The 1,059,469-nt window shown below is 38.2% G+C and overlaps 4 protein-coding genes, 1 long non-coding RNA gene, 3 other non-coding genes and 1 pseudogene across 23 annotated transcripts; 1 reads left to right on the forward strand and 8 right to left on the reverse strand.

The window, feature by feature from the left end:
• Positions 1-8,909: 8,909 nt before the first annotated feature.
• On the reverse strand, positions 8,910-21,240 carry Hccs (holocytochrome c synthase). 4 transcript variants are annotated; one of them, XM_013357538.4, is made up of 7 exons: positions 21,136-21,240; positions 20,413-20,566; positions 17,806-17,957; positions 14,017-14,165; positions 12,860-12,979; positions 9,730-9,816; positions 8,910-9,182 (listed from the first exon to the last, which is right to left on the reverse strand). In XM_013357538.4, exons 2-7 carry the CDS (start codon positions 20,522-20,524, stop codon positions 8,984-8,986), a joined length of 819 nt encoding a protein of 272 aa, XP_013212992.1. In that variant the 5' UTR covers positions 20,525-20,566; positions 21,136-21,240; the 3' UTR covers positions 8,910-8,983. The 4 variants fall into 4 exon arrangements, with proteins under 4 accessions (XP_013212992.1, XP_013212995.1, XP_013212994.1 ...); XM_013357541.4 differs by having other exon boundaries at positions 21,108-21,217; XM_013357540.4 differs by having other exon boundaries at positions 21,072-21,188.
• A 23,073-nt stretch (positions 21,241-44,313) lies between these two features.
• On the forward strand, positions 44,314-630,991 carry Mid1 (midline 1). Of its 7 annotated transcripts, none has more exons than XM_078035129.1 (10): positions 44,314-44,469; positions 521,470-522,182; positions 562,786-562,881; positions 585,122-585,229; positions 594,687-594,835; positions 601,163-601,290; positions 605,914-606,057; positions 614,903-615,064; positions 620,560-620,767; positions 626,774-630,991. In XM_078035129.1, exons 2-10 carry the CDS (start codon positions 521,523-521,525, stop codon positions 627,120-627,122), a joined length of 2,004 nt encoding a protein of 667 aa, XP_077891255.1. In that variant the 5' UTR covers positions 44,314-44,469; positions 521,470-521,522; the 3' UTR covers positions 627,123-630,991. The 7 variants fall into 7 exon arrangements, with proteins under 7 accessions (XP_077891255.1, XP_040142047.1, XP_040141882.1 ...); XM_040286113.2 differs by lacking the exon at positions 44,314-44,469 and adding an exon at positions 278,557-278,990; XM_040285948.2 differs by lacking the exon at positions 44,314-44,469 and adding an exon at positions 413,249-413,448.
• Positions 316,238-316,310, reverse strand: Trnav-cac (transfer RNA valine (anticodon CAC)). Its single transcript has one exon. It is a non-coding gene; the product is annotated as a tRNA-Val (tRNA).
• Positions 388,353-388,428, reverse strand: Trnav-cac (transfer RNA valine (anticodon CAC)). Its single transcript has one exon. It is a non-coding gene; the product is annotated as a tRNA-Val (tRNA).
• On the reverse strand, positions 418,004-418,071 carry Trnav-cac (transfer RNA valine (anticodon CAC)). The gene has a single exon. It is a non-coding gene; the product is annotated as a tRNA-Val (tRNA).
• LOC120890970 (U6 spliceosomal RNA) lies at positions 463,828-463,926 on the reverse strand (annotated as a pseudogene).
• LOC120889882 (uncharacterized) lies at positions 503,081-820,016 on the reverse strand. 4 transcript variants are annotated; one of them, XR_013431925.1, is made up of 6 exons: positions 819,650-820,016; positions 679,606-679,691; positions 605,984-606,118; positions 602,950-602,994; positions 558,170-558,227; positions 503,081-504,525 (listed from the first exon to the last, which is right to left on the reverse strand). It is a non-coding gene; the product is annotated as an uncharacterized LOC120889882 (long non-coding RNA). The 4 variants fall into 4 exon arrangements; XR_005734103.2 differs by lacking the exon at positions 605,984-606,118 and having other exon boundaries at positions 819,650-820,014; XR_013431924.1 differs by lacking the exons at positions 558,170-558,227; positions 605,984-606,118 and having other exon boundaries at positions 819,650-820,012.
• A 10,608-nt stretch (positions 820,017-830,624) lies between these two features.
• Clcn4 (chloride voltage-gated channel 4) lies at positions 830,625-902,849 on the reverse strand. 3 transcript variants are annotated; one of them, XM_013356956.4, is made up of 13 exons: positions 902,667-902,847; positions 901,234-901,368; positions 875,898-876,053; positions 873,388-873,487; positions 867,100-867,287; positions 863,969-864,091; positions 856,775-856,981; positions 856,579-856,659; positions 854,448-854,993; positions 851,750-851,936; positions 850,443-850,841; positions 842,943-843,159; positions 830,625-834,189 (listed from the first exon to the last, which is right to left on the reverse strand). In XM_013356956.4, exons 3-13 carry the CDS (start codon positions 876,039-876,041, stop codon positions 834,099-834,101), a joined length of 2,283 nt encoding a protein of 760 aa, XP_013212410.1. In that variant the 5' UTR covers positions 876,042-876,053; positions 901,234-901,368; positions 902,667-902,847; the 3' UTR covers positions 830,625-834,098. The 3 variants fall into 3 exon arrangements, with proteins under 3 accessions (XP_013212410.1, XP_040141831.1, XP_077891259.1); XM_040285897.2 differs by lacking the exon at positions 863,969-864,091 and having other exon boundaries at positions 902,667-902,849; XM_078035133.1 differs by lacking the exon at positions 901,234-901,368 and having other exon boundaries at positions 902,667-902,848.
• Positions 902,850-915,549: 12,700 nt separating this feature from the next.
• Wwc3 (WWC family member 3) lies at positions 915,550-1,026,862 on the reverse strand. 2 transcript variants are annotated; one of them, XM_005315957.5, is made up of 23 exons: positions 1,026,164-1,026,859; positions 986,765-986,874; positions 982,269-982,472; positions 971,706-971,782; positions 969,639-969,718; positions 957,875-958,004; positions 955,046-955,195; positions 952,332-952,405; positions 942,410-942,652; positions 938,424-938,513; positions 936,864-937,429; positions 931,779-931,899; positions 930,735-930,809; positions 929,443-929,529; positions 928,315-928,507; positions 927,002-927,169; positions 926,410-926,561; positions 925,038-925,203; positions 922,751-922,915; positions 920,857-920,949; positions 919,399-919,626; positions 918,790-918,917; positions 915,550-918,331 (listed from the first exon to the last, which is right to left on the reverse strand). In XM_005315957.5, the coding sequence occupies exons 1-23, from the start codon at positions 1,026,445-1,026,447 to the stop codon at positions 918,265-918,267; spliced, it is 3,651 nt and encodes a 1,216-aa protein (XP_005316014.2). In that variant the 5' UTR covers positions 1,026,448-1,026,859; the 3' UTR covers positions 915,550-918,264. The 2 variants fall into 2 exon arrangements, with proteins under 2 accessions (XP_005316014.2, XP_077891260.1); XM_078035134.1 differs by lacking the exon at positions 927,002-927,169 and having other exon boundaries at positions 1,026,164-1,026,862.
• Between the last annotated feature and the right edge of the window lie 32,607 nt (positions 1,026,863-1,059,469).

Consider the following 1,059,469-nt stretch of genomic DNA (forward strand, 5'->3'; position numbering starts at 1 on the left):
GGACTTGTGGCTGTGGGTACAGGGCACTTGAATTTGGTACCTCTCAAGTGGGATCATCAAATATAAGATACAGGACACCCAGTTAAATTTGAATGCCAGATAAACAACAGTTCCCATGCAAAATATGGGACATATTTATACTAAAAAATTACTCATTATCTGAAATATTCCATGGGATATGTTTATATTAAAAAGAGATTCTTTATTTACCTAACGTTCAAGTTGAACTGAGTATTGATTTGCTAAATCTGGCAACCCTAATCTCTAGCATTGATATCTCACCTGGTCCCCAATGACGTGCTTGGCATTTTCACTGACTATCCCATGATACCTCAATAGTCTTATAATAGTCATATATATATACATATAGTCTTATAATAGACCAAATGTGTGCCTTCACTAAGACATTGAGCCATGTTCTCACCAGCCACCATTCCTCTCTTTGCCTAGGGTGCTTCTTCCTTTTTCTCATCCAAGCCTCACCTGGGATCCTAGTCATCTTGTCCCTCTGACACATGTCTCCTCTTTTTCCATCCCCATTATCCCCTCCCTCTTGGGTTATTCTAGCAGCCTGGCATTTCTACCCTTCCCACACTCCTCTAAACTATCATTTATAGTTTTGAAATGCATATCTTGTCAGAGGTATTTGTTGATTAAAAATCAGTGGAGGCCCTCCTCCTCCTCTGGTCTACAGGACAACGTCCACATGCTGTGATGAAAACACTCCACACACTGGTCTTATCCACCTTCACCTCTCATCTCTCCCTAATATGGCACTCCTATACTCTGGCCATGGACAGAAACTCCCCATTTCCTTGTACAAGAAACAGTTTTGTATTTCCATTCCAAGGGCCTCAGATGTTCTTCCTGCTTTTCTTATTCAATGCTATATTTCTTGTAGAACTAGCTTGATTCTTCCCTTTCCACAAACACAATGCATTACAGCATATTCTGATCTTTTGGATATGATGTGGCCATGTTAACAAGGATTGCTGTGCATTATCATTGCCACCTTAAGTTTTTTTCTGGAAGTTTTTCTCACTCTATTCCTGAAACTGGGGACTGTGTCCATTATTTAATTAGTACCCTTTGGGCTGGGCAGAGATCTGATACCTACTTGGCATTTAATAAATGTTTGCAGAATATAGGCTTATAAATATGATCAAACAACTTACCATACAGTGGAGGAAAAAGTACAAGACCATCCACCTCCCAGCAAATGCAGAAGTAGCCACATATTTTCTAAATAAAAGGGTTTTGAGTAAAGGAGGTAGTCTGAAGAGGAGAACAGAGATAACTATCAAACAGTCAGTACTTCCTTACAAAAACACATCACCCCAGCTCCATGCTGCATGGAATGGAGAAGGTAGGTGGCTTATGATCTGTTATCATTTCATTCTCAAGGCCAAAACTTTAACAGTAAAAATGGCAACAAACGTATGACTCTGTGCTCCCTGGATAGTGCTTGACAAATACTTAGTGATTTAAAAAAATGAAGTTTCAAGGCATGGGCTTCAGTGTCAGAACAGGACTTGATTCCCGCTCTGCTGCTAGTTACTTTAGCTCCATTTTCTCACCATAGCCAGGACATTTTAATACCAAACTCCCAGGATTGTTCTGAGGATTACATGAGAAAATACCTACAGCAGAGCCAGCCACATAACCAATATTCAACAACCGGCAGGATAATCAGTATCCCACATGAGATCATTTAAGAAACAGAAATTGAAAACCTCTGCCATGAAATGCAGACACTACTAACTAACATTAGGAATGACTTCCGCTCTAGCCTAGTTTTTGCACATTAACCCATTTAACCCCTCATTTTCCAGAGGGCACAGCTTATTCCAGAGACATCAAAGGAGTTGCCCAGGGCCACATAGCTGGAAAGAAGCAGAGCTAGGATTTGGGCACAAGCCATTTGACTGTGCCCCCTGCTGTTTGGATTAGAAGTCAGGGAACAAAGCTCTGTGGTTATTTATGGAAGCCCTTGGCCTGGCTTCTCTCTTAAAGAATTGAGCTCAGCTGGATGGTCCCCAGGAGAGGGCTCCTGCCTCTGGGATGATCTTCAGGAGCCCTGAGTATTTCCCACTGAAGCAAGAACAATGGAAGCTAAAATAAATAAAGGTCCAAAGAGGGTTTGATTTATAAAGATTTTGTTCCATGGGGGAGAATGGGTTGAATTATGATTAAAAATTATATTCCATTTACATATTTATTATTGTCTTGCATAAATTACAATCTAGCATTGCCTTCAGATTTTCTTTTGCTTCCAACAGCTATAACAGCCATGTAATGACTTCATTTGATTAACTGATTGGTTGATCTAATAGTCAATCAATATTTACAGGGGCCTACTACCCACTATGCCCAGTGCTGGAGCCCAAGGCTAGAAAAACAGATATGACCCTCTAGATCTGCCTTTAACTATGTCTCAGCTAAGAAAAAACTGTCACTCTTGGAATCCTACTGTGAGAATGGCAGCAGAGGCTTCCAAGTCCCATGAATCCAGCAAGTGTCCCAGCAACCATTACCTGATAGGAATCCATATATTGTTGAACAAATGAATTAATAGTTGAGACCAATCACCCATCCATCCATCTGTCCTAAGGTGAAAAGTCAGAGAAATACCCACGACAGCACCAAATGCTTCCTGCATTCTGCAAGAAACAACTCTACAGGAGAAAGAGCTTTGGGAAGTGAAGAAAACACGTTAGGGCTGGCTTTCTGGCAAGTGACCTTTGCAGTTGCTTATTTGAATGTTCTGGTAATGCCTTGTTGAAATTTTAAGTTTTTCAACAAGCCCAACCCCCTCTTCCCCATGGCCTTTTTGACTGGACCCTGCAAACAATGCAGCCAGCCCTGGTCACATTCCTTGCTGGATAAGAAGTAAGCAATTTCAGAACAGGAATTCCTTTGTAGTCTAGGCCAGCAACCCAGGGGGCAAGGAGGTGAAAGAGTCATGCCCTGAGGTGGTTTCACAAGCCAGTGGCCAGGTGAGAGTGGGAGAACAATGCCTGACCCCTCCACAGAGCTCCTTCCCATCTGAATATAATTCCAAAATAAAGTAAAAAACACCTTGCTCCATCCCAATCAAGGACAAAGGGTGGACAATGTTTCTGATAAGCAAAACCCACTCCATTCTTCTCCTCCCATACTCCTCTTCTGTGTTTCTGTCTCTGCCATCCAATTTTTATTCACATTTCTTGTTACAATTTCTCCAGTGTTAAATTTAAATGTGTGGCTCCCTGCTCTGATGGTCTGAGAGTTTGTGTCCCCTCAGAATTTATAACCTCAAGGTGATGGTATTTGGAGGTGGGGACTTTGGGGAGGTCATTAGATTAGGATAGAGGAGTAGGGTTAATGTCAGAGACCCCAGAAAGCTCCTTGGCTCCTTCTACCATGTGAGGACATGGGGAGAAGTGCCATCTGAGGCAGAGGGTCCTTGTCACAAAGTCTGCCACACCTTGATCTTATACTTCCAGCCTCCAGAACTATGGGAAATAATTGTCTGTTTAAGGTCCCCAGTTTATGGTGTTTTGTTATATCAGCCTGAACAGATTAAGATACTTGCCTAGTTCCAAGACCAAATGTAATGTTTAAACTGAGCCATAAAACAACAACTTCCCTGCTTCTAAAACTGTGCAAGCTGGTTTCCAGGACCAAAGTTAGGTGCAAACTCTAGGACCTGACCTAAAATGACCTTGAGGGTTTTGAGGAACACACGTTTCTCCTGAGCAGAACTGGAGGCACAAGAAAATGGTAGGGGGATGCTGACCTATATTAGAAAGCAAGGGGTGCTGTCAAAAGTGGCAGGATGATCCACCAGTTCCACCTGAGCTGGTAAAGCAGGTGTAGACTATTCTGTCAGGACCCAGTTCCAGCCAATCAATCTCTTTTCCTTTTACAAGAGTGCTTTCATTCCCTTGCTAAGAACTGATCGAGGAGACAGATTTGAGGGTGCCTCTGGCCTCCTTATCAGTTGGTCTTCAACAAAAACTTTTCTTTTTGCAAATATCTGGTACAACAATTATTGGCCTCTATGTGCATCAGGGTGCAAGCCCTCACTCGGGATCAATTTGGGGAGTGAAACAAATGTCCTCTAGGGGTGAGGGCAAAACTGTTCCTTGATCTACTCAAAGGAGATGGCCAATTCAGCAGTGATGGGGCTCAGACGCCAGAGGATGAGCTGGACCTGGATGAATTTTTTCAAAGCCATTCTGCTAACGTGAGTATGAATTGTGTTCATTTCCCCCCCTCAACACTCTCTGACTAAAAAACTGTTGACGTTCTAACCCCCAATACCTGTGAATGTGACCTTATTTGGAAATAGGGGTTAAGATGAGGGCATTGAAGGGGGACCCTAATCTAACATAACTGGTGTCCTAATAAAAGGGAAAATTGGGGTGCCAGAGACAGACATGCTCACAGGTGAATACCATATGAATACTGGTATTATGTTGCCAAGAGCCAAAGAACTTATTAGAAACTGGGAGAGAGACTTGGAACAGATCCTCCCCAAGAGACTTCAAAAGAATCACAGCCCTGATAACACCTTGATCTTGTACTTTTGGCCTCTAGAACTGTGAGAGAAAAATTTCTGTTGCTTAAGCTACATCTGTAGCACTTGGCTACAGCTGCCCTGGCAAACTAATATGGTGAACAAAGGTCAAGTCTCAGGAAAACCCAGAACACCTGGGCTGATCAGGGAGCAGCCACCAACAAAGTTTTTTTTTTTTTTTTCTCAAGACCACAATTCACATAGAAGCAGCACATAGTACAATAGGGGTTTCCTATGAGCCACTCTGGGGGAGCCATCATTGTCACCCCTTTGTCATTCTGCCCCACTGTTATCACTTACAAGAGTCATGGGAGACAATAAACTTTCCAAAGAAAAGTTGTTATTAAAACAAAACATAGTAAAATGTATGAAGCCTTCAGAACTGAGGGGAGAAAGGAGACTCTAGGGAAGAAATGGGGAATAAGCAAAATTAGAAAAATGGTATTTCTATTGAATATTTGCATTCACATCTCCTGCTTGGAAATTTGACCCAAGGCTATGTGAATAAGTGGTAACTGGAAAGATGGTGGGGGTGGAGTAAAAGCTGAAAGGACTCAGCAGAGGAAAGAGAGGTTCAAATTGTGGTCCCTGGACCAGTAGCAGCAGCATCTCCTGGGAGCTCATTAGGAAGGCAAATTCCCTGCCACCCTGGGCCTATTGGATCAGGAACTCTGGGCTGGGGCCTAGCCATCTGTGTTTTAATAAGCCTTCCATGGCATTCTGATCTACATAGAAGTTTGAGAAGCAGCTTGCTGGGTAAACCAGAAAAGGGAGAGAGACAGCAAGAACCCAAATAATGCTCTAATGCAATCTTTGTCTGAACAATGTCAAACTGTATTTTAAAAAAATCCAGCTGAATCAAAATGACTCTACATTAGATTTTAGCTGAAAGCACATAAACACAGCACATTATTCACTAATCTTTCAACACTGAGCCATTTACTTTTGGGGTGCTGTGTGTCAGTAGTGCCACTTTATTCTTATATGAATCTTATCCATTATGCATTATCTATAATTCCAGTTCCATTTTCTTAAAGGAAATTTAAGAAACCACTGCAAAGGAGAGAAGAGAATTATTATTCTGGATTTGTACAGTATTTTCCCAGCCCTTTCCAGCTTCATGGCAATATTTTTAGTAATTCTCCTTTAAACACTTTCTAACCATTCCCTTACTATTTATAGACTTGGTTTCTACATTCACAGTGCTACATTTTAGATAAGGAAACACAAGAGCTTAAATATACCCTTTATTTTTGTCAAGTGGAACTGTCATAGTAAGTAAACCAAATGTCACTATCTTGTTTATTTTTAAAGATCCCTTTTGGTGGTTTTAAATAACATGAGCTTGCTTACAGCAGGCATTCATACACCTGCTAATACTTAAAACTGACAAAAATTAGGAATAGAGCTTGTTTCTAGCCTCCTAAATAGAATCTTCTCAGAGGAATAGAGGATGCTAGACTGTGGAGTATGTGTCAGTACTGTTTTCTATCCCTGATGCACAATCTCACTTTACTTTTTGTTGGACACATTGTGATGGCCTCATCTCACAACATGCAAGACAACTCTAGTAGAGCTGTTTGATTATTCTCACTTGACAGCAGCAAAAGCTGAGGCCCAGAGACATTAAGATCATACAGCAAGTAAAGGGCAGAGCAAAGACTCCAAACTTTTTTTTTTTTGAGAGAGAGAGAGAGAATTTTTTAATATTTGTTTCAGTTATCAGCAGACACAACATCTTTGTTTGTATGTGGTGCTGAGGATCGAACCTGGGAGCGCACTACCACTTGAGCCACATCCCCAGCCCCCTCCAAACTGTTTTCCACACCCACATTGAGGGGGGGGGACTGGAGATTGAACTCAGGCACTCAACCACTAAGCCACATCCCCAGCCCTATTTTGTATTTTATGTAGAGACAGGGTTTTACTGAGTTGCTTAGCACCTCGCCATTGCTGAAGTTGGCTTTGAACTCTCCATCCTCCTGCCTCAGCTTCCCAAGCTTCTGGGAGGTGTGTGCCACCGTGCCCAGCCAAGACACACATTCTTAATCACCACGCAAGCAGCCTCAAGCCTATGAACAATTCCCATAGTCATTGCAAAGGTGAGACAGGAAATAGATTGTGTTGCTTCCACTAGGGAGCAATAACCATATTGGTGACTCAGTAAGGAATATTAATAGCTATATACTCAAAAATTCTTATGTGAATTTGCCCCCCTCTCATTATTACAATGTGTTCTTTCAACTGGAATTCTACTAATTCCATCATTTCATTTACAGACTGCCCTCCAAAAGACTGATTTCCTGAAAGTAGGGGATGTACCTTCTGTAATATTGTACTCTCAATAAGATGCAAAGTGTGGACATACACATTCATGAATGTTAACGACTGAATTCATAGGATTGGATGTTAAAATGCAATCCTGGTTTGAACTCCCATCTACTAATACTTTCCCTGATGTATAGTAACGTATTCTAATTCTAAATAGTTATTTTTTCATGAGACTTAGTTTAAAACCCCAGAGATGATCCAAAATGAATTTCAAGTTATATGTGAAAACTCCTTTCAGAGCAGATAAGTCCGGTTCCCAGACACAATCAAGTATAATTTAGACACACAGCAGCTCTGAGTACCCAGTAGGCTATAGTCTTTTCTTGAAGTGGTAAAAGGGTATATTAAACTGTTGATCTTGGGTCGGAGTTGTGGCTCAGCAGTAGAGCACTCGCCTAGCACATGTGAGACCCCAGGTTTGATCCTCAGCACCACATTAAAATAAAGGTATTGTGTCCAACTACAACTAAAAAATAAATATTAAAAAAACTGTTGACATTGTCATCAAATTTGCTTGACAGTTTACTTTCAAGATTGTTTCAAAAAAGACTAAAGCCCAGTAACAGGGCTGAAACCTTTTGCATATGGCTTAATTTTCAGTTTCTAGTTATAATGATGTAATGCCTAATCCTATACTCAATCAAGAGCACTCAGGACCAGGAAAAAAGCCAACAATAAGTATTTCCCTCGATAGTTTAAAAAATATGTGATTAACAGATGAGAAAATATCTGACCCAAGTAGGGAGACTATGGCATTACTTTTGTAGAGACTGCATGTCTGAAGAAAAATTAACTATAAGGTTACTCTGAAAGATTTGCAAAACCTGTTACTATCAGCTTTATTTAAAAATGTACAAAATACTCTTGACATGTAGAACTTAAGCTTTTTGGATTTTTGAAACTCCACACAAAACTGACACACCCAAGAAATCCATACCAAATTAATAAATCACAGACTGCTAATTTCATCCACTAATTTAACACTACAGTATTCAGGATAAATTAAAGGATTTAATATTATCAACACTTTAAAAAACAGTCATTTGTAACATGCTGTTATAATTAGAACAATCAGTTTTGGGGTTACTGATACAAGGAATTTCAACACCAAGCTTAAAGCTTCTTTAAAACATAAAAATTGAGACAGTGAATTAATGCAAACATAACTTCATCTGAGAAAAATACTCTTCTTGTGAATGTTAATACTCAGCTAAATATAATCACTGGCACTGTGACTTGAGCCAGACATTTAAATCCGGATTAAGCCAACCAGAAGGAAGGCTTCCAATGGAGGAAGGAATGGGACTCTCAAAGTTAGGATAACTTTAAATTCCAGGGACAATGAAGAGACCTGTTTGGGGAAGCAGAGTTACATATCAGAACAACAGGAAAATATTTTAAAAATTGAAATATATGTTGCAAAGCATATGCATCAGCACCTCGTGGTGAGTTGAAACTTCTTTAACAAGGCCCAGTCGGAAAAATGCATATAAATAAATAAGAATTGAGAGCCAAGACACGCCTTGCCTTAGTCTTGCTGGAGTGCAAGGGTATGGCTTTGCATTTTGTTCAGGGTCTCTACTAAATTGTAGGGACTTCAGAAATAATAGTCTCTTTTTAAAAAGATATTGCTTATTTATAATAAATGATTTTAGTTAAAAGATTTGACCAGGTAAAAGCTCATGAGCAGTACACTGGCTTTCAGGTTTTACCTCTCAAATATTCCTGAGAAAAATGGTAAGAAAAAAGCAGCTTTCCTCACTTTCTAAAAAACTTTTTCAGAGGTTTTTCAGACTTTTCTAGATTAAATACATAGGCAATATTGCAGCTAATGGAGAAACTGAGGGACTGCTTCCCACTTAAACCAAACGGGAAGAAAACTTAGAACTATTTGCTATAAACCGCAAGGCAAAATGCAGCTCAAAACTGAATGAATGGAGCAGGGGCCCTTTGCTTAAGTGGAGGATGAAGTGTATAACCCACTTGAAGTTCCCATTACATCATGAGTGCAGTTCAGTTTGGGGAAAATAGTTTAATGTATCTCTCAGAAAAAAAAATAGTTTATACTTTGCATCACAAACAAAACAGTGGTTATGATGTCCAGCGCCACCAAGCAACTTTCATTCTGTCCCATACTGCTGAAAGCGAATCCAAGGCAGGGCGGACGTCCAAAATGGTGAACTGGTAGTCCTTGTTGACTTCACCACCATCGTAATAATCTATCACATATCTAACTTCTGTGCCACAGCGGTTGATGATCCAATCATGCCTGTCAAAAGGCAGCTCATACCTGGAATGAAAGCATGATAGTGGGTATAAATCACTGGCTGGGCATTTGGTGCTGGTTTAGCGGTGAGAGTGGCTGAGAAGCAGCACTTGCCTGCTCTCAAAAGCAAACACCTGACTGGGAGGGTGAGGCTCAGACACTAAGGGAACATGGCACGAATGACTGATGAGTCCAGGTCACATGACTGCTCATTCTCTTACAAAGGAAAAAGATCCACAGGAAAGAAACCTGGGCCATTTAACTATTTACTAGGAGAGAAGTTAGGAACACTAAGCAGATGTACCCAAAGATTATAGGAGGAGTAAAAGATGGATCCAAGAATACAGAAGAAAAATCAATTGGATCCTTAGATAATTAAATAGTAAGCTAGCCACTACACCTTAACACATCTGCCCATCAAGGAGCAAACCTCAAGGAGAGAAGGAAATCTATAGCTGAATACTGAATGAGTTTTAGAAGATGGCCCTACAGTTCTTAGATTCTTTGGTGCCAAGAAAAAGTTGACCCTGATCTGAGGTATAGAAAATAACATTTTGGCACTGACACTCACCCCATCCAGGAACGAATTCTTGCTCTTGGTGAATATTGTTTTGCTTTCCCTCCAAATCGGATCAAAGATGGACCACAAGGGCACTCCCTGGAAAATGCCAAAAGAGAAAAACCTATTAAAATACTTTCCTTTGACAAGGATATGTTCTAGTTTTTCAATAATATACATATTCCTGTATGCATTTCACATAATATTGCATTGATATAGCAGCATTTAAAGCAATTCAAATAAAATGTCCCTATTTATTGAAAATATTCCTCTTTCCTTCTGGATTGGGTGCCTTTTACTTTCCCCTCCTCCCTCTGGACTGGGGCATTTGTTTGTACTGAGGGGGAATGGGGATAGGAAAGATAATGGAATGAGATGGACATCATTACCCTAGGTACATGTATGAAGATGTGAATGGTGTGACTCTACTTTGTATACAACCAGAGAAATGAAACATTCTGTTCCATTTGTGTACTATTAACTGAAATGCATTCTGCTGTCATGTATAACAAATTGGAAAAAACAAATAAATTAAAAATATATATTTTCCCTGAATACAAAAAAATTAAATAAGAAACCCATAAAATAAATCAATAAGTGAATTTTAGCTAAGAAACAGATGGAAAGGGCATTGTCAAGGCCCTTCCATTTGGGGCAGGGAGTTAGTTAGGCATATCCTTAGAAAAAAAAGTATTAAGTATTGTGTATCTTGCTTCTCTTTTGCATAGGGTAGCTGGGCTTGTTTCAGACAAACATAAGGAAATTCTATATATAGTTGGCTCTCTGTATCCATGGGCTCCACACCTGCAGATTCAACCAAGTGCAGATTAAAAATATTTGAAAAAATAACTGCATCTGTATTGAATGTGTAGACATTTTTCTTATGATGATTCCCTCAGCAATACAGTATAACAACTATTTACATATCATTCACACTGCATTAGCTATTGTAAGTCATCTAGAGATGATTTAAAGAATCCATGTGAGTGTACATAGGTTATATGCAAAAACTACACCATTTTATATAAGAGATTGGAGCATCCAATGGTTTAGGTATCACTGGGGAGTGCTGGAACCAATCCTCTGTGGACTCTGTGGGATAACAGCCATTATGGAGAAAGAAAATGATGAATAAATCCCTAGGAAATAGTAGTAATCGGTGTTGGAACCACTCCTTAAATAAATAACTACACGTAAACTGAGGGGTGACAAGGTTCTAGCTATAGAATCCGCTTACTCTACCCACAAACCCTGGTTGAGGATTCAGCCTTCTGCTGGCACTGGGGTGCAGTAGTACTCACAGACCTGGCCTCATGGAGGGCATGGTCCACCTGTACAATAGATACAGAGCTGCTTCACCAGTGAATCGGGGAAGGCAGTCAAGACATGAGGCCCCCTAACTTGTTAGCTGCTTTCCCTGACGAGACAGGCTTCCATCTTGATGTGTCTCTCTAAGTGCAAAGGAAAAAAGCATTCAAAGCATAAGAAGCCTTATTTGAGGACCATAAGTTACTGAGTTTTCCTTTCAGGACCTACTCCTTAGTTTCTCTGCCTAAGAGGGTCACAAACTTGATCCAGGAAAACTCTCCTGGAGACCTTGACATGGGTTTTTAAAGGCTTACCTAATTTTGCCAAAACTCTCTAAAATAACTGGGGAGGGAGCTGAAGCTGATGAACTAAAATTCCCTCTGCTCTCTTGCCTCGGCCCCATGTAATCGCACTATAAGTAAAGAGCAGGCAGTTTTAATTATAGCACACTTTCAACCAAGGTCACTGCAGACACTTGTGGCTTCCCTCATTAGCAAGCTGGGAGTGTGACTCCTTCAGGCTATGGATTACTGACAGGCAACGTGGTTGCTGCACTGTTTCCCCCTCACATGCACTCATCACAGGCCTTGCGCTTGGCCAGTGACACCCAGGAAGTGTTACTAATGAACTGCAGAGGGAAAATATTAAAAACAAACTTTGGATAGGTAGGAAAGGCAGTGGAATGAGATGGACACCATTACCCTAGGTACATGTATGAAGACATGAATGGTGTGACTCTACTTTGTGCAGAAAAATGAAAAATTCTGTTCCATTTGTGTACTATTAACTGAAATGCATTCTTCTGTCATGTATAACAAATTGGAACAAATAAATAAATTAATTAAAAAATATATTTTCTCTGGATTAAAAAAACCAAACTGAATTAAAAAACCCATAAAATAAATCAATAAGTAAATTTTAGCTAAGAAACAAATTAATGACATTTTATGAGGAATCTGAAATGCAAACCACAGATTATGAAATGATCTGTTTCTTGGGCTGAGGTGGGGCCTAGCATGCAGCGTTGTAACAAACTTTCCAGAAGGTGTTGAGAACTGCTGGTCTCTACAGACACAGGTCCTATCACCAAAGCATATACATTTACCAATCTCCCTGAGAAAAGGGGCCCCATAATAAGACAACTCTTAGAGTTATTCCTAATGGGGATTCAATAGATGGTGCTGAGGGAGCAAAAGCATCTTCTCATCTGGCTTAGGACACAAGAGCATTTTAGTACCTCTCTTCTTATGTGTTCTGCTTTCAATGGATTGTGGAACTCCTCTCACTGAGAGGTGGGGGTCTCTGTTCCCTCCCCTTGAACTTGGGCAGGCTTGTATCACTATGGGACTTTTGAGGCTAGGTCAGAAAAGAAGACACAGCTTTGCTTGGTGCTTTTTGGAACCCTAGCTCCTGGATCCTGGCAACCATGATGTGAGGAAGCCAAAACAGTCTCATTTAGAAGCCATAAGCAGGTTGGTCTGAAAGATGGCCAGCACCACCTGCTGGACAAGTAAATGGTGACACCTTCAGAGGTCTCCAGTCCATGGATCCGCAACCATCCCTGACTTGGGAGTTGAGGCCCCAGACATCAGGGAGTAGAGAGGAGCTATCTTTGTCTTTTCTGCATTCTGGACCCACCAAGTCCACAAGCCTAATAAAATGGTTGCTGTTTTTCACATGAATATGGAGGGGTAATCTGTCCCACAAAATGTCACAGGACAGTTTTATAAGTATTTTATTTAAGTATCAAATTATTTTAATGCTAAAACTGTAGAAGTTGATACAAAATATAAACGACACTGGAAATAATTTTTAAGATCTCAATCATACTTACGCAGCATGAAGAGCTTCCCACTTCAAAATCTCCTTCCAGGCCTGTTCATTGTTCTGATTGTGAATTTTAATGATATTATACATATCTTTCTGACTAATATCCTCATCCTTCCACTTCCACCTATGAAAGCACATTTGGTAAAATGTGACAAACTTTACTGATAATGACAAAAAGTTAATCAAAATATTCATAAAGTGATTTACAAAATTACAAAAAAAAACTAAGAATGCTAATTTTCTATGAATTCAATGAAATCTAAGACTCATTCTAAAGATTTACTTATGATCATGGAATAATGCCATAAATCAAAAGCTACCACACAAACATTAAAATTGAAGATTAATAATGAAGTTACTCTCATTTCACTGAGTTTCAAAAGCCAGACTTATGGAAACATCTATTTTTAAAGATGGTTCTTTTAAAGATGGTTTCTTCAGTTAGTAACATTGATTAATGAAGCTTCAACTTTTTAAAAGTATTCTCTACATTAGCATTTTTTTCCTTTAAAAGAAAAAGGATATTACTGGCTATGATGGTCAATTTTATGTGCGATTTGATGGGGTCATGGAGCCATGTGGCCAAACATTATTCTGAGCATGTCAGTACGGGGTATCTGAATGAGATCAACATTTCAATCAGCAGAATGAGTAAAGGAGACTGTTGTGCTCCACATGGGTGGGCCATATCCAATCAGTTTCAGGCCTAAATGTAAGAAAAGGGCTGATCTTCCCATAAGCAGAAGCTTGAACTGAAACATAGTCTTTTCCTGTTTTCAGACTCACACTAAAATGTCAGCTCTTCCTGGGTTTCAAGCCTTCAGACTCAGACTAGCACTATACCATTGGCTCTATTCGGTAGCTAGTTTGTCGCTGTAGATCTTGGGATTTGTCAGCTTCCATAATCATGTTAGTCAATTCCTGAAAATAAATCTTGCCCTGCTCTCCCAATCCTGTTGATTCTGTTTCTCTGGAGAACCTGACCTCAAAACTGGCCTTGAACTTATATTCTGACAAGTCTAAAAATTCTGTTAATTATAAGCTAATTAAATCATTAAAAACTTGCTGTATTTTTTGAGGTAAAAAAACTAACATTTAATTCTTAGATGAATTGAATGAACAACCTAATTTATATTTTAAACAATATGCTCATTCACTTACCCTTTCCTTAACATTGCATTCCAGAACATCTGCTCGGAAGGATAAACCCACTTTTTCTCTGAATCTGCTCGTGGAATGGATGACTCCTCTCTGACGGTAGACAATGCAAAGGGCTGATCTGGAGCTGGTGTTTGATTAGGTGGTGGCATCTAAATAAAGTAAGTAGATTTGCTTAATAAATGCTAGAAATATGACATAAAGTAGAATATATGAATATAATTAAGTACCTACTGGAAAGCAATGGATCACACACAAAGCACAGATTCCCCACTAACCTACTGACATCAAAACTTCAAGTCTCTTAGACATTTGGATTGTTCTGAAACTTCAAAATACTGAAGCTTATTTCCTCCATGATTAAATTCTCATAAATGGTAAATATATACTGTGGTTAAATTTTGCTCTTTTTCTCTTTTGAACAAATTTAGAAGCGATGTCACCAAGGACACAGAAGTAAAAACTAATATAAACTGCAAGCATTTCTAAAATTCTTATTATAATCTCAGCAGCTCAAGAGGCTGAGCCAGGAGGAAAACAAGTTCAAAGTCAGCATCAGCAACTTAGAGAAGCCTTATCTCAAAAATTAAAAAAAGAAAGGGGCTAGGAATGTGGCTCAGTGTTTAAGTGCCCATAGTTTCAGCCCCTGGTTTACAAAAACAAAAAACTTTGACAGGTTATTAAAAAATGACTATTAACTCTTTTGAACTTTTGAAGAAAATCTCACAGACTATATATATAATGCAACTTTCTTTTTAAACATTCATACATGCACAATTCTACTTATACTTTCAGACTTTGGGCTGAACACAATATAAATGAATATTTGCATTGCAATAATGCCAGACCAAAGGTGTGGCACAATCCCTTCTCCCATTCAGGGGTCAGCAGTCAGTACTATTATGTTAATTAACAGCTAAGGGTCTTGCACCTTCAGCACTGTTGATTTTAGGGGCTGATTTTTGGTTAAGGGGTTCTGTTACACTGAGTACTGTAGGTTATTTAGCACTATCCTCAGCTTCTACCCAGTTGTAACACTCCTGCCCAGTTGTGATGATGAAAACTGTCACCAGACATAAGTCAACTGTCCCCTGGCAAGCACCCCAAGTTGAAAACTGTTTAGAACTTCTTTTTGTATTAGAAGTGTGAAGGATTTTCTCTAACAGATACACATGAATAATTGAATGATATTGGCCAAAGTATATGATTATATTATGTGTATCTATAAATATGTAACAATGAATCCTGCCATTATGTGTAATTAGTAGTGCACCAGTTAAAAAAAATATGGAAAAAAATAAAACTCTCAGCCATAACATGGCCCCTACTTTGAATTACAATAGAAGGAGAGCTTTGTATGGTAAGCTCTGCAACGATTGCCTGTACTGTCACCACTAGTATTTTTAAGGACATAAGTCTGAGGCAGATGGGCTTCAGTTTGGCTTTGCCACTTCTTAGCTGAATGGCATGGGGCAAGCAGCTCACTCTCACTCCCAGTATCTTCAGTTCTAAAACAAGGACAAGAAACACTGACCACATGAGGCTATTATGAGGATAAAAGAAAAAGTGTATGGTACTTTGCTTGAATGCCTCAAAAATGACCACAAGAAAATCTAGCTGTTATTAGTATTCTCGATACATATAATGATCCCTTGGGACAAGAGTATAGATATCTAAGATTCTAAAAGGCTCATGTTCTGAACCACTAGGCTATTAGAGATGATCTGGACCAGTGGTCTACTGGGATACTCTTTGCAATGTCTAGAGATATTTTTGATAGTCACAACTAAGTGGAGAGAGTTCTCCTGGCATCTAGTGGGTAGAAGCCAGGAATAATGCTACACATCCTACAATGCACAGGGTAACTCCCACAGGAAGGAATCATTAAGCCCCAAGTGTCAAGAGTACCAAGGGTAAGAAACCCTTATCTCATCCAACTTCTTCAACACAGCCATTTCCTTATAGTTTGGCAGGGTCCTTACTGAGGTTTGACCACAACCCCTTCCCTGTTCTTGAACCTGAAGTCTAGGATACTAATCCCTCCCAAGTAACCCTGGGCTTTTCTCCAAATGAGTATACTGAGCTGTAATTGCCTCTTTTTCTCATCTGGAATTTACTGTAATGTGAATAAGTTGAGAGCACAAGCTGTGTCCTATGCATCTTTGTAACTAACCTAGGAGAGTCCTCGGCACACTGGAGGAATTCTAAATATCTATTAAATAAATGTTTCCAGCAGATAGGCCACTTACTGCTTCATCTACGAGTCCATTCTGTGTGTAGGTTGGTTCCATTGCTACCAAGTTGCTTTCTACGTGGCCTCTTATAGTAGATGTTATAGTTGACACAACCCATTGATCCTTAGGCACACCACTAAGATTGTCTTCCACATAGGCCTTCAAATAAACTATTTCTGTCAAGAGCCAGATAGCCAATATTTTTGGTTTTGTGTGCCACGTCACACTACTCAACTCTGCTGCTGCTTTCTCTTCTGTGTAAAAGCAGTGACAGACAATACATAAATAAATGAGTATGGCTGTATGCCAACAAACCTTTATTTTCAAAAGCAGGTGGAGGGCCAGATACAGCTCATGGACCACAGTTTCTCAGTTCCTGATGTGGACACTGCTATTGTATCTCTCTTTTTGAGGACTATTTCTAGTTCCTTCAAATATTCCTGGTTCACTAAAATTTCTAAACATTTTTAATTTAGACAGCCATCCTGTGGCTCTCTAAAGTATAAGCCCAAGTTTGTCTGTCTCTCCACTAAAATGTGATTCCAAATGAGACTACAATTCCTTATGTTGTATGGCTATCATAAAACATAAAGAAGCCACAGGTACCTCATCCCTTTTTGAGAAAAAGGAAAAAGAAGGTTTATTGCTTTTCTAGCAAAGGAGAAACACAGGGGACTCCTGTTCCAAAGGCTGTCATTCTGCCCATCATGGGTAACAGGGGGTTTTTAAAAAGGTAATTTAGAGAAAATGAGATTAGGGAGGAGAGATGTATAAGGAGAGTATCAGGGAGGAGAAGGTTAGGGAAAAGAAGATCAGGGAGGAGAAAATCAGGAAGGAGAAAGTTAGGGAAAAGAAGATCAGGGAGAAGAAGGTTGGTAAAAGAAAGAAAACATGTAAGTTTCAGAGTCACAAGGGAAATAGTCAAAGCATCAAGTGAACCCCTGTTACAATTATATAATAGCAGACTATAATAATAATGTAGGTTACATAATAATAACAGAAAATAAAGTCCACGAGGGCAACAACATGGCCTATCTTGTGCACACTGCTCACACCCAGGGCTTAGAACAAAACAGATAATAGAGCTTTAGGGAAATTATGAATATCCTCATCCTCATTTCTCGATGGCATTAAATTTGCTGGCAGTCAGATGACACTACTATCCTAGCAATTAACATGTGGCTGGCTCCTAATAGTGCCTGAAGAAGCACCCCAATCTTGTAAGATGCCTACAAGGTTCTGGTCAACCTAAACACCTTACTACCTCCAGCTATGTTCTTTAAGGAAGTTCTTGCTACCATCTAATAACTCTTTCACATGAGAAAATACTCATTTAGTATGGCTTATTCCTAGTAAAGCTACCCTGGGTCCTTGTCATCACTGGCTCTCTGAAACTATATTTAGTATCCCATTCTAGACTTTTCACTGTAGATGCAAACCAAATTTTAGTTTTCAAATGTCAGAAGAATCTATCCTAGCAGTCTACAGATTGTCTTAGGAGTCTGTAAAAGCATTTCTGCATAAAATATTCCAGGAAGAAGGAAACAGTATATATTACCAGATTTGAAGGATCCAGGTTCTCCTTATTCTTAGCAGCACCGCCTGTAACAGGACACTCCACATACTCATATGCACGATCTTGGTGGGCAGGCACAGAGTATGCTTTGCTCTCACAGGTTGGACCAGAGGGTTCTGCATTCATTGGACAGCCTGAAATAATCAAGTATAAAAACTGTCAACACAGCAAAAGAAAAGCATAACATCTGGGTCTCTCAAGTGGGGCCTTAAGAAGTTGAAGTTCTGACAACCATAGGAAAAAGTGTTTCTTTTGTTTAAAGCTGCCATGAACTAAGCTATCTAATGTTCTAAAATCTGTAGATGAGGAGAAGGTTCTATAAATTTACTGTACTTCTGAAAAAATCCCCATTCTATGATTAAATTATGCTCCCATTAAAAAATAAATGAAAATATCTCAGCAGATGTAATAGTATGTATTGTTCATGCCATAGTGTTTGCAATAGGTTAGAAAGTTCCTGCTTGGAACAGCACCTGGGAGCTGTAAAAGGAACTTAGGTAGGGGCTGGGCCACATTTCACGGAGTCTCCTTAACTTCCAGCCATTAGTTCCAGACAAGCCCAGCCCCAGCCAGGATGCCACTGCAGTCCAATCATCTGTTACTGATGTACTCTCGCAAGTACTGGAGCAGAAGAAAATGAGCAGAGATTTCACAAAGGCTGCTGAAGAAAAATCTCCATGCCACTCTGATTGTATTTTATTTCAAGACTAAAACAAGGCACAGATAACTACTAGGTAGCCAAGGTGCTGTTCCTTGTCAGCAGACAGCAAGAAAAGAGAGACATTAAAGAAAACAACCCACAACCCATCTAGGACCCAGGTGCTTCTTAAGGGGAAGGTGTGAGCCTAATGACTAAGCACTAGGAAGGGCAGACAATGCATCTGGATCCTGATTCAGTCAGGTGTGGGGACTGAGAAGTTGGTCTAAGACTTCACAGCAGGCAGGCTCCTGGAGAACTGCAGCCTGGGACAACAGCTGTTATGTAATAGAATCCTTGACTCAGGCAGCAGCAGGAAGAATGGAATACACTAAATGCTGGTGACACACAGAGAAAAATGAGTTTCCTTTCACTTCCTTCCTTGGGCCTCTCCTCCCAGGCCCTCATTTCCTAATACCCATCAGTTGCCTAATTTAGAGGTGAAAGCAAACTTGTTATATCTTCCCTCTCTACCATTCAAAGCATCAATCCTTTCCAGGGCACTGATTCCCACTCATATTAATTTACATTATATAATTAGAAGCCCTTTTGATCTACAAATACATTCTTTACTATAAATCAGACTGGCTCTAGGATAAATAAGAAATGAAATGAAACCAGAAAGAAGACTCTGATCTCCCTGGGGATGGACACTCAGAGCAGAAGCACAGCTGCTTCATCTGATCTGTCTCAATTCGTGGAAGAAACAATACTACAAGAGCACTGGATCTGTCCTTGTCCAAGGTCACAGAGTTTTCAACAGCTTTGCCACTTATACCCTGTGTGACTTGGAGTGCATTGGTTATTTATTCTGAGCCTTAGTCTCCTTGGCTATAAAACAGAAAACCCATCACACAGGATTATGAATATGAGATACAGGATCTTCATCAGACAAAGGATCTTCACCTCTTATTCACTACTACTCTCAGTGCAGGAAGAAATAAAAAAAAGTGCTTGGCACAGAATGGGCAGTGGCCTGTAAAAATGGGCTGGCTCACCCAGAAAATAAACGACTACCTCTGCAAGAATTAGCATTCAGTAAACATGCCACATTGCCTCTCTCATCATGACTTACTGATTCAAACCAAACTTTAATATGAAAAATTAAAAGCCAACATACACTGACTAAAAGTCAAAGAAATTTTTTTTATTTTCAGCTTTGCCCTGAAAGAATAGACCACAAGTCCATTTGGAGATGGCTTATTTTATAGGATATTGTAGCATATATGGGAGTAAAGTTTATTTACTAAGACAGAGATGGGCTGGGGCTGTAGCTCAGCGGCAGCACACTTGCCTGGCATGTGTAAGGCACTGGGTTGGATTCTCAGCACCACATATAAACAAATAAATAAAATAAAGGTTTATCAACAACTTAAACAAAACAAAACAAAAAAGACAAATAGATGTGGACCAAGGTTTTCCATGCAACCTTTGTATTCTTGATATCTGGGCTGGATGATTGTTTGTTGTGGGGGGCATCCTGTGCATTACAGGATGTTTAACAGTGTTCCTGATCTCCACCCACTCAATGCCAGGAGTACTCTGTACTCTCAGTTGTGATAAAAATGTCTCCCAGCATGGGCAAATGTCTCCTGAGAAGCACTGATGGAAGCACAGGAAAACTCTGGGGAGTCAGGGAATGATTTATGGAGCAATCACTATGCTCTCCTATTAATTAATCATCATGATAACCCTCTGAGATAATATTATAGTCTCATGTTACAGATGATAGACTTAGAGAAGTAACCTATCTATAATCACAAAATTTGTAAGCAGCTCCAGGGTGCCTCACTCCCAGGCCTACAAGCCTCCCTAGCAAACTACACCACCTCTTCCTTTAGTACGTTTTCAGAAATATCTTGTTTTACTTTTCTACACAAAGGGTCAATTACCTTTCATTTTCCCTTCATGCATTGGGCATCCTGAAGGCGGTGATGCTGTCTGATGATCTGAAGCATTTGAGGTCTGAACTGGAACAGCAGGGGTAGAGGCTGACAAACCCATGGTTGGAATCAGTGTTGACTCCAAACAATTTTAAATTTCCAGCTGTCAAAGCAAAGAGACATATCAATGCTGATGCCTAGAATGCAGCTATTCCCTTGTTCCTCTTAATCTAGTCAATGCTTTTTGTCCCATCATGGGAACATACTAGACTTTAACATATTGCCGCCTTTGGGAAACAGTATGAAACCTGCCCTCCGGGGGAACGTTTCTAAGCGAGTGGGGATTAAGCGACTGAGGTGAGGTGGTCTCTGAGAAACCACATCATACACGTGGTGGGCAGGCCAAACCACCTCACAGAGGTGGTGTGCAGCCCGGGGGTCTTCCTGGGGGAGGGGAGGCACATTGAAATCAGAATTGATCCCCAGTCCCCCAGGCCTTAGCGAAGAGCACAGATAAGGAAATTCGAGGAAGGAAGGATGGAAGAAAGGGAAAAAGGGACAGAGGAGTCAGGGGGCTGCCACTCTTCCCGAACCATCCCCACAGTCCCACCTGCTCCAGGGCATGGTCCCCAGGCCCCACCGGCCGTGGCCAGCACGACCTTCCGCACCTGATTTCTCCCCAAGCTGCTGCCCCTGCCTCTAACCTCCAACCCAAACCCAGAGGACCACGACCTGCTACCGTCACCGCCTTCCTCTCACTGGGTCACCGCTGTCGCCGCGGTCACGGCCGGCGCTCTCAGGCGCCGCTCCTTCCTTTTCTGAAGGCGGGACTTCCGGGTGCGCGGGCGTAAATTGCCGGCTAAGAAAGGGCTTCTGTCAATCACAGAGAGGGTCCCGCCTCCTCGGAGCTTTGACCTATAATCGCGAGGCCGTCCCTGCTGGGTGCCTTTTTCAACTTCTCGGAGGTGGCAGGGGCTTTTATCGTCTAGAGGTTCCCTTAGAGAGAATTCGGCTACACGTAATTTGAGCGGCTGAGGGAGTGTTTGGGAGGAGTTTTACATTTTATCCGTTTTCTTTAATCCTGTCAAGTTTTAAAATTTAAAAATCTTAATTGACATATATTTGTACTCGTTTATGGGGTACAGTACTATAGTTCTATACATATAGACAATTTAGAGTGATCCAATCAAATCATAGTAATGTTTCAAGAAGCATCAGTAGGGCCGGTCACAAGGACACATGCCTGTAATCCCGGTGAGTCCAGAAGCTGAGGCATGAGGATCACAAGTTCAAGGCCAGCCTGGGCAATTTGGCCAGATGCTGTCTGAAAATAAAAAACAAAACAGGTCTGGGGGTGTGGCTCGGTGGCAGGGCTCACCTTGGTTCAATCCCCAGTACTGGGAAACAAATACTATCATTTGGTACCCAGAACTGTGGATAATTCTGGAGAGGACAAGTGAACAAGACAGGGTTCTGCCTCTGTGAGGATGCCTTAGGCCTGAGCCTAAGCAACTCCATTTTAAAAACTCCAGTTTGAAACCTGCAGTCTCACCAGGCACACCCACAGAGCTCTCCAGTATGGAGAGTTACTTCCCCTCACCCTGATAAACAGTGAAGCCCCTGGCAGGCTGTCCTCACCTGATAAGAGGGAAAGACAAGAAGATCAAGGTGCAGACCACCAGACCAGATGTTTCTGACCCAGGGTAAATGATGTCACTGAGAAACCCAGTGGTACCTGATAAGGATTGAAAGGGGGATCAAAAGCCCCAAAATTTAGTATAAACAATAGAGCTAATGAACAGGGATTCAGCGGCCAAAACAAGAATGCTGGAGAGCCTGATGAGGATCTGGACTGACATCCTATCACTTGACATTGTTCCTGATCCTCTGTGTGATTCTCACGGCTCTCAAACTCTACTGCCTCATGTGGACCTTGGTGAGAGCTGCAACTTCTCCCTATGACCCTCTTCTCAACCAGTCGTCCCTGCTTTGGTTCCTGACCTGGTCACTGCAGTCTGAGTGAGTATGCATCTGCTGGACATAAAACCTAAGGCTTAAGACTTTTGAACTTAGCCTGCAGAGGGAAAGTCTGTCATTAGCCTGCCATGATTAAGTGTGTTTTGCAGTGCTTAGAATGAATCTAGAATTGTTTGCTGTGAATTAATTAATCTAGAACTGTTTGCTATGAATTGATTATGTCTATTGCAATGCCTAGCATCAAGGATTGTCATTTTCTTGATTAAGAACCTATAGAGTGAAACTGTATTGAGTAATTTGAGTGAATAAAGCATTGAAAGGGGCAGAAGCGCGTGGACATTCTTTATTTCTCCCCTCGACTGCATACGTTACAATTTTGCCCCCTCGCAACAGCCTCCAAAGTCTTCTTAATGGAGTATGTGGATTTGAACAACTCTATTTTAATTTTACTCCAACAGAAATTTAGCATGTTCTTCCATCAGAAATATAGGCAACAAATTCCTGTAGTGGTAGCTATATGTGGATTTAATAGGAGTCACAGGTAAATTATGTCATATGTGATTGTTCTGTCTGAAAATACCATTCATTACTTTAAAATTAAAGTGATTTGATCTTATTAAAGTGTTAATTAGGAAGCATATGTCTTCCTATATCACCAGCAGTGGTTCTGTGAAGTATGTCCAAATCTCCCCACAGGGCCCAGGCTGCTCATCCCCTTGGGTGCTAGGAGTAATGGTGGCTGACAACTCTCAGCTGAATTTTTCTTCAGGAATTGCCCTCTACCGGAAGAAAACTGCCTCACAGCAAAATTACATTCCCTCCTTGAAGATAGGCTGCATCCTATTAGTAGACTCTCTAAGAGAACTTAGCTTCAAGTGGGGCAACACAGAAGGGCTATACCAGTTTCAGAGCTGTTTAGAGGATCAGCTGAGGATTCTATTGCAACTCCATGAGCATTAATCTCCCTGTGCCTATCCCCTCCTCCATCACTCTCTAGCAGCTCTTCATGAGACCACTCCATGCAAATCTTGAAATCTGAGATTGTTTAATGAATTTTATTATTTTGATATGGTAGGATCAACAGTAGATGATTGCCTTTGAAAAGATAGTTTATTATACTCCCAAATCCAAAGACAGGGAGTACATGCCGTGTCACCAGGGGTTGGGGGTATGTGGAAGCACCAGAATTTATCACAAGACCAGGGAGAGGGGGAATCTGTGGGCAAGAGCCTTCTCAGGAGAAAGGAATGGGGGAGACAGTGCAACAAGTTTAGGATTGTCTAATTTGAATAATTTCAGTTGCCCCTGGGGCAGGGCTGTCTCCAGTAGTCTGTTACCTGGCCATGGAGTGATTAGGATAGTTGTATAGTGGCCCAGAGTAGGAAAGCCCAATAAGAGAGTTGGTTCTATGTGTAGACTTAATAGAATGCTCAGAAAGGGGAACTGGTTGCTCTCTAGCCCATGCCTTGAACTTGGATCAAGACAGCATTTAAAATTTGTGAGATTGTGTGTGTGTGTGTGTGTGTGTGTGTGTGTGTGTGAGAGAGAGAGAGAGAGAGAGAGAGAGAGAGAGAGAGAGAGAGAAGATATTAAACCACCCAGGGTCTTTATCACTAAGCTATACCCCCAGCCCTTTTTTTAAAGAAAATTTGAGACAGGTTCTCACTAAATTGTCAAGGCTGGCCTCAAACTTTCCTGTCTCAGCCTCCCTAGTCACTGGGATTACAGGTGTGCACCACCACACCTAGCTTTAAGACACCATTTTTTCACAACTATCACATCAGTATATATTGTATTAATAAGTTCATAGCTATATTTCAATAAAAGTGGATTCATGCTAATTCCTTGCATTTTGCTTTATGCATTTAAAAATACTATTATTAGGAGACACTCATAAAATTCATCAGACTTCAAAATGCTCTATGGCACAAAAGAAGGCAAGAACCCCTGCTAATAGGAGATACAGGTATGCAAAGGAATAACCGTATTTTACATTCTTGATGTGTGTATGTTGGGACTCTTCTGGGCAAAAGGAAGAAGTGACTACTGTGAAGTCATGGACAGGAAGTAGGTATAAAAGGGAAAATTAAGTGCCAGCCATGCTTTGCAGAGGAGTTACTAAGCAGGGTGTTGAATGAGGAGTGGCATGGGGGCAAGAAGACAGTGGTGGCAAATCCTTAATCCACAATTCTGAAGGCAAAGACTTACTGCTCTTTATTCTCCTTTGTCCACCTATATTTCAGACAACATGCTAATATTGATATATAACACAACACACACACACACACACACACCAGTTTAAAATGATTGGTTACAACATCCTTCATTGAAGATGGTTGACAATGGGATTGTAACACTTTTAATCTTATCCCTTGTTCCTCCTGAAATGGGTACACACAGAAACAGGCACATTTTCTTCCTCTCTCCCATATCAATAGTCATATCCAATTGTGGATAATTAGCGACTTGGTGTTTACATTATGATAACCATGAAAATGTTATTCCTGGCTGATCCATATAGTGACTAATAAAGGATTATTTTTCTTGTAAAATTGTTTGCTGTAATTTAGTACTTGCCTTGTTTTTTTTCCCCTTTGTCTAGTTTTTAATGCTACCACTAAAATTCCTTTTGGCATTATAAATCTCCTCTCAATGCATTCAAACATACCAACCACACTATAGGTTTCATTTTTCCCTTGAGACTTTTGTCCTTGATAAACCCTGACTCTTTCCACTTCTAGATTGTTTGCATAGGACTTCTACTAGTCATCATCCTGAGATTCCCTTTGGACATTTTCCTTTCCTGTGTTGGATCTCTGGTTTCTGGATACCATGTGTTCTTCTTTGCATTGTTTTGGGAGCACATTAGTTTTTATGATCTTGAAAATCTAAAATTGTTTGTATTTTACCCCCACATTTGCTTGGTAATTTGAATATGTAATTCTAAGCCTGGAAACTATTTCCTTCAGAATTATAAAGCACCTGTCTCCTTGCCTTCTAGTTTTTATTTAGCTGTTGGGAGGTCACACTCAATATATTAATCATCTTCTGAAAAGATGTATGTTGATACAGGCCTCTTTGTTTCTATTGGTTTGGTACTAGATGAGAACCTTCAATCCAGAAAATTATAGACTTCACATTGGGGATATTTTCTCTTCTCTTTCTTTTCCTTCTCCTCTTGATCCTTCTCTCTTTTCTATAACTTACTCCCTTTTTATTGGTTCTTTAAGAAACTCCTGGCACTCATTATGGTGGATCCCCTAGACTGAAAATCTTCTTGCATTTTCTATGTATCAAATTTTGTTTTGTTTTTAGAAAATTTAAAAAAACCCAACCATTGTATTAGTTAAAAAATTTATGCTATCACATTTTAAATTTCCAAGGTGTGTGCATATATATTGTATGTACAGTAGTCCTCCCTTATCTATCAGGCATATGTTTGAAGACCCATTGGGTGCCTGAAATTATAAATAGTACCAAATCTTATATAAACAATGTTTTTCACTATGTATACATATCTAAGATAAAGTTTAATTTGGAAATTAGGCACAGCAAAGAATTAATGATAATAACTAATAATATAATAGAAAAATTATAGCAATATAGTGTGTAACACAACCTATATAAATGTTCTTTCTCCCTCACCCCCTCTCAAACAAAATATCTTGTTGTACTGTACCCATCCCCTTGTATACAGCAATTCTTCTTGTAATGATGTGCAATGACACAATGCCTACCTAATGAGATGAAGTAAGGTGAATGATGCAGACATTGTAATGTAATACGTTAGGCATTTACGTAATGGTTACTTAAGAACAAGCACTGTGATAGCACAATAGTCCATCTGATAACAAACTGGCTAATGGACTGGTAATGTATATAGCACTGATACACTGGTCAAAGAGATGATTTGCATCCTGGGCTGAAAGGAGCAAGATGAAATGAGATTCATTATGCTACTCAGAATGACAGGCAATTTAAAACTTATAAATTGTTTATTTCTGGAAATTTCCATTTAATATTTTTGGGCCATGGTGACTGAGAGTAACTGAAATGGAAGATAAAGGGAAATTATCATATTGTTCTCCTCATTGCATGTGAATTTCTTTATAATATTGGAATAAAGTGGAAGTCTTAGTTCTTAGTCAATGAGGCATGAGAAATGTGTAGGATAGTTGTGGCATTAACATGTATCATATCTAATCAGTTTTCCATGATACTCTTGGTACCACAACAAATTCTTGTGGTTAAAAGAATGCAAATCATGTCATAGTTCTGCCTGTTTCTCTCCTGTCTAAACAAACACACATGTGTGTACATATCTGCATGAGTGCTTAAGTACATGTATATATGCGAGTATATATTTATGTGACTGTGTTTGCATATGCATGTACACACAGATACAAGCATGTAAGTTTGCCAGTCCTTGGAAATGTAATGTAAACTACTGCTGTCATACCATATTAGAAATTAGAAAAGTCATGACTCCTTTGTAGTCACACATTAAATTGATGTGTCGCTGTAGTAAAATAAGTCAATTTCTCAAACTTCCAGTTCCTCATCTTTATAAGTTTTTCTTTTGTATTTTATGATGTTTACACAATTCCCTTTCTCTTGCTCAATTACCCTTTCTTCCCCACATTTCTCCTGTCTCAGAATTTTCTTTCACAATTCTTCAATTTTCTTCACAATTGTTGATTTTTTTGTTAGATTTCACCATTATCTAAGATTTCCTTGATTTCACACAATTCTCTTTCTTTCTTTAGATTATCTATTCTTTTATGCAAGTCTCTTAATCTCCTGCAACTTTTTGTCTCTCCCACAGCTCTCTGTTTTTGCCCCCAATGCTCCTGTTTTTCTCAAAATTCCTGTCTCTCCCGTAATTCTGTCTCTACACCATTCCCTTTTTTCCCCCACAGTTCTTGTGTCTCTCCCACAGTTATTTCTTTCACACAGTTATTTTTCCAACAATCCTATGCATTTCTTAGAATTCTCTGTGTCCCCAACAATCTTCCAGTTGTCCCACAGTACCTTCTCTATTGCACAATTTTTAGTTCTTTTCTACAATGATGTATGTCCCTCACAATCCCCAAGTTCTCTCTCAATTCTCTATTCTTTCCAAGGATTCTGTCTCTCATTTCTCCTATCTGAACAATTCTCTGTTCATTTCTGTGATTCACCTATTCTCCCTGCAATTTCCTTGTCTTTCATACAAATTTCAATTCTTTCCCATGTTTGTCCAACAATACTCTCTTCCACAATTTCCTCTCTCCCACAGTTCCTTTGATCTCTCACAATTCTCTGTTGACCCCATGATTCCTATCTCTTCCACAATGCTATATTCTTTTCCACAATCCCTGCTCTCCCAGAATTTTTCTCTCTCCCATAATTCTCTGTTATTTCCCACAATTCTGGCCCTCCCAGAATTTCTTGTTTTTCCCATAATTCTCTGTCTCTATCACAAATCTATTTCTCCCATAGTACTTTGGTTTTTGCCACAAGTATCTTCCTCTCCCACAATTCCTGTTTCTCCCATAAATCTTTGACTCTCCCATAATTCTGTTCTGCCCACAATCCTCCTTTTTGTCCCACAATGCTGTATATCTCCCACAATCCCCAGTCTCTAACATGATTCCTTATCTTTCTCACAATACCCTCTTTCTCGCAGCGCTGTTATTTCCCACAATTCTCTGTATCTCCCACAATGCTCTGCTTTCCCCACAATTTTTCATGTTTCTCCTTTGTACCACAATTTCCTTCTTTTCCAAAATTCTCTCAAAATTTTCTGTTCTTTCTCACAATCCCTCTCTCTCCCATAACTCCACTCTCTCCCATAATTTTCTCTCTCCCATAATTCCCCTCCTTTTCCTGTAATTATCTATTTCCAACAATGCACTGCTCTTTCCAATGATTCTTCTGTATCTCCCACAATCCTCTGTTTTTCCCCACAATTCTGTTTCTTTCCATAATTCTCCTGTCTCTCCCACAATGCTGTTTTCCCCAAAATACTCTATGTCTACCTCAGGGTTCTGCTTTTCCCATAATTCTTCTCTGTCCCACAATGCTGTTTGCCCCACAGTGTTCTTTACACCATGAGTCTTATGTACAATTTCCCTATTTCTCACAATTTTCTGTTCTTTCCCACAATATGGCTCTTCTACAAGCCTGTCTCTCCTGTAATTCTTTTTCCCACAACATTGCTCTTTCCAATAATTCTTGTCTTTCACAATGCTCCAACCTTTCCTATAATTCTTTATTCTCTCCTATGGTTTGCTCTCTCCCACAATTCTCTGGTCTTTCCTATCATCCTCCTTTTTGTCTCATAATTCTGTTCTTTCTCACAAAGCCCCCCCCCAATGATGTATTTCCTCACAATCTCATGGTTCTCCAATAATTCCTTGTTCCTGCTGCTATTTTTCTCTCCTACAATGCTCTATGCCTCATGTAATCCCTGTCTCTCACACCTTTCCTTGTCTTTCCTACAATTCTGTTATTTCATGAATCCTGTGTCTTTCATAATGCTTTGTTTTCCCATAATTCTCTGCTCTTTCCCAGGATTTCTCTGCACCTCCTTCAGTAGTCTGGTCTTTCTCATAAGTGCCCCACAATTTTCTATGTCTCCCACAATCCCCCTCTCTCTCACACAATACTCTGTACTTTCCCATGATTCTCCTGTTTTTAGCACAATGTCCCTCTCTAACAATTCTGTTCTTTTTCACAATTGTTTTTGTCTCACAATGTCTTCTCTCTTCCACAATTCTCTGTTTTATCCTATCATTCTCCTGTTTTTAGCATACTTTCTCTCTGTCCCTAAATGCTTTGTCTCCCACAATCCCCTGGTTTTCCCACAGTGATTTGCCTCTCGGGCAGTTCTTTTTCTCTCCCACAATTCTGTGTTCTTTACCACAATTTTCTCTTCTTTTTTTCATATTTCCCTGTCACACCAACATTTTCCCTTCTTATAATTCCATTTCCCATAATTCTCATTTCTCTCAAAATCCTTTGTTCTGTCCCATAGTTCTATACTCTCTCATTCACAATTCTCTATTACAATAGCTCATTCTCTTTCCCAATTCCCCAGTCTCTTTCCTTACTTCCAATTTTCTTTCATGATTGTGTTCTATGAAAATTACTTACTTTTTCATAATTTCCTATATTCCTCAAAATTCTCCCATAATAATGTCTCTTCCCCCATGTTTTCCAGATTTCCCCCACAATTCCTGTTTCTCCCAGAATTCTCTGTCCTTCTTACAGTTCCACATGTTTCTCATAATTCTTAATTTGCTTTCAATGATTCTGTTTTGCCTACAATTAATCTCTCCCCAAATTCCTCAATCTCTCTAACCATTTTCTATTCTCTCTCACAACTCTCAGTTTTCAATCACAATTTCTTAGAACACTTTCATTTTTCCTGGTCCTGAATCTCCAGTTTTCCAAGATCAAGCCTAAACAGGGAGGCTGTGCAGGTAATATTTTTATAGTCTATATCATTTTGCAAAAATTACCACTCAATGAAGCACTCAGTGAAAGAAAAGATAAAAATATGAATCTTGAATAATATCACTCATTCAAGAGTATTTACAGAGCATCTAGAATGTGCCAGGTATTGTAGTTAATTGCTGTAAATACAGAAATGGTGGACAAAGTCCTTGCTGTTATAGGATTTGCATTATTGTAAATGAATAGCTCAACCAACAAACAGTCCAACACAAAAACAGATGAGGGCTGGGGCTGTAGCTCAGTGGCAGAGCACTTGCCTATCATGTGTGATGCACTGGGTTGAATCCTCAGCACCACATAAAAATAAATAAAGGCATGATGTCCATTAACAACTACAAAAAATTAAAAATATTTTAAAAAACAACAGATGAATAATTTCAAATCATGAGAAACATCAAGAAAAAATTAAGTAATTTGACAGAGATTGAGGGGAAGTTCTGCTGCTCAAAGCTTGGTCTCTGAAGAGTAGATTTGTATCTTTTGGGAGCTTGTTAGACATGCAAAACGTCAAGCCCCACCCCAGAATCACTGAGTCAAATTCTCCCTTATTTGTGACTGGATACTCTTTGATATATATTAAGGAGTTTGCTTGGGAACTGTTGGGCCTACAATGGGTCCAATTCAGAAAGTTGAAGTAGTTGTTACAATAAAAGATATCCTCAATCAGTGAATTAATTTATTTTAGAAGTTTATGTTAAGAAGTCACAAACTCTCACAAAAAGCTCAGGACTTCAGGACTCACTGATTATTACTAATATGTACACTCTCAAGTTATTACAGTGGTTGTAAGAATATTAAACTGAATAATAGTATCTGTGCTTCTTTTATTATAGGTCACTCTCAACTTCTGATCTGAACCCTAGTTCCATATCTTCAGGCTTACACAGGGCATCACTCTTTTTAAAAAAATCTCTAAATTATAGCTCCACTTAAAGTCTGGACTCTCCTTGATATCTCTCAAGGGTTCTGAGTGGAAACTGATGGGCCAATAATGGGACCAATTCCATACAATGAAGAATATTGTCTGATAAATGCCAACTGAAAGCTGATCAACCTTTTCCTCTGGGAATCTACTAGGTATGAGGTGTGATAGGAGTCAGGGCTGAGTTTACTTTCATGGCAGTGCTTCTCAACTGGAGTCAATTTTGCTGCCCCATCCAGGATGTATATAGCAATATCTCCAGCTATTTTTGGTAGTTATGCTTGTGATGGGTTGCTACTGGCATCAAATGAGACGAGGTCAAGGATGCTATTAAATATCCTACAACACATAAGAAAGCTCTTGTAATATATGAATATATCACAGTGACTCTCACCATTATATATGTCCACAAGACATTATGTAAAAAAAAATAGCCGAAAGATTCATAGAGCAAAGGGAAGGGAACAGGGGAGAGAGAAAGGGAGGGAAAGGGAAGTTCTGGGGACTAATTTAGAGCAAATTATATTTCATGCTTTTATAATTATGTCAAAAGGAATGAATTAAAAATTCTAAAAGAATAAAAAAAGAATTATCTGGCTCTAGATGTTAATAGTGCCAAAGTGGAGAAACACTATTCTTGGAAAACCAAAGGCCACAGACTTCTTTCCCTTAATACCTAACAGCTGGAGCATGGACTCCTACTCCTCAGCTTAGCCAGTGTATACATTGTGTATAAACTAAGTAATTACTTTGGGGATAATTTATTATTCCTTCTTTCTGCCCCAATTAAAGACAGTAATTGTGAAACTAAAGTGGATGGGGAGACCACTGTTGCACAATATCAAATGTTGTTGTTGTTGTTATTATTATTATTAGGATTATTATAATTAGGTTGGTGATCCATTTGTTGCTTTAGGTGGGCCTTTATGAGTGACTGGATTTAACATGGTGGTCTAAAAGTGACTGGGGTTGCTCACTGGTAATAATGAGTGAGCACTGCTCTACAGAAGATTCCTTATAGAGCCATGGGAATCCCCAATCACCCAGGTGGGAAACAGCAATAGTCTTGCCTAGAGGAGTGGGGATTTGATCTTTCCTTCCCTTTGGAAATAATTAATGGATCTGTTTTTCTAATGTTTTCTGGTGTTAAAGAGAACAGGGTAACCATAGGGTTATGTTAGTGAAATTTCCAGTGGCTATTGGATTTGCTTTTCATTTGAAAAGCATAAACTGCAAGTGAGGACCTTCCAACATGTTATTCTTTTGAAGAGGAGAAACATGGTAGACTATAATTGTCTGAAACTATCACCTTACTGTGTTGAGAGCCACAGCCGAAGGGGCCCCAGCAAACTTTCAGACTGCCAGCTGATGATTGGCTCACAGAGGCCCCAGCAACATCTAGCTGATTGGCTCCTCTGTGGTGATGCTCACTGGGGGACTTCTTTGGCTCCGCCCACACGAACCAGACAATCGGCCTCAAGAGCAGGAGGATTGTGGGAGGTGGTGAGGCTTGTGTTTGTGTGAGAGGCTTGTGGGAAGCTGGTGGTGGCAGTTGGGCTCTGAGGGTTTTTCCTGAGGAGCTGTTTTGTTTGGCCTGTGTGGTTCTAAAAATAAAGTTTGTTTCTTTTGACAAGTGCTCCTGAATTGTGCCCAGCCAGACTGCAGCATTACTGCCTAAAAAGGAAAGATGAACTAAGAAGAATGGAGTAAAAGAAAGGCCTGCTGCCTTCAAGAAGCATGGGACAAGATGGGTTCTGGATTGAATACATTGAAGTTAAGATAACAATGGTTACTTAGGCAGGGAAAACCAAAGAGCAGTTGGGAACACAGAACTGGAACTCAGGGAAGCGCTGGTTGAAGATAAGGAAGTATAAGTCATCATATATGACTGGATGTTAAAAACTACAAGAATGGATGGTGTTATCCCTCAAAGTTTTGAGGTTTTCTTTGCTTTCGTTGCATATTTACCAAAGAACCAATGACTCTAGTTTGGTTCCCCTACTAGGAAGAAAATGTTTGACTAGCCAACATAAATATATTCATTTCTCCTTGGAAGTTTTATTTCTTAGTGTAAGCATTGTGAATTAATAAATTGGAAAGAAGAGAAGTAAAAATGGAAGGAAAATCAAAAAGGCGAGGAGGTCTCAGTGGCTATAGAAGAAAATAAGGAGGGCTGTCTTGCATGGTTTGGAGTCACTCTAAAGTGGGATTGAAGAATTAAAGCCACAAAAGACAAGTTGACAAACCATTCTTTACCACCACCACATGAAATGCGGTTTTCCAAGAAATGTGCTTTGGGGGATATTGAAATTCATATTTTAATTTTTGAATCCTAGTAGGTACAGATGTTTGTGATATTATTCCATTGTGTGGCTTCCGTATGCAATAAAACCCAAAGATATATAGGCTTTAAGTGCACAGTTATTGGTAGGAATATTTAAAACATGCAACGGAGGTTTCTGTACTTCCCTCTCCCCTCCCTGACACAGCAGCAATGGCAATATGAGGCTTTACATTCAAAGTAATACATTTCAAATTATAAAATGTGAAATAGTTAACACAATGCTAAGATATCTTAGTTGCCCTTCTGCTCTGGAGGATCTATGTCAGCTTGCCTACAGTTCCAGTCTATTTACATCTCCCCTCATTTTACTTCAAAAGCACAGGCAGCCATGTTATTAGGAAACATGGTTCATGGGATTATCTGGGGAGGGATCTGTTGTCCCTGGATCTCTGTCTTACCAATGGTGCCAGTCAGGGTTCTTTAAAGAAACAGAAACGTTAGGGTGTATGTGGGTGCACACATGTGCACAACAAGCATGTAAAAGGAATCATAAAGAATTGGCTCACATAATTATAGGAACTGACAAGTCTGAAATCTGTAGGGTGAGTTGGCAGGCAAACATTTCCTGAATTCCGATCATGTGCTGAATATGGTGCCAGGCTCTGAGGCCAAGGGTTGCATGGGGTATGTTTCCTGCTGCCTCACTAATGCTCTAGTTAGCAAGACTTATATACATTCAAATAATTTCATTTATTGTGGTTAGCTTACAAAGTCACTTTGGAATATAAAGAAAATGTACTTAGTGATTGTTTTTAGTCTGAAGGAGATGACTCTGAATTGAGGATTTTTATGTATAATTTTAACCATTATAAGTGGACTACAATTTGGGAGTATTAAATACAGTTACAATATTATGCAGCCATCACCATGAGTTGACTTTTGAAGACTAAGTAGGGTTATTCCTGTGTAGTGAATACTGCTAGATAGTATAGAACAGCCATTCTCTCCCTGACTTATTTATTTAAAAAACTCAAATGATAGCATACTTTATATAGAGTTTTTATTTAGTTTTTTTTTTTCCTAATGTGGTGCTGGGGAATGAAACCAGTGCCTCATACATGGTAGGCAAGTGCTCTGCCACTGAGCCACAACCCCATCCTTATATAGATTTTTAAATTTTATTTTATTTTTTAATTGTAGTTGGACACAATACCTTTATTTAACTTATTTATTTTTATGTGGTGCTGAAGCTCGAACCTAGGGTCTCGCACATGCAAGGCAAGTGCTCTACTGCTGAGCCACAACCCCAGCCCCTATATAGAGTTTTTTTTTTATTGTTGGTCGTTCAAAACATTACATAGTTCTTAATATATCATATTTCACAGTTTGATTCAAGTGGGTTATGAACTCCCAATTTTACCCCATATACAGATTGCTGTATCACATCAGTTACCCTTCCATTGATTTACATATTGCCATTCTAGTGTCTGATGTATTCTGCTGTCTGTCCTATTCTCTACTATCCCCCCTCCCCTCCCCTCCCCTCCCCTCCCCTCCCCTCCCCTTTTCTCTCTCTACCCCCTCTACTGTAAATCATTTCTTCCACTTGTATTATCTTGTCTTACCCCTCCTTTCCTCTTATATGTAATTTTGTATAACCCTGAGATCACCTTCCATTTCCATGCGATTTCCCTTCTCACTCCCTTTCCCTCCCACCTCTCATCCCTGTTTAATGTTAATCTTCTTCTCAAGCTCTTCGTCCCTACCCTGTCCTTGGTTACTCCCTTTATATCAAAGGAGTCATTTGGCATTTGTTTTTTAAAGATTGGCTAGCTTCACTTAGCATAATCTGCTCTAATGCCATCCATTTCCCTCCAAATTTTATGATTTTGTCATTTTTTAATGCAGAGTAATACTCCATTGTGTATAAATGCCACATTTTTTAATCCATTCATCTATTGAAGAGCATCTAGGTTGGTTCCACAATCTTGCTATGGTGAATTGTGCTGCTATGAACATCGATGTAGCAGTGTCCCTGTAGCATGCTCTTATTAGGTCTTTAGGGAATAGACCAAGAAGGGGAATAGCTGGGTCAAATGGTGGATCCATTCCCAGCTTTCCAAGAAATCTCCATACTGCTTTCCAAATTGGCTGCACCAATTTGCAGTCCCACCAACAATGAACAAGTGTACCCTTTTCCCCACATCCTCTCCAGCACTTGTTGTTGTTGGACTTCATGATGGCTGCCAATCTTACTGGAGTGAGATGGTATCTTAGGGTGGTTTTGATTTGCATTTCTCTGACTGCTAGCGATGGTGAGCATTTTTTCATGTACTTATTGATTGATTGTATGTCCTCCTCTGAGAAGTGTCTGTTTAGGTCCTTGGCCCATTTATTGATTGGGTTATTTGTTATCTTATTGTCTAATTTTTTGAGTTCTTTGTATACTCTGGATATTAGGGCTCTATCTGAAGTGTGTGGAGTAAAGATTTGTTCCCAGGATGTAGGCTCCCTGTTTATCTCTCTTATTGTTTCTTTTGCTGAGAAAAAACTTTTTAGTTTGAGTAAGTCTCATTTGTTGATTCTAGTTGTTAACTCCTGAGCTATGGGTGTCCTATTGAGGAATTTGGAGCCCGACCCCACAGTATGTAGATCATAGCCAACTTTTTCTTCTATCAGACACCGTGTCTCTGATTTAATATCAAGCTCCTTGATCCATTTTGAGTTAACTTTTGTGCATGGCGAGAGAAAGGGATTCAGATTCATTTTGATGCAAATGGATTTCCAGTTTTCCCAGCAACATTTGTTGAAGATGCTATCCTTTCTCCATTGCATGCTTTTAGCCCCTTTATCAAATATAAGATAGTTGTAGTTTTGTGGATTGGTTACTGTGTCCTCTATTCTGTACCATTGGTCCACCCGCCTGTTTTGGTACCAGTACCATGCTGTTTTTGTTACTATTGCTCTGTAGTATAGTTTGAAGTCTGGTATCACTATACCGCCTGATTCACACTTCCTGATTAGCATTTTTTTTTGCTATTCTGGGTCTTTTATTATTCCATATGAATTTCATGATTGTTTTATCTATTTCTACAAGAAATGCTGTTGGGATTTTGATTGGCATTGCATTGAACTTATAGAGAACTTTTGGTAATATCGCCATTTTGATGATGTTAGTTCTGCCTATTCATGAACAGGGTATATTTTTCCATCTTCTAAGGTCTTCTTCTATATCTCTCTTTAGGGTTTTGTAGTTTTCATTGTATAAGTCTTTCACCTCTTTTGTTAGGTTGATTCCCAAGTATTTTATTTTTTGGGGGGATATTGTGAATGGAGTAGTTGTCCTCATTTCCGTTTCAGAGGATTTGTCACTGATATACAGGAACGCATTTGATTTATGCGTGTTGATCTTATATCCTGCCACTTTGCTGAATTCATTTATTAGCTCTAATAGTTTCTTTGTAGACCCTTTTGGGTCTGCTAGGTATAGAATCATGTCATTTGCAAATAGTGATAATTTAAGTTCTTCTTTTCCTATTTTTATGCCTTTAATTTCTTTCGTCTGTCTAATTGCTCTGGCCAGTGTTTCGAGGACTATGTTGAACAGAAGTGGTGAGAGAGGGCATCCCTGTCTTGTACCAGATCTTAGAGGGAATGCCTTCAATTTTTCTCCATTCAGAATGATGCTGGCCTGTGGCTTATCATAGATTGCTTTTACAATGTTGAGGTATGATCCTGTTATCCCTAATTTTTCTAGAGTTTTGAACATAAAGGGATGCTGTACTTTGTCAAATGCTTTTTCTGCATCTATCGAGATGATCATATGGTTCTTATTTTTAAGTCTATTGATGTGGTGAATAACATTTATTGATTTCCGTATATTGAACCAGCCTTGCATCCCAGGGATGAATCCTACTTGATCATGGTGTATAATTTTTTTGATATGTTTTTGAATCCAATTCGCCAGAATTTTATTGAGGATTTTTGCGTCTAGGTTCATTAGAGATATTGGTCTGTTGTTTTCTTTCTTTGAAGTGTCTTTGTCTGGTTTAGGCATCAGGGTGATGTTGGCCTCGTAGAATGTATTTGGAAGTTCTCCCTCTTTTTATATTTCCTGAAATAGCTTGAAAAGTATTGGTGTTAGTTCCTCTTTAAAGGTTTTGTAAAACTCTATATAGAGTTTTAATCTTTGCTTTTCTTCACCTAACATATCTTGTGGGTTCTCCATATTAGTGCATACAGTGTTCCTGTGTGTTTTTATTTAATGGATGGATGTAATTCCATTTTAAGAGATTAAGATAATTTTTGTGTCCCCTCACTGGTGAATTGAATTTAAATTGTTTCCAATACTTTTCTATTATAAAAAATACTTCAGTGACTAACATTGGATTTGCATAATTTACATTGTGTAAACATATCTGTATAGTATCTAGAATTGAAATGTCTGGGTCAAGGAGATTGTGTTTGTAACTTTGACATATACTTCCAAATGATCCTTCACAGGTGGTTGTACAAATTAACACTTCCCTCAAGAATGTATGAGAGTACCTATTTCCTTATACTTTCATCAACACAAGAGTATTTATCTTTTTTATTATTGATTTGTAGGTACCATTTACATAATATTTTTTTCACTAAAGTATGAGAAATATTTTCTGAATTTCTTATTTTTATTATGTTTTTGTTTGTTTTAAAATTAATTAATTATTTTTTCAAATTTGTTATACACGAAGCAGAGTTCATTTCTGTTCATAGAACACAAATGGAGCACATTTTTTCATTTCTCTGGTTGTACGCAAAGTAGTCACACCATTTGTGTCTTCATACACACACAATAGATGATTGTTATATATACACAATGGAATATTACTTAGTATTAAAAGAAAATAAAATTATGGCATTTGAAGGTTCTTGGATGGAGTTGGAGAATATCATGTTAAGTGAAGTAAGCCAATCCCCCAAAACCAAAGATCAAATGTTTTCTCTTATAAGTGGATGCTGATCCATAATGGGGGTAGGGGGTAGCATGAGAGGAATGGAGGAACTTTGGATAGGGAAAAGGGGAAGGAGGGGAAGGGAGGGGGTATGGGGGTAGGAAAGATGGTGGAATGAGATGGACATCATTACCTCTAGGTACATGTATTTATTATGGTTTTGATTTGGGTTAATTTACTTTGCAAAATTTTATGCATCTCGATTTTATAACATTTTATTATTTTTCCCAAATTTATTAATGTATGATTGACAAACAAAAGGTGAATGTATTTAAGATGTATATAATGAAGTTTTGATATATACATACATTCTGAAATGATTATCAACATCATTAATTAATATCCATCACTTTATATTGTTACCTTTGTGAGTGATGCTGAGGTTTAAGAGCACTTGAGATCTACTGTCTTAACAAGATTCCAGTATATAATACATTATTATAGTCCCCATGCTGTACATTAGAACTCCAAAGATTATTCATCTTATAGCTAGAAGATTGAGCTCTTTGACCAACATCTCTTTATTTCACTCATTCTTTGATTCAAGGTAATAATTTTTCTATTACTTAAAGGAAAACCTCCTCCTCATATTTCTTATATAAATGAGATCATGTGGCATTTGTCTTTTCATGTGTGGTTTATTTCACTTAGCATAATGTCCTCCTCTTTCATCCATGCTGTCACAAACAGCAGGACTTCCTTTTTCAAAAGACTTAATGGTATTCTGTTGCTACACATACCACATTTCCCTTATCCACTCATCTGTCAGCAAACACTTGGGTCATCTCCATACCTTGGTTATTGTGAATAATGCTGCAATGAACATAAGAATGCAGATTATCTTTGAGATGATGATTTAATCTCTTTGGGAGATTAAATTTCACCTAGTAACAAAATTGGGGGCTCATAAGTGGTAGTTATATTTTTCAATTTTTTGAGAAACTGCCATATGATTTTCCATAATGTTTGTACCAATTCACAAGGGCTTTATTTTCTCCATATTTTCACCAACATTTGTATTCTTTCAATGTTTTGATGATACCTATTCTAACAGGTGTGAAGAGATATCTCATTGTGGTTTTTATTTTGCATCTCCCTGATCATCGGTACTGTTAAGATGGGGGAACTTAGATTTTAAGAGGAGGAATCACTCTGTCTGCATCCCCCCAGTTCCACAAAATGCTGGGAGACCCATCACTTTAAGCCATTAACTTTAATAGATTACATTTGTTTATTTAAGTTACTCACAAAATAAAATTCTGGAAGTATACCTAGGATGTTTGTTAAAGAGGAAAAGTGAGCATTTAATTGGTGGTGTTTATTAGAAAATATTTGGTCCTGGTTTAAAAAAAATCATTCTTCCTACCTCTCCTTTACTTTATCATTTTTTTTGCTTTCCTTTATTTCTCATCCTCACTTTTCTTTTTCTGTTATCCCTCTTTTTTCCATCCTTCTTTCTGTACCTTTCCCTCTTTTTCTTTTTTTGTCCACAAATTATTGAGTATGTACTATGTGAAAACTACTATGTTAGATAAGAAAAAGAAAAGATCTACCTCAGCACTAATATTGAAGGCTCCAGGCAACAGGGATTTAGACTTCTTTTTTTAATTTTTAAATTTTATTTGTTTATTTTTGGTACCAGGGATTGAACTCAGGGGCACTCGACCACTGAGACACATCCCCAACCCTATTTTGTATTTTTATTTAGAGACAGGGTCTCACTGAGTTGCCTAGCACTTCACCATTGCTGAGGCTGGCTTTGAACTCACAGTTCTCTTGTCTCAGTCTCTGGAGCCTCTGGTATTACAGGCATGTGCCACCACACCCAGCTAGAATTCTTGAACACAGAGATTATCTCAAGATTGCTTTCCAAAGCTGGGCATGGTGGTATAGCCTGTAGTCCCAGGTAATCAAGAGGCTGAAGCAGGAGGATCACTTGAGTCAAGGAGTTTGAGACCAATCTGGGCAACACAGAAACCTCATAACAACAACAACAACAACAACAACAAATTTGTTTTCCAAATGATCTCTAGGTCATCTTGATGCCACTAGTGAGAGTTTTCTGGATTTAGGTAGCCATAGAAGAGGAGTGTTCTGGCTGGAAATGAGACAAGATCTGATGAGTAAATGAAACTGAGGGATACATACTTCCAATCAAGATTAAGCTTTGGCAACAATGCTTGGTGTGTAGGAGTTTAGAACTGGTTGGTATTATTGAAAGGACTACAACACCGGCCTTTAATTTAAAAGGGATGTTGGGGTGGAGCGTGGCAGGTGGTGAGCCAAAGGAATTTACTGTAGCCAAGAAATAAGCTTAAGCACTAACTCCATTGTCGGCAAGGAGGCAGAGACATTCCAGTTTTCAGTTGAAGATAGCCTCTTTATTCTGGACATGCTTTCCTAAATTCTACCTCTTCCTTTTCTGGAAAACAAAGCAAAGTTCTTTATTCCAGGTATCAAAAAATAAATGACTGTATTTAACATGAATCTTTGACCTAATTGTGTTATAAAAGCACACTCTAGTTATTTCATTAGTATACATGTTCTCTCCCACAACGTAGTTTGTGCTCTGCATTTTGGGGATCCCACATAGTGCACATTTTGATTCTCAGAAAAGTGGGACAGGCTGAATTCTCATCTCTAATCTATGCAATCTGGATCTCTAGGTCATCTTGGTGCCACTAGTGAGAGTTTTCTGGATTTAGTGATTTAGCACTGGTTATTTTCACCTTTTCTGAGGACGGAATCTTGGAATGGAGACCAGATGGAAAAATCTGAAAAGTTTCTTTTACTTTGAGAACCATGAAAGCAGATACAACAGCTTATCCAGCAGCTATTAACTCCACATTACCAACACACCTCTCCACAAAGACTTCAGAATCTTCAATGTGAGCATTTTTTTAAAAAAAGTAACAACTTTGGAAGGAAAAAGAATCATAAACTAAGTTTTGGGAGTAAGATCTCTTAAAAACAAAAAGAAACTCTAAGAAATCGCCACTGGGGGGCGATAGAAGTTCAGAAACTGCTCTGCTAATCCCTGAGGCCACTGAGCACTTTAGCTGGTTTATTTATCCAAAGATGGAATTTGGACGTGTGAACCACCAAGCTCACGGAAATTCCTGGATGAGGAGCACAGTCCTGGGAAAAGCCTACCAGAGATGGAATTAGCACCTTGGCAGGCCGCCTTTAACACAAAGAGCTTTCCTTTCTTGTGCAGTTTAAGAATTTACTTCAATTCCCTTTAGTCTGCAACAGAGGGAGGCCAAGTTAAACTGCAAAGAAATGAGACAACAAAGAAGGGTGTTTGTTTATCATTACCTGCAAACACATGCAAGCATACAGTTTAAATGGCATTAAGGCATCTCACAGCCACTTGGATCAGAGTTTTGGCTGGTGGGTGGACCTCAGTTAATATGGGGAGAGGAGGGAGGGTATAGAGTTTTTCTTAGGAAATTTGGAGTGATAGTTAATACTTCAAGAGACAGCTAAATAATCAAGTGAGAGGGAGATTAGACAGGTTTAGAAAGGTATCCTATGGGAAATAAAGAAGAAAAATATATCTTTACTGCACGAGTAATTTTGCAACCACTTGATGACATTCTATGGACTTCATTTTTCCTTTGTGATTTCCTTAGAGGTACTTGGAACTGATGTTAGGACTGGAGTCCAGCCCTGGTACCAGACTTGGGTCAGCACACTCTATTAAGAATTATCAGTGTTGTGGTGCAGTCACTAATCTTACTTGGTTTTCTTTTCTCTCCCAAGATTTTCATGAATAAAGTTCCATCAGTGAAAGGATTTGTCCTGCTGCCCCTCCAAGGAGGGCCAAAGGACAGGGAGATGTGGACTTTACGAAGGCAGTCCAGAATTTACTTTTGTACCTAAGAGAGGTCACACATATATCCAAGAACTCATGTTGCATCCCATTCCTCAGAGGATTTCCATTTCTAAAGCTCTCCCATCTGGCATAGGTATAAATTGGGGATTCTAGATTGCAGCATGGATGGAATGCTTGGTATTCTGTGCCTTCTAGAAGTTGCTGACACATGTTTCTGAGGGACACTCACATAACCTAGAAGTGTGATATCCTAAGATATTATGGGTGAGAAGTCCAGATGAGTAAGTTTAAATAGAAAAAAAATGGTTCACATACCTGGGAAGTCCAGAAATAGATAAAATCTCAGGAAGGGCTGGATCCAGGTAATCTGCCTCCATCTTTCAGCCCAGTGCTACACTGTGTGAAGGTCTCTCTCCTAACTTCTTTAGCATTCTGGGGAATGTTTTTCTGACTGAGTCATATTTTTTCCCCTGGATCAATTGCTATGTCTCAAGGGAATTGGGTATTATGGTTTAGATGTGGTATCCTCCAAAAAGGTCATGTGTGAGACAATGCAAGGTTTGGAGAAGAAATGACTGGTTATAGCCTTAACCTAATCAGTGAATTAATCCTTTCTGGGATTAATTGAGTGGTAACTGGAGGCAGGTGGGGTTTGGCTGAAGGAAGTGCTTCATTGTGGGCGTGGCTATGGGGTATATATTCATATCTGGTGAGTGAAGTCTCTCTCTGCTTCCTGATCACCATGATGTGAGCTGCTTCCTTCCACCACCTTCTTGTCATAATGTTCATCCTCACCTCAAGCCTCAAGGAATGGAACTGGCCATCTGTGGACTAAGACCTCTGAAATTGTGAGCCCTCAAATAAACTTTTCCTCCTCTACAATTGTTCTGGTCAGATCTTTTAGTCACAGCAGTAAAATAGCTGACTAAAAAAACAATGGGCCAATATTAGTGACCAGTGTTGTGATTGACAGCCCACATAGGACCACATGAAATGGGAGAGAAGCTGTTCCTCAGAGGAACTGATGCTGGACAGATTAAGCAGTGTGTATCTAGAGGCACATAATTTGTATAGATAGGAAACTCAACAAGTGAAGTAATCATTTAAGTGACCCATTAGCCAATAGTAAGATCAATCCTAATTGCAATTTTGCTTCCTTAGATTCTACCATAGGCATAATGAAAAGGTTCTGAATTCTTGTGTAAATAATTTGAATAATGCCCCTACTAATTCCAAGAGCATCTTAGAACTCTTTTCTACTGACCAATGCCTATAAACAGGAAGCTAAGTTATAATCACATGCCACTTTTATTTCTACAATGGGGAAAGCAGCATGAGTTTAATATTAAATGCTGAAAAGAAAAGGGAACATACTTTCTAATAATGCAAAGGACCAACAAACACATTTGGGACTAAAAGTCTCAAAATTATCACTGGAAAACCCTTAAGGTCTACCTAATTATTTGCAAGGCTCCCTTAATGTGAGCAATCTACTTTCTATGTAAATCCTAGTCATATAAAACACATACCCTGGCATAAAACACAAACTGAAACAAAACAAAATTTCAAGAAATTGAAGGCCTAAAGTAGCTACAGTCACTGATGATAAAGTATGAATGGGAACAGTGGCACATTCTGGCCTGAGTGGCAATAGTCCTTGACCCTCTAGAGTGAGAGAATTGTGGAAAGCCATTGTACAGACCAGAGGGCCTACCTCCTGGCAGCCATATCTACACACATGGATCTAAGGCCTAGGAGAAAAGTCCTCAGCTTTGCCATGAGGGGGCTCAAGAAGGGAATCCTTTTGAGTCATCAAGCTGCTGCTCTGACCTCTCTGCTGCCAGCTGTGTGAATAAGGATGTCACTTTGCCTCACAGAGATTCTACTGCTTCATCATTGAAGTGACAAGAATACTGACTTTATGGTTTGATCTTGTGAATAAAATAGTCATAATTGGTCTAACCAGGAAGTGGCACATTTTTTTCTATGAAGGGCCAGAGTGTAAATCTTCTGGGCTTTGTGGGCCATGGTCTGTGAAAGTTACTCAATTCTGCCATGGTAGCAGGAAAGCAGCCACAGACAATATGCAAATAAGTGGATGTGACTGTGCTCCAATCAAAGTTTATTTACAAAATGAGAGAAATGCTCAAATTTGGCCCAAAGATCAGAGTTTGCTGGTCCCTGATTTAATGGTTAGTTCCTCTCTGTTCATCCAGCCCCTTGACAGAGCACCTTCCTAAAAAGAGCTGAATTACATCCCTCCCCCAATTCATATGTTGAAGGCTTTACCCTTAATGTGACTGTAATTTTGAGATAGGGCCTTTAAGTAGGTAATTAAGGTTAAATGAGGTCATTAAGAGTGAGGCCCTAATCAGATAGAGCTGGTGTCCTTACAAGAGACAGAACATCAGAGCTCATGGCGCACACTCTCTCTCTGCATGCACAAAGAAAAAGTCATGGTCATGGAAGAACACAGTGAACTGAGGAGAGAGGCTTACCAGGAATCAACCCTGCCTACACCTTGATCTTGGACTTCCCAGCCTTCAGAACTGTGAGAAAATGATTTCTGTTTTTTAAACCACCCAGTCTTTTGTTATAGTAGCCTCAGCAGATTAATACAGTTTTCCAGTAACTACCTGTGTAAATACTGTTGCTACTTAATTTCCTTTTCTTTCTTCTGTTTTTTGGTGAGACTTAAATAGGATACATGAGCTGTGATATGATGCAAGGTATTTCTACTTAAGTTATGTCCTACTGGCTGAAATAGCTCAGTTGGGAGAATGTTAGACTGAAGCTGTGTCCTGTATTGTCAAATACAAACTACCACATGACACAATAGATCTGGAGGAAAATGTTGAGGTCTTTTTCCCCCCTTGGGGATGTGACTTGGTCATGGGGTGGTGTTAATGTTTATTTGCTTGTTTGCTGTTATTTCTTGAAAGGGAGGGGAACTGCAGAGTTGCTAGGATGAGAAAACATGAATAAAAAAAGATTCTAGCTCTACTTCCAGCAGAGCATTTTCCCTCCATCTTTGAAAGTCAGTAGTATCACTTGTTCAGCCAATAAATTAAGAAAGTTTCTGTGTGATATCTGGTGCTGTGCCCGGTATGGTAAACACTGAAATGTCAAGGACAGACAAGGCCTCACCTCCAAAGAACTTGTACTCTAGGGCAAGAGGTGGGAAGGTTAGGCTTAGAATAGAAACACTGAATGAAAAATTAATCACAGAATCTGAATAATGCCAGGAAGGAAACCAGCAGTCATGTGAGACAAGTAACAGGTGTGGGCAGTCTTCATGCCTTCCTCTCTTCCCTTTCATCCTCTCCTCTCAACTCTAATCTCCAAGGCTTCTGAGCTCCCAGTTGCTGCTGCAAATGTTGAATCAAAATGATGTTCTTATTCATGTTATCTCTAATGTAGAGCTCGCAATGGTAGGAATGACTACCATAAACTATGTATTTTTAGCTTGGCACAACTCTGCAAGGAATTTGATTTTTGTAAAAATCTTTTGTGGATGGGGATGTGGTTCAGTGATAGAGCATTTGCTTAACATAAAGAGGCCTTGGGTTTAATCCCCAGTGGTGGGGGGAAAAAAAAACCCTCAACTTTTAATTTCAGAATAGTTTTATTAGACTTACAGAACAGTTGCAAATACAGAATTCCCATATACCCCAAACCTATTTTGCCCTATTATTAGCAATTTATATTTAGTATACTACATTTGTCATAAGGAATAACCATTTTGGGGGCTGGGGTTGTGGCTCAGTGGTGTGAGGCACTAGGTTCAATCCTTGGCACCACATAAAAATAAAAAAAAATAATAAAATAAAGGTATTGTGTTCATCTACAGCTAAAATATTTTTTAAAATAACCATTTGTGCTATATTAATATTAACTACCAGCTATGTTGTTTTGGATGGTCTTAGGATCTTGGAACAGAAAAAGATAAAAAACTATCTGGTAGGCCACATTACATTTGATCATTATGTCTCTTTAGGCTCCCCTTGGCTGTGACAGTTTTCTAAGCCTTTCTTTGTTGTGTATGACCTTAGCAGTTTTGAATAATACTGGTCCAGTATGTTGTAGAATTTCCCTCAGCTGGAATTTATTTGGTGCAATGCATTATTTTTCATTCTCATGGCTAATCTTCAGTTTAACCATAAATTATTCATCTTTTACAAATGAAAATACTGAGGCACAGAGAGGTCACAGATTTCCACCAAGGTCACACAGCTAGCAAATAGCCAATTTAAACCATGATTCAAGCTCAAGGTTGGCATGATTTCATACCACACATTTACTTTTCCTCCTTGGCCTCTGGATCTGCTAAATTTATGACAATGAATTGGTTTCTATCATGGCTACTAGGGAAAACTCTTTGTTTTTAAAACTATATTAAAAAACTATCCGACATATTAAACTAGATCAGAATAATGTCCCTAATCAGCTATTTGCTTATCAGATTATTTTCTTTAATTTCAGTGGTTGTCTTTTTTTATTTTTATTTTTTTTGCTGGGGCCTGGGGTGGGGAGGGAAGTTGGTTAATCCAGGAAGAACATCACAAAAAGTATTTGAAGGCCTGTGTTTCAGGGTATGGTTCTCAAACTGTGCTTCAAGTGTCACTTGGACTGCCTCTTAGAAGGACATTTCCCTGGAATAGGGTGACCATCTGTCCCAATTTGCCAGACTTTCTGTGCTTTTTAAAACTGACACTGAGACAATCCAGAGCAAACCAGGATGGTTGATCACCCTATCATAGAGCTTACTGTCACTTGCTAGGGTCCAGCAATCTGCTTTTAAATAAACTATCAAGGAGTTTATTGTAGAACACAGAAGTTTGAGGTCCATTTGATCAGATATGTAAATGAATTGCTGAAAATATTGTTTAGTTGTGGATATTGATTTTCAAGTGGATGGATGTATTTGATTGTGCCTGAAGTTGAGGGAAAATAGTATCAACCAAATTCCAGCCCAGGTAACAGCAGAGGGGATGATGCTTTTACATTGTTTAATTAAGAAAGCTACTATTTCAATTCCACATTTTAGTTACGTAATGATGGGAGCCCCCAAAGGATCTAAAGTCCTCATGAGGCTGTTAATTATCAGTTGGAATTAATAAATCTACACTAACCTAAGATAGCATTATCAACTTTTAGCAGCTCACCAGGGAGATTTTAAAAGTCCTAATGCTCAAGTTCTCTTTCGATCAACTTCTTCAGAATCTCTGGGAAGGGACCCAAGCAGCAGTAACTTTGTACTTTGAAAACCATGGATGAAAAGCAACACTGTCCCATCTATTTAAATGGAGTATGAATTATAATTTTCTAATAGTCATTTGAAAAAGTAAAAAGAGAAGCTCATGAATTTTCAAATTTAACCCAACATACATGACATTTTATCATTTAACCTATAATCATCATACATTATTAGTGACATTTTATGTAAATATTTTTTATGCCAAGTCTTTGAAACCTGGTGTGTACTTTACCCTTACAAGTTAAGTTTTGAAAAGAATTGCATCTGTACTGAACATGTACATTGTTGAATGTATACAACAACATCTCAATTTAAATGCTGTTTTCACCAGAAATACTTGATTTGTGTTTACATTCATGTACCTAAGTTGTTCCAAACACACTTAAAAACATTCCAGTAACTGAGTTATTAGTTCTTAAATTTAAGATTTTAAAATAAAGCCTCTCAGTCTTTCTTTTCTTTCCTTTCTCCTCCCTTCTCCTCCCTTCTCCTTCCTCCCCTCCCTTCTCCTCCCTCCCCTCCCTTCTCCTCCCTCCCTCCCTCCCTTCCTTCCTTTTTTCAGATTGAACCCAGGGGTGCTTAACCAGTGAGCCACATTCCCAGCCCTTTTCATTTATTTTTTTTTAATTTTTTTAAATTTTGAAAAAGGTTCTCACTAAATTGCTTAGGACCTTGCTAAGTTACTGAGGCTGACTTTGGACTTGTGATCCTCTTGCCTCAGCCTCCTGAGTCACTGAGATTACAGGTAGACACCACTACACCCGGCTAGTAACCTTCTTTCAAATGACTGAACAGACACATACAGCTAGTAGCCTTGGTGATGAACAGCACAGATCTAGGGCAGCATTTCTCAAACCATAATTTGGGCATACAAATCACAGGGAAATCTGGCTAAAATCTAAAATCTGGTTCAAGAAGTGTAGGGTGGAGCTTGGGACTGTGCATTTCTAAGAAGGTCTCAGGTGATGCTTCTGATTCAGGTACCACACTTCGAGTGTCAAGAATCAAGAGTAATAAGGACCACCTACACTCTGATTTCTCTACTTGCTCCGTGCTGTTCTCTTAGTTCAAAGACTCAACATGAAAACAATAATCTTTTTCAGTTAGAAAATATGTATGTGTATATATACACACATATGTAGATAATGTACTTGTATAGTCTCTTTCATTTCTGTGGGTTCTGAATCTGTAAATTTGACCAATTGTGGATAAAAAAAATGTTGAAAAAATATAGCATCTGTACTAAACATGTACAGACTTTTTTGTCATTATTCCCTAAACAATGCAGTGCAATATTTACATAGCATTTACATTGCATTAGGTATTATAAGTAATGTAGAGATGATTTAAAATATATGGGAAGATATGCATAGGTTATATGCAAATATGACATCACTTTATATAATGGATTTGAGCATCTGCAGATTTTGACATCCATGGGGTTCTGGAACCAATCTCTCCACGGATACCGACGAACCACTTTGTAAGTGTGTGTGTGTGTGTGTGTGTGTGTGTGTGTGTGTGTGTGTGTAATGTATATATGTCTGAACTTGTCTAGAAGCATAAGTAAGCCTTGCAAATACAAAGAACACTTCAGTGCCACATGTATTATGTCTTCACTTTATTTTAAATTAAACTCACTCTCCTTCAGCTCACTGGGACCAAACAACAGCTGAATGTTTAATCTTGATGTAAGTTCCCATATTCATTTGTTTGCTTTTTAAAATGAGTGCAGTAGGTTCCTGCATTGTGTTTCAATGCTTGAAGGTATTTAAAAAGCATTTGATGGCCCAGCCTGTCTGTGGTTTTGTGTACAGAACAGAATAAATCCCAGTTCCATTTAGTTCTCATGTATGTGGAAATTTTGAGTTCCAGTACTTGTGTTTCTTTCTGTACATGTTTTTTCATTCTTCTTAGAAACCAGTATGGAAAGGAGTTGCTTCTGAAGTGCTGGTTCAACATTTATTCAGTTATCCAATTGATTCAATTCAATTGGTTCCTCTGAGCCCAAGTTGATTTAACTTCTATGCCAGTTTCCATAAAACAAACAAACCCAAAAAAACCTAAGATTGACTGAGTTCTTTTTGAGGATTTATAAACTGACAAAGTTATTTGAGCATAAGCAGCATCTAGAATCATAATGAAATTGGAGAAATTGGTCATGCTTCTCCTTTTATTACTGTTTAGTATCTTTTTAGGGGGCAAATTTTTAGAGAGAAACCACTACTGCTTTCAGTTGTTATTGAAATCACACCATGGAAGATATGAAAGACATGGCTATTACATTTTTTTTTTGGAAAAAATAGAAAATAATCTGTCAAAATTCAAGAAAAGAAAATGAAAGATAGCAGATAGGTATATCAAATAGGATTAAGAGGAAAATATTAATTTTCACTTTAATCTTATTTTTAGAATTATATTATTTATTATTGTAATGTGGGGAAATAATAATACTTATTTTGCGATATGATTACAGATACCAATAATTAGAATACCTAGCATCATCCACGAAGATGGCTACCAATTCAATGGCTGATGCTTTAGGCTAGACACTAAAGAAGTTAAAAGTCTTAAAGGAAATTAAGTTGGAGCTTGGTATTAAATGTGTATTTCCTTTATCTTTTCTTTTGTCTTAACTTCATGGATATTTATAATCGAAGTTTGGAGTATATTATATTTTTTTACTTCTGTGGATCAAGCTGCATTTAATAACAGGTAATAACAATAGTGAACATTTACTGTTTAATACATTCCAGGGTCTTATTAATTACATTATTTTAATTATTTAATTTTCATAAATACCCCATGGAATAAATACTATTGAAGTATAATTTTAAACAGTTAAAAACACAAATATCATACAAAATCAGAATAAACTCATGTCAAACATTTATTCAACTCATTAATGATGGGAAACATTAGAGGTTGAACTAATTCCAGAAGCATTTTGAGAAAAGAAAATTTGAGGGGGGGTACCAAGGGTTGAACCCAGGGTCGCTCGGCCACTGAGCCACATCCCAGCCCTATTTTATATTTTATTTAGAGACAGGGTCTCATTGAGTTGCTTAATGTCTCGCAATGCTGAGGCTAGCTTTGAACTCATGATACTCCTGTTTCAGCTTCCCAAGCCACTGGAATTACAGGCGTGGCCACCTGTTAAGAAAAATATATTTTGGGATAAGATTTTGAGGACACAGTTAAAACTGGTTAATATCGTTCAGAGCAATAAAATTCCAGAATGTGGGATTCTCTCTTCTATTCGATAGAAATCTATGAATTAGATTTGCTCCAAAGTATGTGAATTCTAATCAGACATATCATAGAAGGTCAAACACAGGTACATTCTGTAGATATTTAAATAACTAGATAAACCAACTGGCATCCTGTTTAGACTTTGAAAGATCATTTCATACTCATTTCACCTTTTTCCCAAGTTTGTATAATTTTGTTAACAAAATTACATTTATCTACCTTTTCTTGGTACTGGGGATTGACCCAGGGGTGCTTAACCACTAAACCATATCCCCAGCCTTTTTTATATTTTACATAGAGACAGGGCCTCACTGAGCTGCTTAGGGCCTCAGTAAGCCACTGAGGCTGACTTTAAGAGGTTGACTTGCCTCTTGCCTCAGCCTCTGCTGGGGATTACAGGTGTGCACCACTGTGCCTAGCTTGTCTACCTTTTACCAATGAGAAAACTGAATTTATAAATGTTAAATAACATTGCATGGAAATAACAGGAAGGGACAGAGCAAAATTAGAATCCAGGTCCTTCAGATATTTAGCTTATACCAGTTGAAACCCATCCAGATATGTCCCATAAATTTTTTATGCATATGTGTGGGTGTACTCAAACTTGCTTACAATAAGTAAGATCAGTATTTGTCATTTTTTAATCATTATCTTTGTCATGACAATTTTTTAAATTCATTTATTTATATATGGTGCTGAGGATCAAACCGAGTATCTCACACATGCAAGACAAATGTTCTACCACTGAGCTACAGCCCCAGCCCCTGAGGTTTTTTTTTTAAACTTCATTAAGTGAATATTGTCACATGATAGCATCAGTTACAATTATTTTGTCCTGTCAAGGATTTCGTTTTGTTTTATTTACATTAACAAGCATGCTTATACTAGAGGAATGATGGATTCTTTGCAAGCAAACCAGCTCACAATGAGTGGTGGATAAGAGACTCAGCATGTGGGAAGTCATGCCAAAGATAGACTCAAAGCAGGATATGATCTTGGGCTAAAAAAATGAAGGAAGGAGATTGACTTTGGCATCAGTGACCCAAGGAGGCTTGAGGGAAGAAAGCTGAGAAGCAAAGAACCACAAATATTGGCGTTTCCTTACTTCCCACCTCTTCAGTTTGAAGCTGTTTATACTGAATTCAGTCTGTGTTCAAAATAGGCACCAAAAATCTTGAGGGAGCTAGGATGTCAATTTGGGGATTCTGAATATTGAGCTTTCATAGTAACTTGATTCTTTGATAATTGTCTGAAGTGTTTTGGTCCTTGAAACTAATCTATGATTTATTTGTAGTTGACCTTCTATTTATATGGTATTGTTCATGATCGGCATTGATTTTTGCATAAAGTATTACAGGAAAACCTTACTATTCTGACTAATTAAGGAAAGAACCACCTAACAAAAATTCTAACAGATGGATATTCTAAAATGTGTTTGTTATCTTCTTTTAAAATAACAGGGGATAACAAAGTAGATTTTAAAAATGTTGCAGAGTGAAGAGTCTACAGCCAGAGATTTCATTTATTTATTGTTTGAAACAAAACTAGAACAAAAATGGGGACTTGCACTTCAGACTAATGTGCAGTAACATGGATTGAATTTATGTTCTTACCAGAAATGACCAAAAAAATGCATAAAATATATAAAGCAGTGTTTTTCAAGACACTGATATCAGACAATGAAAGAACAGTCTGAAAAAGCAGCAGATTGTCAGATTGGATATAAATGTAAGGTTCAACTACATCTGTCTATGATTAATTAACTTTAGCTATAAAGATGGATTAGGTTAAAAGTAAATGGATGAAAACAAAAACACTAATCAACGTAAAGCTAGAGTGATTGTATTAATATCAGACAAAGTAGATTTCATAGCAAAGAATATTTCCAGGTAGAAATGAGCTCATTTGTGACAGGAAGACTAGTAAAATGGCCTCCAAGATTGCTTGCCTTGGTGCCTAAATGTGATAGGTAACTATTGGATCCTCAGAGATTTAAAAAAGCAGCTATAGAGGACATGATTTGGGTGAGTATGGACAATGAATATGAACTGTGTATTAAATAATGTTATCTTAAGTAACATTTAAACATTTAACATTTAAATAACATTAAATATTTAAAATAACATTACTTAATGTTATTTTATCAATATTAAATTTCTTTGTGTGATAGTGATGTTGTGGTTAAGTAGGGTAATAGGATAATGTCCTATTTATAAGAGATGCATGCCAAAGTTTTTTGGGAAAGAGGGCTGTGAGGTCAGCCTCAGCTTTCTCTCAAGTAGGACAGAAAGAGGGGGACAGAGAGAGAGCCTACAAAGCAAATGAGGCAAAATATTAGAATATGGTGGGTTTAGGCATATGGGAATTTGTTTTGCTATTCTTGTAAATTTTTCTGAAATTTGAAATGTTGTCAAAATAAAATGTCAAGAGAAAAATGGCATATATCCTTTTTAAAAAATAATTGAAAGTGATGTCTTGAGGGGAAGGAAATAATTTGCTAATCAATTGAAGGGAAGTATTTAAAGCCCTAGTTAACTGCTCAAATATTCAAATAGGATGACAGGCAGCTTGGAGAAGGGTAGAGAAGACTTTTTTTTTTTTTTAAAGGAAGGTAACCATTTGTTTTTAAATGTATTTCCTCCATCTTCACTTTATGGTGGTTCTGTGCCTACACAGAAATGCAGATCAATAACCTCCCCTTGAGTTTGACTCTAGCTCTGAGAATCCTTGCTTATGGATCTTAGTCTTAAAATCTGGCAATCAGTTTTGAAATCTTGGCTGTTTCTCTGGGTGCAGACTTTCAAGCTGACTGATTTTTAATTTTTTTTTACAATATTCTAAAAAAAATGTTTACTAATCAGTTTACTGAGCCCATGCCTAGAGATTCAGATTCAGTGGATCTGAGGTAAGGACCTAGAAATCTGTATTCTTTCCAAAGTTTCCCTAGGAAAGATCATAACTCCCTCCTTTCTACTGAGTTGTAATTTCCCCAGGAAACTCTTAAGGCACTGTATTTTTAATAGGTGTCATTGATGCTTCTTATCATTAATAGAGTTTAGGAAATTGACCTCTAGAAAGTCTTTATGAAAACAAAAATGCTGGTGCTTTACTCTGCCTTTACAAAGATCTTGTTGCCAGGTGTCCCCAGATCTTTATGGCATTGAGGTTAAGAAAAGGGGTGTGTGTGTGTGAGTGTTGTGTGTGTGTGTGTGTGTGTGTGTTCACATATCTTCATGTAGGGCAAGAGGAGGATTTAGAAACTGGTATTCTAATCTGATATTTCACTAGTTGTGTTGGGAGGCTTTTATTGACTAAGATTATCCAAATGATATTAACATTTTGGCTATATTTTCCTTTCCTTAAATAAAGAAAATGTCATTATCCCTTGCTCATTAAAAGTCTATCATTAAGGGAGGAGTTTTTCTCTATTAGCTTCTGCGGAATGGGGGAAGGATTGCACTGAACCATCACACATATCATCCTTTCTGTTGACAACAAGCACACATAGAACTGGCTAACTAGGAGGGGTTTAGACTTTGAAATCCTGAAAGAGACTTTTCCTCCATGCAAAGAAAAATGTGTTCATGCAGAATCTAAATCCATGAACTCTAGTCTGTAATCAACTCTGTTTCCCAGCTTAGATCAAAGAAAGTTAATGCATGCCTTTTGAGTGTAATTTAAATGTAAAATCTATCAGATTTGAGGGAGGGGGAGGGAGGGAGGGTATGATAATGATTAGTTAATAGTTGAAAGCTAGTTAGATTTTATTTCTGTTAAGGGAGCCAGGAACCAGGAACCAGATTTAAAGGTTAAACTGTGGGGGGGGGCCAAGGGCTGGGGATGTGGCTCAAGCGGTAGCACGCTCGCCTGACATGTGTGCGTCCTGGGTTCGATCCTCAGCACTACATACAAATAAAGATGTTGTGTCTGCCAAAAACTAAAAAATAAATATTAAAAATTCTCTCTCTCTCTCTTTCCTCTCTCTCAAAAAAAGTGTGGGGGCCAAGTTGAGAAATACAAAGATAAGAGAACAGTATGGGTGGACTCTCTTTGTCATTACAAAATCTAAGCTGTTTATCTCTCTTAAACCCGAAAGATGCCCAAAAGTGGATAATTCGAGCAAGAGAGTCCTTGGGCTCTTCTGGGGGCCTTTCAGTTAGAGAGACCTCGCCTGGTTTATAGCACAGAAGAGGTGAATTGATGATGACCAGAAGGTAGCAAATCACAGGTAGCAAATCACAGCATAGTATTCAGTACTCCACCTGAGTGCTCTGGGTGTCTGTGATCTTCATGAACAGTAGAAGAAGAAAGTAGTAAATACTAACAGTGGCCATGTCATCTAATGTAGAAATGTGGATTGTAATAGGCATATTTTATTCTCTGTTTGCATATGGATATATCTGCTCATATTAATATTTTCCCTTCCCTTTGCCTGTTATATAATATAAAAGGTAAATAAAAACTACATTTTAATATTTAAATTGTAGTATAGTAAAGAACTATTGACACTGAGCTAGGGGCAAATAAACATCAACCAGCATGGGTAACAAAACAATTTTGTGGCTCCACTTTGGGGAAAAAAACAACTGAGTTTTGGATGCGTGAAAAACAGTATTATACTTTTTATTTGGAAGTTAAAAAGAAGTAAAGGAGTATGTATAGATGTTGTGTTGACAAAGGAGTGAAGTGTGGTAAGTTATCTGTAGTCAAGTAGGCTTTACTCTCATCTCCTTCTAAGATGTATATTGAAGAAGAGAGGTAGGACCTATGTATCTATAATTCCCTTTCCTGTACGATCCTGAGTAATGCAGATTATTTTTTGGGGGGGGAGGATAACTCAATAAATTTTTAATATTTCTATTTAAAAATAGCTGTAAGAAGGTGTATAAAATAGCAGACTATTTTTTTTCAAGTGAAAAATGAGTAGAAGATCTTTTGCTCAGGTGTGGCTACAGCTAGATGTTGGGCTGGAGACTTGTGATGGATTTTCCGGAAGGGCTTGAGAACAGGCTCTTCTTCCAGTACAGATTGAAAGAGTTGGTGACAAGTTTTCAGAGATGCTTGAAGATTAGAGCAGTTTTTTATAGTGCTCTTTTTGATAACCACTCACACTGGTATGCCAGGCTGAGATATTCACTGTTTCCCTGATCATTGTTAATGACTTTCTTGGCCCTATGTCATCTGATATTCCAACATGATGCAAGCCCTAATTCTTATATTAAAATTTTAATCCCTGGAATACTTAGAATGCCCTTTTTACTATGTTGAAACTTATACAGATATTTTTAAAAAAAGAAGTGCACAAAAATATGCATTTAAGGAAAAAAATTTCATACTAGGGATTGAACCCAGGAACACTTAATCACTGAGCCACAACCTCAGCCTGTTTTTTATTTTTTATTTGGAGACAGGATCTCACTAAGATGCTTAGGGCTTCCCAAATTTGCTGATGCTGGCCTCAAACTTGCAATCTCCTACCTCAGCCTCCCAAGCTATAGGAATTACAGGCATGCACTACCATGCCCAACTTATTTAAGGAAAATTCTATTGGAAGACTAATATTATAAGATTCATAGAAGAAGTGGAGGTATTGCTAAGTACATTTAAAAATACAGGGTATTTAAAAACACTGTAATTTTCTATTTGATTTTGAGACCTGCATCTTTTCTTAGACTTTAGTCTCTTATGGAAAGCCATCTATATATTATTCCAAGAGTCAGCAAACTATGACTTATAAGACAAATTCAGTTGCTACCTTCTTTTATAAATAAATTTTTATTATAATAAGCTATACTCATTTGTTTACATATCGTCTATGACTGCTTTCACTACAATGGCAGAGTTGAGTGGTCATGACAGAACTCATGTGGCATGAAAAGTCTAATATATTTGCTATCTGGATCTTTATAGAAAATATTTGCTAACCCCTATATCATAATCCCCCGAAATTGAAGTTTTCTCTGACATCATCAAACTTGGGTCTCTTGCTGGGATTAGATTAAATAAAAGTATTATTTCTTGGCAAATAGATTTAGGATGCCTAAAAGAATCTTTTAGCTGGCTCAAAGCGTCCACCTACCAACACTCCCAACTTGGCACAGCAGATATCATTTTTAGTTAGCTGGATTCCTCCTTAATCATTTGGCTCACTTTTCAGTGTTTTCCTCAGTGCATTGTTTAAGGTAGGATACATTGTTGTCACCTTGCATGGTTCTCAGAGGTCCAATCAACTTGAGAACTTTTTTGAAGAATAATTTTGCTCCCTAACTGAACTTGTGCATGCCATAATTGCAAAGAGGATTGCTCATTTCTGTTGTATCATTTAAATTATAAAACAAAGGTTTGGATGTAAAAGTGGAGTATTTTGCATCTTAAATGTAATGTTTTAGAAGTAATTGAAGGGAAATTAAGTAGTTACTGGAATACAGAGGAGTGGTGATTAAAGTACTTTGGAAGCAAATTCAATTAGTAGATTTAGTTTAATTATTATTTTTTATCAATTACACATGCAAATATTTTCTCTTCCCCTCTCCTCTAAAAGAAAACTCTGTAAAAGTAATTTAGAACACATAACAGCCTCATTTTGACATTCAGAGGGGATTTTTGAACTTTTAGTTATGAAGCTGCTTCTGCTATAATCCAGAGAGCTGGCACATACATAAGAAAGAATCTATTGATTAATGTAGTTCATTCCTATGCACATGTCATTCATTAACTGCAGCTCATATATATTTAATTCATTTTCCAATTTTTGTGTGTATTTATATTCTTTCTTTTTTTCTATCTATCTATCTATCTATCTATCTATCTATCTATCTATCTATCTATCTATCTATCACTATGTGCCAGGCCCTGCACATTCCTGGGCTTGTGAGGATAGGAAGCAAATAATGAGAGAAAGGAATGTTCTAGAAACCCTTCTTTTCAAGAGCTATGAAGAAGCAGCTCAGTTATACAAACTCTGTTTTTGTGTCTCTCAAATGAACAGCTTTAGTGTGACTCAACCAGGTGCCCTTCTCCACATTTACCTTAGACTGGTGTCCTCTTGCTGTATTGCTCTGCTCACAGAGTAACTGCAAAAACACATAGGAGGATAATTTGAAATGAATATTTTTGTGAAGAGTCGACTCTAAAGTTTGTATTGGACCAAAACTAATATGGAGCACTAGGAAGCCACTTGCACTTCTCCTTCCAACTCCACAATCTGATATTTATTCTTCTTGACAGAAAGATAGACTGCCAACTTTGTTTTTAATTATTTGAATAAAATCACATACATCATTCTCCCTTTTCTTGTGCTTTCCTCTGAAATCCCATCTTCTGTGTAACTGATGCTGATGAAATTGCCGGTTTTGGCATTAGTGCTTCTGTCAGCCAAGTGAGATGGACTGAGTTAATATCCACACCCTGAAATGGAGCCAGAAACTTTGGTCCCACTTCTCCCTCTTTTCCCTAGCTCTCAACTTCCCCTCAACTCTTTACCTGCCATCCAGACATACCACACATCTCTGTCGCATCTAACCTGGCACCTGAATAAACATTTTCAAGTATTTTGTAATTCCCTAACTTCTCACACCCCCTTTCTTTTCTTTTTCTTCTACAAAATAGTTGAATCCTCTTTTTTGTATTCTAGTGTAAACATGGAACAAATGTGTAACTCATCATAATGGACATCTGTTACACAAATAGCAGTGAGCCCATATCTCTCAGATTAATCACTGTTTCTATTCATTTGGAATTAGCAACCTGTGACTTCAAGTAACTCCCTGATGAGCTGGAACACACATTCTTTTAACAGATGTATAGAAATAGGAATAAATCTACAATTTGGCAAATGCACCAGATGCAGAACACAGTGCATGCTTATAATAAGAAAATATAATAACTGTCTTGGACTAATACATGGTAACTCTGACTAAGAAGAATTTTTATAGTTGAAACTTCTTGAAAACAGCCTCACCTGCATAAGTGTTTTCTGAACTTTGGCCCTGGGGGCCGTTAGTTTCCTGACAAAGTTTTTTCGTGTTATTTGCTCTCCTTGGAGACTTGAAATTTGGAGGCTGTGAAGCATAACAGAATTATCGTCTGTAGCCACCAGGGTTTTACTGACTACCCTTCCTTGTTGAGGTATGTTTTCAGAAACAACTTGTTGCTGTGTGCTAGAACTGTGTATCCAAGATATCTATCATATACAGACTGTTGAGTAATTGAGGCTGCATAAACTAATGATTTACAGTTGTAACCCATTGTACATGTAGACAGGATATTGTACTGAACCAGAATAAGGAGTTCCCAACATAAAGTATTGGCTAAGTTCATTTATTCTGTGAAATAATGCCCATTTTCACAATTAAGTCATTTGATCATTTGCTAGTCATCTATTAAGTACCTCTGTTCTGATACTGGCACTGTTTTTATTTGGGATAAGAAGGCATGGACATTTTCCAAAAAACTGAGTATTTAATGAAAGAAAGAGATTTATCTACACATGTCCACACATGAAATGGTCAATCTCTCTTCAGTGGGTAAGAAGTATCAAGAAGAAATCCAGAAACAACTTCAGGGAGACAGGGGCACTTTAGTAGAGGTTTGAAAGAGGGCTATTTACTGAGGTCTTGGGGAAAATATTTGAATGTAGGGTGGGAAGATAATGGGAAGGTTACTCTCTCTCTTAGATTCCATCCTGTTTCTGTTCTACTATAAAGTTTATAAGTAGGAAAATTACTTCAGAGGAAAAGGTAACAACTTAGCCCACTTGAAATTATTATAATCTAATGGTGGGAGGAACACTAAAGAGTTCACTTTTGGCTTCCTATAATTGACTATGCTGAGGATAGACAATAAGAAAACTGTATATCAAAACTGGTCAAAAAGTATAATTCCATAACATTCAATCAGATAGGTATAATATACATGTACATGGAATAAAGCTTCAAAAGACAAATGGGACTGTAAGGTGTCTCCATCCCATTCCTTTCCATGAGCCGTCCATTTCCCTCCTCAGAGGAGACTTCTGAAATTATTCTGAGACATATTCTTATCATGCTTAAGCATTTCTGTAACGTAAAATGTTAAAATGGGGCCCTCCCAGGGTGAGTTTTAGTTGAGGAATGAAGATAATGGTCACCATATTCCAAGAGACCAAATGGACAATGATTCTAAGTAGACCGTAGAAAACCTGAATCAAGGACTTATTGATCTGGATGATAAAAGGGTCAAGTGGACAAGGGAAAGAGAGGTTTATGAGGGGGGTTGCCTTTCAGGAATATCCCTGAGAGTCTCTCCATTTCTTATTCCCAGGAGTGATGTCAAGGGGACTCCTACCTCTAACCTCATTCCCAGTGAAGAAGCTATCTACGAAACCTATGCTGAGACATGTAAGGTCTGTCTCTTGCAGCTGGGGATCCCTGAGGACTGGCATCTGAATCATCTAAGGAAACCCAGGTGGCCTATTGAAGAAGGGAGGAGACTTCCCTAAAAAGAAACTACCCTCCCTCTAAAGTTACATGGCTTCTAGGGGCCAGATGTGGAGCTTGTAGTGGGAATATCTGCTTAGGGTTATTTTTTTAAAATATTTTGTTTAGTTGTCGATGAACCTATATTTTATTTATGTGCAGTGCTGAGAATTGAACCCAGGGCTTCACACAAGTTAGGCAAGTGCTCTAACATTTAGCTACAACACCAGCCCTCAGGGTTGTTTTAACAGGGTTCTTATAACTGTGTCACAAACTGATTTCTCCATGAGAAGGAGTTTCCTCTCCACATATCTAATAGGGATGCCCTTGGAGTCAATACCTCAGAGAGGAAGAGCAAGAAAACATATTGGCAATTGGAGAAGTTTTGAGCTTCAGTGAAGGTCAGAATCAACCTTGGGCATGCCCATGATGACCTCTGGTACAAAATGACCCATCATAACGCTTCACTGAGGCAAAACATGCTTCCTTGAAGAGGGGTTCGGGTAATATGTTTCAATGTCCATCACACTAGGCAAGGAACCTAAACATTAGGCACTTGTGTGCATAGCTGGGCACAGATGCTAAGAGGGGCCTGGAAACAGTGATGTCAGATGAAAGGCCATGTGATGTCATGGAAACTGCTGTCTAAGAAACCCAGAAGGCTCTCCCAAGCACAAGGAGTCCTGCTTCAAGAAGGCAGCTATTCCAAAGATTATAAGTCCATCTGACAACAGTGTGAGTTAAATTAAAACTTTTCTAACCACTTATATGAGTCAAGGTATCAGGAGGAAGCTGATGGTACATTCTTGCTGAATAATTTGGAGAGACTTTGATAAAGGATGTAGTTACAAAGGCATGGGGAAACCTTGAGGGAGGGTAGAGTACCTCAGGCTAGGAAGAATGAATACCAATAACATCCCCAACCAGAAGGGTGGAGGGGAGTGGTCAGCCTCCAGAATACAGGATAAGGAAAGCTGAGTCAGAAGAGCCACCTGACCAGGCTGGGACCATCAGGCAAAATGGAGCCCAGAGAAGGTACATGAAGCTTGGGAGCCAGAGCACTTCCTACTTCAAACTCACTCTCCTTACTTCCTCTGATGTTATCTGGAAACTTTGCATTGGAGGGCTGGTTCATGCAGTCCATAAGGTGTCCTAGTAGCAAGAGTACAATGCCTTTCTTCCTCTACTGGTTCCTAGATGGGGTCCAAGGTTGCAGCTACCAGTAGGCAGAATAGATGAAAGAAGGAGACTTTCTTCTCACTGACTCTCCTTCTCAAGCAGAAAACAACTGGACAGTAGCCTGTGTCATCTAGGAAAAGTTCAGAGAATATTTTCAGGTGAGAGCTGAGGCTACTTTGTCTGTCTATACTCTATACCTCCCTGAGGTCACAGTACATCATTAAAACTTCTTAGCTTTCAAGATGAGACACAGGATAAAGTGAAACTCTTGGGTCTAATTGAATCACAGAATGGGTAGGGGGAGGTGGGGTGTAACCTGTCTGGTGGTATTTGCTCTGGAGAGGCAAAGGGTATCACATTTAGGTGCCTCCCCTTACTTCACCCTCTTCCCATATCAAGGCTGATCTTTTCATCCTGGATCACATGCTTGGGACAGCTTTCCTTTCACTGAGCCTTCTGAATCTGGTTGAAAGGAATCTCTGGAATTTTAACCCTGGGCCTTAATTGCAGAAATTAGTCCTAGGATATTTGAGCCTTGCAAGAAAAAGACACCCTACTGTTGAAGTTTCTGTGGTTTATTTTGTTGCTAGAGATGGATGCTTGACTCTCCTTTGAGGATGATTGCATTTTAGTTCTGGGAGGAAAGGAGTGACCACAGTAACCCATTTGGTTATGCCAAAGGGAACTCATAGCTATAAGCCTTCTGCATAATACTTAATCCTTATAGGCCAGAGATATACCCTCCCAGGAGGGGAAACTGAGGCTAGTAATCAATTCTGAACTTTTCTTTCCTTTTTCTAGGTCCTAGGAAAGTTTGTGTATAGTGGAGGCAATGGTGAAAGCCCTCCCAGGAAGAGTAGGATGGAGGGCGTGAGTTCAATCTCTAACATGGTTAGCAATGGGAACTACACTATTTCCTATCCAGATTTAAAATTTCCCCCTCCATTAGAACTCTCTTATTTTAGCCTCACATGGCCTGTAAAGTCTTATTAAACTCTAGTGTCTTGGACTTTGCTGGGCTTTGTGGAACCGAGAAGGGGGCCCTTGGCTCTGTAGGAGGCAAAGCTGTAAGAAGAGTTATTGCAGCCTGCTGGCTAGGTTATGAGGCAGGAAGGCACTGAATTCCAGGGCTAAAAGTAGCCACAAGAGTACCAAGGTGAACTTAAGGAAAACTCAACAAGATTCTTTAGGAATCTCTATAATTGACCACTTCTGTGATACTAAAGGTAAGTGCCACCACAAAGACAAAACATTTGTGACATTCAATATTAGTTGTAAGGAGGGACTTTAGTGGTTTCTCTAATGGATCATCTTACCCAGATGCTGCTATAGTAATAATTTTGTACTGTTGGACAGGGCTACTTACTAGAAATTTATTTTCAATGAAAGCCAAATTTGTGTTTCCATATTGCCTCTTCCCTGCTACCTCTTTCTATTTTCCTCCTGTCTGCATTTATATCTTTAGTTAAACAATGCTTTGGATTGTTTAACTGAATTAAATTTCACAGGATTAAAAAAATCCATGTTATTTAGACTACAGAGTATAGTCACAAAAGAGCGTAGAGTGAACAAAAAAACAGATATGAAGATCAATGGAATAGAGTAGAAGACATGGAGACAAGTCAACATAAATATAGTCATTGTATCCTTGACAAAGGTGCCAAAAGAATAATTTGGAGAAAAGACAGCCCCCTTAACAAATGATGCTGGGAAAAATGGATAGCCATATGTAGAAGAATGAAACTAGACTCCTACCTTTCACACTGTTTATTTTCACAAAAATCAAAGTGAATCAATGTCCCAGGAATTAGACTAGAAACAGTGAAGCTTCTAGAAAAATAACTGTAGGGACAACACTCCAATACATGAATGTGTACACTGATTTCCTTAATAAGACCCCTAAAGCTCAAGAATTAAAACCAAGAATCAATAAATGGAATAACATTAAATTAAAATGCTTCTGCATAGCAAAGGAAACATTTCCAGAGCATGAAGAAAGAGCCTGCAGAAGGGGGAAAATCTTTGACAGCTGCTCTTATGACAGGGAATTTATAACCAGGATATATAAAGAACCCAAAAACATAATACTGGAAAAACTAATAACCCACTCAATAAATGGGCAAAAAAACTAAATGAACACTTCAAAAGAAGAAATAAATGTCCAACAAACATTAAAAAATGTTCAACATCCTTAGCAATCAAGAGATGCAAATCAGAACTACACTGAGATTTCATTTCACTCCAGTCAGAATAGGTATCATCAAGAATACAAATAACAGTAATTGCTGGTGAGGATGTGGGGGAAAAGGTACACTTATAAATTGTTGGTGGGACTGAAAATTAATACAACCACTTTGGAAAGCAGTATGGAGATTCCTCAAAAGATTAGGAATGGAACCACCATATGACCAAGCTATCCCATTCCTTGGTGTTTATCCAAATGATCTTAAATCAACATACTATAACGATACATGCACACCAATGTTTATAGCAGCATGATTCAAATAGCCAAGTTAAGGAATCATCCCAGGTACCTGTCAATAGACAAATGGATAAAAAAATGTGGTATATATACACAAGGCATTCCACTCAGCCACAAAGAATGAAACTATTTCATTTGCTGGTAAATAAATGGAACTGGAGAACATCAAGCTGAGTGAAATAAGCCAGACTCAAAAAGTACTATGCAGAAGTTACAGAGAAAAAAAGGAATAAAAAACGGGGGATCTTATCAAAACAGAAAAGAGAACATTAGAGTGGAAGTAGGGGACCACTGGTGAGGGAGGAGGGGAGTTGAAGGGGAAGAACTGGGAATAAAGTTGACCAAATTATGTAATGTTCATGTATAAATATATCACAAAGAATTCTGATTTTACACATAACAATGTATCAATTAAAAATAAGTAGATAAATAAATAAATAGAAGACCAATAGAGTAGTGGAAGGGGACCCAGGGATAATACCAGGGATTGAAATGGAAAAATTATGTTATATGTATTTATGAATATGTCAGAATGAACCCACTATTATGCACAACCACAATATACTAAAAATTTTCAAAAGCATGGTGAGTGGTAAAAGCATTGATTTAAATCATGAAAACTTGTGTTAATGTTGACTCTGCTTCTTACTTGCTATGTAATGTTGGACAAATTGTTGATCTTTCTTCCTTTCTACAATTATTATTTATAAAACAGGAATATTCAACTGAAGTTATTCTTTTTGATGCCCATGGATTCACCTAATATTAGCCTTTTAAAACAGATTCAAGTGTCCTTTTGAAATGACCCTATTTATCTTTGAAATCTTCCTTAATGTGTGACCCTATATGGTGTCACAGGTTCATATTTTATCTTCCCTGTCACTTCACTAGATCTTGAATTGACCATCCCTTTAGGGAAACCTGAAACCTTGCAGTGGGAGAATAGAACTAGAGTCCAAAATCTAGGGAATTGGTATATATTTGTACTGAAATTTCATTACTCCTAGGCAATTTTAGTTAATAGAGCCAGCAAGTGTTTATTTTTAAAAGCTGATGCAGTTGCATTAACATTCCCTACTCAAATGAACATTTGTTTTTCGCTTTCATTTAATAATTGTCATTTTGATCTCTTAGATGGAAAATCTTTTCATAACATTATTATTATAATTACTTCTTGAATTTATATTAAAAATATTTCAAAATAACAAGGCATGGATTATTACAAAGATTAAGCAATGGTATAAATTCTAGCAAGAACAACAGAACACTAATTGGAAAATACCAAACTCATAGAGTTTTGATGAAGATTAGATGACCTTCTATGTCAATTTCCTGGAATAACATCCAACACAGTAGTACTCAGTGATACTTACTACCAATATGACTTCACTACTGATGTTGAACTTGATCATCTGACTGTATGTTTTTTTTTTTTTTTTTGTCAAAGTTCTCCATTGTAAAGTTACTCTTTCTTGCTCCTTTCCATGCAATATTCTTTGGAAGGAAATTGCTATGCACAGATTCCACTAAAAAAGTAAGGAATTTTTCTCCATCTCCCAAAGAATAGAAGATCTCTAGGAATTATTTGAAACTCTTCTGTATGGAAGATTTGCTACTCTTCTAATTATTTATTCATATCAGCATGAGCTCATGGATATATTTATTTTATACTTTGGGTTATAAACTAAAACTGCTTTGTTGATCAAGTTGTTTTAGCTTAGGCCATGTGGAACTCTTTGAGTTGGCTTCTGTGTCCTTTTGACATAGTCCCATGACTGGGATTTTTAAAAGCACTTCTTGTAGTACTACAAGATGTCCCAGGCTCATTCTGTATACTTTCTGCCTCAGGCCTAGACTCAGCCATTTGTCCAAAGCACTCTGTATCCACTTGTTGGAGAATGATATTAGAAACTAAAATTTGGCCTGTAACTACTAGACCTTCTCAGTTGATAAAGCAAGGAAATATGTTTGTAAATTAAGCCATGCATATGTACATATCTATAAATACTTCTAAATGTAAATATTTATATCTACATAAGCTAAATATAAATATTCACATTTAGAAGTGTTTATATAGAGGGTATTAATTTTTGCAGTATCTAATTTAGAAATGAACATATATTTTTACTTAGTACTTCTAATTTAGAGATTTGATTCTACAGCAATAAAGATGCCAATAGATAAAACATATAGTGATGCAGATTACAGCATTGTATGTTTAAGTGAATTATTAGAAATAGCCAAGATGGGGCTGGGGATGTGGCTCAAGTGGTAGCGCGCTCGCCTGGCATGCGTGCGGCCCGGGTTTGATCCTCAGCACCACATACAAAGAAAGATGTTGTGTCAGCCGAAAACTAAAAAATAAATATTAAAAAAAGAGAAATAGCCAAGATGCCTATAAAATGGGAAATTTTTGAATAAATTACTGTATCTTTATACTATGAAGCATTATGTAATGACTAAAGTAAAATAGTGCTATCATGTACTAATCAGAATACTAATGATTTATCAGGAAATGGTAGAAGCAAATTGTGACTCTTATTTTTAAAAGGTGTTTTTAAAATATAGGTACATGCTGTAATGAATCAAAGAAAGATGTAGAAAAATGTATACCAAACTGTTAACAAACTTGTAGGATTTTGGAGGATTTCAAGTATTTTAAAAGTTATGTACCTTAATAACTTTAATATTATATTTCGTACAATGATATGCATCACCTTATTTTATATTCTTAATATCTATTAAGATATTCTCAATCATGCATGCAAAAATATGGAGGGATAGATTTGGACCTATATAGAAAAAGTGTTTGAATATTATTTCATTTTATTTTGTCTACTGTAAGTTCTATGCATTGTTAAAATTATCTTTTGGGCAGTTGGGGGGGGGCATGTATAATGGAACCACAACAAAATTTCCTTCTTAGAATTGTATAGTCCCAATGGCATTTGAGAACCTTGTTTCAAATATGTGTCAGTGTCTGAAAAAAAAGACACTACCTTTAATTCTGTAATAGTAAATGTTTCAGGCACATAAGAAAATGTCTATTTTTATGATTTTTTTTATATTTTCCTGGTCAATTCAAATAACTATGCCCTTTTCAGATTCTTAAGTTGGCATACAAGTCCTTTTCTCCTAGGTCTGGTCTAAGTATATCTTCACTTTTCACTCCTATGAATCACCAGGAATAGGAGTGAGATGGATAATTCATTATTTATGTGTTGGCAGTGCAGTGTAATCACATTAAGTAGCAGAGTTAAAGTATATTTGCCACTCTGCCCCCCTCTGCCAGACTTCAGTGGGATTTCTGGACAATGATGGCTAGAGGGAGATTATTATTCTCGGGTTGAACTTGACTCCTTTTCCTTCTTGCTTTCTCAGTTTTGTCCTGTGATAAACTATCAAGTCTTGTCAGCAATAAAGAGGAAAGTAGAATAAGGATGATGAGGACAGTGTGTTCAGTTTCTTCTTATATATTCCTCTAAGATCAATATAAGTATTTTATTAAGAAATTAAAATTTGCCTACACCTTGAATTTTAAAAAAATTATTCAATAATGGACGCTATATTCATGAGAAAACTAATAAGCACTTAATTAAGATCTAAAAGAAAAGTTTCCAATAATTTAAATGTAGATAATTGACTAATGTTAATGATTTTGAATTTCTAATATATTTTTAAAACTCTTTTAGCTAATAGTTTAGAGGAAGTCTTTTCTCTGCTATGATTTGATCTATTAATTCTCAGTGGACATTTAGTTGGCAGTTTAACACAGTCCCCCTTTGAATTGTACTGCCACCTTCTTTCACTTATAGATAGCATAGCATAGGGAAAACTGCATGCAGTGAGGACTACTATGGTGTTACTTCTGACTCTGAATCCAGCTAGGGTCCAGTTATTCCACATCTCAGAGGCTTGTTTTCTCATTTCTGAAGTGGAGATGTAAACATTGTCTTGAGGATTAAATTAGCTAACCTATAAAGTAGCTAGAGTGTTTACTAAATGATGGTTATTGATATGTGCATGTAATAATTTTATAGATCTCTGCTTCAAAATAGTGAGCCATTGAACAAATGCAATAAAAAATATGCAGAAGTGAGTAGGAAATTAAGTTCAGGAGCTGTACAAAGGAAATTAAAACCTTTACCTTGATTTAAAATGTATGTTGGATAGAGAATCTCCCTCCCTGTAACACCTTTAATTATTATATCCTAATAGTACAAGGGAAATGTCAGTATTTAAATGAGACCTCAAATGTATCACAGAACAGCTTTATATGATGAATTATTTATAACTGTGGTTCTTTTTTATTAACTAAAACAGAATAGATTTTCCTCCAAAAGTTTCAGAGCAAATATATACTTCTCAATATTAGTCATACTTTCTTCAATCCAATTAAACTACAATTGTTGCCAATTCACAGGAAATTCTGTTTGAAGAAAGCATTTATAATTTTGGGATGTCATTCATTGGAACACCACAAAAGTAGAACACAGATTAGAGAAACACTTTCCAAACCAATGTCTGAGATTTTATTTGGAATTTTCCTCAAAACCCCAATTCTGGAGCTTAACTAGTAATATCAAATGACTTTCCATGTCAATTATTCCTTCTCTCCTCTCCTTATTCCTCCTTTCTGCCAAATAGATTTTCCCCCTAACTATAGAATTATTCATTCAATTTAACCACCACAAATGTGAAACATACTGAAAATCCACATGGTCTCTGACATGGAAACACCAGCTCAGTTTTTTATTGTGTTATAATGAGATATGGACTATACACATTGTATTAGATTCATGTTGCTTTCTTATGGAAAGTCTTAGATACAGCTGGCTCCATGTGTCATTGGTGAATTCCCAAAGATGGAAATATTGCATACTTCAAGAAGTAGTTCCTTGGGTTAATATTTGAAATGCAAACTCCTCCCCGTGGCATCCTACCCTACTATTGGTATGAAACTGCATATTTCTTAATGTGTTGCTTATGAATACAAGGAAGAAAAAGCATCCAGGTAAGCAGTTAGAGGGGGAAAGGACAAAACTAGATGATAAAGAGCAACATAAGTGAATTTTGGAAACTCTATTTTTCAGGAAGATCCCCTGCTTTCTTTTTTCTCCCCTCTTTTCAATTCTCATGGGGCCATTTTAGAGCCAAAAAAATAAAACATGGGGGAAATGATATTTTTTCATTTTTAAGGTTGAAGTATTCCTTTCCTACCTTCTCTTTGCAGGATTCTTTTTCATGTTGAATAAATAATCCATTTTTATTGCATTTAACCTACTTTCCTTTTGAATTTGACCATTGTGAAACATTGATAAAAGCAATCTAACATGATAAGCAGATTTTGCCTATTGCAGTCACTATTGTCTGCCAATTAGGTTTCTTCCCACTACCCCTGCACACAAATCTATTCTCCCTTTCTTGCGTGTCTGAACACTGTTGCATTTCTATGACTTTAATAACCTTTAATAACCCTGTTTAGTAACCTTAGGATTTTCTTTTTGCAATTTTGTTGTCTACCACATATATTTAAGTCTTTCAGGAAATTCTACAATAAATAATACTTTTTAAGCCTACAGCATGTTTCTTCGAAAATGGATTAAGGACTAGGTATGGTGGTGAACACCTGTAATCTCAGTGGCTCAGCCTAGGCAGGAGGATTGCAAGTTCAAAACCAGCCTCAGGAAAAGTGAGGTGCTAAGCAACTTAGTGAGACCCTGTCTCTAAATAAAATAAAAACTAGGGCTGTGGATATGTCTAGTGATAGAGTGCCCCTGAGTTCAATCCTTGGTACAAAAAAAAAAAAAAAAAAGAATTAAGATTTTTGTTTTTGCTTCATTCTAAAGTATATTATAGAGAGATTACAGTTGAATTAGGTAGGTTTACCATATGTTAATTTTTGATAAAAGAGAAACTATTGGATTCAAAATATGATTATTCTCATTAATTTATTAAAGAATAAAATATATATCTAGGTTGCAATTCCTCAATTATTTTAATCTTTCAATATTTATGGTGTCTGTTGCTACATTTGTGTGAAAGAAACAAAGAGGAAACTCAAGAAGGAGTTCTTTTCCTCTTTTCCTTCCTTCTCCTGTCCTTTCTTTTTCACCATTGGATCCTGGTCAATTTCTTTCCTCAAGTGTAGACAAAATAAATATAAGAATTATTAGCTGCATTTATTTAAAAATGGAGGAATTTCTGGCTCTTCCAGAAAGGTATAGTGACTCTCAGAAAGGAGCATCCTCATTCCAGGTCAATATAAATGCTTAAAAAGTGAGACCTGTTTGCCTTAGAATATTGGATAATTTCAGTGTGTGTGTGTGTGTGTGTGTATATATATATATATATATATATATATATATATAATTTTCCTATCAAATCTTTTCTTTTTAATTCTCAATGATCTTTTCATCTTAATTTTTATTGTGCTATAATATTTATATGTGTAACATAAAATGCCATTTTAATCATTTAATGTATAATCAGTGTCATTAATTTCATTGAAAACATTGTGGAACCACACCACCATTTCCAAATATTTTCATAATTCCAAGGAGAAATTCTGTATCTCTTAAGCAATAATTTCCAATTTCCCCCTTCTACCAATTTCTGGTAACTCTGGATCTACTTTGTGTCTTTATGAATTTCCCTATTCTAGATATTTTATCCAAATGAAACCATATTTGTCATTTTTAGTCTGACATTTCACTTAGCATTCTGTTTTTAAGGTCCATCCATGTCATAGCATGTTTTTCTATTTGTTCTTTTTAGTTATATGTGACAGTAGACTGTATTTTGATTTTATACACACACACGCGCACGCGCACACACACACACACACACAGAGACATATACATACATACATGGAGTACCAGTACTTTATGTATGGCATCTTGTTTATTCATTTACCTATTAGTAGACACCTGGTTTATTTACACCTTTTGACTGTTGAGACTAATACTGAAATGGATGTCAAAGTACAAATATCTGTAGAAGTCTCTGCTTTCATTTCTTTGGGAGTATAAATCTAAGAGCAGGATTTCTATAATCTTGATTCCTCTTTCCTTTCCCTGACTTCATCCTTAGCATCAGCAGACAAAGATAACTTGGTCCTCAGCCCTCAAAGTTCTTTAAAGAAGAATAGGATTCTTTCCTGTTGCCCATATTGACCCCTGAAAAGAAATTCTGACTGGCCATGTTCTGATCTCAGACTCTGAATCAATCATTGTACCTAGGGAGATGCTCCTTCATGGTGTTGTAATTAATAACTCCACTATGTGGAAGGATTGTTTTCTATAGGAGAAAGATACAATGTTTCCAGAAATGGACTGCTTTTGGGCAAAGTTGAGACATCCACTGCAGTATCACTCCATATGTACACAGAAAACTCATCATGGTTGTTTATCAGGGATCTTTGGATGAGAGGAATAACTTTTAAAAATGACATAGTTGGAATTTTGACAAGAATGAGGAGAAAACAAGCTGTCAATGCTGCTGATTGGAATAGCAATTGCTATTACCTCTCAGGAGAGCATTTTGATAATACCTAGCATAGCTGAAAATGTGCAGATGTTATGACCCAGCCATTCCATCCTTGATACAGGCCCAGGAAAAACTCTTCCACTAGTGTCTCAGGAAACATGGACAAGACTATTCATTGCAATACTGTTTATAATTCTGAAAAGTGGAAAATACTTGACTGTTTCATCTATTAACTGAAATATAAATTGTAGTGTATTCATAGAATGGAATGTTATGACACCATTAAAAATGGTCTAGACCTATATGTATCAAATAGATATACTCAAGAGTATAACAATAAATGAAAAATTCAAGTTGCAGTATTATAAGTTTTTTCAATAGCATTTATGGAGTTATTAGAAAATATACAACACTGGGAAAGACTGTAGAATGAATTGGATGTAACTTTTGTATGTTCACATATGAATATACCACCTGTGAAACTCCACATCATGTTCAACCACAAGAATGGGATCCTAATTAGAATAAGTTACACTTCATGTATGTATAATATGTCAAAATACACTCTACTGTTATGTATATCTAAAAAGAATGAATAAAAGAAGAAAATAGAACACTGAATTCTGTGTTATTTTGGGATATATGCATATGAAGTAAGAGTATAAATGAAGATACTAGAATGGTACTAAAAAACTAGTAAAAAAAGGCAAATAAGACAGGAAAATCAAAGGGATTTTGATTTTGCTATGTTGCTCTTTTTATTTTAAGATTAGCTAAGTTTAATTGACTGTAAACAGTTGTTAATTTAGACTGGGGGTATATTTTCTTTACTGTTCTATATTTTTTCAAGCTTTTTACAGTAAAAAAATAGCACAAGGTTAAAATTCAAATGAAAATTCATTTTTTTCTTAAAATTTTGGAGTGTGTATGTGGACAAGTAGGTAGAGAGATGAATGGATGGATAGATAGATAACATATTGTGTTTTATTATAACTTGATTTTTTTTCAAGAAATCATAAGAACAATCTTTTGCCAAAATCTCCCTGCTGTGTGATACTACTTTTTATCATTTATGTGTTGGAACATATTTTGTCTTTAATCTTCCCCATGCCAGAGTATTCCCCTAACTAACAAAATGCCCAGTGTGTTTCCCATTAACCTCAAAATTCCTACCAGGGTTCACTCTTGCAATCCTTAAATGCCTTCTATCATTTTAGCAAACAATGAGACTGCTCTCTGAAGGTTAAAAGCTGGCAAAAATAAACTATCTAAATCAGTATTCCTATGAGGAGAAAGTCCTGGGAGGCGAAGATACATTTCAGAAATCCTATTCATACCAAAAGGGAAAAGTCATTAAATAATTGTGCATGAGGCAGCTGGTGACAGCCCTGTCTCTTTTGGTTTTGCAAAAATGATATCAGAAATACTTGCAACATCTTGCTTGATTCTGAAGCGGTTAAAATTTTATAATAGGAACTTTAAAGGCAAGAAAAAGAATCTCAAAGAGCTATGTTTGCTGAGCACTGACATCACTGTGTGGGAATGAATGAGTATTGTCTTACACAATGGAATGCATTCTATCCCTCCTCTGAGAGAGAATTTGGCTTGGTATGCAAATTAAAATATTGTTTTGAAAAATCTGTTGCATCAAATTACAGATTTTTTTTTCTAATCCTGTTCTTTGGTCCATTGTTGGCAAAGCAGTTGACAGCAGGCTCGTCTAGCCAGTTTGTCTGGACCAAGCTCTTATATTTTGTGATAGAGCCCAATCAAGGAGAATTGTCCTTTGGCAAAGAAGCAAAAGAGCCCTAAATTCTCAGGGTCTTTGTGTAAATGGTTTTATCAGGCATAAGAGAAAGGAAGAATGATTTACTTGAAATACTTGTAAACCTTCAAAAACATTTAGAAATTGAATGTTATTTTATTTTTCCTTTACTGGGAAGTTGGCATGTGAGACATTGGGTAGCTGGCTTCCTAGTCTCTGTTCAGGCTTACCTGAAAGGTCTGACCCTATATTAAGTCTTCCAGTCTGAAGTTCTGAAACCTGGAAATTTTATATGTTTCACAGCTCTGCTCTCCAGCATTATTTGGCTCTGGCTGAGCCTAAGTCACTGATGCCATCACTGAAGCTCATGGCTTATGCATTACTCTGGCCAGTAGTCCTGAAAGAGGGATCCTGAACTTCAACATCTGGGAACATGTTAACAATACAGATTCGGCAAGTCCACTCAAAACCTGCTAAGCATGGGATCAGGATCTGTGATTTACCAAGCCCTCCACATTCAAGTTTTGAGAACCACTACCCCAGGTTAATCTGTCTACATGAACACAGGGAAACCCAAATTTGAGCCTATTCACCCTTCCTCTTCCTGTTGTAATAACCACTCCTCAGTGCAATAATTATATAGTTATTGATGAGGGAGGTTGAGGAAGAAAACTGCCATTCATTGAATAGCTACTATAAGCCAAGTGCTTAATATTTGTGATCTTATTTTTCATTCCAAGTAATTATGAGAATAAGTCATTTGACCCAATTGAGAAACTGAATCAATTTTTTTTTCATTGTTGGAGAGAACCCAGGGCCTTGTGCATCCTACGCAAGCATACAACTACTGATCTATATCTCTAACCCCACAAACTGAATCTTTAATTACTTATAGCACATTTAATTGTTTGGCTATTCAATGATGATTTCCTTAAAACATTTTTTTTTTACTATTGTTGTTAACAGAGGAACTTGAATTTACTTCAAGTATCAGATAGTTTTGTTTTCAGGGAAGGAGAACCCAGCTCCTAGATATGAAATATAATTGGGTTTAATTGAAATATGATTCTTCTTCTTTTCCAGTGATTGGTTTGACAATGGCCACATGTCCTTGTTCTGGTCAATTCATTGTAAGGGGAGATTTGTGGAGGCTTTTGGGAAAACTTAAGCTTCTTGATAAAATAGAGACATAAATAAGAAAAAAAAAATCCTCATTACTTCTTACTTTGGACTGCTGTCTTGTGAGGATTTGGTGCTTGGTTGGAATTGTAGCAGCCACCCTGCAACCATGAGAAAAAAGCTATGGAAGAACTGTTGGGACTGTCCTGCATGGTACCTTTCTTCTGATTATCTAGTTGTGTTAATTAATACGCCTTTTTTGTTTACGCCACTTTTGTTAATCATCTTGTTAACTGCGAGTGAAAGTCTTCACTCCAAGAACACAAAAAGTTTACAGGCACCAGAAAAGGGATTAGAATGCAAGTCTAACTAACATCAATCTGGTTGGTGCTCTCTCTCACCTACCTACTTTTCTTCCTGCCTTCACTTCTAACAAGAGTGATTTCATAGTGGTATGTAGAAAATCTTTGTACCATCTTTTAAATTTTTCTGTGAACTTAAGATTGCTATAAAATAGTATTTAAATATTATAGTTACTTCCATTGAGCAAAAAATAGATACATTTTTTCCTACCCTGAGCTTATAGAATTTGAAGTCCTAGGAATGTGACCAAAGTGACAATGTAAAGGTTTTTGAAAAAAGTCTTTTAACTCTAGGATATTCTAGATAAGATTGTGACAAGAAATGCTTCAAGAGTGCTTTTCAAGTTAGATTCCTATAAAAATCCAAATATTACACAAAGCCAAAATTTTCCATGACCCACTCCATTCTACTTTCCTCTCCAGAAGTAGTCACTCATTCTCTTTTAGTAACATCTTCCTATATTATTTTCTATGTATTTATCCATTTATATGCTTAGATAAAATGACTTTTGGAGAAAATAGTTTTATATATTATACTACAGTATTTTAAAACTTCATAATATATCTTGATTTTTTCAAATATTTTGGTTAAGTATACTTTACTCATATGTAGACCAATGTTCTATTGTAGGAAAATTTTATGTAGTCATCTCTTTGGCTAAAGCAATATGTGGCATATAATAGGCACTTAATAAACAACTATTAAATAAATTTGTCTTTGGAGTTACTTAGGATATTTGCAATTTTTCTTGTTTCAAACAATATTCCTCTGTAAATTTTAGAGTTGCTTTGTCAATATATCCAAAATAAATTCTATTATGACCTTGGAATTTTATTGATGAGGAAGCATTTTTATAATATGAACCTTTTCCATGTTTTTTAAAATTTTGCATGTGCATTTCTATAGGTCAGATATTTTGGAGATAAATTTTTGACTCAAATGAGATATATAAATTTTAAAGATTTAATAGTTACTTCTGAAAATATTTTCAATAATCTTTCAATAAATATACTATCAATAGCATATGATGGTGGCAATAGTTGATGGGAGTGGTAATGATTGGAGTACTATTAATGGTGTTGATAGTGATGATGATAATAAGGAAGGTGATGGTGATGATATTATGTTGCAAAATAACTTAGGACTTTTCTGTAATAATTTGTCTATAATTATCCTTAATGTCTTATCACCTTCATGTTTTTTCCCTTCTCATTTTGAGTGTGGTGAGAAATTCTGATTCTTCAGATGAACCATTTTGGGAAAATTTGGGTTGTCTGAAAATATATATTTAATGATTTGCTAACAACATTTTGGGGTAGTGTTATAGTTTGTGTCTGTAATATCTCCCAAAGGCTCATGTGGTGAAGACTTGGTCCTAGCTGGTGGCATTACTTCAAGGTGGTGGAAACTAGGAAGTTGGGCCTAGTTATTAGAGGAAGTAGGTCACTAGAGGAGTACCTTTGAAAGGGATATGGGGACTCCCCTACCGTTTTTCCCCCTCCCCATCCCTCACCCCCTCTCTCTCCCTCCCTCCTCCCTCCCTCCCTCCCTCCCTCCCTCTTTTTCCTTCTCCCTCCCTCCCTCTCTCCCTCCCTCTCCTTCTCCCTCTCCTTCTTCCTCTCTCTCTTCTTTCAGGCTACATAAAATGAACCATTTTACATCACTTCATGATCCCTGCCATGATGCTCTGCCTCCCTATGATTGTCTCAAGTATTTTGTTGCAGTGATGAAAGCTGACTAATACAGGTAGTCTCTACTCAGTGTTTGTATTGCAACATCTAGGAGTGCCTTGAACCACTGTCATAAAATGTTCTGGGATGGAAAAGGGAGACTATGCTATGTTCATATATGAATACATGACCAGTATAACTTCACATCATGTACAACCAGAAGAATGGGAAGTTATACTCCATGTATGTATATGTCAAAATACACTCTACTGACAAGTATAACTAAAAATATCAAAAAATTTAAAAGAAGAAAAGGGAGTTTTCTAAGATGGAAAGAAAGTAGTGAAGATAAGCATAAACATTCAACTATTTATTTTATGTAGCTGACTTCCTGAGTACAAAGTGTCTCAGCTGAGCTTCTTGATGTTCCTGTTGCCTAATAAATTGCTATGTATGGGTGAATTCCTGAACTTTGGTGGGAACACTTAACAGACTCCCTCAATTTACAATTTATTTCTACATTTTCAGAAAGCTATGCAAAAATCTGTAGTGCTAGTATTCATCATACCATGACTGGTCCATCTTGTGAAACTAGTTAAATTATGGGCAATTTGAAGGGTTCTTCTTTTGTTGGTGTGTGTGTGAGTGTGTGTGTTTGTGTGTGTGTGTGTGTGTGTGTGTAATGTATATATGTCTGAATTTGTCTAGAAGCATAAGTATTAACAGTAAACCTGATCAATTGCAATAGCTCTTGTATATCATAACATAAAAAGCATTGCATTTATTTCTTTACATAAAAATTTTTATTCCAAATAATATATTAAATCCTTAGGTAAAATGATTGGGGAGTTTATGAACATTCTGAATTACTTAGATTCAATGATTCAAGTGCATTCTTTTTTAAAAAAAAGATCTAGATATTTTGCATTGAGGTAATATTTTATTATCCTGAATATTTATTTAATTAAGACTTTCAAAATATGTCTCTATGGGATGTCAAGTATTATATGGTCATTATAATCTCACTATTTTTCATAATGCCATTATTACACAAAGGTCACTTTGGAGCAAAATTTGTTCTCCTTGGTGTCTGCCTGAAGAGTAGCATTGTACCCATTAGAACCATTGGGAAGGATGGTCTTTCCCCTACTGGATTATGGAAGCCAATTCTGACCCATTCCTATGAAAGACTTCCTGATCTACATGCATCCTATTGCCCTGGTAGCTCCTGCTAACCTCTATGAACAGAAGGTTCACTGTTCTACTCCCAGATGATTCTGGAAAGGTCAGCTACATATCTTAGAGGAACTGCTGGTTAATGGTAATCCTATGCATTATATGGTGGAAATACATCAGTGGATATGTACGGATTTTTAGTAAATATATGAAAATGAGAATCCTTTCCAGAATACTAATTTTGAATTTTAAAATATATCCTCTGTCCACTGCTGAGACCCCAGCTTGAAATGTTTTGAAACTGAAACAGTCAAAAGTCAAAGCCTGGATCATAAATTCACACATGGAGAGAAACAATTTCTGTCAACAGAAAACAGAGAAAAAATACTCAATCCTTACAACTCATGTGGTTCATGGACCAGCAATGTTGTTGGAAACAGAAACATGGGCTCCACTACAGACCTACTGACTCAGGATCTTTATTTTAGTAAGATTCTTTGATAATTTGTATGAACATTAAAGTGTGAGAAGTGTTATTTTAGGCAGTTTTAAGAATAGAAGATGTACTTTTCTCACTAACTCACCAGTAGTTGGTTTAGAGCATTTTCAAAGGTTCTTACAGGAAAATAATTTACACAGACTTGAACTTAGGATCCGAATCGGAATAGTAAAACCATCAAGAAGTTAATGGTAGAGTCCAAGTAAGCAATACAGTTGATCAGCTTCATGTGATTACAATGAGAATCCCTTGTGCTTTAAGGCTGACCCTAAACAATTATGGCTGACACTGTCATTATAGCAGTGACACATCAGCAGGTTTAGATGAATCATTATAAGATAACATTGGCTAGAGACAAATGAAAGAAGATTTATCTGTGTGGGATTAAGTATTTTTATATCAAGCCCTGTCATGTCTTCACCCAACAAATAAATGCTATGAATAAGAAAAAAATGCCATGATTTTTTTATATTAGCCTTGGGTGGCCTGTAGAACTTGGCTTTTAAATCTTGTATCATGGACTGAATTTGGAATTGACTCATGATAAATATTCTGAATTAATGATATTAAAATTGAGATACAATTCAGCTTCAATAAATCGCACAAATCTTTGTTTTAATTAATTTTTGATCATTGCATGTGTTAACCATCCAAAACAAAAAGATAAGTTCTATCATCCTAGAAAGCTTCTTTGTGCCTCTCTCTGGCCAATACAACCACTGTTTTTATTTACATCACACATTATTTTGCCTATTTTAAAAATTCATGTAAATTGATTTATACATACGTGATCTTATGTTTGGCTTCTTTCACTCAGTATAATGCTTTTGAGAATTGTCCATGTTCTGTTGTGTTTCAGTGATTCATATATTTTAAATTGCTGTCTAGTATTTGATTATACAAACATACAAAGTTTTATCCACTCACATGGTGCTGAGTATGTAGGTAGTCTTCAGCATTTTACTGTTATGAAATAAGCCTGTTTTGGTTATTTGTGACCAAGTCTTTTTGTGAACAATGCATTGCCATTCATCTTGGATAATTACCTAGGAGTGAAATCTCTGGTTCATAGGAAAAGTATATGTTTAACTATGAGAAACTACCTAGCAGTTCTTAAAAGGAGTTGTGCTATTTCACATTGACTGTAAATATATGAGAGTTCTAGTTGCTCTTGATGCCCATCAATATCTGATGTTGTCAACCTTTTTAATTTTGGTTTAATTTGCATTTCCTTGTTAACTAATGAGATAGGGCGTTATTTGATGTAATTACTTATTTGCCTTTCATTTGATCATTTTTATGAAGGGTCTCTTTAAGCAATTCTTGTGTCCATTTTCTTGTATCATTTTTTCTTTTATTGTTAACTTGTAGGAGTGTCACAGGTTGATTTTTCTCAACTTACCTGACCAGCTCCAGGCCTTCAATACCTCATAAACCAAAACGCCTTAGTTCTGCTTTGGGGGATGACTGCCTTGTATTTGGGAAAGGCCCTAATCACCTCAAGGGAAATACTTTTCTGCCCATCACAGCCTTTGGTACAATGCACCATGCAGTTGGTAACAATCCATGGGAATGACTTGATGGGCCACAGCAGACTGAGTCTTTAGCAATCTCATCTGTTGTGCCAGACCACATGTGCCATTAAACTTTCATTAGAAATTTTCCATATTTCTGAGGGGGAGCATGGCAGGAATAGATGAATTCTAGATAGGGAAGGGGGGGAGGTAAAGGAAAGGGGCAGGGTATTAGCAAGGATGGTAGAATGTGATAGACAACATTATCCAAAGTACATGTATGAAGACACAAATTGGGTGTCAAGATACTTTATATACAAATACAGATATGAAAAATTGTGGTATATATGTATAATAAGAATTATAATTCATTAAGCTGTCATTTCTTTAAAATCAATAAAAAAGAAATTTTCCCTTATTCTCTTTCATGATATATTTCTTCTCTACCCATCATTCTGCTCAGAATTAAAACAGGTAAGTTTCTCTTCTCACTTATGTGTGCTCATGGCTTTCTGGAACTTTGTTTAGGTTTCTTTGCCTCCACCACTCTCAGACAGTTTTTATAAAACTTTGGTTTTTGTAGCTTTTCACACTTTTTTGGTGGTTAGAATGAGAATGATGCTCTCATCACTTTCTATACTCTAGCCAGAAGTGAAAGTTTAGTCTATTCTTTCCTGAAATGTGCCAGAATGCTCTCTACTTAAACTTAGAGAGACATTGCTTTAAATATTAACAGGCTGAGAAGTCCACAATAATGCATTGTAGAAACAGTTACCAGAGGAACCAAACTGTATTGCATTTTGTAATGATTTAAAGATTAAAAGAGCAACTAGTAAACTTCAGTAGCTATTTACACTAGCATATTACTAAATATCATTGTGACTCAATTTTTTGTCTAAAATATGAGAATAAAATGTGTTTTTACATCATGGGACTTCTGGATGGTTAAATGAGTTGATATATATGGCATTCATAGCTATAGCTGATGTGTAACAAGGCCATGATAATTGAAAGGTTAACTGTTATTAATAATAATATATTACTGCTATTGACAGTATTTCTACCAGAAAAACTTTCTCTGTTAAAGGTTTACTTCTCAGCTAGTCCCTTTTAGATCTTATCATAAGTTAAATCTTTGTCCAGGTACTGGTGAACTTTAACAGATATAGCCAGTCAATAGTGTAGTCATTTTTTCAGTTGGAGAACTAAAAGGTTAGAAAATTATGAATTAGGTACTAGTACCAGTGATAGTCATTAATACCACTCAGAAATGCCTTTGGTTCTCATGTCCTTTGGGTGGGATTGTACCTTTATTCCCCCTTGACAGGAATCCTGGCTGAATGACTTGCATTGGCCAAAGAAATGTGACAGTCGCTTTTGGGCAAGGCTTTCAGAGCTGATTTGGTGACCAGCAATGTTCTCAGAGGAGAAGCCTCTGGGTAAGGGTGATTTAGAACAATCCACCTGGCCTATGGTGAGCATGAAGAATAAACCAAGGTAAAACCTTTGCTTTAGAGTCTGGACAACTTGGAGAAGAAGACAACTTAGAGTCTTCAATCAACTTGGGTGATTGAAGCATCCCAAACATAAAGGTCTGACTGTTGCTGTGCTCTAATTGAGTGGGGTTGAGCATGGTGGACACACTGGCAAAGCAGAAAAGTCTTGGAGACCAGAGTTTAGATGATGGAGGGGTAGCCCTAGGCATACGCACCTGAGAGTGAGTTCAACCCATATTTAAGTCAGGGTTCCAGATAACCAATCATCTAAATTTCTTCAAAGTGCAAATGTGAGACTAGAAATAGGAGACAGAAAGTGAAGATGAAAGATTTAGAGGTAATCAAAGACAGAGATGGAATGGGAACTGGAAAACAAAGACTAGAAACAAATAAGAGAGTCATACATTATGTTTCACTGTCATCTTGAGAATAGTTGTTGATGTGTGGTGGGCTGCCTGCTGATAGTCACAAGTCAAGTGGATACCAACTTGAGGCAGTTTCTCCTACTATGAACCAGTCTTTACACCAGCAAGATTCCTTAATACCATGAGCTTTAAGGAACAACTACATAGAAATTCACTCTGTTCTGGCAATGTGGGTGCTCATTCTCTTTCTTATGCTGAAGAGCTCCCTACCAGGATTATAGGGAGATTACGCTCTGATTAGCTAGAGATCACACTCACTCTGCCATAGAGTATTACTTCTGAAACATCAAAATACAGATTTTGGCTCCCTTTTATGGTACTTGTCATTTAAATCATACAGAATGTTACAAATACAGCACTATCCATGTATGTTTTTAATTGGGTCAGTGATGTTAATGCAGCAGTAGTGTAAGCAGAGCACTCAAAAAAAAATTCTTCCAGTCCTTTTGGAATTCAGCTCGTGGGCTTAACAGACATGTATTGACATAGCTAACTTGTTCAACATGTCTTTCTGTAAGTTATAAGTGAGGAGAAAGTAAAGTTTTGTATTAAACTAACAGATGAGATTTTTGTATTAGGTTTAATATACTAATATGATACACACTAATTGGATATATATCCCAAAGTGCAGTTACATCATTTAATGCAAAGTTCCTTCCTACTGGGAACTAAAGATTGTTTTACAGAAAATATAAATAATGTAAAGACTTTCTGGGCACCCAGTAATAACTTAAGATGTGAAATAATTTGACTTGAACCATTGGCCAGAGACAATATCTTTTTGTTGAGAATGGATAGTTAGGGATCTATGGAGAATGGATTATCAGGGCTGAGAAATGGACAATTCCTACTATGATTCATCAGGGACTAGGCTTTGTAAAAAGGCTGTTTTTGTTCTTAGCTCTCTCCTTAATAAACTAGAGAGGTATAAAATGGTCATGTAAATCTGTTTCTATTTTTGGCCCTGAGGTTGTCTAATACTATCACTTATTATTTAAAATATCTGATGTTTTTGACAATTGACTTATCATGATAATAATATACATTGGCATTCACTGTCATATCCACCTATATAGAGTAGGTGTTTAATAAATATTTGTCATAAGCGATTGTATAAATACATTCATAAAAAATCCACATTGTCAGAAAGCTGAGAAGAGCTCTTCTGAAAGAAAAAGTGAATCAGATGTGCCAATAGTTAATATATATAATGTATATATATAATATCTATATAAATACATATAAATACTTTATAGGAAATATCTCAAAAGAAATGTTATCAAATAATCTGAGGTGTTTGGGGGCAGATTTGTAGATGACAGGTAGATTCAAAGAGAAAAGCTGCCTTAACATATTTTATTGCCTCTTTGCTGAAGGTATTTACTCAGTATATCAGAAGTAAAACTTTAAAGTCAAATGTCTGGAGGAATTTAAATATATGTGAATGCATATGTATGTTTAAACTGAAAAGGAATGTTGACAAAAATAAATCACTTTTAGGAGCATTCCCAGGACCTGGTCCCTTTTAGGAAAGCTCTCCAGGTCCTTGTGCAAATACATAGCTCTTTAAAGTACTAGTCCACATAATTTATGGGTTTAGGTCTGTATGCTTCTGTTTATTTTTGGTATAAAAATCCTTGCTTATAAAAATGGTGGTTAAGTATGGTGCAACATAACTGTGATCCTTTTTGCCTGACTTAAGAGTTTGTACTTAAGGAACATAAACTAAAGTCAGAGGTAATTGAATTAACATTTTTGAACATGAAGAGGTATGCTTGCTTCACAACTTTAAAACAGAAAGCAACCCCATTAAATTATAGCAGCAATTACACCACTTGCACACATTCTTTAAAAATTTATGAATTGTAAGTCCAAGCTCTAGTTTGAGATTCTCATCTTTCTCTGGAGAATGAACTTAAATAGAAATCTAGAAACCAAATAGCTCAACTCCTCATCCAACTTCACAGAACCATTACAACTTTCCATTCTGAGATATAGGTCCCATTCTTCATGTTTCTTCCCACTTATATCAATTAATCACCAATACCCATGAATACTAATTCTGAAATAGCTCTGAAATCTGTCACACTTTTCCATGCAATTGCCATGGTTCAGAGTGCAACCTTCTCTTAATATTGCCAAACTTCAATACAGTATTTCTCCTGGCCCAGTATTATCTCCACCCAATCTCTTCCACTGCACCAAGCCTTTCTTTTAATGTAATGCAATCTTACCAAGAATACCGAGTCACAGCTTAAACATCATGTCCCAGGTCATTCCTCATTTTGTCTTCTTTACTCTGCAACTATGAAATTCCCTGTAACTCCTCAGTTGTAATAAGTCCAGCATTGTATTATGTCTCCACAGATATTTGTCAGTTTCAGTAGATCATGAGTTCTGTGAAGCTAGTTTTATCCCAGAACCCTTGGAATCTGACTAGAGTGGACTCCCCAATTATAAAGGAATTTCTCATACTCTTTTAATATTAGAGCAATTCTTGAGTTAAGGCATGTACCAACATCCTCCAATGCACCAATATACTATGTTTCTTGTGCTTGAGTCTTTATGGCTTTAAAGGAAAACTCCCTAAGGAGGTGTGTCTCAACAGGCTTTATTTTACTAGTAAGATTTAGGAAAATCTTATAAATTTCTTCTTGAACCAAATGCACCAATTTTAATTCTCTCAACTTTGACTAAAATATTAGTAATGGAATTTTAAAGTCTTTTTAATTTTAGGCATGATTTATGATATATTAATATGATATGCCATATAATGATGGTATAAAATATGTGAATATTTTCACATGTGTGGAATGGGGTTTAGCTTGGGTCCCCTTGATGGTTAACATGTTAGATAACTTTGCATGTATTTTTCTTGGTTCTTTCCTTAACACCTTATTTACAGACTTTTCCTCGTGATTGAAAACTCTAGTTTGGTTTAGGATAGAAGAATGTGATATAGAATGAAAAATCACTTGTGTCTTTCTGTGTGTATTTGTAAGTATGTATGTATGATGATTGATTAATGGCTATTATTAGCAATGAGAAAAATGAAACATATGGGAATTCATGGAGCAGAATTTTATTCACAGATCTATTACAAAGGAAAGGGTCATTGTCAGTTCATTTGAAACCCTGTCTCTATTGTAAATGTTAAAAATGAGTAGTTTTGAATAGTCTTGGTCTTTGTTATCAAAATAGTAGAAATAAATGTAATTTTCCTTGTAGAAGTCAAAACATTCATTTTTATTAGGGCCACTGATAAATTTGGCAGCAAACTTCACATAAGAAATATAAACTTAAGCATTTTTGTATGTTAAAAGAATATAAGTGAAATGGTAAGTTTAGAACTTGCTTCAGAATAATTCTATAGCAGGGATGGGAGGAAAGAGTGGCAGAGATATGAGGGAAGTAATATGGGCCCTGAGTTAATAGATGCTGAGACTGAGTGATGAGTACATGTTGAGTTTTATGTGTTCTCCTGACTTCTGAATACATTTGGAATTTGCCATAATACATTTTTTAACCAAGAAACAAAAGAAAACCTCATATTTAAAAGTAGGAACTAAAGCTGATGAAGTATAAATCTGAGTACCAACCACTGGGTGAGTTTCTTCCAGAATGCTGGGAGAGCCTCTGGGATGTTTTCAAATGTTTGTTTTTGTTAAAATGGCAAAAATGAGATAACTTAACCAAAATTGAGCTATGACTGCTTTCTCTTCCAATTCAAAATCCCCTCTATCACACTTCCCTTCATGGCAGGAGATGTATGAGACACCATGGGCTTTGGGGGAATCTAGTAAAGAGAAAGCTGAGTTCTGGATATAACCACTAACTTTCAGTTTTCAAATCTACAGATTTAAAGTTTCAATCAGGGACATGTACTTTTTAGCAAATTTGTTGGTAGCATATATTTATTTATTTTAGATCCTTCTGAGTATGTTATCACTAGTTGTTCTAGTGTATGAATAATGAATGGTTTCCACCAATATGGCCCACTGCTGAGCCAACTTGTATTGTGATCCAAGGCATAGGACCAGAGATTTCATTGGATATCAGCATGTCCTAATGGCATTTGTCACCCAAGTATGTGAGTAGTAGAGGAAAAACAGGATTTTAAATGTATGGAGCCAGAAGCTCACCTACAGACAATTTTTCCAATCATCTGAAATGTAAAATGGTATGCATTGTATTTTTTTGATACCTATTTAAACTGAAAAACCTCTTTAATCAGAAATACACTCTATAATGAAGAAAATACAATCATAAATGTCATTCTTTTTTCATTTTAGTAGAAATCAAGAGAAGCAGAATTTATCAAAATGTTGTGTTTATGGGACACAAGCATCTACCACAGAAATATAAGTTGAGAATGACATATGCATAGCTGTTTGAATATCAATTCATTGCATCTTAGCCTATCTAATGCATTTTGGTCCTGATGCAGTTTGGAATTTCTAATAAAAAGACACATAAAGTTACCCCTCATGCAGCAAAATGACCTGAAGCATGTGTGAGCATACACACACACATACACACAGTGGATTGAACCAGCCCTAAGTATTGGCAGTGTTCAGACATTAGTAAGTGGTTGAAAATGTTGCAGTCTTGAAAATAGTCTTATGAACTGAAAGATTTTTGGAATCCCCCTTCCAGATCAACTTAAAATATATAATGTGCTCCTTGAGGATAAAGTTTAAAATAAAATAAAATCAGATGCGTTTCTAGGTTTGAAACCAAAGTTTCTTACTACTTCAAATTTGAGCTCTTTGTGAAGATGGTTTCAAAGATAAAAATCTAAGCTTTTTTAAAAAAATAATTTCTCCAGAGAACTGAAGCATAGCCAAATCCCTCAACATAGGAAAAAAAAATAATCACTTAACAGAGAAAAGCAAGTCATCCTATTTCACTTGGTTGTTTTCTCTTCCAAATATGGAAAATAAGCATCTAAAAAACAGGGTAACAGTGAGTTAACATGCAGCATGTTTTGTTTGTCTTGGCATTTAAAATACACAATTCTTAAATTTCCAGTTGTATAATTTCTATATTTATCTAACCAGCCTTATTTTTCACTTTTTAGTGAAAATCTTATTCTACTTTCCTCAAGTTTTCTTTCTCTCTTTCCAGACATTATTCATCATTTTTGCTAAGAGACTGTTTACCCAGAACACATTGGCAGGATATTTTGTTTTTGAAACAAAATTTAAACACATTAACACACAAGCAATGGTGTGTATAATATGTATGGGTGAATACAATTACATGATCCATTTATATCTTCCATAGCTAAATAAGATGCCAGTTGTTTGTTGGTTTGTAAGTAGTTATGCTTTTGATTAAATTATCTCCACTTGCTATGCCTATAATAACATAGAAGTCTTTTAGTTGCCTGGATTCTCTAGAATACTGTATGTGTAGGGCTTCATTGAGTTGGTGTTCATATAGCATTCAGGAAATATCTGACAAATCTAGTTCTTATGGCTGCATTCAAATGTAGCTGGAGTCAATGTATTGAGGTAAACATTATTGTCTGGAGTGACAAGTGACCTAAAAAATCCCTGTGGCATAACCCACACATGGTTAACAAGATGTGGAGGAAGGCTCAACTGCATTCAGCCTTTCAGGGACCCAGGTTCCATTCATGTTACAATTCTGCATTTTGTGAGTTCATAGCATTGTCTCTGCTATGCTATGGCACAATGTTCCTCAAATATTCTTCAGTGGCAACCAGTTTTTAATCTAGCTTGAATCACCATTGAATGGTGAGACTTTACAAAATTATTGGTCATTTAATCTCCAATGTGGATGAAGGCTTTGTGGATACAGGTCATGTTAGAGGTGAGTGGGGAAAAAATCCTAAGAATATGGGTTGCCAATATGGAGTGCTAAAGTGAGACACCTCCAAGCACACACAAAAGGTTGACCAGTTGCTCCTTACCAATGGTCTAAATAGCTGACTACCCAGAAGGGATAGTTTTAAAATCTGCTTAACCATATCCTTTCTTTTCACCACCAGAATGGGTTGTTTTTCTTTTCCTTCCTAGAATGTTAGATTGGGTTCTACATGAAACAAACTCTGATGTGGAGATTTGTATGTGAATAATTTTGAGGGGAGTGAAAGAAGTAGAATTAAACAAAGTAAGGAATTAAAACAATCAGGGGTCAGGAAGCCTTAGCACTGGGGTATTTCTTCAAAGTTATTCTGCTCTGAGGCAAGGTAGTTAGGCCTCTAGTTTCCTTCCATTGGACAGTCATTGGGTGTGAACTGCATTCAGGGAAGAGGATTGATTTGGGGTAATTATGACTTTTAGGCTTCCATCATTGCTTTTGTATAAGCTCTCTGCCTTGTCCATTTTGAGTTGTTGTAATAGAATACCTGAGACTGGATTATTTATAAATGGGAGAAGCTTATTTTGGATTATAGTTCTAGAGGGGGAATGCACAAGAGTATGGCACCAGCATCTTCATGGCTTCTGGTGAGGAACTCATGCTGCATCACAACATGGCAGAGAAGCAAAAGGAGAAGTGGGTACATGCAAAAATACCTTGCTTTATAATGAACTACTGTTGTAACAATGAATTCAGTCCTTTGAGACCTAACCCACTTCCAAGAGACAGGTTTTAATGCCTCTTGAGGGTGCTACCACTGTGACCTATCACTTTCATACCCCTTTCTGCCAGCCTGGAATGGGCTTCTTCCTTTTCCCATATTATGCAAAACACCCCCATCTTTTAAGGTGTATTTCAGTTTTCACTTTTGTGAAACTCTCTGTTTTACCTATATTCTAAGGGAATTTGAATTTACCAGAAATCCTGTATAGTAATTATTGTATCAGTTATACATCTACTGCTAAGTATAGCTTTACATCACTAGTTATCTTTTCCTACATGTATCTTAACCCAAAATGTAAGTTCTTGAGGGCAAAATTTATGTTTTATATTCTGTGAATAATCATCAGTGGATAATGCTAACCTAGTTATTTCATTAGTTTGATACATATTTATCAAGCATCTATTTTGTTCAGTGAACAATATTGGATGCCAGGGAGACTTAATTAAGAATTGTCAAATGTGAGAACATTATCCTTGTGAAAGAGTTGGACAGACATTGAAATTCAATGTGAATGGTTCTAACAGATGTTTAAGGTAATATGGAAGGAACTAAGCTATCTGGTGTCCAGGATTGGGTCAGGAGCCCAGCATGAAGACATGGATCAAAGAAAGTGTCCAAAAGATTCATCATAATTAATATAGGTGCAAAAGAATTTTGAAGTTTCTCATTAGGGTAGACAGTTGTGAGTTAGGGACAGACAAATAGAAACTAGGACTTTCTGGAAGTAAGAACTAACTTATAGAACTATGGGACTAAGCCAGGTCTCTCAATTTGGGCACTATTGAACACATTTTGGAGTTAAAAATTCCTTGTTGTAGGGAATTGTCCCATGCTTATCAGCTTCCTTGGGCTCTGTCTACTCTATGGTCTCCAAGATGTGACAACCAAAAATATATCTAGATAATATGAAATGTTCCCTGGTGGTCCAAATCACTCCCCCTCCCACCCTTGCTGAGAACAACTGGGCTACATGCTTTAGCAATAAGCAACACTGGCCATGGCAGCAGCTTCTCTGTGAACAATGAACATTCCTTTAGGAGTGTGTATAATGCTAGTAGAAGTCCAGATGCCGACATTCTCTCTTGGGTATAATACACTTGTGGTGGGTGTTTTACTATCTATTCTTGATGGTCTGTCTACCTCACAAAATGTCTCTGCAGTTGAGATCTGGTATAGACTTTATTTTCCCCCAAAGTTAATAGCTCAGCTTTTTCAAGTGCTGCTTATAGAGTACATGGTTGTAGAATAAAAAGATCATAGTTAATAATCATTTGTTTATTATTTTTTGGAAACTTTGACCAGCAGGGAAGTACGAGGATTTCTAGAAATCACCAGGGTACAGTGAAAGTTGCCAATAAAAATGTAAAATAATACAGATGTTGTTATGAAGCAGAAACATGTTATGTTTTAAATAAATCAGTATCCTTAACTATTAGCAAGAGAACTTGAGTTTTTACAAAAGAACAATGGTATTATAACTTTATTATCTTTCCTCTACACATCTGGCATTTTGAAAACTTCTTGAATAAAAAAAAAGCCATTAGATTATTTAGGTCACCCATGAGTTCAATAGTAGTTTTGAAAATATATGGAAATGTTCTGCCTCAAATTTCTTCTGTTTTACAGAATCTTCTTAATTATTTGAAAGAATTTATCTGCAAGATATTTCCTGATATATGTAGGCAAAATTCAGAAAGACTACAAACTTCAATTTAGAATCATGCATTAGTTTTCTTATATAACAATAAAATTTGAAAAATAGACTAGTACCAAAAATTAAATATTTTAAATTGCAATTATTTTAATATAATTTTCTGGACTTTTTTTGCTTATATTTTAGTGGTTCTCAAACTTTGCTGTGCATAAAAATCATAGGAAGAAATTGTTTAAAAAAACATGTTCCAGGGCACTACAAAAGAAAAGTACAAGAAACAATATTTTAGCAGATTCTTTGGATGATTCTGATTTGGATGATTTATAAAAAGCACCTGGGGGTTGGGGATGTAGCTCAGTGGTAAAGCACTTGCCTAGTATATGTGAGGCCCTGGGATTCATCTCTAGTATCACAAAAACAAAACATAACAAAACAAAAATATCTGAAAACTTATGTGCCTGCTTGTGTTGACAATACATCATTACTAGGCATTGTGGTTATAGGAGGGAAAAAATTGGATTTTTCCTTATGTTTTTTCTATTTTTTAAAAGGGTCTTGACCTTTGTAAATATTTTTCCACATTAATTAATTTCTATTTAAGGCACCACATCCATTTTAATCTTCAGTGGCTTTTTAGGTGATTTTCCATGGATTGGTAATCATGCAGTGGTATTTTTTTTGCCATGTGTTATCTGGAACATATACACAAACAATCCCCTTCAATATAAGTAGAGAAATTATAGTGTCTCCTGATCTCCCTGTACACTTTGTTTGTGTTTCTCTGGAGACATATTTGCTTTAGGCATGAGGTAGTGCTAATGTGAAATACAGTGTCAGTATGGAAGTATCAGATGAGTGGCACAGATCTGGATGATCTGATAGACAGAATCTGTAGCAATCAGCATGTGTTAAAATGTGAAGGTGAATAAGAAAGAAATGTTCCAGGTAACCCCAAGTTGGGAACCTAGAAGCATATGTGAGAAGAGCCATATTGGGTGAATTTGAGGAGCTAGATTAGGTAATATAAGAAGGACATCATGATGCAAAGTTTTGAGGGCCAGTGGGTCATGTATTTGATGGATATAAGGAATTTAGAAATCTTAACCCTGCTTAATTAGTTGATCAAGCTTTGCAGTACAAAAGTAGGAGCCAAAGGAGTAAAAGAACCAGCTAAAATTAGTAAATATTAAGAAAAGGAGACCCCAAACCAAGCAGTGATGTGTGTCTGCATTTAGAAGCCTGAGGAGGGAAACAAAAGAATAAACCATAAGAAATGGACCAAGAGGAATAAAGAGCACTAGTAAAAACCTGTTTTTGATAGGTGGGTAGAAACAAAGTCTTAATCACCTTTAAAAAACAATTTCAAGAGATGGGGTGCAACTTAGTGGTACAGAGCTTGCCTAGCATGTGTGAGGCCCTGAGTTCAATCCCTAGCACTAAAAAAATAAAAAGAAAAAATTCAAGGGTTGGGAACATTTGAAGCTGGGCTTCATCCCTTGTGAGCCTAGCTTCCAATCTGTTCTTAAGTACAGTTTCTCCTGTAGGGTCTCTACCTGTTGTTTCTTAGGACCTGAACCCTAAGGTTTCCCCCTTTAGTCTCAAAAGTCTTTCAAATGCTCACCTCAGTTCCTTGGTCTCCAAGGCACTTCTTCAGACTCAGCAGATACGCAGGGAGAAATGAGGCCTTACATGCTTCTTCTTCTCTCTGGGCTCTGGCTTCTCTCAGAATTTGGTGATTCTGCTCTGCCCTGGCAGACTCTCCAAAGCCTACAGACAGAATTTTAGTGGTTTTAGCTTTCCTAGTGGTTCTCAGTGGGAAGGCTGATCCAAACTACCAAGTGCCCAATTACTAGAAGACCATGAATAAAACTATACATACTATTAAACTGTTTTATAAAGTGAAAAACAAAACAAAAAAATAACAACCCTGTTTTTGAATACTCCTGGAAGGAAGACATGTCCATCAGAAGAAAACCTGGCTAAACTGAGTAAAGGAAGGACAGAAAAAAAGCTGTTGAGTTTGGTGGCCAGGATTTCACTGGTAACTGTTGACAAAAATCAATTGCTTGAATAGACATAAATGAAGTGAAAAATTATGAGCTTAAGAGAGAATCTAAAACTCAAAAGTCACAGAGAGAAGTTGATTCTTCCAAGTCAACTTCTCACTAGGTTTTTTTTTATCACTCTGTATTTCTGTCTGCAGAATAAGAGTTCTGAGGCCTTCCTTCTGTGACCCCTTCAATATAAGTACTTCAATATTCCTGGTGCACCTCCATGACCCCCATTAGAAACTCTAAGGTTGACTTCTTCAGTGAACTTAATTGGTTCAACTGGCAGTTTGCACTCATGACACCAAATCTTCTCTTACTGAACTCTTTATGGGGTATGTCAGGGAAGGAGAGGTGAGTTGAATTAAACTTTTATAACTCTTTTATTTAATATCCACAGAACAACCACTCTCCCTATGCTTATGTAACTCTATCTCAAATATCAAAACCATCCAATCCAGCTTATCAGATGCCTCAAATACCATAATAAAGCAATATAATACAAAATTTAGACATTCAGAAAAGGTACATGGTAGGGTCGGTGTGTACCTGTTTTATTCTTCTCTAAAAGGTTCAGAGAACATTAAAAAATAAATAAAAACAGTTTAGCTGGGTGTGGTGGTGCATGCCAGTAATCCTCAAAGTTTGGGAGGCTGAGGAAGGAGGATCAAAAGTTCAAAGTCAGCCTCATTAACTTAGCAAGGCCCTAAGCCACTTAGCAAGACCCTAAGCCACTTAGCAAGACCATGTCTCAAAATAAAATATTAAAACGGCCGGGAATGAAGCTCAGTGGTTGAGCACCTCTGGGTTCTCAACCAATAAACAAATAAACAAATACCAATAAACAATATGTCAAGATCATTGTACTGTCATGTGTAACTAATTAAAACAAATAAAAAACCAAAAAACAAATACCAATAAACAAACAACAAACAAATGCAATTTAAAAATTGAAAAAAAAAGTTTATTTTCTTCAGTAACTCTTATTTATTTGTCAGCTTTTCTATTGGGACTTATTTCCAGCATGGTAATAAGGCTATGTTTATCTCTGAAAGCTGAATAACTTAGAAGTTGCCGAGTTGAATTTGTGCCCTGATTTCTCTGATTCCATGTATAATATTTTCCACAATATCATGAAACTTTGACAAATCATCTTTCTCTTCAAATTTTGCTTTGTAAGAACGAATAGTTGCTGGGTGTAGTGGCACATGCCTGTAATCCCAGAGGCTTGGGAAGCTAAGACAAGAGGATCATGAGTTTAAAGCCAGCCTCAGCAAAAGTGAGGTGCTAAGTAATTCAGTGAGACCCTGTATCCAAATAAAAGACAAAATAGGGCTGGGGATGTGGCCCAGTGGTTGATTGGCCCTGAGTTCAATCCCTGCCACCACCACCCCCAACAAAAATAAGAAAAGATTGAATAGTTGGCATCTTTTCTGCTGCCTTCTATCGTATATAAATACAATTCAGCAAGGAAAACATACTATAAAATTGATTATGTATGACCCAAATGTCTAGGAATGAAAAACTTAGCCTTATATCCATTCACACTGCATGAACAGCTAAGAATGAGTTCCAATTTCCTAATGCACCTCTTGATGAGCTGAAAAGGACCATCATGAACTTGTCTTCTGTAACACATCCCTAATGTTTATAAATATTTTATGTAAAGTCAACTCATGGAGTTAAACTTGTAAAGCCAGATTGTGGAACCTGACAGATCCTATCTATTTAAGGCAAAAGTTGAAAATGTCTAATTCAAGCATCATAAATTATTTATTTATATGTAAGTTAAAATTTTTAAAACTTCATTTTTGGCTTGCTCTCATTTTCAGAGAAAGAAAGGGTCATTTTAGATCAGATAAGTTGTAAGTATAGTTTCATACCTATTTATTTATCTCAACTTTTTTTCCAGTTACTGAGGTGTTGAAAATTCCCATAAAGCATGCCTGTGGAGCAATATATCTTATTTCTTGATCTGAGTGCTCTGAGGCATGGGGTAGCATGAAGTTGAGGACATTAAGTATAGGAAAGATGTGGATTTGGTTCAGGACAGTGGTTGTATCTAAAGAAATGAGATCTGGCTACTGAGTCAGTTACAGACACTGAAATAACAGTTTTTGTGGTGGTAGATGGTGAGTCCTTCAGAAAAGGGTGTCAAGCAGTAGTTGTGAGTCTATGGGAAACAACACCCATTACTCGGGGACAAAGTTGTCTGGAGCTGCCAATGTATAGGGTAGTACTAGCCAAGTGTGAATCACAGGAAAGCTCCAGGCAGTTCCAGTGGAGAACTTGAAGCATAAGGACAATTGCCACAGAGGGATTTATAGGAATTTATGACATCCCACAATTGGGTTGCACTGTCTTCTCCAGGTTGTAGCACTTTGTAATCTGTGGTCACTCTGCCTGAGAACCTTGGTAGCACTGAGCCTACAATGATAACTCGGCTATAAATGGCTAAGTTCTAAATAAATGGCTAAAAACTTCTAGGTGATTCCTTTTTGATCCTACAGTTCCATGATCCTAAGTACTTATTTTTATGTGTGTAATTAAGTTTCTTCAAAGTCAGCAGAGCATAGAATCTTGAGTCAGACTTTCTGGGTTCAGCTTTGGGCCCTTGGTCAAGTTACTTGGCTTCTCTGTAGTTCAACTTCCTCTTTTATAGTTTGATATAAAGACACCATTATTTGTTGTGAAGACTAAATCAGTAAGAGTTTACCTAGAGTAAGAGTTTACATAGAATTCTCTGAGCATTAAATTACTAAAACTAAAAATAAAAGTTCATCTAAGTTATTGGGTTCTTTTGTATCAGGCTCACATAAGGGTATTGTGAAAAATGTAGATTCTAGATTATCACCCCAAACTTTTTCAAATACTTAAGAGTAGCCCTAGGAATCTATATTTCTAAAAGCCTCCCAGGAAATTCCATTGATCAGAGTCCAATTTGTCTATTTTTGTGTTTCTCAATATATTTGAGGTCATTAAAAATTATTTTATGATTTACATATTAAGAAAAATCCCTCAATACACTGAACAAAGCTTGCTTACTTAGTTAAAATCTTTGGAACAAGAAAGGACATAAATAAATGAAATATTCTGTAAACCATCTTTTAGGCAAGATTTGTTTCTATTTCTCCATCTTCCAACTCCAGAGGCAAATGCATCACTTATGAATTTTAGAAACTTCTCTCAAGCCACTTTTTGGCATGTCATTTTACTAAAACTAACATGGAATTTGACTTGGATTATCAAGTGTTTGAAATATAATAAAAAGGAAATGTAATTGCTCTATATATCAAAAATCGCTACAAAGATTTCCCAATTCCTAAAGGTAAAGATTGTGGTAGGCAATTACCAACTGTTGATAAGCATGATTTAAAGAACTAAATAAGTGACACAAAATGAAGCAATAGCACTTACACAAAGATTTAGCCTAATGTAGCTTCCAAAACAAATATCAACACATTTTAACAATAACATGATTTGTAATTAGTAAAAACAAAAACAAAAACATGATCTGGTCTTCTACAAATGAATTCAATTCAGGAGTAATGTAAAAATTATTTGCTGTTAGCCAAATTATATTGTTACATTGTGTATTGTGTGCATGTAGGAATGGGTAACAACAAATCCCATCAGTATGTACAACAATAATGCACTAGTAAAAATGTGGGGAAAAGTTAAAGATTATTTATTTGACAAGAAAACAAAATAATTTCGTACTCCTGTCACTATAGTTGTCTATGGGCTGTCCTTTTTTGGCCACAGGAGATATTACTTGCATATATTTAAGTAGATAATGTGCTAGTGAAAATGAATTTATATCAAGCCGTTTTTCTTATTTTGGTGGCAGAGGGTTTTTTTTTGTTTGTTTGTTTTCTGGTTGTCCTTGTTGGTAGTATTTGTTTTCAAGGTGACTGGCTAGAGTTAGGGACCATATCTACGACCTTGAAGCAAAGTAGCAATGGATTCATTAGCACTCCTTTCTCATCCATGAAACCAGATGGCAGGATAGCCTAACTGGGAAATTAGCTATATCTTTTTTTTTTCCTGTGGTTTTTTCATACACACAGAAAAGGAAATACTTGTTTTCCTTCTTTTTCTTTTCAATGTAGGAAAACAGTGTGGTAGATTTTACTTTCTAAAAGTAGCCACACCACTATATCCAGTCCCACAGGTTCCTCCAGAACCACACTATGCTCCCATCAAGAGGAGAAATCTTTCTTTTCCTTCTTTGAGCCTGAGTAGAACTTTGGGACTGGCTCAAAAAATAGAATGTGGCAGAAATAACAACACATGACTGTCAAAGACAGATCCTCTAAGGCAATATGGCTCTACCTAGATAATTCTCTTTGGAACACTCTTTTGAGATCCAGGAGCCATGCTATCAGGAAGCCTCAGTCATGTAAAGAAACCAAGTGTGCTTTGTCAGCTAGTGTCGGCCACCAGCAATGTTAGTTAGGTAACCTACAGATGATTCTGTATTCATTCCTTAGCTTTGAAGCAGCTCCAAATTACATCTCTTAACGTGCAAAATTTTGGTGTGATTTGTTAATAAGGGTGAAATAACTGCAACTCCAGGGCCTCTTGTTCTGGAAGTGTATATAATTTTTATCTTCAAGGACAGATAAAAGGCCCTTTGTTGGGACTAGGGTTGTAGCTAGTGGTAGAGCACTCGCCTAGCACGTGCAAGATGCTGTTGGATTTGATCCTGAGTACCACATAAAAATAAATAAAATGTATTGTGTAAAAAAAAAAGTAAAATAGTACCCAGAAACAAACACACACACACGTACAAAAAAAAAAAAAAAGGCCCTTTCAAAAGCCAGGGAGAACAAGAACAGGGATGAGAACATTCAAAGCAATGAGGGAACAGTTCAGCCCCTGGGAGTAGGATTTCTAAACTGAATGGATAAGGGCTGGAAGTTTTTTGAGAGCAATAGTAATGGTACCCCATTCCCAATTGGGTCTTGAGAAAGGGAGAGCACCTCTGACAGGGTTGACAGTGTTGGCCCTCTGGGCCTGATACTAAGCTCAGTGATCTGAGCTCTGTGTAAGAGCTATCATGAGCTCCTGTGAAGTGTGTGTACGTGTGTGTGTGCGTGTGTGTGTGTGTGTATGCCTGTGTGTAGTAGAAGAATGGCATTGAAAAGCCAGATCCCTTTAGAAGGATCACAAGAGCCAGATCAATGTTGGTATTACCCTTGGAATCCTCTTCACCTCTTGGAACTCTTGTCTTACCCTAGAAAGTAGAAATGAGACTTTGATTTTATTCTGATAAGCTAATATGCACATACTGGAGAATTGTTAGCCATTTGTTTTAATATTATATATCAACTGCTTAATTAACTGATTAGTTCTTTTCTTACTAATTTGATATTATATGTGAAATACTTTTTAATGGTTTTATTTATTTATTTAAGATTGACTTTTTTATTTGTTCTAATTAGTTGTACATGAGAGTAGAATGCATTTTGACACACTGTACACAAATAGAACATAACTTCTCATTCCTCTGCCTGTACATGGTGCTGTGTCACACCAGTAGTATAATCATACATGTATATAGGGTAATAATATGTGTCTCATTCTACCATCCTTCCCATCCTTCCCATCCTTCCCATCCCCACAGCCCCACCTCTCCCCTCACTCCCCTCTGCACAATCCAAAGTTTCTTCATTCTTCCCTACCACCCATCCCACTATGGATCAGCATCTACTCATCAGAGAAAACATTTGGCCTTTGGTTTTTTGGGATTGGCTTATTTCTCTTGGCATGATATTCTCTAGTTCCATCCATTTACCTGAAAATGCCATAATTTCATTCTTCTTTAAGGCTGAGGAATATTCCATTGTATATATGTACCACATTTTCCTTATTCCTTCCTCTCTGGAAGGGTACCTAGGTTGGTTCCATAGTATAGTTTTGTGAATTGAGCTGCTATAAACATTAATGTGACTGCATCACTGTAGTATGCTGATTTTAAGTCTTTTAGGTATAAACTGAGGACCAGAATAACTGGGTCAAATGGTGGTTCCACTCTAAGTTTATTGAGAAATTTCCATACTGCTTCCCATAGTGGTTGCACCAATTTGCATCCGACCAACAATGTGTGAGTGTACCCTTTTCCCTACATCCTTGACAATACTTATTATTGCTTGTATTCTTGTTAATTGCCATTCTGACTGGAGTGAGATGAAATCTTAAGAGTACTTTTGGTTTGCTGGAGATGGTGAACATTTTTTCATGTTTGTTGATTGTATTTCTTCTTCTGTGTCTGTTCAGTTCCCTAGCCCATTTACTGATTGAGTTATTTGGGTTTTTGATAAGTTTTTTGAGTTCTTTTTTAAAATTTTTTAAATATTTATTTTCTAGTTGTAGATGGACACAATGTCTTCAAACTATTTATTTATTTTTATGTAGTGCTGAGGATCGAACCCAGGACCTCGTCTATGCTAGGCAAGTGTTCTACCACTGAGCCACAACTGCAGCCCTTGAGTTCTTTATATAACCTGGAGATTAGTGCTCTGAGGTGAGTGTGGGTAAAGATTTTTTTTCATTCTGTAGGCTCTCTCATCACATTATTGATTGTTTCCTTAACGAGAAGAAGCTTTTTAGTTTAAATCCATCCCACTTTTTGATTCTTGATTTTACTTTTTGTGCTTTAGGAGTCTTGTTAAGAAGTCAGATCCTAAGCCAAAATGATAAAGATTTTGGCCTACTTTTTCTTCTACTAGGTGCAGGGCCTCTGTTCTAGTGTCTAAATCTTTGATCCACTTTGAGTTGATTTTTATGCAGGGTGGGAGATAGAAGTTTAATTTCATTTTGCTACAAATGGATTTCCAGTTTTCCCAGCACCATTTGTTGAATAGGCAATCTTTACTCTGATGTGTGTTTTTGGTGCCTTTGTCAAGTATGAGATAACCATATTTATGTGGGTTTGATTCTGTGTCTTCTGTTTTGTACTATTGGTCTACATGTCTATTTTGATACCAACACTGTGCCATTTTTGTTACTGTTGCTCTGTAGTATAGTTTAAGGTCTGGTATTGAGATGCTTCCTGCTTCACTCTTCTTGCTAAGGATTGTTTTGCTATTATGGGTCTTTTATTTTTCCAAATGAATTTCATGATAGCCTTTTCTGTTTCTATGAAGAATGTCATTGGGATTTTAATAGGAATTTAATTAAATCTGTATAATACTTTTGGTAGTATGGCTATTTTGACCATATTAATTCTGCTTATCCAAGAGCATGGGAGGTCTTTCCTCTAAGGTCTTCTTCAATTTCTTTCTTTAGTGATCTTTAGTTTTCATTGTAGAGGTCTTTCACCTCTTTTGTTGATTCCCAAATATTTTCTTTTTGAGGCTATTGTGAATGGAGTGGTTTTTCTAATTTCTCTTGCAGTAGATTCATTGCTTTTGTATAGAAATGCATTTGATTCATGGGTATTTATTTTATATCCTACTACTTTTCTGAATTCATTTATTTGTTCTAGAAGTTTTTTGGTAAATTTTTTGATCTTCTAAATATAGAATCATTTCATCTGCAAATACTTATAATTTGAGTTCTTCTTTTCCTATTCATTTCCCTACAATTTCTTTCATTTGTCTGCTTGCTTTAGCTAGAGTTTCAAGGACTATGTTGAACAGAAGTGATAAAAGAGGGAATCCCTGTCTTGTTCAAGTTTTTGGAGGGAACGCTTTCAATTTTTCTCCATTTAGAATGGTACTGGCCTTGGGCTTAGCATAGATAGCTTTTACAATTTTGAGGTATGTTCCTATTATCCCTAGTTTTTCTATTGTTTTGAACATGAAAGATGCTGTATTTTGTCAAATGCTTTCCCTGCATCTATTGAGATGATCATATGATTCTTATATTTAAGTCTATTGATGTGATGTATTACATTTATTGATTTCTGTATGTTGAAACAACCTTGCATCCCTAGGATGAACCCTACTCGATTGTGGTGCACTATCTGTTTAATATGTTTTTGTAAGTGACTTGCAAGAATTTTATTGAGAATCTTTGTGTCTATATTCATCAGGGATATTAGTCTGAAATTTTCTTTCCTTGATGAGTCTTCATTTTTGGTATCAAGGTGATACTAGCCTCATAGAATGAGTTTGGAAGAGTTCCCTCCTTTTCTATTTCATGGAATAATTTGAGGAGTATTAGTGTTAATTCTTCTCTGAAGGTCTGGTAGAACTCAGCTGAAAATCCTTCTGGACCTGGGCTTTTCTTGGTTGGTAGGCTTTTGATGTCATCTTCTATTTCATTGCTTGAAATTGGTGTGCTTAAATTGTATATATCCTCCTGATTCAGTTTGGGTAGATCATATGTCTCTAGAAATTTGATGATATCTTGAGATTTTCTATTTTATTTGAGTATAAATTTTTAAAATAGTTTCAATTATCTTATATCAAATACTTTTATGTATCTTTTTATATCAAATACTTTTATTTTCAGTTTCATTAATGTCTCTGTAATCACCAAAATGATTTCATTTTAGTGATTATATATTTAAAATACACTTTAGTATCTTGTAGGGAAAAAGTTCCATTATTATTTTTCTCCAGAAGATTTTTGGCTTTTTCATAAATATTTTCCAGAAGTTTCTTGGCTTTTTCACAAGCAGGCTTTCAAATCATTTGGTGGAGTTTCCAAAAATTTTTCATTTGGTCTATGCTTGGTATTGTCTTGCATATAAATCATTAAAAATGGCAGCTTGAGTACACAAATACTTGGCTCCTCTCCTTCTAAGAATTCCAATAAATGAGTAAAAAGGAACATTTAAATATGTTAATATATAAGGACAAAATATGAGATAGGAGACAACAGTGATAAAATTTTGGACTTTGGTGAAAAGATGGATGGGAGTTGAATGACTTAGCATACATGAGAAAGCTAAATCCTAAGTGGGAATTTGGAAAAGGGGAAAAATAACCTAATGTGCACTGCAGAATCCTCCAAAGGAACAGGAATTCGCAGGTGGAAAAATTAGTTGAAAGTCTGTTTAAGAATTTAGTCCCTCATATCCCAATTCCAAATTTAGGTATCTGAATAAATATCCATCCCTCATTTGGGCAGGAGACTTAAGGTTTATTCTCTAAAGAAGATAAGAGGATGATTTTTCATTAGGGAATATCAAGCTTAGCTTAAACAGAGATACCAAACAGAAGACATGGGAACTAAGATGAACTATATATATAGTACTTGAGCTCTCTAGTCATCTTCCTTCACATTGCTAAAGAATGTTGGCTGCCACAGATGTATGTTCTATACAAGATGTCAAAAGACTGCGAGTCTTTGGCAGAAAAAGAAAATAATTTAAAATGTCAATATAACTGAGAAGAAAATCTTCATAATAACTACTAATATCATCAGAGAAGAAATAAATCTGTGAGGCCAGAGTGGATACTATAAAAACAAACATTCAGAAGACACAAAAATCTTAGAAATTAAAAAAATTATAGTACAAATTGTTAGAATATAGAAATTAAGAGAATATCCCCAAAAGAATGGAAGACAGAAAAGAGAAAGATAAGCTTTTTTAAAAATGAGAGACCCATCTAGAATGTTCCAAAATAATTGAATTTCTATGGATAGAGAATAGAGAAAAGAGAGGGAAGAAAATCATTGATAAAATAATTTAAATTTTTTTGCAGAATTCATAAATAATAGGAAAAACTTGATTAAAAGGAATTACTTAGTGCTCAGAACAATAGATGAAATAGACTGATTCCAAGGCATATTATCAAAAAAATTCAGAAAACTGGAGACAATTCATTCTATAAACTCTTGGGGGGAAAACAGGTTTTATGCAAAGTATCAAGTATTAGATGACATCAGATTTATCAATAGCAGTAGTTGAAGCTATAAGGGAATGTAAAAATAACACTCAAAATTCTGGGGAAAAAAACTTGAACAAATTCTGTATTCAATGTCTAAAAAACCAAAAATTACTTCTCATATAGCCCTTTTCAGGAAGTTGTTTGAGGATGTGCATCTACAACATCCTGGAGTAAACCAAGAAAGGAAAAAAAAAACGTGGAGTCTAGGAAACATGGAATCCTACTTGAGAAAAAGGCTAAGAGAATCCCCATTATGGGGATATTCTTCAGTGGTTTCAGGTTATTAAGTATAGTGATAGGCACAATCCTAAAGTGGCCTCCAATATTTCTGCCCTCTGACATATATGCCTGTGTAATCACCTCCCCAGGTTTGGGCAGGACCTGTGAATACGATGAGATATCACTCCTGTGATTACGTTATATTACGAGATGGTGAGGAGATACTGCAGATGTTATTTAAGTCCCCAATAAGTTGACTTTAAGTTAATCAAAAGGGAGATTATCTTGGTTAGGGTCTGACCTTATCAAGTGAGCCCTAAAAATAAGGTCCTACAGAGGGGCTGGGATTGTGTAGCTCAGTGGCAGTGTACTTGCCTAGCAGACATGAGGCGTTGGACTTGATCCTCAGCACTACATAAAAAATAAATAAATAAAATAAAGATATTATGTCCTTCTACAATTTTTTTTTAAAAAGGCTTACAGGATTATAAGGGAAGAAGTCTGAGAGATATGGAGCATCACAGATTCTGTCCTGTTCACCTTAACAATTCAGACACCCATTTATGTGGTGAAGACTACATGGCAAGGAATGGTGAGTAGTCTATAGAAGCTGAGAACCTGAGTTCCATAATCACAAGGGGTTGAATCTTTGTACCAAGAGCCTCATGAGCTTGGAGGAGGAACCTGAGTCTCAGATAAGAACTCAGCTCTGACTAGCACTTTGATTTCAACCCAATAAGGTACTAGACAGAGAATTCAGCTATGTTTTTCCTGTTAATCAGACTCATGGAAACTGAGGTAATAAATGCTGTTTTAAGCAACTAAGTTTGTGGAAAATAACTAATGCAGATTTAGATGTAACAATTCAGATTAAAGCAGCTCAGAAGATGTTAAAGGGATTTATCTAGAGATATAAAATTGTCCTAATATTTTGAGAGAGAGAATTTAAGGACAACTGATGAATATATTAGCATTACATACACACAAAGCTAAGCAATTAAGCACAAGACCATTGTTAACTTTAAGAAAACAATATGTTTCATGGGATAATAGTCATGGTGTGTAATGCAACAGTTACAAATAAGATTTACAGTGTCATTATAATGTAAAATCAACTGACAGTCTAAGCAAAATTACATGATGAATATAGTGGGAGGAAGAAGATACAAGTGTATATAGGGGCAGATGGAGAGAGGGAAAAATCTTCATCTTCCATGCCCAGAGGGATAGACAATGGTCAGATGGAAAAAAAATCAGAAGCAACAATATTTGTCTATCAAGGTGCTTCTGGAAAGGGAAACATAGGGATGGGTGGCAGGTAGCTTTTATTTCTTGTTAAAACCTTGTCAAAGCACTTGACTTTCAAATATGTGAACGTGCAACTTGGAGAAAAATGAGAACGAATTTAATGTAAAATATTGAAAGTGCAATAGATTAAATTAAAGATACCTAAGATTAGTTCTTGAGATGATATTTTCATTTAATCACATTTTCAAATACCTCCTTATTATTGTCAGTTTATAAATGAACAAGATTATGAAGTGTAAAATTCAATTAGCTTATTCCATGTGTAAACAAATGCCGCAAAATTAAAGAAAAAATTTCCTTTTCACTATCACAAACATTTCTCTTTAAAAAATGGCACAGTGAATCTCATCATCATGTACGTGCGCAAGAAATTAATTTAAAAAATATGAGTAAATGGCAGAAAGAATAATAAAGGAAGGGAACCAAGGATGAGGAGAGGGAGAGGGAAGGAGAGGTAATGGGGGCTGAATTAGAACATGCTTGTATAATTATGGAAAAATGGATTCTACTGACATGTATGACTTAAAAGAATAAAAAAAATTTTAAAAATGACCTTTGGGAAGTAACCTTACCAAATAGTCAAGAGATGTCATTTCTCAATTTTTAGTATATTATAGAATGAGGGGATTATTTGTTTATCCTCTTGTTCCTGAGAGTAATTAAAATATTTGTGGTATATTAACACCCCCAGTGAAAGATTGAACACTACAGTGTTCCTTTTCTTCATTTATTAACTTCTCGTGTGCAATAGCTGGAATCTAGACTCATTTTATCCCTCACACTTTCCATTTTCTAGATGCTGTAATTCAGCTAGAATTATGTGTTATGGTTGTGGAAATATGGAATATTTTGTATTGAATGTTATTCACTAGCAATCTGCCAGATACAGTGTATACCATCAGCCTTTTACCATTATATACACTTATTGTGCAAGTTCCTAAACCTTGTTAAGCAGCTACTTCCATTTCAATAACAGGATAATAATAACATCTCTGACATAAGTTTTTTTGTTTTTGTTTTTGTACCAGGGATTAAACCAGGGGTGCTTTCCCACTGAGCTACATCCCCAGCTGTTCTTAAAATTTAAAAAATTGAGACAGGATCTCACTAAATTGCTTAGGGCCTTACTAAGTTTCTGAGGATGGCCTCAAACTTGCAGTCCTTCTGTCTTAGCCTCCCAAGTTACTGGTATTGCAATTGTGCACCACCGTGCCCAGCTAATATGGGATTTTTGAGTGGCTTACATGAGTTAATAGGCAATGGAAAAAGTACAATGACTGGCACAAAGTGAAGAATCAACAAACACTGTTATTCAGGAAAACAGAATTGTCATTAATAGTAAGCATTTGCATCCATGTTCAATAAATTTAAGGAAAAAAATCTGAACTTTAACCCAACAGGTGTTGTTCAATTCCGCATGGAATTTTCTTACCCAGTCCAAGAGATAAATGGATAATTGATCCATTCCCACCCTCTTCCTGGAACCAAATTAAATTTACAAAGCAAGTAACACTCTTTATTATACACTTGAATCTGTGCAAGTCTGAAGAAATTTTGATGCTAGTAGTAAGCACCTTCATGAAAAATATTTTTCAGGCTTAGAATTTCACAAAAAATTATGTTTAAAATTCCCAAGCTCTTTGGAACAGAGGATAAATAAATTACATTTAAATAGCCACTGATTTCTAACTCTCAGCAGATTTTAAAAAATCATATGACCTTATATAGAAAACTACATAAACACACATGGTTATTACTTAATATATGGAGGGAGAAAGCATATTAAAATTCATTTTTGTGCAAACTTAATTCTTCAATCTTTAAGACTTTGGTCAGGAAAAATGAGGGATAATAACAGTTCCACAGTTAATACTCTCAATCATATTTACCATTTGTTTCTTGCTCAAAAAATCTTTTTAATGCACAAATGCCTGTACTTTTACATTTCTGAAGGATACAGTATTAATATTTCCCTTTAACAGTATGTTCATCATTGCTCAGGAAAAAGTCTCTAAAAACTGTAGAGAATAAAATCCTGTGAAGACATGTCCATCTTGTTTTGATCCATTGCAATCCCATAAAGACACACGAATGAAGAACTTGGGGATATGGACTGCTGAATTGAAGAATTCCCTAGGATGCTTTCTTCCCTTGTATGCGCATGGAAATTAAAAGCAACACTATGTTACTACAATATCTATGTGCAAAGCCCAAACTTCTGAACAATTTTCAGGAAATTCCAAATGTTCTACAGCACAATTACGTGGGTGGTGTGGCTTGAATATAATTTTTCTATTCCTCTTTCCCTTGTTAAATTTATACCTTCAATGCAGTTCTGCTCATGTGATAAAATTGTCTCATAATTTGCCCAGGGTATGTAATGAGGCCAAGTTTTCAGCGCTCCTAAGATCTTTAACTAGGCATTTCCTGACTTTGAATTTCTCACCACTGAAACAATTTTGCATTAATGTGCACCAAACAGAACATATGCTTGAGAGAGGAAGAAGAAAGCAAGGATGAAGATATTTGTAAACACATGGCATCTGCAGAAAACAGTTCAATAAGACCAGGTTTGCAGTTTGAGTAAATACACTTTTTGGGGCAGTTGGCTTATTCTTCTGAGCATGACAAGAAGAAGAGAAAGACAAACATTTATTTTGTATTTTGTGTAAAATCTGTGTTGACCTCCCCTCATTTATCATCCAGCTAGAAGATGGAAACTTGGCCTTTGTTCACTTACAATTCTAATTTTTAAAGAAAATATGCACAGATTTGAGTAACTCCCCTTTCCCCTGAGTGGTCAACATAAAACTTGAAGGTTTTAGAACATGGAAAACAATTTCAACAGGGTAAGGAAATAATTTAGTTTGGTGGTCCAAGTCCTTAAATAATGGGGATCCAGAAGGGGATTTGGAATTAAGAGATCAGGGATTTCCACAATCCACATTAAAATATAATCAGGTCCAACATGGTAAAAGTAAAACTGATATTAATGTAATTAGTTAATATCACAATAGACTTAAGAACCTATATTACTGTACAAGTGTAGGAATCTATGATAGATTTCTGATGGAATGAGCTTCCTCCTAGTTTTTGAGTTCTCCAACCCTTCCTCCTTTTCCCTCCTTTTCCCTCTTCTTCCTCTCTCTCTCATTTTGTCTTTCAGATTTGCCAGTGGGACAAAGTTGGCTGGAGTTGATGGGTTCAACTGCATTAACTTATCACTCTTTTCCTTTTCGTGCCAATTCCTCTTACCTTGGAACCCTAATTCTATAAAGTCACATTATTTTGGTCTTGGTTCCCACTTGTTTCTGTATGGCCATCCAGCCACTGTGTGCACCTTAATGGGGCATCTAACAAAAAGAGGCCATCACCCCTTGATTCACAGATACAATCATTTTCAAAAAATATTTTTTAGTTATAGATGGACACAATATCTTTATTATTTATTTTTATGTGGTGCTGAAGATTGAACCCAGAGCCTCACACTTGTGAAGCAAGTGCTATGCCATCACCAAGCTACAGCCCCAGCCCCCACAGATATGATCATTTAATCAGTTGTTCAACAATTATTTATTGCATATCACATAAGCCTGGTATGTGTTACAGTCCCTGTGAAAGATGACGTTTTTTCCAATTCATACTGACCCTTTCCCTTGTGTGACTCAGGGTCCCTTCCACAGCCTGGCAGAGCTAGCAGATTTCCACTGGCTTTAGTGATCCTGGGTTCCAATTTTGTTTCTCTAGATTAAGGAAACTGTCAGATTTTGTGCTCAACTTCTCAGCTTCCTGGACCCTTTTGGACGTGACAGATGTCTGTAAGAGAGAAAGAGCACCCAAATAACAGGTTATCTCACTGTGATTCTGTCTGTTCTCTGTTCTTTGAACTTAAAATTGCCTACTTCTTGTACTTCCTTCTTAGCAGTTCAATGCCTTAAAGCAGCTGTTTTAAACAACTTGTCTAACTTTTCTCAAGGGAGGGGAGATTCCAAGGATTAAGTCTGCTCTCACCTTTTTTTATAATTCATTTCCACATCCTCTTTTGTGATGTTAGTATGGCAGAATTCATTATGCCATACTCTATACCAGCAAACTCCTGGGTACATGCCTATATTAGAGAGAGTATCCATTTTGAAACAACTTATTTCAGACCTTAAGTCTCCTCTTAAACAGTTGAGGTGTGAACAACACCAATTATACCTAACTCTCATGTTGTATCTAGCACCTAATGTTGATGCATGTAGTAGATATTCAATGAATATTTGTTGGTGGATATAGTTAGTTTTTATATAAATTTCATTTTTCAATTAAAATTCAGTGCTTCAAATGAAAATAATTTAACAACTCCCCCATGACAATAAGAAAAATGAAAAAATGGGAAAAAGTTAAAACCTAATGTGTGTCTTTTAGGATGCATCAGAGACAAAGCTGTCCCCTAGGAGAATACAAATTTTATAAGTCTTAATAAACACACCTGTTTAGCAAAAATAAATAAATAAATAAATAATAAATATCAAGTGTCTTTTTTTTTATTTTGTCAAAGGACAGATGGGAAAAATAGGAAAAGAGAAATGTAACAAGGAAGAAAGGAAGAAAAGAAATCCTAATACACATATTTTGGGAATGGATTTCTAAGATGCTAGCATATTTACATTATCCCATTTCTGCATGTGTTTCTATCCTCAAAGGTGAATCACTTGATACCCAGATATCTGCCTTTGAACAACATATCTGTCCAATGTATGGTCAAATAGGAGTTCAAAAAAAAATCCGGACAATAGTTTTCAGAGGTATACATCTCAATATTTAGGTTTTCTAAGTGGATATTTGATCAATGAATCTTGTGGAAATATTTGATTATATCAAAATAATATGCTTTTGGCACAAGATGGAAATGGGACAGAATTAAACAAATAGCAGTTCTTCCCAATGGAAATTCATTTGTAAGATAAGAAAAATTCCCTTATTTATAATAAATTAATTCCTGGAAATACCACAAATAGAAGGAATTTTTGTGGAATTCTTAAGTAATCAAATAGTATGAAGTTTTTACCACAAACAAAATGTAAACCAGGCCAGATGTAATGTTATTCTTGTTCCAATTCGACTATGAAGTAAGTAGAAACCCATAAATAAGGATAAAATAATGAGGACTTATCTTAATGTAAAAATTTTTAAATCATTTTCAACTTAATTTGTTATAAAATACATAAATGAATGCAGGTATATCACTCCCATTTTTACCTTTTTATTTTTGTCTTTTCCTATATTTCTTTTTTGTAACCTCCCTAATAAAATAGACACATGAACAGTTTTCCTTTGTTGTTTAGCTATGTATTATTCTCAGGCCAGTAACAGTATGTCAAAATAATGTTTCTAAAATCAAATTTTGCAATTAAAAAACAAATCTAAACTAAAACCTGTCACTCAGATAGGATTGATCACACATGGAAGTTGTGGTGTGACAATACATGAAATTGCTCTTAAAATAATTTGGGGAGCAGACTTCACTATCATCTGGTCACTAAGCAAAATTCTACTGCTAAAAAGCAAAGAGAAGGCAACTTATAAGGATTAGGCACCTCAATATGACTATTTCAGATTCTCCTCCAATAAATCTAGAGGTGATATTACCTTATAAGAGTCAAGGAAGCAAGGGCCATGAGAAATGCAATATCTTCTCCAAAGCAAAGAAGTGAAGGGAGAGAACCACAATACATTCTCCAGTTCTTCTGTTCCCAGATTCTCTGCCCTTCTCCCTTGACCACAGTTTTTAGTTTCCAAGCAGGGCTTAGATAAATTGTGGCTCTGACCCCTGAAAAGATGAACCTCTCCATGTAATGTAAAATAAAATAATGCTGAAACCTCAAGCATGTGCAAAAACATCCCACTATATTTACAATTTTCCTATGGTAGCTGCTTTGTTTATGTAATTATCAATAATCAAAATTCTCCAAAGAGACCTCTTCCGTTCTTCACTCCCACTCCCTCTCTCCTTCTTGTTTGGTATCTTCATAAGCACATACCTTGTTTTACATTCGTATAATCTGGTACTAATCAGGATAGGAAAACTTCTTCTCTGCAGAACAGAGTTTCTTAAATAGGGTTTATGGACAACTAAGGGGTCAATATATGGGCTTCTAGATATCTACAAGAGCTCTAAAATAATATGTATATATTATTTGTATATGTAGGCAATTTCCTGGGATGAAGGCTAGAGGTTTTGTTATCTCCAATAGATGAAGGAACAATGCTTCAAACAATTGGTGATACTGAAGATTCCTAAAATCAAACTGAAGAACAAATAAAGAGGACGGTGTTTTTTCAAAAATTTTTTTTCTAAAAGAAATGCTAGAATTTTACTCATTTGCTTCCAAGTTAAGAGAAAGGATCATAAAATTATGTTTAATAACTGTCAAAAATTAAGATAATTTTTACTATCTTATACTTCCATAACTTTTCTTTTGTACCTAACACCGTTCTAAGCATGTTTACATAAGTGGTCATCCCTGGGTTTCCACAGGTGATTGGACTTAGGAGCCCTTGCCAATACCAAAATCCAAAGATGCTTAATACCTTCATATGAAATAATGTGGTATTTGCATATATCCTATATACACTCTCCTGTATATTTTAAATCATATCTATATGCCTTATAATACTTAATAACAACTATTTACATAGCATTTACATTGAATTATGTATTATTTAGGGAATAGTGAAACAGTCTGTACATGTTCATTACAGACATTTGTTTTTTTTTTTTTTGGTGCCAGAGATTGAACTCAGAGGGTTCAAAGACTGATCTACATCCCCAGCCATTTTTAGTTTTTATTTTGAGACAGGGTCTTGCTAAGTGGCTTAGGGCCTCACTAAGTTGCTAAGGCTGGCCTCAAACTTATGATTCTCCTGCCTCAGCCTCCTAAACTGCTGGGATTATAGGCATGTGCACTATTGTAAATACAATTAAAAAAAAAAAACTTCCAGCTAAGGTTGATTGAATATGCACATGCAGAGCCCCAATATATGGAGGATTGCCTTAACTTATTGAATCTTTACAGAAACCCAATGAAGTTAGCAGTATTATCATTTCCAATTATTTAAGGTACAATATGTTTCATAAATAAAATATATCTCAATTCTATATTATTCAAATTAACAATGAAGAAAATCAGATGAGGGTAGGGGAGGGAAAGAGTAAAAGGAAGATAAATAGAGCAAAGAAAGATGCTGATTAAAGGGTAATAAAGAGAAATATAGTACTGAAGTACTGTATGAAAACAGAAGTCACAGCTATGTATCAGCTGGGACAACCATAGCTGTAAAAACACAATTTTGCTATCTATAAAAGCCACAAATATTAACAGGTTGATCATTTTAGGAGAAAAAAAGAATATATAAATGATTAAATTAAATGCATATATAAGCACTGTCAAAATTTATTAGGAGATACATTTGAATTTCAGCCTAATATTTGGAAGAACAAATATTTCTGAAATGTTCACTTTTCTACATTTGATGCAGAAAATCCTTATTCACATACTTTGACAATAGGCTCAGGAAAAAAAGTAGTTTCATTGAATAAACATCTACATTCCACATGATCTTTAGACTTTAATTAATGGTCTCTCATAACTTGCCCTGTACATTGGTGAGATTAAGCCAAGAACTGTACCGAGACCACAGATGAATGCAAGTCCATCCTTCCTTGCTGACCAAGTCTACCATGAAATTAAACCTGGGCTATCGTAATTGGAAAGTGAATTATCTATATGATACTGAAATGCTCTCAGTATGTTTAAAATAGCACTGCATACTACCTGCAACAATAAACATACTATATTAGGAATTTAAACTGTATTCTTTTTTACCCTTTAATGAAAAACTCATAAATATGGTAAATGCCTTTAGCTTGCAGAAGGTCATATTTTTTTTAAAAGTAAAGAAGGTTCATTACTTAAGAAGGAATGGATGTTCTAGGCTCAGTGTCCATGTTTTCATTTTTTAAATTTTTTTCATCTTTTTAAAAAAATGTGGAGAGAAGAGTAAATTTGAATATGGATTTTTTTGTTTTTCATCTTTATTTTTGGGTGTCAGGGTGGACCAGAAATATATCTTTCTCAAACAAGTGTTTTCTAATAAATTTGGGATATACTGTGTAGAGCCTCTGCTGCCTCAACCTCATCCTCTATATACACTGTCTGTAAGGTTTCAGAGCCATTGAATTACACAACTTGGGAGACCAGGGTGGACAGGAGCCACTATTCGGTCTCCATGTGAATTATCCCCCTCCCAGCACTAATGGATTCATGACATCTAATTTCTTCTAAGTGACTTCAACTATGGATGTTAAGTACCTTGAATTGGCTCTGGATGACCATATTTTCTTTCTAAAAGTTAAGCATATATATTTCAAAGTTTGATAGGGGACTTGTTTATTCACTGTACTTTTTATGTTCACTATAAAAATATGTACTCCCTACTTGCCTATTCCTTTTCATTGGACATAGGCTGTTGTCACAATCAGCTCATGAAGCTGTCAGCAGATCCTTGGAGACCACTTTATGATGGCAAAGCAAAGACACAGTAACATCAAGGCAAATCCCATAGTTATTAACAAAACAAACAGAACTCATTTAAAATGGCTTTTATAGTTGAAGCCCCTACACTGAACTCTTCCCCACTACTCTGTTTCCATTTCAAAGTCACATCTTTGTTAATGTCATCATGGAATCCTGAATTCAAATTGCTTGGGTTTTGCTAAGTCTTGGGAAGACTCACACTTGAGTTCCAACTTCCCTTGTGCATATTAGAAAACCACATATTATTTTCAAAGGTTTTTAGTATTGGTTAAACATTTTGTGCATTTTAGTGCTTTATTATTGGACCAGTGTAAAATCTTTCCTTGAATTGGGGATATGGATGAAAAGAAAATTCAGCTAAAGCTATCTTACTAAAATATTTGCAAATAAAGAACATTTGAATTAGAACTTCTTTAATTTTTACTTGTGCTTCTAGAAAAGACATTTTATTAAGTCCTTGCCATATTCCAGACATCAGCTACATGTCAAATAGGAGATAATAAGACAAAGAAAGATCAGGCACACTCAAGAATATCATGAAGTTTTTGAGTGAGAGAAATGCAATTGCATAAATCCAATAAAGTATACTAAGGGCCACAGTAGGAATATGCTCCATAATTGGGAGCCTAATAACAGAGAACAAGTCTTGGAAGGAGAACATGAATTTGGTTATCAAAGAATAAGGATGTAGTGTATGGCCAAAAGATTCTCTAATAGCCTAAACTCTTTAAACAAACACTCCTGTAATAATTGGGAAACTTCTTACCTCCCCACCATTGATGGCAAAAACATTCTTGTTGGCCTCACTTGGGACTGTATGCTTGCCCATGACCTAGAATCCATCAGTTAAGATGTGCCCATAGAGACATTAATACAAAAATGAGCAATGGAGGTAGTAGGTATGTGGGTTTTGTCTTCTGGTAACAGAAGACGAGCTTTGATATGAGCTTAAGAGTAGTAAAAGCTGTGATGTTGGAGTCATATAGAAGAAGATAGAATATTGGGGTATTGCTCCCAGACAAACTAGTTCCTAGCTCTTATGCAGATTTTGTAAATTTTCTCATAGCACTCAATACACTGCACGAGCTACTAATGTTCTATAATGTTCTTTTTGCCAGAACAGATATAGTTGAGACCAGAGCATGTCTGTTAGAAATATGAAGGTATTTATGATCTGGACAAGGCAGAGAGAAGAGAATATACAAAGAAAAGAAGCTGAAGAAGTAGATCATGTTTGCTACATAACATGGATATTTTGAAATGATCATTGAGCAGAGAGCAATATATGTAGATGAGAATGAGACAAAGGGAAATGAAAGGAAGTGAGGGGGATAGGAATAGAAAAGCCAGTGGAATTAATCTGACATAACTTTCCTATGTACATATATGAATATACCACAATGAATCTCTACATCATGTACAACCACAAGACTGGGGTCCTAATTAGAATAGGATTTACTTCATGTTTGTATAATAGTAATAATAATAACATAGTTCATGTTTATATAAAATATGAAAAAATATACTCAACTGTCATGTATAACTAAAAAGAACAAATAATATTTTTTTAAGTCTAAGAGAAATTAATCTTGGGTTTAGGGATAAATAGCATTCAGTTCTAAATAATCTAGACTTTACTCCATGGGCAAGAGTAACCTTTGCAAGGTTTTCATTTGGAAAATTGACAGGTAATTTGATGTCTGCATTTTCAAATGAGAAGCTTGGTGGGAGTGGAAGAGGCATGAGTGAAGAGTTGCTCATCATGGGAAGATGAATTTGGAAATTGACACCATAGTTCTCTTGAGAGATAATAGGCCCTAATGAGATAATCAAAGTGAAGAAAGGGTTTGGGGGGATGGATTTATGAGTCCTTTAATGGGGAGAATCAGTAGGATTTTATGGCATTGAAAATGATGGTGTTGAAGAAGGAAAGTAGAGATAACTCAAGTTTCCTATTTTACATTATATGGTGAGGAAAGTAAAGCACTATTATAGCTTGGCAGTTGACAGGAGAGTGTACAATGAACAAATTAAAGGTTTCTAGGAGAGCCAATGAAATGAAAGATGCCAGAATCCAAATTGGGAAGGAAATTTATTTATTTGTTTATTTGTTTGTTTGTTTGTTTGTTTATAATGTGCCTGTTTTTCACCAGACCACATTACTCTTCTATCCTTAGGTTTTTGCCTTTCTCAAAGCAAGAATTAAGAAAGGAAGTGACAAGATATCTCATAGATGAGAAAACAGAGTTCTAGGGAAGCTAACATGTGTAATGTGTGAAAGAACTAGTAAATGGAGGATTCAGTCAAACCCAATATAGGGATGAAGTTGGAGAGTTTGACAGTCTTCATGCCCCACTCCTTGAATTATCTACCTTCTCAGGTTCCCTGTCCCTTAGATAGTCTGTAGTCTCTGGTCCCTGACACTCCTGTCTCCAAAATGCACTTGGTTTCTCTGGCCCTTGTCCTCACTATGTTCCAGGGAAAAGCTATTGTTGTTCCTGTATCTTAAGTTCTGTTTTGGTCAAAGAGAAACTTTCCTTTCCAAATTTATGTTATAGTAGATGCTCTACTTGATAAATAATAAAAACACTAATTGTAATAGGAACCAATGCTATGTGTGTGTGGTAGTGGGTAGTCAGGGAAGAATAGGGTGATGAAGGAGGAAAACAAGGATGGTAAAATAGGAATGAATACAGGGACAAAAAGAAAAAAGGAAACTTAAAAAAAAGCTTGACACAACAAATATTGGAAGAGGTAATTATGGCTGAAAGGCCATAAGGAGAGTTTAGAAAGTCTTTAAGATTAAAAGGTGGTAATATCCAATTCTGGAAAGGTGAAAAGAACATTGAGCAATGTTAGACAGTGTAAATTAGTATGGCTCTTTAGGCAAGAATCTAGTTTGGCAAGAGCCTTAAAAAATGTTTATACCTTTTGGCTTAATATTATACTTCTGGAAATATATCCTGAAGTTTGAAGAAGGAAACCTTTATATACAGAAATTGCCTGTCACTAATGATTATATAACTAAACGATTGCTGATAAACAATGTAGCTAACAATAGACAAGCTGTTAAATAATTTTAAACATTAAATCCTGTCATTTGATTGACTATTAGGTAAACTTTAAAAATTGTGATTTTAAAGATTATGTAATATATAATGTGCTTATCTTAAATTATAAAAATAAGCTATGATAGCTTATAAGTTCTGTAATTTTACAAATGAAAATATCTATTATAGACAGCATTGAGAAACACAACATTAAAATGAAAGTGACTGAGCACAGAATACAAAAGTGTTTTCAATAAAACACTTTTGAAAAATCAAGTTATTATTTACACACAATAGTAGTCACCCATTTTCAGCATACAATATGATAAACTGTAGTATTTTGTACAATCAGTGACTACCACTACCTATCAAGAAGTCACATATGGCTTTTCCACGTGAATCCCTTCTTCTATTCCCCAGATTCAAACAACTGCTGTTCTTCTTTCTGTACTTAAAGTTATGCCTTTTATAGAATTTTATATAAGTAGAATCATTTAGTATACAAAACTATATTTTTAAGCTTTAATCAGGTTTAAAATGTTTCTTAAATGAGCACATTAAACAATGGTTTGAACCTAAAACATAGATTTCAACTGTTTCTTTTTCCACTAGCAGCCAAACAGAAAAGAAGTAAAGAATTTTGATTACTTAAGAGAGATTGTTAAAGTAGACCTGAGTTATCAGGAAGCTCATAAAATCTCCCTACTTAGAGGCCATAAATAGATGCATATACACCAAGTATTGGTGTAATGCTAACCCTCTTTCAAGGTTGAGATGGAACAGAAGATAACTTTTTAAAGTTTGTTTCCAACCTGATAAGAGGATAATGGGAGGAGAGAAGAAAGATAAGAAAAGTAATTTGTCAGAGAAAGCTAAAGAAGACATACTTTTTCCTTTCTTTGTATTTCAAGTGTATGCTATTATAAATTTAATGTTCTGGAACATTCTGTTTAAAGAATAAAAAGCTCCTATGACTACCCAGCTTTGTTTCTGTTTTTCATTTTTAATTTCTGCACATTAATCATTTATGTTAGGCCATAAGAAAATGATGCTAGGTTAAGTATAATTTTGACCACCATGAACTTAAAGCCATATTTAGTAAAATTATAGCCTGAGTTACTATATGTAGTCATGTGATTATCTGCATGGAGACCTATGCACTTTAGATCACTATAAAGTATAGACCTCAAATTCAATATTGAATGAAAAAAATACTAAACCCACATGTATGTTTTATATATGTATACATCAAGATATATGCAGTTGCAAATGTTAAATGGAAGTTTTTCTTTCATTCTTGTTTTATAGAAAAGTGAAAATTAAAAAGTTTGATTTCCCAAGCTCTCCCTGACATCTTATTTTAAAAATTTTAATTGTGTAAGATATATTTAACAAAATTCACCATTTTAAGTATATAGTTTAGTAGCTTTAAGAATAGTCACATTGGGATTCCACCTCTTGGGTCCACTTCTTCCTCTGGGGAGAAGTCATTTCTATTGTCCTTTAATAAAGCTTCAACTTTCCACCCTAAAAAAATAAATTAATTAAAAAAAGAACAGTCACATTATTGTGCAACTAACATCCTCATACATTTCCAGAAATTTTTATCTTGCAAAACTGAAGCTCTGTGCTTATTAAACATAACTCCCTAATTTCCCTCCCCCAAAGATACTGGCAACCATCATCCTATTTTTTTCTATTATTTTGACTACTATGTAATATGTTATGTGAGTGAAATTACACAGTATTTGACCATTTGTCACTGGTTTATTTTGCTTAGAGTAAAATTTTAAAAATTCATCAGTATTATAGCATGTGTTGGGATGGTCCTTCCTTTTAAATACTGAATTATATTGTACGCATATGCCACAGTTTATCCACTCATCCATCCATAGATACTTGGGTTGCTTTCGTCTTTTGATGATTGTGAATATCTTTTTTAATAAGAGAACATTTTTAAAAGTGTTCCCCTTGGCAATATAGTGAAATTGATCCTATATCTACATAAAGATGCCCTGGGCTGTTTTTCCCATGTATCTTCATACTAGACTGTGTTAGCCAGCTTTCTGTTACTATGACAAAATATCCTAGATAATCAACTTATAAATAAGAGAAGTTTGTTTTGTCTCAGTTTCAGAGGTTTCAGTCCATGGTCAGTTACCTTTTTGCTTTTGGGCTTGTGGTGAGGCAGAACATCATGGCAGGAGCACAGGGTAGAAGAAGCTGCTCATCTCATGGCACTCAGGAAGAAAACAGAGAGGAAAAGGAAGGGCCAGAGTCTCCTTCACAGGCATGTGCCCAATAATCTAACTTCTTTCCATTAGGTCCCCACCTCCTACAGGTTCTACCACTTCTCAATTGCATCATAGGCTGGTTGCCAAACCTTTACCACATGGGCCTCTGGAGGAAACTTATCCAAACCCCTTAGAAGACTCTTGGTAATTCCTTGTCAGCAGTATCCACATCAGTATATTTCATGAGAATATAATTAACTAATTGATGGCATGATACAGTGACATTACAAGATAGAGCAGTCTCCACCCTGATTGAAGGACTCCACTGTATTAGACACTTGACAGGAAACTTTTAATATGGAAACTTCTTAAGTTCTGAGAAATTTATTTTTGTATTTTTTTCTTGCATATTTTTCTCCCTACAGTATTCTCTGTTCTCTTTCTGAAATCTAATATTTTAGACTTTAGGCCTCCCTATTTTATTATTATAGTTTGGATTTTGAATATCCCCCAAAGGCTCATACTTTGAAGGCTTTGTTCCCAATGTAGCATATTCAGAGATAGGCTTTGGGAAGTGATTTTATCATGTGGGCTCTGACCTCATCAATGGATTACTCCACTGAACAATTCATAGCTCAATAGACTATTCGAAGGTGGTGGAAACTGCAAGTCGTAGGATCTAGTTGAAGGGAGTTAGCCCTTGGGGAGCATATCTTGTCCCTAGTCCCCCCTCTTTCTCTTTCATCTGCCATGAGATCAGCAGCTTTCTTCCACCATATCATTTGGCCATGAGTTTCTGTCTCACTACAGACCTGAAAGCAGTGAAGCCAGTGAACCCCTGCAACCATGAGCCAAAATAAATCTTCCCTCTCTAAGCTGATTTTATTTTTCAAAGTGACAAAATGTTGATTAACTCACTTATCTGTTAATGTTTTTATCTTTGTCTCCAATTTTCCTAATTTTTTGTTTTACCTCTTGGCAATATTGTCAACTTCAATTTCTAATCCTTCTACTTCCTTACTTCTATTATAATGATTTTAGTTTCTGCCTGCCTGCCTTCCTTTTTTCCATTAAAACATAATGGTCTGTATTTTCCAAAATGTCTTTTTAAAAAATCTCTTGGATTTTATAGTTATTTGAAGTATTCTTCTCACTGATTTATTTCTATTTACTTGGATTCCTCTTTGGTATCAATCTGTATTTCATGTTAGAGGCTTTCTTGAAGATCTGGGGATCCTTCATTTTCAGCATATAAGGAACTGGTAGCGCTAGAATCTTATATAAGGTTTGGAGGAAGAGGGTATTTGACAGGATTAGGCAAGATTGAACAGACCCCACTCTGATACATGAGAGAATCCATGATCTCTTGGGACTTTCTTTGCCAGTTTATTCTGGTTTGTGTGTCCTTTTACCCTGGTACCTGAGAAGTCCTCTTCTTTCCTTCCTTCCTCCCTTCCTTTTCCCCTTTTTCAAGGTCTGCTATGTACTTAAAATTTTTACTGTGCCCAGAATTTATGTGAATTTAAATCACACTGCCTCAGCACTAATGTAACTGGCAATTTTTACACTTAAATCTTTAGTATTGAACTCATGTATTACCTTGGAAAACATATAATCATGAAAATATAATTTGTGTTTTAGTTGTCAAAGTACTATTTAATGAATTTGTCTTCCTTTTGTTATTAACATGATAGAATATATAATCAATTTAATTTTAAACTAAATATAATAAATTCTCATGTATACCTTATAAATTTGAATATATATTAATTTAATATTTTATATACCAGACTTTCTCACACTTCTTTTAAAAATTTTTTTGAATATTTATTTTTTAGTTGTAGTTGGACACAGTACCTTTATTATATTATTTATTTTTATGTGGTGCTGAGCATTGAACCCAGCCTCGCACATGTTAGGTGAGTGTTCTACCGCTGAGCCACAACCCCAGCCCTCTCACACTTCTTAAATCTTGGCCTCTTTCAAAATTTTATTTTTAGATGACACCTATTTAATCTTCCTAATATAATTTAGAATCACTTTCTAAAAACTCCTAAAATGTTCTGGTAGGGTTTTAATTGGAATTACATTAATCTTATCATTTGGGAAGAATTGATATCTTACTAATTAATCAGTTTTTCCATTTAGGAAAATGGAATGCCTTTTTATATATTCAAATATTATATTTTGTCTCACAATATATTTTAATAATTTTTCTACATTTCCTATTAAGATTAAACCTAAAAATTTCACATATGATAATTATAATATTTGTAACATTATTAGTAGAGCCATATTAAAAAATATTTCATATTGCTATGTTTTTCATCAAGGTACTTTATCATTTTCTGTTATTTGTACCTACACCAGCTGTACCTTTTACAGTTTCTAAATAAAATAGATCACAAAGTATTTTGTCTCTGTAGGATAATAGTTATAGCTATTCTTTTCTTTCATGTCTTTATACATTGGCTATAACTTTTAGGAAAACTTATGAAAACGTGGTGATATTGGTCTCCCTGAATTGCTCTTGATTTATATTAGAGTGCATTTGTGCTCACATACTGTTTCTTTAACAAGACATTATTTATGTTAAGGAAGTAGTCACATATTTCTGGATTCTACGATTTTTAAAAATTAGGAATGAGCACTGAATTTAACAAAATGTTCCTCATCTGTTTGAAATATGAATATTATTTTCCTTTGGCATATTCAAATGTTAAATCAAAATAAAATTCTTGATAAGAAGTATTAGGTAACTGCTATGTTTTCAAAGTGTGTCATTCTTTTAATATGCAACCATTATTTTAACTTGCTTCTATTAAGTTTTGATTTTTGCCTATAAATTTAAGAATTGTGTTAGGCCTTAATCTTTCAGATTTTAATTATCTTTAAGTTTCTATACTTTTTATGTTCTTAAACATTTCTAAATATCAGTATTCCTGTCTCTTGAAAACTTGATAGAATTCATCTGTATAATTCTACGGACATGGTGAACATTTATGGAGATAAATTTTGATTACCATTGAAGTTTTAAAATTATGATTATAACCTGAAGTCTTCTTGTTTCTTCTTAGATCAATGTGATAATTTATACTTTCCTGGAAGTACATATATTTATATTTCAAACTGTGCTCAGCATATAATTATAATAATATTTTAAAAATTATCCCATGACTGTTTTTATATTACCTTTCATTTCCACATATTTGTGATTTTTATCCTTTTTTCCCTAAAAATCGATAAGGATTTTCCCTGCATTATTTTCTTCATTATTCCATTTTTTTAGATATTTGGTGTTATGATTACCACTTTCTTTTATTTTCTAAATCTTTGATTTTGCTTTTTATTTTTATTTCATTTCTTGACTTATTGTGTTGTTCTGTTCTCAACTGAGTTAGCTCATTTATTTCCATTGTCTTCTTTCATTAATATCAGATCTTTAATGCTATAAAGTTACCTTTGAGTATAATTTTCCCCAGCCTGTATATTTTGATATGCTGTAATTACCCTTTTTATTTCATTTTATTTTTTAAAAAGTTATTTTGCATTACAATTCTTAATACACCATTATATCATAATTTATCATATCTCTGATTATATATAAGGTATGTTGACCCCAAATTCACAACTTCATACATGTAATTATCCTTCATGATAGTTTACTTCCATTATAAATTAATGTGAATTTATATTAATGCTTTAAAATTTCTAACTTGATTTTGGCATGTATTTGACCAAAATTTTGCTATGAGATTCTAGTTTGCAGTATTGTAGCCAGTAAGATTTTTACTTTGGGGTAATACAAGAATAGGATTTTGGGAGTGACCAGTTGTAAACATCCCTGAATGTAAGTACACTTTTGTTGTAGAGGGCAAAGTTCTGTATGTAACCATTGAGCAATTTCACCAATTAAATTATTCAAGTTATCTGTATTCATGTTTTGAACCTACTTAATATTTCTATGTTATAAAATATGCTTCTTTTAAACTCTTCTTTTAATTATAGCAACATTTAATTTCATGCATATTTATACTAAGACCTAGGCATGTGCTGTACAATATGATAGGCATTCATCACATGTGACTTTTAAAATTTAAATTAATTATAGTTAAATATCATGAAAAATTCAGTTCATCTGTTACTCTAGTTGTATTTCATATACTCAATAATCCCACATGTCTAGTAGCTACCATAGACAAAGGAACTGTCCATTGTCATAGAAAGTTCTACTGAACATCCCTAATCTAAACATTTATTTTATTGTGGCTCATATCTTTGATTAATGTAATGTTACTATATTTATTATAATCTGCATTACATGCTTTCTGTTTTATTTTAATTGCCTGATGCATATTTGTCCATGCTTTTACTTTTAATACTATTTCATAATTTTATTCTACCTATTGTCTCCTGATAATAATATATGAATATATTCCTTAAATACATTTGAAAGGAGTTTAACAAATATAAGTTTATTTTTGTCCTAATATGCTTGATCATTGACCTCTAATTTATGTTTTTAGAAACAATTTTCCTATTATTCTTATTGGTTTCTATCTCTTGATGCATGCATAGCTTACTGGGTAAGACCTTAAGGTTAGGCATATGCCTACCTGGGCATGGATCCCATTTCAACATTTTAAGAATCAGCAGCTCTTAAATTCTTTATGCCTAAGGGTCCTCATTTATAAAAACTTGAAAAATTGGGGTTAAAATAGTAACTATTACACAGGATTATTGAGAGAACTATATGAATAAATGCTTTGAATGTGCTTTGTACATAGTAGGTTCTCATAAATATTATTAGTTATTTCTTTGGCTATTTTGCCTCTAGAAATACTGGATGTATTTTTATTAGTTACTCTTAAATTATAAAAACACATGATAAACACACACACAAACATATAATTGTCAATTACACAAATTTCATTTAAGATGAAGTCATTAACTTGCTTTTCATCCCCCCATTATGCATTTCATGATTTTTATTGGAATTATCTGAGATTGAAAAGCCATATCACTTAATAAAAATATTTAAACTTATATAACTTTGCTATCAAATGTGATTATTTTTGCATTCTGAAATATAATCATAAGTATTTGACTCACCTTGGATCTAAGCATTTTCAATGTTCACCTCCAGATCTTTGAAGCCTTTCTTAAATTCTTTTTTTCTTTATATACTTACATTTTTAGGCAAATAGTATCACACTGTGTTAATTTTGAGCCTGAATTTATTTCCTTAACAATGTTTGAGAGGCAGGAAAATTCATCCCAAGAGCAAAGAGTTTTTAAAGTTCAGTTGATATGCCAAAAATGTGAAATGTAGATGTCCAATTTCTTCTATTTATTCACAGTGTTTGAACTATATAGTTTTCTATGTTTGGGTGGTGTCAGTTTGGCCATTCCATTATGGGTGTGTCATGCTCTACATGCTTTGCTTGGAAGCTTAAATGCATCTCTTCCCTCTGCTAGATCAAACTATATCATCATATATGATTTCAATTACTGCACATACCTAGACAACTTCTAAGTCTGCATGTCCAATTCTGGACTCTCTCCCCCTTTCTAATACAATAACTCCTGATTTAAATAGGTTATTTCCACAGTTCTATTATTCATAAGATGTACATTCCTTCATCTATAAAAATGAGATTGGATTACATGATCTCAAACATTCTAAGAATAAAAATCTATGATCTATAGCTGCTATTCCTTTATTATTCCATCAGCAGGATTCCTTAAAATTCTTTTCAAATCTTCCCTCTGAATTTATTCTTTTTTTTACTGTTGGTCTGGAGGTTGTCCATTATTTCTTTAACAGATTGAACTACTCTTTAACCAGAATACCAAACTTTTCTAACACACCCTTCATCTCTGATCCTCTCAACCCAATGGTTCTACAATTGGCCTCTCCAATATTCATAGGAAACATAATCACCATCCATGTCCTCAGCGTCTGACTGCTCACCAACTCCCTTCTTTCTTATTTATCCATATATGCACACAGTTCTCCAAGTCACAGAAGCCTCACCTTCAGGTACCTCTCAGAAAGTGAAATGATAAGCACCAGAATCAGTGGGATAAGGGATTGGCTTAAATTTTGGTGTCTATCCCTCCATATCAATTTTCGCTACCAAAAAAAGAAAAAAGATTTTCAGTAGTACCTGATCACCTGTCACTGCTTTGTCTCTTTCTTGGTTGATACTCATTTTATGTGAAGAGATCAAAACATGTACTTCACCTCAGGAGTATCACATCAATAGTTATGGCACATAACCACATTAAGAGAGAATAGCAAGTCTCTCTGGGGCTGAGGAAGTCAACTCAACTGAAGAATGATTACCTTTGGGCCATGAACTCCAGTGATAGTTTCTGATTCCAGTTTACTTGGTTAATCTTAATACCTCTCTCTTGTTCTCCATGTCTTTTTCTCTTCCTTGGATTAATTTTCATCTATATTCAAACTGGGAAAGTTTTAGGTCTGTGTCCTTTAACTACTATTAGTATTACTGCTGTTACCATTATTACTAGATGGTTACTGCTGCCACTGTGACTGTTCTACAGCTACTTCTGCTGCTATAACTACTTAGGACTACTGTTACTGTGATGCTCAATTCTTCAAGAGATACAATTCTTGTAACTCTTACTCTATGGTACATTATTTAGTTGAATGTTTACAATGGCTCTCTTGAGTAATATTAGATATCCCTGTTCTGGTTAAAGAGATGGAAACAGAATCTTTGGGAGGTTGAGTAAATTTCTCAGTGTGACAAGATTGTATGAAGTAGAACTATTTTTTTTTAACCTTGGTCTAGTTGATGTTAGAGCCCACTCTCTTAATAGGGTCTCAAGTCAGAAAATTCTTGCACATACTGATGCCCTTTCCTTCCAAAGTACTAGCGAATGTTGCTAAAAAACTTCAACCCTCTTTCTGCCTAAGTCCAGAGCCATCTCTCAGAATCCTTCTCCAGAAAAGACCTTGGCAGCCAGTGGGGTTTGGGTGGTGTCACTTTGGCCATTCCATTATGGTTGTGTCACACTCTACATGCTTAGCTTGGAAGCTTAAGTGCATCTCTTCCCTCTGCTAGATCAAACTATATCATCAAGTATATGATTAAATTACTGCATGTTCCTAGACAACTTCTAAGTCTGTATGTCTAATTCTGGACTCTCTCCCCCTCTCTAGTATAATAGCTCCTGATTTAAATCCATCATATTTGGGGGAGAGTCCATCAAATTTGACCCTCGACCCAAAGTCTGGTTGTGAGCACTATACTACATAAAATGGTGTCACTCCTCCTCTTCCTATTCCATGGTTCTCTTCTGGTATAAAGATGATAGGAACCTGAGTCCAAAATCCATTCACTGGAGAGAGGCAATGATGTGGAACCCGAGGCAGTGTTTGAGGCTCTGCTACTGTATGTTCTTATTCCCTTTTCTTAATGGCACATATTGATGAACACTCTATATAGCTAAGCATCGTGTATTTGGTTGTAAGGCCAAGAGTGATCCAAGTATTTTGTAGATAGACTGACTCCCTTAAGATTTTCAGAGTTCTGGCAGATCTGTGCTTCCCCACATCATTTATTATGTTACCTCTCCTCATTGGACTCCATTATTATCTGGAGTATAAAATTTACAGTAATTAAAACTTTCTATAACCAGAAAATTCAAATCACAAAATATGCATTTATGAGCATTATCAGGAAGTTCAAGATAATTATAGTTGATGCAATAAGCAAAGTCAAAGTGAAAAATGCATATCCATATGTTTTGTGCCCTTAGATATATGTCCATTTATTCTTGGTGTTGGTAAAAAAAAAAAAAAGTGTCAGTACAAGAAGAGATTTCTTCCTGTTATTATAAAGCATTGCCAAAAAGAAAAGATCAATTATTCTCAAGACACATTTAGTTGAGCCTTACTCCCACATCCTAAATACTTATGTTTATGTGAGTTACACATCTGTATAATGTAGCAATTGTTTCATCTTTCCCAAACTAATAGAGATGCTAGAAACATCTGGTAGTTGATAGTTAATTCTTTTTTTCATTGCACCTTTTCATAGGAAGCAGGGAACGCAATTCAATATATCCCCTGAGAGACTCTTGCATTTATGACAGGTGTGTATTTCTTAGCAAGTCGTTGTTTGACACCGTTGCTTCTCCTAAGTCCAGCTGGAAGTACATTCATCTGGTGCAAAAAAAAAAAGAGAGACAGAGGAGGAAAAGTGAAATTTGAAAGAAAGTTGGATTGTCAGGTGGTTGTTGCATAAAATTTCCAATTCACTCTAGTAATATTTATTCTGCTTATTTTGTGCAATTTCCTGCAACTGCCTTTTACAAGTCTGTCACTATGATGAATTTCTCTGTTTTTAGTTATTTAGCTGCATACTACTAATTTATCTGAGACCTTAAAATGAGGTTTCAATTCAGTGTGGAGCTAGGAATTGAGTTGGCATAGAGCTTGCCCTGTGAGACAGACACCCCCACCCCATCATTTCAACATCTCAGCATCCCAGACCCATCTAAGGCTCACAGAGAGCAGAAGGATAAAAGATGAGTTATTATATCCTGAATTTTCTGACACCTTTGTTATAAAACTCTTTGATCTCGAAAGACTTTTTTTTAGCTCTTTGTGACCTCACTGAGATTATCTCTATCCTCCCCAGCAGTTATGATTAGCTAAGGTTATTTTTACTGAAAACATCCCAGGGCTTGAAGTGGGAGGGTAAGGATGCTGCATTCTTGGTGGAGGGTGCAGAGTTTGGAATTCTTCCCTTGATGTGACATAATGAATTTTAATTGGCCTGCCCTTGGGCCATGGCACAGCAGCCCCAGCTAGCTAAGCCTGAAAGACTGGTGTTACTTAGGGAGAGAGAGATTCAGAACTAGCCCCCAAATATGCCATTAGTAGGCAGAAGGTGAATGTAAGGCTACCTTGATGACCAAAAACATAGCATCTACCCTACTGGATCAACTGCTTCCTTGTTTGAAAACTTGGTTAGCTAAATAACTATAGAATATTTATTCTAAAAGACTCAATACTAATAGTGTTTATGTCACTCTCACTTATCTCAAACTTCTCAGACTCCCTGTCACTTTTGACAATCCAGCTTCTTAGTGGGCTTAAAGTACTCTTTCCTATACTCACACTCACACGCACACACTCACACACAGAACAACAGGAACAAAAAACCACCTCAGTTGTTAGTAAAAATATTTCATTGGTCTCTTTTTAATGTTCATTGTTAAGCAAAATTTAATACTTGACTATTGGCTCAATGATTTCCTCATATGATTTCAATGAGATGGATTTGCAATGTGAACAATTTCTAACTTGTTCTTCAAGATAAAAATAAAAGCACACACAAAGTTATAGAATTAAAATACAGCAGAACCCAAATCTTCACCCACTCCTCTCAAGAGTCTTCCAGTGATAAATTGGTGATTATGTTCCCATTGGACTCATGAAGTCACTGGAGCAATATGAGATTTAATAATTTGACCAAGGTCAATGCTAATGAACAAAGCGGCTGTGCCTCCACATTAAATTACCCAGCTAGTCCTGGTCATATAATTTCACTTAGCACACTAAATTATTTTGATTTCCTCAAAGAATCTATCATAAAGTGGCAGAGCTAATCCAAATAAACAACTGGGCTTACACAGGAGCAGGCCATGGGGGGCAGCCTCCTGAGTACTGATTACCTCAGTGCCCAGGCATCTCCATCCCCTCACAAAGCCTTCTGCTGATTATAAGTGCAGGAAGGCTCTTGTTCTGTTCCTGATTTCCTATTGGCTGACCCACCCTCACTTATCCTTATCCTTACTGCCACTTAGTGACTATAAAGAAATGTGTTTTCATGGGATATCCTCTTGGAAATGGCATTGATAATTGCTGTTTGTGCTGCCTCCAGTCAATCTTCTTTTCTCTGTCTTTCCGGGTGGTCTCCTGATGGTCTCAAGAATGCGGTGAATGTGAGGAATGTGCAAGAGTCTGGGACTCTGATTTCAAGGCAATTTTACCTGAACTCCCTTGCCTTCTTTTGTGACTGCAGTCAAGAGAACTTTAGTAATTAGGTTAATCTTTTTAGGAAAATTTCTTGTTAGGGGTATGTGTCAACACTGGAAAAGCTACTGCAGAAAGGGGGTCTCATTCATCTTGACCACCCTGTCTAAAAAGGTTTTCTTTGTTTTAGAAACCTAGATTTTGGAATGACCCAATAATAAGTGTTATATTTCCTTCCATAGCAGAGAAGAGAGACATTTCTTTTCTCAAGTATAGTCTTCAATTCCTCTTTTCTTTAAGTCCCAAGAGTGGTATTTAATCTTTGAAAACATTATACTTTGCATATGGTAAAGATTGTTAAAATCATTGGGGAAATTTACCAGGAAATTGGCGCATTTTTTCCCTCTTCCTTTTTTTTTCATAGAAGTAACAATAATCCTAACACAGTTTTCTGTGATCTAAGACTCCTGATAAGAAGATCAGCTTTAAGGATTTCAACACTTAAATGAAACATCTTTGCCCATATTTGGCCATATAGTTAGCAGTGAGGCTCCATCTGAAGGAGTCGAACCAGAATCACCTAGAGAGTTCATTAAGATGCAGATTTCTGATTCTTACTCCCAGATTTTCTGATTTAGTATTTCAGGGGTGAGCCACAAAAATTTGCCTATCTATGATACTGATACTGATGCTGCTAGTGGACCACAGTTTTTTGAGAACTCACAGAGCAGGGAACCAAAGGAAGTAGCAAATGTCCCATATCCAGCATCTGAAGCTGGTATTCCTTGTGCTAAGTTAACCACTCATCTATGGACTTGGTAAGTTGAAAGTGTTGGGTGTTGGTCGAGCCTGTGCTACTACAAGGAATTTTCTGAGACTCTCATTATTGACCTATTAGGATGCTTTAAATATGGAACAATATCATATTTGTAAAATATGTCTAGCTTCTTAAGAGATACTCAAGTGCCATTATTTTTGTTACTTTTTATTCCAAATCCTTGCTGTTGTGCTGTGAGAAAATGACTACAAAACCATCTGGAACCAAAAGTCTCGGTTTGATATTGAGTTTTGCACCTTTGCAGAAGAATGTGTTTTTTCCATGTCACATGGCCTAAAAGGTTAGTTAAACCAGGACAAGCCTCGATGTGTCTGAACTGAGCTAATGAGTAGCTGAATAGTTTACCCATAAGTGCAAAGTAATCCTCATGGCCATATGATATAATATGGAAAACAATCAACAGTTTCAAAAACTGACATCACCAGGCCTATTGTTTTCTTTTGACTTAACTGATAGTTCCCACTTGCCTTAAAGGGAAAACTGGACTAATTAGTACAGGAGGGAGAAACTACCTGGCAGAGAGGCACAACACTAATTACATATCAAGCCCAGTCACAATTTTTAGTTAGAGCATGTGGAGATGGGTGAGAAAACAGGGCAGTAAGAAGCCAGTGCTGGGTAAAGATTAGAGATAGACCCTCCAGAGGGACTTTAACGAAAAGTTCCAACAATGCCATGGGTACAGGTGCTTTGTGAAAGAAACAACCAGATTATAACAGACCAACTGTTATACATGAGGTTAATGATCATGTGTATCTCTTCTAAATGATCTCTTGAGCTATCTATCTATCTATCTATCTATCTATCTATCTATCTATCTATCTATCTATCTATATGTACATACACACTACACACACGACTGAGAACTTAGTGATAAACCAGTAGCCTCTGAATACAAAAATGTAAAATTTTTCAGGTGAAATTTTCGGTTATTTTGTGACAGAAAGTGGCACAGAATTATAAGTTGAGAACAATAAGTTTAAAATTACTTATTGATGCAGAAGTGTAATTTATGGTCTCCCAGCTCAGTGTCTCTGCATTGCACAATTCTAGGGGGCTTTGTTGAGTAAAATGGGGGCTTGGAGTACCTTGGAATTATCTAAAGGTATTTTCCATGTTGAGTTAAAGAACTAAAGGACAATTATACAGGTTTTGGACTCTGGATACCTCCTACAGTAAGGCACTTTCTTTCTTTCTTTTTTTTTTTTAAAGAGAGAGTGAGAGGGAGAGAGAGAGAGATTTTTTTTAATATTTATTTTTTAGTATTTGGTGGACACAACATCTTTGTATGTGGTGCTGAGGATCGAACCCTGGCCGCATGCATGCCAGGGGAGTGCACTACCACTTGAGCCACATCCCCAGCCCAAGGCACTTTCTTATTCTGTTCTCTAGGAGGCAGCTAAAAAGGAAAGTCTGGCAAACATTTGACAGGGAATCTAATTATCTTCTTGGCATTTCCCATGTCTGCTTCTTGGCTGCTGGTGCCATCATCCTGACTTCTCTTCTTCCCTGCTGCCACCACCTGCACCAAAATCAGAGAATTTGGAGAATCCCAAGTGATTACAGTCTGGCCTCTAAGTGACCTCATCTCTTTTGAGCTACCCCACCCAAAGGAATTTCACCATTTCTGTTTTTGCCAATTGCCTCAGGCTAGACTGGAGAAACTTAGTGTACTCTGTACCTTACAAAAACAACTCCCTCCCTGTCCCTGCCAATGATAATAAAGATCCATTTAACACATATTGAACACCAGCTTGAATGCCTCAATTCATTTTACCTGTGTGACAACCTTATCATGTAGTTACCCTAACTATACCCATTTTACAGATGAGGGAAGTAGACACCATGAAGTTAACTTCTACAAATTTCCCTGGTAGGAAAAGGAGAGCTAGGATTTGAAACCAGACAATCTAGATTTATAGTCTGTGCTCTTAAACATTGCACATGCTGAGGTTCTTGCTTCCCAGGGAGTGAATTGTTCCTCCTGCAGGAAAATATGCTGCCTCCCTTAAATACTGTCCTATTCCCAATAAGATCCAGGTGGTCTTATCTCTCTACTACCTTCTAATATCTCAGGATCATTCTGGCCTCTGGAGACATGATTGCCAAACACAAAGTCAGGAGTAGAGGAACAGGGCTTAGAGGAAATCCTCTGGTCTTATTTACATTCATGAGAATAACATAACACTTTATCTTGATTTTTTTTTCATTGAAAGAATGATTAAGACATTTCACTAATCAGACAGCTTTCCTCACCTCACCTGCACTCTTAATATCAAGATCTCACACCTTTAAAGTAGAATAGGTGTAATCAATCAGAATTTACTAAGCAGGTAAACTGGAAGGGGGCTTATTTGTAAAATCACTCCATTCCACTTGATTTGCTGAGTGCAAGTAAAATTAATTTTCACAAATTCAAAACATATACATGTTTACAGGAATCGATCTACACCTGTATAACACTATAATTTTAGAAAAATATGTAGAGATAAGAAATCAAGGTTCAAGAATTGACTTTCTGAAGCAGAAGGAAGTGAATTTGGCTAACTTTGACAAACTTAAGTGAAGAGGTCTACTAGATCCAGAAAAATTATTTATGAATGAGAATTACTGGTTTCCATATAAATTTTGAGATCACTTATGTCTTTATCCAAAAAATCTTGAGTTCCTTCTATGTGCTTTGCAGTGAAGACAGAACCCTGAACAAGTGAGAAAGATGTCCCGTCCTACTGGTGTTTAAAGTCTAATGGGAAAAACAAACACTGAAACAAATCATTATGGTATAATATCTTGTGAATTATGATGGTAGGTGGAGCACTGTCCATGGAAATCTTTAGTAGAGGATCTAGCCAAGTTAGAAATGAAAGCCTTCTGGAAGATTTGACATTTATGTCAAGACCTAAAGGATGTGGAGATCAGCCTAGTGTTGAGTGAAGGACACACAGTGCAAGTGGAAGCAATAGCATGTGTGAAAAATCATAGGTGAGAAAGTGTGTAATATATTCAATACCTGAAAAGTCATCTAGAACCAAATTTCATTTTGCTGAATGAGGACATTCAGACCCAGAAAGGTGAAGAAAACTATTCAGTAATGCTGGGTGTAGAACGCAGGTCATCTGATTTCAAGAACTGGCCTCCTGCCATTGCCCACATGGCTGAGTAGACCTTGAGGTAGGACTGCTGCTAGCTCAGTGGCACTTTTGAATGAATCAGAAATATAATCTATTTTTTGGTTGTTGTAAACATTTTGTTTTAAAAAGTCTGCCAGAAAATTATGTCAATAAATACACAGATCTCTGGTATCTGTCATCTTAATGGTGCTCTATTAGATGTACAACATCTGTAATCACATTGGCTACTGAGTATTCAGAAAAATATGAATTTGTGATCTTTTTAGCATCTGTTGGGGAAGAATCTATAACCATCTGACTCCAGTGGCTTTTTAATGGTTTCTAATGAGTTACCCAGAGTAGAACCATTGACCTTGAACTTCTCTCAGATGTTTTTATTCCAACTCCTTATTTATGATCCATTGGCTGCTTTGACCTTCGACATTCCTGTGTATTCCCCCACCCTTCTTGCCTACTGGTTTCTGATTTATTATCTTCTTCATCCAAAATAATTACAATTTTCAAATCATAGAATTAGAAATTTAATTTTTAATTTTGCCTCCTTACTGGGTTTGTCTCCCTCTCCTACTTAGTCTTGTTTTACTTTGTGTTTGTTTGTGGTTGTTCATAATCCTTGAAGCCTTATTTGGGAAGTTTACTGGACTCTCTTCTATGAAGAGCAAGCTGGAGAAAAGAAAATAGAGGCTGAGTATGGGTTAGAATAGGTTTTTTTTTCCAAGTGGGTTACAAAATAGGAAGCACTAGTTTTCAGGATACTCACAGGCATTCATCAAAAAGAGGAACGATTCATTACTCAAATAATATTGAGCAACTCTGGAAATAAAAGTGCAACCATTTTATCTGTAATGCAGAGCCATTTTATCTATAATGCAGAGTCTTCATTATGTTAGTATGCAACTACATGAAGCATTTGTAAGATTTGGTTGACCAAATAATTAATGATGTTCTTGTGCTCCCTGAAATACTCTTGCCTTTGGACTAGGTGCTATAATCAGGCCATAGAGGTCTCTATCAGAATATAATGCTAGTAGTAGAACATTCCTTGATATCCAAGGAGGCATGGCAAATGCAAGGCTCCTTGTGAGTGGGCTGTCATCTCTCTCCTAGGCAGTATTTAGTGGCAAGAGGAGGGAGAGGCCAGGGAAGGCCAAAAGCAAAAGCCCATCCATGGAAAGAAATGAACTCTGATGATTACAGCTTCTCTTGGCTGTTTAGGGCAGAGCTCCCACTTCACTGAAAAATTGGAATGTCCATCTGGAAACAGCAACTGGAAGATCATGGGGGGTGGGGAGGATAGGCATAATGTCTCTAATAGCTGCCCAGAGGCCCTGGTTGAAAATCTTGACTCCAGAGTCAGATTTTTTTTTTTCTATTTCACAGCCAAGTCTGAGGGGCCATTTTGAAATGCGTGTACATATCCTTTTTTCTTCTTCAGACATGGTAGCATAATTATACATCATACTGCACCTTGTTTTTTAAAATGTGTCACTATATATGTGAAATCATTCTATATAGAGTTATTCATTTACACAATAACTACACAGTATTGTATGGATGTACTTTATTAGTCTTGGTGGGTATGTATGTCATTTGCAGTCTTGTTATGTGGAAATGAGAACTAAACAGACATTAGTTCACAAACATGATAGTATTTCTGTAGGATAAATAGGAGTAGAATATCAAATCTGAAAAGAATATACATTTTAATTGTGATATTTCCAAATCGCTCTCCATGAAATTTGAACCGATTTATGCACACACTCCAATAATATATGAGAGCATGTCATTTAGTCAATTTTATTTGAACACACAGTGTTGTTAAAGTGTGAATTTTTAAAAATGGAAGTGTAATCATTTGCTGGAATTGTCATAACAAAATACTACAGACAGAGTAGCTTGAGTTAGAGTGAGCTTGCCTCTTGGAGCCAAAAAATACTACAAAAAAATAGAGTTGAGGATCTGAGTGCTAACTTTCAATACATGTTTATTGAATCAAGTTAAAAATCTAATTTTAAAAATGATTCTTAAACTCTAAAATCTGTTTGCTAAGCACTCATATGTTTTAAATCATTTGGTTTTAAAATCTTGATTTAAGATGAACATTCTATCAACAAAGATATAAAGAATAAGATAAGGAGCTTCAGGTAGTAATCATGAAACATAAGAGTTTTGAAGCAAATGCCCTAGGTCTAATATTTTGCATTCCTCTAAACTATGATGGAGAGACAGGGTCAAATGAGCAAGGGATCTTGGGCCCTTGTTTGTTGCATAGTACACCGCAAGGCCATTGAGGGGCCTCAGATTTATTTTCTCTCACCCAAAGCAGAAAGATTTGGATTTGATATGTTTTCTTAACGGAAGTAGGGAAGTCAGGAAATAGTAATATAAGTATCAAATTTGGATCAAAAAAGAATAGTAATTTCTCACCCCCAGCGTTCAGTGCCATCATGGGGTATGGAAGACCTGACCTATCAAAGGTTCATGAGCTCAGTTTGAAGCTATGCAGTATTTGGATGGCTTCAGAGATTACATAAATGTCCTGAAGTTACTGCTGAAACACAATGTCAGGATTTTTTTGTGACATAGAAGCAGATCTATTAGGCATCTGAGAGAATACTTACTTACTCTTTATAATGTAACCTGGGCCATGCCTGTTTGAAAAGATATCAGATGGCAACCTCCAAAAGTTTTTCTCTGGCTGTCTATCTCCACGGTTCAATTTGCTCATATCCATAGGAGATGCATCCCCTATATTCTCATGATGTTTCTTCCAACTACTGTGGGAGTACATGCCACCTTTCTCTTTCCCTTCTCTGGGTCTCTGTGGGAAGGAACTCTATTACTTCCAGTGGCCTCAAAGGAACTACTTCCATGGATGATGTTACTTCAGGGTGTTGTCACTGCAGTTCAGCCAATGCTCTCTTTTAAGCGTGTGGATAGAGGTCACCATACCACAAACTTGATTACAAGAATGAAGCTGACACCCCTGTCAGCAATGCCTCTGATAATGCAAGTTCCTCCTCCACAATCAAAACTCTGTGGATATTTGTGTTTTCAGTAGCCTATGGAAAATTTGCAGGAATAATTTTGGGTTTCAGTAGATATTGATAAGTGTTTCCTTGCCCAGAGATTTAGGATGAATCAGTAGTGATTCCATAAAGGGACAATTCTAATGATGGGACTTCTGATGTGCTTAGAATGACCCCTATCTTTCAAAGACATGCTTTTCCTGTAACTCTTTGTTCTTTCGGGATAAGTAATTTCCCCCAAGTCTCCTTGACCTCTTATGTGCTTAGATTTTAGGGGAGCTCACTGTACTTTATATATTGGAATCATCAGGTTAAGAGTTACACCTCAAGCCCCTGCCTTAGTATGTGATCACTGATGAATGGGAAATGTCAATTCTCAGAAGGAGGTGAAACAAAAAAAGAAAAGGCAGGAAGGAGGATCAAGGATCTTTGAAAATTTCAGGCTATTGGAAGAAGACAAAGACTATCCATTTCCTTACTCTTCTTCTGTGATGTTCATTCTGGAGGTTACCCAGACAAAGAAAAGGGAAGGGAATTAAGTGCTTTTAGTGGAATATTGCTATTGACTAATCATTAGTGAGAATTATTTCATATTCAGTATCTTCTTTTGCCTTGCAAATTACTGTGGAGCCAATGTTAGGGTCCTGGTCTTGTAGATGTAGGAATTAAATCAAGGAAGGCTCAAGTAATTGCCCAGTCTCATGCAGCTAATCAAAGGTGTTCTCTGCATTCTGACTCTGAAGCCCTTGGTGTTTCAACTACAAATTACTGACATCTCATTCATTTATCACCTTGCATTTGAAGACTTTCTAAAGTCCAGAGATGTTCCATGCCTAACTCTGTCCTGGTCTGTCCTTCTTGGACATATAATCTGGCTACTTCTGTGTCATCAAGCTGACCTTTAATGATTGCATATTTTAGACTAGAGTTTCCCAATCATAGTGCTACTGACAATGGGACTGCGTAATTCCTTGATGTGGTAGCTGTTTGGTGCACTGTACAATATTTAGTAGTATCCCTGGCCTCTATTCATTAAAAGCTAGTAACATCTCCCCCAATTCCTACTGAGTTTAGACAACCCAAAACCAAAGATATCTCCAGACAAGCCCTATTTTATCAGATATTGCCCTGGCTATAAACTACTGTTTGAAGGGTTCCACTCTTAATGCATCTCACCTTAGATGATTCCACTTCTCACTTACCTCAATCATTGCTTCCTTATTACTCATTATAGCCACATTTGCCAAAGTAATAGCTGGTTTGTCTCAAATAAGGATACAGAAATCTCTGTACAGAGTATGCTAGTCTTAGCAGGCAACTTGGGCTCCAGATAGAGCCAGAGTGAAAATGAGAGCCATGAGAGATGATCATAGTTGGTATGAAGTAGGGGAACTTCTGGACTTGAACAGTTGGTACCCCAGTACTGTCCTTCTTGCTTCTTCCTTCTGTAGTGGGAAAGATGGAGGGAGGAGCATCTGAGGCCCTGTTCATATTTTTATTTCAATGATCCCTGGATTTTAACTTTTTGTATAAAGTTACTGTGCCTCCTTAGTTCTGAGTTCTCCCTTGCCTCTTGACTGCTTTCTACCCCTTTTTGGGGAGTTGGGTCATCCAAAGGCAAAATGAAAGACTCATCCAGATGAGTTGAAAATTCTTTGTATTAAAGGAAGCATTACATCCTTTACATTGGTGTTACTCCTCCGAGATGACACCAACTCTCTTAGATCAGCAAATGCCATGGCAGCACTTTCTAACTGATAAGATACATCACAGCACACATGGACACATATGTGTTTAACATAAGCACAGATAACGGTACTTGTGGTCCCACTGGAACAGAATATCTGTGCTCTTCTAATCTATTACCTTATCTAGACACCTGTTAATGTGGGACAGTTTCAAAACTGACTTTCTTTTTGATCACCAAGCTCTGAAGATAATACCCCAGTGTCTGCTTGGCTGTCCGTAAAGAAATTAATGAAGAAAGATATAGTCTTGATGAGTGAACTTGTTGGGGGACAGATGGAAGGACATTTGAGTGCTCATTGGTTGGCCCAAAGAATATGTGTGACCAATGTTTCTAGAGAGGTGGACAATGTGTCAAAGATCAGGCACATAGCAGCTGGTGCCTCTCGCTCTTTCCAAGAGAACTCCTTTTAGTAGTTTGGAATAATGATGATCTCAGACATCATTTGCATAGATATCACTAATAGTTTTGTTGTTGTCATTCTTTTTCCATTTTATTTTTAAACTAAATGTGCAGTTACTTAAATATTCAGGGTCAAAGCATGTATTATGGTCACAGACTCATTGTATACATGATTCATAACTGGTAGGGAGGAATGGACTATGTGCAGATATATAACCATACTACTGATGAATTAAAGTGTCATTTCCTTGTTAGGTTGTATTATAATAAATTGTGATAAATGTTGATGTAATTGGGTTCATTTTAATATGATTTGGTGTTGCTTTTGCATAGATACATTTGATTTATTTATGGAAGTACACCTGATGAAGGATTTTTCAGGAGGTAATGACACTCAAAAAGGTAGGGAGAGCATTTTGTATGTGTGCATTCAGATGTAGATGTGGACGTGATTTTTTTTACCTTTTTATTTTGAAATAATTATAGGTTTGCAGACAGTTGCAAAAATATTACAGAAGGATCCCATGTAGTGTGATATGCCCAGTTTCCTGGTATTTTCCAGTTTACATAAGATGTGACTATAGTATGATATGAAAGTCAGGACATTGACATTGGTACAATGTGTATGTCTAACTTTATTCCATTTTATTACATATGCAAATTTATATAACCACCACCACAATCAAGACACAGAACTCTTCCATTACCACAGGCTTCTTCATGTTACCCCCTTAGAGCCACACTTATTCCTCCATTGTCTATAACCCTTGACAATCACTAACCTATTCTCCCTCTATATTTTTTCTATTTTGATCATTTTATGCCATGGTCTGAATGTGTCCCCCCAAAATATATATGTTGGAATTTCATTGCTAATGTGATAATATTAAGAGGTGGAGCCTGTGGGAGGTGATTAAGCCATAAAGGAGAGCTTTCATGTATGGGATTAGGGTCCTTATACAGGGTTTCAATGGATGGTTTTATGCTCTTCTGCTCTTCCAACATATGAGAACCCTGTATTCATCCCTTTTGCCCTTCCATTACTTCCTCCGGGTGAGGACACAGTGTTCAAGGAACCATTTGGAAACAAAGACCTTACCAGACACCAGAACTGCCAATGACTTGATTTTGGTCTTCTATGCATCCAGAGCTATGAGAAAATGGATTTCTGGTCTTTATGAGTTATCTAGTTTCAGGTGTTTGGTTCTAGCAGCCAAATGGACTAAAAGATTTTATATAAGTAGAATCATATAAGACAAGATAAGCTTTTTCACTCAGATTAATTCTCCAGAGATCCATCTGAATCATTGTATGCATCAAAAGTTTATTCCTTTTTATTGTTGAGAAATATTCTGCGGCATGGTTTAACACATTTTGTCTATGTGTTCATCAGATGGATGGTAAGATTATTTCCACTCTTTTTGACTATTACAAATAAAGATACCATAAACATTAGTGTAGAATTTTCCATATAGACATAATTTTTTATTTCCTTGGAATAGATACCCAGGAGTGTGATTATTGACTCATATGTTAGTGTAGATGTATGTTTTTAATACAAAAATGTGACCACATGAGTTAAATATCTATCCAAAAATCATTTACACTTTGCTTGAAAAGATGAACTTAGCATTAAAATAAGAATGGTTTCATAAAATAAGCATTTGTTTTCTGAATTTATACTATATATCTAATTACTTGTCCTAATCTGTAATTTTATAATGGACTACGACTCCCAGTTAGTTAATTTGGAATGACTACCTTTCTGCAGTAGGAAACTCAATGTACTTATTAGCTTATCATCATTATTTCACTTAAATCAGCCCTTCCTGTGCAACTGATTATTTCAATGCAATGGTTCTGGGGACACTCTAAAGGTAGCCAGTATACATTTTTTTCCCTTTCAAGGGACTCTAGTTTTTCACTTTCTGTCTTAGTGTTTTGACAAATTTGGTTTTAAATCCCTATAAAAACTGTCAGTCCCTCTTATTCAAGAGTCATTGCTACTTCATAATTATTGTGTTATTTTCAAACTTTAAAACTTAATAGAAATAAAACATTGTTGTTTTCCCATACAAACCTAAGAACATCAGCTTTGATGAGGTTCACCAAATGTCAAGAGTCAGCAATGTGAAACAATATCATGGTATTAGATTTAATGAAAATTTCAGGAACTGTTTGTCACACTAGGCTTTTGGGATTCTCATCACACTGCAAGTCCAGTGACTGAAGCATGAAGAAGAAAAATATTGCCAAATGTGTCGCAACCACTGATGTAATTTTCAGTTCACTCCTTTTCAGTGAAATAACATAGAACATATGTGGCTACCTGAAACTTATTTTAGGTCTGAATATATTCAGAACTGGAAGAGAAAATGAAAGGGGAGAGAGAACCTCATAAATTAATTGAGTGGCACTTTAGATGCAGGTATGGCCAGGCTCTTGAAAGCATACATCTCAGCCCTGGAAGTCTGCATTCCAGCTCTCAAATCCTTCCTGGACAGCTTTATTGGCTTTGAGGTTTATGATTTATGACTTGCCATTTATGGAGCCTTTATAAAATTTCAGTGGAGAAGATTCTGACCAATATCATGATTAAAGGACAAGGATTTAAACAAGTTTGCCAAGGTCAAAAAGGAAACTAATTTTGAATTTGGCATGAAGCATCTGGCCCTAAATTCCATATTCTTGTTCATAATGAGCTTGAGTGACCATAAGATCCAGTTTTCTTGGCAATGTGCAGGTTAAATGGTCCCAATATAAACATTAATAGTGTCCCTTTCATTCTGAAAGTCTCCTAATTTCAGGAGAAATTCTGTATTCAACTTACTGTTAGACTATGTTAATATATTTTCCTGATGCATTGATAAAAGGATCATCTATTTTTATTCTGTGTGAAATAAATGGGATAAGATCATTGTGCCCAAAACACTTAAAAACAGCATACTTTAGGGACACAGCCACATCAATGTTTATAGCAGCACAATTCACAATAGCTAAACTGTGGAGCCAACCTAGATGTCCTTCAGTGGATGAATGGATAAAAAAATATGGCATTTATACACAATGGAATTTTACTCAGCAATAAAAGGGAATAAAATCATGGTGTTTGCAGGTAAATGGATAGCGTTGGAAAAGATAATGCTAAGTGAAGTTAGCCAATCCCCAAAAAACAAATGCCAAGTGTTTTCTCTGATATAAGAAGGCTGACTCATAGTGGGGTAGGGAGGGGGAACATGGGAGGAATAAATGAATTCTAGATAGGGCAGAGGGGTGGGAAGGAAAGGGAGAGGACAGGGGATTAGCAAGGAGGGTGGAATGTGATGGACATCATTATCCAAAGTACATGTATGAAGATATGAATTGGTGTCAGTATACTTTATATATAACCAAAGATATAAAAATTGTGCTATATATGTGTAATAAGAATTATCATGCATTCTGTCATTTATTTTTAAAAAATCAATAAAAATTTTGTTTATGCATAGAGATACACCAAAGGAAAAAAAGATCATTGTGTTCTTAAAGTCTTTATATCAATATAAAGAATATGTTTGGGCTACTATAAAGGATATCCAAGCTCATCTCTCAGAAGATAGATCAGTACCTGCAATTTCTGGCCCTTCAAAAGTATTTGTCATGTTCCTAGAAATAATAGCTGTGTTTAAAAATAAGTTACTTGGTACTTGAAACTTTCATTATTACCTTTCTTATTATTAACATTTGTAGCAATTGTTCTGGTTTTCAATTTGAATTCCCCTTTGAATTTTAGTTCTTTACTGGTCTAAAATGCGCTTTAAAATAATTCCTGTTGTTAGTGGGACACAGTGGTGCACACCTGTAATCCCAGCAATTCAGGAGGCTGAGGCAGGAGGATGGAGAGTTCAAAGCAACCTCAGCAAAAGTGAGGCACTAAGCAACTCAGTAAAACCCTGTCTTTAAATAAAATGAAAAATATGACTGGGGAAGTGGCTCAGTGGTTGAGTACCCTGAGTTCAATCCCTGGTACCCCTGGCAAAATAAGAAAGGAAAAGAATTCCTGTTGTCTACTATAGCATCTGAAAAAACTGCTTCTCAATTGTTCTTTAACTTTAAAAAATTCAGTTTGATAATTGATATTTTCTTTTTTTAAAAAAAAATTAGTTGCCAATGAACATTTATTTTATGCATTTATATGCAGTGCTGAGAATTGAACCCAGGGTCTCACACATGCTAGACAAGTGTTCCACCACTGAGCCATATTTCTTTTTTTAAAAATTAGAATTTCACTCTCAGTTTTGCTTTGCTTTTTATTTTGTTTTGTTCTTGGTATTGAGGATTGAACTCAGGGGTACTTTACCACTGAGTTACATCTCCAGCTCTTTTATTTTTTATTTTGAGCCAGAGTCTCACTAAGTAGGTGAGACTGACCTTGAACGTGCAGTCCTCCTTCCTCAGTCTCTTGAATCACTGGGATTATAGGTGTGCACCACTGTGCCCAGCTGACTCTTTGTTATATAGCCAAGGAAAATGACTACATATATTTATATTATGATTTTAATACCATTTTCTTTGTAGTTTTATTCATAGCAGTCCATATATATACACACATATCCATCAGCAGGACTCTGTGGTTTATTTAGATGAAGAAATACCGCATAACACACAAAACTATATGCACAAAGTTTGGAAACATTGAGTAAAAAAGAGGCCCCCAAAGTACATCTTCTGCAATTTAATTTATAGGCTAAAAAGAGATAAAACTCATATTCTTTGTTAGAAATCATGACATTGTTTATTCTGGGAGTGAAGGTATTATTAAGTAGGTTGGGGCAAAGGAAACCTGTAAAGTAATGAGAATGGCTTATATTTTGATCTGGATGGGAGTTCCATAATGTGTATGCATGTACAAATTCATACAACTTTATACTTCAGTTGTAACATTTTATTCTATATAAGATGTATCTCAATCTGTACAGTGCCAGAGAGGAAATTATATAAGAATCATATCTCTTAAACATTAAATTTCTACAGCATGGCTATAACTGACATATTCAGAGCAGTAACACAAGCTATGGATAGAATAAGCTTACAAATCTTTTTGAATAAGAATAACTTATTACTTCCTCCTTCCTTCCCTTCATCACTATCAACATTATTGAGTCCTGACTCTCTCTCACCAAAGTTTGGTTTCTTGCATGAAAATGCTGAGCAAATAAGATAAGGCAGAGACATGGTGATGCCTGAAGGTTTGGTTTTAGATCCTGGGGACCTGAGGTTTGTCCTGTGAGCATCAGAGTAAGAGAGAACTGGGATATTCTTTACTTATTCCTCCCTCCTATCCAAAAAAATTCGAGCTTGGAAGTGCCCTAATTGGTTCTTTCTGAAATTTGCCACAGGATAATATTATAATTACAAACAGGGAGGCTCTGCTTTTTTGGCAATAAAAACATACTTTAAGGCAAAAGTGTGGTAGAAGTGAGGAAAGGTATATGGTTCATTAAAATGACTTACCTTTTTTTTTTAAACCAAAACATTTAAATGGTTTTTGAGCAAAGGAACTTTCATAGTCAAAGGTGCCAGTGAGTTCCTTTTTATCTACCTTTTGATCTCCGCTTTTGCTCCTATTTTGTGTCATGGTTTATGTAGGTGCTGAGGAATTTAGATCAATAGTTCTCAATCTGGGGTGATTTTGCCCCCCAAGAGATATCTGGCAGAGTCTGGGATATTTTTGATTGTTGTGACTCAGGGGTGGGGTGCTACTGAAATCTAGTGGGAAGAAGCCAGGGATGCTGCTAAATACCCTGTAAAGCACAAGTTGACACTCAACATCAAAGAATCATCTTCCCCTAAAAGTCAATAATGTCAAGGTTGAAAAATCTAGGTTTAGACTCATTGCCATGTTTAGAACTAAGAGTGATGCTGGAATGGGTTAGGATCTAGAATCCCATCATGGAACTAGTCTATTAGAGGGTCTTCTCATTTTACAACCCCATTAGATATGAATTGCTATAAAGGACTTGGGTGAACCCAAAACTCACAGCATTTTGCAGTGACTGTGTAGAGTTTTAAGACAAGTAGAACCTGTTCTTAGAATTTTGATTCAAGATATATCAAAGCCAATTGGAATGGGGCTATAGAGCAAGTGAATATTATACAACAGTAAAATACAAAGCAATCAAGGAGAGGGACAATGATACATGAAAATATTATTGGATGAGTCATCAGAAAACCAGGGCTGCCTCCAGTCTTGAATTGCCATGGATCTCTAGTTTTGTGACATTGGATGACTTGGGAATCTTTATTGGTCTAATGTTCTTCATTAATGAAATGGAAAGCCAAAGTTGTCTATTTCAAAATCCATTGTAGTACCAGTATTCAATGATTGGATGAAAACCAACGTATTCTTCACTAAAAAGAATGTATGCCATTAGTTTTGGAAATTTTCAGACAATAAAATGACTAGAAGAATGTAAAAATTGTTATTCAAGTAACTGCTTTAATCTCTTATTGTGCCTGTCACATAGATGGAGTTCCTTTGTGTCTGTAACATCAAGATGTGGCTTTCTAAATTGTCAGTTTAACTGTTTGGTAAAATGTGCTCCAGGTAAAGAAAAATAACCATATAGAGCTGTTTAACATTTGTTCTTAATGTTAACTTTTAAACTCCGCTTAGAAAAATAATTCTGTTCAGAAATTCGATCTGTCTGCCTTCCTTTTGTATTGCTTTTGGCTCTTCCACAACTTCAGAAATGTCAATTTGTTATTCGTGTTGGCCTTCACTAATCCTTCCAAAGAATGTGAAAAGGCCCACAGTCTTTTATATTAGGAAATAACTGACATTAAAACGGATTAAGTCTAAACCCCTTTCTCTTGCTCTATACTGATGTAATGAGTGTTATTGCAGCATTCATGAAGGCAACGGGGTATTTCACATTAAACTATCATTTCTTTGTATGTGCATTCAGTAGGAGCATTGATACAGTTGAGCCTAGTGACTTTTCACAAGTTAAATGCCAAGATCCTGCAGTGTCCTTCTGAAGTGTTGGACAAGGTGGTAGATGGGGAGGGCTTGGAGAGACAAAAATGTGTGTCAAGTCAAAGTCATGAAAGAGGTACATGGGGAGATGAACAGATCCAGGGCTATGAACATGTGTAACCAATGGGGGAGCATGGCAAGTTGCAAGCAACTAGTTCAAGTGTTAATGAACTGGAAGTAGAATTGTTTATCTGAATATCTCCTATTTTATATCTACTTTTATCACCAAGAATTTTCACATGGAAGATGCTGTAGACCTCACATCAGAAGAATGGTATCTTTCTTTATTTTCCAGTAGTTAAAAATAATATACCATTCTCTCCACACCCCTTCAGGTTGTCTTTGGGAATGCAACTCTGACACAGGGCAAAATTAATCAATCTACAGGGGCTGAAATGCACCTTGCCTTGGGCTTCAATTTTAATCCCATGCTGGCATGTTAGAGGCTTTAAGGAAAGCGAATGGATTATGCTATTTGCTAGATATTACTCAGCTGGAGTTTCCAACTCTAAGCTAAGACAATAATAAAATGAAATTTTCTCAAGGTTTGGGGCAAAACCTTTCCCCGTTTAGAGACTAGATAAAGAGACTCCCAACCAACCAGTTGAAATCAATTCTTGTTTCCTGTAGTCATGCTTCCCCAAAGGGAGAAGCTCTTGTTCAGATGATTCATAACTGCTGATCATAGTGACTTTCCAGTTCTCAGATCCATTTCAAAGAGCTGCAGAGTATGGCCTTCAAGGGCTGTGTGGGGCCAAGGGAAAGGGCCTGGGTCCTGTGTGAAGGAATGGCTTTTCAGGCTCAGCATGACAGTTCCCAGTCTACCAGAGAGGAAGCAAGAAGTCAAATAAATTTTTTATGGTTTACTCAAAGAAATAATTGTGATGTCAAATCCATTTTGGTTTTAAATGGGAAAATCAGACTTAACCTGTCTATTCCATTCAGAAAAAGCAGCTGAAAAGTACAAAAAAGCAATCAATTTACCAACTGTTGTTTTGCAGGCTAGATACCAATGCAACAAATACTCTGGCCCTCTTTCTGCATTCCTTTCACCCTGATTAACTAACTATTGAGATTTGACTGGCTTTGGTTTTTGTATATTGCATGAACTGGACTTTACAAGTGGGTATAAGGAGGGAAAAGGTATCTTCTTACTATTACCCTTTTTTTCACAAGACAGGTCATACCTCCCTTTAAATATTGTACATGATAAAGGCCAATTTAAACACTGTTTTTGCTTAAAATTTTAAAGAAATTTAAAATATTAATGAAATTCTAATTATTCAGAGAATTTTAATACAAAGATTTAAACCTCTTTGCTAATCATTTTACTAGCATAAACATATTCCCCATTTTTCCTGTCTTAAACAAAAAGACAAGAAAATAAGCAAAATAAAAACTAATGTCTGTTCCTACTCCTTCAAGCCCCAAAGTCTTCCCTAAAGTTCATCTGTGTACCTAAAGTTTATATGTCATAGATTACTCATGATATGGTAGCATAAAAGAATGGCCTTTCCTTACTGCTCACTCAATGTCCCTGCCCCTCAGCAGTCCACCTTGCTCATCATGTCTTCTTTAGAAATGTCTTCTTTCTTATTTTCTGATACTCCATTATCTTTGTCTTAGTATTTTTCTGATCATTTGGTTTTGCTTTTTCTTTTCGTCCCATTTCTCTCTCCCTGAACCCCCACCAATAGTGTACTAACATAGTTTTCACTACTTCTCCTAAATGGAGAACCCAACATTTTTATTCATTACTGATCCATCTTTCTAGATTCACCTATACCAGAGTTTTTCAACATTAGTATTATTGGTATACAGCAACTGGATAGTTCTCTGTTGTGAGGGCTATCCTGTGCATTGTATGATATTTAGTAGATGCCAATAACACACCCCAGTTGTGGCAGCCCCAAATATCTCTAGACATTAGCAAATGTGCCTTAGGAAAAGAAATGTCTCCCCCAGTTAAGAATGACTTAAATAGATATTGACCAGTAGTGAATAGCAAGAGATATATACAGGTCTTAGAAGAGGAAAAAAAGGTTTTTTGTTTGTTTGTTTGTTTGTTTCATTTTGGTACCAGGGATTGAACCCAGGGCGCTTAACCACTGAACCACATTCCCTGAACTTTTTATGTTTTGAGACAGTGTCTTGCTAAGTGCTTAGGGCCTCAGTAACTTGCTGAGGCTGGTTTTGAACTTGTGATCCTCCTGCCTCAGCTTCCCCAGCTGCTGGGACTACAGGCATATGCCACCATGTCCAGCTAGAGAGTAATGACGTGGAAACAAGTAAATTTTACCCAACAATGATATTAATTGGTTAAATTTTTCTCAACATTAATTAACATCAATTAATTGAACTTTTACAACAAATTAGGGAAGAAATATATTTTTGCCTTTTTTATAGCAAGTAGTCAATTTTAGAAGGTTTTTATTTTCATAAAAAATAGTTAACTATTAAAATATTTTGTTTTAATACAAAGTATTTATTAAGAGACAGATGATAATAAAAAGAAATGATGCCCTTAGAGCCTTCATCTTAAATCTTTATTAAAACATCATTTATTTCACTATTTTTTTTCCATGTAAGAACAATAAACTCCATTAGCAAAGCTCTGGAACGTGCCTAATAGCAAAGGGAAGAATTGTGTGGTGAAAGGTTAGACAAAGTGCAGGGTTAACCTTTAGACATTTCAATTAGACAAGGCAAACATACTCCTTTAAGCCAAGTGTCTGATTTTTAGAGTCTATTGATTTAATTTTTATCAGTTTTTAACTAACTTTGTAAGCATTAAAGAATCCATGTGTACATTCCAGGATTTTAATATGTAAAGAAGGTACTAGATTTAGAAGACAGTAAGCATTGGGAAAACAAGTTAGTCATCCAGCTTTTAGCAGACAGTTTTGCTACCCAGGGGATCTTTGTCAAAAAATGCAATTTTTGCCCTAAAATTATTTAAATGTAGGTGTACAAAACAAAGAAAACTACCATGAACTTTTGATTAGATAGTCATGCCAATGAAACATTAACCTTACTTTCAACTTCCTTAGTATATAGTCTATTTAGATTTCTACTAGTTTTAAATATTTATCTATAATTTAAAAAATAAAAATAATACAGTCATAAATGTATTAGTTTCCTATTGCTTCTGCAATATATGACCATAAGCATAGAACAAAACAACACAAAATTTCACAGTTCTGTAGAAAAGAAGTCTGAGATGGTTTGGCTGGTTTCTCTGCTCATGAGCTCACTAGGCGGAAATCAAGGTGCTGGCCAGCTGGGCTCTCCTTGGGAGGTTCTGGGAAAAATCCACTTCCAAGCTTATTCAGGTCGTTGGCCAATTCAGTTCCTTGTAGCTACAGGCCTGCGTTTCCTGTTTCCTTGCAGAATGTCAGTCAGACCACTCTGTTCCCAGCAGATGTCTGAATTTTTCTCATGCTTTCTCTCCCTCAAGGGTGAGTTGAGTCCCTCTTACCATTGGATTCTCTTCAACTTCCCCTACCTCATTTCTATGGTCTGAATGTATGCTTTCAACATGTTGAACCCACATTCCTGATGTGATGGTATTTGGAGGTGGGGTATCTGAGAAGTGATTAGGTCATGAGAGTGAAGCCCTCATGAATAGTATCAACACCATTATAAAAGAGGCCAGAGCCTCTTACCCCTTCTCCCATGTTAGTACACAGCGAGAAGGTACCATTTATGAATCAGCAAGCAGGTCCTAATCAGACACTGAATCTACCAACACCTTGATCTTGGATTTCACAGCCCTCAGTACTGTTATTATTTATATCCTGCCTGAGTTGATTTGTTACAGAAGCCCAAAAGGACTAAGACATTAAACTTGCATAGTGTAGAACTTCCTCATTCTTTTTTATTCTACAGCTTTGGAGAATTACACTCCACATTATATGGATTTACCACTACTGGTGGACTGTAACATCGTTTCCTATCTTTTGCTAAAACAAATGATGTTGAAAAAAATGTATTATTTCACTTATACTCAGAGGTATATACAAAATGAATTTCCAGGAGTAGAATTTGTATTTTAAATAGATATTACCAAATTTCCTTTTATTGTATTGTATACAAGAAATTTGCTAGAAGAGTATATTGTAGGTATTTTTACCACACACAAACACACACACACACACACACACTATGCGACATCATGAATATGTTAATTTACTTGACTGTAATAATAATTTCATAATGTGTATGTATATCAAAACATTATATTCTATGCCTTAAATATGTAATAGCTTTTTAAAATAAAAGACTGAACCAATTTATCAATGCTGCTCTAAGAGTACATAAATGCTGGTTTTCCATAGCCTCACCAGCAAAGACTACTTTTAAGATTTATAGATTTTTTACAATTAAATAATCAAAAACTGGTATTTTCCTTTTTGTATTCTGTACAAATATGATATTTGAAATTTGTGATCATAAACATTCTTTGCCCATATAGTGCTTTAAAATATTTTTCTTAGAATATTATTCAGCCATAAAAAGGAACAAAGTACTGATACATGCTACAGTGTGTATAAACCTTGAAAATGTTATGCTAAGTGGAAGAAGCCAGGCCCAAAGGAACATGCATTCTATGAAAACATTGATATGAGAGGTACTGAAGAGGTAAACGCATACTGGTAGAAAGTGGACTAGTGGTTGCTTAAGGCTGGATCAAAGTGAGCAAGGAGTGACCGCTAAAGAAGATGGAGTTTATTCTCAGAGGGATGAAAATGTTCTCAAATTAGATAGTAGTGGTAGTTGCACAATATTGTGAGTCTATGAAAACCATTGGATAATACTTTAAAAGAGTGAATTTTATGGTTTAAAATTTATATCGTTATAAAACACTGTGTATCAATGGAGTATTATGCAGCACTAAGAAACGACAAAATCATAGAATTTGCAGGGAAATGGATGGCATTAGAGCAGATTATGCTAAGTGAAGCTAGCCAAGCCCTAAAAAACAAATGTCAAATGTCTTCTTTGATATAAAGAGAGCCACTAAGAATAGAACAGGAAGGAAGAGCATGAGGAAAAGACTAACAGTAAACTAAGACGAATGGGGGGAGAGAAAGGAAGAGAGAAGGGAAAACATATGGAAATGGTAGGAGACCTTCAGTGATACACAAAATAATAAGAGGTTATGAGGGGCAAGGGGGTGGGGGGAAAAAAAGGGGAGAGAATTGAACAACAGCAGAGGAGGTAGAGAGGGATGTTGGGAGGGGAGGGGAGGGGAGGGGGGATAGTAGGGGATAGGAAAGGTAGCAGAATACAACAGTCACTAATATGCCATTATGTAAAAATGTGAGTATGTAACAGAAGTGAGTCTGTATTATGTATTTGGGGAGTTCAAAACCCAATTGAGTCGAATGTATGAAAGATGATATGTCTTGAGCTCTGTAATGTTTTGAACAACCAATAAAAAAAAATAAAAAATAAAAAATAAAAAAAAAATAAAACACTGTGTATAATGCTTGGTGTTTGGGTGACATGAACATACAAATTATTGAAACTGGTTAAACTCAAGATGTCTCTCTTCTGTGAAATGAAGGAGACATTTCCAGCAGGAATGTTGAAAGGATGACAGTTGATGCTGCTTGGGAATCCCCTGTATGTGCTCTGTCTTAAATAGATGGGTTATGCTAGCTTGCTCCCCAAATCCCAGATGGAAGCCCCATAAGGACACTAAATTCAAGCACTTAAAGGGGGAATAAGGAGCACCCAGGAAAAGTGGTAGGAACTTCCTAGTCACCCTTCCCCAATGGGCTCTTTTCTCATGACACGATTCTGTTCTCAGGAAAACCATGCTAGAATAGAATGAATACAACATGTTCATAAAAAGACAAGAGTATTAAACATTCTGCAATATTCATGTGACCAAAATGATGTGTTTTTCTTTTTCTTAAGTTTTCTTTAGCCACATGATCGCTAAGCTCCATAGAAGAGAAACAATTTTAAAGAAACTCTTAGAGACCCAAAATGTAAATTACTTTGAAAGAAACTTAGGTTCAGTTCTTAGTTCTTGACTGATTTTCAGGGATTCTTTCTCAGTGTGGAGGAAAGTGGATAATGTGCATTGCCAAATGATTTTCAAGACATTGATTAACTTAGAAACATTTATTGAACATCTACTTTGAGCAAACTATTCTTTTAGACAATCTTGGGGGGAACATTAGACACTGTCATTGAATATAAAGATAGGTAAACATATTTTTGGAGAGCCCATGACTCATTTAACCTCCTGCAATATCTCAAGAAGATTAGAATTGCCATATTTTATATTCAAGTTTTAGTATTAATAGGATTGAGCTTGTTAAAAATTACATAATGAGTGACAAATTTAAATCCATATTGGCTTGGATCACACATGTACTTTCTTTTCACTACTCCATATTGCTTCTCTTATGTAAAAGTCTTTATAATTTCTTTAAGATATTTTCACAAACTGGGATCTTAAATGTATTCTTGTACTAATATTGAAATGGCTCATAGATTTCACATTTATATAAATTCACAGGTTGAAAATATAAATTTTGAGATTAATTTATTTAATATGACTAAAATATTGATCTGTGTACTTTACATACATATGCAATGAATTTAAGCAAAAAAGTTGTATAAAAATAACTTTTCCATAAGGATTATATATTTCTGCAATGACTTGATTTTTTGCTTATTTGCCTATAATAATGTTAGACATTTAAAAATAACCAATATTTTTCCTCAAAAAACATAAGGAGAAAAAATAAAAAGCAAAAAAGACTAAATGAAGAACACTGTAATTGAGTCGAAGACCTTTAAATTCTTACAGAAGTATGATAACAGTTAATATCAACTGAATGTTACTGTGTACCAACAGTTATTATAGCTTCTATATTATTTGTGTTTACCATATCTAGATGAGGTGAACATAAAGGATGAAGAAATATTAGGTATTATTGACTCACCCAGGTTGTAAGGATTAGGAATAGTGTACATGTTGTTGCCTGGCACATAGTAGACACTCAATAAATGTTTAAAAAATGTGAAATATATGTATATATTAAAACCACTTTTCTCTTTTATGCCTCTTTCTCTTCATCCTGAATGTCTTAGATTGTACTTTCCTACACCTAGGTATGAAGTTAACAATCCCTCCTATGTGCCCCAATGAGAAAAGCTAATAGATGGAATAAGGGCCAGGAAGACACAGAACAGCATGGGATCCAGGATATATGGAGAGGACATACATAGGTCTGAGAAAGAGAAAGAACACTGATTTTGATACAGGCAAGGAGAAAGAGAGGCAGCTAAAGATAATAGAAAATTTGAAAGGCAATAGTTAATCTCAATCTTCTCAGAAAAAGTGGATTCATCCAAGAGTGAAGTGGGCCCAGGTGAATTGGGATCCCAAGCAGGGTAGAAATATTTGTAGGAACTGCTAGTAAGATACCAGTGGGAAATTTTAGGCAAAAGGAAAATTCTAAAATTCAGTGATTCATAAAAGACCCTAATTAATTTTGAGTCTGCCCACTTAGTAACATCATTTAAAACCTTATGAGCAGCAGTGAAAAAATCCATAATTGAGATAGAAGTCAGTCAAAGTCAGTTGGGGATTCTCAAGGCAGGAATCCAGGAAGGTCCCAAATGAGAGGAATTCTAGGGTGGAGATAAGGGAAGAATGGAAATTATTGACCATTGACACTTTCAGAACTAGATCAAGAGACCACTTAACCACAACTACATTGTATTGGTCTCCTATGGTTGCTTAACATATTACCATATACTTGGTGGCCTAAAGTAGCACTAATTTATTATCTTACAGTTCTGGAGATCAGATGCCCAAATGAGTATCATTGGGCCAAAATCAAGATATCAGGAGGGCTTGTTTCTTTGGAAGTTCCAGGGAAGAGTTTTGGTTGCCTTTCTCAGCTTCTAAAAGTGGCTGACATTCATTGGTTTGCAGCTGCATACTTCAGTTTCTGCTTCCATCTTCGTATCACCTGGTCTGAATTTCACCCTCCTGCCTTCCTTTTATAGAGACCCTTATGATCACATTGGGTCCACTTGGATAACCCAGGATTTTCTTCCCATCTCAAAATCCTTAGCTTAATCACATTTGCAAGTCCTTTTTGGGATAGAGGATACCATCATCACAGGTTCCAGAGATTCAGAAGTAGACAGCATTAGGGGTTATTGTTCATCTGACCACAGTGGGTGATCCACTGGAAAAGCAGGAAATGACCTAGGAAGTAGATGTCATGATGAAGAAGGAGATGTAGCATGACTCAGGATTTGAAAGGTCAGTAGGTCATGGCCTATTAAAGAGCTTTCACAGTTTGAGTTCTCAATGAATAGCAAAAGAGAAATATATGACCAGATGGCAAAAGACTTAAAAACTAGAAACATTATTGCATGTCAATGGTGGGACAGGAACCTAGAAACTGAAGAGGAGAGGAGAAAATATTCCATTTCTTTTAGTCATTTCCAACCCTGACTGAAAATCATGGAGATTACAAGAAGAAATCTACCTTTCTTTGGAAAGGGAAGTGGGCCCTGGAGGATAAGCAGCAGATGAGGGCAAGGTTAGGAACAGGGGCTTTAAAGAATATGAAGTTGTAGGGAGATGTAATCAATAGACTGTGGGCTCCAAAATGTTAGGAGTGGAGTTACCTTCTGGGTACCAGGCCTTGGCTAGTTCTGAACTGTGAGAAGAAAATAGTTCTGGATACCAGAAGTGAAGACTTTTGTACTTCTGTCATGAAACAGTTTTACTTGAGATAGTGCCCTTCCTTCCCAGAGGGAGAAGAAGACCAATACATTCTTTTGCCAAATGTTCCATTCACAAAGATATGACTGAGTAAAAACTATGTATGCATAGCCTCTTGGCATGTATGAAGCTTCTTTACAAACTATAACATCTTTGAATCCTCTACTAGTGCAGTAGGCATTTTATACTACTGTTTTATAGATAAGCCCACTGGGCTGAGAGGGATTCCAGGTCACATGGCCAGTAAGTGGCAGAATTGGGGCTGATCCCAAATTTTCTTAATCTAGTTTTTTCTTTCCCCCTGCACCTGAAGAGAGGAGAACCCTTACAAATACTGGTGCAACTGATTGGAATGTGAGAATAATAAGGAGAGTTTATTAAAACTACCAGATAACTCAAAAAGTGGTGACCAAAAGAAAAGGAGAAGGGGTGGTTAAGAGCATTTCTCAAACTTAGAAGTAAATGTGAATACAATACCACAAAACCTTAAAGGAAAGATTTATTCTCTTGTGAATTACCATTGTGTTGACCTGTTGTTCATATTGTAGTGAACCCTTCAAAAGCTGGCTTAGGAATTTTCCATAGAGTATGGATACTGCAATTCTGGCTCTTAAAATGACTGTATCATTTTGGAATTTCAAGTGACAGAAAGGACAAATTCCTAAGGTAAACAGAGCTGAAGTCATCCTTAAAAATTCCTGAATGGGCAAATGTACAGAGTGATTGAGGAGAGGGAGAGGGAGAGGGAGAGAGAGATTGATCCTTATGGGCCCAGAGATCACTATTCTCCAAAGTTAATGTGCCCTGGTTAGGAAGTCTTTGGCCTAATTGAGTCTGTTCTTGGGCCAATTAAATAGAAATTCAGATGAACAAAAGGTAAATAAACATCCCTTCTGAGAGTTTTAACTTAGAGGTGAAAACTGAATATATGCATAATTTATTTTAGCCTGACCTTGAAAGGCTATCAATTAGCTAAAAATCTAAATGTTTAATAATGTTTTTATTCTCAGTTTCTGGTAATAATAGAAGAAAGAAAGGGAGACAAACAAGAGCTAAAAGAAGACAGGATTTTACATGAAAGTAAATGATTTTCCATAATTATTATGAAGAAAATTAAACAATGTCAGAGATTAGGGAAACAAACTTTTTCAGGTGACTTTTTTTGGTCTTTCAACAAAATATTTTACCTCAACTTAATTATTATTCTGATGTTTATATAAAATGCTCCGCAGGAATCTTAGATTTTATTTCTGCCAGTAATTTAATTATATGTCATAAGAGTTCATTTATTTTAGCTCAACTAGTGATGAATACTTTCAGCTTTGGAATAAATCAGAGTTAAAAGATGGTGGGGTTGGAAGGATTACTTGGTAAGAACATTTTTAACTTTTTCCTGTGTCAGACTTAGAAGATGTACCTCCAAAGGAGACCAAATGCAGTAAGCACCTGTAATGGATTTTAGGCATGAAGAAAAATCACTCTGTGTTGCTGGAGGAAATTAGGAACCCAGTGGAAGGGTTGCAAATCATATTAATGTTATAGTTTCATGTTCAGACAGAAATGCTGCTTGACAAGCAACCAGAGATCATTACTAAACACTTTAAAGCTACAATTCTTACTGAATGCATGGATACTCTCTTTAATGGAAAAAAATAATGCATCAATTGCCAAGAGACTGGCTTCCAGAAATTCATTTTCTGATTGCTAAAGGGATGAAATGGCATATATCATGGAAGACAGGTTGCTAGGAGGGAGGGAGGGGTATCATGCTACACATTCCAAAAGGAATATGGAACTATTATATAGGGAATAACTTTTTAGGCTAAGAAATAAGAAAACTACATAAAACATTGTCAGACACTTAAGCCAATCTGCATGATAATGCTGTTCTCCCCCAAAAGCAAAAGGCTTTCCCAGTTCAGTGGTTAAGTGCAATAACAGAAAGGAGGGATGCAAACTACTTGATTCTCCCTTAGGTTTGTGAACACAGAAAGCAACACTGAATATCCTTCAGCCTAGCCTACTCATCTCTTCTGCATTCGTTGCTACTTAGCTGTTGCCATCTTAGCTCAACAGTTGCTTCACTGTGGAGTTTCAAGCTATTGTCTGCTTTGCCCTTTTCTTCACTGATATAACTATAGTTAGACAAGCCCAGGACTTAAAGGCCCCCTTTTCATGCTGTACATGTACGTGTACGTGTGACATTGTATTCAAATCACTTGGATCTCGATTTCTCTTTTGTGAGAAGAGGAAAATTATAACTTGGCAGGGTTGTTGAGAACAGAAAATAAGGTAAAGATACATAAATCATTGTCAAAAGAAGTTAGCTTATTAGATCAATAATATCTGCTGATGTTGATAACATTTCAAATACCACAAGAAAAGAAGCATGATTTCCTCCCACTCTTTCTTATCTTCACTCTCCTTTGCTTCAACATTCATATTGAGAACATTCCTAACACACATATCTGTCCTCTATTTCCAGCACTTCATGAGTCTCTATTTTAGTTGGATTTTGCATCACTGAGACCAAAAGATCAGACAAGAACTATTTTAGAAGAGGAAAAGTTACTTGGGGCTCACAGTTTCAGAGGTCTCAGATGATAGATGGCCAACTCCATTGTTCTGGGTCCAAGGTGAGGAATTTTAACATGGGGAAAGGTCCCAGTGGAAGAAACTGGTAGGGGAAGGAAGCAGAAAGAGGAGGAAGGAAATAGGCTACGGAAAAAATAACCCTTCCAGGACATGCCTCAGTGACCTACTTCCTCCAGAATACACCCCACTTGCCAGCAGTCACCACCAGGGTCAGTCCATTCAAGGTAAGATGGACAGATTAGGTTATAGTTTTCACAATCCAATCCCTTACTCATATACTCATCTCTTCTGCATGAATGTCCCTTCTAGACATTCCTGCACTAATAGGAGCATTTAGGGAACACCTCACATCCAAATCATTACAGTCCTCGTCTTTACCTCCCCTCTGATGCTTATCATTACCATTGTTATCACTCAAAGATGTGCATTCTTTAAAATCTCCACCTCTGAATGATCATTTCCCCTCTTCTACATCTCCCATGTATTATACATATCAACTCTGTTCATTCTCACAATGATGCACAAGGAATTGTTTTTATTTCTATTTTAGGGAGAAGGAAACTGAGGTGCAGAAAGGTGATGTAATTTGTCTAAGATCATACAGTCAGGAAGTAGTGAAGATAAAATTCCTAAATGGGTTAAAAGGTAGTATAAGTTGCCATCTTAGCCACTGCATCATATTTCCTCCCCTGAAGTAAGGTACTCTGGGAGCATATTTTCTATTGTTCAGTGAGAATCACAGGCCTGTAGTTTCCCATCCACCCCAAGTCCAGTTCCGCCCCCCCCCACCCCAATTGTCTCATTGAGTATCTTCATCCAGGCCTCACAATTTCTTCCAAGACTTCCAAGAGCATCAGTACACCTGTGTGGTTGCATCCTATGTTGTTTTTACATCTGGTTTTTCTCTCCTTCCTATCTGTCTTGCCCCTGCCAGTGAGGACTTTGAAATGTGTGTCACTGACCTCCAGATTCTCACAGTTCACAGCTTTTCAAATTGAACAGAACCCCATTCTACCTTTAAAAGAAGTAAGCTCATTCTCCACAATTTTTACACCAATGACTACACTATTTGTCCATTCATCTACTTTAAAACCTTGTCTCTGTCTTTCTGAATTTCACGTGTTTCCAAATTGATAGTGCTATCTCTAATTTTGTCCTCATCCTTGCTCTTGACCTTTCCAAGCTTGCACCTAGTGAATCTATTGTCAGCAGCACACCATTTCCATCTGTCTTGCCCACTTCTCACATATTAGTCTGCTAGAACTCACTGTACTCAGAAATAGCTATTCACAGCTATTCTCCTCTCCTTGGGGAGAAGCAGAATATTGTGCTTAGGGGCCATGGAAGGCATGATGAGACCAAGAATCAGTTCACAGAGGTCTATGCTCTGTGCTGATCCACAGGCCTCATGATTTCAGAAAGAGCACCAGGGTCAGAAATGACTTTCAGTGAACTATAAGGGACAGAAAGAAAAAAACAATTTTCCATACACTTATGGCTTATATAACTGAAAATATAATTTTTCAATATGTACTTTGAATAATAATTTGAAAAATACTATTTAGAATAGATGAGAAATATATGTAGAGTGGGCTCAAAATTATTTTAGTTTATACTATGCACTTGACAACAAGTAAGAAGATATCTAATTCAAAGTGGCATGTATTTTTGCATTGCATATTTAACTAAAAATGTTAGATATAAATCTTTATGGATTAAATGTGGAGCAAATGACTCAGGAGAATTTGGATATATCTATACAACAAATAGGCTTGATTCAAGGAAGTAAATGTGTGAAGTGAACTAGTGAATGGGAAATGGTGAGGTTAAGAAAATGGACTATGCTAACTTCATGACAAAGTAGACTACTCAAATACAGTATTTTTAACATAAAAGAGACAGAAAGTAGATTCAGTGATTAACTTCTCCCTGTCTTTAGGACTCTGTTCAAGAGTTACTCCCCTTAATATAATTTCTTATCTTGCTCACTAATCCCAGGCTGAATTACACAAGTGTTATTCCCCTGGGAGTCTGGCTTTGTAGAACTACATGAATTTCTTTCTGTGACAAGGGATAACAGTAAGTATGTCATCACCATTGATTTTCTTATCTGCTTTATCATCTAGACTTATACTATTGAATATGGTAGCCAGTAGGTACATGTGGATATTTACATTTAAATTCAAAGTTCAAGTGTTCTATAGCATAGTGAGTGACTATAGTTTATGATAAACTATTATATATCATATAAATAACTAGAAGAGAGGAGTTAGAAGACTCAAAACATAAAGTAATTATAGGGATAGGGAAATGTCAATTACCTTGACTTAATCAGTACATGTATATATGTATTGAAATATTGCATTATACTTCACAAATATGTACAATTATAACATGGTAACCAAAAATGTTTTTAAATAATTAAGGAGATGGAAATGTTAACTATTCTGATTTGATCATTATACATTGTACATATTATCAAATTATCATGCTTATACCCATAAATTGATACAATTCAAATAATAGTAAAAATGAATTTAATTTCATTGAAATAAAGATCAGTTAAAAATTTGATCTCTAAATTTCAACAGCCACATCTTTTTTTTCTATTTTGAATTTTTTTTCTTAGTTATACATACCAGTAGAATTGATTTTGATAAAATTATACAAGCCAACAGCCACATCTTATATACACTTTGGACACAGGTGGCTAGTGGGTACTTTATTCTTTGGTACAAATATTGAATATTTTCATCACTGCAAAAAGTTCTGCAAGAGGGCTGCTAAACATGATTCCCCCATAAGAGATTGATTTTGCCCTTTTTATATCTATATTCCCTATATATAACACATAATATGAACTCAATAAACATTTATAGGATGAATGAGTACAGGGAGTTCAAATGCTAAGTGGAAAGATATAATTTATAACCTATATTATTTTGAAGCCATAACTTTAAGTTTCTCTCATTTATTTGGTTGCTCTGGTGAATATTTGATTGTAGTTAGAAATGACAGATTAAGGCCAAAATTATCTAAGTTGTGTATAAGATTGGCTAAAATGTATGCATTTAAGTGGTCTGAACTCCAAGGACATGGCTTTCCCATAAGATTAATGGATATTATCTTTCAGTATTCTGCTATCCAGCTGTGAGAGTTGCTTGTGGAAATTTGTTAATAAAGGACATTTCTTTTCTAAAATCCTTGAAATGTTGAACTATTTGCATTTCTTGTGAAGCATCAGGTTACCAAATGTAGCAGTGCAGCTACTCTATGTGCTTTTGTATTTTGAAATAATAATTTGAAAACAAACTTTAAAACAGATGGGAGAGAAGTACATCCAGGAGGTGACATCAGATAAAAGGCTTCAGTAGCCAGCTTTTGTAATCAAGACATTCTCAATCAAAGGGACTTAAGTAAGAAGGGAGGTATTAGGTCACATAAAGAAACATCTGTAGGTTGGAGCATGCTCAGGATGGTTGATTCTTTGGCATAGTATAATCAACAAGGATCCAGCTTTTCAATACCACTTGCCTAGAGTCATCTTTGCTATTGGTCAGGCAAAGTGATTATTCTAGGCATTGCCTATAGACAAAGTGCTTTCCAAACAAAGAGGAGAGAGATGGTCACTCTATTGTCCACTTAGAAGAAGTAGGAACTTTACCAGAACCCCTTACCTGACTTCCTCTCATCTCCCATTGGCCAGAATAAGATTACATACAAGATTATGAGGTTCAGTTAGAGGTGAAAGGACTAAGATATTAGAGTAGAAATATAAGTAGATTGTTAGTCCACTTGGAATAATTAGAAAAGTCAGTAAAGTCACTAATATCAGTATAAAGCAATTGCATCCTATTAATTAAATCTTTAATTCATGCTTTGACTGACACCATTTCTATAATTCAGTGAAAACTATTGAATTATGAGATTTAAATTCCTATTCAAGCAACCGGGTTTAGGAGAATGTAATGAACAGAGCTATACCCCATTTTTTCTATCTCTGACAGAAAAAAATCTAATCTTCACACTCCCTTCATCTCATCTCAACTTGTGGGATACTGATAGATGATTCAAAATCAAAGCTATTGATACTTAATTCGTAGTGAAGTTGGACAGAAGTGTGGTCATCAGTATCTCTTATGAGACCTTCTTCACATATTGCCTTTATCCTTCTTACCATCCCTTTTTCAATATGTCCCTACTCCTCTTTCTGATTTTATAAGTTATGGTAAAATATGTATCTTTGTCATATATAAATAAAAATAATAATTTAAAAATTTTAATTTAATTTGGAGCAGGGGGGGACCATTGCAGACTAAAGGGCAGAGGACCCTTGACCTTGTGATTGATGAACAATGAAGATTTGGCAAAATATTTAGCATCTCTAGGTCTCTCTTTGAGCAAAAAGGTTTTACTTGATCAGAAGCTGGCAAATCATGACCCTTGGGCCAAATATGGTGGGTTGCCTGCATTTGTAAACAACTTTTTATTGGAACATAGCCATGCCTACTTGCTTACATATTGTCTAAGATAGCTTTGCCAAGCAACAGCATAGTTGAATGGTTTGACAGACACCATATGGCCAGCAAAGTCTAAAATATTTGCAAGAAATGTTTGCAACCCCTGTACTAGATCAGTGATTATCAAATTTGTTGGTACTTCAGAACAATTTTTAAATGTTGATATCTGAGTTACACTCCCAGAAATCTTTATTTAATTTATCTATGGTGGAGCCCAACCATAGCTATATTTTCTAAAAAGTACTTCAGGTAAATCTCATGTACAGCCAGATATTCTCCAAGTATAACATTCTTTGAGTCTGTGAAGATGTAGATGTTCAGAGAAAGTTTTTTCTTTAGCTAGTAACCAAATCAGATTTGATCTCATGTCTGCTTTTCTCCCTTGAGCTCTTTTTCCACCACTTAATAGCCAATTTTGGAACTTCTCTTTGTCTACAAAATTATATAATAAAATTTTTCTTCTCTGTCTCAATGATCAAATTGGTATGGAGTGTCCAAATATATCTTAGAAACTATAAAATGTTAAATAAATGTAAATACTTATATTTTGGGGAACATTTCTGGAATCAGTGGAAAAGACTTTAAAAGACTAGGTATTGAAACTAATTCGTGTCTTCATACCTGTACTTTGGATGATGATGTCTATCATATTCCACCATCCTTATACATGTAATAAGAATTGTAATGCATTCTGCTGTCATTTATTTTTTTTAAAAAATCAATAAAGGTAAAAGAATAGGTATTACCAGTTTTATTCTAGATATAGGTAGAAAAATTTGGAGTAAATATATATATTTTCTGAATTTCATTTTACTTATATCTTCAAATCTTTGCATGGAATAAAGAGTATATACCTTTTCATCTATTGTATGTGCAGTATTCTTCCATCAACACCTTTATGTGTTCTCTGTCTTATCACACCCTGTTATGTATCTTGTGGCCTTTTCAACCATTCTTCAAATGTTGGCTTCCTAGGCCGCCTTTCTGGCTGTGTGCCTTTGAATGCAGGCCAGTGACTATGAGTGCTTTCCAATTGTAAGGGATGGGAGCTGTTTCATCATTTTCTCCTTAATGAAGTGGCTGGATCTGCCTACATTTTTCCAAATGTTATCTCATCAATATCTTCTAGAGAGGGTCATCTTTTCACAGTCATGTTGTGAAACCTGTTGAGCATGAACTAAACTGTGATATGGTCATTGACATTGATGCTATTTAATTTTCTTTTGTTATTTTTCATAATGGTTTCATTTTTTACACATAAATCTGTACTCTGGTGTTCTGGAAATTTTCAACCTCAAAAATTTCTGTTTGTTTTTGCTTTTAACAGCAACTGTCATTTCCTGATACATCCTGTAATTTATGCAGTTGTTAAGGTATGGCCTAAGGGCCAAGTCTGACAGTGACTTTTTTAAAAGATAAGGCTTTATTGAAGCACAGACACATCTATTTGTTTACAACATATTGTGTATTGCTACCTTTGTGCTATGACAGAGTTAAGTAGTTGAGACAGAGACCACATGGCCCATAGAGCCTAAAATATTTACTCTTTAACCTTTATCAAAAGTTCATTAGCTCCTGCATTAAATGAATATGCTGATTCAAACTATATGGATATTAACCAAATAATTCAGTAAGGGAATTAGCTATTTCTGTTTACATTTTTTTCTTTTATTCATTTTATAATAGAATCAATTTATAATATATATAATATAATATATATAATATTTATTGATTGATTTGCTCATTGCCACTATGGGTCATACAACTCTGGGGGAAGGGAAAGGGCAACAAACTATGTATCTCTTCACTGTGGGTTTATTATGTATTAGTGTGATGACACAGAAAAAAAGCAAACAAAGATAGGCACCAGCATCATCTCATGGTAAGGGAGGTGAGGAAAGACCAGTAATGTGATAAAAAGTGATGTGAAGACTGGTTCTGCTGTCATCAAGGTAGCCCTTTTTGAAAGTTGAATAGTTGCATTGGATCTGAATAAATGAGACAGTAAGACATGTGAAAATCAGGAGAAGTGCTTTCCCAACAGAGGGAAAAGCGAGAGCTAATACCTAGAGGAGGAAATGAGTTTGATGTGTTCCAGAAATAGAGAAGTGACCACAGTGTTCAAAGCAGAATGGAAAAAGGAGAAGGTAGGTGGGAGCTGAAGCAGTGGCCAGAGCTTGTAGGGACATGTGGGTCAGGGTACAGGAGTCTAGACTTGATGTTAAATGTGTTGGAAAGTCTCAGGAGGAGGGTGAGAGAACTGCTCTGGTTCGTGTCTGCAAGACATCACTCTTACTCTTGTCAGATGAATGGATTATAGGGAATCAAGAGGTAAGGCAGATGTTGCAGTTATCGGCTATGAACACAATATCGTCTTCAAGTACAGTGGAAATTTGGTAACATTTAATATAGTAGCCTGGACCTCCAATTGGAAAAGGGAAACTAGTTTAACAAATGAATGAAACTACCATACAATCTTCAATTGAGGAGGTTAGCCAAGGAGAAGACACATGTAAGTGATCCATTCTGCTAACAAGATCTCAGTTAGAAGGCACTGGTCCTTTTTCTTTGGCCAAGAGGAAGCTTGGGGTTAAACGTTGTTTAGTTCCATTTAATGTATCAGTGTACATTTGCTATATACTTTATTCCAAATTCTCAATTTCCCATTTTTGTTTTTTTTTTTAATATTTACTTTTTAGTTGTAATTGAACACAATATCTTTTATTTATTTATGTTTATGTAGTGCTAAGGATAGAACCCAGGGCCTCACATATGTGAGGTGAGAGCTCTACTGCTGAGCCACAACCCCAGCACTCAACTTCCTGTTTTTATTTGGAATTTATGATGTACTCATTTGTAAGATGTTTCAAATCCTTATTTGAAAGAACTCCATCATAAAGTAATGACGGAGTTTGTAATTTCCAGAGTCTACTGAAAGTTGTTTTCTTCTTTGTTCCAATATTAATTTATTTGCACAGGTTTTCACTGGCTGTGGAAAGAGGGCCTCATAAGGGTTGGTTATTTAAATGATGAACTGATAATTAGAGTTAGCATCAAGCACTCAAACAATCATTTTGAACTGTTCAAGGATGCCATGGACACTTCTCATCCCCAATGAATCAGTGCACTTTGTAAAATTAACTCACTCTCATATATAAATTAAAATATGAAAAAGAAGTTCTAATTAGTTCATTAGTGGAAAAGAACTCTGACTGTGACAAATTTCTCCAGTAATGTTACTACTCTGAGCTACGTAATTAATTAAGAGAGGAATCCAGTGGGAAGTGGCATGTTTAAACATTGCTTTCTTTCACTGGTTCATGGAATGCTGGGCTCATGTAAGGGATACCTCTTTCTCAATAGAAGGACCATTCTATTTGAAGTGCAGTCAGCTATCAGATGCTAAATGCAAGGCTGAAATGCAGGGTTTCTTCCTGATGGATTTACAGTCTCGGGCTACCCTAGAAAGGTAGCAGAGTAAACAGCACTCTGTAAACTAGAGTCTGCTCTTAGGTTTGCTGGACCAAACACAGCAGCACTATTTGTTGATATATATGACATAACAAAGATAGCAACTGCTTGCACAAGATTGCACTCTGGACACAGAATTTATTTCTTACTCCTCCCTCTTTTTTCAGAGCCTAGAAGAGTACTTGGCACAGTAGCAATGCTGATAGTTTATTTGTTGAATCAGTGAATCAATGAATGATTCTCTAAGGGTGGAATATATGTACCTAGATAACCATGATTTGTGCTAGAATTTGATTAATCTTCTAAGGGAGTTATAAACAACAACCTCCAGGGTAGGATGTAGGAGAGGGAAAAGGCATATGAGCTGAGACTTGGAGATTGGGCAGGGTTTGGCAAGTTGGAGCCCTGGGAAAAGTCATCCTAAGCAGTGAGAAAAACATAGATAAAAACATTGTATATACCCAGCAAATAGTCTACATGGCAAGACCTACAAATAAATCCCAATAATTAGGAAATATCAGAATCTTTTCAAGGTAAAATATTGCTTCTCACATGCCCTTCAAGAAAATTTTTTTTCACAATTAACTAGTTTTACGTAGGAAATTAACTAGTTTTAAGTAGGATGTTTTAATTTTAATCAGTAGATACTTAGGTTACTATTTTAATAGTCAATAACTTTATTAATGGAAATTTATAAATGTATTAATGATAAAGACAAACTATCTTTTCTTGCTTAATAAATTCCCTTTTAGTAGTAATTTAAAATTTACTTTAAAAGATATCTAAGGTCCATTGGGGTGGGTGGGGAAGAGATGGAGAGAAACATAATTTGTTGAAAAATTACTAAGTGTGGGACTCTGAGGTAATTGTTCACTATTCACCGTGGGCTCATTTATGCACCCAGATGTCATAGAATTGTTTCAAGCATTAAATAATATTTTAGAAGACATCTTAGTAATCATAAAGTACCACACAAATACCATAATGGATGGGGTATTTGGAAATATCCCTATCAGTTTGGAGCCTACTGCATAGTCTAAGTGAAAGAAAAAGAAAGCCCAAACTAATGGTAGTAACTTGGAGCTGACCCAGTGGGTATGAATGCCATTTCAAGAACTGTATGAATCTAATTCAATGGCTAATCGAATGCACAAAAGTTTATAGGAGATGGAGGACATGAGAACAGCTTTAGCATTAAACCTATATTAGACAAATGATAGCACATGTACATACATATAAGTACATACACAGATGTGTGCATGTATGAATTTGTGTGCATTTTCTTAAAGTGGTAATGGAAACTAGATTCCAGAGAATGTCCTTCCTCTGGTCACACATCAAGAAAAATCTTTTTGTTTGGTGTTTTTGCCAAAATATTTAGGACAAAGAATGGTTAGACTTGACATCTAGGAATATGGCCATTATCCTTCAAATGACTTTTGGATGGTTACACTAGGTGGAAGCTGTGATTGAAGTTGATTTTCTTAGCAATGACTGTCCTTCAGCTCTGGAACAGGGTAGTAAGGATGCCTTGAAGCCATTTTTACTGTAGTTTGTAAAGGTAAGAGAGTCTATCATCCACCTAATCTAGGCAGCTTTCAGACTGGGGAAAGCAACAGAGCAGATGCTCTCTCTGGTTCCCATACCTATAGATTCCCATGATCATTTGTGAAAATGATAATTGGAATTGCAGAAAGGAAGGCAGAAATATGAGAATTTAGCTGCCTTTCCAGATCTGATGATCACCAATTCATTGATTCACTGTAAACATTGAGCACACAAATGTGCCAGACCCTGTATTAAAGCTCAGAGCAACAACTGAGAACACCCTGGTCCCCACTCTCAGGGTAGTCATCATATAGTGGAAGAAAAAAGGACAAAAGAATTATTATTTGTGATTTATAAAACCTAACAACACAGGTAAAAGTCCCATCTACTTTCTGCATTGCCTGTCATGTAGTCCATCATCCCTGAAATCATTGCTGTCATTCCAAGATGTGTGACAATGTGACTATGTCACAGGGGAGTCCATTATCAGAGCTGAAATTGGCAACCACTTGTGTGGTGGGCCCTGACACGTGCTAATGGCTCCACTTATTTAAAAATAGCTTCCCTGGCAGTCATTTGGGAAGTCTGAATGTCCTATTTGAGACTCATGCACTGGGATATAGAATTAGATCTTGATAAATTTCTTTTAGCTGCCAACGTTATTATTTCTCCAAATGAGTTCTGTGGCATACTCATCCTGTAAGAAACTCAGGAGGAAAATAAGAGTTCCATAACATTAAAAAAGAACTGTACTCTACTGTCCCAACTAATATATTCACAATGAACATTAACATGGAAAGCACGGGGCATAAAATATTTTAAGAACTTTTGACTTCTCATTTTAGCTATGGAAAACTTCTTTGCATGGGACTCTTTATTAACAGCCAGCAAAGCAAACACCTTTGGGTAATGTGGTTCACTAAACTGTGTGGCATCAGCAAAAGTAGAGAGTTGGACCTCAAGGAAATGAAACATAAGAGAAGAGAATTCGGATGGAAAAAGGGGAAAGGAAGATTTGAGGTCTCATATTCTCCCATCAGCCTTCTCCTGCCGTGTTGGCCTTTTCAATTCTGCAAGGTATGGAGCAAAGTCACATTTTCAGCTGCCTTGTCGCTCAAGGAATTTTTAAGAGACAAGGGTGAAGGATTCCAACTGCAAATATATATACACGTGGGTGTAAGAAACATAAACAGAAAAGAGCACTTATGGGTAACAGAAGTGCCAGCTGGGACTTTAGAGCTGGGTGGTTTGTGTTTGCACAGGTTTTTTTTTTTTTTTAAGTTGAGAGTAGTTCTTAGAGTACATAATCCATATGGTGTGTTTAAAATAGACCACATAGTCTGAAAATGGAGCTTCTGAGAAATTCACAGATAAAAATCTCAACTGCTATTTTCATATGTAAGAGCTGGAATCATCTTGTAAAGATAATTCAAGATGAAATATTTCCATTTCCATTTGAATACAGAATTATTTGGTTTTCATTGCAAAAAGCTCTAGCCAGAGTCTCCTAATAAAGTCACATGCCTGACTCCAGGCATTTTTGAAGTGTCTATAACAATACTTTAGTATCTAGCTCACAGGAAAAGATATAGCAAGAAGATAGGCAAAGGAAAAATGAAGATCTGGAATTAAATGTTCTAATAATTAATTCTACTAGGGAACAGGGAGAGGTAACTCATAGAATTATAAGTGTAGAGAGGCTGTTTACCTACTTGATTTTAAGCATAAGTTCCCATTGCTTTCAACTTCATTTTTTGCTTAACAACTTCAATTCACTCCCCAAAGTCAGGTAATGATAAAATATTCCATTAATTAGATTAAACGGATACTAAATAGATTCATGCATAAATAGATTTTATACCTAAAATATAATGTTATAAAAGTTTGTTTTATCTTTTTTGTTGCTGATCCATTTTCCTTACCAACTTTTCATCCTCTTAGGGATCATGGTTGCATTATATTCAAAATATACTTGCAAATAAGGTTATAACAAGGAAATATTCTTTTGGTGCAACATTAAGGTTAAATGTGATTATGTTTCAAAATGTGGAAATGGCACATGTGGTTAACAGCCATTAACCTGTTCATCTCTCATGCTTGATGTAAGAACAAAGCAAAATTCTTAAGGCTCAAAAAATATGGTATACATGAAACTTGTTTCATAATGCAATAATACAAATACAATTTGTGTTAAGTAGCTTGGTGAGTATGTCTGCCTAGATTAATAATGTTGACATATCACTTCTTATAGTTTATTTACTGTTTTGGGGACAAAAATGTTGATACTCTGGGAAGAAAAGAGAATTGTACCAAAAGCAATAAAACTCTTCAAAAAACCATTGTAGCTAAAATCATTACCTGCACAATATTGTATATTAAGTATTTTTCATTGCCTATTATATTTATTAAGTCTACAATATAATTCTTTTCAACTTAGAGAGTACTAGGCTGTTTGCTTATTGGAAGGATTTGCATTTCAGACAAAAGGAAGGAAATAAATAACTTGCTTAGGGACTTATACCAAGTTTATAGACTCACAATAAATTAGCTAACACTTTACACAGCAGTCTTGGAAAGTTTGATTCCAAACAAGTCGAGCAAAGAAAGATTAGTCAGTTGGAAAAATCCCAGAATATTCCAACAGAAGAGCAGAGCTTTTGTCCAGGATTGGCCACTAACCAGTTCTACGGCCTTGGAAGTCTCATGTCCTCTGGGAGGCCCTCTTTCCTCATTTGTAATAAAAAGGGAGTGGTTGCACTGGATATTCTTTAGAGTCCTCAAATATTCACGTTCTGGGAAGCTAATGTTTTAGTTAACCTCTTTTTTTTTCTTTTTTTTTATTGGTTGTTCAAAACATTACAAAGCTCTTGACATATCATCTTTCATACATTTGATTCAAGTGGGTTATGAACTCCCATTTTTACCCCAAATACACGTTGCAGAATCACATCGGTTACACATCCACATTTTTACATAATGCCATATTAGTGACTGTTGTATTCTGCTACCTTTCCTATCCCCTACTATCCCCCCTCCTCTTCCCTCTCATCTTCCCTCTCTACCCCATCTGCTGTTATTCAATTCTCTCCCTTGTTTTTTTTTCCCCTTTCCCCTCACAAACTCTTATATGTAATTTTGTGTAACGTTGAGGGTCTCCTTCCATTTCCATACAGTTTCCCTTCTCTCTCCCTTTCTCTCCCCCCACTCATCTCTGTTTAATGTTAATCTTTTCCTCATGCTCTTCCTCCCTGTTCTGTTCTTAGCTGCTCTCTTTATATCAAAGAAGACATTTGGCATTTGTTTTTTAAGGATTGGCTAGCTTCACTTAGCATAATCTGCTCTAATGCCATCCATTTCCCTGCAAATTCCATGATTTTGTTGTTTTTTAGTGCTGCGTAATACTCCATTGTGTATAAATGCCACATTTTTTTTATCCATTCATCTATTGAAGGGCATCTAGGTTGATTCCAGAGTCTAGCTATTGTGAATTGTGCTGCTATGATCATTGATGTGGCAGTATCCCTATAGTATGCTCTTTTAAGGTCCTCAGGGAATAGACCGAGAAGGGCGATAGCTGGGTCAAATGGTGGTTCCATTCCCAGCTTTCCAAGGAATCTCCAAACTGCTTTCCATATTGGCCGCACCAATTTGCAGTCCCACCAGCAATGTACAAGTGTACCCTTTTCCCCACATCCTCGCCAACACTTATTGTTGTTTGACTTCATAATGGCTGCCAATCTTACTGGAGTGAGATGGTATCTTAGGGTGGTTTTGATTTGCATTTCTCTGACTGCTAGAGATGGTGAGCATTTTTTCATGTATTTGTTGATTGATTGTATGTCCTCCTCTGAGAAGTGTCTGTTCAGGTCCCTGGCCCATTTGTTGATAGGGTTATTTGTTATCTTATTGTTTAATTTTTTGAGTTCTTTGTATATTCTGGATATTAGGGCTCTATCTGAAGTGTGAGGAGTAAAAATTTGTTCCCAGGATGTAGGCTCTCTATTTACCTCTCTTATTGTTTCTCTTGCTGAGAAAAAACTTTTTAGTTTAAGTAAGTCCCATTTGTTTATTCTTGTATTTAACTCTTGGGCTATGGGCGTCCTATTAAGGAATTTGGAGCCTGACCCCACAATATGTAAATCGGAGCCAACTTTTTCTTCTATCAGGCACAGAGTCTCTGATTTGATATCAAGCTCTTTGATCCATTTTGAATTAACTTTTGTGCATGGCGAGAGAAAGGGGTTCAGCTTCATTTTGTTGCATATGGATTTCCAGTTTTCCCAGCACCATTTGTTGAAGATGCTATCCTTTCTCCATTGCATGCTTTTAGCCCCTTTATCAAATATAAGAAAGTTGTAATTTTGTGGATTGGTCTAGGAAGAGCAAAACAACAGCAAATATAGCAGAAGACAAGAAATAATTAAAATCAGAGCAGAAATCAACGAAATTGAAACAAAAAAATTGAAAAAATTGATAAAACTAAAAGTTGGTTCTTTGAAAAAATAAATAAGATCAACAGACCCTTGGCTCTTTTCATTTTTTAAATTAAATTAATTTATTTATTGAGACAGGGTCCTACTAAATTGCTGGGGCTGGCCTCAAATTTATGATCCTCCTGTCTCAGTCTCCCAAGTCCTGGGATTACAATCATGTATCACCACACTCAGCTGCTTCATGCTTTTCTATTCAACTCTAGGGCCTCTGTTTGATGCCAGATCAATGTTTGAGAAAATTAGTTGCTAGTGAGTCTTTCTCAGAGTAGTTCCAGAAATCAGTTTAGTGCTAGGTGGGTAACATTAAAGGTGACATATGTTAATTTATATAATATTTACAGAAATGAGAATGTAAAAGCTGTGTCTTCAATAAAAGGCACCCAACGTCTAAAAATGAAAAGTTTGATTTATAAAATTTAAATTGTTTTAAATTGGACTTATGCCCCATGGTCCCACAGAATGATAAATGTTTGAACATTATTGCAATTTCTCAAACATGACACCCTTGACATTTGGGACAGGTAATTCTTTGTTATGAGGCTGTCCTGTGCTCTGTAGAATGGTTAGCATCATCCCTGGCCTCTACTCAGTAGATGCCAATAGTTCCTCAACTATATTTGACAATCAAAAAAATGTGTACAGATATTGCTAAATATCTCCCAGGAGACAAAAATGCCTCCAGTTGAAAAATCACTGCTTTATGGTGAAATAAGTTAGCAATGATATTACATCATAAATTTTGCTTTCTTGAAAATAATAATGGTATAAAATTATACACTTGACAAGAAAAAATAGCTTGATGCTAATTGAACCCCAATTTTAAGTTTTCAGTGGTGCCATGTCTACCTCTATTTGTGAGTGAGGTTGAATAGAGTTATTTGCTGCCTTTTTAAAATACTTAGGTAGCATGAAACTGTTTCATATATATGGAATAGAAGAAGCTGAACAGGGAAATGGGAAACAATAGCTAGTTAATATATTAGAAAAGATAAAGGTTGACTAATATCAAAACTTCACAAAGAAGAACTTGTTTCTTTCCCTTAGAGTGGACCTAAAGAATTTATTTTTCTTGATTTTTTTCCCATATGAGTTGGAAGCAAGGAAAATAAATTCAGAAAACAATCACATTTGAAAATGTATAAATCAAGGTCATTTCTTTCATATTTCCATTCAGTTGAGAATGCTCTTACCAACTGATAATGGATAGACTTAAAGTTAGCCTGGAAGGGCACAGTGCTTTTGTCTAAGAAGCCTTATATAATCAGATGCAGGTTAACAATGTGTAAAACAAACAAACAAACAAAAAAATCCCCCCAAAAAATGAGTCCCAGAGAATTGATTTGGGGTATGTGTGTGTTATGTTTTCTTTTTGTGTTTTATAACCTGATCTTGGCAGAAGCAAAGAAACCAGTCAGGGACCATTGTGATAACAGAAGAGAGCCACAGTCGTTTTGAACGGGAGGGTTAGAACAGAGGTGATGAGAACAGATGATAGGATTTGCTGAAGGATCAAATGTGAATATGGGACAAGTCAAGAGTGTCTCCAAGTTCTTTGGCTAAAGCATACAGATGGATGGAGTTGTCATTAACTGAAATGTGGAAGACAGGGAGGAGCAAGACTAGCAGCAAATAGCAGAGGGGAGAATATAAAAAAAAATATCACTTTGAAACTGGACCTGGCAGCATGCATGTGGAGCTTAGGTATGTGGGAGTCTGAGATGGGAGGATCACTTGAGCTGGAGTTCAAGACCAGCCTTGACAACATAGCAAGACACTGTTTCAGAAAAAAAAGGCACTGTTTTGGACATGTTGCATTTGACATGCTTATGCAGTTATAAATGAATATAGAGCTTGGAGAAGAGGTCTGAGCTAGAGATAAATAGCATACAGATCTTACATAATATTATGTGACTAGAACAGATCTACTAGAATGATGTGGAAAGGAAATAAGAGAGAAGAGGTGGGAGGACTGAGCCCTAGGCTGCTGATATTAAAAGGTCAGAGACACAATAAATGGCCAAAAGATGTAAATGACCCAAATGTTCAACAATAGATGAAAGAAATTGTAGTCTATCTGTCCAATAGATAATTATTCAGCCATAAAGGAATGAAGTAATGACAGATGCTACAATGAGGGTAAGACCTCAAAATCATATGAAGTGAAAGAAGCTGGGCACAAGAAGTCACACACTGTATGATTCTGTTATATGAAATGTCCAGAATAGTTAAAACCATAGAAACAGAAAGCAGATTAGTGGTAACCAGGGCTAGGTGGAGAGAATAGAGAATGGTGACTTCTCTTTAGGTATGAGGTTTCCTTTCAAAGTGAGAAAAATGTTTTGGAACTACACCTAATTGGTAACTATGCATTATTGTGAATTTATTAAATACTATCTAATTCTTCACTTTAAAATGGTTCATTTTATGTTGTATGAATTTCATCTCAACTTTCTAGTAATACATATATTTATTTGCTCAATTTAGCCATTCCACAATGTATACATTATTTCAAAACATCATATTGTGTATAATACACACAATATTTTTCAATTAAAAGCAACCCCTCAAAAAACATCCAATCTTATTAATAATATTATCTTACCTATAAATGCTTAGGTGTGTATATTTTTCAGGTGAAGACTTTAAAAAATAGACCCCAATGCCATTATTATAATTAAACATTGAACAAAAATTATTTTTTTATGATTGATTAGTGCATTATAGTTTTACATTATAGTTATACAGTCCACAGTACTACTTCTTACCCTTCCCTTCTTTCTCCCCCTATTTCATTCCCTCTACTCTATGGCCTTCCTTCTATTTATTTATAGTTTTTTTTAAACTAATAAAAAAGAAAGGCATTTAGGGAGAGGAGCCTGAGAATCAGCAGCCAGAAGGACAGAAGGAAAAGAGAATGCTATGGTATACTGGCAGCCAAGTTTAGAAAGCATTTCTCAGCGAACAGAAATGAGCTTTGTAAAATGTTGCTAATGAGCCACATGTGATGAGGGCTGGGAATTGACATTGGATTTAGTAACATGGGTGTGATAGTGAACCTTCATTACAACAGTGTGGGTGAATAGTGGCTGGAACAACTTGAAAAGGGGAGGTGCCAGAGATTGGGAGGTGGGAAGCTGGAAACAGGGAGTAATGATGTCACTTTGCAAGGACTCCTGTTGTCAAAGGAAGTAGAGAAATGTGGCAATATCTGGAGAAGGACAGGGTGATGGGAGAAATAGTTGTATGTTTGGAAGGTGATTTTAAAGCTTTGACTTATTCTTCTCCCTACTCCATAATTACTCAAAAGTTGTTGGCAGGGTTTACCATTGGAGAGTGAATACACTTGCAAATCAATCTACAACTCTAGCCTACAATTATCATATAGGGAAGCAACACATTAAATGAATACAATTATACAAGTGTAAGAAGAATGAGTGACATCTGTGTACTTACAAGGTACATAGCACACAGGTGCACACACACTTTATTTATAAGCCCTGAGTAAAATGTGTGGAAACACAGTATTTTAATTGTGCATTGTGATTTTTTTTTTTTTTGGCATAGTACCAGATTCAGACAGGCTTGTTGATATTAGGAAATACTGCTGCCTGCAAATAAAAGCAGACAATAGGTTAATATTTGTGCTGTAGAATGAAGTTGTAGACAGTGTTTTGCTATGATTTTATTGGCCTATTTAAAGACAAATATAGTGATGAGCTAGTAAAGGAAGCCAGCTTGAATTTATGCACAAGCTTACTAGAACAGGGTTCTAAAGTTAGAGTGGAAGACTGGCAATAAAATGAGATTTAGCCTAGAAAAAGAACTAATATTTTTGTGTTGGGGAGGTTTTCATGTAAATGGAGTTTTTTCATAAGATAAAGAAATTAAAGTCACCAAAAATGCATGGGGAAAGAGAAACTGGCCTCAAGGAGTACAGATAATTGTTTTTAAAAATATTTGTTATAAATGAGCAAAAATCAAGAATGTAGTAGCTGGAAGGGGACTGGAATAAGTGTTCTTAAGATAGAAGGATATTTGTAAAGGGGAATTTTTAAAATTTTAGACCATTCTTTTTCCCTCTTATAATTTCTTAAGAATTATTAATAATGGGAGAATATACTAGAAATCAATATCCATCATCTTGGCCTAATAGCATCATATTGGGGAAGCAAACTCCTTCCTTTCTTTTCCCCTTCATATGAAAAGCTAAAAACTTAATATTTGTTTTCCAAAATAATAAGAATGCTGCCTTAAAATCTGCATTTCCCACATTTGTGAGTTTTTCTGTGACAATTCTTCTAGTAAGACTCTTATGCCCATTGCCTGGGACAATAGCTGGGAGAAGGGATAAACAAGATCATGGTGACTGAAGGATTCTCTGGATAACCAGTTAGTTTCCAGGATTTGTATAACAGAGTGCATAGACATGTTATGGATAAGTCTGTAGGCTCAGCATTAAGGACATCTTAAATCCGTTCCCATCTCTCTAAGAGGAAAAACACAAAGAGTGGATGCATGGGGGGGCGACCCGCCAAACATCTGTGTTTAATTTCTCAGCAGCAGTGGCCACCCAGGGGCCAGCAGCTTCTTCCCAGGGAAACTCGATTACACCAGCATGAGGTGCCTTAACTTCCTGGAGGAAAAATTATACCTTTGGTCAAGCAGAAAAATCTGCTTTGGAAAGAGTTTCCTAAAGTGTTGTCCCAGCTTAGGTTCAAGAAGGAGTCTTGAAAAGTTCATTATTTTTTAAGAGGAAAGCTTTCTAAGACCTGTAGTTTCCTCTCTCCTATCACTGTCAAGTTTTGGAGGAAGCAGGGGAGGTGAAGGGTTTCATTTTGGGGCAAGTCAGTCTGTTGGGAGCTAATGAGATCATGTGTTTTGTGCCCAGTCTGCTGAAGTTGTTATCATTTGAAGCCAGAATATATGAATTGGGTCCATTCACAGAACAATTCATAATTATATTTCTTTAGGTCGGTGTGTCTCCTGGTCAGCCAGAGAGCTCATTAAGTCTGGCCTCCAGCTGGTAGTATGCATTGACAACATCCTCAAATATCCCAAGTGAATCCATGATAGGTTTGGATAGAGACCCAAGTGAGATTCACAGTGCCTCAGATGCCATTATATTGCCAGCATACTTGCCTTGCCCTCCAGCTCTGTTTAACTCTTTATATAAATTTACATTCCTTTTACATTGGCATCACCTATTTTTGGACTGCATTCCTTTGTCTTCTTTTTGCAACACCCTATTCCTTACCAATCTTTACCTAATTATGCATTATGAGATTTACATTTGTTAGGTTCAAGGCTGAGCCTAAGTTTTCTTTCCATGATTTTGAGTGAATTTATTTGCTGGAATGTTTCTTGCTCTTAAAACATTCCCTCCTGTCAGACTCTGGAGCAACCAAAAGGCAGAACCCATGTTTTATTATTCTATTTACATATTAACCAAATGATAGACTGCCTATTTCCCTGTCCACACCATTACATTGAGGGTAGAATTCAAGGGCTTTGTCCCTTTTGTCCTCAAGCCTATCATCAGGCCTGGCATATAGCAGCATTTAATGAATATGTGTTGAATAAATGAATGAATGAATGAATGAATGAATGAATGAATGGAATGAACTGCCAATACTTCATGATCTGATGTGTGCTCTTCACCTCAGCTTGGTAGAATTAAACTCTGGAATTTAGCTACCTGAATTTGGATCCCTAGCTTCATCCTTTATGGGAACTCTGCCTTAGTTCCCTCACTTCTAAAATGAGTAAATAGTAATTCCTACCTCCCCAGAGTTGGAAAGATTAATGGGTGTTATTAAGCAGAAAGAACTCAGAATGGCTTGTAGTAAGACTATATAAGGGGCAGCCATTTTTGTGTATCTTCACTCCATATCCCACAATGCTCAAATCTCATTCACTCTTACAACTGATGGTTTAGGGATGCTCTCTTGCTGCCTGGAATGTTGCTGTCCCTCTTCTTTACTTATCATATCCCTAGCCTCCAGTAAAAAGTCTCCATTGGCCTGTGCTACAGGTGTAAATTGTCTCAGTCATGGGCTTAGCACTACATAGTGTACCTCTGTTGGGATGCTTACATTATTTTCTGATTGCCAGTTGTCTGTCTTTCCCACAAAAATGTGAGCTCCTGTAGAGCAGGAACACTCTCTGTCATCTGTATGACCCTACTGATCCCATGGACAAAACTGGACCTCACAAAATGTCAGACATTGAAGAGTTTCTGAACCATGATGGCTTTTCTGAGTAAGGGTGCATCCCTGTGTTTGACTCTGTTTTCGAGGCGTTAAATTGATAAAACACTAAAGCAGCTTTTCTTCAGGAGTAACAAGAAGATTTGAAGAACTGAAAGCTGAAAGATAATATGTGAATTACAAAGATGCAAAAGAATGTGAAAGCTAGCCAGAAACTTATCAAATTCCAAGTGCAGCAAATTAAATAAAACCAGAGGCTACTGAGAGACAGTCTTGAAACTGATACTGTTTGGTTGGTAGGAGGAGATGGCAGTCCAGGCTACACTGTGCTGGTAAACTTTTAGCAAGATTTTCAACCTTCAAAACTCCTTCTAGACTCCTCAGGCAGGTGATATTATCATGTATGATGCATTATTAGAATTCCTATTCTCAGAGCAGAAAAGAAACATGAAGTATGTCTTTAATGGGCACAGAGAAAATATATCTTGTGTTCCAGAGTCAGGTTCCAAATATAAGTTTGAAACTCAGTGCATCTGAAATATACTTATTTTCTTGGTGCCTCTGGCCAAATCTCAAGTTTCTTTTTCATTTTTTTTTTTTTGCCATAATGTTTTGCCTTGGTTTTGGCCATATAGTGTATTGTGCTTGGGGAAATCTTTGTAATAATTCAGATGAAGAAATATTTTCCATTATTGTTGAAGTTGTATATTACTTAATTTTGTATTACTATAGCAAAAAAAATTCCTGAAGCAGGCTAATTTTATAAAAGGAAAGGTTGTTTATTTTGCTCATAGACCTGGACGTTCAAGGGCATAGCACTAAAATCAGGTTGACTCTGGTGAGGACCTCATGGTGGATGGAACAAATCACATCACCAAAAGAAAAAAAACAAACAGAGAAAGATCAGGGATCAAGTTCATACTTTGACACCAACTTTCTCTTGTGAAAACTGACACCAGGAGACCAGTATTCCCTTCTAAAGAAGCACTCTCAAGGGCCTATAGACCTGTCATTACAACCTATCTCTTAAAGGTTCTATTAGCTCCATTAGCCCCACAATGAAGACCAAGCTTGTAACATAGGAACCTCACCTAAATCATATCCAAACCATAGAAAGCTGTTTATTAGAATACAGTTAATATTACAGATTGATTCAGACTAAGGACTCTAGAGTTAGATGCTCTATTTGGATCCCAGCCTCATCTTTTGAGCACCTTAGGCATGATGCTCAAGCTCTCTGACTTTAATGATGGTTTTATCAATAAAATTATGATCATGACTATCACTACTTTAGAGGGTTGTTGATAGGATAATGACAAGGTGATAAGTCAAAAAGGGGGATGAGAATCATGGTTCTGCCTACCTATAATCCCAGCTACTAGGGAGGCTGAGACAGGAGGATCACAGTTTTGAGGTCAGCCTCAGCACCTTACCAAGATGCTGTCTCAAAAAATAAATAAATAAAAGGACTGTGAAAGTAGCTCAGTGGTAAAATTCCCCTAGATTCAACACCCAGTACCAGAAGGAGGAGAAGGAGGAGGAGGAGGAGAAAAGAGAAGAGAAAAAAAAGGGAAGAGGAAGAGACTTACTTCCATGGAAGTACACAAGGCATCAAGAGGCTGGCCTTACCATGCTTCAAAGGCAAATTTAATTCCCTGTCAGGAATTTATTCATCTTTACTCTTAAAATAGAATGTGACCAAGACATGGAAAATGCATGCAGAGACTGGTTTAGCTGATTATTTCTTTTTATCTACAGTAGAGAGGTGGAATTAACCTGAAAGGTCCATAGACATAGAATACACATATACAGAATGAGATGGTTCTAAACCTTGGCTCCCTATGCAATTAACTCAGAATATAAATATTATATTATAAATATTATAAATTTGAATAAAAATCTGTGTTCAAGCCCTACTTTACACCAATTATGTTAGAATATCTTGAAGAGACACACCTGATCTTTGGAATATTTTTAAGTTACCCAGATGTTTAGAATGTTCAACAAAGTATGAAGAGGAGTTTTGATAACTGATGTGCTGAGAAGGAAGCATTGGTTCAAAACTAGGTCTATTGTCAGTTCCTTAGAGAGTTAGAGAGCTCCTCAAAGACATAGAGTTCCTCAAAGAGTTATACATATGACCCAGTAATTCCATTCCTAGGTATATATGCAAGAAAAATGGAATAGATGTTGATACAAAAATTTTTACATAAATGTTCATAGTAGTACTATTCATAAGAGTCAACCTGGTAGAAACAACCCAAATATCCATCTATTGGTGAATATATAAATTAGATGTGGTATACTTATATAATGGAATATTATTCAACTAAAATTAGTAATAAAGTAGTGATGCATGTACACATGGATGAGCTTTGAAAATATTATACCAAGTGAATAATCCAGACTCAAAGACTACATATTGCATGACTCTATTTACATGAAATGTTCAAAATACGCAATTCCTTAGAGATATAAAGTAGATTAGTGGTTGACAGTGGCTGAGGGAAGAGGCAGAAGTGGAGTAACTGCTAATGGGTATGAGGTTTCTTTTTTGAGATGATTTATATGATCTGTAATTAGACAGTAGGTATGGTTGCACAATCTTGAGAATATGCTAAAAACCACTGAACTGTTAAAAAAAAAGGGTGGATTTTATGGTATATAAATTATATATTTTTAAAACTAGGCCTAGTCTTTACTTTATATGAAACATGGCAAGTGATTTATTGAAACTGGTTGAATTCCAATTGTCCCTCTTTTGTGAAATGAAGAAGTTCCCAGCAGGGAAGTTGGAAGGGTAAAAGTTGATGCCGTTTGGGAATTTCTTGCATGCAGTCTGCTCTCAGTACATGAGAGTGTGCCTCCCCTCTTATCTTGCTCCTCAAGTCCCATATTGAGACCCCATGAGGGCACTAAGGGTTTGTTACTTGCAAAGGAATAAGGAGCACCATGGAGAAGAGGTAGAAACTGTCCAGCTACCCTTCCCTAACTGGGCTCTTTATCCATGAGCTTGCTCTGGTCTCAGGAGTATTATGCTGGATGTTATGGAGTGAATATTTGTGCCTCCCCCAAATTTATATGTTGAGTCCTCACCCTCCAACATTATGGTATTGAGTGGGGGCCCTTGGGAGATAATTAGGGTTAGATGAAGTCATGAGGTTTGGGCCCTCATGTGACTAATGCCGTTAAAGAGGAGGCACAAGAAAGTTTGTGCGCTCTCTCTCTCTCTCTCTCTCTCTCTCTCTCTCTCTCTCTCTCTCTCTCTCCTATGTAAAGACACAGTCTGAGGGCGGCCATCAGCAAGATAGGAAGAGAGACCTGACTAGAACTCAACTGACTTCCCATCCTCCAGAACTGTGAGGAAATGTGTCCATTTTTAAACCATCTGGTCTATGCTATTTTGTTATGGCAGCCTGAGTAGACAAAAACTCTAGTGTAGAATTAGGAATAGATATTTTGAGAGATAATATATTTATCAAAGGTCAAGTATTCTAAGAATTCCACAGAAATATCATGGCTAAAGTGATGTACTTTTTCTTTTTCTTTTTATTGTAGTATCTCTTTCCTTTTTAGTCATGTTTTTGCCAAGCCCTGTAAAGGACAAATACTTTAAAACTATGGTGTCTTTTTTTTAAGTATGGAAGATTCACAATTGAAGCCTACACTATTTTCCTTATTATGAGGGAAAAGTTACATTAGGTTCAGAGATCATTGAGATCAAACTTGTGATTAGCTAAAGGGTTTGAACTCTGATTGGATAAAGGAGAAGATACCATGGTCATTTTAGTTATGGTCATTTCTCAATCCTGGAGAATTGTCAAGCTTGATCTCAAATTATTTCCAATCTTCAGGGCTCAGAATAATAATTAAAATTCTTAGAAATTTCCTAGGTTATTCTCAAAACACTTTCACCACTCATCTGTTCTTTATCAATTACTATGATGTTAAAATTACTTAACAAATAAGGAATTTTCAGTTTAGTATTATGTCGCAGGAATTGTGGCCTATAACAAACATTTAAACCCTGGGAAATACTGGTGGATGTTATTGGGTAGTGTCTGAATAATGTCATATTCAGATCTCCTAATAAGATTAACATAGCTACTTACAGATACATATGGAAAATGCCAATCATCAGTCAATATTGTATTGCTATAACAAAATACCTGAGGTTGGAAGTTATTTATAAATAATAGAGGTCTATTTAGTTCACAATTCTAGAAATTCAAGAACATGGCACTGGCATCTGGTTGACCTCTGGTAAGAACCTCATGTTGCATCAACTCATGGTGAAAAAGTAGAAGGGAATAGATCACATGTGCAAGAGAGACCAAGGGAAAATGCTAGGCTTGCTTTTGAATAATGCGCATTCATGTTAACCAAGGTAATACCGGAGAATAAGAAGTCACTCCTTCAAGAAAAGTATTAATCTGTTAAATGTCCCAGTTCTTCCCAACACTTACACTGGGGACCAAGCCTCAACATGAGTTTTGGTGGGAACAAATCATATTCAAATCATAGCACCAATTGAAGTACTTATATTGCTTCAAAAACTTCTTTCTTGGGATATCAGGCATATGATCTGTATAACATATACTAGGTATATAAACTTATTAAGATTCATTTTATTAGTAATGAACACATATGTAACGTAGCAAGGCCGACTGGTTAGCTTGCCACCACTTTTTTGTACTCTTGTCTTAGTTCCAGAAATGCCAACCTTGATCTTTGATTCTGTGATCTGAGTTTCCTGCTCTGATTTTTGACTTTGTTTCAATGGCTTCTATCAAATCACTTATGTCTCTATGTTGATTTCCAGTTTTAATATTTAGAGGGCAATCATAATAGCTTTTCTCATTTCCTGGATGTCTCAACTAATTTTTCCTAGAATTTGGGTTTTAGAAATACATAGAAATTTCCCGAGAAATGTCAGGAGGAAATTCACACAGGAAAACATTATTCATGATAAGACCTGACCTGGCAGTCTATTGACTTCAGTTGGATAAGGCAGGCTGTGAGAAACTGTACTATGGAGGTAAAAATAGCATGTTTGAAGGCTAAGGCTAGCTTTTGGTGGTACAGATCCAACTTTGCATGCTGGAAGAAAGTTCAGCTTGGCAAGTTGTAAAAGCCATGTGCCTGCACCTGTTGGTCCTACTACTACAGGGAGCATGACTAGTAACTGACTGAAGACCCCATCTACTCTAGAATCCATTACTGGGTTTACACCATGCACACACCACCATTGTATGCTCTCTAACAATGGCTAAGTGTGTTCCAGTGAAGGAGATAAAAAATGGTAGAGCTCTAGATATCATTCAGTCTTAGGAATGTATAAGAAAGCCATCAGGACAACTCAGCCAGAGTCACCCACCAAAGGGGTGTTGTCCTGGTGGCTTTCTTATACATTCCTAAGACTGAATGATATCTAGAGCTCTACCATTTTTTATCTCCTTCACTGGAACACAGTATGTATTACAATTGAATGCTCTTCCAGCCTTCTCCATTTTCCATCCTAGTTCTTTTTATACAAGCATGTCCCCTAATGAAATCCTTACACACTTCTTTCTGTCTTGGCATCTGCTTAAAGGATGTGAACTAACACAGAGAGAACTAACCATTGTGACTACAAAAAACAGAGGTTAGGAGATCCAGTGGAACGTATGACAAATGGGAAGAGCATGACAGCAAAAAACACAGAAGTCAGTGGGGACCTTAGCAATCTCAGCAGAAGGCAAGCAGGATATTTCTGGAAGGTCCTTTTCCAAGATAATGGGGTATAGGGGAATCCTCCTTCATTGCTGAAGAGAACCTAGGAGGGATGAAGATAATATAATCCTAATAATGCTGAGCTGATTCTTATTACCAAGATACAGGTTGAGCTCAGGAGATAAGCTAGGAGGCTACAAGGTAAAGTGATCATCCTGGGAACAAATAAATCCAGTTATAATAACCAGGAACAAAATTAGAGCCAAAATAGCAGTTAGGAAGGTATGAAATGATGTTCCAAAAATTGAACCAGAATTCCTAAAATCCTTCCAATGAAGATAAAGGTCGACTCTAAAAACTAGTACAGACTGAAATCTTTTGTTCTGGAGAAGGATCTTTATAGGGGGCATGAAGTCATCTCCATGGGAGAGGAGAAACATAGCTACTTGGGGTGGTGGTGAAGGACAGAGAAGAGTAAATATTCACTTGGTTTGGAGAATGGGGCCACTAAGTGAAGAGAGCTTGATACAATCTCTTTACTGACTATTCCTGGGAGCTGGACTGGCCTGTGAGAGAACTTAGACCTGGGGACCAGAGAGACTCCAGAGGACTAAAAATGCTGAGTGGGTTAAATTGCATTTTACAATTGGAAGTATGTTTGAAAATGATCCAAGTCACAGTCTGGCCTTAACATATTTTGGCTGACTGATATGGGGAAATATTTATAGAACCACTCATTCTTTTCAGAAAATATTCACTGGACAACTGTGTGCAAAGCAAATAGAGAAATATGTTCAATTGTAAAGATATTTATACTTATGTTGTAAGATTCAGTTATTTGCATCTGTAGAGCATATTTGTTTTGTTGAAAGTCTCAAGAAATCATGAAAAATTAAGCATTGAAATAGCCCAGTATAATCCAAGATCATCAGAATCTAAAGTAATGAGACTATGGAATAAATGAGAGACTCATAAATGGGTACATTTATTTTCTTGAATATCTCTATAGGTGAATGTGATCATTAGAGCATATTTCTCCCAATAAATATAGGGTATTGCTGGCATTAAATCTGAATTTGTTCTCCAAAGAAATTTGGAGGCTAATATTTCTCTAACTTATACCCCTGCTGTCATGAATGACCAAATTTTGTGTAGCTATTCTGGAATCAGAATTTGTGAAACATTAAAATAGCCCCAAAGCCAAAAGAATATTGGAAGTAAGATTTTCTCATTTAAATACAAGCTGAAAATGTAAGCCAGATTATGAAAGGTCACTTTGGGAGGTCAACTATCCTCACTATTGCTGATCACATTGTCATTAATAAGAGAAAGGTATGTATGGTGCAATTAAATTCAGGTCAATGAACATTTTTACAATCTCACTTATTCAAGTTAGGCTGAGTAAAATAAACTAAGAATTTCCCCCATCATTTCAAACTTTTCAGTGGAGATATGAAGATATTTTTTGAACTTTCATAAAGCTAGTCCCCCCAAATCAAGGCAAAGTTTAATTTTATGAATGGATTACTGGTGGGCTATCTCTATGGTTTCCTATATATCAGGTAAGAAGCTGAATGCTATTGTCATGTTCTGGATTTCACATAAAGCTGCCCTTGGAACTGTGGATACATGTGGGTTATGGCAACTGCCTACCATATCTCAATGATATTACCAAATGTTATGCCCAAACTCATGGCCTAATGTTGCGTTCTGAAAGGCGAGCCTGATTTACTGCCGTGTCTGAAACTTTTATTGGAACAGGATACTGTGTTTTCTTTCCAATGACTGCACAAAAACTATATGCTCTCTCAGAATTAGCCCAAGACACCTATAAAGCTACTTTCAAGTGTTTATAAGATTGGACTCAAAACATGAGATCATGGGTCTTTTGCTGCAAATATCATTATTTGTTTAAATGTCCTTTTCTGTCGTATTACAATATCAGGAAACTGCTCTTTATGTGTTCACTAACAACACAATTGAAATCAGAAAACCCAGGCTCACAGTCTACCTGGCTGAGATGTCTATATTGATTTGACTTAATTGAAAGGTTGGCAAAAGGGGGGAAATCCCAAGTCCTTATCTCATATTGATATACCCTATGATATGGTTGGATTATTTTCTATCTATATTTATTGGACAACCACCACATACCAAGAGCATAACAGGGCATCAGAAATTAACACATGCTTTCTTTTCAGTGGGCTCCCTCAGTTGAATGGGGAGTGAAGCACTCCAATTTCTTTGGAACAAATCGTAAGTTTAGGAACAAGTGTCACCAACTTGGTACAAAGAAAATGATCTTATATAATGGTCTTGCCTCCCATCTGCTATGTATTGCACCCAAATTTTTCTTTGCTGAGTTAGTTGAAACACAGACTTTTAGTGTGTAATAAAAGCCAGAAATTGCATTTTAGACTGCACATCCAATGAAACTCAATAAAAATTCCTTAGAAAACTTACAAATTGAACATTTGCATGGCCCTTCACAAGGATTAAAGTCTTGGAATCTGGTACAGCAGGAAATTGTTTGTCATTAGAGAAGGCATTCTGTTGGTGGTGAAGGGATATGTTCAAATAAAGGAAATTAGGAAAACCTTAAGTGAGCTGACATTCTTATTCTTTACCTACTTTACCCAATTAAGAAAGAGCAAGCTCCTTTATTGCCAATCTGAAAATAGAGAAGGAAGGAAAGAAGCAAAGAAGGAAGAAAGGAGGAACGAAAGAAAGGGGAGTATAGAGAAGGAAAGAAGTAAGATTTACAATATCTTGGAATAGGTGGATAAAAGAGAAATCCAGGATGAGGATGGATAAGTTAAAATTTTAATATTTAAGTGATTTCTACACAATGATGTTATCAAAATCAACTACAAACAATGTTGATTTCTCTGATTTTGCCCAACCACAGGAGTGGTGTCTATCACACTGGTCCAAGTCAAATAGCTACTTGCCAAGGGGTGAAATTGGAGATATCTATTGCCTGCATGCTCAGAAAGTTACTCACTGGTTCCCACTCTTGGTGTTTTGGCATCTGATAAGTGCATCATCTTGGGACATAATTTTTCCACCTATTGTCAGCTTTATAAATTGCATCTGTGGGAATGTTTTTCTGAATTTCATAGTTATTCTATGTATAAAAATGTGATCTTCCTTTACTGATTGCTAATCCATCTATATTCAATAAAAGCTTGAAAACTATAATATATATCTCATCTGTCCCCCCAAAATTGTATATATTGTCTTGTAATATGGCTTGAGGCTCACTTCAGATCACTTTATGACTTGGTTTTCCTGGTAATTCCATTTAGATCTCATCAACTGAGTTTATTTTCCTACTCAAGGATTTTAAATTGTTCTTTTGTCACGTGAAGATTGAAAAAAATAAATCATAATCAGCCATTTTGACAACAGTTACTAGCCAAGTTTCCAAAGTGGTTTGATTAACAACACATTAATGGGCCAAGTATGGTGGCACATGCCTGTAATCCCAGCAACTCAGGAGGCTGAGGCAGGAGGATCACAAATTCAAGGCCAGTCTCAACAATTGAGCAAGACCCTAAGAAACTTAGCAGACCCTGCCTCAAAATAAAACATAAAAAAGGACTGGGCATGTAGTTCTGTGGTAAAGTGTCCCCTGGGTATAATACCCAGGACCAATTCAAACACACACACACACACACACACATACACACACACACACACAGAGACATGGGGGTTGAGGGGAGGCAGGGAGGCAGGGATGGAGGGATGGAGAGAGAGAGAAATAGAAATGTTTGTTAGAGCTAATTTATAAATCTCCCTATCTTGACCTCCATACCAATATTCATTCACCAATACTTCTCTCTTCAGGTTCCACAGCCAACTTGCAGGCATATGCCTCCATGAAGGAGGTACATGCCTGATGTTAAAAGCTTCTTCCAGAACTAATAAATATGCCTGTTGGGGATGGGGATGGACATCGTATTTTAACAAGGCAATTATGTATACAACAATACTGGAGATGCATGCCTTAATTTATACCTTTCCCAATACATCTATTTTTTTTTAATTTCACATTATAGTTGTATCTGGGTCTTGTAGGCTCTGTCAAGATACTGTAGAGAATGGGGACTATGTTTTGTGAATCTTCACTCTTCAGGTGGTTCCTAGGGCAGTGTTCCCTGAGCAGCGATCCATGTTAACATTTGTCAGGTCAAATTGTGTTGAATGTATTCTTGACAGATGTGTAGATAAACAAACCAGGCCATATTTGCACTGAATTTCATGAGGGATTCAAATATATCAACAAGGCAAAATTTTATCCCTGGCCATCAACCTTTTGATTTTCTATATTTTATGAATTTAAGTTTCCCTGGAAGGATAGAGAAATGAACAAGTTTGATGTTAAAGTTCTAAAGCAGTATTGTCCAACAGAACTTTCTATAATATTGAAAATGTTCAGATCTCCACCATTCAATATGGTAGCCACATGTGGTTATTGAGCAATTGAAATTTGGCTTATGTAATATATGCAGTAAATTTTTAATTTTATGTAATTTGAATTGATTTTAATTTTAATAGCCTTTATGTGGCTAGTAGTTTCCTTATTGGACAAGGTTATTATAGAGAATAATTAGATAGCATTTGGCAACTAAGACAGTGGTTATCATTACTCTTCTCTCTTTCATTCTCCCCTATATAGTGTCTGTGATTTTTTCTTGGTCTGTTATTTATTATTTATTTTTGTTAACCTAAATTGAAAATTTTTCACTTTTTTTCTCCCTTTATTTGGCTCTTCTTGTTTCTTTTTTTTAAAAAAACACGTTTTTTAGTTGTAGATGGACACAATATCTTTGATTGATTGATTGATTGATTTATGTGATGCTGAGGATCGAACTCAGTGCTACATTGAGATACAACCCCAGTCCTTGTCTCTTGTTTTGTGTGTGTGTGTGTATGAGGGGGTTTGTTTGTTTGTTTTGAATGCATTGAAAGACTTATTTTCCTTCTGTCTTGGGTCTTTTTGGTGACCCTCATAGACAAAACAGAGTCTGACTCAAGATACAAGATTTCTCTTCTACCTGAACTTGATAGGACTCAAGAATATGCAACTTCCTTGGGTGAAAGTATCAGCAAATACTCACTGAAGGTTTTGAAGGATTTCTATATGACTCTTCACTGTCTTTGTCCAACCAAAGGCTTTGATCTCAAGTCTCATATGAATAAACCATACATTTTAAGTGTCACTTCCTCTCCCCTTGGCCAAACCTGGGGCTTAACACCTTTGCTAATTCAACTCTCCCACAAAGTAAATTGTCATGCCAAGAAACCAACCCATCTGATTAAAAATCCAGCCATGTAGTGTAAAATGCCAGACTGTTAAAATGCAGAACTAAATGAAGCAAGTAATCCTGTGATTTCCTAGCCAGGCATGCCAGATGCACACACCTGGAGACCGTTTGTAGATGTTGACAGTAGTATGCAGTTGTAATCCTTTCCAGCTGAGTCCTCTTGTAATGGACTGTGTTGGACAGTCTTTAGTTTGGATGGTTAACTTGAATGACATCAAGAAGTAGATCATATGGTTCTCAATTTTCAGGGATGTTTAATAGATACACCATCTCCTCCCAAATATGACTTAAGCACTTTTCAGGGAGGGAGGGACATTTCAAACATTAGAGCAATGCTTCTCAAATTTGATCATGCCCTGAAGGGCTTGTGAAACACAGATGCTAGGCTCTTCCACCAAAGTTTCTGTTTTGGGAAGTAGAGTAGGGTGGGGTGCCATGCCACTAAGTTGCATTTCTAACAAGATCCAAGGTGATGCTGCTGGTTAAGGGATACATGCTATATAGCAGCATAAATCCTAAATTTTCCAGGAGAATTTCAATCTTATAGTTTTGTTCCTTTTTATAAAGTTCATGTTTAAAATCTATAGCTTAATATGTGTACATTTCTCAGATATTTTATGTAAATACACAACAAATCAATTCTTTTGACAGTAAGTTTCCATAGTATGCCAGGCATTATCCTATATTTGGGGGATACATGAGTGAACCAGACAAACTATTTCTTACAGAGTTGTGGTAATGGGTGTTGGCTGATAGTACACTAACAAAATGAACAAGTAAAGATAACAGTAAAAAGAGATACAATGGAAGAAACACAGGGAGTTATGCCAGTACCTAAAAGAGATGTAACATAAATTTGGGTGCTTGTGGACATCTAGTGAATTGCAAGTACTCAGGTGACCAGAAGAAGAGGTGAGAAAGCCAGGTGTGGTTGCACACACCTGTGATCTCAGCAACTTGGGAGGCTAAGGCAGGAGCATCTCAAGTTCAAGGCCAGCCTTAGCAACTTAGCAGTCCTGTTTCAAAAACAAAAGTAAAAACAAGGAGGTTGTGGATATAGCTCTGTGGTAAAGTGTCCCAGGGTTCAATCCCCAGCACAAAATTTAAAAGAGAAGTGGGAGAAGTGGGGGAAGTCTGAGGTTGGAACTACATCCTAGTGGTCTGCAGGAAGGGAAGGAATCTCCCTGGGTTGGAGTCAAGAATTTAAGGAAGAAAGGTCATATGACTAAGAGGGCTAAGAGGACTTAGGACCAAACCTAGACTTACGAACACTGGTTAAAAGTTTGGATTCATTCTTATAACCTCAAGCCAAATTTTTGGTTTGCCATATCCTTTATTGCTTTTTTTTTTTGAAAATGCCTTCAAGGAGGAAAAGAAAATACATATAGGTCAGATAAGGACAACCAATGCTACAATAACAATGCAACTTTATTTTACTATTTACATTTCTGATAGAACTTTATTTGGAAAAATTGAGTGTCCCTACTCTGATGTGAAGTTTTTCTATTTCTTCTTAGGTAATATATAGTTCTTGTGATTACAGACAGTTCCAAAGTCTCAGTTCATATATCAGTGTCTGATCCAATATCTAAATAAAAAATGTGAACCAATTTAAAGGCAATACTTAATCTCTCTCCCAACTTTGAAGCCTCCAATGAAAAAAGGAGGCATGAACTTAAATTTCTCTTCTTCCCCAATCCTCCAGCATGTGGTCCTGATCATTCAATGGTCTGAGCATGAGAGGGAGTGGGAAAGGGAAAGGAGAGGAATGGAATTGGTCCCTTCTGAGCTGGTTTCACTTTCTCCAAGCCTAGAAGATATTTAAAGTGTGTCTTTTATCATGTGAGCCTTTTGGGGTTTTTTGGAGGTTCTCTACTTGAACCACCTGACTCTGATCCCCTTGAGCTAGGCAAATACTTTTCCCTTCTGTTTGGTCACTTGTATAAGCACATTCCACCACCCCCAGGTAGCAGATACTCTTGTTGTCTTTCACTGTGTGTCCATAGCCTATCTGGTCTTCATGCAGCTGAGATGGATAGTTGATGCTTCCTGACAACATGCCATACCTCCATCTCCTTGCTTACATGTTCAGGACTTTCCCCCAAACAGAAGACATTATAGGCCTTGAACAAACATTGCCCTGAAACACGAGGGAATGTTAATGACCCAGGAGTAACACACACACACACACACACACACACACACACACACACACACAGCCAATGAGAGTAAATAGATAAACTCCCATTTAATTTTTATGTAACAAGATTTTTTTGTTGTTGTTTTTCTGGGAATTTGACCCAGAGGTGCTTAACTACTGAGTCACATTTCCCAGCCCTTTTTTATATTTTATTCAGAGACAGGATCTCTCTGAGTTTCTTAAGGCCTTTCTAAATTGCTGAGGCTGGCTTTGAACTTGTGATCCTCTTGCCTTAACCTCCTGAGCTACTGGGATTACAGGTATGCACCACTGTGCTCAGCTTAATATGACAATTCTGAGATCTCTTCTACTAGTTCCCTGAATGGTCCTCATTGAACTTGAGTCCCAGTTGTCCATACTATTTATCAATTGAATAATTCTTTTCTTTCCCTCTCCCTCTCCCTCCCCCCCCTCTCTCTCTCCCCTCCACCCAGAGATTGAACACAGAGGTGCTTAACCACTGAGCCATATCTCTAGCACTTTTTAATTTTTTTATTTATAGACAAGGTCTCCCTAAGTTGTTTATGGCCTCACTAAGTTGCTGAGGGTGGCTTTATACTCATAATCCTCCTGTCTTACCCTCCCAAGGCTCTAGGAATGATTCATTCTTTTGTGGCTTTTTCACACTATTTAGCAACTGAATAATTTACCATTTCCTGTTTTCTTTCCTCTCGTCCTTATCTCAATGTCCTCATTTTCTTTTTCTACTTTTAAGTATCACCTCACAAAACAACTCCATTCAAGGTATTTTCTCAGACTCTGTTCTCAGAAAACCCCAAAGTGAGATGCCCAATCAATCTGTTGTATTTCACTCCTTGTTACTGGAATCTTCCTATCTTATAGGAAGGCCAAGTAGATAGGATCCAAAACTCCATCCCACTTACTATCTCTCCATTGTTGATCATGTTTGGCCAAAGGATCTAATATATCACTTGATCTGCAAAACCATGGAAATGTCGACCATTCCAGTCAGCTAAAACTGCTCAGCTTCCATAACCCTGCCATAGTTTTTTTTTTTTTTAAATCTGGTAATTATTTCTCCACAGTTAAGAACTCATGTTCCATGCATATATTGAACTTAGAGAAACTTGAAACTGGGGGGCAGAGGCACTTGTAACATCTTAAAGTGGATTTGAGAGGTATACAAGAAAGTTAACTTAATTATAATACACATTTGTCTCATATTTACCCAATAATACAGAAAAAACAATTTAACACAAAGTTATGACCTACATATATGGATGATGAGTTGAAGCAAAGGGGGATATAAGAGAACTACATAATTATATACTAAAAGGACTACTAAATAGATGATGTCACCTAAAAATTGCTTCTGAAATTAACTTAATCTGAGCTAATTTCAGGTTTTGTAGCTTGTTATCTTGTGTAAGCTATTTCCCTATATGTTTTCCAAGAGATGATCAAGAAAAGTTGAGATTTTCCATTAAGATGACCTAGGAAGTTCATGCTTTGGTCTATAGATTCTACTACCAACACAGCAATGAGAGACCAAAAAAGATTTTTTTAAAAAAAACAGAACTCATGATGAGAATAAATATATCTGTGATCCAAAAATATCATAAAATGGCAAAAACATTAGGCAGAGGTGAAGACAGTGATCTCTTGAAATGTGGATCTGATAGCAGAGAATTGGGCTTCTGCAATTAAAGAAAGTCTAAGGTACCCTCTGATTCTCTATGTCTTGGGACAAGCTGACTGTTTAAAGCTAGGGCTGAGGTGGAGTCTCCTCTTTCCCCACTAATGAAAACAGGCTGAAAAACCAACTGCCACTTATTGCCTAGACTCAGAGATGTTTGATTCACTAAAAGATTAGTCAAATCACCAAATGGTTTGAGACCCAGGTCTGTGATGATTCTAGCTCGCTTTAAAAGGAAAGCAACATGAAAAACATTTTAAACCTGGTTACAAAGTTTAATTCTAGTGTTCAGAAAAGGAAACAAAATGATTAGAAAAGAGACAGGTATTCTTTGAGAGATGGGGTAAGGGGATGGTGTGGAGGTATGAGCGGGAGAGTGTACACAGTCTCCTCTCAAAATGAGCTTGCAAACCAAAATGCAAAGTGAAGAGGGAAAGAAAGGGAAGTGCTGGGGAGTGTTATTAGTCAAATTCTGTTGTTATGTTGTGTAAAGAAGAATATATAACAACAAATCCCATGGTTATGCATAACTAAAATGCACCAACAAAAATGTGATAAAACAAGTGAAGAAATCTAATTCTAGGAACATAGCCAAAATATGGACAAATATATCATTAAAGTCATTATAACTTAAAATTAATTTATAGAGAAACCTGATAAGCACTTTAAAAATACATAGGCTTAGGGATGGGGTTTTGGCTCAGTGGTAGAGCACTTGCCTAGCACATGTGAGGCACTGGGTTCGATCCTCAGCACCACATAAAAATAAATAAAGGTTAAAAAAAGAGAATGCTTTAAAAAAAAACTCATAGGCTTTGCTTCCAGAAAGTTAGAATAGACATAGTTTTCTCTATTTCTAAAGCTAAGTACCCTTAAAAACACTGAACATTACACATAAAACAAACATCACAAGCCTATGAGCAGTGGGGAAAAGAAGGTAGATCAGCTATAGTTTTCAGGACCAAAGGTTTTCTTTTAGCATCATGCATTTCAGACTAGATACCTGAAAATGCCAATAGGCATGGACAAAAATTCCTGAGAAAAGTGGGTTCTCTCTCAGCAAAGGAATAGGAAAGAGAGAGACTGATAATATAAAGAACTTATAGACACTAATTGCTCCACTCAAGGCAAACACCATACACATACACCCCTGCAGCTGTACCTCCCACCATGTCAGCAAAGGTAGAGTACAGAGCCTGGACTTCCTCCGAGCCAGGGTGTAAGGAGGTGTCCCAAGTTCCCCAATCCCACTTGGGGGGACTGAGCCACTGACTCAGCTGAAGTGGTGTCAGAGAAGTGGAGAGCTGATAATGAAAGAAATAATGTTCTAATTGCTGAAAAATATCTAAGTTGAAAGGAGACATAAGTCCTCAATGTAAAAGAGTAACCCAATTACCCAGTATGATAAATGGAAATAAATCCACACCTAGACACCTGATAGCGAAACTAAAAGAGTATGAAATGAAACATTCAAAGGATCTGAAAAGTTTCCAGAGACAAGAGAGTCTAATTTTGTTGATTAGACTCTAAGCACATTTCTTCATAATTGGAAATAGATGCCAGAAGATAACAACACATTAATGACCTCAAACAGTTGAGGGTAAATGCTAACACAGGATTTTAAATGTGGTTAACTATAATTCTAAAGAAACACAAAGTCAGGTCATTTTCAGTTACACAAAATCAGTACACCTCATAAGATTACAACCATTGTGGGGGTATTAGTAAAATATGTTTATTGATATCCAGACTAAGAAGCATAAAATTTAAAAAGAGGTACTTCAGTAATTGTCAAAGGAAAACAAGGTGATTAAGCTTGAAAATAATGAGGTAGTCAAATTTATTAAGCTTTTATTCTCAATTTTAGTGCCTACAGTAAAACACAAATCTTTTAGAAGAGAAGTTCAAACTTTTTCACATTTTTTAAAAATAAATTTAGTTATATATGACAGTAGAATATATTTTGGCAGGATATCCATACATAAAGTAAAACATTTCTATTTAGGTTCCCACTCTTGTGGTCATACATGATGTGGAGTTACCTGGTCGTACATATGAATACAAGGCTAGGAAAGTTATGTCCAATTAATTCTACTGTCTTTTCTATTCCCATTCCCTCCTTTCTCCTCATTTCCCTTTGTCTAGTCCAATGGATTTCTATTATTCCTCTCCCCAACCTCTCTTGTTTTGGGTTAACATCCACAAATCAGAGAGAACATTCAGCCTTTGGTTTTTTGGAATTGGCTTATTTCACTTGCCATGATATTTCCAGCAAATGCCATAATTTCATTCTTCTTTATGGCTGAGTAATATTCCATTGCATATGTATATATATCACATTTTCTTTATTCATTCATCCATTGAAGGACACCTAGGTTGTTTCCATAGTTTGGCTTTTGGGAGTTAAGTTGCTTTAAACATGGATGTGACTGTGTCACTGTAATATGCTGTTTTAAAGCACAGTCCCTCATTCTAATATTCACATTCTAAATTTAAACTTTAATTTGCTACAAATAAAATATTAGAATGTGTAAATGTTAGAATGAGGGACTGTACTTAAAAGGCTATTCATTATATAATTGATAAGGAGACAAATATTTAATTTATCAATTCTGAAATTGATAGGAATATAAGGTAAATTATACAAATATTAAAGGTTTTGTTATAAAGATAATTAGTTTGACTCAGGAGTTTGGTATATCAAGAGTCACACAAGGATAAATTACAGAAAATATTTGGCAACAAAGATGTGGCATCCATGATTATGGATGATTTTATTGGTAATACTTTTTTTTAAAGAATGCCAATACTTCAGTCATATCTATACTTAATTCCCTACTTTACAACTCTGTGCTTGAAAATCATCAAGGAGAGTTGTCTTTTTGTTGGGTTATTAGCCACAAAGTTTTTATAACTTGTTTTTTTTTTTGTACCAGAGATTGAAATCAGGGGCACTAGACCACTGAGCCACATACTCAGCCCTATTTTGTATTTTATTTAGAGACAGGGTGTCACTGAGTTGCCTAGTGCCTCACTTTTGCTGAGGCTGGCTTTGAACTCGTGATCCTCCTATCTCAGCCTCCCAAGCCACTGGGATTACAGGTGTGCACCACTGTGCCTGGCATAACTTGTCATTTTCATATCCAGATCTGTCTCTTATTAGCCCTTACATGTTAATTTTGCACAGGTTTGATGACTTTACAAAGCTCCTGTTGGAAAGCCAGGCACAGTGGCACACACCTGTAATCTCAGTGGCTCGGGAGGCTGGGGCAGGAAGTTTGTGAGTTCAAAGCCAACCCCAGAAATTTAGCAAGGCCCTAAGCAACTCAGCAAGACCCTGTCTCTAAATAAAATATTAAAAAATGGCTGGGAGGGCTGGGGACATAGCTCAGTTGTCAGAGTACTTGCTTCACATACACAAGGCTCTGGGTTCATTCCCCAGCACCACATACACACACACTCACACACACACACACACACACACACACACACACACACACACATACAAAAAAGCTGGGGATGTGATCAGTGGTTAGGCACCCCCAGGTTCTATCTCTGGTAACAAACAAACAAGTAAATGACTCCTATTGGTGTTAACATAGCCTTAAAAGCAAATATTATTCATCTTAATGTCCCACAGATAGCAGGATGGTTAAGTAAATTGAGGCAATGTCACACAGTGGACTATCCAACCTGATAATTACAAAGAAGAGTTGGCAAACGTGGAATCATATTGATAGGATAATGGGTGAAAGATATTTGGAGCAGAATTCTAAACACATTCTCACCATTGGTATGCAAAATGCAACACACATGCAAAGAGAATAAATCAAGAGCTATTGAAATCGGGCAGTAATTTTATAAAATGTTTTCTCATTTTTTTCAAAATTGTTCATGAATTATACTTTTATAATTAAATTATTTTACTTTTATACACCCAGTACAATTATAGTTTAAAATAACAGTGATCTAAATAAGAGTGGGAAAAGACATCCATGTTCAGAAGCTGAAAAATAGACTTGAGAAAGGAGAATGCACACAACACTGAAAGGTATGTTTGTTCACAATGGCACATTTGAAGGTAAAAAGGGTAAGGGGGTTTAAGCCAAGAAACAAATCAAATACTAATGCCCAAAAGAAAAGCAGCACTTGAGAGCTAAGCACTTCAGATTTTTTTATTAGCTCTTAGCAAATAAAGTAAGATTAAAGGAAAGCATTGGAGACAGCCTAGAGATCTTCACTCTTCACCCTCCTCTTAGTCTTGGCGGTGAGCACAAAAAAAAAAACGAAATAAAGACCATATGTTCTATTATTTTACCTGGCCAACAGGCTGTAGGTTTTTGAAGGGAAAGAAAATAAAGACCACTTTCCAGAACAGTCAGGTGCAGTTTGGGTAGCTGAACTTGGCTTTTGCTAGAAGTGGTCACTTCATGCAACCAAGAGTAGTCACTGTAGAACAGAATCATGCACAGATTAATTCCCATGGAGCTTAAGAATTCGACTCATGACTGTCCACAGCACTGGCTCTGCATTTTTCCCTCTTCAAAGCATGCTATGCATACCTACCCTTTACTTAACAAAACCTCCATTCTGCCTCAAACATTTATTCCATATATGGAGGAGACTAAGGCAGAGCAGCAAGCATGTTTCTTAAATTTTAAATGAAAGGGGAATCAGAACAAGATTTCTAAGTCACATCCATGACTAAGCATAGGATTTAGTAACTTGTTTTTAGAAAGCTCTGATTCCCTTGTTTTTGTTGTTGTTGTTGTTTTAAAAAGTCTAGATAAAATATAAATTTAAAAAAAATGAATACCTGGTCAAGAATGCTGTGCAGGGTCTGTTGATTTTCTTTGCACCAGGCCCTCTCTGCAGCACAATGGTGGAGATGGGCATTACAATACTAGAGGCACTGACAAAGACCATCTGGGAAGGTGCTCTAGGAAGTTTGTCATCTGTCTGTTTCCAGTTCTGGGTTGCTTTCTGAACTTTTCCTCATAAACAGAAATCCAAAGCCACTCAACTTCAATGCATAACCATATCACTTTTATTATTTAACATGGAGTCCACCCAGATCCCAGAAGGAAGCAACACATCAGCAGCACTCAGTTAAAAGTAACTTTTAATATTCTTCCTCTTGATGATATCGAATACAACCTCTTGCTTAAAATTTGTCAAGATGGAGCCAATCAGATGATCTACTGCTCCACCCCCAATCATTGTCCCCCTTTTTAACATACTAGTTTTTCTATAATGTTGTGGAAATAAGGTATAAGGTAAGAGTTTTAGTTTCTGGGAGACCAGAAGTAGAAAAGGTATAAAGTAGTTGTTCCTTCAACATCAATGATACCTAGTCAATTTCTGAGGGGGGTCTCTTGGTTTCCCAAATTCTTGTGGTTAAAAGAACAGAAATCATCACAGCTTTACCTGTTTTCTCTACCTGCATTGTCATTCTCCTGCCCAAAGGTTTGGCTGACTTCCATAGTGTCTGTGAAATTTATTTATTTAACTGCCACTAGCTGGTCTTGAGGCTTTCTCCCTTTATTCTACTCAATACAGACCTCTTGATTGATCATTTCCATTCTACAATGGTATTATTAAGTTTGGGCTAAGAATTACAATTTAAGGATGTGTGTGTGTGTGTGTGTGTGTGTGTTTTGCCTCTGGTTAATTACCAGAGATTTGGGGATAATGTTAGTATGAATTTCTTCTAAAACTACCAATTTTCTTGGTTTCAATATTTTTTTTTAGTTTCAGTGACATGGGATTTCTTTTTTTTTATTTTTTAATTTATTTTTTATTTATATATGACAGCGGAATGTATTACAATTCTTATTATACATATAGAGTACAATTTTTCATATCTCTGGTTGTATACACAGTATATTCACACCAATTCCTGTCTTCATACCTGTACCTGGATAATAATAATCATCACATTTTACTATCATTAATAACTCCATGCCCCCTCCCTTCCCCTCCCACCTCTCTGCCCTATCCAGAGTTTGTCTATTCCTCCCATGCTCCCTCTCCCTATCTCACTATGAATCTGCTTCCTTATATCAAAGAAAACATCCAGCATTTTTTTTTTTTGTGGGGGACGGGGGATTGGCTAACTTCACTTTTATCTTCTCTAACTCCATCCATTTAATTGCAAATGCCATGATTTTATTCTCTTTAATTTCTGAGTAATATTCCATTGTTTATATAAGCCACAGTTTTTTTTATCCATTCATCTATTGAAGGGCAGCTAGGTTGGTTCCGCAGTTTAGCCATTGTGGAACTATGTGCTGCTATAAACATTGATGTGGCTGTGTCCCTGTAGTATGCTGTTTCTAAGTCCTTTGGGTATAGACCCAGGGAAGGGATAGCTGGGTCAAAAGGTGGTTCCATTCTCAATTTTCCAAGAACCCTCCATACTTCTTTCCGTATTGGCTGCACCAATTTGCAGTCCCAACAGCAATGTATGAGTGTGCCCTTTCCCCCACATCCTCACCAATACTTATTATTGTTTGTCTTCGTAATAGCTGCCATTCTGACTGGAGTGAGATGGTATCTTAGAGCAGTTTTGATTTGCATTTCTCTAATTGCTAGTGATGATGAACTCAGTGACATAGAATTTCAATGATCAAGATGACTCCAATCTAGAATGAGATTGATATTTGCCATGAACTGTTCAACTTCCCTCTCTCTTTAGGGGTTCCCTTGGAAACTTGGTAATCATCAAGAAGAGCAGCATAATTACCTTAGATAAATACGTTACAATGAATTTCACCTTTATGTATATGTAGAAAACACCAATCAAAAATAAATAAATAAGTGAGGGACTGGGGCTATGGCTCAGTGATGGAGTGCTTTCCTAGCTTGTGTAAGGCACTGGGTTCAATTCTCAGCACCACATATATATAAAGTAAAGGTATATTGACAACTAAAAAATATTTTTAAAAAATAAGTGAATAAAGACCAGTAGAGAAAGAATAGAAGGAGGAAGTAGGGGAGGAAAAGTGGGGGACCAGGGATTGAAATGGAGCAAATTAAATTCCATGCATTTATGATTTTGCCAAATGAACCCAACTATTATTTTTAGCTATAAAAAATTACTTCTGACGATTCTCATCATATCCAACAGAATTTGAAGCAAAAGTGCCAACCAAACCTGCCTATCAGATTATTTAGCATTTCAAAGGAGGTCTTTACAGAGAAAAGCAGCTAAAACAAACAAAAACCTTCAACACTAGTCTCATAAATTTGTCATTGCTAAATTTTTAAGCTGGGAACCATAGACCCTGTGATCAATGGAAATATTCATCAGAGTCAGCAAGTTTTTCCATGAAATTTTTTAATATATGTGTTTTTATGTCAATGATAATCTAAAAACAATCTAAACATATTCTGGAGCACAAGGATGATAATATAACCAGAAATTTCCTCTTCAATATCCCTGGAACCACATATTTTATACACACATTTTTCCAGATTAGGAGAATATTGTACGTACAGTGCATATCATATAAAACCCACAGTGGAGGCTGGGGAGGCCCATGAAATGTATGATATAAATATTTCTGTAGTAAAGAAGCGGAGCAGCACATTAAAAAGATCATATACTGGGGCTGGAGTTGTGGGTCAGTGGTAGAGCACTTGCCTAGCATATGTGAGGCACTGGGTTTAATCCTCAGCATCACATAAAAATAAATAAAATAAAGGTATTGTGTCTATCCACAACTAACAACAAACTATCTTTAAAACAAATAAAATGTGACTAGGGTTGTGGCTCAGTGGTAGAGTGCATGCTTAAAATGTGCAAGGTCCTGGATTCAATCCCCAGCACACAAATTTAAAAAAAAAAGAAATAAAATAATCCCATTCATAAGACCATCAAATATAATAATATAATCAGAAATAAACTGACCCAAAGTGATGAAAGATATGTACAATGAAAAATATAAAACATTGATGAAAGAAATTGAAAACAAAAAGGAAATGGTATTGTCTGTACATGAATCACAAGACTTAATATTATAAAAATGCCTATACTACCCAAAGTGACCTATAGATTCAATGAAATTCCTGTCAAAATTTCAGTGGCATTTTTCACAAAAATGTAGAAAAAAATCCTAAGATTCCTAGGGAACCACAAAGTTGCAGAATATCCAAAGCAATGTTGAGCAAAGCTGTAGATATTAAATATTATAAAACTCTAGCAATCAAAATAATATGGTACTGGCATAAAAACCTTCACATAGACCACTGAAACAAAGACAAGAGCCCAAAACTAAACCTGTGCACCTATAGTCAACTATGGTCAATTGATATTTGACGAAGGTGCCAAGAGTACACAATGATGAAAGGATAATATTTTCAATAAATGGTATATAGAGATGGGTGCTGTGGTGCACGCCTGTAATCCCAGCAGCTCAGGAGGCTGAGGCAGGAGAATTGTGACTTCAAAGCCAGCCTCAGCAAATTATCGAGGACCTAAGCAATTTAATGACACCTTATCTCTAGATAAATTATAAAAGGTGGCTGGGGATGTGGCTTGGTGGTTAAGCACACCTGGGTTCATTCTCTGGTACCAAAATTAATTAATTAATTAACAGTGGAGAGAAAATTGAATATCCATGGGCAAAGAATGAAATTGGATCCTTTTCTTAATAAAATATAATTAATTCAAATGCCAGACCTGAAATTATAAAACTCCTAGAAAAATGTAGGAGAAAAGCTAATCAACATTTATCTTGGTAATGATTTTCTGGTAACATCAAAAACAAAAATAAGTGGTATTACTTCAAACTAGAAACCTTTTTCACAGTGGAGAAGACAGTCAACAAAATAGAATGGGAAAAATGTTTCAAACTGTGTTTTTGATAAAGAGTAATTATCCAAAATATATGAGGAAAAAACCCAAATGACTTCTGATCCTTTTGATATTTGGAGATATGAATGAATACTCCTACAATTGTTAAATTAATATCATCTTTTAAAATATTCTCTGATGTGTCCTAGCAATAAATTTAATCTCCATAGGCAAGATAATGTTAACAACTAAAAATAGTTTGCGAAAAGATAGAGATAACCAGAGGAAAAGTTTAATGGAGGAATTTGGGTCAGGGATGTAGCTCAGTGGTGGAACACTTGCCTAACATGTGTGAGGCCCTGGGTTCAATCCCAAGTACCACTAAATAAATAAATAAATAAGAAGTGCTAGAAATAAATTGAAGAATTTGTGGCATTTGAATTGTCAAGAGTGTAATGTGAAAATGAAAATGTATTAAAGGTGACCAAATCACTTAACCCTTCAAACATGTTCCTTAAGGGAGAACAGGGAATGTTGAATGAAAGTACTTACTCATTCTGTTTCATAGTAGTTTTGTTTCAGCAGATGAAGAGATACATATTTTTAAAGCACAATATTCATATTCTATCACTTTCTAAAGTGAATTCCTACGGATTACAAAGAGTAGTACTTTCTGATAAGGCTTGTTTATGAAAGGTGGAGAACCCTGAAATGAAGAGCGCCTCCGGAGAAGCTTGAATAAGATCAGAGACATCAATTGTGAAAGGACAATTGTCTTTGACTGTACCAAGGTTCAGAGGTCAGCCGGCTGTTAAACAGAAATCCCTTGGCACTCCCCATGGGGGCATTCCAAGTAATTAGGAACAATGTTCAAAACCACAATATTTTAAAAAAATCAGGAAACAAATCAACTTCTCGGAAAGAGACAAAATTTAAAATGTACAATTTGATTGGGTTATTTCAAACTATGGCTATTTTATGCTCTCCTCTTCATCTTCATTTTTAAATCCTTCCCATTAAAAAAGACTTTTCTTTAGTCCTGTTTGTTCCCCCACAACTTGACATACCACATATCTCTTTATACTCACTATATCCACTTTACCCTTTCTCAACCTCTCCTACACTTGTCTTTAAATAAAATATTTTAAAGTGCTGGGGATTTTTCTCAGCTGTTAAGAGTCCCTGGGTTCCATCCCCAGTATCAAAAACAAACAAACAAACAAACAAACAAACGAAAAGATTTAGGCACAGTCATGACTCAAGAAAGAAAGGGTCATCTACTATGATGGCTGAGACACTTGCTTTATCTGAGACAAGCCTAGCACATCTTCAAGTCCCAGTCATAATGTTAGAATGGATAATAACAACAGTTCTATTTTTCACTAGAACTTTCCTAGAATATAGTTAGACATTTTCCCTAGATGCGTTTTATTTTCTTTTGGCATAATTTATTCAACTTTATACCCCCTTTGCCTCCCCTCCTCCCTTAATTTTGGTTCTTCCCCTTTGCCTCCCCTCCTCCCTTAATTTTGGTTCCCTGCTTCTAACACTACTGTTCTCCCTCCTTTCTTCATGAGATAATCATTTTATTCTCTTTTCTCTCTAGCTTCCATGTATGAGAAAAAAGAATTCAACCCTTGACTTTCTATGCTCTCCAGGTCTATCCATTTACCAGCAAATGCCATAATTTTGTTCTGAGTACAACTCTATTAGGGATATATAACACATTTTTTTAATCCATTTGTCTATTAATGGGCATCTAGATTGGTTCCGAATCTTGACTATTCGGATTCTGCTGATATAAATTTCGATATGCCTGTATTATTATAGTATGCTGATGTTAGATCTTTCAGATAAATACCAGGAAGAGAGGTAATTAGGTAATATGGCAGTTCCATTCCTAATTCTTTTTAGGAATTTCCATACTGCTTTCCAAAGTCGTTGTATTAATGTTAAGTACCACCAATAATATATAAGTATACTTTTTCCCCCCACATCACTGCTAGCAATTTTGTTCTTTGATTTATTGGTTATTATCATTCTGACTGGGGTGAAATGAAATCTCAGTGTACTTTTGATTTGCATCTCCCTGATTGCTAAGGGTGTTGAACATTTTTTCATGTATTAGTTGGCCATTTGCATTGCTGGGAATTTTTTCCTTTGCTTTACAGAAGCTTTTTTAAAAAAAAAATTAATGCTATTCTACTTATAGATTCTTGCTTTAATTTTTGAGCTTTAGGTGTCTTTTTATTAGTTCTTTTTAGTTATACATGACAGTAGAGTCTATTTTGATATACAAACATGAAATATATATTATTCTAATTAGGATCCCAGTCTTGTGAATGTACACGATGGTGAATTTCACTGAGGTGTATACATATATGGATATAGGAAAATTATGTCAGATTCATTCCACTGTCTTTCCGATTTCTATCCCCACTCCCTTCCCTTCACTCCCCTTTGTCTAATCCACTGAACTTCTGTTCTTTACCTCCCCTGCATATCAGAGAAAACACTTGACCTTTGTTTTTTTAGGATTGGATTATTTCACTTACCATGATAGTCTCCAGATTCATACATTTATCAATGAATATCATAAAGGCATACTTCTTTATAGCTGAATAATATTCCATTGTGTGTTTTTGTGTGTATATATACACACATACACACTATTTCTATGTCCATTTATCTGTTGATGGGCATCTAGGTTGGTTCCATAGCTTTGCTATATTGAATTGTGCTGCTATAAACATTGATGTGGCTGTGTCACTATAGTATGGTGATTTTAACTCCTGTTGACACATACTGAGAAGTGGGAAAACTGGATCAAATGGTGATTGTTCCATTCCTAGTTTTTTGTTGTTGTTGTTGTTTGTTTGTTTGTTGGTTGGTACCAGGGCTTGAACACAATGACACTTAACCACTGAGCCATGTACCCGGCCCTTTTTGTATATTTAATTTAGAGATAGGATCTCACTGAGTTGTTTAGACCCTTGCTAAATTGCTGAGGCTGGCTTTGAACTCACAATCCTCCTGCCTCAGCCTCCTAAGCCACTGGGATTACAGACGGGCACCACTGCACCTAGCCCATTCCAAGTTTTTTGAGGAATTTTTATACTCCTTTCCAGAGTGGTTGCAAGGAAGTCAGTGCCTATGCCACTGTGTTGGAGTGTTTCCCTATGATTCTTCCTGGCAGTTTCACTGTTTCTGTTCTAATTCCTATGTCTTTGGTTCACTCTGAGTTGATTTTTTTAGAGTGAAAGATATTTTGTTTCATTCTTTATTTTATAGGTAGCTATTCAGTTTTCCCAGTACCATTTGTTAAACAGACTATCTTTTCTCCAACTTATGCTTTTGCCAGGATTTTCAAGGATTAGTTAACTATATTTAGGTGGTTTTTGTCTCCATGTCTTCTAGTCTATTCCATTGGTCTTTATACCTGTTTTATGTCAATATCATACTCTTCTGTGACTATAACTCTGTAGATAATTTGAGATCAAGTATCATAATGCCTCCAGCCTCACTCATATTGCTCAGGATTTCTTTACCTTTTCTGGGTCTTTTCTTGATCCATGAAATTTTAGGACTGTTTTTTCTAGTTCTGTGAAGAATATCATGTATTTTGATGGGGATTGCATTAACTCTGGAGATTGTGACCATTTTGACAATATTAATCAATGAACAATGGTAGGTTTTTTCATCTTGTAAGGTCTTATTCAATTTCTTTTGTCATCAGTGCTTTATAATTTTCATTGTAGCAGTCTTTCACTTCCTTCATTTTATTTCCACTGTTTTTAGGCTATTGTGAACAGAATAGTTTTCATTGTTTTTCTCAGAAAATTCATTGTTGGAGTATAAGAGAGCTATTAATTTCCATGTGTTAATCTTGTATTCTGGAACTTCACTGAATTTCTTATCAATTCTAGAAGTCTTCTGGAAGAGTTTTTTGGGTCTTCTAGTATAGGACCATGTCATTAAAAAACAATCATAGTTGGCTTTTTCTTTTCCTACTTCCCTCTTTTATTGCCTTCTCCTTATTTCTCTAGCTAAAGTTTCAAGAACTATATTGAATAGGAGGGTTGGGAGTAGACATTCTTGTCTTGTTCCTCACTTTTGAGGAAATACTTTCAATATTTTTCCATTGAGTATGATGTTGACTATGGAATTGTCATATATAACCTTTATAATATTTAGTTATATTCCTTCTTTATCTAGTTTCTTTAGTGTTTTTTAACATGAATAGGTGCTCAATTTTGTTAAAGGCTTTTTCTGCATCTATTGAGATGATCATGTGATTTTTGTCCTTGATTTTATTATGTAATGAATTATTGAATTACATATATTTTCTGAGAAAAACAATGAAAACTATTCTGTTCACAATAGCCTAAAAAACACATACATACACATTACATACATATATGTATATGTATGTGTATACTATATGTATATACACACACATATATATGTATGTGCATACATATACATACTTTTTATCATTTTTTCACCCATTTCTTACTTCCTTAACAAGACTCCTAAAATGCAAGAAACAAAGCCAAGTCAATAAGTGGGATGGCTTCTTCTAAAATGCTTTCTTCTAAAAAGCTTCTGCACAACAAAGGAAAAAATTAAGATAAGAGAGAGCCCACAGAATGGAAGAAGATCTTTACCACCTGCTCCTCATATAGGGCATTAACATCCAGAATATATAAAGAACTCAAAAAAGTTAACACCAAAAAATTCAATAAATGGGCAAAAGAACTAAAGAGACACTTCTCAAAAGAAATATAAATGGCAAATATGTGAAAAATGTTCAACGTCTCTAGTAGTCTGAGAAATGAAAATCAAAAGTACATTGAGATTTCATTTTATACCAGTCATAATGGCAATTATCAAGAATACAAATAATAATAAATGTTGTTGATGGAAAAGTTACACTCATACATTGTTGGTGGAACTGAAAATTAGTACAACTACTCTGAAAAGCAGTATGGAGATTCCTTTTTAAAAAATGAAATGAACTACTATATGATCCAGCTATCCCACTCCTTGGTATATATCCAAAAGGGCTAAAATCAACTTACTATATGCATACAGCCAAATCAAAGTTTATAGCAGCACAATTCACAATAGCCAATCTATAGAACCAGCCCAGATATCCATCAACAGATGAATGTATAAAGGAAATGTGGCATATATACACAACGGAGTTTTACTCAGCCATAAGGAATGAGATTATGACACTTTCTGTTAAATGGATGGAACTTGAGACATCATGCTAAGTGAAATAAGCCAGACCCATAAAGTCAATAGCCAATTGTCAAATGTTTTAACTACTCTGTGGAAACTAGACCATAATAAATGAAAAGACCAGTGGAGGGGTGAATCCCATGAAAATAGAAAAGAGATCAGTTGAATAGAGGAAGGGGATTATGGGGGATAGAGAGGATATAGATATGTATAATATATATAATCAGTAGAGGATGGGGAAATGGGAGAGAAGAGGTGAGAGAGAAAGAGGAAGTACTGGGAACTGAATTGGAGCAAATTATTTTCCATGCTTATATAATTATGTCAAAATTAACCCTAATGGTATGTGTAACTAAAATAAACTAATAAAAATTACATGAAATAGAAGAAAGGTTTTTAAAAAGGGATAGTACTTTCAAGCAAAGAAAGTTACATAAGAAATGCTGACCTCCATATATTCAGTATACTACCACATCACTGACTCATCTCCAGATTTCCTTGTGTCTAATGGAAAAATCACATTTCCAGATCCCTATGTTTCAAACGTTAGAGTCCTTGATTTTAATTCCTCTATGATGATTGGGTTTTTTTTCTTCCTAAAACTTATTTTTTTAATTTATTTGAAATGGCTCTCCCGTTTGTTCCTTTGTTTTTCATTCATGTTGACACTATCAGCTACTGTATTTTATTGATTTCCTAGGAGAAATATGAAATATTTCTGTGGGCCATAGATAACCAAAGGTATAAACCCAATACCTTGAAAAAGCTGAAAAGAATGGGATCACCTTCTAGGAGCACCCATTAAGGCCACACAGGTGTTCTGGTGTAGAGACTTGGGGGCAAATGAGGAGGTCATGAGGCACATCAAGGTATGAGTTCACAGAACAAATCCTAGCTTATACTGACATAGTTTAGGACTCTTGCTAAGGGGATGAAGCTAGACTATGAGTTCCTTAGGCTAATCCATAAACTCTGCAAGGACAATCATTGTGCAAGGATCATACCTAGAAGTCAAATGTGCTATCCATTGTGCTATAGAGCCTCTGTATATATGTGTGTGTGTGTGTGTGTGTGTGTGTGTGTGTGTTTGTGTGTGTTTGTATTGCTTGTGATGGAATCCAGGGCCTCATCTCTTCCATGCCAAATACATGCTCTATCTCTGAGCTACACCCCCAGCCTCAGGATCATACCTAATGCTGCCTCATATCTGGCACCATCCTTTACGCAGTACTTGACTGTGGAGTTATTTAAGGAATAAACCATTTTTATAATAAAATGAATAACTTTTCTGCTATTTATAAAACTGGTTCTTGTCAGTGGGCAACTTTGACCTGTAGGAGACACTTGGCAATATTTGAAAACATTTGTTGCTGACAGGACTTGTTGGGTGGTTTGGGTACTGGCATGTAGGTGTGAGAGGCCAGGATGCTGCTAAACACTCTACAAAGCATAGGACAGCTCACTACAAAAAATAATTTTCGAGCCCCAAATGCTCATAAAGCCAGCATAGTTGAAAAACCCTGGTCATAAAAGATCACTTCACTCTCTTTTTCTCTCTTATCTGGTAGTAAAAAGCACAAATTTATTAGGTAGGAAAAAAGCTATGACTTTGCCAACATGTTTACTCCAAGGAATTTGAAAAGTAACATTATATCTCCCTGACTTTGGCACATGGATCCATTTCACTAATGAAAAACCTGGCACTGTCCTTTTACTTGTGAAGGGTTAAAATGACATTCTAAATCTCAAAAGGAGAACTTGGCAAAAAACAAATGTAATTATGAAAAGACACAATGCCCTGGGAGAAACCTTCCTTGAACATAGATATCTAAGTAGAAACTTGGACTTTCAGGTTCTAATGGTGCCTAATTGAATCCATGAGATGCTGGGTGTGTAAGTGTCTGGAATCCCCTGGTGCTTAAAATGCTGTGTCTTCTAGAGTTACCTGGAAAGTAAAACTACAGCATTGTGTGAAGCTGGTAGAAATGAAGTGGGCTGATTTTGTAAAATTGAAAAATGAGCAAAATATATTAGTGTTTTCTTTTAGCTACCATGAAAGGCAAATATGGGGACTGCTAAATAGCACCACAGTTCAATAAGAGAGATGAATCTTCTCTATAATTAAAACCCCATCAATGCCCTTAGAAAGGGGACATCCTCCATGATGACTCAGTGTTCATAAATATTTTGGCAGTTGATGGAATACATTCCAATATAATGTAATCTCCTTTCAGGACTCCCTTGGGTTTTCCAAGTTTTCTTATGTCAACTTTGCCTCCAGGAATAAAACCAAACAGAACTCTTAGAACTCTTAGCAGGCTCGCCCTAGAAAACCAAAAACAAAGGTTATATAAAGTAGATTGGATTCAAAACCAATACATTTTTAGACACAGATTTAGAAGTGCACCTTTGTTTCTACCACATAAAAGAAAAGCAATCCTTTGTTTAATGGTTAACATTTTGGCAGCCACTACTTTTTAAACTACTTTAGGGCCAAGATGACTATCTGTAGAGGCAAATTACAGATCATTTGGACAGGAGATTATGCCATGTTGACCTGCTCTGAAGTTTGATTTTAAACAGAGATTATATTCTTGTTGTGCAGGCTACATTTGCTTGAGCCTTGTTATCTGTACTCAGTGGTAATAGAGCAAGCAAATACATTTGTGCCAATGTTAAAAAATTGCTCAGGAGCTGGAAAGATCCATGTAATATGGGACTAAGGTTTGAATTGAAGAAAAGTCTTTTTCCAACCAGAAATTTAAACTCAACCATTATTTTTTTAAAAAAAATTAGAACATAAAACATCAAGTTTCTGATCTTCTAATCTAAAAATTAATTTTTTTATTTTTGGATGACCTGACTATGAATTAAACCAACTTTTTCAAAGATGAACAAAACAATTCAAACAATTCATAATTGAGTCACGTCTATTTACTGAGTAAACTGAAAGAGAAAACTGGCATGGCAAAATTCTTTTAGTCAAAATAAAACCAGATTTTCATTTAGTTTTCCCTGCATGCATACACACACATACAAACCTCTTCACAGTGTTTTATCAATTCTACAGTTGCATTGAAGGCCTACTATAAATAATTCTTGCTGAGAATAAAGTGAGGTGAAAAAGCCGGTCTATCTGTCCCATAGCCAAAAAAGAATCCCTTCCTATACACCCACCACTGCATTTGTCTTCTCTTGCTACCCTAGGCAATAGTGTCAAGCTGTGTATTCACTGCTAACAGAATCAACTGGCTTCACTAATAGTAGCAGACATGTTGCAAGTATTTTGATCTGTAGGTTAAATGATATGCCAACTCAATACTCTTAACATCAGCCTTGTAATCCCCAATTGCTATTGTGTAATAAAAAGATAATTTGAAATGGATAAATCATAGCTTTAGTAAAAGCTGAACTAAATTCAAACTATTTCTGAAAATTGAGTGGAATCACAATATTTGAAGAAAGTAAGAACCTTGGATGTTTTAGCTTCCACTTCATGTTTGAGTAAATTAAACTTAAAGCAATTTTTAAAAAGACACTTTTAAGGCAGTTGGAGGGCTGGGGTTATAGCTCAGTTGGTAGAATGCTTGCTTTGCATGCACAAGTCCCTAAGGCAATTGGAAGTATTTGAACATAAATATTATTATTAATTTTGTTTCATATTATTAATTTTTTTTAATTTTTAAAGTCTTTCAAGGGATCCATATTGAAATACTTACTAGTGAAATGAAATGAGATTTGTTTCTAATTTCTTTCTTTTTTTTATTTTCTTTTTTTGCTGGGGATTGAACCCAGGGCCTTGTACATACAAAACAAGTGCTCTACCACTGAGCTACAACTCAGAGCAAGATTTCCTTTGAAGACCTCCAGCAGCAAACAAAAATGGTCATAGTAATTGATAAAACAAGTGGACAAATATTGATAGTTATTGAAATCAGTTGATCAGCTCATACCATGAACATTTTTTTTTTTAGCAAGGGACATAATGACTGATCTTTAGAATAAGTAGGGGATATTAGAATGCTCGTTTATGAATTTCCAATAGGCCATTTGCTCTCTAGCCCATTGATAACTGTCTGACTCTTGCTTTTATTTTTTTCTAAGTCAACTTTATCAACGGAATATGTTCACACACCCAAAAAAAACTTGAACAAAAATGTTCATAGCACCATTATTCAAAATAGTCAGAAGGTGCAAACAATCCAAATGAACATCAACTGAAAATGAATGGGCAAGGGCTGGGGTTGTGGCTCAGTGGTAGAGCACTCACCTAGCATGTTCAAGGCCCTGGGTTAAATCCTCAGCACCATAAATAATGAAATAAAGGTATTGTGTCCATCTACAACTGAAATATATATATATAATATATGTATACACACACACACACGAATGGATGAACAAAATGTAGGTCATCATGGAATATTATTCAGCTAAAAGAGAAATGAACGAATGATTCATGCTACATGGTGGATGAATCTCAAAACATTAAGCTGAGTAAAGGAGTCTATCACAAAAGACCATATATTGTATGATTCCATTTATATGAAATGTCCTAAATAGGAAAATCTACACAATAGAAAATAGAATAGTGATTGCCAGGGCCTGAGGAAAGAAGAGGTTGGTGTCTAACTGCTTACAGGGTACAGAGTTTCTTACTGGAGTAATTCCAGTGTTCTGAAATTAGATGGTGGTGATGTTTGCACAACTCTATTAGTATACTAAAAATCATTGAGTTGTTCAATTTAATAGATGAATTTTATGGTTTGTGAATTTTATCTCAAATAAAAAGATGGAAGCTTCCCCAATTAAAAAAAAAAGAAACACTTTCATTGGATACATATTTCTATAGATTTAGTACCAGTCAGGTTCTTGCCTTCAAAGTGGCTTGTATATATAGTTGATCTTAACATTATGCATTGCTTTTATTCTAAACTTTGGGACTCTCAGTATAATTTGCTCTCACTTGTATGAATTACCTTTAAGAATAGCAGTCATGTCACTTTTATGAAAATATAAATTATTGATTATCTCTCATGAATAGGTTTCATTCAGTGAACTTTGTATCTTGATGCCTACCATGTAGCAAGGATTTTATATGCATTAATGTTTACTGAATAAATTATTCTTTGAGATAAGAGCAAGCTCTGTTCAGTTTAAAGAGATTATCAATCTTTCTTGCCTCCATTACTCAATTCTTCCATTAACAAAATTTTACCTGCATATTGCTCCAGTTTGAACCAAGAAGCCTACATTAGAACTAAAACTTTTAATTTTAGAACTATTTGCTAGTTGCATGCGACTCTCTGTGAATTCCTTCCAGCTAAATATTCCATCACTCTTTTGTTCATTAAAAAGAAATGTATTCCAGCAGCTCAGCTTTGTAAACAACTTTGCAATAAAAAACAAGTGTTCACAGTCAATGAATGAAAACCATTTTAGACAGGAAATGGGCTTCAAGTTCCAAATTCAGTGCCTATGCCCCAACAAGGAACATGATTAGGAAAATATTGGAAAGGGGTTTGGGAAGTCTTTTCTCTAAATAATTAACTGAAGACTTTCTTTTCCTACAAAATTAAAAGGAACAAAAAATTTCAAAACACCTCTTTTTCTGTGGCCAAGGAAGGATTCCTATGTTACGTATTTAGGCAAAAATAAGAAAAACTAATATTCTCCTTTATTTTCTGGGTTAAGAAAAGATTTTGAACCTAGTAGTGTCTACTGAATACTTTTTCAAGGTTCTAATCCCATTTCTTGTGTTCTCCCACTTGATGAACTTGGGCTTTGTAAAATGATAATAATATTGCCTAAGTCATAGTGAATTTTAATTTATAATAAGTAGAGACAACACATTGCATTGGAGCTGATAGATGAAATCAATCAAACTGAAATATTTATTGAGTTTCTAAATTATGTGTAAACAACCATACTTGTGCTGATGAAACCTTGAAGGATGCATACTTAATGTCCCAATGCTTACAGAACTTAGAGTCTAGCGAGGGGACACAGATAACTTCTTTTTTTTTATTATTAGTTGGTCAAAACATTACATAGCTCTTGACATATCATGTTTCATACATTTGATTCAATGGGTTATGAACTCCCATTTTTTCCCTGTATACAGATTGCAGAATCATATCGGTCACACATCCACATTTTTACATACTGCCATACTAGTGACTGTTGTATTCTGCTACCTTTCCTATCCTCTACTAAACCCCCTCCCCTCCCCTCCCCTCCCATCTTCTCTCTCTACCCCATCTACTGTAATTCATTTCTCTCCCTTGTTTTTTCCCCTTTCCCCTCACTTCCTCTTATATGTAATTTTGTATAAGGATGAGGGTCTCCTTCCATTTCCATGCAATTTCCCTTCTCTCTCCTTTTCCCTCCCACCTCTTGTCCCTGTTTAATGGTAATCTTCTTATGCTCTTCCTCCCTGCTCTGTTCTTAGTTGCTCTACTTATATCAAAGAAGACATTTGGCATTTGTTTCTTAGGGATTGGCTAGCTTCACTTAGCATAATCTGTTCTAGTGCCATCCATTTTCCCTGCAAATGCCATGATTTTGTCATTTTTTAGTGCTAAGTAATACTCCATTGTGTATAAATGCCACATTTTTTATCCATTCATCTATTGAAGGGCATCTAGGTTGGTTCCACAGTCTAGCTATTGTGAATTGTGCTGCTATGAACATCAACGTAGCAGTATCCCTATAGTACGCTCTTTTAAGGTCTTTAGGGAATAGTCTGAGAAGGGGAATAGCTGGGTCAAATGGTGGTTCCATTCCCAGCTTTCCAAGGAATCTCCATACTGCTTTCCAAATTGGCCACACCAATTTGCAGTCCCACCAGCAATGTACAAGTGTACCCTTTTCCCCACATCCTCAGCAGCACTTGTTGTTGTTTGACTTCATAATGGCTGCCAATCTTACTGGAGTGAGATGGTATCTTAGGGTGGTTTTGATTTGCATTTCTCTGACTGTTAGAGATGGTGAGCATTTTTTCATGTATTTGTTGATTGTTTGTATGTCCTCCTCTGAGAAGTGTCTGTTCAGGTCCTTGGCCCATTTGTTGATTGGGTATTTGTTTTCTTATTGTTTAATTTTTTGAGTTCTTTGTATACTCTGGATATTAGGGCTCTATCTGAAGTGTGAGGAGTAAAAATTTGTTCCCAGATTGTAGGCTCCCTATTTACCTCTCTTATTGTTTCTGAGGTAATGGAAATAAGAGTTTTGTTCTTCTGGGTCTTCATTTATCTACATGAGTGAGTGCTGTGGGGTTTTACCTGGTCATTTTTAAGGACACATCTAGTCAACAGGAACACTTAAAAAATAAATACTGTCATTGAGGTTTTCTATTTTACTGGAATATAAATTTTCAAAATAGTTTCTAATTGTCTTCTGTATTTAAATAGTGTTTGAAATGATATTTCCTTTTTCATCAAGAATTTTAGTAATTTGGGTTTTTTCTTTCCTTCGTTTCATTAGAGTGGCTAAGGGATGGTCAATTTTATTTATTTTTTTTAAAGAACCAGCTTTTTGTTTTGTCAGAGTTAATAAATGGGATGGATTCAAACTAAAAAACTTCTTCTCAGCAAAAGAAACAATGAATGAAGTGAAGAGAGAGCCTACATTTTGGGAACAAATTTTTGCCACATGCATGTCAGATAGAGTACTGATCTCCGGGATATATAAAGAACTCAAAAAACTTAATACCAAAAAACAAACAGCCCAATCAATAAATGGGCAAAGGAGCTGAACAGACACTTCTCAGAAGAAGATATACATTCAATCAATAAATATATGAAAAAATGTTCAACATCTCTAGTAATCACAGAAATTCAAATCAAAACTACTCTAAGATTTCATCTCATGCCACTCAGAATGGCAGTTATCAAGAATACAAACAACATTAAGTATTGACAAAGATGTGGGGGGAAAGGCACACTCATACATTGCTGTTGAGCCTGCAAATTGGTTCATCCAATCTGAAAAGCAGTATGGAGATTCCTCAGAAAACTTGAAATAGAATCATCATTTGACCCAGCTATCCTACTCCTTGGTCTATACCCAAAGGACCTAAAATGACACACTATAGTAACTCAGCCACATCAATGTTTACAGCAGCTCAATTCACAATAGTAAACTATGGAACCAACCTAGATGCCCTTCTGTATATGAATGGATAAAGAAACTGTGTTATATATACACAATGGAATATTACTCAGCATTAAAAGAGAATAAATAATGGCATTTGCAGGTAAATGGATGGAGCTGGAAAATATCATGCTAAGAGACGTAAACCAATCCCCAAAAATCAAAGGCCAAATGTTTTCTCTGATAAGTGAATGCTGATCCATAATGGGTGGGGGGGGAGCATGAGACAAATGGAAGAACTTTGGGCAAAGGGGCGGGAGGAATGGGAGGGGACATGGGGACAGAAAAGATGGTGGAATGAGATGGACATCATTACCCTAGGTACATATATGACTGCACATATGATGTGATGCTACATCATGTACAACCAGAGAAATGAAAAGTTGTGCTGCAAGTGTGTTCAATGAATCAAAATTCATTTTGCTGTCATATATACCTAATTAGAATAAATAAATTAATAAAAATAAATAAATAAATATTGACATGATTGAACAAACAAAGAATTCTGACTAATAAAACCAGTGTTCTTATTCAGAATAGTCTCTGAATAGTCTATGAGAAAGTTAGAGAGAAATTAGAACAACTCAAAGAGTTTCCATGAACCAAATGTTTCACCAGGTAGGAATTCTCCCCTATGCTGGGAACCAGCACCCACTGAAGTTGTGATACTACAATCCACTTTGTCTTAGACATTTCTTTTGCAACTTTTGGTCATCTTTGTTTCATCAGTCCTGCCTCTCTTATGGAAATATTAGATTGTAACTCAACAAGTTTCATAAATTTAAACAAATGTTCTGAATCCATTGAGAAAGTATGTCAGCATTTTTCAGGCTGCTTCTTTTTTTTGTTTGTTTTTCTTTTATAAAAAGAAATCTGGAAATTCACTTCCTCTCACAGCCAAGAAATTACAGTGGGAAGTTTTGATCTAGATCAAAGTAGTATTGCTGGTCTGACTCCGTTTTTATTAACCCAAACCTTTGAAGCATAAAGCTGACTGTGTTTCTCAAATTCCTTTGTCCCTATTCTCATACATGTGTAGGTATTTAGTTCCCATGTATTTCATGATTTTATGGGAATTTTTTCAATGTATATTATGAATGATTGTATTCAAATCTATAGCCCAGGAAATTGTTGTGGTTATGAAATTCCCTTTAAAATCTTGGAACATTTCAATAATCTGACATTTAATTGAGAATACACCTATTATCTTACTAATCAGAGAATACACTATTCAAATAATTTACTCAGATATTAAGCTGATATTTCAAAATAAATGTTCTTCATGAAGGCTTTTTAACATGTGTAATGAGAAAAGTCCCTGGGTATCTTGAAGTAAGCAAAAAGAAACTGAAATATGGCCATTGCATGTACTGACAACCTTTCCCAGCTCATACCTTACAGATTTATAAAAATATTGCAAGAAAAATATTTTTTGATTCACATTATGGCTTATTTGAGATAACTGAAAGTTTCTGTACCCCAAGACCAAACTGATGGTAAACCCACTTCTTTTCTATTGAAAATTTCAAGTTTTTAAATCAAAACGTCAGAGTGGAGTCCTCAAATTGCTTAGTGGTAAATATTTTCAGTGAAGCCATATCTTACAACCACATCTGCTGAACCATGGGTTTATTGAGCTGTGGTCACTCTCCAAATCTGGCGTGTGTTCTACTTAATTCATGTCCAAAGAAATTCATGAATATAAAAATCAGAATGATTCTACTTTGTTTACTGTGTTTCGGTAAAACTGTTATTTTTGGGGGGCGCGGGGGAGACAAGAGAGAGAGAGAATTTTTTAATATTAATTTTAAGATTTTGGTGGACACAACATCTTTATTTTATTTTTATGTGGTGGTGAGGATGGAACCCAGTGCCCCGCGCATGCCGGGCAAGCGCATTACCGCTTGAGCCACATCCACAGCCCACAACCTTTTTTTTTTTTTAACAAGGTAAAAACAAATGCATTCTGCTGTTATGTATAACCAATTAGAAAAAATAAAAAATGTTAATATAAAAAATTATTAACAAAATTCTTAAATGAAAAGGAACTTTCTTGATATTTCAACTCCAATGATACAAAATATCAGAGTGACACACGAATCCTGTATGTCCTATTCTAATACTCAGTCTAATTAATTTTAAAATGTTAAAACATTTTTGACATTTTACTGAAATTGATTCTTTTACATAAAATCAAATCTGTAAAGTATGGCATGGGTTGAAATCCAGACAACTATGGACATTATGAAAACTGAAAAAATTGAAAGTTATTTTTCTCCTTTTATTTATCTGCTAGTAAATGGTCATGCATTTTGCTTATCTTGCATTTTGTTTGCATCTATATAACTTTCAAAGCTTTTAGAAATGCAAATTATCATAAAATTAAGTTATAAAAGAGCTCTAAAGTATTTTATGCTACTTGAGAATAAATATACAGAAATATCTTCATAAGAATTTTGGTTATAATAAAAGGAATTCAAAGATTCAAGAAAAGCCCAGAGGTTACAAGGGAAATAGAATTGATACCTCACTTCCAAAGAGTTTGTTTAAAGTTTATATACATATATATATATATATATTTCTTTCCTTAACACACACACAGTTTTTTAATCTATATGTTACAATTTTTAACATATATTAACTCTCCTACAGTGAAATTACTTCCCTGATTCATCCTTCTCTGTTTAGCCACCATCTAAAAGCTTATATTTCAAAGGTATAATGTTTAAGGATAACATTAAACAAAACGCCAGACCAGAGATGACTCAAAGGATGGAGAAAATGTTAATCTTTCCTTTACTTCAACTTACTGAAATAATTTAGAATAAGGATTTGGTACAAATTACTCATATCATAAAATTCCAAGTTAAGAGGACATTTAATAATAACAGTGGTTTACATTCAATTTGTGTCAAAACATCTCAAGAATCCCTAACATAAAATACTTCTAAAATCTATCTTCCAAATGAATGTATGATGTATCTAATTGGGTAAGTGTATTATAAACATAATTTGATTAAATTCCAAAGTAAAACTTACCCCTCTATCCAGATAAAAAGCAATAGTTAAAGTAAATCAAAGGTCCCCCATTAGCCAAAATTTCTAAAATCACTGTGCTTTGTTTTAAGTAACTACAGTCATTTTTAGTTTTCTGCCCCTTGGGATGTATTTAAATCAAGACAGGACTTATCAAGAGGTAAGTTGTATAGTGCCTAAATAGTGATCTGGCCCTGAGCACACTATTGACTTTGTTTCCGGTTTTGCAGTATATGGTCCATGGCCCAAATTTGAATACTGCAAGTCAAGTCTTACCATACTTATTCCCTTATGTATTGTCTATGGCCACATTCATGTTACAGGTGCAGAACTGAATTTGTGAACAGAGCCCAAACTATTTATTCTCTAGCACAGAGAACGATTCTGATGATACCAGCTAATCTTTTAAATTTCTGGATCTATCACATTTGCCTAGCTTCCTTGTTGTCAACCAGACTTCTCTGTAGGTAATCTTAATCCCATGAGAGCTTGGTCTATGTTTCTTCTAGAAATTCTGCACTGGCCCTGTCAACTTTTGTTTGTACTCTTTTGGAAGTGACTTCTTTTTGATGAAGCATCCAATGGCCATCTACCTTAGCCTTTTCTATCTCTCTGAGACTCAGAAATTTTTTTCCCTTGTTAAAAGGTCTATATTCTTCAGATCAACACCACCAGGAGTTTAAACTCTAAGACTTGAATTTCCTGGGCATGTTTTTGCTTATCTTAGAATAGAATACCATCAGGGCACAGCAATATAACATTGTATTCTGAAGACCCAAGCAACTACACATGCTGCCTTACTGGTCTACCTCAAATTATGTAGCCTGTTTCTGCCCTTAATGGGAAAGAAGTATCATTTCTTCCTTCCAGAAAAATACTAATGAAAGTAAATAGAAATAATGATAATGGAAATAGAAAGAATTTTTCAACTGAATAGTTCAAAAATAGAATTCAGAAACTACAAAGATAATTTTAACAGGAAAAATTCACCAGTGTTAAAATGTTTGGGAAACACTACAGGGAGAAACAGTATATTGACTTAAGTAGTATTTCTTCCAACATATTTGGTCATTACTAAGGTAAAAATGGTAAGTTGATAGTCTAAAACTTTTCAGACACCAGCTTAGCCAAGAAATCAAAGTTAATATCACCCATAATGGCTATGAACACCATGTACCCCAGATATGATGCACTGAGAAGGATGTATCACTTGTGTAGTAATCTTGCTCCTAATGCATATCCTGCCACCCAATTTAGAGAACATACAAAAAAAAAATCTAAGGCACATTCTACACCAGAAAAAAACTGGTATACTTCCAAAGTGCCAGTGCTGAAAAACAAGGAAAGATAGAGGAACTCAGATCAGAAGAGACTAAGGAAACATGAAAAGTTAATGCAATGTGGAATCTTGAATAGAACAAACAAAAGATATTGATGATAAAATTAGAAATCTCAATAAGTTCTGTACTTCGGTTAATAGTATTATGTTAAAGTGAATTTCTTAGTTTCGAATGGAAAAAAAAACATGGTTACATAAGATGTTAAGGATAGGAGAAGGGCTGGGGATGTGGCTCAAGCAGTAGCGCACTTGCCTGGCATGCGTGCGGCCCGGGTTCGATCCTCAGCACCACATACCAACAAAGATGTTGTGTCCGCCAAAAACTAAAAAAAAATAAATATTAAAATTCTCTCTCTCTCTCTCTCACTCTCTCTCCCCTCTCTCACTCTCTCTTTAAATAAAAAAAAAGTAAAAAGGATAGGAGAAACTAGCTGAAGGCTATAAAGGGAACTCTCTGTACTGTGTTTGAAACTTTTCTATAAGTCTAAAATTATCTCCAAGAACAGGTTATTTATTAAAAAGAAATTGCATCTTGATTCCTGAGAGGTTTCCTGTAGTAGGAATCATGTTAACAAAATTAGCTCCAGAAATGTCTTTTTAATTATTTTTTACTTCCCTGTACTGTTTTTTGCTAATTCTCCAAATAAAAGATGTAGCTACCATACAGCATTAATTCTGTCTGGGGCCATTAATTCTGTGAGAGGGGTAATTCCATGAAAAAGGAGTTGTGTGGACATATGAACTGGGGAGCACATGGCATTTTAAATGTATCCCTTGGAGATCCACAGGACCCAACATATTTGAGGCTCTGATAAGTCCTGTATGTCTGCATTGTTTCATTTAACATTTCTCAAAATATTATAGAATAGGAATATCTCTTTACATCTGGAGAAGTCTGCTCCTTGGAGAAATCTTGAAGAATATTATGCTAAGGTACTGATTTTGTCATGGCTTCCAGGAGAGTAAGTGATGGGATTTAATAATGATGTCAAAGACCAAGAATTAACTCTGTTCTAAGAAGATGCAATTAAATTTAAAAATTAAATTCACTAAAAGATGCCATTGTTCAATAACCAATGGAAATAACCACATAGAAAAAAGAAAATAAAATTTGTACTTTTATTTGTCACCACTTATATTATAGAATTTGGGAAATCAAGTTATGGGGCTCTAATTTCTAAATTAAGCAACAGAAATTTATTAAATACTGCTTCTACTCTTTAGTTGTTAGCTGCTGTTAATACTACAAAGACATATAGGACACAGAGCTTATCACAGATTTGTGATGTTACTAGTGAATATTTGTTGAGTTTGTAATGTGAGTTAGGGTCAAATCTAGTGCTTTACATATATTCTTTCATTTATTCCCTCCAGTAGTTATACAAGCTAAGTGCTGATATTATAGTCATGTTGTCTAAAGTCTGTTTTAGGAACTTTTCCAAGTGACACTGATAGTAGTGAAGCTAGCATCTAAGGCCAGCTTCTACTCCAGAAATTCCAAGCCTGGCCATGGCCATGATAGTACATAGCCACCAAATTTTGTGCATGAGTTATTGCATGAGGAATGCATGAGAAAAAATTATCAGGTTTGAGAGCTCATATAACAATTTCCCATGGGATGGACTCAAATTAAGAAGCTTCTTCTCAGCAAAATAAACAATCTGTGAGGTGAATAAAGAGCCTACATCTTGGGAGCCAATCTATACCCCTCACACATCAGATAGAGCACTAATAACTAGGGTATATAAAGAACTCAAAAAGCTAAAACCAAAAAAACAAGTAACTAAATCAATAAATGGGCCAAGGACCTGAAGAGACACTTCTCAGAAGATGATGTACAATCAATCAACAAATACAAGAAAAACTATTCATCTTAGCAATTAGAGAAATGCAAATTAAAACCGCTCTAAAATTTCATCTCACTCCAGTCAGAATGGCAGCTATTTGAAGACAAACAATAATAAGTGTTGGTGAGGATGTCGGGGGAAAGGTACACTCATAAACTGCTAGTGGGACTGCAAATTGGTGTGGCCAATATGGAAAGCAGCATGGAGATTTATTGAAAATTTGGGAATGGAACCATCATTTGACCCAGCTATCCCTCTCCTCGGTCTATACCCAAAGGACTTAAAAACAGCATACTACAGGGACACAGCCACATCAATGTTTATAGCATCACAATTCACAATAGCTAAACTGTGGAACCAACCTAAATGCCCTTCAATAGATGAATGGATAAAAAAAATGTGGCATATATACACAATGGAATATTACTCAGCAATAAAAGAGAATAAAATCATGGCATTTACAAGTAAATGGATGGAGTTAGAGAAGATAATGCTGAGTGAAGTTAGCCAATCCCAGAAAACCAAATGCCTAATGTTTTCTTTGATATAAGGAGGCTGATTCATAGAGGGATAGGGAGAGGGAGCATAGGAGGAATAGACGAATCTAGATAGGGCAGAGGGGTTGGAGGGGAAGGGAGGGGGCATGGGGTAATTGATGATGATGGAATGTGATGATCATTACTATCCAAAATACATGTATGAAGACATGAATTGGTGTGAATATACTATGTATACAACCAGAAATATTCAAGATTATGCTCTATATATGTAATAAGAATTGTAATGCATTCTGCTGTTATATGTAAATAAAAAATTTACATAAAAAAGTATAGATTAGTATACTTGAAGACATAGCAATAAAAATATCCACAATAAAACACAGTGAAAAAGTAATCCAAAACACAAAAAGTAGCCCAATTAGATGAGGAATAACTTCAAACAAATATAGATAGATAGATAGAGATAGATATATCCCTCAAAGGAGAAGAATAGTTAATAAATAAATATTTCATGTAGCAATAATGTCATAATGATTTTTTATGCTGCTAAGATTATATGATTTAAAACAAAGTATTATAAATAATGAGTTTAGCAAGATTGTTGGATATAAAATCAATATGCAAAACTTATTATATACTAGCAATGAAAAAATCAAAAATTAAGATGAAATCCAATAACATTGTTTTTTAACCTACCATCATTGAGTAATAATTGACAAAACTACATATGTTAAAAATGTAAAAAAATTTATATACATTGTGAAATGATTATCACAATCAAATTAATTAATACATTTCATTACCTCATATAATTGTTTTATTTTTTGTGAGAATGCCTAAGATCTACTCTTAGCAAACCTCAAGTACACAATACAATATTATCAACTATAATCACAATGCTGTACATGAGATTTTTGGTATTTATTCATCTTATCACTGAAAATGCTGACCCTTTATCCAAATTTCCCCATTTGACCCAATACCCAGCACCCAGAAAATCATGATTTTGTTCTCTATGAATTTGGTATTTTTTCTAGATTCCACAGGTAAGTGATGCTGCACTGTATTTTGTCTTTTTGGTCTGGTGTGGGTTGTTTTATTAAGCACAATAGTGCCTTCCAAGTTTATCCATAATGTCATATATAGCAAGATTTCTTTTCATTGAATAATATCCTAGTATGTGAATATATATATATATATATATATATATATATAATGTGTGTGTTTATATATACAATATATGTAAGTATATATGTATACATACACACACACACTTGCATACACACATATACACACACATATATAAAAATTACATTTTCTTAGGTTGTTTATCTTGTTTATTTTGAATATTATTGCAATAAACAAGAAAGTGCAAAAAAACACACAAGTCCCCATTTGCTGTGACTTTTACTATAAAATATCAGCTTTGCTCAACTTAAAATACATGTGGTATATTATTTGTTTTAATCAACATAAACAACACATGCACAACCAATACATATCTATATATGTATCACCTCATATATTTGTTTTTACATTCCTATCTTTTCAAGGAAGCTCTTAATTTCTTGCTTTTGTAAGAACTCTTTGTTTCTTAAAAAAAAGCTTATCTGCATTCATTTTTATGATCCAAATTCAATGGCAGGCCACATGTAAAATTTCAATCTTGTTTGGGCTCTACATATGTACAGATATCATAGTCTGTCATTATTTCCCAGTGACATGGAATTAAAGGCCTTTCCTTGTGTTTATTGGCAACTCTTGGTTCCTTAGTCATACTGAGGTACTATAAGCATGAAGCGACCCTGCTGAGTGACCAGGAGTTCCAGTCTAGCATGCCAGATATTATTTCAAGCAAACCCTACTTGTTCAGATTCTCTTGGTTGGCTTTGGTTTTCTCCTATTCCTTTGGGATTCTATCTTTGGATATTTATTTCTGCTTCTGTTGTTTTAGAATGCAGGCTTCCCTCCTCCATGGTATCCTTTCAAAATATTAAGTCAACCATGAAGATGACAAAATATCCTTCTTGAATTACATTTTTTGTGTCGCTTTAGTCCCGCAGTTTCTCAGTGGGAGCCTAGGGCAAGACTTGCTACTGACTGGGTGCCAAGCTGTCCACCATATCACCTCTGTTAAATGTCCACATGGCAAAAGCTCATATGTCAGTCTGGGAGCATCCTTGGATAAACTCCTTCCCTTCGAAATCCCTTTTAGGATGACTTTCCCATTTCCTGTCCTGCTGATTGCACCCTTGGAGGAGATTTGAAGTCTGTAGTGTCTTTGATGTTTGCTTCTGGCTATGCCAAAGCCTCCCCACGGGACAACAGGCTCTCTCAAGCCTGTGCAAATGTGTTTTTTTTTTTTTTTAAGTCAGAAGCATCTGCCAAGCTGTTGTGTTTCATTGGTCTCTTTTTGATGTCCAGTTAGCATGGTGCCTTGTATGCCTCACCCAGTGCCTAGTATGTAGCAAGTCCTGATTACCATTGCCTTACTATAGAAACTTGCATGGAAAATATTTCAGAAACTCTCCCCCTCCTATCCCAAGTTATTTCTTTCTTCCCATTTCATCTCCTTGCCTTTCTCCCTACCATACAGACATTTGCCAGATGTGAAGAAACCTCAGTAAACTGAAATAAAACAAAACAAAAACAGGATAAGAACATGGTTCCTTTAAATGGCAGACTTTAGAATTGGAACACATTTAAGTGTCACTTCATATGTGCACTGAAAATCTAGACTTCAAGGCACCAAATCTTCTGAGAAGGATTTGGACTTATCCAATAAGCCCTATTAAAATAGATTGTGTTCTTGTTCTTTCTGAGGATTGAAAAGGGTGCTTATGAAGGGGCTAATCCATAAAATGAGGTGTTAACAAATTGGACAATCCCTTTCCCCACCCATTGACACAACATTCACGGTGTCATTTTATTTTATGTTTACTAATTGGTTTCTGAATTGAATTTTTCTTTACCCAAATAGACTAGTGAAGTAAAACACAAGGGATACAATTTTAAAGGATGTAATATCAAATTGGGAGTCTGAATAGGCACTGGTGTCATTCAAAATTTGTATTCATAAACTTAGTTTGTACACTTGTATGACTAGAAGGACACTGGAATTTTCCAATTATTATTTAAGGAAGGATACTGAGACATGGAGAGGTGATGAGAATTGGGTCTAAGGCTATTTATTGGGCCATTTTTCCCTTTGGGGCTGTTTTTAAGCTTTCTCTTTCTTTCTGATTTAGTTGATTGGGAATCTCTCTCTTATTTGATATCTACAGTAAATGACTGGCCAATTGTAGATTATTAAGACAAAGCTAGTATTGGTAGACTCTAACCCTGGGAGTATTTCCCAAGAGACAGGCCAGGCAGTACAGAACCATAAGATTAGTAGCATCATGATTCTTCCTATGCTAATAAATAATGCAGTGAGATGGGGATAAGGAACAGATATATTACTTCTGTTGGCTCTTTATTAACTATGGAATGCAGAGGGATGCAGAGGAAAGATAATCTAGATATATAAGCATGGTGTGTACATGTGATGTCCGAATCTTCCTTTTGCTATGTGAGCTTATCTGCAAAACAGTCACATTTTTAAATATCATAGCTGTTTAAATGTTACACTGAGGCACCAGGCAGGTTGTCCAGATTATTTCTCTTGAAATGCTCCCTCCAAACTTCATTTACTGAAAATAAATTTCAGACGATCCACTTCTGCCTTTTATGGCCCAACCTGTCTGGGTTGAAGATATTTTCGGTCACAATGGAAACTGCCTCATGAATGCGAGAAAAAAAGAGTATGATTAGATATATCCATGCAGCATTTCTGCCACTCTGTGCTTCCTTCCTCCAGGAGAATCATAGCTCATAATATACTGCCACAGTGTTATTCAAAATACAGAGTTTGGGGTCTCTGGCAATCTCCTTTTTTCATGATTGTAGCCAAGTGTATTTTCAGAAGGAAATAAATAAATCAATAAATAAATGTGGATATATACAAATAAATATATAAGCTTACAAAATGTTTCTGCTATAAATTTATGTGTTCATGTATTTATTTAAAAGAGAACTACCTTCCTGCTTGAGTGGAAGAAGGATATGTCTATGATAAAAATCATGGAAAATAAGAATTAAGGAAACCACTGGATCAAATGTCCAATGAACAAAAACTGTTGCACTAACAGTTTTCCAAATTCTTTACAAGTATTTCTGGAAATTTTGTAAGAGTTCTTGCATTGTCTTAGATATACTGGTGTCTTAAAAATAAATATATTATCTTTGTAAATTGCTTATTATTTTAAAAACAGAAACTTTGCATTGTGCACCAGGTAGGCTTTTTTTTTAAAGTCGAATGAAAGATGGCAGAAAACTATGTTTAAATTTATGTTAGGAGTGCTAGGGCTGTGGATCAGTAATAATACACTCACCTGGCATGCGTGAGACACTGGGTTTGATCCTCAGCACTACATAAAAATAATAAAAAATAATAAAGGTATTGTGTCCATCCACAACTAGTATATATGTATGTGGATGTGGATGTATACACACACACACACACACACACACACACACACATATATATATATATATATATATATATAATTTTATGGTATGCATATAACATTTAGAAAATATATGCTTCCTTTTTATGTAATGCCATCACCAATATAAATTATAAAATATTTATTCATGAGAAATACCTCAGAGATTTCTTAGCACTATGTCCCAGTCAGTAAAACCTCTACTAATTTACCATTCTATCTTTTCCCAGAATATAATTATAGTAAGTAGCACAGAAAGGAAAAAAAGAATGAGGCTAACCATAGGGCTATGATTCATTTTACAAATGTACATCCATTCAACCATAGCTGAAATGGATTGCAAAATTTTAAAATCTAGTCTCTCTAAAAAACCAATGGGATTACTCAAAAGATATTCAGAAGACAAATTGAAAGACCAAACAAGCCTGCTTTACAGGTACTTGAGACCATCAGTATTAAATTGCTATCACACCCTGAATGCTTCAGCCTAATTAATATTCAATGTAACTGTAAGGTTCTTGAACACAAATATGCTAAGCATAAATGTTTTCTAACTGGAGATTTTTTTTAGATTAAATTGTATTATATCTTATGATGCAACTGAAGTCTCTCCTAATACCCATTAAGATTTGTTGACGTTTTTGCTGTCTCCCTTCTCCCCAGACTTCCTGTTACTCAGCTGCTGTTCAGGGGTCTGCATAGCTGTCATGCCAGCAGTCTGTGGTTGTTAACACAGGGACTACTTTCCCTTCTGTTAGGGCAGTTTGGCTATGCTACTCAGCTCAGGACACTAATCCAGGAATGTTGCAAGGTAATAACACAAAGGACTAAATCTGAAGACAAATTCTGCTCTTGCATCAAGTTGTCCCTGGTTTTGCTTTATGTGTAAGAAAGGGTTAGACGGTCACAGGTGCTAGAATTTCTGTAGATTGTCAATTTGCAGAACAGCCTGTTTACCTAGGATATGAATTGGATATATTGTGTGCTCAATAGTGAATGGATCTCACATGTGAGTTTTAACAGGCCATAATACATTTGGATGAATTTTCCCAGTTTTCTCTACTGGAAGCCTGACCCCTCTGTCCCACATGAATGTGAAGAATCTCTTAGCTATGGTTTTGAAAGGTGGGGATTATCTGCTATTTGTATAAGTCTGAAACTGACAATAGAAGCAAAAAAAAAAAGAAAAGAAAAAAAAGAAAGAAAGAAAGAGAAACTGGGGTTTGCAGGGAAAGGTTTAGCTCCAAAACCCCTTTGTTATAGACAGGAAGGGACATGTGCTCATTATTTTCTTGTAGCTCAGAAATAGAAGTTCAATTTAAGTTTAAATGTAATTGAATCTAAAAACCCTATGACAACTCCTAACAAGCTAATTGAATTTGCCCAGGTACTTAAATACAGTGCTGGACATTTACCTCATTATTTATATTTTTATTTTCAGGAAGACTTATAACTACTTCACCAGAATACATTTCTCACTCTTTTTATAACTCTATTTTTCACACTCCACAAAAACAGCAACTATGAAAGAGAGATGTGCATTTGAGGAAGGAGGTCACTAATATTTCATGAATATTTAATATGTGCTAGATTAGAGTTTCTTTAAAACATTCTAAACAAAATGTCAACAAGTCGAATCTAACAATATAAAAAAAGGATAATATACATCATGACCATGCAAGGTTAATCCAAGGAATGTAGGTTAGCATGAAATATGAAAACAAATCAACGTAATTCACTATATTAACAAACTAAAAAAGAAAAATCCATATGATTATCTTAACATGCACAGAAAAAGCATTTGTCAGAATCCACCATCCATTCCTGACAAAAACCTCTGAGCTAATAGAAGAAGGGGAATTGCTCAACCTGATAAAGAACATCTCTGCAAAACCCACAACTAACACCATACTTAATGGAGAAAGACTGAAAACTTTCTAAAATCAGAAACAATTTCAGAATGTTCATTTTCACCACCTCTGTTTAACATTGTACTGAAGATTCTAGCCAGAGGAATGTGTTAAGGAGAAGAATTTGAGGCATCCCAATTAAAAAGAAAAAATGTCCATATTCACAGATGACATGATAGTCTATGTAAAAAATCTGATGGAATCTATTAAAAAGCTCCTGATAATAAGTTGAGCAGAATTGCAGGGTACAAGAAGAATATACAAAAAATAATTGTCCTTGAGGAAAAAAATAATTGTACTTTATACTGACAATAGAAGTTCGAACACAAATCATTCACAATAGCATAAAAGTATGAGATGCTTAGGGATAAACTGAACAAAATACTTAAAAGACATGTAAAGCTAAAACTAAAACTTGACTAAGAAGAATGAAATAATTACCTGTGTAAATATAGCTAGATACATCTTTTTTCAAGGGTCAGAAGACTCAATGCTTTTAAGATGTCAGTTTCCCTAAAATTTGTTACCTATACATTCAATGCAATCCTAATAAAAATTCCAGCAGAATTGCTTATTAGGAATTGATGAGTTAATTCTAAAATTCATATGAAAGTGCAAAGAACCTAGTATAACCAAAGAATTTACAAAAAGTAGAACAAAAAAAACGTGGAATAACATTACCAAATATCAATATTTATTATAAAGCTAGTATAATCATTATAGTATTAAATTGATATTAATGTAGATAAATATAGCAATGGAACAATGGCTCATTGCATAGGGGATACCCAAAGGCCAGGTCAGGATGTTCTTGGAGCTACACTACAGGCTAGGCCTCGTCTGCCCCAATCTCCCTTCCTTCTTTCTTTGCTCTCACAGGTGTCAGAACTGCATCAAGAATTAAAGGCTCCTCTTGAACAAATTTGTCCCATTAGAGGAGTCCACATTACACAAGGGTCTGCCTCCAGTCCCCTGCCATATTCATTCATTGACTGGGAGTGGCCCCAAGTCAATCAAGCCTTAGCATAAATGCCATGGAGGCTTTTTAGGTACAAGAGCATGTGGCTTTCTGTGAACTACACTCCTGTTCCTGCCAGCAATTTCTCTTTCCCTCTTCCTCTTGATTTTTGCAGTATACTGGGGATTGAATCCAAGAGCATGCTAACACTGTACTAGACCCTAGCCCTTTGTATTTTTTCTTTTGAGTCAGGGTCTCACTAAGTTTCCAAGGCTTGGCTGAATATGCAATTCTGTCTCAGCCTCCCAGTCACTAAGATTACACATGTGCCCCAATGCACCCAGCTGGTAGCAGGTTCTCTTAAAGGGAGATGAAGTGGCAAAACTCCATGCCCACCAAAGATGATAGGCCCAGTAGGGGAGACTGATCCAAACACTGAACTAATTCATCAGAAGCAAGAACTGATTTCTGAAACAACTAAGAGAAATCCAAGGCCCAAGCACACCCCACACCATTAATCCCTAGATTATCTCTACTGTGACTGGAATGGAGATACAAACCAATTTAATGAGAACCTAAATGGTAAACCTGCCTTGGCTGACATCTGGGTAATCCCCTGATAGTTCTTATAGAATAAAAAGGAGAAAGTTCTCAACTGTGCATGTTGTCTAACAGTACCATCAAACAAAAACTAGATTTTAAAGATCTCAAGTAAAATACTTTCTACAAAATGACTAATTATGAACAAGAGATAAGAATACTGTCTAGTTGTTTTAAGAGTACTTAAGATTTTATCTCTGAGCTTAAATATCTTCTTTCCAGAGGTCTTTGCTTCACACCAGATGCATGTAGATATGGTTCCCAATTCTGGGCATAGCTGGATGTAGGCAACAATAGCATATTCATGTATAGCTTTTTTGAAAGTTGCTGCTGGAATATTAACCACTGATGATATTGTCAATTGTCTTAGAGAATGGAATGCTCATAATGATAGAAGCTACTTTCTGAATTGCTTTCTAAACATTATATTGAAGTTTCACTCATACCATAAATGTCCCTTTTCCCCTCATAGCAAAACACTAAATTAATGTGCACTTTAGACTTGACACTTATGGAGGGTTGGTTTTCTCTGATTGAATTTAATTTATAATATCTTGTGTTTATATCAATATCATGAATACTCTAAAAAAATTGAACTATAAAAAAGGCTAATTTCAATCTTTTAAAACCTTAGGTTTTATTGTAATTTCAGAACTCTTTCCTCCATTTAAACACTAAGAACATTTCCAGAGATGATCTCAGTTCTGGGCACTTGAAGGACAGTCATGTGTTCCAAAATCAAACCCAGATGAGGGCAATTTGTAACACTCATGACAAGTTTTCCTGATGTAGGCTAACCAACTCATTGTGGTTTGCCCAGAACTTTCCCGGGCACTGAAAGTCCCACATCTTGGGAATATCCCCAATCCTAAGCAAATGAGATGGTTGGTCACCTTACTCTGCTCTTATCCTCAAACAAAATGGCTGAGTGACCATTCTTGACTGGAAAATTACATTCCAATTTACTTTCAAAGGTAGGAAAAGCACATAACCCCTTTAGATAGCTTGGATTTCTGTCATGTTATTTCAAATATTTAAGAGTCATATGATATGAGTTATCTGGTGGATTTACCCAGAGTTATTGATTCTATAGCATATATTCTTTAAATTAAATTCTGAACACATAATAAAATGTTGCTTATCTTCTAGAAACAATGAAAAGATAAAAACAATTGTGTTGTCAACACTTCCCATGTATATTTACTATTTGTTCTCTCTTGAAGTTGGTTTTATTCAGCTTCTCATTCCCTGGACCTACTATATGAAAAATGAAATAAATGGTAAGCTCAACTATGAACTCAACTCTTGCTTTAATTTCAGTTGTGTATACCCACATTCACACACACACACACACACACACACACATATAAATAAATATATATCTATATTGTGGCACATCTTGAAAAATCAGTAAATTACAATGAAGGAAAATGCAAAAGTGGTGGTTTATTCCTCTAAGCAAATTCAGTACAACTGAATTACTATTTTGGTTCACAACATGACAAAGCCAATGGGGAATTTCCAGATGCAGAAGAAGTAAGAAAGCCAACTTTATTCAAATGTAAGCCAAAGCAAAATCACAATCTAAAATGGATGGGACTGAGGAAAAGGCTGATTTTATTTGGAAAGTAATATAAAATTCTAATTTTATGTAGGTTAAATAATGAAACTGTCACCCATAGATTGTCATAGAGTGGAAAGAAAAGCACACACTAAGCAGATTATTTATGGTTCTTAAATCTTTGTGTTAATAATAATTTATACTGTTGATAACATTTTTGGACTTTTTTAACAGAAATATTTGATAAAATAAAACAATTTTTTTAGAAGACACCATCAAAAGAGAGACACAATTCAATCTTGGGAGAACAACCTGAATCTAACACATACCTGTATGTGTCCTACAGATAAATTAATAGAGGAGCCACATTACTAGAAAGGATTGGAAATCTGAGTACAATCTTTCCATAAACTAGTTTTTTTTAACTGTACTGGGGATTGAACCCAGGGCCTTGAAGATACTAGGCAAGTGCTCTATCACTGAGCTATATTCCAAGCCCAAAAGTCATTATTTTTCAGCATGTAGGTATAATTTCTCTTAGAAAGATGACTTACATATTTCTTCATAACCTATAGATGAAACCATAGGGGAGCCACATTTGTGCAAAGATCAAAAGTATGCGTTCTGAAAAGGCCAGTCTTATCTACAACTTCAGGTATGGTTTCCCTTAGAAAAATGACCTTAACACTATGCATGCCAATGGACTGTGAAGGTTATAATATGCAGGATTTGACATACTTTTGTACATAGTTGCAAGATCATGGGTTCTAGAGACAGGCAGACCTAGTTTCAAATCCCAGCACAACTTACTAGCTTCGTAAATCTGGGAAAACAAATTTAAATCTCTGGACTGTACTCAACTACTTACAAAATGAGGGTGATAATATCCACCTGGTGGTGTTGTATGGATAATAATTATAGGTAACACTTCTTGGGTGCGTGGTGTGTACCAGAAGAGGCATTGGGCTAAGTGTACTGCATGATCTTGTTCCGTCATCGCAATCATCTGATGAAATAGAGACTCATATTTATTCTATTTTTACAGAGGATGAAATCCTAACTGAGGACAAGCAATTCCCTAAGGTCCTCTAACATAGTATGGAAAAGAAGCTGAGACTTGAATCCAGAACAATCTGGTTGCATGGACTGTCTTCTTAATATACATTTAAAGTAATCAGGATGACATTTTTCAGATAGTTCTAAACACTCTATCACCTTGCTTAGATCTTTCAACTGTGTGTTCCCCAGAGGCTGGTGCTACTTGGGAGGTTATCAAGAATTTATCCCTTCCTGTGTTTCACTCAGTACAATTTATGCCTCATTTCATTTTATTTATTTTTTTAAAGATTAATGTGATTTTTTATAACTTTATTTTATTTACTTATATGTGGTGCTGAGGATCGGACCCAGTGCCTCGCACATTCTAGGTGAGCACTCTATTGCTGAGCTACAGCCTTAGCCCTCTCATTTCATTTTATAAGAACCTACAAATCAAACATAAAATACTTCCCAAGACATTTTGCATTTACATCTGCTACCTAAGCAAGTTCCCTGTTCACAGGAAAGCCACTAGTCTCATGTTTTTCATGCTATTCCACTTATCTACAAAAACATCAGCTTAAACCATTTGCAATATCTAGCCATAGTCTACCATCCCAAGAGAAAACCTTTATTCTTTTGCTCTTTGCCATTTATGACTGTGTTCTTTCACTGCAAAAAAACCAATGTCCCCATAGTAATTTTTAGTAGCTTTTAGAAAACACAAAAAAATTTTTCAACAGATGGGAGAATTTTTTTAAAACATAATTTTATAATTGAAACAGATTTCTAAGACACAGAGTCTAAAAAGGACATAAAGGGAAGCAATTTGTACCCCAATAATAACACAAATAGCATCATCATAAATTATAACAGTGGCAGCTAACTTTGCATGCTCATTATTTGCAGATAATAATGTAATGTCATATATGCATGGTTAATTTTATCCTCAAAGGAGCCCTAGGAAGAATATTCCCCCTATATTAAGTGTAGGCAACAAGGTTAATAGCCTCTAAATCATAGCTCTAGTAATGACCAAAAACAATATTTGAATATAGGATATCTCATTTGAAAGCACATTATATTAAGACTACAAAAAGTCTAATCAGCCAATAAAAACTCTGTCATAAACAAACCTTGAAAGAAAAATTCAAATGAAGTACTAATTTATTAAGATAAAAAGAATTTATACAAATCGATACCCCAAAAAATGTGTACAGGCATATAATTGAAAAGACAATACATAGTTTTTAAGCAAATGAAATTCCACTCAAATGAAATCGTGAGTCATAATTAGGAACTGGAGAACATCGTGCTAAATGAAATACTACAGACTCAGACAGTCAAGGGTCAAAGGTTTTCTCTCATATGCAGAAGTTAGAAAGAAATAAGGAATTTTTTAAAGAGAGGATCTCATGATAACAGAAGGGAAAACAGTATAGTAGAGGAAAGGGGTTGAGAGGGAAGGAGGGATGAAAAAGGGGAGGAACTAAGGAATATAATTGACCAATTGTGCTATGTAAATATATGAATATATTAAAATTAACCCATTTAAATAACAATAATCATGACGATCAATTCACCAATTAAAAAAATAAATTAGTAGAAGGAAGACCAATAGAGGATAGGAAGGGGATAGGGGTAGTGAGGAGGGAAGGGAAAGAGGAAATACTTGGGATTGAAATGAAGTTATGTTATATGTATTTATAAATAAGTCAAAATGAAACCCACAATTGTGAAAAACTGTAATGCACTAATGAAAACATAAATTTTAAAAGAAGAAATGTATATTAAAATTACAAAATACTAAAAATTAAAATCACATAGCACCCTTAAAGAAATAGGCATTCTCTTTCACTAGGCAATCAGCTATTGAATCCTTTTCCTATTGCTTAAATGAATAAAAATTGAGGACTTTTGGTTTAATAGCCTAAAAATAAGACAATACTTGGGACACAATGGTTTAAATAAGTCCCTGTTTACTTTTCTCACATAATTAGAAGCTTTAGAGATAGGTGGCTTCATGTTTGGTGTCTTAGTGTTGTCATTATCTGCTGTGGTTCTCTTGGTCTTTCTCACATGTGGTTCCCTTGGTCTTTCATCAATACTGAGCAAGGAGAGGGAAGAAGCAGTGATAGCACACCTATCCCTTTATTAGGTTAAGTAAAAATTTATCTAGATAGGTCCTGGCAGACTTTAAGTTAAATACTACTGGAGTTTAAATGTCATAGATGCAAGGAAGACTAGAAATATGTTAGCTTAATAGTGGTGATGAGAGAGAAAGGGGGTCAAAACAGCCATTTTTTTAGACAACCAGCACTGTTTGATACACATTTGGAGAGAAATATATTTATGAAAATGCACATCCCAACTGACTATATTGGGCTAGGGATATAGCTCAGTTGGTACAGTGCTTGCCTTGCATGCACAAGGCCCTGGGTTCAATCCCCAGCAACACACACACACGCCAACTGACTATATCAAGTTTGGGGAAAGATTTGGAACAACTGCAATTCTCAGACATAGCTGTGAATATAAAATGGCACAACCACATTGAAAAAATTAAAATGTAGCCCAAAATGATGGTAAATTCCTCAAGTTATAAAAAGGTAATAGAATTCTGGTTATGTGTATTCTCACCAGTTAATGTTCTGTCAAGTGTGTGTGAGGGGGAAAGAGAGAGAGGGATGATAGTTACATATGATTTTCCATAGCTTCATATGTTAGTAAGAGGATCAGAGAAAAAGAAATTAAAAGTATAATTCACTTACCTCCCTTCACTGAATCTCAAGTAAGCATGAGGATGCTGATGAATGTGATATATGTTGTCACAATGGTGTGGTCCTTTTGTGTGAAGGATAAAATCATGAGAAAACATAAGATACTAAAGATAGTGCAGGTTATGCTACATTAACAATCAACCCAAAATTCTGAGTTATATAAAAAATAAAGTTTATTTGTTATCATGTTACATAAATAACAAACATCCAAGAAAGATGGTACTCTATATCTTCCTGCCTTTTGGACTCAAGACTAATCGAAGAACACCACCAATCTTAACATCAGTGGGAAGAGTGCTTCAGGGTCTCACTATGGCAATAAAGTTTCCAAGATGACACTAGTTACTTCTGCCCAAAGTCTGTTGGCCATTATTAGTCACATGTCTCTAACCAACAGCAAGGGGCTGATTAGGTGTATACCTTCCCATAGTTCCAGAGAGGAAGATGTCCAGATATGGGTGAATAAAAGTCTCAACCACCAGAAACAAAAGCAAAGGCAAACAGAAATAATAGGAGAGCTGGGATCCCATGGAATAACAGCCCATGAGATCTTTCTACCTTGAAGTCATCCTCTAGGACCTCCTAAAAATTTGTGCCTTGGGCTAAGATTTTAGCTCAGAGAACAATCCTTACTAATGAACTTTGAATTACTTAGAACATTCATGCTATATCCACAGTTTGACATAGAGCCTTTTCTCATACTGTCAAACTACAAGAAAGAAATGCATTATCCAGGGAAAGAAATATTTGTAAGGGAATGACAGAAAAATCACTTTATAGTCATATATAAAGATTCCAAAAGGAATTTCATCTTTATGTAGAAAAAAAGGAAGTTTAGAAAGGAGGGAGACTAGGGGGAGGGAGGAAGGGAGAAAAAGAGGGGGAAAGGGGTTGAAATCAAATTCCTTGCATGTGTGATTTGATCAAAATGAACCCAAATACTATGTATAATTAATTATAATGCTCTAATAAAAATGGCAGGAAGAAAAGATGCTAGAATCTTTTTTGAATTTACCTTCTGTTATGGTTTGGATGTGAGGTGATCTAAAAAGTTCACATATAAGACAATGCAAGAAGATTCAGAGGAAAAATGATTGGGTTATAGCCTTAACCTAATCAATGAAATGATCCCTGATAGGATTAACTGGTAACAGAAGGCAGGTAGGATGAGGCTGGAGGAAATATTTCATTGGGGGCATAGCTATGGGGTATATATTTTATATCTGGTGAGTGGAGTCTCTCTCTTTCTCTTTGTTTTCTGATCACCATATGAGCTGCTTTCCTCTGCCACATTCTTCTGCCATGATATTCAGCCTTACCTTGAGCCACAAGGAATGGAGTCTGTCTCAAATAAACTTTTCTTCCCCTAAAATTGTTCTTGTTGGATCTTTTTTCAGGTTGTGGGGGGCACCAGGGATTGAACACAGGAGCATTCAACCACTGAGTCAGAGTCTTACTGAGTTGCTTAGTGCTTTACTGTTGCTGAGGCTGGCTTTGAAATCCCGATCCTCCTGCCTCAGCTTCCCAAGCCACTGGGATTACAGGTGTGCACCACCACACTTGGCTCTTGTTGGGTCTTATAGTCATAGCAGTGCAAATTCTGACTAAAATTCTTTCATAAGAATAAAACACCCCTCCAGTCATTTTCAGGTTTAAATTTTCTGTGAACAGATGATGCTGGAGCAAGGTAGATATCCAGGCTTTTCATATGACAGTAATTGTGTAAGGGCATTTGGAATCATGTTTATTATGCAGAGAATGACATCCTGGGAAAAGTGCATGTTTCCTTGGATGTTAAACCCACAAGTATCTACCATTATGTGAGGCCAGCTCTTATTTACACAAAGGATTGCTTTCCAACCTTCTGTCCACTCCATTACATTATTTTATCATGTGGTCATGTGTTTTGGGTTACCCTCATCACAAACTGCAGCTGCATGAAAGAACTATGTACCCAGTCTACTTTAAATGTAATAAAATCTTACACATGAAAAATAAATTAAATCATCCTATGGTGGTACATGTTTATTGTGATGACAAGATGGGGTCAGGGCATTTAGGATTCTGTATTTTTGGCTTGGAACTTAGGCTTTGCAAACCCCCTGGGAAGTTGTCCTTTCCAGGCTAAGTCCGCTAGGACTTCAATATAGAAAGACTGAAGTGATTAAGAGGGTCTCTATGGAGAAGAAAGAAGAGGCCAAAGTGTCATTGAGGCTTCATTTCCATCCTTTCCCTTCCTGCCACTGATCAAACCAGCCCCTCTGAACCAACTGTCTCATCAGATTGGGGCTAGCTTTTCATTGACCCTGAATTGCTTAGAGTTTAAAATATTTTTGTTAAAATAGATTTAGAACTCACAGATTCCCCAAACCTTCAATCCAGAATCTATCTTCAGGTTTATTTAAAATAAGAAAGGAGTAGAAGAGATTTTCCAAAGATCAAATAATCAGGTCCAAATGTACAGTTTTCATGGATTATTCAAGCCACTTTTATAGTTTCGTGTGTCTAGTGTGGACTTTCAAGTAGTATTCAAGAGACTTTGAACCTATCTTCTTTCTTTCTCTCAGCATGGCTAACATGTTTTTCTATGGAAGCCTAGTCCCTCACTCTGCACACACACATACTCTACCACGGCTAATGCACAGAGCAGTGACTTCCTAAGAACACTCCCATGAAGTTAACTATCACTCCAAAAAGATTGGACACCATAATCTGAACATGCACATATGTGTTTATCTACACAATGTGCTTTTATTAATGTCCTTTATGTGGCACTGGTCTTAAAAGCATGGGAAGGTATAGAGATATCAATGAAAAATGGCATAAAATGCACCAGATCTCAGAAAAAGATGACAACTGGTTGAGTCTTTGGTAACCCTATACTGGTCATATTTCTAAAATGGGTTAGTCTACGTTCCAAGAACTGGGTACACATGCCTAACTGATGAGGGCACAAGGGGAGCAGGAAAAAAGAATTAGAGAAAAATCCTTTGATAGTACAGTTACTACTTTGATAAATGAGGGATTTGTGACATGGAAGCCCGGAGGCAACTTCAAACCTTCACTGTCCCCTATCTCCTGTGAATGCATTCTGTTGTACATGTCAAAGTATTCCCAACCTAATCACCCAGAAATCTCTAAAGATTACTGGTTTCTACTTACCACAAGCCACCTATAGTGCTCGAGCATCTGAGAACTTGCTGCCTTTAGTGTCTATAATTAAGGGCAAACAAAATTGCAATTTATTTCAACAATGCCACTTAGAGTAAAATGCACACTTCAAAACACATTTAATTCTTATAATTCTAAATATGCTTATAGTTACATTCTGGATTTTATTGGCTATTGGTTAAAGAAAGTAATAACCTCTTTTATGAAATGCTTTAACTATTGTTAAATTAAGGCCGGCATGCAAGCATCCCAAGGAAATTTGGTTGGTTTCACTTTGGTTCATATGTGTTCATGAATATAGGCACATATACACACACTGACTTATATAAAATTTGTCAGTAACTGGAACCCATATAAACTCATGGAATTCTATTTTCTGTATTTTTGAAAGATACATTTGCAGAGGATCCATGACTGCCGAAGTCTGGCTGGGCACAAATCACGAGCCACTCAAGCAGGAACAAACTTTATTTCTGAACTCCACCAGCACACTCCACACACGCTCCCCAGGAACTCTCCCGAACGTCACCCACGCGGCTCCTCCAGGAACACACCACACATCAACCGGAACTCCCACCACCCGAACTTCACCAACCAATGTGAACTCTTCAGGAATCCCTGCGAGAGCTCAACCGGAACTCAATGGGAACTCAGCGAGAACTCAAAAGTCATCATCTTAATGGCTCACTGGCATCACCTCTCAACCACTACTTCTGGCAAAAATGCCATGCATCATCCTGACTCGGCTATGGCCCTCAACACATGACCATCATGGTATAAGAACCACAAGAATTATAGCACTGCTTCAAGTATGGGCACCGTTTCCCAGCAGCTTCTAGGTGGGATCAGAATGTTCCTTCCAAAGCATTAAGGGATGAGCACTCCCTCTAGATTCTTCCAGATTGTATGCTTCTGACCATGTTAATTATTCTGAAAACAAAAGTTGGCCTTCAAAGTTGAAGAACTAGAAGGAACCAGGAAGGTCATCCTCACCTTCCCCTTACCATTCTCCCCTGAAGCAAGGAAACCTAGGAAGGTCACTGTTAAAGTTTATATCACATTTTCTAGCCTTTGAAAAAGTTTTTTGCTGTTGGTGGTGGTGGTGGTAGTGGTGGTGGTGAGTGTTATAGCTTTGATAGGAGTTGTTCCTCAAGAGCTCCTGTGTGAAGCAATGCAAAAATGTTCAGCAATGAAATCATTCAATTATAAGCCTGTAACCTAATCAGTGGCTTAATCCACTGATAAAGTTTAACTAGACAATAACTATAGGTATGTAGGAGTGGCTGCAGGAGATAGGTCACTGGGAGCATGCCTTTGGAGTTTGTATTTCGTCCCTGGTGAGCAGAATTTTTTCTCATGCCTGAGCAGCTTTCCTTTGCCATAACCCTCCACCATGATGTTCTGCATCACTCAGACCCAGAGCTATGGAGTTGGCCAACCATAGACTGAACCTCTGAAACCATGAGCCAAAATAAACTTTCCCCCCCCCTAAATTCTTCTTATCATGTCTTCTGGTCACAGTGATACAACACTGACTAAAACAGTCACTCTCTGACCTTTTTCCCCAACCAGTTTATCCTGAAGTAGGTCATAAGATTTATCTGAGAAATGCCCTCACTGCACCAGGAGGAAAACAATATTCTTATTTCTGAAAACACAAAGTCACAGAGAAAAATCTTAACACACAGGTCTTGATAAGTTTCCCCAAGATTATTTCCACTAGATCATATCCTTTTGTCCTCCAAACAAATTTATTTATGATTGTCCATTCTTGATCAAGACTAAACTTAAAAATACATAAGTTTAGGGGTGGGGTTGTCGCTTAGTGGTAGAACACTTGCCTAGCACATTTGAGGCACTGGGTTCAATCCTCAGTACCACATAAAAATATTCATAAATAAAATAAAGATATTATGTCCATCTACAACTAAAAAAGATGAATACATAAATTTACCTTTTTCTTCAACTTTCATTTCTAGAGGATCTTATATCATGTAAAACTTATATTAAGCAAATGTCCATGCTTTTCTCTTGTTAATAATCTGTGTTCTGTCATAGAGGCTTCTGCCACAAGCCTAGCAATGGGAAAGAAAAAGAAATAATTTTCTCCACTACATTAGCAAAGTTTACTTTCTTTATTTCCTAAATAAAAAATAAATATGGATAGAAGTTCTGATCTTTCTTCCTCATGCTCCAATAGATTCTCTTGCTTGCCCTCATTGGTCTACATACCCAACTCTGGAGATCAGGAATTTGGTCTCTCAAAGACCTTCAGGATGAACCACTTATAATCAAGTGACAGCTTGAGTTCCCTTCCCAGAGACATCTTCCCTTAGAGTAGCTTTCCTTCTGTCATAGACACAGTCTGGCATATCAGTGGCAAATTAACCTTTACCATTCTCGTGATGTATTTTGTTTATATATTGGCTCACATTTCTATTTGTGTATTATTTCCCTCTCATCCCTCATTAGCATGTAGGCATCACAAAATCAAGTGCTTTATCTCTCCATGTTTCTCCTGTTCCCTGATTTGGTGAACAGTTATCCATTTTTTTCAGTTCTTGGAATTGAACCCAGGCCCTCTACCAATGAGCCACATCCCGAGCTATCAATTTTCTTGTTGATTAATGTAAGTTTGCTTAGCTAGCCATTTACTTCACTGTACTCTATACAGAGTCATTATACTTTTTATACTTTTTGGTGCTAAGAGATACATTTGGTGCTATTATACTTTTTGGTGCTAAGAGATACATTCTAGTCTTCTTCAAGCTTTTCAATTATCTTTTCAGTTGCCGAAATGAATAATCACATAAGAGAGTTGGCTTGTGAAGCTGAAGAAATTTTAGCTTCTACCACAAAAACCAAAAAAATTTTTCTAGTTCCTATCTTGTAGAGAGCCAAACCCAAAGCTACTTAAGTAAAAAATATAGGATCAAAAAATGTACCTCTTCTCTATGAATTTTGAAGATGAAGGGATATAATCTATGGAATTATTTCTTGGAGCTTTCCAAATCCCAAAATAATATCTAAAATCCAGTTATAATTACTGCTACTAAAATTTTTATTTTTTCTAAATCAGGAAATATAAAAATTATATGCGTGAATAGAGGACTATTTTTTGACCACTTTCTCTGCTTCAGTAATTTTACTTATCATTTAATTTTTAAAATTTAAATCCTTGCAAGCGGTTGTGTATGTTTCAATTTCAAGACAACACAATGTGTCTTCAAGGCAACTGAGTATGTTTATGGTTGCTTTTTTCTATGGCCCCAGGAAAAATATGTAAAACACCCATCAAATATTTTTAGTTTTTATTTCCATCATTTTTAAAAATTATTTGTAATAGCAAAGACCAATGAAAAAATATAAATAGCTATTTGGTAAGTGCAATGGTGGGCAGAATAGTGACTCCAAAATTGTCTACATCTTAATCCCAGGAACCCATGAGTATATTACTTTACATGACAAGAGGGAGCTTGCACATGTGATTTAGTAGGGATCTTGAGATGAGATTATCCTGAATTTTCCAAGTGGGCCCAATGTAATCAAAAGAGTTATTATAAGTGTCAATAGACAAGAGAGTCAGAGAAGGAGATATAATGATGGAAATGGTATCAAAGTGATGTAGTGGGAGGAAGACTCAATCAGCATTGCAGGCTTTGAAGATGGAGGAAGGGGCTATGAGATAAGGAATGTAGGCAACCTCTAGAAGCTGGAAGAGGCAAGGAAACTGTTTATCTCCTAGAGTTTCCAGAAAGAACACAGCACTACCAACATCTTGATTTTAGCCCAGTGAGACCCTTCCAGATTTTGTTCTTTCAGATAAATAAAATAATAAATATGCTTCATTTTAAGTCAATAAATTAGTGATAAATTGTTATAGCAGCTGTAGGAAACAAATATAGCTGTCATTTTAGAATGTGTTTTTTTAATCAGTTCTTCTATATAACTTTTAACATTAATCTCATGGCATATTTTAATGACTTTACCAAAGTGGTTTAGTTAGAGTTACTGAAATCTGAGCTTTGATGATTACAGAATCATTTTAAATCATGAAAATTGGATAATAACACCAAGTCCTTGTGGTTGACTCTTTATAAATTGAAGTTCATTTGCAAAAAGATAGCTATTTACCATGGAGCAATAATTACATTATAAAGTATCTGAGGGTTCAGCCCAAGTTTCCTAATTTTGGGGAAAAGAGCAAATAGCACTATGCTCTCTGAAAAGAATATATGCTGAATACATGTTTACATATGAACACAAAGCTCCAGATGTCCAGGAGGTGGTCTTTGGACTTATAGATCTTTCTGGTTTCAGAGTCTTATGATTGGCTATCTGAAACCCATTTCTGAAACTTACAGGTTCACATATCCCATATTGTTTCTCAAATAGAACTAGCAATAATAGCTTGGGGAAAGTACCATCAGCTGAAACTGGAAAGAATTGTGATACTTGAAGAATCTTAGCACTCTAGATGGACTATGATTTTCTATTAATCAGGTCAAGTACTGCTACCCAATTTTAACTACAAAGTATGCTGTAAATAATGGTCCAACAGCAAAATGCTTTAAGAGCAGTTCATATGGAAACCATTGATAATAACATATCCTGGCACATAGCAACTGACATATATATGTATAAAAATAAGAACTGTAAACATTGTAAGCTGTTTTAATAGTGAAGCTGTATTCTTCCTCACCACTGCCTCTCTGATGAAATACACCAAAGAGTCCCCCTCTGCCACCTGAGACCCCTAGAAGAAATCTGAATTGTGCAATAATAACTATGTTCAATCATTGTACCCTTCAGGGTCACAACTGGAAGAAGATGGCACATTCAAATTGCTTTTCTTGGGAAGAGATTATTGAACATTTTATGGATGGTTGGGCAAGGTTGAGGGATAGGAAAGTACCAAGGAATTAGTAAAAATGGGAAACTGCTTATATCACTCCTACGTCTAAAGGAGTAAGGTAAGGGAATATTCTCACTGACATCAGAAAGCTAATGCTGTGGGGATGGAATATCCTGACAAGAGCTGTATCTATAACAGAACGCAGCCACTGGCAGAACTATGGCAGGGAGGACTGGGAAAAGCCATCCATCTAGTCTTTTCTCCACCTACCCATCTATTCTTGACAGGCCCTCCTTTTTAGGAAACCCAGAAAAACTACCTTACCACAGCTGGTAAATAGTCTGGATGACAAATTCTACGGAGGTCTCACTGGAGAGACAACTGGACAAAGAAGAGTGGGAATGGTTGGTACATAAATGCTATCTAGCATGTCTTTCCAATTCAGCAAACATTTTAATGAGCATGCTCTATGTTAGATACTAAGGATGAAAGTGCTGTAGTTTACCTCACAAAACACAGAGATGTCAAAGGAAGATAAACAAGTAATCTGGCAATGACATTATGATACAGCAAGAACAGAGTATTATGGAAACACTTGTAGGAGCAATCCCATAGATGAATCAGAGAAGGCTTCTAGAAGGGTTAAATCTAAGCCAAAACATGAAGTCATTGACTATGGCTAACTGGTATTGAGGACTATTTAAGAGCCTCCATATTGCAATGCATTGAATCTTTGCAAGAACCCTTATTTTCCCTTATTTAGAGATGGGCTATTTAGTATACAGAGGTATAACTTGCCTAAAGTCACACATATTTAATTGGTGAATTCAAGCATCCAAATCCAGAGCTGTCCTCTTAACTACTACCCTAAAGTAAGGAGATTTCAAAGTAGAGGGAACATTCTAAGGCTAAGGCCTTAAGACAGCAGTCTTCAGAAAACTAAAATTTGGTCAGGTTAATATAGAGAAGGGGAAGGATCCTGGTAGAGTGAGGAGAAGTGAGATTAGAGGTTGCAGAAGTTAAAACATATCATTCAAGTCTCCAAATTTTTGGTTTTAACTCAAGAATGATAGAAAGCTTCTAGAACATTTTAACTAGGCAAAACAAGGTCTGAATTTTGATTTTCAACAGATTATTCTAAACATCATAGAGAGAAGGTCTGTAGGTAGGTAAAGATGTGAGAAAAGAAGGGATAAGAGACTGTGGGACATAAATTTTCCATAGGATACAGCAATTCTAATGTTAGAAATGAAATGTATGCCCACTTAAAGACTTACATCTGAATGTTTGTAGCAATATTATTAATAATAGCCCAAAAGTGAGAACAATCCCAATGTTCATCAATGGGTATCTTGATAAATAAAATGTGGTCTATCCATATGATGGAATGTTACTCAGCCATAAATAGATGAAGTACTAATTCATGGTACAATATAGATTAACCTTAATAACATTATGCTAAATTAAAGGTGTCAGTCACAAAAGGCCACATATAATATGATTCTTTTTATATGAAATTCCCCCCCCCCAAAAAAAAGCAAAACTCTAGAGACAGAAAGTAGATTTGTGGTTTTCTGGAGCTGGGGATGGGAATGTAAATTAAGTGTAATAAACATGAGAGGTCATTCTAGTGTAATAGAAATGATAAAAAACTGGGTTAAGGTGATGTTTGTACAACTTGGTGAACTTATTATAAATCCTTAATACATACACATACACAGGTGAAATTTTGTGATACGTAAATCACACCTAAACAACTCTTACCAAAACAAAAAGCTACTGTGGTACTGAAAGAAAGATAGGATGATGGTTTCAACCATGAAGGGGTGTCAGGGATGCTGCAAGAACTGGTTGAAACTGGTAATTCCACTGTGATTGACTGTAATGACTGGGAAATTTTGCACCTTGACCAAAAGGCATGAAGAGAAAGTCCATGGTTCTTTGCCAGTCTGGCATAGGATGCTTACTTTGCTGGAAGGCAGAGATCTCCAGATCTGGAAGGGAAGTTACCCCAGCAGGCACTGACTTTAGATGTAGCAGTAGCTTTCTGTTGATTGTAATGCAGAAAATTCTTGCATACACATTTTCTGGGATCAGAAGAGAATCTTTGAGAATTAGTGTGATATTTTGGATTAAAATCTAAGAAGGCACTAACAGCAAGTGCAGTGTAATTTCTGTCAAATATGACTGTCTTCATATTTGTCAATCAATTTTCCAAAACAAGAATAAGGATATCTGGGTTCTTGAGCTAATATTCCCTTCCACATCAAGTATAGTGACATTTGGTATCCCTTGAGGGATGTTTGGGTTGTGAGGTTCCCCCAGAGGTAGCTCGAGAGCCAAGAAAATGTCAATGATCTTTCTGCTTTCCCCTGGAGCTGCAATAAAATCCAGGCTCTGATTGGTTGTTTGGGCGACACCTAGTCTCGTTTTGATGGAGTTTGGTAAAACAAGTAAGAAGATCCATTTTTCCCAGACCCGTGAAATGCATGTAGTGGTAAGAAAATTGGGTTAGACTGTGTTTCCCCTGCCAGGACATAGAGTTCTCCAAGTAGTTTGATACCCCCTATGGGATGGTTGAACCTTTCAGCATATGGTTAGTTAATCTATCTTCTGCTGGGTTATCAGTAGGTCAGCTGGAAGGTCAGAAGCCACAACAAGAACATGAGAAGTCTGAGTCCTGGAGTTCTGAATTATAAGATGACTTTTAGGAATTTGGGATGGAGTGAGGGACAACTAGGGCAGGGTAAAAAGAGGAACACTCTTAATGTACTGTTTTTTTCCTGCTCTATAACAGGTTTTCTCTGTATTGCATTTTCTAAGAGATCAGAATTACCTGCCTTTCTGATATAAAATTCATACTGTGCATTTACATTTCTGACAGCTGGTAAGCAGATATAGTGGAGTTTTGCCCCACATAAATGCTCTCAGCGCATCACCGATTTCAAGCTGAGACCTGGAACATTTGATTTAAAGAAAGATATTTGTTCTGCATAAAGTATCTTGAGGGAGATTATCTGAAACAGCAATATAAGCTAAGAGTTTTGTGCAGAGAGGGACAAATATATGCTGGCACTCTAGTTTTAGCTGTGAGGCTTAATAATGCAGGCAAGTTGAGGTGGCAAGGAGATTTTGATATTAATTGTTGATCAATATATCTTCTCGGTATTATCATAGGTCATTCCTGGGCCCTTGAGAGTCATCCTTGGAGTACCTGAGAAATTTCCTTACTCAAAGAAGATTTTTTTTTACAGTTCTACCTTGTATTGAAAATAAAATCACATTCTGTTATCCTTTAAGAAAAAAACAAGAGATTACATGTTGAACTTATTAGGGCCTCATTTTCTTTTTTTTCCTTTTAATTCCTTATAAGTCTTCAAAATAATTGTTTGCTTTGACAATAATAAGACATTTTTGAGCTTGAGCACTTGGGAAGCAAGTGAACAAACTGAATTCTGTACTGCCTGATAGAGTACTGAGTAAAATGCAAGCTAAAATTGGATTACTGGCTTGTTAATAAAAGAGAAGAGTTAAGAGGCAGATAGAAGCCAACCCAGATTTCTCATGCTGAGTGTGAAGATCTTGGAGCTTGAAATAACATCTTGGTTCCAAATAAATTTATTAGGGATTTACCAAGAGAAGATAAGCCTAAAATGTTGAGAGGATTTTGTTGACAATAGCATTTGGAAATCTGGACACAGAAACTTGAAGAAGGGAGAACTTTTTGTGTAGAGACATAATTAACTATAGGCATTTCTTTATTTAAACTACGCATACCCATTTAGTACATAATGCCTTTGTATTATAGAATTTCAGATGTGATTTAACTCAGAGAATATTAGAGAAAATAATTTTTTTCTTAAAAATTTAAGGATTTAGCTCCATTTGTTCTTGAGAATAAAAAATATTCTTCAATTTATCCCTGGAATAAAATATTAACCTCTAGCATATTTAATTAACCATTGCTATAATGTAGTAAGGTGGTTTTGGAGGCTTTATTTTCCCTGAGTAAAAATTATAGATTCCTATGTCACTGAAAATAAAACATAAATGTTGCTAAACATCTTATAGCAATAATAATGACACATTAAAACCTCCTCTAAGTGTAGGCAAAAGAGAATTTTAACTTGGAAAATTCTGTTTAGAAAGAAATTACATTTAAACATGAATGCTCATCAGGTTATTTTTAAAAATAGCTGTCAGATGTCAACAAAGTAAAAAGCCTCAAGTTTAATATCTCTTCCCATCTAAGTAATTTTTCAAGTAGCACATTCTTTTTCAAGTAACTCTGTGAGATTACAAAAGAGTTTGATGAGGATTCAACTTTAAACCTTAGCTATTCTGATGGGGGAAAAGTCTTAACCACATGGTCAGAATTTAAACTGATAGAGAAATTGTAAGAGGTCATTGGTTAATCTTAGGATACTCTGTGAAGAAGAGGCCTGGAACCCACTAAGAATCTAAAGGAATATGAACATTCTGATTTCTGTCAAATAAAAGCTGATAGCAGCAACTGAGTCCAACTCAAGAGATTAGAGCTCCCTGTTGATCAGGCTCTGAGCTCTTGGAACATTCTCCTGCATTCTTCTACATTTGTGGTTCTCCAGCAAGGCAACTGAGTCTACCAGGAGCAAATGGCAAATGCAGGGAGACATTTTTAGTTACACAATATGTGGCACATATATTGTTTGATTTATCTTGTTTTACTCAGGAAAATCTCTGGTATATATTTCATAGGTTTAATTGTATTCCACATTTAATAGTGTGCATTCTCATATCATTAATTCATTCATTTGGTCATCCATTTATTCAGCCAAAAAAGTAAACATTAATTGAATGCCAACTAAGCGAATTTTCTGCTGGAGCTCTAAGTATTTTTGCCAATTATGTTATAGCCAATGACATTCCAAAGCGCTCTCTGTGTGAAGACTAAGGTAAAGAGTGTGTGTGTGTGTGTGTGTGTGTGTGTGTGTGTGTGTAGAATCTTTAATATATTCTAGCAAAACAGATTGGAAGAGGATAAGATCAAATTCTATTTTGTTATATGTTTGGATAGTTCAAATATTTTTTTTTAAGTTGATGGGGCTGTGAGGTTGGTCTCTGACCAGCAAAGTTCTCCAACCCAGCCTACCTGCTACACATCACACCTGGAACCCACTGGCCCCATCTTAGACTCCCTCCCTTTAGCTCCCCATGGGGATGGGAGGAGATTCCCACCTTGTAATGACACCAAAAGAATGAGAAGTTATACTCCATTTATATATATGATGTGTTGATATGCATTCTACTGTCATGCATAACTAATTAGAAAAACAAAAAAAAAAGGAATGGTAAGAGATTTCTGGGTTAGATCCAAAATGAGTTAATGTTCAATAAGCCCATAAATATAAACTTTGGGGTTTATTGGAAAGAAATTATTTGTACCTCTAGTGGATAAAATCGCAAGTTATTTGTTATTTTACTAACATCGGGACTTTGAATCAATAGTAAACTGTGAGCTGAACTAAACACAATTCCTTAGATATCCCTGAGTGCCCTTCACTTTCTGTGACACTGAAAGGATGTGCCACACACCCTTTGCCTTATTTCCAAGTTTTGAATAATTTTTTTATTTTTTTATTTTAAGTTGCAAATGGGCCTATTTTATTTATTTATAATTATGTGGTGCTGAGAATCGAACCCAGTGCCTCACACGTGTTAGGTGAGTGCTCTACCATTGAGCCACAACTCCAGCACCTGGATAATTTTTGATAGAGCTGTACTGAGCACTTCAGTGCCTGCATAGGCTGCTTCAGGGCCTGACGGGAGGGTGAGTTGGGGGGAGGTCTTCAGCCAAAGATGATATATATTTTTAAAACCTCTATATCAAAAAACTTAAGAATTGTACTTTATAAAATTATTGTACATGTTAATACATGAATTCCACAGGCTCTGGATTCATTATGTGAGATATCATGTGTTTGTTTTTTAAACAGAAACTTCAAATGAATTATAGAAATAACCTTTAATGTTGTTTTTTAATCCACAGCACACTCCAATTTTACAGTCTCGTGGCTTTTTTTATTTGAATTATGCAAAAAGTATATTTTTCTGACCCTTTGCAAAGCATTACAAACATGTGCTACAATTTTTAGAAACTACTCTGAAAAATGTTAATATCTAAGATTTTAAGCTAGTCAGATTTTAAGCCAGCCAAATGGCTTTTCACCAATGTCACTAATTGTGACCTTTACCAAGTCAGTATCCCCTCTTCAGAGACTCCATTTCCTTATGAACATATGCACACACACATGCACATAAATACATTGTTTAAATTATATTCAGTTATACACATATACATATATATGTGATTTAAATTCTATTAAATATAGGTACACCTATACACATTTATATATATTGTTTAAAGTCCATTATATATATATATATATATATACACACATATATATGTATGTGTATGTATACACACATACACATATATATATATGTGTATATATTTGTGTGTGTGTGTGTATATATATATATATATATATATAGAGAGAGAGAGAGAGAGAGAGAGAGAGAGAGAGATGGTTTAAATACTTTTCAATGTGTATGGCTTAAATTCTATTTTATACACACATATACATGCAGCTGTATACATGGTTTAGATACTATCAATATATACATATATGTTTTAAAACATACACATGTATATATGTTTTAAAATCTATTCCTTATACACACTCAGTTAATAGTATTGCCTTTGGAATTCAATTTGCCTCCTAATCCCAGATCCCCCTTCTTATTAACAGTGTGGCAACATCTGTGAAATTCACTTTTCTTATCAGCATGTGGTAATATAATGCTAATAGGTTACCTAGACATTTAAAATAAAACATGATGTATACGGATCACAGGTACTGACACACGTTAAATGATATTTTTGTCACAGAGTTTATTATCATCACCACCACTCTAAAAGACTCAGTAGGAAGCAGTGCATTTTCCAATAGTTGCTTCCTCCAAGAACTATATTATTGCAAATTGAGAACTTTACTGTTTGATGACATCAAAGTGTTTTTTATTCTTTTTAAAAACATAAGTTTTGGTTTTTAACACAAGACAGGCTGGGTACTTTAATGGCCCAGACTAGTGTTTTGATGTAAAAAATCAAACCTGGGCCCTTAAGTGGAAGGACTCACTGACTCCTTAAGTGGAAGAGTATAGCCAACATATACTTGGACCGATAGGAAGCAGTGCAAAAGCTCTCTGGTCTTGTCAGGTTGCAGAGGAGATGGTAGCAGTGTCATTATTTCAAATCACATTGGTGACAATTTAGCGATTCCAGGTAAAGAGACCCCTTAGAATCAATGTCTGAGTCATAATAGGAGAACCCATGTTATCCTACAGACACACTGAAAAAAGACCTTAAGTTCCATAGATAAAGAATTGATGTGTAGAACAATCCATGTTAATGTATTGTTTGGAAGGGAAGAAAAGAAAGAGAATATGCCCCAACCATCACCCCCATGACTTATTCTATGTCCCTCCACACCCAGCATGTGTGAACATAGAAGAAAACAACACAAATAACATAAGTCAACAGTGAATACACACAGCAATTACTCATTTCTTGCTTACATTTGACTCCAGTGGAATTGGACAGTGACAGTAGAAGAGGAGTCCATGAAGACATGTGAAACCCCAGGCTCCTTCAATCTAGTGGTGGTGCTATAACTAAGGCCTCAGAGGCCTTTGCTGTGTTCTCAACTTCAGGCCAGGAGACGAATGAAGAGAGAATTTCAAGGGCCATGCAGGAGGCCTCGGGAGCCAGGCCACTTTCCACAGACCCATTCTACTCCCTGGCCTCACTTAACTGTAAGGAGCTTGTAAATGTTTAGTTTTGTGCCCAGGAGGGCTTGGCAAGCACATGCCAATATTTCTGCCAGAATAACATTTTAATATCTGAGGAAAATGTGATGAAGCTTGAAATAGGATAGTATTTAAAATCAGCTGTGTAAATTAGGAAATGGATTCTCTTTATATTTTGACAGGGCAAAATTTACACTTTTTGACAAGAAACTAAAAATAATCAAAACTTATGAATTCTATGGAGACCCACTCTTCCCATGTCAGTTTTTCCTCCCTCTTTCCTTCATTCCTCTTTGCCTTGGTTGCTCCTCTGAGATGCTGAGGTCAGCTTGGGGACAGTGAGCAACTGGTGTGGCAGCAGAAAGGGTCCTAGGAGTAATGATAATAGCCATATCAGCTTCCAGACACAGTATTTGAGCTAACCCACAGCAGCTGTTACAGAAAGGATGTGGCTGAGACATCACTAGAGCCAGTTTTGAATTGTTTCACACATACTTCTTGTCAAAAACCCAATTGAATAGTTAATTCCTTCTAATTATTGTTCTCCTAGGTTAGTGTCTCCCAACTTGTTAGATCTAAGAATCATCTTGGATGCCAGATGGGTAGACAGTCTTTAGGATGCCCCTACTAATCACCTCCTCTTTGGTGTTCTCACCATTACATAATCCCCACCTTCAATGTGGGAGGGACCTGTGACTTGCTTCTAACCAATAGAATATTGCAAAGGTGAAAGGATATCACTTCCATGATCACATTACTAAGATTCTAGTCACTATCTTGCTAGCAGACTCTCTCTTACTGGCTTTGATAAGGTAAACTATCATATTGGAGAAGCTCACCTGTTAAAGAACTAAGAACAACCTCCAACCAAATGCCAACAAGGAATCTAGACCCTCAGTCAAATGTCTCTTAAATAACTGAATTCTACCAAGAACCATGAACTTAAAAGCAAATTCTTCCCATGTCAAACCATTGATGAGATTTTAACCCCAGTAGGTTACCTGGCTGCCACATTATGAAACCCTGAAGCAGAAAAATCAGCTTTTTGACCTACAGAGACTGAAATAATAAGTATGTGTATGTTGAGCTGCTAATTTTGTGATAACTTGTATGCAACAATTATAACTGTTCCCAATGCTAATACAGATTCCTGGGTCCTAGTCATAGAATCTGTTTGGCAGAACTGGAGAAGGACTTGAGAATTTGAATTGTTCACTATCATCTCAGATGATTCTGATAAATCTGGCTTCTTATATCCAAAGAGCCTTTCTGGAAGTTACATAACTCAGCCATATTATTTTCACACCAAAGAGAAGTAACCTGACAGTAATATTTAATTATTTTTCTCATAGTCAATTATAAAAATAAATTTTTATTTGTTTTCTATTGCTGCTATAACAAGCACAAATTTAGTGGATTAAAACACATGGATTTATTTTGTAATTCTGGTAATCACAAGGTCTGAAAATGGGTGTCACTAGGCTAAAATAAAGGTTATAGCTGTGCTGGTTTTTTCAGGAGACTCTAAGGTAATCTGTTTCCTTACCACTCCTAGCTTCTAGAAGCTACTACATTCTTTGGCTCATAGTCACTTTTCAAACCATGGTCTTACCCTGACCTCAATACTTCCACTTATCTGACTCTGATCCTCCTGCCTCTTTTATTCCCTTTTAAAGACTCTTGTTATTTCATTGGGCCCACCATGATAATTTAGGCCAATCTTTCCATTTAAAGATCCTTAATTAAGGCTGGGGTATAATGCTTGCCTAGCTTGTTCAAGATCCTGGATTCTATCCCTAGGACCACAAAAATGAGGAAGGAAAAGGGGAAGGGGAAGAAGAAGAGGAAGAGGAGAAGATAGAAGAGGAGAAGCAGAATTTGTCCAGTTTCATTATGTTGTTCCCATGTTGTCCATGTTGTTTTGTTTATGTTACTTATAAATTGATTTTTGAAACAGATTGGAATATATAAATCCCCACATTGAGACTTAACCCTTAAGTCTCCCAATTCCTAGCCTCTTCTAAGGCACCTTCAAATGAAATATTTTCTTATTTGCTACCTGGATTTTCTCTCTTATATCTCACTCTACCTTTACCTCTGTCCTCCCCACACCCATATCTGGCCTCTAAGACATTCACCAATCTACTTGTCAATTTCCCTCAAGGGACTATAGGAGAGAAATTCACCCTTCACCCATTGAATACATTCTGCTAAGACCCTTTATGCTGTGATGGATGAACTAGTTTTTGAACCCTTGGTCAGGCTGCCCATGGAAGAAAGATCCTCTGAACTGATTTCACATATACTGGGCTCATTAAAGTACTCGAACAAATTGCCTTAGAAACTCTCATAATAGCCACACACCTCAGGGAGATGAATAATATTATCCATATGTTACAAGAGGAAATATTGAGTCAAAGAACACAGAGAGAGCTATACATTCTATTTCTTTGAGAAAATTATCTTGGTTTCAGGGTTTTAGATGACTTAGATGGATGAATCCCAATCCTGGGTTTCCATTTCATCAGTAAACCCCAATTATTGTTAGAGGTGCTTTGACAAAATAATTTTGTTAGCCTAATTAAAATATATATTTCAGATACCACATTTTGGAATCATCAGAGGAGCAGAGAATGTAATGCAAACTTAAGAACATGACGATTAAAGTGTCTGACAAAATGTTTTGAAGTTAAACATATATGTGCAGCTTAGCAAGTTTTTATAAAATGAATACCTGTATAACTACTCTCTCCTTATGCCCAAACTCTGTCCATGCCTCAAAAATCAGTTCAAATGTCCTTGTGACATGATCCCCTTATTTGTAATCTTTTTATAAATCTAATTCTAACAGTACCTTAGCTATATTCTTATCTCATGTAACATCTGTGTGTGCTTATATGTGTGTATATGCATATAAGTATGTATATATATATATGCATACACTTATATAGCATATATATTCAAGTAGTATGAGCAGGTATTTAAATGTACCAATGCATCTGTTTGTCTTCTTATCCCTTCAGGTTCAAAGATGTGTAACGGCACATCCTCTTATCTTCCAGAAGACTCAGAATCAGTGCTCAACTATAATTTGAATGTAGTTCATCAGTGAAGAAATGAGTGAATGAATGAGGAAGTGAGCAAACAAAACCATGGAGGTTATTTAAACCAGGGATCAATGGAACAGTTAAGTGTGCCATACTTATAGAATTAGACAAGGGTTAGTATGGTAGGGTCTGTCAGGGCAGCTCTGAACAAATAGTTCTATTATGACTTTAGGCTGATACTGGTCTTTACCATGTTTGACTCCCAAGATTAGGTAGCCTAAGGTTCTTAAAGAATGGTCAGGGTTAAAAAGAAATGCAATATTTTCAAGTGCACCTTGCTCCTATTTAAAGGGAGATAGACTAAGTAATACTCCATTGTGTATATATTCCACATTTTCTTTATTGATTTATCTGTGGAAGGACACATTGATTGGTTCTATAGCTTGGCTATGATGAATTAGGCTGCTATACACATTGATGTGGCTATATCCCTATAGTATGCTGACATTATATCTTTTGTATATATACCGAGGAGTGGGATAGCTAGATCATATGGTAGTTCCATTCCTAGTTTTTTGAGAAATCTTCATACTGCTTTCCAGAGTGGTTGCACTAATTTGCAGTCCCACCAACAATTTATGAAATTATGCTTTGCTGGTAAATGGAAGGAACTGGAGACTATCATGTTAAGTGAAATAAGCCAGACTCAGAAAGCCAAAGGTGGAATATTTTCCCTGATTTGCAGAAGCTAGTCCAAAATAAGGGGGAAGAAGGAAAAAGAGAAAGAAAAAGGGGGGATTCCATCAAAATAGAAGAAAGATCAGTGGACTAGATGAAAGTGACTGAAGGGGAGGGGGAAGGGACAGGATAAGGGAAGAACAGCAGAATGAATCTGACCTAACTTTCCTATGTACATATATGAATATACCACAGTGAATCTCACCATTATCTATATCCCATAAGACACTTAACATTTTTTAAAAACTAAAAGTAAATAGCCAAAAGATCAGTAGAAAAGAGAGAAGGAAAAAGGGAGTAGGAAGAAGGAAGGGAAAGGGAAAATGCTGGGGGCTAAATCAAAGCAAATTATATTCTATGCCTTTATAAGTATGTGAAAATAAATCCTGATGTTAAGTATAATTAAAAATAACCAATAAGAAAAGAGGTGTGGAGACTAAGCATATTAAATATGAAGTATTTTCAAGAATAAATACTAAATAATAATAATGATAATAATAATAATAATAATAATAATAATAAAGAGAGTTAGGGCTGAAGAATTATGTCAAAGGTTAGATACAGCACACATTGCTGCCTACATTTGTATCATGTTTTACTCTTGTCATCAGGCTTTTATGTATATGTTCATGATTCAAGCACAGAGAGAAATACATTTTGCTATTGCATTCAAAGCAGTTGGCCATGGAAGCCAGTCAGACTCCAGGGTAATTAATCAAAAACCTAATAAACATTTACTATAAGGCATTTTTTCTTGTTGAACAAATTTCATCTTCAAAGAAAACATAAGAAGTAAAAATTAACATCATTTCCTTGTTATAGATGATAGAATCATAGAGCCTCAACAACTTTTAATGGCCTGCCCAAGGTCATTTATCTACTTCTGAGTCTAATGTCTATATTCTACTCATTATGCAGTAGTTATGGTACCAAAGGGTCTAATGTATAATGAAAATACAGAACCAGGAATTTTGATTCAAAGAAAGTAACCCAAGTTTTTCTAATTATGGTCTTGTTTAAGACAAAGTTTAGAATAAAATGATACCAGTTGTTTTAGTCAGTTTTTTCATCACTGTGACCAAAAGACCTGACAAGAACAATTTTAGAAGATGAAAAGTTTATTTGGCACTCACAGTTTCAGAGGTTTCAGCCCATAGATTGCTGGCTCCATTCCTTGGGGCTTAAGGTGAAGTAGAACATCATGGCAGAAGGGTTTGGTGGAGGAAAGCAGCTGGGAACATGGCACCAAGAAGGAGGGGGGAGGGAGGGAGGGAGGGGGAGAGAGAGAGAGAAAGAGAGAGAGAGAGAGAGAGAGAGAGAGAGAGAGAGAGAGAGAGAGAGAGAGAGAGAGATTGATTCTCCTCATCATTGACAAAATATATATACCCAAAGGTATGCCCTCATTGACCCACTAATCCCATCAGGGGATTAATGTATTGATTGGGTTAAGGTTTTCATGATCCAATCATTTCTCCTTTAAGACTTCTTGCTTTGTCTCACACATGAGCTTTTGGGGAACACCTCATATCTAAACAATAACATAAGTTATGTATTTGCTGTGACTCAGTGGTAGCACACTGACTTGGCATGTGTGAGGCACTGGATTCAATTATCAGCACTGCATATAAATAAATAAAATAAAGGTCTATCAACATCTAAAAAATATTTTTTAAAATGTGCTATGATAACTTTTTGAGATAGAATTTTACTATGATGCCCAGGCTGGCCTTGAACTCACAATCCTCCTGCCTCAGGCTTCCAAGTAACTGGGATAACAGGCATGCACCACTGCACCTGGATTATGATTTATCTTAAATAATAATGTTTGGATACCTACTGTGTGTAAGACTAGGGGAAACATTTTCCAGACAGTTTTTTTTATTTCATCCCCAAATAATCCTAGAGGTAGGCATGAGTCTGCTGTTTTTATAAATAAAGAAACTAAGATTCAGGGTCATTGAGTGTCTTACTCAAAATCATAAATGAGTGGTAAAGAGAGAATTTAATCACAGGTTGAATGACTCCAGAACCTATAGTTTTACTATTCTACTCAATAACCTTCTCCTGAGAATGTGTGCCTTCATTCAACAAAATGTTGAATTCTTTCCTGGTGCCAGGTACTTTTTCTGGTGCTGAGGATCTAACTACAAATGTGAATCATCTTTTGCATATGTTATTCTTCATCATTTTGGGATTTAGCTATTTTAATAAATTCTATACTTATAGGGAGTTTAAAACTTTATAGTCACATCATTAAGGTGTATGAATATCTTTCTATATTTCATTAAAACTAAATTCAGTTGAATCCCCTGTTTCCACTTAGCATAAGAATCTTTGTTAATTCAATGAGAAAGGCCACTTCTTATTCAAAATGTGGTCCATTTAGAGATTAACCCCAGCTAACCTGAGAATTTCTCTTCTACTAACTACTGCAGTATTCTAGGAAGGGTAATCTGACAATGGGAATGTTGGGCAGGAAGGTTAATTTATTGATGTAATATGGATAGAGGTGAGGTAAGCCATGCCCTTGACTTTTGTCCCTGCTATTTTGTTCGCTATATGGGCTCTACAATTCAGCCTCATCCTTTCATGGCTCACAGCCTAAAAAATCCCCCTTATCTTAGCCTATGGTATGGGACTTCTTGTCTAGAATTACAGCATACACACATTTTAGCAGGATCCCAGCTCTCAAATTCTAGCTACTCCATCCATTCCACTCATGGTGACACAGGAACATCTCCTATTTCCTCCTCATCAAGGAGTAGCCAATAAAAACTTGAGGCCAGCCAGCTAAGACCTTTCCTTTACTTCTGTTTCACTCTTGCTACCATCTAATGGGGCAAGGCACCTCCACAAAGCTACCTCTTCTCTTCCAGATGGGAAATAGAACACAACTCTTTGCTTTGAGAAAACTGAAGCTCTGGCTCTTAATATTTAAAGAAAAGTGTTTTTTTTAATTTAAAAAATCCTAATTCCCTCTCAAAAAATCCTAGTCCTTATATATCAAACAAGCTTTGATTTTCAGATTGTCATGATATACTCTGGATCTACTAACTTGATTCATTAAGACAATTGATTTTCATATTCTAAAAAGTATCTTGGGAAAAGTTTATTGTCACATGGTACATGGAGAAGGGTAATTAGTAGAAGACATTGAGAAAGAAACATGGAGATTCCAAAATATTATCTTGAATTTATTACATATTATTTTAGTTTATTACTATAATATAATATAATATGTTACTATATAATCACAATGAGCTTTCTTACCTTCCCAGTTGATCATATCAAGTTGAAGCCAGGGTGTTTTACTATCAAATCCATTCATTCATTTCTTTCTTTTATGAGTAAATATATAATTATTGGCATAGATATAGATATATAGATATCCCTGATTCTTAACTGGAGGCAATCCTGCCCTTCCTGGAACATTTGGCAGTGTTCAGAGTCATATTTGTATGTCATAACTATATGTGGGAATGCTACCGGCCTCCAGTGGGTAGAGTCTAGGGGTACTGTTCAATGTCCTATAATACACATGACAATCCCCCCCAACACACATGCACAACAAAAAATTATCTAATCTAACATGGCAATAGTGCTGAGGTTGAGAAGCTTTGAGATAGATGACAGATACATAGAAATAAAGCTGGATATATTTCTAAGTGACAGATATGGTGCTAGGCAGAGAAAAACCAGGGCATCTTTCACTGACAGCTTAACTTAATGCAAAAAGTATTTTGTGTCTTTACATTTCAGAATCCCAGCCCTGTTTTCAGCCTATGTGAAAGTCCAATTCTTTATTGGGAAAAAATGAAGCCTGATTTTTCAGAATCCATTGCCCTTCTAACCATCATTTTTTAGGAATAAAACCATCAAAACATGCATTTCGAAGTGAAGTTAATTTTTTGGACAGAATACATAGTTCCTAACGCTGATAACAAATTCAGCAAGCTTAATCAGATTCAGATTTGGTATGCTGTTTCAGTGGAAAAAGAAAACAAATATAAGAGGGCACTTTAGAACTTTGGCTCTTACTAAAGAGTTTATGTAATTTGCCACATTAAAGTTTAAATCCAAGCTTACAAGAACTTCACATTTATTATATAAAACTAATTCAAGAGGAAATATGCATCTCCCTGAGATGTCTTCACAAATCTATCTCCCTACTCTCCCAATTCCAGCACACCAGTCATTACTAAAACCTCAGTTTCCAGACAGAGATCTCTTTTGTGTAATATGGTATGTGAGTTCTCTGATCAATTTCAATAAAAGATTTGGAGAGGACTGGGGGTATAGCTCTGTGGTAGAGTGCTTGTCTTATTTGTTCAAGGACCTGAGTTCAAGTCTCACCGAGAGAGAGAGAGAGAGAGAGAGAGAGAGAGAGAGAGAGAGACAGAGAGACAGAGAGACAGACAGACAGACATTTGGAGACCTGAGTGCATCCATGAAGTATGTTTGGACTGATTTAGGACACCCAGCAATCAAATACCTTTGATTGGTTGTTAATATCTCACACTTAACCTATCAAGTCTACCCTGATTTATGGTTAGTAATGATTCAAGATCCTTTTCTAAAAAACATCACAGTGTGAGTCCATGCTGGTCTACTGAAATGTTTAAAATGTGTGAGTTACAGATTAATTGCGGAGTTAAATGATCAGGGAATCATCTGTGAAATACTGGGACTTTTCTGTTAAGAAGAGACTCCCTAAAGATTTCATATGTTCAACTGTGGAAACTTAAATATTAACCTCACAGAATTTTAAAGTACTTTTTTGCTTCCTATTATATCTATTCTCAGGTAGATGAAAACCTAGATATATTTCTAAATAGATCTTCCCATTAGGATAAAATTAAGGCCAATTCTAAATGTATCCTGCTGGCATTGGAACACTGTAAAGTGTGGGTTTCTCAAAAAAAATATGGCACATGACAACTTTCATTGTCAAAAGATTTTCAATAAGTCTCTCTAAGGCTCCTGAAAAACTTGCTAAACCAAAGCTACCCATTCATTCATGTGCAAAACCTTCAGAATGTCATAGAAATCATACCTAACATTTGAAAATAAACAAAAGTAGGAAACTTTCTGCACTCAAATAGATGTTTCAAGCCTATGTCAAGTTTCTCAGTTCTTGAATCATTTGTTTCTGATTCTGATAGCCCAAGAGAGTAGCAGGGAGTCCCATAACAAGGCCATTGAGCTCAAATACCTGCCTGGAGCCATCAGTCTACTTCTGAATATATCTGTTTCTATTTTTCTATCCTTGCCTTGTTTGTCTCTATCCTTGTTTTCAGTGGATTCTTTCTCCATTTTGTTTTTCTGGCCACAATGTTAAACTAATGTGGTATAGATCTTCACTTACAGTTGGATTATGTCCCAATAAACCCATTGTAAGTCAAATATCATTTAACACACCTACCCTGCCAAACATGATAAGTTAGCAACACAGTCTAGTATCAATTTTTCACACTCCCCACACTACCTCATGATCATGTGGATGTCTGAGAGCTGCAACTATCTGCATTGCTTAGCATTAAGAGAGGATCCTATTGCATACAATGTGTCTGGATAAAGACCCAAATTCAAAATTTGAAGTATAATTTTTACTGAATGCAAACTGCTTTCACTCCATCATGAATTTAAAAAATTATAAGTTGAACCATTGTGCCAGTTATCATCTTCATATTGTTTGGTTGTTGTATTTTTTTACAATAACCTTTTAATTTTTGAATAGTTTTAGATTAATGAAAAAGTAACAAATACAGTACAAAGAAATGCTGGTGTCAACATCTTACATATGCAATATTTGTTAAAATGAAGAAACCAATGTCAGCTCATTACTATAAACTAAACTCTGGACTTTATTTGGATTTCTCCAGTTTTCTCAAAATGTCCTTAGCCTGTTCTAGGATCTCATCCAAGATACCACATTGCATTTAGTCATTGCATCTCCTTGGGCTCCCTGGAGCTATTACGGTTCTTTTCTCTTGTCCTTCCTTTTTAAGAATTTAACAGTTTTGAGCATTGGTCAGGTTTTTCATTGATGTTCTTCTATTTAGGTTTACCTATTGTTTTCACATGATTGGATGAGGTTGTAGGCTTAAAGAAAACTACTGTGAAAGATAATGATCATTCTCATCACATCATAATGGGATATATGCTATGAAAGTCACTAAAAACATTCATGCATTTTAATACCACTACATGTACATTGCTCTTAATTTAAAACTGAGAAATGGAACACCTTATATGTTTCACTAAAGCTTAAATTTTTAAACTCTTTCTACCTTTACTTAGGTTGCTTTATCTAACCTAAAATATGAACATATGTCTGACACATAGAAACTACCCAACATTTTTTTAATAATATCTCTATTTGTCTCCATCTTCACCTATACCATGGATCAGGGTACCTAGGAGGGAAAAAGAAGTAATAAACTGCCTAGATGCTATTTCATGATACAAACACTATTATAAATTTGGGTTATAAAGAGTTCATTAAAAGTGAATTTGGAAAATTCTTAGAAACAAATGAAAATAAAAGATACAATATATCAAAATCTCTGGGATGGTGTGAAAGCAGCACTAATAGGAAAATTTACTGCATTGAATGCTTACATTAAAAAATTGAGATATTCCCAAATAAATAAGCTTATACTCTATCTCAAGGCAATAAAAAAGAAGAAACTAACTCCAAAATCAATAGAAGACAGGAAGTAATAAAGATATGAGTCAAAATTAATGAAATTGAGAAGAAGAAAAACAATACACAGGATCAATACAACAAAGAGTTTGTTCCTCACAAAGTTAATAAGATTGAAAAATTCCTAGTCAAACTAATGAAAAGAAAGAAAGAGAAGTCTAGATCAACAAAATTAGAGATAAAAAGGAGATATCACCACAGACACGTCTGAAATCCTGAGGATAATTAGAAACTATTTTGAAAATGTATACTCTAACACATTGCAAAATCTAAAGACACTGACAAGTTTCTAGCACATGTAACCTGCATAAATTGAACCAGGAAGATACAGAAAACCTAAATAGATCAATATCAAAAAATGAAATTTTAAACAGCAATTAAAAGCCTACCAACAAAGAAAAGCTCAGGATCAGATGGAGCTGAGTTCTGCCAGGCCTGAAAAGAAGAACTAACACTGGTCTTTCTCAAATTATTCCATTAAATAGAAAGGGAATGAACACTTCCAAATATATTCTATGAAGCCAGTATAATCCTGATACCAAAACCAGACAAATACACATCTATGAAAGAAAACTACAAACCATTCTTCATTATGAACATAGATGCAAAAAATCCTTAATAAAACATTAGCAACCCACATTAAAAAACATACAATACATCATGACCAAGTGGTCTTTATCCCAGAGATACAAGTTGGTTCAGTATACACAAATTAATAAATGTAATTCACCACTTAAATAAAATGAAAAACAAGAACCGTATCATCATCTCAGTAGATGCAGAAAAAAAAGCCTTTGATAAATACACAACAACCATTTATGTTAAAAATGCTGGAGAAACTAGGGATAGAACTAACTTTCCTCAACATTATAAAGGCTATATATGACAACTCAAAGCCAACATCATACTGAATAAAGAAAAACTGAAAGTGTTTCCTCTAAAATCAGGAATAAGACAAGGATGTACACTCTCATCACTTCTGTTCAATGTAATTCTCAAGACTCTAGCCAGAGCAATCAGGCAGGAGAAGAAAATGAAAGGATATAAATAGGCAAAGAAAAAGTCCAACTATCACTGCTGATTACATGATCCTATATCTAGAAGACCCCCAAAAATTCCACCAGAAGACTTCTAGAACTGACAAATGAATTTAGAAAAGTAGCAGGATATAAGATCAATACTTGTAAGTCAATATCTTTTCTATATTCCAACAGCAATTAAGCTGAGAAAGAAATCAGGAAACCATCCATTTTACAATATCCTTAAGAAGTAAAATACCTGGGAATTAATCTAACTATGGAGATGAAAGAGCTCTACATTGAAAACCGTAGAATACTGAAGAGAGAAATTTGAGAAAATGGAAAGACCTCCTATGTTCTTGGATAGACAGAATTAATATAGTTAAAACGGCCACACTACCAAACACAATATCCACATTCAATGCAACCCCCATAAAAATACCAGTAATATTCCTCACAGAACTAGAAAAGGCAGTCCTTAGATTAATTTGGAAGAATAGGAGACCCATACAAGCCCAAACAATTATGATAAGAGAAGTGATGCAAAGGGCATCACAATATCCAATCTCAAATTATACTACAAAAATGTTGTAGCAAAACAGCATGATAGTGGTATCAAAATAGACATGAAGACCAATGCAATAGAGTAGGAGACACAGAGATAGACTCATACTTAGAGCCATCTGATACTTGACAAAAGTGCCAAAAATATATGTTGGAAAAAAAGATAACCTTTTTAACAAATAGTGCGAGGCAAACTGGATACACTTATGTAGAAGAATGAAATTGGAACCTTAGGTTCCACCCAGCACAACAGTCAAATCAAAATGGATCAAAGACTTAGGAATTTGATGAGAAACCTTGCAACTGCTAGAAGAAATCATAGGGTCAACACTGCATCATATAGATGCTGGCATCGGCTTCCTCAACAAGGCCCCTAAAGTTCAAGAAATAAAACCAAGAATCAATAAGTGGGATGTCATCAAGTTAAAAAAAAACACTTCTGCACAGCAAAGGAAAAAAGAGAGTGAAGAGAAAGTCTATGGAATGGGAAAAAGATCTTTGCCAGCTATTCCTCTAACAGTGGATTAATGTCCAAAATATATAAAGAACTAAAAAAAAAAAAAAAAAAAAAAAAAAAAAAACCTCAATGCAATAACCCAATCAATAAATGGGAAAAAAATGAAGCAAAAATTTTTCAAAAGAAACACAAATGGCCAACAACTAGGAATGGAATCACCATATAACCTAGCTATTCCACTCCTTGATATTTATTCAAAATAACTAAAATCAGTATACTATAGTAATACAGACATTTCAATATTTATAGTAGCACAATTCACAATAGCCAAATTATGGAATCAATCCAGATGCCCATCAATGGATGAATAGGTCATCCCATTCACAATGGAGTTTTACTCAGTCATAAAGAAGAGCAAAATAATGGCATTCGCCAGTAACTGGATGGAAATGAAGAACATCATGCTAACTGAAATAAGCCAGACTCAGAAAATCAAGGGTTGAATGTTTTCTCTCAGATGTGGAAACTAGAACAAAATAAGGGAAAGAAAGCAATCAGGGAGAGGATCACATATCATAATAAAGATATAGGGAAGATCAGTAGAATAGAAGGAAAATGAGGGAAGAAGGAAGAGAAAAGGGAAGAAATATGGGATGAAGTTAAGAAAATCATGTTGAATTCATATGAATGTACCAAAAGGAATTTCACCTTCATGTATACATAGAAAGCACCAATCAAAAATCAAAAATAAAGAAGTTCAAAGCCAGCCTCAGCAACTTAACAAGACCCTGTCTCAAAATAAATAGGGCAGGAGATGTGGCTCAATGGTTAAGTGCCCCTGGGTTCAATCCCTAGTATCAAAAATAAATAAATAAAAATAGATTAATGGAGTGAAAAGATCAGTAGAGGAGGGAGAAAAGAGGGAGAGGAAGAGAAAAATGTGTGTGGGGGGGAAATTGGGATTGAAATCAAATTCCTTGTATGTATAATTTATCAAAATGAACCCAAATACTATATATAATTATAATTTTCTGATAAAAAGTAAGTATAAATACAGATCTGTCATCTATTTTTCTTAGCTTGCACATTGGCCTTAATTATAGTTTATGTAACAAAATGAAACATAAATGGGTTTTTATCCCCAGCACATTGCTGGAAGCATACAGAATGAATTATGAATTACTAAAGCAGAAGGCTTTTGAATCATGTATGCATAATGTTGTTCAAACTATTTGGGATCCACTGGACTTTCTGAAACAAAAAACAAAACAAACAAACAAAAAACACTTTGGAGAGAGGCATGGTGGCCATGCCTGTAGTCCCACAGACTTGGGAAGCCAAAGAAGGAGAATTGCAAATTCCAGTTTTGCCTCAGTCTCTTAGCAAAACCCTATCTAAAAATAAAAATTAAAAAGGACTGGGGATGTAACTCAGTGGTAGAGTACCCTTGGTTTCAATTCCTGGTGCCACAAAAAAATAATAATAATAAGTTTGAAAAACTCTGATATATGTTCATCTCCCTAAATGACCATTCTAAGTTTTCATTTGGCTTTTAATATACAACTTTGGTGTTTTAAACAGTGCTAACAAATAACTAAGCATCCCGACGTTTTTAAAAACTTGGGAAATGAGGTGTTTTAGGATCATTTTTGGTAAATTGGTCCTTTTCTTAACTCTTTGAGGATGTTTCATCCCACATGATCATGTTCCATCTCATAAAAATAAACTCTCAGGCTGGGGTTGTGGCTCAGCAGTAGAGCACCTAGCATGTGTGAGGCCCTGGTTTCGATCCTCAGCACCACATAAAATAAATAAATAGAATAAAGATATTGTATCCAACTACAACTAAAAAATAAATATTAAAAAAAATTCTCAACAACAACACTTTGAAATACCTTCCTAGCCAAATGGAAAGAGGCAGCCATTTAGGAGATATGGTTTTATTTTATCCATAGCTTGATGAGTTTTTCACCTTACCCAAAACAGTGAATTTTACACTGCTACAGAGGCAATTGAAAGAAGCAAAGTAAAGTGAATGGTTCAAGAATCCAAACTAGTTTTATTTTGTGAAACATGCATTCCCTCAAAGCTGAGTCTAAAAGGCCAAAATAATTGCTGGCCTTTTCTGGTGGCACTGGTGACTTGGGTAATGTCACGTGAGGAAGTCTGCTTCTTTTGTGCCAACACATACCGAAAGCTTATCTGCCACTGTGGGGAGGTGAAGAGAACAAGGCTGACCTGAGGGAGTAAGAGTGTCTCTTATTTCCTATTCTTTTCTACATTGGTTGTTAATTATTTTAAACTGTGCTGGCATTTAACAAGCAATTAAAGGCCAAAAATCCCTTTTTAGGGAATTTGCCTTTTGGGATGGGGAGAAGGTCTGTAATTCTAGTCTTTTGTTTGGAAAGCAAACAGTCTTCACTGAAAAGAAGGTGCGAACTAGCTCTCTCCAAGACTAATGATGAGTCCAAAATTCAGATAATAGGTTCATAAGGTAAATATGAAAAGTTTCTTTACTTTGGTTCTGTTTGGGTTCAAAAAATATTATGAAAACCATGGGCAACAGGAAGAACTTTTTCAGGGAAGCAAATACCTAAAAATCAGTTTAAATAGAATTTTGAAATAAACTCCTCAGGACAACTTGAATCCTATAGCAAAATTGGTGTTTGGGTACTTGGACATGGAATTGCAAAGGAAAGGTTTCTTAAGATAAGCATTTGTGTTTCAAATTTCCCCCACTTGGCTCTTTATGATAACAGCTTTCGTAAATAGCATAGCAGTTGAAACATTTATTATTGGAACAGAAATGCAATTACATGCAGATGTTGTCCTGTGATTCATTGCTTTGTGCTACATACATTTTCAAGCTGGAGGGAGAACAAGCAGGTCATCAAGTAAATGCTGTAGCCTGAGCTCCACTTCTTCTCCTGACTTGCCTTATCTAATCTCTTCTGTGAGTGTTGCCACAATCTAGGCCTCTGTGGCCCTTCCTTGGCAGCATGTTTCATTATGCAATTTCTCCAACTACCATCAAAAATTTCTTTTCATCCAACATAAATGTTCCTTGCTTAATCCAAACCTGGTTCTTTATCCAACATTCCTGATCGAGGCATATAAAATGACCCCACACTTATTTTATTTTTTCAAGTTTGTCATTATTTTGCACTTTGTGTGTGTGTTTTAATTTTTTATTCTAATTTGTTATATATGACAGCAGGATGCATTATAGTTCATATTACACATATACAGCACAATTTTTCATATCTCTGGTTGTGTACAAAGTATATTCACACAATTTATGTCTTCATACATGTACTTAGGATAGTGATGTCCTTCTCATTTTACCCTCTTTTCTACCCCCATGCCCTGTCCCTTCCCCTTCCATCCCCTTGCCCTGTCTAGAGTTCATCTAATCTTCCCATGCTCCCTCTCCCTACCCCACTATGAATAAGCCTCCTTATATCAGGGAAAACATTCAGCATTTGTTTTTTTGGGATTGGCTAACTTAGCATTATATTCTCCAACTCCATCCATTTACCTGTAAACGCCATGATTTTATTCTCTTTTATTACTGAGTAATATTTCATTGTGAATATATACAACATTCTCTTTATCCATTCATCTTCTGAAGGGCATCTAGGTTGATTCTACAGTTTAGCTATTGTGAATTGTGCTGCAATAAACATTGATGTGGCTGTGTCCCTGTAGTATGCTGTTTTTAAGTCCTTTGGGTATACTGAGGAATGGGATAGCTGGGTCAAAAGGTGGTTCCATTCCCAGTTTTCCAAAGAATCTCCACACTTTTTTCCATACTGGCTGCACCATTTTGCAATCCCATCAGCAATGTATGAGTGTGCCTTTTCCTCCACATCCTCGTCAACACTTATTGCTGCCATTCTGACTGGAGTGAGATGAAATCTTACACTAGTTTTGATTTGCATCTCTCTAATTGCTACAGCTATTGAACATTATTTCATATATTTGTTGATTGATTGTATATCACCTTCTGAGAAGTGTATTTTAAGTTCCTTGGCCCATTTATTGATTGGGTTATTTGTTTTATTGGTGTTTAGCTTTTGAATTCTTTATATACCCTAGAGATTAGTGCTCTATCTGATGTGCAAGTGGTAAAAATTTGCTACCAAGCTTAGGCTCTCTATTCACCTTACTCATTGTTTGTTTTGCTGAGAAGAAGCCTTTTAGTTTGAATTCACCCCATTTATTAGTTCTTGATTTTAATTCTTGTGCTATAGAAGTCTTATTAAGGAAGTGTGGGCCTAATCCGCTATGATAAAACTTTTGGCATACTTTTTCTTCTATTAGATGCAGGGTCTCTGATTTAATTCCTAGGTCCTTGATCCACTTTGACTTGAGCTTTGTGCATGGTGAGAGATAGGGCTTTAATTTCATTTTGTGGCATACGGATTTCCAGTTTTCTCAGCACCATTTGTTGAAGAGGCTATCTGTTCTCTAATGTGTGTTTTGGGCGCCTTTGTCTAATATAAGATAACTGTAATTATGTGGGTTAATTTCTGTGTCCTCTATTCTTTACCATTGGTATACCAGTCTATTTTGGTGCCAATACCATGCTGTTTTGTTACTATTGCTCTGTAGTATAGTTTAAGGTCTAGTATAGTGATGCCACCTGCTTCACTCTCCTTGCTAAGGATTGCTTTAGCTATTCTGGATCTCTTATTTTTCCCGATGATTTACATGACTGTTTTTTTCTATTTCTATGAGGGATGTCATTGGGATTTTGATTGGAATTGCATTAAATCTGTAAAGTGCTTTTGGTAGTAGGATCATTTTGACAATATTAATTCTGCCTATCTAAGAACAAGGTAGATCTTTCCATCTTATAAGGTCTTCTTTAATTTATTTCTTTAGCATTCTGTAAATTTCATTGTAGAGTTCTTTTACTTCTTTTGGGATTGATTCCCAAGTATTTTTTGAGGCTATTGTAAATGGAGTATTCTTTCTCTTTTTCCTTTCAGAGGATTTGTCACTGATACACAGAAATGCCTTTGATTTATGGGTGTTGATTTTGAACTTTTCTGAATTCATTTACTATTTTCTAGAAGTCTTATGGTGGAATTTTTTTGGGTCTTCTAGGTATAGAATCATGTCATTATCAAATAGTGCTAATTTGAGTTCTTCTTTTCCTATCTGTATCCCTTTAATTTCTTTCCTCTGTCTAATTGCTCTGGCCAGTGTTTCAAGAACTATGTTAAGTGGAATTGGTGAAAGAGGACATCCCTGTCTTGTTCCAGTTCTTAGAGGGAATGCCTTCAATTTTTCTCCATTTAGAATGATGTTGGCCTGGGGCTTAGCATACATAGCTTTTACAATGTTGATATATGTTCCTGTTATCCCTAGTTTTTCTAGTGTTTGAACATGAAGGGGTGCTGTATTTTTTCTAATGCCTTTTCTGCATCTATTGAGATGATCATATGATTCTTAAAGTCTTGATATGATGAATTACATTTATTGATTTCTATATGTTGAATCAAACTTGCATCCCTGGGATGAACCCAACTTGATCATGGCATACTATCTTTTTGATATGTTTTTGTATTCAATTTGCTAGAATTGTATTGAGAAATTTGCATCTATGTTCATTAGAGATATTGGTCTGAACTTTTCTTTCTTTGATTTGTCATTGCCTGGTTTTGGAATCAGGGTGATATTGGCCTCATAGAATGAGTTTGGAAGTGCTCCCTCTTTTTCTATTTCCTGAAATAAATTGAAGAGTATTGGTATTAGTTCTTCTTTAAAGGTCTTGTGGAACTTGACTGTGTATCTATCCAGTCCTGGGCTTTTCTTGGTTGGTGGGCTTCTGATGGCATCTTCTATTTCATTGCTTGAAATTGATCTATTTTAATTGTGTATATCATCCTGATTCAATTTGGACAAATCATATGACTCTAGAAATTTGTCAATGTCTTTATATTTTCCATTTTATTGGAGTGCAAGTTTTCAAAATAATTTCTAATTATATTCTGCATTTCTGTAGTGTATGTTGTGATATTTACCTTTTCATCACATATTTAGTAATTTGAGTTTTCTCTCTCCTCTTCATTAGCATGGCCAAGGGTTTGTCAATTTTATTTATTTTTTCAAAGAACCAACTTTTTGTTTTGTCAATTTTTAAAATTGTTTCTTTTGTTTCAGTTTCATTGATTTCAGCTCAGATTTTAATTATTTCCTGTCTTCTACTGCTCTTGGTGTTGATTTTTCTACTTTTTCTAGGGTTTTGAGATGTAATGATAGGTCATTTATTTGTTGACTTTTTATTCTTTTGAGGAATGAATTCCATGCAATGAATTTTCCTCTTAGTTCATTAGAACTGCCTTCATAGTGTCCTAGAGATTTTGATATGTTGTATCTATGTTCTAATTCACCTCTAAGAATTTTTAAATCTCTTCTTTGATGTCTTTTGCAACCCATTGTTCATTCAGTAGTATATTATTTAGTCTCCAGATGTTGGAGTACCTTTTATTTTTTATTTTATCACTGATTCCTAATTTCATTCCATTAATATCTAATAGAATTCAGGGTAGTATCTCTACTTTTTTCTATTTGCTAAGAGTTGCTTTGTGGCATAATTTATATGCTCCATTTTAGAGAAGGATCCATGTGCTGCTGAGAAGAAAGTGTATTCGTTCACTGAAGGATGAAGTATTCAATATATGTCAGTTAAGTCTAAGTTATTGATTGTATTATTGATTTCTATAGTTTCTTTGTTCAGCTTTTGTTTGGATGATATATCCAGTGGTGAAAGAGGTGTGTTAAAGTCACCCAGAATTATTATGTTGTGGTCTATTTGTCTTTTGAACTTGAGAAGAATTTGTTTGATGAACATAGCTGCTCCATTGTTCAGGGCATATATATTTATGATTGTTATGTCTTGTTGGTGTATGGTTCCCTTAAGCAGTATGAAATATCCTTCTTTATCCCTTTGATTAACTTTGGCTTGAAGTCTATTTTATTTGGTATGAGGATGGAAACCCCTCTCCAAAGTCCATGTGAGTGGTATTATTTTTCCCAACCTTTCACTTTCAGTCCATGGATGCCTTTTCCTATGAGCTGAGTCTCTTGGAAACAGCATATTGTTGGGTCTTTTTTTTTAAATCCAATCTGCCAGTCTATGTCTGTTGATTGGTGAATTTAGGCCATTAACATTCAGGGTTATTATTGAGACATGATTTGTATTCTCAGCCATTTTTCTTATTTAACTTGACTTGGTTTCTCCTTTGATTAGTTTTTCCTTTAGTGTAATAACTCTCTTTGCTGATTTTCATTATTGTTTTTCAGTTCCTCTTCATGGAATATTTTGCTGAGGATGTTCTGTAGTTCAGGATTTTTCAAGTTGTGAATTCTTTTAACTTTCGTTTATCATGGAAGGTTTTTATTTCATCACCAAATGTAAAGCTTAATTTTGCTGGATATAAGATTCTTGGTTGGTATACGTTATTCCAGTATCTTCTAGTTTTCAGTGTCTGGGTTGAAAAATCTGCACATAATCTAATTGGTTTCCTCTTATATGTTGTTTGATTCCTTTCTCTTGTGGCTTTTAATATTCTCTCCTTATTCTGTATATTAGGCATTTTCATTATAATGTGTCTTGGTGTGGATCTGTGGTGATTTGTACATTTGGCGTCCTGTAAGCCTCTTGAATTTGATTTTCCAATTCATTCTTTATGTTTGGAAATTTTCTGATATTATTTCATTGAATAGATTGCTCATTCCTTTAGTTTGGAACTCTATGTCTTCCTCTATCCCAATAACTCTTAAATGTGGTCTTTTTCTGCTATCCCATATTTCTTGATGGTTTTGCTCATGGTTTCTTACCATTTTCACTGTGTGGTCTACATTGTTTTCAAGATTATATATTTTGTCTTCATTATCTGAGGTCCTGTCTTCCAAACAGTCTAATATGTCGGTAATGCTTTCAATTGGACTTTTAATTTGGTTTAGTGTTTCTTTCATTTCAAGGATTTCTGTTTGTTTGTTTGTTTGTTTTAGAACCTCTATCTCCCTATTGAAGTAATGTTTTGCTTCCTGTATTTGTTTATGTAGCTTCTTGTCAAAATGATCTTTTGCTGCCTGTATTTGCTCTCTTATAGCTTCCTTTAATTCACTGAACATTTTAATTATGTGTATCCTGAACTCCTTCTCCGAAATTCCTTCTGGTGTGCTGGCTATGGATTCTAATAATGTGGTATCTTGATTTGTTTGGAGAACTTTCTTCCCTTGTCTTTTCAAATTGCTTATGTGTCTTCCCTTCTAGCACTAGTGGATCCAAGGTGTTATTGTTTTTACCCTATAGGCTTATAGTGCCCCTGTAGAGTTCCAATACCTCTCCTTTGAGCTCAAGGACAATGTTAACGGATCCCAATATAAACAATATACACCCTAAAAACAAAATGTTTGCTATTAAGACATTTACAGTGGGGTCACAATATACAAAAATGTTGAATTCAATTATTATCTACAATATACTCAGTAGATTTGTAAAAGGGTTTACAGTTTCTGATGGTGGACAAAGAACTAGGGGTAAGAAGTAGGATGATATGCTGAGGAGGTAGGAGATGAGGATATAGAGTTTATATATCTTAGAAAGTGTGAAAGAGAAATCTAAAGAGGAAGATTAGTAGCAAGAGAAAAAGGGGAAGTAATTTTGGGTAGACATGTAAGTGGGAAGACAGCAAAGTACATAAAATAAACATATATATATACATATATATATATATAAAGAAAAATTAAAAATGTTAAAATAGTAGAAAATTTATGGGAAAAAGAATATACAACACAACTTTAATATACTATTCAGACATCCCAGTCCTCAACAAAGTACTTGATTTCACATATGTTGGGGATATTATATGGTATTGATTTAACATTTGAGCAAACATTTTAAATAATTGCCATGTTTTATATGACAGTGGAATGCATTTCAATTTTTATTGCACATATAGAGCACAATTTTTCATATCTCTGGTTGTATAAAAAGTATGTTCACACTAATTCATGTCTTCATATCTGTACTTTGGATAATAATGATCATCATGATCCACCATCATTTCTAACCCTATGCCCCCTCCCTTCCCCTCCAACTCCTCTGCCTCATCTAGAGTTCATTTATTCCTCCCATGCTCCCTGTCCCTATCCCATTATGAATCAGCCTCCTTATATAAAAGAAAATTTTCAGCATTTGGTTATTTGGGATTGGCTAACTTCACTTAGAATTATCTTCTCTAACTCCATCCATGTACCTGCAAATGCTGTGATGTTATTCTCTTTTATTACTGAGTAATAGTCCATTGTGTATATATGTCACATTTGTTTTATCTATTCATCTATTGACGGGCATTTAGGTTGGTTCCACCATTTAGTTATTGTGAATTGTGTAATATTAACATTAATGTGGCTGTGTCCCTGTAGTATGCTGTTTTTAAGTTCTTTAGGTATAGACTGAGAAGAGGGATAGCTGGGCAAAATGGTGGTTCCATTCCCAATTTTCCAAGAAATCTCCAAACTGCTTTCCATATTGGCTGCACCAGTTTGCAGTCCCACCAGCAGTGTATAAGTGTACCTTTTCCCCCACATCTTCACCAACACTTACTGTTGTTTGGCTTAATTGCCATCTTAAAAGATAAGTTTCGATTTCCTGTACTTCCTCTTATCCAAACTCCCCCCACCCTCATTAGTGACCTATCACATGTCACCATAACCCTAAGCCAATCCCAGAAGGACATGACCCCTTTCTTTGCTCTAGAATGTCTCAGGGCACCATCAACCTAAGCCAATCCATGCTATTCCCCACCCGTCTTGCTCTGATGCAAGCACCCCTGAGCCTATACCACAACTACAACTCCAAACCCCTACCCTATAAAAGCTGAACTCCCAAACATCTCAGGGGGTGCCTCTCTCCTATAGAGAGGTGGTCTTTATTTGTCAGCTCAAGCTCTGTGGCATGCATCGTGTGACTGTCAGCTGACTTCAGAACCTGTGTGAAGTTCCTGGGTGCAGGTAGGCTACTACATGTAGGGGATTATCTGTGCTGCTGCAGAGTCCCAAGATGGCGGTGACCTGGGGAGCCCCACGTTGGTAGATGGGGGTCCACATGGGAGTGGTGACCAGAGTTCCTGTGTGTGGGAAGCTGCCGGGTGATTTGCATGGAAGTGGCATCTATGATTTCTGCTTGGTTGGATGGCCAAAAGTTATGCGTGGGTGCTATTGTCTATGGTCCTGCTTGGGTACCTGGTAGTCCTGCATGGCCAAGTAGTTGGGAGACCTACTCTAACACTGAGTCCTGGAGCCCTGGATGGGCATTGTGGCTGTGATTCCTGTGTGGGAGTAGGAATATTGCTTCCAGAGGAGCAGTATTCTCACTACTTGAGTCCCAGGTCACAGAGTGACACAGAGTGCTGCCTCCCTCTGGACTGCCATCTTGGATCCATTATTTTGTACTTTTTTTTCAGGTGGCTTTTGGATTTTTTTTCTTTTAGTTTTGTTTTCCAATGAATGAAATATATTTTTTTATTTTATTTTATTTTATTTATTCTGATTTGTTATACATGATGGCATAATGAAATTCATTTCATATTACACGTATAGAGCACAATTTTTTAAGAAACTGGTTGTATGCAAAGTATTTTCACACCATTCGTGTCTTATACATGCACTTAGGGTAATGACGTCTAACTCATTCCACCTTCATTCCTACGCCCTTGCCCCTTTCTTTCCCTTCTCTCCCCTTTGCCCTATCTAAAATTCCTCTGTTCCTCCCATGCTCCCCCTCCACCAATCACCATTATGTGTCTGCATCCTCATATCAAAGAAAACATTCAACCTTTGGTTTGGGGGGATTGGCTTGCTTCACTTAGCATTATATTCTCCAAGTTCATTCATTTACCTGCATTATATTCTCCAAGTTTATTCATTTAATGCCTTGATTTTATTCTCTTTATTCTCTTTTAATGCTGAGTAATGTTCCATTGTATATAAATACCAAAGTTTCCCTATCCATGCACCTATTGATATGGGGAAAAAGGTACATTCATACATTGCTGGTGGGACTGCAAATTGGTGCAGCCAATCTGGAAAGCAGTATGGAGATTCCTTGGAAAGATGGGAATGGAACCACCATTTGACCCAGCTATCCTACTCCTTGGCTTATACCCAAAGGACTTAAAAACAGCATACTACAGGGACACAGGCATATCGATGAATGAAATATATTAATGTCAGATAGAAATCAGATCTTAGAAGGAAATGAAATGGGCAAGGTGATGAGGAACTGCTGGAGGTAGAAAGGGTAGTGACATCAGTAAACATAGCAGAGTTTTCTATGGCTGTTGTAACAAATTATGACAAACTTAGTGGTTTAAAACAATCCAAATTTATCATCTTGCCATTCTCAAAGTTCCAAATCCCACAAAAGTCTCACAGGACAAAAAATCAAGGTATCAGCTGAGCTGTGTTCCTTCTTCTAGGAGAGAATCTGATTGCTCGTCTTTCCCAACTTCGAGAAATTGCATTTCCTGGCTCATGGTTTCTTCCTCTATCTTCAAACTGGCAATGATTGCTGGAGTTTTCTCATGTCATATCACTCTGACACAGATTCTTTCACCTCTCTTTTCCACATTATAATGAACTTGTGATTACTTTGGTACTGCCCAGATAATCCAGAATATTCTTTTTATCTTAAGGTCATCTGATTAGCAACCTTAATTCCACAGGCAATCTTAATACTGATTACCACATAATATAATCTACTCAACAGAGTCCAGTGATTAGGAGGTAGACGCCTTTGGGAGGTCACTCTTCTGCCTACCATACACCAAGGAGCACATTTCAGGCAGTGGGAAGGTAATTTGCAAAGGTCTCAATTTCTAAACAAGATGAGTATGTTGGAGAAAGAGAAGGAAGGCCAGTGAGACCAGACATAGTGCTGACATTAGTTTGGCGGGAATGGCAGAGCTCAGATTATAGAGACTTTTTGGAATCTATACTGATCCATGGTAAGAAAATTAGATTATGTCTTAATTGTGGGAAGATACCAGTAGAGGTTTTAGACAAGGCAGTGGCATGATCTGATATATATGTTTGCAAGATGACCTTGATAGCTCTATGAAGAATAGCTACAGAGAGGCAAAGGTAAAATTAGACCATTACTGTAGCTTCTCAAAATCTAGCTAAGGGGTTTCCAACCAAGAGTGAACCTACTTCCACAGAAACACCTGGGAATGTCTGAAGACATTTTTATTTGTCATGATTTTGGGTGAGGGTGCTACTGGTAACTAGTGGGTGGATACCAAAGATGTTGCTACATGTCTTACAATGCACAGGATGGCCCCACAACAAAAATGATCCAGTACAATAATGCTGAGGTTGAGAAACTGGGCAGGATATGCTGCTGCCTCAGACTAGAATGAAGGTGTTGAGAAGAAGTGACCAGAATCAAGATTCAGGAAAATATGGACAGTAATCCATGACTAGGCTTCAGCTTTCAGTGCTTTATTTCTGAAAGGACTATGATATTTTCTTTCCTTTTGCTCTCCTCCCCCTCCCCCTCCCCTCCCCCTCCCCCTCCTCCTCCTCTTTCTTCTTCTTTTTTGGTGTGTGTTTGTATGATACGTGAGGATTGAACCCAGGGATGCTCTACCACTGAGCTACATCTCCAGCCTTTTTATATTTTTATTTTGAGACAGGGTCTTGCTAAGATGCCAAGGCTGGCCTCCAAGTAACCATCTTCCTGCCTCAGACTCCTGAGTCACTGGGATTACAGGTATATTCCACCACATCTGGCTAACCCTCACTTTTGTAACAAATATTTTCAACAAATGTGTTCCTTACCTGCACTTTTGTGTCCCAGCCCTTATACAATTGGCCTTCATTGTGCTGTAGGACTGAAAATACAGGGAACCTGGTGACATTGGATAATCAATTTAACTATTCCTTGTCTCTGTGTTCACTGCCATCTAAGGAAGAAAAAAATTACTTCAACTTTAGCTAGTTATAAAGACCTTGGGGGAAAAAAACTTTAAAAGGCTGCATGCATTTATTCTGCTTCTCAAGTTTTTCTTCTCTTGAATTTCATCATCACAATCCTTCTCTTCAAGGTTTTATCATATTTTTCATCATTAATATTCTTTGTGTGTGTGTTTAAATTCTTCAGCTAAAACAGGAATAATGAGACAAAAGTATTCAGAAATGTACAATAGAAAAATATTGCCTACTGGTTTCTTTTTCCAAATGAACAAAAGGTAATTTATAAATAAGCAGATCCTCAATGATATGTATTAAGATAGCAAGTCTATTAAGTGATTGAAATCTAAATCATCACTAATATTCTTGTCCCTGTAAGACAATATAATTAATGAATATTTGACAAATGGAGAAGGTAAGTTATAATTTAGCTTTTATTTCTATGACATTTTCAAGAATTGTATATTCCAATTCTTATGATTTGTTCATAAGGAGGCTGGTGAAGTACCAGTTTGGGTTAATTTAATTTATTTCACCAATTTATTCACTAGCACCAGAGTGGAAAACACAATTAAAGGAATGTGAAGAATGGAGGAATGACCAAAAGCGGGTCCCTTCCTGTCTTCTGGGTACTTACAGTCAATCTGAGTTCCTTACCATTCTGGGAGATATTTTAAAATGTAGAGAGCAGGAATCTGCAAGGTAGAGCCAAGGTCAACTGTCCAGTTTTGTAAAGTTTTATTGAAATACAGCTGTACCTGTTCATTTATGTATTGTCTATGGTTGCTTTAGATCACAGTATCAGAGTTGAGGAGTTGCAACAGAGAGGCCTTTTGTCTGGCAAATTTGAAAGTATTTACTATCTGGCCTTTTCTAGAAAAATTTTGCTGACCTCAGATATAGGGCACATAGTCTTTTGGAAATTTTTGCTTTTGCTTCTGAATGTGCTCTGGTTTCTTATTTCTTAAAATGTGGATCCTCAACGAAGCAGTATTCTCAGAACAGCCTATCTTCCAGTACTTACATGGTTAATACCACATTTTTTAACATATTCCCAAAGCATTTACAAATAAAATCGCTAAGCTGTCAGTATACATTCAATGTATAGGCTAGTGTTAGCTCAATATAGTTGTTTTCCCAACCATGTGTTTTCTAAACCTTTAATCATACCCTCTATCACTAGTGAACATAAGGTCTCTTCATAACATCACTTTCTTCCTAATCTTCAAGTTCATTTTGAATTATAATTCAATCCTCAGAGAGACTAGCTATCCAATTTGGCACCATCTGCAAATTATATCAATTCTTCTTTTATTTTGTCACCAAGCCACTGAAAGAAAATGTCAATTAAGTAGGCATCTTCAATGCCACTTATGGCATAATGATTGGCATTTCAAGTTCAGAAATGACTGACTAGATCTTGTTTCCCTAAGAACAGGGGCTTCATGGTGAATGCAAAGAGTATCAGTGACTCTGGGTGAACCTTGAGGGAAATAGTGACATTTAGAAAGGATGTTCTGGACAGCCAACTTTAGGCTAGACTTTGTAGAACCCAGGTCCCTTTCCACATTATAAATGTCCCAGAATGGTAAGATACTTAAACTGATCACAAGTGATTTTATTTATTCTATACACATAGGTGTTAGTGAATAAATTGGTGAAATAAATAAAAAAAATAAACCAAAATATCATTCTCCTCCAGCCAGATGATCTGCTCTGTCTGTCACATCTGGGTTCGTCATCTATTATGGTTCTCCTCTCTTTCTTTGAACTTAAGCAAGGTCAGACAACTTCCTTTGGTCAAGAAGAGATGAATAGGAATTTAAGTGTTACTTACAGGGTGAAGTTTTGAAAGCCAGTGCATGATTCACCAAGTCCCTGTTTCCTGTCTCAGCAACCATGGAAGTATGTGTTGAAAACAGTGACACATACTTCTACATACCTCCTGAGTGTCTGTGAATAGGTGACCCTTCCCTATTGACCTGTGTAGACATGTAGTCTGAGCCAAAAACACACCTTTATTTTTCCAAGCCACTAAGATTTGGGGTTGCTTGTTACCAGAACATAACCTCACCTATCCTGCCTGATACCGCAATTATAAATTTTTCTAAAAAGTTTTATTAAGCTGGGCGTGGTGGCACATACCTGTAATCACAGGAGCTTGGGAGGCTAAAGCAGGAGGGTTGGGAGTTCAAAGCCATCCTCAGCAAAAGTGAGGCACTAAACAACTCAGTGATACCTGTCTCTAAATAAAATAGGGCTAGGGATATGGCTCAATATAAAAAACAAAAAAGGTTTTATTAAATCTAGAGACCATTCTACCATTCTTATAGTCAGTGTATCTTTTTCTACATATATCTTGCACAGACCATTACCCACAGTACATACCAATTGAATGTTTCTTGCACAAAAGTGAATTAAATAAAGACTGGTCATCTGAAAACTAGCTACAATATTTAAGATATCTTTCTTATGCATTTTCATCACTTAATCTATCTTTCTTTCTTTCTTTCTTTCTTTCTTTCTTTCCTTTTTGGTGCTAGAGATGGAACCCAGCACCTTGCACATGCTAGACAACTGTCTGCCACTGAGCTATACCCCAGTCCCTATCACTTCTTTATGTATAGAATTAATGATAAAAATAGCTCCAGTGACTATGCAGTGTTCTGAGCATTTTTAAGATGCTTTTTTGATTGAATTAACTGATCCTCCTCAACCTTAGATAAAAGGACATTGACGTCATATGACTGATTCATCAAGTTTTACCTTTCCATTTTATTGACTTTACCTAATTCATCCTAGGCCTACCAGGCCTAACCATGATAAGATTAACCTTTGGTTAAGAAAAGTGGCTTGCACTAACTATAGTGAAAACTATACCTTGGACATTATTTGTCTATTAATATTACTATATTGGTGTGGAACTTCAATTAAACATTCTTGTATTGTGGGAGATTTAGAGAAATGATACAGTTTCACATCTAATAATAAAGATATAATCTTTCCTAAAAGATTGTAAATTCCATGAAGTAGGGGACATGCCTAGCTTGTTTATGGCTATCTTCCCAGGACAGAGAAGAATGCTTGGTCCATAAGAAGCATCGATAATGTATGTGGATTGATTGAACTTTCATTATGGATGAAATTATGTGATGTGCATCCATTTTTATTTCCACTTTGGAAATGAGGCTCAGAAATATTAAGTAATTTACCCAAGGTCCTACATCCAAGAGATCAACCAGATTTGAAGCATCTCCTACCTCTGAGATATTTGTACTTTCTTGGATAGCACGGCACACTCAGGATGCAGTACAAGAGAGTGTTCTAGAGTCTGATGGACTGAGGTTTGAATTATATCTCAACTACTCATTAGTTATATATCATTGGGAATTTCTAAAATCTATCCCCTGACATTTTCTTTAAACCACAATGATATTTTCTCCCCTTCAAGTAGGTCCTGTATTTTATTTAGTTTCCCATAAGTGCAATTTTTTAGCACAGTGTAATTACTCAGCTGTAAGTACTCTCTCATTGGGGTCCTCTATGGTTAGATGGAATTCATGCTGCTTTAGTGACCCAGCCTTCCCCAAACCATTTTGTGAGATACCCAAAATGGATTTAGCAGAGGGTTATATTTCCTCTTTAAAATAAGCTACTTTGAGACCAAAATTTCATTTTGACCTTCCAATTCAATAATTATAGCCTACGATATTTTGTGTGTAAAACCTACATGATTGTTTGCTTAGAACTGTAAGAACATATTTGGAGGCCAGCTTAAGGCATTTAAAGGTTTAACCTGCCCTGGAAAAAGATGCATTCTTTGTCTTGCAATAACATGTTAATAAAGTCTAAAGTTCCTGCATAAACAGAACTTGCTTCAGTGGGAAATATGAAGACATAAAGGTGCGGGATCATAAATGAACTATATTAGTGAACATCATTTACCTAGCATGGCACAGTTTTACTTAAGATTAGTGAATACCCAGTAAATAGAAAATCCTAATATTTCTTTCAGTAGGGAAATCAGGATGAGTCTTAACTTGATACAATAGAGATGTATATGCTGTGAACAGAAAAAAATGTGTGCAATATTTGCAAAGTTATATTTTCATAATATTTTATAACCCAAATTCAAATTCAATAAAAATGCACTTCCTATCTCATTTTAAGGTATTTCTGGAGGCATTTAAAGGCAGCCATTTTAGCAGTAAGTTATGACTTTATAAACAGCATTTTAATCAATTTGTATATTGCATTTAAACTCTCTGGACACATGATTATTAAAAATTATATTTGAACATGGAAAACTGCCATTGTAATGTTCTGTCTCTTAAAATTGATTCCATCTTCAGAAATACTATTGGAATTGAATTCTGGAAGATCATGGGATTTTTGATGGGCCACGAACTGATCACAAGTCATTGGACCAATCGCTTTATCTTTGTGAGCCAATTTTATTACTGTGAAAAGGAAGTAATACACACCTCACAGCACTCCTACAGAGATAAGAAGATAAACTGTATGCAAAAGTCTTTGCTTAATGTATAATGCTGTTCAAAGATTAGTTGTCCTTCCTGAAAGTGTGATTTTTGTGCTTTACTATTCTTGGCAGAAACTCTTTAAGATTGGTTTGTGTTGGTGCTGGCTTAGGTGGTGTGTAAACATTCACTCTATCCCCTTTCCTGGGCAGAGACCTAAAACAGCACTGAGCTATTTTTAATAATGTTGTCACTACTCAAGGAGCAGTCAGCAGATGGACAAAATAAGAACAAATGATTTTTTAAAGACAGGTCTTATTTAACAGGCGATCTCCATGTGCAATACAAGGGAAAGTCTCACATCTCTATTTCATATTAAATCTTCAGTAGAATGTATTAGAATTTAAAAGAATTAAAACTTTACTTGGTGGTAGATATATGTGGATGAAAAGAACAAATTATTAGATAATCTATGTAGGTTACCTATTTACATTTAAAATTGTATTTCTAACCTATAGTTAGACCTTTCATCTATAGAGTTCATTTAAGGATGTACTTTCTTATCTTCTTAAATCCAAGAAGTTGTTTTAAAATGTGTATATGTAATTATGCAAATTCACAAATCTTAAAATTTTGAAACTATCAAAGCATGTCAATATGTGGGCTTAGGAGAGTTATTACTTCAATATATGTCATTATCTGCCATTTCAGTTATCAAAAATAAAGAGCAGTCACTGTATTGTAAAAAGAGTAAACATAAAATGACCATACTGCATTATCTGCCAAAGGCCTGCAAAAGTGGAATAACTATTAATTACTATGCTCAAATAAGGCATTTGAGCCCGATTTCATAAAAGTTTGTTTACATTCTCATGTTTTATTTACTTCTTTGAAAATAATCTCCAGACCAGTTACCCTGATATTAAAAACATAAAAGACAAATTATATAATGCCCTATACTTTGGTTTGTCTTCCTACCATGCCTTCAGATAATGTAAGTTTGGTCACAGCCCATGATATAAAATACTAGCTGTTGACTCACAGTTACACTAGAAGGGCCAATTTTGCAGACTGCCAGGATAAAGATGATTTTAATTAAATTGCACAAATCCCTTTGTACTGCAACCAAACCCTATACAGGCAGGCTGACACTGAGCCGTTCTGGCGTGTGTAGAGTTAACCAGGTTACCGGTGTTCCTAGTTAACTTCTTTCACCAGGAATGCAATTCATGTTTACCTATATAAGGAAACCTGTTAGGCTGACCTGAGTTTGGCGGATTTTTGCGCTGACTGAGAGGCATGTAAGCACACACCCTGGAGAGGGGGAGCGATTCCCAGCTGGACAGAGCAAGCTTCCTGAACGCCCCAGCCATTCAGCTGATCCGAGGCAAAGAGCAGAGCCGGCACTTGCCCCAGAGCAGCCTGCTTGGAGGACCTACAGGTTTGCCTCTTCCAGATCACAATTGAGGAACAAAAAAACTTCGTCCTGGGAAAAATGGGGAAGCCGGTGAGTCTTACTGCTCTCTCTCTCTGCTTGCTTCTTCTAAGGGGCACGCCTCACTGCTCTCACCCAGGAAGCAAAGTGAGAGGCGTTGCTCAGCCTCTCACCCCACAGCTCCTTCCTGAACAAATACAATGCTTTGTGGATACTTCCAGCCAACTTTCTCTGTCGGTTTTGCACATCAAAAATCCACCGAGGCAATAAGTTTAGCACCTTAGACATTCCAGAGAGTGTTTTTACAAGGCAAGAGTTTCTATACTGTTGCGATGAACAAACTTTCTCATCTTTGTTGCACTCTAAAACATTGGAAATGAGTTTGGGGGTGCTTTGCGAGGAATGCTGAGTCCCCAAGGAAGTAATAGTAAATTGAAGCGGGGGGTTCTTAAAGCCACAGGGTGTGTGATAGTGTGCAGAAGCTTAATTTGCCACTAAAAAGGCAGTCTGAAGATAACATTTTTCATTCACACAGCAGCAAAATCTTTGCATCCTGTACATGTAATAAAGGACACCTTCTTAGACACTGAGGAAAGAAAGAAGCCGAGCTGCCCTCTTTGTTCTAGACAATGTATAGAAGTTCGCTCTTGCATTTTGACAACTAGCATATGTCTATTTATATATAAGGCGAGAATAATGAATAAGGCTTTATGTCAAGGGCATTGCGGTCAATTGAGTTAAAATTTGGCTATATTCTATATATATACAAAAGTCTCAATCTGAATGTAATTAAACAGAAATGTGAAAGTGTTTAACAGGCTTGTGGCGAAATGTTGGTTACATTTGGGAACAGCCAATTTTAACTGAAAAGAAACAAAATACTATTTCCCTCAAGTGAGGAGGCATAGGTAAAACTTTTGAAAAGTCAGTTTTTCATAATTATCAAAAGTGATTTGTGTCATCATTTTTTGGGGGGGCATGGTGATATTCTGAATTGATTTAGCTGTGATAATTGTATTGAATGATTTGTCTGATCATCTTTTAGAGGAATATTGTCATTTTTCATCATGAACAGAGACTTAATCCAAAAATTTGAGGGAGGAGGATTGTACTACTGACTGCAACAAGTGGCACTAGGACTCCATTTCAGATTTCTGATATTGAAAAAGTAATTCTTAAATTAGCTTAAAGCAATCAATGCAAACAAGAAGATTTGAGAGAATGCCCACTCTTATTAATGGCAAGTCATAGTCATCTTAAACAGCGATTGGCAACTGCCTGTTCATAAGGACAAAAGCTCTGGCAAATTTTGTTTAGGGTCCTTAACTCTAAAAAGCATACCATCCTTAGTAACACAGTTTAAATGAAACTTGCTCGTTTCCAGGAGAGGAGATGTTTTAGTAAATAAAAATTTTAATAGCACAAGTAGCAGAGGGGACAATACAAATTTTTAAACCTTGTTATCTCCTTGCTGCTGCTTAGAAAAACAGGAGTCTTGATATGGTGCTGCTCTCAATGAGAGTGAGTAACCCAGGAGACACAAAACACTATTTTAAAATATACGCTTAATAACAGATGGTTTAATACCAGGTTGTGTCACCCTGCCGATGAGATGGCCCCAAGCCAAATCACCCAGCACGTCTGCCGTTTTTCCTGCAAGTTGATATGTACATAGTTATTATACACTAATTACATTAACAGCCAAGGGAATATATAACCAGAAAGATACGTCTCTTAGGGTGGAGAGGGTGGGAGGAATGCATGGGGGGTTTTGGATCTCATGTTTAGAATTCTCCTTGCCAGTGGCATATGAATTACTGCAGATGACTGGGAGTCTTGACTATAGAATCTACTCATCCCAGGTTCCTTGGTAGCTCATTTGGGAGTAATAATATTGATCATAGTATTTAATACTTTGGCATTAACAGAACTTCAAGAGGATTTATTCTCAAAGACTAACATTATTTTAGTGTCCAAACTATCCTCCAATGAAGGAGAGTTTGGATGCTGAATTGTTGGATTAACTCTTTTCAAGTTACTGGTACTATGTTCTTATATGGAGGATACAACTTTTGGCAACCTCCTTAAGCTTGTGCAATGTTAGTAGATGTTCTGGTTAAAAGGGATTTAAAAATTCTGGGAAAACAACAACAAAAATTGGTCTTCTTGATGCCGTAATATGCTCATAAGTATTATGACTCCTCATGAGAGGCATCATTTGCACCATACAAAGGAGAATTTGCTGCAAAGTTAGTGATAGCTCATTTTTTTTTTTGGCTGATTATCCTGAGAAATGTTCTGTAAGACAAAGCTTCCCAATGGATAGGCCACAGAGCATTGTAGATAATGAGTAGGTTGTAGACATGACCAGTTGTTTACCTCTCTTGGCACCTGGGCTATCAGGCTGTGCCTGGATAGAGGGGATTCCCAGAAGATTATCTCTGGACCACATAGCTGCCTCTGTTTTCCTCACTTTATTTAACAAATTAGATCAATTTCTATCTGTCATATTGTATAAGAGACAGGAAATGGCCTTTGACAATCTAGGTCTAGAATATTGATCGAGCAAGTTAAAATGCCACAACTCTGTTAACTTGAGCTTTGGGGTTCAAGGAAAAGAAAAATATCCTAATTCATATCATCTTTCGTGAGATTATGGGAGTGTTAAGGCCCTCTGTATGTCCTCCAATGTGTCCTCTTTATTCCATGAAGAATTTAAGAAGGTGTTCTGGACTGTGTGTGTGTGTGTGTGTGTGTGTGTGTGTGTGTTTGTGTATGTGTATGTGTGTGTTCTATTCTTAAAGATTTCCTGAAAAGCTAAATGCAGAGTGTTTCTTTGTTAGATTCTTTCTAATGTTTGGTTATTGCTTCTACTTTCCTTTCTCAAATTGCTATTTGTTTGGTTGGGATTCTCCTGCCACCAGTATGGCTTACTCCAAGGACAAGGGACATAAAAGAACCTGGCTTCAAAGGTTATTTATTAAATGCAAATTCTTTTCCTTGGAAACTGTACCAAATTTGTACTAAGCATTCCTATCCCTGATGAACTTTCTCTGGCTTTCTCTGCCTACCATTTGACATCAATTACCTTTCAAAAACATTTTGCGTTATTAATTCCTGTTACATTCATTCTGAAAATATTTATTGAGTGCCTTTTGAAGTCTTATGCTAAGTACTCTGGAATAAAAGTGAGTATATAAGAGACAGATGAACTTAAACAGAGTTTTCATGCACAGATAACACCCCTGCAGAGTAAAATCTCATGACCTGAATGGTATGCAGCATATGAAGTACAATTTGTTGAAAATTTACTGGATCACCCACTTTTTGCTGGTCATCTTTTAAGTCAGAGGTTATCAACTGGTGGGCACTGGTGACCAGGGTAACTGAAACATCAAAAGACTTATGCTTTCATTGATCAGATGATTTCCATGAAACAAGATGCCAAGTAAATGACAAAGAACTTCATGTGCTAATAAAAGAAAGACACTACCTGAATTTCCCTACAAGGCATCTATAGATGACAGAGAGATGATACTACATTAGAATTTGTTAATGTAATCTTCAAGACCACACTTTGAAGCTGGGAGTGTAGCTCAGTGGCAGAGCACTTGCTTAGTATGTGCAAAGTCCTGGGTTATTAGGGATTCCTGGCACACCACATGGAGAAGAGACAAGTCTATAGCACTAGATAACTAGATAAGCTTTTCTACTGATTTATGCCCACTGGAAAGTATTAAGGTATAGGTTCAGTAAAAGTTTTCAAGAGGAAGATAAGAGCAGTTGCCATTACTTCTAAAAGGGTATATGTAAAGCTTAAAGTTGGGGAACAAGAATTAATAACTGGTTTGCACTGGTAGGTTTTGCCAAGTACCTAGGGCACTGGTAAAAATCAATTTAAAATATATTTATACTTGAATGAAGGTTAGCCAGTGAGGTGAGAGGCAAGACTTCTAGTTAAATGTAAAACTATATTTCCATTTTTTAATTAATTATTTGTAATCACATGAGAGAATCTTCTGAGAATGAACCTTTTAAAGATAATAAGTACTTCTTATGTTAAAGCCAAGGGTTCAGTTAATGTTTTTTATTTAAAAAAAAATAAAATGGATTCCAATGTTTTGGGAAATTTAACGTTCTCATATATGCCTGGTACTTAATAGATGCATCTACATTAAGAATTGCTTGAACTGTGTGTGAGTGGGAATACTCACACTCTCTTGTGAGATACTCTTCACTTGTCTAAACTTGAGACAGAAATGAAATTAAGCAGAACCTCCTCAATTTGACAGTTTGAGTTTTAACACGTGACAGAAATGGAATTTTGGAGAGTTTGAGGCAGGAAATGCTGCATTATTTATGGGTACTATTCTGTAACAAAGCCTTGGTTATTTAAACCAAAATTATTTTCCCCCTTGAGTATCTAATTGTGCAGTTATTTATATCTATACTGACACATTCATCATGCATTGCCTTGGGATACAAAACAGTATATAAACTACCAGAGAACAGATAACAACTTTACTCAAACTTATAGCCTTGGCATAAGGTTAGGAAACACACAAAAAAAAAATGATAGTGTTTCCCAAGTTTATTTCAAAGCAGTGGTTGGTTGGGCCAATTCATTTTCAACTTCTCAGGAATTCAAGTTCCTCATCTATCAATGATAACATAAATACTTCATCCAATAGTTATGAATATTAAAAATGTTCATGTCTGTGAACACACCTACAACAATGCTGAGCATCAGAACAATCAATAAATATTGGTTGGATCTGAAATGGTGGAACAGGTGGGGGTGCATTATTATCTTCTAGTAAACAATTCAGGGATTGAAGAAATAGAATCAGACACAATCTCATAGCCCCCTCAATGATTTAAAATTTCTGTTTCAGTGAAGCAGGGTATATCTTCTAATAACTTCTACTGGTCCTCTTTGCTTAATTTTTTTCCTATTTGTCCCTTATAGGTTATTGTGTTTGAGACCCTTATTATAAAGACATCTTCCTTCTGTAGCATTCTGTTATCTCCACATAGGTTTCTCCATTTTAAGGTGTTTTCCCCAAAGTAACATGTTTTATAAACAAAGCAAAATATTATTACTTCATACCTATTAATTTAACACTTGAAATGGACTAGTAAATTTATTGAAAATTCTCTTAATAAGCAGAACAACTCCATGGCTTCAGTTCATGACAATGGTTTTTCAAGGGTCTTGAGGGTAAACCTTTCTAAGGGTATTATGCCCCTAAGGTTACCCTCAAGACCCCTCTCCAGCTCCCCATTCCAGCAGAATCAAATATTTAATTTCATGTGGCTCCCAAGATGTAGAGAAAATATCTGTGGGATGACATACACTGGCAAAAGTTCATTCCCTGCTAAGGCAAGTGAGGACCATATGGTGTTTGTGTGATGAGGAATCTTTATCAAAATGTAGATTGAGTAGTTCTCTATATCTCACTTATTTTCATTGAATCTCAGGTACCATTTATTATAAGATACAACACTAAGAAAGAAAATATTTTGAATTAATCAATAACAATGCTTTCTTGGTGCTTAAATATTTTATACTACCTTTATTGAAAGCACTCTTTTAGGCTTATGTAGGCTGATGACTTAAAATCACATATTCCTTCTGTGCATACATAAAATTTAAAATATAGGGAAGATATACTTCTTAAGAAGTTTCAACTTTTTAACACTGCAAGTCATCATATCTGCACTTTTCTGCATCATGCCATATACTTCGTGCCAAAATTGTTTCATTAAAAAGAGCTTCTCCAGTATCTCTGATTCTCTACCAGGAGGGAACAATTAAGACTCTTCTCCAGATGCTCCTATGAGAGAATGCAGTTATTCATTTGTACCTCCAAAGAATGTCCACCAAACTACTACACTTCTCTGTGAGCTAATTCCTTAATCCTTCTAATACATGTCCACAAATGCATTAAGAACCAGCATGCTTGGTGAGTTCCATATGTCTCCCAGGTGTCTATATTTCTGCGAGTACCACCTGAGCCCCAAGATGCTGACTCCTCTCTCTCTCTCTCTCTCTCTCTCTCTCTCTCTCTCTCTCTCTCTCTCTCTGGGAAAATCCTCCTTCATCCTTCTTTGAGAGACTGCCAGGTGACTTTTCTTCCACTAATGACTAAGGTTAGATTCAAATAATGCCTATAGCTGGGCACAGTGGTGCACACTTGTAATCTCAGCAAATCGGGAGGGAACTGAGGCAGAAGCATTGCAAGTTCAAAGTCCGCCTCAACAATTTGGCAAGGCCCTGACCAACTTAGCAAGACCCTGTCTCAAATAAAAAATAAAAACACGCTGGGGGTGTGGCTCAGTGGTTAAGCACCCCTGGGTTCAATTCTTTGTACCCCCCCCAAAAGGCTATAATTTAACTTAAGTGATAATAATATGAACCGCTGTGATCAACAGTTGTTGTAGACAAGGAATGACAATTATATCATGACTGCAGCCTAGACAGCAATAAATGGAAGACACCTCCCTATACCAGCTAGGTGAAAGTAGGAAAGAATTTCCCCTGAGAACTCATCAAATAGAGTATATCTACCCCATCTCACAGGGATGCCTGAAATCTCAGCATTAGAGAAGGATTTTTTTGTCTTTTAAGGTATACAGAAGGCATTTCTGTCTTACCAGAAATCACATGGCTTTAGGGAGGGCAAGATCTGTAGTTGCCATATTTACTGCTTTGGCATGGACTTCTTCCCTATTAAGACTTAGTAAGAAAGTAAGGTCCTTGTAAGAATGAGACAAGGAATGGGATAGCGTTAGGGTATAGCAATGTAGAGAAGGCAGGAAGAAGAGAAAAATAAGTAGAAGCTCAAAAGTCATTCAAGAATAGTTATCAAATATTGGCTGTACCCAAGACATTTAACACCAGAGCTTAAAATGGAATCCACATTTAAGTACCTAACAGTCTAATATGGGAGAAACCACTGATAAAACATCACACAAAGGGGCATGTGCACCTGAAATAAAACTATAAAGAAGAGCTACATGTTGCCATGAGCATGTAGTAGGGAGATTTTGCTAATCAGCAAAAAAGTCAGAGAAAACTTCCTAAGAAAGAGATGCTTGAACTGGGAACTAGAAGAACAGAATGACTCCATGTTATCAGAGGAATAAGAAATGGCCATACTGTATTAGGGAGTTTTCAATAAGGAAGACATTTGTTGTTCCAAAAGTGCACACTGGCAGCAACCTGGAAAATAGATCAGATCTGAGGGGCATCAGAGTGAATATAGATGGACCCAAAAGGAGATAGGAAAGTGGTCCAGGGAAGATGATATCCACATGCATTAATATCATGGAGGTCAAGGTAAAGAAAAGTGGATGACTTTCAGTTATATTTCAGAGTTGAAGTCAACAGGAGTGAATAGTGGATGGGACATGGAAGATGGCAAGGGGTAAGGAGGTATCAAGGCAAACTCTCAGGAATTTGACATAACAAGAAAGATAGTGCTGTCACTAATGACGTCTAAAACAATGGAATTCCACCTGGTCTGGGGAAGTGAGAAGAATCATTGTGGCCTGATGGAGTGGAAACAGCATGAACTTTGAGGCTGAAATTCATGAGGTGGGTTAAGTCCTAGCTCTTTCACTCACCAGCTGTCTGATGCTAAATTTCTCTGAGCCTCAGCCTCCCATCTTTAAAAATAAATCCATAAATATCCGCCTCAATTGCTGTTGGGACAATCAAAAGAGATGTAACTGACTGCAAATCACTTCCTTACAAGTCCTACACAGGAGTTCCTATTATCACTCCACAAATTCATCAGCAACAGAGCCTGCAGGGAGAATGACTATTTTCAATAACTTCCTGGGGGCTAAGTGGGGGTAGGGCCATGTGTGAGGGTCTTGACAGCCAAGATCTCAACACTCTGTAAGTTTTCCTAAAGTGAAGTTCTCTCCTTTTTGATAGTATACAGGGCAGCTATTAACTTTGGCTGTCTGGTAAATTCCTTCTATTGCATTCCAACCCCTCTCCCCCCTCCCCTCAACCTGGATTAAGGGATCCCATATAGGAGCAAGCTACACTGCTTCTCTCAGCTGAGATCCCTTATCACTTGTAAGAGGACTATAGGATTTAAGAAAGTGTAACCCAAGAGTTTGCACTAACAGATGAGCACACTTGATTAACTTCACACTTTCTGTATTGTTTGGGTGAAGGCTTTACCATTCTGTTTTTCTAGCATCCATTTAGCAAGAGCATTTTATATGACATGTGTAATTTCACTGCCCTTGAGTGACCTCAGTAAATTCCTTTCTGGCTTCTAAATATTCTCTCATTAAAGAGAGTCACTAAGCGGTGAAAGCTGCAGCCATAGGGTTAGGAAAACCTTGGAATGGGCAGGTGAGAGGGGGTTAACCTGTAGAATCCAGGTATTAGCTTCCCTCTCTGCAGGTGTTCTGATATTGTACTTGCAAATCACTATAATATTCTTTCCTGTTGCCTTGTTCCATTTCTTTCCCTTGGGCTGGGGCTGGGGCTCAGTGACAGAGTGCTTGCTCCTCACATGTGAGGCACTGGGTTCGATCCTCAGCACCACATAAAAATAAGTAAACAAAATATTGTGCCCATTCCTTTCCCTTTGCTCTTGGCATACATTATTTAAGTCTCTTTATTTTATAGCTGCATAGTATGACTACAATTTGGGTGTATGTGTGTAAAAATGTTGATGAAAACCACATTTATCTTTCACTGAATTATTAAGGTGGTTATATTTGCCATCAAGCTCTTATTTGGGATCCCCAGCACCACAAAAAGATTTTTTTTTCAAAAAAGAGATCCTATTAGGTTATTTGTTTACTCATAACAAATATTTATTTTGCCATAGAAACACATGCAGGAAAGAGTGGGAGGCTTTCCATTTTGTCATTTCACTTGTGTAATGTTTGGGGAGAAGATTGTGAAGCATTTGTATTAACTTGCAGGTGACTTGGGTCTGGATTGAGATATGCCAGATTTTACTATATAAACCCCAACTTGGATTTGGGTGACTGTGAAAGGTGGAGAAAGAAGTGAACTAGAAGCTGGTATATCTGAAATAGAAGTTTTAGGCATGTTTTTAATAGCTCCCTCTTTCCACCACTTTCCCCTGCCTTCATAGTGTCTGCTCTATGTGGCCTGTTTTGGTGCAAATGCTTTTCAAGATATAATGCCAGTGTAAAAAGTCAATTTTAAATTGAAGGATTGCCATTTTTACTTCATAAAGACCATCTTGGGGGCTGGGGATGTGGCTCAAGCAGTAGCGTGCTCTCCTGGTATGCAAGTGGCCCAGGTTCGATCCTCAGCACCACATACAAACAAAGATGTTGTGTTTGCCAAAAACTAAATAATAAATACTAAAAATTCTCTCTCTCTCTCTCTCTCTCTCTCTCTCTCTCTCTCTCTCTCTCTTAAAAAAAAAGACCATCTTGGTTGTGGCTTTGCTAAGTTCAAAGCAGGAGCATTCCATAGAAACTTCCAATTAGCATGTGCAATAGCAGTTATTCCAAGCCTGGAAGTTTTAAGAATCACAATACAGCAGAAGGAGCCAGAGCTAGAAAGTGTCAAACAGAAAATGAGTTCACTTTGTCCATGAATGGAGTTACCTGCTAATAAATCATTTGCTAATAGTTTGAAGATAATGAAGGAACCTGGCAGAATAATTCCAAGTGAAGGTCACAGCAAAGACAAAACATATCAAACAGTACAATCAATGATAAATGGTGAGAACTTCTGTTTCTAGACCCCAAACCAAGTTCTTACAGAGATAAAGACGTGAGCTTTGCACACCATCAAGCCTTCTGGTCTGTTTACCTTCTCAGAAAGATTGAAACTGGGGAGGAAGAAGGTCTCTGCCAACAGACTTTGGGTCATAAATTAGTTAATAAAATCTGTCCTCTGTTATCTCTGAAATAGCCTATTTTATATATAATTGTCTATCTGATTTATTTGTTTCTCTGCTTAATCCATCCTGTATTTTGGTAGCATAAGTCAATATGTGAGTTTTAAATTTACAAAAGTTTCTTATAAATGACCAAACTTCTTATAGTGTGTGTGTGTGTTATGTGTAATTTATTGCCTTTAGTCAGGAATTTCAAAGCTAACTTTAGGTTTTAGTTTATAACATCAGTGATTCCAATGAAATATGCATATTGTAATATTCCAAAATATGTTTATTTTTATTTATTTTAAAAATTATTTGTATTAGTGTTTCAAAGACCTTTTCAGAACTTGTATATTTCTAGTAGATTATTTCTACATATTGGTGTTGGTCCATTCTGTTCTTGTGTTCTTATTTTATCTACTAGAGTCATTATCAATAATAAAGCAGCACTATATGTATCTTTGTACATATACAATGTGTCCATTTGAAAGTCTCTGTTTTAAGGAGGGTAGCCATTTTTATGGGTTTTTTTCAAAGTCAGATAAAAGATATAAGAAAAGAATATAATATTTTTGACTGGTTAGAATGATTGGGAACATAAATGGAAGACCAAAAATGTTGGGGGTAGGGAAGAATAAAGAAGCAAGAAAAGAACAGAAAAAGACAAGCAGCCAGGAAGAGAGGTCCTAAAACAGCAAAAATCCACTTTCCCCTCTCTAACCAAGTCTGCCTCTCATATAGAAACCAAATCCCAGCTAATAGGTGCAGAATGAAAAGATCAAGAAAAGAAGCCACAAATTGCTAGAAAATACTGGAGACAGAGAAAGAGAGAAAGAAAGAACAAAAGAAAGAATGAGAAAGGTACTTCAGGCAAAATGATTACAAAGTTAATGAAATGAGCAAAAAAGGGGAAATAAAGAAGAAAGTAAGAAATGAAAATGCATCATTTCTTGAAAATGCATCAAGAAATAAGAAATGTTGACAAAAGCAGATACTGTGCTTGAGTTGATGGGTGGCTGAGAAAACACTGCTCTCTGGGTTTCTGGGTGAAGAGAGGAATAGGGAGCACAAAAACAAAGGTGGCCAACTAGAAAGAAACAAGAATAAGGTGAAGGGGCTGTCATTATCCCACATTCAAAAATGGCCAGCTAAGAGATGAGTCCCTAAGAATGGCTTAGCAATAATGTCCTGGTGGGGTTCATTCCAGTGAAGCTGACCACTGGAGATGATAAGGCTTGTCTAATCTTTGTAATTAGTCCTATTCTGCCACATTAGAATGAATGAAATTTGCTTTTTAAATGGTCCTACTTGAAGCAGAGTGTGGTGGCCCATATTAAACCAGGTACTGCTGGTTCAATAAATGACTCCTGGGACTATGGAAAGCATTTGTAGGATTAACTCTTTAGGCCACCAAGTGGCTAGTGGCTTGGGAGGCTGAGGCAAGAAGATCACGAGTTCAAAGCCAGCCTAGCAACTTTCGCGAGGCCCTAAACAACTTAGTAAAACTCCATCTCAAAATTAAAAAATAAAAAGGACTGGGAATATGACTCAGTAGTTAAGCACCCCAGACTCACAGTGTAAAAAATAAATAAATAAGTATGTAGAAATAAACATCTATATTCGAAAAGGATTTTATGGTGGGAATCCAAGGCTTATAAGCTGTGAGGTACTCCAGAGGAGGCTGGGTCCTCCTAAGTTAATGAATGATTATCCTAGGTCAGTGAACAATAGCCTGGTGGCCTAAATAGTTAATCCTACAAATGATTTCCATAGTCCCAGGAGCCATTTATTGAACCAGCAGTACCTGGCTTAATATTTATAAAATGTTTTGAATTTCTGCAAGGGAGAGAGAGGGAAAGGCTGTGGTATGTGAATCCATTTCTGCTGTTAAGCTTTACCAAAGTACCCAGTGCTTGACTTGGTAACTGCCAGGCTTACAGCCTGCACATGAAATTCCACATCTAGTCTCTTGTGAGTTTGGTCTTGCTCATTCATTTTTACTGTGATTTCCCTTGCAGTAACTTATGTTTTGCAATTCAGCAACCCGAGTAATTGTTTTTATGGCAAGTTTGTGTCTTGCAGTCAATCACACGTTTCAAGGCCCATTTCAGAAAACTACTTTGACACAGTGTGTTAACAGCGAATTATTAATTCTTACCTGCAGCAAGGAATGGTCCTCAGAGTGGTCAGGGAAAACTTGCTGGATGTTGACTCACAGTTATACAGCTGTATTTAAAACTCTAGTGGGCAATTGTGAAGATGGCAAACTTTGCTTTGATACAGTGCCATAGCACCTCCATTAGTGGCCTGGTTAAAATGCAAACATCTGCTTGCTTTTATTGCCCATGTGTTACTTAAGATGGTCTGTTTCTTTATGACGTAAATCACCGGAATCTACTGACTATTTTTAAAGACTCTTTTATTGTTTCCCTGAAACAATCACTCTTTACGATTGTTTAATAGATAATTGGCCCTTTAGGTACACAAAAATTATAAAGATCATATTTTCTACTCTCCTGACCTTTTCCAAGGATGACATTTTAACTAAAGTACCCTGCCTGCCTATGGAATTTGTTGTCTTTGGGGGCTGTATGAATCATAGATCCATGTTAGCACATAAGGTCAAAAGAAACTGCATTGCAGACAACTAAATGTGAGATAACCAGCCTGCTATATTTTGCTCACTGACCAGAGTTTTGTGGATTTGCCTAGCTCAGTTTGCCTTGCAAATGTTTGCTGTTTCCTTACCTATATATTTATCTTGCCCTGGTAAGCTGTTGGGCAATTTATTTGCCCTCCAGGCTATGCACATGTCCAGTGCAGATAAGCTTTAGGGCAGCAAGGACCATCACTTTAATGCCAACTGCCAGGCTGTATTCCAGGGACTCTTGATGGGCAATTTTGTCTTATTTTTATGATAAGCAGGGGTTTGAAGCCAATGGGACTGCTCAAGAACCTAAAAGCCATGAAACAAAGGTCCTATCTTTGGGAAAAATGAAAAACACCAATTATGATCCCAGATTTGAGAAAAGATAGGCATAAGTTACAATGAATACTAAAATGACTCTCCTTAGCCCACTGATTAGAAAAACTCAAGGAGACATGGCTATACACACAGGCTTGTGTAACTTGTAGAATGTTACAAAATAACCCATCTGGAAGAGTACTTTCATGTTATTCCATAAAATAGAGCTCTTATTCAGGTTTTAAGATTACATGGAGCCAGGAAGCTTCTAGGCAATTCCCAAGGGAAGAGTATTGGAAAATTGTGAAGATTGTTAGAGATATTGAAATTTGCCAGAAAATTAAGGAAAGGACTAATTGATCAACTCCAAGAGAACAGAAATAACAAATGTAAAAATGTTAGATTGTGATGATTTCTTTCCACCTAACATCCATTGATTTCTTCTGCTCATTCTCTCTCTCTCTCTCTCTCTCTCTCTCTCTCTCTCTCTCTCTCTCTCTCCACCCACCTCAGTTCTGAATATTGAATTTATGAAAATTCAAGGGAGAAAAAGAGCATGTCCCAAACAGAAACAATTGAGGGGTTGGGAAAAGAACATAAGAACCTCCACCATAACGTGACTGAGGAAGGAAAGAATGCAATGGAGAAATCTGAAGTCATTGATTGCAATATATTTAACAATTACAATGTATTACAATCATAATTATATTACAGAAGAATGCCAGTTGTGGTGGTGCATACCTGTAATCCCAACAGCTCCAGAGGCTGAGGCAGGAATTTGTGAATTTGTGAATTCAAAGGCAGCCTCAGCAACTTAGCGAGGCCCTAAGCAACTCAATGAGACCTGGTTTCTAAGTAAAACACAAAAAAGGGCTGGGGATATTGTTCAGTGGTTAAGCACCCCTGGGTTCAATCCCTGTTACAAAAAAAAAAAAAAAAAGAAAAACTAGCAATCTGTATTTAACTAAATAGTTCAATTCAAGTTAATTTTATTTATTTAGTTGAAAAGACTAGATTAGTGTTCTATATGTTGCTAGGGGAAGATATAGCAAAGAAGAGCTCACCTTGTTTTATAATGCTCAGTTTACCACAGTCACTTGCTATTTAATGCCCTGTAAGGTTATATAGAATTGCACAGAAGACGAAATTTTGAGCCACAAGACCTTACTTAGAATCTCTGCCAATTGCTTGCCAGCTGTACTTCCTGTTCTGAACTCTCTGACATTGATTTCTTTTACCACCTGCCTCTCAGGGCCATTTGGCAAGACTGAGGAAGGAGTAGGTGCAAACATTCCTCACAGAGTGAATACTCAGAATATAAGAGCTGATATCATGTCCTCCACGCTGTGAGGGGGTGATGGCCCAGTGTTTGATAAACAGGTGAGGCATGGGACTGTCTCTCTGAAAGACAAATCAAGAAGATACACCACCTTGAGGGGAGAGGGTGACCACCAAGAGGATTTTTAATTTGTTAGCTAAAAGTGCTTTTACTCCAGATCACTCAAAATTGTTTAGACTTCCTTCAGAGGCCTGTGGACTGAGGCAGGAGGTATGATATCTTTGTTAATATAGTTGGTAAAAGGGATTGATAGCATGTAGAAAAGATGATTTCTCAGAGTTGGGGGTGAACATTTATTTTCTATTACACTGTCTACTCAGTTCACAATGGATAGCTTTCTACCTTCAAAGACTCTTGGAACTAGATCTGGCCGAAGCTTTTTATGTGAAATACTGCTTAAATGAATTTGAATTAATGCTACTAAAATATTCAGTGATTTCAGGCAACCATTGTAACATATGTTGGCTCAAAAGTAACTTTTAAGAGTTTTGCCTGGAGACAAATTCTCTGTGAAATGCTTGAATGAATTAAAAACAAAGTTAAATTTTGTTTGGAAGATGATGTTTGCCTAGTCTGGTTTGGTAGTTCCTCTTAGATCAGAAACATATTAGTTATTTTAAAAATATACATGTCCTAAAGACACATTTCAATAGAGCAAAATCCCTTATTAACAACAAAATTCTATTTCTATAAATACACAAAGACAGCAGCAATATACAATGAAAGTGAATAATGTCCATGGCCATTTCTTCTTCCTGTGACTCTTGTGGAATTGTTCTTTTGATGGAAAAGAAAACCAAGGTGAACTCATCCAAAAGTTGTTAATAGCAGTAGCAGGTTTCCAAAGCATTTCATTACTAAAGTCTACTTATAATAAACATCTCTAATTTTACTTTTTCCTAACCTTAGATTTCAAATATAGACAAATTATTTATTGGTTGTCTTACTGAAAGGTAGATTACAAAACCTGTTTCCCTCTGAAATGTTCTATTACAAAGAGCACTGAGGGAAACACTTAGCATTTCCCATTTTTCTGATAAAAACTAAAGAGGACAACTCTTCCTTGCTCCATTATTTTATATTCTTTTTTTTTTCTTGTATTTAATTAATTTTTTTTCTTTTTTTTTTATTGGTTGTTCAAAACATTACATAGTTCTTGATATATCATATTTCACACTTTGATTCAAGTGGGTTTTTTAATGTTTGTGTTAGTGCATTGTAGTTATACATAATAGTAGGGTTCATTTCAACATATTCATAAATGTATATAGCATAATTGGCTCCATTTAAATTCCTAGTATTTCCCCTTTCCCTCTTCTTCTCCTTCTCTCTAGCTCCCTTCCTCTGCTCCATTTGTCTTCCTTCTATCCATTTATTGTTTTTTAATTGGTGCATTACAGATATACATAAAGCATAGCATAATTTGGGCAATTTCATTTGCAATTCCTCCCCTTCCTATCCCTCCTCCCTCCCTCTATCCCCTTCCTCTATTGTACTGTTCTCCCATCTACTTTCATGAGATTCCTTCACATTTTTTTAATTCCTCATTTCTCTCTAGCTTCCACATAGGAGAGAAAATATGGGACCCTTGACTTTCTGGGTCTGGCTTATTTCACTTAGCATGAGGTTCTCCAGTTCCATCCATTTACCAACAAATGACATCATTTCATTCTTTTTTATGGCTGAGCAAAATTCTGTTGTGTGTAAATGCCATATTTTTTTTATCCATCCATTTTTGATGGGCACCTAAGCTGGTTCCATAAGCATTACATTCTTAAGTATGGATATTGTGTTTTTCCTTCTCATATACCTGATTCTTCAAGTGTACTTATTTCTCATAATACTTTCTGTGAAAGTATCAGTTACTCTTTATCATACAGAATAAGTAACAAGTCAGAAAAATATAAAAGTTCACATTAAAGCCCCATGGTATCGCTACCTTATGATATCTCTAATGAGGCTGTGTGGTTTGGTTTCTTAATTAGAAAAATTGCTATAGAAGCTGGAGCCCATGAATTTACCTGATATCTGTTGCTTCCTTTCTCCCTCTTGGTTCTATTAGGGACCCTTTTGAAACAGGATAGCTCTGTCACAGGTGACTTTTTCACCCAAAATCTCCCCAAATGTGCTCTCAGGTTCCATTTTGTAGTCATTTTGTGTGTTCAACAATATTCAAAATGGCACATACTATATTATCTTTCTCACATGTCCATGGAAATACTGTCCATAGTAAAATTATTTAGATTCTCTGCAGTGGTAGGAAAAATATAGATTATTTGGTTATTGTTGTTGTATGGTCAACTATTTTTATGTAGCTAGTGTGTTTAGGGAAGTTTGCTGGCTACTTAGGGATAGTGAGAAACTTTTCAAGAATCCAGTATGAACAAAATTCACATCTTCTCCAACCTTAAAATGCACAGTTTATTGGAGGATGAAGCAACTATAATATAAAATACAATCCATTCCCTTGTTCAACAACCATTTATTAGACACCTATTTATTAGGCTATAGAGACACACATTTCCTGCCCTCAAGGAAATTACAGTTTGATAAAGAATTTTAAATAGGTGCTAAGGAGAAGCACAAACTGAACATTCTCATTAGAAACATAACAAATATTGCATACATGAAGAAAATCACAATCTGTTGAATGTCAGAAATAACAGCTCTGGCTTATGCTTGCTTATATTAATATTGACCTCATAAAGACTGTGTAATTGACAGAAAAGGCTTGAAACAATTTTGTTGGTTGGGCTTTTATTATCATTATTTTGCAAGCTGTGACTTACTTTTCTGTTGTCTACAAAAGAAGTTCTATGTGGTTGAAGGCAGTTCTAAAGCTGGAGTGTGAACTCGAGAATCTCCACATGAGAAAAGAGCAGATTGCTGGGCCTCATAACCTGCTATTCTTTCAACCAGTTCTGGGATGAGGCCTGAAAGTCTACATGTCTAACAAGTCTGCAGGTGATGCGGCTGCTGCTCTGAAGACCCCACTTTGTAGTATGGGCTTAAGATATGGATGCACTGTGGCAATGCTGCCCACATTAGAAGGAGAGAGTAAAAGATGACAGGATTCCTGTAGTTCTGGTAGTGGCTAGCAGAGTTTAAAATCCAATTGCCAAGTCTAAGGTAGAAATGAAACAAATTCTTCTTTAGATCATTCAGGAAACATGTCTAGTGAGGTTTAGATTTTAAGAATTGCAGTTTATCAAAACTAGTTCAACTCTGTTTCTCATCAGTATCTTCCAACTTCTTAACCACACAGCTGCATAACCCCTGGGGGCCTGATGGACAGGGATTATTTGCTGCAGTTGCTGAGCTTCAGTTTTCAGTTCCCATGCACACCCTGGAGAATCAGCAACAATTGTTTGCATGTTCACACTTTGCTGTCCCTGATCACTTGCCTGTGCTATGAGACAAGTTTCAAATTGTGAGTGAAGAAGCCACATAAGGCTCTTTCAACGGAGGCTGTGGCAAGGACAGGCCATTGGACATGAGCTCACAGTGTCCCTAAGAGCCAAGTCAGCCTTGTTCTTTCTCTTGTGATGAGAAACACCATGTCACTGGCTGCTTCAGTCTGTAATTTTATGAGTGCAGCATGTTGGATTGAGAACACTAATGGGAGATACAGAAGAAGTGATTTCTTGTCCTGGCTCAGCCAACACTGACCATTCTGTCTCTGGTGACCAACTCTGCAGGGTCAGTGAAGTTCTTCAGTCTAGAATTTCTGGGTCTATAAAATGAGAATGCAAGATGGCAGGGAATATTCAAAGGACCTTTACTATGTTGTCATTTGTTATGGAGTGTTTTGTAGTAATGTTTAAAAATCATATTTTAAAATATGCACAAAGGGAATTTTTAAACAGTAATGAGTATGTAATTACCACATAGACTAGGAATTGCACTCTTGGCATTTGTCTCAGAGAAATGAAAAACAGGGTCACACAAAAACCTATACATAAACATTCACAGAAGTTTTATTCATGTTAACCTGATCCTGGAACAACCCAAATGTCCTTCAGTAACCAAAGGTCTACCAAACTGATACATCTTTCCCATGGAATACTAAGAAGCAACAAAAAGGAATAAAGTATTTATCCCTGGACAAATCTCCAGGGAATTATTCTGGGTGGAAAAAATCAATGCCAACAAGTTTCATGTGGTGGGGCTGAGGTTGTAGCTCAGTGGTAGAGTGATTGCCTTGCATGGGTGAGGCCCTGGGTCTGATCCTCAGCACCACATAAAAATAAACAAATAAAAATAAAGATATTATGTCCATCCACAACTAAAAAAAAGTTACATGTAGTATGATTCCATTTATATAATGTTCTTTAAATGACAAAATTTTAAAAAGAATGAATGGTCATCAGACTTCAGGGTGGGGAAGGAAGGGAGGTGGGTATAATTATAAAAGGGCAACAGAAGAGATCCTTGCAGTGATAGAACTAAACACACATATGCACATACTCACATACCAGTACAAGTAAAACTAAGGAAATCTGAATAAAATCAGTGGGTTGCATCAATATCAAGATTTTGGTTGTGATACTATATTTTTACCAACTGACATAATTAAGTAGGGGAAACCTGGGAAAAAGCGATAAGGTGTCTTTCTGTATTATGTTACTACTGAATACAAATCTCCAATTATATCAATGAAAATTTTAATTAAAAGAGTTTTTTAAGTAATAAAGAACTTTATTATGAGCCACCTTGATGGTCTAAAGTTGATCTTAATATTTTTCAAACATCAAGTTATATTCAGTGGTATTTGATAATTAAGTTATCAAATGGGTCTTCTCTTCTACTTTTGTGAATTTCCTGAAATTAAACCATTGAACATACAGGAAAAATTAACGTATGCTCCTTGTAGTAGGGATTGGCAAACTATTGCTCCTGGGCTAAATCCAAGTCTCTGACTGCTTCTGTACAGCCCATGAACTAAGAATGGTTCTTATATTTTTTTGATTTTTAGATTTTTCAAAAAAAGTAATATTTTATGACAAGTGAAAACTAGATTACATTCAAACTTCAGTGTCCATAAATAAAATTTACTGGAATACAGCCACACCCATTCATTTATATATTACTATCCCTGGCAGCTTTCATGCTACAAAAGCAGAGTTGAATAGTTGCAACAGAGATTGTCTAGCTCCTGAAGCCTAAAACATTGAAAAAGTTTGCCAACCTCTGCATCTACAGGGCTAATTTCCCAAGATATTTTTAGAGTGAGAGGACCTCTCATTATCACTCAAATTTTCTAAGGTAGCCCTGATGAATGATTATCTTGGCTTCCAGGTAATCCCTGAGAAAAATGAAGAAAATAATGGCTACATTTCTCAGCATAAATTCAATGGAAAATGTCCTAAGTGCCACTGTCTGACTAAATAGCATGTGTCTTGGGTAGTTTTGTTTGTATATTCTGCCTTTCTGGCAGAAGCATCCCACTTTACATACTCAGTTCATGGGTGTCTGTTTAGGGAGGGCACAGGACAGCAAATGTTTTTTGTGGGCCATAAGAAAGAATGAGGTCTCAGAGCAAGTTCAAATCATCACTGGAGCATTTGCTAACCATGTGACCTGAGAAAGTTACCCGTCTTTCTGGACTTTTAGAAAAATCAAGATAAACACACCCAGATGAAGCAATGTTGAAGGTATACACAATGAACCCATGTGTCAAGTGCTTAGTGTGTGTGAGACTTAGCAAATTCTAGTTCCAATTCAGGAGGCCCCTTGTTGCTTTTTTTTTTTTTTTTTTTTTTTTTTTTTTTTTGGTGTCTGGAGCCCTCTGTGCTTCCCATCCCTTGATCTAACGCTGGGATCTAAAAGAGGCATTGAAATCCTTTTATAAACATCTGTCAGCCTCCATTTTTGCCATTTCTTCATAAGTGTCTATGGAGTATCTTTTTTCAAAACTAGACCATCTCCCTGCTGCCCAGACCTCTCTGTCAAGAGAACTGAATGGAGGCTCTGGCACAATGGAATATAAATCAAATCTATTTTTCAATTATAGGATGAAATATGTCTTCAGTGCTGGGGGAAACCTGCAGATTGATGCATTCCCAGTAGGCTCAGCACTGCTCTCCAGGAATAGGCCAATTTAGGCTTTAGAATATTCCTGGCCCTTCAGGTTATAAAGACAACCTGGGCACTGAAATTGCACAATCTGAAAGGAAACACACAAGGAGATGGTCTTGTCAGTCATCGTAGATGAAAGTTCAATTCAAAATGCTCTGTTGGTATAATCATGGCTTGTGTGTGTCTCCTACCAAACTTTTCTCAGGGCAAGTCAAAATGCAAGCCAGGTGAACTGTGTGCTATGCCACATACTCTCATAAAACAATGTAAAATGCAGTCTCGGGCATCTTCCTCAATCTGGGGCAGACAGAGACTGGAATGGCTCACATGCTAATGGAGAAGTGCATCCCTGAATATGACTTTGACCCCTCATAGAGATGCCCAGAGAGATTTAAGAAGCTGATGTTGATCGAATTTCTGATCTGTGAGAATATTGGCATAACTAAAAGAGAGAGATGGGGAGAAAAAAAAGAAGGAAAAAAGTTGACAAATGATTTTTTTCATCAGGTCAAATGAGTATTTTTGGAATTCACCAATCTTTTTGCTTAAAAGCCATATCTTAAATTACTTATTTTCTTTGTTATCCCTCTTTCTTCAGCTATATAAAAATTTGGCAAACAATAAGCAGAATGTAAACACATGTAGGTAATGAACTAATATAGATTTTTTTTCTGTGTGACCACTCAGATTTAGTTATCTAGAAATAAATGAAGTCCATCCCCACCATAGCCTGCTCCTTCCTCTATCATCCCACCAAAACTGCCCCCAAATAATGATGCTGATGATTCCCTCATGGCCAAATCCACTTTGTAAAGTGAATGAATGTGTACCATCTCTTCTACATACAAACTGAAAAGTGTAGCACCCATTAGCCCTTTCTTCACTTCTGCAGACTGAACTGGCCTAGCTCTTAGGAAAGTATCTGATGCATTGAATGTTCTTGACTTCTCATCCTAAGGGTCTTCTGCATACCCACTGGTAGTAGGCAGAATTTCTAGGATGATCTCTAAAGATGTCCCTGTTTCAGAACCTGTGGATGTTATGAGATATTACTCCCATGAATGTTACATTATACAGCAAGTTGACTTTGATATAGAAGAGGTTTTCTGGGTAGGTGTGATTTCATCCCAGGGGCTCTTAGAAGCAGAGAACATTCTCTGGCTGTTACAAAAGGTGAAGTAAGAGAGTTTTGAACCATAAGAAATATTTGATGAACCATTTTTGGCTTTGAAGATACACAAGGATAGAATAGTAGCCTAGAGGAGCTGAGCAACCCTCCACTTACAAAAGCAAGTAAATAGGGACCTCAGTCCTACAAACTCAAAGAGCTAAATTCAGCCAGCAATCTGAGTGGATTGGAAGTGGATTTTTGCACAGAGTTTCTAGATAAGAGCCCAGGCTGACAGATGCTTTAATTTTAGTCTTCTGAGACTCTGGACATAGAACCCAGTTGAGCCTGTCCATCCTTTAAGCCTACATAACTGTGAATTTGTAAAAAATAATAATAATAAATACCATTTTAATTCACCAAATTTGTGTAGTTTGTTATGTGGAACAAGGAAATCAATATGTCATTCGTCACTCTCTCTTCTATAAAGTTCTCGGAACTGATTTTTTTAAACGACTATTTTAATCAAATTGTTTTTATTATTCTGAATAGAAAAACAATTTCCTCACCATTCCCCTTAAATTCCCCCTGTGATTTTTTTGGGGGGAGATACTGGGGATTGAACTCAGGGGAACTGAGCCACATCCCCAGCCCTATTTTGTATTTTATTTAGAGACAAGGTCTCACTGAGTTGCTTAGCACCTCACTTTTGCGGAGTCTGGCTTTGAACTCACAATCCTCCTGCCTCAGCCTCCCAAGCTGCTGGTATTATAGGCATGTGCCACTGCACTTTAATGTGGAGAGTCTGGAAGTCATCACTCCTGCCCCTTCAACAAGAGAAAAAGCAGACCAAACTAAAAAACAATGATTTGTCTTAAATCCTTCTGCGAATTGAAATTACAGGATAAACTCCCACTCCCAAAACTGGACAGTCAGAAAAAGCTAGGAATATAGATCAGTTTTCCTTAATCAGAAGACAATATGCCCAGTAACCAGGAGGAACACTGAACTGGTAACTTCAGTGAATTGTAGGTAGAAGTATGGACTAGCTTGAGAGTAAAAAACTAACATTTTTGTGGGTTGTACCTCTAGGATCCCCATCAAATTCTTAAGATTAAGATCAGAGAAAAACCACCTATTGCTTGACCAGGTCTAAGGGAAAGGGAACCATTTTAAAATAAGCCCAGAGCATTCTCTCTCTCTCTCTCTCTCTCTCTCTCTCTCTCTCTCTCTCTCTCTCTCTCTCTCTCACACACACACACACACACACACAAAAAAAAAAAAAAAAAGTTTTAGCAGCCATGTAGGAGAATGTACCAGAGCCTTATCTGACTTGTGAGAAGGAAAGTTACACATTGCCAGCCTTCTGTAGCCTTCCTGTCTCACCTAAGGGGAAAATAAAAGCTGGGAAGCACTTGTGAAGGTCACAGCCCAGGGGCACAGGAACATTAAGAACAAGATCTAATCACAGGATTACAAAGCACTTCTCCTTCCCCTACACTATATCCCACATCATTAAGGCCCCTGTTTAATGACAGTACAATACATATAAAATAACTGCAATGCTCAATTTATTTTATTTTTTCCAAGCAATTTTTAAAAAGGAGTTTCTAGCTGACCACAGTAGCATACATTTGTAATCCCAGCAACTTGAGAGGCTGAGACAAGAGGATTGCAAGTTCAACACCAGCCTCAGCAACTTAGTGAGACCTTGTCTCAAAATTAAAAAGAAAAAGGGCTGAGAATGTGGCTCACTTAATGTGGTTAAGTCCTAGATTAAATCCCCAGCACTCTGTCCGCCCCCCCCCCAAAAAAAAGGAAGGAGTTTCTAAGGAAACATAAGGACAATAATGGGGGAGGAAATTGAAGCCTCTGACATCTACAGCTTCAGCAAATAGTAAATACATCCTAGCTTCTAGCCAGAAACACCACAAAACCTCACACTAAAAGCCTATCTGCTTCAATTCCTATTATACATCATGTGTAGCTCTTAACAACAACAAAAAAAAATTCAAGGCATTCTAAAAGGCAAGAAAAATCACAATCTGAAGTGATAAGCTAAACAGAACCAGAATCAGATATGATAGAGATTTTGAAATTATCAAACCAGGAATTTTAAAATAACTATGATTCAATAATATACAAAAGCTTCTGATGGAAAAAAAAGTGGACAATGTGCAAGAACATATGAGTAATGTACATGAAGAAATGGAAACTCCAAGAAGGAATCAAAAGGAAATGCTGCAAACCAAAACACTATAACAGAAATGAGGAATGCCTTTGATGATCTCATGAGCAGACTGTTCATGCCCCCCTCACAAAAAGAGCAGTGAGCTGAAAGATATGCTAACAGAAACTTCTCAAACTGAAATATAAAGACAAAATAATGAGAAAAGGAACAGAATATTCAAATACTAAAAGACAATTAGAGGTACCAAAGGTATAACATATCCATAGTGGGAATATCAAAGAAGGAGAGAGAGGGAGACAGGGAGAGAAAAGAAAACGTATTTGAAATAATAATTACTGACAATTTTGAAATCAATGCCAGGAACCAAACCTCAAATCCAGAAAGTTCAGAGAACACCAAGCAAGATAAATGTCAAATGTCTACATCTAGCCATATTGTATTCAAACTACAGAAAACCAATTACAATACAAAAATCTCAATGACAGCTGGGTGCAGTGGTGCACACCTATAATACCAGCTACTAGGGAGGATGGGAGATTGAGACAGGAAAATTGCAAATTCAAGGCCACAGCCTGGGCAATTTAGCAAGACCCTGTCTCAAAATAAAATGGTCTGGAGATGTAGCTCAGTGGTAGATCATACCTGGGTTCATTCTCCAGTATCAAAAAAACAAAGAAAATCTTGAAAATATAGTAACAGATACCTATTTGAATCAAGTATAAAAGAAACATTTTATTTATATCATTTGACTTGTATGTTAACCTCCCTATCAAGGACTTTATAGGAGGCTGGGGATGCCTCTCAGTGGTAGAGTGCTTCCTGGCTTATATAAGGTCCTGGGTTCAATCTCAAGGACTTTATACTTATCCCCATTTGTAGATTATAAAACAAAGTGTCAAGGAAGTTAAGGCCACCCAGTTAGTAAATGAATTGATCAGAATTCAAAGTCAGGGCTTCTTAACCCCAAAGGCTGTTTTAAGTACTAAGAAATAGTGCTGATGGGGTATAACAGTGTAATGAGTAAATGTTGACCAGAACAAATGTTATAAACCTTTGCCTTTTGTTAATAAAGTTTAGATTAGTAATTCCATTAGTATAGAAATAGTCAAACCTACATTATCACTTCTCATGTTTATATGAAGGAACTGATATTGAACATAAAGGTCAATCAATAAAGAAAGAAAATGAAACCAATATGAATAATTTTTCTAACTACAAATGAGCTTTGACTAATTTTTTTTTGGTACTGGGGATTGAACTCAGGAGCAGTTGACCACTGAGCCATATTCCTAGCCTTTTCTTGTATTTTATTTAGAAATGGGGTCTCACTGAGTTGCTTAGCACCTTACCATTGCTAAGGCTGGCTTTGAACCTGCAACCCTCCTGCTTCAACCTCCTGAGCTGGAGCTTTCACTAATTTTTAAAGGCAAGAGAAATAACATAACTTGTACTACCAAATGTAATTGAGCTAGATTTTTTTTATCTGAGTCTTGACTATCCATTTATTTAAAAATAAGAGCAGATGTACCAATAAAAGATAAATAAAAGCACTATAATAAGAGGAAAGTAGCTAACTCTAATAACTGTTCCTGATAATGTAGCTAAGTCAAATGGAGCTTTCCTAGCCAGCCAGGATACCAGAATGATTCCTGAACAAATAATTTAGTTTTCTCCTGTTCTTTTTAAAAATTTTTAAATTTATTTTTATTTTTTTAGTTGTAGATGAATACACAGTATCTTCATTTATTTTTATGTGGTGTGGAAGATTGAACCCCATGCCTCACACATGCGAGACAAATGCTTTACCACTGAGCTACAGCCCCAGCCCAGTTATCTCCTGGTTTTAAACCTCAAATTATGTTGGAATTCTTTCTAGCTCTAGCCTGATTAAATTAAGGGATATCTAAAACTCCTGCCATCAGTATGTACTATTTTTGTTCATTTATATTAAATATATATATACATACACACACACACACACACACACACATATACATATATATATATATATATATATATATATATATATTCACTATTTTTCTGCCTAGTCATTGCATCCTGTCTGTTTTATGCATTTGACACAAAATTTAAGCCAAAATATTAGGCCCAGAGGACAATGTGTACACCTGTGTGGTTGTTTTAGCCTGTTTTCTGAGTATGTTATAGTATAAGAATTGAGGTTTTGTCATTCAAAAACTAGCATCACTCTCTTCCTCTGGTGGCTACATGTGGCAAACTAATTGGCTCTATTTGGCCTTTCTATGAAGCCCTTGTTTTAGGTATCTCTTGCTTCAAAACAATTTATATACTTCCCAGAATTTAGAGACTTAAAATAATTCACATTTATTTTTCTCATAAGTTTTGTGGGTCATAGATCAGGGTACAGCTTTACTGTGCCCTCTGCTCAGGATCTGGCACCAGGCCAGGACCAGCATGTCCACTGAACATGGGATCTCATATGGAGTTTCAACAAGGGAAGAATGTGCTTCTCAGCTCACTCCTACAGTTGTTGGTAGAACTCCACTCAGTTTAGGAGTGAGGGCTCTATTTCCTTGCTGGTTATTGGTGAGAAGCCAATAAGTTCCTTACCATGTGGGCCTCTGCAACATGCTGGCTGGCTTCATTAAAGCCAGCTAGGGAGAGTCTGCTTGCAAGATAGATGTCACAATCTTTTTGAACAAATATGGAAAAGGATTCCCCTCAACATTGTCATATTATGTTAGATAAAAGTGAGTTACTTAAGGGGAGGGAAATACAAGATTGTGAGTACCGGGGAGGCAAGAACCATTCCAGGCCATCTTGGAGGTGACCACTAAAGTACTTATGGTGGTTGAAAGGCAGTGTAATTACATAAATGTTGTATCTGGTTAATCAAAAAGACTTAGAAACCAAAAAGATTTATCTACTCTCTCCTTCCCCTCTCCTCTAACCCCTCCTTAAAAATATAAATGAGAACCTTCATAAGATCAGGGAGGTTAATATTGTCATCACCACACAGCTGGCCAGTGACCACAAAGGCAGCAGTCCTTGTTCTTCATCTTTCTGAGCCAAACTAGAAGTCCAAAGGAAAATAAATGGAATGATAGAAGCAAAGTAGAGTGACAGCTCAAAGTGGTAGATGGCTGTTGAGAAGCTGGGTAGATACTTTAACCAATGATGTTCAAAGAATTCAGTTGAAAATTTTCAGAGAATATAAAACAAAATAGGAGAAGGTAGGAGAGCATTCAGCATACCAGGTAAGGTTGCCTGACCCTTAGGCAATCCATCTGCTTTTGAGAAGTTCACTGTCCAAGGTGACAAGTATCACAGCAAAGATGTGAACCTAGTAGGAAATAGAGCAAAAAGAGAAATCTTGCAGGAACACATTTTTGGATAGGGGAGCTTCAGAGAATAAATGCTCTAGAAGGAGACTATAAAAAACTCTAGGCTGTAGCCACAGAATGTAAGTCCTTATCAGCAAGGCACAACTGCAAATTGCACCCTGCTATGACTGCTGTACTCTAAGCATTGATAACAAAACAGACTCCTGTTTCCAAACAATGGTAACAGAATTTGCAGTTCTCCTACTGTATTGCAAGGCAATATCAAAGGCCAGCCCCCTACCCAGTGCCTGCTCTCTGTTCACTTAAAAGAGCAGGTAGAATAAAGAACACCTGATGTGGAAAGTGTAAAGAAGAAATAGGATTGACTGGACTGGACTGGACTGGGAAGATTTTCAGGAGGAAAAATGCATCAGCATGGAATTTGCATATTTTCTTATCTTATAGAGAAAAATACAGGATTAACCCTTGGTAACAAATACCACTATTGACTCATGATTTCCTCAATACATAAGTGGCCCACATCTGTAATTGCAGCCATTCAGGAGACTGAGGCAGAAGGATCACAAATTTGAGGCCAGCCTCAGAAATTTAGCAAACCCTGTCTCAAAATAAAAACTAAAAATGGTTGGAGGTATAGCTCAGTGGTAGAGCATCCTTGGGTCTAACTCCCCTCCAACCTCCCCCCAACAAAAAAGCATATGTGTGATTTCACATCAGGGCACGGAAAACCCTATTCAACAATTGTTGGATCTAATTTCAGTGGTCATATTCTCCATGTCTTCCCAATAGAAGCCAGCAGTTCTCCATCTTGGAATGATGACTTGCTCTTCCAGGTGGAGTGGGAAAATCACTGGCTATGATATGCTGTGACAAGGCTGGCTTCAAGGCCTGCTTCAGCCCCTTCATGACCTTTGTTACTCTGGCAAACCACTTAATCTCTGGTCAAATGGGAAACATTATACCTCCTCCCTTGTAAGGTGAGGGGAGAACTGAATGAAGTAATGCACACAGTAGCACACACTCATCTGGTGGTATCAGTCAATTGGTTTGTTACATAAAGAGAGCTGATATTGATATGGAGATGATAAATGGGTTGTGAATGGCTCTGAGAGTGGTTAGGCAAGTTGAAAAAGATTTCTTAGCTGGAAAGGCCCAATTTTGGTTTCACTCTAAATAGGATTCCTGTTGCAGCCACACTTCTTAAATAATTCACTTTTGGAGTTATTTTACATCTGAAAATAGAAGACAGAATGTGACGAGTGCCTGGCCTTCCATGACATTCACTCTGTAATAGTTTGGATGGATTATTTTATGTTAGGTTGCCTTAAAATTAGCACCCATGGGCTGGAGATATAGCTCAGTTGGTAGAGTACTTGCCTTGCATGCACAAGGTCCTGGGTTCAATCCCCAGCACCATATAAGCACACACACACACAAAAAAAAATCAGCACCCAAAGTTTTACAAAGACAGTATATTGATAACTGTATTTTCATTAAGGAGAGGGGACAATGACACACTTTAATCAGGTAGTATTCAAATCATTAATTTCCTTGACTTAGTACTATAAGATGCTCATTATTTGTGACTGGTTGCTTTAGAAATTACATGAAGTTTAGTTGGAAGTATTTAGAGACCTTCTCCTAAACTGAATCCATAATGTCAAAATATCCCCCCCCCAGTAACTGTTAAATTAATTTATGGAAGACCTGTAAAAAGGAAGGATGTTTAACTTTCCATAATAAGGATTGGGAAAGCCCCTTCAAGCATTGGAATAGGGGCCCAAAATTTCCACACACCCCACCTTTCGCATTTGTGGTGAACCACACTGTTCTTACAGAATACTAGGTCCACACCTACTATCGTGGATGAGCCACATTCTTTCCAGTCAATCATCCTGAACATAGCTTCTTTTGGTTTGCTTTTTTTTTTTCCTAAGAAGAAAGGCAAGGTATTAAATAGACCACAAGGTGCAGGCTACTAGAAGAGGGTTTAGAGCAAAAACCACAAGTTGGATTAAGATGAACTATGTCAACTATTTTTCTCTCAGGCCCAAACAAAAATGTGAGGCTTGTACAAAGCAAGTCATTTAAAAAAAAAAAACCTAAAAATAATACTAATTGACTTTTCATCTCTCTGTGAACAGCTTTTAAAAGTTATATATATACCAAATGTTCATCTGGTATAAAATCAATAACCATAAAATACCATACAAGAAAATTGTGAAAGTGAACAAAATCACATGACACCGCCACTATGCCATAGAAGTATATTACCCTGGCCAACTTCCTGCACAATGTCAAATGATCTGTGTATGATTGTTGACAGCTTTTAAAATGCACTTTTTCAATGAGAATAAATGATGGCTGAGCAAATAATAAAGTTTATGAAAACCCCAAAGAAAAGCTTTTTCCAAATCCATGTCAGCTTTACAAGAGAAGCCTGATAAAGATTTATGTTAGATTTCTTGCTTATTCTTCCTTCTTGCCTAATGCCTCTTGGTGAACAAACTTACAGCCTCATTCCTCTATGGGAAAAAACTGTGTGTAGAGATTTGGTTGATGGCCTTTACCAAGTAAAGGCAGATAAGAAGTTTTATGGGTAGCGAGATTTAGACTTGGAGGATTTGCTCTTGGATTATAACCAAGACAAGGGAATGAGGCCATTGGAACATTCTTTTGGGTTGTCTTTATAGATTGTTTGCTGATGAATGGCCTTTTCAGGGTTATAAAATCTTGTAAGGCTAAAACCAGGGCAGTTCTGCTCTTTCTGTTGCTATTCTAAATATTTTGTCATTAAGATTAGGTATTTTAGCAAAAAGCAGAAACAAATTACTAGTTTTGTCATTGGTTTCAAACTAAAGCCAACTCTCTTTTGTTTCCTTTTAAAGAACTCTTCATAAAAACATTATGATCTTTAAATGTCTGCTTTGAAATTTAGATTGTTCCATCAATTTCAAATAATGTCCTGTCTCAGAAGCAAGTATTTATGGAGGCTGGTTATTTTTGAGAAATGTAATCTTAGCATGTAATGCTTGATGAAGGCATAAAATTTTGCAATGAATTTCAGGGAATCTTCCTACAAGAGCAATCCTGGCCCTGAGGCATTTCAAGAAGATGATGAGTAATAGCCACAACTCAAACACAGCAACAAATATTAAAGGGCTTTGAGTGTCCTTTTCAGATTGATAAATTAGTAGTGTCCAAGAAATCAAATATGTAAGTGTATGGTTTTTCACCATGGAGTGGTTTTTCCCTCCGTGGGTCATTCAGCAATGTTTGGAGACATTTTGGGTTTTCACAGCTTGGGGGTGGGTAGTACTGTGCTACTGGTATCTAGTGAGTAGAGGCCAGGCATGCTGCTTAATATCCAGCAATGCACAGAACAAGCTCCACAACAAAGACTTAATGTCTGATCCGAAATGTCAATAGTGCTGAGGCTGAGAAATCCTGCTATAGAGTCACAACTGAGTGCATTAAAAGTGCTAATTCTGGAGAGATGGTAAGGGTGGATCCATTTTCATTTGCTCAATATACGTGTAAATTAAGAAAAGATCAAAGGTTTGATATTTTTCACCCTTGAGTCTCTTAATGAAGCAACTGTTATTTCAAAGATCATAAAGGAAAAGAAAAACCCTAGGTAAGTGCTAAATGTATAAGAACGTCATGTCCCTTCTTGTTTCTTGATCAGCTTCCAAAGGAATAGAAAGGAAATCACCCACGAACTGAAATTAACACTTATTTTGTGCTTGGGTTAATTAAACAGAAAAAGAATGGCAGTTACCATTTAGAGAGGGTGGTATCCATGTCTTAATTGCAGATTTACCCAAAATGCATAGCTCTCTGGGCAATGAATTGGTTGCTCCGAGGTGCTAGTGCAAACTGTCATCTCACTCTGATTTATAGGGTGTGTCACCTTCAGTCACTCAGTTCAAGTTCCTTAGCTGTGTGCCTGCTGACTGGTTTCTATGCGACGGTTGATCTTGTATTGGGAGCAGCTGGTTTCTCTTAAATGCCTGTGCCTATGTTTGCTACATTTCTATGACAATGTATTCACACCAATATAATTATGACTGCATTAGCACTTGCCCTGTAAACCACATGATTCAGGGGTTTATGAGTAGGTAATAAAAACTCACCTCAAGCTGAAACTTGTCTCAGACATGGAACTTTGGGGTGGGGGTACTTGTAAATGGTCAGTATTGGTCAGAGCCTTCTGAAGTTTGTGGTCATTAGTCCCATTTATTGGTTACCTCTCTGCAGAGCCATAACCATATGCTGTGGGATTTAGATCTTTAATCATTTAGCAAAACATAGGACTTTTGCCAAGTTTCATTGGCATCCATTAATTCTTTCAACAAATATTTGAGTGCCTAAAATGGGCCAGAAGCAGGTGAACAGCACAGGGTTCATGTTCTCATAGAGTATATATTCCACTAGAAGGAAAGGAGGCAGGAAGGGAGGGGGGAGGGAGAGAAAAGGAAAAGGGGGAGGGATGGAAGAAAGAAGAAAGAAGCAAGGAAGGTAGGAGGAAAGGAGTGAAGGAGCAATAGGAGGAGAGAAGGAGGGCAGTGGGAAGGAAAATATCAGATGGTAAGAGCTTTGCAAAGGATTAAAATAGAGTGAATTGTGGCTACTTTAGAATAGTAGACAAGGACAGTCTCTGTGGGAGGTGACCTGAATGACAAGTCAGCCATAAGAAGGGCATTCCAAGCAGAGGCATCAACTAGGATAAGCCTCGAAGCCTTGATGGGCAGGAAGGCCCGTGGGCTGGTGCAGGAAGGTCAAGGGCAGGATGTGGCACATGTGATGGCCAGCGGAACCAGGGCATCCAACCCCTTCTAAACTTGGATGAGGAGCTTAGCCTTTAAAGCAAGGGAGGGGCCTGTGCTGATTTGAGTTTTTTAAAGATCCTTTTGGCAGTTATGGGCGGAACAGGGAGCAGGGAAACCAGTTGGAAGGACTACTGGTGAAATCCAGATGGCAACATTGTGAACTTGTTTGCAGAGCCTCCAAAGCAACCCCCTTTTGGGGAGCAAAAACAGCTGAGGAATGCTAGGGGAGTGAGTCAGAGGGCTGACACTCTCTTCCATTAGAGGTATCTTCTGCCTCAGATCCATGAAATCTAGAAAGACAAGGAAAGATTATGGCCTTGCTGGGTGCAGTGGCAGATGCCTATAATCCCAGTGACTCAGGAGACTGAGACAGGAGGATCACAAATTCAATCCCAGCCTCAGCAACTTAATAAGCCACTCAGCAACTCAACAAGAACCTGTTTCAAAATATAAATAAATAAAAGGGCTTGGATATAGTTCAGTGGTACAGTGACACTGGGATCAATCTCTGGTACCAAAAAAAAAAAAAAAAGAGTATGATCTTTGCCAATCTGTTTGCTCTTTGTAAAATGGGCTTTATAATCCATAAACAGCAAAACTGCTAAAATGAGCAATGTATGAAAAGCTCCTTGCCTAGGGCTCAGCAATAATCATTTTATGTCTAGACATATCTGATGTTAACTCATATAAACAGATCAAGTGTCTGTGGCCATTTTCCATGGATGTGGAAAGGCAACACATTACCTATAATTACTCTTCAGACAAGATAGAGATCCTTTTGTGTTCAAACTGAGTAATATGGAGCCGTCCCAGTTGCTAAAATATTGGATTGTTTGGTTCTTGTGCTTTTTCGTTTTCACATCTTAGCTACTACTTCTCTGTTGCTTCCCATATTTTAAGATTGTTTATATACATTGCCTCCCAGAAGGATGTTGCCAAAGCATTGTATGAATATGTCCTACTCCCTTTTTTGAGATATAATTCTCATAACATAAAATTCACCTTTTTAACATATGCAAATCAGTAGGTTTTAGTATATTCACAGAGTTATACAACCATCACCACTAATTCAGATTTTAATCACCCTAAAAAGTCATCTTGTGCCCATGAGCAGTCACTCCCTATTTCTTCCCTCTCCACAGCCCCTGGCGACCACTAATCTGCTTCCTGTCTCTATGGATTTGCCTCTTCTGAACATTTCTGCCTGTCTTATTTCAGTATTATGCTAAATAATATTTTCAAGGTCCATCCATGTTAAGTAGCTTCTATTTCTGAACTATATGTTTATTCATATTTTTAAATAGGATTTTTTTGCATAATAGTTATGGCAGATAGGAAATTGTACCAATAAGTTTTGCTTTATCAGTATGGAGCATATGAGTTCTGCTAGTCAGAGTTCATTGACATATTGTTATTACCTTACTATATCTTACAATTAGAATATTCTCCTTTTGGTACCACCATAGTGTTACCATCACTGATCTTATTTTTCTTACTTCTTGTGGAGCTGTCGCCCTGTTCTTAGTTTAATTTTTCTTTTCCTCCTCTATAAGGTGGTACAGGGCTGTCAAATCCTAGAACCTACAGGCCAAATCTGGCTTATCACCTCTTTCTGTAACCAAAGTTTTATTGGAACACATCCATTCATTTACATATTATCTTTGACTGTTTTCACATTACAATAACAATGTTGAGTTGTAACAACTGAGATTTACAAAGACCAAATTATTTACTATCTGCCTCTTTGTGTAACAAAAGTTTGCTGATCTCTGGTCTAATGTCTGACTGAGGACAGGACCTCAGTGGCTATTTGGTTCTAATCAGAGTGATTTGTGACTCATTGAGACTTCTCTGGGCTGGGGCAAAATTCATTGACAAAACCAGAAACATGAAAAAAGTATTTGTGCAAATTGGGCTGGGGCTATAGCTCAGTAGCAGATCACTTGCCTAGCATGTGTGAGGCACTGGGTTTGATCCTCAGCACTACATACAAATAAATAAAATAAAGGCATTCTGTCCATCTACAACTACAAAACAAATTTTTAAAAATGTATTTGTGTAAATCACTTTTTTCCTCTACACAGGAGGGTAAAAAAATATCATTTCAATGAAAAAAGATTTTAGCATATTTCTTAATATTCTAAGGCTGTTGGTGAACATAACTATTACCTTGAGGATTATAAATGTCATGTTGCAACCACACACACTCATGCATGCCACCCGCTTGTGCACACACATGTATAAAACTTGACAGCGGGTAAATTACTTATACCTTCCTAAACTCAGAAATTGCTGAGTTCCCAGGAGCTCTTGCTAGAGGCTTTGCAGATCACCCTACCTGAGCTGCCATTACTATCAGGACCCATATATCTGGAGCTTGTAGTAAAAATGAGACAATTTTCTTGTTATTGACTTTACTTTCCAATGCCAGTTGCACCCTTTTATCTGTGCTGAGCCATTACCCCAAAGCAACATTTTGACTTGCATGTTGCTTCCTTCCTTTCTTCCTTGAATTGAGGATCAACAAAAACTTTATAGTCATATTATCCCTCATGTATTCTGAACAAAATTGAAACATGATCTTTTTTAATTTTCTTACTTCCAGATGCCTCTCTTACAAGCTTCTCCCTTAATGGCAACCTCCTTCTTGACCCCATGGTAATCCTGGCTCATGTTTCTCACATGCCTCCTTCTCTTTACGTTTCTATCTTCCCCAACAGTCATGTACCTTTGACAAAAGAAACTATTTTTTTCTCTTGCCTATATTCTCAATGCTTAATGAAGAGTGTGGTACAAATGAGGTGCTGAACAAGTGTCAGTTGAATCATGCATGCATGCACTTAAAGCTTTAAACATTTTTCTTCACATATGTTATTTTCTCACCCATAAGCTCCTCATAGTAACATTGCTTTTCAATAATGATTTAGTTCATGAAAAATTCAAGGGTCTCTCCTCAAAGATGATATTGCCTGCCTTTTAACCTATCAATTCAACTGCCATTAGCAAAACAACCATGATCCCTATGGAACACACATAATTGTGTCAGTAAGGTGACAGCTATTATATAAAGAATCAAAATGTATCTATGAATGCATATATATGCATTTATAAAATGTGATAAAAAACAGAGGAAAAATGATTGGGTATTGTGCAAAAGTCTATATGAAGGAAAACTGATTTAGATTGAGTGTGAATGTCAGAGCACTGACTTTAAACAAAATTCACTTCAGATGGATCAAATAGAAATTTGTTAATGAAATGGCTACTTCCAGAGGTGGGGATAGAATTAAAGGAACACAAGAAAGATATTGACTTTCTCAAAGACTAGCATCAGCTGGAGGGACAAAGAGGACAGAATGAAACACCAAAACTATATAAGAGCTGGAGTTCTGGTACTGTTGGGAGGAAGTCACACCCAGAATGGTAACCAAGTAGGAAAGGGAATGGAAAACTCATGGATGTTCATCATCTGCAGCTCTCAGACCTCTTCCAGATTCTTCCTAGTGGTCTACCCCAAACTAGAACCAGCCTTCAAAGGTACCAGAGTCATACAGACACATGGGGGAGAGAAAGAAGGAGAGTGGATAAGGAAGTAAAGTAATCGTTGGAGATATAGCTCAGTTGGTACAATGCTTGCCTCATATGGACAAGGTCCGGATTCAATCCCCAGCACCACAAAAAAAAAAAAACAAAAAAAAAAAAAACAGAAGTACAGTAGGGAATGTCTTAATGAGGGTTGAGCAGGAGACAATCTGATCATGGTTGCTAGCAGTCTGGGGAGGGAGAGATGAGATGATGGGGACTCACCTAAGAGTAGGGTGGAAGAATAGGCAATCTTTCTCCTATAATTGGATTCTCCCACTCTGCCTAATTATGTATTATAAACCCACTTCTAGGAAAGTTATATCCTGTCTTTTTTTAAAGGACAACTATTCATCTTGTGAATTTTTTATACCTTCATTTTATTTATTTATTTTTATGTGGTGTTGAGGATCAAATCCAGTGCCTCACTTGTGCTAGGCAAGTGCTCTACTGCTGAGCTACAACTCCAGCCCCTATACCCTGTCTTAATGTCACAAATATAAGATTTGAGTACTGATTCAAGAGTAGATTGCTTAATATTTTAATCTCCTCTGGTTTACCTGGAATACACTTCTTCATTCAAAATCTGGAAATGATGTTATGCCCCATAGCAAAGGATTTCCAACCCTTGACACTATTTGCTTGGTCCTGGTATTTGTTTGCTGTTGGGAACTGTCCTGTGAGTTACAAGAATTTTAGCCACATCTCAGACCTCTACCACTAGATGCCAGCAGCAAGTACCCACCCCTCAAATTGTGACAACCAAAAAAGCTCCATACACAGTATTGTTGAACATTTCCGGGCAGCATGACCATCCCCAACTGAAAACCACTGCAGCTTAGCACATATTTTGTTGTTGCTCTTCTTTTTGTCATAGGGGATTATTATTTCCCCAGGAATTTGGGCCTCCCTAAATGCAGGAATGATGCTTCATTCTCCCTGATCCTATTTACTATACACACAATAAGCAACATATTAAAAGATCAGTATGTATTTGTATAACAACTGATGAACAATGAATGGACCTTAAATATGATAGGACCATGAGGATGGGATTGGGATTCAAGGAAATTTGAGTCCTTCTCTCCTACTGATGCTTCCTCTAATGAAGAAAAATATCATTGGAAAGAATGTGGAGGAAAATTCTTAGAGACCTTGCAGGCTGTAGAAAATATTACTGTCTTGCATAATTCACATAATACCATTAAACTATAAATCCATAAATTGTGTGGATTGGGTGATTTAATTTCTCTAGTCAGTATCAACTAACCAGTTTATCTGATCTGTATGTCCTTGAGTTGAGGAATATGGTGGCTAATACCTGAGCTTTCAAACCACAATTTGTCAAATGCTGGCCCTGCCACTTACACCCTGGGCGATATCAACAAAGTGATTTAATGTGCCTGAATTTCAGTTTCATTGTCTGTAAAATGATTATGGTAATACCTATCTTATCTTTAAATTAACAAATGTGACAATGAATATAAAGTATAATTTCTAAAGTAGTATATAAATATTTATTATCATTAGTGAGAGTTAATCAGAGGTAACTAGGAAAACCTGTTTAATTTTTTAATTATTTTTTCCTTTAAAAACTATTTACCAACTTGATTTTCTGTACATATTTTAGGGGGAAATCCTCTATTAGGAAAAAATTGCCTTTCCTCAAATAGAAAGGTTTTTATTTTCTTAAAACAATTTTCACTTTTAGTTACAAGTTAAACAAGGAAAGTTATTGTTATAAAATATTCAAACTGCCAGGTGCAGTGGTGCACACCTGTAATCTTAGCAGCTCTGAAGCCTGAGGCAGGAGGATCATGAGTTCAAAGCCAGCAACAGCAACAGCGAGGTGCTAAGCAACTCAGAGAGACCCTGTCTCTAAATAAAATGCAAAATAGGGCTATGGATGTGACTCAGTGATCACGTGCTCCTGAGTTGTTTTTTTTTTTTTAATTTTTTTTAGTTGTAGATGGACATATTATCTTTATTTTATTTATTTATTTTTATGTGGTGCTGAGGATCGAACCCAGTGCCTCATGCGTGTGAGGCAAGTGCTCTACCACTGAGCCACAGCCACAGCCCAAGTGCCCCTGAGTTTAATCCCAAGTACTATTAAAAAAATTCAAATTAAAAAAAAATTACATAAAGTAGATTTATGAAGAATATATCCCTCATTACCCCAACTACCCTTGCTCATCACTCAAGGAAAATCAGTTTTAACCAACAGTTTGTTGTTCTTTTTCTATGCTTCAACATATATTTACTTTATTTGTGCATAAGTAGGATGATATATTTTGTACTATGACATTTTTTTCAGTCTTAAATATTTTTTTTGTCATTATGGTCTAACAAATGGTGGATTGTTGAGATAGTGTTTTTTCTTAGACTTACTAGTCTATTCCTTCTCTAAGTGCTCACAATAATCCTGCATCTTTTCCAGCCTTCTCAAACCACATTTAGATGAACATCAAATGTGTCATGTGTAGACTTTTGGAGCTTATATCATATGTTCTTCCACATGGTACAGACAACCTAAACTTTTTGAAAATACAACTCACAAGAGAAATTGGCATTGATGTTAGTTGGTAAGTTCCCACAGTGTAAGGCACACAGAAAGAAAACTGCCAATTATATTTGACATTCAGTTTTTCAAACCTAATATGAATGCTGCCTTTGCCCATTGTTAGAAAGTAACATGCATTTCCCATTCACTTTTGTGTAGAGGCATTGTGAAGTATAAGTTGTTTGGAGTGCTGTATTTGTGAGTCAGTGTGGGTATGTAATCCCTATAAAAGTCTAACATGTCTTCTACATTGATGGCAGAATATACATAATTATTAACCACCTTAAAGTTTGGTTTGGTGTGGTTAATTTCATGTATTTTAATTTTATAGCTATCTAAAAAACAGCATCAAATATAGAACCCTGAAATAAAACAGAATGAATTGCATTTTCTTCTCAACTTTTCTGTAAAAATAAACATCATTTTTCTTATTTGTAGCAAAATATTGATCCATTCAGAAGTCTAAGATCTTTCATGAAATTAATGGAGAAACTGCTTTGATATCGCCAAGAATATGGTTCTGCCAGTGGGAATGCCATTAAAAAAAAAAAAAAGAAAAAAAAGCTACAAGCCTGTTTTTAATCTCACATTTAGTTAAGGAACAATTCTGATGGAGGTAGAGAATTGCCAAAGAAAAATGCTTTCCTGCTGCTAAAGAAATGATGAGGCAAGCACTGGGTTTATTTTTGTAACAATGTATTTTGATCCTGTGACAAATGTTTCACCAGAGCTGTAACATTTTTCCTATTCTAAACTAAATTGTGTATATTAACATTCTGATCTGTCTCAACTTCTAAGAACACTAAGATGTATTGTTGGTATTAAGGACTTTTCTTTCTGGTTTCCTGTAAGTTCCATTCAATTACATGGTTGTTGAGTGTCTTCCATTTGCAAAGTACCAGGTAGGTGCTATCTTGTGATAGAAAGATGATTAAACCAAGAGCTCTTTATCTGGAGGAAGGAGACCCCCACACTAAGTATCTAGGGCACCAAGAAGATAATAAATTCTATTAAAAATTACTAGAAAATGCTAAAAAGGAAAACAAGGAAGAAGTTAAATAAGAAAGATCCTGAAAGTCTTCTTGGAAGAGGTGAAAATAGCAGTTTACATTAAGAGATAGGTAACATTTAATGAAATGCTATGAAAGTACTGCAGTTGGAAACCAAATATTCTTAGGTGAACTAAAAAGCTTGAAATGTAGCACAAACATAACACTGGCAGGGTGTGGTGGCACATGCCTATGATCCTAAAAACTCAAAAGGCTGAGGCAGGAGGATCACAAGTTTGAGGCTAGTTTGGCAACTTAGGGAGAGCCTGTTTAAAAAAAAAAATTAAAGTGGCTGGGGATGTAGCTCAGCAATAGAGTACCTCTGAGTTCAATCCCCAGTACTATTTTAAAAAAACAAACTTTTTTTAAAAAAAACAATGACACTGGGCTGGGGTTGTGGCTCAGTGGTAGAGTGCTCACCTAGCATGCATGAGGCTCTGGGTTCAATCCTCAGCACCACAAAAAAATAAAATGAAGGTATTATGTCCCCCTACAACTAAAAAATATATATTTAAAAAAAAAGATGTGTTAAAAAATGACACTGTGGATGTCTAAGAATATAGTATGGGAGATCAGACATGTATTGTTCAATATGCAGCCACTAGCCAAATGTGCCCATTTAGATTTATATTAAATAAAAAGCTAAAAATATCATTTCCTCAATTACACTGGCCACATTTCAAGTGCTTAATAGCCACTGGGGGTGACAGGGGTGAAATAATGGCCAAAGCATTGTTAATCAGCATATCTCAAACAGCTGAGGATTGAAAAAATATCAACTGCTGGCACCCAACCCCAGAGATTCTGCATCAGTACATTTGAGGTGGGACCTGCAATTTTGTTTATCTAAAGAGCTCCAAGTGATGCTGATGCTGAAAGGCCAGGGACCACACTTTGAGTAGTACTGTAGAACAGTGCTTCATGAAGAATTACTGTTTTAAATTTTCAACCTGTTGCATACCAATACATGTATGTTTCAGCCATAAAAATGAATTATTAGAAAGTAGGTATTAAATTTTTTTTAACAGGTACAAAATCCAAAGCTACATTGGTAGATCCCATAGATATATAATTACATTTCAAAAAATAAAATCAGGGGGAAAAAAGAAAAGAATACCTAGACAGGTTTCTAAATGTTTGTTCTTTTATGTACCCCCATCATTAGCCATACCAAAAGGTTCACAGACCACACTGGTACATGGACCACAGTGTTGTAGTTTGAGTATCAGCTGGGGATCCTACTTTTTATGCTATTTATAGTAGTGATTCCTCAAGGCTTTTGAGCAAGGCAATGATATAATCCAAGTCATAGAAAGAGAAATGTGGTAGCAATGGAAAGAAGTAATGGAAAAAAGGATGCCAGGATGCCACTCAAACTGAGAAGATTAATTCCAAGGCCATGACAAAATCCAGACAGGAGGGGTCAGATGCCAACCACATTGAGGTCATAGAATAAACTGGATTGGGTAGCTAATTGGATGTGGGTGTGAAGATGAGGAGAGATTTAATGATGACATGGAGGTTTCGATCCTGAGCCACTGGCAAGGTGGCAATGAGATTAACAAAATAAGAAACAAAAGAAGCACCTGAATCATTTTCAACTGGGGTGCAGATGCAAACTTTTTTGTGATCCCTGAGATCAGATTTAGGTTTCATTCATCCATGTGATTTTTCTCTTCCACCTTAGTGGACTCTTGTTTCAGAGGTGTACTTTATAAGTCATTGTTACACACATCAGAAAAACATCCTGTTGGGTAATGGACTCCTGTGTAGGTTATTTGCCTGTGAAAGGGACATTCAAAATGGCACAAATAAATGATGTTCTAGTAAACACCAAAGTACTAGAAAAAAGCATTGTATGACTTGTAAATTTAGGAGGAGTCCAGAATTCTTGAAACACCAGAGAGCTTTACGATCTCTCGATGTTTGGAAATTTATCATTTTATTATGTATACAAAATCACATCCCCAAGAACAGTGTATAACCTAATGAAACTTAATGGACTATATTACCAACATCTAAAAGATTATCTTAAATATCCTTCATTTACAGAAGAAGGTCTAGTAATGAAAGTTGTTAAATGGATGCTATTTTGAAAAAAAATGGTGAAATTACCATTGAGTTTGACAAGAGTTGTGTCATATTGGGGAAGTTCAGCAACACCAAATTAACATCATATGCACTAGAAAGTCTCTGGGTAATATACTTGTCACCAGAAGCGATTTGATGCTGTTTCTTCTTTTTCAATATCTATAACCCATCTATAAGATTTAAAGCTACAAACAGTTAGTGTGAGCCTTTCTTCTTTTTGGAGGGTGGAGAGGGCGGTTCTGGAGATTTAACCCAGAAGCACTTTACCACTAAGCAAGCTACATCCCTAGCCCTTTTATATTTTATTTTGAGACAGAGTCTCGCTAAATTATTGGGCCTGGCTTTGAAGTTGCAATCCTCCTGCCTCAGCCTCCCCAGCAGCTGGGATTATAGGTATCTGCCACTGTGCTAAATGAGCCTTCCTTCTTTGAGGTAGCCATTTTGGGAATATTACGTTCAAGGGTATATAGTAGGCATATCGTTTTCCGAAGTATTTGAGGTAAATTCTTATGACACCAACCAGGCTAGGAGGTTTTATTTTCAGATGTAATCTTACTCCATATACTTTTTTAAAAAGTGGAAAATTACAGGCATAGTGGCACATGCCTGTGATCCCAGCAGTTTAGAAGGCTGAGGCAGGAAGATACCAAATTCCAGGCAAGCCTTAGCAATTTTGCAAGACCCTAAGCAACTTAGCAATATCCTGGCTCAAAATAATAAATAAAAAGTGCTGGTGATATAGCTCCAATAAAGCAACCCTGAGTTCAGTCCCCAGTACCAAAAAAAAAAAAAAAGAAATTGAAAATGTATTTTTGGTTGAGTGTCCCTGAGTTAAATCCCCCAGTACCAAAAAGAAAGGAAAAAAGAAAATGTATTGTTTACTTCCTACATCATTGAAAACTTGTATGTTCACAAATTAAAGGATATTTGATATTTTTAAAAATTGCTTTGGTTAACTCAAGAAAATACATGGATTTTTTTCTGATCAACTTAATGGCACTTTAATTCTCAATCCTTTGCTTAAAGTGCAAATACCCAACCTGGTATACAGGAACCCAGAAATCATTGCCACTTCCTTCATTCAGTTTCTTTTTTTAAATCTGATTGTATTCATTGTTTTTCTTCTCCTCCCAAATTCTCTTTAAACATAATCTCCTGGCTGAAATTAATTTTTGACAATCAGTTTAGTTTCATTCCCAAAACACATTAGAAGATTAATCTCTCTATTTAAGACCAAGTGCCTGGATTAAGCTTTTTATTTACTTCTGATGTCCCCTGCAGTTTATACAAATATAATCTCTACTTTCAGTTCTCTGAACCCCTCCCACAAATTGTATAGAAATTAATAAGACAAATTGTGAAAGCCATAGGATTGAGAAAACACCCAATTTCTCAACCTAATGGACACTTGGAAGACAATTGGAAGCCAGGCTTACATTATTTCTTCACACTAAACACATGAAAAACAGCTCTCTCAAAATTGTTACTTTTTAATTTGGGACTTCCAGGAACCCAGTCATTATCTACCATTTCCTCTTTCTCCTCACACGTTCATATCTTTACTTCTCAACATGCTCAGATGACCCTGGCTTCAAAACTAAACAAATAATTACTCAAATACTTCTCCTTCAGTCCATACAGTTTTAGCCCCATTGCTCAAATAACTTTCAAGAGAAGCTTCTAGAAATCATGGGCTGCCATTTTCTCTGCATTTCTATCTCCCATTCATTCTTCCATTTGACATGGCTTCCATACCACAACTTTATTGGAACGACCTTTAACAACATCACCAAAGAACTGCCATGCTGTCAAATCTAATGTCCTCCTGTGTGATGTCTTCCCACTTGACCTTGAAATAGACTTAACTTTACAATTTCCTTTCTAATTTTTTCACCAGGTTTTTATGATATTGCCCTCTCAAAATTTCCCTCCCAACTCTTGGACTGCTCCTTTCATTTATTTTGCACATCTCTTTCCTCTTGTGAAATTCTTTGAAATTGCTATATGTCAAGCTGTAACTAGTTCTTGTTCCTGATGTTAATCTCTTGTATCCCCTTAGCATTTGCTATGACCTACATATACTGAAGATTCCAAATTCAACATGCTTTACCCTAGCATTTGTCTGAATTCCAGGTGGGTGCTCTACAGACATTCAAATTCTGCATATAAAACTTACTTATTTCCCTGTTTATGCTTTGTATTAGTTACCAACTGATGTTCTAATGGATTAAATTTAGTGGCTTGAAGCAAAATGAGAAATTCAGAATAGCTTAACATTACTGCCTTCCTTCTGGAGGCTCCAGGAAAGAATCTGTCTTCTTGCCTTTTTCAACTTCTACTGGTCACCTCTATTCCTTGGCTCACAGTCCTATATTAGTCAGCTTTGAATTACTTCAGTGAAAAACCTGAAACAGTCTGCTTATGAAGAAAAAAAGAGGTTTATTTAGCTCGCAATTTTGGAGTTCAAGGATATGGCACCTGCATTGGTTCAGTTTTGGTGAGAACCTCATAGCAAATAGTGAATGGTGGATGGCAGATAATGGTGGACGGTGGAGCCCAAGTAAAGGCAAGTGGTCACATTCAGATCCAAGAAGCAGAGAGGATGGGAGGGGTGAAGATTTCTCTTTTTGTAACAACCCCAGGGGGTCACACATGAATACCCTCATGCACCCAATGACCTATGGACCCTTGTAGGGACACTCAATTCACATGGAAACCATACTATGCCCTTCTTCCATCTTCAAGGCCAGAAATGAAGTTTCTTCATTTTTCTCTGTGTCTCTCCCCCCCCCCCCTCTCTCTCTCTCTCTTGTCTACATCTGTCTTCATATCTCATTCTTTTCTTCCCCTTAAAATACTTTTGTGATGACTTTAGGTCCTCCTGGCTAATCCAAACTAATTGCTCCATTTCTAGGTCCTTAACATAATTACATGTGCAAAGACCCTTTCACCTCAAGGTAATGTAAGGGAGGGAAAAAAATCCCTTTTTAAATTTCCAGCTGGGGCCCTTTTACAAAAGACAGATTAGCAACAGAAAAACAAAAGAAGTTTGTTAACATGGGAAAAACTCAGGGAAATGAGTCACCCAAAGAGATGGTTTAGAATTGGGGTTTCCGCTAAAATAAGTAGGGTATGAGGAAGACAAGTTATGGGAAGGTGACCAGGAAAAAGTATGGCAAATATGACTAAAGTTTGTTATACAAATTTAAATTGGTGCCTTCTCCATTGATAAATGTGTGTAGGTAGAGGGAGACACCCTTCCAAGTAGATATTTCCCTTATAAAATGTAAATTTACCTTATAAAAGGGGTAATTTATGCTGCTTTCAGAGTTTCTCTATCTGTTCTTTCACAATATAACCATCTCAAAATAATCCTTATGTGAAAGAGGCATATTGGGAGTGGCATATTCTGGTCTCCTGTAATAATATATTCACAATTTCCAGGGATTAGGATGTGAACATATTTGGGGGTCACTATTCAGTCAACTACACCCCCAAACTATTCCTCTCTATACCTCTTATCTCAGTAAATGCTGAGCCATTGCTAATCTACTCACCCAACAAAACTGGAAACTTCCTCTGCTACTCCTGTCATTGTCTCATACTTTACATTGAAAATTGCTCAGATCTCAGAGTTTCTACATTGGCACCTCCTCTCTCCACCTTCTTCATCACAGTTTAGTCCTTCTACTTTTCTACCCTGAACTCATAAAATGCCATCCATATTTGTTCCCCCACCTCCTCTCTTGTTCTTCTATTTAACTAAATCTCAGATTCTGTTTGCAAACTCCACACCTATTTCCCAGTTCCAATTATCATGTATTTCGTGCCTTTGTGACTTTGTTTCTGTGTTCCCTGTGCCTGCAATGGTTTGTTTTCTCCCTTCTCTACCTGATAACCTTTTTTTTCAACAGTTCTGGGGATGGAACCCAGGGCCTTACACATGCTAGATAAGCACTCTACCACTGAGCTGCATCCCCAGCCCTCTTACAGACTTTTCCAAGGGCCATTTGGGTTTTCAGCACTACCACACTCACTCAAATGGTCACTCACAGGGAGTGCTCACACAGCACTGTGTGTTTATAAACACAGTGGCACTTATCATAGTTCTGTGTTTATAGGCTATTGCTCTGCCTAAGTGATAAATTCCTCAAGGGCAAGATAAGGTAACTTTTGGAGTCAGATTCTTCCTCAAGGAAACCTTCTCTTCCTCCCTCCCCACATAGACTTTACAGCTCCTTCCTCAGATCCCATTGTTCTTTCTATGCACAATTCTTTGCCCTAGAAATAATGACACTATGTGACATTTGGCTATTTACATGTGTATTTTTCTCCTGGGAATTTTAGAGAGCAGGAATCATGTACTTTCTTAGTATAGAGGAGCACATTGTATGGCACATAGTAGCAGCATAACATATTTGTTGAGAAAATAATTGGAAATCAGTAAATGAACTGGCATAGCATTTGCCATGTTATCCTGGAAAAGCCTAATTAAGGGTTGGGGCTGTAGCTGAATGGTAGATTGCTGGCCTAGCATGTGTGAGACACTAGGTTCGATCCTCAGCACCACGTAAATATAAACAAAATAAAGGAATAAAAAATACAATAACATTATTTAAAACAAAAACCCTAACTAACTCCATTAACTATTTCTTTGTGTTTTTTTCCCAGACATCACAATAAGCTCAAAGTTGAGTCTATGTCAAGTTGGTTATAACCTAATCCACAAAATAGGATTTTGAACATTTTAGGTATGCAATAATTGTGTGCGGTTGAGTTTGGATGCTCTTTTTCATCATTGTTGCCATAATTATTTCAAATAAAATGGAATAAAAATTCAATTCAGTTGAGAAGCCTGATATTGAATATTCTGGCATCATGAACACTGGACAAGACATAAAACTTCTAGGTTCTTTCTGTATTCTGTAACTAACTTGTTCAAAGTGACTTGGGGTTAATCAATTAACATTTAGAACTTCTATATCTTCATTTTAAAAGTTTCCCCTTGCCTACCTCATAATATTTTGAAGATCAAACAGAGTAGTGAAACAGCATCTTTTTTTGGGGGGGTGGGGGGCACCAGGGATTGAACACAGGGCATTCAACCCCTGAGCCACATCCCCAGCTCTATTTTGTATTTTATTTAGAGACAGAGTCTCACTGAGTTGCTTAGCACCTCACTTTTTTTTTTTTTTTGAGGCTGACTTTGAACTTGCCATCCTCCTACCTCAGCCTCACTAGCTGCTGGGATTATAGTTATGTACCACTGCACCTGGCTGGAATGACATCTTGGAGAAATGCACAAACTGCTATCTGAGTGTGATTTATTGTTATGATTCTGCTTTGAACAAAAAAAATCACTTCATTTGTAGGTTCTTAGAAGTCTTCATGCAGATTCAGAAATAAAACAGGGCAAGCCTTAAGGCCCTTATATAATCTGCAGCTACTTTAGGAGTTTATTTATTCTCTCCTACTGATGCTTCTAATTCATGACTAATTTCCAAGAAAGAACAGGCTTCCTCCCCTATTGCCTGAAAGAAATTGTTTGTTGTTGTTTGTTTTGAAACCTGAAGTTTAAGAGACTTTGATGCTACCAGTGAATAAGTTAGCCAAAGAACTGGGTGCATGACTCACAGCTGTAATCCCACTGACTCAGGAGGTTGAGACAAGAAAATCACAAGTTCAAGAACAGCCTTAGCAACTTAATGAGACCCTGTCTCAAAAAATAAAAAGTACCCAGGGATATAGCTCAATGGTAAAGCACCCTTAGGTTCAATCCTCAGTGCTCCCCCTCCAAAAATATAGCAAATAAACGTCATTCTTCCTGAAGACACCTGATTTTCAATCTTAATATACATGCTGACATTCTTGAGTGCCATTACCCAATGGGGTTATGAAGAACAAAGAATCCATGAGGTTGCCAGTTTTCAGGGTGGCCAAGGTTAACTTGCAGCATCCTATGTGTTAAAATCCCTTGACAGGTGGAAAGAGACTTACAATATCTGTGTGTAATGCAGAGGTCTCATTAATATCTGCAATATACTATGTCATAATGTTTAATGCTATGTTTCTATCATGAGGTTTCTCAATGTGATATCTTTAAGCAAATAATTCACTCATGACAATGAACATTATACTTGACCAATATGTAAAAATGCATCGACAACTCTTATCTCTTTGCCTCCTTTTTCCTCCTCTCTCCAATGCTAGGAAGTAGCTGAAGCTCATCTGGTTTTTGTGGTCTTTGGTGTTCAATGTGGAGAAATGTCTAATGTGACATTCTGCAGCCCAGATTCTCTGGCTTCTCCCTTTCTTTCCAATCTTTCTCTTTCCCCCTCACTCAATTGGCTCTTCTTGTGGCTCAATTAATTGAAGACAATCCCTGCTCATAGGCATCCTCTATAATCCCCATTCTCCATCATTTTTCACTCCCAATTTCTACCTGGTTACCTTAGTAAAATCTCCATTTCTCCTCCTCCTCCTCCTCCTCTTTTTCTTCTTCTTTCTCTTTTCTTCCTCCTCCTCCTCCTTCTTCTCCCTCCTCCCTCCCTCCCTCTCCCTCTCCCCTCCTCCCTCTCTCTTCCCCCTCCTCTATTCCTCTCTTCTCTCCCTCTCTCCCTCTCTCTCTCTTCTCTCTCTCTCTCTCCCATTTTCCTCACCTTTATCCTTTCCCCTTTCCATTTAGATCTCTAGATGTCCAAAAAAATCCATTGACTAAGTGATTTTCTTCTTAATAGAAAACAAAGAATCTCAGAGCTAGAGGAAACAGTAAAGGAGTTATAATTGGGCCATTTTAACAAAGAAAACCTATGCTGTTGAGATTCCAAGTGGACTTAAGCATAATAAAGGGCTAAGGATGCCATCTGTCTATAAAGCTCTTGAAAATGCTGAAAAACTCCCTTCAGAATTTGACAAATGCCTTTTTGACCACTTCCATACTTTCTTCTGATTAAAGCTTCTTTTCCATGGTACTAAAGTTCAAGATAAATCAGAAAACAGTCCTGCTAAATTTTATGTTTCTGTTTTTCACAATTTTTAAAAATTATTTTCTCATGGCACATCTAGAAAGCTAATTTTCTTGTTATTTATAAAGTGGCCCTGAAGAAACTTTTGAAAGAACTACTCTGAAACTCTTGAGCAAGGTTAGCTTAATTAGAATTTACATTTAGGCTTTTAAGATGACTCCTAAGGACTAACACTCATTTAGATGTATAGGCCTATGTGTGTGCATTAACAAACATTTTTGGAGTTCTACATCTTTATTCTTATTTGTATTTCATGCCATGTGTGCTCCCTGCTCCAAATAGCCAACTTAAATATCCACCCTTGGCCGATATAACTAGGCCTAGTTATAACCCATATCAACTCTAAACTCTTCTTTTTAACTTATTTTTGCATCAACTATCAGGAGGTTATGCTTTCACACATTCTATGATGCCAAATGTGGTGTTTTAAATCAGATAAAAGATATCTGAAATAAACCAGGACAGATGTGAAAAGGAAAGGTGAGAAAGGGAATAGTGCTGTAGTGGTGTGGGTATTGGCTTTGGAAAGTTAAGACCCAGGGTGCTGTTTATTAGCATTGTGTCATAGATAGTTTAACTTCCCTGTGCCTCAAGTTACCTTATCTTGAAGAATGGGACAGAAAATAAGTAATTAATCTCTTGTTACATTGAAATGAGATGAGATAGATTAAACTTCTAGCATGGGGCTTGCATAACTCAATGTTAGTTTTCTTCAATGGCATGAATGGTTCATTTTAGACTGAGAAGTTGGAAAAACAGACCCCAAAGATACATGTATGATTATTCTTTGATAGATTTATGCAATCATTCCCTGGGTAATCTACACTATATTATTTTTCATTCACTCCGAGAGCTAAAAGTGATTTTTATTTTTTCTGGTCACTGTTCTAAATGACATTACTTTCCACTGTTTTCAGAATTTCAATATTGCTCCTGTGCCTCAACACTATTGACTTTTGTAAATTTATCTTTTTCTTTTTAATATTTATTTAGTTGTAGATGAACACACAGTATCTTTATTTATTTTTATGTGGTGCTGAGGATTGAACCCAGTGCCTCACACATGCAAGGCAAGCACTTTACCACTGAGCTATGGCCTCAGCCCCTGTAAATTTATCTTTTATCTGTCTTCTTTATTATATTTAGTCTTCTAAAGGTAATTCCTTTGGGTTTTCTAGCTAGAAATTATGGTACTTTTAAAAGCTATTGCTTTTTTGAAATTTTATTCCTTCTAAAAATACTTCTTATTTTATGTACCATATTGTCTATATCCACTCATCCATTGGCACCTAGGTTGATTTCATGTTTTAGCTATTTTGAATAGTGTACAAGTATCTTTTTGTTATATTGATTTCATTTACTTTAGGTAAGTTGACCAGAAGTAGAAGATTAAAAAAAAAGTCAATCTGATTATTGAATAGTGATTACTAGAGGCAGGGACAGAGGACATGGTTAAAGGAAGACTGGATTTGATTATTTCATGTATTGAAATGTCACAATGAACCCCATTAATATGTATGATTAATATATGTTAATCAAACATATTTTAAAAACATAATGTTTAAGATGAGTAATATATATATATATATATATATATATATATATATCTTAGTAATTGATATATATTGATATATCTTAGTAATTGATTCTCAGTAAATACCAAACCATGAAAATTTTTAAAATTACCTCCCCCTGCTACCTTGAATAAAGAAACATCATCCAATCATCCAGGGCTCTGCTATACTGTATGGCTGCTGCTAGCAACATGTGGCTTTTTTAACTTAAGTGAATAAAACTTAAATAAAATTAAAAATTCAGCTCTGCAGTCACACCTGCCACATGTCAAGTGCTCTATTGCCACTCAAGGGTAGTAGTTACCTTATGGGATGGTGCAGACAGAGACCATTTCCCTCATCACAGGAAATTCTACTGAGCAGCCCTTTCCCAGGGCATTGTTCTTAGCTTTCAGTACAAGATGGATCTGTGATGATACATTCAGGGGCAGTATTTCTATCTGTATCTAATTCTTTAAGAAAGTATGCATTCATTTTTATTAAATAGTTCTATTTACTAAGTTTTTATATGATTTTTCTTAGAGAATATAGAATGCTGTATTTGTTAACTTCTATTTTATTGATATTCTATTTCTGAAACAAATCCTCCTGGATTTGAGAATATTGTTATTTCAAAGCATTATTAGATTACACTTATTATTTTATTTGAATGTTTCAGTTTTATGTTCAGAAGTGACTTTGGCCACTAAAACTTTTTATTGTTAAATTTATCAAGTTTTAGAAATGAGGCTATAATTATTTCTCAGTTTTGCTAGCATAAGGAATAGCTACTCTAGAGACTTCAGAAGAATCCATCAGCAAATCAATACTTTCTTGGTATCCTTTAGAATTATAAGTTCAAGATCTTTAAGGTCATTTCAAACTTTCAATTTCTTCTCTTATTCAACAGGTGAAGTTTCCTGTTCATTGTTTGTTTCTTTTTTATTACATTTTTTAATTATGGTGAGTTCTTAGAATGCTGCATATATGTAAAATTGAAATATACCCAAATCTCCAATAAAATATAAATACCTTTAACTTTCACTTATTTTTATCTAAAACTTAAAAGAGTTGCCTAAAACTTAAAAAGAGTTGATTATGATGATAGTGTAACTAAGATATTTGTGAAATTAATGCTAATGAAGATATTCTTTATGTTTTAATTAAATACTTCCAGGAAGATTAATGATTTTATCAGATTGTTTTCATTTCCATTTTTAATTAACTTGGCATGATTTGTTGAATAATTATTTCCCCAAATGTCATTTATAAGTACATTGTTCTTTCATTTCAATAATTCTACTTCAAATAAGTGAAGGCAGGAGAGATGACAATATTAATTTTAAAGGGTTGAATAAGTGGAATCCTGGAAGACATTGGAGTTATTCACTCTGAGGTTAGGACAATTATGATCAGCAAGCGTGCACCAATCCCCCATAAGGGATTTGTGGCATAGCCTACCCTGGGCCAAAATGGAGAAAGGGACTATGATAGAGGTAGAAGCCACATCATTGATTTCACAAGAGGTTTCAATAAAGCAGACCAGAGTTAACTAATGCACAACAACAATACAACATAGTGTATAAAACAAGACAAAATGTAATCAGGAAAAACATCTAGCATTTAAATTCACAAAAGATCTGCATGACAGCAGAATTAGAAGATTTGGATTAATGTCAGTTGTAGTGAAAGAAACTTGGCAGTATCAGTTAACTAAAAACTCTAAGATGAGGCACAGCGTAACTTGGGGACCAAACAATGTACTCTGAGGTCCCATTAATAGAATCATAGCATCTAAAATGGAAAAATCATTAGTGTTGTTATTCTCTGCATTGGTTAGAACTCGATGATTAAGCAAGGAGAGGTAAGACTTAACCAGATTTAAAATACACATGTGCACACATACACACACACATACATACACACAGACATTTATGCACACATGCTTATACACAATGACTCTGTCAATTTACCAACAAATCAATTTCCTGATTCATTAAAAATAGCACTACTGGAATGTTGCAAGGACTGTTTAAATAACTTTAACAAAATTATTCCACCTTAATATCCCTCAACCACTTGTTGTAGTGATTTAACCCAGGGGTGTTTTACCACTGAGCTATACCCTCCGCCCTTTTTGTTATTGTTATTTATTTATTTTTTATTTTGAGACAGTCTTGCTAAGCTGTTGAGGCCTTACTAAGTTGCTAAGTTTGGCCTCAAACTTATTATCCTCCTCTCTCAGCCTCCTGAGTCATTAGAATTATGGTTTATATGTACATTTCCTTTACAATCAATTACTAATAAACACATTAAATACTTTCTGAACTACATATTTCATTACCAATAATCAAAATATCAGAAATAATTGGTTTTCATTTTAAAACAAGTTTTTAAAATGTTTTTAACATACTTTGTTTTCATAGTGTCTTTCAGTATTTTAGGAATTTTTTATCTTTCATGTCCAATTACATATTTATAGTTAATGTATTTCAAAGATTAGCTGCCACTCATTTAAGTCTTCATATGTCCCTCCTGAGCTTCCAAAATCCCTTTGCACTCTTTTATATGATTTTACTGCTCATATCATTTTATTCAATATGTATCTCCTACAATTTTTTTTTCAGTACTGAGGATTGAACTCTGGGGTGCTCAACCACTGAGCCACATCCATGGCCCTTTTTTATATTTTATTTAGAGACAGGATCTTGCTGATTTGCTAAGTGCCTCATTAAATTGCTGAGGATGGCTTTGAACTCTCAATCCTCCTCCTTATCCTCCCAAGGTGCTGGGATTACTGGTGTGTGCCACCGCACCTGGCTCCTATTCTTTTTTTTTTTCCTTCTCTTATTTTTTAAATAAAATATATAGTCAGGCACAGTGATGCACACCTGTAATCCTGGTGACTTGGAGAGCTGAGGCAGGAAGATCACAAGTTCAAGGCCAGCTTAGGCAACTTGATAAGACTGTCTAAAAATTAAAAAAAAAAAAAAAAAGTTAGGGATATAGCTCCCAGGGTTGAACCCCTGGGTTCAAGCCCCAGCATTGCAAATTCAAATCATAAAATGGAATTGTTGGGGCTATTTAAGATTTTTTTTAATTTAAATTTAAATATTCATTTAAATTAAATTTTAATGTTTAATGCTTTCATTCTTTTTTATTATTATTGATGATTGAATCCAGGGGTGCTTTACCACTGACTTGCCTCCCCAGTTTTTTTGTATTGTTTTTTAGTTAAGTCTTGCTAAGATGCTGAAGCTGTCTACAATCTTGCAATCCTCTGCTTTAGCCTCCCAAGTCCCTGGGATTATAGGCATGGAATGTTTTCTTTTAAGTGATTTTTATCTGATCTATTTTTTAATTTAATTTATATTTAACTAAACTTATATTTTAAAGTTTAGTAATTTTGAATTGCTAGGTAAATTAGGAAATGACTCATAAATCTAGGGAAAACCAGAGAAATTATTTAAATTTGGTGAAACAGAGATTGTCATTTAAAATTATTTAGACAATATCATAAATAATTGAAACAATTTCATTAAATATAAAATGCCAGGGGTTTTGGCTTAAAAATAGTTTTCCTTATGGGAAGTTTATGCTTGCTTTTCTTTTGCCAGTCTTCAGCATTTTTAGGATTCTTCTGCTCTCCTTAGTTTACTTAACTTTCAGAAAATATATATTAGTCGCTGAAATCCAACATTCCACTTAAAACCATTACAGTGATTAAACCAACAATAAGTAAATCCAGTAAACTTGGCTTCTTGGAAAATTAGTTTTTGTTCAATTGTCCTGCTTGCCTGAAGCTAGGTAGAGAGCCTAATTTAAGCTCATAAAGTACAAAAAGAATCCTAAAGAAGATAGTTCTGAGCCATTTCCCACAATTTTAAGAATAGATAAAAAGAAATGGTTAATTATGATAAAATGAAAGATTTAGGCTAGCTATGCAGATTAATTTTCTCTCATAATGAACATGAATATCAGGAACATAATTGATGAAAAGGACATTTCTCCTGGGTTTTCAAACTAATTGGCTGCCTACATAAACACTGGCCTTGAAGAGTTTAGTCAAAAAACTCTGATATTTTTCCATATGTGATCTTCCAGTGAATATATAATCTTTTGCATAGTTTCTTAATATGGTAAAATGAGTCTCCTGACGTATGCACTAGACTCACCTTCTACATTACATTTCCTCTCTGAGATTTGCCCAGTTAAGGATCGAAAGCACAAATGATCACAGTCGTCTCCCAGAACAAAGGCACCCTTCTGACAGTGAGGGAGCAAGTGAGTGAATCCATTGTGTGAAGCAGAGACTCAGAAACTAAATTTGGAGAAGGAAAACTAAAAATTGGAAAGAGTGTTTGCATGAATGTGTTCAATCTTCAGACCCTTTCTCATAGCCCAAAACTCACTGCTTTTAGTATGTTTGCTACATTAATTCATTAGCAATGGCAAGTCTGAGAGAAGAGATGAGGGCGGACCCTGGCTGACACGTTGCCATAGTGATGACATTTGAGCTTCTTTGGAGTGGTGAATCTGATTAGGCAGTTCAGCGTTTTCCCTCATTTCACCTCGTTACACAGGAAAAGAAACTCCTAGAAGGACTGTTTCAAGTGTATTTATATTTGATTAAAATATAAATATATTTCATGCCAACTCATCTATGGAAATGACAGGACAGTCAAAAGCTCAGCTATCTCATCTCAGCTAAGTGTTTACACAAGTCAGTTTGCCCTGATGCCAGTGAGTAGAAACCACCAGCACGCTTCATGCTAGAGTGGTCGTAACTCAATTATTTTTGCCTCCTTCTGTCTAGGCCTTATGGAGCTTCAATGCAAGATTCAAAGTCTCCCTACATTTGCCTTGATTTGTTGGCAAGTTTGTATTTAATCTCTTTATTGAAAATAACAGGAGTGGGAAAAGAAAATGAGGGAGTTAAACATAATCTTTGTTTGCTTAGAAATGTATTTGTGGATGGCCAAGCCAAATCCAAAGTAGTTTCATTTCCTGCGTGCTTCTTTGAAAGAAAAGGGAAATGGGAGTGTTTTCTTATAGAAGCAGGCCTTGTCACCTCTGTGTTTCAGAAAGTAGGCAGACAGGGAGTCCTGGGAAAAGAGGGATAACTGAGGGAAGAGCCTGTTTCTCTTCCTAGTCTTACATCAAATGCCTTTGTTTGGTGGCCATGGTTGGATAACATGCATGCGCAAACAACCAGTAGGTGGTGCTATTTGGTTTAGTGCTATGTTGAGAGCCTCCTGGGGTTTTGCTCTTGTTTTCAGCTTACTAACTGATCATAAGCCTAAGTCTAGCTGTTAGAAATTGCCATTGTGGGTCACTTGGATATGTTTTCTAAATAGGCAGAGCAGGAAAGAAAGAAAAATAAAATAATAGACCTCTTTTAACAACTGTATATCATGATATCGTGTACCCCAGGCTTGGTATCCTTTGCAACTTTTTGAAAATTCAAGCAAAAAGTAGATTCCACATCTTCATGTCCCCCTCATAAATGTGTTGTCTCCATACACTTTGTTTCATGGCACCCAGTTGCTCATCTGCTCAAACAGAAAGTGAATTCATTGAGGTTTGTAGTTGTTGCTATATTTAAAAAAATAGCAAATATTGTGGAATGAACCCTAACAAATTAGCAGTGGACACAGAATATATAAATAACCCTGCTGGAAGTGTCCTCTAACATGGATGCTTTGGATAGAGATTTGGTACCACTCCCAGGGAGCAGTCCCAGCCATGACCCACCAGGGGAAAAGTTTCTTCAGGAGCAGAAGGGTGAGGCCACTGATGTCCACAACCATCCTTCCAATAATCTATTTTGTGGTAACAGCTCCTAGGAGAAGGGGCTACAATCAGCAACATTGTTGTATCTGCCCAGATCCACAGAGTCCTTTGTGGTTTCTTGCAGGTAAATGGAGCACATAGGGTTGGCTCCAGAAATCATGTGGCTTCTGAACCAGTGACATAGGATGTATCCTCAACAATCCTACTGCACATTGAAAATGACATTATTTCTTGATTGCTAAAAGATAAAGTTGCATGTTATTGGTGATTTTTGAAATGTCTCAAACAAGCATTTTCTTTTTGCTCATTTTTTTTTCTTTTTGGTATAAAGGGCTGTTTAATTTTCATAAGCTTTAAAATGATATCAATTATTGAAATCATAAAATCAAAATAGTTCTCAAACATTGAAGTTCAACTTATAAGTCTTATTCTTTGCTTAAAATTCTAGTATCTTTTTGTATATAATAACAAATCCTTTCACAGAGGGTTTTGATTAGCATTGAATCAATTTGTGTTAAACAATCTAAACTCAAACAATTGCTCTCATTTATAAACTTAATTAGCTAAAATTCTTTAGACATTTTAATCTATGCTTACAAGAAAACTATATTCAGTTTTCTGTGTAACCATTCAAATATCTATCAAATTGCACAAATACAACTTCAACATGCAATCTTTTTAGAAACTTAAGCAATTTTTATAAATCTAATAAATGTATTCATTTATTCAATAAATGTGTATATTTAATCTCATTACTGTTTAAACTTTAAATATTTTAACTTATTACCATTAAAACTTTCAAATATTTAGACTTTTGCCATTGAAACTTTTAAATATTTTCATATGTAAAATATTTTAAATATCCATGATTATTTAGAGAATTGAAAGGTCACCTGATGTATCCAAAATTATTTACCAAATAGTCAAATCCTATTATACATTTAAACTTAAAACCACAAGTTTAAAATTAATCCCACATTTAAAATTGAAATCAAAAGCTAAGATCCATGGCCCTTGCCTATAATCCCAGTGAGTCAGGAGGCTGAAGCAGGAGGATCGCAAGATCAAGGTAAGCCTAGGCAACTTAGTAAGATCCTGTATCAAAATAAAAAAATAAAAATGGCCAGGGACATAGTGCAGTGGTAGAGTGCTTTGCCTAGCATGTGCTAGACCTGGGTTTGATCCCAAGTACCACACTAAAAAAAATAAAATTGGAATGAAAAATTTAATAAGTTTAATCATTTGGTATTTATCAACTAAATGAATATGCCCATTTTCTAATGTGCCACAATCTCTTAACATCTCTTAAATAATAAAAATGCCTCAATCATATAATCATCATATAATCATGTCTCCATGATTACTAAATGTATTCCTAAATTTAAAACAGAAGAATTAACTCTATAGCTGGGCTCAGTTGTGTGTGTGCCTATAATCCTAGCAATTTGAGAGGCTGAGGCAGGAGAACAGCAAGTTTGAGGCCAGCCTGGGCAATTTAGTGAGAATCTGTCTCAAAAAATAAAAAAGGCTGGGGATATATCTCAGTGGTAAGGCATCCCTGGGTTTAATCCCCAGCATCAAAAAAATTAACTATGAAATTCATTTATTACCTCTATTGAGTTTCTATCACAGGCTAAGGATGTGAACGTGATGGCTTTCAGGTTAGAGGTTTGAATGAAGAGGGATACAGAAGCTGCTATCATCCAGGTTGTATTCCCCAAACCCTGAGGGACATTGTTTTTTTTTTTTTGAGTTACTGTGTCAACACTCAACTCCAAATCCATTTCTTTACCCAATTCTTTAATCTGATTTGTGTTAAAAGAAGTCAATCGTCTTTATACTGCCTTTCTGGAAAAGAAAAAAAAAACTCTAAAGATATTTTATTTTTTCTCATCTTGCTCTAAAGATAAGTCAAGTCATCTCACCCTGTTCTAAGTCTCAAGTCTTCATTTGGTGCTGTTTTTTCACAGAAAGTTCCCACATGGCCACACCAGCTGGAACCTTGGAATGGTTGTTCCTATAGAGAAGCCTGTACTCTGCAGTTCATCGCAGATCCCCAAACCCTGCCCTACCCACACACAATCCAGTCTTGGCACTTGTCATGTGCATCGTGAGATGCAGGACCTAGAGTGGCCTCCTATATAGCCTCTATCTGCTAGATGACAGTAGCACCACTCCTCCCAGCTCTGACAACTAAAAATGTCTCTAGACATTGCCAGATTTCCCCAAAATCACCCTGTCATACACATAACACAAATGTTTTGGGAACCTTAACATGGGATGGTCAACTGTTCATCAAGACAGACAGAGCCATGGGGCCACTTGTAGAATCATTGTGTGCCTCTTTTTCTTATATCCCATCAGTGAGCTCAGGTCTGCTTCCTGCCTGTCTCCCCTTGAATGTTTGGGTGTGTTTGAGTGTATTTGAGGGTATGCCTCTATTAAGGCCTAAAGCAGAATGCTCTGCTTCTAGGAATTGAACATCCATTTGATTTTTGGTCAATTTTTTAAATTTTATTTTTAGTCTTTGTCTTTCAGCACCCATGACATTAGCAGCTTACTTCCTAGATTTAAAAAAAATGTTCTGTGTCAGCTTTTAGCCTTTTATTAACAATTGTTACACACATTCTGCTTTTAAAAACATCCATTTATTTTCATATGGTTTGGGAAAGTGAGCTTTTTAAAACACTGATGTTTCTACACATGCATGTTATCCAAACCAAGAATCCAGTTTCACATGAATTTTCTGACTCTTTCTTTACATTAACAGTGATGAACTGGAATTTTATAAAGCCCACACTGGCAACATTTTTGGATATAATGGTTTGAAACCAAAAATAATCAAAATCTTGGCAGTAAAAGAAGATACAGACTTAAAAACTTGGAGTACAGACCAGCTCAGAGATGAAAGGGAATCCTATAGCTTGATCAGTCACATGCTACATATAAATCATTTCTTCTTGAAGACAGGAGGAACCTGCATCTTGCCTCACAAGAGGAATCTACTGGGAAGTCTAGCTTTATCTCAGAATACTATCCTTTGAAATTAAGAACAGATTAAATTACATAATAAAATCAATGTCACACTGTGAGATTGCTAAAACCCAATGAAATATTTTTAATGATGGGAACCTGGAAAAATTCATCCAGAGCTAGGTCATTGCAGCAGGCTTGATGCTATCATGGAGGTCTTCATGAACCATTCACTAACATCTGCACACCAAACTGAGCTTTCACATGAACACTCCCTTAGCATGTCCAGGCAGCTGGAGTGTGTGTGCCCAGAGAATGTGTATGCCTTTCCTTAACATGTTTCTTATGGGCTGAGTGTATTAGTCAGCCAATAATCACAGGGGTGAACCATAGTGATTACAGAGTTTATGCGAGAACCTGTTAACATGATGAGGGCTAAATAAAAATGGTGTTAGCCAATGCCATCTTAATGAGGTCTCAGAAGTCAAGAGACATTCCACATGAAAGTCCCGGGGGAAAATATATATTTTCATTGATATCCCTATTGATTGCTATTTGGAAAGCAAAAAGTATTGTCTAATATGGTCACAATCAAAATAGAATGGCAAAGCATGCCAATAGGTAGGAAAACTATTATACTGGTGCCATGTGGACCTAATGTTGATGTATGGAGAGATCACAAAATGGATGTGCTAATTTGTGCTAAGAAATTCTGTCCTGCAAATGTTGGGAAACTTTGGCCACGAGGATAGATACAATGAATAAAACCTAAGCCAGGCATGGCAGCACAGGCTTATAATCCCAGCAGCTCTGTAGGCTGTGACAGGAGGATTGTCACTTCAAAGCTAGCCTCAGCAACAGTGGAGGCACTAAGAAACTCAGTGAGAGCCTGTCTCTAAAATACAAAATAGGGTTGGGGAGGATGTGGTTAGTTGTTAAGTGCCACTAAATTCAATCCCAGGTACCAAAAAACAAAACAAAACAAAACAACAACAACAAAAAAAAAAAACCCTAAGATCGTTCTACACATAACATAAAGTACTATAATGTTTCAAAAATAAGCCCAAGCCATATTTACATATAATGTAGATATTTTATTAAATAAACTTTAGTGTGGCTAATATTGTATTAATATAATCATAATTTTTGTCTTAGAGTTTATTGTTTATACCAATTGTCTGCAAACTATACCCACCTATTTTTTGTATACAAAGTGCTATTTGAACACAGCCATGTAAATTTATCTATATGTTGTCTATGGTTGCTTTCATACTACAACAGCAGAGCAGCATAGTTGTGACAGAGACTATAAGACTAGTAAGCAGAAAATACTACTTTCTGACCCTTTTCAGAAAAAGTTTGCCCACTCCTGGCAAAATCATCTGATGACCCTTTCCAAACTAAGATTATTTCTGCAACTATAGTAGAAAGGAAAGCAAACATTTTGTTGTTGTCTTTGTTTTATATACAAAGAGCCCCAGTTTAGAAAACCTCTCACACCCAATACTTATTAGACGGTATTTATGGAAGATAGGGAAGGAGACAGAACATTCACTATTTAAGGAAGACATTTAGTAATTTGCTGCACTTGATTTTCTTTCAAAAGAACTTTGTGTTTGAAAATTCATCCATAGCATGAAACTTGTGTCCAGAGACATATAAATAGCTCAGAGCAACTTACCATTTTTGGTAAATCATCCCTCTTGGGCCCTGGGCAAAAAGAATGGCAGACTTCATAGTTGAATTTTTCAAAAGACTTGAGACAAGGGAGAGAGGAGTTGTGTAAGTGAAACCAGAAGAAAATGAGCAAAAAATTAAAAGAAGTGAAAAAAATACAAATAATGATTCAAGTATAAATAGACTGTCTCTTGCACATCATAATGAATAAAAAGAATATTTATTGTTCTACCACATGCTGGGTAAATTGCATACTTCATCCACTGGTTCCTACTTCAAGTTAAGTATTACGATTCTTGGTTTACATATGCACGAACTGAGACTCTGAAAAATGAAGGAACTTCCCATTCTTGTGAATACAGAACTATTTGACTCTGAATTTTGAGCCAATCCGTTTCTATTAGAACTCTCATAAGATTATATTGAATAATACTAATGTATTGTTATGTCAAATTAAAAACTAAGCTAATCAAATGAACCACTACCAATGAGCGATGTAAACTAAACCTGCATGATACTAATTTAATGAATATCAGTTAGCTAATGCCATGTGACAAACCACCTCCACATAGTGGTTTAGGACAACTATCATTTATTAAGGCTCCCTAGTCTGCCAATCAGATGGGGGTTGGGTAATCTAGGCTTGGTATGGAGCAGGCCATTTCTAAGTGCCTGTTATCCTCCTCTGGGTGCTGGTAGGCAAGTCCTTCTTTTGGGATGCAGCAGGTACCGGGGATTGAACTCAGGAGCACTAGACCACTGAGCCACATCTCCAGCCCTTTTTTGTATTTTATTTAGAGACTGGGTCTCACTGAATTGCTTAGCACCTCACTCACTTTTGCTGAGAATGGCTTTGAACTTGCGATCCTCCTGCCTCAGCTTCCCAAGCAGCTGGGATTACAGGCAGGCGCCATCACGCCAGCCCAAGCAGGTCCCTCTTAAGGGAATGGCAAAGTTAAAAAGAGTAAGGGGAAACACACAAAACCACATGAAGCCTGGGGCCAATCTTTCACTCACAGATTTAATTGAAATGAAAATACCTTATTCTGAATATAGCAAGTTTGGATTATCAGAAAACCAGACCCAGAATTATGGGTATATTTTCCATTTAAGTTACCTAGTAACCGAAGAAGCACCTAATTATTCTTCTGCACCAAGACTTCCTAAGAGCAACATACGAGCTCCATGTGGAAGAGCCTGGAAAAACTCACAAAGAATTCCTTGGACCATGTTTCACCACCTTAGTCCTGTTTTATACTAAATTCTGTCTGACAGTAGCCGCTTGATTAGAGGGCAAGACTTTGTTGGAGCCTAGTTGAATACATCATCATTGATTAAATAAGTAAATAGTTACTATTTAAGGAAAAATAGCATCTTCTTGAACTATACAAAATTCAGTAGTGCATAGGAGTGTGTACGTGTGTGTGTGTGTGTGTGTTTGTGTATGTGTACAAAATGAGGGAACTGAGGCTGAGGCAGAAGGATAGCAAGTTGGAGACCAGCCTGGGCAACTTATTGAGGGCCTGTCTCAAAATAAAAGACAAAAAGGAGTGGGGATGTTACTCTATGGTAGAATGCCCCAGGTTCAATCCTCAGTACTGAAAGGAAAAAAAAAAATGAGGAAACCAAACACAGGATCCACATAATTAGACTCTCGAAACAATTTACTTAAAAGTATTAGTCTACATTTTGGTAAAAGGAATCATTTCCCTGCTGTCTGTTTTTCTGAGTGGGAGATAATGGTTGATCTGAGCTGTGTGATAAGATAATAACTTCCTGCCGTTTTCAGGCGCTTATATAAGCATTAATAGAAAATAAAAGTGATAGCAAAGCTGAGACAATTCGTTTCAAGGCAGGAGGTATTGATTGGTGTAAATATTCTATAGATTCCACTCATGCTAGAAGAGCAAGCAAGGCAATTATGGACTTTTCCCAATGATTAACAGACACTTAGAGCAACGCAAAACGTTTTTATAAGATAGTGCCATTTTCTTTTTATTTTGGTTTTTGACAAGACAAAGACAACTCCATATTAACATTCCCCTTTCCAAATAATACAGCTGCAAAAGCACATATTTATGAGTTGTTTGCAGAGACTGTATAAAGCAGAAATGTAAATTTTTCTTTTCTTTTCTTTTTTCTATTCAAGACATACCCAAGAAAATGAGAAAAGGAAATTCACTTTATATTATAGGAATGAAGAATGTAAGTGATATTACATTCTCCTTGTATTTTTAGTGAGGGGCACTCAAGTAAGAAAACCAGCAGAAAAAGCAAGAAAGAGAAGGTTGAACACAGTATTTGCAGCAACCATTGTGGAAATGGTGCAATCCCAGATTTAGAAAGGGCAGGGGGTACTTTTCTTTTCCTCTGAGAGAGAGCCTTCACCTGCCCTTGACTACCTAGGCCTGGTCACACACTGAGCATTGATCTGTCAGAGGTGTAGTTGGTGGCATGCATTTAACTCTGACATCAATTTGGTTGGAAAAGTGCTTCCCATAATAGACTGAGGATTTTACTGACAAAGACTGTGTGTCCCTCAAAGGAGAAACTTGTAAGGAGCTGGCAGCAGCAACTCCAGAGAGGAGAGAGCATGTTAGGAGGAGGCTGGTACCCCTGGGAGTCAGCCAACAACCCCTACTCAGATTTTTATCTGACTTCTTCTTGCCTAATATAGGAAGTGGCTGAATTCACTTGTTTAGGATAATTTTTAATTCTGTCTTGAAGTTGTGCTTTACAAGCTACACAGACATTTTTTAGGCTGGAAAATTTTAATGCTGAATTATCCCTGAAAAGAAAAGTTTAGAATGGGGACTTGTGTACAGCAAATGGGTGCAAAGATTTGTGGCTGGAACAGGTAGCACAGTGAAGTAAATGACAAAGATGGCTAAAGGGGAAACAGGGGCAGTGGTAGATAAGTGATTGAAGCTCTTCCCCAGACAAGGGAGAGGATACAGGCTGTCCAGGAGGGCAGGGGAAGCATCCTGAGGGTGAAGGTCAATGTGGTATCAATGGAGGGGAGGGTAGAAAAGGAGACAGAAATGTTCTGTCTCACATCACTTCAGAAGCCAGATTTGAGCCAGGCACAGTGGACCCTCACCTGTAATCCCAGCAACTCAGAAGGCTGAGACAGGAGGATTGCAAAAACTTGTGAGGCCCTAAGTAACTTAGCAAGACTATGTCTCAAAAATAAAAAGAGCTGGGGATACAGCTCAGTGATTAAGCATCCCTGGGTTTAATCCCCTGTGCCACCAAAAAAAAAAAAAAACAGAAAAGAAAGAAAGCAGATTTGGTTCATCTATGTGGTCCTGTTTCCAACCCCTTCCCACTGCAGGAGAACGTTCTGAAAGTAATTAGAGTCAGTCACTTGCCCCCAAGCCTAGAGGCACCACATCAAAGCTGAACCTCCACCCTGCATCACCAGCCTTTCCTCCATCTCCTTCCAATATGAAACTATTATGCAAAATGGAACCACAGCACTCACTCAGGAATAAATGTCATTCTATGGGAACATCTTGTCACATATCTCCAAGGAGAAATTACTAGAAGATTGCATGATTTCAGCCATACCTTCATAATTAAAATAATGTATACATATGTTGTTAATGTCCCTTGAAAAAAGGAGTGTTTTCTATCTGGAAGCTCCTGAGAAAGAAATGAGTATTTTACAGGATAAAGACTCAAAATGGGAAAGGTTACCTTATAGGAACATCTGTAATCACTTTCCTGTCAGTGCAAAATTAATTAACTGTGTACAGATTTTAAATAGTTCACTTCATCTGCTTGCTATATAGATATAATTTGTGATTTGCATTCTTTAAATTTTTGCAACTTTTTTTAAAGCTTGAGAACAAGATGTTAAACCTATTTTAATTACGCTTGGAGGAGAATGACATAGTAAAAAGTACTATTCAAAGATTGTTTTCAAGAAAAGATGGAGCCATGTGGAGTCTTGAAAAAACTTTTTATCAATGGCTGACAGATTCAGATGAGGTTGTGGAGAATAAATAAATCAATTTAGCACAAGGCAGCTTTGTACCTTGACTTGGAGATAAACCAGTCTTGATGCAAAATATAAAGTGATTTAAGAGACAAATTGATGTTCATTAATATGGTTTAAAACCCTTAGTAGGATTAACAAATACAATTTTGAGTTGCCTTCATTCTGTATGTAAATTATATTTTTTCTGGTACATTTTAAGTTAGTGAAAATAGAAACTTTCTTTATAAATAACTGCATTGTTTACAATGGCATGCTTGAGCAGAACATTTATTTCCTCGTTTTGATAAAGTTCCATTTTCTACTAAATAGTAAAACCCTAGGATAAGAACATCCAGCTTAATTTAGTAATGCTTTTCTTTAGAAAGTAAGGGTTTGGATGTAAAGGTTTAATAGTTCCACAGTTCTCTTCCAGGGCTGGGTTTGTAGTTCAATGGTAGAGTGCCTGCCTGTCATGTATAAGGTCCAGGATTTAATCTCCAGCACTAAAAATATAAAAATAAAAATAGGGGCTGAGGATATAGCTCAGTTGCTTGCCTTGCATGCACAAGGCCTTGGGTTAAATTCCCAGCACCACAAAAAATAGATAGATAGATAGATAGATAGATAGATAGATAGATAGATAGATAGATAGATCTAAAACTCTTCTAAGGAGATTGTCTCAGAAATACATAATTCTACGCAAAAATGTCTTGTAAAAATTCCCCACACTTCTTGAAACTGCATGTATAAACTTCCACAATTGCAGCAATTATCCATTATAACTTTTATTGCTAAGACAACTTTTTAAAGACATTCAACAATTCTATCTATCATTTTTGTTGTTGTTGTCACTGGGGATTGAACTCAGGATCACTTTACCAATGAGCTACATCCTCAGCCCTTTTTATTTTTATTTTTTATTTTGAGACAGGGTCTTGCTGAGCTGCATAGGGCTGCACTAAATTGCAAAGGCTAGCCTCAAACTTGTGATCCTCCTACCTTAGCCTCCCAAATCTCTGGGATTATAGACGTGTGTCACTGTACCCAGTTTAATCCCAATGACCTTGAATATGAAGGTTTTTCAAAACCTTTGAAATTTTTTTTGGATGAATACTTATCAATATTTTCCTGATGGCAATGTTAGAAGCCTCAAACTTCGCCGTCACTTTCACAGGCAGGTGACAGACTAATCATGCAGTCCAATAAGAGAGCATCCTTTTCAGTACTCTAATCTCAATAAACCTAGATTGTGCATGGGCAGTGAGCAAGACCCAGCACCATTACCTGGACACTTGTCAAAAATGGGAATTCTAGGGCCCCACCCACACTTAACTGAGCAAGGAACTCGGGATAGAATGCCTGAATGACCATAGGCAGCAATAAAAAAAAATATGAGAGAGGGACACAGAGTGCTTCTGGTATTGGTGGCAAAATGATTTCATTTGTGGAACTCTAGGGAAGGAGTAGTTTTTAAACTGCGTGAGAATACCACCAGTTTCTAAGGACAACATAGAGATAGCCTGACAATGCAATTTAGGTCCAGTGTCCTGGCAAACTGCCAGCAGCCTTTACAAGTGAATTCTGCCCCCTCATCATGGTGACCGCATCTGAAAACCCACATCTGCCACCTGAGATTTCAGCCCTCAGCTGGAAGGCTTGACTTCACTTGTGATAAAGGCTTCATTTATGTAAGGCATGTGTTTTCTTCCAGGAGGTGAACACATTGCCACAATGGTACACTGCATTACTTTGCATGTTCTTTCTTTCTCTGTGAGTTTGCATCTCGGTATGTCTCCCCCTTCTGATGTATCCGTAAATGACTGGACGCATAGCCTTGACCCAAGTTTGTGTGTATGACTTCACACGGTAGGAATGTCCATGATCTCAGGCTCCTGTCTGCAAAATGAGGGAGTTGGACCAGAGACTCCCAAAGGCCCTCTCTCTGCCTGGAAACTCTCCGAGTCTGCAGACTCTACATGTTTTTACTTGTCTTCCTTTGTTCACTACATGATTTAGCATATTAATTAGATAAAATCAATCTTATTACTCTGTTTGAAATGTTCTTCTCAGAAATAAAAGCTCCTTTATGAAATTGCTTTAGTTTGTTCCAAACATGCAATGCCTTGATTTTTAATTTCACTACTTGCTTGTATATGATTACATTACACTTATCATCGAATAGGCTGAGAAACTTGTTTGAAAACACCTGCATAAATAAACACCATGGGCTTTCCCCCCCCCCCCCCCCCCGCCTTGTTCCAAAGGAGCTTAATTCATACAGACTATAGAAATCTACTATAGTCAGGCATGGTGGCACAGGCCTGTAATCCCAGCAACTCAGGAGGCAGAGGCAGGAAGATGGCAAGTTCAAAGCCAGCCTCAACAACTTAGTGAGGCTCTAAACAACTTAGACCCTGTCTCAAAATTAAAAAATAAAAAGGACTGGGGATGTGGTTCAGTGGTAAAGTGCCCCTGGGCTCAATCCCTGGTTTAAAAAGAAAGAAAGAAAAGAAATCTACTGTATCATAAATGGCTATTTGCTATGCTCTTAATTGTGCTTCTCTATATGAGACTCTGTGTGTACATGGGTACATATATAAACAAGATTATGTCCTTGATATCTTATTCATTTAATTTCTTAAGATGGTGTCATGTCACCACAATAATTAGTGACAGATTCTCACCATAAAGTAAAATTCATTCATCCCCACACATGTGTAGTTGTTATTTTGAGACAAGGTCTTGCTGAGTTGCTTAGGGCCTCACTAAAGTACTGAGGCTGACCTCAAATTTGTGATCCTCCTGCCTCAGCCTCCCAGATTGTACATCACTACATGTGGCTCTCTTATAAATTTTTAAGCATGTGGATGTACAAGCAGGGAAAGTGTTTGTCAATAGAAAATAAAAACAAGCATGACAACTTTTTACTAGTTGTCTTACTTTAATAATCCTCTTCAATTTCTTTACACCATTGGGCCATTTCTGACATTCTGCAATTTCTGCAATTCTTTCTTAGTTCACTGAGCTGTTCGTGATATGCCTCTGTTTCTCTGAGAACTATAAAGAGATGTGCTCACAACTCACTCCCAGGGGACCACGGGTAAATTGTTGAAATTCTTTCCCGCTGAAGGAGGCTGGCTTGCCCCATATTTATTAGTTCATCTGGAATTCCACAGCTGCCACCTGAACTTTTATGCTGCCAATAAGGACCCTGGCTTAGGGGTTGGTGGGATTCTGTTTTAGCTGTGCTGTCATCTGCCATGAAACAGGGGTAACTCTGTTCTTTCTCTCATGCTCCATGTGAAAGGGGAAGAAAAAAAGACTGTCCCTACCACGTGAAAACATCATTTGACATTTAATTTGTTGTTTTTTAAAATTCATTTTTCCATGCTCATTGCCAGTCTAGTTCCTATCTTCCATCAGCAATTCTAGAACAAAAATATCTATTTAGTAGACAATGAAAGTGTTTCTATATTTTTCATTTTTTTCTGCTTTTCATTACTGTTTCACGGAGGAAAGGAGATTATTGTTTTCTATAATTTTCTCTATCAATCCCTTTTACTATTTCATGACATAATGGGGACATATTTTAATTCATATTACTTTTTACTTATTTTTTCCAAAGAATTTCTGTTTAAATCTTCAATCTACAAACAAATTTTAACCACAGTCCACCTTATAACTTCCTAATAGGATTTACACTGGCATTTTCATGCTTATCCTTTTATGTCAATGTCACTTTAGGATGACCTTCTCAAACTCTTCCTACAAGATCCCTGGCATTGTACTTTGGGTATGAGCAACAGCCTGGTAAAAATCACATATCTTAAAATCAAACTTATAAGACAAGACATTTATAGGATAATGTAAAACCCAACATATTCTATGTTTGATGCCAACTTCTTCAAACTTGGCTACCTGGCAAAACAATAAAAATGAGACAATAAAAATGAGAATTATGTTTGACATATTCTGCAACTGAATAATTATTGCTTTTGAATAATGAAACTTTTCATTTGGAATGATGTGAACTTTCCGAAGGAAATGTTCCCTAGACCCTAGACTGATCATGGAGATTGCAGTGGCAATAGAGAGTGGTCTGTTGTCCCTCAGTTCAGGCTAATCACATCTCCCTCACACAGTATAACTTGCACGGGAAATTAATACACAAGGAAGCAGGAGGGGAGGATTTATTGATCTCAGCCTCTCTATGTTTATGAATTGCTTCTTTGAAAAAATAAAATTCCATTTTAGAGGATCTTAAGAGATACAATTTAAATAGAAAAATTGGCTTCATTTCTTCAACAGTTTATTTGTATTAAGTTTATTTTTACAAGTACTTTTCTGCTAAAACATATCACAAAGTTCATTTTTTAGTGAGAAAAGCTAACATTCAAAACCACAACTCCTGAAGACATTCTGTACATTTTATCTCTGATGGCGGCTCATGTAACAGCAGGCTGGCAGATGACAATGAAATTCTCATGTCTCTTCTTTACCAATAAAACAATTTGGTGCAAATAAAGATCAGAGAACTCAGCAGATAGGAGTGTCTATGGTTCAACAATGGCTCTCCTTAGGAATTCAGCACTCAGGCAGAGATTTCATTTGCCCTTGTAACATAAAAAACAAAAACAAAAACCAACTGCTCTGTTCTTCCACAGTTTTGACAACTTAAATAGCTCTTTCAAACATTCTCCATATACTTATTCACATTAAGCTACAACTACACCATTTGTACAGCTTCTCAGGAGATTTGCAACAGATCTGAAAAGGATTTGAATTTCTTCCTTGGACTTCTGACAATTCCTAGTAAGAATATATTGTCCAGGTTATGTGGTTTAGTAGCCTAAAACTTCAAAGGGCTCTGCTTAGTCAAAATTACTTAAATAGTTTCTTTAACTCTTTTTGTAATTGTGGTTTTTAAGAGGATATTAATAAAAAAAATTTCAACATTCTTTTTAGCATCCAGATTGCCACCTGACAATAGATCTATTCACATTTTCTAAATGTTGATATCTTTGGGGCACAGTATGAAAATATTTTACAACTTTTTTGAATTTTTCCTTAATTTCCAAACTCCAGACAGGGAAAAATGTGTCAGACTTAGTCAATTTTAGAATTTTTTCGAACAGGGCTATCTTCTCCCAACATTGCATTTTTATCCTGTGAGATTTTAAACACCTTTCATTTAAATGTATTTTTTAAGAAGTGTCCTGGATATGTCTAATGAACAGTCCTTGAAAACAGTCACCTTATTTATAAATTCAATTCTCTTTCCATTCATATGAGGAACTTTATCCTTCCTCGGGGCATATATTTAATAACCATTAATGAAATCTGAAATTATATATGAGCACTGAGACCCAAATTTGCTACTCATTTTTTTTCTGTGGAAATTTCATAAGGGTTTTGGCATGGGAACACAGCAGGCATTTAAAGCAGATGGAATAATATGGTTGGCCACAAGGGCTCCAAAGGAATCATAGCAGTTTATAATCAATAATTTGCTTACTAGGGAAGACAATCTTTTCAGCCAAACCAGCACATAGCATACCATTTACCCTCCCAGTTAGTTAGACTGCCAACTCCCGCCACCCTTCTGCAATCCTGTGACTCCTGTGGATTTACTCATGGAAGCTGGAGGCTCAGCACTCATTTGTTTTGTCTTTTAAGATTTCCGTTTTCACTCTCCCCTCCCCACAACATGCCCTATTCCCATTTCCCCTAATGTCTCAGAAGCCACTGGAGCAGACAAGAGTAACAGAGGCTAGATTCAACAGGTACCTGAGATAAGGCCTGTACTAACAGAGGAGGAAGGTACATCCTCTGGTTTTAGGCCAGGGACTATCAAATGGAAGGGAACTTGGAGAAAGAACTAGGAGAAAGGCCTTTGGAAGTCCAAAGGTGTTATAATTAAACATGTTAGAGGGGAATCCTTTGAGAATTTTTTTTAAAAAAAGAAAATGGAGCCAGGCACAATAGTGCATGCCTGTAATCCCAGTGGTTCAGGAGGCTGAGGCAGGAGGATAGGGAGTTCAAAGCCAGCCTCAGCAAAAGTGAAGCCCTAAGAAATTCAGTGAGACTTTGTCTCTAAATAAAATATAAAATAGGGCTGGGGATGTGGCTCAGTAGTCTAGTGCCTCTGAGTTTCATCCCCAGTACCCACACCCTACCAAAAAAAGAGAAAACTGTAGTGGGTTCAAGACTTGGTAGTTTAAAGTTAACAAGAGAGAGGTAGGAAAACCTACCCTTAACCAATGAGCTATACTAAAGAACAATAGCACCACTTGGGTACCAATTTTCCTGCAAGGTCTGGAGAAATCTATATATCCAGGAAGCCAAGAAAGAAGGTGTCATACAATTGGCATTCATGGGCTCTCTCAGAGCTCTGGGTAGAGGGGCTGTTTGGGAGGCAGATTGGCAATGCTATCTACTATATAGACAGCCTTGCCTTTTCTCATTTAATATTCTCAATAGCTCTGTGACATACTTTGTAATTATGCCAGTTTCTAGGTGGCAATCTGAGGCACAAGAATTCTGGGTAACTTGCCCAAGGTCCCACAGCTCAAAAGAAGATAGTAGGACTAAAAGTAGGCAGACTAAGCCAAGAATTCACTCTTGGCTCCTGTGCTAGACCTCTTATGTTGACATCTTTGGAGGAAACAAAAGACTGTTTCCAAACTCTGCTGGTATGAAAAGCAAGGGCCCTTGCAAGAGAAGTGAGCTGGCTTCCTATGATTCCAGGAAAGAATGGATACTATGTGGACAGCTGAGTGTTTCTTCTAAAGCCTTAGGAGGGACTCAGAGAGGAAAAAAGCTGAGGCCTCGAACTTCCTTTTTATTTCACACAATAAAAGCCTCTGTTTTATGTTTTAATAAAATAAAAATCTGAGTAAAACAATGCATAATGCACTGATATCTTATCATTTTCAGATGAAGTCCCAATATTACAATCAAGCAGGACTGTGATAGTAAGGACACAGCCCTATGCCCATCCCACATTCTGAACCACTGGCTTTTCCCTTCGATAAAGGTGTGTTAATGAATACTTTCAAGTAAAGACTCACAGCTCATCAGCTGTCTTAGAAAACTCTAGTAAATACAACCTCAAATAGAGATCTACAGCCTTAAGTCTTCATGGTGAGAAAGTCTGAAGATGGCCATGGATTTGAAAATTTTACTAGGCTACTCCGCAACCAGATTCTGACATTGATGGCCAGAAAGTTATAATGATGGCTTAAAACCAGCAGTAGTTGCTTCTAGGACTCACCTCCTTCTGATTTTTTTATGTATAAAGGTCTTTTCTAATCTTACAAATGTTTGAAAACTTCTGTGATTACTCGGGAGACTGGAGCAGCTGGTTGGGACACAAGATGACCTATTGGGAATCCAGATACCAGTCATTTCCAGAAGGTTCCTGTGTCCCTCATCAGAATGGTAGAATCTGAGTCTCTGGCATGTCACCTGGAAATGTAGTTTTGTGGGCAACAAATCAGAGGCCCATACTGCTTTGGGAATTAATAAGTAGAACATTGCTCCAGAAGAATTCTCAGCAAAACCAGCCTATGTATGTTCAGCCATCTCTTGGGTCTTCTTGGTTTGGCCATCTCTGTTCCCAAATCACCGGTCCCAGATTCAGCAGCCTGAGGCAGGGCTTGAGATTCTGGGTTCTACCATGCTCTCAGGAGATGCTGTCACTCCTTGTCCACAGTCTGCACTTTCAGTAGCAACAACCTAGCCTTCCTCTGGTTCACCCCTTTCTAGTGACAACCTCTCTGATTAGACTCTTTGTGTCTTCCTCTTCCACGTAATGTCTGTAGTTTATCAGTATCCTGGGGACAAAGCTCTTTTAGGTCTTGTTAAACATTGGAGAAGAACCTCCTTGCTGGAAATTTCAGAGAAATTTGGAAGAGAGAATGGGGAAATAGTGGACTATTAACAGGTCTTTCTGATAATGAAGGTTTGCAAAATGTTTCACATTATGTAATGCAACTGTGCAGAAGAATGATCCTAGAACTCTCCAGAATAATCTACTTGGAAGAAATTGGAAAAGAAGAAATTGCAAAGAAGCCATGGAAAAGGGGTCCTTGCAATAGTAGCAGCAAAGACTATCTTATTACATCACCTGGGTGTGCCCCCCCTTCCCCTTATGGTATTAACCTGTCACAGGTTTCCCTGACACAGATTTTAATTAATGAGGTTTTTACTACTACAGGTCAGACCCCTGGCTAGGTTACAACCTACCATTTATTTTACACTGTAGATGAGGCTATTCTTCTTTTGGATGACATTGCATACATGACCACCAACTGGTGTATTGATAACCTTGAAACTGGTTTTACATCTCCCTGAACCCTACTTTGTTTTCCATTCAATCACTTTACTGTAATAATTATAGTTCCCACTAGCTCTCAGGGACAAGTTAATTCATAACAGTAAATTTTTCAGGTGATGACTACCCAACAATAAAGTCAATTCATATGAATTAAGAGAAAAGTTTTTCTTGATGTGAAGTCATCAATAACTTATAAATATACACTTATCCATAGCTCAGACCTTTTTCTGAGTTATTCAGGATAGTATATAAATCTTTAATGCTAGCAGTATCGACTCGCACTATCCGGACTTACTTGTTTCATTTCAGACTCCATAAAGTGCACCTAATAAATCAAAGGTGAGTTTTCACATTTAATTGTTTCCTGTCCCATGGGAGAGTGCCATAAATTGAATCTGGATCTGAGACAGTGAAGCTCTGGCTCTGCCGCTGCTGTTGAATCTATGTCTGAGCATTGTGACAGCCTACTAGATGGGCCTGGGCCAAAGAGCCATAGGGCTGCTCCAAGGGAGGCCCTGTGGACAGCAAACAGGAAAGAGGCCAGCTGGGTGGGAGAAGCTAGAGCCAGTTGTCAATGGAAATATATTAGTCTCAGAGCAGCAAGACTATATAAGCTCCTAATGATTTGAGCCACTAGAATCTCATGAACCATTATCATCTCCAGCTTACTAAATGGATCCCAGAAGCTTAAAAATTGACACACCTAAAAAGAAATCCTCCTCTTTCTCCAGCAAGATCAGGCTTAGTGTTGGCAGCTTGTGGTTTTAAAGGAGCATAGATATTATGTGAGGCAGTTTTAGAAGGTGTGGGCATATCTTAAATGCAGAAACATGTCCTCTCATAAAGTAACTCTCACAAATTTGGGGTTGGAAGGAGGGAATACATAGTGGGTTGATTCCAAATGCACACAGCAGGGAAGTTAATGAGACAGAAAAACTTCATGCAGAAATGAGCCTAAGGCCATGAGAAAAGTTTTAAAAGCATATAACACAAATTATTGTTTATCAGGTAAATCGTGAGTTATGTGTAATAAATTAATAGGCCAAGACAAAGATGTGTTTTCAATCGCAAAAAAGATCTAAAAAAGTTCTAGTGTCTGTCTTAGTCAAACCATTTAGGCTTCTGGAGAAATTACAGCACATGAAGAAATGATCAGAATGGATTACAAAAGTTATCAGCCAGGCTGGGGATATAGCTTATTTGGTAGAGTGCTTGCCTTGCATGCACAAGGCCCTGGGTTCAATCCCCAGAACCACAAAAAAAAAAAAAGTTATCAAGTTATCAGCCATCATTCAATTCTCTTGTTACCCATATTTCTTGGCTAGATGAAGAATATTTATGCATCACTTAAATGAGCGCATGAGGTCGTGACTTTTGAAGAGATAGAATAGATGTTGTCCTTTGAGGTTCACAGTTAACAATGAACTATGAGTTGAGCACTGTTGTGTGTGCCTATAATCCCAGTGAATCAGGAAGTTGAGGCAAGAGGATTACAAGTTCAAGGCCAGCTTCAGCAGTTTAGTGAAACCCTGTGTCAAAATTTTAAAAAAGGGGGGGGGAGGGCTGGGGATATAGCTCAGTGGCAAAGTGCTCCTGAGTTCAATCCTCAGTATTACAAATAATAATCATAATAATAATGGGCTATGAATATTTTTATATCCAGCTGCCACTGTATTAACTCTCAATGTCACGCTACTCCTCAATTCTGTCCTCAACTTTTTTCCTTTCCTTTTCTCCTTTCTTCCTTCTTTCCTTCCTTCCTTCCTTCCTTCCTTCCTTCCTTCCTTCCTTCCTTCCTTCTTTCTTTCTTTCTTTCTTTCTTTCTTTTGTGGCCATATACACAAACTCATGACCTTGTACATGCTAAAGATACTCTCTACCACTGAGCCCTTGCCCTCAATTTTTATAAATTCCTCAGAATGTTCTTTCTTCCTCTAGTTTCACCTCCATTACATCCATCCTTTGTACTGTTCCCAGGGTAGTCCCACTAACTACCAGATTGAGCACCAAGCTCCCAAGCTCCAAAGCCTTCCATGCCTCCCCTACCTCTGCTTATCTGGACATTAGCAGCATTGATAGTGCAACCACATCTTTCTCCCAAGCCCTTTATTCTCTCTTCCATCACCTATTACCCTCTCTATAGCAACTCATGCTATTTTCATTTAGCAAATTACGGTTTGTCTGCAGAGTGATGGAAAAGTTATTATTAATTTTGTAGCTGGTATCAGAATTCTTTTTCTTTCCATTTTATTTTATTTTTTATTGATTTTTTTTTAAAAATGATAGCATAATGCATTATAATTCTTATTACACATATACAGTACAATTTTTCATATCTCTTTTTTATATAAAGTATGCTGACATCAATTCATGTCTTTATACATGTACTTTGGATAATGATGCCCATCACATTCCACCATCCTTGCTAATCCTCTACCCCTCCTCTTTCCCTCCTACCCCTCTTCCCTATCTAGAGTTCATCTATTCCTCCCATGCTTTCCCTCCCTGCCCCACTATGAGTCAGTCTCCTTATATCAGAGAAAACATTTGGCATTTGTTTTGGGGGGATTGGCTAACTTCACTTAGCATTATCTTCTCCAATGCCATCCATTTACCTGCAAATACTATTATTTATTCTCTTGTATTGATGAGTAAAATTCCATTATTTTTTTTAAATTCTTTTTTTTTTAAAGAGAGAGTGAGAGAGGAGAGAGAGAGAGAATTTTTAATATTTATTTTTTAGTTCTCGGCAGACACAACATCTTTGTTGGTATGTGGTGCTGAGGATCGAACCCGGGCCGCACGCATGCCAGGCGAGCGCGCTACCGCTTGAGCCACATCCCCAGCCCATAAATTCCATTATATATGTCACATTTTTTATCCATTCATCCACTGAAGGACACCTAGGTTGGTTCCACAGTTTAGCTGTTGTGAATTGTGCTGCCATAACATTGATGTGGCTGTGTCCCTGTAGTATGCTGTTTTTAAGTCCTTCTGAATTCGTGTTAGAGAAGTATGTTTAATATGCCAGGTGGGATGGATAATGAGATCCACAATGCCTGTTCAAGCAACAAAAAACCAATTACTAAACTACACTGGCCATGAGACAAGCAGAACAATAGGTTCTGTCCCTGGATGGATGGAAGATAGTTGTTCTGCCTCATAGTTATTCTATGAGGCAGAAGATGAAGGAAGATAGTTGTTCTTCCTCATTCTCAGGAAGAAGAATGTGAGTTCTTTAGGAGAACTTTAATAGAAGACAGAAAGCACAGTTAGGAAGGTAGAGAAAGCTGTACAATATGACCAACAAAAACCTTCAGAAAAGACTCCTAAACTTAAGAATGTAAGTTTAGGTGTGTGAAGGATTTTGTTGAGATAGAAACTAAAGGGACAGAATTTTATGTAAAAATCAAAGAGGCAATGTTCAAATGTATAGGATTCAGGAGGCTGAACAACCTTAAAAAATGTTAACCCCTTGGAAATTCCCAGAAATCTTGTCTCTGGCACAAACTCCACAATTGGTAGTGCATGTGACTATGGGGTATCAAGTCAATCATTTAGATATCTTGAGGATGGAAGATGTCTCTCAGTGATTTAGGTGGTTTCAGAAAAAGGTGAAGCTACTACATTAATACCTCCTGTATTTTAGCCACAATCTATGTTGTCTCTTTGGCTCTTCCTAAGCCTGCTCTACACTTTCTCACCACCCTGACTTCTTGAATATAATTCTGCTCAGGAATGCCCACCTCCTCCTCTCTGCCAGGTGAACATCAAAGCCCAGATCAAATCTTCTCTCTTTTGTGTGTCTCTGGCTTCCTCCCAGGTGTAAATCATTACCCTTCTCCTAGGATTTCCCTGCTCTCTTAGTCCTCATCACTGGGTCTGTTTCAGTGTACAGACTATAACCATCACAAGAATAGTGGTCATGCTACATTTCTCTAACCTCAATGTAAACACACACAGAAGGTGCTCAATACATTGATTGATGGGCTAAATCTTGCTTCATCCCTTTTCTTTATGCATGTAAAGATGGCCGTAATCAAAACACCAATTCTTCTCTCCCACTCTAGGAAAATATTAACAATCCTCCCATGAATTATCCAGCTTTCTAGAGTGTATACATGTCAATAGATGAGATCTTCTTATCCCACAAGAGTAAACTCAATTTCCACCCCTTCACAAAGAGATGCTTTGCCTCAAATTTACAAGTGTCAATCCAGACATGGTGGTACATGCCTATGATTCCAGCTACTTGGGAGGCAGAGGCAACAGGATCACAAGTTTGATTCTAGCTGACACAACTTAGTGAGGCCCTGTCTCAAAATAAAAAGGGTTCAGAATGTAGCTCAGCAGTAGAGCACCCCTGGATTCAATTCTCAGTACCCATTAAAAAAGAAAGAAATGACTTACATGCACTAGTACCTAGTCTTTGCCTAGTCTCTGTAATGCTTCTATTCAGCATTTTTCTTTTTATTTTGTTTTTGGTGCTGGGGATCAAACCTAGGGCCTTGTGCATGCAAGGCAAGCACTCTACCAACTGAGCTATATCCTCAGTCCCCAGCATTTTTCTTTTTGCCTGTTCGCATTTAACTTGGTAAAAACTAAGAATTCTTTGCCCCTAAGCATCAGTTCATGGAAAGGCTAAAAAATTTTACACAGTACTGTTACTTGTTTCAGTGAATCGGGTGGTATGATGATGATGATATGTGTATACCAGCAATGCGACTCAACCTCTGATCATCACTCTGTTGTCACATGTCCCCCCTTTCCTCCATTCTGGGTGTGCCATCTTCTGTGGAGCTCAGTTGACAAGTGGGGTGAGAAGCAGTTCTTCTAAGAACCTCTTCACCTAATCCTGAGAGAGGAGGAATGATTATCCTCTACCCAACAATAATGATATAAAAATTTAATTATATCCTCAGGACCAGGCACTGTACTGAAGGCTTTCAGTGAGTTTTCCCATCAACTTCTCATTGAGATCTTTGGAAGATGGAAACCAGGATGGTCCTAGGGAACCTAGGAACTGGAGTCAGATATTTAAATAAACCTGGGAGTTTCTTTATCCCATCTCTGCATGCCTTTACTTATCACTGTCATCATCATCGTCTTTGTAAATGAGCCTTATCCATGTGATGAGAAATGTGGTTATCATCAGCCCTGCCACCTTCATCACTAGATAGAAAGGGCTTCCTGGGCTTCTCTTGATCATAAAAACCCTAGTTTTTTAAATCCCAGTTGCGGGATAATGATCAGCCTGGTCTGAGTCATCGCCCAAACATTGGATCAATTGTTACAGCAGAAGTAGAATAGGGATGGTCAGTGTTACCATTCTCATCTGTAGCATCCTGTAGAACCAGACAGTGGCTAGAGTTTTCTCCAAAATAAAAGGGTGTGGGTAGTATAGGAAGAAAACAGGAAAGTGGTTGGTGCTGGCTTGAAAACAAGCATGCTTGGAGGTAATATTATTCTGCCCCTGTGAAACACAGGGAATACTCCAGGATTTAAGGAGAGCATATAACTTGCCTAAGGTGGAAGGATCAGTACTTGAACCAGGTTGGCCAGACCCCAGACAATGCACTCTGGATTTCTGGGCCATGCTAATCATGCCAGTAGCATAATATGTCTGTTTTAAGACTATTTGGGAGTCAGTTAGCTCAGTTGGCCAGAGCTGAAGTTCCTTTCTCCTTTTGATAGGATTGATTAAGCCAGAAACAGAGGTGGACTCATTGAGTTCTAATAAATGAAATCACAGGACCTGTCTTTCAAAGAAGATCTGTCAGCTACCTGGTGAGCAAGAAGCAGAGTGTAAATCATTCCTAATCCCATTCACCTTCCTTACCAGTAGAAAATAACCCAAAGCATATCTTGCCGGAGGGTGCCTGTAGCCTGGGCTCAGGGTGGGAAGCGCCTCAGGTTTTCATTTCCCTTTTCAGGTCTTCTTACATTTGTCCTAACAAGACTGCCTTCCTTTTCATTTTGCCCACAGTAGTGGCCCCTGCTGGGCCAGGAGGCAGAGTGATCATGGCCCGTGTTATCACAGCTCACACCCCCTCTGGCCATTATTAAGTGGCAGCCTGTGTTCAGATGCATGTTTCTTAGCAACCACCATGCGCCCTGTCCTCTCCTTTCATTTGCGTCTTCCTTCTCCAACCTAGGGGGCAAATTTACAAAGAAATGAACCCCTGCCTTCTCAGATTTCTAAGGCTTGGAAACCAGAAAATTGACAATGATTGCATTTTCAGTCTCTCAAAATGATTACCAATTTCAGGGGACTGGGTGAGGGGAGCAGAATCTTTTTCTTACACGTTCACAATGGCTTTATAAAGCACATGTGATTTAGAGCATGTGTAAAGTCATCTTGGTGGAAATTGACTTAAACTGAGATTCTTCATGAGATCAAAAGTGTCCACTGCATTGGAACTTGCTAAAGTGCTAGACATGCATTTTAGCTTAAACATTTAAAAGTATGAAAACTGCTTTCTTACAATTTTCTATCAGTAACAGCTAGCTAGTCCCCCAGCCTATTCGTTTTCATAGGGTATGCACTCAGTATGGTTCTGTTTGGTAGGAAGTTTCCAGAGACAGATGTTCATTCTGATTCCACGTACATGTGAATAAATAACCCCACACCCTTCACCCTAAACACAGTTGTTAGGAGCCTTGGAACATGGAACAAAGGCTAGGATTCTTTCTCCCACAAAGCTTGTACTCTTGGCTTTAATTTATATTAATCTGGTTTTGCTTGTTTGCTTTTATTTTGCATTGTTAATGTTGCTGTTTCATATTTCTCTTTGGCTTACGTGTTTTTCTCTCATCACCACCACATAGCCGTAATTCAATCTTACTTTGTTTACAGCTATAGCCATTGAGATTGTTCATACCTACACACATTTGGGAAACTGCAAAACAGTTTATCACATGGCGTTCCCAGCATAGATCACACAAACGGTCACCCAGCCCAAGAATCAGCCGCTGTAACGCATCATGTTCCTTCTAAGCCACAGTGGTATTCTTCTGTCTAGACGCAGTCTGTTCTCTAGAACAGATGACTGTAATTGAATATGTCAGCTTGCAGGGAAGACTTGCTCCTAATAAGCTTTTAATTCCAAGTAACAAAATTTAGCAAAATGCAAAGATGGTATATTGTTTAAAGAAAGGCTTTTGGAATGAATGTTTTTGGCTTGGCTCAAATAAACTGTTGTGTGGCCTTTCCCCTGAATGTCATCTGAAAGGACCAGGAAAGTCAAGTCCACCTCATTTGTTTGAATGCCCCCCAAAAGGCTTATCTGCAGACCAAATATTCAAACACAGTCGGTTTTAGTTCACTTGATAGGTTGGAGTTAACGCATTAGTCATGGAGACTGCCAAAATAAACCAATTGTTCCAATGACTAGAGAATTGAAATGCAACAGGGCCACTTATGTTAGGATGGGGACAGATCTCCAGTCTCATAGACCTGAGGTGGGAAAAAAGGTTTAATTTTTTTACTGAGAATAGTTTGTACTTATTTGAAGAAATCAAGAAGTTGGGGACAAAATATTTCACCTATTCATTTATTTATTTATTTTCTTCTATGGTGTTGGGAAATTAGCCCAGGGCTTCATGCATGCTAGGCAAGCACACTACCACTGTATCTTGCCCTTTGGATGCTTAAACCATAAGCAATTTCTGTTCTATGATTAAAAGTGCTTTTGAGGGCCTGGGGTTGTGGCTCAGCAGTAGAGTGCTCACCTAGTTCATGGGAGGCGCTGGATCCAATCCTCAGAACCACATAAAAATAAATAAATAAACAAAATAAAGGTATTGTGTCCATCTACAATTAAAAAAATTTTTTAAAAAAAAATTTTTTTTAATTTTAAAAAAGTGCTTTTGAGGCTGGGCCCAGTGATTCAGCCAGTAATCTCAGTGACTCAGAAGGCTGAAATAGGAGGATCACAAGTTCAAGGTCAGTCTCAGCAATTAAGTGAGGCCCCAAGCAATTTAGCAAAGCCCTCAGTAGTTGTTTTTATTTTATTTTGAAAATAAAATATAAAAAGGGCTGGAGATGTAGCTCAGTGGTTTTTCTAGTACAGGGGTGGTGGAGGGGGGGGTAAAAAGTTTTTATAGAAACACTCCTCCCTCCTTTTTTTGATATTTGAGAAAATAGATTTTGTTTGGTTGTTAGGCTAAGTTCTACCTTCCAAAGTAAGCACATAATACCTCTGGCAGGCTAATGGTGCCAATATATAGAAAAGGGATTTTTAAAATATAATGTGTTTTCATTAAAATTCTTTTGTTGGTCCTTTCCTCCTCAAACTCCCTTTTTATCATCTTGCCTCTTTCTAGCCACAATCTTGAATACCATATAAAGTCATTAGGTTAGCATTTATCTTTGATCACCATAAAAATGCAGTTTTGGAAAGGGAGAGGTAAAACATGGTCATATCAGTTATTATAATTTTAAGTGCTGAAGTTTCAGACCCTCACCTGAGATCAGGAATTAGTTTTAAAAGTACAAGCAATAATGAGGCCACTGAGCCCTATAGAGAGGTGGGCTAAGAGACTGTCTATGGTAGCAACCTAAAGAGAAATGGAGAAAAAGGAAACATGGTGGAAAATGGAGGCCTCAATATTGAATCCTTTTGTTTCCAAGTGTCTCTCATATTTGCTTGTTCCAATTTCTTTTTGTTAGCAAGAGCTTTATAAACCAGGTATGGTGGCTCATGCCTATAATTCTAGCAACTCAGGAGGCTGAGACAGGAAGATCACAAATTTCAGGCCAGTCTCAATAACTTTGTGAGGCTCTAAGGAATTTGGTGAGAAGCTGTCTCAATAGAAAATAAAAAGGGGTGGGGACTTAGCCAGTGGTAAAGAGCACCTGAGTTCTATCCCCAGTACCACAAAAAGAATGGGAGGGGGCACTTTATAAAAATATAACATGTTGGGCTGGGGATATATCTCAGTTGGTAGAGTGTTTGCCTTGCATGCAGAAGGCCCTGGGTTCAATCCCCAGCACAAATAATAATAATAACTTTTTAAAATAAAACGCTGTTTGTATTCACTTAAATATAGCTAGTTTTAGCCACTTATTCCTCCAGAGGTGTCATCAATTGTGCCCTTGAATATTATTTATTCATAAACTAATTTTCCTAGAATGGCATAGCATCTCCATTTGCTAAGTTATCTATCACTCAGTATTATTTTTTTCTTAAATCCTCTTTCTTCACAAGATATGACTTTATGGAACTCATTTTCCAAGTTGCTTTTTTAGTAAATGACATCCCCACCCCCAACATGGAATTAATCTTCTGCTTGGCTTTATTTGATGGTGTTCCCACTTCAAGCTCAGCAAATTATGAACAGTTGTCTCCTTCTCTACTTGAACAGGCTTGGAATGACTGCCTTTCTCCTCTAGATTCTTAATAGGTGCAAAGAGAACACAGACTGTTTTCAAAGACTGGAATCTTTTTTTTAACCTGAGGAGGAAAGAATGTCTTGGAAAAAAAGAAATGAAAAGAAAGCATGTCCTCACTACATTGTTATCACTTACATTAATTCAGGATTCAGCTGAGAGCCCGAGGCTACCGTCTTGATCTGCACTTCCCAGGATCCCTAGTGTGTAGGCTTCTCCTGATCTTAAAACATTTCCAGAACTCCTTGCTCTGACCCTCTCAATGTTGAAATAGCTATTCTTATTTCCAAAATCTATCTTTTCTCACCAAACTAAATAAGTGTTATGAGAGGTTTCATCTTCTAATATCTTATCAGTAAAATCCTGACTTTAATAGTCCAGGGTTATCTTGCAGGCTTTAAAAATTTGGAAGCATTTAAGCAAAACTGATGTTGACAAAGCACAGATCCTCCTTTGCAGGGTCACAATGAAGGTTTTCACTTTTTTGTGTGCATTTCCTGCAAGCAGAGCTTCAACTGTTGCAATACGCTTTGTTCCACATCTCACATTTGATTTCTTATCATTTTGCCTGCTCCTGAAGAATAGTTTGGAAATACTTAGATGGATTTCTCTTGACTAGACTTCAAAATAAATTCATTTTTGGTGAAATTCTTAATCTCTCCTTTTAAAATGCCCAGTTATTTTAGACCAAGCCCATAAAATGAAAGTCCCCAAATAATATCCTAGACTGATAACACAAGTCTGCATTAAAGAAAAGATTACAATCCACACCTTGAGGTAACAATAATGATACTAAAAATAATAAGTGTACATGGGCATTGTCTATGCTGAGATCTATACATACATGAATTATTTAATTCTCACAAAAACACTGAAAAGAAAATAATGTAATTAAACCCATTTTACAGTTTGAAAATCAAGGCTGAGAAAGGAAAAGACTTATCTAATGTCATGTGGCTAGTAAATAATGGAGCAAGGATTTGATTCTATTACACAGTAATTAATGACTATACTGCAATTATTCCCCTTTTCATTATTCTCTGGAACTTGTCTGGGGACAACATAAGTTCATAAAGATCAATTTATTTTGGGATGGGGTTGTGGCTCAGTGGTATAGCACTTTCTTAGCATGTGTGAGGCCCTGGGTTCTATCCTCAGCACCACTAAAACTAAAGACATTGTGTCCATCTACAACTAAAGATATATATATATTTTAAAAATGGGAAAGAAAACATCAACTTAGTTTGTATCAGTCATATGGCATCATGGAAGGCACCCTAGTGGGGTGAGAAAATCAAGGAACCTGAAACTTGGAAACCTTGTATAGTTCCCTGAGTGGGTCTTTACTTTCTGTTTCCCAATCTCTAAAATGGTATCAATGATTCTTGCATTCCTACCTGGTGGCACTGTTGAGAGGATTCCAGGTGAGCTGGTAAGCAACCTTAAGTAAAGCAAGAAGTTCCATGGCAATTAAGAGCAATGCCATTAAGGTAATGGCCCTCCATGTGTTAGATTTTCTCCATATGCCATATTGTAACCCAGTTCTCAAAATAAGAAGAAAAAATATGTGATGACGGTGTAGTTCTAGAATATTATTAATTTATGTGCCAAAATCACCAAAGATTTGTTTTTAACTATTTGAGCATTTATATAAACATTTGCTAGATCAGTACATCTTCTTGGGTTGCAGTTCAAGCTCTCTGACAGGAGGTCAATGCCCACCCATAGGGCGTTGAAAGTATTCAAAACAAATGCAACCCATTCTCTAAGGCCTAGCCTCTGGCTAATTCCTTAATGCTGTGGTTATATGCATAGGAAAAAGAGTCTACATTTGAGTGGTGGAGGAACATACATTGTACTCTAAGTTAAACAATGTCTCCTTCTCTTGGAATTGACTTTCTGTTTCTCCATGGTGTCAGAATGTTCTTTGCTCCAGTTATTCTTTCTAATCATCTTTATTTTATATTTTCATTCTTCCACTGAAACATCTCCATAACTTCATCCTCCTGGTTTAACCTCTACAATCCCCCAAATCCACTGGCATTTCACCAAGGAATGATTGATTCGTTCCAAAGTCCACAGAGCTCTGATATTCTTTGAGAATATTTGATGCAAAACTATAAAATTTTAGCTTAATCATTTTTTCTTTCATTTCCAAGCTTCCTATGCTAACTCCTTCTGAGAGTAGGTGTTCCACGAAATGATGAGGCTCTCTGGTAAGTTTTTATTGAGTTAAAGGCTGTTAAGAATGCACCGGGGCCCATTTTAAAAAATCAATGCCAAAAAATAATCTTCCAGTTAGATGCAATATTAAAGGTCATTTGTTCTCACTTCCCACCTACACTCCTATAGGAAAGCAGTAATATAGCTCCTCCTGAACACTTTTGGAAACAGGATATCCATGCTACCCACACCCAGGAACAGGAAATACCCATTTGTGTGATTCCACCTCCTTAACTGCCTCCCCCGAAATTTTATTTCCATTCTTTGGATCTTCACTGAACACTTTCTTCAAAAATTGACACCCTTGGGCTGGGGCTGTAGCCAGTGGGAAAGTGCTTGCCTCTTATGTGTGAGACACTGGGTTCCATCCTCAGCACCACATAAAAATAAATAAAGATACTGTGTATTCATCTACAACTAAATAAATATTTTTTAAAAAAAAATTGACACCCTTCTCAGCACACATCAGATTCTCTGCTATTGGAAGAAGTGAGTCCTTTTCTTGTCCTCCTAGCAAAATATCTCTTGCATTAAGGAAAATGCTAGAATGAAAAGCAAAATGTACCCAGGCACATAGGATCAGAGCTTAGAAAATTGTTGCATTGGATTGGGGATGTAGCTCAGTGATAGAAGGTCTATCTGGTATGTGTGAGGCCCTGGGTTTGTCCTCAGCACTGCAAAAAGAAAGTAAGAAAGATACAAAGGGAAAAATTTTAGCAGAAAATTGCTATATTGTGAGGCTAAATCCTTGTATTTATCATTAAACAATAAATATAAAAAGGATGGATGAAACAGTTGAACTAGCTAAAATAGTTAAGAAAAATAATGGGGTAGAGGAAGAGACCCAAAACTAGAGTTGTCATATAAAATTCAAGACACCCAGTTTTGACAGATATTTCAGATAAACAACAAATAACTATTTAGTAGCAGTGTGACCCCAAAATTACACCTGTCCCTTTGTCTCCTCTACAGTCTCTGTTGACTTTTCTCCCACTTCCCATTTACATCCTTTTTCAGAGTGTCCTATCTCTCTTCCTCTCTTTGCATGGGATGTACATAACCTGAAAAAATATTTCCTCTACTTTTTAATGGTTTATTTGAAATTCAAATTGAACTGTGTCTCTGAGGGTTGTTTGCTAAACTAGATCATTCTAGCTAAAATGCCCACAGACAGCCTGGAGAAAGACCCAGACACAGGGTCCAGATACCAGGGCCAATGTCATTTGCTTATTGGGTCTTGTACTTCCCAGGCAGGCAGGGCCTCCCTCTGATATCAACTGAGTACTGTGACTGTCAAAACCAGTGTGTGCTGGGTGTGGTGGCACATGCTTATAATCCTAGTGGCTCAGGAGGCTGAGACAGGAAGATCACAGAGTTCAAAGCCAGCCTCAGCAAAAAGTGAAGTACTAAACAACTCAGTGAGACCAGTCTCTATAGAAAATACAAAACAAAAATAGGACTGGGAATGTGGTTCAATGGTTGAGTGCCCCTGGTTACTCAACCCCCCCCCCAAAAAAAAACACCCACCTGTGACCTTATGAGAGGCCCTAAGAGCTGCTCTGGGTGGTTCTGCTTTAGGGTTATGGCTTCTGCTTTCCATCAGAGAACTCCCAGGCTTTACTGTAGTGTTTCCTGTTGTGTTTATGCTCCTTCTTCTGGAAACCTGAGCCCAAATGGGAATAGGAAAAGATAATGCCTCTTGGGGGCTGGGGATATAGCTCAGTTGGTAGAGTGCCTTGCATGCACAAGGCCCTGGATTCAATCCCCAGCACCACCACCAACATTAAAAAAAAAAAAAAAACAATGTCCTTATCTCAAAATCTTTCTTGCTGAAGCAGCCTTCTTGATCCCCTCCCCTCTCATCCTTTGGTCAATCCTGTCCCACCTTTCTGTCCCACCTTTCTCTCCAGCATTCCTCATCTGACTTCCACTTCATCTCCAGTCTTCCATTTCTCCTCCTTCATTTTTCATTTCCTTTTCTCCCTCCTCTCTCTTCTTTCTTGGTCTCTTCACCTACTGCATCCCACATTTATCTTTTCTTCCTCCTTTCCTGTCTCTTGAATTCACATCAGTGTCACACTACAGAATTGGCATTTCTGAGATGATGGCTGGGACATTTGCTCTTTCAGGCTCTGCCATTGACTAAAGTGGAGTGGCATGTTCAGCCTGGGGTTGGCTCAAGTCTATGCACCAAACTGTTTAATTAGGCAGCAAGATCCAGCCATAGGGCAAGAGACTGAAGGACACACACACAAAAGTCTGAGTCTCTGAGCACATCCCTTGTATATCAATAATGTCTTTTGTAGAAAGGGTCCTGGTGTATATGGGTAATGCATTTGTGTGGTTCTGCAAAAAGCAGTTTTGCAAGAATTCTGAGAGAAAAAGTCAGTCAAATCCCTCTTACTCTTGTTGCTGATGTCTGTTCCTAAGCATATTTTTGAAGGGATCAAAGTAAGGTTTTCATTAGCTCTTTCTAACTTCTTTGTTGAAAATGCAGAGCAATATTCTAACACTCTTTGTTTTCCAAATCTGGAAGGGAAATGCAAAAAGCATTTTGAAATAAGAATGTGCATGTGTATTTGTGTGTGGATACAAATATACAATGTAAATATAATAATTCTATAAATTTACTTCCTCAAAAATGTATTTTTGGGGTTGGTGTTGTGGCTCAGTGGGAGAGCACTTGCCTGGCATGTGTGAGGCACTGGATTCAATTCTCAGTACCACATATAATAAATGAATAAAATAAAGGTCCAGCAACATCTAAAAAATTTGTTTTAAATGTATTTTAGGGCTGGGGTTGTGGCTCAGTGATAGAGTGCTTGCCTTATCACATGTGAGGCACTGGGTTCGATCATTAGTAACACATAAAAACATAAATAGATAAAATAAAGTTGTTTTTAAAAATGTATTTTATAATGTAAATTATATCTTAATGTGAATCAACATGGTGCACATATACATACAAATCCCCGAAAGCCTGTAGTTATATACAAATATTTGATTATATAGAGAAAGTTTAGGATATTATCATGAACCATAGCTAGGGATGAAATAAGAAGGAATTTGGGAGTTTCTGATTTTATTAAAGATACTGTGTCACCTCTTGGTTAAAGTTTAAATTAAGTGTAATTGCTTTCATTAAAAATTATATATTAAGCCGGGCATAGTGGAACATGAATGTAATCTCAGTGTCTCCTGAGGCTGAGGCAGGAGAACCACAAGTTCAAAGCCAGCCTTAGCAACAGCAAGGCACTAAGCAACTCAGTAAGACTGTCTCTAAATAAAATATGAAAAGGGCTGGGGATGTGGCTCAGTGGTTAAGCACCCCTGGGTTCAATCCCTGGTATCCCCCCCAAAATGGTATACTAAGTAGCCTTCACAAATAAGTGAAAAAGGATATAACCCACAATTCAAAGAAGCCTTTCCTTAGTATCAAGGAAAGGAAGATAAACTGGCAAAACTAAGAAAACTCAGAATGAAGAAATTTGTCAATTCTTTCATGGATAGTCTAAATCCACATGTCAGTGTGTCCCTTCTGCTGTTCACTGCATATTCCAGAGCTGAGCACAGGTGGTGACCTTGAGAACAACATGTCCCCCCCATCGTCAAACTCTGATACATGTGAGTAGCCATATGTTGATTCTCCTTGAGGAGAAAGAGGAGTCACAGTCTTAAACAAAAAAGAAAAAATAACTTAGGAACATCATTGGCAAAATGGTTTTCTGCTTTTAGCAAAGAGATGCTTTCAAAACAAGCCCTCCCATAAATGCCCTCAAAAACCCCTGGATTTTGAACTCAGTGTGAGAATAGCAATTAAAGGCAGCAATTTTAAATTAAGGCTATCACAACTAATCCTTTCACAAGCAATTTATTTGTTTATTTGTTTATTTATTTATCAGCACTAGGGATTGAACTCAAGGGCTCTCTCCCATGGAGCTACATCCTTAGTCCTTTTTGTCTTTTATTTTGAAACAGGGCCTCATTAAGTTGCTGAGGCTGGCCTCAAGCTTGAGATCCTCCTGCCTTAGTTCCCCAAATCACTGGGATGATGGGTGTGCACCACTGCACCCAGAACAATGGATTTTAATTAATTTGCAACATTTACTCCGTGGTAGAGGTTAGAAAGATATCACAAGTTAACACATCCTGAAGAAGATAGCTCAAAATTTATACATAAACTGGGTGTAATATAATACTAATACTAAGAATACCAAGAATAATTAAAGAGAGAAACTATGTTGTAATTAGAAGCCTTAGTGTGTAGTGTGTGTGTTTCATAAGCCCTATTATGTCCAGTGGACAATGGATGGGGAAGAGATACTAAAGGCAAGTGGCTTTTATTAGAAGTTGATCCCTGAGCTTGCTGTGTTGAATTTCAAATAAGCAGGCAGTGACCAACAAGGCACACAGGACCAAGAGAAAGATGCAGTGGGAGCCACCCCTAAGCTCAAGCACAAAGGGTCTAGAAATAGCCAAAACTTGTTGACTGAAGTAAAACTGACCAAAGATAAACTTCACAAATAAGTGTACAAGTTAATGAGTTTTAATTAATATAGAAGCCCATGTAACCACAGCACTAACCACTAGGGCCTTCCTGTCACCCCAGCAATGCCCTTTCATGCCCCTTCCTTCTCATTTTCACCTCCACACACAGGGAATTCCATCATGCATTTCCATTGAAATTATTTTCTAATTGTTCTTGATTTCTTCTTTTACTCACAGGTTAGTTAGGAGCACATTATTTATTTTTCAAATATTTGCAGCTTTAAAATATACCTACCTTTTTTTCTAGTTGTTTCATGTGTTACTTAAAAGGAAGTAAACAAATCTGCAACCATGTCTTGTCTTTTTCCTTCTTTAGTTCTTTCTTCATTTATTTTGACTTTCTATGAGGTACACACACATTTATCCTTATTTTTATTTTATCTTCCTGATGATTTACTCTTGTCGTTATGAAATGGTATTTGTCCCTGGCAATATTCATTGACTACCTTGCCCAACATTATAGTTCTGCCACTTTTCTTATGCTGAGTATTGGTGCAACATATGTTTTTCTATCTTCTTACATTTAAGCAATTTTCGGCTTTATACTTAAAGTCCATCTCTCATACCCAGCATACAATTAGGTTTTGTTTTGATTTTTATGTATTCTGACACTCTCTGCCTTCCAGTTGGAGCGCTTAGACCATTTATATTTAATGTGCTCGTTGGCATTGTTGGGATTAGGCCTACTACCTTACTATTCGTGTTTTATTTGTGCCCCTGTTTCAGATGCTTTCTTACCCTGTTATTGCATTCTTTGGGGACTATCAAAATAGCTATAAATATATGCAAGTGTTCTTTCTGCCTCAAATATTTTTAGGACTTAAACTTAGTATTTTTTCTGTGCTATTGTCTGTTTGAGACATCATATAAATTAAATTTATGTTAATCTCTTATAGAGAACATAAATTTAAGTATTAAAGAGCAATGATAGTCAGCTGGGCACTATGGCACATGCCTGTAATCTCAGCAGTTTGGGAAGCTAAGGCAGGAGGATCACAAGTGCCAGCCTCAGCAACTTAGTGAGGCCCTAAGCAATTTAGCAAGACCATGTCTCAAAATAAAAATAAAAAGGGCTGCTGGGTGTGGTGGCATATGCCTGTAATCCCAGTGGCTCGGAAGGCTGAGACGGGAGGATTGCCTTTGCAAAAAGCAAGGTGCTAAGCAACTCAGTGAGAGCCCATCTCTAAATAAAATACAAAATAGGGCTGGGGATGTGGTTCAGTGGTCAAGTGTGCCTGAGTTTAATCCCTCCTACCAAAAAAAAAAAAAAAAAAAAGGGGAGGAGGAGAGGGGGGGGAGGGGGATGTGGTTCAGTGGTTAAGTGCCTCTGGGTTCAATCCCCAGTATCAAAAAAAAAGAGCAATAATAGTAATAGAGTAACTGTTACTCTGATTTTAGCCAGACTTACAATTATCTATATTCCAATGAGAAATTTCTCCTCTCAAGTATCTAATCTAAAAGATTAGTTGTTTGTAAATATTTTCACTCTTTGACCTGAGCATCACATTTTGATTATTTTTTTCTTATGAAAGCAAAGTAATAGGTTTCGAGATTAGATCCCAATAGTTACTCCTGTATACTTACATATCCTCATATTCTTCCTAGAACATGTCATTTAAGTCTTAAAAATTAGGTATCCAGATTTATACTCAGCTAGGCGCAGTGGCACACACCTGTAATCACAGCCACTTGGGGGCTGAAACAGAAGGATTGTGAGTTCAAAGCCAGCCTCAGCAACTATGAGGTGCTAAGCAACTCAGTGAGACCCTGTCTCTAAGTGAAATATGAAATATGGCTGGGGATGTGACTCAGTGGTTGAGTACCCCGAGTTCAATCCCTGGTAACTCTCACCCCCCCCCCAAAATTGTATTCAGCTGGGTGTGATGGCACACTCCTGTAATCCCAGTAGCTCAGGAGGCTGAGGCAGAAGGATCCCCAGTTCAAAGCCAGCCTCAATAATTTAGCAATGTCCCTAGAAACTTGGTGAGACCATTTCTCAAAATAAAATATAAGCACAGGTGTGGTGGCAAAGGCCTATAATCCCAGCAACTCAGAAGGTTGAGACAGGAGCATCACAAGTTCAAAGCCAGTCTCAGCAACTTAGTGAGGCCATAAGCAACTCAGTGAGACCTTGTCTCTAAAATAAAATATAAAAAGGTCTGGGGATGTTGAGTCAGTGGTTGAGTGCCTCTGAGTTCAATCCCTGGTACCAAAAAATAATTAAACAAATAAATAGGGCTGGGGATGTGACTCAGTGGTTAAGCTACTTTGGCTTCAATCCCTAGTACCAAAAAAGAAAAAAAGAAATCTTCACATATACAGATACACTCTACTTTATATATATAAATATATGCATACATACACACACACATATGTAATTTTAAATTGATTTTAAAGAGTTCATGTCCAATTTCTACAACACTTAAAGAGTCATATTGTTGGGGCTGGGTCAGTGGTAGAGCTCTTGCCTCATATATGTGAGGCACGGGGTTCGATCCACAGCACCACATAAAAAATAAATAAAGATATTGTGTCCATCTACAACTAAAACTTTAAAAAAAAAAAAGAGTCGCATTTTGAAATTAACAGCCTGGAAAGAACACCTGTGTGACTTAGAAGAGTCTATTATTTTATTGATAATTACAAATACCATTTTATAAACTGGAGTAGGATAGCATCAAGCTGAGACTTGATTTTTTCTAGTTCCATTGATAAAATTCAAATGATAGTTAATTTTCAAGTGAAAATTATTTTCCCCTTTTCCAAAAGTCAGAGTGACATGTATTTAGATAGACAGAATAATTGCTTTGTTTTTAAAAGTTTTTTTTTTTTTAAGTTTACTTTCCCTTTATGCTCCTGACTTAAGAAAGGCTTAGCTCAGGAGCCAAGGGTTCCCAACGCACCTTTGATGCACTGGGGCAGCGTGGTTCTGGAATTTTAATTCAGGCAGCCTCTGCTTAAAGGGACAAAGAGTGAGGAAGGTGATAGCATGCCTCTCCCTTGCTGCTGCTGGAAATGTTACCCTGCCCTTTTGAGTGGTTCTCAGTCTGTCTGCAGGAGCAAGTCTTCATGACACAGGAGAGCAGTCACAAGCGGACAGTGAGTGAACATGGATGACAGAAGTGTCTGTGCCACCCATTCATTAGGGACTCACAAAGGGGCATAGAAATTCTGGGCTTTTGTGAGGATTGAGAGCTCCATATCAAATGTCTGTCGGGTAATTTAATTACATGGGCATGGTAAGAATGACACAGTGGTTACATTAATAAACTGAAGCATTAAAGAATAATAGCCCAGTTATTGCTGAATTATGGGAAACACGCTGCCTATTCATTCCTGGTGATACTAGAAGGGAAAAGGAGGGGGCTTCCCACTTTGTACTCGAAATGCATAAAGAAACAGTCTCTTGCCTCTGCAGACCTGTGGAAAAGCGGGTGCTGTGGAAGGCGCAAAGTCACGCCCAATAGCATAAATCTTGCTTTGTTTAAGATGCTTAAAATATCATAAGCTAAGTCTGTTTTTATGGTGCTAAATAAAATTGACTTGGGCCAGACGTAGTAATGAGCATGTGCTACACAAACATCTCCAAAGAGCCTTTCCAACAGATCTCCGTCCTGATAATTCCCGTTCAGTGTCCTGGGCCTCCTGTTAATAGAATCCATTTTAAATGATCATAGGCTACTAGGTTAGCGGCTTAAAAGAAGCAGCCTATTATTAAATAGAAGCTAAAGTAATTTTTCATTTTCACTCATCCCTTCTGGCAGAGTGGAAGAAAATGCCTCTTTCCCTCCTGCAGGATCAGGGGAAAAAGGAACACATTTGATTTCATATCATTTTTCAAGAAACGCTTATTGAACTGTGCCAACACTGTTCCAAGAACTGTGTTGTGGAAGGAGGGAGGAAGAGATGAATCAGATATGGTCTCTGCTTTCAGATTCCAGAAGAGGGATTCATAGCTTAGCAGCTGGCCACCTTCCCCCATTTAACTCATGATCTCTCTGTAAACTCTCCTAGGCATTGTTTTGTGGCTTGTGTTTCTTTATGGGTTAAAAAACAAGAGGTGGATGATTTTTAAAGACACATCCTACCTCTAAAATTCATTGAGCGTATAACTCTTCAAAATGTATTTCTAAGAAACAATAACATCTATCTCCCTTGCACAGAAACGAGTCACAATGTACAGGGAATGGCCCAAAGACCTATCATTCAATAATACAAATTTTATTCTGTGTTTTGGAGTTTTAGGGAAAATCTTTTGGAATTTAAATTTGAAAAAAAGTCCAATAATTGAATTTGAGAAAGCAGAGTACTGATTTGCTACAACTAAACTAGAGTGGTATGAGTTTACAGGCAAATACAAAGTTGGAGTGTTTCTGGGAGGCCCAAATCACTAGCTGTCCCAGAAGCAACTCCAAAAAAAATTCTTTAAATCAGTGGTTCTCAACATGAGCTTGCAAAAACACCACCTGGAAGGCTAAAAAACAGATTGCTGGGCCCAGGCTCAGAGCTCTGATCCAATAGGACTAGGCTGGAGTCTGAGGGTTTGCATTTCTATCCATTTCCCCTCTGCCCCCTGCTGCTGATGATCCTGGGACCATTGGGGACCTGTAGGTATTAGAAAGACAATACCCTCTGGAGTCTTGAAAGAAATTGCCAAATTCCTCTAATTTAGCAGAGTTAAGACAAATTTTCATTTAGTTTTGCATCTGCATATGGCTCTGATGAGCTAGTCCTTCATCATTCAAAGGGCAGAATTTAAAAATAAGGATGAAATAGAAAAAGCATGGATCTTCATTCTGCCACATAACAGGCATTACATAAACGAAGATCTGATTGCAGACTTGGTTCTTTACTTCAGCTTTTCTGAGCATTCCACTGGGATCCAGAAGTAGCCTTGTAACTTTAGCTAATTGTATTTCTTCCCAGTCTCACTTTATCATGTGCTCCAGGCATAGAAGAGTCCAGACTTTGCCCACTGGTTCCTGTGCAGCCACAAGATTCAGAAAAGGATTAGTCAGCAGCTTCTGGCTCCCTGACCCACACTAACCACAGTTTTGCCACCAAAAAATGTGGGTCAGCAAGTTGCCAGAATGCTGAAGCGTAGTGGTTATGATGACCATAAAGCTCAACTTGGAAACATGTGAGGCCCCCACAGTTCTTCAGATAGGGAATGAGGGCAAAGGTCAGCCCTGCTGTTTTTGGACCTAGTACTGTTATGCCATCTTTTTCTGAAGCCAGCTGCCACTTACACAATTTTATTTTTCTCTCATAAATCCTGCCAGACAGTGGCTTCATTCAACTGGTCTTGGCTATAAGTTTTACTCAGATGTACCTATGATTCTACTCTCCTTTTCTCAGAGAAGCACTGTAAATTTTACATTACACACTGAATACCTAAAATCCCTAATCCTAGATCTTAATGTGAGTCATAAAACCTGTAATATTAAAAATGCCTCCTTCTTCTGTTTTGATTTTGTTGCAAAGTACAAGTAAATAATTTGGTTTAGCCATTGACTTTTTTGCCTTCATATGGAATTCTATGGGGCATGCCAAAACTATCCATTTGTAAAGAATGATGAAGCTTTTTTTCTTTTCTTTTTTGGTGGCACTGCAGATCAAACCCAGGGTCTCACACATGCCACATGCTAGGCAAGTGCTCTGCCACTGAGCTTCAGCCTTAGCCAGGCTTTATTTTGTTTTATTTTACTTGTCCCAGGGATTGAACCCAGGGACACCTAACCACCTAGCCCTAGCCCCAGCCCATTTTCATATTTTACTTTGAGACGAGATCTTGCTAAATTGTGTAGAGCCTCACTAAGTTGCTGAGGTGATCCTCCTGCCAAACAGTTGGAATTAGTTGGGATTACAGGAATGCTCCACCAAGCCCAGCTCCCAACCAGAGTTCTTATTGGATATCCGGAGGGTCTCTATTTGTTAGTGCTAACCTAAGTATCTAGTGAGAAAAATGTCGTAGATAAGACAAGGTTAAAACAAAAATTTCAAAACAAATGATTTTTTATATGACTTGCTTACATAGTTTTATCTATAATCAGAGGCTTAAAAATATATAATGGGTTTTTTAGAAACTTCAATCTTGTTGCATTAAGAACTAAGGAGACAAAGTTTTAGAAAGACAGAATATATTGGGCTGGAGTTGTAGCTCAGTGGTAGAGTGCTTGCCTCAAAAGCATGAGGCACTGGGTTCAATCCTCAGTAACTCATAAAGAAAATAAATAAAAATAAAGATATTGTGTCCATCTACAACTAAATTTTGTTTTTTTAAAAAAAGACTATACCAAGAGTAGCTATGAGACAGTGCAGGGAAAAAAATGTACATTTGAGTCCTCTGCAATAATCATTGATTGTGCTGTTTCTTTTATACAACAAGATCTTTTTCTAAGCATTGTGACCCCAAGGATGGCATGAGATTACGTTCACTAACATACAATTTTTTTTTAATTTACTATTATTTTATGGTAGAATATTTAACATGACAAGTATACCTTAAAAATTTTTTAGCTGGGCATGGTGAAGTATGCCTATAATCCCAGCAACTTGGGAGGTTGAGGCAGGAAGATCCCAAGTTCAAAGTCAGCCTCAGCAACTTAGCTGCCTCAAAAGAAAAAATAAAAAGGGCTGAAGATATGGCTCAGTGGTATAGCACCCCTGGGTTCAATCTCTAGTACTTAAAAAAAAAGAAATTAATTTTTTTATGTATGTGGTGCTGGAGATGGAACCCAGGGCTTTGTGCATGCAAAGCAAGCACTCTACCAATGGAGTTATATCCCCAGCCCTAGAAATTGATTTTTTAAAAAATTGATTACATGCAGTTTTCTCCTTCACAAGAAGAATATATTTATAATTTTTACATCAGATCATGGAGAATACACTATTGTGTTCTCTTTTCTTTCCTCAAAACCAAATTTCTAAAGAGGAATGTTTGCTAGGTAAGCCCTTGTGGAAAAACAGAGGTAATCTTATCCTGTGGATATAAACAACTATAGCATTTGACTGACACCTGATTTTATTCATTGAACTTATTTAGAGCCCTGAAATAGACACAGTTGGATTTCAGATAAGGGTTTGTCACCCTTGGTGTCACAGTGATGTCATCCCTGGAAGGAAAAATATGTGCTTTTTTCTTCTATATTCAGATGATGTGATTGACCCACTTTGCAGGGAAAATGTGCCTGCTGTTCCCTTATGCAGTGCTATTGGTTTTGAGTTCACAGTCACTGTCTAATTACTGTGAGGCTATAACATAATAGAATGACCCCCTTAGAAAATGAATACCCCTCTGTCTTCACACCGCATCTTGGCTGAAGCTTGCAAAGGGGTACACAAATTGAACCCTCTTCTGATTTTGAAAAAGTAGCCCTCTTTCTTTACCATCAAAAGCATTGCAGGAATATAATATACAAATCAATCGTCAAATAATTAAATTATTTTATTTCTGGAGGACTGTTTTTTTATGAGTAAAAGAGCATTAGAGCTGGGCATGGTGGCACACACCTATAATCCCAGTGGCTTGTGAGGCTGAGACAGGAGAATCTCAAATTCAAAGCCAGCCTCAGCAATGGCAAGGCGCTAAGCAACTCAGTGAGACCCTGTCTCTATATAAAATATAAAATAGGGCTGGGGATGTGGCTCAGTGGCCGAGTGCCCCTGTATTCAATCCCTAGTACCAAAAGAAAACAACTCAGTCAGGTCACTGGGTGAATCAAATGACAAAAAAGGAAAACTCACCTATTTGTTTTTCTATTTTCATACAAAACAATAAGTACTAAGGAATATTTTTTTAAATTCCCAGCTCAAGTCACATGCCATTCAGGAAGCTTTTAGGGATGTTCCCAGCACAAAAAGATCTTGCCATTATCTTCTGTATTATAGTGCACCTGAACCTCTTTTAATGAATTATATATTTGGGTGCATGTCTGCATATGTCTTATCTCCCTCCCCCACCCCTGTACTGGGAAAGGAACCCAGGAATGCTCTACCACTGAGCCACATTCCCAGGCCTTTTGTTTTTTGAGACAGGGTCTCCCTACGTTGTTTAAAGTTGTTTAGGGCTTCACTAAATTGCTGAGACTGGCCTCAAGTTGCTATCCTCCTGCCTCAGCCCCCTGAGTACCTGGGATTATAGGCATGTGCCACCTCACCTTGCCCCAACCCTTTTTAAAGTTATTTTTTATTTTGAGACAGGGTCTATTTAAGTTACCCAGGCTGGCTTCTAACTTGTGACCTTCTTACTTCAGCCTCTCAAGTCACTGGGATTACTGCTGTGACTCACTACCACACCTGGTGTCTTAATCTCCTTTCTTAGATAATATGCTCTTCTGGTCATACTATAGACATCACTGTCCTCCCTAGAAAGTCCAGCATCTTAGTACTCAAAAACGACATATTAGCTGAGTGCCTGTAATTCCAGCTGCTTGGGAGGCTGAGGCAGAAGGATCATGAGTTCAAAGCCAGCCTCAGCAAAAGTGAGGCACCAGCAACTCATTGAGACCCTATACAATATAGGGCTGGGGATATGGCTCAGTCGAGTGCCCCTGAATCAATCTCCAGTACCAAAGTACCAAAACAAAACAAACAAATAAAAAAAAAAAAACATACTGGTCTGGGGATATAGCTCAGTTGGTAGAGTGCTTGTCTCACATGCACAAGACCCTGGGTTCAATCCCAAGCACCACAAAACCAAAACAAACAAACAAAACCTGGCATACTAAAGAAGTATATGTAGAACACAGGCCACATCATTTATAGAATTCAATGCAAAATCAAAAGGTAGGGCCCCTTTTAAAAAAATTAATAAGAACTTCAAGATAGTAACAGCAGAACATTAAATCAAGTTCAGGGCCCTTCATGGGGCTCTGTGCGATTTCACAGGTGGCACACCCATAAGTTGACTTAGCATGTGAATAAATGAATAAATGAATCCATGGGGCATTCGCTTAACCAATCAAAGCCATGGCTGTCATGTCTGGTTTGGATTTTAAAATAATAACAAAGGGAGAAGAAAAAAATCATTATAGCCAGGAGCCAACTTTTGTGATTCCTTGAGGCAATTATATTTTCTTCTCTTACTTGTTAATTTTATTTAAATAGGTGTTTCCTTAATATCTTATAGCTTTTTAGTAGAGGTCCAAGCGGGGTGTAATGCATATCTGCAGTCTCCTTTTACTGGCCCTTAGTTATTTATTAGTCATTTTAAGTTATAGGTTATTTAAATATTTCAGTTATGGATCCAGAACTGAGATGAAGAAACTACACTTTTAACAAAATAGCACATTTCTCCTGAGCTTTTAAAATCAATTTTAGCCTTATTTATATTTCTAAGAAGGCTGGGAATATCAATGTGATGTGTATTTTTTGTGACCATCATAAAGGAGTATCACATGGGGGCTCAACTTCGTTGCATCCTTCATTCTTGAGTGAGGTTTGTTTATGCAAGTCTGAGAGGGGAGCCCTGCAAAAGGAAAATGAGAGAGAGAGAGAGAGAGCACATTCTGCCCTGGAAAAATTCAGCCACTGGAAATATGGTCTTGTCCAGATAGTGAGAAAATAATTGTCTCCAGGTTTGATGAAGGGTTTATAGCGCTAACATTTTAGGATGAAATACAGCTGGCTTCATATTCCACTGTCAACTCAAAATCAAGCTAATTTTATGTGGTTTGGGGTTTTGCAATTACGTTTTTTGCAGAGTTCTTGTCAGGACTTTCTGTTCCAGAAACATCCCTGAGTCCCCCCCACCCACCCACCACAACACCTCTAAGTTACTTCAGCCCCCTTTGAAAATTTACTGGATAGCAATACTGATTCTTGCCAGCAGAGGGCACTATTATACTTCCATCTGTTCTGGTCATTCCCATTACTTCAGCAAACCCTTCAAAGAGGTAGTTTAGATCCTCAACCTGGATTCACAATCCCTCTAATAAAAGAAATAATAACAATCAATCTAGCAAGAGAAAGACAGTTGCAGTTCCCAAAGACAGCGGCTTATGCAGTTCTCATGGGAGTTCCTCTGTCAGTGGTTGCTATGAAGGATTCTGTCCGGAAAACCGAATTTTAAGAAGTGATTTGGGCTAGGCTTCTGAATGCCTTGCCTCCCTTTGTTCTCGTCCATTTTCTGGGATAGTTCTCCATTCCATCTCAGAAACTACTCTTCTGCTGAAATATACATAAGCTAGTATAGTAAACTAAATGACAAATTTTCTCTTAAAATCTGATATATTTGTTAACTTGGCAATCAAAATGATATTTCATAGCTGGTTGGGCAAGGGGAGAATAGTCGACAAATTCCTGTTTGTCTTATCTCTCTGGAATGGTCATTTGTGTCCTTGAGGACTATTTAAAGATTTATCTTTTCTAGTTGATTAATAATAAATAAGTAGCCAGCATTGCTAAATATCCTTAGAGGCAATTTTGAGATTCCAAATTCATTAATTTGCTATGTATTTGTAATAGCAACATGCATACCAGTGAGATAAGGCAGTAGGGTGGATCCTCTTATATGGCAAAAGAAAATGTTAGAACTAGGAGATTTAGAGAAATTTATGTCTCCTGTCTCCCAACCTCTAAACAGGCGGCAGCATCTCATGTGACCTTTACGCAGTCATATGCTTGCTTTTAAAATTATGCTCGACATAAGATAACATTGGAAGATTTTTTCTAACCATACATTTATTCAGAAGCATAAGGAGATGGCCACAGAACTAAGTGGGTGGCAGTTTGGAAATATTTCTAACAGATATCCCAGAATAGTAAGCCTGTGCCCTGCAGATGGTAGTATTATTGAGTGCAAAACTATTGATTCAGCTTTAATCATCAGAAAGGTATGTTTTAAGATTTAATTCCCTTTGCCCAAGAAAACAATTCTTAGTTTTTGCTAGTATCATTGGTTAAGGAAGTTTTTGTCCCCACAGTCCTTACATTCTGGTTGTGCTTTGGGTGAGAGGAAATTGGATTCTGTGTTTTGGCCACAGAATAACCACAAAAATTACATGTTGATTGATGAATGTTGTTGAAACATTTGCAAAGAATGCTCTATCTTTAGATCTGATAACCCAGAAACACACACAACTACACTTTATATAAACTTATCTCTGAGCTTAAAGCATACAAACCTTTTACATCTGTTATTACTCAGCTCTGTGGATACGGTATTGAATTAATTGCTCTTTAATTCACACTGGAGAAAGCTGTTCTGAATATAGAGAAAGAGCTATTCACATGCACACATATATATGGAAAATACCTTATTTAACACCCAACTTCATTTTTAAGAAAAGACCAAAATTCTAATGCATGCCAATTAATTTATTTCTTGAAAGATGGCAATATATACAGTACACAAAAGAGAATGTCATCTCTTGATTGGAAAGAATTTATAACAACAAACACTTTTTTGGTATTGTCATATGTTAATGGTAAAATTTTAAAAAAACAAAGCTCAGCATTTTACATGTTGTCCCTAATTGCTTAGGTAGTTATTTTTATTTTTTCCCCTTTCGTCTGATGCTATTGTTCCCTTATGTTAACATTTTGGCAGGCTCCTTGGATGTAAAATATTTTCAAGCCCGACCAGACATTGCTTCATTTTCATTCTCTTTTCATTATGTTTGGCATCTTATATGTGACTTACGTTTATCCATGCTATCATAAGATGAGCTATAGTTAAAATGCAACTCAGCTAATATAATTGAAATGCAAACTCTGTTAGAATGTTCCAGATTCAATTAACAAAAATAGATGTCCCACAAATTTTAAAGAGGCAGTTCTGCTTCTACACAAGATCAGCAACTGTCAAAGGCAAATCTTTAGTACATCTTTAAGATGAAGAACTCTTTTTTTTAAATAATATTTTTTAAGTTTTGATGAACCTTTATTTTATTCATTTATTTATATGTGGTGCTGAAAATCGAACCCAGTGCCTCACACATGCTAGGCAAGCACTCTACCACTGAGCCACAACCCCAGCCCTAAGATGAAGAATTCTTACCAGACTTGGTGGTACATGCCTGTAAACCCAGAGGTTTGGGAGTCTGAGGCAGGAGGATCATAAGTTCAAAGCCAGCCTCATCAACTTAGCAAGGTCTTAAGCAACTCAGCGAGAGCCTAATTCTAAATAAAATGTAGAAAATGGGCTAGGGATGTTGCTCAGTGGTTAAGCATTCCTGGATTCAATCCCCAGTACCAATAAATAAATACATAAATAAATAGAAAAAAAGAGAAGAGGAATTCTTGAATTGAGTGTGGTAATGCAGGATGGTTATCCTAGCTACTCAGGAGGCTGAGTCAGGAGAATCATAAGTTTCAGACCAACCTGGGCAATTTAGCAAGACACTGCCTGAAAATAAAAATGGCTGGGGGTGAAGCTCAGTGTTAGAATGGTTGCCTAGTATGTGTGGCCCTAGGTTCAATTCCCAGCTCTGAAAAAAAAAGAATAATTCTTGATTTTTGGCATAAAGGCACTGTGAGATCTATAGGACTCCAGGTTCAACATCCACATGACTTAGGGCTCCTTTTGGATTTGAGGGTCTTCAATCCATATGCTGTCCCATTAAACCTTAAGCAGGGCTTGGATCCCAGGGAACTATCACAAAAGTAGTCTTTCTTCCCACTCTTCAATTGTATTTTTATTTTCTTTTAAAAATACTCTTTCGAAATGCAGTGGAAAGGCATCTTGCTATAGAGTCTATAAAAGGGAATTCTGCCAGAGCATAAAATTCCAAGTGTTCTAAATACAGCACTGCCCCTGGGAAGAATGGATGATTAAACCAGGGCTGTACTGTAATGGTAACTAGAAAGATGACCTTTTCTTTCCACCGTATTCCCAGTCCCATTGTCATAGGCACACTAAGACTGACTTGCATGATGACATGTTTTCAAAGTTTGAGAATGAGATCAATTCATAAGTGATAGGAATTAGCTTCTGCCTTCTTTATATTAAAAAATATGAACCTGCTGGAGATATTGAATCAAGGGGGGTTCCCCATCTCCCCCTAGCCTGACACTTAATAAATGGCAACATACAGGTTCTGGAGATCTTTGGATGGCTTCATCTAGTGAAGTCTACACAACCAAGAGATCATGGGTAATACTGGAAAGAAGATGCTAAGTAAAAATCCCTAAGCCATATTATATTTTTAACTTTGTGAATGTGTGTGGTGCTGGGGATTGAATCCAGAAGCCCTATACCACTAAGTCAAATCCCCAGCCATTTTTGCCACTTTGCGGGGACAGGACCTTGCTAAATTAGGAGGCTTAAGTTGCAATTCTGAATTACAGGCCTGTGCCACCGGTACTGATTTGTTCTTGAATAATGCAAACTTAGATCTTCCTTAAGAATTCTCCTTATCTGTTCTTCTGGGTCCCCTCTTTATCTCTCCACCACTTTATAAGTTAGAGCAGTGTGTGTGAACTCAGGCATGCTGTCATCATCATCTGATGTTGATCACAGCAAGACCACTCACCTGTTTCCTGATGCCATAGGTATGAGGTCCCAGAAATCCATGTCTAATGAGTACCCAGATGATGATAATAAGAAGATGACTTTGAGAACCACTGAACTACAGTCTCAACATATAGCAGTCTTATGATTTGTTTTGACACTACTGGGTATTGAACCCTGAACCTGAGGCATGCCAAGCAAGAGCTCTACCACCAAGCCACACCCCCAGCCAATCTCATGTACTCCTTGTGAAGGGTTTCAGCTAATGTTTACTTACACATTTTCAGTGGAGATTTCAGATTCCTTATCCACTTACCTAATAATAAGTTTACAAAAGAGAAGAGCCAAATGACTTTTTTTTGAGAACCCACAAATATATCTTATGGTCTGTTGAAGAGAAAAGGAACATGTCTCATAGATCTCTCTCTCTCTCTCTCTCTCTCTCTCTCTCTCTCTGTACTAAGGATTGAACTTAGGGGCACTTAACCACTGAGCCACATCCCCAGCCCCCCCCTTTTTTTAAATTTTGAGACAGGGTTTTATTATGTTGTTTAAGGCCTTACTAAGTTGCTTAGGGCCTCGCTAAGTTGCTGAAGCTGGCTGTGAACTTGTGATCCTCCTGCTTCAGCCTCCTGAGTCACTGAGATTATAGGCATGTGCCACTGTGTCTGGCTCACTGATCCTCTTCATAGTTTCTTTACTCAACTACTATCCTTAAGAATAACACAGCCACATATATGGAAGCCAGACCAAAATAAGGGTAAAAAAGAAAGGGGGGTGGAAATTTCATTAAAACAGAAGAAAGATCAGTGGATCAGAATGGGAATTTAGGGGGAGGGAGAAGAGACTAAGAAAGGGAAAAACAGTAGAATGAATCTGAGCAGAATTCCCTGGGTGCAAATATGAATATGCCACAGTGAATCTCACTTTTATGTATATCCACAATGCACACGTTTTAAAAAAAAAATCTATAAACAAATAGAAGAAAGATCAGTTAAAGAAAGGAACAGAAAGACGGGAGAAGAGAGGAAAAGGGGAATGTTATGGTTTGGATGTGGTATCCCCCAAAAGCTCACTTGTAAGACAATGCAAGAAGGTTCAGAGAAGTGAATGGTTGTGAAAGCCTTAACCTAATCAGTAAATCAGTCACCTGATTGGATTGAGTGGTAACTAAAGGCAGATGGGGTATGGCAGGAGGAGGTGGGGAATTGGGGGCGTGGCTTTCAGATACCTATTTGTATCTGGCAAGTGGAGTCTCTCCCTCTCCCTCTCCCTCTCCCTCTCCCTCTCCCTCTCCCTCTCCCTCTCCCTCTCCCTCTCCCTCTCCCTCTCCCTCTCCCTCTCCCTCTCCCTCTCCCTCTCCCTCTCCCTCTCCCTCTCCCTCTCCCTCTCCCTCTCCCTCTCCCTCTCCCTCTCCCTCTCCCTCTCCCTCTCCCTCTCCCTCTCCCTCTCCCTCTCCCTCTCCCTCTCCCTCTCCCTCTCCCTCTCCCTCTCCCTCTCCCTGCCTTCTGATCATTATGTGAGCTGCTTCCCTCCACCAAACTCTTACATCATGATGTTCTGCCTCACCTTGAGCCCCAAGGAATGGAGTTTGCTGTCTATGGATTGAGACCTTTGAAACCATGAGACCCCATATAAAGTTTTCCTCTAAACTTATTCTGGTCAGATTGTTTTGTTTTTTGGTACCAGGGATTGAATTTAGGTGCACTCGACCACTGAGCCTCATCCCCAGCCCAATTTTCTATTTTATTTAAAGACAGAGTCTCACTGAGTTGCATAGCACCTTGCTTTTTGCTGAGGCTGGCTTTGAACTCATGATCCTCCTGCCTCAGCCTCCTGAGCCACTGGGATTACAGGTGTGCACCACTGCGTCTGGCTGGTCAGATCTTTTAGTCACAGCAGTGAAAGAGCTACTGAAAACAGGGAAGTAAGGGGGACTGAAATGGAGCAAATTATATTCCATGCTCATATAATTATATCAAAATAAACCCCAATATTATGTATAACTATAACGAACTAATAAAAAAAAAAAAAAGAACTCAGCCAACTAGGCAGAAAGGCACGTGCCTATAATCCCAGTGACGTGGGAGGCTGAGGCAGGAGGATCACAGGTTCCAGGCCAGCCTCAGTAACTTAGTGAGGCCCTAAGCAACTTAAAAATTTACTCAAAATTTGTCTCAAAAAATATTTTTAAAAGGACTGGGGATGCAGCTCATTGGTTAAGCATTCCTGGGTTCAATCCCCAACACACACACACACACACACACACACACACACACACACACACACAAATCCTCATGTTATCACACATGATAATGCTCGAAATAATTATTCACACTTTGAATCCAACACACTGGACGTGAAGTACATTGAATCTTGGCATTTTTTTTTTAGTTGTAAATGGACACAATACCTTTATTTATTTTTATATGGTGCTGAGGATTGAATCCAGCGCTTGGCACGTGCTAGGCGAGCATTCTACCACTGAGCAACAGTCCCAGCCCCACTCTTGGCATTATTAACATTTAGGTCTGGCAGTTCTTTAGCAAGGAAAACTGTCCAGTGAATTGTGTGCCAGCATCACTAGCATCTACCTGCTAGATGCCAGTAGTATCCCCCTATACACCCAAGTTGTAATATTCACAAATGTTCCAGACATTGCCAAATATCACCTGCAGGACAAAATCATTCTCTATTGAGAACTAATATACTAAATCACTCACAAGTTCACTAAAATGTAGAAAAGAATTACAAGGTACATTTATATATAAGCACATGCCACCCTAACTTACCCAAGCTTCATGTTTAGCATTCAGCCAGTGCAAATATTCATACCCTGCCTATGCCCTTGGTCCTTGGGCTCATCAATTGGATGATGTTGACATTTGCTTCTTCTTTTTTTGGTACCAGGGATTGAATTCAAGGTCACTTGGCTACTGAGCCACATCCCCAGCTCTATTTTGTAGTTTATTGGAGAAAGGGTCTCACTGAGTTGCTCAGTGCCTCAGTACTGCTGAGTCTAGCTTTGAACTTGTGATCCTCCTATCTCAGCCTCCCAAGCCGCTGGGATGACAGATGTGTACCACCATGCCCAGCATTTGCTTCTTCTGTAAGAGAGGAAATTCATGAAAAGAGAAATAAAACACAGTTCAATTATGGCATAATTTTACCTTGGGCTACCTGAAAGAGGTATGACCAGAATCCCTAAATTCCTAATATACCTATTGTATATGGAGTACATGGAGTAAATATGATTATACATGGAGTCAATGTGATTAATTATCTTTCATGCCAAGTATAACTCAATGTGTTTTATTAACTAATAATTATTAGAGTGGTTTATTTGGCTTTAGTGGTCACTGTACAAGTTCAGATATTACAGGAATTTGAAAACTATTCATTAACTGTTAGAAATTTGTCAGAGTATTCTGTACCTACGATGAACTCTGAAGTTTCTCTCACTAACTGAAAAGGCATGTGGGAGCTACTTACTTAATACAAAAAACTCTCATTGACTATTGCTTCTCCTGTCAAGAAGACCAATGCTTGTCCTGGCTTCTTACAACATCATGAAAATAGCTCATTAATACAATACAGAGTCTTTTTATTTAAAGCACTCTACCACTGAGCTATGTGCATCTCCAGCCAATATGGAATCTTATAAGGGAGGAAGGGTGCTGAAAGTTTCCACTGAATTCTTGTCTCTCCACTGCTTTGGACCAGGGGCTATGTGGGTGGAGGTGGCAACACAGTACCATCATTTGGGAAGAGAGAAGAGGAGGAGCTACCTAATAAATTCAGGGTTCAGCTCCCTCTGTCTTCCACAGTAAGGGTGACATCCACAGAGCAAAATCAAGGAGCATATTCTGAGGCAAGAATTTGTGTTATTTCCAGATGTGAAAAGCATCTGGGAAGGAGATACTGGAAGTTAGCATGTCGGAATTTTCCATGATATTTACATGGATTATGTAAGAGGGCAAAAGAAGAGAACATGTGAAATAATTACTCTCCCATACATGCTGGCTAATGTGATCAGAGATTGTGGTTCCAGTGCCTGAATGTGTCAGGGAAAGGAGGGAGTGAGGGACACAAGGAAGAAGGAAACAAGGAAATTAAGAAATCAATCCTGGGGCTGGGGATGTGGCTCAAGTGGTAGCGTGCTCGCCTGGCATGCATGCAGCCTGGGTTCGATCCTCAGCACCACATACCAACAAAGATGTTGTGTCTGCCGAGAACTAAAAAATAAATATTAAAAATTCTCTCTCTCTCTCTCCCTCATCTCTCATTCTCTCTTAAAAAAAAAAGAAAGAAATCAATCCTTTTCTTTTGCAAAGTAAAGAATGGTTTAAATAGAATAGACTAAAAACTCCCATATGTTTGATGGGATCGCCAACAGATTCAAGGTTTTTTGGTTATTTATTTATTTGTACTGGGGACTGAACCAGGGGTGCTCTACCATTGCTATGTTCCTGGATCTTTTTAAAAATTTCTTTGTTTATTTATTTATTGGTGCTGAGAATTGAACTCAGGGGCAATTAGCCATTGAGCCACATCCCTAGCCCTTTTAATTTTTCTTGTTTGTTTTGAGGCAGAATCTTGCTAAATTGCTTAGGGTCTTGCTAAATTGTTAAGGCTGGCTTTGAACTTGTAATCATCCTGCCTCAGACCCCTGAGTGTGCTCCACCACACTCAGCTAGATATAAGTTTCAAGGAAAATAATTTTACCATCTGCAATAAAATTTATAACCTATAATTAATCCTATTTCTAGGAATTTATCCTAAGGAAATAGTTGGACAACTCTGTTAATAAAAGAGTATTGAAAACCAGGAATACACCTATAATCCCAGTGGTTTGGGAGGCTGAAGCAGGAGGATTGCTAGTTCAAAGCCAGTCTCAGCAATCAGCTAGGTGCTGAGCAATTCAGTGAGACCCATCTCTAAATAAAATACAAAATAGGGCTGGGGATGTGGCTCAGTGGTGCAGTGCCCCTGAGTTCAATCCCCAGTACCCCCAAAATAAATTTTAAAAAAGAAATAAATAAAAGAGTATTGATATTGATAACAGCTATCTATCTACATTAGAGCCAAGAGTATAAATCACCTGAAGAACCAATGAAAATTGGCTAAAATACTGTCTGATACATCTACACTATTAAATATTATGCAGTAGTTAAAAATGATAAAAATGGAAGGTAATAGAGTTGTAGATATAAAGAGAACTACCTCACATAAAATATGTGTGTTATATTTACATGGGGAAAACTCTGTAATTTTACACCAGTGGTTTTTGATGGGTAGGCTATCTCAAAGGTGGTTTTGAGTTATTTCATTGGATTTCCCTGGTTTGTTTAAATAGTTCAATCACAAGCATGAATGATTTTAATTTTTTCATATTTATTTTTAGTTGTAGTTGGATATAATACCTTTATTTAATTTATTTATTTATTTTTATGTGGTTTTGAGGATCAAACCCAGGGCCTGGCACCTACTAGGTGAATGCTCTACCACTGAGCCACAACCCCAGTCCTAATGATTTTAATTTTAAAAGGAGAAAATATATTTAAAAAATAACCCACTGGCTGGGAATGGTGGCACATGCCTGTGATCCTGGCTACCGAGGAGGCTGAGGCAGAAGGATCATAATTTCAATGTCAGCTTCAGCAACTTATCAAGACCTTGTCTCAAAAAGGAAAAAGGACTTAGGATGTGGTTCAGTGGTAGAGTGCCCCGGGTTCAATCCCCAGAACCAATCATCATCATCATCCAATGTGTCCACATCATTACTTAATCTGATCATGAACTGGTTAATATGGTAATAGCCTTTTCTCAATGGTTATTCTAAAGGACACATGCATTTGTTAAGTGTCATTTCATTATACACAGATTTTTCTTGCAAGGATATAATTGTTGCCCAATAACTAAATGTACTTACTAACTACATACATCATGTAACTTGATCACATGATTATGTAATTTATATAGTTTATTAATATAATACAGTATAATCATCACTCTAGAAAGAAGAAAAAGCATTGGCTGCTTCTTATTTTAATGTAACTTCTGGGGAAAATAAAGCCACTGGAGACATAAAATAGGCCATACATTTCTATAAAGAGAAAGACAATGCATCCTTGCATTCTTCCAAACTACAAAGCAGAAAATACTGGCTGCAGTAGCTACCTAAACCCATTACTGGCATAGGGCTTAGGCTGCTTCCTGACCTACCCATCAATGAACCAACCTCAATCTGAATTTCCTGCCTTAGAAATTCTTTCACTGCCAGCAACACATTCCCACACCTGTAATAACAATTGACCACGAATGTTGGACCGCCAGGTAGCTTCTTTCCCCAAGGACTCCAGACACATAATCTTCCCCAATGGTTAGACCCATAAATTCGAGGCAGTATAATTGAGCTGTCTCATTTAGGAGTGAGTAATCCCTTAAAAAGGAAGAAGAAGAATCTGCTGTCTTCCTCTCTCCCCACATCCTACACACACTCCCTCCTCCAGCCTTCTCCAGACTTTCTGACTTTTTCACTTCCTTTCCTGAAGTTTGTCTTCTGAATCAAAATCATCATCACAATTAAAGCTAGGTATACTAAGTTAGAACAAAATAAGAAAGTTTTAACTGGCTCTTATAACCTGTCACAAGAGAATTACAGCTTCCAAAATGTCATGCCATCCAAAAATGTACAGGGTTCAGAAAAAAGGACCCAGTGATAGTTAATAAATAGCATGTGAATTCTGTACTGTATAAGTGAACCCACTTGTATAAATGTGGACTTGAGTTTAAATTTCAGTGGGTGACAACTATGATGGTGGTCAGAATTTGCTAACTGCCTCTGGCTGCCTTCACTCAAATAATTTTCATCTACTTCTAGAAACTTGTCAAGTCACCAAATTTTTTTTTTCTTAGACAAATGAGCCAGAAAGGGCAAAACTCACCTAAACTGCCTGAAGCCTGTGGTTCTGTCTCCCAGATAAAAGCCCTAGAACTCTACAATATCAACCACACAGGTCATTGCACACATGATACTTCTAACTATGGAAAGGGAAAGATACCCATCAGCTAAAGACGCCTTTTTTCTTTAGCAAAAACAGTGACTGATCTGCCTTTTTTTATTATTGCTGTTGTTACAGGTTGATACAATCAATCTCTTAGTTGTTGGATAATGTTCATTTTCATATGAAAACTTCTTGAGCCCTCAAAGAGTGTTGCTGAGAAGGCTGGGGATATATATATATATATATATATATCAGTTGCTAGAGTGCTTGCCTCTCATGCACAAGGTTCAATCCCCAGTACCACACACACACACACACACACACACACACACACACACACACACAGTATTGGTAGTCAGAATGTTGGAGATTTGGAATTACCCGGGAATAATACCCCTTAAATTACCTTCATCCATTAAAGTGTTTCCACATCAGATTTTTTTTTTTTTTTTTTTGGTGGTACTGGGGATTGAACCCAGGGCCTTATGCATGTGAGGCAAGCACTCTACCAACTGAGCTGTATTCCCACCCTCCCCCATCAGATTTATTGTAGGGTATCTCGGGAGAATATGTCTTACTTTATAAAAAGATAATTCCTGGAAAGCCAAATGTTAATATTAAATGTTAAAAACTGGGGCTGGAGAAATAGCTTATTGGTAGAACACCTGCCTAGCATGTATGAGGCACTGAGTTAGATCATTAGCACCGCAGATAAATAAATAAATAAATCGTGTCCATCTACAACTAAAAATTTATTTTAAAATATGTTAAAAGCAGCCATTTTTGCTGATGAAAAAAAAATGTTCAAATTTTGGCAATTCCATACAATTCACCTTAAAGACATGAAAACAATTTTCATAAGCCAAAGTATTTTTCACTGTCTTCGGGGAATATGCACTAAATACATTTTTATATTGAATATTAGGGTAATGAGTAGATTATCTTTGTAAGTTTAGTAATGATCAATGAATGTATCACTCTGGTTCCATGTTCTATTTGATTAAAGTAAGGCTGTTTTAGTGAGTTTTGCATCACTGTGACTAAAAGACTTGACAAGAACAATGTAGAGGAGAAAAGTTTGTTTTTCCTCATGGTTTCAGAGGTCTCAAACCATAGACAGCCAACTCCTATGTGTTGTCTGGGCCCAATGTGAGGCAGAACATCATGGCAGAAAGACATGGTAGAGGAAAGCAGCTTAGGACATGGCATCAAGGGAGTAGAGAGTAAGCTCCACTCACCAGAGACAAAAATATAAACCCCAAAGACACATCCCCAGTGACTTATTTCTTCTGGCCATGTCCTACCTGCCTACAGTTACCACCCAGTTTATTCATATCAGTGGAGTAACCCACTGATTAGGTTAAGGCTCACATAACCCAATCACTTCACCTTTGAACTTTCTTGCATTGTTTCACACATGAGATTTGGGGGAACACCATTAAACTAAACCATAAGAGGGGCATATCCAAGACCTAACAAATGGAGAAAGGAAGAGCCAGTGTTGGTCTGTTCAAAGTGAGACTTGCAGGTTACCAGTTCCAAAGTGGCCTCAGAATTGCTTTGGAAGGCTCAAAATTTGGCAGGGGGTATGGCTCAGTGGTAGAGCAGTTGCCTAGTATATGCAAAGCCCAGGGTTTCATACACCCCCCATTCCTTGACCCCTCAAAAAAAACCTTTATTTGTACTTTTATCTTGTTTTACCCAGGAATTTATTTATTTTTTTATAATAGGAGACAGGATTCTAGTTAAGTGGCATAAGGAGAAACTAACCAATGAGTGGCTTAGCTCTTAGCTTGAAGAGCCTAAACTTCTCTCATTTGCCTTTTTCTTTGTGGCCTGCTCACCATCCTCTGCTCTTAACTTCCATAAAGCTTGAAAGGAATTGATTCATAATCTGAATTATGCAGAATGAATCCTGACTGCTTAAGAGCAAGAGTTATTTTGTTGCCATTCAGTTGATTCTTTTTTTGGGGGGAAGGGGGTGGTACTGGAAATTGAACCCAGGGCACTTTATTGTTTTAATTCTGAGACAGGGTCTTGGTGAGTCACTTAGGACCTTGCTAAATTGCTGAGGCTGGCCTTGAACTTGTGATCCTTCTGCTTCAGCCTCCGGAGTTGCTGGAATTACAGGCATGCACCACCACCTCAAGCTCAGTTAATTCTTTTTTACTTAACTGATTATAAAAAAGCACATGAATTATTTATAAATGTATGAACCAACAGTCCACATTTTACTCCCCCAAAATAAAATCACTTTCATGAAATATACATTTTAAGTAACTAATAAATGTTAAATTGTTGCTATATAATGTCCAGACATTCATTTCTATGATTTGAATAAATACCAGAAAAACAGAACCCAATTTATTCATCCATATCAGGAAAATGACCAGATAATTTCCACTGACCATTTTCCCATTAGCTGATTTATGATTATATCTCTTTATTCAATAGTAAGGTCTTGACGTTGAAAGATTCATTCACATAGCTCTAGCAACACGGCACATTTATTTAAACCGCACTTGACTAGTGGTATATAAATAATCTCCCTCAAACCATATTGATTTCCCAAAGGGAATATTAAATGCTAAATAACTTCACAGATTGGAAGCAGTCCTGTCTCTGCCTTCATTTTGATATAATCAAAAATGATGACATTGTAGTTTGCTTATTTTTTAATAATTCACACATTGAGAGCAAAAGAAAATATTACATGATCGCTGGGGGACATGAACTCTGGACTACAAAGCACATTCTCCTTTTTTTAACAAATGACAATGGATTGGCCATATCATGATGTCTGCCACAGATTAAGAATGTGTCTATTTATAATGGGGCTATAAATTACCATAGTGTATTATTCTCTAGATATCAGATACACACATAACACAAAGTCTTTGGGAAGAATGTTGTTTACATATCCTTCATTAGTCCTCAAAGAATCTTTCTGAAGTGTATCCTGATTTTATAAATCACAAGATGAGACTAAAGCATAGCTCTTAGGCAATGAAAATTATTTTGACCATATTGGCAAAGTATGGCTAGATGTTTACCAAACACTTCTCATTGCCTTCCAGATATGCAGCTGAGCTCCATATTTATTGGTAATCAGGTGACCATGAGTTTTGGGGTTTTTTTAATATTTATTTTTTAGTTTTTTAGGTAGACACGGTATCTTTATTTTATTTTTATGCGGTGCTGAGGATCGAACCCAGTGCCTCATGCAGTGGTAGGTTAGCACTCTACCACTGAGCCACAACCTCAGCCCCGACCATGAGTTTTTAATCAATCAGAATTCTGGTTATGGTCTCTCAAAACTTTATTACAATCCCCACATTCTCTGTTCCATTTTCTGTGGTAAAGGCAATAACTCCCAGTACCGGAAGGACAGCAGAAGAATAAGACTGCTGGATCCTGGCTCCCTGAGTCTCTATGTAGAGAGGAACCTCCCAGAAGACCTGAAAAAACAGGGTCATCCATGTGGAACAGTTGTGTGAGCAAGAAATAAATAAATTTTCATTGTGCGAATTTTGGATTACAACAGTTAACTATTAATACCACCAACAACCTGAAAATATTATGATAAGACTAGGAATGTTGAATTCAGCAACCCTTAACGCAGGCCTCCCCAAATTCAATGCTTTCCTCCCTACCCACTTATAGCACCACACTCAGATCCTTCTCTATCATGAGCCACTATGTCTTCATAATTTTTTTGGGGGGAGGGGGGTACAGGGGATTGAACTCAGGGGCATTTGAGCACTAAGCCACATCCCCAGCCCTGTTTTACACTTTATTTAGAGACAGGGTCTCACTGTTGCTTAGCACCTTGCTTTTGCTGAGGCTGGCTTTTGATCCTCCTGCCTCAGTTTCCTGAGCTATTGAGATCACAGGCTTGCACCAGGGTGCCCAGCTTCATAATTCTTTATTGTTTGAAAACAGTAATTTTTGGTATACCCTATTTCAGATAAATTGACTATCAAATATACATGTATAGAGAAAAATTAATTAATTTCCTTTTCAAAACTAGAAATAGTTGTACCATAAAATCTTGAGAGACATTTTTATGATTGATGTGGTAGTTACAAATCAGACTCTACATTATGACATTTGACTATTATTAATTTTTAAATTATTTTCAGAAAGAAACTGTGTTTCTTAAAAGAGCTCCAGGCTGAGTAGGGATTCACTAATTTTTAGACATGAGACTTAATATTAATTCCTAAGAGCAGAGTTTCTCATTTGGCCATTGACTTCACAGGAGCCATTTGCCAATGTCTGGAAACAGTTATGATGGTCAGAATTTCAGTAGTAGTCAGGGAGTGCTACTGACACCCAGTGAGTAGAAGCCAGAGTTGCTGCTAAATATTGTACAATGCAAAGAACAGCCCCCCACTACAAAAAAAGTGTCCAGACCCAAATGCCAATAGCATTGAATTTGAGCAACCCTGAATTAGGTTGTGAGCTCATGAAGATGAGAGCCACCTGTTTTACTCATCATTGCATTGTCAGCAATTAGTAAAGTGCCTAAAATATAGTCAGTATTTAACAGTGTTTGCTTACCAAACAAATGAACTAAGTCTCTCCTAATTAGCAAATAGGTCAGTGGGGCCATACTTAGGCAATGGGTAACATGAAATTTGGAGTTGGAACCTGAGTTCTGTAGCACAGTAGGCATACATTCTTGAGTAAGTGATTCTGCTTTCCTAGATATTAGTCTCTTCATCTGTAAGTTGGGAATAATAAAAATGCCAACTCAATGGAGCTCTTGTAAAGATTAAATGAGATAAAGCATAGGGGATGCTCAGCATAGTGCCTGAGATGCCTTTAACAATATAACGTTTATTATTACTAAGAGGAAACAATGTTTCCTGGGTTTTGTCATGTGCCAGGCACACAATTAAGGATGCACATAATCTGTTTTTCATTTTATCTTATGTTTAAATTCTTTTTAAATTTACTTTTTTTTTAGTTATACATGACAGTGAAATATATTTTGACATATTTTACATACATGGAGTATAACTTCCTAGTTTTGTGGTTGCACATAATGTGGAGTTTCACTAGTCATATATTCATATATGAACATAGGAAAGTTATGTTTGATTCATTCCACTGTCTTCTTTATTCCCATCCCCCCTATCTTTCCTTCATTCTCCTTTGTCTAATCCAGTGAACTTCTGTTCCCAACCCCACTCCTGCCCTGTTTATTGTGTGTTAGCATCCAGAGAAACCATTTGGTCTTTGTTTGGGGGGGGGAGATTAGTTTATTTCACTTAGCATGATAGTCTCCAACTCCATCCATTTACCTGCAAATGCCATAATTTTATTCTTCTTTATGGCTCAGTAATATTTCATTGTGCATATGAATCACATTTTCTTTATCCATTCATCTGTCAAAAGGCACCTAGGTTGGTTCCATAGATTAGCTATTGTGAACTGAGCTGATATAAACATTGATAGATGCATGATCTTATCTAATCTTTTAAAAAATATGTGTAGTATGAGACTTTTGAAACAAAATAAGGAACTGGGCATTAGTGATGTCAAACAAGGGAGTACAGAACTCAGTGGTACAGTACTTGCCTAGCATATTTGAGTCCCTGGGTTCAATCCTCAATACCAGAAAAAAAATAAAAAGACGTCAAGTAAAAGACGTAAAAAAAAGTAAAAGAAAGAAAGAAAGAAAGAAAGAAAGAAAGAAAGAAAGAAAGAAAGAAAGAAAGAAAGAAAGAAAGAAAGAAAGAAAGAAATATTTTTTTAAAGTGGAAAGGTCATCCCTTTTGGCTTTCCAGAGCTCATTTTATGTAATATTGACAATGTTTATTGAGCAATGTGGCAATATCCCACTTTTCAGATATTTTATTTAGTATATAAAGTACTGTAGCCAACACATTCAGCAGGTTACAGGATCACTGGTCTTATATTGTACTGTTCTTTGAAAATGAAAGTTGCAAGTATTAGACTTACTATAAAGGAAGAATGCCTACATTTGTCTGTTACATTATGGCTTCCCTGTTGAATCTAATGGATATTAAGCTTTTTATCATTATGTACTGTACTCTGATCCTTTTGAGGCAATATCTGACCCAAAGTTCCTACAAGGGTGCTGTAGATTTCTCTACTGCCAGACTACAGGATGCATACTGGGAAATGTTTAGTTTTGTCACCTAGTTACTGTTTTCATAGCCATGTCAATTTTTAAGATACAAAACTATAACCTCAGAGTACTGTAAAGCTTACATGGATTTCATAGTAACAAAGGGATTTAATAAAGGCTTAAATTTCCTATTAAACCTTATCCAACATCCATTTAATGGTTAACAGATAGAGCAAATTGAAGGTAACAATGTTTTGAGAATCAAAACAAAATAAAATCACAAGGAAGGAGGTTAGGAGAGTCTAATCTTTCTCTTTTTCTTCCATTGAGTTTAATATTTCTCAGCTCATCTCTTTTTTCAGTAATATTTGCCAGTATGATGGTATTTGGATTCTGTTGTAACTTTTACTAATACTTCAAATGCTTTACCAGCTTAATGAAGTTTTGTGGATTTAAAAAAGTAAGTCAACAACATTTAGAAGAGTCTAGGGATGTTTAAAGGCCAGAGAGGCAGAGCTACTGGGGACTGGAGGGCTAGGAGGCCATTTTGAATGAGGCCTTTTTGATACTTGCTAAGAATCACCACACAGTAGCAATGCATGGCACCTGGGCTCTCACTGAATTGTGTTTTTCTTTCTTTTTTTGGGGGGGAGGTGTACTGGGGATTAAACTGAGGGACACTCAACCACTGAGCCACATCCCAGCCCTATTTTGCATTTTAATTAGAGACAGGGTCTCACTGAGTTGCTTAGCACCTCACCATTGCTGAGGCTGGCTTTGACCTCATGATCCTCCCGAGCCCCTGGGATTACTGGCGTGTGCCACCATGCCCACAACAACTTTTGTATACATACTATAATAAATATTCTTCTCAGAAAAACAATTTCAACATAGGACTCTTGACTCATTTTCAAGTCAGACAGCTAGGATAAAAACTGAGCTGCCCAAAGAGAGCTGGCAAAATAGTTTACTTGCTGTAATTAAAAAAAAAAAAAAAAGTGGTGGGGATTTCTAAACCACAGTCATCTTCAATGCTAATGTGAACCACCAAATGTTATTTCCAGTGGATTTTTATTTCCCCATTCTTGGCAAGCTGGCACAGCTCTGTGCAGTTGAGAATCAGAAATTTTTCCTTGAGATAGAAATGCTGTTTGTGTGACAATGCAGAGTGGTATAATTATCTTTTGTGTTCACTGCATGCACATGTTCCATGCAGAAACCCAATAATCTTGAATTTGAACACTTAACTTTACACCTTTAATAAAAGAAAATCATAGCAACTATGTACTTCTGGCAGAATATTTCATGTGGTCGATTTTATTTACTTATACAATTGGAAAATGATTTGATTGCAACCATGTTGAAAATGTTTGCCAAGGTTTGAGCTTTCCTTACATTAGATTTTCTTTATGAGAATAGGTAACTTCATTCTGTGGTTTTATTTGGTTCTACTCAATGACACAATCTGGCATAGGACACACACTTGACAGATCTTGATACAGAGAAAAAACAAATTCAAACTTTTAGATTATAGAACCTTGCAAGATGAACTGCTGTAATAAACAATGTCTACTTGGCTACAATATTAAAGTTAGTGCATCACCTTGGTATTGGGCACACAAATAAGTAAGTTGTTGATAACTTCCAGATGTTTAACTTTTTTTTAACTGCTGAGGCATATCATCTACTTTTCCTTTCTTTTTTAACTGTAACAAAATTTAAATTCTGAGCTCCCCAAAGGAAGTTTCCCAAGTGTTTCATCCTTAATTTACCAGTCTTTGAATGGCATCACAGTGTTTTTTTGTTTGTTTGTTTGTTTGTTTGTTTTTGGCAGGGGATTACCCAGTATTGAACTCAGGGACACTCCATCACTGAGCCACATCCCCAACCCTATTTTTTATTTTATGTAGAAACAGGGTCTCACTGAGTTTCTTATTGCCTCCTTTTGCTGAGGCTGGCTTTGAACTCATGATCCTCTTGCTTCAGCCTCCTGAGCTGCTGGGATTACAGGCTTGTGCCACTGCATCCAGCATCACAGTGTGTTTTGAAATATATAACAGGGAGTGTCCAAGGGAGCTGGGAAACTAGGAGAGACCAGCTCCCTATTTTGTACCCCTAAGCATACTAAAGGGGTGTTTGGTAGACTTTGTACACTGCTGTTATATATATGTTAAAATAAGAAGACTTAAAATGCCTATTGAATGGCTTCACCATTTTACAAATCTGCATTGGTCCTACTTACCAGGCTTGAGTTGCAAATGGAAGTAAAAGCCTAAATCTGTTCTAGCTGAGAACTAAGGGCCTAAGGAGGGAATAACACTTCATCACTAATGGGATTCACACTTTGTTAGAAAATAGCCTTGTTGCTCTAACCTTTGCTTTCATCAACAGCCACTGCTTTAGCCTGAATATTTGCTTTTCCTCCTGCCTCTGAGGTTATATTAATTTCTTTTTTTTTTTCCAGCTTGATGGTCTGCCTGTTCTGGATTTTATGTAACAACAACAACAACAAAAAAGTCTTCCACTAATGCATTCTCAATGGTTTGTGTCCAGGCTTACAAGTCACTTTTTAGTTATCACATGAAATGACTTAAAAAAAAAATTATCTTCATAATTTTGAACAAATTTCTTTGTAGATAGCATTCAAAAACATTAAATTTACACATTCATTTTTCTTACTGATGTTACCAAAAATTACCATGGCTCATATAGATTTCACAGAGGAAAGAAAGAAGAAAAAGATTGACTGATTCTCCTGATTCTCCCTTAATTGGTTTTTTTTTTTTTTTTTTTTTTTTTGTGTGTGTGTGTGTGTGTGTGGTGCTGGGGATCAAACCCAGGGCCTTGTACGTGTGAGGCAACTGAGCTATATCTCCAGCCCTCTGCTTTAATTCTGAGGCAAATCCAGTTCTTTCTCTATGATGTCTCAAAGCTACCACCCTCTTTCTTTATCCTTCTATTATGTAAGATTGTGCCTCTTAACCTATCATTTGAAATTGTGCTATCCTAAATATAAAGAACTTTTTGCAAATTTCTTTTTACCCTGTTTCCTATACTTATATATTGTATAGCATATGAGATATAAAATATATTAAATATAAGGAAAATTATAACAGTTTTTTATACATTATAGAATGACTTTACTTTCAATTGCATTGCAGTTAAATTTTATTAAAGTATTAAGAGAGGGGCTGGGGTTGTGGCTCAGTGGTAGAGCACTTGCCTGCAATATGTGAGGCACTGGGTTCAATCTTCAGCACCACATAAAAATAAATAAATAAAAATAAATGTATGTGTTCATTTAAAACTAAAAAAAATTAAAAATAAAGTACTAAGAGAGTACTTATAATCTACCTACAAGTGTCTATGTAAATATTGCATGCTGAGAAAGAATCTAGGCAGTTCTTTAACCTATTCAAAAATTATATTCAGGGGCTGGGATTGTGACTTAGTGGTAGAGCACTCACCTAGCATGGGCAGGACCCGTGTTCTATCCTCAGAACCACATAAAAAATAAAGGCATTGTGTTGTGTCCATCTATACCTAAAAATAAATATTAAAATTATATTAATGATCATTTGGCTATAGTTATAAACTCTGTGATGTCCAGAAATTATTTTGCCTCATGGACACTGAGGGTAGCACCAATAAGAATTACAACATGCCAGCATGGTGGTGCATGCCTGTAATCCCAGCAACTCAGGTAACTGAGGCAGGAGGATCAAAAGTTTGAGGCCAGCCTTAGCAATTTATCAAGGTCCTAAGCAACTTAGCAAGACCCTGTCTCAATGAAAAGGGCTGGGGATGCTCTGTGCTAAGTGCCAAATAAATAAATAAACAAGAATACAACACAATTCTTCTGGAAACTGCTCTGGAAGAAAGAGTAGGCTCTTCTATAAAACCAGGACCTCAAAAAGCAAATGATGTGGCCAATGTGAGCTTCTAAGCAAAAGTTACAAGGGCAAAGCTTCCAGCTGCAGCCTTCCACTGGCAATGGAGCTGCTTCTCAAAAGGACATCTCTTTGAGGTGAATAAAAGGAAGTGTGGCCAAGGAGTTCCTTTTTTAGTGTTGCTTAAACCTGGAGAGGCCAGCTGGTGAGTATTAAAGTATTTGTCAAATTCTACCTCAATGGGAGAGATTACTCCCACTCATTGCAAAGGTACAATACATCCAGTCAATTCAATCTGTTCTCCCTGCACCTTGGAGGCTTCTTCCAGGTGCTGATATTGTGTTGAAGAAGAAAGAAACCTTTTTCCTCTAATTTGTTACCTTCAGCAACTGGGACCTTACAAAATTAACTTGATGAAAAGCTAAAGAAAACGTTTATTTTATACATATGTTGGGAGCCTCACAGAAATGAAGTGAAAACTCCAAAAGGGGTAGACCCAGAGACTCATGTATCATTTTAATAAAAAGGGCAATCAATTTGTGGAGAAATGACAAGACAAAGGGAAATCATTTTGGACTGTTAGGAGCAGCAATAGTGGGAAAGTAAATATATGAGGAAAACTAATGTAAGTCAAAGGTTATTTCAGGAAAGTTTGTTTTGTTTGTTTGTTTTGGTTTTTGGTACTAGAATTGAAGTTAAGGGCCCTTTATTACTGAACTACAGCCCCAGCCCTTTTTATTTATTTCTTAAAATTTGAGGCTGGGTCTCACTAAGTTGCATAGAGCCTTGCAAAATTGCTGAGGCTGGCTTTGAACTTGCGATCCTCCTGTCTCAGTTTACTGAGTTGCTGGGATTACATGTGTACACCCTGCACCAGCTAATTTCAGTAAAGTTTGTGTATGTGGATTTAATTCAGTGCAATCTCCAGTGATAAAAATTATCTCCTTGCCGTGCATGATGGCATTCGCCTATAATCTCAGCGGCTCAGGAGGCTGAGAAGAGGATCCTGAGCCTCCGCAAAAAGTGCTAAGCAACTCAGACCCTGTCTCTAAACAAAACAAAAAATAGGACTGGGGATGGGGCTCAGTGGTTGAGTGCCCCTGAGTCCAAACCCCAGTAACCGCACCCTTCAAAAAAAGTTATCTCCTCTACCTGGTACAGGAGAACTGAAGAGGGACAAATGGTAGAAAGCTTTTTGTTTTCTTTTGTCTTGTTTTGTTTTTGCATGTTGCTATTTCTCAATTTCCTTCAGCTCAAAATAATCCTTCTGAAACCATAGTTTGAGATGAAACTAGATTCTCTGCTTCATCAATTTCTCTGTGGGTTCTTGCCTCACAAATGTGAAGAATAAAATCCAAGGACAATAGTGAAGCCAAGAGTGAACTGAGTAGGATTTATTTATGTGAGAAAAAAAGAGATGGAACTCCCACAAAGCCAGAGGGAAGTTTTGCACCTAAATGGGAGCTTCCATCTCTTCTGGGTTAGGGGCACTGATCAAAATCCATGCTGAACAGGTATTGGGAAAGTATTAAGGCTACTGGTTAAAATCTATGTTAAACAGATATTGAAAAAGTACCAAGAGTATTGGCTAGGTCCATGAACTTCCAATTGGCTGTCTCTTTAAGGTTTTGAGTTTGAACTTTCTGTAATTTCCATTCAGGTGCACCCCCACTTCCATTTTTCCACTGCTCCTGGACAAAGCAGTTGGCTAGAATGTTTGGAATGCTTCTAGGGGTCATTTTCATGGAGTGGTCTTTACATTTGAAAAAAAAAGAAAAAAACCTTAACTAGGGATGCGTTACATTTAAAAGGCCTTAATTCGGACACATTAGCTATACTATCTTATTCATTTATACCAATATAACATATTTTGGGGTGACATTCTGATCCTCTTTGGTGAGGATATGATTGAAAAAGGGAGAAGTGGGCACAATGTGGATGTCAATTTGCTCATTATAAAATTGTGCTCTATTACCTCTCTTAATTGTTTTTGGCACAGCATTCATAATAGTATGCCCATATAAGTCCAGCCTACTTTACTATTAAATGTGTACACTCTGCCCAGATCCATGTGCTTGTTCAGACACAAACAATGCATTTAATTGCCATCTGTTTTTGAAAAAAAATTAAGGCAAATCATTATTGACATTTTATTTAATTCAAGGGTGAACATACGTTGGTGTTATACAGCTACTTCATTTCTGTATTCCTTTTGTATGGTTCAGGGATAGGGGCAGGTAGGTATCACTACATCAGTATGTCGACATGTGAACAGAGCCTTTTCACTAAGTGGTCCCTCCAGACAGCAGCTGAAATCTTCAGTCTGATGGGGTCATGACTCAGTGGAAAATATGCTCTCTCCACCATTGTCCAACTTGCAGGGAAGATATTTGAAATGCACGAATAAGGGTACGCACCAGAACATTGTGGAATAAAAAACAACAGGGAAACCCACATCAATACTTTAAGGTCTATATCTCTATAAATCCTTTTTTTTCAAGGGACTACATCAGTGATTATCAACTGAGTAGGATGTGGTGGCAATTCTACCCCCAGGGAACATTTGGCAAAGTCTGGAGACATTTTTGATCAGCACAAATGGAATTTGGTTAATGCTAGAGGCAGTCAGTGGGTAGAAGCCAGGAATGCTCCCAACCATCCTCTAATGCAAAGGACAGCTCTAAAGAGCTCTCAGCAGCACTGAGATGGAGAAATTCTGCTTTATATGACCATGCACCACAGGCCCTGTGTGTAACCAACACTTGCCTCCTGACTACGGTTCCAACAACAAACCACCACTAGCAAGGCACCAGCAGATATTTAGAAAAATACCACACCAGATATTTAGAAAAAGACCAAACCCTTGAACCAATTCGTAAGTCTTCAGTGTTTGTTTTTCTTTTTCTTTTTTTTAATTGGTTCTTTTTAGTTAGGTGTTTTTAAACAGCCACATTGAATCATGAGCAAAGATATTTCAGCTGTACTTTTTTATTAGTCTCCTTGACAGTGGAATTTTCATGGAAAAAAGAATCATCAGTGATGAGTGGACACAGGCTTTCGTGTATAAATCATCTCCCTCTCTCTATATTTTGAGGGCTAATTGGGAAAGTTTTCATCCTCCTTTCCCCTGCTCCAAGCTTCTTTTGGTTTCGGTCAATATTTCTTTTGGTTTCCTTTGGATTAATTTGAGTTTAGGGAACATCCCCTGAGGTATTAAGAGACCCAGTCCTTTGAATGTTGATCCTTGAATGGATCATTAAAGAACCATTAAGAGCTCACCCAGGTGTCCCTTTGCAGAACAGTCAGCATTTTCACCTATTGAGAGTAGTCCTGTGAATCCTTTGTTTTGACTTTGGGGAGAAAGCAGCATATTTTTGTAACTGAAAAGCAAAACCACCTGGTATTTCCTAGTTCCTGAGTCTCCAATTTCCCAATTGTTTTCCAAATGTGAGGAATGGTGATGGGATACTGGAGGTGTTCCTGCACCCTGTGGAGCAGGAAGGATAGGAAATGCATGAAGAAGTAAAGGTTTCTTACTATAGATGGAAATTGAAATGTGGATAATTTAAGAAACAAAACAAAACCAAAAAAAAAAAAAAGTTGGGCTGGGAGCAGTGGCACACACCTGCAAACTTTGGAGGCAAGTTGGAGATCACAAATTGGAAGTCAGTACCAACAATTTAATCTTATTTTTTTTTCCAACAATTTAGCAAACATCCTGTCTCAAAAAATAAAAAGGCCAGACACAGTGGTGCATGAATCCTAGTGACAACTCAGTGAGACCCTGCCTTTAAATAAAAGAAAATAGGGCTGGGGATGTGGCTCAGTGGTCGAATACGAATACCCCTGAGTTCAATCCCCAGTACCAAAAAAATAAAAAATAAAAAGAGCTGGGGTTGTAGTTCAGTGGTAAAGTGCTTCTGGGTTCAACCCCCAGTACCAAAAAATAAAAAATAAAAAGAGCTGGGGTTGTAGTTCAGTGGTAAAGTGCCTCTAGGTTCAACCCCCAGTACCAAAAATAAAAAATAGTTGGGTTGATTACAGACAAGGGTCAATCTCCTATTTGTTCCAAGCAAGACTATTTATATTCTCACTGTTATTTTTTAATATATTGTTGTTCTCAAGTCCTAGCGGTTTTCCAGACCTCTGTGGGTATAAAGCAATACTATACAGTAGAAATATAATGCAAGCTACATATATAATTAAAAATTTCCAGGTGGCAATATTTAAGAAAAGAAAAAGTAAATCAATGTCACTATAATAATATTTTAAAAATTAACTCAATCTTCCAAAGTTATTATTTCAATAAGTGATCAATATTCTAAAATTTATTCATGAGATATTTTTTATTTATACTGTGTTTTTTGAACTCTGGATAACTTCACATTTACAAAATTTCTCAATTAAGACACTTACATTTCAAATGATTAATAGTGGGGCTGGTGGTTACTCTATTAGCACAATCTAACCTCTTCCTATTTCTTCAATTCCATCTGTTTCTTCACTCTGCCCTCTAAAATTCATAATCACCCCTTGATTAATTTCTTTCAATTCCTTTGCCCCAAGTTTCCCTCTTCTTTCTCTCTGTACAAGTTCTCTTCCTGGAATACTCCCTCTCCATCATCCTCTTTCACTCTATCAGGTTAATTCCCACTATACTCCACAAAAGTTGATTCCTCTGGGGGGAAAAATAGTTAAAGAGGAAAATCTTTTCCACTACCCTCTTATGTTCAGTGACTGAGGGCTGCAAATTTAAACCAAGAAAACAGATTACCAAGAGAAAACAGAGAGAATATTCCCCCCCATGAAAATAATCAAATGGGAAAAAATGAACTATAAAGAAGCAAAATTGATTTGTATATATATTTGGCCGATAAATATAAAAGACTGGTCTAGAGGTAAATACAGTAGACAAAATAGCAAATAAATGATTTATCTATGAACATAATTTTCTGCCCTCTGAAATATCACAAATGTTAACAAAATAAAAAAGTAAGCCTCAAAGAGAGTGAAGATACCTCTCAGAAATGGTTAAAAAAAAGTGAAATTCTGTAATAAAGAGTCTAAGCTAATAAGAAAAATAGCAAAACTCTGGTTACAACTTGAATAGACAATCTAGAGAAAAGGAAATGAAAATGTTTTACAACCACATAAGCTATCAAAATATATAAATTGACAAACACCATATGGTTTGTTCCCTTTCTCCAAATAAAAGAACTTTTTAAAAAAATGTTTAGCATGCATGGTGGCACATGCCTATAATCCCAGAGGCTCAGGAGGCTGAGACAAGAATACCACAAGTTCAAAGCCAACCTTAACAATTTAGCAAGGCCCTAAGCATTAGCAAGACCCTGTATAAATAAATGAATAAATACAAAGGGCTGGGGATGTGGCTCGGTGGTTAATAGCCCCTGGGTTCAATGCCTGATGCCCAAAAATAAAAAGCTGTTTAATGCTAGCATAATTTACTAAGATAATCTCATGTCCTACTGATTGAAATAGAAATTTGGAAAAACCTCCTGTAAAGCTATTTGAATAATTTGGAAAAATGTTTTAACTCAGCATTCCCACTTGGACTCCATCTAAAAGAAATAATCACAAGCGCACATCTAATTTATATGCCAAGATATTTAAAATATTGTGCTAGATAGGATTGCATTTGGCTGCATGTAACAGAAACCCTACCAAGATGGATTAAGCAGATAGGGGGAGAGGTTATTTTTCCCAGGCAACAAGAAACCAGTTGTTTGAGAAAGTCATCCATGTAGCTTTTTGCTCTGCTTTCCTTAGGGTGGGACTTTGTCTCCATGCTCTAAAGTTCCTGGCTGAGAGAAAGGAGAAGTGTGAAAAGCAAATTTTTTCTCCTTGGGAAGCTTTGCATGATTTGTCTATCTATCTATCTATCTATCTATCTATCTATCTATCTATCTATCTATCTATCTATCTATCTATCTATCTATCTATTTATGGTAGCACTGGTGATAGAACCCAGAGCCTTGCACAAGCAAGCACTCTACCACTGGTCCTGAGGCTTTGTCTTTTAATTCAGAAAATGATGATGACTCAGGAATTTCCTCCCTGTGTCTCATTGCCCAACTAGGCTACATGGTTCTTCCTTCATTTGAAGAAGACCAGAGCAGAAAATATTTCAAAGTGGCTGGACATGAAGTGCAAACCTGTAACCAGTGACTAGGGAGGCTGAGTCAAGAGGACCATGATCAGGGTCATCCTTGGTACTTAAGGAGTTCCTGCTCCAAATAAAAATTCAAAATAATTGAGAGTGCAGTTCAGTGGTAAAGCACCCCTGATACCACATCTCTAGTACCACAATATATATGAATGAATGAATGAATGAATGAACAAACAAATGAATGAATGAATAAATGAATAAAGCATTTAGCTGTTGCAGATGAAATGAGGTTCCATTAATCAAAAGTGAGAATGGATCCAAGATGTGTGATTCTAAGAGTTCTTGCAGACACAAGATGCACTGCCCAAATCCCCTGCCAGGGAAGGACTTGCTGTCATGGGGTCTACAGACATCTCCATCCCACAGCCCAGGGGTTATACAACTGTGATATATAACCACTTCAGCCAATGACCCTTTTTTCCCTGAGTTGCCCTCATATTGTTACCGCTGTTGACTGGTGAGGAGTTCTTGCTCCCCGATGTTGAAGAATAACACCAAAGAAGCACGCCGAGGCAAGGCCAGAGTAGAAATTAGAAATTTATTAAAGGACAGAAGAAAAGACTTCTCCCGGAGGAAGAAGGGGACCCAAAAGGTGGAATCCGTGGAAGTGCGGTTGTCTCCTTTTTTTATAGGTTTGGTGATGGAATGTAGGTGGGAAGGGTTGGGACACAGGTGAGCCAAAGAAGTAATCTGGGCATTTCCGAGTCAAGTTTGCTGTTCATTAACATTTCTTTGGGATGGGCTATCTCCAAATCTGTTGGGGGCTGTATCCTGGGCTTCATTAACATTCGGAGAGCTGCTCAGCTTTTCCGGAAATTCATTCTCAGCATGGCCTCCGTTTTAGATTTCACTCGGTATTAGACCCGATTTACCTAACTATACTGACTACCTAACTTTAAATCTGGCTTCAATATGGTACTTGAGAGAAGCAGGAATATAGAAGTTCAACCATTTTCATCCAATATGGAGAAACTCTAATGTACAATACTTGTTCCAGAGTTCCCCTTCAGATTGTCTAAGGATTTGCTGGCTAAATAGAAGTTCAGCTCCTCTCTCTGCTCAATCCTGCTTCTGTCCTTTTTCTTCATGGTTGTGGATCCCTCATAAACATCTTCACCCAAATTTCTTCTCAGCATCTGGTTTCAAGGAGCCCAAACTGCAATAATATAGCATTATTTACAATAGGAAATACACAGAAATAGGAAAAATGATTTAATATATTATGGTAAGAGGAACTACTATGGCCATTGAAATGAAGGTTTGCACAAAGTTTTTTTTTTCAGTACCGAGAATTGAACTCAGGGGCACTTACTCACTCAGCTATATATCCACTCCCCCTTTAAAAAAAATTTTAGTTGTAGATGTACACATATCTTAATTTTTATTTATGTTTTATGTGGTGCTGAGGATAGAACCCAGAGCCTCATGAATGCAAGGTAAGCACTCTACCACTGAGCTACAACCCCAGCTCTGCAGCCCTTTTTATTTTATTTCATTTATTTTGGAACTGGAGACTGAACCCAGGAATGCTTAACCATGGAGCCACATCCCTAGCCATTTTTAATATTTTATTTAGAGACAGGGTCTCTCTGAGTTGCTTAGTGCTTAACTAAGTTGCTGAAGCTAGCCTTAAACTTGTGATCCTCCTGTCTTAATATATATGATTAAATATATATGATTGCTGAGATTAAAGGCATGCACCACCACAACCAACTACATGAAGTTTTAATGATACAAAATATGAATTTAAAGAGACAAGCTAGAAATTGTGGCATAAGTATATAACAGAATATTATTTAGCAATATGTTACAACATGGATAAAGCTCAAAAACAGTTTGCCTTTTGTGGCCTGCCTACCTCAGTCCCCTGAGCCACTGTGATTATGATATGTAATTTTTTCCAATAAAATTGTTAGCAATTCCAAAACAATCACACTTAAAGACTGTATATCAAGATATATACACTTAACATATATACAACCAGTTGAATTTTATCTTTATCTACTTATATATATCTTCCATGTGTATCAAATTGTTTTTTAATAATGGGTGAATTTTTTCTGATAAATTTTTAATATCTACATTTTATTTAATGAGCATTTATTACTTGAAGTAATAAACTTATACACTGAGGGGCAGGGGTTGTGACTTGGTTGTAGGGTGCCCTCCTAGCATGGATGAGGCACTGGGTTCAATCCTCAGCACCACATAAAAATAAATAAATAAAGTCATTGTGTCTATCTATAACTAAAAATAATATTTTAAAAAACCTTGCTGGGCACAGTGGTGCATGGCTGTAATCTCAGCATTTTGGGATGCTGAGACAGGAGAATCATGAGTTCAAAGCAAGCCTCAACAAATGTGAGGTGCTAAGCAACTCACTGAGACCGGGTCTGTAAATGAAATACAAAATAGGGCTGGGGATGTGGTTTAATGGTCCAATACCCCTGGGTTTAATCCCTGGTACCAAAAGAAAAAAAAACTTATAAACTGAAAAAAAATACCTTTCTGGAAAGATGATATGTAGTTCCTCTTTTGCAGAGAATCAAGGCTATAATAAGCACATGTTACATTATACAATAATTGCTTAGAGATTACATTTTCATATGAATAATTGACTGAATTGGGTGAATAAAGTCAGGTGTGTGTGTGTGTGTGTGTGTGTGTGTGTGTGTGTGTGTGTTTCAAGTGAATAGTGAGAGAAATTTCAGATCCCAAGAGGAAGACCAGAGTCCCTGCTCCCAGAAACAAGGGGAGCTATGTTTCCTTGGGTCATAATGATTCTGTCATTATGAGTTGATAGAATCATTTGAAGTGGAACTCTTTTTGTTTCTTGAGAATCAGGGGTGAGTTCATCCATGCATTCTTTCAGAGGAGTGACCTTTCAAGGTTCAAGTAATACTTTAGCATTAAGTATGAGTGATTTCAATCAGGGTCAAAGAACAGAAAGTGATTACAACTGAGTATAACACACCACAGTTAACTAAAATCTGATTACTGCTAAACTGGTTTACAAGTTTAGTTAAAATATATTCTTTCCAGTGTCACACAAAGGATTCTCATCATTTCAAGTTTGTTTAATCAGCTCTCACCAATGCCCCAAACCTGACACTGACTGTGGATTGCTCTCTTGTCACAATGTAATCCTATACTCAACTATGTCCAGGTAGCATTTCTAACATCGTGGTTAAACAGCACTTTCAAAGTGAGCAATTTTTGCTTCCAAAAATAATTTATATTTTAATGTTTTTAAAAATATTAATGTTCAGGGAAAAGGTGCAACATAATATATTACATGAACACCACACTGCTTCTCCCAGTGTCTATAAAATTGTATCCTACAAATTCAGAATTTATAACATGAATTTATTATGATTTTAATCATGCAATTATGACTAATTGGAGAAAATTATATATTTTAATAAGATATCTTGTTTTTATTTTATTTTTTATTTTTTGGTACTAGGGATTGAACTCAGGAGTACTCAACCACTGAGCCACATCCCAGCCCTATTTTGTATTTTATTTAGAGACAAGGTCTTACCGAGTTGCTTAGTGTCTGCCACTGCTGAGGCTAGCTTTGAACTCGTGATCCTCCTGTCTCAACCTCTGGAGCTATTGGTATTACTCGTGTGTGCCACCATGCCCAGCTTAAGATATCTTCTTTTTAAAAAAAAAATGTATTTTATGTGACTAGTGCTTTTTTGTTATTACAAATGGAAAACAAAGTTCTTTTTGTATTGAACCCAGAGTACTTTATCATTGAGCTGCATCCCTGGCTCCGCTTTTAATTTTTATTTTGAGGCAGGATCTCACTAAGTTGCTGAGGCTGGCCTCCAATTTGTGATCCTCCTTCTTTAGCCTCCTGAGTCACTGGGTTTACAGGTATGTACCACCACACCTTACCTGAACAATAAATTCCTCCAACAGGTAGAAGATAGAAAATGAGCTTTGCTAGAGAGCATCCTAATTAGCTTTCAATTATCTAAAAAAAAAAATTAGGTCAACTTTCTGACAATCAACTCAGGTTATTGTCCTCTGAGGTTCATTTTGAAACACCTTTTAATTTTTTATGCATGCTCATTATAAGGATATTATAAACTTGCTGTTTTAGGCTAAATTGTAACCCTATCACAAAATTATTACCAATATTAACTTTTTGGGGTAGCAACTGACAGAATGTTTTCAATATATACACCAATATAAAAGAAAGATTTATTCAACAAATGTTTGTTGAGTGTCTCTTAAGAGCCAGGGTTATTTCTAGAGCATGGCACCATATTTGTTACTCTGCCAACTCAGCATTAGCTCTCATTTGAATATACTTCATGCAAAATTATGACAGATTGTACTTTCTAAATTCACCCTACATGCTGCTTCTTCTCCTTCTTCTTGTGCTGGAGTTGGAACCCAGAACCTTGCTTTTTTATTCTAGTCAAGTGCTCTACCACTGAGCTACATCACCAGCCCCACATTATATGCTTTTGGAACCTTTCTGTGTCCCACAAAGAGGGAGAGTCTATGCCCATTTGGCTTGAACTTGGGTGAAGTTTGATGGCTGCCTCAATCCAGCAGATGTGACACTATATGAATGACACTAAATTCCAAGAGAGAGTAAAAGGTGATATTACTGGAACTAGCCATCTCTCAGGACTCTGGCCATTGGAACACAGCCAGCATGTTGTGAGAAAGCCCAAACCACAAGGAGAGGATGCAGGTAGCTGTTCCAGCTGATAGCCCAGCTGAGGTCTCAGGCATCAGCCAGCATCAACTGTCAGTGCCTGATGAGCAAATTGTCAGATGACTCCAGTATCTAGCCTTCAAGCCACAGTAGCTTATGACAAATACAGAAGAGGCAGCTGTACCCACTGAACCCTTCCAATATCACAGATTTGTGAGCAAAATGCACGTGGATTTTTTAAGTCATTAAGTAGCCAGATGGATTGTTACACAGCAGTGGCAACACTTATTTTAAAAATTAAAGCCAATTTCTTATTTTCAGAGTTTCATATGATTACAAAGTTGCTTTCCAAATGAAAACATCATTTATTCCTATAATAGTATGTGTAAACCTGGCATACTGATGCACACTTGTAATCCCAGAGACTTGGGAGGCTGAGACAGGAGGATAGGAAGCTTGAAGCCAGTCTGGGAACAAAGTGAGATCCTGTCTCAAAATAAAAATAATAAAAAGTTCTGGGAATGCAGATCAGTGGTAGAACACTTCCCTAGTATGTGCAAAGTTCTGGGTTCCTTCCCCAGCACCACAAAAAGGAAAGAAAAAAAGAAGGAAGGAAGGAAGAAAGGGAGGGAGGGAGGAAGAGAGAAAGAAAGAAAAAGAGAAAATTATATCTCAAATGTTTCAAATGCTTTGGTAAAATCAATTGAAACAAATTCAATGACTGAAAAGGAAAGATCACTGAATATAGTAAATCCACTGAGAGTTCTGTCAAAAAGAAGTTCTAAGATAATACTTTTAAATATTTAAATTATGACAAAAGTGATAGAGTAAATATGAATTTTGAAGGTGAGAGCCTTACTGGAGCCTGATTTTGTTTTGGTGGCATACACATTCCAAACAGATCCCAAAAACACTTGGTCAACTAATATACCATTCTTCATAGTACAGTAACCTTTATTGATAAATTTTACCTGTTAAAACTTAAGAGATCTTTAAATCTAAAAATTTCCCTTGAGCTTTCTGAAAACCAAATAATCCCACTGCAGTCAGAAGACGTTGTCCTAAGTAGAGCTTTGCTTCAAAATCACTATTGTTAGATGAACAGATACAATGGCAGCTTGAAGCATGAATTTACTATGTAGCCATTGCCAATATAATTACTACCTAAAAATTGGTACATAGAAAGAAGTTGAAAGGCAATATTTTTGTATCAAGTGCTGCAAATTTTTAAAGCACCATTGCCCTTCTAATATCAATTATACTCACTAATTACATGTGTATATTACCTATCACCTTCCCAGCTAATAATATGAATAATACTAATTGCTGAAGTTTGTATAGTAGTTTAGTATCCCATTGTTTCATTTAATCCCTATAACAAAACAAAGAGGACATCCCTATTTTCATCACTTTATAGATGAAGAAAGCAAGTCCAAGTGAATTAAGTTTTGAGGCCTAGATTGCAAGAACTTGAACCCAAGTACTGTCTTGGGCCCTTTAAAAATGGGAACCTGGGAATTCTATCTGTCCTCTTTGGTTTGCAATTTGCATTATGTTAAACCTCATCGCACAAGCCAGGCATGATGGCTCATGGTGGCTGAGACTGGAGGATCTAGAATTCAAAGCCAGCCTCAGTCAACTCAGTGAGGCCCTGTCTTTAAATAAATACAAAATAGGGCTGGGGGGAGGGCTAGGGTTGTGGCTCAGTGGTAGAGCTCTTGCTTAGCACATGTGAAGCCCTGAGTTCGATTCTCAGCACTACCTAAAAATAAATAAATAAATAAATAAATAAATAAATAAATAAAATTAAATAAAGGTATTGTGTCCAACTACAACTGAAAAATAAATATTTTTTTTAAAAAAAAACAGGGCTGGGGATGTGGATCAGTGATTGAATGCTCTGAGTTCAATCCCTGGTACCCTAAAACAAAACAAAACAACTCATCACACAGAGTAGTGGTCAGCAATTTTCTTTTTCTGTAAAGGGTCAAATGGTAAATAAACATTTTCAGCTTCTGCAACCACTGAACTCCGTTGTAGCACCAAAATTGTCAAGGAAAATATGCAAATAAATGGGTGTGGCTGTGTTCTAAGAAACCTTTATTTACAAACACAGGCAGAGGGCCAGAGATTTCCAATCTCTGACAAAAAAGGATGAGTAAAACGTAGAAGTATGTCCTGTCTGTTTCTGTCCTTTCCACCACATTCACTCCCTCCCCCATAAGAAATTATTGTAGTTGGGTGCTATGGTTGTAATTCCAGAGATTAGGAGGCTGAGGCGGGAGGGTGGCAAATTGGAAGCCAACCTCAGCAATTTAGTGAGACTGTGTCTTCAAATAAAAATAAAAAATGGCCAGGAGGGCTGGGGTTCTAGCTCAGTGGTAGAGCACTTGCCTAGAACATTCGAGGCACTGGGTTCGATCTTCAGCACCACATAAAAATAAATAAATTTTAAAAATGGGAGGCTGGGGATGTGGCTCAAGCCGTAGCGTGCTCACCTGGCATTCTTGCGGCCTAGGTTCAATCCTCAGCACCACATACAAACAAAGATGTTATGTCCGCCGAAAAAACTAAAAAAAATAAATAAATATTAAAATTCTCTCTCTCTCTCTCTCTCAAAAAAAATGAGTTAAAAAGTTAATAAATAAATAAATAAATATAAATAAATGGCCAGGTACATAGCTGAGTGGTAGAGCATCCCTGGGTTCATTCCTCTGTACTGGAAAAATTAAAAAAGAAGAAGAAAAAATAATGTGTTATTAAATGAGCTCCACTCCAATAAATCTGAAAGTCCTTATCCAGACCCTTTAAATATTTTTGCAGTTGTTTACATACAATTTTATTTAAAATCTCTGTAAGTTACATGTCACAGAAAGACATTAGTATCAGTATGCAGGTGTTCAGCAGTGTTACAAAAAAAAATAAATAAAATGATGCAAAGACCAAAATACTTGTTTTGAAGGTTACTATTCTGTGTTCATGATACTTTTAGCATATTGCATTCTGCAATTATGTTTTGCCTGAATTCTCTACCCAGTACACTCACATCTCATCCTACTTCCATTTCCCCAACAAAGTAGAATCTGAAAATTGAAGTCAAGGGGGTGAGGGTATAGCACTGCAGTAGAGTGCTTGCCTAGCATGCACGAGGCCCTGGGTTCCATTTCCAGAACCACAAAAAGAAAAAAAAGTTAAGAAGAACAGATAAGTTATAGCATTTGCTTATACACACCAGACTCATTTTTGCTGTTGAGATGGCTTTGTCACCAAGCAGAGGAAATTTTTTTTTTTTTTTTTTTTTTCAGAGAGAAGAAGCAGGATGGGAGACTGGGGTGGGGGCGCAGCCAGAACTGTGATGTCACAGATTGCTTTGTCTCTTGGGAAACTCATCCATCAAACCATCACCTCTGATTCTATGCAGGGTCACTAGGGAAAGAGGCAGCATGCCCCAGTTGGGCATTCTGAAGTGTTAGTATGTAGGGGAGCTGGTGGTGTGAAGGCGATTCATCTTGTTTCAAAGGCCCAGTGGCGTGCTGCCCAACACAGACACAAGCGCAGCGCGGCTCCTTAGAAATAATGACTCCAAGGCAAACAGCCCTCCTTGCGAAATGCAGAACTGTGCCATCTGCTTGTCTCCTTTGTGATTTATTCGTTTGGGGGTTTTAAATGACGTAATAAAGAGGTAAGTCTTCTTTTTAAAACCTGAAAGAGAAAGGGGGAATTCCAGATTGCTTATAGCATATTGGAAATATCTGTAAGGTACTTGTCTTAAATTAGAAGCGGATTTGAGTTTGTAAGGTGTGAATATGCTGTTGAAATTGGAACTGTGAATCCTGTCCTGGGAAGGTAAGGTAAACTTCATATCCTTTTTAAAAAAGTCATGCCTTACAACTAAGCTAACGTTTACCTTTTTAAAAATTTAATATTTTAAAGACATGATTTTTAAAAATGAATCTTTGTAAAAATAGCAATCCTCGGTATCTTTGACAGTTCAAGTGGAGACACATTTCCATATTAGCTTTTCCACTTTTTCTTGCTGTCTGCAGCTTATTTCCAGTTTGGGGATGAATTTAAAAACAAACAGCTGCTATACATTGTCAAGGGCTCTTAAAAATAAAGTGCTAGGTAAATCTGGGGAGCTTCCAGCTGATTGCGACATAATTTGCTTGAAATCTTTGTGTTCTGGGGCAGGGGTAGTATTAAAGGGTTGTAAAACTCAAATGAAGTTCCAAGCTGAGGGCTCCCCTTTTGGTCCCTGGGAACAAGGGGTCTGGAGGACACAGGAGCAAGCCAATCACACCTGGATGTTGGTCGCGGCCTGCCTATTCCCGCGTTGCGCATTTGTGATGCAGTCGATGAGGAGTCCAGAGGGCTGGGTTCGAGACCTCTCTGAGGATTGGCCTGACAGGAATTAACACAGCAAGCACAGCCCTTGCGCCCTCCCCTCTTCGCTCCCCAGGAGAGGCGCTTCTGCAGAAGTCATTTGGTGTGTGCCGGTTTTCCTGGTGAGAGGATTAAAGAATAGGAGAGTGCTTTGTGAGAAAAATCCTGGGAGAGGTTGCTGGGGAGAAAGCAAACAGAGGCAAGGACGACTTCAGCTTTCCTACTCCCCTCGGTCAAGTGGCTCTGAGAAGCCCAGTTGCCTGGCCTCGAGCAGCCGGGGTTTTCGGTGGGCCGTCGGAGAAACCGGTAAGGCAAAATTTTCTCCTGCTCTGGGATGCTACTGCGATTGCCTTTTGAAGTGCAGGGTCGGAAGCAAGGGAACTTGGTTAGCGATTCTGGGGACATCCTGCATTGTCTCTGCCTGGTGTATGGGAAGGGCGCTGTTTCCTGCACAAAGGGCCTGTAGCCATAGAACAATTTTACTTTCCCCAAACTTGATTAGCATCACTTCTGAGCAGTCGACCAAAACAAAATGCGTGCGCACGCGGAGACGAGGCCCCATATTGGAATGCACTTATCTATAGGATGATCACATTTTCAAGCATTTCTATCTAAATTTGATTAGTTTGGAGGTACAACTGCATAGGGGTGGGAGAATAATCAGGCCTACTTGGAAAATTCCTAATCATTTGTTCCCTGTGAGAATGTATTTTACCATTGCGTGTTTCACCTGTTTTGCAAGTAGATCCTGAGGATCAGGATCACTGCTAACAATCCGAATAATCAAGAGTAAATTTGAGCCATGTGAGAGTAGGCGAGAGTGTTCCCATCAAAATGAGGGGAATGGAATCTGGAGTTAGTCGTGAAGAACTTTACATTCTCCATTTGTTACACACAGAGTGTTCTCACTGGAAAAAAACGGAATTAGGAACTGGCCCCAGAGTCAGAATAGGTACCACAGATGTCCTCCAGCATTTTCAAAGAATCCGTTCGCTCACACAGCCCTATTTAGCAAATGTTGCTTCCTATCCCCTGCTTCCATTCTGTTCCTCTTGGAATTGACTTTGGTATTCATATGAAGATATAAATATACACTATTAATATGAATTCTGGATACTTTTATGTGTATGTACACACATATCCTCTTATTATGTCCTGGGAAACGTGAGCCTGAAGAGTTTAGAGATACATTAACTCAGCTGGAAGCAAACTATCTCTCAAGTAAGCTACACTCATGGAGGCTGTGTTTAGAGTTGGGGATGCGTGGAGAACAGTGGCGGACATGGCTGTTGTTTCTGTGATGGACAAATCCGAAAGCCTCTCTCCTAGTAGCTAAAAACCAAATTCCTGAAAACCCTGCGTGCCCTTCCCCCACCCGCAGGACAGGGTGATAATCTTTGTTGTCCTTATTGCCTGAGATCGTTGTGATGCTGCCTCATTTAGGTGGTTCTCTACCCTTTTTTTCATCATTAAAATAAAAATCAAAAGATTTCTCTGAAAAATTTCAATGGTAGATGTTTCCTTTGGAAACTTCATAGGTACCAAATAATACATTTATTACCATTCCAAAATGAAGTAAAATGATTCAACACGGATTAACCCAGGTTCACAACTTTGACTTCATTTAAAACTAGGTCCGTGGGGTTTTTTTTCTACTTGATTCTGGAGTCTTAAGATGACCTGATTATTATAATATTTGAAAATTGAAAATGTCTGCCACTTAATTAAAAACAATCAGAATTTTTTGAAAATGTATAACTACATACAACTATTTGAATACAATTTTTTTGTATGCATATGGACAAGAATGCCTAAAAAGTATTGTTGTTGTTGTTGTTGTTGTTTTAATGAACTAATTATTTGCCTAAGTAATCTTTTGCCAAAAAATGAAAGTCAATTCCCTTTCAATTTAGGCTTTTGTTCTTTATCTACTGAAAATGCTAATTCAACCAAATGGTATTATCTTTGCCTTTAGAAATTGTTTACACAATGCTGCCAGTTAATTTGGGGGCCCTGAGGGTGATATAGTAGTTAATCAATTTATCTGTGGCCTGCGTGGATGCCTGGGAGGTTTTCAGGTTTTGATCAATGTCATTCACTATTCTCTGCCCCATGTTCATTCCATTTTCAAAGACTTTAGCTTCATAATATTTGAGCCCAAGAGCATGGAGTTTATTAGAATTGATTTTCTTTCCAGGTTGATATTTTAAAATACTTTTGCTGGTCGTTTTTTACAACTGCCTTCTGAGATTTTCATTCATCTGGCATGCATTATTGAGTGCCTGGGTGTCACCAGTATGGCCTACATTTGCTGTGAGAGAGAAGACTTTGCTTTGGTGGGGCTCAGTTGAGAAGTAGCCAAGGCTAGACCAACTTTTGCCATCCCAACAATTGTTTGCCTGTTCACTGTGGCTTAATTGCAAAGGTGCCTTCAATAACTGCCCCCCAAAAAAACAAACAATAAAACAAACCCACTAATTCTTCTGAATTATTGATATATTAAAATATATTACTGGCTACTTAGAACCCAGGAGCTGGGTAATCAATAGTCCTCTCACATTGCACAAGACCCTCTGTGTTTTCTTACTATTGCTGAGTATTTAAATAATTCAGAAGAAAGGTTTCTTCTGAATTAATCTGCTCATTGTACAAGTTGCAAAAGTACAGCTCAAAACCTTTCTGCAAGCTTAATCTTTACAGCTAGCAAATTACTATTCCTTCTCATTTGTTCTTTGATATATTAGTTTTCTTCTGTTGGATGGCTTTTACTAAATGTTTGATATATCACAATTATATATATATATATATATATATATATATATATGTATTATTTATTTATATTTAAAACTGATAATAATGTCAATAAGAAAAGGGAACCCTAAGAGAGAATTGAATGTTTCTTGAATTCCCATGTACCACACTGCCCAGGCTCCTTTACTCATGTTGCCTTATTCTTCTCAACAGTGCTGCGAAAAAGATTATGCCCATTTTAAAGGATGAAGGAACTGAGGTTCTTGAGAATTTAAGAGTGAAATTTGGGTATGGTGGTGCACACCTGTAATTCTGGTGGCTTGGGATGCTGAGGCAGGAGGGTTGTGAGTTCAAAGCCAGCCTCAATTTAGTGAGGCCTAAGCAACTCAGTGAGACCTGTGTTTAAGTAAAATACAAAAAAGGGCTGGGGATGTGGCTCAGTGGTTGAGGGCCCCTGAGTTCAATCCCTGGTACCAAAAAAAAAAAAAAAATTAAAAATAAGTAAATAAATAAGTCATGCTATGTGACTGCTAAGGTAGCAAAAAAATCTGTCTCCTACTCTGCCAAACCACTTTTGAGCCCACTTCTCTATTGTTCCCTTACCATCCGTATCTTCTTCCCAGAGTCCATATCAATTTGATAATTCTTTACAATTTATCTTTTTTTTTTAGAGAGAGGAGAGAGAGAGAGAGAGAGAGAGAGAGAGAGAGAGAGAGAATTTTTAATATTTATTTTTTAGTTCTCGGCGGACACAACATCTTTGTTGGTATGTGGTGCTGAGGATCGAACCCGGGCTGCACGCATGCAAGGCGAGCGCACTACCGCTTGAGCCACATCCCCAGCCCCTACAATTTATCTTTTTTGGTACCAGGGATTGAACCCAGGGGGACACTTAACCACTGAACTACATCCCCACATTCCCAGCCCTTCTTTTATATTTTATTTTAAGATAAGGTCTCACTAAGTTGCTCAGTGCCTCACCAAATTGCTGAGGCTGCCTTTGAACTCCAATCCTTCTGCCTCAGCCTCCAGAGCTGCTGGGATTACTGGCAAATGCCACTGTACCTGGCTGAGTATTTTATCTTGTTCCAAGTACATTGCATTTAATCTTCAAACCAACCCTCTTAGATGGATATCATTATTGTTGTCCTCCCATTTTTCAACTTATTAAAAAAAGAAGAAACTGAGGCAGAGAGAGGATATATGATTAATCCTAGCTGGCACAGTTTGCAAGGGATGAGAAGGAATTAGAAATTAAGTACTTTGACTTCAGGGTCTAGGGCTTTAATTCTTATACTCAACTGCTTTGCTGAACTACCAATTAAATTTTGTGGAGCTTTTGCTTTGAGAGTTATCTGTGCATTACCATGGTGGGTGCACAGGGATAGCAATTACTGTTATCAAGATGAACTGTGAATTTTTCTGAGGCAAATTGTTGTAGACTCCTAGCCATCAGGAGGGTGTGATACATGATAAAATATAACATTTATATTGAGCACTGGACTTGGCCTAGGGGCAAAATTAGAAAAAGAGCTTATTTCCTTGCTCCCTAAGAATTTATGTCCATGTTGAAAAAAATATTGCAATCATAAAAAAATAGATCAAAAACCAAATGGTTCCAGGGCCCCCTGGATAAATCTGAGGTCTTTTTCTGTAAGGGAATGGGAAGAAGCAAAGCCATGAGAAGGTCAAGATGATAGGGTGCAGGGACATTGTCTCCACTCATTGAATGAATGTGCTATGCAATTATGACAATGCTTTAAAATCACAGCAGAGAGAAAACTGAACCCAAGGTCTTTTACTCTGCCATGTGAATATTTAAAGACTGTTGGGCTCAACATACTAGATAGAACCACCTTTAAATGCCCAAGGAATCTTAAAATTGTGTTTTTTTGTTTTTTGTTTTTTGTATCAGGGATTGAACTCAGGGTTCACTCTTCCACTTAGCTACAACCCTTTTTATTTTTCATTTTGAGACAGGGTCTCACTCAGTGGCTGAGGCTGGCCTAGAGTTTGTGATCCTCCTGCCTCAGCTTCTGGAATGGCTAGGATTATAGGCATGTGCCACTGTATTTGGCTGATGTGTGCATTTTTTAAGGTATATATATATATTTTCCCCTGGGGATTGAACCCAGGGCCTTGTGCATGTGAGGCAAGCACTCTACCAACTGAGCTATATCCCCAGCCCCCAGTCCTGATATCTTGACCTGATTGTTCTCCATTATCATTATTATTGATCAATTTGAGTATCACTCGGTGTAGGTGGTCTTTTTAAAAAGAAATAGTCTTTGCTATGTGCAAAATAATACTACTAGTGACTCTGGAAGCTGAGACAGGAGTGTCACAAGTTCAGGGTCAGCCTCAGCAATTTAGCCAGACCCTATCTCAAAACTGACAAAAATTTTTTTTTAAAAAAAGGGCTGGGGATGTAGCTTAGGTGTAAAATGCCTCTGGGTTCAAGCCTCAGTATCAAAGGGAAAAAAAAAAAAAAAGAATCCTTGCCAAGAAAGATGTATTTTTTTTTAAATTTTTTTTTGAGAGAGAATTTTTATTTATTTATTTTTTTAGGTTTTATTTATTTATTTTTTTTCCGGCAGACACAACATCTCTGTTTGTATGTGGTGCTGAGAATCGAACCCCGGCCGCACCCATGCCACAGGCAAGCGCGCTACCGCTTCAGCCACATCCCCAGCCCCAAGAAAGATGTATTAAACATCTTCTTTGAAAAATTATTTATTTATTCTAATTTGTTATACTTGATGGCAGAATGCAATTCATTTCATATTATAGAGCACAATTTTTCAAGTCACTGATTATACGCAAAGTATTTTCACACCATTTGTGTCTTCATATGTGTACTTAGAGTAATGATGTCTAACTTGTTCCACTGTCATTCCTACCCCCTTGCCCTCTCCCTTCCCCTTCTTCCTCTTTGCTCTATCTAAAGTTCCTCCATTCCTCAAATGCTCCCCACCCCTGAACCCCGCACCTTCCCCATTATGAGTCAGCATCCTCATATCAAAGAAAACATTTGGCATTTGTTTTTTGGGGGATTGGCTTGCTTCACTTATCATTATATTCTCCAACTCCATCCATATACCTGCAAATGTATTGATTTTATTCTCCTTTAATGTTGCATAATATTCTATTGTGTATATATACTGCATTTTCTTTATTCATTCATCTACTCAAGGGCATCTAGGTTGGATCCACAATTTAGCTATTGTGAATTGCACTGCCATAAACATTGATAGTTTTTTACTTTCTATTTTTATCTTCATTAACCTATTCTATAAACTTTGTAGGAACTTTAATGTGTAATTTAAAAGATTTCCTTAGGGGTTTTAAAATTGGGCTATAGTAATCATTAAGTTAAAATTAAATATTACTACTCAGAGTATGGATTTTTTCTGTTGTTTGTTTGCTGTTTTACTTTTTCTTTGTTTTATGGCTTGATCATTATGAAGATATAAGACCTTGTCTTTAAAGTTTGCTTTTAATTTATGTAACAAAGATTTAGATTTGTTTAACTTTTTTCAACTGGACATGTATTTAACAATTGCTTGGTGTCTATTATGTGTTGAGCATGCATTTAATACCACTTATTCCTGCAATTCTTGTCAGGAAAGACTCTCTACAGTGGAATCAGGGGTGTCAACAGAAATGGCAAAGCATCATTCAAACTTCCTTAGCCTGTAAGAAATGCCCCATGCCCCTTAACCTACTCAGCTAAAACAGGTGTTCAGAGACACTGCAGAAAGACTCCACGACCTTTCTTTGGAACAGCAAACCAGGAGAGTAAGCACATTTGGGGGACAATCATCTCTGTGTTATTCAAACTAATACTCTATTTATCAAGACAATCTGCAGCTTACTTTAATGATAGGAAAGAGAAATCTAAAATACATTTATTGAAAAGTTTACTCACTGAAACTGTATAATGTGCTTCAAAGCAAGAATTCCCAACAACTTTGATAACCCAATAACTCCCTAATCAATTCCAGAGAGATTTGCTCTGTGATGACATCTGTTCAGATTTAATGCTGTTTACCTATGTGTTGGCAAAACCATTTCTATGAACCTTCGAGATGTCAGGTTAACTTCTCCCAAAACTCATGAGAAGAAAGCGACAGTGCCAGGTGCAATGGCATAAACCTGTAATCCCAGTAATTTGGGAGGCCGAGGCTGAAGGATTGCAAGTTCAAAGCCAGCCTTGGTAACTTAGCAAAACCCTGTCTCAAAATAAAAACTAAAAATGGCTGGGGATGTGGCTCAGTGGTTAAGTGCCCCAGGGTTAAATCTCCAATACCAAAAAAATAAGAGATGAAAGAAAGGGACAGAGTTAGAATTATTTCGGAGTATCTCACCCCAGGTTTGATGCATAGAGTATGTCACAATTAGTTGTTTTTTTTTTTTTTTTTTTTCAGTACTGGGGATAGAACCCAGGACTTTATGTAGACACTTTGCCACTGAGCTATATCTCCATCCCCTCACAACTAGTTTTAAATCAAAGTAATATGTAATTACTGATAGGTGCCTTTGAGCATAGGGTAATAGTATTTAAAATAATGTTTTAATATTTTTATTGGTACATTATTCTGTACATTAAAATAATGTTTTCAATAATAAATTGCCTATAGGGTGGTATCATCATACAAACATAATGGCAGTACTTGAAGGTAAGACTTGAGTACCATATTGAAAGGGAGAAGTTTGTTTGGATTTATTCATAAACTATTAGGGAATCAAACACCACCTAGTATGTCTTAAGACTTTTAAGACTAATTTTAAAAAGGAGAAACCCACAGTTGAAACCTAAATTTATGTCAATATGCCATTAAGATCTGTGAAGACAAACAACATGGGCCCTCAATTAAAAATTAATTCAGTAAGTTTCCAGTACAAAGTTTGGATATCCTTACATCATAGTAGTAGTGTATTAGTCTTCCCTATAGTTCTATACTACAAGAATAAATTAAGAATTTTCTTTTCTTTTCTTTTTTTTTTTTTTTTTTTTTGGTACCAGGGATTGAACCCAAGGGTGCTTAACCACTGAACCTCATTCCCAATCCTTTTTATTTTTTTTTTTATCTTGATACTGGGTCTCACTAGTTCCTTAGGGCCTCCCTAAGTTGCTGAGGCTGGTTTTGCATTTGCCATCCTCCTGCCTCAGCCTCAAGAGTCCCTGGGATTACAAACATGCACTACCACATCGGATCTCTCTGCGTTTTTTGTTTGCTGCACTGAGAATGGAACCCAGGACCTCGCTCATGCTAAGCAAGCACTCTACCACTGAGCTACATCCTCAGCATAATATTATATTTTAATTTCTTTATTTTTTAAAATTTTGGGGGGGTATCAAGGATTGAACTCAGGAACAGGATTGAACTCAACCACTGAGCCATATCCCCACCCCTATTTTGTATTTTATTTAGAGTCAGGATATCACTGAGTTGCTTAGTGCTTCACCATTGCTAAGGCTGGCTTTGAATTCTTGATCCTCCAGCCTCAGCCTCTGGAGCTGCTGGGATTATAGGCATGCGCTACCATGCCCTGTAGGACTGTGTTTTTTTGCTAACTCATATGTAGGTGATTAACAAATTTAATTTCAATATACATGTATAGCTTCATGTTTCAAGTTACAGTAAGCATAAGCTTGCTCACTGAATTTTATTTGATAGTATCTATTCTTGTACCATGTAACAAAAAAAGCAAATATTTTAAAACTTCTTATAAATAAAAGGAAGTCATCCATCTTTGTTAATTACATGAACTTTCTCTTGATTATGATGCACTGTATAGAGCCAAGAAAAGTGGGAAATTGGAACATAATTGGGACATAATAGGCTTTTAAGCCTTATATTTTGGTCTTTAAAAACAACTTTCCTAAATTTAAATAGAAATTACATGCAAATGGACTTGTTTACTAAATGTGGGTGGAAAGGCAGTAAAAATCTCAATATATATTAGAATGACATGAATAATTTATTTTATAATGTAAACCCTAATAAAGATTTAATGCTCACCCATAAGCCTTTAAAATCATGGGGGTAGCAGCAGTATGGCAGACAAATAGAGGCAGCTATTACAACTCTGTCTAAAATTCTATTTCTAACTCTGCCTATGTCACGTTTTGGATAGATGGGTCACAGAATGATGTAATAAATGGTTGCAAAGAAGTTTCTGTCCCAAGATGCCCATTCAGTGCATTCTAGAGCTGGAGCTGCTTTTCTCTACGACCACATGCAATATGCACTCTAGCTTCAGAATTGGATAACCACTTTCAAATTTGTAAGTTTCATGATTTCTATTACAGAATGATTTTAGTGAAGAAAAATTACTTCAGGGGCTTATTTCCTGCAAATATTGTTGGCCTCTTGCTTTTAGTTCCATTTGAATGCCTGCTACGGAGGAGTTGAGTTAAATCCATGGCATCTTGGTTATTCTTCATGGATGAGTTCCAGTTCTTTTGGTGATAGAACTAAAAGCTCACAAGATGCTGTGTATCAGCAATGAAACAATTAGTCTTTGAGAAGCTTTGGGGAAATTACTCAAGCAGTGAATTAATCATTGTGATTCTGGTCCCCCTTCACAAATGCCAGTTCTCCAAAAGGAATCCCCTCCACCCACCCCTGTTCCTGGTGTTCTTATTAAAGGTGTAAAATTTCATAAATCTTTAGTAAAACATTATGAAATCTCTTTTTGTGCAATACAACTGGTATTTTTTCCAGACATGTATTTCCATAATTAAACATCCTAAAATACAAATCCCATTATTATTTGTTATGTCTAGTCAGTAATTAGACCTCAGCTGGTAGGGCAATTTCAGAACAGAGTTTACCAATTTACATACTAATCCAGCAGAGTCTGGTGGGACATGATTAGCATAGATTCAGTCAACATCTTAATTAGCCTTCATCCCAGCATGCACTCTGAGGTGCCTTGCCCCACCCCCACCCATGGGTCTTATTTAGCTGATTTTTGTTGTTGTTGTTCAACAAATTCCCACTCTTTGTAACATATTTTCCAGAGTTCTTTTTCACAGATGAAATGGTTCCATGCCAGGGAAGGCATTTTATGTAAAGCCCTGGAAATGGGAGCGATTTGGCCAAGCAAGTGATGCAAGACCAAGGCACCAGAATGTATTCTTCTAGAATGTTAAACTATGCCCACTGACTTGCCCTTAACTCTAGGATGCAAGGTCTGTAAGCCAACCTAAACGTGAGACTCTTATCTATTTTCTTATAAGTACTTCGAGCTAACTAATTGTGCCACTGGAGCTTCTCTCATCTATTTCCTAAAACCACCAGAAAAGATTATTCCTTATTACTGTCCATGATCAGGAGCTCATTGCATTATTTACCAATAGTCATGGCAGGAAATTCCCCATATCTAATTAAAATTTTCCACATTGCATGTGTAAAACCCTTGCCTTTCTGTCTATCCATAGATGAACAGGTAGCCACCTATGAAAAGCTCTTCATTTAACTATGGACCATAATTACATTATCTCAACTTTCTCCTCTTCAGGTTGAATTTTTCAGCTCCCTGATTCTTTCCTCTGAGGTCCCTTTTCTTCAAATCTTTGATCTTTGTGGTTTTTCTCTGAACTCTTTCCAAGTTCTGCACACCCCTCCTTAATTGTGATGCTCAAAACTAGGCGAAATACCTTTGAAATACTTTGAATGGCAAGATTCCCTAAGGATAAATTTCCAATACTTTAGTATACCTCTATATTTAATTTACTTTTAGAATCAGTGCTTATTATTAGTTAGCTGGTTAGCTTTGCTTATTCTTCTTTTATTTAAAAATTAATTTGATTTTTTTCTATTTGTGTGCTATTTTATAACTCAGAAGGGATTTCTTCTATTTACCTTGTGTGTGTGTGTGTGTATATATATATACAGTTTATCAAGGGCATTTTGAGTTACAATTTCACTTTGAAAAGTTGTAAACTACTCGTATTCTTTGTGAAAGTTTGGCATCTTGCAAACTCAAATAAGGATTTGCAAACTCAATTTGTGCATTTCCAATGAATTGTAATGAATTGTGCAATCCAAGGGGATGAAGACCTCAATGGACTAGAGAATATCTCTCTTTCCAACACCTTTACTCCTTGGGCTCATTTCTTTCTCTTCTTTTCTTTCTTTTTATCGAGGGGTATGGGGTAAGAGAGATCGAACCCAGGGGCGCTTAACCACTGAGCCACATTTCCAGCACTTTCTATTTAAGTTGCTTAGGGCCTTTCTAAGTTGCTGAGTCTGGCTTTGAATTGCAATCCTCCTGTTTCAGCATCCCCCACTGTGCCTGGTTCCATTGGCTCATTCCTCTTTGTTTTTCTGCTCTCTACCACCCTCCCTCACTTTTGACCTTTGTCTTGTGGTAACAAATTCTATTTCACTTTTTCTGTGTGTGTGTGTGTGTGTGTGTGTGTGTGTGTGTTTGTGTGTGTGTGTTTGCTTCCTTTTCCCTCTTCCTCTTTTCCATTTTTACTTAATACCTTCTAGCTATCCTTGCTTGAGATTGTTCCCTAGTCAGAAACTTTGGTTATTGGAGTTAAGAGTGACACAGGGCAAGACAATGGAATAAGAGAAACATCCCAAATGATTTTCCTTCTGGTTTTGTACTAGTTTAGCTAAAATCAGGTCACATGGATTACAAATAATAGCAAGTCGAAAGTACTGATGAATAATGTAAAAATCAGGGGAAAGAATTTAAAACAGAATGTATCCCCACTGCCCAGCAGTAGGGGGCCAGGAAACATATGCATTCCTCTTCTAGCTCACACCTTCCTGACCACACAAAAGAAACTAATCTGATTGTTGCTGAGTTTGTGTGTCAAGAAACCAATCTAAGCCCTGAGTGGTGTTGCATATCCCAGGTACTTAGGAAGGGGAGGCAGAAGGATCACAAGTTCAAGGCCAGCCTCAGTAATTTAGCAAGGCCTCTAGCAATTTAGCAAAAACCTCTCTCAAAACAAAAAAAAAAAAAAAAAAAAAAGAAGGGCTGGGAGGCACCTCAGTTGTAAAGCACTCCTGGGTTCAATCTCCAGTGCCAGAAAAACAAACAACAAAAACAATTGAATTCACCTGCCGATTATTCCTTAATGTGTCAGGTGCCAAACAAGTGTTTATAATTCCATAATGTGTCCCAATTTGCCTTAAAACCCAGGTCTGTATTGATCTGAATTTTAAGAATCCATGATATGATGAAAGATTTATTCATATGACCTTGGGGATTTTTTCTTTTTTCTTTCTTTTTTTTTTTTTTACTTTACAGTACTGGTGATTGAACCCAGGGATGCTCTACCACTGAGTCAGTCACATCCCCAACTTTTTAAATTTTTTATTTTGAGATAGGGTCTCACTAAGTTGCTGAGGTTGGCTTTGAATTTGCAATCCTCCTGCCTCAGCCTCCAAAGCTACTGGGATTATATAGGCATGTGCTACTGTGCCTGGCTTTTTTTCCCCCTTGGTATGTCCAACAGAAATGTGTGTATGTATTTGGTGCAACCTAAAGTTTTAAATATCCTCATCAGTAAGTGGTGTGATTGATAAGCACTCCACTTAGCTGTCTTTGAAAAAGGAAAAGGGGTCATGATACAGAGCTATGTGTGCTTAGAACATCCACAAAATGAATGGAGTTGTTACAGTTTTAAAAAACTAACTCCTGTTACCATTTTATAAACTTTTCCTTCAAGTGTCACTATTGAAGATACCATACATGACAATATAAGCACAGTTGAAACTTTGGAGAATTTGGGTGGGAATTAGTACTTTGAGCAAGGATAGCATCTGGATTTTAAGTGCTATCTTCACTAGTGCAAGACGAGGCAAAGAATGGGCCTCATTGAAATTTAGATGCCCATTTTTCCAAGAATAATGATTTCTGGTAAGCTTGCACAATTATGCTAGGATAAAATTAAATGTATGCTCTGATGGCTTTGAAAATGCAAAGAATTTTTATAGAATTGGCAGTATTATATATATATATATATATATATATCTTACGTATATTTAATGTGCTAATATTGAAGTTGAATTAGGGGATTCTTTATATACCCCCCATATATACATATACAATCACACCCCAATGAAATATGAATGACATTTACATTAGATAGAACTTTGGTCTTTTGATATGTTTTGTATTATGTTCTTTAATCTCTAAACTTCACTCATCATGGGGAGGAATGCAAAACTGTGGTTTTAACTACAGAGAATTTTTAAAAAAAACAAAAAGACAAAGTGAGATCCAATTATACCACCAGACTTATAGGAATTGTAAATACTGTTTTAATAACTTCCTGGAAGAACATCTAAAGAAGTAAAAGTAAATAGATTATAATTCATAATTGTTTATAGAATTCTTTTTTGAATGAATTTAAAATTGGGAGTAAATAGGATTTTTGTTGAAAATTAATTCATTTTCCAAAATTCCTTTGACTCCAGAGGCAAAGACAAGTTGCTTGGAAGAATGTCATATGGTTCTGTAAAAGTAATTCTCTGAGCTCTACTGACACAGCAAATTCCTCTACAAGTAGGAAAAATACATTCTTACAATACATCAAAAATAGATTTTTGTGCTGGGCGCAGTGATACATGCCTATAATCCCAGCTGCTCTGGGGGCTGAGACAGGAGGATCGGGAGTTCAGAGCCAGCCTCAGCAACAACTAGGTGCTAAGCAACTCAGTGAGACCCTGTCTCTAAATAAAATACAAAATAGGGCTGGAGATGTGGCTCAGTGGTTGAGTCCCCCTGAGTTCAATCCCCAGTACTAAAATATATAGATAGATAGATTTTTACAATGACTTTTAAAATTTTTTGAAATAGTTGAAGACACAACTGTTTGCAAAACTGGTGCAGAGTTCCTGGATACCATTCATGCAACTTCACCCAATGATACTGCCATTCTGAACCATAACAGGAAATTGACATTGATAAAAATACTATGAAAATTATAGGGTTTTTGCTGGGTGCAGTGGCATAGGCCTGTAATTCCAGAGGCTCAGGAGGCTGAGATAGGAGGATCGCAGGTTCAAAGCCAGCCTCAGCAACAGTGAGGCGCTAAGCAACTCAGTGAGACCCTGTCTCTAAATAAAATACAAAATAGGGCTGGGGATGTGGCTCAGTGGTCGAGTGCCCCTGAGTTCAGTCCCCAGTACCTACCTGCCACCCACAAAAATAATTATAGATTTTCCTAGTGGTGAAATTTCCTTTAGAAATTGGGCTACAGGGCTGGGATTGTAGCTCAGCCATATAGCACTTGCCTAGCACATGTGAGGTTCGATCTTAAGCACCACATAAAAGTAAATAAATAAAATAAAGGTTCTGTGTCCACTTAAAACTAAAAAATATTTTAAAAAGAAGAAGAAATTGGGCTGCAAATTAACAGCGCATTTCATGTCACAATTCAAAGTGTTTTCATTGGATGGAGTTTTTATTACTAAAGGGTATAATTTGATTCTTCACATAAGCAAATGTTGCCTTAAATGTTTCTTTTAATTATAAGCATTGAAACATAAATAATAGTGTATCTTATGTTTGTATCCAAAAATACTAACAAGCTCCACTTAAAAATATATTACTTTTTTAAAAACTCTGTGTTGCTTTCAAACAACACTTAGATCATTAAATCAGATCCTCATTGTTCCCTTAGAGGTGCCAGGCATTATTAAAATGTATTCTGCATATTTTGTTTCTGTAATTATGTCTAATCAGTGTGAATTGGTGCTGTAGTAAAATACTTAATTAAAAACACATATTTGAGATATAAGTGGGAAACAAAGGAGAAACTCTTACTTTGCTTTTGAGTGACAGACACTGATAAAAAGTTGAAGTATGAGACAAGACCAGCAGACTGAAAAAAAAAAACAGTATTAATAGGTAGAAAATGCAAAACTTCTATAGAAAGATATGGCCTTAAAACAACAACAAAAAAGAGCTTCATCATTGTGTATTCTTTTTCCCCTGCACAATCAATTCTGAATGATGTGGAGATCTCATAAATGTCTCCAAAGGCCAGTTTGCAGCACCCAGGGAGTGAATGTTTCTGAAAAAAAAAAAAAATGCCTTCCCATGCAGCATAAATGGCATGTGTCAAGGGAGAAAGCCCCCAGCATGCTGGGATGGAGCAGGGACTGCCTGGGCTGCTTCCTTTGTGTCCTGATCATTTACATGACTTAAACACAACAATGTGCTCTGTAGTCAATAGCACAAGACGCTTTGCCATAGCAACAGTTGCAGAATGTGGCACAGCCTCAGTGGTGTCCCTGTGACATAGAAAAGTTCCATAAAGAAACACTCCTTATGAATATGCTCAGAGATTTCTTTATCCCACTAGTGCTTGTTTCAGATTCCACTGGGTTGAGGTTTTATTTACGCAGCCCATCTTTCCTCTGCTCCATGAGAAGGAGCTTTGTGCACAAGTTGGGAGAGACACGGCTGAGGGGTCAGAGGGTGGGAATACATACTTGGCTGTGATGGAAGTGGAATTCTTGAGAACATTTTCAGAAAACTATTAACACTGTCCAGGAAATCGTGTAAAACTTAGGAATGTAATATACATCCTGAAGTCATTGCTGGCTTCCTTGAAGGTACATAATAAATGGCCTTTTTAGTGTTTGCGCTTTGTGCTTCTTTATATCACATCTCAACATGTGCCTCACCATAGGCACACTTTAGACAATCAGAAGAAAATGAATTCCACACTCAATGCTGGTGGCCAAGAGACACAGCACATATGTTATCAAACCTGTGATAAAGTGCCAATATTTTCCTCCTTTTTCAAGGTCATTTCCTGGCAAAATAAAATATTTCTGTTAAGGAAGTATACCCCTGCCCCCGCATGCCCTTAAGCAAGAGTACCTTTCTACAAGTGTGAATCTAATGCAGTTGTTCTGGTAAAAATTTCACTGCAGAAGGCATAGCAGAAAAGAAAAACAAAGAATTTCAATGATTACTGATAGCAGTTGAATAGCTGAATTGTATTTTGGTATGAGGCAAAGCAGTTTTATAGCACTTTCTGGTTTGTGTGGATGGTTGTGAAGGAAATTTTTTACCTTGATAAGTTTGTGCTTGGAAAGGTATCCTGTAGGAAGCCCTTTCTGACACGTGATTGGGTGGCCCCCTTTAAGGGCCTGAGCTTTCCCGGCCCTCTCCTGATGAGAGAGCCCATCCGTGTGGGGGTGTGCCTGACCACTGACCCTGGGGGCCCAATCACTGACCCTGACCTTGGAGTGCAGTCCCCCCTCAACCTTCATTGGATGGAATTCTCCCCGGAATCTCTTGTTCCCCAATAAAAGGCTACTCCCTGGCGTGCTCTCTCTCTCTCTCTCTCCTGCTAGCCCTGAGTAATCCTTGCTGCCCTGCTGGGCGGTTAGAGGAGGGAACCAGAGAGGGGAGCCCACTGGGACCTGGCAATAGAAACAAGGTAACTGAGTCTGTGTGTTTTATTTCGATCTCTTCTAACTAACTTTATGCCTAGAACCTCATTAATGAAACCACTGCGCAGGCCGCATGGTGGAGTATCCCTCTATAGCACCAGTGCCATGCTATCCGCTTTCTTCATCTCTTCTCCCTCTGGTTAATTTCTGGGAAGTAGCCATTTCTTAATTCTGGAGCTGCCTATAGTGATAGATGAGGCTCTGAATCTGTGCACCTGACTCCATAGCAATCTATAAATTAGTGATGAGCTGGTAATGAAGAATCCTAAATGTTCCTGCTTCTCAGGGAGCCAAAGACCCCAGGAGTCACCAAGCAATGAAAGATCAAACTGGACTCACCAGAGAAAACGCAATTAATTATTTACACACATCAGCATCTGACACTGGTATAATTTGAATCAGGAGATCCTTTGTTTGCTACATTGCTACATTGATTTTTGCTCTGAAAGACTGTAAATTTGGTCACACTCTGTTCAGAAAGGGAGATGAAATGATAGTGAGTGATAAAAGGTGAACTTTGAGTGTCAAATGTTATGTACATAAAGAAAGTGATATTGGATATTACACTGATATTTTAATAAGTTTCGAAAACACACATTGCGCATGGGTGCAGAGTGGAAGGGAAGGAGGGTAGAGAGGTAATTGTCATTCTTTTATCTCAGTCTGATAAAGGCAAATTAATTTAACCAGACCTGGGGAGAAATCTCAAGGGGAAAGGCTTTTCTAGTAAAACTCCACTGGAAAAATTTCCATTTCACCATCAAGGAGTGGCTTCCAGTCTTGTCTCATGGTTACTCTTCCATCCTATAAAATTATACCCCCCCCTTTTAATACATAATTTCCTGAGAGCAGAAGGGCTGGTGAATTTTATTGCAGAATGTTGAGGCCCTACATCATAGATATTTTAGGCATTAAATTGCATATTGTGACAATCTAGCATATCCTCCTGGGTTAGGATGCTTCTAATATTTAGCCTACTCAAAAGGGGTGCAGATTGGGTTCCTTTTATGACCATGAGGAAGAGAATAAAAATCTTTATTTCTGTATGTTCTATAACTTTCAAAGTATTTTACAGTCAAAGGTCTGTCGTTTGAATGCTGCGGATTTGGTGGGCTGCTGTTCAACAATGGGGAAATTTCATTAAGCTGAGCCAAAGCTAATTTTGAAGCAGTTCTAAGACGTTCCCTATTAAGTAGAGAGGATTTGATTCCCTATCCTTCCTTTCATGCTTGAGGAATCTCAGAACCCTTGACAAAGCAATGGCTGCAGTACTGCCTGCAAGAGATGGAAGCCTTATTCATATGGTTAGCATTGCCTCCCACATGCCAAAATTGTGATTTTTTTTCCTGTAGAAAGTTTATCATTCAGAACTACTAAGAATTTTTCCCACTCTTTGTTACAAGAATAGGTCATAAATTCATATACAGGTCTTTCCCAATCAGTGCAGATGCCTGGGTTGCTCACTGTCCCAAAAGATGGAAATGTGTAAAATTTAATTTGCATGTACAAGTAAAGACTCATAATTTTCTGGGCCACACAGAATCTCTGTACAAGTTTTGGATCTAATCTCTGCTTTTGTACTAATTCCAAAAAGGTCAATGAAGTCTGGAGGCATTTGGCAGTAGAATTCATCTATTTAACTCTGTACTTTAGCCTATAACCAAAAAGTCAGTATTTCATAAATATTTGAATACAGTTTTTGGGACACCCCTGATTTTTTTCAGTACTGTGGATTGGACCCAGGGGTTCTTTGCTACTTAGTTATATCTCTAATCCTTTTATAAATTTTTTAAAACTTATTTTATTTGGGAGGAGGTACTGGGGATTGAACTTGGGGGCACAAGAAGCCCTATGATTCTGGTTAGGACTTCTGTGATGGTAGATGCCCCTCTCCCCACATAGATGTATCTGTTTTATTTGAGTAATAAATGGAAAGTTTGTTCTGTGTTTGGTGTGTATGTAAGAGGAGTCCCAGTCTATTCAGTGCTGCATAACCACCCATCCTAAAATTTAGTGGCTTCAAGCAACAATCTTTAACTCATGATTCTGTTGTTCAACAATTAGTTAGACTCAGCTAAGTGATTCTTCTGCTCATCTCATCTGGGGTCACTTGTGTCTGCATCAGGTGGCAGGCCACCTGGGAGCTTGTTGGCGTAGGAAGCGCCATTCTGAGATGCTTCCACCAGGTGGCTCATCCTACAGTTGACTAGCTTTGACCACTTCATATGTTAACAGAAAGTTTCCCTGCAAGAGAGGGCAAGCCCCCAAATATAAACACTTTTAAAGTCTCTATATATTTGCTAACATCCCATTGGCCAGTAAGAATCATGTGGCCACACCCAGATTCAAGGAGTGGGTACATTTCACTTTTGATGGAATTCATAGACAACTTCTACAATCTACTGTAAAAAGACAGCTGAAGACATAGAGAAGAAGGTACTCGGCATTAATAGAATAGTCTGTCTGCTTCTCTCTTTCTTATCTTCCTCTCTATACCAACTTCAATCTCTTGGGCAGGTTGGGCAAGGGTCACTTTCAACTCTTGGCTTCACATCCTCACTGCGCCATAAGACAAGAGGAAAATACTCTCTACTGTTAGGCCCCATTAAGAAAATCCTTAGAATGAATTTGATTGGCCTGGCTAACATGTTGGAAGATGAAAATAGGAATGTAGCTCAGTGCTAGAGCACCCCCGGTTCAATCTCCAGTACCACGATCACCACCACCACCACCACCATCATTATCATTATCTGTAGAATTTGCCTCAGTTTTAACTTTCAACTTTTCTTTTTCTTTTCCCCAGTGGTAGAGATTGAACTCAGGGGCCCTCTACCACTGAGCTGCATCCCCAGTACTTCTAATTTTTAATTTTGTGACAGGGTCTCTCTTAGTTGCCCAAGCTGACCTTAAACTTGTCCTCTTTTCTCAGCCTCTAGAATAGCTGGGGTAATAGGAGTACACTATTGTTCCATTTATTTCCTTTTTTCTTTTTTTTTTTTTGGTGGTGCTGGGGATTGAACCTATGGCCTTGTGCATACACTCTACCAATGGAGCTATATCCCCAGCCCCATTTATTTTCTTTTTTTTTTGTATTGGAGATTGAACAGTGGGGTGCTTTACCACTGAGCTACATCCCCAGTCCTTTTTTTAAAAAAAAATATTATTTCAGTTCTTGATGGACCTTTATTTTATTCACTTATTTATATGCGGTGCTGAGAATCAAACCCAGTGCCTCACACATGTGAGGCAAGTGCTCTAGCACTGAGCTATAATCCCAGCCCTCCTTTTTAAAAAATTATTTTGAGACAGGGTCTTGCTAAGTTGCTGAGGGTCTTGCTAAATTGCTGAGTCTGGCCTCAATTTCTGATCCTTCTGTTTCAGCCTCCCAAGTTGCTGGGATTATGTGCCACTGTGCCTCATTTTTTAAAAAAATCTGCTCTTGAAATTTTTAACTTCCAGGAGAACTTTCTGATTTTTGGAATGTACCCTTCATCTGCCACCCTTATCCTGTTTTCATGGACTATTTTCTCTTATGTCATACTATGAAAATATTAATAATAGTACTTATAAAGTATTTTAATTAACTCATTATATTTTATTTAATCATACATAATATTTTATTTAGGAAGGAATTCTTTAGTGAAAGTCATAAGTCATTTTCTCCAATATTTTCACCTAATGGTAATAGCTTTGCTATTTATATTTAGATCTTTAATCATTTTCTTTTAGCTACTGTGATATTCATTGATTTTTTTCCATGTTGCATTTTAATATTTTTATTGGTGCATAATAATTATACAGAACAGTGAGTTTTATTGTGGCATATTCATAATGCAAATAACATAATTTGATCAATTTAAATATAGTACCTTCCTTTAACCTCCTCTTCTCCCTCCCCCACCCCCTTCCTCTCTCCTCTTAGTCTCCCTTTTATTTTCCTGAGATCTCTTTTTTCTCTTTAGCTTCCATGTATGAGAGAAAACAGACAACCCTTGACTTTCTGAGTCTTGAATACTTATGAACTGTTTCTCTGCATTCCGTTTCCCCTTATTTTTATTTTTCTAGCTCTTTGGTCTATACCTTTCATGAGTCTTTCTGAAAATGTTCATTTTTATAACCTCAAATTTTGATATGATTTCAATCTTAGAATATTTTCAAGAATAGTACAAATAACCCCATACATCCTTTACCCAGACTTACAAGTTTTTACATATTCCCCCATATATTTTATCATATATGTAAAAAATACAGTGCCTTGCCTGGGGATGTGAATCAGTGGTAGAGAAATTCCCTGACATGTATGAAGCTCGGCTTTGATCTCCCCAGCCCCACAAAAATGAAACAAAACAAACCACAACGACAAAGGAAACACCACTTTTTCTGAACTCTTTGAAAATCAATACACCAGAGTATATTTCCTAAAAAACAAGGACCTTCACTTATACAACTATAGTCCAGTTATCAAGATCAAGAATTTTTATTTTTTCTGGTTTAACCTTCTTTAATTTGGAACATTTCCTGTAATTTTTGCTTTTGTAATGTCAACATTTTGAAGTGTTCAGGTCAGTTGTTTTGTAGAATGAGTCTCAATTGATATGTGGCTGTTTCCTAATGTCAATTTGGGATGGACATTTTGGGCAGGAGGTTTCTGTATGTGCTGTTATGGCCTCTGTCTCTGTGAATCACATCAAAAGATGTCAATTTGTACCAATGTTGGTGATGTTAACTTGAGTTCATGATAAAGTTGTTATCTGTTGGACCTCTCCATTATACCATTTTCTCTCTGAAACTAAATAAACTCTGAGGAAATATTTTGAAAGTGTGTAGGTATCCAAAGAAAATTTTAAATGATTTTGTCAACATCAAGAAATTTAACATTGATAAAATACTATTGCTTAGAGTTCCTTCAAATTTAATTGTCCCAATTATGTTCTTTATAGTTTCTTTTCATTCCAGAAGCCAATTCAGAATCACCCATTGCATTTAGCTAGCTTGTCTTTTTAGTTTCTTTCTTTCTTTCTTTCTTTCTTTCTTTCTTTCTTTCTTTCTTTCTTTCTTTCTTTCTTTCTTTCTTTCTTTCTTTCTTTTTCTTTCTTTCTTTCTTTCTTTCATTTCAAGCAGCTCTTTAGCTTTCTTTGTTTTTGTATCTTGACTTTAAGATTACAGATCAGTATAGGTTTGTCTGTCTCCTCATTATTAAATTCAGGTTAAGCAATTTTGGTAGGAAAACCAGTGAAGTGAAACCCGCTCACATTTATGAACGAGACACTCAAATCTGGTAAGAAATTCCATGAGTTGGAGGCTACACCAGGGGACATGGAGCAGAAATTAGCCCTGTTTGTTGTAGGGCTTTCATATTTCTTTGTTTATTTGGTTTTGTTTGTTTGTGTACTGGGGATTGAACTCAGGGACATTCAACCTCTGAGCCACATCCCCAGCTGTATTTTGTATTTCATTTGGAGACAGGGTCTCACTGAGTTGCTTAGTGCCTCACTTTTACTGAGGCTGGCTTTGAACTCTTGATCCTCCTGCCTTAGCCTCCCAAGCCACTGGGATTAAAGGCATGCACTACCCAACATGCCCATCTTGTTTGTTTGTTTAAGTAGGTGTTTTCTTTCATACTTCTTTGTAGGCATAGCTTTGCCTTTAGCATTTTGAGAGCTAAATGAGAGAAAGTTGCTGAAATCATCTATTTTTGCTATGAACCTAATTCTGCTATTTGCAATTCTACACAGCTGCTCTTGGCTCTGTCTTCTGGCTTTTAGTTCAAAGTTCTTCTATTCTGGTTTCTCCAGGAATTAAAATTTGAAGATTCTGTTGTATTGGAGAGAACCATTTCCTGACTGGACAGGCTTGGGTGTTCAACTCTCAACTGACTTCTTTCAACCTCCTCTCATACTAGCATACCGAAGAGAATGTGCCTCCAATTCCCAAGATTTTAGCTGGCTTCTTAATTCATATAGACCCCAGAAATTTAATTTATTGTGCTAACAGGGTCATCTATTTGCTTTCCAGCTTCCAAAAATTTGTGGGCCCTTTACATTTTGTCACTTTTTATTCCTCCTTGTCATTTTTACTGTAGGATCTGTCCTCTTCATCCCATTCCTGTCATTTTTGGTGGAGGTTTGAGGACAGATGTAAATTGGCTTTCAATCTGCCATATTTTCGTATCTACACCTTTTCATTTATTTTTTAAAGATAATTGGAAGTTTTGACTATGTGCAAGGTTTTGTTATGTCCTTCAGGAGAACTAAAAAGGAGTCAGAGACACATCTGGGCCTTACAAATTGTTTAGCTGAGTAGGACTGAGAAGACATGAATGTAAACATGCAATGCACACTGTCATGTATGTGGCCCTTGGTTTAAGACAGCACAGAGTCAAAATCAATTGAGCATCTACTTATATCAGGCAAACGTGAAAATAAAGGATGAGGTTGGAAAACATTTCAATCTCCTCAGCACTTTTTTCAGTGCTAATGATGAAATTCAGGGCCTTATGTATGCCAACCAAGCACTCCACCATTGAGCTATATCCCTATGCCCTCCCCAACAATTCAGTATAGAAATATCATTGTTTCCATTTTGTGGAGAGGAAAATTCAGACTCAGATTTTTAAACAACATGATCCAAGTCAACTAGAAAAGACACCAAGTTTTTTTTTCTACTACCTTGGTATCACTCAACAAAGGTGTAATATGTGAATTGAGAAGTTATGAGTCATCTTCCTAAGAGGTCTTCTCTGACTTCTCATGTGAGTTACAAATTATACTTTGCCACCAGTTTTCCCAATGTCATTTTCTATTTCCCAAGAGACTTTATCTTCAAGGATATTATATAAGTCTGTTTCTACTCTGTCTTGTCTATTGTCTTTCTCTCCTGCCATGAAAGCACACAAAGTCAGAGATTTCTATTTATTTCCTTCATGTTTCCTGAGTATCTAGAACTGTATCTGGTACATAGCAGGCACTTAAAAATATTTCTAAAATGAATGAATGATTCAGGTTGAGTCTTCTGTTGCACATGCTCCTGTTGTCCCTTCCTGTGCCCCTGCTCCCCAGTGCATTGTGAGTTTTTGAGGCTTTTATGCATTTTCATATCTTTTATGCATTTCATATCATATCTGTGACCTTGACCAGTCACATGTGTAGGAGTTTCATAAATTTCTCTTAAATGAATAACTAGATTACCAGGGAAAGACCAAGTAACTAATGCCACAGTAGGGAAAGTTCTTCTCAGGACAAAAAAATGTGGCTTCTAATTTTAAATTATATTCCCAAGTCAGAAGAAATACATAAATAAATTTATTATATAGAATAAACTAAATTCTTTTTGCTTGCTGCTATATCTTCATCTGTATCTAGATATATCTATATTAATGTCCACATGTTTTTGTCCTAGTTAAATATTCACTTGACCCAGTTGAAATTCCATCTTTGCCAAAGCTCTCTCTACTATGAATAATCATTTTCCTTTTTCACATGTTATGTATTAAATATGCTCTTCATAAATATTTGTTGTTGTTGTTCAAATGAATATGACTGTAGAAATGATGCATAGACTTTCTTTCTTTTCTTTCTTTTTTCTTTTTTATTTTTTGTACTAGGGATTGAATCCTGGGATATTTAACCACTAAACCACGTCTCCAGCCCTTTCTATTTTTTATTTTGAGACAGTTTCACTAAGTTGCTTAGGACCTCACAAAGCTGCTGAATCTGACTTTGAACTTGCAGTCCTCCTGCCTCAGTCTCCCAAATCACTGGAAGGACTGATATGGGCCATCATGCCCAGTTATGCATAAACATTTCTAATCCTTCACTTAGGAGTATAGTTAACTGAAGCTAAAAAAACAATTCTATGAAAATATTGGTAGAACTTTCTTATTTCAGTAGAATGTTTGGCAGAAACAAGTTATACAATATAATCTTTTGGAATTTTTTTTATATTCCTATGAAGCAAAGCCTTAAAAGGAATAAGTTGGAAACATTTTGTTTTCTAAAAGTGCCACTAAATTTTGGCAAAAGACCAAGACTTCACAGTGCTTTTTAAAAATTTCCACCACAAAATAATTAAACTTTGTATTTTTTTTTAATTTGAAGGGATTTTCTGAAAATTTAGTTGACTAATTTGGTGAATAGTTCAGAAGCAAGTGGACTTAAAAATAAAAGAACTGCCTTTTGAATATCTGTAGAGCCATCATGGGAAAGCAAAAGTCAACATACTCCATATGACCCAAAGTTATGCTGGGTCCTATAGGTAGAAAGTACTGGGAAAAAAAAAAACCCTTATATTAATGGAGGGAGAACTTCCCATAACAGACACTGCCAGTACTCTCCAACATCTGTAAGCTCATTTCCCTGCTCAGGACCCTGAAATGATATATATCCCAACCCCATCTTATCTACGTGGGGCCATATGCCTATATCAGGTCAATAATTGTGAGTGAGATTGGTGCATACTACTTCCAAGCCTGACCCCTAGTGCCTCCTGTAAGCTCTTCTAAGTTTTCTCTGCTTGCTGGCCACATGCAAAGGTCCCAGGTAGGACTCTAAGGTCCTAGAAGATGGTAGGTGGAAAAAAGTCTGGGCCTGGGAAAAGAGCTAGCTGAACAGAAACTCTATGTTGGATTGTGACACGATCATTAATAAATACTTTTCATGCCAAGCCATGGAGATTTGGGGGAGTTTTTTGTTATATATCTAGATTGATATAACCTGACTACTACATATTCCTACTTTTAGAGCTATCTAACTGTAGAAATGATTGCAAGGAAGGGATTGATTTCCTGCCCCTGCATGTGTTCAAGAACACCCACTTAGATGTAAAACTCTTTTATTTTTCTTTTTGTTACCAGTTATTGAATTCAAGGGCACTCAACCACTGAGCTACATCCCCAGCCCTATTTTGTATTTTATGTAGAGACAGGGTCTCACTAAGTTACTTAGCACCTCTCTGTTGCTGAGGCTGACTTTGAACTCATGATCCTCCTGCCTCAGCTTCAGAAGGCTCTGGAATTAGAGGCATGTGCCACTGCACCCAGTAAGCTAAAATTTAAAGATTATTTTTTTATGTTAAGTCAATAATAAATATTTCACATTGTATGGTTCATATAAAAATTATGGCAACTAAGTTTTTTTAAAATGCTACAATGACTTTGCACTGTGGCACACACTTGTCATCCCAATAGCTTGGGAGATTGAGATAGGAGAATCACAAGATCGAGGCAAGCCTCAGCATCTTCTCAAGACTGTAGCAACTTAGTGAGATAATTTGCTCAAAACACAAACTAAAAAGGACTGGGGATGTAGCTCGGTTGTAAAGCACCTCTGGATTCAATCCACAGTGTCAATACATAAATAAATAAAAGCTAGCGGTTAATATTAAAATTATATTCATAGTTTTAAAAATTTAGATGAATAGAAATTCTATGCCTATTTACAAAAGGAAGACATTGCTCTAAACATGATATGACTCACAAAATGAAAAAACCCACATTGACATTAGGAGACATACATTTTAACTTGCTCCCTTCTTGTAATGTGATCCAACTAGGAGAGGTGGAGTTCTCCTTCGGCATTTTCCCATAATCCCACATCTTTCTTTTAAGCAGCCATGCAGACAGAATGGAAATGTAAAGACTGTTAAAAGCTGCAGGAGATGTTAGGCCACACTTGAGAAAAGGCAAAACTAAACCAAACCAAATAAACAAACAACAACAAAACACACAGGCACCACAGGATATCATTTTCTTTACAGGCAATTCTCTTTGGTAGATGTTTAGGCATAAATAATATCTACTAACATGCACCTACTTAGACAGTCATACATGTTTCTCAGGGAGTAGATGCTTTTCCTCCCTGGAAAGAATTTTCCCAGGGATTTTGCAGCTTCATTTGAAATTTTAAAGCCATTTCCTCACATTAATTTTACTATGTATTTTGATTTACCTTTCTTAATTATTAATGTAAATTTCCCTTTTACATGAAAAGCAGGATATGTGTATGGAAAAGAAAATAGTTGTCTCTTACTGTTTTAATAAAATGAAACAATGTCCATCTAGTGGCCAATATGAAGACTCGTCATCATATGGCAGCTAGACCTGTAAATTCAAATATTGCTGTAATATGACACTGGAAGAGAAGGCAGAGGGATCACATGGGATTGTAATAAGAACCAGGCCACATGCGGATTTCATCACTTTTTCCCACAACCCAGAACTCAGTCACATGATCACAGCCTAAATACATGGGAAGCTGAGAAGTAATGGTCTTCCTGTGTTCCCAGGAAGAAAAACAAATCATAACAGGATTTAATGGACACATAGCATTGTTGACCACATTAGTCTTCTAATGTATAATAAAATAGCAATTAGTGTAACCTTGCTCTGATGCACTTAAGATTTCAGTGAGGTAGATGTACTGTGGATTCTATTCTGCAAATGAAGAAACAAAAGATGAGCTATAAAAAGGCTTTTCTTTCCTGTATCACTCTTCTTAGTCTCTTATTCTTTTTTTTAAGAGAGAAAGAGAGAGAGAGAGAATTTTTTAATATTTATTTTTTTTAGTTTTTGGTGGACACAACATTTTTATTTTTATGTGGTACTGAGGATCAAACCCAGCGCCCCGCGCATGCCAGGCAAGAGCGTTAGCACTTGAGCCACATCCCCAGCCCTTTAGTCTCTTATTCTGAAAGAAATTTACTTTCACAATATAAAGCTTGTCCTCTGGATGAGTTAGGAAGTGTTTTGTACCAGAATTCCCCTCTTTGGATTGTGTGTATTAGCTGATTTGTTTTTTTATACTGGGGATTAAATTCAAGGACACTCGACCACTGAACTACATCCCCAGCCCTATTTTGTATTTTATGTAGAGACAGGGTCTCACTAAGTTGCTTAGCACCTTGCTTTTGCTGAGGTTGGCTTTGAACTCATGATCCTCCTGCCTCAGCCTCCTGAGCTGCTGTGATTACAGGCATGTGCCAGTGTGCCCAACTTATGTATTTATTTTTATGTGGTGCTGAGGACAGAACCCAGTGCCTCACACATGCTAAGCAAGTGCTCTACCACTGAGCTACAACCCTAGCCCCAACCTTTTAAATTTTGAGACAGGATCTTGCTAAGTTTCTTATGGCCTTGTTCAGGCTGGCAATGAACTTGTGATACTCCTGTCTCAGCTTCTCAAGTTATGGGATTATACCTGGTTTAGCAGGTAAAGATTATGAATGAAGGTCTGTGAGTTCATTCACCATTTTGTCCTGTCTGGTCTCAAAAGGATACTGAAGAAAGGAAGTGTGACACAAGCCTGTAATCCCAGAAACTGGAGAGGCTGAGGCAGGAGGCTTGCCAAGTTTGACGCCAGCCTCAGCAATTTAACAAAACCCTCAGCAATTTGACAAAACCCTGTCTCAAAATAAAATATAAAAAGGGGGATGGGGATATAGTTCAGTTGGTAGAGTGCTTGCCTTGCATGCACAAGACCATGGGTTTGATCCCTAGTAACACACACACACACACACACACACACACACACACACACATATATATATGACTTGGGATGTAGCTCAATGGTATGGCATGCCTGGGTACAATCCCCAGTACCCCAGTACCAAGGAGGAAGGATATTGAGTTTGTAAAAATCTTAGAAATTATTTCATTCAAACCTTTCACTTTACAGATAGATAAACTGAGTCCTACATAGTTTAGCATTTTTCAGATTACACAGCCAGATAAAAGAAGAAATGGAACCCAAACTGATTTCAGTGTTAGACTGTTCAGCATATACATACACATGTCACTGCTTTATACTCATCTATTGACTATAATATGACGATGATAGGTAGTACTTACTTATGCTGATTTTGGTTTCTGAATGGTTTTTACCCCATCAATTGTGAACAAGGGAAAAGAAGATCTTATTGATCTTTGAAATACTGCTGCCAAGCACAATGTCTTACATATAAGAATAGTGTACTTCACAGTATTTAACAGGTGTTCACTCTGTATTTTTTTAGATGTTGATGGATTTTTATTTTATTCATTTATTTTTATGCAATACTGAGAATTGAACCCAGTGCCTCACACATGCTAGGCAAGTGCTCTACCATTGAGCCACAACTCCAGTCCCTGGTCACTGTGTTTGACAATTGGTCACAATCAACTGTCAGAACAGTCCTAGAACTATGAAAAGATACTGAAACAGAGAGGTTTCAAAGATTTACCCAAAGTTACATAATCACTGAGGTATTGTAATGACACTATAAGCTATAAGCATATATGGTGAAATGTACAGACAGAAGAAAATTTCACAGAAACCTTTCTTATCATTGCTATTCATGTATACATACATGAACTTTGTAAAAACTGAACTTCTGGCAGTAGAAGTTTTTCTGCCAGAGGTGAAAGCTTAAATCAACAACAACAAACCCGGAACCAGAATAGTTAAAACCTATGGCTGGAGGTTATTGAGGAATTTTTCATAAAGATGATAGTCACACAGTGATGTGTAGAAGATGAAAGGAAATTAAATTTGACAATTGGGGGAAATGCCTAAAATGAGAAATGAAAAGGGTTGCTGGGTAATTTGTGGCATTTCTGTTCCTCTTTGTTTATACCTATTCTGATACTAGATGATTTTGCCCAGGACCATATGTGAGTGGCAATGATTACATTTTCCATGGTTTCATGCTCAAACAAATGGAATTGTTCTGGGGAGACTTACTACATGCAAGGAACACATGGCATCAGGTGCAACCTTAAGCCTATTACTCACCCTCAAATGGTAACCTATCTACTTTTGGTACTGGGAATAGGATATACCATTTATTCTTTCATCTTCAAATCCTGATGTTATGTTTTCGTGGGTTTTTTTTTTTTAATTTTTAGCACTATTTATTTAGTTTTAGTACTGAGTTTGAACCCAGGGTACTTAACTACTAAGTCACACCCACAGCCCTATTTATTTATTTAATTTTGAAACAGGGTCTCATTAAACTGCTTAGGGCCTCACTAAGTTGTTGAGGCTGTCCTTGAACTTGCAATCCTCCTGCCTCAGATTCCTGAGTCACTGGGATTACAAACCTGTGCCACCATGTCCCCATAGTACTTTTTTAACATCAGTCCTTCTAGGATCTAATTCTTTTTTCTGTTTTTTGGTACCTGGAATTGATCTCAGGGGTACTTGACCACTGAGCTACATCCCCTGCCTATTTTGTATTTTTATTTAAAGACAGGGTCTCAGTTGTTTAGTGCCTCGCCATTGCTGAGCCTAGCTTTGAACTTGTGATTCCACTGTCTCAGCCTTCCAAGCCACTGGGATTACAGGTGTGTGCTATCACACCCAGCTAGGGTCTAATTCTTTATTTAAATTTAGAATTAAATACTCTTTTTTTGTGTTACTAGGAATTGAACACCAGTGGTCATGGTACTCTTATCACTGAGCTACATCCCCAGCCCATTTCATTTCTAAAATTTTGCAACAGTCTCATTAAATTGCTTGAACTTTTGGCCCTCCTGCCTCACCCTACCGAGTTACTGAGATTGCAGGTGCAGTCTACCACACCCCACTACAATACTCTTAGTAGTTTTCCAGTGATGATTTTCACATTTCCCAACCCCTTATATTATTTTGTTGGAGTATATTGGGAATAAAACCAAATCATGATACAAGATGAAAAAAATGATTCCTCTTTCATAGAGTGGTATGCTAAACAAACAAACAAATACAGATATAACAATCTAGATATGTCAGTGTAAAAATACTGGGAAGTAGGAGGCATTGATCTGTTGTCCTGCTCTGCTTCTCTGTCACTTAAATGTAGGTAAAGGGGCTGGGGTTGTGGCTTAGCTGTAGAGAGCTTGTCTAGCATGTGTGAGGCACTGGGTTCAATTCTCAGCATCACATATAAATAAATAAAATAAAGATCCATTGACAACCAAAAAAATATTTTTAAAAAATGTGGGCAGAGATTGAACATCTGTCTTCTACTAAAAGGATTCTTGCTGGGTGTGGTGGCACATGCCTGTAATCCCAGTGACTGAAGCTGAGGCAGGAGGATCATAAGTTTGAGGCTAGCCTTAGCAATTTAGTGAGATCCTGCCACAAAATAAAAAATAAAAAAGGTTGAGGCTCAGGTTAAAGCATCCCTGGGTTGAATCCTTGGTACTAAAAAAAAAAAAAAAAAAAATTTAAGGATTCCTGTTTTAGTCAGCTTTTTTTCCTGCTCTGACTAAAAGATCTGACCAGAACAATTTTAGGGGAGGAAAAGTTTATTTGAGGGCTCACAGTTTCAAAGGTCTTAATCTATAGAAGGCTGGCTACATTCCTTGGGGCTCCAGGTGAGGTAGAACATCATAGCAGAGTGTGTGGCAGAGGGAAGAAGCTTACAACATGGTGATCAGAAAGCAGAGAGATATATTATATAGCCAAAGACATGCCCCAATTCCCACCTCCTCCAGCCACACCCTGCCACTTCAGTTACCACTCAGTTAATCCCTATCAGGGGATGAAATCACTGATTTCATTAAGACTCTTACAACTCAATTATTTCTCCTCTGAATCTTCTTGCATTGTCTCACATATGAATTTTTTTGGGACACCTCACATCCAAACCATAACAATTCCTAATGGACCTACTTCTGGAATTGTTTCAATTGAAGGGTGTGGGTGAGCTGGAAAAACTTGGAAACCCTAAGTTGTGATGCAAGCATTAGATCATTTGTGTATCTTATCCAGTAGTACTAAATCAGGATCATAGTGACAGAAGAACATTGAGTATTAACCTATTATATCCTCCACTTTGGGCATTATTCAAATCATGGAAAAAAAAAGAAAGAAAAAGAAAAAGACAGCCTTCTTTTCTTTAATGAAATTAGAGAGTCCTCTCATATTCTTGTTCTTCAAAATTGACTATAGATTAATAAATTGGGTATATTCTGCTTTCTAAGCCTCCCTGTAAAAGAAAAAAAAAAACATAGGTTAAAGACTCTGAGAACAAACTTGCTATTTATTGAAGAAAAAGATAACTCATTTTCCAGACTTAATTCCCTGCCCAAATAATTGTTAATGTCCCTTGACTTGGTTCTCAAAAGAGGAATGGCACAACTTTTCTCATTCTTGGCAGCACACAAAAAAGTGTTTCTCTGAGTTTTTCTCCTGAACTTCAAAACTATTGTTTTGAGCAGCAATGAAGGTAAAAAAAACTTTGTTCCCCTGAATTTTTCCTTTAACAATCTTAGGAGTGAAAAAAAAAAGAAGAATATTTGTGGGACTTTCTAGTTTAAATTACCTTCTGTTATATTTCCTTTCTGTTTATGTTAGGTTGTCGTGTGATATAGACAAATATATCTGGGACTTTACCAGAACTTTATACCCAATGGCCTCTTGAAGTCAGATAAAAAGCTGGAAGTAATTTTCAGTGCTCCTGGCCACTCATTCTCTTCCCAGCCTGTTCTTATTATAGGGACCACTGGGCAGAATTGAACTGAGCCAACAAGCAATTGTAGAACTATCAAAATTTGTAGCAGAAAGGATGATGATGTCTGATATAGGGTAGGTGATTGTCATAGCCTGTGTCCACTCTAAGCAGATCCTGAAGCAAAATCTCTTTGAAGGAAGTTTGTGTGGGAAATGGTCTTGGGGAGCAAACATGTGGGATGTGGGGTGGTGATACTGAGCCTGACACAACTGGAAAGCCAGGCCAAGGGCATTATCAAGTTGGTTTCTCCCATGGACAACTGAAGTTCATCTCAGGGAGTGTTCTTAAGTGTTCTTAAGAGCTTAGCAAATGTATCTTAGGACTCTTCTGCTCTGAGAAGGAGAGTGCTCCATCAGTCTTGAGTGGCCCCATGAGATTCAGGAAAACTGAAGGATGAGATCCCCGTGTTTCATAGGAAAAGCCTTAGGTAGAAATGGAGAAGTTCTTGGTACAGTCAAAGGCAAGTCACTGTCAGGTTGCACCTGAGGGAAACTGGTTGAAGGCCATGGAGCAAGAGGTGAAGATGTGACAATGAGTCTTTTTTAAAAAAAATATTTATTTATTTATTTTTGGTTGGACACAATATCTTTATTTATTTATTTTTATGTGTTGCTAAGGATCGAACCCAGGGCCTTGCATGTGCTAGGCAAGTGCTCTACCACTGAGCCACAACCCCAGCCCAAACAATGAATCTTTTGACATGGAGCCCAAGAGGTATCTAGTAGGGTACTCAACAAACTGTGAAGTCCAACCATTTACTTTCTTGCTGAAGACTTTGAGACCTGAGAAGTTAACTGGCTTGTCCTGGGACACAGCCTGCTAGTGTCAGAGAGAGTGGAAGAAAGCCTTCATGATTCTCTGTTTACTAGGGTTTCCAGGCACATCACACTGTCTTAGCCCAACATCACTTAGTGTACCCCTATTGTGGTATGAAAGTATGAGAGTAAGGTGCCATGCTGCCGTACCCACAAAGTTTGGGAAGAAGTTCAAAAGAGATGTCTGGCTTCAATAATGGTAATAACAGGAAGCAAATGCAAGATAGAACAGGATCAATAATTAAATGAGCAATGCAGTGAATCTTAGTGGAATTAAGAAGGCAAGAGAGGTGTAAAAGGGAAAAGGGCTTTGGATACCTACTCTTTTTACTTGTGATGTGTGCTTCTTACATTTTCTGAATTTGAAAGGAGTAACGTTTTCATGTCATACTTGGAAATTGTGCTGAGTGACTGTCATCATGGGAACTTTGGACCCTGTTCTGGAGCTAAGAATAGCTGTGAAATACTAATTAGGTTACTTGAGGAGTGCTAAAGAGGAACTGATGAATCCAGAGAATTCCCAGTGGGACCCCATGTCAGATAGGGATCTACTTTAACTAGGGTTCTTGTATTGGCACTGCCATATCCACTATCCCTTAGTTTTTCATGTGGAAAATAACAGCAAACTCTTAAGTTGAAATATTTGGGTATTAGAATTTATTGAACTCTAAGTTTAATTAAGTATTTGAGTATTGGAATAATTGTACAACAATTATTTTGATACTCAATCATGAATAATGAAAAATAAATTCCATGGTTGGAAGCTATATAGAGTTTAGGGTGGGTGTAAGACCCCAGGGAAGGTGAAAATAGGGAGATAGCTGAGAGGAAGGAAAAAGGGAGGTTGTCTTCTGGAATTTCAGCACCACATTTCTAGATTTTTTTTCCTATGAATTAGTTCTTTTTGTTTGCCAGAGTAGGTAATAGGATTCCTTTCTCAGTGTACCTAAAGAGCAACACTTTGAGTTAATGTTGTTAAGGTGCATAATTAAGTGCCCAGGACATGCAACAATTTTGTTTAAATGCTTGCCTGCTGTTATCTTTTTTCTAGAAGTCTTTTTTGTTTTTAAACATCCATCCTTTCCCACTTTCCCTTAGTATAGTCATCCATATTATTCTTTGTACTTTGGATTTTAGAACATTTTGAGATTTGCAGAAAGTTGCAAAATCAGTACTGAGAATTTCACACCCAAGCTCCCTGATGTGAACAGCTTCACTAACTAACCATGATGCATTTGTTCGGACAGAGCCGTCAGTACTTATGGTTGCATTAGTTTTGATTCTTTGTACTTCTAAATAGTTGCTATCTTATTTTTCAGGCATTCATTAGGAGCCCAGATCATTCTAATGGTGATACATCATTGAACTAGGATACTTTATGAATGAGCACTAAGTGATTTCTACATATTCAGCATTATATACACAGAAATTACCATAGGTCTTTGATCAGGTCGATGTGGCCATATCAGAATCCTATCATTTCTAGAAGCCCTGGGGGAATTGCTGGTTTATTACTAAAAATAAATAAAGCTGACAGATATTGAAATCAATTTTAAAATATGTGTTTGAATATTTGCAAATTTACCTTTACTCAGTTTGAAATGTTCAAGTTTTCTTCTTTCTTTCTTTCTTTCTTTCTTTCTTTCTTTCTTTCTTTCTTTCTTTCTTTCTTTCTTTCTTTCTTTTCTTTTTTTTTGTAGTTCTTGGGATTGAATCCAGGGGTGCTCTAGTACTGAGCCACATCCTCAGCCTTATTTATCTATCTGTCTGTCTATCTATCTATCTATCTATCTATCTATCTATCTATCTATCTATCTATCTATTTATTTATTTAATTTTTGGTACCAGGGATTGAACCCAGGAGCACTCACCCACTGAGCCACATCCCCAGCTCTTTTTATTTTGAGACAGAATCTTACTAAGTTGCCCAGGCTGGCCTCAAACTTGAAATTCTCCTGTGTCTGCTTCTCTAGTCACTGTGATTATATGTGTGTGCCACCACATCTGGCTACTGTCAAGTCTTTTCTGAAAACACAGAATGTCTATGTTTGTACAAAACATTCCACCCTGAAGTATAAATGTGATATGCCCAGAAACTTAGAGTGGAAGATGGCAGCCTTCTTTCCAATATGATATTCAACACATGTGAGATTAGAAGAGTCAAAATTTTGAAAAGGGACCCTTGGAAACATCTCAAATGCGATGGCTCAATGAGGAACCTACCAGTTGGAATTTAACAGCCTCTGTCCTAAGCAGATGTTTTCCAGCTGGGAAAGTGATGACCAAAAAAAAAGGCACCCACATGCTTCTAATGGACAAATCTCTGAACAACCTTTTAAGCATTAAAAATATTTAGATCGCTTAAAAACATCCATTACTTTAAAATTAGAATTTCATGTGTTAGTCACCACTGGTCTGTCATTATTTATTTGCAATGCTCGGGAGAGTTGGGGATTATTTTATATTTAGCACTATTTAGCTGAAAAGCAAGTATAAGGAAAACCCAACCCATTGACAGAAAGACCCAGTTTTGCCAGCATCAGATCTACATTCCACCTGTGATTGTCTTTGAGACTGATGAATTCATTTGAGTTCCAAGCAAGTCAAGCCTGGGCTTTGCAGTTGTTTCAATAGCAACTTCCATTTCCACAAGATCTTAAGACCATGGAGAATCAAGATCTAGAGAACACCATTAGGGTGGCCTCTGACTTCTTGAGCTTTTGACATTCAGCCACCAGAGGCTGCTCTGAGACCATTATCCTCTTTTCACTCTGGGCCCAGATTCCACTGGTGAAACCTGTAAGAACTGATTGTACTTCAGTGGCTCACAATTTTCCTTGCTCAATGCAGTTCCCTGGTGGTCTGGTGTTTGGAGTAGATGATTAATTATAGTTAAAGAGCAACTGCTGAAAGCAATAAAAGAACTACAGATTACTGTTTTACCCCCTCTCTATTTTTAAACTCTTAATCTTGTTCAATTTCTTTTAAGTCAAAGAGAATTAGGGTGGAAAGAGGGGGTACTTTCTTACTGGCATTGGATAAATTTTCATCATTTTTTTCCCTCCATGTTGAGGTAGTTTCAAAGAACATTTCTGAATGTTTTTTTTCCCTTAAAAAAACTTTATTCCTCAATATTTACTTCCACATGGTTTCTATTCTTCCACATTTACCAGTATTTTATAGCTGCTTTCATGCTCTTCCCTCTGTTTTATGTTTTGAAATCTTTGTCTTTCTCCTTTAAGTCTTTCTTTATCTAACAAAACAAACCCAAAATTAAACGAAGGAATAAATGTAGTTAAGTAAAAAGGATTAGAAATAATTTTGATGCCTGTAATGTACTTTGTATTTAATCTTGCACAACTAAGCACTAAATTGTTAATTGAAGAATGAAACCAGTTTCTTTATGTGAAATTGCTTTCAGTCTTCTAAAACAAAGGCATGATTTGGTAGACAGCCCATAAAAACAACTGTTTTTATGCTATTATTACATATGCTACCCTAATCACTAAGCTTCCATATTTATGAAAGTAAATTATTACATAAAGAAGTAAGGTTTAGGGACTGGGGCTATAGCTCAGTGGTAGAGCACTTGCCTAGCACTTGTGAGGCACTGAGTTTGATCCTCAGCACCACATAATATTAACAAGTAAAACAAATGTATGCTGTTTATATTCAACTACAAAAAAGAAGTAAGGTTTTAAATTCATGGCAAATAGCAAATTTATAATTCAGCAGTCATCAATGTATAGATGACCTAGGGAATTGCAACACTGAATTAAAGAATTCTTTAATTCTAGACTTCTTTTCTGGGAAAATTCCATATCTAATTGAGAAAGGTATAAGTTAAGTGCATATCTTTGTCTCCTCCCCCCCCCCCACCCAGTACTGGGGATTGAAAACCTTATGCTTGTCGCTCTACCATTGAGCTACAACCCCAGCCCCTTTTTAAATTTTATTTTGAGACAGGGTCTCCCTGTTACCCAGGCTGGCCTCCTGCCTCAGCCTCCCCAAAACTGGGAATACAGGCATGTGACCCCACGCCAGGCAAAAAATTGTCTTCTTAAATATTATTTGTTTTCTATAGATAACAGAAAAATTGGCTGAACTGAAAGAAAAATGAATGCCTACTTTATTACTTTGTATTTATGGTAAAAGAAGAAAACTTAGACTTCTTTTTCCTCTGAAAAGAAATTCTCAAGTTGCCATGAAATGTTCCTCAATGTTTACTTTCATTATATTCATAAAGTGGAACTACAATTAAAAAGCATTTGAGCTCAGCATAGTGGCACATGTCTGTAATCCCAGTGACTCAGGAGGCTGAAGCAGAAGGATCTCCAGTTCAAAGCTAGCCTCATCAATTTAGCAAGGCCCTAAGCAACTTAGTGAGACCCTGGCTCAAAACAAAAAGTTAAAAGGACTGGGGATGTGGTTCAGTGTTTCAGTGCCCCTGGATTAATTCCCAGTACCAAAAGAAAAAAGAGAAAAAAGTATTTGAAATATTTGATAGTTTTTCCCAAATGTATTCATAATAATAAAGATTGTTACTTAATATTTGTGACTAAAACAGGATACTTGCTTATATGCTTGAATTTTCAGGTAGAATGTGGCATGTGTAGTATGTAAATTCGTGCATATTTCACTAAGCACTTTGACAAAAGTGGAATGTCAATAAAAGTGCTGGTTTCTTTCTGTTTGGCAGGTTATGCTTCTCAACTTGCCCCCACTGGGAGAGTACCAAAGCCATTTGCCCATGAGTAATACCTTATTAAACCATCATGATTTAATGTGGCATATTTTTTCTGGATTTGCATGCCTGACAGTAGACTTCCTAAATAATCTCGTTCAAACTGAACCACAAAAGAAAAATAGGCCCACTGAAGCAGCATTAGGTCAGCTTCGTGGGATGCATTAGCGACCTGTCTGAACAAAGACGGGGACTTAGATGCAGAAAATCATAATGTGGCCTTGGGCCCTGGGAGGTGGCTCCATTGCCTTGCAAATGCATTGCATGACTCATTATTAAACACTGGAGAACAGATAAATTCCAGGGAAGTGAAACATCCACCAATTCAACTGCAGTTAGGTGGGTTGTTTGATATTTGTCTTACATGCTTTTCCTTAAGGAACTCCCACACCATTTCCAACTGCTCTTAAACACCATATGTCAGATGCACTGAGCAACTGTATTAAGATAAAATTGTTAGCATTAAAGACAGGCGCTTAAATTAGTATAACCCTCAGGCCAGGTATTCTTCACTAAATTGCACAGACTTTAAACTACCAGCACTCAATTTTTAAAGTTGTACCCATAGCAACCTCTTTGTTAAGGGCATAGTTACCCAAAAGGACACACATATTCTGAGAGAGGAGAGAGAGAGCGAGAGAGAGCGAGAGAGAGAGAGAGAGAGAGAGAGAGAGAGAGCGCGAGAGCGCGAGCGTGCGCGCGCACGAGAGCGAGCCATGTTAGTTAACTGTGGATGATTTTAGTTGGATTTAAATTTAACTAGAGGCATGATTCAGGAGAAGGGGCTTTTAAGTAATTTGTAAAAACTACATGCTTGGGCTGGGGCTGTAGCTTAGTGGCAGAGCACTTGCCTAGCATGCACGAGGCACTGGGTTCAATCCTCAGCACCACATAAAAATTGAAAAACAAATAAAATAAAGGCATTCTGTCCATCTACAACTACAAAAAAACCTTACATGCTTATTTCCAGTAAAATGTGTCTTCATTCCTTCTTTAATACTGATAGGTCCTTAGGAATGGGATTTTTATTAAAGTATGATAGAATAACTTTGTGTTTCAGAAGTTATATCAATAATCCTTTTTCTTCTTATCCATGTCATGCCTACCTACCATTTTCTTAGAGAGGTCCTTCATTTAGTTCACATGACAGGTACTCTGCAGTTTTTGCTGTATATGAATTAACAGTCATTTCACAGTTTTTTTTTTTTTTTTTTTTTTTTTTAGCAAAAATGGCACAGGATTGTGGAGTAGTACACAGTTCTTCTAATGTGAGGTCACCCAGCTTCATTAAACCTGTTTTTCAAGAGATGCTATCTGATAGAGTGGCCTTCTTTTTTTCCCTCCTTTCTCTCTTTTCATTCTTTGAAATACTGGGGATTGAGCTCAGAGGTACTTTACTACTGAATTATATCCTCAGCTCTTTTAAACACTTTTTTTTTTTAAACTTCAAGACAAAGCCTTGCTAAGTTGCTTAGGGCTTTGCTTAAGGTCTCCAACTTGTGAACCTCCTTCCTCAGCCTCCCTGAGTTGGTGGGATTACAGATATCTGCACCATGCCCTGCTAGTGCCTTGCTAATTTCTCATATCTCTGAAATAAGGAGTGTTGGAGAGGAAAATCTTTGCCTCCATCCTCTTTGGTTCAGTACCAGAGACCTATGAAACAAAGTAACAAAAGACAGATTCCTACTGGTAGTGGAAAATGCACATGATTTTTATTAATATTTTTGTGCACAGTAGTTCATGGGAAAGGGGTGAAACTCAAAGTAATGATTAGACTAGGGGCATGGTAGCTTATATAACCTTTTAACAATGGAAAGAGAGTTTTAGGTTGTGGGGCAGTGACTAGGAAAGATATGAGGAAACTAATGGAAGATAAGGACTATTTTGGTAAGGTCTGTTTATGCAAACTCATCTTGGTGAGGACTCCCTGTCTCAGATGATAAGAGTCTTTTCTCTCCCTGGTACATGGGAGCACCTTCCTCAAAGGAAAATGTTATGCATTGCTTTTAGGCAGATAAGGGGAGTGCAGAGAATTCTTTCTATAGCCATTGATTCTCAATTGCCTTTAGCTCAAAATAACCCAAATAGGCATGTTTGGGGTAGCATATTCTTATCCCCTCTAGGATGTAAACATATCATGCTTGGAGCTTATATTAGCCAGTGTCAGGACCAACTTGATGAGCAAGCAACCTGTGCTGCTGTCCAGTCACAATGGGTTTAATGATGGCTGAATGGGCATGGCTACATTATAATAAAACTTTATGGATACTGAAATTTGAATTTATTCACTATTTTGGGGGGGGTACAGAGATTGAATCCATGGGCACCTAACCACTTAGCAACATCCCCAGCCCTTTTTTAACTTTGTATTTTGTGACAGGGTCTCACTAAGTTACTTGAGGCCTCACTAATTTGTTGAAGCTGGACTTGAATTTGCGATTTTCCTGTCTCAGTCTCCTGAGTCACTGGGATTACAGATGTGTACCACCACACCTGGCTATCATTTGCTTTTAACATCTCATGAAATAGAATTATTTTTTTCTGTTTGTGTTACTGGAGATTGAACCAGGGCCTTGCCCATTTGCTAGGCAAACACTGTTACATCTCCAGCCCTTTGTATTTTTATTTTGAAACAGGGTTTCACTAATTTGTTCCAACTAGCCTCGAATTTATGATCCTCTTACCTCAGTCTTCTGAGTTTCTGGGATTATAGGTATGCACCACTACATCTGGGTATGAAATACAATTCTTCTAATTTTCCTTCTAGCCATTTGAAAAGGTTAAACAACATTCTCAGCTGGTGGACTGTACAAAACATTTGGTTGGGAGGTTTGGGCTACAGAGCCAAAGTTTCAGACCCCTGATCTAAAGAAGCATTTCTCAGACCAGCAGCAACCATCCAAACTGGGAACTCCTCAGAAATGCAAACTTCCAGGCTGGGGATGTGGCTCAAGCGGTAGCGCACTCGCCTGGCATGCGTGTGGCCCAGGTTCAATCCTCAGCACCACATACAAACAAAGATGTTGTGTCTGCCAAAAACTAAATAATAAATATTAAAAATTCTCCCTCTCTCTTCTCTCTTCTCTCTCTTCTCTCTCTTCTCTCTTCTCTCTCTCTCTCTCTTAAAAAAAAAAAAAAAAAAAGAAATGCAAACTTCCAGGCCCCAACCCCAGACTTGCTACAGAACTTCTGAGACAGGGTACTGTAACCTGTGTTATAACAAACCCTTTAGGAATCCTGATGTGGACTTCAATTTGAGAACTACCCATCTAAACCTATTGCTATGCATCAGAGATCTCTTATCTCTGAAATAAGGAATGTTGGAGAGGAAAATCTTTGCCTCCATCCTCTTTGGAAAATAACTGGCCCAGATTGACTAAATTGGCAATTATGACTAAATTGGCAACTATGAGGGACTATCTAGGCCTGAGTCACCAGATTTCAGTGATCAGTCAAGGAAACTAATGCTTTCATTGTCCAAATAAGGAAACTGTAGCACTGAGATTTTGAGTGATTTGCTCAAGATACACAAGAAAAAAATTGCTAGGTATAATCTATTTGCTTTGCTTTGCTTTTTAGCTATATGTGGGTTAAATTCATACAATTTGTTATGGATTGTATTTGCCAGCAACTTCAGGGTCAGGTTATCTTTTATTTAGCACTGATTAGCTTAAATACACATCTGGAAACATGCCCTAAATAAAATAAAAACTAGTTTTGGAAACTCATTAGACCAGACAATGCAACCCTAATTAGAAGAAATAAGATGCAGAGGAGCAGGAAAGTCCCATCTGAAAGCACTTTTGGGCCAATGGAGATCTCCAGGATTAGGAGGATGACAAACTGTAAGGTAATGTCAGGAATTGTGGCCTGCCCTGGAGCTACTTACAAGTGTATCCCAACAATTGTTTCCTGTTCCATATCTTGAACACAGGTAAATATGTCAGTTTCTTAAATGTCATTAACGAGTATCTTAAATGTCATTAACTGCAGAAAAACAAACCTAACATTTGCGCGTAATGGATTTTCTGACTTTTAAGTATTCCTGTGCTTCAGGCCTTTTTAAGGGAACTTTCAAATGATGAGTGCTTTGTTTTGATGTTCTCAGCTAAGGCCTTATCTGTGCATTCCAAGGAAGAAAGAATGCAGATTGTTTACCCAAAATAGAGCTGGAGAAAGTAAGGCACAGATGCAAGTTGAGTTATGTGATGATTCCAAGTGGAGCAGTGTGCACACAAAACTGAGTGCTAGAGATTGTTATTGTGACCTGATCATAATATAAGCTATTATTATTATTTTGGTACTGGGGATTAAACTCAGGGGCACTCAGCCACTGAGCCCCATCCCCAGCACTATTTTGTATTTTATTTAGAGACAGGGTCTCACTCAGTTGCTTAACACCTTGCTTTTGCTGAGGCTGGCTTTGAACTCGCGATCCTCCTGCCTCCGCCTCCTGAGCCACTGGAATTACAGGCCACTGTGCCTGACCATAAGCTATAATTATTGGGTGTTTGCTCTGTGCTATGTTCTCATGGTATTATGGGTTAAGAGCATGTTTTCAGGGGCCAATAAACCCAAGCATATAAACCCAGCATCTGTGGCCTCCTAGCTATGTGACTTTGGTAAGTTATTTTACTTCTCTGTGCCTCATTTTTTTCCTCACAGAAAAGGAGGATGGTATTAGTACCTTTTCTAATAGGGAAAAGGGGGAGGAAAGCATGCTCACCACAGTATTTGGCATCCAGTAAGCACTCAAAATGTAAAATGATATTATTTTTAAACAAATCACCCCATTTTATTCTCTCAATAACTTTGAGAAAAATGATGCAAGTGGGTCAAGTTCACACAGATATTAGTGTTAGGGTGGATCTTTGGACTAAGACTGTTTTCCAGGGCTGCCAGCCACAGTTCTATAGTACATTGATTGGGAATGCTGAATCAAATATTTATGGCCAGTGTCTTCCCCCACATATAGTATAAACTTCTGGGCTTGATCCACATATCCCTGGACCTTCTTTTCATTTATCCGTGTATATGTATTTATGGGGTTCTGAGTATTTAACCCACTTATACTCTATCACTGAGCTATACCCTCAGCTCATTTTTCTTTTTTTAAAAAAAATATATATTTCTTTTAGTTGTAGTTGGAGACAATATCTTTATTTTATTTTTATGTGGTGCTGAGGATTGAACCTAGGGCCTTGCACATGCTAGGTGAGTGCTCTACCACTGAGCGACAACCACGGCCCCTATTTTATATATTTTTGAGAAAAGGTCTTGCTGAATTGCCAAGGCTGGCCTCAAATGTGTGATCCTTCTGCCTCAGCCTCCCAAGTCGTTTGGGATTACAAGTATGTACCACCACTCCTGGCCCCTTATTTTTAACTTTGAGATAGGGTCTCACTAAATTGCCTAGGCTGGCCTTGAACTTGCTCAGCCTCCTGAGTCTCTGGGCTTATAGGCATGAGCCACCACTCATAGCTCTATTAAAGAGTTCTAAATGTCTGAGAAATAATATTCAAATGAAGTTTCATTTTATTCTCTTTTGAAGTATTTATTTACAAAAGGAAGGGATTTTATTGCCTATTTTGTAAATAGTTATGGTATTTTTTTTTAAAGAGAGTGAGAGGGTGGAGAGAGAGAGAGAGAGAGAGAGAGAGAGAGAGAGAATTTTTAATATTTATTTTTTAGTTCTCCGCGGACACAACATCTTTGTTGGTATGTGGTGCTGAGGATCGAACCTGGGTCGCGCGCATGCCAGGCGAGTGCGCTACCGCTTGAGCCACATCCCCAGCCCTAGTTATGGTATTTGATATGTTAAGGTGAGGGATTTGAATAACATCATACAATGAACACAATATGCTCTTTGGAGGGGGGGGGGTGTACCTGGGATTGAACTCGGGGACACTCAACCATTGAGCCACATCCCCAGCCGTATTTTGTACTTAGAGACAGGGTATACTAAGTTGCTTAGTGATTCGCTTTTGCTGATAGTGGCTTTGAACTCACTAATCTTCATATCTCAGCCTCCTGAGCCACTGGGATTACAGGTGTGGGCCACTACGCTGGGCAAAATATACTCTTTTTCATTACATTATCTAAGATGTATCAAAAGGCCCTACTAATATTTCTGTTAAACTGTATGGGACCTGGTAATTTTGTTATGGTCACCTTCAGAAATCAAACCATTATCCAGGTGTAGTGGCACATATGTCTGTAATCCCAGTGAGTGAGGCTGAGGCAGGAGGGTCGCAAGTTCAAATCCAGCCTCAGCAGTTTAGCAAGACCCTAGGTAACTTAGAGACCCTGTCTCAAAATAAAAAAAATAAAAAAGGCTAGGGATGTGGCTCAGTGGTTAAGCACCTCTGGGTTCAATCCCCTGTACCAAAAGAAAAGAAATAAACCAATTGGCAGACAGGTAAATGCATCTTCAATTGGGAAAATTAATCTATCCCAATTAAGGGAATTCAAAACCACTGAAAGGTCTAACAAAATTAAAATATGGACACCTACACTAGAGAGATGTGCTATATAATATAGTAAAACCCACCAGGAGGTATTTGGGCTGAACTAAAAAGGAGCTGATAAAAGAAATCCCATATCTACCATGGAGCAGTTCAGTGTCAGGCTCCCTGGAATATGTGGCAGGTGTGTGGTTGAAATATGGGGAATTGGACCAATCTCTGACTTCAGAGGCTGTGTTCTTTCCAGCAGTGGTGTGGCAAACCTGCTGCAGATGCAGTTCCTCTTTGGAATGAGGCATCAAATCCCAGTCTACCCATGACTGGCCACAAACACTCCCTCATCTCCTGAGCCTCATGCTGGGCTGTTGGGATCTTACCACTTAGATACTGATATGGTACTGAAATTTCCAACCACAAGCCACCTCCAATTTTTTTTTTATCACAGTGCAGCTTCAAGATAAGCCAGGAATTTGTTATTTACCTTTTAAAACAAATTGATGTATTTTAATAACTCTTATTTGCTGTAAGTGGTTCTCCAAATTTGGGCTCTGCTCTCCCTACCATTAGTAAGTAAGAAAGAAACATTGTATATGCCTATTAATAAGGTAGCCCTCAGGGAAAATGATGTTGTTATGCAGGGCAGCATGTGGATTTTAGGGAAATTTCTTTAGGACTGTGAATGAGGTTTCCTTTCATTCAGAATTTCCCACTGGCTTTCCCAACATAGTACACTTGTATTTGTGTGATTCATTCCCACAGTTTTGAATGCAGCCTTGAAGCTTTTTACCTTAGTCAGAGGGAATTGGGTCATCAATGGTTTAGCCATGGATTTCACTAGCAACATTATAGGTATCTATACATCTCTATGAATTGATTTTCATCATGTTGAAGGCATCCAGAAGATCTCAAACATAGAGACAAGGACCTCCTCTAAGCAAAGGAATTTGAGGGACCTGAATGCCTTAACTTCACACTAATAAAGATTCAACAGTATACCTTCTTTATGCCAGAATAGTCAATCATTCATTCAATGAGTATTTATTGAGTATCTACAATATGCCAAGGATTGTTCTAGGTTCTGGTGATATAGACTGGCACAAATGGGCTATGCACTGCCATCATGAGCAGAACTTTCAGTGGAGACAAATAAACATGTAATAGGTCTAATGATGCCAGGGGTTATATACGGAGTGCTATTGGGGTTAGCAAATTGATATTTTTTTAATGGAGTGACATTTTAACAGAGATCTCAGGAAGTGAGAAAGCAAGGCTTTCAGCTATGGAAATGGACAGTAACATACTTATTCAGGCACAGGGAAGAGTGATCTCAGAAACTCTGAGTCCAGGACAAAGAGCAACACAAAGAGCCTGTCTTGGTTGGAAGAGACTGAGTAAGGGTGACAGCAATAGGAGCTAAAGTCTTAGGAATGTCTCAGTGTGTGTGTGGGGGGCGGGGAGAGGGCAAATATCTGCATATCCTATAAGTCTAGGGGATATAGTTCAGTGTTAGAGCACCCCTAGGTTAAAAAGAATTGTCCTCTTTAATACATATGGAGAAAGCTAGGGCACTGATAATCAATGTTTTCATTTTTGCCCTTGAAACAATTTGTTATATTTATCTTGCATGGGGGAACACTAAACGAAAGCCTATCTCAATATGTGTGAATTCATAAGTGGTTCCTAGCAGAGGAAAATCTAACCAGTTATAAGGAAATAGTCTTTCCTCGGCTATTAAATGAGATGAAAAACACCCTGATCTGTGTCTAGCAAAGGAAAGAGATGTATAAACCATGATTCATAAGTAGTTTTTATCTTTATCATCATCTTAAATCCAAGTCTAGCTATTATGTGTAAAGTGGAAGAGGGTTTTCACCAATCAGAAATGACATTACCATCCTGGCAATCTTTGTGGGCATTTGAGAAGTGCCAATCTACAAGATAAAACACTGAATTTTTATAAGCAATTCCTGTGCACAGCTTCTTTTGATGAAAATTTCTAATCACCTTTTTATGTCCATGTGATTATAAATGATCCAGCCTGATTTGCTTGTTTCTAACATGCAAAAGTGAGATCTGATTCACAAAAGTTAATTTTTTAATCTCTAAGACTAATTTAAAAGCCAGTTTGGGGCATTAAAATATTAAAAGCTTGAGGGACTAATCCTTTTCACCTTTAAGGAAAGTGAGATAAAAGAATAATAAGAAGCAAAATGGTTATAATATGGAAAACGGTTACCAGCTACTTCTACCCACACTTAAACCTACCAACAACAACAACTACAAAAAAACAGATTTTAAATCAAGAATGATATCATTAAATGAGTAAGAAGAAAAAAGGAGTTTTGATTACGTTAATGAATTATTAAGGCATCTGGGTTGTAGAATCTTCATTCCTAGAGAGTTAAAAGAATGTTCGTCTAAAACAGTTTGGATCAGGGCTAATATATGTATTTCTGGATACACATGGCAAATCAGTCACAAACCTTGAGCAAATTAAAGCTGTGGTGGAGGAAACAGGAAATGCCAATCAGCTCATATGTGCACTACATGGTGACATTACACTTGGGGGTTCAGAATGGGCCATCAGGCATGTAATTTCTCTAAAATTCTACTATGACTCTTTCGTCAACCATAGGTCAAATAATCATAAAACACTGTTAGTTCACAGGAAATGAATTTAAGGATAAAAATTGCTTTAATTGCAAGTGAGTGCCTTTTTATTTTTCACTAAGTTTAATTTTTATCAAAGTAATACATGTTCAAAGTACAAATGTATTAAAGACTCATAATGAAAACCAGCAATCTTTGTTCCATCCCTCTCCGCCCTAGGGGTAATCATTTTCAACTGGTAAATATTTCCTTTGGTATGTACTTCCATATTTCCCATAATATCCTTTTACTGCTCTTTCTTGGCTTATGAATTTTAGACATTATCTTTAACATTCTATATATGATCAAAAGGGAATTATCCTTCCCTATGTTTGATCCCCAGCACCACAAAAAAAAAAAAAGAAACAAGGAAAGATGGAATTTATCCCTTTTCATTTCCACACCACCTTTTCCTAATATAATAGTGTCACAGAATTACTTTACCTAGTTACACAAATATCAAAACACTGGTTCGGGGCTGGGGTTGTAGATTAGCAAGAAAGTACTTGCCTAGCATGGGTGAGGCCCTGGGTTCTATCCTCAGCACCACAAATAAATAAAAGTTAAAAAATGACCATTCTTGTATCAAGATGATGATAGATACATACAAATGTATTGCACCACATTCCAAAAAAAAAAAAAAACTCGTTCTAACAGATTAATGATTAATTTTTCTCACAAAACATGAAGTTCAGGACTCAGGGCTCACATAGAGGCTCCAAAATGTCATTAGGAATCCAGGATGTTTCTAGCTTTTTTGTTATCTAGTCTTTACAATGTGGTTTATCCTCCTTATGGCCCTTAGGCTTTGCAAACATATTCCTCATGGGGAAATCTGGGAAGGGTAAAGAGAAGTATGTGTCCCCTTTAATGATCTTTCCCCAAAGTCCTACATAGGAGCTTCTATTACCGTTTTGAAGTCTATAATAGTTTCACTTAATCACCCATACCTGTAAGGAAAACTAGGAACTATTCTTCATTTGGACACATTTCTTCCCTAAATTAATTGAAGTTCTTTTGTAAAGAAAGAAAGGGAAGATGGATACTGGACTGATGACTAATTGTCTCTGCTACAATTGTCTCTGCTACAATATCTGATCAGAGTTCACTGTCAATTTAAGGAGCATTCTATGACTGTGCTTCTGTTTTCATGCAGTTTTTGTTTTTCCTGGAGTTAATGATAGCCTCACATTTTTCTTATATTTGTGTGTACCTGTTTAATTTAAAACCTCAAATTTAATCTATCAGTGTCATTTTTTTTCCTCTTTAGAGATCTAACCTCCCAGAATCCTTCATGTTCCTGCTACAATTTAAAATTGGGCCTTTCTAAAATGATGCATCTATCATCTTGGACTTTTCTTACCTCTCTCTATATTGGATCCTCTATTTTCCCAGTCTCATTGCCTTATCTTTCCAGGTTTAATTCCCTCATTTTGCTAAAACACATCTTTGAGTGGTTTCCAAAGGAACATATGGGATGCAAAAATTTTCAAACTTTGTGTGAAAATAATTGCATACAATCCTGACATTTGATTGATAGTATGACATAATATAGAATTGTCAATTAGAAATCATTCATCTCAAAATTGTATTGCTCTCGTTGGGTGCAGTGGCACATGCCTGTGATCCTGGCAACTCTGGAAGCTGAGGCAGGAGGATCACGATATCAAAGCCTGCCTCTGCAATGTAGAGAGGCCCTATACAACTTAGTGAGACCCTGTCTCAAAATAAAATATATTTTAAAAAATTGCTGGGGATATAGCTCAGTGGTTAAGAAATTTTATGTCTCTTACCTTCCAGGGATACCATTGAGAAGTATATAATAGATATTTTAGCAAAATTACATCTTTTTATGAAGAAGCCTTCTACTGATAGAGGTTTTAAATTATTATTGTTAGTTGCAACAGTTCAATAAGCATTTATTAACTAATACGTTCTTACTTGTTGCAGGAGAGGTAAATGTTTGGGTTATGTGATTTTTTTTTAACTTGGCTGGGCTATGGTATCCATTTCTTTAATCAAATATTAACTTTGCTATGGAGATGTTTGTAGATGTGATTGACAGCTACAATTAGTTGACTTTAAGAAGATCTTTGATCATGTGGGTGAGCCTCATCCAAGTAGTTGAAGTCCTTCACAACAAAATTGAGTTTCCCCCACAGGAAGAAGTTTTGCCTCAAGACCACAGTGTCAGCTCCTACTGACCTGCTTTATAAATGCCAGAATTGCAAGTCTCTATAGCCATACAAGCCTGAAACAATCTTATATGTGTATTATGCATCCTACTGGCTCTGCATCTCTGGAGAGTCTTGATTGATATAGGCCTCAAGGAGCTCGGCATCTAGGAAGAACAGATAATAAGATTAGTAAAAGATAATTGATTCAAGCCAGGCATTGTGGTGCACCCCCTGTAATCCTTGTGACTTGAGAGACTGAGGCAGGAGGATTTCAAGACCAGTTCAAGACCAGCCTTAGCAACTTATTGAGGCCCTAAGCAATTTGGTGAGACTCAAAATAAAAAATAAAAAAAGGGCTTGGGATGTGGCTCAGTGGCTAAGCATCAGTGGGTTCCCCAGTACCCCTCCCAAAAATTGATTTAATAATTTTCCTCTTTCAAATTCCAATAGAAAATTATGGCAAAAAGTAGATGACTTAGAAATTGTAGAATTACTCTGGGAAGTAGGATACTACTGTGTTTAAATGAAGCAGAAGGGTTCTATTGGGAATGGAGACAAATTTTGAGAGTGAGAGGAGGCTACAAAACCCCTTAGAGCCAGGCACAGCGAAGCCTATAGTCTCAGCTACTTGGGAAGCAGATGCAGGAAGATCAGTTGATCCTAGGAGTTTGAAGCCAGCCTGGGCAACATAGCAAGATCCTGTCTCAAAAAAAAAAAGGGGGGGGGGGACTGGGGGTAAATCTCAATGGTAGACCGCTTGCCTAACATGTATGAGTCGCTGGGTTCTATCCCTAGCACCAACAAAAACAAAATCCCCCAAATCATAACAAAAATGAAAAGAACAAAAAGCCCTTGCTAAATTCATGCATACATCATTTACCAAATTACTAAGAGAAAGAGAATGAAGAATCAGCTGTACTTAATCAACAAAATCTAGAAACTGTCTATACATTTCATCTCCAAATGCATACAATGATTAGTTATAATTGAAACTTAAAATTACATGATTTGTTTTAAGATTTTAATTTTCAAGTGAGGAATTCTCAAGCCTAATTTATTTCTTTTTTTTTTTTTTTTTTTTTTTTTTTTTTTTTTTTTTTTTTTTTTTTTAAAGAGAGAGTGAGAGAGAGGGGGACAGAGAGAGAGAATTTTAACATTTATTTATTCTTAGTTCTTGGCGGACACAACATCTTTGTTGGTATGTGGTGCTGCTGAGGATCGAACCCGGGCCGCACGCATGCTAGGCGAGCGCGCTACCGCTTGAGCCACATCCCCAGCCCCCCTAATTTATTTCAAACCCTGACTGATGACCATCCAGTCAGTTCTGCCCTGCATGAAAGCCTGCCTTTAGGGGGTATTCTCCTAAACTATTTCTCTTGGTGTGTATGTGTTTTATTTCTGTATTCAGATTCCTTCCCTTCTTCCAGAGTTAGTCATCTGAGACATTCATGAAACAAGCAATAGCACTTGCACCAGGCACACTTCCTGATTTCATTCAATCTGCCCAACTGTCCCCAGAGAAATCTGGGGCTTAGAGATGCCAGTTGGTTCACCTGGAGTCCATCTGTCAGTTGTAGCCAAGTCAGCACCACAAAGAGATTCCAAATCCCATTTTCCCTGTCCTTACTGTAATGTGGCACTGCTTCCCTTAACAACAGAAAGAAACTAACTTAATGAGACCTGTCTTTAGTGAGCAGAAACTTAATTCTTTCCTGTGGCTTCCATAAGAATTCTAGATAGGATTTTCCTTCTCTAAGCAGGAACTTATGTTGTTGTCAACTTAAATTATCTTCACTAATCACCTTGAACACAGTGTTTCTCAAATTTTCTTCTGCCCTCATAAGAATAAAACAACTGGATTTCTAGAACTTCTTGGGGAGAATAAAAGCAAAACATTATTTTCATAGATCCCCAAGAATGTATCCTTACACTGGATACATTCTTCTAGGTGACTATGTAGCAAGATCAGCTTGATTTTCATTTATTTTATTTTTCTTCTTGTTGTGCCACAGACTCCAGGGTCATGTACATGCTAAGCAAATGTTCTATTATTGAGACACATTCCCAGCCCTTTTCAATTTTTTTTTTGACAAAGGGTCTTGCTAAATTGCCCAGGCTGGCCTCAAACTTGTGATCCTCCCGCTCCAGCCTCCCAAGTAGCCAGGATTACAGGCATGTGTCACCAGCTTCACAGATTTGTATGCCATCCTTGTGTAGGGGTCATGTTAATCTTCTCTGTGTTGTTCCAGTTTCAATGTGTACTGCAGAAGTAAGGACTCTCTTGAATTTTGATGATGTATCTTGACACACATTAGAATAAACTATATGAAGTTAACAATATTCAACCATTTGCAGGGGTACTGGGGATTGAACTCAGGGGCACTCAACCACTGAGCCACATCCCCAGCCCTATTTTGTATTTTATTTAGAGGCAGGGTCTCACTGAGTTGCGCAGGGCCTCACTTTTGTTGAGGCTGGCTTTAAACTTGTGATCCTTCTGCCTCAGCCTCCTGAGCCACTGGCATTACAGGAGTGCACCACCATGCCCAGCTCAACCATTTTTCACCATTCTGTAGGCTTTGACCTATTAAGTCATTGAAGGAAGTGGCACAGGTATGATTAGTTATCCTTCAAGGGTGTGTATTAATGTTCATCTGTGTCTAAGTAGGGCCTGTCTCTTAATATCCACCCAGAAACTTATGTTCAGTTTGCTGCAGAGGACTGTGTATAACCAAACTCACACAAAACTCTAGAGGATTATCATCTGGGCTGATTTTTAAAGGAAGCACTGTCAAGATTTAGAACATCCTTTTAGCTAACATTTGCAAACTGTTAATCACAGACTTGGGATCAGAACATCCATTTCTTTGGGGGAAACAAGTTTCTTGCTTCACTTTACTGGCTTATACTGTTACCAGTGGATTATGAAATCCTCACTCAATGGGAAACCCCCAAAGGGCTATTCATTTCATTTAACATTTTTAATACCTTTATTTATTTATCTTTATGTGGTGCTAAGGATCAAACCCAGGCCTCACATATGCTAGGTGAGCATTCTATCACCAGCCACAACCCCAGCCCTTCATTTAACATTTTAGAAAGTTATATTTACATGTAAATGCAAAAGAAGACTTCACTTATTTCCACCATTCACTTTTCTTAGAGGTCGTCCAAATCATTTCTGGAGACAGCGTATTATATAACACTTAGTTCAGGCTATTAGACCAAGTATCTTAGACTGAGTAATGTATAAACAATAGAAATTTATTGTTCACAATATTGGAGGCTGGGAAGTCCAAGATCAAGGACTTGCTCTCTGCTCCATAGATGGTGCCTGTTTCTGTATCCTCACAGGGCAGAAAGGGCAAACAGACATCCTCAGGCCTCTTTTATAAGGGCTCTAACTAACCCATTCATGAAGGCAGAGTTATAATGACCTAATCACATTGCAAAGGCCCCCACCTCTTAACATCATCACATTGCAGGCTAGGATTTCAAAATGTGAATTTGGGGTGAGGGGACAAACATTCAGAACCATAGCAGGCACAAATCAGAATGATTCTAATCTGATACACTTAGGTTTGATTCTTGGTGAAACCATTCATGAAGGTAAGATTTGAGTATCTTTACTTTGCCCCAATAATCCTGCCTACCAATGGTGATTCCTACCTTTTGGTATTTGGATGGAAATTAAATGGTGCACATTGTGATGTGCCTGGCACAGTGCTTGGCTCATAATAGCCAAGACACAACCATTAGCATTCCTATCTTAATACATAATGATAAAATAATGGAGGTAAGCATCATCAATAGCTGTACTTCTTACTTGTACTTCTTACTTTTTATCCTCTTTCATTTACCTACCAGAGATTATTGTAGAGATTCCTCCTCAAAGTCCTAGCTCAGTGGCTGAGAAGATGTATAAGTATGCAGATGCAAATGTATGTGTACCTTCATATAAAACCACAAAATACATTGTCTCATGAACATGTCCATGAAGTTGGGGTTCTGTGCTAGAGGAGATCTCTTCCCCACTCCAATCTAGATATAGCTTGAACATAGCAGTGTTAAGGTGGGAGAAGGCATTATGTTTACTGTTGTCAGAAGTTCAGAATAGATCCTAAGTGATGGTAAAAAGGTAACTGTAAGAGTTGTATTTTCTAAAAGATTCCTTTCTCTTCCATAATGTAGTAGTGGCAGAGTTTTGATTGTTCTCTATGTGTAGGGGAAAGCTAGTCACTACATTTTGTTTTTATTCTATAATGTTTATTCATGCAGGTAGGTGAAAATAGCTGAGGTTACAAATATACATATAAGATACCATTCTTTGATTTTAAATTTGTTCTTTTTAGATATACATGACAGTAGAGTGTATTTTGACACATACATACATAGAGTATGACTTATTCTAATTAGGATCCCATTCTTGTGGTTGAATATATTGTGGAATTACACTAGTTGTGTATTCATATATGAACACAGGAAAATTATGTCTGATTTATTCTACTGTCTTTCCTATTTCCATCTCCCCTCTGTTCCCTTCATTCTTTTTATCTAATCCAGTGAACTTCTACCCTCTTCCCCTGCTTATTGTGTGTTAGCATCCTCATATCAGAGAGACCATTTGGACTTTGTTTTTTTGGGACTGGCTTATTTCACTTAGCATGATAGTCTCCAGTTTCATCCATTTACCTACAAATGCCATAATTTTATTCTTCCTTAAGGCTGAGTAATATTCCATTTTCGTTATGCATTCATCTATTGAAGGGCACCTAGGTTGGTGCCATAGCTTAGTTATTATGAATTGAAGTGCTATAAACACTGATGTGCCTTTGTGTATATACTTGCCATTGAGACATTCACACTAAATATAGGAGAGAGACTCAAGAATATATGATTGCATTTCAGTTTGGAAGTGAATCAGCAGAGACAGATCATGGTCTGCTCAGCTGGTGCTTCCCATCTCCTTTCCAACTCCAAGTTCAGCCCTCTCCTCACTGTAGGAAGGAGGGAGTATTTATACCATGGAAACTTATTTATTACTACAAATCTTTTTTTTTTTAAAGAAAGAGTGAGAGAGAGAGAGAGAGAGAGAGAGAGAGAGAGAATTTTTAATATTTATTTTTCAGTTCTTGGCGGACACAACATCTTTGTTGGTATGTGGTGCTGAGGATCGAACCCGGGTCGCACGCATAACAAGCGAGCGCGCTACCACTTGAGCCACATCCCCAGCCTACTACAAATCTTTACTTATTTATTTTGAGAGCTGGTTGTTAAAACATTGCACACCACTGGTGTTGTAGAAGCTGCTTTATGAGCATAGAAGGAAGGGAGACATAACTTTTTCTTGGGGCATCAGGGGAAACCACTAAAGAATATTGACATTTGAGATCATAGGATGATGGGAGAATGGGTCAAAGGAGAGAAAGTGGCAGAAACTTTGAAAGGACACCATCCTTGAGAGAGAAAATCCTAACATATGTGTATATATACCTTTGACGTGATGACAACATACACTTCTGAGAAGCTTCTGTTAAATAAATAGATGTGTGGTGGGTTCTAACTCCAGTGGTAGCAGGCCTGGTAGCTTCCTATGTTCTGGGGCTAGGTTATGCCTAGGGCCAGGATAGGTACAGTCTCTCTTTTAAAAGTGAATCAGAGTCCTTCAGCAGTAGGAATTTGTTTCTCAGGCTCCTCTGCAAACCTACCAATCAGATTCCCTTAGAGAAGGGCCCTAAGGATTTGCATTTTTAACAGACTTCCTAGAAATTTCCTTGCAGTCTCAAGTTCACGAATTAACCTTTCAAAGCATGATTTTGCTACCCAGGGAATATCTGGTAAAGTCGGGAGACATTATCCATCGTTCTGACCATGGAGGTTCTACTGGCACCTAGTGGGCAGAGTTTAGGGATATTGCTAAACATGCCATAGCACATTGAGTGGCTCCACTATAATTACTGATCCTGATGTCAGTAGTGCCAAGGATCACAAGCACTGATCTTGGGCTTAGTGAAGGGCTCTGAAGTAAATACAAGAGGTGGACGAGACTGCTCAGGTGGGGGCGGGGCTGGGATAGGGTTGTGGACAGTAGGCAGATTGTGAACACACAGCAGGATGGCAAATTTTCATAGAATTGGGCCAAGCTCATACACATTGAACCCATGTGGAAGACACTCCTGAAGCCAATGACTCATTATTTACTAAATTGTCTTTTTCTCTAATACCAAAACAATTTAAAGTATTTATTGAATTATCCTCACAAATTTGTGGTCACCACTTTGGGAAAAATATTACTTGATCTATACAAAGTGGTATTTGCTCAACTTGCTCTTTCATGAAATCCAAGAGGTAGATTTTCATTGAAATCATACTAAGGGTTGGAAAGAGGTACTGTTTAAAAGGAGTTAAGAAAGCAAACTTTGGAAATTCCTTTTTAAGTCTGGGTTGACTTAAGTTGGTTCTCCTGCCATCCTGCTGAGATGATATCCCAGTTTGTCTCTGTTAGTAAGCTCAGCAGATGAACCTTGTGTAGGTCAGGGAAACCATAGTGAAAGGTAGATGCACTTATTTTTAATTTTTTTCTTAACAAAAATGTCTGTGTTGCTTTTAGAAACATACAAGTCAGCCAGCCATATTAGAGATGGAATTAAAGTTTCCTTAATATTGTTTAGAAAAGTCAGCATTTATTGTTCTATTGAGATTTTATTTGAAATTATGCCTTGGGTCCTCATTGATAAAGATCCTTGTTCATTTGCTGTATTTCAAAATATTTGTGTGCACAGCCCCATTAAGATTTGTTTTTCAGAGAGTTTCTTCAGTTTCTATGGAAATGAGGTGGGTAGCAGCTCCTTCCTTTGAGAGCTTGTTTCAGTTAAAGTGTTAACATAACAATTTGTTTTCCTCCCCAATGTCTTTGCAGAAGTAGGTATCCCGTGCAAGATACTCTTTTAAAAATACCCTTGGGTACTGAGTGTTGAACTTTCCTGGCTGAAATAATTCTGCACTTTCCAAATGTTTTAATGCTTCTAGGGAGCTCTTAAAAATGCAAGGATTTAAAGCCTGAAGCTAGTTATTCTTTGAGCACACGCAGGACTGTTAGATAATAGAACTCATCCTTTACTTTGGGAGCTCTGGGCACTGTTTCCAGCTGCTTCCAGTCATTTGACTCCTGAAAGCTACCCTAATCCTCGCGGAGGCAGCCTCTCTGGCTCCCAGGACCACCCCCTGTTCCTGATTGGTGAGGCTCCTCCGCGGCCCAAGCTAGCCGCCTACGACGTCCCTGAGAACTGATTTGAAATAAGAGCCAGGCGGTCCTCGCTTCTCTGCGCCCGACTTTTCATAGGCTGGGAAAGAAAAGGTTGAGAAACTTGACATTGTCTTGGGCAGAGTGCGTGTAGCAACAGATCAAAGAAAAAGAGGACGAAAACGTGCTCTTTGCTGCCTGTGGATTTCACCGAGTTGCTTTTGTCTCGCGGGCTTCTGTTGGCTTTAGTGTCTGCACTAAAGGCTTGCGGCGTGCGCTTCCATGCAGCTTGCTCCCTGCCGGATGGGTCATGGAATTCTAAACATGAGGCAGGTAAGGCTGGCGGCTGCGCTGGGCTGGCGCCGGAGAGGGAGGGTGCAGCGCGGGACTCCTGCGACCTGTTACTCCCGAGAGCTTGAGGAGTTAGCAGATGCCTGTCCGAGGAAAGACACGGATGCATTTTCCTTAGGCGACCCAAGAAACAGATTACCTGGGGGCCCCCCCACCACCCGTACCTCCACACTCGTCCCCAATTTTGCCTCTAATGGTGGTTGATGAAGTCAGGCAGTCATTGTAAAGGACTCAAAGCGATTTGTAGAACACGTAAATACATTCCAGTTTACGGCTGCTGAGATGTATTGTGCAGGACGTATCTCAAGCTTTTAGCTTCTTTCCTGTGCTTTGGGTCAGAATACAGACAACTGAATATCCTGAAAAAGAATTACAGGGGGCCGCTTATCTCATTTTAGCTCCCAGTTCTGAGCACTTAGTGTGTTTATGGCTGAGAAGGCGTAACCAATCCGAATGGTACACACAACCCTTCCAGAAAAATGCAGATTTGTTTGCTCTGTTCTAGCAGTTTGGGAACTGTATTGCTTCTGGACGTGAATAGACAGCCTTGGAAGTAATGAGCAGAGAAAGGGCTTGGGGATTACTTAAAGGAGCCTTTGAAAAGAATTCTAAACCAGCAGTTTCTTCAGTAGCTCTGGGGCAAGATGATAAAATTCCTTATCAGCCCAGGCAGAGGTTTATAGCTTTACCGTTTAGAAAGGAAAGGAAAGAGTGGATTAGGAAGCCCAAGAAAAGGGTGTAATTTACAACTCCATCAAAGTTATGGAAGAATCTTATGTCAATATTTAAATGTCAAGATCAATACTCATATAAGGAGAAGACTGGAAAGCCATACCAGTAGGCTGAGAAGGGCAGAGATTATGGAAGAGTAATATTACTTTGGCCAGGGCTAATAAATCTGGGTGGGAAAGTTAGCGTCTGCATTGTCACCAGAAAAGCCCTTCACTTTTTTTTCCCCAAAATGGGGTGGGTACTTGCTACTTTGGTGCCCACTTTGGGGTCGGTCCGGGGAGTGAACCTTCTCCATTGTAACTGGAGCAGAGCGTTTGGAACTTTCCCTTTCTTGCAGCTTGGGGGGGGGTGAAAGAGGACCCTATGGTATGGTCAGGGGTAGAGACCCTCAACCTCTTGTCCCCTTGTTTGCTCTTTGAGCAAGCATGCTTGGCAAGTTTCAGTGAGTGCAGAAAAGCACATGCAATGCCCTGTGCTTTCAATGAATTGCATTTGCCTTGCTAGAGACTGGGCGGAGGCTGGTTTTCTTTAAGTTTAATAAACTCACAATCCAGGCTCGTTCTTTTAATGTCTAGTAATCAGATGGGTTTGGGGGAAAGGAGCGAGAAGGCAAACTGGAAAGGATTAAAGAGGAAAAAGGGGGAAAGCAAAAACATTGTTGACTAAGCTGGAACAAAGAAGTCATTTGATCCTGCGTGGAGCCACCTGTCCTCTCCTCCGTGGTATCTGAGCTCAATTTCCAGAATCCCTGTGCCCACACAATTCCTCTGGTATGATGGCATTCCCTTTGCCTGATGCCCAAGCTTGGGATGGTTTTTCCCATGAATAGCTGTGGCATTTTATATGAGGTTGGAAAACAGCCCAGTATTCAAGTTTTAAGGATACAAGTACATATGTAGTAATTCCTTATTTATTTAATGAATGAACAACTTTTTATCCCACATCTCTATACACCTAATCTTTTTTTGCCCATTAGGTATTGAAAAGAGGATGGGATGGAGGAAGGATCTAGAAGAGAGGGAGAGGATCTTTGTTCATACAAGAAACCCAGGCAGTTAGTTCCAGAAAAAGAATGCAGGGGGAACTGAGATGGTGGCATTATTGCGTGGGCTGATTCCAGCTTGATTCTAGTTTCATGTGGGGAAAACTTGACTGCTACATCCAGGCAGGGTGAATCGCACCCACCAGTCAATTTGTCATCCCAGCCCAGCAACCCCAGCTGGATTTGCAGGGTTAACTTTCAAACCGACCCATGTGTCATCAGCTCAGCAATGAAATTCAATCTTTTTGTTGATGAGTGATCTGTCCCTAGGGCTGCACAAATGCTGAACAGTGGCGTAGCAGCCCAGAAGAGACCCCCTGCCACTGACTAGCCAGAAATCCAAGGTAGCCAGAAATTGCCAAATGAGTTAGAAAGCTGTCTGGCTAGTTATAAGGTTCAAAGGGGTTTGGGATTCTGCCAGGTTGGCAGAAAAGGAACCCTGTAGGATAGAATTCTTTGAGGGTTGGTAAGGCCACACTGAGTTGGGGCAAAAAAAAGTATAAACCTGACTTGCCTAATTTTAAAGCATGTGCCAACCTTTCTCTGCACTCTAATTGTAAATGGGAAATTTTCCTGAACCTTCCTTGAGAAGGAATTTGCTATGTTCCCAGGCAAAAGGAAAGGCATGGCCACCTGTTCTGGAAGCCCGGCCAAAAACAACAGGTTTGCCTATGGCATTCCCACAACTGCAAATATCTTCCCCAAGTAGTGAGCTACCTATTGTCCCTACACAGGGGAGGGACAAATACTTCATTATCAAGCTGGGAGAAAGAATCAGATTTCTCCTGACAAAATTGTCTACCAGAGGGCTGAGGTTGTGGCTCCGTGGTGGCTCAGTTGCCTAGCATGAGACACTGGGTTCAATTCTCAGCACCGCATATAAATAAATAAAGGTCCATTGACAACTAAAATTATTTTTTAAAAAATTGTCTACTAGACATATTTTATGCTTTTAGAACCCTTAAAACTTCAGAGAAAACTCTGAGAGAAGGTGTAGGGTATATTTCTGATCCACTGAAATGAGTCACATAGCTGCTAAATTCTTGCAAGACTAGGATGCTGCTGTTCCAAGGAGGCTGTGACTCCATTTGATTAGCCCCTTTTGCATTCTTTAGATTGGAATTAAAATGCCCAAGGACATCTGGCTTAATAATGAAAGTCTTCGTATTAATCTTTCCTTGGAGGATTAGAAAGCCCTTTACAAACATGATCTATTTATTCTCTGTCACATCCCCAGGAGAAAATGAAGGGCAATTTGATCCTCATTGAACAAATGGTGAGGCAAAGGCACAGAAAGGTTAAGTATAAAGAGACACAGCAAGTGTCTGCGGAAAATATTCACCTACCCAGAAAGATTACCTGTGTAGGTTTGGGATCTGAAAATGCATTCTAGGAACACAAACAGAACCTCTCCTGTAACATCCGTTTTCTTATCATTCTGTAATCAGCATGTAGTGTCCCAAATGTGTTGTGTGGTTTCCTTCATTTGAATGTCAGGCCTTTAAATGTTCAAAAGGCCTTTCTGTTCTCATTTGTCCCAACACTGAGATCAGTCCACTTTTATGACATCTAATAGGAAGATACTCTAACCAGAATTTTAAATATGCATCAGAGAAACATTCCCTTTCAGCAGATGTTTTAAGTTTTTGCACATGGTTTAGAGAGCTCAATGTCTTCAACATATGCTGAAATTTTAATTTCTTCCCTGCTATCTCTCTTTCAGAAAATGTTATCATTGTAGGGCCCACTGTCAGTTTAAAGACAGGCCTTTATTGTTTTTTTTTTTTTTAAATATATATATTTTTCAATTTGGCTTTGCCTTGCCATTTGCTGTGACTTGTGCTTGTAGATTGCTTGGCTATGGACCACATGGGCTACAAGCAAATCCCTTAATTGGTAGTTGTATGTTATCCTCAGACATTCCAGCAAGTTTTAAGGCTAAGTGTGTATGTGGATGTCTCCTGGCTTTGATCCCTTGTGTGGTAAATAGACATCCAAGGTAGCTATGGCAACCTGGGCTGTGCATTGGTGAAAGGGGGGGATTTGGTCACTGGACAAAGAGCAATCTGTTTGATTAGAAAAAGATGGGGCCAAATCAGGATATTTTAAACTCACATGATTTGAGGATTTCAGTTCATCTAAATCGTTTGTATTTTTCTAATAGGCAAAAAGAATTAATGGCTGACCACATCAGAGTATTTTGCAGATGTAATTTAAATTCTTTTTAATCAAGTGGTTGCTACTTTCCAAAAGCAAACTTCTGAAAGGAATGTCCAACATATATCAATGTCATCCATATCCTTATTGTGCTTAGTGTGGATGTTCTTATTTTCAGAACTTGATGGGATGTTAAAAGAAAGCAGATCTGATTGGAGGTATGCATTTCAGTTATTCACCTGCAGGGGTCAGGCTTGACGTTTCCATGATGGAAGACCAGGCAGTGGGCGCCACTGCAGGGAGCCCCAGGCAGAGCCAGAGAGAATTACTCTGCTTATTTGGAACGATTAGTTAGCAATTCTTTAATCTCATGAGCAGAGCTACTATGAAAACGAGTTCATTTAAAAATACAAAAGCACAGTGATTACAAATACACTGTGATTAAAACAAGGGCAATAAAGCAGGTCAAACAGGAATCTAATCTCCATTTACACATAGGGCAGTTTATTGGGAAGATTCTGGCCCATTATCAACCCCTTTTATTTCATACCAAACTCATCTCAAATAATTCTAGAAGATTATTTGCCTGGTTTTATGACCTGGAATGCTCTAGAAGTTTCTTTAAACCGAAAGATGCAATATTAGGGATTCATGTGGATTTACAAAATTTTCTTTTTCCTCCAGAGGAAAACATTCATTGACACAAGGTGAGGATGTTTCTTGTCCTCCAGAAGGCTGTGTCAAGGAGTTCAAAAAATTGAAGCAAACACCCAGAGAAGACTTTCCTTAAAAAAAACAAAACAAAGCAAGCAGAAAACCCTAAAAATCTTATCTGCTTTGTGCTTTAAAAGAAAGGTTCTGAGTAAAAAAAGGCAAGAACAGGGAAGAGGTGTTAATCAGTTATAATTAATATAAGTGGATATCAAAGGTTTCATATTCAGTCAATAGTTTATGGTGAGTATAATATCAAGGCTCTCCTTCATTGCTTGTATCACTCAGCATTCACTGAATACTTACAGAATCGATATTCAGTAAAGCTACATGGTGATTATTATACGCCAGGAGATTTCTGGGCTCCAAACATGATTTCTATATGATCTGTGCCCTCAAAGAATTTTCAATCTTGTGTACAGTTTATTGTACCAATGCGAGTTATGGCATGGGCGAAATGGCTGCTTGTTGATATCTATATTTGTAAGGATAGAGTTCCACTTGATAACTGATGGTATCCAAAGCTTTAATGAACTTAGGGGATTTGACAAATGATTTGATTTGTAATTGTGAAATTTAGTTGATTTTTATCTATGTGTGTCCATTTGTAGAAATTCTTAATTTCCTTGTAAAATAAATTAATCATAATTATCAATGAAGCAATCCCCAATATAGAAATGCCTTATGTTCTATTCTATTACATATGTAAAAATTTATTATTTAGTTTAAAATTAGATTTAAATTAAACATAAATTTAACTGATATATAACACATAAAAATTGTACATGTTAATGTGATGTTTCAATACCTGTATATGTGTAACCAGGCTAAACATGTCTATCTCCTCAAACATTTGTGACTTTTTTTGTGTGTGGTCCTGGGAATCAAATCCAGGGTCTTGAGCATGCGAGGCAAGGGCTCTACCACTGAGCTACATCTTCAGCCTCATTTATCACTTCTCTATAGTGAAAACATTCAAAATCGTCTTTTCTAGCTTTTTGAAGAGATACAGTCCACAGTTTCTATCTATGGTCACCCCACAGGGGAACAGCACACCAGGGCTTCTTACTCCTATCTAATTGCAATTCATTGATCAACTTTTTGGTGTTCTGAGAATTTGTTGTTTGAAACCAGAAAATTTTCCAGTGAGAAATGATGCTATAATGGGAAGGCTGAGGCAGAAGGATCACAAATCACAAGTTCAAGGCCATCCTCAGCAACTCACGAGACCCTGTCTAAATAAATCAATAAATAGGACTGCGGATGTAGCTCAGTGGTAATGTGCCCCTGCATTTAATCCCCAGTACCCCCTCCAAAAAAAAAAAAGCCTTTTGAAAAATAATCAAGTTCCGAGTTTTAGAGACATAGTGACTTTTTTTGTGTGTGTTCTGGTTATTTTTTTTTAATTTTATTTATTCTTTTTATTTGTTTTGTTTTGGTACAGGAGATTGAACTCAGGGGCACTCAGCCACTGAGCCACATCCCCAGCCCTATTTTGTATTTTATTTAGAGACAGGGTCTCACTGAGTTGCTTAGCGCCTCGCCTTTGCTGAGGCTGGCTTTGAACTCGCGATGCTCCTGTCTCAGCCTCCTTAGTGTGTGTCACCATGCCCAGCTATTTGTTCTTTTTAGATATACATGAAAACTTCTGTTTTGTACAGTATGGAAGCACAGAAGGAAAACAAAAGAGTTACTACTATTGGTAACAGGACAGTTTTGGCAATTGAAATAGGTTAAAAAACTGCAAATTTTTCCTTTCTCTCTCCATCCTTCTAATATCTTCTGGTCCCCCCAAGCCCTCTCCCTCAGGCCTGTCCTAATATACAATGAATTCATAATTGCCCATCTTCCCACCCTCCCCTTCCCCACCTGCAAACCATACTCCTATTTCCTGGAGACAAAGTTCTCCAGCATATGTTGAGAGAGAAACCATAAGGAGGAATCAAAGCCATTTTAGCCTTTTAACCCTTAGGATGAATCTTTAATTGGGGAAATTCAAGCAGTGAAGTCTGGAGCTACAAGACATGGTTGCCCTTTTAGGGACAATATTTGGGGGTCAGTTCATACCTTCTTCAGAGAGGACTTGCCAGTGCATCTGCCCGTGGGTCAGACCTCTTTGCTTTTTCCTTCTCAACATCTTGCCAGAACTTCTGGGTTTCCTAGCATCTTTGTGAGTGACAGCCAGGGAACCACAGGGGGCTGAGTGAGAGGGAATTGGTGGCATCTGTGGATTTGGGTTGTTTGCAAGTATACTCTGTATGCTGAGCTCTATCGATTTAGATTAGAATAAATGGCAGAAAATAGCTGTTGCAGCCTCTTATCCACACCAGCAGTTGAGATGTTGTATATATTTCCCCTTAGCCATTTGTTTGCATATCTTGGGATTGAGTTACTGGAAACAGTTGCACCTTAATTACTGGATCCAATCACAGTGCCTAGAATACAATAAGAATTATTAAATGTTTTAGAGACACATGATGGGTAAATTTTAGCAGGAAAGAGAATACTCTCCAAGATCAGATACAATATGAAAAAGGAAGGGCTTTAGAAAAGTTGAGGGGACAGCAAGAACTATTGATATCAGAGAAAAGAGGAATGTGATTTGCTGACCATTGGATTGTGTTCTGCGTGAGGACTCAACCCAGAATAGAGCTTACTACCTGCTTCATGAGGCTGCAGAAATGATTAATAGGAGACTGGCTTTCCAATGACTCCAAGCTTAACAGCCAAGATGAAATGTGCTGCTCGCTCTTATTGAGTGCAGCCTGATATTTTAGGCCTTCGGCCTTTGAGCAGTTGGCTTATTTTGCCAGGTGAGTGGCATGCCTCAGGTCACTCAGCAACCAAGAGATTGTTTCTGGAAGGCCAAAGTCTTCACTCCAGGCAGATGGCAGCCACATTTTCTATAGTGAAATTCAAGACATGTGCTGGATAAAGCATTTTCACTGCTTCTGGGTGTGACAGACTGTCTTAAGAGTTATAGTGAAAATGATGAAATAGAAATTTCAGGGCTCTTCACTGGTTTGGGGAGACAATAGGGCTAATACATTTTCAAAGGGTACATGCACTAGGCTATGTTATATGTCATATGTCAAGTTTTACATTGTTGCTTTGGTTATATGTATTTGGAAGTGGGCTTCCTCAAACCAGGAGGAAGGGTGTTGTTTGTAGACAAATGGAAATTATTGAATGTCCATATGAGTTAGCAATAACCAAATAAATGGCTAGATAAAGCAATGTATAGATGGAAAACACCACCAAATAATAGAAATTTACATATTTATACAGAATTGAGTCTTCTATAGGAAATGCATTAGGAATTCAGGCAAAAATTACTAGTTAAAAGTTTACCATTTGTAGATTGAAATTTAGCACAAGGAACATGTTTCCTCTCAAGAAAGCAAGGTTATAAGTGAGTTTAGATCTAGAACTTAAGACTTAGACTCCTCATCAAATTTCCTTTTTTTTAATCTATATTGCATATGTTCTAGTAAAGTATGATTTGATATTTTCAGGTTACAGGCTGTAATGTAATACGTTAAAAGATTCTAAGACAATTGAATTTCTCTCTCTCTCTCTCTCTCTCTCTCTCTCTCTCTCTCTCTCTCTCTCTCTCTCTCTCTATCTCTCTATCTCTCTAGTACTGGGGCTTGAACTCAGGGATTTATGTATGCTTGGCAAGTCTCTACCACTGAGCTATGCACACAGTTCTTTTTATTTTATTTTGAGACATGATCTCACTAAGTTGCCCAGATTGGCCTTGAGCTTGTGATCTTCCTGCCTCAACCTTCATAGTAGCTGAGATTATAGGTGCACACCACTGTGCCTGGTTTGGGTTGATGGTTTCTCATAAGTGAAGTCAGTAAAGACTGTCTCGCCTTTATCACCTTTAGAAGATACTATCTGAAAAAAAATCCAAGTAGTTAAATAGTCTTATATTTGGGTCTTATGTTACTTTTTGTGTGTATATTCTCTGCCCTGATTTTAGATAAGTATGAAAATGACAAACAGTAAAAACTAGAAGGAATATTTTTATCCAGAAGAAAAATTTAGGATATGAGATAAATCATTTTTCCCAGCACAGTCAGCTGTGCTTTGGGGAAATAATGCAGGAAAGGGAAATCAAACAAATAGAAGGCAGAAAAAAGATGAATTCTTCTGGTCAATATGTAATGGGGGAAAATGGAATACAAAATTTGCTATTTGGTGTATGATTTAGCCAAGATTATTTTTAGTGGTCAGTGCTTAAAATGAATTTCCAAGGAAATTGATGTTTCTGTCCTATGTGGCTCTGAGTGAAAGAAGGAAAAAAATCAGAATAATTAATTGAGAAGGGTATGATTTTCTGAGTAGATGATAGTAGACTATTAACCATGATAGTAGACTATTAATGAATATTTATTGCTAAATGCTTCTTAGTCTGAAGGTGACACTTTCTGAATATTTCTCCCCTTTCTAACATTTCAGCTGTCAGAATTGAATAGTTCACATGTAAACTACATTGTTTTGGTTTAACTAACAAAGAGTGATAAGACATGAATTGTTTGTGACAGCCCCGAACATTGATAACAGAAGACATTAATGCCTGCAGACACAGCCTACATGGTAAAAATCTGGAAGCAAAAATGCTTATTATGTTAGGCCAACGTGCTTTGACCTAGTTTTGCTTTTCTGCTTGGAAATTATGTCAGTATTAGTTACATCATCCCCACGGATGAGCAATTTCACATTCTTGTTTATTTCAGTGTCATATTATTAGTTTTGTGTATCTAGTTCTGACCTTCAAGAAGCCAAACTAATCCTCATTGACTTGCATTTTTCTTTTGAAATAAGACTTCTGCATGATAAAGAGAGAGGATTTTATGTATTAACAAAACAATCTAAGATGTGTCTTCAAAGGCATTAGTTTCTCCTTGATCAGGAGCCACTGCCCTCTTGAAGGCTCCAAGAGGCCATCCAATTTTCTGCTGATCAGAATGAGGCTTCCTTTCTTTGTCTTATGGGTAAGGAATAGATTACTGTGCCTACAACTGCCCTGCCATCTTCGAGTGATGAAAAAAATAAAACAATGAGATCGAGGGGACATTTCTCAGCACAGGACCCTTAAATTTGCCCTTTTGCTTTGTGTTTCTGCTTTGCTTCTTAACATATTTTTCTTATTTAACATTTTTTACCGAATACTTTTCAAAATGAATTGTTTCCTCAGTTGATCTTGAACACATTTTTTCCTGCCATTTAATACTTTATATCACGAGGAGAAAGAACCATTTAATTATTTCATACATTTATGAATCCTAATCTTCAAAGAGTGTGAGTTCTTCTAGTGATCAACTTACACCAAATTTACAAGTCTAATTTGCTACCAAAAGACCTTGAATGTTTTTTGGCGCACATGTTTTGGCATTCCTTATTAACAAATCTAATCAGGCAAAAAGCCCTCAAGAATATGTATTTGTGGTTCTTCTGCAAAAAATCTACCATTTGCTTTTGTTTTCTAATTAAGGCTTTGAAGGTTAAAAATCCCTTTGTTGTTGGCTCTTTTGCAAATCCTCTCTCTGAATACAGAATACATGTGTCCCCTTCAAAACACAACCAGATTCATTGAATTTTAGTCAGGTAAATTGCTGATTGGCTTTGGATCATTTAAAGAAACAGTATGAAAGTAATTGGGATCAGCACAAGTCCTGATTGTGCGATCCCAGGGGACTCCAACATTGCTTGAAGCAGTCAATTCAGAGTATTGTATTCCATGTCTGATCCTTATGCTAATTTGAATACTACATCCTTTAGAAAAACTTCTTTGGAGGATTTCTGGAATCCCTAATTGGTACATAAATATTGTCACTCCTGACCTGCCAGAAGTTGTGAGATATTGTATACTATGTGTCTCCTATGGTGACATCCATTTCTACAGCAGTTTTTCTGCTTGTTGAAGGCAGATGAAAATATATTTTCTTCATCTTACATAAATAGCCACCTTCTGTATATGCTATTTTGCACCCTGATTTTTTCCTATTTTATGAAATAACCTGGAGATCTTTCCTTTTCATAACAGTACACAGAGAGCTTACTCTTTTTTAAATAGCTGCATAAAAATTCTATTGTGACAATGTACATAATTGATTTGATCCTTCCCATACTGTTCACAGGGATGGTGTCCAGTCTTTAGCTATTAAAACAATGTGCATAGAGAAGCTCATATTCATTGCTGTGTTGGGGCAGGTGTATCTGTCTTATATATCCCAGAAGTGGGATGCTGAGCCAAAGGGTGAAAAGGGTTTCCAATTTTGATAGATAGGTGAAATCATCTAATCAGCATGTATGAGAATGCTTCCCTAGAACCTCACCAATGGAGTACAATATGCAGCTTGTACACCTTTACCTCTCAGATACTTGAAGGAAGGTATTCCTGTGTACTTTTTCACTTCTCTTCTGGGGGATGTTGAGCATCTTTGCATGCTGGTAAGGGCCATTTGTGTTTATTGTGCAATGTCCATTGTTTAGGGTCTTTCTTGATAATCATTTCTTAGCCTAATGTTATAATCATTCACCAGAAGTGTGTGTGTTTGACTTTTCATAAGTAAATCTTTTAGTGTTATAGGTTACATGAATGGAAGTTGAGCTAGTTCACAGCCAACATTGATTTGAGAGGTTAGATTTCTACATCTTGCTATTCCATTTTCTCCTTCATTCTCTAGCCATCGAAAGTTAAGGGGTTCAGTTTTGTACAGTACATGTAACTTCCAAAGTGTTGAAAACTTGCTTCTGGGGGTCTAATTCCAATAGGTGCTTATGTTGTTAGTACTCAATTTGTTGAAATTGTGGTCATTTTTCAAGGAAGTGAGAAGTTCCACTTTAATTACCATTCTTCAGAAAATATGGAGTCTTTAAGGCAAAAAGTCTCTACTTTTTAGTTACCATATATCAGGATGCATGATTTATAAGTGATTTTAATATTTCTGCACATTAGGGTCATTCTGTTTCAGCTTTTGTGAGGACTTGAACTTCATGATCAAGGCCAACTAAACAACATTTACATGGCTCTGAGTTTTCAGTGTATATTTATTCTTTTAATAAAGAATCATTTAGTGCTTAAAATATTCACAATTACTTATCATTTTATGGTCATGATCCAACTACTTAATCTGTGATTGTAGTTACCTCCTGTAAAAGCATAGTTCCTATATCATAGGGTTGCCATGAAGATTGAATTAGCATTTGTCTATTTCTTAGTCTAGCTCTTATAAATATTTAAGTATGTGTTAAATAAGTTATAGAGTGGTAGTTGTCAAGAGTTATAAAGTGTGTGAGACTTCATTATACTTCCACACTAACAACTTTTCCTGCCACTGATTCTTGGATGTTGGCAGAGGCATATCTGGGATGGCATATTTTGGTCTCTTACAAGGGGAATGTAGAACAGACTGGATGAAGGCTGTACAGGTAGTGGGTTTGCCTCACAGTTATGAAATCCAGAACTGAGGGAACCTGAATCTTTTATATTAGAAAGTAACCATGCCTGCCCATTGGTCTGGAGGGACACACTGTGTCCTTTTTCCAAGATTGCTCACTATACAAAAATCCTGGAAATGGTAATTTGGAACAAAAGCAGTGAGTGCCTCTGTTCATTCAATAAGCAGGAATGCAAGGGATTCACGGAGGATTTTTTTTTTCAATAGTAGCTGAATGAAGTGTCTTTTTTGACCTTTGATCCTTAAAGCTTGAAAAGTTGCATGCATAGCTGCTTGGGGCAAGAGGGAAGAGTTGTTATCCAGACTCAAGAAAAGGGAAGAGATGAGGCAGCAAGAGCCACCCTCTAGTCCTCTGCCATCCAATAAGAATAGCTGATTTCTGCTCTTCCAAAATCTTGGGCTTCTGGATTAGATTTCATTTGAACAAAGACATCTTTCTTTCTTTTCCCCCTGCAGTTCTGGGTGCTGAACCCAGGGCTTTACCACCCCTCCACCCTTTTTAAGTACTGGGTATTGAATCCAGGAACATTCTACCACTAAGCTACATCCCCAATCCTTTTTTTTTTTTTTTAATCTTTTGATACTGGGAATTGAACCCAATGGCTTTTAACCACAGAGTCACATCACCAGTTTAAAATTTTGAGACAGGGTCTTGTTAAGTTGCTTTGGGCCTCACTAAGTTGCTGATGCTGGCTTTGAACTTGTGATCCTCCTGCCTCAGCCTTCCAAGTTACTGGGATTACAGGCATGTCCTACTACACCTGTTCCTTTTTACTTTTTTATTTGAGACAAGGTCTTGTTAAGTCTCCCAGTCTGGCCTGGAGCTTTCCATGCTCCTGCTTCCCAACTCACTGATTGACATCTTTTCTTGTTAAAAAGGAAGGAAAAAAAAAAAAGAAGATGCTAGATTTAATACAATAATGCTTCATGTTATTGCAATGGTAAAATTACTATTTAACAAGAAAATCGCCCCAGGCAGTAGATTTAGGAGCTTTAGAGTCCACTAAGAATAAAGGGAAATTTTCTTTCACCCTCTGAAGGTTAGCATTTGATTCTGTGAAATAAACTGACCCTAGTCAGGTTAACAGGAGAAACGGTATACAACTTTATGATGTGCACAGGAGCTTCACAAAATATGAGACTTAAAAGGTTGGATAGCTGAAGCTGAAATAAATTTATTTATTTATTTGTTTATTTTGGTACTGGGGATTGAACCCAGGGGTGCTTTACCACTGAGCTATATCCCAAGTACTTTTTTATTCTTTATGTGGAGATAGGATTTTGCTAAGTTGATGAGGTCTCCCAGGTTGCTTGGACGACAGGCATAGAGCACTGTGTTCTGTTTAAATAGTATTTTGAATTACAGAAAGGAATAGGCTCTTGGAGCTTCTGAGGGGAGGTGGAGACAAGCGAGAGAGAGAGAGAGAGAGAGAGAGAGAGAGAGAGAGAGAGAGAGAGAGAGAGAGAGAGAGAGAGAAAGGAAATGCATAGAGAACAAAGGCTGTCTTATTAATTCACATAAAGACTCTCTGGTAACAGTGGAAATTCAGAGAATGCCCCACTCCAACAGACACACACCCTTCAAGAGGGAAAGGGAGTGACACAGGGGGCTGGAGAAGGTCCCAGAGACTTTGGTTCCAATTCTGCTTCTTAAGTTTAAGGTATTCATGCCAGAGTGCCATGATTAGAGTATGCTCTTTGAACCCTGTGAACCCATAATACCCTAATGTGTCACCTCTTAGCTCTTTGGCCTTGAGTTGATTCCTTAAAACTTTCAAGTTTCTGTAATTTCAAAACTGAAACAGCTCACAGGGCTTATGTAGTTGTTAAATGATTACGTATTTTAAAATCACATGGAACACTTAATAGACTTACTGGTTACTTATTAGGCAGTTCAGAAATGTTAAGTTGCCTTCGTGTTTTCTGGAGATGAAAACATGTTTTCTGGAGGGTTCAGAGAATTTAGATTTTTAGATATTTCTATCCTACATATACACCCATACAGAGGCATGTGTGTGTGTGTGTGTGTGCGTGTATGTATGTATATATATATAAGCATGTATACGCAATAGGATAATATTAAATAGTCATAATGATACAAAATCATTTCTTTAGTCATGTGTATGTGTGTGTGCAAATGCATGTGTGCATATATGTATGAAAAATGTAATTTGTTGCTGAAAATATACCCTTATAGGACTAATGTTCCTTATATGCTAAAACACCAAATGTCATTAATGGACGTGGCCACTTAGTCATTAGTTTTCATATTACAATCTAAAAAAGCATTGTTTCTTTTTTTAAAAAAAGAGAGAGAGAATTTTTTTAATATTTATGTTTTAGTTTCCAGTGGACACAACATCTTTATTTTATTTTTATGTGATGCTGAGGATTGAACCCAGTGCCCCACACATGCCAGGCAAGCACGCTATCCCTTGAGCCACATCCCCAGCCCAAGCATTGTTTCTTTATCTACTTTCTTCTTTGCTAAAGTTAAAATTTTTATAATATTACATATCTTATATTTAAAACTATACTCAGAAATGAAATTGCATTTATATGTTTCTATATTTATAATCTTTGAAAAATAATAAGCAAACAGCAATAACTACAGAAGGTAGAAATGGAAAAGAATGCATTTTAGAAGGTATGTTGCCAAGTGTGGCCACTACTAAACACTAAGAATGTAACACTGACCAGTACTACAACTATGAATGAAACCATTCAGATGGTCTTGTTTCCTAGGTCTCTGCTGGTTACAGAAACTGTTTTAAATTTTAAATGTTCTTTTTTTTTTTTTTTTTGGTACCAGGGATTGAACTGAAGGGCCTAGGGTGCTTAACCACTGAGCCACATCTCCAGCTATTTTTAATTTTTATTTTGAGACAGGGTCTCACTAGGTTGCTTACAGCCTCACTAAGTTGCTGAGGCTAGCTTCATGCCTGAAATCCTCCTGCCCTGGCCTTCCAAGCCTCTGGGATTACAGATGGGCACCACCATTCCCAGCTAGTTTTCATTTTTTTTGTTTTGTTTTGTTTTGAAGTAATTAGACATCATTAGGAAGCTTCACAAAAGAAAATGTAGGGGGCAGTCTCTTGCACCCTCTTTGTCTCCCGTTTGTAACCCCCTAGTAACCAGAAATCCATTCTCTACTTGTATAATTTTGGCAGGGAGTGGCTCTGGGGATTGAAGACAGCCTTGTGCCTGCTAAGCACATGCTCTGTCACTGACCTTATACCTGTAGCCCTCTACCTCTATAATTTTATTGCTTCAAGAATATTCTGTAAATGCAATTGACATTTATTTCATTCAGCTCAATTCTCTGAAGGTTCATCGAAGTTGTTGCGTGTATCAGTCATGTTTTCCCCTTTTATTGCTGAATAGAATTTCATGGTATGGATGTACCACAGTTTAACCATTCACCTTGTTGAAGGATATTTGGGTTGCTTCCAGTTTGGAGCTATTACAAATAAAATTGCTATGAGCATTTGTATACAAGAATTTGTGTAACTACAAGTTTCTATTTCTCTGGGATAAATGCCCAGGAGTGTAGTTTTTGGGGCTTGCGGTAAGTGCATATTTGGTTTTGTAAAAAACTGCCAAACTGGATTCCACAGTAGCTGAACCATTTTATAGTTTCACCAGTAATGAATTAGTGATCCAATTTCTCTATATCTTTCCTAGCATTTGGTGGTGTTCCTATTTTTATTTTAGCTATTCTAGTAGTGTATGGTGTTATTGCATTTGTATTGGACATTAAAAGGTAAAGAAGATATTTCATAATGCAATGTAGGTGTGTTCAATAGCTTCCAGGTAAAATTCCCACATCCAAAAGGACTTATCTTGGTAAATGACTGAATTACAAAATACTTGGAATTACTGGGTCTTTGGTTGAACCCTGCCTGGTTGTTATATCAAGAGCAAAAAATGGAACAAAATATCTTTAAAAATTAGATTGGCTATCAATTATACTCAGAAAACCTCAAAAAATTGATACTTGCTCGATGTATGCCAGACCCTCACCCACACGCCTATTCACTTTGGGAAATATTAGGCACATTAAGTACAAATTACCAAGACTGTTGAAATTTTCCTTTCCTTCAGCATATCTCCCTGTCTTTGCAAAATAGATGCATGGATGCACGCAGATATGCATTTGTGGGCTCTTTGGGCTTGAATCTCAAATTTTCTTCAACATCTAGTTTAGATTCTTCCAAGTCAGGGGTACTCAACTTCAAGCACTATTGATGTTTGGGGTTCAACAATTCTTTGTGGGGGCTTTTCTACATTGTAGGGCATTTAGCAGCATCCCTGGTCTCAACTCACTAAATGTCAGTAGTCTTCTCTCCACCAAGGTATTATAACCAAAAATATCCCAAGACATTACCAAATGTCCACTGGAGGCCAAAGTAAACCAAATCACTGTTCTAGGTAGAAGAGAAGGAGATTCAGTTAGTGTAGCTGAAACTTGAGAATCTCCTTGCCACCAAGTTTGGGTGCCTACCTGGCTACTTCTGATAACTGTTAGGCTCTTTAACAATTTTTAAAGATTTTCCTATTATAGCTGCATAGTAGTGGGTAGAAGAGAAAAGATATCAACCCTTGTTTATATTTAATGCCTTAAAATATAGATTGAACACACATAATTAAAAAACAAAACTTCATGCAAGTGTCATTTTATTTTACTTTGTATTGATAGTTTATTGCTTTATATTGGATATGATGATTATTTTTTAAAATATAAGATTTAATAGGCAATGAAATAGAGTATATCTCCAGCTATCCCACTCCTGGGTATTTATCCTAAATAATTTAAATCATCATACTATGGTGATATGTGCATACCTGTGTATGTACCATGTATGTAGGGAACCAGCCTGTGTCCATCAGTGGAAGAATGTAAAAAGAAAATATGATATATATACACAATGAAGTTATATATCACTATAAAGAAAAATGAAATCATGTAATTTGCTGGAAAATAGATGGAAGTTGAACATTTTGTTAAGCAAAATTAGCAAAATAATAACTCAATAACAACTCAAAGATCATATGTTTTATATCATGTAGAAGCTAGAGAAGAAAAAGGAAAAGAAAGTTAGGGAGGTTGGGATGAAAATTGAAAGGAGGATCAGTAGAGTAGAGGATAGAACCAGGGAGAGGGAGGAGGGCAAGGAAAGGGGAAATAATGGGGAACAACATTGGATAAGTTATATTGTTATATTGTGTGTATGTATGGATATGCAAAAAAAAAAGCATACCATTATGTGCACCCATAATACACCAGAAAGAAATGGAAAATACAAAACATAAAATAGGGTATATCTACATATGCATAAAAAATTGGAAAAATTCCTAGATCTTCTTTTGATTTAATATGTTTAAACTTTGAATTCTCTAATAGGTTTTAAAAGAATTGTATGAACCCCCAAAACAGACAAGAGAAACATGATAGTGCTTAAAATTTAAATTATGCTTATGATAATAATAAGTATTATATAAGCCATAGAAAACACTGTATTTTTTTACTTTTAATAAAATAACATGTTTTATATTTAATATATAATTTAAATATATTTTCCTATCTTAGAATTAACATAGGTTGCAAATATTTAGTGTTCAAAATACTGTAAGTAGAGTTTTATTTTGTAACAAAGTACATGATTTACTACTGAGCCATCCCCCCAGACTCTCAGTTGGAATTTTGAATACCACTTTTCTTTTTTATCCTTCCTTCATTTTATGAGTAAAGAATTTAAGTTGTTATGGTGTGTCCAGCTTCAGACAGTAGTTATCACTAATGCACTGGAATGCAGCCCTTCCTGAAAAATATACCACAGAGTTGGAATATGAATTCCCAACGAATGCCAAACCCATCCAGAATGAATCATTCCTTTCTCAGAAAGAGATTTTCAAACTGCATGGAAGTACCACTCTTTCAAAACTCGAGCAACAATGCCACATGGCAAAGCCTCTTAGAAGTGTATGAATTTAATAAGAAAATTACCAAGAAAAAATACACTGAAATACAGACTGACCCTTAGAAATAATAGAATACATTTGTGAATGTGTTAGTTTGATAGCATAACAAATAATACTCAAAAGATATTTTGAAAATGCTTGACTCCATATAAAAAATCCAAAAGTATTTGTAGATTATGTTGATAGAAGGCTTTGAAGGAAGAATCATTATATTCTTAAGAGTCAAGAAAATGATCCTCCTTTATTGGATTGCATAGAGGAATTTTTATTTCTTAAATGAGAATACAAATTACTTGGCACAGACTGAAATCACCATTCTTGGAGGAAGTGATACAGGTTTTCTTCATATAATTTGTATTCCTCCAGACAGTCTCTGAAGTGATAAAATTATAAATTCATTTGTCCTTCTCGTGACTTCATTTAAAGTCGATGTTCTGGTAACAGTGTGCATAGTTCCCTTTCCCACCAAGCCTTTATGTTTCCTACAGAGCAAGGGGTTTATTCATTTTTAGAGTTCTACAGCAGAGGATTGCTGGAATGGCAATAACATACCTCCATTTTCCAATATTGCCTGACAGAGTCTTTCATAGGATTAACCCAATAATGTCACTTTGATCCTCAGCTGTGTTCATCTTTGCCTTCCTTTTTTCTTTTCTTGCATAGGATTGATTCCAGGACCCCTGCAGATACCTAAATTCACAAATGCTCAGGTTCTTTTTATAAAACAATGTAGTGCATTGCATATAAACTATGCATAGTTTCCAGTGTACTATAAAATCATCACTAGATTACTTAAATTCCTAATACAAAGTAAGTAGTTGTTAGAGTATATCATTCAGAAAATTAATCACAAGAAAAAAGTTGTACATCTTTAAAGCAATTTTTGTTCAAATATTTTTCAACCCACTGTTTGTTGATCCAAGGATATAGAACCCATAGATACACAAGGCCAATTGTAATAAGATAATCTTTTAGGGCTACAATATAGTCTCAGAAATTGGGGTTCATTGGCTGAGGTTGTAACAGAACTTAGCATTATCTCCTGAAAAAGCTACAACTAAGGTTGATAGGCAGATTAACAAGTCTAAAATATCAGCTGAGAAAAGATAAAAAAGACTCCAATTTTTTGGCAGTTCTGTTCAACAACTCAGTCTTTAAAACCTGTATAGTGGATGGTCTGAATTTACCTTAATTTACTTATTTGTCAAGTGGGTACATTACTCAATTAATAAGTAGTAAAATTTTAAAATGTTCCATATTGATTATTTGGGGATAAAATGTCATCTCTATGTACTGGAACATCATAATTGACAGAGTAGATATTTTCAAATACTCTTGCCAGTACCAAATCTCATCAGAGTTCTTTAAGTTGTAGCATAGTAAGAGTGTATTCAATATAAGAAAATTTTAATTATCAGCCTTAAAAATGTATATAGCAGAGACTAGCTTAATTTTTTCTAATAACAAAACCTTCTGGATGTTCTCCAAATTGTACACTAGTTTTGAGATTTTAAAAGTTTGAACCAAGGGTAGAAAATGTAATTTCAAGAACTGCAGAGTACTTCTGATTAGTTCTAGCTTAAGACACCGAAGTCCTACTAGATTTTAAATCATTGTGTTCTTTATAATTAATGTCAGAATAGGTTCCTTCTTCCCTATAGTTCATGATTTTCTTGTAAAAATAAAATCTTTGTGTTTTTATATTTAAAGAATAAGTAGCTGTGATTCATATATGTACATATATGTTAATTCCAAAATAATATGTTTGGCTTTGGCCTACATGTCTTTTTTTCTTTTTTAAATATGATATCAAATATCTGGACAGGTTAAAAATCTCCAACACTGGGGGGAGGGAATGGGAAGCTACTGGGGAATGAGACTTAATGAAATTGATCAAATTATGTGATGTGCATATATGAATCTGGCATAATAAATGCCAATATTATGTATAATTACAATGCATCGATAAATAATCTCCAATATTTATCTATATATGCTAACTAAAGCTTTCCTTTTCATTTGCTAAGTTGCTGCATAAATGCTTTAAAATATGTTACTTTTGACATTAAGACATAATTTTTTTCATTTAAAAAGCGCATCGATCTTTGGGGTTGAACCATCATAGCTGCTTTAAACCCAGAATCTCCTCAAACTAGTTCCTTGCTATCACCCTTGACACACACTCTATCTACATCACGGGCAGTTAAAGGTCTTTGGCTTATTGCTTGGAACCTTGTCATGTTTGAATTCCTACCACAGCACCACTAAACCCTTTTTAACAGCCCCCAGGAAGACTAGAAAACAAGGGATTCTCAGGAGATCCATTCCAAAGAAGTGGCAAAGTTTTTTGTTCCATTAAATCTGTATCTGCTTCCCTATTGCTTTTACCCATGTTTGGCACTCCTTACCCAACAAAGAACACATGTGGTTACTGTGGTCTCTGACAACCCTTCAAAGACACAGCTAATGTGGCCTTCTTGGGGCATTTTTCCAGGTTAAATATGTCCAGATGTGTTTGATTTTGACTCTATCCTTCAGGATCAAGCAATGTGAGTAACTACAAGTGTCAAACACTTAAAAGATCTGTCCACAAGGGAGACAGACCCACCTTCACCTGATTGGAGGAATGAAATACCATTCAGTTTCTAATGCCCAGTGACCTCAAAGGCACTATTTTAAACTCTCTGCCTGGATTATAGAGACTTTGCCTAGCTTACTTCTGTAATGGAAATTCTGAGTCTTTGCTTGTGAGCAAGCAATAACATGATGGAAATCATCTAGATACTAAGAAAAAAATGAATGGACAAGGTTTGAATTTTGTTTCTTTTCTTGCCTGGTACTCCATGGATATTGCGATATATTAGTGGCGTGTATTATAGGACTCAGAATTTTAATCAAGGAGTCCCAGAGTGAAAGAAAAAAAAAATATGGACTGATAAGTAAGAAATGAAGAGGAAGAGGAATCAGGAGTGTTACTCAGATATTTGGAAAGTTGAAGGCAACTTGAATTTGGTGCAGTACTGGAGACTGAACCCAGAGGCTCTCTATCACTGAGTTACGCACCCGCCCAGCCCATTTTATTTTTTTTATTTTGAGAAATGGTTGTCAAGTTGCCTAGGCTGACTTCGAACTTATGTTCCTCCTGCCTCAGCCTCCCCTGTTGTTGGAATTACAGGAGTGGTCTACCATGTCTGGCTTATTTTGAACATCTTAAGAAATTATATTATTTCATATACAAGACAAAAACTGGAAAATACACCCAGTGTTTTGGCAGTATAGTAGAATATTTAGGGTTTGACAGATCAAGCCAGTTTGTAATAAAAAGGAAGTTTGTAAAGAGCTTAGATCTGAAATTATGAGGCATATACCCACCTGAGCCATATTGGCATATGTACTGTTGATATTTATTTGGGTAAACAATAGAATGAACATATGGTAGCAGAGTGATTCCTCTAATGGCATGGCCCAGACTCACAGGCATCCCTCTGGACCATAAGGAAAGTTTGTGGGCTTTTTTCAGCATTTAAGAAAACCCAAAGAATATTGTCCAATCAATTACCTTTTCATTGATGGTTTCATCAGTTACTTACTCCTAAACCTGGGGATTTGTGAAGTTAAAAGTTAATTGGTTTTTAAAAAAATTATCCTAAGTGAGAAAAGCCAGTCACAAAGGGCCACATAATATATGATCCATTTATATGAAATGTCCAGAAGAGGCAAATCCATAGAGACAGAAAGATTAGTGGTTGCCGGGGGCTGGGGCGAGAAGAGAATGGGGAGTGACTGCTAATGGGGTGATGAAAATGTTCTGGAATTAGATTGTGGTGATGACTGCAGGACTCTGTGAATAAACTAAAACCACTGGATTGTAGACTTTAAATGGGTGTAATGTATGAATTATATTTCAAGAGGCCAAATTATAACAATTTTTAAGTAAATAATGAAAAATAAGCTAATAGAAACTTTTAAGAAGAGTATTCAGAGTATCATAATGGTACCTTCTGTGGTTTTAAGATTTTTAAGTTAGGGAGCTAGGAATATCTTGAACTTTGTCCATTAAGAAGTTTGCCAAAGTTGTGTATTTTAAGGCCATGGGAATTTTTCATTGCCCCTGGCTTCTGAATTTTAACAACAATTATTCATTAAAAAAATCTATCAACAATGCTTCTTTATACATTATCTGCATTTGATAGACTTCCAGAAAGAGGATCTTTAATTTGACTAATGAGTACATCCATTGTTATTTTAATAACAAGTAATTTACAAAAAGAGAAAAGGTCTTTAAGCAGGCAAATCTCTTAACATTTGAAAGTTAAATTCCCTGATGTTCAGACTCAGAAGGCACAGTCAGTGTGAGATGATTGGCTCAAGACACTGCTGGTAGGATACTGGAAATGCCCCCTGCGTAATAAGCTAGAAAAGCAAAAGGAAGAAAATGTTTTGCCCTTTTATATTATACATGTTGGGTTTATATTTAGATTTTGACACAAGTCTGATGTTGGATTTGGGGAAGCATTTGCTCCACTCCCCCTAACCTCCAAACACCCATCATGGTTCTGCTAGAAGTTTTAAGGTCTGTTAATTTGAAGAATAGTTAAACTTCTAAATATTCACTAGGAGCATAAATAAGATAATTCAGGAGCAAATAGCTTGTTGAGCTCATTGCCATTTTCAGTGTAAATTTCACATTCTGTTTTTGTAAATTTCACTTTTTATTTTTGTTGCTAGGGATTTTTAAACATGTTATTGGTTTATTTTTAGTTATGCATGATGTTAGTATCCATTTTGATATAATTAAACAAGCATGGAGAGCTGGGGTCAGAGTGAATGTTCTAGATGTAGAAAGAAAAGTTTGAAGCAGATAAAACACTTACACCAGATGGATGCATGAATTGGAGGAGATGCTAGGCTTGAGTAAATCAGGTGGTAGAGTGCAGGAAGGTGGAGAGCCTTAGGAAATGAACCACTGAGTAGGAGGTAGTTAAATTTCTCCTAAGGGACAGAGCAGAGGTCAAAAGTTAGGGCATGTCTGGCAGGATTCATTGTAGATTCCCAAAAGGTTAAGGAATCACTCAGAGGCCCAAGATTGAACATTCTTTGAGAGCTGATTGTCACCCATCAGGGTCTCTGACTTGGGAGACAAACATTGTCAGGATGTCACCTATCAGAATGGTTGCAGAGAGGTGAAGACGTATTAGTTTCCATTGCTGCATAACGAATTACCATAAACAGATAGGTTAGAATAACACCCATTTATTAGCTGATGGTTCTGCTGGGTGGCCTGACTTTTTGCTCAGTATCTCACAATGCTGAAACCAAGCTGTCAGCCAAATCAGGCTCTTATCTGGAGGCCCTGGGGAAGAATCTGCTGCCAAGCTCATTCTGGTTGTGGGACTAATTCATTTTCAGGCTATCAGCTGGGGTCCACTCTTTCTTCTTGGGGACCATCTGTATCTTCTTATGTGGCTGCCTCCACCCTGAAAGCATCAACAGCACACTGAGTACTTTGGGCACACTGCATATCTCTAAATTCCTCTTGTATCATCAATCTCAGCTTTGAAAGGCCCAAATAATGAGGCCCATTTGGATTATCTGTCTCCCTTCCTTACATCAACTGTTCCCCATAACACAACACAATAAAGAGAATGATCCCTCATTGTATTTACAAGTTCCAGGAGTCTGGGTGGATATGTTGGGATGCCATTTTAGAAAGTTTGCCTATCACAGAAGGTGATAAAGAGTTTCAGCTCCTACCTTGCTCCTTTGTGAGCAGTGTGACTCATGAGGACTGCAGGTTTGTGGACAACGGGCCCACCCTCTGCTAGGGTTATAAGGTAGAAGAGGAACTGTGCCTTTTCCTTCTTCCTCTGACACTGGCTCATTCCTACGAGGCAATGTGTCCTTTTTGCATTCTCTTCCCTCTTTGACCACCTCCTGGGTATTGGTGCCAAGAAGCATGGAAGGTTTGATTGTTCATCTGGGGCAAATGAAGGCATGCTGGGGGCTCCCACAGCACAAGAGGGCAGCACAGAACAAGAACTGGTAAATGTTGAGATGCAGATTCACTTGGTCTTTACCCTTTCTGAGATGATTTGTTCATTGGTCTTCAAAACAGCCCCTTATGTAACATGTGCCTCCTAACCCAGATCCTAATGAGTTTTTTCCAAATAAGTCTGATGCTCTAGTTTTTTGCAACTTATTTCATTACCAACTTCCCTCCCACAGAGCCTTTTCAAATATCTTTTTACAACTCCACCCCCATGAAATTTTAATACCATAACTCTACTATATTGATTTATGCATATCTGATTTATACATGAAAGAGAAAAATTATTTGCCACTAAGAACTAATTTTCTACCTCTTGGGGATAATATCACCCCCCACTGATAGCATATGTTGTAATAAGGGGAAAGTGTTCTCATTTTAGTATTTATTAAATCTTTGGCTTGTATGGTCTATTTGATTTGGCAAGTAGCTGTAACACTTCAATTGTACTAAAAGGTACTTAAGATTAATCTTGAGAAGTCAGAAGTCTGTGAACATGAAAAATCACCCAATATATTATATTAAAACTAATAGCTGGCAAAATAGAATATAAAAAATAGTCCCATTTTTTTGTGGCTAAGATGTATAGAAAAATAACTAGAGAGATCAATCCATAGAAGGCTGCTTCTTAATGGTTAGGTCCTCTAGGTGATTTGCTTTTGGGACTGTGATAAATGAATATATATTACATTTTGTCAAGAAAAGTACTGTTAAAAACGTTTGCCATTCTCTTTGCCTTCAACATTTAGGATGAATGGGCAATGTAAACTCAATCATTCACTGGGAGCATAGAACTGTTTTACAGGGCCCATTCATGTAAAACTCTGTTAGATCTCTAGAGGGCTTCAAGTCTCAAAGTTTATTGTTGCATTCTTCTTAATTCTGGTTGAATGCATGGACGTTATTTTCTGTAAAGAAACTACTAAAGTGTGTTCCTTCTCCTAAAACAAGGTTTTGGTGTCCCTAAGGCCTCCTTAGTCCTGTTTACTTTGGATATTTCAGGAATTACTGAAAGGTTTAACTGTGGTGAGTCTTTAAGCCCTCTTTTTAAATTCATAAACCATCTCTAATCTTCGAAAAATGTCAGGTTACACTTTGGAGAGTTTTGGGAACTTGACATTGTGTAACCCAGTTGTGGTGGAGACGGCTTCCATTCTGAGCACCTTGTTCCAATTTACATCAGGGGAAATTATATACAGGTCAGGGCTGAGAGCAGGTTATAATTAATGGGGTGGACAAGTGGATTTTTAGTGTTTCATAAAATGAAATGGAAATCACATGTGCTTGGAACTGTTTTGTTTTTTAAATATTTACATTTATTCTAGTAAACATTAATTATAACTGATATATTTCTCCTGTGAACTTACTAACTGCAAGGTCATACGCCATTGTTCACCAAGTGGAAAAGATGAATGATAAACTAGTTATAAAAATAAGAGTACTGGGGGGGTATTGGTGAGTGGATTCATGGAAATAATCCAGTATTAGGTTTTTCTCCTAATTTTCTCTTGTGTTTAAAGAACCCACTTGCCAATATGATCCAGATGTCTGTCCTTCTAAGAGAAATGAGAAGTGGTTAGCATGTGACATTCCTGAATGCCTCTTGGTGCAGAACAATTGACCAATGCTTTTTTATTTTAAAAACATTTTTAGTTGTAGATGGACACAATACCTCTATTTTGTTTATTTAGTTTTATGTAATGCTGGGGATCAAACCCAGGGTCTCACACATGCTAGGCAAGCACTCTACAACTGAGCTACAACCCCAGCTCCTTTGACCAATGCTTAAACTCTTCGTGTTTCTAAATTAAAGTTTAGAAGTTGTTGAAGCATCACCAAAATATGCAGAGTGCAGAGTCCATTTTTTTTTTTTGTACCAGAGATTGAAGTCAGGGGCACTCAACCCCTGAGCCATATCCACAGCCCCATTTTGTATTTTATTTAGAGATAAGGTCTCACTGAGTTGCTTAGCACCTCACTTTGATGAGGCTGGCTTTGAACTTGTGATCCTCCTGCCTCAGCCTCCCAAGTCACTAGGATTAAAGGTATGCACCACCATGCCTGCCAATCCAAATTTTCTTTACATTCATATATCAAAAATTTCCAGGGGCTGGGGTTGTGGCTCAGTGGTAGAGCACTTGGCTAGCACATGCGAGGCACTGGGTTTGAGGCTCAGTACCACATAAAAACAAATAAATAAAGGTACTGTGTCCAACTACTACTAAAAAAAATTAAATTTTAAAAAATTTCAAATGTAACAGCAACATATTTTGTAACTTTTTTTTTTTATCCATACTGGGAATTGAACCCAGGGGTGCTTTACCACTGAGCTCCATCCCCAGAACTTTTTATCTTTTATTTTGAGACAAAGTATTACTTAGTTGTTTAGGGCTATGTTGCTGAGGCTGGCCTCAAACTTGTAATCCTCTGACTCAGCCTCTGAAATCACTAGAATTACAGGTATGTACCACCATGCCCAGCTATTTGTGACTCTTGAGATTGTCAAGAATCATAAAAACTCAGATTCTAAAGGTGGACTCAACATGTGCCAACTGTAGGTGGCCCTGAGCAGTATATTCTGAATCTCAGTTTCCTCAGAATAGGTGGACTGATACTGCTACTGAGGGTTTGGATAGGATTAGAGTTAATTTATATGATGTATATAAAAATTGTAAAGAAATACTGACTATGACTAGTTGAAGGAATGACTCCAAAAAAGGAAATTCAATGGAAGGCTTATCAATCACATATCAATCATTTGGGTATTGGAAATGCATTCTTCATTTTGCCAACATGTCTCCACTCTCCAAATCAATATTATTTCAATGAACTCAATGTTTCTTTATATATACTATCCTTTGTTTTATGGACTGAAGAATTAATATGATATGAGCATCTTACTTTCCTAGGTTTAACAGTTACTTAAGTAGTGGACCATGAGACCTTATTTCTCTTTTTAAGGAAAGTATTTAAATATTTAAAGGAAGGGGAGTTTCCCACTGAGTTAGCAGGTAACAATCTGCAGTTCTCCCTCATGCTGCTTCTGTGATTAAACCAGAAGACTGGCCATTCATTCTAAATGAGCCGAGACTACTTGTCCAGATTCTTGGCCCCAGTGTGCCAAGTGCGTCCAGTTAACCTAGAAATCACTCTTGGTGTCAGATGGTGGAGTCCAGTCACCCTTGATACTTTGGCTCCACTTAGAAGCATTCTAGTTTAGAAAGTCTCTGCAGAACTCTCTAAGGTGTTTTGGTATTAATAGTCCCTGAGGAGTCCTTAGAAGGAAAAAAACATCCAATCTTTGGGTGTATTACCCTTCTTCAGGGCAAGATTTTGGGGAAAGACACTGAGAGAAGACAGAGCAGATAGAAAGAGAAAATGAGCGAAAAGAAAACCCATTGATCTTGGGGCTGGGGATGTGGCTCAAGCGGTAGCGCGCTCGCCTGGCATGCATGCGGCCCGGGTTTGATCCTCAGCGCCACATACCAACAAAGATGTTGTGTCCGCCGAAAACTGAAAAATAAATATTGAAATTCATATTAATATTCTCTCTCTCTTTTTAAAAAAAAGAAAAACCTATTGATCTTGTCTTTGCAATGTTTACACTGACTTATATATTAATTTAAAGTGCATATTCAATACATGTATCCTCCAAAATATGCCACACTTTTATTCCCCAGATATATTAATTGATGAAATTAACACATGGATAGATAGATATGTATGCTTTACTAGAGTCCTAGTTCAGAGTATAACAACTATTCTTCTTTCAAAATAGTTATTCTGCAGAAATACCAACACTACCACTAAATTTGGCATCACTAAGTGCTTGCCCCACATGCACAAGGCCCTTGGTTCAATCCTCAGCACCAAAAAATAAAAATCTCTTGTGGATCTATAAGTTTGGTATAGCTGATGCCTTCAACAGCATTCAGTCTTTTGGGAAATATTTATGAAAACCCTACTGTGTGCCCAGTAGCTAATAGAATTCCTGGTAATAGAACCTCAAAATAAATTTCCTTAGTGCTGCTTTTGGGGATGAGGGCATGATAATGCCTGCCCCTCCACCAAGATGTGCGTATTTATGTGAGTAGGAGATGGAGGGGTGAAGGGGAGAGAGAGGGGGAGAGAACATGAGTCCCCGTGTTATCTTTCCATATATAATACAAACTGCTTGGAATTGTAAAGTTGGAAGTGATCTTATCTGATATTTTCCTAGTGTCCTAACTTGTATTGACAGGAATTTCTTTTACAATCATCTTCACAAAAGGGCAGGAAATCTGATATAAGACTAGAGGTCTCTCTCTCTCTTGGACAATCGATTGGTTCAATATGGTATTGTTATTAGAGAGTTCAAAGTGGCATAAAATAAATTTCTGTGAGAAACTGGAATGGGGAGCCCAAGTGAGGATGGACCTCCTGGTTGTGACTACACTGTGAAAAGAGGACTTCTGGGGCCAATCTTGAGCTGAGTGTTCCATTAATAAACCTAAATAAACTCTAGCATTTTCTCTTTTTAAAAATTTTTTTTTAGTTGTAGATGGACACAATACCTTTATTTTACTTGCTTATTTTTATGTGGTGCCAAGGATTGAACCCAATGCCTTAATAAGTTGAAATTTATGAGAGTGTTATGTGGTCCTTAATTTGTGCTAACAAAATTAATTAGAAGTACTATATTGAACCCTTTTTCATTTTTCACACCTATTAAACACCAGATAAAGAAGGATTTTTTGTTTTACAAATTTTCCTTTAGCATACAAGCAAAAGCCTCACTTTACCCAAAATTTGCCCCCCCAATTCTTTATTAATCAGTGTTGTACATTATGCAAAATACAAGTTAGAAGGTGATTTTGTGAACGAGAGTAAAAATTTATGGCTATGGTTACATTCAAATCAATCTCCTAAATGTCTATTTATAATCAAATTAAAAAAAAGATCTTTGTAATGATGATCTCAAGGAAAAATAAAATTTGGAATCACCTAATAACTTTTAAATTAGATGTAGTGTGTGGTTTATAAGTTTGCAAGTTAAGTGGGTAGATTCAAGCATTTTAGAAAAATTGTATAAGGATTTTTTTAAAGATGTTCTATTTGTGATTCAATTAACCAGAAAATTAAATTAACCAGAACTCTTAAATTTCCAGAAAATTTCAATTAATGGAGGTTTCACTGTACGTTTATTGTCATCTTAGTTTCCACATGGAAATTAATTCCATTTTATGACCTAGTTCTTAGAGGGTTATTAGCATAGTCATCACCTTGAAGGAACAGGGCAGCAATGGCTTTGGTGTGTGTATGTGTGTGTGTGTGTGTGTGTGTGTGTGTGTGTGTGAGAGAGAGAGAGAGAGAGAGAGAGAGAGAGAGAGAGAGAGAGAGAAGGGAGGAGAAAGCAAAGTCTCTCTGACAAACGTGTTCAAAGATACATAAACTGTCCGCTCTCGCTATGATTTGACTTCTGTTGTCCTCTTTCAGTCACTTTTTCCTTTCAAAATTGGCCATTTAGAAGTGAAAAGTATTTTCCTAGAAATTAGCACTGCTTTCTCTGTGGTTTATTAGTAATCAAAAGGAAATGTACCATGGTCCATGGTAAAAATAATCTCATGATAATGTTTTGCTCAAGTTAACCAGAAAGCGAGGTGAAAAAAAAATACTCAAGTAGCAGAGAGACCAGATGGTCTTTTTTTTCTTCTTCACACGGTTAAGCAGGAAACTTTGCCTGATTAAGAAAACACTTGTCTTGATTTTTATTCAGCAGTTTTGAGGGGCTGTTTAATACACACACACACACACACACACACACACACACACACACCCTGTTTTCATTCAGCCAAGTGATGATTTATGCTAGTGTAAGCTAGATTCTGTGGCTGAGAACGTGAAGTCTTAATGATGAAGAAGAAAATGGATTCCCAAGTCTCAGCTTTAAAAGAACTAGGAATTTGCCCACTCCCCTAAAGATCCTCATCATTACCATATCCATCTTATTGTTGTAAGGTCTGGTGTTTTGTTTTGTTTTCTTTTGATAGCCTAGAATGGAAGAAAGGCTGTGTACCACAGTGGCTAACTAGGGTTTTGTGAGATACAGGATAGACCCAGGGGGAGAAAATAGAGGTTTTGGAGTTCAACGCCCCAGGGGGTTAATGTGCATAAAGCGACTGCTCCAAAGGACTTGAGCTTAATCCTCAGAGCTGCCAGTCAGGATCAGGATGAAGAAGCATCCATGCAAAGAATTGCTTCTGGATGCTGATAGGCAGGGGTGGGAAGGGGGATTGGAGCGCCCCTCTTTGGACCAGTGATGTTTTGGTAGTTCCTGTACCAGGGAGGTTAACTGGCAGTAGCTTGCACACAATAAAGCTCCCTTTGGGGGAAGTCACCATCATTCCTGCCATCATCTGGCACCCTTTTCCCAGAACCCCAGGAGTGAGCAATTTCCAAGTTGTATTCTAAGGCAAAAAAAAAAAAAAAGACTAAAGTTGTGAAACTAAGTATTTGCCTGGAGGATTTTGGAATGGAAAGAAGAGATTTAGACAACTGGTAGAACTGTTTGGACGTGTGCCTTGAATCATAGCACCCCTCTTGACTTACATAATGACAAGCAATAGAATCTAAATAACAAGAGATAACTGACAAATCTTTACCATAAAGATGATAAATCAGGCATTAAAATTGTTTTCAAAGTATGATGTTTTTTCATATAATTTTGTGATACTTTTTCACCAGTTAGCATTCATATTTATTATAAAAATAAATATAACTCCACTGTATTACATGTAGCCACCTCACTGTTCTTAAAGCTAGACATTTTTTTGCAAGTGATTTTTTTTTATTTTTTTATTTTTTAAATTTTTATTGTTGGTTGTTCAAAACATTACATAGTTCTTGACGTATCATATTTCACACTTTGATTCAAGTGGGTTATGAACTCCCATTTTTACCCCATATACAGATTGCAGCATCACATCGGTTACACATCCACTGTTTTACATATTGCTATACTAGTGTCTGTTGTATTCTGCTGCCTTTCCTATCCTCTACTATCCCCCCTCCCCTCCCCTCCCATCTTCTCTCTCTACCCCATCTACTGTAATTCATTTCTCCCCCTTGTTTTTCCCCCCTTTCCCCTCACTTCCTCTTGTATGTAATTTTGTATAACCTTCCATTTCCATGCAATTTCCCTTCTCTTTCCTTTTCCCTCCCACCTCTCACCCCTGTTTAATGTTAATCTTCTTCTCATGCTCTTCCTCCCAACTCTGTTCTTAGTTACTCTCCTTATATCAAAGAAAACATTTGGCATTTGTTTTTTAGGGATTGGCTAGCTTCACTTAGCATAATCTGTTCTAATGCCATCCATTTCCCTGCAAATTCTATGATTTTGTCATTTTTTAATGCAGAGTAATACTCCATTGTGTATAACTGCCACATTTTTTTAATCCATTCGTCTATTGAAGGGCATCTAGGTTGGTTCCACAGTCTTGCTATTGTGAATTGTGCTTGCAAGTGAATTTTTAAGCCCTAGACTGCACCTCAAGTACTAAGTTCTTTTAATTTTACCTTTTCTTACGTTTAAAAAGCCAACTTCTTATCTAATTTGATTCAATGAAAAGGATAAATTGTACAGGATGAAATGTACACTTAGAATGCATTTCAATGAAAAGATAAAATGCTTGAAATATTTTTTTTAAATCACAAAAAAAATCACATAAGACACAAAGCAAAACACTCTTAAGCCAAGTCCCCAGGATAGTATTTTTTATATTCTAAAATGATTTCTTATATTCATGTGTTACAAGTTAACATTTATAATCTCTCTTAAAGATATAACAAGGAAATATTTTCCCCTCCCCCTTTTCTTTTCCTTCACCTCTTCCCTCACCCTTAATGCCCTGCTTCTTTTCTACTCTTTTCTTTTCTGTTTTTATGAGATCCTCTTGTTTTTACTCCTTTTTCTCTCCAGCTTCCACATATGAGAGAAAACATTTGACCCTTGGCTTTCCGATTCTGGCTTATTTCACTTAGCATGATGTTCTCCAATTTCATGCATTTACCAGGAAATGACACAATTTCATTCTTCTTTATGGCTTGGTAAAACTCTATTGTATATGTACACCACAATGTCTTTTACCCATTGATCTGAAGGAAACATTCTGATAATACAAGAAAAAAATTCAGAGTTTAGCCTGCCAGAAGAGTATGTTTTAAAATTCATTAAGAGTTTCATAATAGTCTTTAGCAGATTTGTTCTAAGAGATTACAAAATTTTTAATATACTCTTTTTGTAGAAGTATTCAATCTCCAAAGAAGCAACTTTAATCTTGCTTTTTAGGCTGAAACATCTTTAAGTTGGGTCTCAGAAGTAGTTTCAGAAGACTGCTTTTTCATAAACCCCTCAGTATAAAAACCTCATCTGCTTCACTATTTTCCCACAAACCTCATCTACTTCACTGTAGAGGAGCACATACCCTTGACCAGTCTTCCCAACCCTTCCCTTGGCCTCTGCTTAGCTACAATATCACCTGTGTTCTCCCCCAGCAATTGCCTCTGTGGTCATCTTTCTTTTAGCCCATTCTTAAAGAGATGGACTCTAAAAATCATGATTGAACTGCTATGGAAATTTTATCTAACTGGTGAATTCTTTTGAGATACTTTTTGATGTTGTCATTGTCAGCAGAACACCAACTGAAGCTGTCAGGTGACTTGTCCTTCCAGTCTCAACTCATCTTTGGTACTTACACTTATTCATCCACCCCAGTAATATTCCCCTACTTCCTGCCCTTTTCTTTCTGAAATTTCCTCTCCTAGTAAGGCAAAAGCAAGTTAGTAAGAAAAGACAAAATTAATGACTCTACCATTGCCTCAATTCATTTGCCTCCTATCCTTTTCTGTAACCTTAATTGCACATCCATGGTCATTTCAACTTTGGTTTAACATCCTAAGATCAAACATTTAGACATTAAGGTTATTCTGAGTCCCATATGCTGTGGTTTGAATGTATCAAAATTCATGTGTTGGAAACTTAATCCCTAGTGCAGTGGTATTGCCAGGTGGGATCTCTTGGGGGACATGATTGGATTAATGTTGCTATAAAAAGGTTTTGCATAAGTGTGTTTTCCCTCTTCTGTTCTTCTACCATGTAAGGACATAGTGTTGCTCCCTTCCAGAAGACAGCCTTCTGGGCACCATCTTGAAACCAGAGAAATAGGACTTTTACCTGCAGGCACCTTAATTTGGGACTTCCCAGCTTCCGGAACCTAAGAAAGTAATTTCTATTCTTTATACCTTATCCATTCTCAGATTTTCTATTATAGAAGCACAAAATGGACCAAGAAACAATAGTTTCTGCTTTTTGGCCACCAAATCTTCACAGCTCTTCCCTCTCAAATTTCATTGCTGAAATATAAAGAGGTTGCTATTTTTCAAAAATTCATCACATTGCCTTTTCAGATAAGAAATAGTAAAAGTCAGATTTTTAATGCCTGTGAGAAAGAAATCTGTCCTTTAGGATATCTGAAACTAAATGTTTAATAACTTGAGAAATTAAATCATAGCTCTTTGCTCAAATGCTAGAAAATTTTATACTGAAATTAAGAAGTTCTTTGCTTATTTATTGGCAGGAAAAAGCCAAACTGTTAAGAGAACCATGTAAATATGAAGAAAATCTTTGCTAAAATAGACAACACCCAGCCATCTACCTTCTTTCAAGACATCCTTTTTATTTCTTTCATATTACATATGGGTTTTTGAAATTATTATTGTTTTTACACATTTATTTTTTCATCTCTTCATTATAATGGAAACTCTCTAAGAACAAACATTTATTTTCCTATCTACCAGCACATTCTTGGTGCTCAGAGTAGTTCCTGGCACATACCAAGACCTAAAATATAATCTGTAAAATGAGAAATAGTGAAGGAGATGACTTTCTATATTTTACTATAAAAGAAGTAGTTCTAAAATTTTCAGAATGTTAAATTGAAAAAAAGAAAGCTAAATTGATGTACATGCAAGATATTCAATGCCATAAAAGTAATAAAACCAACTTACTCATCCAAATTCTTAAAACTACTTTAGGATCAAAGTAAAGAGCTGAAGATCCAGACCAGACCCAGGTTGATTTGGGCCTATGATGGAAATTGATAGGTCCTCTTATTTATTGGGCAAAGTCTGTGCATGGGACCACCTTGCTCTCTTGCATTTTTTTCTGGAGTTTCTTCTGATGCTAAGGGTGAGAGGGATGAGGAGTTTGGACTTGGTGGTAAGGAACACCTCATCACTTTCTTGCAAGCTCCTTTAACCTCTGGTTTTCCATAACTCATGGGTCATTCAATGCCACGTGAAACTCTGCCTCTACCACAGCTACTAGAAAGCCACCCCACTGGTGACCTGATTTCTAGTTACTACCATTGTTGTAATCCCCAGGAGGAGGCAGAAATTGTGTATATTTCAAAATAATTCTCTGTGGTTCATTCATTCATTTATTCATTCATTCATTTCTTCTTTCATTCCATCCTTTGTCTGTCTCTCTCACTCTCTGCCATATCCCTAGCCCTTTTTTTGTTTTTATTTTAAGACAAAGTCTTGTTAAGTTGTTTAGGGCCTCACTAATTTGCTAAGGCTGGCTTGAACTTGTGATCCTCCTGCCTCAGCCTCCTGAGTTGCTGGGATTACAAGCATGCACCACCATACCCAGCTGGATCTGTCGTTTCTGTACCTCTTGTGAGCTGAGATGCTGACAGCCTTTTTTCTAGACTGTTTTTTAAGGGTGTTTTTATAGCAGACAGGTGAGATATAACGTGTCCTTCCAAGGTTGTGGAGGTTTGCTTAGTCCACAATACAAGATTCAGATTTTCCAAGCTTGGGATTGCTCAACTGTGATGCAATCCCCTGCGACATGCACCTGGGACTCTACATGGTTCTTGGGTGATCAGATGAACCAACGAGATCATGAGTCACATACTACTTGTGCCCTGAGTAAGAACATTCTTTATCTTTGTTAAAGGAGTCTGGTGTCTTCTGCCAACATCCATGTAATTGGTGGATTAACTGGTTAGCTTGCAAATAGAAAAAAAATCTGAAGCTCTTCTCTGTTCTTGATAGCCTTATAAGCTCCATCTATGTCAAGGTTTCTTATTTCCTGCAAAATAAAAAATTGTGGTGACAAATGCATTAGGTACAAGAAGACCTTCTTTGGGGAGCAGAGAAGTAAAGCCTCAATATCATGGTGGGAAGTTGTAGCAGAAATACATGTAGCAGAAATAGAAATAGTAGTAGCTGGAAATAGATAAAACTGCCTATGTGAAGACAATTATTAGACAATTATTAATGTGAAGAATAGAAATGGTATGTACTATTTCTTCATATAAGACACTCCATGAATGTTACTGAGCAAACAAATGAATTGATATCTTTTCTGCTTTCAAAAATCATTTGCAGAGAATTCCAATAAAAATACAGATAATGAATTTATTCAATGAACAGAAAGAGGTGATTCAGGACAAGAGGGGAAGAAGGATGTGAGAATGACAATTTTGTCAGGCACTTTAAAACTTTGCCTCACTTACTCCTCAAAAGACACTTTGAGATCACTCTCATTGTCCACATTTTACAGATAAGGAAACTACGTATAAGATATGAAGAGTATCTGTGAGCAGGAGATATGTAGAGTATCAGGCTCCTATCACCTTTGCAAGGAAATGGCAGAGCCAAGGTTTGAACTCAGGTTTATCTGGATGCAAGGTCTACATTTCTTTATATGACACCTCATTGATGGTGTTGACCCAAAAGTAGACTAAGGACACTTGGGCCCCTGAGTTTAGGGCTTAGCCACATGTTTCTGACACCACACCATGGAAAAGCTAAATGAAATTCATTAGCAGAGAACTTGAAATAGTCCATTAGTCATCTGACAACAGAAAATACAGAATGAGAAAGGGAAAACAGAATAGTAGTTGAATAGTAGTAGAAGAAGAAAAAAGATGGACCTTTTTGATGCAGTACAAGATGCTATTTACTTTTTGGAAATTCCTTTACCTTAGAGCCTTCAATAATAACAAAATAATAAAATAATATGTATTAAGGGTCCACCAAACTATACAAACTCAGATGATGTCTTATTAAATGAATCATGACACTATCAAGTTTCACAGAATTTTCATCTGAAGAAAACTGTAGGACAATGCACTGTGACTTGCAAAACCAGTGTACTTTATTAATGTTAACAACTTAGTTTGTTATGATTTGTTTCCCAACATAATACCAATTGCATAGTTTCCCTGGGGATTTAAAATATTTTTTTGGTACTGGGGATCAAACCCAAGGGTGCTCTACCACTGAGCTCCATCCCCAGCCCTTTTTATTTTTTATTTTGAGAGAGTCTTGCTATATGCTTAGGCTGGCTTTGAACCTGTGATCATCCTGCCTCAGCTTCCTGAGTCTCTGGGATTGTAGTCACATGTGTCACCATGCCCACATCCCTGGGGATTTTTGAAAACTCTATTTAAAGATTGTATTTAAAGTGTAAGTTAGAGTATGTGGTGAATGGAAAGGGTTTTCTTGTTTTACTTTTTGTAGATTCAGTTTCCTTAGGATTGCCTACTGTTAGCTCAGTTATTTATTATAACCAACATTTTATTTTAGATCAGGCAAAATAGAGATACAGAAATTTCAAGAAGTTGATCGAGGGTTGAAAAGGTAGTGATTTAATGTATTTGAAAGCAGTTTTAATTTTGTATTAGTTTCAATTGTGTGCCTTTGTTCGTGTATGTGTGTCTCTCTGTGTGTATGTGAGTGATAATTTTATTGCCCCATGTGAAGATCTGTACTGCGATTTTTGTGCTGCATGGAAAAACTACCCTTCATCCATTAGCATTTAAATGTGGCAAAAGTATTTTTGTGAATTTTCTCCTGAGAAGCCTCTTGCCTTTGTTCTGTACAGATGCTCAGTATGCTTCTTTCATGTGGTGCCTTACAATAACAATTCAGAACAAAAGAATCGCTCCTCTTTTGGTTGCCTTAAAAAAGAAAAAAAAAAAGACTTACATCCCCCGACTGTAGAGCTTCAGTGACCACGGGAAGTGTTTAAAGCATGTTCTCCATAATAGTTAACCAGGAGTTGTGAAGAAAGGTTAGTTTTCTTTATTTTTTAAGATCACGAAGTAGCTTCAGGCTATTGTGAGCATGAGGTTTTTTTTTTCCCGTGTGTGTGTGTGTTTGTGTGTGTGTGTGTGTATAGCTAACTTTGAAGTTGAAAGGGAAAAGTGATTTTCTTTGAGAGAATTTCCCAATCTGCTCCTACAATAGGAATCAGTTGCTCTGTAACATCGTCATTACCCCCAGAGTCACAAGACAGGAGTATGTGTTATTTTATGAATTTTAAGTTTTCCAGTGTTCCGAGAATAATGTCACATTGAACATCATCAGCAACTATTTATGAATGCATTTTGCTTCTGGTGAATAAGTGGGAAGGGAGAGTGTGACCTTCTCTGCCTTCTAGGGGAGTGTTGTGTGAGTGAAGTAGAAAAAAGTTTCCCCAAGTGGTGAGTGTTTTTTTCCAGGGCACAATCTACTTGTTGAAAAATCCCACTGGACCAGTATATCTTTCAAATAATATAGATTTCATGGGCTGGGTCTGTAGCTCAGTGGCAGAGAGCTTGCCTAGTAAGTGTGAGGCACTGGGTTCCATCCTTAGCCCTGCATACAAATAAAATAAAGGCATGCTGTTCATACATAACTACCCAAATTTTTTAATAATATAGATTTCTTATATCATTTTGCTCATTTCTATATAGACTTTTGAAATATGAGTAGGCAATTGATTTTTTAAATAAATACAAATGATCTAATGCTTCTGTTTTCACATAGAGAATGCGATGTTCCTTTAGTACAGGAGGACTGCTCAAACTGAGGGATTTGTGAAGAGTGAATGTTATAAAGTCCCAAGTAATTATGAAAAGGCACTTATATATGTGTGTGTGTATGCATATGAGTGTTTGTCATTCTGTACATGTAAGTATTTATATGTGCCTACGATACCAATTCCATTGTAAACATGTAGGAATTTTTTTGGGGGGGGCACTGGGGATTGAACCCAGGGGTGCTCAGCCATTGGGCCACATCCCCAACCTTTTTTATTTTATTTATTTTGAGATAGGGTCTCTATAGGTTGCTTAGGGCCTGGTTAAGTTGCTGAGGCTGGCTTTGAACTTGCAGTCTTACTGCCTCAGCTTCCTGAGCTGCTGGGATTACAAGTATGCACTTCTGTGCCTATTTAAACATGTAGGATTTTATATAGACTTAGGAAGGATTCTGTGAATGTGTATAAAAAACTATAAGCACTCAGAAAAGGCAGTGTATGTGCTTTTCATCTGTGGGTGGTTTCAAAGGAATTAGCAGCTTCCATTTCTGTGACTACCACACTGTTAGTCTGCTCCCTTGGAGTGCTGAATTAGATTTCTGCCAGGAGACTAAGTGTGACATGTTCTCTCTCTTGTCCTTCTCTCTCTGGTCTGCTATCACTGCCTTCAGAACCAAATTCTTGCATGACAGCCAGTATAGCACAGATCTGGAAAACATCAGTCATTATCAATATAATGTAAAATAAGTCCCATTTGTCTTTAAAATTGGATGCTTTATTTTTAAAAATAAATAATAAAAGAAATGAAATGCCTAACACCTTTTGATGGTTGGAAATTTTGTATCAAAGATGTCAGATTATGTTCTTTAAAAGATTAAAATAATTATTGTTTTACTTTTGAGATATAGTGTTTATTTATTTCTTTTTTTTTTTTTTTAGAGAGAGAATTTTAACATTTATTTATTTTTTCTTAGTTCTCGGCGGACACAATATCTTTGTTGGTATGTGGTGCTGAGGATCGAACCTGGGCCGCACGCACGCTAGGCGAGCGCGCTACCGCTTGAGCCACATCCCCAGCCCTAGTGTTTATTTCTTGATGTTTCAACTTGAGATGCTCTGGCTAACTTTCCATTACAATATGAAAATATGAACATGTTAAGCCAGTCTAGAAATTTTTATAGTGTCTTTCTTTTTTGAAGGTGTGGGGGGAGTGATACTAGGGATCAAACCCAGGCCTGGTGCATGCTAGCTAAGCACTCTACCACTGAGCTACATCCCCATCCTGATACTTTCAATGTTGTTTTAAAGAGGCAGCTTTTATTTTTTTAAAAGTCATGATGAAAAGTACTTTCAAATTCTATTTTATGATATATGTATGTATATATGTATGTCTTTTCCCTAGATAATAAGAACTTAAGGAAGTCATCTATATGTGAAATTGAGTAATCCTTATATTCTTAAAAGTCATGATTTGGAGAGGCATAAGCTGAGAAAATGTATGTCTGCATTTTTATGTCCTGACATGTGAAGCACACTTTGGTTTACCATGAAGTGTTGCAGTGGCACAAAAGTAAGCACTACAATGTGCAAAATGGGCAACACAAGGAAACAGCAGTTCTTGCCTCCTGCTTCCCCTTAATCACGACAGTTCCTTAAACACCTTCGTGGTGCCCAAATGTCTAGAGTATAAATTGAGTTCTGCAGATATTTTTTTACACTTTCCTGATGATTTACTTTAGCTGCAGTTTCTTGTCTTGCATGGTGATAAGCAACATCCTTCAAAGAACTGCAGTGCAGGACAAAAGAAACTACTTCCCTTTCTTTCTTCACATAATCAAATTTTAAGTGATTATTTTTCATTCTCAATATACCCTTCCTTTTTCATTCTGGAGAATAAAATCAAGATTTGGGACTCATTACAGTTTATTTTTTATAGAATTCTTTTTAAAATATTTATTCTTTAGTCATTGATAGATACGATATCTTTATTTTATTTTTATGTGGTGCTAAGGATCAAACCCAGTGCCTCATGCATGCTAGGTATGTGCTCTACTTCTGAGCCACAACCCCAGCCCCCACAGTTTATTTTAAACACATGTACACACACACACACACACACACACACACACACACACTTTTGTTTCTTTGTCTCACTATGTCCTGGCTGGCCCCAAACTCCTAAACTGAAACGATCCTCCTGCCTCAGCCTCCCTAGTGGCTGGGAGTACAGATATATTAGTTGTATATACAGTTGGTTTTCCATATATGTGGGTTCTGCACTTGCAGATTCAACCAAACTTGAATAAAAATATGTGAAAAAAATTTCATCTGTATTTCATGCTTACAGATTTTTTTTCGGTCATTTTTCTCTAAACAATACAGTATGGTAACAACTTATATACATTTATATTGTTTTAGGTATCATAAGTAATTGTGAGATGATTTGAAATATACAAGAGGATGTATGTAGGTTATAGGCAAGTACTGTGCTGTTTTATGTAAGGAACTTGAGCAACCGCAGATTTTGGTATCCTAGGGGAGGGTTCTGGAATTAATCTCAACTGAATACCAGAAGAAGGCTGTATACACAGAGCATGCATATACATGTGATCTGTGTGCATAATATATGTAATATGTTTATAATAAAGTTAAAACTTGTTTGTGTATATACATGTTTCATATGCATATATCTTTTCAATTATTTATCAGGATGATCCATTGCAATTTAACCCTCTGTTTCTGGAAGAAAAGATGATTTTGTTTTATTGTTTCTGTACAGGAGATTGTTCTCCTGGATCTAAGTTGAAAAAACTTCTTTCAGAAGTTATTCTTTAATTCAGAAGGCAAAGGCACAAAATAATGAGTATATTATTTTTAAAACAAACAAAGCAGTATCCAGAGCATAATGTGATAATGTGCTCAGCAGGATGCCAAAAGAGCCCCCAATGCAAGGGCATGCGAGTTTCCCACTTCAGGAGCTGTGCAGGACCGCTCCCGTTGGTTGCATGGAGAGCTGGAATCCAGCCTTCCACTGCAGGACCACGTCCAGTTGGCCGGGCCGCTGCTGATCTCTGTAAGCAGTGAGAGTACAGAACCCAGTGCCAAGTCATCATTATTTTGGACCAAGCAGTGGGTGTTGACCTGACCTGAGCTGCCTTTTTACTTGGTTTCAGTTGAGCATCGAGTGGGCGAGGGGATAGGGCAAGTACGGCGGGGGCCGTGGAAAAGGCAGTCGATTCTTCAACTCGGGCAACCCTGGCGGAGTGGATGAGGTGGAGCTGGCCTTCCTGGAATTGTTGGGCCGATTTTCCTGTTGTGTTTCACTGTCGACGCTCTCACAGACACACAGGACTGTTCCAGCACTGCCTGCCACCCACCATCTGGTCTTGGTGGCCTGTCTGTCATTTCGTGGGTCCCCATCCTCTGCCTACGGCGATGTTTCTTCAAAAAGAACTAGTGTGCAGTCCATTGGTGGGTATTCAAGGGGATCTGTTTGTCAGGTGCTCAAAGAACTATTAAGGACCAGTGTACTAGTTCCTGTTTTTAGCCTGTTTATCAGTCTGTCAAAGGAACGAATGGCACTTCTGAGCCTGTGTGTGTGTGGGGGGGGGTTTCGTCGCTATTCAGACAGAGTGGGATAGGGCAGTGGTTCCTCGAGGAATTGGGATTGCTCTTTTTCATTGCCATTTGTGTCTTTTGCTTGTCTGCTTGTATAAATGAGCCTCCATGAGGAGTATTTAAGCATCCTGTTAAGTAAATTTGGAAGACTAGGTTTCAATTAAAATAACCAGACTGTGTGACCCAGCTCCCATTTCCCCTTGATTTTGATCATTAAAGCCTTCATATCCCCATAGACATCTGCCATGCTTCGAAGTGATTCTTTTTCAGGAATGTTCATTCATTATTAATCAGGTTGCATGGTCAGGCGAGTGTGTGATTATTTTAAAGAATGTCCTAGAGATCCAATTACTAAAAATGAACGTGTTACAGGCAGATGTGGAAGTAGAGAAAAAGATTTGGTTAACAATTTAATTTGATTTGCATGAATTCCACCAGGTGGGTGTTTAGTGAAATTAAAAGTCTTCCTAGTCTCATGTCAGGTATCAGGCAAAATGATTTTAATTTCACCACTCTTTAGAATAAAGAAGAAATGGCAAGTTATTCAAAATATCTATTGTACTAATTAATTGTTTTAAAACTGGAGGCTAGCATCTCAATGCTTATCTGCTTGTCATTTTTTTTCAGTCAGTCTTTGGTCCCCTGTAATTTCGTTGGCAGAAATTCTTAGTTGTCTCTTACCAATTAAACAAATGAATTTGGGTGTGCTGGAAGTCAGAGGTAACCTCTGTGATGTTTCAGAGTAACATTAGTTACCTGTAGAATGTTACTGGATCACCTTTTTTTCACCTGTTCCTACTCAGTGTATTATTTATGTTGTTGCTTTAAGGTCCACTTTGCAATTATACTGCTCTCTGGCATAATTTAGGGTGAAAAACAGCCTGTATTATGGTATCAATTTCCAGTTAAGTTCAATTGAGTTTCCTCCTCTCTTTCCATCACTTCATACGTAGCCCTGTTTTATTGGACCTTTATTGACTCACCTGCTTCTCAAATCAGCCAGGATGCTGATCAGTAAAGTAGCCTTTGGGTAATGTGTTTACTCAGTGGTTTTTGTAACTTGAGGTTAAATTCTAAACTACATGATTGAATATGCAGATGCCAAGCACTTGTATTATGTTATTTTAAATATTCTATCTTGGATATAGTTGTCAGTTTTTATTGATTAAAATAACTTCTGCATTGAGAAATTGTGCTTATATGAGATGAGAGCAAGTTCCTTCCAAGTTCAGTCTCAACCTCACTGACTCAAGTTGGTTTCAAGCCTTGCCCAGTTAGGTGGTCCCTAGTCCTCTGACAGTGTGTATTTCTGCTGATCAAAGACAGAAACATCATTCCACAGTCTTTAAAAAATATTTTACCTGTAGCTATACAGTTAGGATAATCTCATAGCAAAAATCCAAAGACCAATAAGTCAGCTAACTCTGAATTCTTCAGGTAAAGAGGGGACAGAAGATGTGCACAATTATTTGTAATGTTTATTTGCATTATTTTCAATGCTGTTTATTGTTTGCAGAATTTTGGAAAGCTTCCTTTTCTGAAACCATATCTTTTTCACTTGGCATTACTGTAGTGTTGAAGTGTTTTTGTCATTTCACTTACATTTTGGTAAATTTAATAAGCTTAATTTCCATAATTGGAGGATATTTGGAAAAGAATCTGAGGAAGTGCCTTGGGAATCATTGGGGCAGTGGCAGAGAGCAACCTGATATTAACGGTTGATCACAGGCCACCCAGGGTTGGTACCCAAGATTATTCCTTGGTCTAGTGCCACGTTAACTTCCCTGACTGGGAAGGATCTCAGAGCTGTGCTGTAAGGGTAGCATGCTGGCTCTTTTTCATATACTCTAAATTAGAAAACAGTTATGTTTCTTGGACTATGCAGACATGAATGGATGATGTAATGATAATGACATAGCTCTCTGTTCTAATGGGTAACTGATCACACAGAATGTTTGGGGTCTGGAGATTTCTAATTTTTGACCTGGTCCTTTTTATTGGGGGAGGGGTGCTAGGGATTGAACCCTGGGGCACTTGGCCACTGAGCCCCCTCCCCAGCCCTATTTTGTATTTTATTTAGAGACAGGGTCTCATTAAGTTGCTTAGCACCTCTCTTTTGCTGAGGCTGGCTTTGAACTCATGATCCTCGTGTCTCAGTCCCTGAGCTGCTGGGATTACAGGTGTATACCATTGCACCCATCCTTGACCTGGTTCTTGAGCATGTGGGTGAATCTTCCCATACCCTTGGCATCTGAACCTAAAAGCTTCCCCACTGAATTTAGCCATGAATTGAATCTGCACTGCATGATGTATGCACAGAGATTCTAGACATTTCTTCAAGGTACATGCTCTCTTGATTGTGTCATAGTAGATGTCGTGAGAGACTATAAAGAGTAAAGTTGATGGCAAGGGTTGTGACAGTGCAGACTGGGGCTTAATTGTTTTGTCTGCATTGACCTGCCAGGTTAAAGTAGTATTTGTGCCTTTTTACTTCAAAGGAAGGAGCAAAAAAGATGAGTCCAACAGCCATGAACCCCTTTAACTTCCTTGTGTCCTTGGCTTCTAACACTAATCCACAAGTGTGTCCATCCTGAGTTACCCTCCTCTGTTCCCAAGACCAAACCCTGCAGCTGGGAAAGCCCCTATATCCTTCCTCTTGCACCAGGAATTTTCCCTCTTGCTGTTTTCTCCCATATCCTGTACCTTGGGCAAAGTAAACCTTGCTCTTTGGAAAATATTCTCCTCCTGTGATGAGTGCTACTGTTCAGCATAAAGATACCTCAGGATAAAGATACTTGGACCCCTGAGTGAGAAAGGAAGGAGCCATCTGCTCAGGCAACTCTTCAGCCAGATCTCCATCTCTGTTGATTAATTTCCCTTAACCCCACAAGGCATGAACCTTAAGAGGTTTTCCCATGGGATTATCAAGGGCGACTCATTTGACTCAAGCCACACACTCAATGTTTGGCCTAAAATTGAGATAATGGATGTTACCTACATAGGAGATTTATGTTTGTGTGTCTGCTTGTGCCTGAGCACATACATAGTGAGTCTGACTATATAGAAAGAAGGAGATGAAATATATATCTTTAAACCTGGGTCATATTACTGACTGTTCTGGTGAGTACTTGGAAATAATATTTTAAACTAAATATTTTAGTTGTTTTGTGAATAAGACAATTATATTGCTATGTGGTTTTCAGCTTAAAGGGTTACTTTGCAACCTTTAAATGTAAACATTTAAGACACGTCACACTATTTAGAGCTGTCTTTTTAAACAATTCTTCTTTGTTTAATATGAACTTGCCAAGTACAATAGTGGCCAGGACTTGTTGGGCCTCTGGGAGGTTCCGTTTGCATCTTTAAAAATCAGCAGAAATTGAAAAAAAAAAAAAAAAGAACAAACATCAAATAAAAAAATTTCACATAGGAACATCATTTGTTCTAGGAAGAAAAGTAAAGGCAATTGCTGCTAGGGACAGCAAATGGTCCCATTTACTGGGTCTCTGTTTAGGAAGTGAGTGAGAATAGATTTGGAGGTGTGGTTTGAGAGAAACTTGGGCCAGACTTTGAAAAAGGAAATAAGTTGTCAGAACTCAGACGTCGGGCAACAGGGAACTGCTCTGTGTTTTGGACCATTGAGGGAAGTTACAGGAAAAAGCCATGATGCCTGAAGCATGTTCCAAAGATTAAACTGGAGCTACACATTGTGGCCCAGGCCTGTTATCCTCGTGACTCCAGCATCTGAGGCAGGAGGATTGAAAGTTCGAGGCCAGCCTGGAAAACATAGTGAGACCCTGTCTCAAAATAGAGTGAAAAGGGTGGGTATGATGCTCAGTGGCTGCCCCGCCTCCCCCCCCTCCTGCCAACTCCCATGAAGATTAAACTGAGGGAGGAAATATTGGCAATAAGGAACCAAATTAGCAAGTCACACCCCCCACATGATAGCCTAAGAATTCTGCAAAGAGGGTCTGGATCAGTATAGAGGCAGTGGGAACAAAGAGAAGGAAACTGATGCAAAGAACTATGAAGACCTGACATTTCCGAGTCTTGGCCAATGATTTGGATTTTTGGAAGGGAGAGTGTATGAGTTTTCTATTGATGCTATAGCAAGTTACCACACAGTTGAGGGCTTCAAGGAACACAGACCTATTGTCTTCCATTTCTAGAGGTTTGAAGTCTAACACAGATCTGTGGGCTAAACATAAAGGTATCTGCAGGGTTTCATTCCTCCCCGGAGTCATAGGGTAGAATCTATTTTCTTTTTTTAGCTTCTAGAGTTTGTGTGCACTTCTTGGCTTATGGTTCCTTCTTCCATGTGTGAGGCAGCCATGGCTGGAATAGCCTTCTTCACATCACATCACTCTGGCTCTGACTCTTTTGCCTCCCACTTCCACCATATATATATTTTTTGAATGGGAATTGAATCCAGGGGTGCTTTGCTACTGAGCCACATTCCCAGTCATTTTTATTTTTTATTATGGGACAGAGTCTCACTAAGTTGCTTAGGCCGACCTGCAACTTGCAGTACTCTTGCCATAGCCTCCCAAATTTCTGGGTTTGCTTTTATTTAAGGAGCCTTATGATTCCACTGGGTTCAACTGGAGAATCTAGAATACTTGGATCTCAAATTCAGATGCTTAGTTGCCTAATTATATCTGCAATATTAATTTCCCTTTGCACCTGTAGACTAAAATATCAACAGGTTCTGAAGTATAGCTTATGCATATCTTTGGGATCATTATTCTGCCTCCCTCAGAGACACAGGCTCTCTTTGCATTTTTTTGAAGGAAGGATTGACCATTAGAAAACACCTAGGCTTTCAAGTACAGTAGAACGAAGTCAGAAACAGTTAAAGAAAGAAAAACTAGAAAAAGATAATTTCAGTGTTATACAGAATAAGAGAAGGAGAGAAATGGGGAAGGAGAAAGAGTGAAAATATTCACATCATTATTTCCCATCAAAACATACATTTATTACTTTCCCACTTTACTTATTTATTTTTTTGTTACTGAGGAGTTAACCCAGAGACATTTTACCTCTACCTACATTCCCAACCCTTTTTTATTTTGAGACAGGATCTCACTAAGTTGTTTAGGGCCTTGAACCTGTGATCCTCCTATGTCAGCCTCTGGAGTTGCTGGGATTATCAGTGTGCACACTGCACTTTCGTATTTTAAAGAGGTGCTTTCTTGAATCTGTAAGAAAGTATCTTTGAAAAGATGTCCAGCATTTAGTATGGGATGTCCCAGGATGCAGGGCTTCACTGTAACTTGCCATTAAAGAGTGTCCTGCTTAGGCATGCAATCAGAATGAATGCTAGAGGGATTGTAGGGATCATCTGTGGGCCCTCACCCATGGACACTCAGGCACCTAATAAGTACCATGCTGAATGCCCTAGATTTTTCTGGCCACTTGCCTAACTTACCCACTACTGTGCTCTGGTTTAGATCTCCTAGTTGTGGGTGAGCTGTGAATTGTTGCCATTCCCAGTTTGTTTCAAGGGGTTCTCATGATTAACTACATCCTCCTCTGAATGAAGACTGCTCAGCCCATTCACAAAAATGTTGAGCTATAGAATATCCTGACAACAATATGCACGTGTGATTTCCTTCCATTGTAGTGAAGGCTAAAAAGTTTTTCTTTTCTGGCATGGAAATTGAACTCTAAGGGATAAGAGAATATGAAAGAAATATAACATTTTTCACAAAATCTCCATTCACCACCACTGTCTGCTTGGTGAACCTCTGTTCTCTTTTAAAACCTACATCATGTGTTGCCTCCTTCCAGAAGCCTCCCCATGTCCCCTTTTCCTCTAATATAAATTTTTTTTCTAGCTGTCTTTGGTATGCATCTTCTGTTATGTTACACAATAATTTAAAAGAAAATTTTCTCCACCCTAATAAACCATAAGACCACAGAAGCAGGAGCCAAGTGTCACCAGTGCTTGTCTGAGAACAAGCACATAGAAAGACTTAAATATTTTGTGAAAGAATGAATGATATTTTGATTTCTCCAAAGGATATTTATAAGTAAGCTAGAAAACGCTAATTGTTTGGAGGCGGAATTGCATGCATACAAGTAAGACAGATCCATTGAGTAACTTAGTAAAAATGATATCTCTATTATAGCAAAACATGGATAAAGTATAAAATGGGATCCAGTATAGGTGTCAAGTCAAAACCCCTTCCTTTCTGGCAGCATGTAGGTGAAGATTTAGAAAATTGGCTGAAACTCACTTACCACATAGGTATTTTGTTATTACTTAATACAGTTAGCCATTTACAGTGTACACACAGGCCCAAAGCACCAGGCCAAGCACTATGGCAATAAATGAAAAAGATCTCCATCTAAACAGCTGCTATTAAAACATTCTTATGTGACTTGCCCCAAGCACTCGCTCAACTCACATCGTTTCCATTGATGCAAGGTGAAATCTTATTGCAGATTATTTCCTGTTAGTACTGGAAACGTGTTTGTGCTTGTTGAAATCTGGCTCTACTGTCATTGCCATGGTTGCCCACACAGCATTTTGTTCATACCTCTTGAGGGTGATTTTCATTTTATATTCTGGCTTTCTATATGTGTCTCTGTCTTCTAAAATAAGATCTATAGAAAAATTCCATCTCATTACCTGTAAATGCAGTTGTGTGGGAACACAGCCACACTCACACCATTATGTGTTGAATATGATTGCTGTTGCATTACAATTAGTGGAATCAAGGAATTGCAGCAGAGATCCTACAGCCCACAAAGCCAGAAATGTTTACTGTACTGCCCTTTATAGAAAAAGCTTGCTGACATCTGTTCTAATGTATTGAGAGATCCTTAAAGGAAAGAGTTATGTTTCTTTCTTTTTGATTTCAACCCAAACATCAGTAGTACATTTAATGGAATTAATATACTAATGATTTAATGAATGTTTGAGTGCTCATTGGGCTGGACACAGTTCTAGGTGCTGAGGGTACCTCACCCAAAGAGCAAATTTCTGGTCTCATAGAGTCTATGTTCTAATGCTGGTAACAATGGGGAGAGACAGAGCAGTGAACGACATGTAATAGAATGTGTCAGCAATAAATGTCATAGAGAAAAGCAAAATGAGATGGGGGAGAAGGATTGCCCAGTGGGCGGGTAATCATGGTGGTAGTAGAGGAATTAGGTTTATGTGAAAAGACCATGTGGGGGTAAGCAAAAGATGGGGAATGTTTGGCATGTTTGAGGACTCACAAGGAGGCCATGTGCCCACAGCAAAGCAAGCAAGAGGTAGTGTGGGAGAAAATGAGCTCACTGTCTGAATTGGTTTTCTGGGGCTGGTTTTATCCTGGTGAATTTCTCTCTGAGGTGGGAAGCCTCTGGTGAAGGAGAAACAGGATCTGACACGTTTTTAACAAGGTCTGTGGCTTCAGAATGGAGGATAAAGTACAAGGGGGAAGGGTAAGTGTGAGCAGAAGCTAAGTGACAAGTTAGAAAGCTCTTGCCATCTTGGAGATGGCACTGGGTTGGCCCATGATAATGGTGGTGGTGATTACAACTCCAGATTCTGGCTTCTCAAGCCAGCTATTGAATGAGTGCATAAAATGCTGGCATTTCCTTTAGGGTACACACTGCACCTGCTTCTGGAAATTCTTATGGCACCACTCTGGGATGGAATCCTAACATTTGTACTAAAAATACAATTATCATGCTGTATTTGTTTCTGTGCTGGACTTATTTCATTGTTTCACTCAACATAATGTCCTCTAACTCCATCCATGTTGCTGCAGGACAGAAGAGGATGGATATCCAAGGAATTTTTAGGAAGCAGGTTTATTGACTACAGGGTTCAGAGGTAGCTCTCACCTAAGAATTCTTCCTCTGAACAAAGATTTTGGAAAATTTTTTGAACTTTATACCCACTGAGGTTGGGCTTGGAGGTTCACATGATATATGATCTCTGTTCCATCCCCTAGACTACACACAGGTTTCACGAGTTTTTAACCAAGAAAATAGAGATAATATCTTTTTGTACAACAAACTTACAAACTAACTCTGTCACACCTTTTTGTGCAAACCTGGCATTTACAAGAAAGAGAAAACTACCATCCACAATAACCTCTGCAGATATCTTGCTGATCTGACCAGAGGAGAAGCTTAATTATGGCAAAGGTCTTTGGAGTGGGGGTACCCAGTCTACTTCAATAGGATTAATTCTTTTTTCCCCCTTTTTTGTGGCTGAATAATATTCCATCATGTCTATGAGCCACATTTCTTTATCCACTCAGCTTATGGGCACTTATGCTGATTTCATATCTTGGCTATTATGAATAGTGCTGCAATGAACATAGGGGTGCAAATGTTTCCTTGACCTACTGATTTCATTTCCTTTGAATACCTAGTAGTGGGATTGCTGGGTCATATGGTAGGTCTACTTTCAGGTTTTTTTTTTGAAAAATCTTCATACTGCTTTTCCATGTATCAAATGATAATGCTGTATCCATAAATAGGTACAAAAGTATATGTTAATTAAAAATAAAAATTAAATGAAAAAATTAACAGCACAGTTACCATAGCTCTCTAGACATAATCTGATACTCCTCCCCCCTCTGTGGAGATACATCAGTAGGTGTTCTTGTCTTTACCTGAGAACAAAGCAGAGCAAAAGGATACATTTTCCCCTGCAATTTCTATGCTTCTTATAGGAAGGGAGAAGAAATTCGATTTGAAGATAATTCTTTTTCCATGATTAACTAAAATAATATTTAATAGGTAAAAACAAACAACAATGTAAAAAAGAACCTTTCAATTTCCTATGAGCCATCTATAGGAGAGTTGGCTGGGATGAAGTAGAATGATTAAGTTTGTTACAACAGTAGCCTTATGGTTTCTATTCAGGCTGTGGAACGATGATTATGTTTTAATATTTCAAATTGTGGGTACTCCTTTATTCTTTCTTATGTAGTAAATATTAGTAAATGGTTGAATATTTTTTTAAAGCTCCTGGGGTTTTAGGAAACCAGTAGCTTTAATTTTTAACAGGTTTAGGACATACTTTCCACTTTTAATGATCATTTACCATTCAGTTGGTAGCAAGATGAGCATCACATGGCATTTTGGACGGATGATGTTTCAGAGAAGGTCAGGGTATTCTAGAAATTGTGAATTTGGTAAATAAGCAGAGGTGTGAATACAAATGATGGATTGTCAGAATCACTAAACATAGCTTTGGACATGAAGCCTCACCATAAATCTGGTGGGGGGCCCCCTCCCCTTGCAAGTAATTTGAACTTCCCGACCACTGGGTGAGCTGCACTGTTCTCCCACAGCCTGCAGTGGGCTGCATCTAATATGCCCGCCAGTGCTCCGCAGACCTCTGCTAATGGTCTTGAAAGGGAGAAGGTTCAAAGAGGCTTGGTTCCCAGGCCTGCTAATGAGCATGAGGCCTCTTCACCCTAATGAACCAGGGCTTGTGTGGGATTCTTTGCCCTCCCTTTTTGAAGGCAAGGCAGGCGGGAGCTCACAAAAGCAGCAAGGTCTTTATGGCGAGGGGAGTGTGCAGCTGGGCCACCCCAAGGTGGCCTGGAGGGGAGCAACAAAGCTGACGGAGGTCGTGTCCAGGCCAGCACAGTTATGAGTGTGAGGCGGGACCTCCTGCCAGCTTGGCCTGTTGCTGGCAGCAATGACAAGTCCGCAGTGGGAGATTTCAGACCAGGAGGGCTACACAGGTCGCTCAACAGCCCTTGCAAGCCTTCTTAAATTGCTTTTTAAGCTGCATTTGTTATCATTGTTAGAACTTATCAAATGAATATGATAACCACCAAAATCCTTGTTCTAATTAGCTAAATTGTTGTTCTAAATATTAACCATTGGTACCAAAGCTCACTGTAGCGGCCAAAACGTCCTCCAGATATTTTTATCTCTCTCTGCCCACCCACGTCCAACTGCATGATTAAACAATAGAATTATTCAGAAAAGTAACAAACACATGCCAAAAATATTGCCTTTGTCACAATCATCTTTGTGGAAGTCAAAGTTTTTCTCACGAATAGATTAGAAAATGACATCCTGTATTTAAACTAGAATTATTTCTACTGAAATATGTGCATTTGATTTCACCTGTGCTCAATGACTATTTCTGCAGTGACTGCTTCTTTACTATTAGAAAGTCTGGTTTGGTATTGCAGAGTAAAAGTCCTTAAAACACATGTACTGTAATATGTTACTTCATAAATTCAAAGTTATAAATGACTATAGTTTCATAATGAACATTTCTACGTTTTAATTTTCAATCAAGGTTAAAGCCTGGCTGTGACACAATACAATTTTTTTCTGATTAAACACAGGTTATGAAAATTACAAGTTTTAATTACTTGCCAGTTTGGAGTGAGGCCTTTTAAGAACCAAACTGAAAAACAAATTGCCACTTTCAGTTACTGGAAATTTGAGCAAACGTTACAATGTCCCCTTCCCCCCACGTCCCCCCCAATAGAGAGAGAGAAGAGACTTGGAATGTACACACACATTTACCCTTCCATGACCTGTGTTTGGAATTATTCTGAGATGCATTCAAAGCTGACAGCCCCCCATGGCTGACCCCCTCGTGCCTAATCAAATCTTGCGTTCTGTTTCCAGATAGCTGATCAGCTTCCTTGGATTTTGATGACACCAGAGAGCTTTGCCTGAAGATGGAAACACTGGAGTCGGAACTGACCTGCCCTATTTGTCTGGAGCTCTTTGAGGACCCTCTCCTGCTGCCCTGCGCACACAGCCTCTGCTTCAACTGCGCCCACCGCATCTTGGTGTCACACTGTGCCACCAACGAGTCTGTGGAGTCCATCAGCGCCTTCCAGTGCCCCACCTGCCGGCATGTCATCACGCTCAGCCAGCGAGGTCTAGACGGGCTCAAGCGCAACGTCACCCTGCAGAACATCATCGACAGGTTCCAGAAAGCATCAGTGAGCGGGCCCAATTCCCCTAGTGAGACCCGTCGGGAGCGGGCCTTTGATACCAGCACCATGTCTTCTGCTGAGAAAGTCCTCTGCCAGTTCTGTGACCAGGATCCTGCCCAGGATGCGGTGAAGACCTGTGTCACTTGTGAAGTGTCCTACTGTGATGAGTGCCTGAAAGCCACTCACCCGAACAAGAAGCCCTTTACAGGCCATCGTCTGATTGAGCCAATCCCGGACTCGCACATCCGGGGGCTGATGTGCCTGGAGCACGAGGATGAGAAGGTGAATATGTACTGTGTGACCGATGACCAGTTAATCTGTGCCTTGTGTAAACTGGTTGGGCGGCACCGCGATCATCAGGTGGCAGCTTTGAGTGAGCGCTATGACAAATTGAAGGTTAGTCCGATCCGCCTTAAGCCAACCCCTTTCTGCCAGCAAATGTCATGGAAATAAGAAGTGTATTCACTGCTAGCTACATGGCAGGTGAAGGTTTTCTCTTCACCTTTGTTATCTGATTAAGTTTTAGCATGTTTTTGGCAGCCTATAAATGTTACACAATAAGGGTATCTTGTAAAAGTTGACTGCTGCTTGTAATTTTAGCGTTGCCAAGGTGAGGGTGAATTCTAAAAATCTGGATCATTTTCAATCTTTGCAGTTCTTGCTAAGAGAGTGCTGCTTTGAGAGAGAGAGTATGTGAGCACGAATGAGAAAATGAGCGCAAAAAGAATTGGCTGATAGAATATGGCTGTGGGCGTTTGGGGGGCATTTATTTTCCTCACTCATCTGGGAAAACTAATTCACTGTCATTGTACCTATATCTAGTTACTACACAAACAAAAGAATAGAAGAAGGAATGTCTGTAGCAAATGTGGGATTTTAGAGGACACGTGACTTTTCTTCTTGTCTAAATGATATCCAGCTTATTGGTTAACTAGAGCACTCTGACAATCTCAGGTTTCATGAAAGAATTCTTTTCCACGTAGGCGTTTTATTCCGCAAAGTTACAGGCAAGACTGTTTGAACTTAACTTTTAATATGAAATTATTACCCTAATTTCAGCTTGGGGGCTAATAATTAATATGACTATATGTCAAATAAAAAAATCACTCTCTAAATATGGCTAGAAAGCACCAGGGAAGAAATAAAAAGCCGTCTCCAGATGTCTGTTCAACTTTAGGCAACCGTGGGGCTAATTATTGAAAACTCAGCTGAGAGAGTTGGAGGGAGAGACTGTGTTCACCAGCTAATTTTAGATCACAAGACACCAATTAAAAGGAAAGGAAGTATAAATTAAAGCTCTCAGTAAATATATACTGAAGTCCTTCCTCTCAGGAAAAACACATACCAAGTGGTTGAGCAAACAAAATGAATCATGTGATCCAAAGAGTATTATCACTTGGAGAACTTGGTCACCTTTAACAAATGGTTCCTATCACTTCTCCTTTGCGCTAATGGGTGGTTGTGTTTACTTGGGGCACAGTTTGTGATGGTGGAATTAACAGATCACGTCTGGGATTTGACTTGGCTATTTTCTTGACACACTAAGGGAAGATGACAGACTGAAGTGAATCCCTGCTTTTAAATGTCACTTGGGCAACAAAAGCATCACCTGGGCACTGTGCTTAATTTCAAGTGTCCAAAGAGTGACTGGCACAGATCCATCTTTAAACCATGTACAGGAAGTTAAGCAAAAGGGTTAAGGTGACAAAGAAAAGTGGAGAAAGGTACCCATAGTTTTTTAGTGCTTTGCACGGCCGTAGCAGAAAAAAGTACTACCGAAGTCATTAATCGCAAAGGCGACACATGCATGAATTGTGCTTCTAAAGTCAGCTCTTCAAAAATCGATATGACTGCAATTTTTAAAAGCCAAGGTGATCTTTTGTAACCCCCTTCTTTGTTGTTGGGATGGGAGGAGGTTCAGGATCATTGAACAGAGATGTTTGATCTTTGTTTTCCTATAGTAAACATCCCAAACCTTTCCCCTCATGTATATAAAAAAAAAATTATGTTCCTTTGATTGGATTAATGCTATCTTTTAATGATTGTTTGTTAAAACACTATAATCATAATGATGTTCCATATTCAAACAGACTTGATATTTAAATCTGGTAATCAAGTTCTGATCATTACTTGGGTACTGTCACAGCAGTTATTAATTATTTACCTAACATCTTTAAATTTATGAAGAGAGACTGTCATACTCTAGCCTTTTTGTGATGAAAATGAAAATCTTCAATCATTGCTTGCCTAATCAAGCCAGTGGGTTATCGGTCCTTGGTGCTATCACAGGGAGGGCCTGACAATTAACAATGTAGTATATTTTATTTTCTAATTACATAAATATGAGCATATAAACAGCATCCAATGCACCTAAATACATTTATAGCTATTCAACAAAATGTGCTTATGAGAAATTATTTACAGCCATTCAGCAAAATGTGTTTATGAGCATTTCAACAAATAACGTACTAGCATGGCATGTTTGTTCTGAAACATGCCTCTGATGTTATAATAAAAAAAAAAACTAGAAGAATGTAGGACATTTGGTGAAATTTTAGTGATCACAGATGTATGAACATATGTACTTCCTTGTTTTGTTTAAAATCTCAGTACAATATAAATGTTGATTTTTGAAGGAAGTAATAGCATACTGAAAGAACCAAAACCAAGGAAGTGTGTTTTTGTTAATTGTGACTTTGGTTTGAAAGAGAAAATGCACTCTGTACACTTTTTCTGTAGTCCTGGAATCTCATAGAGATTTGTGATGATGTAAAAACATAGATGAAGCACAGAGATATTTGAGAATGCTTTCATTGACAAGATGATAGATTGACTTTAGTTATTTGGATGTAAGGACCCAGGTATCTTTGGCTTGAAAATATAGTTGTCCCTCTATTAAAGTCTACTATACAAAGAGGGGAATCCTGCAATGATTATGAAGAATAATTATTTCCTTCAATAACACTAAACTTTGGGGAACCTTCCTAAGTTATTTCAGATCTTGGTATAAAAGATATGTGTTTATATAAAGAAATGGAATATAGTTTTATATATCACAGTGTTTTCCTAAGCACAAAAGAAAAAGACAACATATTCCAACATGTAGAATTCATGCAAATCAAATCTTCCACATCGTCTGAAATAGTGTCATGTCAGTAGTCTAATGCTTTCAGAAACTGTGTGTTGAGAAGCACTCATGAAATATTGAACTAAATAGAAGATTAAAGTAGTATTTCCTGAACCCTATTTTAAGAAACGCCAAATGCAAAGTCTCTAAATGGAGCATATCAGAATACATAGAATACAGACCTTTTTTTTTCATTATTCAAATTGAATTTTAAGATGCCTCTCAATCCTCCAAATCATGGATTAAAATTTTGATTTGTGAAGTACACAACATATAAGAGAATTTCATATAATGCCTTCCAGAGTTTTCAAGGAATTACAATGAAGTAATAGCTCATTTTCTCTTCCAGCATACTATGTTGGAACTCTTGATTCTTTTCTCTGGTTACACCTATAAAAATATAGCAGTTGAGAACAATTAACCTTTCCTTGCCCTTCACTTTCATCATAGCCCCTTCAAATGAGCTGAATTGAAGTTCTAAACCATGGTCATTTTTTCTAACTCTAAAGGCTGGCTATAGGAGGAAGTTTGTTTAATACAAATTTCAATGGATCATCCTATTGTAATTTTTTTTTAAAAAAATATATATATTTAATATCTTTATTTTGTTGTTTGTTTATTTTTTATGTGGTGCTGAGGATCGAACCCAGTGCCTTGCATATGCTAGGTGAGTGCTCATACGGCTGAGCCACAACCCCAGCCCCTCCTATTGTAATTTTTAAATGATCTGATAAAAATTTTCAGTTATATCTCAGTCTTCCTTTTGTAGCGCTTGTCATCAGGAGGAAGATATGAGATTTCACTCCTATTTTTTAATATATTTATAATTTTTATGATCTATTGATTATAGATTTAAACAATTGATTTTATATGCATATTTTAGCTGTAGTTGGATACAATATTTTATTTAACCCATATTTAGGTGGTGCTGAGGATCGAACCCAGTGCCTTGCACATGCTAGGAAAGCACTCTATTGCTGAGCCACAATCCCAGCCTCATTAAATTGTATTGATTTTTGAAAGTCTTTTCCAATTTGTAACTGTGAAAGTTTTAGTAGCTACTAAGATAGACCTTTTCTTTTTCCTTAAGAGTTTCTATAGCTGGTTACTTCTCTGTGAATAGCTGTAGATATTGTGCAGGTTCTAGTGTAAGGTGTGTGTGTGTGTGTGTGTGTGTGTGTGTGTGTGTATGTAAGAGAGAGGTACAAATATACCTGTAACATACATGTGTATGTATGCATACATTCGTTTGTTTATTTTAATATCAGAATTTTTCTGAATCCAAATTATATGGAAGCAAATTCAAGTGACCATTATTTCTTCTAGGCATATTTCATTCTGCAGGCAAGAGATGATGAAAAACAGAGCAATGTTAGCTATATTCCTATTATCTGAAATATTTCATCTATTTTCTAAATGTTTGGTAGATGGGTAGAAGTTGTTTTTGAACTTGGTGTAGACTTCGAGGAAAGATTTTTTTTTCTTTTTTTCTTTGTATTTCAAAGTTCCAAGGATGAGAAGGGTTATTTTTCTTTTGTTTCTCATTTTTGTTTGTTTGTTTGTTTTTGGTTTGTTTGTTTTGGTGCCTGGGATTGAACCCAGGGGTGCTTAACAACTGAACCACACCCCAGCACTTTTTATTTTTTATTTTGAGACAGGGTCTCACTAAAGTCCTTAGGGCCTGGCTAAATTGCTAGGGCTGACTTTGAACTTGCAGTCCTCCACTGGAATTACAGGCATGTGGTACTGTGCAAGGCAGCATAAGTATTTTTTTTAAATGTATGTTTCTATTTATTGATTTCCAATTTAAATACCTTAAGATTGCTCAAGGCAATTGCATGTGGTCTTACTTATAAATATAGCATCATGTATTAAACACTAGAATGACTATTAATTGTGTCTTCAGGTTTTCCATAGCATAGGCTCATTGTTTTATTCTGCTTAATCAATTAATGACTTAGACAGGTACATTTAAACCTCTTACTAATAATGAAGATTTCTGGAAAGTGAAAATTTCAAGTTCTCATAGTATTTTTCTTAATTTACTTTATGACTTTTGAAGCTATGTCTATAAGAATATGTAAGTTCATATAGTTTTTTGGAAATTATGAAAAATTAAGTTTAAATATGTTTATTAAGTGAAGAGAATATGAACAGAAATGGTCCCTGCCTTTATGGAGCTTATAGTCTAGTAGAAAATTCTAACAGCCAAATATTTTCTCTGTTGGTGGAAGGCAGATTGTTCTCAAAGCAAGGACACTGACCCTAGCATTAGAGATGCTTTTTTTTCCAAGTCTTGTATTTAAAAACACTGTCAAATTTACTAGATGTCTGTAAAATTCCTTTTATTGGACTTTCAGTTTTTACTTCATACCACATATGGCCTCCTTAGTGTAACCTTTATATAGTTTTTCAAAATAGTTCACAATAATTCCAGGTTAGATTTTAACACAAGATGCAGATATACCTAATTTGATGTTTCATCATGTGGTATGTGAGACTCACATTTTCTAAAATGTTTTGGTTTATGGGGTCTCACCACTTCCAACTCATTTCTTTTAAAATGCAATTGTTTGTGATTATTTCAATGGCCACATGTCTTTAGTCTGCAACATGTATTTTTTATACATTCCCATGTGATAAAATGATTTCCAAATATTTGTAAAATGTATTCAACTATTTAATTTTTTTAATTTGGTACAACAAGTATTTATGATGGATCGAGTAAAAAGAAATATCTGCGGGAATATGTTCTTAATGGAAAGCTCAAGGGCACTCCCTGCCCTGCTTCTCACCTCTCTTTTCCATGATGAGTCACCTCTCCCCTCCTTAACTTGTAGAGAGGAATGCATTATTGCCTGACAATTTATTATGATTAGGATCATTTTTTTTTTTTTTTTTTGGTAAGCTCAGGGAGTTCCGGAAAATGCACAGACAAGTACACAAGGAACCTCTTAGTCTTGGTTCTGTGTAACAAATGTATTCTTAGGGCATGTTGCTTAACATTTCTATGCTGCATGTTACTAGTCTATAAAATGGGGAGAATAACATACTGTACTTACTTTCACAGAAACTTGGGAACGCAAAATAAAGTGTTTCATTTAAACCCTTGACATTGTGGCTGACTCAAAGAAAGTCTGCTATACATGGTAGTTCTACTATTAGAAATCAGGAGGTAGAGTGTATATTGGTTGAGTGTGTGGACTTTGGCAATAGATGGGCTGCTAGGTATTTTTTTTAAATCATTGCTTGCATTATTTGTCTAGGGGTCCACATTGTTACTTTAATGTGTTTTGTAGTTTAATTTCTAAAGCACCTGGCCAAAGGCAGAGGCACGACAATAAACACTTGTTGATGGACATGTGCAGTTGATTGGTTTAGATGAGTGGGGATTCGGAGGAGGAAGAGATAACTCTGGGTTTGAGTAGACAATAAACCTTGCTTCAGGGTGGTGGGATTTAAGCTGCTCTGACAGATCAGTGGATTATGCATCAAAGAGGTGTAGTGAGGCCTGCAGAGACCTGTCTACAGCAATAGGGGAGATAGCTTTGGGACTGTAGACAATGCTAAATAGATTGTGGTGTTCTGACTGAGGGACCAAGAGGGGCATTGTTGGAAAATCATCATTTTTTTAAAATATATTTCTTTTAGTTGTCAATGGGACTTTATTTTTATTTATTTATATGTGGTGCTGAGAATTGAACCCAGTGCCTCACACATGATAGGCAAACACTCTACCACTGAGCCACAACCAACCCCAGCCCTGGAAGAATCATCTTAATGGAAATTTTGAAAGTCTTCACATACAGGTTAAGAGTTTGGGGTATTTTTACTTTTGTCTCTAAGGCTATAGTGAAGCGATTTCTTTTTGAGAGAGGGGCTAATGCAATATATATTTTCTCTAAGAAATGTTGAAAGAGGATATCAGAATGATTAGGGTTACTGCATTCACAGAAGAAACAAAGAATCCTTTAGATTTTGTGGTCTTTGCTTTAATTGGCAAAATTCACCATCCTGTCAACAGAAATGCATCAAAGTGTGAGATTCAAAGTCTTGCCCCTGAAGATTAAGAATAAATAGGAGGTGTCAGTGTTGATCAGCTCTTGGATCCAAGCATAAACATGATGCTTCTCTTGTGTTCTTGGCCCAGAAAGACAGTGATAATAGTGTGGGACTTTCTTCTGGCTTTTGATTCATGATAAGGAGAGTACTGTTTAATCCTCCAAGTACCTACTGCAGGTCCCAGTAACATGTAGGAACCAGGAGCAACCTTAGAGCTCAGATTGCTCCACCCAATTCTACAGCTGTGGAAATTGGGGCTGAGAGTGGCAAATCAAGTTGCCTCAAATCACTTTGAAGAGATAGTGATTTTGAATTATAAGCACAGTTCCCTTGCTGCTCAGTTTGTCTTATATCTCATTCAGTACTTTCTACCGTAGCTAACTATGCCAACACAGGCAGCATTACATTTTGAGTGTTTCAGCCTTCTATGTGGCCTTTTTGAGTTTTTCAGAAATAAGTACAGTGGGCTTTTTTTGGGGGGGGGGAGATTTTTAGATTGTAATGATCAAAACCCTTTTAGTCTATGCCATTGACAAATCATAAATTATTCTTAGAAAGACTAGTGAATTTTTTTTTTTCACATTGACTAGGTAAATAATAAAGTGGCTGTGAGTGGCTTGGGAAAGTAAATGACTGAAGTTTTAAATTTTTTCCCCTCTCATTATGTGATATAAGCCTTCTGGAAAAATCTGATACAACTGCATTTACAAAATCCACTTTAAATTTCTTCACATTATGTTTTGCACTCTGGGACTTTAATGCCTTTTTGCATATCCACGAGGCATAGCTTTTTAAGCTAACAGAGGAAAACACATTTTGTGTTTCTCATCAAAAAGAAAAATGCTAGTAAACTGCTGATCATAGTGATGGCACATAGTAAGCATTGGGTGAACACGAAGTAGTATTTTATCTGCACTTTTACAGTTATGATAAAGGCTTCATTGGTGTAATCCAATCGTGGATTTCTTGACAGTATCATAAATTACTCATTGGTTATAGGGTTGATTTGTGTTTCCGGCCGACATGGGATACTTTGAAAAACCCTCAAGGGAATCATATGGTGTTAATATCTGGAAATTGCCTAATTCCAAACTTTGGTTTATTGTTCTTTTTAACAAAACAAAATAGTAAACTGGACTTTTAAGAAGCAGTGAGTGGTGGATGGAAACAAATGCCTTTAAAAACATACACCATTTTGAAGATGATGTGGATGGGCTGGGCTTTCATGGTCCTGCTTTATCGGACTCAATCATCTATAATTCCCTAGGAAAGGGAAGCTGGGATTTAGGTTTATACAATAGCTGTCCCATTTCGACACATCTAGACAGATGAGGAAAATGTAGGTGGCATGACGTTCAGGCAGCTTGGATTGGCCACGAGGGGCTCAGCAGGCCAGCTTTCTTTTTTTTTTTTTGGTAAGATTGCATTTGGTGGGGCAAGGGCTGTGACTCAGAGGTAGAGTGCTCGCCTAGCATAAAAATAAATTAACTAAAGACATTGTGTCCAACTACAGCTAAAAAGAGAGAGAGAGAGAGATTGCACTTGGTGTGCATGTGAAGGAGGTAGCACGCTGGCCCTGGGCTGTGTTCACAGCTGTGTCCCTTAGAATTGGAAGTGGGCAGGGTAGCAGAAGGAAAGTCCTAAAGTAAAGGAACTTGCAGAGGGAGAAGCTTCCAGCTCCTCCTCTGTAGTAGCTAGCCCTGGAGATTTTGTTCTTGGTGATCTCTTTGTGTCAGTTATATACAATGCAAAGAGTAGTGGTGCACAATCTGCTTCTTCCTTATATCTCCTTTGCTTTTTATGGGGGGGGGGTATTAGAAAACTACAGGTTTATATATACATTGTGATAGAATAGGTTTTTATTTTTTCAAAATATTTATTTATTTATTTTTAGTTGTAGTTGGACACAATACCTTTATTTTATTTATTTTTATTTGGTGCTGAGGGCTTCACGCGTGCTAGGCGAGTGCTCTACTGCTGAACCACAACTCCAGCCCCAGGATAGAACAGGTTTTTATTAGTGAAAAGTATGAAACAGCATCATGAAAGCACTTATCCTTTTTTGTGTCTTTATAAATGTTTTTTATATCTGCTTTATCAAAGTCTTTTTTCACAAAAGAAATCTTTTATTCACCCAAGGGATATTTTTATGTAACTACTATGAGATAAGAACTGGGTAAATTTGGGGGATGTAGAAATGAATAGCAAAGTTATTGCTTCATGGTCTAGAGCTAATGACAGATAACATGTAATAAGATCACATAAAAGGGGGCTATGAAAAGAGTACTATGGAGCTCTATCCATGAGATAATTTTTAATGTGAATAATTATCAAAGATTGTTGACTTTGGTGACAATATCTGAAAATTGCCTAATTTGAAAAGCTGAAGCAAAAACACATTTCAGTGAAAAGCAACATTCAGAGAGGACAAACAGTGACATCCACACTGTTCATTCCTCTGCAGTGATGTGAGGGCAAAATATGAGGGCTCTGATCCACACTAAATTCTGGGCCGGATGCTTTCTTATTAAAGGTCTACTGTTCACAGGCTGGACTGTTGGCTCTTCTCACATGCTTTCCTCAGAGGTCCCCATATCCTTCCGGAAAAGGGCTAATAGGTCAGGTAAATATCCAGACTCAGAAGCAGTTAATGTAATTTCCACTCTGAAAGGCCAGGTCTCTAGGAAGAGAGGGATGAGAGGCCAACTCAAGGAAGTGCTATTGTGTTAACCAAGCCAGCTGGTGGACTTGCTTTATCTGAATGGAATTTTTAGGAACTTAAGTGTTAGGATAAATATCCTGAAGTGGTAAGGAGCATTTATTTCCTTCTCCTTTGACCCTGGATAGCACATAGCTGTCCAGAACTCAGTCAATTGCTCTTGGTTGTCCTGGTCAAATTCAAACCTGGGAAGAGTGAAATGGATAAAATTCAGGCTCATGCTGAATATAGCCAGTTGCTTCTGAAAGATCTAGGAGACATGGAGAGGCCGAGTGATCTCCACCCAAGGAGGTGCTAGGCCTGTTCCTGGATTGTGAAATTGAACTGTACAGGGTTCCAGTATTCAAGGGCTTCATCTATTTATTTTAGTGTCAGCTCGTTCAGTGAAGCAGTCGCAACGGTTCTTCTGAAAATTCATCTGTAAACATATGGCAAGGCCATCATGCAGTCTCCATATGTCTAGGACAAAGTTTGTAGGCCAGGACTGGAAGGTGGTAGACGGAGACAGAGTATCTTTCAAGATACTGCTTTCAGTTGTTGTGAGATGTAGTTCAGGATATTTGTTGATTCAACACTGAGAACCTGCTATTACCAAGCATTTATAGTAGAAACTAGCATTCATATTTCTCCAGATTGATAGGTTGCAAAGCACTTTCAAGTAATATTTGATAGTCAGAACAACTATATCTCCTAAAAAAATATGGGAATGATAATACCTGCTTATTAGGGATCCTGGGGGATTAAATGAGATAATACAGGTCCAAGTGTTTAGCCCAGCATCTAGTAGGTAGAAGCACATCAGTGGTACACAGCAGCCATCTTAGTGATACAAAACACAAGGTCATGAGTAATTGAATAGCATAGAGGCTCTAGGGGTATAGCTTAGTGGTAGAGTGCTTGCCTACCATGCATGAGGCCCTGGGTTTAATCCCCAGTATTGCAAAAACAAAAAAACAAACCCCAAGAAACAATGACCCAAACATAGCACATTTAAAAATTAGTGATAAAGAAAGGGAGAGACAAAGTGTTTTTACCTTCACTTTTGACACCTGGGCTCCCTGGACTGAGCACGGAATTTTTCTTTAAAGTGGTGATGTTGATTAAAAAGGATATATTTTCAATATTGATATAAAGAAGTAAAAATACAAGGTTGAAATATGTAAATCCATGTAGAATCATTTTATTTACTTACCATAATGTTGAATTATTTAAATATTCTGCAGCTACTGGGTACCTAAGCATTATGTGAATGAATGAATGAATGAAATCTGATGATCCCTAAATTTTTTTTTAGATAGACAGAGAGAGAGAGAGAGAGAGAGAGAGAGAGAGAGAGAATTTTTTAATATTTATTTTTCAGTTTTCAGTGGACACAACATCTTTATTTTATTTTTATGTGGTGCTGAGGATCAAACCCAGGGCCCCGAGCATGCCAGGCGAGCACGTTACCGCTTGAGCCACATCCCCAGCCCCATGATCCCTAAATTTATTTCATTACATGCAATACGGTCATTTATTTGAACTGGTTATACATAATTTTAGATTCTTGGTCTGTAAGTTTGACATTTCCAATCTTTTAAGAGGCTTAAATGAATTTTGAATAATATTCAGTTTTTTATGCCAAAGCATAGATACAAATAAGAAGGGTCACCATATATATTAGTCAATAATGAAACTTTTTGTCTAGTATTCATTCCTCTTTCTAAGATTGCTAATCAGTCAGAATTGTAGATTGAAATCAGTTTCTTAGACAAGCATATCACAAATATAGCCAGACTTGGTGGCATACCCCTGTAATTCCAGTGACTCAGGAAGTTGAGGAAGAAGGATTCTAAGTTTAAGTTCAGCCTCAGCAATTTAGCATGACCTTGTTTTTTTTTTTTTTTTTTTTTTAAAAAAAGAAGAAGAATATGAAGAAGAAAGAAAGAAAAAGGCAAGAAAAGGCTGGGACATAGCTCAGTGGTAGAGTGCCTCTGGGTTCAATTCAAACAAGCAAACAAAACAAAAACACAAAAACAATCTTAAATTCTCTAAACCTCATTTCTGCATCAGTAAAACAGAGATAATAATTCAGAAATAAACCCTATAATACGTGACCCATGGGAAGCTCTGGGCAAAAGATAGTGGTTTCTTTTCCCATTCTTTTTATTTTTTCAATTTTTTTACCTTAGGGCTCTAACTCCCCCTGCCTTATTGCAAATATTAAGCTTTTTTTCTATAAAGACAAATTATGCTCTTATAAAAAGTCAGACAATACAGTTTATGTAAATAAAAGTGAATTATTTTCCTACTCAGTCCTTCCAGTCCTCCCTCTACCAAATCTTGACTAGTCTTAAAGGACCAACTCAAGACTCATGGTTGACTACTGTAGCTAGCTAGTCACAAAATTCTCTAATCTACATTCTCTATTGTCTTTACTATCCTTTCATAATTACATACATTTGTGCATTATTTTTATAAGCATTGTGTGGGCATATGTCTTTTCTCTCCAAATATTTTTCAATTACCCAAGGCCAGTGAGTATATCTTGCAGTTATTTTGTATCTGATAATTCATTTTTCAACAACTAGAGCATTTAGAAAAGCTGTAGGGTATTTATCGGCAATGAATACTTTTTATATTAATTTATCTAACAAATGATCTCTTTATTGTTTTATTTTTATGTGGTACTGAGGATCGAACCCAGTGCCTCACATGTGCAAGGCAGGCACTCTGCCAACTGAGCTATATCCCAGCCCAGCAATAAATACTTTTTGAAACAAATATAAGAACCTATAATCTGTAATAATTTAACTAAATTATAGTCTATCTATTGTGGAGGTAGAATTTTCCCAAGAGATTAAAAAAAAAAAAAAAGTCAGGCACGGTAACACATGCCTGTAATCCCAGTGGCTCAGGAGACTGAGTTAGAGGATGGCAAATTCAAAGCCAGCCTCAGCAGTTTAGCAAGGTCATAAGCAACTCATTGAGACCCTGTCTGTAAATAAGATACAAAATAGGGCTGGGGATGTGGCTTAGTGGTCAAGTGCCCCGGAATTCAATCCCAGGTACCCTGCCACCACCACCACCAAAAAAGATCATAGTCCTCCAGCCATTCTTTTTAAAAATACCTTTATTTTATTTATTTTTATGTGGTGCTAAGGATCGAATCCAGTGCCTCACACATGCCAGCTCTATCACTGAGCTAAAACCCTCGTCCCCACCAGCCATTCTTTCGAATATCAAATATATAAGCAACCAAATTCCCTCCCAATGATTTCTTTCAAGAAAGTCTTATAAAGAGACTATTTGATTTTTACAACTTTAGATTAGGCAGTAATGATGAAATACTTCTCATTTTTAAGGAGCAGGATAAAATAACACTATATGCATATTTGTAGATATTTTTTGTGTTATGTTTTGTTCCCTGCTGCCTCAGAACAGTTAACTTTCATTGTACCTGTAGCTAGGACAGTGAGAAATCATCAGGACCATTGGGTAATCTTTGCATTATATTGTTGCTTTATTGTCCCAACTTGGAAGGAGAGAGGGCTTCTATTGGAATCTAGAGGGTTGAGGCCAGGGATGCTGTTAAACATCTTAAATGCACAAGACAGCCCCACAACAGAGAACCATCCAGCCCCAAATGGCAGTAGTGGAGACACTGAGGCCCCCTGAGTTGAACCAAAGCATCTTTGCCAACACCACAAGGGAAACGATCAGTTTCACTCTTAGAGGCATTTACTTGTTTGTATGACTTCCAAAACCAAGTGTATCTTGAGATGTCAAGAGCCCAGACTTTGCAGGATCCCCCACCTCCTCTCCACACCCTGCCATCTGCAGCCTGCCATTCAGGCTGGCAGCCTGGAAGCTGCCCCACAGTTCTGAGCACAGCAGGCTCTCCCACCCCATGCCCCCAGCCGTCTCTGTGCAGTCTGGGCCTGCACATGCCATCCTTCAGGCTGTTTCAGCAATCCTTAAACCTCCAAAGGCTTAGGAAATATTCTTTAATCCCTTCCCCAAACATGATTTAGGTGCATTTGATATTATCTGCTATCCCTCAGATTTCCTAGTTCTTGGCGGCTCATTCCCAGGGCTACTTTCCAGGTGTAGTCGTCTGTGTCAGATAGGAGCCTGGGGCTTTCCTCGGAATGGAGAATCAGTGGGGGAATGGGCTGGCAGCTGAGAACATCCACCAAATTGCTTATATTTGATGTATAATAGTTTTAATTGTGATATATTACAAGTGAAATATTTTCATAGATCAAAAGTTAACTCATTAAATCTGTTAGTCTAATTTAAATCTGTCTTCCAAAGAAATCATTTATATCATACTGCATCTTTATCCTTGCAAATCCATAGATTCTAAACTCCTCTAGTCGGAGACTTGGAAGGGTATAAATCAAGCATAAGTCTTTAATGCAAAAGCTAAATTTGTTTAGGCATAATTTCCAAGTGTTTGTTCCTGTTGGCGGATACTACTTACTTCACAAGTAGTTCAATGTCCTGAAAGCACTGAGCTCGAAGGGCCCTGGCAATTGTCTAATCCCTAAATTTCTCAATCTGGCTGCCCACGGATCACCTTGAGCAGGAGCCCAGCCCAACAGAGCATGACCATCTGCCTTGCAGCTTAGGCTTGGGAATTTCTCCCAAAACTTGCCCAAAATAACTCTGATGTGCCAACTTTGTGGAAAAGCTTAAATCTTTTCTAGTCTCTCAATTGCAAAAAGGGAAACTGAGCCCCAGATTAATTCATAAAGGCAGGAGTCCCATAAACATGTCTGTCTAAGGCTAGCTACTAATTCTTTCTGGCTTTGTAGGCCATAAGGTTTCTGTCAGAACTGCTAGTTCCTGCCATAGCTTGAAAGCAGCCATAGACGGCACAAAAACAAATGGCTATGGCTTCGTTCCAGTGACACTTTATTAAAGCAGGTGGCTGGTTGGATTTGATCTATCAGCCACAGTTGCCAACCCCCAGCCCTGGTCTTACCATTGCTAGACCACAGATATGCCACTCATCAACAATTGGTCTTTCTCCCACTTGGTGGCAGTTTCCTGTTGTAGAGAGTATCTATGACATACCCAGTTTCAGCAGAAGTTAAATAAATGCCTGTATGTAAATTTAGGTAATTGCTTAGTGTAGGTACTTAGTCTAGAGCACAGAAATTTCCATTTTCTCTGTATTTTTTTTCATTTTCTCTGCCTTTCCTTTGAATGTATTTACCACATTTTAAATAACAATCACTTTCTCTATGCTAATAAAGGAATAACTTAGACAATAATATTCTTGTCCAAGAGAAGTGTTTAGTTTCAGTCATAAAGTCAGAAAATGAGATGATGTGATCAGATTATCAAAACAAGAAGGGGGAAAAACATTTTGCTGAGGGAAATAGGGACCTGATATTCTTTTCCCTTGGTTTAGAAATCATTTATTGATCTCTTAATTCTTTATTATTGTGCTGATGACCCATGGGGAAATAATTTATTCAGATTTCTTCTCAATAAAGCTGAGAAAATTTAAGTGTTATACCTAATAGCTAGAGATGTTTTGGGAAGAGACCATGGACTAAGGCTGAGGTAGAGGAAATGAACCACCACAGTTGTTTGGAGAGTTATGTGTTTGGCTCTTATCACAGTTTGGGCCCTTTTCACTCTGTAACCTTTCCCCCAGAATACATTCACTATAATAGGTTTCCTGATTAAAAAAGCATTGAGTCAGGTCTTTTCCTTTGGAGATGGGTTTATCTCCGTTCAATAGTTACCTTCATATCGATGCCTTTCAGGAAAGTAATTCTACCTCTTCTATTTTGTGTCTATATAGTCAATAAAAGTGCTTCCTATCTTGAAAAAAAATCGCTGTCATATTTACAAGTTTAAAACAGCATTCATCAATAGTTTCTCTGGTGGCTAAACACTGGAAATGGCAAAACAAAATCAATTTTTTTCCCCAGAAATTGATGTCCCTCACTATCATACCATCATTGAACTGGGTTTATTGAAGGAGGGATACCATAGAGGGCCATCATAGATAATCACATAATTGATTTGGCATCATTGATAATAACAGTGTAGAGAGATGCTCACAGAGAGGGACCTTGTGTTCATGGAAAACACAGCAGGAGTACACTAAAATAATCCAATACTCAATTATTACTATACATAATAATGATTATGAAGTCTGCCCATACAGTTATAATATGCATAATAATAACAGATCATTTTACATGTAAGTCATGCTACTTTCCCTCTTCTTGCCTGGTTTTTATGATATGCATGGTCATCAGCTTACAACTTTTCAAAGGCATTAGAAATTGTGGTTGCAACGAAGTGATTCTCTATGAGGTTTTCTGCAGTAATCCTTCTGGGATTATTAAGTTTACCTTAATCATATTTAGTGGTGATTCACAGTCTCTTCTACCTTAATTTGAGTTTTGGCTCTGCCTCAGCTAAGCTTGACCTCGAGAAGGTTTCTGAACATCTCTAATTCTGAATTCCAAGTTATAAAATGAGTCCAGTGACATCTGCCACTCATGGTTTATATGAGGAATGTATGAGATTGTGCCCATAAAGAATTGAGGAGAATGCCTGGCAATCCAGTGACTTTCAATACAGAATGAGAAATTATTATCTTCAGGGCCATTATTGTTATTCTACCATTGCCATAGTGCACCCTAGACCACAAGTTGTGCCTTTGTCAAGGAAGCATCTAAGGTTAGGATAAATGCAAGAAGGAAGGACACACTGGAATATGACTTTGTGAGGACAGTAGCTCTGCTGCTGCCTTAATCTTAGTCTGGGGGGCGGGCAGTCAGTGCTGTTGAGAGATAAATAACCCTAAGAGATTTTATGAAATAAACTAATCCAAAGGGAGTGTTGTAGAAGATGAGTGATATTTGTTAAAACCAAGAGTTTTTTTCTGGAAAAGCAGTTGAAAAATATCTAGTAAATTTTATCTTTTTAGAAAGTTTCTTTTGACAAGGGGGTATTAATTGACAGCTGTCGAAGGTTGAATTGATCTTTATCCTGGGAAGTTCTGCACTTGAGGTAGTCTTTGTAAAATGGATGAGATCCATAGGAAATGTGGCAAAAAAATAGATTGGGTAGTTTCACAGTATCATTGTGAAAACAACTATAAACAAGATATATAAAAAGATATGAATCTATAGAGTATGGTTTTTAAATGCCCCAGAACTCTTGAAGATTTAAAAACAACTGGAATTTAAGCAACTTTCATGAAACAAAAACAGAACTTCTCCCTTCTGCAATTCTTTATTTTACAATGTCTCAACATTGTTTGTGTTGTTTTTAAAAATATTTTTAGATGTTGATAGATCTTTATTTTATTCATTTATTTATATGTGGTGATGAGAATCGAACTCAGTGCCTCACACATGGTAGGCAAGCACTTTACTGAGCCACAACCTGCTTGTTTTTACTGTTGTTACTCTGAAAATAATCATTGCCCTAAATATCTTTTAAATTTTTTCCAAAATAATAAATTCCATGCAATAAAAGGTAACAATCAGAGTGACTACTATGAACTGACAAAAGTTTCCAAAAAGGAACAAAACATCTACAGCCTTATTTTATTTTATGTTTTTGGCACCAGGGATTGAACTGAGGGGCACTCAACCACCAAACCACCTCCTCAACCCTTTTTTTTTTTTTTTTTTAATTTAGAGACAGGATCTCACTGAGTTGCTTAGCAACTCACTTTGCTAAAGCTGGCTTTGAACTTGCAATCTTCCTGTCTCAGCCTCCTGAGCTGCTGGGATTATAGGCATGCACCACTGAGCATGGCTTTTCTATAGACTTATTATTGGGCATTAATTTAGCACTATTTAGAATGGGTTTATCCTTTCATTTTCTCCTTTTTCTTCTTCTTCCAGAAAGAGTATTCAGGCAAACATCCCATTTTGAAGTGTTTACCAGGAACTGTCCTTTCTTTTTTAATATCGTGAGCTGAATATTGGTGTGACTTTTCATTATATTAGCAGGCAATAGGATCATTAGATGTACTAAAAGAAAATGAGTCTGTATGTGATTACAGAGTTGGCAAAAGATGAATATTAATATTTTATCTTTTTATTGTAATCATGGAAGACAAAAGATGCAGGTTCCCAGCAATACCTTTCTTTTGTCATTAGGATCATGATGAAAGTCTAATCCCTTTGAGTTTGAGAGCCCACATAGGAAGAAAGAAGGATAAGAAGAAAGTAAGGGCAAAGAATGAAAGGGTGAGACTTTCCTTAATGTTCTGTATTTGGAGTTTTACAAAGGCACTTATACCTAGATTCTTCGTTGATGTTGAAATTCTAAAATAAGGTGTAAACATGTAATGTAAAACTAATCTTTGAAAGGAAACAGCCTATATTTTCACAATTAAATTATAGTTTTTTCATTTTTATTTGTGCTTTTTAGATATACATGGCATAGAGTATATTTTGACACTATACATATGTAGAATATAACATATTCTAAATAGGATCCCATTCTTGTGGTTATACATGATTTGGAGTTACACTGGTCATGTATTTATATATGAACATAGGAAAAGTTATGTCTGATTCATTCTACTGTCTTTCCTGTTCCCATCTGCTCTCCCTTCCCTTCATTTCCTTTTGTCTAATCCAATGAACTTCTATTCTTCCTCTGCCACCCCCCCCATTATGTTTTAGTATCCACATATCAGAGAGAACATTCAGCCTTTGGATTGGGGGATTGGCTTATTTCCTTTAGCACGATAGTTTCCAGTTCCATCCATTTACTGGCAAATGTCATTTTTATGGCTGAGTAATATTCCATTGTGTATATTTATACCACATTTTCTTCATCCATTCATCTGTTGAAGGGCACCTAAGTTGGTTGCATAGCTTACCTATTGTGAATTGAGCTGCTGTAAACATTGATGTGGCCACATCACTATACTATCCTGATTTTAAATTCTTTGGATGTATACGGAGGAGTGGTATAACTGGGTCAAATGGTGGTTCCTTTCCAAGTTTTCTGAGAAAGCTCCATACTGCTTTCCAGAGTGGTTACACCAATTTGCAGTCCTACTAGCAATGTATGAGTGTACCTTTCCCCCACATCGTTGCCAACATTTATTGTTACTTGCATTCTCAATAATTGCCATTCTGACTGGAGTGAGATGAAATCTCAACGTAATTTTAATTTGCATTTCTCTAATAGCTAGACATGTTGAACAATTTTTTCATATATTTGTTGACCATTCATATTTCTTCTTCTGTGAAATGCCTGATCTGTTCTGTTGCCCATTTATTGATTAGGTTATTTGGAGATTATTTTCTTTTTGGTGTTTAGTTTTTTGAGTTCTTTATATATCCTGTAGATTAATGCTCTATCTGAGGTGCAAGTGGCCAAGGTTTTCTCCCATTCTATAGACTCTCTCTTCATGTTCTTGATTGTTTCCTTTGCTATGAAGAAACTTTTTAGTTCGATACCATCTCATTTATTGATTCTTGATTTTACTTCTTGTGCTTTAGGAGTCTTCTTACAGAAGTTAGTTTCTAAGCTGACATGATGGAGAGTTGGGCCTACTTTTTCTTCTAGTAGGCACGGGGTCTCTGGTCTAATGCCTAGGTCCTTGATCTGCTTTGAGTTGAGTTTTTGTGCATGGTGAGAGATAGTGGTCAATTTCATTCTGCTACATATGGATTTGCAGGTTGCATTTTTACTGTACACGTCAGCAACATTTTTCACCTGGTCTGAGTTCATTTAGTAACTTTGTGTGGCGGCGGGGGTGCTGGGGATTGAACCAAGGGCATTGCTCTACTAGCTATACCCCCAGCCCTTTTTATTTTATTTTGAGACAGGCTCTTGCTAAATTGCTGAAGCTGATCTCTAACTTGTCATCCTCCTAAATGAGCCTCTCAAGTAGCTGATATTACAGGTGTATACCATTGTTCCTAGCTAGTAGCATTTTCTTATGAGTTCAAATTAAAATCCACCTATAATTGGTGTAGATCTAGGTAAGACCCCATTACAAGAATGTGGTAGAAACCTGTGGTAATTAAGTCCTGGTAGGAAGTTCCAACATGCCCTTATTTCTCAAGAGTTTTTTTTTTTCCACATAGTACATCTAAGTGTTTACCAAGATCTGAAATCCTCTTGATTCTAACTAGTGTCACTTAGATGATGAATCTCACTTATTTACTTTCTCCTTAAGTGTAACCATGGCAATTCCAACTTTCCCTCTGATGCACTGATTGTTACTTTGGCCTCTCCATCTGTCAAACCAGTGCAATACTCATAGCAAGCATTTTCTATGGATGCTACATGGGGCAGCAAACAAATGAGATGAGATGAATTCTTAGAGGAAAATGCCATAAAAAGCAAGGAATCAAACTACTTCACAAGTTGGAAGGAGTATGAGGAAGAGAACAGACTTTGGAATTCTACAGAACTGGCGTGGAGACTGTGCAACCTTGGGAAAGTGAGCCTATTGAGTGCATTTCTTCATTTATAAAAAAGCAGGGTAGTAATACATTCCTCATTGCATGAATAAGAGGACTAGACATAAAATAGGAAAATTAGTTGGCATTTTCATTACTACTAGTAGTACTACTACTAATACTGCTACTAAAATACTAATAGTGTTGTTACTATTATGATTCCTGTTACTTCTACTATTACATGAGGAGGACTAGCAAAAGAGAAATCACCTCTTTGAATCCATTTTTAAAAATTTTTTTGGTATTGGGGAATGAACCTAGGGGTGCTTGACCACTGACTATATCCCCAGACCTTTTAGTTTAAGTTAGGGTCTTCCTAAGCTGTTGAGGCTGCCTTCAAACGTGGTATCCTGCCTTAAGTCCCTGAGATTACAGTCCTGCACCACTATGCTCAGCCATTTTCTCCAATTCTTTTGTTAATATCATACATATTTATAGAGTTCCATGTGATGTTTTGATACATCTATATGTTGTGTAATGCTTAAATCAGGTTAAACATAGCTATCTCCTCAAACATTGATGTTTTTGATGAAAACACTCAATCCTTTCTTCTATATTCAGTACAGTATTCTGTACTTATCCTCCTATGCCAAAACACATCAGAACTGTTAACTCCTATCTAGCTGTAACTTAGTACCCATTGACCAACCTCTCCCCAACTCTTTCCCACTATTCTCCCCAGCCTCTGGGAACTACCGTTCTACACTCAAATTCTATGAGATCAATGTTTTTAGATTCCACATATGAGTGAGATCTCACAATAATTGTCCTTCTGCACCTGTCTTCAACCATCCATGTTGTTGTAAATGATTTAATTTTATTTTTTTTATGGCCGAATAGTTTCCTAATGTATATAAGCACTACATTTTATTTATCCATTCTTTAGTTTATGGACATTCAGGTTCTTTTCACTTCTTGGCTATTGTGAATTGATGACTTCCTTCATTTCCAAAACAATGAGTTATTGCCCCCTTCTAGCCCACCTCACTAGCAGTTATAGAAGAATGCCCAAGAGTTTTGAAATCTGAGAAAACCAAAAGAATCATTATCATTATGAAGAATGATAGGACCATGGAGGATAGGAGAGCCTGAGTTTATTCCCAGTGTTGAATTTGTTTATCCGTGAAAATTGCTTTTCCAAAATTTAATATCGTCATAGATGTTGAGATTTCTCTCATGATCAATATTTGATCTTTCAAAGCTAATAAATACCCAACACACTTCAAAGATTTTGTTATCACTATGATTATGAACGTTCATATACCAGGGATTCTGTCATATATGGAAGAGTTATTTTGTGTTTGGTACATGATAGTTAAGACTTCCATTTAGTAAACTGGTATGTAATTGCATTAGAAAAAAAGTTTTGGTGCTAGAGATCATAACTAGGGCCTTGTGCATGCTAGTAAGCAGGTGCTCTATCACTGATCTATGTCCCCAGTCCAGAAAGTTTTTTTTTAAATTTCAAAATAAAAATAAATTCAAATGCAATTATTGTGGTGTCTTCTGATATGACCTAGTTGCAATATCTCTAAAATGTTTTGAGTTTGGAGTAGAATAGAATGGAATAGTTCACCTAATCCTGCCACCCTAACATTCATATATACTCCAGGGCAATTCAACAAATCTATATTTATCCTACCCTGTGTCCAGGCAGTAAGGCAATAAGATTAGTGCAAAGATTCTTCTGTCATTAAGGAAGTTACTATCAAATAAACCTGGCTACTCTATTTAATTTATGATTTTTTGAAATAGTTTATTTTTTACTATAGAGTAGCAAAGGTTCAATTTCACTCCTTTTACTTTTCCCCTTTTTGTGTAGACACTCTTTCTGATGTTAATTAGCACAGTACTTAGGTCTTAAGTTCCCCACTCCAGCCCTCCTCATGATTCTGGCATTTCTTACAACTGGCAGACATGGGTAAGTAATGAGCTATAACATTTTTTAAAGGTCCCAAGCATTTATTCCAACAGCACAAAGTACCCTATGGAGACATTGTATATACTAGTAGCAATGAGCAAATGTTTCCTTTATTTTTATAATTGTTTTGGAAAACCATATGATTGCCAAAGACAGCATGCACATGGTCAATTTGGATTTATCCCAGCCCTTAAAAAATCTGCAAAACACATTAATAGTTGTAATGTATAGAGTTGAGGGTTGTTTTGTTTTGTTTTGTTTTAACATGCCTTCCAGTTGTACATTGGTAATGTTTAATTTAGGTTAAAATTTCTATGAAGGATGTAATTGATATGTTCCAAGTTTGTTAACCATTTTAAATGGCCATTACTTTTGCCAAATTCCATTCTATGCCATAAAAATGCTGTCCACACTAAGATCCATTAATGGGAATAAAACTCCCCTGATCGATTTTACTCAAGTATGGTAAAATGGCTGCCTATATACAAATAAGCCAGTCTTGGGAAATCCAGTGGAAATATGTAGCCAAGAAGGTCCCACAAGTCTTTCAAGTAAAGTGCTTCTCCCTTGTAACTCTACTCCTCTCCACATTCCTCTAACTTAATTCCACACATGCTCAGAAAATTCACACTTGGGATTTTTGTGTTTTGTGATTTAAACTCATTTTTGTAATTTTCTTTAACATGTCTAGAGTTGCTTAAAATGGTACTAAACTACAATTCCAGATTTTTATGTTTAGAAAATACTAAACTACATGATGTAAAGAATTTAAAACTACTTTAGAGTCCTCATTTTTAAACTGTATTATATTTTAGGAATTGAGGAAAGAAAATTCTTGTTAATGGACAGCTTAAACTTTTTGTTTATCAGTTTTGGTGTATATAATTGGTTATTGAAAAAGATGGTGCACACATAGCCTCTCTCAGAATATGCTGAAGAGTATTTTCTTCAGAAACAAGTTTTTAAATTAGAGATTTCAGAGGTTGAGAAGTTGTGGTCACCAGTTCTGAGTTACATGGGGAGACTAGCACCTGAACTCTGTGTTATCTGTAATCCAAAAACAAACATCTGTTAACTTCATGTGCTAACATGTAATGGTATCTTTCTGGGCAGAGTAGAAATGAGGCCGTTCTCAGCTAAAGTGTAGGAGAGAATTAGGGGTTTTGCAGTGGTAGAGACAGATAGGCCATTTGGTACTTTCCATCGAGGGTCAGAATGCCATCCTATCCTGGAGCAGGCTCCTAAGAGGCTCTTTTCCTGACCTCACATTTTGTGTAGGACTAGAATACTCATTGGAAACTAAAGACCAAGAGTAGCAATATCAGTTTCTCCAGTAATATCTTGGCAATGTAAAATGTGCCTTTCTGTCTGGGACACCTCCAAGCCATGGCACCTATATATCATGGCATAATCCTGTTAGCCTGTGGGTTACCTTTGTGTCCTGAGCACCAAGATGCTATTTTTAATTAAGCCAACATTTTTTTTAAATTTCAAATCTTTTGATTTTTGACCTCTTTAGAAACAATAGCTATAAATTGTTGATTTTTCATTTTCAGGAAACTAGTTAATGGAACTCAGGAGACCATTATAATCAAATTTAATATGAAGATTCAGTTAAATGTGTGGCTCATTTTTTTTTTTTTTTGTTTTCTTGTGGTGTTGGTTGTTTTGAGTTCAAAAGCAGTTGAATTTTAAGAATCTCACTTTAGCCGGATGTGGTAGCACACACCTGTTATTCCAGTGGCTCGCAAGGCTGAGGCAGGAGGATCACAAGTTCAAAGCCAGTCTCAGCAACTTAGGGAGGCACTTAGCAACTCACTAAGACACTTTCTCTAATAAAATATAAAAAAAGGATCAGGGGATGTGGCTTAGTGGTTAAGCACCCCTGGGTTCCATTCTCCGTTTTAAAAAACAAAAAGATCTCCATTTATAGTGGAGGTTTAATTTTTTAATTTATGTAAAACAGAATAGCACTATAAAAATGCGAGAAAAGATTAAAAATCCTCATGCTAACATGATTGAAGCAATATTGGAGGTCATGGGTAGTGTACTTTCTCTGATTATTAACAGGGCTTTGTTACAGGGATATGGTTCATTATTAAATCATCTGTCTGATCTAGAGCCAGTAGCATCATCTAATGATTTTATTCCTGGATATTTTTAATACATAGAATTAGAGGCGCATGGGAAGAGGTTGCTATTATTTTAATTGCATGATTTCCACTTAAATTGCTTGTGTTAAGTCAAATGTTGCATTGGAAGAGAGTGTGTATTTCTTTGTAATGCTTCGCAATCCCTTGTTTCATGATTCAATAAATCATCTTACACCTGTCAGCACATGTAGTCTTAAGATTTATTGCATGGTCCATTGTGTAGTAGATAGTTCCTTGGCCAGAGAGCAATTTCTGAAACTAATTTAATCAGTGTTTTTATAGTAGAGCGACTTGTGGCTTGATGCCTCAAATATGTATCAGTGTCTTTAGAACCATATGATTTAATTCTATCCAATTTCAAAATGGAATTAAGATTTGGCATTATGTGAATATAAGTCAAGAAATCCTTTTTCAAGGAAACCTCTGTTTGCATAGCTAGGCCTAAGGCAAATGTTAACATGTGGCGTCACAGATACATGCGGAGCTACTGTGAGGGAACAAAAAATTTCAAGGTTGATGGAAAAACACTATCGAGTACTCAGAGGGACAATAGATGGGGCACTTATTGGCCAATAAAGAACCCAGTTTCATTGAAGTTCCATGTTCATTTTGCAGTGTAGTGGTAATCATAGCTGGCTGTTACCGAGGAAATTCTCAACATGCTATAGTTTTGAGGACCTTGCATGCCATTTCAGGAATTTGAACTTGATCTTTTAAGAATAAACAAAGATTAGAGTTTTGAGAATAGGAAGCTATAGTAATACAAGCTCACTGGGAAGATTACTTTGGTGGCTCTGTGTGGACCTGATTGGGCAAAAATGAGAGAAATGAAAACTAACATTTCTCGGAAGACAATGGACTGCATGGCAACCTTGTGAAGGAACAAGAAGGATGAAATTTTGCGTCTTTAAAAAGCAACCCAACAAAGCTTTAGAGAGTGATTAGATAGAAGGTGTAGAAGAGAGGTCAAGGTCTAAGGATACGTTAGGTTTTTAATATGGAAAGTTTGGAGAGTATTAATAACCTTTGTAAATCCGTTAGGTGGGAAAACATGTCCAGGGACAGATGATGCATTTAGTTTAAGGACTGGGGATGTAGCTCAGGGGTAGAGTGCTTGCCTAGCATGTGCAAGGTCATGTGTTTGATCTGCAGCACTGGGAGGTGGGGGAAACAGGGCAGCACTAGGGGTAACAGTTGATCTGGAACTATGAACAAGTGACCAAAATATAGGTCAGAGTCAGAATCAGAGATCAAAATGTGACTATTATCAGGACAGAGGAAAGCATGAAGCTGGAAAGAGAATGTGTTGTCTGAGGGGATATGTACATTTGACATATATTTTTAACATAATTTGTGAAAAACTTAAGTCAAAATTGGTGCATAAGTATGCCTTTAATTACAATAAATGTGTTTGATTTGAAAATCTGTTCATTAGCTATACTATAAGTGACACTTTATTCAAATAAGGATTATATTCTAGAGAAAGATAGTGATTTGTTTGTGGAAGACTGAAGTCCTCTATATGATTTACTGTCACCATTATTATCAAGCTGTGTCTTAATAATTAAGCTGTGTCTGTGATGCCACATGTTAACATCTGCCTCCCCAGACAGTCCTTTCACAATTGTGGACCAAGGTCACATACATTTGAAAATCAAATGATAAGAAGTTACACTAAAAATTCTTGAGAGCAAAGTTTAATGTGCTTTCTTTCAGCTTTATATGTTTTGTGTCAAGCCAAATTTTGGAGTGGTGAACCGACTCCAACCAAGTGAGGGGGGCATTATTTTTTCATCATAAACAGATGAGTTTGGGTCCTCTGCTGGCTGGATGCCCTCTCCACCTTTCAACACCACTTAAAAACGTTTTTAAAAAAACAACATTTATAAGTAATTGAGAATACACTGGGGCAACCTCACTGAGACTCGCCCCCCCCACCCCAAACACACACATTCTGAACATCTGAGTTCCATCAGCATTTTTATTAGAAAAAGAAATTCAGGTTTGTCAGTGGTGATAGAGGAAAAACCATGGGTGATCGAGGTACACATCCACTCCTGAACCTTCCACGTTCTAGGGCATTGGCTCCTATCCCCCCATGTTTCTCCCTCTACCTTAGCTAGCTTCCTCTTCCATTATATTTCCTATTTCCCAATGGAGACTGAAGGATCGGGGGACAGGCCTGAGAACAAGGCTTGAAGAGAAAGGCCAAGTAAATAATGGGATCACAGAGTATCCATGAGAAAGGGAAAAGAGCAGCAGAGGGATCACTTACCTGTGTCTTGACCCCCAGCTTCTCCTCTAATTTCCTTTTGTAAAGCTAAGAAAAATTTTAACCTCCTCTCACCCCCCACACGATGATGTCACAACACTGCAGATAAGTGGTTCTCAAACTTTAACCCCAATCAGATCAGGATTCTTGGGAGGGCTTTTTTAAAAATTTTTTAGTTATAGGTGGACACAATATCTTTAATTTTATTTTTATTGGTGCTGAGGATCGAACCTGGTGCCTCACACATGGTGGGCAAGCGCTCTACCTCTGAGCCACAACCCCAGACCCCTTGGGTGGGCTTTTTATAGCACAGATTGCTGGGCCCCACCTACAGAGTCAGAGTCTGTAGGTCTAGGGTGGGGCCCAACAATTTGTATTTCTCACCAGCTCCCTGGGATTGCACCTACTGTCCAAGATACCTTTTAAGAAATCCTGGTCTTTCTCCAAGGCCCTGTGGGAAAGATGAGACTTTGTAATTGTTATAACTGGCAAGTGTCCTCCTTGTTCTCTGAATATTGTTTTCTCTCTACTGGCTTAACAGCAAATGACTTTTTAAATAAGAACATGTATTCTGTGACTTTGACTCATTAACAAAACATTGTGTGTGTAAACTAAAATGTATTCCAAAGAAAGAGAGGTAGTTTGTTTTTGAAATACAATGACCCTTAAATTGTCTTTTGTATTATATACACAAATGAACTTTACTGGGAAAGTGACTTAATAGTTTTTTTTTTTTTTTTTTTTTGGTAAGGTAGTATAAGTTAAATAATTAACTCTCCAGAAAAAAAATTTCATGCAAGTGGCCATAAGTCAAAAAAATACTTTGTTATCCCTTTGGTTTCAATCATTGCAAATATTTTACACTACCAAGTTTCTAGTTTTCAGGGCAGTGTTTCACCTGAGTTGACCTTTGAAAGTATTTGGGTAGGGCCATGAATCTATTCTTTTGTTATCAAATTTAAAAAATTGTTTTTCTCTAAATCTTCAATTTAATGTATACCAATATTGCTGAATTATAACATCTGTAGTATATTCTGTTACACTTATGGTGAAATAATTATTGTTAATGACAACAGACCAAATTATATGATACAAATGGTTTTGCAAAGTATAGAAAGAAATGATCATTCAAGAGTTATTCTTAGGCATTGGAAATACTTGAATGATTCTACAATGCATTCCTCTATGTTTTCAAGTAAAAAAGAGTCCTCTAAAATTTTAATAGCAACAATCTGTATTTCCCTGCTGGACATTTTGGGGGCCAACAGAGGTGAGGCAAAGAACTTCACCCCCGCTGGTGCATAGGCCTATCCACAAGTATGGCTATATGCTGGACAGGTAGTCAGTGACGGGTATGATCCAGTTGCAGTGGTATCAACCTAAAACAGGAGGCTGATGCCTAGAGGTCAGTTCATCCGATGACGGGTAAGAACCATATGTTGAATTGGACAACCTAACAGGCACGGTCCCCTAGCCACATTGCTTGTTGCTTAATTAAACAGAAGGGGGGAGATGCTAAGAGCCATAGCCAAGTAGTATGATGCATGGCATTTTTGGTTGAAAGGTGACGCCAGCAAGCCATTGAGATGATATAAGTATGTTAAGATCTGCCTTCTTATGGATATTAGACCCCTGCTGTCCACCTCGGCCTGCTAAGGGACTCCTGGAGAGTTCTCATTGGTTGGGGAAGTACAGTAGGAGGGAATTCCTGAAGAGGGACTTCCTGTTGGGGTCTGGGGTCCGGGAGAACCCGGTGTGTGTAGGTCAGCAGTCCCGTGTCTCTCCCCCCCCCCCCCTCCCCGAGCGTATGGGGCATTGGTGGCAGTTTCAAAAATAAAGTTTGTTCCTGCTTCAGTGGCTGGTGATTTTGTGCCCAGCCAGACTGCAGCAGAACATTGTTTTAGTAAAGTTTCTGGGATTTCCTATGATAAATTCATACTTATGTATGTCTATATATACTTTTATTTCTGTACTTGTTGTAAATATATAAGCTGCATGACAAACTATTATTTTTAGCCTAAGTAAATTCTAATGCAAAACTCATAAATTGAATGAATCAGTGATCTTTTATTCATTCTACTACAGAACCTGTTTCTCCATTTTGAGCAATGGTTCTCAACCTTGGCTGTACATTACAATCTCTTGAGGAGCTTTTAAAAATCTCACTCTCTTTGGACACTCCACAGACTAGGTTATTCAGATTCTGTATAAGAAAGGGATGTAGACTATGTGCCATATTTTCACAGGTCCTCAGCTTATTGCTATGTACAGGTCAGGGAGGAAACTATGTATCTATTGGTCAGTTGTTATCTTCCTTGCTTCTGTAACTTCCACATTTCTTTAATTCCAACTCAGTGCAAACCATGTTAAATGGACAAAGTCAGCTTCAGTCCTACTAAAGTTTGTGGAAATGGTTGAGTGAAAATAGTGAAGTCTAGGAACAAAGGATGCAATGAATTTTTAAATTTGAGATTTAGACTTTCTAAACCCCAAGCAAGGTCTGTCTATTAATATTTATTTTTTAATTGTAGCTGGACACAATATCTTTATTTTATTTATTTTTTATTTCTATGTGGTGCTGAGGATTGAACCCAGGGCCTAGCAAAGGTCCAGCACTTTACAACTGAGCCACAGCCTTAGCCCAAAGGTCTGTCTTTGAAGGTTATTTAGGGCTAAAAAACAAAGGCATGCTTTCTCTTCTTTGATTCTGCAGGATGTCCCGGATGGGGAGTTCTCTTACATAACATTGATTTTGTAAATTCTTAACAGACCAGACCCACTTTGAATGGAATGGAATTTTAATCTAGTTTTTGAGCCAAAGAGTTTAACTTCCATTGGCTCTAAATACTTTTTTTGCACTAGCCATGTGGGGATAAGAGTATTTGAATATGGACCCGTTGGCGGGGGAATGACACAAATTCATGAACAAAGCTGTCCATGTATTGAATTTTAATAATTATTTTTGTCAACTGGTCCCCCAAAGCTACTTTTCTCCAAGAACTAAAAATTTGGGAAGATAAAAAAAAATGTTGCGGAGCATTTTGGATGAAAGATTTTGACTGTTTTAGCTTGAAATATACTTGGTATATTCAATTCAATAAAGTCCCTGTCGAATGTGAAGTTCTGGCTTAGAGAAAAATTTGTTCTTCCCCAATATCTGCAAAACAAAAAATGTGTGCTCATCTATCCAGGGATAAGCATCCACTGTGAGATTAATTTGCCATTCATGTCTGGTAAAAATGTTTGAAGGTATCAGTTAAAACCCTGTTTAAGTAGAAAGGCCAGACCATGTTCATTAATGAGTATCTGGCAATGTCATCATCTACTTACAATGGAAGAAAGGGGATAAGATCAACATTATTCCAACCCTGAGTGATGGAGGAAGTAAAGCTTGAAGTGACATATATAAACAACATGTATGACATCCATCAATATCAGGGGATTTTATAGACATTAATTATCCTGCATGCTAAGGCCCTCTGAAAGGGGTATTTCATGGTTAAGAAAAAGAAAAAGAGACTGAGGGAAATGGAATTGATAGAGACAGCAATTGATGAGTAATTCCACATTTAATGTGGAATAATTCCACATTTAATGTGCATGTACAACCCAGCACTATATACTTATTCATAGAAAGGAAAGAATGAACTAATCCTGTGTCATGTGTGCTTTACTCATTTTGGACCATGTTCTTGCTGTAGTAACCTTCGTCCCATTTAAGATCTTCATTTTTTACTCTTCTTTTGTCTGAATCTTTTGCTTCTCTGAATAAAAGACACATAAAACAGGAATTTCTTCAGTAATTGCACTTTACCCATGATTTAAAGTGACTTTTGTCTGATAAGAGGTTAAAAATCATTTTGGTGATGAAACAAAAAGAGATGAAAAGATTCTTCTCTTTTAGATGTTAAATACCTGAAGGATTAGAATTTGAGGCATATTCCTAACCTCCTATAGTAGGGATTGAAAATGTAAAGTGAATTGAATTATGTTGACACTTTTAAATGGTTTGGGTAAACAGAGAAAATGTTATGCATTATTAATAAAAGGTACTTGGATTCTTAAGAAAGACAGAAGTTTGTTTTTAAAATATGGAGAACAATTTTCAGTAAATGGGTGGATAGCAAATATTTTGACTTTCTTGATGCAAATATTTCATCAGTATAGCACAAAAGTACCAAAAGACAATGTGTGACAGAAAAGGAGTGACTGTTCATGTGAAACATTATGGATACAGAACTGTATTTATTTTATATTTTTCACATGTCACATTTTTTTTTCATTTGAAAAAACTAGTTAAAGATGTAAGTAAAAATCATTCTTGGGCTGGGATTATGGCTCAGCAGTAGAGCACCTCACCTAGCACATGTGAGGTCCTACTTCCAATCCTCAGCACCACATAAAAATGAATAAATAAAATAAAGGTATTGTGTCCATACAACTAAAAAATAAATATAAAAAAAATCATTCTTAGCTGGCAAGCCATACAAAAACAGGCAATAGATATGATATGGCCTCTGGACTATATATAGTTTGCCAATCTCTGGTTTAAGAGATTAAATATATTGCCAATTTGAAAGCTTTTCACTTAAGCAAAAGTAATATTTTCTTCACCATATTAATTCTTTTTGTTTTTGGTATCAATGATTGAACTTGGGGACACTCAACAACTGAGCCACATCCCCAGCCCTATTTTGTATTTTATTTAGAGAAAGGGTCTCACTGAGTTGCTTAGGGCCTCGCTGTTGCCAAGGCTGGCTTTGAGCTCATGATTCTCCTGCCTCAGCCTCCTGAGCCATATTAATTCTTAACTGATGTTGCCTCTTTTGATATGCCATAGAAGCCCAGAGGATAGTATTGAGAAGAAGACAGAAGTTGAGTAGAGGCTAATGAACAGAGAGAGTGGCAGGAGAGCTGCCAAATTGGACTGCCCATGGCTCTTACACCTATGTTGTGACCTTATAAAATGCTTCTTGTATGTTCCACTAATAAAAAATTATAGTCATATTCTTGGAAACATTTCTCTCAAGGCACAAATTTTGCAACTAGGACCATTATTTTTAAATCAGAAAATTTTGAAGATTCATAGGAGTACAGCTTCATTGGAACTTTGAGAACATTCATTGAGAACTTCATTTAGTTCTCAAAACGGACAAGTGTATTTACTGATTAATCACTTATCACTCTAATAATAAAAGGCAGAAATGGGACTAGGGATGAAGAGTGAACAAAAAAGGTCATTCACATCTCTAATACCTGGAAATAACCAGTCATCATCAACTATGCAACTATATATATTTACCTCCATTAAAATCCAAAACCTCTTCTAGACCATAAACAGTATTTAAAGTTTGTTCTCTGTATATTATTGACTACCAGGTTAGAAAAATAAGCATTGGACCCCTGATGATTGAATTTATAAATATATGAAGCAGATTCTGCAGTGTTAATATAGAAATTTCAAATAAAACCTGACAAGGTAAATATAGTATCACATATCAAAATGACTTAAATTGTAGTCCATGGAACACTAGACTTAAATTTGTATGCAGATTGTGTTTTATTAGGTTTTTGAAGTTCCCAGGGCAGCCTGTCTTGCCAGGGTATTTGGAAATGGTAACTATCATAACCAATGAAAAAGGGCATTAAAAAATTAAAACAACATAAATCACATGTATTTGCGGTCTGCCATGAGTTGAACCTGAAGATAGCCTCAGACTCCGGCAATGTAATTAAAACATCTTAAGAGTTTAGTTACATATAAAGAATTTATGCTTTTATGCAGGTGGCATGTGTTAATACAAGTGTGTTTTCATATTAAGGATTGTGATTAAAGTTCCTTAGAAGAAAATATACTGGTTGTGGCACCCAACGTGTCTATATCCTGATGGTGCTAGAGTGGTGGTGTTGGGTGTCAGAGCTAGGAACACAGTTCCTGAATGTCGTTCTGAATATTATGGAGTGAAACAAGCCAGAACTGTGTTTGCCTTGAAAGGTATCCAGCCCTAATATTATACTTTAAAGACATTCTGAAGTACTGGCTTCGGAATAAGGGCAAACATTCTTTAAGGCCTGGGCAAACCCAAAAGGAATTACTGAAATCTCCTATTTCAGGCATACATTTTAATAGTCGTATTCAGTGTCAAGTCATTAATTCCCAGCAACATGACTCTTAGGTACAGGTCTCAAAAGGCTAAAATTAGGGGCATTTGTCTGCTTACTTTGCTATTTGATTGGGTATCACTGTATATAGAAGTACAAAGATCATCTGTTAAGTTGGATTTACTCTTCTCTGTTTGTGTCCTTATCCATGCCTACAGGCCCATATTGAGATTGATGTAAAATCAGCTATCCTGTCATGGGTTGTTTAATTATGAAGTCAAATAAACCTCACCAAAAAATACAGAATGAAAAAGAGATTGATTAGAGTGCTATGAGAATGCATTGGAAATGCATGCATTAAAAACAAAAATGATAAGTAAAATCAATTATTCCTTTTTGCATAAAGTAGGTAGGGGAGCCTCATTCTTTAAGCAACATGTTTTACAATTTCATCTTTCACAATTTTGTGTTATAACCAGTCTTTTTGTTCATATTAAAAAACTCAAACTGCCCACTTACATTGTTACCTTCAAAGAATCATATGGACACTTCAGTGGTGATGGTGAGAGGGTAGTATTGAATTCCATCAAATAGTAGCACACTTACTAAACCTTATTGTGAGTGTCAGCTTGTTGTTGCTTTAATGAAATACTGGAGACGGCTAACTTTATGAAGAGCAAAAGTTTTAGTTCATAGTCCTGGGGGTGCAAGGGTATGGAGGCTGCATTGGCTTAGTTCTGGTGAGGACCTCATTGCAAATGAAAGATGGCAATGGTAGAGTGCATGTTGGAGGAGGAAGCCAGAACAACTTAAGCTAGGAAGGGTGAGGGGAGGGAGAGTATGCACACTGGTCAAGTCACATTCGGGCTCCTTAGCACATGGTAACTGGAAAGCAAAGAGAGAGAATGGAAGGTGCCCAATATCTCCTTCAAGAGCTAACATATTCCAGTTACCCAAGGACCTCTTACTAGACCCTCCCACTTCTCAACAGTGCCATCCTGGGACCACCCTTTTTTGTGTGTGTGTGGTGCTGGGGATCGAACTCAGGGCCTTGTACATTCAAGGCAAGCACTCTACCAACTGAGCTATATCCCTAGCCCTGGGACCACTCTTTTAATCACAGTGAACACTTGAGGAACATTTGAACCACACCCACACCATAGCACTTACTTTATCAACAATGACTGCTGGCACATCCTTTTACCTCACAGAATGATAGCACTGTCACAAAAATTATCTTGGAAAGGATTAATGAATTAAGGATGGGTGCAACTTTGCTTTTGTGTTAAATAGGATTTGAATAGGTATGTTGGTGATAATGGAAATTGCTAGACTATCTCTATTTATATAAAACTGTGTTTATAAAAATCTGTTCAATGGTATTGCATTTGTCTTCCCCAGATATCTTTTGATATGAATGGAGATACATAAGATTCTTTGAGAATGCTTCTAAACTGCCAAGGCCCTCCCTCTTAGGTTCAGACTCAACTTTACCAATGACAAAAGCTCTAAAGAGTAGTAAGCGTTGTTTTAGCAATCTATAGTAGTTGTTAAATTAACTAACTCATGAGTTGATTTACTTCAATGGATTTCAGAAAGTTTGTTCAATGAGTATGCAATTGTAAGTATGCTAAGTATTCCCACATGAGTATTTAAAGATAGGAAGTAGAAAAGGAATAAAATGATATGGGTATAGCATTATGCTTTCTCTTTGATAGTAGAATTATTTTCTGTTATGCAGATGCATTCCAGGCAGATCAAAGAGCATGTGCCCATGCTCAGGCCTAGGACCAAGCCTGGTTCCACAGACCAGCTGGCTCAGGATGGTAGGAGAGTAGCATGGGAGCAAGACAGAGCATTAAAGGAAAAGGAATTACCCACTGGATTAGGTGATGAGGAGGACTTCACAGATGAGATGATATCATATGGCGATGTTAGTATTCATTGAAATTTAGGACTTTTAAAAATACGTATTCATGGGTCTCAAATAGGAGCCAGCAGTCTCAGTGGAAATTCTGACAGTAATGATAACATCATGAGAATATTGAGCAAATTGGATTTAGTGTCTTGGGGAAATGTAATGGGAGAATATATTCTTGTAGCCATCTGCTATTAAATTGAAAAGCTATTGAAGAAACGTTTATGAAATATTGGGCATACTTTTAGTTTAGTGATTTTGCCAACTTTTTGTCACTGTGACAAAATACCTAAGAAAAATCAACTTTCTTAGAGGCGAAAAGTTTTATTTTGGCTCATGGTTTCAAAGGTTCCGGTCCATTGTCTCTTGGCCCCATTGCTGTGGGCTTGTGGTAAGGGAGAACAGCATGGTGGGAAATGCTTAGTGGAGCAAAGCTCCTCACATCATGGCTGGCAAAATATAGGGGATGTGGACAAAGAAAAGTATTCAAAGGCATGTCTCCAATGACCCACTAACTCAACAAGGCCCCACCTCTTGCAGTTTTCATCACCTCCCAATACCACCACCAGCTGGGGGTCAAGCCTTTAACACATGAGCCTTTGGGGGACTTTCTAGATCTGAACTATAACAGTGATGGTGTGAGTATTCAAATTTAGCTTTTGTCAGTATAACTTTAAAACTTGAAAAACAAGTTTTTTTATTCCATTTAAAAAGCATTGACAGAGCACACCACATACCAGGAACTCTTCTAAGGGCTCACATGGGTTTTCTTCTCTAATCACCTTGGCAGCCCCATGAGGAAACTGAGGCACACACAGGTTAAGAACTTGTTGAGAGTCTTAGAGCTAGTATTGGAACCCAAGCAGACTGGTCACAGACTTTGTGTGCTTAAGCATTATGTTCTTCAGATTAATGTATCTATATGTCATAATGCTGTGTAATTTTCTTGAAATTTTTGTGAATTTGGCAAGCTAAGATTTCCAGACATAAGTAAAATTTCTCTTAGTTTATTGCATAGAAAAATCCTTTCTGAGGCCCATGGAGTGGCATCTAGGTTAGACTCACACAGAAGGTTAGGAACAAAGGTTAGTATTTGACAGGAGTAGGTGTGTACATACCAGTGTCCTGAGAATGTCAGCATTTTGGTTTTTATCTTCTGGCCCAAAGTTGGGCCAACAATAGTCATGGGCCAAATCTTTGCTATCCTTTTTTTTTGTAAATAATGTTTTATTAGAACACAACCCTTCCCACTCATTTACATATTATCTATGGTTTCTTTTATTCTAAAACATCAACAGAATTGAGTCATTGTGGCAGAGAACATATAGCTAGTAAACCCCAAAATATTTTCTATATTACTCTACATAAAAAGCTTGCAGGTTCCAGATCTAGACTCTAATGTTGCATTGTCCAATATGCTGACCATTGACTGTATGTAGTTGCTGAGTGCTTGAAATGTGAGTGGTGTAGATTGAGATGGGTTATACGTGTAACATATCAGACTCCAAGACTTGGTAAAAAGAAAGGAAAAGAATGGAAACATCTCATCAACTTTTGAATATTGATTAAATGTTGAAATGATAATATTAAAATTAGTTTTTTCTTATTTCTACTTTAAAAAATGTGATTATTAGAAAATTTTAAATTTGACTCACATTAGATATCTGTTGACAGTACTGGTGTAAAGTCTGGAATTTGGAGGATACATGGCATCTAGAAAAAGAGAGAGAGGAAATTTGCAAATATCTTTCTGTATCACCAAGATATTTTTTTGGGTGGCAGGTACTGAGGATTAACCCAGGGGTACTTTACCCCTGAGCCACATCCTCAGATCATTTTCTTTTTTATTTGGGACAGATCTTACAAAGTTGCTTGGGGGCTCACTAAGTTGCCCAGGCTGACCTCCAACTTGGCAATCCTCCTGCCTCAGCCTCTCAAGTTGCTGGGACTACAGCCATGTGCCACCACAGCTAGCTACACCAAGAGTTGTTTTCAATGTAACAGTTCCTCATAGGGAGGAATACTTGAAAAGAGCATATTAGGTTGTCTGTGGAAATGGTCTCAAGGGAGTTCTCCTAGAATCCTACTCTGAGAATTTGACTTGGGAGGTGATCCAGAAAGTACCTGGAAGGGGAAGAAACATGGGAGGGAAGGAAGAGGAAAGAGGTTGTGTTAAGGTGGAACCCATGTCCCCTCCCAGTGAGGCCCTGGATGAGATTTTATGGACCAAGTCTCAGAGTGGTTCCACCCAGAAGGTGAGGAAGCTGTGCTGTTCATCCCTCAATTCTAGTAGTTTCTGATGGAGGGCTGCTTTGGGGGCATTGGCCTCCCCCGACCCTCCCCAGTACTGCAGCCTTTCCTGCCTGGGGCCAGATACAGCCCTAGTACAGAAAGGCCCAGGTGCTTATAGAAAACACCATCATCAAGCTTGCAAGTCATGTCTGCCAGAGATAAAGGAGTGGGCCCTTCTGGTGTCTGGTACCCAGATTAGACTGTTTTATCCTCAAATTCATAATTGTAGCAAACACGTATACTTTTCTGGTGTATCTGTTCATTTTCTTGTGATCTTAAAAATAGTATGGATAGGTAGATTGATCATGATCTGCTCAATATGGATGGGAAAACTGAACCCAAGACATGTTCAATCATTTATCCAAGAGAATCCAGCTAGGGTGGTAACTCAAGTCTCTTTGCTTTCATATGTGATCACTCATGCCTCACTTTTTGGGTTTCTATAAAACTTGGCTTGATAAGGAGACAACAGGAAACTCAAGTTTTTGTACAGTGGAAGGTTTTAGACTTCCATAGTGAAGTTGATAGTTATGTCTACCTAGTCCTAAGACTCTTATGCCAAAAAATGTTCTCTCTCTTTGGCATAAAGCACAGTCAAAACCAAAAGGTTATCGAGCCTACTGACCACCACACAGGATGTTAACGAATAGAGTTAACCTCCAAAAATGTTCCAGAGAAGTCCCTGTAGTGGAAGTGGGCACATGGCTGAGTGAAAAGTGGATTTTCTTCCTTTCCCACTACCCACAATCTCTTCAAAGGTGTTGTCAGCGCCTTTGGTACTACTTGGAAACAAGTCTCTCTCTCAGCATAATTTCCCTTTATTATACTTCTAACTGACTCAGTAATTCTTTGCGGACTTCAGTAACACTTGTACTATTTAAATTTGAATAACTCCAAAGGATCTGGATAGGTCAAAGTGTTTAAATCACAGGCTTTAGTCTATGTATTAGTTGATTAAAAACAGACTTTATACATGATGTATACTTAATAAAGGGAGGGGGTGCAAGCAGATGTTTGTAAAATCTTAATGTGTTGGACTGCATTTATTTGGCTCTCTGACTGACTAGCTTTAGAAAAGTCATACCTATGACAATTGAACTGTAAACAGTTAGATGATGTATTTCCCTAGAAATTTCCTGCTATGAAGGGTCAGCCAACAAGAAAAGTAAAAGGATTCCTTAAGATTAACACATAAAAAGAAACTGACTAATATGCCTTATAATAGTCACATCTAAATCAAGGACAGTAAATAATGCAATACCTCAGAATTATTTTCTGGTCTTTGACCATAAAGTGAAGACCAGTTGGAGTTCATTTAATCCAAACAGTAGAAAAACTTAAGGCTTTTGGTGGTGGGGTGGGGGAAGGGTTGTTGTTCAGAGCTTGGAAAGCAAAAATTTTTTTTGATGCAAACATTAAGTTGTACTTAAATTACTCTTTGACTTTCTGGCCTCTCTTTGTATCCCATCCTCTACATGGGGTTTTCTCTTTCAAAATAGTTATATTTGAGATGTTTTTGGTGTTTCCAATGCAAAATTGATGGTGTCTTGTTGGTATTCCAGTCTGGATAAAATAGGCACAAATCTCACCCTGCATTCTGAATGCATGAGAATTATAGGCAAAATATTTTAAAGTGTATTTGGAAGAATTCATAACCAACCTTAAATGTAAGTAGAAAATATCCAGGAACCAGAAATGAAATAAACTGTAGAATGGTGAGGGGGGAACTGAAGTTGGGCTGCTCTCAAGAAGTAGAGATGAGATGGGGCAATGGGGACTTCAGAGAACACATGGGGCAGTGTACTCTGCCTGTGGTAGAAGCCCCATACAACTGGAAGTAAAGACACCCCCCAACACACACCAGGCTCAAAGGACCCCTCACACCTCTGGAATTGAAGCCAGACATGGAATTCTCTCAGAAGGAAATAGAGGCACTGAGCCAAACCAGGATCTGAGCTTCCTTGGCAAACTGGTGTCCTGAGGGGAGCACCCTCTTTGTGGGGGAAAAAAAACCCCTTATGTCCTAACCTCAGAGTGTGCACTTCACTTTACTGGATATCTCAATCCCCAAATCACAGTATGGGGAGGAAAGTTAACATCAGATGAACTGTCAGACAAAACTTACAAGACACAAGATAAAATCAGATCCTTTGGAAACATGAAGCAAACACAGGAAAATGTGCAATTGCCCTTTCTCAAATGAGCTTAAGAATAAGTTATGTTTAGTTTTCTTGAAATTATGAAGAAGGAAATTGCATCTTTGGAAAAGGAGCAGAAAACAGTTCAACAAAGGGAGATGTGATCTAAGAACCTAGTTGAAATGAAAATACAGCCATTGGAATTAAAGAAAAATCCTAGACAATAAAATGTCAGATTAATAAATTTAATTTATTATAACCAGAGATTTCTGCTTTTGACCTTCATTTTAAGCATTAGGTAAAAGTGATTATTTTCTCCAATACACCTTTCTAAGTAAAAAGTTTTGGAAAGTAGGACAAGCTAAAAGTTCCATAAATTCTTCAGCCTGATGCAGAGGTTACCACCTTTATGAAAATCTTAGTTTTCAAACTCTCTGCACTCTTTACAAATCTTGTTTTGGGGGTGTGTGTGCTAGGGATAGAACACAGGTCTTGTGCAAGCACTCCACCACTAAGTACACCCCCAGCATCCAAATCATCTTTCCCAGATGGCATTAAAAATCTGAGATCTAATAGCTTTTCCACAAAATTTCCCTTTGTTGCATATCTCCACTGTATTTGTGGAACTACTTATATGTTAAAGCATATATTTTCACTAATCCTCTGCCTTCTTATACTTCCCTGATCTTCTTAATTTGTGGAACTACTTATATGTTAAAGCATATATTTTCACTAATCCTCTGCCCTCTTATACTTCCCTGATCTTCTTATATGATATTGATCTATTTCCACCTGCTCACTTCCATCTGCATTTAATCTCTGCAAGAAATGACCATTTGGGTCCAACAAAAAGTCTCTACCCATCCTTCCACCCTCAGACAAAAGACTTTGCCCCCCTGGGAAACATTTAGGTAGCCATGGATTCTCTCCCTTCCCTTATTTCCAACATCTCTCTCCCAATTGCACAGCCATCTCCTTGTGAATAGGGAGTAGATGCTTTTATTTTTGCTTCTCCAGTAATTCTCTGAGTCTGACATATATTAGAAGCTTAATAAGTACTTGTTGTGTGAATGGATAAGTAAATGAATGAATGTTATAAAGGAAGAACTCATGGAATGAGAAGGAATTTAAATGAGTCTTACCCAGAACAGAGGGTTATTGTGGTTGAAAATATGATTAAATATTCATTCCAGGGAACTTTTAAAATCTGATGTTCTAAAGGAATAAGGAATAATTCTATAATCTTAAACAGGACAGTGATATAAATAGAGTGTTCAAGGAAATTTTCTTTGGCATTGATAGACAAAGAATAGAAGCATGTACAATAAAATGTAGTATGAGTAAATGTGTGAGACAAGAACATCTTATAAATGCCTGTAAATGGACATATTGTCAGGAACAGCTGATCGAGTTAACTTCCTTTCAAGAGATTTACCTCCGCCTGACCACAAAATGGTAAATCCTAAAAATTCAGAAGTAGGTGATTTGATATGGGAATATGTTCTTTATATTATTGCCATTTCAGATTCAGGTAAAGGGATAAAAATCCAATTATTTTCTTTTCCCTAGTTCACCACCTAGCAGTAACCCATAACTAATGATTTGGTTAAATATCTGAGTTCGTACAAGAAGTAGAAACAAAAAGATGAAGTTTGAGTATTTCTTCAAAGTTGTTTGAAATGCAACTTTTGAAAATGCAGTTTGAATTTATAAATACTTGAAGCTACATCCATTTCACTGGTTTCTGAAAAATGTATCAGTTTTTCTGAGTATGAGTAGTTTTGTATATATTAAAATATGAAAGTATGCAGAATAACATTTTTCCTCTCTTTTTTGAACAGCAAAACTTAGAGAGTAACCTCACCAACCTTATTAAGAGGAACACGGAACTGGAGACCCTTTTGGCTAAACTCATCCAAACCTGTCAACATGTTGAAGTAAGTGTCTATCTCTGTGTGGCATATTCCTTGTGAAAACTTCTAGGTCAGCATTTTTATATCCACATGCTTTCAAATTTCAAACAGTCATCTTTGTTCAAATTAATTTTTCTGAAGAAGCCAAATATATAAGATGGATGGAATTAGAAAGAACTCGAACCTCAGCAAATCTCTTCCCATCCAGGACTGTTTCCCCTCCTTTTATAGATCTCCTTGATCCAGTATTGCATAGCATTCCTAATAGTACAGATTTTAATCACTTCTACAAAGAACAGCCAAAGAAAGCACTCTTTATAAGGTATTCTGTTAGTTTACTAGGGCTCCTGTAACAAATTACCACAAGCTTGGACAGCATAAAACAATAGAAATTTATTCTCTTACAGTTCTGGATGCCAGAAGTCCAAAATTCAAGGCCCTCTTTCTGTCTGAAGTCTGGGGGAGGATCCCTCCTGTCTCTTCCCACCTTTTGGTGGACTTCCTTGGTTTGCAGCTGCAGCATTGAATCTATGCTTTTGTTGTCACATGACATTTTCCCTATATGTCTCTGTTTGTGTCCAAATTTCCTTCTTCCTGTAATGACTCCAGTAATTGAATTCAAGCCCACCTTACTTCATTATGATTTCACTGCAACTTGATTACATCTGCAAAGACCCCCATTTCCCAAAAAGGCCCAATTCATAGGTACCATTGAACATATTTTGGGAGGCACAATTTAGTCAACTACACATATATATTAAATGCATATTTGCAACATGTTTCCATACATCAACCACAATTGTACCAATAACAACCTGCAATGATACTGTACCTCATATGGGAAAAATGGATGCCAGTTGCTTATGGCAATTTTAGAGGCCTTTTCCAACTTCTCTGACCCTGGCTTTCCCACTACCCACACCCCACACACTGAAATGAAACAATTGCTTATTCACCTTGCCTTCAAGCCTTCTGGCTTTTAGCCCAACAGATCCCTCTGCCTGGTAGCCTCACCCTCACCCCATGCCTTGTTGTCTGAATCATTCCTATCTGTCTTCCAAGTTCTGACTTGAGGAATACTTTAATTGTGAATATTTCTATGGTTCTCTGAACCAGACTCATCCCTCCTTTCTCTGAATCTCATAACATTTTATCAATAATCTTGTAGTTTTAATCACCATTTCATGTATTGCTTCCATTTTTCCAATTAGAATATAAGTTATTTGAAAACAGGAAACAAATGCAGTTTATCTTCAAATTCCAGATTCTTGCATAGTAATTTTTATACAGTTAAAGCTCAGGAGCCCATAAATATGTATGATTTCAATGTTTTTTTATGTGTCAGTTAAAATAAATTTTTAAAAAAGCTCAAGGAAAGGGCTGGGATTGTGGCTCAGTGGTAGAGCACTTACCTCGCATATGTGAGGCACTGGGGTCAATACTCAGTACCACATCAAAATAAATAAAGACATTGTGTTCATTTACAACTAAAAATTAAGAAAAAAAGCTCAGGAAATTTGTTTTGTACAAATATGCACAATGACTGCAAATAGCCAATTTGAACACTAATAACACAATTAAAGTACAGTATGGTAGAAGGTGAGCACTGAACTAGTAGATTATTGCATTCTTTAAGATGCATGCTTTTTCACAAACTAGTTTGTCTGAAAATAGATTACAACTTCAAAAGTTAATAATGGGGCAAGTTAAATGATTAGCATTTTTTTTCTTTCCTACTAACACAAAATATGAGTGAGATATTTGCCAGCATTCTAGATTGGATGAATATGGTATGTGGAGGGGGAATTAAAAGAGAGGAACACAGCTTAGCTGAAGGTTTAGTGGGGAGTGAGACTTTAGTAGATTTCACCCAAGCTGTTTTAAGAAATACTTCAGCATTGGGGGTAAGCTTATTTGTACAACACAATGGTGTTTAGCAGTAATACATTCTTCAGCATGGTAAAAATCAGTAAATGCTGCTTTCAGGTACTTTCAGCTTAAAAGCATATCTACTATGCAAACACTGGTGCTTTGAGGGAAGGTTTCAAATACTTAGGTTCATAAAGTTTGTGCTTTTACTTACAAGTGCTCTCATTTGATTGAAAGTTTAAAAGTGGTTACTGAGAAACATGTAACCACTGGAACTGGAACTCCTAATTTGTTATGCTTTTCTGTGATAATATCTAAGGGGTAGGAATTAGATGTGTCCTCCTCCCCTATCTGAGCCATTCAATCTATGCCGATGAGCAGGCTGTGATGGGTGGGGCATGGAAAGATGTATACAATGAAAAGCGAGGAGCAATAAGAGCAAAATGGTGGTGAGAGACGAGATTAGAGCTGGTCAAGTAGCTCAGTGGTTCATGTTATAGAGCCCCTTGACTTAAAGAACTATGTGAGCTTTAAGATAGAGGCGATCTTTTCATCATGTTGGATGAAGTAGGAAGTGTGAAGGCAGCAGCATCAGCGACAGCATGTTGTGCCAGACCTTTCTATTCTTCTGCTTCAATAGGATTTACTTGTGTCAGTAATCTCCCCTGGGAACACATTGAGCCTTATTGATAAAACAACTTTGGAAGTAGTAGTGAACAAGCAAATGTTTTCATTATGGCAGGGTAAAGTAAATATGTAGCACACAAATAAATGAATGAACAAAGTAGAATGATTCATGTGCTATATTTTATTTTTATGATGCAATGTCATTTGATATGTAATAGTAAGAAAGAATAATTTTTCATTGGTTAAAAAATACCTGTGCTTTATGGTAAATCTTATAAATGCTTTATGGATAGGGTGATTATTTCATTCAATTTCTGCTAGCTCCTTCTTAAAGGCATTAGTGTCTGGTTTCTATTTTGGCTGGTAGTGATTTCAGAACAAATGCCTTGTTCCTAATGCAATATTAATATGACTTGAATTTACAAAATGCAATTCATTCTAACATGATGTCAAGTTACATTCTGTCATGTTCAGTAATTTCAGATGAGAGATAAACTCAAGAAATTGACAAGCAGACTATTTTTATTTCAAGATATCAGATATTATTTTAGTTGAGATATAGGCTTTTAAAATGAAGGTATTACTGAGTCAATTGTTGCAGTTTTGCAAATAGACACATATATGTCATTAGAAGTCATTCTAGATAAGGAGTAAAGAATATTTGTAGCTTTCTCTGTTGCTTTGTATAAATCTTTTGGAATGGAAAAAAAAATGTTTGCAGGTGAGTAAATTCGGAATTCAGGACATTTACTCTAGACAAAAGTAAAATTATTTATGAGTAGAAAAATAATGATAGTGGAAGTACCTTGTTTTACATTTATTCCCTATCAGTTCTCATATAATAATTGAATGAATGCATACCAGATTTATTTATCTCATTAATGAAGGAACCAGTATGGTGTTAAAGATGGTTCAAAAGAGGATACCCAGAAACTGATCCATATAAACATGGGGGGTGGGTGGGCAGGGAGCAGTAGGGGAAAAAGAATGCGAGAATGACAGAGTCAAATTAGCCACAACACTGATCAGTGACCCACAGGACAACATGGCAAAAACATTTGGGTAAAGTAAGTTGCATGACACCAATTTTCTCTAAGTTCACATTCACCTTTGTGGAGTCTAAGCCATAATCAATATCAAATACAAAACCCAACTGTGTTCCATTCCAGTTTGGAGAGTCAGGTAACCCTGACTGAGCCTGGCTTCATGGAGTATTACTAGTATGACATTGGAAGGCACACTGTCTTCTCTTTGTCTTATTTCCATGTTTTGATTAATTTTGCTTAAGATGACCTTCTATTGAGGAGACTATTGGTCTTTGGACTCTGCTGTATGTTGCACCATGCTAGTTGCAGAAAACCCTGTTCACAGGGAGCTATCTTCACTAACACAAAAGATTACTTACAATATAATAAAAAGTAAACCTGTAATTGCCATGAGTGAGGTGTGAGTAATATACAATTACTTCCAGCTAGGGGTGGGAGAGGGCACAAGTGATCTTAGCCTTCCTTCAAGGGAAGGCACCATTTGGGTTTACCAAGAGAGAGAGGAACAACACTGCTTGCAGTGTTGGAACAGGAAGCAAAGACTGAATGAATATAGAGCAAATGGTTTTATCTGGAGCAATGGAAAATGTGTAGGAAGGAAGAATAGGTAGGAACCAGTTTTGAAGGGATGGGAGCTGGAATGCCTTTCATAATTGCATTTGAGTTTGAACTTTGCCCTTGAAGGTTCACAAATGTTGAAGGAACACAGACCTCTGTAAGTTTCATACTTACAATTGAAATCCCTAATTCTTTTGAGGAGATAATAATTTCAGTTAGTGTGAAAATAATATGTATGTCTTTGTGCAAGACAATCACCCATGCAAGGGAAAACTTCACAGCACTAGGAAACTCTAAAAAGTTAGTGGAATTTGTTAGGCACCAGCATGCTATTCTTTTAAATCACTGCAGTGGAAAAGAATTTCCTGATTCACATCCGAGGTTCCTAGACTGTGCTTCTTCCTTTTCCTCTTCCTGAAGGTGTCCTTGTATTTGGGTCTGAGCATTTCTCAAGAAAATAATTCCCATGCCAGCTGGAGCCAAAAAAACTCCCAGCACAGGGGCAACTCCTAATTGTTGTAAATTAAATCAATGAATTCCTTCCCATGGACTTAGGGAGGAAATGCCACATCCTTATAAGTCTACCCCTCCTCCTGGGCTTACACCTTTGCTTTTCTTTAAAATGGAAGAGTTTGAAGGCCTTCCCCCTAACCCCCATTGTTTTCATAGCTTGTTTTATAAATGAGGATAAGCAACCAAAATGGCTTTTTGATTGTGTAATTGCCAACTCTTATTCAAACTAGAGAACAGAGGATATGAAGGCCAAGACATTTTGTGACTGAGGAGGCAGAGGCTTTGAAAGAGGAACTTTGGTTTACCCAAGAAATGTTTGTGTAACTTGATGGCTGGGATTCTAAAAACAAATGAGTTTTTAGCTTCTTTGTTTTTTTGTTTTTGTTTTTGTTTTTTTCCTGTAGGAGAGAAATATAGTAGAAAGTTCCCTCAAGTGAGTTTGGAGTTAAGATTATATGGAATGTTAGGACAAGCTATGCGAAACGATCAAAATTTGGATCAGCTGCAGAATTTACCTTTTTAGGTCACATATGGACTATCTCTTCATCATCCCATTCTTCTTTACCATTTTCTTAGAAAAATCAGAAGACTAGTTTATTAGCATCACTAGTGTTCATCAGATTCTCTTGTAGCAAATACAACATCTTGACACACAGTTGATGTACCTTTTGGGAATTATAGGTGACCGTGAGTATAAATCCAGTGAAATAGTGGTAGAGAACTACTGGGAAAGGGTGAATAACTTTCATAGCTGTTTAGGGAAGATAGAGGCCCAGCAGGGTATGTGGTCCTTGCCAAGTCATCCTAGAAGAGCATGCTCTAATTCAGAATCCTGTCAAAATGCTGGCCTTGGCCACTCTGGGTTATCTTTGTTTTTAATCACCCTTTTAAAACTTTCTGTCACTGTTTTCCTAAGTAAAATTTTAAACATTTTTATTTTTTTAATAAGAGGTTTTGCTCTCTTATTGACTTTTTTCTGAGTTTTTCCAGTGCTGCTGGTGTGTGGAGCAACAAACTTCCTTGTGGGTGAATTAAGTGCCTTTTCGTTAGGTTTCTGCTCTATAAATTGAGAGGGTTTGAGGGGTATGGGTTATCTTGGGTGATGTGTAGCTTATAAAAAATTGTTTAAAATATCTTGGTGAAACAGATGAGGGTCTGTGGAAGACTTTCAAAGTCATTGACCAAGATCTGAAAGCATTTATTTGTAAATTCTGAAATAGTGAAAAATGACTGAATTAAAAAGTGAGACAAACTTTTTGATTTTGTTTCAATTGATTTTGTTGTGCAATTTCATATGTCAAAGCATTCTGACTGAATGGAAACCTTAGCAATTGCTTCATTCAGAGAAGCCCAGCATCCAAACTCACATGTGTCTTACAGACATGTGTGATCTTTGATGAAATATATACTGCTAGGGGCCAACTCGAATATCCAAAGTTATAATCCATTGTCAACTGAAGATAAGGATCAGATTCCTACCTCATCTCACTTCCTGGAAGGATGCTTTAAGGGATTATTTAGAGTCAGATTCTGGGTTTTATTAAACCATACTGTACACACCCCATTCAGCTATTGTTCTCTATGTAAATGGTTCTGAAATGATGATGTGATAGGGCAACATTCAGAAACTGGATTAAAGTAACCACCATGGTAAAGTTGATTTCTCAGGTTCAGGTTTTAGGATTCCCATGACAGAGGAGAAAATGAACTGTCAGGCTACATAGAACTTCATCATTTCAGAAGAAAACTAATTTTTGGCTATTGCATGTATATAATGCTTATGTTTCTAGTTTATGCCACCAAGTTTACAAAATTTGACAGCTTATGAAATAAACTTTATTTCTCTTGGTGAATATTAAATTTAATTGTTTATAAAAGTAGTATCTAACAAGTAACCTGAACTTCCCCCACCCCCCTTAGATTCAGCACCATTGCCTTAAAAATAAACGGATGTATAACAGGCATTATAAACTATTATTTTCTTGTTTATATTCATAAAGAATAATGAGAAGATATCAGGAAGCATCTTCCAGTATTTTGGCATAAGGAATTAATCTTATCAATGAAAAAAAATGAGGCTTAATTTTCTGGTATTACTTTCGGAATAATATCCCTCCATTTCAGCTTTGAAACTTCAACATTATCCAAACTTTTCATCATCTGTTAATCTTTCTAGTTTGGGTGGAACAAACTATCATGTTGTATTCAGAATTCTACTAAGTGACTCACATTGGAGTTTGATCACTAGTGTGTGCCTCTGAAGATAATTCCTCAGATATGTTTGAATGTGTAGCACAGATTGCCAAGTTCCACACTCAGATGTGGAGGGATAGGCCTTAATTGAGTGGCCAGTGGCTGAGCAGTAGAAAGGAATAGTGAAAGCATGGCTTTTCTGATGCATCTTAACATACAATACAAGGGTTATGTATCATATCTTCCTCATACTGCTCCACACACAACTTTCTTGTCATGAAATAGTGACATGTGACTGACTAGAGCAGTAGAGATGTTTCTGATATAAAGAATAATAGGAACAATTTTTGCACATGTTAAAAAACTAACCATTATAGTTAGCTCTAACTCAACATGAACATGAGATGATCTTAGCTGGTGGTTCCAGGTGAGAGAAGATGGTTGCAGGTGTGCAGTTGGTTCTCAGGTAGAATGTTGGGTTCCATTGTGGCTCTTTTTCATTTTATTCAGAGACAAGCATGGTATCGCTGAATCAATGGATTGAATATTTGGTTTAGCCTATTTTCAATAAATGAATATAAATTTGTCTTCTTTATGAGAATCAACTCAAAATTATGCCTGGGTATAAAATAAGTATAGATTATGGGAGAAACAGGACACATCTTTTACTTTCTTTCAATTGACTTCTATGTTTAATTGCCAAGTGTTATAGGAAAAACTGAAGAGCTTTGTTCTAATTTTGAAATTCCACAGCAAAATAATTGAGCCATGCATATAAATTTTCCATTAACAAGAGTGTAATTGTAGTACTGGTTATTTTTGTTTGAAACAGAAATATGAAATTTTAAATTCAGCTATTTAAAAGGCCTGGGGCTACCACTGAATGTAAAAGGCTCACAGCGAGGAGCAACACATAAAGGTTTTTACAACCAAGTGAGGTAACTTCTCAGCCTGGGAATTTATGATAGAACTTGTACTATACTTGAAAAACTGTTTTCACTAGATAGAACATCAGGTTCACATATATGAAGTAATGAAAACTATCATCATCGTGATCTAATTCCCTGACTAGGAGATATTGGCATTGGGCTGTAGGATAAGTTTATTCAAGGAAGCCTTGTGTCCATTTTCATCAGAGTGGTGCCTCCTTTATCCTTGCAGGTATCATAAGGAGAAGATTAATGTATAAAGATGTTATAGTCCCACACAAAGTATAGATTGTGGGGTATGGAAAGCAAAAGTGTAGGGCCTATGCAAATGTGCAGTAAAAACAATTATGACCATTTGACAAGCCCTTGCAATCACTTCCTGATTTAATTATCCCAGTAACCTTTTGATGTGAATGGCATTTGAATGACTATAGATGTGGCCTGAAACCAGACATAACAAAAATCAACCAGTGAAGAAATGAGTTGAATCCAACCAGCTAATAAAATATGGTAACTGGATTAGCTACTGAATTTCTACCCAAACCAGGTGATAGAACTGAAAGAAGATAAAGTCCTAGGGGGATTCTTACTGAAATATGTTGAACCCACCATCACACAGGCTTAGTGAGTATACATCTATGGTACTAGTAGAGCAGGGAACCTTCAGGTTGTTCTCAAATCTTTGATTGTTAATCATAGACCTGGTAGGCACAACTTTTTTGAGATGAAAAATATTCTTCTTTTAGTACAATCATATTCATTTATTTTTCCTCCTTCCCAGGAATTTTGAGACTTATATATATAAAGATGAATACCTTAACAATACCACAGAGTCAATATTAGAATTTAGAATCGAACATGTTTATATGTTTATAATTTGTAGCATTGAGAAAAAATGGCATTTTATAGAAATTTGATAGATTTGCTTTTAAGTTCCAAATTTGAAATATATAATTTTTATTAGCCCTAGGATTTTAAGTTGGAAGTCAAAACAATATTGGAGTGTTCAAGAAAACTTGCGTTTCCCTATATGGTTTTTGTAATTGAATAATTTTTTGATTTATAAGAGCTACTTAAGGATTCAGGAAGGATTGACTTGGCTTTAATTTTATCCTGTTAGGCATTTGAAGTGCTCATACTGTAAATTGAACATGGTAAATTTATAAATACAGTTTAAAATGTTACAGGAATTTCATGTTAAAAATCTGAAAAATGATCACTGGGGGTGGGAGGATTTTCTGGCATTATACAAATGTGTTATATCTTGATTGAGCTGTTAGATTAGTTATTCAGATCTATTGTACTGTCCCTTAAGATTGACACATTTTCTTGAATATAAATTTGACCTCATATAATTGAGATGTAATTGATTGTCTGTTCAACTTGAGTTAATCAAACATTGATTTAGGGACCCCCATGAGTGATTGTTTGTTGGTTTTATAAAAATTTATCAGATTTATGAGTACATAAGGAAATTCACAATTTGAATTTAAAAGTCAAGGAAAACTACATAGTGAATGGTTCATGTAGATGTTAATTCTTGGACAAAAATTATCTTGGCCTGTAAGTTCATGTCTATTCCCTCTCTTTGTGGTTCAGACTACTTGAAAAGTGGGACACTCTTCCTAGAATCTCCCAAATGTCACATACAGCACTAGCTATGGGTGAGTGAATGGAATGCTCTCAGACTTCACCTGCTTCTCCCCTCCAGTGCTAGCTGATTCGCATAGATCTTACCCCAAATGGCAGAAAGTACCCTTCTTTTTTAAAAAATAATTTTAAGGTTTTTTTTTTTTTTGTTTTGGATGGACAAAATACCTTTATTTATTTTTTATGTTGTGCTTAGGATTGAACCCAGTGCCTCACATGTGCATAGGCAGGCGTTCTACCACTGTGCCATACCTGCAGCCCCAGAAAGGGCCCTTCTTGAGAAGAATGTACAAGGACAGTGTTTCTGTGATCTCATTTCAGTGGCCACAAATCCCTAGAAACATCAGTACCATAACGGATGAATACAGGGGAGCTCTTGCGCAGCATGGGGGCTCTGCCACTGGACAAAGGCTAATTAGATGGAGTTGGTGAAGGGAAGTAAAAAATGGGAGAATTGTATATGGGGGTATTGCTGAGCCCTGAGGGAGGTCATGGTGGGTCTTCCCCTTATAAATCTGTACGTTTGAATGCTGTAGCACACCCTCTCTGCCTGTTCTGGTTTGTGAAAGAAGATATGAACCAATAGCCACTTTGACCCAAGTTGGGGAACACCGAAGAAAATGTTTGGTGCATGTATAATGTTTTAGTCAACTAGGGTCTAAAGATGACTTATTGGGTCATGTCTTCATATCAGACTCTCTTGATCCCTAAACTCACACATGCACACATGCATACATGCAAAACACATATATACAAAATCTCCAAACCAGAAACCAAAGGACATCTGAAGTCCATAAGGTTTGTTTCACATATTATCACTGGTGATACACACCTGTAATACCAGTTACTTGGGAAGCTGAGGCAGGAGGCCTTGCAAGTTCAAGCTAGTCCAGGCAACTTAGTGAGATCCTGTCTCAAAATAAAAATTAGGGCTGTGGATTAGCTCAGTTGGTAGAGTGCTTGCCTCACATACACAAGGCTCTGAGTTCAATCCTTAGCACCACACACACACAAAAAAAAATTGAAAAGGACTGAAGATATAGTTCAGTGGTACAGCATGCCTGGGTTTGATCCCCAGTACTGCAAAAAAGAAAAAAATATATATATCTCTGGCATCCTCATTCATGGAGAAACTAGAGTGACCTCATTTCCTCTCACTTTCATTCCTTGGTTATTAAGACTTTGGCAAAAAGAAAAAAGAAAAAGAAAGAAAGAAAAGGAGAGAAAGAAAGAAAAAGAAGTAAAACTTGCAGCTTAGAATCCAAGGACTCCATAGCAAGTTTAGTTTTCTGGCAGAATAAAAATAAGCACTGAATTAAGTTACGGTGGTTTATAAGAAGAGGGTGTTGGCTTGTTGGTTTCTGGTGCAAACTGTTCCTTCGTTTAGCCTGTTATCTGAAGCTAATAATGCTACAAGATGACATCCTAAAGGAAGACAGTTTCTGTCCAGTTTTTTCATATGTTTGTTCTTTCATGAGCTAATCTGAATGAAGGAGTGGGCACACAGGTAGACAGTGCCAACAGATGCTCCTGTAAAGAAGTCACATGCAAATGTTAACCTGGGATCAGTGGCTGAAACAAAGGATTGCTTTAATTTTTGTAGAATAAAGTATTTTTTCCTTCTGCTTTTCATGAAATGGCCTTAAAGAATTCCCCTTGTTTGTGGTTTCAAAAAAATTAGAACTATGCCAATGAGGCCCGCCTTTAAGGGTTCTATTAAACATTAAGAAGACTTTGTTCTTGGCAATAAAATTAAAGCAGGCAGTGTTTCCATTACCTGGCAGGATGCCCTCCCCAGCCCCCACCGTGACCCTGGTCCTGACACACTTGATCAGAGTCTTCTGGTTTCCAGGTAGGAAGGTGAGAAGGCAACATCTGTCAGGCTTGTATATAGAAATAGAGTTGACGTTTTAGATAATGGGAGCAGAGGAATGGGGAAAGGAAGGAGGGGAGAGAGGGGAAGAAAGAGAGAGAAGGTGAATTTCTTCAAGCAGTCCTTAACTTAAGCTTTAAAAAAATCAATTTTACTTCAGAGGCCTAAAACTTGGAAACAACTGTTTTAGAAAATCAATAATAATTTCACAATGAGTTGAAATGATGGAAGCAAGGAGTATCTAGATAAGGAAATATATATTTTAGTCTGACTTCTTAAATTTCATATGTTTTCTTTCCCAAGCAACTCTACCAGCCATTGCCCAATTATGGTCTGCTGCAAATAAATACTTGTAGGTAGATTTTGGCCCTGAAGTCAGGAATAACCAAGTGAATAGAGAAAGCACTGTCAGATGCAGGCTGTGTTTAGCCTCACAATCAGTCAGAAGACATTGGAGCTGCAGAAAAAAAATTGGATGACTTTGACACAACCTTCCTCTGACCTCTGTAAGAGTTCATCTTTAAGAAACATCCTTCTTGTAGTTGCCTAATCAAATTAGCCCTCTTTTCTCTATCTGTTAGTGCCATGCCCATGTGGCAGTCACTGGTCTTCTCTCCCTTGGCCTGGGGAATTTTTCCATGCCTCCCAGGACCAGTAAATTACACAGGGGAGTTACTGATCACTCACCACCACAGCCTCCAGCCAGCCTTGATGGGACAAGGTTCAGTAAGTCCCCTACTTCCTCCCAATGGGCTGCAATGTTTTGCACTCTTTCCCAGAGTTGTCCATTGGGATTAATCTCCAGTTGCCCTAAGTGCTCTTGGTAAAGCACACTTTATTAGCTTCATACCTTTCCCTGTCTCACTTCTTCACCTCTTACTGTTTTTTGGCAGCAATCTGTACTTCCATATTTCTCTTATTCCCCTCTTTAGGGGAGAACAGGATAGTGGACAGCTTCTAAAATGAAATGACAGCATGAGTCCCTTTCTTGAGCATGACCATAGCTCCTATGTTCACTTTTTATAAACCCTATTCTCTTTCATTATAAGTGAATCAACATGGATATTAAACATCGGGAAGCAAAGATACTTAATAATCAATCTGGAGCTTCTGTTGGTATGCTAGAGTGACAACCAGAGAAGATGGCTTATAAATATCACTTGTGGACACACCATAAAGGACAAAGCTTAGAATTTTCCACTTATATTTTCATTCTGTCCATCTACAACTAAAATAATTTTTTAAAAAGAGCAGTCTGTGGTATTGGTGCCAAGAATGTAAGGTTGGGGTCAGTTGAGTAGCCCTAGGAAAAACATTGCAGGAGGAATGATATTTGTTATTACCATGGCAGAAGTCAGCAGGATATATTTTCAAGTTTTTTTTTTTTTTTAATGCCAGGATTTAAACTCAGGGGCACTTAACCACTGAGCAACAGCCCTAGCCCTTTTTTTGTATTTTAGTCAGAGACAGGGTCTCACCAAGTTGGTTAGGGCCTCACTAAGTTGCTGAGGCTGGCTTTGAACTGGCTTTGAACGATCTTCCTACCTCACCCTTCCAAGCCACTGGGATTACAGGTGTGTACCACTGCCCCCGGCTCCAAGTTCTAGTTTTATCAGTGGTGTAATCAAGTATATTTCACTCACTGTAAGGAATACCAAAGACCAGGGATCTGGTCTCACTCCCCAGAACTTTGCAGGGGATTAAACTTTAAGTAACTAAAGTCTGAATACAGTTGAACTTTGTATTTTTCCAGTACATCGGTATCCAGGAATCATGGCACAACTAAAAAGAATGTCACAGAATGACAAATGACATGTAAGATTGAAAGTGATTAATGTAAGGTCATGGAATAGAAGTTTCCTTTTCCATTAGAAATAACTTCCGTTTTCTGAAACATATCACCTCTACATTTCCCCTTCACCTAACCAGTGAACATCTTCTGCAAGTTATTTTTTTTACCTTCAAAAAAGGATGATTTTTGTTAGATACATTTGTTGCAAATTGCTTAGTAGAACGTTAACATTTTGTCAAAAACTTTACGAAACAGATTTGATAGGAATAAGTGCCCATGACAGGGCAATAGATATATTTTTCTTCATTCTGTGTGCTCAGCCCAAACGGAAGGGTGTGGAACATTTGTTTTATAAAGTGTGCAATTAATAAAAGAAAGGAAGGGAGGAGATTATTGTTTTTGAATGAATTGTGAGCAACACCTTCCAATCTGCTTCTTCATTTTCAGACTTTGAACAAAGTTACCATTAAACACAAAAAGAAGTCTGGGGCTGGGGCTGTAGCTTAGCGGCAGAGTGCTTGCCTAGCATGAATGAGGCACTGGGTCTGATCCTCACCACCACATAAAAATAAACAAATTTAAAAAAGGCATTCTGTCCATCTACAACTAAAATAATAGAAAAAAAAAAAGAAATATGTGGTATTGGTGCCAAGAATGTAAGGTTGGAGTCAGTTAAGTAGCCCTAGGAAAAACATTGCAGGAGAAGTGATATTTGTTATTACCATGGCAGAAGTCAGCAGGATATTGTGAGGAAAGTAAAAAAACACACTGCAAGCCCATTGTCATTTTCAAATTGAAATCCTATTAGTTCAGTAATTGCAACTATTTGTGCCTTGAAAGAAGACAATAGTTATAGAGTGCCTACATTGTGCCAGATTGTTTACAGACATTTTCATCAAAAGCATGCAAATAAGGAAATATACTCAGAGAAATTCAACACATTTTTCACACCTGCTGCTCTTTGACTCCAAAGTCTGTAATCTGTTCTTTATGCTAGAAGTTGGCAAACTTTGACACTTAAGCCCAAACTGAATTGTCACCTGTTTTTGTAAATAAAGTTTTATTGGAACCAAGTCACACCCATTTAGTTACATATTTGTGCCTGGTTTTGCACTGCAATAAAGTTGGTTAGTTTGTGCAGAGACCATATGGCCTACAAGACTAAAATACTTACTGTCTAGTGCTTTGCAAGAAATATTTCCCAGCTCCTGTTCTATGCCCTGGAAGAATTTCCTCTGTCCTTCTACTCCTCACCCTCTCATTCAGTTGCATCAGGAAGCAGCCTTCATGGAATCCATTTGAAATTTGAAAGTAGCTTCAAAAATTCTAGAGTTGTTCCTCATGTTCTAGATTCCAAATTCATTGATTCTAGGAAAGATATAGTTTTCATTCATGCTAGAAAGTCTTTAGGTAGTCATTGCAGGTTTATTCATTCTAGAACCTGCAGTTTTAACTCTGCATGGACAGTCTAGATCAACAGAGATTGTGAACCATTGTGAGTCAACACAAATATAGTAATCCCTGTGTGCCAGGCATGTTTCACTGGCTTTTGGAATGGCTAGTTCTCTGTTGTGGGGGCTATCCTTCTGCTCTGTAGAATGCTTAGCAGCATCACAGTTGCTCTGTCAGCTAAAAATTGATATTTTCCTTGTTATGTTATAGGGAACTTGTGACATGGATACTTTAAGTAAATGCCCAAGTACATACAATAAATAAGAAAAACCTGGCATTTCAGTCACAGAAAGATGTTCTCAAGTCCCTGAGCTCAGAACAATTGCTTCTTTAGCCTTTACTCCCTCTAAATTATTTTACCTTATTTGAAGATTTTGCTTTCCTGAAAAATTAGACACAACCTCTCAGATGGGTATGTTCTGTAATGATTCACTTGGGAGTAAAACTCCTTTGTGTGAAGTTTCAAAGTTTAAGGCATGAGCAGTGGCTTTTTTTCTAAGCAGTTTTATTGTCTTGTTGCAGTTGTATTTCATTTATGAGAGTTTTATTGCAATGCTTACCACAGCATGTAGCCATTTTTAATGGCATCTCACTAGCTTACCCAACATTCAAGTTTCATACTCTAAGAAATTCAAGAAAAGAGGATTTATCATAACGTTCCTGAGAGCTCTTTTTTAAATCCCATAGCAGATATATAACAAATTTCTATCTGGATAGGTAATCAATATGTAGAATTGATCTCCTCTGGGCCAAATTACTTTCACCATAGTACTCTGTGCTAAAGGCCAGATTACATATAGCTTCTAAGCATGGTATTATTAGTATTATTTCCCACCAAAAGCATTTTATAAAGGGATTCCATGTTTTGTTTTATTTTATTTTTGAAAAGTTGTTCTTGGAGTTTATAAAGCTTTAGTTATAAATATTAAATATTAGGTGTTAGCGATGTAGCTCAGAGGTAAAATGCCTGCCTGCACAAGGCCCTGGGTTTGATCCCCTTCCCTGAAAAAAAAAGTTAAAATATTAAATTAATATACTAAACATTAAGATTTTTTGACCTGTACTCTTGTTTCTTCTCCAATGACAGAGAGTGGGAACTGGGCCATTCTCCTCCCTCCCATCCAGTTGAGCTAGGTCCACAAGAATTGACTTTGGTGTGAGAAAGTTTCAGGGTGAAGATTATATATAAACATATTAGATGAATTACAGTAATACTGTCTGCTCTTACTCAGTTCTCCTTGGCTCAGTTTTATATACAAACTGAAGCATTAGAACCCCTTTCATTGTTCCTTCTGGCAGCTCTGTCTAACTTCTGCCCCAAGGTCTGGAATGTTCATCACAGCTGCCTTTGGTAATAAAACCCACAGCACCCTCAGATCCTCATATTTCTCTTTGCACCTGGTCAGCAGTATGCAGCAGGATGCAGAGCCCACGTGCACACACTTTTTTCTTGTATCCTTGTCTTACTGCCCAAATATCAGCTTATCTAAAGTTCAGTTGTGTTTCAGTTGCTACAGCCCTGGCCAGATTGGAATGAACTCCTTCAGCATTTTTCTTTTTGAGTGAGATAAGATGACTATGCCATGATTAGTGGATATTACCACTAACCCCTTTAAATTTGGATACAGACTCAGAGTTATATATTCTTAATAAGAGAGACAAGTGTTTTTCAATTCAAACAACAATAATAACATTAACATAACATTGTATAAATAAGGTGACCTTTCTGAAGGTCACCTTAATTTAAATCACTGGAATGATACAACTTTTGCTTTTATCCTGAGAACCAGTTCAAGAATGTATTAATAATGGGCCAATGTGGCAGAGGGCTCCTGGAATGCACAGTTCGGGGAGGTGGGGTCACTATTCTTACAGAACTTCAAGTGAATTGTGCAGTAAACACCCCTCTTTCCTCAACACTGGAAGTAAGTTTCCTGTCTCCAACACATTGGGCTTATCTTGTCCTGAGCTCACTTCAGAGTTTCCATCTGTGTACAAACAGGAAATGATCTATCAAGTCAGTGTAGCCTTTTCACAGGAAAATTTAGAGGGTTCCATTCTGAAAGTCTGTAGATGGCTAACTCATTTCAACAAGGCATTGCAAAAGGAGAAAATGAGGATTTTCAAATGCATGTTCAAATTCACCTGTGAGAACTGGCCAAATAGTGCCCCCCCACTAATGTTCCTTTCTGAGAGTTCCATAAAATATTTCTAAAGATTTTAAGCCCACATGTGTCTGAAATCTAATGATATTTATGCTCTGCACTGAACACCTCATTTTGCAGTTGAATGCAAGTCAATGAGCAAATTTTCAGAAATAATACTTAGAAGTCATTTACAGACTGCTGAAGAACATTAGACATGTAGTCCAATTATTAGTGTGTTTTGTAATTAAATCCTTTAATGTTTATATATATTTGACGAGAAAAAAACATTTGTCTTCTTTACCCTACCATTTTCATGAAATCCTGTAATAGTTGTTATATCATAAAACTTAGCAGGGAGACACTTTACCTGACCTTGTTAACAAAGTGCTTTGGAGAAAATAGCTAACCCATTTATGTTATCATTAACTAATCTGGAGAATGATTATGTGTAATTGCATTTCAAAAAAGGAAGGTAAACCATGCATTCAGTAGCAATTTACATGGGACTCTAACTGATTACTGGTGTCTGATATGTGTATTAAAATGCAGCAGAGTTTGATCACTGATAGAAGGATAGAGGAGGGCTAAGCATGAGTGCCTTCTGCACTTGCTTCCTTATTCAACTTTCTAATTTCAATCAGACTGTAAAAGATCAAAAGGTCCTCATTGGAGAAGTGGCAAAATGACCCTAGGAATAGTAGAAAGTGAGTCAGCAACTCCTTACAGGCAAGATTCTTCTACTGTGCTTTTCTTATGCAATTTCCCTGCCTATTCTACCCTCCCTGCTTCCAAAATACTTAGGGCAATGATGACACACCAGAGAGTAACAACCAATGCTTGTTATTTGCAATAGTTACATTCTATAAAGTCACTGTGAGTTCTGAACTATGGAATACTGGACTGAACCATTGCTGCTACGAGAAATTTGCATATATTAGTACATATACATATACAGACTATCACACCAGGATTATAACCTTAAATTCTAAAAGCAACCCATCAGGGTAGATTCCATTTTTTTTTTTTATTTTACAAAACAGCAAACAAGGATCAGAAGTAAGTGACTAGCCTAAGGCCACCCTAGTAGGCCACCCTGCTAACAAGTGCAAGAGTTGGGACTCTAACCCATCAGCTGACTCCTGAGCTAGAGTCTTCCATATTATGTTCATTCTGTGGTTACTTGTGCATGAGACCTGATACATAAGACAAAGCATTGCCCTGTTCAGCCTCAGCTGGGTACAAGTAGGGAAATTCAGTTTTGATACTCTGTGTACATCTGCAAATGGAGGCAAGAGGACCCAAGTATTATTTGGTTGTTACAAATAATTTTTTTAAAAAAAAGTACATAGCCAGAAAAATTATACATACAGAATCTGCAAATAAGGCAGATGGACTGGGTGTGATGGAGGAGGAGGTTAACCTGCTGGACTCTGCCTGGAGTTTTGCAAACACCCTCACCACATCTTATGGTTGGCTCTTTTTCATCCCCCAAGGGTATTAGCAGAGAATTCTCGTCTGACCACTCATAAAAAATAACCCCCTCTCACCCATGCTTGACCACATTACCCTCTAACTTCTTCTCCCCACCTGTAAGTCTGAAATTTTTATTTGTTTACTCATTCAGCGGGTTTTCTACACTTGGGTGTAAACTCTGTGATAATGGAGACATTGTCTTTCTTGTAACCCACTGTATGCAGTTGGAGTGCTGATACACTGTTAAGAATTCTTTAGCTCTTCTTTGAATGAATGAGTGATTGAACAGTTCAGATTGGCTTTTTCAAAGGAATCATTGCAAGTGTGTTTTGTTTTGTTTTGTTTTTGTACCAGGGATTGAACCCAGAGTACTTAACCACTGAGCCACATCCCCAGTATTTTTCATTTTTTTTTTTTTTATCTTAAGACAGGGTGTTGTTGAGTTGCTTAGGGCCTCATTAATTTGCTGAGGCTGACTTTGCACTTGTGCCTCTTCTGCCTCTGTCTCCCAAGTCACTGGTGTTACAGGCGGGTGCCACTGTGCCCAGCTGCAAGCATTTTTAAAAAGTTGTCAGGAATCAAACTGGCACAACATTGGCTATGGCACTTGTGTCCTCAGCAAGTTAGGGCCTATGAAAAGAGGTGGTAGTACTCAATATAGAAAGAATTGAGATTGGGTCAGATTTAACTTTAGAGGAATTAAGTATAGCATGTTGCAAATAGATGATATTAGTCCTAAAGAATAGAAGAAAATGATGGGGGAAAGATGATGCCTTTTAAAAGAAAGAGAGCTGTGACTATAGATGTTGAGCTGTGCACTCTAAGCAAATCGGTGAGGCCAAAAGAATGACCAGACAAAAATGGCCAAGCTTCACTTGAGGGGCTGATGTGAAATTTGTTCAACAGTGTACTTGAGGAAAAAACAAATAGTGAGGAGGTTGTCATAGGAGGAGGACTGAATTTTAAGTTAAATTTTGTCCTGAGAAGTCAAGGGTGCTAAAGGAACAGTGTGCCCTAGTTCCAATGTAATCCAAAGGTGGGATATAGTAATCACCTACCACTGGGCAGCAGTCCTAATTATCTCTATTCCACACTTGCCTTGTACTGAGGGACCTAGGAAGAGACTGATGACACAAATGTGTTAAGTGTAGGTTAAGGAAAGGAATTTTGGCCCCATTCAGAGCACTTCCATCAGCCACAGTGATTTTTTTTTTAAAATCAAGTGATGTGAATCTGAAATAAAAGTTAAAATTATAGCCGGGAGCTGCTAGTTTCCAAACCAAACCTGAGCACCAGAAACACCTGAACATATTGCAAGTAACCTGTAAACCCTACTATATTTGAATTAATGGCTCATATGAGAAATGAAGTCCAATCAAATCATTAACACTTTTTAAAATGACTCATGAAACAACAAATCTGTGGAAAACCTCGTTGTCATGCAATACTTTTAGAAACATAGGATAATATTCCACTTATTTTATTGTACCTTGAGGAACATAAGAATGCTAGAGTTAACAAAAATTTGGAACTTCATCAAAGTAGAAAAAGAGATTCAGCCTTCCTGGTTTCAAGGAAAAGTTCAGCCTATATTCTTTGAATGATCTTGAGAAAATATTTGGCCTAAGATGAATAGATCACGTTCCCAACTTTCTGGGAATTACATTTCGGGGTGATGATGATTGTGGATCAGGTTTCTCAAATGTATTTGGCTTAACACAGTAGATTACAGTTTACTTTTTTGGTAAAGCCAACCTATTCATCCCCAAAAACATCAAATATTCAGAATTTGTACTAAATTGAACCTTGTGTTATAATGGCAACTGAAACTTTTTTTTTTCCTAACCTAAAATAACTCAAATCCCAATGATTTTGAGAGCAAAATGGATACTATTAAGGGGGTAAGGTTGGATCTGACTAAATTAACCTAAAATAATTCTTGCTAAAAGCAGGCCAGGTGATCAGACATCACCTTGGATATGCGGAAGGATTCTGATGAAACCAGCTTAGCAAGTTTCTTGCTAAAAGTTGATTTTACAAGGAAGTTCACAGATGAGCCTAGAACGAGATGCAGGAGCCTGACTAAAATTTGGCCAAGCTAAGAATCTTTGTCAGTGCTACTTTCTAGAAATTTAACTTTCTTCATCATAATGTGCTTTTTTTTCCTTTTAAAACCAGGAATTAAACTCAGGGGTGCTTCACCACTGAGCCACATCACCAGCTCTTTTATTTTTTATTTTGAGGAAGGGTCTCACTAAATTGCTGAGGCTGGCTTTGAATTTGCAATCCTTCTGTCTCAGCCTCCTGAGACTGTGCTAATGTTATCAGTATGATCCCTTCCTTTTCATAGCTCAGCTGTGATCAGCTATTAAATTCAGTATGAGGTCAAAAGGAAAGAAAAGAAATTTACTGAGGGTAACTTTCTAATAAACATTTCAATAGACATCTAAATTTGTGTGCAAAACCTTAAATTGTGCTAGAAATGATGACATAAAAGTAATAAATGGGAATTTATGCCAATACTTCAAGAAAGATAATCACTAGGCTTATCTTTCTTGAAGTATTGGCATAAATTCCATATTTTGCACTTGTCGATCAATGCATTTACATTTTTTTCTTTGTTAATTGAATGAATGTTTAGCAAATACCTATGTGTGCTAATCTGATATAGGACATAATATCATGATTTTCCTGATGATGGTCAGCAGCCATTTACAGGAAATCATGATATCTTAATAAGATATCTTGAGTAATCTTTATATTGTGTCTGATAAGGACCAGGGACAAAGTTCAAGGAAACAGGACATAGTTTCTCTGAGCCATGATCTATAGATTTTTATCCTGAACTCATGACCCTACTTCCAGTGCATCTCATTCATAAAAAAATGAAGATTACAGTAGTAAAAATCTCCAAATCAAATGGCTTCATAAGAGGGCCTTGTCTCTTCTGTGAGATATACTAGAATAATCAGTGCCATTGTCATTCTTTGTAACATTTCAACTTCTCCTGTGGCTGTGCTAAAATAATAAAAGTTGTGCATTCTATCTCTATCTCCCACAGCTGTGATTTCTAGATTTCTGTTGGTGAATAAGCCCTTCAGAATTGTCATGAGGTGGAGGAAATAGCATGTACTGAGTATTTCCCAAGTCAAGTTGCCAAGAATGAGCTAATTGTAACTCTCCCTTGCATATAATGAGTCAAAAATTTCCAGTGCTGGCTATTCTTCGAGGATCCACCTTTTCACAAGAATGGTGCACTTCCGTCGAAGCTTGGCTTTTCAGCCTACCAGGAGTGAAACTTAAAATTATGTCTTGAGATAAATACAATGTCCAACCATCTTTTTGAGTATTTTTTCAATGTTTTATTACTGATTACATATTTTATCCATATTTAATGAAAAATTTTAAGACAAATGTTATGTAAGCTGACTACATTTGCTTTTGGAAAATTTCTCTACAAAATACTGATAGTACTCTGTCTTCCATCAAATAATAAGATTTGTTGAAAATTTACTCATTATGTTTAACAGGACAAGTTTGACACATTTTCCCAAAATATAAAAGCAGGAATTACAAATATATTTCATTTCACATGTCAATTTCCAACTAATAGGTAATAGATATTTACCTTTTATGTTAATAAAGGTTGTGGGGTGGGAATATAGCTCAGTTGGTAGAGTGCTTGCCTCGAATGCCTAAAGCCCTGGGTTCCGTCCCCAGCACCACACACACACACACACACACACACACACACACACACACACACACACACAAAGGTTCTGAGGCTGCATCTGGCCTAGCAGAAAATTTTTTATTCTCATTGGATAATAATGTTTCCCAATGATACAAGATAGGGAGTAGGCAATTAAGTCCTGTATTTTCCATCCTTGCATAATAAGAGTTAACATTTAGGGGCTAGGGTTGTGGCTCAGTGCGAGAGTGCTTGCCTAGTATGTGTGGGGGTACTGGGTTTGATTCTCAGCACCACATATAAATAAATACAAGGTCTACTGACAACTACAAAGTATTTTTAAAAAGTTAACATTTAAAATATACTTTCAAAGATTACTAGAAACAACATGAAAAATATTATCTAAGTAGAAATGAAGGCCAAATTAACTGCTAATTTATTTGTCCTATAGGTCAATGCATCACGTCAGGAAGCCAAATTGACTGAGGAGTGTGATCTTCTCATTGAGATCATTCAGCAAAGACGACAAATTATTGGAACCAAGATCAAAGAAGGGAAGGTATGATTTCTAGGGTATCTTCTCCTGGAGAAGATATACTCCCATATATTTCAGTGGCTTTGAAAATGACAAACACCCTCTTTTTCTACACTTACTATACTTCCTTTTTACGTCTTTATATCAGTCTATTTTGTACTGCTGTAACAAAATACCTGATGTTGGATAATGTATAAAGAAAAGAGTTTTATTTGGCTCATGATTTTGGTCACTAAAAAGACCAAACTGCATGGTATCCACATCTAGGAAGGATCCCCTAATATGTGACATTATTGCGAAGCATAAGGGGAAATAGGCATGTATAAAGTTCATGGCTGGGGGGGAGGATTCCTTCATAACAACTCAGTCGTGTGGTAACTAATCCAGTCCTACAAGACTGAACCTACTCCTTTGAGATGGCCATTAATCTCTTCCAAGTATAGTATTCCCTATGACCCCAAATGCCTCTTAAAGGCCTTACCACCTCTCAAAACCATTACAGTGGTGATCAAGCCTCAATATGAGTTTGAGTGGGGATCAAATTTCATTTAATCCATAGCAGTCTTTAATACTTAGTTCAAAGGTCCTTGTTTGGCAATTGTTCCCCCACCCCTTTTTGTTTGTATTATGGTTTCCTGTGCACTTCTGTAATCAAGGGCTGCACCACTAGCCAACTCCAGGGCTTGGCCATTGTGTGTTCCATAGAGGCAGAGTTTATTTCATATTTATTGAAATATCCTAGCAATCAATATAGCATTAAATAAATTAAAAATGAATCAAACTTTATATATATAGAAATTATGAACTACTTTCCCATGCCCTTGAGGGAATTAAGACAGGTTAAATAAGCTCATAGTGGCAAAATTTTCATTATATCATAGACTCCTTTGTGAGTATATTAGTAGTACTTCTTTTCTAATGTTTGTGTTTTTTAAAATGGTTTTCCAGCAAACTATATTCAAAAAGAAATTTATCATTTTATATTTCACCTTTATAATCACTTATTAAAAATTGATTCAAAAACTGTTAGACTTTAGAATTCTTCACTTTGTTCTATTTTCAGATTAGTAATATTTAATTGAAACACTTATGATCCTTCTCATTTTACCCATTTTCTACTACATTCAAAGGATAATTTTTCTAAATATTTTAAAAATAGAAACATTCATAGTCCAAGAAATTTTTGAGTTTCTATTATTATTTCTCATAGCTGTACTTTAATGAACTATGTATACTTAAAACAAATTAGAAATGCTTAAATAAAACAGTAATCATGCAAGGACTAATGTAGTTACTTTTCTCTGTGTCCTACAAAATTTAACAGGTACCTTCCAATATTGTGCAATGTTTTAGATTACTCTATTGAGATTGAAAAGTATACATGTAAATTATAATGCTAATCAGAAAATTAAAATCAAGTTAATTGATCTTGAAGCTATTATAGTGAATTAACAGATTGACATGACAATATTCCCTGGCCAATAGGACTCACCTGGGCTGGAAGCTACTTTCCTAAACACTCTGGCTGTCCAGTGGATATGAGCACTGAGTGTCCACCTGGAATCCTTAGAGGGTACTTTTTCCTCTCCATCATCATCATGTACCACATGGACACATCTCTTAATTTCTTACACCTTCTAGGTTCTCAGATGCCTGGATGCCTGATGTTCAACCTCAACTAATTATAATAATTAGTATGCATGGAAAAGGGATCAGCTCTCAATACTTATATTAGTTTGTTTTCAATTTTTAATTGTAAATAGGTAAATTGTCACTATATGTATTGTGGAGTACAGGTGATGTTATGACTGATGAGCATAAGGTGGAATAATTAAACCAAGTTAATTAACATATTCATCACCTCATACTGATTTTTCTGTGGTATGAATATTTGAAATTTAATGTTTTAGCAATTTTGAAATGAACACTACGTTATTATTTACTGTTCAAGCTAAGCAATCTCTCTCAAATTAAAAAAACAAAATAAGCTCATTACTCAATGTTGAAGCTTAGAACTCTATTCATATCAGTTTCTAAATTACCATGCTGTTGGCTTAAAACAATTCAGATTTATTATGTTAGTGTTGTAGAATTCAGAAGACCATAGTCAGTCTCACTGGGTTAAACACGATTTTGGCAGCACTGTTTTTTTGGGGGGACTCTGGGGCAGAATCAATTCCTTGCCTTTTCTGAGCTCATTCAGGCCACTCTTATTTTTTGGCTCCACAATTTGTTCTGACCTCTGTTTCCCTCCTCCCTTCTTCATGGACCTGAGCCTCCCTGTTGTTTTTTTATAAAGACCTTGGTGATTACATTGAAATCTCCTACATAATCAAAGACAACCTCCCCATACCCAAATCCCTAATGTAATAACATTTGCAAAGTCTGTTTGGCTGTGTAAAGTAATGTACTCAAAGATTGCAGTGCACATTTTTGAGGATCCTGTATTCGGCCTGCAATGGCATACACAACTTTCCAGTCAGCATGCCTGCCTTGCCCTTGCATAATTTGAACTATGAGAGTTTATCTCATATCTCAGTTTATCTCACAGTAGTGAAGGATGTCCCCATTTTAGCCATGATGGTTCTAGCACTTGCTTTGGTGCACTCTCCCTACCCCAACCCCTTGACATTGGTAGAGAACATAATAAAATAGAAAAGCAAAGCGAGATAGCTGGACTGAAACAAGGTAAGTATCTCCATGGGACAGAAGTGGGATAAAAATAGTGCAAAGCCCTGACTGTGGCTAACACAGGCTAGCATCATTTGGTCTGGAAAAGGCTGAAGCAGGTACAGTTTCAACCCTTATGGCTAAGTCATACTTTTTTAAATAATTTTTTTAGTTGTAGATAGATACAATGCCTTTATTTCATTTATTTATTTTTATGTGGTACTGAGAATCAAACCCAGTGCCTCATAAGTGCCAGATGAGTGTTCTTCCATTGAGCCACAACCCCAACCCCACTAAGTCATTCTTGATGATTTGGGGAAAAGGATCTAGAAGTGCCCCAGATAGGACTGGGACTGAAATCATTGCTTAATACTACTCACTGGCTTTCGAAGGCTTCTCAGATCATTAAAAGGAACTGAAAAAGATTATTGCCAACCTCTGCCTAGTGTCATAGCTTTTAAAAAACTTCAGGTCTGGGACTGTGGGACAAGTCAGTTGCTAGGTTGGGGCCTGTGTCATGCTCTTTCTGATATCTCACAAAGCAGGAACCTCAGAAACAGAGATAAGACTCCTGAATGTCCTGCAGACTGGGAGAGGGCAACTGTGAAATTGTCAAGATAGGGCAGCCTGATCAAGAAGAATGAGAAAGCAAAGAATCATATATGACTTCTCCCATTCAAAACTGAAACCCAATTCCAAAGCAAATACAGTAATCTTATTATCTTATTCCAGAGGAAATTAGTTATGTGGAAGAATACAAAAAATACTTTAAAAGATATAGTTTTAAAATATTTCAAAGGGATAAATGAAGAAATAACTTTTAAAAGGGCAAAGAAAAACTGAAAAAGAAAACAAAAATAAAAGAAGGGAAAAAAGCAAAGAAAAAAGTAAAACCATTAAATTAGAAAAAATAAAATCAAAGCTAGCAAACTAGAAGTTTTGAAAGTAAACATGTTTTGAAAATAAACTTAAATTTAAAAAAAACAGCTCTAAAAGAAATTTGGAAACTGAGTTTTGATATCCACCTGAGGAATCCCATAAATACAGAAGGTACAAATGAGACTGAGTGACATTAAAGCATGGCAGATGCCCATTGATTTTTTTTCCACTCAAAAACTAGGAAAATATATATGTAATATATAAACTTCACATGCCCCCCCCCTTTTTTTGGTGAGAAGTATTGGGAATTGAACCCAGGGGTGCTTCACCACTGGTGAGCTCTATTACCACCTTTTTTGTGTTTTATTTTGAGACAGGTTCTCACTAGGTTGCTGAGGGTCTGAGTTGTTGAAGCTGGCCTTAACCTTAGCAATCCTCCTGTTTCAGCCTCCGAAGTTGCTGGGATTATAAGCATATATCCATGCCCAGCACATGGGACATTGACTTCCTTCCTTCCTTCCTTCCTTCCTTCCTTCCTTCCTTCCTTCCTTCCTTCCTTCCTTCCTTCCTTCCTCCCTCCCTCCCTCCCTCCCTCCCTCCCTCCCTCCCTCCCTTCCTTCCTTCCTTCCTTCTGATGCTCAACCACTGAGCCACATCCCTATCCCTTTTCATTAGTGTTTATTTTGAACAGAGACTCACTAAGTTGCTTAGGGCCTTCTTAAATTTCTGAGGCTAAACTTGAACTTGCAATCCTCCTGCCTCAGTCCCCCAAGTTGCTAGAGTTGTATCTCTTTTTTTCTTTTAACGTCTCATACTTGGTTGGAAGGGAAGCAAATTTTCAGGACTGAACACCATATAACCCCTCCTCTAAGACCACACAGTGAAATGAATTAGATACTGTCAGCAGTGAAAATAATGTTTTTTTTACAATGTTTGGAAACTTTATAATGTACTAATAAATACATTTTCAAAACAACTTTAGAAATGCACCACAATGAGGGCTAGGGATGTGGTTCAGTGGAAGAGTGCTTGCCTGGCATGCATGAGCCCTCAGTTCAACCACAGAAATGTACTGCAATGACAGGCTGTATGTCATAAGCAATAAGCAGCCAAAAGTTATTTGAATGCAAAGTGATTGCCTTCGATTCTTTACAAAAGGCAAAGAAAACATATTAAAAGGAATGAGCTCCCAAATCAAGTTAGAAAAAGCACAACAGAATAAAAATTAAAGAAGCCCCCACCCCAATAAAAACAGGTGTCAGCTAAGTACAACCCATAGTCTAACTCCTAAAAGTGGAGTTTCCTCCATTTTTAAAAGGTTGTTTACAAAGATAAAACCAAAAATGTATATGTGATGGAGATACTATGTGGTCTCCCAAACCTAAAATATTGACATTATTTTAACTATGTTTTAATAGAAACCATGTATATACTCTCAGGTTAAGAAGGACTTCTGAGACCAAACATTAAAACAAGAAATCATAAATCAAAGATTAAAACATTGGAACAATCACCTATCTGTCCAAGGGAAAACTTCATAGCACCAGGAACCTCCAAAAATGTAGTGGAATTTTTTTAGGCACCAGCATACTCTTTCATGGGAATATACTTACTGGAAAATTTTTCAAATTTTCAAATTTGCAATGTCATGTCAGTTATCTCAATAAAGTTGTCTTTATAAGACACAGGTTTTTAATTATGTAGTGAAAGTCTTCAGAAATTAAAGTTAATGAACTACAGTGATATGAATTATCGTTGACAAATCACAAAGTCATAAACAAATCTTATAATGATTTGTATACAATAGGGAGAGTAACATAAGATTTCATAAGCTAACCCCCAAATCCTATATGTGTTTAAGCACAAGTGTCTTGGGTGAGCAGCTGTGAATTCAGGAGCTCTTTTCTCTTGGAAAGATGTGAATGAGGTTAGAAAGGGCCACACAGGGGCATTAGTGCCATTGATGATGTTACCTTCTCTTCAAAAATTTTATGCTGTTATTATGACAATACTGAGATTTGGTAGTACATTTGGGATAGTTCATCATATTACTTTAAATTTTTTCTGTATGTATAAAATTGTACTCTTTTTGAAGTGTCCATTTGCTTGGAGACATTATCTCAGCAGGCAGTATTATGTGGCAGATGTTACTGGAAAGGAGGAGGGCACAGTTTGGCTTTCCCTTGGGTTAATACTTGGATGCATGAGCAAGGATTAGTTGACTCCAAAGCCTGGGATACACAGTGATCTGAGTCCCTGGTCACATTATGTTGCATCACAAGCATGTTTCCAAGAGGAAGGGTGGGAAGGCCAACACCCTGGAAATCTGAGGTGCCAGGGAGAGAGGCCATGTGTAGACCTGGGGCCCTCTGTGGGGTGGGTCCCTGCAGCCCAGGGCAGTCTGGTCACTGAGTCAGGAGCAGGGACAGTGGGGCCCTCTGACAAGCACTTGGAAATGGGCAGGTAAAGGAAGTTGCCAGCAGGTGATGGTGGAGCACAACAGTATATACTGCTGCTTTATGCTCTTGGAAGAGCTCCCTAGCCTGTATGGGGGTGTAGACTGCATAGACTGCAGGCTACACACGAGATTCCCTGAGAAAGATGCTGCTGCTTTTACTCTGCAGTCGAGGGTGAATTTTTTGTCAAGACACAACAAACTCCCAAGGAAGTGAGTTCTTTCAACGTGCAAACACAGGGCCCCTTCTCTGCACTGCCTTTATGTACTCGAATTTAAGAGAATTCACTTGAACTAAATGGTCATATTGTTTATGGCCTTAAAATGGTGCTAAGTCCAGTTCTCATGGTCAATTCAGGTAGTCCTGTTAACTGAGAAGACTTGCTGATTGCATATAGCTATTTGGGGGTGTGTATACTACAAATGTACAAAAGCACATATTAAAATAATTTAAAATGCATTTAAAGCAAATTAAGTCTGCTTTTAAAACAGTATGTAAGGTATAATAAACCAAAAATAGAATGATATCAACAGGCCTATGCCTGGTTACAAGGAGATTCTAATAGAATATTTCCATGATGAGTATAGAGTGAAATTCAAAAGTTACAATGTGGCAATCTCAGTTTTTAAAGACAAAAGGGATAGAGTCAGCTGAAAAATTTCCCCCCTGGCTTTGATACTTGCATAGGTAGACTCTTATGTGTCATGGTCTAACATTTCTTTTAAATTACCAGATTTTATTCATGTTGTCAGATTTCTAAAATATTAAAAGTATTGTATAATGAAAAATTAAGTATTTTGCTCAGTGTTCTATGTTAGAATTTTAAGTGCTATAGCGTGTAGCACAGGGTTTCAGAGTGGGTTTGAGTCAGGGCCATCTGACTAGAATCATTTATGCTAGGAGTTAGTTAACTTTTTCTGTGAAGGGCTAATAAATACTTTTGGTTTTGCCATGTAGTCTCTGTTGCAACAACTTACTTCTGGCAATGTTGTAACATGAAAGCAGCCACAGATGATTCCTACACAAAAGAATGTGACAGTGTGCCAATAAAACTTTATTTATACAGTCTTGATGCTGGATTTGGTCCATACACCATATTTGTGAACACCTAACTTTGAGCAGTGTTTTAATTTCTCATTTTTATAATGTAACCCACATAAGAAATACATATGGTATCACAATCAAGTGAAAAACACACATGACATATGTTTTACAAAATGTAACTTGCCTTTTCTACCAGAAATATGCTCTGCTATTTTCTTCTATTTTATTTTTTAAAGTTAGTTCTGACCATATTATTTATTCATCTCTTGCTTATTAATAAACCTTCACTGTTTGTTAAAATGCAAATTCCTGCTGCTCTGCCAATTACAATTCCTTAACTAAAATATTGGAGGATTTGCCCAAACATCTACAGTTTTTCTTTGGAAAAGATCCCTAACTCATCTTTTGCACAGTGCTTAAGAAGCTCTGATTGTCATATATGAGATGGAATTGTGCACTAATGTATAGCTAAGATTAGCCCCAAATCATTCTTTGTAGAACATTCTGGTATTTTCATAGGAGGCTCTTATTTTTGTTTTGTTTCCATGCATGATTTGGGGCTTTTTCTTTCTCTTCTTCTTTTGTTGTTTTTAATTTCTGGTTATCATAATAGAAGAAGAAAATGATGAAACTGAAAGTGCAGTCATTCACATTTGTAATCTGTGTCATCTTCTCAGACATATCCAAATGATAAATGATTGGCATGAAATCATTCTACAGGAATATTTCAACCTTGTTTTCTTTTGTTAGAATTGTATCAAATATCTTCTATTTTGCCATGTAATTTAAATTATTCTTTATGTTGTGTAATTAAGTATTCCATGCACTTGGTTTATTCTAGGCACTGTAAGTTATGTTTCCTCCTGGAATTTTTCTTGCCTCTGTCAGTTTCTAATAGGTGTGTTCTAGTAACTTGAATTGGAATGGATGCTTTGTTGGGTTTGCCTGTGGATATAAGGATGACAAAAGCTAAATTCTATTTGGTATAAAATAAGTGTCATTTTATTCAACCCAGGTACAGAGATAATGTTCTGGGGACAGTAACAATAATCATAATATTATGTCTTTTACCAGGCTCAAGATCACATAGTATTTGCCCCAAAGTTTTGACATTTCAATCTTTGACTCTTTACTTTCAGGAATTTTTCTCACCCTGATTATCTTGTGCCTGGTGCCTCTCAATTCAGCATGAATTTCCTTTGTTTGCTGTAGTCCGTACTTGGAATTGGATGTTCCTTAGAGGCCTAGAGTTCTGACATCTCTTTCCTTCCTTTTCTTCGATTAGAGTTGTCCAGGGATGATAATGATGACTTGGAGAAAGAAGGAATTTCTTGGAGTTAGCAGGAATTCTGGAGGGAGCCTGAGCCAGCCTTGTCTGCAAGACAGATTAACCGGCCTCCTCCCTACCCTTTCACCCAAGGCTATTTTCCATTCCGGAATTATCATAAAGCCAGCCAAAATCTGTCCCCGGGTGTGTAGATGGGGGCACTAGGCACACGGCAATTCCAATTAGTGGTCTAATTTTAACTTGGCTTCTAGCCAGAGGGCTTCATCTCACAGCACATTTCAAACACCAGAGTGACGGTCAAGTGGGTTACCTTGGACTTATCTTGGCCTGCCTGGGAGGTTATGGTCTATTACATTTGAGAGTCATTTTCAAGCAAGACAGAATCAGGAATTGGAATGGAGGTTGTGAAGCAAATATGCATTTTTATCCCAACTGGGAAATGCTTATCAAAATAGTTCTTAGTTATCAAGTAAGCACAAAGTGCCTGGAAATGACGTTCCCAGCGAGGGGAAATGGCCCAGCTGTGCTTTTTTTGGCGTTCTCTCATCTGCTCAACAGGAAAAATATTAATCAATGGGAAAAATGCTCCCTTTCTGTTAATTTAATACATGAGTTTTAGGTAGAGTGGGAAATAGTAATACCTAATGCATTTATATCACAATTTTATTACATGAATTACAAAGAAGTTTCTAGAAAATGATTTTTGCTAAAGCCTCAAATTTGCACCTATAAAGCTGTTTTGTTTTCTTAATGGAACAGAAGAAAACCTGAAATAAACTTCCAGAGTTCCCTATGTTCTTGGAGTAATTGTGTGGAATAGTGGAGGGAAGAGATCTGATGACCCTTTGTAATTTGACAGTGGGTAACACCTTTTTTTCCCATCAACAGGGAAGCAATTAGCAATTCAGTGTTTCCTCATAAAATGAATTAGCAACACTTCTCCAAGAAGAGAAAGTATATCTCTGACAAGAGTTCCATGACTGGGCTTTACCTGATTTTGATATCTCTATGCTTACTTTTGAACTTTTATAGAAAGATGGCTTACATACTATAGAGCACACACATCACAATGGTCCAGAATGATGCCTTTTCACTGGAGGCGCTTACCATGTAACCATATGTGTCCTTGTCTCTTTTGTTCAAGGTGATGAGGCTTCGCAAACTGGCTCAGCAGATTGCAAACTGCAAACAGTGCATTGAGCGGTCAGCATCCCTCATCTCCCAAGCAGAACACTCTCTGAAGGAGAATGATCATGCCCGCTTCCTACAGACTGCTAAGAATATCACTGAGAGGTAAGTTTAGGGGTCCAGTGTGAGGTTCTTGGGCTGCTGATCCCTGGTATATGGGATGTGATTGGCTGGTCTTGCTCCCTCGGTGCTTTTGTTTTTCAAGGTTGAGGAACAGAGACAATAGAGGTTTTAAGCTCTTTCACTCCAGCCAAAGATGCTTCCCTTTGACACATCAGCCCTTTCAGTATTCAAGGACTTTGAAACAAGAGTCCACTAGTTATAAAGAATAAAATCAACCTCTTTTTTTTGAGAGGGAGCTTTTGATGGCACATGAATAGCATTTCTTGTGAATCTTAGTCCCTATCTCATTGTGCACTTGGTAACAAAGAAACAAAATGAAGGCAGAAGCTTTATAAAAGGGGATCTTATCTTCTATTGCACTCTTCAGCATCTGTCTGAAAGAACATCATACAGGTGTCATTGTGTGAGGCCTGTTTTTACTTGGTTCAGAAGCTTGGCCTCATCTGAAAAGGTCAAGGCTGACTCATATGGAAGAGAGAGGGCCAATCGGTCAACCTCATCCTGTCTTCTTTTAAAACACCTTCTATTTCAGGGGAGGGAACTATAAAGTGCTGTTTACTCAGTGGTCAGCTCAGCTGTGAAACTGGCAAGGATGAGTATTCATTTAGTACACCTAATTGATTGTCATAAAAATTACTCAACTCCATGGATGGCAAGCAAACACCTCTAGTAATTCCATTGGATCCACAGAGTTGATCTAGGCTGGATTGAGTAAAACTAACACCATGTAATGACATTTCTGAGCAATGAAATGGCCTTGACTTTTCATTCATTCTCATTTTCAGAGAGCTTGTTCATGCTGGTGTTTATTCCAAAACAGGGATTGGCAAACTTTTTCTGTAAAGGATCAGAGAATAAGTGTTTTTTGGCTTTGTGGGTTATAAGGTCTAAGTTACAACTAGTAAACCCTGCCAGTATAACTTCACAACAGCAAGAGGTAATATGGAAACAAATGGGCATGGCTGTATGTCAATAAAACAATTTACCAAACAGGTTACAGGTTCTGTTTTGCCAGCCCATGGCTGGTGAGGGGGCATGCTCACCATCTTTTTTTTTTTTTTTTTTTTTTTTTGTGGTGCTGGGAATTGCACCCAGTGCCTTGTGCATGCTAGACAAGCACTGTACCAACTGAGCTATAAACCCAGTCCCATGCTCACCCTCTTATAACTTGAATTTCTTCAAAGGAGAAAGAAAGCTAACATGTATTAAGTGCTTGCATGTGTTGAGCATTGTGCTGATTCTCAAAATATCATCTAGAGGTAAGCATTGACAATTCCATTTTCATTGTTCTTTAAGATCAGTGAACAGTATTTTTGCAACTCTGGTCTACTAGCTTAACTGTGTTATTTCTTATATTTGAGAAGAATTCTTTTTGCAGCTGGTTAGATATGTATCTCTTCTAAAGAACATGGATAACAGCTGGCTATTATCCATTTTCTGTCCTCCCCACTGTGAGAGCCCAGTTTCTTTCCTTCTGACTCCCAGGTTCCAAATGTTTAATTGTTTGCACTGCTGTCATCTGGACCACATCCAATTAATTGCTCATCCTTCTTCCTAAAGTTAAAAACTTTAAACAGCTTTAATATTCCAGTGTACCCGAAACACCTTAACATAGATAGCATTTATACTTAGGTCAAGATTCCCAACTGGGATCCAAAAGACCATTTCTCTACCTGGGACATGTCCAGATAATGTGGCTACTCTGAGCTGCATTCCTCAGCAATCCCTCCAAATTCGACCATGTGAAACATGAATAAATTCTCACCGGCAGTTAGGTGAGAATTGACCCTCAAAGAGTAATGCTAAAAGAAGGCCTGCGTTTGAAGCATAGCATAAGCACATGAATGGGTGCATGAATGCCTTCCATTCTGATGAGACATGTCTGGTCTCATTCAGCTCTGTTGTAAACAAGCCCATCTTATCAGAAATGGCAACATGACTTCAATTTCTTTTTCCACAAAGAGTATGCTTCTCTAGGGTTTGAGTCCACAGTGCCTATAAAAATCTGCTTGAAGCCCTTGTCCCTATTTCTGCAGTCTCCTCTCTTCCCATCTCTCATTTATCAACCTCCTTGGTTCATTTCTGAGCCTTTTTCTTAGAAGCAACTGTGATGTAGTAAAAGGGCACTGGGCTTGGATAAGAAGTGGGGAGTACTGAGTTCAAATCTCCCATTACTGCCCCTATTTAAATGTGGTTCTTTGGAGCTCTTTTGTAGTTAGAAAATGGTTCATATTAGTTATCCCTATTGTGATAACATTGTTGAAATCCCTTCAGAACAGGCCTTAAGCATCATAGACACTACATCAGTGCTAGCTGGATGTATATTTTCATATTTTGATGTCAGCTGAGCCCTCCTGTTATGTCTTTATTCCGATGCTGCTCTCTGTCTAGCTGCCTCTGTTCTTCAGCCGGTGATTAACATACCTCTTTCCAACATGACTTCCTAGTTTTGTCTCCTATTGTGTCTGTCTTGGGTTTTGGCTCCTGTATACTTCCAAATCATCTTCATTCTTCAAGTATGGCATCCAGAAGAAACTTCAAATCCTGCAGGCATTCTTAAAATGAGACTTATATGAGGTTTTTCAACCTCATTACTTCAGTTAAAGTAGATATTCTCCTATAGGCTAAAATTCAGAGAGAGAGAGAGAGAGACACTGACTTAAGCTTTACATTGTAGGAGATGCATATGCTTTGGAATTAACTGTTTGGCACTGTGCTAATTGCTTAGTAATTATGGATAGCAGTGGAACTGCTCATTAACACTTCTGAGTCTAATTTTGCTTATATGTTCCAAGTGGGCAGGAATCCTAGTGAGCTTGTTATGGCTATTATAGCCCCAGCACATTGCAAACTTCCCCATGTGAATGAACAAGTGAATGAAAGAATGATGTGTAAACAGGGCCAGTTGCTGTAAGGATAAAATGAAATAACATGGTAAAAGCATTAGTCCAGTTCCTGTTACAAAGTGAACATGCAATAAATGCTAATTCCCTTCCTCCCACTCCCTAGATGAATGCAAATAGAATGTACAACATACTATAGTATGTTATACATTCATTAATACATATAGATTCATTAATATATATGTCTTTGATGTGATTGTATAGACATCTTTTAACATACTAAATGAGCAAAACTGTTTGGTAAATCCAAGCATAAGAAAGCTGATTTACCATTTATAAAGAATCTAAAATTAAAATCACAAATTATGTGTATCAAAAGGATGGTGAAATGAAAATTCTCTCTGAAAGGAATCCATTTTTCAGAACACTTAAGAGGTTCTCTAGCACAAGGTGATCACTCAGTTCCTCACTGCCACAGGCAGTTCAAAAATTTGTCAGACTTTTCCAGAATATAAAGTTAAGGACACCATTTGTCAACTCTGGAAAGACATTGCTTCGTTTTAAAAATTAGAACGTATCTCATGCATTGGATTTGAAGTATAGTTGCAAGGTGTTGAGAGGTGTTATGACAATAGGAAAGTTACAGGGCCAAATGTGTTTGGGAATTCCTAAACTAACCAAAGTAGAACACATTGTCTTACTGTGAGACCTCACTGGGTTTTACCATGGTGATGTGCATTGTTAGGCAGAAGCCCTGTGAACAGTATAGCTCTAGACACACAGACCTTTTGGAAAACTGGCCCCATGTAGTCACTAATAACTAAGTGCCATGGATTAGGGACATCAAAGCAGGAATAGAAACAGGGAGTAATGTGCAACTCACCTTCTATGCATCATGATGGGACACAAGGTCTTTGCTCCAATATGTTAAGAAGAGTTTAACACACACCCCTACATATGTGTATGTGTGTGTGTGTGCGCGCGCACGCACTAGGAATTTAAGGACTTTAAAGAACTGAGGAAGTGGCACAGCTTGAGTGCCCTTGGTGGATATTGGCAATTTATCTAAAAGGCCAGAAGATGGGTATTAAGGATTTGAGAAATAAAAACATGACCTACAATATTGCATTTGGCAGATTTCCTCTTTGACTGTCATTCCAATTAAAAAATTGAAATTGTTGCCAAAGATAAATATCTTTCCTTCTTCCATCAAGGAAAAAAAATGTAGGTGTTAAAAGCTGCAGTAATCCCCAAAGATTCTTGTTGTCAGTCTTTGCCTCCCAGGCTAGGCACTTTAATTCTTTTGGTTCCCGCCATCAAGATGACAGCTGTTTTAAACATGTCATTTGACAAAAACATGCTTTATTTAATTGTTTGTTGGCCATAGAACCAGGAGAAACTTGGGAACAAAGTCTATTTGGGATGAGCCTGAACAAGTGGCTTCAGCCATTGAGCAAAGAAATCTCAAAGCCAGGTTATCTGTGTTCAGAGCAATCTCGAACCTGTTTTGCACAGACTGCCACATCAAGCAGTAAAGCAGTGCAATCAGAAGTTCAGTGCTTGTTTCCTAATAGCTTAGTGCAGTTTTTCCCAATAGAGTTTATAAAACAGGATAAACTAGAGCTTTTCCCTTGAAATTGTTTTTTTTGGGGGGGGGTACTAATAACAGATCTTTTGACTTTTCTGTATTGATGCAAATGGCTTGGACTTTTCAGTATGTGAGATACTTTAATGGCATTATAAATGATTGTTGACTATTTGTTGAAAGTAGTTTGACTAGCAGCAGCCCCATACACATCAGTCTAAATTAACAGCTGTTGGTGTCAATAATTAGCATAATTCACTTAGGTGCAATATTTAGTCAGCAAAATTATACAGCCCTGCTATTCACTACTTTTTGTAACCCCCATCAGGAGGTAAAGTTAGGTTCTCCACCCTCATTCATATACTTGAAACTTCCCAGTGTTTATTTCTCTTTAGCATTAGTTTATCTATGGATTCTGATAGCATTCCAATTATGACATTACTGATTAACCTCTTCCTTCCCTATTTAACACTGAAAATGTGCCAGAAATGCAACTGTAGAAACTATATTTCCAAGAATATTGAGCATTTCACAAGTGTATTCTTTTTTTATTGAGGTAAAATTCAATTTTACAAATTAACCTTTGTAAAGTATATAATTTAATGATCTGCCTATTCTGGACATTTCATGCATATAGATCATACAGTATGTGATCTTTTGTGTCTAGCTTTTTTAAGCACAGTGTTTTCAAGGTTCATCCATGATGTATATATGTCAGTATTTCATTCCTTTTTAAGACTAAATAGTATTCCTCGAGAGGATACATAACCCTTGGAAGGTAACTGGGTTGAAAAATTTCTAGATTAAATGGAAGAATACAGACTCAAACTTCTCCTGGGTGTCACCAGCTTTGTGGCCTTGTATAAATGAGCATCAATGATATTTATTTGAAAATAAGTAACTATATTAAGAGCTAAATCATTTTAAAGTCATTTCTTTGCACAAAAACTCCCAATGCCCTAATGTTGACAGAATTTAACAAAATGACCAACTCAGAAAAATCACAAGTCCAGCATAGTTTGATCACTCAGAGGTAGTATACTTCAGGCCAAAGTTTTCTTGGTTTTAAGGGAATCCCTTGCATTTTGAACCAGGTAAAATGTTCTGCTCTTAATATCTGAACTTTCCAAATCAATTTCAGGACACATAGGTGACTGATACATAGCAATTCCTTCCTTGCTTTATAGCTCTTACAAGAGAGCTAACAAGAAAGCCTAAGTGAGAAGGAGAAACAGTGCATCCACAGGGGGAATTTGTGAGAAAGCTTATGAATATTTTCCATGGCATCTGCTGGGAATATGGTGCAAAAAAATGAATACAAGGAGAATGAAAACGAGCCAGACGAAAACTTTTTTTAATGTTTATTTTAGAGAGAGGCTAGTAATTGATTAAACTAATCCAATATCTGGAAACATTCTTTTTTAATCTTCACTTTGCCTTTTATGCAGTTTGAAATTTTGGAGACTCCCCTTTGAAGTAGAGCAGGGGCGCGCCTGAAAGGAACAAACAGCTTCCCAGACAGATGTGTGAAGAACTGCCTGAAGCAATGTGCTTCTTGCTCCATTCAATGTGATGGGGCCAGGCTGTTAAATATACAGCAACATGAAATATGAATATTCTTTCACCTCCACAGGGACTTTTTTTTTTCCGATAGTAAAAAGGAAGAGGTGGAAGGCAGTCTGTTGTTTTCCCCAATTCCTTTGCTTTTTTTTAAAGCTTGCATTCAATTTCTTTGTGTTCCTGTGTTGTGCCATCTAGATTCTTCTGAAGGTACTTTCAAAAGAATCGCATTTCTTTTCCTTTTATTTTTTTTAAATGCCTTCACAGTGATGGTGAAAACCATCTTGACATCTCTAAAAAGTTGTTTTGTTTAAATTACAGAGTCTCCATGGCAACTGCATCCTCTCAGGTCCTAATTCCTGAAATCAACCTCAATGACACATTTGACACCTTTGCCTTAGATTTTTCCCGAGAGAAGAAATTGCTGGAATGTCTGGATTACCTTACAGGTATTATCTTTTGTGTTCTGTTTAATATTGTTACTTTCAGTGATACACTTTGCCACAAGATCAGTGATTCCTGAAAACCAGAGTTGTGTGCTTTTGAGGTAGGAATACTGTTTCCAGGAACAATTTCTGTGCACTCTTTTTCATAACCAAAACAACAGAGCCCAAGACTTAGTTGAGGACAGGAGAGAAAAGAGAATCTCGATCATTAAAAGCATACTTACTACTATTTCCCTCTCAATGTGGGGGTGTTAAAATAAATATGTCTAATGACCATCAAAAAGACATAAGTATTACATAAGTTTTATAAGTATATTTCATTTCATCCCCAGCACTGATAAAGAAAAGACCCTCCCCCCCAAAAAGAAGACCAAATTTTATTTTGGCAAATTTACCATGGCAAATTTTTGGTCAAGCTTAGAAAACAACAATAGAATAAGAAAACTAAGGCTTTTCCTATTCTTAGCAGTGCATCTAATCTTTTCTTTGCTGTTGTCCTCTAAAGCAGAAACTAAGTGGTAAAAACAATATGGACTCTTCAGACAACGGTATTTGTGTTAGCCAAAGCCAACAGGGCCTGTGCCTTCAGGAAAGCACAAGGTACACAGTTAAGCCAGATGTGTACTGCACTTAGGACATGTGGCCTTCCAGAAACCACATCCCTAACTGAGCCTGGTGTCAGTTTCTTAACTCCAGTCCTGTGTGTACATGTTTGTGGGAAAGTGGTCTAGAAAGGTAGAGCAAGAGATAGGGGACGTTGTGTAGTGTTTATTTTTATAGTCTGTGGGTAGTAAAGCTAGGAGTTCTATATTCAAGGAGCATTATACCTAGAAAATCAGTTTGTCCTTGTGAAAACTCAACGTGCTGTTTTTAGCTTTTTTCTGCATTTGCAAGGAAGGCAAGTCATCCCACAAGTATCTTCTTATTTTATATAATTCTCTTTCAAACTTACCATTCGTGTGAAGGAAGAAAGAAATCAACTCAAAAAACATTTGCAGTAAGGGACCATACTTGGTTTAAAATATTTATGAATATAGTGCCCTCCATTTTTTAGTTTTAATTCTGTGATTTACTGAAACTAACACGCCCCGCCAATAGAACAATGGTAAAAATGTTCTATATCTGCACTATCCAAAATATTAGACATTAGGCACATGGGACTATTGAAAATTTGAAATGTACCTAGAAAATTATTACTTTTATTAACTTTTTAATTAAATTCAATTAGAATTAAAGCAGCCCCATGTAGCTTGTGGCTACTGAACTGCTTTCATTATGCCATTCTGGTCAAAATACCCCTTTTCTCTTATCATTTAGGAATGAGTCTGGTCTCATGCAACAGAAAACCCAGCTGGCAGTTTCTAAACCCATCAATGAGTGCTTATATGAGAAAAACAGAATAGAGGCATACAGTCCAGGACTAGGAAGTGGCTTGCTGATGACTTCAGACACCAGGCTTTTTCTGGTTTCTGGCTCTGGGGTCTCCATTTTTTTTTTGTTGTTGTTGTTGTTTTGGCCACATGACTATAATGTGACCCCCTCCAATCAATATGTTGAAGTTCTAAGCAAAAAGACAGTATCATTAGGGGAATGATGGACAAAAAGCTCTGCCAGTCAAGTTTGTCTTTGTCAGAAAAACAGAATCTTGCTCAAAAGACTCACCTAGCAAACTATGTCTCCTGGGCCAGATCCATGTTACAAGTTCATCTGCAAAGTCAGAGAAGATTGAAAAGTTAAATATTTGCCTAGGCACATGGGTATGTTGTCCCAGATCAGGGTCCCATTGACAAATGTGTCCTGCTCCTTTCCCAATAATTAATAATATTTCAACACTGTATGTCCATTTTAATTTCTATAGTCAGGCAAAAGTATTGATTAAAGGAGAAACTGAGTGGAATCTTCATTGAATTGTAACATGCACACCATATATCATGCCAATAGCTGTTTATGCCAAACCAAAGGCCATGCTGGGTACCTGGTATTATGCCTTCAGATCTGTCAACCCAAGTACAAATTCAGTCTATTTCTAGACATAACATCAATCCTGGTCATAACATATGATGCTTGGCTGATATTGCCAAGTCCAAATAGTTTATCAGACATTTATAAGCAGGAAGTGAAGTGTTTGTAGAGTATTAGCCTGCCATTTCTTGCATGGTGTTTGTGATGAAGGCAAGAAAATAACAGTTCTGGTACTGATTCTGTGAGTATTGAAATTGGCAGCATGCTGCTGTTCTCATTTACAGTAAATTGGGTATTGACTTTTCAGGACAAACCCATTGGGTTTACAATCAAAACAGGGTTAGCCTGCCTGGCTGTGAAAACAAGATTTTTTTCCCCTATGACATGCCTTTAAGTGGTATGTCAAGTTAATAACCCGTAGAGGTGACATTTCCTTCCTGATTGCGGCTACTGCCATGTGTCTCACAGCTACTTGCCTATTTTGAACTAACATTTTCTTTATATTTAATCACATATTACAATATGGAAAGAACAGAATCTTTCTACAATGGTTGATGGAGAAGTAATTTAACAAACTGTTTAAATTATGAAAGAATATGTATTTCTTCACTGATCCAAGTAGGGGTGATCCCACATGAACAGGACCACACAGATGATAATTTTACGATGCAGCTGGGCCTACAGGGAATGCATCTCATGATTGGTGTGGTTGATTCATGAACATCCAAGTTCCACCCCACGATGCTAAATTTTACATGTGGATACTTCAGGAGACAGGTGTACAAATATATGTGTTAGAAAGAATGTTCTAAGGGTTATGTAGAGCCCTCTTATATTACCACACAACCTAATGCAGTGCCTGACACATTGTAGATGCTCAGCGATGTTTGTGGAATTCAATAGCCACCAGGCAAAGCTAATCTAATTGACTTAATACACCAGCCTTGCTTCTCATGACATTTGTCCTGGATATATTTCAGGTGCAAAGTGAAGACTACTGAAACAAACTTCAAATTTGCCATTTCCATTAATTTTCTCCACTCTTTGGGTTTGTTTAGGACTCATTAATTCTAATCAGAATTTAGAGCAGGAAGAACCCTGCAACAGTGTAAGCAAAGGTTGCTCCTGATCTATGGAATGAGCACATGTTTGTCTATTTGAAGCCAGGTTCTGGTACACAGAAGAGTAGAAATAAGGGCCCTGGACAATTCTCTAAAGCAAAGGCCAGTTAACTTTGGTTGTAATGGGCCAGATGGTGGATGTATTAGGCTTGCAGGCCACATGGTCACAACTACTCAACTTTGCTGTTGTGGGAACGCAGCCACAGCCAATACATGACTGAATAAGCCTGGCTGTGTTCCAATAAAACTTTATTTACAAAAACAGGCAGTGGGCCAAATTTGGCCCACAGCCATAGTTTGCCAACCCCCCTCTCTAAAATATTATGGCCAATTCAAAACACTCATTGCCTAGTCTTTTTCTTACTCACATACTCTTCTCATAAAACCAGTTACTGAAATCAATCTAGTGGAAGTCATTTAAAAATCACAGTTTGGGTAGTATTTAGACTTCTCTCCTCGAGAATGTGTTAAGGAAATAAAGCAGTGGCCTTCACAGTGATAAAGTTAACCAAATGCCAAGGAATCATTTTCCTTATGAAAGAAAATATATATTCTTAGGTACAGTTGATTGTTAATTATGGTCTTCTGCATTTGAAATATCACCTATAAATTGAGAAATGAAAATATATCTGTACCAATATTTTTTTAAAAAAATAACACATAAAGATATCTTATAAAAGAAAATGTACATATAATTATTTTAGTCTGATTTGTTATAGAATAATAAATGGTGGCTCACACCTATAATCCCAGTGGTTCTAGAGGCTGAGGCAGGAGGATCGCAAGTTCAAAGCCAGTCTCAGCAAAAAGCAAGGCACTAGGCAATTCTGTGAGACCCTATCTCTAAATAAAATATAAAATAGGGCTGGGTGTGCGGCTCAGTGATTGAGTGCCCCTGAGCTCAATCCCCAGTACTAAAAGGAAAAAAATCAGCATTTTTCCTGTTGGATGCCTAAATATAAAACTATCTGGCACCATGTAGATGGTGCTTGCCAAAGTTTGGGTCACAGGCCAAATCTAGCCCCTGCCTGTTTTTGTAAATAAAGTTTTATTGTAATCTGGTCATTCCCATTTGTTTACAAATTATTTACAGCTGCTTTATGCCACAAGAGCAGAGTTGAGTAGTTGGAATAGCAACTGTCTGACCCAGAAAGCCTAAAAGATTTAGCATTGGACAATTTACTAAAAAAAATAAATTGCCAGCTGAATCCTTGCCCAACACATACACACAAAATAAAACTACAACTGTTCTACTTTTTAACATGTTTTGCTTCATGTTCAGGTATTGTCTACTTAAATCTCCTAAACATATTTCCATGATAACCTGACATAAATCCATACTGACTGGCTCTTGACACATTAGTTATTAAAAGTAAAAGCAGTAACCAGCCAACCGAATATTTTTTGGATTGAATTTTTCCATGTTAAGTATAGTAATCCTGGTGGGCTTATTTTTTAAAGGTTTGTTTTAAGTCAAGCATCTCCAAAATGGTATCCCAGTGGTGTTTGGTTCTTTACTGATGAGCACTCTTGACCCCCACAGCTCCCAACCCTCCCACAATCAGAGAAGAGCTCTGCACGGCTTCATATGACACAATTACTGTCCACTGGACCTCTGATGATGAATTCAGTGTGGTCTCCTATGAGCTTCAGTACACCATATTCACCGGGCAAGCCAATGTTGTTAGTGAGTATCTCATGGCCTATTTCCTTCTCTATTTTGTGGCTGTCTTCAGATGGTTTGCATTCTGAAATTCAACATCAAAGGAAGACAATGAAGGAAAGAATTCACAATATTTATTGGCTTTTCTTTCCTGACCAAGAACGTGATAGCACTCAATTATACTGCACTAGTAAAAATAGTTGGCCAAATATCGATGAAAATTAATGACCTCCAGCAAACCACATGGATGAATCTTACAAACATATTGGTATAGGAAAGAAGCAGGAAACAAAAGAATATATGCAGTGTGAGTTCATTTTATCAATCATAACTTAAGATCCAAATAAACTGGTTTGCTTAAAGATGCATTCATAGGTGTTAAAACTATACTTAACCAGGATGATAGTTACCTGTTGTATGAGAGGGTGAATGGCATCTCTGGGAATAAGTATATCGTGGTTCATGGGGTTAATGGCAATTTCTGAGTGATAATTTCATGTTTTAGTCATTAAACCATACATTTGGTTTTATGTACTTATTTGGGGTGTTATTTCACAATTTTAAAAAAGAAAGAATTTAATAAAATGAATAGCACTAACTATCTGGTAATTTGGTGCCATCACTTCAAATGTTACTAACCAGCCCCACCTGGGAAGAATTTCTTACCTTACCAGCAACACAAGGAGGCCCCACTCTTGTGGAGGCCTATGTGATATTTAGCATCATGGACAATTTGGAGTTTTCAAATTGCAGTAACCATTCAGATGAAATAGAGGAAACACTCCTATACCCAACAATTATTTATGTCCAATTCAGGAAATGGTAAATGACCAGAAGAAGTGGCTTTTCAGGGGAGCAAGTTTGAAACTTCCGCAGCAATGAAAAATACAACACATCAAAGTAGAATAGAATAGAATAGCAGTCACTTTTTAACAGAGAGATGTTTTGAATAAATCCATATCAACTTAATGTGCTTTTATCATATAAATCTTTTCTCTCTTTACTGTTCTTTGCTAGCACAAGTAGTTCTGAGGCACATGATGCTTAAAATAGAAATTAGGTTTAGAATTAATTAAAGGAGTGATGCAAAAAGATCCCAGCTTGTAAGTGACTCAAATGTAAATGCCCATACCAACCAGTGGCTCCCCCTACATCCCAGAAGCCACTTTTCCCAGTTTCCTTTCCCCTACTCTCTCACCTTCCTCCCCCTAGTTGTTCTGCCTTGGAAACTTTAATTAAAATCTTGTCATTTTCCAAGAATGTGTAAGCTTTGAGTGGAAGGGAGAAAGTCATGAAATGTTATGTGAACAACAGCTTTGGCAAGCTGGAAGTAGGTAAGCAATAGAGAGAAAGAAGTGATATGTGAGACAAGAAAGTCTTGCGGGAAGTTATAGTTAAAAGAATTCTTGGGGGAGTTGGTGACTCCCCAGAAGCTAGCTAAGAGTATGGCAGAGAGCAGAGTCATCAGAAGTGAATCTGGAAAGACATAAAGTTTGGGCACCCTGCTGGGAGACCTTACCTGGTTAAGGCTCACTGGGGATTTTGGTGAGGAAGTGAAAATGAAGAGTGAGAACTAGAGCCAGAACTCAAATCCATATCAGTCTGCTCCAGAAAGCACATGTTATCAGTCATCAGTCACTGAATCCTAACTCACAGGCAAGAGCTCGATTACAGAAGACTATCCAGGCTGCACCATGGTTTTGTTTTCCTCTGTGTGCTTGGGAGTTTTGCAGGGCAGTGGTGTGTTCAGGTGTACAATTAAAAACTGACCCAGGAGCACTGTGCAGAGTGCAGTGGAACAAGGCAGGACTAGAAGTAGAGATAGAAACTAGACATTCATAGTGTTGCACTGAGTCAGAAATAGTACTTCCAGAATTACTTCTTTGACTCTTGCCCATTTCCCTGGAAACATCTTTCTGCCCTCAGATATTTGAAGTGTTTTTTGAGAAAAGTCTGAGAAGCACTACAGTGGCAACAGTTCATTCCTAATCTCCTAATCATTCCTAAATATCATTCCTAATCTCCTGGTATATATATACACTGCTGCAAATCATGAAGAAGTACTAATTCTCTAAATTCCCTTTGTGGATGTGCAGACAATGCACAGTTCTCTGCCTTGGTGCTTTTTTTTAAACTAAATATTATTGTCTGAAAGATCTTTCTATTTTTTCACAAATAAACAATTTCTTCATTAATTTTTGAGGCAGTGTAGTCTCCTATCATAAAGACAGGCTAATTTATCCCATGTTCTATTGATGATTACTTACCCTGTTTCCAATATTTTGACCTTAAAAACATTGCCTCAATGAATATTTGTGAATATTTCTCTTTCACACATGGGGGATTCTATGTTTAGTATAATCTCTTGAGGTGCAATTGCTAGGAAAAATTTATTTGCATTTTAATTTTGGTTGACATTGCCAAATTGCCCTTCAGAGAGGTGACATATGATTTTTAAATGCATTTTCCCTGCTGTATGAGCTTATATTTCCCTGATCTTGGACATATATACCATGAATTTAACAGAAGAAATCTGATTTAAAGCAAGGTAAACATGTAACATCTACATAATTACATAATAAATCTGAGACCTAACTTAACTAATATGGAGACTGTAACACATTAACTGCTATATCATGTGGACGGAAAAACAACAAAAAGAAGGAAGTAGAATTAATATCTTTTTCTTTAAAAGAATTATTTTCCCTATGCTGTGTGGTGAACATTACTAGTGTATTAGGTAAAGTAAACCAGATATCATATCAACATAATGAAGATGAAATTCAAAAGATGGTAGGCGGAGAGTGACTAGTACAACCAGAAAACAAAAACATTTGGAGTCATTTTATACCAAAAAGGTGATTCCTGGCCCCTGTGTGGAACATTATATTTCTCTTAAATCACTTTTGCTTGGTTCAAGAAAAAAAAAACAATATCAGTTTTCTACTGCTGTGAAATAAATTTATCAAAACTTAGCAGCTTAAAACAATACCATTTATTATTTCAGTTTCTGTGGGTCAGGAATCAAGGCACATTTGAGCTGGTTCCTCCTCTTAGGGTTTTGTGGTGTAGAAATCAAAGTTTTGTCTGAATTGCATTGTTGTCTAGCAACTCAACTAAGAATGAATTCCTTTCCTAGGTTCCTTAGATTGTTGGCAAATTTTATTTTCTTATGTATTCATGGCAGCTTGCTTTTTCAAGCCAGAATGGAGAGTCTGTCACATCAAGTCTGTTACTTCTAAACTCACGTTTAAAGGGCTCACCTGATGGTCAGACCCACCCAAAATAACCTGCTCAAAGTCAACTGATTAGGGGCCTTAATTGTATCTACAAACTCCCTTCACCTTTGCTATGTAATGTAATATAATTGCAGGAGTAATAAAGGTGACAGACCATTGCACTTGGCCATATTCTATAGTTTTGAAGTGGATCATGGATCCTGTCATGAATATTAGGGAGTGGGGATCCTGTGGGCTACTTGATGGCATATAAAACATTGTATGGTTTTGTCTCTCCCCATATTTCTTGAATCAGATTATCATGGGAATTTCATAAGTAGATAGTCTTGGCTTGACCTGAGGGGACTTTTATCACTTGGTTCTTACTGAGTCGAATATCATAGTAAATGCTTGTTGCTCATGTGTCTTGAGGGACTATTGATCATGGCTGCTTTGCATGGCAGTCTAATAACTGGGACAATTCACCTGCTGCTTTCTGTCTCATCCTCCCGCTATCCAGCTCCATCTATTCTCTTAGGGATTGTAGACGTAAAGGTATGAGGGCAGGCCCAATTGCACACATGCATTTCAAGCCTCCAAAGCAAGTTCCCTGGTTCCACCCCAGGTGAGAATGAGAGGGCTTGTAAAGGTACATGATAAAAGTGTGAATACAGTGAGGGGGAAGGAATTGAGTTGAGAAGGCAATTCACTTTAGAACCTTAACTCAATGCCAGTGCTGCATTGCATCATTCAAGTGAAAGATATGTATTGTTCGAAACAAGGTTTCTTGGTTGGCTGAACTATGACTGACTTGACTTAGCGTTATTGGTGTGGAAAATAATACCAACCCATGATGCAGAAATGGAATAGATGACTCAAAAAGGCCATGCCTAACAAAATTCAACAAGAGCAAAACTACTCACCATGATGAACTCACAACTTTATGGTGGGTGATTCCAGAGGAGGTATTTTGTTCCTGGAAATGAGTCACCACCAGAAAATGAATGCAAATGGCTGCATGAAGACTATGGACCTGCCTTGTTGAATGCACAGTTACCAAAAAGACCCTTTTTCTAGAGATAACTAAAAAACGTAAAGCTGCTGCTGCTGATAAAACTGGGACACTCTCATAGGATTGTTCATACTTTATTTTAGCCAAGATAGTGAAGTCTTGATGTCTACAGGATAAATTTGCAACAATGAGAGAATAAATTCAGATAAAATCTGAGATGCAAACATTTTTAAATTTGTTTTCTTCTTAAATATCGTATGCATTTGTAGTGACCAAGGGAAACCTACATTCAATACCTGACTTTACACCTCCCTAGCTCTGTAATCTTTGGCAGATTAATGCCCTACAAATCTGTTTCCTCATCTGTAAGAGGATAATGCTTTAACTTCACCTAGTTGAGATAATAAACAGTAAAGGCCTTAGCCCTGTGTTTGCCACAGTGGTAACACATCTGTATTCAAAGTTAGTATTCCTAGAAAAATAGAAACTGCACTCACCTACCATTGCCTGATATTTTATGTCATAAAATATCAAGGCTGATATTTTATGTCATATGATAAATGTCAATTGTGTAATTTGCCAGGATAATCTCCATGTGAAAGGCCTTTCTTGAATGTACCATAGTATCATTGGAGAAGTGTTGTTTGCAGATACTGTATTGAATGACAAGATCTAACAGTAAAACTCTACTGAAAATGGAAAGATATGTTCAAAACTTGGCTGTGGCTCCTCATGCCACTAGGAAGTCTTTTATTATTACTAGGTCATGGTTCCTTCACTAGGCATGAGTTATAGTTAATCGCCTTCAATGGCTTTAGTGAAGAAGAATTAGATAATGTTAATGAAGCTTGTTTAATCATAGGCTCACTAATGAAATGTACAATCCAATTGCAACATTAATGATGTTAATTTTTTATTTTATTTTTATTGGTAGTTATGGCTTATTAAGATGTTGATGAATTGCTTATTAATATGTAGATGGGTATTTAATTTTATAATGCTTTCCAAAGCTACACTTAATATATTTTAAAAAGCCACATTTCTTTAAGCCATCATGGCATAGTAGTCATTTATTTTAAGTCATTTTGAAAACATTCATGAAAGTTATTAAACACATACTATTTTTACAAGAAAGAAGGAAAAGGTTATTCATTTATGTCCAATCTGTTACAAGAGACACAGGATGTTAGCCTCTCCAAAAGGTGTCCATATTGCATGATGTTTTATACATAATATTTTGTGGGAAGATGGCAGTTGTCTTACAAAGGCCCTGAAGTCCCAAATGTAATTAAGATCTTAGAATGAGACCCATTATGTAGGGAACTGCTTCTGATCCATTGTGAATGAAAAAAAAGTACAAAATTGAAAAACTCAATTAGACTTCATTATGGACTAATTATCTTCCAAGTTCCATTGTTGTTTTAGTACTTTAAGCTGAATTAGGTGAGCATTGGAACACCCTCAAAGATGATAGAAAATGAGTTTGGAACAAAGTGAAGTTTTAGGCAGGATGATTGGGTGGGTGTTTCATAAAAAGATGAATAATACCTGGTCACCAGTCCTGACACAGTGGGATGTCAAGGCAGAGATGTCTCACTTAAACACACTCAGCATCCAGCGCCATATGCAAGAAGTTAGATGGTACTGGCCTAAAACCAACACTAGCAATGCAATAATAGCACATGTTAAGTTACCCACTTACCTCCATCCCCCAAGAGAAAATTGTCAATAATGTTTTCTTGGCATTTTTAATCAACTGCTCAATTATGTCCTGGTAATAATAATATAAAGGTAAGATGAAACAGTAATAATTGTTAGTATTTATGAAAGTAGATTGCTTCAGTGTAAGGCTAGCCAATAAAATTTTAGTACTCAATAAACATTTTGTTCTTTTAATATTCAAGGAAAAATTAGTGGCCTCTTCAAAATAATCAGGATAGTCAGAGTCCCTTTTTTGTTTGGAAAAGTTTTCTGAAACATTAAATCTTCATTAAGATTTTGGACTGTAAGCCAAGTTACAGTTTGCAACCATTTTAAACATCTGCTTTATGATGTTGCTGAAAGCATTCCCCACCACATTAAACCCAGCCTTTGGGTTGTACAGTGATTTAAAGTTTATTGAAACATTTTTACATTTGCTTTCTTTGACCACAATGGTCACTGTATTGTAACATACGCAATTAAACAGGAATAGTGTAAAACCAGTGACACTGATAGGATTCTCATTTGAATCTACTGAATGCTGTTATTGTTTTTATTCAAGCCTGACTGCTGTTGACAAAGATCTGGGAATTTAACTGGATTATCCTAGGCAATAGAAAGGCTAATTTTTGTTTTATTACTATCATATTAATATTATTAAATATTAAAGTGAGTTATAGGCCTGTTGGGGCTCAAACCTCAAAATGACCCTTCTTTGGTTAGGTTAAAATCTAATATTTCACTGTGGTACTATACAGAAGTAGAATTTATTGCAGACAAGTTCAAAGAAAAGGGAAAGTGAGAAAGACCCAAAAGGGATGTATCATAGGGAGATTCCTATGTTACTGTATTATTTTCTTTTTAGGGGAGGGTCTTAGATAAATGGGACTTCATAGGAGAATGCAGGGCTGAGTTTGGGAAAACTGGAAAAAAGTGGGTGGTACCTGTGGTTGAACTACTAAATCTCCAAACACACACACAACACACACATATACTCACATACTCTCACACATTCAACAAGCATAAAGGAAATCTGGAAGTCCTCTGGTGAAAATGTTCACAGGTGGAAATAAAAAAGAGGTGACAGAAAATTCACAAAGCCAAGGATATATGTGTGTGTGTATAAAATATATCATATATCATATATATGATATATATAATATGTGATATATATGTTATATATGTTCTGTCCACGTATATCCATATGGAGATATATTTTTACAAATACTCCCTAGAGTATACCTGAAAATACTTTGCACTCAAGATACAAATCATATGAAGTCAGTTTTCACAACTGACAAAATACAAATAAAAAGTTCTCATCTGTGAGAATACCAGAAATCATTTTAGCTCAAAAGTTTGAGAAAGCATTTAGTACAATTCAAAGACAGCCTTCAGGGAGTCTGTGCCTATCTTGCTATGCAAATATTTGTAGTTCAGTATATGTATGCATTTGTGAATCTCTTTTTTTTCAGAAAGGTTTTATTAGATTCTCAGAGGTAAAACAAAACAGCAACAACAACCAAAAAAAAGATTAAGGGGAAGCTTCTTGAGAGCCTGGTAAGGTATAAGTTGCCTCAAGATCAAAGAAACTAATCTTTTGACTTGCAAATCAGCGAAAAGGGAAGGATAGGGGAGGTGAGTTTGGAGACCTCAGGAAGTAAAGAGGTCCAGCCCTCTCCTAGGAACTGGTGGTGGAAATTCAACAGAAAGGAAACTTCATGACAGCCCAGTCACCAGGGGGCTGGGAAAGGTCCTTTTGTAGTGGAGATTGATGGGTGAAGAGAGGAGAGTTGGGCCTGATACCAAAAAGATGTTTTCAGCATCAGCCAGCTGCAAAACAAAATCAGCTTCCTTTTTCCTACATGTTCTTCCAAGTGTCATAAATCCTTGGCCTGCTCCTCAGTCCACATCCTGCAGAATATAGCCAGAAGAGCAGTCTTCTCCATTCTGGAACCAGCCATCTCAAGGATGCAGCTGGTGAAAAATCCCTGTGGATGCTTTCCCAAGATCTTCACTGGGGCCTGAGCTCCCTATAGGTGCAGCTGCTCCAGGGTTTTTTCATAATATGATTCCTGAGTTCACATTAATACAGCATCACAAACTACCCTTAGCTCTCCCATTGGAGATTGGTAGGGGGTTGACTGATCTCTCCTGGGCTTGCTTCTACATTGGCCTGGTGGTAAGGGTGTTCCTGTGCTTCATCAGTTGGGATGAGCACACTATACCAAAACTGTTGTCCCCATAGCAATGGCAGGGGTGCATCGGGTCAACAGAAACCCTCAAGGCCTTGCAGTGTCTCCTCTTTCAATTGGTACATTGTCAGTTTTGGCTTCACCCTATTAGGCAAAGCAAGTTACATGACTTGGGGCATATGTCAAAGGAAAGAACTATTCCCCACCTCTCTAGATGGAGCAGCTACAAAGACATGAAGGGATAGATACAGCAGGGTGAAGAACTGGAGGCAAAAATGCAATCCACAACATTTGTATTAGTGAAGTATGTTTCTCCATGACTCAGGTCTCCTCATGAGCTGTGTGTCTCAGAATTGATGAGATTTAGAATTTGACAACCAGCATGTTATTGGGGATGAGGGTGGAGTGGGAGGAATAAATGTTTGCTTTCACTTCATTCCCACAGCACCTAAAATCACACCATGAACATGTTTAGTGCTTAAGATTCCAAATAGAATAACCTTTGCTGCTCCAATTCACAAAGACCAGAATTTGCAATACAGCAATTCTAAGTGGTCCATCCAGAGCACACAATAGGAATATGTAATACAGATTGCACCCCTATCATAGATAGGACACAGAGCACTCATTTATTGGGTGTCCCTTAGAGAAAGTGACTAAGCCCTTTACTTGCCAATTCTTTCAGATATCCTAAAACTATGCAAACATGGCCCATGCTTGCACCTATCTGTTTGACTTTACAGGTCTGTGTAATTCGGCTGATAGCTGGATGATTGTGCCCAACATCAAGCAGAATCACTACACGGTGCATGGTCTTCAAAGTGGCACCAAGTACATCTTCATGGTCAAGGCCATCAACCAGGCAGGCAGCCGCAGCAGCGAGCCTGGGAAGTTGAAGACAAACAGTAAGTGCTGTGAATTTAGCAGAGTTGTCATCTTGCATTTGCTTACCTTTCAGCTGACTCTGTCTCTCACTGTCCATCCTCCCCACCTCTCCTCTTTCTTTCTCCCTCCCTCCCCCGCCCCCTTTCTTGGACATCAGTGGCACCTCAGAAAAGCAAATACCGAACCAGTGTGGAGTAGTGGGTTCCAAAAATGACTCAAGGCCTTCAAAGCTATGAGGCTGTTAATCTCTCAGCACTTCAGTCTTCTCTTTTTTTCATATTTAAGGAAATCATTCTGAAGGAGTTCTTATGAGAAATAGAATATATAGAGTAGGGGACATAGAGTAGGAGCTCTGTAAATGGTGGACAGTTTTCTATATCAGGAAAGCAAATTAAGCTGGGTGTGGTAGTGCATACGTGTAATCTGAGCTACTTGGAAGGCCAAGGCAGGAGGATCATAAGTTCAAAGCCAGCTGGGGCTATGTAACAAGACCCTGCCTGTCTTGAAATAAAAATAAAATAAAGAAAGGGCTAGGGATATAGCTCAGTAGTAGAGAGTAGTAGCGCTCCCCTGGGTTTAATTCCCATTACAGAGGTAGCAGGTGTGGAGAGGGAGAGAGAGAGGAAGGAAAGGATGGAGAAAAGAAAAAAGCAAATTCTCTGTTTTATTTAAGATGTCTGTCTAGGTATGTTGTTCTCAATCAGGGGCGATTCTGCCCTTTCAATTCCTATCCTGTCCAGGGGATGTTTTTGGTTGTCACAACTGGGGAGTGCACTACTGTCATCTAGCAGGTAGAGGCTGGGGATGATAGGAACTATCCCATAATACACAGGACAGCCCCCAGTGCAAAGAATTATCTGGTCTATACTTTTGTCTCATGGTACTGTCATCTCTCTGTCTCTGCCTACATGTGTTTTGTTTTATCCTCTCTTTCTTTTACATCTTTTTGATCTAGAAATGCAATGCAATGCAACACAGTACTTCTGTGCATAAGACCTCCCCAGAGAAAGCAAATCAGGGTGTATCTACATGACACTATATTGTGCTGTTGCCAGCCAGTCTACAGGAACAATTAATTGCTTTCAAGAGGATCCCTCATTTAACCATATCTTTGATTTCTCAGTGCATTGTAGAACATGTTTTGGTCCTTAGAAGAACATCAAAGGATGGAACAAGAGCATTAGATTAAAATTTCACATAAAATCTGCACACACTGCAGAGGTCTATACACCCTTCCACCTGCTTCACCTAACGGTAAAATCTTACCTAACCTCAATACCTTTGACATGACCAAGAAATTGATATTGGTGTTTTACCATTACCTAAACTGTAGATTCTATTCAGATTTCACCATTGGTGTAACTGAATTGCTGTCCCAGCATCCAATCTAGAATCTCAGTTGCATTTAGTGTTTCTTCACTTTTAAGATGGGAATATATTAGTTTCATTTATAAGCTGTCACGAAGACAAACTCATAAATAATTCTCATAAGAAAACATAACATGATGGCATGTTTTTTATGGCCACATGACACACAGAACAATACTTTGTGTACACTTGGATGGATAGTTTTGATTTGCATTTGAATATGTATTTAATCTTTCAAAAGTATGTTTGAATACATAGTGTATTTGAGATACTGTGTAAGATCCTGAGAATAGTATGAATCTTCAACTCCTTAAGATGTGTTCTCTCAAGGATTCACAGCATATGGGGGGAATGAAGCAAATAAATGCTTAGTTACCTTTCAGTTCATGAAGAAGTAACCATGTATATGCTGAATTTATAGGGGTGAGGGGCACCCCTGCATAGCCTTGAGGGCTTTTTCAGGTGGGGGAAGATGTATGCGAAGGAGGAAGTATTCCACACAGAGGGAATTGCTAATGCAAAAGCCCAAAGACAAGGAGATTATGTCGTGGAACAGAAAATAGATCAGTGTGGTGAAAGTGTGGCATAGGTCGGGAGGATGGACAAGCCAGGATCCTGGAGACAAGAACCAAATTGTGAAACCCTCAATGGCCATTGGAGAGCAATGGTTGGTGGGGGGCAGGTTGAAGAGTTTAAATCAGAGAAACAGGATGAACATTTCCATAAAACAAAGTTTTCTTGCACAGTGATATAAGATCTTGATGATGGTGAATAGATTTCAAGGAAGGGAGACTGACAGCTGAGCAAAGAATATTGTAAGAGTTGTGTAAGTTGTGTAAGTTGGTGGCAAGAATTGGGTCATGCCCTATACAAACATCCTAATGAATTAAATTCTTTAGTGAAGTAACCGGTAACTTCCTCCTTTACTTATTGTCCTTATTGAAGTAAAAGTCTGGCATTTGTGAAGAGTGAGTGGTAGGTAATTGGGAAAACTTCTTAGCTACAGGTAGCATTTGCTCTTTGAGAATGCAGGGGCTGGGCCTCACTGATGCTGGCTGGGTCATGCCCTGCGTGTGAGTAGCCAAGAGTATGAGCAGAGACAGACAAGATATTTCTGGATGTTTTTTAATATTACAGGCCCAATCTTTCTGATGGCAATAACATTCTGATATTCCTCAAGGGCAGGAGGTCAAGTAGCTAGTTCTTTGCCTTTTTAAATGATGAGCACCATGATGGAGTTTCTTCCTGCTCTGCCAATTAGCTTCTAATCAGTTTTATTTACTTTTATCTTTCAGCTTTAAAAACTATCTTTTTACTTTTTCTTGTCTTAGTCCATAGTTTAATCCCTAAAAATTGATGGCATGAGCATCCCTTAGGACATTTTTTTTAAACAAGACAAGCCAAAATTTAAACTACATGTGTAACTACATGTAGGTCCTTACAACCTGTGAGGTACTACTTACTTTGCACTTGGGGGTCTTCTTATCTCCCCCCTTTAAGTCTTTTGGGTTTGCTTTTTTTATGGAAGAAATCTAAAACAAGAATCAGCAAACCACAGCTGAAGAGCCAAATGTGGCTCCCTGTTTTTATACAGAAAGTTTTATTGCCATGAGGCCATGCCCATCCACTTATCTGTTGTCTACAGCTACTTCCTCACTACAATGCTGAAGCTAAATAGTTACCAAAGAAATCACATGGCCTATACAGTGAAAATATTTACTATCTGGCCCATTGTAGAAAACGTCTGCTGGGTGCTGATGTTATGCTTGTATCCAAGTAGCCATTGGTAATCCTTTGCCTTACCTCCATATGACAAAATGCATACTGCCCATGCTTACTGGATCAATTTCTCAGCCAGCTTCATGTGATGCCCTAGTCAAAATTTTTTTTAAATATCTTTTTAAAGATTCATTGACACAGTTTCTTTGTCTATTTTTCTGTGGTGCTGAGGATTGAACCCAGTGCCTCACATGTGCAAGACAAGCACTCTGCTATTAAGCCACAACCCCAACCCACTCCAGTCAGATTTACCAAACTTTTTCTTGCAATCGTCAGGGAGTTGCATGTTGGGCAGAAAGGCCACCCAACTGCAGTAGTGGCTGTGGAGTTTTGATACTGTGGTATCTGCATCAGGTTGTAACTAATTTCCTGCCTTTAAATGCCTTGTACCCTATGTGGTGTTGAATGACAGGCAATAATACAAACCAATATTGAATTGTCAGAGAAAAAACAGCTATGACAAAATGTCCCAAGTATCACTCTGCCAAGATTTTTTAATAGTTAAATCTTAAAAATACAAATATGAATAATGAAGTAGAAAGGGTCCTATTTATTATATATGTGAATAAGCTCAGGAATAGAAAACTTTAGTGTTACTATGATATTTTTTCCCTGATTTTGTGACCCAAAATTTTTTTAAAAATAAGAAGTAGTGTTTATTGATGTATGCCACTGTTATTTTTGTAGTTGCATATGTGCAAAAATATTGACTTAGTCTTTTTTTGTATTTTATTTTTTTGTATTTTTTTATTAGTTGCTCAAGACAATACAATGATCTTACATATCATACATTTGATTCAAATGGGATATGAATTCTCATTTTTCCACATGTACAGATTGCAGGATCACATTGGTTATACAGCCACATGAAAATTTTACAATTTTATACTTATTCTAAACTCCTAAGAGTAGTTTTAAAACTTTTATTAGAGATTTGTGGTTATACATAGCAATTGGGTTCATCCCAACAAACTCATACATGCATGAAACTATATTGATTCATGCTTCCTGACTTTTACCTCCCTCTTTCCCTCCAGTCCTCCCTCCTCTCTCCCTACTAGACTCTTCTACTAGGCTTCCTTTCGCTCTTCTATTAATTTGTATTCGATTGGTTCTTTATGTAATCTTATCCTTCCCTCTCTCTTTCATTTGTTTTGCTCTAGCTTCCACATATGAGAGAAAACATTCGACCTTTGAGTTTCTGAGTTGGGTTAATTTCATGGTTTTTAATTTTTAGCAGTCTCAGAATAATGTAAGCCTTTAGAATATTCTACATGTTAAGATGTGACATCTTGATTTGTTTGGTTTCTGAAGTTTATTGAGCACAAATATGTTTTAGGCCCAATTGAATATGGTACTTATTGAAAATAAAAAGTCTCCATTTTCTCTTTCTTTTGAGGACACTACACAGCAAGTATGTACCTGTGCTGCTTGTATTCAACAGGAATCCTTGAAGATAGTCCATACCATGATCCTTGCCTATACTGTTGTTGTACAGTTAGTTTAGTACCACAGGATCCCATCCAGAAGCTAGAAGCTCATGGACTAGAAGCTCTTGAAGGGAGGGCCTTTATACAGGGTTGCTGCTCCCTAATTATATTTTGAATGTCATGAACACTGTAAGCAAATGTCTTTGAAAGTTATTTATTTATTTTTATTTTATTTTTAAATTTGTTTTAATTAGTTATACATGACAATAGAATGCATTTTGACATATCATGCATGAATGGAGTATAACTTCTCATTCTTCTGGTTGTATATGATGTAGAATTACACAGGTCATATAATCATATATGCACATACGGTAATAATGTCCAATTCATTCTACTATCATTCCTACCTCCACACCCTCCCCTCTTCATTCCCCTCTGTCTAATTCAAAGTATCTCTATGCCCCCCACCTTATTGTGAATTAGCATCCACATATCAGATAAAGCATTTAGCTTTTGGTTCTTTGGGATTGGCTTATTTCTCTTAACATGATATTCTCCATCCATTTACTGGCAAATGCCATAATTTCATTTTTCTTTAAGGCTAAGTAATATTCCTAAATTCATAAGCTATTATGAATTGAGCTGTTATAAACATTAATGTGGCTGTGTCACTGTAGTATACTGATTTTAAGTCCTTTGGGTTTAAACCTAGGAGTGAGATAGCTGGGTCAAATGGTGGTTCCATTTCAAGTTAAAAGTTATTTATAATGCTTAAATTACTTTAAAAATGTAAGATATAGCTTTTTCACAGAAGGCATTATTCAGAGAGGGATGACAGTTTTATAAATCTGATTATGAAAATGTCATTGGTCATGTTCAAATGAACAGTGTTTTTTCATTTCCTTTTTTTGTTTGTTTTTTTAACTTGTTTCTAGGCCAACCTTTTAAACTGGATCCCAAATCTGCTCATCGAAAACTAAAGGTGTCACATGATAACTTGACAGTAGAACGTGATGAGTCATCATCCAAAAAGAGTCATACGCCTGAACGCTTCACCAGCCAAGGGAGCTATGGAGTGGCTGGAAATGTGTTCATTGATAGTGGCCGGCATTACTGGGAAGTAGTCATAAGTGGAAGCACATGGTAGGCAACTTTTATCTATATTCTTCCTGTTATTAAAAAGCAGATCTCATTCTGTTCTTTTTTTCTTTTTGAAAGAGAGAGAATTTTTTAATATTCATTTTTTAGTTTTCAGTGGACACAACATCTTTTATTTTTATGTGGTGCTGAGGATCAAACCCAACCCCCGCGCATGCCAGGCGAGCACACTACCGCTTGAGCCACATCTCCATCCCTCATTCTGTTCTTTGTTAGAGCATCAATTTGTTAAGCATCCATCCTGATCAGTTAGCTATTGCTATAATAATGCTACGTAACAAATACCCCAAAGTTTAGTGGCTTCAAACAACAACCATTTATTATTGCTAACTAACACCCCCATGTAGGGTTTGGCAGATCAGAGCTAATCTCAATCAGGCTTTGCTTGAAGCTGTAAGTTGGTACTAGGCTGGTTCTGTGTCTCTTCAGCCTCCTTGGATGTGTTGGCCACCCACATAATGTTCTTCTCAAGGAATCCAAGAAGGCAAGCACATTTCAAGCCTCTGCTTTTATAATTTCTACTAAATTCCTATTGGCCAAATTAATATAGCCAATCCCAAAGCCCACAGAGGCATGAGGAGGGAGTGAATATTTGCCAAGCAATCATCTAACCCACTCCTCAGCCAATAAGGAAAAAAAAACTTGTTATTAGTCTGTGTGTGTGTGTGTGTGTGTGTGTGTGTGTGTGCGCGCGTGTGTGTTTAAGTTATGGCAGGAATTAAAGGCAAGATCATTGAGTTCTGGTTCCTGCAAGAGCTCTGGTATCTAAATACTGTTCTTTGATGCCTTAAAATGCAGGTTGGCAAACTACAGCCCCTGGGCCAAATATGGCCCAAAGCCTGTTTTTTTTTAAATGTAGTTGTAGATGGACAGCATGCCTTTATTTTATTTATTTTTATGTGATGCTAAGGATTGAACCCAATGCCTCACACATGCTAGGCAAGGACTATGCCACTGAGCTATAGCCCCAGCTCCAAAGCCTGTTTTTATAAATTTTAAAAAAATACATTATGGGGGCACAGTTAAACCCATTTATTTACATGTTGTTTGTGGCTATTTTGGGGCCACAGTGGCAGAGTCGAATAGTTAAGACAATGATGTGGTTCACAAAACCAAAAATATTTTCTGGCCTTTTAGAGAAAAAAAATCAGCCATTCCTACTTAAAAACATTATTCTTCATTACTTTAACAAAACTAATTTTTGTTACCTTGTATGTTTTGTGATTCAAGATTAGAAAATTAGTGCAAATAGTAAAGGGCAGAATAGGTGGAGGTGAAGCACTGATTATAGGCTTTTGTGAATAATTTCAAGAGGTCTGTTTCATCCAGCCCAGTGACCTTAGCCTGCTGGGTTCCCTAAAACTAAGTGCCAAAGTCAGGGAGAAGTCTACATTAGAATTAGCTAAGACTGCAAAGTTGGCCTTCCCTATGCCATAGCCACAAACTCCACCCCTTACGTTGGCCATCTGTCTCATAAATGCTGACTTACTATTGATCAAAAAGGGACCTATTTTGCTTTAACTTAACAAGCCCTCATATGGTGCAACTATGTGCCAGGCAAGGCACTGATCTAAGCATTTTACTCATTTTTTCATCCTAACTGCCCTACAAAAGTAGGTATTGATACTATCCCATTTTCACAGATGAAGTGACTGAGGCACAGGCCCAAGGTCATGAAACTCACAAGAGATGGCAGAGACAAAAATCCGCAATCAGGGGTCAAACTCTCAGCCAGAACTCCACAAATGTCATCTGTAAAAGACCCAGACACTCAATATTTCTGGTTTTATGGGCCAATTTTTGTTCCAAGTCAACTCCTTAGCTCTGCTGTTGTGGTGGGAAAGCAGCCACAGACAGTACATACATGAATGGGCATGACTGTGTGCCAATAAAATTTCATTTATAAAAATCGGCAGAGGACCAGAGTTGATTCCTGCCTTATAATTTGCTGATCTGTGCTCTTAACCACTGTGCTATGCTGCTATTTACAGCATATTTGTGAAATGGATTAATTACTCTTTTTTTGGGGCGGGGGATACCAGGAATTGAACCCAAGGGCACTTAACCACTGAGCCACATCCCTGGCCCCTTTTTGTATTTTATTAGAGACAGGGTCTTGCTGAGTTGCTTAGGGCCTCACTAAGTTTCTGAGGCTGGCTTTGAACTCATGATCCTTCTGCCTTCACCCTCTTGAGCCACTGGGATTACAGGCATGCATCACCATGCCCCATAGGGCTTAATTACTCTTAAAGCTTAGAGTAGTATATACTTACTGATAGCTTCATCTGTGCTTTAAAAATAAAACCAATGTTGAAAACTGTATAACCTGAAGATGGTGAGTATTATAACAGTGTTTCTTTTGGTGTAGGCATTGATAGAACACTTCTCATTTTAAAAAGACCTTTCAATTCAAATCTATGAAAATAAGGCAATATGTGTCTTTCCTAGTGTGGGCAAAAATCAGCTTGGGCATCCCATTTCTCCCAATAGTGGTACCATTACTGGATGAGTGAGTAGATTTCATTTATTTTAATCCTCATGATTCTTTTTGCCTAGAACATTTTCTTTTCTCAGCATCCTGTCTGAAAGTGGAGGGCAAATTCTACACCATACTAGGCTCTGGGCTAGATTGGCATTTGCAATTTTTAGCTGCATTGGAGAAAAACAAAAGCACAGAGGAAAATACCATGAATGTACTTGCAAAAAGGCAATCATTTCTAGTTAATTAATGTGCTATATTAATCTGGGATGGAATTCAATGTCTAAATGATTGTAACCCCATTAATAATTATTTATTATAAATGATAGCTGATCACTATGATCTCATTGCCATTGATGAATAATGCTGGAAATTCCACCAGACCACTTTAGTTCCATAAACACAGATCAACATTACCTTTAAAACATCCTACAGATATCAAAACTGACTCTTGAGGGGGAAAGAAATTCTACAGTTAATTGCTGCACTTTGGATCTTTACAAACCTGTTTGTGTCAATTTCAGAGAAATCCTCATGTCAAGAATAGTTTCATATTTCCTGGGAGGAATTAGCAAGGAAGGGGTTCCTCTACTACTAAATGCCTGTGACACCTTGACTTACAACAGCTAATGACACATATATTTTCTCATGAAATATAGTCCTGACTTTAAATTAACGTGTATGTTATGATCTGTGCAATGGGGCATGTTAACATTGCTCTGAGAAACATAATTTTTATATATTTTTAATTCTCCATGTCTCACTGCACAACTTAATGGAACATTACATTGTGCTTGCCCCTTTCAAGCTCAATGGAATTATGTACATAGTTTTACAGATTAATGATAATATAATGGTATTTTCCTTTGCCTAATGGACTATGCACTTGGTTATTTTCTTATTCTCTAATGCTGTTAATGTGCACTGGGTGTTTTATGAAATGGTGTTAACTAAACCTATAATAATGAGTTCATGCCACAATTACTAGACCAGAAGTCAAAAGGGCAGCAGAAGATTTCTGGAGTTTGCTCCTAATTTTAACCTTCTCTATATTTCCTATTTGCTGAATAAAGCCATCCCTGATGTAGCTACACAGAATTCAGTTAAGGTTCAAATGGGAAATAAACATAAAAATTCTTTAATAAAAAATTAATATGGTATGTAGCAACAAGAAGGAAACAACACAAATGTGGTTATTTTGTGATGCAAATGTAGTTCCCACATTATCTGAAAACTGGAAATAGCGGCTGCCAGGGCATACAGAAGATCACTGGGAGAGATATTTTAAATTGCAAAATGAAAACCATTTCAAAGTATATGAGTTAAGACTTGGCAGATTAACAGAAGTCAATCAAGGTGCTCCATGAAGGAAGGGAGTCAAAAGTTATGGGACTATAGCTCCCTGGGAGTACAAATCAGCTGGTCTGCTGCTTTATGCATGGAGTCACCATGACTGGCTGCCCACTACTGAAGCAGGTGTTGCCAGGTGCTCAGCTGAAGCTTCCACAAGCCTCATATCTACTGTCTACCATCAGAACAGAGTTCCCCTCCTCTTACAGTTTCTGCATCTTGTGCAAGGGCATTGCAATAGCAGAACCTCACCTGCAGATTCTGGGAAATGCAACCAAGAATTCCCTCTGTGAGTAGAAGAGGATCAACATGAGGGAAGAGAGGATGCGGGGTTGACATCACAGATGGGATGGCACATTGATTTAATGGATGATGCCATGTTTTATTAAGTTTCATTTGAACTCCCTACTCTTAAAGTGACTGTATTTTAACTCAACATGTAATTTTTAAAAGAATGTCATTTTAACAAAGACCAATGAATTTTTCCCCTCTTCACTGGGTAAGGTACCATATGTCAATATCCAATTACACTGGCTTCTGCTATAACATATTAAAAGTTGAACTATGAGTCATTCACTCTTTATTAAGAGTGATGTGCTTTGCTTATCTTAATAACTGTGAAATGCTTTGAATATTACAGGGCATGTCTCAGAGAGGTTAAAGGAGATTAAGAAGCTTAGAACATTGTAGAAAAAATTCTTAACATTTTTAGTTTTGAACAGTGAGAGCATTTAGGATAACTGGATATCTCTCCACTCAAAGATATTTTTAAGATTTAAAAATATTAGGAAATATAATCAGGAGAGCTCTTGGCAGTGATGACTTGTACAATTTCTGGTGAGGAACGGCATTATAAAGTGTCATAAGTTTGTGGCCTTTTGAGTCATCCTAGGTTCAAATTCTGATTCCAGTACTTACTGTTAATGTGTCATCAGACATTATAATGAAGTAATAGTTACTAAATATTACATGTCAGGCCTTGGGCCCAGGATTTAAAATGCATTTTTTTTCTCTTTTACCTCTTAAAATAAGCTTGGGAGATGGAGACTATTATTGTCCCAGTGTTATAGATGAGAAACTGAGACTGAATGATGACAAGGGATTTATCCTCATAAATGGAAATCATTCTCATCACTTGCCTTTGGCAAAGTGCATTCAAAGTCATGGAAAACTACAATTGAAAAATTTAAAGAAGATCAAAAGGACAAGTCTGGGTTACACTGTCCAATATCATAGCCATAAACCACATGTGGCTATTTAAATAATTATCTTAATTAAAATTAAATAAGATGCTCCTCCACTTATGATGGGGATACGTCCTGATAACCCCATAGTAAATGGAAAAATATCATAAGTGAAAAATGGATTTACTACACATAATCTACTAACCATCATAGATTAGCCTAGCCTATTTTAAATGTTCTCTGAACACTTAAATTAGCCTACAGTTGGGCAAATTGATCTAACATGAAGCCCACTGTATAATTAACTGTGCAATTTATTGAATGTATTTCATGGAAGAGTACAGGAACAGTTGCTTCCCCTTGTGCTCATGTGACTGCCTGGGAACTGTGGCTCACTGCCCCTGCCTGGCTTTGCAAGAGAAGATCATACTTCATTTGACTAGCCCAGGAAGACATCCAAAAGTTCCTAGTGAATACATATCACTTTCACAGCATTGTAAAGTTGAAAAATCTTTAAATTGGACCATCAAGAACCATCTATAAATTTATAGTTGAGTTTCTCAGTTTGACTAGCCAGTTGAGTGCCTGAATAGCCCATGTGGCTCCTGGCCACTGTACTAAATGGAACAGAACATTTCAATCATTGCAGAAAGTTCTATCTGTTGGTACTGGCAATTCATGAGAGAAAGTAAAACAACAAAGTATGTAGTGAAGATTCTTTTGCAGTGTTTGAACTAAAAACAAGACTGTGGACAAATACAATGGCCCCTTTCTGCCTACAGTATGTTTAGGAGGGAAGAAGATGAGGAAAACAGGTGTTGGGGTTCTTAGCTAATCTTTCACTCAAAGAGAATGCACAGAGACAACGATGATCACATTTTCATAACCCCATGAAAAAAAAAATTGACCATAGAACAGGTTAAGTACACACACGCAATGTCATTCACTGTTTTTATTGTTGCTATTTTGTCTCTGCAGGTATGCCATTGGCCTTGCTTACAAATCAGCCCCAAAGCATGAATGGATTGGGAAGAACTCTGCTTCCTGGGCCCTTTGCCGCTGTAACAATAACTGGGTGGTGAGACACAACAGCAAGGAGATCCCCATCGAGCCAGCCCCCCACCTGCGACGCGTTGGCATCCTGCTAGACTATGATAATGGCTCCGTCGCTTTTTATGATGCTTTGAACTCCATCCACCTCTACACCTTCGATGTGGCATTTGCACAGCCTGTGTGCCCCACCTTCACCTTGTGGAACAAGTGTTTGACGATTATAACTGGTCTTCCTATCCCAGACCATTTGGACTGTACAGAGCAGCTGCCGTGAGCATCTGACCACATGAAGCTGCTTTCCAGGAGAAACAAAGTTTGAGGCTATTATTCACTATTTAGGGGATTAAGAAAGCACAGGTTTCAAGAGTGTGATTAAATCTCCCCCAAACTATCCATAAATCAGCTAAAATAGGGTTCAAATGGGAGATTTCTTTTTCTTTTACTGTGTTTGTATTAAGTACAGGCTTTAATAATTTTTTTGTATTTAGAGGAAAATCTATAGATTATTTATAAAAGAAACATAATCGGGATTACAACTGTTAGGAATGACTTGGTTTTGCACATTGAGAGGCCCATAAGTTTGCCAGCTCTTTACAACTTTTATTTCATCACTGTCTATGGGCTTGCAAAAAAAAAAAAAAAAGAAAGAAAAAGAAAAGAAAACAAAAAAAACCTTTTGTAGATTTGTATGTTTATTCACTTTCTCACATAATATTTCATACTGAGCCCATGGTAGGTCCTGTCACTTTGACAGTGCATTACAGAATATGCAGCTATTTTAAATACAAATAATTTTTAACCTAGTAGGGAAACAAACAGGCTTTCTTACTATGGTGTAATTTGAAGTATTTTAACTGTGATGTCAAAAACTTGTGGATCAACTAGAATAGAGTAAGAAGGAGAATGGATAAAATTGACTTTGAATTGAACTTTGAACCTCAGACTTAGCCATGGCTCAATCTTTACTCTCTGGTGGTCGATGGGATAACTTTGGGAAGAAAGGTTCTGAAACCTTTGGCCATACATAACCCTACTTCTCACAGGGCTAAGGATTCTGGGCTAATATTATGAATGAGATTGCAATTGAAAATAGTCACTTTGAATCCTACAGATTATTCAGAAATTTAGGCTGATTTGTGTTTTCTCAGAAGTAGGATTCTGTTTGATGATATAATACTATTTTAACCTTTTAATAGTTTTTTTAGGCGTATGAAATTTCTTCACTACATTTAATAGTTGTCCTATTTCCCCTTTCCCCAATTGATTTTTTTTCCCTTTTCTCTGGGGCTGAGGAAATAAATAAACACAATCTGTCACGAATGGCAGCACACTTTGAATTGATTTTGTTCTCTAGGACATCAGCACATGGCCCTGATCACAACTACCATGTCCAAAAATAAGTCACTGAAAAATACTTAATATTTATGAGTTAGTAATAGCAAGGAACATTGCATAAAACACTATTCACTAGAATATATGTCTCAAGTTATTATAAGCAAACATTTATTAAACACATCTTGAAAGATGTAGAAGTCCCTCCATATTCTAGTATAGTAACATAGAATTGTAAAACAAAAAGAAAGAAACTCACTATTTGCATGCAAGAACCTGCAAATAGAACCTACTAATCAACTGTCAGATGGGGTTCTTTGCATGCTGTTCTGACACATTGTAATGGTCCCTGAATTAAGGCTTTCTGGAGCAGTCTTTGGACTGGAAGTTTGCTATTGGTTCTACCTTGATGAAGGGCATGACTTCTAGAAAGATTTGTGATGGCTAAAATATTTATCTGGGCTACTGAGTCAGCCAATAAATAAACAGACTGGTAGATTTAGGCATAATTTTTAGTAATTTTGCTTTTAACCAAATCAATCGTTTCCCTGAAGTCAATAGACCCATTGTTTTAGCACCACATGGCCAAGGCTTATGTGATTGCCAAACTGGACTTTGAGGGAGACCAAGCCAGCTTCCTGTGTCCTTTTGTCTCTTCCCTGGCAGATGCTGTCCTTTTTCTTATTGGATAAATTCTATATATTTACTACATTATTTATACCCAGATGAATATTTTGATAGCTATGTAAGACAATTACACATCTAAGAAATAGACACCTCAATGAAAAAAAAAACGAATCATTTTTTGGCAACTAAATGTTTTTTCTTTTGTTTAACAATGTAAAACAATGTGTATTTGCCTTCCCTGAATAAATAGAAAGGGTTCTCTCAGTAATTTTTACATACATTTTGGGTTACTGGATAATGGATATTTTAATGCACTTTGTACACTTACAGGTTCTGAATATAAGGGTCTAAAACTCAGTTTCTGAGTTTTTAAAACCATGGTCTCCAGGTACCAATAAATGCTACAGTTTGCCTTATGATGTTAACAGAAAGCATTTACTGGAAGGACACTATTTCCATGAATATAATGTTTTTCAATATAAAGATGTTACTACTCAAGTTTTCACTGCAAGCTGTTTAGGGTATGTTTGGGCTATTTTTATAAGGATAAGAGATTATGTTATAATTTTGTTGTGAAAGTCTCACTTTTGGCTAACTTAAAACCATTGTGGATGTAGCAGCTACTATTTCCAGGTTGTCACATTTACAGGAAAATATGTATATGGTGAAAGGCCACCGTGTTTAATTACTGTAATGGTGTAGAAAAAATTTCCATGTGGATTTTTTTGAAAGTCTAAAAAAATATATGCTGTAAACATTTGCTGCAGTATAATAATGCATTCTCTTCAAATGGATTGGGGTCACAATATTTTATTTTACTTTTTTGAGGTTTTCACTTCACCGGAAGCATTTCAATATAGGAGCAAAAGAGATGGCAGTGCCAATTAAATGAATACAACAAAATTGACATGGCACCAACCAAAGTTACAAGGGCTGGCATCATGGTTGTATGATAGCTCAGTATCCCAGAACCCTGGGCTCAGAGAGGCCCTAAGCTTGGTTCAGTGCTCTTCTGTCACTGTCATGAAATTCTTAATAATTTTTGAACAAAGGGCCTGCATTTTCACTTTGCACCGGGTCCTGCAAATTATGTAGTCAGTCCTGATAGCAGAACTCAGAAACATGGTACCTCTCTTCCTAGTGGATAGAAAGAAGTCTGGATCCAAAGTGGAAAATTGCTGGCTATATCATTCAAGTAGGAATCTAAATGGTGAATTAAGATGAGGGTGGACTTAGGCAAAGATTTTCTTTCCAGCTTTAAAGAAAGTGACTTCAAAAACTGACTGCAAATATGGATGATGGTTTCTGCTGGACAAGAGGAGATAGCCTGAATCAACAGGCTTTTAATTATGGTACTGCTATATTGACCTTTAACTTCTGAGGAACTGAACTAGTGCCCTCTAGTCAACGTGGAATTCCATCCCAGCTCCAGGCACATTTGCAACTGCCTGCAGAGACACATGCCTATGTGCTCACAGACATGTATGTTTGGTGTTGGGAAGTTGACATCTGGTCTGCCTTCATGAAATACCAAAAAGCACACAAAGACAATGACGACGACGGCAAGAGGAAGTTTTTGAAAATAGTGCTCCTCATTCTGCGCTCTATTTTACCCCCCAGGAGACATTTGGCAATGTCTGGAGTCAATTTTGCTTGTCACAACTTGGGGGACACAGTGCTACCAGCATCTAATGGGTAGAGGTCAGGGATGGCATTGAACATCCTGCAGCTCCACCACCACAAAGAGGTATCTGGCCCAAAATATCACTTGTTTCCAAGTTCAGACGTTCTTGGTTGTTGGCCTTTTTAAAATGCAAAACTCTAATGCATAAATACATTTTAATATTTCTATTATTGATTCAGTGCCTGATATACCAAAAAAAGTGGACGTCGTCAATTCAAAGGTTCTCTGCAGTGACTCCTTCAGAAATGTTTACGAACTACTTAACAAAATCCGAAATCTGTAAAATAATCCAAGCCTGTGTAAATGGGGATCACTGAAAAGTATCATGATTTGGAGGAGCTTAGTTTGGGAATGAAAAATTGTTTTTCTTTACTCCACCTTGCACTGGACAAAGTCACTCCTTGGTACTTGAATCACGCTGCCACGCCCTTAGTCCAGACTATTCTCTTGATTGCTGTTGCTTCCTGGTTCAAAATAAAATCAATTTTGTGGCACCGAAACAGATGTCTGCCTGTCTCTGTTGCCTTTTTGCCATTTTTTGTGTTCACATTTACAATTTTCACAAACTTCTGATTTCCCTTACAATTTTGTGAGGGTTCATTTTCTTTAATATCTGAAACTGTCTCATATCTGCCCTCAGCCCCTTTTGAGTCAAAAAGACACTTTTTAAAAAAAGACTAAAAATACCCCATGGGCAATTTTAAAACAATAAAAGATAAGTGATTAAGGGATAGAAAAGGATAGAAACCTAGTGCAAAGATTGCTTGAAGTTTAGTCTCAGAGGTGGGGTAGAGAAGGGCAAAGTAATGACCATCAGCAGAGGAGTGGTGGTCTTTACAAGTATAGTCTAGAACAGTTCCAGTAGATGGTCCATAAATAAATACATGCCCACTCCCATCCCAGGATATTGGACCTGACTCTGGCATCTTGGAGTTGCAAGCCCTTTTTACCTAGGTCTACGCTGTCCACTGGGCCCCAGCATTAACACCACTGTGAGCTGCTTCAAAAGGCCCACTCTACCTCACCCCAGGTCTGCTGGTCAGAACGTCTGGAGGTGTGACAATATGAGTTCTAACCTGCACTGCAGGAGATTCTAATACCAGCAAAAGTTTGCTGGGCATAGCTCTGGAGAGATTTTTTTCAGTCTCACAGCCCATATAAAAGAAGCACTTGCAACCTGAAATGGATATTCAAGGCAAAATATGCTTTAAAGGCAGCATGATGTAATGCAATGATTCTTCACTTGACTTTGCATTAAAATCCTTTTTACACATGCTGATTCCTGAATTCCATCCTGAAAGATCAGGGATGAGAAGGTCAGGAATGTGACCCAGCAATCTAGAACTTTCTAAAGTACAGCCAGGATTGGCAACCAGTGCTATAGCTGGCCACTTGAAGGGTCAGATAGTGAATACACATGATCTCTACAGCAACTATTTATGTCGGTTGCCACAGAAGGAAAGGAATCACTGAGAATATGTAAATAAATGGGCGTGGTTGCATTCCAATAAAACTTTATTTACAAGAACAGGCATTGGACTTGACTTGCCTGTGAGCTCTAGTTTGCTAACCTCTGCTATAGTGGATGCTGGGCTGACAACCCAAAGCCCTCAGGCATTCTCTACTCCCTTGCTCACCCAGGACTCAGCCTTGTTCCTTCACGCCTCAGTGAACTCTGAAAGTCCTTTCCAACATTGAATTACATCAATTCTGTGAAATCACATAACTTAGGGAGAATTAGTTATGGAGTGCTTAAGACAGGGCCTCTCAATGGGTATTAGAAGATATATTCATTCAACAGTCCAGAGTAGGGTGTGCCAGGGTTCTAGTGATTAGCTTTACCTCCTTCATAATTTCAACTCAATCAGCCCTTCTCACAAGTGACAGGTGTGTAAAATATATTCCCTTTGATAAGAGTTTTGAAGTACATTTAATTTGAACTTTTGAAGCTGAACAGACACTACTATAATTAATCACCTTTCAAAGTTAACTTGAAGGGCATGTCATACACTCCACAGGGTAGCTCACATTCCATCTATTTTTTAAAATATACTAGTAAAATATGTTTAAAAAAGATAGTTGCTTGTAATTATAATAAGAGCACATGGAACTTGCAAAATCCCTTTTCCCTTGAGTATCATTCTCCCTATAAGGTGAACATTTAAGAGCACAAAATAAAAACGGGGCTGAGATTTTACAGAGAAAACTTTCTTGTAGTTGTCCTATCTTAGCATGGGCAATTTATGGAAAGGCATTCAGGTCTCTCTTTGGATCTTTTTCAGCCATGTCCTCCTGAGAGAATTATTAAAGCATGATTAAATAGGAAGCCTAGCAATTAACGAGCAAATATGTCAGGGCCGAAAACCAATTACCAATTAAGAAGCGGCACAGAAAAATGATTTAATGAACATTGGTTCTTTTGCACAGTCTATTTATTCTCAAAGCTCAATTTTTATTATGGTCATTAAAAGCTATTCAATTTAACTAAAGCATTTCAAATAATAATGCTGATTTTCCCCTTCACTAATCATATTCTCCCTTCAACAACTGTCCTCCCTCACCTCTTCTTCTCTGTCAAGTTTCTCAAGGGGCTGTTCACACCTGCTGCTTCTGATTCCTCACCTATCATTGTACCTCTCCATATCCCATTGGAAGTTCAGTGTTTTTGTTCCACCAAACAGTGCTTGCTGACATAAAAAATTGGTGTCCTTGTCAATAAAACCAGAATATTCTCAGATGTTCACTTGGCTTCGTCTTGACATACAGCAGTTTTTTTATAGACCACCTAGTTCTTTTTTAATACCTCCCTAGGCAATGCCATCCACATCATCACTTCATTCACTAGTCTGTGCAGAAGGCTCCCAAATTCAAATCTCTAGCTTCAATTTCTACACTGAGTTCTGTCCTTGACCTATTTTTGGTGATAATTTTTAAATGCCTAAAAAGTTCAGTATGTCCAGAATTGCACTCATGATCTCTCTCCCAAACCACCTCCTAGCCAACATGTTGCATGAACCCAAAGCTACAGATTCATGTTTGATATCCCTTTCACTCATGTCTAATCCATCACCAAGTCCTGTTGACTTTATCTCTTAAATGTTTTACTGATCTACTTCTTTTTGCCTCTGCATACAACCTCAAGTCTGAGCTTTCATGTCTCTAACCTCTATCACTGAAATAACCTCTGACTAGTCTACCTGTAATCTATAATCACATTTTCTCCTTCATTTGATCCCCCAGAACAGCCAAAGTCATCTCTAAATCGAATCATGTCACACACGTCTACATACCCACCACTGTCATCCTCATTCCCAAATTTCTTACATTAACTAGAAAAACCTCATAGTTTCTCTGAAAAATTTCTGCAGTGCACTCCCGATGGATTTGTGCCTACAAATCTTAATATCATCTTGGACCATTCTCTCCTTATTCCCTGCACTCTGGCCAAACTGGCTGTTGTAACCATGCTCTGATCTGCCACGGACCTCTTCTTGGGCCACTTTTCCCTCATCTTCATAACTAATATTTCACATTGCTTCTCTTTTTTTTTATTGGTTGTTCACAACATTACAAAGCTCTTGATATATCATATTTCATACATTAGATTCAAGTGGGTTATGAACTCACAATTTTTACCCCAAATGCAGATTGCAGAATCACGTCTGTTACACATCGACAAATTTACATAATGCCCTATTAGTAACTGTTGTATTCTGCTACCTTTCCTATCCTCTACTATCCCCCCTCCCCTCCCCTCCCATCTTCTCTCTCTACCCCATCTACTGTAATTCATTTCTCTCCTTGTTTATTTTCCCATTCCCCTCACAACCTCTTACATGTAATTTTGTATAACAATGAGGGTCTCCCTCCATTTCCATGCAATTTCCCCTTTCTCTCCCTTTCCCTCCCATCTCATGTCTCTGTTTAATGTTAATCTTTTCTTCCTGCTCTTCCTCCCTGCTCTGTTCTTAGTTGCTCTCATTATATCAAAGAAGACATTTGGTATTTGTTTTTAAGGGATTGGCTAGCTTCACTAAGCATAATCTGCTCTACTGCCATCCATTTCCCTGCAAATTCCATGATTTTGTCATTTTTTAGTGCTGCATAATACTCCATGGTGTATAAATGCCACATTTTTTTTTCCATTCATCTATTGAAGGGCATCTGGGTTGGTTCCACAGTCTAGCTATTGTGAATTGTGCTGCTATGAATATCGATGTGGCAGTATCCCTGTAGTACACCCTTTTAAGGTCTTCAGGGAATAGTCCGAGAAGGGCAATAGCTGGGTCAAATGGTGGTTTCATTCCCAGCTTTCCCAGGAATCTCCAAACTGCTTTCCAAATTGGCCGCACCAATTTGCAGTCCCACCAGCAATGTACAAGAGTACCCTTTTCTCCACATCCTTGCCAGCACTTGTTGTTGTTTGACTTCATAGTGGCTGCCAATCTTACTGGAGTGAGATGGTATCTTGTGAATGGAGTGTTTTTTCTCATTTCCGTTTCAGAAGTTTTGTCGCTGATATACAGAAATGCCTTTGATTTATGCGTGTTGATTTTATATCCTGCCACTTTGCCGAATTCATTTATTAGTTCTAGTAGTTTTTTTGTAGACTCTTTTGGGTCTTCTAGGTATAGAATCATGTCATCTGCAAATAGTGATAATTTAAGTTCTTCTTTTCCTATTTTTATGCCTTTAATTTCTTTCATCTGTCTAATTGCTCTGGCCAGTGCTTCGAGAACTATGTTGAACAGAAGTGGTAAGAGAGGGCATTCCTGTCTTGTTCCAGATTTTAGAGGGAATGCCTTCAATTTTTCTCCATTCAGAATGATGCAAGCCTGAGACTTAGCATAGATAGCTTTTATAATGTCGAGGTAAGTTCCTGTTATCCCTAGTTTTTCTAATGTTTTGAACATAAAGCGATGCTGTACTTTGTCAAATGCTTTTTCTGCATGTATTGAGATGATCATATGGTTCTTATCTTTGAGTCTATTGATGTGATGAATAACATTTATTGATTTCCGTATATTGAACCATCCTTGCATCCCAGGGATGAATCCCACTTGATCATGGTGCACAATTTTTTTGATGTGCCTTTGTATCCGATTCGCCAGAATTTTATTGAGGATTTTTGCATCTAGGTTCATCAGAGATATTGGTCTGTAGTTTTCTTTCTTTGAGGTGTCTTTGTCTGGTTTTGGAATCAGGGTGATGTTGGCCTCATAGAATGAATTTGGAAGAGCTCCCTCTTTTTTTCTATTTCCTGAAATAACTTGAAAAGTATTGGTATTAATTCTTTTTTAAAGGTTTTGTAAAACTCTGCTGTATACCCATCCGGTCCTGGGCTTTTCTTGTTTGGTAGTCTTTTGATTGCTTCTTCTATTTCATCCATTGATATTGGTCTGTTCACATTGTATGTATACTCCTGACTCAGTCTGGGCAAATCATATGACTTAGGAAATTTATCTATGTCTTCACTATCTTCTATTTTATTGGAATATAGATTTTCAAAATAATTTCTAATTGTCTTCTGTATTTCTGTAGCATCTGTTGTGATATTGTCTTTTTCATCCCGTATGTTAGTAATTTGAGTTCTCTTTCTTCTTCTCTTCGTTAGCATGGCTAAGGGTCTGTCAATCTTATTTATTTTTTCAAAGAACCAACTTTTGGTTTTGTTAATTTTTTCAATAGTTTCTTTTGTTTCAATTTCGTTGATTTCCACTCTGATTTTAATTATTTCTTGCCTTCTGCTACATTTGCTGTTGTTTTGCTCTTCCTTTTCTAGGGCTTTGAGATGAAGTGTGAGCTCATTTATTTGTTGGTTTTTCCTTTTTTTTTTTTAAAGAGAGAGTGAGAGAGGGAGAGAGAGAGAGAGAGAGAGAGAGAGAGAGAGAGAGAGAGAGAGAGAGAGAGAATTTTTAATATTTATTTATTTTTTTAGTTCTTGACAGACACAACATCTTTGCTGGTATGTGGTGCTGAGGATTGAACCTGGGCCGCACGCTTGCCAGCCAAGCGCTCTAACTGCTTGAGCCACATCCCCAGCCCCGGTTTTTCCTTTTTTTGAGGAATGACCTCCAGGCGATGAATTTCCCTCTTAAAACTGCTTTCATTGTGTCCCATAGATTCCAATATGTTGTGTCTGTATTTTCATTTATCTCTAAGAATTTTTTGATTTCCTCCTTTATGTCTTCTGTAACCCATTGATCATTCAGTAACATATTGTTCATTTTCCATGTGATGTAGGATTTTTCCTTTCTTCTTTTATCATTCATTTCCAGTTTCATTCCATTATGATCAGATAAAATGCATGGTATTATCTCCACCCCTTTATATTTACTGAGGGTTGCCCTATGGCATAATATATGGTCTATTTTTTTTTAAAGAGAGAGTGAGAGAGGAGAGAGAGAGAGAGAGAGAATTTTTAATATTTTTTAGTTCTCGGCGGACACAACATCTTTGTTGGTATGTGGTGCTGAGGATCGAACCCGGGCCGCACGCATGCCAGGCGAGCGCGCTACCGCTTGAGCAACATCCCCAGCCCATATGGTCTATTTTTGAGAAGGATCCATGTGCTATTGAGAAAAAAGTATATCCACTTGATGATGGTTGATATATTCTATATATGTCAGTTAAGTCTAGGTTATTGTGTGAGATTGATTTCTATAGTTTCTTTATTCAACTTTTGTTTGGAGGATCTGTCCAATGGTGAGAGAGGTGCATTGAAGTCACCCATAATTATTGTGTTGTGGTCTATTTGATTCTTGAACTTGAGGAGAATTTGTTTTATGAACGTCGCAGCACCATTATTTGGTGCATAAATATTAATAATTGTTATGTCTTGTTGGTGAATGGTTCCTTTTAACAGTATATAATGTCCTTCCTTATCCCTTTTGATTAACTTAGTCTTGATGTCGATTTTATTCGATATGAGGATGGCCACCCCTGCTTGCTTACGAGGACCGTGCGTGTGGTATATTTTTTCCCAACCTTTCACCTTGAGCCTGTGTATGTCTTTTCCAATCAGATGTGTCTCCTGGAGGCAGCATATTGTTGGATTTGTTTTTTTAATCCATGTTACCAGCCTATATCACTTTATTGGAGAGTTTAAGCCATTAAAGTTTAGAGTTACTATTGATATATGGTTTGTACTTCCTGCCATGTTTGATTATTTATCTTTTTTTTTCTAATTTAGTTTGTTTCTCCATGATTAGCTCCCCCCCCCATCCTCTGTCTTTACCGAGGCACTTCCCACTGATGGTTTTGGTTATTGTTTTTCATTTCTTCCTTGTGTAGTGTTTTGTTCAAGATGCTTTGCAATGTTGGTTTTCTGGCTGCAAATTCTTTTAGCTTTTGTTTATCATGAAAGATTTTTATTTCATTGTCATACCTGAAGCTTAATTTTGCTGGATACAGAATTCTTGGTTGGCATCCATTGTCTTTCAGTGTTTGAAATACGTTGTTCCAGGATCTTCTTGCTTTCAGCGTCTATGATGAAAAATCCATTGTTGACCTTATTGGTTTACCCCTGAATGTAATCTGCCTCCTTTCTCTTATAGCTTTTAATATTTTCTCTTTGTTTTGTATATTGGATATCTTCATAACAATGTGTCTTGGCGTTGGTCTACTGTGATTTTGTGTGCTCGGTGTCCTGTATGCATCTACAATTTGTATATTTGTTTCCTTTTTTATTTCTGGAAAGTTTTCTGTAATTATTTCATTCAGCAGGTTCCTCATTCCCTTGGTTTGAGTCTCTGTGCCTTCCTCTATCCCGATGACTCTTAAATTTGTTTTTTTTTATGTTATCCCATATCTCTTGGATGTTTTTCTCGTGATTTTTAACCAGCCTTTCTGAGTTGGCTAGACTCTTTTCAAGATGAAATATTTTGTCTTCATTATCTGACGTTCTGGCTTCTACTTGCTCCACTCTGTTAGTGATACTCTCATTTGAGTTTTTAATTTGGTTTATAGTTTCTTTCATTTCTAGAATTATTGTTTGATTTTTTAATAATCTCTATCTCCTGATAAAGATGCTTAACTTCTTTTATCTGTTTATGTAATTCATTTTCAATGTATTCTTTCACTGTTTAAATGTGCTGTCTCGTATCCTCTTTAAGGTTCCATTCCATCTGTCTAAGGTATTCCTTGAGTTCCTTATATGACCATTTTTCTGATGGCTCTAGGTCCTCCTGAATATTTAGGCTGTCCTGCATTGTTTGTACTCCTTTTCTTCCTTGCTTTTTCATGCTGCTCATGTTACTTCTTGTTCTGTTTGACTGCTGAGTTACTGTTTACTCCTATAAATTTATTTGATGCTTGGGAGAAAAGGTATTAGAAGGGAAGGGAAGAAGTCACTAAAGAGAATGAGAATAAGCAGATAGAATTCAAGGAAGGGGGGATAAGAGAATTCAAAAGAAATGAAAAGACAAATAATAATAAAACAATGAAAATTAAAATTAAAAAAATAATAAAAAAATAAAAAAATTTTTAAAAATTTTAAAAGTTAAAAAAAAGTTTACAAAACAACAACAAAAAAATGAAAATGAAAAAAAAACCAAATTAAAAAAAATTAATAAATGCAGTCTTAGAGTTTGATTAACTTCTCTTCCAGTAGGTGGAGCTGTGCCCACTGGGCCAAGCTTCTCCTCTCAATAGCCGGGAACCAATCACTGTGCAGCAGCTCTTCCTCCCAGACTGGGCGGGTCTCCAATGCTGGGTGCCTAGGGCCTTCTCTTGTGTCTAGACACTTCCCTTTTTTTCCTCAAGCCAGGCCCCGCTCACTGGTGATGCTCACCACAATACTGGCTACACGCCAGGTCTGCTGCTCCTGGGAGCTCTGTTTTCATGAACACCTGGGCACACTCTCCCTGTTTGCCATTCCTTGGACCCTAACTTTGTAGAGCTTGGGGCTGAGAATCCCCAGCGAATTTGCTTGCCCTCTGGTAGCCACGCCCCTGGTAGCTGGTGCAAGGGACTCAGTTGTCAGCACTGTTGGAGGCGGTAGCCGGGAGTTCCGTGCCTCAAGTCCCTCGAAACTCCTGATTCCCTCGGTCTGGCTATCGTGCTCACAGGAGAGCTGGGACGGGGGAGGGGCCCTTAAGGTTTCCCCGCTGTGTGGAGAGGGAAGACTAGGGGATTACACACCTGTTGCCGCTGGTTTCAATGAATTTATCTCCTCTGCCGCATTTTGGTGACATCAGTTCTGTGTCATGGTGGTATCCCATGCAAATGGTGACAGTTCGTTCCCTTTGCCAGGTGACCAATGCAACGGGTGGGTCCTGACTGTCTCTCCCAAGCCCCATTTCAATCCTGTGGCCACTGCCTATGAAGGCTGGGTTGGCATTTACTTCCGTAGGATCAGAAGGGCCGACTAGTTGTTTAGGCGGGATCGTTAGTGCTGAGTCATAGCGGTTTGGCTGCGAGAAACAGGCAAATGAGAGCTTGAATGCAGCCAATCCCAGCTCCGTGTGTGTTCTGAGAGGCCCGGACTGTTCGCCCCAGATCCACGTCAGCTCTGCATTGCCTAGTGATCCTGAGCAAACAGCATTTAGACAGTTTATGACTCCCTATGCCTGCACAGCTGAAGAGGTCAGAGACTTGATCTCTCCGCGCCCGCCGCCATGTTGGATCTCCTTCACATTGCTTCTCAACATTAGCTCCTGGAGAATCTTTCCCTGACCTCTCTGTATGAGCCAAATTCCCCTCATTCATAAAGAAACTGGTGCCTTCCTTTATAATGTTTGTAACAGTTGCAATTTAACATTTGTTTGTGTAATGTTTGTTAACCATTTCTGATCATGTGCCCGCATGAAAACTGTAATATCCCTGAAGTCTTAGACCAGGACTGGCATAGACCAATGTTTGCCATATATTAGGTACGCAATAAATATTTAGAGCAGAATTTCCATTTCTTGTGAATATATTTTACATTTAACTTTCTGTTAAATTCACAGCATCCACCATGCTTTTTAAAAATACTTGTATTCTTTAAAAAAGTGCTTCATACTGGCAGCAAGCACATATACTTCAAAATAAAAATAGTATCAAAATAAAATCTAGAACATCTACCTTCTGGCTGTTTAATCCTCTCTTATCTTCAGGTCACCAGGCAAAATCAAAACCCTGAATTTGGGCAAGCAAACATGCCCATCAATCTTATAATGTCCTGCTTGGCTACTGCCCCTGAATGCTAAGACTAGAGTTGCACTTACATAATTCCTATTTGCTGGATCACCTCATCCCACACTCTAAAACATCCCATGTGAAAATAAAGTGTCCTTTAGGGTATCACTAACTCCATCTTGAAGCAGGTACTCTTTGACCTTGATGCCCCCCCAAGTAGCTTCACTCAGTTCCCCAGATACACAGACTCCTTGTCCTATGCTGCAGCATCAGAATCCAACCTCCTTCAGTTTTCAGTAGCTGTATTCTCTGGCCTTGAACCCTTTTAATTTGATCTCTAGTATAAACTTTGGATTTCCCAGGTGGCAGCAGCTGTCTGCTTTGAATTCCATCCAATGCCTATGTTGCTTGTTTGCTCAACATCTCAGGTCACCAACTCAGTGCTCTGCCCTACTTCTTATTTTTTTAATTTTTATTTATTTATTTATTTGATACCAGGGATTGAGCTTAGGGGCCACTGAGCCACATCCCCAGCCCTATGCTGTATTTTATTTAGAGACATGGTCTCACTGAGTTGCTTAGTGCCTCTCCATTGCTAATGCTGGCTTTGAACTTGTGATCCTACTGTCTCAGCCTCCCTAGCTGCTGGCATTACAGGCATGTGCCACTTCAGCCAGCTTCTGCCCTACTTCTTTACATTAGCTGATTTCTTTCTTTTCTTTATCACTTCAAAGCCTGTTCTCATGTTCCCAGATCTGTTTTCTTTCAATCCCTTTAAATTAATTGGTCCATACCCACATTTCCCAAAGACACAGTGACTCAAGGACAACTCCACGCTTACCTGTCCTGGTAACTATGTTCAGTCTACAAGAACCTCACTTGAAATAATGAAGACATAGTAAGTGAAAAGTAACAGGGTAACCAAAGATATAGTACACAGACACTGATAGAAACAAAGCAGAATTATTCTATTAAGAGAAGACAAAGTCAACTTCTATACAAGAACATTTCCAGAAATAAAAAGGGACATCACATAATAAAGGGTTCAATTGGCCAGAAAACCTATCAACCATAGAGTGTTCCAACAGTATGAAACCTATCGACATTTTTACTTTCTTTAAAAAGAAAAGGAAAAATACAAATATATAAATAGATTATTTAAGCCAGGCATGGTGGTGCACACATGTAATCCCAGCCACTTGGGAGGCTGAGACAGGAGGATCAAAACTTCAAGATAGCCTCAACAATTTTCCAAGGCCTTAAGCAACTTAGCTTAAGTTTAACCCTGTCTCAAAATAAAAAGGGCTAGGAATGGGGCTCAATAGTAGAGTAGCCCTGGGTTCAATCCCCTGTACCAAAAAAAAAAAAAATACCCAGATTCTTTAAAAGAAATCTAATACATTTCAGTAGGCACTCATAATAAATTTTCAGTTAAATAGGAATAGAAGAAAACTATTTTTGTCTGTAAACCTACAACAAGCATGATGTGTTTTTATTTTATTTTATTTTATTTTATTTTTTGATACTGAAAATTGAACTCAGGGGCACTCAACCACTGAGCTACATCCTGAGCCCTATTTTGTATTTTATTTAGAGACAGGGTCTCACTGAGTTGCTTAGGGCCTCATTGTTGCTGAGGCTGGCTTTGAATTCTTAATCCTCCTGTTTCAGCCTCCCCAGCTGCTGGGATTACAGGTGTGCACCACTGTGCCTGACCAAGCATGATTTTAAGTGAAGCAATTCCAAAGTAGTCCTTTCAAAATCAGGGCCAGACAAGGGATACTCAGTTCTACCACCACATGGCATTTGTGGTTACTAGGTTAATAGGTTATTGTCAATGGGATGAGAGGAATAAAAACGAAATGATGAAAAACAAGGCTCAAAATTATCTTTATGGGCAGGAATAACTAGATAAAATTATTTTTCAAGTTCATGTAGAAAATTAAATTTCTAAAAAGTCAATAATTAATAATAAAAAGAGGAAGGAGGGACCCTTGAACCCAGGGCTACTCTACTACTGAGCCCCATCCCCAGCCCTTTTTATTTTTTATTTTGAGACAGGGTCTAGCTAAGTTGCTTAAGGAGGAAGGAGGGGATAGGGAGGGAGGGAGGGAAGGAAAGAGAGAGATCGAGAGAGAGAAAGAAGAAGAAGAACTTGCCGTATGATATATTAAAATGTACTGAAAATACTCTGTAATGAAAATATTAGGGTAGTCATACAAAATAGTCAAGTAGATCAGTCAAATCATTTTAAAATGTAAAAGAAATTTTAGCAGAAAATGTGTATAAATAGAGGTAGGGGAGAGTTTCCTAAGCAAGAAAAATCATAGATGTTTGACTACAAAAGTCAATACATATTTGAAAAAGTTCAACCTCTCTGTCAAGTTTTTACAGAAGTTCAAAATGAAACAGCAAACCAATGCATTTTGCCTTCCAACTGATTAACTGAAATAGAACAGAACAATAATATACGATGTTTATCAAGATTCTGTCACTCTTAGCACTTTGCCAGGATATTCTGAATTGATGCAATCTTTTGGGGGAAGTAATTTGGAATGATAAATTCACGAAATGCATGACATTCTTGCTCCTCAGGACTATATTCTATAAAACATAAATTGGACAACTTTCTATAAAGGGCAAAATAGTAATTATTTTAGGCACTGGGGGCCACATATGGTCTCTGTAATATATAATTCCTTTTTTTTTTAAAGAACCATAAAAAAAACCTTTCTTAGCTCTCAGACTACAAAATCAGGCAACTGTGCAGATTTGGTCCAGGGACCATAGTATCCCAATGCCTGCTAAAAATTAAAGTACCACTTCTTAAGGATTTATGCAAAAAGCTGTAAATCACAGTGGCAAAAAACCTGGGGACAAACTGAATATAAATTGACTGAGAAAAGGTTGAGTACATTGTCACTTATCCATACCACAAAATATTTATACAGCTATTAAAAAGTCATAAAAATGAGCTACAAGCATTATCAGTGATGTGATGCCATGAATGAAAATGCAAACAATAATGACAAAGTATCCTCTAGATGGTGTTGCAGACAGCCCTTCTTGTACACGAGAATCATCTGGAATGCTATAGTGGACAGAACCTAGGATGGTCCCATGATGCCCATCTGCTGATATTAACAACTTGTTTAATCCCCTCCCCTTGATCATGAGCAAGACCTGTGTGTTGCTTGAAACCAATATAATATGGCAATGATAATGGGATTTCATTCTTAGAATTATGCTATATTTAAATAAAGCTTCATCTCGCTGGTATATTCTATAGAGAGTCTCATTGCTGACTTTAAAGCAAGTGGCTATGTTTTTAAAATTATTATTATTAATTGAAATATAATAATTGCACATACATATAAGGTACAATGTGACACATTAATACATTTGTTACATGTGTACAATGCAGAGGTTGATTTCTATAAAAATGTTCTTGCTCAAAATAAAGTTAGATTCTTTCCAGCTCTCTGTTACACCTAGGCTGTAACTGACTGAAACAGAGAGCACACCTAACTCAGCATCTTGGTATTATGAGAGTCATGTGGTAGCAAACTCTGGGTGGCCTCTGGAACCTGAAGGCAGCCTCTAGCCGACAGCCAGAAAGAAACTGGCATTTCTACAGCCACATGAAAATGAAATTTGCCAACTTGGAAGCAGACCTCCTCCAGTCAAGCCCAAGATGAGAATGTAGTCCAGCTGAAAAACTGAGGTAAGCTTTGTAAGACCTTGAGCAGAAAATCAACTAAACCACATCTGAATTCCTGAAACACAGAAGCTGTAAGAAAAAATGTGTGAAACTGTGAGTAAAACTGCACTATTAGAACAAATGGGCTTAACAGAACTTTATAGAACAGTCCACCCAATAGCTGCATAGCTCACACTTTTCTTATCAACACATGGAGCATTCTCCAGGATAGACCATAAACCTTAACAAATTTTAAAAATTCAAAATCATGTATCTTATCTGACTCTAGTGGAATAAATCTAGGAATAAAAAGAGGAACTTTAGATATTGTACAAATATGTAAAAATTAAACAACATTCTACTGAATGGCCAATGAGTCAATGAAGAAATCAAAAGAGAAATTTAAAAATTTCTTGAAATAAATGAAAATGAAAACACAATGTACCAAAACGTACGGAGTACAGCAAAAGCAGTACTAAGAGGGAAGTTCAGAGAAACAAGTACCTATATTTTTAAAAAGGTATCAATAAACAAGAATGCAACATAAGGAATTAAGAAAGAAAAAAAGCAAGCCAAATATAAATTAGTGGAAAAGAAATAACAAATATCAAAGCATAAATAAATGAAATAGAGACTAAAAAATAAGAAAGATCAATGAAAAGACTTTTTTGAGAAGATAAAAATAATTAGCAAACTTTTAGCTAGAATATCCAAGAAAAAAAGAAGACCAAAATAAATAAAATAGGAAAGGACACTACAACTGATACCACAGAAAGAATAAGATTCATTGAAAACTACTATGAACAATTATGAGCCTACAAATTGGAAAACCTAGGAGAAATGGGTAAATTCTCAATACATGCAACCTACAAAAATTGAACCACGAGAACATAGAAAACCTGAACACACTAATAACAAGCAATGAAACTGAGTCAGTAATAAAGTCCCTGAACAAAGTAAAGCCTGGGATTGGATGGTTTTGCTGCTGAGTTTTATCAAAACTTTAAAGAAAAACTAACATCAATTATTCTCAAACTATTCCAATTGGAAAGGGAGGGAACACTTCTAATTTTATTTTATAAGTCTAGTATTACTCTGATACTCAAACTATACAAGAACACAGCAGCAATTAGGAAAAAAAGAGAAAGAAAGCTACAGAAAAATATCCCTGGTGAATATAGGTGTGAAAATTCTCAACAAAACACTATCAAATCAAATCCAACAACACTTCAAAAAACTTATAGATCATGATCAAATGAAATTTATCCCAGGAATGAAAGGATGCCTCAACATATGCAAATCAATAAACATAATGCATCACATCAATAGCATCAAGGATAAAAATCATATGATCATCTTAATAGATGCTGAAAAGGTATTCAATAAAATTTGATATCCCTTTATGATAAAACTCTAAAAATAGGTATGTAAGGAATGTGCCTCAATGCAACAAAGGCTAGATATGATATACTCATAGCCAACATCATACTGAATGGGGGAAAGTTGAACCTTTCTTTAAAGATCAGGGACAAGACCAGGATGCTGTCAGGCATGGTGGTGCACACCTGTAATCCCAGCTACACAGAAGGTCAAGGCAGGAGGATCTCAAGTTCAAGGCCAGCTTCAGCAATTTAACAAGATCCTGTCTCAAAATTTAAATTAAACAGAAAGATAAGGATGACCACTTTTTTAATAGTTTGACTAATTTTTATTATATTTCATCTTTAAACACTTAAAAATTATTGTTTTCATTAGTTCATCTCAATTATACAGAATGAGGGTTTTCATTGTGACATATTCCCACATATATAGAAATACAACTTGATCAATTTTGCCCCCATCCTTCCCTCCTTCCTCCCCATTACCCCCTTCCTCTATACTATAGTCACCTTTCTACTTTTATGATATGTCTTTTTCCCCTTTGTCTTCCACATATGAGGGAAAACATAACAATATGTTTCTTGAGTCTCATTTATCTTGCTCAAAATTATGTCTCCAGTTCCATCCATTTTCCTCCAAATGATATATTTCATTCTTCTTTATGGCTGAGTAAAACACAATTATGTATATATACCACATTTTCTTTATTTATTCATCTGTTGACAAGCACCTGGGCTGGTTCCATAGCCTGGGTATTATGAATTGTGCTGCTATAAACATGGATATGCATATATTGCCAGAAGGAAGCCTACTTTCATCACTCTTATTCAATATAGTATTGAAACATTTAGCCAGAGTAATAAAGGGAGAGAAAGAAATAAAGGACATCCAAATAGGAAAGGAGGAATTCAAATTATTCCTATTTGAAGATGACATGATTTTATTCATGGGAAAAATGCCATTGAAAAACTCTTAGGACTGATCAACAAATTAAATAAAGTGGGCAGATACAAAATCAACATACCAAATTAGTAGCTTTTTTATCTACCAACAACAAAATTGCTAAGAAAGAAATCAAGAAAGTCATCACATTTTAACATTTACAGATGTGTGAATAAATGGGCAAGAAAATGTGGTATGCATACACAATGAAATATTATTCAGCCATTAAAAAATTCTGTCATTTGCAGCAACATGGATAAAACTGAATGACATTATGTTAAGTGAAATAAGTCAGACATACAAAGATAAACACTACGTTTTCTCACTCATATGTGGAAGCTAAAAAGTTGTGGAAGTAGAGAACAAAATAATAGTTACCAGAGCCTGGGCGGGAGGATGGAGAGAGGATGGTTAATGATTCAAGGGTGCACTTGGATAAGAAGAAAAATTCCTAGTATTCTCTAGCATAGCAGAACTACTATGGGTCGCCACAACTCACTTAATATTTCAAAATTGCTAGTAGGATTTTCCATGTTCCCAACAGAAAGAAATGAGAAACATCTGAGGTGACAGATATGCTGATTGCCCTGATCTGATCATCACACATAATATACATGTTTTGAAATGTCACCATGCACTCCATAAATATATACATTACTATGTGTCAATTAAAAATATTTTTAGTCTTCTTGTGATTCTTTCACCTGGAGTGGTAGAATAAACTTTGATGAGCAATTTTTAAAATGTAAAAAGTAAATATATTTAAATAAGACAATGGTTCTGCATACAGGAATTTTCAATTGATTGCTTTTCAACCTAAATCATATTTGGTTTTACCTACTTTGTGTTTCCATTTTTTCACCCCCAAAAGAATTTGAGTAACAGAGAAGACAGGGACAGGTGAGAAAAAATAGTCCTGAGTTGGAAAATTGGAGCAGGCCTATTCAGATGGAGCTAGCTGCATAGCTTTCAGTGGTCCGACTGTTTCTTGGAGCCTGTAGTCAGCACCCAATAAATAAGTGAATGTAGATGATGACAGAGATGAATACCCTAAGTTTCAGTCTCCATGTCAGGCTTTGGATGAGTCCATCTTCGGGAGGCCAGGTTGAGAAGCAGCAAGAGACTCAGACAAGAACAAACGTGCAGCTGTCAACTTGGAACGATGAGCCCAATCAAAGCTTCTGACCCTGGGCCCCTAGGGAATTGGTGCAGGCATAGAAAGGAAGGGGGTGGCTAAATCCCAGCATCTGTTATCGGTTGCCTCTTGCTCCCTTTCTGCATTCCAGACCCAGCACTCAGGATGTCCTGAAATGGAGAAGGTGGCTGTTAGGGTCATGTTTGAAACCTTCAAATGACTGACTGGGAGCAGAAGTGCCAGGGCGTGACCCTTTAACCCCAGAGTTCACAGGGCCAACGGCCTGCAGAGGCTGAAGCCTTGATCCCATCGGGAAGGCGCTCCTCATTAAGCAATGCCGCCAGATTCAGGGTCCAAAACATACAGTTGCCTGCTCCCTCCTGGGCTTCATTTCTAGGCCCTGATATACATGTATTTAAAAAAAATTTAAGCCAATCAATCTTGTCTTGATGGACTTGTTTGAGCAAGGCTAACATTTGCTGATAGAGGGATGGGGATAAAATTATGCTGGCACGTAGCATCATAGGAGATGTCCCAGGAATAGAGGACAGCCCAGAGAGAAAGGCCACAGGGCTCCTGTTCCCTGCTGAATAGCCTCCAAGCAACACTGTGAGTGGACTTTGTCTTAACCGACTTCAGAGAGCTACCGGCTAGGCTGACTTTCAAAGGCAGCCCATTCTTCCTGAGGGTTTTGCCCTTAAAACCAGGAAACCCTCAGGGACAGCTCTGACTAGAGGAAAATCAACACAGCTCATGACAGCTTCCAAGACACAAATGTGGCCAATTTTCCTTAATGCTGTCGGACACAGCCGTCATAAACATCTCCAAAGTGGAAGGGCCAGGCTTGGTGTTGCAGAAAAATTCCACTAGAGAGATTGAAATCATGACACCTTTACAGCTCTGGGAGGAAATGAGATGACTGAGTGTTAAAATGCCCTGGTGAATTGGGGGAAAACGAGGAAGTTGTTCATTCTTGCTAATTACAGTCTGGGTGTCAAGTTTTCATTTTCAATTTAGGCAGGATATTACAGACTTTGTTTGCGTATGTGTTTTGGGTCTAATGAAATTGCCAAGTACAATCTTCTACCTTCATGGACCCACAGGACAGGAAAGTCAGTATCTGTTGAGCACATTTTATATAAATACTTTTCCTTCCTCACCTCACTGGTTGTGGGGACAAAGCCTTCTGACACCCCTTTTCCTCGTTGTTCAGTCTTTTCTTCAGCTGTTTTTTTTTTTTTTTTTTTCTCTAGAGCAGGATTTCTCCATCTCAGAAGACATTTGGGGCTGGGTGTTTCTTTGTGGTGGGTCCTGTTTGGGGGCATTGCAGGATGTTTAGCAGTGTCTCTGGACTCCACCCATTTGATGCCAGTAAGGTAGGGAGGGATGTGGGGAGAGTAAACACCTCCAACTTCTCCCTGGATGTGGAGGCTGCCAATGAGCTAATGCTCAAGAGAGCTATTTCTCACATATGTGCAATTTAGATGGAGGGATCTTTTGCTAGTAATATTTTTAAAATCATTATGAATGTAAAAAGAGAGATTGAGGTTTCCATGTGTATTTTTAAAAATACTTAAAAGGAGACTACCTAAGCTCTCAAAATATTTTTGTATTGCAAAAATGGATTATTTCTAGACATTCTTGCAGCACAGGAAATACTGGTGTGTTCACCTTTTATATTAGATCTAGAGATGAGGTACTTCTGGTCACAGCCACCTCTGCTGCACTATTTCTGTGCTGTTAAAGGCAACACTATTAATAGTGTTTAAGACAATTACCATTGTTAAGAGCAGCATTGTTATTGCTATGAAGCTCCACTTCCCATGGATAACTTGAGAGAATAATTGTTTTTGTTAATCTTGGAGACATATCCTTCCTAGAATACTGGTGGGACATTGGGGGGGGGTATTTTTTGGTATTTTTAAAAACAATATAGTAGCCCAAAAATGCAGCTCTCTTCTCTTCTCTCTCTCCTTCTTTCCATCTTTCCTTCTTTTCTTTCTCTCTTCTTTCTTTTTTCTTTCTCTTTTACACAGTTCAGAAGAATCTGTAAATTGTTGCCTTTATGTGAGAAACTTTCCCCCACTAGAACCTAAACTCCCTAAGGGTAGGAATTTATGCATCATTGTCAACTTTTAATATCTTGGAGGCCTAACATAGTCCCTACTTTGTTGTATGTCTTTAGTGAATGATAACTGAAAAAGAAAGTAGGGAAGGGAGGAAAAGAGGGAAGGTGGGAGGAAAAGAAACAAAGATAGGAGGGAGAGAGGGAAGAAGATAGGAAGAAAGGGGACAGAAGGAGAGGAGGGAGGGAGGGTGGACATCAATGTTACATTTGCATTTTGCACTATTCAGATTTGTTCCAAATTCTAAAACATTTACTCAATTGAAAGTTAGCCGAAACTGCTCTCATTTGTTGCCATATAAATATTAGTAGCTTTATCACTAGAAGCTCTTCTGACATCCAGCATTTCACGCAGAACAAAAAGAATCAATGTGCTGGTTCAGGTGATCCAAAAGGCACACCTGAATGAAAACTGACATCAAGAAAAAATTATCAACAAGAAGAACTCAAAAGATGCTTAGATTTTCAAGTTATACACATTTCTATTAACTTTAAATATTAGAAAAGGGAACAAAGATTTCTACTTTGGACCCATTAAAGATAAACAGAATTAGAATCACAAAAATAGGTTTAAAAGTACTTCAATCCACAATTTTGAACAAAGTCAAACATTTTTTTTCCAACAGGTTTTTGAAGACAATTGTCTACTTCTTGTAACATCATTTTCGTATCTCATGAATTTTTCAGCTCTTAAGTTTAGTCCATTTTCTCTAGCAATATATATTTATTGAAGAAAATTCTGAAAAATATCAAAGAGCTTATTGGAAAAAAACACAGCAAAATAAATGCCAATGGCATTCCAGGAATCATTTAATAAATGAAATTTTTCATTTTCATAAAACCTCATTTCTGCTACTTATTACTATATGAATCATGCTGCCTTTACATCCTAATTCAGGACCTAATTCTTTATTTGCCATTAATGAGAAGTGCTATATAGTTTTGAAGTGTGTTTAAAAGTCTTATTTTAGGACCTGAGCCAAAAAGCAAGGCTCTCCAACTCATTAACCTGCTCCATAAACTTTAAACCACTGTTTCCTACGGGAGAAAAACATACCTGGGAATAGAGTTACTATTTTAATTCTTTCCTTCTAACTATTTCAAGACTGGTTTATCCCCATTTCATCTGAATGAAAATTACTTGAGAATATTTCCTCTCTTGTGCAATAAGGGACTTAGCAATCTAATTCTGGTTAAGAAATCCGATTGCTTCTATCGGTCAGAGAACCAGAAGCTAAAGAAAAATCAAGAAGCAAACAAAATCCGCTATAATAGCTAGGGAACCCCATCGAGGTGCTGCTGATAAGAAGGACCAACAGCTTGAACTTGCTGACCCTATTAATATGAGCAGAGTTTCCTCAGCCTCCGCTACAAGGAGGAGAGGAACCATGGTCCTGGGTAGTGTTCATCCAAAACCACCACCCAGTCATTTCCTTTCTCACAAGGAAAGGGAATTGTTGGGTTTGCTTTGTATGAATTTTATTTGTTTTCCACCTCAGGATTAAGTTCTTTGGCTGGGAATTGGGGAATTCTGCTTTGACAGGCCTCAGCCTGAAAGCCATCACTTCTCCCACTTCTGTATGCGGGAGCTGGCATCAGGGCCACTCAGGAGGTAACATTCCCAGCTTCCAGAGGATTCATGGTCAGGGCTTCCTACTCTGCTCATGGACCAGGAGGGGCTGCTTTCCTAGCCTGGGGCTGGGTCCATGCCCACAATTTAATGACAGGCTGGAGCCAAGTGCCTGTGCTGAGTGGGCAAGCTGTGTGGTTGCTTGGGGCTTTTCAGTCATCAAAAGCCTTGGCAGGCAGTGTTCCCAAGCTGTGTTCCTCCTTGGCCTTGAAATTCTAAGCTAAATTATCTGCACATTGTTATCAGTGGTCAGAATATTCTGCCAGCACATTAGAACACTCCAGTGTGGTCTGCTCTTGTGCAAAATCAATAGAAGACCTGGCCTCCATTTCGAGACCTTATGCCCCCAGAGCCTGGCAAGCATATGTAGATATGAATGTCGACAATCAATCATTGACAAACATCTGAAATGTAGGAAAACCTTGTTAGTTCACTATTGCTAATCCCAGATAGCATGTAATACAAAGCAACTGCTGCTCCTGTCCTCCATAGTTCTTTAATGAAAATATTAAAAATGTAAATTGGCAGATGGGATGTTTATTTTTGCAGATCCCTGGCATTTTGAATTTTTAGGACATTGCTCTAATTTTATTTTCTTCATTAATTAACACATATTATTTTCCTATATTCACCAATCAAGTTCTCCATAAGAAGTTTTGTCATTGGAGATATAATTGCAATCATGTTCTGATAAGAAACCTGCCTCATTGTATCTAAATAAATTGTTACTATCAATTAGAATGCTAAATGTGGGTTAGTAACTCCATGTTTAAAAGGAATTTTTGTCTTATCAAAAATGATAAACTGGAGCCAGGTACTGTGGTACATGCCTGTAATCCCTGCAGCTTGGAAAGCTGAGGCAGGATGACTATAAGTTAAAGGCCAGCCTCAGCAGCAGTAAGGCACTAAGCAACTCAGTGAGACCCTGTCTCTAAATAAAATACAAAATAAGGCTGGGGATGTGGCTCAGTGCCCCTGAGTTCAATCCCTGGTACCCCCCCCCCCAAAAAAAAAGATAAACTGGGTGTGGTGGCACTCACCTGTAATCCTAGAAACTCAGGAGCCAGAGGCAGGATGACTATTAGTTCAAGGCCAGCCTCAGCAATTTAGTGACACTTTGAGCAACTTAGTGAGATTCTGTCTCAAAATAAAAAAATAAAAAAGGACTGGGTATATAATTCAGTGGTATCTGCCCCCAGATTCAATCCTCCATACTTAAAAGAAAAAATGTTAAATGTTTATTTCAGACAGTTTTGAATATACAGAATAGCACAAAGGAAAGCAAAATAAATGCCCAAGAACACACATGCAGAGAAAACACTTCATTTATTTACTGTGAGGCTATGAAGATGTCTATCTATACAGAGATGAGAGAGGAGAAAGAGAGACAGAGAAAGAGTGTGTGAGAGAGGGAGAGTCCTACTTAATCTGCTCTTTTTACTTATTTTTTAAAACTTGATACCTCTTTTGTAGTAATATGGATCTACAGTAGAGAATTCAGTCACTATGGCTAACATCATAATGAACTCTGTTTTTCATGAAGCAGAATTCATGATAAATTAGATGTAGCTCACATTCCAATTCCTGAAGTAAAGAGAAGCTCATTCCAAGAAGGTTTCACCTAGGAAGTGAAAATACAGGCCAAGCCCCAAGGACAATTTGACATACTCAAATGTTGCACTGAGCAGATTGAGTCAAACTAGTGGTTCTCTACTTGGGGTGATTTTGTTCTCTAAGGGACATTTGCAAGGTCTGAAGACAATTTTGGTTGTCATAACTAGTACAAAGATGGTGCTGCTGGCATCTAGTGGGTAGAGGCCAGGGGCACACTAAATATCCTACAATGCATAGGACAGCTCCACACAAAGAATGGTCTGAACCCAAATGTCAATAATGCTGAAGGTGAGGAGCATTGAGTTATACTGATTGCATTGTATTCCCTGAGAATCATAAGAGGTTACATGAATGCAAAGAAAATAGAAGACTGGAAGCTACCTGCCCTTCGCATGACTTGGTGGGTGGATGAAAATTCTGGCAAGGAAGCATAATGTTTCAAAGCACTGGTGTGAAGACAAAATGAGTGCAAAATAGTTTAGCAGCTGGCACATTATGAGTAAACTAATAAATGGATCACTGTTATCATTATTACCTAAATCCAGTAACTTTTGACACTTGATTTCCAAACTGTGATACATAGCTGAGATTTCCTCTAGCCATGAATAAGTCAATAAACGGCTCCTGGAGAAAATGGAATCATTTCTTTAGAGTCCATTTGAGTTCTAAACAAGAGCAATGCATCATGTGGATGAAGTCTTTTTTTGGTTACCAGCATTCAGTAATCACAGTATAATCAAATAGTCTAAGAAATACTTCAAGTTACAGGTTGTTTTCCGGATGCTAAGCACCTTCTAATGACAAATGCTAAATGAATTTGTGGTAAATGTTGTAACGCTATTCTATTGAACAGTTTTCCAGCCAAGTAAATCTTTGCCTTCAGGATTCTAGACAGCTATCATCTGGCCGTCCTTCCCAGCATTAACTAATCACCGGTGAAAAATACAAATGTCATTCACAAATCATATCAAAGACGGGAACAGCTGGAATCAAATTCAAGAGACTGCATCATTTTATCATCTTGACATTAATCATTCTGCATGGATACCACAGGCAATCTGGAGCACAGAATAATTTATGTTGTAATATAAATGTTAACCATTTAGGGCTGGGAGATTCTTTTTCTACTGTCTTTTCTCCAACCCAGAACACCCCTAGAGACTCAAGTCCGAGTATTACATGAAAATGTTTTATGAAACATTATTTATAAAGTGGCCATAAAACCTGGAAAAACATGTCCAATGTATACAAGACTGAGCTATCTGACAATCTAGGTTAGGGGTGAGCAAACCATGGACCACAGACCAAATCTAGCCAATTGCCTCTATTTCTATGGCCTGTGAGCTCAGAATGGTTCTGTAGTTTAAAATGGCTGGAAAAAATCAAAATAATAATATTTGTGATATGTGAAAGTTATATAAAATTCAGTTTCCAAGAACACTTTATTCTTGGAAATAAATTTATAGTAAAATGTGTGACTGTCCACCAAAACTTCTTAGGCTCCCTCCTTGGTATGGAGTTGTCACTAAGAAATGGCCACTCAGCCAAAAGACTACATTTTCCAGGCTCTCTTGCAGTGAGATATGGTCAGGCGATTAGATACAGTCAATGGAATGTGATCAGAAGAGACATACTTCACATAAAGGTCTGGCCTGTAGATCTTCTACATGGGTTATCATGTTCTCTTTCCCTTCCTGATGGCTGTAATAAAGATGAGCCACTCTCTCCATCCTAGAACAATGTTTTATTTTTATGATGACAGAGTTTATATCACCCTGGACCCCTGAATGATTGTATGAGGGAGGGAAAGATATCCTTCCAACCTTTGAACTTGCCCGGTACTATTTCATGATCAAGAAACAAACTTCTATTGTATTATATTCAATATACATTTTGTTGCCTTTTGTTTCAGCAATAAATCCACCCAAAGCAATACAAACCTGAACCTCCAGAGGAGATAACATATTCTAGGATGATCTAGTGAGCCACACTGATGTGGATTGAGTATTTGTGTCCCTGCTAACTTATATGTTGAAAATGTAATCTCCAATATGATGCTACTTGGATATGGAGCGTTTGGAAGGTGATTATGTAATGAAGGTAGAGCCCTCACAGCAGGGCTCTACCTTCATTACATAATCACACAGTTAGTTCTCTTATAAAAGAATGGGATTACACAAGGGCATGAATATCAGGAGAAGAAAAAAAAAGAGACAGGAAAGAGGTCACTTCCTCTCTTTTTCTGTTCTCTACCACATGAGGACACAGCAAGAAGACAACCATCTGTGAACCAGAAATAGAGCCCTCACCAGAACCTGAAAATGCTGGCAGGATTTCCCAGACTCCAACACTGTAAGAAATAAATTTCTGTTTTTAAGCCATCCAGTCTATGGTATTCTGTTATAGCAGTCCAAACTGACTGAGACACACATAAACATTTACCAGCCCTTTCCTATCTGGCTAGCAAGTTAAAGTTGGAATCTCTTGTAACTTAGTTATGAAAGTGACTTCCTATAACCTTTGTCATAATGTTGGTTAGAAGCACTTCACTAGGGTAGTCCACACTAAAGAGGATGAGATTATACAAAGGCATGAATATCAGGAAGCAAGGATCATTGGGAGCCATATTAGAGACAGCCTGCCAAACTTAGTAAGATCAAGTAGTTGCAATAATGCAGTAGAAATTCCTCTCTGCCCCTTTGTGATAAGTACTTGGATTTGCATAGAGGAATCAGCAAAGCGTTACCTCAAACAAGTCATAGGTACTATAAAGAACAGTATCCAAGGGAAAGAATTGGACTGCCGCACTGCACATTTTTTAATTCAGATGAACAATATCTTCCTCAATTGCAGCTTTGAGGTTCAATGTGATCATTTCAATTCTTCTCTGTTCTTTCCCCCAAACTGCCTCATAAAACAAGCACTGTATTAAGGGTCCAATCAGAACCAAGCCACTGCTAAAATATGTCACCATCTTGAGATATATCAGTCTGTGTATTTTTCATACTCAAATGATCTAACAATTTAAAATAAGTTAGTAAAAGAATGATTATACCTTGAGAATCTTCAACTAGGGACCAAAGAGAGGAGAGGAGATCCAAAGCATTTGATACTGTTACATTGCCCATGACTCCAACAATAATTGATCTCTTTGGTTAAAAAAAAATAAAATAGTTTATGGTGTTAAAAAATGCTTAACTGGTATAGAATAGAGGACACAGAGACTAATCCACAAAGTTACAACTATCTTATATTTGATAAAGGGGCTAAAAGCATGCAATGGAGGAAGGATAGCATCTTCAACAAATGGTGTTGGGAAAACTGGAAATCCATATGCAACAAAATGAAACTGAATCCCTTCCTCTCGCCATGCACAAAAGTTAACTCTAAATGGATCAAGGAGCTTGATATCAAATCAGAGACTCTGCGTCTGATAGAAGAAAAAGTTGGCTCCGATCTACATATTGTGGGGTCGGGCTCCAAATTCCTTAATAGGACACCCATAGCACAAGAGTTAATAACAAGAATTAACAAATGGGACTTACTTAAACTAAAAAGTTTTTTCTCAGCAAGAGAAACAATAAGAGAGGTAAATAGGGAGCCTACATCCTGGGAACAAATTTTTACTCCTCACACTTCAGATAGAGCCCTAATATCCAGAGTATACAAAGAACTCAAAAAATTAGACAATAAGATAACAAATAACCCAATCAACAAATGGGCCAAGGACCTGAACAGACATTTCTCAGAGGAGGATATACAATCAATCAACAAGTACATGAAAAAATGCTCACCATCTCTAGCAGTCAGAGAAATGCAAATCAAAACCACCCTAAGATACCATCTCACTCCAGTAAGATTGGCAGCCACTATGAAGTCAAACAACAACAAGAGCTGGCGAGGATGTGGAGAAAAGGGTATTCTTGTACATTGCTGGTGGGACTGCAAATGGGTGCAGCCAATTTGGAAAGCAGTTTGGAGATTCCTGGGAAAGCTGGGAATGGAACCACCATTTGACCCTGCTATTGCCCTTCTCAGACTATTCCCTGAAGACCTTAAAAGAGCATGCTACAGGGATGCTGCCATATCGATGTTCACAGCAGCACAATTCACAATAGCTAGACTGTGGAACCAACCCAGATGCCCTTCAATAGATGAATGGATAAAAAAAATGTGGCATCTATACACAATGGAGTACTATGCGGCAATAAAAAATGACAAAATCATAGAATTTGCAGGGAAATGGAGGGCACTAGAGCAGATTATGCTTAGTGAAGCTAGTCAATCCCTAAAAAACAAATACCAAATGTCTTCTTTGATATAATGAGAGCAACTATGAACAGAGCAGGGAGGAAGAGCAGGAAGAAAAGATTAACATTAAACAGAGACATGAGATGGGAGGGAAAGGGAGAGAAAAGGGAAATTGCATGGAAATTAAGGGAGACCCTCATTGCTATACAAAATTTCATATAAGAGGTTGTGAGGGGAATGGGAAAATAAACAAGGAGAGTAATGAATTACAGTAGATGGGGTAGAGAGAGAAGATGGGAGGGGAGGGGAGGGGGGATAGTAGGGGATAGGAAAGGTAGCAGAATACAACAGTTACTAATAGGGCATTATGTAAAATTGTGGATGTGTAACCGACGTGATTCTGCAATCTGCATTTGGGGTAAAATTGGGAGTTCATAACCCACTTCAATCTAATGTATGAAATATGATATGTCAAGAGCTTTGTAATGTTGTGAACAACCAATAAAAAAAATTAAAAAGAAAAAAATGCTTAACTAAGCTAAACCATGATTGGGAGATGAAATGAAGTGAGCTCTCTAAATTATTTAGAGATGCCCAGAATCCATTTTGTAACATCAATATTTATGAGGAAGAACTGAAGTGAATGTGAACATGAGCCAAAAACAGTGAGGTGCTACTAGTTTTCAAATGTTTTCCCATGAAAGCTGGTAAGGAAACCTGATCCATGAAACAGATAAAACCAGAGCCAATTTGATTTCAACATTGGTGGATGCACAGAATTCCATTAGCCACGTATGGGCACTAATTCTGTGGAGTGGATTTAGAAACCTCTGGGCTATCAAACTGGAAGGTCCTTCTGAATTTATCTTTGTGTGCCTTTTATCTCAAGGTAAAGTTGTTCTGCCTATTCACCCTGGAGAGTCTGGCAGGCCAGTGTTTGCTAAGCCAATATTTGCCAGAAGTTTCATTTGTAGAAAGGTATCTTGGAAGAAGATTGGCATTTTTGGACCTAAGAGTTGGTTTCCATCTGATATTCAATAAATGATAGGATCAGGGATCCCCTATTTCTTAATCACTAAGTGGGTTAAGCTGGGAGAAGGGTGAGGTATAGAAACAAAATATTTTTAGGGGAGATCCTGGAAGACACCATTCAAAATCTCTCCTGACTCTGTCTTGGAGGCACGTGTCTCCATTGTCTTAAGAGAAGCATATTTTGGAAACTAAAAGAGTAAATTAAAAACTTTAAGAAACTGTAGGAAGCTACTCTATTTACAATGGTGTGTCAGAGTGGCCTCCACCAATTCATAGTGGTCCTTCTCTTTCAACTCACTGTTATTTTCAAAATACATGCATTCTGAAATTTCTGAAGACTGCGTATAATCATTGTATTTCATTTCTTTGCCCTACAAATAAACCATTTGGACAACAAATCTATAGAATCTTATAATATTTTTACTCATAACATCTTTACTTATAGCATTTTCTTTGTATTAATCATGATGACTGTGTTTCTTGATAATGTCTAATTAAGCATTATTAAATACAAGTAAGTTCCCAAAGAAAAGAACTTTCCTAGCTGAGTTTAACTGAAACATTTGTCTGCTACTTTTTTCAGTTAATGATATTGACATTTTACTATATTAGTTCATTAGAGCATGAAACTTCCTGTCTTGTTTTTGAAAAGCTATTTTAGTACTTCATATAGAAGTAACTCTATACCACAGGGACACAGTGAATGCAATGAAACGATCAACCACTCAGTGGGAAAGAAACCATTGCAAGCGCCTAATCATTATTTTAAGTGGAGCACATTTTAGACCTCTCACCTCATACAGGCAGTCCATACCTTTTACTGCAATCTCTCTAAACAAAAGTGTGGTGAAAGCAGATTTTTTTCCATGTTTCAATTTATTTGAAAAAGTTTACTCTCCTTCTTCATAGGTCTGGGAGGCACATGTGTTAATTTTTCTAAAAGAATGTCTACTTAATACATAACTATGGCACATTTTTTTTACTGAAGATAGGATCACTACTATATTTCCTGTCCCACATGCTCTTCTTAAATATATCTTAGCCTTTTCTCTTGTCAAAGATGGGAGCCCATTTTCCTTTATCTTGAACCTTGCTGGGCTTGTGACTGCAATGATTTCCAAGCCTGTTATTTTGGGGATGATCATTCTTGAAACCCAGACACCATGCTGTAAGGAAGCCCAAGCAGCCACAGAGAGAGGCTACATGTATTATTCTGTTCCCAGCCAAATGTGTGAGTTAAGTGGGTCTCCAGATGATTCCAGCCCCAGCTGTTGAGTCATCGCAGCTTTTGAATCTTTTAGACTTTGCAGAACAGAGACAATTCATCCTTCTGTGCTCTCCAAATCCTTGGCCCACTGAGCTGTGACCATAATAAAATGGTGGTTTTTCAGCATTAAGTTTGGGTTAGTATGTTAGATAAAACAAAAAGAGGAACATTGACTTTCATTGGGTTGTCAGTTCAGTAACACAATTGTGTGGTGCTTTCAGTATTCCAGTATCTATTGAGCACCCATGATGTCTTAGCCACCGTATAAGAACTATATAGGAAAATATAGGAGGTGGCCTCTGCATTCCAGGAATTTACAGTTTAGTCAAGAGAGACTGCTTGTAAACCAGTAAGATCAAGATTGGGTTTTAAGAAACATGATGAATTTTCAGAGCCTATCCAGAGCACAGCCCTTTCTCTTTCTTGTCCCCAGATCTACCATAAATGACAAGAGGCCTCACGCACATGAGAGTGGATACTCCAGCTCATGCATCCAGCTGCCATGTGAATGCTCTACAAATAGCCACTTCCTTAGGCAACTCTTAGGCCTGGGAGTGCACCCAGCAGCACTGTTCACCCTACCCTTAGATAGATGAGGGCCACTTGGAAGAATCCATATGGACTCAGAAGCAGACATAAGACACCTGGGCAGGGAATTCCTAGGTCTCAGGTACCAGAGGCATGATCTTGAAATGGGTTTCACATCCACTTAGCCCAACAGAATCCTGAGCATGGGGAGAAGTATGAACAAAGGAGGACTCTGGGAGCATAAGACTCAGAATAAGGACTGACCCCTGGGACTAGGGGAGATCCACAGGGGGCAGAAGTCACATTCTTAGCCACTTAGAGAGAGCATCATGGACTAGATGACACTGCCTCTGAAAAGATGTGCTGTCTGGAAGTGGGATTATTGGTATTCATGCAGATTTTGGTATTGGTATTATTCAGGATAACTGGTAGACAAACAGGTGATGAACCAAATATCTTCCTTTTACATTAGTTTTGGTACAATGCAGAAAACACAACTGCAAAAACAAATCATCATCACGAGGGGCCTGACTGCAATTGTGAACCTGAAGTGTTCTCTGAGTTTCTTCTATCCTCAGCATATGCAACTTGTGAAGGACAACTAACCACTTTGAGTTTGGAAGAAGAGCTTATGAACCTTGTACTAGATGTGCAAATCTATAAGCAGACCTAAGTACTTTAGAGGAAGGTATCATACAAAAGTAATGAACAAACACCAGTTGCTCATTGCTCAAAAGGAAATTAGCACCATCAAATCAAATCACAGCTTAGACATTATTAATGTCCTTTCAAGTTAAGAAGCAGTGTCCACACTCTGTCAAAGGTCAGCAAATGCTTTCTGTTAAAGCTCAAATAGAAATATTTTTAGCTTTGCTGGCCATTAGGTCTCGGTCACAACTACTCAATACTACAATTGTAGTGCAAAATTAGCCATGGACAATATGTAAATAAACAGGTGTGGTAGGGTTCCAATAAAACTATTTACAAATATAAGCAGAGGGCCAGATTTTCCTAAGGGCTATAGTTTACCAACTTCTGCTCTATGTGGAATAGATTAGACAAAAGAGAATGAAGGGAAGGGAGAGAGAATAGGAATAGAAAAGACAGCAGAATAAAATGACATAATTTTCCTATGTACATATATGAATACACCACAGTGAATCCCCACATCATGTACAATAATAAGACTGGGATCCTAATTAGAATAAGATATACTCCTTGTTTGTATAAATATTTCAAAATATACTCAACTATCATGTATAACTAAAAAGAACAAATAAAAATTTTAAAACTGAAATAATATCTGGGATTATTTATTTCTAATCAGGGTGAAAATTTTCAGTCATTAGATTAAAAATAAAACTAAGCAGTATAATCTTGGCTAGGACATACATAATGTGCTACAAATAATCAACAATATTAATGAACACATTTGCCTTCTGTTTTCACCTGAAACAAAACATCTATCATCATTAGTTATAGCATATTATGATTCTGTTCTTCTGGAGTTAATCATAAAGTAAAAAAATATAAAAGAGCAACAAAAAAGGGAAACATATTTCTAAAAATAAAAGATTATTTCTGAGATTACTTTTCTTCAGGATGTGTTTTTTTTTCATAAATATTTTTCTATCTACATAGTAAGAACTTGAGACTATGAGCATTATATATATATATTTCATTATATATAATTATATATAATATATATGTATATATCATATATGTATATTTGTATATGTATGTATGTATATATATGAATGATGTAATTTCTGGTCATTGAACCCTGGGTCTAGCACATGCTAGACAAATGCTATACCCCTGAGTAACATCCTCAGCCCAAGCATCATTGCTTTAGTCAGCTTTTTTGCTGCTATGACTAAAAAATCTAACCAGAACAACTGTAAAGGAAGAAAGGTTTATTTAGGGACTCATGGTTTCAGAGATCTTAGTCCACAGAAGGCCAGCTCCATTACTCAGGCTTGAGGTGAGGCAGAAATCATGGCCAAAGAGTGTAGCAGAAGGAAGCAGCTCATATGGTAATCAGAAAGCAGAAAGACTCTACTCTCCAGATACAAAATATATACCCCATAGCCACACCCCCAATGAACCACTTCCTCCAGCCACACTGCACCTGCCTCCAGTTACCACTCATTTAATCCCATCAGTGATTAATTCACTGATTAGGATAAGGCTATAAGACAAACAGTTCTCCTCCAAACCTTCTTGCATTGTCTCACATGTGATTTTTGGGGCACACCTCACATCCAAACTGTAACAATCATGCATTTTTTTTAAAAATTAAAAACATTTATGTGGAAGTCACAAACCTCAAAAAGGTCACAATCCACAGGTGAAATAAAATAAGAATAAAAACCATGATATAAGACAGAGCAAGACAAGCAATCATAGAACTACATCTTCTCGTGATGGGATGAGCCCTTAAAATCCACCTGATCCACCCCAGTTCTTGTGCTTGGATTGCTTTATTACATCCCTGAAAGGGGGAGCTCTTGATTCATTGCAGACACACTAACTTCCAGGGACCCTGCTTATTCAGGGAAATGCAGTTCTTGGCAGGGAAATAATGTTGCAAGAGAAGAGGGGCTCGGGACAGCTGTGACAAAGGAGTTACATTGTGTTCATGACCAAACCCTGGTATGCAGGCTGTGGGTGAAGGAAAGCAAAACAAGTTCCAGATTCCACCACAGTCTCAGTTCTGCTCAGGGCTGGTCCAAAAACTTTCAGGAAAGAACAAGGCTAGGCAAGTAAGGCAAGGTTGGCAACAGGTGACAGTGATTTGTTGTTCTTGCTACTTTTGGGCTACTAAATTTAGTTGATTCTTAAGACCCCTTGTGTGGTCATTGAATCCACCTTGAAGGATTAGCAGTTTTTGCCCAAGGAAGATTTCTATTTAGTGTGGCTCTTAAAATCTTTAAAATGGGGAAAAATCCTGAGCTTAACTTAATCTATGAAAAGACAAGACAAGGAAGCAATTGTATTTCAAACCACTTAAGGTTTAAAATTTACTCTGTCAATAGCACATTCTACCCTCTCAATTCTCATTTTAATAGTGCTATTTTAATTTTTTTTAGTTGTATTTGGACACAATACCTTTAATTTATTTATTTTTATGTGGTGCTGAGGATCGAACCCAGCACCTCGCACATGATAGGTGAGCACTCTACTGTTGAGCCACAATCCCAGCCCCAATAGTGCTATTTTTGACTATGTGATTTTGAGCTACTTTTTGGGTGGGGGACCAGGGGTGAAACCCCAGGATCACTTAACCACTGAGTTCCTTTTTTATGTTTTATTTTTGAGACTGAGTCTCAGTAAGTTCTTAGGGCCTTGCTAAATTGTGGAGGTTGGCCTCAAACTTGCAATTATCTTGCCTCAGCCTCCTAAATCACTGGGATTACAGGTGTGCACCACCACATTAGGCTTGAGCTAGTTATTTAATTTCTCTATGCTTTAATCTCCTCATCTTAAAAAACTGGGGGGGGGAAGCAATTTTTACTCACCTCATAGGGTTTCTGGAAGGATTAATTAGATCATGCCTATAATATGTTATTGTGAGCAGTTATTATTTTTATTACCCACACTTCAGTTACCCCTCTCCAGTGTATCTACCCCAAATTTACATGGTACACTGTATTAGCAATTTATGGCTTACGTGACAAACTACCACAAACTTAGCAACATAACCAACATATATTTTGCACAGTTTCTTTGAGTTAAGAATTTGAACATGGCATAGCTGTATTCCCTACTGCATGGTCTGTCATAGGTCTGCAATCAAGTAACCAGCCAAGACTGGGATCTCATCTGAAATTTTGATGGGTCTGCTTCCAAGTTCACCTAGGTGGCTATTGCCAAGATTCAGTTCCCTGAGGGTGTTTGGACTGAAGTTCTCCATTCCTCAATGACTATTGGCTGTAGGCCATGCTAAATTCTTAGACTTATGGGTCCCTTCAACATGGCAGCTTGTTTCATCCAAGTGTGCCAGCCAGGAAGGGAATAGTGAGAGTCTGCCAGCAATAAGTCATCTTATGTAACCCAATTTTGGAAATGATATCCCATCACCTTTACCGTATTCTGTTGGTTAGAAGTAAGTCATTAGATCCAACCTGCACTCACAGGGAGGGGATTACTCAAAGGCATAAATACCAGGAAACATGGATCATTGGGGGCCATCTTAGAAATTGCTCACTACAATGACCATGCCTCCTTTATTCTTGGCCCATAAGCTTTGTGTAAGTTTCACTTCCCTGATTCAGAAGTGAGGCATGTGATTAGGCTCCAGCCAATCAGAATACCACCTTCCCTAAGCTTTGTGATTGGTGATTAGTTCTAGGATATGCATGTCATCCATTCAGCATCAATAAGATTTTGAAAAGGCACCTCTTTTCTTTCCCCTGGACTTGAACCTAAGAGGATGCAAAGTCTAGACCAACTGCCACCATATTGTTATCACATGAAGTTTGAGATGGAACCAACACAAAGTAGGTTGAGCCAAGAGATAGCAGGTGAGAAAAAGGAAGGGCCAAATGATGGCCAGAGAGCTAAATAATACAATATGGTTGGAAACATTCATTTCATGTTGATGAGGCCAAAGGATTTATCTACAATTGTGCACCTTTCCATCCTCTGCCCTTTTTAAAAGCTGAACTAAACACAAAGGCCCTTTAATTTTCATGAAGAAAAGCACAAAATCCCATGCTTAACAAATAAAAAAGTAGTGCATATTACTTGGCCAAAGTAGACACAGCCTAAAATACTTGAATTTCTAAAAATAAAGTTACATACAATCCTCTGAGGTGTTTGCTGGTTGATATTTAGAACTGAGGATTTAAACATAATCAGCATCCATGAAATGCAATCTCTTCCCCTTTTTTCTTAGTGCTTTTTTTGACAAAAAGTGTTTCATAGACTGAACTCTCTAATGAGAGAATATTTATATGACATACCAAAGCAGATGTGAGTCTCGTTTTATGAAATTCAAACCCAGATGGTCTTTTCTTTCCATTGTCTTATGTAATTTATATGAAAGCAGAACATGAAAAAATTCAAATGTAATTTCTTTTCCACCATTTATGCTTAATGGCCCTGTAATCACTTTCATGGCCTCAGTTTCTCTGCTGAGTCTCCAGAGGGTCTATGGATTAGTTAATGTCACAGAGGTGCTTTACAGCAATTGGAAATGCCCAGAAAGAGTGGAAATGTCTGTTATCATGAAACATGCATTTCCAATTTAGGGTACTCTACCATGTGTCCTCTGTAGAGTCCAAAATGCTCTTCTAATTTGAATCAGCCCAGAGGGTATAAACTAAAAGAAAGACTCATAGATGGAAAAATAAAATAAAATAAAAAGACTGACCCCAAACTCAACTTCTCTAAATGAGTTTTCTTGGGGAACATTCTATTTTGTTTGGACATCTATGGGGAAATGGAAAAGAGGATTGAGGGATGAAAGAGAAGAGAATACAAAAGGGCTCTGAGAGGTGTCTAGGAATTTCTTTTTGCTTTAGGATTGCTGGAATATGACAGAGAGAAGGTTTAATTTTTCCACTTGGCTTAGTGACAGTTTCTACCACCTTCCCAGACATTACCTTGACAACCAGTTCATGCTACATTCTTAAGAATTCGTTAGTAGGCTTAGAACAGAATAATAACACCCATTTAGTTATCCTCTATTTAAAATTGTATTTGTAAATGTTGGCTTCAAACACTCCAAAGGGCATTTGGAGCTCCATGGATTGCATTAAATCTTTCTACATAATGTAGTATATTTCCCAGCACCTCATAAATTGCATAGTATTCATATATTCAAGTAGAAAGATACCTGGGATTCCCTTTGAAATTAAAAATGATTTTCTACTCATTTCTCCTTGAATTCAATTCCCCACATTCCCAAAATGGCTACGTGATGAAATGAGCAAGGGAGAGCTGAACGTGGAAGTGATTTCCTCCACCAGTGACCAGATATCTAGAGAACTTGAAGGATAAGAAAGTCAATCATCTGGAGTCATAATGACCAGAGGTGGGTGCAAATAGGGAGGTCTTGCAAGCCAAAAAAAAAAAAAAATTGCATCAGGGCTCTGGAAACCTCGGGTCTGGAAATTTCCAAAAGTCAAGTTGAATTGACATTTGGATGTGTTCCTGAGCACAGAATTCTCAGCGTATTTAACTCAAGGCACTTAGTGCTTTGTATTTTCCTCTTTGTGCTTCTCAAACTAAATGCAAAAAAAAAAAAATGCTTTTCCACATTCATAGGCAGCAGCCAAGAGGCAACAAGAGAGTTAAAAAAATTTACACACCATTAAACTTCAAGTCCCTCATAGCACTGTGAGCTTTTATGACAGATGCTGAAAATATGTGCAGCCCGAATAGTGCTGGAGGATTGGGTCAAGTCCTCGATCATTTCACTCTTTTTTTGAGTTTATTTTTTCAGGAGACGGACCTTAAAATGTCTTGTATTTCCCGTTCGCCAAGTCTGTCCTTCCGACAGCACCTTCGTTCCCCTGACAGCATCCTGTCAGCAAATATAAGTCAATAGAAGCCATTTCTTCCCAGCAGGTCCTGTGACTCCATCTATATCTAAGCACCATCAAGGCTGTGTTCACTTTTCTCAGCTTAGAGTCATTCCCATTAGACTTGACTGAACATGGAATCCCAAGGAAAATTTATGTGGACAAGGATTAATCTCTGCTATCAAAATTTGTTGCATATACTCAGTGTGCAATTGCTTTCCCTGTGGGTTCACAGAGGAATAGGCCTAGGTCTCTGGGGAACCATGAAAGGAAATGAAAATCACACCATGAATCAGCAGTCACTGGGTGAACTTTTGTGCTTTGTAAACTTTGGGGAATTAGAAGCACAATCTTCGTGCCCTTGATGAGCTGTCCATTCAGTAGTTTAGAAGTTCCTGCCCAATCAGGATTTAGCTCTATGCAACCAATATTTCACTTTTTATATGTAGTTAGCTGCCACTGCATGCTGCAGTTTCCAAGTGCATGTCCTGAAGTTGCCCCAGTGACCACTATGTCCACCAGATGACCATGAGAGGGAATCTTCCCTCTTCTCCCAATTGAAGAAGCAGCAAGGGCATTTGGCGGTCGGATGATTTATATCTCATAGGCAGCTTCACATATTTTTAGAGTTATATCAGTGACTAAAACCACACAGTAAATACCTCCAGATTCAGAGTACTCTTAATTTAAAAAAAAAAAAACACAAACCTTCAAATCTAAGAAATGTTTTCATGATTTCCATAAGACACAATTGATTTTAATAACTAAATTACCCCCAAAGAGAGTCCTAATGAGTACCACAGATCCCCCTAAATAGAAAGAATATCATTCTGCATTTTAAGAGCTTGTGAACATAGAGGTATATTATTTAATCATTTTTCATGTTAATCATTTTCCTCCTACGTTTCAGCAGTCTTCCATTTCCATAGCAAATGCATTTTGGTAGTGAAACCATATTTTCTCTGTTAAGAAATTTTGCTTTAAACAAAGCCTCACCCATAAAAGAAAAGATAAGCATCTAATTGGAGAACCTTGGGAGTTTCAAGTTAAAATTTTGATGGTGCAGCTTACTGCCTGCTTTGGCTGAGAATGTCTGGATGTCTGCACACAAGAGCAGACTCTTCTCTGCTTGTCGTGTTTTTAACTTTAATCTCTGCTATAAAAAAAAATTGTATTGTTGGCCCTTGAAAAGCTTCTATTGTCAAAAGGGAATATAATAACCTCTCCTGCTTATTGGCCAGGTGTCCCGCTGTAACAACCCATGGTGATGGAGTGGCTCGTCATCTCTGCAGCTATGCCTTGGTGATATCGCTGGGTTGCAGTCAAGACGCTAATGACCCTGGGTTAGAGCATGGCTGGGCCAAACACACCATCTCACACAATGAAGCTGGGCTAGTGGGTAACTGCTGGGAAACTTGGGAAATACAATAAGCTTGATCTCTCATGTGGGAAAATCCATGGTGTTTAATAGCTTCATAAAGTGGCATGCTTTTGTCTCTGTATATAAAGTCCCCAGTAAATTCTTACATTACCGCCATTATAAAATGCAGCAACGGAAACGTTGAGCTGTGCTATTTGATCCCTGGTGGCAAAGGTTAGGAAGAACCAAAATTCATAATGACTTCCAAGAAAATACTATTAGAGTGTAATTTAAGAAGGCTTTGCGGCCATAATTTTCAGTGTGATGCAGAACGTGCTTTCGTGACATCCACACCCCCATCAAAATGGTAATGTTTCACAAGGAAAATTGACAAGAATAAAAAAGATGAAAGGTCAGTAGGGAAATGAAGAGTATAATCATTTGCGCCAATTGGCTCCGCTGCACGATTTCAAGAAAGGAGACCACATGTTGTTAGATATGATTCTCTGATAATGCAGAAGATTTCATTCTCCACTCTGAAAGGATACTGCTTTCTTTGTAACTGTAATTTCCATGTGTACCTTGAAGCCTGTGATTTGAGGCTGATACCAGCATTTCCATTTCATCATCATGGCTATTGCTCACATACGGTTGGTACTTATCTTGATTTGGATCTCTGCTAGTGACTTATATGAAAGTTATAATCAGGATTTTCCCCAGGTACAGTCCCCAACCCATGGGCATGTATTATTTCACTGGATGGTGGTGATAATCAGTGAGGAATTCAGCACAAAGTCTCATAAGGATGCTGTTATGATAAAACTAATAGGGAAATTCTCTGATATCCACTAATTGGGGCAGTGGGGTGTTATGGTTATCTAACTACCCAGCTTAAGATAGGATTAGCCTAAGTAGATTCATTTTCTGCTATATAAAATAGTACATAGTTAATATTGAATAAAAATATGCAATAGATTTCATAAGTTTAAAAAACACATTATATTTGAGAGGCTAGAACAGAGGTTGACCAACTTCATCTATAAAGAACCAGATAGTCCTTTGTGGGCCATACAATTTCTATCTCAATTATTCAACTCAGCCACTATAGCCCAAAAGCTGCTGCAGATAAAACATAATCAAATGGTATGGCTATATATCAAGAATTTTTTTTAAAATAAATAGGTCACATGATAAATCAGCCTGAGTTGTCTATGGTTTACCAACTCCTGGTTTAAAACAGCCCTGTCTGTGACAAATATGATGTGAGACACATAGTTAAAACTAAATTTCCTAGTGGCCAATTAAAAAAAAAACATTAAAAAGAAACAGATAAAATTCATTTCAATAATGTTTTATTTAATCCAATTTATCAAAAATATTACCAATTGAATACATAAGCAATACAGAAATTATTAATCTCTTTATACCATGTCTTTGGAATCTGGTGTGTAGTTTTTTTGTTGTTGGTTTTTGTTTGTTGGTTTTTTTTTTTTTTTTTTGGTACTAGAGGATTGAATCCAGGGTCTTTGCATGTGAGGCAAACACCATACCACTGAGCTACATCCTCAGCCCCTCTCCCGCCCCAGTATATATTATACAATTACAGCACAACTTAGTGGTGATTAATCACATTTGAAGGGCTCAACAATGGTCACAAGGCTAATGCCTACTGTTTTGCACTGTGCAGATTTAGATGCTTTGCCACAGTCGTAAATGGTTCCCTAAAATTAAGACTTTGTCTTCCACTTTGCTGATTGATGAAGTTAGAATTACTGGTGTGAGGTGCTGAGTGGACTCCTTCTCCAAAACTGAAAATTAGGACTCATTTTAAGGAAAATCATGAGGTAGTTACCAACTTGGCAGCTACCTACTCCCCTGGGGAACATGCCAAGAAGGGCCCTGTCAGTAGAATGAGCATCCCAACTCTTATTCCAGAAGATGCCAAAGAGGCCTTTATGGTAGATATTGGAGGCTGAAGTCAAAAAGTGCTTACAGAAATGTTTGATATTTATGTGAAAAAATGGAACTAGACCCATACCTTTCACCTGTTACAAAAATCAAACTGAATTAAAGACAGAAATGATTAAAGACCTGAAATGATGACACTACAATAGGAATACATAGGAGAAATGCTTTGGGACATTGGAACAGGCAATGGATAACACCCTGAAAGCATAAGAAACAAAAGCAAAAATAGACAAATGAGATTACATGAAACAAAAAAAGTTTCTGCACAATGAAGCAAACAATCATCAAAGTGAAGATACAACCTATCGATTGGGAGAAAGTATTTGCCAACTATACTTCTGATAAGGGATTAATATTCAGAATATACAAGGATATCCAAAAACTCAATAGCAAAAACAAATAGCTTTATTAAAAATTGGCAATAGACCTAAACAGACATTTCTCAAAAGAAGACACAAATGCAGCTAACAGGTACATGAAAAAATGTTCAACATCACTAATGATCAAGGAAATGTAAATCAAAACTACAATGAGATACCACTTCACCCCAGTAAGAATGGCTGGGATCAAAAAAAAAAAAAACAAAAAAAACTAAAGGTAACAGGCACTCAATAGGTATAGGAAATTGGAGGCCTGCAATAATTATAAAGGCCTGAGAAATCTAAACCATTATAAAGAAAATTTTCTATATAAATGAAAGTTAGGGCATTAAAGATGAAATGATTTGAGATTGCATTACAGTTTAAGAAAGGAGAAAAGCAGCCACTGATAACTTTGGAGCTGGTGGGCACCCACAGCTGAGTCTGGGTGTTTTCCTGTTGAACAAGAGCAATTTCACCAAGCATCAACTTTAAAGGCCACTCTGTGGCTGTGATGGAATAAGACAAAACCCAGACTCCTCCATACAGACAAAACACACTGTCCAAGTCACGAAATACAAAATATCCCCTCTCCTGGTTAATATAAGTGACAACTGCTCCTTTCAGCTTCAGCCTTGTTCTCATCTTTCCTCCTAGGTAAGATTTCCTGAGATACCAGATCACAGAATTGCTCCTGCTCCTTGAGATCATTTGATTTAGAATAAGTCCCACTCCTTTACACCTTCCCCAAAGACACTTATGTAACTTCAGATATTATCATAAGTATGTCAGACACCCCTAAGACCACTCCCAAATTTGGTGATTTACTAGAAAAGTTCATAAGACTCAGCATATAGTGATTGTCACAGTAAAAAGATACATCAAAACCAGCAAAGGTAAAAGGTATGTGGGCAAAGTTCAGAAAAAAACAGGCCTAAGCTTCCAGAGTCTTCTCCCAGTGGAGTTACACAGACTATGCTTAATTTCTCCAGCACTGAGTTATGATAACAGTGTGCAATATTGTCATCAGGCATGCTCCTTAGAGATGTAGCACCCAATGTTTTACTGGGGGCCAGTCATATAGCCAGCTTCTGCCTAGCAACAGGCCAAATTTCAGACTCTTAGAAGGAAAGCAGGTGCTCCACATAAACCACATTATTTGCACAGTTTAAGCACAAGGAGCTATTCTTATCAGTTAAGGAATGGTGGGACTATTCCCAGAATGCAAGTTCTCTGATAGAGGCCAAGGGCTAACCTTGTAGCAGGCTTTTGAAAGGATAGCGGTCTCCAACTTGCTATAGTAGCTCTTTTCTATACAGGAAATCTTTTCTAGCACCCTCATCCTGAGACACTCCACGACTCCACAAAGTGTGTATTCCTTGCTGCAAGGACTAAGAAATCCAACTTCTTCAGCAAAAGTAGGTTCTTAAGGGTCTTTGGCTAGAGGGCATTTGCCCTGTCCAGAGTCAGTAGGCAGGGAGCTCTACCAGGAAAATCCAGACATCATCTCGATCTGTCCTTTAGTACCCTTAGAAGCCCCTTCAGGAGCTGGACAATAAATCTGACCAGTCAGCAAGACCACAGACGGCAGGCAGTACAATGTCAAGAAGTAAAGCAAGATGAGGCCACCCTGTGGCTGTGAATATGTATCACAAGCTCTCACACAATGTATACATTCACCAAGAACCTACTGTGGATAGGATACTGCCCAATCTGGGGTGAGGTAGGGGTGAAGGTCTTAGGTTTTTTTCCCCTGCAGTGAGGGAAATAAGGTATTGGTTTTATAATCAGATAAATAATAATGGATTTAAATAGTCATGATATACTAGATTCACATGGCAATGACTAAAAAATCTAGTTGAGTAAGGGAGCTTGGGAAGCTAGGTAACTGAGTTGTGTGATGACCTTGACCCTCACGGCTACTTCCTGAGGTAGTCATTCTTTCTGGATAACTGGGTGTCCAGAAGGAGAATTCACTTACCCCAGGCCACACAGTGGGTGGGAGAGCTGGAATTTGATCCTGGAGTCATTTGACTAAAATTCCCATGCTTTGGGAATTTTCATCAGTCCTTAAGTTATGTGGCTCCTGCCATGCCACATCAGAGAGGAAATGAGTGATGAGAGTCAGGGAATAAAGGGAGAAAACACCAGATATTTGAGGAGGAATGTCCCAGGCAAGGTGCTTGGTTTCAAACCACTGAAACACAGCACTGGGGGAACTTAAAGAGAAGTGGAATTTATTTGGAATTTGCAAATGTAGCTGATAGACTCTGTGGGAAAGTTATAGAAATAGGCCTAGGGGTGGTAGGCAGCAAGGGGGTGCTGGGTCACTGAGAGCAAAGCCTGGTATTTCCACCCCATTTATCTGATTTTCTTTAACCCTCTTCATAAGCACAGAGCAGAGCTCTGAGGGCTCTGAGGGCCATGGAGCAATGGAGCGCAGCCACTGCCCTCAAGGGCATTGCAAACTAACAAGGGAGCAGTAATCCTGTAAGAACAATAATAAAAGCAGTAGTCATGTAACTGTGCTCATAAAATGCTAATGGAAGTAACAAGAAAGGAGCAATTAGTCCCACAAGAGGGCCACAGGAGAGCTTTATGGAAGTGTCCATATTGCCTGAGAAATGTTCTATTTCCTCACCTTTTTGTGTTTCAATTCCCAAACCAGATTGGAAGTTACTCAAGCATTGGGAGTGCAATTTCTAATCACTTCACAGAAACAAACCCTTAGTGTGGTATGGAAATGTGTGTTGGTGTCCAGGGCAGACATCTTTAGTTTGATGATAGCCTGCCGGGATTCCCTAAGCAAGGGTGTCTCAATCTTCTATCCAATGGAGTTATGGAAGTCAACTATATTTGACACAACATATAAAGTTTATTCTTCATTGCTAGCTTAGGCACATTATGGAAAGAATAAAAGATTCCTGCCTTTGCTTACTGACATTTCATTCATTTTACTTAATGCAGTACCCATATTAGTAAAATACAAGCCTTTATTTGAGTGAATTATTTTCATTGATGATAGTAGTGTCCTTCAGAAGTTTAACTGAATTTGGTGGAATTATTTGAACTATGTCAAGAAAACTAGGGGCTTTGGAGTATAGTCTGTAAGATGATTTAGTTAATCCATTTAATTATTTAAATCATCATGTTTCTGTTTTAAAATTCTTTCACTTTTAATTGTATGAAAAGTTCCCCTTGAAACTCAGATTCTTAATGCTATTTCATAAAGTATTATTTTAACTTTTTGCAACAGTTGGTGAGAAGTGCTATTCACAATAGAGAACACTTGTCCTTCCCAAGTAGGAGTGAGGTTAGAATCCCTTGGGGAGCTTTTCTTACATATGTCCAGAGGAAATTCTGATTCCTCTATTTTCAGTGAAGACCCTTGCCAGAGATCCTTGTTGATTTAATGGGCAGGGGAGTGTTGACATCTTCCAAAGAAAAATAGGAATCTCTGATTTAGAGAAAGAGGTTAACTTGCAACTCGGATCAAGTTTTTTAGTTCGTATACCTTGTTGGCATGCCTGCCCCAAGCTCCAAGTCTTGATCTTGGAATCAGGGGGTCAGGTGATAAGAACATCATTTCACCCCAGTAGTACTGATGACATGAAAGCAAAATTCTTACCATTTTAATAGTCAATCTCCATATATCCATCCCCCTCCATTCTTGAAAAATCATCCTATTTCTGCCACCATAAATAAAATCCCAGCTTATATAAATTTTTTGAATTAGAGTTGAAGGAAACCCTAGCCTATCAGCTGCTCATTTATAAGCCATCTCTGTGGATTTGCCAGTCTTCCCTATTTTTTATTTTTAATGGTTTTCCCTTCAGAGATTTACATTTCGTAATCTTGTCCAGAATGCCAGATGAATACCTTCCTGTCCTGAAGCCTTTTGCCTCAATTGTAACAGCTGATTCCAACAGTTGACTCTTTTTTTTTTTAATCATTGCTTCTTTTTAGTTATACATGATGAAACTGCCCATCTGTGAGGCTTTAAACTAGTGGTAAATGATAATGTAAAATAAACTATTTCCTACTGTTTCAAATGCTCTAAAATTCTAAATACTCTCAAATTATCAAATGGATCCCATTAATATGATATCAGTGTTAGATCCTAATGTTTTCTGTTTTTTCAACAGACTATATATTTTTTTTCCTTTTCTAAAAATTATTTGTTTTAATTAGTTACACATGACAGTACAATGATCTTGTCATATCACACAATTGAAACAAATGGGGTATAATTACTCCTTTTTCTGAGTGTACAGGTTGCTGAATCACATTGGTTGTACAGTCACGTATATACATACAGCAATAGTAGTGTCTATTTTATTGTGCTGTCCTTCCGGCTATATTTTTTAGACCAGTATTAGGTTCACAGCAAGTTGAGTAGAAGGCACAGAGATTTTCAAAGTACCTGCTGCCCCCATTCATGCATAGCCTGCCTCATCAATATCTCCATCACAGTGGTACATATTTGATCAATATACATTGACACATCACTATCACCCAGTCTACTATGTACATTATGACTCAGGCTTTGGACAAATGTGCCTAAGGACATATATCCACCATTATAGTATCCAATGGTTGTCAGTGGATTTTTTTATTTTTTCTATCCTCCTTTTATGTGATTACTGAGTATGATTATCTGAGCTAATCCATTTGTCTCCCTCGGTCTTGCTCTAGCTTTTCCTGGCAACATTTGTTTTGTTTAGTTACCTATATCTAGCCTTTTCTACCGGAGATGGGGAGAAAGATACAAATGATACTTTATAAATAAGGGACTTGCTTATTAAAACTGTAGAATAACCTTTTAAATCAGTACCCTGTGTGCAATAAAATACAATGAAGCATTTTGTATCTCTTGTTATCCTTAGTTTGTATTACGACTTCCTTTTGCACACTTTATATTAATTGTTCTTCTTTATAGTATTCATCATGGACTCATAGCCTTCCACAGACTTAAATTCCTAGTAAAAACAAATGTTTCAAACCCATCTGTTTTTTTTCTCCAGCAAGATATAAAATCAGATAGAAAAATTCTCTTTTAATAAACAATAGAATTGGAAAAACCACATCTGGGTTTGGGGTTCATATTAAAGAGTTCTATATGTGTATAAGCAGTTGGCTTCCAGATCACCTTAGTGATGGAGCTGGAAAGATTCTTTGTTTAAGGATATAACTTCATATGGTTATTTCCACTTTAATGCTAAAACTAATAAATTCCTTTTCTAAATTTGTTTGCATCTAAATTTTTAATGTTTATTTGATATACAGCATAACAACTTAAACTTCTAACTCCTTTCTCAGACTGTAATCATATCACTTCTCTCTAGAATTCTCCACATGTCTATTTGTCTACCATTTCATAATCATTCTTTTGATCTGTGTCTATTGAGAATTATAATGTCTGTTTCACTGGGTTGTTTGATGGACTCAATGAGATCATGTAAATTTCATTTTTTGTAAATTACATTTTTTTTTATCTAGCATACTCATGCATAAAACTAGCCACATGGCTTTCAAAAGTGTAAAAATAGGAAGACATATTCTGGTTGTAGTGGAATATTTTTAGATCTACTAATAGCCAGTCCTATATGTAATCATGTATCTCATTATTCATATGTATATATTAGGCCATAAATACATACTGAGAAATGAAACTTGGATTGTTGAAATATACTCAGTAGCACATTAAAAAAAAAAAAAAAACAAGTAACAAGTTCTGTGTTCTTAGGCCAGGTGGACAAAAGTTATTTTCAGTCTTAACCATCTGTGATTTTAAGGTTGCAGATTTGCATCTGTTTCAAGAGAAAAATATTTCATAGTTGAAAAGTATATTTTAAGAAAGTGACCACAAGGGAAATGAGGAGAATAGATAAAACTCTAGAAAATCTCCAGGTGCTTCTTATAAAGATTGGAGAAGCCTTATCTAGATGTACAGATAACAATGAGATAACCTATCAAAACTTTGTTTAGCCTGAATTTTACTTGAAAATTTTTTTAACTCTATGCTTTAAAAAGATGCACAATAAATGTAATATACCACATTAAAATAGTGAAGGAAAAAAACTACATCCTTATCTCATTGATGCAGCAGTTGACAAATTGACACACACTTTTATGATAAAACTGTTTAACAAACCAGGAATAGAAAGAAAGTACAACATAATTAAGGTCATATACGAAAATCCAACAACTAATAACATACTTAATGGCAAGAGACTGAAAACTTTTCCTCTAAGATCAGAAACAAGCATGCCAAATTTTGCTACTTCTATTTAACATAGTACCAGAAGTCCTAATCACAGGAATTAGGCAAGAAAAAGAAATAGAAAGCATTCAAATTGGAAAAGAGGTAAACTTATCTCTGTTCAGATTATATGATCTCTTATGCAGGAAACCCTAGAGATTACAAGTGTGCATGTCACACACACACACACACACACACACACACACACACACACACACACATATATATATATATATAAATAACAGACTTATTAAAAAAAAAGCTCAGCAAAGTTGTTCAGTAATCTACACACAAAACAGTTGGGTTTCTAGGTACTGACAATTAACAATATGAAAAGGAAATTTAAAAGACTTTTATTTCCAAAAGCATCAAAAATACTTAAGAGTAAACTTAATCAAGGAGGTGAAAGACTCATACACTAAAAACTATAATACATTGCTGGAAGTAATCAAGGAGTTCACAAATACATGGAAAGACACCTATGTTCAAGGATTGGAAGACTTAGTATTGTTAAGATGTCTGTACTACCTAAAGTGATTTACATATTCAATGCTAACAATATTGAAATCCCAATAATGCTTTCTGTAGAAATAGAAAAATTTCTCCTAAAATCAATATGGAATCTCATGGGATACTGAATAGTCAAAATAGTCAAAAGAACAAAGTTAAAAGTCTTATGCTTCCAGTTTTCAAAACTTATTGCAAAATATCAATAATTAAAATAGTGTGGAACTGGCATAAGTCAGATATGTAGCTCAATCAAACAGAACAGAATAAAGATCCCAGATATAAACCTTCATATATATGGTCAAATGATATCCAGCAAAGGTGCCAAGACCATTCATGTGTTTTTTTCTACACATAGTGTTTGGAAAATTACATATCTATATGCAAAAGAATTAGGTTGGCTCCTCGTACAATATACAAAAATTAAATCAGAATGGATTAAAGAACTCTAAACACTAGTTAAAACTATAAAATTCCTAGAAGAAAATAGTGGGAAATCTCCAGTACATTAAATTTGACAATGATTTCTTGGATATGACACTAAAAGCACAGACAACAACAACAACAAAATTAGACTACATAAAATTTTTAATTTTTAGCACATCAAAGAGCAACTATAACAAAGTAAAAAAGCAACCCATAGAATGGGAGAAAATGTTTGCAAACCACATATCAGATAAAGGTTAATATTGAGAATAAATAAAGAATACCTACATCTCAACAATTAACATCAAACAACCCAATTTAAAGAAGCAATAAATATCAAATAGATATTCCTCCAAAAAAGATATGCAAATGACCAATAAATACATGAAAAGACATTCAACATAATTCAGGAAATGCAAATCAAAACCAAAATAAGATAATGTCTCATACCCTTTAGGTTGTAAGGCTATCATCTTAAAAAGAAGAAATTTTTTAAAACACAGAAAATAAGTGTTGGCAAGAATGTGGAGAAGTTAGAACTCTGTTGGTTGTTGGTGAGAATGTAAAATTGCACAACTGCCAAGGAAAGCAGTACAGCACTTCCTTAAAAAACCAAAACCAGAATTGCTATATGTTCCAGCAAGTCTGCTTCTGGGTATGTACTCAAAAGAATTGAAATCATGGACTTGAACAAATATTTGTACACTTCATGTTCATAGTAGTATTATTCACAATAGCTAAAAGATAGGAGCAATATACTTATCCATTGATGAATGAATGCATAAACAATATGTGGGATTGTGTGCAGAAATCCAAACAATTTGAAAAGGCCAAATTAATTCTGGATAAATTTGGAGAACTATTTGATCAGGACTTCTTAAGCTGGGGTTTAGGAAAGACTTAAGATCCCTGCAATTCGATGCACATTTAAACGTACAGATATAATTTTTTCCCCTAGAGTGCATGGTTTAATTCAGTTTCTCAAAGGATCAAGACATTGTATTGTTTGGTGATGCTTGAAAGCATTGTGACATTTTGCTTTGACTAACATGTAATAACTAAGCTGACAACAGAACTGAGAAATCAGGTGAGAAAGAAAAGATGAAAGCAGACCCAAGGTAAGACAAACTAACATGGAATCCCTTGGGTCCCTTACTGATGTTTAGTCCTATTCTCAAAGTTCTGCTGCTTTTGGAAATGCAAACACATACCCTGCCTTCATACTAAGCCCATGTGTATGTGATTATCATACATTCACTGGGAAAAGATCCCCATTGTTTTGGTTTTTATTTCATTTTTCCTGATTATAATTAGTTTGGGCTTATTATTTAGGGATTATAAAATGGATTTTTCACATTGCTGCTATATAAAAAGGAAGCACCCAACTCTTAATCATGTAGATATATTGATAATAGTTTGGAGGTCTTTGGTAATGGTTTTCAAATTGTCTTTGGATAAGACTATAACAAGGTGTTTTAGGGGGCTGGGATTGTGGCTCGGTGGTAGAGCACTCATCTAGCACATGTGAGGCCGATTTTGATCCTCAGCACCACATAAAAATAAATAAATAAAATAAAGGTGTTTTAGGAATTCACAAGAAGGAAAGAAGAGGCCAATCTGGGTCTCTCCAGATTCCAAATCACACTCAAACGAAGTTTTGCCTAACTTGTCTTACACACACACACACACACACACACACACACACACACACACACACACACACTTTCCTCTAAAACATGAAAACTTCTGAATTCTATAAACTCCTCTAACCATCAGATTTGTATTAGTCAGTAGATACCAGATTATGGTGTAGTAACGAGCAGCTTCCCCCAAGTCTTAGCTCTTCAACCCAAATGGAATTTACATGTCCAAAAAAGTTTTCAAGGGTCTCTTTTCATTGTAGTCACTCAAGAAATCAGGCTGATGGAAAATCCATTTGGACAGAACAGGTAAGCATAAATGCTAAATTATATACTCACATTTTAAAGTTTCTCCACACATCATTTTTAATAGATGCAAGTCATCTGTCCACATCTACCATCAGTCAGGAGTGAAATCCCATGGCCTGACAGGAAAGAAATGAGAATAGAATATTCATGATGACTTTAATAACCATTCTAATATTTATTTAAGCTATAATCACAGAGAAATGTTCCATAAAAACATTAATAGGAGGATACTTAAGGTCCTATTTGGTATTATCTAGTCTCAAAACATGAGGAAAGTCTATAGAGGAAGTTTCCTACAAAATAGTGTTTTGATTCTCTTTCTTTGAAGAAGAGAGGTTAAGTTAAATTAATATTTAGTATTCAGGCAATGAGTATATTCCACATCAGTGATAGCTTTGCACTAGTCGGTATAACCTAGTCAGAAGTCTACTCTGTATTGGTCAATTTGTTTCCTTGAGTTAGATAAAGCAGCTGAGCCACAATAGACTCATCCTTTTACCTGGTATTCCTCTGGATGGCTTGGGGGGGGGGGGGAAGTAAGCCAAGGAAAGGACAAAATCTGGAGCTAAGGGAGGGAGGGGCCAGGAAGAAGCATCTACTCCAGTAATAGACAGGAGTTGGGGGCGGGGTGTGAAAAGCAGCAAAAGTCTGAAGCCATAGCCTCTGGAACTAATGTGTTACACCCATCATGTTCATGTTTCCCTGAGATCAATTCTCTGTTTTTCTCATACAGGAAAAATTTTGACAGATCCTTAGTCCAGTCATGGAATATGAGAGGGGATTAGTACCTCACTATGGTAAACCAGATTCCGAAGAACAGAGAAACTCATCCACTAAGAATCTTATCATGGAGCTAAAGTGGGAGCCAAGTAATAGCTCCCACCTTTTTTTTAGTGCTTTGTGTGTGGACAACATAATTTGCTAGGAGTATGGCATGTTGGGTGGTCTTGGGAGTACTTAAAGAGGTTAACAACCATTCAGTGGGCTCTAGCACTTAAACATGGTAGATGGAATACACGTAGTAGCCACTGCTCCTTCCAACAGTCCTTAGCTGTGGCTCCCTGTCCCCTTCCCCACTAAAATATTATATTGTAGACTGCATTTCTACAACTTGATTGACTCAGCTTCTCATAAAGACAGTTCATTAGAATACACATGTGTCGTCTACTTCTTCCTGAAATCCTTTCCTTCACTCTTTTGACTGTAAAGACATTTGCAAAACAAAAGGCAGAAACTCAGGACAACAAAGAAAAGGAGAGGAGATAACAGGAACAGAATTTCTGCAGCTGGTGAGCAGATGGATATGCTAATTGATTTAGCAGGCCCAAGAAAGTAGGAACCTAAATCAGCAATGGAAAAAGCTAAGGAAAACCCGGTATTATGAGACCCCCAAAGGCTCAGGAATTGATTGGTCCAGGTACTGCAGCAAAAAGTGCAAATGTGGAGCTAATGATAGAAGGGTTAGTGGAATGTTTATTTAAGAAATAGTTAAAACCCCAGATCCTCTGAGCACTCAGGATCTAATGTTCACTAAGCCCAGAACAAAAAACGGATATTTATTCTTCAGAAAGGGAAAGAGAACCTCAAGTCTGGTAGATTTAGAGCAGCATTTCTCAACCCAGGGTGATTTTTCCCTTACAAGGGACATTTAACAATGTCTGGAGACATTTTTGGTTGTCCCAGTCAGACGAATAGATGTTACTGGCACCTGGTGAATAAGAGACCAAGGATGCTAAGCTTCCTACAATGCACAGCAGAGCCACCCAAAATGAAGAATCATTCTGCCCAAAATGTGTTTAGTGCCAAGGCTGTGAATCTCCAGGTTACAGCAAGGATTTCATGTTAAAAAGAATGGAATTAATAACTTTCTCTCTTTTAGATGCTGAGATGCCAACACTGTAACTTTGGCCACCTTCTCACACTCACAATGCTGGGACCTCAGCTTGCTCATGACAAATAGGAGTACAGGGGTCCTCTCAGAAAATCTTACTAGCATAGAGAAAAATATCTAAAGAGACTGACATCATAAGTTTCCCAATAAAACAAGTATTATCTCTCTAGAAGGAAGCCCACAGAAAACTCTACCATGTGCTTAGAGCTTCCTATCAGTCTGTCCTTAACAAGCAGTTAAGGATATCCAAACATTGGAGGGAAGAGGCATGCAATGTAAAGGACAGCATTAAAAAAACAGTTTTGGGGAAAAGGAGGTTATGTAAGGAAAAGAAAAGTTCAAAGATGTTAATATCCTTGGAGAAATAACAGATGCTATTGTGTGGATGAAACAGGACAGATGCTACGAAAAGGAACACTTGGCAAATAAAATAACAGTGATTAGAAATTAAAAATAAAATAGCAGATATGAAAGACTGGACATGTTGGAAGGAAACATGAGACAAATCTGCCATGAAATAAATGTAAAAGAGAAAGTCAAGGAAAATGGAGGAAACATTAAAAGGGTGGTCCCAAACATAAAATTCAAAATATAGAAATGGCAAAGCAGAGACAATTGAAAATGGGCAGTTAGAAATTATTGGGTAAATAATCCAAGAAAATTCTCTAGAAATTAGAAATGTGATTTTCCAATTTGAAAGGCTTCCCCACAATATATCAGGTACAAAGGGAACAATATTTGAGAGAACAGAAGCATACCATGATATCTCATCATGAAATGTGAGACCAGTAAGCACCAAAAGATGGGCAAAGTATTCAGCTGGAGGAGAAAGAGTGATTTCACTCAAAGGATCAGAAACCAGAATGATATTGAATTTACCAATAGCAACACTCAAAATAAAAGAAAGTAAAACAATGTCTTCTAATTTCTGAAGGAAATGACATACAGCATGGAATTCCATAGAATGATAAAGCTATCAATAATGGGCAAAGACAGCTTCTGCCAGGCAGTGTCTTGAAATACCTGCATTCCATGCATGGTTTCTCAGGAATCCCCAAGGGATGCACTTCACCTAACAGGGTGTAAAAAAGAAGGAGAACACAGAGGAAACAGGAGAGCCAAGGCAAGGGGTGGAGGGAATCCCAAGGTATTCAGAAAGGGAGACATGAGGAAGTACCAACTCTGGATAGATTTCTCCAAAGGATGAAGCAGATAGAATTCCTGATGTGTTTGAATATAACACAAAGAAAGATATGCAACAAGGGTAGTATTTGAGAACATATCATATGTATGTGAAAAGAACTAAGCTAACCAGAAAAAAAAATGACCATTTCTATCTCCAGAGAGAACAAACAGCTAAGCCAGCATTGCCATCTCTGTATCATGCAAAGTTAGAATCACGATCTGACCACAGTTCCAGAATGAGGCCATTCCAGGATGGAGGATAGGGCATGTATGTATGAATCGGGGGACAGTGAGGCAGTGACATGAAGAGAGCTGTTATTATCAGTCTCTGAAGTGGAAAGCTAATGGATAATGCACAAAGTGGAAAATTAAGAAATAGTGGTATAAGTATGCTACCTAGAGGCATGAAGGTGACTTTCAAAAGAGTTGAGGGAGTAGAAAATAAAAGCTGGGGAGAGATGAGAGGAGAGTTCTGCTTTTCAACCAAACCTGTGGAAATATGTAACTTTTTAAAATTACACAAAACTGGTGGAAAAATAATAGATACCTTCCAAAAGAAAGGTAGTTGAGTGTGTATTTTGTATCAGACCCTAAGTTATTTGGGGAACCAAATAATTAATAATATATAGTTCTTAAGCTTAAGAAATGCACATCCCAAAGGAGGTAAGATGCAAATAAACAGCCACAGTGTGAAGAATCAAAAAAAAAAAAAATGGAGTAACTACTTCCTCTTCCCTCACTGGGGTAGTAAGGGTAGGGCTAGCCTAACAGCTGCATTGGAAAAGGCATATTTTAGCAGGAAGGATGAGTTATAGTTTCTCGAGTTGGGACAAAGATCAAGTGAAGGGTATGTAGATTGGGGAGGGCTACACAGGCTGAAGAGCACTCAAATTCGGTCATGAGATGGATGTCCTTTCCCTTCAACATTACCAACATTCACCATCTCAAGTTTATGACTAACATGGACTGTCACCCAGAATTATTCAGTAAGGTGATTTAAACTGAATTTATGGGCTTAGGACTGAGTTGGTGGTTCTTAAACTGGCCATCAGGAAACCAAGAAATAAATAGCTGGGGGTATAACTCAGTGGTCAAGCACATGCTTAGCATGCGCAAGGCCCTGGGTTCAATCCACAGCACTAAAAAAAGAAGAGGAGGAGGAGGATAAGGGGAAGAGGAAGAAGAAGAGGAAGAGGAAAAAAGAAGAAAGAGGAGGAGGAGAAAGAGGAGAAGAAGGAAGAGAACAAGAGAAAAATAAATGAAAAAAAGAAATAAATGCTGGAAGAGAAATCAACAAATTTCTAAGTCTCAACCTTGACCTCTGCAGATCCAAGATAAAGGTGGGTCATGCTCTTGCCTGATTTATTTTGATACATAGAAGATTCCAATTCTAAGGCCCTGCTCATCCCAGAATCAACACAAATACATTTACCTAACCTACATAGAGACATTTCTTCATGAAGTGGTTTTTGGATTTTTTTGGTAGTTTTTCCTGAAATCACATGTTTCCCTGAAAATCAAATTCAGTTGATTTTTTTTCTTTTCACGTGACATAGGTTACACATTCCAAGTAGGAGAACTTGCCAAAATTTGCTCTCTTTTTCTAGGTTGATCCTAAAGTTACAGATAATGGAAAATGGAAGATAACAAAAGCTAAAAACAGAGAAAGAGTCTTCCTTTCTATATTTTGTCAAAATAAGTATGTGTTTTACTTTGTATTCTAAAAGTAGCATAAACATTGGAATGAATCTCCAATACTACAGAAGAGCATGAATTAGGTAGAAATAGAGAAGTGCCAATAAACCACCTCAGAGACCAACAACAACAGGAAACATGATATATGGTTTCAGATACTTCTATGAGCATGTGAGTATATTTTAAAAACAAACCTGAAAGAATGTAATGTATTCTGTTCAGATACCTGTTTGTTTTTGGTTTTTCCAGAGCAAACATTTTTCTCCATCAATTCAATCCTGAGTTTTTGACACAGAAAATATGTAAAATATACATGAAAAAATAAAATATGTATTTTCTTAAGTGATAAAAATTTTTAAATTTTCTCCTTATTTATCTGATCATTGTAGCATTATGCTACATATTATGCTCCATAATATGTGGAAGGATGGTGTAATGGCAGTTCCTCAGTGGAAATAAAATAACTTTAACTTTACCTCTGGCTTAAACAGTTGGAAGGTTTGGATTAAAAGAAATTGTTTGTTAAATAAGTTTTGGGAGGGGAACAGTCCAATCTTGAAGACAAGGGTTTAGGTCTTTCATTTTCCCTGTTCTACTGACTCTGTGCCAGTCACTTAATTTGACTGCTCTCATGTGTATAAAGGGACAGGAATTAACCCACTTTGAATAGCTGTTGTATGGGAATTTCCCTGTCTACAACTCTGGCCTGGGCCTGAAGCTGAAGACAATAGTTGATGCTGGACTCTTCATGAGATTTGTTAAGTGATTGAGACTGACCCTATGGCCCCGTGCATTGCTTACCACCTGACTATACATGGAAGGAGTTTGGAAGAAAAATAGTATCATTTCCTTATGAAACCCTATGTCATTCAGTTCAGTGCTCCTCAAACAAGGTTCTTGCTAAAATACAGATTCAGATTGAGGAAGTCTGGGACTAGGATTCTGTCTTTCTATGAAGTTCCCAGGAGATGCTTATACAAGTGGTTCATGGAGTACATATTGAATAGCAAGAATATAGATCAAAGGTCAGCAAATAGTCTATTTCTATGAGTAAAGTGGTTTTTTTTTTACAAATAAATTTTTATTGGAACACAGACTTATTTGTTCTTGAATGTTTTATTGATGGCTGCTTTCATGCTACAGCATGAAATTGAGTGGTCATGGCAGAGACTGTATAACCTGCAAAGCTGAAAATATTTATAATCAGTTCCTTTACAGTAAAAGTTCACCAATTCTTGGATTAGACCACTAAGTTACTCACTAATATGATCATACAAATCTGTTGAACATCTGATGTGGTGATGGTGTGAAAGTGTTTTGAAATCCCACGAAAAAATCTTACACTTATTTCATGGTAAGGTTCTGCAATCCCAAATATTGTGTTTGTAAAAGGATTTGACAAAAGGAAAAGAAATAACTCAGAGGACTTAGAAAAAAGATGGTTAAATATGGAACCAATCATTGACTAGAAGAGTCCCCTTAGCACCATTAGAGATTAAGAAGAGAATGATGATAATGATGATTGACATAGATAAATCATGTATTTCTTCTTCAGTAATCACAAATGTCTTGGTGATCCAACCAAAACTGCTGACCCAATCAAGATGGTGGTCCAACCAAGATTATGGACCTGCCTATCTTCTCTTATTAGTACCTTCTCTCCCCAATTTCCACTCAAGACAGTCATTTTGGAAACTAAAGCTTCTTTACTGTTGAGGGGAGATTTGGATGAGTCTAACTTTCTCCACTGGGCTCATGCCTCAGCAGTCATAAGCTCCCACACCCAAGATGGTCATGTTCCCTCCCTCCCTCCCTCTCATACTGGGGGTTAATCCCAGGGGAATGGAACTTTACCACTTAGCCACATCTCCAGTTATTTTTATTTTTTATTTTAAGACGTAGTCTCACTAAGTCTGTGAGAGTCTTGCAAAACTGCTGAGGTTGGCCTCAGCCTTGACCTCCTGAGTAACTTTGATTATAGCTGTGCACCACCTTGGCCTCTTGAGTAACATTGATTACAGCTGTGCACCACCATACCTGGTTGTTTTACTTCTTAACTCCAGGATGAAATTCTTTCTCAAAACACCAGAAACCTAAATTGGAGGTTTCCCAGGAGTTTGTCCATACAATTTCTCTGTCTTAAAATCTTCCTTTCACAACCCAAAGGCCCAGGGAGAGCCCCTGAGAACTCCTGTCTTTTCCTCTGTGGTCATTTGTTTGTTCCAAAGGACCTTTAAATTTCACACATCCTTAACATTTCCACCTGCACCAAACAGCTGCTTCTCTGGCCTACTCCTGATTTAAATCACAATTCTTTTAGTTGTTGTTCTGGGGATTGAACTGGGCACTTAGCCACTGAATCATATTCCCAGCCTTTTCTGTTTTTAAATATTGAGAAAGGGTCTTGCTAAGTTGCTAAGGCTGACCATGAACTTGTGATCCTCTTGCCTCAGCCTCCTAAATTGCTGGGAGTATAGGCACGAGCCACCACATCCAGCTTAAGCCACCATTGTTTCAACATGTATTTATGGAGCACCTACTGCATGCTGGGCACTGTCCCAGGTGCTGGAATTTCTGCTATGAACAGCCCAAAGCACTTGAATCTGCCTTCAGTGATCTTCCAGTGTCTGGGTCAGTTTAGTAGTCTCAGGGGATAATTTCGATTACAAAGATCTTCATCATAAAATATTTAATTAGAAATGATTTTATTTAGTTCAGCTGCACACAAGCTAATCTGGAGTTCCTCTAAATTGACACGTGATTTTGGGCAAGAGGTACTTTTTAGAAGTTTACAAAAGAATATGCCAAAGTTGGAATGAAATACAATGCTAACAAAGCTGACTTAAGCAATGAATCAAGAGATAGGAGATGAGAATACAAATATAAATATGAAAGCCCAGTATGGTGGCACACACCTCTAATTCCAGGTACTTGGGAGGCTAAGGCAGGAGGATTGCAAGTTCGAGGTTGATCTGGGCAACTTAGTGAGACTCTGTCTCAAAATAAAAAATAAAAAGAGCTGGGAATATAGCTTAGTGGCAGAACATCCCTGGATTCTATAACCAGTACTTGGGGGAATATATATATGAAAATCCAAATATTTGTCAACATTTGCTTCAAAATGTAAGTTCTCCCAAAGTAGAAAGGAAGGGATCCTTCCCAGTGACATATCATAAGTGGTCTCTGCAGTTGATACCCTCTCATTACTATATCCAACAGACATAACCTTCCCAGCCACTGGAATATTCTCCAGTCTTTTTATAGGGTGAATTTTCAAAGACCTATAGAGGGTGTCAACCACAAGCTCCACTGGTTTTAAAGGCTTGAGTTTCATCAGAACTAGGTGGGTATGATTTCAATTGACATTTTTTAAATGACACTCTGATGTACATATACCTGAATATGGTATATGGACCATATGGTATACACCAAATATGTGATATATGGATCATATGGTATGATGCACAGATTCATTCCACAGATAAGAAGGAAGTCCTTTCTAGTCTCTGAACCTTCTGGTTCAATAAGTGATAGGCTGGAAAGGTATCTATATCTTTAGGACATCATCATGTCCCTCATTGTGTCCCTGCTGAAACCCAGAGGGACTCTAGATCAACCTGTTGTTGACAGTATTATCATGCATACCTTCTGGCCATTCTCTTTTCTGCATTCATGTTTTCAGATGCTCTGCTCCCCCTGTACTATACTTTTTATTGTCTGGGGGTGCTACAAATGTGCTTGTAATCCTGTTTTATAGTAGTTGGAAATAAGAGACAGAGCTCCAGTGACTTGCCCTAAGTCAGACATCAAAGTAGATACTCAATTAGAATGCAGGTCTCCAGGGTGTTTTCTTAAACTCTTCCCTTTATTAAATGTTACACATAATAAATTTCCAAGGCAGCACCATTCCTGGAATGCACAGTATACATTACCCAGCACCCAGTGGAGCTAACTTTGCCACAGACACCTTAGGAATCGTTTCTGTATTTGCTTTTCCATTGGTTGGTTTTTAAAAGAAACATTAATCTTTTCCCTCACATAAGACAGAGCACTTCACTTCCCAGAAACAGTCTCTGAGTGTGCCTGCTCCATTTCCATGCTCTGCCTCTTAGAGATGATTCTTTCCCACAGGGTCTGTCAACCACTGCAAACAGCAGAATAAATTGTCCAAATATCAAAACTACCTATCTATCTAAGTAAGTAAACAATTTATTTTCTCCTCATGGCCCTTAAATTTTTCTAGGCCAGTTTTGTCAATAATAAAAACAAATGAACTTTATTTAGTTTTTTTGACAAGTAATGTTAGCCACTTGGCATGAATTTGCACCTCACAACCACTACTCATAGAGACTATTATTGACATCATACACACTTTACACACAGGAAGCTGAGGTATTTTAGAGGGCAAGTAATTTCCCAAGGTGATGGTTCTTGGATATGAATCCATGGAGTCAAACACAGGTAGCCTGGCAGTGAAGTTGTGACACTTAGCCACCTCTGTACCATCTTTCTCTGGCTAACATCAAATCCGTGTATTGAAGATATTTCAGGGACTGCTCCAATTGTCTACTGCTGCACAGCAAACCACCCTATCATTTAGTGGCTTTAAAAACATGCATTATCATCTGTCATTTGGTGGATGGACTAGGCTCAGCTAATGGGTCTTGCTCAGAGTCTCAGGTAGTTGTTGTCAGGTAGCATTTGGGGCTAGAGTCAGCCAAAGCCTTTGCACTCTTTTATATGGTTCCTGGGATGGCTGGGATTGTTGGAGTTGTTTAGGTAACTCTCTCCAGGCAGCTTCTCCATGAGGTTAGCTTGAGCTGCTTTACAGCATGGTGGCATTCTGTCCCCAGAGCAAGTGTTCTAAGACAACCTGGCAAGACTTTTTTTTTCCTTTTTTGTACCAGGGATTGAACCTATGGGCGCTTAACCACTGTCACATCCCCAGTCCTTTTTAGTTTTTATTTAGAGACAGAGTCTCCCTAAGTTGCTTAGGGCCTCAATAAGTTGCACACCCTGTCTTTGAACTTGTGGTCCTCCTGCCTCTGCCTTTCAAGTCATTGGGATTAGAGGCATAGCTACTGTGTCCAGCCTGGCAAGGCTTCTTATAGCCTTGAAAATTCCCAAATAGCAAAAAAAAAAAAATCCCAAATGGCAATTACATCATATTTATTAGTAATGTTCTTTTTTGACTATCATTTTCTTCTATTTGGAAAAAAATAGTTTCTCAATAACTTGGATTTTTTTTCTTTTTTATTAGAAAAATAGAATACAACTCTGAAAAGAGAGATTGATAAAGTTTGTAAATATAGTAGTACAGGAAAAACCAGATTTTTTTTCTTGCTCTATACTCTCATACAGTCACTCAACACTTCTGATACCAGATGTGTGGGTGTATTTTTGTTCTCCCACACATTCAGCAGAATCTGAGAGAATGTCTCTTTGCATGTGAACATTTCAAACAACAATGGAAATAAAAGAGGTTTTTGATTTCCTCAGCTTTACCCAAAAAGGTAGATAAAAGATTTTTAGCCACAGGTCAAGTCTTTTGGTGACAATTGGAATATCATACCTATTTTTCCTACTCCAGTCACTTTGTGGCACTGGAGAAGTTTCAGACCTTTATCTGCCTCTACCTTTGTATTTCCTTTGTTTCATAAAATTGATGTTCTATAAAGAAATCCAAAAGGTAAGTCTGAGAATAAAGATGCTTTTAAACCAAGATCTTGGCTCTATAAAAACACCTGTGCCCACAGAATACAGGCATTAAGTCATCACTGTGCCATGGATCACTGTGTTGGCAGAACTCTTTTGTCCCTAAGAGACAATGGAAGAAAGTGAATTCCTCTGGTCTGAAACAAGCATCTACTGACTAAAGTGCATCTGTATGATAAAATATCCTTTTATGAGACAAACTTTCAAAGACGTGAAGTTGATGGAAAGAAGGATTTTGTATATATTTACTTGTTTTAATGATATTTCAAAAGTTGTTGATTTACATGAGAAATAAGACTTGGCACGACAATAAAAATTACAAATGTCAATGGATGCGTTAGCTGTGCCTACCTTCTTCCAGTTGCTTGGGATTAAGTCATTAGCGATTTGATTATTTTACCAAGAGTGCAAGCACGAACATTCTCCTTCTGATTTGCTGTCTTAATGTTGACTAAACAAGAGTGGCAGTGTCTTATACCAAAATCAAGCTCTCCTAGCTCACTGGAAGAGTGGAAGCTATTAAAAAGTTGAAATGTAAGACCTGATTTTGTTGGACTAAATTGAAGCACTGTGCTGAACTTAATTGTTGAAACAGCTGCCATTCACAAGCCAATTCTGACTCATGTCAGTTTTCCCAAAGCCCCTATCATCTTCTTTCTCATCTTATCTGGGATTGATTTATTCTTAAGAAATCATTTTTTTAGTAAGTGTCAAACATTCCAACCTGACCGTCTAAATCTGTGTTTAAATGATAGGAGCATAGCAATGTGCTTAAAAATAGACACATCACTAGAGTCAGTGGCCTTAAGTCTTAGCCTTAGAATTGAGTCCTTTCACAATATGCCCATTATTTACCTCTGGATTTCACTGAACTGTTCTCTTGTCTAGACCATCTGTCACAGTTTACCCTGTCTAACTACTGTAGCACAGTTCTTTTTGCCCTTTTCACATGTAACTTTCTCAACTAAAATATCTTTCTCCTTTTATTACTTATTGCTTATGCACATGCATTCTGCCATGTGGCTGGTATCACATCAATTACTCTTCATTTGTAAGGACACTACTATCTTATTATAGGGTTCACACATGTCTTTATAATTTACCTTCTCCACTTGTGTTGTTTTTCTTCTTTTAAATACTTAAAAGCTCCATGAGGATGGAGACAAAAGGACAAAGTCTTTAATTCAGTTTAGCAAACATTTATTGAATGCAATGATCTATTTATGTCACTCCTTTGAGAGAAAAACATTGCAGATTCCTCCAAATTCATTTTGTACTTCTTACAAATAATCCCTTTCAAGTATTGAGTTTTCTTTGAGGCATTTTTTTTATTGCTCAAGAATTTTTTTGCTGAAAAATTTTTACTTGTCCCAGATTTCTTTTTCCCATATATTTTCTTCAATATTTATGTCCCCTATATCCTTGTGTCTATATTTTTGAAAATTATATAATCCAATTAGTAAATCAAATCAGATGTTGAATGTCTACGGGAAGTTTACTATATAAAAAATTACCTGAAGAATTCAATCATTCTTTATTTGTATCTGTTGTAAAAAATATCTTCTAAGAAAAAGTTAGATGAAAATAGTAAGATGTTTACATTCGGTTTCTTTCTTTCTTTCTTTCTTCTTCTTCTTCTCCTTCTCCTCCTCCTCCCCCTGCCCCTCCCCCCCTTCCTCCTTCTTTTTCTTTACCAGGGATTGAACCCAGGGGTGCTTAATGATGGAGCCACATCCTAAGCCCTTTTATTTATTTGAAAATAATTTTTAGTTGTCGATGGACCTTTTTATGTGGTGCTGAAAATTGAACCCAGTGCCTCACACATGCTAGGCAAGCACTCTTCCACTGAACTACAACCCCAGCCCCTTTTTATTTTTTATTTTGAGACAGGGTTTCACTAAGTTGCTCAGGGCTTTGCTAAGTTGCTGAGGCTAACTTTAAACTTCTGATCCTACTGTCTTAGTTTCCTGAGCCACTGGGATTAGAGGCATATGACTCCATGTTCAGCTACATTCAGTTTCAATTCATCTCATTTCCTTAATTTAGGACTTTTTTTGTTCTAATTGGTTATACATGACAGTAGAATGCATTCTGACACATCATATATAAATGGAGTATAACTTCTCATTCTTCTAGTTGTACATGTTGTAGGATCACATCAGTTATGTAGTCATATATGCACATAGGGCATTAATATCTGATTCATTCTACTATCCTTCCTACCCCATACCCCCTCCCCTCTCTTCACTCCACTCTGCCTAATCCAAAGTACTTCTATTCTTCCCTATCCCCCCATTGTGAATTAGCAACTGCATATCAGAGAAAACATTTGGCCTTTGGTTTTGGGGATTGGCTTAGAACGAGTTTTATGTCTATTCCTCAACCACTCCTAACCCATACCCATTTTGGGTGGGCAGGAAAATTTAAAATATAAAAAATTACTCAGAGCTGTTTTCTAGAGGCCTATAAGAAAATCATTTGCAGCCCCTTTAGGAAGGAGGGGTTGGGAAATCCAAGGTAGGGAAGAGAAAAGTGAGAAGGAGCCACTATGGAAAGAAGGAGCTCAGATACTCACATATGATGCTTCCCTGAATGTAGACCAAATAGAGCTGCCAGATTTAGCTAAGAAACAATGAAAAAGCAGCAAAATTGTACGATAATAAAAACCAGGATATACAGGTAAATGTCAAATAACAAATAACTTCCTAGCATAAGTATGTCTCAAGTATAGCCTGGTAACATAACGAGTATCTTATAATTGCATGAGACATACACTAAAACTCATTTAACTGAAACTCTAATACAACTCAGAGTCTATATTTTATCTGGTAACCCTAACTAAAAAGCCACTCATTTAAAAAGTGAAGAAATGTTTTTGCTACCTTCTGAGTCTATCTAGAAGTGCATATTCATAGGCCTATTTTCTTAGATGCTGGGAGCTTGGATAGAGGGTTAGGTCATACATTGTCATATCCTTTGCTCCTAGGCTAAAATCTGTATTAAATAAAGAATTTGAAAGCACCATAGAAAATGATTATTTCTCTCAAAGGGAACAGTTTTGTTGGTAACACTGCCTAGAAGACAGTTCTTTACAATGCAAAGGATGAATCTCCAATGGAAGTATGAGGAGCTCTGACCCCCATCCAGGCTGAAGGGACTGGGATAGGCAGAGGGGATGGGGTGACCTATAAAGCCCAGTGAAAGGAAGTGATCATTCTTGGAAAATGCTTGGAAAAGGATAGGTCATTAAAAGGGCATACCTTAATGGTAGATTTTCTCAACCCAGCATTATTGTCATTTTGGACCGGAAAATTCTTCATTGTGGAAGATGTTCCCACTATAGGACATGGAGCAGCATCTCTGGCCTCTACACACTAGTTGCAAATAGTACCCCTTCTCCCCAGTTATGACAACCAAAAATATCTCCAGAAATAGCCCACTGTCCCCTAGTGGGCAACATTGCTCTGGGTTAAGAATCCTTATCCTACAGAGAGAGAAGCCAAGGAATTTTGGAGCAAGAGTGGGAAAATACACCTGAGAAAACCAATGAGGCAAGTATGAATCTTCAGCAAACGGAGCAAAGCTTCATAAACTTAGTAAGATTCCACCATTGGAGTATGTGCTCAGGAAGTTTGTCCTGGAAGTCAGGGACCTGATCTGTCATTTTCAGTCCTTTTTTTCCCCTACGACCTAGAATAGTGTGTGGCTAAAGATGACAGATGTTCCTGTTGAATGGATGATTATGAAGGAACAGTCATTATATTGTATAAACTTGCCTTTCCTTATGCTCCCTCTGAAGTGAGTGATGGCAAATCATTCCTTATATAATAAACAGAGAAGATTATGATGTTGAGGGACACATGGCTGACTCCTCACACACACCTTCAACTATCACGCAACCCACTCCATCCCTAAGGGCTACATTGCCTGAACTTCTCCTATGTATGATATATTCTTTTCAAGGCAGGGGCATCTTTCTGCTCTGTGCTAGGTATTGAAGTAGGCATTAGAATACAAAGTTACTGTCTTCAAGAAAGAAGAACAACTCAAAGGATTGGATAAATTGTATACCTTTATATAAACCAAAGTGTTCTAGAAGTCCATAGGAAGGAAGTATCTACAGGGGAGATGATGATTAAGTTGAATCTTGTAGGCCAGGAAGAGATGACTATGATAATCAGCACAGACAAGCTGATGTAACAAAGAGTCCCCAAATCTTAGTGGCTTAATAGATGTTTTTGTGTTGACCCAGAGTGGAATGCAGATGTCTCCACCACGAGGCTTTATTTCAACACAGTTCTTTCTATTTTGTGGTTCTATCAACCTCTACAGCCTCAGAATCCTCAAGAACCTTGAGCCATGCTACTCAGTCCTCTCAAACTGGGCCAGTACACAAAGAGAGTGTGAAGGTGGATGATTCTTCCAGATTTTTAAGAGGATATGCCTGCAAGGAGTGAACAGCACCATGGCTCTAAACCCATCATGCAGACATCAACAAGTCCATGCCCCACTCCATGCCAGGGTCTTCTGATAGTTCAGGAAGAAATGACAATAGTTTAATGGACCTTGCTCTCATGCTTCCATGAACAGCAGAAATGGAAGAGTAAGTCAGACAGAGGAAGTAAGTAATAAGTCCCAATAAAATGTAAATTCAGGAAAATCAGGAGGGAAGTTAAAAGTTAGAGACAAAGCTGGAGAAGTAGAGGGCTCTGATGGAAAGTGGAGAGTCATCAGCTGTCCTACAGCATCAGGAGGGAAAGTGACTCTTAAAAATAAAGAGAGGGGGAGAAGTGTGTAATGACCAGAGAGATGGATAATACAATATTTTCCAGAAAGAGAAATAGAGGTTTTCTCACCACAACTTCCTTCTAGAACTCAGCATGTACTTAAGAAATTTTCTTTGAACATAGCACTGATTTTTGTGACTCTAAGGCTTCTTTATATTTCTGACTTTCTCCTTTCTGCAAGTTATAACAACAAGAAGCTTTGAAAGTGGCTTATAAAATATACAGGAATGTGGTCCTTCTGGAAAAGCCACAGGGAAGGGACTGAGTATGCCTCGTATTTATGTAAATTTTAACCACATAATGGGCAACTCAAGAAATAATGATGTGACTGCTGGGACAAATCCCTTGAACTGCAAAAGCTTTTGATTCACAAGGAGCAGTGGTGATTATTGCCCCTTGCAGCCTCGCTCCTCTGTCAACTGTGTAGGTTCTGCATTTGGATCAGTTTTGTTGGAAAATGAAAATATAAAACTCTAAATATTAATGGGCTCAGTGATGTTTCTAAGAAATATGCAATTAAACAATCAACATATAGTATGAAGAATTGTTAGTCACGCTGAGTTCTGAAAGTGCCAACATTGTAAGAATATGTTATTGAAACATGAAAGAAGTAGACCTTTGAGATGCCAGATTTACATGTTTTCTTTTGCTATTATGCCCTTTTCGTGACATCAAAGAGTTGAAGAAATGTATATGAAAATATATAATTCTCCTCTTTGCTGGATAGAAAATGAAAATTGAAAGAATTTGCAAGACAATAAAATGAATGCTTTAATATGCTATTCAAGGCTGGGAGGAAATAAGCAGAGTGCTCCATTACTTCCCTCCTTTTATTTTCCTATCATTTTCTTCCTCTCTCTCATATGAGTATTAATTTATATTATTTATTCTTCTGTGTATATGCTTCTGTGTATAAAGTGGGTTTGCATCTGCTCTAATTATGCTCCTAGATTTCAATATTTAAATAATGTCCCTTTGTTTTTACCATACTGTCCAGAACTAAAAATTTATTTGCATCATTATAATGTACTCCTCAATTTTATTACCATCTTCAATTCTTTGCAAATGGCTTGAAGATCTTTTCCTACCATAATTTCCATTTAAAATTTAAATTCTCATGAGAATCACATGCATATTCCAAAACACCCCTAATTCATAATTTTATATTCCCACAAAGGAGGCCCATGTAGTATTTTAAGAGCAGAGCAGAGATTTGTAGCTACAAGTATCCTCAGGAGCCCTGGGCTCCTGGTCTGGGTTTGTACCTATGCCCCCATCAGCTCGATTGCTACAACTGAGAGTAACTGGAAATTGCAAGCAGGAAACAGTCTTGGGTGTATCACCCTAGCCGTTAGTCAATCTCACTTGATTCTAAAATAGCAGTGTTTATTTCTGCAAATTAATATGATCTAAGAGGAAAAACCTTAAAATAAAAAAAAATCCTAATGTATTTTTAACGGTGCATTTATTACCACTGTACTGATTTCATTACAAATATTTAAAAATTCATTAAAATGTAGAAGACTTTTGTCAGATTAGTTAGCTCCCAGAACAAAACTTAGTATTTTATAGTGGGTGGAAATTAACAGCTCGATCCCACACCAGGAACCATGTCACTTCCTCTTGGTGATTCCTCTTAAACATCATAACTAGTCAAAATAGATTTACACTTGAGAAGGTCACACAGATTCTCCTGCGAAACATTCTCCTGCTCAACTATGTTTTGTTGCCTGACTTTAGGGAGAGCTGTACATTACACAGCACATTTTGACCTCCTTTTCACGATCTGAGAACTGAAAGGCATGAACAGCAAAGGGAGATGTCTTTTTTAGTCATTTGAAGCAGGGACAGTTGAATTTGGTTTCGTTTAGAGTTAATTGCACATTTTGAGTGATTCGGTTTTGGCAAAATCCAAAGCATATTTTGCAAATCGCTTTTCCCATTAAATGCTAAAACCCTTTATTTTTAAAAGGAAATGTAATCCATATGTTTGGAATTTGTTTACACTAAAATTATAAAAAAAATATATTTTATTCATATCCCAGAAGCTTTCTGCACAATTTTTCTAAACCTCTTTCAAAAATGAAGACGTTATATATTGCCAAAAACTAATAAGAGCAAATCCATAAATGTTAGAAATATTGATTTCATGATTCCTTATGATCTAACCTTAGGGAAACATCTCTTTTGATTTTCAATCAATCCTTGTAGAGAAAATGACACCTTTTCTTTGGAAAAACCTGTACCAAACAGACCTTTTAGGGGACCAAATTCTTGCCGTGCAGAAAAGTTTTATTTTGCCTACACTTATAAAGCTGCTTATCCAGATTCAATTTTGGAAATGATTTAATTCAGTAAACAAACAAACAAAGCAGTGGAAAATTTATGGAATACTTGCTTATTAAGAACTATATCCAAATTGTCAAGTTGTACTCTCAGATTCATTGAACATGAGGAAATCTCACACACTCAAAAATCTCTACCTTGAAAATAAGGAAGTCCAAGAGGAGCTAAGATACCCCAGATATTCCTTCATAATGAGGATAAATATGAATATGCATTTATCTTTGACTACTATCACGAAATTGTCATTTTCTTAGAGTAGGGACTGGCCAACTTTTTTTTGAGAAAGACTAGATAGTAACTATTTTAGGCTTTGTAAGTCATGTGGTTTCTATCACAGCTACTCAGTTCTGCCACTATAGTACAGGAATGGATATAGAAGACAATATATGTATGAAATGAGTGTGGTTGTGTACTAATAAAACTTTATTAATTTTATGAAAACAGATGATAGGGAAGATCAGTCCCATGAGCCTTGGCTTAAAGCTACTTAGCAGAATATGCAATTCTATCTGATATATACCTGAGGTCACATTTTAAAACATTGGCTTTACATGCTGAAAGATAAAAATTAACTTTTCAAAGTTTGTCTCTTTCTGCCTTCCCTGTTTTGAGACTCCAATTAAATATATATTAAACTTTAATACTATCTTCTGTATCTTTTCTTAATTTTTAAGGTGGAAGCTTTCATTTTGAGTGGGGAGGAATTCTTATAGTTCTCTCTCTCTCTCTCTCTCTCTCTCTCTCTCTCTCTCTCTCTCTCTCTCTCTCTTTTATTTCCTAATATCAACATTGGAAAATGTCAGGTCTGAATTTGAATTAACTCTAATGTTTGTTTGAATAGTTTTTGACACTGACTTGATGAGGTTTGGAAGCTAATAAATGAAAGATGTCTCAGTGCAGAAATGAGACTGTGATTCCTCAGTGCTATTGCAGCATTCCTCTTATAGCTGAAGTGAACCAAGCTCATGTTCCTTCCTCCAGAAGGCAAATGAGAACAACTCAAGAGCCTCATTTGCAGGCAAGCAGCAGGCAGGCCCTGGGGCAGGTGCACTCATGTTGGGGAACTTGAGGGCCTTATTGCTGATTATATCTTTCAATACTCAGATAGTCTATATTACTTCAATTTATTACATTTCATTGATGCACACTGAGTCAAATGGTGATCTATTTTGGCTTTAGCAGTCTATAAGTTTATCCTTTCTCTTCACCTCTGAATAAATCCAGCTCTAAAGTATTTGAAATTTGGAGAGCACATGGAGATAAGACCTTGATGTAAACCAGACCTCTGAAAAATGGGATTGTGGCACCTATAAAATATCTCCATGTGCTTTTGTGAGCAATGGATGAATAAGGTAGATCCAGAACCAAAGAGGAAAAAATGGAGACTCCTGAAGACAGTACCACTGACAGAGTGCCTTGAGTTGCATATCCTCTTTGGGGATTTTTAGAAATTCCTAGGGGATATGAAGGCAGAGAGAAGTTGAGGCTTTCATCTTCCAAAGTTGGTGGCAACTGAGCCAAGAATCTGGGTAGCATTGCTTGGAATTTCTTCAGAATTGTGGAAGGGTAGAAATGGGATAATGACTGCCTACCACTAGCTATACTTTTCTACACTGAGCCATTCTCTGGCCTGCATAGACCATCTGGGTTCTATTTCCTTTGAAGAAAGGATCACCTAGCTAAGAGAGTGGGCAATGTCCTCCACCAGCCCTGTGGGTCTCTGACCTTTTCACCATGAGCCAGGTGAGTGACTGAGGAACAAATCAACAAGCATTTTGCATTGAAGTAAGCTAATGTCCTTAGAGCCTAAGAAGAGATGGCTAGAGATTCCAGAAAGACACTAGTGATACTTCTACAGGGCTTTTAAGGTAAAACAATTTCTACTCAGCTTCCTAGGTTATCCTAGTGAAGAGTAATGTGACTACCATGGGAACATTGAGGGTCCAGTTAGGTGCGACTCTCAAAATCCCAACCTAGTCCCTGACTTAGACACTAGAAAGAGGATTAAAAGTTGGGAAATAGTGGAGAGGTGCAACAAGGACAATCATAACTGGGGACACTCACCCTAAAGGAGAGTGAAAATTTCAAAATTATCTGACATATACTCCTCTCCCCTTTTGTTTCTTTGGATTATTCTTGCAATGTTTAATTTGCTCCCCAAAGTATCCTGCATCCTGTTATATTTAAGTTTCTATTGACTTTCTGTGCACAAAATGACCTTTTTTAAATATCTGAGTTACAACTTTTAGAATGTATATATTCTTGTAGTTGGTACTTAGAAAACACATGGATCTAAATTTTATTCTCCAAGACAAGTTGTAGGATAGTAAGAATCTTCTAGGGGGCCTATTGTTTTTAATAAGGAGGAGGTGCTACATGTAACTCATTTCCAAGGGCCCAAAGAAGGCAGGTCCTCAATAACTGTTGAGAATGAAATTATCATTTGCAGGTTTACTCCTCCAGTCTTTACAGATGCAGCCCCTCAACTTATGACAAGATGAGGGTTTCTACAGTGATGCAGTTGGGGAGGGATACGAAAACAGATTATGTAGTCAATAGAGATGAACTTTTATCATGCTAGTCATCATTTACTAATTGCTCTGTCTCTTCTCAGGACATTTCCACTCATGATAATCAGCCTTATAACAAAAAATAAACCTAAAATGAATTGAATGTGGCCTCACTCTTCTCTCTGCCTATTAATACGTAGGAGTAAATTGTAATATGTTGATATGGAGAAGAGACACCAACAACTATGGTGGTTAGTATGGATACACAGTACAGGCAAAGCTGATTTTGCTACATTGTATCCTTTTCCTGAGTATATAAGAAGACTACATTTCCCAGTTTTCTTTGCAATTAAATGGGACCATATGAGTGAGTTTAGGCAGTATCATATGGTAGCAAGTTATTTTCTTCATAGACCTTGAAAATATCTCACAAACCCTTTGGTCTTCTCTTCCTTGCTAGGAATATAAAAATTCTTAGACGCTATATCTACCAGTCCCTCTTTGTTACATAACAAACCACCCCAAAACTTAGTGGCTCATAAGAAACACAAGTATTCTACTGGCTCATGATTCTATAGTTCATCAATTTGAGAAGGGCTCAGCAAGGTAGTTCTTTTGTAGACCATGTTTGGGATTGAACATCTGGCAATACTCAGCTGGGATTGACTGAAAGGTAGTCTGATTAAGAGGACAACAGCTGGGTAGTTCCTCTTGGCTCCAGGTGATCTTATCCTCCAGTAGGTTAACCAGGGCTTCTTCATATGTTAGAGACTAGAAAACATTGGAAAGGGAGGGAGTTTATAAGGAGACATAATTCACTGAGTAGTCATTAGTGCAACAATCTAAGACTGAGGCTATGTTCCTGATAAAAAAGCAACAAGATGGAACTAGTTCAGATCCCTGAGTCATTATTTGTCAGTGTCCTGATCTTTATTGACGATGATGTAAGAAATAAGATGTTATCAAATCACAAATATTTCAAGGTTTATTTGTTAACATAGTATAGCCTATAGTATTATCCTAACTAACATAGGGAGAATGACTCTTCTCTCAAGTTTGGAAAATATGTCTACTATTACTACATGAAGAATAAAATCTTAATATACAACCATAAATTACTTTCCTGGGATCTTTAGTTTATAATAATTACATTAGTATAGAGTTTTAACATTGATATCATTTTTTCACATATTAATGCATTTAATTTAGATACCAGAAAAAAAGAAATAGATGAGAAAAAGGCTAAGTGTTAAATGATACATGAGGACCACAAAGGTAGAATTGGCAGAGCTGATACTGAAGTCTGGATCTCCTACCCTTTATATCAGCAGATTCCCTAACCTCACATTGAAAAATCTTTGGTAATTCACTGTGCTTGTTGTAGGCCAGACTTTAACAGATCAACAGAGATTGATAACATACTATGAATTAGAATTCCTTGGAGAAGAAACAAAATCTTAGTCAGGGTTCCTTTGTGACAAAGAAAAAATAGGAAGTCTGTTTTGTGATAGCAGAGACCCTAAGAGACTTGGAGTGTACTGAGTTATTTTGTCTGCCCTTAAGGCTGGCAGATTGGAAACCTAAAGGCTGGCTGGGGTGAAGATGCTGAGTTTCATCAAAGAGAGGTGCCAAGTCACACTAGCTAGGGCAGGTCATCAGACATGAAGAGCCTTTGGAGAGAAAGGAGGCTTCTACAAAACCAGTCACAATGCACAGTGAAAGATACTTTAAGATAAGGAAACTTCTCCCCAACTGAAGGAGCCAGGACCAGGCTAGTACTCAAAAGAGTATGTACAGCTGTAGAGATAAAATGAGGGGGACCAGCTAGAATTTCACCATGTGGCTATGATATCAACTCACAGAGAAGACTTGGAAACAGGTTCTTGGCAGAGTTGGAAAGTCTATCAACTATCAAAGCAGGGTCTGAATGGCGTAGTTCAGAGGTCAACAAATTATGGAGCATGGGCCAAATCTAGCAGCTGCCTTGTTTGGTTTTGTTTTAAAGTTTTTTTTTTTGTAACTATGATAAAATTCACATAATATAAAATGAACTATTTTAAAGTGAACAATTCAATGGCATTTAATACTTTTGCAGTGTTGTGCAGTCACTATCTGTATCTAGCTCCAAAACATTTTAATTACTCCAAAATAAAACCAATACCCATTAAACTGTTACTCTTCATTCCCTACCCCTCAGTCCTTAGCAACCACCGATCTGCTTTATGACTCTATGGATTTACTTATCCTGGACATTTTATATAAATGTATCCATACAATATGTGACATTTTATGTCTGACTTCTTTAACTAAGTTTAGTCATTTTGAGGTTTATTCACAGTGGAGCATGGATCAGTACCTCATTCCTTTTTATGGCTGAATAATATTCCATTGTATGACCAGACCACATTTTGTTATTCATTCATGCATTAATGGAAATTTAAGTTTTTTTCACTTTTAGCTATTATTAATAGTGCTACTGTGAATATTTCTTCACAGGGATTTTGTTGAATACCTGTTTTCAGTTTTTTTCAGTGTATAATTGGGAATGGAATAGCTGCCTATTTTTAAAAAATCAATTTTATTGAAATACAGCTATGCCCATTGTTTACATATTGTCTGTGGCTTTTTTGTGTGTGCTACATAGCAGAGTTGAGTAGTTTTAACAGTGACTATATAACCACATAGACAAAAATATTTTCTATTGGGCTCTTCATATTAAAAGGTTGCTGACCACTGGGATAGGAGAAACCACACCTCCATCTTTCAGAACTTGCTCTAATGCATACCCGAAGTTACATTCTTCTGGTCCTTGAAATGGTAAAAAGGAATAGGAATTTTCCTTTGATCTGTGATGGCCAGGATTTGGTGTGGCAAGTTTTGAATTAGAATAAGATATATGCATTGGTGACCATTCCTCTCATTCTCTCTGCCCTCTCCTTTTCCTCCCCTCTTTCTTTTCTTCTCTTTGAAACATTTCAATATTCTTTCAGTAAACAAAGGGAGAAGAACAGACAGGTAAGGGAATCAGTGCTCTATTCATTGCCAAGTGCAGAGGTACCAGAAAGATCCACTTTGCTTGGAAGTCAGGAAAAAGCTTGCAGAGCTGAAGTCCATGGCTGATGTCCTATCCTGTGTGACTAACATACACCCTTGAATGTTCAAGTAAATCACCTGAGACCTGCTTAAAAAGTAGATTCTGTCAGTAGGTCCAGAGTGGAGCTTGAGACATTCCAGCCAGTTTTCAAAAGAAGCCAATACTGCTAGAGCAAATCATAGTTTGAATAGTAAGGTGAGCACAGGCTCCCAAATAAAGCTGCTCTTTGAAATCCCCTTGGGAAATTGTTGAAAAAATATCCTGTTGCACGCATCCACCACCAGAGATTCTGACAGACTTTGTCTGGGGTGCAGCCTGGCATCCAGATGTTCAAAGTTTCCTGGGCAGTTCTAAAATGCTTCAAGGTTTGAGAGGCCATGTTCTAGAGTTTAGGAGGTGAGAGTTAGAGTTGGATCAACAATGACTATTTTCAAAAGAGGTTATTGGCAAATACAAATAGGCTAATATTAATTCAAAACTCAAATTGGCTATTGACCTATCAAATGATTTCAATAACATGTTCTACATTATATAACTAATTTGGGCTATCAGGGGAATCCATGTAAAAGAGAGTTGGAACATTTTACAAATAAGTGATCTGATTTCATTTTCCTGGGAATTGTGCCTGGCCAAGCTGTGACCAGCTTCCGGCCCCCCATTGTATCAATAAATACATCAGCATCAGGCCACTGGGACCTCATCTACATTGAGAGCAGAATGTGCAAGATGATCCAACAGTTAATGTTTTACACTTGTCTCTTCCCATTTCCAAATTACATGCTTATTGTATTCAGGCAAATCAACATGAGGCCAAGTCTGCAGATGTTTGAAAACTTCCAGATGATTCCTTAAGTTGTTCATTTTTCATCTTAATGTGAAGATGCCTATGTTCATGATCTTTACTGTATACTTTAAAAGTGTTTCAATAAAACCAAGTGTTCTGATCTTAGTTTCCATGTCTTCAGATTAGGATAAAAGACATACAAATATTAACAAGACTAAAATGCTAGTCTATGTACCACTACTCCCCATCTGGCCACTTAGTACCTGAATTTATGTGGGCTACCCCTCTGGACTATTGCCTTCAGGCCTTGTACTTCATCTTTCAAAGGTCAAATTCATTTTTATAAAATTCTCCTCTCCTACCACCTGACCACCCTATCACTAATACTACTTGTATTCTCTTTGCTCAGACTGCTTTCTCTAGGTAATTGGTCTAGCTCCCAGTTTATATCACATCAAAAATGGCTACATCTGAAGAGCTCATTCATTTCTATCTGTATAGCATGAACTTTGAAAATGGTTAATCCAATTAGTATTCAGTAGTGTATAGCAGAGTTTCTCAAAATGGGTCCTTGGGCCAGCAGCACCCAGCAGCACTGAGAAGCTTGTGATGTATGAAAAATCTTAGATTCCAACACAGACCAATTGACTCTGACTGGAGTCAATTGGAGTGCGGGGGGCAGGAATCTGCATTTCACAAACCCCTCTAGTGACTTTGATGAGAGCACAATGCTGAGAATTGCTGGAGAAGATTAACTGTAGTTGTTTGGAAACTTTTGTGAGCCTGCAATCACCAGGTGTATTACATTAGCTATGAAATATGTTATCACCAGTCTCAGGGGCATGAAACAACTATCAGTACTTTCTCACTCTTGGCTTGCTCGCTGCTTCTGCAGTGTGACTGGGGAGCTCTGCTTCAGATGGCAGGTTGAGTCCAAGGGTGCTCCATACATTTTATTCTGGGACTCGGGCTGGAGAAGTGGCAGCTACTTGGGCTTATAATTCTCATTGCTAAAATCAGAAACTCCCAGAGGGCTGACCTTCTTAAGGCTTAGCCTCAGAACCCAAACTGGTCACATGGCCAAGCCCAATGAAGTAGAGAAATATAATACCAAAGAGGTGATAGGATCCAGGTGGAGAGAAGGGGAGAGAATATTTGCTCAACAAAAATCCTATATACCCCATTGGGATAATGAGTAAATGCATCCAGCACAGACATGCTAGCTAGTAAATGCACTTCAATTCTATTAGGCCAATACTAGTAATCAAATGAGAAACTACAGGTATTTCAAAAGAGCACCAGTCAGCCTATGAATGACTTTTGTCATTCTTTTCATATTCATGTGATAAGCCCTACAAAAAGAATTTCCGTCCACACTTCCTTTCTGGTTCTACTTCTAAAGAACACATGCAGTATGAATGTTTAAAAAAAAATCAAAGGAAATACCTGCTGCTATACTTTTTCCCATGGTTATTTCCACTTTGAAAAGCTGACCAAATATTTTTCTCTTCTAATGTGTTAAAAAGAAAAAAACTCTCTTAAATTCCCATCAATGATTTTCTAACCACATTGAACTGAAAAAAAAGAAAAAGAAAAATATCTTCCCTGAAGTTACAGTGAAGTGTGCCACTACTAAAAGAATCAATCATGTATCTTCTATGGAATCATTATAGGACTAAGGACAATACCATCAAACTCTAGGACATTAAGAAAGCAACTTAAAATTCCCTGATGGTGGGAGTAAAGAGAGCTTTCATTGGCCTAGCTTCTTCTTAGCTCTGTAACTGAAACATGGTGCCAAACATGGTGTTTGTTGACCTGAAAACACATGGATTCTGCTCAAGATGTCAGGTAACTGGCAAATTCCAAGGTCAGTGTCCTTATGAAAGGGGATCAAAAGGAAACCCATTCCATAAAGATCATTGTCTACCCATGTGTCAGATGCTCAAAAGTAAATAAGCTGCCATTTAATGAACATAGAAGAACAAAGGTGAAGCACCCGCCAGAAGAAGGTCATATAGTTTTACAGCCCCTGTTTCATGGATTAGAGGTGGGTGAAGAAATTCTAACAGGGTGAAAGAGTCTAACACCTGCAGAGGGAACCACCTTCACAAGTTGCATGCATAACCCTGACTTATTTGGAGAAGAGCTGTGAACAGAACAGGAAAAAGAAATCAAAACAAAAAATTCAGCTCTGTAAAGAGTATAGTGGGCCTTTTGGGAAAATCCATGGTCTTGGGTTCTAGACTTTGTTCTCTTCTAATGCTGCTAGACACTGGGTAATTTGCGTAAATGCTCTCAGCCTCAGTTTCCTCATCTATAGAGTAAGGTTAATATACCTGCCCCCAATACTTCTAAAGGTGGTTCCAAAGCTCTGTTGGATGTGTATGTGAAATGACTCACTGATATGCAGAATATTCTTATTGAGAATAATATTGAAACTGGGGAAAAATTAGGAGAGAGACAGTATGGTCTTTGTAAACAGCACCTCTGGGATTGTACACAGCACAATCTCTACCGCTGTATGCTAGGCTGCCTTACTTTCCATGCACTGCCTATGGTAGCATCTAAAAGCCACATTGATGAACCGATTTTCAAAAGTGCTACAAAAATGTGAAGAGTCACCACCATACTCTCTGAGTTCTTGACTGAAGTTAGTAGAAAAAATATTGTGTCACTTTCTTTTAAAAACTTTCTTTTCTTTTAAAAACTCAGACAATAATAGAATGATTCTTCTAATCTCAGAGGTAGTGAAAATAGTGGAGTTGACATTTTTCTTATGATTTTGAAGCTTTCCCCTGTCTTTAAAGATGTTGTCGTCAATCAGTGTTTCTTTGAGAGGTAGCACAAGAACACTTTCTTTCCTATAGTCCCTCCTGTTTGCCTCCAACATCACCTCTCAGTGAGAAAAGTACAAGGAAGCCATTTCCAGAAGGATTGCTGTCGCTCAGCTCATTACACACTTGCTGTGAGCCAGACACTTAAAGGTGAATGAGGCACCACCCCAAGGGGAAGTAAAATGAAGCAGGAGCACTCAAACAGAAACAGCAATGCAGTGTCCCAACTTTTGCCGCCATTTCTCTCTGTTGGTGATAGACATGCAATGAGTCACATCCTGGAGTTATTCTCTCCCTTTTTGTGAGTGGAAGCCTTGATTTGCTTCAGATAGAACACAGCAAACATGCCAGGATATCAATCTTGCGATTATATTATGAAAAACTCCATCTTAACCAATTGGACAGAGACACTTGAAGAAGCAAACTCAGAGGCACTAAGGGAAAGAGCTGCTTGGCAGGGAACTATCAGTTGCCTCTGAAACCTTAGGGCACGCTCCAGTCAACAGCCAGGCAGATTCTAGAAACCTCATCCTACAATCAAAAGGGAATTGGCTAAGGGAGCTTAGAATCAGAATCTTTTCCAGCCAAGCTTCTCTTGAGAATGCCTCAACCCGGCTGATGCCTTGATGGTGTGGCTTCCCGAGACCCTGAGCAGAGAGGAGTCAGCTCAGCTATGCCCAGATCCCTGACCTAAAGAAACTGTGAGATAATCAATCTGTGTTGTTTTAAGCTACCAAATTTGTGGTGAACTATTATGCAGCAGCAGGAAAACCAATACCCACTATTGAAATCTCTTAGGATAACTATAAACATCAGCTTCACTCTTGAATACATTAGCATATAGGGTATGTACTATTCAGAGAGAAGCCCTCTGTGGGTTTTTGACATTGAGTAGAGAAAGAAACTAGATTTTTCCACTTCACAGCTCCTGTGATATAAATAACATTCACATAGCTCCAGAGGTCTCCTTGGCAGAGTAGGAAATACCTCAGGGGTGTCCCCAGCACTGGCAGCCTGTGGTCAGAGGCCCACCCTTTCTCTGATTCACATGAATCCACACAGACTCCTGCCTGGTTATCCAGCTCAGTTAATTACTGTATAAAAGTTCCCCTCAAGCACACCTCTCAACTCTCACGGCACTCAAAGAGTTTATAGTCTGAAAATGTCTTTTTCCCACATAGTAGAATAACTACAGGAATGAATTCTGAAGAATGATAACCTTGAGCATTTTGTGGCATTTGAGTTATTCTACAGATTCTAGTGTCCTTGGTTTGAAAATAATAGCCTACAGAAAATGGAAATGTTGCATGAACTTTCAAACATTGTTTCCTTTAGAACAAATTTCACATAAACACACAAAGAATTACCTTAGCTTTCATGGGGAAGTTTTGTCTCATTTCTAAATATAAATTGTATTTTTATATGATGGGCAGCACCTTCCATTTCATGAACTTGCATTTCATGGTCTTGCTTAAAAATTCTAAAACAGTAGTAAAATTACTTTGACTTACATTGAAAACTGATTTAATTTTAGGGGGAGAGTACTGGGGACTGAGCTCAGGGGCACTCAACCACAGAACCACATCCCAATCCTATTTTGTATTTTATTTAGAGACAGGGTCTCACTGAGTTGCTTAGCATCTTGCTTGTGCTCGGGCTGGCTTTGAACTTGCGATCCTCCTACCTCAGCCTCCAGAGCCACTGGGATTACAGGCATGTGCCACCAGGCTCAGACTGATTTAATTTTTAAATACCCTAAAATACCCTGTTGTTTTGGTGCTCTGCTGTCATATAATCACAGACTCCTTAAATAATTGGCCACTGAGTATTATCAAATTATAGGGAAGTCTATGAAATGTTAATGTTAGGCCTAATTCAAAATAATTTATTCTGTTCTACGTGTTACCCTTAAATGAGGTATGTGACTGTGGAAGGTATTTTCAACTCTGAAATTCATCAAGCCTATAAATGTTTCTAACATCCTCCCTGTACTGAGTCCCATGGAAAATGGTCCACAAATGTTTAGGTGTTTTTCTCTCCAGGCTCTTAGAGGATAAACTTAAATGATCATAATTTGTTCAACTAAATGTTACATTTTGGGGTAATATTTAACTCTTCTCAGAGATTATTCATATACAAAGAGAAATATACAAACTAGTGATACTAATCCATATTATAGAGCAGATTATGCTTAGTGAAGCTAGCCAATCCCTAAAAAACAAATGCCAAATGTCTTCTTTGATATAATGAGAGCAACTATGAACAGAGGAGGGAGGAAGAACAGGAAGAAAAGATTAACATTAAACAGAGACATGAGATGGGAGGGAAAGGGAGAGAAAAGGGAAATTGCATGGAAATGAAGGGAGACCCTCATTGCTATACAAAATTACATATAAGAGGTTGTGAGGGGAATGGGAAAATAAACAAGGAGAGAAATGAATTACAGTAGATGGGGTAGAGAGAGAAGATGGGAGGGGAGGGGAGGGGGGATAGTAGGGGGTAGGAAAGGTAGCAGAATACAACAGTTACTAATAGGGCATTATGTAAAATTGTGGATGTGTAACCGACGTGATTCTGCAATCTGCATTTGGGGTAAAATTGGGAGTTCATAACCCACTTCAAACTAATGTATGAAATATGATATGGCAAGAGCTTTGTAATGTTGTGAACAACCAATAAAAAAAATTTTTAAAAAGAAAACAGAGTTTTTTGATTCTAGCATTGGTGTTAGCACCACCTATGGCATAGATACCTCCTTTTTTGTGGTGCTAGGGATTAATTCCAGGGCTTTGGGAATGTGAGGCAAGTACTCAACCAACTGAGCTATATCCCCAGCCAAGAAACCTCCTTTAATACCATCTACAACAGCTACATCATAGCCAATGAAGCACAGTATTATGGCCTTGCTACTGAAAGTACAGTCCACAGACCAGCAGCATGAACATCACTGGGAGTTGTTAGAAATGTACAATCTGAAGCTCCACCCAAGACCTGCTGAATCAGAATCTGCACTTGAGCAGAAGCCTTTTTTATGCACAACACCAGAGAATCTCAAATCTATGCCAGGTGAGTTGGACATCTAGCTTTTGTGGCTAAGGGACTCCTCTTTTTCTCAGTCTGTGTAAACAAGATCTCAAAATGCTGGGATTATGTTTGTTAATGATAAACTATATTCTCTGGTGACTTCTCACATTCCAATTATGATCTTCACACATCATCCAAGGATATTGGTGCTAATGAGCCAGAATGAGTTCTACACAGAGCCAAGGCTGCAGGCAGCAAGATCAGGAGCAAAGAATAAAAAAAGTTGTTTCAGTTCAAATCCAAATGTCCTCTAATTGTGAGAAGATACTCTCCAGGCACTGATAGTATGTGAGATTTCAAGGTCCTCCATTTATAATTCAGGTGTAATGGAAATGGGGAGCAATGCCATGATTATTAGGGGGTTTAGATGAAGGATAGATAAGAACTTTCAACTATTTTGGCACCTTTGTAAATTGAAAATTATTCCAAAATAAAAAATTGTTTAAAAAACACAAAAATGGCTTTAAATTTTGGAAAATAAAAAAAAAACTTTTCAAATATTATTTAAAGAGCTAAATATATAAAAATGGAAAAAAGTGAGTAATGGAAATATATACACCTTTATGTATTTGTGACATTTTTCACCCTGTCATCACAGCAGACACCTATTTGTTGAGCAAACTCAATGGGGCACAAGTGTCAAAAAGCCAAAGGAGAAAAAAAAAGAACAAGGAAGAATGAGGAATCATAATTATAGGTACAGAAATTTGATAAATATATGTTATGAATATGAAATTAAGACAGACTCTCCCTTAGGCAGTTTGACTCACCTCTTCTTCCAAATAGGTACAGAGAAAATGTTTTTATATGAATAGGTACTGAAAAGAATGTATACTTAACAGGAGCTATATCCATCATCCTATATATATGAAATACTCAAATTTTATTTTATTGGTCAGGATTCTGACTGGCAAACAATGGAATTCATTCTTTGGTGAGTTTAAGCAGGAAAGGGATTTATTGAAAGATAGTCAGTAGCTCCACAATCTTTGGGAGTGCTGGAGAAACAAATCCAAGGCATTGCTTCCAGGAAAAATGTCAAAACTCATGCTGCAAATTAGCCTGATTTGGGGGGGAGATGCCACTACTGCCACTACCAAGCCCTGGTGCCAAGACCTCAGATGGATTGCAAATGATAGAGCTTCTAGCCCCTGGCTCTTCTGCATCAGTACTCAAAATTGCAGCCATTGCTCCATCCCTGAAAGGCAGCCAGCTGGACTGTTGCCCTACCAGCAAGATGAACGCTCACTGTTTCCATCCTACCTCATCTCTGAATGGAGGTCCTGAGTGTCTTTTATTCTAAATGACAGAATCTTGATAGCCCCCAAAGAGCTGTGAATTTGAATTCTGATTCCCAAAGTAAGGGGCAAAGTTTAGAGCAACCAACTCATCTCAGTTGGTCTAGGACCTTCCTCGTCTTAGCAGTTAAAGTCCCACATCCCAGGAATCTCAAGTCCAAGGCAAACAACTTACAATTGGTCATACACTTCTGTGGACACATAACCTATGGATTTTTTCCAAGGATATAAAAGCTCTTAAAAAGACAATGGGTAGGGACTGGAGCTGTGACTCAGTGGTAGAGCACTTGCCTAGCATGTGTGACACACTGGGTTCGATCCCTGGCATCACAATCAAATAAAACAAATAAAATAAAGGTATTGTGTCCATCTACAACTAAAAACAATATTTTGAAAAAAGACAATGGGTAGTTAAAACTGTAATGCACATCCCCTATGGTAACCAATACATATTAACAAAATATATAAATTTGAGGCAATTACACCTTTAGCCAAATTGATCACTTGGCCAATTGACTCATTATTACTGATGAATTGGCCAATCAATCTCTCTTTGTACTTCCCTTATCCTTCCTCAACTCACCTATCACAGTTCCTTTTCTTTTGTGCAGAACTATTTGTATAAAGGGCCAATAATTTTCCTGGTTACTTTGCATTTCTTTTGTAGGATATATTTTTACCTGATAATTACTAAATTGGATTTAAAGTGGCCTTTACATTTGAAACATCACCACCCTCCTTCTACTCCTACTCCCAGACCACAAACACCCTGGGCTGGTTTTCAGCTTATCAGCATTATCTTTCACTTTGTTATTTTATTTATTTCCTTCCATCCCTTCCCATGTAAAGTAGGTACAAAAAGGGTCTCTCCAACAATCATTCCATTTGCCTTTCAGGATGGCTTTATGTAACAAAAGCCTGGAAAGATGAAAATTTTCAAATTCTTTGCAGCTTGGGTTTTGCATGGGACCTAATATCCTGCCAACAGATCAATTGGCCCAGGATCTGAAAGGTAGCAAAAAGTAACATGATTTGGTTGATATGTTCAGGAAACTAGAATTGTACAATAGAACCACTTGAAGGTTTTTTTGTTTTTGTTTTTGTTTTTGTTTTTGGCAACTTCTAAGAAGGTTGCTCCATTTGCTGCATAGCAACATGGGCATTGAGGAACAAGTTATGAGAAGAGTTTCTGCCAGGAAATTATTGGATCCTTGGTCCCTGTCACCATATATTAAACCTGATTATGTAGATAAAGCCTCCCTAGTCTTCTAGATTCAGCAAACTACCCAGTCCATGGGCTGTTTTCTGTTGCTAAGAGCACAAGATCACAGACTCAGTAAGTTTTAATATAAAGTACATTTTGGTTTAGGATTCTGGAAGTCAAAGGATGAGAGTCACATTTGGTGGTAGCTTCTTGCTGGCAGAATCCTGAGAAGGTACAGGGCATCACAAGGTGGAGACAGGAGTGCATATGTATGTATATGTCTCTTCTGGTCTCTTTTTCTCCCTTATAAAGCCACCAAAATCAAACTGGGGTTGGGGGGTTCCTATCCTAATGACATTATCAAATCACCTTCCAATGGCCCCACCTTTAAACACTATAGTCTGATTAAGTTTCTACCCTCTTAACAATTCACAATGGGATTGCATTTCAACATGACACCTTGGGGGACACGCTCAAGCCATGTACAAACCATAGCACTTGTTGTGTTGGAGCTTATGGAAGCCAATGATGTACATCACTTTCCAATTCCTCTTCAGGAAGTTAATATTAATAGCTTGAAAGCTGCCAAAGAGAAAGTATCTGCACCATGGAAATTGGGAAATGCTACAAATCAGGATTTATTTATTTTTTTATTCTAAATTTTTGAACTTTATTTGATTTCTTTACTTTTTGTGTGGTGCTGAGGATCGAACCCAGTGCCTCATACATGCTAGGCAAGCACTCTATCCCTGAGCCACAACCCCAGCCCAGGATTTATTTTTTAAGAGCTGATTGTTAAACATTTCCAAGATCCAGCCCCTCTTCTCTCTATGCATCATGCTGACCACTGTTGCCCTGTTTGTTCTGCTCTAGCCACACTGCCTCCTTTTTTCATGAACACACCAGAGATGCAAGGGCTCCAGACCTATGCACTAGCTGTTCCCTTTGCCTAGAATTCTCTTTCCAAATATCCACATCTGCTCCTTCATTCCTTCAGGAATTTTTTTTTTTAAAAGCGTCTTCACAAATGAAGACACCTCTGGCCACTTTTCCCAAAATTGCAATCTGCTTCTTCCTACTCCTACTAAATTATCTTGGCTTCACTTTTCTCCTAGCTCCTATTACCATCTAGCATACTATATATTTATGCATCATTCCTCTTGTTTATTGCCTCTTTCCCACCTAAAATGTGAAGTCCTCAGGAGCAGTATTTTTTTTTCTGTTTTGTTCACTGCCCCACCCCTGTATTCATAATACTACAGACACATAATAAATGCACAATAAATCTTTGTTGGATGAAAGCCTAAAGATGTCAGATTGCTCTGGATTAAGCCAAAAATATAAAATTTCAATAAAAATGCCAATATTCTTGTATAGGAGTTATACTAAGTATTAAAGCCAATAGTCTTAATAAAAGAGCTAAGGTTGATATAGAAAGCTAAAAAAGAAAAAAATAGAAAGTTTCTTAAAAATAATAAAGACTAACCCTAAGATATATTAAAACACATTATAAAACCTCAACACTTTAAATAGGGTAGAGCATGGAAATATAAAAATATAAAATGATCAGTGAGTCAGAATTAAAAATCCAGACCCAGATACATGTAAAAATTTCAGTATCTGATACAGTTGGCATCTCAAATTAATGAAAAACAAAGAGATAGATTAGTCAATCAATTGGACAAGGTATAACAGGTTAAAAATCAAAGAAAAGGGAGATGGGGTTGTCACTCAGTGGTAGAGTGCTCACCTAGCATGTGTGAGGCACTGGGGTTGATCCTCAGCACCACATAAAAATAAATAAATAAAATAAAGGTGTGCATACATGGAGTATAACTTAAAAAATCAAAAAAAGAGAAAAGTACAAAAATTTTCATAATTAATCCATCATATGAGGATAAATGCTATATAAAAATTAAATATATATACTTTTATGTTTACATCATATATATTTAAAAACATAAAAAGTAGTACAAGAAACAACACAGTAATTTTTGAGGTCTTAGAATGTCAAAGACTTTTCAAAGTATGAAATAAAACTTAAAATATTTTGCTAAGGGTATATAAATTCAGAATTTGTTTGATATTTTTTAAATGTCATTCTCCCTCCTACTGGCTTAGAAGTTAAAGTCTTTAAAATTTACCATGAATATTCAACAAAGTGTAAATTTAATCCATATGTTAACTCTTTTTCTAAAAAAAATTCAAAGGCCTAGAATGCTTTAATTACTCCTTCTCTCCTGACACAGTACTTTTCTGGAGTATTTGAGATATATTATTAATTATTAAATATAAAGTTTGTATTTCTGTGTGCTTTTATACATTTACATATGATCATCATTTATTCTTACATCTCAAACATTTCTTCTGAATTTATTTTCCTTTATCTTAAAATAAATCTTTTTAAAGTTTCCATCATTCACCATTGTTCCAGAAGTATAGTCTTGCTGAGAACACAATCCTAGTTTGAGTCCTGTTTTCTGACAACATTTAAAAGATCTTATTACTTTAAGGATGATAACATTTTTTTAATGGCTATAGTTTTATAGCTATGTATCTAGGGTGTGGATTTTTATTTAATTTACTATTCTTAACATACACTGTATGTGAGGTATGTGGTGTGTGTGTGTGTGTGTGTGTGTGTGTGAGAGAGAGTTCATAATTCACATAAGTTCATGTTAGTCTTAGCCATTATCTCTTAAAGTATTTTCTCTCCTTCATTCTCTTTGTTCTTTCCTTATGGAACTTCCATTAGATGTAAATTAAGCTTTATCTCCCATGTCTCTTTCTTCTCTTTTATATTTTGCAGCTTTTTTGTCACTCATTGTGTCATTCTGGGTAATTTCTTCAAATATTTATTTAATTTTACTAATTCTTTGCCCATCCCTAATTTGCTGTTTAAAATATCTATAGTTTAATCATCTTTATCATAAAATACAACACACACAGAAAAAATTATATAAAATATATTAACAATTTAAGTAATCATAAATCAAATATTTTTGTAACCCCCACCTAAGTCAACAATTAAAACAAGTACTGGGGCTGGGATTGTGGCTCAGCAGTAGAACACTTGCCTAGCACGTGCAAGGCCCTGGGTTCGATCCTCAGCACCACATAAAAATAAATAAACAAAACAAAGGTATTGTGTCCAGCTACAACTAAGAAGTAAATATTTAGAAAATAAAAGACAAGTACTGTGGAAATCTCCACATATTACTATTAAATTACCTTCCTTCTACTTTTCCACTACAGGAACCACTTCCCTGACATATCCTGCAAAATCTTCCTTGCTTTTCTATATAGTTTTATTATCTATGTATACATAGAGAAAGAGTTTTAATTTCAATTATTTTTTTAATGGTTCAGTTTGGTTCTTTAAAAAATATGCTCGAAGATAGTAGAATGAAACATACATTATTACTGTATGTATACATGTGACTGTATGACCAATATGATTCTGCAACATGTACACTCAGAAAAATGAGAAATTATATCCCATCTATGTATGATATATCAAAGTATATAAATGTGTTCTATTGTCATGTATAACTAATTAAAACAAATAAAGTTTAAAAAATCTGCTTGGATGTTTCTTATTATTTTCTGATAATAGGAGATTATTGTTATTATATCTTTAAGCATTTAAAGATAGTCACTGCTAATCCTAATATCTTAAATTCTGAGAGTCAACGTATTTCTTAGTTACTCTTTTGATGACATACCCATATTGGTTGTTTCCTCATGCATCTAGTAAGTTTTTAATGATGACCATATATTATTGTTGTTTCCTCTAACAAAGATTTAGGTTAACTTTTGATGGACTCTGGGAGTGACTAATCTGGAATTACTTTAATTTATCCACATTCAGGACTAGTATAAATTTGAACATGATAATCTAAGTGATAGCAGGTCTGTGACTGCAGATTGACAAGAGAGACACACCATTATAGTCATCATTATAATTATCTTAATTGTCATTGATATTGTTTTTTACCCAGAATCCCTTTTCAGGGCCCTGGACTAATACAAGAGTTTCAAGGCCAGCATCTTCATTTTCCAGAAGCCCAAGGTTTTCTAGCCTTTTCTGACAAAATGATGACATTCATGCCTTAGACAACTCAAAAACTTGCTTTCTTTCTGCCCATTGCCTTGGTCTGATTTCTTTTGTTGTTCTGTTACTAATAATATGCTATTTCAAATTTATAATTTTCCTTTCCTTTATTAGCGACTCAGCACTGCATTAAAAAGTATGTCATAATTTATTCAGAATACAGAATGTGTTATACCAGCAGGACTTTTTAGAGCTTCTAGTTCCCTAGAAAAGCAGACTTCCCTTGTCAGAAATTACTTACAGCAAATTAAAAGGCAATAAGAGAAATGCGAATTAAATGCACTTTGAGATTCCATTTCTCATGTATTTATTCAGCAAATAAAAAATAAGTTTGAGGGCTGGGGTTGTGGCTTAGTGGTAGAGCACTTGCCTAGCATGTGTGAGTCACAGGGTTCGATTCTTAGAACCACATAAAAATAAATAAATATTGGCCCATTGACAACTAAAACTATATTTAAAAAAATAAGTTTGATAATGAATTGCTAACAAAAGTTTAAAGAAATAAGTAGAGCCATACAGTTCTTGGGGAAGTACCACGTTTATGGAGCACAATCTAGCCATTTTTGCCATAATTATAAATACATATACCTTTTTAAAAAAATTATTTTTTAGTGGTAGTTGGACACAATATCTTTATTTATTTATTTATTTATTTTTGTGGTGCTGAGGATCAAACCCAGGGCCTCACACGTGTAGGCAAGCGCTCTACCGCTGAGCCACAAGCCCATCCCAATACATATACCTTTTGGCCCAGAAATGCTACTTTTGTGATTTTTTTCTACAAACACTAGTACATATGAAGATTATTCATCATAGCATTATTTGTAGTAGCCAAATTTTTGAAATAACTTATATGCCTACTTAAAGAGAACTATTTAAATAACTTACAGTATGTCCATACAGTAAAATATTATGCATTTTTACAAATGAGAAAGTTTTAATATAGTAGAATGATGCAATACCCAAGACATATATTCAATGAAAAACATAAGGTATAGAACTGTGTGCATATTATTCTCTGATTTTTAAAAAAAATATATATTCACATATTTGTGTATATAGCCCTACCATATTTTTGGAATGGTACATAAGACATCTGTGATAGTTGGCTTCCACCAAGTTGGGGAACATGGATGCCTGGAGAAGGAAGGTGAGAGGGAGACTTATCATTGCAAACTCTTTTGTACTTTTTGAATTGTATACCATGCGACTATATCATCTATTTTTAAGAGGGTTTGTTAGCTTGTGGTTGGCCTTCTACAGGAAGTGTTGAAGTGGGTGTGCCAAAGACAAATTTGGCTTTCTTCTTGGTTTTGCCTAAGGCTGTTCTCACTACAAGCAGAGAGGGAGTGTGGAGAAATCTGGAAGCCAGGTTGTCCAAAACAGACTGGGTAAGCTAGTGCTGATTTATTGGCCATGTGATCTGCCTCCTGATTTCATCAGGTAACTAATAATGAATCTACCAGCTCTTTGTTTTATTGCTTTTCACTCAGAAATTTGGAATGTCACAGATGATTGTGTTTTGACAGGAATTCAGTGTACACTAAACATACAAAATTCAAGAATCAAAGTCTTAAAGAGCAGCAATTCTCTCTTTTTCTTGCCTGGGCCCTGTGTTTTTTTTTGGGGGGGGGGAGGGGGGAAGTCACTTACTCTTGTTTATTGAAGCCACCAACCATCTAGCTGTAGTTTAGTTATTGTCTTTTTTAAATTTGCATTTCTCTTTTTTCTTTCTTTTTTAAATTTGTTTTAATTAGTTACATATGACAGTACAATGATCTTGACATCATACATTTGAATCAGATGGGGTATAATTTCTCATGTTTCTGAGTGTACAGGTTGCAGAATCACATTGGTTGGGCCCTGTGTTTTATGTTTGGTGCTACTGATTGACAGCTTTGACTAGAAACACTACCAGGTAATAGTGTCAGACATCTCACAGAATGAACTCCATTTCCCAAAAATCTGAAAGGGGGAAGGAAACAGATTTTAAGTGGATACCATCATACAGCATGTACAACATCAGAATTTAAAATTAAAACTAGAAAGTTCAAAATTGAAACTATAAAATTCAAACTGAAATTCCATTGCCGAAAAACAAATTCTACCATTTGGTTACATAATTTTGTTTCCAAAAATTGGCAAAATTATAAGTGCTACAAAAAGCTTAATCTTCTTTGTGGTTTCACTTTTTTTCTGTTTTAGTATAAAATGTTTCAGACATATAGAAAAGTATGGAGTGTATTTTAAAGAACATCCATGCAACCACGGAAAAACAATCTCAAACTTTTGCCATATTTGCTCCAGATAATTGATCTCAAAAAATAATTTTGGATGCAGTTCAAGGACCCTGTGTCCCTCTTCCCTCATCCCATCTGTTTCCCACCCTCCTGAGAGGTAAACTGCCTTTCAGAATTTGGCATTTATCGTTCCCATGCATGCCTTATGCTTTTACAACATGTGTAGGCATTCATAAACAGTATATAATACTATTTTGCATGTTTTAAACATTATATACATGATATTCTGGATCCATCATTCAACACCTTCATTCTTACATTCAACTTTTTCTATTAAAGGGCATATGTTTTTTTTTCTATTTTTCTCCATTACCAAAAATGTGGCAATAAAAAATTGGTACTTGTCTCTGAACACACATGTGAGATGCTTTCCTCTAATTAGGAGAGAATTGATAGGTCATAGGATATGCCTCTCCTCAATGTTTCTAGAAAACAAACTACTCTCAAATGTGTTCCTACCACTTTACCTTCCCTTAAATAGAAAAATTTTAGGTACACTTTCTAGCTTCAAAGAACATCAGAAGAAAATTTATTTTGGATCTAAATACTAATTTGGTAAATGAATCCATAGCAGAAGCTGGGAGCACCCACCCATAGCCCCTCAGCTTTCCCACTTCAGTGCATTTCAGCCAACCAGCCAGCTCCCAACTGCCAGCACTTGCATTGGTTTTTGCCTGGTTGCCAGAAATGGTATTGCTTTCCCGGCAGCAGTAGCAATCGGGTCCATTCCTTGGGAACAACCTTCAACCAAGGATGGATGGGAATTGGCATATCAACACCTCAGCTTCCCCATTCTTCAGATAGGGTAACTCTGAGGTATCTGTTTTATCCAGATTTTCAGAGTTCCCAGTACAATTAAACCACAGTGTGCCACAATGATAATTTACTTGGTATCAAACACTGTATTCAGCAATTCTCTGTCTTCCCTTCTCTGTCTTGATTCCTCTCTCCCTAGTCAGTGTCCTGGGGCCTCCTCAAACCCTTGTCACAGGGTTTATTTCCAGAGGAACCCAACTGGACTCTCCCTGGATCTCGCATATATGTATTCAATGCTGATAACAGTCATAGGAATGGGGGAAATTGTCACCAGTTGTAAAGTTGATCCATAACCACATCAAAAAAAAGAAGTATATTATTCACAGGATACAATACATTCTTTTCTGTTTTGTTCTTGGTAAAGATAAGGACTGAAATCTCATAAATAAAGTGTTAATGTTTGCTAGACCAGGAGGCTTTCCCTTGAAAGCTATACTTTTAGTTTCTGAAAATCTTCAAGTATAATAGGTTAGTGACTTGCATATAAAAATCACCTTATTTGGCTGAGTTCGAAAAAAAATGGATTTTTAAAGCTTAAGTTTTTTCACAGCTGTTTGTAACTTTTTCCTTTTTATTGTTCTAATTTATTATTTTCTAAAATATCACAAATAACAACAGCTCCACGTGTACACATTAGGCAACAGTTTTATAATGCCTTCAAAGACTCCACCTTGACCTTTGTTTCATGGAATCTCAAAACTGGTGATTTTTGAAGTGTATGTTTTCCACAAATTTGTAATAAAAGAACATTTGTTATAATGGGCCCCAAGGAGATGAAGTTTAGAGGTTTTTTTAAGCTACAAATTTAGTCAATGTCATATTAGTTGGTAGAAGGCCAAGGATATGTTTTGCCAGCCTGGGTAGATTGACAGGACCCAAGCAGGAAACCACTCTATACTGAGGAGCAGACAAGCAAAGCACTTTTCATATAGCACGGAAATAGCTTGGGGCAGTGGGATGGATCGCATGTTTCACTGCAGGGCTGGATTAACTGACTTGTGAAGGCCTGTCTTCAAATTCAAGGGCTTGTTGTCATGGTTAATATCCCTTCACTGCCTTTATTAAGACACATGCTGTGCCATATTCATTGGGTTTAGAAAGTTCATATTTAAAAGCTCACTTTGTAAGATAGAACGTGAGTTCAGTATTGTATACCTAGCTCTGGAGGCCAGTTCAGGAGTCCCAACTTTGTCCCATTGAGTGCATGTGGGATAGGAAAATTGCCTAATTTCTCTCAGTTCAGCACCCACCTCTGTAAAATAGAGAGACTGGTAGTGGTCATGCCATTGAGTTGTTGGGACAATAAATGATGTTCTCAAAGAATTTTGTACCTTACCCCATGGCCTAATCTGTTCTTCTAATGTGTATGTTTCACAATCAAAAGCAAAGAAGCCACATTGAGTTTTGAATATTTTTTCTGACTACCTAAGAAACTCATCTTAATTTTTAAAAATTGCAGAATATCCAAGACTGCAAAACATAAAATGAAACATCCTCCTACCACCTGGAAGGGAAGCTCCATAATGGCTCATTTGTGTGTATGTTATGACCTCTGATTTTTACACAAAAAGTAGAATTCTTTGAGTCTACTATTTTGTAAGCTGCATCTTCACAAAATGTATTATGAAAATTGCCCCACATCATTAAATGGTCTTTGAAAATCTATCTGCCTGTTTTTATGACCTGGCATTTCCTCTAATGAAGGTCCAGAATTTATTTATCCAACATAGCCTATTTCCTAGGCAATTGGGTCAGCTTTTCCAAAATTTCAATGTGCTAATGACATTCCTTGATGACATACCTTCGTGTACACACATCCTTATTTCTTTATTCTGATTTCTTAGACAAGCAATTATTGGTTCAAATTATGAGAATGCTTTTAAAGCTTCTGATAGTTATGCCAAATTGTTCTCCTTAAAGGCTGTTCCAGTTTATATGCTGATTCATAGTGTGAAGGCCTGTTTGAATACACAAAATATTTTATCACATCACAAGAGTTATAGCAGATGCTATGAGAAAAGCAAAGCCTCCAGGCCTGTTCACACACACACACCAGCCTTATTTTAAGTTTGGTTTACATTTGCACTTCAACACAATTAGAAATGCCAGTGTGTTTAGTTCTCTGGAGGCCAATGGAGAAAGGAGAATGCTAAGTCTCTGAATACCAAGCTTGTCCCTGCATACATTGTTTACAATCTGTGAATACAGCTAGATTCTGGAGGGCAAGGACTGCTTAGATTTATCTTTTTATCTTCAGTACCTGACTCCCACCTAGTGTGTTTTATGGTCTGATTTCACTAGAGGAATACTATTTCTAATTATACAGCTCCTGAGTCTGGTATGAGATGTGATTTAGGGTGCTGAATTAGTTCCTGATAGGGTGTTAGTGGACAATAATGGACTTTCCTTTAACAATCAATAGACACCTATCATGTGCCAAAGAACTCTGGTAGGCATAAGGTTGCAATGTTCAGAGACTACCATTAAGAAGGAAACTTTTAAATTGTTTTAAAATGAGGTTCTTCCAATATTTAACTCCAAGAGTATCATAGCAAATGAAGAAATACTAATAGCAAAAAAGTTAAAAAATGAAAATCCCAAAAGCTAAGTGCTGTTGAAGGTGTTGGCGTATTGATCTGCTGCCTGGGCTCATAGCATTCACAACTGTGTGCTTCCAAAGGCCTGCAGAGAGCCAGCACCCCCACCCTGTCCCTGCCAGGCACCTCCCACTCTCCCGTGCCTTCTTTCAGAAACTCCTGAAAGAAATGCTTTCTCAGGCTAAAAAAGCCACATTGGCTTCAGCTGTAGCAGTGCCAATAGCATGCCTGCAGTTGCCCAGACAGGCAGCAGAAGCCCTTCAATGTCCTCCCAGATGATAAATGCCTCTCTGGCTGCTGGCTCTCCCTCCTGCCTGCTTCACTGTCTCCACCTCACCTCCCTGCCCAGTGTCTCCCTGCTGCTTACTTGCCTTCAGGGACTCATCTCAGAGTCCTGGGACAATCAGATACTTCTGTCCTCTGCACAGGGCCATTAAGAACATCTCTGTTTCTTTATGTCCACCCAACTTCCCACCCTCTTGCCCTTTCATTCCACCAATCTTTCATGTTCTTTCTGCTTGCCTATGTGGGCCCACGTTTTTTTCCCCTTAACTCATAAAAGTCTAGGCAGAAACATCTAGAATGCAGCTTTGACTCCCTATGTTGCAGGAAGACTTTAAAGACAGGTTACAATTGTTGCATATGGAAATCTTATAGAGGATTCAAAAGTGAAAATATCACAGATATGTTTTTCTACATAATGCCTTTATTTTTCAGCTGTGCTGTATTTGACTCAATTTTTTTTTATTGATTTTGAAGGCAAATTTGACTGTGGCCATTTTCAGTTCCAGAAAAGTTGAAAATTATGAGCCCAATGCCATTGACACTGTTCTCTCTCTATCCATCATCCTATGCATGTGTGTGCATGCGAGCATGCACACTCACACACACACACACACACAGCTCCTTGGAGCAACTGACTGCTTTAAAATCCATAAAAGAAGGGGCAGTACAAGGTTCATAATTTAATGATTATTTTATCCTCTATAAATTAGAAAATATTCTCTACTCTGCTCTTTTTCTGTGCCTCTCTCTTCTTGCTAGCTTGTATACTCCTATTTCCTGTCAAAGAAATTGACAAAAGGAAAGAGTTAATTTATTCACATTGGCAACATTGGGAAAATAAAATAACTGCTTATATATTTTGCTAGTCTACCAGCACAGAAATCATATGGTTTATGCCAAGGTTTATCAACCTGGCAATATTGACATTTTGAGCTAGACATTTCATTGTTGTGGGTAGTTGTCTGTACATCATAAGATGTGTAGCAGCATCTTTGGCTTCTGCCTTAAACACCTCCCACATAGTTGTGACAATGAAAATATGTCTTCAGACTCCAAATATCCCCTAGGGAACAAAATCATTCCAAATTGGAAACTACTGGCCTGTACTACATAAAACATCAATGTTCCCAAGCAGACATAATCTTAGATAAATTCACATTTTGTTTACTCTCCATAAGCTATCTAAGTACCAATTGTCTTGACTACAAAAATCAATAGGCTCTATCAGTCCAAGATATCTATTTATGGTATCTCATAAGGATGTTTATAATAACCTCAATAACTTGGGTCTTTGAGATCTAAGTAATCATTTGAGAATGATTTACTTCACCAATAAATAGGGTGACAGAACAAATTAGAAACAGTACACAGTAGTAGACCATACCTCCCCATCTGAGTCTTTGAACCCATGACACCTATATAATCCCAGAGAAATAAAGAAAGGTTGATCAATGAATTGGGCCAGTATGGGTTACCTGCATTGGCTATAGTTGTCAGGATGTTGGCACCAGAAAAAAAATCCTTCAGGAGAATCAGATAAATGCTGAAGCATGGGATTACTTAAGTTTCCCATTTAAAAACAGGGGCAATATGGCAGATATGGAGACAGAGGTGAGAACGTCACTGCTGTAGTACAGATAAGGGACAATGGTACCCTGGGCTAGAGCTTTCTCAGTATATGGCATTTCCTAAAGGGATTAGCTAAAGAATCAGAACCCACATGTGAGCATAAGCTCTAGAATTATTAGCTCTACAGTCATCTGGAGTAAAACATTTAATCTCTGTGAGTGTCATTTTGGGGTTCTGTCAGAATAAGGGACCAGAGTCAGTATTATCTAAGTTCCTTTCCAATCCTCCTCTCTACCATCCCCTATTTTCCCCCAATAAAAGCTGCAGATCCAACAATAGGCTGGTGCAGGTGATATGAGTGCTCCTCACACCTATTGTCTTATAGCAGAAGAAGAAAACTGACGATGAGCTAACCTCAGTGTACACTGGCCAAGTCACTCCAGGTATATGCAGTCAGTAGGGGAACACCAATGGAGTGCCTTCCTTCCTGATTTGGACCCACAAGCATGAGTCCAATGTTTTTGAGGCTGATGAAATAGTGAAAGAAGGTTCTGATTCTAGTTACTAAGTCCAGAGTAGATGTGGCAAACATGCTTCAGGACATGTTGATAGCTCATTTATCCCAGAACTTAATGAACATCTTCAAAGAGAAGTTGTCTAAAAATGAAGCCAATACTATAGGCCACTGTCTCTTCTTGGGAGAGTCCCTAGAATCACTAAGTAGCTCCTTTAAACCAGAACTCAATAAACTATCTTCAAAGAGGAGTTGGCTAGCAAGAGAGAATGGATAACCATCTATTCTTGGGAGACCCTTCTGGAATTGCTGGGCAGCTGTTGAGTCTCAACTGCAAAGCAAACCAAGAACATGGGATTCAGATGGATGGTACAAAGCACTTGCAAGTTTACACAAATTATGTATGCAATGGATTAATCTTCAATGCTATATAAGACCATGATTTTGGGTTTATTTTTATTGATCACCTACTGAATACAAAGGTACATGGTAGGTCTGTGTTAGGTATAGAACTGAAAAATAGATCAAAATCCATGTAGTTTATGTGCAAAGAGCTAATGTGTATGACTTCAGACTTCTTGTGGTAGCATGTGACAGAATAAAAGCACCTCAAGATTGGCTTACACAATGAAGGAGATTTAACAATATATGTTTCTGTCAATTCTAGAGGTAGTATAAGTTCCAGTGTGGCTCAATAATCACTTTTGACTTTATTCTAAGGCTTATATCCAGCATGATGAGAAAATGACTCTAGAATTTCAGGTTTCATAAATAAATCCTGAGGGGGGGGGGGAGAGAGAGGAGAGAGAGGAGAGAGACATAGAGACAGAGACAGAAACATAGTCTGAATCCCTGGATTACCAGAAAAAGTCCTGAGCTTCATTTTGATAGTACAACTCCTGAATCAATCTCTATGGTTATATACTGCCATAATCTGATTGGCTTAGGCATGTGTTACCTACAGCAATCACTAAAGCCATGGGTTTGGGATTGGTATATGCCAGTCAGAGCCTCACACTGAAGCTTGGGTGGAGTCAATACTGCCAACTGAATAACTCCTATAGGACAGAGAAGGATGGAAGAGATGTTGCAAAGTCTACCATGATACCTAGTGTACAACACAATATTCATATAAACACATATCTAATATACAACACAAAAGAGAAAACTGTCATAAGAGACATCACAACAAAGTATTATAGGTATTTATGGCTGAACCACAAAGTACCTTTCTAACTTGAATCCAGTTTTTTTTCCATTGCACTAGTGTGGTTCACGTGGTTATGTACCTGCAGTGAGAATTCCAATGGGATTAATTTGTGTATAATTTACTCACAACACCCAAAGCTCTGATGTCTCTAAACCTATAAGCAAATACAGATGCTTTACTTCACCCACACAGATGATACAAGTACCACTCTAATGTTAGCACTAATCCCAGATAAATAATCTTATAGAAGGGAAGGCCACTGGCCACTCACTCAGATAGAACCTAGATGGATTCAAATTTTCTTTTGCTTCAGTGCTGATCTCATCCATTACCCATGGATTTTTCATACTTTATAATCAGAAAAGGTTCTTTAAGTAAATCACAATGTTCCATTAAGCAAACATCAATGACAAGATTGTTTTATACTTATAAATTAAGATTGTCTCACCAGAAAAGGATATTTGAAATGTTAAAAAAACTGCTAAATCCCCCAATTCACCTCTATTATATATAACTATATAAGAATAAAACATGCACCAGTCTGATATTTTTGTGACAAATGTAAAAACTGATAATAATCACTGTAATGACCTGACATAAACTTTTCTCTTACAAGGTAGTGTTCCTCAACCTTGCCTACTAATCAAACTTGCTAGAGAAATTTTAAACATATAGTGCCTCAGGTTTCATTCCAAGATTTTCACTTAGAAAGTCAATCAAGGCATTCATATCCCTTAAATAATCCTGCAGGAGATGATATTATTATTCATATAGATTCACTATAGCTCATTGGGAAGAATCACACTCTTTAGACCCACCATTAAGTTGTATCATGACTGACCCTGCAAATGAAATTGCCAGACTCTCACCTTGGTGCCCACATTGACAACTAGCAATGTTTCAGCTGGAGTCTATTTGGTCACTTTGGTGTCACAGTGAACACAAGATGGAAAAGCATCACAGGTGACTACAGTAAATGCATTTTGTGAGTCAGAACTATGTTTGCTGTAGTAAACCAAGAGACTTAGGGACCATTTGTTACTGCAGCATAACAAATCCTGTTTAGACTTAGTCCCAGAAGTAATTCTGATACACAATCATGATTGAGAACCATGGATGTAAAGCACTCAAAAACATATCTACACACTTGTATGGGTTGCATTTATAAGACAAAATATGTGGATCCTGAGGTGGCAACCTTTTTCCAGGCTTAGAGATTCCTGGGTGACATGAAGTTCTAATGAATAAACTTTCTATGGAAAATTCTACACATCACTGATAAAAGCTTACCTCTCCCCCACCAAAAAAAAAGTCTATGAAACACAGTGGCTTTCACTGAGGCTTTGTTCAGTTCTCTTTGAATATGAATTAATTCCTCATGGTATTATAAAGAACTTAAAAATGAATGGAACCAATTATTCCTTGTATTTTCTCCATTACACCCCTGCAGAAAGGAGACTTTCCTTAACTCTAAATTTCCCTAGAAGAAGGAGATAAGAGAATTTTGCCACATTTTGACTAATATGTTGGTTGTAAAGCCAGACTGAAGGTTATAATAAAAGATAATCTCTTTCAGTTATTTAATAATCATTTATTTAATAAACTGTTTCATTAAAGTCATTGAAGAACTAAATTGCCCCTGGTGAAATCAAGAATAGATTTGTATCTCTTTAACAGAACAAAAGCACTTTACCTTTACAATAGTTCTGGACAGAGACGAAAATGCTGATGAAAAAATAATCAGCATTCTTGGAAACCTATTAACAGAGACCCTCTATGGTGATATCCCTCAGTCATAGCATAATGACCCATGCAGTAGTAGCAGCCAGAGGAAGAAACAGGCTGCCAGCATAAACACAACCAGGGGCAACATGAAACACACTACTGCACCCATTTCCTTCCTCATGCTCCCTCCCATCAGTAATCCTATTTCTTTTCTTTTTTTTTCTTGTGAGAGCTCTCTAGACATACTCAGAACTACAACCAAAAATTTTGCAGTCAATGGTCACAGACACCTATGAAATTGTCCTACTTCTTAATACCTAAGTAGAAGGGCAGGCTGGGGTGCAGAGAGGTAGGAAGCCGGCAGTGAGGCCCAAGGGATGGTTAATTCTAGGCTGCTGAGAAAGGTCCTGTCTCAGTCCATTTTCTGTTGCTATAACAGAATGCCTCAGACTGGGTACTTTATAAAGAAAAGATGATTCGCAATTCTGAGGCTAAAAAGCCGAACATTGGGTGGCTACATTTGGTTGGTTTCCAGTAAAGGTCTCATGAAAGAATGCAGAAGAAGGCACATGTGGAAGACAGGTAGGAACAAAGGGAGCCAGACTCTAAAAAACAACCCACTCTGTGGTAACTAATTTATTCCTGTGAGAACTGAGCCAGTAATGTGATAAATATAACAATGCTTCATAAAGACCACAGTTTCCAACATCCTACATTGGCAACAAACTTCAAAATGAGTTTTTGGTGGGGACAAACCATGTTCAAATCATAGTGGTCACCAATCAAATACTTGATTCTAGTGAATCCTACAAAAGGCTCCAAATGAATAACCCTAATTGGGCTGAAGTTTTCATGTAAATAATGCAGTGGAGGATTTCTATTGTAAACCAAATAACTTTCTAAGTTTTCTGACATTACACTCCCATTAAGTGTATAGATTTAAAACCCTAAAAGATGGATCCAGCTGTACCTATTCTTGGAATACAGACTGAGGAATGGCCATTTTAAAGCTCAGTAAACATAAAATTACCCGTGTCCATTTATCTCGTGAATTCTAGAGACTTCTTGTGCAATGCAGTCCAGACTATATTTCATGTCAACCTATGGCACCAAATTCCTGAATCTCATTCTGTAAACTGAAAAAATACATATGATTTCTTTATGCAGTTTGTGTACTACTCAGACCGAATACTCTTATTTGTTCCAATTTCAGCAATTCTCAGCCTTTCCCTCACCCTAATCTGGGTTGGATGAATCAACTCTGACATGCTTGAGATAGAATCAAACATAAATTGGCTTCCTGGGCCTCTTGTTTGTGCTTCACTTAACACAATAAAAGCTATTCCACCTTTTCAAAGGTCAGAGATTTCCTGACTGCTTAAACAGAGAGAAGATCATCATAAATTCATTATTTGGAGATTTATTGGTTAATGCATGTTTCTAGGTTAATTTCAGAACAATTTAAATAAAAGTTACTCATAGAAAATTCAAAAGAAAGGGTTAAAATGGCTAGAAAATACAAAACCATTTTCATTCACTTCTGCAGGTTTTATTTGTAAAATAGTATTTGAGGCTATGCCTCTTTGCTGTTATCTCTCAGATTAAAATCTAGTAGTTTTAAATTAAGCATTGTGTTTTTATTCTTAGGATTACTTCCAGTGACTTTGTGAACTGGTTGAATTTAAATATTTATGGCAAAGGAAGGGGGAGGTCTCAATTTTTTTTCCCTGGAGCAGAGAGAATCTTACTGATGCTTCTGGATATTTCTTCTTTCCCTGGGCATGTTGAAAGTGTAAAGAAAGGGGAATAGAGGTGTCTTTGTCCGTTTCAAGAAATTACTATTAAATGAAATTTAAACCAATCTAAAAATGCAGATTAGCAGCATCAGTATGTCTTTACCCTTCTTGGACTTAAATTACATGATAATTAGGTCAATTTTGTCAGAGCTCTGGAGCCTTTCCTGTCATTTAATAATAAATAGGTCTATTTCTACCCACAAACTACATTTGTTTATAAATATACATAAAAATTTGTATTATCAAACACTTCACTAGACAAAAAGGACTCAAAAGAGAGGAAATACATGTCATAAATATTGGAATTTTTAAAGGTGAAACAAATGTGAGCTATGAATTTCCAGCTCTGGGGCAGTAACGTGAGAGATGGGTGTCTGAGTGATTTTCCTGCCACTATGCGAAGCACTGTTTTGCGTCACTGCAACCCAGCACCGGGGTAGTGAGCAGACTCTTAATGGAGGTGTTGTGTTTCCATAAAGAAAGTTAATCATAATAGACATTGTATGCTAAACACATCATCCTTCAAGCTCTCCTCTCAGACAAAATACATCAATTAAAATAATGTAACAAAACTCGGAGGAAAAATAGGAAAGAGAAAATTGCTTGTGGTACTTCAAAGGTAACACATGTACCCGGCATTCCCTGGAGGATTTCCTGTATGGTAAGTGCAACGTGAGTGAACATGCTTTCCAGCTGTTGAGCCCAAATGCAGAGACCAATTAAGAGGCTCAGGTTCTAGCTCTTCAAATAAAACACCAGGTGTTTACCTCAAAGATTACCTGAAAGAGACAAGTACAATTGGATGCCCAGGAATGAGATTGAAGGAGCTTGAACATAAAGTAAAGTGCATCCATCCAGAATCAACTTGAGACCACAGCACAGGGAAATGAAAGTTTATCTGAGTGTCCAGCCTCAATTCTCCAGTGCCGGCTCACCCCCTATAATGCGAGCTCTGATCCATGCCAATGGGAACACACACCACCCTGGACCTCCAAAACCAACTTGTTTCAAATTCACCAATGCATACTTTAGAAAAAAAGAAACTCTAGTCGTATTTGATGGTGATGAAATTTTCTTGCATGGAAAAGACTTTTCTCAGTATGCTATTAATTTAAAGCACACCTGGCCAAGCCATTTATAAAGGTATATCCTCCAAGAAAGAAGAAAGGGGACTCAATTTTCTTGAACTTTAAGAAAATGGTTTTTATTTTCTTACAAACTTGGAAGTGCAAGTTGTTGAATATATTGCTCTGACTTCTCCGAGTGAATATGAAAGAATGTGCTAAAAAAAGATACCAATGCTGGGACTCATTAAAGTTCTAAGGATGACAAGGGTTTGGAAATGAGAACTGCAAAAACTGTGAATTTCTGTATACTGGCTATGAATACTGACTGTAGTAATTTCACCAAGTGATGAAAGACTATGGATAAATACCAAAATAGCAAAGGAGAGACCTGGGCATTTTGTTTTATGAGTAGGATAGTTACTTTAGGGTTGGGATCACTAACAAGTCAGACTGATAGGTGGTGTGAAAATGAATCCTTCTGACTCTCACAAGGGTATTCATTGGCTGAGTCACTGTGAATCTGGTGACTGCATTATAGACATCCTCATTAGAGGCTACTCATCCATTCCAAATGAAAAAAAAATGGTGGTTCTTTGAATAATGAAAGTGGTCAGATGATTATTCAGATAATTTGAGCTTCAACTAGGGATGCCAGCAGAATTTCCATGAGAACTAGAATAGTCCTTAAGATCCAATTCTCTGCCTCAATGAAGTAAATATCTAAGAGTTTTCAATATCTTCCTTTCTTCCTTTTGTCTTTTTTTCCTCCTTCGTGTTTCATTAAGGTTTATTTTCTGAACTTCATGCTATGATTTTGTCAGGTTCCTTATATTTGGCAATTTTGGCCACTCAAGCCTGATTTTTAAGACCATTCTAATGATATGTAACAGATACTGCTTGGGCTTCTATGCACTAGGCCCTGCCTTCTAACTTCTTATAGTCCCAAAGGATATTTATATTTCTGGACTCCTCTAAGAGATGATAAAACACTCTAGGGCAGGATCTTTGAGCCCACAATTCTGGGTGTGATGCCTGCTTTACATCACAACCTCAATACATTTTTTCCCATAAATTTTCAAGCAAATATTTTCAGACTTTTAGCAGGAATATATAAATGATGCATCAATATATAATTCGTTGTCAAGTGAAACACTTGAGAAACTGATCTTTTCACATTTTAGTTTCTCTTAGTCAAAAATTCTAAAACATTTTGTAAACATCATTTATACAAAGATAGAGATTCTCTATTTTTCAGTAAAAGGAACCAAAGTGACATTAGCTGTTTGCAATCCTCAGAACCAAATCTGAAAAGTGAAAAATTCAGCAAACCCCATATCTGAGATGGAGGCAGAGGATGCCCTTGCTGGAAATGATTTGAAAAGTATGTAAATGAAGTTCCCTGACCAACCACTTTTTCCACAGGTGTCTACTGAAGATATGCAAAAAGAAGCAGCACAACCTGGGAAACAGGGGAGAGGAAACCCAGACCTGTGCCCCAAGGGGAGCTGGGTGCTTAGAGTACCTGAGCATGGTGATGCCTGAGCCAGATGGCCCTCAAAGGCAAACATGGGAGCTGGGGATATAGTTCAGTTGGTAGAGTGCTTGCCTCGCATGCACAAGGCCCTGGGTTCAATCCTCAGCACCATTAAAAAAAAAGGCAAACATGGCCCTCTTAATATTGCCTGTTTGCCTTTTGCCTAGTGATATTATTGGGAGGATTACACAGGGCTCCAAAATCATTTTGCCTCTTTCATGCATCATTTTCTTTTGTAGTCAATCTGAAATCTAGGTAGGCATTTAAAAAATACTAGAAGTAAGAGTAAACTTTAATGAATCTACACTACACTACCATTTCCTAATGCTTCTATAAAAACCATCACTAGGGCTGGGGCTGTAGCTCAGTGGTAGAACTCCTGCCTCACATATGTGAGGCACTGAGTTCAATTCTCAATACCACGTAAAAATAAATAAATATATTGTGTCCATTTACAACTGAAAAAAAAATTAAAAACCATCACTAAGAGGCTGGGGTTGTGGCTCAGTGGTGGAGTGCTCGGCCTTGTATGTGCGGGACCCTGGGTTCAATCCTCAGCACCACATAAAAACGAATAAGTGAAATAAAGGTATTGTGTCCAACTACAACTAAAAAATAAATATTAAAAAAATCACTATATGGATGCTTATGGAAGGGTCATTGGTTTGGGCTAAAACATTTGTATTACATAGGTGGTTAACTGATGGTGACTTCCTCCTTACCACCCCAACTTCATCCAATAGGTAAAGCTTCATTTTATTTTAGTTTATTGAATCTATTTCTGTGATATTTGCATTCTATGGGCCTAGATGTAAACAACTTTTTCAGAAACACAATCAAAGAAGGAAGGTGGGGGAGGGGGAAGAAAGGAAGAGACAGACTAAGGCAGGGAGAGAAGAGAGAAAAGGGGATAGAAATAAAAATTTCACCCACATTTATTCACAGAAAGCGCTGTTATTGGAAGTGGAAATTATTGGGGAAAATACATTTAAGAAATTGTTGTGATTTATGAAAACTTAGTTTTGAAACTTATTTAAGACACATCTCTACTGTCAAAATAAGATACTATAAAATTTGGAAGATCACAATGCACATAAAAATTCACATTCTACTCTACTTAGTCAAATAAAGGCATGAATATCAACTTTTTCTTTGTGGAGTGGTCAATCTTTTATGGCCAATGACTGTAAAATATCTCCAAGTTTCAACCTCTCCTTTTTCTATTTGTAGGGGTGATGTATATGATGGTAAGAGGGAGGAGTGAAAATCCTAATACTTAAATTCATTGTATTCCAGGTTTTGAAATATAAAGGCAGTCAATTTTCTTCCTTCAAGGTCTCCATCGTTCACAATTTCTTTTTTAAATTATTTTTTAATTTATATATAACAGTAGAATTCATTATAATTCTTATTACACATATAGAGCACAATTTTTCATATCTCTGATTATATACAAAGTATATTCACACCAATTTATGTCTTCATACATGTACTTTGGATAATAATGTCAATCACATTCCACCATCATTTCTAACTCCATACCCTCTCCCTTCCCCTCCCACCCCTCTGCCTTATCTAGAGTTCATCCATTCCTCCTATGCTCCCCCTCCCCAACCTAGTATGAATCAGCCTCCTTATATCAGAGAAAACATTCTGCTTTTGTTTTTTGGGATTGGCTAGCTTCACTTAGCATTATCTTCTCTAATTCCATCCATTTACCTGAAAATGCCATGATTTTATTCTTTTATTGCTGAGTAATATTCCATTGTGTATACATGCCACATTTTTAATCCATTCATCTATCATCATTCACAATTTCTGAAGACAGGCAGTGAACTGTCTTTGCCTTCAGTAACCAATGGAGATTGCATGGGGTGGAGCCTTGTCACCTTTTGCTACAGATACTTGTGCTCACCAACAAATATCTAAGGCATCTAGCTATGTAACATTGTTGAATAGACGATTATGATTAAACTTGCACTTGATAGGGTTCCTTTTTATTTTTGAAAGAAGCATGGGCATTGGATGAGACACACAAGGTATATCTCCAAGAAGTTTCCACCCCAGTAGTGAAATGAGAAACCTTCCTAATCACTTGCAGGGTCATGAAAAAAAAAATGATTCTAGGTCTAGCCAGGTTTGCAGTCTAAAGCAGTGATTCTCAACCAGGGGCGATTCTGACTCCATGGGACATTTGCCCATGTCTGGAAATATTTTTGGTTGTCACAACTAGAAAGAGGTTATTACAGGCATCTAGTGGGTGGAGGCCAGTGATGCTGTTCAATGTCCTATGATGCATAGGACAGCTTCCATCACAGAGAATGATGCAGCCTCAATATCAATAGTGTAAGGTAGAGCTACCTATTATCGACCTTAATTCTAAAGAAAAAGTTAGCACTCATACATGGGGGGATTTAAGTACAATTTTAGAGAGATGCATGAAGTTGGCCAATTACTGTTTAGGCAGATATTGATCAGGGTTTGAGAGAAAACAGACTGATTGAAATGCTGGAATTTAAAGAGACATTAATCAGGGAAAACTACTCACACTGCTTATAGCCCTGTAATTTCTATATCATGTTGTGTGTACACCAGTTCCCAAGTCCTTTTACTCACAAGTATGCCTACATATCTCATCACAAAACTGCCCTGCATCTGCTAGAGCCTGAGTGACCTGTAGAAAGAGGGTTCACCAACAACTGACCTGATGAGGACAGAAATAGAATAAGTCCTCTGGGCTATGGCTCACACTGTCTCCAGAGTTTCTCTCCATGGGGCTTAGCTTGATACCACACCAGTGAGGAACCCCACCATCCTAGGCTCATGTCTGCATGGCCCTGTAAGTCTTTCCTCAAAATTACTTTCACATGAATCCTCAGATTCCACTTCTGGGAACCTAATCCAAGATGAGAATGTACTGGGTCTAGAGAAACCTCAGGACAGCGTGGTGTCCCCCACCTCCCACCCTGGCCCACCATCCCAGCAGAGATTCTGGGAAAGAACTGATGAAGCACTCGATGGACTCCAGAGAGGGCCTCTGGCTACAGGGAAGCAAATCAGCACAAAGCAAGGACAGTTGAGATGCAGGGAGGTACTGAATTCTTTGGCAGTCATCTGGGGACTACATTCTGAAGGCCTAAGGGATCATCAGCCCCAAGTGGAGGGGACTACTGAACATGGGCTCAGCCACAGCCACAGTGTGATGGGGGTGGGGGAGAAGCCAGCCCCAGGGGAGCACAACTGAACTGGGGAAAGAATTTGGCTCATCTGAGTGCTTCTGGACAGAAACCCAGGCTCTTGTCTATCCATGCTCCAGCATCCAGAACCAGGCCAAGGTATGGTAAATGCCCAGCATATATATACTGCATGAATTAATTATTTAAATAATTAATTATCAGAGTATACCCTGATAGTAGCTGGTGTGGAAGCCATTTGTTAGGGCAGCTCCTCCTGATGCATACTTCCTGGTGTTCATTCTCTTGCATGATCTCTTTTTGTTGAATGTGAGTGGGGCTAATGACTTGCCTATAATTAAGATTCAATGTGGCAAAAGTGGCAGGAGGTCACATTATGTGTACATGATTTTGTAATTGGAGCACCCATTTTATTGGAGTCTCCCTCTGTCTTCTTGCTGGCTTTAAGAAGTGTTGAAGCTCAGAAAATGATATCCCAGAATATGGCACTGGTATGCTAATTATTTTAAATTGAAGGTCCTTGAAGAGCAGCAGATACTAGAAGAGGCTTTACTCTGATATTCCCTTATCTGCTTTAAGACCAGACCCACCAAAGAGAAGACAATTGCCTGCCATGCCCCCTGACCCTGAAATTTCATTATCCATTGAAGGGAAAAAAGACTGAGAAATATATTCACACCTTTTGGACTTTGTCACAAGATATTCTCTATCTCTTATGTTCATTCCAGTTCCAAAGGGAGTAATTTACAAGCTAATTTCTGTCTCTCAGGTCTTTTCATCTCCCTTAAAATCATTTACTCCTACACATCCCACTTTCCCTCTCCCCTGTGATGCTGTTATTTAAGTTTCAACCATCTGGCCCTCTTTTGAGTTTCATTCATGTTTTGTATGACACCCATGCTTATGTATATTAATAAATTTTGTTATGGCTTTTCCCCCATTAATCTACCTATTGTCAGTTTATTTCAGCAAACTCAATTCAAACCTTCAGAGGGAAAGTTTTGATCTTTCCTACAGGAGCAAGCTGCCATGTTGTAAGCTGCCTGTGGAGAGAACCACTTGGCCAGGTGGCCAGCTGCCAGGAAGGAACTGGAGCCCTCCATCTGACGACCTGTCAGGAAACCAACGCTGCCAAAAACCTGAGCAATCTGAGAAGAGGATCATGTGTCTCAGATGAGGTGACCTCCCTGCCAATACCTTGATTGTACCCTTGCAGAGAACACAGTCAAGCTGTGCCATGGGACATAAATGTGCTCTGTTTTAGGCTCTTATGTTTGTAGTAATACTATTACACAGACATAGAGAAGCAATACAATTGGGCAATGATGAATTTCAGCTGTGCCTGCTAAACATGAGCCATAAACACCCATGAGGTGGTTTTGCTGTCCCATGCCCAGGACAAAGTACATGCTAAGTCTTGTCTTTCTCTGAGAAGCTTGGAAAAGATGTGGCTTATTCACCCAACATTTTCTTTGTACACTGCTAGTCTTTAAAGAAACTCAAATGAGGAATTAAATCTCCCTTTATTTCTTCCATCTCCATCACCATTTCTATCTTTGAGACTCAATGATCCCCACCAAAATGTACCCAAACTTTTTTGAGTCATTTCATGCATATTGGGCTAATAACACAATTTATGGACAATACGCTTTATAGATACGATTTTACAGTTTCAAATGGACCCTAAAATGCAAGGGACATGGGAGGAAAAAATACCCTAGCAGATGAAACTTCAATATCTGTTATACTCAAAGAGTATTAGTGCTGGAAAGGACCACAGAGATTAAGGGTCTAAAACTCTCATCTCACAAAATAGGAAACTGGACTAAGAGAGAGAGGGAAAAAGTTTCAGGATAACACAGGGTGTCTAATGGGGCTACAGAATTCTCACCAGTCTTTCATTCCATACATCTTTGACCTTCAAATTTGGGGTAAAGACCTCTTTAATCTCTACAATTCTGTGACCCAAGAATTTTCCCACACATTGTGGCTATTTTTGAAAGGAATCTTTCCCTCTGTTTTTAATCTTTTCCGTATTTAGATTTTCAAAACTCTGCTGAAATCTGAGAGAAGAATTATATAAAATGAAGGCCACAGCTGCTGCCTTTTTCAGAAGAATTGACTCAGGTAAGAATGCCATTTTTAAACATGTTTAATGTGGCAGATGTTTAAAATGGGACTAACACTCAGCAAGGTCCACCTTTTGTTGGGCTGGTTTGAGCTCCACCTTTAGACTCACAGCATGTCATTCTTCTGTGCCCCAAACTAGTATTGGGCAGATTTTACCCCCAAGAAAACTTGGGTTCTCTGAGATAGGAAGCTTTTCAGATTTCTATAATGAGGTCATTACACAATTTTAAGACTTGAATAGCTTCTCTGCCTCCTGGTTGGCTGCTTATAAACACAAAGGGTTGGCAGAATTTAGGTGAATTGCTCACATTTGGGGTCTTTATGTATAATTTTTAGACATATGAAAGAAAAAATAAGGTGCAAAACCCCTTTCATAAAAGACCCCATCTGCTGCATGAAAAATATTGTTATCATGTGTGAAAATTCAACTACATGGTTAAAGGGAAAGTCAGAGCATAATTCAAAAGTAAAAAAGATCACATGTTTTCCTAAATTTCATCCCTCATTCTGTCTCCTCCAGTTCATTCTAGTATAAGATAACACACAGCAGACCATCATCTCTCTGCAACTGTGGCACCAAGCATAGCATTTGCTTTTAATTAGGGAAACTTGATTTTCATTCATTTAAAGCCCAGGGTAACAGTGGACTTATGTGGAAGTTTAGAATGACCTAGAGATATCCTCATACCACCCCCTAGAGAATCTGATTGGCCTGTGCTTTGGATTTACAGTGAATTGCTTTCATCTGCTGGGAGTCCTCTGGCTGATGCTCACTCATGCTGCCAGATAGCTTTGGGAGGGCGCTGAAGTCGGCTAACAGAGTGCAGAGCTGTGACATCTTGGAGGCCTCTGCCCACTTGATGTTTCCAGTGCTAAAATGCCTCTGTCTCACTGCTGGATTTATTCTTTTCACCCTCCCTCAGTGAAGCAATGACACATGGCCAGAAGGATTTGAATTGACAAACATCAACTTATACAACTCAAAGTTAATAGTTTTGTCATAGTTCACAAAAACATGGTCTGCATTTAGGGTGATCCTTGAAATACAATGAATTGTGAAGAGCTGTTTTCTATCTCGATAAAATGCTAAGAGTCTAAAGAAATATTCTGGGCATGTTTTCTCTAAGGAAAAAGAAAAAGTGTTGTTAAATGATAGCACCATTTATTCAATTGCTCAAAACAGAAGGTTCATCGGTAGCCTTCCATGTCTAATGAGTGCAAAGTTCTATTGATTAATCTTTTTTGTATGTTTATTAATTATTAAATAGACACAAAAGAATATTTATGCTATATATGTTTAAATCATTATAAAATATATTCTTCTATTTGCATCCTGACTGAAAGAAACTTTAAGACTATGACCATTATTTTGTGTCTTACCTGCACTATACCTCAAACCCACTACCTCCCCCATAGTTTCTTGATCTCAGCACTACCAATATTTGGAGCCAGTTATTTTTTTGCTATGGGATCTGTCCTGCGCATTGTAGAATGCTCATCAGTATCTATGGCCATTGCCCACTAGATGTCAATAGCATCTCTCCAGATATGAAAACCCAAAATGTCTCCAGATGTTACCTAATGTCCACAGGGACCAAAATCATCACTGGTAAGAACCACTACTCTAGAGGTAAATCTTATTCTAGATTTTGTATTTATCATGTCTTGCTTGTACTTTTTAATGATCTATATCTGAATAAATATTGTTTAGTTTTTCATTTTTTGAAAATTTGTATAAACTTAATTCATTTCAGAAAAATGTACATACAACTCACAACTGACCTCCCATCCTTTCAATATCATACTGGAATATTATGCATGAGGCTGACCCATGAAGTAGAATATAATTTAATTTGACTCAATATGTACTATTTTTTATTGATTTTGTTTTTTAAATACATGACAGTGGAATACATTACAATTCATATTACACATATATAGCACAATTTTTCCTACGTTTGTTTGTATATAAAGTATGTTCATACCAATTCATGTCTTCATACATGTACTTCAGATAATGATGTCCATCACATTCCACCATCATTGCTAACCCCTGCCCCCTCCCTTCCCCTCCCACCCCTCTGCCCTATCTAGAGTTCATCTATTCCTCTCATGCTCCCCCTCCCTACCCCATTATGGGTCAGTCACCTTATATCAGAGAAAACATTTGGCATCTGTTTTTTGAGGATTGGCTAACTTCACTTTAGCGTGCAGTACTTATACAACAATATGTACTATTGACCAAAGCCTGACCAATTCTGGAAAGTTAAATGATAACTTGTATATTTTGTTCAGCAAAAATGAAAATTACTTCTGCTGGGTAGAGAGATAACTCCAAAGTTTATAGTCTTATTACCCTATGGGACATAATCAGTTTTGTCTCTAACTTTGCAAATGCATTCCAGCATTCTCCTCCTGTCTAAGTACATGAATCTCTCCTCCTCAATTGCTCTGAAGCAGTTTTACCATCCTGCTGGTATTCTCTTTTGTCAACTGAATAATCTTTTATACATAGTCCTTCTATACAGATGCTCCTGGATTTACAATAGGGCCATGTTCTCCCAAAACCCATTATAAGCTGAAAATATCAGAAGTCATAAATGCATTAAAAATACACCTAATCTAAATTACACCGTGTCTTAGCAAAACAAGATACTGAGAGTTTATGTTGTTTCTCCTTCTGATTGAGTGGCTGAGTGGGAGCTGAGGACCACAGCCACTGCCTAGTCTCACCTGACAGCATTGGACTGCATATCACTATCCCAGGAAAAAAGCAAAATCCAAAATTTGAAGTATGGTTTATACTGAATGGATATTGCTTTAGCACCACTGCAAAGCTGAAAAATCATATGTAGAAATATCATAAGTCTGGGACCGTCTATATTTGTATGAGAGTCATATATGAAATTTTTTTGAAAATTAAGCACAATCACGCTACATGTATGATGCCACAACTTATTTTTGATAATACTCTGTTCCTAAAACTCATCTATATTGTTGAGTTAGTTAGTTTATTAATTTTTACTAGAGTATTGTCTCCAATTGTATAAATATATTACAACTTTTTCTTTGCAATATTGATGGATGTTTTGATTATAAACAGTTTTCTAGCTGCTACAAATATCCTGCCTTTAAATTAATATACATATTTCTTAGTACAGATATTCAAGAATCTCTGAAGTGTTTATACCTAGGGATGGAATTCCTGAATCAAACAGCATGTGAATCTTTAAGTTTTTTAGATAAAGCAAACTTATTTTCACAAGAGAATAATCAAATTTACAGTCTCATCAACAGGGCAAAATGTAAGTATTTCTCTACTTCTTTGCTAATCACATTTTAATTTTTGAAAATCTTTTAGATTTATTAGATTAATTTGTACTTACTGATTACAATAAGGCCCGGGTATATTTTCATGGGTTGGTTTGTTTTTCTATGAAGTTATTCATAAATCTTTTTTTAAAATTTCCATTGGATTATTTACCTTTTTCTTATTCATTTATGCATGATATTTATATATACCAGATAGTAGTACTTCCACAATCACTTGAGTTGTAAATAAATATCTTTTCACAGCTTTTAAATTTTATTTCACACTCTGTGTTAGTCAGCTTTTCATTGCTGTGATAAAAGTACCTGATAAGAACAACTTAGAGGAAGAAAAGGTTTATTTGGGCTCATGGTTTCAGAGATCTCAGTCCATGGTCAGCCAATTCCATTTCCATTGTTCTGGGCCCTAGGCAAGGCAGAACATTGTGATGGAAGGGCATGGTGGAGGAAAACTGCTCAGCTCATGAGAGCCAGGAGGGACGGGGGGGGGGAAGGAGGGGGAGAGAGAGAGAGAGAGAGAGAGAGAGAGAGAGAGAGAGAGAGAGAAAGAGAGAGAGAGAGATAAAGAGAGAGAGAGGCCAGGGGAACAAGGTATATTCCAAGGATATGTCCCCAGAGACATACATACTTCCTCCAGCCATGCCTCACCTGCCTACAGTTGCCATCCAGTACAGTAATTGTTTCAAATTATTAATCCAGCAAATAGATCAATCCACTGATTAGGTTTCAGGTCTCATAATCTAGCCATTTCACCTCCTGCATTAATATAAGAGTTTGGGGGGGGCACTGCAATATGCAAGCCATAACATGATCTATATGGCAACTTTTGCACCTTGCATGTTAAAGCTATCTTAACATTTCACATGCATTCCTATATAGTCTGACAATCTCTGCTTTTAATTGTAATATTCACACAAATTTGCTTAAATTATAAATATGGTTGTGTTTAAATTTACCAAATATCTATTTATTTTCTATTTTCTTCATCTGTTGTTTCTTTAGTCTTATTTTCCTGCTTTACTTTATCTCCACAGTTTCCTAGTCATACTCTTATTGTTTTAGTGACTACTCTAGGGTTTGAAAGATGAAACTTTAACTTATCATAGTCCACTTTAAAACAATATCATCCCATTTCAAAGTGTACCAAAATTCAAATGGGAAACTTCCAAATCCCCACCCGTCCTTGTGCTGCTGACACCACCAAATGTTTTACTTCTACCTATGTGATACTCTCGCAAAACAGGGCATTATTTTTTGCTTTAAGCAGTCAATTATCTATTAAAAATATTTTTTTAAAGATGAGAAAAGGTTATCTTCTATTGGCTCAAATGTTTACCACATCTGTGCTATTCATTCTTTTGTGTAGATCCCAAATTTCCATCTGGTATCACCTTTCTCTGCTGAAGAATATTCTCTACATTTCTGGTAGAGCAGCCCTGTTAGCAACAAACTCTCAGATTTTGTTTGGAAAGGTCATTATTTCACTTTTGTATTTGAAGTATATTTCTACTAAATGTAGAATTCTAGAATACTAAATATTAGATATTCTACTGCAGTCAGACACTGTATAATGACATTTTGGGTAATGAGGGACCACACATACAATAATGATTCCATAAGATTATAATGGAGCTGAAAATTTCATGTCACCTAGTGACTTTGTAGCCTCTATAATACCATGGGGTATCACCTCACTCATGTGCTTGTGGTGATGCTGGTATAAACAAATGTACTACATTACTAGTCAGATAAAAGTATAGCATATGCCATTATATATAGTACATAATGCTTAATAATGATAATAAATGACTATATTGCTGGTTTATATATTTCTTTACTATAGTTCTTACCATTTTTGAGAGTGTGCTCCTTATTTACTTATTTATTTTTTTAGTACCAGAGATTGAACTCAGGGGCACTCACCCATTGAGCCTCATCCCCAGCCTTATTTTGTATTTTATTTAGAGACAGGGTCTCACTGAGTTTCTTAGCACCTCACTTTTGCTGAGTCTGGCTTTGAACTTGCAGTCCTCCTATCTCAGCTTCCCAAGCCACTGGGATTACAGGCATGTGCCACCACGCTGTGTTTGTGCTCCTTCTTATAAAAATAGCTTAATATTAAGCAGCAGCCTGACAGATCTCATGCTTAGTGCACATCTTTATTACATAAGTTTTTCTTCTGCTTGATTTAATCTCCTGTTGTTTTGTTCATTGTGGCCTTGTGAACAATAGGCTTCTCTTTTTTCTATCCATTTAACATAATCTATCTTTTTTTCTTTCCTTCTAATCTAATCTATCTATGTATCTATCCCATAGAGTCTACTTGCATATTTGGCTACATACCATCTAGGTTTGTGTTAGTATAATCTATAATGTTTACACAATGATGAAATTGCCCAACAAAGCATTTCTGTATTTTTTATTGTTATATGACATAACTGTATATAGAATTGCAATTTTTCTTTCAGTCCTATAAAATGTACCTTTTCATCTGGCTTGCATTGTGTCTGTTGGAGAAGTCAGCAGTTATTCTTATCATGTTTCCAATATATAGCATATCTTTTTACTCTGACTACTTTTTATAATTTTTCTGTATTACTTTTTAAAAAGAAATTGATTATAATATGCCTTAGTGTGGGTTTCTTTATGATTATTCTGCTTGGATTTTTTTAGGTTCTTTGAATTTATAGTTTTCATTAAATTTAGAAACTTATATATTATTTCCTCTAATATTTTTTCTGCTTCTCCCTCCTTCTGGGACTTCAATTGTCCATATGCTAGACTGTTTAATATTGTCCCATGGGTCACTAAGGTTGTCTTTTCTTTTTTCAGGCCTTTTTATCCCATTCATGTTTTAGTTTGTATTGTTCCATTGCTATGTCTTCATGTTTTCTAATCTTTTCATCTGCAGTGTCGAATTTGTTAAGCATTTCAAGTGAAGTTTAGAAATTGTGGTTTTCATCAATGGAAACTTCTTAGTTTTATATCATCCCTTTCTCTCCTCATTATGAACTTGCTAGCCATATTTAAAGTAACTATACTTTTAAGTCCTTGCTCCCTGTTTATTACAGAATCTTTATCATTTTGGGGTCTGTTTCTATGGATTGAGTTCCTGCAATTTTTTATTGGAGGCTGAGCACTGCAAATTTTACATTTTTCCATGGCTTTTTTTGTCTTCTTTAAAATAATGTTGAGTCTTGATTTAATAAGCAGTTACTTAAGAATCAATGCTTTTGTGGGTTGTTTTTAAATTTTGTTATGGTAGGTTAAGAATAGCCTTTTACCTAGGGCTAGTTTTTATCTACTACTAAGAAGGGACCCCTCTGGGGTCTTTATGGAATGTTCAAGCATTTAGTGAGGTCTCTCCATTCTGTTTGATCAGCCTTATGTGAACTCTGAGAATTGTTCAGCTTACTGCTCTCCAGTAGTTGTTCTTTGTTCAGTCTTGTGGGATCTCATCCTATGTGTATAGAGTTTAATATTTAGCCAAAGCCTTAAAGAGTCTATGAAGATTTCTGGAGTTCTTTCACTGCATAGTTTTCTCTTCTCCATTACTTCATTCTGCAAATTTCAGTAACCTAGACTCCCTGAACTCTGATCTCTATCTCTTCAATTTACAGAAACTATCACTTTCTACTTGAGTTCCCCCATACCATGTGGCATTCCAGAAAGTGCCTCCAGGTAGAAAGCAGGACAATTATAGAATTCACCTTGTCCACTTCTGTTCTTTCCAGTGGTTACTACTTTATACCTATTGTACAGTGGATAAAACTACTGTTCTTACATATTTTAATCCAATTTTCCAGTTTTTTTAAGGTGATAGGGCAAGTCAATACCAGTTGTGCTGTCATAGCTTAAACTGAAACTCTATGGTGTCTTTTGATACATTAAAGTTCTTAATTTAAATAAAGCCATGTTTATTAATTTTTCTTGATAATTTGAACTTTATATGTCTTATTTAATAAATCTTTCTTCTAGGACTTTCACAATGAAAACTGTAGAATACTGAAGAGAGAAATTAAAGAAAACAAGATTCAAGAAGGCAAGCTGGAAGGAGGTTGCATTCGGTGTCACCCTGTGATCTGGGATTCAAGTAGTGAGAAAACTGTTTCTCTGGGAATTATTAGAGGACCATGACAGCTGCTCCCATGCAGGAATCACGGCTGCCATGCCCACACAGGTCTCCAGGCCTCAGCATCAACACAGGATGCCTGGCCACTCGCCCATGCAGGACCTCTGGGTATCTGAGAAGGACCATCAGCATCTGCACCCTCACAGGACTCCTGGCTGCCCACTTGTGTAGGAATCCCGGCTGCTACTCCCACATAGGACACCCAGCCACTGCACATGCACAGAACCTCTAGTGGCCACTCCCATGTGGAATCCCTTCTACCAACATGGGGCTCCCCTGGTTGCCTCCATCTTGGAACACTGCAACCACTTCCAGAGTTTCGTACATGCAGTAGCCTGCACCCAGGAACACTGCACAGGGTCTGTAGACAGCTGCCAGTCATAATACCGCATGCCAGAGAGCTGCATCTCTGAACATGCAGCCCAACATCACCACCTGCCCCCCCCAACCTGACACTTAGTCGCTGAAAGCAGCCACCTCCATCTTGGGACACCTTTGTCTCCATCTTTAGTTGGGGACTGGCAAGTGCTATACCCCACTTCCAGGAGCTCCACCCCCAAGACCAACCCTCCCACCCTGGTAACCTTTACTATCCTGAGGGTAGAGATACCAGCAAACAACAGACAACCCCACCTATTGGATGAAAAGGGAAGCTGGAAAGATACTGATCTCCAACCAAAACATTCGTTGTATCTTCCTTTCAGATTTTCCCCCCTTTTCTCCCTCTCTCTTCTCCTGCCCTCAGATCCTCAACATTTGTGAAACCAAGTACTTTTCATGAATTAGGTTACTGAGGACTGGGATGTCTGAATAGTATATTACAGTTTGTTGTATATTCTTTTATCTCATATTTTTACATTTTTAATTTTTCTTAATTTTTATGTTTATCTGTTTTCTGTAATCTCTCTATTGTCTACCCACTTACTTATATCCCCAAAATCCCATTCTCTCTCTTCTCCTGCTTACTAATTAACTTCTTTAGATTCTTATTTCACACTTTCCTTTTTTTCCTTTTTTTAAATTAATTAATTAATTTTTTACCATACGATTTATTTTTATTTTTTTAGTCATACATGACAGCAGAATGAATTTTGACATATAATATATACATGGAATGTACATACATCAATCATATTGTCTATTCTATTCTGCTGCCCTTCCCATCCTCCCTACTCCTCCCCTCCTCTCCCATCCTTTCTCTCAATCCAATGTGACACACTTTTTTTTTCTTTTTCTCATCACAACATCATATATGTATTCTGTATAACAATGAGGCTCTCCTTCCATCTTCCATGCAACTCCCCTTTTCCCTCTTTTTCCCACCCACCTCTCTTCCCTATTTAGTGGTAGTCTTCTTCTCATGCTCTTCCTCCCTATCCCATTTTGAGTCACCCCCTTATATCAGAGAAGACATTCGGCATTTGTTTTTTAAGGATTGGCTAACTTCACTTAGCATAATCTGCTCTAATGTCATCCATTTGCCTGTAAATGCCATGATCTTGTTATTTTTTAGTGCTGAGTAATATTCCGTTGTGTATAAATGCCACATTTTTTAATCCATTCATCTATTGAAGGGCATCTAGGTTGGTTCCACAGTCTAGCTATTTTGAATTGTGCTGCTATAAACATTGATGTGGCTGTGTCCCTGTAGTATGCTCTTTTTAGGTCTTTTGGGTATAGTCCAAGAAGGGGAATAGCTGGTTCAAATGGTGGTTCCATTCCCAGCTTTCCAAGGAATCTCCATACTGCTTTCCAAATTGGCTGCATCAATTTGCAGTCCCACCAGCAATGTATGAGTGTACCTTTTTCCCCACATCCTCACCAGCACTTATTGTTGTTTGACTTCATAATGGCTGCCATTCTTATTGGAGTGAGATGGTATCTTAGAGTAGTTTTAATTTGCATTTCTCTGATTGCTAGAGATGGTGAGCATTTTTTCATGTATTTGTTGATTGATTGTATATCCTCTTCTGAGAATTTTTGTTCAAGTCTTTGGCCCATTTGTTGATTGGGTTATTTGCTTTTTTTATTGTTTAACTTTTTGAGTTCTTGGTATACTTTAGAGATTAGAGCTCTATCTGATGTTTGAGGGATAAAAATTTGTTCCCAGGATGTAGGCTCCCTATTTACCTCACATATTATTTCTCTTGCTGAGAAAAAAACTTTTTAATTTGAATTTGTCCCATTTGTTGATTCTTGGTTTTAACTCTTGTGCTATAGGTGTCTTTTTTTTCCTATATATGAAGCTTTTATTTTACATCAACCCAAGACACCACACACACATAAAAACTTGGTTTTAGATATGTTGTTGAGTTTTGTTAAAAATAACCCAAACCTCATATGAAGACATGAATTGGTTTCCACATACTTTATATACAACCAGAGATATGAAAAATTGTGCTGTTTACATGTAGTAACAATTATAATGCATTCTGCTATCATTTTTTAAAATCAATATAAAAAATAACCCAAACCTCAAGAAATATGAGGTGTAGGTTAATTATGACAATGGTTTTTCAAACATATAAACTGGCATTGTTCCTTCAAAAATAGTTTCTTTTTTTTATTGTTGGTCATTCAAAACATTACACAGTTCTTAATACATCATATTTCACAGTTTGATTCAAGCGGGTGCTATAGGTGTCTTATTAAGAAATTTGGGGCCTGCCCCCAAGTGATGAAGATTAGGGCCAACTTTATCTTCTATTAGATGCAGAGTCTCTGGTCTGATTCCTAGCTCCTTGATCCATTTTGAGTTGACTTTTGTGCATGGTGAGAGAAAGGGATTCAATTTCATTTTGTTGCATATGGATTTACAGTTCTCCCAGCACCATTTGTTGAAGATGCTATCCTTTCTCCATTGCATGGTTTTAGCACCTTTGTCTAATATAAGGTAGTTGTAATTTTATGGATTTGTCTCTGTGTCCTCTATTTTGTACCATTGGTCTACCAGCCTGTTTTGATGCCAGTACCATGCTGTTTTTGTTACTATTGCTCTATAGTATAGTTCAAAATCTAGAATTGCGATACCACCAATTTCACTCTTCCTGCTTAGAATTACTTTAGCTATTCTGGGTCTCTTGTTTTTCCAGATGAATTTCATGATTGCTTTTTCTATTTCTGTAAGGAATGTCATTGGGATTTTGATGGGAATTGTATTGAATCTGTAAAGTGCTTTTGGTTATTTCACACTTTCTAACATCTAATAACTCTATATCCTCACCTCCTACCCCCTCGACATATCATTCTACACCTCACCCCCAGTTCTTTGTTCACCATCAGAAACTGCAGGCCCTTTTTCAAACCTGCTGTTTATATTGTATATAACAATTGAACTCTCCATTTCTATATATTGTGACAAAACATAAATGTCTTAATCACAGCTATGTGGTTATGGCTGTATATTGTTTGCATTGGGATCTGTTAATATTGTTCTCCTCCTTAAAGGAGAGCTATTGGAACCCTGCAGGGACGCTATAAGCCTATAGGGTAAAAACTGTAATGCTTCAGATCCACAGTGCTAGAAGGGAAGACACATGAACAAAATGAAAAAACAAATGAAGAAAGTGCCCCAAACAAACCAAGATACCACATTATAAGAATTCAAGTCCAGCACAACAGAAGAAATGACAAAAAGGAATTCAGGAGGTACATAATTAAAATGCTCTGTGAATTAAAGGAAGATATAAGAGAGCAAATTCAGGCAGCAAAAGATCATTTTGATATAAAGAGCTACATAAGCAAATATAGGAAACAAAAGATTACTCTAATAAGGAGATAGAGGTTTTCAAAAAAAACCCAGAAATCCTTGAAATGAAAGAAACAATAAACCAAATTCAAAACTCAATAGAAAGCACCACCAACAGATTAGGTCACTTGGAAGACAGGACCTCAGACAATGAAGACAAAATATATAGTCTTGAAAAGAATGTTGACCACACACTGAAGATGGTAAGAAACCATGAGCAGAACATTCAAGAATTATGGGATAATATAAAAAGACCAAATTTAAGAATTATTGGGATAGAGGAAGACATAGAGCTCCAAACCAAAGGAATGAACAATCTAGTCAATGAAATAATATCAGAAAATTTTCCAAACATGAAGAATGAATTGGAAAATCAAATAAACAGGCTTACAGGATGCCAAAAGTACAAAATCACAACAGATCCACACCAAGGCACATTATAATTAAAACGCCTAGCATACAGAATAAGGAGAGAATTTAAAAGACATGAGAGAAAGGAATCAGAGATATATAGAGAGAAACCAATTAGAGTATTTGGAGACTTTTCAACCCAGACCCTGAAAACTAGAAGATCCTGGAACAACATATACTAAGCTCTGAAAGAAAATGGATGCCAACTAAGGATCTTATATCCAGAAAAATTAAGCTTTAGATTTGATGATGAAATACAAACATTCCATGATAAACAAAAGTTAAAAAAAATTACAACTCAAAAGCCTGCACTATAGAACATCCTCAGCAAAATATTCCATGAGGAGGAAATGAAAAACAACAAAGAGATGTATTACACTAAAGGAAAACCAATCAAAGGAGAAACTAAGTCAAGTTAAATACCAAAAAATAAACAAAAATGACCAGGAATACAAATCATGTCTCAATAATAACCCTGAATGTTAATGGCTTAAACTCACCAATAAAAAGACATAGACTGGCAGAATGGATTTTTTAAAAGACCCAACAATATGCTGTTTCAAGAGACTCATCTCATAGGAAAAGACATCCAAAGACTAAAAGTGAAAGATTGGGAAAAAACATACCACTCACATGGACTGCAGAAACAAGCAGGGGTTTCCATCCTCATAGCAAATAAAGTATATTTCAAGCCAAAGTTAACCAAAAGGGATAAAGAGTACATTTCATACTGATTAAGGGAACCATACATCAACAAGTTATAACAATTATACATATATGTGCCCCAAACAATGGAACATCTACGTTCATCAAACAAACTCTTCTCAAGTTCAAGAGTCAAATAGACCACAACACAATAATTCTGGGTGACTTTAACACACCTCTTTTACCACTGGATAAATCTTCCAAACAAAATCTAAACAAAGAAACTATAAAACTCAATAATATAATCAGTAACTTAGACTTAACAGGCATATAGATAATATTTCATCCATCAAGGAGGGAATTCACTTTCTTCTCAGCAGCACATGGATCATTCTCTAAAATAGATCATATATTATGCCACAAAGCAACTCTTAGCAAAAACAAAAATGTAGAGATACTACCCTGTATTCTATCAGATCATAATGGAATGAAATTAGAAATCAATGGTAAAATAAAAAATAGAAGCTACTCTAACACCTGGAGACTAAGTAATATGCTACTGAATGAACAATGGGTTGCAAAAGACATCAAAGGGGAGATTAAAAAATTCTTAGATGTAAATGAGAGCACTGATACAACATAACATATCAAAAAATATCGGACACTATGAAGGTAGTATAAAAAGAAAAGTTCATTGCATGGAGTTCATTCCTTAAAAGAAGAAAAAGTCAACAAATAAATGACCAATCATTACATCTCAAAGCCCTAGAAAAAGAAGAACAAATCAACACCAAGAGCAGTAGAAGACAGAAAATAATTAAAATAAAAGATTAAATCAATGAAATTGAAACACAACAAATGATTGAAAAAAATTAACAAAACAAAAAGTTGATTCTTTGAAAAAAATAAATAAAATTGATAAACCCTTAGCCATGCTAACATGGAGCAGGAGAGAAAACTCAAATTACTAACATCCATGATGAAAAAGGAAATAGCATGATGGACATTACAGAAATACAGAAGATAATTAGAAATTATTTTGAAAACTTGTACTCCACTAAAATAGAAAATATTGATGACATCAAAAAAGTTCTAGAGTCATATGATTTGCCCAAATTGAATCAGGATGTTATAAACAAGTTGAACAGACCAATTTCAAGCAATGAAATAGAAGATGCCATCAGAAGTCTACCAACCAAGAAAGGCTCAGGCACCAGATAGATACACAGCTGAGTTCTATGAGACCTTCAAAGAAGAACTAATACCAATACTCCTCAAATTATTTCAGGGAATAGAAAAAGAGGGAGCACTTCCAAACTCGTTCTATGTGGCCAATATCATCCTGATTCTAAAACCAGAAAAAGACACATCAAAGAAAGAAAACTTCTGACCAATATCTCTAATGAATATAGATGAAAAATTCTCAATAAAATTCTGGCAAATCAAATACAAAAACATATCAAAAAGATAGTGTACCATGATCAAGTGGGGTTCATCCCAGGGATGCAAGGTTAGTTCAACATATGGAATCAATAAATATAATTCATCACATCAGTAGACTTAAAGATAAGAATCATATGATCATCTCAATAGATGCAGAAAAGCATTCGACAAAATACAGCACCCCTTCATGTTCAAAACACCAGAAAAACTAGGGTAACAGGAACATATCTCAACATTATAAAAGCTATCTGTGCCAAGCCAGAGGCCAACATCATTTTAAATGGAGAAAAATTGAAAGCATTCCCTCTAAATACAGGAACAAGACAGGGGTACCTTCTTTCACCACTTCTATTGAGCATAGTTCTTGAAACACTAGCCAGAACAACTAGGCAAAAGAAAGAAATTAAAGGGATATGGATAGGAAAAGAAAAACTCAAATTATCACTATTTGATGATGACATGATTCTATACCTAGAGGATCCAAAAAATTCCACCAGAAAACTTCTAGAACAAATAAATAAATTCAGCAATGTAGCAGGATATAAAATCAACACCCATAAATCAAAAGCATTTCTGTATATCAGTGACAAAACCTCTGAAAGAGAAACTAGAAAACTACCCATTTATAATAGTCTCAAAAAAATAAAAACTTGATAATCAATCTAACAAAAAAGGTGAATGACCTCTACAAGGAAAACTACAATACATTAAAGAAAAAAAATTAGAGAAGACCTAGAAGATAGAAAGATCTCCTTTGTTCTTAGATAGGCAGAATTAATATCGTCAAAATAACCATACTACCAAAAGCACTATACAGATTTAATACAATTCCAATAAACATCCAAATGACATTCTTCATAGAAATATAAAAAGCAGTCATGAAATTCATCTGGAAAAATATGATACCCAGAATAGCCAAAGCAATTCTTAGCAAGAAGAGTGAAGCAGGTGGCATCACTATACCATACCTTAAACTATAATACAGAGCATTAGTAACAAAAATGGCATGGTGTTGACACCAAAATAGACTTGTAGACCAATGGTACAGAATAGAGGACACAGAGACAAACCCACATAAATATATTTATCTCGTACTAGACAAAGGTGCCAAAAACACATATTGGAGAAAAGACAGCCTCTTCAACAAATGGTGCTGAGAAAACTGGAAATCCATATTAGCAAAATGAAATTAAACCTCTATCTCTCACCATACACAAAACCCATCTCAAAGTGGACTAAGGACATAGGAATTAGACCAGAGACCCTACACCCAATAGAAGAAAAAGTAGGCCCAAATCTTCATCATGTTAGATTAAACCCCAAATTCCTTAACAAGACTCCTATAGCATAAGAAATAAAATCAAGAATCAATAAATGGGATGGATTCAAACTAAAAAGCTTCTTCTCAGCAAAGAAATAATCAGTGAGGTGAATAGAGAGCCTACAGAATGGGAGAAAAATTTTACCACACACACATCAGAGCACTAATCTCTAGGATATATAAAGAACTCAAAAAATCTTAATGCAAAAAAAAATAACCCAATCAATAAATGGGCCAAAGAACTGAACAGACATTTCTTAGAAGATAATACACAGTCAACAAATATATGAAAAAATTTTCAACATCTCTAGTAATTGGAGAAATGCAAATCAAAACTACTCTAAGATTTCATCTCACTCTTGTCAGAATGGCAGCTATTAAGAATACAAACAGTAAGTTTTGGCAAGGATGTGAGGAAAAGGCACACTCATACATTGCTAGTGGGACAGCAAATTGGTGCAGTCAATATGGAAAGTAGTATGGAGATTCCTTGGAAAACTGAGAATGGAACCACCATTTGACCCAGCTATGCCACTCCTCGGTTTATCCCCAAAGGACTTAAAATCAGCATACTATAGTGACACAGCCACATTAATGTTTATAGCAGCACAATTTACAATAACTAAACTGTGTAATCAACCCAGATGCCCTTCAGTAGATGAATGGATAAAGAAAATTATATACACAATATAATAGTACTCAGCATTAAAAGAGAATAAATGGATAGAGTTGGAGAATATTATGCTAAATGAAATAAGCCAATCCAAAAAACCCAAATGCCAAATGTTTTCTCTGATATGAGGATGCTGATCCATAATGGGAATGGGGGTAGGGAGCATGGGAAGAATAGAGGAACTCTAGATAGGGCAAAGGGGTATGAGGGGAAGAGAGTTGGCATGGGGGTAGGAAAGATGGTGGAATGAGATGGACATCATTACCCTAAGTATATGTATAAAGACACAAATGGTGTGATTCTACTTTGTGTACAACCAGAGACATGAAAAATTGTGGTCCATATGTGTAATATGAATTGAAATGCATTCTACTGTCATGTATAACAAATTAGAATAAAGAAATAATTTTTAAAAAAGAAATTTAAGAAAACCTCAGAAGATGGAAAGACCTCCCATGTTCTTGGAGAGGAAGAATTAATGTCAATAGGCCATACTACCAAAAGCATTATACAGATTCAATACAATCCCCATCAAAATATCAATGGCATTCTTAACAGAACTATAAAAAGCAGTTCTAAAACTCATTGGGAAAGACAAGAGACCCAGAATAGTCAAAGTAATCCTGAGCAAAAAGAGTGATGCTGGACCTCAGAGTATTCTACAGAGCTATAGTAACAAAAAAGAGCAATGGTATTGGTACCAAAACAGACATGAAAACCAATGGAATAGAATACAGAGACAAATCTATGAAGATATAGTTATCTGATACTTGACATAAGGTGCCAAAACATACATTGGAGAAAAGCTAGCCTTTTTTTAACAAATGGTGCTGGTAAAACTGGATATCCACATGTAGAAGTATAAAATTTAATCCCTCTTCCTTACCCTGCACAGAAGCCAACTCAAAGTGGACCAAAGACCTAGGAATTAGACCATAAACTCTTCAACTGCTAGGAGAATATGTAGGCCTAACACTCCAATATGTTGGCATAGGAACAGACTTTCAAAAGAGGACTCCTAAAATGCAAGAAGTAAAACTAAGAATCAATAAGTGATATGGCATCAAATTAAAAAGCTTCTTGGGGGGCTGGGGTTGTGGCTCAACAGTAGAGTGCTCACCTAGCACATGCGAGGTACTGGGTTGGATCCTCAGCACCTCATAAAAATAAATAAATAAAAATAAAGCATTGTGTCTGACTACAACTAAAAAAAATATTTTTAAAAAGGCTTCTGCACAACAAAGAATACAATTAAGAGCATGAAAAGAGAGCCTACAGAATGGGAGAACTTTGTCACCTGCTCCTCAGATAAGGCATTAAAATCTAGAATATATAAAGAACTCAAAAAATTAATAATTGGGCAAAAGAACTAAGCAGACACTTCTCAAAAGAAGAAATACAAATGGCCTACAAATATATTAAAAGATGTTCAACATTTCTAGCAATTAGGGAAATGCAAATCAAAACTACATTGAGATTTTTATCTCACTCCAGTCAGAATGGCAATTATCAAGAATACAAATAATAGTAAGTGTTCATGAGCATGCAGGGAAAAAAGTACACTCCTCATATATTGTTGGTGAGACATCAAATTAATGAAACCACTGGAAAGCAGTATAGAGATTCCTCAAAAAATTAGGAATGTAACCACAATATGACCCAGCTATCCCACTCCTTGGTACATATCCAAAATTTCTAAAATCCGCATACTGTAGAGATGTAGTCACAACAATATTTATAACAGAACAATTAACAATAGCCAAACTATGGATCCAACCTAGATGCCCTTCAACAAATAATGAGTAAAGAAAATGTAGACATACAAATTGGAGTATTACTCAGTCATAAAGAAGAGAGGGATTGGAGGAGAAGAGAAGGGACATGGGGTAATTAATGATGGTGGAATGTGATGACCATTACTATCCAAGGTACATGTATGAAGACACGAATTGGTGTGAACCAACCAGAGATATGAAAAATTGTGTTCTATTTATGTAATAAGAATTGTAATGCATTCTTCTGTCATATATAAATTAAAACTTTACATAAAAATTAAAAAAGAAGAATGAAATTATGGCATTTAGTGGTAAATGGATGAAACTAGATGGAGACTACAATGCTAAGTGAAATAAGCCAGACCCAAAAAGTCAAAGATCACATGTTTTCTCTAATATGCAGAAACTAGTTCACAATAAGTGGGGGAGATGGGAGATTCCATCAAAATAGAAGAAAGAGCAGTGGAGTACATGAAGGAGGTTGACAGGGACAGAGGAGGACAATAGGGAATAACATTGAAATGAATTTGATTTAACTTTCCTATGTACATATATGGGTATAACACAGTAAATCTCACCACCATGTATATCCATAAGGCACTAAATTTTAAAGAAGAAATCCTTCTCCTATATTACATTCTAAAAGATTTATCATTTTGATCTGTAATCCATTTCAAGCAACTTGTATGCACTTTTTTCATATGGATAACAAATTGTCATCAAATCATTTATTGAAAAGTTTTTCTTTTCCCTATTGGTTTGCCAATATCACTTCTTCAATAAATCAGATTTCCATACGTGTAGCTCTGTTTCTGGGACTTTTCTCATGTTAAATTGGTCAACTTCTTTGTCCCTAAGCCATATTTTACAGTCTTACTTATTAGAGCTTTATAATACTCTACAATTCTATAAAGGCAAGTTTTCCCATCTGCTGAGGGCCATTGCCAAGTAGGAATGACGTATCGAAATTTCCTTGCCAGCGTACCCCATGTTAAATGGACTTGCCTTGGAATTTCGCTGTTGACATTGCATGTAAGGTGACCTTGCTCAAGGACCAGGGCGGATCCGGGTTTAGAGCTGATCAGGTTTGAGGAAGTATCCTGCTCCTTGTGTTTAAGGTGTTCCCGGTTTAAGACAATATGGGTTTTAGGGAAGTTGGAGGTTGAAGATTATTGCTGCTGGGAATAGGGTGTTCCTGCTGCTTGTTCCTGTTGAGTTCCCGTGAGATTCAAATGGGATTTGGAAAAAAGCCTCGTGGAGTAGGTGAATGGGGCGGGCAGATTTTGGATTTCCCCTGAACGTGTGTGGAGGCCAGTGTGAGTTCGGGAATAAAGAATTGCCGTTTGAATCTACAAGCTGTGAGTGCCTCGTGTTCTTGTGCCCAGCCAAGACTGTGGCACCCATCTTGTTCTTCTTCAAACAACAGTATCTGGGCTATTCTCGGTCACTTTCACTTATATATAACTTTTAAAATCAGTTGGGCAAGTTCCAGACCATATCCATTTGAGCTTTTTATTGGGAGTGTATAGAATCTATTGATCAACTGGTAGATAGCTGATATCTTTATAATATTGAGCCTTTTGGTAGTTTAAAATATGCCCAAAACCTCTTTGGCATTTCCTTCAAATGATGGATTGATTCTTCTCCCTATGAGTATGGGCTTGACATAATGACTTGTTTCTAACAAATTGAAAAAAGTAAAAGTAACATTGTATGACTTTAGAGACCCTTTCTTTTGGTCATTCACCCCTGGGGAAAGTCAACTGTCATGATTACCATATGGAAAGAACTATGAGGGAAGAACTGATGCCTGCAGCCAGAAGCCAGCCATGAAGTAAATCCTCTTGTAAGTAGCCCTGTAAGTGAGCTTGGAAATCCATCCTCTAGCCCCAGTGAAGTTTTTCTCATGACACCTTCTCCTGACATCTTGATTGCAACTTTGCAGAAAAACCTTGACCTGAAGCACACAGCTAAGCCTCCCCTGAATACCGGACCTACAGAAACTATGAGAAAAGTGTTGTTTGAAGTACTAAGTTTGGGATAATTTGTTATGCAGCAAGAGAAAGTTAATAGAAGCATTCATATCTATGAATATTGTGTAACTCTCCACTTTATTAATCTTAATTAATGACATTTAATTAAGCTTTGTAGTTATTTCCATAAAGCTCTGTGAAAATAACTCCTAAATACTTTAAACTTACTATGCTATTGTACTACTTTCTTTTATCTTCAGCTGGTTACTGGTAAAAAAAAAAAGGAACACAGTTACTTTCATGTGCTTGTTTTGTATTCAGTGATTGCAAAAAAAATTATCTACATATGATCTGGAGTTTTCTACATAGATAGTCATTATCTATGAATAATAACAGTTTGTTTTTTTCTCTTTCCAATTCCTATAATAACTTTTCAGGCTAGTATTCAATATAATTATGAATAAAATTACTGACAGTAAGAAATTCTTACAAATGATTTTTAAAGAATACATTTAATATGTCACCATTAAGTGTGAAATTTGTTATAATTTCTTTTTCAAAATTCTTTATAGAACATTTTGTGCCCAACATAAAATTCACCTTTTTAATCATCAAAAATCATTATGGGAGTTTTTTTTATTCTTTGTTTACCAAGGATTAAGCATGAATAAATGCTGGTTTTTATTAAATGTCTTTATTGCATCTATTGATAGAATTGCATGGTATTTCTCCTTCATCCTCTTGATTAATGACATTAATTGATTTTTCCAATTAAAAACTCTTACATTCTTAAACTAGACATTATTTCTGTACCAATCATATCTCAACTTTGGAAACAGAAATGAGGGTTTGAGATTTATCTCCCCCCAAAAGTGGTTACCTATCCAATAAATAATTATAACATTTAGTAACCAGATTAACATCAGAAGTTGGAATTTTATATGTATTCATAATACAGCTGCATTTAATATTGATTGTCTGAGCAACTTTAAATGGAAATTTTCTCCACTATTTGACATTTTAGAAAAGGCAATTTTATGGAGACAGCAAAAAGACTAGTCGTTATCAAGGACCAGGATGTGGGAGGATGACTAGGTGGAGTATAGAAGATTTTTAAGACAATGAAACTACTCTGTGTGATAGATACTGTCATGGTGGATATACATCATTATACATTTACCCAAAACCATAGAGTATACAACATCAACATGAATCCTAATGTGAAAGCTACAGACTTTGGTGATAATGATGTTTCAGTAGGTTCCATCGCAATAAAAGTCCCCCTCTGGTAGATGATATTGATAATGGGGGAGGCTGTGGGTGTGAGGGGAAGTGAGTAGATGCTAAATCTCTGCACTTTTCACTCAAACTTCCATTATGAACCTAAAACTATTCTATAAAAGGAACTAAGTCTATGTGAAAAAAAGGAAAACGATATTTTGTTTTTGTTTCATGTTGGAACTGCACATTGGAGTGATTGATGGGCCCTGGGTTTGTCCCTAGATTTGACACATATTATAACATGCTTAAAACGTGATTTTACCCTTTTTAATTTTTGTAAAGAATGGATGTGGGTAGAGGGGAAGGGGAGAGAGAAAGAGAGATGTAAACCATTTTGAATAATACATTTCCATGATTTAAAGCTTTAACACTACATCACTATTGGGAAATATTAATGTTTGCAAGTCTGCTATGGTTGAGAATGTTCTGATTTTTATTGCTTTGTTTTTCAAGAAATGAGAAAAAATGTAAATAGCAACCCATTCAATGACATGATTTAAGATTATCAGATTTTATGATACCATGTACTTGAAATTATATTTTAAGATTAAAATTATAATGTAAGTCTATCTGATATATTTCTTTGGCACTCATTTTTTCTCTATCCTGCTTTTAGTAAAAGTGAAATATTGAAACCCACCATTGATAAGATTCTGTTAGTTCATTTATTGAGCATGTAATATATGCAAGGCCATGCACTAAATGCTGTGTTCAGCCCTTCTAGAATGAACTAAAAGACTTCCTCAGAGGCTTAACAAGCTGTATACTTCCATCTAAACTGTGTTTCACTTGCAGTTCCAAATTGAACAAACTCTCTGGCAATGGTAATAACAATGCTAGAGTGTGCTTTTGTATAGTAATTACTTATAAAAGGAAGTGTATTGCCTTCTTATAAGGTAAATAATATAAATCTGCAGTTTTCTTCCTCTACAAGAAAAAAAATAAGAAACAAGTATTTTTAAAGCTACATTGGTTTAAAAAAATCAATGCTATCTCTAGAAATTCTGATAGATTAAAAGTAAATAATTTTATTCTGGTTTAAAGCTGGAAAATTATTTTGGTATTCAGTTGTGAAACTTGTTGTGCCTTTAGGATTTAAGGGGTTTGACAATGCTTTTTATCTCCTCTCCAGATGAGTCTAAACTTTTTTGGTTTAAAGAAAATCTTCACAAAACAGAAACCTTGCTTATCCACTTTGAAAGTTAGTAAAAATGCTTTCATAAAATGTCTGTGTAATGTCTCCCTATGCTGTGCAAATGGCTACACTTTGGTCTGCTTCCATGTCAATGCAATCAAGCAGTAAAATCCTAGTGGCATCATAGAGCTTTCCAGGGAGAGATTTATGTCTTGGTTCATCAAGGCTGCCCTTCATGTTAAGGTATACATTTCATTCTATTCAAAGGAAAGATGGAGTCTAAGTATGAGAAATTTAAGATTGCTTCATTTTTTTCTAGTACACTTGTTTTAGTTTGAAGAAACTAAACAGTAAACAATGTAAGATGGTTATAATTATAAATTTTCACCACAGTTTTTAAAAAAGAAAAAAATTTAAAGAATTCCTTTTCAAAGAATATTTAGAGATGTGGAGGAATGAATGTACAATTTGAAGACAGTCTAAGTTTCATTAAAACACATTGGCCCTCAGTGCCTTACCTGTATATTAGGTATAATAAAAGCTTTTTTTTGAGAGTCAGGGTTAAATAAAATAGCTTGTGTAAAGTCATCTAGCACAGTGTTTGTCTTTCAATAGATGTTTCTAAAATCTTTTGCCCAATTGCTCTGGCTAGAGTTTCAAGAATGATGCTGAATAGAAGTGGTGAAAAAGGACATCCTTGTCTTGTTCCAGTTTTTAGCAGAAATGCTTTCAATTTTTCTCCATTTAGAATGATACTGGCCTTGGGTTTAACATATATAGCTTTTACAATTTTGAGGTGTGTTCCTACTATCCTTTGTTTTTCTAGTGTTTTGAACATGAGGGTGTACTATATTTTGTCAAATGCTTTTTCTGCATCTATTGAGATGATCATATGATGATCATATGATTCTTGTTTTTAAGTCTATTTTTAAGTCTATTTACATTTATTGACTTCCATATGTTGAACCAACCCTGCATCCCTAGGATGAATCCCACTTGATCATGGTGCACTATCTTTTTAATATGTTTTTATTTGTGATTTGCCAGAATTTATTGGGAATTTTTGCATCTATGTTCGTCATGTTCATCAGGATATTGGTCTGAAGTTTTCTTTCCTTGATGTGTCTTTGTCCAGTTTTGGTATCAAGGTGATATTAGCCTCATAGAATGAGTTTGAAAGGTTGACTTCTTTTCTATTTCATGGAATACTTTGAGGAGTATTAGTGTTAATTCTTCTTTGAAAGTCTTGTAGAACTCGGCTGAGAATCCATCTGGTCCTGGGCTTTTCTTGGTTGGTAGGCTTTTGATGGTGTTTTCTATTTCATTACTTGAAATTGATCTGTTTAAATCATATATGACCTCCTCATTCAGTTTAGGTAGGTCATATGTCTCTAGGAATTTGTCAATGTCTTAGATATTTTCTATTTTATTAGGGTATAAAATTTCAAAATAGTTTCTAATTATCTTCTGTATTTAAGACATGTCTATTTTCATATTTACTTCTTCATCTTGTATTTTAGTAATTTGAGTTTTCTCTCTTTTTTTCTTTGTTAGCATGGACAGGGATTTATCTATTTTATTTTATTTTTCAAAGAACCAAGAGAAATTAGAAAAACTACTCCATTAACAATAGCCTCAAAAAAAAAAACCTTGGATTCAATCTAACAAAAGAAAGACCTCTACCATGAAATCTACAGAACACTAAAGAAAGAAATTGAATAAAACCTCAGAAGATGGAAAGATCTCCCAAGCTCCCATATAGGCAATTAATATTGTCAAAATGGCCATACTACCAAAAGCATTATACAGATTTAATGCAATTCCTATTAAAATTCCAATGACATTCTTCATAGAAATAAAAAAAGCAATCATGAAATTTATTTGGAAAAATAAGTGATACAGAACAGCTAAAGCCATCCTTAGCAAGAAAAGTGAAGCAGGAGGCATCACAATACCAGACCTTAAACTGTACTACAGAGCTATAGTAACAAAATGGCACCAAAATAGGCTTGTAGACAAATGGTACAGAATAGAGGACACAGAGCCAAGCCCACATAAATAAAGTTATCTCATACTAGACAAGGGTGCCAAAAATATTCACTGGAGAAAAGATAGTCTATTCAACAAATGATGCTGGCGAAATTGGAAATCCATATGTAGCAAAATCAAATTAAACCTCTATCTCTCACTCTGCACAAAAATCAACTCAAAGTGGATCAAAGACTTAGGCACTAGATCAGAGACTCTATGCCGATCAGAAGAAAAAATAGGCCCAAATCTTTACCACATCAGCCTAGGATCTGACTTCCTTAACAAGACTCCTAAAGCACAAGAAGTAAAATCAAGAATCAATAAATGGGATGGATTCAAATTAAAAGGCTTCTTCTCAGCAAAGGAAACAATAACGTGAGGAGAAAGCCTATATATTAGGAGAAAGTCTTTACTACATGTACCTCCAATAAAGCATTAATCTCTAGGACATATAAAGAACTCAAAAAACACCAAAAAACAAATCACCCAATCAATAAATGGGCTAAGGAACTGAACAGACATTTCATAGAAGAAATACAATTAATCATCAAATACATGAAAAAGTATTCAACATCTCTAGCAATTAGAGAAATGCAAATAAAAACTACTCCCAAAAACTACTCTAAGACTCATCTCCCTTCTGTCAGAATGGCTATCATCAAGAATACTGCAAATTGGTGCAACCACTATGGAGATCAGTATGAAGATGCCTCAGAAAACTGGGAATGGAACCACCATTTTACCCAGCTATCCCACTCCTTGGTTTATAAACAAAAGACTTAAAATCAGCATACTATAGTGATGCAGCCACATCAATGTTTACAGCAGCTCATTTAACAATAGCTATACTATGGAACCAACTTAGGTGTCACTCAATAGATGAATGGATAAATAAAATGTATATATACTCAATGGACTATTACTCAGCTTTAAAGAAGAGTAAAATTATGGCATTTGCCAGTAAATGGTTGGAGTTAGAGAATATCATGCTAAGTGAAATAAGCCAATCCCACAAAACCAAAGGCTGAATGTTTTCTCTAATATGCGGATGCTAATTCACAATAAGGCGGGGGGCACTAGGGAAGAATAGTGTTACCTTAGATTAGGTAGATGGAAGTGATGGGAGGGGAGGGGAGGGGATGTGGGGATAGGAAAGATATTAGAATGAAACAGACATTATTACTGTATGTATGTATATATGTGTGTGTGTGTGTGTGTGAGAGAGAGAGAGAGAGAGAGAGAGACTACATGACCAATATGATTCTGCAACATGTATACTCAGAAAAATGAGAAATTATATCCCATCTATGTATATCAAAGTGCATAAATACATTCTAATGTCATATACAACTAATTAAAACAAATAAAAAAATTTAAAAAAATAAAATGTTAATCTTTCAAAAGAACAAAATATTCATAAGTACCAACGTTAGTTCCATTGCCATTGGGACGAAAGCCTGAGAAAAATCTGGACATTCTTGGACTTTATCTGTAATACCATTTTACCCAACTAACCCATGTCTGGTTTCCTAAAAATGATAAAACCTTGCATTTATTAGGACTTTTTCCATGCAAGTGAGAGAAACCCAGCAGCATTTAGGTTAAATCAAAAGGAGATAATTGACTCACATAACTATAAAGTCCATGGATGCATCTGACTTCAGGCAGACCTTCAAATGTAGTCTCTCCGAATTCTGAGAAGTTAGCCCCTGTTAATTAAAAAAATATTTTTCCCAATGTTTGTGAAAAAGGTACAGAAGAGCTTGTTGCAGTGGCACAGGCCTGTAATCCCAGCAGCTCAGGAGGCTGATGCAGGAGTATCACATGTTCAAAGCCAGCCTCAGCAAAACCAAAGCACTAAAACTCAGTGAGAACCTGTCCCTGAATAAAATACAAAATAGGGCTGGGGATGTGGCTCAGTGGTTGAGTGCCCCTAAGTTCAACCCCCAGTACCTCTCCCTCCAAAAAAAAAGATAAGGAAGATTTCATTCAAGATTAGTGCAATAGGAGTAGACTTTATTGTGATAAGAAAGAGAGTTTGGACTCAATTCTGAATATAACAGGGACAAGTGGAGATTTACAGTCATAGAGAAGTATGAAGGGGTCAGTGATTATAAAGCTAATCAAAAGAGATATCAAAGCTAGGGGATTTCTTACTAAATCAACCTAACAGAATTCTTGCTAAAGTCAGGTCAAGAATTTAAATATCAATGATTTGGGTTGAGAAATATGATCCAATATCAAGAGTGATTGATATCAAGGGTAGAGGATTATTGCTAAACTGACTTAGCAATATTAATGCTAAGACAGAGCTATGCAGGTGCACCAGGAAAGGATGGTCACAAAAGATCAAGGTCAAGTATTAGTTAAGAAGAGGGCTCAGAGGAGCCTAATTGAAGTCTGATTAAAGAGAGTCTTTGTGACTCCTCATTTGCCAGCCAAAATTTACATTCCCTTTTTCTGGCAATCTCCAGAGCAAACACTGATCATTTATGAAACTTCTAGTTGAAAATGACTCTGACTGGCCTAGAGTGGTCCCATTGCTCATCTTCAAATCAATTACCACATCTAGTATAATGTACCATGATTGGTCCAGCTTAATGTATGTTCCCTCCTCTTTGAGTCACAAAGGGCTCCATCAGGACCATGTAAAAGAGAGAAGATTCATAAAAGAACCATAAAAAAAGATAGACAAATATACCAGACACTCTAATTCTGTGGCTGTTGCTGTCCATTACATTTACAGTACACATTTTCTAAAAGACTTTAAATTCACAATAACAAATGTGAATAATGATGATAGAAAATTATTTTAGATGAGGGTCACACATCAAGAACACTTCATATATTATACTTTGTTTTGTATTTATTTTATTTATCTCCCAGAATTCCCCAATAAAATCCCAACTGCTCTATTTATTCCCCAGGAAACTCTTCAGTCTGCATGAGACAGACCATTCACAGTGCCCAACTTCAATCATGAAAGCCCTGCCATCTTTCAAGACCTCATTAAATACTACCCCCACCATGCGATCCCTCAAGAAAGCATACCTTCCTTATACAATCTATATAGAACCAAACTTCAGAATTTTGTGTAATTGATAAGGTATAGGTCTTATACATCCTTATTACTCACAAACTCACAACACTGTATGGTTTGGATCATTAATGTCCCCCAAAGGCCATGTGTTGAAGGTTTGTGTCACCAGCCTGTGGCACTATTGAAAGGGCGTAGAAACCTTTAGGAGATGGAGCCATGTGGAAGTTAGGTCACTGGTGGTATATCATTGAAAGGGACATTCGAACACAGATGCTTCCCCTCTCTCTTTGCTTCCTGGTCACCATAAGGTGACCATCTTTCCTCTCTGCCATGATGTTTTGCTTCACCATAGGCCCAAAGCCACAGTGCTAAGACACCAAGGGCTGAAAACTCTGCAACCAAGAACCAAAATAAATATTTCCTCCTTTTAAGTTGTTTACCTCAGGTATTTTGCCACAGTGACAGAAGACTGACTAGCATGACCCCCTTAGATGGGGAGTCCTTTGGGAACTACATCTCCTGTAACATGACATATACCTTATACAGCTTCAAAATAGTTCCACAATTAACGTTGTAGTTCAAATAAAATTTGTTTTGTGAACTAATCTATTGATTTTCATTTTTAGGAATACACTCTGAATATATAAAACTTTAGCTCTTTTCTTTTTATGAAGTTTTACTTTAAACTGAATAGTTGTTTATTTAGGGTTTTGTCTATATGGCTATATTGAAGAGGATGGACTGAGGAGGATCTCTTAGCTACTAGATTGCTGGTCAAGAAATTAGGAAAACATGGCAATACCTCTGTTTTCTAGACTGCATATTCCATGACTTTCAGCTGGAGAACTAAGAACCAAATGTCATTACAACAGATATAGTAAGTAATAAAAAATATCTGGAATATTCATATATATATATATATATCTTATATATATATCTTATATATATATATATATATCTTAAATTGCAAAATATGTTTATATACCTTACATTTTAACATGTTGCCCTTAAGCAAAGACTGCATATGGTAGGCTAAATAAAGACTCCCAATGATGTTCACATTCTAATTCCCAAAACTTATCTTACATAGTAAAAGAGACTTGCAAAAGTGATTAAAATAGGGATCTGGAGATGGGGAGATTATCCTGGATTATTAAAGTGAGTGCAATATAATGGCAAGGTTCCAAAATAGGGAAGGGGCTACCCTGCTGACTTTCAAGATGAAAGAAGGGGCCAAGAGTCAAGTAACATGAGCAGCCTCTAGAAGCTGGAAAAGGCAAAGAAATAAATTGTCCTCTAGGACTTCCAGAAGATGCAGCTTTGTGGACCTACTTTAGGCCTTTGGCCTCCAGAACTGAAAGATCATAAATTCTTGCTAAGTTTGTGATAGTTTGTTTCAGCTTCAGTAGAAAACTTATACACTGCAGAAATCTGATGTGACTCAGTTTCTTTTAGTGAAAGCCCTAGAAACATAAATTGCCATGTTTCGTGCTTCTACTTTTAGATAAGGATGGGAAGTTTTTACCCATCTGTACCTTGACAGCATGAAAACTGTGATAATATATTGGGGAACTGCCTGGCAAACACCAACATAGCATTATCCTGTCATAACATATGCAAATAAAAGCATCTTGAAACAAGGATTCCATGTAATCACAACCTGGAGTTTTAGATGTCTATCATTATTTGCAAAGTCTCATTTGCTTTTCAGATGAACTATTTAACAGAGATGATTTCCTTACAACTTTAAAGAAAGATAATTGGGGTCACCAATTACTTACTGTTCCTGGCCTCCAAGGCAATGTGAAAATGCAAAACAAACAAATACCAAAAAATGTAGCACTTTCTTCCCAATTTGTTGTGGTTTAGATAAGTGTCTCCTGAAGGCCCACATGTTAAAGGGTTGGTCCCCAGTTGGGCCCCCACCCATAATGCATTTAGGAGGTCATGGAAACTTTAAGAGGCAAGGCTTATTGGGTGGTCTTCCAGTCATTGGGAGTATACCCTTGAAGGTGATATTAGAACTCCACCCCATTCCTCTTCCTCTCTATTGATTCCTGGCCATGAGGTAAGTGGGCCTCCTCTACCCCATGTTCCTGCCATGATGAACTGTGCCACCACAGGCCCAAAGTAGCAAGGCCAGTAGGTCACTAACTGACTAAAATCTCTGGGACTGTGAGCCAAAATAAAGTTTTCCTCTTTATAAGTTCATCATCTCAGATATTTGTTATAGGAATGGACAGCTGACAACACACTGTGGTAGTAGTAATTTTTTTTAACATCATCTTTTAAAAGCCATAATTGCCCCATAACTCTCCATCCTTCATAGTGTGTTTCTCTGCTTTGGTTATTTTTTATGAACGTCTACCTACTTTACTCCACCCTAGCAGTGATCTCTTACTCTCCCATTTTCTCTTCAGATCAGGTATTGTTTGACAAAAGATTAATCTGGAAGTTTAGGAGTGAAGAAATCCTTCCTGATGCTATAAAAAAAACTTTGATTTCTTAGAGGTAAATGTGATCCTAAAAGTAAATTCCCTGGGCTTTGGCTGTAGGATTTTATGAAAATTTTCTGGCACAAAAATGAACTTATGGATTCCAGGCTGCCTATGGGATCTTTGATCTAGGACTGTTCCAGAAAGTGCATTCTCTATGCATTATGTATTTCTAATTTGCTGTCTCCTGGTCCATTTCCTCAAATCCTCAATCAATGCAAACTTTCTCTGGCCCTGTCAATTGACTCTAATAGTTTCTTCCCTTCCTCATTTTTTCCCTGTCATCCCCCTCTTGTTTTCTTTTTCTTTTTCTCTTTCTTTATCCATCTTTTTCTCCATCTTTCTTTCCCTCTTAGCTTTTTAAATTTTTTGTGTTTAATTTTTAATTTAAATCAACACATAACAATTGACATATTTATGGGTACACTATGATATTTCAACATATGTGTATAATGTGTAATGATGAGATTTAGATAATTAGCTTGTCCATCACTTCAAACATTTAGCATTTCTTTGGGTTGGAAACACTGGAAACCCTCTTTATTCGTTATTTGAAAGCTTAAGATAATACTTCACCACAGGGGCTGGGATTGTAGCTCAGTAGTAGAGCACTTGTCTCGCATGTGTGAGGCACTAGGTTTCATCCTCGGCACCATATAAAAATAAATAAAAAATGAAGGTATTGTGTCCATCTACAACTAAAAATATAGAAAAAACAAATCACCTAATTAGAATAAATAAATAAATTTTTAAAATAAAATATAAAAAATAAATAAAACAAATCAAATTTAAAATAAATAAAATAAAATAGCAGTTGGGGGAAATAGATTTTTTAAGAACACATAGTTGATCAGGAGTGCTGGTAGCTTTGCAGAGGCTCCTGGAGGATGTTTGACAGACTTTATTCAGAATTATCTAGTACCATGTTAATGTGATGCTGGGTCAGGGAGGCAGGAAGATGGTGATTCTGATGGATTTATGCTTCCATTAACTTCATTAATTAGACTTCAGGTAAGGAAATCCCCATGTGCACAAGAGAAAATAAATTATTAAATAAGGTGGCATCAAATGGCTAGAATGGATCTTTTGTAATCTTATGTTTATAAGGTCATATTCTACAAGTCTAAAAGAAAATCAGAGATTGCATCCCAGGAGGCATGAGAATGGAGTAGTTATTGACTTGGATGCTGCCTTGGAGACTGGGTTGAATTCCTCTTTTGACGCTGATAAGACTTGTGACTCTGAACAAGTTAATTCAACTCTCTGAGCCTTAGTGTCCTTAATCTAAAAAGAAAAATCTGAATACTAATTGTTTGCCTCCTAATGTTCTTAGAATTAAAGGAGAAAGTACATGGAAAATAACAGTGTTTTCTCTTTAAACCCAATATGGTTAGCTACTACTAGTTTACCATTGTGTAAGGTAAAAGTAAACTGAACTGTTTTAACTTCTTCATACCTATAACTATCTAATTTAACATCTATAGAGACTCAATTCAGTACAGATTAAGTCAGAAATCAAAGCATCTGAGATCTTATTCTGCTTGATCTGGCAAAATGCAAAATATTTTCTAGATCACAGAACAGACAGTTTATTACTCAAAGCAAAAAGAGCCAGAGGAATCTTAGCACCAATTCCCCAAGTCCTAATCCCCACAGGATAATGGAATGAAAGCAAGACATTACTTCCACATGCAGTAGGGTTGCAGTGTCTAAGAAGAACCCCCAAATTAGTAGACCTGACACTTATATAGCCTTCTAGCACATTGCCCATCCTCCCTCCAAAAACAGACAGAGATTACTCATGAAGCAAATCTCACCTACCAGGGGTTGGGGAAGGCTTCTAACTTTACTATCCTGAATATAAGCAAATAGCTAAGAGGAGATCCATTTCTACATCTCTCTAACTTTGAAGAGACACTCTAGCTTCTAAGGCCTTTGCTCATAAAACCCAGACCATGCCAAATATGGAAACAGTCACTGAGAATTGTCTCCCAACTGGTATCATCCATGTTATATGGGTACAGTGTTAGCTATCCACCCTGGTATCAGACATAGAAGATGTCAAGACCAGGTCATTACTACAACTCTGCTTCTTTAATTTGTTGCCACAAACAACAAATAGCTAATCTTAAAGTGCTTCATTCAACTGAACCATTTGAATGTGGTAGGGAAAGTGAAGTAGGCTACAAATTAATGCAGTCAGCTGAGGGAAATCTTTCCTGCAACATTTCCCTATCTTTTGGACTTATTATTTCCTTCTCCAACACTAAAGTTAACCTTAGGTCCCATTTTACAAGGCATTGTTAAATAATACTAAAAATAAATTTACTTTATGAATTAATGCAAATTTCTCAAAAATTTATACCTCCATAAAACACTATTAATAAATAAGATAGTTCAAATTTGCAAATCCTAATAGAAGCATTCAGGCAAGTAGATATTTTGGCAGAAGGATATCTCTTACACAACATATATCTCCAATTAAGAGTTTCAATGGGCATTATTCTAGTTAATCCATTAGAAAACCTAGGGCAGAGGCACTTCAGAGGAGGAAATAGAGTTCAAGGTTACATGTGGATTAGAGGGTAAGTAAAGGTAAGCTGCAACATGGACTCCTGGTTCTCAAATTTTAAGGATGCTAGACCTTCAGCAATTCCTACACAGCTAAGAGCAGTGAATTTCAACTAGAGTCTAATTTGCAGGAGGACAGCTCATTAGCAGGGTCATCATGTCAGATCCACCTAGATGAGAGATCAAACCACATCTCTTTTTGGAGATTTTCACCTTGAGTGAAACCTACAGTGATGTTGGGATTCTTGTTAGAGAATGGGATGTTAGTCTGGGGGATGTTCAGAGAAAATAGAGATGTTATTGTAAAATTAATATGGAATTTTAACACATTCTTTTGTAGAACAAACTCAGTGAGTTATATAATATGCACACAAATGCTCATATTAATGTCTTTGTATAAATATCTTTTTTGTTTCCTTTCATTTAATCAGGTATATAAGAGTTTCACTTTTGTATTTTTTACAATGGTGCCTAAAGGTTACATTCTAGAATGTATAAGTCTGACTTCTACAGAGCAGGACTTAAATTCTAATAGTAATGAGAAATAACTAATCAGGGAGAACCCTTTGGAAAAGATCACTCAAGGAGAAAATTGTTCTTGACAGTGTTAAGAGCATGACTCCACTCTACCAAGGTCATCATAAAACACAGGAGGAAAATCAGCATCAGCATCAGGTAACATTCTTCAGATGCCATCATCTTCCATGAGTACAACAGTCTGTTCCTCACCAACTGTTTCATTTGAATTAACTGTGAAAGAGAGAAGAATGGTATCCATTCTTGCTGCTCTGCAATTTCCCAGAAGTCAGAACTTATAATGCAAAATATTTGAATTTTGTATATTGCTTAAGTAGGAACATTAAACAATAAACCTAGGATTTATTGCCCTCCTGCCTAATTTTCAATATAGGCAGTTGTCCTTTGCACAGTAGTTGGGTACTACAAAAATGATTTGCAAGCTGAAACTGGACAAAGTAACAATAATAGTCAATGGGGAAAGTAATAATTGTGCTGCAAATTATAGAATTTGTGTCAAAATATTAAAATTATTTTAACTGTCAATCATAAGCATTTAGAGAAATTAAAACAGTAAAGCTAATATTTATGTAGTATACTGTAATTTAAAACTTTAGAAATCTTGATCAAAGTGTTTTGTTTGTAAAACACCATCATGTAATTTTCAATATGAAGTATGTTGCCATGGAAATTTGGCATACTCTTCTAAATGTGGATCAGCTTCCGGCATATTTTCCCTTGGTACCTTCAACATCATGACCTATCTCCATGAATTCCTTTAGTGTGAAGTGTTGTTGTAAGCATCACTTCCTCTGAGATATCTTCATCTTTCTCCTACCAGACACATTTTTTCTCATTTATGTGGAAAAGTTCCCCTTCTCTGGGTTCCTCTGACTATACATCTAGAATCTCTCAACTGGTAGCAGCATTGATATTCCCACAGTCCACTATTTCTACTATAATCCCATTTGTGTTTGATTCTAATTTCACTTCCAATGTTATCATTTTTCATTTTGTGAAAGTTCTCAATATCAAGACAGAGTCACATGTCAAATCCAAACAAAGAGTTAAGAGGCTAAGAAGGGGGGTTCTCATGCACATATGTCTATAATAAGAACAATTACAAAGACTCTCCAAAGAATTTTTGTGCATACATGCCCATAAAGAGAACTTTTATCAAGAACATTCAAACTGCAGCTTGCTATATAAGTCACAAGGATAGCTAGCCAGATGTGTAAAAACACTTACCTAATATAGTCTCCACTATAAGTTGATGTCAACTCCTATGATAGGCCCCTGTATGGTTTGGATAAGGTTTTAGTGTGTCTCTCAAAGGTATACATGTTGGATATTTGATCCCCAGTGTGGCAATGTTGAGAGGCAGTCTGGAATCTTCATCAAAAAGTAAGGCCCATTGGAAAGTGTTTAGGTCATTAGGGTGCTGTGTTTGGAAGGGCCTAATTAACATATCTCTTATAGGAGTCTGGTTAGTTCCCATGAGAAGGTTGTTATAAAAACAGCAAGTCTGGCCCATCCTTGCTCTCTGACTTCCTGTCTATGTGATTTCTCACTCTCACAGGTGATGCCAGTATGGTGCTACTTGCTATGATGTGACACAGTCAAGGGGTTCCTTGCAAGAGCTGGTGCCATGTTGTTTGGACTATCAGTTTGCAAAACTGTGAGATCAATAAACCTCCTTCCCTTGCATATTACCTAGTCTTGGGTATTTTGTCATAACAATAGAAAACTGCCCAATACAGTCCCTGTAACCAATGTTATCTTTGTCTCAAAACAACTTACATGTACTCCTCATTTATCCTTTAAAACCCTTGCCTCTTTTCACTTCCCTGAAAAGGTACATTGTTGCAATGACATATAAATTCTGCATTGTAAAGCTTTTCTGTTCCCAATTAAACTCATTTTTTAGAGGACCTCTCTCTGTATTATTTAGGTTGATGCAACTTTTTCCCCTTTTAAAGATTTGATTTTATTACTTATGTTTTAGTAATTCCCTTTTTCAGTTACCAATTTTTTATAATACACTATTGGTTTCTCAGTGGGAGACAAGGAGGCAACACAACCACTTGCTTTCTTTTCTGTTCATGAACTGACTAACAGATGTAAAGTGGCCAGTCATCAATAGATTTTGGAAGACATGATGGCCAATCAGTCTAATGCCCAACTCACCAAATGACTGATTTGTTTACACTCAATTAACTGAAAAGCTCAATTTCCAAACTGATTAATTTGCCAAATGACCAACTGATTGAATCTGACAAAATTATTCATGGGTCCAAACCTTTCTATAAGAAATAATCTTCCTAATAGAATAGAGGAGAGGGACCAGGGGAGGGAGGAAGGGAGGAAAAGGGGAAGTACTGGAGAACAATATTGCCAAATTATACTGTTATTCTGTGTGCTTTTACAAATATATAGCAAAAAAATCCCACCATTATGCATAACTTTAATTTACCAATAAAAAATGTGGAAGAAAGAAGAAATAGTCATCCTGAATATATTCAATGATTCTTAGAATCATATTCTTCTTAACTATAGTAAGTAAAAATATTGACTTGATTAAGCATTTACTCATGTTCTCTCATACAGAAACTGCTTGGAAAACTATTATGTGGTATACTCTGTCTATATTGTGTCCACAGAGCTCAAGGATAGTCTTTGTATTACAGAAGCATGTTCTACCTATGGAATTCACTGCAGAGCTGGATCAGCATAAGCACAACCATTTTTTGTCAGGAAAGTGAACATCAGAAAGCCACTTCTGATATGTTGGCTCCAAGAGTTGCTCCATACATAATAAGTCTTTACCAAAAACAAATCAAAGCAAAACAAAAAGAACATCCTGTGCCCTGCTGCCAACCTTCACACTGGGATATTTGCAATGCAGAAACAAACACTAACATGTCCACTCTGACTTTGCCATGTCAATACCACTTCACTCTGGCCTTCTAGATTTCTCATGAATGCATCTAATTAGTGCATCCCAAGATACACCTAGATCCTAGGCATAAAAGGGATTATAAATTGTAATTCTTAGCAGTTCAATGTAGAAAGAGGATGAGGTGGCTAGTACAGGCTGAACTAACCATCCACACTGAACTAATCCTGTGTCATCACAATGCCATATCCTTTATATTGAACATGGTGTTGACGTGTCTGATTTCTCTGTGCAGGTGATGGTAAAGATTGTCCCCAATTCACCTACACTCTCTCCCTTGGCCTTACCATTAGTTAAAGATACATCACTGACATTGGAAGTCTGATATTTGGAAAAGAAGATGTAGAGTAGGGCAGAGCAATCTGGCTGATGTGGCCCCTAAACCTCCAATCTGACTGTTATCAGCACATTGTCCCAATGAGCCAGACTTCCAAATTAGACAGCCAAAGTTATACAGATATTTTTCCAGTTAGCCTCAACCCCCTGCCATCACATATGTTCATTCCAACAAAATCCTCAGAGAGACCTTCAAAAAATGACATATGAGGGAAAGGGTAATTGTGGCAGAGATAGAGGAGCCAATTTCCACTGAGACTCTGAACAGATGCCCAGGAGTCACAAACACATAAATATTTCCAACAAAGGGAACTAAAAGTAATTCAAGATGAATTTGTTCAATGCAGGAGAGGGTGATTAAAAGCAGTATTTCTTAGCAGATTATTCAGGACCTCATAGGGAAAGTAAAAAGTGGTCCTTGGATTTGCACCACACATGGCAAGAATGAGGCACAGGGAGAGGACCTAGGCTACTTGACACTAGAACAATATCTCCTGCTACAACTGCCAGAACTAGTCCAGCCCAGGCCTATCCCCTTGAGACAAAAAGACTAACCAGACCTTCTAGTTTTGAAATGGATGATAGAATATAGCACCAAAACTTCCCGCTTATTTGGCCCATCCTATGAGCTTTTTAAATGTAGCTAGTTTTGAGGTATGAAATTTTGTGTTGTACATCATGTTTATATCGATATTATACTTTGAATTTTCACTCCCTTTGGAACAAATAAAGCCTTTTTAATGTACTTTACCAGGGATATATTTCTTTAAAATTTTTATTATAAAGGCCAAATTAAATGTCCCTAATAATCTTATTTCTAGCACTTTCATAAAATTTAAAAGAAGGCAAAATGTGACAGTGAAAAGCTACTCTCTAACATAATGATTAACAAGTGAACCTTCTTGCCTACCACCTTTTTTGCAGACATTGAGCTATGTTTTGCATAAATTAACTCATTTAATATTCACCTCCACACTATAAAGAAGCTCTAATCTACTACAACCCCCCATTTTAGTGTTATGAAAGACAAGAGATGAACAATTAATGTAACACTGCCAAGACCAGGAAGACAGGGATGCTGGAACCAGAAAAGTGCCCTAAGATTCTGATCTCTAAACTTCATCACTATCCTTTATTCCATTCCTCAGTGTGTTTTCAACAAACACCTATGAAATACTTTCTCAGGTGAGACCCTATGCTGGATGCTGAAGGGCAAAGAGAAGACCCAGACACTAGTTTTATAATATATGGCCTCCATTTGGGGGATTGTGGCCTATGAATATGCCATCTGGTCCCAGGTCCCCACTCTTGACTACAATGTATCCTGCCAATAAAGATAATTTGCTTGTTTTCTTTTCTTTGGTTATTTCAAAGCTATGCTTTTCCATAGCAATAAATAATATTTTCAGTTTACTTCTGAAACTTGTTAGTTTTTCTTCCCCTGCTGAGAAATGGTTTCCCAAGAAGATTCCAAGTGTTTCAAAGGCATAATTTATACACAGAGCTTAAGAGTCCACATCAGCTGGTGGTTCATGATTCCTCTTGCTTTGCTTTGCTTTTCAAACAATGGAAGGGGGCCAAGTCAGCATTTCAAAATAACTGAAGCCCAAGAAAATGGGAATCAATTCAAATTAACACAAATATTTACTAGAGTGATTTTAAAATCTCACTAATGTAGAAATACCTAAGGAAGAAGAATGAGTTATGATGACAGTATATTGATCAATAGTGTTTGGTTGCATGTGGCAAAAATCAAATGAATTGGTTTAGGAAGAAGGGGTATTTGCAGGGTTTTTCATAGAAAGTGTGTGGGAACAAAAACAAAAAAAGGAGGCATAAAAAAGGTTTGTGTGTGTTTGTGTATCTATATATAAATTTAAATTTAGTCATATATAATCTTAAAGATCCTCAATTTAAATATTACCATTCAAGAAAACTCAGAATCCAACTGTCTTTCAGTACTAACTAAAAACTTAAGTTGCCTATGGGGGCACCAATATTTATGAATGAAACTCAGCAAGACATTTATTAAGGTGCAAAGTCAAACATGTATGTGGGAAATACCGTGAAACCAAGGAACAAGAAGGTTCATTCAACTCAGGGCCAAGAAGGACTGGAAATGTAATTTTGTGTTGCTCTAACTTTTGCTAGAAAAGGTAATAGACAGAATATAATTAGATCCCAAGTACATGGTACATATTAGCTGTGTTGGAAACTATGGGGTCTTGAGTTTTGTTTTAATGATGTGCCATTAAATTCCCATTAGAAATGCCCTCTAACCTCTATCATCCTTCTGGGGGGGGGTAATCCAGGAGAAAAGCTCCTTAATCCTTCACAATTATTATAAAGATCTCAGCCATTCAGTCTTTGGACTGGGATTTGGGGTTGGGTCCTACTCAGAGTTAAAATATTTGCAACTCTCCTTCAGAAGGGTAGTATGCATCAAATTTGCACCCAAACAATAGTTCCTAGAAATCACTCCTTAAAACTGTCTTGGAAGTCGCTAAAATTTCTTTTTTTAAATTAACCAATCATAATATGTAATTGTTCCTAGACTTAAATACTTTCTTTCTTCATGTGTTTTAGTCTAGACCTTTTCCATTTTCTCAGAACCATAATAGGATAAGAATTGTAAGATTCCACTTATAACACAGTATCATTTATTATATTCAGTTCTTAGTTATTTTGAGTATTTTCTGCCTACCAAGCTCTCGTTCTGCAAGTTTGGTAGAGATGTCCTTTTTGGGGGGTGGTGATACTGGGGATTGTACTCAGGGCCTTGTGCATGCAAGGCACAAGCACTCTTCCAAATAAGCTATATCCCCAGCCCTAGATGTCCTTTTAATATCACCATAAAGCACTAGAAAAAAAAAACACTTTAGATTGGTATGTTTCAGAATCTTTGCTTAGATAACTGATTCTCAAATTTAAGTATCCATCAGAAACATTTGGAAGTCTTGTTAACTCACAGATTCCTAGGCTTCACCCCTAGAGTTTCTGAATCAGAAGATTTAGTATGGACCTCAGAATTTGTATTTCCAACAAGTTCCCAGGTGATACACATGCTCCAGTCCAGAGCTATGCATTTGAAAACCATTTACCTTAGATCTCCTCTAAAGTGCTTGTTGAAACGTGAAGGGCTTAAAGGTGACTAGCTGTGCCATCAGCAATAACAATTATGTCATAGCACTTTCTGCTAAACTTATTTTCAATTGGTCAGATGAATTCATCATCCATGAAATCCATAAAAATTTATGGCTAGTCACATCAACTATATATCTCTTGAATGAATATTCAAGAAAATTTTCACTACTCTTTAATTAGTGCAAAAATCCTACATTCACATTTCATGCAAATATAATTATATTTTTGAGAAAGAAACTATAACATTCTTATGTAATTTGTGTTTTAAAATGATACAAGGTAGCAACAATGGTAATAAACAGCATCAAATTGACACACTTCCTTTCCAAACTGGTGTTTCTGAATTTAATTTTTTAACAGCTTTAGGATTGGCAGCATAATTTAAAAATTACCTTTAATTGTGGTAAAATACAGATAGCCTAGAATTTACCATCTTAAAATATACAATTTGGTGGCAGTAGGTACAGTCACATTGTTGTGCAACCATTATCATCTATTTCTAAAACCAATTTCATCTTGTAAAATTGGAACTCTGTCCCCATTAAACAATAAGTCTCCATTCTCTCCTGCCCTGGTGCCAGGAATCTACCATCCTACTTTCTGTCTCCATAAATTTGTTAAAATTTCTTTTTTTAAAAAAATATTTATTTTTTAGTTATAGGTAGACACAATGTCTTTATCTTACTTTATGTGGTGCTGAGGATTGAACCCAGTGCCTCATACATGCCAGGTGAGCACTCTATCTCCGAGCCACAACCCAGCCCCAATTTTGCTGAAATTTCATGGAGTGCCTAAGTGGATAAATGCAAAACCAACTGAAATTTTAAACTAGCAAAAAGAAATACCTATAAACCACTTGCAGGAGAATAAATGGATGAATAGAGGATTTGTCTAAGGCTGATGGAAATTTCCTACTAAGTGATATTGTTGCTAAGTAATCTACCCTAACATCCTCTTCCTTTCTATCCCTCTTCTCACTTGGCACATCTCATTTCTCCCCAGGTGGTAAGTGGTCTTTGTATCATTCTTCTCCTTAAACTTAAGACCTCTAATGATCCGGAAGAGAAGCAGAATACCAAAAGACTATGAAGTCCATCATTTTTTCCCCTTTCTTCTTTCTTTTCTCTTCATCTTTGAAATGCTGACATTACTGAAGAGTCTGAGCATAATCATGTCATCAGCATCAGGTACAGGAAAAAAAAAATCTGCAACAGGCCCAAGCTGGCAGATAACATAGGCCAGGTTTTGAGGTCGCAGCTCAGGAGTGAGCCAGCATTCCTCTGGATGCCTGGATGCAGAGTTCAAAGGAAATGTCTAGCACATTCTAACTTTAGTAAATCCCCAGGCCAAAGGTAAAGTTTTCAGTAAATTAATAATCCCTGAGTGACATCCGATGAGTTCTTTCAAAGACATTTTCCTTCACCCTGCCCTGACCCCTGACCTATAGTTCATTCCTTGCAAAATGAATGGGGCCCATCGTAGTCACTTTTCCATTAAGACTTGGCCTGTCTAAGCAGAAACCTTGAGCACACCAAATAATCAATTTGAACTTAGGCTTTTCTGCAAAAGTGGAAGGTTTTGATGCATTTAATTTTTATCTTATTGATTTTAGTAAAGTCTGCCTTATAAAAAAATTGAAAAATGAATGTTCCAATGAAAGCTAAATACTGTTTAATAAACACAATGTATGTATGTCCAAATAAGAAGCTCCCAAATATACATTTATATCCTGTATTTTCCTTTCCCTAAACATGTAGTTGATTAATATTATCTGTATTGATGATGGTAAGTCAAACATGAAACATATTGGTAACTATAAATGCAAACTTGGAAGTTTAGTCCTGGGGTAAAGTTATATGTCACATTGTAACAAAAGAGGAAATACTAAGCTGGCATTCTGGGGAATAACAGACATTTACTGAGTTCCTAATATGCACTGGGAATGCTGCTAGATCTGGTGGTTGACCTCATTTACTATGATTGCAACAGCCATTATCTCCCAATTTTAGGATAAATAACTTTCTCAAGGTCACATAATCAATAAATGACCAAATCAGGATTCAAGTCATGTTCTTTTTGTTCATTTGTTCATTTAAAATTAGTTAGTAGGCAACTTCAAAGGGCCAAGTGCATTACTCTTCATGGAAGTCCTGATATGTGTAAAACACTCCTTTATATAAATTATCAGAGGTCCTCATATCGATCTGGATTCTCAGGTGATATTACTACCTTTGTATCAACAATAGAAACTAAAAAGAATGAATGACTTGTCCAAAGTCACATGAATAGTAAGGAAAGAAGCAGTCTTTAATCTAGCTCTGTTTGGTTCGAAAGCAGCTTTCAATTATTGTATTTTAATTAACCTCTCTGTTATGGACTGAATGTTTGTGGCTCCTAAAATTATTATGTTGAAACATTGTACCCTGATGTGTTATAAGGATGTAGGGTCTTTGGAAGGTAATTGAGATTAAATGAAATGATGAGGGTGAAGGCCTTGTGAATATGATTAATATCTTTTTGAGTCAGGAGAGATCTTGCTTTCACCCTCTGTTCTTCACCATGTGAGGATGCATCTAGAAGAAGTCCTTCTGCAAAACAGGAAGTAAGGGCTGGGGATGTGGCTCAAGCGGTAGCACGCTCGCCTGGCATGCGTGTGGCCGGGGTCGGATCCTCAGCACCACATACAAACAAAGAAGTTGTGTCCGCCGAGAACTAAAAAAAATAAATATTAAAAAATTCTCTCTCTCTCTCTTCCTCTCTCTCTCCTCTCTCACTCTCTCTTAAAAAAAAAAAACCAGGAAGTAAGCCCTCACTACATGTGGGATCTGTGAACATCTTGATCTTGGATTTCCTGTATAGGGTCTTGATTTAATATCTGAGCAGCCATCTTAAGTGTTAACTGCCATCTTATGAGATAAGTTTCGCTTTCCTGTACTTCCTCTTACCCAAATTCCTCCAACCCCCATTAGTGACCTACCCCATGGTACCATAACCCTAAACTAATCTCAGAAGGACAGGACCCTTGATTCTGGAAAGCCCCATGGTGCCATCAACCTAAGCCAATCCCATGCTATTCCCCACCCACCTAGCTCTGAAGCAAGCACCCTCAAGCATATCCCATAGCGTCACAACTACAACTCCAAACCCCTATGCCATAAAAGCTGAACACATGAATATCTTGGGTGCCTCTCTCCATTCTATAGAGGGATGGCCTTTATTTGTCAGCTTTGACAAATAAACTTTTGTGTGGATCTCTGCCTGGTCTCCATCATTTCTTGCTTGCTCATCTCTCGCTTTCTCACTTTCCCTTCATCCTGGACCCCAGAATTGTGAGGAAAAAAAAAATATCTGTTAACCACTCAGTCTATGCTGCTCTGTATTAGCAGCCCAAACTGACTAAGACATTCTTGGAGTTTCAGTTTCTTTGCCTATATAATATGGTCCATAGCAGCTCTACTCACAAATAGCCAAAAGGTGGAAATAACTTCAATGTCAATCAAGTGATTAATACATAAACAAAATGTGTTTTATCCACATAATGGAATATTATTCAGTCATTAAAAAGAAATAAAAAACCAATACATGCTACAATACACATGAACCTTGAAAACAGTATGCTATATGGAAGAAGTCAGACATAAAAGACCAAAAATTTATATTTCCATTATAGAAATGCCTAGAATCAGAGATAGAAAGTAGAGTGTTGGCTGCCAGAGGCTATGGGTCGGGGACAAGGGGAAATGACTGTAACAGGAGTTCTTTTAGAGATGATGAAAATATTTTGGAATTTGGTAGTGATGATGTTTGGATAATCTTGTGAATATATTTTAAAATATTGAATTATATACTTTATTTGTTTATTTTTTAGTACCAGGGATTGAACACAGGGCACTTAACCACTGAGTCATATCCCCAACCCTTTTCTTAAATTTTTTTTTACTTTGAGACCGGGTCTCACTAAGTTTCTGAGGCTGACTTTGACCTTATGATCCTCCTGTCTCAGCCTCCCAAGCACCTGAAATTACAGGCATATGCCACTGCACCCAGCTTGAATTGTACACTTTAAATGGTGGATTTTTTAAAAAAATATTTTTAGTTGTAGATGGACACAATACTTTTATTTATTTATTTTTATGTGGTGCTGAGGATCAAACCCAGTGCCTCATGTGTGAGGCAAGCATTCCACCACTGAGTCACAATCCCAGCCCTTAAATGGTAGATTTTATAGAACATGAATTATATTTCAAAAATAACAAAACAAATGAGTAGCTAATATAATTACCTAGCATTTTTGTGAAGATTAAATGAAGCAATTCCAAGAAAGTGCTTGCTATAGTTTAGCACCATATCAAAGCCTATGCCAAATGTTAGCTTAGAAATGGCATAGACTAGGTGGTATGAGTGGCTATAACCTTACAGTGGATAGAGCACTTCACACACACACACTCACACACACATTGCTCCTTGCTCACCTATCTGTCCATGAGACCTAGAGGTACACACCCTCTCAGGCCCATCCTGTACCATTTGTCACTCTCCCCATTGCCTCCTGACCCACCAACACTCCTTTCACCTCTCTCGCTTCCCCTATCTTCCCCTGGTGAGAGCAAAGCAGGACAGTCTCCGTATGCTCTTTGTTCAGGGATGTGTTTCCCTCCTTGCAACTTAAAATAGCACTGCCAACTGGACATAAGAACTCACAGCCTGGAGGAAAGGTACATGTGAGAAATGCCAGGACATAACAAGTGACTAAAGATGAGGAGAAAGAAAAGCACTCCTCTCTCAGAGAAAATGTGAAAATCAATGTAAGTGCAAGCTATATTTGAAAAATTACAAAGAAACCAAATAAGGCTAGCACAGGAGATCCCCATGGAGGGAAGAAATGAAGGACAAGCATGAGTAAGATGGTGATGGGTCTCCTAGGCCCTGCAATGAGGTTCAGACTTCATCCTGAATATCACAGCACTCTCAGGAAGGACTTGATTGAAGGAACACAAACACTAGAATTTTGTTTTAGAAAAAAATATTCTTACAGCATGGCACAAGTAATAAGTTCATCAAGAAAGAAAGTAATTCAAGAGTGGGGTAGGCAGGGGAAGAGGGTGGGCAATGCTGAGTCCAGTTTGGGCCATTTTAAGTTGATATGCCTATGAGACTGAAGAAGGAGCTTTCCAAGGGGGCTGGATGACTAACTTTGGAGCATTAGAGGGAGCACCATCAGGTGCTAGAGGAAGCATGACTACAGTTGAGATCTTCAAGGGAGAGGGACCAGGGGGTACACAAAATGGGCTGAAGAGAATTCCAGCAATTGTTAGCATTTGAAGATGAAGAGAGTACAGCAGGTGCTTGGCACAGAGCACCTGTTAACAGCCACTGTTATTAGAATCTGGTGTTCAAAGCCCAGCTCCTCCACTTCCCATCTGTACTTTTTTTTGTTGTTTTTTGGTAAAGGTATGAGCAATCTTCTCACATCTGTATTTTACCCCTATAGTACTGAGAACATTGCAAGCATCAAGCTGGGCAGGTGGGTGTAGACCTGCAAATAACTTGATTGCCATGCAGGCAGTCTAGTTCGCCAAAATGTTCATAGAGTTTGCTTATTTTGATTTCAGTTTGAAAATTTAGCTATTTTTACACTGTTGCAAGAAACTAACACAAGTAGCACATATTGTGGAGTTTGCATACCCAGATACATATCATTGTGATTGTCCTACCTCAATTCTAAGGACAAAATGAAGCTGAAAGCAGGACATAAGCAACTTGTATAAGGACCCTTCAATAGTGTTGAGGAAATGAATCACCTCCCTCCTTACTTTTAAGTTTAAGCTGCCCTTTTTTTTATTGATCTAATGATTCTCTAACATCCTAAACAATAAGGAAGCAAGAGTTGAAAACTGTCCATAATTTGGACTGTCTTTCTAAGCAATTATTTGACTTTTCTGAAACGTGTATATTTCAAAAGAAAAACTAGTTTAAAATATTGCTTGTCGGGCTGGGGATGTGGCTCAAGTGGTAGTGTGCTCGCCTGGCATGCGTGCGGCCCGGGTTCGATCCTCAGCACCACATACAAACAAAGATGTTGTGTCCGCCGAAAACTAAAAAAATATTAAAAAAATTCTCTCTCTCTCTCTCTCTTTAAAAAAAATTTAAAAAAATATTGCTTGTCTCAACATATTCAAATTGAGCTGTGGTAAAGGAATACATTAAATCTGTTTTTAAAAGATATGCCCATTAAAGACACATTCAGACGTGATTGAGCACTTAAATTCTTTATGGTAAATGTGAGCCTTGCTTAAATACCTCTGCTTATCACCTCTGATGGCCTGTCAGGTTCATCAGAACCAAATATAGCCCTAGATTCTGTCTTCCTTTCTGCCTGAGAATCTTGAACTGGGAAACATGCAGCCATCTGGTTCCCCTTTGGAATTACTGTGTATTATAATATACAATCACATGTGATAAAAGAAAACGTAGGAAACATATGGTGCAAGGGGCCAAGAGTATTTGAATGATTGCACCAAGAGTCACTTTTAGTTCATTTTCTACGTGGACTGAATAAAAAAATTCTGCAAAGTCATTTGCAACAGTATATTTGTTTGCCCTGTGTGATTGCATTCATAAGCCATGCTTTTGATGTTAAATCAGAAAGTGACAGTAAAGCAGACTGACCATAAATCAACAGGTTACAACTGGGTCTCTCTGGCATTCTTCTCTACTCAGAATGTCACGCCAACCAGCACGTATTGAGGCAATGCCATAAATTGGGTTATCTGGGGAAGGGGAGAAGTGAGCAAGAAGAAAAAGAATGGGAAAAAAGAACAGAGCAAGCTCAAAGAAGCTTTAAATTCCTGATAAGGATCAAGACGCCTCAGTTCATGTGATTTACTATACCCACAGTTTCGTCTATCCTTGTAGACAACTTGGCTCCAGGTTTTTCAGGATATATGTTTTTAGCTCAGTGGCATGCAGTAACAGCATGGTAGGACTGATCTGCCTTGATTGCTCAAGAAAATAATGTATTTTCCCCAATAAAATGTTTTATTTGTTTTCCAAAGCAGAATCATCATGTGTTCTCTCAACCCAATACTCCTGCACTAGCTAATTTTTTATTTAACAATTACTTATATGTTGCTTACTACACATCAGGCATTGTTCCAGGGTCTTGTAAATATATCAATCCTAATACTATATACCATTTAATACTCAAAACAGCCATACAATATGGCCATAATTACTATCCTCATTCACAGATGAGAAAGCCGATTACAGAAGTAACTTTCCCAAGAGCATAAAACCAGGCAGTGGCAGATCTGGGATTCAAATTCATTTCTTGAATCATTTTGCGGGAATGAAAGAAAAGAGATTCACTAGGCTATCTCAGGTAAAACAGAGGATCTCTTCATGTACATGGGCTGACTGGAACTAGTCCTGGATCTTAAAAGCCTCTGGTCAGCACCAGGAATGAGAATCTTCTCTCCCTTCTCAGCCACATCACAGTGTGTGCTCCCAGAATCTCCCTTTGCCTGACCTGAGCCTCCAGATTATTTGTTGCTTTTCATGGCTTCTAATCTTCATCACAAATCCTGTCCCATAGAGCTTTGTTCTATAGTTCTGGAGTGTGTGCACGCTCTCTCCTTTTAAATTCAAATTCTCCAGAAAATGGCTGGTGTCTCTGACTCATCAGGCTACACTGTAGTCCCCCGGGTAGACCATCCCCTTTCCTTGGTCAAACCCATCCTTATGACTTGACCAATTTTATGAATGTGCCAACTAGTCTTCGGAGAGGGCTCCAAATAGTTCTTCCAACCCCATATGTGCATGCCAAATCCCAGCAAGAGATGAATCTTTCTCCTCCCCTCGAATCTGGGCTGGACTTGTAATTTGCTTTGACCAATATATATGATAAAAAAGACACTTTCTGTGACTTCAAGCTTGGTAGTGACAGCTTCTGTTTTCCTTCCTCCTATAGAAACCAGTCACCATGTTAGAAGCCTGACTACCCCAATTGGAAGTACCCCAAGCCTTGACACCATGTTTCAAGGAAGACCATACATAGAAACAGATCAAAAGTGTATGTGTAAGTGTGTGAAAGAGAATTGAGTCAAGGGAGAGAGGTCCCTAGTGAAAGAGCATGGAGGCCCCAGACACATAAGACATTGAGCTTAGTAGAGTGATCACTCTTGGAGGCAGAAGAATGAGCTAGAGTCCAAGGAGAATGACTTGGATTTCTCAATAAAAAAGGAAAGATTCACAACTCTAATGATTAATCTTATTAAGATACATGATTATTTAAATTATTTGAGAGTTAAAACACAACTAGAGTTAAAACACATCTAGATTAATTACATACATGAAATTCCTCCCAATATAATTATAAGATTTCAAAGTCAGTTCCATGTACAATCCTTGAAAGCAGAAGAGTCAGAGTGTAATCAAGAAGAGAATCTCTTGTGGGATCTTGGGCTTGTTGTCAGAGAATGTAGAAATAAGGGCCAGCTACTCTCACACAAAGCAAGTGAGTTGGCTACTGGATGGCAAGAGCTCTTACCATTCAAGGATGCATTGTATACACCTTTTCAGCCCTGTCTGACCTTGGAACCTCCATGGTGACCAGCTCCTAAGCATGGTATCTCACCTCAGCCCCACACTGGGTCTCTCCATTTGGTTTGCTTAGGGTTTGCTTAGGTTTAGAGCCCAGAGATCACTAAATCCACCTGTGTAGGCACCACCTAGAAGAACAAGGAGTCAATGTGTTTGAAACAACATTCAACTAAGGACAGATGGGAGTTGGTAGATAAATGCCTCCACCTCCCAAGTTTCTGAGTGGCAATTATGAGGTACATTCTACACAGTTCCCTAGGAGTCCCTGGGGGGGGGATGGCAGCTGAGTTGCCCACAACTGTCACCCACCCATTAGTGCACTTTTAGGTTTTGCACTCTCACTTCCTCCCTCTTCCTACTGACTTCCTCACTCCTGCTTCCCACAGTCACCTCTCAAAAAAAAAAAAAAAAACCCTGCACCTAAGTCCTTCTCAATCTACTCTCTGAGACTAAGAACAAAAAAGAGCTGGAAACTGAGGGTAAGAAAAGATGAGTGACTGAAGGAAGATCATGCCCCTTGAGGAAAAGTGAGAGGTAACTGGAACTAGAAGGATCTCTACAAAGACAAATTCCAGATTGCCCCATGGGTGAACTTGCCTAAAGATGACCCAGCCCCTTACATAATAAAGAAATGAGCAAAACTTAGTGGGAATTGGAGCATTTCAGTTAGGACACTCTTTTAAATAAAGGATATAAAAGTAATAACTAAATAGACTCTACTGTCATGTATAACTAAAATGAACAAAAAAGTAATAACTATCAATACACACCATCTGGATGGATCTCAAGAGTATGATGAGTGAAAATAACAATCTCAAAGGGTTACAACTGTATGATTCTGTTTCTATCACTATCTTAAAGAGACAAAATTATAGTGAGGGAAAACAGATTATTAGTTGTTAGAGGACTAGGGGAAGGGTGGAACTATCAAGGGGTAGGTAACCTGAGGGAATTTTTTGATGATGGAATAAATCTGGAGTTTGATTTTGATAGTCATTTAAATCTATACATATGATGAAATTTCCTAACACTATACACACATGGACTGGGGATGTAGCTCAGTGGTATGTCTAGCACGTGTGAGGCCCTGGGGTTTGATCCCCAGAATTACAAAAACAATACACACATACACAAGAATACATTAAAAATATTGGGCTGGGGATGTGGCTCAAGCAGAAGCACGCTCGCCTGGCATGCACAGGGCGCTGGGTTCGATCCTCAGCACCACATAAAAATAAAATAAAGATGTTGTGTCCACCGAAAACTAAAAAATAAATATTAAAAAATTCTCTCTCTCTCTCTCTCTCTCTCTCTCTCTCTCTCTCTCTCTCTCTCTCTCAAAAAAAAATATTGTTAGTGCTGTAGCAGAGTCAATTGTCTGGTCTTGAAAATGTACTTATCTGCACAGAAGACATTACCATTGGGGAAAACTGAAGGTACACAAAAACTCTATGCACTATTTTCCAACTTCTTATAAGTTTTGACCTATTTCAAAATTTGAAAACTTAGAAAATTGAAGTGTATTTTAAAATGGCAAATGTCAAAAAAGAGAGTAAAGAGAAGAGGCGAGGAGGAAGGATTCAGTCAGCTTTTTCCCTTTCTTCTCCCTCACATGGCTACTTTGGCCACAGTACGGCTTCCAAGGATGAATTAATGGGATAACCCAGGTCAAGGACCTTCCTCCAGAATGGTCAGACTAAATAATATTAGTTATTATTAGTTATGATTGTGATCATTATTGAGAAATACATGCAAATTGTTACCCAAGCCATCTATCAGTCACCAGGCTGAGAATTTAGCGAAAGTATTTTTTTCTACTGCTTAAGATATGGGGATTGACGAATTGTCTGAGCATTTTCTTTATCCTAATTCTCTTTGGCCCCAACTGTTGAAGAGAATTCCAAGTTGGCTAAACATGATTCCAAACAATGGAGGAATTGCTATCAGTGGCCAGGAAAACTAGTCTTTGATCCATAGTATCATCCAGTGAACTTCATGCAACAATGGCATTGAACCTGATCCTCTTGAAAAGGATATCTGCCTGCCATATGCATGGCTTCTGAACAGAAGATTCTGAGTCTGAAATATAGGTACACACATGTGTGCCTGAGAGTGCCAGGGCATAAGCAATATTTGACAAGAAGCCATATAATGGGGCAGATAGTTGAGGCCAGGTGGTAAGGAAAAGGCTAGTAGGCACATGATGAGAGAATCAGTCACTGAGAGCAGATGTTAGAAACCAAAAGTAGGTTAATGGAAAGAAGGCAGAATTGGCAGAGAACCTGCCGAGTTTAAATCTTTTTACACAACCAATTAAGCAAATCATCAGTAGGAAATGTTTAATAATACTTTATTATTCTAATGTGTTAAATGTTCCAGAAGCCTTAAACACTAAAGTTGTCTAATTTTAAATTTAAAATTCTTAAGGGTATACATTCTGTGGCCCCTCTTCTGGGCCATTTCTCTTTCAATAGATTATGAGCTGACAGTTCACCACAAGTTATAAGAATGGGGCAGACAGAGAAGCCACAACAAACACATGAGCAAAGTGTTGGCATCTTGTTTTCTCCATGCTTCAAAATGGAAACCATTCAACCCATTCAACCAATTGACAATAGCACCATTAGTGATTCATCATAAACCCAGACAGTCTGGAAAGACAGAAAATGAAAGTCATGACTAATATCTAGTCACTTAAAATGAATGAATGAATATATTAAGATTTAGAATAAGCTGAGCATTGTGGAACATTCCTGTAATCCCAGCTACTCAGAAAGCTGAGGCAGGAAGATCACAAAAAAATATTTACAACAGTGCTCCCCCCACTCAGATTGCACTCTGCACTTACCCCAGTACTCTAATCTCTCTTAGCTCACTATTACTAAGGAAGAGTCAAGAAAAGAAGTGGTAGGCTTGAGGTGACAAAATCTGCTTTGCTCATCCAGAAATCAGAGATTGAGATAAAATGATTGTGAAGGTGCAAAAGCCAGAGATTTGTAAAAAGACAGGTCTGAAGGTGATTTCATTTCCAGAGTTATGGCTGTAGGAGAGCCAAGAACACTGTTACAAGTAAAGCCAAGACAGGACCTACCCACCTTCTGACATATAGCAGGTATGGTGACTAAGTTTGTGGTACACAGACCCACCAGAAGGAAACATGTCCACAAAGAAAAAGACCAGTGGTGTTATCTATGATGGATATAGATCCCAGGAGCTAGAGTAGAGAGTGGTAATGATATAAAAGGTACTGTAAAATGCAGTATTGAGTTGTCCAGAAAAACCCAATACAAGTAAAATAGTACAAAACAATCTTTTGTTCTCCTTCATTTATTCAACATCTTTAGGTACAATGGGATATCAGATATCACATGAACAGTGTATTTGGAGAATCCCTGAGCTCACCATTTTCTGAAGGTGAAAATTACAAACATTCATGGCTGTAGCCCAGGATGGGGGGGTATCATAGTAGTGACATCCTTGAGGTATTGTGTAGACCATAACAGCAAGCTACTTAAACTAGCCTGGAGTAACCAAGGAAGGCTTCCAGGAGGAGGTGATTCTTGAGCTGAGACTTCAAGGTACCTACCCCCATTAAGTGATCTCACACACTCCTGGGGTGTCAGTCACACCATTCTCTAAAATTGTGGTTTATATGTAGATCTTTCTCCTGAGGGCTTGACTCTCGATTCTAGAATCCTTTCTCCTGGACCTCTTTACTCACAGGACTCTCAATCTTTGCATGTTCATAACTAAACCCCTCACCTTCTCCAAACCTGCTCTTCCTCTTGTCTCTTTTGCCAAAGCTATAAACTTGGAAGTGAATATTGACTTTTTCTTGCCCAATTGGTCACTAAGATCTCTGGTTCTGTGTGCTAAATATCTCCCAAATATGTGGTCTCCTCTCCAACTCTGCTGTCACTTCAAACTCTCCTTATGCTTTCTTTTAAAAAAATATTTATTTTTTAGTTGGATACAATATCATCTTTATTTTATTTATTTTTATGTGGTGCTGAGGATTGAACTCAGGCCTTGCACATGCTAGGCGAGCACTCTACCACTGAGCCACAACCCCAGCCCATCCTTATGCTTTTTTTTTTTTTTACTAACTGAATATTCTCCCTAATATCTTCTGCTTATGACTGCACACTAATAAAAAGATCCCATAGCAACATCAAAGTGACCCTTCTAAATACAAATTTAGTGATATAATCACACTTTAAAATTCTTTCCCAGTGTGTGACATCACTCATTATGTCACCTGCCTTGTACCTGAAGGCAGTGAGTACGTGGCCCTTTTGCTCATACTTTTTGAAGATTGGTGAGCCGAGACTGAGTTAAGAAAAGGGTGGGAAAAATGTAGTTTAAAAGAGCTGGGGAAAGATTCTGGAGAATTCTTTAGTAAATAACAGAGAGATATGATATTATGGTGTAAAACAAACTATTGATGATGAAAATTGGCTCCAGAGACTGCAGTGAGCCCCTTGAAGTCTCCCAGATCTACAAAACAACATCAAAGCTACTTGAGGTAGTCTCACTAGGAGGCCCTCATATCCTGCTTTGCCCACTGCAGCCCCTTTGAGCATAATTATTAATAGTACTTCTGTCAATTTCTTAAATACTAGTTATATAACAAATTATATGGTTAACCTCTGCTATGGTTTGTATCTACTTTGTGCATGTCTTCCAGTGGTTCCTATGCTGGCAGCATGGTCCCCACTGTGAACATGTTGTGAGATGGTGGAAAACTTTAAAAGATGGTGCCCAGTGGGAGGTATTAGGTCACTGTTGACATTGCCCTTTGAAGGGCAATGCAGTTCAATGCAGTTCTTGTGGGAATCCTGGTTACTTCTCATGAGACTGGATTTGAATAAAAAGAGCAGGTTTGGTCACTCCCACTCTGTGTCTTCCTGTCTTGTCAAATGATCGCTCCCTCTCACTTAACCTCCCACCATGATACCATCTGCCACGTTATGACACAGCTAAGGGGACCCCACCAGAACTAAGAAGATGTTGTGCCAGGCCCTTGAATCTCCCGAACTGTGAGCTAAATAAACCTTTTTATTCACAAATTATCCAGCTCATATATTTTCTTACAGCAAGAAAAATTGGACTAATTTATCCTCTTTTAAAAAATATTTTTTAGTTGTAGATGGACACGATATCTTTATTTATTTATTTTTATGTGGTGCTGAGGATCGAACCCAGGGCCTCACACATGTGAGGCAGGCGCTCTACCACTGAGCTACAGCCCAGCCTAACACGCCCTCTTTATAAGACCTTTCATGTCCATTGCTAACCTACATTTTCTAGTTCCAAATTTCTGCTCCTTCTTCTCCATCTTGCATACCTCATGGTTGTCCTAATATTTATTGATCAGATGATATATGCCAGATATTTTGCTACATTTTTATATCAGTTAGTACATGTGAACATTTATAATCTTATGTAGATATAATTAGTTTATTAATCTTCAACAAATTATTTTTTGAATGTCCTTTCTGTCTGGCACTGGAGTGTCAGCAAAGTTTGACTAATTAGCTGTCTTTGAGAACTTGTAGATTCACTTTTAAAGAATTCAAGTGTGAGATGTGTGTGGAACATTTAGATAAAATATCCAGCACTCCAGAAATAATCCAAAGATTGAAAAGCCACTCCCACAGAGGAATTATCACAGGTACAGGAGAATCGGGGGAAATGAAAAGGAGGTATTTTTAAAAAAGTGATGATGGTTGACATTGTGGAACACTGTGGAAATCTGAGTAAACATCCTAGATTTGAGTGACAAGGAAGTTGCCAAGGATTTTGCTCAGGGAACATTCAATAAGAGGATCAACTGGCAGAGTGGCTGGTGAGGAAGGAAAAGCTGACAAATATCAACGTTTTCAGGATTTTAGACGTTAAAGGAAGGAAGAAGACAGAAAAGTAAATCAGGGACCCTGCAACTGGTAGGTAGATGGAGCTACGTTTAAACACAGTAGAGATAAGAAAACAACTAAAGGGTGGAACAAGGAGAAATACTGTGGTATTTTTCCCATCCTCTGGTGTCCAGTCTGGCCTCCCATGGTTTGAAACTAATGGAAGCCAGTAGGAAAAGAAACCTGGGAAATGTAAACTATAGAAGTCAGGTTAGAACAAGGAAAATCAGGAAAGTATTCCAAGATTCAGTAAGAAGGCTTCTCGCTCCTTGAGACTGAAGGATCAAAGTGAGGAGGTGGTATTGCCAGGGCCCAGAAGCTGTGGCAGCCAGGTGGGAGCCTGGAAGATGAGGTCCAGGAAGAAGAGAGGTGCTGTCTGCTAGGAGATAGAACTCAGGAGGAGATGGAGCCATATGCAAGTTTTTGGAAGACAGTTTGTTGGAATTAGGGTAATTCATGGCTTTCTATTTGCCAAATTCACATGAAAAGAACATTATGGAGAGAATTGTGGCCAGTGTTTTATCTCAGAAATAACTAGTGCCTTTTTTTTCATGATTTCTCTAGTCCCTGAGAAACTATGAGGGCTCAGCTGGCCTGTTAATCTACAGGACATTTTTATGACAATTAAAATATCACTCTAAGGAGGGTCTTTTGTTCCACTGTCAGGTTTTATTAGGCTAATATAAGCTAATAAAACAGAATAAAATTATACAGCTCATATTATATTTAAAACATAGATTTGTAACACTTAATGCTATACCCAGAAAATATACTGGACTTTGATGTCAACCAAACAAAATTAATCACACAGATCCTTAATATCTGATTATAATTTTTCCCTAAGTGTAAGTTTCTTTGTTTGAACCACATAACAAGATTCATCTCCACAACATGATGAGAATTTTAACAGCAACTAAAATTCATTTTATATTCTTTTGTCAGACACTTGCAATGGTTGAATATAAATAAATCTAACTCCTTTCAAAAAAAAAGTATATGTCTTTTGTGGGAAAGAGGCAGCATCTCTCTCATTGGGCTTAGAACTATGGAATTATACAAATGTGGAGTCCAACCATTATTCTAACGCTTGTAACTATTTGACCTTGGGCAAGTTGCCTGAGCTGTTAAAGCTTCAGTTTCCTCATTTGCTAAAACCAAATAAATAAGTAAATAAATATTAAGGATTAATCTAAGTATTTAGCTCAGGGGTGGACCCATAATAAGTATTTAAGAATTTCTAGCTACTTATCTCTGGAAACACTAATTATTCCCTAAAATCTGCTGCCCTCTTGATCCAATTTAATTGTCAATCAATTATATTTAGCAAAAGCTATTTGGCTTACTCTGAGAAGTTCACACATCCTTGTATGGTCTAATATGTGTTAAATCTAGCTTCACTATAGAACACTTCCCCGACCTGGGGAACTTTAAAAATATAATTTCAGGCCAAAACACAGTCCGAGTTGTAATGTTCAAGGACAGAGCCCTAGAATATACATTTAAAAAATATTATTGGTGCTTAGGCCATATTTGTACATGCATATGACATAATTTAATCAATCTCAAGCTCAGTGCTATGTTGCATACCTATATTTCCAGCGACTAAGGGGGCTGAGGCAAGAGGATCTCAAGTGTGAGTCCAGCCTCAGCAACTTAGCAAGGCCCTAAGCAACTTGGCAAGACCCTATCTCAAAATAAAAATAAAATAAAATAAAATAAAAAGTGTGGGGATGTGGCTTAGTGGTTAAACATCTCTGGGGTTAAATCCCCTACCAAACAAACAAACAAACAAAACTCTCCAGGTAATAACCAATGCTGCAAAGGACACTTCAGTTGTATGCCACAGATCCACTGCACTAGAGACCCAGCTGATAAATTAAGGTCATTCCTGTTTGATTCATTTGAATTAGATTCTGAGCTGACTTCAGAATCTCAGAGGCCTGGGTTGAATCCTTTAGATTTTGACATGGTGCCTTCTCAGGGTGAACCACACCAGACAATGGCATGAAAAGTAGCACCCTGAGCTGAGGTTGTGGCTCAGTGGGAGGGCACTTGCCTAGCAAGTGTGAGGCACAGGGTTCGATCCTCAACACCACATAAAAATAAATAAACTGAAGGTATTGTGTCCATCTACAACTAAAAATATTTAAAAAAAAGAAGTTGCACCCCACATAGTCGAGGGAATGCACCAGGTTGTCACATGCACACCCTCTGCAGAGACACAGCAACTTTGCTGAGGATCGGGATCCAGCAACAGTGCAGTAGCACAACAGTCCTGGCTGCCTCCCTCAGCCCTGCAGTGCCCCCTGCCCATTGTGTGTCCATGTGGTTTCCTCCCTTTTAGAATCTACATTTTTAGCAAGCCTCCCCCATGAGCATCTCTTAACTACGTGACCCATGATCATATACAGAGCTTGCCTAGTTGTCACACATGTAGTAAGATTTATAATCAATGTCATGAATAATTCTCACTGATAATCCAAAAAGTTCTTCTCACACTTCTATATTATGTCTAAATTTCACCTTTTTAGAAGACTACTCCCCCAGCAAAAAAAAAAAAAAAACTCACAAGAAGTATACCCTACCAAATGCCACTGTAATGAACTGCATTCAATTTTGTAATCCTCAAGTTAATGTCACGTTTTCCTGCCGTTAGTATTTAAAGATAAAAGAGGGCCTTTAAAGTCAATAAAACTAGAAGAAAAAAATCAAACAGCAGAGCTTCCTCAGATGTCATTGCCATTGAGGATGTTGGCCACTGACATGACAGGGTTTGGGGGTCCTGTTCACCCTCATTATTTCTCTTCAATACCAACCTCTTTCTAGCCATTCTGTCAGAATAAATGCTTTCCCTGGGTGGCAATTTTTCAAGCAACGTGAGTTTTCATTTTGCTTTCCATAAAGTTGCATTGTACCAAGCAGACAGACCGGCAATAGAAATTGTATTCCAAAGACAGATCAGACAGGGTACATCACTAAAAGCCTGTGCCCACAGTCACAGCAGATGACAAACAACCATCTGTGTGGGACCAGTTGCAGCTCACAAACACAAGGACTATACTTGCTAGAAAGGACCTGGCAGTGCTAGTACCTCGTCTTGCCAGGGCATCTTGATATTCCAAGGGGGTCAGATATAATGAAAAAACAAAGCCACAGCCCTCCTTTCACTTTGTTGCTCTCTCATAGAGTCATTTTACCTCTTTGTCTCCCCAATGTTTAAGGATCCTCTTGATTAGAGTTTGCCTAAGGCAAACAATAACAGCACCACCATTCAGTAAGAATTCTCCATTTTGCCTGTATTACCTTTAGGTTATAATATCTATAACCTAAAATAATATTATTATCCCTTTTAGCCAGCCAGGAAAGTGAAGTTAATAAAGGTCCAAGGGCAAAGAGCTATGGGTGGAAAAGCCAATACTCTCCCAGGATGTAGAACAGAGACCACCTTCTTCCACTCAGCCATGTTACAAATGGGTAAAGTAGCCGACGTTGATTTTGGACACCTTTCCACTGCCCAGCTTCAAGATTTCATCATTCTAAAGTTTCTGCAAAAAAATAAATAAATAAAATATTTGCACTGATTTGGGGAGAGGGGATTCTTAGAGACCGAAGACTTTTAAGGGACCCCACCAAATGTTTATGAAAAGGAGGAAGCGGGGAAAAGGAGGACAGGCATGGGGGGATAAAAAAAGAAGAAGAAGAAAATAGGGAAAGAAGAAAAAGAGGAGGAGAAAAAGGGAGGAAATGGGGGGGGAGAAGAGAAGAGAAAAAGAAAGAGGAAGAATGGAAGAGAGAGAAGAAAGAGGAAGAAATGTGTTGCCAGGCACCACAGTGCACACCTGTAATCTCAGTGACTCCAGTGGCTGAGCCACAGGATCACAAGTTCAAGGCCAGGCTGGGCAACTTATGGAGACCCTATCTCAAAATATAAAATAAAAAATGGAGCTGGGGTTGTAGCTCAGTGGTAGAGTGCTTGCCTGGCGTATGAGAGGCACTGGGTTCCATCCTCAGCACCACATAAAATAAATAAAATAAAGGTATTGTGTCCATCTACAACTAAAAAAAAATGTTTTAAATAAATAAATAATTTAAAAGGCTGGGGATGTAGCTCAGTGGTAGAGCACCCCCAGGTTCAATCCATACTACTGAAAAAGAACAAAATAGAAACGTGTTACTGCTGGTAACAGACAAGCAGAGATAAGCCCAGGCAGTGCAGTCACCCAGTATCCATCAGAGTGCTCCTGGCTTTAAGTGACCATTTTCAGCTAGAAGAAATTTGATCTCACTCCTTGAGCCAAGGTCAGGTTTATGCAGCTGCCCCTCTACTTCAAATGGTGTTACATCCCAATAAACCCATGGTAAATTAAAAAATATCATTAAGTCAAAAATGCATTGAATAGTCCTATCCTACCAAACATCCCATCTTAGCAACACTCTACACTGTAGAGTATGGGTTGGCCTCCTCTTGATCACATGGCTGACTGAGAGCTGTGGTTTGCTACCACTTTGCCACTTCCTAGCATCACCAGAGAGGAAAAATGTGTGATCAGCATATCAGTAGCCCAGGGAAAATATCCAAATTTAGAATTAGAACTACAATTTCTAATGAATATATACCACTTTTATACCATCATAAAGTTGAAAAATCATAAATCAAACCATCCTAGATCAGGGAGGAACAGTTTATATAGGTACAGATAAATATATATCTTGAATATGTATAGTGTGGCACCTTTAGCAAATACATAATTTATGCTCATTTTGCTAATAAGGAATTAATATAATTTATTAGCACAATCATTTTCTCTTTTCAGGTTGGTAAATCTTGATAATTTTGTATAAATATGTTAAGGCTTTCTTTTCACTGATGGCTAACACAGTTGACTCCTTCGGACCTGAGAAAAGCATGTGGTATGGGATGTTCTCTGGACTGTGAGGAAGACAATTTGATTCTGGTTCCAAATCAGCCACAAACCTTTAACAAATCACCCATTCTCCCTGGGCCTCCACTGTTGCTCTGAAAATTGGGTTAGGAGATCCTTACTACTTAAAGTGTAGTCTGTGAACCAGCAGCACCTGGAAGCTTGCTAGAAATGCAAAATCAAAGGCCCCATCTGACCTGTTTTAAACAAGACCTCCAGGCAAAATCGGTGAGGCCCTGAGATAGATGGCTCCTGTGAATACAAGGGTACTTCATCTGGGACTCCTCACACAGCCTGGTTCTTATTCCTTACACAGTGTTTCTCTACACTGGCTGAACATTAGAATCATCTGAAGAGCTTTAAAAATTCCAATGCCCAAAGTAAATTAGAATCTCTAGCAGTTCAGGCTGAGCAAGAGCACTGTTTAAATCTCCCCAGGGGATTCCAATATGAAGCCCTGGTTAAGAACCCTAACCTAAATATTCCTCCTTCTCTTAGATGTAGCTCATTCTCTCTTGTATTTTCTACTGTACCCTGTATGCTGTTTCCAGTCCTCAAGAGTAACAGCAGAACTTGACATCTCCTGTTCTGACAATTCCCTTAGGCACAACTGGCTACAGGGAGATTTAAAAAGGCCGTCCTAGGGGTTGCACATTCACTTCCATCTGAGAGTTTGGTTTAAGAGAAGCCCCACAAATATTTGTCACAAAAGCAGTAAGAATAAAACTACTGGGGCTGGGGTTGTGGCTCAGTGGTAGAACACTTGCCTCACACACGTGAAGCACTGGTTTGATCCTCAGCACCATATAAAAATAAATAAATAAAATAAAGATATTGTGTCCATCTACAACTAAAAATATATTTAAAAAAAAAGAATGAGGAGCTGGGGTTATGGCTCAGTGGTAGAGCACTTGTCCCCTCACATGAGAGGCACTGAGTTTGATCCTCAGCACCACATAAAAATAAAGTAAATATAAAAAAATGAAACTACCATCAATGCCAATTTATTAAGCACATCTAGGCTCTGAACATGATAGAACACAAAGAAATCAAATAATCCAGCATCCTTGCTTATTGCTATGCATGCATTCCCTTTCTTAAGCAGCCAGAAGAGAACAAAACGGGAGAAGTCCAAAGCAGATCAAAATGGAGGACATTCTCACAGCTACTCTGGTGATCATTGTTGGGAGTAGTTTTGATAGTTGCATTATACTATGCTTCTTTCATATTCCTGAGGTCCTGAATTAATGAACTCCATGATGGATTGTTATTTGCATACCACTTTGTGGTAAGCATAGTAATGACCTCCAAAGATATCCATGGCTAATCCCTGGAACCTGTAAAGATACTACATTAGATGATGTGATGATTAATTTTAGATAATATGATGATCATTTTGACTGGGTTAAGGGATGCCCAGATAGTTGGTGAAATATAATTTCCAGGTGTGTCCATGAGAGTGTTTCCAGGAAGGGCATTTTAATCAGTAGACTGAGTAAAGTAGTTCTGACCCCACAAACGTGGGTTGGCATCATTCAATTTAGGGCCAAGATAGGGGAAAAAAAAGGTGGAGGAAGGATCACTTCTCTCAAACTCTTATTGAACTGGGATGTCCATCTTTTTCCCTTGGCCTTCATAGTTTCTGGTTCTCAGGCTTTTTAGGACTCAGGCTTGAATGGTACCACCTGCTTTTCTGGTTCTTACCCTTGCAGATTGCATATTGTGGGACTTCTCAGCCTCCATAATTTTGTGAGCCAGTTTCCACTTTACCTCTTTATCTATCTATCTATCTATCTATCTATCTATCTATCTATCTATCTATATTTGATTAGTTCTCTCTCTGGAGAACCCTAATATGGATGACAGTACAGATTTTGCAAGTGTGACTTATTTAAGGACCTTGAAATGGAGGTGATCCTTAATTATCTAGGTAATCTCAATCTAAACCCAAGGGTCCTTATAACAGGAGAGCACTGCCACATCAATGTTCATAGCAGCACAATTCACAATAGCTAGACTGTGGAACCAACCCAGATGCCCTTCAATAGATGAATGGATAAAAAAAAATGTGGCATCTATACACAATGGAGTACTATGCAGCAATAAAAAATGACAAAATCATAGAATTTGCAGGGAAATGGATGGCACTAGAGCAGATTATGCTTAGTGAAGCTAGTCAATCCCTAAAAAACAAATACCAAATGTCTTCTTTGATATAATGAGAGCAACTATGAACAGAGCAGGGAGGAAGAGCAGGAAGAAAAGACTAACATTAAACAGAGACATGAGATGGGAGGGAAAGGGAGAGAAAAGAAAAATTGCATGGAAATGAAGGGAGACCCTCATTGCTATACTAAATTACATATAAGAGGTTGTGAGGGGAATGGGAAAATAAACAAGGAGAGAAATGAATTACAGTAGATGGGGTAGAGAGAGAAGATGGGAGGGGGGGATAGTAGGGGATGAGAAAGGTAGCAGGATACTACAATTACTAATTGGGCATTATGTAAAATTGTGGATGTGTAACCGACGTGATTCTGCAATCTGCATTTGGGGTAAAATTGGGAGTTCATAACCCACTTCAATCTAATGTATGAAATATGATATGTCAAGAGCTTTGTAATGTTGTGAACAACCAATAAAAAAATAAAATTTAAAAAAAACCAGGAGAGCAGATAACACACCAGGAATTGATCTTCATTCCTTCTTGAAAATCCAAGTAGTAATCTAGTGTCATTTCCTTTCAGTCTAATGAATTCCTGTGGCACAAATCTGAAGTTCATAAGTAATGACTGATAGTTGGGAAATGTATAATTTGTCAAGTATTCTAAATTAAAAAATAGTGCTATGCAGAGGCAGGACCCTTGAATTACCACTGCAAAGTTCTAGACAAGTAAACTTTCTAGTTTAGGTGACTACAGACTAGTGCAATTCTACAAACCAGAATTATAGAATTATGAGCTCTTCAAGAACTCTGAGCCAGTCCTTTTGCTTTACAGAGGAAAAAGTGGGGGCCAGATTGTTTTATGTGACTTGTCCAAGGTCACAAAGAAAACAATTACTAGAGGAATGATTAGAACTCAGGTCTCCTGCCAGTTTGCCCCTGTGTATCATTTCTCTCAATTCTGTCTTTAAGACTTCTGTCCAGCTCTCTAGACAGATTTTCCAGGCATATATTTGTCTAAGAGACAAAGCTAGCACACCAACACCCACACCAGGTTAGTAGTGGGATTCCAGACTGGAGATGAGACCTGGGGCCTGTATGTCCAGTCTCTGTATAGTGCTATAACATACAGGAAACAGGAGGTAGGAAGAAATGCAGGTGATACATAGGCTGAAAAAATTCATTAATGTTGAAACAGTGATCCTGAAAGAATGAGCTTATAGATTACACAAACACAGAAAAAGTAATTTGTAACAGATATTAGCTAAGAATCTATGTACATAGATTTCTTTTTGTCAAGGTGCATTTTATGTTGTCATATTTGCCTGATGATTCATTATTATGGCAAATATAGGCAAAAAAATTAAAAAAGAAATTGGTTCACATGACAGATTTTCATGAACTATAAGGCCAAAGTAAACTCCTTGCATGAGAGATCAGGAGGTTCAGCATCATTAAATATTTTCATCTCTCAGGCTATGACCCCAAACAAATTGTGACCTGGAACATGGTCCACATCCTGCACAGAGAATGGAGAAAACAAAAGACCTTTCCAATTGTGATAGACTGTGGCCAGACCAGCTTTTGGAGAGTCAGGCTGCAATGACCTTTTCTATTTTGAGAAGTTCAGACAGTCTGTACCAGTCCGGCAGCTTATCATGTACAAATTGTGCTGGAAAGAGGCTTTCTAAGTTCGTTTTTCCCCTGAAGAAGACATCAGCCTTCACAGCAGTTGGTTTAAGGTATTACTATTTCTTCCATTTCAGAGGCAACATCAGAATGAGCAGAATACATTCATTAGACATGATCAAAGACCAGCAGGTGCCAACACATCTAATTTGGCAGCTGTGTGTACCAGGAACTGGAAGGTGCTATTCCCATCAGTAAAATAATGGGTCATTAGTCCCTGACAAGTGAAAACCTATCACTTGGAATATATGAATTGATAATTCTATTTATCACAAGGATATGATGACTCATTATTTTCCCACACAGAAAGAAAGCAGGTTTTTCCTTTCTTGTGGTTTCCATTGAACATGTTTTTGATTGCCAGGTCAGTTAAAGAGAGTCTGGTTCTCTTTTTATCATCTACAGGTGTGTCTCACTTTATGCAATAGGAAGAGTCTAGACAAATTGTGAGTGAAATCAATTTCCGGGTGTGGAGGCATATCTAAAATATGCAATGAGAATGAACAATTTGAATGAACAATAAAGGTCATGGCCAATGATCCTCTATTTTATTGCTAAGTCCTTGTTCTTTTTCACACTGGTCACAATAACATTTCAGAATAGCTTCCATTTCTTGCAGGCTGCCTAAATCTTTTATAAGGTAGGTGAATTGAAAAATTGAATATGTACATTCAGGAGTTTTTTTTTATCTTACTGAGAAATAAAGACTTTTAGCAAAAGTTTATGACTAGTCAACCAATTTTTTAATTGTGCCAGCTTTTAAATATTATCTTCTATAGTAAATGCTTTGTTATCTGGGCAAGTAAAAGGATGAAATATTGGTAAAGAGTTCCAGTTAAATGTGCATTAAAATTCTGTTTGTGTACACAAAGAACTAGGACTATCTCCAGAGTGCTCAGGGGACTGGGGCAAGTCACATGGGATAACTGAGTCCTCCATCATTGAAATATATTTCCTCAGGCAAAATTGGGTTAAAATGAACTTCAAAGCCCTCTCAGATCTAGAGAAACCAGAGCTTAAATGTCAGAATCAGAGAAGGTAAAATTGTGATTAAAATACAATAAGTCACCATGAGATGGGGAAAGTCACAAAGGGCAGAATTCAATGATTTGTTTGCAAAGGATTATTGTGTCTCTACTAACACCCAGTGCTATGCCAGAGGATGGGGATTCAATATTTGAAAAAGTCACTGCAGTATATTTTGAGAAACTCACAAAATGGCAATGGAAATGTATGTGAAAACTGCATATAACGTGAACGGGTTTCTACTTAACTGCTAGAAAGCCCAAGGGTCATGCAGGCCTTCACAGGGGTGATGACAGCTGACATGGCCTGTACAGTTTTCTGAGGCAGAATAAAAAAGTCATTACACATGTAAGTAAAGGAATTATGAGACTAAATTCTAGAAAAGCTCCCCAGATTGGTGGTGAGGGACACTATGGAATTTTCAAAAGGAAAATAATGCAGATCAGCTCTGAGGTTCTTTATTACACCTTGCTCTTTGGCATTAATATAATTATTTAAAATGATGAAAAATTGAATAGTAAGGACTAGTAAAATGAAAAGCAGTGCTTTACCCCAGTTGCCACCCACCCCCTTCCCTGCCTCTGTCTCACAGGCAATCTCTTGTTTTCAGTTCCTCTGGCATTTCTCACTAGACCTCTACATAATAACTCATAGAAAAATGTCAGAAAGGCTGGGCATGGTGCCACATGTCTGTAATCCCAGCTACTCAAAAGCCTGAGGCAGAAGGATGGCAAGTTTGAGGCCAGCCTGGGAAGCTTAGCAAGATCCTGTCTCAAAATAAAAAATAAAAAGAGCTGGGAGTGTAGCTCAGTGGTAGAGGGCCCTGAGTTTAATACCCAGTAAAACACACACACACACACACACACACACACACACACACACACACACACACACACACACAGAGTTAGAAAGGAGACGTTCTGATTGGGAATTCTAACCTCCAGGGCTAGTTAGGCTGGAGGTTGGAAGACTAGAATCTTCTGTTGCCTAGTCAACTTGATGTGTTGCATTTTGACCCGACTCTGAAAGATGAATGCTTTGTTCAGATACACACTCCTCCACTTGCAGAACCCTATCTTTGATGCCACTTGTGATGACCCATGTGCGACCAACCACTGGATAAGCTGTAGATCCTTTGAGTGGCAGGCTTACTTTCTTTAGAGGATTTTCACTGTTGTGCCCAGATAGAAGTACTACCCAGGCTACTGCTCCAAGTGGAGATGAAATAGTGCAGCTTCAGTTTCTTCTCACTCCAATTGGAACCTCACTTCCTGCTGTGTTCCCTCTTCCCACCTCCTGCCCACTTGAGCCAAAAAGTCACTTCAGGTTTATGAGACAATTTGGCTACCTTCTCCACTGGTACTCTGCCCAGAGAGTCTGGGGTGTGGCACCTCTCTTCTCTTTCATTTGTCAATCAGTTTTGCAGGTTCTGCTTTACATCTCCCAGATATTTGGTGAAATAGTTTATTCTCTGAAGAGCCCTCCCATCCCAGTCAGTCCTTCTCTGTTCATCCCTTTTGGCTGAGATGAGTGGGTGGCTGTATTCACTTTCAATTGCTGTTATAACAAAGAGCCACAAATTTACTAGTTTGCAACAATACCCATTTATTAGCTTACAGTTCTATAGGTCAGGAGCTTAGGCAGTATGTGGCTCAATAGATCCTCTACCTAGAGTCTCACAAGACAAAAGTCAAGGTTTAATTTTTTTCTGCAGGCTCTGAGGATGAATCCACTTCCAAGCTCCTTCAGGTTGTTGGCCAAATTCAGTTCTTCAGGTTTCCTTGCTGGCTGTTGGCTTAGAATTCAGCCTTAATTTCAAGAGGCTGCCCACATGCCCCCTCATTCTTTCCCTGTGGCCTCTTTCAGCCACGCTGACTTGAGTCCTCAAAATACTTGGAATTTCTTCATCCTATGCTTTTGCTATATCTCTCTGCCTCCACTGCCCTAAGGAAGTTTTCTGTTCTTAAGAGGTCATGTGATTAGATTGGGACCAGCTGGACCATCCAGACTACTCTTCCTAATTTAAGGTCTGTAACCTTAAGTACATCTACAAGGTCCTTTTTGTCATGTAATATACTCACAGGTTTCAGGCATTAGGGCATAGATATTGGTAGTAGGTGGTTCTACTTACCACAGTGGGCAGGAACCCTGTAGCTCAGACCACAGTCTTCAGTTCTGACATTCTGGAAGGATTTTAGGACTACTATAGCTTCCCTGTAGTATAGCCTAGAGAAATTGGGGCAAGTATTGGGGTGTTCGATTAGGAGATGACTTGAAAAAGATCATCAAATAGTGGTGACGTTCATCAGGAACAGGGGAAACTAGAAAAAGAGGACAGACTTGAGAGGCATTTCAAGAATAGATCAGACACTTTTGACAAAATAGAATATGAAGTTCTAAGAAAGAATTAAAGAGTCTAGGATGATTCCAAGGAAGCAAGTTTGGTTAGTAGGTGGATAATGTTGGCACAAAGTGAGATGGAAGGTTGCATCCCTCCAGTCTTCCTTTAATATCATTATCTATTTTTAACTTAAAATCCATCCCCAGTTATTTGTCCATTCTGCCACAATCCTAGTTCATGTTATTGTTATCCTTTGTCATGATTTCCATCATGAGAGTCCTCACATAATTCAGTTTCTTTGAAATCTTTTCATTTCTAAAATATCAGACAACCTGGTATTTCTTGCAGGTCTATGAAGCCTCCTAAATATTGTCCATGAAATGGCTAAAACAAAGCAACCTGTCACCTACCTTTTGAGAAAGGATTTCAGAATATATCATGGTGCCCACATTTATACCCCATACTTAAATCCATTTTAAGCTCTGAATTTATCCAACTATTTGCAATGAAAGGAATTTAGCATACATAACCCATGTTTACTCCATATTAAATACCAATGACAGCAAAGGAGCCAGCAGACAAGGCTAATAGAGCTCTGAGACTAAGACAATAAATCATATTTTCTGATATACCCAGTATACTGAATGAACCACTCTTAGTGTGGCCCTAGCTTTACCCATTTCTACTGATGAACCTGCAGATCACAGAGTCCAGTATGGCCTAAAAGCAAACCTCCCATCACTCATCTAATTCAAAAATGCCCACTGTCTCCAAGCATGCACCTGACTCAGACTAGGAAGCTAATAGGAAGGGTTGGAGCATGGGCTTCTTTGATTTTTCTGCACTTTTCCCTTCCATTCCTAGTCCCTTACTTATGCTGCCTCTGGTTACTCCAGGATGAATAAGAGTAAAGGAGTAAAGTTAGGGGAGAAAGGTCTTACCTGCTTGTGTACTTAGAATCTGCTGGTACAGCAGAGGTATACCAACCAACTCTTTCTCTCACAGAATGCTTTGCTGTGTCTTTCAGTGACCCATGCTGCTATGACAAAATACCAGAGTCTGAGTCATTTACAAACAAAAGAAAATTATTTCTCATTGTTATAGATCAACGTGTTGGCAGATTGGTGTCTGGTGATAGCCCAGTTTCTGCTTTTAAGATGCCACCTTGAATGCTGCTTCCTACAGAGGGTAGGAACACTGTGTCCTCATGTGGCAGAAAAGATGGCAGGAACAGATCAGCCTTCACATACTGTTTTATAACCCTCTTAAAGGGCCCACCTCTTAATGCTATCATATTGCCGATTAGGTTTCAATATATGAATTTTAGGGAACACATTCAGACTATAGCACCCACTCTCCTTTAGGAACTTTCCACTTTTCCCTCCCCTGCTGCAGATATGCAGTTTGCAGAGGCCATCTTTTACTTCTGGCAATCACCCCTCCCAGGCTTCTTCTATCTGGAACCTCTCTCCTAGACAGGGAGTCTTCTTGAGAAAGATCCCTTCCTGAGTCGACCCACTGAAAATCAGCCCCTTCACTGAACTGAATGTTCAACTTTCAAGTAATTCCTGTCAGCACTCTCATGCGCTTGCTCGCTCTCTCCCTCTCTCTCTCTCTCTCTCTCTCCCTCTCCCTCTCTCTCTCTCTCTCTTCCCTGCCCTTCCAGAAATTGCCAGTGCCCAGACTTTAAACACATCCAGGTACGCATCAGATAGTAATCTGTGTACCTTCTGAACTCTGGGGTCCTTTGCCCAGATTTTCCATAAACTTTCTCTCCAAGCTCTCTTCTGTTCTTATTGCTAAAACTGGATGATGTATTTCTACCTCTCAACAAGCATCCAGAGGGAAGTATGGAGCAGAGGTAAGCTCCACCCACCACACAGCTTCTTCAGTTCCTTCAGTCAGCCCTCAGCCTCCCTCACATCTTTCAGATGAGTGCCAAGCTAAAGATCTTGGAAAAACACAATTACTTTGCTATTCTTTGGATATCGAGTGTCCCCCAAAGAACCACATATTAAAGGCTTGGTCCCCAGGGTGGGGCTAGTGGGAAATGGTGGGACCATTAGGAGGTAAGGCTTAGTGGAGGTTTTTAGGTCATTAGAAGTGTGCCCTTGAAGGGGGGATCATGAAACACTGGTCTCGTTCTCATCCTCTTTTGCTTCTAGACATGAGGTGAGCAGATTGGGCTACAACACACTCCCTGCCATGGCCATCCAGCATGTCAACCAGAGAACCAAAACAATGGCTACACCTTATTTTGGACTGGAACTTCCAAAACTGTGAGCCAAAATAAACCTTTTCTCTTTATAAGTTAACTACCTCAGTTATTTTGTTATATTGCCAGAAAGCTAACACATTTTTATCCTACAGACATGAAGTATTCTCTCTGGATGTAGGAATTGCCACATTTTCTCGGTGTTGAAGCATCAGCTGAAACAAAAAACAAGAAACATCTTATTTAATGTCATGTTGCACTAAATTAAGGACTGAAGCAGGCTGTCAGCATTTGTCTGAGCATATTAGCGAAATCGAACAACCTTAACAATATAGTGATAAAGATTTCATGCTTCAAGAAAACTTTGGTCAACTGAGAAAGTGAAAAATAAGATTCTAAATTTAATAGACTAGGTCTTCAAACAAGAAAAAATTCATGTCCAAGTACAAATCTGAAAGGGTCAAAACAGTTTGGGGCTCAATCAGAAGAACAGTATAGTGATGCTACCATGAACTCCCATATGAAAACCATTTGTCACACTCTGGTAGTATTACATATTAGTTAATATTCCCAATGGCATGCACAAAACCAGGAAAATATCAAGTGCTACGCAAATAGCTCCAGAAATGGATGGATGGATAGATGAATGGACAAATGGAAGGTAAGCCTAAGTTCAACACCCTGGATCACTTAGTGAATCAAATTATAAGTTTTTCATAGCTCCTTAAAAAGTAGTAACTAGAAGTTATAATATAAACCTACAGTATATTCTTTGGAGTTTGTGATAAATATTTATTCAACTCAGTATTAAAATAGATGCAGTTCTCTTTCTATAATATGATTCAACTCTTCTCAGCTAATCCTTTCATATTCTTTACAAAAATTAATTTTTGTAAAGTTTTGCTTAAGATTATTTACTGTTGTTTTAAATCATGAAGGTAGACACATGGTTTTCAAAGAGGTGAAATAATCCCTCTGGCTATGTTATAAATTGAAATATGAAATGAATGATCTCTACCTGGCTATTGAAATAAAAATAGCTACAACCAGAGTACAGATGAAACAGGTAACAAACACCCTTGCATATTTTGTTTCCATCAGGTTTATTTCTGTCCAGACATCCACCTTTCCTAGTGCAGGACCATCTCTATTTATACCTCATGATCAACATACTGTCTATAGTGAGTGCTAATTCATTTCTCAAGGAAAGAACTCTTTCTAAGAATAATACAGAGAGTGTTTCAAATGCAATTTGATTGATCTTTATCCTCAAATAGTGGTTTCTAACCTAAAGATAAAGATTTCTTCCTTTTTCTATTGAGTGACAACTAAATTCTCCTTTGCAACATTTGGTGATATATCTATTGATCTACTGAACCATTAAGAGGCACAGAAACTTTCATTTAGCCATCTTTGAACTTTAGGTGAGATAATGGAATAAAACACGGGCTCCTCCTCATAGCTTACTCATTCCCTCAAAGTGTAACAGGGATTCACTTGATGCTTTGACTATATCCCTTTTGGCTTTGAAACTTACATGTTTTTTTTTCTTTTTTCCAACCTTCTTCTCCCTAACCTTCTCCCTGATCTTCTTTTCCCTAACCTTCTCCTCCCTGATCTTCTTTCCCCCCATCTCTCCTCCTTAATCTCATTTTCTGTGAATCACCTCTTTAAAAAACCCCTGTTCCTTCCAATGGGCAGAATCACAGCCTTTGGGACAGGAGTCCCCTATATTTCTCCTTTGCTAGCAAAGCAATAAACTGTCTTTTTCCTTTTTCTCAAAATTGTATTCTCATTATTGGATTGGCATTGGGTCAAGGACCAAGCTTTCAGCAACAAAAGGGTGATATCCCCACCCCCTACCATGCTTAGGATTAATTCAATCAATAAATCTTTAAAGCCTGCTACCTTATTGAAGTACTCTTATATGCCCAGGAAATGCATGATTGCTCCTCTAAAAAAGCTCATGACCTAAAATAAAGAACAGAGAAGTAAGTGAATACTTACTTTCATTCAAAAAAATTAGTTAGACAAATATTTATCAAGGCCCAAGTGTGAATATGACAAAGTGGCCACAGTATGCCCCTGAGAATAATGGCTTTTCTCAGACCTCTTTGAAAGCCATGTGTCTACCTTCATGATTTAAAACAACAATAAACAATCTTAAGCAAAACTTTACAATTCTTTTCCTTAACCAGTCAGAACTTCACACCTAGAATCCCTCTGGTTTCAGTTACCTATTGCTATGTAACAAACTACTCCAAAACTTAATGACTTAAATAAAAAAATTTTTTTTTCATGATTCTGTGAGTTGATTCAGCTTGATGATTCTTCCGACCCATTTTGCATTTACTGAAGTCACCTTCCTAGCTGTAGTCAGCTAGCATCTGGGCTGGATAAGAAGGTTCAAGAAGGCTTTACTCACATCTGGTGCCTCATTGCTTCTTCACATGGTCTCTGCATATGGTTCTTGGGCTTTAGAATGTCATATTCTCTGCCATCTATTAGTCAAAGCAAGTCACAAGCCCAATCCAAACATCAGGGAAGAAAAACTAGACTTTATCCTTTGATGAGTGGAACAACATGGAACATAGGAATTGATGGTGATCATCTTTGAAGGCTATCAACCTCACTTCCTAATGTGAAATAAATTCCCCTCTCTGCCTAAGGTTGTCAAATTACACCACTAATAATTTCAAAACTCTGTGATATATTACATGACAGAGGTAAAAGTTTGTTACCATGTTTTCAGAAAGGAGGAAATCATCAATATTACTTTTGGAAGGATATAACTGGCAATATTTCACAAAGGTATTAATCCTTCATGATAACCCTCAAACCCTTGTGCTTTAACACCTAAGGAACTGCTTCATACAGTGCACATTTCCTAAATAATAAACTATGATTGACTAAGAAGTCTGTATTAGTTAGGGCAGGTTAACTAATGCAGCAAACGACTCCCAAATCTTAGTGGTCTCACACACTAAAGGTTTACTTCTCATACATATTACAGTTCAATGCAGCCCATCAGGTAGGCTCTGCTCTACACAGTCATTCAAGGATACAGGCCCCTACCATCTATGTGGCCTACTCCACTAGATGCTCTACATTAGGTCATACATTAGGATGTTTTAGTCAGCTTTTTCTCTACTATGACTAAAAGACCCGACCAGAACAACTGTAGAGGATGAAAAGTTGAACAAATTTCTGATTTTTCCCGTGATAATATTTTTATTTTTATTTTCAAAATATATTTCCTTTCCCACGGAATGATTTTTGTGTGTATACACAATCTGCTTGTTACAAAATCAAGTCTAGGCCAGGACCTAAAGAATGAATGCCAGAAGATGAAGGACAAGAATACAGAAAACTTTTGCAAACGCACAATTTTCCATAGATCTCTCCATTTCCACCCCACTGAAGATATTCCTCAACATTACATTCAGGATAGCTCTGACCCATCTTGTAATAATAGTTCTGAAGAGAGATTGTTCCTCAGTTCTACACTGACAAATTACATAACTTCTGAAATCCTGGGTAGTTTGGAAGAGGATGTTATTTGAGCAGAAAACTTAAGTCCTAGAAGAGGCTAACCAGAATATTTCTCCACTATTCTGATATTTCACATATATGAGTCTGGAATCTCCATATCTATAATATATTTGTGATTAGTTCATAGAGAAAACACTGTATTTTACAAGGACATGGAAATAAGAATACTGAGTATAGCATTAGCTATGCTGCAGTAACAAAAATCTCTTACTTCTCTTACTTCTTACTTATATGAAGTTCAAAGCAAGTTGGCCAGAGTTCATCTCCAACTGGTGACTCAGGAATCCAAGTTTCTTCTATCTGTTGATGCTGGCATCTTAATAGATTAATTATCAGGTTATCATGGTTGGCAAGGAGAAGAATGGAAGAGGCACACCAGTTCTTGACTTCTATGCCCCATAAGTAATACATTTCCACACATAATTCATTCACTAGAAGTGGTCAGATGGCCTACAATTAACTGCAAAGGAAATTGGGAAATATAGGGGATCATAGAGTAAGTTTAATGAATATGAACAATCTTTGCCTTATAAGCAAAATAAGATTATTCACAAAAGCTAAATAAGTAACATTTCATATATCATGGATGAAATTAAGAAGTCAGAAGGATGTGCATGTAAGTGCATGTAAGTGGGTAATGAAAGAGTTTGAGATATATCCAAAACTATGAACACAGCGCTGCTCTGGAAAAATCATTGGCCGACCTAGAGATTAACAGGCATGGAGGCTAGCAGTGCATCCATCTTTCTTTCTCCTGGGAAAGAAGACATTCTTTTGTTTTGTTTTATTTCTTTGTTTGTTTTGGTATTGGAGATTGAACTCAGGAGCACTTAACTACCTAGCCACACACCAGCCCATTTTTGTATTTTATTTAGAAACAGGGTCCCACTGAGTTGCTTAGTGCCTCACTAAATTGCTGCAGCTGGCTTTGAGCTCACAATCCACCTGCCTCAGCCTCCTGAGCCACTGGGATTATAGGTATGTGCTACTGTGCCTAGCTCAAGAAAGGATTCTTAAACTGATACTTCTATCACTGTTGCAAGGTGTTACAAGACTCTGATTTTAACCAAAGTATAATTTATACATGCTGCAAAAAAGAAGAGAACTGGAAATAAAAGTGTAAAATGACTGAGATAAACCTTTTTTTTTATTTACAAAATTATGACTTGCTATCTTAATGATGTTATTAGAGAAAAGGGGGAGGAAGCCTGCCCTTTTGCAATTCCAATGAGAAAACTAATATCATTAGCTGATATCACCAATTCACATTATTTTTGCCTCAGGTGAAACAAAAGTGACTAGGTCATAATGGTCAAGCTTGAATGTGGGCATGCCTCCATTTGTCCAGCCCTCCATAATAAATGGGCACTCCCAGCTTCAACATTTGAAAAGTAGGGGGAAATATCACCAATAGAGGATTTTTTAAAAACCCACAGTGGTTAATATGTGATTATTATTTGATACCATTATGAAGATAATAAAAGAAACTAGAAAAACAATTTTGGGGTATGCCTGTCTCTTGATATTCTGAAATGTCCATCCCAAAACTTTCAAAAGTCAATGAAATAATTAGGAAGAGGAAGTCATCCCTGATCTTTGCAAGACCCAGAATTACACCAGTATTGTCTCAGAGAGGCAGGTCTAGAAAGTGATTGTAAATTGGGGCTGCAGTTATAGCTTGGTGGCAGAGTGCTTGCCTAGCACGTGTGAGGCACTGGGTTCAATTCTTAGCACCACATAAAAAAATTAACAGATACAATATAGGCATACTATCCATCTACAACTACACAAACAAATAATTTTTTTAAAAAGCAAGTGATTGCAAATTATCCCATTTTGTTACATTCTTCCCCATAACAGGCTTTTTGATGATGATCTACCTATACACTGAAAATGCATATAACAGAAGCAAAATACGTTGATGATTATCTAGGAGAGAGGCAGGCGCTGAATCTGATAAATACAAGTACTGTACTCTTATTCCTTCAAACTGTGTGATTTATCAGAATAATCCTGACCAGGGTGTAGACTCATCCACCAGTCTCAATTCTAATTTTCTGCTATCCATCCAAGTCTTCTCATTTCTACGCAACCTACCCAATGTCTGGAGATCAGAACAGAAAGTTTTAGGGTGGCTGACACAATACTATAGCCCTGCACAAAGTTAGTGCTTGTATTTGTATTCTGGGTTATTCCTCAATCTTTTAGGTGTTTGACTAGTTTGAGTCAGTTTCTAAGAACTCCACATGAGAACCAAAAATCCAGGAAATGATCTTTTTATAAAACTGGCTGTCTGTTCTAGTAAACTCCAAACCTGGCAACAGCACTGCAGTGCCTACACTATTATCCTACTATGTCATGTCAGTTCTTGCAGCTCTCTAACTGCACCAGGAAATATTTCTGCCCTGGATGTCCCCACACTCCCTCACAGGCATGTGGAAATTATTTCTATTTCTAAAGAAAAAAAATGGCCCTTCTTTAGAAAAAATGTAACATAATGGAATAGTTTGCTCTCACTTTCTAGACCTAACTGTCTAAGATGATGCCCATGTAATTTTGGATCCTTACAAGATCAGTACAGTTATTTTACTAGCTAAAGTCACACATCTTTCTTGAAGTTTGTGATTTAACAGGATGGATATAAAAAGAGCTCAATTCTTGAAATGACAAGGTAGCAATTGTATTACCTTGTGCTTGCTAAATTTAACCAGCTACAAACATGATTGAAATAGTGTTATCTTGAATTTGCCCCTTAGTGACACAGAAAAAGCTTTATGACACTGCTAGTAATGAGTGATGCACACTGGGTTTCCAGGATGAAGACACCACAGAAAACTATTATTATTGGTATTCATATCAAATCCAAGATTAGAAGGTCAGATTGATGAACTATAACTTCTGTGTTGCTCCCCTGCTTGTAGGGCACAATGAGAATGCATTTAGATTCCTCTACACTCCGAAGAATAAGGATTTTGTTCATTTTTGTTTGCCTGCCAGTGAAAATAATAGCAATTTCAGCTCTGTTTCATCATACCACATGACTTGGAATTTATGCCTTTTACTTGGCTGGCTTACGATGGCCATTTATAGACCCATAATTTTATGTGCCACCTTCTCATAAAATTCACTCCCAATTTGTAAACCTAAGGCCAATGATGCACAAACCAGGTGTTTGGAGACACATTAGACAAAGTAGTCTCAGAAAAATGAGAACACACAAGTCTAGGTTAATAACATGGTTCCTTGCATTTCCTTGGTCCCTGGATTTCCAATTTAGGAAGGCCAACCCATGCACAAAGAACCCTGGCATGCCACTTGGAAAAAGGCAACTGGCGTGGGAGCTCATCTCTGGAATTCATGTAGTTCTACAAGAGGATCTACATAGAGTCAAAGCCACCATGAGGACAGGCAGGCCTGACTGCAGCTGTGCTTTTCTCTAAAGCATAGTTAGTATTTTCTCCTTCCTCCTCCCTTCCTTCATCTTTTAAGTCCTCTGAGAACATCAGCTACTTGTTTATTTTCCTGTGTGTCAACTGGATTCAATAGGAAGCAGGCATTAAGATAGGTTATGAATGCAACAGGCTGATTGGAGAATAACACCTGAGAAAGAAAAGGGAGGAAGCAGGATTTGGCATGGGAAGCTTCCAGACTGTAACACTGATCTGGTCATTTTTCCATCAACCCATGTTCTGGAAGTGCCAGAACAAAGATTTCCCTTAGAGAAGTCTTATTTGGGGCACAAATAACCAGGGCCTTTTTAGCATTGCCTCATTTGGTCCTTGGCCAGGAATTGCCCTGAGGAGATTATGACTCTGGCTCTAAAGCTGAGGCAATTTATTGGCATCAAGTTTTCTCTTTAATCTTGAAGGTGGACCCAAGCAATACTCCATGCACCACAACCAGACACCTTCCATTGGGAAATAGCCCATCCCCAACTCCAAGTGATCCAAGCAGAACAGACTAAAAGCCTTTTGCTTTCCTAGACTCCCCCCTACAGTGTTGTGTACATGCTCCAAGTAGAATCAGAATCTGTTTTGAACATTACACATGGGCTGACCAGGTCTGTCTCTTTCTCTGCAATGATGAACTCTAAGTACCACATAAGTTTGGAGCTTCTTGGGGATGTCTTATCACCACATGGATAACACTGTCTGAGAGTCAGGCAGAGGCAAGCAGAGTCCGAGATGGAGCAAGAGCCAGGGAGATGAGATATGTTGATGGTGGATAAAAAAGCTTTATGGTCTACTTCAAATCCTCTTGGCCTCTTCCCTTAGTCCACCCACTGCTGCTGAGATCACTTCCATGCTGGCTTTGATGGGCCTTCTGCAGGTGCAACCTGACAGTTTTCTCCACCTTAGACTTCTCTGAGACTGCAATGAATTCACTTTCTACCCTAAGGCTACCCTCTTGTGAGACACCTGTGGAACTTGTTCAGCATTCAAATGTGCAACCTGTAAATGTGGGGGGCATCAACACACACGAGGCCACATTTGATAAGTGGGGCACAGTACTGATAATTAAATGCTTCCCCCTTATGTCTCCTAGAAGATCCATCCTGAAATGTATTCTACAAGGCTCCCCTGAATAGACCATAGCATTAAGCTCTGGTTTCTCACAGTGTCAGCTAACTCATTTGCATCTTTCTCAGCTTTCCTGCATCCCCTTTCAATGCTGCTCCCCAATAAACTACCTACACACAAGCTGTTACTTCGGTCTCCTTTATGAAGGAACTCGGTCTTTAACAGATGGCACCATTGGAATACCTGGATCGTACTACTCCTGAAACAACTTCCTAGTTCCTTGAGCCAGTTAAAGTATAAAATCTCTCTTTTTCTTTTTTTAAAAATTGTGTGTACGTGTTTAAGCTAGTTTGAGTTGGATCTTTGTAATTTGCAACCAAAAAATAACTTACCAACACACCCCATTTTCCTCTTTGATCACCATCACCACCATCATCACAGACACCACTATGTCTATCTCTCACCATCTCTTTGTCCTCCCAGTCAGCTCCAGTAAGATGAAGTGTCCTCACTGACTCCTCCCCATCCACGTCCTCCCACATATATGGGGATGCCAATCTTTGGAAAATGCCAAATCTCCTAAGAGATACCAAATCTCTAAATCTATTGGTGTCTTTGAATGAAAAGGGTGTCTCTTGTAGACAGCACATTGAGTCTGAAGTGCCTCTGGGGGCCTTCAGCTGCATGCAAACTAGAAGTTACTGGAGCCAGTCTGATTCTGGAGATAGACCCAAGTCAGGGATTGGAGAGAGATGCTTAACACCAAGAGCCTGGATTAGGTCACTGAAAGAGCTTATATAGATGAGCCTGCCATAACTAGGACTCTGTGGGCGTGATATTTAAGGCTACAAGGAGGATATTGATTATTCTTACTCTTCCCAAAGTTATAGACATGTTGCAAAGGCTAGAAGAAACCTCAATAGAGAAATAGCAGGTGCCGCAGAAGTGAAGAAGGATCCAGAAGGCAGACAGACCCTCTCCGAGTGCCCTCCTCCTCACACACAGACTCCATCTGTGAGGGCATTGGCAAGGATTTGACTCTGGGGGTACAAGTGAGCCATTATAGCATCTTTGCCATGTCTCTGAATATCAAGCTCTCCTCCAAGATATTTTCCTTGTCAGTGCCAATCAGATCCCTAAACCTGATTATATACTGAAGCAGAAACACAGTTTGGGAAGTCCAAAACCAATTTCTGCCCTCTTTCCTAAACTTCTGCTTCTGGTGATTGTTGATCTCTTCCATGGCAGAGTGGCAGGCCAGAATTTTAGTGAGTCCTGAATTTGTGCATAATTATTGGTGGTATAAAGGTCCCCAGGCTTTTTGATCAAAAAGAAGGAGTTCAAGAGATGACATTCCACAAGCCTGATCTAATCTACTTAGAGACGACTGGGAAGTTCATATCCAAAAGAGGATGAGGTCAGAGAAATAAAATGGGAAGTGGCATCTCATTTTTTAGAACACATTTTGATGATGTTTCTAAGCAAGGGAAGAATACTTTCTGGCAGACAGCAGTCGCTACTGTGATAGCAGACAATTTTCTGGGGTTTGACTATGAAGGCATTTTGTCTTACCCAGTGCATCCACATTGCAAATGCCAGATGGTTGGCTCATGCGGCATGCAGTTCATGACATTTAAAACTTTGGGTGTTGGAGTGTGCTGCTCTTTTATTCTTTCCAAACACACTGCTTCTAATATTTGTCTTTGAGGATTATATAGTAAAAGACAAGATAAATGCATTGGTCATCATTCCCAAAACATTAGTTTGCCAGAACTAAACTATATATCACAAGAATAAATAAGATCTGATCTCCAGTGCCTGAATTTTTGCAGGATTATGTACTCCAATAAGATGATTGGGGGTTTACAAGGAAAGAAGCTAAACTTCAAAACTCAAAAGGCAAAAACATCTCTTTCAGCATCCTTATCCCATGTACCTTTTGGCCTGTCTATTAATTTGCAAAGGGAAATTGCAGTGCCCATTTTTCTAAACCTTGACATATTATCTATAAAAACCCAGGGACTGGCTTAACAAAAGGGAATCAGATGGTTCTCACTGCTTTTGACATTATGCTTTCACAAATGAAACATTCAGTTTGTGAATCCAAAAAGGACTAATTGAGTATTTGTCATATGGTCAAGCCAGGGTCTGGCAATCTGGCCTGTGGGCCAAATCCAGCCCACAGCCTGTGTCTGTGTAGCTGGAAGACATTTCAGGAACAGACTGGCACTGTGAGCTGGGATACCAGCCAGGGCACCATCCTCCACTCCTATTTCTGCCTCTGCTTCCAGAACCTGCCTCCCAGGTCAGTAGCTACTACTTCGGAGCTATTCTGGCCAACATCTACACATTGAGGCCTCTGCTGTTAACAACTGCTAAGCATAGAGCAGTCTAGGAGCCTTCTGGCCAGCTACAAAGTCAATTGGCCCAGCTCTCCAGGAGTACAGAAGGGTATACCAGGACCTGGGTGTCAAAAGGTAAAGAGAAAACTGATCAAGGTAGCAAGCCTCCCCCAATCCCACTCACCACCTGCCTCCCTGTCACCCTTAGAGCCAGGCTCCAACATTAGGGTCAGCCACTCTTCCTCCTGAGAAAGTCTGCAACAAATGGTAACTGGGCACAAAGTCCACCACCCAGGACCAGCCACCCTGGCAGGGTGTGGCAGGATTTGTCTCCCTTATTATATCAGTACCTACATGATATTCTCAGTTTTGCCTCTTGATCTACAAAGTCTATAATGTTTATTATCTAGCTCTGTATAGAAAACTTTGGGACACCCTGGTATAAATTCCCACTTTCTCCAAATAGACTAATCATTAAGGTACACAAGGGGGATACAGAAGGCAGAAATCTTGAGAATCTATATTAGGAAACCAGAGATTCTTAAGTTGCATTGAAGAGAGAGATGCAAATTATAGATTTATATACCTGAATCCACACATTTCTGAAAGTTGCATTAATCTTTTACCCTTTGTGCTATCTGCTTGCTAGGCTTAGTTATATGGGGTATTTGAATGCCACCTACTGGGCACAAATGGCCTCCACATATTGGAAATGATGGTTCACACTGCAGAACATGGAGGTGCCACTTGGCAACTGGCTGCATAGCCTACACTGGGTGGCACTGTGTGTCATGGCTGGTTGAAGGGCTAGATTCTTGGGGAGAGGTGTTCTCTGCTTCAGTAAAATTTTTCATTCAGGGCAGAGCAGTGTTTCTCAATCTCTTTGTTTTAAAGCTGTCCCGGGCATTGTGGAGTGTTTCTCAGCATCCCTGGCCTCTATCCATGTAGCAAGTTAAGTAGCATCTCCCTCAAAGATATGCCCAAGTCCTAACCTGCAGCATCTGTGAATGTGACCTTATTTGGAAATAGCATTTGTCTTTGCAGATGTAATCAAATTAAGGATCTCAGAATGAGCTCACCCTAGTTCAGGGCAGGCCTTAAATCCAATAACAGGTGTCCTTATAAGAGAAAGGAAAGGGAGATTTGAGATGAAAGAGAGAGAAGAATGCCATATAAAGTCTGAGGCAGAGACTGGAGTGATGTAGGCACAAGCCATGAAATACCAACCATAGCAGCAGCCACCAGAATCTAGGAGAGAACAATGGAAAGGACTCTCCCTTGGAGAGCCTCTAGAGGGATCAACCCTGCTGGCACCTCCATTTCAGAGTTCTGACCTCAAGAACTGTGAGAGGATAAATTTCTGTTCATTTAGGCCACCAAGTTTGTGGCATTTTGATGTATACACCAATGTCAGGAAACTAATACAACACTCTAGATACCAGTAGCATCCTCCCCCAGGTTGTGATAAACAAAAATGTCTACAGATATTGCTAAATGTCCCATGAGGAGAAAAATCACCCCTCACCAAGAAGCCCTGTGTTGGCATTTTGGCCTCTAATATAAAAGGAAGGAACGCTCAAGTATTTGAAGGCTAGCTAGCCATCAGACCAACTGAACAGCAGGGTAGTGCCATCCACAGGCAAAGCAGATGGGAAATACAACTGAACTACAGGAGCTGAAATGCAGAAAAAAATAGTAACTGACTTTTTTATTAATTAGGCCTTTTCTCTGAGACACCAATGGACATAAACAAGAACCCTTTTTAATCCATTTTGATCACTAAACATTAATAGAATCCTAATCTTCACTTCTTTGCATGGTGGAGGTAAAGTTCAGTATCCTGAAATAGAAAGGAGCATAGGACCACCACACACAGAGTCCTTCTTATGCATCACAAGCATGTGTCCAGGAGAAAAATGCAATAGTTAATAAAGGAGTCATTTTGGCTTCCTGACTCTTGGCCTTTTTTACTCCCAGTTAAAGCAAGATGCTAACTTCAGCTCTAATTCTGGGGGAAAATAACTTTAGTCATTTCCAAAAAGAGTGTAATAATACCATTGTTGATTAGAAGTGTGGGTTTGAGCTGCTTGGCTTCTGGGTAGAATTCTGCCATGCCTGAGCCATGGGAGTATCTACAAGCCACAAAACCTCTCCAAGCCTCATGTCCTCATCTGTAAAATGTGGGGAGCCATAGTGCACGCGGCTCAGAGTGAGTATTCAAAAGTGCAATGAAAATAAAAAGTGTTCAACCTAGAGTTTGGCATACTGAAGTGTTCAGGAAACATTCGCTTTTATTATCCAGAATGAAGCACATTCATGAATTAGCCAAGTGATTTGGCAAGCACAAAAGTTATTGGTGCTTTAAAGGCACTCCCCAAGAAACAGAGGAGTAAAACCATAGGACTTCAAGTGCCCTAGAACACAGCATGTTCAGGAGAAGTTTTAATTATCTGGATGAAGGATTATACACACACACACACACACACACACACACACACACACACACACACAAAATGTGCAGGTAATCAAAGGCAGCAGTTAATCTAGAATAACTGAACCATAATCTGCAGGTGCCATCAACAACCAATTTCCTGGGGCAATAACCCACCATGTAGCCTACCTATCTATGTGTGAGGCGAGGGCTTATGCCCTGAGAAGCCTCCAGCCAATAATGAAAGTGGACTTCAGATAGTAGCCTTGATTTGGAACCCTGATTTGGTTTCAGCTAATCCACAAAGTTGATTCCTGAAATCAACTGAAAAAGGAGAGTCAAACATTACAATTATGCTGGATCTCCAAAAAGCAATTTGAAAATAGATAACTTTTAAAACTTAAACATGTATTAGTTTCACATTGCTGTCACAACAAATTACCACAAACTTGGTGGCTTAAAACAACATAAATTTACTCTTTTACATTTGTAGGGGGAAGAAGTCTGAATGGACCTTACAGACTGATATAAAGGCATTGGTACAGCTGCATTCTTTCTGTGGGATTTAGGGGATAATCTGTTCTTTGCCTTTTCCAACTTTTAGAAGTTGCCCCCATTTTCTCTCATGGCTCTGCATTACTTAGATCTGCTTCTGTGGTTATATCCCCTTCTCTGACTCTGACCCTTCTACTTTCCTCTTATGAGAACTCTTATGATCATATTGGGCCCACCTGAATAATCCAGGAAAATCTTTAATCATATCTACAAAGTCCCTTTAGCCATGTAGGACAACATATTCACTAGGGCCAGTTTTTGTGTCTACCATAGTGCAGAAATTCTAATAAAACATATATTTAACCCAAGATGATCATAATCATGTTGTACTATGACAGAAGGATCCTCATTTAAGTTTTGACATTGTGATTTAAATTTTTCTTCTACAAGAATGTACCAAAGGGAATTAGGTGCATACAGAAGTCTGGATGATATGTGATTGGAGTCACAGTCAAGGCCTGCTAAGAAAATACATGGAAGTCCAGAATAAAGGAGTTAAATCACTTCTGATAAACCAAGGAAGACTTGGCAGAGTAAGGAGATTTTTAGGGTTAGGTTGTGAAAGAACAGAGAGAGTCTGGTTGTCTGAAGAGGTTATAGGAGTCTTAGGCATATGGCACTACACTGACCGATGACTGAAAGATGTCCCTTATCCCATTTTGGAGTCTGAAATGCATGTTCTAAATTGCCTGACAATTCCTCCAGCTGCCCACAGCTGGATAATATCTCTTTCATTGATTGCCTCCCCTTCCCTGCTCCCCTTCTTTCCTATTCCCTCAGGCCATTTCCTGGCATCACATTCCAGATAAATAATTTGCATTTGGCTCTTCAACTCAAGGTCTGCTATCTGGAGAGCCCAGCTGGCTTGGGCCTCTATATAGGAGCATGAAGACACCTTACCAGCACTTGTCATTATGGAGTGCTTGCAGATAGAAACCAGTGACAACCAATCAAGGTAGGGAAGGTAAAGGAGGTTGAAGACCTGAAATTTCTAAAGAGAATCAAGACATAAAAATATATCCCTAGCCCAAGATATTCTTATTTTAGAAGGGCAAAGACTAGACTGTTCTTCCCCCTTCTCCACATTTCATTTAATCCTAACTATTAGCTTTTATCCTTTTATGTTTCCTCTCATAATTTATTTAAGTTTAATCCTGATTCATAGACACAAACACTATTTGGGTCACACAAATATAAAATGTGCTAGGTTGTCAAGCTTTGGAACAATGAAAAAAGGAAAATGATCTATTCCCTGTATGTAGTATGCTGATAAATGTTCCAGTGAGGAAAAGGGGGTCTGGTTTGTAGTATCTGGCAATATCTGTGGTGTAACCATTCCCATCATGGCTGCCTTTAAACAAGAAATACGACATTGAATGGCTCATGAAACTACTGCAAATTTTTAGCTCTTATGAGCTGGTAAAAGCTGACTTCTTCATAAAATTGCAGCCTTATACAAATTTATAATGGTAATAACTGTTAGTCTGATTAGACTATTTGCTTTATCAAACCGATCCCAAAATGGAAAATGACTCATTACCACAGAGTTTTATTTCTTACTCACATGATAGTACTGGGCAGGTAAACAAACCACTAGCATGTCCTCCTCCACAGTCCTTCAGAGGCTCAGGCTGACAGCAGAGCTGCCATCTCCAACACAGGGTTTCCATGGTCACCCTGGGCCATCTTCATTCTAATCCAGCAGAGAGAAAGAAAGTGGAAGATCACACGTGGGGTTTATGAACCTCCTCTCTACTCAAATTCTATTGGCTGAACTAGTACATGACCACACTTACTGCAAGGGAAGTTGGGAAATGTAGTCTAGCTCTGAGCCTAGAAGAGAGGGAGAACATGGATTTGGTGAGCATCAGCTTTCCCTGCCACAATCATATTTGTGAGCATTTATGCTATGTATGTCAGTTCATGCTCAACAAGTATGTATGCATAGATGAATTAACAAATTTTATAAATGAGAAAACTAAATTTTAGGTCAAGTAATTTGCTGAAGATTACACAGGTAGGAAGCAGCAGAGCTTAGACTCAAAATCACGTCCATTCTATGCCAAAGGCAAAGCTCTTCAACAGGTAAGTTTCACCTGGCTTTGCCTACATAAAGATGATTGTCAGAATAATATGAACCTGGCTGTTTCTTAAAAGCAAGAGATATGGCTGGGGTTGTGACTTAGTGGTAGAGCACTTGCCTAGCATATCCCAGCTAAAGTAATTCTGCTTTGGCAACACATGGTCCCCAATCTGGCTTTTTCAGACCGTTAGTTCCAAGTGGGTGAAGCTGAGTTTTAGAAAATAAAAATCTGTCAACCCTGATTGTGAAAATTGATGGATATTAGTGACTAGAGAATGATTTAACTTGTAGTTGCTTCCCTCCAAAACACAAAAGACTCAAGGTAGCTGCGAACAAACCAAAGTGAAATGGCATTTTTTATCTCAAGCACAGGAGAGGTGATGGGATCGAACCAGGAAGTTGGAATGAAGGAGAAAAGAAGGAGAAATAAGACATCTTGACCTTTTGGCCCAGGACAACTAAAGGGAACATAAATGAAATGTTTGCACTATCTTAGTCCTTTGGGGCCTTAATTATGGATTCTTCTGGGTCCAAGATGAGGCTGCCATGAACTTTCATGGCCATCGCAGGGTACAAGAGCTGATTTCCACTCAGTAGCTGCAAAGCGGGGTCTAAGTGGTTTGTTAATGACATGAAATATTCAAAAGTACATAATATTCTTCCTTTTGAGGGGGACGTACCAGGGATTGAACTCAGGGGCACTCCACCACTGAGCCACATTCCTAGCCCTATTTTGTATTTTATTAGAGACAGGGTCTCACTGAGTTGCTCAGCGCCTCGCTAAATTGCTGAGGCTGGCTTTGAACTCGCGATCCTCCTGCCTCCACCTCCCAAACTGCTGGGATTACAGGTGTGAGCCACTGAGCCCAGCCATATTCTTCCTTTTTATAAAACACAAATTAGTATTTTTATTCCTCCAATATCATTCTCTAACATTTTGCTTTAGACTCCTTGAATCCTAAAGTAAGGAGGTATCGATGTAGAAAAATTCCACCTCCATCCTCTTAGGGTTCTGGCTGTGCCTGAGAATTAAATTTACATAAGATATATTCAGAGGAGAAAAGCATACAAATTTATCTAATACAAGTTTTATGAGACACGTGAGCCCTCATAAAGAATGAAGAACCCTCATAAAGAAAAGCAGTTAAGAGTCAATCTCTTATATACTGAATTGGACAAAGAATAGTGATTTGTGAAAAGCAACTAAATTATGTAGGGAGGCTTGAAAGATTAGAGTTACTATAACAAGGTCTGCACAGTGCTCTCTCAGTTTCAAGTTCACATCATTGATGATAATAAGGTTATTGCATTTCATATAAGAAGGACATTTTCACATGGGAATTTTACCTCCTGCTTTTTAAAAAAATTTCTCTTAGTTGAGGAGGGACAAAATACCTTTTATTCATTCATTCATTCATTCATTCATTCATTCATTTATTTATTTATTTATTTCTATGTGGTACTGAGAATTGAACCTAGTGCCTCACATGTGCCAGGCAAGTGCTCTACCACTAAGCCACAACCCCAGCCCTACCTCCTTCTTTTAAGAAACAGAATGAAGATCAAACTGATCTTTCTGCACCCCTGGACTTGCTGGGATTGGGGGCATTTTCTTTGTTTGTGTGTTTATGTATGTGGTTGGGGGACTGGGGATAGATCCCAGGGTCTTGCACATTTCTAGGGCAAGTGCTCTAACACTGAGCCACATCCCCAGGCTGCACCTGATGTTTCCTAAGTGACTTTAATTCAAAATAGCCAGTATTCCAGAGCAGTATATTTTGAGGTGGGCTTAAGTCTTTCAATCGCATTGCAAATATTATCCTTGGATTTTCCTATGAACCTGAAGTCTTCCTTTCGAAGTGTGTGCACTGAATTGCAGCCATCTTCACTGTGGTAGCTGAAAATAATTTTTAAAAAACTTCTCTAAAATTATGATGCTCTATCTACAGCTACATTTTTATTCCCTTTCAGACCTTATTATTAGATGCACCTTTTGGATCTTTTTCTACTAAAGCAACAGAATCAGTTAAAGTTCTTATATTTGAAAGAGAGAATCTATTAACCAAATCCAGAAATACTGAAATTTAATCTCATTTCTATTCTCTGTCAACATTGAACACCAAAAGAACTTTCCAGCCAGTGAGGCATTTCTGTCCTTTGATGTGACATGTTCAGTGAAGTCACTGGCGTGGATTTCCTGAGCAGTTAGTCTCTGCGGCATTTAGAGCCTGCCACACTTCTTTGCAGGTTCAGTTTGATCAAAGATATGCCAGGGCACGGATGGTCTTCAGACTCCACTTTCATATTCACTTTGTGGAAGTTCAAGGTCTCTAAACTAAGCAGCCCCTCTCAGGCCATGCAGCAGCAAGCCGATTGCCATTTTCTTTTGACACCTAGTGTTTTATGTGACATTTTACACAATGGCAGATGGGCTTTTGGGGGGGAAATACTCTACATCTCCAGAAAACTCTGCCAGGATGACTTTCCTAATTTACTCTAAAAGGTCACTGCTAAAGAGTAGGCTTTCAGCATTTATCTATTCTTCAAAATATGCATTGATTGTCCTCAATATTCAAGAAACTAGAACTTACACTAAAGAAAGATCATGGAGACATAGTTCCCTGACTTTGAGAAATTTGTGGATTTGACCAAGAAAGCTAACCCCAGTTTTTCACCCACAAAATTCCCACATTAGGAATCAATATTCTATATTAACTCCATGCTAAATAAAGAAAATAGAGACACAAGTTACCCCATCTGCTTCCAGAGACTGTGCTTTGGAAGTTAAAATTAAACTACTATTTAAAGCAGGGCCTGCTCTTGTTAACTCTTGGAGTCCAAATTGAATGTCAAAATGCCAACTTGAAACCGTCATGAGCTCACATAGTCCCACCCATTCTAGAAACAGGATGTGCTTTGCAGTTACAGTCTATAGGTCCAGTAATTATATATTTAAAAAAACACCCAAATCAGATGATGTGATCTCACCTAACATGAGCCTTTCAGCAGAGCCTGGAACAGTTGTTTATACTTTCCCATATCAGCCTGTGGGTGTCCTCCTCTCTGTTTTTCTTCTCCCATTGGCAGCTGGCGCTGTGAACGTTTGCTTGAAACAAACATTTTTTCCTGGGCATACATGCCTGTCCCCTATCTCTGGGAAACTGTTGGGCAGCCTTGAATTACATATGTCTTACTGCGGTTTTCAGACTAGGAATGGTGGTACTTTGCGGGGGGGGGGGGTGGCTCCAAGAGGAACTGAGGATAAGGCTGCATTCTTTCACCCCATGCCACACCGAGGTATCCCTTCCCCTTGATGAGTCTTGACTGAGGATGCCTGTCTGGGTTCCTTCTCAGGGACAATTTGGAGCTCACATTACAATATGACTTCTGGGGCCTTTGAAGTCCCAGCTGCAGGGGCAAAAGAACTGTGGTGATTAGGGGGCCAGCCCTCTCCTGGAAGGGGATGGCTACACAGTTGAATACAAAATGCAATTAAAAAGGAGCACCTGGGATCAAATCAAAGCGAAGAATGTGACTTTGGCTCTAAGCAGAAGGGGGCTCATTTAACCACACAAGAATGTTCATCTCTACAAAGTGCTTGATTCAGAAAAAAAAAAAAACCCAAAAAACTTTTAAAAGCAAAAAATGAAATAGCCAAACAAACAAACAACATCAACAACAAACCCCTCTGACTTGCCAGCACAGTGAAGGGATGCACAAATTTCCGCTAACAACTTCAGGGCTGCCCATGGGCAAATTAAGTTTGCAGATGCTCATATTGGGATGCTGGTGAGGTCCATTTTCTTCTGTGGAGCCCTGGCTTCTTCATACTTCCCCAGACGCCTGTGGACTCTTCCTTTTCCCATTACTTCTCACACTCATTCTGCCCCTCCACACCTAGTACTAATTTCCCAGAGGCAGGGTCTTTTCCAGGTGTGTGTGTGCAAGTGTGCACAGCATGTGTGTGTGTGTGTGTGTGTGTGTGTGTGTGTGCATGTGTGCTGGTTTTAGCACCTTATTGCCATGAAAACCCATCTATCCTCTATCCCACTTCCATAGGCCTGTGGGTCTCAAGCTGTAGCTGCCTCAGAATCAGATGGAGGGCTTGTTAAAACACAGGTGGATAGGCCCAGCCCCTGCACTTGCTGACTCACTGGGTCCAGGGTAGGGCAGAGAATTTGTATTTCTAATCAATTTCCCAGTGATCCTGATGTTGCTAGTCCAAGGACCATGCTTTGAGAACCACAAGGTTAGAACAACAAGTTGGACTGAGAGAATGTTAGAGCTCACGTGGGTTGTCATGTGGAAGGAAAATGTTCCTGAATTTGCAAGTCACCAAGAGCCTTGAGTTTCCTCCAAGCAGACTACCTCCTAGCTATATCAACCTGGGCAACTCCAAGGAGCCCAGAGGTTCTCAATGTTGAGCCCACATCAGAATCACACATCTACCTTTTATAAAGTTAACAGCAGACCCCACCTAAGATTTACTTAATCAAAATCTCAGGGTATGGCTCCAGGACATGAATATTTTGTGAAATCTCCATAGGTAAATGATTTGCCTGTGCTTTAATCTTTCTGGGCCTCAGTATCACCTTCTGAATAATGGGCATAATCAATTTTCTTCACAGGACTATTGAGATTAATAAACAGAAGCAAATGCTAAAATTTTGTATGACACGAAGTTACTCAAATGGCCCATTTTCCCTCACAGAAAACATTTAAATTTAGCAGAGGCCACTAATACCTCTCTTAATATCTAAGTCAAGACTGATATTTCTTGCATACTTAGAGGATGAAAAGGCATTTTAACAAATCCATCTTTTAAAATACATACATGTCTCTCCTTGCTTTTGTTTTAAAAGCATTTATTCATATTTTCCACTGGGTAAGAAAGTTAAATTACTCTTGGTAGCTATCCAATGGTCTGGTGACCCTAATTTACTCTAAGTCAGGGGCCAGCAAACTTTTTCCTTACAGGACCTGATGGTAAATATTTTAGGTTTTGCAGGCCAGATGTTTGTTGCAATTACTTACGTGTGCCATTTTAGTGCAAAAGCAGTCATAGACAAAAACAAATAGCCCTAGACATACATAAACAGTTGGGTGTGGCTGTTTTCCAAAAAGCTTCACCTACAATAACAAGTGGTAAACTGAATTCAGACATGTGCTATAGTTTGCTTACCTCTAAGCTTCCAATAAAGACAAAATTTTTCAAAGTTGACTCAAGGAAGCAGCTGTTCTTTTGTTTGGGTTTTTTTTTTTTTTTGGTTTGGTTTGGTTTGGGATTTGGGATTTAACTTAGGACTGCTTTACCACTGAGTTACATCCCCAGCCCTTTTTATTGCTCATTTTGAGACAGGGTCTTGCTAAGTTGCTGAGGCTGGCCTTGAATTTGCAAACCTCCTGTCTCAGCCTCCCAAGTCTGGGATTAAAGGCATGCACCACTGTGCCTGGCTATCAGCTGGTGTTCTTTCTAATGACAAGAGTGATTTCTCTCCCTGCTTACATGTATGGGGGGAGTGGGGTAACTGAAGAGGGAAGACGGGGTGATTACCCAGACCTGAGAAAATGAAGTTAATTGTATCAAAATTCTTAATTGGCATGAGACTTAGACCCAGAGAAATTCTTCTTGGGTTCACCATTGGATTCTCAAAAAGAAGCAAAAGAACCTGCTTTTCTTAGAGTACTGCTCTCTGCTTAAAAGCTGAGGGGACGCTTTCCTCCACAGCCACGCAGATGCACCAAGACAGGCAGGTGGTTCTCAGTATTTGCTTGACAATAGGGATTTTCAGCTAGTTTTACAAAAAAAAAAAAAAAACCCTACCAAACAGCAAAAAGAGAGGTCCCTTTCCCCACACTTTGTAAACCACAATGTTCCTTCTGTGCAATTAGAACAAGGAAAGGGGAATTTGTAATCACTCCACCTGAACACTTGGTGATGTCTGGAGACATTTTTGAGTTGTCACAACTCGGGGAACAGCTACTGGCATCTACTGGATAGAGGCCAGGAAAATTGCTCAATGTCCTACAGTTCATACAATCGCCACCATGAAGACTCACCTGACCCCTTATGTCGCTGGTGCTAAGGTTGAGAATCTCCAAGAGAGGCAGTTGTGGCAGGGAAAGTTTGGGAGCTGAGACATGAGATGTCAAGATCTTCTGCCAAGTTTCTCTCCACCTTGTTTCTTAGGACAAGCTCCTTGACCTGATGACTACAGCCATCATTCCCTCTTCCTTTGGAAGTGAGAGAACCTTGGAGAACATTGTATCTTAGAGCTGGGCATGAACTTAGAGGGTGATCTCATTCGGACCCCTGTCACTTAATGCAGCTCTTCTCAGACTTCACTCAGCACACAAATCACCTGTGGTGGTTAAGATGTAAATTCAGCCCCTACAGATCTGGGTGGGGCTGGGGTTCTGCATTTCAGATTGGTGCATCCTCTGCAGTACTGCAGCTCAGGGTGGGCTCTAGTCACTTTCTGGTGATGGAGTGTAAGGAAAGGTCCTACATCCCTGCCCTACAGATGACAGGTTGCAGTTCACTAAAGTAAATTAACTTCTCCAAGGGCATTCAGCTGGAAACTGAAAAAGAGACTGCCTGGACTCTCACACACCTGTCACCAATTAGTGAACCACACAACCCATTAGTCCTCTGGCACCTGAAAGCATCCAGCACAAACAGTAGTATCCTGCAGGAGCCACGAGCAGTGGAGCATCTCCAATGCATGCAGCTCTGCCCTTTCCCCCAGCTCTCTAATACCCAGTGAGACTCCTGCCCCAGGCAGTAACTTGGGCTTGGCAACTCCCTGGACAAAGTTCCTTGTTCATCATATAAACCACCCAGCAGCCATTCCTGGAAATGTCTTTTGGGGAACAGGCTGAAGTTTGAGAAATGGCAGAAAAGGAAACCTGTTCATCAAAAGGGAGCTAGCTCCAATTTCCGCTTCAGTTTGTATTGGCTGGAAACAGGTGGAAACCCTGAGAGTGTGAGTGTGTGAAATGAACATGGAGCTTGGTAGAAGGAAGGAATATTCTACAGCAAGCATCCTCTGGACCCAACCTGTCAGGCAGCCTGTGGGCCGAGAATTTATGGATGTGTTTTCAATTTCTCTGACAGAATCTGTTTGGATTGAGGATGGCTGTTTAATCTTTGAAATATGTGTTCCATAACAAACGTTGGAATCACATATAAATTGCTCCCTTCGTTCTGTGAGCCAAACCCTGACTAAAGGGGTTTGGAAATCCCCACAAGGTGCTCTTTGCTTATTGCTCATTCGGAAAGAAAAAACCATTTCTTTAATGAAATGCGATGTTGAAGAACTGCCAAAAATAGATGCTCCCTATCTGCTTTCACATATGGTAGCTTCTTTCTAGCCAATTAACTACCAATGAACTGAGGAAGAGCTGTAATCACAGCACACCAGGCGCCTTGCACATCCCGCACACACAGCCCCGGGCAGAGATGGAAGTTCCTGGTCCTGCATCAACCCATGAAAGCCCAGGAAGCCCACACATGCCCCAGACTTATTTGCAAGGCCATTCTGGTTAGCTTTAGCTAAGCCCCCAAGAATTAAGACTGATGGGTTGTCACTTTGGGGACAAATCCTATTTGATCATCATCCCCCTTTGGGATATAGCTATATCATGTTAAAGGGAAATACACAACCCCCACAAAAGGCTGTTTTTCCATGAGCTTTACTAACAGACTCATTTCCACATGAACACCATGCTGGAGAGATTTTGTTGCTGTTATTTGTCTGAAAGTGTAGTGGGTGAGTATTGGGTTTTACGCTGTCTAAAAACAAGCAAGTTATACACATTCTTGTGTTTCATGAACTCTTGCTCCAAATTTTAAATTAATCAATGACTAGTGCAGTGTTCATACTTGTTTATTCTTTTCTTCTCTCCAAGACAATATGAAGCTACAGAAAAAATGGAATTTTCCTCCAAATTGTTCCCATAACTTCCCATTAATTTGGAGTTGGCAAATTTTTTTCACAACCCTTGAGATCTGAGGGGTGTGTGTGTGTGTGTGTGTGTGTGTGTGTGTGTGTGTGTGTGTGTATGTGTGTGTTTTATTCATTTTTTTTGTTTGTGTTTTGGAAAAATGACTGCAGGAGTTAAGAGAGGCATTAGCAAACCCAATCTGTTTATTTTGGGGCTCTTATAATTAAACTAAATTTTTATATGTCCTTTAACAACACAAACTTAATTTCTAATTAAAGGTAATGAGAGGGCTTCATAGTGGGAGAAAATGATAATAGCTACCATTTGCATGGTCATATTCCATGCCAAGTACTTTACAGTGATTATCTAGTTTAATTCTTACAGCCATGCTGGGGTCAAGAGCAGTAGCCCACTCCACAGAAATGGGGAATCCCAGGCTCAGAGAGGTTCAATGCCTTGACAATGTCAAACAATCAAAACTCAACAGAGCTGTAACTCAAATGCAACATTGTTGTCATCTAAGGTTGGTGAGATTCCCTGAAAACTCAATATTGAAATTCCATTCGAATGTTGGTTTTGTTTGCTGTTAGGATATCATTAGACCTAAGAAGTTTCTAGGCATGGCTTTTAATGCAATCGATATGTCAATGGTTTGGTTTCTCCTTCCAACACTATTGATCCCCCTGAACTCTGGGGACAGATGTCTGTTGGATATCCCTCATGCAGCATGTCCAAGATGGAGCTCCTTACTTCACCTAGCCCATCTCAGTAAATGTCAATTTGGCTGTACCACTTTACCTCCAATCCACCAGCAAATCTGTTGGTTCTTCCTTAGAAATATGTGCAGAATTCAAGAACTTCTCTGGAGCAATCTCCCTATTGCTCATCTTCTGCAACAGCCTCCTTACCAGACTTCTGGCTTCCAGACTTACTGTCCAACTGCCAGAAAGGCTTGTGAGTCCATATCTTCATGTGGCTCTTCAAGATCCTAAGGTATCTGCTTGTGTCTACCCTCCTCCCAAAGGAAAACAAAACCAAATTAAAATCCACCCATTCCCTTCCAGAGCCCCCCACATATCTTGTAGCCATTCATCCCTAGTAGGGCCCAGAAGGATAGGCCCATTTGCATCTCAGTTTATTCACAAGTGCTGTCCCTTCTGCTGAGGCTATCCTTCACCCAGCTGTCCCCACAGCTTGTTCCCTCTATTATCACAGGAGACTTCTGTAACTGCAAGGCAAAGTCAAGGGTATGTAGTCTTCCTTTTTTCTTTCTTTTTTTTTTTCTTTTTCTAATCTTCCTTAAAGTTTTCTAAATAAAAAACTGGTGGGGAAGGACATAATTCAAATCCTTGTAATCCTCAAGGTAATCAATAAAAAAAGTTCTGTTTCAAGGGTGAAAGAATGAATGAATGTTAGACTCAGTTGTACTCCCCAGCCTCCAACAAAGAGAAGACACAAAGATGATCTAAGGACAGTGGTCCTATTCCACCCTTAGAAATTTAAAGCCCACAGTCTGAGTTATTTTGTTGTTGTTGTTTTGAGACTAGGTTTTACAAAATTGCCCAGGCTGGCCTTGAACTTATAATATTCTTGCTTCCACCTCCCAAACAGTTGGGATTACAGGCACCCGTCTCTGTGCCTGGAGCCAGTTTGAATTTTTACTTGCTCTTTGCCCATGCAGCCAAGAGCAAGGGATTGTAAAGCCAACCAAATTGATGTCACAATCTGTTGACAATCTTAAGGATGTGTCTTTAACTCTGCTGGACGCTTGGTCAGCAGGACCTGGTTTCAAGAGGATCCATTGGGCAGAAACATGCTATGAAATCAGTATTTCTTCATTTACAACATTTTTTGAGGACTCTGTGCTTGTTTTATTTTTTAAAAATAGAGTTCAAACATTTAATTTGTAATAAGGTGCCAACATTTATGCAGAGTGGTACAATAAAAAAGAGCCAACATGTTGCCATGTGGTTGTTCCGACACCAAATGTGAATATATCTCATAAAAGTCACACATAGGCTCATTCCCAGAACACCTAAGGACGGCAAATAAATAGTTATTTCTGCACCAGTGAAAATGGGATCTGGTTAATGTTTCCTAGGTCAGATATACAGGCTCCCTCTTTGTGCAAATCATTTCAAAGGTTAAAAGCCCAGTTTGATAATACACTGCCCACACAAAATTAAAATGAAAGCATAATATTACAGTTACATGGAAATTCAATAGTTCTCTTCCTTGAGTTTCTCGTCTTTTCCAGCCCAGCACCTGATGATGAATTCCAAGCAGAATTTGCACATGTTAATAATTTAAAGTAATCAGTTCTCACCTAAGTAAAACAAACTGGCCTAAAATTTTTGGTGTCTGTGACTTATTAGGGCTCAAAATGTATATTTACAAGTCTTCTTTTTTACAAGGCCTTTAGGAATTACTGAATAGAGAACCTTGAGACTGCATGTCTATGTAACAGCAAGCACTTAATATTGGATGCTTTACTTCTAGCACATTTACCTTTTCCTAAAAGCCACAGGAACATCAGCATTCCCAAGAGATGCACTGAAAAACACTTCGAAAAAAATTCACATATCATTTTCGGGATTCCCTTTATTTTGGTGTCCTACAACCCATTCCCTTAGTAATCAGAAGGGAGAGCAAGAAGTAGGTGATATGTCTCATTAGAGAACTCCTTTTCTAACATGTGTTTATGATTTTTACAATAAAAACTGATCCAGAAAGTTCGGCAAATGCCCAAAGCCTTTGGTTTTGGAAAAGAAAAAAAATATACTATTCTAAAAGATGTACATTTCAACTTCATGTCTCAGTTCTCTACATCAGATAACTAGAGAAAGTAGATTGAAGTTCTGCATTGGGATACCGTGAATACCCTCAGAGTCCATAGCTGGGTACTTTTCTAAGAAAAAGTGACAAAGAGCAGGGCAGTATGGTCCCCACAGAGCTTGTGTGAAACCTTGGCCAGTGGGCAAATGGACCACATGGCTGAGGTGGGCTCCCTGGGAGAAAGGTCATTTGCTGTTATCAACCCCACTACACTTCCCACCCTTGATCTTAACCTGCCTGTCTGACCCTGACTTTCTGTTGAGGAGTCTGAACCCCACAACAGATTGGAGGGTCAACTTGTAAAGGAAAAGAAGCCTTGGTTATTTCAGTCAATAACTCTTCCAATAGTTTCCATGGGTCACCAACATCTCTGTGCTAAGCACCAGGAGAAGGAAACAACTCTCAAGTTTCCTCTTGATAACCTTGGCCCAATCTAAACCATGCCCTCAATCCCTCCACAGCCTCAGCTGGGTTGGAAGGCAATTCTGTGGTCTCACTGACCTTTGGCTCTCTTTCCACTGATTCATGTTCTTTTTGAAGCTACCTGTTTCAGCTACAAGGGCCTTCTGGATTATATAGGGCTGGGCTGTGACTAATCCTCTTTCCTATTACAGGTTGTCTCTGAGTGATACCACAAGAGAATAAAAGGGGACTACATGAAGCAATCTTTAAGAATTCAGGATTTGAAGTCCAGGAGAAGCCAGCTTCACTTGCAAATGTTCCATGGAAATCCCAGTAACCAAGATTAAGATCTGTTCTTAATATTTACATGCTGTGGATGAGACAATGCATTTCATTCTAAGACCACAGTCTAAATTCTCTGCTATTAACTGGATATTTCCACACTGAAGTGGCTATTAGACGTTATTTTAGAGAGGGGGCATTAATTGCAGAAACAAATTTTCCATAGTTGTCAGCATGATGTGACTTGAAAATTTTAATCCACAGAAGATGTATTTTCTTATAACAATAAAACGTTTCATAGAAACCCACTTGTAGCTAGGTTTTTATCCAAAATAAAAATTCTTACTGGGGCTAAGAAATGATGGATTCTGATTAGGAATTCTAGGTCAAATCTAAGAAAAGGAGTAGGAAGCAAGAAGGTTCGAAGAATGTTTGCAAGAGTTTGTCAAGAATGAGAGAGTAAAAAAGACATTGAAGGGCAATGATAGGGATATGAGGAAACTGTGGCAGAGACAATCCCCTTCCAAAACCTAATCCCCCTTCCTCATTAAAAGACTCTAGGGTTGGGAATGTGGCTCAGGTAGAGCACTTGCTTAGCATGCATGAGGCCCTGGGTTCCACCCCTCACACAGCAAAAAAATAAAATAAAATAAAATAAACAACAAAAGAGAGAGACTCTAAATTTCATTCACAGAGTAATGTGCCTAGCTAAAATTTTCCTTCCCAGACTCTCATGCACTAGGGGGAGCCAAGTTACAGAAAGCTTTGCTTTCTGGATGTAGACATTGCACCTTGTTACTTGCCTCTTCTTCCCTCTTCCCACTTAGAAAACAGACATAATACCTGGTGGTTCAGCAACCATCTTGCAACTATGAGGCAATAAACCAAAGGAGAGAGGATAAGGTAGTGGAAACTACCAACGGAGTTTGATCCTTGGTGAAATGATGCAAACAATCCTGGGGTGTGTATCTCCCAGGTTTCTTATTCAGTCCTTCACTGTTATTTGCAGTCAAGATCACACATACTTCATACATCAAGATCCAATGACATGAGATTGAAAAGGATGAGAAAGATTCAGTGAAAAGGGAAGAACAAAGGTAAAAGTAAGGGGACAAGTGGGATAAATTTTACACAGATCATACAGTGGGGACCTAAAACATAGCTTAATTCATTCTCACAGAAAAGACAGACATCCTGGCTAAAAGAATAAATATGTCATTAAATTCTAATACAAAGATGCCCAATGTTTAAATTGGCTATATAAAATTTAACTCTCTCCTTCTGTGCTATGATTGCTAGTATGAAAGTGCATGCTTAGACATTAAAACTGGACACTTTGCATCCCACAGAGAAGAGAATGGAACAGATTTAGAGTCAATTTAGTAGTTCTCTTGCAATCCATTTGGTAGAGTTCCCACTGAGAACTCGTGTGCTTCACCCTCTTCACAGCTATATCCAAAAAGACCTGAGAGGAAAAATAAGTAGTAATACTCAGTAGCCCATTTTGACTCTTGCATATGCTAGTTGGGAATTAAAACACACTTATCACAAGCTGGGAGCATACAGGCCATGACACATGGAAAGTGCTAGACTGATCAATATTTAAGAAAGCACAGGCAACAGCAATAAATAAATGAAGCAAATGCAATGGGGATGCAAATCAACAATCAAGTGTGTGTTCCCTCAAAATAAGGATGTGTCCGCTTGCACAAGGGGAAACTAAACAGAGCACTACATGCTCCCACAGTTCATCATTCAGACCCAAAGTGCCAGTATTGTGGAGAGAAATGGTTTCTTCACACTCATTGTGGCTCCCCTGATGTTGGTTCAGAAACTGATAAATAAGCAAAATAACAGGCTGAGAAGAGGAGCAAGAAACCAGTCATGAGGAGACCCCACTGGAGCACACTTGCAGCTTTCACTGTTCAACCTTCATTTCTTTTTCTCCTCCAATGAAGTAAGTGCAAATGTCTTTAGTATGATTTTAGTAACATAGCAGCAAATTATCAGGAATCATAATAAATAAGAATGTTGACATGCCAATACCCCTTTGTCTTTTGGACTCAAAGCTTCACATGTGTTCTGAAGTTACAAACATCAGCCTTGAGCAGTGGGGTCAGAGCTTCTCCATTTGGCATTTGTGTTCCGTCTCCTCATATGAAGCACGTGGTTCTTATGCTACCCACTTGCCCCCACAGCAGTTAACACACCCATGGAGAAACACAGCTCAAAACTCATAAGGGGCTCAAAGCTATAAAATGTCTATTCATTGATGGTTTTGCTTTTTTTGTTTTGTTTTGTTGTTTTTTAAAAAAAGTTTCATCCTTCTTCCCCTCCTTTCAAGCAAAGCTTTTGCTTCTGCTAGCCCTAGTGCAAGATCTTTCATTGGGGATAGTAACATATCATTTGTTTATTTCTTTTAAAATGATATTATCAGTGTGTTCTCAAAATTGTTCTCTTGTTGCTAATTAAACATGATAGATTCAGGGTCCTGGTTTGCCATCTGGGCCATGTGTCTCAGAACATCCTTTTTTGTGATGATGCCAAGAAGTCTCCTGGAATGGAAAGAAAATTAAAAAAAGAGGTCAGCATTACAATATGGACTCATCCCTGTCCCTAATCCCCAGTGCCATTTTTACTGAGGGACAGGGATAGGTAAAGTTTACCAGCCTACCAGCCTCCCTTGTGGTTGGGTAGGGCCAATGGAGTGAGCTCTGTCTGATCCATGGTCCATGGGTGAAGGTGACAGATGCCACTCCCAGGTCTCCTACACATTTCTCCTCATTCCTTCTCATCTGGTAGTCAGAGGCAAAGGAGCCAGTGAAAAGACTCTGGAAAACAGAGGTCTGACTTAAGAGCCACCAGATTCAAAGACCTGGGGCCATGAGTGACTATGTGGTTGAGCCTACACCTGCAAATTGCTTACCATATTGCAGTGCATAATCACTGCCATCACATTAACACATATTCACGAGTATTCTGGGCATCCTAATATTGCACCAAAGGAAGTTTAGTAATAAATGATTTTTAAGTAATACTGGCACAGTTTTTTCTTAAAGGTCACCCCTGACTTTTTTTGCAAAATATGTTTGCATAAAATCTACAATGATTATGCACTGAAATATGGTAAGATGTGACTTGTGAGAAAAATAACCTTTACTGCATTACACCACTGAGATTGCAAGCTTGTTTGTTATTACAATAAAACTACAATGACTAATACTCTCTCTTAAATTTCAATAATATAATCAATTTTAAAAGTGCTCATGAAAGCCATTGTTGAAAGCTGACCACACCATAGAAATTCCAAGTGTAAAACATTTTAACTAAAAGAAATGTTAGGAATGAGATAAATATATTATATTATATTATATATATATATTATATTTTTAATTTTTCTTTTACTAGAAGGGTAAAGAATAACATTCATCTCTGACTCTGTATGGAAATTGCCTCCCCTTCCAAATTCCATTGCTTTCAACTGATCAAAAGAATGGCACTTACCAGGATCCCTTGACTAGGGTCACCTCAACTGTACATCACACAATCCCGGGGAGCACTCTCACACACACCACAATGTAAACAGTACTCCCTATATCAGGCAGTGCCCATTTGTATGACCATTCACAACAACCTTTGTTTTGTTATTTTATTAAAAATTTAAAGGACAACCTGAAGGAATAAATTATGCACCATGGATACAGTAAAAGGTTTATCAGAAGAGAATGTGCACAACTTCTTTGGAGAAAAATTTCCATTGCCAAATAAGTTTGCAAATTACTGCTCACTGTGTCTCTATCACACATATACACCCCAAAGGGATAGAATAATGAGGAAGAAAGCCATGGCAGTCTCACCTTGGAATACTGTATAGCTATTAAAATGACAGGTTTCTATTCTATGTCTTTGTAAAATGATGACGTATCAAAAGAGAATCAGAAAACACAAGTATAATCTAACACAATTTCTTTAATTAAGGTCCAGTTAGCCAGAGTCACCTTTCACTTATAGAAAGTGCTATGAAGAAGAGATAAAATGATTCAAAGGGGTGTTCAAATCAGTTACACCTGGAGAGAAACAGGCTAGAATTTGGACTTGTTTGACCACATTGAACCTTAAACAATCTTGAAAATGGGATTTATTTCTTGGATGAGTTTTTCCATCTGTCACATTAGGGAAGACAAGAAACACTGGCCCTTCCCCATTCATCCCACAGGAACATCTTTAGGACAGAGGAAATAGCAAGAGGGGTCTTTAAAAGCATGCTAAACACCATGGGTCACCTAAAACAAGTGGAGGGGTGGTGAAGGTGGATAGAGCCAGGAATTGTAGATTTTCACTCAAGCTCTTTAGAGCTTCTTGACTTTATGGTCATAATGCATTATTTTAAATACATCTCTAAAATGTATCATAATGCAGTAAAATTGAAGATGTCCCATAAAACAAGATGCTGTTCCACCAAATCTGCCAAACTGCATTTCTGTGTTGGTCAGCCTGGGCTGCTGTAACAAAATATCACAGATGAGATGGCTTAAACAAAAGAATTTATTTTTTCAAAGTGTCAGATCAAGGTGCCATCAGGGCCGGTTTCTCTCTCTCTTTGGCTTAGATATGAACATAGTCATCTTCTGTGTCTTCACATGGCCTCTTTGTGCACGTAGACTCCTTGTGTCTCTTCCTCTCCTTACAAGGACACCAGTCCTACTGGATTAGGGTCCTGCCCCAATGGCTTCATTTAACTTTAATTACCTCCTTAAAGAACTTGTGTCCCAATACAATCATGCTGGGGCTTACAGCTTCGACATAGGAATTTAGAAGTGGGGGACACAATTCAGCCCATAACAGCTGTTCAGCTGCCTCTGCATTCAGCTGCCACAGCATCTTTGGAATATTTCTCTTTCTAGACCATGAGAAATTCTAAACCATGTAAGATGCATAAAGCTGATTTAAATAGACCTAGTTTTTCCCCCCAAATGTTGGTATAATCCTGAATAAGATGACCCCAAAAGAAATGAACATTATCATTCTCTGTAGTGAGATGCTGGGTTCTTCCAGGAAAACCCATCTGAGGGTATCAGGACCCAATAAGGGATCTGGTCTTCATGCACTGGAATAATGCTGGATCCAGCTGGTGGTTCTAAAACCCCCCTTTTTCCATCCTGATTTGTCTTAGTTACTTAGGGGTCAACTGCCATAATAAGGGCCCACTGCATTCATTCAACGAGAGCTAAACATTTTCTCAAGGGCACTATTATCCAATACTTTGTCAATTCACCTGGCTTCTATGGAAGCTTTAGTGAGCCTCTATCTCATCAGAGCTTCCCTTTTGCCTTGGCAGCCACATATGGCTGCTGAGAAGAGTTGCCCAGGCCTCCAGGCCCAAGTCATGGCAAAGGCTTGGAGGTCCAGGTAAATAAAGGAGGTTTATTCTTGGGGACAGATACATTCTGTTCTTGTTCTCATGAAAATAATTAATTTTAATGGAGCAGTGATGGCAAGGAAAGGTGACTCTAATACTGGGAAGGGGCCTTATTTAAAGACAAATGAGAGTCCCTAGTAAGGACTCCTATGTGACAGTAGCCAAATGAGTCCTAATCTGGTTCTATAGGATGCTCTCCAATAGTTCAGGATTCTGCATCTTCACAGATGATGCTGGGTATCTTCAAATTGCCCCCAGTCTACTTCCCCTCTGCTGTTGTATAGAGAACATTGATGTCCTCTGGGTTCTGGTTTGACTGGCAGGGTCCTCCACCAAAGGTCCTTGGTAGATCCCCAGATAGGACTGGCTCTGTACCCAATTTCCTTTGATCTTAAGTGTTTTACTTCTTAGGGTCTCATATTCTCATTCAAAAAGTAAAGAGAACCTAAATGTCCATCTCCTAATGAATTGATAAACATCCATACGTTGGAGTACTATTTAACCATAAAAAGTATTGACACATGCTACAACTTGGGTGAACCTTGAAAAAGCTATGCTAAATAAAAGGATCAATCACAAAAGGTGACATATCATGTAATGCCACATATATAATGAGTATCCAGAATAGACAAATCCATGGAGGCAGAAAGTAGATTAGTGGTTGGCAGTGGCTCGGGGAAGGGTGGAATAGGAAGTAACTGCTAATGAGAAAAGAGTTTAGGGAGTGATGAAAATGTTCTGGATTTACAACAAAGCAATTGTTAACACAACTTTGAGAATGTATCAAAAACCCTTGAATTATATACTCTAAGATGGCAAATTATATAGTATATGAATTATATCTCTGAAGGAAGGAAGGAAAGAAGGAAGGAAGGAAACAAAGTTAAACATAGACTTACCACATGACTGCAATTCCTCTGAGAAAAATGAAAATATATGTTCACACAAAAACTTGCACACAAGTCTTATTCATAACAGTATTATTTATAACAGCCAAGAAGTAGAAATAATCCAAATGTCTATCAATAGAATGAATAAACAAAATGTGGTCTATCCATACAACAAATGATATTCAGCCATAATCAGAATGAAGGACTGTTACAGGCTTCAACATGGATGAACAGTGAAAATACTCTGCTGAGTAAAAGAGGCCAGCCACAAGACCACATAGGATATGACAGCATTTACACACAAGATCCAATAGGGAACAATCCACAGAAACAGAGAGTAGGTTAGTTGTTGCCTAGGGCTGGGGTACAGGAGGTGACAGCTAAGGGGTATAGAGTTTCTTTATAGTGTAATAGAAATAGTCTAAAGTTGATGGTAGTAATTCATTTTCTACTAAAACTACTGACTTAAACATTTTACATAGGTGAATTGTATGGTATGTGAATTATCTCAATATGCTGTAAAATAAATAAATCGGTATAAATAAAGGCAGGACCGCAGGGGCTATACAATGACCCTTCAGATGCGCATGATGACAGAAACACAGGGAAGGTCAAAGAATTCACTGACCTCTTGCAGAATGCATAAAAATGAAGGGCAAGAGAACAGTAAATGGAAGTGTAAAAATGCGAGCATTCACATTCACAAGGGTTGGGATTTTGATAGTTCTTTCAAAATTTAAAAAAAAAGTGACAGTTATAAGGCCAGCAGCTTATACTTATAATATGCTGCTAAGCAAGATGTGATCAGGAGTGAAATCACAGCAGATACAAACAGATCAGCTCACACACAGAGCATTCACAGGGGTTGTTAGGCAGTGGGAGGGGGCTCTGCAGTGATGGACTAATGGACAGACCCTCAATTTAAACCACTCATTCAGCTTCTGCCATCTATTTTCTACTGGAAAGCCTGCTTTAGGACACTCTCCTCAGGAACACCTGCTTTGGGTAGCATCAATTACATTGAATTGTGTCCATGTTCCTTAGCAGATAACAGGCTCCTTGACTTCTTTTAAAAACACTTTCTGATCCTCCCCAGCCCTCAGCCAAAATAGATGCTCAGTAAAATGTTGATTACACCAATGTCTCTTCAAAAAAAATATGACTACTAGTGTCATATTTGCAAAGATAAGAACTCTACTAAAAATACAACATGCTTCCACACATCCCCCTCCCGTATCTATAAAGCCTGGGTTTCATTTCCTTGTCTTTATTCTGGAGACAGTATCAAAAGATGAGGTATAGCCAGATGCTGTGGAAGAGGCCTGTTCTCCTGGCTACTCAGGAGGCTGAAGTAGGAGAATTGCTTGAGTCCAGAAGTTCAGGCCCAACCAGGTAACACAGAGACTTCACATCAAAAACCAAAAACCAAGCATTTACAATTCCAAAAAACCTTTTCACTTCCTCTGTCTGAAAGTTATGTTAGGTAAAATAACATTGTGAAACTATTAATTCAGGTGCTGACTTGGGTGTGGGCATAAACTGTGCCAGGGGCCTACAAGAGTAATTATTACAATAGAAGAAAGCTAAACATCAACCCAAAAAGAGGCAACATCAAATCCTGTAGACTTCATTAGTGGCTTGAAATGTTCTCTTTGATTTAAATCAAGGGATTGAACTTTCAGCCCCTTTGGGTGGCAGATCAAGTGAATTCAGTGAATCATAAAAATGGCTAGATAATGACCAAGAACATAATTCAGATTTGAGCAGCTAGGCTCTTCTGAGAAATCTAACCTAACCAGACCCAATGTACCACCTAGTAGGGTTTGGGGGAAATCTGCCACCATCTCCTCTAGTTGCTTTTCCTTTCTAGAACCTTCACAGGGCAAATCTTACCAAAATTTGCTCTTGGTCACTGGAGGCTTCCTAGACTCTTGCATTTTGGGGACAAAACTCCTCTAGATTCTGGTCTGGTTTCTTGGTTACTTTAGGCCCCAGGCCCTGAGAAATCCTGAAGATGATCCAGATCAAGGAATAGGCTCAGGCTCCCAGCCATCTTGAGCAGGGAAGGCACATGGTGAGGGAACGCATCAAAAACGCGAGCTGGCTTGAGATGGGCCCACTCTGGCTGAAAGCCCGAGGAGATGAAGATGAAAGGCCCCGCAAACAAGGATCCCTTGCCAGCACTAACGTAGCAGCATCTGTGTTTGTTTAAAATATGTAGAGCCAGAGAGAATGATTTTGCTTTCTCACAGAACATTCGGAGCCAACTTCGGCACCCAGATCTTCTCAGGAAAGCCTCATGGGGCTCTGTGAGGTGAGAGTGGGTGTTAAGGCAGAATTTCCTGCCCACACTGGAAATTCCAATGAAAACTGACATTGGATTATTATTTTAAAGGAAAGAAGAAACTGCTATACACTTGAGATGGCAAGGGTGATCACAGTGGTATTTATGCCAAGAGCTGGAAATCTAAATGCAGAAATCAACTTCAGCAGTTCCCCAAACTGGGGTCCTTAGACCAGCAGCCTTATCTGAGAGTTTGTTAGAAATGCACATTCTCAGGTCTTACCTGAGACCTAAGGGATCAGCAGCTCTGCAGTGGACCCCAGCAAACTGGGTTTAACCTGCAGGTTTAATCTGCCAGGCCATTCTTAGGCAGGCTCAACTTTGAGAAATTACAAAGCTCCTTTAACATTCTCTGGAAGAAATTACCTCTAGCTTCAAATACAAGGACCAATTTGTTTGTTCCCTATTAATTGCACCTCCCATGTACAAGATGCCCTTCTGGCTGCAGTTAGAGCTAAGGACATACTTCCTGCCAGCTAGGAGTTCTCTGGGTGATTGTGCACATTTCATCTCTTGTAGAGCCTATATCCCTGTTACTAACACAGCAGGCAAAAAGCTGAATGGATACGATTGCTTATTTGCTTAGCCATAACATCCAGTCCAGGATCAGGATCACTCAACCACAATATCAAGTGAACTTTTGGCCCACATTGTGTTGTTGTTGTTGATGATGATGATGATGATGATGATGATGATGATGATGGCTGCCTTGGCATTCCAGATGTTTAGCAGCATCCTTGTCCCTTACCCACCAGATGACAATAGCACCTCTCCCTCTAGTTGTGATATCTGACATTGCCCCTAGTCATTGTCCCACATCTCTAGGGGACAAAACCACCTCTGTTGAGAACTACTAAGTTAAACTAGAATGTACTGCCTTCAGAAATGTAAACTACTTTAGATAGTTAAGCCTCTTGGTTCTATAAAGGCCTAAACCATCATCACCAAAACCCATTCCCTCATTGCCAACACCCAGCTTAGAAGGAATGAAATAGACTGATAACTTAGGTTCCAGGACATGCAGACCAAGCCAGTCTCTTTCTCTACCCAAGCTTCTGAAACTGTGGAACTTGGGGTACATGTTGAGACAAAAGAATGGCCCTTGGAGAACTGTACCTCCAGCACTGTTATAGCGCTTTGACCTTTTTTATTGATACTTTACTGGTTTGTAATAATACAAAACAAAAGTAATTGCATGGCTGGGTACAATGGTGCACACCTATAATCTTTGTAACTTGGGAGGCTGAGGCAAGAGAATCTCAAGTTCAAGGCCAGCTTAGGCAACTTAGTGAGACCCTGCCTCAAAATAAAAAGAGCTGGGGATGTAGTTTTGTGGTAAAGCACCCCTGGATTCAATCCCCAGTAGCACATGCACATGCACGTGCGCATACACACACACACACACACGCACACACACACACACACACACACACACACACACTATAGAGCATGATAGCAGAAACAATGCCAAGAGGCTATCTAATATCTCATTCTCCAATACCATTTGTTTGGCAAAGATGAAATTGTTTCACACTGGGAATGACCTGAGTACAACATGGATTTTGCATTTGCTCGTGTGTGATTTCATCCATGAGAAACCAGGAGAGCACAGACAGCTGCACCCAGCTGAACCCAGCAGCATTGGAGGACACAAAGTGCACATATGCACACCCCTTGAACACACTGTTTCAGTTCACGTGGATGTGAGAAGCCATCCATCTAGCTGTGATAACTGTCCCTATTCCAAATCACAAGATGTAGTCCTTCAGATGTCTGTTCCACAGTCAAGTTCAGGTCTTTTTCAAGGTTAAGTGACATATTGTCATATTCAAATATTTCCTAACCATTTAACATGTGCAAAATATTGTAAAACTACCATTTTTATTGTGTTCTTATCTCAGTTTTTTGGGGGGGTTTGTTTTGTTTTTGGTACCAGGGATTGAACCCATGGGCACTTAACCACGGAGTTACATCCCCAGCCCTTTTATATATTTTTTTCCTTTTTTGTATTTTATTAGAGACAGAGTCTTGCTGAGTTGCTTAGGGCCTCACTAAGTTACCAAGGCTGGGTTTGAACTCAGGATCCTCCTGACTCAGCCTCCTGAGTCACTGAGATTACAGGCATGTGCCACCATGCCTAGCTCATTTTAAAAATATATATATATCACTAATGAAATTTTTGAATATCATGTATCTAATTCCATTTTTCATTTTCCCCATAAGTCCTATGGTTTTCACTGCTGTATTTTGGATAGCTCTGTGGTTTTGAGGAACATATGTTACATTACAGCAGAACTAGTTGTACCTTCTTCCATAACCCAAATGTCATATGGCAATAGAAAAGCAACACTAAGTCCTTCTCCTCTGGCTCCTCCCCTTTTGACTCAACCTTCAGGCTGGGCCCAGAGAGTAGTCTAACATTGAAGTTTCCTCTACCTTTCTAGGCTGCACTGGCCACCTTGCTCTAAGTTCCAAAGCTCCCTCTACATTTACTTCTCCATACATTCATCACAGCTTATTGGCATCTCCTGTCAAGGACAGGTCTGTCCCAGTGGATGGTTGAGTTCCTTAAAGGTAGAGACCAGGTCTTAGTCATCTTTTTCTCCCAAGTCTGGCCACAGTACATGTTCTGTTTATACTGGTCCACCTACTCACCCACTCCGAGTCACCAGGCACTGCCGGAGCCCCAGTTTCCGGAAAATGTCCACCACTGTCTCCATGGGTGTATGATCTGTAACCGTGAAAGGGCTGAGGTTCAGGATGCGACGCAGCTTCAGGGGGTGTGGGCTGTTGGCTGGCAGCTCAGGGGGCTCCTCCGTGAAGTACATGATGGAATTGCTCACGATGCCCTCCTGCCTCTGCCTGGCATTCTCTAGAATGGGGTAAGTAGGAACGATAAGCCACATGTAAATTCTTCTCTTAACTACCCTCCTACCATCCCCCACACAGCATCCCAGAATCCCACAGAAAAGGGGTTCAAGGGCAAATGACACATTTTTAATGAGGGGATTCAGCCAAACATCTGTGAAATTGGCATTTCTCTAAGCTAATGCTGTGTGAGGCCCCCCTGCTGTGACCAGACCATTCATTGTCGATGCCTTACAAGATGGGCCTGACCAACATGGTTCCTTTGGGGATATTCACTGCTTTCTCCTGCACTCCAGAGCACCCCAAACAGCCCAGAACCCTTCATTCTTGCTTTCCAAACACTCCTTCACCTCATCATGGACTAAAGTTTGTCATGACAAGAAACCACATTTAGCTGCCCAGTGACCTTAAAACACCGTTTTTTACAAACTAACTTACAACTGGCCTAAATGGCATTATGAATCCTAAGAGGAACAAGAACCAATAAGACCAGCCCAGGCTCACAGCCCAGAAATGCAGCTCAATCCCAAATATGACCCTTGGGACCAAAGAAACAACCCCAGAAAAGCTGCATCCCCCCCACTCCTTGGGTCTCCTCTCTTAAAAATGGGCCATTTTGTAGATTTCTCAAAGAAAGATAGTAAAACTGTTATGGTAGCAATTAGTCTATTTCTGTCTGTAGGCAAAGCCATGTGAAGCTGAAGAAAAGTAGGGTAACAGGAACTCATTAGAAATACAGCTTAATGCAGTGCTAGAAACCCAGGCTATTTTAAGTCACACATGAAACAAATCCATCGGTCTCAAGATATTTCTCCAAGGCGATTTTCCTTCTGTTGGAATTTTAATCTTTCTTTTGGTTCGTGGGAAAAGGTTAGGAAAAATGTACAGCAGGGCCTGCTTTAAAATGAATCCTGGTTTCTATAATACATTTCTTGCCTTGTCAAAGACTACTATTCACCTATATTGTTCTTTCAAAAATAAAATTCGAACTACCTCCTCTAAGGCCATTTAGTGCAATAGAGCACTCTAATGGAAAGCTGGCAGCATTTGGGGTCAGGCTGAGTCTGAAAAAGGGTCTCTGTTGAAAAGAGGAATAGAGAGCCTGCTGGGCAAATGCCTGCACATTATATGGGTCAGGTTAAATCTAGTTACATCAAGTGGGATATGATTCAACCACAAATACCAGACGACACTGACGCACATGTTTTCAAATGCAGATCCTGCCTGACACACTCTGCATGCTCTCCTAAATCAAGAGGGTTCTATCCTCCACACCAGGGCAGGGAGGCAACAGCCAACACATATTTATATGCTTCTTTCCATAGACCAGTTGATTCTCTTAAAGTTCCACATAACAGGATTTCTATCTATTTCAATGATCAGACTGAACAAAAGGATTGAATCAAGCCACAAACCCCAATCAAGAACTGATCACATGGATTTGCTCAACCCCTTATAAAACCAAATACAACTTAGCAAGACATATATCCAGTTGCTAAAATAGACAACACAGTTATATTTCTTCTGAATCTATGGATTGGGCCAGAAACCCTGATTCTAGCAGCCACTCCACTCAGTGAACTCTTACACACCAGTGAACTCCCACTGCCTGAACAATGCCTAGCACATGGGAGACATAAACAAATATTTGTCACATGCATGCATGCATGAATGAGTCAGTCTCCTAAATATCAGTGTATCTGGTTCTTATATCATGGAGAACAGAGCCTATTTTATGGAACATTCATTAGAAAAGAAAGCCCATGAGCTATTTACTACCAAGCAAAGATCACAGGCATCAGCTAGGGTCAGAGTTGGAGATCTAAGCTGGCTACTTTAAGTGACAACTGCTACTCTTTGCAGAAGGGCTTTGCTAGGTTTCTTTGGAACTGTATTATAAAGACTTATATTAAGGCTTCAAATGTTGGAGGTGGAGGTGCTACATACAAAATAAAAGCTGATGAATGGAAGAAAAACCAGCAAGAAAGCTCTATGCAACTCTCTATTGGAGTCAACTCCTAATTTGCACCAGAAATATTCATCAGTCACCAAACACTTACAAAAGCCATGAATGCTCAATATATATCTCCTACATGAAAAAATAAACCAACTCCTCACCCAGAGGATAAGCCAGTGCCATGAGAAAACAGACTCACAGACCCCAGAAATTTTGGGGAGCCCAAGTTGGGAAAGAATTTTTAAAAATATAACACAAAATACACATTTTTAAAAGACCTGAAAGACAAGGAAGAATGTACTGAATATGAACCATGGCCTCTAGAGAGGTGAGAATGTTGGAGCCAATTAGGGTTTGAATCTAGAATGTCCCCCAAAAGGCCCAGGGACTTAAAAACTTCATGCCCATAGGTGAGACTTTTATGAAATGATTAGAACATGAGGGCTCCAAATTTATTGGTGGATTAATCCATTTGATGAATTAATAATTCAGAAATGATTGAGAGGTGGGGCCTAGTTGGAGGAAGTTGGTTACTGGAGGCATGCCCTTGGGACTATATCTTGTCCCTGGCCCTTGCCCACCCCTACTCCTTCCTGGTTGCCATGAGCTGAAAGCTTTCTTCCACCATGATATTCTGTCTCACTTCAAGTCCAAAGAAATGGCTAACGGACCATAGACTGAAACTTCTGAAACCATGAACCACAATAAACCTTTTCTCCCCTAATGTTTATGTCAGGTATTGTCACAGTAACAAAAACTAACATAGTATCTTTTAAAAATGTTTCTAATAGTCTATGAGTGTGTATTACTTTTACATTAAAAATGTAATACATTATTTTAAAATATTTTAAAGTTCAAGTAGATCAATTATTTTTTAAATGATTTTAGTTGAAAGGCTTATAATATATTGTGCTAGAACTAGCCTCAGTGGCCACATTTCCCGAAAAATGATATACATTTAATGAGCTCCCACTAAGGTTATTCAACTTCCCATTCCATTTTCTAGTAGCAGTAACACCAGAGGCAAAGAAAGTAGTTGTAGGTCAAGAAATTTTTGAAAATTGGAAACAATCTTCACACATACTGGAAGTTATTAAGTGGCTTTAGAGCAATGGTTCTCAACTGGGAGCAACTCTACCCCTACCCTCAAGGGACTTTTGAAAATATCTGGAGACATTTTTGGTTGTCACAGTTGGGAAACTACTGGTATCTAATGGGTTGAGATCAGGATGCTGCTCAACATCCTATAATAAACAGGACAGTCCCCACCATAGAGAAAGATCCAGCTCGAAATGTCAGTAGTGTTAAGGCTGAGGACCTCTAGAGTACATATGTTTTTAGGGAGGAAATGCTCTATCATTCCATTCATTAAAAATGCTTCCATAAGGAGCAAATTTTTACCACATTCACATCAGATAGAGCACTAATCTCTAGTATATATAAAGAATCAAAAATCTTAACACCAAAAAAACAAATAACCCAATTAATAAATGGGCCAAGGAACTGAACAGACACTTCTCAGAAGATGGCATACTATTAATCAACAAATATATAAAAAAATGTTCAACACCTCTAGCAATTAGAAAAATGGGAATCAAAACCACTCTAAGATTTCATCTCACCCCAGTCAGAATGGCAGCTATTAAGAATACAAACAACAATAAGTGTTGGTGAGAATGTGGGGAAAAAAGCACACTCACACATTGCTGGTGGGACAGCAAATTGGGGTAGCCAAAAAGGAAAGCAGTATGGAGATTCCTTGGAAAACTTGGAATGAAACCACCATTTAACCCAGCTATCCCACTCCTTGGTTTATACCCAAAGGACTTAAAAACAACATACTGCAGGGACACAGCCACATCAATGTTTATAGCAGCATAATTCCCAATAGCTAAATTGTGGAACCAACCTAGATGCCCTTCAGTAGATGAGTGGATAAAGAAAATGCAGTATATATACACAATAGAATATTACTCAGCATTAAAAGAGAATAAAATCATGGCATTTGCAGGTAGATGGAGTTGGAGAATATAATGCTAAGTGAAGTAAGCCAATCCCAAAAAATCAAATGCTGAATGTCTTCTCTGATATAAGGATGCTGATTCATAGTGGGGATTAGGAGGCAGCATGGGAGGAATAGATGAACTTTAGATAGGGAAAAGGGGAGGGAGGGGAAGGGAGGGGGCCTGGGGGTAGGAATGATGGTGGAATAATACAGACATCATTACCCTAAGTACATACATTAAAACACAAATGGTGTGACTCTACTTTATGTACAACCAGAGACTTGAAAATTGTGCTCTATTTGTGTAGTATGAATTAAACTGCATTCTTCTGTCATGTATAACAAATTAGAATAAATAAAATAAAATAAATGCTTCCATAAGACAGATGCAATTAATGAGAAAGGCTACAATAGAAAGCTGGAAGCAACCACTATGCTGGTTAGTACAAAGATGATATAAAAAATATAAAGGCTACAGAGAAGAAAAAGTAGAATATTTGACAAGTTATTATCTACTAAGGCATGAAAAAGTCCCTCTGCATTATATTTTAACATCCTCTGCAGAGAGTAGTTGACACCACTTTTCTCTATGACCCATTAGAATAATTAACAGCCCTCCCAGGCAAAAACCTCTTTAACCCTAAATAGCTCATCAGACAGATCTGACACTTATCTTCTGGTTCAGTCCTGGATGGAGATCCCTTTCTGCAAGTAAGCATCTTCCATATGCTAGAGAATCATTATTAAGTCATCCACCAGACGAAAAAATTGAGAGGTCCCTCAACTCTTCCCCATAACTCCAGCTTTCCATCCCTTTAATCATCATTGTGGCTTCCCATTGAGGCCTCTCTGAACCCTTACTGGCTTAATTGCAAAATTCAAGACAGAAAGAGCCTCATATCTGCAAAGAGTAAGGTAAGGTAAAGGCCCATTTACCAGGAATTTGAACAAGGGTCACCTACAGTCCTGCCTGTTAGTAATTTGTGATGCCAAAGACAGCCACCTTGCCCAGGTGATGCTAACTATCACTCACTAACAAAGACAATGGCTGCACCTTGGCATTCCACAGATGGACTAAAAACTGGCAAAAGATTTTCACCTCCACATGAGCAACTGCTACAACTTAAAATATGACAAGTTAGTAAAATCCTTATTTTCCTCATTTAGCATTCTTTCCTTATCATAATTATCTTGGATCTATCCTGCCATAATCTTTGCCCCCAATTCCCCTAAAAAGAAATTGACATGGAATAGTTTTTAACTGAGTGCTAATGTCATATTTCTATATTCATAAAAGAGTACATAATTCCTCAAAATATAGGTCTCATGAATTTCTCCATGAAAATACAGTGACTCTTCTATTTCCACAGATCAGGAAAACAGCTTCTCTGATTCCTCAGAGCAAAACACCCCTCATCTTTCCACAAACCGTGTAAATAACAGCTTCTACACTATTATGGGACTGATTGAAAGCATAGAGGTATTATTTACACCGCATGGTGCCTCTTCAGACATTCCAAACATAGCTTGTGAGAGAGTGCTCGCTTGCAAAGCTTCAATTTCTTCTCTAACTGGTTGATGCCAATTACTGCTTCCCACTTGATTACAGTAATGGATTTCAGCAAAATTAGTAAGCTGTCTCTTAGCAGGTGTGCCTGGGGCTACACAATAGGTAATGGATTCTGTGACATTTATTGCTTTAGTTTCTAAATTTCAACCTTTGCTTAAAAGATTTTAGGGACTGAATAAATTTTTAAAGGCTGCTGATTACATTATTTTAAAACAAACCCAGCCCTACTTAAACAACTTTAAAAAATTCACTATTTGTAAGGCAATATTTACCCCTAAAGGCACTACCTGTTCTGTGACAGGACCTATAATAAAGAGAAGCATCACTGAGCATTCGAGCACAAACTTGCTATGGTGTCTAAAATGTAAAATCAATCTTTGGTTTGGGGGAGCTAAACATGCTTGAGCGGCACACTAAAATTAGAGGGTATAGCTTATCTAAACTAATTTTTATAAAGCCTTTGAGGAAGATACTTTAAAGCTATTTAACATAGGGAAGAGGTTTTAGAAATTGAAGGGAAGTGCCTTAGAAACAGGAACAAAGGGCGGGTTGAGGGGAAGCAATTGTCTGGTGAAGATGTGTTCTCAGTGGGGCAATTGGGGAAAGAAAGTCCCATTGATGTACTATAAGGAACACTCTGGAAGGTGTAAGGGAGAGTAACATGAGCCATGCCATGGGCCCCAGTCTATCATGGGATATAGGGAAGCTGTGCAGATCATGGAGCAAGGATGCTGAGTGTGAGGGCATGGTGCTCACCTTAAGCAGGAGACAGGAGACGCACTACGCTGATCCCTCCCCCTGCTGCATCTTGAGGTTGGCAGGACTCCACCCCTCCAAGGCTCACTACCCCTACTTGCCTTGGGCTCCCTACAATTCTCTCCCAAGTCTCTGGCCTTCAGTTCCCTCTGTCTTTGGAATCCTCCCACCTTCTCTACTGCAGCTATCCTTAGGCTACTTGAGGCCCACAGATTGGTTCTCTGAGGTGCCTGTCTTTGGACACTCCACCTGGCCATGAATCATCCCTTTCTCTCCTACCCCAGTTCCACAGCCTACCTGTTAGGGCAGCTAATATCAGTTCAAACATGAGGAGAAAATGATTACACAGAATTGATTTCTAATGATATTACTAGTTAAACCACATGGACTTCTAACTGGTGGAGTGGGACATATGTTATACACTGTAGCAAAGACTTGAGCAGGGGCCAGCCAGGTATCAGAGGCAGAGTACTCTGCACCTAAGTCAGCTGGGTAGCCTGCCTGAAAGCCCATCTTTGAGATCAGCTTGGCCTGGGCAACTCCAGGATCTCACATTATCACTTCCTGCTCAACTTTATCTAATAACTTCTTTAAAATGCAGTGGCAAATAGCTTGCCTCCTAGTAGTAATGGGGCTCTGATGGCTGCCTGCAATGAATCATCCCTTTCTCTCCTACCCCAGTTCCACAGCCTACCTGTTAGCCTGCACACATGGAAGTCAATTTCCAACCAAGTATGTCTATTCAGGGTGTGGGCTTAAACCTTTGCTCCTCACAGTGTGACTTGGGGAGCTCTGGAGGAATGCAGAGTCTCAGGCCCCACCCAGGCCTGCTCAATCAGAATCTGCATTTTAACCAGATCCCAGGTGACAGATCTGCACTGAAGCTTCACAGCCCCTGGCTTAAAGAACACTCACTCAAACTCCTTTAATACTTCTAGGGGTACACACGCTGCCATCCAATCATCTCAGTAAAAAGTGATCTTCCCTCTCCTTACTCACTTATGGCCAGGATCAGCTCCCTCCTCTGGGCGAACCCAATGAGACGCTCAGAGTCTCTGGAGACCACCACTGGGAAGCCATTGTAGTCTGTCTCCTTAATCAGAGTCTCCACATCCTCCACGGTCATGCTGTCCTGGGTGAGCACCGACAGTGGTGGCTCTCCCCGCCGGGGCCGCATCACGTCAGTGGCCAGGGTGCGGTGGGTGAACTCATCCTTCACGTCAAGAAATGGGTACCCATTCAGGTGGATGTGGGCCTCATAGATGCCTTCTTTCCCAAAGGCATCAGCCACCCACTTGCTGGTCACAGCTGCTGCCATCAAGGGCACGATGTACTCCAGACCACCAGTTAATTCAAACATGATGACCACCAGTGACACTGTCATCCTGGTAACTCCACCTGCAATGGAAGAGGAGAGGAGTGCAATTCTTGGGCTCAATCCAAAGCCCTTATTAGGGCACAATTTGTGAAAACTGACAGGCTCACAACCCCCAAATGCAGCTCAATCCAAGTCTCCAAGTTTTCCTTAAGAGAAATAAGACTCCAGTTCTCCTCATATTTATTCTAATTTGGCCTGGCATCAGGGAACTGGAAGTAACCTGACTAGGGGCACATACTTGGTTTTTTGGTGAGTGGATCCTACATGGGCTATACAGGCTTCCAATTGAGCAAGCACCCATAATCTGGAAAACTGTAGAAATTCTTAGGGTTATCAAACTAGGGACAGACCCAACTTTGTATCCCTTGGTATTTAAAGAGACAATCCAAACCAACAACTAATCCAATAAACTTAAACCAGTGTTTTTTGACTTCAATACTAAGGACATTCCTTGTTATTAGGATTGTCCCATGCACTAAAGCAAGTTTAGCAGTATCTTTGGCCTTTATTCACTATATTTGAGTGGCACCCCCATTTGTGATAACCAAAAATGTCTCTAGGCATTGCCAGGTGTCCCAAGACATCAGAATTACTGGCTGAGAATCGTTGATCTAGCTAGTACAGCTTTAAAAGAATTGAAGCTCCATCAGCCTGGACCTCTGAATGACTGGGTAGATAAGACTCTTATGAACACACATACATGTATATATAATATATTTGTTATCTATATGTGTGTGTGTGTGTATAAATGCTGTGAGCAAGATACATAACACTAAATGTTAAGCCACTGAGATGTAGCTTACTTGTTACTGCAGCATAACCTAGCCTATCCTGAGTAATCCCAATGACCAAGTCCCTGTCTTCCTTCATGCTCGTCCTCTAAGTCAGAGCAGCATGCCACTCCCTCCCTCCCTACTTGTAGACATACCTAGGCAGGCAGCAGCTCCCACCATTGCATAAAGTCCTGGAGTGACACAGTCTGCCCCAGGTCTGCACCAGTTCCTGAAGATTATCCAATCATGGTGATGGTAGGCCAGCTGCTCCACACCAATTCCCACCATCCTGCCTGCCATGGCTCCCACAGCCATGCTCGGGATAAAGAGGCCTGAGGGGATCTGGAGGGAGCACACAGAGAAAAGCAGACTAAGGAAAGGAGGCCGAGTTCCTGCCTCCTAACCCCCAGGAAATGAAATCCCCCTTCAACAAGCACTCTTTTGGCTTTAGCCTTCAAAGGAGGTGCAACTCTTCAAAACAAGTCAGCTGGGAAGAGGTGGGACAAGCAATTTGACCTGCTTAGTAAGTGAGTCTACTGCAACTTGGAGAGAATGCAATCTGACACTTTCATTTCCTCTCCTTCAAAAGCTGGCCAGTTTGCCTGCTGTGGATTAAAGAATGATAAGCCTCACTGCAAATAACATTCAAAGTGAGCATCTGTCACCTGAGACTCTCACCACTTTCTTGCTCCTCTTGCTGTGTCATTCAGATTGGCTTTGAAAATTAAATGTCAAGTCACAGCATGAAAATGGAATAGAAGGGTCTGCAATTGCTTCCAGGTAAAATAGAGAAGCTGAATGCATCGTTGCAGCTGCCTGGGTCTTCCAAAAGGCTTTTCAAGGGCTCACTGCCCTCTTTAAAGGATGATTGCTGGACACTCGTCAGAGACAGATGAGGGAAAGTACCCTTTTCCTAATGAAGTACATTTTCCAAGAGGCATTCTGATATTTTTCCAGCCAGGGTAGAGGCAGCAAAGAAACAGACTATGTAACCAAAATGATGTTGGTAGCAGAATGCTACCTACTTAGTTGAATGAAAATACATGTTGGTTTACCTAGTGACCATACACGTGCTACAGAACATGCCTGACTCCCCACATTCTTGGGGATCCCAGACAACTGCTGATCCTGGGCACATTTCTGCCTGCCCCAGGTGATCATCAATCTGAGGATGGAAGTACGTCTTCAACCTCAGAAGTTCAGTTTGGGTCCTCGTGTGCAATTATTGGAATTTGAAACATTCCTTAGGAAATTGTTCTTTCTGAACTTCCTCTTATTCCACAGTAATTTAATCCCCTGACACTTCAAAGTAAACTTCTCTCAGCAAGCACCAATGATGCTACTAGCATCTTCCTCAGACATGAAAATAAATCCTATTGCTAGGAGCTGATGGATTAGAACCAGTCAGTTGTTTAATGATGTCCATCCTTGTTCTTAAGGCACAAATTCTGGTTTGTGTTTGTTTACTATATACTCAAGTTCACCAGTTTTTAGATTTTTTGAAGAGAAAATTCACAGAAATATCACATAAAAAGCAAGAGTAATAGAACATAACAAGGGGCTTTGGAGGGTGAGTAATGCTCTGTTTCTGGTCCTGGGTGCTGTTTATACAGCATGTGTGCTTTGTGAAAATTCATCAAGCTGTGCACATCTCTGTATGAATGATATATTATAATATTTTTTAAAAATAAGCAATAATAGGACTATTCATAATAGCCAAAAGGTGGAAACAACACAAATGTCCATCAAAGGATGAGAGGATAAACAAAATGTGGAATATCCATAGAATGGAATAGTATTCAGCCACAAAAAAGGAATGAAGCACTGACACCTACTACATCACAGAGAAACCTTGAAAACACCATGCTCAGTGAAAGAGGCCAGATACAAATGGCTACACATTCCATTTATATGAAAAGTCTAAAATAGGTAAATCCATTGAGACAAAAACCAAATGAGCAGCTTCCAGGAGCCAATGACTTGTATACTTTAAAATGATCCGTTTTTATATTGTATGAACTTGTCCTCCATTTTCCCAAAATTTAAAAGGCAAAAATAACTCAAATGCCAGAGTCCATGAAAGAAAGCTCTTTAGGAAGAATTTTCAAAATATATCTGAACGGATTTAGCAGAGTGTTTTAAAAAGAATGAAAGCTGCTCTGTCCTCTGATTCTAGGAACAATAATAACAGCTCACAGGAACACTTTCCATGAAGAGAGGACATATACAAGGAGCTCCTGCTAGCCCCAGCCCCACCCAGGCCAGGGACACGCTTACTCTATGTTCTCATCCTGTGGTCCTGGTATATAGGGTGCTCATCACACCATCTCCAAACACTGGGTTTGCATGTGTCTCTCTTAGAGTGGTATGTTCTTTAAGGGCAGCATTCTGTATCAGGCTCTGTGTTCCTGGGACTTAGCACAGTACTCAGGATACAGCTGAAGCTCAAGGCATGTTTGCTGATCCCTTCAAGCCAAACCTGGGCTTCTTCCACTCCCTGCTCTCACCCAGCTGACAGATAAACTTCTGCTTACCCCTGGTCTGTGAAGGTGATGAGGCGAATTTGATGCCTAGTTCTGTCTCCCATAAACTGTGGGTCTGACAAAGCCATCTATGGCCTCTGGGCCTTAGCTACCCTTGATTATAAAACGAGATTAAAATTTCAACTCCACAGGGTTGTCAATTATTAAGAGAATTGTTTCCTGTTGATTAAAAGAATGTCAACCACATGAGAACATACAAGAAAGTTCAGTTTCCCTCCTTCTCAGATCACAATTTTATTTTGGAGAAGAGGGTGCTTTCCCCAGAAAGACACAGAACCTCCCCTCCCCATTGACTCTCCCCTTCACTTACCTTCATGCCAAAGGTAAATATTGTAATGACGATTTTGAAGATCAGTGCCAGGGCCAGCTGCCACATGGCTGTGTAAACCCCAACCCCAGCTGGCCGGTCTGGAATGTCATCCACAGGCCGAGTCATGTTGGGGTCATTGATGTAGTCGCAGAGCTGGGAGGACTCAAGGGCCCCACAGTCATTGAACAGCTCAGAAATTAGCTCACTGGTGCTCTGGCGCGTGTAGGGGTTGGGGTAGGCAATGATGGCAGTGATAGCTGTCACCACGATGACCTCCAGTACCGGGTACTTCCCCAGCCTGGTGGTCTTGCGCCTCCTGCACCAGGCAATGTTGCAGCGGGTGAAGAGGGTTCCCCACAAGCCCCCAAAGACCCCAAGCAGGATGAAGGGAAACAGTTCAGCCATGTACCAAGGTGTGTGGTATTCCACGTAAAAGAGAACAAGGCGGCTATTTCCAAAGGGGTTGATGGATCGCAGTGTGAAGGCTGCCACCAAGGCTGCAAAAAATGACCTCCACAGGGTCTTCAAAGGAAAATAGTAACTGACCTGGGACAAACAAGAAGAAAATTGGAGACTGGCCAGAGAAAAAGCAGCTCAGATCCCTTCCCCTTGTGTCAGTATCTACCTGCTGGCACTTAGCAGGAAAAATACAATCTAAGACAAAGGGTAAGTGGCACATACTTCATCAGTCTAGGTTTAACTGTGACCAAAATGCACCAATAAAGATATTTAGGGAATCTATGTAGAAAAGTGGCATAGATACTATATTGATTAGATACTAATCAATATAGGTTTGAGTTAATATTTTTCTTTCTTTTTTCTTTTGTCGGGGTATTGGACATTGAACCCAGCGGTGCTCTACCACTAAGCTACATCCCCAGTCTTTTAAAATTTTGAGACAAGGTCTCACTAGTTGCCAAGGCTGACCTCAAACTTGCAATCCTCCTGCTTCAGCCTCCTGAATTGCTGGAATTACAAGCATGCAGCACTATGCCTGGTTTGAGCTATGTTTTAAGAGAAGTAAAGAGCTAGGGGTGTAGCTCAGTGGTTGAGGGAACACTCAGCATGCTCGACACCCACCCAGGGTTATATCCCCATCACTGAGAGAGACAGAGACAAAAATATTTACTCATAATATTGCCAATAGTGTTCACAGCACATAGGTCCTCCAAAATGTAAATAAAACTCTGGATTTGATTCTATAGACAACAGAAAGATGAAGGATTGGAAAATTCTGGCCAGCAATATATATATATGGCACACGAATTGTGAATGGTTTTTACCTTTTTAATAGTCAGAAAAGAAAAAAAGCAACTTATGACATGAAATATCTATTCAAAAGAAGAACAGTTTTTGTGCCATTTGAGAATTATATGAAATTCAAATTTTGGTGTCCAAAGGAAAGCTTTCAGGGCACATAGCCATGCCCACTCATGGAGGCACTGTCTGGCTGCTTTCCTGCTACAACAGCAGAGTTGACTGGCTGCAGCAGAAATTGTGTGGCCAACATAGCCTAAAATAGTTATTGTTTAGCCCTTTTCAAAAAACATTTGCCAATCATATGATTGATCCACTCAGGTTTCAAAAACAAAATAGAACCCAATTTGGTTATGAGAGAGAAGATACTATAAATCTCCCTCAAAATTAATTGGCAATATTTTTTATTGGAGCTTTATGGTTATACATAGTAGTTGGGTTCATTATGACAAACTCATACATGCATGAAAATCAATTTCAGTTCATGATCCTTCCCTTTTCCCTCCCAATCTCCCTCCCCTCTCCCTTCTCCTTCCTTTACTCTACTAGCCTTCTTTTCACTCAGCTATTAATTTGAATTTGATTGGTTGTTATGTATTCTTATCCTTCCCTCCCCCTTTCCTTTATTTTACTCTCGCTTCTGCATGTGAAAAAAAAAACATTCAAACTTTAAAGAGTTTATATCATTCTTTAAAAAATACTTGAAAACATATCTAATGGTGGAAATTGTGGCTCCTCAGTTAACTGAAGGAACCTTATTCAGTACTTCTGTGAGTCTAATCTCCCAAGAGTAGATGAAGGCTTTCTGCTCTGCCAACCACCCACATATGCCTTGCCACTCAAAACCACAAATGCCCTCACTGCCCCTTCTCACCTCCTCTAGACTGAACAGCACACCTCCGATGGGAGCACCAAAGGCCACAGACACTCCAGCAGCAGCAGCAGCTGAAAGCACCTGCAAAGCAAATCATTATAAGTATGCTTTGTGCAGGTGAGCCAAAGGCAGGGGTCAGGGAATCCAGGGCCCTGAGAAGAATCCTTCCCCACAGATGGAAGCTGAGCTGGCTCACCTCACGCCTTTTGCCCTCATTTTTGCTGTACTTGGAGAACAGGCTGCTGAAGAAGTTGCCACAGCAACAAGCCACATGTACCAGTGGCCCTTCCTTCCCAAGGCTCAGTCCAGATGATACAACCAGCACCAGGGTGACTGTCTTGATTAACAGAGTCCATTTCCCCAAGTAGCCCCTGATGATAAAGCCACTCAAAATGGTCTTTATCTGAAACAGAGGACAGAGAGCAAGGGGGATTGAAAAGCTTCCAGCCATAGGTAGAAAAAGAGCTGTAATGCATCCAAGCTAGATTCACTAAAGCACATGAAGAGAAGCTATCTTAGTTTTTGATGTGTCTTCAATTTGATATTATATTAACAAAAGTTTGAATAATGGTAGTCCCCCCACTTACCCACAGGGATATATTCCAAGACCCCCAGTGCATGTCTGAAACCTCAGATAGTAGCAAGTCCTATATATACTATGTTTTTCTCTATGCATACATACTTATGATAAAGTTTAATTTATAAATTAGGCACATAAGAATTTAACAATAACTAATAATAAAATAGAACAATTATATCAATTAGAACGCATTTTCTGTTCATGTCTCCCACCCAAAAATGTAATGGCTTTTCTATTTTAACTAAGCATTCATCTACAACTTATGACCATAACTTTTGCAGTTCTAGGAGCAAGAGCAAAATCAGCATGAAATGTTTTTTTCCTCTTCATAATTTCATGGGCAGAAGATTCATTCTTATCATTGAGTTTAACAACCTCAGCATACAATACTTTTTCTTTCCATAAGTCAAGAACATTCACCTTTTCACTTAAAGGAATAACTTTACAACTTCTCTTTGGAATATGCAAATTGTCAGCATCACTACTCTTATTCTTTGGGGGCCATTATTAAATAAAATGAGAGTTACTTGAACAGAAGCACTGCAATCAATCTGATAACCAAGATAGCTATTGACTAATGCGAGGGTAGTGTACTCAGCATAGATAGACTGGATGATTTATGCTCCAGACAGAATGGAGAGGAGGATAGGAGTTTTAATAATACTATCCAGGACAGTGTACAATCTGCTCTCCAAATTTTTCCCTTCCATCAAATCCTACCCTCTTGTATTGGAAAAGATTGAATACAGGGAAACATCCTGCTCCATTTTCAGACTTGCTCCACTTTGCCAAATAATGACTTTCTTCCTATAGGCACATGTGAGACTGTGTAATACATTTAGAATTCAACTGGATACTAATCTTGGTGATTAACTTTGTATACTGAAGTCCACTTCCCTAAATGATATTTTTTAATTGCTTTTATTTTTTTAAATACATGACAGTGGAATGCATCCCAATTCTTATTACACATATAGAACACAATTTTTCCTATCTCTGATTATATACAAAGTATATTCACACCAATTTATGTCTTCATACATGTACTTTGGATAATGATGTCCATCACATTCCATCATCATTGCTAACTCCCTGCCCCCTCCCTTCCCCTCCCACCTCTCTGCCCTATCTAGAGTTCATCTATTCCTCCCATGCTCCCTCTCCCTACCCCACTATGAGTCAGTCACCTTATATCAGAGAAAACATTTGCCACTAAATGGTATTCTTTTGCATAGATAGAAGCATCACTGATAGCAAAATAACTTCTACCTCCAACCTCCCTCATACTTGGCTAAAATGGAGTGAGTGTTCACTGCTAAGGTAGCAATTTGCAAACCTCTAATCATAGATTAATTAGATAAGAATTCAGTGAAATTGCTGGTCAATTTTGTTTTCCCATTGTGTAATACATGATGGTACAATGTTATCTCTTATCAGTGTCATTTACATAACTTCAAAATGCCTCCCTCTGAGCAGTGCTCTGCCATCTAAGCAATTCCTCAAATAGCTATGAAAATCCTTCTCAACCTTGATGCTCATCAGAATTACCCAGCAAGTTAGGAAATATTGAGAATTGGCTCTCACTGCAGAGATCTGCTATAGTTGATCTGGGGTACATCCAAGTATAGGAATTTTTATAGACTCCCCAGGTGATTCTAAAGTGCTTCATTCCTGAAAAGAGTAATACAGCTATTCCTAATTTCTTGACATTTCAGGGACAGCCCTGAAACACTCTATTTTTTCACTAGCTTTTTCTACTGAACATCAGATCAACTTTGGTGATTTTGGAAAGGTTATTGAATGACTCCTCTAATTTTAAAGGTCTGCGGACAGGACCATTTTCACCTCAGGAATTATTGATAGAGATATGTTTCTTAATTCAAGGAGAGCAAGGAGTGAGGGGAAGGGAAAGGAGAGAGCACACACTTGCACACACGCACCCACTTGTGCATTCCCAAAAACTCTGAGAGCTCCTTCCTCTAGAACTTACATGAGATCTCTGAGCCATAATCAGAGAGTATTTTTTGAACTAGCCTTGAACTAATAGCAGACCAACTAGCAGTGGTTAAACTAGTATTTAACTAGTGGTAGTTGAACTGATTGAGCTTGTGCTCTGGGGAATCTGAGATCGCTTTATTTAAGCGATGTTTTATTATGCCTGCCACAATCCTGCCCTTTTGTGTTGCCTCAAATAAAATTATCTGTAATTTTTTGTCAGTTAGTTAATGTGGATTTGGACCCCAGGGTACAGTTTAAAAGCGTAATACCATTTAGAAAATTACAAGCATCGAAATTACCTGAGCCTTTGCCAGCCATGACATGTGGCGAATTGAACAGTGTATTAGGTATTTTATAATTCTCTAAAATGATTTTATAAAATTGTCATGATCAAATTAGGAACTAAAGAAGGCAAATTCATTCCCAGTAGATGCCAAAATCCAATCACTTGCTTTAATTTGAATTCATAGAGACTGAAGCAAGCAGGGCTTTAATGCAGTGGATTTGTGACTGGGTGATGTTACCCTTAAAACCAGAACCCTTTCTGATTGATCAATATTTGCACAAGTGTTCATGTTTTGTAAGGAACAGAAACATCAACTTAGAATAATTTCTGAGAGGGAGGATGAGCACTTTTAGAAACGTACCTTGAGTTGGGGCAAAGCTCAGTGCTAGAGCACTGCAGCCTTATGGGAGGGATTTCTAGCTTTGTAATGATAACAGTGAAAACTTTGCTACTGATGAGTCATAACCATACTTAATTACAAAACTTCCATTGGTTCCTGATACTTGAAAAGATTGAGGTTAAAAACTTTTATAAATAGAAAAATGAATCTATTACACACTTACCTATGCTTAAAAGAATGTTGATAAAAGAAGCACCCACAAACCCACTACCAAGTAGAAGAGATAAAAGAGTGAATTCCCTGTTTGCCTCCCAAATGGAACCTTCCTCCTTCCCCTCACCTTTTCTCTGCCTTTCTTTTCTCTTTTTGAGAGCAAAGTAACAGAGTAACAGGATTTATTAGAGTAATAGAAAGAAAGCAGAGCTACCAAAGAGGGAGGGGTCCCAAAAAAGGGATGCCCTCTCTTCCTTTCTTGACCACATTAGCACATATGTTGTTTCAATTTGACTGTTTGTGGACTTTATATGACTACAATCATATTTTACATACTCTTCTGAAAATTACTCTCTTCACATGACCTCATATTTTTGTCAATGTTTCCTGTACTTTTGTCACATAAGAAACTTAAATGCTCAACTCAGTATTTGACTCCTTTTGAGTTCGGCTATCTCCGATAATGATGCCCACTTTAGAGAAGAAAAAGTCACAGAACCCTCAAAGACAGAGCTCACGTTTGAGCTTTCTCTCTCCATGAGATCACCAGCTGAGCCACACATCTCTGATCCTTAGAGGGGGAGGAGCCTTCCCATGGTGTCTTATGTTGATGCTTTAGATTTTCCAATTCCCCACTGACCATCTCCTTATTTTGGAAAGGCCTGAGTCAAAACACTGACTGGTGGGCAGTGGGTTCATAAAATGGGATGCCAATGATGATCTGTCCTTTTTATTGTCCAGGGTGCCTTAGGCTTTGGGCACCACATAAAATACAGTCACTTTTATATAACACCTGATTTAAAAATGCAAATTGGTCCCAATGCTATTCATATATTAGAGAGAAACTTGAGCATAAAGTTTGTGCCTGTTAATACACAATTTCCTCTAGAAAAAAAATATGAGATGAATGCAGAAAACTGCACCCAGGTGAACAGAGCCATGTAGAAAAACACACATTGCACATATTTCACACATGTACCAGTCCATGTGCTAGCCATGACTGTCTATACCTGACATCACAACTTCCCCTCTGATTTCAGATCACCCTCAGTTATGGTTTGGATCTGGAATGTCCCCCAAAGGCTAACTGTTCTAAGTTTGGTCCCCAATTTAGCAATGTTCAGAGGCAGTGGTCTTTGGGAAGTGATTGGATCATAAGGCTTCTAACCTTATCAATGGATTAATCCATTAGCAGATTGATAGCTGAATGGTAGGTGGTGGAAACTGTAGGAGGTGGGACCTACTTGGAGGTGGAAACTGTAGGAGGTGGGACCTACTTGGAGGGAATGGATCCATGAAAGCAAACCCTTGAGGACTATATCTTGTCCCCAGCTTCTTTCTTTCTCTTTGATTCCCAGCTGCCATGAGCTGAGCAGCTTCTCTGCCATGCCCTTCTGCCATAATGCACTGTCTCACCACAGGCCCAAAGGAACAGAGTCAGCTTACCACGCACTGAAACTTCTGAAACTATGAACCAAAATAAATATTTACTCCTTTAAGTTGTTTTCCTCAAGTCACAGTGATGAAAAGCTGACTAACATACCCTCCTTCTACCCCTTCATGGGAACTCATATGCTGCATCCCTTCTGATACTCACTTCCATAAACACACACCAAGTTTTTTCCAAGAGTGAAACACAATCGATCAACAAATATATGAAACAATATTCAACATCTCTAGCAATTAGAGAAATGCAAATCAAAACTACTCTAAGATTTCATCTTACTCCAGTCAGAATGGCAATCAAGAATACAAACAACAATAGTGTTGGCAAGGATGTGGGGAAAAGGTACTCTCATACATTGCTGGTGGGACTGCAAATTGGTACATCCACTATGGAAAGCAGTATGGAGATTCCTCAGAAAACTTGAAATGGAACCACCATTTGTCCCAGCTATTCCACTCCTTTGTCTGTATCCAAAGGACTTAAAATCAGCATTCTACAGTGACGCAGCCACATCAATGTTTATAGCAGCTCAATTCACAATAGCTAAGCTATGGAACCAAACTAGGTACTCTTCAACAGATGAATGGATAAGGAAAACATGGCATATATACACAATGGAATATTACTCAGCTTTAAAGAAGAATGAAATTATGGCATTTGCAGGTAAATGGATGGAGCTGGTGCTAAGCAAAATAAGCCAATCTGAAAAAAACAAAAGCCGAATGTTTTCTCTGATAAGTGGATGCTGATTCATAATGCAGCTGGTAGGGAAGAATGGAGAACTTTGGATTGGGTAGAGGGGAGTGAGGGGAGAGGAGGGAGGGTGGGGGTAGGAAAGATGGTGGAATGAGACCGACATTATTATCCTATGTACATGTATGATTGCATGACCAGTGTGACTCTGCATCATGTACAGCCAATGGAAGAAGTTATGCTCCATTTGTGTACAATGTGTCAAAATGCATTCTGCTGTCATGTATAACTAATTACAACAAATAAAAAAATAAGTGACATATGTATTGTAGAATTTACATACTTTTTAGCCATTTGACATGTGTACCACTGCATTACTACTATTTTTATTTGGGTCCTAATTTTTAAATCTGTGTCACTGGGGAAGTTTTTTTTAATGCTGTTATTTTAATAATGTCCTTCATGATACAAATTTGTTAAATTCTTTTTCCTAATTGCTACGCATTGCTCTGTGAGCTTTACACACATTATCTCATTTAAAACTCAAAATGGACCCAAAAAGTAGAGTGGAAAAGTCTAATGGTTGTCTTCCACTGGGGAAGTTTTTGAGTGTTGTGCCCTTCTAGCCCATTTTCCCCATAAACCCATGGTTTCTACTGTGCCATTCTGCACAGCAGTAATTTTTCAGAGTACATATGTCTCATTATAGCAGAATTGGCTGCACTGAGGAAACAGGATGGTAATACAGCTTGTTTTTTTTGGTTCCTGGAGCAATATGTTAAAATAAGCCATCAAAATTCAGTGTGGCATATTGACTGTTTCTTCTCTTTTCTGAAATAAGACCATGTTGAATTTTTCCTGTGACCATCTTTTAATCACTCCATCTCTTTCTGTAAACTAGCTGGATAATAGTCAGTTTGGGAAGGCACCCAGAAGGGTGTAGATCCATTGTCACGACTAGCCCATAACTCCATCTCTAAACTCACTATCTCCACTGCCTGTGGGCATTGCTGAAGTGCCAAGCCAAAGGAGAACTGAATTGCATTGATTAAATGAAAATATAAGAACTTCAAACATTATTTCTGGCTAAAATTTTCATTGTCTGGGCTTTTTTTGGGAATCAGCTCAGTTATCATTATTCTGCCCAGTCAATCCTCCTAGCTTTCAAGTTCAGTCTCAGGTATTCTCGTTGATGGATGAGGTGACTTCCCTCCTACCCTGGTCACATAAAAGCGCTGAAAACTATTTACAAGAACTCTAAGTTCACAGGGCTACATTCCTAATGCATGCACTAAAAGAAGAATTAATTTTTTCAAGATTGCTATTACCTTGTCACCAGAAGAGCAAAATGTGGAAAAGGAGTTTGATGTTCAGTAAATGTTCTCAGCAATGATCCTCCAGTATTGTCTGTTTTCACATTACATCATAAATGCACTTATGAGTTATTACAGTGCCACATTTATGTAGATGGTTAATGAACTCTGATCTCACATGCTACAAAAGTTCAGTCTGCTTTATAAAGATAGGCATTTAATCATCTAAGACACAACAGAGCAAAAATCCTGAAGATAGAGTATTAATCCTGAAGTCAAATTTCTGAGTTCAACTCACAACTTACCAGCTTAGTGACCTTGGGCATGTTACTTAACCTGTCTAGCCTTTAGTTTCATTGACTGTTAAATGAAGACTGATAGTACTTACCTCACAGGCTTATTGTGAGGAATAAATGTGTTGACAGATGCTAGATACTTGAAACTGTGCTTGGCACTACAGTGCTACACAATTATTTGCTACTCTTATTATTAGTACAAAAGAAATTCAACCACAACTCACCTCTGGTATACCAGAACCACAGGCATATGGCGCAAACACACGCACCAGAGAGACTGCCAAAAATGCAAACAGCAATGCCCACAGGATGTACATTAAGTAGTTCAAAATGTAAGCGCTGGCACCCTAAACAACAGACACAAAACAAGAAAGAAAACATGAGCCACAGCAGACCTGAGCAACTACTCAACCCCACACCCTCCATCTTGAGATGGGACTGAACTGGTTTGCCCTGTCCCACATAAACAAAGGGGCCAGTGTTGGATTTGTCATTTTTTGCTATTGCTACAGTCACTATACACAAACAGCACCCAGTGTTCCTCCAGGAGTTGTTTACACCTACCTTCCACTGGGTGAAATCTTTGCAGTAATGGAAACCATGAATGCTGCTGAGTTGTAATTGCCACTTGCACTAGAGTTAATAAAAGGTGTGACACAGAAAACTCTGCCTCCAAGACTTGGGAAGATTTGTTTTGTCTTGTCTGTGGTGGGTTGGCCTCTCCTAGCTTTCATTACAGCCACACCCATACCGCAGCAAGACACTGTATTGCCAATGAGTAAGCTTCAGAACTAGTGTTTTGGAAGACAGCTCGTCTAAGTATGGTTCATGGACCAGCAGCATCAGCATCACCTGGGAGCTGATTAGAGCGGCCCCACCCCAGAGCTGCTGAATCAGACACTATGGGCTGGAACTCAGCTCTGTGTGGTTTAACAAGTTCTCTGGGCGATTCTCATGCACACGAACATTTGAGAGGCACAATTTGAGTGGAAATGCTTGATCATCTCCTTCAGAATAATTCACTGAGCCATTTACTCCAAATTATCTGATGTGTGGAGAATGGTTTCTGAACACAGTCTGGGGTCTTTGGGTCAAGGACTTGATCTGCTGAGTGGAGACTTCATTTCTTTAGACCTCAGCTTCTATTACCATCTGGATTACTCAAGTGAGGGGGAAAAGAAAGAGAGATCACCTACAAGTTTGGCCATGGCCATAGCCACATGTGTGCCTGTTAAAAGCAACAACATGTTCCTGGAAGCTGCACTGCAAGCTCATATATTCACACCCTATGTGGTGAGCAATCAGACTGAGGAATACCTTTCACCCACTTAAATATGGACTTTTTGGAGAAACTAAAAATAACTTCTCACTCTTGCAAACAGTAATTCTTTGAATCAAAGTATAAATCTGAAAATCAGTTGAAAAGATCGACAGCCATATTTCCCCTCAAATGTATATTGTGACTATGAGAGAAGAAATAAAATATGGAAGCCAGCCAATCCTGCCTGCCCACTACCACCAAACCAGGTAGAGAATTTCTTTTTGGAACTAATGGAGAGCATTGAGAATGTGTGAGATTTCAAGATCCCTGTCTACTTATGAGATGTGAAAGAATAAATTTTCAATTCCTCTGAGACAAAGGTTTAGCAAAATGGCAAAGTGCATTCCAAATGTCTTCAGCTGTGGTAAGTGAGTCAGACAAGAACAAAAAAGTGGGGAAGGAAGGAGATGTATGAATACAATACATATATCTTCCAAGCATAGTTCTACCTTGAAGAGTCCTCCCAATACCACTAACGTGAAGCTTGGCCACCAAGTGTCGTCACCTGGCTTTCTGATTCATCAATGACCTCTATTCATTGTGGTAACCACTGAATTTAGTAAGAAGTTAACCCTTTCCAGAGCTAAGATTTTTATGAAGATCTGAGGCCATAATTGCCAAGAAGATAAGCACTGGATCTGTGCATCACCACAACATTCTCTATGCCTAGACATTTTCTTCATAGAAGGTCCAGAAACATCCTCTGTAATGCAGTCATAAAATGCAATGGGGGATGATAACTGAAATGACAATGAGATACTACTTCCCACTCACTAGGCTAGGAATAATAAAAAAATGTATTAGCAAGTGTTGGCAAGAAGGTAGACAAACTGGAACCCTCATATACTGCTGGTGGGAATGTAAAATGATGCAGCCACTTTGGAAAACATTCTGGAAGTTCCGCAAAAGATTCAACATAGAGTTCCCATCTGACCCAGAAGTTCCACTCATACCCAAGAGAAATAAAATGTATGTCCATGCAAAAATTTGCATACAGATGTTCATAACAGCATCATTCAGAGTAGCCAAGGGGAAGCAACTCATGTTCATCAACTGATGAATTGATAAATAAAAAGTAGTCTATCCATAAAATGAAATATTGTCCAGTCATGAAAAGGAAGTACTAGTTCATGCTACAACATGAAGGAGCCTGGAGAACATTATTCTCAAGGGACACAAAGGGCACATTATACGTAATTCCACTTATGTGAAATGTATAGAAGAGGCAAATCTATAGACAGCTAGTAGATTAGTGGTTGCCTCAGACTGGCAGGTTGGGGGAACATGGGAGTGACTACTCATGGGTACAGGGTTTTGAGGGAAGAGGTAATGAAAATGTTCTAAAATTTGATTATGGTGATAGTTACACAATTATGTGAATATACTAAAGGCCATTGGATTGTACATTTTAAATGGAAGAACCATATGAACTGTAAAATATCTCATTAAAGCTGTTATTTTTTTAAAATGTAACATCTTTTCTCCTCTATTAGAAGGCATAAAAATCAGCACTAGTTCTTTAGCATGATCAAAAACCACCCTTGGTAAGAAAAAGGCAGACAAAAGGCTTTTACATACATAAATAGATACACACACACACACACACACACACACACACACACACACCATGTACATAAAACAGTAGAGAAGTATTTTCTTCCAAGTGAAGTTTCAGAAGTAGCATTAGAGCTAGAAGAAAACAAGTCATCCTAGAATTACACCAGGGACATCTTAAAACTGAAAGCAAGCAAGCACAGTGGCTGTGCCTATAACCCCAGAAACTTGGAAAGATGAGACAGGAGGATAGCAAATTCAAGGCCAGCCTGGGAAGCTTTGCAAGAAACTACCCCAAAATAAAATTAAAAGGGCTGGGGTGTAGCTCAATGGGAGAATGCTTGCTTAGCATGCACTGGGCCCTGGGTCCCATTCCCAGCACTGTGGAAAAAAATAAGGAAAAAGAAGGTAGAAAGCATGCGCATTCACGTATCACAGACTGGTGGGGATTCCCAGCCAGGCCCCTGCACAGACACCCACCTCTGACTGATTCACCAACAACTCTGACCACTTCTGCCACAGGGGGCACTTGTCCCTGTCCTCAAAAGTAGTTTCATTGGATGTCCAGCAGCACTGCTCATGGCTGTACCAGAAGGCAGACAGGCAGACTCCTTCCTTCAGGTCCGTCATCCAGTCGACTGCAAGATCGATGACCCCAGCCAAAGTGCCTAGAAGAAGCAGCACAGCCATTTAAAGGAGTTGCTCCACAGGGCAAGGAGACCATGCAACAGGCACCAACCAAGAACATGGCAGCCACAAAGGCCCAGGCACCAGAGAGAACATGAGCATATTGTAGGGCCGCCACTGGCATTGACATAGGAAATCTCTTTCGTTAATCAGCAAGTCACCTGAACACCTGTGGTGTGGGCAAGGCAGTTCCCCCACTCAATGGGAGATACAGAGGACTTACTGGCTTACACCAGGTAGGTTACACTCTTATCTCACATTACCAGGGTCAAGGGGCTTTGGGGATTCATCCCTTTCCAAATTTTCAAATAGGGAATATTCTCCATAAAAGATAAAACCCTTTTGGTGGCTGCTGGGGCAGGACCTTGCAATCACACACAGTAACAATTTCTCACAGAAGCATGCTAATTCAGACAAACTGGAGGCACAGCAACAATACCAGCCTCACACCCTAAAATGAGTAAGTCTTTTCCACCAAATACAAACTGCACTCAAGAAAACCATATTTATTAGAAGTTTCTGGACTTTTAAAATTATGGATAAGGGATTGTGGGTCTATATAAGTCAAAACTTATTTTAAAGGCTGTTGAAAGTGGGATAAAATAGAATGTGCAGTTGAGTGGCCCACAAAAGGCTGCCTCGGGTCTCTTTCCAGAATCACCCATTCTAGTCTATTATAAAAGCAGTGCATGTTTTCAGGCTTCTTAATACTTCAAACTTTTACTAGATCCTTATTACAGAATTGGTTCCACATCACTGCCAAAGGCATCCACACCAGCAGTCCCCTCCTCCAACACTGGAAGCTGCCTGACTCAGTTCTAGGACCCTTCCCTTCTTAGGCCCTGGATCTCCTTCGTCCTCACTTCTTAACACCTCCCCTTTCCCCTGCATTTCACCCCTCCCTTTCTGATGGCTCCTTCTCATCAACATTTAAGCTATAAGAAACAAAGCAAGCCCTTCCTGGTCCCACTTTCCCATCCAGCCATCATCCTATCTTGTTCCTTCTTTTATCAGTCTCATTTCCCCTCAGCCTAATTCATTCCCTCCGTCTACCAGGAGAATCCTATGCAGCTAATGGCAAAGGCCTGTGCTCGTCTTTATCTTCTAGAAAAGAATCTACAAACTGCAACCCCCATAGGCTGGATCTGGCCCACTGACTGTTTTTGCAAATAAAATTTTATTGCAACACAGCCATACCATACAATTACGTACTGACTGTGGCTGCTTTCAGGCTACAGTGGCAGAATTGAATTGCTGAGGCAGGAACTGTATGGCCCACAAAGCTGAAAATATTTACTCACTGGCCTTTTAAAGAAAAAGTATGCTAAACCCAGGTTCAGACCTCTCAGCATCATTTGACATGCTAACACCCCATTCTTCTAGAAATGCCTCTTTCCTTGGCTCCCACAATATTGAACTCTCCTGGTTTCCTCCTAGTTATCTGTTTTTCTCTACCTCCCCTGATCTTTCCTACTCCTCTAAGCAACTTCTAAAAGGTTCATTTCCTCAAAACTTGACTCTAAACATTTCTCTTTTTATACTGAGCTCTCAACCTTGGCAACCTTATTCACATCCTTCCATTTGCTACTGAGCTACAATAACGACACAACCCAGCTGCCAGTCTCCAATGCACACAGCAGACATCACCAATCAATTGTGACACACTCCACTGGATTCACCTTCACAACCCTTTTGACATGCCCATGGCAGACACCACTAATTAATCATGACCCACTCTATGGACTCATCCTCACAGACCTTTTTAATAGAGCCTCAGGAATCAAAACCAATGAATAGGAATCATCAAAGGACAAGAATATAATTGCCTTTTGGGTCTATTGGCTATCTCTGCTCCAACTCACTGCTTCTAATGCTGAAATCAAGGAACTTTTCCCCAGCCTCAGCTTTGTTCCCAGCTGGGAGGAGATCCCTCCACCCAGGGACTTGTGCCAACTAGAAACCTAAATAAACATCCTCTTTCCAGGCAATCATCACATCCTCACAATTCCTCCCCTGAAATCTCTCTTAAATTGTTCCGTTTCCCTCCTTCTCCACCACTTCTGCAGCCATTCAGACCAACATTCTGGAATCATTTCTGGCTGGGTTGTACAAGGGTTTGCTCTCTGGTCTCCCTACTCCATCCTTGCTCCCCTCCAATAGGTTCCCCACACTGTGGTCAGACAGGCTTTCAAAAACTCCAATCTAATCCATGCCACCACACTTCCCACATAGAGTAAACCCTGCCATAGTTTCCCATCATTCTTGGGAGAACACCTAAATCCTCAACAGATCTCAGAACCTGTCAGCGGGCCACTCATCTCTCCAGCTTCATCTTTTTCTAGCACTAACCCCCTATGACCTGCCCACTTAATGTTCCTGAACCATGCCAGGCTGTCCTCTCTGCACCACCTCAGCAAGCACTGCAATCCCCCTGACCAAGCAATCTCCTACTTATTTTCCAGATGCCAGAATTTATATCACTTCCTCACAGAACTCTTGCCTGATTTCCTAAGTCTGGGTTAGGTATACTTCCCAAGTACTGCTGTGGCAGTCTATCCTTCTCCCATCACCATATTTCTCACATCCTGATATCATGATTAGCTAGGTGTGTGTGTGTATGTGTGTGCGCGCGCGCACATGTGTTTGTACTTCCACTAGTTTATAAGTGGTGGAGGAAAAGGTTTCGCTGTATAGTTTTTGTGTCACAGGGTAAGTCAGGTCAGTCATCCAGACCCTCTATCTACTTCAAGTGGGCACAGACCCTATCTGCCCTATACATGGTTATATGTGTCAGGTGCACAGTTGGAGCTATATATTCATGCTAAATGAATGAGTGTGGTGTGTAAATGAAAGGAAAACATTTTTTAAAATCCTCAGATCCATTCATTCACTTAAAAGAGTGTTTATTGATCATCTGCTTACTATGTGCCAGTCACTAGCCCATGCATTGTGGATATAGCAGCAAACAAAACAGAGCCAAGTCCCTGTCTTCGTGGAATTGCACCTTGTAGAGGGAAAAAGACACTAGGCAAAACACGTACATCAGGGGCTCCATTAGAGGACAATAAATGCACCTGGTGTGAGTGGCTCCCAGCAATTTGGGAGGCTGAGGCAAAAGGATCCTAAGTTCAAGGCCAGCCTGAGCAATTTAGCAAGATCCTGCCTTAAAATGAAAAATAAAAAGTGTAGAGATGTAACTCAGTGGTAGAGCACTGGCCTAGCATGTGTAAGGCCCTGGATTCAGTCTCAAGTATGAGATGGGGGAAAAGTGATAAGTACTAGAGAGAAAATATAACACCCTAAAATGGTGTAGCCACCTCAGGAAACAATAAGGCTATTGCACATAATATTAAACACAGAGTTACCATTTGACTAAGCAATTCCATTCCTAGGGATATGCTCAAGAGAAACGAAAACATTTATCTACACAAAGAATTGGTATAAAAATATTCATATCAATGTTCAAAATAGCCAGAAAGCAGAAATAATGCAATTATTCATCAGTGGATGAAAGGTAAACAAAATGTGGTCTATCCATACAATGGAAAAAATATTTGGAGATAAAAAGGAATGAAGTACTGATACATGTTATGACATGGATTAACCTTTAAAGATTATGCTGTGTGAAAGAAGTTAATCACAAAAGACCACATTATGTGATTCCATTTATATGAAATTTTCAGAATAGGCAAATATATAGAGACAGAAAGAAGATTAGAGGTGACCCAGGGATGAGAGGGGAGGCTGGCACTTGATAGTTAAAGGGTCTTTTAGGGGCAATAAAATCATTTTAAAATTGCTCATAGTGGTGGTTACACAACTCTGTGAATACACTAAAACCAAAATTCTACACGTAAATGGGTTAACTGTATGGTATGTGAATTGTATTTCAATAGAGTAGTTACATACATACATATAGCTAGTAAGGGGGATAGGATAGGTTCAGAGAGGGAAGGATGTGATTTTTAAAGAGATCAGAAAAAGTTTCAAATGGAAAATATTTGAACAAAGGTGTAAAGAAGGTGAGGGAAGGGTACTTCAGAGATGCAGAGTCAAAATTCAATGATCAGCCCAAATTGCATCACTTTTCATTCATTTATAATCACATTATCCCACACCCAATCTTTCTTGCCAGTCCTGGTTCTGACTGTGTTCTGGTCGATCCTTAGCTTTGTTGCATGATACAACAGCGACACCCAGTGGTGTCTTCTGACAAATGCTCTGCAGAGGAGATACAGCTGCACTTCCCCATCATGGGAGTCCAAATAAAATGGTCAGGGTGCCTGTGAGGGGAGGACTGGCCAGGCACTGCGATGCCTGAGTCCTCTCCACCAATAGAACAGTAGGGAAAAGGCACAGCTCACTTTATTTCCCCTCGATGTGCATCCAAATCAAAAGAACATTTAAGCCACCTTTGTTCTCCATGTCCTCCCATTCCAGCCCTCCTATATTCATCTGCTGGTTTGCTCATGGGATCTGCTTCCTCTGTGGCTCTCATCCCTGGCTTCACATCAGAATCATGGAAGAAAAAGGATGGAGTCTGTACTTAATGCCAGGAAGACCTCTCTGGAGAGGCTGTTTAATTGAAGCCCAGGCAGCAGTATATATCTTTTAAATTCCCCAGATGATTCCTCCTAAAAGAACTGATGGAAATTAGATCACAAGTGAAGCCAGCTGGTCAAAATCAGATACATTAAAGATATCCCAATGGGGTCCCTAGATTAGTCAATAAATCTAAGCTGTGCCATTTACTTCGGCAAGATGCCAGAATATCGATACTGAGTCCTTCATTTCCCCTATTAATTTCTCCTTCCTAGGAGCCAAGAGTAATGATACACTGCAAGGTTTTATGAATTTCTTCTACATAAAGGCATCAAAATTCACAACAAACTCCCACTCTGCCCACTTTCAAAGGTCTTTATAGAAGCAGTCAGGTAAAATTGGTAGCAGAACACTATGTCCCCAAGACCAATTCCCTTTCTTGGTGGCTGTAATCATCATACACTGGAAAACACCACCCGGGGGAAGAAGGATGGAACTGAAGAGATGGATAGACAGCCACTGTAACTAGTAGGAAAGCAAGCTTCCCTCCCTACCTCAGACATTTCTTCTAGGCTCTTTGTGGAACATGGAGGCAGCCCAAGCAGACAGACCTCTTGCCTAGCAACCATGCCCTGCCTACAATTACCTTTGGCATAAATGAAAGATTCCCCAGCAATCAAAATCCTCTGTAATCACAAAATTATATCTGTGCCCTGTTAGTGTTCTTTCTTAGAGAACTTACTATATTCTGCCTGTATTATAGTCAATTTTAAAATCTTAATTATTAGGTTGCTATATGTAGAGGATTTTTATTAAGGGGCTTTCTATATGTTGGGCTCATTTTAAAAAAATTCTTAGACATTAACCTTCACAGCCTCTTAAAGGAAAATAAGTTTCAGGCAACAATTTCCATGGAGAGCTGGTACATTTGGTTTGAAAAGGACATGTTTTCCCTCCAAATAGTCATCCATTTACTTTGAAACATCTACTGCTCACAAACATGGCACTGGGATTACAAAAATGAAGGACGCACTATCTCTGAGAGTCAGAACAATGTAGGGGATGGAGGTACACTGCCTGGGCCCACCTCAGATATTGTGGGTATCTAGCATTATTTTGAATGCAGTAGGACATTTACAGTTCATTTCAGGGTTTACCAGTAGTAGTAAAAGCCAGTCTCCTATGGTATTTGGTGACTAGAGATAAAAATATTTCCATATTTTGCTGCTTCTACATAACCAAGTATAACAGATGTGAACTATATACTTTCAGCAAACTATAGTGTGGTAATCACCCACTGCTCTGTGTGAGAAGGGCTAAAATCACAGCTCTCCAGAAGCTATGTCTTGGGTTTGATGATAGATTTTAAGCTAAATATATGGTCATGTACTTAGCTCTTAGATATGTCAAGTAATAAATCCCTTGTGTTGGGGGTAAAAGAGAAACACTCCATACTCCAAATATCTTCCCAAAGAGTTGATGTTTAGAGTTTCAGCATCTCCAGCTTTCCCTGGGAGTCCTGCATACCCTTCCACGTACCTGCCAACAGACCAATGAGCAGCATCACCACCCATCCTGACCATGCATCCAGCAAACTCTTGATGAACTCCCATATGGACTCCTTGCTTTTGCTCGTTATCTAGAAACAAAGCAGACACAGCAGTTGATTGGAACACATTTTCTAATTCATGCTTCTTCCCTAAAATGGTTTCCTTGGGAAACAGTGATTGAGAAAATGAATGTAATTAAGCAACTAAATTCCCAGTTACATTATTCTTTCAGTAATGTACCACAGTGATCGAATGAGTTTTCTAATTCACAAAGCTATAAAGATGCCATAATAATCTCCAAAGAATTGGAAGACCAAAAAATTCACTTAATTAAAAAACATACTAAATATTATTTGCTCTTTGATTATTTAAAATCCATTCTGAAGGGAGACATTGATTCAGAGTCACCAGTTTGAATATGAGTTACTACTCTAACTTATGTTTTAAGGTCTGTTCATTAAAAAGTCTATTAAATAGGCTTCATTTCGTACTTTTGTTTTCAAGGTTAAATTTTAATGGCTAGAACTTTGAATCAGGTAGTGTTGATCACAGTCGCCACAGCAGATAGATACATCTCTGCATATGGTAAGAACACCCCCTTTCCTCCTGTATTAAGAGAATCCTATATTCCTCTGAGATCATCATCCTCCTCACAAACCTTCAGATCAGTGGTCAGCAAACATTTTCTATAAAGGGTCAGAGAGTAAATATTTTGGTCTCTACAGGTCAAATGGTATCTGTTGTATCTACCCAATTTTGCCACCATAGCACAAAAGTGGCCACAGATAATATATAAATGAGTTCCAATAAAACTTTATTTATAAAACAAGGCACCAGCTGGCTTTGGCATGAGAGCCATAGTTTAATAACTCTTGCTCTAGGGTGAAGGCTGCCCCATTGCCATGTTTTTCCATGTTGGAACATAGAGGCTGCATCATTTTTGTGCCTAAACAAGATCATGTTACATATTCCCTACATATCTCTCTTTCTCCTCTGAGCACTCGCCACATCATTTGTTCCTTATCCCCCTCTAAAGCTGCTCTCCCTGAGGTCACTGATGGCTCCTATGTTGCTCGTACACACCTAATTTACATCTCTGAGTAGGGGACCTTGTGAGCAGCCTCTTCCTCTTACTTGGGACCACTCTTGGCTGGTTCCCCTCCTTTTCTTCTACCCACTTCTTCTAAGCATCTGTCTCTGGTTCCCCACCTACCATCCCCACATCTACTATATCTTGACATTCCCAGGGTCCCAACTGCCTCTTTACTCTGTATGTACCTTGGCTACCATGACCATTTCTAAAGCTTCAGCATCCACTTACATGCCAAGGGCCTTCATTTTCTTTCCACAGCCCTTGAACTGTAGAATTCTATTTCCTGACCCCCGACCCACCTGCAGGCCAGCCAGGCAGCTCAGACTCAAAGCATAAAAAGCAGAACTCCGGCCTCCCTCTGCTATTCACCCTCCCCTTCCCTTCTTCTCTTCATCAAAGACACCACTGCACCTGTCTGGCCACAGCCAGGTGTTCATTGATGCCACTCTGCTCCTGACCCCAATACCTCCTGTAAAGTCTGTCCATGTCTCCTCAGAATGTCTCTTGCCCATGATCTCCTTTCCTCCATTAGCACTCCACTGCTTTGAGTTAGAAGTCCTTCTTTCTCCTAAGCTAACTTCAGAGTGTCCTGCTTCTCTTATTGTAATGCATCTTTATTGTATTCTGTGGTCATCGACAAAAAATACAAACCCCTCTCCATGGCCCACTTGGTCATTCCCAACATGGCCCCATTGCCCACATTTCCAGACTCATCCCTAGTCCTCCCCTTCCATAAATCCTTCACCAGACCCTAGCATTTTCCTCAGTTGCCCAAATGGGCCATGTTGTTTCATGCCTTGGCAACTTATTTTTTAAAAAGTTCACTAGTGATGTTTAGAATCCTCTCTCCTCTCTCTAACTAGCAAACTCTTAGCCATCCTTCAGGATCCAACCAATATGCCACCCTCTCTGAAAAACCCTTCCCTAACCATCCCTCCTAAATGATCCCTTGGATACATAAATGAATTGTGGTCCATTCCAATATATACAGATAGCCAACTGGATGCCAGGCACCATGATAATGTGTTTTCACACACACACACACAATTTCATTTAATCTTTAGGTATAATTACCTCCATTCTCATGAATAAGAAAATTGGGCCAAGGAATGGCACCCCCAAAGTTACCCAGCCTAGAGGTGGCAAGGGAAGGATGTGTCCAAAATTTATGTGGTTCCAGAGTCCCCTCCTTGCTTCCACACCACATTCCCTCAGTCTGACATAGCCTCCCACCCAAAGCACCTGCTATTATAATTCCCTTTTTAAATCTCTGACTTTCCCATTAGCTTTTTTCTTCTTTCAAACCTAACCTGCGACCTAAGCCCCAGTTCTATAACTTGCATATGAAACATGGCACAGTCATTGCAGAGATCCCCTTTGGCATGGCCCTTACAAATGCCACCTACCTTTCTGTGTCTGTCAGTGTCCCGTGACTTCTCCCTCAGCCAGTCAATGGTATGGAAGTCCTCATAAGTCCCCACATCAGGGAATGGCTCGTCAAGGAAATCCATCAGGTTTCCAGAGCCACTCATCGCTCCTGCATGGACCATGCTAAGTTACACCTATGAGAGAAAACTGGCCATTAAAAACATAAGCAGGACTTCTACTTGGTCACTGCAGAAGAAGAATCATGGGCTCTGTTTTCTCATATAAGAAAATATTATTTCAGGATAGGCATTGCTGCTGTCATGGAATATGAACACAGCTGATTCTCATTTTTCATCACAGTTAAGTTCTATAGTCACCTCAAAGCCTGAATTAAGAGATACTGAATCACTGCTCCTAGGAGAATTCTGGGAGAGGTTCCTGAGAGTCTCTTCTTGCCTGAGCCTCACTTCCTACACATCTCTTCCCTCTCTGAGCACTCTCCATATCATTCCTCATCATCCCCCAAAGCTGCCTTCCCTGGATCAACACATAACCTTGTTTTACGTGGGTTTCTGTTTAATATGTATTGTTGATTAACATTGAACTCACAACCAATAGCACTATCACTCATGCCTGAAAAAGTTTCTCTAATGTATATTTTCTACACAAGACACATCAGAATCTTCTCACAATTAGAAATGCTAGATGGCACTCCAGTAATGTACTTCAGGGCCATTTTAAACATCAAAATTACCAAAAAAAAAAAAGCAGAGAAATGTGGAAAATGTGGTAATAAACAGAACACTAAAAGTATGAGGGTGGAATCAGAAAGGCAAAGGGTCATCTTCTCTGACCTCAACTGATAGCATGTGCTTTTGGCAACTCAAGCCTTTTGCCACTCTGCATATGCCTGTCTATGAATGACCTTTAAAGCAATGCAAGTATTGACTTTGGGTTGCTATATTTTGGATCTTAAATGTCCTCTAAAAGCTTATATGTTGTAGGTTTGGTCCCCAAGGTGGTGCTTTTGGGTCCTGGTAGAATCCTTAAAAGGTGAGGCCTTGGGGCTGGGGTTGTGGCTGAGTGGTAAAGCATTTGCCTAGCATGTGTGAGGCCCTGGGTTCGAGTCTCAGCACCACATATAAATAAAATAAAGGTCCATTTACAACTAAAATAAATATATATTTTTAAAAGGGGGGCTGGGGATATAGGTCACTCACATGCAAAAGGCCCTGGGTTCAATCCCCAGCACCATAAAATAAAAAGAGGTGGGGCCTCATGGGAGATCCTTAGGACACTGGGGGTATGGCTCCTTTCTCCAACCCCCTTGTCCTGGCCATGAAGTGAGCAAGAAGTGAGTGGCTTTGTTCCACCACACAATCCCTCCATGATGTGCTGCCTCACCACAGGCCCAAAGCAAGGGGACCAATTGATTATGGACTAGAACTCCAGAACTGTAAACCAAAATAAATCTTTTCTACTTTAAAGTGGATTATCTCAAGTGTTTTGTTATAGTGACAGAAAACTGACTAACACAGGGGCTACAAACAAATTTTAGCAAATTGGCAAAGTTGCAAATAAGGAGTCTGCAATTGAGGATCGACTACACATATTTATAGAAAAATCTCAAGTGAAGCAAAAGGAAGGTCACAAAAGGTGAGGGATAAAAAGGCCCAAAATTGTAACCAAACAGATAACTGGTTTCCCTGAGAGATAAAGGAGGCCTCTGAGGTAGTAGTCCATGTAGTTTCATCATTAACATTCCAAATGTACAGTAACAGCAGAGTGAAAATACTGATGAGAATTTAATTCATTGGTAGGAGCCAAAGCAATCTGCAAATAGCAGCAACCCTCTGCACTAGGGGAGCCAATATAGAGATGGATAAGAAAGGCAGGAGAACCTGCCAGGAGCCATGCAGAGCTGTGGGCACACTGTCATGGGCAAGGAGTTCCAGTGCAGATGCTCGTTTTAAATTTTTCTTAAGATACAGTTAAAAAGGCTCCTGCTGCTAGGACAGAAGGAAAGTTGAAGTCCCCTTCCTTTTCTAAGATAACAATTCCATTCCCACATTTGGGCTCCTATGGTCCAGAAAACAATCAGGAATGAACCAACACATCTTCCCTGTTCCACTGCCATCAGAGCCTGCTTTACAGATCACATAGGAGCTCATCTAAGATATAGAAAATGCTTTGCAGCAGGACTGATGATCACCCCAGTTAGCAGAAGAAATAATACACTGTTACAGACACAAGAGCTTGGAATATGCACTAAATAAAAAATGACTTTGGCATAGAGTATGGAAATTTGAATTGTAAGACGAGGACCACAAAAGTGCTGGAATGGCTGGTTAAAAACTTGAAGGTGGTCATAAAAATAGTTGACTGCACACTTCTCCCATTGCTTTATGTATTTATGTATCTGGAGGACTCAACCACCACCTGATAAAACTGCATTTTAATCAAATTGAAAAGTCACTATGGGCAAAGTAGGGTAATCAACTTACAAGCAATGAAGTGGCCACAGTGATTGATTTATTGACCATATGTGCAACTCAGCTACTTTAAAACTCTCAAAGTTTGAGGTCTGAGCTGTGTCAAGTTGAAACTACACCCATTGATGAGGGCCCAGGGAAGAATCATATTGCATAAGTCAGTAGCAACCAATAACATAACCAATAAGATAAGGGAAGAAATAAAATTAGAAAGCAGAGATTTCATTCTGATTTCTACAGAAACAAGATGGTCATAATCTCCTATTATATGTGGTAAAGAAAATTTCTAATGGGAAAAATAAGATGATGGACAGAGCCCTGGTCAGAAAAGCTCAGAGCATAGAAAAGAATTGCAGAGACTTGAACCTTCTGTTAAAAGGGAGTTGATACTACCTGAAACTAAACCAAATCTCCAGACAAGCAACAACTCCAGACAATAATGCTTGAAATGGAAAGTCATTCTGGAGAACAAATACATCCTTAAACTTTGATGGAGCATGTCATGGGCATGATAATAGGCACAAAATTGGTAGAGGAAAATAAACATGATCTAATCTGCAGAGTCTCTATGCTTCAGGAGGAGGAGCAAAGGAGGTAAGGAGGAGCTAGGGGCATCATAACAACCGATAAGAGAGAATTTTCTTGGGCTCCAAGGAAGAGGAAAAGGAAGACAAGTCAAGTTATCTGTGGCAATGCAGACCAACTCCAGGGGAGAAGGGTCACAATAGCAACAAATGACAAAGCCACCAGCAGAGAAGGATTGAACAGAATTTGCCCTAATCCATGCTAGTGTTATCCTGCCTGACAAGATAACATCTCTCCTACATAGTTATTTACCTACAAAGGGACTTTGGGAGGCCTGCAAGACACCTAGTCTTTTATTTCATCCCTCAAAGCAAGAAAGTATCAGCCAGTTTGGTCTCAACATGAAGACCTCAAGATGCCAGATCAAAGTCTTCAACAGCAAGTGATAACAACAGAATCTGGCCAGTAAAATTCACTCCACCAAGGCCCAACAAAAAGAAGCATGTGTTAACTGTGATAGCATCTATAATATATTTATGACTTTGATGTTGAAAGCAACTCTGAATGTATTGGCTCAACCTCAGAACAGGGATCTGTATCATTTCAGGGAAACCTGGACTTTGTATAGTTGACTGTTGGTAATAATGTAATGGGTTCTAGAAGATGAAAAAAAGCAGGAAATCACCCAGATCAAGATCAAGCAGGACAGATTCTAAGTAAAATCAAGGCTTGACTAAATATAGAACCCACTACCTCAGGCTACTCATAGTTCTCAGCATGTCTCACTAAATATCCGGCAGAAACCCATTCCTTTGAATGTGCTGTTCTCTCCACTTTGAACAGTTTTTCTCTCCTTTGTCTGGAAAGCTCCCATTCACCCTCCAGAACTCTGTTCTGTTCATCCCCATCTATGCAACTAGCATTAATTTTCCCAGAAATTGTTGAAGGAACGTTCCTTGGCCTCCTCAAAGAGTCTTTCACAGAAGTCCCAATTACATCATGGCAACAAATACCTTCCCACTCCAGGGAGACCCTCTGTAGTCATCAACAACTGCATACCTGCTGCATCTCCATTGCCAGGCCCAGCACAGAGTTCATGTTCAATAACATATCTTGAGTTCATTTAAATGTGTGTGTATTTCTGAATCACTGGGGTGACAGAGGCAAGGCCCCATTACAGAAGTTTTGTAGATTCCATTTATGCACTCACCAAAAATGCCTAAGATCTAATTTCATCACAAATAGGATAAAAGACTCAGGAAAGAGAGAAAAGAAACACATGTGAGAAGAGGCAGGTGTCCATCGGTGGATGAATGGGTAAAGAAAATGTGTTATATATACATAATGGAGTTCACTTAGCCATAAAGAATGAAATTATGTCATTTACAGGTAAACAGATAGAACTCAAAAGTATTATGTTAAGTGAAATAAGCCAAACTCAGAAAGTCAAGAGTAATGTGTTTTCTTTCATGTGTGGAAGATAAGGAAAAGAAAGGTAGTGGTGAGGATCTCAGGAAAATTGAAGGAAGCCCAATAGAGTAGAGGAAAGGGACCAGTGGCGAGGGAGGAGAAGAGGGAAAGGGGAAATACTAGGGAATGATACTGATCAAATTATATTGTTATATCATGTGCATATATGAATGTGTAGCAACAATTCCCATTATTATATATAATTATATTGCACTAATAAAAATATGAAAAAAGACCAGGGTTAGAACCTTGACCTGCTGCTACTATGTAAAGAGCAGGACACAGGGAGGAAGGTGCACCCTGCATGGCAGCCTAGGAGTCTGCTGGGCAGGTTTTTTTCTCTCAGCCTGAATCAGCAGGACTAAGAGCAATCTCTCTGTCCTTTTTCCCTTTCACTATCACTGTGCCTCTCACTGCTGTATATAACCATAAAAGTTAAAAAAAAAAGCCCTATCAATAATCTATTGCAGATCCCCCAACCCAACAACTTAGAAATAGTCATCTCTTTAAATTGCCTTGGTTCAACTGGGGTCTGCTAGATGGTTATCACCTGGGGTCTCTCTTAAGGCTGTGGCCAGACAGGGTTGGAGTCATCTGAAGACCTGTTTACTCACACCTCTGTGTCTGGTCTGTAAGATTCAACAGTTGGGGATTAGAGCAACTGGGGCTTCCTGGGCATCTCTCTCTCCATGTGGGACCTCCATGTGTCCACCTCAGCATGGTGGTACTAGATGGCATGGCTTCTCACTTGCAGGCTCTGGTCTCCAAAGTAATTGTGTCCAGACATAGATGAGGCAGAAGCTGTATGGTACCACCTGGCCTAGCCACAGAAGTCAGGCAATTGCCCTTCTTCCACATGCCATCCATTGAGGCAATTACAAAAGCCCACCCAGGTCCAAGTAGAGAGAAAATAAACACTACCTCTGGGTGGGGAAATGGAAAGGCTCTGGAGGAGCAGCCAGGAACCAGACATTCTGTTGTGGCTATTTTTTGAAAAATTAAACTGACCACCCAACTTATAAAAACTCTTCACAAATACAGAAAAGTATCCAGAAGAAAACAATGATTATTTGTCAACATACCCTAGAGAGTGAATCACTATAACATATTACTATATTTTTCATAGATGCATTTTAAAATAAATGGGCAGTGTGATATAGCTATTTCTTTATTGTTGTGCTTTTTCCCTCTATATTTTGAGCATTTTTCATGAGAGGTAGCACTGCATAGAAGCTAGAAACAGACTCTGACATAGCACTTCCTAGCTCCAACTTTCATCTGTGCCACTACCTAGCTATATGATTTGGGGCAAGTTGCTGAACATTACCATGCTTCAGCCTCCCCATCTATGAAAAGGGGATAGTAGCAGCACCTGCCTTAGGTGTTGTTACAAAGCTGAATGAGCTGAAATTTGTAAAGCACATTGTACCCAGTGTAGTTAATGCTCTGTTTAAGTGTTCACCTAAAATCAAAGGTGTTTCATGAAAACACACTTTCCTTATGCCCTGCATATTGCCTCATTTCCAAAGCTTATCTAATCACTCCTCTGGAGTCTGCAGCTGACAAGGGGCACCTGATGAACTCCAATTCTTCTACAGGCAGTTAAGGTAATCACCAAAGCCATTAAATCATGACTCTATGCCTAATACTTTAAAAATCTTTTTCCTAAAACTTTACCAAGTATTTTCATTTATTAGAGGCCATTTCCTTTCAAATCTAATATAACTCTATTCAAAGTGGCAAGATCTCTTAAGGAGGGATTTACACAAATCCCTAGTCTGACTGTGTGACCTCCGATGACCCTCCCTGGTCCTCAGCACATCTCCTCTCTCAACTCAGAGCCCTGGAGTGGGCTGTTTCTCAGGTGCTCCCCACCTCCTCCCTAACACAGGAAACAGAGATTAAAAGTTAATACCTGCTCCTTTTACCAGCTCTGGGACAATCAAACCTGTTTTTCTTTCATCAAAACTATTTGTCTCTGCCACAGATAATGTTTAGGCCTGTGGAACTTTCCAGAAATCTCAGAGTCATCTCATTACCAGCCATTTTTATCAGTCATTACAAAACAGAAAATCCTAAGATTGAACTCTTCAGTGTCTGTGAAATTAAAACTCTGAGATAATCTGGATGATCATCTCATATCCTCAAAATCAAACAAGAACCAAAAAGTGTAACCCAAAAGAGAGTGACAAATATACATTTAAAAAAACACCTAGAGGTAGGCAGTGGAGTCTTGTGGTAACCTGCAACAGTCCTTGCTGGACAATGGGAACACACAACAGTAGCTGCTGCAAAGATTCTCCCCTCTCTCCCCTCAGATCAAAGGAAAACAGAGATCAGGGAAATGGGAGTGGAGTTGGATGTAATCACAGGAGATGTCTGGGAAGTGAGTTATCTACAATCTTCCAGTTTGTCCTGCTTTTTTCTGAGATAGTAAACAAAAGTAGCTAACATGCTCATTTTCGCTGAATCCTAGAAACACTGCTGGGTGCTACTCCAGTGGTCTGGATCCAGGGGATGGTCTGTATTACCTGGTTGAAAATCCAGGTCTTTCTTCAAGTTATCTGCACTTAAAGTAGCAGCAGAAACATAAACAAGATGGCTGTGGCCTCAGGATCTTTTCCTTCTGACTTGTATAGATGCACAGGGTAGGTACAGCCACAATCTATTTTAAGCATTCTTTTAGATATATTTCATATACTATAACATTCACTTTTAATGTTTATGATTCAGTGAGGTTTTGGGGGTATAATTATAAACTTGTACAACATCACCACTATCCAATTCCAGAATGTTCTTATCTCCCTAAAAGTAACCCCATACCACACTTCCTTCTCCAATCAATCACCAGACAACCACTGATCTATTTTCTCTCTATGTATTTGCCTATTCTGGACATTTCCCATAAATAGAATCATGCAATATGTGGCCTTTTGTGCCTGGCTTCCTTCACTTAACATTTTCAAGATTCACGCATACTGTAGTCTATATTAGTACTTCATTCCTTTTTATCGTAAAATACTATTCCATTGTGTAACTATATCACATTTGTTTATCCATTCATCAGTTGCTAGCTATTTGGGTTACTTCTACTTTAAAGCTGATATGAATAATGCTATTATGAACATTCTTTGCGTGGACATGTTTTCATTTTTTTGGGCCTACACTTAGGAGTGAAACTTCTGGGTCCACAGTAAACTGGTGTTTAACCAGTGGAGGAACTGTCAGATGGAAATCACTTCTGTTTTCTGATTTGTTTGTTTTGTGCTCGTGGTTAAGCCCAGGGCCTATGCACACAAAGCACATGCTCTACCACTGAACTAACTATACACAGTCCTGGAAATCACTTTTTTAGTAACCTTTTCATTGAAGTAAATATCTATCCATAAAAATACAAAAATTATAAGTATACCTCTCCACAAATTTTCACAAAGGAAACTTACCCAATTAACCAGTGCCACAGTCTGGCTGGGCACAAAATAACTGAGCCACCACACAGCCTTGTAGGTTCAAAACAGGAATGCGTTTATTCTCTGCACTCCCCCAAATGCCACTCGAACGTGGCCTTCTCCCCGGACACACCACACACCAACCAGAAATCCCTCCTCTGGAAATCCCTCCTCCTCCGGCACTTCCCCAACCAATGCGAACTCCCCAGGAATCCGGGAGAACTCCAAAGTAGCAGGCCAAGGCGGACAGCAGGGGTCTAATATACAATTGAAAACACAGCTTAACATAACCATCATCATCTCAATGGCTTGCTGGCGTCACCTCTCAACCACTTGTTCTGGCAAAAATGCCATGCATCATCCCTACTCGGCTATGGCCCTCAACAAACCAGCACTGAGCCAAGGAAGAAAACATGACCCCAGAAGCCTTCTCATGGCCCTCCAATTCCTGTCCCACTGTTAATGGTAAACACTATTCTGACTCTCATATCATACATTCCTCTTGCTTGTTTTGGAACTTCATATAAATGAAATCTTTTGTTTCCAGCTTCTTGTGTTCTACATTATGTGGTAAGATCTACCCATGCTATTGAGTGTAATTACTATTTGTTCATTCTCTTTGCCTTATAGTGGGCTGGCCAAGGGCCAGGTAGGAAATATTTGAAGCTTTGTAAGCCATTTAGTCTTTTTTGGGTCTACTGAACTCCGAGTTGTCATTAAAAAGCAGCCAGAGACAGTATACAGATTAACAACTGAAGCTATATTTCAGTAAAACTATTTATGGCCATTAAAATTCAAATCTTATATAATCTCCACATGTCACAACATATTATTCTTTTTCAGTTTCTTTTTCAACATATAAAAATGCAAAAACCATTCTTAGCTCATGAGCTGTACAAAAGTAGGTGGTGACCTGGATTGGGCTATTCTATGTTATTTGACTATGGTAATAAACCTCAATGTACTACTCCATTCTGTGGTTGATAGATATTTGGGTAGTTTTCCATTTGGAGACATTACACAGCATTCTGCCAACATATTTTACACCCACTCATAACATATTGTGACCTTCTACCTGCCCCCCTTCTCTCTCTGCCCAGCAGTGGCCACATGCCATAGGAACCTGACAATTTTTATGCCAGCATTCCTCTCCCAAATCAGGCCATGTCATATTATTTGCTGATTTAACTAACCCCCAGAAGACTTGGACAAATTTAATAGAAAGTTACAATTCAGATTCAAAGATGAAAAAGTCTCAATCTGCAAGGAAAGCTGGCCATCAGCAGAGTCCTCTACCAGAGTGAACCTGGGAGAAACTGCCACTAAAATCTCGTCTGAGTCTCCTGAGCCTTTCTGGCCACCTTTCTCCTTCCTGTCCTCTCAAAAAGGCTGAACTGATAGTCAGGGGTTAGTAAATGTTTCCCATAAGGGGCCAGATGGTAAATATTTTTGGATCTGTGGGTCCTATGGTCTCTGTTGCAATTTCTGCACTCTGCCATTATAGTACAAAGCAGCCACCATCAATATGTAAATGCAAGGGTGTGGCTATGTGTTAATACAACATTATTTACAAAAACAATTAAGGGACTGGATTCTGTGTGCAGACTGAGTTGTTGGCTCCTTGTTTATACCACAGCTACCTGCCAGGCTCCTGTTGGAGGAACCTGAGCTATCAGTACACTTACAACTCTTACCTACCAATAGGACCCAGAAAATCATCCTGATCCACTGGGACAAGTTAAAAGATAAAGAGCTATAGTCATTCCTCATAGAATTATTTAAGGGAAGGATGGCATCCCCGAAATGCAACTACTGGACATCATTAGCAACATTTCAACCTTGAAGTTTTGGAAAAATAAAAGGCAATTCCTAATACATACACACACACACACACACACATATATGCTGAGGTTTCTGAGATCCTACAATCAGAAAGATTTCTCCAACTAATCAGCGATCCAAATGCTTCCAGATTCCAGGTGCCTTAGCTCCTTAATTAAAAAATAATCACACCATGGCTCTAACAAAGTATTCAAGATCACTGCAACTAGAGCTTGCCTGTAGTGTTGATGAACGCCATGAACAGAACACTAAGAATTTTAGAACCACTAGTCTCAGGAGAGGACCTGAGAATATCAAGCTCAGAGGCAGGGATTGGTCCTATGGCATCTAAAAATAAACATCCCAAAAGTTTCATTTCTTACAGATTTTCCAGAAGCTCCAATAACTCTTCACAAGCAGTCTTCCAAAGTTCCTTTTCTTGCAACCTACGTGGACCACACAAGGTGCTGAGCTGAGGACTGATGTCTGCTGGCTGGCGGCTCCTGTAAAGGCCACGAGGCTGGGTGCCCCTGGGCTCAGAGGCAATATCATAGTAGCATATATGGCCACCAGAGGGAGCTCCACTAGAGTCCACAGGTCAGCAACAACCTACAGGAGGACGGCTTCCATCTTTCTGCATCTAGGCTCCAACATTTAGCTCCTCCTCCCTACCCTGCCCTCTCATCTGTGCTCCTCCCCTAGGCTTGCCCACAGCCCTTACCTCAGGTTGCCACATAGCACAAGGCTCCAGTTCACCCCAAGAAATGATCACCAGAATAATTCCCTCTCCAACCTGTGGCAGTTTCTCTGACACCTTCAGTGGTTTCTCTTCTAGCCTGCTCTGATTTATGTATACATCAACAAAGATACCTGCAACTGACAACTTTTAAACAGAATACTGAGCAACAGAATCCAAACACATTAAAATACACACTATGTAACGTTCAAAAACAGTCAGAAGTAAACTATGCTTCTCGGGAATGCATAATTAGTGGTAAATCTACAAAGCAAATCAGAGATACAAGCATAGTAGAAGTCAGGAGAGTGGTTTGAGGGAGGAAGGGGGAGTGATGGATAGGGACAGAAGATGCCAACAATGTAAACATTTGGTCCTGACCTGGGTGGTAGGGTGGTGACACAGTTGTTTATTTTACAATTATTTAAGATATTCAGCAACATATATGGAAGATATATCTAAAATAAACACCCCAAAGTGGCTGAAAGTAGGCCACGGGGGTGTGGGGGGAGTTCAGAGAACCTAAGCTCCACAGTCAAACGTGGGTGCGTTATGTGCCCCCACTGAGCTGCCAACAGCCAGACAAGCTGGTCCCCAGCTCCTCATTTTCCACTCAGTTCTCTGAAACAGGGAGTAAACCAGAGCTTGCACAGAATGAGGATACTTTGGCCTACCTTTATTCAGACCATTAGTCTCTGTGCATACAACATGCCATGCTTAAGCCCTACAGTCCAGAACGAATTAATCACTGTCTTCAAATTATATAACAGAGCTGTGTTCTCTTAATCTGCTTGTGTGGATGGAGGCAAAAAAAATTTGCCACAATGTTTGAGGATGTAACAAAACACTTCTTTATCTGCCTATTTGTGCTGCTCAAAATTGAAACATTAAAAGTGGAAGTTTTAAAATAAAACAAAAGAGCTCTACTTCCTGGCTGTCATGAACTGAGCAGCTTTCCTCTGCCATGATGTTCTGCCTTACCTGGGACCAGAGCTATGGAGTCAGCTGACCATGGACTAAACCTTTGAAACCAAATAGCCAACTAAAGAATGATCCAAGGAAGACTGGGGCTATTGCTCAGTGACAGAGTGCTTGCCTAGCATGTGTGAGGCACTGGGTTCCATCCTTAGCACCACATAAAAATAAATGAATAAATAAAATAAATGAAAAATGAATACATAACAATAAAATAATTATTTAAAAAAAGAATGGTCAAAGGTTATTGCTTAGAAAAACAGAATAAAAGAGAAAATAGGACACAGGTACACAAAAAGGGAATACAATGTGAAGACATGAGAAGAAGACATTGACCTACATGCAAATAACAGAGGCCTCAGGAAAAAACAACTCTGCCAACTCCTTGATCTCAGACTCCCAGGCTCCAGAATTGTGAGAAAATGAATTTCTGTTGTTTAAGGCACCTAGTATATGGGCTTTTATTATGGAAGACAGAGAAAACTCCATATTATCTCCATACAATCTCCATATTATTTGTATTTTCTTTTTTCCTCCTAAATTTTAAGTAAATGAATAAACGTGTGTTTTATCTAAAATAAAAAAATAAATAAAAACAAATGATCACACACATTCTTATACACACATGTACTTACACACACTCTGACATACACAAACACACACACACATACACACACACACACACTTTCCCTTTCTTGCTAATAGGCAGACAACAGGAGGAGGTATATACCTGTGACTCTTTCTACAACTCCTGGCTCAGCAATATCCTATAGCAGGAAGTCCTGCCACATCCTAAGGATGTTAGGTAGGAAGCCTTGACCTTGATAACTTCACCCACAGTTGTAACACTGCCACATGACCATATGCATACAAACCACTCTGTATACATGGCTTTGTTGTCCTCACCCAATTTCTAGAGTGACTACTGCATCTAATGTTGCTGGTGCACCACTCAGATCAGTCCAAAACTTCTGGTAAATTCCAGCTGGTTTCCAATGGTATCCTGTGCCTGACAGCATTGTTTGAGACCTGCAGAAAGTAACTTTATTCACATAACATGTCTGAAATGCATTATTGGAAGCAGAATTGATGTCAAAATATCTCCACTCTCCTGCCTCCTGAATTGGGTCATTTCCAGGCCTGTGTTTTGTACCTCTGCAGAAAAGACAATGTAGCAGGCCTGAGGCTGCTCTCCTTAAGAGGTCTGCTTGCCCTTGGCTGGCATCTGGGAACTTGGGTTTGGGAAGGGTTCTTGCCATTCTCAGAACCAATAAGAATGATTCACTGTGCCTAAACTGTCCAAATATGAATTATGCTGAGTGCCTGCTTGCCTTCTAAGAGCCTGGAATTTTGATACATTTTAGGCAGAGTGTGCCTAGGTAACCAGCTACCAATAAAATCCCTAGATACTGAGTCTCTAACTAGCTTTCCTGGTGGACAACATTTTGCAAGGGTTGTCAACTCACAGATATAATGAAGCAAGCCCTGCATACCTCCAACTGGATTCTCAGAAGCACATGCCTGGTTTCCCCTAGATTTGCCTTGTGCAACTTTTCCCTTTGCTGATTTGGCTCTGTATCCTTTCACTGTAATAAATCATAGCCATGAGTATGACATGCTGAGTTCTTGGGCCAGAGGTGATCTTGAGGGTCTTGAAATAGCAAGCATCATTTCCTAGAGTTTCCTAAATGCTGAGTTAAGCTCTGGTCATAGTTGCAGGAACAGCATTGATAGGTGATGGCTGCTTTCCCTTCCTGGTCTCATTTCCCTGCTCTGCCCCTAGGAGTCCCTGCACCTCCCCCAAACAGTCCTTGCACTAGAAACTTGGCCTCAAGTTCCACTTGGGAGACCACACAAACAGGCAGCATCACATAGTACCATACATTTCTTCAGTTAGTTATACCTTGACCTTTGTAAAACTCATGTGAGTGGGTTTTTTGTTTGGGTTTTTTTTTATCTCATAGAAATGGGCAAATCTTCATAACTAAGAGCCAGACAAAGAGTTTTAACAAATGACACCAAAAGGACAAACCCTAAAAGAAGAAGAATGGTTATGCAGTATTAATGGACAAAGCAAAACTTTTCCTCCAGGTAAGAATTCAGAGAATCTCCCTGATACACTTTATTGATAGGAATGGATGATCAGTCCCCCAAGAAAAAGAGCCAAGCTGTGCCAAGGCCTCTGCATCTAAAGGACAATCTAAGTACCAAAATGGCCTGTCACAAGCCCCCCAGCAGAACACTGGTGGCAGATCACTGCCCAGGTCAGTGGTTTTAAAACCTGAGCCTGTGTCAGCACTACCAGGAGGATGGGGCAGCTCCAGGCCCCGCCCCACCACATGTCAAGCTCCTGGCTTCAGCAGTGCTGTGCAGGGCCTCAGATTCTGCATTTTAGCTCCCAGAGAAGCTGATGTTGCTGTTCCGGGGCCCACATACAAACTGGTAGTCTAGTATAATCTTTTATTCCCTCCTTACCTCTGGTTCTACTTCATGCCCTGTATCCTGTCCGTTGTGTTTAATGACAAATATTTTTCATATTGATGTAATTCATAAACTGCATTTTGTTGGAATAATAATTTTCAAACTTGCTTGCTCCTCTGTTTGGCTATGAGCTCCTTGAGAGCTGAGGCCTGTTTTACTCAACTCTATTTACTATCCAGACCTTTAAAGAAGCATTTGCTGAACCCTGCTATGGAGTAATAATATTTACTAAACCCAAAAAGTTTAGCCAGCCACATGTACTATCCTATTCTACAAAGAGTATAATTAATACTATATCAACCTATAGATATGCAACTCTATCAAGTAGTCAATCAGATGCTTTAGACATCTCTGCATGGGTATACTCAAGAATGGATATAAGAACAATGTTTTATCTGTGCACATAGAGAGGGCAAAATGACTGTGGAAACTCAACTGGGGTCAGGAGACGCACCATCGTGAGTTTTATAATCTGAGCAAGGCATGTGTGAAGGGCAGAACTTGCTCTCCCCTACTGGTTCTGTTTCATTTGCTTTTTGAATTTATCTTGAGTTTTCTCTTATTATATTTCACCCATGAAAAAAAGAAGTTGAGCTGACAAATACAAACATCCTGCCAAGTGCAGCAACCAAGCATCCTGACTGATATCCCACCGCAGGCATTTGACACAAAGTTGCTGGGGCCAAGGGAATGGACTCTGAACCAGGAATAGAGGCTATAAGCGCCATAACCTGCCAATTTCTCAAGCAGTCCTCAAGACAAACCCCTCTTTGTTGTTCTCATGCAAGTGGAGGGAGGGGATCAAGAGGGAAGTTGGTTTTTAATTCCTTTCAAGGGGCCAGGGGTGTAACTAGGTGGTAGAATGTGGCTTAGCATGCAAAGGCCCTGGGTTCCATCCCCACCCGCCTCAAAATCCCTTTAAACTCTCTCAAGAAGTCTCTCTGAAATAAATTTTGATAAGCTAATCAGAAGACTCACTATAGAAAATGCTGTTCTACAGAAGAATTTGAACTACTAGACTATAATCCCACAGATACAAGAAGCTCTGTTGGGTCTGGAGCTGTAGCTCAGTGGGGGAGCACTTGCCTAGCATATGTGAGGCACTGGGTTGGAACCTCAGCACCACATAAAAACAAATAAATAAAATAAAGGTATCATGTCTATCTACAGCTAAACAATGAAATTAAATTAAAAAAATAAAAAGACACTCTTTGAGCTTCAAGCCCACATGCGTGGGCATGCTCCACACATACATGCACACACCCACCCACACCCAGGCATATTGTAATCAAATTGTTAAAGCTAGTGAAAAAGAGGGTCTCTTAAAGCAGTGAGAGAAAACAAAACACATCATTTGCAGAGAAAACTATAGACTATATATACATAACTACAAAGAAGGATGAAACCCAGTCTGCACAGGTCAGTCCTAAGCTATTGCATGAGGAGGGGACTACACAAGGCCATGAGGCAGGAGGTGAGGCCATCAGCGACTATCTAGGAGGCCAGCAACCACACCAGCAGAAGCCTGACACCACTTTTCTGCCTTGCCTGAAACCCCAGGAATGACAAATTAATTTGAGATCATGGAGTCTCACTTTTAAAAATGCAGATACCTTTAGGATGGTGAGGAGGTTTATTGGCCCCTTCGGGCCAACCCTCCAAACACCAGGCTGGGTTCCCCAGATATAAGATTATGAGGCATTGACAATGACAGGAGCCCCATGGTGGCCACCTGGCAAGGGGCCAAGGGCCACAGGACCAAAGACAGTTTCAATAGAGAGGAAGGCTGGGAGCAAACAAATATCCAGAAATGCATGGGAGAATTAAAGTTGGCCTGTTTCATAATTTTGCCTGTAGCCACAAAGTGGAAAGATAGTCACTTCCTTTTTCCTCTTTCTCCTTCCTCCCTGGCCCATCTCCCTGTCCCCCTCCAGCACTCTCTGTGCCCCTTCTACTATAGTCTTCCTCATATGAACTGGGTGAGCTGTTGTGGGCCATGGCAGGCTTCCCATGGCCCAGGCTCACACAGCTATTTGTCCCATTTTGAAACCCAGTCTGCTTGTTGGAAAGGAGATGAGGCCAACCTCATGTGGCCTCGGGTGACACAATCAACTCAGTGTTCTCACACCCTCACTCCACAGAGGATGGGGGCATGAGGTCTCTGTATTTCCAGTGCCAAGAGCCAACAATGTAGAACTTCCCCAGACACCCCTTCCAATAACAACATCGACAGCAGGATGCCAGGTGCTGTTCTAAGCACTTCACATGGATTAAGTCAGTAGGGCTCCTTACACCCTGTGAATCAAATATTGTCACCCTCAGGCCCATGTTAGAAATAAGCAAACTAAGGCAGAAGAGAGGGTAAGTGTCACAGATGGTGAGTGGGGAGCTGGATCAAGCCCAGGCCCCAAGGGCCTTCTTCTACAAGGACCTAAGAGACCTCAGACTTTTAGACTTGGAAGCCACCTGCTTCCACTGAGAAGGCATTGGAGGGCCACATCTCTCCTATACTGTGTAAAAGAGCTTATGCAAGACATCTTGGTTACCTTCTAATCCCCAAGTGAGCAAAGGTTCACACATCCACAAACAACACTGCTGTATTCATTTTCTAGGGCAGCCACAACAAAGTACCACATATTGGTACCTCAGATGACAGAAACTATTGTCTCACAATTCTGGAGGCTGGAAGTAAATGCTGGGGGTCTCAGTAGGATCATTTGGATCATTTCTTTCTGAGGGTTCTAAGGGGAAGAATCTGTTCTAAGCCTCTCTCCTTGGCTTACCAATGGCATCTTCTCTTTGTGTCCTTGCATAGTCATCCCTCTGTGTGTGTGTCTGTGCCCTAATTTCCTCTTCTTGTAAGGACATCTGTCATAGTAGATTAGAGGTCCACCCTATTTCAACTTGGTTACTTCTGTAAATACCCTGTCTCCAAGTCAGGTCACTTTCTAAAATACTGAGGGTTAGGACTTCAGCATATTAATTTGGAGGGGGGCATAATTTGACCCATAACGGCTTCCAATGATACTGCTGGAGGGAAATATCACCCATGTTCCTCCTCTCCTGGGACCTCCTCAGACTGTTGACCATTTTCTGACAAGTTTTCCTCCACTACAATCTATTTGCTGCTTACCTGTATGCACCTCCTCAGAGATTTTAAAAAGTGTAAGTAGACACTCACGGCTGGCAAGTTTGTAAAGGTTACACCAGGAAGCATTAAACACAGTTGTGATGTGTCCTTCCTGTCCTCAGGCTAGCCACAGAGAAAAGAACAAGGCCATTGGAGCCAAGATAGAGGCTGAAATTTCAGTTATTTCACAGGTTTGAGGAGAAAGGGTCACTGTTGAGAGGCATAACTGAGCTAAGAAGAAAAATAATTCATTGTGGTTTGACCTCCTCTATCCTGACCACAAAGCCTCAGTCCAACCAGCGCCTCCAAGGGTGACACTGGAGGAAGAAAACAAGTTTCACATTTAGCCAAAGCAACCAGAAAGGAAGCTAGGAACTGAGAAGCACACAAACATGGTCAGGCCACAGAGCCCTGTGAAACTGCTGGGCAGGCACAAGTACAGGCAGCATCGACCACCAAGAGATGAGTCAACGTGTCCCCGTGGCCAGGTGAGAAGCAGGCCCCAAGGAATGGGCATAACAGGCCTCACTGTACTGACCTTGCATCAGCCAATCCCCAAGTGCAACCCCAGGCATACAAACTGCCGTTGAGGGTTCAGATGTGGACACTGTCCTCAGGCAGAGGCACCCCAGGCAACTTTCTGCTCACCACCCTGGCTCTCACTGCTGGATTGTGCCTGGCATGGGTCAAAGGGCCTGACCTGAGCCCTCCAGGACTCCCCTTTTCTGTAACTTCAGGAGGACTTAAAGTTACCTCCACTAGGGAAGGTTCTGCTCTCAAAATTACATTCAATTCAGCCAACAACAGGTCACCCTATTCTCAAGAACTGCCTCCTTGGCCTCCTACTCTTCCCACTGAATAGCACAACCTATGAAACAGAGATTTCCTCTTTCATGAACTCCAGTGACAGTTCCTCAAGGTCATGAGCCTTGTCCATTTTCTTCTACAGGTACCCCCACCTCCTAGACTTATCACTGTCTCCAGTGGGGAACAATTTTGCCTGCCAGAGGACACCTGGCAATGACTGGAATTTTTGGTTGTCACAACTGTAGGACTGTTGTTATGTGCATAGAACTCAGGGATACTGATAAATACCCTACAGTGCACAGGATAGCCCCCACTACAAAGAATCATCCAGCCCCAAATGTCCATAGATCAAGCTTGAGAAACACTGACCTGGACACACAGCAAGGATCCAAGGAATATTTGCTGAATTAAAAAGTAATTAAGGTAGTGAATGAGCAAATGATTGGATGAATATTGAGGCTCATGACCTATGGAAATCCTTTAGCAGTTCTCATGATATGGATGGTCTTTTCTCAGAACACTAATATATCACTTATTTTTTCATTCAATAAATAGAGCACCTGCTATGTGCTACATACTGTGCTTATAGAACTAAATAAGATAAACATGGCTTCTGTCCTCACAGAGTGTAGAGTAGAAAAAAAGATCATTCTGTAAGGACATGAGATACCATGGTTATTCCACAGCTCTGTCAGATCAGTCATGTGACCTTGGGCCAGTCACTTGATTTCTCTGGATATCTATTCCTCATAGTAAAATATAAGGGTTGCTTTGATTTTAAAGCTCACTTCCAACAACTGAATTCTATTCATTTAATTAATCTTAGTGAATCTCTTCCTCTTGAGAGTGTTTACATTCATATAATACCATTACTATTGATTACAAAAGAATGCCTTAATCCACATGTCTATCAATCAAGAACTGGTTGAATAAATTACTGTACTGTCCCACAGTAGAACACACTGTGGGCATGCTGACACAAAACGGTCTCCAAAAAATAGTAGTAAATAGGGAGCCTACATCATGGGAACAAATTTTTACTCCTCACACTTCAGATAGAGCCCTAATATCCAGAGTATACAAAGAACTCAAAAAATTAGACAATAAGATAACAAATAACCCAATCAACAAAGGGGCCAAGGACCTGAACAGACACTTCTCAGAGGAGGACATACAATCAATCAGCAAGTACATGAAAAAATGCTCACCATCTCTAGCAGTCAGAGAAATGCAAATCAAAACCACACAAGATACCATCTCACTCCAGTAAGATTGGCAGCCACTATGAAGTCAAACAACAAAAGTGCTGGCGAGGATGTGGAGAAAAGGGTACAGTTGTACATTGCTGGTGGGACTGCAAATTGGTGCGGCCAATTTGGATAGTAGTATGGAGATTCCTGGGAAAGCTGGGAATGGAACCACCATTTGACCTAGCTATTGCCCTTCTCAGACTATTCCCTGAAGACCTTAAAAGAGCATACTACAGGGATACTGCCACATCTATGTTCATAGCAGCACAACTCACAATAGCTAGACTGTGGAACCAACCCAGATGCCCTTCAATAGATGAATGGATTAAAAAAATGTGGCATTTATACACCATGGAGTATTACGCAGCACTAAAAAATGACAAAATCATGGAATTTGCAGGGAAATGGATGGCACTAGAGCAGATTATGCTTAGTGAAGTAGCCAATCCCTGAAAAACAAATACCAAATGTCTTCTTTGATCTAATGAGAGCAACTATAAACAGAGCAGGGAGAAAGAACAGGAAGAAAAGATTAACATTAAACAGAGACATGAGATGGGAGGGAAAGGGAGAGAAAAGGGAAATTGCATGGAAATGAAGGGAGACCCTCATTGTTATACAAAATTACATATAAGAGGTTGTGAGGGGAATGGGAAAATAAACAAGGAGAGAAATGAATTACAGTAGATGGGGTAGAGAGAGAAGATGTGAGGGAAGGGGAGGGGGGATAGTAGGGGATAGGAAAGGTAGCAGAATACAACAGTTACTAATAGGGCATGATATAAAATTGTGGATGTGTAACCGATGTGATTCTGCAATCTGCATTTGGGGTAAAAATTAGGAGTTCATAACCCACTTCAATCTAATGTATGAAATATGATATGTCAAGAGCTTTGTAATGTTGTGAACAACCAATAAAAAAACAGTAGTAAGAGAAGCATGATGTATCAAATGCTCCCATTTTATCTCTAAAAGCACTATTTACAATAAAATTAGTGAATTACTACTACACAAAACAACATGGATAAATCTCAAAATCATGTTGAATGAAAGAAGCCAGATATGAAAGTACATGTTGTATGATTCCATCTATGTGAAGGTAAAGAATAGACAAAATCTATGCTGACAGAAATCAGAATGATGACTGCCACTTGCCAGATGGTTTGACTACAGTGGGATAGGGTAGGATCCTCTGGGGTACCAGTAATATTCTGTCTTGATTTGTCATAATCAAGTCGAGAATCACAAGTTGGGACCAGTCTCAGCAACTCAGCAACATCCCATCTCAAAATAAAAATTAAAAGGGCTGGGGATGTAGCTCAGTGGTACAGTGGACCTGGGTTTAACACCTAGTACCAAAAAAGAAAATGAAAAAAAAAATTCAGGTGTGGAATGACTAAACTTGTTTTAGGATTTTAAGTCCTTATAACTGCCTAGCTTTCCTTATTGTTTTATATAAAATATGGATAAATAGTTTTATCACGGGCATATAAAAGCTTTAACTACATTTTATACCAAACCAACAGAAGAATGAATACAATTTTTTCCCAATTAATGCTGAATTTTACTTAGGGAAGGTGTTTTGATCACTTCTCCCATTGAGCATTTGTAAAATATTTTATTAGTATAATTTCTTATTCTCTTAGATTATATGTGTATGGACACCCACCCATGTGTGTATGTGTGGTTTGGGTACAATTTTTTTGTAGATCTTATACATGCTTCTTGCAATGGCACATGCCTATAATGCCAGCAACTTGGGAGGCTGAGACAAGAGGATCACAAGTTCAAGAGCAGCATCAGCAAATTAGCAAGGCACTAAGTAACTTAGCGAGACCCTGTCTCAAAATAAAAACTAAAAAGGGCTGGGGATGTGGCTCAGTGGTAAAGTACCCCTGGGTTCAATCCCTAGTACCCCAACTCCCTTAAAAAATTTATACATGCTTTTTTTAGGAGCTAAAAAAAAAGGACAAAAAAAGGTCAACTTGAAAATGTCAGACCAGGAAAAAGACTACTCCTTATATAACTTTATTCCTGTGTTCACTGCAAGCTTATTGTGTGTCTACAGCACTGTGTCTACAGCAGTGCTTGTGTTCTGAATTCTGTGTGGGTAAAGCCTCTAAGTCAAGGCTTGCCCCTATTGCCTCTGATGGGTTGGCTAAGCAATTGAAGAATTAGAGATTTAAAATCCTTTTTTTTTAAAAAAAGTAAATTACTGATCTAGAGCAGTGGATCTAAAAGTATGGTCTAGGGACTCCTTGGGGTTGCCAAGATACCTCACAGGGTCCATGATGTCAAAATATTATTATAATAATCTTTGTCTTCTTTCAAGCCCATTCTTTCATGAGTGCATAGTGGAACTTTCCAGAGGCTACATGATATGTGCTATTGCAGCAGTCTAAATGTAAAAGCACGACGTGTGAGAGTAATTCACTTGTCTTCAGCCATATATTATAAAGATTCTCAAAAAATGTAAGAAAAAAAGGCAATTATTGCTATCATGATATTTCATCTCAATTTCAACACACATTTTCAAAAAATAAGACTCTTTTCCACAAACACATGTATTAGCTATTGCTGTGTAATGAATTACCTCAAAACCTAGCAGCAGGAAGTAAAGAGGCTTATCTCACTGTTTCTGTGTCAAGAATCCAGGAGAGGCTAGCAGCCATCTCAAGGCTCAGCAGAGGCTGAGGGATCTGCTGCCAAGGACACTTATGCCACTGACAGGTCTTGGTTTGGGGATGGGTGTGGGAACTGTTGGACAGAAGACCTTGGGTTCCCACATGATAGAGCTGCTCATAACATGGCAGCTCCTTCCTTTGGTCCAATAGAGAAAAACATACCTAAGGTGGAAGCCATAGATTCTTTATACCCTAATCTCATAAGTGCCATCCCTTCACGCCAGCTATATCATATTCATGTGACTTGTGTGCCAGGTGCAGCCCAAACTCAAAGGGAGAGAATTATGCAAAGTTGTGGCTGCCAGGGGCAGAGGTCACAGGTTCATCTCAGAAGCTGCCTACCACACCACAAATCACCACACCTAATAAAATCAACACTAGTTTCCTAGTATCATCTAAGAGCCAGTCACATAAAACAGTTCCCATGTGTTCCCCCAAATGCCTCTTACATATATTTGTTCAGGCCAGGTTCCAATCAAGAGCTACAAGTTATATTTGACTATTCAGTCTCTGAAGTGTCATCTGATAAAGAATATCCCTCCTCCTTGTTCTAATTTTCTTTCATGATACTGACTTGTTGAAGAGACAAGGCCAGATGGCACTGAGAGAGAGAGAGTGCCAAGCCATTCTGAGGGCCACAAGAGTTTGGAAGGGCTGCTTTGGATATAGGAGAAGCAGCCTGAATGCTAAGGGCAGAAGCCTGGGAAGAAAATGGCCTATAAAGTGAACAGGACCCAGCTGCTATATTGCCCGAGCCTAAGGTGCAGCAGCCTTTTCTCACTAAAGGCCAACATTCTCGCAGGAGGGCTTTTCTAATCCTCACAGGAGACTATTTTTATGGGGGAAGGAAGGAAGAGCCAGACAGTGAGTGACCTTGCAGCAAGGAGATGCAGGGGAGAGGCACACTGTGGTCCCAGGCCTGGGGGATAAGGAAATATCCCCTCGCGCTATAGTAAACACATTCCACACCTTGCAACACTTCTGTCTTCACTGCTACTTGTCTCCAGGGAGTTTCCCAACTTGCAGATCCTCTTACCACCTTCCAGTCTTCCCCAAATGCCAAGGAATCAGGATCACCAAGAACAGTGGTCCTATTTTATAGATTTGGCAACTGCTCTGAGAGATTAAATAATACAGACACAGATATCCTCATAAGTGGCCAAGCACACCTTTAGACACAGGCCCTGGACTAAAGCCTAAAGCATGTGACCATCACCACACTGAGGAACTCTCCAGGTTGCTGGTTCTGTGGGCAGTTTGTGTTTGCCTCTTCCTATCTCTATGGACATCACTACCATCCTGTCCTCACCACATCTGACACCAGCACAATATGTCATCTCTTCTCATTTCATCCTCAGGACACTTCTGAGTGCAGACTGTTATTGCCAATCTTGCAGACGAAGATGTGGTCTCTCAGGGGCTGGGTCTACCCCAGGTTGAGATTTAACCTGCATGGGGATGCATGCAGGGTCACAGTTTCAGCACACCTTGTCTAGAGTTTTTTTTTTCCCCACCAACACTCTCCTTTTCTAATAGGCTGGACCTCCAATTACAAATGGCATACCAATAGCCTCCTCCTCCTCTTTTGACTGTTTCTGGAAACCCTCAGTACAAAAACACCTTCACTTCACACTGCATTTTCAATGTTTAATATTATGAAAGGGAATCAGATTTTTGACAGAGGATTCCACATTGAACAAATCATAGAAAAATAAATTCTGATTTATTGTAGCCAAAAGAACATTTAAAGATTACCTAGAGACTGGTGGTGTGGTTCAGTGGTAAAACACTTGCCTAGCACATGCAAGGCCCTAAGTTCACTCTGCAGCATCACAAAATAAACAAAAAAAATCATCTAAATCAGAGCTTCTCAACCTGGGGGCAATGGAGTCCTCAGGTGGCATGTAGCAATGTTTGGTGACATTTTGGGTTGTCACAACTGACAGGAGGGAATTGACACTGGCAATATAGTGGGTGGGGGACACAGATGCTGCTTAACATCCTACAATTCACAGGAAAGTCCTCATGACAGAGTTATCAGCCCCAGCCCCAAATGCCAACTGTTCTAAGGTTGAGAAAACCTAATCCCGATTCCTTTGTTACTCTCAAGATGAGAAAACAGGCATGAACACACCAGGTGACTTGTTCAAGGTTACATAGTCAAAAAGACAGAAGTGGAGTCCAGATCTCTATTAAATCTACTTGCATCACCTGCTTTGTTCTGCTGGGGAGAAGCCATGGTGGGGACCTGAGGAAAGTTCATTGTTTTTTATTCTTCTTTTTCCTTTTAATTATGCTGTGGATTAAATCCAGGGTTTTGTACAGGCTACACACATGCTCCACCACTGAGCTACACCCTCCACTGACCTTTATTCTTATAGCCAACTGAACCAAAGAAAAAAAAAACTGCAATAAACAAATTACTGAATTACTGCAGTAACACCAACTCTAAAAGAACTCAAACTCTAAAAGAAATGCCTTCTTCAATTATCAATGAAAATATCACTGTTTTAGCAGTACCCCAAGTTGCCTATGGGGCAAATTATTCATGGTGTGAGTTCCAACACCATTTACTGATGCCTCAGCTTCCAGAGGGGTCTGGTTGTCAGGAAATAATGGCACATTCTCCTCCTAAGGGAGCCCACGCATGTCCTGGAGAAATGAATGTAAACAGGGTAGGGAAAAGTCCATTAAAATCCCCCCACAACGCTCATGCTGGAACTGAAGTCACCTGACCCACTCCATTTGTTGCTGAGTCATCAGGTCCCTGCCTTCAGCAAGCTGATTATTCAGCAAGGGGATTAAAAAGAACGCTGGAAATTCTTAGGGTTTGGTGTCATCTCCACCCTCACCCTCTGCTAAAGACCACTTTGTTCTTAGAGATGTAGCCATCTCTTACAGGCACTGGCAAGCTACCTTTGGAAACTGCGTTTTATTTTATTCTATTTTATTGGATCTTATTATTTTTAAATCTACTGAAAACACTGGAAGAAAAAACACATTTAAATACTGGAACATTGCAAAATGCAAAACAATTTAGATAGCACATTTGGCCCTTAAATTGTTAACCAAGAAGCTGCCATTTCCCAGCAAGCTTTTGTTTTAAAAGACATGAGTCTAATTACTGAGAACATCCCCCTTTAAAGAGAATTAATAAATGTGTTATTATTTAAGCACAATGACAGTGAAAAAATAGTTGATGGTTATCTTTTAAAAGCCCATCTCTTCCTTAGAATGCATATATTGTGGTCATTCCAGATTTTTCCCCTCCTGAACATGAGGTCCTGTCTTTCTGTCTGGCCCCTACCCTTTTTTCTCAGTGTGGGCACGCCAAGACTCAAAGTCACGCGTGGACTTGCACCAGGCCACTCCCTGCCTGATGCATGCAGCAGCAGCTTGTAGCTGTGGGCAGCAGGCGCCACAGCGGGCAGAGGCCCCACGTTCTGTTTCTGGGGACGCTGCCAGGCTTTAGGCCAACCCGCTGGGGCTGCGCCTGCAGAGTCCGCACCACCGGGAGCCCCGGGGAGCGCGTCCGGGCGCCGAGCGCCCCTTACCTGCAGTGCCGCATCGCGCAGCGCGGCCGCCCACCTGGACAGCATCCTAGAGCATCCTTTCTTCAGCGCGACGGCTGTGAGCGCCGTGACGTCACCGGGAGGCGGGCTCCACGCTGCCACGTGACGCCTTAGAAGCTAGGAGGGGAGATCCGAGGAGGGAAAGACCTTGAACGCCTGGGGAAAGCAAGGAGCCTCGCTCTGACCACCCTCAGGGCATTCTGCTTTAAGTGTGCTGCTTCCCTAACCTTTAACGAGGAATTATGGAAAACAAACCACACAGAAGGAGTCACCCAAATTATCACAGGCTCCAAACCTGTAAAAGGATTTCAAAATAACTAGCAATAGGAGATTATAGTGAAAGGAGACACAATTTAGTGTTTCATTTTAAAAACCGGCATTTATCAAATGCATTAGGGAGATATTTTGTGCAAATCAAAATGATGCATAAGATATAATATGCATGAACATACTTTATGTAGAGGTTCAATAATTCAAATCATATATCAAGTATTACATCAAACACTATCAAAGCATTTCCTTAAGGAATATTATACTAAATGCAATGATGAATGATGCTTTAATTACTCTCAATAGCTGCATTCCAATATTAATTTGTATTTGCAAAGGGAAAATAGTGACACCACATATTAATACTATTTACTAAAATAATTGATTATTTAAAATAAAGCAATATTGCATGAGCAGAATTATATCTGTTTATTTCCTTAAATCTTCTGGTAAGGCATTTAATTTCTCAGGTATGAAAAATTTAATTCACAGTAGTGGATTATTTCACATTTTCTAATTTTTATCACATTCTGAAGTGATTCATTTTACAATTCCAAAAAAATATGTACAATGTCAACATTTCCCATTCATAACTGAAACAGCCTTGCCTAGGAAGCTTTAAAAGATTCCAACTGTGATCATTTCATAAAGTTGAAATAGCATATTTCAGACTTAAGTAGTACACCATCTTTTCTTTCTCCAAACCACATAAACATTTTTGAAATGTAAAAGGACAAAAGCAGAAATTGTCATTTATATTCCAGTTTCATGTAAATTAATTTGCTTTCGCTTGAGTTTAAATCATAATTTTAACATTCCCTTCTCCCACACCCCTGAGAGAAATGTGAAATAAATTGTTTTACAAGCAGGCTAGAGTTAAAGAGTTAAGTTAACTTGCTATTTATTCCAGCAGCTTTCGTGTCCTTCTATATTTAACCTCGGCCCCTTTCCCACTATTCGCTCCAGATTAACCAACTTTCTTTTCGGACGTTCAATCTTTAATTTGGGAATAAATACAGCCCTTGCTTCTCACAGCGATCTATATTATTTTCAAGACTAGATTTTTTTTTTAATCGACAAAGTGGCAGTGTGGCTTTCTCAGTCACTCCTCTCGTGTTTGTTTTTCTGAGTAACGAACAACTTACCTTTCGCTGTCAGATCCCTGAGATAGAAAGCTAAAATGCTACCCCGATCCGTCGCTCCTTTGGGTAGACGGTCTGATGCCAGCGGAAACTGACAAGTTCATTTTCCTGCCAGAGGCAAATGTCGCTTTCAGCCTCAGGCGCCCAGAGGGCCCGGGAGGCAGGCTGGGAGCGTCACGTGCTCTACGCAACCACAGAGCCCAGCCCAGCCCAGCCGGCCTTGGTCACCTCTTGACTCCGCAGCTCCCTAATGCCAGTGTCATTCGCCCCCACCCTTGCTGCATTTGTATCCAAAGAGAATTTAGTCTTCCCATACAGGACGCGCCCCCGCCCCACGCCAGAGGCTGGGCTGCGTGAACTCGGACACCAATTCCCTGAATCCCTCGGGCGTGGGGATATACAATATGCCCCCCTGAGGCCAGAAGAGGACCTCGAAACTGCATTTACAGCCTTGCTTTGTGTTCCACTTGGCTGAAATGACTAAATACAGGCACCTTCCTCATCCAGGGCGTTGGGGGTTTTGTTTTTGCTTTCCCCAAGAGGTTTGTTTCACCTTCTCTTTTTCCAGGTGATTGCTCAACTATTTAAAAAAAAAGTCACAACAAATAGTTTAGAAAAAGCCTAAACTAGGCCATGCAATTTTGAACAGAATGAAATAACTCTTCTAAAATCCCACCCTTGTCTATCAAATTGGCAAAGTTTAATACAACAAATAGGAACAAAAACAAACCTAACACCACCCTTGAAGAGGTAAATTGAACCATCTTTCTGGTAGGCCAGTTTAATAATTCCTTCCAAAAGCCTGCAAGTATGAATAATTTGACCAATTATTCTGGGTCCCAGACAGTTTTTGACATCATTTGTTCCAGCAATTTATGGCCAAGAATTTGCCTTGTTTGAAAGCAGAGAAGAGACAGGTGGGAAAGAATCAACTAGGGAAAGTTTGCTGCAATTATTTATGATCTCAAAGCACTGGAAGCAAGTTAAATCTTCAAAAACAGAAGATATGTTAAATTCTAAGATTAGAACAGTGTTTGTTTCTTTATCTTGTTTTACCTTTGCAGTGCTAGGGATGGAACCCCGGGCCTTATGCAGCAAAGCATACACTCTACTGAGCCACATACCAAGCCCCTAGAACAGCATTTCTTAATGAGGAGTGATGTTGCTCCCTTTCCTCCAGGGACATTTTCAGCTGCTACCCTCAGGAACTGCTGGAGGGGGGCACAGTGCCTGGCTACTGGCATCCAGTGAGTGGAGACCAGGGACATTCTTAAACATGCTACTAAACATGCCCAGAACTGACTGCCCCATGATGGTGAATGATCCAGCCCACACTATCAATAGGGCTGAGGCTGAGAAGGCCTGGTTTAAAATTGGTTATGAAGTATAATTTGATGCCCCAAATATTTCATTTCCCAGCCATTTTAAACGATTCCCCATTGTATAATATGCTGGAAGCTCTGCTTCATCATAAATCCTTTTAACGTAGTTTTATTGGCACTTGAGAAGGATAATTACCTGTCTGTACATACACTAGCTCTGGGCCTCAGAGGCAGGTGGGAAACTTTCCTAGGTTTGTAATTCACCACATATGTTTAAAACAGACATTTTTCAACACCCCCCCCCGTATTCATACAGCAAATGTATAGTGTACAAAGCATATTCATCTTCAGGATTATTTGATTATCTCAAGATTATGTTAACAGCAATACTGCAGGGTTGATGCTCTGTCCCCATTTTGCGGACAGGCTCAGAAACAGCCCTGACATCAGCCTCCTGCTCCCTGGCAGGAGCATGTTGTGGTTAAACTGAGTCCTACACTGGGTGCCTGGGTTTTTCCCTTGGGGGAAAAAGGTTCATCACCGACTTTCACCATTTTATACCCCAATCACTTGCTCATATCAATCCTCAAGCTGTTGAAGGGAGCTGAATTTACCGGGTTTTTTGAAAGTCCAGCATTTAGCACTGCCTTGGGGACCCAATGTTTGTTACACCAGAAATTAAATTGTCCCAAAATGTTCTCAGCCAAATATTAGCACCTTTAATGATGTACCACCTTGACTTGTGACATGACTGTTATAGAATATTACTGTGTGCTATTTTGCCAGGCTTCTGTAAAACTTCATTTTTCTTTCTGCAAAATAGGGGAGAAGAGGAAGAATAATCATATTCACCATTTGGGGGCATCATGAGGCTTAAGTAAACTATCTGGAAAGAGCAAGCTGTGCCTTGTTGGAACTTAAGATACAAGGAAAATTGTGTACCTCTATATACATTTATTGAAATAATCTCCCATACCTTGAACCAAGTGGAAAAAGTTAATAGACTATAAAATCAAAACACACAAACTATATATAAAGCTCCATGTTGCCCAATTTATTTGCATGCCATCGTTAACTCATGTAAACCCACACTTAAGGGACATGTGGGCCCTATAAGCCCAGGCTGGTTGGGAATGACTGTTATGTTTGTACAACAATGCATGGTTCTCAAACAACAACCTGTCTTTATTTTTAAATTTGATATTTTGTGCTTCATGAAATTTTGTATCAATTTTGGATTTAAAAATAGTATGTTATCTTGATTACTGATGTTTTTTAGGTGCCCTCTTAAATTTTGCACCCAAGACAAGTGCCTATCTTAACTCTTTCAAATTTCAACTCTGGGCATCTGGTAAATTATTCTATAGGGAGCTGGGGATATAGCTCAGTCAGTAGAATGCTTGCCTCACACACACAAGGTCCTGTGTTCAATCCCCAGCATCACAAAAAAAATTATTATATAAATGGTGAGTCTATAAATCTTAGAGGTAAAGATCACTATTTCATCTGTCTTTGTGTCCTGAGCTTTTTACACCTGAATACATTGTCCCAAAGAAATGAATGAATGAATGAATGAATGAATGAATGAATGAATGAATGAATTCCACATCTAGCTTGGTACTGTGCATATGGCCAACATCATAAAAGATTTGCCTGGGCTGGGGATGTGGCTCAAGCGGTAGCGCGCTCGCCTGGCATGCGTGCGGCCCGGGTTCGATCCTCAGCACCACATACCAACAAAGATGTTGTGTCCGCCGAAAACTAAAAAATAAATATTAAAATTCTCTCTCTCTCTGTCTCTCTCACTCTCTCTTTAAAAAAAAAAAAAGATTTGCCTGCAGGGAGGTGGGTGTGGGGGGGAAGCACTGGGCTCGTTGATAAGTGGTGGAGCGTTTGCCTGTCACATGTAAGGGCACTGGATTCGATCCTCAGCACCAGAGAGAGAGAGAGAGAGAGAGAGAGAGAGAGAGAGAGAAAGAAAGAAAGAAAAAGGTATTGTGTCCATCTACAACTTAAAAAAGAATTTTAAGATGTGGGGAAGAAGTAAATGACATGGAATACAAAAATATGCAATCTAGCCTTTCCCAGGCATTCCAAGCTGCATTTATAGATCACAACAGACATCAGAAAGCTGCAAAACTCATACTATACTACACTGACATCTGTCTAAAGGGATAGCCTTGATTGATGTGACAAACAAAACTTTTAAAATCCCTCTGTAGTTTGCAGTGGAGTTGTTGTCAAGGACATTGCCCATCTAGGAAGACTGAGAAAAGATCCTGTGTAGCTCTCAGGGCTGAGGGAAATCTTGCTTCCCCCAAGAAATAATTCAATTTTTCCTCTCTGATAAGAAACCTGTGCCTCACAGCATCTCCTTTCTTTCTTAGGGTGCCAGAAACTCAGATTGTACTAGGGCAACTCAGTAGGACTGCCTTTTCAAATTGTCATGTGCACAGTGGTGTGCAGGTCAATGTCAAGCAACCCAGTTATCCAAGGGGAGAGCAGACAGAGCCTTGATTTATAACATTTGCTGTGTTCCCATGGTATAAATTCTCCCACCATAGCTGGCTTCACGACACTGAATGGAGAGTTGGAAAGTGAGGCATGATGATATTCATTATATAGCCTCCTCACTGTACATGGGCCATAGATGTAATTTGTTTTGTTGCACCTAGATAAGGAACTGCTTTTGTCATTCTTGGCCTGGCCTTCAAAAAAAGTTGTTAATTTGTGCCAAGGCTTTGGTTTGGAAATATGATTTTTCTCAAATTACACTCTCCTAATAGGATAGCCACCAGCTACAGTTGCTACTTATGTTGAAATTTATTTAAAGTTCAAATTCAGTTCCTCGGTCATGCTAGTCACCTGTCAAGTGTTAAGAGCCACATGTGGCTAGTGCTTATAATATTTTGGTGCAAATAGAGAATAATTCCATCATCCCAGATAATTCTATTAGACAGTGCTGCAAAATCATCTCTGTTAAACTAATTCCATTGCAGTAAAACAATTTGTGTTTATTACCCTTGGGATTCTGCCTATAATTGCAGGGTAGAAAAAGCAGTGTAGCCAGAGTGGCTATTGGTGGGAATGATGAAATAGCATGGATTCCACAAGACTGTGTGCCTCCAGCCAAAGGTCTCAGGCAAGATGCTTCTAAATGCCACAAAATGGGCAGCCTCTGCCTTTGGACTTCTTCAGGAGCCTACAAATCCTGTCTTAAGAGGGAAAGGGACTATCTGGTCATTTGTTCCAAAGCAAAAATTGAGATGCATGCAAGAGAGCATACATACTAGAATACAAACACAAATACTTCAGAGGTGGATATTTCTGAGGTAGGTTGGACAGTGAACTCCAAAGATTTTCACCCCTCTTCACAATACCTGTGAATATGTTGCTTTTTATGACAAAAAGACAACTGTGATTAAATTAGAAATCCTGAGATGATGAGGTTGCCCTGGATTATCCAAGTGGGTTCACTATCATCAGAGGGGTCTTTATAAGAAGGAAGCAGGAGGGTCAGTTCGAGAAGGAAGTGTGACAATGTGAAAAGTGATCAGAGAGATGGAATTGAAAATGATCCATTGCTGGCCTTGAAGATGGAGGATGGGGTCATAAATGTACAAACATAAGCAGCCTCTAGACACTAGAAGGGCAAGCGAATAGATCTCCTTGACAGCCTGCAGAAGACCCCCGTGGATGTTCACCCAGTATGACACATTTTAAACTTCTGACCTCTAGAAACAAATATAAAAGGATAACTATATGTATTTTAAGCCATTAAGTTTGTTGTCATTTGTCACAACAGTGTTAAAACAAAGCCCTTGAGACCAGGGGATCTCTGAAATAAAAGGGTTTATCAAGATTATAGAGGAGAGCCAGAAAGAATGAACCAGATCTTGGGACAAATTCCCACAACTGCTAGCATCAGGGCCAAGCAAAAGTTGGAAAATATCCCCCAGATCAGATTTAAGAGTATTTTTATATAATAACAATATTAATAAATGTAAATTGCTAAACTAAACCATCTGCTAAAAGACTATCTAACAAAGCACAATATAATATTAATCTGTTGGAGAAACAGGTGTAACTAAAACAAAAATACCAAATATACATGACTTACAAAGATTCACAAGGAAAAAAAATTAAATCAAAAGCAGCTATTATCACACTCTTGATATCTGGGATGGGATTGAGACCAAAAAGCATGGAGAGGGATGAAGAGGGATGCTTCACAGTGCTCTAGGCTAAAATGTGTAACAAATACTTAAGATTCATTAATGCTTTTGCATCTAATTACACAGCAACAGCTTTCAAAAGCAGGAGCTACTAGAGATATGAGGAAAAATAGAAACACTAACACACATCAGTCGATGCACCCAGGATGGCTCAAGTAGACAAGACCTAAAGCAGATGTAGAACACCCAGTCAACATGACCACTAATCAGCAAAGTAGACCTTGGAGATGTACAGTTAGGTATGCAGGGAGGGCTGAAATTCATGTGTGCTCTGCTCCCCAAATTCATGTCCACTCAAAACCTCAAAATATGACCTTATTTGGAAATAACATCTTTGCAAATATAATTATCTTCAAGATGAAACTTTGGGTGGGCTGTAAATCCAATGATTGGTATCTATTTATAAGAGAACAGAGAGGAAGATTTGGAGAGAGAGAGAGAGAGAGAGAGAGAGAGACAGACAGACAGACAGACAGACAGACAGACATGGGAAGAAGTCACATGATCACAGAAGCAAAGATGGGAGTGATGTGGCCATAGGCCAAGGAATTTCTGGAGCCATTGGGAGCTGCAAGAGGCATGAGGGATCCTACCCTAGAGCCATTTGGGGGGAAATGGCTATGCCTACACCTTTATTTCAGACTTCAGGCCTCCATAACTGTGAGAGAATACATTCCTGTTGTTTTAAAGTCACCAATATTGTGATAATTTTCAATGGCAGGCCTGGAAAATAATCCTTTATGTATATATGTACAGATCTATGTATCAATCAATCAATCTCTGAGCCCTAATTATACAGAATGCACTTTCTTGTCACAGAAAATAGACACAAAATCTGACTATATCATAGGCCACAAAGAAAAATTCAGTAGATTCCAAAGAATAAAAATAATGAATAGGATTGTCTGTCTAGATGGCAGTAACTAGACATTAACAAAAATTTGTATGGATCTTTACATCTGGAAAAACGTCTTAAAGACATGGCAATAAACATCTCTTGGCTTGAAGGAGTAGTCTGAAATTAAATAGAATTTCTTAGGAATAATGATAATGAAAACTCAACATATCAGTTGACAAGAGAAAAATTTACCACACTAAATTGGTTTTGTGATGTAAATTTTCCTTTTTGTGGTAATGGGGATTGAACTCAAGGCTTCATATATGGTAGGCAAGTACTCTAAAACTCAGCTTCAACCCTAGTACTAATGATATAAATTTTAAAGTAAAAAATAAACATATTCAACTCAAACAACTACAAAAAGGCAACTATATAAGACACAAGAAAACAAAGAAGGATTAACAAAAATAAAAGCAGTATTTTGTGAGTCATAAAAAGAAAAACTATAGGAAAAAAACCAAAAGCTGGTTCTCTTTGAAAAACAGGAAGAAAAGGGTTTTTTTTAATTCAATAACTAACCTAATCAAGTAAAAACAAGAAGAAAATACAATACAGAAAGTGGAAAATAAGAAGAGGAAAAGCAGCAGCAAGAGGAAGAAAATTATAAAAAAGGCTGGGTGCAATGACACATGCCTGTAACTCCAGCAGCTTAGGAGGCTGAGGCAAGAGGATTACAAATTAAAGGCCAGCCTCAGTAACTCATCAAGATCCTGTCTCAAAGTAAATAATTAAAGGAATGGGGATGTAACTCAGTGATAGTGTGCCCCAATTTCAATACCCAGCACAAAAATAAACAAAATTAAATTTTAAAAAAATATTGCTCTCTACAGCTCTTTACAGATAAATTGGAAAACCATAGGTAAAATAACTTCTTTAATTTACTAAAGAATTTACAATGTATCAAAATTGACCTTGAGACAAGTTTTAAAAAACAATGTCCACAAAAGAAATAGAAAAAGTGATTTAAAGAGCACCCCTGAAAACATTAAAATAATAAGCACAGAGCAGGCCCAGATGGCTTCTTAGTAGAATTCTCTCAAAGTTACCCACTGAGTCCAGAGAAAAAAAATAAAAAACTTTCACATTGTTTTATGGAGTATGAAATTGATTCTCGACCTGGCAAAGATTTCACTAAAAATTTATTATAGTATATCAATGCAGAAATCATAAACACTAGCAAACCAACTACAAATCAATCATATGTTCCTCTCAGTAGATATAGAAGACAATTTTGAAAGTCAGTAACATTCATGTTAAAAACACTCAAGAAAATACAAATTGATAAATGTTTCCTTTATAAGTGTGTGTGTGTGTGTGTGTGTGTGTGTGTGTGTGTGTGTGTGCATGATTCACTCCCTAAAGTCAATAAGGTTTGTGCCCTCCAAAAGTTATATTGGAATTTGTTACTGTGGCAGTGTTGGGAGGTAGGCTTTAGAAAGTAATTAGATTGTAAAGAGGGATTAGTGCACCTCTAAAGGGACAAGTCAGGGCAAGCTATTATAAAGTGAGGTTGTCCCTCATTTTTCTCTTCTGCACCCCTCTGCTTGTTCAATTTTCTGCCATGTTGTAGCACAGCACAAGGCCTTCACCAGAAGTCAAGCAGATGCTGTCACCATGTTCTTGGACTTTCTGGCCTCCAAGACCATGAGCTAAATAAATCTCTATTCTTTATAAATTACCAAGTGACAGGTATTTTCTTATAGCAACAGAAAACAGACTGAGACAGCTTTCTCACTGAAGTCTGGAAAAAAAAGAAAAATAGCCTTTTGTGTATGTGTGTGTATATATATATATATATATATATATATATATATATATATATATATATATATATATATATATATCTTTGTAAAAATACAGAAAACAAAATAGGGAAGAACCTATCAAGAAATATCTGAAATGTGTATGAGTAAAACTGGAAAGCATTCTTGAAAGACACAAAAGTAGTCTTAAACAAATGGAAATACACAAGACATTCTTGGATAAGAGAATTCAACATCATGAAGGTGTCAATCCTCCCAAATTTTTAAGTTTAATGCAATTCCAGTAAAGACTTCTTTATTTTTTCCCTGGAGCTAGACAAGTTGATTATAAAATTCATTTGGAAGAACAAATGAACAAGAATAGCCAGGACAGCACTGAAAAAGAAGAAAGGAAGAAAGGCTAGTGCTGACAGATGCTGAAAGCTACCTACAAGCCTTTGTAATGAAAGCAGACTCTCTCATATGAACATAGATTCAGACTGTTCTGTTTTCTCACTTCTGCAAGGCAAGAACTCACAAATGTGACATTCTATTAGTAAGGCTGCAGGGACACTATCTTATACGTTACTGGTGAGAACACAAGTGGCACACCCGGTAGAAGGGAGAGGCAGTCAGACCTAGCAAAATTCTATATGCATTTACCCTTTGGTCCAGAGATCCCAAGTCTAGTGATCTACTCCACAGAAATAAAGGCAAAAACGTGAAAAGATGTCTGTAGAAGATGAACACATTATTTTTTAATAGCATAAACTAGAGCCAATCAGAAGATGGCTGAATAAACTGTCATACAGCCACTAATGCAGTGTGCAAGGGCAAAAGGAAATGAAGAATACCTACATATACCACTTTGGAGGATGTGGGAATAGGAGAAATGTATTCTGCATGTACAATGGATGTGAATTTGGGTGCAGGGACAAGGCAGTTCTTAATGGGTTGAGTGGTGGCCCTTTTAGTAACCCAAAAGATATGACAACCTGAAATTTGGGGTGTGACCTTATTTGAAAAGTATTTGCAGCGGTACTTAAATTAAAATCTCAAGATGAGCTTATCCTGGATTAACCAGGTGGGAGCTAAATCCAAAGACAGGTCTTATAAGAGAGAGGAGAAGATGGAGAGGAACACAGAAGAGTGGGTGATACAAAGATGGGGGCAGATATTAGAGGGAAATTATTATAGTAGCCAATACAGATTCTGGTGGCCTTTAGAATGGATGCAAATATATATATATATATATATATATATATATATATATACACACACACACACACATACATATACATATATATCCATATGCATATATATACATATATATGTATATATGCATATATATATATCATATAGTGTATATTTGTGATACAAGTTAGACAAGTACTCTGACCCTGTACTGCACCACACCTGGCCCTCCAAGATATATTTTTAAATGAAAAAGCAGGTGGAAAAAAGTGTGTTTATTGTGCTATCATTTATCCAAGAAAGGAGAAAAACACAAATACATATGTGTATATGGACACTCACATGTATATATGTGTACATATCTGCATACATGCACATATGTACGTATATTTGTATATATGCACATATATGCTTATATGTCTGTTTATATTAAATAACAATGCCCAGGGGCTGAGATTGTGGCTCAGAGGGAGAGCATTTGCCTCGAATTCGTGAGACACTGGGTTCAATCCTCAGCACCACATAAAAAATAAAGATATTGTGTCTACCTATAATTAAAAAAATAAACATTAAAAAAAACAATGCCTGGGAAAACAATATTTCTTAAATGGTTTACTGTCAAGATGAGTTAAAGAACAAGGTAGAATGGCAAGAATAAATACTAGACTCATTTGAATATACCTTCTTTTGTATATTTATCCTTGGAACCATGTCAATATTTTATATAGTTATAAAATAAAATTTAAAAGACCAAACCATAAAAATCCCCAAAAGGCCAAACAGGAAATATTCCAAGTTGCTTTATATCATATTATTTTTTTATACTGGGGATTGAACACAGTATTCTACCACTGAGCTATACACCTAGTCCCTATCACAGTAATTTGGCTATATATTCCTTAAGTACTAAAAGAGTTGCAAGAAAAATTTCAGTTTCCAGTAATTCTATTATTGTTGGCACTATTGGTAATGTTATTCTGAAACTGTTGTATATGTATGTGATATGGGAGAAAGCAAATGGGTTTTGCTGTGATTTTCTATTTCTACCATCCTTTTTTTATCCTTATAAAATATTGTATATCCATTAAAAATGGCCACTCCAGCAGTAACAAGGACATGTAGCAACAAGAAACTGAGTCACCCTGAGAAAATGACCAGTTCCAGGTCACAAACTTCTGGTCATACAGGATGATAAGGAATCCATCTCAGGTCCTTGGGGGTCATAACAAAAGGACTCAGGAATCAACAAGAAGAGATTCTACCAGCCAAACACAGGAGAATTTGATCACCAATATGGACAACCACAGTGAATTAAAATACCACAAACATGTTTAAATCAACATGCTAATAATGATACCAAAAAAAAATCTCAAAACTAAAAGCAAATTGGCCACCACTATGCATTGGTAGCAAACAAAATCATTATTTTTGAAAACTGGTATGAATTGAGAATTTATCTTGTGGGGGCTGGGGTTGTGGCTCAGTGGTAGAGCACCCACCTAGCATGTGTGAGGCACTGGGTTCGATCCTCATCACCACATAAAAATAAAGAAATAAAATAAAGGTATTGTGTCCAACTACAAATATATATATATATATATATATATATATATATATATATATATATACACATACATACACACACATACATACACACATACATAAAAAATAATTTATCTTGCTTTCCCAAAATAGTACCACAGGGTAACTAAATAGATGAGTAGGTTTCTTTTTGTTAAGGTTTTCAACTAATAAGTAGGAAAAATGATAGGATTAGAATATCACCATTTTACAATCCTTAAGGAACCAAGGGGTTTAGGTACTACCAATAGTTGTTAACATTACAAAGAGACTACAGGACAGATGAGAATGAAGAAGTCTTGCCACCTATCCCTCCCCAAAAAGGAAGAAAAATAAACTGCAATGTGATCAAACTTTTAGATCCAACTACCAATTTGTAAGTAATGAAATTCTGAGGAACATGTCCAACTATACTACAGGAATATCATCAATAAGTCCAGAAAGTGGGACATATGACTTATGTTTAACAAAATATGTGTATGTTTAATCCTGTACACTGAGAAACAGACCTATTAAGCCACCACTTTGCAACTACCAGGATTGCTATAATCAAAGTGACACAACAAGTGTTGGCCAGCATGTGAAGAAACCAGAACCCAGTACACTACTAATGGGAATGTAAACTGGGGCCGTGACTTTAGGAAACAGTCTGGCAGTTCCTCAAAAGTTTAAACATGAAGTTACCATATGACCATATGACCCAGCAATTCCACTCATAGGTATAGACCTAAGAGAAATGAAAACATAAGTTTGAACATGAAAGATCACACAAAAGTTTGAACATGAAAGATCATAGCAGCATTATTTATGTTGGTCAAAGAGTGGGATCAACCTAAAGTGTCCATCAACTGACGAATGGATGAATAAAATATGACCTATCCCTATAATGGGGGATTACTCAGCCATAAAAAAAATGATATACATGCTACAGTGTGGATGGACCTCTAAAGCATTATGTTGAGTGAAAGAAGTATGACACAAATGGCTATATATTGTATGATTCCCTCAGTATGAAATGCCCTGCATAGGCAAATCTGGAGAGAAGACAAGTAGACTGGTGGTTGGGCTAGCAGAGGAATGGGGAGTGACAGCTAATAGTTATGAATGTTCATATTTTGAGAAGACAAAAATGTTCCAAAATTAATTGTGGTGATATTTGCACAATTCTCAATATATTAAAGATTGAACTACATGCTTTAAGTGGGTAAGTTGTATGGTACATGAATTAGATCTCAAGAAAGCTATGACAAAAATAAAAACCCAAAGCAGACAAAAAAAATCCCAATAAGTAGATTATACTTGGATTCTGTTCAAAGAATGAAAAAAATGATACAAGACAAATGGGAAAGTGAACCTTGGATATTTAATAACATTAAGGAACTAGTAAATTTTAAGACATAAGGGTGTTGTACATGTTTTATCTCTATTGGCAATATATACTCAAATATTTATCGATGAAATGATGAGGTGTATGGAATTTGCTTCAAGTCACAAGAAGAAGTAGTGACTGGAAGTGTAAAAAAAATGATTGACTATGATTGACCTGTGCTGAAGCAGGTGGGGGCTGCATGTACATTCATTTTACTATTCTGATTTTATAACTCTATTTTCATATTTTAAAATGTGCATGTTTTGTTCTTATTTTTATGGCAGTGGGATGAAACTCTCAGGTCCTCATGTATGCTAAGCATGCACTCTTTATTAAGCTTCATTCACAGCTCCTGTTTTTTTTATATATTTTTCAAAGCCAGGCATGATGACACATGCCTATAAACCAGCCACTCAGGAGGCTGAGACAGGAGGATCACAAGTTTGAGACCAGCCTCAACAACTTGGTGAGGCTCTAAGCAGCATAGTGGGACCCTGTCTCAAAAAAAAAAGTTTCCATAATTAAAAAAACACACACATTTCCACTTTGTTCTTAAGGCAGGTTAGTTTAATTTTATAGAAGAAATACTTTCAAACAATACAAATGACACAATCAGAGAGAATAGTAACAAAAAACAAAGAGATGAATACTGATTATAATTTATTCCCACAACAGAAGGTTACTTATTTTAGCAATTATCAATCAACCAAAGCCTGACAATGCAGTGATTAGATATTGAAAAACCAAATTCCCTTTTACACACAGTGCTATTTCTACAAACCCTAATGGCAGAATCCTAATCATTTCTGGACCAGAACTGCTCATAAAACAGCAGAGTTTTCCTTCTCAGGAGGCCCTATATATGCACCAATTTACACAGCAGATGAAAATAACCCTAAGCTGACAGCACTTCACATGTCTGACTTGCCACATTGTCTGGGCCTGGCAGTTGTAACTAGCTGGAAGGTAGCAAGCCACATCATGACTGAGAAACAAAGGGTGTTCCTTGTCCTCCTGACTGCTTGGACCGGTCTCCCACACAACTGTTCATCTCACCTTCATTTGTCTCAATTTTCTTTCCTTGCTACAGTTCCTGCCAGATGCAAAAGCAGACACAACAGACAGAAAGGCAGGGAGAGGTGAAACAGAAGGGCGTCAGACACAAGTACTCCTTGGACTGACACCAAAGCTGAGGCTGCATTTGTTTCTTGTGGGCAAATTCTTTTAAAAAAAAAATAAAACCTTGAGGGCAGATGGGAAGCACTCACATGGAAATCTTTATCAACTGGAGAGTGACATTTAGTTGAAAACATTTGTCTGGGGGCTTTTTGTATTGGCCCTGCTGGGTTTTCTCCACACTGGTACTATTACTTAATAGGGGGTTGGCAAAAAAATTGTCTCAACCTATTGATCAGCTTGGAGAGAGCTTCCTGGGGCAGTTACTCAAAAGTGGCATGTAATCCCTGTGTTCAGGGCACCGTCCCCACATGGAGGGTGCCATGCATGTAAGACATGAGCAATCTGCCCTGTGCAGACCCCAGTACCCAGAAGCAGATAGCACCTGGTTGGAGTTTAAAGTTTCAGCAGCATGAGGGCACAGAAAGAGGGCCTGCCCAGCAACGCTGTCTGCCAAATGGCAGTTTTCATAAGGATCAAGGCTTGCAGTCTCTACCTCTGTTGTGGGTTCGTACAAAAAGGAATTGGCAAAAAAAAAAAAAAAAAAAAAAAAAAAAAGCAAAAGCAAGACTAGAAGCAGGAATACATAGCAAGAGATGACAACAGTGAATAGCATAAAGTTTTCAGTTTTACCACCACTGACAAACTCCATTGTCTGTGATTGGTCACGTGTCAATGAAATGCTTTTACAAAATTCATTTTTAATAAATGTAAAGGGAAGTGCGTTATATAAGGGGGTAGGTTATAGATTGATAAGAAGAGAAACCTGATTACAAGGGATATTTTCAAGGGAGGGGAAGAAAAATCTAGGAAAAGAAATTCTGCTTTCTTTGACATTTCCTGTGACCGAACTTGTATACTTATCTGAGGCCTCAGGAAGGAGAGTACATTTCACATATGATAAACATGTGCTAGGCAAACTACTTATATCTTTCAGCATTTAAAAGACTAATGGTATATTTTATTACATTAATTTTATTTTTCCTCATGAGCTAGTTGTAAGATCTCATGGGGAATATTGGGTAGACTCCAATATGGGGGCATTCTGATTTAACTCAAATACTCTCCTGTAAATGACTCATTGGGTAATTCTAGTTACTCACATGTCCTTCTCTCCACAAAGAAGCACTTTCTAGGTTATTCCTATGCCATAACTGCTGCATCCACCTCAGCTTCACTGAAAACACACATTCTGAGGTAACTTTTACCTTCCTTCACAAAACAGCAGCAGGGCAGGAGCCACCCCACCCTCCTGCTTTAGAATCACATGAAGGGTGGGAAAGGCAGGGCTATACATGGTCTGACAAATGCAGGCAGTGTGGACGGCCACTATGGACAGGCAGGCTGAAACCTGGGATGCCGGAGGCTCTGTCACCGGCTTCAGACTTGTGGTAAGCACAGAAAGATGCATTAGACAACAACACAGCAATGAGAAGCGATCAGTGCACAGCACACAACGGACACTGAGCCCTGCGACGCATACATGGCTTGTGAATTACGACTGAACCACTGCAGTTGATATTTTAACATAACACAAAGAGAGTGAAAGTGTACAATATACATGGTAAATGCACCTATCAGAAACTGATACAAGTGACAGATTTAGCACATAGTGTTTGCGTTTCGGGTGTCAGAAACAAAACCGGCCCCAAGTTCCATTCTACTGTATGACAAATACTGAAGAACAAAATTTCAGTCTTAAAATACATCTTAAAGTCAGTATTTTCCTTCAAGGAAAAAAGTACTATAAATAAATTACAATACAGTGAATTTGCCTGAACTCACTTCGTTTCTGTCTTCCAGCCTTTAAGTCAAATAAAACAGTGTAAAAACTGTACACTCTTAACATGATAGTTGATCTTTTATAAAATAACCTGTCTTCAGAGATGTCAATTTCACAACAAGGAAAAACCAAGCCCTGTTGCCGTCACTATTATAAAATATATATGTATAGATATATGTTTTTTTACAAAATGTGTATATTAATAGCTTTGCACAAATATTTTAAAGACAAATTTAGCTAATCTAAGAACTTCATGAAAATAAAACAGGCAGATAAATACTTCTGTGCACAATGCACTACATCAAACGTCGTCGGCTGGGAGAGGAGGTATGTTAATCCTTGGTCTTGTAAAAAATGCTATCTTCTCCCTGAGATCAGAAAGAATTACAGGTTAGAAGCTGTTCTGCAGACACTAAAAGGTGACTGAATTTGAATCCCCAGCAACAACGCTATTTGTATACAGTCTCTAAATTCTAATAAGTTACGAAGACCCATGAGATCAGGGGTTTACCTCCAGTGCCTAACAGTGCCTAGTATAGAGTAGGTATAAGAATATTTGTTTTATTAATAAATAAATGAATGAGTCAATGAGTCTAAATCAGAATTGAAGGAAGCAAGAAACATTTCAAGCTAGTTTATGCTGGGGATATAAATATCAAGGATATAAAAAATTAATACTAGGACTAGCTATTAGAGATGGGAATGCTGCTTTTAGTGTATTTCTGTTTTTTTTTTCAATACTTACTTTGTTTTTCATAATAACAAAGGTTTAATAGTAAAAAGAAAGTGTCAAGCATGGTTAGACACAGTGTTGTTTCTCCCATACCTGAAGGTCTGCACTTGGATGGGCTCTTTGTGGTTTTGCCCGCGCAACTGATAGATCTCTTTGGAGGCCTTCTTTAGCATCTTCTCAGCTGCTTGTTCTTGATGATAGTCAAGTTTGGTCTGTCGTGTCTGAAACAGAAATATTTCATGAGCAAGATGTTTTTATTGCCATTTTTAAGGAAGAATGAGTGAGTTCACACTCAGACCTGGAGCACAGAGGAACCAACCCCAGTCATGAAGATCCAGAGTCAAGAAAGGTCCACCTCCTCCACGTCCCTCAGGGAAATTTTTCACAGGCATCACTAGGGGTAGCTGGAGTCAGACCTGGGAGACCGGGGATGCAGAACATTCCTCCCATAAGTTGGGGAGTATCTCTGGGCTTTCCTTCCAGCTCCCACAGTCTCCAGAAGTATGCTGGTACCATGATAAATGCTACTCTCCGGACCCACAGAAGTAGAGAACTGGTCCCATAAATAAGTTCCTAGATCATTACAATTACTTCATTATCCAGATGCTTACTTCTGAACCCAAGTACAGTTGTTTCAAAGGGCTGTGACTGTGGGCAGGTAGTAAGCAGGGAGCCTGCCAAGGCAGGCCAACAACCTCTCACCTGCCTCTCTGCTTCCTTCAGCAGGCTGCGGAACCGCTCATCTCGGAGCACCCAGTGCGGGAGGTCGGTCTGGCCTCGGAGCTGGGCATCTTCCAACCTCTGCCTCAGCTCCCGGAGAGCACAGATCTCCTCATTCAGCTGCCTCTGCCGTGTTCTAGATGCCTGGAGATCCAGCTCCAGGTCCAGGGAGGTGCGGGCCATGAGCTCAGCCAGGGAAGACCTACAGGACTGCAGGAGACCATAGCTATGATTGTGCACACCAGCCCAGCCAGTCCACATGTTTGCCCTTCTGGAAGGTTCCTCCACAATTAATAGGAAACAGGTACAGCACAGGTATCTCTCTAAGTGCAGCCCAAATTTTAAAAACACAGACTTGGGCCAGGCATGGTGGTGCATGCCTGTAATCCTAGAAGCTCAGGAGGCTGAGGTAGGAGGATTGCAGGTTCAAAGCCAGTTTCAGTAACTTAGTGAAGTTGTTAGCTGTGTCTCAGAAAAATAAAAAATAAAAAGGGCTGAGGATGTGGCTCAGTGATTAAACACCCTTGGGTTCAATGCCTGGCAACAAAAATAAAACAAAAACAGAGACTTGGGGGCAAGATTGTCTCTAGTACAATAATAAGCTTAGTAATAGAAAACTGTTTTCTTGAATGATGACCTATGTATTTGCAAAAGTATGGAGCAACAGACACTCATATATGGGGCTGGCAGGATCAAAAATGAGCACAGTTTCCATAAGTCATTTGATATACATTTTCTTTGGTTCTGAGATATCATTTTTGCCATGCATCTAAAAGGTACAACTGCCAACATGGATAAGGGATCCAACTGATGTTTATGATGGGGGGAGAAAACCTAAATATACAATGGCAGGAAATGATTAAATAAATTAAGGTCAACATAAAATGTAGCCATTGAAAAAATGAAAACATATATTGACATGGAAAAAGCCTTAGGACCATGGTATAAGAGAAAAAAGAACACATTACAAACCACATCAGTGCTTTACATTTAAAAAACTTCATACACTCCCATGCCCATGTGTATGTGTGGACACACTTGTGGGCATGTGTGTGTACACACATGCCAGCTGTCAAAAACTTTCCTCCCCATACAAGCCTCAAGTAAGCAAATATGCTATGTTCAACAAACTCCTAAGAGAAAAAAGACTTGTTCATGAAGTTGAGGGCAGTAATTCCAACCCAAGCGGAAACAGACCTGGGATGGCAGTACTGATTTATTATTAATTCACTACATCTAAGAATATAAAGATCACAAATTATACAAAATAGTGTCTTAAGAAATACTGGTAACATTATGACATTATATATGTTTTTCAAAGATTTTTTTGTCAAGAAAATAACACAGTCTTAAATATTACCTAAAATATTACCTTTTGAATGCTATAAAAATAACTCCCAGGGCAAGTACAGATGCCATTTTAGTTTACACAACACACACCTGTTTATAGCGAAGGGTTCGTCTTTCCAAAGTATTTCGCACAAAGGGGGACTTCCTGGGCAGTGTTGAACTGTCACTGTCGCTACGATAAAGCTGTATCAAAAAAAATGATGTTCAGGAACTTTATCAGAAATTTACTATTCATTCTGTGTGTATTCTGAATGGTACTATTTCATTTCTCTTTAGAGGCACATAAATACACTTTGGACTTCTGGTGTTCTTATCAGTCTTTGGATTTCAGTTAAAACAAAACCTACAGAAAAGTTTCAAGGGAAAATGAAAGACAAAACCAAAGCAGACAAAGCCACCACCCTGGTCCCATTTTAGGTCTATCAACTGAACCATGTGGAGTTTCCACACTGATTGAGTCAATAACATTTTTTTCCCTATTGATTCCAACTACAACTTGATATTAGGAATGAAGCTCACAAAAGCCAGCATTGTCCTGAGCACCTTTTACTGTTTATCAATCATCTTCATTTGCTGCATTTCTGGTTTGGGCAGAGAAAGTTGGGAGAATGGCTGTTGAAACAAGAGACTCATTGCTGCAGTGGAACAAGCCAACACCACCAACTCCTGCTCTGCCAGTCAAGGGAAAAGTCTGGTTTTAAAGAGGAAAAATAAAGGATGCCTTCTTCTATGGGACACACCATGACACTGTGGATTTCATGTGGTGTCAGGGTCTTACCACAGAAACAACGTGTGTCTGAGTGAAAGCCCAAGTCTTTGCCTTCACAGCTTATTTTCTATGCCAGTTAACCTGAAATACTCAGGAAATGCAGTAGCACATCAGTGAACCTGCCCCACCAAGATACCAACACACATAAAAATGAGGCCTCTGACAACATCGCCAGTAAATGCCAGCTTTTGTGTAGAATGTAGAGCACTGTACAAGGACTGCCAGTCTTCTTCCAGATGAACAAAACTTTGCTGCATTATTACCCTATCCTCCTCAAGAAGCAGCCCTGAGTCTACCCCTAGGTCATTCAGCAAGAGTCCAAAATAAGGTAGAGACATGAGAACAGTCTTCAATCAAGTGCAGCCAACTATATGAGTAAGCATCATGACCATTTATCTATAAAAGAACAAAACCCCAAATAACCTCTTTTTCTGTCCAGGTCTGTGCTATCATTGTCACATCATCACTGCCTACAAACCTCCATCTCACTGTCCTGTCTTCAATGGCCACCCAGGATTGGGTCTCCTCTCCACTCACCTGAGAGTTCAAAGTCCTATGCACCCATTATAGCCATCTAGGAGTTTCCAAAAGTTCTGATGCCAAGCCTCACCTATAACCAATGACAAATCTCTGGGGGTGAGACCTGGACATCAGTATGTGATGAAGCCTTCCAATGTGATTTGATTGCAAGGTGCAGCCAAGGTTGAGAACCACTGAGGATCCCCATTTTCCCTCATGGGATATGAATTTACATATAGTTGAGTCAGAACCCACTGCCTTAGCATCCAGGCTCTTCCAGGTTATCACTACCCAGTGGTACAGCTACACTTCAGGACTTGTAACCATGCAGAGGGACCTGGTCTTCCAGATCACAACTAAAGACAGTTCCTGTTTTTACTTGCTATTCCTTAAACTAATGTAGAAATGATTCACATCACCTCCTGACCACTTGTTGGCATAAGTATAACATTAAAAAACCAGGGGAAAATGTATCCCAATCCTGAAAGGATCCAGAATTAGACAGGCACCAGGCAAGAGTGGGGAGGCAACAGCAGAACTCGGATTTCATCTGTCAACACGTAGGTTATTCATTGATTCACTGGTAGAATTTGGGAAGATACATAGCTCTTTTGGCATAAATAGTAAAAATGAAAACATGACAAAGAGAAAAAATAAGGGAATATCCAAAGAGGTGACAAAGGAATTATGACTCACCCTGCAAACATACTGGCTTCGTGCTCCAGGTGAAAAGGTCTGAGAACGTACAATCGTGCTACTACGAACAAAAGGTGTCCCACGGGTGCGGCGGCTGGGCCGCTCCTTCAGGATGCTCACTGCTTCTTCTGGGAAGAGATCTTCTGTGTTGGTTTCCTTGTCAACCTGGGCAGCAGTTGATTTATTACTATGACTTCTTCCATAACACAAGCAAGAAACAGTGCAAACAACCATCTCTCTAACCTCATCCTCAAATATAACTAGCATTTCATACCTCATGTGTCCAAAGTGAATAGCTGGGATTCTCTACACACTAGGGGGAGCCTTTTACAAGGATCTCTACTTTCTATTTGTTCATGGAAAAGACATCTTAGTGTCATCCTGGGCCCTGTTCTCTTTCATATATCCCATGAGTGGTCCAAGAGAAAATCCTCTTGATTTTGTGTCCAAGATAAGTAGATTTTGACCACTTGTCACTAACCTTTCATCAGATTCACCATCTAGTACCCAGATTCTATCCACATAAGGGAATATTATTCAGCCATAAAAGGAACAAAGTTCTGACATACAATATAATACAGATCAATTGCAAAAACATTATGTTGAGGGCTGGGGATGTGGCTCAAGCGGTAGTGCGCCGCTCGCCTGGCATGCGTGTGGCCTGGGTTTGATCCTTAGCACCACATACAAACAAAGATGTTGTGTCCGCCAACAACTAAAAAATAAATATTAAAAAATTCTCTCTCTCTCTTTTAAAAAAAACATTATGTTGAGCAAAAGAAGCTAGACACAAAAGTCATGTATTATACTATTCCATTTATATGAATATGCCGAATGGACAAACCCACAGAGCTAGAAAGCAGATTGGAGTGGTTCCCTGGGGCCAGAGATTCTGCTTTCAATTCTTTTGGATAAATACCCAGAAATGAGATTGTTGGACCACACAGTAGTCCTATTTTTAACATTTTGAGAAACTGTCATGCTGTTTTACACAGCAGTCACACTATTTTGTGATTCTGACCTTTCTCAAATGTAAGTGCAAATTTGCATTTTTAAATGTAAAGTTTTCCTAAAATTACAAATGTTTCCAGAAATATAAACCCCTCTTCCCTACCATCTGATTCTTTAGTGGACATTTTGATTACCTAACATAGAACACAATTGTATTTCACAGATTTGTCCTTTCAACTGTCTGATTCCCTGTTAATGGTGGCCATTTCTTATTTATTCCCCCCTTTCCTTATTGTATCTATGATGCCTAGAAACTACATATGCCAACACAGAAAGGGAGAATGGAAATGTGGGGATGGACTAACAGTTGGGGAATCTAGGTGATGGGTATATGGATATCTATTGCATTAATCCAGCAAACTTTGAGTAGATTTGAAGATTTTTGAAAATAAAATTTGGGGAAGGGGAAAACACCAAACTAGCCTCCCACAGCCACTCACCCTGATTTAGACTACTGCTTTTCAAGGTTGTAAAAAGTAGAACAACAGAATTACTGGCAGCCTAGTCTAAAATTACTCCAAACCTGCTGTACAGGCTGCAGCTTGGGCAGCTGCCCAAGGGGTAAATTTTACCTTGTGTTTCAGGACAAGGGCAGGGGCCATAGTGATAAATGGTTTTTGTGTGTGTGTACTGAACAGTCTGGGTAATAAAATTTCAACAGGGCACTGATACAATGTCAACCAAACATAGTTGACCAGATGGGGTAAAAGGATGCTTTGCTGTTCTTCATGTTTCAAAGAGTAAGTAGCAAGAGGCGCTCAAACCCTTTGAGGCCCAGGAAACTGCTTGACACATTTGTCCCTGAAGACAGGAATGGATCACCACAAAATAGCACACAAAGGAGTAAAAACCTACATTTTTAGTTGTCGCTATCCTTTCCTTGAAATATAAAATTGACAAATATTTCTGAAGTACCTGCTTCACCACATTAAGCCCTTTACAAATCTTAGACCAGATGATTTTTTTCTTCAGCTCTCAGGAAAACACAGTATTAGCTTAGCTATGACCCCCAAACTCAACAGCACTGTGCATTGTATACCATGGCTTTCCCACATTCCATGATGTCCATGTGGCTGGTGCTTGTTGGTAATCATGTCCTTCCACACCTGCATGTGCCCATCATCTCTGGTTTCCTTTAGTGCCTCTCCTCTGCCCATCCCCTCACACTTCCCTTGATAGATTTAGGGGTACATAGCCTCTCTTTCTGGACAGCACCTGATATTATACATTAAAATATCAAGGGGCTCTGTAAAGTCCCTTGACATTTTCTACTTACCTTAAGAGGTGGGGGCTGAAGCTTCTCAGAGCTGTAAGGATCTTCCTGGCCAGTAAATGTGTGTCCATGGATGGAGTTGACACTGACACAACAGGGATCTGGGTATGGGGGGCTGGTCTGGGTACAGTTGCTACAGCCACTGTCAACCGAGTCAGCTTGCCAACTCCTAAAGGTAGACAAAAATCCCACAAATATTCATCAGAAGGGATTGCTTTCATTGCTGCTTTTGGAGCACAGTAGTAGAGAAACCCAATGAAACCCATTTCTATTCACTGACTGAAAACAGTTGCTATCCTCATATAATAAAGAGGCATTTCTGCTTTCTAGGGAAGAAAACACTTCAAAGCTTTTGAACAGCATGGGTCTTTCTTATCAACCACTGCAGCCACTGGGAATGCCAGAAACCCCTACCCCAGAGCCCCTCCTGTCTTTCTGACCATCCCTGAACATAATATACTCCCCCTCTGCTATGCACTATCCTTCCAAAAATAAATTCCTCTTGAACTAAATTTAGGGAAGCCATGGGAAAAACAGGGAACCTTTGGAAAGATGAAAAATGGCATGGAAAAATTGCCTCCAGAGAGGGTCAAGCGAACCACTTCACTAGAGGTGCTTGCTCATAGGAATTATTTGTCCATTACATGCAGGCCTTTACAAAGTCAAGGACATCACTAATGTTCTGCCTTTAGTAACATGTAAAGGGACACTGTAAAATTCCATTTATGGAAAATGTCTAGAACAGGCAAGTGCATAGAGGTGGAGAGTAAATTTGTGCTTGTCTGGAGTTAGAGGAGAGAAAGAAGGGGTGGGGCTTTTTTGGCAAGATGAAAATGCCCTACAGCGGACTATGGTAATAGTGGCACACTGTTACTATACTGAAAACCACTGAATTTTACACTTTAAATGGGTGAATTGTGTGGCAAATAGATTAGATCCCAATGAGGAGGTTGAAAAGCAAAAACAGCAACAAAGGGACTTTAAAGGAATCTTGTTGTATTCAGACCTGGTGGAGGGGAGTCCACAATCCCACCTTTCAAGTGACATTCCAAAGGGGAAGGGGAAGGCTTAAATCCTGCACAGAGAATTGGGACAGAGAGCTCAGGGAACTGGCCTTCTTCAGATCAGTATCAAACGTCTCATCAGATTCCCAGCTCCTGAGCAACAGAACAAGAGAATCACCCAGCAGAAATGAGAAAAGCATCTTGCACTCCAAGACAGCTCCAACCAAGAGAGCCACAGCTGAACACCCCCCATTGGTTTTGTCCTAAGAAAATATGCCTCATCTTCCTGAAGATGTGTAAAGCACTCTCATCCCCTGGCTGGGGTGGAGTCTGGAGGACTGCACGAACGCCCTTAGGAGCTAGGCACTTGCCTCTCAGATATGGCCTCCGCCTGCTCTTCCTTCCTCTCCATCTCCAGGATCTCCTCCTCAGTGTACTCCAGCTTCACCCGTTCCTCGGCCAGCTCTCTCTCCACGGCTTGCAGCTGCGCTGTGGTTCGAGCCAGCAACACCGTCACTGCATCCTGTAGGAGAAAAAGACATTTCTGAGAACAAGCCTAGTCACAAACTTACAGCAGCAAAGCAGACAGTGGGCACCATGGTTCACCATAAGCAATCCAATCACCCTTGGATTGTGGGCCTTGATGGCTCTGCAATGGGAGAACCCACCACTGTTCACAGCAAGATACTCATTGGCCTTTTCAAACAGTCAGATTTAAAGATAACCAATAAACCTCTGGTGATCATAAACACATTAGCATTAAAAAAGCATGACTGTGAAAAGGCTATAGATATGGATATATTTCATTTTTATACCTTCCTCTGAAATGCTACTTCATTGTCCCCACATTCTGACTTTAAATCCACATAGAACCTTCTTAGAAATGATTTCCCCAAGCAAAGACAGTCTCAAAGTCATAAAAGCAGCCATGAAAGGTCAGCTCCTTAAACCAGGGCCACATACCGTCTTTCCCAAGCTGGCATGCCCAGGGTCCCGTGAGACACTCTCCCCAGCACGCCCATTCTCCCTCCACCTCGGTGGCTCTGAGCTGGCGAAGACCTGCACAGGGTACCAGCGCAGCTGCATGTCGCCTGAACTGTCACATTCAGCTAAATTAATCTGAGCAATGCCCTGCATAGGTGTTAAAAAGAAAAGCCAGAACAAGAACTGAATAATTTTACCTTAGCAACTAAAGTCCTTTAAAATATCAAGTTCACCCTTTAATCATAAGATAAAATATTTCTTTTTAGTAGAAGCATGACAGTACAATGAAAGTGGTCCCAGAGGATCCTAACAAGTGTGATTCCCCTGTTTGCATATTCAGCACAATCAGAAAGTGCTAGAACAGTGGCAAAGTAGCAATATGGAGGGTTGGGCCAGACCCAGAGCTTGGCTACTTGATGGACCACTGATACCCTCAGAATTTTTGAAATAAGAAAGGCCTGTTAAACTCTACACTCCCTAATTCTACCACTCAGGACACAGGAGCCAGGGGAAAGATTTCAACACTGGAAATAACCCATCCTGGCTTCCAAGTCCTGGCCTGGACACTGCACGGCTAGCTTCTCAGGATTATTTGTTGCCTCTCTTGAGGTCTAGTCCTAGGGCTGTCAGATAAAATACAGGGAATTCAGGCATATTTGAATTTCAAGTAAGCTGTATATTTTTTTACTACAAGAAAGTATCAAATATTGCATGAGTATATACTTACACTAATAATATATACTTATTATTAATTACTAATATACTAATAATATATACTTATACTAAAATATACTAAATGCATCCATAATTTATTTGAAATTCAAATTTAACAGATCATCCTATATTTTATTTGTCATATCAGTCAACCCTACTTTGTTTCTTAACTGACAATGGGGATAATATGGAAGCCATTGCATGGGGGTTTTCCACATTGAGATAATACATTTAAAGTAAAAATCACTTGTCAAGATCATTGGTTAGCTCATCCCTTTCTGTACTCTCAGCTACAAAAACTGCTTGACATTAGGATCATTTCTAAGGTACCCACAGAAGTGGGAAGGGAAAGAGAATGGAAGAGAAGAAAGGAGGGAGAGAAGAAAGGGAGAAGAGGGGGGAAGGAAGGCAACAGAAATGAACAAAAGAAAAGAGAGAAAGGCAGAAAGACAAAAACTAAGAAAAAAGAATTTTAAAAGAAAAAAAATGGAAGGAAGGAAAGAAGACTTAAACACAAATGAGGGAGAATAGGGAGGGAAGGATGGAGCAGTGAGCCAGCACGAGCCACGGCACCATACCAGCAATTCTTCCTGCAGCTGTGGATTCACTGAACACACATATAATTGAAGTGACTTCAACGTCAACATGCTGGAATGCACAGGGATTCTGAACACTTCATTAAACACCAGCGGGGCTTGGAATTCCAGAGCCTTCGAGCAGTAAGTGTTGGGGGTGCCAGAGTCGAGCGGGGGCAAGTAGACGCGGACGTGGCTGGAAGCAGACAGGAGGAAAGCATTGGCAGGCAGTGCTTATTGACGTGATGCAAGTGTGTACCCTCATGAGTGGCCCTCTTTTGGTACCCATGGGGAAACTTCAGAGTCCTTTGGAAAAAGTTCCTTTGTAAACTAAGAGTAAGCCCAAAGAACTGGATGTGCCCCAGGAGATCACTTGCCAAAGGAAAACTTTGAGGTCAGTCCTAAATACCCCAGGTCTTCCATAGTACTGATGGTCATCGTGTTTTGGCAAGAACTCCTTGGCTGTCTCCTCACAGCACTGACTGTCAACTTGTCAGCCTATAACACGTGGGGTCACTGACATTTTCCCTGCCCTTTCCATTCCCAGCCTAGAACTTGGCACATGGGGGATTCTCAAACATTTATCACCACTGCAACATATATCATTAGGGTAAGCTGAATCACAGGTGGAGCCTCAGCCACTTACACCAGGGTGCTTCCAAGGAATTTAGAAGACTAGTTACATAGAAGACTCAAGGAAGGGGGGTTCCAAGCTTGGTCTTGAATGGCAAGTGACCACTCCATTGAGTACCTGCCTAGGGCCATGGAGTGCAGAGAGGTAGAAATTCCACTATCAAGGCCAAGGTTACTAGGTGTCTCCCAAGTGGTCCCTTTTCCTGTTCTCAGCCAAGGTCTCTCTAATCCTAGTCAGAGGCCTCTTAACACATATGATGGTACTTCCTTGGTGTCAACACTGCACATAACTTCATCTGCCTCAAATAACTAACTAGGCTCCTTTTAAAATGTATAGTTCTTTATAGTTCAGATAGATATTTCCTACTGATTTACTGTAAATTCCTTCCCCAGACTGCCAAGTAGACCAGGTTGGTACACCACGTTGTATGGAGGAGGGCCCCTGAGAGGCCATCACTAGCTGTACATGGCCCCTAAATCTCCAAGCTGGGAGCTTACATTTTACAGTCTTCCTTCATTACCAGCCCAGCAAAGTTCCTCAGCTGGAGCACGTGCACAAGAAGACATTCGCTGGCACTGTCATGCCTAGAAAACAAAGCCAGAGTTTGTGGACCACAAATTCCCCACAGCGGAAAAGTCCCTCTGACTGGACTGCAGCACTGGCCATCAACTGAAGGGGATTTTTGCCCCACCTTATCCCCAGGGGATATCTGCAATGTTTGGAGACATTTTTTATTGTCACAACTGGAGAGAAAGTGAGTATCATGGCATCCAGTGGATGGAGGCCAGGCATACTACTGAACACCCTACAGGGCACAAGATAACTCCCCAGAGTAAAGAATGATCTGCTTCCAAATGTCAACAGTGTCAACTCCAAGAAACCTGGACAAAATAACAAGAGCAAGCAAAAGAAAACACCAGGGATCTGAACTTCTTGTCCTGCTAGTGTGAACAGTACAGTTACTGCCTCAATTGAAACTGTAATTGGAAACTAAAAAGTATTGTGTTGCAAACCACCTGGTGACTTTTCTGGGAAGTCATTATCTGTATCTGCACCACAGTTAACATATTCAACTCCTGGCAGTAATGTGCAAAAATATCCCCAAGAGGCGGACTTAACCAGGGGCTTTCAGTACCCCATTATGGTTCCCACACCCCTTAGCTCCATGAGGTGACAGTCCTTAGCTGTGAATATCTGTGCTGAAAGACAGCAATGGCACCCCTTTTTCTCTGTTGCTTTGTTATGGTTTGGATGTGAGGTGTCCCCCAAAAGCTCACGTGTGAGACAATGCAAGAAGATTCAGAGGAGAAACGATAGGGTTGTGAGAGTCTTAACTCAATCAGTGAATTAATCCCCTGATAGAAATTAACTGTGGTAACTGAAGTGGTAGGGTGTGGAGGAAGGAGGTGGGAAGTGGGGTGTAGCTTTGGGTACACATTTGTATCTGGCCAGTGGAGTCTCTCTGCTTCCTGATGATGTAAGCTGCTTTCCTCTGCCACACACTCCTGCCATGATGTTCAGTCTTGAGGAATGGAGCCAACCTTCTAGGACTAAGACCTCTGAAACTGCAAGTCCTGAAATAAACTTTTTTTCCTCTGTAATTGTGCTGGTCAGGTCCTTTAGTCACAGCAGCGAAAAAACTGACTAAAAACACATTCCTTCCTGCCACCTCACCTAAGACTGGCTGAAGTAGGACTGTGTGTATCAAGGATTGGGAAGCAGCACCATGGTGGGCCCCAATCTACAAGGCATTTTTAAGAGTAACAGGGAAGGCAGCTTCTGTACTCACAGAAATCCCACGTGGATCTGGGGGTCGTCATTACCACATGTGTCTCCAAAAGCAGTCTCTTCAGCATCTTCATTCCTGAACACAAGGGGAAATTCGCCCAGCTTTATTACAAAGGGAACTGATCACTACAGGTTGTATAGAAACTCTCTCATGCTGAGGGTGCCTCTTACTGAGAAGTGCTTTATCAAATTGTGACATAAATAAAGAGGCTCATTAAGCGTATGAAAGGGCATGGATCCTGAGGATCCATGGGGTCTCTCATGGGTACCTGCCTACCAACTGCTGTTACTTATTTATGTTGTATTTGTTTTGGAAAATAACTTTGCATACCTTTCAAAACTCCATATAATATTCAAGGCAGCACTCAAAAATATAAAAGTTTGAAATAACTGAAATGTCTTATACTTGAAATTTATGAATATACAAAGAAAACATAACATCAAAAATAGTCAATCAAAATAAATCACATTAGGGGCTGGGGTTGTGGCTCAGCAGTAGAGCACTCGCCTAGCACATGTGAGGTGCTGGGTTCAATCCTCAGCACCACATAAAAATAAATAAATAAAATAAAGATACTGTGTCCAACTATAACTAAAAATATTTTTTTTAAATAAATAAATCACATTAGTCTAAAAAGTCATTTTTTTTTATTGCAAGGGGATTCTTATAGCTAAGGAAATAAGAAAGAAGGAAATTCACTTCTAGGGAATATTCTTTCCAGAAAAACAGGTCTCTCTTATGTGTGTATTGATTCTCCTTTTTCAGCTCTATTGGGTTTAAACCTTAAGTTCACTGGGACCAGGGAGAAAGAAGTCATCCTAGAACACCAGAATGAGAGCCAACCTCCAAATGCCACAGAAGCCAGAGGAGTTATTTTTGCAGGTTTCTAAGGCCCAACCTCCTGAAGTTGAAAAAAGTTAGAAAAATATTCAACTTCTACATAACAGTTTCAATATATGACAGCTTCAGTATGCATCCTTTTCATGTGTAACAGTAACTATGGTAAGTCAGTTTAGGAAAAAGGAAATAAGATAAGCTCCTAACCTTTTGGTTAGAGGTTCAAATACCCCGCTATCACTGGCTAGTGAGTAATCCGACAGGCATGCGGAGACACGGCGCGCTCTCCTCTCCAATCTCTTGGCACTGTCTTCCCTCAGAGTCACTGCTGCAAACAAGAGACACACCTGGGTCAGGAGATGACATCAAAGGAGGCCAGGGCCTCTGTAGAGAATTGCTAAGTTACTAAGTGTTCCTGAGACACACCATAATATGCACATGCATAGAAATACACTACACACAATTGTTTGTAAGACTGAAAAACTAAAGAATCAGAATTCTGGCTACTTCTTTGAAAGTTTTTAAATTGTCTACAAAGATACTTGGATTCATAAATCTCTTTTCACCCCTTAATGAACACAGAGAACTTAAGATGATGTGGGGAAGACCCTTCAATCTGCATGTTTAGACCTCAGAACCAAAAGAAAAGAACAGCACTGTGCTCTCCAAGGGTGGCATTTCTCATTTTCTCATTCCTTCTTCATGCTGTTTGGCATTTTATATAACAAATACACACACACACACACACACACACACACACACGAAACTACTTTTACAACTGGACACAATGTTAACTATCCAAACAAACCTTAACAAAATTTAGTGACCTTCAAACCTTCAAGAGGACACAGTAGAACCCAGACCAATCCTTTAAAAGCACCTCCTCAAAAACCTGTAGCCTGCCGGGAGTATGCTGAGGCTCATGCCCATCCAACTCTGTAACTATAGTACCCTCCTCAGTTGCCCTGGAGCCAGACAGGCTTCCAGAATTTCTTTCCTGGGTTAAAACACTACCATTCCCTGGCAGTTTCTTTTTGTGTTTCATATTTATTTCAATCAAGAGCTAAATATAATCATTGAGATTTTTCTTCCTAACATTTCATTAACTGTTTCTACCCCTTCCCTCACAGAAATAAGCTCCTTTAAACAAAATCTATAGAATATGCATGTAATTTTTCCATGTTAATATGATTATGTGCCCAGGAGTCTTTTTTTTTTTTAATTTTCAGCGGACATAACATCTGTATTTGTATGTGGTGCTGAGGATCGAACCCAGGCCGCATGCATGTCAGGCAAGCGCCCTACCGCTTGAGCCACATCTTCAGCCCCTCCAGGAGTCTTAATGTTGTATAGAGGGACACACTTGGTTAGAATATAGAATAAAATATGAAGCTACAGCATCATAAAGTTCCTTGTTAATAAAGCAGGTCGCTCTTTTCTCTATATACTTTTCTTTTTCTCTCTAAGCTCTACAAATGAAAAATCTTGACATCTGTGCATTTGTAAATTGAGGGAAATAGTGAGTCCAAAGATGACCATCTCTCTTTCAACCAAATTATTATTCACATCAATTAAATACAAACACATTAAACATTGCACAAAACAAACATATAAGGCTATCGCCTTTGTTCTCTTGCTGTTAACTGGACACAAAAGTTAGCCTTCCAAAGATCTGCAATGCCACACAGTGGAGTGGGGTTTAGTTATTTGCTCCTGCCTCAGTCAGCCAGGAACAAAAGCTGGCTCCATTCTGGAGTGGCCAGAGGTACAGACTTTCAAATTGTATGCCAGGATTCTCAAGTCCAGCTCTTTTCTTCATCTCTACCATGAGAAAGGACCACAACCCCCAGTCCTGAACTGCAAAAGGAACCTTCCAATGCATTGTATCAATCTCTAATAAGTGAAACTGATCATTATTTGCATTCCCAGCCCTGACACTGTGAATAATTCCTAGATGTAGCTTTAAATCCCTTTAAGAAAATAGCCCCAGTATGGGCGGGGGTTGTGGCTCAGTGGTAGAGCACTTGTCTAGCATGTGTGAGGCACTGGGTTCAATTCTCAGCACCTCATATAAATAAATTCTATTGACAACTAAAAAAATAATAATAAAAGAAAATAGCCCCAGCAATAATCCTATGCACTTCCAGTTAACCCTAATCTATGAGTGCAACCCTGACCATAATTCTGTCTTATCATTATGGCAGGAGTACAGGAAAAGAGAAGGGCCATTAAGGAACTAATTCTCATAGAGCTCAGGCTAAGTCAATGAATTCACACAGCAACTACAAGCAAGAGTTGCCCTGGATGAGAAAAAGCACAGAAACACTCTATCCTTCACATCCAAGACTTGCACTCTTGGGCTTCAGGGCAATGAGGTTGACCATGGGGAACAATGCCAGTGAAGTAAAGAAAAGTCTTTTACACATTCATTTAAAATGTCTCTGTCCTTTTCATCATTAAAGATGGTTAGTCAGACAGACAGACAAACACTAAGACCCAAGGAAATGAACGCTGCTTGATAAAAAGGAAGGAAATACATTGTGGGCAAAGCTGCCAGCTGACATATTGAAATAATGAATGCTGTTATATTCTGGAGAAAATACACATGTGGAATATACAGTGAAAGCTTTAAAAAAGTTCTTACATGACTTTAGTAGCCATCATGGAAATTAATATTAAAATAATGACAATTGATAAACTACATCCCAGTCATCCTAAACACGGATTCACTGCACAAAGATGTGCCCACATCCTGAGCAACAAAGGGGAACGAGGAGAATCCAATATCACTTACAGTGAATGTTTCTGTGGAGCCGCATGAGAAAAGAGATAAAAGAGCACAAAGTGAAAAAAGGCATAATTTAAGTCAATAATTCTAAACAGAGTATGAATATAATAAAAACATCAATAAATAGATTAGCAAAGTCAATATTTTATGCCTTTTTATTAGCAAATACTAATAGGTGGATGAAATAGGGAAGTATTTCAAAATCATGACACATTTGGCTTTCAAAATCCAGGGAAGACAGGACTGTAGGAAAAAATGTAAAAAATGTTCAAGATTACAGTCTATTGCCCCACTCCTCTGTCTTGCCTTCTGTTCTCTGACTGATTTAAAACACAACAAGAAATCATTGTCTGTATGGATTTGGGCAATTTTGATTTTTATCTTACTAAAAATTTTATCTTACTGAAACCTTTCTTGGGGCCAAAGAGACTCCACTATTTCCATCAAGACTAAAAGGGTGGAGAGAATTGCATGACTGTTGGAATTGATAAACAAGGGAATGGGGAGAATCTGATAAAACACCAAGCTCCATAATTATGAAACTATGACAACCATGTGCTCAGGAGTTCCAAAAGCATCAAGGGAGGCAAGGAAGCCCCCTGGGTACATACCTGAAACTAATTACCCAACCTAGACATCTAGGAGCATGCAGCAGTACCCATTAACTAACTCAGTCAATTATTTCAGTTTTCTAAGGACACGTCAACTGACAGTGTTATGCACAAATCCATCACCAGGTGGCAGTATATAAATGTAGAAAAGCAAACACTTCCCAGTCTAAAATGACACCATTACAAAGTATGCCACAGAGTGGGAAGGAAAGCAAAGAAACTAGGATAAGAAATTAAGTCTGCTCCCCCTTCCCCCTGCCGCCTCTCCCCCCACCCACATCCTATCTTTTCCATGGCCCAAAGGGGCCCTTAGATCTTGTGTGGATTTTCTGTATAAACAGACTAACAGTCTTGAATCTCAAACTTTAAAGAGAAATTGGTAGGACTGTAAAGAAGAACAAAGGGGATGAAGGTTACTTGTATATGTGAATTACAAAAACAATATATGTGGGGATTTTTAAAAGTGTGTATTCAAACATAGAGGGGAAGACACCAAAATAACTGAAATGCCAAAAAAGTCATGGAGCAGCTTGAATTCTGGTTAAATATATAAATGTCAGCAGGCTACTATTTTATAGCTAGATCTAAAGATCAATCAACCTTTCCATCTATCAATCTCATAAGTAACAGAATGGTAGCAAATGGAAGAGAGCATAAAGATCACCTCCTTCAAGGGCAAGGAAGGTGAGACAGACAGCTCATGGTCACACAGCTAGCAGTCAACAGGGCAAGGAACAAAATGAACAGAATCCTGGTCTCCAGTTTGCAAGTCTGAAGCTGTTTCCACTATACCTCATGAATTTTGTATTCTAGTTTTATTTCTCCCCCTTGTTGCATAAACACTCAATAGTACATTTCTAGGGTTTCTCATCCTCTGCATTACTGACATTTTGAGCTGGATCATTCTTTGTGCGGGCAGCACTGTGTACAGTAAGATTTTTACCTTGACACATGTGCTGCAGCATCCCAGCCTCTACCCACTAGATGGCAGTAGGATCCTTCACCTCAGTTGTGAAAAGGAAGAAATTACTCCCACTGGGACATTACCAAATGTACCCCGGCATTGGGGGGGGGGGCACAAATACCCCTGGTTGAGACCCACTATGTTATACAAATTGTCTAGTGTTTGCCTAAGTGGTATGTCTAAAACATTTCTGCTGTGTAAGTGAAAGTTAATTAAATGGGCTGAACTTCAGGAATGGGAGACCTTATTCTTAATCCTGCTTAAAACCTAAGGAAATTAAAGATGCTGGGGCTTGGCTTTAAAAAGCACATGGGATCAATATTGTCCTCAATAGCACCCTGGCACCAAAGAGGAATCAAACTAACACAACTGGGCAGATGAAGCTTTACCTAGCTAGATCACCAGAAAATAGAATCGGTAGAAAAAAATGAATGCTTACTAGCATGTCTTTGAAATTATGCAATTATTTTCATTTCCACAATTGAAAGAATTTCATCCTTGAATACTATGAGAACTAGGATAAAGAGATGAAGTCAAAGTGACAAAGGAAGTAGGCTTCCCACTAGACTACAAGACACTAGTTCACACACTGGTTGAGGTGGGCTCACACACCGTATGCTCTACCTTGGCACGTGTGCTGCAGAACTCATTGAGGTCTTGGTACCTCTCTATTCACTTCCAAATGTGTGAGACTGTGTGGTTCTGACCCTTATTTTCAACAATTAAATATATTCTTAAAACAAGCCAAATACCTGGCAAAGACTACTTTGTCAATGTTAATTATCTTTCCCTACAGCAGGTCTGTACCCTTCTAACCCTATCAATGTTTGTAAACTTATAGCTCACCAGGGACTTAAAAGCCACCAGTCACTGCAATATCATCCCTGAGTTTCTAATTTTGCTTCCTCAGGAGAAGCATCACCACTTACTTGTATTGGTGGGAGCCCCAGCCAGTTGGGGTCCACGCTCACGAGGTCCTTCCCCATCCCCAGAGAATCCGTGTGGTTGAAGTAATGCAGTGCCTTGCAAATCTTCATCCCCCAAAGCAGAGGTCTGTGCTCGCAGTCTGTCTAGGGCACCCAGGCCTGGCACTTCAAAACCATCCGCTAACTGCGCCAGAGGAGAGTCCCGCGAGGCCGGGAGAAAAGGTGTGTCCAGGGGCGAGCTAGGGGGCGACAGAGAGGACAGGGAAGAGCGGGAGGACAGTGATGCCAGCGACTGGGGCGTGTCCAGGGACCGCCTCTGCTTGTGGAAGCCCGGGTGGCCTGGAGGGTCTGAGAAGGGGACATCACGTCCCAGGGAGTCAAAAGGAATCAGATCGAAGCGTAGAAGCTGGCCGCACTCAGCATCGGCCTTCTCGTACTGAGGGAGGCCGTAGATGTCGGTGAAGCTGACTGAGCTCAGCGAACCGCGGCTGGAGGCCAGTGATCCCCGGCTGGAGGCCAGGGACCCGCGGCTGCTCCCAGAGGACACTGTCAGGGTGCTGGCAGACAGGCTGAAAGGAGAGAGAAACTATCTTAGAGACGCACATAGCTGTTCCCACTGCCAAGCAGCACAACTAGGCTGCTGCACCTGGGAACAGCGAATCCCAGCCTACCCCTAACCCCTGGGAGTATTTGAGCAGACTTTCATTTGATACCTCCTTTGTTCTTTTGAATGACACTAGAGGGCAGTGAGCAACAACAAAGACTCGTGCCTGAATTGGAGTCCTTGCCCACAGTCACTAGCTGGCTGCACGCTAAGTTACTGAACCTCTTTGAGCCTCCCACTTGCTGGCTGGGGTTGAGGCAGTCACAGGTCCTATCTCATGACACTGTTAGAAGGAATAACTAAGAAAGTAATTCAAATAAAGTTCTTAACATTATGCCTCACAATACAGTATGTGCTTGAAAAGGTGGTTATTTTGAGCATCCAAATATTTAAATATGAATATTTAAAATATTCATATCCATCAGGTGCAGCAGGGCATGCCTGTAATCTCAGCAACTCCAGAGGGTGAGGCAAGAAGATCGCAATTTTGAAGCCAGCCTGAGAACATAGCAAGGCCCTAAGCAACCTATCAATACCCTGTCTCAAAATAAAAAGGGCTGGGGATGTAGCTTAGTGGTAAAGTGCCTCTGGGTTCAATTCCTAGTACCAAAAAAAAAAAAAAAAATTATATCGTCTTTTAAAACTCCCAAAATAAAAATGTCTATGTGCATATATGAATACTTCTAAAGCTGTTATATTACAAAAGACTTCAATAAACTTGACATCAGACTTGTTATTTATTATGAAACCAAATTTTTACTCATTTTCCTCGAGTCATATGTTAGCAGATTATCTTAAAAATATAACATATCTATCTACATCTCTATTCTCTTTTACACCACTTGAGGTTCCAAGCTTCAGTAGGAGAAAAATACAAGCTAATGGGAATTAATAAAGTTCATGTACATGTCACTGTAACACGATAATTAAGTATAGTTTTCTCTTCTAAAGGAACCTACCTTTTTAACTGGGACTGGAGATAAGATGTTAAGCGTGTAGCTTCTTCCAGCTGCATAAGTAGACAATTTCTTTTTTCTTGAAGTAGAATCCTGCAGGTAAGAAAATAGTCTATTGGAGGATTTGAAAAATAGGAAGTATATTTTTATAACAAGAAATTCAACTATAAAATTCCCCATGTGAGTTACATTGGAATGACTATCAGTTCTAAAAGCATCTAGGTCTTAAATGCCAAGACAATAAAATCTGTTTGGGGTTTGTTGGAAAAATACATCCCTGACACTCTGAGCAGTGCCTGGTACATTGCAGACACTTGATCTGTATGTGGACAGGGCAGCAGATGAACAGGAAAATGAGTGGGAGCATAGATGGGTAGATAGATGGGTAAGTAGATGAGTGGGTGGGTAGATAGGTGGATAGGCAGGTCAGAGCATGGATGGTCATATGAAGAGTGGATGGGGTAAGTGGATGGATAGGAGGATGGGTGGGTAGAAGAACAGACAGAAGGGAGACTAGAGTAGAACTGGCCCAAAGGCAGATCATGTGTTAATCTACTAGAATTCCTTAGAACAAATTCAATTTCCTCATTCTAGGCCCCCTTTTAGGCAAAAACAATGTCAAGCTCCATTGACTGACACGGGCTACAACATTTCCTACTCAATCAAATACCTTAATAACTAGAGCCACTATAAAACCAATTTTAAAGCTGAATAGCATAAATTCAAGCCAATGGTTTTAAAGTGTGGTCCACAGATCCCAGGGTATCCCCAAGAATCCATCAGGGATTCTAAGAGTTCCCCTCTTTCCTAACTATATATCCATGTGCAGTCAGATCTTCATATGCTCACCACAAGTGATATATGATAACAGATCACATGCCTGAGCAGCTGCCTTCTGGAAAGCCAGATGCTAAAGACATTTACAGAAATATAGAATAAATATAATACTTCTCACTCTGTTTCGAAAAATTCTCAAAATGCTATTTATGCATAAAAATTGTTGTTATATTTAAAATTTTCACAATTCTAATTTCTAAAGCAGTAAATATCGACTGATTTAGAATAATTCTTTTAACAAAAGTTCATTGGGATCCTTAGTAATTTTAACAGTAGAAGGAGGTCCTGGAACCCAAAAGTTTGAAAACAGCTATAATAAACTCTTCCAGTTGTAATGTTTAAAAAAGAATTTTGCTTGTCTAAAATTTTTAATTTTTAAGAAGGACATTTCAATTTATTACTTTTACAAACAAAAATAACTTTTAAAAAGTAATGCTGACATTCTATTGGGTATATTTTTCATGTTATGCCAAAAGAGATATATGAGCACATAAGAAAGCACAATGTTCTTGAGCACTTATAATAATGCTGGTCATATCAAGAGAAGCAAGGCCAAGTACAGAAAGAATATATTATATGTCATATTATATGTTGTATCTCAATGACTGCTCACTTGATCCTACTCCCATTTTACAGATGAGGAAACTGATACTCAAGGAGTGAAAGTAATTTGCCTGTGCTATGCAAGTTCAAGGTTTGGTCAAGTCAGCTTGAACCTAAGTCAAGGCACTTTACTGAGACTCTGCACTGCCCCTACTTCCTATCATTCAATTCTGTTGTTATGTATGGCAAGAAAGAGAGAATTCCTTTACTCATAAAAGATTTTCCATATTTAATGTTACACTTAAATTCCTACCTAAGGCTTAGCAAAGGAAATAACTTCAAAAAAATCATCTTTAATTTCTTTTTTCAGAAGATATAGAGAGTGAAGAGTCAAAAAGGGGAAGTTTAAATTATGCCCCTCACTGGGCTTTCAAGCTATAACTTGGAACTCTCTATACTGATGACACTGTAGCTGAGACAAGGCAAAGGCCAGGCCCCAGTGATACAGCTACCACAACTCAGCCTTAAAACACAAACCTTGGTTCCTTGTGCCCAGATCCATACTGGGTCTCCTTCTACTGCCCCTCAGTCTGTGCTAGAGGAAGTCTCCCAGCATGGGTCCCACACTTCCAGTCTTCAAGCACAGCTCAATAAAAGAAGGCAACACTGAGAAATGTGTCTGTATCCACTCGGCACAAAATATCAAAGAGCAGCAGCAGCTCTCTTGGGGCATTGACCTCATCTTACAATGCAGTGGATAGAATAGACAAAGCACATGGGAGGAAAGAGCTCAGCACATGTGTACGTTCCTCTTTAGCCAAGGTCATGCCCTTAGGTCAATTCAGTTCCAGTTGAGGGTTCTGAGTCCCAGAACTTAACACCCAGCCTGGTCCCACAAGAAACTGCCATCTGGGTGAAAGCTGGTCCAGTTTGGGTGTTGCAGCCCTTGAGGCATCAGGGTAACACTGACTCTAGGGAATTCCAGGTATTTGTACTCTGGGACCACAGCACTCACACATGCTGAATTTCCACAGTCAAGGGTGCATGGGTGGGCTTCCTGGGAATCAGGAAGCATTGTGGGACCAAATCTACCATCCTTAGTCAAGAATGAACAAGAACGCCAGGCTCTTCTATCCAGAACACACACAGGAGAATACCAAGGGTAAAATGGAAGACAGTGTTTAACTAAAAATGTGCAGAAACACAGCAGCACAGAAGAAAACTTCAGTTGCCTTGCTCCTTTTAAGATTCAGAGCCAACTCAGTTTGAGTGGGATGATATAGGGTGCCATCATCTCAGGCAGATCAAAATTCTCTCTGCCTGTTACCAGGAGTTGAACTTCCCAAACACCATTCCTTCTTTTCAATGCTGCCATGGGTCCTGAATACCATAATGCACACTCATGTATCCAAAAGATTAATAATGAGAATCAAGCATAAAGATTGCCCAACACATACAAAGAACAGTCATAAGATGTGATAAAATATTAGTTGTGGGTGCATCTGAACAGATCAAATAATTTAAGTGACTTAAACTCTAGGTAGAGAATGCTCATAGCAATACAGAAAAAGGTCATGTTAATACACTGAGTTTTAGGGAGTTAGTATATTAACAATTGGGGGATGGGCTTTCCAAAACTCAGCAGATAGCCACAGATAAACTGCGGACAGCTGTTAAATGTGGAAAGCAGACCAAGCCTTCAACACAATCTGTGATTGCAGGCAGCAAATGGAAACCAGAAGACATGGCATATGATGAAAGGCCAAACAACTTGGCACTGAAGAATACAAAAGACTCTGGCTTCATGTGTCCTATGCTTGAAAGAGTCTCAAGATCAACCTAGGAAAGGTATGGTTAGAAATGGACCCATGATAGGCTGTTGACTTCCTACTAAAAAAGAAAGAGCAGGTTGCCTTGGCCAGAAATCAAAGTCAGAGATAAAAGCAGTAGGTAGACTTCCACAGTGCTATAGGGGCCAGTTCTCTGGAGCAAGAGAGCCATCTTATTCCAAAGCTATACCACCATCTGTCTCCCCATCTTCCTGCTGGTGCCCCAAGCCAGCACAGGGTACTGTCCCACAAATACAGGTGAAAGCACGGCGAACCTACTCCAGGAAGGGGTCCATGTAGGTGCTGCATCCATTATCTCCCATTTCTAAAGGGCTCAGGGAGCCTTGGGAAGAGCTGCTACCTCTCATGACATGGAAAGCACATGGTCCCATCTCCCCTTGACTTATCAAGGAAATGCCTCAGTAGCTGCTCTCAGTATAGGTTGAGCATCCCTAATCTGAAAATCCAAAATTCTCCAAACTCCCAAACTCTTTTCAAATACTTGATGCTCAAATAGTTTCAGATTTTGAAGCACTTCAGATTTTAGACTTTCAAATGAGGGATAGTCAACCAGTACAGTCTATGCAAATATTCCAAAATCTGAGAAACTTCAAAATGGGAAACATTTTTGTGCTCAAGCATTTTGGATAAGGGATACTCAGCCTGTACTAATCAAGAACATGCTGAAGCCATATATATGTTATCTAATTAAGATTTTCCAGTTGGTTCTTCACTGGAATCTGGTCCCACCTGCCCCTGAACTTCTGGAGACCAGCCCACCTTTCTGTTGCTCCTTGTGCAGATGTGGCCCGCGCACGCTGGATCTCTTCTTCCAAGCGTCTCTTCTCCTCCTCCAGCCTGGCCACATCTTCAGCCGACCTCCGCTGCTGAATGATGAGCTGCAGCTCTTGAAGCAGGGCCTCCTTCTCTTTGATGAGCTGCAGCCGGTCCCTGTCGGCCTCAGCCATGCCTGGCCATGACTCATTAGCAAGCTGGGCCAGCTGCTGCTGAATGTTTGCGACCCTGAGAGAGGGGGGCCCAGGAAGATGTCAATGAACTTTAAAAAATCACCTTTATACATTCTCTGCACTATCACTGATTCTATAAACTCACTTTGCTAAATAAATAGTAAAGTAATGCCACCAACCTTAAACTTAAGAGTGTCTGGGAATGATGGGTCATAAAAATAATGCAAAAGTCCTTTGTATAATCTACCCTGTCCAAGATTCATACTTGCTTCAAACAGTTGACAAAAAGTCCACCAGTCTTCATCATGACCACACTAGTTTTTTCCCCAGATTCCTGGTTCCTGCAAGATGATGTCCCAGAGTCGAGGAAAGCTGCTCACTTCTCCCCACCCCACTATCATCAGTAGCTGAACACTAGGCTGGATACTGAGAGAAGCTTCTGGCTTTCTTTCTCATTGGCCATGCTTAAGCACTAATATCCATTGGGGGTCAAAAAACAAAACAAACAAAATATAAGAGAGAACTGCCAAAACCCATGCCCACACATGCTGGTTGTATGTGCTACTTCCTGCACCTGAGACCTCAACCAGATGTGAACACACAACACCCTGCTGAGAGAAGCTCAAGCATTAAACAGTGGGCAAGCATGCCAGCAAATATATGAGAGAATGAGAGGCATCCCCATGAATGTAGAAGTTGGCATGTGATCATCTGGCTAGATGCAAACCAGTCAATCTCACCAAAGGTGTCAGTTTGACAATCCTTAGGGTATAAAAACAGAGAATCTTGTCACTTTCCATGCCCTTGAATCTTCAGTGCTTGCCTGGCAAATAGATTGCATCATATTTTGTGTCCTGCAGTGGTGTCTAATGCTGATTAAGTGAAACAGACATAGCTCATATTTTTAAATCACCCTTTAAAATAGTAGTATGTTTTAAGCCCCTCAAGTAAGGCTGCCTGTTTCCAGGCAGAAACTAGTTATGCCAGACCCAACCTGAACCCAATGATTTGGAGGATCAAGTTTGGTACACATGCCTAAAAACATGCAAAGACTTCTTTAAGACGAGAGAGTACTATGAAAACAATTAAGTGGCAGGTACATATATCTCTGAGGCAGCAATTCTCAAAGTGGGGTCCCAGGACCAGCAGCTTCAGAATTTCCTGGGAACTGGTTACCAATGCAAATCTCAGAACCCAGCCCCACATGCGGAATCTGACACTTTGGGAATGGATCCTGCCAATCTGGGGTCTGTCAAGCCCTCCAGGTGTTTTTGATGCTTGCTCAAGGTGGACACCCACTGCTCCAAGACAAAGCTGCCTCCTCTGCAGCCCTGTCTGGGGGTTGCTAACTGGCCTGTTTTAAGCATTTGCATTAGGCACTGATGGGATCATCCTCACTAAACTTGGAATGGCAGACATGGGGCAAGAGCATTGTCAAGACTACTTACCTCCTGTGCCCAGGTAGCACAGCACTAACCAAATCTGGCATCCTACCTGTTGGGCCCAGCCCTCAGAGTCCTTCTCAACACCACATTCCACACAGATACAACCAATTGACTGAAGTTGGCCCATACACTAAAACTCATTGTCAAGTACTATGCCAGGTCAGGCTTTGCATGATCTAGACATGAGCATAAGGACCCATCTGCCTGGCTGGAGGATCATACATGATGCTCTTTCTCCAGGTACCAAATCAATCCAAACATGGAAAGGAAAGGGTATACAGGTTAGGGCTTAAATGCATACATCTAACTCAAGCCCATTTCTCCAAGAAGGTAAAGAAACTAGTTGAGTGTCAGTAGCTTCCTTAGACAATTTTTCTAACTTAAAACTAATTTCCTGAAAAATGTGTTGAAAAATGATAACAAATCATGTCACTGAAAAAAAAATGATGACAGAGGCAGCCCAACAGGGTTAAAAATAAAACTGGGCTTAAGCATCCACCTATGTCTAATTAGAGTAATTAAAATTTATGACAGTCATATAACTGAAGCCCAAGGAATATACACTCCAATCAGACTCATATGAGACACACCAAATGAAATTTCTGGAACATTCTACTGTAGACAATCAAAAATAAATATAACTGATTTGGAGAACAATGAGAAAATCTACTGTGTCCTCATAGTTTTTTTCATTTCAATTTATCTGATCCATAGGAAAGCCTATTTGAGCCTAGCTAAAGCTTGTCAGATCTAATTATCATACATATAATATAAACAGACATTTTCAAAACACTCCTTTTGACTTTTATGAGGTGTTTTGTTGTAGGGGTTTTTTTTCTATTTTTTTTTTCAGTATTGGGGATGGAACCCAGGGCCTCATGCATGCTAGGCAAGCAAGTGTTCTATCACTGAGCTGAACCCCCAGTTCAAGTTTCCTGAGGTTTGTAAGGAGCTCAAGATGCCATTTGAGTCTACCAGCTCTCGGTTAGCTGCTATCTAAAAGAATTTAAGTTGCTGAGGGTGGCAGAAGATTCAGTCTCAGATAATCATAACCTTTCCAGGAAAATCTCAAGTTATCTGAAAAAAATGAGGAGGAAAATGAACTATAGGAGGGAGGAGAAGCAAAGGGCAACTTTCAAGAGGCTTGTCTACTGTGGGCATAAAGAAATAGTACAGCAGCCAAACTGTAACTTTCCACAGCTTGCAGGAAATATATGCAAAGACATATGGGGAGGGACGACCTCTTCAGCAGAAACAAAATCCGGATGAGGCCGATTTCTTGCAATCCATCTGGAAAAGTTATTTGGGCTATGCTGAACATAGGCAAACATTTCTTTGCTTGAGAACTGTGCTTTTAAAATAAAATTTCACAACAATGCAAATTGTTACGTTTATTTTTGAGCTATGAATCTAGAAGAATATTGGCATATATTGAAAACTACAATTTCCTTCCTTATATCCAAACTCTGGGTGTAGACATTTGGGGTCCACTTCACCCAGGTCAAGAGAGGCACATCTGTCTTTCTGTTCTGAAAGTCAAAAGCACTAGAATGATTTCTTCAACAACTGATCACTCACATATTCTCCATAGGGGAAGACAAAATGGCTGTGCCTTTAAAACAGTGTGCCTTGTCTACCATGCTGCTGGCCTGGAATAGAGCCAGTCATCCACAGGGAGTATCTTTAGCATGTTAGGTTTACTTGAAGAAACAGACTTCCTGCCTAAGACTAAACACAGATGTATTGAGGTTCGATGCACCTTCTCTTTATCCATGCCAAACAGCTGAGCAACTGGTTGGAACCCTATTCCTGTGAGGGCCATCATTCCTATTCTGGGTATTAAAGGAAAAGCAATTTCCAGAAAGGCTTTTCTTTGAAATATCATTTTAGTGAAATTAAATACATGGAAGAAAAGCAAGGTCATCATTAAGGTTTGCAGAAAAAAAAACTTTTCCAAGTTCATTTTTAAAGAGAACTGAGAGCCACTTAAAATTGGCAAGGATTTTTTTCTTTTTTTTCCCTACAAGTCAACTACCTGTTTTATTGATTCTCATTTTTTATGTGTAATACGTTTTATGGCCCACATATAATCTGTCACAAATGCCTTTAAAAGCTTTAAAATATATGTCCCCATGCCCTGATAGTGAAGAAATAAAAGTAAAATCTTCAATTAAGCAATCAGATTTCATATTTATTATGTGTTTTCCAATTTCTATTCCATAAACAGTTCTAAATATAAATAATTTTCCCCTTACACCTTGCCTGTTACAAACCTAGAACATTAAACCATGAATAGAAACCTGCGTTTATGCTGCAGAAATGACTCAGACCTTCACAATTCACATGAAAATCTTAAAAGGATCTGCATTTTTCTAGGAAAAATACACTTAATATTTTTTTAAAAAATTATTTTTTAGTTGTAGTTGAACACAATAACTTTTTAAAAAAATTTATTTTTATGTGGTGCTGAAGATTGAACACAGGGTCTCTCACGTGCTAGGTGAGTGCTCGACTGCTGAGCCACATAACCCCAGCCCCACACTTAACATTTTTTAAAAATATTTTTATTAATTGTTGATGGACCTTTATTTTTTAATTTATATGCAGTGCTGAGAATTGAACTCAGTGCCTCACACATGCCAGGCAAGTGCTTTACCACTGAGCCACAATTTCAGCCCCCACTTCTAATATTAAGAAGTTTTGAGGCATATCAAGAGTAATCAACCTCCAATTATGTGAATACCTAAAACCTGCAGTCTACTGTATAATTTCTCATCTTTCTAAAATCCTGCTGCTTTCTGGAATAGCAAACAGAACTCCAGGCAACCCACAATTCCATTTGATAGTGATGAGTTATGATGGATCCTAATCCCACATTCCATGACATGGTGTCAACTTAGAGCATCATGCCTTCAGATTTAATTGTAACTACATATTCAATACTTCTTACATTTTTCTCTTAGCTTTCTTTTTGTAAATATCTAAATGAAAGCAAAGGTTAAAGAAAACCTCAGCTGAGATCTAAGTTAGATGTAAGATGGAATCACTTCAGTTGACTGAACGAAGCATTGATAAATCAGTGTCCATTCCACTTTTTTTGTTTTGTTTTTGGTACGAGGAATTAAACCACTTAACCACTAATCCACATCTCCAGCCCTTGTTATATTTTATTTAGAAAAAGGGTCTCCCTAAGTTGCTTAGGGCCTCTCTAAGTTACTGAGGCTGCATTTGAACTCAAAATCCTCCTGTCTCAGCCTCTCAAGCTGCTGGGATTACAGACATGTGCCACGGTGCCTGGCTTCCACTTAATTCTATGTGGAAAATTCAACAATTCTGCATCTAGAACATATGGTGCAAGAATGTTCTACCAATACACCAAGTAATCCAGCCCTGTCCTCACCTTCCCTGCTCTAACAGCTTCTCCCCTTGGAAAGCAAGATCTTCTGAAAGCAACATTCTAAAATTAAATATATATATAAATATATATTTAATATAAAATTAAATATATATATAATTAAATATATATATATATATATATATATATATATCAGAAAGCCTTCAGGTTTCTTTATCTTGACCCAAATGGGAAAGATAGACTGCAGTGGCAAAGATGCTTTTCTTCATTCCTCAAAGCTGTACCTCATTCCCCCAAACCCAGATACAAAGTTACTTGCAAAATAAAAGTAAAATCCAAGTGATGGATCAAATTTAACTGGAATCATAATACCACTGATTCCTGACAAACATGTACAGCAGAACTGATCCTGGCAACAAAAATTAATACACAGAGAAACTGGTTGGACCAAATGTATTGTTCCTATCTGAACTTAGTGTTTCTATGGAAACAGCTAGAGTTTGTGCACAGTTCTAGAACAAGTACTCTTAATTTAAAAATAAGAAGTCACCTATGTCATCAGGACTGCTTCAAGAAGACATAGTCTTCCAACTTCACTTTTAAAAATTCTAAAAATTTTCAACCAGTAATGTGAAAATATTCCTAGCATAATATCTGACTTGAGTATCCAAAGAGATGTTCATGAAGAGATGGAAGAAACAGTTCTTTTGGTACATTTTACATGATCCAGAGTTGAAAACACAAAATTTGGTCACCATGACAGTAGTAGTTAAGGAATTCTCTAGAAATCATACTATCACTTAGAATTATAAATTCCACTTCCACAAACTTCCTTTAAATCCGAATGCATTGTTCAGTACTCTGCATTTTGACGATTTTGTACTTCTTAAAAACAATCTCAAATCTAGATATCCAAGGAAAGACTTCTCCAGGTCATAAAGGCATAAACATCTCCACTTTTTAGAACTGGCAAAGCACAGGTGGTTCTTCAGAGAAAGGTGTAATGATTAATTGTATGTGTCAGCTTGACTGGGCTAGAAGATGCCCAGATATCTGGCAAAATAGTTTTTATGGGTGTGTCTATAGGGATGTTTCTGGAAAAGATTAGCATTTGAGTCAGTACACTGAGTAAAGAAGACACACTCTTACCAATGTGGGTGGGCATTATCCAATTCACTGAGAGCCCAGATAAAATAAGAATCAGAGAGAAAACAGGCAAACTTGCTTTCTCTTCTTGAGTTGGGGCATCCACTTTCTCCTGCCTTCAGACATTGGAGCTCTTGGTTCATGGGCCTTTGGACTCTAAGATTTATGCTAAAACTACCCCAACATCATCACTACCAAGCACTGGTTCTCAGCCTTCAGATATGAACTGAATTATGCCACTAGCTTTTCTGGTTCTCTGCTTTGCAAAGTCTACTTTGCAGACTTCTCAGCCTCCTTAATCACATAAGTCAATTCCTATAAATCAATCTCCTTGCCCCATTTGGTTTTATTTCTCTGGATAATCAGTAGGGGGCTAAGATTTGCAGGACTGAATAATTTCAGAAATGAAAGCTTGGAGACTGATGGCCAAGGGTGAGGTGACATAAGGAATACAACCAAACACTGAATTGTGGCACCAAAATAATGGAAGTCCACTTGAGCAAGATAAAAGGGCCCATAATGCTCAGTAACCTCAGGGTAAATAATGAGGGAAGAACATATTTTTCATTGCTAACACAGACACTAAAATCAATACATTAATTTTCATGTATTGGTGGGTGAACAGGTGAACATGTGCTTTCCTGTATATGGACACCTCTTCTCCAGTAAAGCTCATGGGGATATCAGGGATGTGTTGCAGTCTGATCAAGGGCACTGTGTGAAAAGCCCATAGACAAGACTTCAAAGCCATCAGGCTTTGACTCATAAATAAATAAATAAATAAATACTCAGAGTAGTTGTAGTAAAATCAATGATCTAGGGCAAGGTGAGACCTGATGACCTTAACTGTCCCTAACTTTCAACTTGTCTACTGGGGAGGAAATAGGGAAGAGCTGCTTGACAATGTTACAAGGAATAGGGAGTTCAGAGCCTTGCTAGTACCACTGGGGATCACATGATCCATAGAAGAGTAGTGTATAATTCAGGCACACAGCGGTTACCAGTCAAGCCTTAACTACAAGAATTAATTTGCAATGACTGGAGGCAGACTATGATGTCTCCAAGGGAACTAGAAAGGGAAGCAGAACCTGGAGGGGCTGGAACCAATGAATTGTAATCAACTGGCTAAGGCAAATTCTACTGACAAGAACACTTTGAGTATAGTTCTAAGCTGCTTGAAGCCCACTGAAGCTACCAACTCATTGTCAACCATCAAAATCTCCCATCTAAATGATCTTCATCCATAATGCTGGCCCCTGGAAACTCTTCAGAAGTTTCTATCTTTCTCTTCCTTTAAATCCAGCAGAGAGCACCATCTTTGTGACATCTCCCACAGGCTGGGAAAATTTAAGAAAGGAGGTGGGAGGGGCTAACTTAGGACTGCCATTTTTTTTTTTTATGAAAACCTGCCATTGCTCTCCTTCTCCCCTTGACTCTGTAGATCAGGATGCCTTGGGATGGCAGAGGTCTGCTGGCCAACTGATTTGACTTCTCCACTGCTCTCTTCCTGAAATCCTTTGCTAGGTGCTCCTCCTTTGCTCTTGGACCCTTGGAGGTAAGTGTTTTCCAAGGTTTACTTCCTACACTTTTCCCCTCTTGTCTCCAGCCATCCTCTCTTAGATTCTTGATTTTATCCCTCTAGCCAATGTCATCCTCATCAGGTCTTTTATTGAACTTTCTCACTTTCTGACATGATGAGCCAGATAAGTCCTTGCTGTTGTACCTAGTCTGTGCATTGAGGGATATTGAGCAGCATCTCTGGGCTCTGAAGACCTGAGGCCAGTAGTATCTGCCCTAGAGATGTGACAACTAAACATGGCTCCAGATATTGCCAGAAATCTCCTGAGAGCTAAAGAGTCTAAGTCTACTCCTTATGTTGAAGACCAGTGTACTAGTGAGAAAAGGATAGTTAGCAACTGGGCAAGCCAACCCAGGACAAGTTTAAACCACATCTCTGATTTTTAAATATTCTAATGTAGGCCATAAAAAGAATTTCTCAAAACCCCTACTGGGTTACTAAGGTTAAAACACTGGAGCTAGGACCCTCACTTGTAACTGCAATGCACTTCCTAACAAGGTTCTAGCAATCTTTAAATAATATTTTTGTATTATTTGTATTAAAGTAATGATGAAGTGCAGTAACTTCCCAAATACATTTTTCACCAAATGTATTGTGACATTTAAAAGGTTACTTACAATATCTTGACACCAGTTCTAGAAAACAAAGAAATCACTTGCTATATTTGGTAAATGTCACGGCAACACACATAACAATTTGCTTCTAAGTGTAGCAATGATCTAGTTTCTGTATTTAATACAGCACAGCAAATTCCAGCACCCACATTTTGCAATTCCATTTAGAAATAGGAGGGAGGAGATGAGGAATAGTCAGAAAAGACAATCATCCCTCATAAGCACCCACAAACAACAGAAAAGGAACACATGAGGGATGAAGCATGTAACCATGAAGGTAACCAGTATTGGTAAATGAACTTGGTGGTACTCTATGAGGACATTTAAAGCCCATCACAAATACTCCCTAAAAAGCCAGGAAGAATTGGGTGGAACATCTCCTAGAAAGCAGAAGGGCCATGGTAATTGCAGGCTCTGTGGCATGGAGTCAGATGGTTTACTTTTACAGACGGTTTACTATTTTTGCATTTTATAAAAGCCAACAAAGTAGATTTATGGACTTCCATGAACTGTACAGTATACTGAGCAGGCCCAACTTTTTAGCTTCCAGAAGGACTCATTCACCCCACCTGGCATTCTGCTCCTCTCCTGACCATGATAAGATATATCATTTATGACTAAGAAATCTTTTAAAAATATATCCTTCACTGAAGCACATATTTTTAAATAATTTGGCTTTAAGACTCTTTCCAGAAGGCACAACAGAGAGAAAGTCTCTTAAAGAAGACATAAAAGCTAAGGCAGAATCAGAACCTTGAAAATGGGGATGCTGAACACCTGAGGAGAAACATGCCATGCTAAAAATACTGCATCAAAAATTTTGCATTGAGGTGAAGAGTTTGAATTTGCCCTTGCAGATTTGCCCACGTCCTATGGTATATACTGGGAGGGAGAGAGGTGAGGAAAGAGAAACCCAATGCATAGACCTGCCTGGATGAATCTCAATTTCCAGAAGGCAGATGAGTTACAATGCAGGTCAACATAAATGTCACTTCTCTCCAAATAAAATGAGAGCAAGTAGGCACTGCTATCATCTGCTGACCCAGTGCTTACTCAAACATCTTTTAAACTTGAATATGTGGCTTTTTTCATCAGTCTATGGCATCAGAAGGGACCTGTATGAAACAGAGAATGGTTTTGCTTACGCTGGTTTGAGGAACTGATGCTGTCTGTGGGAGGGACAGAGGGAAAGGAGTTCTTAACTACCTGGTATAGTACTTAGACCCATGCCCTCGAAAGTCATATGTATCCAGAGAACATTAAAACTCAATTCTCAGAAGGAGGCTACCATTTTAAGAATCCTAATCGCAATTCAATTGTATTCTACACTCCTGAACCACCACATCTGGATATGAAAAACAAGAAAACTGGAAGGTCTCTATTCTTATTGAATCACATCTTTATAACTGTTTGTAATACTGAGAATTTCACATTTTAAGTGCACTTGAAAGTTTGCCATGTGTATTAAGAAGCTACATTAACAACAAAGATTCTTTATTTTTGTGTTCCATCAGATAAAATGTGGAACTGTGTTAAGCCTTTTTCTGTGGGAAATAAGTGAACAGAAGACAAGATTGAAAAAATGTGCTTCTTACCTCTTTCGGGCTTCCTCATATTGCCAATTAAGTCTGACTCGGTCTACAAGTCTTGTTTTGTCATCAAAGACAAACTTTCCGGAACACAAGAGGAAAAGAAAAACAAAAAGAGAAACACATAATAAAAACATATTTTCAAACCAGAAAATTCACTTAAAATTTCAGCAACAATGAAAAATATTTTTTTAATTTGTCTTTCAATTCCAGTTTTTCAAAGGCATAGAATGAAACACTTCAAATAATATTCTGCTGCCACCTCTGGCTGGTGAGGTTTAAGATTCAGGCTGAGGAGACTTTTGTTTTCTCAAAACTTGTATTTTGATGTTTTGTTTATTTTTTTAAAAACAGGGTAAGTATATATCCATATATTGTATAATTCTAAAAAAACAACAAATTGACTTTTAAAAAAATAGGAAACTATTTAGCATAAGGTGATAAAAAGGCAAAAAAAATCCCACTTTGTGAATTACACTGTCTAGTTCCTCAATAAATGCACAATACATTCAGCCCTCCATATCTATGAGTTCTACATCCATAGATTCAACCGTCAAGGATTGAAAATATAGTTAGGCCCATTATGGTCACATCTATACTGAACATGGATGGACTTTTTTTCTGTCATTGTTCCCTAAACAATAAGTATAACAATTATTTGCATAGCATTTACATTGCATTGGGTATAATAAAATCACCTAGAGATCATTTGAAGTATATGAGAGGAAGTGTATAGATTATATACTACTAGTAGGCCATTATATACAATGGATTTAAGCATTCTCAGATTTTGGTATCTAAGGGGGTCCTGGAACCAATCTCTGGTGGATACAGAGGGACAACTATAATGATATTCTACTACAAAGTTCCAAGATCTGAAGATGGACTAGCTGTCTTAGGTAGGGACTAGAGAATGCCTTTCAAGGTCACAAGTTATGAAAAAGAACCAAAGGTAAAAGGAAAGAAAGCAAGGTCTCAAAAAGCCAGGTATTAGGATGTAACTTTAGAGTTACAATTTAAATACCCAAAGTATGATCAGTAGTTGTGCCTTAATATTTTCATATCAATTATACTTGAAAGTAACAAAATCCTATATAAAAATACTAACAAAAACTAGTTAAACCAAGACAACAGCTGTGAAGCTCCCAACCCAGGGCCAGCCCCAGTAAACTGCAGGAGCTCATAAACTTGACAATTTACAGCTAAAGTAGTGGAACCAGGCACTACTCCCCACCTGATCTGTTTAGAATGGCTTGATGGAATCATTAGAGAAGCTTGGACCTTAGTTGTTCCTCACACACTAGTTTAGAGCTCTACACTCTAAATCTAACCTTATGACAAGCAGCGAGAAATCATTCCCGGAATTCAATGAGTCTTGCACTTGCTTCCTTCCTTTACTCCTAAATCTTGAGACAAAAATGCCAAACATTTTTGATTCAGACCCTTCTCTGTGTGTTACAGATGGTGAGCATGTTTTCTAAACCAAAGAAGATGCCTGGTTCAAAATGTCCAAGTATGCCTTTGACAATAATGAGAGTAAAATTGAATATAGGACATTTCCAGAACATCCAGGAGAGAAAAAGTCCTAATGTACATTATACTCACCTTAAAAAGGCACTATTTGCCAAATTTTCAAAATATTAGCTAATTACTTAAAACCCAAAGTTTCCCCATCAATTGGTGTTCTCCTTTTTTGCTTTACTTTTATTTAATTTGGAGGCACTGTATATTCTATTCTATTTTAATAAGCCCTAATAAAAATATGACCCGCTTTCCATGTGGTAATAAATCAATTTTAAACTTCACTCAATCCAATTTAAAATAATATGTTTTGGAATATTCACTCCTCAGCTTCAAATGATGATTCTCCCAACTTTGTTTTTGTGACTAACTTAATACTTTACTAATTATCAAAGGGAACTTGATGAAATTCTTCCAAGTCTCAAATAAATTTTCTTTTAATTTGATTTCCTGACATTCTTTTAGAAGAATAAGAAATGACAACAAAGTCTAACCAAAGGTGGCACAACCACAAAGCCTTTGGAAATTGCTGGTCTAAACTAAAGATCAGCAAACTTATGGCCCTTTGGCCAAATCCAGCAGACTGCCTCCTTTTGTAAATAAAGCTTTACTGACTCACGGTGAAGCTCATTATCTCACATATCATCTAGGGATGCTTTTTCACTAATGACAGAGCTGAGTGATCATGTCAGAGACTGCTGGACCTGCAAAGCCTAAAATATTTACTATCTGTTCCTTTATACACACACATATCAAGATAACATTTAAACTCAATTCTCACAAGGAGTCTGACATTTGTATTTTTGTTTTCTTTTGTTTTTGTGATACTGGTGATTGAATCCAGGAATACTCTACCACTGAGATACATCACCAGCTTTTTATTTTAAAAAATTATTTTGAGACATGATCTCAATAAATTGCTGAGACTGGTCTCTAACTTGAGATTCTCCTGCCTCTGCCTCCCAAATTCCTGGGATTACAGACATGTGCCACTGCACCCATCTGGAGTCTACTACTTTAAGAATCTTAATCACAAGGCAACAAGCAATTTAATTGCTTCCTACATCACTAGACAATTGCAGCTGGATGTGAGAAGCACTATTTTTTTCTTCAAACCTAATGGCACAAAATCTAAAATATTTCTGAAATGAAAATGGAAAATTAAGCCAAATGACTAAGGACAACACAAGCAAGCATACCTCTCCCATGGTATCAGTCTGAGAGCCAGCATCACAGAACTGTTGAGGGACGCCAGAATCACCAAGTGCGCCTGCACTGTGAGAAAAATCTTGGATAGAGTCGGTAATAGAGCAGCTATTCTTAAAGCTATCAGTAAGTTTGGCCAGGCTCTGGAAGAGATCAAGACAAGATCTTTGAGTAGAGACAATGATGATTCCCTTTCTTGTAGGAGGAGTTCTTTCATTTTTGTTCAAGTTCTGCAGCCTTATGACTGGAGAGTTATCCCACCCTATTCTTCATTCTCATTAGAGTTAAAATAAACGTTCCTCACTGAATCCACCTTTAAAAAAATTCTGAATTTTTAAATTCAGATAGTGATTGAGTCCTCCTGGAGGCACATGCATATAGAAAAAAGCTATGGTACTAGTTTTACTGTTTGTTAAGCCTGTACGTTTTCTAAAGAAAAAAAAAAAGAAACAAGCATTCCCATCCAAAATGTTCAGGCCACCTTGAGACTTTCATAGATTAACCACAGAAGATAACAACAGCTCCCAGACAATGCTTATGTATTTTTACAACATGATTTTTCAGTCATAATTCTACATGGTCAAAAGTAATCTCATATGGATATTAGGTTGCCAAAAATTAGAACAAGTATTTATTCTGGCACATGGACCTCCTTTGTGTGGAAGTTTAAGAGAAATCTGATGTGTTAGCATTTCTTTTAGACTTTTGGACCTATTCACCTTCAGCAACACTGCAGACCCCAGAACCAGAATGCAAAAGTGCACTGAAACTCACACAACTGGCTCAAAAGAAAAAAAAGACAAAGGCTTTTGGGAAAGAGTCAGTCACATTGATTGAGTTCATATAAGAAAGACAAAACAACCAACTTGGTTTTGATGAAAGAAGATTTTGCCCAGGCCTCTCTGGAGCTTCTCAGAGTTGGAGAGGCTATGAAGACCTCAAAGAAGAAACTAAGGCCTAAAGTTTCTTCCAGAAATTGTGTATCCTGCCTGAAGAAGGCAGCCATGGTGGGGAACCCAAGTGAAGCAACTGGGTGGCTTTTCCCAATACTGTGCACTTGTGGCTTCAAAGAGGTCAGGGTGGGTAGCCTGCTTGACCTCAAAGGGTAAATCCTCTGTGTTTCTGCTATGAAATATCACCTGGTTAACCCTTGGATGTTGGTTAGTATGATACAGTTAGTGGACATAGGGTATGCACAGAGACTTTAGTAAATTGAAGCTGTCTTCAGTGCTACCAGTATGCCAAAAAAAAAAAAAATCTAACAATGAATGGACTATTTATCTATCATAGCCTGGAGAGGTCATCTGGGTCCCATTTCTAGAAATTCTGGAAGTCTGGGACAGGGCTTGGTAAACTGCATTTTAATGAACACATGGGAATTCTCCAAGAGACACTCAGGGCCTTGAAGTGACTTGTGGAACACTTAGGAAGCACTGCCAAGTAAGGAAGCTATTATGCATCTGTCTCATTTTTGTCTATAAGTCTGAACAGTACCTTATATGCCCCTTGAGTCTTACATACTACATAATCTAGGCAAATGCCTACCAGGCATTATGTACTCCTTTAGGTGTTGAGTGAAAAATAAAGGCTGTAACCCAAAGCATTGAATGCATTCCAGCATCAAGCAAGACAAGCATATGTCCATTTGCAAAAGCTCAACTTTTTAGAAAACTAATGGAAACTATTGGAGTTCAAGGGGAAAAAATATAAATCAAATAAAACCACAATGATACCAGTTATAGAAATCAAATTTATCCACATGGTAAAATACTATGTAAATCAGATATTTTTAAAATATTTTTTAGTTGTAGACAGGTACAATACCTTTATTTTACTTATTTGTTTGTTGTTGTTTTTTTTTTTTAATATCGTGCTGAAGATTGAACCCAGTGCCTCACACATGCAAAGTAAATGCTCTACCAACTGAGTTATAACCCCAGCCCCTTTGTAAACCATCTTGAATGAAGAAGCTGGTTGGGAACAGATAAGGGAAAAAGTGCAGAATGTTATCATCACATAAGGAAGCTATAGCAGAACAGTATAATAGTCCCAGCATTGTGTGAGGACCTTTGAACAAGTATTCACATTTTTTTGCATCCGCATGAACACAGGAAGGTTATGGAAGAAGAGAATAAAAGTTGTTATGGGAGGTGAGAAGTTGGGGCAATAGCAAGACCTCTTATCACTGATCTTTTGAATTATTTTCATTATTAACAGCATGAATTTATCACCCATTGTTGTGGATTGAATGGTGTTTCCCCAAAAGATGTTCACCCCTGGAACTGGTGAAAGTGACCTTATTTGGAAACAGAGTCTTTAGAGATGTAATCTAGTTGAGGTCATACTGGATGGGTGGTCCCTAGCCCAATGACTAGTGTCCTGAAAGGAAGAGGAAATTTGAACACGGAGACACAGGAAGGAGGCTATATAACAATGGAAGCACAGACTGGAGTGATGTATCTACAAGCCAAGGAAGGCCAAGAACACCTGGGGCCTCAAAAGCTAAGAAGAGGCAAGGAAGGACCCCACCCAAATCTTCAGAGGGAGCACAGCCTAACTGACACCTTGATTTTGACTTCTGGCCTCCACAACTAGAAAAGCAAATTTCTACTGCTCTAAACCACAAAGTTTGTACTTTGTTACAACAGCCCCAGGAAATTAATATACTTATTTAAATACAGTGTGTATGTGTGCCTAAAATATGTATATATAATATTATATGTGAACTATATATGCAATAAATATATAATATGTAATAAATAACATACATGTAGGCAGGCAGGAGAGTAGGTGGGCTCTGTAGGGGGTGGCCCAGGCCTTACCTGCATCAGGTCTCGCCGTTCCTTCTCACCCGTACAAATGGCTTTCTTGATGGTGCGCAGCTCACTCATTATAGCCTGTGCCTCATCTAGTTTGTAGTTCGTGTGAGCACTTGACATCTTCCGATCAATCCTGGTTAAAATAAAAATTAGAGCCATACCACATGAGATCATGACATTCCTTTTAAACAATAAAAACCCAAAAGTTTCATAGAAAGGTAGCAAATAGTTAAAAGTGATGTTCTGGCACAGAAAAGTAAATATTTCATGAAACCTTCCTTCCCATGGTAAATACAAAGACCTGAGACTTGACTGTGGATGTTTGCCTTCACTCTAGGAGCAGCCTTTCCAAGTGAGGGTGCCCATGTCCTCTACTAAGGAGCTGGCACTGAGATCACTAGCTTGAATAATATAAGAAGCTGTACACTCCCCTCTCAGGGAGGAGGACCAAGCCTTCTTTGTTTATTCTCAGCATCATCCAGGTTAGTGGTAAAAATATTTATTATAAAAACCTATGAATGAGATCTGTGTGCAGGGAGAATATATGGGCAGAGCAATAAGTAGTGAGCTTTTCAATAACGGTGCCTTGTGCAAAAGTTGTAAACTTTTATGTCTCCTCTCTTTTATTTTACTCTAGTTCTCATTTATTACTCTCTCTCTCTCCCCCAGACACCTCAATTACTTCCTTCAATCCAAACATCCATCCACCCAAAACTCCTTTTTTTTTCATTCTTCCCTTCTTCCCTCCCTCCTTTCTTCCTTCCATACTTCTAGCTAACCCCTACATATACCAGACCTTGCTCTGGGTGGTGGAAGCAGAACAAAAAAACAGAACAAGACTTGGCTCTGCCTTCAAAGAGCAGGCAGCCTCAGGAACTTGTCCTTTGTCACGTCTCCCATACCTAAGTCTTAAGCCTTAAAAGCCCTCAGGGATAAGGAACTTGGGAAACTGGCTCCAAAATGGAATGAATTCCTTCCCTGGAAAGAAACGAGGTTGCTTTTCAGGTTCTAGGCCCACCATTACACAGATTCAGGTTCTAAAATTTTTCCCACATGTTATCCTGAAAATCTAGATCATTAACTGACTGCCAAAATTGCCTTGTTTTCCACTCACACAAACCTTTTCTCCCATGAGTAAGTAGAGTCCACATTATCCCAATGATAATAATAATCATGGAAGACATTACATGCTAGGCCTCCTGCCAAGTGAGCCCTTACATTGCATTTTCTCCTTAAAACTCACATCCATCCCATGGGAGACATATTTTCAGTAACCCCACTTGTGATCCAAGGAAACATATTGAAAGAGGTGACTTGTCCAGGGTCCTATAGCTAGTGAGTGGCAGGGCTGGAATGCATGCCAGAGGTTTGAGTGAATGAAAGACAAAGCAAAAATTATTTATTTACATATTTTTATAAGAAGGCACATTTATTTTTAACTATGGAATTCCATGCTGAAAGTTAAAATAAGTGAGAATGATCTAAAGCTTGGGCTGTGATCATGGATTTTCTCTTTGCTCTCTGCTCTCAATAAGTCCCTATTCCAGTTCCTTCACAATAGTTCATTCAAATTATTGAAGTGATTAGTTTTAACTTCACACCTTGAGAGTCTTCATGAGATTTAGTGATAAAATATAAAAAGTTCCCAGCATAGTATCAGCTAGCCATTTTGTGATCTCTAAAATGTGGGAGTCAGTAGCAAAAATGGCAGCAGTAGGTATATAAGCCCCTTGTACATTTTTAAAACTCTTTTGTTTGTCTCTTAAAACCAGCCCCACTTCCACCAAAATGGCTGGCTTTCTCACTCACAGCCAGTACCTTACCCAGCCCTATAAATCAAGTGTGACTTTCACTAAAGGCCTATCTTATACTTTCTTACCTGTCAAAACTTCACAACAAAAATCAATGTCATTCATTGAAATTTTGCCCAGGGTGAACTCTCTGGTTAAATGGTATGATGGAAAGAGAATGGAATAAGAAGCATGGGAACAGCGTGGGGACTCACCAGAATGAATATAGACTCCTAGGTCCCTGCTATAAATGAACATTTACAGGCAGAACTGAAAATTTGTTAATCCAATGGCCAGCTCCCAGAACCATGACATTGGAGGAAACTCCTCTTATAATACTTATTATTTACTGACACACATTATATAAGAGTTATCATTAAATTGAACTCTACAGTTTTCTGCACTTATAAACATTGACTTGTCAGTAGAAGTAATTATATGATAGAGATCCATTTCCAATATAAAATCACTCAAAAGCAACAGCAAAAAACAGAGATGAAATTATTTGGTTCCATGTCTCGTTCAGGAACTCAGGCTGGGGGGTGAGGTCCCTTGTACAAAGTCAGTTCATCTTGGGCTGGGGATATAACTCAGTGGCAGAAAGCATGTTTGAGGCCCTAGGTTCAATCTCCAGCACTTAAAAAAAGTGTCTTTTGAGAGCTATTCATCTTATAGGAATTGCAGAAACACCAAGACACATGATATAGGAATACATAAAACTGGGGGAAAGCCCATATGTGTTTCCATTGTAGATGCTCTAGGAAGAAACCAAGAGTCTTTAATGCAAAGCAGAAATAAAAGGCCATACATCTTAAAGCAGTAACTCTGCCAAAGAGGTCACCAATCTATTTTTGCAGAGAAAATCTAGGCTTATTTACATAACAATATCTTGTATTCATCTTCTAATAAAAGGTTTTTGATACATTTTTAATGTCATAAACCATAACCTCCCTTCCAGACAAAAACCTGAAGCCAGAAAAGTCAGATTGCTCTTTAACAATTGATGACTGGAGCTTCTGTTCACTGAATGAAGAATACAGCAAGTCATCACCAGCTGACACTGACCACCAAGTAGAGAAGTGAAACTACTGCACCAAATGCAATTATTTTCAGGTGCCTAGAAATGGATGCTTATCAAATACCATTGGCGAGGCTGCAATTTGAGAGAGACTAACCACTTCTGTTCCTGTTTTATACTTGACTGTTGTGGATGCCGTGTGGATTTTAGCAGCCATAACACCTAAGTAGGGCCATCAGTAAACCTAGGAATCAAGCCAGTAGCCTCTTGAGGCATCGGGTTCTAGGATGGGGATAGCTGTCACATCAAGGAAAACAGGCCCCAATTCTACAAGAGAGAGGACTAGCAGCACCTGTAATTCAGGCCAGTGGTGGACACTGCAGAGTGCTTTAGAAAACAAAAACATGACTTAGAGGCCCAGGGGCCTAGGCTCTGTTCTTAGCTCAACCCAAGTGGCTATGAGACCTTGGAGAAGAATGAGGATTTGACCAGGGCAACTCTTCTGACCTTGTTCCCAAGGCACCCTAAAGTGGCAAGGCCCTGTAGCAAAGCAGAGAGCCCAGGCTGGGCTAGAGACCCACATCCCAGCTTCTACTGAAGCTCTATCAAAGATATTCTAGTTCCCTACAAGGTGCTGTGTGCAGGGAAGGTAGGGGAATGGTTCCATTTTTAAAAGTGAAAATGAGTAGTTAACATGATCTCAAAGCTAGGAATCTCTGAAATACTATTACTTATAAATAAATATTATTATATAAAGCATTACTAAATTAAAATATATTATTTGATAATATTATTTAAGAATAGTTCACTATATAAACCACCTGTTTGGTGGAAGGGTCTAGCTGCATGCTTTCTACTTATCACCTCATTTAGCCCCCTAACTGCCCTATGAGTTAAGCATAATCTTGGATTTTTTAATGAAGAAATTGAGGATCAGAGCAATTAACTAAGGGGCCCAGATAACAAGTTAGTATCTGGCAGACTGGGGATTCAAACCTACGTGCCCTGGCTCTGAGGCCCACACAGGATCACAGGGTGCAGTGATGCAGAGTGTAACATCCATCACCCGTCTCAGAGTGGCCAACTTGGGTTCAGGTGCTTCTTTATAAGGGCAAGTTATATATCACAAAACTCAAAAAGCTTCCATTTTTCAACTTTGATCAATTATTATCCAACAAAAACATTAAAGGGCAGGAATCCTCTCTTTTCACTTCTGCAAAATTCACTTAATTCAGAGTCCCCTCTCTCTTTAAAAATTCCACATAAAATTCTGTTCAAATCTAGTTGATGTACTCAATGATTTGGTATTTTCCAAAATATCAATGTCTTCCATTTCATGAAAAAGTCATATCTGTGATTGTCAAAATAAATACTGTCTGAGGCTAGGGTTGTAGCTCAGTGGTAGAGCACTTGCCTAGCATGTGTGAGGCACTGGGTTTGATCCTCAGCACCACATAAAAATAAATAAAGGTATTGTGTCCAACTATAACTAAAAATATAAATATAACCCTGCTTTATTCTTCTTTGGTTTTTGTTTTTGTTTTTTGCAGTACTGTGGATTGAGTCCAGGGCTTCACAAATGCTAAGCAAGTGCTCTATCACAGAGGTATATTCCCAGCCCTCTTTATTTTATTCTGATATAATATCATGCCAAGATGCACAGACTGACCTCAAATTTGTGATCCTCCTGCCTCAGCCTCCCAAGTCACTTGTATTACAGCTATGTACCACTACACCTACTTTAGTCTGTGTTTAATTTTAATTAAGAATGCAAGTCAGTATTTATACTGCACACTGCAGATAAAATTATAGAAATATTATAACTACTCAGGAAAAACAAAAGGAATCATTAACAAGAACTTAAGTTATAATGCAGTTTGAAAAAAATTGAGTACAGACTCATAGTCTTTACTTTTCCACCCTCTACATTTTGTTATGTAGCTGCAGGGAGGTTAAGTGTTAAATGACTAGCTCAAGGTCCAGAGCCTGTAAGAGATACAGCGAGGTTCTAAGTCATGGTCCCTCATGCCAGCACTCACCCTTTTCATCACCCAGACAGTAATACACTCAAAGTCAAGGCCTTCACATGTTCACTGTGTCATACATGAAGGTAACACATACAGCTAGTCAAATGTCATCCCAAAGTAAACTGGAGCTCTTTATGGTTTGCTTGTGAAAAGGAAGATGGGAGAGGAAAGGAAAAAAAGACAGATAAAGCTTCAGATGCAGAACTTGGTACAGTCAAAAATGTGTTTGAGATGTTTACAATCAACCTCAACCTTCTAATCACCCTACAGTTTCCATGTTTGTTATTCAATTGAAGATGTCAAGAGAATTGTATGAATAAAAACAAGAGCAAAACCAAACAATTTCTTAATCCCACATTTTGGAGAAAAAGCCGCCAGGCTTCTAAAGATATTCCACATTAATACCACAGATTACAACCTAAAAGAATGGAAAGTTTTGTTACAACTTTTACCTTTTACATCAGCAGCTCTGGCAAGGGCCTCAAGTGAACCTCAGAAAGCTTCCGGCAGTTTTCTATCAACAGCAGGTCCTGTGTGGAACACCGGACTGTCCCACAGCTAGGAACAATGCTCTTTTTGTTTCCATCCCCATTTCTGTATGTTTTCTTGTTATCTGAGTACTGCCAGGGTTTTCACATGGGCTGTACTTTATGTGCTATGTGAGTGGGATATTGTTAATGTAAGCCTGTTGTAACTAAACAATCCCATTCTCTTCCGAAACTACTAAATCCTTCAGACAGAAAAAAACTAACATCTAGTAATGCCTCATTGTGGTATATAATACTCAGAAGTATGTAATTATTCTTATCCAAGGAGAAAAATGGGTATAACTTCATTCATTCCACCCTATCAGGGAAGCTCCTCGGGTAATCAGAAGGCTTGAAGCTAAGAAGCTTACCTAGTAGCTAAGAATATACCTCATGGACATTGGTCATCAGAATACTTTGTAACACATACTTACTATGATTTGAATAGCAGTAATAAGTAATAGGACTTCTTAAAAACAGGGCCAAAACACAGTATAACACAAATTTTAGACAAGAAGGAAATGCTGGGGGCAGTTAATAAGGTGACCAGCCAATTTATATAGATCCCTGAGATCCTCACAGTAGGCAAAACTTTTGGCTAAGGATAGATCTGCCCTTGCTCAGAAGACTACAGCATCCAAGAATGAAGTGAACTATGTGACAGTTACCAGTGGCAAGAGCAGTGACATCAGCCCCTCTTCAGAGCACCTGGGCTACTGTCCATTTGTTCCACTGAGCCCTTCCCTGTGCCAGGAACTGTCTGTGTCCTCAGGATGGGGCAGAAAACAAGGCAAAATCCTTGTTCTCATGCAATGTCATTCTAGTCAAGGAGATGAGCATTAAAATACATAACAAAATAAATAAATCCAGGGTTTTAAACAAAATGCAGTCAAGTTTGGGATAGTGTGTAAAGGAGAGAATACCTTTTCAGATTGGATAGTTAAGCACAGATCTTGGCAAGATGTCACTGACTGGAAGATCACAAAAGGTAGAGATGAGTTTGGGGAAAAGAGCGTTGCAGGCACATGACTACAGGTACCCATACTAAGAGCAAGAGGTGCCTGGAAAACTGGACAGCTGGCAGGGTAACCAGGGTGGGTGGCATAAATGAGTGAGGATGAAACTAGCAGGAAATGACCTTGGGTCAGGAACCAACTCTTAGGGTCTGGTTGTTTTCTAGGAGAGAGAGAAAGCCACAGGAGGGTCACAGCAGGAGAGACATGTAAAAAATTCCTGTGGTTTCCAGTGAGAATGGTGAGTCATAATAGCATCTCAGCTCAAAGCGGTCACAGTGGAAGTTGTGAGAAGGATTGGGTGCCAGATATGGAAATATCACAACATGAACAACAGAGGTGGTAATAAGGTGGTCAGGGCAATATTCTGGCCATTGCACCAGTGCTCAGGGACATTATATGTCATGGCAGAAAAAAAGCTTTGATGGCATATAAGTTTGGTAACTCAGGATGAAGCCATGTTAAATGAACTTCCCGGATCAAGACAACTCAGAATCTAACTCAAGGTGCATCCTAGATCTCCAGTAGGGAAACACAAAGAGCAATCTCCTCACAACTATTGACATGCTCAGCCTATTCTTATGGATTACTCATGTGGGAAACATTGCCTACATCTTAGTTCTGCCTCATTCCATTTGCCTCTGGACACTAGTGGTAAGTTATATTAAGGTGATTTTTCAAAAAGCTTCAGAAAATAAGGGAAACAGAGTCTAGAACATCTTTTGCTGGAAGTGCTCAATATTTCTGCAAACCTTCATTATCTATTATAAATGATGCTCCTATTTTTGAAGATTTTCACAGAGTACCTCAAGAGAAATGCAAATTAACACTACACTGAGATACTTTCATCATTGAGGCTGGAAAAAATGCAGAAACTTGTTGATACATTCTATTGGCAAAGCCATGGAAAACAGGGACTTTACCCTGAAAGATACACATGTACAATATCAGGTGAAGAACTAGATAGCAATTACTATAAATGGATGCAGCAGACCAAGAAAGCTGTGATAATCTTCACAGCAGAAAAAAAGATAACCAGAGAGTATGTGCCCCCTGATGGAAGTACCACCACCTATAGAACATTGTTATGGACATTAAGAAAGAGAGAGATAAGAGGAAGAAAGAAAGGAAGTCAACCCTGAATCAGAAGCTGACCCTCAAATTATACCCATATACATAAATCACAGGGAACAGAGGAATGTGTTCAACAATGCTCCAGGAATTCAAGCTGCAAAATCCAAATCAGGGAAGTTCTACAGGACAAGCAAATTACTTTCATCAACAAATAAGTTCTCAGGCAAACAAAATGGAGGAGGCAAGATAGAAAGACAATGTGTGGGCCTCAGATGAATCTGAACCCAAACAGTAGAGAAATAGGACAGTGTGGCTAGAGAAGGGATGCCTAACAAGTGGAGTATGAGTATTAGAGTTATGTTTTTAAAAGGAGTCCACAGATTTAGGAGAGGTAAATATCATCTAAATGTGATTCTGGAGTTTTCTTCAATAAGGGACCAAGAATTTAGGGGATGGGGCAGGATTACAAAATGAGCCAAGATTGGGATTAAATTTACAGGAGGGTTTCATTATACTATTTTCTCTCTTTTGTTTATCTTTGACATTTTCCATCATTGAAATATTTAAAAAATAAATAATACATACACACATATATATATTCTATCATTAATCCAGAGAATATATCCATGGCCAGCTCCCTGCTACACATACTAACAACATATACAGATATTTTTTAAAATACAAAAGGTTCTTTTTTCCTCACTTGGACTCAAGCATAATGATGGATTTCCTTGCTAGCCAGGAAATTCACCAAGATAAACAAGTTAAATTTAAAATGTTATAAGCAGCCAGACTCCTGGTGAGGTGCTCTGGAAAAGAATACACTGGTGATTCTGGGAAGCAAGAATAGCAGAAAGTTTTCTGGAGGAAAATCTAGGGCCACTGCCTTAAATTGATGTTGGTAATAAAATCAGAGAAGCTCTACATTTATGTACTATTTGTACTTGTATTCAGGATTTCACAGTTGAGGTGTGGTAACCATATCTTCAATGCTTAAAAAGAGTTTTCAAAATTTCTCAATGAATAACATAAATTGAATGATTGAACCCAAAAAGAAATGCCAAATCTTCAATATCAAAAAAACAATGAGACTGTTTTCATCTCAAAGCCTATAGAACTCATAGAAAGGCTACCAGATTATTTTTCACTTACAAAGAGTTTTAAGAGTGATATAAATGTCCGTGTGTTCTCTTCTTCCTGAGAGGTTGTGTCACAGAATCAAGTAAATATGCAGTGACAATGCATCTTCAAATGAGCAGAGGCAACATGCCTATTAAGCAAGGCCTTGCTCTGCAGCTCCTCTGGAGAAAGCTGCCTGGCCTATTGGCAGAACACATGGCAGGGGGTGGGCCCCTCAGGACCAAGGCCAGGTCCAGAGCCTTTACTGCCACTCCTCAGCCTCCCCAGGGGAGGGCGAGTATTCCCTTGAGCTCTGGCAGGCACGAGCAACCTCCCCTTGGCAAAGGGCAAGTTTATAATTGCTGTTCCCAAATGTGGGATCTTGCTAATGAAAGCAGAAAGAAAATACAAACTTTGCTCTTCTCTCTTCCAGGAGCACAACTCATACTCCATGTTAGCTGTGGGGATCAAGTTAAATCTCTCTGTGCCCACTCCTGCTCCCCTACCCCATACATCTGGAGAAAAGGAGGTTGCCTTTTCCTATCCTTGATGACTACAAGAGGTGGATTTACTTTCCAGCGAGGGGAACTGCCTTTCTCTTGGCACATTTCATTTTCTCAAGTATTCAGTTTTAAACTGACATTGTCAGATAGCCTTTGACTTCAATAAGGAAATGGAGCTGTCCAGAGTGATGGAGTCTAGGCAAAGGAGCAGGCACTGAGCCCAGGTGATCCCATACAGAAATCACAGCCAGCATGGAAAAGCACAAAGCTTGGATCTCCCATGAGCCTCATGGGTACTGTGTAGCCTCAGACTGTGCCTGAACCCCAGTCACCTTCCTCAGAGCTTCTGCAAGTGAGAATGAAAATGACAACCTCCAGCACACACAATGACTAGTGTTAAAATGACATATTATCTATAAACATTGTAGGGTAATGAGAGAAACCTACTGTGGGGCCCAATGAAAGTAGGAAATCACCTTCCAATTCAATTAGACAGTTTGGGCAACTTGATGACCTATCAGATCAAATTACTTGCTTGCACTTATTCTTTATCAATCTCTTTAGCAGAAGTGACACAGGATGACACAGATACCACACACAGAAAAGCATCCTAGGAGGTGCTGGAGTTTCTGGAGCCTGACTGGACTGTCAGGGGTAAAAATCACAATACTGGAAAAAGAAAATCACAGTAAAATCACAGTACTGGAAAAGAAGCTTCATTTGCTTAAAACTGAACTTTTTGGGGGGGTGGGGAGTGGGGGTTGTACTACTAACTAGGGATAATTAAAAGAACCTCAAATAGTAGATCTAAAACACAGGAAAGAGCATGCAAACACAAGTGTAACAGCACATCAGAGTAACAACAGAGAAAGCAAAAAGTGGACAATGACTTTAAAAGAATTCAGATCACTCATGTTAATAGGCTTATTAAAACCCACCTGCAGGGGGCATGGCAGTGTTTCTGAACAAACCATCATCTTTTAACAGCCCCGAGGGACAGGGACAAGAAAGTCGAGCCCCTCTATGCAACTCCCCTTTCTTTGTATCTCCCCAGGTGCCTAGATGGCCTTAATGAAAAAACAGACACAAATGAATCCTGAACCAACCCAATCCTGACTAATTAAGGAGGTCAATCTTGACATAATGTTAAACAACAGGGTTTGCTATATCCAGTCTTCTCCTTTGAATAAGGTAGAGATAATTACATGTCATTCACATTCATTTATTACCTCCCTATAAAGACAGATACTGCAGTCATATTTGGTACACTGTTATTGAGCCTGTCTCCACAATGCAAATCATGGCACATTGTTTGTCCTCATCACTATAGTAGCCATGTGGGTTCCTGCCTTTGATGAAGCTGACTAGGTACAAGACCCTGGCACCACCCTCTGAACAATTTAGCACAGTGATCACTATTATGTATTCTGTGTTTATGATCCCCCACACTAGATTCTTATTTTGAAGCCCTACCCCCAATATGAAAGTATTTGAAGTGGGGCCAGTGGAAGGTAATTAGGCTTAGATGAGGTAATGAGGGTAGGATCCCAATGATGGCATTAGTGTCCTTTCAGAAAAAGGAAGAGAGATCCAGAGCTTTTTCTCTGAGCCATGTGAAGACACTGCAAAAAAAAGTGACCACATGAAAGTCAGCAATGAGGCCTGTACTAGGAATGAAGTCTTGGACTTTCAGTCTCCAGAACTGTGAAAAAATATCCATTGTTCAAGCCATGCAGTCAATAGTATTTTAATATAGCAACCTAAGTGGACTAAGATAATCACCATTTACAAATAAGAAAAGTAGGCTCAGAAAGTGTGAAGCACATGTCCAATTTTAGCCAGTGAAGCCAGGCTCTGAGTCAAGAGAGCACTCTTAGTCAACAAGCCAATAATACTCTCTTAACAAAATAAATCCTTTCAGACCATCATAATAGCCATTTGTAAAACAACGATGTTTGTTCATTAAATTTGCTGATTTAATATAACTCACTGATGGTAAGAAATTCACCTTGAAACTCTTGGTAGGGATAAAGTTAAAATTGTAAAGATGTGAACAGGAAGACTTGTAGACTGTCTGAGGGCTAGTTCTGAGATAAGGGGCACTTAGGAATATCTGCAGCCCTTTTCAATTGTCATAATGAGGGGTTGGGTGCTACTGGCAGCTATCAGGTAAAAGCCAGGGATGCTGTTCAACATCCTACAGTAACAGAATGATATTCACAAAGTGTGTTATCTGGTCCAAAATGTCACACTAGTGTCATGGTGCAAAAAAATGTGCACTAACCACATGTGACTACTGAGCACTTCAGACATGGCTACTGAGAATGAGAAACTAAATTCTAAATTTTTTACTTTAATTAATTTAAATTTTAGAATAAAAATTTTAAAAGAATAAAATTTTAAAAACCCAAATTCAAATTCAAATGGTCATGTGTGCCTTGGAAAGGAGATCTATGAACATACAAATAATACATACAAATAAAGGTCTTCTTTTCTCAGTGTTTCCATTTAAAAGATTAAAGAATCTTTAAGAGACAGAGAGACTCTGATGTATAAGATTGGGAAAGAACAAGCATAAATAAAGGCATAAAAGCAAAGGTCATGAAACTTTGGGTACATGTGTCCAGGAGCCAAATTAGTCAAGACAACAGGAAATCACAGGCAAATGCTCTCATCTACACATGCAGGCAACTCACTCTTGCAGGGTCTCCACGCCCTTTTCTTTGTACTGTAGTTCTTGCTTCATCTGGGTCAGCTCTCGTTTTAATCTGGAAAGCTAAAGACAAATTCCATTTTCAAAAACAAGCTGTGAAAAATGGTTTCTATAGTTGTTATTTGCACTGTCATTTAAGTTTCTAATTTGCTTGCAATTTCAACGATCATCTATTCCCTCCATGAACTTCCATTTGCACACAGATAAAATCACCACCACTCTGGAAGAACTGCCTTGCTTAGACACCAAAATCCCCAGTTGCTGACAGTTCCCTACCCACGTGGGAAACCTGTATAACTATTTTCTTTTTTGAGGTAACAATTTCTATGTTACAATTAGCAAACTTGTAATACTTCATTATCCTTCCTTCTACTTACTAGACCTAGGAAACTTTTGTTTCTAAAAGGTGGGTCTCTACTACCTGAAACTCAACTGCCTGCTAGGCTTTTCTAAACAGATTCTGGACTGGCTCTAGGACTACATAAATCCCAGGAGTTAGACTGGAATTGTGTACTTTCACAAAGCTCTCAGGTATTTTTCTTAGCTATGCTAAAATTTGTGATCCACTACCTAAAAGATATACCCTGGTTCAGAGAATGACAGACCAGGAGAAGGAGAGGCCTCAATGTGTCCCCTGTGCTTTTTCACACATGCAACAAAAGTGACCCCTTCAGCCAGGCATGGTGGCACATGCCTGTAATCTCAGCAACTCAGGAGGTTGAGGCAGGAGGATCACGAGTTCAAGCCAGTCTCAGCAGGTTAGCGAGGCACTTAGCAACTCAATGAGACCCTGACTGTAAATAAAATATTAAAAAGGGCTGGGGATGTGGCTCAGTGGTTCAACACCCCTGGGTGCTAAATCCCTGTTACAAAAAAAAAAAAAAAGTCATCCTTCCTAGACAGCCAAGACAAAGGTCTGATGGGATAAAATGAGGTGACACTTGAAGCATCCAGGCATCACCAGGGAAGGAGCATCTGAACCCTTCTGGTCAAACACTGTGGCAAAATCCATCCCTCTAGGACTAGTCACCCAGTGGAGAACAATAGTTGCTGAGGCTGCTAAGGGTCAAAGTTGGCACCCCTGTAGTCAAGAGCAGTAGCCTTATGAGACTGGGCCCTGATGTCACCATGTCTTCCCCAAAGCTGGTGAGTCCAGCCCCATGAAATACACAGGGATACAGGCTATCCTCTGTCAAGTGAGCTAAGGCTTCAAAATGAAACATTTTTCCTGTTATTGGAAAAAGTAAAAAGTAAAACAAACAAAAAAAAATAATAAACCAAGAAATTAAAAATCTTACTAAAACATGTTAGATACACTGATAACCACAAAATGAACCATGATTAATAATTTTACATAAAAAAGCATATAGTGGAACAAGTCTCATCAACAGATGAATGAATAAAGAAAATGTGGTATATGTACACAATGGAGCTCTACTCAGAATAAGAATGAAAATGGATAGAACTGGAGAACATCATGCTAAGTGAAATAAGACAAGACCAAAAAGAAAGGAAGGAAGGAAGGAAGGAAGGAAGGAAGGAAGGAAGGAAGGAAGGAAGGAAGGAAGGAAGGAAGGAAGGAAGGAAGGAGACAGACCCAGAAAGTCAAAGTGGAAGCTGGAGATTAAAAAGGAATAAAATCAAGAGGATCTCACAGAAATAGAAGGGAGAAAAGTAGAGAAGCAGCAGGGGATAAAAGATGAGAGAGGATAGGAGGTGAAGGGGAAGAAGTGGGGAATATAGTTGACCAAATTATGCTATGTGCATGCATGAATATATCACAATAAATTCCAATTTTATATATAATAATGCACCAATTAAATAAATAAAAGGAAGACCAATACAGTAGATGAAGGGGGTGAATGGAGGGAGGATGGAAGGGAAGGGGATAATACTAGGGATTAAAATGGAGAAAACTATGTTATATACATTTATGAATATGTCAAAATAAACCTCACTATTAGGTACAACTGCAATAAACCAAAATTTTAAAAAAGAGAAGAAGAATGTGTATGGTGAATCTAGTTGTAAAAATACTAGTTTTACTCACCCTATCCCGACGACTTGCTATTTCAGCTTTAATTTGGTGTGGGTCATACTTTGTATTTGTTGAATATCCTGAGAAGGCTAAATAGAAGAAAAATATTTTATTTTACAATAGATCCTTAAAATAAATAAATTCACACAAGAAACTTCTGATTTACCATATTAAATAATTAATTCTAAATATCTGATTTAAGTGGGCACTGTTTCCTAAAGAATTAATATTGCACAACCTCAAATCCTGAGGTTTGATTTTTTTTCATCAAGATTTTCTTCATGATCCCATATAGGAAAATATATGGCTGCAGGAAAATCAAACCCTATTTATTTCTACTACAAATCTACTAGGGTTAAAAAACATACGTACACAAGGGGAAACAAGAGGTGATTATGGCATGGAAAGCTGTCCTATGTGCAGGTATAAGCAGTATGAACCCATTGTTTCTGTCTTTTCCAATATACATATATGGAAGTCACTGAAGGATAGAAGCAAAAGGTTAACTGTGATTATTTTCTGTGGTTGCATTTTGATTTTGTATTCATTTTCTTCACCTCCAGATGAATAATTTTTGACACATTAAGAATTTATAAAATAAAAAAGGCAGATTTGTACTATGCCACTACTAGAACTACACTAGTCTGGCAAAGCTGAGGAAAGTTGCACCCCCAAGTTTTTTGTTCCCAGAAACTGAAATGAGGTACTCATGGTTTTATTCTAGTTGCTTGTCATTGATGGATATTTAGCTTAAATATATCACATCACTCAATGCTTTCTTAAACAGTGCAGTGCACATGATTTAAATGCTTTTTACAGACACAGTGTCATTAGTATGAATAGCCAATACTCAGGGTGAATAAGCTCCACAGAGCTGTTTACAGGCTATGTGCTCTCTGCCAATTTCTGTCGGCACAGAGAACTGCACTTCTTTTCTAGTACTCCAGTGGCCAGAGCAGCCAGTAGCTGTTTCTCATTTTTACCACTCCTTCCATCTCTCTGCATAGCTTTTTCTTGATGTTTCTGGCTCCTTTCTTTTGGTGTCTGAAACTACAGGCTTTTGTATTATGGCAATTCGACTTTTATTCTCTTCCTCAGCTCATCTGTCTTCATCTTCGAGTCATTCCACACTAGTATTATCAGCCTCCTGGTTACTGTCCTTAATATCACCTGCTCAAAAAATCCATCAGCAGGGCCATAACCCCTTCTTTTACTTTTTTGGTTTGAGTACCAAAGGTTGACTGTCACACAGTTAACTTAGGTGCCTAGAACTATAACTTAGTTCAAAATCCTTTCCTTAATGACAAGAATTAATAAATGGATGGCTTCAAATTAAAAAGCTCTGCACAGCAAAGAAAACAATTAGTAATGTGAAGAGAACCTACAAAATGGGACAAAAGCTTTGCTAGCTACTCTTCCAACAGAGGATTAATATCTAGACTATATAAAGAACTCTAAAAATATAACACCAAAAAGTCAAATAACTCAACTAATGCATGGGAAAATTAATTAAACAGACAATTCTCAAAATAAAAAAATACAAATGACCAAAAAATATATGAAAAATATTCAACACTGTTAGCAATTGGGAAATGCATATCAAAACTACACTAAAATTTCATCTCACACCAATAAGAATAGCAGTCATCAAGAATACAAATACCAATAAACACTGGAGAGAATGTGGGGGAAAAAAGGAATGCTTTTACATTGTTGGTGGGATTGTAAATTAGTAAAATCACTACAGAAATCAGTATGGAGGTTCCTAAAAGACTAGGCATGGAACTGTCATATGACCCAGCTATACCACTCCATAGTATTAGCCTAAAGAATTAAAGTCATCATACTACAGTGATACAAGCATACCCGTGTTTACAACAGCACAACTCACAATAGTCAAACTATGTAATCAGCCTAGGTTCCATCAGAGAATGAATGGATAAAGAAAATGTGGCATATATATACACAATGGAGTTTTATTCAGCCCTAAAGAAAAATGAAATTAGGTCATTTGTAGGAAAATGAATGGAACTTGAGACCACTATGTTAAGTGAAACAAGCCAAACTCAGAAGATCAGGGTTGTATATCTTCTCTCATATGTGGAAACTAGAAAAGAAAAGGGAAAGGAAAGGTGGAATGGTGGGGAATCTCATGAAAATCAAAGGGAGATCAGTAGAGGAAAGGGACTAGAAGGTAGGGAAGGAGAGGGGGAGTGCTGGGGAATGATATTGGTCAATTTATATTGTCATAGTGTGTACATGTATGAATATGTAACAACAAATTCCATGATTATGAACAACTATAACATACCAACAAAGAATTTGGCAAGAGAAAAAAATCCTTTTCTGGCTTTATATTGGAAAGGATAGCTCAAAACCATAGCTTACTCAAACCAGTAGCTTACACAGCAAGATTATTTAAAACTTCAATTAGAACAACATCCAAAGTTAATTTGAGCAGTTCAGATCTCCCATTTTAAAAATGGTTCTATGGAAAATCTTCTATTCAAGCCCCATTTAGTCAGAACTTCAATCTGGATCTACTGGAAATAAATATCTGGAGGAGCTAAATGTTTGCCAGATTTATCTCAAATGTTCTTATACTTAAAATTGTGATCTCTCAAGGACACAAAATAAAATATTTTTAAAACAAATTTCATGGGCTGGGGATGTAATTCAGTGGTACAGCACTTGCCTAGCATGTGTGAAGCCCTGGCTTCAAACCCCAGCACTGAAAAAAAATTGTTAGATGAAAACGGCTATTTCCAAATCCTATGACTTAAATATTGCCCGACTTATGGGTTTCATTTAAGATCAGTAATGAAAGCAATAACTCAAACAATGTGCCCTCAAGAGACAAAAAATTGTTTATAGAAAACCTCCCCAGTAAAGTCCTGGGACTTAAATCTCCCAGACCTGAGCTTAAAGGCCCTCTACCCTGGAGGGAAGCAATATACAAATGAGGCTACAGATGGCTGCCTCCTCCTTTACACGTGTGTACAACTGGTCAACTTAATAGGAAGACAATGCCAATGGTTATCGCCTGGGATTTATCACATTAAGAGTAGAAAGTAACCCCACCACGGGATTTCAGCAAAGTTAACTTCAATGTTTAACATCAGTAACAATGACTGGAAATCATTACCACCAAACTTCTTCTGCCTGCAATTTCATAGGGAAATACATAAAGGAGCATGTGGTTAGTACTGTTGGACATAAATGCAGCAGCCTTCCCCCCATTTCTTCTTCCTAATTAATAAAACTCCAATGTTGACAAGTAGCTATCTCTCCTCTAGGAGACTTGGTGCATACACAGTCCTAGACATCAAATTTGATAAACCAAGAACACATGGAGCCATCAGATACAACAATGGAAAAACTCCACCCAGCCCCCAAAGGACTATTATGTGATAATGAATTTCCATGTTGTCCAGGCCCAGGAAAGTTAGTTTTCCATTACTTACAGCTAAAATCATCCCAAATGACAGACTTTACTTATACCATTCATATAACTTTACCTATGGTCTCTACAATTATGAAATCCCAGGTCTGAAACAAGGGAATAAGGCAACTCAAGTACCTAAAACCATGAATAACTTTTATCTCCAAATACTAAGAATAGTTGTGAACACTGGCATAACTTTGAATAGTATATTTCAATTTATAAATAAAAGCCTCAGTTTCTTAGATCCTCCCATAAGTCTAACAGAACCATTTTTAGAGTTTTAGGATTCCAGACCCCCTTTTTAACAGCATGCGCTCTACAACATTTATAAAAAGTTCTTCCTCTGGTAAACATGTCTCTAATCTCAAGGTTTATGATAAAGACCAGACTGCCACCTTGGAACTTTCTTTTCTCTAGAGAGTTGAATATGCAGAGCTATTAAATAGCTTAAGGAGTCGGCTCCGGCATAAAATATTGCTTCAGATGATATAATAATAAGGTTATAGTTTAGCTGGAGCACAGCAATTTAAATTATCATACCTTGCTATTTTAGAGGCCCTTTCACATTTATTTCACCTATTTTCAAAAATCTTCATGAAAGGAAGATGATGATTATGCTTCCCCATTTTGTAGATTAAAAGACTGAATTTGTAATGACTTGATCTATACTATGCCATCATTCATAAAAGAATTTGTGTCTAGAACTCCTGGGGGATTATCTCTCAGTAAACATATGTACTCTACTACTGCCTCCAAGATTGAGGCTTGCAGACTAATATGTGGGGAAAATGCTGCATGATCCATTTTTCTCCTGCCTGCTCCAACATGCTCATGTGAAGGAAAACAAAAGTCTGAACAGATTGACTGTAGCCTTTATCCTAACTCAGACAGCAGATGAGAAATCCTTTAGCTAGGAGCAAGGGAAGATAGTTTTTGTGGGATGGGCTTGGAGCCTCGGAAAGAATGTTGGCAGGACTGATGGCTGATAAGGTCAAGCCTCACCACCACCTGACCCAAGAATCCAGGGTGAGTCAGCACCTTCTCACTGGAGATAAGGCTGACTCTTTCCCAGGCACCTAAAGATACTTTCAGTGTATTGCTCCTGGCAGTCAGGATAACAAAGTCGCATTCCTGCTGCTAGAAGGGACATACACAGTCAATCTAAACCAGTAGATCTTGACTCAGGAACCACCTGGGGAGCTTTAAAGAAACACGCAAAATATTGCCTCCCCCATCAAAGGCCAATTAAATAAATCTAGGGACAGCATAGGGCCCAGGTCTAGTAGTTTTTAAAAGCCCTCCAGGAAATTTGAACTTGCAGCCAAGGTTGAGAACCACAGGTTCTGCAAAGGGACAGAGAATCAGTACATTTTGCTGTGGGCCATATAGTCTGTGTTAAATATTCAATTCTGCTTTTTTCGCTGCCATAGACAACAAGTGAGTGAATAGGCATGGCTGTGTTCCAAGAAGACGTTATTTGCAACACCTCCATTGGACAGGATTCAGCCAGCAGAACTAACATAGTCTGCAAACCTGTAGCTCAGATTATAATTCTACTCGTGCAAGAATTTTTTCCAGGGCTGGGGATACAGCACAGTTGGTAGAGTGCTTGCCTCACATGCACAAGGCCCTGGATTCAATCCCCAGCACCACAAAAAAATATATAAATAAGAATTTCTTCCAGAAGATCCTAAAAATCATCACATCATTTATCTGAATGCCAGATAAATGGCATATCTGGGTAGATGCCAGAGGTTTCTCAAGAATGAAGGAGTAACACTAGAAAAGGCTTCTGAGATAATGAATGCATTCTTCATTTAGAAAGAAGGCAGAGAGGTGAACATGTTGCAAAGAAAAATGGAGAAGAGAAATCTACAAAATAAAGCTGTAGAAAAATTATCAGGTGTGCCACTGAGAGAATGAGTCCATTGTGAACCAGTCTCATCCCAGTATTCTACAAAGCAGAAAATAGGACTGAGCACCAGGCAGTGAGCTCAGAGGCCCATAGAAATAGAGTTGGGATCTTGGTTCCTGGAGATTGTGCTCCAACTAATCCAGCAAAGCATCTGAATTTGTTTTGGTCAGGAGCAAAAAAGGTCAAGGCTTGGATATTCTTAGATACCAGATGGCTCAACATTGACACAAAATCTTTCCTCTCCAATGAATGGAGTTTTTTCTGGTGATTTCAATAGCTCAGGAGAAAATCTTTGAAGGGTATAAGTGAGATGCACTTCCTCTCCTCCACTCCTCCCCACACCCTTCTGCTCCAACATTAAAAATGGCTGTTTATCATTATTGCCTTATTCTCCCCTGTAATCAGCCATTAGGAATAAAGTGTGTTCCTAGCATTTAGTATATACCAACAGTGGGTACTTAATAAATACCTGTCAAAAAGTGAAGAAAAAGCTGAGTGATCCTACATGGGCCATGAGAAAGTCAAGAAGTAGAAAGTGCTCTGCTTTCCTCTTGCCCCTTTATTGTTGTATAATTGCCATACAACCTGTCCATTTATAACCAGCCTTTATTTTCAGATAACTTGAAAGAGAAGTTAAGCATTCTAAAAACGCAATCAGCTCTTTTGAGCTGCCTTATTTGTCTGGGAAATAGTACAGAGAACCGACAGCCATGAAAAAAACAGATCTGGGTTCAAATTCAAGTTCTATCATTTACTGGGTATATAACCTTGAAGAAGTAATTTAGTCAATTGATTCAGTTTCCCAAGATGATAGCAGAGGCTACAATGTGGAAAACATAACAAAGCATATGAAACACTACCTTATTGAATATTGTTTTCTTCTACTTCAAGTTATTATCAATGAAGAAGTAACAAAGTAAATCCAGGTGATATATAGTTCCCAGTACCAGAGCAAGGAGTCACCTCCCTGCTTCAGGTGATCAACTGGCAGTGAAAGAGATGGAGAGGCTGTAAGATCCAAGTAGCCAACTGGAGCCAGATGTGCTGTGGTACAGCCACAGCAGCTACCAATGTGGGCCCATTACCTCTGACATGGCTGTGCAAGCCATCTGTTAAATCAGCAATTCAAACCAACAGGATCACTGTACTGAACTTTATCCTGTGGCCAGAAAGAATTCATTTGAGTCATGACTATCAGGGTTTTCCTCATTGTAATCAGTTGTTCAGGTTAAACAACAGACTAAAAGAGCCTAGTAGGAGCCCTAGGGACAGAGCAATTTGATAAACCACTTGGATTAACTCCTAGATTCCATTCATAGTTGACTTTTTCCCTGGTGAGCTAAGAGGCCCCAGGAAGCTCCACTGGCATCTCTAGCCCTTTCATGAAAACAGACAGGCCTAATTCTGGCCTCCAAGGCAACCTATTCACATGGAGAAGGGACTCTGTCTACACCAAGACTTCACAGGTCAGCCAATGGAAACTGATGGGTATATTCAATTCTCAACACTGCAGAACTATCAGTTTCCTCTACTGAAGAAGCAGACGCCACTTCAAAGACAGTGTCTTGAGAAAGATAGCGTCTTGAGTATTTTTACTGAGCATTAATAAAATTCTGTGGGGTACAGGAAGGAATGCAATTAAGTATAATTTCTTATTTGCCCAAACATCAAGAGCATAAAAAGGTGATGGAAATACAAAAACCAATCTTGCTGAATATCCCAGATCCATAGGACTCTAAGTACTGAATAACCTTACTCCACAGGCTCAACACTGCATTGAATTTCCCCATCTCCACCTTCAGAGTGGCTGCTCTAAGGTTCCCCTATATCTACCTCTTCAAAGGTGTACAGTCCAGAGTGCCCATACTCCTTGAAGCTGAAATTCTGGCTGCACTGATTGTAGCTAGTACATAACTCACACCACCTTCTCTTAACTCAATTCTTCTTTTTAATCATGAGAAAGAAACTTCCTACCAAGTTTTTCTGATATGTACTTCTTCTGTTCCACTTTCTGAAAGATTGACTTGAGGGCCTCTTTGGGGACCTAACCAAACCCAAAACATAACAGATAAAGTGCCTAAGGGATATGGGAAAAAAACACACTATTAGGTTGAATCATAAGAAATAGCCAATATTCAATTTATTTAGCAAAAAAAAATGGCAATTTTGTTTGGTTTAACCTTGCTTCTGCCAAGTAGCTTTCTGAAAGCTGTATGAACTACATGATCTCAGAACCAGTTATAAGTCAATGTTTCAGCTAGGTGTGATGTTGAGGCATCAAGTCCAAGGGCATCTGTTCTTGAGATCACCAAGAGATACCACATGGTGGGCCATAAAAGTCATCTCAATAGATTTCAAAAGATTGAAATTTTAGCTTGGTTAGTCTCTGACCACAATGGAATTAGATTAGAAATCAATAACAACATGTTATCTTTTAAAATTCCCAACAACTTACTTTTTAAAATATACATATACATATATATTTTTAGTTGTGGATGAACTTTTATTTTTATGTATTTATTTTTTAAACCCAGTGCCTCATACATACGAGGCAGGTGCTCTAACACTGAACCACAACTCCAGCCCCCAACAACTTACTTTTAAAGAACCCATGGGTCAAAATCTAAATCACATAGAAATGAAAACATATTTTGAAAGGAATAAAAATTTTAAAATATAGTAACATATGGGATGAATTAAAGAGAGCTTCAAGAATTTGCACCTTTAAAGGCTACGTGAAAGACTAAGGTCTAAATTCAGTGATCTAAGTTTCCACTTTAGGAAGCCAAAAAGGGAAGAACAAATTAAAGATAAACTAAGTAGAAAGAAGGAAATAAAAAATAATAAAAATCAATAGAAAAAAGACAAGAGGCCGAGGGGGAAAGAAAAACAAAAGCCAGTTCATTGTAAAGATAAATAAAATTGACAAAAGTTTAGTTACACTTATAATAAAGGAAAAGAAGACAGACATTATTAATATAAGGCATGAAAGAGGATTCACACCTTGTATCCTACAGAGAGTCAAAGGATAACAAAGGGGAGACTACAAACAATACAGACTTGACAGCTCACATCATAGTTTGACAAACTCCCTATGGGCCAAATCTGGCTTATTACCTGTATTTATACTTTAATTGGAACACAGCCAGACACATTCATTTACATGTTGTCTCTGAGTGCTTTTGCCCAATAACAAAAGTATTGAGTAGTGGAGACTAAGATCCAGTAGCCCACAAAGCATAAAATAGTCACTACTGACTCTTCATAGAAAAGTTTGCTGAGTTTAAGATTAGATAAAAAGAACAAAACCTTTGGAACATACAAATACCAAAACTGATTCAAGAGGAAAAAATTTTTAAAAAACAACCCTATATCTATCAAAGGTATTGGACTCTATAGTTAAAAACATTACCACAAAAAACTCCAAGCCTTTGTGGCTTTTCTGATACATTCTATCAAACAGTTGAGAAAGCATTAATATTAATCCCATAAAAATTCTTACAGTAAATTGAAGAGAAAACTTCTCAATTTATTCTATGAAGCTAGCATTACCCCAATATGATAATCAGAGAAAGGCATTACATGAAAACTATGGAGAGAAGAAACCAGTCCATAAAATTCTGCACTGAGCTGATCTATCACCTTTTCATGGAAAGTTTAAAAAAAAAACTTGCATGTACTGGGGTCCTAATTAGAATGAGATATATTATAAAAAATGCTTGTGTAACTATATAAAAATGGATTCTATTGTCCTATATAACTAAAAAGAATCAGTAAAAAACTTTCATGAACCAATATCTGAAGACCAGGAGATAAGGTGACTTTGAAGCAACACATCATTATACCTGAGTTGCCTCCATTCCCTCAAGGCACATGGTAAGAAAGACATCTTACATTCCTATTACAGAGGCAAAACCTTGCCACTGTCCACAGTTTCTATGCTTCTTTCACCTTTGACAGTAGTGCAATAAAAAGAGCACAAGACATGTGGCCCCTTGGCGTTTATTCCATTCTGACTTGCAACAGAGAATAAAGCTATGATCACATCTTTTATGTTCAAAGCTTGGTCACCAGAGCCAAACACCTGATAACATGACAACAACATCACACATAGATACTCCTGTGTGTCACTAGACTTAGGTTTTGATTAAATAAAACTTAGTGGTACTAACTTCATATATTCTCTCCAAGCTTAAAGGCCCCCAAGACATGGTAGCCATGCATGCCTGCAGTGGACTATTGAGTGTGACAATTCTGTTGGGAAGGGATTAGCTTGAGCAGTTACCATCAGTTAAAAAAAAAAAAAAAAAAAAAAGGATTTGGTTTCTGAGACCAGACCTGGTTCCTTCCATTCTGAGCACCCACTAAGCACTAAGGAATGGGAGCTCATCTCTGGTAGCCTCTGAAACTAAGGAAGCATTCCTCTGAAGAACAGTAGGGTCCAGCTGGGGATATAGCTCAGTTGGTAGAGTGCTTGCCTTTTGTACACAAGGCCCTGGGTTCAATCCCCAGCACCACCAAAAAAGGGGGAAAAAAGCATGAACAGTAGATACAGCCATTTACTTTGGGGTCAGATTTCTCTGATTCTTTGGGTTAGACTGGGTTCCTTCTCCTTCAGTGTACTGCCCAATAAAGACTAAAGCCCAGGAAAGGCCTCCACAGACAGACAGGAGCTGAGCATGCCTGCAGACTGCCAAATCTTCCAACCCAGGAATAAGGGAATCATTCCCCAAGAGGTCACTCCAGAAAAGCAATATTAAGTTGCAATATTTGAACCAATATCTGAAGACCAGGAGAAATATGACTTGGAAGCAACATATCATTATACCCGAGTTTCCTCCATTCCCTCAAGGCACATAGTAAGACAGCTATTAAGTGCACTGGTCTCTGAGTGAAGTGTCTTCAAAACTGACAATCATGAGACAGGAGGTTGTCTCATAGCATGACCTGAAATTTTGTTAGCTCATTTATTTTTCACTTTTCCCACCTGAATGTAGCTTCATGAGGAGAGGGACCTTTCCTTTCTTAATCACCACCATATTTTAACATCTGAGCACAAAGTGAGTATTTGATAAATATCCATTAGCTAATAGTATGAGATTGTAGCCTTTACAAAGCCATCTTGCCCGAGTAAAGTTGGTTGTTTGCAGATAACTTAGCAGGGAGATGGCTTTTAAAGTCACATGCATTCAGTGAAGGGAACAAGTTAACTCACAGCTAGCATACGAGCGGCTGTCATCCTCACACAGTTTGTGCAGCTGCTGGTATTCCTCCTGGGCCAGCTCGAACCGCTGTTGCTTGATCTGGTATATTTCTTTCTTGGCATTGAGAGCCTCCTGGGCTACAATTAAATACTCCTTCAACATCCGTTCCTGCTCTCGCCTCCACTGTTCTCTTGGATCCTCAATCTGGGTAAGCTCTAAAAGGAAGATGATAAGGAAATGAGTGTCTTGAGGGTAACATCTGTAGGTTGACCAACAGTCACACATTATGCTACTAGTCAATATGAAAATTAACTAATTATCAGGATGAACATTGTGAAAGGTTTCACATCATGAAACTTTCTGAAGTTTGGAAAACTTTCTACTTATATTTCCAAAGTTCAGACAAAAAGAAAACTCTACAGATATGAAATAGTTCAGTGGAGGAGGAAAGACAAGACGATCCTTTCATCAATAAAGACCATACTTTAAATAAGTGCCCAAGGAGATGCACCCAAATGAGTTCAAAACTGTTAATGGATATTTGTATAATGGATAATTACAATGTTTTTCTCACTGACTTCTTCACCATGAGATGTGAAAAAGTCAATGAGAAAAACAGTCTTCACATGGGATGTGTAAAAATACTACTGTCCCCTGCTTGACTTGCTACTCTTTTCCTTTTCTCATTCCCCTCCCACGCACAATTCCCCACATTTCCCACTCTGCAGGCTCTTGAAAGGGCCCACATCTACCTCTGGCTCCAACTCCTATCTTGAGCTCCAATTTTTTTATTCCCAGCTGCCTCCTAAATGCATCTCCTTCTTGTCAGACCCATAGTAATTCTGAGCCAGTCATCTGAAGCACAACTTGTTCTCACACACTGCCCTTTCACTACCAGAAGCAAAACCAAACTAAACAACTCATACCATGCACTGCTTCCCTCTTTTGATGAGCAGTATCTAGATCTATCTACTTAGCCAACCTGGGAATCCAAGCTGAGTATCATCCTCAAAGAACTTGTGCTCTTCTCCCCCCACCCCGCAGAATACTCTAAGGGTTATCAAGAAGTGGTGATTCCTACTGCTGAATACAATAATGACTGACTATATGCCCTTTTCTCTGTCTCCCCTTACTTCAATCAGGGCCTCACAATCTTCCCCCATAGTCACTCAGCTTCTTGTCTCACGCCAACAAAGCCCATCCTCAGTGCACTTACCCACATTACCTTCCTAACTGCTGCAACCCTCTTTCATATGTATCTCTTCTAAAGCACAAAATCCAGTATCCACAGCATGAGTCCCAAAACTCGTTTTCTAGCTTCATCTCTATTTTGTGTCCTTCTCCTCACAAACAACCTCTGTACAGACAACTTTTCCAAAAATCACCAGATGTGCCTGACTAGCTCATTGGTGCCTGTGTTTACGCTGCTTCTGTCCTCTCTGCTCACCAGGGCAGCCTACCACCTTCCAACACTCATTGCAAAGGCCTTCTTTTTGAAGCCTTCTCTGGCTCTCCTGGTCTGTGTCTCTCCTCTGCACAATTGACAATGCCATTCTAACCACCTGTACCAGTTGGCACATACTTATTTCTATATTTTCTGCTTCACAGGCAAATTATGAATCCTGGACAGCAAAAGTTCTGCCTTAGGCTTTATATCCCCAGAATCTTCTCTCAATTTAGAGAGTGGAAAGATATTAGGTCATAAAAAGGAATGAAGTACTGACATGTGCTACAAAATAGAGAAATCTTGAAAGCATCATGCTAAGTGAGAGAAGCCAGACACAAAAAGCCATACAGATGATTCCATAGATATGAAATGTCTAGAATGTACAAATTCACAAGGACAGAAAGCAGAAACAGCTAGCAGAGACTAGGGGAGAGAGCAATACTGAATGACTGATTAATGAGGATAGCTTTCCCGTTAGGCTAAGGAAAGTGTTTTGGAACTAGCAGAGATGACAGTTGCATAATATTATGAATGCACTAAATGTTATTGAACTGTTTGCTTTAAAATGTTCATTTTGTGATCTGTGAATTTCACCTCAAAGTGGTTAGTAAGGTAAATTTTATGCTATTCTTGTTTTGCCATCCACACAAGTGTGCTTGCTAAATGTTCCAAAGCACGTTCTCTTGAAAACATTATCCCCATCCACCTTCCTGCCTATACCCCTAATCAGCACTTTACGCTGCCACCCCAGGCTCTTAGAAAGCCTCTCTAGGCCTTGAAAGCTTATATGGGTAAAGATAAAACAAAGCGAAAAAACAAAAAAACAAAAATCAGAGTCTGGCTTTAGCCCCAGAGTTGAGATTCAATGGGACTGGGGTGGGGCAGAATCAGTACTTTCATAATTGCCCGGATGTTCCTGATGTTTATTCAGCTGCATGACACCCTGAAGCCAGCCAATGGCATTGTTCACAGTGTTCCAGTGCCCTAGAGGGTCTCAGGAATCTTGAGGGTATCAACCCATAGCCTCTCTGGTCCCTCACCCCATCTGCATAGTTCAAATGTTAATATTTGATTCCTTAGATCTTTGCTTTAAAGAGTTTTAAACCTGTGTCATCAAGAGTTGGGTTTCTTGAAGGTCTCAGATGAAGGAGGTGATGTGACCCCAGAGTTGCTTTCATGCTCACTCACTACCCCCCACATGCTAGGTCATCCTTTATGTTCCTGGTGGCTGGAAGAAAGTCCTTGGTGGCTATTTTCTTTTAGGGTTCATGGCCACTTTTATAGTGTCAATCTTTGAGGGTGAGGAATGGGTCTTACTTTCTTAGGTGCCCAGGGCCTAAAGAGAGTGGGCAGTTCAAAGGTGTTCTATAAACGCTTGCTGTGATTCAGTGAGTGAGCGGGCAAGGAATGTCATGGTAAATAAGGGGCACTGGTGGATAAGTGCTGAGTTTACAAGAAAGACAGGCCAGAACAGGTCCTAGGCCACAAGAGCAGCAGGTAGACTTTCTGGAAATGTTGTATAAGGCAAATGTCTATACCATTTGGTGAGCATCTATACTTACTTAGGCCCAGGAAGGAGAAAGCCTGGTGGTACAGCCATACTGCCCAGTCCTATAGCATAGTAGTTTCACAGAATGAGAGGGTTTTGGCTGTTAGGAACTGCCTCTTACTCTATCAGCTGAGAGGGCCACCCAAGATAGCCATATTCACCCAAACACACAGCCATGAGGTGGCAAGCCAATTGAGTGCCACTGGAAGAACAGTCTTCAGCTGGGGCCTCTCAACTTCTCTTCTTTCAGGTACCTTACTCTATCCAGTGGGTGGCAGATCCACCTAGAAACTCTCCTGCCACTTGGATACCTGCATGGGAGGCCAGTGGGGCCAGGACAATATTTATTTTCTGTTTCCAATCATCACTGGCCAGTTTTTGAAAAATGGCTACAATTGTACAAAGCTTAGTGCCAGGAATTGGAAAGCCCACTGCCTGACAATGTCATTCAATATCTGAGACAAGAAGGCTCACAACCTTGAAACATCATGGGCAATTCAAAACTCAGGAATCAACCCCAAAGAAACCAGCCCAGGTTAATCATACTAAGGGAACATGAGGTACCACAGGACTGGAGAGGGAAAGAATATCAAAATCCATCATGCATCTTCAGACCCACACTTAATAAACTGAAAGAAAAAGCAAGGCAAGGGAAAGCCATGCTTCATGTCCCCTTCATGTCCCCAGTAGTAATATGACAATGATAGAAACACTGAAGGGAGCTAGAATGAAAATGGGAGTGAGAAATGGAACCCTAGTTGGGATCAGTTCCAGAAAGGCTAATGAAGAAGCAGAAAGCCAAGAGTGAGGGTGGAGAATGGATGTAGAATGACATGGAGCCTCTGTATCAAGGTTTCCCTTCTTTGACACTATTCCCTGTTGGGAGACCATCCTGTGTACTGTAGGATGTTTAGCAGCACTCCTGGTCTCCACCCACTAAATGCCAGCAGCACCTCTGTTAGGCACAACTATTGTGAATGCCTCTAGGTACTGCCAAATGTCCCCAGGGGACAAAGATCACCCCAGGCTGAGAACCACTGCTCCAAATAGTTCTACAAAAGACACTGGCAAGATCAAAGACCTGTCACCTTTACACCATTTTCTCCTTTCACACATGAAGATCAAAAGGTTTGGTATGTTAAAGCAACCACTTGGGCACCTGCTGTTCCAGGAACTTGTTAAATTCTACTTTGCAATAAGCCTTTCCATTATGAGAGGTATTTCTGATTCCAGATTGCCTGGGAAATTTATTACTTATACTAAATATTAAAACCCTGCATTAAACTTATTATATTCAGTCCTCAGCAAGACATAAGTAACACATAGCTAACTGCTTCATGCACTGAGCACTCAGTTAATGAAAACTTCACATTATATTTATAAAATCCATCCCACATTGCATCAGATGGTAACAATTGTTTTGCTTTACAAAACAACATTGTAGCATTTTTTGAGATTCAACCTGAACAATCATTTACATGTAATGATGGCAAGTGTGGCACTCTACTTACTATTTATGTGGTCCATATAATAAATTCCAATTTGTTTATCATATACAGTTTCCCATCCTAAAGGAAGTTCGTCCCCAACACAATCGGCAAAGGTCAATGGCTTTGTTATCCTGCAAAATAAAATTATGAAAACAAATTTGAAAGTCAAGTTAGTTTTGTATAGCTCTGTTGATTCTAGAATTAGTTTTAGAACAAAATTATACATTATCTTATCTAATTGGCTGCTTTTGCCACAACTATTTGGTTGGAAAATAAATTCACCAGCTTTGCGTAAATAACAATGTTAGTAACACTTATAATTAAAAGCATTACTATCTCAAAGTGCACTTTAAATACCAGCAAAAACAGATATTGACAGTTACCAACAAAACAGGTAAAACAAGCATCTTCTTCCACACAGTCTATTAATGAGGCCATAACAATGGAATGTGACTCTTCCAGAATTGGAGAGCACCCATGCTCTGCTCTCACTCGGTGAGAAATGCTCTCTCTTACAACTTTCAGTTTCCATCCAGCACACATGAACACCAACTTAAACCTATGCACAATGCACTTGAAGCATTTTCACTACCCATGGTCATAAGTTAATGAACCAACATCAACCATCAAGCAAACACAGAAAGTCAAGCAAGGTAACAGTACAATGAGATGCCTTCTGAGCACTTCCTACACTATAAGAATCAGAAATTTCAAAGGATCATTTTTCATTTTTCTAGAGAAAAAACAGCAAAAGCACATTGTCTACAAACTTCTCTTCTTGAGGGAAATCTGATTAAGGAAACCTGGGCTTGACAAGAGAGAAAGTAAATTGTTTTTCATGGATTTCTTTGGGCAGAGCTTCCCCCTCCCCCACTGCCTTGATCATGTTGATTGACAAGATGGTTTTAGGGCAGCAGCTGTTGTATAAAACGGGACACACCTATAATTGTCTGAGCCTGGGCAGCTATCTCTTTGGTTGTCTCTATAAATGCACACTGACTGGTATGCATGGGAATCCGATAACCTAAATTTCACAAGCTCAACCCTCCCACTTCTTCTGTTCAAGTCCCTGGCCCCGGGAAAGTGAGACATCACACCCACAGCCAGGCCTCACAAACTGAATTTTGAATATATGATTTTCCCAAACTGGTTGGACCACAAGGCTATTTCTCCCAGTAGCACTGAGAAATTGATAAATATTATCAGAACAACTCTGATTTTGATCTTCATTTAATCTTAGTTTTAAATATATGATTTTAAGAAGTTAACATCAATATAAAAACAGAAGTATCCAGAAGGGAAAATTGACTATACACATCCTCCCATATATGATACACTAAAAAAAACACATCACAAGATAAACTACTGCATACTCTGTCTTATCCCTTGACACTGACATCTGTAGCAGGATTCCCTTACCGATTGGGATGGTGAGATGGTGATGTGGTTCCAAGCCAAGCAAGTAGCAGCAGAGTGTTGTACATGAATAAAGTCCTAAATTGGACCAAATCACAGCAAAAATAATCCTACCTTAACTCAAATTGAGTCCTGAGCATATCACTGCCATTCCAGCATAATAATATTCAAGAATAGGCTTAGAAGCTGGGCATGGTCGCACACGCCTTGTAATCCCAGCAGCTCAGGAAGCTGAGGAGGGAGGATCATGAGTTCAAAAGCCAGTCACAGCAATAATTAGGCACTAAGCAACTCAGTGAGACCCTATCTCTAAATAAAATACAAAATAATGCTGGGGATGCAGCTTAGTGGCCAAGTGCCCCTAAATTCAATCCTCAGTACAAAAAAACAAAAAAGCCTAGAGAAAAATGACCAAAAGCAAGCATATACTAAGCATATTTATATACAATGTCATTTAATCAACAAATATAAGTGGGAACCCCATCCTTATGGCACTTCTGAGCCTAATTCATTTACTTTACAATTCAAGTGATACTTCTGCCATTTTGGTGAATTTCATATTGGCTTTATGTAGAAGCCCTAGCCACCATCTTTACCACAACCCATGAGACCCCAAGTGAGAACTATCCACACAAACCCTTCCAAATCCCACACCACAGAAATCATGTGAGACAATACAACCAAAAATTTCAGGTGACTTATCATGCAGCAATAGAGAACTAGTGCCTAAGCCCCTCACAGTCCATCAGACATGGAAAAGACATCAATGGTGAGGATGCAGGCTGTCATCTAGCAGCAGGCATTGAAATGCACAGAGCACATTTAGTCCTATTCAAGAATATTAAAATAAATCTACACCACTCTTCTGACTTATCTACCAGAATGTCACATTCTCAAGATGTCCAGATAGTTGTGGCTTCATTGAAGATAAACAAATCCTGGTACAATTTTCAATAACAGCATCAAAAATGCTTTGATTTGTAAATGTTATGTATGACTATATAAACAGATCCCACCATTATGAACAATTATAACACACCAATAAAAGCATATGGAAAAATGTTTAGATTTACTTCCCAAAATGTTTATGAGACAGGGACTTTGTGGTTTTCTCTTGCACAACATATACTATCATGAATATTCTAAACTATATTAATATAAAAATGATGTTTTTCTCTCAAGAAAGGTGTCAGTGGGTAACATTACATCAGCAATGAGTAAACCTCCTCTGATAAGTTATTCAGTTTCAGAATCTATCGATCACATCTCTACAATGAGGAGAGTTGAATATTAGAAGGGCACTGTCTGGGGTTTGGAACACTGGCGTTATTTTGGTGTTAGCTTTTCAGCAAGGGGTGTTTCTGGCTATTGTTGGTTAAAAAGCATGGTCTTGCATTGTCAGCGTAAGGCTAGGAACCACCTACAAGAGATATCAGGCTTGGCTGGGGGATAACCAGTGCTCCGAGCAAGGCAGAAAGCTTCATCCTAGAAAATTTCAAGATCCTTTTTCTTGCCAATTATCATCCATTCACTTTAATGGAGAGACTAATGCCCAAAGACTCTTCCTCAAGCCAAGCTGCTCTGTGCAAAGGTGCATAGCATTCAGTCTGCCAAGTTCCCTGGGCTGGTACTAAAGTCTTCCCCAAGCCCATACAAAGTTTCTAGCTCATTCTACTTTTTCTCCCTATCACTCCCTCCACTCCATATACCCACACAATCTGTAGATAGGTCTGTTCATCTGCCCCCCCAAAACATAACATTCATTCTAGTCTGAGCATTTTGTCCTCAGCCTTTCCTGGGCCTGTGGATAGGCTTCCAATACCCCTGTCATTCCCAATTCCCATTTGCCCTGCAAAGTCCAGCTCAATCCTCTACAAATTATCAATAAGGTTTTGTCTGACTCCCAAACTCCTACTGTCTCCACTGTGTGGGAGCCACTTCTGTTTTCATGTTACTGTGCCCATCAGGCACAAAACACCACTCCTAATCATGTTTATTAAATTTGTGCACACCCTCCACTTAAATGAATGTTAGCTGTTTAGCCTCCTCACTCAACCAGAACCCAGCAGTGATCTCACAAGGGAAGGAGGCTTTTGAAACAAACAGCCTAAAGCACATTTGCTTTACTCCTTGTTGAGAAGCCACAGCCACAGTGGCCCTAAATACACACATGCCTCCAATTTCAGACAATTTACCCTTTTGTTTGAACTACACTGACCCCCTAAATTGACCCTCAATGCCAGATTCATGCTTCTAGGCATTTCCCAATGGACCCAATATCCAGACCTTTGTTTGGAAAAAAAAAAGTTTGGCGAGCTCAGGCATCTTTAGACCTGTTCAGCACCATGTGGGCACTTCTGACAATTTTATTGCATGGTTTTCAAACTGTCATTTCATAGAAACAGAACTTTCTCAGGGCAGAGACAGCATGGACCACAAGGAGAGGAACTACAAAAATTTATAACAGCTTGGGTTACATATGGTTTAATGCATTTTGTTTGTATTATTTTATCAAAATGAATGGAAAATGATACTGCTAACATTAGCAGAGAGGTTTATGAACTTTATGCAATTAAGAAAAAAAGTGGAAGTTGCTTGGTATGTGAAAAGGCTAAAACCTTAGATAACATCCAGACTAAGCTGAATCCAAAAATAAAGAAATAAAAGTTTAATGGAACTTAACAAAAAGTTAGAAACATGTCAAAGACAAAACTGGAGATATTTTAAATCTTTCTCAGCTCTCCAACTTCCCCCAGTGCAAGTATAAGTCTTTCAGCTTTCCCATATTAGTTACATAGTATATAGAAGCAGGGGAATGGTAATGTTGTAACTTATTTCTCTTACAATAAAGCAAAAGAGAAAAATTAGAAGCAGAAAGAGACACATTATTACAAGCAGTCACACAGAGAAAACAGTGGCATATTAATATGTGAAAAGAGACAGGAAACCCACAAACAATAAAACAGGGGAACTCAAACTACCAAAGGCCATTTAGTAAAAGATGGGGGAAAAAAAACAACCCAGACACCTCAGCCTCTCCCAGACCCTCCTCTATTACAGCACCACCCAATAATTCATACTCACAAAGACCACCATGAATTTATTTATGCCTACTTTTTTCACACTGGTAAAACTGGTATTTATTTATTTGTTAGTATTTCAAATTCAACCAATCCAAAATTTGATTTCATAGTTTCTGCTTAAGATTAATTCTTGATACTTTACAAACAGGATCAAACTTATATCTTTAGTCTGATCTCCTATCCTTCTCCCCATATATTCTTAATTTTAATGCCCAAAGCTGTGTTTGCATTAACCAAAGCTGTGCGACTTCTAATTCTGCAATTAAATTGTCACTAGGGAAAACATCTTTTATTTTTATAAATGTAATTGATTTTTTATTATTATTTGCATTTGCCAGTTCAAATGCTAAGCACATTTAAAAATCAAGGAAAAACTAAAAAGAAAAAGCACTTTGCTCTATGCTGTTTCTCTGCTCCATTTCATCCAACTGTGATGGGATTTCCCACATTGATACTTCCTCCTCCCCTTTGCATAGAGGTAAAATCATGTGAGTTCTATGCTTTCCATCACTCCCATTCACCTCCCCCAGATTAGGCCTATCAGTATCTAAGCCTCACTTTTTAAAAACAGGGATAAGTGGATTTGCAGGGGGTGGGGGCTGTCAGGGATTCCCAAAGTAGAACATTCTGGAATAGATTAAATGATGTGGGCTGCCTCTCATTTCTGATCTCTGATTTCTGAAAGGGAACAAAAAGATTAGGCAAGATAATTTAAGCAAATAAATGAGCAAAATCAACTTGTCTTCTTAAAAAAGCATGGTTTAGGCTTTTAACTTGGAAGACACTTTTTTTCTTTTCAAAATAATTTAAAAACTTCCTTGTTAAGTACACAGTGAAGTATTGCTGGTGCCCAGGCAGGGCCACAGATGGGTAAAGGATATGAACTAGGAGACAGGTGCCTGAGGAAGGGAGGAGGAAGGCATTCAGGCTTAAAGCCTTCACAATGGTATTTCTCCCAGGTCTGTCTTCACTCACAGGAATGCTACCCCAGGTTCTTGAGTTCTTATCTCCCCAAAAATTTGATGCTAGACTCTTTCTGACAACTCTATCCCACAATCATCATGCACAGACTTGGGGTGGGGGTTGAATTACATGAAGTTTTGGAAATGCACATAAAAAGGAAAGAATGTCCTTCAACCTACCACCAAAATGCAACCATTACTCCTAATTTGGTATGTTTTTTTCCTCCTTTATCAAATGCATTCTTTGTGGGTTTTTTTACATAGTTGTAATCATATAGTAAATGTGATTTTCTATTCTACCTTCTTCCACTTAATTCTGGAACATGCTTACTTATTAATTCTTACCTTAAGTCTCTCTAAAATTACTGGAGCCAGCCAGCCTAAACTACAGCAAAGAATTCTGTCTCCTTTGTCATAATTTATTTATGAATATCACCTGGAATGGGTGAACAGCTCAAGCTCCTCAAGTTCCTCAAAAACAATTACTCCCTCTACACTTCCTTTGACCTGGTCCAGTATAACATGAAATAGGTGTTCAATAGTGTTTGCTAAATAAATAAATTACATTCGTACAAATCATTCATTCACTCCAGGGGTTAATGTAATTTACCTAAGCACTCTCTTACTATTGACATCTACATTATTTCCACATTTTCATAAGTATAAATATCCATGACAGTCATTAATTTTAGAAAACAATTCAGTAATTTCTTAAACAGTTAAATATAGTTATTACCATTTGACCCAGCAATGATCTCCTAGATGTGTACACAAGAGAAATGAAAACATCTGTCCACGCAACAACTTGTACACAAATGTTCATAGCAGCACTATTCACAATAGTCAAAAAATAGAAACATCAATCACCAACTAATGAATAGATAAATAAAACATGGTGTATCCATACAATGGAATATTATTTGGCCATAAGAAAGACAAAAGTACTGACACATAATTCAATGAGGATGAATCTTGAAGTCATTATGGTGGGGGTGGTGCTGGGAGTAGAGAGGGATAACATGAGAGAAGCCAGACACAGAAGGCTATATGTTACATGGTTCCATCAAAAGGCAAAATCCAGAATAGGCAAATCCACAGGGACAGAAAATAGATCAGAGGTTGCCAGGGGTTGGGGAAAGGGGGAATGGGGAGTGACTGCTAATAGGTACAGGGTTTTCTTTTGGGAATAGCATATTTGTGTTCTGTAATTACATAGTGGAGATGGTCACAAAACTTTGTAGATATACTAAAAACCAATAAATTGTACACTGTTGAATATTATTGTCTATGAAAGATAATGAAAGAAACATTTGTCTTCATAAAACTCATAAGCTCTATTGACAATCATTTTTAAAGATTTCCAGAACTAATTCCAAGGTCAAAAGACAAGAAGGGTTGTCAGTTACCCCCAAAGTGGAGTTGAGAAGTTCTTTTCAAAAGATGCTGCATTTGTCTGCCAATGCTTTAAACAGTGGTGAATGTACCACAAAACCTGCCACATTAGTCCTGAAAAGCCATTCAGAATGATCATTTAGGGGCTGGGATTGTGGCTCAGAGGAAAAGTGCTCACCAAGCATGCGTGGGGCACTGGGTTTGATCCTCAGCATCACATAAAAACTAAATAAAGGTATTGTGTCCACTTACACTAAAGAATAAATGTTTTTTAAAAAATATCAGAATGATATTGCAAAAGTATGTTTACCTCAGATACTTATTTAGAATATGCTTAAAAACTGAAGTGGCACTTGTCATCAAGTCCCAATTCTAGAATTTAGGGTGAAGAATCATCATGCCCCCCAGAACTTGGTCTAGACATTGCAACTGAAATTCAATGTATTAATGTAACATGAGGGTTCCAATTAGAGATAGAGCCTTAGAACTGACCATTCCCAAATAATATTTGTGATTTCTATGTGAAAATACTGAGTCTTCTTGAGAATTTTTAAAAAGTATAATTGTCAGTCTTTTCACTGTCTCCAACACAAAATTATCCCAGTTCATGGATAAATTCCCAGACTAATCTGAAGAGCAAATGGCTCATCAACCTTACATTAAGGAAAAGGATATTTAGAAGTAAACCCTAAGACAAATGACCACAAAGGATTGGATGCGGGTAAACCCCTTTGCTCAAGTAGCATAAAAGTGCATCTGCAGGAGACCTCCAGTCTCCAAGTCTTCAGTCTGCAAAATGAAAGGCACATCTCCAGATTTATCTCTCTGCTTCAGCAATGACAAAACATAGCACTATTCTTTTGCCTTCAACTAGGTACAACTGAGATTTTTCTAAATAACCATGTCCCTCCCACAAACAACTACTCACAGGGGTGCACATGTCTCCCTGAATCTCCCCTGCAAAGACACAGTTGACATGTTCCACAGGGCACAGCATTTCACCATGGAGAAACAGGCTAGTCAGTCTAAGGACATTCATAGTCAACCTGCCTGAGTTTGAAGGTCAGTATTATCAATATCATTTAGGATACAAAACCCAAAAAGAAGTGTGCCAAATGCATCTTTTAATAGCAAATAAAATGTTGCTGCTCTATCAATTGAGCCAACATTTAAAGGCTGCCTCCTAATTCAGCATTTATTATTCAAATTAATAGAGCAGCATCAGTTCTATAAGCCTCTTGAGCCCACAGAAAGGTCAAATACTTCCCAGCCTCCCTTGCAGCCAGGTAGGTCCATGTGGCTGCACTCTAGCCAATGGAATGTAAGCTTAAATAATGTGGACCCCTTCCAGACTTGTTCCATAAGCTCCTGGCAGAATTTCCATGCCTTCTCTCTTCCCTTGCCTGTTGGCCAAAAGCAGAGGATTCAAAAGAGGGTAGCAAAGCTCCAAAGATGGATGAGCTACATTATGGAAGTAATCTGGGTCCCTGAATGATTATGCATATCAGGGGGTCTTAGAAGCCCCTCCATCCTCCATAATGATCTGACATGGGCAAGTAACTTCTAATCTGCCAAGCAGCTGAAACTGTGGAGTTGTTTGCTAAAGCAGTTAGCTGGCTGACACACTTAGAGATCTGGACAAAGAAGGGAAGTAATCAGAATCTATGAAAAATCTGAATATTTAATCTCATTTAATGATGTAAATGTCTTTAGTGATTTAGAAAAAAACTGTTATCCAAGTATAGACATTTTTTGGTAGAGGATTAGGTGGTTTGTCCGTTCCCCCACTCCATAGTCTTAAATTCTATTATGGATAGTTCTTCTTACTTGCTAGTATTACTTTGACATGGCCATCTCCCCAATTAGTCTGTGAGTTCCTTGAAAGAAAGGCAATTGTTTCTCTAATTAACCCTTCAAAGCCAGACCCCCCAGAAATACAGTTCTTCATTAAAGTGTTTGATATATTAATCCAGCCAAATTCAGAAGTTGATACCATGCAAAAACTAGAATAGAGCCAATTAACAGTTGAGAAAAAATTGAAAAGGGAGAAAATGAAGAAAGAAAAGGGTATTTTGAATTTGAGCTCTCAAGACCTAGATGATAAGAAAAGCAGGATTGGAAGGCCAGGGTACTATGGGGTTAGTCCTCATTTGGATATCTCCTTTTTAAAACTGATCTGTCCTTAGAAAGAAGAAAGGTAATTTATCAGAACTGACTGAAATATTGTTGAAGACCTCCATCTTTTTGTTCTAATTCTCTAATGATCAAGCCAGCCTCTGATGTGTTATATGGTTTCCTGAATATAGGCCTGTCCACCAGAAAGAGTGTCCAGAGGAGACAAAGAGGCATAATGTTCTATCCTCCAGCAAAGAAAAAACTCTCCCAAGGCAGACCAATAGAGGAGGAATTTAGAAGACCAGCAATCTTCCCAGGCTCTGCTCCCCGAGTCATCTGATCCAACCGGTTCTCAAACATGTTCAGGCACTGATGCAATGGAAGTCAGCACACCTGGGAAATGTCACCAACTAGTGACTGAATAAATGTAAGGTCTCTCATAATATAGTTTATTGAATCACTGGCATAGATGGCAATAACTTTCTAAAATTTCCAGGGAGAAAAACTTAAAACTGGGGCAACTATACTTTAAGCACTTGCTAATTAGGATGAGCCTGGGCAAATGACTCAGTCTCATTGCACCTCAGTTTTTTCGTTATTACTATGGGGGTGGTGAGGCAGAAAGGCAGAGACATAGTAGTTCCTGGAACTACTACATACTCCATGGATGTCTATTTTCCTTCCATGTTATATTTTTCCTCTACAAACGAGGAGAATATGATTATTATTCTGAATTACAAGCATAATACCATATAAGCAGAACATAGTTTAAAAGTAAGCCAACCTCAGGCCAAGACGCCAGCCTGCCATGCAAAGGAAACCACACCCAGAGGGGTACCAAATCAATCACAACCATTCATCTGGATGCACCACCCAACAGGGCTGAAAACAGAATTTTCCCAGCAAGCCTATCAAGTGGACTCTCTGAGATGACAACAAAAACACTGTTCAACTTTACATATAAGCAATTCTAGCAATACAAATTAAGGTAAAATAAAGATAAAATTAACCCAAGTTGGTAAACTGAATTCCCTAAGTCAGTCCTGCTCAATAGAAACACAATGAGAATCATCACATATCTAATTAAAAAATGCTTATATCTATACTTAAAAGAGTAAAAAGAAACAGGCAAAGCTAATTTCAAAAATTTATTATCACAACATATTACAAATACTATCACTGAAAAGTGTAGTAATTATAAAAAATTTAACTGGAAGGTTCTACATTCTATTTTTGTACCAAAGTCTTTGAAATCTAGTTTGTATTTCACAGGTTGTGTCCTTCTAATTTCAGGCTCCCCAAGATTTAAGAGCTCAGTGGCTATGGCTACTATTTTGGAGACCTCTGTTTTAGTGTCTCATCTAAATTCTACAATCATTTGATGCTATGACTCTTCACAATGAAATCCACCCAGCTGAGACCATTTAAGAAATATCTGACTAGAGAAGCTGACTTCTACAAGCCCCTGATGGCATTTTAAAAGAAACAGATTTCTGAGACCACAAAATCTCACTCAGGAACTCTTGGCTTCCCTCTGGCTCCTTCTTGTCCATCTTCTTACCCAGCAACCCATGGTAACCATTATCCCCAAAGTTGGGTTGTTTCATTCTCTTTGCCATGCTTCCCTCCTACCCGCTTCCTGTCACATTCTAATGCTTCTTCCAAGGTATGGTTCATATTCCTCTTGTCCATAGAAGAAGGAAGCAAATTGCCCTTTCTTTGGTCAGCCTCAGCACTTGATCTCTTCTGCAACATTTTATTAAAACTGAAAGCATAATGTGGTTATCTGCTTATATCCTCTAGTATTGGTGCCTTCAGGGCAAGATTGGCTCCTCCAACTCTGACCCAACTCCCATGGAGCTCCTGGGTATGCCCTGAAGGTGCTCCATTGCAGACACAGGATGAGTCAGACTTTACTTGACCAATGCTGAGTAGAGTTGGCCACTCAAATGTATGTTTTCTATGGCAGCTCTAGAGTTGTTTTTAGATGATCCTGGTCCTAAAAGAATACACTTATAAGCAGCCGTGCAGATCTGAGGCTAGAGAGACTAGACCCAAGGGAGAATGGGCTGTAGCATGACAGAAACGTGGCTTCCTCTTAAGAGACTGGGCACAACAGGTGCTCAGGATCTGTTTACCAGCACCATCGGAAATACAGACTTGTCACGTTAGGAATGGCATCCTGGATGCACAGAGCTAAGGGAGGGGAGCCAGCACAGGCTGGAAGGTCCTCACAAGGATGTCCCCAAATCAGCTCTGAGCCTTCATTGTGCAGCTACCTCACAAGCCCCACACACCCATCTCATGCATCTGCAGAGAAGTCTTTAGTACTTTCTAGAGACCCCATTTGAATCCTCCTCCCTGAGCTCCACTGTAGTTCATTCATCAGGGAGGGTATAGAAATGATGACACCCAGAAGAGTCTGACTTCTGAAACATGACTTTTCCTCAGAGGAACCAGGAAAGCAGGTCAGCAGTCACAGGGCTGGAGCAAAGGATGGTGGGAAGCAATGGGAATTTTCTAAAACATAATTATGGTTTAGAAATGATGGTCATGTAGCTATATAAATTGACTAAAACTCATCAAACTATATACAAAATGAGTGAATTTTATGATATGTAAATTACACCTTACTAAAGTTGTTTTTAGAATATACATACACACTGAGATTCCTATTGAGTATTTCATTTGCAGTGGGAAGAACAATTTCAGGATTCTAACTCCTATGAAACACTTGGGAAAAGAAAAAGTTCAGAAAACATGGATGCTATTGCTAGCTTCACTGTCATCTTACTCACTTTAAACTGTTAGATTCATCTGGCAATTTTGGCCCATAAATTCTAAGTCATGGCTGATGAACATCCCAGAATGACTTTCAAATATCAGAACATGTGTTGAAACATTCTCCAAACCACTGATTTCTGATCCTCTGTATTCATTCAACACATTACTCTGTAACAGGGTTTTCACACTGTAGTCACAAACCATTAGTGAGCAATGAAATTGAGTATGTAGGTCCCCAGCAATGTTTATTTCTAAAAGAAAATATTAGAGCACCTGACACTTCTTAAGGGTAACATAATACATACTGTCATGAACTTATGTTTTGGTTGTGCATATTATATAAAATAATCTTCTTACTTTTGGTAACAGCAGCATTTGGAAAGGCAATACTCCAGAATATATCTATACAGATGTCCTTTGGTATTCATAGGGGATTGGTTCCAGGACCTCTATGGATACCAAAATCCATGGATGCTCAAGTCCTTTATACAAAATGGTCTAGCATAACCTATACACATCCTCCTGTATATTTTAAGTCATCTCTAAGTTACTTATAATACCAATTACAGAGTAAATGCTATGTAGATAGCTGTTATACTGTATTGTTTAGTGAATAAAGACATGGAAAAAAAACTTTGTATATGTTTAGTCTACATGCAATTTTTTTCAAATACTTTTGTTCTGAGGGTTGATTGACTCCACAGATGCAGAAACCACAGATACAGAAGGCTGACTGTACAGAGATACATCTAGTCATGTAAGCACTGAAGCACAATGTACAGACACACACTGCCAGTATTGAAATTACAACTAAAACTGTGCAACCATACTTGCCAATCCTGCAGCAAAGCCTAAAACTGTGTGCAGCCAAATAGGAAAAATTTAATCATCACGACAATTAAGAAGTGGATTTAAGCTCAGTGGTAGAGTGCTTGCCTAGCATACATAAGGCCCTGAGTTCCATCCCCAATTTACCTAGGAGAAAATTGAGTTCAGGGACACACACCTAAATGTTGAGAAGGGGACACAGGTAAGAGCAGTCAAGGACTCATAAGCCTGCATGTGGAACCAGCCACCTCCCTCCACATCCACATAGAGCATAGTGAAGGGATTTCAAGAAAAATTAAAGGACTCTAAGAGCTCTATAATAAGCATAATATGCACTACAATCTGTTCTTAAATAATTATTTTTTTACTTTATCCTCTTGACAAATTTTTAATGATGATTTCTCTGGTGAGAACATAGTTAGGGAAGTTACTGGCCAACTTTTTTTTAAATTGCCAAATGCTGGGGGCGGGGCGGGGGGGGTCCCTAACATAGTTCTTCCAAAATAAAGCATCATAATATTTTGGTACTTAATTTACTACTGAATATAAGAGACAGGAAGAGAGATTTAAAAATTAAAAGGGGAGGTTTTAAGGAAGGATTTTGGGGAAAAAAGAAACAAATAGTAACAATCGACGGAAGAAGTAAATTCAACTGTAATGGGAGAGGAAAACCACACCAGCCAAGGAGAGGGAAGAGGCTGAACAATAGCATTCTTCAGAAATGGCATCACAAGGAAGGCAAAGCAGGATGGTTTTGGGCCATCCCCAGACAACCAGCAGTGGTAATGCTACAGTCATTTGGGCTCTGTAATCTCAATGTAAACTTTCCAAATATTGCCAAGATTAAATTCTCCCCTTTGTATTGAAGCCCAGTGATAAATTCTTGCACCAGATTTCTAAGAAGGAATAAGAGCAAAAATATTTTATCAACAGACTTTTTTTTTTTTGCATTAATTACCACCATCTCCCCCGCAAAGCAACTTTTTTAACAGTCACCTAACCCATTTTCTTTTGGGTCATGAGAATTCCATTATTTATAGTCATATATTTGCATACATCATGAACTAAATCCATGAATAAAAGCACAGAAGGGGAAATGCTAACAATCTATGACATATTAACTGCATGCCAGGAAAGTATGCAGAGAATACTAAGCTCTCAGGGACAGCAGTTCTTTTTAGATCTTGCTTCTCCTTGGGAATCTGAGACAAGTCATCAGTCTCTTTGCCAGAAAAATGTGCCTACACATACACTCAAAATGCAGCTAGTCTGGGAACTCCAATTTCAGGAATCCTGTTCCCAAAGCTCACTGCCCAGGGGCAGAGCCATCCTAGTAAACAAGCACTGCTGGATGTGGAAGGGCTGGTTTTAACAGAGGCACTAAGGCTGCCTCTAACCTGCCTGGGAGTGCAGGGTGTGGGGGAGGACACTTGAGTTCTGATGAGCCAGTCCTACCTGGACTGGGGACCCACCCCAGCCCCATTCAGGTGAGATGAGGGCTAGCGTGGGGAAAGGAAGCCTCCTGAAGAAAGTGTGGGATGTCCTAAAGAACATAAGCTGGGTTCTGCAGGTGGCATGAAACCACCGAGGAATATGAAGCAGGGTGTGTCATCAGCAGATCTGCTTTGCAAAGGAGCCCTTGGGCTGCAGAGAAAGTAGACAGCAGAGACAGACAGGAAGTGTGGACAGGAGGGAGCCTGCTGGTGGAGCAGGACAAGAACCATGATGCCTGAACTAGTGTTGGGCTATGAATAGCCATGGCAGAGGCTGGAGTTATTGACTGTGTTGTGAAGCCCTTTACCAGAACCCTGACCAAGAGTGGGGTGAACATTATCATTTCAGCTGTATACCATGGAAAGAGTAACAGGAACACTGGTGCTTACTTTGTAATCATTCCTATGATCCTGATGGCTTTTGTTCTAAGGAATACCAGAAAGACATAGAGTGTAAGCATGTTCAGTATCTGCACTCATGCAAGTCTGCCAAAGTAGGAACTTGTGGTCTGTGTAAAGATTTCTCCAATGACAATCTCTAAGAAGGTAGGAACTGGTCACTATTGTCTTTTTAATAGATGTGCAAACAAATGAATTGGAGAAACAGTCCAGGTTTTCCTGGGCTGGACTTGGGAAAGTCTTTAAAAGAGAAAGTCACTCCCCAAAACAATTGGCACTCATGCAGGGACCATCATTTTGCCTAACATCAAGTCACAAGAATAAAAAAAGAATCCTCAGAGCAGGACCATGTTCAACAACACTTGACTCAAGACAGCTGCAGGCCAGACCAATTGACAGCCCCAAGAGGTGGATCAATAATAAGCTCCAAATTCTCCTTTAGAAGTGAAAAGAAGCTAAAGTCTCCCACCTGAAGGAGCATAGTAAATACTCCTTATCATAAAAACTACTTCAAACTCTACCTTCTGTGGAACCAATCCAGTACACATCATCATATGCCCCTACCACTCTGGCAGAAGTTTCTGGACCCTAAGGCATCTAGAAACCCATTAGCATCCACAATGAACCTCTCAAGTACCAGCAATATAATGCATGTGCAGACCAATGGAACCTGGCCAAAATACATCCAGACAAGTATACCCACCCAAGGCTGACTGTGCTCGCAGGCTGGAGTTAGTTCCTTTGCAGGGAACATACTCTGAACCCTCTGCAAAGAGAGTTCAGCATTGCCATCAAAGGGAACTGTCAGGTAAGTCAGAACTGCTCAGGTACAAAACTGCCTGGCCACCCATGTAGCTAAAACAATGCTTATCAGGACTCCACAGTGAGATCCTTTGCTGATATAAACCTTGTGTGCCCAAGATCTGCTTCATGATAGAAGAGGGGACATGACAGAATGGAGGAGCTATCTTGAGATCCAGAGGTAAGACCAAAGGTCCATGCCTGCCTGCCTTTCAAACATGGCCCAGTAATCCAATCACAGAGGATACGGGTCTTTTGTCTTTGTCTACTCCAAAGCACCAGTCCAGTGCTCAGAAGTCATAAATGACCTATCTCTAAATATCTTCTCTTTCTAGGAATCTATAGCCCCCTTCCCCTGGAGAGGCTTGCCTCACCACAAGCTCAAACAATCCTGATCCCAAGGTTCTGCTTTGATCTGAATCTTCATTGATTGGTAAGTGTCTTCAGATGCCCCACTAGACTCTGCACACCTCAAAATCAAGGTTCAAGAGGTTTTATCCCCCAGGACTTAGCATGGACCCTGGGGTTCTCTATGTAGAGATGGATGAAGGAATGGAGGTATGGAAAAGCAGATGGATAGGAGGCAGGAATGCATGTATAGATGGATTAAAGGGCGAACAAAGGGACAGATAAAGGGATATGAAAAATGAAGACACTTGTTCCAAAGAGATTATCAAGGGCGTGGCTGGACAATCATTCCATAGAGAGGTTACCTATGATGTTAATCAGCCATCTCAGCAGCAACCAGAAACAGAGGCAGAACTGGCCAGTAGAGAAACTGCCAATTTGAACTATAGGGTACACAGAAATCAGGATGAAATGAAAGAAAGCTGTCTGATTTCTCAGATTCTGTAAGATTCTACCATAGAGATATTCAGATATGAACATGGACTATTAAAGAAAATCAAAGAATCACCCTGAAGACAATTCAGAGATCAGCAAGGCTGCCACTGCCACTGCAGGCCCAGGAATTAGACTGTCTCCTCCTGTTTCAAAGGGCAGGGAATTTGCAGAGCCATGAGTGTGATGTTGCCATCCAGTGGGTCTAGAAAGTGGGGTATCAACCCAAAGATTATTCCCATGCCTTAAGACTGCATGGAATTTGCCTTGCTAGGTTTTGTACTTGTTTTTTACCCATAATACACTTCCTTTTCTACTTCTCCCTTTTGGAATGGGACTATCTATGACATTCCTAACCTGTCATTGTACTTTGGAAGCATAAAACTTATTTGGTTGTAGATTCACGGTTAGAAAGGAATTTTGCCTCAGGATGAATCATAACTCAAGTCTCAGCCATATCTGATTTTGATGATATTTAGAAGAGACTTTGGACCTTTATAGAGTTGGTGGCTAGAATTAGTTAAGACTTTGGGGGTTGTTGAGATGGAGTGAACATATTTTGTACGTGAGAAGGACATGAGTTTTGAGGAGCCAGGAATAGAATGCTGTGGACTGAATTGAGTTCCACTAAAAATTCATGTTGAAGCCCTAACAGACAATATTGAAAATACCTATATTGAAAATAGGGCCTATGAAGAGGTGATAAAAGTTAAAACAAAATTATAAGGTGGGGGCATTAATCTTAAAAGGCTGATATCCTTATTCAAAAAAAAATGAAGAGAAATCAGAGATTGCTTTCTCCTCTTTGTGAAGACAGAGAGAAGGTGGCCATCCACAACCCAGAAGACAATCTGCCAGCATTTGATCTGGAATTTTTGGCCTCTGGCATTATGAGAAAATAAAAGTCTGTTGTTGAAGCCCCCCACACAGTGGCACTCTGTTACAGCAGCTCAAGGATACACAGACAACATTGCTTTAAAAGGGAGTCAAGGGAAGTGGGAAGACCCTGAGCCCTCGGAGAAAGAAGAGTAGATGAAATGGAGGTAGACAGAAACAGTGAGCAACAGATCACTGAAATATTGGCTCTGAGCAGCACATATTCTAAGATAAAAATAAAAAAACTTTTTTAAAGGGATTTTCAGTTTCATTGTAATTTCTTTTTCCTATTTTTTATTGGTTCTTCTTAGTTATACATTACAATAGATCCATTTTGATAAGATGATACCAGCAAGGAATATATCTTATTCTAATTAGGACCCCATTCTTGTGGGTGGGCATGATGATGGGATTCACTTAGGTATTTTCATATGTGTACATAGGAAAATTATGTTAGGTTTATTCTACTGTCTTTCCTATTCCTATCCCCTTCTTTCCTTTTGTTCCCCTTTGTCTAATCTACTGAATGTCTCTTCTTCTCCCCATCTTTATTTTGGTTTATCTTCTACATATCAGTGAAAACACTCAACCTTTGTGTTTTGGGGCTATACTAGCTATACTAGCATAGTATTCTCAACCAAGGGCCATTGTGCCTCCCACTGGACATTTGACAATGTATAGAGACATTTTTGGTTATTATAACAGGAAATGGTAAGTGCTCCTGACATCTAGTGGGTGGAAGTCAGGGAGGTTGCTAAACATCCTCCAATGTAGGAGGTCCCTACCACAGAGAATCTTCTAGCCCCAAAAGTCTATATAGCACTACCTATGAAAATATCTAAAATATGTAGAGAGCATAATGTACAAAGAGGTGCATCAAAATTCTATTTACAAGAGCAAGAAAAAGGAAACAAACCAAATGACTTAAAATAAGAATGTGATCCACAAATTATTGCATGCCAATAATCATTCATTAGTTATTCATTGAACACAGGCTCTACGTAAGGCTCAGATTGGATGCTGTGGGTGGAGCAAAAAGCAAAATATAACCCCTGTTATTATGATGCTTACTTGGGTAATTATTAAAGTATCTTTAATAACATGGGAATATTTTAGTTAAATGGTCAAGGAGAAAGTGTGACTAGAAAATTACTTAATATATGATCACCTTTTGATTCCCTGTTTAAAAAAGAAAAAGATTTGAGAAGACACCCAAATATCACTGTAATTACTATTAGTGGAGTAGATGGGAAATTAAAGGAGACATTTTTTTAAAGAACTTAACCAGAATCCATCATAGCCCCCTTTTCCCATGATCCCTGAGGGCAAGTGGAGCCACCACTGAATTCTCTCTGTTCTGCTTCTCTCTGCCAAGGAAGTGGGCAAGTCAAGTGGTGAGAACTGTAACAACATGACTCTAAAGCCACCCAGGCCACCTGCTCCTGCAGATGTTCTCTCTGTCTTGGTGTATTGGCCCTGGGGATGCTCTTCTAAGGCCTCAAAGTGTTTCCAGCCCTTCAATTTAGGAGATTTCATTTCAAAATCTGGAATTTCTGGGGCTGGAGTAGTGGCTCAGTGGTAGACTGTTTGCCTGCCATGGGTCATGGGTGAGGTCCTGGGCTCAATCCTCAGCTCGATACATAGATAGATAGATAGATAGATAGATAGATAGATAGATAGATAGATAGATAGAAAGAAAGAAGACTCATTGACAATTATACACACACACACACACACACACACACACACACACACACACACACACATATATATATATAAAACCTGGAATTTCTCTCTTGAAAATGAGAAGAGCTAGTGCACAGAGATTTCAGTTCCCAAAGACAAAAATTGGCTAAAGCTGACTAGGACTGTCCTTTTAAAAGGGTCAGTTGGGCATAGTGGCACACACCTGTAATCCCACAAACTCAGGGAGGTTGAGGCAGGAGGATCACAAATTCAAGGCCAGCCTCAGCAACTGAGTGAAGCCTTAAGCAACTTAATGAGAATATGTCTCAAAATAAAAAGTAAAAGGAGCTAGGGGATATGGCTTAGTGGTTAAGTGACCCTGGGTTAAATCCTTAGTACCAAAAAAAGCAAAAAAGAAAAAAAGAGGGGAAAAAAAAGGGTCAGCTGACTAGCTCAACACAGTCCCCACCAATACCTGTTATCTCTGTCATCTGGCCATCTGGTTGTAGGCCCAGCCCTCATGGGCATTTTAGTCTGTAATGACCACACCAAGGTGAGGCACAGAGGTGAGAAAATTCTTCCTGAGGAATGGCTCAGCAGACAGAGAACTCCTGTCAGGCAAGGCATGCATGAAGCATGATATAAATGATGCTCACAAGCCTCAGGCATGTAATCTTGGCTAAGGATGAGAGAACTGGAGGACCCCACCCTAGGAAAAGCTCTATGAAAACTGCAAAGTGCTATTCATTTGTTTAAATATTCACAGCAGGAAAGCTATTTGAGATGCTTAGTGCCAGAAGTTAACCTCAAGGAATTCAGCTCTACCAGGGAACAAACAATAACAAATCGCTACTACTTGACAGATTCACCCAATGGGAGGGGCACAAACAGGGCTATGGAAACTGAGAGGAGGAAGCTATTCAACATAAATATAAATCATTTTATGATCTGCAGAACATTAAACCCTTATCCCCACCCTCACCCCCCATCTCTACTCCAAAGAAATAATGCAATGGCATTTACAACTATTCCACCTTTCTTTCTCCTTTACAAACTCTAACACATCTAATTTCTAAAGTCAAGGCTTACCTATCCAAGCTTCAGAAAGAGTTTGAAATCATTAACGAATATTCATTACTGTGAGCAAGTTGCACCCTGGCCAGGGACATTTGGATTCACTCAGGAATTCAGGCTTAATTTGCCTGTGATGAAGTATAGGCAGTAGTTTTTATTAAATACTCTTCAGATAATTCAGAATTGAACTTCAGATTGAGAACCATTTGTATAAGTGATGTTCAAAGGTAGATATTCATCTGTCTCCTCAATGTTTAGTGTCTAAATGGAGAGGGAAGTTTCTTGATGAGCAGAGTAAGAACTATGATATTGTGGTATACAAAGAAATACAAATTTGGTCTCTGTCCCCAGATACTGACACAGAACTCCTAATTCCTCAAAATTTCCTAGGTGATAGGAGCATCTTTTGTTCTAATAAGGGACTCATGGTGGGCTCCTAGATGAGGGCTGGTCACCAGAAAGACCAAACCATGATTAGAAAATTGAAGTGAAAAGAAGTGCAGGGGCTTTTGTCCTCAAGGAGTTGGGGTGGATGCATTTGCCAACCTACAAGCTGTCTGAACCCCATACTTTTGGGATTTTTATGGTAGCTTCATCACATAAGTGGGGGAAGGGTAGTTGAGGTGGTGGACCAGAGAATAGGTAGCAAGCAAAAAGGACCACTCCCATCACCCATGGACCCAGGAGCCAAATGGGAGCCACCAGTGTGACTAGGGATGCTAAAAGAAAGCAGAAGTTAGAGTAATCGATGGGGTTTTCTCTTAAGAGATTCTTATGACACAGAAAACCCTAGGAACCCATCCCTACCCACCCTTATGCCAGTTTCCTATTGGATAAGAATGACTGTCATTAGAAAACTCCACCAACAGCTCTGGAATGTTCTCACCTTCTCAGTTTTGAGCCAAGCCCTCAGCCACCCTTTGGAATTACAGGTATGCCAGGTGGGGGCAAATGAGGACAATTATATTATTCTTCACAGTAGAAATCCTCAGTATTCCATGTTAACATGATTACAGTGGCATTTCAAGCAAGCACCAATAGTGCTTTCTCAATTGAAGCAACCCCCTGCAAAATAATAATAATAATAATAATAATTATAATTATATAGCTTGAGCTCTCACACATGAATACTGAGGTGCCCTTTAGGTGAACCAAGTGTCACATCCTGAAAGGCCTGACAACATGGCAAAAATGGTGGGAGAGCTGGGCCATCCAGTAACATGGGAACAATCACACCAAAGAGTGGCCACACATTTAACAAATGATCTGTACAGAATATTCTGGGGAAGAGGAAACAAGGAGCTAATACTGACTTTCTGTGGAAGCACTAGATTCTCTGTTTTGATGACATATATTCATTCAGTTAGATAATCAGTCACTTTATGTAAAAAACTGCTTTTTCATATGTTTTTATGTTTGTTCCTTTGGGAGAGATGTATCAGAATCACCTGAGTGGTTTGAGGGTAAGGGGTTTGGGGTTTTTCTTATTTTTTAAGAATTTCCAAATTGCTTTAGAAACCTTCCCAAGTGTTTTTCAGGAAGCCCTAAAGAATGAATGAATCAGTTGCCCAGATCAATAATTCTTAAGCCTGCTAGCTAATGGAATCCAGCAGGAATATCTTTCAAAAAAGACACCAGTTAAGAATTATGTATCTGATAAATGTCTAGTATCTAGAATATGTAAAGAAAGTTTAAAACTAAACATCAAAAGGCAACCCAGTTGAAAAATGTGCAAAGCAATTTTTTCATAGAAGACATACAAATGGCCAACAAGCACATGAATGGACACTCAACATCATTGGTCATTAGGGAAATGCAAATCAAAACCACTATGAGATATCACTAGGTTGGCTATTTTTTTAAAGCAGGAAAGCAAAAAAATACAGTATAACAAGAGTTGGCAAGGATGTAGAAAAACTGGGACTCTTCTAAATTGCTGATGGGAATGTAAAATGGTGTAGCTGCTCTGGAAACAGTTTGAAGGCTCCTCTAAAAGTTAAACAGAATTACCATATGAACCAGCAATTCTTAGAAATAGAGACAAAAATACTTATACATGAATTTTCATATTAACACTACTCAAAATAGCCAAAAAAGTGGAAACATCAATGGATAAAGGGATGAACAAAATATAATCTACCTATACAAAGAATAGTACTCAACCACAAAAAGGACAGAGTATTGACATGCTAAAACATGGTTGAATCTTGAAAACAGTATCCTAAATAAAAGAATACAGACACAGAAGACACTGTTCTATGATTCTATTCATGAGAGATGCCCAGAATAGGCAATTTCACAGAGACACAAAGGACATTGGTGTATATATACATTTTCTTTATTCATTCATCTATTGAAGGGCACCTAGATTGGTTCTATAGCTTGTATGTTGTGAATTGTGCTGCTAAAAATATTGGTGTGATTACATCTCTATAGTATGCTGATTTTAGATCTTTTGCATATATTCTAAGGAGTGGAACAACTTGGTCATATGCTAGTTCCATTTCTAATTTTCTGGGAAATCTCCATACTGCTTTCCAGAGTGGTTGCACTAATTTTCAGTCTCACCAACAATATATAAGTGTACCTTTTCCTCCACACCCTCGTCAACACCTATTATTTAATAATAATTATTATTAATTATAATTCATTATTGCTATTCTGACTGGAGTGAGGTGAAATATCAATGTAGTTTTGATTTTCATTTATCTAATTGCTAGAGATATTGAACACTTTTTCATATATTTTTGGCCATTTGCATTTCTTCTGTTTGGTTCTTTTGCTCCTTTATTAATTGGGTTGTTTTTCAACATGGGAAAAATGGCTATCAGGGGCTTCCTGGGCCCTGATGATCAGAATCTTCTGGGACTGAGCAATGAGAGAGAGTGTATGTATGTGTATAAGTACGAATATATAGCTCCTCAAGTTAAATTTACTTTCAGCTAGGGTTAAATAGCACCAGGCTAGCGTGCTAGAGATATATAGAGATACAGATATAGATATATCCTCCAATTAACATAAAAGTGGAGCACTTCTGTGGCTAAGACCACAGCATTCTATCTGATGTTATACTCTTATGGGTAAAGAGTATCGTATTACTGCTCCTTCCTTCTCCCTGAAAAAAATATGCATTTTTAAATGATATAAATATAGGACTGGGGTTGTGGCTCAGTGGTAGAGCACTTGCCTAGGATCAAAGGATCAAACCCAGTGCCTCACACTTGTTTGATCCTTGGCACCACATGAAAATGAATAGATAAAATGAAGGTATTATGTCCATCTATAACTAAAAATATGTTTTAAACAATATAAGTAGAAATGTAGCATTCAGAAGACACAGGTAATGGTAAAATCACAGCTATGAGGCACTCAAGAGCAACACAATAAGAACATTGAGTGCATTCAAAATCATGCCCCCAGAATAATGGAAAAACCTAAAGACAGTTCAGTCTTCATAAATGAATGTTTCAAATGAACTGGAGTGCTGTTGTCAAGTATCAGTGGACCGCTGTATGCTTATTGTAGCAACAAATAGGGCAAATATTAATGAATTCAGGAGAACCAACAAGTACTAAATGAGTAGGTAAAACTTCAGTGGCAGCCATAGCTAGCTCAACAGAACAAAGAATGATCTAACTCAGAGCTGGCTTACCAGTGGTTAGAGATGTCTCTCAGCAGGAAGAATCCAGCCATATGATTTCTGGTGAGCCAATGCTTTAAGTTTATGATTTTGAGGAGCAAGGTCCACCCCAAAATAGGTTTCAACCTACGATGTTCTAACTCTGTTCACTGTGGGTGGTTATTACAGGTATTTCAGATATCAGGTATTAACAATATTGATTGAAATGGTGAGACTGCTTTATTAAACAATTCTATCAGAGTGGAGGTAGTTATTTTGAGGAATCACTTTACATAATATTCCATAATATTCGTCTGTCCCTTCATTAACAAACTATGATGTAATTGAAATATTTCTGTAGGACTTTCTTTCTCTTGTTTCTAAAGAGTTCGTCCTCTGGTATTAGCTTTCCAGTAAGTATAAGACCTAACTGTTAAAAGAATCATGACCTAAGGGTCACAATTCTGTTTCACCTTTACTTTTGCAGTAAGTCATGTGAGAAAAAAAGAGCTTATGAACATCAGTTTCTTCAAAACCCATTAATTAATAGGAAACTATAACTTTAGTGTAGGGCTGCCTCTTTTTAACTAGGGATTGAATCCAGAGATGTTCAATTACTTAGCCACATCCCCAGCCCTTTTTATTTTTTATTTTGAGACAGAGTCTCATTAAATTGTTTAGGGCCTTGCTATGCTGCTGAGGCTTGCTTTGAACTTGTAATCCTCCTGCCTCAGCCTCCCAAGTTGCTGAGAATACTGGTGTATCATTGTGCCTGGCTGCCTTTCTGGTGAAGAAAAAACATTTCTTATACTTTCCAGCTTTGCAAACATTGTTGGCCAACCATTTCACAAAACCAACTCCAGTAACTCAGATGCTCGAGGTACCATTATGTCATTGGTTTGCTTCATGGAAAATTTCCTAATTTTCATTTATTTTAGAAGTTTGGAATATGCCAAATTCCTCTCCCAATGGGGGAGAGGTAAAGCAATTCAACACCAGTAAGACATAAAAAAAATTACAGAAAAGAAAAGAAAAACACCAGGGTGTGCTTCCCCCACCCCCCATGATATAATTGGTGAAGATCTCACCATTGAACTGAAAAACTAAGAAATCCAAGTCATCTGTGAGCCACCCATGGGCTTGGAGAGGGTTCTTCCACAAACTAATCTCACAGGTCATGAAGGTGGAAGGAACAGTTTAGCTCTTGTTCCCCGCCACCTGGTTGGGATTAAACCACGTGGTTTTAGAACTCCAAAAATGAGACAAAAGTAGCATTTGTCCCTGAAGTAAAATACTAAGGTGTTATTTTCACTGGTGCAGAAAAGGGATGATATATATATACTCCATCCAATGAAAGAATGGCTAATGATCATTCCTAAATAGATTGAAAGTGATATTTTCTCTATTTTACATAATAAGAGGAAATTAGCCCATTTGAAAGAAATTCAGACTTTGGATTCCATCAAATATTTACTGAGGTGGCACTAGCTTGAGAGCCGAGACACTGACAATGACTCAGGAAAAATCAGACACAGGTTTATGTAAAACTTCACAGCCATCGGTATGCTCAAAGAGCTGGGTGACAAATGGCATAACAAAAAGAATTCTACTAATAATTTTAGAAGCATAATAAATACATGTGTTCATATTTAAATATTGGAAGTAAGAAGTATGTCTAAATCTCCAAGGTAAAGCTGAGCACTGGGAAATTTTAAAACCAGAAGTTTTGGAGCTGGGCATGGTGGCACATGCCTGTAATCCCAAATATTCAGGAGGCTGACGCAGGAAAATTGAGAGTTTGAGGCCAGCGTGGGAAATTTAGAGGAACCCTGTCTGTCTCAAAGAAAAAGAAAATAAAAAAACTCATCTATCAGGAGCTGGGGGTGTAACTCACTGGTAATGCACTTGCCTAGCATAAGCAGGGGCTTAGGTTCCAGAACCAAAAAAAAGATTGTTGGCTGCTGGTTCTGGCCACTGCAGTGGCACTTAAAATGCAAAAGTTACTCTGTCCTTCTCTTGCAACTGCATGTGAATCCAAGAAGCTATTCTTGGTAATCCTTGACATTTTTGTCAATATGCCATGTACTTGGTGACATTTTGGAGGTTTATGATATGGACTGGGAAGGAGGAAAAGATTCGTTTATGGTGTCTGGCTTTTAATACTAAGATTGATAAGATAGCAATCTTGAGTTAACCTGGATCAGGTCCATCTCAGAATAATTTATCTGGAATGCCTTTTGAATCAGTATATCCATAGCAAATAAAACAGCACTGGAGTGATTCTGAAGAAAACTTTTAAGTGTTTTCCTGTGGCATGGGGGGATGTGACAAGCTCTGTAGAGTGGGCCACTGTGAACTTGAGCCTCCCTATCATTTTAGATTCTAAACCACTCCAGCTATTAGAAAGCAACCCATCATCACTTTTAAAAATAATTTTAAAATATCAGTTTCTAAACACTATTACTTATACCATATGGACATTCTGAAAGCATACATAAATCTACTCTGAAGACTCCATCTCTAAGAACATGGCCTCATTGCTAAAACAAGAACATAATGCATGTATTGCACTGCATTTCCTATTCTATGGAATTCCTTACAGCCCCATCAGCAAAGTTGAGAAACAGTTCAGGAAAAAAAAAAAAAAAAACAGCTCCTCTATGCTGATCTAAGCATTACAGCCTTGATATCCACTTTGGCAGAGCCCTTTATTTCCCAAGCTAGCAGGAATTCTGAAGAGACCCTCAAGAATTCTTAGGTCAATCATACAGGTGACAAAAACATGGGATCATAGCCTTAAGAAGTCATGTCTAGGTCTACAATTATCCTTGCTGCTTCATCATTGGCCTAAGCCATCACTGATTGGCCATGCTGGCAGCCACCTTCTCCTAACCAATCTCCTTGCTTATCTTCTACCCTCCTAATTCCCTACAGCAGTCAGAGGGATTCAATATAAAGTCTTCCCAATAGAATGGCTCCCCATCTTGCACAGAATCACAGAGTCTGCATGGGCCCTTCAAGAGCCACCTCAACCCACTCACTCTCCTACTGGCCTCATCACTCTCAACTCTGCTTCTGTGGTTTTCTGCCTGAAAACATTTGTCTCCAGATACCTCAGATTCCCTCCTCACCCTCCTTCAGGCATCACCTCAAAATATTCCTCAATAGCCAGCTTTTCCCTGTTTCCCAAATGGCCACCTGTACCCCACCATACTCTCTGTCAACCTCACTAGCCAGAGTTTTTTTGCCCTAAAGGTACTGACATATTCATTATTGCTATTTTCTACCACTACACTACCCCACTTGAACAAGGACTCTCCAGGAATAGCTCAGTGTTGGACCCTGGAGCAGGTTCTTCATCTCAGAACTATAGTCATTCTTTGTCATGAGAGGCCATCCTGTGCATGGTGGCCCCACCATAGGATGCTTAGCAGCATTCTTGGCTTCTAAACCACTAATGCCCTTAGCACACACTCTTCCCACCCATCACTAAGTTATGACAGCCAAAAATGTCTCCAGACATTGCCAAATGTCTTTAGGGGGCTAAATTATCCCTGGCTAAGGACCACCACTGTTTTAGTGGAATTTGTGAACCTCAGAGTATGTAGATCTTTTACAGCTTCAGGCACATGCTGCTAAGAAAATACCTAAGCTAATGTTGAAATTAACTCTTTACTGTTAATTTCTTCCACTGCCTCTCTCTAACCTACTTCATCTACTTTCCCATCCCCCACCATAGGCCTATGAGCCTCATGAAAGCAAGAACTTCCTAGGCTGCCCCAACCTCTTTCACTCTGTACTCTGTGGGTTTCCTTCTAAAACCCACAGGGCACAGATACTTGGGCAAACATCATTTCATTCCAAAAGTAAGTTCACCTGTACATTTGTACATCTGAAAGTTGTTGACACAAACAATAAAAAACTGCCTCATACTTATTGTATGAGAGGGCCAAGAAGATGTAACTGACGATTCTGACTTTCAATCAACTCCTATTCTTACTATCTGTTCAGTAGTAAGTGACTACTAGTTATAGAAATATTCATATGATAAGAACTTTTTTACAGTCTCTAATATCACTAAGTACTACATCCAAGTTCCAGAACACAATGACATTCACACCCTATAAATCAATAATTTTGTACATATTCAGGATATTTTCAGATTTGTAACCAAGCTAATAAAACAATAATGAAAGTTTATGATACAAAAGTTTTGTTTTATTAACATGGTAAACAAACAAGCATGACATCGACCATGGATTAGCAGACTGCCTTCAGAACAAATCCAGCCTGCCTCCAGTCTTTGTAAATAAAGTTTTATTGCAACACAGCTAGCTCATTCATTTATGTTATTATCTATGCCTGCTTCTGCTCTACAACACAGAGGTGAGTAGTTTCCACAGAGCTTCTGTGGTCTGTAAATAAAAGATATTTACCCTCTGGACCTCCACAGAGTCTGATGGCTCTGCTTCAATCTGTTATCTCTACTTAGTAACATTTAATTTCCATCAACTTTACTTACCCAGCCACAAAATCAAGAGAATGCAAAGAATAGTCACAAGCAGGGAAGAACAATAGTTATCATGAACTCTGAGCACTTGTCTTTACACTGGCAAGCCTCCAGTGCCACCCAACTCCAAGGAAAATAAGGAAACAATTCAGAAGCCCAAGTGATATAATGGAGAAAGGAAATTTTGACAGGCTGAAGAGCAAAGACACTGGAGAAGAACAAGATTGAATGACTATGGAATACGAGCATAAAACCAATTAAACTGTTTTTTAACATGTGAGGTATCCCCCAAAAGCTCACATGTGAGAGCAATAAGGTTTGGAGGAGAAATGTTTGGGTTATGGCCTTAACCTAATCAGTGAATCAATCTCTGATGGGATTAACTGAGCGGGGGACTGGAGGCCAGTGGGGTGTGGCTGGAGGAAGTGGTTCACCGGGGCATGGCTATGGGGTATATATTTTGTATCTGGAGAGTGCAGTGTCTGTCTGTCTCTGTCTGTCTGTCTGTCTGTCTCTCTCTGTCTGTCTGTCTGTCTCTCTCTCTCTGTCTCTCTCTCTCTCTCTGTCTCTCTCTCTCTCTCTCTCTCTCTCTCTCTCTCTCTCTGCTTCCTGATCACGATGTGAGCTGCTTCCCTCTACCACACTCTTCCATCATGATGTTCTGCCTCACCTTGAGCCCAGAGGAATGGAGTCCGCCTTCTATGGACGAAGACCTCTGAAACTGTGAGCCCTTAAATAAACTTTTCCTTCTCTACATTTTTTTTGGTTGGATATTTTAGTCATAGCAGCAAAATAGGTGACTAAAACAAACTGTAAGTGCCTATTCTGTACTAGACATTGATGAAGTGCTTTGCCCTATTTACTGAATCCTCAAAACTGGCAAATACTCAGTTCCCATTTTATGGAAAAGGAAACTGAGGTTCAGAGAGCCCAGATAACGTGCCTTGGGACACATGACAAATGGAAAATGGAAAAAACAAGAGTCATAATCAATTCTGTTCATGTCTAAAATCATGGATACCCACACCTAGGCAGTCCATGCAGTTAGTGGTACATTCCAGGACATGTCAACCTTGATATTCACCTGTATGAATCCTAACCATCAAAAAAACATTACAAAAAGTATATAATACAATATTAAAGATATTCTTCCAAAAATTTATGAAAGAAAGAATGTTGATACTTAAAGACCCAAGGCCTTTATCCACAAAATTCACTTTACCCCAAATGCTGCCAGGTAATCAGATACCACTTCAACTTTACTAAAACAAACAGAAGTATTGGTGAGTCACCCTATAAGAGAAATTGCTCTGAATGAAAAAGTTGCCTTGGTAAAAAACCAACTTATATTTTTAACCTAGTAATGATTACCAGGTTGTTACATGGTATTGTTCTCCCCTTACAGTTGGCAAAACTCCTAGGAAATGTTAACATGTGGCTTCTTGGCAGGTTTCCCTGACAATTGGATGGACATTTTGAGAAGCTTAAAACCTTTTGCATGGTTAGAGACTGCCAAGTCTAATCTACATAGTCTGGTCTCTCCACCTACAAAGTCAAGGTAACCACTTGAATTTAAAAGTCAGTTCCCTTTAAAAAAATGTTTATAAACAACTTTATTAAGGTATAGTCTGCATACAGTAAGTCTCTCCCATTTCACATGTACAATTCAATGATTTTTTTAGTAAGCTTACTGAAGTTGCAATATATAGGACATTTCCATCACCCCAAGAAAGCCCTCAGGCCCACTTGAAGTCACCACCCCCTCTTATTCCCAGTCCCAGGCATCACAAATCCACTTTCCATGTCCATGGATTTGTTTTTTCTGGACACTTTGTAGAAATCAGATCATAAAATACAACAAAAATGTTGTCTTTACATCTGCTCTTTTCACTTAGCATCATGTTTTGAGGGAACTGTATCTAGTGTCTGTACACCACAATTTAAAGGTGAGTTATTTGAGAGGCCAGGAAGAGCTGGGGAAAGCATGGAAGCTTCTCGGTGAATCACTGTGGGATGAATCTTCTTGATAAACCTGGGCAAGTGATGGTAAATATGGGAGGATGAATTCATTCCACAATATTTACAGAGTGAGCACTATAGCTGGGCTTGCAGAGATTGGTAATTCTCCCAACATCATATGCAAACTCCTGTACCTGGCCCCTTTTTCCAAACACATAATCCTTACATCATATTTCACAAGTTCCATGATTCCAAAATTCTTCAGAATCCCTGCACTCTGTCATGAGGCCTTGAAGCAAAGTTGTCAATAGTATAAAAGATCACCCACAAAAATATTGGGTTTAAGCCAGGCACAGTGGTACATACCTGTAACCTCAGTTTACTCAGGAGACTGAGGCAGAAGGATCACAAGTTCAAGGCCAGCCCAGAAAACTTAGTGAGACCTTGTCTCAAAATACATATTTAAAAAGTCTGGGGATGTAATTCTGTGGTAGAGCACTTACATATTATTTATGAGGCCCTGGTTTCAATTCTCAGTACTGCAAAATAGATAGATAATAGATATTTTCATAAGGTTGAACCATACAAATAACAATTTAGTTCTAAAAGCAACTGGCTCAGGAAAAAAACACATTAGTGAAAAACTAGTGAAATCCAAACATCTAGAGTTTGGTTAATAATAACATATCAAGATTAGCTTCCTGGTTTTGACAAATATTCTATGATGACTTGAAATGTTCACAATGGGAAAACTGCCCAATCTTTATAACTTTTCAGTAATTTTAAGAGTAGAGGATCTCACCCCATGGAGGATATTGGGCAGCATTTATTTAATATCATATTTTGTTATTACATTTTAGGGTGGGTTTTATTAGCATCTAGTAGGTTGAAGCCAAGAATGATGCTGAATATCCTACAATGCATGTGACAGTCCTTACCACAACAAAGAATGATCCAGCCCTAAATATCTACAGTGCTTGAAATTTTACTAAGTCAATCATATAGTATTTATGCCTGCAATTGACTGAGGCAGGAGCACAGAACCTAGACCTGTCCAATGAACTGTGAAGGGAGGTGTGAGATAGATAGGGCTGGAGAAAAGGTCTTTGTCCCCATAGACCTATATGGAAGGAATTCCTGCTAATTGAGTCCTATTCTCCGTGTAAACCTGGAGCTGGGCAACCATATTGTTACCACAGAACCAGGAAGGAGCTGGCTGAGAAGCCAAGAGTGGTGGAGTGGAAAGACCAAGTCCTTGATAAGGTAGATGAATGGATAAAATAAGCATTTGGAGAGGTCTGCCCTTAGCACCTTTTCTTATGTGAAAAATATAACAATACCTCCTTATCCTTTAAAGCCAGATGGACTGAAGTTTCTGCTTTTGCCACCAGCAAAAAGTACTCTCACTTATGTGTTTTCTACCCCTTGTGGCCCTGCAGTTTTTATCATTGGCATTGGCATTCTTATTGGGAGTGTAGGCTGCCACTGAGCAGATGTACTAAAACTTATTGAATATTCCACTAGTTTGACCATTTAGAGTGCCATGTGAGGGCTGGGGATGTGGCTCAAGCGGTAGCGTGCTCGCCTGGCATGTGTGCGGCCCGGGTTCGATCCTCAGCACCACATATAAAGATGTTGTGTCCACCGAGAACTAAAATAAATAAATAAATTCTCTCTCTCTCTCTCTCTCCCCCTCTCCTCTCTCTTTAAAAAAAAAAAAAAGATATGCTGGATGGGGTATTGGGCAAAGAATAAAAACATTAAAAAATAGAGTGCCATGTGATATTTATGATTAAGTGCTATAATTATAATGCAGCTTAAGTGCAACTATTTTCTCTGTAGTTTTAATGTTTGCACAGCCAGTTTCCATCCTCATTCATTATCAACATCAACATTCCTCCTGCCTCCTTTCTACTCTTTCCTGAGCCCTTTCCTCTTTAAAGAAAGAAGAAGATGACTTTCTGGATGGAAATCCCATAGCTCCAGAAAGCAGCCTTTCAAGATGTGTTTGCTCTGCGTTTCTACATATTCTGAGCAAAGGCAGAAGCAATATTCTCATTCCTTCCATGGAAGGAACACCCAAATGGCTTGGGCATCTTGAGCAGTTGATATCATGTGTAGGTGCATATGCACACACATATACCTATATATTCAAAAGGTCAGGTTAGCTCCCTGGGTTGCTGCAATAAAGTGTGAACAGATTCATTTTCTTCTGTTTCACTGCATACATACACACACACACACACACACACACACACACACACACACACTTGACAGACTATAAATACCTCTTGATTGACAGAATTCAGCAATATACATACTAATATACATTCCCAAAGTTTAATATGCTGATTTATTTTTTCATATAAACACATTTAATGTCTTTTTCATGGAAACACAGAAATCAGGCCTCTGTGGTTTTACCCATTATTACATAGTATCTCAGGAACTGTCAATCTGCTTGAAACAAATTCAGCTGCCAAAAATGAAACATTGTAACCAGGGAATACTTCCCCTTTAGAAGGCATTTGACAATCTGAGGGGGGATAGTAGGGGATAGGAAAGGTAGCAGAATACAACAGTCACTAATATGCCATTATGTAAAAATGTGAGTATGTAACAGAAGTGAGTCTGTATTATGTATTTGGGGAGTTCAAAACCCAATTGAGTCGAATGTATGAAAGATGATATGTCTTGAGCTCTGTAATGTTTTGAACAATCAATAAAAAAAAAAAGAAAAAAAAAGAAGGCATTTGACAATCTGGAGGGTTGTTTTTTTTTTAATTTTTGTTTTGTTGTTTGTAAGGGGGATTGAACCCAGGGGCACTTTACTTACCACTGAGATACATCTCTAGTCCTTTTTATTTTCTTATTTTGAGACAGGATGTTGTTAAGTTGTTTAGGGCCTTGCTAAGTTGCTGAGACTGGCCTCAAACTTGTGATGCTCCTGCTTCAACCTCCCAAGTCACAGGGATTACAGGCCTGTGCTACCACACCCAACTGGAGATATTTTTGATTGTCAAAATTGTAAAGTCTGGAAGGTTTGCTACTGGCATCTACATCTAGTGAGTAGAGGCCATAGATGCTGCCAAACATCCTATGCTACACAGGACAGCCCACACAACAAAGAATTATACTGTCTCAAATATCAAGAGTACTAAAGTTAAGAAATCTTGGTCCAAAGTAACTTTCATGGTTTGGATAACTTTTAGGACATTACCTATCATCCAGTAACTTGAGGGATGAGTGTTTCTCTTAGTCTCCAAGTTATTGAGGACATAAAATAATAACAAAAAATGAAAGCTTCCAAGTATGGCTAAAAAGAAGGCTGTCAGGTTGGCCCAGTGTGCCTCAGTTCCTCCTAAGGTGGTAGCAAGATTCTTAACATCCCTCCTGATTTCACTGGAGTTAGTTCAAGTACTACCTAAATCCTCTGCACTTCCCTGTCTTTTCTAGCCCTAGCTCCTGATCCCTCTGGTTCATTCCCATTACTATCTGAGAAAACCTTCAATTGTCTCCAACCTACCTCTATTCTTTGAAATCCAGCCGACCCACCATGCCATACTTAACTAGTTCATCAGATATGACTTGGTGCATTATAATTGATGTGAGTCCACAACATGAAACTCCATACTAGAAACAAGGACCTACTAAGGAGACTGTGAGGAACCAGGAGGAGAAATGGCTTTAAAATACTTAGCACAGTACTTTCATAGGCATGTGATAAATGTCAGCTCTTGAGGCTATTATCAAAGACACTAAGCTGACCAGATGCTTCCATTCTTTCTAGGAAGGATGCTGTGAAAAACTGCCACAAACCAAGGGGTTTCAAACAACACAAATTTATTATATTACAGTTCTGGATATCAGAAGTCCAATATCAGTTTCACTTGGCTAAAGTCAAAGTATCAGCAGGGCTACCTCGCATCTGCAGACTAAAGGGGAGAATTAATTCATTTGCCTTTTCCAGCGTTTAGAGGATGCCTGCATTCCTTGACTCATGACCATATGACTCCAACCTCTGCTTCTATTGTCACCTCTCAATCTCTGACTCTGACCCTCACCCTCCTTCTTCCCTCCACCAAGACCCCCTATGATGATATCGGCACTGAACCTGCACATAAAATTCAGATTATCTCCATAACTCAGTATCCTTAACTTAATCACATTTGCAAAGGCTATTTTGCCAAGGAAGGTAATTTATTAACAGGTTTTGGAGATTAAGACATTGACATCTTTAAGAAGTCATCATACCACAGGGGGGATTAAATATCAAACAGCAAAAAACACACGATAAAAATAACCAGTGTGTCTAGCACGATGCAAGGGGTACACAGTTACCTAATTAGGGGAGGGTAAAGTACATATTGACTCCAGGGCTCAACTCTGGAGGCATACAGATGTTGCCCCTCATTAGCATGGGAATGAGATCACAAAGTTAAGTTTCATCATGTATCCACCTATACCTCACATAGCCATTATGGGCTTTTGATGAAAACATCCATGCAAATGCCTAAAGTGTTTAGCACACAATTAGCACTCAACATGTATCCACCATATTCAGAAAGCCAGAGGCTGGGGTGTAGCTCAATGGTAGAGCACTTTTCTAGCATGCACACAGCCCTGGGTTCAATCCCCAGAAACACAATAGATAAACAAATAAATAAATAAGATGCACAGAGCCAAGGGATCCCAGCAGAGAAAAAAACATGGGTGGGGACCACTCACTACTAAAGTCCCAGCCCTGGAAGAAGGCCCAAGACCAAGAGGCTATGCAACAAACCATTATTGAATGAATGAACAAGCAAATGATCAGAGGTAGTATGCTTGAAAATGGGTGGGGATTGGGTAGTTGGGTAGTATAATAGAAGGAGCACTGGATGGGGGTCAGAAGACCCCCAGCTCAAATCCTTGCCCTTCTAACTTCAATTGGAACACAACACTTGGCTATGCTCTCAAGTGCAAAAAGAAGAGCTTGAACAAAATGTTCCTAGCTTTTCCGGCCCCAAAGCTGTGGGAGTCTAAACTATGCATGGTCTGGCTAGAGTCTTCTGTCCCTCACATGAAAACTTGGTCAGTTTTCACATGAAAATTCAGGGAATCAACTCAATTATTCTGAACACACCCAGCACTGCCTCAACTCCAGCATTTTTTCTTATTTTCCCCTTATCTTGCCTGGCACTATAGAGGGACAAGAAGCCCTCACCCCAGGAGACCAATGGACAGGAATAAATGCCACCCAAGCTCAAGTGAGCTCTCCCTCCTTTTCTGGGAAGAGATTACCAAGTGAGGAATTTAATTAATCTTGGGATGCCCTGTGATCATTAGTCTCTTCATTTTTATGTCTATCTACCAACCAACTTCATCTCCACAACATCCCAGAACAAAGGAAGACTCTCCATAAATATTCATTCACTTTATTAAATTTAAATGGGGTAACTGAGCTCAGTAGAATTTAATTTTACTTTTATTCCATCAGATTAATTTTATTAACTTTATTGGAAAGGCAGCCAACACTATCAAAAGAACCTGGGCTAAAAGTCTAAAAGGCCACCTCAGACTTACCAGGTGACCTTGAACACGGCATTTGACACATGGGCTCCTGAAGTAGAACCTACCATAAAAAGTGATAAGACAACATTTTAATTTCCCAAATCAGAATCAAAGCAAAGAGAAGGAAACTAAGAGATTTTCAAACATCCGGGGGTTATATTTAGAAATTAATGACTTTTCCAGTTACTTGTCTTGGTGGTGGGTGGGGGGGGAATGATATTAGACCAAAAAGTGGTGGTTGACAATCTAAAAGGAAAAAAGAGAAGATTCTTCCAGGGTTGATCCCTGCTGGCCTTAAAAGCCAGACATTCACTCAAGCAAACACTATGATGAAAAAATGGAGAAATTATTAGTTGTTTATTAGAAAGCTCAACCTGGACAATATGTAGAATCCAGAAATAGACTCTATAGGGGTAAATATAGACAAGTTCCTATTAATTCATTCTAAATAAAGATTTCAAGAACTAACAATGTTATCTGTCTCTGTTATATGGGGCTCCAGCCTGGCGAATTCTGGAGCCTTGTACTGTTTTTCTCCTTAGAACAAAAGACTGAAGATGAATACTCTCGTACCTTAGGCATATAATAAATTTTGTGTTCTTTTTCCTGTTTTTTTTAAAGCAAAAGCCAGTTCAGAGGACTTTTAATATATCACAAAATGCTTCCATGAGATACAGACCAAAACCTGTGCAATGAACAAATGGTTCCCCCAAAAACCTCATGCCATGATATAATCTTGGTCTTCCACCACATCTTAATTATTTACACTCTGCTTTGATCTCAAATGTGACTTCTCCTTCCATTCTTAAGATGCCCAGAGCTGGCATTTCCAGTAGTGTACAACTCCAGCTGAGCTACAGGAAGCAAAACATGCAGTCTCAATAACTCAGGTCGTTCTACAGAATAATATCAAAAGAAACCTGCAGGAAGCATATATATACACACAACTATTAAAGGGACTAAATTTTTACAAAGGTACAAAACTTTTCTTCCCATATTTTCTGCCAGATGGTAAATACCTTTTAATAAGGTGATCATTGTACTGAGTTAACATATGCCAAATATGTGTGTGTCACTAATGTAAACCACCTAAGACTTATGCAAAGAAAATGCCAGCCATAGAAATAGTGAATTAACTTTGTAACAAAAATTTTGGAGACAATTCGCAGTAAACTCACTATAAAAATTATATTCATAATATTGGTCTATAAAATAATAAATTTAAACCTAAGATTAATAATAAAATAAAAAATCTGTTTACAAAATACTGAGACTTTGATACACTTGTAGTCACATTTGAAAAGATGTTTCCTTAGGCTTGCATTCTCTTTGTTGTAATTTAAAAAAATAGAGCTATGATAATTCACCAATATTCCAAGGTGGCAACATCAAATGTTGTTAAACAGAACACTGAATGAAATTACTATAATACTCTAGAAGGAATTGCATTTACATCTCTTGGCCCTTAGTTTTGCTAACAGCAGCATATTTCATGCTATTATAGGTTTTACGAAATTATATATGAAATAAATGTTTAAAATCAACAATTTTTACCTAACTTACTGCATTCATTTATTTCTCCATAATTTCATTTTCTTTAGAAACATTTTATTTATTTGTCGCTCTCCTTTCAACTTTCCATTTGGAAACTGGTAAAAGTTCTCATTTCTTGAACACCATTTTCCAGGCATGTGAAGCAAACACAACACAAAAAGGGTTTTAACTGTCAGATGCACATGGAGAAAACATTGCATTCTGACATACAGTCCCATCCATATAATAAAAGTTAATTACAACTTTAAAGGATTACCAGTCACCTATAAAAATCGACAACGTTGTGTTTTGAAAGAGGAAGAAGAATGACTATTACACCCTTCAGCACACTCTACGGAGATGTTTGTGGCTTGCTGAACATTCCATACATATTTCGGGCAAGGTATTATGGGAGCTGAAGTTCAAGCTGTCCCGGCTGAATTTTCACTCACTATAAAAACAATGTCTCATAAAAGTATACGTATGTTTTTACTTTACCAAAAAAAGTAGAATATCCACTTTAGTTCACTCAATCAACACTTAGCATTAGAAACAGGACTTTTAAAGAACCTACAAAATAAGTGATGTCTGAAAAGGGTAAAAAAATATTATTCAGTAACAGACAGACTTCCGAAAAAAGGAACATAGGAGATGTGTATGAAATATATAGAAACAAAGATCCTACAAGCTGGTCTGCATACCTATGTTACAGGTTACACCACTGAAACAAAAATTCTTACATTTATCTTTCATCATGAGTCCCAATTCCAGTACAACCACAACTGTTTTATATTACCCTCATAAAATGAGCCTTAGCCTTTTCTAAGCAAAACACTATTTTTAACTGGTTCATTTTCCAGTTGTTTGGGCTTTTAACAGACATAAGTACAAAAGGGCACCACATTCCAAGCAGTTCTACCAATTCCTGAACCATCTAAGGTTTGATCAAACAGATGTGGTTCTAACATTTGGTTAAAATTATAATATGATGTCACCTGATTTTCAAAATAATCAAGCATCCTTTTAACCCATAAAATTGTGCCAGGATTTATGTTAAGTTTCTGAGTCTAGAAGTCTGCAATGTTCAGAGAGAATATTGGGGAACCTCCATCCTTTTGTTTTGTTTTGTTGTTCTCCATCTGAACCCAGAGAAATCTTCAAACAAGTCAGCAGCTTCCCTCCTTACAAGTTTATTTTCAAACGCCAGTGCCATGCAGGCTGCCTTTCCTGTGTAGGTGGGAGGAAGCAGGCACAATGTCACCACACTGGGCCTTTTCAGTCTTGAAATCACTAGGAAGCCTGCAGTATTTCCTTTTTGGCACTCACGCCAGGGTGGAGAGAAGTTGCTCTAGAGAGGACAAGATATCAGATAACCAGTGGAAACACTTGGTTTCAACCACAAAAAATACATCTCTCCAAAAGCAGATGAACCATTGGAATCAAACAAAAGTCAAGGAAAATCTTCATTACATGAAATTAATTAAATAAAATCTGGTAGTGCTTTTAGAAGAATCTGTTTTTACTTGATCAGATTTATTTACATGAATAATAAAACAATTTTGTGCCCTATGCATATCTTGCACAAAAAGGAAACTTAAACTCATGTTTTTCACTTATTCCAAAAGCATATGGGACTAATCATATTCCATTCGGGCTGCAGTACACAAGGCTATTTCAAACAGAAGTTAACTCACTTGATTTTTAAGGCGCTAGAGAAACCAATAGTTAGGGAACAATTTCTCCCAACTCCAAAAGGGTTGGGAATCCCTGAAGTGCCCGTCTGGCATCAGGCTTTGGATGGAAACCAGGCTGAGCCGGCCAGGCAAGGAACCCACACCCCGAAGCTGGGGCGCACGTTTGTGATACAAGGTGACAGCTCTTTTTGCCTGAGCCCGTGCGATGGGCCGAAGAGGCCCGGGAAAGGGATGGGCGAGGCTACCACAGAAAAAGGAAAAGAGGGCCATCCGTCAGCCCCGGGAGAGGAAATTCCAGGGGCCCAACTCCCAGGCCCCGGACAGCGGGTGACGTGAGGGAACCGAATCAGTGTCCGCTCCGAGACACGGGGCCGGCCGGGAGGAGACCGGGACTCTGCGCTCCAGAGACTCAAGGCCCTGAGAGCGGACACCTACATCCTCGTCCAGAGCCCTGGGATAGGGGTACTGGGGAGATGGATATTCGCCCCAACCTGGGACGTACAAACTTCGCCCAAACCCAAAGGCCTCCTGGAGTATTCGGTCTTCTCCCTGGGCCTAAGGGATTGTAATGCCGTGATCATAGCTGGACCGCAGGGCTCCGGTCCATTATCAGCCCTGAGAGTGAAGACACCCAGATCATAGCACCCATGCTGGCCTTGTAGCCACGGGACAGGGGTACTCTGCTCTTTGCTCCTGCCAGTGGGCTCTTGGTGGCCTTGCACTGAGCTAGGCATGTTGCCAGTGCATCCCCCCGGCAGCACCGGCCAGTGCCCCCCCACGCTAAGGTCCCGCGGCCCCCTTACCGGTCGCGAGGGTCGATCCACGACGTCTGGCGCGTGTTGTGGTCGATGTAGAAGACACGACCGTCGTAATCGCGAGCCTCCTCCCAGCCGGCGGGCAGTGGCAGCTCGGCGCTCTCTCGGGCACGCGTCGGCTGTGGCGCGGCGGGCACCGCAGGTGCGGGGACTGCGGCCGGGGGTGCTGACGGCGGCGGCTCACGCTGGGACTGCGTGGACGCCGGCGGCTCCCGCGGGGCCTCCCGCGACTGTCCTCGCCGTCGCCGCCGGCCGCCACTTAGCCACGGCATGACGGCCCTGGCCCCGCCGCCGCCCGGCCGCCCCGCGCGTGCCGCTTCCTCCGCCAGCACTACTGCCCCGCGCCCGGGTCGCGGGGGCGGCCGCGGGGAGCCGCCCGCCGCACCCGGCGCATCCTCCGCCGGGCGCCCGCGCACCGGCGCCCAACCAGCCTCGTGCGCCGCTGCCTGCGCCGCCCGCTCCGCCCCGGTTGCCCGGGTCGCTGCCTCGCGCGAAGTCACAGTCCCAGAGCTGGAGCTGCAGCCACCGCTGTCGGCGGCCCCTCTGCTCCTGCGGCCCGTCCGGCCATCTTCGTTCCTCGGTGCAGCCGGTCAGAGGGGCGGGGCGCCACAGGCTCCTCCCCCTTCTCAGATGCTCCTCCCCTGCTCCCTGCCCCTCCTTCAATCTCTCGAAGGCTCCTCCTCTGGCCTCTGCCTTGAGCTTTCCCCTTACGTTCCTTCTCCCTCAGCGGCTCCGGCTCGCTCGCAGCTCCTCCTCCAGTCTCCCTCAGGGACTCCTCCTCAGTTCTCAGCTACTAGCCCCACCCCCACCCCACCCCCTCCGGCTGCCCCTCCTCTGCCTTAGTTCTCCCGCTTGGCGCGCTCCTCCCACTTCGCTCCCACTGCACCACCTCCTCCAGCCCTGAGAAACCGCACGGGGCCAGGATGGGCGCCGCCACGTCAATCCGCCCCCGGGGCCACCGCGGAGAGAAAGGAGGGCCAGGAGCACGACGCTCCACCCGAGCTGCAGGCGCTGCCAGCTTGTGGCTGACTCCTAGGGCCCCAACAGTTCTCCAGAGAAAAAGCAGGGCACCTCATTTCCCCAGTTCCTAGGCCTTGGACATCTGGGGTCCTCCCCTCTATGCGCACCTTAGGGGTTAGGGGTTACCCAAAATACCCAAGCTGGTCCCGTAAAAATGGGTGAAGACGCTAAGGAGAGGCAGAAGGAACTAGGGAGCTGGAGGAGGAACCCGCAGTGGTACTCTTGGGTGAGGTAGGGAGGACACAACTGGGAGCCTGCAGCCGAGCAGGTGGCCAGTTCGCAGCCCTCCCAGAAGAACACCAGAGGGTTTGCCCAGGGTCTCCACTCTAGACAGAGACCTCATAACCCTTTCTGAGCTCTTAATCCAGTTTGCGGGATCTGATAGTTTGAGCAGAGATCTAAGTAGGCCACTGCTGGGGGGGGAAGCTGGGTCAATTCCTAATGAACCCTAGATGGTAACTTCTGTTCACCTCACATCTCATAGTGGAGAAAAGAAGGCCCAGAGTTGGAGCTGTGTGTCTTGCTCCCAACTCCCCAACTACTTAGTGTTCCACAGCCAGAGCAGGCCATAAGATAGTATGCCAGGAAATGCAGGAAAGTATTAGGGAGGTTTTTATCACTTTATCGATACAAAAATATCTAGTAAAAAGTCTAACAGTGATCCAAATTCAGATATGCAGGGAAAGAGACTGGGAAAATTCCCCCCGAAAACTCACAGTCTCTTGTATTCCTTGGGTGAGATTTTCAAAAGATTACTTACCTTCCTTTTTATTTTTTGTAAAATAGTACTAATTTATAAAAGGAAGAGTTCTTTCTAAAAAGGAGAATGTGAAGATACAGGAATGTCTCTAAGGAAGGTCTTTCTTCCCTCCTCCCACCTCCACAACACAGAAACTTCCTTGCTCCCCAAGTATCTATGTACTCCAACCCAAATGTTCTATGGTAGAAATTCCAACACTTGGGTCCTTTTAGTGAAACATGAACAATTTTTAGGTGTCCAAGGGAAAGGGGAGAAGGCTTACAAAAGCAAATGCAGTTGGCCCTTCCTACTCAGGAGTTCTGAGTTCCAGGTTTGATCAACCAAGGACAGAAGACGTCATGTTGTTGCTGGTGTGTACTATGTAGTTAGGCCTATGATGGTTGTATCTGCACTGAACATGTACAGGTTTTTTCCATGCGATGATTCACTAAACAATACAGTATAACAACTATTTACATAGCATTTACATCATAATAAGTATTACAAGTAACAGAGATGACTTCAAGTATATGGAAGGATTGTGTAGATTATAGGCAAATACTAAATCATTTTATATAAGGGATTTGAGCATCCAAGGATTTTGGTATGGTGAGAACTGGTATCAATCCCTATCAGACACTGAAAGACAACTGTACTTTATGATATGCCAGGTAATTCCCCAAATTCTGAGCGTCCCTGTTCTGACATTTTTCCTTCTGATTGGTATGATTCATCACCAATGGGGCTGCTACTGTCTTCTTTTCCCCTCCCTTTCTGCCCACTCTGCAATCATGTTACCACCAAAAATGGCCATTTTGTAGCTGAATTTCCACCCTTCTGGGCACATGGTCATTCAGAATCTCACAAATCCAGATACAAATCTTATCACGCAAAACTGATGTGAGTGGGGCTGGAGCATACTAGAGTGAAAGAAACCTCTACAGAAAGAGGTAGAAAGAAAAGGAGAACAGATACTCCACACACTGGATACACAGAAGACAAGGCAAGAAGAAAACAACACTAGATAAAGTGTAAGGGGTGGGAGGAGTTGCACCAATCAGGAGCTCAAGGAGGCCAATGCTGACTGGCCTTCACTGGGGTGAGGAACCTTCTCTACCAGTTTTGACTAGCTGAAAAGACAGGCTGTGGGCCTACCATGCATGGACATTGTGCTGGGGGTTGGGATGCTGCACAGAACAGCATAGAGTCTGTGCTAAACAAAGAAATGGACTATTATAATGGTGGCTTGTCTGCAAATGAAGCCAGGGTGCCAGCCTCAAGTTCAGGACTCAGGAGGCTTTGTGAGACTGAAGGAAGGGTAGCCTGGATGGGGAAACTGAGGTCTTAAGATTCCTAAGTTCTGAGCTCCGTGGTGCTGTCATCAAATCCTTATTGATTTGTGTAACAGATGCTGTAGCGCCTGTCACAGGTGGCCTTGGCTGACTTTTCTCCAGAGATTAATGAAGAAAACCCTCCATTGACAAGAGATGTCAGAGAGCTTACACCCACCTTCCCCCCAGGGGCTGACTGTGCAGCATAACAGCCAGACCATCTTGCCTTGGTGTAACAAACTCTAGTGCCTTTCATACCCAAAGCTCCTCAGGTAGTTGGGCTGAAGCTAGACTCCTCCAAAACTATAGTTTTACCAACTCCTCCCTTGCCCTATTCTGCCCCTCATACATGTGGAAACATGCTCCCAGTCACTTACATTAGAACCTCATCTCAGCCACTTCTAGGGAGCCTAACCTAAGATAGACAAGAGCATGCACAGAGGAGACTAAGCACTTAGTAAACATGAACTGAATTCATCATCATAGCATTTATAGGTATTCTTCATTTGATCTTCCCATTAATAGATAAGAAAGAAATGTGACAAGGCATGCCAATGATGACATTGGAGACCCTCCCTGAAAAAGCTTAATCTTCAAGCTCCCATCACCACCTCTGGACCACTCTGCCTGAGATAAGTGAGGTTCTTGCCTTTGTCTTCCTAAAAGAAACTGAATCAGAGAGGAAGAAGGCAGAATTTGTGGTGACCAAGACCTTTATTACCCCCACTAGTCCCTATGGATTTGTAATGTTTGTGCAAGTTATCTGACAATTGTCCTTAAAAACCTATGAATAGAGTTGAGAAAGAAAAGAAGTCAGTAGAGGGATGAAGAAACTCTCAACTTCCAGTTTTGCCATAAATTGGGAAGTCACATGCGTGCGCGTGCATTAACTGTTAGGGAGAATAAGGCTTGTCTTTCTTACAGTCAAGTGGGGCTTTCCATGTTGGACTAAAAACCACATGCACACACACAACACTGCAGGGTAAAGGAGTCTTTAGTCTTAACTGAGTGCACAATTGTGCATTCTTTCTTTCCTCCACAGTAATACCAACAGTCATGCCAACAATAAACGTCTGAGCACTGTAGTGACTGATCCTCCCACCAAGATTTCAGAGGGAAAACAGCTCAGGAAAAATCCACTTAGGTTCTGGGGAAAGGACATGCAAATACTTTTGTTCTCCTCCACCCAGACCCTCTGGAAAATCCCCTTTCTGAAGCTGTTAAAATATACTGATACAGAACTTGCAGAATTCTGTCTTTAAAATGATTGTTCAGAGTAAATCAAACAAGCAAGGACAGAGATTAAAGCTTTTTACTGTTAAATTCTGCCTTCTCTCTACACCCTTCTCCCCAAAGGATAACCTTTTTTAATCAAACGTAAGGTACAAAATTGGATCTATACATTTGCAATACTTGAGAATCTAGAGAAAAGGGAAATCCATGACAGCTGCAATCATCAAGTGCTAGAGTGAGAAAAATAAATACAGTATCGCTAGAGAAGTCTTACCTACCTTGTATAAACAATATAGTGTTCTAGGAAGTAACACATTGAGTAATTCTACACATTGTGCTAGCGAAAACAAATGGGCTAGATTTGGTCTGAAGAAGAAATGGTTCTTTGTTTGGCATTCTTTAAATGCTAGAATAGTTACTCAATTATAGGTGCTTCTCATATATTTAAATAATGCAAATCCTCAGGACTTGGGGGAGATTAGAAGATGTTATTCTTGTTCATTCCTGTTTTGCTGGTTTTGGGGCTGAGAAGGAAGAGGAAAATGCAAAGATCCCTAAGGAGTCCTCTCCCTGAGCTCAGGAATTTGAATGGGGTTGAGGTGGGCTTATTCCTTGATGTTTATTTCATGACTTTATTTAAAGACATAAACTTTAGATACTTATTTGACTTGCAATCAAAATAGTCATTGTTTGGATGTTTTGTGTGGACCAGAAACCTGGGAGTACGGTTCTCAAGTGGGACTTCCTTGATTTGTGTAGATGTGTACCTGGGTTAGTAAACCTGAGATTTTTAACACACACACACACACACACACACACAGAGAGAGAGAGAGAGAGAGAGAGAGAGAGAGAGAGAGAGATATCAGTTTCTCCCCCCAATTTACGAAAACTCAGCATCACCGGCTTCCTTCCTCTCCTCCCAATGCTACAGTTTTTACTTCTTTTCCTTTTCATCCCATGGGTTCTGCTCAACACAATGCTAGTGGGCCAATTTAAAATTTATTCCAGGCAAACCATAATTTTAGGAAGATGCAGCTGCCATGAGCCAGATGCTTCCTCCTAGCTGGACTCTCTCCTGTTTAGGATTATGACTCTGGTCCCCTGTGTATTTGGAAAAACAGATTCTTAAAACTGCAGACCTCTGCTTGAGCCAAGCACAGCAGCTCAGAAGTCTCGGGCTTGCAGAAACAAGAAGGAGGATTTATCCCACACAGTAATGAGTAATCTTTTTTTCATTTGGTGACACTAGGGTTACAAATTAGTCTTTTTGTAGCATGAATGGAACAGTTCATTAACACAAATAACCTCATTGGATCCTGAAACAACAGCTCCAAGATGGTCATGGCCGGTATGTATCGATGACACTCAACGGGGGACAGGGAGCAATGGACATTTGGCAATGTCTGAAGACATTTATACTTGCCACAACCAGGTCAGGGGTGCTATTGGCATCTAATGGGTAGAGGCCTGGAATACTGCTACACATCCTACAGTACCCACAGCAACAGCCACAACAGAGAACTATCCAGTACAGATGTCACAAGTGCTGAGGTAGAAAAACTTAATATATGTGTAATTTTTAATAACAATTATACTACAATATTGATTCAAAGAGCCATCTGGGCAATATTTTCTTCACTTAACTCCATAATTAACAAGGGTTTATTTATCACTTAAGAGGGGCTGAGCCCATCAGTCAGTGAGCAAAATGTAATCACAGGTTACTTCCACCCTTGTCCTGTATGATGAGTTCACTTAAGAGCCTGGATCTGGGCTAGGGCTCTAGCTCAGTGGTGGAGTGCTTGCCTAGCATGCATGGGGCACTGGGTTTGATCCTCAGCACCATATGAAAATAAACAGATAAAATAAAGGCATTCTGTTCATCTACAACTATAAAAAAGATTTAAAAAAAAAAAAAGAGCCTGGATCTGTTTGTGAGTCAGCTTTAGGCTATGTTGCTGTGAAATTCAGTCAGTCTTCCAAGGCAAGGAAGTAGAAATGGACAAAAAGCTACCTGTAGGCCAAGCATACTATAAATAAAATTTGATTTTTGCCTTTTTTCTATGCATTTCCTCCTGCCGGGTGCCCCTATCCAGGACTGGCTATGTAATTTGTGGTCTACGTTTTGTAATACAAAATGAAAATACATTTAACCCCTGTCCAAAAAACTGGAAGAATTTCAAGATGGTCACAGAACATCAAAATAAGCATAGGCCCTTCAGAACACAGGTTTCTGGTCAACTACACAGACAGGAACCCATGAAGTTAGGCCTTTAAGATTTGATCATATGGTCCTTTGAAAAATCTTAAGGGATAAAAATTTTCAGTGAGAGCTAAGGAGATCATTTGGGGGGAAATTAGACCTGTTCCTACAAATGGAGCTATTTGTTGCCCAAGTCTTCCCTGCCAACCCAGTTACCTCTCCGAGGTCAACATGACCCTGGTGGCAGGAAGAATTTCTACCAACCTGACTCTCTGGATTTGGGGATTGAATTGTGCTGACCCCTCAAAAAAACGTGCTGAGGTCCTAACTCCTGGCTCATGTGGGTGTGACTTTATTTGAAAAGAAGGTCTTTGAAGATATAATCAGTTAAGATGAGGTCACACTAGAGTGGGGTAGGCACTTACCCTAATATGACTGGTATCTTTATAGGAAAAGGAGAAGAGACAGACACCCAGGGAGAAGGCCATGTGACAACGGAAGCAGAGATTGAAGTGATGTAGCCCAAGAGAAGGAGGGTCAATGATTGGTAGTGACTGACAGAAGTTTAAAAAAAGGCATGGAACAGATTCTCTACTAGAGCCCTCAGAGTGTACATGGCTCTATTAAAACCTTGATTTCAGACTTCTAGCCTCCACAGTTGTAAGAGAATAAATCTGTTGTTTGAAGCTGCCCAGCACCTGGAAACTTGCCCACATCCTTCTGCTACTGCTTTAGTGCAGATTGGAGTCTGTACAACTCTGTCCCAATCAGCACCAGGAAATTCCAGGAAACAGAAGCCCACTATAACCACACATAGAAATCTTGTCAAACCCAGAAACCCCAGGTATGGCACACTTGACCCAATGGATGCACATATGCCATAAACTGTAACAGCCATATCTGGTGGAGACCAAAAGCAAATCAGAAATGACCCATCTGCCACATACCGCTCAAATTTAGATTTACCCTAGACCCCTGGCTATCCAACCTGTAGGTAAGGAAAGCACCTATATGGAAGCATTCCAGATAATCCTGAAGGAGTGATAGAATTAGAATGAAGGATTATAACTTCCAAGAATTGACTAGATCCCAACTTTGAGCATCAATGGCTGCTAACATCACACACACAAAAACACATGAGAGGGAAGGAAGGAGGGAGGGAGGAAGGGAGGGGGAGGAGGGGAAGAGAGAGAAAAGCTAGCCCTGATCTGTTTCCATGGAAGAACACATCACATATGACACAGTCTTGCCAAAAATTCAAACCTGAATGGGATCAAAGCCTGTGGATCTGATTGCCAGCTTCCAGAAAATAGGGTATGTGTGATAGATAAGTTTCAATAGACCATGCAATAAGACATGTAAAAATTGCCTTGGTGTTTATAAGACATTAAGCATAAAACATCACATACCTTTATCTGTCTGACTTCCGTTAAACCTTAAGATCAAAATGACCCACAAGCCAAATCTTGCATGCTGCCAACTTTTGCAAATAAAGCTTTACTGGAACACAGACATGCCCACTCATTTATATATTATCTATGGCTGCTTTCAGGCTACAATTACAGAGGTAAAGCAACAGAGACACCAGGAAGCCTAAAATATTTACTATCTGACCTTTGTTTTTCTATCTAGCACTTTGTAGAAAAACATTTGCTGACTCTTGGGCTAGATAGCAACTTGAAAACCACTTTCTCAGAGATACTTCTCCTCAACAGGTATTATGGACTAAATGTATGTGTTCCCACCAAATTCATGTGCTGAGGCTGGAAATGTGGCTCAGTGATAGAGCACTTGCCTGGCACACATGGTGCCCTGGATACAATTCCCAGCATGGCAAAAAAAAAATCATATGTTGAAATCCAAACCCCCAATGTGATGTTACTAGGAGGTGAGGCCTTTGGGAGTAATCAGGTCTTAGAGGTACAGCCCTCATGAATCGTATAAGTGACCTAATAAAGGGCCAGAAAACTAGTTTGCTCTCCTTCCATCGTGTGAGAATACAAGCAAAAGAAGTCAGCAATTTGCCATCTGAGAGGGAGCCCTCCCCAGAATTCAACAATGCATGTACCCTGATCTCAGACTTCCAGCCTCCAAAACTGTGAGAAATAAATGTATACAGTTTAAACTGCCCAATCTGTGGTATTTTATTATAGCAGCTCAGATGGACTAAGACACCAGAATTTATCTATTACTACCACAATTTCCCTTAATAGCCCCTATCAAATTTGTAGTCATATTTATTTGTTGATATCTACCTTCCCAACTAAACTAAAGCAGTAATTTTTGTCTCACAGGGACATTTGTTGACATCTGCAAACATTTTTTTATTGTAAAGACTAGGGAAGAAGAGAGGTAAAACTGCTGAAATTTCAATGGGTAGAGACCACTGACTGGAGGCTGTTAACCTTCATACTAAGCCCTGGATAACAGACTTATCCAGCCCCAAATGTCAACAGTAGGGAGGTTGAGAAACCTTGGGCAAGAAGCAACAGAAGTCAAAGAGCAGGTTTTATTCTCCACAGTATATCTGCAAAGAACAAGTAATCAAGATATTTGTTAAATAAATAAAGTATAATCTTGTTAATCATTTACATCACATCTTGTCAAAATAACCTCAAAATTGTCACCACAGCTCAGACAAACCCATATAAGGTATCCAAAATTGACAATTATTTGGATATATTTTTAAATGTTCCTGCTGAGGTCATGAAAAAAAGACACTAGACATGATGTGCCTCTTGGGAAGAAAGCAAACACCACCATCTATGAGGCAATCCTGCCCCCAAACCCAAATCTGATCAAAGCTTCTAGAAAGATTCCATGGATTCCAAAGGTCTTTATTAGCAGATAGAAAGGATACTTATCTATCTTAGGATTCTTTTAAGTGCAAAGGTCTTTACAGCTAGAGGGAAAAATACATATCCTAACAACCAAAAACATGCAAAATCCAATCAAGTTATCAATTCTGTGGGCCCTACAGAAGTCCACATGTGCATTGGAGAATCAATAATGTCTATAACTTAAAACTAAAGGTCAGGGTTTTGAGTCCACCTTTAATAAATTATGGTACCATGGACATAGCAATCATTAATAGGGTTCAAGTATCCCACTAGGGGCACTGACAAGAATCTAGTCAGGGCCAGGCCCAAATCTTGGTGTGTACACAGATCATTTGAAGTAGGGGTGAATATTTCAGCTCCAGGAAGATTTAGGAAAGGTACAAAGGTACCCTTTAAGAGAAAAACAACTATAGGATTTATACTTGGAATGCAGAAGGAATCTGTGTATTCAATTGTCCCTTGACATCCACAGGAGATTAGTTCCAGAACTCCCAAGGATACCAAAGTCCAAGTATGCTCAAGACTCTTACCTAAAATGGTTAGTATTTGCATATAACCTACACAAGCCTCTAGATGACTTATAATACCTAATACAATGTAAGTACTACACAAGAGATTGCTATACTATATTCTTTAGGGAATGATAAGGGGAAGTCTGTTAATATTCAGTGGAGATGCAATTTTTTTAAAAAACTTGCAGTTAGTTGAATATATGCAGATACAGAGTGCCAACTTTATCTGATATATGAAGCATTTATAAAGTTTAAAGGAATTTCTGAACTTTGGAAACCATAATAAAACATATCACTGAGTAATCTAAACTTGTGATTTTAGTTGAAAACAAAATTTTTATATAGTACTTGAGTATTTTAAGAGAGACTTCACTATGTAAATTTGATTCATTAGATTGCAAAAAAGTTATTTATATACTTGGGAATGTATTTGTTAAATGAGACAATTGAAGTGATTTAAAAGGGAATTGAATGCAGTCTACTAAAAGTTTTAAATGTGCTTTAAAATGCATGAAAATTTCTTGATTAACTTAATTAAGAAAAAAGGATTAAGTGTTTTCCAAAGGTCCCTTAAAAGTGGTTTATATTTGGGCTTTGGCTATGGCTCAGTAGTAGAGCACTTGCCTTTCACAAGTGAGACGCTGAGTTCGATCTGCAGCACCACATAAAAAGAAAGAAAGAAAGAAAGATATTGTGTCCATCTACAGCTAAAAAAAATTTAAGTGATTTATATTTGCTAAACTTAAAATGAATTTAAAAAGAAAAACATTAGAAAGAAAAGTAGAATGAATTGGACATAACCTTCCTATGTGCATATATGAATACATGACCAATGTAACTCCAGGTCATACACATCACATGAATAAGATCCTAATTCCAATAAGTTATACTCCATATATGTATAATATGTCAAAATAACTCTGTCATATATATCTAAAAAGAACAAAGAAAAAAAGAAATCACAAAAAGGAAAAAGATTAATAAAAATAAAGTTTTTAGGCTAAACTAAAGGGGAAATTAGATATTTGAAACCCTAAGTAAATTGACTATCAAATTTTTAAAACTGAGTTTTTTTGTACACAAAGATGGAGGGCTATAATCAATGTTTTTGAAGAACTGTACAATGTCCAAATTAATGGGCTTACATAAAAAATTGCAGATCTTTGCAATCCTATGTCAAAAATGATTAAATACCAATGTTGTTTACCATATAAATTCCACACAAACTTAAAATTCTTAGAAATCTTGCTCATCTGTCCAGAGCTTGCTTCAAGCTAATCAGATCTGATATAATGCAGGTTACATTCTTTCTAAGGTGCTTGTGTTTCTGTTTTTGCACAATCTCATTCTAATTTTCTGCCCTTGTCACATTGTTTCCCATTTTATAAATTCGCCTGCATGTATGTGTGTGTGGCTGTCAACTGAATAAATTACTTCATCACTAACCAACTGATTTATGTTCCTTGTAAAGGACCCCTTTAGCTCTGTGTCAATTTAGCAAGTGTTGATGGAAGGTCCAAATAGCCCTTTGTGTGGCTAGTATGTGCTTTGGAAGTTAGTGAGCTCTAAATGAATGAATCCCATTGTGGTCCGAGTGTGCCCAACAATAGTGTGAGACACCCATCCTCTGTAGTCCACAAAGCAGCACCATCAGCATCTGCATCAGAAACAGGGAGTCTCAGGCCAAACCCCAGCCCTACAGAATCAGAATCTATTTTTTTAGCAAAATCTCAGGTGATTCCTATGCACATTAAAATTTAAGAAGCATTAAACTCAACTAAAGTTCAGGTAAAAATAATTGCTATCACACTGATGTTATATATATTCAACAGAATATAAAGCAGCATTTATTTGAAATGAAAAAGTGACAATTTCTCAGTCAATTATTAAAGTGTGTATTTGTTACTGAGGTAATGTAAGAGGTGCTGGGATGATGGGAACATAAACATGTTACATTAACAATTCAGCAGAAGTCTCCTATGATGTGGAAAGGGGTGGGGAGTATCTGCAGAAATCCACTGAGGCCCTAGCACCCTAGGGGAACCAGGAAGCAGTGTGAAATTCAGTCATTTTGCTATCACCCTAATGAAAGTCCTGAGTGAATTAAAGAAGGCTATTAATGCATTCTGTTACTCTTATCAAGAGATGGAGTCTATTTCCCTCCTCTTGAATGGGCATGCCTTGGGGTTCACTCATAGCTACTTCAGAGTCTCTATCTTGTTCCTTCAAGGATTGCCACTCTCTGACTTCTGTCAGCACAAGTCACTCTCACAGGACACATTCTACCTGTACATTTTAGCAACTGGCTTCTTTTTTTTCCAACTTTATGCTTATGAGATTCATTCATGTCATTGTGCATTGTTGTGGTTTATTTGGTCTCAATGACAATTAGGATTTCATTGTATGACATATCAAAGTTTAGTAGTATATGGGCTTATTTTATCTAAACATGGATTTGTAAACATTTTCTGTGAATGGTTGGGTAGGAAGTATTTCATTCATTGCAGCACATGGGTCTCTGTCACAACTACTCTTCTCTGCCACTATGGTTAGGAAGCAGTCACAGATGATATGTAAACAAATGGATATGTTGTGCTCCAATAAACTGTGTCTGTTGATGCTGAAATTTGAATTTCATAGAATTTTCATGTCACAAAATTTTTTTATCAGTTAAAATATTAAAAATATTGTGTTTACAATATATTTTTAGCTAACTAATTGGTGAATATCTTTTTCAAGTTTTAAAATGTTGGAAAATGGCACAGGAAAATGGGAAATCTCAAGGAATGTAAAATGATGAATTCTTTGAGGTTGTCAATGGGGTATTTGAGATTATGTATATGTGTGTGTGTGTATACACAACACACACACACACATACACACATACACACATACACACACATACCTTAAAATGTTCAAACTCTGGCCATTTCTGGGCACTTATCCAAATAAAATAACCAGTAATGTGTATAATGATTAATGGGTAAGGATATTCATCATAGCATTATTTATAGTATTAAAAAATTGGAAACAGACTCCAACTTCCAGTTTTGGCAATTGGGCAGATTGAGGTAATGCATCCCATGCCCCCCATATTTCTTCAAAGACATAGACGTGCTGTATAAAATATAATACAAATATTAAATACATAGACTACTAGAAAGACAGGACATTTTCCTGGATAATAGATACTCCTTGCTGGGAGCTGGGGTTTTAATACCAGTATAGGAATAATAAAAGATATCACGTTTTCCCTCCCCCCCAGCATGTAAAGCTGGATGGAACCAAGAGACCCTGAATAAAGCTGTGATGCAGATCAACTACCTGTTTTACCAAAGGGAGGATGAGGGAAATTTCTCACCCTCTCAGGGAAGAATCAAGAAAGCTTGATTCTTATCAGTGTTCCAAGGGAGGGAGCAAGAAATGATACTGTAAGAAAACAAAACCTCTAGCCTATGCTCTGTGTGACATAGTAGAGGAGTGAGAATGCACACATCCTTGAGGTAGGGAAAACCACAGGTGAGGAATTAATGGAAAAACTGGCCCCAGTCCAGTCCCTAGCATATCTGGTAGAAACAAAGCCAATCTACTCTACAGGGCCCTTGCATGATCCAGGACACACAGGGTTCCCCAAAGAAGAATCATTCAGCTAAAACTAATAAATGATCTACCATCAGGGAGAGTTGGCAGACACAACACCCTTGAGGATTAGAAGCTTGAGAAATGAGGACATAAAACCATCTGAAACAGACCATCAAATAAATGGTTTCAATTGTTTATACACATAAAAGAAGGAAGAGAAACTATAATCAAATAACAAGGCACTACACCAAAATAGTAGGAAGAAATTGGGCAAGGATAAAAGAGAACTACTGGGTAGTGATGGGAAATAGGTCAATGAAATAAACTCAATGAATGGGTTAAAAAGTTAAAGAGAAAACCTGGGAACTGGAAAAATAGATTTGCAGATATTACCATGAATGTACTACACAGGGACTAAATGGTGGGGAAAATGAAAGGCTAAGAAACTTCAAGGATTAAGTGAGACGTTTCAACACATGTCCAATGATCCCAAAAGGAGAGAAGAGAGATGATTGAGGAGTGGAAATATTGGAAGAGATAGCAGCTGAGAATTTTTTGGAGTTGATGAAAGACATGAATTATCAGAATGGATATACAAAAACAAATGTATACCTGTGCATATCATATAAAAATTTCAGAACACAAAAGTCAAGAGCAAATCACAAAAGCAATTGACAGAAAAGAATCTCCCACAAAGGAAATGCAGGAGTTTGACAATAGAAAGGAAAACCTGAAATGGTATCTTCCACCAGCGGAGAGGCCCATCATTTAAAATTATCCTATACAGAGAAAATGGCATATAAGAACTTGAGAAGAAAATAACAAAATCTATATTTTTATTAAACTTAAAATATCAGTAGATGATTCAAAGGAAGCCTTGCAGAGATGGAAAAGCTTGAATAAGAAATCCCCAAATTAATCTATAAATTTTAAAAAATCTCAAGTATGATAACAGTATATTTGTTACAATAGAGGAGTCATCTTAAAGTTCATGTGGAAAAGGGAGGAAGAAAAAAGTCAGAAATCATCTTTTAAAAGAAAAGTAGAGGTAGGAATATACACCTGAAAACATACTGTAAAGTGAATATAATTTTAAATAGTATCACTGAAGTATTACTAAGGAGACAGATTAATGGGAAAATGAAATGAAATTAGTACATAGCATAAGAAATTAGTATATGGGAACTGGGACTGTTTGATAAATTGTATTAAGCAACTTTGCAGTCATCTAGAAAAAAAAAATTGATGGGTCCTAGGGCAGGGACTTGTAGTTGTTACCACAATCTATTCTCCCCTTCTTTCAGGACACATGGATAAATTTAGTAGCTCCAAAGTTGTCAATGAGCATAGAAGTAATGCTGTGTATTCTCTCTTCATATTTGTGACCAACCGGGCACAGAGGGCCCACATCATTGACCTAAAGAAAAGGGCAACACCTTAGGAGAAAGAGGGAAAACCAGGTGGAACCTGAATCCCTGTATGTGTATTTGGAACCAAGACACCCACTGACTGGGAATGTCCATCTCAGTCACATTGTAATGTCTGTATTTTTAGCCACTGAATTTAAAAATTTCATTTCTAAAACACCTGAGTCTTCACTCTATCTCATACTTCTGATTCAATTCTCAAATAAATCAACTCTTGGTAGTCCAAAATGTCAAGGAAAAAAAAATATGTGTGGGAAAATTTTTTAAATTAGAAAATAATTTTAAATTATTTTATTGTATATATTTAAAGTGTACAACTTGATAAGTATACATATACACTGTGAAATAATCACCATAATCAAGGTAATTAAATATTCATCACCCACATATTTAACTTTTCTTTGGGGAAACCACATAGGATCTACATTCTCTGCAAATTTCAAGTTCATGGTACAGTATTTTTACCTATAGTCACCATACTATACATTAGATTTCCAAAATGAATTCACTTGGTATAACTGAAACTTTGCACTCTGATACCAAGATGTCCCTGATCTCCTCTCCCCCAGTCCCAACCACCAGAACCTTTGGTATTAGGGCATTTCTGGACTCATACAATGAGCTTGGAGCTGGCTGTATCCCTCTACCAAAGCCTAGCTCCCATCACTGCTGTTCCCTTCCTGGTCTCTGCTCATTCTTGGGAAGTCGGAAACTGTGGAGGGATTGAGATTTGATTCCCTTGCCATCTAACAAGATATCCTGCCCCACTTTCATCTACATATACTGACCAAAGTACCCAGAATCTTGGTCAAAGATACAGACTCTTTAAAGATTTAAAAAATCTTATTATTCACATAAAAAGCAGCAGCCTGAGCAACTGGGTTCATGCCCAATACCCCAATTCCCACAGGCCATGCTGGGAGGGCCAGGTGTTCACCTGCACCTGCCTGGATTGCACCATAGGAAAGGTACTCTGAGTTAAGGCACAGGATTCATCAGGGTAGCTAGAGACCTGCTCACCCTCCCCTCCAGGAAGAGGACACCTTATCTGGAATGTCACTAATAGCCTTGGGGGCAGAGGGGAAGGAATCCTTAGATTTGTAATGCTGGAAGGTGAGTCAAGGACTGCCTGCAAGGATAAAAGACTTTAGGATCTTGGAATGCTCCTGGGGAGGGTTGTGGCCTATCTTTATGAGGCCCACTATCTCTAGTTCCCAAGGCTGGTTGCTGACCAATCAACATAGAACAAAGCTTCCCAGTGCTCTTTGTTCAGAAAAACCAGAATGAGCAGGAATGCTGGGAAAGCCAGAGAAAATTGTCACCCAGTGATTTTCCTGCCACTATGGATCTGAGGTGTCCAGCACTGCTCACAGTTTTCAACTATAGATCACGAACTAGCCCTCCCCAGAGGTGCCAAACATGCTGAAGTCTTTATAGATGCATGTCCCTTTATTAAGCTTACCTTCAATTATCTGGCTTGTGTAGATCATATACTTCTGGTAGAGATTCAGTCCAAATCAGGAACAGAGGAAAAAAATTCACACATTAATACTAAAAAAAAAAAAAGACTGATGATTAAAAGGGCTGCTATGGAAGCAATGAGAGGGGTTGAGCAGTAGGCACAAGGCACCCATTTCTCTTAACAAGCCACAATAAAGTAAAAATAGGAAAAAGAACCTTAATGACAAAAAAAGGGCTACAGAGAACAAATCGACAACAACAAAAATGTGTAAGACTCGTGCGATCAAAGATAATTAAAGGCCAATTTAATATCAAACTACAGTCAAGAGGATAGAAGAAAAAGGGACCCTCCCCCCTTGCTGCTTCCATGGTAAAATGTGGTAATTGCAGAATGCAACTTAGAAACAAAGATCCAGGAAAGCCAGGCCACAAGGCTTACTCAGGTATTCTAGCAATTTCAGAGGCTTAGGTATGATGATTGTGTGTTTCAGAAAGTCCTCAGAAATTCAGAAGAAACTAGTCAAAAAGCCAACAAAGAACACAGGTGGAAAAAAAATGATGACTAAACAAGAGTAATGTGGCTCATCCTATAAAATGACCAATGACTTTTCCATTAAACAAAAATTATGAGTACCTGCCTAGTTCTTCAACCATGAAGAAATTTCCCATAATAAGCCCATCTGCTCCATCATGAGACAATAAACTACAAATTTTAAGAAACAAATGAACTGATTCTCACTACGAAAATAAATTCTCCCTGATGTGATATTAATCAATTCAGTTTGTAAGAGATCAAACCAACAAGCTGGAGATTAGCATGGGTCCCTCTGCAACCTGAACAAGAAATAAAGCATGTGCACTTTGGTAACCTTCACCTGCAGATACTGAAACTTGACCACACCACTATGTGCTGAGGGTTCCTACTAGAGAGTCTAAGTGGAAGATCAGAGAGAGAAGGTATGCACCATAATGTCGGAGGAACATTCCCTCTAGGTTGCGAAGAACAAGAACTGATTGCATAGAAGGAGACCTCAGGTCAATAGGAGGTTAGGTCTTTATTAAACTAGCCTAGGTACAGATGGCCACCAGAGAATATGCATGACAACCAGATAGTCATGGATTAAATTCCCATAATATTTCTGTCAGAGTAGTTCATATGTGAATTAGAGATTCAGAGAAATCTCTAAATCACATGATTTAGAGAAAGTTCAAAAGCATGAATTCCAAATGGAATGTCCTTAGATTGAATGACTCTACAGGCACCACACGAACTTGAACCTGCTTACAAAGTCAAGATCTCAAAGACTGAGGAAGAATACATTCCTCTTTTCATCACAGGTCCATAAACAAGACAATAAAATTTCTAGTTACCACCATTTTTTCCAGGACATGCCCCCAACCAAGGGGAGAGTGAGATGTGATTCTCTCCCATATTGCAAAGTTGACAGTGAATGTCCTTACTTCTTGAGAAGAAAGAATCTGCAGTGAACTTATGCTATGCCAGTGACATATCCGCAGAGGTACTGAAATGCAAGGTTCAGTTTCAGACCAGTCCTAAACATTAGCAGAATAACTCCATGGAACGCCACTGGGTGGAAAAACAGAACAGTACACTCTAAATAAAGAGCCAGGAACAAACTTTAGAGAAGATTTGATATCTTTCATGGTTCCTCCAATTATTCATAATGTTAAAGATAAAAAGAAGAAAAACTTGAAAATATAATACACTATGGTAAGTAAAGGAACAACTCAAAACAAAACAAAAACAAAAACAAAAAACAAATGATGTCCAACATTTCCTTCTGTAACCACTCCAACTTCCGAATAATCCAGGAAAGGTGTAAAGAACAGAAAATGAGAGTCTTCTAAGAAGAAAAATATGAGAAATTACCAGGGCCTCTAACATGTGAGATGTCTTAGGTCTGTTTCTCCTTATAACATTTTGTGGGTACACACCTGGCACGATGAACTGGTCATAACAATACCAGTTGTTCTAACATCCACCATTTCTACTCCTCCTCCTACTCAAGGTGCCAACACAATGGCCTAGAGTCTCACTGCTCAAGATACAATTCCTGAAGATGACGCTCCAGGCTGAGGCGAGAGGATGACAAAGTGACAGCAATATAACACCAAAAAGTGGGAACCCAATACAGTCATGACAATCACCAATTAATTCTGTAAAAGACAATGGTGGAGGTTGTAAAAAGGGGGAAAAAACCCTGCCATCTGTCAGGACCAGGTAAGCTTCTCCAGCAATCCAAAAGAAACCAGTCCAAAGGGCAGGCAGGCAGTCACAAAAACGAAGAGGAAATTACGCAAAGGCTACTCAGAAAAAAAAAAAAAAAAAGGCCTAAACACAGATATCGAATACTACAAAAACCAAAAAGAAACTAAATGATAAACAATAATAGACCCCTTATTCCAATACCACTCAGAGGCAAGGAAGACGCAAAATGGCAGTGCTCATTCGCTCTTGGCCCGGGCTGGGGGGTGGGGGAGAACGGTTAGGGACTATGATGAACTTTACATACAACACTGAAAAGGCCACTACTTCTAGGTCAGCCTCAGATCAAAAAAACAAAATGAACACAGGCCACAAGGGACTTTCACATGTACACTCTATGCCTCCACAAACCCAACGGTTCCTGCATTCCACCATGAAGTCCTGCCAGCCGGCAGTTTCAAATCCAGAGACCCAAACACCTGTGCCCCATGCCAGGAACCTTTGTGACACATGTGAAATTACACACTTTCACCCTAACCCTAATTGAGGCCGGCGATCCAACAGGTGCCAAGGCAGTCTACCAGGGCGACGCCGAGCGTGACAGCAGAGAGCCAGGACGTGCCCCATCCTTGGAAGGAGCCTCGTCCTCGCGGCCGGAACCTGAGCCATTCCTGGCAGAGAGGGTGCCTTCGGGTGTGTCCGTGGCTAGGTCCTTCTTCAGAGCAGCCAAGGCAGAGTTGGTCAAGGGGGCACAGGCACGGGCAGCAGGGGACTCTGCCACTGGGCCCCGGCCCATGATTTCTCGGAATCGGTGCAAGCTGGGACCTGTCTTGTCATTCAGAGACCCATCCAAAGGCTGGTTTCCCCAGGACCGGGCGATGCAAGGAGGGAGCCTGCACGCGCCCCTTGAACCCCTGAGACCTGTGATCCAACAGGGCACCTCAAACATCCAGGGAGGTGATGTCCTGCGTGGGCAAGGGTGGACCAAGGAAGCAGGCTCTGCGGGGCGGGGGCGGCTCGTGCTTCCGGGACTTGTGGATGCCCCTTCAGACCGCAGGTGTAGAACCCAGGAGGTCCAAATCCGGATCGGCCCGGGCTGTCTCAGAGCCTGGCCCCGGGGAGGGGTGTGTGTGTGTGTAGGGGGGGGGGGGCGGCCAAGCCTGATTTCTCTCCAGTTTCCCCAAATTGACAGTGAGTGTCCTAGCCTCATGAGGACGAGGAAGGACTCCCCGGTGCAGCCGGACTGTGTCGATGACAGGTCCACCATCAGGAGAGCCCCAGGTGCAGGGTTCCCTTTCACATCAGTGGGAAAGTGGGCGGCCAGTCCATTTGGAGCGGTCTCGTGCTGCCCTCGTGTGGACAAACGGCAGAATGCGCTTCGGAAGGGGCGGCAGTGGAGAACTGCAGAGGGGTTCTGAACTTTGGCAGGGTTCTGTGAGTGACTTGGGACTTCGGGATGCAAAGGGCGACACGTTTGGAAAGCTCAAAGACTCCCATGAGATACTGCAGTCTTCAGGCACCTGATTGAAAGAATCCCCGCGAAGAGAGCAGGAGGAGACCAGACCCCCATCACGTCTGGGTGTCAAGCCCTGGATGTTTGGAGTCCCCCTGCAGCGGGAGGGCTGTGAAGACAAGGGATCTGAGCGCTTACCTGAGCTGGGTGCCTGCACCGTTTGCTTGGTCTCTTCTTCCCTGGGCCTCCTCCTGGGCTCACGCCTGGCGGGCTGAGCTGGACCGCACCCCGCGGGTGTTCTTTCTTCTCCTCCTGCCCTGCAAGATCCGGACCCTCGGCCTGCAGTCTCACTGCTCCAGGTGCGGCTCCTGCCTAGGACTGCGGAGGTTGAGGCAGGAGGGTGGCGTGCTCACAGCCAGCCCAAGTCGCAAAGAGGGGCACCGCCCTGGCATGCGGCTCACCCTTCACTTCCTTGAAAGGAGGCTAGCATGGGGCCTGGGAGGGGGGAGTTGGGGAGGCCATCCTCACATGTGATTCGAGTTACCTCCCTGCCTGAGTGAGAGGCCGCTTAGGCACAGCTGTGTCCGAGCTTTCCCCACCCTTCTCCAGGTCCGAGGTTTGTCCGTGCAGAGGCGTGTCTGCCCACTGGCCTGAAGACCCAATCGTTGCCCTTGACCTTGGGATGCTTCCCCATTGAATCTGCATTCCATGGGATTTTCCCCCCGATTTCCCCCCCCAAAAAATAAAAGTACACTTTCTGGCTTCTTTTCTCTCTCTCTCTCTCTCTCTCTCTCTCTCTCTCTCTCTCTCTCTCTCTCGTCTTCACTAAAGCCGGCTACCACATTCCGTGGCTTTAGGCTGGAGCTGGGAGGAGGAGTCCTGGAGCTGATTTTCAACGTCATTAGAGTCTTGTCTCTCTCATTTCAAAGTCCCTAGCGTTTTCTCACTATTCGAACCTTCTTTCCTGAAGCCAGCAGGGTCCCGGGCTAGAGGGGAGGACCCCACTGCCTCGGGTCACGAGCAGTGGACCAAGCGGGCACGCCAAGAGAAGCCAGCCCAGGGTCCAGTCCTGGAGCCTGGAGAAGCCAGGGGAGGCTAGGCCGAGGCTGTTCTCAGCAAGAAGCCCTAACCCGGATCCAGGCTCCAGGACAGCCTGCCAAGTCCCTGAAGGGCAAAGATGCACACAGCCCTTCTTCCCAGGCCCATCAGGGCGACCGCAAGGGATGCCCCCAATGGGAGTGCTCCCCTCCCTGTCACCCGCGGCCTTGGGCCGGGGTGGAAACGCAGGGTTGGGGCCCCGGAGGCAGCCTTCCCTGGGACCCTGAACAGGCCTCTGCGGCAGGGTCAGCCTCACCTCCCCGGGTCGCGATGGTCCTAGGCCACCGTGGCCTCTCAGCTGAGCGCCCCACGCCTGCGGCAGCCCGCGGCCGCAGCCAGCCCCCGATTCCAAATCCAGGGACCCACACCCCAGTGCCCCCCAGGCCAGGACCCATTCTGCCCCATGGGACATGCCGCACGTCCGTTCCTCAGTGATCCCACCAAGAAGCTGGATGTCGCCCTGGGTCCCCCTGTCACCGCCACCGGAAGACAATGCAGCCCTGCGCTCTGGCCGCCCTTCGGCATCACAAATCTCCACGTTAGCACACCCCTAGGTGCCAAGGCAGTCTACCAGGGCGACGCCGAGCGTGACAGCAGAGAGCCAGGACGTGCCCCATCCTTGGAAGGAGCCTCGTCCTCGCGGCCGGAACCTGAGCCATTCCTGGCAGAGAGGGTGCCTTCGGGTGTGTCCGTGGCTAGGTCCTTCTTCAGAGCAGCCAAGGCAGAGTTGGTCAAGGGGGCACAGGCACGGGCAGCAGGGGACTCTGCCACTGGGCCCCGGCCCATGATTTCTCGGAATCGGTGCAAGCTGGGACCTGTCTTGTCATTCAGAGACCCATCCAAAGGCTGGTTTCCCCAGGACCGGGCGATGCAAGGAGGGAGCCTGCACGCGCCCCTTGAACCCCTGAGACCTGTGATCCAACAGGGCACCTCAAACATCCAGGGAGGTGATGTCCTGCGTGGGCAAGGGTGGGCCAAGGAAGCAGGCTCTGCGGGGCGGGGGCGGCTCGTGCTTCCGGGACTTGTGGATGCCCCTTCAGACCGCAGGTGTAGAACCCAGGAGGTCCAAATCCGGATCGGCCCGGGCTGTCTCAGAGCCTGGCCCCGGGGAGGGGTGTGTGGGGGGGGGGGGGGCGGCCAAGCCTGATTTCTCTCCAGTTTCCCCAAATTGACAGTGAGTGTCCTAGCCTCATGAGGACGAGGAAGGACTCCCCGGTGCAGCCGGACTGTGTCGATGACAGGTCCACCATCAGGAGAGCCCCAGGTGCAGGGTTCCCTTTCACATCAGTGGGAAAGTGGGCGGCCAGTCCATTTGGAGCGGTCTCGTGCTGCCCTCGTGTGGACAAACGGCAGAATGCGCTTCGGAAGGGGCGGCAGTGGAGAACTGCAGAGGGGTTCTGAACTTTGGCAGGGTTCTGTGAGTGACTTGGGACTTCGGGATGCAAAGGGCGACACGTTTGGAAAGCTCAAAGACTCCCATGAGATACTGCAGTCTTCAGGCACCTGATTGAAAGAATCCCCGCGAAGAGAGCAGGAGGAGACCAGACCCCCATCACGTCTGGGTGTCAAGCCCTGGATGTTTGGAGTCCCCCTGCAGCGGGAGGGCTGTGAAGACAAGGGAGTACGCGTGCTCCGAGAAAAGCCCTCTGAGCGCTTACCTGAGCTGGGTGCCTGCACCGTTTGCTTGGTCTCTTCTTCCCTGGGCCTCCTCCTGGGCTCACGCCTGGCGGGCTGAGCTGGACCGCACCCCGCGGGTGTTCTTTCTTCTCCTCCTGCCCTGCAAGATCCGGACCCTCGGCCTGCAGTCTCACTGCTCCAGGTGCGGCTCCTGCCTAGGACTGCGGAGGTTGAGGCAGGAGGGTGGCGTGCTCACAGCCAGCCCAAGTCACAAAGAGGGGCACCGCCCTGGCATGCGGCTCACCCTTCACTTCCTTGAAAGGAGGCTAGCATGGGGCCTGGGAGGGGGCAGTTGGGGAGGCCATCCTCACATGTGATTCGAGTTACCTCCCTGCCTGGGTGAGAGGCCGCTTAGGCACAGCTGTGTCCGAGCTTTCCCCACCCTTCTCCAGGTCCGAGGTTTGTCCGTGCAGAGGCGTGTCTGCCCACTGGCCTGAAGACCCAATCGTTGCCCTTGACCTTGGGATGCTTCCCCATTGAATCTGCATTCCATGGGATTTTCCCCCCGATTTCCCCCCCCAAAAAATAAAAGTACACTTTCTGGCTTCTTTTCTCTCTCTCTCTCTCTCTCTCTCTCTCTCTCTCTCTCTCTCTCTCTCTCTCTCTCTCTCTCTCGTCTTCACTAAAGCCGGCTACCACATTCCGTGGCTTTAGGCTGGAGCTGGGAGGAGGAGTCCTGGAGCTGATTTTCAACGTCATTAGAGTCTTGTCTCTCTCATTTCAAAGTCCCTAGCGTTTTCTCACTATTCGAACCTTCTTTCCTGAAGCCAGCAGGGTCCCGGGCTAGAGGGGAGGACCCCACTGCCTCGGGTCACGAGCAGTGGACCAAGCGGGCACGCCAAGAGAAGCCAGCCCAGGGTCCAGTCCTGGAGCCTGGAGAAGCCAGGGGAGGCTAGGCCGAGGCTGTTCTCAGCAAGAAGCCCTAACCCGGATCCAGGCTCCAGGACAGCCTGCCAAGTCCCTGAAGGGCAAAGATGCACACAGCCCTTCTTCCCAGGCCCATCAGGGCGACCGCAAGGGATGCCCCCAATGGGAGTGCTCCCCTCCCTGTCACCCGCGGCCTTGGGCCGGGGTGGAAACGCAGGGTTGGGGCCCCGGAGGCAGCCTTCCCTGGGACCCTGAACAGGCCTCTGCGGCAGGGTCAGCCTCACCTCCCCGGGTCGCGATGGTCCTAGGCCACCGTGGCCTCTCAGCTGAGCGCCCCACGCCTGCGGCAGCCCGCGGCCGCAGCCAGCCCCCGATTCCAAATCCAGGGACCCACACCCCAGTGCCCCCCAGGCCAGGACCCATTCTGCCCCATGGGACATGCCGCACGTCCGTTCCTCAGTGATCCCACCAAGAAGCTGGATGTCGCCCTGGGTCCCCCTGTCACCGCCACCGGAAGACAATGCAGCCCTGCGCTCTGGCCGCCCTTCGGCATCACAAATCTCCACGTTAGCACACCCCTAGGTGCCAAGGCAGTCTACCAGGGCGACGCCGAGCGTGACAGCAGAGAGCCAGGACGTGCCCCATCCTTGGAAGGAGCCTCGTCCTCGCGGCCGGAACCTGAGCCATTCCTGGCAGAGAGGGTGCCTTCGGGTGTGTCCGTGGCTAGGTCCTTCTTCAGAGCAGCCAAGGCAGAGTTGGTCAAGGGGGCACAGGCACGGGCAGCAGGGGACTCTGCCACTGGGCCCCGGCCCATGATTTCTCGGAATCGGTGCAAGCTGGGACCTGTCTTGTCATTCAGAGACCCATCCAAAGGCTGGTTTCCCCAGGACCGGGCGATGCAAGGAGGGAGCCTGCACGCGCCCCTTGAACCCCTGAGACCTGTGATCCAACAGGGCACCTCAAACATCCAGGGAGGTGATGTCCTGCGTGGGCAAGGGTGGGCCAAGGAAGCAGGCTCTGCGGGGCGGGGGCGGCTCGTGCTTCCGGGACTTGTGGATGCCCCTTCAGACCGCAGGTGTAGAACCCAGGAGGTCCAAATCCGGATCGGCCCGGGCTGTCTCAGAGCCTGGCCCCGGGGAGGGGTGTGTGTGGGGGGGGGGGGGCGGCCAAGCCTGATTTCTCTCCAGTTTCCCCAAATTGACAGTGAGTGTCCTAGCCTCATGAGGACGAGGAAGGACTCCCCGGTGCAGCCGGACTGTGTCGATGACAGGTCCACCATCAGGAGAGCCCCAGGTGCAGGGTTCCCTTTCACATCAGTGGGAAAGTGGGCGGCCAGTCCATTTGGAGCGGTCTCGTGCTGCCCTCGTGTGGACAAACGGCAGAATGCGCTTCGGAAGGGGCGGCAGTGGAGAACTGCAGAGGGGTTCTGAACTTTGGCAGGGTTCTGTGAGTGACTTGGGACTTCGGGATGCAAAGGGCGACACGTTTGGAAAGCTCAAAGACTCCCATGAGATACTGCAGTCTTCAGGCACCTGATTGAAAGAATCCCCGCGAAGAGAGCAGGAGGAGACCAGACCCCCATCACGTCTGGGTGTCAAGCCCTGGATGTTTGGAGTCCCCCTGCAGCGGGAGGGCTGTGAAGACAAGGGAGTACGCGTGCTCCGAGAAAAGCCCTCTGAGCGCTTACCTGAGCTGGGTGCCTGCACCGTTTGCTTGGTCTCTTCTTCCCTGGGCCTCCTCCTGGGCTCACGCCTGGCGGGCTGAGCTGGACCGCACCCCGCGGGTGTTCTTTCTTCTCCTCCTGCCCTGCAAGATCCGGACCCTCGGCCTGCAGTCTCACTGCTCCAGGTGCGGCTCCTGCCTAGGACTGCGGAGGTTGAGGCAGGAGGGTGGCGTGCTCACAGCCAGCCCAAGTCGCAAAGAGGGGCACCGCCCTGGCATGCGGCTCACCCTTCACTTCCTTGAAAGGAGGCTAGCATGGGGCCTGGGAGGGGGGAGTTGGGGAGGCCATCCTCACATGTGATTCGAGTTACCTCCCTGCCTGAGTGAGAGGCCGCTTAGGCACAGCTGTGTCCGAGCTTTCCCCACCCTTCTCCAGGTCCGAGGTTTGTCCGTGCAGAGGCGTGTCTGCCCACTGGCCTGAAGACCCAATCGTTGCCCTTGACCTTGGGATGCTTCCCCATTGAATCTGCATTCCATGGGATTTTCCCCCCGATTTCCCCCCCCAAAAAATAAAAGTACACTTTCTGGCTTCTTTTCTCTCTCTCTCTCTCTCTCTCTCTCTCTCTCTCTCTCTCTCTCTCTCTCTCTCTCTCTCTCTCTCTCTCTCTCTCTCTCTCTCTCTCGTCTTCACTAAAGCCGGCTACCACATTCCGTGGCTTTAGGCTGGAGCTGGGAGGAGGAGTCCTGGAGCTGATTTTCAACGTCATTAGAGTCTTGTCTCTCTCATTTCAAAGTCCCTAGCGTTTTCTCACTATTCGAACCTTCTTTCCTGAAGCCAGCAGGGTCCCGGGCTAGAGGGGAGGACCCCACTGCCTCGGGTCACGAGCAGTGGACCAAGCGGGCACGCCAAGAGAAGCCAGCCCAGGGTCCAGTCCTGGAGCCTGGAGAAGCCAGGGGAGGCTAGGCCGAGGCTGTTCTCAGCAAGAAGCCCTAACCCGGATCCAGGCTCCAGGACAGCCTGCCAAGTCCCTGAAGGGCAAAGATGCACACAGCCCTTCTTCCCAGGCCCATCAGGGCGACCGCAAGGGATGCCCCCAATGGGAGTGCTCCCCTCCTGTCACCCGCGGCCTTGGGCCGGGGTGGAAACGCAGGGTTGGGGCCCCGGAGGCAGCCTTCCCTGGGACCCTGAACAGGCCTCTGCGGCAGGGTCAGCCTCACCTCCCCGGGTCGCGATGGTCCTAGGCCACCGTGGCCTCTCAGCTGAGCGCCCCACGCCTGCGGCAGCCCGCGGCCGCAGCCAGCCCCCGATTCCAAATCCAGGGACCCACACCCCAGTGCCCCCCAGGCCAGGACCCATTCTGCCCCATGGGACATGCCGCACGTCCGTTCCTCAGTGATCCCACCAAGAAGCTGGATGTCGCCCTGGGTCCCCCTGTCGCCGCCACCGGAAGACAATGCAGCCCTGCGCTCTGGCCGCCCTTCGGCATCACAAATCTCCACGTTAGCACACCCCTAGGTGCCAAGGCAGTCTACCAGGGCGACGCCGAGCGTGACAGCAGAGAGCCAGGACGTGCCCCATCCTTGGAAGGAGCCTCGTCCTCGCGGCCGGAACCTGAGCCATTCCTGGCAGAGAGGGTGCCTTCGGGTGTGTCCGTGGCTAGGTCCTTCTTCAGAGCAGCCAAGGCAGAGTTGGTCAAGGGGGCACAGGCACGGGCAGCAGGGGACTCTGCCACTGGGCCCCGGCCCATGATTTCTCGGAATCGGTGCAAGCTGGGACCTGTCTTGTCATTCAGAGACCCATCCAAAGGCTGGTTTCCCCAGGACCGGGCGATGCAAGGAGGGAGCCTGCACGCGCCCCTTGAACCCCTGAGACCTGTGATCCAACAGGGCACCTCAAACATCCAGGGAGGTGATGTCCTGCGTGGGCAAGGGTGGACCAAGGAAGCAGGCTCTGCGGGGCGGGGGCGGCTCGTGCTTCCGGGACTTGTGGATGCCCCTTCAGACCGCAGGTGTAGAACCCAGGAGGTCCAAATCCGGATCGGCCCGGGCTGTCTCAGAGCCTGGCCCCGGGGAGGGGTGTGTGTGTGTGTAGGGGGGGGGGGCGGCCAAGCCTGATTTCTCTCCAGTTTCCCCAAATTGACAGTGAGTGTCCTAGCCTCATGAGGACGAGGAAGGACTCCCCGGTGCAGCCGGACTGTGTCGATGACAGGTCCACCATCAGGAGAGCCCCAGGTGCAGGGTTCCCTTTCACATCAGTGGGAAAGTGGGCGGCCAGTCCATTTGGAGCGGTCTCGTGCTGCCCTCGTGTGGACAAACGGCAGAATGCGCTTCGGAAGGGGCGGCAGTGGAGAACTGCAGAGGGGTTCTGAACTTTGGCAGGGTTCTGTGAGTGACTTGGGACTTCGGGATGCAAAGGGCGACACGTTTGGAAAGCTCAAAGACTCCCATGAGATACTGCAGTCTTCAGGCACCTGATTGAAAGAATCCCCGCGAAGAGAGCAGGAGGAGACCAGACCCCCATCACGTCTGGGTGTCAAGCCCTGGATGTTTGGAGTCCCCCTGCAGCGGGAGGGCTGTGAAGACAAGGGAGTACGCGTGCTCCGAGAAAAGCCCTCTGAGCGCTTACCTGAGCTGGGTGCCTGCACCGTTTGCTTGGTCTCTTCTTCCCTGGGCCTCCTCCTGGGCTCACGCCTGGCGGGCTGAGCTGGACCGCACCCCGCGGGTGTTCTTTCTTCTCCTCCTGCCCTGCAAGATCCGGACCCTCGGCCTGCAGTCTCACTGGTCCAGGTGCGGCTCCTGCCTAGGACTGCGGAGGTTGAGGCAGGAGGGTGGCGTGCTCACAGCCAGCCCAAGTCGCAAAGAGGGGCACCGCCCTGGCATGCGGCTCACCCTTCACTTCCTTGAAAGGAGGCTAGCATGGGGCCTGGGAGGGGGGAGTTGGGGAGGCCATCCTCACATGTGATTCGAGTTACCTCCCTGCCTGGGTGAGAGGCCGCTTAGGCACAGCTGTGTCCGAGCTTTCCCCACCCTTCTCCAGGTCCGAGGTTTGTCCGTGCAGAGGCGTGTCTGCCCACTGGCCTGAAGACCCAATCGTTGCCCTTGACCTTGGGATGCTTCCCCATTGAATCTGCATTCCATGGGATTTTCCCCCCGATTTCCCCCCCCAAAAAATAAAAGTACACTTTCTGGCTTCTTTTCTCTCTCTCTCTCTCTCTCTCTCTCTTCTCTCTCTCTCTCTCTCTCTCTCTCTCTCTCTCTCTCGTCTTCACTAAAGCCGGCTACCACATTCCGTGGCTTTAGGCTGGAGCTGGGAGGAGGAGTCCTGGAGCTGATTTTCAACGTCATTAGAGTCTTGTCTCTCTCATTTCAAAGTCCCTAGCGTTTTCTCACTATTCGAACCTTCTTTCCTGAAGCCAGCAGGGTCCCGGGCTAGAGGGGAGGACCCCACTGCCTCGGGTCACGAGCAGTGGACCAAGCGGGCACGCCAAGAGAAGCCAGCCCAGGGTCCAGTCCTGGAGCCTGGAGAAGCCAGGGGAGGCTAGGCCGAGGCTGTTCTCAGCAAGAAGCCCTAACCCGGATCCAGGCTCCAGGACAGCCTGCCAAGTCCCTGAAGGGCAAAGATGCACACAGCCCTTCTTCCCAGGCCCATCAGGGCGACCGCAAGGGATGCCCCCAATGGGAGTGCTCCCCTCCCTGTCACCCGCGGCCTTGGGCCGGGGTGGAAACGCAGGGTTGGGGCCCCGGAGGCAGCCTTCCCTGGGACCCTGAACAGGCCTCTGCGGCAGGGTCAGCCTCACCTCCCCGGGTCGCGATGGTCCTAGGCCACCGTGGCCTCTCAGCTGAGCGCCCCACGCCTGCGGCAGCCCGCGGCCGCAGCCAGCCCCCGATTCCAAATCCAGGGACCCACACCCCAGTGCCCCCCAGGCCAGGACCCATTCTGCCCCATGGGACATGCCGCACGTCCGTTCCTCAGTGATCCCACCAAGAAGCTGGATGTCGCCCTGGGTCCCCCTGTCGCCGCCACCGGAAGACAATGCAGCCCTGCGCTCTGGCCGCCCTTCGGCATCACAAATCTCCACGTTAGCACACCCCTAGGTGCCAAGGCAGTCTACCAGGGCGACGCCGAGCGTGACAGCAGAGAGCCAGGACGTGCCCCATCCTTGGAAGGAGCCTCGTCCTCGCGGCCGGAACCTGAGCCATTCCTGGCAGAGAGGGTGCCTTCGGGTGTGTCCGTGGCTAGGTCCTTCTTCAGAGCAGCCAAGGCAGAGTTGGTCAAGGGGGCACAGGCACGGGCAGCAGGGGACTCTGCCACTGGGCCCCGGCCCATGATTTCTCGGAATCGGTGCAAGCTGGGACCTGTCTTGTCATTCAGAGACCCATCCAAAGGCTGGTTTCCCCAGGACCGGGCGATGCAAGGAGGGAGCCTGCACGCGCCCCTTGAACCCCTGAGACCTGTGATCCAACAGGGCACCTCAAACATCCAGGGAGGTGATGTCCTGCGTGGGCAAGGGTGGACCAAGGAAGCAGGCTCTGCGGGGCGGGGGCGGCTCGTGCTTCCGGGACTTGTGGATGCCCCTTCAGACCGCAGGTGTAGAACCCAGGAGGTCCAAATCCGGATCGGCCCGGGCTGTCTCAGAGCCTGGCCCCGGGGAGGGGTGTGTGTGTGTGTAGGGGGGGGGGCGGCCAAGCCTGATTTCTCTCCAGTTTCCCCAAATTGACAGTGAGTGTCCTAGCCTCATGAGGACGAGGAAGGACTCCCCGGTGCAGCCGGACTGTGTCGATGACAGGTCCACCATCAGGAGAGCCCCAGGTGCAGGGTTCCCTTTCACATCAGTGGGAAAGTGGGCGGCCAGTCCATTTGGAGCGGTCTCGTGCTGCCCTCGTGTGGACAAACGGCAGAATGCGCTTCGGAAGGGGCGGCAGTGGAGAACTGCAGAGGGGTTCTGAACTTTGGCAGGGTTCTGTGAGTGACTTGGGACTTCGGGATGCAAAGGGCGACACGTTTGGAAAGCTCAAAGACTCCCATGAGATACTGCAGTCTTCAGGCACCTGATTGAAAGAATCCCCGCGAAGAGAGCAGGAGGAGACCAGACCCCCATCACGTCTGGGTGTCAAGCCCTGGATGTTTGGAGTCCCCCTGCAGCGGGAGGGCTGTGAAGACAAGGGAGTACGCGTGCTCCGAGAAAAGCCCTCTGAGCGCTTACCTGAGCTGGGTGCCTGCACCGTTTGCTTGGTCTCTTCTTCCCTGGGCCTCCTCCTGGGCTCACGCCTGGCGGGCTGAGCTGGACCGCACCCCGCGGGTGTTCTTTCTTCTCCTCCTGCCCTGCAAGATCCGGACCCTCGGCCTGCAGTCTCACTGCTCCAGGTGCGGCTCCTGCCTAGGACTGCGGAGGTTGAGGCAGGAGGGTGGCGTGCTCACAGCCAGCCCAAGTCGCAAAGAGGGGCACCGCCCTGGCATGCGGCTCACCCTTCACTTCCTTGAAAGGAGGCTAGCATGGGGCCTGGGAGGGGGGAGTTGGGGAGGCCATCCTCACATGTGATTCGAGTTACCTCCCTGCCTGGGTGAGAGGCCGCTTAGGCACAGCTGTGTCCGAGCTTTCCCCACCCTTCTCCAGGTCCGAGGTTTGTCCGTGCAGAGGCGTGTCTGCCCACTGGCCTGAAGACCCAATCGTTGCCCTTGACCTTGGGATGCTTCCCCATTGAATCTGCATTCCATGGGATTTTCCCCCCGATTTCCCCCCCAAAAAATAAAAGTACACTTTCTGGCTTCTTTCTCTCTCTCTCCTCTCTCTCTCTCTCTCTCTCTCTCTCTCTCTCTCTCGTCTTCACTAAAGCCGGCTACCACATTCCGTGGCTTTAGGCTGGAGCTGGGAGGAGGAGTCCTGGAGCTGATTTTCAACGTCATTAGAGTCTTGTCTCTCTCATTTCAAAGTCCCTAGCGTTTTCTCACTATTCGAACCTTCTTTCCTGAAGCCAGCAGGGTCCCGGGCTAGAGGGGAGGACCCCACTGCCTCGGGTCACGAGCAGTGGACCAAGCGGGCACGCCAAGAGAAGCCAGCCCAGGGTCCAGTCCTGGAGCCTGGAGAAGCCAGGGGAGGCTAGGCCGAGGCTGTTCTCAGCAAGAAGCCCTAACCCGGATCCAGGCTCCAGGACAGCCTGCCAAGTCCCTGAAGGGCAAAGATGCACACAGCCTTCTTCCCAGGCCCATCAGGGCGACCGCAAGGGATGCCCCCAATGGGAGTGCTCCCCTCCCTGTCACCCGCGGCCTTGGGGCCGGGGTGGAAACGCAGGGTTGGGGCCCCGGAGGCAGCCTTCCCTGGGACCCTGAACAGGCCTCTGCGGCAGGGTCAGCCTCACCTCCCCGGGTCGCGATGGTCCTAGGCCACCGTGGCCTCTCAGCTGAGCGCCCCACGCCTGCGGCAGCCCGCGGCCGCAGCCAGCCCCCGATTCCAAATCCAGGGACCCACACCCCAGTGCCCCCCAGGCCAGGACCCATTCTGCCCCATGGGACATGCCGCACGTCCGTTCCTCAGTGATCCCACCAAGAAGCTGGATGTCGCCCTGGGTCCCCCTGTCGCCGCCACGGAAGACAATGCAGCCCTGCGCTCTGGCCGCCCTTCGGCATCACAAATCTCCACGTTAGCACACCCCTAGGTGCCAAGGCAGTCTACCAGGGCGACGCCGAGCGTGACAGCAGAGAGCCAGGACGTGCCCCATCCTTGGAAGGAGCCTCGTCCTCGCGGCCGGAACCTGAGCCATTCCTGGCAGAGAGGGTGCCTTCGGGTGTGTCCGTGGCTAGGTCCTTCTTCAGAGCAGCCAAGGCAGAGTTGGTCAAGGGGGCACAGGCACGGGCAGCAGGGGACTCTGCCACTGGGCCCCGGCCCATGATTTCTCGGAATCGGTGCAAGCTGGGACCTGTCTTGTCATTCAGAGACCCATCCAAAGGCTGGTTTCCCCAGGACCGGGCGATGCAAGGAGGGAGCCTGCACGCGCCCCTTGAACCCCTGAGACCTGTGATCCAACAGGGCACCTCAAACATCCAGGGAGGTGATGTCCTGCGTGGGCAAGGGTGGACCAAGGAAGCAGGCTCTGCGGGGCGGGGGCGGCTCGTGCTTCCGGGACTTGTGGATGCCCCTTCAGACCGCAGGTGTAGAACCCAGGAGGTCCAAATCCGGATCGGCCCGGGCTGTCTCAGAGCCTGGCCCCCGGGGAGGGGTGTGTGTGTGTGTAGGGGGGGGGGGGCGGCCAAGCCTGATTTCTCTCCAGTTTCCCCAAATTGACAGTGAGTGTCCTAGCCTCATGAGGACGAGGAAGGACTCCCCGGTGCAGCCGGACTGTGTCGATGACAGGTCCACCATCAGGAGAGCCCAGGTGCAGGGTTCCCTTTTCACATCAGTGGGAAAGTGGGCGGCCAGTCCATTTGGAGCGGTCTCGTGCTGCCCTCGTGTGGACAAACGGCAGAATGCGCTTCGGAAGGGGCGGCAGTGGAGAACTGCAGAGGGGTTCTGAACTTTGGCAGGGTTCTGTGAGTGACTTGGACTTCGGGATGCAAAGGGCGACACGTTGGAAAGCTCAAAGACTCCCATGAGATACTGCAGTCTTCAGGCACCTGATTGAAAGAATCCCCGCGAAGAGAGCAGGAGGAGACCAGACCCCCATCACGTCTGGGTGTCAAGCCCTGGATGTTTGGAGTCCCCCTGCAGCGGGAGGGCTGTGAAGACAAGGGAGTACGCGTGCTCCGAGAAAAGCCCCTCTGAGCGCTTACCTGAGCTGGGTGCCTGCACCGTTTGCTTGGTCTCTTCTTCCCTGGGCCTCCTCCTGGGCTCACGCCTGGCGGGCTGAGCTGGACCGCACCCCGCGGGTGTTCTTTCTTCTCCTCCTGCCCTGCAAGATCCGGACCTCGGCCTGCAGTCTCACTGCTCCAGGTGCGGCTCCTGCCTAGGACTGCGGAGGTTGAGGCAG

This window comes from Ictidomys tridecemlineatus, chromosome X (genome assembly GCF_052094955.1).
Source record: "Ictidomys tridecemlineatus isolate mIctTri1 chromosome X, mIctTri1.hap1, whole genome shotgun sequence".
NCBI classification, from domain to species: domain Eukaryota; kingdom Metazoa; phylum Chordata; class Mammalia; order Rodentia; family Sciuridae; genus Ictidomys; species Ictidomys tridecemlineatus.

Coding starts and splice junctions, on each gene's coding strand:
- Hccs (XM_013357538.4), bottom strand. CDS start 20,524: ATGGGTTTGTCAGCCTCTACCCCTGCTGTTCCAGTTCAGACCTCAAAT. Junction 9,817..12,859: donor TGGGAAGCTCTTCATGCTGC/GTAAGTATGATT, acceptor GGCATTTTCCAG/GGAGTGCCCTTGTGGTCCAT. Junction 9,183..9,729: donor AGAATTCGTTCCTGGATGGG/GTGAGTGTCAGT, acceptor CTTTCATTCCAG/GTATGAGCTGCCTTTTGACA.
- Mid1 (XM_078035129.1), top strand. CDS start 521,523: ATGGAAACACTGGAGTCGGAACTGACCTGCCCTATTTGTCTGGAGCTC. Junction 594,836..601,162: donor GCTAAGAATATCACTGAGAG/GTAAGTTTAGGG, acceptor TTTAAATTACAG/AGTCTCCATGGCAACTGCAT. Junction 615,065..620,559: donor TGGGAAGTTGAAGACAAACA/GTAAGTGCTGTG, acceptor ACTTGTTTCTAG/GCCAACCTTTTAAACTGGAT.
- Clcn4 (XM_078035133.1), bottom strand. CDS start 876,041: ATGGTCCATGCAGGAGCGATGAGTGGCTCTGGAAACCTGATGGATTTC. Junction 867,288..873,387: donor GCTCATTGGTCTGTTGGCAG/GTACGTGGAAGG, acceptor TGCTTCTTCTAG/GCACTTTGGCTGGGGTCATC. Junction 850,842..851,749: donor GGGAGCTGCTGCCTGCCTAG/GTATGTCTACAA, acceptor CTTCCATTGCAG/GTGGAGTTACCAGGATGACA.
- Wwc3 (XM_005315957.5), bottom strand. CDS start 1,026,447: ATGCCGTGGCTAAGTGGCGGCCGGCGGCGACGGCGAGGACAGTCGCGG. Junction 942,653..952,331: donor TATGAGGAAGCCCGAAAGAG/GTAAGAAGCACA, acceptor CCCCTCTCTCAG/GGTCGCAAACATTCAGCAGC. Junction 926,562..927,001: donor ATGCCAGCTTGGGAAAGACG/GTATGTGGCCCT, acceptor TTTCTCCTACAG/GATGCAGTGACGGTGTTGCT.